General features: G+C 45.0%; 1 protein-coding gene across 1 annotated transcript; it reads right to left on the bottom strand.

Moving 5' to 3' along the window:
- Window positions 1-463430: 463430 nt before the first annotated feature.
- LOC138467267 (protein phosphatase 1 regulatory subunit 14C-like) lies at window positions 463431-1141356 on the bottom strand. Its single transcript, XM_069607278.1, has 6 exons — window positions 1141296-1141356; window positions 1128758-1129272; window positions 718216-718311; window positions 583418-583501; window positions 550462-550494; window positions 463431-465032 (listed from the first exon to the last, which is right to left on the bottom strand). The coding sequence occupies exons 1-6, from the start codon at window positions 1141354-1141356 to the stop codon at window positions 464958-464960; spliced, it is 864 nt and encodes a 287-aa protein (XP_069463379.1). The 3' UTR covers window positions 463431-464957.
- Between the last annotated feature and the right edge of the window lie 12077 nt (window positions 1141357-1153433).

The raw sequence follows: 1153433 nt of genomic DNA, 5'->3' as shown, positions 1-1153433 counted from the left end.
AATAGCACCATGGCTGCCTCCAAACTCGTAATGAGGCCCAGTGTTTCCTCTTGGCTTGGCCAATGCTTGCTCTTTCCAACTGGTAACAACAATGTATGAACACTTAACTTCGATTGTTAGAATTGTTTAATTGCTTCAATAACGATTCAGAGGTCACTCTTCCTCCCTGAATCTTTATTAAGCACACGCAACCGCTTCTTCCTGAATTTGGTCTAAATTTAAAGTTCAATAATAATGTTTCACCACGTTTCTTCCTTTTGTGAGTGAAACAGAGAATGTCAGCTCACACGCGAGTGCTATCATTTAAAAAGTGTTCCATTGTTAGGCATCAACGATCAGCTTAGCGTCACATTCGCTCTTACACAAGTGATTATTTTGCTCAATGCTGTTGCTGGCAGCGTTAATGCAAGGAATCAAAATGCTCAGTCAGACTAACCAGCTTCTGTATTCCTTTCTTTGAAGGGAGCACAACTTGTAGGACTTCTGGGTTCACTTGGGACCCACACCCTTCCTCGCTGAAGGCGTCACCAGTCCGGACACACAATTAAGGAGCCCCACTCGCTCCTGAGACCCACGGCTTCACAGAAACTACTCGCCACAGTCTCTGACATGCTTTCTGCTGAGCAATCGCTGCAATTAGGCTCACATGTTGAAAGGCAGCCTTCCTTCACGCCTTCTGCTGCGCAACCTCTGCACATCAGAGTTTGGGTAAACAGGACCCTCACAGGATAAGCAGTTGAAATCTGCTGTATCAGAGTCCCAGCATCCCTTCGGTTCTCCCACTTCTGCCTGGATTGCTAACACTGTGTCTTCTTGCCACAGTTCCAGCTCCCTCTAATGACCTGAACCATCAGGTGTGGGTTGTTAGGCTTAATTGCCGGACTACTGCATTGCTCTTCAGCCTTCTTCCTCGTCCCAGTACTCATAGGATTATGGGACTTGTAGTCCCCAACAGCACAGTTACAGTTAAGTCTTTCTGACAACTGCTTGTTTTTAAGGGTATCTTTATTTCCCCTAAAGATATTTAGGGATAAATCCTTAGTAATCACTGATAAAGAGGAAGAAAGTTTATTCAAGGTGACATTGCCAGATTCCCTTCCCTTATGCCTTCGGGAGTAAAGGGTATTTTTATCCTTATGAGCCTAAAACAATCTTTCCTTTCTTAAGGGGTGTTCAAATTGTATGGTAATTACCCAAAGGGCACTGGAAATACAGTGGACAGGGTGAAGCCCTAACAGGCTAAATTTGTAACACAGTAAAGGAGGGCATCACACAACTGTATGTCATTAAAAAAGGCAGTATGGGAATCCCATTTAGAACATACCAGAGGCGCTACACAAAATAGTGGCCGAGGAGATGCAGGGTCGATTTTGAACGACAGCAGGATAGAGGGGAAATCACTACATGTCCCTGAAATATCCCTATAGGTGGGAAGAAACTTTCCTTAGAAAGCGCTGATGTGCCGCTTACAAAAACGAGGACAGAAAAAGAGGTCAAAGAGAAATCATTTTTGAAAAACAGTTACAACATCAAGGTTGTTAGACTCCTGCATGTCCTAGGTCACTATAAGACCCCTTAGGGGGATGAAGGCAAAAGTGTATAAAAATAAAGTTTACACCTTGGACTGACTGGAATCTCATATAAAAAAAGAAGAGAGTAACTAGTCTGAACTGTCTATTATGGGCACATATTACATTTATTATCACATAGACAGCACACAACATCCCAGGGTAACTCTACATTTAAAATCAAGAAACAAAGACAAAAGTTTTTTTTGGAAGAGAAAGGCTTGAACCAATGTTGTTGTACTGCTGTAATATAGATTTTTTGATACGGCAGATTCTCCCAAATCGGGATAGGCCAACTTTCCAAAGAAGACAAATGAAAACTAACATGTAACCAACATAGCCCTGTCCAGTGGAGTGTTAGATAATAGGGCAGGGCATGAGGCTACAGAACAAAGTATATAAAAGACATATATGGGGTTGTTCATGATAAGGTAGAAAATATTTTAGTTCTCCATCATGTGACAACCGCTGTCTACCGGTTTCATTGGTGTATTTTGGGTGTAACCACTTTCATCAGGACAGTCTTCTAAAACAAGGGGGGGAAGGAGGAATGTACGGTGATACTTATATATAGTCACCATGATTCTGCCACAGGATTTATACCTTACCCCGTTTTCTAGCGCCAATGCAGGAGGGTTCAGAAGAGGAACCTTATTCACTGCAATGACCGGACCGAGACCGGATCGTCGGGGGTGACAGTCGAGCTTTGGAGCCTGTAAGCGCAACACATCACTTCTTACAGTGGCTCCACGCTAGATGACTATGGTGTTTATGCCCTCAGCACTATCTATAATGGGCAATATCCATTGCAGTGAATAAGGTTCCTCTTCTGAACCCTCCTGCATTGGCGCTAGAAAACGGGGTAAGGTATAAACCCTGTGGCAGAATCAAGATTATTTAGCATTTCACATGTACTTTGAGGCACTCTATGGGAGGTGTCAGGATACAGTGGCCTTTGAGTTTTTCAGTAATCTTAAGAGACCTGATCACATAGTCACCCCAGCTATGTCATTCCTTCGAGGATAATCATACATTCACTTATTATTTAAGAACTTTAAGAGATAAACATTTTTCAAACCAGCTCATCTGCTCACAGGCATCTTCTATAAACTGCATAACTTATACTGCCTGCTCGTCATTGTGTATTTGTACTGTGACATTCATTTGTGTAGTATGAAATACAAAGGGCATGTTTGCTAGCAGAAGATATTTTGCTTTGGGTATTAGAAGTGCATTTATTCTGAGATTAAACTATGTTCAATCCATCAGCTCCATTTAGATGTAGGACTCAGTAGCCTGGGACTCACGCACATTCTAGTTGGCATGAACACTGAACCATTCCTATCACCAAGGCATCTAAGATTTAAGGATACCTGGCAGTCAATATATGGAAATGTGTCAATTGGACTGTACCAACAAGTCCAACCCACTTGTTATCCACCAACAACTGCTCACTCCTTGCTATGAATTGGTGATTTTTTGTGATGAATAAAATAAGACCACAATACAATATTTGTCTCACAGAGCCCTGAACAACAATATCAAAATTACTGCCAGAAAGATGATATATAAGACCACTTACCTCACCTTAACTTACATTACATCCACTTGTCATATGTTTTATTCTCGACTTGGGGCACCTTGTGGCTTCCATGCTAAGCAGTCCCAGAATTACTATTCCTACCTCGCAATGTGGATACAATCTCAGGGTAATAGCAGGCACAATGTCACCACACTTCAAACTATCACCTGGCCTGAGACTGACTCTTTTTAAGCCTGATTACCCTCATGGCTTTTTTTTATTACTACCCAGGCCAGGACCAACACACTACTACCAACAATATTCAGTTATCCTTTTCATCACATCTGGAATCCACCGAACATCCAAACACTACTGTTTAGGGTATACCTTCTTTCTGCAACCCTGCTCTATGGTCCTCCTAACTGTACCTACATGCACCAAAGCTACCACAAAGCACTGTATCCCCCAACCTATCACCTTCTCCATGCTCCTTTTTCCTCTGCATACTAAGGTGTTGATACCACATGTGGGGGCACAAGTTGCCAACTTTCAGATAAGCATCAGCACTCTGAGACCACTACAGTGATGGCTTGGGACCATATAAAAACATTGCAATATAACAATGCCATTGGGCCTCATTACGGGTCGGGCGGTCCGGAAATAACAGTGGTGGTAAACCCGCCACCACTGTTAATTCCGGACCGCCCGATCTCAAGTCCTGCAGGCAGGAGGTGGTGTTCCCGCCAGGTCTGACCTGGCGGGATTAACTCCGCCCGCCTGCAGGCGGACGTGGAAACACCAGCACTATCACGAGATGGTGCCGGTGTTTCCACTTCCCCATTCACATTGGCAAGGTCCTATGGGACTCAATGGGAATGGGGATTTACCGAATTCCGCCTCCGGAATTCCCGGGACACCAGGGTCGTAATGCCCTGGTAATTCCGGGAGTCACGGAGGCGGAATGGTAATACGAGTCCGGCGGTAACCGAGCCGTAAAAACCGGCTGGTTGCCACCGGACTCGTAATGAGGCCCATTGACTACTTTATGTTCTATACCTGCCATATCTGTGATGCCTAAAATCATCAGCTCAACAATGAGAGCCAAGTTGAGGGAGATTTTATAAACTTAGTATTCCATCACAGAAATCCAGCAATCACTTGTCACTCTTGAGATTTCCCTCAATCTGGCTGCCATCTACGACCACACCGGTGGAACTAAGCACCCCAGAAAAGGAGAATTGAGCAGAATTATTCCTAAGTGTCATGCATTACAATTGTTCCAATCATCTCTATTAACAGTAGGAGGGTAGAATCCTGATTTGTGCGTTCTCCCTCCTTACAGCCTTCTCCCTAATTTCTCCCTCCACAATATCATATAATCCTGTGTAAACCAATGGGGATATCAGGTTCTCCCAGTTACCATCTCAAAATGTACCAAAATCGTTTGCATGCTTCTGAGCACTAACATTCCTGTACATCACTTTTTGATGTGCCTTTAGGCCCCTGTCAACACTCTGATGAAGGAGGATATTAAGAAAATTGTTGTTGTGTTGTTGTCTTTGGTAGTCTTCAGGAAGGCCTGCAGTAGGTGTTCGGAATTGGCGGCCACCTGGAAGACTCAGTGAGTTCATAACATTGCACCCACTCGTATCAGCATAAGTCGGCGAGACAGTGAGCCGACACGTCGACCCTTTCTAATAAGTGCTTGAACGTGCTCTGACCAATACTTGGGGTGGAGCCCTGAGCTCTGTGCCAGCTCTTGCTTCGCTCCTGCTGACCTGCTTGACTTTGCCTATTGCCGAATTTACTTTGGCGACTGCACGGTTCTACTCTTTAGTGCTTCCATTTAAGCCAAAGATGGATCAGGATTTTCACATCCGGGCAAAGATAACGGCCTTTCATACAGGGCTGATAAGTCATTCCATGGTGGGTGACTCAGGCCATCCCTCGCCACAGAAAGACGGCCCTTCATTGGTTGCAAGGCCGGTTGAACTAGTAATGATTCACCAGGAGATGGGGCCTAAAGAAAGATCGGAATGTGCCCTTGTGGAAGTACTGAAACGCACTCCTGCACTCCACACCACAAAGACGGCATAAAGGTGGGGGGGTGGGTAAAACTCCATCACAGACACAAGCTCAAGAATCGAAATTAGAACTGCTATGCCCATTAGAAACATTGCTACTTTGGACTGTACTCAGATGAATGATGTTATGGACATGAGCATAATTGAATATGCCGATTCAGTTACCCAAGAGCAAAATAGTGAGACTTTGGAGAGTGAAAACCATCAGATTTCCGACATATCAAGGATTGGGTCCCCTACTGAACTAACTGATATTTTGGACCAAAATGCCGGGAATATATCACCATTGCACTTCCGGTGGATGGCGGGGATGAACGTTCTGTCCATCATACCCTGAGAGAAGCAGATGAGGTGGTTAAACTGTCTTTTCCTAGTCTGTCTACTCTTAACATTGTGCTTAGCGCATTTGTACACCTGTATGACACTATCTGGGATGAAGTAAAGGTGCATACCTCAATCTTGAGCTCTATTAACACAATGGTTAAGGACCTGGAGGCTTATCCGGGCCATATTGCTTCCTTGGGCCGAGCTCTGCTGTTTGGGGGGGCACAAGAACGCATCCAGGCTCCGAACAACAAGATACAAGAACACATTCAGACCTTTGACAAGGAGGAGCCTATTATTATTGATGAATCAGTGATGGTGGATAATAGCTCTGCTTTTTTACCTCCACCTAGGGTGGGGTCCCCAGTTATTCCGGTTCAGCAAGATCATGGGACCGCCGCACTTAAAATGGGCCGTAATTGGGGGTGGTTACTCTACCGATGGAGGATGGGGAGGCCACAAGGGGTAGAAAGGGGAAGAAGTTAAAGAACCAAAAACTGGTCAAACGCAGAAATGTCTCTTCCCATAAGTTACTGCGCAATCTTACAATTCTAAAGTTTATAAGTAAGGAAGGGGCCCCTAGGTTGACACAGGCCCAACCCCCGCCCCCTTTGGCTGAGGAAAGCGCATTGAATAGAATCGATTTGGACGCCACCCAGGGTCGATATGGGGGTGCAGACCATTAGTAAAACCGTTCCACCAATGATGGATTCCTTTCTGAATGTGACCCCGCTGGTATCTCATGGGGAGAGACATCTATTGAACCTATTCCAATTTCTGGACATGGCTTAACCGTACCGAATTCCAATCCCCTGGGGGAAACTAACTCTGTACAGTCGGCAAGTCTAAGGTGTAATGCAGAGGTACCGAGGGGCAGTGGGTCTCCGATGTGGGTCTCCGATGTTGTGGGCTTAGACAAGGTCAATAATGTTTGTGGGATTGCCCCTCCAATGGTAAATAACGTTCTGCCCCTGGGAAATACATCGCTGAGTGGCCGTCTCAACCATGCTTCACAATCTCTAGGGGAGGGCCCCAACATGAAAATGGGAAACTTCCTGAAAAAATATATAATCCCAAATGTCCTGCAAATTAATGCAACAGGGAACCTACCAACTCCGGAAAGGAAGTTGGATGGGTTCAACGCAAATGAACCATGTTTCGGAGAGGCTGCACATAAATAAGGTGCAATCATAAATGGTGGGGCAGGACTCGGATAAGCCTTATAGTGGGGCATGGCAGGATAGAAACTTTGATGGATTTAATGGTCCACGCCTTGCACTTAATCTGACCAATTCGGTCTCTAGTATTTATAATGGATGACCCATCTTTGGTCTCAAATCTAACTGTCACGGGCCTATGGGGTATAATATATTGGGACTCACCAGTGTATTGGGGAAACAGTTTTACCGATTTGTCTGAACCGCACAGATGTTCTGTTGATTTTTGCAGAGATTCCTTCCCTGCGCGCCCTTTCGTCTGCAGATATCGCAAGGGTGGGCCTTCACCGACAGGCAGTCCACCAAACAGTCCTTTTTATTTTTCTGCTCTAGACTGGTGACCGATTTCATTCTTTCAGAAAGGGCAGCTTTGCACAAGTTGGGTTTTTTAATTGTTCAACAACAGAAACAAGTTTTTGATATCCAGGAAGCACCCTGTAGAGACAATTGAAGTTTTGGTAGGACAACCTTTGGTTTTGGCAATAACGGACTGAACAAGTGCAAGGAATGGCAAGGGGTTTTTAGGAATTGGTAGCCCAATCTCACTCCAACTTTGAGACGCAGGGCAGGATGATTTTGAACCTATGGTATCGGACCCTCATATATGTAACACTGAACTAAGGCTGATTTCATGTAATTCTCGGTGGAACACACATTTGCTCAGAGGTTACATCTTTGTTGGTCAATCACTATGCGAAGTGTGCTCTGATTTTAACATCATAAAGAATGTTTGGAGTGTTCACTGTATGTTGAGGGCCAACTTAAAACTTTGGCCAAGGGCAAAGGACCAAATGGTCAGGGCCCACTGATTTGAAGGGTCTGAATGGTCAAAATGTAGTCCGTTGGTCTGCATATAACATTGGCATTTTAATCAACGTATTTCATTCAGTGATATCCCAAACTTCATTGGAATGGAAATTGGAAGTCTTTAATGGTGAACATTTTGACATTATAATTGGGGTCTCATGAACAAGGCAATGAATCTCTCTGCCTTCAACATTGGGGATGGTGCAGAAACCACCTACATGTCTACGATAATGTACTTGCTGCCATGAAATCATATATGAGGAGAGCTCTTATGGTAATAAAAACATCTGATGACCCCATGTGTCATGCTTCTGCATCTCTGCCTCTGAGTGGCGCTGTCTTCAGACCCGTGGGGTGTTTTCTCCCATCTTCTTAGAAGCCCCTAAATCATTATTTGACATTTCCTTTCCGAAAACAGTATTTCTGAAAACATGGACTTCAATTCCCATAATGTAACTTGCAGCAGTTCTCCTTTCCTGGTTATTCCTATGCATCAGTGTTGGAACCACAATCCACAGAAGCCCTAGAGATCAGTGCTACTTTCACCTTCCCAGGACCAGAGAGGGAGGAGGCGGATTACCTTCAGGTGTGCTGCTTCAGGTGCTGCTAATTAGCCTGCTTCAGCACAGGGCAGGGCAGTATTTAAGCAGCTGCCCGAAGGAGCACAGGTCTCTCCCATTAAGTTCGCTCCCAGCCCTTTTTGCCTTGAGCCAGGATATTCTGCTGTTTCCTGTTAATGTCAGATTCTGCTCCTGCTCCTGTTCCAGTGCCCGATGCTCCCTGTCTGGCAGCCCTGCCACTCTCTTCTGACTTCTGTCGTGCTCCTCTGGGCTCCCTGCCTTGCAGGCTGCTACTCTCCTCTTCCTTCTGCTCTGCTCCTCTGGGCTCCCTGCCTGTCATGAAGCCTACCCTCCGGCATCCAGGCCAAGTCCATCAACCCCGGAACCAGGCATCATGTTACCTGGAGTAAACCCAGCAACCCCTGTTAGGGGCTATCTGGGTACAGTCCTGGCGCCTATGGCACCAGGCTCATATGGGACATCAGTCCTGGCGCCATAGGCGCCAGGCTCATATGTTAAAACTTACCTGATGCAGACCATGCTGCAAGTGATCCAAGCATCCAAGCCCATGTGAGGCTTGAAGGGACTATTTTAACTTAGGAACTATTTTGTTACTCGGGTGTGGTTGTGGAGGAATACTTACCTGGGGCTACTTTGAAGGCTATTTAAACCACGCCCGAAGAGCAGCACATGCTTTGCGTTATTCTGCATCCAGCAGCGTAACACTCACCGTGTCTGCAGTCAGCATCCAGCATCCTGCCACGCCCGCCTCGAGTCCAGAGCGCCTAAAAAGAAGGGAAAGAAGAAGAAAGGTTAGAACAAGAACTTTACTGGATTTCTTACCTGATTTCGGATTCAGCGCATCTTCGAACCAGAAACAGACTTCATTTTAAACGCATCGTATCGCCAGCAGGAGCGCCGCGCCATACTCACCGTTCCTCGCAGCATCTCTACGATCCGGTACTGTCTCCATCACCAGGTTGCCGCATTCCAGCACCTAAGGGGGACAAGAAAACAACAAGGTGAGCCAAGGGAACAAACAAAGACAATCTCTTGCCACCATATGCTTACCTGATTTTACCGCAGGAGGTATTATCCACCAGCATGCCAAATCTTCCTACGCTGCACCTGCAAGAAAAGAGAAAGCAGCGAGTTAAACCTTGGCATCATTTACCGGACAGTGTTACAAAACACAGACTCTTACCTGAATGCTTTCAGCTGCCACAAGACAATCATCTTTTGGGTCTAAGCTGCAAAAGAAACAAGGAATTGGACAAGAGTGATTATTCTGACATTTTGAACTCTTTAGAACTATATACTTAGGGCCTTTCGCCCGGAGGTTTGGAGCCAAGATTTGTCCAGAACTCTTCCAATACCCTCAAGCCAGTGAAGTAACTGGCCACCAACGCGCCCCTGTATTCTTCGCAGGTTGGAGAGCTCATCATACAAAACTATAAGGTGAGCTTGGTGAAAGGGAATGTCAGAAGTGATAAGTGGGGATGCAGTGAGGTGTTACTACTCAAATCCACAGGTGGCTAATTCCCTTTCCCCGTCTTTAGGAGACTACTTCTACGGGTCAAGCAGATGAAAAGCTAGGTGGGCCAGTCCAGTCAGTCATCTTTGCACTACGCATCACGTTGGTGGAGACCGTGGCTGTCCAGTTCCGCTCGACACCCCTGTGGGAGCCAGGTGAGCGTAACACTGCCTTGCAGCCTGCTACTCTCCTCTGCCTTCTGCCCTGCGCTTCTGAGCTTCCTACATTGCAGCCCTGCTCCTCTGTTGCAGTCATTGTTCCCTGTATGCAGCCCCTTGCTCTTTACCTCCTATTATCTGTCTCCCTGCCTGCTGTTCTTTCTTCCTTTCCTTCAGTCTGTGTTTCCTGGCTGTAGCTTCCAAGTTCCAGACCTGGGTTTCCTTGTATCCATCTTCTGTCCTGCCCTTGTTATCCCACCTCAGAGCTACAGTTTCCTTGTTTATTTGTCTTCTGTCCAGCCCTCGTTATCCCACTTCAGAGCTACAGATTCCTTATAATCTGTCTTCTATTCTACCCTGGTTTTCCCACTTCAGAGCTACAGTTTCCCTGTTATCTGTCTTCAGTCCTGCCCTAGTTATTCCAGTCCAGATTTACAGTTCCTGATTACCAGTCTACAGTTCCAGTCTCCTGTATTATTGCAAATAGATTATTTTCTACTTCATTTCCCCTTCTAAACCTTGCTTACTTGACTGCCTATTTGTCCCTAGTTATTTATGTTACTGTTCTTGTCCTCACTTGTGCTTCTGTTATTCCTTTGTTCAAAGTTTGCCTGCTGGGTTCCCCAGCAGGCAATCTCTGCCCCTTCACTTGTCTCGTTTTGCTTGTAGTCTATAGTCAATTAAATGTAGCAGTGTGTTGCGCTCTGTTCCCTCATAGAGCATCCGCTGTAGGTTCCGGCTGGACCCATGCCGGCTTGTCTCGTTTAAGTACACTCGTTCTTTGTGCCCTAGGGCCAAGACACAGAAGCCACTCCTGCTTCCCCTTTCCATGGGCTTGCAATGAGTGGTGCCTGTAAAAGTAACTTACACAGAGGCATTGAGCTTCCGGGATATCTGTGGGCAGTCTCTAGTCCAACCTCTGTATACACCCCTAGTGGGATTCCTCATTGTTTGTCCACTGCATGGTTCCCATCCCTGCTTTCTTGACTTTTATAAATGGACACAATATCCCTCTTATCACCTGTCAGTTGAATGCAGTTGCGGTGCATGAATGGGTTTTGTTTTTTTCAGACTTTTTTTGTGCTGAGCAAGACGAGGAAGTGACGGTGTATTCTGACTCTGCTTGTGTCAAGACAACTGTAGATGTAGGGCTGTCATGTTGGAAGAGCAGGGGTTTCCTTCACACAGACGGCACCCAAGTGCAACATGCATCTCTATTGGGCGAGCTTACCACACAGACAGCACTCCAGTGCAACATGCATCTCTATTGGGCGAGCTTATTACTTATTAAAGTACTAAAGCTCCCATTGGCTAGCACGTGGTGAAATGCGCCTCCCATACTAAAGGGACAGACCTAATTTCTTGCAGAAACGAAGCCACAGACGTAGAGGCAAAAAGGGCAGCCTGTATTCCAACTATTTCTGATTTTGAATTAGACGATGTTAATCAAGAAATAGAGTGATGCATGCTGATGCAGGAAGGATTTAATATGTTGTACATTATACTCTAAATTGAGCTGCAAGGTCAAGCCCCACAGGAAGAGCAGGATGTATGGAGAAGATGGGGGTATTCTTTATCCCCCACTGAGGCTACATGGAGACAAGATAGCACCCGAAAGCCAGTTACATCTCTTGCATTATTGAAGGTGGTGTTGGAGCAGCTTCACTACCCTTTGTGCAGCACTAGAGAAAGCGTTGCTGCAAAAATTACAGAAGACAGGTTCACACCAAATTAATTAGAACATGTGGCACCATTTATTGTTAATTGCATTGTGTGCCAGAAATTCACAGCAGGACAACTTGCAAACAGTGAGAGGAGCAATCCCTAGACCCAATGGCCAATTTCAGCATCTGAATATAGATTATGTGGCTATGCTACAAGTATGCAATGGCTACAGGTACATGCTAGTAGTAGTATGTCCCTTTTCCAGATCGATCGAGGAAGGTTCATGCATGCAGCCCGATGCCACATGTGGTGCTAAGTTTCTCATGTGTGAGGTGTTTCCTAGACAGGGTATTTGCAAAGTCCTGTGGTCTGATAATGGCCCACATTTTGTAAATGAGTTGTTTGAACAGATAGTTCTTCTATTAGGCATAAAACACAAGTTGTCCTTTGCCTATCACCCACAGCCCAATGGTGCCTGTGAGAGATTCAACTGGCTTCTCAAATAAAGAATAGCTAAAATAAAAATCATTCTGAAGAAGGGATGGCTACAATGCTCATTTGCCCTGAGAAATCAGCCTGGCTCAGATCACCACTTAACTCCTCATGAGTTGGTGACTGGACGCCGCATGAGAGTACCCCTTGCTCCTCACACTCGTTTAAAAACTGATGCCCATATTGTAGCAAAAACATTAGGTGATGTGAGAAACCAGAGGGTGTCTCACCCGCTAGTCCCCGGGGATCTCTCTCTCAGATGCCCATATAGGGCAGGATCATCGTCTTTGGACCCAGACCCTGGGGGAGGACCAGTGCGAGAGCATCACCTGGATGAGGGGTCTTCAGGGAGTGGGGGTGAGGCAGCTGATGGTTTGACGTGGTATTTCCCCCTTTTTTGTTCATCCTCCCAACTCCCCCGCATCCTTTTTTACAGAAACACTTGGCAGAGGAAGAGGGTGACTAACTCTCATACATCATACTGGACATATCCCATTAATTGGGTCAGGCAAAGTCAGGCACTTGACTTCAAGTGTATACACCTGATACCAATTAGCTCTCCTCACATGGATAAAAGGCAAACCCTAAAGACACACTCTGAGCCAGGTGGAACACAAGTACGAGCAGGACTTCGGGGGCAAACACAAACCTATTGGAGCATAGCGACGGACTAAGAGATGAGAGCAGTGGGTCAAAAACCCCAAGAGTTCCCTACAGAAGGTCGTTCCCTCCGACAGGCACTGAAAGACACATGGAGAAGGCGAGATCCAGCAAGTGAAGACTGCATTGTGTTTCAAGAACACAAGCGACCCTCCTGGGTGAACGGCAGAGTTGGGGACGCAAGGCCAAGTCTGTTGTACTAACCATGGCTCATGAAATCGAAATCGTAAGACCAAGAAAGAAACACACACAGCCGGTGAGTTGGCAAGCTACTTCAGAGACCGGTGTGTGGTAAAGAAAGTTTTAAGCAGCAGCATTTAATCGCAAGTGAAGGCTGCACGTGTGTGGATGAGATGAGAGAAAAGGCCAACCTGTTTAAAGTAAAAAACAGTTGTGGAATCAGCCATACTGAGTAACGGAGTGGTCCGGCGAAAGGAAGTAGCCCACTGAAAAGTCTCAGTGAAAGGTGCATTGTTTGTGACGATAACGCAAATGAAGTACAAAAGCAAAGTAAGCAGAATTAGTTCCTAGAGAAGGGGAGATTGGAAGTTGAATTTGAACTTTTAGTCAAAGTGGGCCTGCGCAGGTCTGTAAAGAAAGCCATGGACATTTGAAAGTCTTCGACACCCAAAAGTGGTCTGAGCCCGGCTGAGGGAGACCCGAAGTGAAACAAGCTTGGTAAAGGGAGCCCCTTTGAAAGTTTTGGTGAACTTTGTGTTTGAAAAGGTCTGAGCCCGACAGAGGGGGGCCCATGTGAACTATGTTTGAAGAGTTCTGAGCCCGACAGATGGGAACCTACATGAACTTTGTGTTGAAATATTATTTGAAGGTCTGAAAGAGAGACTTTAAAGTGGAAGGCCAGGTGGGCCTCGATACACGTTTTGGAATTGTTTATTGAACAAAAAATCCTAGCCAGAGTATGTAATTCTGCCTACAATGATCGCCTTACTCCATGGGGTCTAACGTGAGGAGAAGAGCTGATTCAGCCACCTTTATTAAATTTAACACAGATTTTTCCTTTGCATATATTTCTCCTTTTTAGACTTTTTGTACAAGAAATAGGGCAGGCATTAGGTTTTGTTATCATAGGCCATTTTGATTTGACAGACTCTACTAGGACTGTTTCATTTATCGTTTGATGGTTGAGACTAGTCCCATCTTAGTTATAGGGCAGAGGAGGACATTTTCCAACCCCAGAAACTTTAATATAGGTTTTACAAATTGTACCTATTGGGTCTGTGTCATACTTGTGATACCATGCCTCCCCTACAGTGATGAGATGTATGATTATTTAACAAGTATGACCGCTAATGTTTCTTTTATTTCTCAACCGATCAACAATCAGAGGGAAGGGTCGAAGAAGATTGAGGAAGACAACCATCCAATTGATTTTATTGACTCACTTAAGCAGCCTAGTTTGTACCCAGAGGGCCAAGTACTCATTAAGAGTTTTGTTCGTACTTGGAACAAGCACCGTTTTGAGGGCCCATACCTGGTAGAGGAGACCACCCCCAATGCTGTAAAATTACAAGGGAGGAGAGCCTGGCTGTATTTGAACGACGTGAAGCTCTACAAAAAAAGAGACTCCGTCCCCTCCGGCACCCGTTGACAGTGAAGCAATAGAAGCAGTTCTGCGCATGCTGACCAGATCGGCTACCAAAGGCAAGGGCAAAGAATCAATGGATTAAAAAACATTCTGGAACAAATTGACATTTCCTAAGTCTGATAGGGAATGAATGGACTTGCAGTTCCAGAACTTTCTCAGTTGAATTAAAAGTAGAATGAACATTGAAAAACACGACACGATAATTGCACGACACATTCAATGTTGCCTGATATGTTGCGTGCATTTTTGCATGCTGTTTTTGTTTACTACTCTGAACATATCCAGCTCTAGTGCAATGAAACGTGGATGTTGTTGTATTTTTTTAAATCCTAAGAACATTCCTATCATTTGCAGTTATTTTTGCTCTTATAACCCAGTTCCTGTAATAAAAAGTACAAATTTGAAAAGTGACTAAATAAAAAATGGGAATATGCCATTATATAAAACGCACACTAACAAGAAGACCAGCTACTCCAAAAAGATCTCAGTCTCCAGCCTCACTAGTGGCCATCCCTCTCTCCCTCATCAAGTGTGCGCCATTCCCTCCTTAGCCCAGTCATCCTTCAATTCCAATCTTGCTACTAGAGATCAGTAACCCCTACTATCTAATAACTGTCTGACTGTACATGACCCACCGCAATATCTCTCTAACTCCCTCTGTAAAAAATCTAAGCAGTCCCAGACCTAAAGTCCCCAAAGATAGTAGTTTACAATAATAGGTGCCTTTCAGACATTCTGGCCTGTGAGAAACCAGATGGTGTCTCACCCACTAGTCCCTAGAGATCTGTTATCCAGGTAGCCATGACATGGCCATCGCTTTTGGATCCAGTTCCTGGGGGCGGACCAGTGCAGGAAGACCCTGGGTGAGGGGTCTTGGGGAGTGGGAGTGGGACACCGGATGGTGAGACGCGGTATCCCCTTCTGTGTAACACCTTTACCCCATCCTACCAGGTAGCATATTTAGGAGCTCAAACACCCCCGCCCCGTTTACAACAGAAACACTTTCACAGAGACAGCCTGATTTGAGAAAAAATTGACTAACACCCGAGCCGCAATTACTGACCACAACACTTCCCCACTCAGATAAAAGGCGGAGCACGAGAGCAGACTCTGAGTGTGGCAAAGCACACAAGGAAGCAGCATTTCCAAGATGGCAGTTTAACAAGAGGAGAAAGATGGAAAAACAGAAGGGGATAGCAAGGAGGGAAGTTCCTTTGACCTTGTCAAGAAGGAACCATTACTTTCACAAAACCTCGAGAATAGAAAGTATAAGAGCAGGAAACCAGGCTGAGGAATCCTGCATTGTGTGTCGGATGTACCTGGGCTCTCCTGCGTCGATAATCAAGGAGGGCAGAATCGCCATCGCCGTTGTACTGTTCTTGTCACAAACAACAAAGCAGCATCAGGGAAATCAACACAGCCCACGAGTTGGGGAGACGGATACAAGACCGGTCTTTGTTGAAGCCAAGGTTGTAAGCAGCAACATTGTATGGCAGGCGCTGGAATGAGCATTGTATGACATGTGTGTGATAACCAACGTGAGTAAAGTTGAACTGTAGAGTTTGAAACCAAGATACAATACCTTTGACAGAGTGGTCCAGCACCATGTATGTGCTCAATTGAAGGTCTCTGTAAGGTATCCAGCTAAGAGTTGACAAAAGTCAAAGAGTAGCAAAGGATTGTGAATCGAAGTGGTCCTGCGACGGGTCAAGCTAAATCTAGCACACAATCAAAAGTCTTCAATGTTGATACAGTAAAGAAAGTTTGTGACACAGTAGATAAAGTTGGTCCGAGCGTGGCAGAGGGAGACTGATTGGAGGATTTTGTGTCAAAGCGGATCTGAGCCCAGCAGAGGGGATCTGGGGTGGACCGTGAATCACCCGAGAAATTGGATACATGAAAATCCTAAGAACATTGTGTTAAAGTGCATCTGAGCTCGGCGGAAGGGGATACAAGGGGAATAGTAAATGAAAAGGAAAGGAACTTTATTGTTTGTTTGTTGCATCAGGCCCTCTGAAAGAAGAGACTTTGAATGGCAAAGAGACTTTAGCACAGAAGGCCAAGATGTGGAAGATTTGAACTGCACCCTAGTGCTAGAGAAGCGAGAGACTGTGCAAAGCTTGACTGTGCCTCTTTGTCCCATGCTGAAAACGTGAATAAGGGAAGTCAATGGCTTGAATATCTTGACGTTGCATTTCCTGAAATCTTTTCTTTTGTATAACATTGTTTCCCAGCCTATTTGTATTTAAAGGTAAGGATTGCAATATGTGTATTAGTATTGGCACTTTTTTTTACAAGGCCACCAACGCGCCCCTGCATTCTTCGCAGATTAGAGAGCTCATCATACAAAACTATAAGGTGAGCTTGGTGAAAGGGAATGTCAGAAGTGATAAGTGGGGATGCAGTGAGGTGTTACTACTCAAATCCACAGGTGGCTAATTCCCTTTCCCCGTCTTTAGGAGACTACTTCTACGGGTCAAGCAGACGAAAAGCTAGGTGGGCCAGTCCAGTCAGTCATCTTTGCACTACGCATCACGTTGGTGGAGACCGTGGCTGTACAGTTCCGCTCGACACCCCTGTGGGAGCCAGGTGAGCGTAACACTGCCTTGCAGCCTGCTACTCTCCTCTGCCTTCTGCCCTGCGCTTCTGAGCTTCCTACATTGCAGCCCTGCTCCTCTGTTGCAGTCATTGTTCCCTGTATGCAGCCCCTTGCTCTTTACCTCCTATTATCTGTCTCCCTGCCTGCTGTTCTTTCTTCCTTTCCTTCAGTCTGTGTTTCCTGGCTGTAGCTTCCAAGTTCCAGACCTGGGTTTCCTTGTATCCATCTTCTGTCCTGCCCTTGTTATCCCACCTCAGAGCTACAGTTTCCTTGTTTATTTGTCTTCTGTCCAGCCCTCGTTATCCCACTTCAGAGCTACAGATTCCTTATAATCTGTCTTCTATTCTACCCTGGTTTTCCCACTTCAGATCTACAGTTTCCCTGTTATCTGTCTTCAGTCCTGCCCTAGTTATTCCAGTCCAGATTTACAGTTCCTGATTACCAGTCTACAGTTCCAGTCTCCTGTATTATTGCAAATAGATTATTTTCTACTTCATTTCCCCTTCTAAACCTTGCTTACTTGACTGCCTATTTGTCCCTAGTTATTTATGTTACTGTTCTTGTCCTCACTTGTGCTTCTGTTATTCCTTTGTTCAAAGTTTGCCTACTGGGTTCCCCAGCAGTCAATCTCTGCCCCTTCACTTGTCTCGTTTTGCTTGTAGTCTATAGTCAATTAAATGTAGCAGTGTGTTGCGCTCTGTTCCCTCAGAGAGCATCCGCTGTAGGTTCCGGCTGGACCCATGCCGGCTTGTCTTGTTTAAGTACACTCGTTCTTTGTGCCCTAGGGCCAAGACACAGAAGCCACTCCTGCTTCCCCTTTCCATGGGCTTGCAATGAGTGGTGCCTGTAAAAGTAACTTACACAGAGGCATTGAGCTTCCGGGATATCTGTGGGCAGTCTCTAGTCCAACCTCTGTATACACCCCTAGTGGGATTCCTCATTGTTTGTCCACTGCATGGTTCCCATCCCTGCTTTCTTGACTTTTATAAATGGACACAATATCCCTCTTATCACCTGTCAGTTGAATGCAGTTGCGGTGCATGAATGGGTTTTGTTTTTTTCAGACTTTTTTTGTGCTGAGCAAGACGAGGAAGTGACGGTGTATTCTGACTCTGCTTGTGTCAAGACAACTATAGATGTAGGGCTGTCATGTTGGAAGAGCAGGGGTTTCCTTCACACAGACGGCACCCAAGTGCAACATGCATCTCTATTGGGCGAGCTTACCACACAGACAGCACTCCAGTGCAACATGCATCTCTATTGGGCGAGCTTATTACTTATTAAAGTACTAAAGCTCCCATTGGCTAGCACGTGGTGAAATGCGCCTCCCATACTAAAGGGACAGACCTAATTTCTTGCAGAAACGAAGCCACAGACGTAGAGGCAAAAAGGGCAGCCTGTATTCTAACTATTTCTGATTTTGAATTAGACGATGTTAATCAAGAAATAGAGTGATGCATGCTGATGCAGGAAGGATTTAATATGTTGTACATTATACTCTAAATTGAGCTGCAAGGTCAAGCCCCACAGGAAGAGCAGGATGTATGGAGAAGATGGGGGGTATTCTTTATCCCCCACTGAGGCTACATGGAGACAAGATAGCACCCGAAAGCCAGTTACATCTCTTGCATTATTGAAGGTGGTATTGGAGCAGCTTCACTACCCTTTGTGCAGCACTAGAGAAAGCGTTGCTGCAAAAATCACAGAAGACAGGTTCACACCAAATTAATTAGAACATGTGGCACCATTTATTGTTAATTGCATTGTGTGCCAGAAATTCACAGCAGGACAACTTGCAAACAGTGAGAGGAGCAATCCCTAGACCCAATGGCCAATTTCAGCATCTGATATAGATTATGTGGCTATGCTACAAGTATGCAATGGCTACAGGTACATGCTAGTAGTAGTATGTCCCTTTTCCAGATCGATCGAGGAAGGTTCATGCATGCAGCCCGATGCCACATGTGGTGCTAAGTTTCTCATGTGTGAGGTGTTTCCTAGACAGGGTATTTGCAAAGTCCTGTGGTCTGATAATGGCCCACATTTTGTGAATGAGTTGTTTGAACAGATAGTTCTTCTATTAGGCATAAAACACAAGTTGTCCTTTGCCTATCACCCACAGCCCAATGGTGCCTGTGAGAGATTCAACTGGCTTCTCAAATAAAGAATAGCTAAAATAAAAATCATTCTGAAGAAGGGATGGCTACAATGCTCATTTGCCCTGAGAAATCAGCCTGGCTCAGATCACCACTTAACTCCTCATGAGTTGGTGACTGGACGCCGCATGAGAGTACCCCTTGCTCCTCACACTCGTTTAAAAACTGATGCCCATATTGTAGCAAAAACATTAGGTGATGTGAGAAACCAGAGGGTGTCTCACCCGCTAGTCCCCGGGGATCTCTCTCTCAGATGCCCATATAGGGCAGGATCATCGTCTTTGGACCCAGACCCTGGGGGAGGACCAGTGCAAGAGCATCACCTGGATGAGGGGTCTTCAGGGAGTGGGGGTGAGGCAGCTGATGGTTTGACGCGGTATTTCCCCCTTTTTTGTTCATCCTCCCAACTCCCCCGCATCCTTTTTTACAGAAACACTTGGCAGAGGAAGAGGGTGACTAACTCTCATACATCATACTGGACATATCCCATTAATTGGGTCAGGCAAAGTCAGGCACTTGACTTCAAGTGTATACACCTGATACCAATTAGCTCTCCTCACATGGATAAAAGGCAAACCCTAAAGACACACTCTGAGCCAGGTGGAACACAAGTACGAGCAGGACTTCGGGGGCAAACACAAACCTATTGGAGCATAGCGACGGACTAAGAGATGAGAGCAGTGGGTCAAAAACCCCAAGAGTTCCCTACAGAAGGTCGTTCCCTCCGACAGGCACTGAAAGACACATGGAGAAGGCGAGATCCAGCAAGTGAAGACTGCATTGTGTTTCAAGAACACAAGCGACCCTCCTGGGTGAACGGCAGAGTTGGGGACGCAAGGCCAAGTCTGTTGTACTAACCATGGCTCATGAAATCGAAATCATAAGACCAAGAAAGAAACACACACAGCCAGTGAGTTGGCAAGCTACTTCAGAGACCGGTGTGTGGTAAAGAAAGTTTGAAGCAGCAGCATTTAATCGCAAGTGAAGGCTGCACGTGTGTGGATGAGATGAGAGAAAAGGCCAACCTGTTTAAAGTAAAAAACAGTTGTGGAATCAGCCATGCTGAGTAACGGAGTGGTCCGGCGAAAGGAAGTAGCCCACTGAAATGTCTCAGTGAAAGGTGCATTGTTTGTGACGATAACGCAAATGAAGTACAAAAGCAAAGTAAGCAGAATTAGTTCCTAGAGAAAGGGAGATTGGAAGTTGAATTTGAACTTTTAGTCAAAGTGGGCCTGCGCAGGTCTGTAAAGAAAGCCATGGACATTTGAAAGTCTTCGACACCCAAAAGTGGTCTGAGCCCGGCTGAGGGAGACCCGAAGTGAAACAAGCTTGGTGAAGGGAGCCCCTTTGAAAGTTTTGGTGAACTTTGTGTTTGAAAAGGTCTGAGCCCGACAGAGGGGGGCCCATGTGAACTATGTTTGAAGAGTTCTGAGCCCGACAGATGGGAACCTACATGAACTTTGTTATGAAATATTATTTGAAGGTCTGAAAGAGAGACTTTAAAGTGGAAGGCCAGGTGGGCCTCGATACACGTTTTGGAATTGTTTATTGAACAAAAAATCCTAGCCAGAGTATGTCATTCTGCCTACAATGATCGCCTTACTCCATGGGGTCTAACGTGAGGAGAAGAGCTGATTCAGCCACCTTTATTAAATTTAACACAGATTTTTCCTTTGCATATATTTCTCCTTTTTAGACTTTTTGTACAAGAAATAGGGCAGGCATTAGGTTTTATCATAGGCCATTTTGATTTGACAGACTCTACTAGGACTGTTTCGTTTATCGTTTGATGGTTGAGACTAGTCCCATCTTAGTTATAGGGCAGAGGAGGACATTTTCCAACCCCAGAAACTTTAATATAGGTTTTACAAATTGTACCTATTGGGTCTGTGTCATACTTGTGATACCATGCCTCCCCTACAGTGATGAGATGTATGATTATTTAACAAGTATGACCGCTAATGTTTCTTTTATTTCTCAACCCATCAACAATCAGAGGGAAGGGTCGAAGAAGATTGAGGAAGACAACCATCCAATTGATTTTATTGACTCACTTAAGCAGCCTAGTTTGTACCCAGAGGGCCAAGTACTCATTAAGAGTTTTGTTCGTACTTGGAACAAGCACCGTTTTGAGGGCCCATACCTGGTAGAGGAGACCACCCCCAATGCTGTAAAATTACAAGGGAGGAGAGCCTGGCTGTATTTGAACGACGTGAAGCTCTACAAAAAAAGAGACTCCGTCCCCTCCGGCACCCGTTGACAGTGAAGCAATAGAAGAGGTTCTGCGCATGCTGACCAGATCGGCTACCAAAGGCAAGGGCAAAGAATCAATGGATTAAAAAACATTCTGGAACAAATTGACATTTCCTAACTCTGATAGGGAATGAATGGCCATCGCTTTTGGATCCAGTTCCTGGGGGCGGACCAGTGCAGGAAGACCCTGGGTGAGGGGTCTTCGGGGAGTGGGAGTGGGACACCGGATGGTGAGACGCGGTATCCCCTTCTGTGTAACACCTTTACCCCATCCTACCAGGTAGCATATTTAGGAGCTCAAACACCCCCGCCCCGTTTACAACAGAAACACTTTCACAGAGACAGCCTGATTTGAGAAAAAATTGACTAACACCCGAGCCGCAATTACTGACCACAACACTTCCCCACTCAGATAAAAGGCGGAGCACGAGAGCAGACTCTGAGTGTGGCAAAGCACACAAGGAAGCAGCATTTCCAAGATGGCAGTTTAACAAGAGGAGAAAGATGGAAAAACAGAAGGGGATAGCAAGGAGGGAAGTTCCTTTGACCTTGTCAAGAAGGAACCATTACTTTCACAAAACCTCGAGAATAGAAAGTATAAGAGCAGGAAACCAGGCTGAGGAATCCTGCATTGTGTGTCGGATGTACCTGGGCTCTCCTGCGTCGATAATCAAGGAGGGCAGAATCGCCATCGCCGTTGTACTGTTCTTGTCACAAACAACAAAGCAGCATCAGGGAAATCAACACAGCCCACGAGTTGGGGAAACGGATACAAGACCGGTCTTTGTTGAAGCCAAGGTTGTAAGCAGCAACATTGTATGGCAGGCGCTGGAATGAGCATTGTATGACATGTGTGTGATAACCAACGTGAGTAAAGTTGAACTGTAGAGTTTGAAACCAAGATACAATACCTTTGACAGAGTGGTCCAGCACCATGTATGTGCTCAATTGAAGGTTTCTGTAAGGTATCCAGCTAAGAGTTGACAAAAGTCAAAGAGTAGCAAAGGATTGTGAATCGAAGTGGTCCTGCGACGGGTCAAGCTAAATCTAGCACACAATCAAAAGTCTTCAATGTTGATACAGTAAAGAAAGTTTGTGACACAGTAGATAAAGTTGGTCCGAGCCTGGCAGATTGGAGGATTTTGTGTCAAAGCGGATCTGAGCCCAGCAGAGGGGATCTGGGGTGGACCGTGAATCACCCGAGAAATTGGATACATGAAAATCCTAAGAACATTGTGTTAAAGTGCATCTGAGCTCGGCGGAAGGGGATACAAGGGGAATAGTAAATGAAAAGGAAAGGAACTTTATTGTTTGTTTGTTGCATCAGGCCCTCTGAAAGAAGAGACTTTGAATGGCAAAGAGACTTTAGCACAGAAGGCCAAGATGTGGAAGATTTGAACTGCACCCTAGTGCTAGAAAAGCGAGAGACTGTGCAAAGCTTGACTGTGCCTCTTTGTCCCATGCTGAAAACGTGAATAAGGGAAGTCAATGGCTTGAATATCTTGACGTTGCATTTCCTGAAATCTTTTCTTTTGTATAACATTGTTTCCCAGCTTATTTGTATTTAGAGGTAAGGATTGCAATATGTGTATTAGTATTGGCACTTTTCTTTTACAAGATACCCCTTGGACTGCACTATTATTATTTGATGGTCGTAGCTTGCTCCCATCTTCAGATTTAGGATTAGATAGGTGTTTTTCTAACCCAATTGAAGTTCAATAAACACCCTTGAACTGTAGTCACTTGTGTCTGTTTTACTGTTGGTACCAGGCCTTCCTTACATGTGGTGTCAGGAGTGGGATGTGACTCAATTGAGACAAATTGGGGAACCCTAAAATTCCAGAACTTAGTCATAGAGCCTCAGATCCCTCCATCGCCATGAAAGAGAACTTAGTCATAGAGCCTCAGATCCCTCTATCCCCATGAAATAATCCATAGGCTTTGATATCTGGCAGCAGAAAAGCTACTATCCCTCCAGGGAAAAGAGAAATGATTCCCACAGACCTACTCTTGGTTGTCCCTCCTGGGTGTTATATAAGATTGCCTCCCAAATCTGGCCTGGCCTGGATGTTCTGTCTAGATGGTTTAGTGGGCATCATAGATCATGATTTCCTGGTAGACATAAAGGTTCTCCTACAGACCCATGGCAAAATTCCATTTGAAGTACATCGTGGGGACAAAATTGCATAGGGAATTCTTGAAAGGGATCTATTCCCTCATTTTATAGAAAGTGAACCAGAAGACACAGAGAGAAGTAACTTAGGCTTTGGGGAAACTCATGAACCATCTGCTACTGCCACTAAAGCAAAAAGGGAAGAAGAACCTACATCCTTCCCGACCTAGCCATCACCCAGCGAAATGATCCAGCACTTGCAGGTCATTCCTGAAGGGGAAGGGTTAGAGAAGGGAAGTCCCTTTTTCTTCCTAAGGGAAGGATTACTGTACAGAAAGGAAACATCCAGAGAAGGATTAAGTAACACTCAGTTAGTAATCTCCAAAACCAATAGGAAGATTGTGCTAGAGATTGCACATTCTCATTTGACAGGGGGACACTTAGGACAATCTAAGACCCAGGGGCACATCAGTGGACATTTTTATTGGGCAGGTATCCATGCTGATACAAAGAACTTCATTCAGACATGTGAAATATGTCAGAAAACCAGTGCACATCTTCCCTTTCCTGCGCCTCTGAAACCTTTACCAATAATAGAAGTACCTTTCACCTGGATTGGGATGGATATCACTGGACCACTGGAAACCTGTAGACTGAGTAACAAATATGTCCTCATAATCATTGATTACACTACCAGATACCCTGAGGCATTCCCTTTGCGGAACAACACAACCCAGCAGATTTTAAAACATCTATTGCCACATTTTTCCAGGGTTGGTTTTCCTAAGGAAATTCTAACGTATCAGGGATCTAATTTTATGAGCAAATTCATGAGTGAAGTCAAGGAATTGCTGCATATTGCCACCTTAAGAACCTCAGATTTCCATCCCAAACAGACGGACTGGTAGAAAGACGCAATAAAACACTTAAAATGATCTAGGAAAGTTGGTAGATAAGAACGGGAAGGACTGGGACATGATTCCCTGTGCCCTATTTGCAGTAAGAAAGACCCCTGAGGCTTCCACTGGATGCTCTCCTTTCAAATTAATTTATGGTAGAGAACCTAGAGATGTCCTAGACATGCTTTGGGAGACCTAGGAAAAAAGAGAAGAGGCACGTATTCCCCTTTCGCAAACAGCTACGGGACTGCGAGAGCATATGAAACTTGTGTGAAACCTAGTCTATACTCATATCGAAAAAGTCCAAGCACAACAAAAGTCCACCTATGACAAAAAGGTAAACTTTAGATAATTTTCAATAGGATATAAGGTATTACTCCTCTTACCTACCTCTGAAAATAAACTTGTCTCAAAGTGGCATGGTCACATTGAAATATTAGAACAAACAGGGACCTGCACTTATAAGGAAGCCCAACCTGACAGGAAACAAAATACCCATCTCTATCATGTAAATTGCTTAAAAGAGTGGAAGGAAAAACCTTCTGCCGCCACTGCCACAATACGATCTTGTTCGGTACCAGAAGAAACAGATAACTTTGAATTAATTCCACAAGAGCTATCTAGTCAACAACAAGAAATAAAAGATATAGGGCCTCATTACACGGACGGCGGTAAGGGTTAACGGTCACCGTTAATGGCAACGGTGACTGTTAACCCTTACCGCCGTACTACGAGGTCCCTTTGCGGGTTGGTGATTTAACGCCTGCTTTTTGCAGGCGTTAAAAACCAACCCGCTAAGGGACCTCGGAGCTAATTACGGCACCGCAAAATTGCGGTGCCGTAATTAGCGCCTTCCCCATTCCCATAGAGCCCTATGGGGCAGAAATGGGAATGGGGAAGGGCAATGGCGGAAGGGGGATTTACCGCCCCTCCAACCTTGGAATGGGGCGGTAAATCCCCTTTCCGCCAAGGCGGTGCCGGTATTTTACCGGCATGAGCCATGGCGCTAATAGCGCCATGGCTCACCGCCTTCCGTGTAATGAGGCCCATAGTCACAACATTCCCTGATTGATTCTGTGAGAAACCAGGGAGAGTGCAAGGCACTTATCATGATATCAGAACTTTAAAGGGAAAAGTGATACATTTGAAACCATATAGACTCTCAGAAGCTAGTAGAGAGATATTGGTTAAGAAAGTGAACAAAATGCTCAGGGCAAATATTATCGAACATTCTTCAAGCCCATGGTCCTCCCCTGCAGTATTGGTCACAAAACCTGATCATTCCTGGAGGTTTTGCATAGGCATCCGACAGATCAACGACATCTCTGACTTTGATTCCCATGCCATGCATAGATGAATTGATTGATAAAGTTGGAAATGCCACCTTTCTATCAACCCTAGACTTAAACAGGGGGTACTCCTAGGTCCCAGTACATGGAACTGATAAGGACAAGACAGCTTTCTCAGCACCCATGGGACTATTCCAGTTCGAAGTCCTCCTTTTTGCCTTACACTGGGCCCCCACCACTTTCCAACGGCTTATGGACAGGATGTTACAGCCCTACTCTGATTTCTGTGGGGCTTATATTGATGACATAGGGTCTCATTACGACCCGGCCGGTAAGGGATTACTGGTACAGGTAAGGGCACCGGTACCAGTAATCCCTTACCGCCCTACTACGAGTTCCCTTTGCGGGTCCCCCCTTAATGCCTGGTTTTACCAGGCGTTAAGGACAGGACCCGCAAAGGGACCTTAGAGCTAATAACGGTACCGCAATTTGCGGTACCGTTATTAGCGCCTTCCACATTCGCATTGAGCCCTATGGGGGCTCAAATGGGAATGGGGAAGGGCTCTGGTGAATGGGGAATTACCGCCCTCGCCAACCTTGGAATGGGGCAGTAATAGCTCCCTTCACCAGGGCGGAGTCAGTGAGGTTTTAGAGGCAGCCATGGCACTAATAGCGCCATGGTTACCTCCAACCTCGTAATGACCCCCATAGTCATTTATAGTAAGACTTGGGAAGACCATCTTTTCTAACTCTTTACTATTATGAGAGCCATTAGAGAAAGTGGCTTAACTGTCAATCCATCCAAATGTAAGCTGGCCCAATCAGCCATGAAATACCTCAGCTTCTTTGTAGCACTGGCAGTGTCCAGCCTCAACGAGAAAAGATGGAAGCCGTCCTAGATACCTCCATGCCTAAAATCAAGAGAGTCCTCAGAGCATTCTTAGGGTTAATCGGTTATTACCGTAGGTTTATCCTTAATAGTTTCTTGGACAGAACAGCTAGGTTGACAGATAAATTAAAGAATGCCGAACCCCAGAAGATTCAATGGTCTGACGAGGATATCTGTTACAACAGCTTAAAACAAACCCTGTGCTAGAACCTGATCCTAAAGGTGGTAGACTTTTCAAAAGAGTTTGTATTACAAACAGACACCTCTCTTACAGGTTGAGGAGCAGTTCTGTCACACATTTGTGAAGGATTAGAACACCCACTCCTATTCACTAGTCGAAACCTCTTCACATGTGAAAAAATTACTGTGTTAAAATTAGAGGCCTTGCCATCAAATGGGCCATCACCCATCTAGGATACTACCGCCTAGGAAGAAAATTCACTCTCATCACAGATCACTCTCCATTAATTTGGATAAGCCAATGAAAGGACTCGAACTCTCGAGTCATGCGATGGTTCCTAGACCTGCAACTCTACTGTCTCACTGTGGCGTAACGAAAAGGTAAAGACCAGGGGAACATTGATTTCCTTTCCTGTTTTCCCTGTGAAACAGATGAGGCTACATCTTATAGGTCAAGGGCATGTGAGAAACCAGAAAGTGTCTCACCCACTAGTCCCCAGGGATCTGTTATCCAGGTGACCAGGACACGGCCATCGCTTTTGGATCCAGTTCCTGAGGGTGGACCAGTGTAGGAGTATCACCTGGGTGAGGGATCTTCGAGGAGTGGGAGTGGGAAACCGGATGGTGAGACACAGTATCCCCTTCCCTGTAAGCCCTTTACCCCCTCCTACAAGGTAGGATATTTAGAAACTCAACCCCACCCATTTACCAACACAAACACTTTCTCACAGACAGCCCTCTTTGAGAGAATACAAACTAACACCTAAGCAGTATACCTGACGTGTCCTAATAGAATGGTCAGGCAAGGTCAGGCAATTTCTGACCACCACACACACCTGACTTCCATTACACTTCCCCACACGATAAAAGGTGGAGTATGAGAGCACACTGTGAGTGAGGCAAAGCCCACGAGGAAACAACAGTTCCAAGATGGCAGTTTAACAAAAGGAGATAGACAGTGAAACAGAAGGGGATAGCACAGAGGGGAGTTCCCTTGACCTATTCGACAAGGAACCGTTGCTTTCACAAAGATTCGCAAAGAGAAAGTGTAAGACTATGAAACCAGGCTAAGTAATCCTGCGTTTTGTGTCGGGGGTACCCGGGGCCCTCCCACGTTGATAATCAATATGGGGAGAATCACAAGCTGCTGTGGTACTGTCCTTGGTTCCAGCAACAAAGCAGCATCACTGAAATCAACGCAGCCGGTGAATTGGGAAGACCAATACAAGACCGGTCTGTGCTGAAGCCAAGTTTGCAAGCGGCAACATTTTATGGTGAGTGCTAGAACGAGCATTTTATAAAACGCGTGTGTTGTGTTGTGGCTTAAGGAAACATCTGTTGTAGCAGAGAAGCCCAGTGATGCCAGGTGGAGTGTTGGTTGATGAGCATTCTGCCAAGCCACTGTGATGCATATGTTTATCTTTGTAAAGGTTCTATTGTAATCAGTTGATGAGTTGTTGAAAGGGGATAGCTGCGTGTGGGCAGCTTGGGGTCTTTAATGTTATCAGCTTATAAATAAATGCCTGTTCGCTATCACCGTGTAATCCAGTTCCTGCCTCTTAACATTGACAAGGAGGATCTGAACCAGAAAAGGACCCCCAGCAGTTGGCGCCCACCCAGCAGGTGCACAGGCCCAGACAGTGTCGGGCCAGTCATCCAGCAATAACAGGCGAGTGATTGTGGCCGCGCCTGTAACCAACGGCCCATGCCTCTCTGCACACAGTGTAGCAGCGGCCATCGTGGGAGCGTCCATGTGGGGAGATCCATCCCTCCCCACGGCAAGTAAGTCAGTGCCAGTGCCCGAAGCCTACCTGCAGTGCTGCTGCTGTCGTCCGGGTCGCGCTCCCACACCCTGGGCCATCTGAGACTGTGTGTTAGGCCCCAAGCTGCCCAAATAAGTGCTGGCGCCCCGAACAAAGCCAAAGGGTTGTCATCATCCGAAGCGCATAGCCACGTTCAGAAGGAGGAACCTCTGCACGTCCCCGGAACAGCAACCCAGACTGTACCGTAAGGCACGTAATATTGGAGCCTCATTTCCTGTGTTACGGTCTCACGCCGGCATTGTGAGAGAAGAGAAAGCGAAAGGAGGTGTGGGAAGCGTGTTTCAATATCGTGTACGGGCATACCGTAGTACGCGTAATAAAGGAGCCATCACTGCTATCAAGCAGTCCCAATACCTAAAAGATAAAAGAAGCCACAATTCAAAATTCATGGTGACATACACAACCACAGGCATTCAGGTGCATGTCAGTGCAATCACAACAGTGTAACACGCCTAAGGACACAGTGCAGGGTGTGCACAAGTACAGGACACAATGCAATGTGCACACAGTGAGGCATAATATAAAGGAACTAAAAGCTGAGAAGTGGGGGCAAGACCGTGGTCCCAGACAACGTATGGTGGGGTGAAGACAAAAGGAGGTCAGAAGTGCGAGAACAGGAAGTGAAAGGTGCAGAGAACAGCCCAACGTTCACCAATTTCTCAAAATGGCAATGTCAGGAATAAATGGACCACCAATGTTCATGCCCACTCCAGGAACTCCCAAGATTGCATGGTCACAATAGAAGAAGGGCTTCCTACACTACCTGAAAGCAGTCTGTGGCAATTTATATCCAAATGACAGGAAGATGGCTTTGCTCATGCATTTTCTCGGATATGAAGGACAGAGGATTTTTGAGACACTGCCTCAGGGCCAAGAGGATGGTACAGGCGATGCCCCGAATGAACTTGATGGTGCCCTTTTGAGACTTGACTGGTATTTTAACACCAAAATGAGCACAATACTAGAGTGCTTCAATTTTCGCATGCGCACACAGGAATCAAATGAATCGGTGGAGGACTATGTCACTTGGCTTTGTCTTGCAAGTTCAATTATGCTTTTGATGAGCACATAAGAGACCAATTTGTGACTCATTGCTCTTCCAACAAGATTAGGGAGGAACTATGGTTAAGGGACGAACCATCCCTGGATGAGCTACTGACTATAGCCCGCAGAGTGGAGCATTCGCTGGCATGTGTGGCTAAACTAGAATGAGACCAGATCTGATCAGAAACCCGAAGTGTTGGCAGTGAATGTAATCAAAGGCAAGAAGAAATCTAGGCCTAAGCAAAGTGGCTGAGGAGGGAGTGACTCAAAACCACAAGGTCCCACCCAGAAGGGAGAAAAGAAAGAAGGAGAGAGGAGAGAGGACCGTTTGTGTTTTCGTTGCGCCAGCGGGAGCCATTTTGCAGCATTCCTAGGATGTCCTGGGAGGAAAGTCATGTGTTCCAAGTGCAGGAGAAAGGGACATTTTCCCAGTTGTTGCAAGAATTACCAGTCTGCACAGTTCAATCAGTGGAGAGTATTGTATGTTAATGAGGAGACAGACCGGAGATCATCTGAAAATGAAGAGTCATCCTATGTTGAAAACATCACCGTTGGCACAATTACTATCATTGGTGATAATGACGATGACCGCGAGCATCCATATGCATGCATCAGTGCGAATGGCCAGGATGTGATGATGATGGCTGACTCAGGGTCCAAGATCACATTGATATCCAGAGAGGTGTTTGAAAGAGATGTGAAAGGAGACGTTAGATTGCTGGCGAAGCCAGATATCAATCCTGGAGGATATAACCAAGACAAAATTGAGTTGTTGGGTTACTGTGTGGGTCAATTAGAGTTCAAGGGTCGCCAGTGTGAAGGAAAAATGTATGTGTCAAAGAAAGGTTTGACGCTTTTGGGATGGAGAGAACAGAGAAAGTTGAAAATAAGATTAGACCCTAATGAGGAGGAGCAGGTACTTCATGTGGGTTGTGCGACAGTTGAGAGACATCCCCAGGTTTTTAAGAAAGGTGTTGGGAAGATAAAAGGGGTCCAACATCAAATGGCGAAATTGAGACCCATTCCCATGATGTTAAGAGAAGATGTCAAGAAGGAAATTTATAAACTGTTGCAGATGGATATAATGGAAAGGGCTGGGGGTGTGGTGTGGACATCATCGGTGGTGGTGGTGAAGAAAGGTTTGGGAGAGATCAGACTATGTGTAGACTTACACAAACTCAAAAGATGTGTGTTAGTTGACTGGCATCCACTTCCTAATATGGGGGAGATGTTAGCGGGGGTTGGCCGTGGGAAAGTGCTTTCCAAACTTGACATGGCATCAGCTTACCATCAGGTAGAGCTTGAGGAAAGCTGTCGGAAATTGACTGCTTTTGTTACCCACAAAGGTGTTTTTCAATTTAAGAGGATGCCTTTTGGGCTAGTATCGGCATCGTCAGTGTTTCAGAAACTCATGGATAGAATGCTAAGAGGTGTAAAAGGTGTATTTTGTCTTCAAGACGACATGCTCATTTGTGGTGAATCTGTTGAGGAACATGATGCCATACCTAATGACGTTTTGAGGATATTCGAAAGATAGAAGAAAAATGTCTATTTGGTGTGAATCAGGTGGAATATTTGGGTCATGAAGTGTCAGGGAGTGGTGTCAGACCAAAGAAAAGCTTATTTGATGCAATAAAAGTGGTAGAGAGACCCACCAACAAGGTGGAATTAAGATCTTTTCTAGGGTTAGCAGAATTTTATCAGAAGTTTGTAGATAATTATGCGTCCAAGGTTGTGGAGTTGAGGACATTTTTAAAGAAGGGCGCTGAGTTTGTGTGGACACAGGTGTGTGAGGATGAATTCCTGACGGTGAAGAGGGATATTTATTTGGCCCAGCCTTTAGAATGTTATGACACTCGGTGCAAAAGTGTCATAACGGTTGATGCATTGGATTCGGGAGTGGGTGCAATTTTATCCCAAGTTAATTCTGATGGGTCCCATGACATTATAGCACATGCTTCACAAGCATTACGGGGTGCAGAAGAGAGATATTCTGTTTCGGAGAAAGAGGCTTTAGCATGCTCCTGGGCAGTAGAGAGATTTACATTTTTTATATGGGGAACAGATTTTATAATTCAAACAGATCATAGACCATTGAAAGTCATTTTCGAGAGCAAAGGATTGGACAAGGTATCTAGGAGGGTGGCAGGATGGGTCACCAGGATGCAGTGCCACAGGTTTCAGATGGAGGTGATATCCGGCAAAGAGAATTTTGTTGCGGATAGTCTATTTCGGCTAAAGATGACACCAAGTGCAAGGGAGCATGAAGATGTGTAAATGGAAATGTTTTTTGTCAATACTAAAGCTATAGTGTCAAGAGAGGTGTGGTTAGAAGAAGGAAGGAAAGACCAGGTTTTATCACGGGTCATGACATATGTGTTAGCTTCGACCTGGGTCAGGAGGATGGAATTACTGGAGGGAGAGAAGCCATTTTGGGAAGTAAGGGATGAATTGGCTGTAAGAGATGAAGTGCTATTTAGGTGGGAGCGTGCAGTAGTTCCGACTGGATTACGGGCTAAAGTCATTGATTTGGCTCATGTTGGGCATATAGGTATCACAAAAACCAAAGGAGTTCTCAGGGCAGATTATTGGTGGCCAGGTTTTGAAAGAGATATTGAGAAGAGAGTAGGTGAATATTAGGTGTGTATTAAGTCAGGAAAGGGGTTGGTTGCGATGAAACAACCCATGGCAGAGGTGAATATTCCTACGGGGGTATGGAGAGATTTGGCAATGGACATTTTAGGTCCTGTTGACCTAGAATATGGGAGGGGTAAATATATTGTACTCCTCATGGATATGTTTTCCCGGTGGTGTGAGTTTGCGATTGTTAGGGATATTTCAGGTGAGAGTATGGCTGATGTGTTGTAAGAAGTGTTTGCGAGGGAAGGTGTTCTAGAGAGGGTTCTAACGGATAATGGGATGCAGCTTACTGGAGGATGATTTCATGAGTACTTGATGAAAGGCGGGATCAAACACAAAAAGTCAGCCCTATACCATCCAGAAACGAATGGTATCGTGGAAAGGATGAATAGATGTGTGATGGAAAGTGTATGCATGGCTCAGGAAAGTGCAAGTGATAAGAAGGTAGCCATTCGGGAGAGGATATGGGCCTTTTGCATGTCTCCGCATGCAGGGACGGGTGGATTTCGGTTTGAGCTGATGCGTGGTCGGAAGCCTAATTCTGCAGTGAGTCCGCCATGGCTAGGCATTTGCAGAGAATCCAATGTGGTGGTTGAGGATGTGAGAAAGTTTTTGAAGAGGAGGAAGGAGGAATGGGTTGTGAGAGAAAATATGAGGAGAGGCAGAAAGGAGTTGAGAGTGAAATGTGGTGACATGGTGCGAATAAGAAAAGCTGTGATAGACAGGAAAGGGGATGCTCTGTATTCGGACCCTGTGAGGGTTGTGGCAGTGTTGAAAGGGGCCATCCAAGTTACGGTTGGTCAAGTAGGGAACAATAGTAGAGTTGCTGTGGTCAGGAGAAGTGTTGTTTGAGTGCATGCAGGAGAGATGGATAGAGAGATTGTGAGGAGGTTCACTTTCATTAATATATATATAAAAGGAGGGAGATGTGTTGTGATGTGGCTTAAGGAAACATCTGTTGTAGCAGACAGGCCCAGTGATGCCAGGTGGAGTGTTGGTTGATGGGCATTCTGCCAAGCCACTGTGATGCATATGTTTATATTTGTAAAGGTTCTATTGTAATCAGTTGATGAGTTGTTGAAAGGAGATAGCTGTGTGTGGGCAGCTGGGGGTCTTTAATGTTATCTGCTTATAGATAAATGCCTTTTCGCTATCACCGTGTCATCCAGTTCCTGCCTCTTACCAGCGTGTGATAACCAAGGCGAGTAAAGTTGAACTACAGACGAGTGATAGAACTTTGAAACCCAGATGTGATACTTTTGACAGATTGATCTGGCACCGCGTGTGTGCTCCATCGAAGGTGTCTGTAAGGTATCCAGCTGAAAGTTGACAAAAGTGAAAGACTGGCAAAGGATTGTGAATTGAAGTGGTCCTGCAGTAAACAAAGTTTGTGACAAAGTAGATAAAGTCGGTCCGAGCCCAGCAGAGGGACACTGATTGGAGATTTTGTATCAAAGCAGATCTGAGCCCGGCAGAATAGGGTCCGGGGTGAACCGTGAATCAACCAAGAAATCGGATACGTGAAAATCCTAAGAACATTGCGTTAAAGTGGAACTGAGCCTGGCAGTCAGGGATCCAAGGTGATTAGTAAATTAGCCAAGAAAATTATGTATATGTGAAATACGAAAAGGAAAGGAACTTTATTGTTTGTTTTCTGCATCAGGCCCTCTGAAAAAAGAGACTTTGAATGGAAAAGAGACTTTAGCACAGAAGCCCATGATGTCGAAGTTTTGAACTGCATCCTCGTGCTAGAGAAGCCAGAGAATGAGCTAAGCTTGAATGTCCTGACATATAATTTCTTTAACACTTTTAATTTGTATAGCATTGTTTCCCACACTATTTGTATTTAGAGGTAAGGATTGGCAATAGGTTTATTAGTATAGGCCAATTTATTTTGACAGGACACCACTAGGACTGCATTATTATTATTTGATGGTCGTAGCTTGTTCCCATCTTAGATAGGCATTTTTCTAACCCAATTGACGTTCAATAAACACTCTTGAACTGTGGTCACTTGTGTCTGTTTTACTGTTGATACCATGCATTCCTTACAGGCCCCTCTCCCTCTCTTACTTACACCCCACTTGTTCATCTCCCTAGGTATTGCTGTAGGTAACCCTTTCTCTTCCTTCTCTCCTCCCTCATACTACACCCACCACCTCTGTTTTCTCTCCTTTGCACTTCTTACTCTCTCCCTCTGATGTTCCTCTCTCTTCCTCTCCGCTAGTGACCTCTAACCTCCGATATTACTCTCTCCTTGTATGCTCCACACTACTACCACTCTCTCCATCCCACATGACTACCATCCCTTCTGGGAACTGTAGTTTCTTAGGGGGAACAGAAACATACTGGCAAGCATTGTGAAGTTCAGACCTGGAGCAAGACATGGTGGTACTCCTTTCATGCATGCAGTCACAGAAAGAAGGATTAGAGAAGGGCCCTTTCCCCCAGCTCCCACACCCCACCTCTGGAGCAGGACTGAGTATGGGAATCCCCTTGGTAGGCCTCCAAACCCACACTGGCAGGGGACTCTATCCGCTCTTGACAGGTCAGGAACCTGGTGGTGCCATGAATGCAGCTTTCCGAACAGAGTATGGGCAGTGTAGGAGCAGCAAAGTGTGGCATATCCTTTAGGTCACCATACCATCTGTTGGTTTTCTTTAGGCCAGCTACATTAGTCCCATTGTCAGTGGCCACAAAGCTTGCATGTAGATAATAAGGAGCGAGTCAATGTTCCACAATGATTTTTACTTTCTCCCAGATATCCGCACTCCTGTGGGACTTGCTCTGAAACTCTTCCATACACTTGGATGGCTGCTGGTGAATGCTATTCTGCGTCCGCTTTCCTGGGCTTTGCTGGTGAGAGGTATGTGCAGAGATGGCCATGAAATAATTTCTTGAGCACTGGCTCAAAAGTCCATTGTCAGATGGACCTTCTTACAAGAGGGTCAAGTGCTATTCCGTCCACTTCCATAACATGGTCAGACATGTGTGGTACTGACGTTCATGTGAAGTAGTGCTGAGTCATATTTTCCCAGCAGGGATGGACAATGCCAATGAGCTGTATGTAGCTACATTTTATAACAAAGGTTTAGGGCAGTAAATATATCCCCAACATCATAGCAGGGTAGTCATTGAAGGCACAAAACTTTGTGTGTCTTTTGTGATATTTTGTAGCATACTCAAAAGCCTGAGCAATAGTGGGCTGGTCATTGAGGGAGAAATGCATTCTCTGCGTGCCATGATCTGTAGGCGAGGATGGTGTTATGGCAGGGATTGTTAAAATATGTGAAGCAGTAGAATGATCTAGAGTTATGTACAAAAAAAAAAGGTGGTGAAAATATGCCCATTGACTGCGGTTGAGGGGTGGGAGTCTGACCTTTTACCTTTTCCTTTTCCCAATCATGTGGATGATGCTGTCTCATTTGGGCCAACATGGATCAGGTACACAAATTGGTTCCCTGCTTCCCTTCCAAGACGCTTTTTGTAGCATGCATGGCAAGTGGCTTGTTGCTTTTCTGATGTCAAAAACGTTCACATACCTGATTTTATTTAAGTGCTGAGATGATCCCTATCTTTAGCTCTTTCATGGAGTCTGCTCAGTGTACTTTATAGTGGATGCTGTATGGGTCCTGATGGGCTGCTGGTGGTGTTGATGTGACCGACTGCTGTATTACCATGGTAATGTGTTTTTTCAGAGTATTTGCAGATGACAATTTCATGGGTTCATAAATGCTTGAACCCACTTGCTCTGTCTCGTCTCCCTCACTATCTGCGGTATCAGCGAAGAAGAGGTGTCTCAATTGGGGGCAGAGCATAACTTTTGTCATGTTTTTCATTATTGTCTGTTTTGAAGGAAATCGGAGGTATGGAATTGTCAGCATACATCTCTTGTTCATAATTTGTGAAATTATTTATTTGTTGCTGAACTGATGTAATCTCTTCTCCTTCTTGTTCCTCAGATGATGGGAGCTCAAATTCCTCCCCTTTGTTCTCCTCCCAAACTTGATACCCTAAAACTGAATTGTACAGGGAGCACTGGAAACCCTCAGCGCTAGCGGAACAGACAGGCCCAGAAGTCCTGCGCCCAATAACAGAAATAGTCAAGGTAAATGGCAAAGGTCTGTTTTATTAATCCATATAAAACAGGGACAGTAATAAACACCAAGGTTTCCATGCTCTCGTCCTTCTCAAGCATGACAACAGCTTAAAAACAGAAAGTACTTCACAATTGACGTCACATCACAATCTTTGTTACAAAAACCTACCGGGATTTGGGATTGGTTAGAGGTTTGTCTACATATGGTGTACATAGCTGTTTGTTTTTTCATTGGTCACAATTTATCTAATTGCCCCAAATCAGACCACCACTAAAGTAATAAAAGTAAGAAAGACATCATCGTATCAACACATTATTGGCTACTGCAATAGTACCGAGATGGCATTATTTGAGGGTGTTAATTGGTTGGCATTGGCTTTACCATCCTTAAATACTTGGCAGGTCATGAGCACATGAGCAACAATAGTGGCAGGGGTAGTGGCATCAGGGAGTTGTTTCTTCCAATTAAATAAGACCCCATCTCTGATTTCCTAGGCCATACGCCAGGACTTTAAGCTTTGAACTTGGATTTATCAGGTATCTTTGTTCTGAGATCTAAGTGGAGTGAAGGCATAGGTCTATCTGTGTCTGGGGGTGATGAATAGCTACTGTTCTCCAACAATCATGTGTGAGGAGACCATGTTTTGAATTATCCTGCTCGAATTTTAGTTGGATGTTAGGCCATATTAATATGAGTGTATTTACCCACTCTGGCCACTGGAGACTTGTTCGAGCTAATTTCCTCCAGTATTAGTCCTTTAATTCGTGAGCACATGGCTTTCAGAGGCTGTTTGTTTCTTTACTTAATCTAAGAGAAATAGGCCTTACGCTTGGGAATTATTATTTTCTGTTCTTCTATGAGCTATCCAAACCTCCTTTTTCCACATTAACCTTGGCAGGAGTTGTGCAGCGGTTATATGGGAACTTTTTTGTTTTTTTATTTGGGGATGTGAGGGGTCCCCCCTAAGCCCTGTTTTTCCCACCCTTTTAAAGCCACCCCAAGCCCATCCCGACCCATGTTAATCCCTTACCCGACTACCCTTTATATATTCATTTAAACTTTTCTGTGTTTTTCTGTGTTATTGTCCACTCTGAAATTTACCACTCTGTTTTATTTCCGATAAAATGACTGGATACCTTGTGCAGCTACTGTCTGGTCTGCACACATCTGTATTTTCAGCTAATTCAGCAAGTCGAATCCCCCTGCAGCTTCAAGGTTTCTTTGATGCTTCCCATTAAGTCGAACGCGGCTGCGCCGTCCATTTTATCCAAAATGGCCACTCGTTACCGTTGCAGTTCTACATTGAGCAAGCTTTGCGTGCATCTCATTTGCCTTGTGTTTCAGTATATACATTGATTATGATATGTTTCTAATGTCTATGCATGCAGGTAACATGCTTCATGTCTGAATGCAGGTTTTGACCCAGTGTCTGTGTATCTTCATGGAGAGTGCATGTCTGCTTTGTGTTTAGTGCGTCTACGTGTATTAGTTTGGTAGTGATGTCACTTGCTCTCATCATCTTTGGTTACAGCATGGTCATTTCTTCTTGAACTTGCAGATTCATCTCTTCTTTGATTGTTCCAGGGTAAGGCCGGTAGGGTTGCCTTAGTGAATAGTGTTTCTCACACTCGCGGTATAGCAGCGGGGAAGAGGCAGACGCTTTTGCTCATCAGTACGGCTGTTCCTGCTCCCCCCTCAGGAATCTTTATTGTTCTTGTACATCCTTCGTTTACTCCAACATCAACCTCATCATCATGCTGGTAACATAGTGTAGGTACTGCAACGGGTATTATCGTTATTGGTTCTTCTTCTTTGTCCAACCAAGTTAGCAGTGTTGCACTCTTTGTCCATTCCTTGTAGCATTTGTCATTTACCTCTTGTACTGTCATCACTGATGATTTTGCCAATGTCACTACCTTGCTTCCTACTACTCCATCCACCCATCCGTTCTTCATGTATACTTTGCCATATACTAGTATTAGTGGCCTCACCCAGCACCCTGGTTCACCTCCAACCTCTCTTGCAATCCATTTGCATGGCAGGTAGTTCAGTGTGACCTCTTTTGTGTCTCCTTTGTCGGGTCCGTCGGTTACGTATTGAAGTCCTTCAGTCAGCTGCCAGTAATTGTCATACATTGGTAGTGTTTTGATGAAGTTGACTTCGTAGGGGTATGTCGACCTTGGCTTCCATCTTAGTGTTGCCTGTTTACCTTGAAATCGCACTTGTGTTTGAAATAATGCTAAATATAGAAGGCATTCTGCTGTTTCTGCTGGTACGTCAGTAGCCACAAATGTTCTTGAGACGCTCATGGTGTATGGGATCAATGAGCACACATAGCAGTTGTCCTTTGTCGTGTCCTTACCAATCTTGAACATGAGTTTATACCACATGTTGTTGGAGACGTGTGCGGATTCTGTAAAATATGTGTCCACCCCATGTTCATCTATAGAAACACTATGTTTACCTCTGTTTACGTTGGGTTCCGTGTTACTTGTACCACCTGACACAGTTCTCCTTGCAGCCGTGGTAGGGGAAATGTTAGTAGTGGGAGTTGCAGTCACGTGAAAAGCATAGTAGGCCCGCCAGACAGCGGCAGTTATCAGACCAGTGGTGAAAAATATCCCCAACATATTTATTACAGTTGCTATTACCACTGGCATTTTTATCTTACCTCTGCTGCTGTCCTGCAGCTACTTTACTTTAGATGATATAGGTGCCCGTCTGAAAATCTCTAAAAAGTTGCGTTATTTCTGTTAGTGTTTGTTATTGAAGCCCTGCGTATTAAGTGGTCGTTCAATGCCCAGGCGAAAAGCTCCTCCCATGTCTTCCTTACCGTCCTATCTCTCAAGGCAGGCAATGCTGCATGGAGGTGTGGGAACGAACGTACTATTAGCATGAGAAATGCATTATAATAAATGCGTATTCTCCTGGGCCTTAAATACTTTGGCCTTTTTATAATGTATACAAATTGGTGTGACAGTGCTTCTGGGATAACATCTGTGGGTAGCATTTGCCCCTGGGCAGTGGCATATATTCTTTGTCAGATATTTACCTACAACAATAACAATGCGCAATACCTGCATGTGTGAGACAAAAGAGAAGAGAGAATGCACGTGTTTACACAGTGTGGTGTATATTGCAGATCTTTTCGATAATGTTTTTCTTTTGCTGTTGGCTGGTGCTTTTTAGTCAAGCTAATTTTTCCAATTTCTATTGGCAGTTTCTTAACGATACTAATTTTATTGTGCTGGTATGGGGGCATACTAACTTGGTCTGTGACCTCGTAACCATGGGGTGGGCTATGGGTGGTTGGTCGTTTGTGTCTTTTGGGGTATCTAGCGCTTGTGCTGTGTCGTTGTTGTTTATTGTTGTTGCTGAAGAGGTGGCCCTGTTGCTGTAGGGATGGGGGCAGGTCTGCGCTTTGTAGGGCTTGATGTCGTGACTATGTGTCCAAACATCATTATCGGACAATTTGACGGCCCTAGGGGCCACTTGCTGGACTGTGTGGGGCCACGTAAATCTAGGGGTGTTCCACTTTCTCCGATAGTTTTTAAGGAGTACTGTATCTCCTTCTTTCACTGTCCACTGTCCAGTCAGCTCCTGTTCCTCGTTTGTTGCTGTTTCCCGTTGGTTAACCCACCCTGAGTCTGTTGAATCTGTTGAGAGATAAAAGCGGCACTAGTAACCAGGGAAGGGACATACTCATGCATTTCTTCACCAAAAACAGTACTTGCTCCATGAAAAACACGCATTTCCCTTGATGGTGGTGTGAGGGGAAGGTGCATTTGGCATCCGGTCACCACCTCATGTGGTGTGAGGTGGAGGTCCAAACCTGGTTTAATCCTAAATTCAAACAAAGCCAGAGGAAGGCAATAGAGCCAGCTCCTTTTGGTTGATTTTTGTGTTTTTGCTATCGCTTCTTTCAGGAGGCCATTGATGCGTTCACAGACGCCATTGGCTTGTGGGTGACATGCACAGGCAAACGTATGCTCGATCCCCAGAAGTGCAGTTACGTGCTGAAATAATTCATTGGCAAAGTTGGGACCGTTGTCTGACCTCAATACTTTGCAAACCCCACACCTCGGGAAGACCTCCCTTACTAAAAACCTAGCTGCTCTAAATGCATCTGCAGGAGCGCACGGGCCAGCTTCAATCCACCTTGAACATGGGCATGCTACTACAATCATGTATCTGTATCCTTGACATACGTTGATCATGTCGACGTAGTCAATGTGCATGTACAAAAAGGGTCCTTCAGGCTGGGGTATTTTACCTTTGATCACTTGCAGCATGTGACCGGCTGTAAATTGTTGACATGTGAGGCAATTGCTAATGAAATTTGAAACATGTGAGTTTAGCTCAGGGCAGAACCATGATTCTTTTATTCGTGCTGCAGTTACTTCTTTCCCGGTATGAGTGGGGTGGTGTAGTTGGGCCAAAGCTGTTTTCAGTAGGGCCAGGAGCTTCACAACTTTCCCTGTATTACTCTGTCGCCATAATGTATCTGTGGGGGACATGTTGCATCCCCTTTTAACCCACAGTTCCTTTTCTGCCATTGGGGCTGCCACCTGCAGTTCCATAATCTGTGTCTCTGGGATGTGTGTGTGTACCCATCCTTCATTATCATCTGTCTTACCCTCCCCTTATCTTTTTGTTTTTCTTGGAGGTCCCATGTCTCGCCAGTGTACACAGCATATTTTGCATGTGTGTGTACTGTTTCATTACCTCTTGATATTGGATCTTCCCCATTCGTGTGAGCCTGACACTTCACCAGGGCGGCCTCTGCTGGGTATGTTATTACTTCTATTAGTTCACCCAAGTGGAGAGCATGTTGCACTGGAGTACCATCTGCTCGCCTAAATCCTCTCTTGAGCCACTTTATTAATCCTGAATCTACTGTTGTAGTAACATATGCACTATTAGAGTATATTGTTACTCTTTTCCCGTTGCTTAGCTATGATCAGTGCTACCAACTCTGCTGATTTTGCTGAGTATTGTTGGGGTAATCTAACACATTTGACCGGAACGTATGTCCAATCCTCCCTCAATCGCACTACAGCTGCTCCGGTTCTCCTCACACCATCAATTTGGTCAATGGTTGATGACCCATCAATGTATAACACCTCACCCCCCGCTAGGGCATTTTCTTCTACTTTTCTAGTGGATGAGAAAAATTCAATTGCATGTGTACAATCGTTTACATTTCTCCTTCAGCCACTTCCTCTGCTATGAACTGCGCTGGGTTGACATTGCTACACCTTACTATTTTCAACTCAGTTCTAGAGAGAATAATCTCATAGCCTGTTGCTCTCTGGGTAGTCAGTGTGGATTTTGGTTTGTTTAATATCGCGTATAGTGTGGTGGAGCACCCAATAGTAATGGATTATGATTTTTCTACTTCAAAAGCTGCTGCAGCCAAGTGTTGTTGGCACGGGAAGTGTCCCATCATTGCTGGATCCAAATGGCCGCTGTAAAATGCTATTGGTTTGTGTCCCATGCTTGTCTTTTGTGTTAGCACTGCCTTCATGACTGCACCATCGCAATGTGAGAATATGTAGAACTCATAGTTAGGTGTACCCAGAACTGGTGCCGTTGAAATTGCTTCTTTTAGTTCATTAAATGCATCAGTCATTTCTCTTGTCCATCCCAACTTTCTCACCCTCCTTTGTGCCTCTTTGAGAGCCTCTAATGGGGGTCCTATGTATGTGCTGTAGTCAAAAACCCATGCTGTGCAATAGTTGCATAAGCCAAGGAATTGTTGCAGTTCCCTTATCGTTTGTGGCTGTGGTGTGTTCTTTATTGCTTGTGCCCTTTGTGGTGCAATGTTCCTTCCCTTTTGGGAAATTATCTGCCCTATGTATAGTACTTGCTCCCCACAGTACTGCAGTTTTTCCTTGTCTACCTTGTATCCTTTCTCAGCCAGCACTGTAAGCATCTTTACGGAGTCCCTCCTGCACTTTTCCTCAGTGGTGCTGCAGATGATGCTATCATCCACGTACTGCAGCACCGTGCTCTCCATGTCGATGTTCCCTAGGTCCATTTGTATTACCCTGTTAAAGATGGATGGTGACTCGCAGTACCCTTGGGGTAGCCTAGTGTGTTTACATTTTATATTGCGGTATGTGAAACTTGTTAAATCTTGTGAGTCAGGGTGCAGTGGTATTGAGAAGAATGCATTTTTGAGGTTGATCACGGTGAACTGTGATGCCTCTGCTGATATTCCGCAAAATATTGTGGCTGGGTTAGCTGCTATCGGGTACTATGCTGGTTAAGAGGTCTTAAATCTTGTATGAAACGCCAAGACCCTCCCTTCGCCTTGTACACTCGGTATACCGCAGTGTTGCATGGTGATTCTGATGGTACCAATATTCCTCTTTCCACTAGGGCACTGATTGTTTCATAAATCCCTTCATCAGCTTCTTTGGACAGTGGGTACTGCTTCACCTTGAGCAGCATTGCTCCCTTTTTTAGCTTTATTTTTACTCCTCCAATGCTTTTTATGCAACCCACTTCATATGGACTAGTAGTCCATAGAGAGGCCAGTACAGCTGCTAAGTCTTCCTCGTACATTTCTGATTGCATGGGGATGGGCGTCTCTAGTGCCACTGCCATTTTCTGTGCTACCTCCTTGTATGTCACTCTCAGCCAAACGTAGACGTTCATCTGGAACACCATCTCCCCATCTCCTACTTCGTCCGAGAACAGTTCTTCATCTGATACCTGCGTCAACCTGCATCCTTCAGCCAATGCTATTACTTCCCTCCACACTTTCCCTTCCCCGTCCTGGGTGTGAACAGCAATGTAGTCATTGGTTGCCACAATACTCTCGATATCCACTGATATTATTGCCCCTTCCTCCTCACTAGTGGGTGTTTCTGGTCTGAAAAGGTATGATGCCGGTCTCCTCCACACCTTACCCTCAATTCCCGGTAGCCATGCTATTGCCATGTCTTTTCCGTATTGGATGATGTCCCCATCCACTGGTTCTGCCCTTGCCACTGTCTTGCCACAGTAAGCCTGAAGTATGTGTCAGGAGGTTAGCATGTGTATGCCTGGTGTTGAGCATACTATTCCCTTGTCAGTGAAGGATATAGTTATGTTCTCCGACAGATAGGGAGATGTTATCAGTAAAAGGAACCAGCCCTCGAGCCCCAGAGAATCCTTGAGTGTGCATGGCATCGCCTGACAAGTTGAAGTTCCCTTCCCTAATACAGGATCTAGTGGCCCCTGTGTCGACTAGGAAAGAAAATGTTTTGTCACCTATCGCCACATTTATGCGTGGTTCCTCCGCAGGGTTAGGTGTTACCGACAGGATGGGACAAAACAAGGATGTCTGTGGGCTGTCCTATTGGGGGTACAATGATTGTCCATTCCTTGTGTATGGGTTGTGATCCAGTATCGTTACCTTTCCCATTTGCATCTGTGGTATTGGCGTGTCCATAGGTGGATGTGTAGTGTCTTGTATTTGTGTGAGCTGTTGTACCGTTTGGATGTGTTGTTGTTGTGCCGCCGTCATTTGTTGTTGTTCTTGGTGTTGGGCTGCTTGGTGCAGTATTTGTTGTGTGGTGGGCAACACGTATGTGTGCCGCTGTGGTTGTTGTGGCACTTGCTGTGCCAGTCCCTCTTGCCTGTTGCATGTGTGTTTCGCACATTTGGTGTAGCTGTGGTTGTTGGTAGTAGTTTTGTCCCCCGTTGTAACCCTGTTGCCCTTGTTCTCCTCATCCTGCTTGTGTCGGCCTTGCCCTGCATGTGCGTGATACGTGTCCTACTACTCCACACGTTCAGCACGTTGGCAGTTCTCGTGCTTGCCACGGGTATCTCCAGTGTTGTCTAAATACCCTGCTGTCCGTATTGGCTGAACCCTCAGAACCCTCCCCCTGACTGGTGTGCCATTGGGCCAAATCACCTCCCTCTTGTTAACCCACCCCTTTCTCTGTAGTTGGTTGTGTAGCCGTTACCCATTGACGTGTATCCACCCCCCATTGGTGGTGGGTATATCTGTTGGGCTGTGTATGGGGTGGTGGTGGCAATTGCTGTGTTGTAATCGGTACTTGCTGTGACAGTGTTGCTAGTGGCTGGGACTGCTGTACAGCTGCTGGTGTCGGTGGGGCGGGGATTGTTATCATTGCACCTTCCATGGCATATTTTGACAATTTCTTCTGAACCAGTTTTGCTTCGTCTGCCTTCCTATCTTCTTCTTTCTGTTTCATCTTTTCTTGCCATAACCTACAATGATGTACTATGGTTAGCTGTATTTCTGGCCATGCTTTTGCTTACATTCCTACCAATTTTTTCAACTGCCTCTGTACTGGTTCTGGAAGCCCCTGTATCAGTATGTGGTAAAATATTGCTAAGGTTTTATCCCATAGCTCCCGTGTTTCCAAGCGCCACTTCTCCTGAATCTCCTGGATGTAGTTAACAGGGTCCTCGTTCTCACGCATTTTGTGTGATGTTATTGCCCCTATGTCTGAGGTGTCCGGATATTGTACCCTCAGCGCATGCTATAGTGCGTGTCTGCAATTTGCAAATGGTGCCCCATCATGTGAAGTGTCACTGATGGTCACCCCTGGGAATCCCGCCCTTTTCCAAATGTCATCTGCTGCGTCACCGAATATGAAAATTAATAACCCCTTGACATCTCCAACTGCTAACTTGTGCCCTGCAGTTAGCTTCTCCATTTCATATATCCATTTTCCCTCCCCTCCGCTCAAAGATGGTAGTCTGCATTTAATATTCTCTTTGTCTGCATGCTTCTAAGGGACATATTGTGGCCTTGCCACCCCTCTCTCTAATAATGGCATCTGTGTGCATTCTCTTATCTCCTCTGGCGTGCATCGATGTGGTGATGTGTGTGTGTGCTCACTCTCCTCTTCCATGTCAGAAAATTCTTCGATAAATTTAGTAAGGTGTTGTGTAAGCCGTGTGTTCCCTATGTCCTTATGACCTTTCCGTTGGCCTGCCTGGTCCTGGTTGTGTGTGGTGGCTGGTCCCTCCATTCTGCGTCCTGGGAGGTCTCTAAGCCTGTTGACATATGGCGTAAGATGGGCTGGTGGCGTCATTGGTCATAGTGTCCCTTCCCTTTGTGATGTTTTGCCCTCCCATCCTGTCTTTTCTTCTTGTTGTGCCCTGCACTCCCATGACGACCCGCAGCCTGTGCGTGTGATGTATAGTTTACTTAGCCCTTCTCCACTCCCATCACTTTGTCCTCGGTAAGATCCCTCCTCCTCCTCACGACAAAAGCCATCTGAGAATGTCAATTGTGTGCGTGGGCGTGTTCCTCCCACTGTTACAGTTTCCAAATCTATATCTGTGTACTCACCTGTCCCCTCTGTGTTTCCCCGTGCTTGTGGTATTACTACCTCTCTACTACTACATTCATTGATCTTACTCCTAGGTGCATGGCTGGTTCCTCTTAGCCCTTGATGGCTTCTTTTGTCTCCTTCATTCTGTAACTCCCTTCTCGCCCTGTGAAGTTCGTTCATTATCGGGTCACTTACCTGTCCTAGCACCCTTGCGTCTCCCTGTATTTTATTTATTTTATTTATTTTGCATTTGTAGAGCGCGCTGCAGCCCACGGGCAAAGAGGCGCTGTTCAAGGATACTTAAGAAGGCTTGCTTGAGGGTTACAAAAAGCGGCCCAAAAAGTAAATAGCGTTGGGATCATAAAGGGAAGCCCTCTAAACAAAGAGCCTAGTTTTTAGTGCCTTGCGGAAGGCAGCATGGGATTCAATTGATCTGATCTCATTTGGAAGGTTATTCCAGAGAAAGGCTGCCATAGTTGGGAAACTTGAGCCCCCAGCACGCACTCTACGCGTGTGGGGAGTCAGGATGCGATTGGCATAGGCGGCTCTGGAGGGTCTGGACACTGTTTGTTTGTGAATCCTTTGCTCAAGATAGGGAGGAGCGAGTCCATGAAGACATTTATGAGTTAGGGCAAGGGTTTTAAAGATAACCCTTTCTTTGATGGGTAACCAGTGTGCCTCTCTCCTGACCAAGGAGATGTGTTCTCTACGTGAAATGCCTGTTGCGGCCCTTAAGGCATTGTTCTGGGCAATCTGGAGTTTGGCCAGGTTTCTTTGGGAGGTACCGACGAAGAGGGCATTGCAATAGTCAAGCCTGGAGCCAATAATACCTCTGGCTATGGTAATGCAGTTCTGTTGAGTGAGGAAAGGCCTGATAGCATTGATCAGTTTGGAATGGTACACTGCTGAGGAGGCTATAGCATTGACCTGCCTATCCATGGTCATGCTAGGTTCTAGGTATACGCCTAGAGTCTTAATGGTTTGTGATACTGCAATGGGGGTGTTGTCTATATTGAAGGCCAGATACTCTTTGTCGAGTTTGCTCAGTGTAGCAGGGGACCCCATCAGCAGGAGTTCGGTTTTTTCACTGTTTATTCAGAGCCAGTTCTCCGCCATCCAGGATTGAATGGTGGAGTAGATGATGTTGAGGGTATCTGTATCAGTGCGATAGTCTCCCGATAGGGGTATGAGCACCTGGGTGTCATCCGCATAATTGGTGTATGAGATGCCCAGTGAGTCATGTGCATGTGTATGGTGCCACTTACCTGTCCTAGCACCCTTGCGTCTCTGTCCTTATCGTTCCACATCCCGCCCTATCTTGCCAATCTACTCTCTATTATTCTCCCTTCCTCGTACTTCTGTGTGCTCTCTGATATAATCTTCTTCTTCCACAGTGCCATCTCCTTCTCAATCGCTTCCCGTTCCTCTTTTTTCCTCCTGATTTCCTGTTGCTCCATACGTGCTATCCTTTCTGCAATCCCCCTTATGCAATCCTCTTTGCTTTTCTTTCTCTCTTCCTCTTGCTGGTTTAATCCCGCTCGCGCTTCCCTTCCCCCTCGCGTCTTCACCTTCCTCTCCCGCTCCTTTTGCTCAATTTGTCTAATCAATATGCTTCGTGCCTCCTTCAGCTCTGCTAGTTCCGCCTCCAACACCACCTCTTCTTCCTTCGTCATGTTTCCCTCTTCCCTGGTACTTACCTCGCTTCCCTTCTGCGTCTATCCTACCTCCTCCTTATCTACCTTCTTTATCAACTCCTCTTCTTCTCCTGTTACTGTTCCCCGAAGTTTTAATAATACCTGTGCTGCTATCCACTTGTCTGGTCCTATACTCACCAGATCTATTTGGGTCTTTTTTATGCTACCAGAGCTCACCTGTGCCTGTTTGGTGTCTATCGTACTCCCTGTACCCAGCCCCTTTTGGCAGTGGTCTTCTAGCACGTATGGTGGTGGGCTGTATGCAAGGTTTTAGTATCCCTCAGCAGCCGTTAATTGCGGTCGAGTTGCTTCTCTTAATTCCCTCATTGGATACAGACCCTCGGTCTCTTTCTTTACCTCCTTTATTGGGTATGACCCCTCTGCCTCCTCCTCGCTCTCCTCGGCGTTCTTTGCTGCATCGCTGGGAGGAGGAGGACGAGCCGTGGGTGCACTACACCCTTCCCCATCACACACCTCCTCTTTCTATACCTCCTTCATGCTCACCCTCCCCGGACTATATCCGTGAAACATCCTCCATAGGTCGAAAACTTCTAAGTGGCTTGCCAATTTCTTCCCCTTGTATGTGTTGTGTAGACACGCTAACAGTGAATGTTGTGCTTCCATTCTGAGACTACCGTTGGGTGGCCACGGCATCCTTATCCTCTCGTCTGTCCCTTTGGTCCATTCAAAACTGTATTTTACTATTTTGTCTCTGTGCGGAGGCAGTTTTGCGCAGATGTGCTGGAGTGGTTTTGTTAATCTGTGGAAGCCATTGTCAGCTCCTAACCTGTAATACGAGGACATTTTCAAATATACAGACGTATATACCACCGTTACGTGGCCCTTTAGTTGGGGACTTCTGAGTCTCCGCTGTAAAGGAAAGAAGTTTTAGCGTTGCAATGCTCTTGGACTGTTCACTACCACTCTCTTGTCCTTTGCCGTGCTCTCACCCCTCAACACACCTCTCTTCGGAGCTAGGGTCCCCTTCGACCTGTGGCGATTGAAGTCCCCTGCGTCCTCGCGCCCAGCGCTGCATGCCTTTGAGCCACCCCGCCTTGTTAGTGCGCCTGCTACTCGGCGCGCCTGTTTTGCTCTTTTAACCCCTCCTCCTCCTTCTCTCTGCCCCCACTGCCTGTGCAATGTATGCCCGTCTCTTCCCCCTCCCACTCAGCGCACTGCTGCTCAGCGCTACCCCTTTGGTTGAGGACATGCCAGCGTTCTCTGTGCGCGGCGGCCTGTCCCCCTTTGCCCCTCCTTAGCCGCGTGCCGTTGCTCCAATTACGCTGAAGGAGACCGCTGTGTCCTATGCAAGCCCTATGGGTGACGTCACCATCTAGTACAATGTGTTACTGGCACGTACAGTTGCAACATAAAATGCGTGCCAATTCCGACAATGTTATTTCCCACAATCCCCACAGCTGTCTTCCCACCGCACCCAGAGTGGACTATTCATTAATCACTTTTGTTATTATAATTGTGCTGCACCCGCTGCGTCTCCTCGCGTATGATATGCCCCCTTCCCAGGGGAGCTTAACCAGCCAACTATCTTCCGCACTGAGAGACAATCTAGCTACCTCTTGCGGGAATACATCATCTATTCACTGAGCTAAAACACTCAATTAATAGGAATCCTCATCTATTCATCGACCTACAACGCCAACTCACAGGAATGCCACACCCCCTGTACAGGTGTCCGCGATCTAGACCAAGCAGCGCAATCCGCCAGCCAACACGTGGGAGCTTGAAGCCCTACCCAGCACGCTTCGTAACACCAGTAGGGACAACCGTCGTTCCGTTCCCCCCTACACCTTACATATCGACCGCAGCTAAATGGACAAAATCTTTTCTTAACACACTGTAAAACCACCCGCCACCCTGTTCACAATTCCTCCCGTCACCCGCACAATATTACACTGCTGGTTACATGTGCCATACTCACATCGGGCTCTCGCCTGCCGGTGCCGCTCGGCTGCGGGAACCCCTCCCAATCAGCTCGCCGCCTCCCCTCTTCTGGACCACATCTGGACACTCACCAACCGCGGGCAGGAAATTTCAGAAGTCGGCTCCGGACGGCCAAACGCCGGATTGCGCTTTCCGGTCATCTCACAGTTCTGCGATGGTCCTGCAGTCCTCCAAAGGGGGCAACGGCAGAGGGGGGTGCGTTGCCGGGCCACCTTGACGCAAACGGTCTCGCTGTGGTCTATCTCACCATCTATCTCAGCAGTGCCTCCAACTTGTCAGGGTGATTTCCTGGGGGTCGGCAGGGCGGTCCGCGGATCTCCGGGGTTGGTGCGGCCCCAACTCCTCCCACGTCCCAAAGGAGTATGAGACACACACAAGAGCAAAGAGTTACTGCTGTTTATTGCACAAAACAGACAGCGACAGGTTCTCGCAGCTTAGGTACCCCAGGAACATCTCAGCGGTGATGGGCTTGCAGGCCCTTTTTCTAGTCAGATGACGCTACTACGTGTGTCATCTGGGAAAACTAGCCCCTAAACCTAATGCTACTCCGGGTTGGTTCCCCGAGTGGTAGGGTCAGTATGGATCAGTATAGGAGAAAATATTAGTGGTGGAAAAGAGGTCAGGTGGTACGCTTAGGTCGTCCCTAAAAATGGCTACATAGAAAGTGTTACATGAAGAAAGTTAGTGATTGGTTGAATTATAGTGTTGTCAGTGGTAAGCCTCTCATATTCTGATTGGTTTATCCGGGAGCCCCCAAGCCTGGGACCATCGCCGTTCCCAGCTCGCGATGAACCTGGCATTGGACACAATGTATGACTATGTGTCAGTGGCGGACAATGGACAGGTCTTACCAATGGCTGTTGGGTGCTCTCTTCCCATCGCCACCGGTGTCCAACTTGTTACTTCGTTGTTGCAGTCCGGGTCCCAGACATGAGACCCCAGAGCTTCTCTGGTCGTTGGAGCTTGGCATCATATCAGGTCGGCCTGGTCACTTGTGATAGACCGCGGCTGAAGGAGAACTACTGGGATTTGATTTGTATTTCGGCTCCGAGGAGTGTTTAGCAGTGGCAGGTGTAGCCTTGGTGCTGAGAGCACGGCGTGTAGATTGCAACTTCGTGGCCTTGGCTGTGGGGCTCCTGTCAGGGATTGTTCTGCATGATCAGCCCCTTGCAGCTCTGTCTGAGCTGCTCCGGGCCTGGGGACTCTGGTTTGTGGCCTACCTTGGCCTAGTCTATGGGTGGCGGCATACAGTCCATAACACGGGGGTCGTGAGATGTGACTTGGGTCCTTATACATATGTCCATTTACAGGGTGACATCTTCAGGGCTTTTAGTAGCAAAAGCGTCTGCAAGCATATACACAAGCTCTTGTGGCGTCTTGCGTTTCTGCAGGGCAGTAGTTAGCCTATGTGAAAAATAACAACGATGCATGTCTGTGAGCGTGAGCGGTCCTCTGCATCATAGCACTGTGTATGTTCTTCGTGTGGGCTGGTGCGTATCTGATCCAGTTGCTTGGTGGCACGTGTATTCTTGTCTGTTGGCTATGTCGTCATGTCATCTCTAACAATGGCGATACTGATGGGTGACGTCTAATCGAGTTGGTCCATATGGTCGGTCTCAGCTCCAACCGAGGTCCCACCACGTGCTTTGGGCAACACGCAGCTGGCCTTCATGTGTGGGGCATGGTCACGGTGGATCTTGACGTCTGGGGCAGCAGTCAGAGGGCTGAACTTATCCCGCTGTGGGTGCTTAGATCGTGACGTCATAGGCCATGGTCTGGACGGGAATCGGGGGAAGTGATCATCCCATGTTCCCTCTTCAAGGTGCAAGTACTCGAGAAAGGGATGGGCTACATCCCTCCTCACCTACCTAGCCCTTTCTTCTTCCGTCAAGAGTTTAATCAATTTATGAGGAAAATACATCTACATCAATTTTTTGAGGACAAGACATACGAACAGGAGACATCTGATTCCGGTCTTCATAATAAATCCACCTTCTATGTACCCATAGCAGCCCAAAGTGCTGAAGTGATGGTGTATCAAAAAAGAGTACTCAAAGAAGTAGCCCAGCTGGAAAAACAAGCAAAAGGGAAGAGGATATTCCACAACATCAGCCATAACGAAAATGAGGCAATGAAAAGCCTCTCAAACAACAAAGAAATTGTAATGTGCAAGGCCAATAAAGGGGGCGCAACGGTGATTCTGAACCATTCAGATTATGTAAGAGAGTGCAACCGACAGCTATTGGACCTAGCATGCTTCGAACCATTGACCGAAGACCCAACAACACGCTTGCATAATCTAATCTCTCTGAAAGTCTCAAAAGCAGAAGAAAGAGGTGGATCACCCAAAAAGAAGCTGATAAAACCAGGCGTCCTTAGCGGGTCCCGCGAGAAGATCTCTTAATGGGGCGGTAGGGGGTTAACGGGGCCGGCAGGTCTACTGGCCCCGTTAACCTCCGACCCCATACCTCGTAATGAGGCTGATGGTCATCTACGCCATATGGTGCCCCTGAAAAAAAATCTATCTAGGCAAAACGGAAAGGAAAATAAAACTCTGCATTGGTGAACATAGAAAGCTGTATTAGAAATTGCACGCGGAACGCGCCCCTGGTTGACCACTGGATTGAGTCAGTGCACACTCTGGGCGAGCTGTGTTGGACCATCCTTTATAAGCAAAAAACAGGCATGAACATTAACAAAGACAAAAGGACGTTGCTAAGAAAAGAACAGCAGATGATCTTCTTAACAAATAGCATGCACAAAGGCTTCAATGAAAAAATAGATTGGTGGGCATAACAACTGAGCCTCCATCCGAAAATCAGAGGAATCTGTAGATGACATGAAAAAGCCCCAGGAAGAATTTGATACAAGTCAGTCACCATGCATCACAAGGAGGAATATAACAAAGTGAAGAAAAGAAATAAGACCCCAGTGCAGCGACACCAGTGAGTGTATACCAAATCAGGTCAGAGGAGCGGGTTTAATCAAGAACAGCTTTCGCACATGTGATGGCATTTTTGGCAACTGTGCATGAGCATGCCTGAACGGACAGAAATATAAACAAAGTAAAGTCCACCCGGATGTAGACGCCGGGACTAAGCGCTGACGACACTAGCGGAGATGATCTCCCGACGCAAATCTACACCCTCCAGATGCACGGTAAGCGCAAAAGGCACAGGGAACAATACGAGAATGAGGAAACAGAAGGGACTACGAAACCCCCGGGGGCTACAGTGCTCATAATTTTACCAACGAGTAATTAATTTCGTCTTCTCTGACATACATATTCTTTTTCACCTCCTAGCTAGCGCCCTGGACGATGTCCTTGCTAGAGTGGCAGAAAATCAGAGTTGGGAATAAAATCACCCTCACCTCCGCACAGGTTAGATCAATACATACCGAGATAAACTACTCGACGAGGTGCAAGACCAGCAGAGCACCCCAAGACCCCAATTAAGGGTCTCCATGACGTAAATAACTCGGGTAAGCACGGAAGAGTGCAAAGATAACATATGAGGAAGAGACATGAACGCATTTATAATCTTGTTGCCTTTAGTACCTTGTAGTGACCTCTGGGGAGAAAAAAAACACGTTCAACTTTTCTCAATCCCCAACAAGACCCCATTGCCCTGGAAAGGACTCGACTCCATAGTAGACTGAGATTCTCCTGAATACAGGATGGTGAGTGCACTTGTACGGATGTTTACTTATAGAGACATATGTGTTGGAACCACAAACAGAGGTTCCTGTTTGATACATTAACTCACCCAAGATTAAATAGTCAGTGGGAATGACGAGATACCCAGAAACGAATAGGGTAGGACAAACGAAGCCGACAAAGAGAGACATAAATGGAATTGGAATTTTTGATGGAATCACTGCGTTAACCAAGGGAGGGGGTGCACCTTATACAATGTTGAACTAATCCAGCCCATGAAGTTAGCCGATAATTAGCCTAGACTCCTGCTATTTAAAAATAGCTGTCGGAAAGCAATGATCAAAATGAAATAGATAGGATACTAAACATTCTTATCTCTTTCCTTCCTTTGTCTTCCTGCTTTTACATACTCCACTACTGTCAAAATGAAGGAGCGCCCATACTGCTTTTTGCTTCTCCTTTGCTTACATAATGAAAGTGTGTCTAACAATGCAATGCAAGTTAATATTAGGCACACATGCATTTTGTAGGCAAAGGAGAAGGCTAAAGATGTGTTAGGCCCATGTGCATTTTATAGACTGAGGAGAATGGCAGGCAGTGTTAGGCCCACATGTGTTTTGTTGGCTGAGGCTAATACCAATAGAGTTTTTGGTAGATATAAATTTCTAGGTGGATTAGAAGGTCGAAGCAAGGTTAAATACACATTTATTTTCAAGGAAGGCAGATGAGAAGGCACAAAGCTGTATTAGGCCCACATGCATTTTGTGGGCGGAAAAGAAGTTCATGACAGAGTTTGGTACATGGTGAACTATTTAGATGGTCGAGAAGGACGTCCATCTAAATAATTCAGCATCTAAATAATTGTGTGCCTAATACTACCATGCCATTCTCCCCACCTACAAAATCCATGTGCGTTTACTCATGCATTGGCATTCTCCTCAGCATTCAAGTTACATGTATGGTTCTCCCTTTTGTGGCCTTATCTGCCCATGCAAAATGCACATGTGCCTAACACTGCCTTGGTCTTCTCCACTTACAAAATGCATGTGTGCCCAATACTGTCTTGGTGTTCTCTTATGCCTCCAAAATGCACATGTGCCAAACACTGCTTTGGCTTTCTACTCGCCAAGAAACTACATGTGACTACATGTGACCCCTTTGGTCTATGGTCTCCAATTTATTTCCGCCTTCTTAATTTGATCCATTAGGATCCATTAGGAGTCTGACTATTGTAGAAAGCATGGATTTGAATCATCAGTAATCGCCAACAAGGCCCAGGAAATTGTGTAACTTGTTTTTGGTCTTTGGGCTGGGAATGTCCTGGATGCTCATGGCTTTGGCTGTTTGTGATTGCACCATCACATTGGCCACTTGGAATCCCAGATATTTTGCTGATGAGGTCAGATAATATTTGTATTTGTTAGTGGAGAGACCTGCCTTCCACATACTATAAGCGACCATGTAGAGGTTCTTTAAGTGCTCTGCCCTGGTCTGACTGTAGGTGGCAAGATACTCACCTGAGTATGCCTGATGGGGCTTGAGGACTATGTCTATCACACTTTGGAAGTTAGCAGATGCACCATGGAGACCAAGTGACAACAAAGGGAACTGGTACAAACCATCGGGGTGAAAAAGGTTGTTTCTGCTCGGTCTTATGGGGCCAATGGAGTCAGCTCAGCTCAGCTCTTTGTGAGGTCAAGTGTAGGGATGTACCTTGCAGGTCCAATCCATTTCAATCTTTCACCTACACTTTGCATGGGGTAAGCATCAAACTTTGATATCTCATTGACCATGTGAAAGTCAGTTCCAGTTTCATGGGTCTTGATAACAAACTTCCCCAAGAAAGTTATTTAATTTAAGTTCTAGTTAAAGCACTCTGTTAGACCATTGGTGAAGAGCCACATTCAGTTGGTCTTGGACACCAGAACAATTAGCAATGACCAATGGCTCTGTGATGGTTTGATGAACATGAGTTGGAGCATCTCCTGGACTTCTTACTATACAGCCTTTCTGCATGTCTCTTACAGGCGGTATGGACAGAGCCTGACAGATTTTCCTGGGCTGGTCTTGATTTGAAGGATGAAGCCATGAAACCTTACCAGCCAGTCACAGAAGACATCTCAGATGTTCTGCAAAAAGGTTCAAAGATTCCCATTCTGTTCTCCTGTGGGATCTTCAGAATTACCTCCTTCAGAGTCATGGATTCCGATGAGTGGCTATCACAGAGTAAAGGGCCATCAAATAGGGTTCCTCTGGTTTCTGCAGAGTCCTTTATTAGTTCACAAGGTACACGTGACTGGCGTTTCATCAGTCCCCTTGCTGAACTAAGGAATTGTGACCACTGAATACTTGGGTAATTTCATATGACACTTGCCTCTTGGCAATAAGCCTGTTCTCGACACTGGGCAACAGGAAGAGTACCAGGTCTCCAACCATGAAACATCTCAGCTGTACTCTCTCGTCATACAGGGGATTCTGATTTTCATGGCTAACTCGCAACTCATGCTAGACATGCCATATGATATCCCCAATAACTCCTGGGTTGCCTGGTTGATTTTCTTGGCATTTGCTTCTTGGTCATCACCTGTTTCCCAGCCTTCTTTCAGTAAGCTCACAGTTGAGGGCTCTTAGCTGTAGACCAACACAAAAGGTGAAAAACTGGTTAATGCCTGTGGGGTCTTCCTGGCAGAAAACAGGACACAGGGTGCAGCTCATTCCAGATTTTTGTGTCTTCGAAAACATGCTTCCTAAATAAAGTTCTTTAAGGTCTGGTTAAAACACACAACTAAACCATTGCTTTGAGGGTTTTAAATGGAGGTGCAACTTGTCTCTTCCAGTGGCAAACTTTGTTAGCTCAGTCATGACGCAAGACATTTAATGAGTCTGTGATAATTCAGGTCTCCTTGGGAAACCCTGACCTGAAGAAGAAAAGTATCAAGGGTTTGATAACACCCTGTGCTGCATTATTCCCCATGGGAAAGGATTTATGATATCATGTGGTGTAGTAAAAGGCAAGTAGAATATAATGTTTCCCTGACTTGGATGGGGTGAGGGGCCCTATCACATTCATGCTCATCCAGCAGAAGGGCACTTCACTTAAGGGCTGTGAAAGTCCTATCCATTGTGGCGGAACATACGATATTCTAATCCAAACTGTTCAACATTTTGGTATATGCTGGGCAGAAAAATATATTGAGTATGTGTTCCTACGTTTTGTTGATCCCCTAGTGTCCTTTGGAAAAATGGGAGAGGGCCAAGTCCTGGACTTCTCTATAGAAATGGGGAAGCACTAGTAGCTGGTGACAGGTCTGTTCATCCCCTTTTATACTATCAACAACTCTATGCACAATCAATGTCTTCTCCACACAATAAGGACCCATTTGGGTACCGTCTTCCTCAGCAGAATTGGCAGTGAAAAAAGCAAACATTAAGCAAAGGTAATTATGATGGGCCAAAAAGAAATTCTCCCTAGAACTGGTTCCATCAGAGTTGATATGAGCTACAGGCTGTGAACTATGGAATGTGGGTTCTCATTCCTCTTCAAGTGATTTGTCTGCCTCCCTGGGAAGGTGGGAGGAAACAAACCCATAGCTGCCCTTTGAGTTGTGTGCATCTCTGGGGGCTAGTCACAATCAATAGTGATATATGGTTGACAAATTAGTTCAGAAACAAGGCCACCCTCCTTGACCAGAAGGTTATCAGTGCCATGATTGAAAAGAAAGATGTTAACTGTTCCCCTGTACTCCTGGTCAATAAAGCCACCTCGTAAGTCTATCCCATACCTAAGCACCTTTAAGGGCAAAACATCCGCAGTGCCATCCTCACTCAGATGAGTAGAAGCCATGTCCCATCCCTTTGCGGGAACGTTTATTTAGTGTGTTCTATACAGATCCCAACCCCTCTGAGCATGGGATAGTGGGAATGCTGGCAATGGTCACCATAAGGTATAATCTTAGTTTAGAGGTGGGGCAGACATGCATCACAGTCACATCCTACTTCTAACCCCACATGTCACGGCGGTGTCATGGCACACCCAAACCAAAGGACTTGAATGATAGAGTTTTAAAGTCTTTATTTGTCATGGTACAATGTTTGACACAAAGTCCAGAAATATCAAGCTGAAAAGTCACAGTGACTAAGAAGCAAAATCTCATTCACTGGGATGTCACATCTGTTCTTGCCAAGGCAATGGTGTGTTTGGGTTGTCTAACTATATGTAGGCTTTCATAGGTCCTGTATCTGACACCAAGTCTCTTCCACCTATTAGGGCAATGCCAGTGGCTTAACATCCCTCATGAATTCTCCTCTGCATCACCTCCAGCAGTTCTAGGTATGGCTCAGGTTGGAGTTAGATCTGGTAGTTCCCCCTACCTGTCCCTCGTCCCCATGCCCCTTCTCCACCCTCTGGTGTGTACCCTTTGACCTCCTTTCCTTTTTCCTCTCTGAATGAATGGTAACCTTTCTGTTCCCATCTTATTCCTCCTTCTGGTCCTGCCTAGGGCCGACCTGGCCTGCTGGAACCTTCCTGCTCTGGTTGTCTCTATTCTCACCTCCTCTAACTGTTACAAGTTCTTTCTTGTCGGTCCCCACCACCTCTGACAATTATCACCTTTTCAAGCTGCCCCACTACACCCACTTCCTCGAGATCTTCACCAACTCCTACTGATGTTTGCACCTCCTATAAATTCTCAGCCCCCTCTCATAGAACACTTACAGATCAGTTCTACGTTGCCACGTTCTCCAGTCACTTATCACCTCCTGATGTTGCCCCTGACCAGATCTTTTGCCCCTCTTCCAGACTCTTACCACTAACTACTGGCTCCTTCTCCCCCTCTCACCTGACATAGCCTCCTCTGCTCCACAGTCTATGTAACATTCTCCAAAACCCTCCAACCACCAGCTCCAACATACTCCAACAAGGCACACTCAGCAACAAAGGCTGCCTGTATTTATACTGTGGTTCCTCCACCCCAAGTTTGCTCTTTTACTGAGGGTCTTCATCTGTGAGTGTTCATTTATTGTGTTCTGGGATTGACTTGCTCCCTTAAGTGCACCTACAGTTGATGTGGGCTCAGGCAGTGTGACTAAGAGGGCCTGCCATCTTGGATTGTAGATTGACCTCTTCTATCCTCCTTGAGGCTCCATATGCTTAGCTGAGGGTGCAGTGTTTTGAGAATGTGCTTCGAGGGCTGGAAACATTCTGGGTAAGCTTTCTATACTTTCAGCATTATTGTTTGCATTGTGCAAGTGAACATAATACACTGTTTCCCAAGCTAAAGTTTTGTTGAAAAGGAATACTGTAGTTGAAACGCTATCTCCAGGATCTATTTCCCTACGTTCAGGGAGTCACAAGGTTTAAACATTGGGCCTCATTACGCTGTTAGCACCATGGCTGCCTCCAAACCGGGCTCCATTACCGGGTTCCTGCAATGGGGACCTACCGGGTCATTCCGACATAGGAGGACCCGGTAAGTCCTCTTGCAGGAACCATTCCCCATTCCCATTGAGCCCTTATAGGGCTCAATGGGAATGGGGAGGGAGATAACAACAGGCACACTACAAGTATCCCATTGTTACCTCCCTCTTCCCCTCGCGGGACCCGTAAAAAAATACGTCTGGTTTTACCAGATTCCTTTGAAGTGCAGGGAAAACAAGGAACACACTACCTTTGGCAGTTACAAAGAAAACATTCCTTTTCACTATTGGGAATTTGCGGTCTGGTTAGGGTCGGATTCACACTCTATCACTTGGGCAGGGAGCCCTATTCCACACGCCTGCAGATTGTTATTAGTGCCACTATCCAGATGAGGTCCCTAGGCCCGTCCTGCCCTGTTGGACCCGAATGGTGGGAAAGGACTTGGTCCCTGGGATTGGCCAGTGTGGAGGCAGTGTGGCCGTTGCCTGACATATGTTTGGGACCAAGGCAAGGCGACCAGGGGATCCTTCCAATACTACTTTTGGGACCAACATGGACAGGCTTGTTGAGTCACATTAACAGTGGTTCCCAGAACCGGGCAGGGGACATCATCACAGTGTTTAACACTGCCTTGGCATTCTCCCCAACTTAAAAACACTTGTGGCCTTAGCACTGCCTTGGCAGTCACCTCACTCTACAAAATGCATGTGCACGCAACAGTGCCTTGTTGTTCTCCTCAGTTTACAAAAAAAAAGGGCCTAACACTGTTTTGTCTGCCTCCTCCAGCCACAAAAAGCATTTGTGCCTAAACGTGTCTTGGCATTTGCCCATGCCTACAAAATGCACTTGTCCCTAAAACTACCTTAGTGTTTTCCCCTGTCACAAAACTCCCTGCTTAGGAATCCATTAGTAAACGCTGCGTACAAAGCATATTTGCAGGTGGTGTTGACTTTTTCACTGGTAGGAGAGGAAAAGATTTTTAAAACAAAGTTTGATTCGCGTTTACTCTTTCCTTCTCCCCTACACCTCATGAAGGTTTAAAATTGCATGCAGGGACCCCACATCATGTAGGTTGAAATGTTAACACGCTAGGGCGATGTGCCATTGCCATCACTACAGGTGTATTCAAGGGAGATGCAGACAAACATTCTATTTATATGAACTGGAGGCTCATTTAAACAATGTATACTTAAGCATGCTGTAGCTGTGAACAATGCTTGTATGTGTGGAGAGGATGCGAAACAACACATTCTACTTTCAAATTGAGTACTTTTACGACTACCTGAATGTCATTCCACATGGGGCTGAGTGGCAAATGAAGGTGTAGAAGCAAGGGACACGTCTTTCATGCCTTCATTGACCGCTCAGCACCATTTTCAAGTACTTTGAAGGTGGGAAAGACACAAAGTGAAGTTAGGATCTCTGCTGTGCTTTCTTGCTTTGTCTTCAACCTATTATTCATGCTACGCACGGCTACATGAGATTTTCATGCAGGCGTAAAATGAATCGATTCCTACAGAATACGCCTCCTTTTAGCACCAATTTCACTGGTAAATGCCATCTGCAATTTGCAGGTAGCATTTACTTCTTTACAAGATGGGGCAAAAAAATAAAGAGTAATGGATTTTTCACATGGTTTTACTCTATACTTTTCAACTATGGCTCTCAGAAATTGAACATTGCGTGCAGGGGAACCAACAGCACGTAAGCGCTAACATTGGAAGTCCTCTGCATGCAATTAGCTGTAATACTAAATTACCCGTGCCTCTGAGGTTTAGTGTTTGGACACCAGACATGCAATATTGTTTGGTGAATAATATGTGCGTGCTGACAATATACTTTACCAGCACCTTTTGTGTTGGGTACTGTTTTCAAATGGGTTTCTGTCTGTTCTAATCTCAGGTGCAATGCACTGTAGATAGGCCATTTAAGGGCTGAATTACATGCAAACTCTTTCCTGCAGTCAATGTCATTTTTAGCTGTGTTAAGCTTAATGTAGAAGATTCTCTCTTCATTGTTTCTATCTAGAAGAACAGTCTAGCACTGTGGTTTATTTTGTTGCATGACCACAATCTGGTGAAGAAGTCTATTGGACTTTGAAAGCTAATGCATTTTACCATCTCAACATATTATTTTCAGTTAGTTCAATAAGTGTTATCAAATCTTGGATTTCGTGAGATACTAAAACAAACTAATATAATTATAATTGTTCTTTTATAACACGCTTAATACCTGAGACCGGTTTGAGTGATACCGTGATTCGAACCTGTGTTGCTATGTGTTGTCCTGCTTCAAAGACAAAAGCGTTGCCTCTTTGCATATCCAAAGATGACGTAAAGACTGGGAGAGAAAGAGGACAATAAAGAAGCCAGAAGTATACACAATGTCAGGCTTATGTGTACAGCTGGTCTGTTTGGCGACTGCAGGGTCAAGTAATAGTGAAAGTGCTGTTGATCCATCTAAGTGGAGAGTGTTCAAGTAGTTGGAGGGGAGTTGGAAACCCCTGCTTCCTCTGGAGTTAATGTTAAGTTAAGCTGGCATCGAATTAACAGCAAGGAGCCTACGCGCATGACCTGAGCATAGATTTATGAACATGGGATTGCACCAGTAATTCGAGAGCATGAGCAAAAGGCTAACAATTACCAAATTAACCCGCTATAGGAGAATCATATAAACAGAATAGCCCTGATTTGAGAAAGGCCAAGGACGGCTGAAACACGTGTTATCTAAAGGGCAACTCATCAAAACATGTATTGATATGACTGGGCGCAGAATCCTGGATCTTCATTTTAGTGTATTTCATAATAAAGAAGCCAGGCCATGGGCAATCCCTGCTACGCAGGCACCCTGAACCCCTGATGTTTGAAGGATCCTATCCCACAACCCTTTAGGCTGATGTTACTCATTTGTAAAGCAAGAACTTGAAACCTTAGATGATAGGTATCTGTGCAGATGATCCACAAGTGAAAAACCAGAGAAGGGGAAGCTATGGCACAAAACAAAGACACTCTGCTGCATTGCCCTTGCATTGTGTTTTCCCTCAAGTCCCTTCTTGCTCTGCTTGTTCTTTAAGCACCTCATGCAGGCCCCACATAGAGCAGAGGGGATTGGAGAGTGCTCTGTTCGCAATATTGCACTCATTTCCCTTATCATCGCAGGCTATACTGGATTATGAACTACTTCAAAACATTACTTTCTAATCCCTATTTATCGAATTATGCATTTTAAAATGAAATCTTTTTCAAGCTTTTCATCCGGGTACAAGTCCTTTAAACCTCAGCCTTTAAGGTCTTGGTTTGCTCCATATTCCTGCTTGCTCGGTGCAATATAGAACCACTTTGGAAACTTTTTCCAAGACCACTTTTGGATTCCAGCCCAACCCTTTGTTAAATCCATGTTCCTATGTCCAATAATACGGCACATCACCCGTATAGGCACATACTCTGGATTTACCATAAATTATACTAAATCCGAGCTCTTCCCCCTCACCAGATCCACTCCACAGCCTGCGACTGAATACCCGCTGCGCTGGTCGCCTGACGGGGTTAAGTACTTAGGGGTCCAGGCATCCCTGACTAAAGAGACACTACTAGCTGACAACTACTTGGCGGCAGCTCAACAAGCTGAAGCCAAAATGGAGCGATGGCGCTTCCTTCCACTATCTTTGGCCGGCAGACTCTCACTTGTCAAAATGATACTACTCCCGAAGCTACTGTTTATATTTTGTAATGTCCCCATCAGGCCCGCGAAAAAATACTTTTCGAGACTGCATAAAGCGTGTGCGCAGTTCCTATGGCACTCCGGGGCGGTACGGAAAAAATGGTCTGACATGACACCTCTGTATGATAAAGGGGGGTTCACTGCCACTGACATGCGCAGTACTGGCTCGCAGCTCAGGCACAATTTGCCTCTTATTGGTACCCTGGCCCTCCCCCTCGCCCCCATGTTAAATTGGAAGCTTTGGCAGCTGCGAGCGTCAATGTTATGTCATTGATACTGCACCGGCAATACGAGCCGGATTCCCCTATTGACCCGGTTCACGCCACTGTACATGCCTGGGAGCGACTATTTAAGTCTGGGGCCGACCACCACCCATACTATAAGTGGCTTCCTGCCTGGCGATTCCCCGGGCTGGAACCTAACCATGATATGGCCCTGGCGCATCATTGGGAGACTCTGGGGTACTACGCCCTAACAGACTTTTACCCAGATGGGCAATTCATTACGCCACAGACTTGGAGACCTGGCCATTCTGGCTCAGCTCTAGAATTTCTGCAATATTATAGACTCCGTGCTGCCTTTCGCTCCACCTGGCCTGACTTCCCCAAGGAACCCCCGGAGTCCCCCGGGATTGCATACATTGCCAACGCAGGTGGCGCCCGAGGTGTGATTTCCTCACTGTAAAAGATACTGCTGCTGGCTCCCTCGCCCCAACTCTCTAGGGCCCGGGACGACCGGGCGGCTGAACTGGAACTGGAACTCACGGATCACACGTGGGAGAAGATGTGTTCACACACTAGCAGAGTTTCTCTTTATTTTCGCTATCGCACCATACAATACAAACTGCTTAACAGGCTGTACTATACTCCACATAAGATTTCCAGGTTTGCTAGAACCAACTCGCAATCTTACCCCCGCTGTAGTGTGGAAGACACCTGCCACTTACACATGTTCTGGGGGTGCCCGAGGCTTACGGTATTCTGCGTAAGATTCTGGAGACACTAATTGAGATCTGCGACACTCCTATTGACCCACACCCAATGGGAGTTCTGTATGGAATGTGGCTAACGGATGGGGCAAAATGTATGGCCACATTTCTGAATGTGGGCTGTATTGTGGCTAAAAAATGTATTCTACAGAACTGGAAGAGCCCCTCTCCACCCTCATTCCAGAAATGGCTAAACCTACTTACTTGGTCTCGTAACTGTGAGGAGGAGTTTATTGCCACGATCCCAGTGTGTTCTCGCCCCAAGAACATTTGGACTGCCTTCAACAGTTACCTCCATGGCCTGGACGAATTCTCCTCAGGGGAGGAGTCCTCCCAAACCCTGCACTGATGCTATGCACCATCTTGTTATACTGTGACGCCACTACTCTGTACCTTTTTATTCCATTATTGTTGTGGTACAGTTGATCTGATACATGTTTAATGTGAATTTACTGCCCATTCAGATGTATGTGTTTGCTATATGCCTCTGCTAACAAAAAAATAAATAAAAAAGCAAAATAAATCCATGTTCCTATGTTTGCTCCCATATCATGTCGGGTGTCCAAACCGCTACACTACCAATGCTCTAGTTATGAAGCATGTACAAGCATAGCTAAGTTAATACACAGCAGGGCAGGTCATTATGCACTGGATCCCATTTTGGGAATGACATTCCTTTTTAAATTAAAGTTACAAAGTTTTAAAAACAATACTTTTCAGACTATCAAACAAAATGTTAAATCATGTATTATTCATAAAATATCTGATTGCCCAATATTAGCATATCTTTGATTGCATTTCAATCAATGATAAAATTCCAATAACATAACATGGCAAAAATCAATGAATTATTGACCATCATCAAATATGACCAAAAATGTAAATGTTTAAGATCCTCTAAATTCTTAACAGTTCTCCAAAACATATAGTCGTTTCAAGCACAGAAATGTTAGTATATTGATACTTCAGGGTTTCCACTTTGTCAATATGACAAAATCTACAAATCCTGCACTCCCGTACAATGCGGTTTCTTGAACATATTATCTCGTTATTTTCCAATTGAATATTCCTAAACTGCAAGTATGCATGCAATTTAGGTCAGTTTGGAAATTGAGGGAAAAAGGAGCCAGGCGATTCCATTCCCAGCAATTTACAGAACATTCCTTTGTGCTAGTTGTCTTCCTTATTCATGTTTGTCACAATCTTTCACTGTCATTAGGGGTCTTATGTCTGATTTTGTCACAACAAATCTTCCGGGTCCTGAAACACCATATGTGGTCATATTTCAGAATTGGGGCAACAGAACAACCCCCTTGTTTTGTGTTATTTATCAAAAAACATCATTACATTCCTTCATCTTTCAGATTTTAATTCTATTTTTGGGGACGGGCGTCCCAATTCGTCTTTTACTGAAAAGGATAACTAGGTATTTCAATTTCCTCACTATTTCGATTGTAATGTTCTTCAAATACCACTTACATTTTGTTTTATTCCGCCTAAGAGTAAATTGCACAGTTTCCGTTTTTGATCTATTAATTTCCAGATGATTTCTCTTGGTGTTCAAAAGTGCAGGCTGATTACAAGTGAATTAAATCATTGGCATATGGTAGACATTGAATCTGTTAATTCCCTAGTTTGGGTGGAAAGGTTCTCACCATGAAAAGATGTCATTGAAGATCTGGCAACTGCAAATTAAATAAGGTGGGGGCAAGAGCACATCCTTGCTTGAGACCTCAAAATGTTCGAGTTTCTCTAGACAGATTTGCTTGTGCGTCTAGGCGCATCTGAACAGTTGAATTGTGATGAAAAGCTTCACTCAAGTAAAGCAGGATGTATGTCCCGTTTCTGCAATTTGTGCCTGGGTTGTGTTCTGTATACTTTGTCAAAAGCATCTGTGCCATTAATAAATGCTGCACCAAAGGCATGAGAGTTCGATGCCAAAGCTTTCTCTGCTCGAAGGGTTCACACTTGTTGACATTACCTCGCGAAATGCGTGTGACCCTTGAAGAAATGTTTTAGTTTTCTTACTGCAGCTTTACAATGACAGCAACAGAAGTTTTGCTAATTTCTCTTTGGAAATTCCCAGCAGGCATATCAAGCTATAATCAGTCAGATCACTCTGTACCTCCTTTTTATAAAATGGAACCAAAATATTTTTTTGCCCAAGTTTGAGTTAGTTGACCAGAGGAGAATACACATGTAAATAACCAACAGAGATATTTAGCACAGAGTCACTGCAGATGTTCCATTTAAACATGTTTACATTGTTGGTTGTACTCGCTAAGTACTGTTGGCTGTTGCTGCCTCTCCGCCTGTGCCTTTGCCTTGGGACTTTGACTTTTTCTCCGACTAGAGCAGCTGCCGCACCGCAGGACAGGCCTTCTCGCCTGGAGGACGTCTTTACTGGGAACACCAGTGTGCCTGCCTCGAGGCGTTCCCTGTACGAGGTGGACCCGCCCCCTGAGACATGTCACGTCCCCCTGAGCCTCGTTATAACCATCTCATCTGGCGCACCCGCGCCGCGCACCAAGTACTCGCTAAGTACTGTTGGCTGTTGCTGCCTCTCCGCCTGTGCCTTTGCCTTGGGACTTTGACTTTTTCTCCGACTGGAGCAGCCGCCGCACCGCAGGACAGGCCTTCTCGCCTGGAGGACGTCTTTACAGGGAACACCAGTGTGCCTGCCTCGAGGTGATTTGTTTGCATAGCAGCTTGGGACTACCTCTTGTGTGCGTCTCGGACTGTGTTGCCCAACGGGCTGTGTGCTTCACAGTGTTGCTTGGGCTGTGTTGCCAAACGGGCTGTGTGCTCCTCTGGTTGTGTGTTTTTGTGGTTGCGGCTCCTCTTCAGCGGTGATTTTAGCTGCAGGCTCCTAATTACTCATCCTTCTTTCTCTTTGAAGGCGTTCCCTGTACGAGGTGGACCCGCCCCCTGAGACGTGTCACGTCTCTCTGAGCCTCGTTATAACCATCTCATCTGGCGCACCCGCGCTGCGCACCAAGTACTCGCTAAGTACTGTTGGATGTTGCTGCCTCTCCGCCTGTGCCTTTGCCTTGGGACTTTTACTTTTTCTCCGAGTGGAGCAGCCGCCGCACCGCAGGACAGGCCTTCTCGCCTGGAGGACGTCTTTACTGGGAACACAAGTGTGCCTGCCTCGAGGTGATTTGTTTGCATAGCAGCTTGGGACTACCTCTTGTGCGCGTATCGGACTGTGTTGCCCAACGGGCTGTGTGCTTCACAGTGTTGCTTGGGCTGTGTTGCCAAACGGGCTGTGTGCTCCTCTGGTTGTTGGTTGCGGCTCCTCTTTAGCGGTGATTTTAGCCGCAGGCTCCTAATTACTCCTCCTTCTTTCTCTTTGAAGGCGTTCCCTGTACGAGGGGACCCGCCCCCTGAGACGTGTCACGTCCCTCTGAGCCTCGTTATAACCATCTCATCTGGCGCACCCGCGCCGCGCACCAAGTACTCACTAAGTACTGTTGGCTGTTCGCGGTGCGCATAGTTTGAATGTCCCCCTTTTCCATTGTGCTTTTCTTATAACCCGGCAGACAAGTAGTCAAACTGGAGTCCGGCAGTTGGGGCTATTAACACGGTGAGCTTGTCAGACTGTGTGAACACGCCAGCACCACCCCAGGAGACTGCGGGCTTCACGCCTTTGATCCTTGGGGGTGTGGTGCTCTGGGCAAACTTCTATGCTGGGCTACGATACACTTATTGCAAAAATCCCTGTTAAATGACGTGTGTTGTGTGGGGCATGTTCTCCATAGGTGTTCGAATACCTTTTGTTATTCATTTAACTAGATCGTCTTTTTCCCCTGTACTGTCTCCTAGCATCTGCCTGTCCCCGTGCCTATCTGCACTAAATTTAGTAACTATTTGACACCAGTACCCCTCTGCTAGGTACTACCTTTACAGTGGGCCTGGGCGTGGGGTGTAGATTATGAGCCGGGTCTTGAGAAGCAACTCAAAACTTGACCCACTTCCTAAGTCACAAGGGAAATCTGCGAAGCCCAAACCACACAGTGTAAAGTCTATGCAACCCACCTCCCCCCTCAAAGCGTCCATTTTGTCGCCACCCTTGTCTGATATGGAGGGGATAGTCCCTAACACCGCAGAGGCAACAAAGTTCCCGGGAATAGAGGATCCTGTCCTGTGTATGGAGCCACTGTGTACAAGTTCTCCTCCGCTTGTACAGCGTCCCACCTTTTCTGTACAGGATGCTAACCAAATTGATGAAATGGAGGTGTGTGAGGTTGCGCATGTGCATGACAACAACTGTACACCGAGGTTTGATTTTGAAGGTTTTCTGCATGTTTCTGACACCTCGATGTTAGCTCCAACAATAATGACCGAATTGGGCAAAAGGGTGCGACTTTCCATGAGGCCCTCCTCTCCTGCCTCTAGGTCCTTCCCATTTCGAGAAGAAGTTCACTTTAATCCAGCACAAGAATCTCGCTGCCATAAGTCCAGTATCTATGATAAGGGCCAGACTTCTCCCATAGCAAGGGGTGAAGGCAGTGGCAGGCCCCTTTTAGATAACTGACCACAAAAGTGATGGGTGGAAGGTTTCGAATGATTCTAAACCACTGGCAATTGCTCTGGGCAACCTTCCACATCACCGTTTTTTAGCCCGTCTGCGCCATTGCAAAAGGGGACCAGCCATGTGCAAATCAGTCAGCAGCTGCCGCCACCGTAAGTAGCAGCCCAGCCAGAACTGCTAGGCCAGGTCCCCTCTGCACAGAAAACCAAGCAACCCCAGACATGTTTCGACCTTGTTGGACCTCCTCAGTGAGGTGCAGCCTGGTTCCCTTGGGGATGCTTGTGGTCTCGTGCAGAAGGGATGTGACCTAGCAGTTCGGGCTGGACTGCCCCTTTTGGGGTGGGGCCATGCCTGATTTGCATATGGTCTTTCCCCTTCTGTAATGGCTTGGCAGGCGAAGAACGGTGGTCTGGAGGGTTGCCCAGAGCAATGCCAGTGGTTAAGATTCATTCTAAACCTTCCAGCCATCACCTCTTTGTTTTTGCTTTGTAACCCCGAATGGGACGGGTATGCCCAGACGTGGGTCCCGTGTCTGCTGGGCCTAGAGATCCAAGTTACTCCTCACTGATGAGCCCCAACAAGGGCGAAACATGTTTGGGGATGCTTGTGTTCTCGTGCAGAAGGGATGTGACCTAGCAGTTCGGGCTGGACTGCCCCTTTTGGGGTGGGGCCATGCCTGATTTGCATATGGTCTTTCCCCTTCTGTAATGGCTTGGCAGGCGAAGAACAGTGGTCTGGAGGGTTGACCAGAGCAATGCCAGTGGTTAGGATTCATTCTAAACCTTCCAGCCATCACATCTTTGTTTTTGCTTTGTCACCCCGAATGGGACGGGTATGCCCAGACGTGGGTCCCGTGTCTGCTGGGCCTAGAGATCCAAGCTACTCCTCATTGATGAGCCCCAACAAGGGCGAAACGTGTTTGGGGATGCTTGTGGTCTCGTGCAGAAGGGATGTGACCTAGCAGTTCGGGCTGGACTGCCCCTTTTGGGGTGGGGCCATGTCTGATTTGCACATGGTCTTTCCCCTTCTATAATGGCTTGGCAGGCGAAGAACGGGGGTCTGGAGGGTTGCCCAGAGCAATGCCATTGGTTAAGATTCATTCTAAACCTTCCAGCCATCACCTCTTTGTTTTTCCCTTTTAGATAACAACAGATATGGGGCGGTCTTGGACTCACTAGGGAACTTGGAGTCGGTTAGGGGAAATGATGGGGCCGCACCTTGTTTTCCAAATGAGGAGGCACGCTTTGCCTTACCTTTGGAAAGGGTGCCTGTTGCCACATCACCAAACGACCCCCTCAACTTCCTGGTTATAACACGAATACTTAATCTTTTGGACAAAGGCCATGAGCTTACGCACTGCTCTATGAGGGAAATGCAGGGCTCTTTAGCCTCCATAAAAGAAAAGCTTGCCAAACTGGAAGGGTTTCTTCTGACAGAGGAACACTCCAAAGCATTTTACCTCACCCAATTTGAAAAAATGTTGGCCAGTGCTGTAGCATTAACACCGCCTGGCCCTAGCTTGCCTCCAGTATGGTCACAAGGCTCGCAGACAGATAACCTTCATTGGAACGCTGTCGCGCCGCAAAGATCCTACTCCCAAGTGCTGATGGGTGCTCCATCAGTTGGGTCCAATAAGCTCGGAGTTGAGGCTGTGGATCTGCTGGATGTAATGAAATTACAACATGATCGGATTCTTCAGATGGAACATATTTTGTTCCAACGTGTCGTAAAGTCCCCTTCTTCAGAAGATTCCCAACATTCTGTTGGTGTCCCCGTCCTGGACAACAATGAAGAGACCTCCCCTGATAGCCCCTCTGCTCTGATAGCTATCATTGAAACCCAGAACATCCCCAACCCGGGCGCTCCTTCTGTATCATGTGAATTAATAGCAACACAAGACGCTCAGGAAGGAAAGTACTTCCCCTCTAGGAAGGCCAAAAAGTCATTTCTGAGAGCACAGAAGCGCTCGATTAATGCAAAGAAAAAATCTGCAAAAAAAGGGCACAAGGCTTTGGATATGTAGTCCAATATAGTACACAATGGTGACCTGTGCACTTTAAACTGCCAGGTCGATCACGCCTTGGACCCCTGTGAATTGTGCAAGGAACGCAAGAAACATCTTCAGATTGATGCCAACGTGCAGGTGCCTGTCTCTACTCCTTCACGGACAATGGCAAAGTCTCAACCGCAACTTCACTGCTTCTTTCCAACAATTGAAAGCAAGAAAGTTGCAACTCGGCCAGTGGGTGTAATCAAGCTTGCCACCAATCCACATCTGGTGTCTGGGCTGCCGCATGCAAGCCCACACGTGGCAGAGCAACCAGCTGGCTTAGTGGCACCAGATCGTGCTTTGGAGGAGTGGAAAGAGGAGGCGAACACTACGTCTCCTTGTGAGGAAGGGCAGGTTGCTTCGTCATGGCCTCACTATGCACCACGGAACTCAGCTCCAGCACAAGAGATCCCCCAAGGTGAGCCATCCCTTGCTCCCTTGTCCTTTTTGGAAACCCCAAAGGACATGAAGGTCATACTGGGCTGGATTAGTGACCCATCTATAAATGGCGATGCAAGGATCAACAGGTCCTTTTTGATGAACCTCTTTTTCCAAATTCCATCCTTAAGAAACCTGTCGAAAAAGGATCTCGACTGGGTAAAGCTTGTCTCGCACAATAACTATAGAGTACTGTTCAGAGTACATTCGCAGATTATAACAAAGATGATACTCGATTTCACCGATGAGTTTGAACTGTTGGGTCTCACTCCATGGCTTTTTACGGACATGGAGTGCGCGTGGGATTTCTTGGACTTTGTCATTCCAGCTCCAGCAGTGAGAACAGAGGGTCCTGCAGTGGCGCCTTTTGAGTCACACGCAAAACAACTGACAGCACAACTAGCCTCACTTACGCAAGCGTTGAGTGGTCTGTCTTGGCTCGAGCCTCTGATTAAAGTGGCAGCTTCCTTGAAAGCTCCCCCAACGGATTTATAAGACCAGGGGATTGTAATTGCTTCTTGGAACTGCTGTGGGGTGTCTAATCTGAAGTCATGGCACCAGCAAGCCGATCCCAATCAAAGACCTGAGATTTTAATGTTACAAGAAACCATGGCCATAGCGGCCCTTGTGTTAGATGGGTACATTTGCTTTAATGCCCCTGCACGACGCTCTTGTTTGGGACGCCCTTCTGGTGGTATCGCCATTCTTATTAGTAACACACTTAAGGTGGCTTCACGCACCCTGGCAAGATCGGACTCTTTCATTCTGGTTGAGCTAACCTTTGACAACATCAAAACTTTGCCTCTACTTTTGATGTCGATATATTGGAACCCGATCCAGGTTTCACTGGAATTGGTTCTGGAAGAACTCAATCAAATTCTGGGTGATGTGGCTCTACACAGTCCCACCCACGATATTATAATTGGGGGCGACTTAAATTCGTGTTTGGAAATGGAAGGAATTGATCGATTTGACAACCAGGCCTCTCTTTATGTTCGTCAAGCCCAGGCCAGAGGTGAGAGTTGGTCTTCCTTCTTCCAAGCATGGGGAATCTACCCCATCCAACTCTCCTCACTCACAACATCTTGGCATCGAGACACCTCGTCATCTCTTATTGACTATGTGCTTGCCTCATCCACATGTGCAGGTCTACTTGAGCCTATCTGCATTGCCAACGTGGGATTGAGCGACCATCGGATGTTGTCTACTTATTTACATCTGAGCCACGAAGCATATGAAAAACTGGAACCTCTAGCTCTGAATGAATGTGACAGACACACCTCAGCGGTCAGATGGAATACCACCACCTGTCGCAAACTGGCGTTCCGTGTAAATCGTGATCTGGTCGTGTCTTGTGACATGTCCATGGCGCCATGGCTTATGGAGAGAATTATCGACTCAAACCTGAAAATGACCCGTGTGCATCTGGTGTGCCTCTCTAAAGAAGAAAGGGCAATAAAGGATCGAAAAAATGTTAATCCACATTGGACAGAGGTGGCGAAATTAAAGAGACAAAAAAACATTGATATGAGGTCCCTACGAGCCTCACTGTTGAGTATGGCAAATCTACAAAAGGAACGAAACTTCATAACAGCTTGTTATAAGCGCAAGATGAAGCTTTTGCGTTTCACAGCCTATAACATCGCAAACCAACACATGGTTGAACTATTATGCAAAAGAAATGCAAGGGACTAATGGGCAATTTTAAGAAACCCCTTGGGCAACGCTGACAATCGCATGATGGCATCCATTTTGGGTACGGAATGGAAGTCTTTCTTCCACACCAAATACAAATTACCTGAATTACACAAAACGATGGAGTCTGTGTCTCTGCACTTGGATCTTCCGCCTGTCTGTCCTTGGGCAAACAAAGACATCATATGGGCAATAGCAGCCCTGAAGTTTGCCAAGGCGGCAGGTCCTGATGGGCTTCCGCCCTGTGTCTTCAAGAACGACCCGCATTTTTGGGCTAGTTATTTGCTACCCTGGTAGCAACATATTTACCAATCTGGGAAAATTCCATCTTCGTGGCTCTCCGCAATTGTAATTCCAATTCACTAAAAGGGAGCCCTAACAGAACCGGCAAACTTTAGGCCAATAGCCTTAATTAACATCTCTGCTAAGATCTGTGCACGGCTGCTCCTGTGCGAACTGGAATCATATGTCAACTCTGCCAAGACCCTTTCCAAAATGCAGGTCGGCTTTCGCAGAGATATGGGGACGCAGCTAAATGCATCAATTCTCGCCCATCTATTGTCATCATCACATGCCTCCACAAATGAGACGATCTATATGGCATCCTTAGACCTATCAGCAGCATTTGATAGCGTACTGAGAAATAGACTCTGGCAGAAGATGCTGTCATATGGCATCCTTCACGAGTTGGTCGCGATCATAGCAGCGCTCCATCAGAACACCTCTTATAGGGTGCGTATCAACCCGGCTGGCTTGCTGTCTGACAGCATCCCGACAAGAATTGGTGTCAAACAAGGTTGCAACCTCGCAGCGATTCTCTTTAACTTATATCTTGCGGATTTAGAGCAGATATGGGAGGGATCAAACACCTTTGCGGTAAACCTTGGCAAGATACTTCTACACTAGCTGGCATTTGCTGACGACGTTATTCTATTCGACAAAGTTCCATTTGGTTTACAAAACAAACTTAACATCTTCCATGAATACTGTACTTTGAATAATCTAACCATCAACTCAGCCAAATCACATATCATAATTTTTGCCTCCAAGAAAAAAAATATGACATTTAAGTATGTTGTGAATTCACATCAAATTATGAGGAAGGAAGAAATTACTTACTTGGGGTACTCATTGTCGAATGGCACGTCCGTCAGCAGGTGGCGCCTTGTGTTGTCTTCCAAGGTAGATCATCTAACTGCTCAAATGAGGTTCATTTCTGCGAGGTACTGTAGATTTTCGCTTCTCCCCCTTCTTCACTATTATACCATGAACATAGAGCCTATTCTACTCTATGCCCTAGATATTTGTCTAGTGAACTTGAGTCCCTTAGTTAATTCTATTCAAGGTAAGAGTTGGAAAAGGGTACTTGGACTTCCAGGTTACCTGCCCAACCCAATCCTTATACACAAATTAGGACTATATTCTCTGGCAGAAAAACATAATTGGCGGTTGCTAAACTCCTTTTATAAAATGATCTCCCCTCCTCCCAATTCCTTGTACGAAGATCTGGGCTTACTGCTGATTAAGGAACATCCCGCCTCTATTCGTGAATTCAAATTGCGCATGTTGTCAATCTTAAACTCCATGAACATGACACAACAGGATTTCATCGATTGACCTCGCAAAGCTAAAAGTCGTTTCTTTGACAATGCTTGGGCAAGTAACACGGATTTAATCTCAGGCTATTCATCATTTCTCTCGTATGCGAAATTTCGTCATGCTGTCTTGCCCCGATTGCCCTATCTCCTGTGTTTCCCAGACCACCATGCAAGAAGAACATACATGAGGTTTCGGTTGGACCTTGTTCATACTGGCTCTCGCATTGGCACTTGGACAGGCTACAGGGAACTAGGGCTGTGGGATTGCTGTCGTTTTTGTCCAAAGAGTGGAGAATGCGAATCCTTGGAACACCTGTTTATGTACTGCCCAAAATTTGATCTTGACAGGTCCTGTCGCCTGGGTTCCTTCCTGGCCTCGTATTCGACCAACGAGCGGCAGCTGGTTTGGTTACGCTGTATGTGGGATCAGTCAAATGCTATTATACTTGCAACAGTGAGACTTGTCAACAAGATCGAGAAAGTCTTACTGCCTTTAAATAAATCAATGTATATGAAGAAAGTCACCACAGATGTATGAGTTGAATTACAGTATGTCGTCATCTCACAACCTACCTTAAACCCTTGCAGCACAAGAGAGCCTGCTCAAATAGTTGAAATTTTGATTTCTTTTAAGCCTTCCAGTCTGGTGCTTACATTTGGTGTTGACATTGTTGTTTCTGTTTCCTTAGTTATTGTTGGAACCAAATGCCAAACGGAGTGTATGTAATACACAGGTTGTAAAATAAGTACATATTTTATATTGTAAACTGAAATTTGAAATAATTGTAAATCGAAAAAAAAAAATAAAAAAAATAATGAAAAAAATTTGAAATAACGTTTGCACTGATAAATGCATTTTAAGAAATAATGTAATGTATACAATGATTTTAATTTTGTAAAGGTGCAAACACAATGTTTTGCTACCAAAAACAAATAAAAAAATAAAAAATTAAAATAAAAAAAAAATTGTTGGTTGAGACCTGCCACTCTGGACTGTGAGCACCAGAATTATGTCACAGATAAATCAGCAGCGAAATCAGAATGCCACAGTGCATATTATTTAACGAGGTTCTGATCTGCCACTTCCTACATGAACCACATTTTCTCACTATGAATTGCATCTACCGATTTTCAGAAACCTGATTAAATTGATCAGCTGATGTGTTTTAATCCAGACAATGAATTACTAAAAGTTCCTGTGACCATTGCTTTTTTATTATTGATAACATATTAGACCAGTTCCGAAAGGATTTTAAACAAGTCCAATTACGATAAGCATTTTCCAGTTTTTTCACTCTACTTAGCTGCTCAAATAATCTGCGTGACCTTTCGTACATGGACCCGATGTGCCCTAAATATAACTCCAGGGGCCATATCAGACTTCTTTCTAGTTGTTCACCTCTGGCTTTTTCAAGTTAATGTCATAAAACCTATCAAAGCTGCAACTATTGATTGTATTAAATTACTACAATAGACCAACCAATTGTGATTGGTACAAGATATTATCCAAATTCATAGAGTGAAGAACCCATATTTCAATGATCTCAATTACCTGAGAGGCCTTTTGCATCATTATTGCTGTACATTTTACTCTAGTCCCCCCATATAGGGGGAACTCACTTGTTTTTCTCATCCATCTTCCAGGCTAAACAGAGCATTGCATGGTCAGTTGCCTCTCACAGTTGGACTGTAAGAGAAGAGGCTCTTTCAATGTCATGACTAAATACAAAAAATGGAATCAAGAATTGAACCTGATTTGTCTGTTATCCGTGTTATGTTTCCTGGTATGTTCCCTGGATACTACCCATTTAAAATACACACCTTTTCATCCAGTTGTAACATTTTTGATTTGTTTTCTCATTAAAAGAAATTGCCTCACCTAATATCCAGAAGTCATTCTGTACAGAAACGTCCTCAAGTTCTAATTCTAAACCAGCCGGGCAGCATGTTTTGATCATGTCTATAGTCAGTATGCTAAGCCCAAATGAATTCCTTTAACTGTTTCATCAGGCTAATAGTAAAAATCTGCCTTCGAGGATCAAAAATATTAGGCAGCAGAATTGTACCTCAAATGGTGGGCAGATTAATTATATAAGCCCTCTAAATAAATTTGAAGTTTTAGGGTTAATGGGTATTTTATGGATTTGCATGAGGTGTTTTACCCCTATCTGAAGCCCTCTATTTGTCTACCATACCTTGATTTTATTTCTGGTTCATTTACACAAAATATCTCTACTTCTAGTAGATCTACACTTCCTGAAGATTCATTATCATGGACCATAAAGGTGTCATATGAGAATTCAAAGTGTCAAATGCCCCTTCTGCTCCTGGGGAGTATGAACAGCTCTCCTTACTTGATGCTAGTGCTGTGGCAATTGTTCTGACTGTAATGTTGAAGGTATTCACGGCCAGATTAAACCATCCTCATTATGAATTTCCTTTTCCCTGTTATCTACGCCTTGGATCCAAACAGTGCAGTTGCCATACCATGTTAATGTGATCATTGCAGGGTTATTACCTTCCATTCACCCTAAAGTGTTTAAGCTTTTTCTTTACTATCCTTTTACCTATCATTCATACTCCAATTCAAATATGTATTTTCAGTGTCAGCTACCATTCTATTTAGGTCATCACATTATCAAAGGACTAAATCAGCCACTATGTCCTAATACAAAACTAATAGTACAGTTCGGGTGTCATTATCATCTAAAGATTAGCAGGCCGATTCATGGAATTAATGTGCGCCGAAAATTTCGGCGCAAGCGTGCGAAAACGTGTGATTCGCAGTGAAAGAGCGAAAATCGCAGTGCAAGTGCGAATATCGCAGGGAAACCAGCGCACATCTATTCATGGAAGTCCGTGCGCAAGTAAAATCAGGGATGTGCGCTGAAAAAGTGCGCGGCGCACGCAGGCGCACAGGTCATCTAACGGCGTGCGCTAAGGCCACAGCGAAAGCGCACATAGCGCGGCGCACATAACAAAAGTTGCCGGAACACTGGGCGTAACACTCAGAATGGGGAACAACTCGTGAAAATGTGGGCGTCACGGGGGAAGTACAGGAGGCAAGTGCGCGGAACGCCCACACGCTCGCCTACAACACGTATTCATGGAATCGAATAGGGCAAACCAGCGCACGGGCAAAGATGCGCACTGACCCAAACCCGTCCGCCACACGAAGGCAGGCGGTAGCGTCCCTGCGCTGGAAAAAAATGTGCGCCAAAATGTGCGCTAACAAAAAGCACGAATATACAGCTCTGATGAATGTCCCATACTGTGGCCCCCTAGGACAAATGACGTGCAAAGGGGTACGCGACAAACAGCGACACCCGCTGTGTGAAAAATTAGCTTGTGCGTGTATTTCGTGTGTGCGGGAAGTTTTACACGCGATCGGGCCTGGGGGAGCGGGGTACGTGTATTTCAGGGGTGCGCGTGAAGTTCTACACGCAATCGTGCCTGGGGGAGCGGGATACGTGTATTCCAGGGGTTTGCGGGAACTTTCAAACGTGATTGGGCCTGGGCGAGCGGGGTACGTGTACTTCAGGGGCTCGCGGGAAGTTTCACATGCGATTGGGCCTGGGCGAGCGGGGTACGTGTACTTCAGGGGTGCGCGTGAAGTTTCAAACGCGATAGGCCCTGTGCGAGTAGGGTGCGTGTATTCCTGGGCTTCGCGTGAAGTTGCACACACAATTGGCCTGCGTACGTGTGAATCTCGGGTTCACGGGAAGTCTCACACACGATAGGCCCTGTGCGAGTGGGGTGCGTGTATTCCTGGGGTTCGCGTGAAGTTTCACACGCGATTGGCCTGGGTACTTGTAAATCTGGGGTGCGCGGGAAGTTTCACACCCGATTGGCCTTGGTCGAGCAGGGTACGTGTATTTCGGGGGTGCGCGGGAAGTATCACACGCGACAGGCCCTGTGCGAGTGGGGTACGTGTATATCTGGGGTGCAGGGGAGTCATACACGTGAATTGGCAGTGTGGGTCCTCCCAGGTGTTCCCTCTACACCCTCCACGGCCCCTGCAGGCAGCCCACACCACAGGGGACTTCATGTCCCGCAGGCAGCCCATCCACCATGGGCATGCCCCCCAGGCAAGCTACATATCAGCTTGGACTACTGATCACCAACGCATGACCCCCTCCACCCCCACCCCCCAGCAGTGCAGGGCACCTGCCAGCAGGCCCCCACTCATGTCCCCTTGCACCCCCACCCCCAGCAGTGCAGGGCACCTGCCAGCAGGCCCCCACTCATGTCCCCCAGCACCCCCACCCACCAGCAGTGCAGGGCACCTGCCAGCAGGCCCCCACTCATGTCCCCCAGCACCCCCACCCACCAGCAGTGCAGGGCACCAGCCAGCAGGCCCCCACTCATGTCCCCGAGCACCCCCACCCACCAGCAGTGCAGGGCACCTGCCAGCAGGCCCCCACTCATGTCCCCCAGCACCCCCACCCCCCAGCAGTGCAGAGTACCTGCCAGCAGGCCCCGGCTCATGTCCCCCAGCACCCCCAACCACCAGCAGTGCAGGGCACCTGCCAGCAGGCCTCCACTCATGTCCCCCAGCACCCCCACCCCCCAGCACTGAGGGGCACCTGCCAGCAGGCCCCCACTCATGTCCCCTTGCACCCCCACCCCCAGCAGTGCAGGGCACCTGCCAGCAGGCCCCCACTCATGTCCCCCAGCACCCCCACCCCCCAGCACTGAGGGGCACCTGCCAGCAGGCCCCCACTCATGTCCCCTTGCACCCCCACCCCCAGCAGTGCAGGGCACCTGCCAGCAGGCCCCCACTCATGTCCCCCAGCACCCCCACCCCCCAGCAGTGCAGGGCACCTGCCAGCAGGCCCTCACTCATGTCCCCCAGCACTCCCACCCCCCAGCAGTGCAGGGCACCTGCCAGCAGGCCCCCACTCATGTTCCCTTGCAGCCCCACCCCCAGCAGTGCAGGGCACCTGCCAGCAGGCCCCTACTCATGTCCCCCAGCACCCTCACCGACCAGCAGTGCAGGGCACCTGCCAGCAGGCCCCCACGCATGTTCCCCAGCACCTCCACCCACCAGCACTGAGGGGCACCTTCCAGCAGGCCCCCACTCATGTCCCACTCATGTCCCCTTGCACCGCCCCCCCCCCCAGCAGTGCAGGGCACCTGCCAGCAGGCCCCCACTCATGTCCCACTCATGTCACCTTGCAGCCCCACCCCCCAGCAGTGCAGCACCTGCCAGCAGACCCCCACTCATGTCCCCCAGCACCCCCACCCCCAGCAGTGCAGGGCACCTGCCAGCAGGCCCCCACTCATGTCCGCCAGCACCCCCACCCACCAGAACCGAGGGGCACCTGCCAGCAGGCCCCCACTCATGTCCCCTTGCACCCCCACACACCAGCAGTGCAGGGCACCTGCCAGCAGGCCCCCTGTTAGGGTGAATTCTCTGTTTAGGCTGAATTTCCTAACCTAGTGAGTCCCCCAGCAGCTTTGCTGGATTTCTGGAGTTTTTTTTTTTTCCATCCTGCCAAGAGTGAGACTCTTTTCTCCCACTCTTGGACATGTATGTGTGTAATTCCTTTGAAATGTCAATGTGTTCGATGGGCTATGGGGTCTTTTACTCCCTAGGGTCTCATATGTTTTTCTATGTTTGTTACACCGCACCCTACGTGTCGTAACACGGGGGTGCCCTAGCGGGTCCCCCACCATAGACTCCATAACCGGGGACTGACTACTGTCTCCCCGGGCATGTAAAGTCACCATTGGCTTTACTAGACCTAAATTTACTAACAGAACTAGTACCAACCATCTTATTGTGGACGTACTACTAGGGATAGTTCGATTACTCCTGGATCTGTTACTCGAGGGGGCACTGTCCCATCCCCCCTCGTCGAGTTTTGGCTGGTGGCAGTGGAAACTACTTGTTATGTTCGATCCCGAAAATAATCCTATGGGATTCGTCCCATTGTTAGAGATTGATACTTTTTCTCATTAATCTCTGACGTACCACCGATCTACTTATCTTAAATAGGTTTATCGAGTGGTATTTTCTGCCAGAACTCGGTTTTAAAATGGCGTCTGTGTTCGTCTCTGTGACTCCTAAACCAAAGGTTGAACCCTTTGTTCCACTTTTGGCGGGCCTCTGTACAGAGACCCTCCAAAGTGGTGCCATTCTGTCTGGGTTACCTCAGGGGCGTGGGAGGGGGTTTAGGCACCCTGGACCGAGTTGCCTTGCCAACTCAGGTCGCACTCTGGAGTGATTGGCCCAGGTGGTGAGCCTTCCCGCTCACCACTTAGCATGTGTTGATTGACAGCTAGGCTGAATGAATGGGGGTTTTCTGCATAAAAGCAGGGCTTTTGGGACTGGATCTTCAGAAGTCGCCACAGGACCTAAGAATCCGACGAGGGTAACGCTGAGCCGACCTGCAACGACGACACCTCTGGTGGAGCCCTGCTGAGCCGACTCACCACTTCCCGACGACAGAGGAGATCTCCCTGCCGGAGAGTCTCTTCCCCTGACTGGTGGGAACAACCAGTCCCCTTCACTTTTTTTTCGCCTCCGGACGCAGTGGTCGGATTGCCCGTGCAGAACACCTCGGCAACCGGATAGCCACTACCCCTGTACCGCGACCAAAAGGTGGTGCCTTGTGACGGAGCACTCCGCGGCTGGTCTCTTCCCTGGTGGAGCACCGGACTTCACTTTCCTTCGACGACGAGATCATCTCTACTCTTGGCCAAGACCCGACGTGCATCCACCACCAGGAACAACTGCCCCCGCCGGAGCTGCCCTCCACAACAAGGTACCGTGTCCGCCTGGCTTCCCGTTCGTTCGGTTCGAGTGAGGTGTCTTAATCCTCTCCGTTCCGCTGGGTCGCCTCCAAGCTTTGCTCATTCTTTGTTCTGAACGGGTTCAATCTGCCGATAACAATTTGCTATAAAGAATTGAATGCATCTCCACTAGAGACTTTTTGGGACATCGCGCCTTGCCTCTCTCCGAGTGGGCCTGGCCTCTGAACTTTATGATCTATTGTGATTCTTGCCTTCCTGCCTTGCATTTTATCCGCGTAGGATTGAACTGTGTTGACTTCATAACCTGCCTATCTTTTTCTCTCCCTTCCTAACTAATATTCGAGTGTCATCTAGGTTGAGGTATACACCTCTGTCTGAAAATAAGTGGTACCGGCAGAACCTAGAGTTGTCGATATTTTGCTAGGGGGATTGATCGTTTTCTACTTCGTAGATTAATTGTGTTTGATTTGTTTGCCGTGATTTGCTTTAGTGTTTTCCATAGATGTTGTGTTCTAAATAAATACCTTACTATCTTTACACTAAGCCTCGTTGCGTGTTTGCTTGTCTTGCTGTGAAGAATTGCCCTATGTTGTATACTCCACATACTGCTCAACTTTTCTTGAGAGAAGTCTGACTGCTCAGCCACAGCTACCAAGTGAATCTGTGTGGTACAGACTGCTACCAAGTGGGTTCACCGCCAACGCCTGTAGTCCTAAATCTTTTGCAGTGGTCCCAGAGGGAACTGCACAGGTTTCCGCCTAACACTGGTGTACAGCGGTGGGATTTGTATCGAGTATACAGTTTAGAATGCTTTTCGACACTGTAGGATAACTAACCACAAAGCCTAGCACTAAAAAGCAAACTTTCACAAACATGTCTACGATGGAAACTTACAGTCAAGAATCCTTGTCAGGTGAAAATACTGAGAGTCTGCGAGCTCTCTGTAGGCAAGAGAATCTTTCTGTAAGAGGCAAGAAGTTAGAACTAATAGAGAGATTGCTGGCGAACCAAAGTCTGGGTACTGGTTCAGAGGAACCACTCTCCCCAGCGAATGTAGACAACAGTAATGGTGTTGATCTGAATCGTAATTCTGATAATAGCGATGAAGAGGCTGACGAGGACGGAGAGGCTAACGAAACTGTCTCCCCCGCTCCTCTACCTGCCTTACCAGCTGTGCCTATGGGGCCCATACCAGGTACCACAAGTAACCCTGCTTATTTTGAACTTGAAAAAATGAAGCTCGAATTAGAATATAAACGGTTCTTGGCTCAATCTGAACGAAACCAAGAGCTCGAGTTCAGACGGATGAATGCCCAGGCTGAACAGAAGCAAGCTGAGTTAAGACTCAGGGAAATAGAACTTAATCACGAGTTAGAGATGAAAAAGTTGTCTATCGAAAATGCTTCTCTCTCCTCTGGTTCCTCTAAGAGCTCCAGTCCCAAAAGACCCCGGATGCCGAAGGAATTAGTGGGTATGTATGAACCGAGATTGGATGTGTTGGATTGGTTGAAACTGTTTGAATACAATCATGGGCTCCAGGACATCACCGGGAATGCGTTGCTTCCCTGGTTGTTCTCTAGGCTCCCTCCTGTTGCGACTGATGTGGTAATGGAGTTGGGGGAGGCGGATAAGACGGATTACGAAAGTGTGAAACTAGCTTTGATAGCTAGATTCGGGAAGACCCCTTCCCAGTATCTTAAGAGGTTTAGAACCCTCAAAAAGCATGATGGTACCCCTTGGGCTACCTGGGTGAGTGAAGGGTTGAAAAACTTAGAGGGATGGATTAAGGGTTACAAAGTGAACACTTATGAGGGTATGAGAAATCTTTTTATGTTGGAGTCTATTTATGATGCCTGTTCTCCTGAGCTCAGACAGCACTTGGCTGATTCGAAGGAATTGGATTCCAGGGCACTAGCTAAGGCTGCTGACTTGTGGGTTGCCAACAGGGCTACTCATAAGGATTCTAGGGCAACTCAGAAAAAGGATGAGGGAAAACAGCCTAAAAAAGACTCAAAAGAGAATTCGAATAACTCAAATTCCAAAGAGGGCCCCAAACAAAACCATAAGGGTAAGCCACAAGGAAAACCGCAGCAGAATAGTGTACCTTCTGGTGCCAAACCGGAAGGAGGCCAGAACAAGCCACCATTCCAGAAAGCGTTCGGTAAATGCTTTGTTTGTGGCTCGACTGACCATGTGAAAGGAGATCCCAGATGCAAGGGTAAACCTTCAGGGGTCCAGCTTGTCTACTCAGCCTTCGCTCCAGAGGAGGAAGTCCAAATGGCAAGTGGAAACTTTCTACTACTGGCTGATGAACCCACTGGAGTCTCAGCCAGTGTTTCTTTAGTGTCTCTGGGGTTGTGGGAACAACAGAATTTAGATGTCTATAATTGTATCCCAGATAATACTAAAGAGTATTATAAGGACAGTGTCCAGGTGAATGGTCAGGAGACTCCTGCCATTAGGGACACTGGGGCCAGCATAACTGTGGTGGATAAATCTTTTTTTCAGGCTGAGGATGTTGCTAAGGCACCCAAATGCCTTAACCAAGTTAGCTGGAGGGCCTGTGCAGATGCTTCCCCAATTACCAGTTCTCATCCAGTGTAACGACATGACTGTGAAGATACCTGTCAGCATACAGAGTGAGGTACCAGGACGCGTTCTGTTGGGTAACGATTTAAAAACTCTCAGAGTTGTGTCTCATACCCCCAGACCTCCTAGTAAACGGTTACAGGAGCTAACCAGACCTGCAAGGGAGAGAACCATGCGAGGTACTCTCCAGGAGATGATGAAGAAAGATATCACTCCTGCTCCACTGGAATTGTCAGCTGCTGTCTCCAAGAAATCAGAAGCGAAAGGGAAACCTAAAACTTCTACACCGAAACCAGCAGCCAGCACTTCAGTGCAGCATAAACGGACTTCCCCGCGGTTGTCCAAAGTTACACCCGTAACTCCCCCTCCAGCTGAGGCTGAGAGGGAGGTACAACCCTGTGTGGTAGAATTAGACTCTGAGGAAGAGCTAATGGAAGGCCAGGAACTCATTTTAGATCTGGATCCTGTTGACCATCCCGAGCTGCAGTCTTTACTGGCAGAAGGTGGACCCAACAGGGCAGACTTCAGTAAGGGACAGAGGGAATGTCCAACTCTGGAAGGTCTTCGCCACCAGGCAGAAGCTCAGGCTGAAGGGCAAGAGCCTGGGAAATACAGGTTACACTGGGAAGATGGCCTCTTGTACAGTGAACCGACCGAGTCTGCACCTGGAGACTAAAAACGACTTGTAGTACCCCAAGAGAACAGACCACAGTTCTTGCAGTTAGCCCACGAGATTCCTTTGGCTGGTCACTTGAGTTTCAAGAAGACTAAAGAAAGGCTCTCTCTCTACTTTTATTGGCCAAAGATGGGGGCCGAAGTAGAAAAACACTGCAGGAGCTGCCACACCTGCCAGACCTCTGGTAAGGTTGGCTCCAAGAATGTGGCACCTTTAGTACCTCTCCCCGTTGTGAGAGAGTAGGGATTGACATTGTTGGTCCCCTTGATCCTCCAACCTCTGCAGGCAACAGGTTTATACTTGTTGTAGTAGACCATGCTACTAGGTATCCTGAGGCAATTCCTATGAGGACTGTTACAGCTCCGGCTGTGGCTAAGGCCCTCCTTGGTATTTTTACCAGGGTCGGGTTTCCTAAGGAAGTAATCTCTGACAGGGGGGTCAAACTTTACGTCCCACTACATGAAAGCCATGTGGAAAACCTGTGGAGTTACTTACAAGTTCTCGACAGCTTACCACCCACAAACCAATGGGTTGGTAGAACAGTTCAACCGAACCATGAAGAGCATGATAGGTGCTTTAGAAGAACCCCTTAAACAAAAGTGGGACCTTCTACTGCCATGCCTTCTCATTGCTTATAGAAAAGTCCATCAGGAGGGAGTAGGTTATTCCCCCTTTGAGCTTCTCTATGGTCATCCCGTCAGAGGTCCATTGGCCCTGATTAAGGAGGGGTTGGAGAGTGCTCCTTCCCCCAAGCCATTCAGAGTGACTGACTACGTGATAGGTCTCCGGAGGAGAATGTCGCACATGATGACAGAAGCAAGCGATAACTTGAAAGCTGGACAAGCATTGGTCAAGCACTGGCATGATAAAAAGGCTAACATGGTTGAGTTCACTCAAGACCAGCTAGTTCTCGTTATGATCCCAACAAGGCAGAGGGCCTTGCAAGACAAATGGATGGGACCCTTCAGAGTAGTGGGTAAACTCGGACAGGTCAACTATCTGGTGGACTTGGGCAATCCCAAGGAGGCTCCGACAGTCTTCCACACCAACCGACTCAAAGCGTATGTCTCGAGAACTGATGTAGGAGCGTTGCTTCTAGCATAATCAGAGGAAGAAGAAGAGAGTGAAGCTCTTCCGGATCTCCTCAGAGGCTTGCCTTTAGACGAACAAAATTGAAGGGGTGAATCTCTCTTCAAATCTGACACCTGAGCAACAAGAAGAGTGCACACTATGTTGAATCAGTTTGCCTCTCTGTTCTCACTCTCACCAGGCTTGACCCCTTGGGGCCAGCACGACATACTCACTGGTGACTGTCTGCCAGTCAAAAGCAGAGGATACCGAATGTCAGAAAACGTATGAACCCACATCAAAGGTGAGGTCAGCAAGATGCTTGATCGCGGGATAATAGAGCCCTCTACTAGTCCATGGTCTAGCCCAGTTGTGTTAGTACCAAAGGCCGGATCTAAAGAACTTAGATTGTGCGTGGATTATAGAGCTCTTAATGCAGTCACCAAGACTGATGCCCACCCTTTGCCAAGAACAGATGAGTTGGTGGATAAACTTGGTTCCGCCAAGTTCCTCAGCACATTTGACTGTCATGATCTCTGCTTCCAAAAGGCCAGGACTTACCCAACTCCCTTGGAAGCAGACCCGTAACCCAGGTTCCGAGTGCCAGCCAGTCCCAATTGGGACCTTTTGGACCCTGTCCTGGCGCCAGTGACGCCAGGCTCATAAATATGCCCAGTCCCAGCGCTGCAAGCGCCGGGCTCATAATGCTTGGGTGGACTTACCTGCAGCAGACCATGCTGCTTACTTACCTGCCAGTTGAACCCCTGATCCTCTTCTGTTTGGGACTACTTTTCCTGTTGGGTGGGGCAGGAGCCACTCCCTAGGTTCAGAACACTGGAACTCTTCTGGAAAGCAGGAACTCTTTTCTTACCTAGGCGTGGCTGTGGAAGGAGACACCTAAGCACTACAGGAGGCTATTTAAACCACACCCGATGGATGAATCTTGCTTTGCGTTATTCTGCACCCTCTGCAGCAGAACGCTCATTGTGTCTTCTGCATCTGATCCTGGGCCTAAAGGAAAAAGGCTTACCATCCTGAATCCAGTCTTCAGCAACATCTATAAAGACAAGAAAGAACAGGTTAGCACTACGGTCTTCAGTGACAGCGCAGCTCTTACCTGGTCCATCGGCTGTCATCAACGCCTCGCGCAGCATTCCTGCATCTGAAAGACAAAGGCTTACCTACTCTTCACGCGCTCCGGAGGTCATCGCACTGCATTCCGGCATCTGAAAGACAAAAGCTTACCAACTCTTCGCACGCTCCGGAGGCCTTCGGCGCTGCATCCCGCATCTGTAAGACAAAAGAAGGTGCATTTAAAGACATTGGGTAACGTTAAATACTCACATTGGGTAACGTTAAATACTCACGTGCCATTACTCCATCCACGCCGAACTCAGTGGGCATTCCGGCATCCTTCAGCAGCTCCGAACTGGTACCTGCAAAATAAAAGGACAGTTAGTGAAGCAAGCAACAAGCGCTTACTTACGCGCTTCCAGGCTCTTCTATTCCGCATTCAGGTCCATCCTCAACTCACTTCAGCCAGTCAACCGCCATCGCCGGAACCCTGCAAAATAAGAGACAGCATTACAAAAGACTTTTAAAGACATTTGAAATACTCGGAACTCACCGTTCGTGAAGTAAACGACGGACAGCAGTCCTCTGAAGTCAAGAGGCCTGCGCTACCTATCCAGTGAAGAAACTGGTTACAGCACCCTGCCCCGAGGCAGATGGAGAGCTCGGCGTTCACTTACCTAAGGTGAGAGCGTTAACCTTTGGGGTTCTACAGGAGAGGAGAAAAGGAAAGAGATAGGGACACCCAAATAACCCCAGTTCATTAATCCCATATTTTCTATCTGCAGACATCTTACTCTTCGAGTCAGGCATACAGTGCACAGAGGTCCAGCCCAAAGAGCCAACCGGGTGCTACACATCACTTTTGAAGATACGGTAGTCGCCCAGTCAAGACCGGCGCCTCTGCGAGAATCAGGTGAGCGTTACATTGACTTGACGTCAGGCTATTGGCAAATAGCCCTGACAGACCATGCCAAGGAGAAAACTGCATTTTCTATCCCCGTTGGCTTATACCAGTTTAAGGTAATGCCTTTCGGACTGAAAAATGCACCTGCTACATTTCAACGGATGGTAAACCAAGTTCTAACTGGGATGGAGGACTTCTGCATGGCATACTTGGATGACATAGCAGTGTTCAGCAATTCCTGGGAAGAACATGTAACCCACCTAAGAGACGTTTTGCAGGTTCTTGGACGTGCCAATCTGACCATAAAGTTGAGTAAATGCCAAATTGGACAGATTAAGGTAGTCTATCTTGGACATGAGGTAGGAGGTGGAGAAATAAGGCCTTTGCTCAGTAAGATTGAAGCTGTGCAAAATTGAACAACACCTACTACTCAGACCCAGGTGAGAGCCTTCTTAGGTCTCATTGGGTATTACAGGAATTTCATTGAGAACTATGGGACCATAGCTTCTCCTCTGAATGTCATCTCCTCTCCCAAATTTCCTAAAAAGGTTAGATGGAACGAGGAGTGCAATCAGGCATTTGAAAACCTGAAAAAGGCTCTTTGCCAAGCCCCAGTACTCAGAGCTCCTGATTACCACCAAACTTTCATTGTGCAGACAGATGCTTCAAATGTAGGAATAGGTGCTGTACTCAACCGGATGGGAAAGGTAGGGAGCACCCTGTTTGCTTCATCAGCCGCAAGCTGAAGGATCCTGAAACAAGGTGGGCAACAATTGAAAGAGAATGCTTTGCTATCGTGTGGGCTCTGAAGAAGTTTAGGCCATACTTTATGGTTCTTGTATGGTTCTACTTTTGTCATTCAGACTGACCACCAACCCTTGAGATGGTTAATGCAAATGAAAGGGGAAAACCCAAAACTACTGAGATGGTCAATCTGCCTGCAAGGGTTTGATTTCACCATTGAGCACAGGTCAGGGTGTCACCACCAAAATGCTGATGGTCTCGCTAGGATGTATATCATCGACTAGAGGTATGAGATTCATCCAGGAGTGGATTAAATCCTCCTGTCCCTTAGTCTGGGGGGCGAGTGTTAGGGAGAATTCTCTGTTTAGGCTGAATTTCCTAACCTAGTGAGTCCCCCAGCAGCTTTGCTGGATTTCTGGAGTTTGTTTTTGTCCATCCTGCCAAGAGTGAGACTCTTTTCTCCCACTCTTGGACATGAATGTGGTTGATTCCTGTGAATGTCAATGTGTTCTATGGGCTATGGGGTCTTTTACTCCATAGGGTCTCATATGTTTTACTATGTGTGTTATACCGCACCCTCCGTGCCGTAACACTGGGGCATCCTAGAGGATCCCCACCATGGACTCCATACCCTGGGACTGACTACTGTCTCCCAGGGCATGTAAAGTCACCATTGGCTTTACTAGACCTAAATTTACTAAAGGAACTAGTACAAACCATCCTATTGTGGACGTACTGGTAGGAGTAATTCGATTACCCCTGGGTCTGTTATTCGAGGGGGCACTGTCCCGTCCCCCCTCGTCGAGTTTTGGCTGGTGGCAGTGGAAACTACATGTTATATTCGACCCCGAATATAACCCTATGGGATTCTTCCCATTGTTGGAGGCTAATACTTTTTCCCGTTGGTCTCTAACATACCGCCGGTTTATTTGTCTTAAATAAATCTACCGGTCGGTATTTTCTGCCAGAACTCGGTTTTTAAAATGGCGTCTGTGTTTGTCTCTGTAACTCCGAACCAAAGGTTGAGCCCTTTGTTCCACTTTGGCGGTCTTCTGCACAGAAGCCCTCCAAAGTGGTGCCATTCTGTCTGGGTACCACAGGGGGTGTGGGAGGGGGTTTAGGCACCCTGGACTGAGTTGCCTTGCCAACTCAAGTCGCACTCTGGTGTGATTGGCCCAAGTGGTGAGCCACCCCGCTCACCACTTAGCGTGTTTTGATTGACAGCTAGGCTGAATCAAGGGGGGTTTGCTGCATAAAAGCAGGGCTTTTGGGACTGGATCTTCAGAAGTCGCCACAGGACCTAAGAATCCGATGAGGGTAAAGCTGAGCCGATCTGCAACGACGACACCTCCGGTAGAGCCCTGCTGAACCGACTCACCACTTCCCAACGACAGAGGAGATCTCCCGGCTGGAGAGTCTTTCTTCCCCTGACTGGTGGGAACAACCAGTCCCTTTGCTTTTTTCTTCGCTTCCAGGGCGTAGTGGTGGAATTGCCCGTGCTGAGCACCCCAGCAACCGGATAGACACTAACCACTGTACCGCGACCAAAAGGTGGTACCTTGTGACGGAGCACTCCGCGGCTGGTCTCTTCCGTGGTGGTGCAACGATCTTCAACTTTCCTTCGACGACGAGAGCATCTCATCTCTTGGCAAAGCCCCGACTTGCATCCACCACCAGGAACAACTGCCCCCGCCAGAGCTGCCTCTCCACATACAAGGTACCGTGTCCGCCTGGCTTACCTTGTGACGGTTAGCGTGAGGTGTCTTAATCCTTGCCTCTCCATTGGGTCGCCTCCAAGCCTTCTTAACTTTCTGTTCTGAACTGGTCCAATCTTTCTGTGACAATTTGCGACAAAGACTCGAAGTGCATTTCCACTGTGATACTTTTTGGGACATATTGCCTTGCCTCTCTCCGAGTGGGCCTGGCCTCTGAACTTTGTGATGTATGGTAGACCCTGCCTTACTTGCCTTGCATTGTTTCGTAAAGGTGTTGGTACCGAGTTGGTCTCATACCCTGCCTTTTCTCTCCCGTTCTAAAGAAATTAGAGTACCATCTAGGTTAAAGCATTCACCTCTGTCTGCAAATAAGTGGTGCCGTTGAACCTAGACTTGTCGAAAAATTGTTAGGGGATTGTTATACTTATAGTAATTGTAATTGAAGATGTTTGCCGTATTAGTGCCAGAGTGTTTTTCATAGATGTGTTTTTATAAATAAATAACTATATATCTTTACACCCAAGCTCTGTTCCGTTTCTGCTTGTTCTACTGTGTAAATTGCCCTATTTTGTATACTCCACATACTGCCTAACTTTTCTTGAGAGAAGTCTGACTGCTCAGCCACAGCTACCAGGTGAATCTGTGTGGTACAGATGGCTACCAAGTGGATTTACTGCCAAACACCTGTAGGCCTAAATCTTTTGCAGTGGTCCCAGAGGGAACTGTACAGGTTTCCGCTTAACACTGGGCAGAGAACGCACGTAATCACGAAGAGCAGCGTTGTGACGTGGCACTGCTGGGAGGGGCCCTGGTCGGAGGGTTCCTACATGTGGCACGCACTCTGGCGGACCTCTCCTCCTCTGTGGAGGCTGTGCGCTGCTCGTTCTCTACATCGTCTTCCGGCCCAGATTCCACCAGGGCCCCCTGTGGACCTGGCCTGACCAACACAGCCAGCTTGGTGGAGATCCCATCCCTGCCACAGTCGGGAGTTGCCGGTCCAGCAGGGGTGGACACCACAACTGGAGACCAGCAGATGGAGGATGTGCAGGCACCATCAGACAGGGCACATGGACAGCAGCAGCAGCAGCAGGAGCAGGCTGTAGGTGGGAGCAATGATGGCTCGGGGCCATCAACATCGGAGGGGCAGACATCGGCCGGAGGGCAGGAGGACCCTGGACGGGAAGTGTCTTCTGTGTGGCAGTGGTTGGGCCATGCGATAGATGCGGAGTGGCAGCGGGCGGAAGAGGCACGGCTCACGATGGTCAGGGCGGAGAACTCCATGCGTAGGGCCCTGAGGCGGGCCGAGTGCCTCGAGGCCATTCGCAGGGACCTGGAGTTCCAGATGTCATCGTCCCTGAGAACCCTCAGGGCCATGAAAGAGGACCGCCTCCGGGACATCGAGCAGGAGTTCGATGATGCCCTGGCCCGGAACATCAACATGTGAGCCGTTGGACTTGCCCGCTGCCCTTGTAAATAGTTATTTAGTCAGTATTAGGTTTCCTTTGGTTTTTTCTTTATTTTGGACCTTTTGGACAATGGACCACATTTTTGTATATAGTTTTTTTTATTAGGTAGGAGTTTTTGATAGGTTTCATTTCTTCAGTTGGGATCATGGACCCTGGATTGTTCATCTGTATATAGTTGACTGTTGGATTCTACTTTTTTGTTTGGATTTCCCCATGGAGCAATGGTTTTCACTTTGGTTTTACCCTTGGATTTCATTTTTGGAACTGTGAGTTTGGACACCTTTCCTTTGGATTATGATTTGTTGTTTTTCATTATTTTACAGACACGCAGCTTTTCTTTTTTAATTTCCATTGTCGTTTGTTTCATTTTAATTCCATTCATGTTGCTTTTAATACATTCTTTTCTTCAAACTTCGATGTGTGGTATTATCTCATTGGTTTCATGCATGTCATGATATGGGTTTTGAGATTCACTTGCACCCATTGTGTGTGTGTGAGGGACATGTCTTCATTTACATACTTGCCATTGGGGTTGTGTCATGTAATTGGCATTTCTATGTTGGTGGATGCAATACTTGGGTGGGTCTTTGGCATGTGGAGGCTGGCCATAAGGGCCAGGGATCTAGATTGTGATGACGTGTTGGCTGGAGGACATGTGTCAGGGCCAGCTGGCAGGTGCCCTGCACTGCTGGGGGGTGGGGGTGCAGGGGACATGTGTCGGGGCCTGTTGGCAGGTGCCCCGTACTGCTGGGGGGTGGGGGTGCAAGGGGACATTAGTGGGACATGAGTGGGTGCCTGCTGGCAGGTGCCCCGCACTGCTGGGGGGGGTGCAAAGGGACATGAGTGGGGGCCTGCTGGCAGGTGCCCCTCAGTGCAGGGGGTGGGGGTGCAAGGGGACATGAGTGGGGGCCTGTTGGCAGGTGCCCCGCACTGCTGTGGAGTGGGGGTGCAAGGGGACATGAGTGGGACATGAGTGGGGGCATGCTGGCAGGTGCCCCACACTGCTGGGAGGTGGGTGTGCAAGGGGACATGAGTGGGGGCCTGCTGGCAAGTGCCCCTCAGTGCTGGGGGGTGGGGGTGCAAGGGGACATGAGTGGGGGCCTGCTGACAGGTGCCCCTCAGTGCTGGAGGTGCAAGGGGACATGAGTGGGGGCCTGTTGGCAGGTGCCCCACACTGCTGGGGGCTGAGTGTGCAAGGGGACATGAGTGGGGGCCTGCTGGCAGGTGCCCTGCACTGCTGGGGGGTTGGGGTGCAGGGGGACATGAGTGTGACATGAGTGGGGGCCTGCTGGCAGGTGCCCCGCACTGCTGGGGGGTGGGGGTGGAAGGGGACATGAGTGGGGGCCTGCTGGCAGGTGCCCCTCAATGGTGGGGGTGCAAGGGGACATGAGTGGGGGCCTGTTGGCAGGTGCCCCAAACTGCTTGGGGGTGGGTGTGCAAGGGAACATGAGTGGGGGCCTGCTGGCAGGTGCCCTGCACTGCTGGGGGGTGGTGCTGCAAGGGTACATGAGTGGGGGCCTGCTGCCAGGTGCCCCTGACTGCTGGGGGGTGAGGGTGCAAGGGGATATGAGTGGTACATGAGTGGGGGCCTGCTGGCAGGTGCCCTGCACTGCTGGGGGGTGGGTGTGCAAGGGGACATGAGTGGGGGCCTGCTGGCAGGTGACCCTCAGTGCTGGGGGGTGGGGTTGCAAAGGAACATGAGTGGGGGCCTGCTGGCAGGTGCCCTGCACTGCTGGGGGGTGGGGGTGCTGGGGGAGATGAGTGTGTACCTGCTGGCAGGTGCCCTGCACTGCTGTGTGGTGGGGGTGCAAGGGGTAATGCGTTGGTGATCACTAGTGCAAGGTGACATGTGGCTTGGCTGGGGGGGCATGCCCATGGTGGATGGGCTGCCTGCGGGAGATGGCCAGGGGTGCAGGGTAGTCCCCTGTGGTGTGGTCTGCCTGCAGGGGACATGGAGGGTGTAGACGGAACACCTGGGAGGACCCACACTGCCAATTCACGTGTAGGACTCACCTGCACCCCCGTAAATACACGTACCCCACTCGCACAGGGCCTATCGCGTGTGAAACTTTCCCGCACCCCAGTAATACACGTACCCAGCTGAAATTGCATGTGGAACTTCCCGCGCACCCCAGTAATACACGCACCCTGCTGAAATCGCGTGTGGAACTTCCCGCGCACCCCAGTAATACAGGTACCCTGCTGTGATCGCGTGTTACACTTCCACGCACCCCAGAAATTCACATACCCTGCTGCAATCGCGTGTGGAACTTCCCGCGCACCCCAGTAATACAGGTACCCTGCTGAAATCGCGTGTGAAACTTCCCCGCGCCGCAGAAATACACGTACCCTGCTGGAATCGAGTGTGGGACTTCCCGCGCACCCCAGTAATACAGGTACCCTGCTGTGATCGCGTGTTACACTTCCACGCACCCCAGAAATACACGTACCCTGCTGTAATCGCGTGTGAAACTTCCCCGCACCCCAGAAATACACTTACCCTGCTGGAATCGCGTGTGGGACTTCCTGCGCACCCCTGTAATACACGTACCCTGCTGTAATCGCGTGTTGAACTTCCCCGCACCCCAGAAATACACGTACCCTGCTTAAATCGCGTGTGTAACTTCCCGCGCACCCCTGTAATATACGTGCCCTGCTGAAATTGCGTGTCAAACTTCCCTGCACCACAGAAATGCACGTACCCTGCTGAAATCACATGTGTAACTTCCCGCGCACACCAGTAAGACACCTACCCTGCTAAAATCGCGTGTTAAACTTCCCCGCACCCCGGAAATACACGTACCCTGCTGAAATCGCGTGTATAACTTCCCGCACACCCCAGTAATACATGTACCCTGCTGAAATCGCGTGGGAAAGTTCCCCGCACCCCAGAAATACACATAACCTGCTGAAATCGCGTGTGGAACTTCCCGCGCACCCAAGTAATACTGGTACCCTGCTGAAATCGCGTGTAAAAATTCCCCGCACCCCAGAAATACACATACCCTGCTGGCATCGCGTGTGTAACTTCCCGCGCACACCAGTACGACACCTACCCTGCTGAAATCGCGTGTTAAACTTCCCCACAACCCGGAAATACACGTACCCTGCTGAAATCGCGTGTGTAACTTCCCGCGCACCCCAGTAATACAGGTACCCTGCGGAAATCGCGTGTAAAAGTTCCCTGCACCCCAGAAATACACGTACCCTGCTGAAATCGCGTGTGGAACTTCCCGCGCACCCCAGTAATGCACGTACCCTGCTGAAATCGCGTGTGGAACTTCCCGCGCACCCCAGTAATGCACGCACCCTGCTGAAATCGCGTGTGGAACTTCCCGCGCACCCCAGTAATACACGCACCCTGCTGAAATCGCGTGTGGAACTTCCCGCGCACCCCAGTAATACAGGTACCCTGCTGTGATCGCGTGTTACACTTCCACGCACCCCAGAAATACACGTACCCTGCTGTAATCGCGTGTGGAACTTCCCGCGCACCCCAGTAATACAGGTACCCTGCTGAAATCGCGTGTGAAACTTCCCCGCACCCCAGAAATACACGTACCCTGCTGGAATTGAGTGTGGGACTTCCCGCGCACCCCAGTAATACAGGTACCCTACTGTAATCGCGTGTTACACTTCCACGCACCCCAGAAATACACGTACCCTGCTGTAATCGCGTGTGAAACTTCCCTGCACCCCAGAAATACACGTACCCTGCTGAAATTGCGTGTGGGACTTCCGGCGCACCCCTGTAATACACGCACCCTGCTGTAATCGCATGTTGAACTTCCCCGCACCCCGGAAATACACGTACCCTGCTGAAATCACGTGTGTAACTTCCCGCGCACCCCAGTAATACAGGTACCCTGCTGAAATCGCTTGTAAAAGTTCCCCGCACCCCAGAAATACACGTACCCTGCTGAAATCGCGTGTGGAACTTCCCGCGCACCCCAGTAATACTGGTACCCTGCTGAAATCGTGTGTAAAAATTCCCCGCACCCCAGAAATACACGTACCCTGCTGGCATCGCGTGTGGAACTTCCCGCGCACCCCTGTAATACACGTACCCTGCTGTAATCACGTGTTGAACTTCCCCGCACCCCAGAAATACATGTACCCTGCTGAAATCGCGTGTGGAACTTCCCGCGCACCCCAGTAAAACACGTTCCCCGCTCGCCGTTTGGCAGCCCTGTATACTGGTCCAGGTTTAGCGCAGCCCTTTGCGATGAATTGGGAATTTTTTTTTTTTTATAAAGTATTTTATTGTTATTGACATAATACAGTGGTCATAATAACAAAGCAACAAGCAAACAAAAACAACTCTAGACTGTCATAGTCGTTCACAATCAGAAAAGGTACCCAGAACATCAACAGTTGAGCGATCATCTCATCACATGCAATAATGTATAGTATGGCACAAGCACAAAACAAAACACCCAGTGCACATTCCCCCGCCTGTACATGGGACACTCAGGCCACACCTTCCTCCCACCTGTCCCATATTTTCGACGCTTTGTTGGGACAGCCTTGCGCCGAGTAAATCCTACGCTCCATCATAGCGCATATGTCCATTTCCAATTTCCATTGTTCCAGCGTTGGGGAGTCAGGGGCACCCCATTTCTGCGCTATATTGCGCTTAATCGGCCCCATCGCCGTGTGTAGGAGCAATCTTTCCCACTTATTAGCTTCTATCTCATCGGGCACGCCCAGAAGCAAAGCCCTTGGGTCCAGTGGTATGGTGCGAGTCAGAACTCGGGAGAGTTCCCTACAGCATGCGTTCCAAAAAGTTTGTATCTGGGGACACAGCCACAAAATGTGAATAAAGGTCCCCTCCCCATCCCCACACCGCAAACAGTTTGGGTTAGAAGCCCGTTTCCAGCCATATAGACGTGTCCTAGGGTAATAAACCCGGTGTAGTATTTTCAACTGCACTAGTCGAAGCCTAGAGGAAATGGCGATTTCCCGGGGATGCATAAGGACTTGTATCCAATCCTCAGGATCTATCACCCCCACATCTACTTCCCACTTTGCCTTTAGTTCATTCAATTCGGGGGTAGCAAAGGAGGATATAGCATTGTAAAGGATGGAAGTGCATTTGGTAGGGATATGCGCCGGAAGGATGTTACGCTCTATGGGGGTATAGTCCGGTAACTGTGTATCTGCTGTCAGGTAGGGTCTCAAAGCATGGGCGAGGCGAATGTAATGGTAATGTTCCGTATTCGGAATCTGGAATCGCAATTGTAGGTCATCAAATGAGGCCAAACACTCCTGTGTAAGCATATCCCCAATCCTGGCAATCCCCGCGTTCACCCACCTAGGCCACGGCTCCAACTTCTGGGTCTCAGCTAGGTTGTTGTTCCGCCAGAGGGGTTGTGCTCTAGTAGCTTTATTTTCCCACCCAATGAATCGGTGTGCCTGTCTCCACACTGTGATCATATGCGTAGTGGTTGTGGGCGGAGAGGTTCTCGAGAGGGGCTGATAGAGGAGAAGCAGCGGGTCAGTGTTGCGCATAGTGGCTATCTCAGCCCGTATATGGGGCAGGTCTCGGTCCCCGTGGAGAAGGTCATTAACCACCACCAGTTGTGATGCCCAGTAATACGTTTGAAGGCGGGGAACTCCTATTCCTCCCTCCCAAATAGATCTTTGGAGTGTAGTTAACGCAATTCGTGACTGGCCTCCCCCCCATATGAGGTCTCTGAGAAGTGTCTCCACTTGGTGGAACTCCGAGTCAGGGACTTTAAGTGGGGCATTTTGAAGGACATAGAGGAATCTAGGAAGGGTCATCATTTTAAAAAGTGCCGCTCTTCCCATAAGTGTCAGGGGGAGGAGTTTCCAGTGCCGGACATCAACAATAAAGCGGTCTGTGATTGGTCGGAGATTGTTCCTTATATAGCTTGTTAAATCCCCGGATATCCATATTCCCAGGTAACGAAACCCCTGTCGTTCCACCCGGTACGGGCAGTCCTGGGGGATTGCCTGTTCCCCACCCTTCACCGGAAAGAGGACTGATTTCCCCCAGTTGATTCTGAGTCCGCTGAGTTCCCCAAAGCGGACTAACATTTGCGTTACAATGGCAGAGGATGTTAGTGGGTCACCCAGGTACACAAGGAGGTCGTCCGCATACAGGGATGTACGATCCTCGTGTCCCTCCGGCCATCTGAATCCTCTCCAGGCGGTGTTTTGGCGAAGCCAAAGAGCTAATGGCTCGATAGCAAGGGCGAATAAAAGAGGGGACAATGGGCATCCCTGTCGCGTACCACGGCCCAGGGGGAAGGACCCAGAGGACCAGCCATTCACTCTCACTTCCGCCTTGATGTTAGCATAAAGTAGCTGCACCCAGCCTAAATAGGCCTCTCCGAACCCCATGCGGCGCATTATTTCCCAAAGGTAGTCCCATCGAATGGAGTCGAACGCCTTTTCAAAATCGATTGCCAACAAGGCCAAGGGTTCGTTTATAATCGGGGATCTCTCCAATGCTAAATGGAGGCGGCGCAGATTCATCCGAGTCGATTTGCCAGGCATAAAACCACATTGATCCGGATGGATCAAGGAGGATGTGACTAACTGCAACCGATTCGCTAATAGCTTAGCAAGGACCTTAGCTTCCCCGTTAATCAGCGATATAGGTCTATAAGAAGCACAATCATGTGGAGGTTTGCCAGGCTTGGGAATGACCACAATAGTGGCCTTGCAAAGATCTGGTGGGAGGGTACCCTGTTCCCGGGCAGCAAGAAACATCCTATGTAGAGGAGCGGCCATTTTGTCTACTCCTAGCTTCTGCCAAGTTTCAACTGGGAATCCGTTCGGGCCCGGTGCCTTTCCCGACTGGAGCTGAGACAGTGCCTCTGCAATCTCAGCCTCTGATAAAGCAGAGTCCAGCTGGTCCCTCTGTTGCCCCGAGAGGGTCGGCAGCGTCACCTCTTCTAGGAGGCAGGGGTTTAGCGGTGAGGTCGGAGCCCGATACAAATCTGCGTAAAACTCTGTGAAGGCCTCGGCAATCCCAGAGTCCGAATGTTGGGTGTCGCCCTGTGCCGTGACAATTTCCCGGACATGGCGCTGCCCCTCGTCTCTCCTCTGCAACCAAGCGAGCAGTTTACCCGACTTATCCCCAAGTTCATACACCCTCGCCCTAGCCTGCCAATGGGCCTGCTTGGCGTCATCCATCGTTCTGTTACGGAGGCACTCCTGGGCGCGCTGGAGGGATCGGTGGGTCTCGGGCGCAGGATCGGATATATGCTCAATCTCCCTGTTTCTCACTTCCTCTTCGGCCTTTAATATTTCCCGGAACCGGGTGTTTCTTTTATGTGTCGTCCAAGAAAGGATTTCACCCCTTAGCACTGTTTTATAGGCCTCCCATAATATCACGGGGCTGTCCACCGACTTCTCGTTAATTTCGAAATATTCACCAGAAACTTCCTCCAGGCGATCTATCAGTTCCGGGGACCCCAGATAATAATTGTTAAGTCTCCACGTTCTAGGGGGAAGGGGACCCTGCATACGCAATTCAACTAAGAGGGGGGAGTGGTCCGAAATGCCCCGGGGGAGTAAATCTGCGGACATTGCCCTATGGAGGTCGGTATGTGGCAAGAAGAAGTAGTCCAGTCTGGACATGGAGCCGTGAGCGCCGGAATGGAAGGAGTACTCCCTATCAGTCGGGTGTAACTCTCTCCATACATCTCGGAGCCCAAGGGCCGATGCAAAATTGGCCAATCTAGTCGAGGTGTCAGGGTTGCGATTTCGGAGATGGGAACGGTCAAAGTTATCATTCATGGTATCATTAAAATCACCCCCCAGAATGAACGTATCAGGATGGTGTTTCCCTATAAGGGTAGTAAGATCGTCCAGTAATTCCTGTCCGAACCCGGGTGGGGAATAAATTGCGGCAATGGCCATCGTCTGACCCCAGATGGTCCCCATGACGAACACGTATCGACCCCTTGGGTCACGCTCAACCAATTGCTGAGTAAATGGAATGCGCTTGTTTATCAGGATGAGGGTGCCCCTGGAGCCCATTGTGTACCCCGCCTGAAGGGCAAGGTGGTAATTAGTCCTCTGAAAAAAGGCACAGTGTGATCCGGCCAGGTGGGTTTCTGTCAAAAGGGCCACATCAGGGGAGTGTCTATTTAGAAATTGCCTAAGCAGGCGCCGTTTAATCCCGGACCCCATCCCATTCACGTTCCAGGTGAGGAACTTCAGGGATTTGGTGTGTCGCATGGGTGTCTCGTGAGTCTGTGCACAGGATATCTATCACACATGATGGGGGTCTGTACGATTGTAGCAATCAGTGAGAGATGGTGGAGTGGTAACTTCGACCAAAGACAGTGGTTCGTGTCCCTTATAAACATATGACAGTCTTGAAGTAACAAACAAACTTTCAAACATTCCCAACTTACCCCCACCCTATACTCCACCCCAACACGAAGTACCTGTCGCCCAAACATAGCTGGACCTTCAACTTAAGGTAGCAGCTCAAAAACCCAGACCCTAGAGCCGGGTCTAGATGAACAAGAAAGAGGGGGGGGGGAGGGAAAAGGAGAAGGAAAGGAGGAAGTTCGGCTAGGGGGGGGGGTTTCAGAGGCTCCTCCAGAGTCCCCTCCCATGCGCCAGTGTCAACATCTTCCATGGTGGACTACTCATGCATCCGGCTTAAGAGTACAAAGAAAGAATACTTCAGAGCGCTATTACTAGGCCAGAGGGGCGACAGTCCGGTCAATGTTCTCGCTGATCTGCATCGGGGTCCAGGACCCCCTGTTCATTCCTCTCCGGGTTTCCCCTCGGGGAGGCGTGCCTGGGCCTCGGTCTTCCTCTCGGTCTCCTCGGTCTCGCAGTCCAATCACCTTCTATATGGGCCTCCGCCCATTTCCATGCCTCTTGCGGGTCGCTGAAATGAACCGTGGTTCCACCATGATATATCTTCAGTTGGGCCGGGAAGAGCAGGCCATATTTCACATTTAGTTGGGCCAGCTGTCTCTTGAGTGGCTCAAACGATTGTCGTGCCCGCTGCACTTCTCGGGTGTAGTCCGGGAAAAAGGCGATTCGGGAGCCGTTATGGGTAATCGAGCCTTGTGCCCGCGACAGTTGCAGGAGGGCATCCCTATCTCGGTAGTTGAGTAAGCGGGCGATGATAGTACGTGGCGGGGCACCCGGGGGTGGTCTACCCGCCGGCATTCTGTGAGCCCTCTCCACTGAGAAGAACTTTGAAAAGGATGTGGCCTCGAAGATGTCTACAAGCCACTGCTCCAAGAACAGCTCCATACACTGTCCCTCCTCCCCTTCTGGCAGACCCAGGATACGGACATTATTGCGACGGGATCGCCCCTCTCCATCCTCCACTCTTGATTCAAGGGTCTTAAGGCGGTTTAAGGCCTGGGACAGTTGGCGGTTAATCCCGCCTATATTGTCTTCCACTTCAGAAATACGGTGTTCCGCCTCTCCCGTTCTGGAGGTTAGCTTCTGTAGATCGTGGCGTAGGAAGGAGACGTCTGCCGCCATGCTATCTATTTTGGTCTCCATGGAGGATCGGGAATTAGCAATGGCCGCCATTACATCATGGAGAGAAAGAGGGCCCTCCCCATTAGGGGAGTTCGGTCGCGTTGCTGGGGCCGCCGGGGCCGGGGTGGTGGCGACGGCAAATTGGTCCATGCTGCTCTGTGTGGAGGGTTTCTTCTGCCTTTCTTTCCCCATAGTTCCGGGGAGGCGTGGGGCGTCCGGCACGGTAGGTCGAACAGTGCTAATTACGCCCTTCCGGATCTACTCCGGTGTACTGTGTCGCAGCCCCGCAACAGGCCAGGTGGAAGGCCTCGGGGTCCTCCAAGCACCTTCCAACACGCAGGTTCCACGAATCCACCGTCTGTATGGAGCAGGGGGGGGGAGAGTTAATCCCACCTACCTCTAGCACTGTCGGGCCAGGCCGCTGCCGTCCTCCACCACTCGGGGCTGGGTCGAGACAGCCCAAGAGCAGGAGCCGTTTGTCCGGGCGACCTCCGGTTGTAAGAAAAGTCAGTGTCCACTGCGTGTGCCGCACCACACCAGGCCGCTTCAAGCCCCAATCAGACAGGAGGTGGTCTGCCCTCAAGCTCCGGCGGCCATCTTGGTTTCGCAGTTCGGGGCCCCCGGCCTTCAGTAAATTGCAGATTATGGCCCTCCAAACGGGCAGACGACAGCCCGGATTTCAGCCGGTCGTAGCCCACAGCTTCACGGGCACAATCGTGGCGTTGATGTCGCTCGATGTCCCCAGGAATCAGGATAAAAGTACAGGATTGTGTCGGCGCTTACGGGAGCTCACTCGGCTCACGTCCGCATCGCTCGCGCGCTAGCCACGCCCTATGAATTGGGAATTTTGATGTCTTTTCCTTGCGCGAGGGCGTTCTTGCGGGCGTAACTGGCGCAGCTGCAGGGTCGCTGCGCCACGGCTGGTTTTGGAGGCTGAAATCCATGAATACGCTGTGCGCAGATATCGATTTTAGCGCACGCGGCTGGCGCAGACATTCACACGCGCACACTGTGCGCCAGCCGCATGCACCACTTTTGTGCGAAATTCTATGAATTACCCTGTAAATGTAGTTGGTATCCCTTTTCTCTATTATCCTAAGAAACGGTATTAGGTGAATTAGGGCAGGGGCTGTTTGACAATTCAGAGTTAGACCACCATCCACCAGAAAACGGTTAGTCCTCACTAACCTGAATGGCATTTCTTGTTTACGAGGGACTGCCCGAAATCCCTTAACTCTTATCTCTTATCCTGGTTCTGATGCCAGCCCTCTATTTTCTTATTCTAAACTGCTTAATGGCTTGCAGAAAGTACAAATCATCAAGCTGAGCTTGTACTACATGTTGCATTTTACTGTTTAAGGACAGTGTTACATTTGACTTCATTACCTGATGGCTGTCCATTGCTTAAATATCACTTTGTTTCTCATGGGATGGTACATTTGGGTTTGCAGAAGTGATCAAATCCTGAAGATATCAGGAAGGAGGACTGCTAGGTTCTCAAGGAAACATTTTGGAAACACAGACAGGAGGTCACCCGTAGGGAAGCTGAGAAATAAGATATCTGTGAACAGTATATGGGTCTCCAGGTCTCCGAATGGATGTACATGTACCTCTTCTAGGTCCGAAATTTCAAATGCAGATACATATATATATATGCTTGTATAGACCCTTCTAGGGCTAAAAGGGAACCCCACAACATACTTAAAGTTTGTAATAACAGCACATTGAATCACTGTCCTAAGCATTATCTCTCCAACCCAAAAGACTTCTGCAGATCTATTGAATCGGCAGACAGTCCTTTAAGCAACTCATCTAAGGACACTACCAGCACCATATCTAATATTCAACCTCTATTGCCGACTCAAAATTGGACTCATAACAAAACGCACCTCCACCATAACCGATCTCACACACACAGGTCTCCATAAGCAATCAGCCCTTAACAGCCACGTCCAACGCGGCTGATCCTTCATCAAAGGTGCCCTCATCAACGCAAGATCGCTCCTGGCTCATGCACTTGGTATTGCAGACCTTATTGTGACTAATGACCTGGACATCTTAGCAATTTTGGAAACCTGGCTCCACTCAGCAGCAGGTCCAGCCCTTTCACTGGCCATTCCTAAAACTACCCTATTCTCAGAACGGACAGAGAAGCCTCTAAAGGTGGAGGCCTTGCCTTCATTGCAAAAAACCAGCTTGGACTAAGAGAACTCCCCAACCAACTATTCCCTTCGGGAGAACTCCTGTCCATCAAACTACCTTTCATGGCCTCTCACACTTTGACTAGTCACCTCATTTACAGACCACCAGGTCCTATCTCCTTATTTGAGGAAGATATCTCTTAACTCCTTAAATGGAACACCAAACTAGGCTCCCAAATTATGATGCTAGGGGACTTAAATCTGGGCTTCAATGACACTAATGATGATAACGCTTTAGCCTTAGCCAATACTATCACAGAACTGGGTTTCTCGCACCGAATAACTAACCCTACCCATAATAAAGGCAGAGCTCTGGGCTGGATAGCAGACGTAAACTGCGACACTAAGATTCTCTCCAACACACCCTGTGCCTGGTCTGACCACCACATTATCTCCTTCACTATCCAGGACTATCCTCGCCTAGATTCTGGCGTTATCCAAGCCCCATCAAAACTCACTAGAAACAAACGGAAAATTACAGTTGATAGACTACTGCCTTTATTGCATTCTATCACCAACCATCCGAACCTGGCCAAAATGGACCCATCGTCAATGGTAGATCTGTATAATCTAACCTTACTTCAGGCTGTAGATAAAGTAGCACCCTCAAAAAAGTGCAAAGCTAAGTCGCGTACACATCTAAACACCTGGTACACCACCAACCTCAAAACCTTGCGTAGTATAAAAAGAACAGCAGAAGCGAATTGGAAAAGGAACCCAACGGCCTTGAGCAAAGAGATGTTCACCACTGCCTCTAACAATTATAAAGCTAGCATCCTCCAAACCATAAGTACTACTTACAACGATAGAATTATGAGTGCTAATTCAGGGACAAAAGTATTGTTCATCATCCTCAGGGAACTAGAATCCCCTGTGCCACAACAAGAATCTTACACCAAAGACTTTATTTGGTTCACTAACATTCAAAAGGCCTTGTTGGACAAAAGTGCACTCTTGCAAACAAAAATGGAAGCAAAAACATAGTTTGCCACTGAATACCCATCTTGCAGAGCTGAGGTACTCCTCCACTAAACCCTTCATACCTTTTGAGTTTGTCCCTGTTTCTGTAATGGAAATAAATAAAATAATCTCAAGTCTTAAACTATCCAGATGTCAAGGTGACATCTGTCCAGCTTCAATCATTAAAGAGGCGGTTGATGAGCTTGCTCCCTTCATCACGTCCATAATAAACGCCTCATTTGAAATGAGCATTGTCCCAACCAACTTGAAAGATGCCTGGATCCTCCCATTACTCAAAAACCTACATTAGACCCTAACATCCCAACCAACTTTCGACCAACAACAACTGTACCATTCCTACTCAAAATACTAGCCATAGCTGAGTACTATTGTTACTAGAATCTAACAATTTCTTGGGCCTTTGACAATCGGGCTTCAGAACAGGTCACTGTCCCGAATCAGCTCTTATAGACTTAAAGATCCAAATGGATGAACTAAAAGACCATGGCAACCTAGAACTCCTCACTCTACCTGACCTATCAGCGGCCTTTGATTTGTTCAGTCATAAAGTCCTTTGCAAACACTTGACCACGGTGGCCCACTTTTCCACAAAGGCATCTCTATGGATACAGTCCTTCCTCTCTGACAGAACAATGAGGGCATTTGCCCCTACTGCGTCCGGTGAACACGTCCCAGTATCCTATGGAGTACTGCAGGGCTCTGTGTCCCCCCCCAACAATTTATAACATATTCACTAAGCCTATTTTCGACCACTTGGATGACCTGGGTATCACCTACACAAACTATGCGGATGACACCCAAATACTCATTCCATTATAGGCTCCTACGAAACCGACTCCAAACTACTTAATTAAATATACCAAACTATACAAGCGTGGATGGCTACCCACGGCCTATATCTTAACGACAATAAAACGGTGTTACTCCTTATCGGATCCCAGAACAAACTAAACAAACTAGACGACGAATTCAAATCCTTTAACGTTGATAGCACCACTATCAAAGTTTCAAAAGAAGTGAAAACGTTAGGTATATACCTTGACTATGGCATTGTTCTATTATACATTTAACACTAGTATGTATTGTATGTACATTTGTAGGGATTCCTTGACTCAAAGTACCTAATAATAAAGATGAGGATAACTTCTAGAGGCTTTTTTGATAACTTATTTTTCGTTTGGCCCCATATGTGCATCAGGTTTTTTGACACTTTGATTTAGAACTTTCTTATTTCTATAAGTTTTCTTGTTGTTTTCTGACTACTTGTTTTTGGGCAATTACAACCTCAGTCGCATCCTCAATTGGGTGTTGTGCAATATCCTCACTTTGGGGTGTGGCCTGAGCCCATTGAGTGAGGTCGGATCTGCCTGATGCTCCCACTACAATCCTGCAATGATCCTTATGGCAGTAATTTACATCTCTCATTTCTACAGCTCTTTCAACGGACTTGCAGGGGAAGTTGGCGCCCTCCTGAACGCTGTTCATCTGACTGGAATCGGACCTGGAATCGCAGAGAACCTCAACCTTTGGCCCCGGAATCTCCAAGATGGTGGCTGCTGAGTCACCTTAAAACCCTCTGGGTCCCTGCGGAATTCATTCAGCCCTATTGAGGGCTACATGGAAGGTAGACGTCCCTCACCGTCCCTCCTTGTTGGCCATTGCCTGGACCGCAAATTGGGACATTTGCAGTGACTCGACAAACAGCGATATCAGATGAGAGGAACTCAGAGATTACCTCCAACCCACTGTGGCCGATAGGGAGAATGCGACTGGTGCCAGCAGTGCCCTTGGTGCAGAAGCTCCTCCTAACCCCAGCCTTATCCCTCACATTCACACGCATAGCGGGGCTGCTGCTCATAATACACACACCGGGAAAGCCGAATTAAATTGCGACCTCTGCCTATTGGAACTATATCTATCCCTCAGAACACCCACAGATGCTGCCAGGTTGCCCTACTGTTCTTCTCTCTTCCTCTCCTGCTATGCCTCTGGCACTGCCCTGGTGATTGTGTGTTGGTGCAGGAAACGCACTTTGCATTTTAGTGTAAGCTCCCCATGGCCTTCCGCGGATACCGCCTGGCCTGCTCGGGCCCAACACATATACCCCCCCAAAAAAAGGGGAAAAAAGTAAAATTGCTGGTGCTGTCTGGTGGGCCCGTTGTTCTGAATCATTTCCACTGCACTCTATCTTTCATACACGCTGCTCTGGGGGCTCCCTGGTTGGCACAAGTAAAGCGTCTAAAGCCTGGTGTGTGCACCCATAGGCTGCTGGGAACTGTTGCCTGGCCTACTCAGGCCCCACAAGATTTGTGCCACACGCTTGCCTCACCCCTCCCTTGTGCCTGCATGTTTATTTACACTTGAGTTCTGTCACGTCCAGTGTCGTGGCCTGGTGACCTAACCCTGAGGAGGTGACCACAACGATTGGGAACCCCCGACTTCATACTCCCTAGGCTTGCTGTTGGCAGATTTTGCACTGACGTTGCAACAATTGGTCTACTCCGCTGCAATTTACCTCCATCAACCAAAACTCTTGCTGCGTGGTGTGTCGTTACATCTGACGGTTTGCACCTGCCCTAGTCTCCCTGCATGTCACCTACAAAGCATAACGGCAAGCCGTCGATCACAGACTCCTTTGCTGGTCAAAAAAGGCACTGTGAAGTCACCCAAATGGAGGAAGGTGCACAAACAGGCCACCTACTTCCACAGAAAACCCTCAAGAAGACCAGGTCCTTGCCGCAATTGCCACCTTGAGATCATCACTAGAAACCAGAATCAACGAGGTCAAGGTTGATGTCCAACTCTTATGACAGGACATCAGGCAACTGGTGGAGTGGGTCACAACTGCCGAACTGGGACTAAACAAGACCAGGGACACCACCAAAGATCTTGTGACCCGAGTCAAGGAACTGGAAATGAGGACTACTGCATTGGAATCACGCGCCGAGGACGCCGAAGAAAGATCTTGCAGGAACAACATTTGCTTACTGGATCTTAGGTGAGGAGCTGAGGGACCAGACCCTACCACATACATTGAGAATATGTTGCTGCAAGAAATTGGACCTGGCAACCTCTCACAGGGCTTCAATGTTGAGCGTCCTCACCGCTCACTCCAGAAAAAGCCCCACCGAGATCTCACCCAACACTAGTCATAGGCAGGATCCTGAATTTCTGTGACATGGAAGTGATCCTGAATTTTTCTAGGGAAGGCGGTGAGACACAGAGGGATAGCTCCAGGATGGCCATATGCCCGGATTATACGCCTATGGTCCAGAGAGCTAGAAATTCCTTTATCCAAATTAAGGCAAGACTGAGACAGCTGGGCCTCAAATACATGCTTATGTACCCTGCTAGGCTGAGGATCCTATGCAACAGTACATTGTACTTTCTTGACAGTCCTGAGGCAGCCACCTTGTGGTTGGAGCATAATACTCTGGTAGACAAAAATGGAACCGATACCTGAATGTACTCTCAATCCCAACAGCTCCTATTACACCCCGTGTAAATTACACATAAAGGGTCTGATTCACAAAAGTGTTTTATAATGGCACAATCCCATAGGAAAATGCTCTGTGAATCAGGCTGATAGTGTCCCCTACAGCTACAGTAAAGTTGGGGGTGACACAGTACGTATATTGAACTTGGTTATTGCACAATTTGTGAGCGTAGTATGCTGTTGCTATGACTATAATTCAGATCACCTTAATTGTTTGCCTTCAATTCAGTGAGAGCGAGGAGTCCAGTCACCCACTGCTGGTCTTTTACCCACTCTAAGTTGTCACTGGCAGCCGGCCTGTTTCTTGTTTCCCCTACCTGGTACTCTATGGCTACCTCTTGCCTTGGTAGTACAGGCACGCCTGAGCAATACGTCTCTGCTGGGCAATGTTACACAGTTTTGTTACTGTTATTTCTTTTTTGTTTACTCCGTACATTATAGCTCTTGTGGTGCTGTTACTGGGAAAGCTGGGAGGCTGGGGGTGAGCACCTGTGGCTGATTTGTATTTATTCGGTGTATAATGCGAACAGGCACACCAGCGACCCCATGCCGCCTGTAACCTTGTTATACGAGATAAATAGAAGGAGTTGGGGTGGTACCAGTGGAACCTGGCAGTGGAAGTATTCCATGCTATACGACCATGGCCCAGATTAGAATAATAACCTGAAATGTGCATGGGCTGGGGTCGTATCTTCACAGGAATAGAGTGAAATCCTACATGAGACGCAAATAAAATACATAGCACTGATAGAGGAAACCCACCTACTGAAAGATGAACAAGAGGTGATCTTGAATCGCTGGGGCGGGACGGGATATGGGGCCACATATTCCAAATTTGCCTGGGGGTGCTTACATGGATAGAGGGTTTGTTACCATTCCAGTTACTGGAAGTAGTAAGAGACATTGAGTGGCAGTATGTAATTCTACGGGGCTTCCTCAAGCACAGAGAAATTTTCATTATGAACTCATACTTCCCGAACCACAATATCCCATCACATGTATGCACCTTGAGCAGCCAAATTGTGTCGAGACGAGATAGCTTCTTCCTGTGGGGCCGAAATTTCAACGGTGTCAGGGACGCTGCACTTGATAGAGCCTCCCCTCCCCACAGAGGCTCATCCCTGGCCACTCCTGCATTAAATGCTGAACTAAATGACCCAGACTTAGTGGATATCTGGCGGGAATTGCACCCAGACACAAGAGCCTATTACTATTACTCATTCCCTCACAAACTACAAACCATCATTGATTACTTTTTCACTGGGCTGGGACAAGTGACCGAACTCTGTAGTGCAGAATTCACGGGCCGCTCAATATCTGACCACTCCCCTTTGATGATCGAATGGAACCCCCCATTCCGACTTGGTGTATGCCAGTAGGAGCCTTAACTGACTCAGCTTTCAGGAGGACACTCCAGGACACCATGACTGATTTCCTAAAGCGTAATGTGGGGAGTGTGAAGGAGTGGGGTACTGTTTGTGAGGCCATGAAGGTGGTGATCAGGGGTGAAGTATTAGCAAGTGCTGGAAGTATACGCCGGAAATTGCGGGAATATCTGGAAATTATAGAAGAGGAAATTCGGAAACAAGAGGCACGCCAAACAGGCCTGAGGTCTGCTTTGGTAGAACTAATTGAGACCCGGACCTGGTGCCTAGGGACATGGGAATGGCTCTTCAAATGTGACTACTCTGTACGAAGTGCCTGTTCACATGCTGAGGGGGATAAGCCTGGGAGGATACTAGCTTGGCTCTGCATGCGAGAATAACCCAGGCCCCATACCAAATTACTCCATGATATATATGGGGCCCTGTGGAGATCACCACTTACAATAAATGACATCTTAACTTCATACTGCACCCGGTTATACAGTCATAACAAACAGGTGCCCCAGAGTGATATCACAGAGGCACTCTCGCTAATATCGCTCCCAAGGCTCGCAGTGGCACAACGCAAGCTTTTGGACCAACCCATCACTGCAGAAGAAGTTGGTGACGCAATCGCCTCCCTCTCTCCCAATACAATGCCAGGGATTAACATTTCCCCCACAGAATTTTACAAGACCTATAGCTACCTTAGTTCCACTGCTGCTTAAGGTCTTTGAGGAAGCTTATGACATTGGCATACTCCCGGCCAGTATGAGGGAGTCCCTGGTTTTACCCATCCCTAAACCCTGCGAACCCACGGACAGGTGCAACTCATATCGCCCCTTTGCCATGTTAAACTATGACGTAAAAATACTCACAACAATACTAGCTGTGCATCTCTGCAAGGTAATTGCCTCCTTGATACACATGGACCAAATTGTGTCTGTGCTGGGACGCAACACCTCCTTAAACCTTTGCAGGCTACAACACATCTTAGATCAGACCTATACCTGCATCGATGAATGCGTAGTGGTGTCCTTGGATGCAATTAAGGCCTTCGATTCCGTCTACTAGGAATGGCTGCTAGCTTCATTGCAGAGCTTTAGGGTGGGAGAGAGCTTTATCCACTGGGTGACGCTGTTGTACACTTCTTCAACTTGCAACATACAGCGTGGTGCTTGCTTGGGATGCCCGTTGTCGCCAATGCTATACATAATAGCCTTGGAGCCCCTAGCAGCATACTTGCGCCAGGAAATTTGGATCCTGATTGGAGGCTCCCGACACCTAATATCACTATACGCAGATGACCTCTTAATCTACCTGTGTGAACCACAGCAAAACCTTCCCAAAGTGCTGTACGTTCTGGACAGCTTTGCTGAGTTGTCCGGGATTGTCTTTCACAAGCGGAAATCCTACCTTTTCCCCTTGGCTGGCCTTCGCTGGGTGGCAGAGGCCACCCTACCGGATTTGAGTCTCCCCTGTGAGGTGCACTCCTTTAAATACCTGGGATACCATATTACGCATACCCCAGAGGACATGCATACACATAACATGGTCAAGGTCCTGGAGGACCTCAAGAGATCTGTGTCCTTTTGGTCCTTGCTGCCACTGTCACTCATGGGTAGAATTGCAATAGTCAAGATGATTGTCCTCCCTAGATTCATGTACTATTTCACAGATGTGTGTCATTACATTGGGCCCAGTTCTTTCGTTTTCTTGATATGAGGATTAGAGACTTCCTCTGGGGCCCAAACCGCCACAGACTCTCCCTCAATGTTCTGTCCCTACCCAATAAGGAAGGCGTTGTGCAACTACCTCAACTATAATGTTATTATCTGGCTGCCCCGTTAAGCTTTGTCTCAAAACGGTTGTCTGACGATTCTACTCCTGAGTCACTACTGCTTCGACACTTAGTGGCACCGGCCCTCCTTAAACAAATCCTATGGCTCCCAAGCACTTGTATGAACACAGTACCACTAGCTCTGGCCCTGGACAGGAAAGATTGGGCTAGAGCATTGAAGCTGCTACGAGTGCATAATCCCTACTCATCTAATGCTCCCGTGGTGGCAGATGTTTGCAAAACCAGAGATGACCTGACTGCTATCCGGCTCTGGGAGGTGTGGGGATCTCTGCATGGGGCAACATGTACGAGGGCTGGACATTCAGGGACCTGGATAACTTAACTCAACAAACAGGGCTGCCCAACTGACAATTTTTTATGGTACAAGAAAGTTAAAGGGGTAGCGAGTTGCAGAAGGCAGGTGTGGCCCGCCGAGCCTAAAGAGACGGAGCTCCTGGCCTTCATGTACTTGCTCGAGGATGGCTGGAGGTATATAACTAGACTGTACAGTTGCTTACTATCTGGGTCAACCACCCAAAACCCCAAACTAAAAGTGCAATGGGAATCAGTCATTGGTGCTGTGATCACTGACCATGAGTGGGAACTTGCACTTAATTTCCCAAAAAATGTGTCCCGGAACACCAGATTTAGGTGGTTCCAAATTAACATACTACATTGCAAGCATATGACCCCCAGTAGAGTGGCCCAATTCAACAAAAACAAGTGCTCAGCCTGCCCGTGGTGTAATTCAGAAGACTCTAATTTGATTCACATGTTCTGGAAATGTCCCAAGGTGCACATTTTCAGTTCCATTTTGAACACGCCTGTAGAGCAGCGGGATTTACCAGATACAACTGGAACCCGCTGGAATGCCAATTTGGAGCTTCCACTAGAAGGGGAGAAATTAAACATGTCACTAGGCTTATTGACTTGGCTTGCATCCTCGCTAAACACTGTATTGCCATGGCCTGGAAACAAAAGGGGGGTCCACAATATAAACTGTGGTACCACGAACTTGAGATCTGGTGTGACGCACAGACAATGGCATGGGCCCGGTCACTACAAGGCCTAGGCGATACCCACGCAGGAACCTATGACTCCTGGAAATCACTTGTTTCCACTATGTTCCATCCTTCTGATGACAAACTCCCATGAACCACCATTAAATCACGTATTACTTATAAAATGTGAACCTCCCTTGATCTCCCATTTGCCTCACTGTCCTTCTTTTTTCCCTTTCTTTGCCTCGTTGGTTGCCCCTGCCCATATGCCCATCCCACTGCCCTGCCCTCATGACACTGACTTACCCGCGGCACCCTACATAAGAGCCTGACTGTTAAAATATGAGAGCTCCTTTCTTCTGTTGTGTTTTGCTCTGTTCTGCTTTATGTTAGGTTCTGGTACGTCACACACTTACTTGATATTATGTAGAGTCTTTTATACAAACATATTGTACTCTGTCTTTGCTAAGAGATGTACAGATGCTGTGTTACTGTTTGCAAAATACCAATAAACAAATTTAAAAATGAAACATCCTTGCTTTCTCCTACTAGATCGCTTTTCTTATTCTTCTTACCTTTTCTATTTTCATTCTTCATTCTAGACTTACTTAACTTTCTCTGTGACACCACCGCATCCTTGTTTTCTACCTTCCTTTTACTTTCCAGAACTTTAAAAAGGCCATTCTTATTCAGTCAAACTGAAACAGTACAAGTTGTTTCATTCCATTTTGGGACTCCGTCCCAACAAGATCAAAGATACCAGTACCTAATCTTCACAGCCATACATTTGTATCAAGGATGGTGACATTACTTCTTTCTGGCGGCAAAACACTGTTCCTTCCAACTCCAATTCTCCAGTCGCCTTCTTCTGGTGCAGAAGAAAAAAAAAATCTTTCTTGTCATTAAATGGCATATCACTTTTGGGTTATCCCCATCGACTTTGGTCTGTAATTAAACTAAAAAGACCCCCTAATAAATAAGAGTGTTTTATTGTCTATTCGCGCCTTGAAACATTTGTGTATAGGTGTGTTATAAATGCCATATCATATCATATCATTCAAGATAGTATCCTACAATTTGACATTTGATGTTAGGAGGAAGTTCAGAGCCATAGTATGGGGGAATCAAGTTCCTCAGTCTGCAGGGTGCACCATGTGTCCCTATACTTGTGTTCAGATGTATTATTTCCCTATGGATGACACCTGCTCACATTCTGTGTTATCAGCATTCTCCATCAAGGTTGATTGATCTATTAGAACTGGCACACCATGATCACAGGTGGCAGAATCTTCTAGAATGTATGGCCCTTTTATTGATTTCTGATGTATTAATGACATAAAGTCTCATCACTGCTTTAATTTTCACTATTCCTCACCAATGGTCCATTGTTCTGGGGATGTAAATCCCTGGCTGAATGTTATGTTATTCAATATTTATCCTGAGCCCTATACCACAATAGTGGTCTTACGATGCCTAAACCTTTTCCGAGGTTAGGCTAGGTGTATTGTGACGCCGCCTGGGTTTCACAAGACCTTCGTCAGTTCACAGTGAGGAAGAAGGTTGGGGAGGCGTGGAGAGAGAAGACACAGGGATATGAAGGTAGAGTAACTTTGGAAAACACCCACAACATTGCAAAAACATGTGATATGAGAGGTGAGGTGATATGGTTGTGGTAGTGTGAATGCATGTATTTAAATGCGATTAGTTCTCGGTAAGCATGAGAAAATGTCAAGAATGTGCAGCTCATTTAAAGCAAATGCTTTATTGTGGTGGCAGCATCTACACCAAGTGATGCCTGGTAAAAGATGCGGTTGGTGTGTGGTTGCATGATGGACTTGAGGGGTGCTCAAGCAGGCCCTAGTAAAGGAATATGCATGGGGTGAACCATTTCAAACCAGCAAGTTGAGCTTGGCTGAATTGTGAACAATTATCCGCCAGCGCGTTTACGTGTCCACTATCTTCCCCATATATTCACCAGACAAGCAAGCCAGAATCTCCTACAAATTCCAGTCTGAAAATTAACCTGCAGACAAAAACAAGCATTTACCCACCGTGCTCCCAGGGGACAAAACACCCAACCTCTTTGCCCTCCATAACCACTTCGGAAAGAGACTCAAAATATACCTGTTTCCCCAAACATAGCCAGCGACGAACAAACCTTACAATAAATAAATAAAAGAATACTCTACTTTTACACTATATCCCATAAACATGTCAGGGTTACTCTAGGCTGGGGGAACCCATTGCAAGTTATAGGTATAATGTAGTTCATACGTTTCCTTTTATGTGTAACTTCCGTAAAGGAAGTTGCTACTCCAAAGGCAGCATCGAGAATCCAGGGTTCCGTTGAGAGCATACAGTTATTATTTCTTCTCCTTATTGATCGGCCTTTGGTGTCCCTTAGGTTGTAAAGTGCCATAGTATGAGTAAGCACGTGGGAGGACAGACTCTTATGTCTCTGTTCACAGCAATAGTCTTGGTTTGGAGAGGCACGCCCAATTGACTCACTGGGTACCCTTAGTCTGTCTCCCAGCCGCCGCCAACACTTTATTTCTTCTGTTTAAATGAGAGGCAATCAAATCATTAAAACTCTGATGTCAACAGAGTAAGTCTGAATGGCTCACTGGTCAGCCTCAGTATGTGTCCCAACCACCTATGCTCTTCTCATTATTTTTATGCAGGATGCAAATCACTGTCCGCCATCAGTCAAACTGTCACTCTCACTACACTCCCCCACAGACACAGAGGCACTTTGCAACACTTGAATTCACTTTGTGCAGCTTACCAGAGTAAGCCACTTGCTACCTCGCGTCAACGCTGTCCAGCATACGCAAGATCACTGGGTCAAAAACTCCACTGGCCACACAGAGACACTGCAACACTTTTTTTTCCATTTTAATATGTTCCATACATTTAAAGTAAATCGTCCCAGCCGACACTCCAGCTTTAGTAGATATAGCCATATAGGCATGGCTAAAATGTTGTCCTTACACCTTCCTATCATAGCATTCTGTGTCTGCACAGCAGGACATATGAAAATGTGTCCTGTTGGATATGACTACACCTTTTACATTGGCACTGCAGTTTGTGTCTAGCACCACACTGTGGAGAGAGTGGGGATATGCTCATTGACTTTTCTTTTAGATGTATCAATTTAAGGGAACAAATAAAGAAATGCTTTGGCGGTGTCTCTCTGCGATGGAGGGCATTGTATCATGGCAAAGGGCAAATGTCATGTCAGACAGGATTATATATGTAATGAGAGTCTTGGGGGGCACGCAGTGCGCGTTGCCACAGCATGCATTTGGGCGCGCCACAGGCAGCCAGCAAGCTGTGGTGAAGGACAGAGTGCTCCCCAGGCTATTTATAGGGGACCAGCGAAGGTTTGGGAACAGTCGGCCCTAATGCCGAATGTGTTGCCCACCCTTGTAATGTTGGCTATGGGAATTTGTTCTTTGGTTTGCAAATTGTACATGGGAGGAGAGTTAAAGGGAGAGGTTTTTTTTTTTGGTGAGAGGACAAGGCAGGAAGGGTTGGGCAGGGTTTTAGTTTCATGTTCTATTGTTGTTGATGTGGCAGGTCCGCCTGGCCTTCAGGTTTAGATGTGAGGTAATGGGAATGGGGGTGCAAGGATATTGGAGAGTTGGGGATATTGGGGCAGTAAAGCCGTGGACAGGATCGGTTAAAATGATGATTGGTTGAAGCCGAAGGGCTATTATCGCGGTAACGAGGGTGGTAAGTGCGGTTCGGATGAACAGGCTAGCCCAGGGTTGCAAGAATGGGGAAGAAGCAGGAAAGCAGGAGAGGTGTTGGCTCTGGGAGAGGACATTGATAAAGGTGGGAAAGATGTTGGGTTGTTAAAAGGGGAAGGAATATTTGAAGGGAGGGGATGAGGGAGAGGGAGGAAGGGTGTTTACCTGGATGTGTTAACGGTTTGTTGGTTAGTGGGCCGAGGAGCCAGGTTAGAAATCTTTGTAAGCTATGCCCTCACATTAAAGCAAGCTTTTCCACTTAAGGCGATTCTGGGTGTTTTTTTGCAGCCTAGCAGAAGAACCTCATACTAATGTACACACTCCATTCCCAGATGCTTATCATATCGCTTACTTCTGGTGAAAGGGTTTGTGTACAACATTTATGCATTTAAATCCTATGCCCTAATTAAAGGATGGTGGCACAGCGATGAAAGCACTGTGAGGCTTGGTGCGCTTTCTAGGATTCTTTTCGCCATTATAAATATTGCCCCAGGCTACAGTTCCAGAAATGATGAGCAGTAGAAAAGGCGGCGCCTGCAGAGGTTGCACACAGCCACCTCGGAGGCTTCTGGATGTTTTCTAATTGCACAGCTGCTTAAAATTATGCGGAAACAATTACAAATTATGTTCGTGTTATCCCCTTTTTAACAACAAAAATGGAGCCGTTCAAGGTCCAAATCTCACCAGGCGATACCTGATATTTTAATTCCTCCACAGTAGCAGAGGCAAGAGATGGATGCACCCCACCTGCGCATGCATTATTTAGCTCAATCCGAATCGATGCGAGAAAGCTTTCTAGCACATCTTGGCATTTGAAGCCTCTTGCCCTAGATTTTCAGACAGAAGTAGGCCACTCAGGCTTAATGAGAAAAAAAGGTGCTAATTCATTAATTTACAGCTCTCGCTAAGTTCAGGATGCTAACAATTTCCTTTGGTTTAATAACGGCGTGGCATTTTTCCTGATGACACCGCGCAGCAGGATAATGATGAGGAGCATAATATGCACAATCACATGTTTTAGAAAAGGTATCGTGCCTTATCAATTTTTCTTTTTTGTTTATTTGATTTTTGTACATTGGGTATGCAGGCCTTCTCAGTGTTAACCCATTTCAAATTTCTCCAAGGGTTTCTGAAAGCGAATTGAAGCCTACCTTTCTGATAATAAATGACATGGCAGTCAAGACTGCGCATGAGCAGCAACCAGTGATGTCACGGTCAGTTTACATTTGCGCATGGGCAGGCGCGAACTGCAGGCTTACATCCGGCCCCATAATGCCTATGGGTCCTATTATTTTAACCTCAGCTGTCTCCGACCTAGCACAAACGCTGCTCCAAGCACAGCATGGAGCGTGGCATCCAATTAACTACAAATCCTGAAACTGTAGCACGTTGGAACTTCACAGCGTCCTTTAATTGTTTAATTATGTGGTCAGGGTGCCCTTGCAAATATGGACTGCACTGCATGAGCCACACACACAAGTCAGCACAGATACACCAATTACCATTTGAAGCTGGGGCAGGGCCCCGGGTAAGAGGGGAGCAGTCTTGCATCATTCTGTGGGAAGCTCGGGAAGGGTCCCTGTTGTGTGGGGGTCTAGTGTTTTGTTGACGTGAGCGCCGTAACTGTGTCATGACGCTCACGTGCTGGTTTAATAAAAGGGACTCTGCTGGCGCTGCGAGGGCAGAGCAGCAGAGCCCCAGGAAGTGGCAACTCATGTCTGTGTGTGTGTGCTTGGATACGGGTTGTGGGCCTGCCACGTGGTCGTGGCCTTGTGTACGGCGCGGCCCGAGTGCCCTCGGAGCCGCGACCGCTGGAGTCTGGGGGAGGCCCCCCCGCGCTGTGTAGCCTGCACCCGGTGACACCGGGCACCGTAGGGTGCTTCCCTACAAGAGTGCCTACGCTATCGCGTGATCCCGATAGCATCTGTGGGCTGCCCCGGAGACCGGAGGCAGCCCCCAACAGTCCCTGCGACCCTCCTGGACCTATCCTAAGTTGCTCCCTGAGGGCACACTCTGCATATGCACCACATGCCGGAGGCAGCCCCCAACACTGGCGATGAGGTCGTGCCCGCCAGGTGGTGGTGGGCGGAAACACGGACCCGCGCACACGGTCGCAATCGGCGACCGTGTAGGAGAGGGACATGGTGGCCGCAAGATTGCGGGTGGCCCCGGGACCTGTTGCGGTCCTCCTGCGCTGGTTGCCTGGTGCCCGCGGTGGGAGCTGGAGGGGGCCTGGACCGCGGACAAAGTAAGGGTGCGGGGCTTGGAGCTCCGGCCCGTGACTCGCGGGCCTCATCTGAAGGCCTGTTTTCTTCCCCCAGGCGCCAACAAGAAGAGCGGGAAGGGGTGTGGCCTGCCGGCGAGCCCCACACACAAAGGAAAGGGGGCGGGGCCAGGTCCCTGCTTCACCTGCAGAGCCTGAAAGGGGGATGCCCACACGCTGGCTGCCGTGGTGAACGGCCCAACCGCAGGTAAAGGAAAGCCCCTCCATGTATGGGCCTACAGAGAAAAAAAAACGTTTTCAAGTGTGGGCATCGTGATTGGCTGGGCTGCCCCGGGGAGGGGGAGAACTTGGAACAGCCCAGGGAACGGACACTGCCCCTCCACATGCTGCATTTGTGCCAAGCCCTGGGGGTTGCGGCTCCATCTGGAGTGCTTGTGCGCCCCTGGGCAGGAAGAACGGGGGCATCCAGGGTGGTGAACAGTGCAGTGAGGACACTCTGTGCTGTATCAGCAGCGGGTCCCGAAGGAGGAGCGCGGTCCTGGGTGCATCTAGGTGCCGTCAAAGGTGCTCCCCACCAAGGATCAAGATACCTGAAGTCCAGTAACAGCAGGCATATATCCACACCGGTGACGGCATCCGGCATCCCCAACTGCAGTCAGCATGGCGGATGACGAGGGGATATGTCGGGGTCAGCTGGCACCAAAACCCAACTTTGATGTCCTGGGTGCACCTGTAAGTCTGGGACCCCGGTGGACAGCCTGGGTGGAAAACCTGGAGCTGTACTTTGAGGCCATGGAAATCAAAGACGCAGCAAAGCGCCCGACACTCCTGTACTCGGCCGGGCTAGCCGTCCAGAGGCTGTTCAAGACATTAAGGCCCAGAGATCAGTCTTACGATGCAGCCATCGCAGTCCTGAACAAGTACTTCAGGCCCATGGTCAAAAGGGACTATGAACGGTTCTTGATGAGGTGTGCGAGGCAGGAGGAAGGGGAAAGCCTCGATGCATTTCACGGGAAGCTGCGCGGAATTGCACTCTCCTGTGACCTGGGGAATTTCGAGGAGGACGAGATCCGGGCGCAGATTATCTATGGCTGCAGCTCCACCAAACTGCGCAGGCAGGTTCTGAGGGATCCAGCGCTGACCCTCGATCGTATATTGGAGCTTGGCCGGGCCCAGGAACTGGCGGAGGTGCGAGCCTCGGTCATGGACTCCTCTAGACACCACCTAAAGATGGAGGTTCCCATGCCGCGAGTGAAGGTTGAGGAGGTGGCGGCTGTCAGCAGGTGGTCAGGAGGAAGAGTGATGAGGAGGGGAGACTGGCCGAAGAGAGACCCCAATGCTACCATATGTCATCAGTGTGGGTGGCATCGTCCACACCCGCAGGACTGCCCGGCGATGGGACAGATCTGTGGAAGGTGCGGGAAAGGAGATCACTTCGCACGGGTGTGTCTCGCTCCAGCCCCAGCCGGCATGGTGGGGGCATCAGGAGGGGGTGAGGTGAAGGGGAGAAAGACCCCCAAGGTGGCGGTGGTCCAGGTGGCGGAGAGTCCCCGAGAAGCACTGTATGATATAGGGGAGGAGGAGTACGAAGAGAATGTATTCTTCTTGTCCTGCAGCAGCGCAGGGGGCCAGTTTGATCCCAGGATTTTCTAACTTGGAGGACCCCGTCATAGGGCCCCATGGTGTGAGGACTGGAACACACTTGTTTGTTTTGCAGTGTCAAAAATGTTTGAGTTTTAGTAGCCTGTAGGTATTGCACGGACTGGAATGCACCAAATGTTTGTGGTGGGTTTTTGTTTGTTTATAATAAAGGAGGCATGTTGTGTGGGGGTGTAGTGTTTTGTTGATGTGAGCGCCGTGACTGTGTCATAACGCTCATGTGCTGGTTTAATAAAAGGGGATCTGCTGGCACTGTGAGGGCAGAGCAGCAGAGCCCCAGGAAGTGGCAACTCGTGTCTGTGTGTGTGTGTGCTTTGATACGGGTTGTGGACCTGCCACGTGGTCGTGGCCTTGCGTACGGCGCAGCCCGAGTGCCCTCGGAGCCGCGACCACTGGAGTCTGGGGGTGGCACCCCCGCGCTGTGTAGCCTGCGCCCGGTGACACCGGGCGCCTTAGGGTGCTTCCCTACAAGAGTGCCTATGCTATCGGGTGATCCCGATAGCATCTGTGGGCTTCCCCAGCGACCGGAGGCAGCCCCCAACAGTCCCTGCGACCCTCCGGGACCTATCCTAAGTTGCTCCCTGAGGGCACACTCTGCATATGCACCACATGCCAGGTGGTGGATATGCAGAGTTCCACCTAGATGATGGTGCAGGTGCAAAGCGCACCCTCATGGATAGATTGTTTATGTGCATATTTCGTTAATATAGAGTATGTGCATGGGCATTGGAATCCCCTCATTCACATGGGGCACAATCCATGCAAATTAGACAACTGGCCAACATAACTGGTGCAAATCGTGTGCTGTCTGTAATACCAATGTGCATCTCCTGTCGGAGAACGGCACAATGTGCCTCATTACGAGTTTGAGAAGGTATTTCTGGAAGGTTTAAATTACCACCACAGTCGCTTGCCACAAAAATCCTCCAAATTACGAATTGCAGCAATGTGCGACTAGCCTCCTTTTATGGAGATCACTCTATTGGGTACTGCTGTAACTTAAGCGCCTTCTGGACTCCTAAAATGTCATGTGGTGTGCACACGTGGCGCATCCCACGTGTTATGTTCAATAAAAGGGACGCACGGCTTCCCATGTAACAGTTTCACACTAAATTCCCTGGCTTCTGTGTGTATGTCCAGCCAGCATGCAGGAGGGGGGCCGGCCCCATAACAACTGGTGACCAGGTCTAAGGAAACTCAAGTGCTGCCTGGCCATGACAGTGCACGCAGGGGGAGGGTCTGCAATGTGGACCCCCACCATCCATGCCGGATCCTGTCCAGCAACTGTCAGCATGGCTGGTGGGGTCCCATGGTGCCCGGGCGCCCACAGCTGGAGGCCCCAGCGCCATACCTGCCTACATTTGAAAATCAAAATTCCTGAGATTTATGCCCCGCCCACAGCCACACAAGACTCCGCCCATTTGCACATGGCTCCGCCCACACGTCCAACAGGTAAACTCGGTTGTTGTAGGCTTCAGTTTGCTTACTATTCATTCAATGCTATAGTTAGCAAAATGAAGGCAGTGCTGCCGCCTTCACAATAGTGCTTTCAATCCATGTCATTGGATTGAAAGCACCATTTTTGCGGTGGCGGCGGCTTCTGTTTGTTTACTATAGCACTGAAAATAATTCATTCAATGCTATAGTAAGCAAACTGAAGTCGCCGCCGCCGCCGCAATAATGCTGCTTTCAATCCATGTCACTGGATTGAAATCAGCATTATTCCTGCTGCAGCGCCGCCTTCATTTTGCTTACTATAGCATTGAATGAATGATTTTGGTAAGCAAAATGAACGTGGCACCGCCGCCGTAATAATACTGCTTTCCATCCAATTATATGGATTGCAAGCACTATTATTACAGGGGTCGGGGGTCGCATTGAGCACCGTTTCCGGGTCCCGCCCAATTCTCCACCCGATTGGCTACCGGCGGCAGCCAATCAGGTGGAGAATATGACGGGACCCGGAAAGAATCTCAAAATTCCTGAGATTCACGGGACTTTTCCGGAGACCCGGAGAAATGCTTAAAATTCCGGAGTCTCCGGAAAAATTCCTGAGGTTAGGCAGGTATGCCCAGCGCAGGCCTCCATGCACCAACCAACATTGGAACTGTCAGGTGCAGTCTTGAGGACCGCCGGTCCTCCAGCAAGTTAGCCACATACCAGAGATCCTGGGGTGTGCAGCTGCAGTGCTTGAGTAAAAGGAGCGGATTCCATTGCCGACTTGGAGCAGCCTCTGCAGTAAGGTGGTGCTCCCGCCAGGGGCTGAGTTGGAGCAGCGTCCGCCATAATGATGGCACCAGGTGGGACGCCCACAGAGAAGAAGGGCTGTCACTGCAGTGCCAGCCTCTGCGTCCACGTGCAGCTGCCAGAGGGGCACTCCTACCTGGAGAAGGCGCTATGTGCCGCACTTGTTAAATGCAGGTCCCCCAATGAAGAGTGAAGCGGCATGCTGCCTACCTGCAGACGACACTTGTAAAACACTCCCACTCAGAGGATAAATGGAGGCGGCGAACAAGCAAAGCTCCAGTGTGAGGGAGTAAAGGAAAGGTAATCTCCTGCCCAAGAAAGAAAATGCGGGTGTGGCGTTTGCTGCATTAACTGAAAATAAAGGCTCTTGCCTGGGGGAGTGAACGGAGGCGGGAAATACCGTCACAGAGAAAAACAGCCACCTACACAGAAAGGGAAAAACTGTTGCTGCCTGCAAGGAGGGAAACATGGCCTGTTGCTGCCTGCAAGGAGGGAAACATGGCCTGAGACGGAAATGTACCATCAGCCCGCTACCACCATCAATCCATCAAATGGTTCTCCGGCTGTTAACGAAAAAAGAGCTATCGTTCATGCTGCATTTAGCACAGTGACTGGAAGGTACTTAAAGCTGTGTTCCTGCGTACGGGTGGCACACTTAAAGTGCACACAGTGAAGTGTCAGCTGGAAACTGTGATCCTGTGGGCTGCCTGTAGGCCTTAGTTGGGCTCAGTAAATGTGACATCAGTTATGTACCATTAATCCTGGACCATGTGTGTAACGCCCAGTGTCCCACTGGCTGGGTTTTAAATGTATGGTGATTTCCAATCCTCATGACTGTGCCTATCCTTGTGCCCACGTGGCCACAGCATGTGTCAATAGTCGGTCATGGCCTGCTCCCCACAGACAATGATGTGTGTTAAGTCAGGCTGTCGTCCTGCACTGTCCTGAAGGCTTAAAATGGATTCAGTAATTACGTACATTGAATGCTGGGGGCCGCATGTAGTAAGTGTGCTTAAAATGGTCCCAGATCTTATGTATGTTGGAAGCTGCGATCCTGCTCATCAATGGCAGGCTTAAAGCAGACCCAGAGACTGTGCACTTTGTTGCTTGGGGGAGTTCTCCCCTCCCCTGTGCATTAGAGTTTACCAAATTTATTTGCCGCCCTTTGGTCACCTACCTGAACCAAAATGTGTATATAACGGTATAGCACGTTTTTAGCACTGTATTCTTCTTGCATCATGACATTGCTTTAATGTTTTACCCTTGGCATGAGATGTTGTAACTTAAGCCCCTCCTGGGCTCGTGCAATGTTATGTGGTGTGCACACGTGGCACACCCCATGTGGTATATCCAATAAAAGGTGTGCACGGCTTCCTGTGTGCCAGTTTCACACTAAACTCCTCGGCTCTTGTGTGTATGTCCGGCCCTACCGGCCCCCATAACAGGAACTTGTATCATTTACTGCAGGTGGTAATTCAGCCAAGTGTAGAGGTTATTCCTCAACATTACTGCTAGTGTGAAAATGCATTTATTCAGGTTAGCCTTAAGCTCCCCCATATTGTTTCGTGCACTCGCTCCATCTTGCAAAATCTCCTATGTGGAGCTGCAAGGAATCGCCACACAAGAATGCTGAGTTTGCTGTTGCAAAGAAATTAGCTAATTGTTTTTACAGCATTAGATCTTGCACAGGCCGGACCAAGCGCAATCAAATATTTTCGTCTGCAGCTCTTAATTGCTTGGGTCACACAAAGGCAGGTTCTCATAAAGAGAATAGTTTCTGACACAGGAGATGTTCCGCTCTGTTCTGTTTTTACCAGGAAAGTGTTATCCTAAACAAACTATTAAAAACATGCTTCTGCACAGTGCAGTAACCCTCGGTCAAGAAAACAAAAGGTAATGTTGGTAGGAATGTATTCCTTTCAGTGAGAACAGTCTGTTAAAATGTACAAGCATGAAATCACTGACGAAAATGTATATTTTCACAGAAAACCCTATACGTAGCATGGAGGTGTAAACCATCTATGATATTTATGACATCACACTTATAGCAGAACTCATGTAAACTGGGGTTCATTGTTACACTCACCTGGTTCCACGGGGGCGCCACCCAGCAGTTGGGGTTCAGATGTCCCTCCTTGCGATGCCCAGATGTGACCAGAGGAAGAGTTCTGCCTGGAATGCAGATAAGCTATGTTCAGGACTGGGCAACTGGGGTTAACAGTCTCCCACCTCCCTGTAGGACTGCGACCCATCTGGACTTCTCCTCACTTTGTTTTAGATGTTGGCGGGTTCTCCGTCCTGCTGTCTTGGCAGGGGCGCGTTGAGCTTGGTGGGCAATGGTGATCGAGTTGCTCCACTGATGCCAGCCCGTCTTGAGTCTTTCAGGTAGGTCTTATTGCTGTGAATATTGCTGTTCTTGCATGCCTTTTAAACAATGTCTTTTCTTCCTAGGTACGCGGAAGTCCAATATGTGGCAAGGTGGAATCTGTGTTTCGCCGGTAGGTATGGGCGTTTTTGGAGTGCCTTGATGCGGTGAGTAGGTGCTATGCGCTGCGCTTAAGATGCCTTGCCTTTGCTAACCTGTTATCTTTTCCTCTCCACAGGTCGCGGTACTCGGCCGGAGTATGGAATTTCCGTCGTGATGCTGATTGCGGATCGGCCAGCGAGGTAAGCCTTTCGGCACAGTTCGTTAATTGTACAATGTCTAATGCCTTGTTTCTTCTCTTTTACAGGTCCGTCGATCCGGGGGAGCACTGGTTCCAGGATGATGGTCGGAAGAGCTGAGGACCGCTGGCGATGAAGTTCAGGTAAACTGCTGCCTTTTTCTCACAATGTCTTCTCCTTTCCTTTGCAGGTGCTGTCCTTACAAGGTTCGTGGCTGAAGCTGAACACGGTGAGCATTACTTTGCAGTAATGCAAACAAACGCGAAGCGTGTAAGTCTATTCGGGTGTGGTTTAAATAGCTTCAAAAAAGAAGTCCAGGTAAAATAGTCCCCATGGTAGCACACCCAAAAACACTACACTGCAAGCCTGGTTTCAAGGAGCCAGGTTATGAGGATGCCTCCACATGACTGACATTAATGAAAAGTAGTTCCCAAGCACAAGTCCATATTCAAACATGAGCCTGGCGCCAAAGGCACCAGGACTGGCCCAAGAAGGCCTATGCTGCAATTTCTTGGGTTTAGTGGGGGTAGGAATCAAGACTCTCCCTGGCCCATAGGTTGGCAAGGGGGTCTTCAGAGTATGGGTCGTGAGAACACTCCCCCCAAGGCCCTCTCAAGGTGTTCCTTCTGTCCATTTCAGGCTTAGTTGGGAAGTTTCGATGGTAGCTTTTGATCAGACGCGGTGCGTGAACATTTTCGCAGGGTTCCCAGGATCTGTCTTGGGATCCAAAACCTTTCCAATCTATTAGATAGTATAGTCTCCCCCTTGAGTACTTAGAATCCAGTATGTCTTTAACTTCGAATTCAAGTTCTCTGTCGACAAGAATGGGTTTCGGAGCTGCTTCAATCTGTGTACCAGGTTGCATTGGTTTTAAAAGGGACACATGAAATACCGGATGGATGCGTAGATTTAATGGCAAATCTAACTTGACGGCCGCTGGACTGATAATCGTCTTGATGGTGTAGGGTCCCAAATACCTGGGTTGAAAGGTCCGGGTTCCTTTGATGGGTATAAACTTGGTGGCTAGCCAAACCTTGTCTCCAACTTGATAATCGGGGGCCTTCGTCCTGTGTTGGTCAGCAAATTGTTTTTGCTTGGCTTTGGCGTGAATCAGATGTTCTCTGGCCTTTTTGAAAGCCTGAGTGATGCTGGTGTGAAGGGTTTTAACTGCAGGCATTTCCAATTTGGTTGGGAGATCCAATCTGAGGTACGCGGGTGTCTACCATATAAGTATAAAAAGGTGTTTGCCAGGTACTGGAATGTAAGGAGTTGTTATATGTGTACTCAGCTATCCATAGTAAGTCCTTCCAATCTCTCAGCTCGTGATGCAACATACACCGTAAGTATTGCTCAAAGGTCTAGTTGGTTCTTTCGGTCTGACCGTCCGTTTGTGGGTGGTGGCTAGTGGATAACCGGACGTCAATTTGCGCCATTGCACAACACTTTCAACTGCGCCAACTTGCACAAGTTGGAAATGAACTGACTACCTCGATCAGAGATCAGGACTGATGGGAATCCATGTAATTTAACAATATTGTCCAGAAATACCTTGGCTATAGTGGGTGCATCTGGAAGGCCTTTGAGTGGAATAAAGTGGGCCATCTTCGAGAATAGGTCTACGACTACAGGAATGGTGTTAAACCCTTGACTGGTAGGCAGATCCATGATGAAGTCGAGGGAAAGGGTGTGCCATGGCACTGGAGGAATGTCCAAAGGTCTCAAAAGAGCAGATGGTTTATGTTTTTGCAATTTGTTTTGTGCGCAGACTCCACAAGATTGAATGTATTGGATTATATCTCTCCGCCAGGTAGGCCACCAAAAGTTCTGTTTAACCTTGGATAAGGTCTTGGTGATTCCAGGGTGCCCTTCGATTAGGGAATCGTGGTAACCTGAAATGACTTGCTGTTGTAGGTCCTTGGTGGGTATGTATAGGCGGCCCTTAAAAAGGGGTAAGCAGTCTTGGATGGAATATTGTTCTCCATGCGCTTGCCATGCAAGGAGGGCATCCGGAGTCATGATTTGTTGAATTTCCTTTTTCAGCTCCATGTGTGTTAAGGCTGTGGTCAGGCCTTAAAGTTTGTCTCCAGGTATGATGGGGACTGGATCTGGAGCTGTAAAAACCAAGTCATCAGTTCCATTACGAGAAAGTGCATCAGCCTTTCCATTCTTGACGCCTGGTCGAAAAGTCATGACAAAATCGTATTCAGCGAAGAAGAGAGCCCATCGCAGCTGGCGTGAAGATTGGGCCTTTGCTGTTTTAAGATACTGTAGGTTTCGGTGGTCAGTAATAACTGTAATGGTATGTCTGGCTCCCAGAAGGTAGTGTCACCAGGCTTTGAAGGCAGATTTGATTGCCAAGAGTTCTTTGTCGGTGATGGCATAGTTAATTTCTGGAGGTTAAAACTTCTTTGACCAGAAGGCCACTGGATGTAGCTGGCCAGTTTCGGGATCTCTTTGTGAGAGGACAGCTCCCACTGCTATACTGGAAGCGTCCGTCTCTACGATATATGGGAGGTCAGGACGTGGATGTCATAAGATCGGTGCTGAGGTGAATCTTTTCTTTAGTTCCTGAAAGGCTTTTTCTGCGTCTTCGGTCCAGGTGAATTTCTTGTTATTTTTTCGTAACAACAAAGTGATTGGGTGTACGATTTGGGAGAAGTCTGGTATGAACCGACGATAAAAGTTCGCTAAGCCTAACATACTTTGTACTCCTTTTATTGACGTCGGTGATGGCCATTTCAGAACAACGTCGACCTTGTGCAGGTCCTTTCTGATGCCTCCGGGAGTAAGGATGAAGCCTAGAAACTCCAATTCGGTTACATAAATAAAGCACTTTTCCAGCTTGGCAAATAAACAATGTTTGCGGAGCTTGGCGAGGACTGAACGGACGTGCTTGATATGCTCTTGTTTTTGAGTACTCCAGGATATCATCTATGTACACTAGGGCGCAGATATCAATTAACTCTCTCAAGATGTCATTCATGAAGTATTGGAATGCTGCTGGTGCGTTGCATAACCCAAAGGGCATGACTTGATATTCGAATAACCCATATTTAGTATGGAAAGCGGTTTTCCATTCGAGGACTAGCTGCCGGGGACTTTGATGGATGGATAAATCCGTTTGCGAGGTACTGGTCTAGATAGGACTTCAGGTGAAGATTTTCAGGTTCAGTCAGAGCATAGATCCTCCCACAGGGGACTTGGGCACCAGGGACAAGGTCGATTTGGCAGTCGTAGGGCCTGTTGGGCAGCAGGGTATTGGCTTGTTCCTTCTGGAATACATCCTGGAAATCCGGTATTCCTCAGGTAAAGTACTGGCTACACCTAAGATAGATGTCGTGGTTCCGGGAGTCATAGAATTACTGAAAGCAGTCTTCTGTTCTTGATACTAACAGGCTGGAGAGCAGTCACTGGTGAAGGTTAATTTCTTGGCTCGCCAGTTAATCGAAGGATTATGAGCGACTAACCATGGTATCCCTAGTTTAAGCCGGAATTGAGGTGCCTTGATGAGGTCGAACGAAATGAGTTCCCTCTGCCAGTCCTGGCACAACATTGTTATCTCAGCTGTGCATTGGGTTACGGGTCCGGAAGCGATTTCAGTCCCATCCACTGTAGTCACCTTATCTGTAATCGGCTTGGAACATAAGGGAAGTCCCATCTCTGTAGCCAGATCTCGATCAATATAATTCCCGACTGCCCCACTGTCAATGTAAGCTTCTATGGCATGCATTCTGCATGGCCGTTGGTTATTGATCAAGATCACTGGTATTGCAAAGTGTGAGGTCGGTGGCTCCTTTCCCTCACTCGACAAACTGACCTCTACGCTTCCCGAGCTGGGTAGTTTTCCGATTGATGTTCTTTCTCTTGGTCTTTTTCCGTGGTCCCAACGACCTTCCTAGGGGGTTTCACCGGGCAGTCCTTCAAGAAGCGCCCAGATTTTCCACAATACAGACACAGTTATTGTTGTCTTCTTTTATCTCGCTCTTGTTTTGTTAATGTGGGTCGCACTCCAAGTTGCATGGGCTCAGCAGGGTTTTCTTGTACATGAGTTGCATTGTCTCTAGACCGAACATACACCGCCCGTGGATCCATTTTGGAGCGATCTGCTTTTCGGTCTTGCAGCCGGTGGTCTAATTGTACAACCAAATTCATGAACTCCAAACAGTCTCGAGGTTGGTCCACTACTTAAGCTAGAACATCTTTTAATTCGCCTCGTAAACTCCAATGAAACAACATGGTTCTTTTGTTTTCAGCCCACCTAGCTTCAGCGACCAATCTGTTGAAAGTAGCAATGTACCGGTCCTGATTTCCCTGTCGGAGGGAAAGGAGTTCATTGTCCACTACTTGCTCTCGGGTATGACGAGCAAAATGTTTCTCCATTTCCCTCTGAAATCCCCCAATGTCATGTAGCAGAGGATCATCATGTGTCACCAATGGAACTGACCAGTCTGCTGCGCTACCGCTCAGGTATGACAAGACAAAGGCCACCCGAGCCTGGTCGTTTGGAAATGCTCCAGGCCTGCAAAGAAAGTGAAGGCGGCATTGATTCATGAATGTGGCGTATTTCCGTGGATCACCCGTAAATCGCTCCGGTGGGGCCAAAGGAACTGTTCCTGGTTGCACGACTTGCACCTGAGCAGAAGAAGTGGATGGCAGGGTAGGATTCTGCATCGTTGGGTGTTTCCCGATAGGGGGGTCTGGCCCGCTTGTGATTGCAAGTATTGTCTGCTAATGTCTTCAGTGCGCTCCTTAGTCACTATTAAATCTCTTCTGAGAACATTAGTCTCCTAACGGGCAGAATGAACCTCGGCGCGCAGTTCTCCTATTAGTTGGGCCAATTGGTCTAATTCTGAGGTTTCCATGGCTCCCAGGTGGATTTAGTTTTGGGGGCTTCGCGTTCTGTTACACTCACCTGGTTCCACGGGGGCGCCACCCAGCAGTTGGGGTTCAGATGTCCCTCCTTGCAATGCCCAGATGCGACCAGCAGAAGAGTTCTGCCTGGAATAAAGGTAAGCTATGTTCAGGACTGGGCATCCGGGGTAAACAGCCTCCTTGTAGGTCTGCGACCCTTCTGGACTTCTCCTCACCTTGTTTTAGAAGTTGGGGGGTTCTCCGTACTGCTGTCTTGGCAGGGGCGCGTTGAGCTTGGTGGGCAATGGCGATCGAGTCTTGCCAGCCCGTCTTAAGTCTTTCAGGTAGTTCTTATTGCTGTGAATATTGCTGTTCTTGCATGCCTTTTAAACAATGTCTTTTCTTCCTAGGTACGCGGAAGTCCAATATGTGGCAAGGCGGAATCAGTGTTTCGCCGGTAAGTATGGGCGTTTTTGGAGCACCTTGATGCGGTGAGTAGGCGCTATGCGCTGCGCTTAAGATGCCTTGCCTTTGCTAACCTGTTATCTTTTCCTCTCCACAGGTCGCGGTACTCGGCCGGAGTATGGAATTTCCGTCATGATGCTGATTGAGGAGCGGCCGGCGAGGTAAGCCTTTCGGCACAGTTCATTAATTGTACAATGTCTAATGCCTTGTTTCTTCTCTTTTACAGGTCCGTCGATCCGGGAGAGCGCTGGTTCCTGGATGATGGTCGGAAGAGCTGCGGACCGCTGGCGATGAAGTTCAGGCAACTGCTGCCTTTTTCTCACAATGTCTTCTCCTTTCCTTTGCAGGTGCTGTCCTTACGAGGTTCGTGGCTGAAGCTGAACACGGTGAGCGTTACGTTGCAGTAATGCAAACTAACATGAAGCGTGTCAGTCTGTTCGGGTGTGGTTTAAATAGATTCAAGAAAGAAGTCCAGGGAAAATAGTCCCCATGGTACCACACCCAAAAACACTACACTGCAAGCCTGGTTTCAAGGAGCCAGGTTATGAGGATGCCCCCACATGACTGACATTAATGAAAAGTAGTTCCCAAGCACAAGTCCATATTCAAACATGAGCCTGGAGCCAAAGGCGCCAGGACTGGCCCCAAGAAGGCCTATGCTGCAATTTCTTGGGTTTAGTGGGGGCAGGAATCAAGGCTCTCCCTGGCCCATAGGTTGGCCAGGGGGTCTTCAGAGTGTGGGTCGTGACATGCATAAAAGGATGTGATTTTCTTTCTGTAAATTGCTCACTTCTGCACAGCTTTTGCTGGGTAGAACCTGAGTCCACTTGAAGTGAATAAACTCTGTTGTTTATACTCATCGCCATGTTTGTGTTGGTCTTATCTCGTTTGCAGTACAGTTATCAGATTTTGGTTTTACAATTGACACCGGGATGCGGGCCCTCTCGAGGATGATCCATCGTATTTCGAGGACGGAGTGACCAAATGTTGGGACCACTGAGTGCCAGGGTGTCATGATCTCTGCTTCCAAGAGGTCAGGGTTTTCCCAACTCCCTTGGAAGCAGATCCATAACCCAGGTTCCGAGTGCCAACCAGTCCCAATTGGGACCTTTTGGACCCAGTCCTGGCGCCAGTGGCACCAGGCTCATAAATATGCCCAGTCCCAGCGCTGGAAGCGCCGGGCTCATAATGCTTGGGTGGACTTACCTGCAGCAGACCATGCTGCTTACTTGCCTGCCAGTTGAGCCTCTGATCCTCTTCTGTTTGGAACTACTTTTCCTGTTGGGTGGGGCTGGAGCCACTCCCTAGATTCAGAACACTGGAACTCTTCTGGAAGGCAGGAACTCTTTTTTTACCAGGAACTCTTTTCTTACTTAGGCGTGGCTGTGGAAGGAGAGACCTAAGCACTACAGGAGGCTATTTAAACCACACCCGGTGGATGAATCTTGCTTTGCGTTATTCTGCACCCTCTGCAGCAGAACGCTCATCGTGTCTTCTGCATCCGGTCCTGGGCCTAAGGAAAAAGGCTTACCATCCTGAATCCAGTCTTCAGCAACACCTATAAAGACAAGAAAGAACAGGTTAGCATTCCGGCATCTGAAAGGCAAAGGCTTACCTACTCTTCGTGCGCTCCGGAGGTCTTCACACTGCATTCCGGCATCTGAAAGACAAAAGCTTACCAACTCTTCGCACGCTCCGGAGGCCGTCGGCGCTGCATCTCGCATCTGAAAGACAAAACAAGGTGCGTTTAAAGACATTGGGGAACTTTAATACTCACGTGCCATTACTCCTTTCCACATCTAACCCAGTGGGTATCCCGGCACCCTGCAGCCGCTCCGAACTTGTACCTGCAAAATAAAAAGACAGTTAGAGCGCTTCGTGAAGCTGGCAACAAGCGCTTACTTACGTGCTTCCAGGCGCTTCTATTCATCACACGGGCTCCATCTTCAACTCACTTCAGCCCGTCATCCGCCATCGCCGGAACCCTGCAAAACAAGAGACATCATTATTAAAGACTTTAAAGACATTTGAGTTACTCGAAACTTACCGTTCGTGCAGTAAACGACGGACAGCAGTCCTCTGAAGTCAAGAGGCCTGCGCTACCTATCCAGTGAAGAAACTGGTTACAGCACCCTGCCCCGAGGCAGATGGAGAGCTCGGCATTCACTTACCTAAGGTGAGAGCGTTAACCTGTGGGGGTCTACAGGAGAGGAGAAGAGGAAAGAGATAGGGACACCCCAATAACCCCAGTTCATTAACCCCGTATTTTCTATCTGCAGACATCTTACTCTGCACGTCAGGCATACAGGGCACAGAGGTCCAGCCCAAAGAGCCAACCGGGTGCTGCACATCACCTTTGAAGATACGGTAGTTGCCCAGTCAAGACCGGCGCCTCTGCGAGAATCAGGTGAGCGTTACAGAACGCAAAGCCTACCGCAAAACTCTCGCCCAGGCGCTATGGAAACCTCGGATACTGACCACCTAGCCCGGTTACTTGGGGAACTAAGGGCAGAAGTGCATGCTGCTCGTCAGGAAACAAACGCTCTAAGAAGGGAACTAATTATTTCCAAGGAGAGAACAGATGATCGTGCTAGACAATTGCTACAGTCACAAGCCGGACAGACCCCGCTACCCGCATCAGGGGCAAATCTTCCTTCAACATCCTCTATGAATCCAGTGCAGATCAACCTACCTGGGAATGTACCTCTGGCTCCGCCCGAACGATTTTCTGGTGACCCAAAGAGGTTTGCGGTATTTATCAATCAGTGCCGGTTGCACTTCTTATGCCGGCCAGCAGCCTTTCCAACTGATCAAGCTAAAGTAGCTTTTGTACTTTCGTACCTTAGTGGCAATGCGGCAGACTGGTCGATCCCTCTAGTTAATCAAGATGATCCGGTTCTCCATGATTTTCAAGCCTTTCAGCTTAGTATGGAAAAACTGTTCGCAAGACATGCACAGGGGCAGGCCTTGGACAATGAGCTTCTTTCGTTGCGACAGGGTAATCAAGACCTTTTGGCTTATATTGCATCTTTCAATAGACTAATAGTGGAAACTCAATGGCCTGAGGACAAAAGGATTACGCTGTTTTATAGAGGTCTACGTGGAGAGCTCAAAGACGTTTTAGCCCAAGTAGTGAATCCCCCACAAGACTGTTCGGATTATATAGACTTGGTCGTTCAAATAGATCACAGACTGCAGAACAGGAAGGCCGATCGTTCCAAGTTTGATGCTCGAGTATTTTCCAAACCGCCAACTCCTTCCAAAGGAGTAGACTCCGGGGAACCCATGCAAATAGGGGGTCTGAAAGGTCCTCTAACACAAAGGGAGCGGGAAAGGAGAAAACAGTTGCAATTATGCCTATATTGCGGAAACTCAGGGCACTTTCTTCGAGACTGTCCGGTGAAACCTGCCAAGAAGGCAGTAGGAGCTGCAGTTACCACAGTTACAAACTCTGAGCAGGGAAACGACCTCGCCCGACAAGAATAGAGGTCCTCTTGCCGAGCGTGAAAACCAGTTCCGTGACCTCGCATTTCGTGATACCTATGGTCCTCATTAGCCCTGATAATCCGGGTCGATTACATGCAATTGAAGCTTACGTCGACAGCGGTGCCATCGGCAATTATGTGGATCATGAAATGGTTTTGAGGATGAATCTAACTCTTTGTCCCAAGGCTGTAAAGGACGTCATTACTACGGTGGATGGTACGGAGATAGCCTCCGGGCCAGTAACGCATACCACTCAAGAGGTGACGCTAGTAAGTCAAGATGGACACCATGAGAAGATCGTGTTCGATGTGATCAAGGCCCCTCAGTTCCAGATTATTCTAGGAATACCTTGGTTAGAGAAACACAATCCTCTGATCGATTGGCGAGCAAGAACGGTCCAGTTTCCAGAATGTGTCTCTACGTGTCACCCTCCACCTGGTGTTGCACTGGCAGCAATTTCTTCAGAGACTCCCCAGTTACCTCCCGAATACCTAGAATACCAAGATGTTTTCCGGAAGGAGCAGGCTAACTCTCTACCTCCTCATAGGTCTTATGACTGCCAGATAGACCTGATACCTGGATCTACTCCTCCTTGTAGTAGAATTTATGCCCTCACCGAGCCTGAGAACCTTCACCTTCGACAATACCTGGATCAATACCTGGCAAATGGGTTTATTCGTCCCTCCAAGTCCCCTGCCTCTTCAGCTTTGTTCTTCGTTCCAAAAAAGGAAGGAGACCTTAGAACTTGTATCGATTATCGCTCCCTGAACCAGATCACCGTTAAGAATAGATATCCGTTACCTTTGATCCCTGAACTCCTGGACCAAGTCAGAAAAGCATGCATATATACAAAGCTGGATCTTAGAGGAGCTTACCACTTGGTACGAGTAAAAGAGGGCGATGAATGGAAGACGGCCTTCCGCACCAAGTATGGGCTATTTGAATATCAGGTCATGCCCTTCGGACTTTGCAATGCCCCGGCCGCCTTTCAATATTTTATGAACGATGTCCTCAGAGAGCTCATAGATGTGTGTGTTGTTGTTTACATCGACGACATTCTCGTTTATTCTTCATCGGAATCTGAACATCGGAAACACGTGAAAATGGTCCTCGAAAGATTGCGTCAACACAAACTTTTCGCTAAGTTGGAAAAATGTGTTTTCAACGTGACTGAAGTTGAATTCTTGGGATTCATATTATCACCTGGCGGAGTGCGTATGGATTCAAAGAAGGTCGATGCAGTTCTCAAATGGCCATCACCATCCTCCGTAAAAGGTGTGCAAAGCATGTTAGGCTTCGCTAACGTTTACCGCAGGTTTATCCCCGAGTTCTCTCGAATAGTCCAGCCCATCACTGCCTTGTTAAAGAAAAACAAACGTTTTGAATGGTCTACCGAGGCGGAACAAGCTTTCCAGGATTTGAAGACTAAATTTATCTCTGCACCAATCTTAAAACACCCTCGCCCCAAACTCCCCTATATCGTGGAAACTGATGCTTCCAGCCTTGCCATGGGGGCAGTTCTATCACAAAAGGACCCGGTAACCAATCAGTTGCATCCCGTGGCATTTTGGTCCCGCAAATTCTCACCTCCTGAAGTCAACTACACGATTACTGACAAGGAACTTCTGGCTATCAAGTCTGCCTTTAAGGCTTGGCGGCATTATCTGCTGGGGGCCTGACACACCGTTACTGTGATTACGGATCACCGAAACCTGCAATATTTGAAAACCGCAAAAGCCCAATCCTCTAGACAACTCCGTTGGGCATTATTCTTTGCCGAGTTTGACTTCATAATTACCTATCGACCTGGTACCAAGAACGGTTAAGCCGATGCCCTTTCTCGGATGGGAGTGGAAGAACACTTGATCAACCCTAAACCTGTACCAATCATTCCTGAACAAAGAATTCTGGGTGTAATCACCACAGAATCCATAGAGGAAGTTAAGGATAAAGCCAGGCAACTTGTAACTCCAGCAGACATACAGAATTGGCATCTGCAGGGAAAGGACTTTGCAGTAAAGGACAACTTATTGTATTTCCAAGAACGATTATACCTACCCAGCACAGATTTACAGAAAAAAGTAATCTCTTGTTATCACGACTCTTTAATGGAAGGTCATCCCGGTATAGCCAAGACCTCAGAAAAGATCAAGCGCTACTTCTGGTGGCCGTCTTGGAAAAAAGATATCAGAGAATTTATAATGTCCTGTGGAGTATGCGCCCAAAACAAGAGTCAAAAGGAAAGACCAGCAGGCCTCTTACGCCCTATTGACATCCCACCTCGCCCTTGGCATACGCTTTCTATGGACTTCATCACCGATCTACCTCCATGCTCCGGATACAATACGATTCTAGTAATCGTGGACTTATTCTCCAAGATGACGCATTTCATTCCACTCAAAGGCTTGCCAACAGCAGCAACTCTGGCCCGAGAATTTCTCGAAAACATCGTCCGACTGCACGGTTTTCCTTCGGTTCTAATTTCGGATCGAGGTAGTCAATTTATTTCTCATTTTTGGCGAAGTTGCTGTCGGTCGGCTCAAATTGATGTGAGACTATCGACCAGTCACCACCCTCAGACCGACGGACAAACCGAGAGGACCAATCAAACTCTGGAACAGTATTTACGCTGCATGCTGCAACAAACTGAAAAAACTTGGAAAGATATCCTTTGGATAGCCGAGTATGCCTACAATAACTCTATCCATTCGGGAACTGGGAAAACCCCGTTTTTTCTTTTGTACGGCAGTCACCCTCGAACCTCGGAGTTGGATCCCCTCCAAGATCTTGAAACACCAGCAGTAGACTACCTGCATTCTACAATCACCCAAGCCTTTAAGGAAGCTGTTTCTCACCTTCAAAGGGCTAAAGAACAATACAAGAAAGGAGCAGATCAACATCGGAAGGAAGCCCCTCACTATCAAGTAGGGGATCAAGTCTGGTTATCCACCAAATATCTATCTCTAAAAGGGCCACGCACATTCAACCCAAGATACCTTGGCCCCTATTCCATCACTACCATAGTAAACCCAGTAGCGGTCAAGTTGGACTTGCCCCCGCACATGAAGATACATCCGGTCTTCCACGTCTCTCTATTAAAACCCGTGCAACCTCAAACCCGACTAACCAAATCTCCAAAACCTATCCTAGTTGATGGAGAACTCGAGTTTGAAGTCAAAAGCATTCTGGACTCCAAGATCTCCAAATCTAAACTATTCTACCTAATTGACTGGAAAGGCTACGGCCCCCAAGAGAGATCCTGGGAACCTGCTGAATATGTCCACGCTCCTCGCCTAATCAAAAGATTTCACCGAACATTTCCTGACAAGCCAAAACCCCCGGAGAAGCCCGGTTTGGGAGGGGCCTTGAGGGGGGTACTGTCATGATCTCTGCTTCCAAGAGGTCAGGGTTTTCCCAACTCCCTTGGAAGCAGATCCATAACCCAGGTTCCGAGTGCCAACCAGTCCCAATTGGGACCTTTTGGACCCAGTCCTGGCGCCAGTGGCACCAGGCTCATAAATATGCCCAGTCCCAGCGCTGGAAGCGCCGGGCTCATAATGCTTGGGTGGACTTACCTGCAGCAGACCATGCTGCTTACTTGCCTGCCAGTTGAGCCTCTGATCCTCTTCTGTTTGGAACTACTTTTCCTGTTGGGTGGGGCTGGAGCCACTCCCTAGATTCAGAACACTGGAACTCTTCTGGAAGGCAGGAACTCTTTTTTTACCAGGAACTCTTTTCTTACTTAGGCGTGGCTGTGGAAGGAGACACCTAAGCACTACAGGAGGCTATTTAAACCACACCCGGTGGATGAATCTTGCTTTGCGTTATTCTGCACCCTCTGCAGCAGAACGCTCATCGTGTCTTCTGCATCCGGTCCTGGGCCTAAGGAAAAAGGCTTACCATCCTGAATCCAGTCTTCAGCAACACCTATAAAGACAAGAAAGAACAGGTTAGCATTCCGGCATCTGAAAGGCAAAGGCTTACCTACTCTTCGTGCGCTCCGGAGGTCTTCACACTGCATTCCGGCATCTGAAAGACAAAAGCTTACCAACTCTTCGCACGCTCCGGAGGCCGTCGGCGCTGCATCTCGCATCTGAAAGACAAAACAAGGTGCGTTTAAAGACATTGGGGAACTTTAATACTCACGTGCCATTACTCCTTTCCACATCTAACCCAGTGGGTACCCCGGCACCCTGCAGCCGCTCCGAACTTGTACCTGCAAAATAAAAAGACAGTTAGAGCGCTTCGTGAAGCTGGCAACAAGCGCTTACTTACGTGCTTCCAGGCGCTTCTATTCATCACACGGGCTCCATCTTCAACTCACTTCAGCCCGTCATCCGCCATCGCCGGAACCCTGCAAAACAAGAGACATCATTATTAAAGACTTTAAAGACATTTGAGTTACTCGAAACTTACCGTTCGTGCAGTAAACGACGGACAGCAGTCCTCTGAAGTCAAGAGGCCTGCGCTACCTATCCAGTGAAGAAACTGGTTACAACACCCTGCCCCGAGGCAGATGGAGAGCTCGGCATTCACTTACCTAAGGTGAGAGCGTTAACCTGTGGGGGTCTACAGGAGAGGAGAAGAGGAAAGAGATAGGGACACCCCAATAACCCCAGTTCATTAACCCCGTATTTTCTATCTGCAGACATCTTACTCTGCACGTCAGGCATACAGGGCACAGAGGTCCAGCCCAAAGAGCCAACCGGGTGCTGCACATCACCTTTGAAGATACGGTAGTCGCCCAGTCAAGACCGGCGCCTCTGCGAGAATCAGGTGAGCGTTACACAGGGATCCCTACCAAATCTGAGTTGAAGTTTCTCACAGCTACTACTAGTGATCCACATCGGTCTCTCTCTCTGTCCGGTTCTGTCATTTCTTGTCTGTGGAAGCTGCTGAACCCCGCAGACCCCTTAAAATGTCTGATTAACAACTGTACATATCAACATCTGAGGAAACAAACATCCTCAAGGGAAAGGGGAAGTGGATAAAATAAACAACAGACTCCTTCTTCCTGGCTATTGAGAATCTGTAGAGGGGAAGAAAAGGTTAATCAGCTGACATGTTTATTTCACACTTGCTCAGATTCTCCCAAAACTATTAAAACATTAAATGTAATAACTGTTTACCCTCCACTGATGGCTAGGAGGATATTAAGTCAGTATTTGTAATTTACTGTTGTTCATTTTCTCACTGGAAACGTGAATTACTTTGCGTTCTTGACTTGAACCCTCTTATCCTCTTATAGACATGACAGCTGAAAAGTCGTTATTAGATACCAGCTTTTCATTTCTTCTGTGTCTCTGACACTCTTGTGAAGATTGTAAAGGTTTTAGAGTTTTTATAGAATAAGTAGTTCTCTGTTACCAACTCAAGATCAGAATGCCCAAAATCTTGTTGCATGACTGATCTCCCCCTAAAAACAATTCCTTATATATGTAAAATGAATGCTGCTCTGAAATGTCTTTTTTTCCCCAGAAAAAAAGAACTGCAGCAGACACTTCTCCTGTATGCAGATGCATATCAACTAAATGCCTTTAACTTCCTGAACGCTAGGGGAGACTTCGTTCCTTCGTTTTCAATCTTTGTTTGAACACCTAACGGAGGCGCTGCTTCCTAACGCATGCGCACTAGGGGACAAACACTGACAAACAATGATCTCTCGCAGCTCAGTTAAGTTACAATAAACAAAATAATGGGCCTCGTTACAAGTGTGCCTATCCGAAAAGACTACAGGTTTGCCTGCCGGTGCCGCTGTACCCGACAGGGCAGGCCCTGCTGGACATAGCGGGTTGTAATCTCCTGGTGTTACTGGGAAGTCAGGTGCCAGTAATTATTTACGGGTCTAGCGGCAACCCGCCGGGATCACCGGCAGGGTTACCACTGGACCCGTAATGAGGTCCAATTTATTTTCTACAATTGTTAATCCCACCTAGATTGAATCCCCTCCTAATTAACTTATCACTAATTAAACATGCCCAGACCACACCTCATATTGACATATAGACCTCACACTCTGTGCCCTGCTATTCGGTGAGGGTTCAGGATGTAGCTGTGTGACTACGTTTTGCCCTTTTGAAGACCACCAGCCATGGATTTCGATTGATGGGGGATGATTGTCTTGATTGAAATCTGGTGAGTGTGTTTCGAGTTGGTTGCACACAAATATTTTGCTAAATATTTTTCTCAGGTGAGAGATACCATTTTGCGTAAAATGCCTGGGTTCAGTAAAATGTGCACTTGTTGGGCAATATTGTGCTGTTGTAGAAAACATCCCACTGGGTTAGAATATGGACAGCCTGCCCCAGCTGAAGGCTCTCCCTCATATGATATGTACATTAAATATATGTTAGAAATAATTGTTTTTAATAGTCTTTGGCATCGCCAGACCAGACATGTACCACATTTGCAGTGGCTCATTTTGGGTCATTTGAACTAGCAAGGATACAGCATTTGGAGTCAGTTTTATTGCAGAAAAAGGCTAGGCCAGCTGCTCTTGATGTGGTTAGGGATTGGCGCAAAGAGGCAACCCGCTGCATTAAATGTAGACAGAAGCAAGCTCAACCAGAAAAGACTTTAGTGCAAGACCAAATGAAACAGGAAGACTGTGATAGGGTGACATATGCAAAATATACCCATCCAAAGAGCTGCACAAAGCTGATAAATTAATGGATACACTGTTGAGTGAAAGATGAGAATGTCTGTCTGCACCCCCTCCCTATGTACCAGCAATGCCTTGAACAGTGCCTCATGTACCCGACACCGACTCTTGGCCCGCTGCACCTCCCACAATGGAACTCCTTAAGGCTACGCAACCTAGCTCCCCTACCACTTCCAAACCCAATACCCCTCTATTACAATATTCACGCCCACTTAGTGATCAGAGAGCTGGGCTTCGTAGCGCACTGACAGAGAATAAAAAGGGAAGATTAGAAGTAACAGCAGAAGGCTATATACTGGAAGGGACTGAATTAGCTGTCTCACATATGTTGACTGACTACTATACCCCTGAATGAAAATATTTGTTAGAACACATGGGCAAAACACTTGCCCTAGAATGGTGCAAACTCACTGATACCGCAGTACCAAGAGAATTGCAACATTTAAATCATTCAGCATGCACCATCAATACACTAGAAGACATCAGCAGCTATCTGAGCTGTTCTCACATAAGGAGAAACTACATGAACTACAGATAGCAAAGCTAGATTCTTTAGGAACATCTTGTCCTTTCACAAACAACACATTAATTGTCATGATGCCTACCCCCGGGGATCCAGATCAAGTCCAGCAGCCCCGGAAGCAGGCATCAGGTTATTCCAAGCAAGCCCAACAACCCCTGCTAGGGGCCTTTTGGGTGCAGTCTTGGCATCTATGGCGCCAGGCTCATATGGAGAATCAGTCCTGGTGCCATGGGCGCCGGGCTCATAGATTAAAACTTACCTGATGCAGACCATGCTGCAAACTTACCTAATGCAGACCATGCTGCAGAGCTCCAAGCCAAAAGAGGCTTGGAAGGGACTACTTTACCTAGGGACTATTTTTTACTTGGGTGGGGTCAGGGAGGAATACTTACGTGGGACTACTTTGGAGGCTATTTAAACCACGCCCGAACAGCAGCACACGCTTCGCGTTATTCTGCATCCAGCAGCGTAACGCTCACCGTGCCTGCAAGTCTGCATTTAGTCTTCTGCCACGCCCGCCTCGAGTCTGGAGCTCCTAGAAAAAGGGAGAAAGAAGGAGAAAAGGTTAGAACAAGAGCAATACCTTTGATCATTACCTGAATTCCCGATCCACCGCGCCTTCGAGCTGGAAGAAAGAAGTTATTTTATGCGCGTCACCTCGCCTGCTGCAGCGCCGCGCTGAACTCACCGGCCTTCGCAGCATCTTCACTATTCACTGCATCCTTCTGCATGTTCCTCCGGCACCTAAGGGGAACACAAGAACAGCAAGGCGAGCCAAGGGAATAACCCCCCATAGACTTACCTGATTTTACTGCCGGGGGTACTATTCCTCTTCACGGGTCGGCGCAGCCTCCACTGCATCTTCGCGGTACCCTGGCCCCTAAGGGGAAACAAAAGGACAGCAAGGTGAAACAAAGGGACAAACAAGGGGAATCCTCCTCACCACAATAGACTTACCTAATTTTACCACCGGAGGCTTTATTCCCCGAGACTTCATAATTTCTCTCAGCACCTGAATAAGGGAGAAAGCAACAGGTTACATACTGACATTATTTATCGAACTGTGTTGGATAATACAAATCCTTACCTGAATGTTACCGGTTGCCAAAAGGAACTCTTCGCTAGGGTCAGGCTGCAACCTGCAAGGAATCGGACAAGAGTGTCAAAGTCAGACATTTGAACTCTCACAAACTATATACCTACAGCGTCTTGCCGGAAATCTCAGAGTCAATATTGTTCTGGAACTCACCTATTCCTTCGAACCAGTGAAGCAACTGGTTATCTACGCGCCCCTGCGCTCAATGCAGGATGGAGAGCTCATCTTTCCAAACCATCAGGTGAGACTATAAGAGGGGACATTAAAGGTGATCAGTGGGGAGAACAGCGGGGGTGGGGGTTAAAGCTCAACTCCACGGGTGGTTAATTCCCTTTCTCCATTTGCAGAAGAATACTCCTACGGGCCAAGCAAACAAAGCTAGGTGGGCCAGTCCAGTCTGTCATCTCGGCACTACGCATCACATTGTTGGAGACCACAGCTGTCCAGTTCAGATCGACGCCCCTGTGGGAGCCAGATGAGCGTAACAGAACGCAAAGCCTACCCACAAATTCGCACCCGGGCGTTATGGATACCTCAGAAACTGACCAATTGGCCCAATTACTAGGGGAACTGAGGGCTGAAGTGCATTCCGCCCGTCAAGAATCCAATGCTCTTAGGAGAGAACTGATTTTGTCAAAGGAGCGAACTGATGACCTTGCTAGGCAACTATTGCAAAGCCAGTCTGGACAAACAACCCTACCAGGACTCAGGGGAAATCCAGCTCCTGTGTCATCGAGTAACCCTGTGCAAACAAACCTACCAGGAACTATTCCATTAGCTCCGCCCGAATGCTTTGCCGGGGACCCCAAAAGGTTTGCCGTGTTTATGAACCAATGCTGCTTGCACTTTTTATGCAGACTCGGAGCCTTCCCAAACGATGAAGCCAAGGTAGCCTTTGTATTGTCATATCTCAGCGGCAGTGCAGCTGATTGGTCAATTCCACTAGTTACTCAGGAGAACCCAATTCTTCGGGATTTTCAGGGCTTTCAAATGAGCATGGAAAGACTATTTGCCCGGCACTCCAAAGGACAGGCCTTATATAACAAACTTTTGTCCCTACCACAGGGTAACCAGGACCTCCTATCCTACATCGCAACCTTTAATAGGTTGATAGTGGAAACTGGATGGCCCGAGGAAAAAACGAATCACGTTATTTTATCGAGGGCTTCGAGGAGAACTCAAGGATGTCTTGGCTCAAGTTGTGAACCCACCTCAAGACTGCGCTGAATATATAGACTTAGTAGTCCAGTTAGATCACAGACTTCAGAACAGAAAAGCTGATCGAGCCAAGTTTTAGAATCGGGTGTTGGTCAAAACCCACGCTAACCCCAAAGGAGCAGATGCTTCAGAACCCATGCAAATTGGAGGGGTTAAAGGACCCTTAACCCAGTAGGAAAGAGAAAGAAGACGGCAAATGCAATTGTGTCTATATTGCGGAACTTCTGGGCATTTTCTACGGGATTGCCCTATAAAACCACCCAAAAAGGTGGTAGGAGCTGCTGATAAAGCCATATGGAGTCTGACTCAGGAAACGACCACGCCCGACAAGCTTAGAGGTCCGCTTGCCGAGCTTGAAGAAGGAGACTCAGACCTCGCATTTCATCATACCAATGGTCCTCGTAGATCCAAGGCAGCCATCACGTATGCACGAAGTAAGGGCATACATTGATAGCGGAGCCATAGGAAACTATGTGGACTACAAATTGGCTTCCAGGATTGGGTGCAGTCCTGGCATCTATGCCGCCAGGCTCATATGGAAAGTCAGTCTTGGTGCCATAGGCACCCGGCTCATAGATTAAAACGTACCTGATGCAGACCATGCTGCAAACTTACCTGATGCAGACCATGCTGCAGAGCTCCAAGCCAAAAGAGGCTTGGAAGGGACTACTTTACCTAGGCACTATTTTGTACTCGGGTGGGGTCGGGAAGGAATACTTACCTGGGACTTATTTGGAAGCTATTTAAACCACGCCCGAAGAGAAGCACACGCTTCACGTTATTCTGCATCCGGCAGCATAAAGCTCACCATGCCTGCAAGTCTGCATCCAGTCTTCTGCCACGCTCGCCTCGAGTCTGGAGCTCCTAGAAAAAGGTAGAAAGAAGGAGAAAAGGTTAGAACAAGAGCAATACCTTTGATCCTTACCTGAATTCCCAATCCACCGCGCCTTCGAGCTGGAACAATGAAGTTATTTTATGCGCGCCGCCTCGCCTGCTGCAGCGCCGCACGGAACTCATCGGCCTTCGCAGCATCTTCACTATTCACCGCATCCTTCTGCACATTCCCGCCGCACTCCGGTACATAAAGGGAACACAAGAACAGCAAGGTTAGCCAAGGGAATAACCCCCCCATAGACTTACCTGATTTTACCGCCGGGGGTACTATTCCTCTTCACGGGTCGGCGCAGCCTCCACCGCATCTTTGCCGTACCCCGTCCCCTAAGGGGAAACAAAAGGACAGCAAGGTGAAACAAAGGGACAAGCAAGGGGAATCCTCCTCACCACAATAGACTTACCTAATTTTACTGCCGGAGGCATTATTCCCTGAGACTTCATAATTTCTCTCAGCACCTGAATAAGGGAGAAAGCAACAGGTTACATACTGACATTATTTATCGAACTGTGTTGGATAATACAAATCCTTACCTGAATGTTACCGGTTGCCACGAGGAACTCTTCGCTAGGGTCAAGCTGCAACCTGCAAGGAATTGGACAAGAGTGAAAGTCAGACATTTGAACTCTTACGAACTATATACCTATGGCGTCTTGCCGGAAATCTCAGAGTCAATATTGTTCTGGAACTCACCTATTCCTTCGAACCAGTGAAGCAACTGGTTATCTACTCGCCCCTGCGCTCAATGCAGGATGGAGAGCTCATCTTTCCAAACCATCAGGTGAGACTATAAGAGGGGATATTAAAGGTGATCAGTGGGGAGAACAGCGGGGGTGGGGGTTAACGCTCAACTCCACGGGTGGTTAATTCCCTTTCTCCATTTGCAGAAGAATACTCCTATGGGCCATGCAAACGAAGCTAGGTGGGCGAGTCCAGTCTGTCATCCCGGCACTACGCATCACATTGGTGGAGACCGCAGCTGTCCAGTTCAGATCGACGACCCTGTGGGAGCCAGGTGAGCGTAACATTAATTCAGAAAAGCACTCTCCCCAAACACAGTGAAGATAGTGCAGAGAAACGCATCATCTTAAGAGATGCTCTTAGATGGATTTCTAGTCCATCCCTTTCCCCTATGGATATCCATGACACATTTAAGCAATACTCCTTATCCATTCAGAAACAGGTATTTCAAAGAATGGCTGAAAACGTACAAGATGAATCCATTAAAAATTTGTGTTGTACAGCAGATGTTATGAAAATATATAAGCGCTCCTTCACAGATGACACTGCACTCACTTCCCTGTCTCTCGACTTAGATTTACTTCTGAACAATAGGATTGATAAGGCCACTGCTCAGATGCCCATAAGAGAGGTGCCTCTGACACTTGTCCCACAAATAGAGGAGCCAGCCAATGGTGGCATGCTTGCTAGAATAGTTGCTGCAATCTACATTGAGCAATTTGTATATGTTCCCTTTTCCAGACAAGCAGTTAACACAATTAAGCTATCCATCCAAGACATAAGGAAGAACCCCACTGGGTTCTATAATGGAATACAGTCAGTCTTGGCTTCTTCAGTTTCTACCTTAAAAGATATAGATTTGTTATTTCCTGTCATTTTAACTTACAATTTATTTGTTTCTATCGTACTGTAAGCCTGCAGGCATCTGGAGGCCAACATATAGACATAGACAATCGACTTACTGGAACGGGACAAACATATAGCAGTTAGTCTGTCAAGGGAGGCGTAGTTCAAGCTCAATGAGACGTTACCTATAAAGGTTTGGAGTTTTTTGCGGAAGATGGCGTATGTGGGTTGAAGCCTTATTGATGTAGGAAGGTTATTCCATTTAGTGGCAACCTTAATATGGAATGCTTTGCCAAGTCTGTTAGTTTTCTTGTGTCACAATTTGACCCATTGCTTCCCATCTAAGAGAGCGACCCGGCACATAGCGGACAATCTTCTCTTTAAGGCAAGCTGGTACTTTTCTGGTTAAGCACCTATGTGCCAAAGTCAGGGCCTTAAACTGGATTCGGTCCTCCACAGGTAACCAATGTAGGTTTCTTCTTTCTTCGCTGATATGTTCTTTTTTGGTTTTCCTTTTTATGATTCTTACCACGTTGTTCTGTATTGTTTGATATTTTTCAATGTGCCCTTTATTCGCCCCTTGTAGAAGTGCATTACCATAGTCCAATCTGGACAATATGGTTGCTCTAGCAATGGTCAAACAATTTTCCTCACTCTGATAAGGTCGAATTACCCTGAGGAGTCATAAATAATAGGAACAGTTCTTGTTTATTTGTATGACCTGTGCCTCCTCATTCAGGGATGCTTCCATGTACATCCCTAGTGTTTCTACTTTGCTAACGACTTTTATTGAGAATCATTAATGAGGAAAGACTCATATTGATGGTTTAACTTGGCCTGAGCTTGCTTTGTTCCGAAGACCATCAGCTCTGTCTTCTTACTGTTTAAACATAGCCAATTATTGTCCATCCAGATTTCAATTAATTTGTAAAGTGTTTCAATATTTGCACTGTCTTGGGGGTAATTTCCACACAGTTCGGCACCAGCTGAGTATCGTCAGCATAGTTGGTAAAATATGTTCCGATTTTTATCAAGAGCAACACAGAGGAACCTAATGTAGAGGTTAAAAAGAAGCAGTGATAAGGTTTCCCCCTGTGGGACTACAAAACTGATGGCCTCTTTGTAGGATAAATTGTCCCCTCAATGGACCTTGAATTTCCCATCTGAGAGGAATGATGTTAACCAGCTGATTGCTTCTTTAGAGCAGTTTGCCCCCTTCTTAAGTGCGTGTTTGAGCCGATTGTGATGGAGAAGGTTGAATGCTGCACTGAGGTCGAGAAGTATGAGTAACCCAGTGTTGCCTTTTTCAATTATGCTTAGCATGTGCGTCTGTAGGTCAAGCATTGCCGTTTCAGTATTATGTGCCACTCTGAAACCTGACTGCTGGCTGTGTAAAATCTAATTTATTTCTATGAATGCCTGTTATTTGGAGTCCAGCACTTTCAGGATGAAATTGCAATTTGTGATGGGTCTCAGGTTTCCCGGGTCCCTTTGATCTAACTCCGGTTTCTTCACCAATGGTGTAATGGGTACCATTTTGATGTTAGTAGGGACACTGCCATCACGGAAGGAGGCATTTACAATTTTTGTGAGTAGTGGCACAAAAGGGCTGATGTTCTCCAAAATGAGTTTTGGGGGAATGAGTTTTTTGGCACATGTAGTTGGCTTCATCAAGGTTAATGTTCTAATCATATCTTCTGTGCTGATTGTATGAAAATTGAAGAATTCCTGATGATTAGATGTCTCTTTTCCTGTAGGTGGACATACCTAGCCTAGCAATGTTTTTTTAGATTGTTTATTGAGTCCCTGGCTTTTTTTAATTTTACCTGTGAACGCTGTTTGAACTTTGTCACAGTCTTCCTGAGACGATGAGAAGGTAGGGGCTAGTGCTTTAGGTTTTTCAATAGTTTTAAGGATTTCAAACAGCCTACTGGTTACATTTTCTGCAGACTTAATTTGTTTGTTGAAGTAATTATTTTATGTTTCACAAATGCATTTTCTATAGTTTTCCTCGCTTTCTTTCCAACTATCCTTATTACACTGTGGTGGGTTCTTATGCCAGCTATCCTCTCTTTTTCTTTTTTTCTTTTTTCAACTCAACTAAGGTAGAGTTAAACCATTTCTGGTCATTTTTATTTGGTCTCACTAACTTGGTTTTTAGTGGGGCTTTCGGATCCACCAATTCTTTAGCATGAAATAGAAAAATTTCAACTAGTTCATCACATGAGTCATCCTCTTTAGAAGCCTTTAAATCTTTCTCTATGCATTGTTCGAAGTGTATCGTCTCAATTTGTCTTTGACTCGTTTCCCTTATTTATTACAGGGGGGTCTTTAATGAACAATGTAAAAGTCACTTTGGAGTGGTCAGACCAGATTCATGGCTTGGTTTCATGTCCGCTGGTCTGTAGATTGTGAGTGACAATCCAATCCAAGTGATTTCCATTTTCCATGGTGGGATCCGTATTCATGACCCTGAAATCTATGTTGTTTAAAGCTTTCTCAAACTAAATAGCTTCTTTGTCTTTCGGATTCCCATACCATCTGTTGAAGTCACCTAATACCAGAGTGGTGGTATTAGTGCCCTTCAAGGTGTTTAATTGCTAAATAATATCGTCATTAAAGTCAGATTTGTGGGATGGGGTCTGTATAATAAAATGTTATCTGTGGGGGTGTGTTTAAGGTGTAATATTTCACATCCTGTACTTGTTATGGTGGCTGGGATCATATGAACTCCTCCCCCTATTCCAGTATCTCTATATTTGTGATAAATCACATAACCATCTGGGACCGCGATGGAGCACGTAGGCCCTATGGGTTCTTGAAGTCAAGTGATACAAGCAATGTGTATGTCTTCTCCTATTATTAAGTCATGCACATCCTGTGCATGTTTCTTTAATGAGCGGGTGTTTAGTAGACATACTTAAAGTTGTCTTGTATTCACGTCATTTGCCAGTGAGATTTTACTGGCTGTGTCAGCATTTTTCTTGTGATTTCTCTGAGGCCTCCCATGCGTCTTGGGTGGACGTGGAAGTAGTAAGCTGTAAACATTATTTGTTTTCTTCCAATGCTCGTAGGGCAATATTTTGCACCATTTCCATGCAAGCATGGTAGACAAGATCGTGCCCCAAGGCATATAAATGTTTTTCCCCATTCTTACCTCTTTACAAAGAGATCTTCAGCAGGAAAGTGTTTCTGAAGAGGACTAAAGTCTGTGGCCTTGGAACGTCATGGATGGCAAAGACCTGCTTGGCTTACGAAGTGCTGACGCTGAAGAGCCTGACATTTCGATTTGAAGAGGCCAGAAATTCTGGGACTTGAAGTCCTTATGTAGATGTTACACGTATCAGGTGCAAGGTGTGTGCAACCTCTGCTAACGTGTACACTAGACAGCAAGGCTGTGAGCCAATACTCCAACTTCCAGCGTTTGGAGCCAGATGACAAAAAATGCAAACACTGAAGGAAATGTTAAGATGGCACACTAAGTAGGCTCTAAGTTGCCTGCTAGAATTAACTATCTGCACAAATTGAAGCAACACACTGCTTTAAATATTTCACAGTGCGTGTGTGCGTATCTAAGATTCTAGTTTTAAAATCTGTCAGTTAAACAATGCAACGGATGAAGATCCCAATTTACAATCACATGCAAAAGCTGTACTCGTCCTATTCTACCTTCTACGGGGCACTTACAAACACCCAGACACACACTGTGTTGCTAGGTAACCTGAAACAAACAACCCCTCAACGGGTGTGCAGAACGACCAGAGCTTTTGTAGAGGCCGGTGGGACCGGCACGACCGGCACAAGACCAACTTGACTTACGAAGCACCGCGCTGAAGCGCTTGACGTGTCGATTTGAAGAGACCAGGAATTCTGGGACTTTAAGTCCTACGTAGATGTTACATGTAGGAGATGAAAGGTGTGCGTTGTAAAGACCGGTGGGGGGTGTCTGTACTTCTGCTCTCTATATGGTAGAGGAGAGGCACAGCAGACCCCAGCCAAGATTCTCTATTACGGTAGCAATGGACGAGCAATCAAGGCCTAGCTTCTCAGGAGGTGATGCGGGCTGGTTCTTAAGTATAGTGTAGTCCCCGAACCCCCACAAAGGAATGTCCACACACTGTATTACTGAAAACACAGTCTTTATATAATTAATATTCAAAGGTATGTACACGATCACAATAACACACTTTGTACTCTGAAGTCAATGATGATAAATATATACACGTCTAGAGTGGTACCACTAATGTTATCAAATCTCATTAAAGTGCATCAACTGTACGGTTAAAATGTCACACAGATCAATAACGAGTAAACCAGCAATAGAGATAGGCAGGAACGTAAAATGGTTGAAACAATAGGCAGAATGCTGACCCCTACCACTAGGCACAGTTCTGTGTGGAGATCCCCCCACATGGGCAACCTGTAAAAAAAGATATATAGCACAAGCCCAGTCCATATATTGTTCGATAGTCTTACTTCTTCCTATTAAGGTTTTACCCCCCCAATGTACCTGGTGGAGTAGAGTTCTCCGACGATGCACCGACCGATCCTTCTTGAGTGCCTCCCTTTCAGGCGGGAGCCACGGATCGTCAAGAGGTGTCGGGGAACTTGGCGTTCGGTGTCGGGGAATCGACGGCCCTTCTTGAGTGCCCTCCCTTTAAGGCAGGAGTCACGGGTCGTCGAACGTCCGACGGTGAACCGGGTGAACTATGGCAAGGAAGTGGCAGCTTCGCTCCTAGCGGTGCTCGTCGATGACAGAGCGTTGGCATCCTGCAAGGAGGAGGCGTGCGGGGCACCTCGGTGACAATAGTTCCGGACCGCAAAGAGATGATGAAGAACGGTGGCCCAGCAAGGGCGTCAAGTCGTCGGCGTCTCTGCGGTCTGTAGGTGGCGGGAAACCCACCGGTGGATACTCCTCGGCGCGTCGACGGTCGGGCTTTCTCCAGCGGGAGACAAGCGGATGACGATGCAGACAAGAGCGTCCGATGATCAATGAAAGTTCTTAGGCAAACGGGAGCACAGCGCCTCCGGTCGGCGACGGCGGTCGTCAGCAGTGGCGGACAACAGTCCGAGTGCTTCTCCTTGGAGTTCCACAGCAGTCCCCGTATCGGGTCGGCAGCCTGTCGTAGGTCTGTCTACCAGGGAGCGTTGGCAAAGATCAGCTGTGCACGATGGTCCCTCGTAGTTCAGGAAGAGGGCGCATTACCAGGTCCTCTCTGGGTTAGTCCTTGGAGGAACGGCAGCTTTCAGATTGTGAAGAAGAGCAACAGCAAGTCTTCTCGTCCAGCAGGGCTTCAAGGTCAAGAGTCAGTTAATCCAGTTACTCGTCGTAGTGGAGACTTCAGCTTCTGAACATGATTCCTAGCAGTGAGAGGTCCCCAGATATACTGTTGATCTCCCATTCATTCCGCTGGGTCACACTCAAACATCCAATCACGACTACGGGCATTCATGCAGGCAGGCAGCCAATCAGGCACACGAGGTATTCAGGCCATTCACTTCTCTCCAGACACTCACAACAAGTTATGTATATTGAGACAAGTACCGAGCCATTCAACACTCCAAGCTGCATTCATACCGGTTTCGGGCAGGGTTGTCTCAGTCATTGTGTCAACCACCAGATACTAGACACCCACAACACAGAATGCATATTCGTCACACACTCTATTCACCCAGGTCCCACCCACAGGAGGTACCCACAACATACATAACCAGGAAGGCTCCAGCTAGTCTGACTGGGCCTTCACAACAACACCATATATGGCACTTCCATCCAACAGCCAGTCAGGGGGAAGGGACAGAGTCAGGGCTTCCCAGGACTTTGAGAAAACAAGGTAATGGGTAATAGAAAGCAAGAGGCCACCGGGGCCATCTTGTTTTCCATCAGGGATCAACTGATCCCAATGGCAGGGCCAGGGTATCCCAAAATGGAGGATATTCCGCGCACCTGTCAAATTCAGCATGGAGCTGCCACCAGCCCATACCCTGCTCTGTGGGCCACCCACAGGTGCCCAAAAACATACACTAGGGGCACAGGGTTGTACCCCCACCCATGGGTGCCATAAGGGTATGCCACGGGTCCATTCACCAAACCAAAAGAAAGAGAGCTGCACCGCCAGGAGTCCCACATGAACTCCTGCGCGGAAAACACGACGGAACATGCGATAAAAAGCAGTAAAGGACAAGGATACAGAGGCCCTGTCCCTCCAATGCATTTCCAGCATCACATGTGTAACCTCTGCTAACGTGTACACTAGGCAGCAAGGCGTTGAGCCAATACTCCAACTTCCAGCATTTGGAGCCGGATGACAAAAAATGCAAATACTTATAGATGCAAATCAGGAACATAGATGATAACGGGGCATTGGGGGGAACACTGCCAGAACTCATGGCTGCCAGCATACAGAGAAAAGGAGGTGAGAAACCGCCAGTGAAAATATTAGCATTAGCTAACGCCATCCTTGCTAAACCAAAGACTTTAGTACCAGAGAAAAGGATTATATGGGACAAATTATCAGCCTGCATGCAACGGAAATCTGAGGGGGCAGAGTATTTCAATAGATTTGAGCAGGTATTTGCTGATTACATTAGACAAGATTTGAGCACTGAATCGGGAAAGAGATTGTTGACAAGTTTGTATGTCCTTTCTTGCACGAAATTCAGCCTCAAATCACAGCTTCAGAGAGTGCCAGGCAAACAAAGACACCTTCTGAAATACTGCTGATGGCTCAGTATTATGAGAACGAGTTAACACTCAGAAGGAAAGAATGGAAAAGAAAAAAGTAGATCTGAAGACTATGTTGTTGTTACAGCAGGTAGCTAGGGGACCGCGAGGATATGCCCCAAATAGGGGACAGGTTATGCCACACACTGGGATATTGATTAAGAACCAGTTTGCCTACTGCAAGCAGGAAGGCCACTGGAGGGCGTAATGCCCAATACTGATAGCACAAAGGAAACAATATGTAGCATGACGAGGAAGAGGACGTAGTAATGGCATGCAGGGACCGAATAGAAGCCAGTTTTCCCAGCCTCCACAGTTCAGCACTAATACAGCAAATACAGACACGCAACACCCGACTAAGCCCGCCAACAGTTTCGATATCACTCCCTCATGGAATTATCTTTCCAAGCACTACACTTCTGATAACATATTCTTTGGCTAGGACAGCCTGAAACAGGGACCCTGTCAATCAAAAAAGAACCTAAGTTACAATTAAAGTTGGGGATAGGCCACACACATTTCTAGTTGATACTGGTGTACAGAAGTGCTCCATTGATCACCTATCGGTTCCAGATATTCCTCTGTCAGGGCAACAAAATGTTTCTGTAGGGTTCGCTGGCACACCTGGAATAAGTTCGGTCTCCAAACCGGTACCTATTTCTCTGGGACCATTCACTGATGCATGTCCTTTTCTATTGACAACTAACTGTGGTGACAACTTGTTAGGTTTGAATTTACTGAAGTAATTATATGCTGTTATTTACTGCTCACCTGATGGTTTATATTTGACTATTTTACCACAGCACATCTCAGTTGTTAGCACTCCCACTACCCAGTGAATTGCAAAGTGTACCCACTCATTTATGGGCCCTTAGTGACCATGATATGGGAATGCTCGATGTTGAACCAGTTCGCATCCAGTTAAAGCAAAATGTCACGTTACAGCGTATACCAGAATACAAGGTTTCAATGGACAGAGAAGCCGCACTGAAAATAATAATTTCAGATCTTGAACATCTAGGTGACATTGAATGGATTACGGGTAGCACTTATAACATTTCCAAACTTCCTGTGTACAAATATGGTGACAACGCACTGCTTTTCCTTATTGTAATTGATTAACGGGTCCTCAATAAAATTGTTTGTCCTCAATTTCCCACTGTGCCTGACATTATGACTTTTTTGACTATGATTCCTGCCCAGGCCACTAATTTTTCTGTGGTAGATTTAAAAAACGTATTTTTTTAGCAGACCGATACATGCTGACAGTAGGTACTTTTTTGTCTTTACTCTGGGAGGGTTGTCATTTACATTCACTAGAATACCCCGTGGATACACTGAAAGCCCAAGCATTTATCGTAGAGCTTTCAAGGAACAACTGGAAAATTACCTTCATCTTGCACATTGATACAGTACATTGACGACTTACTTATTGCCGTGAATTGTGAGGAAGCTTGCAAGGAGGGCACTGTGTTGTTGTTAACACACTTGGCTAACAACAGTCACAAAGATGTGCTGAAGAAATTCAAATATTGTCAACAGGAGTTTGCCTATTTAGGATACCTCCTGTAAAAGGAGGGTAGGCATCGTGCATCAGAAAGAATACAGGCTATCTCTGACATGGTGGTTCCAAACACACAAATGGAGGTTTGAACTTTTATCAGGATGAATTCTTATTGCAGGCAAAGGAGTACAAATTTCTCCCTTTTTATTAAGCCATTGTTAGCACTAACGAAAAAATATGTAGCTCTACCTCTACCTTGGGATACTGCTTGTCAAGATGCTTTTGATATGCTCAAAACTGTTCTGTGTTCCACACCAGTATTGGGCACACCAAATTACACTAAGGAGTTTTTGTTATTTGTGCATGAAAGAGATGGTTGTGCTTTGGCTGTTTTAACGCAGGAACATGGTGGAAAGAACAGGCCGTGCAACTATTTTTCTTCCACGTTGGACCATGTTGCATGCGCTTTGCCAAAATGTTTTACAACTGTGGCTGCTGCTGCTGCATCAGTAAAACAAAGCAAAGGCATGGTTTTGGGTCACCCCTTGACCGTCATGGTGCCTCACTCAGTAGATGTACTATTGAACAGAACACAAACACAGCATCTCACACCTGCTCAACTCACTAGATGCAAGCTCATTTTGTTTGCACCTCAAATCAAAATTAAACGATGTAACACGATAAACTCAGCTGAACTTTTACCTCTCCTAGAGGAGAGTTGTTTCCTGATACCAACAATGATTGCATTTTTATCACTGAAGATGAAACAAAAGGAAGAATCAATTTGACTGACACACCTCTGCCATCCTCAGGTGGAGAAATATTTTGTGATGGTTCTTGCTTTAAACTTCCAGACATTTCTACTGCTGCCTCTGCAATCACCACACTAAATACAGTGGTAGAAACTAGAAGGATTCCTTACAACTCTGTCCAAGCAGCTGAAAATAATTGCCCTGACTCGAACTTGTGAGGTATCTAAAGGATTGAAAGTAAATATTTATGCGTACAGCCAGTACGCCTTTGGTGTAGCTCACAATTTTAGTAAACTATGGGCCGAAAGGAGATTTCTGACATCCCATGGCACCAAGATTCAGCATGGCCCCTTCATAGTGCAGCCTTTATCAGCACTACCATTACATGTACAGCTAGCAATAATGAAATACGCAGCCCACCAGAAAATCACTGACAGTATTGGGAAAGGCAATGCTTTCATAGACCAAATTGCCAAACAAACAGCCACTGAATTACAGTTTGGAATGTATCTATTGGGTCCTGCTAGATGGGTCGCTGAGAGTGGGATGATGGAAGAGGGCATTAGCAGTGTAAAATAGATTCAGGCCACAGCCGAAGAAATGTAAGAGTGGGGATCGGGACCAGCGCTTGTAGATGAGGAAAGTTGTTGGGTTGGCCATGACAAACAGATATTGATGTTACCTAATGCATATGTACAATCTATAGTGACCATAGGCAATGGGCACAGCCCACATAAGTGCAAAAGGCATTTGTAAATACCTAGACCAGGTATGGATGAACTGCAACATACCCAAAATAGCGGACCGACTTGTCAAGAATTGCATGATCTTTTTACAGCATTACATTGGGAAAGGAACACCAGTACCTAAGGGTTGCTTTGGTCCACCTTCCATACCCTTTGAAGTAATAAACTTTGATTTCATTGAGATGGAAAGATGCCAGAATGTTAAATAAGTTCTAGTGGTAGTTTGTGAAGATTTCCCTCTGAAAGATAACACTGCAAGTCAACAGCAAACATAATGCTAAAATTGTACGTTCACATTTTGGTTTACCAAGGGTAATCTGGTCGGACAATGATTCACACCTTATAGCATCATCCCCCAAGCACATGTGTGAGGGATTACAGATAAGAAAGAAATGTCATTCTGCAAACCATGCCCAATCAGTGGGATTAGTTGAGAAACATACCGGTACCCTAAAGAACAAGCTAGCAAAGATGTGTGCACACAGCCAGCTAAAATGGCCTGAAGCCTTACCGTTAGTCTTAATGTCAATGAGAATGACAGCCCAAGCAAAAACAGGTCTGTCTCAAATGAGACAATGTGGAAGACCTGCTAATGTGTGGAATTGTCTGAGATTGAGTATCCATTATTGGTAGACTATTGTATCCAGGTGACCCAAAACTTGCATTTGATTCACCAACAGTGCGAGAAGCATTGCCCGATTGATACGTGGATCCTGGCCACACCATGAGGCCTGGTGACTACGTTCTGGTGAAAGACTACCAGTCGAAATACAGCCTTGAACTAGGGCAACTCCAGGTCCTATTGGCCACGCAAACTGCTCTGCGTGTAGATGGGAAGAATAACTGGATACATGCAGCACATGCTACACGAGCTCCTTTACTTTTGCCCTATGACAAATGGGTAAAGGAGGGGGTAGCTGATTCAGAACACAAATACGTTCCTCAGCACGTACCTTTCAGTGACGGAGAATACACTAACCCAATTTTTAAGCAGCCAGATGTTTCACCTTTGCCAACCACCAACACATTGTTCGGGATCACCCCAGGTTGGCCAGATACAATCTTTGACCACAGAAATAGCCAGGGAAGGACTTCCTGCAAATAGGAAAGTGTTGTATTTTTTAAGTACTGCACGCAAAAGAAACCAAAGATATTCCCTCCATACCCCCCAAAGACACCTGGAGGTAGGGATGGCAGGGAAAAGATGACTCCAACCATGATAGGCCATGTGGTCAGGTGCCACCCACGGATGAACTTATAATGCCTATATTAGTGAGTGTTCTTAACGGACACTGAAAGAATATGCCTCTGTTTGGGGTACACAGAAGTGATTAAATGCAACGTTTTGCCACTGGAATGACCAGGTCCAAAGGATTGTGGTCAACTAGAGATAAATGTGTGATTATAGCTATTGTGGAATGTATCATACTTATATTAATGCCTGTTTTATGGTTTCTGGAGAGCTCAAACCCCCTTAGCACACTATTGCCTGCGGTGAGCTCCACTACTATGTCTCCTTTATATGTACACACATACACACTTCATCCCCTTGATCTCGAACACCGAGAATGGGATATCTCAATAACACCTTCGTAAGAATAATGAATTATACTCATGCAATACTGAACAAAACCAATTCCTGGGTATGTTCCCACCTTCCACAACACAGTGAGAAAGGGTTAGGATGGTACATATATCATCTTCCATTGTCCACTGCTTGCTATGCATCCTTTAGGGCCATGTTTTTTGGTAGATGGAATGACAGTGCCACAGGTAACTTTGATAGAACACATATAAATATGTTTGATCAGCAGGTGCTACTACCTTTGGGATGCTCTTTCTGTGTTTGCTAACAGGAACACTACCAACACTGCCTCTATCAAACGCTCAGACAGCAATTCTAGGCCATAACAATCAATGATACAATTTTGAATGTCACCAATAGGGAATCTGGAACCAACTCCTCTAGCATACACAATTAACAATAATCCTACCACATAGTAACATTTTGTCTAAGTAAGGAACGTTCTAGGTATATGGGTACCTATGAAAATATGTATGAATACTGCAGTTTTGGTGACTAAAACAAGGCCCTTGCACATTGGGGATCAATTTATTTTGTCTGTGGGAAGCAAGCATATCCATCGTTACCCAAAGATTGGAAAGGAACATGTTACTTAAAGATACTGTCACCAGGGGTTCACTAGACATCAACTTTAGAAATATTGAAACACTGACCTAGGAGGGATATCATGACGACACAACTTAATATTTGGGGATGTGTCAAAAGCGAAAGTTCCCTTTTGGGGCCCAGCGATAAACTCGTGAGACATTAGAAGTTTGACCCCAGTGTTAGAAAGAATGATTAATGAGACAACTGATATACTATTCAATATGACATTAGAGCAGAGAGCTATTAGGCTGGTTGCACTTCAAATTAGGATGGTACTAGACACCATGTTGGCTGAAAGAGGAGGGGTTTGCAAAATGGTCGGGTCATCTTGCTACATTTATATAGCAGATTCCTCCCCTACTGTTTTTCAGGCTATTAAGAGGTTACAGACATTGGGGTCCGAAATTCATGTCAACGAAGGTAGCTGGGACATCGGGACTTGGACTTGGAATTTGTTTACCACATGGGGTTGGAAAAAACATTCTGTCTTTGCTCTGATCGCTGTTGCCATTTTCTGCTGTTGTTGCTGCATAGAATGCTTACCTACATTAGGATCTATGCTATGGTTGTGCTGTTCAAGAACTCTGAAACACTTACAACCTGAATGCTTGTCCCCTGGGAATGTGACAAATGCACTAATTATGCAAGATATAGAAATTCATGAATATCGATATACATGAATTTGATGATGCATAACAAAATGGCTTGGCTTAGGCTAAAGGGAGGGTTTGTGAAAATGCATTTATTCAGGTTAGCCTTAAGCTCCCCCAATTTGTTTCATGCACTCACTCCATCTTGCAAAATCTCCGATTTGGAGCTGCAAGGAATCGCCACACAAGAGTGCTGAGTTTGCTGTTGCAAAGAAATTAGCTCATTGTTATTACAGCCTTGCATCTTGCACAGGCCGGACAAAGCGCTGGCAATATATTTCCATCTGCAGCTCTTAATTGTGTGGGTCTAAAAAATGCAGATACTCATAATGAGAATAATTTCTGACATTGGATATGTTCTGTTCTGGTCTGTTTTTAACAGGAAAGGGTTATCCTAAACAAATTATAAAAACATGCCACTAGTACAGTAACCCTGGGTCATAAAAACAAAAGATAATGTTGTCAGGAATGTTTTCCTTTCAGTGAGAACAGTATGTTGTCTTGTAAGGTCAGAAGGTTAGAATGCAAAAGCATGAAATCACTGACGAAAAAGTATGTTTTCACAGAAAACCCTATACGTAGCATGGAGATGTAAACTATTTCTGATATCTATGACATCACACTCGCAGCAGAACTCATGTAAACTGGGGTGCATAAAAGGATGTGATTTTCTTTCTGTAAATTGCTCACTTCTGCACAGCTATTGCTGAGTAGAACCTGAGTCTGCTTGAAGCGAATAAACTTTGTTCTTTATACTCATCTCTGTGTCTGTGTTGGTCTTATTTCGTTTGCAGTACAGTTACAAGATTTTTGATTTACTTGGAATTTTGCAGATGGGTAAAGTGGTGGTAGATCGTTTACTGCTGCTTTTTTCCTGTACCACTGAACTCAGAATCAGTACAAATATTCCATTTGCACATGTGGCGCACATTTGTGGGATTAGCACTTGTTGGGGAAACCCGCCCAATCTTAAGTGCACATCCAAATTTCCTATTTTATTCCAGTTTAATGTCATAACTTTATGCTGTTTTCAATTATAAAATGAATGCCAGTGTCATCATTAGGCATAACCAGACAAAGCATAAACTCTCTGCCAGAGTTCCTGAAGAGATAGATGTCATGAGATGGGCTCTCAGGAGAACTAAAACCCTTTTTCTTAATCTGCCAACTAGACAGAACAATATGAACAGAATGCAGTAGCAAGAGGATTGGACAAAAGGAAGGAAAGGAGAAGACACACCGTCAGGCTTTCACTTCGAGGCTGTTAGGGAAGCAAGTAAGAGGTTAACTAAAAATAAAGACCGTATACAAAACTAGAATACTTCACATGTCGTGCCATAATCATTTACTTGATAACAGAAGAGCAATCCTGTTTTGTGGAGGTAGAGGGATAGGGAAACCCTGAACCGATAAAACACAGTAGCAGAAAAATAAGTGTGTAGTACCACTACTGCAAAAGGTAAGCACAAAAGTATCTAACCTGAACGGCACGATGACGGGCTACAAGGAGGGGTCCAATCTGGAAATGCAGGAAATCCAATAGATGTGATAAGGTCAGGAGGAATAATTACAATGATCGTTGTGAAAAGAGTCAAAACAGAGAAGGGATAATCCGCGTGCAAACCAATCAACAAAATCCAAAGTCCAGGTAAAGCCAGTTTATCTGATCCGAAGGTAAAGGGGAAAGTTCAGGTATCAGGACAGAAGTCTGTGGAGAAAAGCCAACAATCCAGGTAAGTAGGAGCCAAGGTCAAAGAGGTGGAACATCTACAAGATGAGTGGCTGATAACGGTACTCGGAAACCAAACAATTTTGAGAAGCGCTGCAGTGCAGGTAAGCAGGGAATAAATCCCTGCGACGACGGCACAGTCCTGTGATGGACGTAGTACGTGGCATGTGACACAACTGTAGTTGTTTGGGATCTTGGGTAAAATAATCCCCTGCACCGTAATTTATCACTGATTCGCCAAGGTAGTTTGCACACGCGAGGTCTCTCAATCGAAGCATTAATCCGACACCTGGCAATAGATTAGAGAGGGGCCCCATTTTCAGTCAGCTTCTCTGTGTTGCTAGACGAGTGCATCCATGTAAGAGCCTTCATATAGCCAGGGACGTCATTTGGAGGTTGCCAGAGGTTGCACCTGTGACCCCTGCGGTCCTGGCACCAAACCCTGGCTGGGCGACCGCAACCCCTGAATTTATTAAAAAAAAGACACATTTTTTTTTTCTTTTTTTTTAAACAGAAGCTCTAATGGGCTTGCCGTTTTAGTTAAGGGGGTGGCAAAGGGGTCAGCCTGATAATGTTTCATGGCACTTTTCAAGAAAATGCGACAATAATCCATTATGTAGTGAATATTTTGAAGTTACACGCCTTGTCAGCTAGAGCAAGAGCAATCTAAAGTAATTTAATTCTAGGTGAGGAAGTCTGCTGTCCTTGTCGGTCATACCATTCATAAACCTGCAGTGATGCAGGCCTTTCAAAAAGCAATGAGAGAAAGAAGGGGGGAGTGGAAATGAAGGTGGAGGAACGCTGACGAGGAGGAGGAGAGGAGGCGTCAATCCATGTTCCAAAACCAAAGGGACTGTGAGACACAGATAGCAAGCTGAAGGAGCTTTCCGAGGAGCTTGCCGAGGACACCCAGAGGAACACAATGTTGAAAACTGAGCTTTCCAACCTGCACAGTGAGGACGGACCAAGGTATTAACTTCAGGTTAGTTTTATGTGAACATAGAACGATCTTCCTTTCACCTTTTGTTGGCATCTGATACGGCAGCAAGCACTTTGTAAATATGTGGACAGAGAAGGCAGACTTTAATCTGCATAAAAGTGCTCTCGACTCAATAATATGAAGTGCTTCCAATAAATTACCGGCTTCATTTAAGACATCTGCAGCCCATTTAAAACCTGGCCTGCTTTGTGTTTAGACCAGTGCACACTCTGCCCCTGTGTGCACGTTTCTTTTGTTTATCTCTTGAGAGATGCCCGCATGTGTACCTACGATACAAAGCAAGAAGTCATGAAAGCGTGGGCCTGTCATGATCCACGAGGACCAATTAATGGCGCTCCAAATCTTGTGGGCAGGGAGATAAAAAAGGATGGAGAGCAATGAAAAGAGAGATGAACGCGTAAGTACAGCGATGCTTCTATTTCAGATGTCGGTAGAACATTCTTTAGTTTTTCTTATCAGTCTATTTTGGCATTTGCCAATGTTTCAGCCGTAATAGAATGGCTGCAGGAAAGTAGGACTTGAAGAAATAAATTGTACTTTTTTTCTACTCAACCAGGGGCAGAAACTTTGAAAAGGCCATTAGTAATATTTCTGTCACTGTACATCTTAAAACATACTGGACGAGTATTAATATGTGCCCGGCTCTATATTACCATTTGTATTTAAGTTTGAAATTACTATGTGGTTGCCTGGGCTTTGTAGTGCAACCTTCAGTATGATCTTACTCCCTGCGAGACCACCTTCTTCTTTCTGCTCTCCTACTCTCCACACCTTGCTCTTTTCTCTGTCCCAATTCGAAGCCTATTGCTCCCACATAGGCTCATCTTTCCTGTCTGGGAAAGACCAAAATTGATTGAATAAACATGCTCGTATGGAACATTTGACCGAATTCGGCCACTACAATTAATCCAAAGCCCAAAATACCAGACATGAGGAAAGGGGTTTGCAGGGGTGTCCTCCGCTCCGCATGTTAGGTATTATGGGTTTCGGAGGTTGCAGGGGTGACCCCGCTTCCTTGACATTGGAAGCAAAGGAACCCCCAAAAAATGAGGAAAAAAAAGAAAAAGAGACCCTGCTGCGTCAAATCTGACCCGCGTTAGAGGGACGGTACTGATGCTGCAGGGGGTATAGGAGAAGCAGTGGTAGAGGCGGCCAGCAAAAAGGTTAGTAGGGAGGGTGGGGGTTGAATATGGGGTGCAAATCATTTTTCGGTTGTTTTACCAAACTCGAATTGTGGCGAAATTGACTACAGTCAATTCTGCCGCACTTCTTTCGCCTTTGGTAAAACAACCCAAATCCCTTGTCTGCACCACTGTTCTTCGTCTCAGCCTGCCATTGCAGTCAATATCCCCTTCGCATGGCACCTCCATGCCTCAGATAGAAATATCACCGCCCAAGGTGACCTGTCCCTCCCACTGCAATATGCAATATGCTGCAATATTCACGTGCCCTCCAAATGAGTGACATATCACCAACGTCCTCCCGCTCTCCTAGTACAGGCTATTTCACTCCTTTGCCCGCACAATTCTGCACTAAGTTTTTCCCCTTATGCTATGCATACTTAATACTGCTGAGTGCTACCCTCCACCCCCAGTGCTATGCCCCCCCTCCTTCTCCTGGAGCTACTGTAGTTGCTTTGATCGTGTCATATTTTATTGTGTACTTGCTTAACACATTATTGCTGAGATTTGTGATTGCAATGGTGGTGGTCTCGGCAACCACTATTGCAACAAGTCACTTGTCAATTTCAAGGATGGGTTGCAGTAGGTAAATATTCAGTGCATTAACCCATGTTTTGTAGCACATTTGGAAAACTACTTATCTAACTATTGAATGCAAGACAATGCAATTGGTGGTATCTATAAAGCCTGTTTACACTTGCTTAATAGATCTACTACACCTATCATATGCAAAGTATTGTTCTAATCTACATGGCAATGCCTTTAAAAGCACACATGTTCACACTATCTCAAACACCCGCTACACTGAACTGGAACACGAATCACCTTTTTTCCCTCCATGGACCTGCTGTATTACCTTGTGAATGACTAACCAGCACCATGTCTTTTGAAAAGCACTGGGATTTGTTCAAATCATTAAAATCTATGTTCTCACCTGCACCTTTTTGCACTGCAGTTGGTGGTGTAGCTAACATGGTGATGCACCAAGAAGGGTGACCATCATCTTGCCCTTCCATACCGCACTGGGAGCCACTGTAGCATACTGCCTTACCTGGGTACTGCCACCTTCTAGCATGGTGCCTGTCGTCTTCCACAGATGATACCCCTGATGCAAAACCAGGGAGATGTTTTTCGATGTTTGCCCCGCATTACAGCATTTTACAAAACTGGGTGATTCTACCTATCAGAGCCGCCCCACTTCCGCTGTTCCACACAGGTCCTGCTGTCACCGGTGCATTTCCTGAAATGAGTTTACTGATTCTCAGTCAAATAAGTGATGTGTCATTAGTCATGTGTGTTTCTGGCAATGGATATGATGATTCCTGTAACCTTTGTCTCTGACTGAGAGCTTTTTGGAGTCAAATGTTTTAAGATGACCGAGGCGTGATACATTCTACATAAAAGCCCACTTATTGAACACACATGAATTTGCTTATACACAAGTCTCTCTGGCACATCCCTGGCCTTAGAACCATACCACAGGTCAGTTGAGTTGTGGCCACTGTTCTTTACCATGCCTTCAAAATCTGACCTCAACATAACCAAAACTTTGCTGGTTATGTGCTATCTTATTCCTTTGCAGGATAGAATGTGTGCATACCAAAACTAAAAGCGATGCTTAGCAGTATTTAGTCATTATGCACTGAACTAGAGATTCAGTAAGCTTAGGCAATTAAGGGAAAGGGTGTGATAAGTAGACACAAACATCTCACCTTTGTTTTGTAACATACATTGGTTATACGTGGACTCTTTTGAATTGTGATGGGTGTGCTTGGTTAGTGAAAAGAAGAGCTAAACCTTTTTAAGGTATGTGAATTGAAGCAGTGTGTTTAAAAGTTTGATGCTCAAATTCATGCAGGTGGAAAAACACCCTAGTTACTTTGCTGCTATTCTATGTCACTTGTCACTGACCCTATAGGTGCTAGAGATATGGCGTGGAGATGTGTTTCAGCAAGTATGTACTTTCTTCAAGGAGCATTAGGAAATCTGTGATTTTGGCAGTTTTGAGAACAGTCCCCTAGCACGTTTAAACAGACAAAAACGTATTAGTCCTTGACAGTAACACATTATTGTTAGGATGTTATCAAATGACCCTTCTGAAATCAGTAATGTCCCCCACCTGTCAAAGTAATATTCCTGGATACTTTTTTCACACGAATTAAAAAAATATGGATATTTACAAAAGACAGGAGGTCTGCTTCACAATGTTGTCAGTCGTGTTTTAGTCAAAACCTCAAAAATGTGCTCTGACAAGTTTACTAATAACTGCAGAGATTATGCTCTTCTCAAATAGTGGCCATGCCGTGGAAGCTTAGACCAATTGGCAGTTAAAATGTATTCAAATATTTTTATTTATTATTTTTTGTTGCCATTGTTGATAGTTGCCATCTGTCTAAATCTCTTTTGGGCACCTTATTAAATTCTGAAGACACCCTACCAAATTCATGTGGTTCATGTTGTGTGTGAGAGAGTCAAAGCCGACCTGGGGAGTGTGGAGCGCAGCCACTCATGGACCCTTATCCTCATGTTTGTCAGGTATGCAATTCTCAACAGTGCTGCAATATTGGTGCAAAAGGACCCAAGAACTGAAGGAGGGCTATGACCAATGTACCAATACAAGGGTCAGGCGAAGTGAGGCAACTGACCAGAATCACACACACCTGACTGCCCTTTCCCCTTACCCACAGGGATAAAAGGTGAAGCACAAGAGCACAGGAGGAGCAAGGCAGACCGCATGACTCGAGAGCTAACTCAGCACGACAGTTCAAGAGAAGGCGAAAGACGGCACATACCGAGAGGGTGACAAGGAGAGAAGCAACCTTGCCCTTTCTGACCAAGGCCTGTGAAACCTCCTCAGATAGAAACATAAGACTGAGAACAATAGCCAGCGTGTATTGCAGCAGATGTCAACGGTGCACAAGACCCTCCTCTGATGATTAAAAAGCCGGGGAGAGACCCTTGTCTCTGAGGTACCAACCTTGACTCCAAAGAGAAGGAAAGCCAGGTGGTTCATCACAACCAGTGAGTCGAGGGGAGAGTCAATATGAAACCGAACAGTGTTGAATGAAAAGTAGCCAACGGCCAATTTGAACTTAGAAATATTGATGAAAGAGGGGGAAAACCAGCAACAGAGGTGTCAGGCACTACGTGGGTGCTCATACAGGAAACTATGGGCGATTATCCAATGGTAAAGACTACTATAACCAGAAGTCCTTGAGAAAAGACAAAGAGAGGTCAAAGCGGTCATACAGGTGTCTTGTAAAATCCTCTGTACCATCGAAAGTCTTTGACTGACCGATGATCCCCTGTCTCATCGACAGGGGATACCCCAAAAAAGCCGTAAAAATGGCCAAAAAGAGAGCAGCTAACACAGATTGTACCATCTGCCTCACCACAAAAGAGAAGAAACCCATGGAAAGAACTGTCTGTGTTACTACATTCAGTCCTATTAGCAACCTAACCAAATGTGCGATCAGTCAGAAGGCTTGCACCCTCCACACTCTTGAGGGTGGTACCTAGTGGTACACCTACATATCAAATGTACAACTGTCTGTCTGTCTGTTATTATGCTAACAATTGATATATTATATGTATCATCACCAAAATTCAGAGATTAAAGTAAAATTATCCTGAATCTCAAAAGTGTGGATCTCCCATCCTGATTTTTTGTTTGAATATACGTTCACCCTCCTGGGCACATCAGGACCTAGCCAGGCACCCTATATTATTACCTGTTCCCGATGGAGGGGTGTACATAGTGAATTGTTTTAAAAGACATTAAGGTTTGTGAGTGGAAGAAGGATTGTAAGACCAAGGGAAGTGGATTGTCCCCCTTGGCATTAGGATCCGAGCCTGGCAGAGGGAGATCCAGGGGGTGGAAAGTGATCACCACACGTTCATTTGGAGAGGAACTTTTTGTTTCTTTCTTTTATTGAACGCATCATGCCCTCGAAGGCAAGATACTTTTATTGAAAAGATACTTAACCATCGAAGAACCAGATAACTGGACTGGAATTGTCGACTCATGCTGGGAAGAAAGTTATCAGAAAGTTCTGCTGTGGAATTTTGATCTTGACTTGCAGGCTTGACACTGGATGACCTCTTTCCAGGTGGGTTCTTTGTGTCTCTTGATGACTTCATGGCAACATTTGGTAGTAGTCCAATGACTATTCTGAAATACTATAGAATGATGGCTGCGGCAAAGCGGTTGGGCCAATATTCCAGAATGAGCCAGAATCCCATAGATGCTATTGTCACTGGTGGGGAGCCTAGGCACCTGGTGTCTATGCTATATAAACCAGTGCTGGATGCTCAACCTACAAGGATTGAGATACGACTGAAGTGGGAACACGACTTGGGGCGTCCAATTCTCTGATGTCCAATGGCAGAAACGTTGCACGCTCCCTAAAGAGGTGTCACTACAGACAAACCCAGTTTAAACTGCTGAACTAGCTACATTAGACACTGGCAAAACTTGCTCAATTTACACAGGGTGTCTCTAATGCATGAAATGCAGCCGTGCACCGTCTGACATAGTACACGTGTTCTGGAATTGCCCTGTTAGAGACTGTTTCCGGGAAAGTGGGGCCACAATCCTTCACGAGATGCTATACATTCCCCCTACATTAACTCTAGTTAAGGAGCTCTTTGGAAACACTGGCAAACTGTCTGTGGTGGTCATACGCTTTTTCAATGTAGCATATATCGTAGCTAAAATATGTGTACTTCGTTATTGGAAATCAAAATGTGGTCCGACACATGCTGAGTGGTTGCATGATTTTATCTACACCTCAGAGAGGGAGAAAATGTGCATAGCCTCTGTCCGATGTGCAAGGCCAATGACATTTGGACTTCCTGGTGTATCTTTCTAGCAACTCCAGGTAGCCCCAGCATGGAAGAGGCAGGAGTTAGCAAAGCAGATCTGTACCAAGTTTGATGCCCCATGGCTTTCTATTTTTTGCGGTTTTTTTTTCTCCTCTCCTTATTTCAAGAATGAATGTTGATATGCACTGCTTTAATTTATTGTATACCCAGCCTATCTTAAAATGTATTGGACTTCATGTATGTGCTTATCGAACTGCCCTGTGTTGTTTGCCTTTAACCTTAACATCAAAAGTGTCACACAGGCATTTTGCTACATACATTAAATTATTTTCTGAGGAATGAAGAGGAGAATCCAACCTCCTAAAATGACATTAGTTACTTAGATGGGCATTATTTTCTTGGGGTTTTAGGAATGAAGAGGAGAATCCAACCTCCTTTTCTATTGCACTTTAAGGAGTAGAATACTCTATTCTGGGTTTTTCGAAGAAAACAATAGTTTTCACAGGTCAAGAAGTTTACAATGCCTGAAAATCTTTGAGGTATGTTGTTCGCTGCCCTTGCAAATCCAATTTGCTCCTATGAAAACCCAGGAAATTAATTAACAATGTGTTACTGGCAGAGAAAAATATATATTATGCAATGGTACATTCTAGGACAATCATTTTAAATATACTTTCACAAAGTTTCATTCACAGACCCAGTTCCCCATTTTCTGACTTAGGTGGTAAACAGGGTTCACCAAAATACTTTGAATTGTTATCTGGGATTTAAATAGTTCTCTAGACATTTGTCTAAATATTCTGGTATCACTGTACTGAGATGTTGTTTGTCTTCCAAAGTCCCCGGACTAGTAAAAATATCGACCAGGTTCAGGCAACACTGCCAGGCAAGCTCTTCCTTTCAGTATGGCCACCTGCTCTACTCATCCCTCTCAGGTAATCTGGTTCTATTTTGGGAAAGGCATATGCATTCAGTTCCATCTGGAAAAGGCCATCCTAAGGAAAGTTTTCATCACACTGCTTCAAATTGGAGTCCCAATCCACCTTTCTCCTGTCGATCAGGCTCAGCTGCTTTTCTGCTTACTCAAATGGTGCACTCTTCCTATGTGTTTGAGTTTAAATTCCCAGCAAACTCCACCCATGCAGCATCATCTGAAACAGCATTTTTGTATTGAACAGAGCCTTTGATGGGTTCCGTTCACTTACTCATAGCCACTGAAGTCCTCCAATTTGCTTACATTGGCCCATTTAATTGTATGTTTCATAAGGGGATATGCTAGCTATGAGGCAGCCCTCCCCACAGGAATGTGATATCAAAATTGGACTGCAATATTTATTTCCTTTATGAATCCATGTATGGAAATAATAATAATAATAATAATAATAATAATAATAATTATAATAATAATAATAATAATAATAACATGTGATGTTAATAAAAATTATATGGTCATATTCGCAAAGAACATTCTGAATCTGGAGCAATCCTTTCGTTTTTTGTAACTACCTGCCTAATTGAGCTTTTAACGTATTAACATTTATGCATAATTATTACATTTTAATATATCCTTTTCATATATGTGTGATTTGTGTGAATTTAGAATTATTTTTATGTTTCAAATTGAAGAAATGGTTCTGAAGTTAAAACTAAAAATGTATCTCCCAGCTGTCCTCCAAATACATCATTTTGTGCAGCAAATATTTAAATAGGCTTTTGATGTAGGTACAGAATCTATTTTGTTAAAATAGTTCAAACCTATGGCTTAAGTCCTAAGCTCTAACTAAATGTCCCTATAGAGAAAAGGGATATGTTCCTGGATGCATCCAGAGAACAGCCAAAGGGGCACTTGCCCTATCCTGGCTCACTACTTTCCTACAATCACTAAAATGAGGTGCACGCCCTTGGGAGTCAACAAATTTCTTTTAATCATGTCGCTAACCCTTGGTGTGACTTATATATAAAAATCACAGCGATCATTGGTCCAGAATCTATAGGTCCAATCACTGCTGCGTACTAAAAATACAATGGATATTATTTTCAAGCTCATATATTACTTTCTTATGAGACAAGTGGTACAGGTCATCACCCTGAACCCATATTTGTCAACCGGTTTCAGCGGGGAAATATAGTTTGCCGCCTTCTTCAGGACTATAGAGATATTTTTTGGCGCTCTATACATTCACAAATAGACAGTGATAAACATTCTCTGTCTTTCAATTTCTTGGTCTGGATACAGCGTGTTCCATTTCTAGATGGGACATCTCATCTGCATTTCAGCTCCCTGTAAGGGAAAATGCACACATCAGAGGCCTCGAAGTATATGACTACTATACATTCTATGGTACTCTTATCCGTCTGATTTCTTACCACTATCTGTTGTCTGTTATGATAGGTCGTCAATTCAGGTCTTCTTTTCCTCTCAGGAGTTGTAATCTCTAGTGAGTAAAGAATCCCTGGTCAGCTGTGTTTCAAACCCCCTGTCCTGCATAAATCCAGCGTAAGTTTTAATACTTCAATTTTGTCTCACTTACCGTCACTTAGTTTCCAGTGCACGGTAAGACATCTATTTTTGTTTTTTCTTTCTCTCACAGGTCTCATGTAGCGGTGCAGTTATTCCTGCAAAATTTAGAGAAATAATATTGTTGGAGGTACACATCCTAAATATCCTTCCCCAAACCACAGTCATCATATCCGTGACTAGTTACAGTATGTCAAGTATTTCGTTTCCCCAACCAATGATGGGTCGCGAGTTATACTAGTTCTCTCGCTGTTTAGGCTACTGTTGGGTTTCACTATTCCCTATCCACAAACGGGACGGCAGGATCTGTTCGCCCCGGCGCTTCCCTGTGTTAAGAGAGAAGAGCCGCGTGTGTTGCGCGTTGCTTACGCGCAACTCTAATGCTTTTACAAAAGGGTACGCGCGTGGCGCTCCTATAATGCTGGTGCGTATTTTTAAACGCAAAGAGCTTTCTCAGACCTGGATGCAACAATTGTGTTTCTTACCTAATGCTTCATGTTCGAGCTCTTATCTGGATCCGTTCCCTCGTTCTAAACGCGGCCGCCATCTTGGGAAGGGTTATTTATATTACGGCCGGGGCCCCTGGTCCTTCCTTTATTTTTAGCATTGGTATCTTTTGTCATTATAGCAATCTCTTACGTTACACACTATTACCTGGTGTGTATATCTCAGCTATATTAAAGGTGGCTGTACTAAGGCAATCGAGTTACTGCTATCATTGTAACATATCAGTTTTACATTATTCTGCCATGCTTAATGGAACGGGGTACGGGCCATCTATATATGGTTCTGTGTGAATGCTGGAAACAGAGGGGGATTTATTTTTGAACTGCTAAAGTTTGCCAACATATACCTTCATTGAGGCCAATGATATGGCTTTTTAATCTAAAAATCCACAATTGTTCTCGTTTCAATAACATGGCTGCTAGGTCTCCACCCCTCCGTGGGGTATTAACTTTCTCAAGGATAGTCCAGTGTATGTCGTTCTCAGAATGTTTATGCAACATATAGTGTTCCACTAGTGGTGCATTGATTCTTTTTGTCCTGATGTTCGATCGATGTTCACCTATTCTTGTTTTTATTTTCCTGGTTGTCATCCCGATATAGATCTTATTACAGGGGCACTTAATGAGGTACACTACATTAGAGGTGTTACAATTCGTCAGCATCCTTTGATTCCATGGCGTATTCCAGCCAATGTCCACAGTTGTGGATCGATCTGTAAAAGGACAGGCAGCACAGGTTCCACATGGTGTATGTCCTGTGGGCTTCGTTGTATTCCATACCCTTAGTTGGTTGTCATTTTGGTTATCGTTTTCTTCCTTATAAGTGTGTACTAATAGATCCCTTATGTTCCGTCTCCTCTTCATGGCAAAGGTAGGTGGGTCCAAGGTTCTATCTCCCACATTCAAAATGGGCCAGAGTCTTTTGATTTCTTTTTTTATTCGGTTTATTGTAGGGGAATGGCTAAAGACCGCCGTGATCTGATTGTCATCTCTATCTTTTCTAGGGTGCTGTTCCAATGTTGTTTTTCTTGGAATATTGCGTGCCCTTTTCTTCGCATGTCTGATGATCTTCCGGGTGTAATTTCTTTCTTGCAATTTCTTAGCCAAATTCTCTGCTTGAATGTCGTACTCTATTCTTGTGGAGCAATTACGCCGAAAGTGTAAAAACTGTCCGAACGGTAAGTTTTTTTTTTCTTTTAGGGATCTCTGATGGAAACTACTAAATTCCAGTAGTGAATTGCGGTCCGTAGCTTTCTGATATACTGCTGTTTCGATTCTTGCTCCTCTTCTTGTAAGTTTCAGATCCAAAAAGGTTGCTGTGTCTTTGCTGGATTCAGACATGAATTTTAGGTAGCAGCCATGTTATTGAAACGAGAACAATTGTGGATTTTTAGATTAAAAAACCATATCATTGGCCTCAATGAAGGTATATGTTGGCAAACTTTAGCAGTTCAAAAATAAATCCCCCTCTGTTTCCAGCATTCACACAGAACCATATATAGATGGCCCGTACCCCGTTCCATTAAGCATGGCAGAATAATGTAAAACTGATATGTTACAATGATAGCAGTAACTCGATTGCCTTAGTACAGCCACCTTTAATATAGCTTAGATATACACACCAGGTAATAGTGTGTAACGTAAGAGATTGCTATAATGACAAAAGATACCAATGCTAAAAATAAAGGAAGGACCAGGGGCCCCGGCCATAATATAAATAACCCTTCCCAAGATGGCGGCCGTGTTTAGAACGAGGGAACGGATCCAGATAAGAGCTCGAACATGAAGCATTAGGTAAGAAACACAATTGTTGCATCCAGGTCTGAGAAAGCTCTTTGCGTTTAAAAATACGCACCAGCATTATAGGTGCGCCACGCGCGTACCCTTTTGTAAAAGCATTAGAGTTGCGCGTAAGCAACGCGCAACACACGCGGCTCTTCTCTCTTAACACAGGGAAGCGCCGCGGCGAACAGATCCTGCCGTCCCGTTTGTGGATAGGGAATAGTGAAACCCAACAGTAGCCTAAACAGCGAGAGATCTAGTACAACTCGCGACCCATCATTGGTCGGGGAAACAAAATACTTGACATACTGTAACTAATCACGGATATGATGACTGTGGTTTGGGGAAGGATATTTAGGATGTGTACCTCCAACAATATTATTTCTCTAAATTTTGCAGGAATAACTGCACCGCTACATGAGACCCGTGAGAGAAAGAAAAAACAAAAATAGATGTCTTACCGTGCACTGCAAACTAAGTGACGGTAAGTGAGACAAAATTGAAGTATTAAAACTTACGCTGGATTTATGCAGGACAGGGGGTTTGAAACACAGCTGACCAGGGATTCTTTACTCACTAGAGATTACAACTCCTGAGAGGAAAAGAAGACCTGAATTGACGACCTATCATAACAGACAACAGATAGTGGTAAGAAATCAGACGGATAAGAGTACCATAGAATGTATAGTAGTCATATACTTCGAGGCCTCTGATGTGTGCATTTTCCCTTACAGGGAGCTGAAATGCAGATGAGATGTCCCATCTAGAAATGGAACACGCTGGATCCAGACCAAGAAATTGAAAGACAGAGAATGTTTATCACTGTCTATTTGTGAATGTATAGAGCGCCAAAAAATATCTCTATAGTCCTGAAGAAGGCGGCAAACTATATTTCCCCGCTGAAACCGGTTGACAAATATGGGTTCAGGGTGATGACCTGTACCACTTGTCTCATAAGAAAGTAATATATGAGCTTGAAAATAATATCCATTGTATTTTTAGTACGCAGCAGTGATTGGACCTATAGATTCTGGACCAATGATCGCTGTGATTTTTATATATAAGTCACACCAAGGGTTAGCAACATGATTAAAAGAAATTTGTTGACTCCCAAGGGCGTGCACCTCATTTTAGTGATTGTAGGAAAGTAGTGAGCGAGGATAGGGCAAGTGCCCCTTTGGCTGTTCTCTGGATGCATCCAGGAACATAGCCCTTTCCTCTATAGGGACATTTAGTTAGAGCTTAGGACTTAAGCCATAGGTTTGAACTATTTTAACAAAATAGATTCTGTTTGTGATGTGTTGAAATATACTGGGGGAGACAGAATCCAGATACCCATGTGACTCTAATTGTATTGACTTTTGATGTAGGTAGTCACTAACTCACATTTCCACTGTTTGTGGCCTATCCCTACAATTTGAGATGTCACGAACAAAGGACGATTTTATTAGGATGCTTAATGGACCAGACACAAATACTTCATGGACTGTATTGCTCTCCCATGTCGGAACACAGGGTCTGTGTAGACATCGGCTTATTTGAAGTTCAGATCACTGACTGACCATGCATTCATCATCTCTTACCAGGGTGGGATTCTAGATAAGATCCCAAAAATAGGACCATGCAAACCCTAATTCATTTGACTTATATTTTCTTATTTTGAAAACATGTCTTTGTCTCAATTTAACACAGCTCAGCCAGTAGCTTTTTTTTTAAAGCATTGATCAAAATGACGGAAAATGGGACCTTTGTATTCATGTCTGTGTTGCCAATTTTGAGGTTACATGTAAAATGCTCTCTTTCTTTCATTTGCACTGTTAATGACTGTTTAGTACGCTTATCAACAGATTTAACTGATCTATTAGATGGATCTACACTCCATTCCAGTTCTATGCCTGACCGCCTCCCACCACCTATCAGCTTCATGCCTCAACCTTTCTAATCTATTATCTCATCTGTAACACACTCAGTGGTGACTCTTGGCCCTGTGCAACACCAAATCATGTTGGAGACTCAGACTCTTAGACTATAACCAAACTGGTAACACGGCTCCTGCGTACCTTATTGTCACTTATCTTCTGCTTCTATGCACCCACTGCAGTTTGCATCCTACACATTACTTATCTATTTTGACTTTAGCATGTTGCTGTACTTGGACACTACAGTAAATGAATGATTGTGACTCTAGCAGCACTCTGCTGCCAATGCATTTCACCTAATTTGACATGAGCAGCATTCTGAGGTACTTAATGTGACCTTGTAACCAACTGATTGTGACTCTAGCAGCACTCTGCTGCCAATGCATTTTACCTGTGACGTATTACCATTCGATTGTGACTCTGGCAGCACTCTACTGCCAATGCATTTAACCTGTGACCTGTAACCAACCGATTGTGACTCTAGCAGCACTCTGCTGTCAATTCATTTTACCTGTGACCTGTAACCAACTGATGGTGACTCTAGCAGCACTCTGCTGCCAATGCGTTTGACCTAATCTAACCCCGTACCATCCATGAGGCATGGCTTTCCCACACTGCGAATTTACCCTAACTTTGTCCTATGTATCTGTGTGCCTGGTGTAGCTCCCATACCACAAGGCACACCTTTGCCAGACTGTGTATTTACCCTAATGTTGTGCTTTGTATCTGTATGCCTGATGTAGCCCCTTTACCATGAGGCAAGGTATTGCCAGACTGTGCATTTACCTGAATTCTGTCCTATGTATCTGTATGCCTGGTGTAGCCTCCCGCACCATGAGGCATGGCTATGCCAGATTATGCTGTTAAGAATCAGCTCTTTGTTATGATCTGCATACGTGGTCTTGCACTTTGAATAATGCCACCTCGCACTTCACTTTGACTAGCGCCCTGATGCCTAAGGGTTTGGCGCACTGCTATAAATGCAAACATAAATAAATAAATAGATTTGTAGTACACATTCTGCTTATCATTTCCTTTCGAAGTATTCAAATACAGGTTGTACAGTTTATCAGGCTGTTGTTATTTTTGGAGTACTTTTTGTGCGCTGAACTAGCTTCGAGAAGCAACAGAGCACTTTACAAGTCATAGGGAGAAGTACATGGTGAAAGAAGATGTGAAAGAAGGGTCCAGGGAGCGAACAGCGGGGAGGGGGAACGGTGGTCAATTTGACAGCAAGGGATCTACAAACAACCAGGGGAGGAAACGGGTGGAGCAGATCACCCAGCCTCTGGTTAGGTTGGGAGTGGAGGGTGTGTGGACAAAAGTGTTGGGAAGGGGCCATTCCTTGAGGGTTTTGAGCTCCTTCCTGAAATGTAGAAGCAAGGGTGTGAGTCTGGTGTTGATGAGGAGGTGGTTTCAGAGTCTGGCACATAGACACAGAAGTCCTGTATCCCGGTTCTTTACTTCCTGCACCTGTAGAGTTCAAGTCTGCATATGCCTTTGCTTCTGATGGATCGTAAACCTCAGAAGATGCTGAGTTTCCCAGTAAGGTAGGTTGTGGACTTCAGGGCTACAGCCTCATAGATAATGCAGCAGGATTTGAAGTTGATAGATGGTTGCAGAAGGAACCATTGCGGTTCAAGGTCATGTGGTTGGATTTGCAGAGTCCTTTCATATGTCATGCTGCAGCATGAAGGACAAATTTCAACGGTTCCAGGTTTGTCACCAGAAGGTCTTCCAAAATGGCATTGCCAACATGCAGGTGGGATAGGACTGTGGGATATTTTTACCCATGCTGATGCGCCCCACTGCAAACTTTGCCAAGGGGGAAAGAAACAGCCAAAAATGGATGCGCTAACCCCTGTGCATGCAAATATTTGCAAAACTGTGCATGGTTCACCATCACAAAAGGCTGCACACCCCTGCCACACACAGTCAAAGTTGGGGTAAAAACAGAACTCACTGCAGGAGAATGCCAGTGGGTGCTGTTACCTGTAACATGAAGCAAGGCAGCAGAAGTGGCCTAAAAACCGAAAATGCCTTTTAAAATGCAGCTTCCCCAACCAATTGCAACCTTCAAAGTGCTGTTTTGACACTAAATTCAGTCATTTTCCAAGTGAACTATTGCAATTAAAAGTGTGCTGAAATCACAGATCTTCCAGCTGGCTCAGAAGAAACCGGGCCTCACTGACTGACAGCAGCTAAGAAATGTATTTCATGAAAAAGACAATCCAGCAACAGTCTGTTTTCAGTTACCAGAGAAAAATGCAGCTAAAACGGGCAACATATAACAATTTCAGCTTTGCAGAGAAAACTCCAAGCAAAGGCTGAATATTTATTTCCAGACTGCGAGACAATGTCCAGCACTCAAGGACAGAAATGGTGCTGAGTAGATGTGTATGCTGCAAAGGAAATTCTGAGGTAAAAGAATCAGTTTAAATGTGCTTTTTCTCTGAAGAAGTGCAAAATTCGCATGTTGCAAAGCATATTTTTGTGGATGGGCAATTCCTTTCATTGTCAAAATCCCTATAAACTCTGTGCATTTTATATCTTTTAAATTAAAGAGTGTAGGTGAATCTTAAAGTAACCCAGTTTGTAGTTAACTGGTTAATTCTGATTGGACAGTGCCCAGCCTGGGAAAGATGACACTTCATGTTGATACTCTGCTGCTACAGGAAGGCTTAAGTGATGCTGGAGGTTCTCGCATATTTAGAACAAAAACCTCATTAGCCATTCGTCTTTGGTTGAGCCAAGGACAAAGGACAGGTTGAGCATTGACCCCTACCCCTTCTGGGGAAGGGCAGGGAACTTCCTTCTACACCCCACCCTGATCAAAGGAATGTGACAGTTGTTGTCTATTGAAAGGAGAGAAAAAAAAACTGCTCAGGAAAATCTGTTGTTTAAAAATGCCTATTTGTGATTAAGTTTTGAAAACCTTTAACTTTGCCTCATGAAGGAGGACAAATCTAAAAATTGGTAGTTATAAATCTAATGTTATGCTCTTTCTGTGGAGACGTTAGTGAACACTGTACTACATAAGGCACCAAAGTTACACCAAAACCCTAATTGTGGCAAAACTATTGATGCTGCAAATATGATATTGTATACCCATGTTCTAAGGGTAATCACCCAGATATGTATTGAATTAGAAATTGTCAGGCCAAACCGTTATGATTAAAATGGATAAAATTCCACAGAACGACAAAGAAGGCTCTCACAGAGATGGGAATTGGACAGAAGGATAACTCACAAAATATATAATGTATGTGTCCGATTTTATTAGGGGGCATAATTATAGAAATGTGCATGTGTGCAAAAGTTAAATTGTGGTTCAAATCAATGTGGGAGTTCCTAAATCACATCATAAAGATGACAGCTCTTTTCTGACTTCCAACCAGAACAAGGCAAGTGCCTTTGACCACTCACAGCCGTGGGGGTGTGGTTTGAAATTCTGCACCTACCATAAACTTTGTGATGTCACTTGGCATGATAAATATAGGAACTTCACCACACATAGACACAAATTGATTCCTGACTACCTCCTGATTTCTGTGCAGTGCTTTGTTCCTGACTGAAATCCTTAACAGATTTTGGGGGCTCGTGCCGTGATTCTGAGTTTGAGTTACCACCTGTGACAGTCTAACACAGCATACTACCCTGCAGGGTACAGCTACCTTGCTGGGTTGGTGTACTGTGCTACACTGTACAAGCACCTCTCAAAATAAATACTCAAAAAATCAGGCCTGTTTGTAAAAGTAAATTAACCCTAAAATAAGTCATAAGGAAATTGATATTTCTAAAATGGCGATGCCAGTAGAAATTAGTATTGCTAGGGAACACCTCCTGCACAAACTGTTTGTCATGGGTGAGTGGCCAGAACAGAATGAGCAGATCTGGCTGCAAGAAATCCAAGAACAGGTCACTGCTATGGACCTAGATACATGGCAGGACAAGGGCCTATTACACCAAGCTCTTAGTGAAATGTATATGGCCCCAAAAGCTAAAGAGGAGCAGACAAAAATTGCCAGGATAGCAGCCTACCTATACCTCCACATAGGAGTAATGCAGCAAAAGTATGCAGAAAACATAGTTCTGGCAAAGAAGCAAGTGGAAACACTACAGAAAATCCAAACTGATCTAGACTCTGCAGGGCAAAGGCTACAGAAGAATTAGAGACAGAAGCTAGGCAGTATATTACCCAATTCAAAGAAGATCTGGCTCTCTTACAGCATGAGAAGGCAGAGCAAGATACCCAAGTACAGACACTGCAAGAGAATTGTCAGGAAAGGGTTGACTCGTTACAACAGAATCAGCAGAAACTGGCGCAACAGTTAAATTATAACAGAGCATGTGCAGAACAGATGGCCACCTTACAAAACCACATAGAATCCTTGATAGAGGAAAATAATAAATTAATTATTAAAGACATCCACTCTCAAGAGGATTTTGATGAGGAGCACCAGAAATCTAGTGCATTTAAAAAACAAAGGGATGACCTGGCTGAACAGAGGGGCACTCTAAGTCAGGAGAGGGACGCCTTAGGCCAGGAAGTCAGCCAATTAAAAACTAAGTTAGAGGAAAGGAAGCTGGCCCTCCAGGAGCTTAGTGAAGTTAAAACCAAATATGGGAAGCTACTAGAGCTCACAAGGGGGGTTGCGGATGTTCTGGAAAAAAAAAAGAACACCCAGACCAATAATGATAAAACTCAGGAGGTGAGTCTCCTGCAGCAAAAATTGGCCCAGTTTTTCCAAACCAGGCAGGAAGCACAGAGAGAAAATGAGGCCCTCTGTGAAAAGAATGATAGGCTCCACAGATAGCCACGCAAGAGCAAATTATTGAGACCAGTAAGGCCTTAACAGAGGAGCAAAAGAGTCAGATTTTGGCATATCACCAGGGAGTAGGGGCTGAAAGAGAAGAGGTAGGGAGGGACAGAGAAACCCCTGAGCTTAACATCAGGACCCCTGTAATCAGGGACTCTAACCCCTTCAGTACCATGGACTCTGCCACCTTCATTTCCACTGGCTCATATGAACCAAGGGCCATGGGGATGGTAGACTTCAGCAGAATTGGCAACATGGGACTGACAGACCAGCGCCTCGCAGAAATTGATGGATGGGTGTCTCTGTACAAATCCCCAGATGTTTGGGCTAGCCTCTCTGATCAGGAAGATTCCTGTGAGGGGAGAATCAGGGAATTGGATCCTCAAAAATACCACCTACCAAAGGATCAGTTTGTCAAATTTGGTGGGGACCTCCAGGAAAGCAAGCACAAAAAGAGTATCCTAAAGATCTCTTCGCAGGTAGGGCAGTGGGGAGTGGAGGGGTACTCTGCCAATCCTGGGAGCAGGGGAGAGTCAGAAGACTCTTCTGAGTGCCACAGGCATCAAGAAACTAGGCCCCCACATTCTGCCAGCCCTTCTCAAGCTTGCAGAATCAGGGAGAGCCTAGAGGATCAGATAGCCACCTCCTGTAGTAGTGCCTCTGAGTCAGAGGATGAGTGGACTCGGGTGACTAAGACCCAAAAGGCCACCAAAATCAAGAGGGCTCTACTAAAAGATCCCCTGAAGCAGATCAAGGTCATTAGGAGCGTTATAACTCCCTATCACAAAAATGCCAAGTATTCAGTCTGGGAGCACCTCGAGTTATACGAACAGATGATAGATACTTTTCATTTGAAGGATAGTCAGAGTTGCATCCAATATGTAAAATGAACATTTTCCCCTGAGTACTCCAGCTTCTTTGCGGGACTGGAGGATCGTAACCACTCAAGATGGTCCACCTACAGGGCGGCCATCTTAAAACATTTTTCTGTCCATAGGAACACCCAAGAGGCCCGCAAGGCGGGCTATAATCTGAAGTGTGGGGAAGATCAGGCCCCACAAGAATTTGTGCAAGAACTAAGACGTGCCTTTGCGCAGACCACCGGGAGGGTGCGCACAGACAGCAGGGAGTTAATTAACACCTTCTTCCTTGCACTCACTAAATACATCATGACCCAGCTGGTGAGGGACTTCCACGAGAAGGGATCACTGGACTGGGTCATTGAACAGACGACCCATATTTTTGAAGTGCAGAAACCTGTCGAGAACAAAAACACCAATAAAAACCCCAAACCAGCCAACACCCCTGCTGCAGCTAAGGTGGCAGAGGTGAAGGTTGCCCCCAATTTAGATCTGGAGATGGGGGGGGGCCTAAAAATATTCCTGTACAGAACGCTTCTAGTTAAAGAATCAGAAGGCCCTCAGACCAATCCTAATCAGGTAGTCAGGGAGGTAATCCCACAAATGGGACCTCTAACTCCCCTGATTATATTATCCCCTGTTACAAGGGCAACAAACCCATGCTGGGGTATGTGTGGACTCCCCCAGCCCAAGGGGGGGTCCAATCAGGTAGGCACCTCCCCGGGAGACTTCCCTCCTTACTTTCCCCAAGAGGGCAGTAATCCCCCAAGTGGTGGGTTGAGCTTCTTTCCCCGGTACCTGCAAAACATCAACCCGCAAAACAACCCTCCTTTCTTTCCCCACTTTCTTGAGCCCAGACAGCCCAATCCGGGAGAAGGGAGACCAAGGGTGGAGGGTTACCAGAACTATCCCAACCAAGGGTATTATGGGAGAGGGGACAGTTACCCTTCCTGTGATCCACCCAGGATGGACAAGAGACCCCTGTACCAGCCAGAGCGGGTGTCCCAACTTGAGCGCCAGGTCCAGAACTTATCCCAGGATCTGGGTCGCATGTTGAGGGCTCAGCAGAACCCTCAGATGAACATGGCAGCCAAGAACTCCACAAACCAAGGGTCTGGTACTCCAGAGCAATGATGGGGAGAGAACCCCGACAACCCACGGGTTCCAAAGGAGGAGGCACGGGGGAAGGGGGGGTGTAAAGCCTTAGAGGAAGCTTCCTTCCCCACTTGTGAAAAGCCCCTGGAAACCCAGGAACCAGAACCAAAATCTCCTGCCCCCGAAAGTCTGCAACCCAGGGAACAGAGGGCAGGTAGGAGAAATAAAGGACCTAAAGAGACCCATTTTGTGAAGGAGGTGAGTGTCCTCCAATTTGAAGGAGAGGGGTCCTCGGAGGACTCTGGGAAAAGGATCTTCTTCAGGGATGGGGGAACTCCTCCCAAAGAAAAATGGGTCCCAAGAGATTCTAAGAAAGACTGGGTAAATGTGGGGACTGAGTTAGAACGGCCCACTATTGAACCCCAGAATGATTGCTTGGAAAGCCACCTTGCCCAAACTTACTCTGGGGACTGCCTCCAAAAAGGCGGGCGGCCCAGAATCAGAACCAGGGGAGCACAAAAATCCCCCAATATCCAACGGTCCTATTTATTTTGCAGATCCCCAAACTCCCCAACAGAGTCATGCCCACACCTATTCTGGGGGCTGCCTCCAAAAAGGGGAGGGCAGCCCAGAACTAGAGAAAGAAAATTCTCTAGCTTCCCAAAGCCATTTTGGTGACTGCCCACAAAAAGGGGGGGGGGCAGTCCCAAATCAGAAAAGGAGGAGGCTGAGACTCCTTGAATCCCTGAGTGTGAAATTTCTGGCTCAGATTCCAAAACTACCCATCTCCATTCTGAGGACCGCCTCCTAGAGGGGGGGGGCAGCCCAGAAACAGCACAAGAGGAACCCCAAACCTCACCAACCACTTCTGTTGACTGCCTTCAGAAACGGGAAGGGGGGGCAGTCCAGAGCCAGAACAAGGGAAGCCCAAAACTCCCCAAATAGCGGTGTGTCCAAATTCTCTGTCAGATTCCCCAACTCCAACGCCATCTCTTGACCCATGTACCCCGGTGTTAGAGTCAGAAATAAGTCAATTGACCACCCAGCTTACCAAGAATGCCCATTACCTTTGCCCATTGGAGGAGAAAGAAGGTAGATTCTACGCCTCCATCCAAGTGCAAGGGCAATGTGCAATTCCAGCACTGGTGGACACTGGATCCCAAGCAACTTTGCTGTCAAAGATGATCTTTGAGCAGCTAAATTCAGGAAGAGGGCAGAGATACCTGATCCCTCTCACCTCTCTTCCTGGACAACTTCAGAACTTTGACGGGAAGGAAAGTCCTGTTGAGGGGTCTGCAGAGCTGGAAATTAAAATTGGGCGACACAAGATGAAGCACCCGGTCATAGTCGTGGCACCAGAGGGAACCCACTGTCTATTAGGGAATGACATCCTCCGTAGGTTGTCTCCCCTAATAGATTGGGTGAATAAGGTACTCTGGACCCAGACTCACAGGCCAATTAAATTAAAACAAAGTGTCAACCATGTTAGTCTAAATGGCACATGCCACATGGTTGAACAAAAACCAGACCAAATTAAGTTCTACCTTCAAAACAATGACATACCCGACGTTACCATCATAGCTGTGGGACAACAAACTGGTGATGGGAACTCCTCTCCATTTCTGCAAATCAACCTCCCTTCCAGTCTCAAGTGGTATTCCACACTGGAAGGAGATACATTGAAATATTATACTAATTCACAAACCGAAAATCCCAATTCCATAGCCAAAATTGATATCAAACCAGCACAAAGCTTCGCTGGCATTCTGAAGAAGGGCGAACAGTTCTTCTTTCCGATTCTGTTAAATGGCGGGAAGGAGTCTATCCTCACCCGAGTTGACTTGAATATTGAAGAAAGCTTCATCAGCAAAGTATTATTGAGGAAACTCCCAAAACTCCAGACCCTGCCCGCCGTTGAGCCAATCAGTCCATGGGTATGGGGCCTGGAAACTCCCTGTTCCAAACATCTTCTGATTAGTAGTGCCATAATCAAACTTTCTAGAGATGAAAAAAGCATTGTACATAGTTGTTGAGTCATGCGAGGTGTTCCTTCCGACTTTTATATGGGCAGTCACCTCCTCAATCAACTCAAAATTAATTTGGACCCCGGTTATTGCCAAGCCTGGTCCCAACTGCAGAGTAAATCTTAGGGTCCCGGCAATCCTAAAGGAAGGCTTCCGGTCAGCCTAGCGCTACGGTAGGAATGAAAATTCAGAAATGGAGGAGAGGTCACCATCCCAGGCCTCAACCACAGAATCTGCATTCCCAAGGGAAATTTAACAGAAGGGGAAGACAAGTGGGTCCACATAAACCAGCTAAAGAGTTGCCATCTCAGGCAAACTTTGCGGCAAATAGAAGAGCCTACCGGAAACCCAGAGGGGGAGAATCCGGACATCTAGAAAAATTATTACATTTTCATTGATTACATGTGAGGAAATTGTTAAGACTGTCATTAAATACATGCAGGGAATACTGTCAATTGTCATTGAATGCATGCGTTTATCCCACTGCTGAAATCCCCCTGGAAACAGTAGTGGGAAAATGTTCATAACCGCGTTATGTTCTGTTTTCTAGTAATGGCAATAAATGCACCTAATCACCAAGGAGGAAAAACCCAAGAGATCTGGAGTGTCGCTCCACACTGGAAAAAAAAGCAGGGCAGAAGACAGAAGTATCTTCCCATCCCAACCAGAACCGGCTAGGAGAGCGTGTCACACCAATCGCTGATGGGAGAAGCAACCAGCTTTCTTCAAGTAGACAGAAAAAAAAATCCCATGTGCCCGACTTCCTCACGACTGGAAGTCAAGCCGAAGTCACGGGGGGGGCTTCGTGGTATATTTTTACCCATGCCGATGAGCCCCACTGCACCCTTTGCCAAGGGGGAAAGAAACAGCCAAAAATGGATGCGCTAACCCCTGTGCATGCAAATATTTGTAAAACTGCGCATGGTTCACCATCACAAAATGCTGCACACCCCTGCCACACACAGTCAAAGTTGGGATAAAAATAGAACTCACTGCAGGAGAATGCCAGTGGGTGCTGCTACATGTAACATGAAGCAAGGCCACTGAAGTGGTCTAAAAACCGAAAATGACTTTTAAAATGCAGCTTCCCCAACCAATTGCAACCTTCAAAGTGCTGTTTTGGCAATAAATTCAGTCATTTTCCAAGTGAACTATTGAAATTAAAAGTGTGCTGAAATCACAGATCCTCCAGCTGGCTCAGAAGAAACCGGGCCTCACTGACTGACATCAGCTAAGAAATGTGTTTCATGAAGAACGCAATCCAGCAAGTTTGTTTTCAGTTACATGAGAAAAATGCATCTAAAACGTGGCAACATATAACAATTTCAGCTGTGCAGAGAAAACTCCAAGCAAAGGCTGAATATTTATTTCCAGACTGAAAACAATTTCCAGCACTCAAGGACAGAAATGGTGCTGAGTAGGTGTGTATACGGCAAAGGAAATTCTGAGGTAAAAGACTCAGATTAAATGTGCTTTTTCTCTGAAGAAGTGCAAAATTCACCTGTTGAAAGGCATGTTTTTGTGAAGGTCTTAATTCCTTTAATTGTCAAAATCCCCTATAAACTCTGTGCATTTTATATCTTTTAAATGAAAGACTGCAGGTGAATCTTAAAGTAACCGAGTTTGGAGTTAACTGGTTAATTCTGATTGGATGGTGCCCAGCCTGGGAAGGATGACACTTCATGTTGACACTCAGCTGCTACAGGAAGGCTTGGTGATGCTGGAGGTTCTTGCATATTTAGAACAAAGACCTCATTGGCCATTCGTCTTTGGCTGAGCCAAAGACAAAGGACAGGCTTATCATTGACCCCTTCTGGGGAGGGGCAGGAAACTACCATCCCACCCTAATCAAAGGAATGTGACGGCTGTTGTCTGTTGAAAGGAAAGAAAAAACACTGCTCAGAGAGATCTGTTGTTTAAAAATGCCTATTTGTGATTAAGTTTTGAACACCTTTAAAAGTTACACCAAAACCCTAATTGTGGCAAAACTATTGATGCTAAAAATATGATATTGTATACCCATGTCTAGGGGTAATCGCCAAGATATGTATTGAATTAGAAAGTGTTAGGCCAAACTGTTATGATTAAAATGGATAAAATTCCACAGAACGACAAAGACAGCTGTCACAGAGATGGGAATTGGACGTAAGGATAACTCACAAAATATATAATGTAAGTGTATGATTTTATTAGGGGGCATAATTATAGAAATGTGCATGTGTGCAAAAGTTAAATTGGGGTTCAAATCAATGTGGGAGTTCCTAAATCACATCATAAAGATGACAGCTCTTTTCTGACTGCCAACCAGAACAAGGCAAGTGCCTTTGACCACTCACAGCCGTGGGGGTGTGGTTTGAAATTCTGCCCCTACCATAAACTTTGTGATGTCACTTGGCATGATAAATATAGGACCTTCACCACACATAGATACACACTGATTCATGACTACCTCCTGATTTCCGTACAGCGCTGACTGAAATCCTTAACAGGACCATGGCTTGGACAGCAGATCTGAAGTTGCTTTCTGGGAAGAAGAACTTAATTTTCCCCAAGAGGCAAGATTGGCACCATGCCCTTTTCATCTTCCTTGGTATGGGCTTCTTGAAGGAGGGTGGTCTGTCAATCTTAAGTGCAAGGGACTTGGTGCAGATGGTCAATTGGGGTATGGAGCCCTAGAGTTTCAAAGTGTAGAGCCAGGTCTGGATGTCTGGGTTTTCAGTGTTTGTTGGTCAGCAGTAGAAACTTGGTCTTGGCTTTCATGGTTAAGGTAATCACTGGGCATCCAACACTGGTTCAATGTAGGGCATGCCATGAGCCTCTAGAGGGCTTTGATGGAGGATATCTTAAGGTAGTTAATGCAGCTTGGCAGTACGCATGCAGACACACACTTAAATTATATTTTCCTTTTCATTAAAGGCTACACCATTGTGTGTTTTCATGTCACTTTGTATTAGCTATTCAGCAATAATCGCATGATATTCCAGTGCAAAGCCATTCTGAGTTTGCATTATTTAATGAATAGAGTTAAATGTTATCAAATAATACCTATCAAGGTTGTGTTAGTCACCTGTGTGCAAAAAAACCTACTAGATTTGAAAGTGTAATAAACATTTATTGTCTTTATTGTGGCATTTGTCGAGGGATGCATATGCACTTCTAGGTTGACCAGTGTCTGTGTTCTCTACATCACTGTCACACCGAAGTGAATTAAAACATCTATTTTTACCTGACAAAAATGCTATCTGAAAGGTAATAGGTCATTTGATTTGCACCTAATTATCTAGTAGAGATTTCAAACTTTTGTCTCGCTGATTTCATTTAAAATAGCAACATCTGTTTGCAAAAACGGCTGTCCGAAAGGAAATAGTTGAATTGCTGTTATTACGCAGCTCCTGGAGCCAAATTATATAACATTTGCGCCCGTGGTAAAAATGACATATGCTGACAATATTTGGGCAAAACCATCCCCAGTGTGTCTTTAGAGGGGAAAATGCTGGCAATAGTTGGGTCAAACCATCACAGGTCTGAGCTTACAGGGAAAAATACTGGAAATATTTGGAGAAAGCCATCAGGCGTGTGTTCTTATATGGCAATTTCTGTCTGTACTGTATATCTATAAAACATATAACAGCAGGGAATCTATTTATTTTTCTGACCATATATTCCTGTGCACTGTCATCTATTTGTAGTTTCCATTATTTGCTCACACAGTTATACCAATGGAAGATAGTGTGCCCCATCAACGGCCAGTAAAATTACTAACATCAAAAAGAAAAATATATGTGAATACAATTATTTGGCGCCTACTAGTGACATTCACATTGATTTTTCTTTTGTATATAGCACACTTGCCAACCCTACAGATTTAGGCAGTAGGCTACTGCTTTTTAAGAAATCCTACCACCTAGAGATTTCAGTGACAGATCGTACTGCTTTTTACAGTGGCAAGTAATTGATGTGACTCTAAGGCAAGCTCCAGGACAAAGCATGCATCACATTAATTATTCTGTCTATACAGTGGAATGGTAGGTCATTACTTTAATTGGGCTCAGACCAATCCACTGACCTGACAGCTACTTGACTCTGTCTTGCACTCTTGCTGAGACAACCCTTAGGTGAACCACTAGTGAAGGCAAGTGGCAGAGTGTAACACATCACCCAGCATCTGCCTATCACACTGAGGGGGGTATCAGTCGCCATGTAATTCAGTGTTCAACTTGCAATAAATATGTACTGCCTGGGCTGCTGCTACAGAGCAGTGGCAAACGTTGCCTACCAGCTCTGTGTGATTACCTTCTGTGAAGTTAGGTAATTGAATTTGGTGTTAAGTTACCATTCAGAATTATAAATGTTTGTGCTGTTTGATGGGTTGTGTACTTTAGAATGCTTCAATGGTGCCAACAATGTATGTTTTGCATTTTCCTGTGATGTCATTGTTATGGGAATTATTATTTTTGAAACTTGATAAATCCTACATCTTTTTGGCCACAGAATGTTGGCAAGTATGATATAGTAGTATGTTTTTATTTGTTTTGTAGTGAAAAGGTAAAGACAAATAATTACATGTTATTAATTGCATTGGGTTAAGAAAGTTTCAATATACGAACGTTTTAATGTTACAGACATATATGAATATGGGAACATGTCTGCCGATAGAAGACTCTGTTTGCCAATGCTTGTTATTACCTTTGCAGACAGAGAGGGGATTTGGTCTGTTTCCATACCAACAGTTTGCAAAGCAGCAATAATTCATTTCCGTAAATCCCTGAAGTGACCAAAGCTGCTTGTCAGATAGATGATTCTTTTCCGGTCTGAAGTGAGCCTATGACAGCGCGCACGTGCAGCGTGCCTACTGCGCTGCCTTACGGTGGCCGCTGTTGCATTTTTTCAGACGGAGCAAGGCTTGTCAGGCCTCTCATTTTAATCGTTCTGGAAACATTAAATAACCAAAAGTCTGAGATGCCGCGTGTGCTTTGATGCGTGAAATGAGCAATATTGAGACATGCTGTTACTATAAATGGCAACCGAGTTCTGCTACTTTCGTTTGTTAGTGTTAATCGTCCCTTTAAAGCCATATCCACAGTTCTGGAACGTTCTTTTTGGCGGTTGCAGGAGCATACTTCTTCAGAACACAGGACAGCCTTTTTTAAATTAATCCTGTGGTTTCGGCTCGTGAGGAACTGGTAAGCAACACAACAATATGTTAGCGCTTATAAAGCTTTCCATCTCAAAGTGTACAGAAGTTTTTCAACAAATTCATGGAATTATTTGAGCGTAAAACGGAGATTTGTGCATAATTCCAACCGAAAATCCCCATACCTCAAACAGGGATTTTCGGGCAGAATGGCGCGTAAATGTGCGTTTTGCGAGCGGATAATTCCATGAATCAGGCTGAAAAAATGTTAGACTGCGCAGATGAGGGTTGGTGAAATTTGAAGATATTTTTGTGGAGGCACGGCTAATCACTAGGTACATTTCTTGAGCATATGCCCGCCTCTAAGGCTACTCTATGCACGCATGAAAACATGTTTTCAATGGGACTTTCTCATGTTAAAACATTTTTGTAAATCAGGACTCAAGTATTCATGCGTCACCGAAGTACCTAAAAGTAGTCCCTTTGTGAAATAGTTGATGGCAATACGTGCCACCTCTAAACCTATTTCCATACTGTATGGATTGACAATGCAAACTCTTAATGTTGATAATGCATTGATTAAAGCGAGATGGGAGATTGCGTTTGGGATGCACAATTGAAGAGGGGAAATGGGAAAAGATATGTTGGTAAGCAAGATCTAGTTCTCTTAACTATAAGCATGGAGCCGTACAGCATCGTGTCCTACATCAAACATATGGAAGGTGAAGAAATGTGATCCCAGAGCATATGGGACCCCCTAAATGCAAAAAACCTGAGTATGATTGTATGCACATGAAATGGGCCTAATGCATGATTGGAGAATTCTCTGGCTGATGTACTACTCTGCGGCCATCACCGATACTGAGCCCATAGAATGGACCTTTACATGTCTACTGGTTCTCCCTCCACCACACCCAATATTGCTTGGTACATTTATAGTGCTTGCACTGCTATTGGCCTGAAAATGTATAACCTTGCGGTGGATGGATAAAAAAACACCAACTGTCAATCCACGGTTACATGAGCTGGTGAAGGCCAATGAAGGAGAGGAGATTTACAGTGATTCAGCAGATCCTTCCGCTAAACCCATAGATATATGGTGTTACCTGAGACTGTCTAGCAAAGAACGCCTCTGCCAATTATGACACTGATAGCTAATGGTAGCACTTGTCATTGTTATATGGCCCTGGGTCTGTTTGGGGTTATGTGATTGTCTCGGGAGGATAGCTCAGCGGCAACGTGCTCGTCTTGCAAGCAAGACAACACGGATCAACACAGGTTTGATCCCCGGGTCCGCGCTTAGAAACCTCTGGGTATTAAGCGCATTATAAATGACCTATTATATCATATCATGTGTCAATACCATTGTTGCTTTGTCTCGGGGGGGGGGTTGGAGGAGGCTGAGGGATTTACTTCTGAAAGATAATGTGGAGAATAGCTTCATTTGTGTTTCTGAACTAATCAAGCCTGTAATGGAGCACTATTATCTTGCTGATGTTCACTTTGTGTTGTCTTTACTTTCTTGTTGTAATGGCACATCGAATAAATAAATGTGTCTGAACATAGAAAACGTCAGACAACAAAAGTATAATAAAAATAGCCATCATCTCACATTATTTCTAGACTATGTAGAATTTGAAAGTGAAACCTGCCCACAACCCTCAAAGCAGTTACATCTGATCTAAAAGCTTTGAGAAGAAAAATAGTTTGTCGAAGAGCCAATTTAGTGCTCACTTGACGCTGTGTTGTTCCAGTAGCAGCAAACATAGCCCTTGTTTTAAGGGATATGCAGCCTGTAGTCATAACAGTGAATCATTGAGAAAATGTTGAGTTAAAGAATATTATAAAGTTGCAAGATTATTCATTTGTATTTATTAGGTGTTGCACATCTTAAAAACAGTGCAGCCGACACATGTTTCTCACTTCCTGTAGCACTTTATCAAGGTTTTCAAATATTTCAGTGTTGTATGTTGTCACAGATTTTTTGTTTTAGATATTCAACCAGTATATTGAGTTGGTTTTGCAAACCTGTAGATTGCCTCTGTCTGCAAGTGAACTGACACTGAAAACTGTTTTGAATGAAGAAAAACAAGCCAGGTAGACACTTTTGTTCTTCCTAATTAACACCCTTGGGGGTCTACCTGTTCCAAACCCAAACCTTTCACACATGTGATGCTCCAAGCTACCAACCTTCTCCCCTCCAGTCTCTGGGACACAATTCCTCTATTTTCCTCTATTTTCTGTTGTGATAGTTTTACGTCTGAGGGTCAGGCCATACAATTGAATCGGCTGAAAGGAAGAATGACTGGGCAGAGCTTACATTGGGCAGGGAGTGGGAGGGTTGTGAATGACTGACAAGAGTCTGAAATTGTGCCAGCAGGTTGGACTAACAAGTAGGGGGTGGTGTGGAAGAACTGACCATAAGGTAGGTTCTGTCGTAAACTAGCTGGATGGAAGCTGTTAAAGTGCAAAAGGGTGTTCTTATCCGTGGGTTTTCTAAAAATGGTAGTCGTGAGATGATTCCCAGTTTTTTTGATCACAAGATCAAGAAAACTGACGTGTAGGTAACTATATTCAATGGTGAATTTTATGTGTACATCACACTGATTCAACCATATATGAAATTCATTTAAAGATGTAACTGTCCCTTTCCAAACTAGAAAAACATCATCGATATATCGATAACACATATTCAAGTAGCCACTCAAAGTAGGATGACTAGTAAGTGAATTGTGTTGCCCCAAAATGAACTTCTCTTCATAGTCAGCCATATACAGATTGGCAACGTCGGGGGCAAACGTAGCCCCCATACTCACCCCTCTCTCTTGTTTATAGAGTTGTTTCTTAAACAGGAAGAAATTTTCGGTCATGGCCAACCTAATGCATTCTTGTACAAACTCAGTAGGAGGCAAATGTGGTCTCATTCTCTTATTCAAAAACTGACCTAGTACATGTAGGCACTCTTGCTGTGGAATTGCCGTATATAGCGACTCAACATCCATGGTCACCAAGATATCTCCCTCTTCAATTTGGATATCTTTAACAATATTAATCATGTGGGTAGAGTCTTTTACATATGACGGCATTGCCTGCACAAATGGTTTTAGAAACACCTCCGCATATACCGAGAGTGGTTCCAGTAGAGAGTCTATAGCTGACACAATAGGTCTCCCGGGAGGTTTAGTGGAATTCTTGTGAATTTTGGGTAGTGTGTAGAATGCGGCCTTCTTAGATCCAGTTTTATTAAGAAACCGTCCTTCTTCCACACTAATCCACCGTTCATTTATTGCATGGTTGGTTAAACTTTTTATTTCTTCTTGTAATCTTGCCGTAGGATCCCTCTCTAATTTTTTATAGGAATTCGTGTCTTCCAGTAGTCGTATACACTCTGCTAAATACAGGTCTGTATCAAGTATAACAATCCCGCCCCCCTTATCAGCGGGTTTTATAGTGATCGATTCGTCACTGCATAGTCTGGTTAGGCTTTGTCTTTCCTCTTTCGTTAAATTGTCTAGTTTATGGTTCTTGACTCTTATAGCCTCTAGTACTTCACGCGTCACCATATTCTCAAAAGCTACAATTTCGGGTGTACAGGTGTGGGGGGGTGGAGTGAAACTGGATCTTATTTTTAGCCCACTGATATTAGGTGCCGTATCTGATAGCGATCCCTTTTCATGTGGATGAGCCGGCAAGTAAACCTCAAAAAAGTATTTCAATCGTACATTTCTGAAGAATCTGTGTAGCTCTAGTTCCATATTGAAGACATCTGCTCTCATAGTTGGAACGTAGGAAAGCCCCTTGGATAATAGATCAAAATCTGATTTCACCAAAGGATATTGTGATAAATTAAAAATGGGCATCTGATCACTGGTTCAGTGAACATCACACCAGTTATATAATGACACCTGATTTTATGGACTGGGTCACTGTTGAATATGTTAATGAAAAATAGTGGATGCTCTGCAAAAGACTGAGTGTAGGGTACAACATGGTGTGTTTTTTTAGATTGAAATGTCTGAATGGGTAGTGTATTAGGTTATGAATGAGGGTATGAATTGTTGAATTTTAAGAGTACTTATGAAATTAAATACATTTTTGTAATGAAGTAATTGAAATAAAATGTGATATGTTCTAAATCTTGCCAGAGTCAACCCGTTCTACTGATCCAATATATATTTTTTGCTGTATCATACCTGAAGGATCAGGGACTATAGTGCAGGTCTACCCCTTTATTTTTCTTTCTGTGAAGGACTGACACGTAGCCAGGAAGGAAGTGGGAGAGCAATATAGGCAAGGGAGTGCCATGGTAGGAATGGTAAGTGTCTAGGAGGGAGATGTAAATGCATGGGCAACTAGCCAAGAGAGAACAACTAAGCACTTGATATGTAGTGTCATAGCATGACTACCAAGTGACTTAGAAGGAGGAAGAAAGGCCCAAACTACCAATGGGTCAGAAGGGAGGACGTGGATCAGGACTGATGGTTTCAGTGGATGAGTGGTGGAGGTTATCTAAGGATGACCAGAGGCTGTTAGAGAGGAGGTTGGACAGGTTTGACAGGAGACTACGAAGCAAGAAGTGGGGCTGGACTTGCAAGAGTCCAACAAGTGCAGAGAATAGTATTGTGTCTTTGCTTATGAGGGAGGGCGGTGTTTTGAGTTTGCCATTGAGTTGGGAGGTAGACAGCAGGAGATTTAGGGGTATCCAATGTGGTTCATCTCAGGGATATTTTATGAGAATTATGTTTCAATTGTATGCTAAGGCTCTGTATTTTATTGCGGATTCAACCTACCAAACCCACTCTCGGTTAATGCTAACTTCACAAGGCATAAATTAGTTTTCAAAAATTGATTAGCAGATTTTGGTAATTAAAATTTATCTGAATAGCAAATGAACTTATTTGATTTGTAATTTTGTACTAATATTAATGTCACCAGAAATAGTTGTGCCCCAAGATATAGAATTTGCAAGAATGCAGAAATGATTTCTATGTACCTCTGAAGTTTAACATCAGTGCAATGTCTGTAACATGTAAAGGTTCGCTGCATGAATGGCCAAACAAATAAAGCTCTAAAAACATTTTTCAGTTCAAGGATGTGTGGCTCGGTCATGCAGTCAGTGTTGCAGCACAGTGCTGTGTCCTTCATATTGTTAACAAGACATCAATTAAAGACTCAATAGTGTGTGCATGTGCAATTTTTATTTTATGATATCAAGTTATCAAGTTACATATATAACCCTAGTTTCTTCCTGTGGTACTACTGGTCCAACCATAATCTACATGGAACTGACTGGGTGAAAGCAGGGGCACACATTTTTTGTTAGGTGTATTTGCCTTTTTTAAAGGGAGTAAAAGGGGCTGATACACCCCCTTATCTGTAGGGCTGAGGCCACTGACATTGCCTATGGAGAAAATTCAAATTTCTGTTCTTGCCAGCACTTGGTGGGTCAAATGATTTGCCCAGGATCACATGCTTTGGTTAAGCAGTGAAGCCAGAATTGCCAGCAATTTAACTTACCTGCCACAAACCTGCAAGCTCTAATAAGTACACATTTGTTTTGGGTTAAACAAGAGCCACAATGGTCTAGTTTATTTGCAAAGTACACCCAAAGCAACCTCCTTGGAGTACTTGCACCACCCAAACGGAACACTACACATCTCAGAATGCAAAACCATGTTTAATCTCATGGATGAACTCCGCTTTAAAAGAACTAGCTAGCTTTGAGTCACTTTCTGTGCAAATGTGGTGTTTAAGGTATCTAACTTACACATTGTGGGACTCTTGACAGCTTTAATGCTAAATGGTCTCCCGTTATTTTTAGAATAAAAAGTTGGGCTAGACTTTGCTTACTTCTCATGCCCGTTGTTATCAAGTCACAGTGGGAAGGTCCTCTCTGCCTAATCTTCCTCTACAGTGCAGACCAATTCCTACAAGATAAGCAAAAAGCAACTCATTACCTACCCACAACAATGCACACTCACTCTGGGGGTGCCTCGAAAATCGACATGGCCCCTCAGCACCCGCTATGGAGTGAACATTATATTTCTCCCACCCGAACAAATGCCAACGCAGCCACTTGCTAACACCTAGCCCATCAATCGGGGACAGAGTTGGGGCCTTTCGCCTTTACAAACAAGAGGCCTCAAGTCTCTGGGGGCAGGGGGTCCAGCAACTGCCCCCATGTTTCCAGTCCGCAAAGCACAGCAAAAAAAGTCACCATTTTTGTTCTGGGTCTTTTAATATGCGCTTTGCAGTGCTCACATTAAGTTTATGGCCAGTGTAAAGCTTCCTACTGGCTCTGGCTGTCTGTATCGTGATCAATTAGGCAGCTAACCTCCATGCACCACTGCAGGCTGCTCGGACTGGCTTATAGGGCAATAGGCCCATGGCTTAATCAAAAACGCAAAATGCTTGTGTGGGCCCATTTTTGGGGTCAAAGTGGGCCACCTTTTTTGCCAATGTGGGCCAGTTTGATAAGTTGCTGGACTAAATTATGTGACTAATTGTTGTGACCAGTGTTGATGAATATTCTTGTACAATTTGCATCACATTTGGTCAAAAACGTTCCCCTTGGGTTATTCAAACAGCATCACAGGAATTAATTCCGATTGGTTTGCAACTTTGGAGCACTTTTCGTTGGTGCCCGAGACAACTGTATGCCTCAGTCCGACCCTGCCCCACTGTTTCCACCATCAGCAGTGGGGGTCCGGGGAGCGCACATCTTCACCCAGGACTGATGCTGCTTAGTGTGGGTGCTGTGTGTAGAGTGGCACACTTGCCAACCCTATAGATTTAGGCAGTAGGCTACTGCTTTTTAAGCAGTCCTACCAGACTACAGATTTCAGTGACAGATTCTACTGCTTTTTACAGTGGCAAGTAATTAATGTGACTCTAAGGCAAGCTCCAGGATAAAGCATGCAACACATTAGTCTGTTTGTACAGTGGACTGGTAGGTGATTACTTTGATTGGGCTCAGACCAATCCACTGACCTTACCTGACAGCTACTTTACTCTGTCCTGCACTCTTGCCGGGACAACCCTTAGGTAACCACCAGTGAAGTCAAGTGGCAGAGTGTAACACCATCACACAGCATCTGCATCTCAGACCAAGGGGGGTATCAGTCACCATGTCATTCAGTGTTCAACTGGCAATAAATATGTAACTGCCTGGGCTGCTGCTACAGAGCAGTGGCAAACGTCGCCTACCAGCTCTGTGTAATTTATACCTTCTGTAAAGTTAGGTCATTGAATTTGGTGCTAAGATACCATTCAGAATTATACATTTTTAACATTTGAACATCTTTCCATATTGTGCTGTTTGATGGGTTGTGTATTAGGCAAAGGTTACACCAACATACTAAGGCTCACTTGTGGCGCAGACTTCTTGTTTTATTCTCAACTGCTTTATCCATTTCACAACAGCACAGCGTGTAAAGCTCACTAATGTGCAAAGTCATCTCTCAGCACCAAGTCCTCCAATATTGGCGAGCCCCTCACCTATGTCTGTGCAAGTATCACTAAATCTCAGTCTCCCCCAGCAGGAGATTTGGGCTGGAGAAAACATGATCATGTCTGACCAGTGGCCTTAAATGGAAGCTATAGAGCAGGGGTCTGCAACCTTTGGCTCTCAAGATGTTTTGGACTGCAACACCCTTCGATCCTAACTTGCATTATCAATGCTGAGTGATCATTGGAGTTGTAGTCAAAAACATGTGGATAGCCCCAGGTTGCAGACCCCTGTTATAGAGGTTGCACCCCATGTAGAATACTAGGAACTGCTGGCTTGCCTAGTAGGCATGTGCTTAATTTGCTCCTTCATCTTGGTGGCCCCTTCTGGTGCATGCTCGGTGCCTGTACGTGTACAGCCAGTGAAGAGAGCTGCTGTGTGCTGTACTCCGAACTGGTGGCCAACTAGCAGTTGCTGCCATTGCCATTTTATAAACATAATGATGTACAAATTGGCATTACAATGCTGTTATCCGGGGAAACTTACTCTAGTCTGGGCTTTCTGTGCCTAGCTTGCCACTGTTGAAAGTGGCATGACCATGTGTCATTAATTGCATTACTTTGGAAATGACGTTGCCGTATGGCATTGGCATGATGGTACTCGGATAAAAAAAGCTGAACTTTGGCATGCTTCAGTGGTGCCAACAATGTATGTTTTGTATTATCCTGTGATGTCATTGTTATGGGAATTATTATTTTTGAAACGTCAAAAATGATAATCCTACAATGGTCACAGAATGTTGGCAAGTATGGAGTGGCTGAGAATAATATTTCACCCGCCTGAATGGGAGGGAGAAATATTATTGCCAGCTACTGTCTAACACCCAGCACCCGCTGTAATAACACAGCCTGCTGCTCGTAGGCAGTAGGCTTCGTTATTACAGCGGGTGCTGGGTGTTAGACAGTGGCTGGCAATAATATTTCTCCCACCCGTTCGGGCTGGAGAAATATTATTCTCAGCCACTTGCTACCACCAGCATCTGCAGTAATAACGCAGCCTGCTGCTCGTAGAAGACCTTTTGAAAGGCCTTCTAAGAGCAGCAGGCTGCGTTATCATGGCGATGGCGGGTGCTGGGTGTTAAAGAGTGGATCATGGCGGGTGCTGGGTATTAGAGAGTGGTTCCCAGCCACTGTCTAACACCCAACACCCACTGTAATAACGCAGCCTTCTGCTCGTAGAAGGCCTCTTGTACGAGCAGCAGGCTGCATTATTACGTCGGGTGCTGGGTGTTAGACAGTGGCTGGCAATAATATTTCTCCCGCCCGTTCGGGGCACCTCGGCGATGGATTGTTCAGGACCGCAAAGAGTTTCAGAAGAACTGTGGCCCAACAAGGGCGTTGAGTCATCGAATTCTTTGTGGCCTTCAGGTGGCGGGAAACCCACCGGCGGATTCTCCTCGGCGCGTTGGTCGTCCTCGACTTTCTCCGGCGGGACAAAGCGGTCGACGTTGCGGACAAGGCAGTCCTTGGATTCAAATGTTCTTAGGCAAAGGAGCAGGCAGCTCCGGTCGTCGATGGCACGGCGTCAAGTGGTCCCCACGGCTGGGCAACACAACTTCAATGGGCCTCCAGCGGTTACACAAACCTGCGAACCCTGGTCGACGGCAATAGACTTCGACAGCGGCGAAGTCCGGGTGCTTTGCTTTGTTCTCTTCAGCGGTCCCGTCTCGGGTCGGCAGCCTTTCGAGGGTCTGACTTCCAGGGAGCTTCGGCGAAGGTTAGCGGTGCTCAATGGTCCCTCGGAGCACGGGAAGAGGGCGCCTTACCAGGTCCTCTCTCGGATCAGTCCTTGACGAGTTCGGCAGCTTTCAGACCAGGTCGAAGCAAATGCAACAGCAAGTCTTCTTCTTCCAGCTGGGCGTCGAGGATTAGCAGTTCCAGTTACTCTTAAAGTGTAGACACAGCTTCTGAACAATTTCCAGTGGTGAGAGGTCCCCAGATATACTATCTTGTCTCTCATCCACACTGCTCGGTCACTCTCAGCAGCCAATCATACAGAAAGGCATTCATGCAGTGAGCCAGCCAATCAGGCACACAGTGCATTCAGGCCATCCTCCTCCCTCTCAGACACTCACAACAAGGAATGTGGATTGGGACAAGAACCCAGCCATTCAACACTACACACTGCATTCAGGCCAGTTTCGGGCAGAGCTGTCTCAGTCTTTGTCTCTCATACCAGAAACTAGACAGCCACAACAAGAAGTGCATATTGGTCACACGCTCCATTCACCCAGGTCCCACCCACAGGGCGTACCCACAACATACAGTCACTGGGAAGGCTCCAGTCAGTCTGGACTGGACTTCACAACAACACCATATATGGAACTTTCACCCAACAGCCAGTCAGGGGGAAGGGACAGAGTCAGGGCTTCCCAGGACTTTGGGAAAACAAGGTAACAGGTAACAGGTAATAGAAAGCAAGAGGCCACAGGGGCCATCTTGTTTTCCATCAGGAATAAACTGATTCCAATGGCAGGGCCTGAGTATCCCAAAATGGAGGATACTCAGCGCACCTGTCAACTTCAGCATGGAGCTGCCACCAGCCCATTCCCTGCTCTGTGCCCAAAAACATACACTAGGGGCACAGGGTTGTACCCCCACCCTTGGGTGCCGTAAGGGTATCCCATGGGTCTGTTCACCAAAACAAAAGACAGAGAGCTGCACCACCAGGAGTCCCACATGAACTCCTGCGTGGAGAACATGACAGAACACACGATAAAAAGGCAGTAAAGGACAAGGATACGGAGGCCCTGTCCCTCCGATGCATTTCCAGCATCACAGTGTGTGCTCTCTAATGGATGAAAAAGCTGGACAAAACGATAAAAAGTGTGCCAGGTCTTCTTTAGGCGCATCACAAAAAATACATGAATGGTTCTCATTTCCATTGGACCAGGTCGCCACCATGGCTCTCAAATGGATACAATTAAACCGTGCCCTAGTAATGACAATGTGCTGCGGACTGATTCTGGGCCCACCGTAGATACTTCTGAAGACCTGGGCCGGTAACAATCATGTGTATCCTATTGACAGGCCCCATGATCTCAGAGGACTCCCTTTTTTCCAGAATTTGTTGAATTACCCTTGCTTTCACTGACTGTAAATCCCTGGAAGGAACAATATTTGTCAAATAAAAATATTCATCCTCATCCTTTCCCCCATTGTCACTTCTACATGCCCAAACAAGGGAATCTTCAAGTTAGGGTTCCTAGGCACCAGATATCGAATTAGCTCATGGGTCAGAACAGCTTTACTGTTGCCCCAAACTCTGAGCCAATCACTTACATGCTGGGCTGCAATGACATCAGTAATAAACCTGCAGCCCAGCTCCTGGTGCACTGCAAAATTTGGTGCTGATTGAGGGAGCCCCAGTATTCTTTAAAAAAAAAGGTGTTCTCCAATACTTGGATGGGTTCAATCTGACCATGCCCCAAAAGCTTCATGCCATAATTAGCAACAGAGTTAGCTATACCACTATAAATTTGAGCAGCAGCTCTACCGGTTTTGCTTTAAACATAGTCATAGCTCTGGCCACCCCCCAATAGCCTGTTTAAATCTAACCATCTGCTTATTGATATGAGCTTCTACCCTACATTCTAATGAAAATCTAACCCCCAGGTAGTCAAAACTGTCCACCCTGGGAATTAACAGACCCTTGCTAAACATTGCCTAAAGTTGGGCTGATGCTTCTCCGTACTACAGACCCTGACATCCGATTTGTGGGCATTCACTTTTAGGTCCAGTGAGTCCTAAATGGAAGAAAAATCATCAAGAAGACACTGCAGGCCTTTTGGGATGTGGGCCAGCAAGGCTGTATCATCTACCTTTGACCTTGTCAAATGCAGTGCTCAGATCCATTAAGGCAAGAACAATGGGCTTCTCCATAATATACAATGAATGGGCCACCACCAGATAGAGATTCAGTGCCTGCTCTGAGGTTCTAAGAAAGTATATTGCGACACTCTGCCCCAGACTCCAATCTCCCCCAAAATTGCCCTCCCTCGGATGTTAAACAGCTCTCTGTGTTCAGTATTTTAAAATCGATCGAATGATACTGACCGAAATCAGTCAATTGTACCATTCAATCAATTCTTTTTCAAGTTGGCTAATTCCTTCTGCTACCACTGCCGATCCTTTGCCAACTTTATGGCATGTAGCATTAGGGACCCTTGAGACGTTGGAGATAATTAAGACATTTTGCTCCGACTGTGAGACTGTAGCCATCTGAAAGGCCATGGCCCCATCACAAGCAGATTCAGATCCTGTGCTGACTGACCAGATATCAGGGACAGGAACATCCAGGAACTCTGTGGTCCCTAACACATGATCTCCTTTCCTCATCTCAGCTGAGCTAGTTACAATGTCATCAATGTCTTCAACTAGAACAGCCACCAGACGGCTCAAGCCATTTGGACTAGGCATATCGACCACATTGGCCTCTGGCACCCCATTGGTGTCAGCACTGGCCAAAAACTCCACTGATTGCAGGTTTTAAACTTTAGATATCGCCATCTGGCTTTGGGCTACTCAGTCTATCATGGCTTGCCTTTTCGGTCTGCAGTCTCTGGCATTTTTTTTGCCCATGTGATTTACTATGACACACCCCTTTTTTATCATCATCCGTTTCTGGAGTTTCTCCACCACAGCAGCTGGGTTCTAGTCTGCTAAATCAATGTTCCTACACCCACAGCCAGACAGACACCACTCCTCTATAATGAGACGAGAAGGGGGTGATGCTGAAAGGCTAAAATACAGCAAGGAGTAAGTTAGAGAGCAGGTGGAAATATGAAGTGTTGGATTGCTAGTGACAAGGACGCAGATACTGAGAGACTCAAATACTCAGAAACCTCAAGAGCAACAGCCACCGCAACCACAGCAGCAGCAATCCACAGCCCTTGTGATTTGCTCTAATGGACTGTTCTAACTTTGCTGGTATTTGTGAGCTTCTGACTCTGCCCCTACTTTCAAATGTTCGCAACGGGCTCAGAGTGGCTATCCTCTAAGCAACAGAGGCCCCTACCGCCAGAGCCCCTTCAATCTGCTGCGGAAGGTCCACAGATGGTGTGAGCTATTGAGGATATTGGGACTGCCTGTTTTGCACTTATTGGTGCTAGCTGCCAACACCATTTACTCAAACAGGTTGACCGAATGAGAAAGTTTAAGAAATGACAACAGAATTGTTTGCCAGTGAAGTGTTTACTCGCTGGCGCTACAATACAGCACGTTCCCAGCACGTGTGCTCTATGCCAATATACAAAGAGCTCTAACAGCTTATAAGTGTTTCCCCATCATTAAATCCACAAGCTGTAGAGATTGGGGAATCAGTGCTCAGCATCAGTGACACAGGCGAGGGTCAGGGCAGGGGAAATAAATTCCAAGATTTTGGGCAGCCCAGTTTCGGCCCTCTAATCCATAGGCAGCCCTCAGGTGCCCTCAGGAGCAGCAACTAATCTCAGCCCTTGTACAATTACCAGACCCAGGTACACAAGGGTCCAACCCACAAGGAACACTGTAAAAAAGGTACCCCAATCTGCCAGTATAGGTTGGAAGAGCAGGAGCATTGAATTTGACAGTGGCTGGAGACTGTGGAGAGTTGGAGAAAGCAGAGAATCGAGAGATGCAGCAGTAGACTGGAGAAGGTGGTAATGGGAGCTAAGAGGGAGATGAAGGAGGTGATCACATCAGAAGATGGTTGTGGAGGAAGTGGGGAGAGCTAAGAGGGAACAGGAGGTGATAACATCAGTGAGAGAGAGACTGCAGGAAAAGACTGTCACAGAAGGAGAGAAAGTCAGGAAGACGTGATGATATCCACTGTGTCGGAGGAGGTGGTAAGATCCAGAGGGGAGGAGGAAGCATTAACATTTGAGGTCCTCACAGAATCCCTGCCTACAATCTCCTCCCAGGTGGCCAGGGAAAGGCAAACACTTCCTGATCCTAACCCTAGGGGTGGTGTTAGCAGGTGGATCCCCGTGGAGGAGGACGCCCCCAAGGGAATAGGAGGGCTCCCCAAGGAGAGACACAGTATTCATGTAACGCTCACCTGATTCCCGTAGAGGCGCCGGTCTTGACTGGGCGTATGCCGTATCTTCAAAGGTGATGTGTAACACACGGCTGGCTCTTTGGGCTGGACCTCTGTGCACTGTATGTCTGACTCGAAGGGTAAGATGTCTGCAGATAGAAAATATGGGATTAATGAACTGGGTTATTGAATGTCTCTCTCTTCTTCCCTTTCTCTTCTCCTGTAGAACCCCAAAGGTCAACGCTCTCACCTTAGGTAAGTGAACGCCATGCTCTCCATCTGCCTCGGGGCAGGGTGCTGTAACCAGTTTCTTCACTGGATAAGGGGAGCAGGCCTCTTGACTTCAGAGGACGGCTGTCCGTCGTTTACTGCACGAACGGTAAGTTTCGAGTAATTCTAATGTCTTTAAAAGTCTTTAGTAATGATGTCTCTTGTTTTGCAGGGTTCCGGCGATGGCGGATGACGGGCTGAAGTGAGTTGAAGATGGAGCCCGTGTGATGAATAGAAGCGCCTGGAAGCACGTAAGTAAGCGCTTGTTGCCTGCTTCACGATGCGCTCTAACTGTCTTTTTATTTTGCAGGTACAAGTTCGGAGCGGCTGCAGGGTGCCGGAATACCCACTGGGTTAGATGTGGAAAGGAGTAATGGCACGTGAGTATTAAAGTTCCCCAATGTCTTTAAACGCACCTTGTTTTGTCTTTCAGATGCGGGATGCAGCGCCGAAGGCCTCCGGAGCGTGCGAAGAGTTGGAGAGCTTTTGTCTTTCAGATGCCGGAATGCAGTGCGAAGACCTCCGGAGCGCACGAAGAGTAGGTAAGCCTTTGTCTTTCAGATGCCGGAATGCAGCGCGAGGCGTTGATGACAGCCGATGGACCAGGTAAGTGAAGCGCTGTCACTGAAGACCGTAATGCTAACCTGTTCTTTCTTGTCTTTATAGGTGTTGCTGAAGACTGGATTCAGGATGGAAAGCCTTTTTCCTTAGGCCCAGGATCAGATGCAGAAGACACGATGAGCGTTCTGCTGCAGAAGATGCAGAATAACGCAAAGCAAGATTCATCCATCGGGTGTGGTTTAAATAGCCTCCTGTAGTGCTTAGGTGTCTCCTTCCACAGCCACGCCTAGGTAAGAAAAGAGTTCCTGCTTTCCAGAAGAGTTCCAGTGTTCTGAACCTAGGGAGTGGCTCCTGCCCCACCCAACAGGAAAAGTAGTTCCAAACAGAAGAGGATCAGAGGCTCAACTGGCAGGCAAGTAAGCAGCCTGGTCTGCTGCAGGTAAGTCCACCCAAGCATTATGAGCCCGGCGCTTCCAGCGCTGGGACTGGGCATATTTATGAGCCTGGTGCCACTGGCGCCAGGACTGGGTCCAAAAGGTCCCAATTGGGACTGGTTGGCCCTCAGAACCTGGGTTATGGATCTGCTTCCAAGGGAGTTGGGAAAACCCTGACCTTTTGGAAGCAGAGATCATGACAGTACCCCCCCTCAAGGCCCCTCCCAAACCGGGCTTCTCCGGGGGTTTTGGCTTGTCAGGAAATGTTCGGTGAAATCTTTTGATCAGGCGAGGAGCGTGGACATATTCAGCAGGTTCCCAGGATATCTCTTGGGAGCCGTAGCCTTTCCAGTCAATTAGGTAAAATAGTTTAGATTTGGAGATCTTGGAGTCCAGAATGCTTTTGACTTCAAACTCGAGTTCTCCATTTAATAGAGAGACGTGGAAGACCGGATGTATCTTCATGTGCGGGGGCAAGTCCAACTTGACCGCTACTGGGTTTACTATGGTAGTGATGGAATAGGGACCAAGGTATCTTGGGTTGAATGTGCGTGGCCCTTTTAGAGGTAGATATTTGGTGGATAACCAGACTTGATCCCCTACTTGATATTGAGGGGCTTCCTTCCGATGTTGATCTGCTCCTTTCTTGTATTGTTCTTTAGCCCTTTGAAGGTGAGAAACAGCTTCCTTAAAGGCTTGGGTGATTGTAGAATGCAGGTAGTCTACTGCTGGTGTTTCAAGATCTTGGAGGGGATCCAACTCCGAGGTTCGAGGGTGACTGCCGTATAAAAGAAAAAACGGGGTTTTCCCAGTTCCCGAACGGACAGAGTTGTTGTAGGCATATTCGGCTATCCAAAGGATGTCTTTCCAAGTTTTTTCAGTTTGTTGCAGCATGCAGCGTAAATACTGTTCCAGAGTTTGATTGGTCCTCTCGGTTTGTCCGTCGGTCTGAGGGTGGTGACTGGTCGATAGTCTCACATCAATTTGAGCCGACCGACAGCAACTTCGCCAAAAATGAGAAATAAATTGACTACCTCGATCCGAAATTAGAACCGAAGGAAAACCGTGCAGTCGGACGATGTTTTCGAGAAATTCTCGGGCCAGAGTTGCTGCTGTTGGCAAGCCTTTGAGCGGAATGAAATGCGCCATCTTGGAGAATAAGTCCACGATTACTAGAATCGTATTGTATCCGGAGCATGGAGGTAGATCGGTGATGAAGTCCATAGAAAGCGTATGCCAAGGGGGAGGTGGGATGTCAATAGGACGTAAGAGGCCCGCTGGTCTTTCCTTTTGACTCTTGTTTTGGGCGCATACTCCACAGGACATTATAAAGTCTCTGATATCTTTTTTCCAAGACGGCCACCAGAAGTAGCGCTTGATCTTTTCTGAGGTCTTGACCATACCGGGATGTCCTTCCATTAAAGAATCGTGATAACAAGAGATTACTTTTTTCTGTAAATCTGTGCTGGGCAGGTATAATCGTTCTTGGAAATACAATAAGTTGTCCTTTACTGCAAAGTACTTTCCCTGCAGATGCCAATTCTGTATGTCTGCTGGAGTTACAAGTTGCCTGGCTTTATCCTTAACTTCCTCTATGGATTGTGTGGCGATTACACCCAGAATTCTTTGTTCGGGAATGATTGGTACAGGTTTAGGGTTGATCAAATGTTCTTCCACTCGCATCCGAGAAAGGGCATCAGCTTTACTGTTTTTTGTACCAGGTCGATAGGTAATTATGAAGTCAAACTCGGCAAAGAATAATGCCCAACGGAGTTGTCTAGAGGATTGGGCTTTTGCGGTTTTCAAATATTGCAGGTTTCGGTGATCCGTAATCACAGTAACGGTGTGTCGGGCCCCCAGCAGATAATGCCGCCAAGCCTTAAAGGCAGACTTGATAGCCAGAAGTTCCTTGTCAGTAATCGTGCAGTTGATTTCAGGAGGCGAGAATTTGCGGGACCAAAATGCCACGGGATGCAACTGATTGGTTACCGGGTCCTTTTGTGATAGAACTGCCCCCATGGCAAAGCTTGAAGCATCAGTTTCCACGATGTAGGGGAGTTCGGGGCGAGGGTGTTTTATGATTGGTGCAGAGATAAATTTAGTCTTCAAATCCTGGAAAGCTTGTTCCGCCTCGGTAGACCATTCAAAACGTTTGTTTTTCTTTAACAAGGCAGTGATGGGCTGGACTATCCGAGAAAATTCGGGGATAAACCTGCGATAAAAGTTAGCGAAGCCTAACATGCTTTGCACACCTTTGACGGAGGATGGTGATGGCCATTTGAGAACTGCATCGACCTTCTTTGAATCCATACGCACTCCGCTAGGTGATAATATGAATCCCAAGAATTCAACTTCAGTCACGTTGAAAACACATTTTTCCAACTTAGCGAAAAGTTTGTGTTGACGCAATCTTTCGAGGACCATTTTCACGTGTTTCCGATGTTCAGATTCCGATGAAGAATAAACGAGGATGTCGTCAATGTAAACAACAACACACACATCTATGAGTTCTCTGAGGACATCGTTCATAAAATATTGAAAGGCGGCCGGGGCATTGCAAAGTCTGAAGGGCATGACCTGATATTCAAATAGCCCATATTTGGTGCGGAAGGCCGTCTTCCATTCATCGCCCTCTTTTACTCGTACCAAGTGGTAGGCTCCTCTAAGATCCAGCTTTGTATATATGCATGCTTTTCTGACTTGGTCCAGGAGTTCAGGGATCAAAGGTAACGGATATCTATTCTTGACGGTGATCTGGTTCAGGGAGCGATAATCTATACAAGTTCTAAGGTCTCCTTCCTTTTTTGGAACGAAGAACAAAGCTGAAGAAGCAGGGGACTTGGAAGGACGATTAAACCCATTTGCCAGGTATTGATCCAGGTATTGTCGAAGGTGAAGGTTCTCAGGCTCGGTGAGGGCATAAATTCTACTACAAGGAGGAGTAGATCCAGGTATCAGGTCTATCTGGCAGTCATAAGACCTATGAGGAGGTAGAGAGTTAGCCTGATCCTTCCGGAAGACATCTTGGTATTCTAGGTATTCGGGAGGTAACTGGGGAGTCTCTGAAGAAATTGCTGCCAGTGCAACACCAGGTGGAGGGTGACAAGTAGAGACACATTCTGGAAACTGGACCGTTCTTGCTCGCCAATCGATCAGAGGATTGTGTTTCTCTAACCAAGGTATTCCTAGAATAATCTGAAACTGAGGAGCCTTGATCACATCGAACACGATCTTCTCATGGTGTCCATATTGACTTACTAGCGTCACTTCTTGAGTGGTATGCGTTACTGGTCCGGAGGCTATCTCCGTTCCATCCACCGTAGTAATGACGTCCTTTACAGCCTTGGGACAAAGAGTTAGATTCATCCTCAAAACCATTTCATGATCCACATAATTGCCGATGGCACCGCTGTCGACGTAAGCTTCAATTGCATGTAATCGATCCGGATTATCAGGGCTAATGAGGACCATAGGTATCACAAAATGCGAGGTCACGGAACTGGTTTTCACGCTCGGCAAGAGGACCTCTATTCTTGTCGGGCGAGGTCGTTTCCCTGCTCAGAGTTTGTAACTTTGGTAACTGCAGCTCCTACTGCCTTCTTGGCAGGTTTCACCGGACAGTCTCGAAGAAAGTGCCCTGAGTTTCCGCAATAAAGGCATAATTGCAACTGTTTTCTCCTTTCCCGCTCCTTTTGTGTTAGAGGACCTTTCAGGCCCCCTATTTGCATGGGTTCCCCGGAGTCTACTCCTTTGGAAGGAGTTGGCAGTTTGGAAAATACTCGAGCATCAAACTTGGAACGATCGGCCTTCCTGTTCTGCAGTCTGTGATCTATTTGAACGACTAAGTCTATATAGTCCGAACAATCTTGTGGGGGATTCACTACTTGGGCTAACACATCTTTGAGCTCTCCACGTAGACCTCTATAAAACAGCGTAATCCTTTTGCCCTCAGGCCATTGAGTGTCCACTATCAGTCTGTTGAAAGACGCAATATAAGCCAAAAGGTCTTGATTACCTTGTCGCAACGAAAGAAGCTCATTGTCCAAGGCCTGCCCCTGTGAATGTCTTGCGAACAGTTTTTCCATACTGAGCTGAAAAGCTTGAAAATCATGGAGGACGGGATCATCTTGATTTACTAGAGGGATCGACCAGTCTGCCGCATTGCCACTAAGGTACGAAAGCACGAAAGCTACTTTAGCTTGATCAGTTGGAAAGGCTGCTGGCCGGCATAAGAAATGCAACCGGCACTGATTGATAAATACTGCAAACCTCTTTGGGTCACCAGAAAATCGATCGGGCGGAGCCAGAGGTACATTCCCAGGTAGGTTGATCTGCACTGGATTCATAGAGGATGTAGAAGGAAGATTTCCCCCAGATGCGGGTAACGGGGTCTGTCCGGCTTGTGACTGTAGCAATTGTCTAGCGAGATCATCTGTTCGCTCCTTAGAAATAATCAGTTCCCTTCTTAGAGCGTTCGTTTGCTGACGGGCTGCATGCACTTCTGCCCTTAGTTCCCCAAGTAACTGGGCTAGCTGGTCGGTATCCGAGGTTTCCATAGCGCCTGGACGGGAGTTTTGCGGTAGGCTTTGCGTTCTGTAACGCTCACCTGATTCCCGTAGAGGCGCCGGTCTTGACTGGGCGTATGCCGTATCTTCAAAGGTGATGTGTAACACACGGCTGGCTCTTTGGGCTGGACCTCTGTGCACTGTATGTCTGACTCAAAGGGTAAGATGTCTGCAGATAGAAAATATGGGATTAATGAACTGGGTTATTGAATGTCTCTCTCTTCTTCCCTTTCTCTTCTCCTGTAGAACCCCAAAGGTCAACGCTCTCACCTTAGGTAAGTGAACGCCGTGCTCTCCATCTGCCTCGGGGCAGGGTGCTGTAACCAGTTTCTTCACTGGATAAGGGGAGCAGGCCTCTTGACTTCAGAGGACTGCTGTCCGTCGTTTACTGCACGAACGGTAAGTTTCGAGTAAAAAAGTCTTTAGTAATGATGTCTCTTGTTTTGCAGGGTTCCGGCGATGGCGGATGACGGGCTGAAGTGAGTTGAAGATGGAGCCCGTGTGATGAATAGAAGCGCCTGGAAGCACGTAAGTAAGCGCTTGTTGCCTGCTTCACGATGCGCTCTAACTGTCTTTTTATTTTGCAGGTACAAGTTCGGAGCGGCTGCAGGGTGCCGGAATACCCACTGGGTTAGATGTGGAAAGGAGTAATGGCACGTGAGTATTAAAGTTCCCCAATGTCTTTAAACGCACCTTGTTTTGTCTTTCAGATGCGGGATGCAGCGCCGAAGGCCTCCGGAGCATGCGAAGAGTTGGAGAGCTTTTGTCTTTCAGATGCCGGAATGCAGTGCGAAGACCTCCGGAGCGCACGAAGAGTAGGTAAGCCTTTGTCTTTCAGATGCCGGAATGCAGCGCGAGGCGTTGATGACAGCCGATGGACCAGGTAAGTGAAGCGCTGTCACTGAAGACCGTAATGCTAACCTGTTCTTTCTTGTCTTTATAGGTGTTGCTGAAGACTGGATTCAGGATGGAAAGCCTTTTTCCTTAGGCCCAGGATCAGATGCAGAAGACACGATGAGTGTTCTGCTGCAGAGGATGCAGAATAACGCAAGGCAAGATTCATTCATCGGGTGTGGTTTAAATAGCCTCCTGTAGTGCTTAGGTGTCTCCTTCCACAGCCACGCCTAGGTAAGAAAAGAGTTCCTGCTTTCCAGAAGAGTTCCAGTGTTCTGAACCTAGGGAGTGGCTCCTGCCCCACCCAACAGGAAAAGTAGTTCCAAACAGAAGAGGATCAGAGGCTCAACTGGCAGGCAAGTAAGCAGCCTGGTCTGCTGCAGGTAAGTCCACCCAAGCATTATGAGCCCGGCGCTTCCAGCGCTGGGACTGGGCATATTTATGAGCCTGGTGCCACTGGCGCCAGGACTGGGTCCAAAAGGTCCCAATTGGGACTGGTTGGCCCTCGGAACCTGGGTTATGGATCTGCTTCCAAGGGAGTTGGGAAAACCCTGACCTTTTGGAAGCAGAGATCATGACAATTCATCCTCTTTGGAGGGTGAAACTTCCAGAGTGCCAGACTACTTGATGGCGTACTGTCAAAGTCAGACTCCCCTTTCTAGAAAACACCCACAAGGTTATTAATGAAAACTCTTGTGGTTAATTTAGGAATAGAATATTTTCAGGATCAGAACCTCAATACCATGGTACATATGTTTCAAAACGTTTTTATAAAACTCTTTTTATAAACTCTGTAATTAAGAATCCATCAACAATTACTTTAACGCCTTTTTCTAAAAATACCTTCCATAAACAAAGTAGGTTTGATAAGGTTGTAATAAGGACCTTTAAAAGAAACCCAAACATTAGGGACTCCAAAGTCCCATAATGCCCTAGGTATGGGAACAAGGAAGAGGGGCTTGGAGGCACAGAACTGCAGTGTGCAGTCTAGTGTTTCTAATGGCCCACACCTGAGTGGGAATTTTGATTATTTAAAGCCCCTTCAGGTGCAGGCCATTAGAACTGATGTTGGAAGTCGTGGCAGAAGTAGCTGGAGAAGCAGGGCTGGGAAATTAAGACGCCGGGACCACCACTGCAGATATAGCGGGAAATGGTGCAGAGAGAGTTATAGGATTCAGAACCTCAAGCTCCAGAGGTCGTGCAGCAGGTAGCGTTAAGTTGACAGGATGCCCGTTAGAAGAAAGACATTTCACGTTCCCTGCTCTCCTCTCCAGTAGCTGACGAGTGTGGGAGAAAGCCAGAAGAGACACGGGACACAGGAACTTAACCAGAGCTGTCAAAGGCTCTGATTGCGAGAACCGAAGAGGTCACAGCAGCAGCGAAGAGCACGGATGTGCAAAGAAAGTCTGATGAGCTGGCCTATGAGAGGTGACCCAAGAGCGCTCCGTGAGACACTGCATGCTGCGAGTAATTACTTTAAATGCTGATTTAATGAAAGAAAGCATATTTGTTACTTTCCAAGAGTAACGAGGACCAAAGAGGCAGATGCTAATTGTTCTGAATGCCTAACTAATGAAAAAAGCACATTTGCTACCACCCACATTTAAAGAGGGACAAAGAGGAAGAGATTTATAACTATCATTGCCAAAGCCAAGAGGGGTAAGATTAAAAGTATACTGTATCCTACATTGGCAAAGTCAAGAAAAGGCAATATTGAAACCTAACTGTAACCCATATTATCAAAGCCAAGAGAGGGTAATATGGAACTGTCATTGCCAAAGTGCAGAGGGTGTAATATTGAAACCTATTTACCTATTTATCTCACCTATATACTTTTTAATAAAATGGCTACTTGTGAAAAACCTTTACCAAGCTGTGCACCTTACAATTCTGACCCCTCAGATAGTGACATAGAGAAGTTAAAAGTAGAAACAAGAACTGACGAGGTTGGAAGGAAAGGTGGAACAGAGGAGGCAGAGAGTTTAAAATTGAGGGAATGAGGGAATACTCCAGAGGTGATAATGTGTAGAGGGGAAAGAAATTTGGAGGTGGAAAGAGCAGACGACGAAGACTGAACAGTCCAGGTGGTGAGAGTGCAGGAGCAGATGGGCAGGATAATATAGGGTAAAGGATGCATAACAGAGAAGGTGTCAGGACTATCAGGTGGCAAAGGAGGGACTGAGGTGAAGGCAAAGAGCAGTCCGCTAGGTGGACTGAGTAGGGAGGGTCTGGTGGGCCGGGTAGATCCATTGTAGGACTAATCAGTTGGAGGAGGATCAAGTGGGGGACCAGGGAGGTTATCTTGAGATCAGAGAAGTGATGAGAGAAAATGCACAAGACCCCTCTCTAGTGCTCCCTAATATTTAGTTCCCCTGACCTATCTACTGGCCAAATGCAAGTACTGGTGTACAGCCTGTAACTAGTTCTTCAACCAAAGAAGCGTTCTGGAAACCCTAACGCCCGCAACATGCAGGGAAAAGGTCAGCAAATGCCCTTTTGAACTGTAAAGACTGGGACTGAGAATCCCTCTCCCGCCCGTTCGGGGCACCTCGGCGATGGATTGTTCAGGACTGCAAAGAGTTTCAGAAGAACTGTGGCCCAACAAGGGCGTCGAGTCGTCGAATTCTTTATGGCCTTCAGGTGACGGGAAACCCACCGGCAGATTCTCCTCGGCGCGTTGGTCGTCCTCGACTTTCTCCGGCGGGACAACGCCGTCGACGTTGCGGACAAGGGAGTCCTTGGATTCAAATGTTCTTAGGCAAAGGAGCAGGCAGCTCCGGTCGTCGGCGGCACGGCGTCAAGTGGTCCCCACGGCTGGGCAACACAACTTCAACGGGCCTCCAGCGGTTACACAAATCTGCGAACCCTGGTCGACGGCAATAGACTTCGACAGCGGCGAAGTCCGGGTGTTTTGCTTCGTTCTATTCAGCGGTCCCGTCTCGAGTCGGCAGCCTTTCGAGGGTCTGACTTCCAAGGAGCTTCGGCGAAGGTTAGCGGTGCTCGATGGTCCCTCGGAGCACGGGAAGAGGGCGCCTTACCAGATCCTCTCTCGGATCAGTCCTTGACGAGTTCGGCAGCTTTCAGATCAGGTCGAAGCAAATGCAACAGCAAGTCTTCTTCTTCCATCTGGGCGTCGAGGATCAGCAGTTCCAGTTACTCTTAAAGTGTAGACACAGCTTCTGAACAATTTCCAGTGGTGAGAGGTCCCCAGATATACTATCTTGTCTCTCATCCACACTGCTCGGTCACTCTCAGCAGCCAATCATACAGAAGGGCATTCATGCAGTGAGCCAGCCAATCAGGCACACAGTGCATTCAGGCCATCCTCCTCCCTCTCAGACACTCACAACAAGGAATGTGGATTGGGACAAGAACCCAGCCATTCAACACTACACACTGCATTCAGGCCAGTTTCGGGCAGGGCTGTCTCAGTCTTTGTCTCTCATACCAGAAACTAGACAGCCACAACAAGAAGTGCATATTGGTCACACACTCCATTCACCCAGGTCCCACCCACAGGGCGTACCCACAACATACAGTCACTGGGAAGGCTCCAGTCAGTCTGGACTGGACTTCACAACAACACCATATATGGAACTTCCACCCAACAGCCAGTCAGGGGGAAGGGACAGAGTCAGGGCTTCCCAGGACTTTGGGAAAACAAGGTAACAGGTAACAGGTAATAGAAAGCAAGAGGCCACAGGGGCCATCTTGTTTTCCATCAGGAATAAACTGATTCCAATGGCAGGGCCTGAGTATCCCAAAATGGAGGATACTCAGCGCACCTGTCAACTTCAGCATGGAGCTGCCACCAGCCCATTCCCTGCTCTGTGCCCAAAAACATACACTAGGGGCACAGGGTTGTACCCCCACCCATGGGTGCCGTAAGGGTATCCCATGGGTCTGTTCACCAAACCAAAATACAGAGAGCTGCACCACCAGGAGTCCCACATGAACTCCTGCGTGGAAAACATGACAGAACACACGATAAAAAGGCAGTAAAGGACAAGGATACGGAGGCCCTGTCCCTCCGATGCATTTCCAGCATCACAGTGTGTGCTCTCTAATGGATGAAAAAGCTGGACAAAACGATAAAAAGTGTGCCAGGTCTTCTCTAGGCGCATCACAAAAAATACATGAATGGTTCTCATTTCCATTGGACCAGGTCGCCACCATGGCTCTCAAATGGATACAATTAAACCGTGCCCTAGTAATGACAATGTGCTGCGGACTGATTCTGGGCCCACCGTAGATACTTCTGAAGACCTGGGCCGGTAACAATCATGTGTTTCCTTTTGGCAGGCCCCATGATCTCAGAGGACTCCCTTTTTTCCAGAATTTGTTGAATTACCCTTGCTTTCACTGACTGTAAATCCCTGGAAGGAACAATATTTGTCAAATAAAAATATTCATCCTCATCCTTTCCCCCATTGTCACTTCTACATGCCCAAACAAGGGAATCTTCAAGTTAGGGTTCCTAGGCACCAGATATCGAATTAGCTCATGGGTCAGAACAGCTTTACTGTTGCCCCAAACTCTGAGCCAATGACTTACATGCTGGGCTGCAATGACATCAGTAATAAACCTGCAGCCCAGCTCCTGGTGCACTGCAAAATTTGGTGCTGATTGAGGAAGCCCCAGTATTCTTTAAAAAAAGGTGTTCTCCAATACTTGGATGGGTTCAATCTTACCATGCCCCAAAAGCTTCATGCCATAATTAGCAACAGAGTTAGCTATACCACTATAAATTTGAGCAGCAGCTCTACCGGTTTTGCTTTAAACATAGTCATAGCTCTGGCCACCCCCCAATAGCCTGTTTAAATCTAACCATCTGCTTATTGATATGAGCTTCTACCCTACATTCTAATGAAAATCTAACCCCCAGGTAGTCAAAACTGTCCACCCTGGGAATTAACAGACCCTTGCTAAACATTGCCTAAAGTTGGGCTGATGCTTCTCCGTACTACAGACCCTGACATCCGATTTGTGGGCATTCACTTTTAGGTCCAGTGAGTCCTAAATGGAAGAAAAATCATCAATAAGACACTGCAGGCCTTTTGGGATGTGGGCCAACAAGGCTGTATCATCTGCTTTGGCCAATACTGGCAGGCACCTATTGCCCAGCCTAGAACTGTCTGAAGTAGACCTGAGTAAATGATCATATATATAAAGACAAAAGATCAGGGGGCCAGTACACAACCCTGGTGCAACCCTCTCTCCACCTGAAAGAAGGCAGTTCACTGTCCGTGTACCCCACTCCTCACACAAGTCACAGTTGACAGATGCAATCTTTCAAGAAGATCTACCAAGGCACTTGGGCAATTAATGGATATGTGCACACCCCAGAGCTTGTCCCGATTGACCTTGTCAAATGCAGTGCTCAGATCCATTAAGGCAAGAACAATGGGCTTCTCCATAATATACAATGAATGGGCCACCACCAGATAGAGATTCAGTGCCTGCTCTGAGGTTCTAAGAAAGTATATTGCGACACTCTGCCCCAGACTCCAATCTCCCCCAAAATTGCCCTCCCTCGGATGTTAAACAGCTCTCTGTGTTCAGTATTTTAAAACCGATCGAATGATACTGACCGAAATCAGTCAATTGTACCATTCAATCGATTCTTTTTCAAGTTGGCTAATTCCTTCTGCTGCCACTGCCGATCCTTTGCCAACTTTATGGCATGTAGCATAAGGGACCCTTGGGACGGTGGAGATAATTCAGGCATTTTGCTCCGACTGTGAGACTGTAGCCATCTGAAAGGCCATGGCCCCATCACAAGCAGATTCAGATCCTGTCCTGAATGACCAGATAGCAGGGACAGGAACATCCAGGAACTCTGTGGTCCCTAACACATGATCTCCTTTCCTTATCTCAGCTGAGCTAGTTACAATGTCATCAATGTCTTCAACTAGAACAGCCACCAGACGGCTCAAGCCATTTGGACTAGGCATATCGACCACATTGGCCTCTGGCACCCCATTGGTGTCAGCACTGGCCACAAACTCCACTGATTGCAGGTTTTAAACTTTAGATATCGCCATCTGGCTTTGGGCTACTCAGTCTATCATGGCTTGCCTTTTCGGTCTGCAGTCTCTGGCATTTTTTTTGCCCATGTGATTTACTATGACACACCCCTTTTTTACCATCATCCGTGTCTGGAGTTTCTCCACCACAGCAGCTGGGTTCTAGTCTGCTAAATCAATGTTCCTACACCCACAGCCAGACAGACACCACTCCTGTATAATGAGACGAGAAGGGGGTGATGCTGAAAGGCTAAAATACAGCAAGGAGTAAGTTAGAGAGCAGGTGGCAATATGAAGTGTTGGATTGCTAGTGACAAGGACGCAGATACTGAGAGACTCAAATACTCAGAAACCTCAAGAGCAACAGCCACCGCAACCACAGCAGCAGCAATCCACAGCCCTTGTGATTTGCTCTAATGGACTGTTCTAACTTCGCTGGTATTTGTGAGCTTCTGACTCTGCCCCTACTTTCAAATGTTCGCAATGGGCTCAGAGTGGCTACCCTCTAAGCAACAGAGGCCCCTACCGCCAGAGCCACTTCAATCTGCTGCGGAAGGTCCACGGATGGTGTGAGCTATTGAGGATATTGGGACTGCCTGTTTTGCACTTATTGGTGCTAGCTGCCAACACCATTTGCTCAAACAGGTTGACCGAATGAGGAAGTTTAAGAAATGACAACAGAATTGTTTGCCAGTGAAGTGTTTACTCGCTGGCGCTACAATACAGCACGTTCCCAGCACGTGTGCTCTATGCCAATATACAAAGAGCTCTAACAGCTTATAAGTGTTTCCCCATCATTAAATCCACAAGCTGTAGAGATTGGGGAATCAGTGCTCAGCATCAGTGACACAGGCGAGGGTCAGGGCAGGGGAAATAAATTCCAAGATTTTGGGTAGCCCAGTTTCGGCCCTCTAATCCATAGGCAGCCCTCAGGTGCCCTCAGGAGCAGCAACTAATCTCAGCCCTTGTACAATTACCAGACCCAGGTACACAAGGGTACAACCCACGAGGAACACTGTAAAAAAAGGTACCCCAATCTGCCAGTATAGGTTGGAAGAGCAGGAGCATTGAATTTGACAGTGGCTGGAGACTGTGGAGAGTTGGAGAAAGCAGAGACTCGAGAGATGCAGCAGTAGACTGGAGAAGGTGGTAATGGGAGCTAAGAGGGAGATGAAGGAGGTGATCACATCAGAAGATGGTTGTGGAGGAAGTGGGGAGAGCTAAGAGGGAACAGGAGGTGATAACATCAGTGAGAGAGAGACTGCAGGAAAAGACTGTCACAGAAGGAGAGAGAGAAAGTCAGGAAGACGTGATGATATCCACTGTGTAGGAGGAGGTGGTAAGATCCACAGGGGAGGAGGAAGCATTAACATTTGAGGTCCTCACGGAATCCCTGCCTACAATCTCCTCCCAGGTGGCCAGGGAAAGGCAAACACTTCCTGATCCTAACCCTAGGGGTGGTGTTAGCAGGTGGATCCCCGTGGAGGAGGACGCCCCCAAGGGAATAGGAGGGCTCCCCAAGGAGAGACACAGTATTCATCCTCTTTGGAGGGTGAAACTTCCAGAGTGCCAGAGTTAAAAAACACCCACAAGGTTATTAATGAAAACTCTTGTGGTTAATTTAGGAATAGAATATTTTCAGGATCAGAACCTCAATACCATGGTACATATGTTTCAAAACGTTTTTATAAAACTCTTTTTATAAACTCTGTAATTAAGAATCCATCAACAATTACTTTAACGCCTTTTTCTAAAAATACCTTCCATAAACAAAGTAGGTTTGATAAGGTTGTAATAAGGACCTTTAAAAGAAACCCAAACATTAGGGACTCCAAAGTCCCATAATGCCCTAGGTATGGGAACAAGGAAGAGGGGCTTGGAGGCACAGAACTGCAGTGTGCAGTCTAGTGTTTCTAATGGCCCACACCTGAGTGGGAATTTTGATTATTTAAAGCCCCTTCAGGTGCAGGCCATTAGAACTGATGTTGGAAGTCGTGGCAGAAGTAGCTGGAGAAGCAGGGCTGGGAAATTAAGACGCCGGGACCACCACTGCAGATATAGCGGGAAATGGTGCAGAGAGAGTTATAGGATTCAGAACCTCAAGCTCCAGAGGTCGTGCAGCGGGTAGCGTTAAGTTGACAGGCTGCCCGTTAGAAGAAAGACATTTCACGTTCCCTGCTCTCCTCTCCAGTAGCTGACGAGTGTGGGAGAAAGCCAGAAGAGACACGGGACACAGGAACTTAACCAGAGCTGTCAAAGGCTCTGATTGCGAGAACCGAAGAGGTCACAGCAGCAGCGAAGAGCACGGATGTGCAAAGTAAGTCTGATGAGCTGGCCTATGAGAGGTGACCCAAGAGCGCTCCGTGAGACACTGCATGCTGCGAGTAATTACTTTAAATGCTGATTTAATGAAAGAAAGCATATTTGTTACTTTCCAAGAGTAACGAGGACCAAAGAGGCAGATGCTAATTGTTCTGAATGCCTAACTAATGAAAAAAAGCACATTTGCTACCACCCACATTTAAAGAGGGACAAAGAGGAAGAGATTTATAACTATCATTGCCAAAGCCAAGAGGGGTAAGATTAAAAGTAAACTGTATCCTACATTGGCAAAGTCAAGAAAAGGCAATATTGAAACCTAACTGTAACCCATATTATCAAAGCCAAGAGAGGGTAATATGGAACTGTCATTGCCAAAGTGCAGAGGGTGTAATATTGAAACCTATTTACCTATTTATCTCACCTATATACTTTTTAATAAAATGGCTACTTGTGAAAAACCTTTACCAAGCTGTGCACCTTACAATTCTGACCCCTCAGATAGTGACATAGAGAAGTTAAAAGTAGAAACAAGAACTGACGAGGTTGGAAGGAAAGGTGGAACAGAGGAGGCAGAGAGTTTAAAATTGAGGGAATGAGGGAATACTCCAGAGGTGATAATGTGTAGAGGGGAAGGAAATTTGGAGGTGGAAAGAGCAGACGACGAAGATTGAACAGTCCAGGTGGTGAGAGTGCAGGAGCAGATGGGCAGGATAATATAGGGTAAAGGATGCATAACAGAGAAGGTGTCAGGACTATCAGGTGGCAAAGGAGGGACTGAGGTGAAGGCAAAGAGCAGTCCGCTAGGTGGACTGAGTAGGGAGGGTCTGGTGGGCCGGGTAGATCCATTGTAGGACTAATCAGTTGGAGGAGGATCAAGTGGGGGACCAGGGAGGTTATCTTGAGATCAGAGAAGTGATGAGAGAAAATGCACAAGACCCCTCTCTAGTGCTCCCTAATATTTAGTTCCCCTGACCTATCTACTGGCCAAATGCAAGTACTGGTGTACAGCCTGTAACTAGTTCTTCAACCAAAGAAGCGTTCTGGAAACCCTAACGCCCGCAACATGCAGGGAAAAGGTCAGCAAATGCCCTTTTGAACTGTAAAGACTGGGACTGAGAATCCCTCTCCCGCCCGTTCGGGGCACCTCGGCGATGGATTGTTCAGGACCGCAAAGAGTTTCAGAAGAACTGTGGCCCAACAAGGGCGTCGAGTCGTCGATTTCTTTGTGGCCTTCAGGTGGCGGGAAACCCACCGGCAGATTCTCCTCGGCGCGTTGGTCGTCCTCGACTTTCTCCGGCGGGACAAAGCCGTCGACGTTGCGGACAAGGGAGTCCTTGGATTCAAATGTTCTTAGGCAAAGGAGCAGGCAGCTCCGGTCGTCGGTCGGCACGGCGTCAAGTGGTCCCCACGGCTGGGCAACACAACTTCAACGGGCCTCCAGCGGTTACACAAATCTGCGAACCCTGGTCGACGGCAATAGACTTCGACAGCGGCGAAGTCCGGGTGCTTTGCTTCGTTCTATTCAGCGGTCCCGTCTCGAGTCGGCAGCCTTTCGAGGGTCTGACTTCCAGGGAGCTTCGGCGAAGGTTAGCGGTGCTCGATGGTCCCTCGGAGCACGGGAAGAGGGCGCCTTACCAGATCCTCTCTCGGATCAGTCCTTGACGAGTTCGGCAGCTTTCAGATCAGGTCGAAGCAAATGCAACAGCAAGTCTTCTTCTTCCATCTGGGCGTCGATGATCAGCAGTTCCAGTTACTCTTAAAGTGTAGACACAGCTTCTGAACAATTTCCAGTGGTGAGAGGTCCCCAGATATACTATCTTGTCTCTCATCCACACTGCTCGGTCACTCTCAGCAGCCAATCATACAGAAGGGCATTCATGCAGTGAGCCAGCCAATCAGGCACACAGTGCATTCAGGCCATCCTCCTCCCTCTCAGACACTCACAACAAGGAATGTGGATTGGGACAAGAACCCAGCCATTCAACACTACACACTGCATTCAGGCCAGTTTCGGGCAGGGCTGTCTCAGTCTGTGTCTCTCATACCAGAAACTAGACAGCCACAACAAGAAGTGCATATTGGTCACACACTCCATTCACCCAGGTCCCACCCACAGGGCGTACCCACAACATACAGTCACTGGGAAGGCTCCAGTCAGTCTGGACTGGACTTCACAACAACACCATATATGGAACTTCCACCCAACAGCCAGTCAGGGGGAAGGGACAGAGTCAGGGCTTCCCAGGACTTTAGGAAAACAAGGTAACAGGTAACAGGTAATAGAAAGCAAGAGGCCACAGGGGCCATCTTGTTTTCCATCAGGAATAAACTGATTCCAATGGCAGGGCCTGAGTATCCCAAAATGGAGGATACTCAGCGCACCTGTCAACTTCAGCATGGAGCTGCCACCAGCCCATTCCCTGCTCTGTGCCCAAAAACATACACTAGGGGCACAGGGTTGTACCCCCACCCATGGGTGCCGTAAGGGTATCCCATGGGTCTGTTCACCAAACCAAAAGACAGAGAGCTGCACCACAAGGAGTCCCACATGAACTCCTGCGTGGAAAACATGACAGAACACACGATAAAAAGGCAGTAAAGGACAAGGATACGGAGGCCCTGTCCCTCCGATGCATTTCCAGCATCACAGTGTGTGCTCTCTAATGAATGAAAAAGCTGGACAAAACGATAAAAAGTGTGCCAGGTCTTCTCTAGGCGCATCACAAAAAATACATGAATGGTTCTCATTTCCATTGGACCAGGTCGCCACCATGGCTCTCAAATGGATACAATTAAACCGTGCCCTAGTAATGACAATGTGCTGCGGACTGATTCTGGGCCCACCGTAGATACTTCTGAAGACCTGGGCCGGTAACAATCATGTCTTTCCTATTGGCAGGCCCCATGATCTCAGAGGACTCCCTTTTTTCCAGAATTTGTTGAATTACCCTTGCTTTCACTGACTGTAAATCCCTGGAAGGAACAATATTTGTCAAATAAAAATATTCATCCTCATCCTTTCCCCCATTGCCACTTCTACATGCCCAAACAAGGGAATCTTCAAGTTAGGGTTCCTAGGCACCAGATATCGAATTAGCTCATGGGTCAGAACAGCTTTACTGTTGCCCCAAACTCTGAGCCAATGACTTACATGCTGGGCTGCAATGACATCAGTAATAAACCTGCTGCCCAGCTCCTGGTGCACTGCAAAATTTGGTGCTGATTGAGGAAGCCCCAGTATTCTTTAAAAAAAGGTGTTCTCCAATACTTGGATGGGTTCAATCTTACCATGCCCCAAAAGCTTCATGCCATAATTAGCAACAGAGTTAACTATACCACTATAAATTTGAGCAGCAGCTCTACCGGTTTTGCTTTAAACATAGTCATAGCTCTGGCCACCCCCCAATAGCCTGTTTAAATCTAACCATCTGCTCATTGTTATGAGCTTCTACCCTACATTCTAATGAAAATCTAACCCCCAGGTAGTCAAAACTGTCCACCCTGGGAATTAACAGACCCTTGCTAAACATTGCCTAAAGTTGGGCTGATGCTTCTCCGTACTACAGACCCTGACATCCGATTTGTGGGCATTCAGTTTTAGGTCCAGTGAGTCCTAAATGGAAGAAAAATCATCAATAAGACACTGCAGGCCTTTTGGGATGTGGGCCAGCAAGGCTGTATCATCTGCTTTGGCCAATACTGGCAGGCACCTATTGCCCAGCCTAGAACTGTCTGAAGTAGACCTGAGTAAATAATCATATATATAAAGACAAAAGATCAGGGGGCCAGTACACAACCCTGGTGCAACCCTCTCTCCACCTGAAAGAAGGCAGTTCACTGTCCGTGTACCCCACTCCTCACACAAGCCACAGTTGACAGATGCAATCTTTCAAGAAGATCTACCAAGGCACTTGGGCAATTAATGGATATGCGCACACCCCAGAGCTTGTCCCGATTGACCTTGTCAAATGCAGTGCTCAGATCCATTAAGGCAAGAACAATGGGCTTCTCCATAATATACAATGAATGGGCCACCACCAGATAGAGATTCAGTGCCTGCTCTGAGGTTCTAAGAAAGTATATTGCGACACTCTGCCCCAGACTCCAATCTCCCCCAAAATTGCCCTCCCTCGGATGTTAAACAGCTCTCTGTGTTCAGTATTTTAAAATCGATCGAATGATACTGACCGAAATCAGTCAATTGTACCATTCAATCGATTCTTTTTCAAGTTGGCTAATTCCTTCTGCTACCACTGCCGATCCTTTGCCAACTTTATGGCATGTAGCATTAGGAACCCTTGGGACGTTGGAGATAATTAAGACATTTTGCTCCGACTGTGAGACTGTAGCCATCTGAAAGGCCATGGCCCCATCACAAGCAGATTCAGATCCTGTCCTGAATGACTAGATAGCAGGGACAGGAACATCCAGGAACTCTGTGGTCCCTAACACATGATCTCCTTTCCTCATCTCAGCTGAGCTAGTTACAATGTCATCAATGTCTTCAACTAGAACAGCCACCAGACGGCTCAAGCCATTTGGACTAGGCATATCGACCACATTGGCCTCTGGCACCCCATTGGTGTCAGCACTGGCCACAAACTCCACTGATTGCAGGTTTTAAACTTTAGATATCGCCATCTGGCTTTGGGCTACTCAGTCTATCATGGCTTGCCTTTTCGGTCTGCAGTCTCTGGCATTTTTTTTGCCCATGTGATTTACTATGACACACCCCTTTTTTACCATCATCCGTGTCTGGAGTTTCTCCACCACAGCAGCTGGGTTCTAGTCTGCTAAATCAATGTTCCTACACCCACAGCCAGACAGACACCACTCCTCTATAATGAGACGAGAAGGGGGTGATGCTGAAAGGCTAAAATACAGCAAGGAGTAAGTTAGAGAGCAGGTGGCAATATGAAGTGTTGGATTGCTAGTGACAAGGACGCAGATACTGAGAGACTCAAATACTCAGAAACCTCATGAGCCACAGCAACAGCCACCGCAACCACAGCAGCAGCAATCCACAGCCCTTGTGATTTGCTCTAATGGACTGTTCTAACTTCGCTGGTATTTGTGAGCTTCTGACTCTGCCCCTACTTTCAAATGTTCGCAATGGGCTCAGAGTGGCTACCCTCTAAGCAACAGAGGCCCCTACCGCCAGAGCCCCTTCAATCTGCTGCGGAAGGTCCACGGATGGTGTGAGCTATTGAGGATATTGGGACTGCCTGTTTTGCACTTATTGGTGCTAGCTGCCAACACCATTTACTCAAACAGGTTGACCGAATGAGGAAGTTTAAGAAATGACAACAGAATTGTTTGCCAGTGAAGTGTTTACTCGCTGGCGCTACAATACAGCACGTTCCCAGCACGTGTGCTCTATGCCAATATACAAAGAGCTCTAACAGCTTATAAGTGTTTCCCCATCATTAAATCCACAAGCTGTAGAGATTGGGGAATCATTGCTCAGCATCAGTGACACAGGCGAGGGTCAGGGCAGGGGAAATAAATTCCAAGATTTTGGGCAGCCCAGTTTCGGCCCTCTAATCCATAGGCAGCCCTCAGGTGCCCTCAGGAGCAGCAACTAATCTCAGCCCTTGTACAATTACCAGACCCAGGTACACAAGGGTCCAACCCACAAGGAACACTGTAAAAAAAGGTACCCCAATCTGTCAGTATAGGTTGGAAGAGCAGGAGCATTGAATTTGACAGTGGCTGGAGACTGTGGAGAGTTGGAGAAAGCAGAGACTCGAGAGATGCAGCAGTAGACTGGAGAAGGTGGTAATGGGAGCTAAGAGGGAGATGAAGGAGGTGATCACATCAGAAGATGGTTGTGGAGGAAGTGGGGAGAGCTAAGAGGGAACAGGAGGTGATAACATCAGTGAGAGAGAGACTGCAGGAAAAGACTGTCACAGAAGGTGAGAGAGAAAGTCAGGAAGACGTGATGATATCCACTGTGTCGGAGGAGGTGGTAAGATCCACAGGGGAGGAGGAAGCATTAACATTGGAGGTCCTCACAGAATCCCTGCCTACAATCTCCTCCCAGGTGGCCAGGGAAAGGCAAACGCTTCCTGATCCTAACCCTAGGGGTGGTGTTAACAGGTGGATCCCCGTGGAGGAGGACGCCCCCAAGGGAATAGGAGGGCTCCCCACGGAGAGACACAGTATTCATCCTCTTTGGAGGGTGAAACTTCCAGAGTGCCAGACTACTTGATGGCGTACTGTCAAAGTCAGACTCCCCTTTCTAAAAAACACCCACAAGGTTATTAATGACAACTCTTGTGGTTAATTTAGGAATAGAATATTTTCAGGATCAGAACCTCAATACCATGGTATATATGTTTCAAAACGTTTTTATAAAACTCTTTTTATAAACTCTGTAATTAAGAATCCATCAACAATTACTTTAACGCCTTTTTCTAAAAATACCTTCCATAAACAAAGTAGGTTTGATAAGGTTGTAATAAGGACCTTCAAAAGAAACCCAAACATTAGGGACTCCAAAGTCCCATAATGCCCTAGGTATGGGAACAAGGAAGAGGGGCATGGAGGCACAGAACTTCTATGTGCAGTCTAGTGTTTCTAATGGCCCACACCTGAGTGGGAATTTTGATTATTTAAAGCCCCTTCAGGTGCAGGCCATTAGAACTGATGTTGGAAGTCGTGGCAGAAGTAGCTGGAGAAGCAGGGCTGGGAAATTAAGACGCCGGGACCACCACTGCAGATATAGCGGGAAATGGTGCAGAGAGAGTTATAGGATTCAGAACCTCAAGCTCCAGAGGTCGTGCAGCGGGTAGCGTTAAGTTGACAGGCTGCCCGTTAGAAGAAAGACATTTCACGTTCCCTGCTCTCCTCTCCAGTAGCTGACGAGTGTGGGAGAAAGCCAGAAGAGACACGGGACACAGGAACTTAACCAGAGCTGTCAAAGGCTCTGATTGCGAGAACCGAAGAGGTCACAGCAGCAGCGAAGAGCACGGATGTGCAAAGAAAGTCTGATGAGCTGGCCTATGAGAGGTGACCCAAGAGCGCTCCGTGAGACACTGCATGCTGCGAGTAATTACTTTAAATGCTGATTTAATGAAAGAAAGCATATTTGTTACTTTCCAAGAGTAACGAGGACCAAAGAGGCAGATGCTAATTGTTCTGAATGCCTAACTAATGAAAAAAAGCACATTTGCTACCACCCACATGTAAAGAGGGACCAAGAGGAAGAGATTTATAACTATCATTGCCAAAGCCAAGAGGGGCACGATTAAAAGTAAACTGTATCCTACATTGGCAAAGTCAAGAAAAGGCAATATTGAAACCTAACTGTACACATATTATCAAAGCCAAGAGAGGGTAATATGGAACTGTCATTGCCAAAGTGCAGAGGGTGTAATATTGAAACCTATTTACATCCAACATTGCCAAAGTTAAGAGTGGGCAATAGTGAAGATCAATATCAACACATCTTCGCTAACCTATCACAATAGAAGGGCAAACAGGTGGACATATGACAAATGAATAAATGGAATGAAACAACATCAATGATTTTACTAATTCTTGAAGTTAACCTCATCACAGAGTACTTGTAGCAGTGGTAGGAGTTGTATTGTCCTGGCAGACGAGTATACCAGGAGACCTCCTACGAGTTGTAGTCCTGGCTAATGAATCAGGAAGAAGACATTGCAGTATTGCATTGTGATGGAAAGAAAGTGGCAAGACCACTATAGGTGTTTGATGAACTATGGTAAAAACCAAAGAAAACACTAAATAATCCCAGTCTCTCTGCGCCAAGGAATTGCAAAAATTGAGGAATGGTTTCCAAAGTATTTATTTGAGGTGTGAGAAGGAAAGCCTGACACGTGTTTCAAGCCTTGGACGGCTCTTCATCTGAGGCTTAAACACCACTTAGAGGACTTCATGCCAGAATGTAAAACTCAAATGCCTCGCAATTGCGGAACGGTGGAACAAGCGTATGGAAGTGTCTGCTGGTGTTCCTTTTCACTAGAACACCAGCAGACACTTCCATACGCTTGTTCAAATGTTCCGCAATTGCGAGGCATTTGAGTTTTACATTCTGGCATTGTCCTTTCTCGTTTTTTGTGAAGTCCTCTAAGTGGTGTTTAAGCCTCAGATGAAGAGCAGTCCAAGGCTCAAAACACGTGTCAGGCTTTCCTTCTCACACCTCAAATAAATACTTTGGAAATCATTCCTCAATTTTTGCAATTCCTTAGTGCAGAGAGACTGGGATTATTTTGTGTTTTCATTGAACTTTACCGGTGGATCTGTACAGGCAGTACAGCCATACCTCCCAGATACCTGCTACCTTGGTGTAATCTTTTCTATCTTGGTGATACACAAGCGCTGTGGATTAGTGACTCCCCCTGCCTTTGTTTTTTTTATGGTAAAAACCATCCTGATGAAAACATTGTTGTGTTTTCATGTGAAGCAGTTGTCTTTTTCAAAGAAGAGAAGTCCTATTTGAATGTTCATTAGAAATATGAAAAAATTACTTTTTCATTTGATAAACTGAAGTTTGTGGAAAATTACTTTTGCCAAGTGATGAACTTCAGTGAACCCTGAGATGATTCAAGTGTCCAGTGAAACAGAACATGGATGTTGAAAGGAACTTTGGGTTATTTATTAAGTGGAATTGGACCATTGAAAATAACTTCTACTTTCTGGAACTGTTGCTTAGAAATCCTGCATTGAGCTCGCAGAAGGGGATCTGGAACTGGGTACAATGGTCTTCATTTTCATGTGAATATAATTGTTATTTTTGTTGAACTTGAACAGCCTATATTTCCTATATGATTTTATTGTATGCACAAGTGTGAGGGACAGATACATTTTTATGTTCCTTTGGTCTTAGTTTTGTAGGCAGGGAAATCCTCATTAGGTTAGGGAATGTGAGGCATTTATCTCACCCATATACTTTTTAATAAAATGGCTACTTGTGAAAAACCTTTACCAAGCTGTGCACCTTACAATTCTGACCCCTCAGATAGTGACATTGAGAAGTTAAAAGTAGAAACAAGAACTGACGAGGTTGGAAGGAAAGGTGGAACAGAGGAGGCAGAGAGTTTAAAATTGAGGGAATGAGGGAATACTCCAGAGGTGATAATGTGTAGAGGGGAAAGAAATTTGTAGGTGGAAAGAGCAGACGACGAAGACTGAACAGTCCATGTGGTGAGAGTGCAGGAGCAGATGGGCAGGATGATATAGGGTAAAGGATGCATAACAGAGAAGGTGTCAGGACTATCAGGTGGCAAAGGTGCTCCCTAATATTTAGTTCCCCTGACCTATCTACTGGCCAAATGACATCCCACGGCAAGTACTGGTGCACAGCCTGTAACTAGTTCTTCAACCAAAGAAGTTTTCTGGAAATCCTAAAGCCCGCAACATGCAAGAAAAAGGTCAGCAAATGCCCTTTTGAACTGTAAAGACTGGGACTGAGAATCTTCAAGCCAGGAAGGCCTGAGAACCTGGTAAGCTGAAGAGACCCAACCACATTTAGTAGAAGAACCATGATGACAATTTTCATTGAGAAACCCAACTTTTCTAGTTTTGTTGGATATCTTGTAACTCAACCCATAATAAATGGTATCATACAAGGGTATGTGGTGTTGGTGCCATTCTTAGTCCCAGGCAACCCAGTGACAATATATAAGGTTTAGTACAGCACAGAACATCACTATGAGCCAGGTGCCACCTCTCGGATGGCATTCCCTGTCTACACTGCAAGACAGTAGATAATGTGACATGTTGAGTATAGCAAATAGTATATGCAGTCCTGTTTACATCAAGCCCTACAACAGAAAGAGAGATGCAGGTAGGTGTCTTCAAGGTGTATTGACAATGAGGAAAAGGAAATACGTGTAGGTGATGGCGCACTGCAGGGTACTATATTGCAGCAAGGGACATACCGTTTGTTCACCGAGATTTAAAATGTTGATGACAAGTACTGTAGCCCAGCATTGCATTCCTTTTACAAACTTCTGATGTGGAAGCCCATTACGTTTTGTGCCCTGTGATTGCCCACAAGGTGCACCATACACAATGGCAACATTTCTTTCCCAAAAACAAATTTTCCGCACATCTCTGCAGGTCTGGATGATAGATTTTCTATCTGTGGAAGCTGTTGTCAAGGTTGATTGTCTCAGGAAGCCATTTTCTTTCCAGACTGGATTCACAAAAAAACGACTTCGTTTTAGGAAACACATAAAATCCTTGCTTGCTTATTGACCTGAGACTTGGGCCCTGCTTCTAACCCCACCCACACAGACTGCTATTGCTTTAGGAATGGGTTGAGTGGATGGGGTTAGCAGCGGGGCCAGAAACCCTGCAGAGAAGCTTAAGCACGCAGGAAAGGTATGAATAGGTGGACAACCATTGGGGTGACCAACAGTTGACTACCTGCTCCTGCTTTCCCACCCTTCCAGGCAGACTCCTCCATGGGATTTAATTAGGAAACCCCCAGCAAAAAGGTGCAGTGCCCTAAACCACCAAAGAAAACGGGTTCACTTGACTATGACATTGATTCTAATCTCACCCTCTCCCACCATATCTCTCTCATTGCCAGATCTTGCTGCTTCCACCTTTTTAACATCTGTAAAATTCATCCCTTCCTAAATTTCCATGCTAGTAAACTCCTAGTTTCCTCCCTCGTCTTCTCCAGGCTCTTCTACGGCTCCACTCCCCTTTTTGGTCTCCCTTCTACTCACCTAACCCCCCTTAAATCTATCTACCACTCTGCTATCCACTCCCTCTTTCTACTTTCACCACATTATTCCATCTCCTCTTCTCTCTCCTCCTTAGGTTGGCTTCCCTTTCACTCCCAGGTCAAATTTAATTTCCTCTGTCTCGTTCTCAAATCCCTATATGGCCTTGCTCCACCCTACCTTTCCTCTCTCCTCACTTTCTTCTTCCCTTCTCGCCCCCTCCGCTCAGCCGATTTTTTCCTGCTCACTCCTCTTCCATCTCCCTGCGCCCCATCCCGCTTCCGTTCCTTCCGACTTCTTGCTCCTTTCCATTGGAACCGTCTCCCTCTGCCTATCCGCTCCATCTCCTCCTACCCTACCTTCCGCAACTTCTCTAAAATCCCATCTCCTCCAATCCCCACCCTGACCTCTTCTGCTACCTCTCTCTCTTGATCCTACCTCCCATCCTAACTCCTTCCTATTGCTTCTCTCACTACTGTCTCACACCACTCATGTTACACCACTGCATTCAAGTCAACTGTTGTAAATTGTTGCATGTATTGCTTTCTGTTACTTGATTCACATGTTGTTTCTCAATGCTTATTGTATTCTCTTTAGTAAGTGGTTTGGCGTAAAGCGCTATATAAAGATGTAATAAATACAAAAAATACAAATAACAACATTTGACTACTTGCATGCTTCTCTTTGCGTACCTGTCAATGTTAAAAACTCCTAAATGGAAACCAAACACCAAACCTACCCTACAGTGATAGAAATGAACATGTATGGTTTTCATCTTTGCCAGTCTCTTAAAGCCAATGTTTGGAAATGTACTTTTTAGGACGCGCATACTCATGGATTATTACCTTAAAAATGACTACGGGTAATTTTAAGCCATACTACCTCCCTTCAGCAAAACAATACTGCAAGAAAAGGTCGCTGTTCAAAGTGGACTTTGTTTGGATGTGACAGGTGAAGGGGGCCTCAGTAGACATCACAAGACTCATGCTGCCAATTGATCATGGTGCACTGAATAAGCACCCATGAAGCAGGCTCCCATTTATAGGTGGACATCACACAATATGTGCCCCAAGAATCCTAAATTAGCCTGCGACCACTCCTGATCTCTAGTACACGTTTATCAGACTTGTTGGTCTTTGGTTGTCACTATCATGCACTGATGAGTGGTACCAATGGAGATCCTTTTATACACCAAAATCTCCATCTGAATGTGGATCTATAGGTGATACATGAGGTTGACTCGTTTTCTTTTTGTACCATAACTTTATAAGGGGGGTTCCTAAAGCTCCACATGCTTTCAATTACCCCCCATTTTGCACCTACACAATTCTCTCTGCTTCCTGTTTTTATTAACAGATTGCATTTTTGTTAACATGTGTTCTAAGAATTAGGGGCCTGATTCATGGAAGTGTTTTATAATGGCGCAATGCCATAGGAATACGTTCTGTGAATCAGGCCCTAAATGTGTTTATATTATATAATTAAATGTGCATTATTCCTTCGCTACAGCCAATATATGCGGTCTCCCAAAGGGCAGGACTTTGCCTTTCATCCCAATTTAACGTACTTGTGACTGGGTGATTCTGTGGGATTATGGACTGGGATAAAATACCCCGGGTAGAGGGCCAGTGGTCCTGCAGACTACAGGTCTGAACTCATCTGGGAGCTGGAGGAGATTTTTTCAACAGATGCAACAATGTGGCATTTTCAGATTGCAAACACTAGCTTTAACCTCACTCTTGTGTGTAAATTATTGTGCACAGTTTTGCAGACAAGACCGCAACCCTCCTAATTCCAAACTTTTTTGTTACACCCTCATTGTCCCTGGTGTTTAGTTATATGTCACAATTTCTTGTATGCACAAGATTAATATTTCTTGACGTGTAGTCTTGGCCCTGCGCAGGTGCCCAGCATTAGGCAAGAGCTAGATGTTGTAGATTTTCAATAAAAGCATCCTGTTATGCAACCTTTAGAATATGAACAACATTGAATTTGACAGCACTATAATGCATCATGACAGATTTGAAAACATCACTACATGCAAATCCTCAAACGAATTTGCCTGAGGAGTGGCGCTTGTAAAGTTCATCTTGCAGTGGTAGATTCCGTGGGCAGAACATGTATTCAGCTCCATGCAGGCAAATTCTTCCTGTAGACAAAACGAGGTTTCGAATCTCTTTGCTTTCATTATTTCTTCAGATTAGTCCATTTGGTTTTTTGGAATGATTTCTACTTCATAATTACTTATTTCCATTGTCAGAATTAGACTTCATGTATTAATGCAGATGCGTCCATCATTTAGATTATTTCGTCTCGCCATTGTGAAGATATTTTCTCCTTTCTTCAATTCAGTTCTTGTCTAAGGTTAATTAATCTGTGCTTGGATTAATCCTTTCCTTAGTTTCCTGCTTCATTCGGGTTCCAGCATTTGAATTTTCTTTGTTCCTATTGATTTATTCTGTCTGTTCGGTCTTTAAATTCTTTCTTCATTTGGTTTCATGCCTCAGGTCTTTTAGGCTCTTTCGAATGTATCTATTTGTTGTATGACTTGTGTTCTACCAAAGATTCAGATGTACTCCTCTGTTGATCAACGCAAATGACACAATATCTTATGACCGTCGACAGTGACGTCCACTGACATGATCATTTATTATTGATCCTTTCATTTCTAAAATTGACAAAGAGGGTGGAGTTGTGTGCTAGTTTAGTGTAATTGTAGTGTGAAGATGGCAACTTGCAGGTGATGCGAATGACAGCATTTTTCAGAACTTAATTATCCATAAATGGTTTTATAAAATCTGGGCCCACCAAATTACTGTGATAGCTAGTCTGTGAGTCATTTAATGATTTATTTTTATTTAGCCAAACACAGACATAGGAAAGCAGTCTAGCATCCGTCCAAGATGTCAATTATTCTTTATGCTCAATCGCTTCCCCCCAAAACACTGGACTTTACATTCTCAAAAAGCAGACAAACAAGAAGCCCAAATATCAGACATTGTAGGAGGAGGGACACTGAGCACACCATTGATTACATTCCTGAATAATTAAGTCAACAACACTGAGTGCCATTTGCCCTCACCCCACTACTTGCCATTCAGAGATATCGGGTCAACTTTTAGGGAGTCACTGGCCCGTCAAGCTAAAGATAAAGCCTGTAGCCCGGGAGTCAGTTGTGGGAGAGAAATGAGGTATATAAGTCTACCAGATTTGTCATAGGAGGAGGCAGAAGAGCGTGGATCAGAGTGCAAGGAAGGAATTGTTGAGGTGAGACAGTTAAGGAACACAAACGAATGGATGCCCTAAAAGGCATCAGAGTGACAGCAAGTAACAATAGTAACTGCAGCACTACGTGCAATTTATACAGAGGCATGGTGAAATAGCGGAACAGACCTTAGACCTCCATGAGCATGTGCACGGCACCCCAAGCAGCCATAGCAGAGGTTTGTGTAAACAAGTACAGGCCACTCTCTGGCTCTTGAAGTAAAGAAAAGAAAGAGAAAATTAAAGAAAGATGAAGAGTAAAAAGGAAATGAAAGGAAGAGACAAACCCTAAATCAAAACTCGAAGCTCAAACATCAACCACAACATCCTATTCTACCTTGCCAAAATACATGACGGAGTGATCACTAATGATCTGCATGGGGGGGGCGTGGCCAAGATGGCCAACGGAGTAGAGCACTGAGACCAAGCTCTATGCCACCATTCCCAAACGGTAACAATGGTACAGCATTCTTCCCATCTTGGGGGTCTAAGATGGCGGACCTGCGCTCTGCGAGATAACACTCTGGTGTGGGCAGTGGAGAGAGCTATCAGTGCCGACACAGAAGCGGACCCGCTTTTCCGGGAACAATACCTGAAAAGAGAGAGACTCTGGCAGTTTCTGCTCAAATCTAGGTGCGAGGGGTGCCGGTGCTCATATTAGGGTGCCTGGAGGTGCTCGGAGCAGCCGCCCCTGAAAGGGAATTTGAAGCAGATATAGAAGAACGGATGAAAGACACCCTGAGCCAAAAATAAAGCAAGTGGATGGATGAGGTCACTAGGTTCCTGATCATAGAGCAGGTATATCAACCTGAGTGACTGTATAGAGTGAGACTGGCTACCCACCGGACCTTGCAGCATTCACCAAGTTGCGCTAACTGAGCGGGAGAGCCTGCAGACTCTTGGGTGCTCTGCCCATAGTGGATGATGAAAGAGCAGGAAGCGTAGCACGGAAACCAGGATGGTAAGAAATAGTTCAACCTAACACAACAGCATGGGCAGCCTGAGGCAAGCGTTACTAACCTACGTTCTACTGGGCAAGCGGGAAGAGAAGGGCAGAGGTGGGAGATGTCCAGCTTGGCTAAAGCATACAAGCAGATGAGGTTGGTGAATCGGAAGAATGGAAGGCAGCCCGATGGTAATGATCATCACTGACTTCAAAGAGGATATCTCCTCCCTCCTCAAAACAGAAATAGCATCCATTAAAAATCTATCTATCTAAAGATTTTTTTATATGGCGCCGCTGGCCCATAGGCCTCAGGGAGCTCACAAGACTCATAGACATAGCACATAATAGTGTACGCATGTTGATAAAGACGATTTGGAGGACAGAAGCCTCGGGAACCTGTGGACATGAGTTTTATTTAATCAGACTTTCTGTCAAAAAGAAAGGTATTAGACATTTATTGAAGTGTAATAAGGATACACATCCCCTAATGTCTGGGGAAAGCAAATTTCAAAGAGAAGGAGCCCAGGGATTAAAACCTACCCCACCAATCATTTTTAGGATGACACATGGTTGGTATAAGGTCACACTATTGTAAGAACGGAGAGTCCGTCTGACAGGAGTTCTTTTCGCTGTTGAGGAAAGTTAGAGCGAGGCTTCGCCTCCAGGCATTTAAACACTAGGACAGAGCCCTTGAACTGGATACACTGCTCAACTGGGAGCCAGTGCACGTTTCTGCGGGATTCAGAGACCTGTGAACGGCAGCTAAGCGCACAGACAGAACACACTGCTCCATTCTGTGTTACTTGGAGCGTCTTTATGCTAGCTTGAGATGTGCCCACCAAAAGACTGTTGCAGTAGTGCAACTTTGTATTCACTATGGCTGATGCAATCAGGGCTCTATTAGCTTCTGATAGAGAGGGGCAGATCTGCCACAATAAATGGACGTAGTGGGAGCATGAATATTTTTAAAAAGGAGGCATGTTTTCTATAACAGAGATGAGAATCAAAAAAGACTCCAGGTGTCTTATCCGATTCAGAGACTGGGAGGGATTATTCCCAATATTAATGAAACAATGATATTGTGCATCTAAATTCTTTAATCTGTGTTGTGTTCCCAGGATAAGCAACTCAGTCTTTGAGTCATTTAAAGCCAAGGAGTTCATGGCCATCCACTTCTGTATAGCTTTAAAGACTTCATCAACTCTAGCCACATCATCCTTGTACACCCCAGAGAGCTTAAATACTATCTGGGTGTCATCTGCATAGTTTGAAAATTTGACCCCAAGAGAATTAAGAAGATCGCATAACAGTTTAACATATACATTGAAAAGCAAAGGCGACAGGCATGATCCCTCCGGGACACTGCATGTTAGGAGAGTCCTTTGGGATTGGGCCTCTTCCCCAATCACACTTGCTGTCCTTGGTCCCAAAAAGGATTTGAACCAGGATGCCGCAGCCGGGGTGCAATTCCCTACATTAATCAGCCTGTCTGCCAATAGATCTTGATCGACCAAGTCAAAAGCTGACGAAAGGCCCATGGGTAAAAACAGTGCCATGTTCCCCTCCTGGATATTTCCAGTAATATTAGTTTTTAAATCTAAAAGAGCAGTCTCTGTTCCATGATTTACACAGAAACCCGATTGCTCATTAGGTAAAATGTCATGCTCTTCCACAAACGTTAGATATTTAGACATTTAGGGAGCATACTGTATCGATTATTTTGAAAATAAAAGGAACGTTTGTGATAGGCCTATAGTTCCAGACCACTGTGCGTAGGCGTAATCCACGCCTCCTTAATAATATTCTCAGGAACATAAGCTTCTTGAAATGAGCGATTAATACATCTGCGACCCAGGCGACCAATGTAGGTGCAAATCCTTAAACAATGTGGCTGGAAAAATGTCACCTTTGCATGATGTAGGCTTCATTTTTTTAATAGTCTCTAGGACCTCCCTTTCAGAGACTTCTCTAAAAGCAAATCGGACAGTGCCCATATAGACTTCTTCATGGAGTGGCATTGAGGTTTCATTAATAGCCTGAAAAATGTTGCCCGGATCCTGGATATGCATCTGATGCTTTATAGTCTTCTGAGTGAAGCCTTCTAGGATGTGCTCACACCAGTCATTGTCCATGTTAAAAGAGGAATCAATGGTAATCACTTTTAGTTCCTGTAGGACTGTGAACAGTTCATTGGGTTTTGATTTGGCCTTTTCAACCCTGGCATTAAAGTTTAGCGCTTTAGCTTTAAACACCACAGACTTAAAAAGTCTAGCGACATGTTTGTAGGCTGAAACTGAGACGTCAGAAGGATGGCTCCGCCAGTTTCGTTACTCCTTTCGTTTCACCCCTCTAGCAATGAAAACCTCTCTGGTAAACCATTGATTACGTGAAGCCACTTTGTTCTGTTTGACTAAGCGAAGGGGGGCCAGGGAATCAATAGCTTGATTAATAGCCAACCTAAAAGAGAGCGTGAAACTCAACAAGAGATACATTCCCTGCCAGTGGTGGTAGCAGTGGAATTACTAATGAATTAAAGGCTTCAGAGGTGACTTTCAAGTTATTGCGAGTTGGGCCTAATAGCCTAGTTAATTTGGCAAAGGTGCAGGGAAAGAAGATGTTTCCAAAAGGAGAAGAAAACGATCGGACCAAATACCATTTTCCACTAATCTTAATGTCACCTTTTGATTCTTGGATAGAATTCAATCCAAAGTATTACCTGCCTTATGCATTGGGACATTAACATATTGATCAAGTGCCACAGAATTGAAGTTCTGTGGTAAGGACATGGCTTCGGGATCTTGTGGGTTATTAGCCCACATGTTAAAATAATCTAAAATAATAAAAGGTGTAGTACTTTAAAATGAATTCCCTATAAATGCTAAGAGTTGTTCTTCAAATAAAGGTGTGGGTCTACAAATAATCAGGACACTAGATGAGTGAACTGAGTCAGTGTTCATTTTCAAAGACATGGCTTCACATAGGTCAAACTTGGGGGGGTGGAGATGTAAAATCTAAAGTTTTGTTTAAAGATCATACTAACTCCACCCCCTCTACAACTTTCTCAGTCAGCATGGGGGCACATATAGCCATCAGGGGTGGCTAAGGCTACTGCATGAAGAGCTGCCTCATGCAGCCAGGTCTCAGTGACCACCAGCAGATCAAGGTTGTTTTCCAGAACAAAATCAGAAATTTCGACAGCATGCAAGACAATGGAGTGGGTATTTATTAGCCCACATTTCAGTGAAATGCTAAATAACAGAGCGGTACAAAGAGATGAGTGCCTTATGCTATGCTTAGTTGGCTGAACAAGCTTGTGTAACTGGTTGGATCGTAGAAATCACATTTGCGCTACTCATTTTATTTAGAAAGCAGGGAGTACGCAAAGGAATAATTTCCAAAGGTTTGGATAGAGTCATTTGTGTCATGTGTATTATATGGTTCTCTTGCCGATCTTCCTCTGCTAACGATCTTAACTGAGCCTTTGGTTTCTTTGAATGGCCGCTATTAGATCACCATGGGGCATAGTTAATAAAAACCTTCAGAAAGTAAGCAAAGTAAGAAAAATATAGGCGCTCAAAAGAGTATTAGAGTGACACTCACCAGACACGAACCGACACTGACGCGCGTGAAGTTGTCTTAAAATGAGGTAAGAACTACAAAATAGATGGGAACTGGAGTTCGTTACAGCCCACTTAGTGCACAAATTACTCAGGCAGTAGTAACATTCAGCAGTAGTTGTTAAACACACTTTGTAATTCAGCAGGATCAAGGTAAGGACTGTCTAATGACCATAGACGTAGAAAATAGGTTGTCAAAATCTAAGTTCGATTTTTAAAATTCCATTAAAAAAACCTAGTAAGGAAGATGTAATAAAAGTTAAATTCTATAACAAACTAGCACCGCAAAATGAGCTCAATAGAGCAATATCGGACAATAAAAATCAGATTGGGGAATACAGAGAACGGATATCTGAAAATGAGCAAGCAATAAGGGCAATTGAGACAAACATCACACAAGCAAACCATGGCATCCAGTTTCTGGACAGCCTTGCAACATAGATGTGATGACCCAGAGAACCGGTCTCGTCGAGGTAACCTGAGATCAAGTGCCTGAAGAAGGGGCAGAAGGCAACAATATCAGGGCTGCATTCTTGAGTTATTTTCCATGCTCTCTGCTGAACCTACAGTGCCCCGTGAGGCTTGATAGAGTCCACAGGGTAGGTATGAGGAAGAATCTAGAGGAGGTCCCCAGGGATATCTTGGCATAAGTTCATGATTTTACAACAAAAGAAGTCCTCCTCAGGGAAGCTAGGAAGAGAGCGCCTATGAACATTAAAGGATCTAAGGTGTAAATCTTTCAAAACGTAACACAGCTAACCCTGACAAAGAGAAGAATCATGGAACCAATAACAGAGAAGCTAATGGAGATGGGGATTAGATATCGATGGACGTATCCGTTCGGCCTCCAATTCACGTGGAAGGAGAAGGTGGTAAACATTGTTCAAAGTGAAAGAGGGAGCAGCTCTAGTGGGCCTCGATTTGAGAGAGAACACTGTCTGAGAAAGATCTTAAATGCTAAATCAGGATGGCATGGATGGAAACTGGAGGAGGCCGACGAAAGGAAGGCAGCATTGAGGGGTAGCGAGATTGATGGTCTAAAAATCTTGACTGTTCAGCAATGTCTACGACTGACTATGCTACTAAATGACCCTCAGCTCTGAAGAAATTCTGGAGGCTTGCAAAATGGGATAGAATACAGCGAGGGAGACACCAAAAATCTTGATACCCCCCACATAATGGGGGAACTAGTTGTTTAGTTCTTCGTGTTATTAGATCTGGTATGCCACAAACGGGGGTTGTGATGTGAGATTTGGGGGATGCCATTATTAACAGTTCTGACAGGGATAGGGTTCAGTGGTTGTGCAAGGGAACAATGAGAGCGAACATTTATTTTTTCTATGGGGTAGGGGAAAGGAGGGCCCGTTTAATTTGGGGAGGGAACACAGGAGTGTCGCACCAGCACATAGAGGAATATTTAAACAACAAGTAATTAAAGATCAACCATATACTCATGGCCTGTCAAGGTGATACGATCAGGTTATGGTCAGGTAATGTAAGCGGACTCAACACCCGAATAAGAGAGTACAACTGATGAGGGAATTGAGAAGGGAAAGGGTAGATGTGGTTGCCCTACAGGAGACTCACATAGTCCCCCAAGACCAATCTAAGTTACTTAGTAATGCCTACCCCATACAAGTTTACTGTAATGCCTCTTCCAAAAAAACAGGATTGGCGCTTCTAATACACAAAAGTCTCAACATCACACCAGTGAACACCACTAGAGATAAAGAAGGGAGGTTTGTGATAGTGAAGGTACACAATTGGGAATCACTTTAGCGATGACAGCCTCAGTATATGCATTGACCAGGGGGCAGTGAAGTCATTTAGGGGTCACATCTCTGGCCCCTGTGGTCTCCCTTGCTTCCCCTGAAAATATTTTTTTAAATATTTTTTTTATTAAGGCTCCTGGGCTGTGGCCAGCAGCATGTGGCTCTTTGTTTGTGGAGTGGCTGGTTTTCAGATAGCTGTAGTCAGTGAGTTAGCTCAATGGGTTGAGCACTCACTGCAGCATAGTGTGTGTGTGATCTGCATGTTTCAGGTACGACTCCCAGCAAGGTCAACTCAGCCTTTCATCCTGCTGAGGTTGATAAATGAGTACCAACACAGATTGGGTGATATTGTATCTATATTTGTTCTATATGAAGCGCTTAAGCGTAAGTGTTATGTAATAACACATCATTATCATTTGGCCTTGGACGTCTGCTTGCATTCACAGTAATTTGGTGATATAGGCCTATACGCACTGATATTAATGATGCATATGGTGATCCATTCTTGTATGAAATGTATATCACTTTACAGTGATATCATAACCATATTTTTCGTAGCGTACTTTGTGATGCCACTTCCTGTTTTGTCAAGGGGTGAAAGGCCGTGTTCCATCACTTCCCAAGATGTCACTTCTAGGCGGGGTCAAATGACATCGCTTCCTGTGATGTCATCAGAGGTCAAGGGTATTGTGATGTCACTTCCGTTACCCATTGCATTTTGGTGAAATGACGTCCCAGACAGGGGGCAAGAGCAGTTCCATCTCTACTTTCTGCAAACATTAGCAAGGGTGAGAGAAGGTGAGTGTTCTATAGCAGGTGTCTGGAATTCATTCATGGAGGGCGAATGGGACAGATCATCCACAACCAAATTTTCACAGGTGGGCGAGATTACACACCCGGCCAAAGAGACCCTTGCAGAAAGGGGACTGGTTCACGCGTGGCGTCATGTGCATCCATCGGAAAGTGACTACACATTACTCTGCAGTTCATAAATCGTATTCCTCCATAGACTATATCTCCCTGTTGACGTCCTCACTTAGGCATGCTCTAGAATGGACATACGAGCCAGCACAATGTCAAATCACTGAGCCCTGTTGCTGGGAAAACATATTGCAGAGAAACGGACCGCTAGACCCAGGTGGAGGTTGAATGAAATGACACTACAAGACCCATTGGTGAGGCGTAGGTTACAAAGGGACTTAAGGGAGCACTTAGACCATAATGACCCGGCCGATATGTCTCCAGGGAACCATTGGGTGCCTTGAAGGCTATAGTGAGGGGGAGCCTAACTGTGTTGACAGCAGCCCTTAATAAAATTAGGAAACAACAGGAGATAGGTCACTTGGCAGAGATTGAGGAACTAGAACAACGGTACAAAATTAAGCAAAATAGGATGATTTATAGAAAACTCATGGCAAAGAGGGGGGAAATTAACATGCTTAAAGTAGACAAGGCGTGGAGGACTCCATTGAGAGCCATCAGAGGTTTTACAAGAAGGGGGAAAGGCGGACAAGATCTTGGCTAACATGCTGTGAGCTAGAGGTGCCTGGGTCTTCATCCAAAGGTTGGTGGGTGAAAACGGGAAAGATGGGGGAGGGCAGGAGCACAATGAGAGAGCCTTTCAGAACATCTATCAAATTAGATAAGGGAGATGAGGTTGCAAGGCACTAATAGAGGACTAACTGGCATCCAAGAAGCAAATAGTGTATGGTTGGAAAGGCCAATAGAAAGACAGGAAGTAAGGGATACCACTAATGGTATGGCTTCTGGAAAGAGCCCTGGCCCAGATGGGTTCACAGTAGCTTTTTATTAGTTAATGGCACATATCCTAATTGAATCAATGTTGACTCTCTTTAACTCTAGGTTATCCACCTCAATGACCAGTGCCCAAGTCGTTTTCATACCAAAGTCAGGCAAGGATGCTATGCGCTGTGGATCTTACAGGCCTATTTCACAGCTGAATGTCTAGGCAAAAATATATACTAAAATCAGCACAAAAAGGCTAGCCCCCCTTATGCAAACATTGATTGACCCAGACCAGATGGAATTTGTGCCTAACAGATCACCCAGGGACGGGATATTGGGAGAATAGAGCTTCTGGTCAAGAGGGCTACTAAGGGAACAGAACAAACAGTGCTAATCTCCCTTGATACCGAAAAGGCTTTTGGTCGGTGGACTGGGACTTTATGAGGATGGTCCTAGAGAAAGTGGGTCTAGGTCCTAGAATGATCAGCATGATCATGGTAAATTATGAGTCACCCAAGGCTAGGATCAGCATAAACGGGGAACTCACCAACACAATACATTTAGGGGATCAAGACAAGGATGTCCGCTTACCCTCATATTGTTTGCCTTGGAGATTGAACCCCTGGCAGAGAAGGGACGACAGACCGAATTAGAGGGGTTAAGGTAGGCAGAGACGAATACAAAATAAGTATATTTTCAGAAGATATGATACCCCCTCTCACGAATCCAGTGGGCTTGATTGCAGCAGGAATGGATGAGATAAAAAAGCTTTGGTGCTGCCTCCAGCTTCAAAGTAAATATACAACAGTCAGAAATCATGAATGTCACAGGCTCGGAGACCACGCTAAAAGAAATCTCACAGCTAGCACCATTTGAACAGGCAAAACGATCCCTGAGATTTTAGGAGTTAACAGAACAAAGAAAGGGGTGGATCTCGAAGGGGCCAATTACCCCCCACCTGCTCTTCAAAGAAATCCAAAGGGACCTACAGAGGTGGAAAGGACTTATTACGTGGCTGGTTAGGCAATCGGCACCTTAAAATGATATGATGTGATATGATATGGCATTTATAACGCGCCTATACACAAGTGTTTCAAGGCGTAGATCAATTTACTACGCAGGTTACTATAGCTGTTCCAAAACACCCCTCTGAAAAAAACAGCAGTGAAACTCAAGGGTATAAAGCAGGCTATCCAAAAATGAATTGAAGGGGGGGCGGCAAAAGCTTGAATAAGTAAGAGAAGGATGGTGGCTTCCAAGGCCAGAGGGGGGCTGGCATCTCTTGATATATTAATTTATTATCTCTTGGCCCAGATAAGGACGATAGTGGAATGGCAGCGACCAGAGATGGAAAAGCATTGATTATTTAAAGAATAGGTTATGGTTGGACATTATCTTTGGAATCAGCTGTGGCTCCCCAGGCAACATAGGTCCAAGGGACTTGACTTCAACATAGTTTCCAGGGGGACAATGCAAGCGTGGGACATGGTACACAGTAAGAGCAACGTAGTGATGGTCCCATCACCCTTCGTACGATACACTAGAATGATGTTAACCCCAGCTCTTAGATACAGAGGTTTCGAAAGGTGTCAAGGGATGGGCTGCAGACCATTAGGAGACATAACGCAGAGAGATGAAATAATTTCATTTGAAGATTTCAAAAAGCGCTCAGGTTCTGATATCAACAACTACCCATTAGCTGTATGACCCAAAGATAAAAGGAGGCGCTACAAGACGACTCACTAACCTGGAGAAAATGCTCTGAGCGGAGGAAGGAATGAGGGGGATTATAGGCAGGCTCCACAAATGTATTTCTTATTCCAAAGGGGAGGCAAGGGGAGACAGAATGGACATTTAAATGGAAATGGGAGGAAGAACTAGGGAGGACGATCTGCCAGAGGAGTGGGGAGATATATACCGCAAAGTGTGGCAGGGATCCATATACATGCAGTACAGCGAACAGCAGATTAGTACAGCATACGCCCAAAACTAGCTGGAATATGACAGACGATTGAGGAGGGAGGACATCACCTTATAATTACACCACAATTCATTCTATTGGGGCTATTACAAGGAGAAGAGGTAGAATGAGTGTGGATGCAAATGAGTGTGATTAAGGCCACGATGTTAGCAGCAAAGTTAGTGATAACCTTAATGTGGGGAAAACAGAGCCATCCTCAACAGTGGCTGAATAGACCCTTGGAGATTGTGGCGATGGATAAACTGACAGCCCTGAGTCGAGGCACTGTGAGTCGAGGCCCTGCGGCAAAACACAAAGCAACATGGGAGGCTCTACGTCACCCTCTGTCTTCCATGAGCCTGAATGGTTTTAAAACCCAGAATCATTAAGGCGATCTTTCAGGACACTACGCACGGCTATACCTGATCATCAGGCTCCGGTATGAGGTATGCAAATTGGGATCTGTGGCTTTTGATGCTGGTGTGGGCGGGGAGGAAGTGTTTGTTGCATATGTTACAAAACCTAATAAAAATAAAAAATTAAATAATGAGCTACACCTAAATGGATCAAAATCTGAACTCTTGAATATAGGGTCTATAGTCTCAAAAGAGATACCATTCACGTGGTCAGGAATTGTTGGTAAACCCTGTCTAGTGGTAAAGGCAGTGTAAAAGCTGGGAATTGTTCTCGACCCAGAACTAAGCTTCCATCCATAAACTAATGCCACATCCCAAAGGACACACGACCAACTACAATAGCTGCAGCATATATGTAAAATTCTGGACATGTACCCCAAAGTGAAAATGATATGAGCCCTCATCCTGTAATGACTGAACTACTGTGATAGTCTATACTGTAAACTTTATTAGAAGGTGATTTCTTACTTTAAAAGCTTCAAACAAGGCAGCAATAATGCTTTTAGGCTGCCCCATCCTAGCACTTAAGACTTTACACACCAGAACTGACATAACAGTGTGCTGTAATGTGAAAGTACACAAAGCCCAAAGATAATAGATTGGTGAAAATATGCACACAAATGGAAGCAGTCTTCATAATATTGCAACGTTAGGGAGAGGAAGGAGAAAAAAGCATCATTAAGAAGTGAGGCCGAAATATAACTTAAGATCCCCACAGAGAAAGGAGAATTGCAGCTTTCTGGAATAAGCAAAAAGAACTTCCACAGACAGGATTTTCAGTTTTGGAGGAATGGGCGAAGGGAAGTAACTGTATTTGGCTAATGAACCTGGCAGAGGAATAGCAAAACCAATACACCAATAGAAAAGGCACCTGCAGATAAAGGCCCTTGTAGCATTCTATGTTCCGTGGTTCCATGTTCTATGTTTCACCTTCTCAGATAACCGTGGGGAGAGTGGATCATAGAATGCTGGAGGAAATATGCTCATCAGGAATGTTCGAATATGCATTTTGTTGTCCTGCTGTTGAAGAGCCGCTGGCGAATAATCCCTCATTTTAAATAAACCTTACTCAATCCTCTATATGGTGTTGAGCGACATTATTTCAGTGGCAACAAGGATGGGATTGTGACCGGAACGGCAGCCCACCGAGTAGCCATTCATTCCAGCAATAAATTAAAAGATCCAGCAATAAATTAAAAGAAGCGTAAATTGTGGTCAGAGATTTCTCGAAGCGTTACCTGAACGGACATTCCTAAGAAAGTGAGGAAGCAGTTAAGGTCAAACTGAGGTGCAGAGCAGCAGAGAAACAAATTTGTGACTACTTGGAAAATGTGAACTGGAGCATTTTCACTGTCCGGACTAAACCGTTCATCCAGAATTGTGAGCAGATGAGAACTGCGCCCCAAAACTAATTTGGATGTCAAAGTAAGTTAGATGCGCTCTGCAAGCAACATTTAATTGTATTGCTTCCTGCACAAAGTCTCCATGACCCGTTGTGAGTTTTAAAAACTCCATACGAGTAACTGCACCATTACCTTATTTCCCTGCTCGCGACCGCTACAACCAAAAGCGCAAGACCAAAACATTGTCTGGCATCTTTCAATCCAAGCGTGTTCTAACTGTGACAAGGCTGCAAAGTGACGTACGTGCTCAAAGGGCAAGAGGAAAGGACGCTCCTGTGCCACAAATACATGCCACCATTTTAATTTCCTTGGCAACCAGAGACACTGAATGTAAATAATACAAAATGGCTTCTTTTAAATTAAACGTTTGTTACGGAAAATGAATATTTATAATGGAAACGTTTTGTTTTAAATACATGATATGATGATGATAATCCAACCATTACAAAGGTGTACATTCGACAACAGTGTTACAATTTCACTATGAAGAAAATTAATAGACGCCACATTTCAGCTGAACTTCAACTGAATGCAATGTAAATTTGAATGCATGTGTACTTCACTGGAGGTGAAACCAATCGCGAATCAGAGCGTACATACAGGAAATTAAAAGCAGACAAGGAAAAAATTAATTGTGAATGATTGATGGAAAATAAAATATGTGTTACTCCAACACAAATATATACAGCACAAAAAGACAAAATCAATCCACCAGTTCTCAAACCACATAAAAAACAAAATAATTTTGATCACTTGAAGAAACATTCTTGAAAGATACTATTTTGGCAAACGAAAACAAGAAGCTGGTGAGATTATATAGCAATTTATTACAGCTTTACATGGATTAGCAACTTCATATGAGTTTGGCAGTAATTTGGATGAGCGACTGCGAGACCAGTTTATGCTAGAATACAATGAAAGCAAAGTGAGGAAAGCATTGTGGTCTAAGGGTAATCCATCCATTGATGAAGTCCTCAGAGTTGCAAAAGAAGTAGAACATACTAACAAATGTGTGAATGAATTTGAAAGAAAGAAGCAATGTCTCAAATACCAGAGGTTTTAGTGGTACAAGAAAATAACACAACCAGAAGGAAACAATTTGTCAAAAAAGATCCAGTATCTGTGAAGAAAAAAGAAACTAAGTTTAAAGAGAGAAGAGAAAATAATGACAGAAGAAAATGTTATCGATGTGATAGTGTACATCACCTAGCCAGTAGTGAAAAGTGCCCTGGCATTAAAGAAATATGCAAGATATGTAATAAAAAGGGGCATTTTACAAACTGTTGTAGAACGAAAATGGAGAATATAGAGTGCATTGATGAACTTTGTGAAGATGTAGAAGAGTGTACCTTTTTAGTTGAAGATCCAGAAATCAATGTGGTTGAGGATGAACAAACAGATGTTGAAAAACCCATGGCAACAATAGAAATAGGTGGCACAAATCTTAGCATGGTCATTGACTCCGGTGCCAAGTATACTTTGTTGCCCAAAATACTTTTTGAGAAAAATATCAAAGTACGCACCACATTGAAGGAGGTTGATGTCTAGCCTGTTGCCGATGGTGGTAATTGCATTGAATTGGAAGGGTGGTTTCGGTCAACTATGACGTTTAAGGACAGGACAGCCAAAGGAAAAATCTATGTTTCAAAAAAAGGAATAGACCCACTGTTGAGCTGGTCCCATCAAAGGAGACTAAAAATAAAACTGGATCCCAATGCCGAGGAGATGGTACATGCTGTGGATCAAGAAGCATCATCTGGATGGTTCAAACATTTTGAGAGGAATTTAGCAGTTTAAAGAATTTTAGACACAAAATTCGCATGAGAAGTGATGCCATTCCTGTGGTACAAAAAGTGAGACCAGTTCCTTTGACAGTCATGGCTGCTGTGAAAGAAGAACTTGAGAGAATGGAAGCACAGGGTGTGATAGAAAGAGTGGAATCGTCTGAATGGTTTTCCCCATTGGTAATAGTACAAAAACCCCATGGGAAACTTATGTTGTGTATTGATCTCAGATGTGTGAACAAATGTGTGATTCCATACAGGCATCCACTACCCAACAAAGCAGAAATGCTGGGTACGATTAAAGATGCCAAGGTAATGAGTAAATTAGATCTGAAATCTGCATACCATCAGATCATGTTACATCCTTTATCCAGAAATGTTACAGCTTTCATTACCACTGAGGGGTTTTTCCCAGAGGCGTTGCTAGAGGGGGGGGCTAAGGGGACTATAGCCCCTGGTCTTTTGGTTGTAGCCCCGGATAGAATCTCAGGAGCTACAACCAAAATGCTAGCTAGCCCCCAGTCCCGACAGTTCTGAAATTAGCCTAGCCCCGGGTCTTTTCACGACCTAGCAACACCTCTGGTTTTTCCAATGTTGTCAAGGATGGCACTCTGTCAAGAGTGGCACAGGGCCCCCAGGTAGGGTTTGGGTGGCTGTGCTGATGTAAGGTGACAGATAAGTACACACACAGCAGGAAACTCAACAAGAAAGAAAAGTAGGCAACTGTAGTTGTGAACAGAAAAGGCCAGGAAATACAAAGATACAAACTGGATTTCCTCTTGGGGTGTATGCAGAAATGGAAAAGAGTGTTCCATGGCCCGTTGGAAACTCCAGCCTTCTGCACAGATTACTATTACAGGGGCCCACTCTGTCTGCTCATGGCTGGGAACAACAGCTGTGGGTGTCTGTAACACTGAAAAAGCGAAAAGGGAAGGGGCAGAGGTTGCCTGCCGGAAACCAACAGTCAAGCTCTGTACAAAGGATCAACATAAGACACAAGAGAGACAAGAACAGAAATAACCAGGGAAAAGGAAGTCTACGAGAAATCTAGCACAAGGGAATGAAGGAAAAAACAGTACAATAGAAATGGGTAAACTAAAGGGGAGGACAGAGGACCCAAGGAAGAGAAGGACAGGGATCAAGAACAAGGGGTTAGAAACAAGGAAGAGAGCAAGGGAGGAGCAGCCAGGAAATAGGGGGGCTGCAAACAAGGAAGCAGGGCTGCAGTAACGGATGGAACAAGGTGCAGAAAAACTAGTGGATTGCAGAGGACTGTCGTAGGCTGCAAGGCAGAGTCCAGAGGAGCAAGACTGAGTGCTGTAGTAGGCGGCAGACAGAGAGCCCAGAGGAGTAGGGCAGCAAGGAGCGAACCCAAAGGAACAGGGCGTCGAGGCAGGAAGACCAGACGGTTAGGGCTGAAAGCAGAAGAGAGTAACAGGCTGCAAGGCAGGGAGCCCAGTGGACCAGGGCTGCAGGCAGCGGAGGGTTGCAGGCTGCAAGGCAGGGAGCCCAGAGGACCAGGGCTGTGAGGCAGGGAGCCCAGAAGGCTACGGCTGTAGGCAGCAGAGTGTAGAAGGCTGCAAGGCAGGCAGCCCAGAAAGAACGCTAAATCAAAGCAGGAAAATGCAGCAACAGGAACAGCATACAAATTCGAGTCACAAGGCAAAAAGACGCTGGGAGGACTCTTGATGCAAGAGACTGAGCTCCTGCAGGCAGCTGCTTAAATACAGCCCTGCCCTGTACTGAGGCAGGCTAATTGGCAGCACCTGGAGCAGCACACCTGAAGATAATCTGCCTCCTTCCTCTCTGGTCCTGAGATGGTGGAAGCAGCACTGATCGCTAGGGCTTCTGGGGGATTTTGGTTCATATACTGACGAATGGGAATGGCCAGGAATTGATAGCTGTAGCAAGGTGCATTATGGTACATGTAGTGAATTAAATAGGAAAGTACCAATGTCGTACAAATGGAAATTAAGGACCAAAATGTGAATTGGGGGTTGTTTAAAGAGTATTATGAAGATAAACAAGTACCATATCGTCCATGGTGGTTGCCAATGTGTGCGCCAGTGGCACAGGTGTGACAAATGTAGAAAGATGCCTTTCAGGCTTGTATCTGCAGCCGCTGTGTTTCACCATGTAATGTATCAATTATTTCATCACATGCAAGGGGGTACCATGTTTCCAAGCAATATGTTTTAGTTTATGGAAAGAATCAAGAAGAACATGACAGTAGGATTCGTAAAGTTTTAGATATTTTCTAGGAAGCTGGTCTTACACTTAGCAAGGACAAATCCAAATTTAATAGATCTAATATACAATACCTAGGGAATGACATTTCTGATAAAGGTATCCAACCCAAAGAAGAGTTAGCGAACACCATTCTCAATTTTCCCATTCCTGATAGTAAATATATACTTATCTAATTTTTGGGTATGATTGAATATTACGCCAAGTTTATTCCAGACTTGGCGAGTAAGACTTTTCATATGAGAAAGCTAGTAAAGAAAAATGTGAAATTGGACTGGGATAATCAGTGTGAAGTTGAATTTAGCAGGATTAATGCAGATTTAAAAAATGCACACACTTTAAAGTCTTTAAATCCCAGCAAGAAAAGCATTCTCACCACAGACACCAGTAATCACGGTTTAGGAGATGTATTTTCCCAAGTAGAAAGTGGAGTAGAGTATCCTTTTGTGTTTACCGCGAGAGTTTTAAGGGAGGCAGAATGCAACTATAACACCATTGAGAAAGAACTGTTGGCTGTCAAATGGGCCATTGAGAAATTTTGCTCGTTCTTTTGTGGAACAAAGTTTGTGGTAAAATCAGATCACAAACCACTCAAGGAAATTTTGACTACAAAAGGCTTAGATAAAATTTTGTCAAGAATTCGGAAATGAGTGGCAGGTTTGCAAGAGTATAACTGGGATGTAGTGTTTGTCCCTGGTGTCAAGAACACATCTGCTGACTGTCTGTCAAGGTTTACCAATTTTGTTGACAGCAATGAGGATGATAGTAATGATGAAGAACAAATATTAAATGTCAATCAAGAAGTAGTATCAGAAGATGAATGGGTACAGGCCATGGCATGGAATGAAATCCTCAAAAGTGTGAAAGGATGACTTGAGAATGGTGTAAAAAGTAGTGAAATCAGGAAAGGTGATCTACAGGAAGCTGTCAGGCATATGAAGGCGAGCGTCCCCAGATAGCACGACCCTCCCCACAATGAGAGGCAGTAATGGACTCTCCCAAGATGGGAATAAGGCTAAGACAAAGTGCGGGTGAGCTTAATGGGAGTTTATATAAGTCAAAATAGGGCATGCAAAGGAGCGGTGCCAGGCGTGGCCAGTGTGATTGATGAACGTCTTCCTTGGCTTTCTGCCCTAAGGGCCACGCACACCCCATTCATTCAATACCGTAATATTATACAATAGGTTATTCTCAGGTTAATGCAACACAGGAGTAATGCACCTAGAGTGGGGTCCTTTGGTGATACATCAATACATGGTTACCATCATCCTGTTGGCCGGGTATCATAGGTCACGAGGTTGGGTCTCAGAGCAAGGGGTGAGCTGTCCAAGTTTTCATGTCTCGTTAGAAGTCATTATGAATGTGTTCCTCCAGTGTTGCTATAATATTGGGTGTCTTAATTTTACAGGGGCTATTAACCCGGGGTGAACCGGTGGGTCGGGAGTCTAAGACAGGGCACCTCTGGCCTGCGTTTGTGGCCAGGGTTTACTGCTGGGTTGTAAATAATTCAGGTGGCTGGTCGTGGCCATGTAAGCTGCGGGGGAACGTGAATGCTTGAAGCGGCTCCAGCCGAATTGGAGGAGGTGAGGCAGAGCAGCCCGGGCCTCTGCCTTTCGTCTGGCAGGCTTCAATGGGGAGGGAGGGGAAATGGCCTTGGATATGCCCACAATGGTATTCTCCTCGTGTGTTGCAGATTATACAAAAAGGCATAAACATTCATATAATGTACAATACTCATTGAGTTTTTTTTTAACAGCTTACATTTCTACATCGTTAGTACCTTTACATGGCCATTTCAAATGCGTTACCTATAACAATTTTGCTATTGATAACTATATGTTAAGTATTTAACAACCACAACATTTTGTTACACTCTATGCATACACGATAAGCGAGGTAGTATTAAGGTTGGTGGAGTGCACAGGAACAACTGGCCAATAAGACTGATGGCATTGACACATGGTGAGCTTGAACATTCGAATACATTCTATGCGCTTTCTTACACAATTTACATGGGCTCCCAGTGTAGTTGCACTTGATTTCCGATGCACTCTAGCAGCATTAGTTCAGTTATGGCATAGGGCCTTGGAGTACATTCGTCTCGGAGAAACATATAACATAGAACCCGGGACACTTCTACCATTTGCACATACCTAAGGGGATATGGGTATTTCAACCAGGATGCCACATGAACACACACTCTGCCTTCTTCATGGAGTTTACATATTTTATCAAAGGGTCATGGAGAAAAGAGTTTCATCACAGGCAGTTTGCATATTGGTATTTAGGGTCTCTACTTTTGTCGGGGGACCATTTTACAGTTCTTTTCCACCCCGGCCCTGCTGGCCGGGTCATACTGTGGACAGTGATACACTGCGGAAGGTGAATGTTACATTGTTTGCTTCTAGCACTAGCTCATGTCCGTCTGTTCGTGGGAACGGGCTCTCAGCGGATCTGCCAGGGAGCTGCGACCACAGGGACAAGTGAGAACTCTCCAAGGGTGGGGACCGTGCTGCGGCGCACAGGGGCTCATGTCATTCTGGTTTCACAAAATGGTTTCCAGGGCCTAGCTTAATACAGCATGTTTGGTCAATGTGTCAGCCAGTGGTCCACCCACCACCTGGGCCCTGGTGGCAGGGGGGTCCCTGATGAGCCATGGATTCCACAAGGGGGGGCTGCAGGGGAGGGGGGTCTCTTGGACCTAACCTCCCATACATTTCCCCTATTTCGTTACTTAAGTAACGAATACTGTAACTGCCCCAACCTCTGGCGTTCCTTTTCTTCAGCTACTGCCTCGTCCCACGCAGGGGTGCCTTTTATGGGCATCCATGCCCTACATACCCCTCGCAGGCTTTCCCCCCTTCTAGCATATTTGTCTGGTGTACAGGTCATATATATACAATCCCCGTCCCCTTCCAAATCCACCCACACCTCCTTATACCACTCCAGTTCATGGGGCTCTTTAATTGTGGTGTGCCATAGCATGTCTACTACATCCCCACTGTGGTATATGGGCACCATCTGGAATTTCGGTGTGTTTTCTTCTCCAGTTTGCACCTCCACCTCTTGCACATTGTGTATTGCACCCCGAGTGCTGCCCATTGTCACCATCATCATCGCACCATTTGGTACTGCGTTTGCACAACATCGAAGACCCACCTGGCACATACAAAAAATAAAAAGGAAGAACACCACCGCGGGCATCAGCAATTTGACAGTCATTCCCAACCATGACGGGACCCAGGAGAAGAGGTTGTCGAACCATGTGCTTGCTTTGGCCCCACCTTCCGTTTTCATCCTCTCTCCTAGGTTATGTACTGCTTCGATCACATGGGATAAGGTACCATTATCTGCATCTTCAGAAGGTACGAATGTGCAGCAGGCACTTCCAATTTTTTGGCAAACACCTCCGTCCATCGCTGTTAACAGGTCTAAGACGTACCTATTCTGCATGGTCATTAGCCGCAGTGCTCTCAGCTCCACCGTTATTACATTAAACCCTTCTTCAGTGTCATTTGCCAACTGGATCAGCTCCCAGCGTTTGATTTGGAGCCATTTTTCATTTGCCCGTGCCTGGATGCTGGGGATCAGTGAGGTTAAGAAAGTCTCTGCAGAGCTGAACAATCGATATCTGTCTGGGATCTGTGCCAGTAGTTCTGAGGATGCTTTTGATATGTAGTTCGACGAACGTCTGTTCCGAGACAGCATCTCCCCCTTATTGCTGGAAGACAGTACATATAGTTGTGACTCTGCAGTTGGTTGGGCATCATTCTCCCGAGAAGTCTCTCGCATTTTCTTGCTCCCACCAATGTGGCTCTCTGGTATCACCATTAGTGCAGAATGTAGGGTGGCCAATGAGCAGATGCCGCTCCAGGATTGTGGGAGGTGCAGGTATGCCTGGCTGCTACATACCCAGTAAGTGTCCATGAGTGCCGCTGTCCCTTTTCTCATATCCGGTATTGTGAGGGTCTTGTTGCAGTTTTTGTTTACCCCCATGATAGTCTTCCCGTCTCCCTTGAAACACACTTCATAATTTATTTATTTCTGTAGTTTGAAGGGCTTTTCAATGGCAGTCACCCAGGTCAATTTTGAGATGTGCTCCTTCCATACTGGTGTACATGTTTTGTCTAACCACTGCAGTTTTTCTGGTGTCGCACCTCGCAGTGCCTCAGCTTTGCACATTATTTCTTCATCTTTCCACTTATTTTCTGAAAATAAGGCCCTTTTATTATAAAAAATGGTTCTTCCAAACATATTCCTTCTGCTTTCGGGTAACAGGTCTTCTCATTCTGCAGCATTTTAAAAGTTACCTTGTGTGCCTGGAAGGTGTTCTTAATTCTGCACAACGTGAGATGAAGGAGACATTGGGCATCCACAATAGGCAGTTCTTTTGGTAGCAATACTTTGGGTGTACCTGAAGCATGGGGAATAAGGGAGCAGACATCGCAACTCTCATTTGTTGTTTGTTTTGCGGTTGCACTCATGTCTGCATACCATTTATTTGTCTGATGGGGGTGTCGTGGGTCTTCCATCTTGTCCAGTCCCAACCCGTAATACTCGTCGTATTTTCCACTTCCCACCTCCCTTTTCCTCCTATTATTTCTAAGATATCTCCCGGCTTCACGGGCGAGGAGCAGTCTAGACCCCCCCTTTCTTCCCTCCACCCCCCTTTTCCCATTCATCATATAATGCTACGTATTTCACTGCCATCTCCTCATTCTCTTTCTTTATTCTATCAGGTAGTGTGTTCTCTGTTGTGAGGGTGGTTACATGTGTGGGCACGGAGGTGGGGGTGTTGTACAGCCATGATATAACAGAAGGGTTGCGATCATTTAAACTGTGGGCATTGTAATCGGAGACATTTGGCGGGGAAGTTGTGCTATCCTGCATTTTATCCTGCAGTCTTTCATGTGGCGAGGTAGCTGTATTGGGCGGTTTCGTGTTATATCCCCATACAAGTTTAGATCCGTCCCACACCAAAAAATCACCTTCTTTAGTATTCGCAGTTGTAGTTTGATTTGTTACATTAGTCCCGTTATTCCCTCCCCCCTCGTTCATCTTAATAGAGATGAACGCTATAAAACAATAGGTAGCCAAGCAAAACGGTATTGTAAAAAATATTGTAATACATACAGACAATCCACACTCATACGAATATCTACACCTTTCCGCTAAATCATTTCTACATCTAATCAATCTATTCGTTGCGGGCTGCCCGTTTGTTGCCATGGTAGTTCCTGTTTAAAATATAAAAGTGCATTAAGTACGTGCATGTAAACATTTTTTGTTGGTACTGTGTGTACCAGGAAGTAATAGAAAGGGGAGGTTGTTGGGGGGGAGGGGCTAGGGGTGCACAGAGAAGGTAAAAAGAGAATACATATATCTTACACCATTTTTTTTAAATTAATTTTTCTCAATTATCTCTATCAATAACCTGTAATAGAATTGTTTCGTTAACATCTTAATTTACCAGTTACACTCCCTCATTCATTTGTTACTTTTTAATCATCATTTCCATCATTTTTTTTGCTGTTGTCTGTGCCTCCTCATCCTCTTCCCGCACACTATTGTATGCCTTTCGCACATCTGTCAAGGTATCCAGTATCTCAGTCCCTTTACCTTCACAGCTGTGGGTGTACAAAAAACAACCTTGTATGGGCCATGCAACCTTGGGGCATTCCACCAGCGCACAAAGCTCCGGACATAAATGAACTCTCCTGGCATTAATTGTACTTGTGGGTCCAGTTCCACAAAGGACACCGTTGTGTTCCCTTCCTCCCTTGTCAATGGTGGTGAGAGCTGCCTTGAAATTTCACGCGCCGCCCTAGTTAGCTTCTTCAGGTAATCTGTGAATTCATCTCCTAATATTGTGGCCCTTCTGTGTGCATCTGAGTGTTGGCACAGTGGAGAATGTGCTGTCTGCATCCGTCTTCCAGTCACAATTTCGTGCGGGGACAGATGATGATCCTTGCTCGGCTGATTCCTCAGCTCAAACAGTGCAAGCGGTAGGCAGTAGATCCAGTTTTTCTTTAACGAAAAACACAATTTAGACAATCTTCCTTTTAACAGGCCGTTCATCTTTTCAACAATGCCGTTACTTTGGGGATGATAAATCGAGCAGAGTTTATGTTTTATTCCCAATAATGCAGCCACTTCCTTGAAGAGTTTGTTCACAAAATGAGTACCGTTGTCTGAACGAACTATGTCACAAATTCCCCAGCGTGGGAACACTTCCCTCACTAGGAACTTTGCAGCGCTCTTAGCATCAGGGCGCGCACATGGACCCGCTTCCACCCACCTGGAGAATGGACATACAACCACTATCATGTAGTGTGCCCCATCACACCTCTCCCCCATGTCTGCATAATCAATATGCAGTTCTCTGAAGGGCCCTGTCGCTTTTGGAATTGTTCCCCTGAGTGTCCGTAGGGTCATCCCTGAGTTACATATTTGGCAAGTCGTGCACTCCATTGTCAACCTGGATATGTGCTCCTGGAGACATGGCATGAACCAATCTTCCTGTATCTCTGCCGCAATGTGTTGTTTAGCATTGTGCGCTGGAAAGTGTAATTGCTGGAATGCTATTTCTAACAGTTTGATGGGCATCACTACTTTTCCTGAGTTATTTTGGCGCCACAATAAATCTGTTGCTGATTGGCTGCAACCCCTCTTTTCCCACAACACTTTTTCTTCTCCACTTGCACCTTCCTGCAGCTCTAGTATTATGTGATATGGGCATTGCATTGTATCCTTCTGGTAGTTCTTCGTTCGTCTGGTGCTGCAATAGGTACTCACCTGTTCCATGTCTTTCAAAATATGAAGCCTCCTGGGCAGCAGCGTCTGCTGCCGCGTTCCCCAAAGACACAACGTCAGTGTTAGACGTATGTGCTTGGCATTTCACTATTGCTACCATTGTTGGGCTTTTTAGAGCTTCAATTAATTCCTTCAACATTTCAGCATGCTGCACTGGGGTCCCATCCGCCCTTCGAAACCCTCTCCGCCCCCACCGGGCTAGACCTCCATGTACGGTGGTCGTCATGTAAGATGAATCTGTGTATATCGTCACTGCACATCCCTTAGCTGCATGTATTGCTTCTATTAGGGCGATAAGTTCTGCTGCTTGGGCTGAGAAATGGGATGGAAGGCGGTATTGTACTAACACTTCATACTCACCTTCTTCTAGCCTCACTACTGCTAGTCCCACATGTTTCTCTCCTGTGTCCATGTCAATTGACGCTGACCCATCTACAAAGTACACCTCTCCCTCGCTCAGGGCATTTTCACACACCACCCTGCCCTGCCCTGTTTCTCCTGTGTATGTTGCACAATTGTGTTCTTGCATGTCCTCTAGTGTGCACGGTTCTGTGATGAATGTTGCTGGGTTTGCTATCCTGCATCTCACTACGTGAATGTTGGCGCTAGACAATATTATCTCATAGGCAGTTGCTTGCTGTGTGGTCAGTGTACTTTTTGATCTTTCCAGAATTGCAAACAATGAGTGTTCCACGAATAACGTGACAGGGCACCCCATTACTATTGTGACACTTTTCTCAATGGCGAATGCGGCGGCAGCGAGAGACTGCTCACACGCGAAGTGCCCTTGCATTACTGCATCTAATGTGCCGCTATAGTAAGCCAATGGTTTGTGTGCTAGGGAAGTCTTTTGTGTCAGTACAGCTGTCATAAGAGTCCCCTTGCAATGTGAGAACAGGTAAAATTCACGCTCATAATCAGGATTGGCGAGTACTGGAGCACTCAAAATCAATTCTTTTAGTGATACAAACGAGTTACTCATTTCTTTTGACCACTCTATTTTCCTGTTCTTTTGCTGGGCCTCCTTGAGCGCTTGCAGCAAAGGTCTGGCGTAGGCTGCATAATCTAGTATCCATGCTCTGCAATAGTTACACATTCCTAGGAATGTTTGCATCTCCTTCACTGTGGTTGGTTCTCTCACTGACCTTATTGCTTCCACTCTGTCAGGTATTATCCTTTTCCCATCCTTTGATATCAGCTGCCCCAGGTGCAGCACTTCTGACTGACAGTATTGTAGTTTCCCTTTGTCCACTTTGTACCCTTTATGGGCCAGCAGTGTTAATAGGGTAACCAAGTCTCTTCTGCATATTTCCTTATTCTGTGCGCAGACGAGCAAATCGTCTACGTACTGAATGATTGTGCTTTCAACTGTTAGATTACCCAGGTCTTCGTGTAGTATGCCGTTGAATATGCTGGGACTCTCACAGTACCCCTGTGGTAACCTGCAATGTTCATATCTCCTCCCCCCTAGTGTGAATGCTGTCAAGCATCTGCTTTCTTCTGCCAAGGGGATGGAGAAAAATGCATTTTTCAAATCAACTACTGTGAAATGTGATGCCGTCTTCGGGATACTGCACATTATGGATGCAGGGTTCGGGACCAAAGGGAATTCTTTTTGTATGACGTCATTTAGGGGGCGTAAATCTTGGATCATCCTCCAAGCCCCTCCCTTTGCTTTTTTGATCGGATAGATACAAGTGTTACATGGGGAGTTTGAGGGCACTATTATCCCCTGTGCTAGCAATGCACTTACTGTCTCTTTTATCCCTTCCTCAGCTTCGCGGGACAATGGGTATTGCTTCACTCGAGGCACAATTGCCCCTGGTTTGAGTTTTATTACTACTGTTGTTACTCCATGCAACAGCCCTACATCATGGGGGCCTGTTGTCCACAAATTGTTTGGCACCAGTATCATGTCATCATCAAAAAATGGCGGTGGTGCTCCCACCACTGCCATCAACTGGACGGGCACTTGTCTTGTTTGAATTAAAATGTCACATGGTATTGCTATTTCCATTATTATTTCGCCATCACTCTCTGAATCAGAAAAGAGATCTTCATCGGACAAGTCACGTAGGGCGATATCAGCATTAATGCACAGTACAGTGCGCCATTCACACCCATCTATGTCCATCCCAATTACTGCAATCCTTTTAGCTGATACTTGCACAGCATGCAGGTCTAAGGATACCAATGAACCTGGTGCTATGTCTGGGCGTACTATTGGGCGGAAGATGAATTCTGACTGTACCCTCCACTCTAACTTTTTTAACTCGGGTACTACTTGGGCTAGTGTTTTTAATCCTTCAATAAACATGCTTTCGTCCACTGGCATGCGCGTATTTCTGGCGCTGTTGCTCGGGCATGTACCACTAGCATTACGCGCAATGGGCATATTCCCGGGGTTGAGCACACTATCCCTCTTTCTGTGAACGATATTGTCAAAATAAGCTTGCGGAGAAGGTCCCTTCCAAGCAGGTTTATTGGTGATTGTTCATAATAAAGTAAGGGCGTATTTACCGTTTTGCCCCCTCCTGTTACATCCAAATCTTCTGTGTAAGGAACTTCAATTACAGCCCCAGAGAACCCCTGCGTCTCTAACTTCCGGTTAGATAGCGGAAACCGGCCTTCACGGATACATGATTTCTCGGCTCCCAAATCCACCATAAATATGAACTGCTTGTCTCCTATCTGCGCCCCTACCAATGGTTCCCCCGCTGCATTGTAGGTGGTAGATAGAACAGGACACGCAAGTGTTCTCTGTGGGCTGTCCTATGCTGGTTGTCCTATTGCCCCCCCCTGGCTGAAGACATTTCCTGAAACTACTGATACACCACTATAGGGGGCTGGGGCTGGTGCTCCATTGGCACTCGTTGCGAAGGGGTTGCCTGGGGTGTATTGCATATTGTCGTTGTTTTGTGGGTGATTCTGTGTTCTATAATGTTGTGCTTGTCTTTGCTCTGCATACCCCTGTTCTTGTTCCCTCTGTTGTCGTCCCATTGGAAGACCGTATGGGCTTCCCGGGTGGGGGTTACCATATTGTTCCATCTCTTGAAATCCGTTGTTTGGTCTGTTTCTGCACTCTTGAGAAAAGTGCCCCACCTCCCGCAGTTCCAACAACTTCCCTGCGCACCTCTGGGACCCTGCCATCCACTCCCTCCGTTTCCCCTGTACCCTTGTCCACCCCCTCTGCGACCCCTGTACCCACCTCGTCCCCCTCAAGGGGTCCAATCTTGCCACTGCGGACCTCCGTTCTGCTCCTGCTTGTTCCACTGTGGTTGCCCTGTTCCTGCCCAATTCATTGCCATCCTCCCCTGAATTGCTACCAGCCCCTCCTCCTCCTCTTCTCCCTCCCTGCTGTGTGGGAGCACAGCTACTGCTGCAGCGACCTTCACCAATTTTGTTTGTACTAACTTTGCCTCATCTGCCAATCTTTTTTGCGCTATTTCCTTTTCCCTCTCCTTTATCCTTTTACAGTGGTGAACTATTATGCTCTGTATTTCGGGCCACCCTTTCGCTTCAATACCTTCAATTTTGTCAAGTGCTTTTTGTACCTCTTTAGGGAGCCTCATCTTTATTATGAAGTAAAATAATGAGGTTGACTGATACCAGGGCGTGCCCGTTTCTGCTCTCCACATTTACTGGACCCGAAAAATATAATCCATAGCATCTTCTCCATCATTCATCGTACATTGCATGACAGACTGCAAATCTGGGGTGTCTGGAAATGTTTCTCTTAATGCGTCCCACACCCTTGCACGTACTGTGTTAAAAGAGGCTCCATCATGGCGATTGCAGTCTAACGTTACCCCCGGGAAGCCAGCCTTTACCCATACTCTATCAGCTTGATTCCCCAACTGCCGATACTAGCAGACTTTTCACATCACCTTTTGCTAGTGGTACCCCGCCTGTGTGTTTCTCAAATGCATATATCCACTTGCTTGCCCCTCCTGATAGCGGTGGTAATAGCTTTAACAAATTGGCCTTGTCCATCTGAGCCCAGGGTATGTAATTCGTCCTCCCTCGTCCCCTGTGTATTAGTGGGAGTTGTAACCTCCCCTTTGTTGCCTTGCCTGTACTCACCTTCATTCCTTTCTTTCCTAGTGGAGCCATTTTCCCCAACCTATTCCTTAGTCGTCCTGTCCATTCTTCTTCCATTGTTCTTCCCGAACATGCACCATCCATCCGCTCATTTCCTCCTCCCATCGCCATACTTAACCTTTCACCTTCCTCTGAGTCCTCTTCCATATCGCACCATATTTCCTCTCTAACCCCTGTGGCCATTATTTCATCGTCATATGCCCCCCCTTTCCTCTAGTTCAATTATTCGAGTTGGTTCTTCTTGTATTCTGAACAGTATCTCCCCCTTCTTTCACCCTTCCTCAATTGTTTTATCATGACCCTGTGTTCTTGTTGTCAGCTCTGACCGAGTAGCGTTAGCCCCACTCTGTTCACATATGCTTTTTATCCTCGAGAGCTCATCTTTTGCTATGGAGAGCCTAGACTCTAAGTCTTCTGTTAGTTTCTCTATGTTTACTGTGGGTGTACTTACCTGGTCGCGCTGTCTATGGCTCTCATAAGGTGGGGGTGCAGTTGGCCCTCGAGTCGTAGAGACTGTTGTTGGGGGCACATATGTGGGGTCGCTATATCCTTCTGCGGGCACTGGCTTATTCAATATTGGGTACAATCTAGTTACTTCTACTGGTGGTACCCCTTCTTGCAACACCTTGTCGTCTTCAGGTATCAGCAATGGATTATCAGTGGTAGATGGCAGATCAGTTCCTAGCTCTCTTTTTTGGGAGGAGGCACTTCTTCAAACAATCTCCATAGATCTAATATTTCTCTACTATTATGTAACTGCTTCCCCTTGTATTTTATACAAATACATGTTGCTACCATATCCAGGCCACTCTTGTCAAACGATCCTCCTTCTGGCCATATTTGGGGTAGCCCTTCCCCCCTTAGTTCTGTAATCCACTGATCGTGATATTTCTTGATACGTTCAGCATACCCAGGTAGATTCTTACAAATATGGGCCAGGGGTGTTTCTGCCCCCATGGTGTCTAGTTGCCCTATATATAACTAGATACATCTATATATATATATATCTCTACGTGTAGGGATCTGTGTGTTTTCACCACCTGGGCAATATGGGAGTGGGTGTGCAGAGCTTATACTCTGTATATGTAACGCTCACCTGATTCCCGTAGAGGCGCCGGTCTTGACTGGGCGTATACCGTATCTTCAAAGGTGATGTGTAACACACGGCTGGCTCTTTGGGCTGGACCTCTGTGCACTGTATGACTGGCTCGAAGGGTAAGATGTCTTAGGTAAGTGAACGCTGTGCTCTCCATCTGCCTCGAGGCAGGGTGCTGTAACCAGTTTCTTCACTGGATAAGGGGAGCAGGCCTCTTGACTTCAGAGGACTGCTGTCCGTCGTTTACTGCACGAACGGTAAGTTTCGAGTAATTCTAATGTCTTTAAAGTCTTTAGTAATGCTGTCTCTTGTTTTGCAGGGTTCCGGCGATGGCGGATGGCGGGCTGAAGTGAGTTGAAGATGGAGCCTGTGTGATGAATAGAAGCGCCTGGAAGCACGTAAGTAAGCGCTTGTTGCCTGCTTCACGATGCGCTCTAACTGTCTTTTTATTTTGCAGGTACAAGTTCGGGGCGGCTGCAGGGTGCCGGAATACCCACTGGGTTAGATGTGGAAAGGAGTAATGGCACGTGAGTATTAAAGTTCCCCAATGTCTTTAAACGCACCTTGTTTTGTCTTTCAGATGCGGGATGCAGCGCCGAAGGCCTCCGGAGCGTGCGAAGAGTTGGTAAGCTTTTGTCTTTCAGATGCCGGAATGCAGTGTGAAGACCTCCGGAGCGCACGAAGAGTAGGTAAGCCTTTGTCTTTCAGATGCCGGAAAGCAGCGCGAGGCGTTGGTGGCAGCCGATGGACCAGGTAAGTGAAGAGCTGTCACTGAAGACCGTAATGCTAACCTGTTCTTTCTTGTCTTTATAGGTGTTGCTGAAGACTGGATTCAGAATGGTAAGCCTTTTTCCTTAGGCCCAGGATCAGATGCAGAAGACACGATGAGCGTTCTGCTGCTGAGAATGCAGAATAACGCAAAGCAAGATTCATCCATCGGGTGTGGTTTAAATAGCCTCCTGTAGTGCTTAGGTCCCTCCTTCCACAGCCACGCCTAGGTAAGAAAAGAGTTCCTGCTTTCCAGAAGAGTTCCAGTGTTCTGAATCTAGGGAGTGGCTCCTGCCCCACCCAACAGGAAAAGTAGTTCCAAACAGAAGAGGATCAGAGGCTCAACTGGCAGGCAAGTAAGCAGCATGGTCTGCTGCAGGTAAGTCCACCCAAGCATTATGAGCCCGGCGCTTCCAGCGCTGGGACTGGGCATATTTATGAGCCTGGTGCCACTGGCGCCAGGACTGGGTCCAAAAGGTCCCAATTGGGACTGGTTGGTACTCGGAACCTGGGTTATGGATCTGCTTCCAAGGGAGTTGGGAAAACCCTGACCTTTTGGAAGCAGAGATCATGACAGTACCCCCCCTCAAGGCCCCTCCCAAACCGGGCTTCTCTGGGGGTTTTGGCTTGTCAGGAAATGTTCGGTGAAATCTTTTGATTAGGCGAGGAGCGTGGACATATTCAGAAGGTTCCCAGGATCTCTCTTGGGGGCCGTAGCCTTTCCAGTCAATTAGGTAGAATAGTTTAGATTTGGAGATCTTGGAGTCCAGAATGCTTTTGACTTCAAACTCGAGTTCTCCATCAACTAGGATAGGTTTTGGAGATTTGGTTAGTCGGGTTTGAGGTTGCACGGGTTTTAATAGAGAGACGTGGAAGACCGGATGTATCTTCATGTGCGGGGGCAAGTCCAACTTGACCGCTACTGGGTTTACTATGGTAGTGATGGAATAGGGACCAAGGTATCTTGGGTTGAATGTGCGTGGCCCTTTTAGAGGTAGATATTTGGTGGATAACCAGACTTGATCCCCTACTTGATATTGAGGGGCTTCCTTCCGATGTTGATCTGCTCCTTTCTTGTATTGTTCTTTAGCCCTTTGAAGGTGAGAAACAGCTTCATTAAAGGCTTGGGTGATTGTAGAATGCAGGTAGTCTACTGCTGGTGTTTCAAGATCTTGGAGGGGATCCAACTCCGAGGTTCGAGGGTGACTGCCGTACAAAAGAAAAAACGGGGTTTTCCCAGTTCCCGAATGGACAGAGTTATTGTAGGCATATTCGGCTATCCAAAGGATGTCTTTCCAAGTTTTTTCAGTTTGTTGCAGCATGCAGCGTAAATACTGTTCCAGAGTTTGATTGGTCCTCTCGGTTTGTCCGTCGGTCTGAGGGTGGTGACTGGTCGATAGTCTCACATCAATTTGAGCCGACCGACAGCAACTTCGCCAAAAATGAGAAATAAATTGACTACCTCGATCCGAAATTAGAACCGAAGGAAAACCGTGCAGTCGGACGATGTTTTCGAGAAATTCTCGGGCCAGAGTTGCTGCTGTTGGCAAGCCTTTGAGCGGAATGAAATGCGCCATCTTGGAGAATAAGTCCACGATTACTAGAATCGTATTGTATCCAGAGCATGGAGGTAGATCGGTGATGAAGTCCATAGAAAGCGTATGCCAAGGGCGAGGTGGGATGTCAATAGGGCGTAAGAGGCCTGCTGGTCTTTCCTTTTGACTCTTGTTTTGGGCGCATACTCCACAGGACATTATAAAGTCTCTGATATCTTTTTTCCAAGACGGCCACCAGAAGTAGCGCTTGATCTTTTCTGAGGTCTTGGCCATACCGGGATGTCCTTCCATTAAAGAATCGTGATAACAAGAGATTACTTTTTTCTGTAAATCTGTGCTGGGTAGGTATAATCGTTCTTGGAAATACAATAAGTTGTCCTTTACTGCAAAGTCCTTTCCCTGCAGATGCCAATTCTGTATGTCTGCTGGAGTTACAAGTTGCCTGGCTTTATCCTTAACTTCCTCTATGGATTCTGTGGCGATTACACCCAGAATTCTTTGTTCGGGAATGATTGGTACAGGTTTAGGGTTGATCAAGTGTTCTTCCACTCCCATCCGAGAAAGGGCATCAGCTTTACCGTTTTTTGTACCAGGTCGATAGGTAATTATGAAGTCAAACTCGGCAAAGAATAATGCCCAACGGAGTTGTCTAGAGGATTGGGCTTTTGCGGTTTTCAAATATTGCAGGTTTCGGTGATCCGTAATCACAGTAACGGTGTGTCGGGCCCCCAGCAGATAATGCCGCCAAGCCTTAAAGGCAGACTTGATAGCCAGAAGTTCCTTGTCAGTAATCGTGTAATTGATTTCAGGAGGCGAGAATTTGCAGGACCAAAATGCCACGGGATGCAACTGATTGGTTACCGGGTCCTTTTGTGATAGAACTGCCCCCATGGCAAGGCTTGAAGCATCAGTTTCCACGATGTAGGGGAGTTCGGGGCGAGGGTGTTTTAAGATTGGTGCCGAGATAAATTTAGTCTTCAAATCCTGGAAAGCTTGTTCCGCCTCGGTAGACCATTCAAAACGTTTGTTTTTCTTTAACAAGGCAGTGATGGACTGGACTATTCGAGAGAATTCGGGGATAAACCTGCGGTAAAAGTTAGCGAAGCCTAACATGCTTTGCACACCTTTTACGGAGGATGGTGATGGCCATTTGAGAACTGCATCGACCTTCTTTGAATCCATACGCACTCCGCCAGGTGATAATATGAATCCCAAGAATTCAACTTCAGTCACGTTGAAAACACATTTTTCCAACTTAGCGAAAAGTTTGTGTTGACGCAATCTTTCGAGGACCATTTTCACGTGTTTCCGGTGTTCAGATTCCGATGAAGAATAAACGAGGATGTCGTCAATGTAAACAACAACACACACATCTATGAGCTCTCTGAGGACATCGTTCATAAAATATTGAAAGGCGGCCGGGGCATTACAAAGTCCGAAGGGCATGACCTGATATTCAAATAGCCCATACTTGGTGCGGAAGGCCGTCTTCCATACATCGCCCTCTTTTACTCGTACCAAGTGGTAAGCTCCTCTAAGATCCAGCTTTGTATATATGCATGCTTTTCTGACTTGGTCCAGGAGTTCAGGGATCAAAGGTAACGGATATCTATTCTTAACGGTGATCTGGTTCAGGGAGCGATAATCTATACAAGTTCTAAGGTCTCCTTCCTTTTTTGAAACGAAGAACAAAGCTGAAGAAGCAGTGGACTTGGAAGGACGAATAAACCCATTTGCCAGGTATTGATCCAGGTATTGTCGAAGGTGAAGGTTCTCAGGCTCGGTGAGGGCATAAATTCTACTACAAGGAGGAGTAGATCCAGGTATCAGGTCGATCTGGCAGTCATAAGACCTATGAGGAGGTAGAGAGTTAGCCTGATCCTTCCGGAAAACATCTTGGTATTCTAGGTATTCGGGAGGTAACTGGGGAGTCTCTGAAGAAATTGCTGCCAGTGCAACACCAGGTGGAGGGTGACAAGTAGAGACACATTCTGGAAACTGGACCGTTCTTGCTCGCCAATCGATCAGAGGATTGTGTTTCTCTAACCAAGGTATTCCTAGAATAATCTGAAACTGAGGGGCCTTGATCACATCGAACACGATCTTCTCATGGTGTCCATCTTGACTTACTAGCGTCACTTCTTGAGTGGTATGCGTTACTGGCCCGGAGGCTATCTCCGTACCATCCACCGTAGTAATGACGTCCTTTACAGCCTTGGGACAAAGAGTTAGATTCATCCTCAAAACCATTTCATGATCCACATAATTGCCGATGGCACCGCTGTCGACGTAAGCTTCAATTGCATGTAATCGATCCGGATTATCAGGGCTGATGAGGACCATAGGTATCACGAAATGCGAGGTCACGGAACTGGTTTTCACGCTCGGCAAGAGGACCTCTATTCTTGTCGGGCGAGGTTGTTTCCCTGCTCAGAGTTTGTAACTTTGGTAACTGCAGCTCCTACTGCCTTCTTGGCAGGTTTCACCGGACAGTCTCGAAGAAAGTGCCCTGAGTTTCCGCAATAGAGGCATAATTGCAACTGTTTTCTCCTTTCCCGCTCCTTTTGTGTTAGAGGACCTTTCAGACCCCCTATTTGCATGGGTTCCCCGGAGTCTACTCCTTTGGAAGGAGTTGGCGGTTTGGAAAATACTCGAGCATCAAACTTGGAACGATCGGCCTTCCTGTTCTGCAGTCTGTGATCTATTTGAACGACTAAGTCTATATAGTCCGAGCAATCTTGTGGGGGATTCACTACTTGGGCTAACACATCTTTGAGCTCTCCGCGTAGACCTCTATAAAACAGCGTAATCCTTTTGTCCTCAGGCCAGTGAGTTTCCACTATCAGTCTGTTGAAAGACGCAATATAAGCCAAAAGGTCTTGATTACCTTGTCGCAACGAAAGAAGCTCATTGTCCAAGGCCTGCCCCTGTGAAAGTCTTGCGAACAGTTTTTCCATACTGAGCTGAAAAGCTTGAAAATCATGGAGGACCGGATCATCTTGATTTACTAGAGGGATCGACCAGTCTGCCGCATTGCCACTAAGGTACGAAAGCTACTTTAGCTTGATCAGTTGGAAAGGCTGCTGGCCGGCATAAGAAATGCAACCGGCACTGATTGATAAATACTGCAAACCTCTTTGGGTCACCAGAAAATCGTTCGGGCGGAGCCAGAGGTACATTCCCAGGTAGGTTGATCTGCACTGGATTCATAGAGGATGTAGAAGGAAGATTTCCCCCAGATGCGGGTAACGGGGTCTGTCCGGCTTGTGACTGTAGTAATTGTCTAGCGAGATCATCTGTTTGCTCCTTGGAAATAATCAGTTCCCTTCTTAGAGCGTTCGTTTCCTGACGGGCTGCATGCACTTCTGCCCTTAGTTCCCCAAGTAACAGCCCAATTTTGCCTGTATACAAGAAAGGCGACAATGCAATCCCATACCGTTTTATAATTGATCTTCGTGCTATTAACAAAGTTGTCGCCCCACAATTTCCAATTGTGCCTGATGTAACAATGATACTAACAATGATCCCTGCTACAGCTACGCACTTTAGTGTTGTGGATTTAAAGAATGCTTTCTTTAGCATTCCTATACACAAGGAGAGCAGATATTTGTTCGCGTTCACCTTGGGAGGACGTTCATTTACATTTACTCGGGCACCTCAAGGGAATACTGAAAGTCCAAGCATTTATAGTAGAGCTTTGAAAGAGCAGCTCGACACCCTTGAATTGCCACCTACTTGTACACTACTTCAGTATGTCGATGATTTGCTTTTGGCTGCAGATTCTGAAAGTGCTTGTAAAGAAGGCACTGTATTGTTACTTATTCATCTGGCCGAAAACGGTCATAAAGCTTCGCTCAAGAAATTTCAATATTGTTGTCAGGAGGTCGCCTATTTAGGCTACCTCCTGTCAAAGGAGGGGAGAAGATTGACACCTGAAAGAATAAAACTCATTTCTGGCATGTCTGTTCCAAATACACAGAAGGAAGTCAGGGCCTTAATAGGTATGGCTTCTTACTGTAGGTTGTGGATCCCAAACTTTTCACTAGTGATAAAACCGATGTTGGCTTTGACGAAGAAGGGCATTTCTCTGCCGCTGCCATGGAAATCGGTACATCAACGATCATTTGAGCTTCTCAAAACCGCGTTATGCTCTGCACCGGTTCTGGGTACTCCAAATTATGACAAGGCCTTTGTGTTGTTTGTGCATGAATGTGATGGATGTGCTTTGGCTGTGTTAACACAGGAACACGGAGGGAAAAATAGGCCGTGCGGCTACTACTCCTCCGCCCTTGATTCTGTCGCATGCGCTTTGCCAAGATGTTTGCGAGCTGTCGCTGCTGCTGCCGTGTCTGTAAAACAGAGTGAGGGAATGGTCCTAGGCCATGATTTAATTTTGATGGTACCTCACTCTGTAGATGTCCTATTGAATAAAACCCAAACACAACACCTCACTTCTGCACGGCTGACAAGGTATGAATTCATTCTGTTTGCCCCTCACATTCAAATTAAGAGGTGTTGTGTTCTTAATCGGCTGAACTTCTACCTTTCCCGCAAAATACTGTTTGCGGTGATGAAGAATTACATGACTGCCTGTATACCACTGAACAGGAAACGAAGGGCAGGATAGATCTTATAGATACTCCTTTAGGTAATGCAGAAGGGGAGCTGTTTTGTGATGGCTACTGCTTCAAACTCCCAGATGGTACATCTACAGCTGCCTATGCAGTTACTACGTTGAGTATGGTTGTTGAAACTAAGAGAATTCCGCATAACTCCGCGCAGGCCGCAGAGATTATAGCATTGACCCGAGCTTGTGAACTCTCCGAAGGGCATACAGTAAACATATATACTGATAGCCAGTACGCCTTTGAGGTGGCTCACAACTTTGGGACGCTCTGGTCGGAAAGAGGGTTCCTAACCTCACATGGGACCAAGATCCAGCATGGTCCCTTGATAGTGCAATTGCTCTCGGCACTCTCACTCCCTAGGCAGTTAGCGATCATGAAATGTGCAGCACATCGTAAGGTCATAGATGATGTGGGAAAAGGGAACACTTTTGCTGACCAGATAGCCAGGCAAACGGCTACAGACCTTAGCGCAGACATGTATGCTCTAAGGGAAACAAAAGATGCCTATGTAATGGATGAGGGTATCGGGTCTGTGCGAGATATTCAAACTGATGCCACAATAGAAGAGTCTAAAAGGTGGGCCGAAGGAATGGGGAAACTGGATGATGATGGGTGTTGGGTGGATACATCTGAAGGAAAATGGTTGCTCCCTGATTCATATGTGCTGGCAATGGTTAGGATGGCACACGGTCCTATGCATGTGTGTGCTCAGCAGATCACGAAAATGTTAGAACAAGTATGGGTGAATGATAAAATTTCGAAGATTGCACAGCGCCATGTTCAGAATTGTATGATTTGCTTACAGCACAATGTGGGGAAGGGGACAGTAACTCCAAGGGGAAGCTTTGGGCCCCCTTCTGTTCCCTTCGAGGTCATCCACTTTGATTTTATTGAGATGGAACGGTGTAACAATCTAAAATATGTTCTTGTGATTATTTGTGCTTTTAGTAAATGGGTCGAGGCTTTCCCCGTTAAAGATGCTACTGCCATGACCACTGCAAAGACTATGGTAAAATAATTCTTTCCACGATTTGGGCTTCCAAGGGTAATTTGGTCGGACAATGGTCCCCATTTTGTTGCAGCAGTAATTTTGCAGATATGCACAGCGTTACACATTGAAAAACAATTTCACTCGGCTAGACATCCTCAAAGTGCTGGGTTGGTAGAGAGACATAACGGCATTCTAAAGAATAAACTTGCAAAAACATGTGCCGACACCAAACTGAAATGGCCAGATGCCTTACCTATTGTATTGTTAGCCATGCGTACCACACCTCAAACTAAGACTGGGCTCTCCCCATTTGAGGTAGTGATGGGGAGACCTGCTAACATTTGGGGCCTTCCGAAGCCCAGAACCTTAAGGGAGCTAGAAAATGTATTGCTTGTAGACTACCGTAACCAGTTGACTAAAAATCTGTATCTCATTTATCATCAGGTCCAATCAGCTTTACCTGTACGGTTTACGGGCCCAGGACACGATATTCAGCCTGGAAGTTGGGTCCTAGTGAAGGCCTACGAAAGGTCTTCCTGTCTCGCTCCTCGCTGGAGGGGACCCTACCAGGTGCTGTTGGTCACCCAGACAGCAGTGCGGGTGGCTGGATAAAAGCATTGGATCCACGCGACATGTCAAGAAACTTCCTCACCCAACGCCACACGTTACAGAAGAAGCAGAACCCCTCGTAGATGCTACAATCTCTGATCCTGGAGTAGCAAACAGCACTGTGAGTGCGTCGGAGAAATTCCCTGAGCCCGTGGAGCTTGGGGAACAGTCCATTTCGTCTCCGCACTCTTTGAAAAAGTTATTTCCGGAAAACATTGTTTCAAGTTCTGCGACTTCCGTCGCCTCCGATACGTCGCTTCCCTCAGGAAGTGACGTTACCTTGTTTCCGGATCAAACAGTTTTGGGTACCACCAGGTACGACCTTCGACAAAGAAAATAGAACTACGGCACGGGTCTTTCCGTGCATTTGGAAAGAAGAAGTGATTGAAAGTTTTCTCTTGTAAAAGAAAGTTTCTTTCGAACAAAAGGAAAAAAAGGGATTCTGCTGGCTAGGGTTGGGAAGGACTAAGAAGTTGCGCGACCGTAGTGTCGCCAGCAACGAACATTGGGGTCGTCGATTGAGAAACTACGATGCCTGCCACCTCCACTGCTGCTCCCCGCACTGGACTTGTAAATAAGGGGGTGACCAACTCGGACAACGAACAATGTGCCTGGGCCCCGAAAACGTATTGCTGTGTTGTGTTAATAATAATTGGAATTTGTGTAATTACCGCTGTGGGTCTTTGGTACTTCGAAGAAATTTACCCTCTAAAACCTCTACTGCCAATTGAGATTGTACCTACTGCCTTGACTCCCTCTGTACACCTTCACACCTTGTCACCTAGAGACTCCCAGCATAGACGAAAGTATCATAATAACACTTTAATGATAGTAATGAATGCAACGCATGCCATTTATAATAAGAGTAATTGCTGGATTTGCACCCATTTACCGCAACATGGGAACAAGGGGCTAGGATGGTATATTCACCCTTTACCTTTAACGACTACTTGCTATGCTTCTCTTAGAGCACTATTCTTTGGCCGTTGGAATGATAGCGTCTCAGGGAACTTTGATGGAACTCATTTAAATGATTTTGAGAAATGTGAATTGACTCCCCTGGGATGCTCGCCTTTTGCAAATAGAAGTAGACCAAATGTCGCTTCTATTAGGCCATCTGATAAACTATCTCTTCCTTTCCAAACTCTAATTTCCTTTAAAATGGCTCCGATAGGCAATAAGGACGCTGTGCCCCCTTCCTACTCTATTAATCATAGCCCCGATTCAGTCCCCTTTTGTGTACAAAGAAATGGCACTCGGCCAATGGGAGATTTTGAAGGTTGTGTAAACGTAAATTTGACTGGGGAGAACAGGCCTCTGTATGTAGGGGGGGCCTGTTTATTTCATTTGTGGTAGTTCAGCATTTCCCTGGTTGCCCAAGGATTGGCAGCGAACCTGTTATTTAGGAATCCTGTTACCTGGGGTATTTATAGCTAGTACATTGGAAGTTTCTAAGGCTCGCCCACGGCGGGACGAGGATGGAGATACCCCTGGGCAAGTATTGGGAGATATAGCGAAATCAGTTGTGCCATTTTGGGGACAGATAGAAAACTCTGAAAATATTAGGGGACTAGCAAGAGTATTGGAGAGAACCATCAACCGGACCGCGGATATACTCTACAATATGACACTAGAACAAAAGGCAATAAGATTGGTAGCACTCCAAAATCGGATGGCATTAGATGGCATTCTGGCAGAACGTGGTGGAGTATGCAAATTAGTGGGGTCCGCTTGCTGTGTTTTCGTACCAGACTCCTCACCGAAAATTTTCAAAGCAATACAGAACTTGCACATCCTTAGTTCTGAAGTGCATGTTCCTGTGGGAGATTGGAATATTAGCGCCTTGTTCTGGGATTCTCTACAATCCTGGGGTTGGAAGGTGCTTTCTGTTATCCTGGTTATTTTGGGAATCCTGCTATTCCTTTGTTGCTGTTTCCAATGTCTACCTAGTATATGTGCAATACTAGGGGGGTGTTGTGCTCAAGCAGTGAGCACAGTAGGGCACAAAATGTACGCCCCAGATACAGCATCTAAAGAGTTTGTGTTACAAGAGGTTCTGATGAATGACCTAATGGCTAAAGACATTACAGATAATGATTCAGTATGTATAGACGACAATGCATGGAGTTATTTACAAAAGTATTAGAAATGATATTATTTAGCACTTGGCATAGGCCAAAAGGAGGGTTTGTCGGAATTGAAACAATATTATGCCTCCAATCGCAGCAATTGTATGTGTATTGGCCTACGCCAAGTTGTCTAAACATCATATGCGAACAAACTCCACGGCAAGGTTTTGACCTTAGAGAAAGTAATGTAAGTCACCATCTTGGATTAAGCCGCCATTTTAGGTTCTCTTGTAATGTGGAAGTCACCCTGAACATCAAAATGGAGGCCGAATGACATTCTGAGTAAGATTCTGGCCGTTGTTACCTCCATACACACGAATAATTAATATGCCTGCAGGCCACTTGTCGGGGTCGCGAACTGAGACCTTGTCCTATTGTTGACCTATGTGTAAGTGTACAACTATATCAGCAAAATTAATCAAAATGCAAATATAATAGGATTGACCTGGCTAGGAACCCATAGGCCCGATCCCTAGAATGGTTAACCCGCGAGGGGGTTGGCCAAGGGCTGGATAAAGAGTATAAAAAGCCCAAGTATTCCAATGTACGATCTCTCTCACTAATGCATCGAACCTTCGTTGAAGTTTGTTACGTTACTCTGAGAGCCGAATAGCTATCCGTTTGTCAATTGACTTTGGTAACTGTTGTAGCTTTTAAATAAAGCACTTGTATGTTCTTTGTAACCTGTGTTGGTGTGTTTCTTTTTGGGCTTCCCGGACTCATATTATTTTTATGTTTTCACACAAGAACCTATGACGGTTATGTCCATACCTACCACACCTTGGGAACGTGTTGGTCTAGACGTTGTTGGTCCGGTGAGAAGTCAAGGAACTTTGAGGTTCTGTATAGTACTGATTGACTTGTTATCCAGATGGGTGGAAATTGAATGGGTGCAGAATGTATGTTCTAAGGATATACTTTTGTTTTTGGATATCATCTTTAAAAGTGAAGGTTATCCCACGACCATCATTACTAACAATGGTGTACAACTAGTATCAGAAGAAATGAAAACATATCTTAAGGACAATGGGGTGGAGCATAAAACTAGTTCAATTTATCAACCCCCAATAAATGGTATTGTTGAGAGATTTAACAAAGTCATAAAGACTAGCATTAGGGATGCAATGGTGAGAATTGATGATTGGAAGAAGCCTGTCGAGGAAACTGTTGTTGCACACAGATTTACCCCACACACCAGCCCAGGCATTTCCCCTTTTGAAACCCAACACAAGTGTCTGTCCCTCGTGGGTGGGTAGAGCTTTTAAAAGGGACATTGATTTTTAAGACATTGAAAGGAATATATTTCACAGACAGTTGAATAATAAAATATGTTTTTGTGAAAGAAAAGCTATGAAAGAATGTGGTGTGAAAGTGGGTGTTTCAGATGGTAGAGTGTTGAACGTGAACAGGGTGTGCAAAAGTTCTAAGTACATTCCTAGGAGTACCAATGTAGTAAGGATTTTGAGAAGGATAATAAGCCTGAAAAAGGAAAAGCCATAGAAAACAGGGTCCATACCCGCACCAAACGTGTTTGTGGAAAGCCTTCTTATCTAAAAGATTATGTGAGTTGAACTTCTTTCAGCTCCTGTTAACAGTACAATTCAGCCCTACATTTTAGAACAATGTGGTAATTTCACTGTTAATATATACAGTATGCATCACAAGGTTTTAATTTTGTTTAATATGCCAAATAATTCCATGTTTTGAAAACATTAATTTGTTTTGTAAATATGTATAAAGAAGGGAGGTGTGTAGCATTCTATGTTCCATGGTTCTAGCGTTCTTTGTTCTATATTTCACCTTATCACATAACCATGGGGAGAGTGGAACATGGAACATAGAGGAAAGATGTTGTTGTGCTGTTGGAGAGCTGGTGGGCTAATCCCCCATACTAAATAAACCTTACTCAATACTCTATATGGTGTTGAGCAACATTATTTCAGCCCTCATCATGAGTTTGCAGTATCCGGTCTGTAATTCCATCGGGATACCGGCAAACTCACTTACTGTTTTTTGTCGCCTGACATCCCGGTATTACTGGGATATTACGAGCAGCAGAAATAGTGGTAAATTCCCATTCCATGGAGTCCAAAAGGACTCCATGGAGGGGATTGCCAGTATTTCCTGCACCGGATTGATACAGTCCCACAAGATGTTACCTCTGGGATGGACCAGCAGTCATGCCAATTGTTTGACTCAAAGTCTTCTCAATTAATGTAAATGGAATAAACCAAAACATAAAAAGAAAAAAGAAATCTAAACTATCTGGCTTCCAAAAGAAATAATGAGCTGATGCAAAGAAACAAATCACAAGGGCAAGGATGATGGAAAGTTGAAAAGAGCAGGAATGTGTAATGTTGTGTGAAGAAAAGCAGACAGGATATAAAGTGGCTCCAAAATAAGGGGAGGAGTTGGGATCTAATTCATTAATGCTGAGCATACAAAGTTGGACACATTTGACAGGAGGATGACAGAAACATGATATTCATAAAATGTAACATACAAATGCATTGGATAGCTGAGCTTAAATGAGAACAGGTTCACAATGTCAGAAAGGAGGATTCACTTACCAAATTGTCTGGAATCCAAATGGAGAATGGGAACACCCAGCTAATATAATAGCAGGGAACTGGAACAAGACCAAGGACCTTCCAATGGACTGTCTGGTGGAAAAGAAGGACAGGAAGGGTGTTAGGAACATAAAAGAGGATGGTGATGATATGAACCCATGCAGACCTAGACATCTCAGAGGCAGAGAATATATATTATATATATATAAAAAAAGAAATCAAATTAAAAAAATGAATAAATACTATAAGTTGGTCATCTTTACTCAAGCAGCCAACAAAGCAATTACTTCACCCTCATTGTCAGGGTCTCTGCTCAAACTGATGAAATGCTTTAAAATGATTTGCAACTACAAACAACCGGGGAAGAAAACGGGGGAGAAAACAGAAATGAGAAGAATGATAAAGGATTTTTTTCTACATCAGCCAAGCCTCTGAATGATCGACAAATACTGTGGGTGTCCTGCAAGGTTTCAAAGGAGAAGACCTGCTGAAAGATTCAGCTCAAATAAAATAGCAACTTAGGGAAAGAAAGGAAAATCTACAAAAGCAAATAGGGTTAGAAGCAAATGTCTCTCCTACTCCAACCGCCCTCTACTATCTCTTGCATTCTACAGATATATTATGGTGTTTGTTAAGCCTTGTTGAGAAGTAAACATGTGTCTGCCCTCACTTCCAGCCCTCCTCCCTATTGTCTGGTATATGGACAATAGGAAAACACATGCATGTATTTCTTCAAGTGGCCATTTATGTAAGTATTTGTACTGCTTGCATTTGGCCAAGGGTTCCTAAATCTTCAATACATAATTCTTTGCATGCTCAAGTAGTAAGTAATTTTATATAAGCCTTTTATTGGACCTAATTATTTTTTACTGGCTTGTTATGCTTTCATTATTGTGAATTGTTATGGAGGGTGAACATGAACTCGCAACTTACCTGAGAAAAGCACTGAATTCCGCTATGCACATCTCAAACAATGGCACTATGGCCAAGCTGAGGAAACAGGTAAAATATTGGCAAACCATCTTAAAAAAGGGAGGACATTGTGGGAGTTAGAGTACTGCAGAATGAAGCCGACCTGGGCAGGTTAGACCAGCTTTATGGATTTATGGAATTATTGGTCTCCTGATGGATGAGGGGCTTCACGGAGATAAGTGGGCCTTAGATTTTGGAAAAGCTGTATTTACTGCATAGCTTTTAGATAGCTGAGAAGCCTGGAACCTTGGGTTGTGTTAACAAGTGAGCTGGGGAATATAGGCCAAATGTGAGTGGACACTATCACTGAGCAGTGCGCTGTGCACAATATCCCAGAGTGCACTGTGCACAATGTCACTGAGAAGCAAGGTGGAAACTAAACCCCTGGGCCTACAACGTAGAGCAGTCAGTGGTACACTATATGCCTGGGTAATGTACTAGGCACTACATCCCTGAGGAGATGAAAGGAGTGTGTTGGTCACTATATTGATGGGTAGATAATTCAGCAGTATATGGAAGCATGTTGGGTGCTACATTCCTGGCACTGTAGCAAGGTGCAATTTGTGTGACTTATATTCCAAAGGCCATGTTTAGGGTAGACATCCAGAGGGAAACGTGTATATCTATGAGTCAGAACACCTTGTATACACTATTATTCCTATTCTACACTGTTTGCTTAGATAGTATCAAGAATGGAACACCTATTTGAGTTGTAGAAGAACTGCATAGGTATTTTTCCCAAACCCACCCTGACAAGAATACAGATGTTGAAACTGTATTCTGGTGTTCCATGTTCTGATGATTTAGCTTCCACAAAATGGCTGCAACTATAAAAGAGCTTTCACTGTGACACACTCCTTCTGCATCACGGGGCAGTTGATTGACTCCAGTGCCCCTTGACATGCTGTTCCATTAACTCTGTAAGAGAGATAACGCTCTCTTTAGTCAGACAAAAACAATAATCAATGGGCAAATGTATTCAAATAAACCACAGTGCATGGAGTGTTTGGGAAAGACTGGTAATGCAACTATACTATATATTCTTGGGAGAAGCACCATTCTGTTGGGTTAAATTGATTGCCTGTTAACAATTCCAAGATACTCCCTACAGGGATGAATGAGGACTCTGTTAATTCACATGTATGTTATGTTAGGTTATGTTATGTAAGAGTGTTTTCAACAGGCTCAGAAAACTGACAATGCACGTGTTTAGGAAAGCAGCAGAACCCTGGTCCAGCATTGGAGAAGTTCAGAGGATCAGCAAAGGAGCAGAGCAAAGTCCAGCATATGGGCAGTTCACAGACTCATCAAAGGGGCAGCAAATGGCTTTGTTAAAGGGCAGAGCATATGCTTAGTAAATAGCAGCAGACCTACTCAGTAAATAAGAGCAGACAGACTCAATAAGGAGCTTCACATTTGCTCAGTAAATGGGCACCAGGAAGGCTCATAGAGGCACAGCATACAGGTTTAGCAAAGAAGCAGGACACAGACTATGCAAGTGGGCAGTACACAGGCTCAGTACAGGGGTGGCACACAGGCTCAACAAAGGGGAAGGGCACCAGCTCATGAAGGGGCAGTGCACGATTGAAGTCCTTATCTGGACCACAATATGGTGTCTGCATTCACCCATGCCCCTGCGGGCCCGAGGGGGCCATGGCATATAAAGACAAGCGGGAGCCAGTTTCTAGAACAACCTCCTTTATTGCCCTCTACATGCCTCTGGTCCCGGGCTCTAGTAGCCCCTCCTCTTCCTTCCCTGTCCCTCGTGTCAAGTCCTTCCTCCTCGCCTTAAGGTGACCCCTCACTTTCACTCTGCAACATGCACTGGCTCATAAAATGGCATGCCTTTGAAGTGAATCTTGTTTCAGGATTGATGATCAAAAAGTGTGCAGCAGTTCTGAAGTGACAGATGCTCCATATTTGGCAATGGGTTCACAGTATGCAATAGCCTCCGGATGTGCAGTTGTCAAGAGTAGGTAAGATGTCGGAGACAAACAGCAATTCAGAGTAAGTAATGATGCAGCAGTGGGTAGCGAGCTCTGAAAAGAGGGACGCCTCAATTGGGGTCATGATGTCAGACAGGGCAACTATTTTAAGGTGAACAGAGAATAAGGACTGACAGAATATTAAGGATATTCATCATATTTTTAAAATCATTATTTAGTATGTCATAGTTTAACAAAACCCTTCCACACACAATATAACATCATTGCCAATCGACATTTTCCACAGTACATTCAATTATCATACCTTTCAATTCCACATGTTAAAATGTGTGAAGCACATTATAGAAAAGATTATAAAATAAGTAAATAAATACTTATAAACATTACATTTGTTTATACATCTATAAAAAAAAGCTGTTTTAAAAACGTAGTTACTGCCAAGACAATATTCACATATTTACCACTAAAAAGCAATTTCCGCCAAGCATCTTCCTCTATAAGTTTATACCGGTCAACTATTTTTCCAAACATTAACTTTCTTAACTCTATTTTTTGGCTTGTGTCTCAACGTCTCTATCACGTCTGTCTCTCTCTTCGCAGAATCTACATCCACGTGCTCTTATGCCAAGCTTTGCACATTTCCCTAAAACATCTTTAGTAGGGAACAAATCAAAATGCAGTCTCTAAAACAGTTGTCTAAAATCTGCATTTGGAAATCTCCACAAACAATTAGGTAACTGATTCAGGCCTTTATTTTCACATAAGAAGTTGGAGAAGAGCTGGTATGGGATACATTGATTTCTTGTACAGGCCCAATCTCATGTACAAGCTCTCCTTTTCGTTGCGTCTGGTTTATTCAAAAGGAGGTCTTTGCTTATCCCCACTTCCTCCAAATGACATTCTCGTTCTGACTTCTGGAGAACAGTATCCACTTTGATGTTTAACTCCTCCCTTAGTACCGGATACGTGTTATCTCCTATTAACCACTTGCTATGGAGTGATCACGCTCTGCATTTATAGCCATAATTCAAAACGTATAATTTGTATCAGTGTACTTCTAGGGAGGCCTGGCACCTTTTTCCAGTATATTCCTTCTAGAATATTCCATATTGATGACAGACAACAGAAGGCTACCTCCGCACCATAAACTAGACATGGTATCACCTCCTTCAATTTATAAAAATGAATTATGGGCAAGCTCTAAAATCTTCTGTATTTCATAAATACAACTACTTGCTGGGCGGCCTGCGATTTTGCCTTCCTTCTGGGTTCCTGTACATTTACACAGTCTCGAGAATCATCACTCATATTAACACCCAGATAACGTTAAGTGTTCACTATCTTCAAGGAAGCTTGATGCAAACTCCATGAGTAGACATACTTTCGTTTAGCTTTTGGCGATTTTAAAACCATCACAATGGAGGTATTAACTTTCAAGTTGTTTTTCTAGCATAATTTTGTAAGGCATTAGGCAACCTCTGCAGTCCTATTGGTGTTTGATACAATAGGACTAGGTCATCGGCATATAGCCGTCATTGAATTGGTTGTCCTTGTATATGCGGCGGGTAAGCCCTTATCTACGATAAGGCATTTCCCAAATCTTCTATGAATAGGTTAAATATAGCAGGGATGAGAATACACCACTGCTTTAAATCTCTATTAGTTAGAATACTTTTAGTACATTTCCCCTGCTGATTAATGCTTATTTGAAGTCTAGTATAGTTCAACTATAATGTCAAATAACTCCCCAGGTGAGAAGCATATGCCACAAGATACATCTGTCAATGCTATCAAAGGCCCCATCGAAATCTATGAATGCAAAAAACGTTCATAGAGGAGCAGCTGCATACCTCTGCAGGAAGCCATGCCCCCCTTCCTCCCATTTGTTGGAGACATGACACCTTGCCATGTTCGACACCAGCCATTGTGCCAAAACCAAAGCTTATGTTCGAAAGAAAAGACCCATTGAGACAACCCTACTGAATGTATCCCGAAGTGATGACAACCTAAGGGAGGTATTCCCAGAAGGAATCTGAGAAAGAGTAAAGGAAAGAAGCTAGTGATGTCACAAAATGTATGCACAACATCCCGAGATACTGGTTGAAGAGGATGTATAGATCCTAAAGAAACTAATGATGAAGTAAAGAATCAAGTTCACTTTTAAATACAAAAAAGAAGATTACACGTGCACAAAGTGCTGCAGAAAATCAACCGTTCAATAAATGTACAGATGCTGAAACGCAATCATAGAAGCTGGCTATACGTAGTGAATAGACGCAAGCGAAGACGCCATCTTATAGAAGCTGGACATCGGTATCATGAATTTAGTAAGCAAGGACCCATGAAGCAGGGAAGGGAAAACTGTATTGCAGCAAGAATAAGCAGAATCGTGAAGTTGCAAGACAAGGCTGTCTGGCCTGGAGTCAAGACTGATGCAGCCATGGTCAATTTTCTATTCTGGAAATGAGCGAACGTGCAGAGGATGAATCATCCCTTGTAAAGGGCAAAGAAAGAACACAAGTCGTGGTCTCCTGTCATGTGAGCCAAGGATGAAAATAGAGTTTGAACTTGGAGTCCCAGACACAATAGTGAGTGCTCTCACTCCCCTGTATTCTGAAAGACAAGGATACTCTGCAAGGCCAAGTTCAAAGACAATATTCATGGCAGAAGGCATGGGCGATGAGAGATGCTGGGCTAATTGGGTGGTGGGGTTGTGTCATGCCCCATCTCCTTGCACCTGGGTCTGGGCTTACGTGCTGCTAAGTGAACCGAATGTTCCAGTCCTGGCACAAGCATGCCAACCAATTGTATTAGTCCATATAACAAAGGACTGTATAGTTTGAAGACCATTGACTGTGTATCTAATGTTTCTGAAGATGACAAGTTTTAGAGGTAGTAACATGTTGTCCACGTGATTGTGGACAGCCAATCACAGGTCTAGTCCTTATAGAAAAGTATACTTAGATGTTATCCTTAGAAAATCCCAACCCTTGATAAGATATTTGCTATTGCCACGTAGTATGACATCACCTTTGACATATTTTTGGTATAAAGTCTATGCTTTGTGAAAAGATTGCTGGGAGACTGAGCGTACGTCCGTTGATGTTCATTGCAAAACTCCCTGTTTTAGATAATTGCTAATAAAACAGTACTTTGCCATCTTCCTGAGTTGGTTCGTTTATTTGGACTTGCAATTAGTCTGTATGATCCCATCCATTACATATGCACATTCCTAAAGGTCCTAAGCTTAAATCCATTTCAAAAGTACTTATTACCCTTTACAAAACCAGCTTGGTGCACATCTAGACTTAAAGCACTTTCTGGCCACTCCTGAATCCTCTTCAACACTAGAGATGTGAACAAGATGTGAACATCCTCCACGGTGCTTCAAGAAGGTTGATAGGACGATAGTTCCTAGGTTTGTCCTAGTGCCCTTCTTGAATATTGGCACAACTATGGGTGACTTCCATGACCTAGGTATTATTTGTTCTTTTTTATCTGCTCAAATATAGTATAAAGTACGTACACCCAAACTTTCAATTGCTTACAAAATTACATTCAGGATTGGAAGCATGCTCAAGGGCAGCTAATTTAAAAGAGATCAAATCTTGTATAGTGACGGGCCCCAGAAAGTGGTCAAATTATTGCAAAACAGATGTTTCTACTGAATATTACCATTCATGTACATCATAACCTTTGAACTAAGATGGTAAGATTTTAGGCATTGTCAGATAGATTACAAATGTGTCAGGTGTAATGTGACATAATTTGACCAATATGGGAATAAGAGGGAATTGGAGGGAAACCCCTAGATCGGGTCCCAAACGTTCTGCACTCTTACTTCGGACTCCCACTTCTCAGGCTCTTGTCTTGCCCTTTTCAACCTGGCAGCGGTTGCACCCACCTCCCAAGGGACAAAATGCAGGAATCAGAGTTACTGTGTTATAACTTTCTATTGTCTGGTGCATCATCAGATGCAGTGTCATGGGCAATCTCCAGCAACTCAGTGATTCTGCATTGTGTGTCCGATTACTCCATTAATGAACCTCTGCCCGAAAACAAATGCAAGCCTGGAACTTGATTTTTGTCTCGGTCTTTTCCTCAATTGATGTTGGGGGGTCCATGGATTTTCAGGGTTGGACCACAATAGCTTGGATTTTTGGGGTTTGGAAGTCAGCATGTTATAGTGTTTTTAAATCTAGTTTACTCCTTATTTGCTAAAACAAACAAACTTATCTCACAGGTCTCAGATTTTTAAGGAACCCCAGCGGGAAACATTGGATAAGGATCACATGCCACAGGGTGCCACAGTGTAGTGTGGCGTACTGATGTAGGTGCTTCAGTGACACAGAAGCTAAGGATACGCATTGGCATGTTTGGAAATTGGTGAGTTGGACGGAAACCCTTCCTTACTAATTGTTGATGCTACAACCCAGATGGCTGTGGTTAAGGCATTGTGGAATGAGATGGGATAAGAAGGGAGCTAAATGGTAGCAACTGACCCATTTGATTCCCTCTGTACTTTTTTATTGGTTATATGTTATCTTACCAACAACATTTACAGAGTGGTAACATTGTGGACAAAACATCTGAAAACAGCTTAACTTTTTTTTTTACCCACGACACCCCATTTTTTCGACCTTTATAAAGCCTCCCCAACCCCACCTGACCCATTTTAACCCCATACCCACTATCCTTTATATATTTATTTAAACGTTTCAGTGTTCACAGTGTTATTGTCCACTCTGTTTTGTTTCCAATAAAATGACTGGGTACCCTTTTTACCATCTGCTCATCTCCATCCACCCCAACCCCAAAGTACTGCCAGTAGAACAGCCAGCGGCCTGCAAGTCAATCTGGTATAAGCTTCTCTCCTCTCTCTTTCACCTCTGACACTGTCTTTGGCACCAGAGCTGGTCACAGCTGGCAGGTTAGTTCACCTGCAGTCCAGTGCTGGTAGCTGTGGCTAAGTAGCAGCACTAGCAAGGACCCATTCTGACTTCCTGAATTGCTTCTGCATCAGCAACTGCCTTCACAACACAGCGAGGGCCTGCCCTTGCTGAACGAGGAAGCAGAGTGGGAAGAGGGAAACCTCTACTACTCACGTGGGCTCCCCTGTACTACTTCCCTGCCCCCCTGAATGAATTATTACTGCTCAAAACTACTGCCAGGGATCTGCTGGCACTCAGGTTGATTGCTTCTATTGTCTTCATGGTCAATTTGCGGCTCTTGACCGATACCTCCATGCCTGCAATAATCCACAAGGCTCACAGCTGTGCTCCTGCTAGCCCCTTGTATACCTGCAGGATCCAAACCTCTTTGGTCCGTTAGAGGGCTCTCCAGTGCAATCCCTGTAATTGGACTTCCTACCCTTCTGCTACATCAAGGGTCCCTAGTCTTGTGGTGGTTGCCATCTACTAGGCATCCTTCTGTCACTGCCAGAGACCTAATGGTTGGCGGCCAAACCGCCTGAATGGACTTAGGGAATCACTAGTTGCCTAGCATGTTGCTTTCTGGGGCATGCTTAGGTTTCAAACACTAGCTGAACTGAAAGAGGGAAAATGTATGTAGGGCAGAAGCTAGGTTTTCATTGTTCTTTTACCCCAGGAGGAGATCGGAATGTCATACAAATCTGAGAATAGATTGAGAAGACACCTTGCTGACTCACCAAATGGCTGTCAGAGTTAAGAGGGTGGTCTCCTGAATAAAATGTAGTGTTTATCCTGCGCACTCACAGAACATTTTGCTGGGGTTGCTCTTTCCTTTTCAAATTCAAAGTGATCATAGTTTTTTTCAGTTTCTGCATCAAGTGGAGTGTCTGAACAGCTAAGAACATTGAGAATCTGTTTTTGCCTAATATGTTTCTGCTGTAAATACCTCATGTTCCAGGATTCTATTAATGTTAGGGCGAATGCAGTGACCAGAAGGCACCCAGAGAGGGCTGGTGAAGAAGTTACATTTCCAGCTATGCTTGGTGGTTGGATAGATAAGAATTTTTCTATCGAATATGCAGGAGATGTTGAGAATTATTTTTTAAAACCCTTCCATACCTTCTACAGTAAAAACAACTAAGAATATATATATATTTCTACCAATAGTGAGTTAAAGGAATACGTTTATGTCATTATGATATGGCTTTGTTTGTTTTTTGTTTGTTTTATTCTTTAAATTGCGCACCAGACCCAGGGGTATTCAGGCACGAAGGCATAATGAGGGTTGTTCAGCTTATGTTTAGGTTACAAGTTATACATGGGCAAACACAGCTGTGGTTACTATGCTGTGTACATGTACAGTCAATGGTTTATATACAATGAAATTACAAGAATGCAGGTATGGTACAAATAAAGCAAAGCAAATATACAAAAAGTCCTAGAGGGCTGTCAGTGGGTATGGTTAGGCGTCATGTTCTTTTAGCCAATGAATGAGACTGGTTCTGAATTGAAGGTAGGGGAGATCTTCCCTTAAGGCAGGGGGAAGGGAGTTCCAATATTGTGCTGTTTTAACAGGGAGGCTGCTCCCACCGGATTTAGTACGTTTAAATCTCGGTACTAGCAGGAAGTTGGAGTTGGCTTTTCTTAGGAGGCGAGAGGCTGTTTGTCTGGTGAATCTGTCTATGAGGTATTGTGGGGCCGTGTGGTTAAGGCATTTGTGTGTTAGGAATGAAGTTTTGAGGATGATTTTGTCTTTTGTGGAGAGCCAATTGGTGGATCTCCTGAGGTCTGATATGTGGGCGTTTTTAGGGAAGTTTAGGGCGGCTTTTAGAGCATTGTTTTGGAGGGTCTGAATTTTGGAGGTGATGTATTTATTGCGGCCTATGTAGAGGGCGTTACAGTAGTCTAGTTTAGACAGGATAAGTGTGCTTGCTAGGGTGATGCAGTTGTTGGGTGTGAGGAAGGGCTTGGCTGCTCTAATTAGTTTGCAGGTACAGGAGGTGGCTGAGGCCATGGCATTTACTTGTTTGCCAAAGGTAATCGTGGAGTCTATGTAGAAACCGAGAGTTTTGACTACCTTGGCCAAGGTAATGATGTTATTGTCGATTATGAAGGAGTCATAATTGAGGCTTAATTTTTTGATGTTGGAAGATGTACCTAGAATGAGGAGTTCAGTTTTGTCATCATTCAGGCATAGTCCATGGGAGGCCATCCATGCCTGGATGATTAGGTAGACTCTGTTCACAAAGGCCAAATCCTCTTCATAATCTCCCGTCAACGGGATGAGGATCTGTGTATCATCTGCGTAATTAGTGTAGATGATACCTAGACCGTCTAGATCATCAAAAAGGGGCTTTGTAAAAATGTTATACAGAGTAGGAGATACACATGAGCCTTGGGGTATGCCACGTTATGGGTGCGGGGCCTGCGGCTGCTAGGGGAGAGAAGACTCGCATTGTCCTGTTATCTAGGAAGGACTGGATCCATGTGATTGCCTCATGAGAGAAGCAGGCTGCCGTGGCCAAATGCTTGCAGAGTATTGCGTGGTCTACTAGATCGAATGCGGCAGATAGGTCGAGGAGTAGTAGGAGGGACGGCGTGCCTTTGTCTCTTAGTGTGTCGATTTGTGCCTTAAGGTCTAAGAGAGCAGTCTCAGTACCATGCTGTGGTCTGAAACCAGACTGGCGAACTCCTAGAAGATGGTGTAGTTCCAGATAGTGCTGAATTTGTAGGTAGGCTACTTTATCCTAGAATTTTAACCTGAAGTTTTCACATTATGGTTTCTCAACTTCATAAGGTACACGCTTTTAACTGTTATATAAAAGAAGTGCAACAGGTCCAAGAATTCAGTTCGGAGATTTGGTGTTCAGACAACAAAACTGTGAAGAGGAATGCAACAGTGTTATCCCAAAGCATTGGGTAAATCTGCTCATTTAGGGTATTTTAGGCCAGAATGGCTATTTGGGTAACTGGGGCCAGTTTTGCCTCTGAAGGCTTTGAAGGTAGTGTGACACTCAGACCAATGGATTCAATCAGACATTAGGGGAAATTGGACCTGATAATTCTTTTCTGCCTGGGTGTGTTCCTCTGTGGACATTGGAGGTCCATTATTTGGGGGACAACTGGACCAGCATGGTATCTGCCTGGATCTATTCCTCTGTTGATGTTGGGGGTCCATTCGTTTCAGGGTTGCACCCTAACAGCTTGGATTTCCTGGGTTTGGAAGTCATGTTTTGGACAGTGTTTTCCAATACACTGCCCAAACCGTCAACACTGGTGCAGAAGTAGTAAGCTTTGTTGTGTTGGAGAGTTGTGGCCCTGTATTATGCATGTTCTATTAGCCACTCACAGAACAAAGACATCATACATCTCCCGCTACCTCCCCAAATACAATGCTACTGTACCAGAAAACAAACAAACCACATTAAAAGACCCAAGGAATACTAGAGTGGGCACCACCAGTCTATCAAACCATCCACCTCAACCCACAGAACCTGCCAATGTTGAAAACAGCTTCGGAAAGACACCAATAAGAACCAGAGCCAAGCTAGATTCCCTAACCCTACACACCACTTATATAACCAGAGGTTGGAAAAGTACTACATGGACAACCAAACACCCCACTACAATTAATCAGAAACAGAGACACCCATTGCTCAACTTAATGGAACTCCTCAACGAACTGACAGGTGACTCAACTGCGCACATAGCAAAAACAGTCACCAGCCCAACGGAAATGCAAGAAATGACACTTAAAGTACAAGCCATCTCTCACACACTACACTGCAGCATACTCAACCTACGATCTATGGCAAAGCACAAAACCAGAAATGTACAACCTCTTAAGCGAAGGTGGCACAGATGCACTCTTCCTCAGAGAAACATGGCTATCTGACAACTACAAAGTAATACCCAACAACTACAAACTAAAACACTCTAATGGCGAAAACAGAAGAGGAGGAGGAATCACCTTAGCCCCCAAAATTCACATCTGTTCAACACCCCTCAACTGACATAGAAGACTCCAAGTCACTACAAGTCAATCTCAAGCTCAACGACCAATCCAACCTACTGTTCCTTCTGATCTACAGACCTCCCATCTACAACTGCAACTTCACCACAAATCTCACTGATGCCATAGCCAACCTGTCTAAGAAACATGACAATATAATTGTTCTAGGGGACTTCAACATTTGGTTCTAATGAGAAAATAAAACCACAACAAACTCCCCCAGCACCCTACTGGAACCCCTTCACTTGAAACAAATTGTAAATGGTCCCACGCAAAGAGCTGGTTGCACTTTAGATGCAATCTTCTGCAGAGAAAGACTCTTGACTGCCGCTCCACCGCACCAAACATTTGGAGCGACTATCATATGATCCCATTTTCCGTCAAAATCCCAAGCCGCATGATGTGCAAAAACATAAAGCTCCTTGCGACAAACAAAAGAAACTGAAAAGACTTGACCTGGAAACCCTAACAGTTATCATGGACTATACCAAATCCGCTAAATAGAATGACACGGTACTCAATGGAAAAGAAGCTTCACACCTGGATCACAGATGCGCTAAATCAAATAAAACCACTATAAACCTTCAGAGCCACTCCCAAGAAAATCACAACAAGATGGTTCACAGAAGAGCTGAGGTAACTCAAAAAAACAAAACTGGAAAAGCAATGGTGAAATCACTACAATCAATTGGACAAAACCAACTACCAACAACAAATCTGAATGTAAAAATTGACAGTCCTGAAAGCCAAAAAAAGCATACACCACAAGAATCCAATCCGCAACAAACCTACAAAAACAAATGTTCAAAATCATGAAGGAAATAAAAAACCCAACTTCTTGCAACAACTGCATCGTTCCATCACAATCCCTATGTTACAATATCACAACCCATCTAAGAGCAAAAATAGAAGAAATACAATGGACCATTGATCATCTGCAGTACCTTAAACACCCTCCCAGAAACCACCACAAGACTCAATTGTTTTGAAAATATAAGCGAGGAAGATTTCAACAAACTAATAAAACACACCACCAATGCTTGATCTCCCACTGGCATATGCCCACCAGGTATCTCCAATCATACATTGGCTTCAGACCCATGAGAGGAACTGAATCTGCATTCCTCTCCATAAGGGATGACTTAATAAATAAATGCAGCCAACAGCACACAATTGGCCCTCATACTACTGGACGTATCAGCCGTCTTTGACACAATCAGACACACAAACGCTAATGAACAGACGGAGGAATGCAGAAATAAAAGCTGTGCACTACAATGGCTAAAATCATCCCTCACCAACTGAACCTAAAGAACATGCCTTCCCCCATTTACATCGAACACTAATTATATCACCTGTGGTGCGCACAAGGATAAAGCCTCTCCCTGCTTCTCTTCAACATCTCCATGACCCCCCTAATGAAACTCATTCAAACCCATCTGGCAGCCAAACTGGCAACCTACAACTATGCAGACGAAACCCAACTTATTTTCAAGATATCTTCCGACCTAGACACTGACAACACCTTCAACAAATGCCTCACCGACAAACACCTGGATAACAAACAAAAATCTTAAGCTAAATCCAACCAAAACAAAAATAATGATCTTGCCACCGGAAGACAATTAAACACTAGGACACCCAACCAGGCCACCGAGCATGGGAACCCAACCGGGAAACATCGACAGTGATACAAAATCTGGGAATCCTCATGGACTAAGGACTATATCTGGAACCACAAGTCAATGCAATAGAAAAAAAAAATTCTAAAAAATGTCTACCTCGTGCCATTAGTAAGTGGGATCCTCCCATACCTCATTTTCCCACAAAAAAGCCTTGCGATCATCTCCTTGATATTATCAAGCATAGACTTTGCAAATAGTCTCTATGTTGGAACGCCAGTAGGCCTCACAAACAAACTACAACACAACCAAAATACTGCAGCAAGACTACTTCTGCGACTAAACAGAAGAGACCACATCACACTGGCCCTGTGAAGTCAACACCACCAGTAAAGAATAACATTAACTTCAAGGCCATCTGCCTTGCCCCTTAAATCACTACGCAGACAAGGAGATGAATTCCTTCAAGCTAAAATCATCCATTACCAACCAGGAAGAGACTTAAGATCGAGCAACGACCCCCAAACAGAAACAAGACACTCTGAGAAGAGGAAATTAGAAACTGCCTTCTCCTATCTGATAACCAAACTATGAAACTTGATACCGAAGGAAATAAGAACAACTGAAGACCACCTAACATTCAGGAAATGACTACAAGCCTGGCTATTCAACTCATTGAGATAAACATAGACATGCACCTCTACAAACCATGCACCTGGACCAAAGCAAACAAGGGACAATACAGAATAAAGAACTGACAATAAAACTACTAAACACCCAGAAATCACCAGAAGCCAACTAACCAACCCCTTCTCTTTCTCATATCCCAACAACTCCCACGTACTACACACGTCTAGAGGGCTAGTGAAACAACCCACCAAAAACACACAAACCACACACCCCTCTATAATGACACTTCAAACCCATTATTTGCAGACAACAAACAACTCAGACATTGGATGCCACCCTACTGGACACAACAAGCCTAGTTCACATAAAGCACACCTTGAAGGCTCACACGCACAGACACCAGTTTCTCCTGGTTCTGCAGGCATCAACAGATGAGCACAACCTCTATCCTATCCCTCGCTCCCTCAATAACCAGCCCTACCTACTTTTCTTACAGAGCCATGTGCAGGCTTTGAGACCATGCAAATGGAAGCATTGCATGGTATGGATCAACATAATATAAAATAACACTCAAAGACGACTTCTTTGCATTTAATAATGCTCTGATGCCATATGTTTCTGTTCCAGGATGTCCACACTGTTGAGTTACCTCTCATAATTCCATCTTGTAAAATGTTTGATCGTCATAGGACATTGTTGTTCTTTTCTCTCTCTTTCTTTTTCCCTCTCTCTCACCCTCTCTCTTCCTCTGTCTCATGCAGTTCTCTTTAGTGTAAAGCTATCTCCATGCCATCAGATCAGACTCCAAATCTACTCAACTCAGATTCCTATTCATTTCCAGGCGTAACCATGGTTGCTGGAGGAGAGGAAAGCCTGCCGAGAGGCTTTTCCCTCTTTGGAGACTTTTTTCCAGAAGCCATCCTGCCTTTTTCTGTTTGACATCTTGAGTTGGCAGATTAGCCTCAGGGAAGGGTCATCATTGTATTTAGTGAGCAAGCGATGGGTGAAAATGGAGCTTCCCAACAGGTTGAGCTGACAATTGATTTGCATCAGAGGAATAGTCTGGTTTCAAGAATTGAATTAGTCTGCAGGTTTTCAAATGCTGGGTTAGGTGGGGAAAGGAGCTGGGTGTCAGAGCTCTAGGTCGCTGGTTGGTTAAATTTATTTTCCAGCCAAATCGTTTTGGTTGGTAGTTTGCCAGATATGATATGATATGATATGGCATTTATAATGCGCCTATACACAGGTGTTTCAAAGCGCGACGAGGCAAGGGAGGGGAACAGAGGGAGACAGACAACGACCCTACTGGGCCAGGTGTCATTCAGATTGCGCAAGTGCATGGGAAGGGGAGGGGCTAGAAGTGCAGGGTGGGAAGGGGGAGAGGACATTGCAGTACATGGGATAAGAACATAGGGCCTCATTATAACTCGCCCGGTATGGAAACAACGGTGGCGGTAAACCCGTTTCCATGCCGGGCGATCACAACTCCTGCAGGCGGAGGCGTCAAACCCGCCAGGTCTGGCCTGGCGGGTTTAACACTGCCCGTCTGCAGGCGGACGAGGAAACACCGGCACCATCACGAGATGGTGCCAGTGTTTCCATGATCCCTATCCCCATTGAGTCCTATGGGACTCAATGGGAATGGGGATTAACACCATTCCGCCTCCGGAATTCCCGGGACACCGGGGTTGTAATGCCCCGGTAATTGCTGGAGTCACGGAGGCGGGATGGTAATACGAGTCTGGCGGTAACCAGGCGGTTTTACCGCCTTGGTTACCGACGGACTCGTAATGAGGCCCATAATAACAATAGGTAAAGTACGGCCAGCAGGTGGCAAGTGCAAGGGTAAGTGCAGACAACAGGTGGCAAGTGCGGATAGTGGGACTGTAGGGATACAGAAACAGTCCCCAAGTGCAGGGTTGCCAGGAGGGCAGTACAGGAGTGCAACTGGCGGGGGGGGGGGACCTGGGCCCAAGATCAGAGGGTGGCCAGGCAACCAGTGCAACCAGATGTTTTATCAGCCTTAAATTGAGTCTTCTGCTGAAGAACCCTTATGTAACTTACTGCAAAAAACATTCTTATTGAAGGTTGTTTTAAATGCTGAGTGAAGAAAACCTATCCACGGAAGCAGCAGGATGCTGCACAATAAAATAATTGAACACTTATAAAAGGGTTACACAATTCCAAATACAGAAAATAGATGAAACATGACAATGATAACATAAAGAAAATAAGGTAAACTTGAGTAGATGAAAATAATTCCAGCCCCTTAATAAGTCAATTTGTAGGCCTGATAAGGAAAGGCTAACCTAAACAAATTCATTTTAAATACTTTCTGGTGCCTAACAGAGAGAGGAGTAAACAGATCTCAATAGGGCGAACATTCCCCCCTCGTGCTGCAGCAGCCGAGGAAGCCTGGTTGGAACATTAAGCCCATTTGAATTTGACGGTATCCAACCTTCTGGAATTGACAGTACTAGTAAATCTGCTACCCGCGGCAATATCCAGTTAGTTCGCAAGATAGAAGATGGTGCCCAAAACAAGAGCCTTAAAGGGCACGCAGCATATTTTAAACTAAATACAGAAATGTTGGGGAAGCCAGTGAAGGTGAAATAAAACAGTGCCGATATGATCAAATTTGGGACCAGCCAACAGAAGAAGAAAGACATTAATTGCACCAGCACACAGTCTGAAAGTCTGAGGGAAACATATGTGTATTTTTCCCAATAGCGTCAATTAAAGAAAAAAGTATAAGATGAGTTTAAGCGGCAGAACTTTATATATGTGTCTAAAGTAAAGTCTAAGGAATGAACTAAATAAACAAGTTTAAGTGTCATCCCAAGAGAAGATAGCAACCCCAACCAAGTTTGCACTGATGAGGCTGGTGCAAATGGGGAGTAAACATCAACAGAAGTTCAGTTTTAGACAGATTATCTTCTCGCCATTGAGGTGAAGCTGTGCCTCTAAGCACAGTAAGCAAGGGGTCCATGTCTGGATTATCCAGGGTAACTTAGGGTGAAACCCCAAGTCCCTAAACGTATATGCAAGAGGTCTGGGAGCCCCTCTATGGAGAACAAACAGGGCCAAATAACCTGTTCTATGGATAGGTTCCCACTCAGGAGGGTCTACAACCACATTGTAGATCACTGTACCTTTCAGAGAGGAGAAATAGCCATTTGCATATCAGTTTGGTCCCATCCACCTGGGAGGTCCAGTACTGAAATGTTTAAGTGAGTGCCTTCGCTCCTTTATGGCACCCAAGCAAACCCCCAGCCACTGGATGTCAGCCACAGATGAGACTTTGAGATATAACTGTGTGCATCTGCATACTGATGGATGGCAACTCTGCTGCCCCCTGACCCCCCCAACATGTCTCCACCACTTCTCCCATTGGCTCTGTGTATATGTTATTTGTTTGTTTTATTTAAGTGAATTAGTTCAACAAGGAACTTTTCACCAAACAACATCAAATACATAGACGGTCAAATATATACAGACAAATACAATACATATTTTTTATTATCCAATCAATCATCACATTAAACATATTAGAAATACATTATTAAGCATTTACATGCACACATAATAAGTTATCATTAATATCAATTCATCAACATATTAAAAAAAGAAACATCAAATTGATATTCAAATTTCCATCATATACGCTAAAGACGTCTTAATACTAAATGTACTCCCTTTCGATCAATAAATCTTAGCACCATCATGGGAACAACTCTTAAAAAATGCAATGCAGCAAACCTCCAACAATTTGATTTTTGAGTTAAAATATACTGCCAAACTAAAGCACATGATAAAACATTATAAGATCATAGAAGTTTCAATGTTTCCCTCTTCCTTGAAATACCTACAGATCCTCAGGGTGCGTTCAATCTCCTCCCTTGCTGCTGAAATTTCTTTGGTGGGTAAAACATTGACACGCAAATGCAAAAATTGCATATGCCAATATTGGCCTTGAAATCTCTGCAGTTAATAAGGGAGTGCAGCAGGAGGCCTAACATCTCAAAATATTCCATTGTACAGTCGGTAACCATGGACCTCATCAATGGTGTTAATCCAATCAATCCCCCACAGTTTCTGTTTTGCTTAATCCGGAGGCATCTCCAGAAATTCAAGAGTTAGACCATAATATGTCATGTAACCTGCATTCTTTTCAACCCAGTTATTCAAAGGTTTACTAAGCTGTTTGTCCATTAAATTCTTCAAATACCACCAAATTGGAAACTCTTCCGCAGAAGCTATTTTTATTAACATCACCAGATTCTTCCATATCACACCAGCTTCAATCAAATGTAGGCCCAGCTCATACCTTATCACTTGGGCTGGGGCTCACTGTGGAAGCTTTAATATTCTCCTCCAAACAAGGCCCTCAAGCTTTATCCAATTTACCTTTAAGTCAAAAAATACGGTTTCAGCTCCACATGTGATAACAGGGATTACCTTCTTATTATAAAATTTGATTGCTGGGACAAGTGAAAAATGACCATACTTTCTACTCATCTGAAATACTTCAGCAGCCAGAGCGGTTATCTTTGACATTTTATGGTTTAAAAGTTTGATTTCACTCTTAGTTTCAAACAGATTAAAACCCATATAGATAAAGTTTCCAACTCTTTCTAATACTTTATTTCCCAGGCACCAGATGAAATTGGCATGAGGCTTTTTACTCCCCGGTTGGAAAGAAAAAACATTTGTTTTAGTTATGTTTATCTTCAGATCACGGGCCTTTGTGTATGTCTCCAGGGCTGTTAATTGTCACAGAAAGCCTATGGAGGTAAGGTCTATCAGGATAATTTCATCCGCATATAATAAGTAGTTCAATGGAGTATCATCAACAGAAGGCTGGTAGCAGTGGGTATTATCAGAGGCAAAGGCAATGTCTCAAATAAACAAATTAAACAAAAGGGACGCCAGTAGACAGTGTTGTTTGGGGACAGAGAGACGGCCCTGCCAATTCAATCTCACTTGAACAAAGGTGTTCGTATATAAGGAAATAAGCATATCTAACAGAGGGGCCAGACAATCCCAAGATTGAAGGTTGACCCACTGCCTGCATCTGTCATTGCTACTGAAGGCTATGGAGAAGTCAATAAATGAAATATACAGCGGCTTAGACTTCTCCATGGACTCCTTTTTTTAACTGGCCGAGAATGAAACCATTGGTAGTTGTCCCCACTGCCTTACAAAAGCCAGTCTGAAAGCTGTCCAATCTCCGAGTCAATTTAGGCCATTTCTGTAAATCCCAAAGCAGCAGGGCAGAGAACATCTTTGAAGGGACTTCTAGCACCGCTATCAGCCTGTAGTTTGCCTGGTCAACACAGGGACCCTTTTTTGAAAATTGGCACTATGATGGAGCATAGCCAAGATTCTGGAATTTTTTTCAGTGCAATTACTTTGTCAGGAATAGCTAACAGCACATTAGCCCAAAACAATGTATCACCTTAAGCACCACTGTGGCTAGACCATCAAGGTCAGGGGCCCTCGAGTTACTGCTGTGGGAGGTTAAAGTAGACAATGCATCCCTTTCCAAAGACCAAGACATATCAGGACACTGAATAGCTGGGTTTGTATTTCCACTATTATTTGCATATATGTTCTTAAAATGGCAAATCTATTTCTCCTCGGAAATAGGGTTTACCTGAATGCTAGTTTGCTAACCCACATCAGATTTAATTGTGGGCCAGAACTCTTGAATATTGTTTTGTGCCAACATATTAAGCATATTTTGTGTGTCAACTTGTAGCTATTTGTGATATTAAGCATATTTTGTGTGTCAACTTGAAGCTATTCTTGCTACCGCAGCCAATTTTTATAACCATTCTTTAAGCAGCGGTTCTCAACACAGTCGACTGGCCCTATATATTTCAGAGCCCTTTGCAGCTCTCTTTTTTTTAACTGTACCTCAGGATCATAAACATTTTTATGCAGGATCCTGGGTTTATAAGGCGTCGGCATTACTTCATAAAGATGTTAGATCAAGTTGGAGAACAGTACCAAACACTAGGGCACATGATAGGTGTCAGGAATTTGGCTCCACCTGAATGAAATATGAATGGCCCGTTAGGAACGAGGGCAACTTCTCCAGGACCCCATGCCTGATGATCAAAAGTGTCAAAAGCCACTGACTGATCGAAGATGAAGAGCATGCAGATGCTACCCCATTAACTATATGCAGGGCATTCAGGGCCTCAGCTTGGCCAGGGCCGATTGTTTTTTTATGGAAAAGTGTGCCCCCAGATGCGGTGCTGTCTGACGTTTGGGGAAAAAGGCAGAGCAGTAATGGGACTAACTATGATTAGGCCGATTGCATCCATCCCAGGCTTTTTGGCAATGACTCAACTTGGCCCATTTTAAAAATAGAGGTGAAGATTCCATGGACCGATCAGGAATTAAATCTGGAAACTTGGGAGGCATCTGCATAACTGGTGCCTTCATAAAATGTATGAATTGTAGGCATTCAATATCTGTTAGGAAAATAAAATGGTCCCTTTTGGGAATGCAATGGTGGTTCATAACCGGGATAGGTTTAATAGAGTGAGACAATTTTAAAGAAGTTTCAATCCCCAGTTTTGCTTTCTTTTCTGTAAAGAAAGAACACCATTTTAGACATCTGCTCAAGAGAGAATTGAGGGATAGGAACAGGGTCCATGCACTTGTTTACTCTTGAAAGATTTCTCTTGGGTGATTAATAGGTGATGTGATTTTAGTCTGCATAACAATGTACTTTTATGTATGAAGAGTGGCTCTACTTTATACCCTGAGTTCTTTTATGGTGCCCTTGACAGGAAGATCTTACGAACAGGGACAATCTTCCCGCTGTTCCTCTTCTAGTGCATTAGGAGAAGGGAATACTGAGGAGAAGAGTACTTTAGATCTTTGCAAGGGTCCACCTCACCTGCATCCTTTTCTGAAATTACCAAGAAACATTCACCTAACTCTCCTTTGAACTGGAAATCGAACAAAAAATCGATATTGATGAAATAGTATAAAATGTACTTAATCAAGTCTAACTAGATGCAAGGGATGTTCTGGCTTAAATCATGAGATTTAGTAAGTTAACTGCAGAAAGCATCTGCTCTTGTTCTAAGTAGGTCTTAGAGAGGTAAATATGTATGACATGGCAAGAGTGGTTCTCCCTTGGACCTCTGGAGATCTGGTTGGCTCGGACAAACATACTTGTAGAGGAGCAGCCAAATGCCTCTGCAGAAGGTCTCTCCCCCTACTGCCTGTATGTTGGAAGCCTGAAACTGCACTATGCCTGACAGCAGTGGTTGTGACCATACCGCGACAAGTGTTCGAGAAAAGATATCCATTAAGAAAGCCCTACCAGATGTATACACAAAGAGATGACAGTCTCTTGGAAGAGGACCCCGAAGGAATATGAAAATAAGAGAAAGAGAAGCTGGTGACGTCACAAGAAATGAGCGTGACACACTAAGAAGATAAGAAGAAGAAGATGTATGGACTTTCTAGAAACTGATGATGGAATAAGGAATCGAGTGAACGTCCTTATGAAGAAAGGAAGATTGCATGGGTTTGTGAAACATTGCCGAAAATGCAAGTCGTTCAATGAATGTACAGATGCAGCAACCCAAGTAGACTAAGTGATCATAGAATCTGGCTATATGTAGTGAATAGACTGCAGGCGAAGCCGCCATTGTATAGTGTCAGGAGATCGGTGCTACAAATGTTAGTAAATTCAAACCCACAGAGAAAGAAGGATCAAGAGCTGTGTGTGTTGCATCAAAGTATAAGCTGGAGATCGCGGACTTGAAGGTTAAAGCTGTTTGCCGTGGTATCAAAGTTGGAGCAAGCCAAGGCCGGTTATCTGTCCATGAAGAGCAGTGAATGTGAGAAGCTGAATTATCCCTCATTAAGGTGCAAGGAAGGAATACCGTCAGTGCCAAGTTTATTAATTCAAGACAATTAAATGCTACAAAAATGGGCCGAATTGCAGTCTCCTGTCACGTGAGCCAAGGATGGAAATAGGAGTTGGGCATGCAGACTAGAATTGTGATAAGCATGTACCCATATTCCCTTTTATTCCCAAGAGAAGAGAATCTACCACAAGGGCAAGTTCAAAGACAGTCTGCATGTCAGAAGGCATGTGCGATGAGAAATGTGGGGCTAATTGGGTGGGAAGCAAAGTCATGTCCACCTCTCGGCACCTGGGTATGAGCTTACATGCTGCTAAGGAGCCGAATGTTCCAGACATGGCACGAGTTTTCCAACATATTGTAGAGGGCCATATAATGAAGGGCCTTATAGTTTAAGAACCAATAGTATTCTGTGTACTTAATATGTGTTGGGGATGACTCGCACTAGAGGCAGGCTTAAGTTGTCCACCTGACAGTAGATGTCCCATCACAACCCACCCAGTATAGAAAGTATACTTAGATGTTCCCATTAATCCAGAAGGTAGGCGGTGTGGTCGAGGATTTTTAGGAGGAAGGGGACGGTGGTGATGGGGCAGTAGTTGGTTGGGATGTTAGGGTGAAGTGAAGGTTTTTTTAGCAGTGGGAGGACCCAGGCATCTTTTAGGTTGTTAGGAACATTACTTTGTGCGAAGGAATTGTTGATGAGGAAGGTGATAAATGGGGCAAGCTCCGAGATGCAATCTTTGATGGCCGGCGCGGGGCAGATGTCGCCTTGGCATCTACATGGTTTGAGGCTAGAGATGATCTTGATAACCTGCATAGTGGAGACAGGCCTGAATTCAAATGGTTGGTTGTGTTTATCGATGTTGCGAGGGTCGATCGGGGTGTGGGTGGCTGATGCCGTGGTGGGTACCTTGTCTTTTTTCTTGTTATCAATCTTATTCTGGAGCATGGATACTTTGTCTAGTAATGCTTTTTGGATATCAGTACACCAGGCTTCATCTTTGTGCCAAGTTTTTGGTGGGCTAACTGGGGACTCGAGTTCCCACAGGATGGAGAATAGTTCTTTGCTCCCTAGCGTTGGAGATATGCTCATTGTACATGGGGCTCTTCGCCTGGAGTACCGCTTGCTTGTATTTTTTTGGCAGACGCTAGGAAGAGTTCTCTGTTGGCTTTGGTAGGGGAGACTTTCCATGTGCACTCAGTAGTTCATTTGATAGATCTTAGGTTTTTGAGGCTAGGTGTATACCATGAGTTTAGGTGGACTGAAGGCTTAGCTTTGCAGAGTTTTAGTGGTGCATTCTTATCGAGGGCCAGCACAAGGGTAGTGTTATATAACTCGACCAATGGATGCTGGGCTAGCAGTAGAGTGGGTGTGATCTGTAATGGGAAGTAGCAAGGGAAGCAGGTTAGCACATTTAATATTGCGTGTGTTTCTCGCAAGTGATGCAGTGGAAAGTTGAGGAGCAGTTTTAGTCGTGGTTTGCTTAGGGAAGGTGAAGGTAATGATGTGGTCAGACCAGGGGCAGGGGGAGTTCGCTATGATACTGGTCGAGGTATTTAAGTCAGCGAGCCAATCTAGGGTTCAGCCTTTATCGTGAGTGGCAAGGTCAATGTGCTAGGTGAAGCCTAGGGAGGCAATTGTGTTGTGTTTGGTTGTGGCAACCCTTGTCAGAGATGTCATAAAGGCCTAGGTTGAAATCACTTAGGATGATAATTCTAGCGGAGGTCTTGGTTTTGTTAGATAGGAGGAGGGCTATGTCCTCTTCAAATGAATGGAGTTGGCCTGGATGTCTGTATACAATGTTGAGGATGACTGAAGCAGTGCTAGGTATTGACAGTTTGAGTGAAAGTAGTTCACCTGATGGGAAGGAATGGATTGGTGGTTCTCTGATTGTCAGGTTGGATCTGGCGATCAAGGCTACCCCGCCTCCTTTGGTAAGAGGCCTATCTTTCCTGTAGATTGTCTACCCCTCGGGGACACCTAAAGAGAAGGAGGGTCCAGCTCTTGTGTGTCAAGCCTTGTTTCCTTTGGAAAACTAAGTCCTCCACCTCCTGTGAGGAATGAGAGGTTGGGTGGTTATGTATCTTCTTCAGGTGACAACTCAGACAAGTTGTGCTAGTTCTGCAGGAACAGGATCTCTGAACATGTTGCCCGATGTTACAATTTTTGTTCTGGGTCTGCAAATACACAAACAAGACCAGTGGTTGTCCTGCAGGGAAATTATTATAAGTAGTGTTTTTTTTTAATACCATCAACTCAGTGTCCCCAATAATTAATGCATCCCCAATCTCCTCGCCTCAAACCTTTGCCAGCCTCTGGAACATCTCCATGCCATTGGACGTTTCCTGCTTTTCGGAGAGATTTCCCTATGAATATGCTACCTCTAACTGCGTGTTACTGGTAACAGGAAGGTTGGCTTTACAGAAGAGCAAACCATTCTTCAGAGGTTGAAAGAACAGTCAACACTAGGGCATCAGGAAGTTGACCAGGAATATATATTAGATAAAATAGAGGGAACATTGCAGGAAGACATGAAGGGGCAACACACCTGTGTACAATGGCAAGGCAACAACACAGTTGTGCCACATATTTGATGATCGAGTCTAAAATGAATGTTCATAAATAGCTCTGTGCCAATATAGATATACACCAAGCAACACACTAGTGGCATAACAAAAGGGTTAACATTGGTCAAAGAGATGTATTTGGCAGCTTGGGAGGCAAAGATGATTCAGATTGTCGAAAATATTATTAGTGAAAACCAGAAAATAGTATTATACCACCAAAAGAAGCATCTGGCCTGGACAGTTCCATGCAATTTATTAACTCTCACCTAAAACACTCCTACACCGTCTTGTGAGGGAAACAATCTGTGATGGTGCCAGATGAGATCAGCACACAGTCAGGCCCGCGCCCCCACCTGTTCCTATAAGCGAACAAAGGAATAAGCTGAGAAGTGATTGTTAAACAACCAGTACAAACATTAGAGGGAATGCAACCACCATAAAGAATAGAATAGATTGCGCTACACAAGTAGGGTGAGAAGAAGAGTGCACTCACAAATTTAGGAAAAGGTTGCTGAATACACAGATAGGGTTACACAAGTAGCATAACGATGAGCGTAGGTAGGGATAGGTTTCAGAATACATGGGCAGAGACTAAGCTATGGAGGCATGCAACGCATGAAACGAGAAGAACCATAGTACCACCATTTTTCAGACAGAACTTCGAAAGCCCTTTATTCTGAAATACTGAATTCTGCCATAAAAACTGCTTTACACGCAATCCCAAGCCCCACGATGTTAAGACAGATACTGAGGCATCTAGGTCAGTAAGGAAGGGGGCCCTGACAGGGAATCAAAACAACACTAGATAACATTCTTCAGAAGCACACAGCATGCAACTATAAAGTTAGTTTCTATTGGTAGCAGAAATAAAGTACAGCTAGCCTTGATCTCCAAGTGCTACCATGACAACCAACCTCATAATAAATTAAATGCACAGTGCAGCACACACGTGTTAGGATAGCAGGAAAACTCAATACATTTAAGAAAATTAGCTCTTAACACTGGTCCTCTAACATGTGATCAGAACAGTGATCATTTATTCCAGGCCTAACTAGATAGGTCACCTGCTACCCCCTTAGCCTAATCCATACACAGACAACATGGCAAGGCTGAAAACACATTGGCAGATTAGGCCTCAAGCCTAGGAACGAGAAGGGAGTAACTTCAAACTGAACCGTAGAGGTCTGTTCATCTCCCTCTTCCCCACCACGAACCGTGGCATCACATTAAAGTGCCCATGGTCGGATGAGCAAACTGTTAACCAATTAGGATTCTGTCCACTATGTTGATTAATGTAGTATAGTGCCAACCAATGATATGTTAGAATGAAGTGTAACATTTTTAGGATGAATTCAGGAGGAGCCATCAGTTATAGAATACCCAATAGTAGTAGCCCTTGCATATAGAATGTGTAGGTGTTATATCTTTATTAACCAATATAAGTGAATACAAGTGTTTTTTTATCACCAACCATGATGTCATTTGTGACGTGTGTTTGATTTAAAAGCTTGTGTTCTGCATTATATCGTTGAGACAATGCTGTGTTGCATGCACTGCCGGACACTTGTATTTGATTAAAGCTGGGTTTTCTCTTGCACTTGGTGTTACTAAGTTAATTTAGCTATTCATCACCTATTATCGATTGTCAATGGCTGAGAACACCTTAACAAATCTAGAGGTAACAAAGCTCAATAATCTCCAAACACCTGCAAGGAAAGGGAAATTACAATGTGTGTTCTCTTTTCCTTATGGAGAAAGAGTCAATATGTATTCCAAAGAAAACTGCAGAACAGCAACAGAGGAAAATCAGGAATTACATCTAAAATGACACTTAGAAAACCATCCAGCCACTAGGAGATACTTCATAACTTCCATGCCACTAAAGACGCTTCTCAAAGAAGGCATGAAACAGGTTGGCACATGCAGGTGGTGCAGAATACTTAGCAGTGCGATTGTCTGTATGCTGTAGAGCTATCTATCACTAGTCAAGTTCTAGAACAAGACTGGGGACCACGCAGATCGAGTGTTCAGATACACCCTATGACAAAGCACAGTGGGAATCAATGAGACACAGACGTAAAATTTGGCTTTTACATAGGTTTATAATTTGCTGCAACTAGGGTTTTAATGCTTTATGGACATGGGCATATACCCACCTTTGTGTAGGTCAGCTATCATTTTCCCCATTTTTGAGAAGGGGATCCATCGAACCCTATGTCCTATAGACCAATCCCACTATTGGACACCTCGTTTAAAATCTTTGGAAGGGCTCTGCTGGGGCATATTGAATCCTGGCTGATGTAAAGGTCTGTACTCTTGGACATTCAGTTTGGATTTTGGCCTGGGGTGGGTACCATGGAACAGAGCCTTAATCTTTATTTATTTGTCTCCAATTCATTGTTCTGTAGGTGAGAGGGAGTGTACCTCGCCTTCATGGATCTGAGCACGGTCTTCAACAAGGTTGACAGATGAAGGTTGTGGACCATGCTTGGCTCCATGGGGTGCCCAGAGAATATCTTGGTGGTATTGCAGGCACTGCATATCAAGAATGAGGTGTGTGTGCGCAGTGGTGTGGGGGGAGACTGCACCGCATGTTTCTCAGTTAGATGTGATGTCTGCCAAGGCTGTGTCCTAGCTCCGATCCTTTTCACCCTCTATATAAATGGCCTTTTAAAGGCACTGGTGGACACAAGAGCGAATTTTACATATTTTGGGGGCAGGGCATTTTCAGTTCTGGCATACGCTGATGACAACGGGCTAATTGCCAGAACCCAAAGGGCCCGCCAGGTGCTGGTCTCCACCTATGTGGTCTTTATGGAAGATCTAGGGCTCAAAATCAACACCAAGAAATCTGCTGTAATGGGATGTATAGGGCATAGGAGGCATAGGAGGTCGGCGAAGATGCATCCAATGCTCTGTAATGAAGAAATTATTCCCGTAGTGAAGGAATTCGATTACTTGGGGGTTCGATTTTCAGAGACAATCACGGTCACGGCACATATTAAGAGACAATCCACAAAGTTTAACAAGTGGGAGGGCATATTTCGATTTCTGTCCCGCTGTAAGGGACAACTTATAGATGCTGTCCTAAAAGTCTATTCTGCCCAGTCAAAAGCAGTCACTTTCTATGGAGCACCACTTTGGGGCTTTCAGAAAGCCCCTGAGATTCAGGTGAGAGAGTGAATGAGTATGTATCAGTATGCCATTTTATTATTAAATCCCTAATGGTTAGGGACAATTTGAGGAAGATCCTGTGGCTCTCCTATATTGATGGTGTATTGTCCAGTGGAAATATTCGGGCCATTTTGCCCCCAGAGAATCTGTTGTCTAAAGGCCAAATGAGATCCTATAAAAGCAGCTAGGATTTTGGTTTCTAGGGCTCCAGTAACCCATTCTAGCTTCCTGTTCTCTTTCTTCCTCTCGCCTCCCTCTGCCTTGGGCAACCCTGTGTTACCATTGGGTCTGTGGGACAGCATCTCAGAGTGATGATTTTAATTTGTTCTCTCCGGCCTCTCCAGTATGTCAACATGCCCTAGGGACTATGCACAACTCGTCAGTCTCCTTCCTCATATTGGGAGTAGAATATTCCTTCCTCCATGTGAGCCTGGTTTCGTCATAGTTTTGCCCCAGACCCACCACAGCTGCAACATGGTCATGCTACCAAGAGAGATGGTACGTCGGTCCGTCTCCGTCGTAGCTGACTTGCCCCATCTGTGAAGGCCTCCTGGCGTCCACCCTCGCTTCTTCCCTTCCTCCATGCTACCGCTGGCTCTGTGGTTCAGCGCAGCTCTGTCCCTCCAGAACATTGGCACGTCACAGGCTTGCATCTGCGCAGCATTCTCTCTCCTCTATTCAAGGTTCCTTGTCTCTTTATTTTCGCAGCCATATTTAAAAGGTGCATGCCGTTCCTCTGTCAGTTGAGTTCAAGGGCAATCCAGCATTACCTAAAGCCAAAGAAGTTGAAGCAATGTCACTATTTGTTGGATTCAAAACAGAAGTAATATCTATTCTCATATGTGCAGACAGTGTATTCTTGATAGGAGTATCTTAAAGGAATGGGAGTTGTTGTCCCTGAAAGAGGAGTCACTCCCATTGAGGTCCCATGTTCCCAGATCCCTAGGGGGAGGGGTCTTGCTCAGGGGCTCACCTCTCTAGCCTCAAAATGGGTGGCTCCCCCTTGGGAGAAGGGACTCATAGCTCAAATTCATCACAGGAGTATAATAACTTGCCATATAATTTGTGCCGATCCACATTTTCAGCACCCCAAATTTCAGTGCAAAGGAATGCTATCATCAATGCTTTGATTTTACATATGTTCAGCAATGTTTCTACAGGGTTTACTTTTGAACCAGCTGTCCTGGTGTACAAAAAACACCATTGTACCATATCTTAAAGGTCAATATTGGTTGGTAATTCATCGGGTCACGTCTGTCCCCCTTCTTAAATATCAGAATTACCACTGATAGCTTCCAGGAAGTGGGCGTAGGTCCATGTGACTTATTAATGGTCATTGAAAATGCTAAACATATAGAAAACTGTCTTCTTTTGAATTTGAAAGGCATATTTGTATCAGCTGGAATGAGAGGTATGCGCGGTATAAGAACAGTATTTTAGTTTAATCCATCGATTACACAGGCCTCTATGATGTGTTTTTGTAGATGCGCAATTGTCATCCTTGTTCCATTGCAGAGTTCCTGTGATTTCATAAGATTGCGTAGTATCAGTGATCATATCACAATTTGATTTGAGTCAATTCTATTCAGGTATTGCTTTTTCTTATGGGGGTTCACTCCACACTGTTGGATTCCTGTTTTTACTTTGTCCTTCAAAGTTGTGCACATAATATGTTGTTTCCCAAATAAAACATTACATTTTTATTTTGTTTCTTTGGAATGCAACCTTTATTAAAAAATTAGAAGTGTTGAACTGGTGTCTCTCAACTGCAGAAGGGATTATATAAGTCGAGAGATAGAACTCATGAAACAGTTTCATAAGTCATATTTGTTAAAAAAAATCATTTGGAGTGTATGGACCAGGAATAGTCAAAGACGACTCCTATTTCTTTTGATTCGGAGATGTATTTCTTGATATGAACTCCGAACCTAAAGTTTTTATGAGATTTTCACGATCCCTATTCGTGTTGGGATCAGAAGTGTGGCTTGATTTGAGGATATCTCTGATCCATAATTTTTCAATCAAGTCACCTGGAAGCCGACCGGTTTCAGTGGTATTGGAGTTATTAGGACCACTTTCTTCAGGGCTAGGGACCAACACCCATTAATGTGTGGTCTGATTTCTTCTGCTGGTAGTGGTGAATCTCTGTTTTCAAAATAGGAGATTGCCCTATGTTTGGAAGAGCTAGGAGGGATAGAGAAAAACAGGGGAGAGTACTATTAGAGACATATCCCGTGGGTGGGTGGCCAGGCAACCAGTGCAACCAGATGTTTTATCAGCCTTAAATTGAGTCTTCTGCTGAAGAACCCTTATGTAACTTACTGCAAAAAACATTCTTATTGAAGGTTGTTTTAAATGCTGAGTGAAGAAAACCTATCCACGGAAGCAGCAGGATGCTGCACAATAAAATAATTGAACACTTATAAAAGGGTTACACAATTCCAAATACAGAAAATAGATGAAACATGACAATGATAACATAAAGAAAATAAGGTAAACTTGAGTAGATGAAAATAATTCCAGCCCCTTAATAAGTCAATTTGTAGGCCTGATAAGGAAAGGCTAACCTAAACAAATTCATTTTAAATACTTTCTGGGATGAGTTTAAGTGGCAGAACTTTATATATGTGTCTAAAGTAAAGTCTAAGGAATGAACTAAATAAACAAGTTTAAGTGTCATCCCAAGAGAAGATAGCAACCCCAACCAAGTTTGCACTGATGAGGCTGGTGCAAATGGGGAGTAAACATCAACAGAAGTTCAGTTTTAGACAGATTATCTTCTCGCCATTGAGGTGAAGCTGTGCCTCTAAGCACAGTAAGCAAGGGGTCCATGTCTGGATTATCCAGGGTAACTTAGGGTGAAACCCCAAGACCCTAAACGTATATGCAAGAGGTCTGGGAGCCCCCCTATGGTGAACAAACAGGGCCAAATAACCTGTTCTATGGATAGGTTCCCACTCAGGAGGGTCTACAACCACATTGTAGATCACTGTACCTTTCAGAGACGAGAAATAGCCATTTGCATATCAGTTTGGTCCCATCCACCTGGGAGGTCCAGTACTGAAATGTTAAAGTGAGTGCCTTTGCTCCTTTATGGCACCCAAGCAAACCCGCAGCCACTGGATGTCAGCCACAGATGAGACTTTGAGATATAACTGTGTGCATCTGCATACTGATGGATGGCAAATCTGCTGCCCCCTGACCCCCCCAACATGTCTCCAGCACTTCTCCCATTGGCTCTGTGTATATGTTATTTGTTTGTTTTATTTAAGTGAATTAGTTCAACAAGGAACTTTTGACCAAACAACATCAAATACATAGACGGTCAAATATATACAGACAAATACAATACATATTTATTATTATCCAATCAATCATCACATTAAACATATTAGAAATACATTATTAAGCATTTACATGCACACATAATAAGTTATCATTAATATCAATTCATCAACATATTAAAAAAAGAAACATCAAATTCATATTCAAGTTTCCATCATATACGCTAAAGACGTCTTAATACTAAATGTACTCCCTTTCGATCAATAAATCTTAGCAACATCATGGCAACAACTCTTAAAAAATGCAATGCAGCAAACCTCCAACAATTTGATTTTTGAGTTAAAATATACTGCCAAACTAAAGCACATGATAAAACATTATAAGATCATAGAAGTTTCAATGTTTCCCTCTTCCTTGAAATACCTACAGATCCTCAGGGTGCGTTCAATCTCCTCCCGTGCTGCTGAAATTTCTTTGGTGGGTAAAACATTGACACGCAAATGCAAAAATTGCATATGCCAATATTGGCCTTGAAATCTCTGCAGTTAATAAGGGAGTGCAGCAGGAGGCCTAACATCTCAAAATATTCCATTGTACAGTCGGTAACCATGGACCTCAACAATGGTGTTAATCCAATCAATCCCCCACAGTTTCTGTTTTGCTTTATCTGGAGGTATCTCCAGCAATTCAAGAGTTAGACCATAATATGTCATGTAATCTGCATTCTTTTCAACCCAGTTATTCAAAGGTTTACTAAGCTGTTTGTCCATTAAATTCTTCAAATACCACCAAATTGGAAACTCTTCCGCAGAAGCTATTTTTATTAACATCACCAGATTCTTCCATATCACACCAGCTTCAATCAAATGTAGGCCCAGCTCATACCTTATCACTTGGGCTGGGACTCACTGTGGAAGCTTTAATATTCTCCTCCAAAAAAGGCCCTCAAGCTTTATCCAATTTACCTTTAAGTCAAAAAATACGGTTTCAGCTCCACATGTGATAACAGGGATTACCTTCTTATTATAAAATTTGATTGCTGGGACAAGTGAAAAATGACCATACTTTTTACTCATCTGAAATACTTCAGCAGCCAGAGCGGTTATCTTTGACTTTTTATGGTTTAAAAGTTTGATTTCACTCTTAGTTTCAAACAGATTAAAACCCATATAGATAAAGTTTCCAACTCTTTCTAATACTTTATTTCCCAGGCACCAGATGAAATTGGCATGAGGCTTTTTACTTCCCGGTTGGAAAGAAAAAACATTTGTTTTAGTTATGTTTATCTTCAGATCACGGGCCTTTGTGTATGTCTCCAGGGCTGTTAATTGTCACAGAAAGCCTATGGAGGTAAGGTCTATCAGGATAATTTCATCCGCATATAATAAGTAGTTCAATGGAGTATCATCAACAGAAGGCTGGTAGCAGTGGGTATTATCAGAGGAAAAGGCAATGCCTGAAATAAACAAATTAAACAAAAGGGACGCCAGTAGACAGCGTTGTTTGGGGACAGAGAGACGGCCCTGCCGATTCAATCTCACTTGAACAAAGGTTTTCGTATATAAGGAAATAAGCATATCTAACAGAAGGGCCAGACAATCCCAAGATTGAAGGTTGACCCACTGCCTGCATCTGTCATTGCTACTGAAGGCTATAGAGAAGTCAATAAATGAAATATACAGCGGCTTAGACTTCTCCATGGACTCCTTTTTTTAACTGGCCAAGAATGAAACCATTGGTAGTTGTCCCCACTGCCTTACAAAAGCCAGTCTGAAAGCTGTCCAATCTCCGAGTCAATCTAGGCCATTTCTGTAAATCCCAAAGCAGCAGGGCAGAGAACATCTTTGAAGGGACTTCTAGCACCGCTATCAGCCTGTAGTTTGCCTGGTCAACACAGGGACCCTTTTTTGAAAATTGGCACTATGATGGAGCATAGCCAAGATTCTGGAATTTTTTTCAGTGCAATTACTTTGTCAGGAATAGCTAACAGCACATTAGCCCAAAACAATGTATTACCTTAAGCACCACTGTGGCTAGACCATCAAGGTCAGGGGCCCTCGAGTTACTGCTGTGGGAGGTTAAAGTAGACAATGCATCCCTTTCCAAAGACCAAGACATATCAGGACACTGAATAGCTGGATTTGTATTTCCACTATTATTTGCATATATGTTCTTAAAATGGCAAATCCATTTCTCCTCGGAAATAGGGTTTACCTGAATGCTAGTTTGATAACCCACATCAGATTTAATTGTGGGCCAGAACTCTTGAATATTGTTTTGTGCCAACATATTAAGCATATTTTGTGTGTCAACTTGGAGCTATTTGTGCTACCGCAGCCAATTTTTATAACCATTCTTTAAGCAGCGGTTCTCAACACAGTCGACTGGCCCTATATATTTCAGAACCCTTTGCAGCTCTCTTTTTTTTAACTGTACCCCAGGATCATAAACATGTTTATGCAGGATCCTGGGTTTATAAGGCTTCGGCATTACTTCATAAAGATGTTAGATCAAGTTGGAGAACAGTACCAAACACTAGGGCACGTGATAGGTGTCAGGAATTTGGCTCCACCTGAATGAAATATGAATGGACCGTTAGGAACGAGGGCAACTTCTCCAGGACCCCATGCCTGATGATCAAAAGTGTCAAAAGCCACTGACTGATCGAAGATGAAGAGCATGCAGATGCTACCCCATTAGCTATATGCAGGGCATTCAGGGCCTCAGCTTGGCCAGGGCCGATTGTTTTTTTATGGAAAAGTGTGCCCCCAGATGCGGTGCTGTCTGACGTTTGGTGAAAAAGGCAGAGCAGTAATGGGACTAACTATGATTAGGCTGATTGCATCCATCCCAGGCTTTTTGGCAATGACTCAACTTGGCCCATTTTAAAAATAGAGGTGAAGATTCCATGGACCGATCAGGAATTAAATCTGGAAACTTGGGAGGCATCCGCATAACTGGTGCCTTCATAAAATGTATGAATTGTAGGCATTCAATATCTGTTAGGAAAATAATATGGTCCCTTATGGGAATGCAATGGTGGTTCATAACCGGGATAGGTTTAATAGAGTGAGACAATTTTAAAGAAGTTTCAGTTCCCATTTTTGCTTTCTTTTCTGTAAAGAAAGAACACCATTTTAGACATCTGCTCAAGAGAGAATTGAGGGATAGGAACAGGGTCCATGCACTTGTTTACTCTTGAAAGAGTTATCTTGGGTGATTAATAGGTGATGTGATTTTAGTCTGCATAACAATGTACTTTTCTGTATGAAGAGTGGCTCTACTTTATACCCTGAGTTCTTTTATGGTGCCCTTGAGAGGAAGATCTTCCGAACAGGGACAATCTTCCCGCTGTTCCTCTTCTAGTGCATTAGGAGAAGGGTAGAGAAGAGTACTTTAGATCTTTGCAAGGGTCCACCTCACCTGCATCCTTTTCTGAAATTACCAAGAAACATTCACCTAACGCTCCTTTGAACTGGAAATCGAACAAAAAATAGATATTGATGAAATAGTATAAAATGTACTTAATCAAGTCTAACTAGATGCAAGGGATGTTCTGGCTTAAATCATGAGATTTAGTAAGTTAACTGCAGAAAGCATCTGTTCTTGTTCTAAGTAGGTCTTAGAGAGGTAAATATGTATGACATGGCAAGAGTGGTTCTCCCTTGGACCTCTGGAGATCTGGTTGGCTCGGACAAACATACTTGTAGAGGAGCAGCCAAATGCCTCTGCAGAAGGTCTCTCCCCCTACTGCCTGTATGTTGGAAGCCTGAAACTGCACTATGCCTGACAGCAGTGGTTGTGACCATACCGCGACAAGTGTTCGAGAAAAGATATCCATTAAGAAAGCCCTACCAGATGTATACACAAAGAGATGACAGTCTCTTGGAAGAGGTCCCCGAAGGAATATGAAAATAAGAGAAAGAGAAGCTGGTGACGTCACAAGAAATGAGCGTGACACACTAAGAAGATAAGAAGAAGAAGATGTATGGACTTTCTAGAAACTGATGACGGAATAAGGAATCGAGTGAACGTCCTTATGAAGAAAGGAAGATTGCATGGGTTTGTGAAACATTGCCGAAAATGCAAGTCGTTCAATGAATGTACAGATGCAGCAACGCAAGTAGACTAAGTGATCATAGAATCTGGCTATATGTAGCGAATAGACTGCAGGCGAAGCCGCCATTGTATAGTGTCAGGAGATCGGTGCTACAAATTTGAGTAAGTTCAAACCCACAGAGAAAGAAGGATCGAGAGCTGTGTGTGTTGCATCAAAGTATAAACTGGAGATCGCGGACTTGAAGGACGAAGCTGTTTGGCGTGGTATCAAAGTTGGAGCAAGCCAAGGCCGGTTATCTGTCCATGAAGAGCAGTGAATGTGAGAAGCTGAATTATCCCTCATTAAGGTGCAAGGAAGGAACACCGCCAGTGCCAAGTTTATTAATTCAAGATAATTAAATGCTACTAAAATGGGCCGAATTGCAGTCTCCTGTCATGTGAGCCAAGGATGGAAATAGGAGTTGGGAATGCAGACTAGAATTGTGATAAGCATGTACCCATATTCCCTTTTATTCCCAAGAGAAGAGAATCTACCACAAGGCCAATTTTAAAGACAGTCTGCATGGCAGAAGGCATGTGCGATGAGAAATGTGGGGCTAATTGGGTGGGAAGCAAAGTCATGTCCACCTCTCGGCACCTGGGTATGAGCTTACATGCTGCTAAGGAGCCAAATGTTCCAGACATGGCACGAATTTGCCAACAAATTGTAAAGGGCCATATAATGAAGGGCCTTATAGTTTAAGAACCAATAGTATTCTGTGTACTTAATATGTGTTGGGGATGACTCGCACTAGAGGCAGGCCTAAATTGTCCACCTGACAGTAGATGTCCCATCACAACCCACCCAGTATAGAAAGTATACTTAGATGTTCCCATTAATCCAAACCAGACCCCTAGTAGGTTTTTCTTATTTGCCACGTAGTATGATGTCATGTATGGCAATTTTTTTCTATATAATTGTATTTTTATGTGATTTGCGCTCAGAGCCCGATCAAACATCCGTTGATGTCCATTGTAACTCCCTGTTTTAGACAATTGATATTAAAACAGAGGAGACTTTGCCAACTTCCTGAGTCGGTCTAATTATCTGTTGTAAGAGTTATTCTGCATCCCATCCTTTGCATGACATGTTACTGATTAAGGACCTTATGTTCATACCGGTTGTAACTTACTTGAGTGAAGAAGTAGAAGGTGGAAGGAGAACAATTGGGAAAGATTGGTGTGCCCACAAGGGACAGGATTGAGGAAGGCAGAGCCAACTGTGAAAGTGCATAAGATGTTGGAGGTTTACAAACTAATGCAGATTGGTTGTGTAACTGCTCCTCTGTTGAGAATGAGAAGGAATGTCAGAAGCGGCTAGGCATGTGTCCTTATTGTAGCAATAATTGTAGTATTGTATTGTAGAAACTGAGACTGCACTGGTCACCTGACTACCCTCTGTTCTCGGGCCCAGGTGCCCTCCCCCACCAGTTGCATACCTACACTGCCTCCCTGGCAACCCCTGCACTTGGTGACTTTTGTCTGTATCTCTACAGTGCCCTACCAGTCTCAGACACCTGATGTCTGCACTTACCATTGCTCTTGCCACCAGCTTGCTGCACTTTTTACTTATCTTTTATTTATTCTATTTATTTTTACTGTCGATCCCATGTACTGCGCCCTGTGACTTCCCCCTGCACTTTTCCCCTTGCCCTTTCTCCTGCACTTGCGCAATCTCAATGTCACCTGGCCCAGTAAAATCATTGTCTCTGTCTTCCCTCTGCTCCCCTCTCCCTTGCCTCGTCGCGCCTTGAAACACTTGTGTATAGGTGCATTATTATAAATGCCATATCATATCAATACATTGGATTTTATTAAAGGAGTGCGCAGTTAGTCCTGTTTATTTATTTGACATTTGTAGAGCGCACGGAACCCGTAGGTATCTTGGACGTGGACAGGCATGTAATTTACAGGTGCACAGTAATGGAATAAAAAATACAATTATACATAATTACTAAATTTACAATATTTACATGATTTATAATATCTACAGTATGGCTAGATGGCACATAAAGGCAGTGTGCTAGAAGTATAGGAGAGATGCAGAGCGCCTGAGACATTGTTACCAATTGAATGATAGTAGCCAGGATTTGAGCTTTCTGCAGAGGGATAAGTGGGAATGGTCTGATCTGATGGCTAGTGTGAGGGTGGTCCATTCCTTTGCAACTACTACCAGGAAACTTCGGCCCCCAGCTTTAGCTCTCTTGAATTTAGGCACTATGAAGAGGTGTGCAGTCGAGGCACGTGCATTTCTGGTGGTTTGGGGTAATGCAAGTATGTTAGAAAGGTATTTTGGTGTAGTTTTGGGCAGACATTTGTGGGTTATCAACATCGTTTTATATCTAATTCTGTCCTGGACGGGTAGCCAACGTGCTTTGCGTCTAGTTTCGGATATGTGCTCTCTTTTGCAGATATATAGGGCAGCTTGTAAGGTATTGTTTTGTGTGACCTGAATTTTTTTTATGTTACTTATTGAGGTACCAGCATGGAGAACATTGCCATAGTCCAGTTTGGACAGGATGAGGGCTCTGGCTAGGGTCATGCAGCTATCCGGTGAGAGGTCGGGTCTGCATGCATTGATAAGCTTAGCTATATATGCTGCCAATGAGATAGTAGCATTGACTTGTCTAGTGAGCGATAGTGGTAAGTAGAGGTACACTCCCAAGGTTTTCAGTTCCTTCAAGACGGAGATGGTATTACAGTCTATAGTGAAGCTTTTGCATTTTGGGTCAGGTTTTTTGAGACAAGTCTGGGTGCCTACCAGTAGCAGCTCAGTTTTGTTATCGTTTAGGCACAGTTCATTTTGAGCCATCCATGTTTGGATAATCTGGTAAATATTGTTGAGTGACATGGGTCTTTTTTGTAGTTGCTTGAGAGGTGCAGGAGGATCTGTGTGTCGTCCCCATAGTTAGTATAAGTCACTCCGAGTTCATCTAGGCAATTCAACAAAAGCTTAGTGAATATATTGTATAGTGTAGGTGCATGCACGATCCTTGGGGGATGCCGCAACGAACTGGGCAGGGGGGCGTTGCTGTGTTAGAAAAAAGTTTGATTTGATTGTTTGATGTTTGATCTGAGAGGAATGATTCTATCCATCTTATGGCTTTCGGGGAGAAGTGGGCGGCGCTAGATAAGTGGCGGCAGAGGATTTCGTGGTTCACTAAATCAAAGGCAGCAGAGAGGTCAAGGAGAATCAAGATAGCTAGTTTTCGGTTGTTGATGATGGTGTCCATTTGGGTTTTGAGGTCGAGAAGCACCATTTCCATGCCATGCCTAGGTCGGAAAGCTGATTGGCGTAGGCCCAGGAGGTTGTTTGTTTTCATATGTTCTTGTATTTGGAGGTAGGCGGTGTGGTCGAGGATTTTTAGGAGGAAGGGGACGGTGGTGATGGGGCAGTAGTTGGTTGGGATGTTAGGGTGAAGTGAAGGTTTTTTTAGCAGTGGGAGGACCCAGGCATCTTTTAGGTTGTTAGGAACATTACTTTGTGCGAAGGAATTGTTGATGAGGAAGGTGATAAATGGGGCAAGCTCCGAGATGCAATCTTTGATGGCCGGGGCGGGGCAGATGTCGCCTTGGCATCTACATGGTTTGAGGCTAGAGATGATCTTGATAACCTGCATAGTGGAGACAGGCCTGAATTCAAATGGTTGGTTGTGTTTATCGATGTTGCGAGGGTCGATCGGGGTGTGGGTAGCCTATGCCATGGCGGGTACCTTGTCTTTTTTCTTGTTATCGATCTTATTCTGGAGCATGGATACTTTGTCTAATAATGCTTTTTGGATATCAGTACACCAGGCTTCATCTTTGTGGCAAGTTTTTGGTGGGCTAACTGGGGACTCGAGTTCCCACAGGATGGAGAATAGTTATTTGCTCCCTAGCGTTGGAGATATGCTCATTGTACATGAGTCTCTTCGCCTGGAGTACCGCTTGCTTGTATTTTTTTGGCAGACGCTAGGAAGAGTTCTCTGTTGGCTTTGGTAGGGGAGACTTTCCATGTGTACTCAGTAGTTCATTTGATAGATCTTAGGTTTTTGAGGCTAGGTGTATACCATGAGTTTAGGTGGACTGAAGGCTTAGCTTTGCAGAGTTTCAGTGGTGCAATCTTATCGAGGGCCAGCACAAGGGTAGTGTTATATAACTCGACCAATGGATGCTGGGCTAGCAGTAGAGTGGGTGTGATCTGTAATGGGAAGTAGCAAGGGAAGCAGGTTAGCACATTTAATATTGCGTGTGTTTCTCGCAAGTGATGCAGTGGAAAGTTGAGGAGCAGTTTTAGTCGTGGTTTGCTTAGGGAAGGTGAAGGTAATGATGTGGTCAGACCAGGGGCAGGGGGAGTTCGCTATGATACTGGTCGAGGTATTTAAGTCAGTGAGCCAATCCTTTATCGTGAGTGGCAAGGTCAATGTGCTAGGTGAAGCCTAGGGAGGCAATTGTGTTGTGTTTGGTTGTGGCAACCCTTGTCAGAGATGTCATAAAGGCCTAGGTTGAAATCACTTAGCATGATAATTCTAGCGGAGGTCTTGGTTTTGTTAGATAGGAGGAGGGCTATGTCCTCTTCAAATGAATGGAGTTGGCCTGGATGTCTTTATACAATGTGGAGGATGACTGAAGCAGTGCTAGGTATTGACAGTTTGAGTGAAAGTAGTTCACCTGATGGGAAGGATTGGTTTGGTGGTTCTCTCATTGTCAGGTTGGATCTGGCGATCAAGGCTACCCCGCCTCCTTTGGTAAGAGGCCTATCTTTCCTGTAGATTGTCTACCCCTCGGGGACACCTAAAGAGAAGGAGGGTCCAGCTCTTGTGTGTCAAGCCTTGTTTCCTTTGGAAAACTGAGTCCTCCACCTCCTGTGAGGAATGAGAGGTTGGGTGGTGATGTATCTTCCTCAGGTGACAACTCAGACAAGTTGTGCTAGTTCTGCAGGAACAGGATCTCTGAAAATGTTAAAAGTGTTGCCCGATGTTACAATTTTTGTTCTGGGTCTGCAAATACACAAACAAGTGGTTGTCCTGCAGGGAAATTATTATAAGTAGTGTTTTTTTTAATACCATCAACTCAGTGTCCCCAATAATTAATGCATCCCCAATCTCCTCGCCTCAAACCTTTGCCAGCCTCTGGAACATCTCCATGCCATTGGACGTTTCCTGCTTTTTGGAGAGATTTCCCTATGAATATGCTACCTCTAACTGCGTGTTACTGGTAACAGGAAGGTTGGCTTTACAGAAGAGCAAACCATTCTTCAGAGGTTGAAAGAACAGGCAACACTAGGGCATCAGGAAGTTGACCAGGAATATATATTAGATAAAATAGAGGGAACATTGGAGGAAGACATGAAGGGGCAACACACTTGTGTACAATGGCAAGGCAACAACACAGTTGTGCCACATATTTGATGATCGAGTCTAAAATGAATACTCATAAATAGCTCTGTGCCAATATAGATATACACCAAGCAACACACTAGTGGCATAACAAAAGAGTTAACATTGGTCAAAGAGATGTATTTGGCAGCTTGGGAGGCAAAGATGATTCAGATTGTCGAAAATATTATTAGTGAAAACCAGAAAATAGTATTATAACACCAAAAGAAGCATCTGGCCTGGACAGTTCCATGCAATTTATAAACTCTCACCTAAAACACTCCTACACCGTCTTGTGAGGGAAACAATCTGTGATGGTGCCAGATCAGATCAGCACACAGTCAGGCCCGCGCCCCCACCTGTTCCTATAAGCGAACAAAGGAATAAGCTGAGAAGTGATTGTTAAACAACCAGTATAAACATTAGAGGGAATGCAACCACCATAAAGAATAGAATAGATTGCGCTACACAAGTAGGGTGAGAAGAAGAGTGCACTCACAAATTTAGGAAAAGGTTGCTGAATACACAGATAGGGTTACACAAGTAGCATAAATATGAGCGTAGGTAGGGATAGGTTTCAGAATACATGGGCAGGGACTAAGCTATGGAGGCATGCAACGCATGAGACGAGAAGAACCATAGTACCACCATCTTTCAGACAGAACTTCGAAAGCCCTTTATTCTGAAATACTGAATTCTGCTATAAAAACTGCTTTACACACAATCCCAAGCCCCACGATGTTCAGACAGATGCTGAGGCATCTAGGTCAGTAAGGAAGGGGGCCCTTACAGGGAATCGAAACAACACTAGATAACATTCTTCAGAAGCACACAGCATGCAACTATAAAGTTAGTTTCTATTGGTAGCAGAAATAAAGTACAGCTAGCCTTGATCTCCAGGTGCTACCATGACAACCAACCTCATAATAAATTAAATGCACAGTGCAGCACACACGTGTTAGGATAGCAGGAAAACTCAATACATTTAAGAAAATTAGCTCTTAACACTGGTCCTCTAACATGTGATCAGAACAGTGATCATTTATTCCAGGCCTAACTAGATAGGTCACCTGCTACCCCCTTAGCATAATCCATACACAGACAACATGCCAAGGCTGAAAACACATTGGCAGATAAGGCCTCAAGCCTAGGAACGAGAAGGAAGTAACTTCAAACTGAACCGTAGAGGTCTGTTCATCTCCCTCTTCCCCACCACGCACCATGGCATCACATTAAAGTGCCCATGGTCGGATGAGCAAACTGTTAACCAATTAGGATTCTGTCCACTATGTTGATTAATGTAGTATAGTGCCAACCAATGATATGTTAGAATGAAGTGTAACATTTTAGGACGAATTCAGGAGGAGCCATCAGTTATAGAATACCCAATAGTAGTAGCCCTTGCATATAGAATGTGTAGGTGTTATATCTTTATTAACCAATATAAGTGAATACAAGCGTTTTTTTATCACCAACCATGATGTCATTTGTGACGTGTGTTCGATTTAAAAGCTTGTGTTATGCATTATATCGTTGAGACAATGCTGTGTTGCATGCACTGCCGGACACTTGTATTTGATTAAAGCTGGGTTTTCTCTTGCACTTGGTGTTACTAAGTTAATTTAGCTATTCATCACCTATTATCGATTGTCAATGGCTGAGAACACCTTAACAAATCTAGAGGTAACAAAGCTCAATAATCTCCAAACACCTGCAAGGAAAGGGAAATTACAATGAGTGTTTTCTTTTCCTTATGGAGAAAGAGTCAATATGTATTCCAAAGAAAACTGCAGAACAGCAACAGAGGAAAATCAGGAATTACATCTAAAATGGCACTTAGAAAACCATCCAGCCACTAGGAGATACTTCATAACTTCCATGCCACTAAAGACGCTTCTCAAAGAAGGCATGAAACAGGTTGGCACATGCAGGTGGTGCAGAATACTTAGCAGTGCTATTGTCTGTATGCTATAGAGCTCCCCATCACTAGTCAAGTTCTAGAACAAGACTGGGGACCACGCAGATCGAGTGTTCAGATACACCCTATGACAAAGCACAGTGGGAATCAATGAGACACAGACGTAAAATTCGGCTTTTACGTAGGTTTATAATTTGCTGCAACTAGGGTTTTAATGCTTTATGGACATGGGCATATACCCACCTTTGTGTAGGTCAGCTATCATTTTCCCCATTTTTGAGAAGGGGATCCATCAAACCCTATGTCCTATAGAACAATCCCACTATTGGACACCTCGTTTAAAATCTTTGGAAGGGCTCTGCTGGGGCATATTGAATCCTGGTTGATGTAAAGGTCTGTACTCTTGGACATTCAGTTTGGATTTTGGCCTGGGGTGGGTACCATGGAACAGAGCCTTAATCTTTATTTATTTGTCTCCAATTCATTGTTCTCTAGGGGAGAGGGAGTGTACCTCGCCTTCATGGATCTGAGCACGGTCTTCAACAAGGTTGACAGATGAAGGTTGTGGACCATGCTTGGCTCCATGGGGTGCCCAGAGAATATCTTGGTGGTATTGCAGGCACTGCATATCAAGAATGAGGTGTGTGTGCGCAGTGGTGTGGGGGGACACTGCACCGCATGTTTCTCGGTTAGATGTGATGTCCGCCAAGGCTGTGTCCTAGCGCCAGTCCTTTTCACCCTCTATATAAATGGCCTTTTAAAGGCTCTGGTGGACACAAGAGCGAATTTTCCATATTTAGGGGGCAGGGCATTTTCAGTTCTGGCATACGCTGATGACAACGGGCTAATTGCCAGAACCCCAAGGGCCCGCCAGGTGCTGGTCTCCACCTATGTGGTCTTTATGGAAGATCTAGGGCTCAAAATCAACACCAAGAAATCTGCTGTAATGGGATGTATAGGGCATAGGAGGCATAGGAGGTCGGCCAAGATGCATCCAATGCTCTGTAATGAAGAAATTATTCCCATAGTGAAGGAATTCGATTACTTGGGGGTTCGATTTTCAGAGACAATCACGGTCACGGCACATATTAAGAGACAATCCACAAAGTTTAACAAGTGGGAGGGAATATTTCGATTTCTGTCCCGCTGTAAGGGACAACCTATAGATGCTGTCCTATAAGTCTATTCTGCCCAGTCAAAAGCAATCACTTTCTATGGAGCACCACTTTGGGGCTTTCAGAAAGCCCCTGAGATTCAGGTGAGAGAGTGAATGAGTATGTATCAGTATGCCATTCTATTATTAAATCCCTAATGGTTAGGGACAATTTGAGGAAGATCCTGTGGCTCTCCTATATTGATGGTGTATTGTCCAGTGGAAATATTCGGGCCATTTTGCCCCCAGAGAATCTGTTGTCTAAAGGCCAAATGAGATCCTATAAAAGCAGCTAGGATTCTGGTTTCTAGGGCTCCAGTAACCCATTCTAGCTTCCTGTTCTCTTTCTTCCACTCGCCTCCCTCTGCCTTGGGCAACCCTGTGTTACCATTGGGTCTGTGAGACAGCATCTCAGAGTGATGATTTTAATTTGTTCTCTCCGGCCCCTCCAGTATGTCAACGTGCCCTATGGACTATGCACAACTCGGCAGTCTCCTTCCTCATATTGGGAGTAGAATATTCCTTTCTCCATGTGAGCCTGGTTTCGTCATAGTTCTGCCCCAGACCCACCACAGCTGCAACATGGTCATGCTACCAAGAGAGATGGTACGTCGGTCCCTGTCTCAGTCGTAGCTGACTTGCCCCATCTGTGAAGGCCTCCTGGCGTCCACCCTCGCTTCTTCCCTTCCTCCACACTACCGCTGGCTCTGTGGTTCAGCGCAGCTCTGTCCCTCCAGAACATTGTCACGTCACAGGCTTGCATCTGCGTAGCATTCTCTCTCCTCTATTCAAGGTTCCTTGTCTCTTTATTTTTGCAGCCATATTTAAAAGGTGCATGCCGTTCCTCTGTCAGTTGAGTTCAAGGGCAATCCAGCATTACCTAAAGACAAAGAAGTTGAAGCAATGTCACTATTTGTTGGATTCAAAACAGAAGTAATATCTATTCTCATATGTGCAGACAGTGTATTCTTGATAGGAGTATCTTAAAGGAATGGGAGTTGTTGTCCCTGAAAGAGGAGTCACTCCCATTGAGGTCCCATGTTCCCAGATCCCTGGGGGGGGGGTCTTGCTCAGGGGGCTCACCTCTCTAGCCTCAAAATGGGTGGCTCCCCCTTGGGAGAAGGGACTCATAGCCCAAATTCATCACAGGAGTATAATACCTTGCCATATAATTTGTACCGATCAACATTTTCAGCACCCCAAATTTCAGTGCAAAGGAATGCTATCATCAATGCTTTGATTTTACATATGTTCAGCAATGTTTCTACAGGGTTTACTTTTGAACTAGCTGTCCTGGTGTACAAAAAAAGCCATTGTACCATATCTTAAAGGTCAATATTGGTTGGTAATTCATCGGGTCACTTCTGTCCCCCTTCTTAAATATCAGAATTACCACTGATAGCTTCTAGGAAGTGGGCGTAGGTCCATGCGACTTATTAATGGTCATTGAAAAGGCTAAACATATAGGAAACTGTCTTCTTTTGAATTTGAAAGGCATATTTGTATCAGCTGGAATGAGAGGTATGCACGGTATAAGAACAGTATTTTAGTTTAATCCATCGATTACACAGGCCTCTATGATGTGTATTTGTAGATGTGCAATTGTCATCCTTGTTCCATTGCAGAGTTCCTGTGATTTCATAAGATTGCGTAGTATCAGTGATCATATCACAATTTGATTTGAGTCAATTCTATTCAGGTATTGCTTTTTCTTATGGGGGTTCACTCCACACTGTTGGATTCCTGTTTTTACTTTGTCCTTCAAAGTTTTGCACATAATATGTTGTTTCCCAAATAAAACATTACATTTTTATTTTGTTTCTTTGGAATGCAACCTTTATTAAAAAATTAGAAGTGTTGATCTGGTGTCTCTCAACTGCAGAAGGGATTATATAAGTCGAGAGATAGAACTCATGAAACTGTTTCATAAGTCGTATTTTTTAAAAAAAATCATTTGGAGTGTATGGACCAGGAATAGTCAAAGACGACTCCTATTTCTTTTGATTCGGAGATGTATTTCTTGATATGAACTCCGAACCTAAAGTTTTTATGAGATTTTCACGATCCCTATTCGTGTTGGGATCAGAAGTGTGGCTTGATTTGAGGATATCTCTGATCCGTAATTTTTCAATCAAGTCACATGGAAGCCGACCGGTTTCAGTGATATTGGAGTTATTAGGACCACTTTCTTCAGGGCTAGGGACCAACACCCATTAATGTGTGGTCTGATTTCTTCTGCTGGTAGTGGTGAATCTCTGTTTTCAAAATAGGAGATTGCCCTATGTTTGGAAGAGCAAGGAGGGATAGAGAAAAACAGGGGAGAGTACTATTAGAGACATATCCAGTGAGTGGCCTCATAGACATCAAATGTCGTATTGCATACATCTTACCCATTACAGGTGAGGCAACTCCCAAATGTCAGGGTCCTGGATTCGAATAGGTAAGTTATTTACAGATTCCCGAATCTGAGATGATCACACATTCCTTGTTCACCTACAGAAGAAATATGTTCTTTTAGATTTAGGTGAAATAAAATGGAACTTGAAGGATAACTATGTTTGCATCAGTGAACATTTAAAACAAAAGATCATTAAAAAACTAGCTTTTTTCAATTTACAGGTCGACTCCTGAGGAGTTTGACCTGCGGAGCTCACGGGCCCAGTTGGGTATCCCCACATCACGTCGCCAAAAAGCAACCCATTTGGTCACTCTATGTTAATTGTAGCCCATGCGGTATTAGGGATTGTATAAACTGTAGTTTTCATAAGCCAACCTTCTAGATAGAAAAAAAGTAAAAATGTACATCTAGGGCGATGGAGGTAGGGGTTTGCATTCAGCCCATGGTCTAATTTAACAAACGGAGACAGCCCAGGGCACGGTTTACATCTGTGGATACTGGGATCTGGGAGCCGTGCAAGAACAGCGTTTGCGTATCAGGTGTTGCTTACCTCCCGGTGGATGAGGAGTACCCCTAGAGATTCTGACCAAGTCCGATGTCGATACACGGAACGGCATCTAGGCTGTAGTGTATTCGACGTGTTGTCCGTCACGTGATAAACTACGTGTGGATCATGATAAACACTAAAGAAGGACTAAAAAAGGACTAAAAAACTGACAAAAAAATGGCCCGCTTGGATGGCGGCCATTTTACGATGGAGTGTTGATGAAAAGAAACGGATCTATCTGTTAATAGTCAAAGCGGGCAGTTTTGCCATAAAACAAATCTTTTGCATAGATAGCCAAATTATTTAAGCCAATATACAGGCTTAGCTCTTAGAGAACCAGATATTTAGAGAAAACATTATTTCGAAAAGACCTAATATACCGTCCTGATATTTTGGATTCGTTCAATATGAACTCGAGAATTACAACTCGAGAAGTTAAGAAAGACTTGCAGAGGCTAATACCAAATATCCTGGTGGTAGTAGGATCTCATTATGTGTAGGTCTGGATGGTATTCATATGATCACAATTAATCAGAAGGAGATTTTACACCAATACAGTGAGTGTGATGGTTAGGAGTGTGGTTTGTCTCCAGTACAGCAAAGTATTAGGGGGGACTGCAACCTCTATTATAGTTTGTAAAACAAAGGCAGAGTATACAATAGATAGCCAGCAGTACAGTTTGTTACACAGATTACGTTTAGAAGACATGTGAATGAGGGTTAGAGAGTAGCAAGTGATTGCCAGCACATCGATTCATTTAGGCCTTCCACATCAATTCTTAATCTGTATGCCACAATTGTTCACGTCTGAAAAGCAGGTTATGAATGTTCCCTCCTCTTGTTGGTATCTTCACTTTCTCAAGGATTGTCCATTGCATGTCTTTGGGGCTGTGCTTTTTTTTCTAAATAATGTTCCACCACAGGGGCTGTGATCTTTTTTGTTTGTATGCAAGAGCAATGCTCCGCCAGCCTCGTTCTGATTGGTCGGGTGGTCATCCCTACATATCTGAGTGCACATGGACAGGTAATCAGGTAAATAACATTTTTAGTATTACAGTTAGTCATTTCTTTTTGTATCCATGGGTGGTGCCATCCGATATCTATGGTTTTGGTTCTCGTAGTCCCAGGGCAGGCACTGCATGACCCACATGGGGTATGTCCTGTCGGTTTTTCATGGTTCCAGAGTGTCTCATGAGGCAAACTTTTTTCTTTGTAGGTTTTGACGAGGAAATCCCTCAAGTTCTTTTTTCATTTCATGGCAAAGCTTGGAGTAGCCAAATTCGATTCTCCCACATTCAAGATTGGCCAGAGTCTTAAAACTTCTTGTTTGAGTTTGTTGGTGAGCGGTGAGAACGTGAAAAACGCTGTAATTTTATCCTGAGAGCTTTTTTGTTTAGCGTGCTGATCTAGCGTGATATCACGTGGTATGTTACGTGCCCTCTTTCTTGCCTGCTGGACAGTGTTTCTGGAATATCCTCTCTCTTTTAGTTTATTGGCAAAATGATCCGATTGTCTTTCAAAATCAATGATGTTCGAACAGTTCCTTCTGTATCCTAAAAATTGGCCGAAGGGCAGATTGTTCTTCAGGCTTGCTGGGTGGAAACTCGAGAATGTTAACAAAGAATTCCTATCGGTGGGTTTATTGAACACCGAGGTAGTTATGATGTTGTTTTTGATTTCAAGTTGAAGATCTAGAAAGTGTATCTCGAATTTGCTGTGCGTCTCAGTGAACGTCAAGTGTTCACTGCCATTTCCCACCTTCTAGCATCAATTTGAACACTTTTATACTTTTTCCACTGTTTTTGCTTCCGTCGACATCTGCGAACGTCTGACGTCATTGTGGACCTCCCGGACAGTGCCACGTGACCATACATAGACTCAATACATTTTTCCAACATTTCCATTAGCATTTTTTGTGCTAATCGCAATAATGTGTCGTTCATCCCCCGTTCCAGGGACTGGAACTGGGGATAACGGCCAGCAGCCCAAGTTATCGGCCCAAGCGAAGTGTGTCTGTGTGCACCCTGATGCCTGCGGGCTTCTGCGCATTATAAATAAATAAATAACAAGGGCTCCAGACCATTATCCTCCATTGCAGTCCCTGCATTGGCAGATAAAGGCCATTAGCACCCCTGGTTCCCAAAGCGAGAACCATGGGCCGCTAAAAAATAGATTTTTCTTCCTGCAGTGGGACGCCTTTGGTGTCCCACTGTGGGAAGGAAAATCCTTTTCCAAGATGGCCACCATGAAAAGAGAAGCTGGGGCTCAGTACAGAGCCCCTCTTCCCTTTCCATGGCAGCCGGCAGAAGGCGAAGTCAGAACCCTATGACCATATTACCATGCGCACCTTTTTTTCTCTTTGAAACTTATCCTACCTTCGAATAACTTTATCACATAGCCAGTCCCAGATGGACATGGCCACTTTAAAAAAAATGTCATCCCTCGCAGTCAAGGCCAGTAGCCAGATTGTCTGTGTCATGACCTTATACCATGACCCGGACAATCTGGCCACTGCCCATGCCCATAGGCTATATCTCAGTCACCAAAGGTATATCACTATTTTTTGTACCTACATCATGACACTTGTCAAAAAATAAAACACAGGCACGTTTGCAAAAACATGCTTTCAAAAGTGTGAAAATGTATGTACATATAACTTATCACCCAACTTGACAAAATCCATTCAGACTTTACACAAACATTCAAGGTTGGGTCTATAATCTTTCTGAAAAGTTTTGTCCACATTCATCAAACGGCAACAAAGTTATAAGCCATCTAAAAATGTTGAGATCCCCCTCTAATTTAGCCTCCTCTTGAGAAAATCCCACCAAACTTTACAAAAACATGTATATCTAGACTTAAAATCGTTTAGCAAACATTTGTGTAGATTCGTCAAATGGCATCACATTTATAAGTCTTTACAATATTTTGGGACCCCTCTCTAATTTTGCCCGCTCTTGACATAATCCCACCAAACTTTGCATATCAAGATTTACAAATCATCTTGCAAACTTTTGTGCAGATTTGTCAAATGGCACCACATTTATAAGCCTTTACATTAGTTTGGGACTCCCCTCTAACTTCTCCCCCACTTTACAGAATGCCACCAAACCTTGCAAAGCCTTTCAGTGCCAGGTCTAGGTGTAGTTTCATTGAGTGGTGCCAAAGTTATACGCCATCCAAGAACTGCCCCCGTACATCTGAAGTATCCCCGAACTTCACAGGACTGTTCGCGAACATCACTTTTATGGCGAAAAACATCTGTTTTTTTGCTTCTTTCAGGCATATCCCATCCTCATCACCCCTCACCTCCCCAGAGATCATTTCATAAATTTGACAAGTGCAATGTTATGTTTTTTAATATGTTTTTACTGCAATGTCCACAGACAACGGCCGCTGTCCGCAAATCCAAGATGGCGGGCGTTTCCAGAAATCTGACGCACTTCAAGTTTTTTCGCCATCCAATTGGTGGGTGCGTCTGATGGACACACGTTGCCTTCTAAACCAATCAGAGTCCGGTCCGCGGACCAAACAGGGAAATTCATTAGTGGACACATATATCACCAATTATTTGACTTACTTTTTGGTCGTTTTAAAAAAAAAGTACTGGACTGATTTACACCAAATTAACAAAAGCACTCTTTCTGGTCCAAGCCGCCGCTCCTGTCACAAATTTGGTGAAATTCCGTCCAGCGGTTTGGGCTGTAGGCGTGAGCAAAGGTTTCATATGATATGATATGATATGACTGGACCCTAAGGGAATTATTGTAAGAACATACTTGAAGGATAAGTCTACAAATATACTACCTTTTCCAATTTTAATTCCTGACTGTTACTGAAGAAAACCATGTGGCCTAGATATGTCAGCAAAGGAAAAAAGGGGGAGCCAGACATGTGATGTCATCAATGGCATTTGTGATGTCATCTTTGATGTCCTGGGTGTTAGTCTTAGCAGTGCACGGTGGTGGCGCAAGTTATGGGTGCTTAGCTTACCATAACTGGCAAATTTCAAGGGTTTTTAGGTTTTACTTGGAACCATAACGTCCCTTTAACAAAGTTTTTTCACTGAATTTCATAGGTTTTTAGTTGCAAAGCTTAACAATAGTAACTTTGACTTTATGTACATGTAATATGGAACATACTGAACCACTTCTACTGAATGTAATGTAATGTCCGCAAACATTTTTGATGTCCGCGGACATATTCGGACAACAGTACCACTACCTAAAAAGTCTGGGGGGGGGTATGTTTAATTGTTATATTACAACATGATAACATTTAAAAAATTCACAAAGTAGTACATATACATATTATATGTAGTAATACATAAGAAATGTAACCCATATATGTACCACACTAACCATTCATTTAAATACAATATATTCTAAAATGGAATATACCAAGAGAAGATAAATAGGCTTCCGACATAATGACCTCACAGGCACTCCACAACTAAGACCAAGACCAGACCTACAGACTACTCAGAACATATCTTACCTGAAATAGGAAGTGTACATCATTTTACTCATATCTTTATAAACTTTCTGTATTAGATAAAAAAAAAAAATATTATATATTTTTTTTTCTCACAGAAATGTCTATGTCTAGTACTCTGGAATGGCTAGAGGAGCACTTCCCACATGACGAAATGTCAGAAAATAGTGAAGCTAATGGTACACACTTTACAATATAAACCATTTAATTGTTATTATTTTATATATATTTAACATATATATTTCCTTTTGTACAGAGCATACCAAAATAGAAAATATGTCTGAAGAAACTGTTATGGAAAACACGCTTGACAGTTTAAAAGAAAAAATTGATTTATTATTGAGCAATTTTAATCATTTGAAAACTTTTGTTGAGGATCATTTTAAAACAAAAACCTCATACCATTGTCCCACATGTACTTGTCCCCCCGCACCATATCCCAGTCAATTATCCCCAAACCCTCTCCATAATCCAAAACGTTTTGATGAGACTTCCATCCCTTCTTCACCTGATACCAATCATGTTGAAACTCCTAATTCTCCTGTTTTTGTTTCTGCCTCACCTTCTCTGTCATAAATTATTAATATATGTGAAATAAAGTTAAATTTTTATATTGTGTTGTAATTATTTCTCATTTTATATTTTTTTAAAAACAATGTAGATGCCTGCGGACAGCGCGGGTGTTCCGAAATGTTCGTAAATAAACGAAAATGGAGGTGTCCTGAAGAACACTATACCTGTCCGTATTGTTCACTAGTAAGCTGAAACTGTTCTAAGAACCCAATTAGTGTCCTGAAATGTTCGTAATTAAACGAAAATGGAGGTGTCCTAATAAAGAACACTATACCTGTGCGTACTGTTCGCTACCAAGTTGAAACTGTTCTAAGAACACAAGCGGTGTCCTGAAATGTTCGTAAATAAACGAAAATAGAGGTGTCCTAAAGTACACTATACCTGTCCGTACTGTTCGCTAGAAAGTTGAAACTGTTCAAAGAACACAAGCGGTGTCCTCAAACGTTCGTAATTAAACGAAAATGGAGGTGTCCTAAAGAACACTATACCTGTCCGTACTGTTCGCTAGCAAGTTGAAACTGTTCTAAGAACACAAGCGGTGTCCTGAAATGTTTGTAATTAAACGAAAATGGAGGTGTCCTAAAGAACACTATACCTGTCCGTACTATTCGCTAGCAAGTTCAAAATGTTCTAAGAACCCAATTGGTGTCCTGAAATGTTCGTAATTAAACGAAAATGGAGGTGTCCTAAAGAACACTATACCTGTCTGTAATGTTTGCTAGCAAGTTAAATGTTCTAAGAACACAATTGATGTCCTGAAAAGTTCGTAATCAAACGAAAATGGAAGTGTCCTAAAGAACACTATATCTGTCCATAGTGTTCGCTAGCAAGTTTAAACTGTTCTAGAACATATGCGATGTCCAGAAATGTTCGTTTGATGTGTGACGCACTTTTAATTAATTCAGGACCCGAACACTGTCCGTAGAACATCAACGCGCATGCGCAAACCAATGTCCGTACATTTGGTGTCCTACGGACAGGAGCTTCCTTCACTGACCTGTTCGCGAAGGGATCATGTGACCGTGCCCATGCTGATCGCGTGTTCTGAATACGGACACTGTTCGTGTCCCCGAACAATTTAAAAGTACATTTTCGAGTAATCCACAATATTTTCCATAAAAACTCATCATGGCACAAGTACCACATAGTAATCCTGAGTTTCTACATATCTTTTGAAACTTTTTAAACCCTTTTTTGTGTTCGATCTGTCTGCGGACAGCGCACATGTCCGCAAACCGCGTACAAGCACCCCTATAAAAGACCACACCCTAGAGCTTATTCTCATTGTGTTTCTGGCTATTCTTCAGAGCACAGCTATTTCTCCAGCAACTTGCTGATTCCACCATCGAGATGGCATCCCTGGCTGCAGAACTGCCACCTGGTGCTGCACCTGCTTCAGCACCCCCCCACCCCCTCCACCACCACCACCTTCCCAAGGGCCTGAAGAGGGGAACAGGAGTGAGGATGCAGAAGAGGATGACGAGAATGAGGTAGAGGAAATCCATACTACCCGCACTAGACGTGAGTCTTGGGTGTGGTGGTTATTTTCCATTTATGGGAATGGTCCTAAAGCTCGTGCGAACCGTGTTATCTGCAATGAGTGCAAAATGATACTCAGTTGCGGGAAGCACGGTTCGTACAGCTTTGGGACCACGACCATGAACCGACACCTGAGGTCATTTCACTCTGGGGCTATTTGCAAGGTTGTACCTTGCGAAGAACGTAGTAGGTTGATTTCCTCTACTTCATCCTCCGTTTCTGATTCTGTCACCACAAGGACCACCTCTGTGGGACAGCGTCTTCCTCAAGCTGCCTCACAGGCCATACAGAATTCTGATGACCCTTACCTTTCGAGGGTCACAGTTGTATGTATGTACTGTGACACAGTACTCTGCAGGGGGGGAGCAACTTTGGAGTGCTTTTGAGACTATCGTCTCAGAGCACGAGAAGACCTGCTCACTACCCAAATAAAACCCACTCTACATCTTCCTCTCTCAGCTCGCCCTTTCTTATCCCTATGGTTGGTGTCACCCCCTTTACCCTCCTTTCCCCTCCTCTCCTAGTGTGTCGTGTCTAAAAAAACAAAAAAAAATACAAAATTACAATAATCAAAAAAAATAAGGCTCTTTTCAGAGCCGCCTTTCACAGTTAAAAAATAGAAGTGAAGATAAATAAAGCAGGGCCCTTTGTATTTCTTAAAAGTCAGCGGCCAGTTCGCGAACATTAAACAAATTGGGGTGCTACCCTATTGCTACCATTGCATTTTTCTCTGGGAGGAAGTGGTGGCTCTGGAAAGAGCCTTTGGGAGGTGTTTGTATGTCAAAAATGATAAATACTTACTTCAAAAAGGATGCTGTATTTCTAAAGAAAAGTTTGCAATGCATTTTGTACATTTCTCACAAAAATCTGATTGCCAGCATAAGTAAGATGGACTCCACATCTGCGAAAAATGTATGTACTACGAAACATAATATTTTCATTGTGAAAAGAAGACATGCCAAAATCTCTTAGAAATGCACAACAGCCTTATTAACATTGCGCCTTGCTTTTTCCATTTGTGGACCAAATGAAGAAGAACAAAGCCACATTTGTCTCTGCGCAATCCGTGAAAATATTACTTGAGAATTAGGAAACATGTCCATGACTTTCCCAAGTCCTTCTTTCATAGCAAATTGCAAAGAAATTCCAGACACATGTCCTAAACTGTTCCCTCCACAATGAATTATAATTATGTCTGGATGTTGCTTTGTTTCCAAAGTAGCACAGAGAGGTAGCAAGTCCAACCACTTCATTCCACGTACTCCATGCCAATGTACTTCCACATGTGGAAATCCAAGATCTACAGCTACTCCACAGCTTTCTGCATGCACCTTCAACCAATGTATCTACGAATCTCCCAAAATCCAAACAATCTGTTTTCTGAAACACACAGCCATAGCTATCTGTTGTTCTCTCAGCAAAAAGAGTATCTGAGAAACTCTCTCCTGGCACAACACACCCACTAAACTTTCCTGACCAATCCCTTTCACTGCTCATTCTCATTTGCATGACTTCTGAACCCAAAAATCCGCGGATGTAACTCCCGATGTCCGCGAACTACCGCCATGTCCGCGGACATATCGTAACATGAACAGCCCTTCTACCATTTCCACTTCACTCTCTGTGCCATTCCCTCATTGGATGTAGCTAAGAAATCACATGACCATGCACCAATCACATTCAAGAACTCTACATCTAACTGCATCATCATAGATCAGCACTGCAAATGTACTGTGAATCTCTCTGAGTACAAGTGTCATGTCATTGGCAAGCACCATCTACAAGAAATACTGTACAAGTCTCCAAGATTTCTACTTGCAGCTCCATGCATATCCATATGCATGAACACAAACTACAGGTATGCATATTTTCTGTACAGTACATGAACACATTTTCAAACTGACTTTTAGCTTGTGTAATCTGTAAAATGAATCTACTGTCTTTTTTTCCAATTTCCTAAAATCAACTATCACTTATAAACCCTTATACTATTTACTTTCTTAATACACACACTATCAAATCATGTTAAACTGACATTTTTTAAATGGAATTTATAGACTACACATATTCAAACAAAATTGCATGCATGCACACTCTATGTTCCAATCTCAAAAAATAATACTTATACAATTACATTTTTTTATTTATTTATTTGATTACTTTAATGTAAGCATGACATTAAGGTACTATTACCTAGAACAGCTTAGTTATAGAAATGGTGGTATTCAGTGGTACATTATGAATTTCACAAGACATACTTAAGATATTTTGTTTGTTATAGTTACTCATTGCAATACAATTTGTTCATTAAGAACATATCGTATGTATTGAACTGGTGCAATGTATCTTATGTGAATAAGATAGTTTTAATGGTTTTAAGGAAGGCGCTGAGGATTTCAATTAAAAAAATCAATATCTAAATTAAAAACAATGCTATATACAAACAAAATTACTAATTTGTTTCTTTTACAATTTCAGTGAAGACCATTCTCCTGAAAAGAAGCAGCCGAATTTCAAGAACAAAGAAGAACTAAGAATTAAACTGCTCATTTTAGAAAAAAAGTAAGTAGAATATCACCATAATATTTGTATTATTACTCAAACATACTGTAAAGTTAATTCATGCTATTTCTGTGCCTAAAAATAGAGATTGTGCACCATTCTGTCCAAAAATCCCCATGTCTTAAACAGCGATTTACAGCCAGAATGGCGCACAAATGCGTACTTTTGGACACACAAATTACCCAACTCAACCGCTAGAATTTTCATATTATAGAACAAACAACTGTTTTTATTGTATACATCAGATTTACTATTTGTACTTCTCCACACCACTAGCTTATTTTTTTCTGTCATCTGAACCTGAGTTTAGTAACATATTAATTTAAGAATACACATCCCTACTAGTTGTAGTTCCCAATGCACAATTAGACACCATTACATACATCATCTTACTCAAACACTCATGCACACAGCACACATACATTGCAGAACACCCCAACCCATACCTTCTTTATTTTTTTCAACAGACCTTAAAGAATGCCTACCAAAAGTCAAGTCCGTAGAAAGCAACGCAGAAGTAGAGCAAATGAAAATAAAAGTATCCAACATAAGCATCTATCTATAGCAGAATTTGTAAAAAAAAAGTTCAAACAAAATAGCTAATACAATCATTTAGTGAAACACAAGAAGTTTCAAGTACAAAAACTTTGCCTCCTCTATCAAAATGTAAAACAAACCAAAAAACAATGAACAGAAAATCAGCTATCACTACAGATAAAACTACTTCTTTAAATTTTGATATAGTGCAAAGTAAGCATACCAAGAAAAGTATTTTAGCCAAAATGTTCCGTCACAAAGTCCTTCAAAATCTTATAAAAACAGGAGAGAAATCAGATTCAATGCTTAAAACCTATCGTAGGAAATTAATTTTAGAAGCGTTGATAGCTAGTGCAATTCTTCTCAAAAGAAAGTTATTTATTTTAGTATTAAACAAAATGAAACCACTAACAAAACTAATAACTAAATTACAAAAAAGACTTCTCAATAAACGAAATGTCAACAGAAAGAACTTCTTAAGTATCTGCGGAGGTGAATGGAGTCACACTACGAGCACAGAAGCATACTTTAATGAAGAAGCGTACAAACAAAAGCAAACAAATACAATTTGCATACATTGCAGTGGTCGAGGTTATGAAAAGTTAATACCATAATGGAACAAGAAGTACTCCTTACAGAAATATGCCCTGAAAACTTAGAATTACCCCTCCATTCAACTGAATCAGAATGTCTAGTGTACAAATGGCCATGCACATCAATATGTAACATTCCTAAACAATTTTTCAAGTCTTTACGGCAATTCCTCAATCAATATGTAAAAAGCAAAGACAAAATCAAAATTAAACTACTGCAAAATATGGATACCTGTCCAGTGCGCAAATACACAGGACTACAAGGACATTCATTGGCCTGCATTACAGGACCTACTTGTAAAACCACCTTCCATGATATCAAAAGAATATCAACACATCATTCAACTATAAGAAATCTAGTCTATAAACTGTACTATGCTAAAAGTCCTGCTTTAGCACTAGCAAATTTAAATAACATTCTTCTACATGGTACAGCAAAAGACCTACTTCAAGAAATTGACTATATCCAGAAAAAATATTTTGGAAGTGAAAGCCATTTACAGAATGAAATAGCTTTAAACCAAATTAGCAACAATTCTACACATGGCAACCTTTTGCTAAACACATACAAAAAAGAAATACTAAAGTTTAAAAGTACATCAGCTGAAGTACCAAACCATGTATGTGTATGTTGCCGCAGAACTTTTTATAAACGTAACACGAAAACTGTAGACCTATCATATAAAATAGAAGACAATGAAGATTCTAAATGGTTTGAATTAGCTCTCTACCTTGTAGCAGAAAACAAATACGAAATAAGTGACCCCTTAATACTTTGCAGTTACTGCACTACAAAACTTGACAACAACCAAACTCCTTCATGTGCTATCACAAATAATTTGGAATTATACCCACTACCAAAACCCCTACAACAACTTAATGTATATGAGAGTATCAGAATTCAAACAGTACACCCATTTCAAGCAATAAAACGCCTTCAACCAAAAACAGTAAAATTACCTCCCTCTGAATTGGTAAAAGGCATTCGTGGAAAAGTAGTTTATTTACCATTAGATCTAAAAGAAAATGTGCATACTCTAGGAGTGCAACGTCCAATGCAGCAATCTTTAATTATCTTAGTAAATGGAGTACCTACAAAAGACAAAAGAATATGGCAACAGCTGGTAGATTTACATAAAGTTAGACAAGCCTTACAATATCTTAAAGAGAATAATTAATATTACAAAGAAATTAATATTGAAGAAAACGTGAAAGATACAACTGAAATAATTCAAGAAACACAAGAAGCTGGTCAATTTGAGCTACTAGATCCTGCTACAATATCAAATACTTTAGACCATTATACAATTCATCCTTTGCACTCTAATGACACCATAGAAGATGCACTGGAAACATACCAAATGCGTCAAACAAAAAGGATCACCAATCAGCATATGGGAAAAAAGTATAGAAGCACATGCTTTTCCTCTACTCTTTCCTACTGGCAATGGAGGAAGGTATGATGATAGACCTATTCAAATATCAGCTTCAGAATACCGCTCATTACGGATGTATTCTGAAGATCCCACATTTAGACAAAATATGGAATACATATTCCACCTACTCTTTGAAAGTGAACTAGCAACTTTATGTTATGGAGTTGCACACATATTAAAATCAGTATCCCACTTTCAAAATATGACAGCTACACAATTATTACAAAAAGTGCAACAAAAGGATGAGGTTTTACAATCAAATATTATAAATCTATTAGCAAATATGCGTGGTACTAAAGAGTACTGGTTTCAACGTCATGGAGATGTACGTTGTATGATCAGAAACCTTGGCCCACCCACTTGGTTTGTTACATTAAGTTGTGCAGAATATGCATGGGAAGATTTACATGATTTCCTACGCATATCAAATAAAAACAAAACAAACAGATATACTAACACCAGAAGAACTTTGTTCTTTGGATCCTGTTAATGTTTCAAGATATTTTCACCATCGCTTCATTGCAATGCTACATTTTATTTGTGATAAAACTGTAATAAAACTGTTCCTCCCCTTGGAGAAGTGCAACACACTTTTATGGATTAAAGATGCTCCTAAATTTGGTCAAGACAGTGATGCCACTGTTATACAGTTTATTGAAAAATTTGTCACTTGTGAAATTCCATCAGAATCCACAAATAGTGATCTTCATGCACACATTTTACAATTTCAAAGACATAAATGTGGCAAATATTGTCGTCGCAAATACAGAAAAACAAAGGGAAATACTACACCAAATGACAATTTGGTTTTCTTAGACCAGTTACAAATACAGGTCAAGTGAACAACCTCATGTCTTCAGTTAGACATAGTGTTAAAGGTAAGTCACCTAAAAATACATATTACATAAAAAGAAAAGAAGAAGAAAAATATATCCATGATTATAATGCAATCATTGCCCACTTATGGAATGCAAACATAGATGTGCAGTACACTGCAGACAATTCTACTGCAGTTGCGCGATATGTCACAGCATACTTAACCAAAGCAGAAAAGACAGAGCTCCACGACCTCTGGAATGAACTGTCATCAGATAAAACAGTGTCTCAGAAATTATACAGCTTGGGCATAAAAATGCTCTCCCATAGAGAATGTGGATCCTATGAAGCAGCTGATCGATTAACTGGTACTGCATTGTATGGTAAATTTGCAAATATAGTATGGCTAAGTCTTGGTCCAGCTAAAACAAGAAAAAGAGTTCTAAAATCATACGAAGATATAGAAACAATAGCCAAACATGATCCCAACAGCCAAGACATTTTAAAAAACAATTTATTGGACACATACTACCCAAACAGGAGTACCACTTTGGAAACCATGTGTCTATACCACATAGCCCAAAACTACACATACAAAAATATTATAAAACCTGATGAGCAAAACCGTAAATACAAAGTGACAAACTGTGATGGCAGCTTAGTAAAACTCACCAAACCAAATTTAATTAATCATATCAAATTGTCATTAAAGACTCCTCAACATAAAGAAATATATTACATGTCCCTGCTACAACTCTTCAAACCATGGAGAAAAGAAGAAGAAATACTAGATACCTATGACTCATATGAAGACGCTTTCAAAGCCAATGAAAGCAGTATAACTGATGTAAACTTTGCACGGTACAAAACAATGTTGCACAATGAACAGCAACACGAAGAGGAACTCCAGGCCCAACTAGATAAGGACACTCCTGACAGTAGTCAACCTTCTGTCACAGGAAGCCAAGAACCACTGGGAGAACCACTAATAACAAATGAGGCAGAATTAGCTATGATAGAAGTAGAAAACACCATGGGGGTAATTCATAGAATTCAGCGCACAAGTGGCGCACGCGACTGGTGCACAGTGTGCGCGTGCGAATCCCTGCGCCAGCCGCGTGCGCCAAAACCCATTTCCGCGCACAGCGTATTCATGGATTCCAGCTACCAAAACCAGCCGTGGCGCACAGTGGCGCAGCAACCCTGCAGCAGCGCCAGTTACGCCCCCAAGAACGCCTCTCGCGCAGGGAAAAGCCATCAAAATCCCCAATCCAGCGCAAAGGGCTGCGCTAACCCTGTACCAGCATGGCAAGCGGGCTACGTGTATCACTGGGGTGCGCGGGAAGTACCTCACGTCATTTCAGCTGGGTACGTGCATTTCAGGGGTGCACGGGAAGTTCCACACGCGAATGTCCTGGCTATGTGTATTTCGGGGTGCGTGGGAAGTTTCACACGCGATATCAGCAGGGTATGTGTATTTCAGGGGTGCGCGGGAAGTTCCACACGCGAATGTCCTGGCTACGTGTATTTCGGGGTGCGCGGGAAGTTTCACACGCAATATCAGCAGGGTACGTGTATTCCAGGGGTACGCGGGAAGTTCCACACGCGATTTCAGCAGGGTACGTGTATTACAGGGGTGCGTTTGAAGTTCCACACGCGATTCCATCAGGGTACGTGTACATCAGGGGTGCGCAGGAATTTTCACACGTGAATTCAGCAGGGTACGTGCATATCAGGGGTGCGCGGGAAGTTCCACACGCGAATGTCCTGGCTACGTGTATTTCGGGGTGCGCGGGAAGTTTCACACGCAATATCAGCAGGGTACGTGTATTCCAGGGGTGCATGGGAAGTCACAAACGCAAAGTCAGCAGGGTACGTGTATATCAGGGGTGCGCGGGAAGTTCCACACGCGAATGTCCTGGCTATGTGTATTTCGGGGTGCGCGGGAAGTTTCACACGCGATATCAGCAGGGTACGTGTATTCCAGGGGTGCGCGGGAAGTTCCACACGCGATTTCAGCAGGGTACGTGTATTACAGGGGTGCGCGGGGAGCACCACACGTGAATTGCACGTGTGGGTCCTCCCAGGTGTTCCCTCTACACCCTCCACGGCCCTGCAGGTGGCTCACAGCACAGGGGCCTACCCTGCACATGTCCTGCAGGCACCCCATCCACCATGGCCATGCCCCCCAGCCAACCCACATGTCAACTTGCACTACTGCCCACCAACGCATGTCCCCCTGCACCCCCAGCCACCAGGGGCACCCTCCACCAGGCCCCCACCCATGTCTCCGACCACCCCCACCCCCCAGCAGTGCAGGGGCAGCCTCCACCAGGCCCCCACCCATGTCCAACTCATGTTCCCCACCACCCCCACCCTCCAGCACTGTGGGGCACCTGCCAGCAGGCCCCCACCCATGTCCAACTCATGTCCCCACCTCCCCCACCCCCCAGCACTGTGGGGCACCTGCCAGCAGGCCCCCACCCATGTCCAACTCATGTTCCCCACCACCCCCACCCCCCAGCAGTGCAGGGGCACCCTCCACCAGGCCCCCACGCATGTCTCCCACCACCCCCACCCCCCAGCACTGTGGGGCACCTGCCAGCAGGCCCTCACCCATGTCCAACTCATGTTCCCCACCACCCCCACCCCCCAGCAGTGCAGGGGCACCTGCCACCAGGCCCCCACCCATGTCTCCCACCACCCCCACCCCCCAGCAGTGCAGGGGCACCCTCCACCAGGCCCCCACCCATGTCTACCACCACCCCCACCCCCCAGCAGTGCAGGGGCACCCTCCACCAGGCCCCCACCCATGTCTCCCACCACCCCCACCCCCCAGCACTGTGGGGCACCTGCCAGCAGGCACCCACCCATGTCCAACTCATGTCCCCACCACCCCCACCCCCCAGCACTGTGGGGCACCTGCCAGCAGGCCCCCACCCATGTCCAACTCATGTTCCCCGCCACCCCCACCCCCCAGCACTGTGGGGCACCTGCCAGCAGGCCCCCACCCATGTCCAACTCATGTTCCCCACCACCCCCACCCCCCAGCACTGTGGTGCACCTGCCAGCAGGCCCCCACCCATGTCCAACCCATGTCCCCACCACCCCCACCCCCAGCACTGTGGGGCACCTGCCAGCAAGCCCCCACCCATGTCCAACTCATGTTCCCCACCACCTCCACCCCCCAGCAGTGCAGGGGCACCCTCCACCAGGCCCCCACCCATGTCTCCCACCACCCCCACCCCCCAGCAGTGCAGGGGCACCCTCCACCAGGCCCCCACCCATGTCTCCCACCACCCCCACCCCCCAGCACTGTGGGGCACCTGCCAGCAGGCCCCAACTCATGTTCCCCAGCCAACATGTCATCACAATCTAGATCCCTGGTCCCTATGGTCAGCCTCCAAATGCAAAACACCCACCCGAGTATTGCATCCACCCACTCAGAAAAGGCAATTACATGACAGAACACCAATTGCAAATTTTGAAACAAACACATGTCCCTCACATACACCCAATGGGTGTCAGTGAATCTCAAAACCCATATCATGGTATGCATGAAACCAATGAGATGATACTACACATTGAAGTTCGATAAAAAAAATATGTATTAAAGGAAACATAAATAGATTCAAAAATAAAGAAACAGAAATGGGAATGTACAAAAATGAAAAGAAGCATGTCCGTGAAAAAAAGCAAAACCAAAAATCATAATCCAAAGTAATGGTGTCCAAAGTCACTGTCCACAAAAGCAAATCCAATGGGAAATAATAATTGAAAGCCATTGCTCCATGGGTAAATTGTGAAAGAAAAATAAAATCCAACAGTGAACTATGTACAGACGAACAAGCCAGGGTCCATTATCCCAACAAAAGAAATGAAACCTATCTAACAACACTAACTAATAAAATAAACTATATACCAAAATGTGGCCAATGTCCAAAAGGTCCAAAATAATTAAAAAAACAAAGGAAACCTAACACTACTTACATAACTATGTACAAGGGCAGCGGGATAGTCTGACGGCTCACTTTTGGATGTCCCGGGCCAGGGCATCATCGAACTCCTGCTCAATGTCCCGGAGGCGGTCCTCCTCCATGGCCCCGAGGGTCCGCAGGGCCGTCGACGTGTCCACCTCCAACCCCCTGCGGATTGCCTCGAGGCACTCGGCCCGCCTCAGGGCCCTCCGCATGGAGTTTTCCGCCCTGACCATTGTGAGCCGTGCCTCTTCCGCCCGCTGCCGCTCCGCATCTATGGCGTGGCCCAACCGCTGCCACACGGAAGACACTCTCTGTCCTGGGTCCTCCTGCCCTCCGGCCGATGCCTGCCCCTCCGATGTTGAAGGCCCCGAGCTTTCATGGCTCCCACCACATTGCTGCTGCTGCTGTGCCTCTGCCCGTGCACTGCCTCCTGCTGCCTGCACATCCTCTGCTGGCTGGGGTGCAGTCGTTGATGTGGCCACCCCTGCTGGACGTCCGACTCCCGACTGTGGCAGGGATGCCTCCTCCACCAGCCTGGCCGCACCGTCAGAGGCAGCTCCACAGGGCACCCAGGTGACTGATGGGTGGGAAGATGGCACGGACGACTGGCGCGTAGGGGGTTCAGTTGAGGAGGGGGTCGTAGCAAGCCCCATCAAACGGAGGAATACGGCCTGGGTGACCTGTTCCAGCAGGCTGACGTGGTCAACGAGCCATTCGAGATGACGTGCAGTCTCCTCATGAAAAGACTGCAGGTCACCTTGCATGGCCCGTTGACGCAACGCCACACCAGTCAGGACAGGCTCAACCCGGACCCGGATAGCCACGTCCGCAGGCAGAGGAAGGCCAGTTGTCGTTTGCTCATCCCGTTCCTGAAAACGGGTCTGGATGTAGGCATCCCTGCTGGTGCAAGATGATGCAGGGACAGGATCAGGGACAGGATTGCACACAGGCACCTCCGCGGCGGCCTGTGCTGCCTCCTGTCCCTGGTCCTGCACTGCACCACTAGCACCAGTGGGATCCCCACCTCCAGATCCCGTCTCTGTTGCTTGCACGGCCTCCTCCTCCACCAAACCCCCCACCAACCTGGATGATTCTGTGCCATCTTCCCCAGTTGGGCCCTGTGGGGTCCCAGCTGCCCCTTCTGCTGCCGAGGAGTCCAACTCCAACCTCCGCCTCTTGGACCTCCCCCTGGCAGCTGCGGCCTGGGACGCGGCACCGGACTCCTCACTCCCCGACGAGATGACAACATGGGAGGGGAGCCGGGCCTTGCGTCTCCGGCTGGCGTTGGGATCCCCGCCGCTGTGCTCCACAGCACCTTCTCCGCCCTCTTCATCAGTTGACGCTGCAGACAGGGAGAAATAAAACACAGGCATCAGGGCACTGTACAATGGACACATACACACATGACAGTTGTACATGAGTGGCATTGGCAAACCTCAGACATGCCATCACAATCCCCAACACACATGTCATTTCAACTCGCACACATGAGCCATACCACAGCCATATCGCAACTGCCAGCACCACCATACCCATACAACAGCATGAGCAGGCAAAGCTGAGCCAGACATCACATGCAACACAGGAAGTGCACCACACATGTACACACACCACCACACTTGCATGCATGTGTACACCTCTGCCAAGTGTCGCAGTGTTCAGATGGGCATCCATGTCACATCTGCCAATCAGGCTTCCACATCCCGCTGTCACATGCATCCATGTTGCATCACTGTTGCACCCTTGTCAAATACACACAAATGCACATGAACACAGTGCTGATACATGCAGCTGAAAACAACATACATGCGTGACATCACAGACATGTCTACTTACATACACATTCATCCAAACATGTGTGCCCACACAACTGCATTTGGCATGCAAGCCTACACACACAAGCACCATCCATGTCTCACACATTACAGGCCTCGCATGTGTTAGCCCCACGGCCCTGTACACCCCTACCCATACTCGACCCCATACAAACAGATGTGCAACCTGCACACTACTGAAACATCACCACACGCACAGCTCACAATCAGGATGCATGTACACTTACCGCTCGACTCCAGACGGGGCTGCCTCTCAAAGACCTGGACGTGGAGCGCTGGGGATATGCGTTCCAGGACCCTCATCTGATCTTCCGACAAGTGGCCCCGGCGCCCCTTGGCATCCGCTGCCTTCAAGAGGCGCCGGGCCTTGTTCAGGGTCCTGGACCTGAAGTCCTCCCAGCGCTTCTTGACATGTTGGAAGTCGTGGACTGCCACCCCCTCCGCGTTGATGGCAGTCAGGATGTCAGTCCAGATCCGAGTCCGTCCTTCCTTGTTGGCGCGGGATCTTCCGAAGAGGGCATCATACTGCCCCAGGACTTGCTCAGCCAGGACACCAACTTCAGTGGCACTGAAGCTGGTGCCCCTCTGCCTCTCTGGCCGGGGGTTGTCAGTGGTGCCAGATGTTGCAGTGCCCGACATGACAACCCCAGAGGCAGGAGGGGGTGGGCAACTGGGTCCTGGGGCTGGCCTGTGGAGCAATGGAATCCCAGTTGGGAGTCTTCGGTTCCAGCAGGGGTGGTCACAGCAACAGCACCCCTGGCTGATGTGCAGGCAGCAAATGGCAGGGCACGTGGGCAGCAGGCAGTCAGGCAGCAGCAGATGGCAGGTGGGAGCGTGCTCGGGGCTCTGGGGGGCAGTAGTTTGGCCTTCTGGGCAGGAGTGTGGTCTTCCGTGTGCTTACGCGTGGCCAGCTTGATACGAAGTGATTTGGCACGTGAAAATTCGGCACGTCAGCGTGTAATTCGAGGAAAGGCCCTTAGCGCGTAAGCGCATCAGCATGCATACGCAATTTCATTGGACAGAAGGCCCCTCAAGCGCAAGCGCCCCTGTGACGTGACGCACACAGGCGTGCATGGGCATTTCAGCGCGCGTGAAAAACTGCACGTCCGCGTGTAATACGAGGAAAGGGCCCATGCGCGTAAGTGACGTGACGCGCGCATGCGTTTCCCACAGCACGGCTTAAAGGTGAGCGGGCCCAGCTGTTCGCTGTACGTGCCTTTTGTGGAGACCGACGTGTGTTGCTGCTTCCTGTTGTTTCACGCGCCATCACAACTTCACAGCTATCAAGGACGTATCTCTTCTTTTGGCGGGGGTATTGGCTACGCGTGTTTTTCTGCATCGCGCTAGTCAGACGGTGAGTCGCACATGCTCTTTTTCCCACTGCGGGTGCCCCTGTGTAACGCACCCATTTTCGATGTCATAGTAGCCTGCGAGTCCCACGCGTACGTGTTATTCGTGTTACTGGGTGCCACCGCGTACTGCGGGAGGTTGAATCCACGCACGTAGGCTGCAGGGTTGCGTGCACGGTTTTACTGCAGTTTTGGGGTGCCTGAGCATTGCGTGACCCGTCACTACATCACCGGGGTCACATACAGCCTTGCAGGTGCAGGGGGGCTGTTAACATCTTGCTTCCCACCCCCTTCACCCCAATTGCCCAGGTCAATTGTGGTGTACACCTCCCATTGGCACCACTCCATCTGTGCCGGCACTACTACATCTGTGCCATGGTTGGGAGGACACCAAAGGTGAGGGGCGCCTCATGGGCATGGTCGGGGACGTGGCCGTGGTGACCAGGGAGTAGGGGGACTCCAGGGTGTCCAGGGCGGCCACAGTGGGGGAAGAGGCAGGGGTGTGCCACTTGAGCACAATGTTGTGCCATGTGTCGGTGCAGTCATGCAACCACCCCCTGTGGTTCCGGGGGATGCAGCTTCTGCATCTGGCACTGGCGCCCGTGTGACCCGGCAGTCCGTTCCATCGACTGCCACGGGCCCAAGGGTAGTGGTAGCTGCAGGTGCAGCTGTGGACACCGCCACCCAGGCTCGGGGTCTGCCAGCGCAAGCTGCGTTGGCACTTGAAGAGGCCTTGGTAGATCTCCAACAGGCCAGGGGGGAAACCATAGAAGACCATAGAACCATTGAAGAGGCCTTGGTAGATCTCCAACAGGCCAGGGGGGAAACCATAGGGGCATGCCGGGCTGCTCAGACACGTGTCCCTGGGGCAGTCATGTCATCTGCTGCCCCGAACAGCCGGGTGTTGCCAAGTGCAGGGGCAGATGCACCCAACAGCACCCCGGTTGTGAGACTGCCAACCAGGACCGTTGCGATCAATGACCCTGCCACAGCTGATGTTGCTGCACAGGGTCCATTAGTGGGCACCCAGCTGCCACCGACACAAGTCAGGCCTTTGGTCATCCCTCCACCTGCCACTCCCTTGGCTCAATCCACCGAACCCACTGGCCATACTGGTCAGGGCGGCATTAGCCAGATAGGGTCTTCGCCAAAGTCTAAGAGGAGGAAGGTTGCACCTGCAGCACAGGCTGGGACCCCACACACAGCCACGACCTCCTGCACGTCGAGGAAGAAGCCTTTCTGTAAGCAGGAACTGGACTTCCTTGTGGACTACGTGCGGGGCCACAGCCGTGACATGCTAGTGGGTGCCAATAGTCAGACTACGGCTGCCCAACGTGACACCCACTGGAAGCACGTTGCGGAACATGTCAGTTCATTCGGCCATGCAAAAAGCGTTGGAATGACATCAAACGCAGCACTAAGGTTAAGCGTGCCTCTAATTACAACTTGACTCTGGTGACTGGCGGTGGGCCTGCACCAGAGGAGGAAGAGCTCACTCCGCATGAGGCACTCGTTGCGGAGTTCATACCTCCTGAATTGGTCGAAGGAGTGGGAGAGGTGCTGGACTTTGATGCCCAGTCCAGTGAGTGTTGATGCGTGTTTGTTGAGGACGTGTGTGTTTCACTTGTGGGATGTGTTGTGCATGATTGCCGCTACATGTGACCTGTACATGGTTGTGATGTGTAAGTAATGCAATGCTTCCGTCATGCATGTCTCCTCTGCCTGCATGCGGGGACTCCATGTAGGCATGCTCCCTTGCCCCTCCTCCGCCACTCTGCACCCCAGTTCCACCTTTGCACTGGTGTTCTTCAATCTTGCCAATGTGTACTTTCTTGTTCATGCGTCCTGTGTAGATGCTAACTTCCAGCGTAGAATCTGCCAAACATATGCCGTGTGGTACAGCCTTATTACTTGATGCAGGGTATCTCACTTGTACTGTGCATAGGTCAGATGTCCCGCAGGGACATGAGTGCCCATTCATGCTCCATGTGCATTGCACACATGCCCCTATGTGTCCTTGACTGGATGATCACTGTAATACAAGTCCTTGGTTACATACATTGCCTGCCATCTCATCAGCCTTCCCATGCCAACTGTGGCTCAGTCCTGCATTGCACACATGTTTAGGGTCTGACAATCTGTGTGGCTCACAGGCCTCAGCCTGTTCAATGGCCAATGACTCTGTCCAACTGTTGTTGTGTCTTCTTCACACATGGGCGGAATCCAGAGTTTTCATCATGTGTCCTGCTTACTGTCCCAGCATCATTTGCAGTGTTGTCCCTTGAATCACATTAAGCTGTTGATGCCAGTCAACACTGCCTGTCAATACACAGGTGTATGGTCAGCCTTTTGATACCATGCTAGGCATACCTGCTTTGGTACTGGGATGGAGGGGTGCTTGGCTTCTAGATATGGTACACATTGAATGCACAATGCACGTGATGTCTGAATTTGACATTGCACTGCCTTCACATTTCCTGGCACACACCATGGAGTCCTTGTACATGTAGGTAGTGAGTGGCGTACACATTTTCTGCACTGCATAGACCCACTTCCATGGAAACTGCCACCTTTCAACAGGTCTGATTACAGAAGCAATTCAAAGTTGACCCAGCATGCATGCCAGGTTATATGTTGTGTGTCACATGTCTGCCTGATGCGTTTGCTGTCGGTGTGTGTGTGTGTTGTGTGCTTCTGACATGTGTAGTGACCTTTTTTCTCTCTATTTTTCAGGTGATGACGCAATGGAGGCGGAGGATGGTGTTGTCATGCCAGACACAGGGTTGTTACCACTACATCAACCCGGCACTAGTGGGGGTCGTGGGGTGGTAGGCCACGAAAACCCCCAAGTGCTACAGTCCATCTTGTCTCTGGCTGCCTATGAGTCCAGCCTTGATGACGACTCTGACGTCCATGTTGAGTTGGATGAGCATCAAGTCCATGTGTCAGGGGTGAGTGATTCTGATGTGGACACTCCTCTGTCTGCGACACCTGCACTGAGGGATCAGACAGTCTTGGTTCCTCAGCCCGTGGTGGATCGGGACGCAGGGTCACCCTCCACACCAGTCACTGATGTGCTTGGGACATCACGCCGACGAGGGCATGTAGTCGTGCAGCCGCGGGTGGTGCCAACACAGCGAGGACCCCCGGTCCTTGGGTCCTGCAGGGGTCAAGCCCGGCAACGCGGTCGCCACGCGCAACCGCAGTATACTGAGTGGGAGCAAGACATGACTGCCAATTCAGAACGGCAGGGGGCAGCAATGGAGAACATCGCTGAGAGCATGGAGCGTGTGGCCCGATCTGTGCTCCCCCCTGCTAGGCAGGTGCTTCTCCAGCAGCAGGCGGCACGGTCCACGGCACGCTCGCTCAGGCTGGGCATGGCGGCCTCAGGCAGGGCACGCCAGGCTGAAATGCTGTCTCTGCGTCAAGCAATTGCTGCTCACGCAGAGGCGCACATGGATGCCCTGAGGGAGGAGTATGCTTCCCTCAGATCCACTCTGGGTGTCCTTATGATGTCCCAGAGGCAGCAGGCAGAGGAGAGGTTTGCACAGCTTGAGCGTACCATCTCGGCTGAGCTACAGGCTTGCCGGGAGGTGCAGTCGTTGTCCAGCCAGGCCTTGCAGGAGGAACTCCGTGTTACACATGCAACTTTCAAGAGGAAGCACGTGTATCACGTGAGGTTCTGCATTCAGACCTACGTCACATCGCCACACAGAACCAGGCTCACCCGTCCGGCAGACTTGCTGCCGACGAGGGGCATGTTGCGGCTAGGCGTGGCCAGGCTACTGTGCCACATCCTCCTTTCCAGGATGAGCCAGACTCGGGCGACCATCTATCTCCCAGCTATGTTCGGGCTGTGCAGGCGTTGAGCCCATGGAGGTGTTTTTTTTGGCTCAGCATCATCGCATGTGGATGTTGAGCAGCACCCTATACCTCCCCCCTCCGTGGTTCCTTCCAGTCCCCCCCATGTTGTATGTGGCCATTTTTGATTTTTCTTTTAGTTTAGTTAGTTAAGTTTCTGTTTGCTAGTTAGTTTAATTAGGTAATGTAGGTTTTCCATAGTTAGTGTAATTAGTTAATAGTTAATATAGTTTAAAATTGCTTGTCTATTGTGCTTTCATGTGACGGTGCAGTGCTTTGTGGCTTTTGAAGGCATCCACTGTCTGTTCCAGCTGGGCCCTTCAGGCTTGTCTTGTGTATGTGTTTGCTGCTTGGGGTCCTTGACTCACATGTGCCACTCCTGCCTCCCTTATCCATGGGCTCGCAAGGATGGTTCGGTGTCACAAACTTTTACACAAGGGCTTTGGACTGTCATATCTGTGGTATGTCTGGTGCTGTGTGACTTGTGTTTACACCCCTAGTGGGGATGATTTTGGTGTTATTGTCCACTGTTCAGCTTTTGCTAGATGGGGTGTTTCATGATTAATGTGTACATTAATTGCTATGCATTGTGTAGTATGTTTCTTATCTTTACTGTACACGTGCTTGTTGAAATTCATGCTGTAGATAGTGTTCCACACTTTGGATGTGAAAGACGGACTGATGGTGTGATTTATAATGTGACTCTCTGACATCGTCAAGTAATGAGATGCCTGAAGAGACACACACAGGTGACTTTGAAGCATTAATCATGTGTTTCATGCCCTTTCTGCAGGGGGATGTGCCTCCAGAGCACCTTTGCCAGCAGACATGGCCCATTGGACAACGGAATTCTGGACACGTTTGTTGGTGCCCACATGCACATGTGTGCACAAGCAGAGGCACATGGATTGCAGACCTACATCCTAGAACTGCTGACGTGTTCCAAGGAACTCCAGGCAAGGTGAGCAGCACAGGGGGGCCACAACACAGCAAAGCTTGCACCAGGCGAGTTGCACATGCAGGCTTAGTCACAGCACTGAGGGTGAGCTTGGACGAATATTGGTGTTGAAGCACACAATGCAGCTCAGATGTGTTGGTGGACTGATGGCTGTTGATTGTAAGGTTGCCTGGGACACCTGCAGGGGCAGTGGCACATACCCTCCAGTACACCAAGGTCCATTGAGGCACTTGTATCAACCATGTAGCCTTCCGAGACATGGAAAGGGGCAGCTCACAGGGACATACAGCAAGGGACATACTCGGGTGCAGTGCATTTCATTTCCATGTACTTTATGATAAATGCACTGCCAACTTTGTTTCGGTCATGGTGGTACGCAACTTGGTCTGAAGTCATGGCTTGCTATATGGGTCTGTCTGCTTACCCAGGGAACATTGCATGTTGTGTGAATTGTGACACATTGGTGTTCCATTTGCCACGCACCCACCGGCGGCTGACTTACTGCATTGACTGTGTATGACCCGTCACAGGGGTAATGTTATATATGGGTACGAAGCATCTACACCAGATTGTCTGTTTGTAGAGTAGTTCGTTGCTATGGGGCATGTTTGGTGGTGTGTTTTTGTGTAATTGGCACGTACAGGTTGTTGACTGTGGCTCTCTTTGCAGCATTGCAGTGCTCCTGTAACCAGACCTGAGAGTGCTCAGGCAGGAGGCCAGCACTCAAAACCAGAGCTAAGTGTCTTGTTGTTTTTCTTTCAAACTGCTCTGCATAGGCTTGCTGGGGGGTGCATTAATGCATGGATGTATGTGTGATTCAATTTGGTATGTTTTTTTCCCCCTAATCACCCGGAATCCTATGCAATTTTGAACCCTGTACCCTCTACCCGGTGTTCCTGCTTCCCGTACCTATCCAAGCAACGTTCCCGAACCCTCTTTCCCCGCTGGGGTTGCGGATGCCTGTGTAAGCCCTGAACTTGCAGGTGCCAAAACCCTAGAGGGGGTGGTTGGTTCGTACCACTCCTAAGCCTGGACTACAGAAGGCCATGACAATGATGTCCAAGTTTGTTTGGATTGTGTATGTGTTCATGCAGGTAGTACATTTTCGGGCATTCCCTACTTTCATGTGTCATTCCTCCTCCCCTCTCCTGCCACTCATTCCAGTTATCCAGTGTGCCAACACCTGTCCCGACTGCATATCCCTGAACCTCCTTCCCCATCATGGTCTCAGGGGCCTGTGTGAGTTTGACCTTGCAGGCACCCGGGACACGGTGGGGGTGGTTGTTTCGTGACACTCCCGCACCTGTACACGGGACCTGTGACAGTACACATCCGTTCATGGTGCATCATCCTATGTTATGTACCACACATGGTTCACATCCTGTTGTGACATTGTTTTACTGTGCTACCTTGGTTGTTGCATCATTGTGGTAGTACTTGGCCTTTGTGAGGTACTGCTACGTCAAGTCATCTACTGGAGGGTGTTCTGGTTCGTTTTTATGCCTTGGATTTTGTGATTTTGGAAATGAGTGTGGATTCTGAGGGTGCAGGCACCTTTTTACACACAAGGTGGGAGATGGTGACGAAGGGTAAAGGTGATCCTGGGGCCAGGTGGAATTGAGGGTTGAAGGCTCCATGACCCAGGTGCAGTTGTTCAGTGGGTCATGGTCATTTGTGAGGGAGGGGGGGGTGGTTGTTGTTGATAGTTGCCTTGCCCTGCAGTGTGATGGGAACTCTGACATTGTAATGGTGGTATCCTATGTACATGTTGTGTTCTGCTGATCAATGCCTGTTCATGTGTTGTGTTTACCTTTCAGGTGCGAGGGGATAGTTGTGGTTTGACATGCTGGGGTGTACATATGGTGAATGTTCACATGTGATGTGTAGAGAACACTGATGGTCACTTGAGTGCACATGCATATGTTGAGTGCATGTCCTTGCAGACCCACACACTTGCACTCTGATGCACTACATGTACTCCCACCCTTGCATATCCACGTGTACACTGTTTGCCTTCTGGCGGCCACTGTGTCCCTGCAGCACATGTTCTGTGACCAATTATGGATCATGTACATGCCTAATTTGCTTTTTGATGTGGTCTGTCACTTAGATGTGATGCTCAGGGTGTGCATCACACACAATGGCTGTTCACTCTGCTGTGCGCTGAGCAGTGTGTTACAGGAGTAGGACACAGCACACAGAAGCTGCAGTGTTGATTTTGCAATGCACAATGTGCATGTAGACAGGCATTCATTGTTATGTTACGTCTACAACTCTTGTAATGCATTTGGAAATGACTTGTTTTGGGTGGGAGGTTGTTGGTCTGTCATTTCATCTGATTCCAGGTCAGGCATCATTGTCTGATGCCACTGTACATTTTGAACATGGCAATGTGTACCTTATTATTACTGTGTTGGTGTATGGGTATTGCTTGCCATGTCATGTTGTGGTTTGGGAGGGTTTGAGTGACGTAACTGTGATGGCCATGGCCTGTTTTGCAGGTGTGTGTGATGCACACCTTGCATGTCAGGGTCATCCGCTTCTCAGAGCAACTAGCTGGGGGTAGATCTCTCTCCGCGGCAGGGCCCTCCCTCTGGAACAGCCTTCCTGCCTCACTTGAACTTGAGGGGAACCATCTCTGGTTCGGGAAGCACCTCAAGACCTTCCTCTTTGCTTCTGCTTTCTCTCTGCCTCTCCCTTGCGGAATTCTTCACTGGAACTGCACTGGATCTGCAACTGGGCCACTCTCACCGACCTTGGTCCCTGGCCCAGCCACTCTCCACTTGCACTGCCTCCCTGGCAACCCCTGCACTGCGGTACTGTCTCTCTATCCCTACGGCCGCCCCCTTCCCAGCACTTGTCTGCACTTACCTTTGCAGTTGCCACCAGCTGACCTATGTATTTGTTTTTTGGTCTACTTCCCCTGTACTGCACTCCCCCCCCTCCACTTCCCCTTGCACTTTTCCCTTCCCCCTAACCCTGCACTTTCACAATCTAAATGACACCTGGCCTACTAGTACCGTTGTCTGTCTTCCCTTGTTTCCCCCCTCCCTGCCTCATCGCACCTTGAAATACTTGTGTATAGGCCATATCATGTCATATGTGTGCCTTTTGGTCACACAGGATAGCTTGTGTTTAAGTAGCTAGGGATGCAGACGATGTGGCACTTCCATGGCAACTATCTCAGGGTGGTAGGGTTGTGACAGTTGACTGTCTCTTTGTCATCATCGATTGTCACCTGGTATGTGCCAGGCCTGTGTGCACTCCGCAGGGGTGGGAGTTTAGATGAAAAATGTGGCCACAAGCTGGGTCCGGGCTTCCTCGCCACGTGCCCTGTCCCCTCCCATGGGCAGCGCATGTGCCTGTGGTTGGGGATGTGGGGGCACCACCATGTCCACCGGGACGCCCTGCCGTGTTGCAACATTGTGCAAGACACATGCTGCCACAATGATCCTGCACACTACTGGTGGTGCATAGAGTAGTTGCCCGCCAGAGCGGTCAAGGGAGCAGAAACGTGACTTGAGCACTCCGAATGTGCGCTCCACTATGGCCCTGGTTGCAATATGGGTGGCGTTGTATCTTACCTGGGGGGGTGTGGTGGGGTTCCGGATTGGCGTCATCATGTGGTTGCTCAGAGGGTAGACACTGTCCCCTGGGGAAGTGATAATAGTTGAGATTATTAGGGTTTGGGTATTTGTCTGTGTGTGATTTGCATGCATGTGCAAGGGCATTTGTACTCACCTAGGAGCCATGTGTCGCCATGCTGCCCAGCTTCCAGGGTCCGGCTCAGGGCGGACATTCTGTATATGAAACTGTCATGGGTGGAGCCAGGGTAGTTTGCATAGACAGAGGTGATGATTCCCTTTGCATCGCATACCACCTGTACATTGATGGAATGCCAGTGCTTGCGGTTTCGGTAGATGTGCTCAGTGGCCCTAGGTGGACGTAGGGCCACATGGGTGAAATCTATGGCACCGAGCACTTTGGGGAAGTGTGCCACCCTGAAAAAATCCAGGACAACGGCCTGCCTTTCTGCGGGTGTTCTGGGCATGTATATGTGCCTGCGAACTGAGGGGCGCGCTGTCATGATTGCCAGTACCTGGTGTAGGCAGCGTGACTGCGTGGCCTGTGAGACCCCCCCACTATGGCAGCAGTCCGTTGAAATGACCCAGTGGCCAAAAAATGCAGGACATTGAGCACCTTCTCCAAGGGGCTCAATGCTTGGGAGCAAAGGGTGGGGGATATAAGGTCATCTTCCCATTCCCTGACCAGGTCTAGGATGATGTGGGGTGGGAACCTATACCTGCCATAGACCTGGTCGTCAGGCATCCCAAAAAGGCTTCTCCGTGGTGCGAAAATGCGTGCCCTGGCTATTCTCCTCCTCCTGCGGTGTCCCACGATCAGTGCTGCGAAAAATGGGGCATTCATCGTAGCTGTATATACGTGTTTGTTGTTTGCGCGCACTTTTGTACTGTGCGTGTGGACGCTTCCGCCTGCCTTCGTGTGGCAGACGCATTGACGCCTGTGTGCGTCTTTTGCCGTGCGCGGGTTTCCCGTATTCGGATCCATGAATACGGGTTGTTCGTGTGGGCGTTCCGTGTAGTTCCCTGCAGTACTTCCCCAGTTACGCCTTCTTTTTCACGCGTTGTTCCCCATTCCGCGTGTTACGCCCACTGTTCGGCCCACTTTGGTTGTGTGCGCCGCACTATGTGCGCTTTTGCTGTGCGCGTAGCACACGCCGTGTATGCCTGCGTGCGCCATGGCTGGATTGGGCGCACGGACAGCGGGAAACACGCGCAGTGTCTTCCTTGAATCGCACGCGTGCGCTGCGTTTCTCACGCTTGCGCTCCCTTGCGCCTGCTTGCGCTGGGATTTTCGGCGCAATTTTGCTCCATGAATCGACCCCCATGTGTCACTATAAAGATAAAGACCATTTGGTCATTCACCCAACACTCTATGCCCTGGCCACAACCACCGCAGCATATCACAGTTATAGTTGCTTATAACTTTGGGTCAAAAACAAATTTATAAGGAACAAAGTTATAAGATATTATGGGTGTGATATGCTGCAATGGTTGTGGCTATGGTATAGAGTGTATATTATACTTACTGTTTGGTTTAGTAACGGGAGTACATGTATTACTTGTTCATTTCTGTGATAAAAGAAAATAGCGTATTAGTATTTTGTAATGACTTATTACATTGTATAATCACATTTTTTTTTTTGGACCCTCATATTTAGTAGATTACAAACCAGAGTACTGTGCAATTTGCTCAGTTTCTGTGTTTATTGCTAAAATCATTGGGTCTGTGAGAGAAAAAAAAATCCATGTTGGATTTAAAAAAAAAACTTGTTCTGTTATGCTACAGTTTGTTTGTTTTCAGTGTTCACTTGTTGCTTCTGGCTAATGGTTTATACATTGGGTTGTTTCATTTTTTTGGAGCAGTAACATATTATTTATTTGTTTGGATATTATAAAATTTTGGAGCAGTTAGATAGCAGTAGGTGTATTCCAACTGTCTATTTATTGATATATTTCAGTGGTATTGATTTATTTGTTTGGATATTTTTAAATTTTGGGACAGTTAGATACCAATTGGCGTATTCCAACTGTCTATTTTTTGCTCAAATTTAGTGGTATTCATTTATCTGATTAGTTGTAGAATCTTTGGGCAGTTAGATAGCTTTTGGAATATTCTAACAGTTTATTTTTTATACTACAAGTTTAGTTAAGGTTTAAGTACAGTTTAGTTATCAAATTTTGGTTTTAAGAACATTAAATAAGCGTTTGTAAGATTGGCTGGTAATCTCTGCTTGAGAGTAATGGTACTATCATTACATTCAAACCATCCACATTTCTTTTTTATATATGCAGTGCAGTGACCTGATTGGTTGTGGCTCCTGCGTGGTAGATTATACCTATTGTTGTGAAGGTTTTCTTGCCAAGTGATATTTGACCATGTGTGAATCCAGTCAGCTTGCAGTTGTTTTTGGTACAATCTGCATTGAAACATTAGTATTACGTATTTACTATGTGTTTGTATTACTAACGTGGAGCTATTATCTGAATTGCAGGTAGAACATAATCTACCATGGTTTGCATTTTGTACAAGTTGCAGAAATGGAATGGATTCACAATTAGGTATTGATATATATACAAAGCGTTCATTGGGGATTTCTTCTTGTGTCACATTGTTGCAGAGAGTGCATGTATGTTTCCACATGTATGAAATCTGAATATAGGTATGTTTTTGTTTTCCAGTACTTGTAGTAAGTACATTAGAAATTCTTGTGGATCTTCCTGTGAGTTTATAGTGAATTTCACCATTCCAGCACAGTAGTCCAATTGTTGTCTTATTCTATAAACACTATATGTGTTATCATGATTGTTTGCTGCATTTCTGTGAAGTACTAACATTTGCATACACAATGGGTGTGTACTGTGTAAGTAAATGTTGTCAACTATTGGTGGTAATTGAAATAGAATATTAATTGCTACATTTGCGTAGCAACTTACACCAACTATATTTGAGAGTTTAAATGGACCAGGTAGTTCTGTATCTGACTGCTTTTTTTGGAGTTTGTCTTCCTTCTTTGAAGTAGTACCTGGTTTACTTTCCCTAATTGATTCTTTTTTGCTTGTGGTACTTGATGAAGTATTACTTTCTTTTACTCTCTTTGTAGGATTTGCAGTGACATCATGTTGATTTTCTGTTTGATGTATTTTTCTTTTATAACGTTTTACTTTTTGTGGAACAGAATATGTGTTTAGATGGGGAGTGTATAGTGAGCGAAGTCTATTGTATTCTAAAATGCAAGGAATATCAGCGTTTATTTTACTTGCATCAAAGTTGATTAGAAATAGACCATCAAGTGTACGTAAGCGTGATAGTGCTACGTAGCTCATGCCTTCTTTAAAGACTGTGTTACCAATATCTATCATTGCTTTGTATAGGGTAAGACCATGTGATTTATGAATCGTGACTGCGTATGCAAGAGTTAGAGAAAATTGTTCTCTACGTACATACATGTCTTTGAAGAGAAGGAATCGAGATGTTGAGCGTCCTATCCTTTTTACTTCTGAAAGTTTGTCAAAGAGAATATTGACAAACTGAATTTTGTTGTCACGTGGGTATGTTTGAAAGCCAACAACTGTACCCAGTGCTCCATTAACTAGTCCTTGGTCCACGTCAAGGTTACATTTAAAAATTACTCTGCAATTTAAGGATAATTTTAATATCTTTTCTAAGCCTGCTGTGTTTGAGATTGATTTTTCTAAACTATTTAGTCTTGTTGTGGCTTGGTTACACATAGGTAGTGTCATACCATGTACATCTAGTTTGTCTTTGGCACTAATTTCCATTATTGGTTGCATTTCTTTACTTAACATTATTTAATTGAATTTGAAACAGCTTGCAAGAGTTGGCATTAAGGCCATACTATTGACATTTTTGTGGGCTAATTGTTCCATAACATCTGTAGCACCTGCATTATCACCATAAAGTGCATTAATTTGCCGGGTTTTCAATATTGTTTCTGCTTCTTTAGAAAGTATACCAACTCTGATACTTTTTAAGATGTTGGCATAAGTGAGATCTGCAGATTGCCGCATGTTTTCTGTTAATTCTCTGTATTGGAAATGTTGCCAAAGGTTGACATTTCCAATGCTGCCAACAGTTTTACGGCAGAGTTTGTGTCCTAATGTTTTAAAAATAGGCTCACCTTTTACTGGTGTCAATTGAAAATCTCCGAAAACAATAATGTGTTTTCCTGCAAAGAGCTTTTCATAGTTTGTTTTGAGTACTTCTTGTAATCTGAGGTGAATCAAAGCCAACATTAGGTTGGAGACCATGCTCACTTCATCTTATAGTAGCATTTTCATTTGTTTCAATACTCTGCGTAGTTCCATTGCAGCTTCTGCAGAAAGTTTGTAATAGTCTAATTTGTTCTGGTGTTCTACTGGCAATAGTAGTAATCGGTGTAAAGTGACACTACCTATGTTGTAGGCAGCTAAACCTGTGGGGGCAGTGACAACAGCTGACAGTTTATTTTTTGTCAGTTGTTGAAGGAATTTACTGATGATTTTGTTTAGGAATGTTTTGCCAGAACCAGCTTCACCACTGACGTACAGTAGTATAGGTTTATAATTATGGCAGCAACATTCTTTATTTTCATGTTGTACACCATGTGCAATTTGTTTTGTTACTTCTTCAAAAATGCTACGTTGTTCGTTGTTTAGTTTTGATTGTAGTATAGTTAAGTCTACTTTATCTTCATACTGACACATGGTGTTTTCTACTTCTATCGTAGCTAATTCTGCCTCATTTATTATTAGTGGTTCTCCCAGTGGTTCTTGGCTTCCTGTTACAGAAGGTTGACTACTGTCAGGAGTGTCTTTATCTAGTTGGGCCTGGAGATCTTCTTTGTGTTGCTGTTCATTGTGCAACATTGTTTTGTATTGTGTAAAGTTTACATCAGTTATAGTGCTTTCATTTGCTTTGAAAGCATCCTCATATGAGTCATAGTCATCTAGTATTTCTTCTTCTTTTCTCCATGGTTTAAAGAGTTTTAGCAGGGACATGCAATATACTTCTTTATGTTGAGGAGTCTTCAATGACAATTTGATATGATTAATTAAATTTGGTTTAGTGAGTTTAACTAAGCTGCCTTCACAGTTTGTCACTCTGTATTTACCTTTTTTTCATCAGGTTTTAAATTATTTTTGTATGTGTAGTTTTGGGCTATGTGGTATAGACACATGGTTTCCAAAGTATTACTTCTGTTTGGGTAGTATGTGTCCAATAAATTGTTTTTTAAAATGTCTTGGCTGTTGGGATCATGTTTGGCTATTGTTTCTATATCTTCGTATGATTTTAGAACTCTTTTTCTAGATTTAGCTGGACCAAGACTTAGCCATACTATATTTTCAGATTTACCATACAATGCAGTACCAGTTAAACAATCAGCTGCTTCATATGATCCACATTCTCTATGGGAGAGCATTTTTGTGCCCAAGCTGTATAATTTCTGAGACACTGTTTTATCTGACGACAGGTCATTCCAGAGGTCTTGGAGCTCTGTCTTTTCTGCTTTGGTTAAGTATTCTGTGACATATCATACAACTGCAGTAGAATTGTCTGCAATGTACTGCACATCTATTATAATCATTGATATATTTTTCTTCTTCTTTTCTTTTTATGTAATATGTATTTTTAGGTGACTTACCTTTAACACTGTCTAACTGAGGACATGAGGTTGTTCACTTGACCTGTATTTGTAAATGGTCTAGGGAAACCAAATCGGCATTTGGTGTAGTATTTCCCTTTGTTTTTATATTTGCGACGACAATATTTGCCACATTTGTGTCTTTGAAATTGTAAATTGTGTGCATGAAGATCACCATTTGTGGATTCTGATGGAATTTCAAAAGTGACATTTTTCAATAAACTGTAAAACAGTGGCATCACTGTCTTGACCAAATTTAGGAGCATCTTTACTCCATAAAAGCATGTGGATATGTGGTGCTCCTCTGGCTTGGTATTCTCTTCTCCAAAAGTGTTGCACTTCTCCAAGGGGGGAACAGTTTTATTACAAATAAAATGTAGCATAGCAATGAAGCGATGGTGAAAATATCTTGAAACATTAACAGGATCCAAAGAACAAAGTTCTCCTCCTGGTGTTAGTATATCTAGGTTTGTTTTTTTTTTGTTTGCTATGCGTAGGAAATCATGTAAATCCCACCATTTATATTCTGCACAACTTAATGTAACAAACCAATTGGGCGGGCCAAGGTTTCTTATGATACAACATACATCTCCGTGACGTCTGAACCAGTACTCTTTAGTACCACGCATGTTTGCTAACAGATTTGTTATGCTTGATTGTAGAACCTCATCTTTTTCTTGCACTTTTGTAGTAATTGCGTAGCTGACATATTTTGAAATTGGGTACCTGATTTTAATGTGTGTGCAACTCCGTAGCATTGAGTTGCTAGTTCACTTTCAAAGAGTAGGTGGAATATGTATTCCACATTTTGTCTAAATCTGGGATCTTCAGATTACATCCGTAACGAGCGGTATTCTGATGCTGTTATCTGAATGGTTATATCATCATGCCTTCCTCCTTTTCCAGTAGGAAAGAGTAGAGTAAAAGCACATGCTTCTATACTTTTTTCCCATATGCTGATTGGTGATGCTTTGGTTTGTCGCATTTGGTACGTTTCTAGTGCATCATCTATGGTGTCACTAGAGTGTAAGGGATGAATTGTATAATGGTCTAAAATATTGGATATTGTAGCAGGATCTAGAAGTTCAAATTGACCAGTTTCTGGTGACTCTTGAATTATTTTAGTGGTTTCCTTCAAGTTTTATTCAATATTAATTTCTTTGTAATATTCATTATTGTCTTTTAGATATTGCAAGGCTTATCTAACTTTATGTAAGTTTACAAGTTGTTGCCAAATTTTTTGGTTTTTGTAGGTACACCATTTACTAAGACAATTAATGATTGCTCTATTGGACGTTCTACTCCCAGAGTGTTCATTTTTTCTTTCAGGTCTAATGGTAAATAAACTACTTTGCCATGAATGCCTTTCACTAATTCAGAGGGAGGTAATTTTGCTGTTTTTGATTGAAGGCTTATTATTGCTTGAAATGGGTGCACTGTTTGAATTATGATGCTCTCATATAAATTGAGCTGTTGCAGGGGTTTTGGTAGTGGGAATAATTCCAAGTTATTTGTGATAGCACATGAAGGAGTTTGGTTATTTTCAAGTTTTGCAGTGCAGTAAGCGCAAAGTATTAATGGGTCATTCATTTCATATTTGTTTTCTGCTATAAGGTACAGAGCTAATTCAAACCATTTGGAATCTTCATTGTCTTCTATTTTGTATCTTACGTCTACAGTTTTTGGGTTACTTTTATAAAAAGTTCTGCGGCAACACACACATGCATGGTTTGGTACTTCAGCGGATGTACTTTTACATTTTAGTATTTCTTTTTTGTATGTGTGTAGTAGAAGGTTGTCATCTGTAAAATCGTTGCTAGTCTGTTGTAAAGGTATTGGGCCTCATTACGACCCTGGCGGAAATCGAAAAACGATGGCGGAAATGCAATACCGCCATCGAATAGCGCTCGGTGCGACTATGACCCGTCACCGCAAAGTACGAAGCCATTAGCGACACCGTAGTGAACGCCAACGCTAACTGCACCAAGTACGCGCGCGCGCGCCATGCCAAACCGTAAATTCCACCATGGCGCAAGGGTACGCAAATTCCGACCCTAGCGGACATGTACCTAACGCCATCAAGCACGGCGGAAAGTACCATTCCGCCATGGTGAGAAGTACGGCATCGCGAATCAACCGTAAACGGCCCCACTGAGTGCCTGTACACCGCTCCCTGGCCACATAGTACAACTCCCCGTAGGTGCAACGAAGTCACAATGCAACCAGTGAAATGTACAAGTCACCCATGCATGCCAACGAACAAAAGAATCTCAAGAGGGGCCAATGGGAGCTGCAGGGCACAGATGGCACGAATACAGAAGCCATTCCAATGGACATGACATCAGTCCCCCACCAAGAAACGCACGCAAACACAGGCACCTGTGACCAGCAATATTCCGAAAATCACATCATTCCACCAGTCCACCTGGCTGACCGGCATCTGTTACACAAAACCTAATCCCCCGCCCCTGAGCATGACATAATTCAAACAGTCATATTGGCAGCCCTCATCCCTGACCTCACTGGGCTTCGTAGGCAAACGCGCCCAGCACAGTACCATGCAACTATACTCCGAAGCTGGAACCCAATGCAGATCTCCTCACAATACATCGCACCCCAAATAGGAATATGCCACATCACTTGCAAAGAAGAACGCTACACGGCCCATATCAGAATAGAAATTTAATGCACAACAAATTCACCAAGCCCATACAGCCATTAGGCCATGAACTCCAAAACACATTTCACCATTGTGGGCTGCATCCGCAAGAAATGACCAGCTACTTCTTGTGTGACGCCCTGTTCCTTCATGGTACACAGGGGCTACATTCTCGTACGAAAAGGCAACATGGAAGCGCCTAGAACTGCAGGGCCGTCCCAATAGGGAGGCACTAGTCCAGCTGAAAGGCCGAAATGTTGCTCCGAGCCACTAGTACTGCGTAAGGGCATGTGGCCCATTGGCGATCGTCCCATAAGATCGTAATGCTGCTCCACTGATTAACACGAAGCAGCAGGTGTCGGGAGTAAAAGCCATCTGCAGGAGTGGCATACAGATGGCAGTGGCAAAAGGGGAGGAGATATCTGTCAACCAAAAGAAAAGAAAAAGAATAGAATGGCCATCAGAACTACATTCGAACAACTCACTTCAATGATCACACTAAATCCACAGCCATATGCATGCTAGCCCACTCCAAAGGATCATCACCACCCCAAAACCACTTGCGACTCATAACTATCTATATCGAGGTGAAAACACCATCACAAACGAGTGTACCTGTGCATGCGTCTGTGAAAACAGAATCCATCAGATGGGATTGGTAACGTGCATGGACACAAGTGTCTGAAGGCGCGTCGAGACAGGGAGGGCTCAACAAGGCCAGATAGACGATGGTCCCACTATGGCAGCCCTGCATCACATAGCGCAGGGGAGGCGGACAGATTCCAAGAAGCCCTGTACATGGCAAACACTGTATCAAATCATCTGTCCATGCATCCATTCATCATTCCCTCATCCCGTAATGATAACGCCTGTTTCCATACTCACATAACATGTGAGAATTCCATTGAGTCTGTGCGTTATGCAGCCTGCAAAATCCACTGTGCCCCAGCCCGTAATTCCAGTGTTGTGAAGTAACATGTATTTGGGAACATCCGGCCTCATCGTCCACTTCGCTATTGCGCATCCCAAACTATTCATATCAATCATTGCATCCTCGCCATGGCCCCTGTCCCAAGGACATTGAACAATAGAACGTTATATTTGCAGTCAGACCTGTGGGCATCTCCTCGCCGCTAGCTGAAGACCGAAAGCGCCGCCCTTCGAATTCCTCACTTGCAACATCACGTCGAAAAGGCATCTGTGGCCGCTTGAAATCACAAATGAATCCATCTAGTGCGGCTGTGTGTGAAAATGGCAACTGCCTTCACTCACAAATGGGACGCCCCGCCCGTCGTTGAAACTCGGTACAGTGATGCATGAGGGTCCACCGTTACTCGAGTACTACGTTCCACTGACCCTTCACAAGTCTGTTCGCGACTGCAAAGATTGTATGTGAAACAATGGGACCATAGCCGAATGAACATATCAACCAATGTTACACGGCCATCGGGTACAAATACATGATTGTAATAGCAAGATGACATTCCTCGAATTGCAGCGTTGTGTGCGGGACGTGCTCGGCCAAAGGGGAGAGCAGCTTGCACAGGTGGAATGAATCACCACAGGTGGAGGCCATACAGCCTGAAAACACATAAATTGCACACCCAGTCTCCTCCCACAACCACACCCACTCCGAAATGCTACCGGCAGGACTCGCGATGTTGGCCCTGGGGGACCTGATAGCACTGCAAGTACTCCAACTCCAAGAAGAAGACGAACACCAACTACAACCGGCCGCACGGAGGAGACGCAGGAGGAGGGCAAGGCAGGGCCAGCAAGGGCCGCCAGCACAGCCACTACCACCACGCAGGCAGCCCGCAATCCCACGCCTCCGAGCACATCCGTTCAACCTCACTGAGCAGATCCACACCCTCTACCGTTTGGACCGGGACACCATAGCCGCCATTGTGGACATGACACAGGCTGACCTTGTCAGCATGATAGATAGCCCAACCGCCATCCCACCCCTACTGAAGGTGGTGTCTGTACTCCACTTCCTGGCCACAGGCACCTACCAGCACACAGTCGGACAGTTGCATGGCATTTCTCAGCCACTGTTCTCACGGACACTATTGCAAGTGCTCGATGCCCTCCTGCAGCACGCAGATGACTACATCTCTCTACCACGCTCGGAGCAGGAAATTACCAACACAAAAGTGGGATTCCATGCACTTGCCGGCATACCGGGTTGCCTTGGTGCCATCGACTGCACCCATGTGGAATTGGTCGTCCCACATGCCATGGAGGCCCAGTACCGCAACCGAAAACAATTTCATTCTCTGAATGTACAAATGGTGTGTGACTCCAACAGGATCATTACACATTGTTGTGCCCGATTCCCTGGATCAACCCATGATTCTATGGTCTTGAGGAACTCAACAATACCACGCTACATGGAGCGACACGCAGGGTACAGATCCTGGCTACTCGGTGAGTCTCATTTCATGCATGATGATGTGGGGTATGTGATGCGGCAATGACCTGGCAGGAAGGGGGGGGGGGTGCGTACGTAGCAATGGCATTCCACATAATTCGTTTATCGTCCACATACAGGTGATGCCGGATATCCACTGAAGAGATGGCTCCTCACACCAGTTCGGAACCCACGGGACCAGCATGAGGAGGACTACAACCATGCCCACTCACGTACCCGTGTAGTCATTGAACAGGCATTCGGCCTACTGAAGACACGTTTCCGGTGCCTCAGCAGGTCTGGCGGGGCACTCCTGTACCGCCATGAGAAGGTTGCAAAGATGGTGATGGCATGTGTCATGCTACACAACATGTGCGTACGTAGAAATGTGCCCATGCCCCCTGACGCAGAACTGCAAGCACCTGAAGATGGTCATGATGAGGGTGGGGATGTGGCAGCACCTCAAGGAGTCCGCGAGGCACAGGAGGGCCGTGACATTCGTCAGCATCTCATTGATGCATGCTTCTAGCACTCACGCCTGGTGGCTGATACATGGACACGGGACTCGTGGCACTGTGTGTGTCTGGTACATGCACAATATGGACTGTACGCCTATGATGGCCTAGTACACAAAGATCATTGTCCACACATCTCATTGGTTGATCGTGCATTGTTTATGGCATATGTGATATCATGTTGAACACCCTATCGACCCGCCACCTAAGTGAGCCCAACACCCGCCCTCCACCCTCCTACCTCCCCCCCGAACACCAGTGTCCAAAGATGCTCATTGTCAGTGGGCAGTCGCTATTGCAAGCCCCCTCTGCGGGTATCAGGGGCACCCCTGCCTGTGGAGCGCAGGTTCCTCCCAGATCTACGTTGGGGGCTGCCCTGGACGGAACTTGCAACGGATGATGTCTCTGCCTGCTCACGTCCATGCATGTCCCTAAGGGTTTGTGAGAGCTCAGTGAGCACACGGCGCACTGCGGCAAGTTCGGCACATACGTCTTTGGACGTCGCATGCAGTTCCCCCCTCAGGCTCTCGGTGCTTCTCTCCATTTGGACTCTCAGGCTCTCGGTGCTACTCTCCATTTGTACTCTCAGGCACTCGGTGCTACTCTCCATTTGTGCCCTTAGTGTCTCTGTACTTCTCTCCATTTCTGCCCTAAGTGTCTCAGTTGATGTTTCTATGTCTGCCTTAGTGCCCCCACATTCATCGGCATGGTCCTTGAGGAGCGTGGCCAGTTGCTGCTGTTGCACGATTAACTGGTCGAGGGACTGTTGCCTCTGCTGGGCCATGGCCATTTGCGGTGGTGTCACAGAGTGGCTGTTCGCCTCATGTTGCCCTGCCACAGGGCTTGTGGGGGATGGCCAGTCGTCGTCTTGTGGGTGCCCCTGCATGGTATCCTCATGGTGTACGGGATGGAACAGACAGGGGGATTGGGACAGGTCATGGATGGATCTGACTTCGACATCCCCGTCTTCTGTGTCGGAGCATGCTGCCATTAATGGGGTGTCACCTATGGTGCTGCTGCCACCAGAGGCAGTGCCTTCTGTGGCATCCATTGGGAGGACCTGTGGTGCTGCTGTTGTGGGCATGCTGGCTGCTGGGGTGCCTGTTGATGTTCCCTCCTCTCTGCTGCCACTTGATTTGTGCTGCTGCCGTGTCTTGATGCGTGCAGCTGAGGTGGAGGGTCTTTGGCCGTCGGTCTTGGCCCTCTTTGCAGGTGTGCTGGTAGGGGTGTCCTGAAGCTCGTCGTTTGGATCGGACCCTGTGGTGGAGTAAAGGAGGGCGAGCGTTATTAATGGGTCTGTGGGAATTGGAATGGCAATGTATCACATGCATTGGGGTGGTACCTGAGGGTGATTTGGGTCGGGGCCTTGGAGGTGCTTTCATTTGTGTGTGGAGTGAGGGTGCAGTTGTTTGGCACCCTGCAGTTAGGGTGTGCCTGCTGCACGTGTAGTGGGTGTTTTTGGGGTTTTTAATTATTTATGTATTTATTGTGAGTTTTAAAGTGCGCTATCAGGCCAATGTGTGTGGACGTTCTCCTGGCCATGTGTTGCTGTTGCGCTATGTGGACACATGTGATTCACATGATTGGACATTGTGGATTTGGCATGGTTTTATTTGGGCCACCTACCTGATTCTCCGGATGTCTGCACTCCTTTCTCCATCCCTCCGACTCCCTCTATGCTCTCCATTCCAATGGTGGAGGCACAGATTTCTTCCCAGGGGGTCAACTTGATGGGTGATTCCGATCCTCCCCCGGTGGCTGTGGCAATGTTGCGGTTGGCAGAAAGTATGCTACGGACGCGTATCCGCAGGTCGTCCCATCGCTTTCTGCATTGCTGTGGGTTGCGGGGTGCGGTCCCCACCGCACTTACCCGCTGTGCCACCAGGGCCCATATGGCCTTCTTGTTCGCAAGTGCCGTCCTGGTCATTTGCGTGGAGAAGACGGCGGCGGCATTCTCCTGGAGGGTCTCTGTAAGCACGGTGAGTTCCTCACGGGAGAAGTGGACCTGCCGCTTGTGGTCGCACGCTTTCTTCGCTACTTTTCCCATTTTTCTTGGTTTCACTAGGGTGGATGACGGGTTGGGATGTGTCTCAGGGTAGTGTTTTTAGTGGTTGTGTGGATTTTGTGGTTTTATAGGTGTACGGCGTGTTGTTTCCCGTTCCGGGCCCATGTTTTTACTTCCGTTTCCGTATATTTACGGTCACCGTACTTTCCGGTTGGCGCTCACTGCGGTGTCCGCTATGATGGGTGGCGGTATTGCACCTAGGGCGCCGTACGGCGGCGGTGTGGGCCGTTTTGGGGTCATTTCCGCCATCGCGGACTTTGCACTTCCGCCATGCCGTGGTGCTCGTGCCCGATGGGTCGGAATGGGCCGCACTTTGCTCCATCGTGCAATGGCGGAAACGCTATTTACGCTGTGGCGGTCCGGTCAGTCACTTTCCGCCAGGGTCGTAATGAGGGCCATTGCATTTTGTAAGTGCCTTTCACTTCCAAAATATTTCTCTGGATATGCTCTATTTCTTCAAGTAGGTCTTTGGCTGTACCATGTAGAAGATTATTTAAATTAGCTAGTGCTAAAGCAGGACTTTTAACATAGTACAGTTTTTAGACTAGATTTCTTATAGTTGAATGATGTGTTGATATCATTTTGATATGATGGAAGGTGCTTTTGCAAATAGGTCCTGAAATGCAGGCTAATGAATGTCCTTGTAGTCCTGTGTGTTTGCGCACTGGACAGGTATCCATATTTTGTAGTAGTTTCATTTTGATGTTGTCTTTGCCTTTCACTGATTGTGGAACTGGCGTAAACATTTGAAAGATTTTTTGGCAATGTTACACATTGACGTGCACGGCCATTTGTATACTGGACGTTCTGGTTCAGTTGAATGGAGAGGTGATACTGAATTTTCTGGGGACATTTTTGTGAGCAGTATTTCTTGTTCCATAATGGTATTACGTTTTTCATAGCCTCTTCCACTGCTATGTATGGCAATTATGTTTTTTGCTTTTGTTTTTATGCTACTTCATTGAAATATGGTTCTGTGCTGGTGGTGTGACTCCATTCACCTCCACAGATATTTAAGAAGTTACTTTTGTTGACATTCCGTTTATTTAGAAGTCTTTTTTGTAATTTAGTAATTAGTTTTGTTAGTGGTTTCATTCTGTTTAACACTAACATAAATAACTTCCTTTTGAGAAGGATTGCACTGTCTATCAAAGCTTCTAAACTTAATTTTCTACGGTAGGTTTTAAGGGTTGTGCATGATTTCTCTCCTGTTTTTATAAGATTTTGAAGGACTTTGTGGCGGAACATTTTTTCTAATATACTTTTTTTGGTATGGTTACTTGCCACTACATCAAGGTTAATAGGTGCAGTGTTAGCAGTAATGGTACCTGAATTGTTGTTAACCACTTTTTGTTTTGTTTTACATTTTGAAAGAGGAGGGAAAGTTTGTGTACTGGAAGCTTGTTTAGTTTCGCTTAATGACTGTATTAGCTGTTTCTAATTCTGCTAGAGATGGATGCTTATTTTGGACACTTTTATTTTCATTTGCTCTACTTCTGCATTGCTTTCTACGGACTTGGTTCTTGGTAGGCATTCTTTGGAGTCTGTTGAAAAAAAAAAGGTATGGGTTGGGCTGTTCTGCAATGTATGTGTGCTGTGTGCATGAGTGTGTGAGTATGATGGTAAGGATGTATGTGGTGGTGTGGGATTGTGCATTGGGCAGCTACAACTAGTTGGGAAGGCTATTCTTGTATTTGTGTGTTACTATACTTGGGTTCAGATGACAGTACAAAGTAATCTAGTGGTGAGGAGAAGTTTTAATACTAAAACTAATGGTAAAGAATTAAAACAGTTCTTTGTTCTGTAATACTAACATTCTAGGGGCTGAGTTATGTTATCTGTGCATCGGAAAATGGGGTTTGTGTGGTATTCTGCCTATTAATCCCTGTTTAACAAATGGGGATTTGTGGCCAGAATGGTGTACAAATCTCTGTTTTTTGGCACACAGATTCAATTAATCAACTGCACAGTGAGTTTGAATAACAGTAAGAATATTATGGTAGTATTGTACTTACTTTTTTTGTTTGGAATGAGCAGGTTTCTTCTGAGTAGTTGTTTGTACTTCAGATGTTGCTGCTTTTCAGGAGAGTGGTCTTCACTGCAATTGTAAAAGAAAGAAGTTAGTGATTTTTTGTGTTCATAGCACTGATGTTAATTTAGACGTTTATTTTTATGTTTTTGTAGTAGTATTCTTGTTTGATAAGAGAACATAGTGTGTGAATGCAGTTTCCTTTGACTATGTGCAGGCTTTATATTTTACTTACAATATGTCAGTTCAATATGCTTTGCAAATGAGTAGAATAATAAGTGTATGAAACTCACTAGGTTTTTTAAGGCTGTGTTATTGAATGTTAGGAGATAGAAGAAATAATGATATACTTATTTTGCAATTTTTATAAGGTAAATGGCAGAAATTGTATAGAGAAGCCTGGAATGTATGCATTTGTGAAGGTATGGGTAATAAAGTAGACACATTTCATTTATAGACAGTGGTGTTATTTCAGCTGGGAGCTTTTCAATGATACTGTCTATCTGTGTGAGTGTATGAAGATGCATAATCTTATCCTGACTGTGTGTAATTTTACAGTACACTACTAAGTGTTTTTCTATAATTATACTGCTATTTCGTCCATTTTTTAATATTATACATTTTTAGATAGCTGTGTTTGAAAATAAAAATCAGATATCAGACAGGTTTGGAAGTGAGAATTGATTATAGCAGATGGGGAAAATGACAGTACGTTTTTTTTATAGGTTATACTGGTTAAGTGGCAGTTACTCTGTTTATATGCATTCATAAGAGTTGTTCATGTACTGTGCAGAAAATATGCATACTTGTAGTTTGTATTCTTGCATGTGGCTATGCCTGTAGCTGCAAGTAGAAATCTTGGAGACTTGTACAGTAGTTTTTGTAGTAGGTGCTTTCCAATGATATGAGACTTGTACTCAGAGTGATCAACAGTACATTTGAAGTGCTGAACTCTGATGATGGAGTTAGACGTAGAGGTCTTGGATGTGATTGGTGGATAATTGTGTGACAGCTTAGCTGTATCCAATGAGGGAATGGCACAGAGAGTGAAGTGGAAAGGGTAGAAGGGCTGTCCAAGAGTTACGCGGTCCGCGGACATCGCGGCTGTCTGTGGACAGGGCATGCCACGTCTGGGGTTTTCCTGCAAATCCAGCATGGAAAGGGGACTGCAGGGATCAGCCAATCAGATGTTGAGGTTGTGGATTTGTCTTGAAAGAGACTGTGTGTAGTGAAGATGGCAGAGGTGGAGAAAGTCAGGGTGTTGGTGCTTGGGGATATGTTTGTGCATGGTTTACAGCAGTATGCTCAATGTAGGCATGTGGCAAACAATTTTGATGTTAAAGGAGTGGAGGTCCTGTGGAGAACTGTGCCTGATTGCAATGTACAGGGAATTGTACAAGTTTGTGAAGATATGGGCAGGATGAACAGTCCCAATGTGGTAGTTTTGCACTATGGTGCTTTCCATTTGGGCTATGTCAGTGCCCCTACTTTGTTGGCAGATTTGGAACACTTGGTTCAAGCAGTAATGAACATCCTTCCAAATGCCAAACTTATTTTTTCTGGATTAGTATCTAGTGCAATATGGGACAATAGTTTTGTTTTTTGTCCTCAGCAAAACATTCTAGGTGTGCAATCAACCGAGGCATGTGTGCTTTCATGCTTAGAGCTGGTATGTCCTTCTGTAATAATGATAATATTGATTCCAGTAATGCTGTTTATTTTGAAGAAGATGGCTATTCTTCATCTTTTATGGAAAATGCCATGCTGTTCTGAAATGTAAGGGTTGCTTTGGAGAAGGTAATGTGAAGATTTTAGGAGTAAAGAAAAAAAATACAAAATAACAGGTGTCTGTCAAGCATCTGCAAAAAAAAATAGAAAAACTGCTCTTTTCAGAGCCAACCTCAAAGGGGAAATGGGGCACACTATTTAAATTTAAATACACCACGCTCAGATTTTTCCATATGTTCGCATACATAGTGGTAGTCCGCAGACATCGCGTATTACATACAGGGTGGAGAGGCATGCAAATGAGAATTAGAAAAGCAAGGGATTGGTCAGTAAAGTTTACTGGGTGCGTTGTGTAAGGAGGGAGTTTGTCAGAAAGTCTTTTTTTCTGAGAGAAGAACAGATAGCTATGGCTGTGTATTTCAGAAAACAGATTATATGCCTTTTGGGCGACTCATGGATACATTGGTTGGAGGTGCATGCAGAACGCTGTGGAGTAGCTTCAGATTTTGGATTCCCTCATTTGGAAGTGCAATGGCATGGAGTACGTGGAATGAAGTGGCTGGACTTGGTACCGCTCTGTGCTAGTTTGGAGACCGAGCATCATCCAGACATAATTATAATTCATTGTGGAGGGAACAGTTTAGGACATGTGTCTGGAATTTCTTTGCAATTTGCAATGAAAGAAGGACTTGGGAAGGTCATGGACATGTTTCCAAATTCCCAAGTAATTTTTTCTCGTATTGCACAAAGACAAATTTGGCTGCGTTCTTCTTCATTTGGTTCACAAATGGAGAAAGCGAGGCACAATGTAAATAAGGCTGTTTTTGCCTTTCTAAGAGATATTGGCATGTCCTCTTTTCACACTGAAAATATTATGTTTCGTAGCACATACATTTTTCGCAGAGATGGAGTTCATCTTACTTATTCTGGCAATCAGATTTTTCTGAGAAATGTACAAAATGCATTACGACCTTTTTTGGAATTACAGCCATCCATTTTGCAGTAGGTGTTGACCATTTGAAGTTTTTCAAACACAAACAAACAGCACCAAACAGCTCTTTTCAGAGCCACCACTTCCTCCCAGAGAAAAGTGCAATGGTTATGATAGGGCAGCACCCCAAAATTTTAGATGTCCGCAAACTGTCAGCGGACTTTAAAAAATGCACAGGGCCCTGCACTATTTATTTGTCACTTTTATTTTTAGACTGTTTAAGACGGCTCTGAAAAGAGCCTTATTTTTTTTGTTGGGATTTGTGTTGTTTTATATTTTTTAGTTTTTTTAAACATGATACACTAGGAGAGGAGGGGATAGGAGGGTGAGGAAGGGACACCAACCACGGGGATAAGAAAGGGCAGGTGGAGAGAGGAAGATGTAGGGTGGGCCTTATTTAGGTAGTGGGCAGACCTTCTCATGCTCCTTGACCGTAGTCTCGAAAGCACTCTGAAGACTCTCCCCCCTGCAGAGTACTGCGTTGCAGTACATACACAATATTGTGACCCTCGAAAGGTAAGGGTCAACAGCATCGTGAATGGCCAATGAGGCAGCTGGAGGGATGACAGGAGCAGAAACGGAGGATGTGGTAGAGGAACTCAACCTACTACGTTGATCACAAGGTACAACCTTGCGAACGGCCCCACCATGGAACAACCTTTGGTGGCGCTTCATAGATGTCGTACCAAAGCTGTACGAACCAGTCCTCCCACGACTCAGCACCATGTGGCACTGATTGCAGGTGACCTTGTGCGCACGTGCTTTTGGCGCGCCACCCTGAATGGTAAACAACTGCCACACCCAAGACTCACGGCGAGTGCTGGTAGTAGGGACTTCCACTACCTCATCCTCTTCATCCTCTTCATCCTCGTCTACATCCTCACGCCTGTTCCCCTCTTCAGACCCTTGGGGGACTGGTGGTGGTGGAGGGGGAGGGTGGAGGTGGTGCTGAGGCAGATGTAGCACCAGGTGGAAAAACAGCAGCCAACGTTGCCATCAGGTTTCAGCAAAGGCAGCACAGCAAAAGCAGGTATTCTTCAATAGTAGGAAGACAGAATAAAGATCAACTCTGGGGTGTGGCCTTTTATAGGGTTGCTGGTGCATGCTACGCGGACAGCCACGCTGTCAGCAGACAGATCGAACACCCCAAAAGGGCTCAAAAAGTTCCAAAAAGTATGTAGAAAATCAGGGTCATTGCCTGGGATATGTGCAATGGTGAATATTTACTGTAAAATACTTTGGATTGCCCAAAAAAGTACTTTTAAAATGTTCGCCATTCCGAACAGTGTCCGCAATTCAGGACATACTCTCAGCATGGGTGCGGTCACATGATGACATTGCGAACACGTCCGCAAAAGAAATCGGTGTCCACAGGACACCAAATGCACATGAAGGGTCGTGCGCATGCGCTGGTGTTCTACGGACAGTGTTTGGGTCCTCAAACTAATTAAAAGTGCGACACAAGTAATACGGACAGGCACGATGTTCGTATGACTTATGGGTGTGGTGCGCATGTGCATAGATGTTCTACCGACAGTACGGACAGGCAAAGTGTCCTAAGAACACCTCCATTTTGGGTTAATTGCGAACATTTCGGACACCCAATGTGTTCTAAGAACAATTCCATGTTGCTTGCGGACAGTACGAACGGATATAGTGTCCTTAGGACACCTCCATTTTGGTTAATTGCGCACATTCTGGACACCGAAAGTGTTCTAAGAACAGTTCTATCTTGCTTGCGGACAGTGCGGACACCCCATTTTGGTTAATTACAGACATTCTGGACACCCACACTGTCCACGGACACCTTAACTGCCTTTTTAAAAAAAATAAGACACAAAGGACTGAATTAAAACACACATTATTTTTTTAATTATAAACAGATATAAAATGTATGCAAGAGCCGGAGAAGCAGAAACTGACACAAACACAGGGGAATTAGGGGTTTGGAGAGGATGGATTGGAGGGGATGAAGGGATGGATGTCTCATCAAAACGTTTTTCTTGGTGTTGAGGATTTGGGGATAGTTGACTAGGACATGGAGAGGGGGAACAGGTGCATGTGGGACAATGATATTTATTTTTTTCTTTTATGTGGTCCTCCACAAAATGTTTCAAAAGATTGAAATTTTCCATAAGCATGACCATTTTTTGTTCCTTGCGCTGCAGAGTATGTTCTAATGTCTCTTTTGGTGTATTATTTTCAATGTTTGTATGGTCTGTTAAAAAAATATATATATGTTAAGTACACATAAAGTAATGGTTATTAATTTGCCTATATAGAGAAGTGTCTACCATTAGTATCACTGTCTTCAGACATTTCCTCACGTGGGATATTTTCCTCAAGCCATTCCAAAGTACTGGACATTTCTGTGTAAAACAAATATATTACTTTTAGTGTACCAAATACAGAAAGTTTAGAAATATATAAGAAAAATGAAGTTTACTTAATAGTTTCTGGTAAGTTGTGTTATTACTGTTGGTATATTCCATTTTAGTACATATGGTATTTAAATGGATGGATGATGTGTTACATATATAGGTTCCATTTCTTATTTATTATTACATATAATGTGTTTATGTGCTGCCTTTTGAACTTTTTCAGTGTTTACATAGCATGATAGAACAATCTAAGATACCCCTGAGTTTTTGGGTAGTGTTGATGTTGTCCGCACCTGTCCGTGGACATTGGCGCAGTCTGCGGACATCAACATCCCTAGCAGGGGGTTCAGCATGTTATATGTATATAAAGTAAGGGAATCCTAGTAAACATCTATCAAATTCACACTATGTATATGTGTATTCAGGAAAAAAACTTTGATAAAGGGACAGTATGGTTAAGTTGCGTTACTAAAAACCTATGAAATTCAGTAAAAAACATTTGTTAAAGGGACGTTATGGTTCCAAGTAAAACCGAAAAACCCCTGAAATTCGCCAGTTATGGTAAGCTTTGCAACCATAAATCGCGCCACCACCGTGCATTGCTAAGACTAACACCCAGGACATCAAAGATGACATCACAAATGTCACTGATGACATCATGTGTATTTACTTTTTATAAAAACTCAAGGGATTCTTATTATAATGTTGACAGAAAAAGTGTTAAGGATCATTGGAATAGATATCTTGAGCTATGTAGTGCATTAGACAATGCATTGATATAAATAGCATTATATTATGAAGTTCTTAAGAATATACTAAACTACTCATGTATAAATATGAGGATTGCGTGCAGCATACATGATGGAAGTGCAATATTCATAATTTTCCAATTTCATTACTACATACAAAACAGAATGACAAAACAACACATACAAATATAAATATGTACAGAGAAAGAGAAGTACGCAAAAAAAACAGCAGTAGAAGCAGAAAGTGTTCACAACCTGATTATCCTTATGCACATAAAAGATTGCTCTGCTTCAAATCTAATACTTCCCTATGTACAAATATCACATGATGTGACTGCACCCTAAAATAATAGTAGAAATACAAATATGAACACATCCAGAGAAAGTAAAGTAATAAAAAAAACAGAACAATAAGAAAGTGTTGATAACCTTACTGATTATCTTCATACACAGAAAGCATTGTGATCTTTTAAGTGTTTATTTTTCTTATGTATATATTTCATATGCTGTGAGTGGACCCTAAGTGAATTATTGTAAGGACACATTTGAAATATAAGTCTACAAATATAGTACTTTTTGATTTCTTTGTTCCTAACTATAACTGTCTAAAATAAATCACTAAAAGAAAAAACAGCGAGTTAGGCATGTGATGTCATCACTGATGTCATCAATGACATTTGTGATGTCATATTTGATGTCCTGGGTGTTAGTCTTAGTAATGTACGGTGGTGGCGTGAGTTATGGTTGCTTAGCTTACCATAACTGGCGAATTTCAGGGCTTTTTCGGTTTTATTTGGAACCATAACGTGCCTTTAACAAAGTTTTTTTTACTGAATATAGATATAGATAGATAGAAGGCCACATGAATAAAGCCATAGGATTACTGCTCTTTCTTGTATCATCAAAATTGCTCGTTTATCAGTGTAAGGAACGCCCCTAGCACTTGCTAAAGAATGAATACGCCAAACAATCCTCATTCTTTCCAGACGATACCCATTTTCCTGGAAAGCACCAAGTTTTGATGGATTGCTCCCCACGATCAAAACACACAACATCTTAACATGTACCTTCAACTTGTGCTTTGCAATGGAAAAAGCATATGTATCTAAAGAACCTTTAAGTGCCTTCGAGAATCAAGCCAAAAGAACTACTCCATCGGCATATGCCATCATGGGCAACCTCTTTGTTCCTATTCGTGACACATCACTTGATGACTGTTGCAAGATATCCTGAAGGTCATTAGTACACAAATTGAATGGAGGATAAGACGCATCTATCTAGAAGTCCATTGGTGGTACTAAAAGCCTCTGTACATTTCCCGCTGCAGTGATTCCTCCCCAGCCCTACCATTGCCTCAGAGGCAAAAGCTTGTAATATTTAACCCCTCTTTAGTACATTGCCCACCTAAATTGCTCCCCTTCTCTCACCTTCAGAAAGATAAAAGGCTGAGCCAAGACCTTATGACGTACAACTTCTTCTACCACCATGCTCAAGTACCCCACAAACCACAATGCCCCATCAAGTCGCGTGAACTGCGGGAGAGCAGTAGTTTACCCTTGCTCCTGCACAAAGGTGGAGGTGGGGGATGGGACTCCTCCAGCACTCTAGCAACAGCAACTTTGAGTGATGATTGACTGTACAGGAGCTGCACTCTCGAGTGCGCTTTGTTTCCCCCATGCTCCCGTACAAAGTGGTGATGGGGGGTGGTCTCCCACAGAGACAGCACCTCAGAGCTCTTTTCACAGATTCTTTTTTTTTGTTTTTTTGATTTTTTACTTGCCTTTTTCACAGATTCTTTCTTTGCTCTGGGGAGTGATTTATTTTGGCCAAAGAAAGGAATAATATACGGTTGTCATCAGTGGGATGAGGGACATTTTCTCACTTGCTGTAGGCCACTAGTCGCTCATGAGAAATGCTTACAAGCGTAAAAAGATTAATCTATGGTCATTTTGCTAACACAATATTCCAACCGCTACAAAAATGGACTCAGTTACTAGTTAAAAGCGTTTTCTTAAATGCAAAGCACTGGTTTATTTCCTTAACTTACCTTTTCTCTCGGTTGTGGGAATTGATGGGACCTCGCGAGACGCACAGCCGTGTAGTCCTGTGAGATTTCCTGTGCGACCTGGTGAGAACCGGGAAAGCATACTCAAAAAGACAATGACGGCGCGAACCAGACTGAGCAGGTCGTGCTCCCGGCGCTCATCATATGGGAGTAACCAAGACACAATTTAAGACATTATGTATGTATGTATTTAATTTTTGTAGAGCGCCGGTAGCCCGCGGGCATCAGGGCGCTTAAACATACGCAACAGATACTATGTGACATACGACATTTAAAGGGTCTGCTAACCACCGGAAAGCCTCTAAGAGGCATCGTCACCCGATTTCTCATCTGAAAAGGTGAGTCTTGAGCACCTTCCTAAAGGTGGAGTGATTAGTTTCCAACCTCAGGGGTTCAGGGATGCTGTTCCACAATTTGGGAGCCAGTACATGAAAAGATCTGCCCAGCCCGGTTTTCAGCTTAAACTTGTGCACGATCAATAGGCATTTGCCACCTGATCGTAGATTTCTCCTGGGATTGTAGGGTACTACACTCGTTTTCAGGTAGGCGGGCGCTGTGCCATAGAGGCACTTATGAACCAGGCAGAGAGCCTTGAACTTTATCCGTTCTTCTACTCTCAGCCAGTGTAAAGAGAGGCTCTCTTCCGTAACATGATCTTTCCTCTTCAAATTTTTTACTAACCTGACCACCTTGTTTTGGATCACCTGACAGCTGGAGAGATCCTTGGAAGAGGCCCCCAACAGCAGGGCATTCCCGTAGTCGAGTCTAGAGAGGATGATGGCTCTGGCTATCGTTGCCCTATTTCCTTCATTCAGCAATGGTTTGATGGCTTTCATCAGCCTGAGATAGTAGGCTGTGTTTTTCTGGAGGAAGCTGGTCTGGGCATGCGAGTCGACCGCAGCATCGACCATCATCCCTAGTGTCTTTACCTTAGGGACCACTTGTATTGTGGCGTTCTTGATTTGGAATGTGTTATACTCTACCCCCAGTTTTTCCAGCTGATGACTGGAGCCAAACAACATCAGTTCAGTTTTGGAGTCATTCAAGCACATCCAGTTTGCCTGCATCCAGTCGTCAATTATCTTATAAACCCTGGTGATCACTTCGCTGTCTGTGGTGTGGTTCCTACCCCCTAGCTCCAGTATGAGTTGGGTGTCATCTGCGTAGTTTGTAAACGACACTCCGGCTTTCACCAATAGGCTACACAAGGAGCGCATATAGATGTTGAACAACATTGGTGATAGGCTGGCCCCTTGGGGTACTCCGAATAGGATATCACAGGGGTCGGAGAAACTGTTACCCCAGTGTACTCTCGCTTGGCGGTTGGCAAGAAAGGACAGAAGCCAGTCAATGGCCCCCTCCGAGCAACCAACATTCTCTCTAAGAGCCTTGATAAGGAGGGGGTGATCCACTAGATCAAATGCGGCGCTAAGGTCTAGCAGCATCAACATCCCCAACTTGTTGTCATCCAGCATAGTCAACATCCAATTCTGCAAGTCCAGCATGGCTGTTTCGGTGCTATGGAATGCTCTGAAGCCAGATTGTTGCTGGTGCAGGATTTCCTGGTTCTCTACGAATTGTTGGAGTTGCTGGGTAGCTACCTTATCCAGCAGTTTAAGGATGAAGTTTGAATTGGTTATGGGGCGGAGGTTCCCGGGATCTTTGGGATCTAGGCCCGCTTTTTTAACCAGTGGAGTAATACTGACTTTCTTCAGATCTTTTGGCACCATGCCCTCTTGAAATGAAGCATTTACTATTCTTCGGAGGACGGGAGCAAAGATATCCTTGTGTTGGAGAATGATGCCGGGAGGCAGAATGTTTTCGGCGCAAGTGGTGGGTTTCATGTTATTTAGCACCTCCAACATCTCTGCCTCTGAGATAGGATCGAAGTTAAAGAGCTGCTCTCTGGCAGTGGTCTTGACTTCTATGGGGCAGTTCTACTGTTTAGGAGAAGTTTTGGCTTTGATAATATTTTGTCTTGCCTTTTCCGTTTTTGCTTGGAATGCATTTAGCACCGTATTACAGTCCTCCTCAGAAGGTTCGAAAGGGGGAGTAATAGATACAGGCTTTTCAATGTTCTTCAAAATATTGAAGAGTTTACTTGTGTTGTTGTCCGCTTGCTCGATTTCTGTGTTGAAGAAATTAGCCTTAGCTGCCTTAATTTTGTCTTTATATTACTTATCCTTCCCTTTCCAGCTCGCTTTACTCTTTGCCGATTTATCTGTGATCCATTTCCTTTCTAAAGACCGTTTTTCCTTCTTCAGAGCAAGAAGCTCTGGAGTATACCATTTTTGGCTATTGCTAATTCTCCTAGTTAGCTTAGTGGTAAGTGGTGCCACGGATTCTACTAACTCGGATAAATGCTTATTATATTTGTCGAGCAGGTCAATGCAGGAGTCGTGATCCTGAAAGGAGCACAGAATTTTGTCTAAGCAGGGCTTGAGCATTATCCTTTGCACAGGCCTGCACTGTTTACTTCCTGCAGTTCCTGTATTTATAAAGCACCATTTCTTGTGTTGAACTTCTAATGTTACTGTAGCAATAAAGTTGCTAAATCCAGCAGGCTTATCCTTTACTTTTATACTACAGGAATACAACTTGTATTAACATCTTACAGAACAGTAAAAGACATCCCATGAACACACGACCTAGTAGTACTGACTGGACTGCTCACACTAGTGAAAAGATGAAGGCAGGTCTTCAAATGGCTGGTGTCGTACTGCAAGGGCACAAACGTGATAAACTCATTATAGTACAGGAATGTTTCCCAGAGCAATGTCAGTATTTGGATTAATGTATAATCTGCCACAAAGCACTTTTTAGTTTTGGTGGAAAGTGGATTGCATGTGCCCATGATGTCACACCCAGTGATTTAAATTCCACGAGATCACCTGAGTCACTTGTTGTATCATGAGGTTTTCTCCTATACCCCACCAATACATCTAAATTTCGGAGGCCCTTGCCCCATCAGAGACGATGTTGTTCTGCCGGGGATTCACTGTATTGAGCTAATGGTGTTTACTCCTGAGCCGCTATTAGTGCACAGATCTTAATCAGCCAGCACTGTGCAGACTCCGCATTAGCCAGTAGATCTGCAAGAAACATGTTATTTTGTGATCAGCAAGAAGTTTAGTTTAAACTGTTACAACTAGTAGTTAAAGTTAGGCACTCCATGTCCGCTGAAAGGAATGCAAAAGCCAGGATCTAGAACGGTATTTAGGACCTGCATTTAGAGGCAGTTAATTTCAACCTGTCAGTTGAGAGGTTTTACATTTTTTGCAATGTTTTGCTAGTATTGCACAACATGTAATTAGTGTTTAATCTGGCAATTAGCATGAAGTGCCTCTCTTAGCAGGGAATTGTTTTATGTGTGCAAGGGTCATATCTGTTTATTTTATTTGCTGGTATAATAACATTTATTTATAAATGAAGATGGATATTCTCATGCTGATGTTTTGTCAAAGTAACAGGCTTATTATAGTGAATGCATAGGATTACAAATCTCTGGTTGTGTTTTTTTATTATAATTTTTTATTTGGTTTATTACAAATCTTTCAAACAGAGACAAAGAAGGAAAAAAAAGTACAGGGAATCCTTGAGCGCAATCAATATTCAACAATCTCAAAATTAAACACAACTTACACGGACATTTAGAAAGAAAACGCAAAAGAGAGTGATGAAAAGAAAACATCAAATGAGCTAGCCCACTTCGTCTACTGCCAAGCCTATAATGTCAACTCGCGAAAGTATATGTAGACATTTCAGAGATCTTATGTAGATTCAACTTGGTCTTTGTAGCGAAAAGAGTGATTCCTTTCATTTGCAAATTTAAAAAGGAACAATTTTACATTTGGCTTTCAATGCAAGCAACCATTACTTCCAAGAAGAATGTCAGTGCTATGATCAGTTTTTGGTAATTTCCATCAAACATAATCTGCCACCAATCTTCAGCACATAAGGTTTCTTTCTTCCCTATCAAGGTGCCAAGATGGGTTGTTCGCTCTTGACGAAGGGCTGCACAGTGTTCCACTGAGGTGCATAGTCTGCATGGACCAATGTTATTTGAACCTACTGTCCACATGCTTTCTCTTTCTTTCATTGTGTACAGGTTCATGCAGAACTTCATGTACAATCTTCTTCGGTCCAAGTCAGGGAATATTTTCCAGGAGCTGTGAATTTCATTGGCTCCTCTTTTTTCACTTGGTTCATTTTTCATAGAGGTATGAGCGGCTCTTAGATCGCATGTCACACACCAATCTCGTTCCCATAACATTTTCTTTTCTCCATAATCTGGGTTTTGGTGTAGAATGTCAATACCAATGTCTTAATCCAGTAGTATGTTTTTGCACCGCTCCACCCAAAGAGCCAGAACGCCTTCTTTGTTATCAATTCCAGGATTTTGCATGATCTGCGGTAAGACGTCTTTTATGGTCATTTTATGATGCAAAGACAGTGTGTTCCAACATACCCTAGCATTGATTGAAATTAAGCTGAATTCATATTGAATGCAAGCTGCCGGGGTTCCCTTTGGTAGACTTAGGACTTAGGACCCTAGACCAAAACTTATTTTCGAGTGTGTTCCATAGATCAAGTGGACAGCCGTGTAGAGCTTGAGATATGGAAGGAGACCTTGCATCCGCAGCAGCAGCAGTGGCATCAGGCTCTTCCTCTTGAGCGTGTTAAGGTCTGTTCTGCTTGTATTATCGTCGGAGAGTCAGCTTCCGCCTCCTCCATGACTCTAAGTCTCTGCTGACACCGCCTGTGTTCATGTTCCAGCACCGTTATAAATGATTATCAGTCAGTGTCAAACAGATTTGCGGACACCCTTGTTTCTGCAAACAGACTTCTCCGTTAAGTGGATAATGTAAGGATACTGTGAACTAAATCAGAAGGCAACGTATAACAATGATACCTTCTATGAGGCTGTTGCTGATCAGGCAATCCTTCTCTCTCCATGAGGAGCCTAAGGTTTCCTCTCCGCTCCAGCATCCAGTATTCCAAAGCCTGAAACAGTAACAGAAACCACCCTTTCCCCCACACAGGCTTATCCAAAGGTTTTTTTTTCATCCAACTAAGTAATCGGACAGTAGTTAGAGAGTCAAATGGATCTCTGGTCTCGGGAAAAGTACTTAGAGTTCCTCTAGTCACTTTGCCAACTCAACGTGACTATGTAGTGCTGACACTCCTCTCCGCCGGAAGGAACGGCTGGGCAGGGCAGCTACTACAGCATGGCACAGGGGACATAAGATCCTCTGTTCTACTCTGACTTCTCGATGCTGCCTCTATGCTCACTGCTCACTGTTCTCCGCAGGGCTCCACCGCTGTAACTCTGTTAGAGGAAAGAACCTCTATGCGTGAATGCATAGATTGTCAAACCGCACCGTTTTGAAAACAAACCCTCGTCACAGCCGCTTCTGACAATCCTGTGATCACACTCTATCTGGTTGTTTTTAAAACATACTTAAAAGAGAAAGCGGGCAGTGACAGTGTTGACACAAAATATATCTCTATGTGCGTAGCTAGTATTTGTTGTTCCGTTTAGTTTCGTCTTTTTCTTTGGAACCTTCTACTGGCAAGCAGGGGGTTAAACTACGTTTTTCATTGCTTATCTGTGGACCACAGTCCTCTTTTATTGGCCCGCTGCTGCGAATATGGTGGCCAATTCTTCAAAACAGGGGGCATAGTTGTCAGTACATGTCATTCAAAGGAGAACCCATTTGAGAGATATAGCTATTTAAGCCAATGGAAAGGGATTTTTCTAACAGGTGCATGCCAGTTAACTATTGGTTATGAAGAGAATAATCTGAGGAAAGTTCTTTATAGGAACCTGATGGGTCCTGAGGTGTGTGGTAAGGAAAGCACAGCTGTGCCCCAGGACAGGGGTAGTTTCCCTATAAACCTCCTGGTGCCCCCAACCCACCCCTATCGTACCTGTGGAGGATCTCCAAAATACACAAAAAAATTACTTTCTCTGATTAGTTTGGATTACTGAAAGTCAGGAACACCTTTCAAGAGGGTGAATACCTCAGGAATAGCCTGAGTATAGCCCAGGGGGAGCTTTGGGCCTGTTCTCAGTAAGATGGCTGACCCGACTATTTGTAATAGAGGATAGAGAAGGGTTACAGTCAAAGGCCCTCATTATAAGTGACCCGGTCCTAGAAATCAAGGTGCCGGTAATAAGTTACCGGCACCTTTTCTGGACTGTGTTACTGCAAGTCTGCTGGTAGGGGCACTGAACTACTGGCAGTCCTGATCTGCCGGGAGTTAAGACCCCTACTGGCAAGTTTTTCACTGAAGCACTGGCCCCATTACTAATGGTGCCGGTGCGTCAGGGTTTACATTCCCATGGAGTCCTATGGGAATCCATGGGAATGGAAACCTACCATACCACCACGTGTGATATCCCAGTAGCACCGGTATGTCAGGTGGTGGTAATGGTAATACGGGCTTGCCGGTAACCCGTCGGTAGCACAAGTGGGTTACCAGCAACCTCGTAATGAGGACCATAGTATGGTGTTGTATTAAAGGTTCTTACAGGTTCCAAACTGCCATGCTCTACTTCTGCCTGCTATGCTATGGTTTAAGAATGTTAAGTCATCCAAGGGGGAGTTCAAGTAGACTATATGTTTACTTCGTTGCTGCAGAAATAGAAGCTAGTCAGGTTGGGAGTCTTACGATTTGCCTATTGTGTCCCTACATTTTTGTACCATTCATTCAGTGTGCTGCAGCAAGCACCCTGCCATAAATGTAGCTCTTACCCTGAAGAGCTATATTGGTGCTTCATTCCAGTATGCCTCAGCAGGTGCCCTGATATAAGTGTAGCATTTATCCTGAAGCATTATATCAGTACATCATCCAGTGTTCTGTCAAGCCTTTTTAATACAAGGATACTGTAATTCACTAAATAAGGTGTGCTGTGAAAGGCTTTTCATCCCCTCTATGTTAATGTCACACAGTAATTTATTTTCCAGAAAATGTCCAATGAGAACAGTGTTTATTTTTGAAGCCATGTTACACAAATGACCTATACAGTGTATCCTAATATTCTGTGAGAAAAGGACAGGTCAAAGTATACTGTGCATTATGCAAATTTAGTAAATATTGTTGAAAAGGAATACATTAGTAAGTTCTCATTAAGTTAAAAGTATAACATTAGCATTTTCTTGCATGCATTTGTGCTTACAATAGTCAATGTGCAGAATCTTGTAAATCTGGCATGTGTGGATTCATAGCTCAGTTCTTAAGGTAGAAGGTCCAGAGGTCAACATTGTGGTGAAACAAACACCATTATTCAGTAATGAATCCATTATTTGAGCTGTTGTTTGTGATTGTGGCATATCTTCCAATCTTAAAAATACAACAAATTAAAGTATTCTGATTTAAAAAAAACAATATTGTGGTGCATCACCACTTATGAGAAACACTGGGTCAAAACGTCATTGGCCTGCTTCTTTAGAAACATAGTGCTTCAAAAGTCCAGATCTCCATACACCCTGGACTGCTTTGACCTAGGCACAGAAATAAACCATCATCTAGTTGTATCTGTTTCATGGCCTGGGGTCTCGGAACCTTTGTTCAGCACATTTTCTGTTAATAATGAACTCCCATAAACATTCAATGCACAGCTTAGAAATACACAGTAAATCAGTTTAATTTAAAAAGCACCTAATGATGAAATCCTATTATTGACTATAACATCTGAGCCCTTTGCTGGATTTTAAAAATGAAAATAGATTGGAATTTGTGAAAGCGCTCTGCATAATTTACCTATAAGCACAATATTTTAATGTGTGTGAATTATTAATATACATATTTCAATAACGTTCTTATATTACCAACTACTGCAACATGAAGGATGTCAAGAAATTCAGAATTGTCTTGGGATTCCAAATACAAAGACCTCAATAATGGTGTAGATCCGTACCAAAATTCATGAAAAAAGATATATTTCATTTCTAATCTAATCATAATTCCAGAGGAAAGAAGACAAAAACCTCTCCTTGTCATATGGCAAAATATATTGGACCAATCCAAATAAAGGGGAGGATAATTGGGAGTGTCAGTATCTGAAGAGAACCCACCCTATGCCCCGTACAATCAGAAATGGTTGCATCATTTGATGCTGCATGGGTGGAGTTTATCAAATATTTATGTCCCAACACACAGTAAATTGAGTGAGTTAATGGAGGGAACGTCAGGGGAAGGAAGTTTATTTGACAGGAGAAGTGTTGATTAGGGTTCCACCTGGTTGTACCTGATGGAAATCCTTATTAATAAGGCCTTTTCTAGAGGGAGCCAAATGCACATAGGTTTCCCGAGACAAAAGCAGATGGCCCAAAATGGATTATGATAGCAGGGGACATGCTGGGAGAAGAGCTTACTTGGCAGAGGTGCTTGGAGCTGTTGATGTTCCTACATGTCCTGGGCCTTTAAAAGACAAAAAAAGTGAGTACAATAACCTCAGTGTGATCAAGCGATGTGCTAGTCACGAAATGCATAATGCTGCCAAATTATCAGATGTTATTGCCTGTGGGAACTCCATATGCCTATGGATTTTAAACTATTCATATGCACGATTAAAAATACTATATGCAAAAAAATTCTTTAGACTCCGACTCCTGGCTTGAAAACATTGTTGTGAAGCTGGAGTGCTTCTCATTTCCTGTTGTACATGCAGCAGAACTGTTATATATATATACATATATATATAGTTAAGGTGAGTCGGAGACACATACGAACCCCTCAAACTTCTATCGTTAATAACCTTTGATTCGAGTAACAGACTTGGACGACATTTTGAAAGTGATTTGAAGTCTGCAGACCATCCGACACTGCAAGGTTTCGTAAAGATTTGTTAAAAAATCAAAAAGTAATTAAGCATCAAAAATATTTTTTTCTCCAAAAGTGCTGTCTACTTCCCATTCATTTTCCCATAGACAAAAAAGGACAATTTTTGCAAAAGCGCACAGCCTAAACCGCTGGACGGATTTGGATCAGGTCCAAAACAACTTGGGCACGAAGCGTTGACTTGCACGCCATGCGTGGTTTGGGGTTTTTCCATGCTGTTGATATTTTAAAATTTGATGGCGAAGGAGGTGCCCCCTTCTCCAAAAATTATAGTTACATCTCCCATGGTGCATTGCAGGATCATGGTTTTCAGAAATGAAACAACCGCCATCTTGTTTTTCTCTTGATGCGCATGAAAATCACGGCTGTAGCCAAGGTTATGTGAAAATAAAAATGGAACGCATAAAAAGCTATTTGCGGGTAAGAAAAATTACAAATGTCATCAGGGTAGAGGTGGGGGGGGGGTGGCTAGAAAGCACTGAGTGACATTTTGGAGATGGAGGGGGTCCAGAGACTGAGTTGGCAACACAAAGCTTTCTTTAGCCTCGACATACCTGTGAGTAGCTGACATTTGAAAGCAAACTGTGTCACAGAAGCACGGTGTGCTTTGGGGTGAAAGGGAGAGGGCAGGGGAGGTGAGGAGGCCATCTGGTGAGTGGGGAGCTTGCACAGATGAGGGGAGCACACATGGTGAGGTGCAGGGAATGGGGGCAGGAAATAATGCTTTTCAGGCTGTTTTGCCGATATTTGTGGCTATATCCGGGGCCATAAAGGACTACAGATAGCTGAGTGTGTGTGTAGTTCGGTATCCGTGGCTATATAGTTTGGGGTGTCAGTTTTTATATTTTTTGAAAGTTCTATGTCTAGGTATAGTGACGTCGGGGGTGAAAAATCACTGGCCAGAGATCTTGTAGGTATTAGAGAGTTTTTTTTTATTTTGGATGTGTGTTTTCAGACTCAGGCATGTGAGACTTTGGAGAAAGATTGAAGAAAATAGTTTAACAAAATGAATATAAAAAGGAGCAATTGTATTTGAGTTTTAGATGCGCCACACAATGTATTTTTGGGTGTGTATTCTCACTTATGGTATTATGTTGTGTGGGTATGTTATGTTTGCCAATCTAGTTTACTGTTCTGTATTTTGTTCATGATTCTTATTTTTCAGTTACTTTACATTAGTACACGATTAGGGTTGTTCTGTATTCATCATTTAAATTGGATTGTAGTATAAAACTTGAAGTCAGTCTTTTAACTGACTTTTTGTAGCCGCGGCTATGGTAAAAGTCAATTAACTGTAGCTGCTGATATAATACAATTTTTTTTAGTTATTATTTATTGTATTTGGGTATTTTCGATGAGTAGTCCTTAAAAGGAGTGTTTTGGGGTACACTGAGTGTAGAACTTTAGCACATCAGGAGTACTGTTTTGATGTTATGAAGGAACACTGCATTTCCTTCATCCGTTAGGTGTACTCCGTCATGCCGATAGAAATTGGCCATGTAGAACTGTATGTTGTTGTTCGCAATTCAAAATTGGTTATGGTCCGTCATGAATGCTGAAACTGCTTTATTAACAGTTCTCTGGGATTTCTCAATTTTACCATTAAATCTGGTGGTCCATCTCTTTTTTTGCCTCTGAGTGAGATTGGAAAAATAAAGATGGTATGAGGAAATATTTCCATTAGTTTTCCCATGTTTTGTTTCATCTTTAACGTAAGGGTCACCCCTTGTACATTTCCCAAATCATTGGCTCCAAAATGAATTATTATGATGTCTGGGTGTTCTGTACCTGCAAGACTTAACAATTCTGGAAAAACTTGGAACCAACAGCCACTGTCTCCAATCAGCCACACGGTTTTGAAAGCATCCATGATATCTGCAGTATTTGTCTGTTTCCAGGAAAATGATTCCTAGTTTGAATGTCTAGTAGTTTGTATGAGTAGGTTATGTATGATGCGTGTGTCTTGTACTTTCTAATTGGTGGAGGGTGCTATTGTGAGTATTTGCGACTATCGAACAGCCACTCAGCGCGCTGCATTGCTAGTCGTGGGTAGACACCTCCCCATTGCAGCACGGCTATATTTGAGCAAGTGACACGTTGTGTGTTTGTGGACGTGTGGTAGTTGCGGCTATCCGAACCTTTGGGTTTTGGGGATTATAAGAGACTAGTGGTGGACTATGAGTGGAGGGGGGCTGGTAGGCATGTTGGGGACAGTTTTTGGAGTTTGGTGCAGTGGAAATGCAATTTTGAATTTGAAGTTTTTGCGGATAGCCGTGGCTATCAACAGATGTCTAAGAGGGGGTCTTGTATAGCCGCGTCTATAAAAAGCACATGCATAGGCGCGTCAATACTATTCTGTGTTTCATTTGTTGCGACTGGAGCCACAGGCATATTTAAAGCCACGTCTATAAATATACATTTTCTGTGCAATAATCATACTTTTATGTGGCTGATACAGTACAGATTTTTATTTGTGTATATTATTTCATGTAATTGGTTGTTCACTTATTTGAGTTGAAGGTTTCAAGGCCAATTTACTTTGATTTGGTGCTTGCAGAAAAATGTAGGTATACACGCAGCTACAACAGAGCTTTATAGCTGTGTTTAATATCTATGGCTATGTTTGATGCTGAGCAGGGTTTGTATGTGTTTTGGTGTTTCTAATTGGGTTGTGTTAAAGTTGTTACTGTGTACTTCATTGTGATAGGTTGCATTGAACATGTCAGCCATTTTATTAGTTTTCTTATGATAAAGTCCTCTTTTTGTGGTTTTGATTTTGGAAAGTAATAAAATCCCCATTGTGTCTACTTTTCCCATTTTCACTGCAGAACTCACACTGTGCAGTTCATGTTCCCTGTGATAAAATATGATTGGCAATAATCAGTTGTTGGTCATTGGTGTGTTGAATGTTTGATTTGGTAATATGTTCATAATGGGGCTCTGTGGTTACTGTATTTGTTAACAATTAAGTGATGCTGCTGATGCTGCTGTATATGTAGAAAATGGGTGGGAATAGTTATTGAAAGTTGTTCATTAGGAAAGAAATTGAATTTTAGTGAGGTGCGTGATATAAAATCATGAAGTATGCTTGTGGTTTTCAAAATAAAAGATTTTCTCACAGAGCAGTAGGAATTGATTTTTATCTACAATGCTTTTTTAATCACTTATGGAGTGTGTTAAAGTGATTTTTGGGGTGATTTTTATTTGGTTTGCTGGTGTGGTATGATATTTAATGTGTCCATAGTTAAAGGTTCTGACTACCGTGAGGGCTTCAATAAAGACTTTGGGGCAGTATCAGACGCAGGAATGCCCTTTTGGCTTTGGGCTAATTGCTATGCAAACTCCTATTATGTAAAACACAGTATGTGTTAGGAAATGCTATTTTAGTACAGAAATTAGAGGTTGTAAAATGTTGGGATGGTTTATTTGAAGTTTACAGGTGCAACAGTTTTAAATAGGAAACACTGTTTTTGTTTTAATGTTCTTGTTGCTGTACAGTTATTTGCTACAGGAATACTAGCAGCGGTCAATGACAATTTACTGGGGGCACAGTCCCAGACAGTCCTAGATGTTCAGGGTCGTCTATGCATCTTTGTGTATTACAGGGCTCTTTTAGATCTGTCAGCGGCCTTCGACAATGTTGACCACGTCATCCTGCTCTCCCGCCTGAGCCAGATTGGTGTTTCGAGTCAGGCACTGGCTTGGTTTGTTTGTTTCTTTTTTTTTTTCATCAAACATTTTATTGGTTTTTATACACGAATAAACAATACACCTACTGATGAACCTTATAGAGGTGCCCCAAACCCCCCCAAACTTTAAACACAAAAAGGGTCACAAAAGCACAATCGCCAGCTTTGTTGGTTAACATTTCAAAAACATGTACATGATTCACATGCCCTCCAGGGGTGTAACTATTCGACAAAGCATTAATCCTCCCATTTCTGGCAAAGTTTGTGTGCTTTAACCGGACATCCCCTTGCAGTGTACACTCGATGTTCCATTGTAGCACAGATATCTACATCCATGACCCATTGATCATAACTAGGTGTTGTCTCTGAGCCCCACAGCTGTGCAATGTTCCTCCTAAGTACTGCCGTGGAAATCGACAGAAACTGTTTTTCATATCTTGGTAGATCACATTCATCATCCACCGCTAGCAATAGCTGTTTTGGCTCTCTTAGTATCGTTTTAGCCATGACCCTGGACAGCTCATTACAGCATGTCTGCCAATATTGTTGTATGTGGTCGCACTCCCATAAAATGTGGAAGAAGATACCTTCTTCGCGTCTACAGCACAAGCATTGTGGATTCAAGACCTTGCCCCAGCTGTAGAGTGCCACTCTCGGGTAGTAAATACGGTGCAGGATTTTACACTGAACAAGCCTTAGTCTGGACGATATGGCTACCTCCCGAGGGTAAATCAACGCTGCGATCCAGTCTTCTGACTGTAATGTTCCCACATCCCGCTCCCATTTAGCTTTCAGACTAGCTAGTTCCATCATGGCTAAGGAGGTGATTGCATTGTACATGGTTGAGGTGACTTTCTGCTTAATCTGTTCTAAGACTATGTTGCGTTCCACCGGGGTGCACTCAGGCATGTTGATCATGTCTGGGAGGAGAGCTTGTAATGCATGTGTAGTGGTACTGTTCTGTGGGCGAGAGAGAGAAACAGGATTGTAGGGTCTCGAATGTGACCATCTTGCCCTCCCGTTCAGCATCTCCGCTCTTTGCTATCCCATCTGATATCCAATTGGGCCATCTGGGCAGCTTGTTTATTTTGGAGAGGCATCTGTTATTCCCCAGTGGTTGTATGGGTGTCAGTTTCATGTCCCATCCCATGTGTCTGTGTGTTTCTACCCAGATTCGTTACAGGTGCGTGAGCATGGATGGGGGGGGCCACCCGACTTGGGTCGCGATACAAGAGTTCCACCGAGGGCATTTCACTGCTAGTGTTTATCGCTCTAATGTGTGGCAGTGTTGCGTCCCCGTGTAGCATGTCGTTCAAAACCGCCATCTGGCTGGCCCAGTAGTATGTTTGTAGTCTGGGCAGACCGATGCCTCCCACCCAAATGAATCTTTGGAGCGTGGCAAGTGCTATTCGCGGTTGGCCTCCACACCATAGCAGTTTTCGGAGGACGCGATCAATTTTTTGAAATTCATGTCCTGGGAAGTGTAGCAGGGCATTTTGTAGAATGTACAGGAAAGGGGGGAGGGCAATCATTTTGAAAAGGGCTGCTCTGCCCAGCAGGGCTAGCGGCAGAGAGACCCAATGACACACGTCCTCCGAGAATCTCGCAGTGACTGGGTGTAAGTTCACAGGTATATAGTCTATGAGGCTTTTCATGATCTGTATACCTAGATATCTGAATCGTTTCATTTCAAAGTGGTAGGGGCAATCTACTGGTATTGTAGCGTCCTCCCTCCCTATCAGGAATAATATAGATTTGGACCAAATAACGTGCAACCCGCTAACGGCTCCATACCTCTCTAGTAACTGCATGACTAGGGGGCAGGAGTTGGCCGGGTCTTTCAAGTAAATCAACAATTCATCAGCATATAGTGAGACTTTATGTTCCCATGTGTCCGACCAACGAAAGCCCTCCCATGAGCCTGCCTCTCTCAGTAATATTGCAAGGGGTTCTATAGCAATTGCAAAGATCATGGCTGACAGGGGACAACCCTGCCTTGTAGTCTTCCCCAAGACAAAGGAATTCGACTGCCAGCCATTAACTCTAGTCCTCGCCCTCGTGTGGCTATAAAGGAGCTTCACCCAGTTCATGAACTGGTCACCAAAATCCATGTGGTCCAGATAGCCTCTCAGTACACTGAGTCGAAGGCTTTCTCGAAATCGATGGCAAGCAATGCTAGGGGACTCTGAAGGGAGCCGGCTCTTTCGGGTTGACCTCTGTGGCATAAAGCCGCATTGGTTCGGGTGGACCAGAGATAAGATAACCTGTTGGAGCCGGTCAGCTAACACCTTTTTGTTTCACTATTGATGAGGGAGATAGGTCAGTACGAACTACAATTCTCAGGAGGTTTGTCCGCCTTGGCCAGCACTATTATAGTGGCCCATCTAAGGTCCAGGGACAGGGAGCCCTGGTCTCGTGCATTCTGGTACATGCGTAGCAAGTTCGGGGCGATCTCGTTTGCCCCTATCTTCCGCCATAACTCTGCAAGGAAGCCGTTTGGACCCGGGGATTTCCCGGATTGGAGTCCTGACATGGCTGCTATTATTTCCTCCTCTGTGATCTCTTTGTCCAGTCGGTTTTGTTGTTCAGTATTAAGAGTGGGAAGGATGATTCCCGCCAGGATTGAGGTGTCTATGGGGGTGGTGGGTGCCTATGATCTGACACCAGAGGATCCGAGTCAGCTGTGTCGAGACCTCTGACATGGGTGTGCTCTTCATCCCTGCGTTCTAGCCATGCCAACATCTTGCTGTCCTTGTCCCCCGTTTCATACACTCTAGCACGTAACGTTCTATGCGCTTGCCTGGCATTTGTCCAGGGCTATGTTTTGAAGATGTTTCTGTGCTAGCAGTAGTGCCCAATGTGTCCCGGGGGTATCCTGAGTTAAATGGGCCTCTTCTGAATGTTTAACCTGCCGTTCTCGTGCACTGTGGAGAGGTGCTTCTTTTTGTGTGCAGTGGTCCAAGAGATTATTTTGCCTCTCTACACTGCCTTATAGGCTTCCCATGTTTAATTCAAAATACGATTTGGGCGCAACCTGAAGCTTGTCTAACAGCTCTGGGAATCCCAGTTAATAATTATTCAGGCGCCAGCTGGGAGGAGGGATGGGCCTAAAGGTACGAAGCTCTAATGACAGGGGGGAGTGATTCGATATTCCTCTTGGGAGCAGGGATGCCTTGTAAGCCTTATTTAGGTCTGTTGTCGGAAGAAAGAAATAATCTAGCCTCGAAAGCGAAACATGGGCCCCAGAATGGTAGGAGTATTCTCTTCGCTCAGGGTGCAGATATCACAATACATCCCACAATCCCAGAGCATCTGTGAATGTGGCCAGTTTAGTGCTTGTGGCGGGGTTCCTTGCGCGTAGATGTGTACGGTCTAGTTCTACATTCATGACTTCGTTGAAATCACCACCCACGATTATAACATCAGACGTGTCCCTGGTAATTAGGGGAGAGATATCAGCAAGTAGCGAGGTTAGCAGGGTTGGTGGTGCATAGACTGCTATCAATGTGATGGATTGTTCCCATAAAACCCCTGTTATGTAGGTGTATCTGCCATTTGAGTCTTGGGAGGCATTAGTCAAATAGAAGGGTAGTTTCTTATGTATCAATATCAGTACGCCACGGGAAACTATAGTAAAGCCAGCATGTATTGCCATTCAGTAATTTGTGTGCTTAAATAAAGTGCAGTCCGTGCCTGCTAGGTGTTTCGGTCAGGAACACTACATCTGGCGTGTGTCTGTTCAGAAGCTGCATGACCAAGCAACGTTTACTCCCGCTACCCAGACCAATAACGTTCCAAGTCATGAACCGGATGGTTCTGTCGGTGTCGTTACGTGCGGTCGTGACCATTGGAGGTGGGAGTATAGTGTATCACAGTGTTTGTCCTGAGATGCCGTTGTCTTTTATGCATTGCACTAAGTCGTGTCAGCACACAGGGCCAATGGTTCCGATAATTCAAGGCGTTACTACTGGAGGAGCAATATTTGTGTGTCGCAGCCTTGTTTTCGAGTTGGAGTATGTGCCAAGCTTTATAGACCCAAAAAATAACAATCCCAAATAAACTTCGTACCCCCCGCCCTATACTCCACCCAACTTGAAGCATCAGTCACCCAAACAAGAATTAATAATTGTCAAACTAAACAAGTTACATGCAATAAACTATAACGTAGTCAAGCACCTACTAACCCGGGTGGTCTTGGAAGTGGTGTCTTTGCTGGCACCTGAGAACTAGACCGTCAGCGTTGGCTTAGTAACTTCAATTATCCCAACTACCATACAACAGAAAGTGCACCCTAATTGGAGGCACCAAATCCCGTTCAAGAACGAGGAAAGAGAGGGGAGAAAAGGGGGGGGGGGTTGTCAGTAAGGCTTTACGGTCTCTGCGGCCCATTGGGCCGCCATGTTGGTTCCACTGCTAGTACATTTTCAAGTTTTCTTAAAAGAGTTCATCAACCGGATTGCAGACATGCTGTATCTCTCGCTATCTTCAGTCTGCGCCGTTTTCATCCAGGCAGTTGCACCTCCTGATCCATTTCTTGGTCAGGGGCAGCTGGCTCCGGTGCCTCCGGTGATCTCATGGGAGGGGGCGGTTGGGTCGTTAATGAGGTCTCCCCCGATGTTGCCTAGCCAGTGCCGTCCAATCGCCTTCAATGTGGGTTTCAGCCCACCTCCAAGCCTCGGTTGTGTCAGTGAAATGTACCGTGGTGCCCTTGTGGTGGATTTTGAGGTGAGCTGGGAGGAGTAGTCGGTATTTCACATTCATGGAGGACAATTGCCTCTTTAGTGGTTCAAATGATTGTCTGGTGCATTGTACCTCGTGGGTGTAGTCCGGAAAGAAGGCCATTTGAGAACCGTTGTAAGTGACTGTTCCCTTTGTGTGGGCCATCTGGAGAAGTGTGTCTCTGTCCTGATAGTTTAACAGCTTTGCCATAACTGTTCTGGGGGGATTTGGGAGCGAAGATATCAGCCAGCCATTGTTCCAGGAACAGTTCCATGCAGTCTCCCTCTGTCCCTTCCGGGAGCCCCAGGATGTGCACATTGTTTCGGCGTGACCTACTCTCTCCTTAATCCACCTGTGATTCAAGGGTTTTCAGGTGATTTAGTGCTTGTGCCAGTTGCTGGTTCATGTTCCTGATCCCATCCTCTGCTCTCGAAATGCGGATTTCCGCCTCTGCCGTTCGTGAAAAGAGCTTCTGTAGATCGTGACGGAGAAAAGATACCTCTGCCGATATGCCGTCCATTTTCTTCTCCATTGAGGAGCAGGAGTTGGCTATAGCCGCCACCACATCCTTAAGTGAGAGGGGCTCCTCTACGCTAGCATTTTCAGAGTGTGAGGTCGGTTCTGTCGACATTGAAGTGTTGGCTTCCGCGTAATGCTCCATTTTTCTTTGTGTAGAGGTTTTTTGGGATTTGTCCGTGCCCATGTTGTGGAACTCGGTGTACTTCGTGCATTCCTCCGGTGGAGGGGGAGCTGGTAGAGTGCGACGTTTCGTGTGTTTTCCAGGCAACACAGTCTCTTAAGTTGTAGCTTGAGGTTGCCTGGTGGATATGTGATGAGCGTGAGGGCCAGTAGAGGTGGGCCGCATCCACGCTTCGGACGCTGGCACTTGAGATGGATTCAGGCCTAGTCGTTACACCCGATCAATACATTCATGTTGTGGGCGGCCAGTACCTCTCGGCTGATAGTAGACGGGTGGGTGTTGTTCACGCACTGTTCTCAGGGTGTTACACTTCAGTGGGACGGCTCTTGTACGCTTTCCTGAGATAAGTTGGCTGTGGTGTACTCCCTCTGCGTGTGTTCAGTGGTGTCACGGGCCAGGTCTCAGGTCATGGTATGTAGTCTCTGTGCCTATGTCCAGGCTTGCTTTCTTCACTCCGGGATTGCACCTTTCGTCGTCAGTCAGATGTGTGCCTTTCTACCAGGTGTCTGTAGGGCACACCGGAAGATGACCGCATTACCCCGTATTGTAGAACACTTGCAGAGAGCGGGGCTGTGTCCCTGCAGACTCTACTGGAGGGGTCCCTGCGCTGGTGTTTCTGTGCCGAGTGAGGTCCAGATAGGCATCTGCGACTTCCCTTATGTCGCCTGGGATGTGTTGGGCCGGTTAACCTTTACTGTTAGTCTGTATGGCTGTACCACCTCCCTGGTGTTTGAGGCATCTTCACTTTGAGTCAGACATGTAGATCAGAGTCTGCTACCACAAGTGGCTCCGCAACAAGCTTCAATTCCAGCAGCACTGTGTGGTATTTGTCGTGATTACAGTAGTTGTCTGCCTGGGCATCGGGAATTCACTAGGTTTTACTTGCTGACTCACCCCACGCAAGTAAGGATCAGGAACACTGGAAGTTCATAGTTCGCTATGGCAGCCCCAGCAAGTCAGCAAGCTGAGGAGTGACTGTGTATGTTTGTGGCTGTGTGGCTGTTGGTCCTTGGGTGCGATATCTCATTTACAGAACGTGCATCCCGGTCTGCTGCTGCTGTAGATGCGTGGTGTGGGGACTCTCTGGCCAGAGGAGAGGCCACATACACTGTGTATTTCAGCTCCGGCTGTAGCACTTTCCTGCCACCGCCCGGGGTGTCAGAGGCCTCTGTCACTGGATCCACAGCCCCCGGAGAGCGGGTTTCACTGGCCTCTGACGTCTGTCCAAGTGGCCCACTCTTGTTGTCACCCAGCCTGTGGGTCTCCAGGGCCGGCCTTGTTCACCGCTTGCAGTGTGAGGGGTCCCTGGGTGTTGTGTACAGCTGTGGGGGGTGGAGAAACCCCAAGCTATGGCTTCTGGCATCAAGGCTACTGCCAGGAGGAAACCACGGGTCCAAACCTTGTGTCGCTGTTGTCGGTTTTTCCCCTGAGGTTCCCCCATGTCTATTTCGTTCGAACCTGTGTGAGCCTCTTTGTGGCGGCGATTGGGGTGTTTGCCTTTTCAAATGTGTGCATCTTGCTTCCCTCCACACATCGTCTCGCCAGGGAGTCAGGCTAATGAGCCTTCTCTGGAGCGGTGGTGTTTCACTGGGGGGGGGTCTGATTCCGTCTCCCTGAGTCAGGTTGCGGGCCATACAACGTAAGGCTGTTCTCCCTCGTCATGCCGCACTCCCTCTTAGCATCCTCTTCCAGTCATCAGGATTCTGCTGGGTTTTCCGCACCATTCTATGATGATAGGGCTAGAAGTTGCCCTTCCATGAACCTGTCTACCCCTAGAAGGCGCCAGGTGCCCAGTGTGGTCTCGGGATACTGCTAATACGTATACTGGCCGCACCTAGGCAGGCACTAGGATTCCTGCCACCGCTGTTGCAGATGCTATAGAGCCAGCTTCTCAGCAGTGCCGGTGTCCCCCGTGGCATGGTCTCACCACTCAATACACTCCAAGGTTGTTCGCCCACCGGGTGCTATGCCGCCACTTGGTCCACAGGTTTCCTGCCCCGTCTCCTTGTCTGCTTCAAAGCGTGGCCATTTTGGGGGAAGGATGTTCTGTCCACGGGTGCCACTTTCCGGAGTCGATAACTCCTCGATCCAGTTACAGTTCACACCCAGATCTTCCTAGTTTATGACGTTGGTCTTGACCTTCAGGTAAATACCTTACTGGGCTAATTACTGTACTGCAGTAGAGGATGTTTACAGGATCAAATTGGCGGCCAAAGGAGCTGAGAGGATTCACATCCTCATCGGTCACTCGCTTGCCATGCCCCCTTGGTTTGTTTCTTTCTTGACTGATAGGGCTCAAACTCTTTCCCTTCCTCCTTTCACGTCTAAGTCCTGCCACCTCAGCTGTGGTGTTCTGCAGGAGTCTGCCCTTTCCCCCATTCTTTTCAATATTTATATCTTCCTGTTGGTGCAACCATCAGCTCCTTCGACATCAGGTGCAATTCTGGGGCTGATGACACCCAGATTCTGATCCGTCTGGACCTTGATCAGGCTGAGGCGTCGGCGTGTCTGCATAAGTGCCTGACAACCATGGGAGAGTGGATGGGCCACAACTGGCTGAAATTGAATGGGGAGAAAACAGAGGTGTTGGTGGTGGGCTTCCACCCTGATCCCTCACTTTGGATTTCTTCCTTCTGGGCCCACTCCCGGTGCCCTCAACTAAAGTTAAAAATCTTGGGGTCATCATGTCTGATAATCTTCCTATTGCCGCACAGGTATCTGCGGTAAGGCAGAGAGGGCATCTTCAGTTGAATATTTTGAGAAAGATACTCCATCTGATCCCGCTCACGCTACGTCCCCCAGTCATAGCTGCCATGATTATGAGTAAATTATACTACTGTAACCTTGCCCAGCCTAAGGGGCTGATAGGCCGTTTACAACGTCTTCAAAACATGGCGGCCCGGGTGACAACCGGGTCTCCCTATGAGACACCTATCACCCCGTATTGCGTTCTCTGCACTGGCTCCCAGTAGCCCAGCGCATTCAATTCAAAACACGACCAAGGAGTGGAGTACTGCACCAAATCGCTCCTTGCGGTCTGCAGCCTCTGGCTGCTCTATGTGCCCTCTTTTCGGCTCTCCCAGGTGGGGGGGCGGGCTTTCTCAATTGCTGCTGCCCAGCTGTGGAATGCCCTCCCACTATCAGTGAAATTTCTGCATAATCTCCTGATCTTCCGGAAAGCCTTAAAGACTCTCCTGTTTTCATTCAGCATTCTCCTTCTTGGCTCTTTCTATGCTTGGTTCTATGGGCCACCTTCCTCTCCAGCGCCATGATGCCTTTGGGCGACGGCACGCTTTACAAATCTCCATAACATAACCTGACATAACAGGGTTGGTGGAAAGCAGTTTTGGATGGCTTACAACTTTGGTGCCACTTAATGAAACTTCATAAAATTCAGGAATTTCATTCTAGACCCGATTCTGAATGATTTTGTGTGGTGCCGTTTTGTCAAGAGGGAACATAATTAGAGGGAGGTCCCAAAATATTGTAAAGGCTTATACATGTGGTGCCATTTGACAAATCTGCAGAAAAGTTTGCAAAAAAGATTTTAGATCTAGATATAAACCTTTTTACAAAGTTTGGTGGGATTTTGGGAAAAGCAGGCAAAATTAGAGGGGGTTTCAGCATTTTTAAATGGGTTATAACTTTTTTGCCGTTTGACGAATGTGGACAAAAGTTTTAGAAAGATCATAGACCCAACCTTGAATGTTTGTGCAAAGTCCGAATGGATTTTGTGAAGTTGGGGCTAAGTCATATGACTATTGTATGTACAGCTTTGAAAAAATAAAACATGGGAGTATATCTAGCAAAGCTGTATATGGAGCAGTGGCAAGGACCTGAAAGCATGATTATTTTTTGACATGTGTCATAATGTAGGTACACAAAATAGTGATATATCTGCAGTGATTGCGGTTTAGCCTGTGGCCATAGGCAGTGGCCAGATTGTCCGAGTCATGGCATAAGGTCATGACCCGGACAATCTGAAAGACTAATGAATATTGAGGCTTAATACCACATAATAGAAATACGCCGGTCACGAGGTCAAAGTATAATGTACATTTATTAACATGCAACTCTCTGGCTCTCAACACCCTGCAATGTGTGCAAGCAGACACCATGAGATGCAATTTATAGTGTGATGCAAATGTGCTTAGGCCAATCCTGTATTATCAGGCAGTATTCATGCAAAATATACTTTTACAAATCTGGATAATGGCTATGTCCACGAGGGACAACCAATGGGCCTAAAGTGGCCATATGCACCAGGGACCGGCTATGTGGTAAGGTTATTTGAAATTGGGATAGGTTTGAAAGGGAAAAATGAATTTGCTCATGGGTGCAGGTTGAAGTTCTGGATGGGATTGCAGCAAATATGTATGAGGAGGGTCAGAAAGAACTGGAAAGCATGGGTTTGCAAATATGTCTTTTTTTTTATTAAGTATAAATAGTAAGCACACAACACAGTGATATATCTCTGGTGACTGGGAAATGGGTGTGGCAGCTAGCAAGGAGAAATGTGTAGTGTAATTTGATTTTTACCTGACAAGCTAATCTCACCCAACACCCCTAATAAACCTTCAGACTTCTCCGTGCCCCAGATAACACCCAACCCTAGTCTCAAAGGCGCCCTCCTTAATGTGAGAACTCTAGGCGCTCATGCTATCGACACCCATTACTTACTACTAGACCATCACCTAGACTTCCTAGTTGTGACGGAAACCTGGCTCCACTAAGCTTCCGGACCCTTATTAGCCCTAGCCATTCCACCTAACTATACCATTGTTAGGGCTGGCCGAAAGGATGGCACTGGAGGTGGAGTGGCCATTCTTTCCAAATCCACTCTGCAGTTTAGATTGTACACTTGACCCAATTCCTGGGTACGAACTGTTACATCTCAAATTTACAATCGATCCCAAAACCACAACTAACTTTCTCATCATTTACAGAGCGCCCAACAACACCAACCACCTGGAAACCGACATTCCATTACTTCTCACCCCCCTCCTCAAGCCTGATACCGAATTTATCATCCTAGGTGACCTCAATCTTGGTTTCAACAACAAACTAGATCACAAACCCACTGCCTTCCACTCAGCCCTTCAAGAAATGCAGTTCACCCAATGTGTTAACTCACCCACTCACTCCAAAGGCAGAATCCTATATTGAATTCTCACCCTAAATACTAACCTATCAAGTGATTCCATCTTCAACATCTCGTGGACGGACCACTCCCTAATCAGCTTTAACCTGCTTATTCCCATCATCCGCAAGGTACCCAATCTCGCACTCACCTGTGTTATGGTACGAAACACCTGTAGACTCACAGTAGAGAATCTTACACCATTACCGACTCACTCCCTCAAAACATGTCCCACTGGACTCACTAATCCTAACAACATTGCAGACTTGTACCATGATTGCCTAAAAGCCACCATTAATGCAGTCGCCCTGCTCACCTCGAAAACACCCTGCAATGCCAAGCAAACCAACTTCAGCTTCAATGAAGAGCTCATTGCCCTTCGCCGCCACAAAAGAGCACTAGAGCACTCGCACAAAAAACACCAACGCCCAACTCAGTTAAATCACTTCTAATAGCACACAAATTTAACAAATCAGCAGTTATTGCACATAAAGCTAATTCCCTGAATACCCGTATAGACAATGCCTCCTCCAACACCAAGGAGCTATTCTCCATACTTGGAGAATCGGAAGCCCCCATTCCCGACACCTCCTCCACCAATGCTAGCAAAGCTTGGTGCACCACCACCCAAAATGCACTTGCCTCCAAAATCCTCACTCTTCAAAACAAAATCCAAACTAAAAGGAAGCCCTTGGCCAATAAAACCCCACCCTCTCTTGTGCAAGATGCATGCTCCTCCAAAAAGTTAACTCAATTCAGATTCACTAATGTCTCCCAAGACATGGTGCTTAAGACTATTTCCACACTGAAACCATCCAACTGCAAAGGTGACAACTTCCCTGCTCGCCTGGTCAAGCTCTGTGCCCCTACGCTTGCACCTATCATCACCAATTTTGTTAACGCCTCATTTAATAGCAACTCAGTGCCAGCCAGTATTAAAGAAGCATTGGTCACTCCTTTACTAAAACAAAACTCACTAGACTCCACTATACCTAATTAAAGTTCCATCACAACTGTTCAATTTTTACGGAGAATTGTGAACAAGGTAACCTACTCCCAAATACAAGACTATCTTGAAAGTAACCAGTTACTAGGAGCCAGATAATCTGGCTTCCGTCCCAAGCACAGTACTGAAACAACCCTCTTAGACCTAAAAATCCAGATGGACGGTATAAGAGATTCCGGTAAAATGTGCATCCTCCTCTTGCTGTACTTGTCCGCTGCTTTTGATTTGGTGGACCACGAGAAGCTATGTAATGCCCTTCAGGAGAATTTCAATTCCTCCACGGAAGCCACGCTATGGGTGAAGTTATTTCTAGCTGACCGAACATCAAGAGTCTACATCTGCGCCGAGGCTGCCAAGCCCATCCCAGTACCATTAGGGGTACCCCAAGGTTCCAGCCTCTCTCGCACACTCTATAATGCGTACACAAAACTCTTGTTTGCAGCCCTGGATGTCATGGGTGTCATCTAGACTAACTTTGCAGATGACACCCAGATCCTCACCCCCATCACAGTAGACCTCAAAGAAGATACAGCCACCATTAACAAAATTGATGCCATTATTCAAAATGGATGGCCACCAACAGTATGTCTTAACAACGATAAAAAAATGGAGATACTCACTTTAGGCCCCCCTCCTGCTTTAAAACCCTCCATGCTAACTACTCAACCATCACCATCAATGGCAAACCCATCCCAGTACTTAAACATGTCATAACCCTGGGTGTTCAAATAGATTCCAACCTCACAATGAGCAAACACATCGGAAGTCTTGCTTCAGCTACAGCCTACACTGCCAAATCCATTGCACTCAAAACTGCCTCACCTTAGCTTGAGCTCTAATTCTATCAAAACTCGACTATTCTAATATTCTCTTACTAGGCACCACAAACACAAATCTTAACAAAATGCAATGACTACAAAACAAAGCCCTAAGGTCAGCATTTGGTCTAAAAGGAAACAACCATATTTCCCATATTAGGAGAGATGAACATTGGCTCCCCATCAAAGCCAGAATGCTTTTTAAGACTCTCATTACCACACACAAATGTATCACAAACATGGCCCCATCATATCTGAATAACACTGTTACTGTCACGATCCCATTGCGGGACTGAGGGGGTGGCAGGTCAGGAGGCGGGAAACCCCTCTTCTAATAAGGTACGGAGACGGTGGGAAGGTATGATGACTGGCTGGCGCGAGCATGTGGGGGGGCGTGACACCGCTGCAGTCTGTCAGGAAGGGCCTACCACAGAGGAGGCAACGCCCGGCACGAGCTAAGGAGCTTTGAGCACATGCGAGCCCGGAATATACAAAGAAACACCTAGCATTTGCGAGAACCACGCCTTTGCGCATCTAACCCTGACAGGTTGTGGCTCAGTGCTATAAAACTGTGCCCCGGACCGCACCCTGTGTTAGCGTTTCGTCTGCTCCTAGCAAGAGTAGTGTTCCGCTTACCACTCCTATCCTTCAGCATCTCTACGCTTACCGTTTTGGCCTGCAGCATCCTTCAATATCCCTTCGTTTGCCGTTCTGGTCTTCAGTGCTCTTCCGCAGCCTTCAGCATCCCAGTTACAGCAGTTCATCTGTGGACTCTTCGTTCTTCGTCGCATCTCTGCTTTGGACTTTGGTTCTTCCTCTCGCCTTCTAAGCCTGCCTCACCCGCAGTGTCCGAGAACCTGGAAAAGCAAGCAACTTGGTGAACCTCTGCATCCCGCTTGTCACAGCTCCAAAGTCCAGGTGCAGGAGTGGCGCGAACCAACTACCCCCACTGCGGTCTGAGTACCTGCAAGACGAGCTTACACAGGCCGCCGAGACCCCAGCAGGGAAAGAGGGTTAGGATCTCGTTGGTTGGATGGGTTCCGAACAGAGGGTAACCGGAGTGAGGGTTAGGAGAGGGGAAGTGGACAGGCAAGGGGACATATAGGAAAAAACAACAGTAACATATGCATTATCGCCCCAACACACACACAGTGTTTTACAATAACTTTTGATGCAAAAGGCACTTAGCTCTGTGGTTGAGTGCTGGCCTGTCTCTTGCCTGCGCACTCTCAGGTCCGTAGTTCGGAGCAGTTCCAATGCTGCAAGAAAGTTTTAGGATTAGTGACCTGTGTTAACTCACATAGGCATAATACGTTCCACACACATACAGTGCTGGCACATGCACATTACACGCTCTCAAAGCTTTTAGTTCCCAACAACAGCGTGTGTTTCAGAACATGTGGCTCAAGTTCGCCGCACGTGGCTTAAAAGGAACTAGATCCATCGTGCCGCCAAAGTTTTGCTGCACGTGGCCTATATCAAGCACTACGTGCTGCCAAAGTTTGCTGCACGTGGCTGTGGTCAGAAATGCTCTCCGTGCTGCCAAAGTTCGCCGCACGTGGCCGAAAACACGTCAATAACAAAGGCTGTACACGTCAATGGTAATGGGTCTTGGTAGCCAAAATTCAGGCTGGTTATATGCGGGGGAGCGCTGATTAGCACTTAGCTTTTGTCCCTTGCAGGGGACGAAATATGGCTGGGCGGTGCCCCCTGTGCGAGCCCCTCAACGAACTAGATGTCCCAATGCTCCTCTGCTTGTTTTGCGCTCTCCCCCCGCTGCTGCGCTTCTGATTCCCATGTAGGGAGTAGTCGCTCGTTCGCAATGGTGTGGCCGCACTTATCTGTTGTGAGCGAGGGGCCGGAATGCTGGTTCCTTGGGGAGTGGCCCCTCGCGTAATCCCCATCGGCAGGAGCTCTGCTGGATGCGTCCGTTCCGGTCGGGAGCTTAAGCACAAGCCCCGTGCCTTCGTTCTGCGCGCATGCACGTGCGTGAGCCCCTCCCTACCTGGGAGTGGAAAAGTAGTTCCTGGCCCGGAGGCTGCTGGGAGTTGTGGTCCGGCGAGCCTTCTGCCTGCAAAAGGGACAGAGAAGCCTCCTGTAAGGCTGGAGGCTGTTCCTTTGGGTTTGTTTCATTTTGTGTCTGGTTCCTCTGTGCCCTGGGCCTCTCACTAAGCCTTGACCCCCCCTTACAACTCCCTGTACCCTGACAGTACTCCCCCCGCACGGAAGGACTCGGGTTTGGGTTTCTCAGGATGATTTTTGTGGAATTGCCTTACCAGTTTAGCGGCATGCACATTGTGTGCAGGCTCCCAAGAACGTTCCTCAGGCCCATACCCAACCCAGTCCACCAAATAGTACAACCAATCTGGGCGACGCTGTGCATTCAGAATTCCCTGGACCTCATATTCGGGATGCCCCTGAACTATGATTGGCGGTGTTTTTTCAGTACGAATGGATGGCTGGGCTGTTTCAATAAGGACACATGAAAAGTGGGATGAATTTTCATTTGTGAGGGTAATGCCAGCCTCACTGCCACCGGGTTAATCACATCCGAAATAATAAAAGGACCTAAAAACCTTGGTTGTAATTTACGAGGTCCAGACAATTTAATATTTCGGGTTGACAACCAGACCCTGTCGCCCTGTTGATACTGGGGACTTATATTTCTCCTTTTGTCAGCATAATGCTTATATGATGTCTTTGCGGTGTCCAGATTTACCTGAATATCCTTCGAGACCTGCTGCGCATAAACCTTACGCCCCAATAGAGTGGGTAGGTTTGTAGACTGATCACCAGATCTGGTGGGCAATACTCTAGGATGGTATCCATATGCACCAAAGAAGGGCGTATGCTTGGTAGAGCTATGCACAGTGTTGTTGTAAGCTATTTCTGCCAACCAGACATATCGGACCCACGACACTTCGGTATTGGCTGCATAACAGCGGAGGTATTGTTCCAGACCTTGATTCACCCATTCGGTTTGGCCATCCGTTTCCGGGTGATAACCGGATGATAGGCTGACCTCCATCCCTATTAATTGGCAAAACGCTTGCCAAAATCGGGAAGTAAATTGAGGACCTCTGTCCGTGATAACACGTGTGGGTAGACCGTGTAGGCGAACCACATGATGTAGAAACAAGTCCGCTAGCTCACATGCGGTGGGAACTCCAATACACGGAATGAAGTGACTCATCTTGGTGAGGGAGTCCACAACCACCAGGATAGAGGTGTACTTTTGTACTGGTGGCAAATCTACAATCAAGTCCATTGTGATTGTATGCCATGGAGCCGGTGGAGTTGGCAACGGTTGGAGTAAGCCAACTGGTTTCTGGTGACTGGCTTTTTGTCTGCTACAAGTGCTGCATTCCGTCACATAAACCCGCACATCATGAAGTAACGTAGGCCACCAAAAGTGTCTGGATACGTTCTGCTGGGTTTTAGCAATACCAGGATGTCCGGCTAATGTAGTGTCATGGCACCAATGTATCACTTCCTTTCTGAGTGCTGACGTAGGTAAATATAAGGCCTTAGCGTAATATGGGACACCGTCTACCAATGTATGTTGCGGGCCTCTTGAACACCACTTTTGCAACTCTTGAGCAGACATGGCCTTCAACACATCATCAAAGATATTCGGTCTACCCACTAGTCCGACTATCTGGGTGGGCGGAATTATTGAACGAGCCTCACCTATGCTTTTTGTCTCTGGCTCTGGATATCGAGATAGGATATCTGCCTTCATATTGTTTGCTCCTGGGCGATATGTAATTAGAAAGTCAAAACTTGAGAAAAACATTGCCCAGCGTAATTGGCGGGGGCTCAGTGTTTTCACGGTTTTAATGAATTGTAAGTTCCTATGGTCTGTCATGACAATGACCGTATGGCGGGCTCCCAACAGGTAATGTCGCCATTCGTCGAACGCTGCCTTTACTGCCAATAATTCTCGGTCGGCTATGGTATAATTAATCTCAGCCGGTAACAGTTTTCTAGAGTAGTCTGCCACAGGGTGTAGTAACCCCGTTTTGGGGTCTCGTTGAGATAAGACCGCTGCTAAGGCATAGCTTGATGCATCGGTTTCAACTAGGAACGGCTGGCTGAGGTCAGGATGGCGTAGTACTGGTGCGGATATAAAGGCAGACTTCAATTGCTGAAAACTTTGTTCAGCGGCATTATCCCATACAAACGTCTTTCCTTTCCTAAGAAACGGTGTAATGGGCGTCACCAGTTGAGAGAAGTTCTTAATAAATCGCTGGTAGAAATTGGCGAAACCCAAGAACGATTGTACTTCCTTCACGGATGTAGGAGCCGCCCAATCGACCACTGCTTGTACCTTTGTCTGGTCCATCTGCACCCCAGATGGTGTCAGAAAGTATCCCAGGAACTCCACGGTGGTACGGTGAAATTCGCATTTCTCAAGTTTAGCATATAGGTGGTGTTCCCGAAGCCGCTGTAATACAGCCCTGACATGTTTAACGTGTTCCTGCATGCTGGTGGAATATATCAAGATATCATCGATATAAACCACAGCGAAAACATCCAGATACTCCCGTAACACTTCATCTAAGAAGTGTTGAAACGCTGCTGGAGCATTACACAACCCGAAAGGCATCACCTGGTACTCGTACAGGCCGAATTTTGTCCTGAATGCGGTCTTCCACTCATCTCCAGCCCGCACTCGCACCAGGTGATAAGCCCACCGAAGATCCAATTTTGTGTATATTGTTGCGTTCCGAACTTGATCGAGCAATACTGGAATTAGTGGCAAGGGGTACCGATTTTTAATCGTAATACGATTGATTCCTCTATAATTGATACATGTTCTCAAGTCACCCGTTTTCTTGGGCACGAAGAATAACGGCGACGAGACTGGTGAGTTGGAATGTCTGATAAAGCCGCTTTTCAAATTGGCATCAATATATTCTTTTAGGTGTGCTGTTTCTGCCTCCGTTAGGGCATACACCCGACTACAAGGTAGTACCGCCCCGGGTTCTAAGTCTATACGGCAATCAAAAGGCTGATGGGGTGGCAGTGTCTCAGCCGATTTTTTACTGAACACATCTTTGAACCCCTGGTATTCTGGCGGTAAGTTACTGGGATCTGATGCCTCTATGGCGGCTATAGTGGGCTCCTGAACTAAGGCCAAGGACTGGACCACCTTAGCGCAATGTGAACGGCAGTATGGAGAGGACATGGATATCGTACCCTTGGACCAATCCACCAGGGGGTTATGTTTTGTGAACCAGGGCAGACCCAGTATAACACCAAACTGTGGTGCTGCTATCAGGTCAAATTGAATGGCCTCGCTGTGATTCTGTTGGCTACAAAGTGTCAAGGGTTGAGTGCAGTGTGTTATGGGACCAGAACTCAAAGCTGTCCCATCCAACGCCCTTACTGGTTCCGGTGCCCTCTTCCTACACAAGGGCACTCCCAACTAAGCCGCATATGAAACGTCCATGAAGTTACCCGTGGCACCAGTGTCTAAGAGTAAATTCACCTTAACTTCGTGCCCCCGGAATTACAAGACTCCTGACAGAGTGATGTGGGGGGCATAATTCACAAAACCTGAGACTGGGGTAACTTCTTTTTCAGGGCTCGGCTGTAGTACCCCTACAACCGCCGAGCCGAGGCGTTTCACTGCGCTTTAGGTTTCGTAGGGCAATCTTTGACAAAATGTCCTGTGATGCCACAGTACAAACATAGGCCCTCCTTACGCCGTCGTTCTTTCTCGTCTTTAGTGAGGGGACCCCGGACTGACCCAATTTGCATCAGCTCATCCCCGCATGATTTCTCCGGGGCCCGAATCAAATGGGTATGATCAAGCCTGACTACTGGACGAGAGTCCCCCGTTTCCTATCTCCCCGTCGTTCCGCTTGACGATGATCTAGACGCAATGCTAGGTCTATCATTGCTGGACAGTCTCGGGGTCGGGGGTCGATCCGTGCTATCAGGTCCTTCAGGTCGTCACGAAGACCCTGATAAAAGAGTGACATCGTTTTATCTCTGGGCCACTCTGTCTCCGCCACCAGTCTGTTGAATTGAGTTACATATGTGACTAACTCTTTATTGCCTTGACGTAGGGTAAGTAACTCCCTGTCTTTACACATAGAGGCAGCTTGACGATTAAAGATTTTACCAAACTCGTTTTGGAATTCAACTCAGCTGTACAGAACTGCGTCATCCCTTTGCACTAAAGGATTCGCCCAAGCTGCTGCATCTCCTGTAAGGTAGGAGTTCACAAAGGCTGTCCTGGCCTGGGTTGAGCGAAATGCTGAGGGCTTGGTAAGGAAATGAACCTGGCATTGAGTCAGGAAGGTTTGGTATTTCTGTGGATCACCGGAGTATCTTTCTGGGGGAGCTAATGGAACTATGGACTCTGGAGTAACACTTACTTGGACAGGAGTGGGCGCAGTAGCACCACCCGGAAGGCTTGTGGTCTGGGCTGCTAAAGAACGTACTTGGACGGCCAGGGTAGCATAGTCCTGTCTAGTGGCAGTGAGCTCAGCTTGTAGGTCCTGTAGGGCCTTGGTTAATTCTTCCATAATCTAGCTGGGTCGTGCCACTCAGGCACCTGTCACACTTGGGCTTGTGCTTCTGTCACGGCTCCAAAGTCCAGGTGCAGGAGTGGCGCGAACCAACTACCCCCACTGCGGTCTGAGCACCTGCAAGACGAGCTTACACAGGCCGCCGAGACCCCAGCAGGGAAAGAGGGTTAGGATCTCGTTGGTTCGATGGGTTCCGAACAGAGGGTAACCGGAGTGAGGGTTAGGAGAGGGGAAGTGGACAGGCAAGGGGACATGTAGGAAAAAACAACAGTAACATATGCACCATCGCCCCAACACACACACAGTGTTTTACAATAACTTTTGATGCAAAAGGCACTTAGCTCTGTGGTTGAGTGCTGGCCTGCCTCTTGCCTGCGCACTCTCAGGTCCGGAGTTCAGAGCAGTTCCAATGCTGCAAGAGAGTTTTAGTATTAGTGACCTGTGTTAACTCACATAGTCATAATACGTTCCACACACATACAGTGCTGGCATATGCACATTACACGCTCTCAAACCTTTTAGTTCCCAACAACAGCGTGTGTTTCAGAACATGTGGCTCAAGTTCGCCGCACGTGGCTTAAAAGGAACTAGATCCATCGTGCCGCCAAAGTTTTGCCGCACGTGGCCTATATCAAGAACTACGTGCTGCCAAAGTTTGCTGCACGTGGCTGTGGTCAGAAATGCTCTCCGTGCTGCCAAAGTTCGCCGCATGTGGCCGAAAACACGTCAATAACAAACGCTGTACACGTCAATGGTAATGGGTCTTGGTAGCCAAAATTCAGGCTGGTTATATGCGGGGGAGCGCTGATTAGCACTTAGCTTTTGTCGCTTGCAGGGGACGTAATATGGCTGGGCGGTGCCCCCTGCGCGAGCCCCTCAACGAACTGGATGTCCCAATGCTCCTCTGCTTGTTTTGCGCTCTCCCCCCGCTGCTGCGCTTCTGATTCCCATGTAGAGAGTAGTCGCTCGTTCGCAATGGTTTGGCCGCACTTATCTGTTGTGAGCGAGGGGCTGGAATGCTGGTTCCTTGGGGCGTGGCCCCTCGCGTAATCCCCGTCGGCAGGAGCTCTGCTGGATGCGTCCGTTCCGGTCGGGAGCTTAAGCACAAGCCCTGTGCCTTCGTTCTGCGCGCATGCGCGTGCGCGAGCCCCTCCCAACCTGGGAGTGGAAAAGTAGTTCCTGGCCCGGAGGCTGCTGGGAGTTGTGGTCCGGCGAGCCTTCTGCCTGCAAAAGGGACAGAGAAGCCTCCTGTAAGGCTGGAGGCTGTTCCATTTTGTGTCTGGTTCCTCTGTGTCCTGGGCCTCTCACTAAGCCTTGACTCCCCCTTACAACTCCCTGTACCCTGACACTGCTTCTACCCTCGCCCTACCCGCCTCCTCGAGAACTCACCTGTGCCTTGAAACGAGTTCTTCTTCTCCAGCTCTCCACTTCGGCTCCTCCGTTAGCTGCTCTGCTCCTGGTTGGGACAAAGGACAAAAGACAGATACAGGCAAGCCAACAATCGTGGGAAAACAAACTCCTGTTCCAGCACATTGTGTTACGAATAGACTTACCTGTTCACCACCGTATCCTTTGCGCTGCAGTTGTCTGACCACGCATCTTCAGTGAAGTAACTGGAGATTGATACGCCAAAGAAACCTGGAACCATCATTGCTACAAATAAGGTGAGCAGCGCCCACGCGCTCCAGTCAGCCACGTCCTGGGGAGGGGAGCAAAGGGGGGAGATCCTACTAATATGCAGTAGACTTACCCTTTGTTCATCTCCAGTTTCATCTAACACCCTCAACACACCACAACCCAGAAGTCGTGAAATCTCCCTGGCCCCTCCCAACTTCCCGGTCCCTTGGAGGTTAATGCCCAGTCGGCCGGTGGGGGAAGGTGTGGATGGGAAAAACATCCAGGCGAAGGTCACAAGTAAGGGGGCTACTCTGCATTACAGAACGGACCAGGCACACCTGCAGGGCAGCAGAGGTAAGCATGACAAAAACATATTTCCAAAAACATGACCTGCAGGCATGTTTTTGGAAATATGTGTTGTGTTTTATTTTTCCAAAGTGTAAGAATGCAAGTAGAAAAACTAGTGGAATGTGGCATGGCTGATGCCTATCCTCCATGGATTTACAGACTTGCCATGGCTGCAAGAAATGAGCACTGACCATTGGTTACATTATTTTGGTATAGTGAACACTGAACTTGGATGCAGGGTAGGTGCAGTGAATAATAGGGGTTATTTGATTCAGCTGGGGTCATGGTGGAGCTTTATGCCGTAGGCAATTGAATGATTTCCATCCCCAGCAGCCACTGCTGATAACAACAGACATAAGTATGTGTTGCAAAAAATAAACTTTATAGTTCTTTCATGTAAAGAGTGACCGGTCTAATGTTCTGTTTGAAAGCTTGGGATTATTAATGACAAATTATGTGGTGCGTATTGGAAATTGCATGAGCACTACAAAAAATGCAATGCTTGGGGCTCATGTGTTGTGTATGGAAATTAGCTGCATGGTGAGGAGGTGATTCCCCCATGCAATGTCACCAATAGTTAATTAACTGTTGACTTTGACAATAGTGTCAACTGAAAATGTTTCAGTTTTTCAGTGTGCCAATGTCTAAGTGTTGTGAACAATAAAAATCCTCTTTCAAAAATGGGCTGCATGTTTGAAATATCCAATCCAAGAACAAATGTATCCTACAAATAGCACAATCTCCTAAAACTACACATCACTCTTATGTATAAGTAAAATGAGACTAAAAATAATATTTTAAGGAGGAAATATTAGTCAAACACATATAGATTGTCTGCATACTATAAATTGTTTATACAACCAACACAATTATTTTTAAAATGTATTATATCTTCAATTGTTTCAAAATATTTGAAATATTTTCAAACAGGTGAAGAAGTTATGGTAGTATGACGAAGAATCAAAGAAGCACTACAACAACTACTCACAAAACTAATCCTGGATTAATTAAAACAATTAAAACGACAATTAATGTTGGAAAAGAAGTACAATCAATTAAAAAGGATATTGAAAATGTAAGATAAATTATTGACAGTAAAAATCACATTGAGGGCCTGATTCATGGAAGTGTTTTATAATGGCGCAATGTAATAGAAAAACATTCCATGAATCAGACACTGAGTTAGAAAACATGAAGATGTAGCATTCTTAATGTTCCGTCACAAAAATTGCAAACAGGAATCATGGTAAATGATCTGGTGCAAGTGTCCTGGGGTGATGTGGATGATGTGTATTGCAAATTGTATGAGATGGTCTGGCCCATATTGGCCTGCAGTCTTTTTTGGTTTATATGTAATGTTATATGTTTACTGTAGCTGTGAGCAGTGGTTGTGCAGAATCAATCCCCACCCATTAAAGGTTCTGTTAACAACAGCCAGAGTATTCAAACACTGGTAGCACTGGAGCACTCTATTTGAAGAGTTATTAGAAATGGTAGAGACATTAATAGAGGAGGCTTTTCGTCAAGTGTCTAAAGATGTGCTGTATGTACATCAGTACCACTTCGATGGCCTTCACAGGATCTTTTCTTTCTTATGCAATGTATCTGCCGGAAGTCTTCATCCACTTCATCCCGGGGTACTAATAATGTTTTTATTCAGTTGAAGACTCTGCAGCATTTCGGAACTGAAAAACAAAAAAGGAATGTGGGATATGAAGCTTGGGAACATCAATTATGATAAAATATTTGGTGCAAATCTTCTGGAATGACTGGATGATGTGTATTGGAAATTGCATGAGATGGTCTGGACGATACTGGGCTGCAGTCTTTTTTGACTTATATGTGTTCTTATATCTTTACTGTAGCTGTGAGCAGTGGTTGTGCATAATCAACCTCCACCCATTAAAGGGGCTGCCAGCAGCAGCCAGAGTTTTCAAACACTGGTAGCATTGGAGCACTCCATTTGAAGAGTCATTACAAATGCTAGAGCGGTTCAAAGAGGATGCTTCATTTTTTGTGACATTGGGGCTCATTACAAGTCTGGTGGTAGCCGTGCCGGTAAAACCGGCAGGCTGCCGCCGAACCCATAGGGAATTACCAACACCAGACTTGCTGGAGTTACCGGGGCATTACAGCCCCGGTGGTCCGGTAATTCCATCGCCGGCATTCCGTTACTCCCCATTCCCGTAGAGTCCATTAGGACTCCACGGGAATGGGGACCATGGAAACACTGGCACCTTTTATGGTTTCCATGGTCCCCATTCCCATGCGGTAATGGTGCCGGTGTTTCCACGTCTGTCTGCGGCCAGTGGCGTTACGCTTGCCAGGACTCATAGTTAGCCGGTTTGGAAAACGGTGCTGGTACGGTTTTATCATTAAACTCAGACCAGCTAACTTGTAATGAGGACCATTGTCTTTTTAGAGATGTAATTTTTATTTTATATATTTTTTTCAACAATTGGACATTTGAATATGTCTAACATTGTGCTAGAAAATAGTAAGACGTAGCCCTTCTAATATCCCCTCTTTTAAGTTTTGAGGCATTGTCTTTTTCTTGTTGTCATTTTTATTGCTTTACATATTCCTTCCCAATTGGACATTCCAACATGTCTGATCACGAGAGCAATGATGATGTTACCAGCAATGATGATGTTATCATTTGGATCAGTGATGTGATTTGTAATGTCATCAGTGTTCTCATACAACATGTAATTAGTGATATCATCAGTGATGTGATCTGTGATGTCCTCATTGTGGTCATAGGCTGCGCAATAGGGGGTGCAAAGTTAAAGTGGCTTTAGCTGAATTCCAGGGGTTTTGTTGCATTACGTTCTCACCTTAACGTCCCTGCAACTAATGTTTTTTCCCTTGAATATATAGATGTCCCAAGAACGAATTAAATCCCTGATTTGAGTTGAAAGTCTTTTGGGAGTATTTATGGTGATTTATATGCAGACATAACATGAGTCCCAGTTCAGCAGCACAGTTATATATAGTTTGTGAATCTTCCTAAACTCTCTCCTGAACAAGATCTCAATTAGACATCACTATTGCAAATTAACAGGTTCTTAGGGATATTCATAGCCCTCTTTTATAAAGCATTTAGTAAGGAACTGATCACCCCACTAAAAGATTTATTTAAATCCTGCTCTGACTCTAGAACAGTCACAGGCTGAATGCAGGAAGCTACTGTGAGGAAGGCATGGTATCGAGCAGTAGACACAGACACAATGGATACAAGTTTTTAAAACCTTTATTTATGAATTTGATTGTGATGGTAGAATTCCTTACTGGCACGAACTCTAACATGGGTGTAATCTCAACCATTACACAATAACAAATACTTTCAAATCTGTCTGGTCAAAATAAAGCCTATACTAAGAAAACCTAAACTTGCCCTCCTTCTCAAGATAACAAATGTGTTAATGGAATACAAAAAGGAAAATAGTGTGTCAAAAAGAAATGTCAGAATGGCTTCAGTACTCACTCCCTTCCCCAGGATCAACCCCACATGGTTTAGAGGATTTCTTAATAAACAAAGGATAAGTGGATGGCACAGTTCTATTAGTCTTGCACACTTTTGCTTACTGGTACAGTTCAACAGCTTTCAATTTCTGGAAGTTCAATCACTTCCTTAGGCTTCACCCGACTTGCTATTAATACTCAGTTCATATGCTTTCAATCTCTCACAGTTCTCCACAGGCTTCCCACTGCCGGCCTCGATCCTGCCTTGTTTCACTTTATCACACAATGTCTTACAGTTCTACACAGGCTTCCCTCCTCTGGGCTCGAGCCTGTTTTATTCCTCGTGGGGGTTACCTTCCCCGCATTTATCTCAGATATCTTGACTTTCGAAACTGCAAGGAATTTACACAGACCGCTGCATGACCACTTCGACCTCTCTTTCAATATTTCTTCAACTCTCAAGCCATACTCATCTAGTAATACCAATACTTCTTGGTCTTTATAGTTTTCACTCTTTTTAATCTGCCCTCTAGGCCTGTTCAAAAAGTTCATGTGTAACACCAATACGTCTTGGTATTCCTTTTCCCCTAGTGCCTCTTGAAGTTCTTATTCTCTTTTACCTTTTCCAAAGTTCATATTTGACACCAGTACTTCTTGTTATTCCTTTCCCACCAATATTTCTTGGTACTTGTAGTTCTTATATTTTACTTTTGCCCTCTTAGCATATTTTACACTTCACATTTGCCTCTTGGTACTTGTAGTTCTTATCCCCTTTCACTTGCCTTCTTGGCCTTTTAGTTTTTATACTTTACTTTTGCACTCTTGGCATGCTTCATATTTCACATACTTAATTTTCCTCTTATTCAACTTTCTTTCCTTTGATCTCTGCTTGCAATGTATTTCATAGGTTCATAACATTTCACAGAGACTTTTGAATGTGTGACTTCCTCTCACAGGCCCAACTTGTTACTTTGTATCCTTCACTTTTAATAATTGTCCTCTTCCCAGGCATTTTATCGGCACACGAGTAACCTTCAACTTTCCATATTACAGTTACTTTACCTTTAACAACCAGACTTTTTAATTTTAAGCTTTATTCGGAATAGTCCTTTTGCACAAAACAACACAATGTCAATTAATGGAATACAATTTAAATAAAAAAATATAATCTAGAGCAGTAGGTTTTTTTTTTTAAAACATGAAATGAATACAATGTGGGCCACAACACATCAATATAGGAAAGATTTAAAAAACCACATAGGATTAAAAACCATACAAAGTGGAAGCACAACTTTGGAATAGATTTTTAACTATAACTACATTTTTAGCAAGCTCGCAGGCTCAGAAATAGTCTACAGTTATAATAACACATTGACCATCAGCTTACTTCTTAAAAGCCAGGCACGATGAACATACTTGGCCGAAGCAAAAAAATGACTTCCCAATCCAGCGTACTGGTAAGGAGCTGCATTGCTTCCCTTAGTCTCCTTGTCCCCATATCAACTAAAAGAGGCCTTACGTACCTTCGCCTAAGCTCTGGTAAACTTGGACATATCAGCGTAAAATGAATTAGATTTTCATCAGCTTGTTTGCAGAGTGGGCATACCCCAGAATTGTGTGGTGACCATTCACAAGTGTACCAAGTAATGTGCAAAAATCCCAGTCTGAAGCGGACATAGAAAGAGCGCTCACAGGGTGGATGAATTTCATCCAAAAAAGGTTTGCAATTCCACAGCGAGTTAGATAAAAGGAATTAGGGACCATTCTTCAAAGAATGCATTTAGGCGTTGTACTTGCCAATTGTCTTAAGGTCAACCTTGAGCAAAGGGCAGCACTCACAAGGATTATCCTAAAAATATCCAGCATCCAGCCGACATAACGTTGTTTTTACATGGAGAGCCCAACCCTGTTTTATTTCGCCTTCCAATTGCAAAAAATCACTCAGGGCATCTCTGTATGGTGCCAGGCTCGGGGAAGACCACATTCTTACCCAATACAGGACTGATTTTAGGGCAATCAAGTCGGCTAGAGGCCAGATTCGGAGGACAAATTGAATCAATGAGTTTGGGGCATTCTTAGGCAAAAGTATTAACTTCTTAATGAAGTTATTCTCAACAGGAGATCATGTTTTTGTATTCGCATAACCCCAGATCCCGGCACAGTAGAGCGGTGTAGGCAATGCTTTCTTGTCAAATAGTGCTATGGCCGGTGAGATTGCCCCGCTGCCATTGCTTGCAAAGAAGGAACGAATACCCCTGCTATATTTGTTTTGGTTAGCCTTAGTCTTGACAAGTTGGTCGGACCTCCCCCCCACCTCATTAAACCTGATCCCCAAATAGTCAAAGTGCCTAACTAGGTCCATTACAAGCCCATCAACCTTGATCTTCACCTGGCAAGGCTTGGAAATGGGGGTATAAAAGCCATAATTTTGGTTTTAGTGCCATTCAGCACACGGCTGAGCTCCTTGCATTTTCACCAAGAAGTTAAGGGCCGATCTCAACCCAGATGGAGTAGTGGCGAGGATCGCCGCGTCATCAGCGAAAAATAGAGTGGGCCATTTATGTAACCCAATTTGTGGGGCGTCTAGGGCACCTGCCTCCAGCATGTCCACAATTTCCTGAATGTATAACAGAAAGAGGAGCGGGCCAAGACACATCCCTGGTGAACCCCCTTCATCACATCAAATGGGTCGGTCTAGTCCCCTCAAAGGCCATAATGCACTGTAGCTTGGGTCTGCACATGGAGTAATTTGATTGCATCAATCAACTCTTTTGGGACTTCCCGCCTCTTTGAGATCTGCCACAACAATGCTCTTGGGACAGAATCAAAAGCTGTTTTGAGATCCAGAAACATAACACAATTTAATTTTTAGTAGTGTTGTATATTTCTGGATTAATAAAGACAACAGGAAACAATGATCCACGGTACCCTGTCCAACACGAAACTCCTCCTGGGCATTACTAATAATCCCTGTATTGTCCACCCATTTTTGCAATTTTTCCAGCAATACTTTGCCAAAGGTCTTCCCGGCACAATCCAGTAGGGATATCGGGCGGTCATTTTTGGGCTGATATTTGGCCCCTTTTTTATGTATGGGTACTATTGTGGCCTCCTTCCAAGTTCGAGGGACTTCCAGACTTATGTTGCCCTCGATAACTCACTGGTTATGTTAAATAAGCTTATTTCATCCTTCACTCGCACCTAACCCCTATCCCTGTTTATTTTATGGGAATAAACAGGGATAGTTGTTAGGTGGCTGTGGAAAAAGGGGGATACCTTGTCTCACCATTGGGTGCCTCTCTCCCACTCCCTCGAGGCCCCCCAACCCAGGTGATACTTCCTTGCTTGTCTGCACTCAGGGTCAGTATCCAAAAGGGATGGTCTTTCCCTGGCCACCTGAGTACAGGGACTAGTTTGTGAAACACCCTCTGGTTTTTCACACTACCCTCAGCAGAATACCTAAAGTAAGGACAGATTGAGTTATGTGGGTCATACAGAGTTATAGTACTGATGAACATAGATATAAAGACATTTACTAAAAACCTGGCCAATTGGCTAGAGCCTATTATCCCCCTTCAAATTCACACTGGTCAATAGCCAACAACCCTTCGACAATATGAGAAAGGTAGTCACAGTGACGAGGCTCCTAGCCAGCCCAGCCACCTTTCTTAAACTTCATGTCGATAATGCTTTTAACAGAGTGGACTGGGCCTTTGTGGAACTATTCTTTAAAAAACACAGTTTTGTCGGCACCTTTTTAAAAGGTTTTTTTTAGCAAGTTTCTCTAACACTAATACAAGGGTGAATGTAGATTGTCAATTTACAGAGAAGATCCCTATTAGACGGGGAGATACGGTTGGTCTCTTTCCCCACATTTGTTTATCCTTCAAATTGATCTGCTAACACAGTCAGGGCTATTGCTGGCCTACAGTGAAATACAGACAGTGGGAATACAAATTGCAATGTTTGCAGATGATATTATGGCCTTTTTATTATACCCATTGACTTCGGTTCAAGCTCTCCAAAAAATATTAAAATAATTCTCAGAGGTTACAGGATTCAGGGCCAATGGAACAAAATCTGAATTGCTGCATTTGAAACTGGGGGAAGAGGACAAGAGTAAGATTTCAGAACATTTTGACTTCATGTGAGCTAAGGCAAGCATGACATACCTATTCATGAACGTATTGGTCAACATAGAAGATCTCTATAAAATAAACTCCCCTGCACATTTACTTAAACATGTGAGGGAGTGGGGCATTTTAGCGGTATCATTGTGAGGCAGGTGAAGCATAATGAAGGAGACCTGTATATGTATTCTGGTCCCTTCCCATCCACTTCCCTAAATTAGGTGTATTGAAATTAGAAAGATGATTGAATTCACTTGGAATTAAAGGAAACGGAGAATAAGTAAGAAGGTGCGACTAACTGAGTGATAATATGAAGAGTTTGGGTGTCTGAGATTAGGCAGGTACTAAATAGGCACACATGTTCACAGATTTGGAGAATGGACGAAACGCAGATCAATGAGGCAATGGTGAGTCATGGATAGGGCAGAAACTGGTAAATATATGAGTGGACCATCATGTGGCTCCCAAAAATACATTGACCTGCCTCGGTTTATGTGAGCCCATTACCAAGTCAGTTCTGGAGACTTTGGATATTGCAGCCAATAGAAAGAAACTTTCTACCTTCCAGTGCCCTTTTACCTCACTATTCAGAAATATTCAAAATACTGACTTCTCCCGAGGCACCTACAGTATGCTTTTTACTAATTTTACTAATTATTACTAAATGGAAAATAAAAGTGCCAGCTGGGCCAAGGATGCTGCTGTTGTGTGCTGGTGCTGTCCCTGGCCGTTCGACACAGAGTTCTGCTAAACCGCGCCCCTGGAGGAGGAAGCTTCTGTGGGGATACGAAAAACAGCACACCGACCTTTGTGGCAAAGCCCGCTGGGCCAAGTGCGCTGCTGTTGTGTGCTGTTCGGGGCTACGGGCCGCGGGGCGTGCCACGCCGTTCCATTTTGAGCTGGTTTGAGTGACGAGGCGCAGAGAGCGGTGAATAGAGACTTGATGCCATTCTTTCACTCATCGGCAATAAAAGCGATGGCCGAGGACCTGTTTAAGGAGCTGTCACCAGAGCAGATTACCAATCTTGGTCCTGAGAATGCTGCCATGGTTACAGAGTCACAGCGTCTACATTTGAGTCACGCGCAGTTGCAGAGCCTCGAACAGGCATTAGATGGATCCAGACTATATGTCCAGGATTTACAGACAACTGCAAGAGCAACCATTCCAGCTGAAAGTCCAGTCGCAAACTGCGCGCGCGCACCAAAGAGGCCAGTCTGTTTGGCTCTATGTGCTGGTTATCATCACCTTGCTGAAGTATGAAAAGGAATTGGAAGGGGCATGGCCCTAAGAATCAGCAGCATCTTGAAGTGCCACGCTGGCAGCCACAGTTCACAAACATCTTATTTTATGCACCTGAGAATGTGTGGTTCTCCTCGCTCAATCCATGCCATGGACCAAGTGGAAAATCTATGAGAAGGACTAGAGAGATTTACACAGTGGCACCAGTTTAGCTCTTTGTCTTCCTTAATATGCCATTTTGCCCTCCCATGGGCCACTTTGTTTATGTGTTCTGTACTCAGAATGGGGAGATCCCCACAGATTGTAGGGGACAGCTCTCAGAATTTCAGCAGGAGTAAGTGTAATGAGGACATCATGAAAAATAAAGGTAAAACGATTTTTAAAAAAAGGCAAACTGCCTGCCCTGTTTAAGGGAGGACAAATTAAATATTTTCAAGAAAGCAGAAAAGAGTTTGGTATAAATGAAACAGATAGGTGTGAATATGTGCAACAGAGACTTTGGACTGTACAAAAAGATAACACAGGAGTGGCTATGAGAAAACTAATGACATTTGAGCACTCCCTTTAGGCAAAGACTGGTGCTAAGACTCATATTACCAAACTACGCAAAATTCTAGGGAGCTATGCGACATTCCATATAGAAATATCAAGAGAGATGGGAGGAGAAATTAGGTGGAACTTTCATGAATAAGGAATGGTCCGATATATGGACAAAGGCAAAAACATCTTCAGCATGCATACAACATGAAGAACTATCCTATAAAAGGATTCATGTTTGGGCGTGACTCAAGTCAGGTTAAATGTGATGAAAGAGAATTACTCCATTGATTACTGGAGCAAATGTGATAGGTAGGGATCTTGTTCGCATAACTGGGGGTCCTGTCCGTCCTTGCAGGGATTCTGGTGAGAAGATGTACAAATGAAATAAAAAAGAAACTTCCCATGGGATCATGGGGTAATTCTACTAGGTATACCTATAGGGGTAACTTACACATTGTATTACCAATGAGCCACCTATTTATATCAATTCTGCTCACATTGACAATTGGGTCTGACTGGGGGAAAAGATGCACCGTCCGTGAACAAGTGGCTAGCCTAATTGTGGCAGGAAATTGTCCTTGAGAGCCTTACGGTAGACATACAACAGGAATATTCCAACTTTTGGACAATATTGCAACCTCTCTTGGACTACATTGCCAGAGACAATTGCGCTCTTTCATGCCCTGCCAGGCTTAGAGCTTTACATTTGTTCAACCCCCATTGAGATATAACTACACATAGAAGTGTAGGGTTATATGAGAACCACCTATGTATGTGCAAAATTGACTTCCTCTGTATTGATCAGGTTAATACTTTATGCAGGCTAGTACAGTAGTGTTTAGATGTTAACAGATGACTGGATTGTTAAACTATTTGTTGTTGACAAATGTAACTAATAAAAACTAGTTTAAGAAAGAAAAATATATATTACATCAGGCCAGATTTTGGATGACTAGATATCACCTGGTGTGTGCCCCTTCTGCAAGCTTGGGAGTGAATTTGGGATAGGCCCAGTCCCACTAGGCATCAAAGAAATATATGATTTCAAATATAGTTCATTATTCCACAGCAATAACAATCAACATATTCTTAGTACACACATTCAAATCTGTCACTGATTCGGCTAAATGCGTATTTAATAAACTGAATCTCAGATTTGAAATTTTAGACATATTAGTCTGTGTGTGGTTAGTTTCTGTTCCTAAAAGAGAAATCTAATTAGTGAATGAAAGATGCTTACATTATAGTGTGTATTGAACCCTGTTCATGGATAGAGAAAAAAGGTATTCAGTATCAGCACTCGGACCACACAATTTCTTGGGAGTGTCAGGAATGATGGAATCCCCTGGGCATAAGAGCTTGGCCAGCCCCAGTGTATTCAGTGTGGATGAACCACAGTTTCATACCATCTATCTCAGGAATCAAAAGGGTTTGGATGCATTTTGCATATAATGAAAGCTATTTTGCTCTAATTGAAAGAGGTATCCTCAGTTCAATTGAGACTTCAGATTGCTGCAAGAGCAGGCTTTCCTGATGATTTTTGATTCTTGTGTAGCGCGCAAGTTACATAAGCAATCCTAGGATTTCTTTGGGCTAAGGACAGAAAAGTGCCTTCAGGGCTCATGTATAATCAGGGCTGGCAGCAAACCAGTGTGTTCTCGTGACAAAAGCAGCCAGGAGTATTTCCCACATCCAGTTAGCTCCTCAAAAGGAAAAGGCCCAGTGTGCTTCGAATATTGGCAAATCAATCACAGGCAGAAGAGCTGTCTCGAATAATAGCCCTTTGTTGTCTTTCTGTGGATAAGAAGCCCCAGCTTGGGTAGAACCAAAGACCATCAGCCACTGTTAGGATGACAAAAGCCTATAATGTGGCCAGTAGCCAGAATAGTAAAAAATCCAAAGAGAAAAAAGACTTGCATGTAGGAGTCACCTTGGTTTTATAGTAGTTTTCTACAATCTTAACTTATGTAAAAATGAATGTACAGTTTGATCCAACAGGTGGGGTGGAGGGTTGTAGTATTGTGATTGTGGAGGGGCCATTTTGAGTGGTGTCTTTGCTAGCCCATAGGAGGATGAGCATTGCAGGATGGAAATACAATATAATAAAGTAGGAACGCAGGTATCTAATGTACTATACTCGTTCTCAGACCTCCCACAATGTGGTGCCTAGGCTGTAATAACCCCTTATTGAACTTATTGAACTAGTGCGTTTCAGGGTGAAGCTGCTGGTTTCATTTCACAGGACACATTAGCTCATGTATATTACGAAAGTAGATAACTGCAAATTGGTGAACAATCATCTATGTAATGGTCCCAATATCCAGTACTTTTCTGTAGGTTGTCATCAGCTGACTTTATGTAAAGTTGTTTTGTAAATACCATCTTGCATTTCTCTGGCTAACACCCCCTCCAACCCCCCCACATGTGTACATGTGAATGTAGCATTCTTTCAGTACTGTGCACAAGGGGACAAAGACAGAAGTGACGTCATCGTTTCGTCGAAAGCACCGCATTTTACATTCTAAAACAAAGAACATCTTGCCAATCGCTGATTGCTCAACTCAACCCCACTCCCCCCTGCTCCTCCTTTCCACCCAAGCTACCCTGGGACCCTCCCGACCCCCTTTTTGCAACTCCTACAACATTGCTTTTCTTCCTGCATAGGACTTGAGCTTCATAAAGCCCATACATGCATATTAGAGAAATCATCTTAGAAAACCTGTAGACATTGCAATCATGTGTTATGTACAGTGCCCCCTTTAATGTAGTCTCACCATCAAACAAAAGAAGGTGTTTGAATCAAATTCATTATTAAATCTCTAGCACAGCCATCCAATGAGCATGGCTCCAGTACTATCACGTGGGCAGAGCAAGTTATTTGAGAATACTTTAGTCTCTCCATACAATATACGGCTTTACATTCTAATTCTTTCTCTATGTCGTTGGATGTATTTTAGTATCAAGCTGTACATTTATTTTTATATGGGTTGGTTGTTTCTTTAGTGCCGATGCATTAACCTAGTGTCCCGATTGCAGTGTTATTTAAGATACCATGGACAGCAATGAGAACCAAGCGTTCTGACTAGGAATATAGCTGCAGGCATCTGGATGCATTTTATAAGGCTTGATGAAGGTGACCCTTCAAGGTCTTAATTGCGCTTCAGTATGGCATGACTGTGGGTGGAGGTCTGATGTTTATGGGCATGAGTGTAACCATTGACTTAATGAACGTGGATAGCACCGAGTGTTTTGCCTGCATCTCGTTTTTCTCCTCCTTCTCCAGAGGTTTCCGTAACATGTTCAGATATCTAGCGACATAGGGGGAGTGTGTGTCCACTCCCTAGATCTTGGTTGGATCAGCTGAGCAGGATCAAATAAAGTATCCCACTGACTATCTGAAGCCCCTTCTCCAACCTCTTATTCTTCTTGCACAGGGGAAGCATGTCCCTCACACCTATGTTTGGAGTCATAATTACGGCAGCTCTCATTCTTCAAAACCAAGACAAGGTCAGAGGAATCTGAATCACAATCCACCTCACTCCCAGAGGAAGAAGACAAAGCTACTTCCCTCTTCCTCTTATTGGACTTACTTCATCAACGGTCCTAGAAAAGGAAGAGGAGGGTTTAGTGAAAAAAGCCAGAGGCACACAGAGAAGCATTCTAACCCTGCACCTCACTAGGACTTGTTTTTAACCATCTGAGCTGGTGCCTAATGCCATTTCCTCAGGTCCAGACACATCTTCAGACCAAAACTTTAGGGTTAGCACCCCCTCCCACACAGATCATTTAGTGAACATGGCTGTCATGCTAGATCGCAGCCTTCTACATAATGGACAATTATATCCACAATGTACCCTTTTCTCTTTACTATTAAAGGATCCACCTTTCAAATCTTAAGCAACAAATCCTTAAATAAAATAACAAGGAACCTACAAACTGGAAATACTCATCTAAACCTCCTGATGATCCAGCTAAGTCATAGTGGGGAAACACGTGTTGAGGCTGTATAAAGAGGCTGAGGCTGTATAAAGAGGTTAATATATATATAAAAAACAGAAGGATTTTCCTGACACAAGAAGTTTTTGACATATCGCACAAAAAGGGACAACAGAGTCTAAAAGGATTCCTAATTATTTTCTATTATTTATAATACAGAAGGTGTTTAAAATGAAAGCAAACAAGACAGACTTCTCAAGTACAATTTCGAGGAAATAACAAAATGACGTTTTGAAAAGAAATATATTTATTTGACTATTGAACCATTTTCTGCCCTTTCAAGACAAGTCCAAAAAACCACTTTCTGAACACTGTCTAAGTTTGTATGAGCTTCATTTACAATTTCAATAGTTGGCGCAATCTGAATGACCCAAGAAGTAATTAACCCTGAAATTGTTTCATAGTGACCCCAGAAGGATTCTCACTGGGGATAGGAATAAAAGGATTTCTCCACCACATTGTTCAGAACATGAACGGTAACCCAGGCAGAGGCGCAGACAGGGCAGGGCCTGAGCGGGCAAGGGCCACCCAATATCTGCAAATGCCCACACAGCTTAGCTGTGTGGGCAGATGTTAACAGATGCTAAGATGTTAACAGATGTTAATGTCACTTCAGTGGGCCCAACGATGTTACCCTCAGGCCCTACCCGTTAGAGAATCCTGGCTATGCCTCTGAACCCAGGCAGAGAAAAGAACACTCCTTCAACTAAAGACTACACACATCTGTCCACTGGTGGATGCAGTGAGGTAACCGATTCTGAGTGGGAAGAGTGCAGCAAGAGAAAGAACTATCCGCCTTGGTCCTCACTGTGCATACATGCACAAGAATGGAAGGGAGCATGTAGGCCACCCAGGAGAACTCGGCTGCCATGAAACCAGGTGCTGGAAAAAACAAAAAGATCCCTGCTAAAAAACAGCAGTATGGTACACTGCTCAGAGCAATGTCCTTGTGATTATGTTGCCTCTGGCCCCAAGGGACCTGGCTAGTGGGGGCCACATGCCTGTCCCATAAGGGACCCTAAAATAAAGACACAGACACCAGGGTAAACAAAGTTTTATTAAATGTACTGCATGTTTTTATCTATTTATGTGTGTGTATTTCATGTGTTTATTTTGGATTATGTGCATGCATTTTATGTGTTTGTTTTGGATCAAACCATCAAGGCCACCATGGGGCTGGATGAAATGTTTAATAAAGAAAAGAAAGGAAAACAAAAGGAATATAACTCCCCTGCCCAAGCATGGGATGGGCAGGAGAGGACAACATCCAAAGAGGATTTTCATCTCAATGACTATCTTCACACGAATGAACTAACTCCAAATACTGAAAAAACAAAGATCATGTGTATTGGAACAGGAATCTCAAACAAAGATAAATTTAAATGGACAATTGAAAATAATTGTTTAAGCACCGTAAAATCTATTAGATATCTGGGAATAATTTGCAATGATTCAATCTGCGAAAGAGCATGGATCAACGATCTCACAAATATAACAACGAAACTGGGCCTACAAGGAGCGAAGATTAATAAAGACAACGCAAAATTCTCTATTGCATGATGTTTTATCTTCAGAAATGTGTCCCTACAATTGCATTTGGTGCAGAATCAGGCTGGAATCTTGATTACCGCCTCTGGCAGCGACTAGAAGGTAACTTCTGGAGACAAGCTCTGAGGCTACCTCAATACATCTCAATGGTGGCATTGAGACATGAATTGGCAATACATTCCCTCCACATGACCATCATATGGAAATCACTATCCACTCTTAGGAAAATGTTTCTTGGCTCTCACATTCCGACATATTATATCTTTAACATTGGAAATGAAACTGTGCAATCCAAAATCTTTTGATCCTGGAAATCAAAATTGGAAGCGATAATGGACGCTGCCAATATAAGCCAAGAAGAGCTACTTGAACGCCCACAACATAAAAAAAAAGTTGGAATCTTGGGATTGGATTTCAAATAACGACCAACGTTTAACTCTTAAAACTATTCTTCCAGCATCTATAGGATCTTTGAATCTACACAACCAACCAAAGTACTTATTGAACTGTCCCTCGCGCCATCATAGGAATCAGTTTCTAAGATTCAGGTTAAACGCATTAAATAGCAAAGAAATGCTCTGGACTCAACTCAATAAGGAAGCAACTGACAACATTTGCAGATTCTGCGAATCAGGAGAAATTGAGTCCCTCAAACATTTAATAACTGAATGTACTGCACTTATCACTCAGCATGAATTGCATTTGGGAACTTACAAACCACAAATATATGAAGCAGAAGAATGGTGGGAACTTGTCGTAGCTGGCTGAAACATCAAGTTACCATGTAGCTTAATCAATTTCCTTGACATGATCCTGCGAGTTGACCCTCCGGAGGCTGTGTCATATGACTAAGTCTCACAAGGTGTAGAAAGCTTGTCGAGTATATAGACTGGTAAAATCCTTCAGTGAATAAAATATGAGATGCTGAGAAAATCAAACTTAAATAAGGATGATAAACAAATGTAACAAAAGTTCATTATTGACTTACCGAACTGTTGTTTTACAATACAAAAAAAAAAGAGGTTTTTAAACAAAAAAGTCACAGTTGGAAAGAGAGCAGAAATAGATAAAGGAAGCAGATACAAGAGGGGGAGAAGAAACACAAAATAACCCCCTGTGGAGGGAAGCTGCCTTGAGCAGTCCCACACCTAACACACACTGTGGAGTGGCAGGGGGCATGTGAGGGACCCCCATAAAAGAGTGAGCCAGGTGATACGAGTTGTTAGCCACGGGTAGCACGGCCGCCCTGGGGCTGTGACAAGCCCAGACATCATGAAGGGCCCAGGACGGGGGCTGCCCAGGCCGAAGAAAGACAGCCCAGTCTCGGCCATGTGAGGGGTGTGGCCGAACCAGTCTCACCACAACGCATTGCAGGGGGTGGGACCAGAGCAGGAAAAGGCTGCAGGAGGGCAGCAGTATCCCCATGTCAATGGGGATGCCGTCTGTTCTCAAAATGTTGATCGGCATGGCGGTGATTGTGGCGTTGTGCCCACAGCCAAGTGACACTGCCAGAAGTACTAATGGCGGCGTAGGCTGTAGTGGTGAAGTGGGGAATGGGGGCACCCTGGAGATTTTGAATATGTGACAGGTGAGGGGTGAGAACGGGTAAGCCCCCCAGCTGATAGGGTACAACCAGAAGATTTACAAAGGGACATGGGCACAGCTGTGATCACGCTGAAGAAGGAAGAGGGGCCAGGCCCCATCCATCAGGGAACAGGCCCCAGCCAGCCCTGAAACCAGCCCTGCTACCAGCACTGCAACCAGCCCTTAAGAGTGCCAGAGTCACCAAAGACATACCTTAAGGTACAGTGATGGGGGACTGACTGTAGCAGTCACCCCATTGTGACATAGTGTTAAAATGTTGGATATATGTTGTATGTAAATGTATATATGAATGTGTATTTACATGTATATATTTAATTAATAAATGTTAACTAGAATGTTAAGTAGGGGAAGATGTAGAGTTTGGGGAAAGCATTAGGGGGAATTTTATGGAGGGTTAAAGTTAAGTAGGGGTAGGACGTTAAGTATATGTAAAGAAATTAAATAGATAAAAGTGGGTAGAGGGGAAGTACCCTGGCATGAGATATTGAGATAGTGTGGTGGCTTGCCTGAGGCTGCCTAGGGAGATGGGACTTCCCACAGAGGACATCTTCTGGCCTCACACTCCATGTGGGTGGTACCTGGGTTTGGATAAGGGGAGTGCATTAGACTTACTATAAGGGTCCCCGGAACCCCCTCCAAGGAAGGGTGTGCTGATGTAGCAGGTCCCCATTTAGTTGGTGCTCATGCCAAGGGAATCCTAGGAGAGAGAGGAAAATGGTTTTGAAAGTATAAGTGTTTTTTTTTATTGAGGGTTCCCGGTTGTGTCCCCTAAAAGATTAACTAGGGTGTCTGTGTCCAGCTAGTACTGTAAGAATGGGTCTAGTCCAGTGATCCCCAATGTGCAGCTTGGGAGCAACATGTTGCTCATGGCACCCTAAATTGTTGCTCGCCAGTTGCTCTGGGCCATGGTGTGGAGGCCCAGGAGGAAGTGCTGAAGGGATGAGACCTCAGTAGCATTAATGCCAAGACAGAGTCCTGGACTGAACTGTGCGAGCCTGCAATGGTTCCTGTTGGCTTATTTTTCTAGATTCAAGATTTGAGTTTGTTGCCGCCATGCAAATCATTTTTCAGTAAATGTCCTAAAGATCCCAGAAAATCCCAGGGCAGAATCCCAATGTACACATGAACATCAGTGAACACATGAACACCAATTCTACTGTCCAGACATTTGCACTACATTTCTTACAAAGATTTTTCTCGAGAACCTGAAGCCCCATGTAATGTTTATTTCGTCCTACAATTTTTTTAACTTGACTCGTCGCATCTGTCTAAAAATGTCCTAAAAATGTCAATGTCCTCAACATTTCCTGTAAACAACCACTTAATGTCAAAATAATTTAAAGCCCTTGTAAATTTTACTAAAAATGCACATGCTGTAGATAACCAAGTACTGCAAATTAAAATGTCCTATTTTCAGTTTTTAGTTGATTACATTTCTAATTTGTAGTGCAATCATTTTTCCGCCAACTGAGCACCAATATGTTCTGTCAAAAAACTGACATTGCTCACCATTTCATTTGATACACACATTTTGCCCATTACACACAAAATGTTGGGCACTCCTGGTCTAGCCCATCTTCTGATAATTTTATTTTGAGGTGCAACAACCCCCCCCCCCCTTTCCAGCTGACCAGGGGGTGGGGTGGTGGTTCCTGTAGCGACTGTCCCTGCTCCAAGGGAGGGAAGATTACATCCTTGTACCGAACAAGGATGGAAAACAGGGGCTACAATTAATTCAGCACCTTCCATCTGTCACTTTTTCTTTTTAATCTGCCTACTTACATGAAGAAAGGTATGCACAGATATGGGTCATTTTGTTCGCTGTGCCTCCGAGGGAACTTACGGACTAAAAAATGAGGACTAAAAAAATGAGGTATTCCCAGATCTTCCCAGAGTAATGTCAGTAAGTATGATACATTCATAACCTTTTCCCCCATCCCTTTATTACCATGATCTGGTCTACAGGATACTTTTTCATATTTGTGAAAGAATGTCACTCAAAACAATATCCCTGAATGCTAATAAACAAGGGATTATGTAATTGTACAAATCAAGAGTACAGAGCCCCAGGGTATGTCGCAAGTGAAATAGGAATCCTTAGAATAGAAAGGGTCTAGTTTCAGACAATGGCTTTTGCCACTTAAAAGGGGCACCCAATTGCACGATATGAGATATCTCCATAGGGGACTTTAACCGCTGGACCAAGGATGGATAAACTAGGATTAATTTCAGGCCAGTGCAGTCTCAGACCCACGCCGGAGACAGTAGCCTGTCTGCATGGGTTACTACAGGAAGAACAATCAAGATGACATTGCTCCATTACTATTTACATGGAATTGGAGATACAGATAAGAGGAGTTCAAGCACAGTAATTGCCTCATAGCATAGGATTGGGCGATGTCATTATTAGTGATGGGATAACAGTCCCTTGCTTTAACATCCGAGACCCTCAGCTTCACTATCGAATAAAATTATATATTTGGAAAGAGGGTGCAAAAGAGACAAGGATATTCCTTTGCCAGTCATTAAGGAAGCCACATTCATAAGTAAAGTGGTGGCTATGCTGGTATTTAGTAAACTAATTCAGGTAAATGGAATCAGACTCCTGTATCTGTGTCCCAGGGTGTGTCCCCAATAGAAACCTGTGCAAATGCAGTACCAAGTCCAACAGCTAGATGTTGGTTCCTACAACAGAAAATGGGATATGAAATGTCCCATATATAGTCATGTCCACTACCTGTCACGGAGAGTGAGAGAAACAGTTGTCAGAACCAGACATGGCCTTTTTGTGAAGGACATCCGAGATATAATGTCTAAAATCCCATCTGAGATAAAGCCCAAGAAGAAGCCTTCAACATCTGAATGTGGCAGTCCAGCTATAACTTTGAATGAATGCAACACTGAGAATGGGAGAAGAGTTTCCACTCAGCCCTCAATGTTCCTGGTCAACCAAGGGTATGTGTCCTTGTCTTGTAAGAAATGGGGACAAGTCCCACATTACAGAATATGATGCATGCCCCAAGAGGATATGAAGGAATCTCTATTGGCCCCTGCACTCTTCCAAGACCTGCATTGAATACAAAGAGCTGCTTGTTATCCACAGTCAGTGCACCTTTTCAGTAACCAGAGGGAACCCAAGAACGTATGATCCTTACCGATGACCATGAGGCATTAGCAGAGACATAAGCTTTAAAGTCTGTGCTGCTCCAATGTAAGACTTGCTCTCCTGTTACTGCATAGACAACACAGAAGCAGAGGTACCGGACAATGAGAGCACCAGAAAATGACAGCGAAAGAGCCCTGCTATTGAGAACCAAAACAAAGGACCAAAGTTAGCGCTCTCTGGATTGTGGCAGTTAAATCAGAGTGTGTGGCCCACTGGCTGAAAAAATGAATCCATGCTCCCGGCCACCGCTGAGTGCCTAGGTGGCTCTGCATGTCTGTCAGACCCGACTCCCACTTTGCTTCTACAGTCACCTTTCCTGCTGCCCTGCCCACTGTCCCTCCTTGCCTCAGAGCGCTTGTTTTTTTACTTTGCAGGACTCTAGTGGTCTTTGGACTGAAGACCTTAAGTCCTTTTTTAACTTTTACTTTAATCTCTATTCACACCCCTAGACTCTGCCTATTAGGAATCCAGGCATTAGCCTAGGGGTGCCATTATAGCAATAATATGCATAGGCTCGATTACCCTGTAGCCTTGTCTATTCCACTACCCACCTGAGAGCTGACCTTGACCGCTTCACCATTTTTTACCTCTAGGTGTGCCAAGGAAGGATTAGGGAACCATTTGGTTAGGTTTAGGAAGGTACCTTTTACACCCTGAACACAGGGGTGAGAGAATCCTAAGATCTTCTGCATTCCAAACAACCACATATGATAGCACACACGTTTTGTAAATCCACACATGCACAGTACCACAACAAGCCTAGGCGTCTAGAAGCAATTGAAGCAATTTATGATGCATGTTTGAAATGTATTTGCACATATTTGCAAATACTATGTTTGAAGTTAAATAATGAAAGAAAGGGCACTAAGAACTGGAAATAATGGAGAAAAGAAAGATAAAACAAAAGAATACGGTTTTCTTTACTGAGCAGTGTCAGGGACGTCATTTCACCAAAATGCCAGAGGTAGCAGAAGTGACATCACATGACCCTTGACCTCTGATGAAATCACAGGAAATTATGTCATTTGACCCCGCCCCGAAGTGATATCATGGGAAGCGATGGAGCACAACCTTTTACCCCTTGACAAAATAGGAAGTGGCACCACATAACGTTGTTACTAAGTACACTATGAAAAATATGCTTACAATATCGCTTTAACGTGATAAACATTTCATACAGGAATGAATCGCCATATGTATCGGCCGAAAAAAACATGCTATAACTGCAACTTGCAAAAAGAAAAACACAGTCTGAAATGGATGTTTATTCTACTCTAAATGCTTTTTGGAGTATTTTGTCTGCATTGCGAATGTGAGGTGTTTAAGAACAGACTAATTCAGTGACTCGCCCCCTGAAGTGGACCTAAAATAAATCTTCAATGAGTCTAGCAATTATTGTATAGAATTCCAGAAAGAAAAATGATTTGTTATTGCAATTCTTTCTTAATTAGGGTCAATGCTCAAATTGTTAAACTTGTGGAATCCCCTGTTTTTAAGAAGCCTGGTCAAGAAAGCCAGCCACTCTAGAAACAAAGAGCTGCATGGCATTGGCCACAGCCCCCCAGGAGCTTAAATCTGTGTACATTTATGTTGTAGGGTTGCAAGGTAGACCACAGGGTTAGCAAGGGAGACCTTAGGGGTTGCAAGGGAGAACCCTAGCAACACCTAAATGACGTCCCTGAGCAGTCTGTGTTAGCACATGCGCGCCTCTGTGCAATGCACATACTCCCATGAGTGCTGGATACATTAGGACTAGTGGCTAACACCGCACATGTTACATTCCACGAGTCACTGGTTCTCTAGTGGCTGGAGAAAACCCTGGCATCATTTAATCAATGGATCGATTATAAAATAGCACATTGAGTGCAAGTGACAGGGAAACGGTATGCATGATGGTTGGTGCTAAAGAGCATCAGGAGAAGGCGATTTGCACCGGATACCTTAGATTCGATTCACACAGGTGAAGCAGGAGCATCCCTGAGACTCCTTTGAGCAAGACTTTATGAATGTGGCTTTCATGTGACCACCTCAGATGCTCCAGGCAGATTTCCTCTCGTTTTAGGCTTGGCGTATTAGGTATAAGGTTCCAGGTGCAAATCGCGCATTCTCACGCACACCTCCTGATTTGCTCCCGTACAAATCTTTGTGAATTAGACCCAAGATATGCTATTTGCTTTAGCCATAGAAGCACGGACCGATTTCTCGAGGATGCCGTTTGTAGACAGGTGACAAACACTGGCAGGTAAATAACACGTGGTATACCTGAGTCACTGACATCATGACACCCACAACACACTCAGGAGGGTCTACAACCATTAAGACTGAGTGGGCACCTTCCCAAAGAACAGGTTATATAGCCGTGTTCGCTCTCGGTAGAGGGGCTCTCAGACATTTCTGTGCATATTTAGGAACTTTGGGTTTCAATCTAAGTTACCCAGGGTAATGCTGACATGGAGCACTTGCTCACTGTGTTTAGAGAGGCAGAGGTTCACCTCACTGATAATGCCCGGCTAGGCCGGAACACGTGTCTGGGATTGCTGTTGGTACTCTTGTTCAGAGGAGCATTACCTAGCAATGGCGGCTATCTTTTGACATTGAGCGTGCACTAAATCAGCTCGCTAGCAATTCAGTTCAAGTATATAGACGCATCCGCGCAGACACAGCGGTAAGCGATTGTCAATTTCCATTCCGGCTGCACAATCCCCACAGGTAAGACTTGATACACAGTCCCTTGGACCACCGATTGATAGCGGCAGACAATATACATTGCTGCATTTTATGGATAGAGTTAGGTATTGCCCACGCATCTCTATACACTTTTGCCTTTTTTCAAAAACTAGATGGACATTTCTTACAACAGATATAGTTGGCTTATGCTAATATATTTAGTTTCACCTTTGTTTTACTTTTAAAATGTATTTGGACATTGGATAACCTCCAACTACATTGGACTTCATATCTACAGTGCACCTCTAATTTGCAAACATGAATTAATTCTTATCTGATAGATCCTTCCGCAACTGCAAAGCGATAGAGGTATGCTTACAGTAGATATATGACCATTTTTGAAGTGACATACAGTCTGCAGACCATATATATATATTTATATATATATATATATTCTAAATGGCTGATAGAAATAGATCATTTCTATTTTTCATTTTAGCAATTGATCCTCTAAAAGGGTCTCTAGCAGCTGCCTGTGATTTGGGAAGACAATCCCTAACATAAGGTATTTTCACCTAATCTCTTGTGACCCAACTATGGCAGTTTTGCCAACCTGGCGTGCATCCAATGCAGAATTAATACTAACTTTTCTCTCCCTCCATTGTCTTGTCCTTATTATTTGTACAACTTTGGGCCTCATTACAGGTCAGGCGGTCCGGAATTAACAGTGGCGGTAAACCCGCCGCCACTGTTAATTCCGGACTACCCGATCCCGAGTACTGCAGGCGGGAGGTGATCTTCCCGCTAGGTCTGACCTGGCGGTTTTAACACCGCCTGCCTGCAGGCGGACGTGGAAACACCAGCACCATCACGAGATGGTGCCGGTGTTTCCACTTCCCCATTCCCAGGGAGTCCTATGGGACTCCCTGGGAATGGGGATTTACACCATTCCGCCTCTGGGATTCCCAGGACACCGGGGCTGTCATGCCCTGGTATTTCCGGGAGTCACAGAGGTGGAATGGTAATACGAGTCCGGCGGTACCCAGGCGGTTTTACCGCCACGGTTACCGCCGGACTGGTAATAAGGCCCATTGTCTCTAATGAGCATTGTGTTTAAATTTCTTGTGGAACATATTGATGATTCATTGACATTTGTATTTGAATTTAATTTTTCACTTTGCAATGTATGAAACACTGATTAACATCTATGAATGCTTTTGGGAATTTAACCGCCGGTTTGTTGCACCCCGATTGGTTCCTGGGTTAATGTATTTATAATATGGATGTAACATAATTGGTTTGCACATTTAATTTTATTTAATGATCAATCAGCCTCGGATGAAGAGCACGTTTGCTCGAAACACGTGTCAGCCTGAACTATCACAGAATAAAATTTTATACAATTTGTCATCTTATATTTGGAACCTTTGGCGCAGTCTCACTGGATTTGTCATTTTCGTATGTTGTCAATAATTCTCAGTACTATCTTAAAGTGTTGCATCAAATTAACACTCTTGTCTCACGCTAGAACTGTAAGACGTTAGTCAGAGCTATAATAATGCCCCGGCTGGACTACTGCAATGCCCTATATTGCAGAGCTAGCAAGGAAAGTGTGTGCAAGCTACAGGTCATCCAAAACGACGCCATACGGATAGTCTGTTACATCTCTAGAAAAGAACATGTTACTAACTTCCGGAAAGAGCTTCACTGGTTGCCAGTGGAGAAGAGGATCCAATTTTAGATCTTGCCACTAACTCACAAATGCTTGTATGGTAATATCCCGGACTACATGAAGCAATCACCAACGCAACACAACACAACCTTAGCAGGACCATGCGATCCTGTTCTACTCAGCGCCTCACTGTTCCTGGCGCCAGGCGCACGAGAGCAAAGGGCAGATCCGAGAGCTGCCACAGCATGGAACTCTCTTCCAGTGAGCCTGCGCACGGAAGAAAAATATACTGTTTTTAGGGAAAATCTGAAAACCTTATTGTTCGAAGAAATTCCCATTAGGACTCTCCTCTCCTGTCCTCTTCCTGCTGAATGTCCAAGTGTACATGTGCGCCCTCATGCCACCGGGCTATGGCGCGTTATAAACAAGTAATAAATAAATGACACAGACCACCCGAATCAAAAAGAGGATGTGTGTTGCAAGAGGGCCAACCTGTGAGCAAAGATGCTGCAAAGCTCAGCCATCACTTTATATCTATTTTCAGCCAAAGGCACTGGCTACGGTATCCAAGGATATAATCGCTGGGAAAAACCATCAAGGGTGGCTAGATATTTTTTTAATGCACTTTCCACCACATTTCCAAAATATTCTAGGACTGAAGTTTGTTTATATAATTGCACCAGTCCTAAAATATGTTCAGAAGGATGTTTAGTGCCTTTAAAAGAAATATCGAGTCATCCTCAATGTTTTTTCCAGCGATTATATCACATATAACCCTGGCTACTAGCTTTCACAGTGGCTGGTGGAGGTTACCGATATCAGCAGAGCCTTTTTCCTCCACCAAATTGGGTGATGGGAGAGAATTCCAGGGTAGGTATTTAAAGGCCCTTTCATTTGGGATGCATTTATGGAAAGGTCCACACCGTGGAGGCCCAGAGAAGCAGGTGGGGTCTGCACGGGCCCTGGTCTTCCTTATACCCCACCTGGTTTGACCAGGCACAGAGGACCAGTCGGCGTGCATATCCGAGTGCACCCCAGTCGGGATCATGAATGTGCTCAGATACAGCAGGGACAGGGCTCACTCAGTGCAACTAGACACAATTTGCTTCTGGCACAAAGGCCTACCATAATTTGGACACTCGGTGTACAAAAATGCAGATGGGGAAACATCACTGATTTCCAACCCTGTAAGTGCAATGTGCACATGCATGTTTAAAACAGTGTCATGTTCCCCACAGGTCCCTTCAGCCGGCAATCAAGGGCAGGCATCAATTCATTACAGGACAACATTAGCATTCAGAATTCGTTTTAGTAGGCAATTAAGATATGTTTAATGATCAGGCAACCCTCATTCCAGACTGAGGAACACTGCAGCTCTGTGTTAGATTCGGGATTATTAGCTGATTAAGCATTGTGCACAGTGAACGAGTCGACAGGCCATTCTGATTTGGTGCGCAGGCAGCCGTGCCCACACAGCAGCAAGAGGTAGCACAGAATGACGTCTCATCTAGGCACCAGCTAACAAACGGGCCTTATTCGAGGGCTGCGGCATGTTTCTCGCAGAACCGGTGGGAGTGGGAAGTCGGCACACAAGGGCCCTTCTATAGAAACCGGCACAAGACACATATTGCTCCTTGAGACGAGTTCCGCCTTCAAATGGGATTCACGAAGCATTTCCTGAGGGCATGAACCACGCTGCTAGGAGACATCAGCGCCATCGGCTAGAACGGGGCGAGAGCGGCGCAGAAAGTGCGTGCATATGCAATGCTCTACGTTTGGCAAACACAATGGTTGCAGCTAGCAATAAGCTCATTTTACAGTCGGGTGGACATTGGGAAACAGCGAGCAACCCCAATAGAACCACGGGGTAGTGGGGGAGACGAGGTGCATGTATTAAGCACTCCAAAGGCAATCAACGGCCTTGAAATCATCATGGATAATTGGGCTCATTTTAGTCACCAAACACTTATGAGGGCAAGTAAATCTGATTAAAAAAGAATTGATACATTGTGACAAATAGTGAATAGTCTAGACTCTGGTAAATTGTATGAGTGTTCTAAAAAGAAATGCTTTCACCATGGCCCATCTCTGCTGCGTGCCTACCCCAGCACAAACCTTAAAATATTTACAATGTGGTATATTATTTATTTATTATTTGTTTATTTGTATTGGTTATCTTAACCTTTACAATAAAAAGGAAATACAAAAATCAAAGAAAGGAGAATTGAAATACAAAGTAGTGTGAAAGAATAGGACATCATTCACAAAAAAACAATTAAGATCCAGTTCTCAACAAATAAGAAATAATTCTCATGTGTCAAACCAAAATTACAGTACATGTCAATTCATAAAATAGTAAGACACATAATATTATTACAAATTATTACCACTGCTCACAATGTGGTACATTCTCGTTTTAGGAGCCAAGAAGAGATGGGGTTTGAACATCCCAAAAATGAAACCAAAAAGGGGAATGAAAGGACAAATAGCGAAACAGGAAATGAATCCTGCAGAGGGACAACGGGCAAGAGCCACCGGGACCTTGATGTAAGATGAGTACAGCACATGGATACTGTTCCCAAATCACGTATCATTAGATGAATACACTGGAAGTTGTCTTCCTTTGACAATGCACTAATTTCTTAAGCAATAACACCCAGGGTGGAAGGATTTAGCACTAAAGCCCAGAATCATCACAAGCCTAGGCGTCTAGACGCAATTGAAGAAATTTATGATGCATGTTTGAAATGTATTTGCACATATTTGCAAATACTATGTTTGAAGTTAAATAATGAAAGAAAGGGCACTAAGAACTGGAAATAATGGAGAAAAGAAAGATAAAACAAAAGAATACGGTTTTCTTTACTGAGCAGTGTCAGGGACGTCATTTCACCAAAATGCCAAAGGTAGCGGAAGTGATATCACATGACCCTTGACCTCTGATGAAATCACAGGAAATTATGTCATTTGACCCCGCCCCGAAGTGATATCATGGGAAGCGATGGAGCACAACCTTTTACCCCTTGACAAAACAGGAAGTGGCACCACATAACGTTGTTACTAAGTACACTATGAAAAATATGCTTACAATATCGCTTTAACGTGATAAACATTTCATACAAGAATGAATCGCCATATGTATCGGCAGAAAAAAACATGATATAACTGCAACTTGCAAAAAGAAAAACACAGTCTGAAATGGATGTTTATTCTACTCTAAATGCTTTTTGGAGTATTTTGTCTGCATTGCGAATGTGAGGTGTTTAAGAACAGACTAATTCAGTGACTCGCCCCCTGAAGTGGACTTAAAATAAATCTTCAATGAGTCTAGCAATTATTGTATAGAATTCCAGAAAGAAAAATGATTTGTTATTGCAATTCTTTCTTATTTAGGGTCAATGCTCAAATTGTTAAACTTGTGGAATCCCCTGTTTTTAAGAAGCCTGGTCAAGAAAGCCAGCCACTCTAGAAACAAAGAGCTGCATGGCATTGGCCACAGCCCCCCAGGAGCTTAAATCTGTGTACATTTATTTTGTAGGGTTGCAAGGTAGACCACAGGGTTAGCAAGGGAGACCTTAGGGGTTGCAAGGGAGAACCCTAGCAACACCTAAATGACGTCCCTGAGCAGTCTGTGTTAGCACATGCGCGCCTCTGTGCAATGCACATACTCCCATGAGTGCTGGATACATTAGGACTAGTGGCTAACACCTCACATGTTACATTCCACGAGTCACTGGTTCTCTAGTGGCTGGAGAAAACCCTGGCATCATTTAATCAATGGATCGATTGTAAAATAGCACATTGAGTGCAAGTGACAGGGAAACGGTATGCATGATGGTTGGTGCTAAAGAGCATCAGGAGAAGTCGATTTGCACCGGATACCTCAGATTCGATTCACACAGGTGAAGCAGGAGCATCACTGAGACTCCTTTGAGCAAGACTTTATGAATGTGGCTTTCATGTGACCACCTCAGATGCTCCAGGCAGATTTCCTCTCATTTTAGGCTTGCGTATTAGGTATAAGGTTCAGGTGCAAATCGCGCATTCTCACGCACACCTCCTGATTTGCTCCCGTACAAATCTTTGTGAATTAGACCCAAGATATGCTATTTGCTTTAGCCATAGAAGCACGGACCGATTTCTCGAGGATGCCGTTTGTAGAGAGGTGACAAACACTGGCAGGTAAATAACACGTGGTATACCCGAGTCACTGACATCATGACACCCACAACACAAAATCTGTATGATGCCGAACATGGTGCAATGGTGTGGTTGCTTTTAGGTAAACTTGAACAAGTTGTCTCTTTTGCCTTGGGGGTTTAAAATATAAAGAGAGCAATTACATAAATAATATTATCTCTCATAATAAACAACTTTAAATATTAAGGAATACATGTGCAACACAATGGTAAAAGTCAGTTCATGTATTGCGTAGTTTAAGTAAATAGAATTGGCACCATTGGACAGCAACCAACATATATATATATATTTTTATCTTATCAGTTTTTACAAACAACCGATTAAGCAAAGGGAAAATAGATGATACATGATTTAGATAGGAGCATCTGCTAAAGGTTAAACAAGCACGTAACCCATCAGTCAATGCCTGAAAGTTATCAGCCAAATGCTGAGTAGACCAAATAACCAAACCAAACAACTAAAATTATGGTGGACAAGGCAGATGGTGGGAGTGAGAGAACCAACAAATATTAAACTATCTAAATATTAGGCTGATCACAGGAATAAAGTTGACAGAGCTAACCACTTGTTCATATCTAAACAGTCCCTTTGCATTGCAAAATTCACTCACGATGGTGGTTAGATGACTATTGTTCTTGCAGCCTCTATGTATTTTGAAATTGATAATCCATTCCTTACTGAGAGTACAGCCTTTGTCGGTTAGTGCAGCCTTTGTTGGGAGTTGCACCATTTTGAAAAAAGCAATTTCACTTGAATTCTTCCATTTAGAAAAAGTATATATTTTAGGACTCTTTCCAACATACAGCCTGATTCATGGAATTATTTGCGCGTAAAACGCACATTTGTGCGCCTTTCTGCCCGAAGAATGGTAAATGGGAAGAATGGCGCTCAAATGTGCGTTTTACGTGCAAATAATTCCATGAATCAGGGTGTTAGTGTTTGCTAGGTTAGGAAATGCCATCAGACTGCCTGATTGCATGCATTTACAGCAAGAGAAAATTGCCTCCAAAAATAGTGAATGATCTGAAGGTATTATTTTGGTTAGCTTTTAGATAATCACCTTTTTGTCAATGTATCTTAAGCAGACTGTTTTTGGGGGGTCCATATGAATACCTCACCTGAAAAATGTTGTTTGTCAGGGAGGAGTTTTCTTTTTCCTGACCCCTAAAATACTTGGATAGCAGTCTGGTTCTTGGTTTCTTCAGAATAAGTCGTGTTGGGCAACTGAAGCCCGGGCACCAATACCAAAAATCTTTGCAACCAAGATGGAGCCGGTAAAAAACTAAGACACATGTGGATTACATATATTTTCAAAAAGCAACCATAAGAAAAATGGACATTGCTTTGGACCAATAAGGTCATTTAATAGGAGACATACTATGAATAATTCCGAAGAAATCTGAACCTTAAAAGACTATAAACCAAGTACCAGACTGCTCTCCAATTAGTTAAATGAGAGCAGTTTTGAACATTTCTATTCATGTTTAAAACTAGCAAATAATGTACTATATTCAATTTGCCTCGAAAAAGCCCAGCCGGCGAAACCTATGGCGATAGAGTTGGCATGTTTGACACAATTGTCAGGACATGAGGTACATTATACATAATTGCCAGGATATCAAGTCACCTTTTTACTAACACACCAGAATTTCTATGTCACTAAGAAACATATATTTAATGTGTCAATACAAAAAGGTTGAATAGCAAATATTGTGAATTTGTGTTTTCTTTATGTTTGTGAGATACTCATAACAATGGATTCTGTTTTCATACTTTGCAGTAAGGCCATTGGTTGTGGGCATTCCCTTAGTTGAGCCACTCTCTAAATAAGCTCCCCCAAAAATATCTTTTAGGATTTATATGAATTAGTGGCGCTACCTGGCACAATCTGTCAACCACCCTGTACTTTGATCAAGTTCTGATGGAATTAACTTTTTTCACATTTTCTATATTAGGTATTTACTAGGATGTACAGCTGGTTTGTTTAGTGGCATTCTAAATGTCACTTCATCTATTGAATCACACATGCTTGATTGTAGTTGCACACATTTTTTCTATGTTTGTACATGGTTGTTTTTATGCCACCCACTTTTAGGCTAAGTGATGTGGTTTCCTTCAAGTTTGAATATCTAATCAGCTTTAAATGCTCAGTTATTTTTTACAGCGCATTCATGATTTAATACCCCCATATTTATTTATGAAGATGCATATGGTCATTGCACAGGGATTAACTGTTTGTCTCTTTTAAATGTTTTTCCTCTGCTCGCTGATTTTTCATTATTGGACTTCAACTTTGATTTGTATTTGTCTTGTTTGCTAGATATCATCATTTCTTTTCCTGATTTGACTAAGGGAATGCACCAACTCCCCCCAATTGAAACTCTAATTTGATTTGATAGATGATTAAACCATATGGCTGGGTGTACAATTTAGTTTGTGTTTATAAAGTTACATGTTCAATGCCACCTTTCTCAGGACTCAGTTACTACATATGTTCTATATGCACTCCCTCTTGGCTTTAGTTATGTTGTTCTGGTGTTTTTCATTTTTTACATTGTTTGCCTAGCCATTGCTTCTATCGTTTGATATGTTTGCTCTTTCAAGATGGTGGGGGGATGTTTGTGATATTATCTTTGATGTCCCGGGTGTTAGTCTCAGCATTGAACGGAGGTGGTGCAAATTATGGTTGCTTAGCTTACTGTAACTGGCAAATTTCAAGGGTATTTCAGTTTTACTTGTAACCATAGCATCACTTTAACAAAGTTTTTTCATTGAATTTCCTGGGTTTTTGTTACTGCAACTTAAATATAACATCCCTTTAACAAAGTTTTTTCAGCAAATCTCATGGCTTTGTGTTACTGCAACTTAATCATAACGTCCCTTAAAGTTTTTTTCAGTGAATTTCATGGGTTTTTATAAGTGAAAATGTTTCATTATGTTATATCACTGTGTATAAGTTCTTAATAATTACTCTTTTTACATATATGAAAGAACTGTAATGTGTGTCGTTATCAGCAGCACATGCTGGGGATGCAAGTCATGGTTGAGTTGTCTTGGACATGAGGCTGGACCATCACCCCAGTTACCCATTGCACCTAACCTGCATCCTACCTCAGTGTTCACTATGACCAATGGCCAGTGCTCATGGCTTGCAGCCATGGCCAGTTCCCACAATACATGGGGCATGGGCTTCGGTTATATCACTATTTTTTGTACTTACCTTCGACCCTTTAGAAAAAGTAAAACACAGCACAAATTTGCAAAGGCATGCTTTCAGATCCTTGTAGATGCTCCTCACGCACATTTGCTGCAATCCCTTCCAACACTTCGGGCTGCTGCCGCAAGCAGACATTTTTTTCTCATTCAAACCTAAGGCTTCGGCCATGCTGCATGCCCCAATAAGCAAATCAGAGTACACATTGGTCCTTGCTCAGGGCCAGACCCCATTGCCTTGGCACCAAAGTTGTATCACAATTTGTTGTACTTACATTTTGACGCTTTATAAAAAATAAAACAGGACAGATTTGCAAACCCATGCTTTGAGTTCCTTGCTGATGCTCCTCGCGAATGTTTGCTGCAATCCTGTGCAGCACTTCGGGCTGTAGGCATGAGCAGAATTTCTTTTCCCATTCAAACCTATACCGATTTTGAATGAATGTTACCAAATAGCCGGTCCCTGGTGGCCATGCCCACCTTACCCCTATCGCCGGTCCCTTGTGCTAATGGCCAGTAGCCAGATTGTCTGGTCACTGCTCATGGCCACAGGCTTTAACTCAGTCGTGAAAGGTAAATCACTATTTGTTATACCTACATCATGACATTTTCCAAAAATTAAAACAGACATTTGCAAAACCATGCTTTCAGGTGCTTGCCAATGCCCCTTGAACAAGTTTGCTGCAAATCTGTCCATATTTTATTTTTCGAAAAGTGTCAAAATATACATACATAACATAGTCATATAACTTAGCCCCGACTTGACAAAATCCATTCAAGGTTTGGTCTATAATCTTTCTGCAAACTTGTGTGCACATTCGTCAAATGTCAACAAAGTTCTAAGCAATCTAAAAATGTTGAGACTCACCCTCTAAAGTAGACCCCTCTTGACAAAATCCCATCAAACTTTGCAAATCCATTCAATTCTGGGTCAATCTTATTGCAAATTTTGTTGCAGATTCGTCAAATGGCACCAAATTTATAAGCCTTTCAAATATTTTGGGACATCCCCTCTATTTTTGCTCCCTCTTAACGAAACAGCACCAAACTGCAGACACATAAAAGGTCTAGAATGATATTGCAAGATTTCAAGCAATTTCATTGAGTGGCGCCTAAGTTATAAGCCATCCAAAAACTGCTTTTCACCAACCCTGTAATTCAAAAATAGTCATGATGTCCCCAAACATCTGAGATGTTTGTGAACATCACAGGACTGTGCCCGAACATCTGGACTCTGCACAGGTTCCGGGGATGAAAAAACACCAATTGTTTTGCTTCTTATGGCCATAAGCCATCCCATCCACATCGCCTCTCTCCTCCCCACAGATTGTTTCATTTGTTTGAGAAGTGTAATGTGTTTTTTAAATATATTCTTACCGCAATGTTTGCGGACAATGGGCGCTGTCCAAGAATATAAAATGGCGTGCTTTCCAAAAATATGACGCACCTCTCGCTTTTCACTCTCCATAGAGCATGCACGTCTGATATCTGTGGACATCATGCAGCCCTCTTGACCAATCGGACGCCCATCCAAACAGAGAAGTGAGTCCGCTGACCGAATCCAGATATCACTCATTTTTGTAACCTACTTTTTGGCCGTTTTAAAAAATATATACTGAACGGATTTACACCAAATTTACAAAAGCATGCTTTCGGGACCAACCCTTCAATCCGGCCGCAAATTTGGTGAAAGTCTGTCCAGCGGTTTGGGCTGTAGGCATGAGAAAATTCTATTTTCCATTGCACCTATGGGAAAAAACACACATTTTGGGACCCCCTCTATACCATTGCCACCCCTGCGCAAAACCTCACCAAACTTTGCAGGATCAATCTGACGGGGCAATATACCTTTTGTTGCAAAGTTGCTTGAGGATTTGTCGAGGGGGTTAAAGTTACAAGCCACCCAAAAAGTGCTCTTTCTATGGGTTGAGCAACTTAACCATAACTACAGGGCCGCTGCCGCACCCCCTATAATATATAAGAAAAGCCTTAGTGGTGGCACAGCCTGGATAGGGCTGTCTCAAGGTCCTTCAGTGCTTCAGTTCTTTCTCTTCCTCTGCTGTAGGATGTTTCTATGGCAGGGAGGGCAGCAGTGTCTGGTGGCCCCAAAGTCCTTATTGACCGGGCTTCTTATGCCAAGTGCAGCTCAGCTATCCAAAGTAGCGTGCAAAGGGAGCTGACTGAGGATGCTAGGAGCAGGTCGGCATTGATTGCAGCATAAAGGGCCCCAAACAAATGCTTCACTCAGGCCGCACATGCCAGGTACTGCCCGGGGAGTCCGAGGCCCACCTTAATGGGTACAAAGGAGTGTCAGAGCCCCTCTACTCAAAACGTACATGGGTCAAATACCGTGTTCTATGGAATTTCTTCCACTCAGGAGGGTCTACAACCATTAAGACTGAGTGGGCACCTTCCCAAAGAACAGGTTATATAGCCGTGTTCGCTCTCGGTAGAGGGGCTCTCAGACATTGCTGTGCATATTTAGGAACTTTGAGTTTCAATCTAAGTTACCCAGGGTAATGCTGACATGGAGCACTTGCTCACTGTGTTTAGAGAGGCAGAAGTTCACCTCACTGATAATGCCCGGCTAGGCCGGAACACGTGTCTGGGATTGCTGTTTGTACTCTTGTTCAGAGGAGCATTACCTAGCAATGGCGGCTATCTTTTGACATTGAGCGTGCACTAAATCAGCTCGCTAGCAATTCAGTTCAAGTATATAGACGCATCCGCGCAGACACAGCGGTAAGCGATTGTCAATTTCCATTCCGGCTGCACAATCCCCACAGGTAAGACTTGATACACAGTCCCTTGGACCACCGATTGATAGCGGCAGACAACATACATTGCTGCATTTTATGGATAGAGTTAGGTATTGCCCACGCATCTCTATACACTTTTGCCTTTTTTCAAAAACTAGATGGACATTTCTTACAACAGATATAGTTGGCTTATGCTAATATATTTAGTTTCACCTTTGTTTTACTTTTAAAATGTATATGGACATTGGATAACCTCCAACTACATTGGACTTCATATCTACAGTGCACCTCTAATTTGCAAACATGAATTAATTCGAATCTGACAGATCCTTCCGCAACTGCAAAGCGATAGAGGTATGCTTACAGTAGATATATGACCATTTTTGAAGTGACATACAGTCTGCAGACTATATATATATATATATATATTCTAAATGGCTGATAGAAATAGATCATTTCTATTTTTCATTTTAGCAATTGATCCTCTAAAAGGGTCTCTAGCAGCTGCCTGTGATTTGGGAAGACAATCCCTAACATAAGGTATTTTCACCTAATCTCTTGTGACCCAACTATGGCAGTTTTGCCAACCTGGCGTGCATCCAATGCAGAATTAATACTAACGAATAAGGTTTTTTTTCTTTTCTCTCCCTCCATTATCTTGTCCTTATTATTTGTACAACATTGGGCCTCATTACAGGTCAGGCGGTCCGGAATTAACAGTGGCGGTAAACCCGCCGCCACTGTTAATTCCGGACCGCCCCATCCAGAGTCCTGCAGGCGGGAGGTGATCTTCCAGCCAGGTCTGACCTGGCGGTTTTAACACCGCCCGCCTGCAGGCGGACGTGGAAACACCAGCACCATCACGAGATGGTGCCGGTGTTTCCACTTCCCCATTCGAAGGGAGTCCTATCGGACTCCCTGGGAATGGGGATTTACACCATTCCGCCTCTGGGATTCCCAGGACACCGGGGCTGTCATGCCCTGGTATTTCCGGGAGTCACAGAGGCGGAATGGTAATACGAGTCCGGCGGTACCCAGGCGGTTTTACCGCCACGGTCACCGCCGGACTCGTAATAAGGCCCATTGTCTCTAATGAGCATTGTGTTCAAATTTCTTGTGGAACATATTGATGATTCATTGACATTTGTATTTGAATTTAATTTTTCACTTTGCAATGTATGAAACACTGATTAACATCTATGAATGCTTTTGGGAATTTAACCGCCGGTTTGTTGCACCCCGATTGGTTCCTGGGTTAATGTATTTATAATATGGATGTAACATAATTGGTTTGCACATTTAATTTTATTTAATGATCAGCCAGCCTCGGATGAAGAGCACGTTTGCTCGAAACACGTGTCAGCCTGAACTATCACAGAATAAAATTTTATACAATTTGTCATCTTATATTTGAAACCTTTGGCGCAGTCTCACTGGATTTGTCATTTTCGTATGTTGTCAATAATTCTCAGTACTATCTTAAAGTGTTGCATCAAATTAACACTCGTCTCACGCTAGAACTGTAAGACGTTAGTTAGAGCTATAATAATGCCCCGGCTGGACTACTGCAATGCCCTATATTGCTGAGCTAGCAAGAAAAGTGTGTGCAAGCTACAGGTCATCCAAAACGACGCCATACGGATAGTCTGTTACATCTCTAGAAAAGAACATGTTACTAACTTCCGGAAAGAGCTTCACTGGTTGCCAGTGGATAAGAGGATCCAATTTTAGATCTTGCCACTAACTCACAAATGCCTGTATGGTAATATCCCGGACTACATGAAGCAATCACCAACGCAACACAACACAACCTTAGCAGGACCTTGCGATCCTGTTCTACTCAGCGCCTCACTGTTCCTGGCGCCAGGCGCACGAGAGCAAAGGGCAGATCCGAGAGCTGCTACAGCATGGAACTCTCTTCCAGTGAGCCTGCGCATGGAAGAAAAACATACTGTTTTTAGGAAAAATCTGAAAACCTTATTGTTCGAAGAAATTCCCATTAGGACTCTCCTCTCCTGTCCTCTTCCTGCTGAATGTCCAAGTGTACATGTGCGCCCTCATGCCACCGGGCTATGGCGCGTTATAAACAAGTAATAAATAAATGACACACAGACCACCCGAATCAAAAAGAGGATCTGTGTGTTGCAAGAGGGCCAACCTGTGAGCAAAGATGCTGCAAAGCTCAGCCATCACTTTATATCTATTTTCAGCCAAAGGCACTGGCTACGGTATCCAAGGATATAATCGCTGGGAAAAACCATCAAGGGTGGCTAGATATTTTTTTAATGCACTTTCCACCACGTTTCCAAAAAATTCTAGGACTGAAGTTTGTTTATATAATTGCACCAGTCCTAAAATATGTTCAGAAGGATGTTTAGTGCCTTTAAAAGAAATATCGAGTCATCCTCAATGTTTTTTCCAGCGATTATATCACATATAACCCTGGCTACTAGCTTTCACAGTGGCTGGTGGAGGTTACCGATATCAGCAGAGCCTTTTTCCCTCCACCAAATTGGGTGATGGGAGAGAATTCCAGGGTAGGTATTTAAAGGCCCTTTCATTTGGGATGCATTTATGGAAAGGTCCACACCGTGGAGGCCCAGAGAAGCAGGTGGGGTCTGCACGGGCCCTGGTCTTCCTTATACCCCACCTGGTTTGACCAGGCACAGAGGACCAGTCGGCGTGCATATCCGAGTGCACCCCAGTCGGGATCATGAATGTGCTCAGATACAGCAGGGACAGGGCTCACTCAGTGCAACTAGACACAATTTGCTTCTGGCACAAAGGCCTACCATAATTTGGACACTCGGTGTACAAAAATGCAGATGGGGAAACATCACTGATTTCCAACCCTGTAAGTGCAATGTGCACATGCATGTTTAAAACAGTGTCATGTTCCCCACAGGTCCCTTCAGCCGGCAATCAAGGGCAGGCATCAATTCATTACAGGACAACATTAGCATTCAGAATTCGTTTTAGTAGGCAATTAAGATATGTTTAATGATCAGGCAACCCTCATTCCAGACTGAGGAACACTGCAGCTCTGTGTTAGATTCGGGATTATTAGCTGATTAAGCATTGTGCACAGTGAACGAGTCGACAGGCCATTCTGATTTGGTGCGCAGGCAGCCGTGCCCACACAGCAGCAAGAGGTAGCACAGAATGACGTCTCATCTAGGCACCAGCTAACAAACGGGCCTTATTCGAGGGCTGCGGCATGTTTCTCGCAGAACCGGTGGGAGTGGGAAGTCGGCACACAAGGGCCGTTCTATAGAAACCGGCACAAGACACATATTGCTCCTTGAGACGAGTTCCGCCTTCAAAATGGGATTCACGAAGCATTTCCTGAGGGCATGAACCACGCTGCTAGGAGACATCAGCGCCATCGGCTAGAACAGGGCGAGAGCGGCGCAGAAAGTGCGTGCATATGCAATGCTCTACGTTTGGCAAACACAATGGTTGCAGCTAGCAATAAGCTCATTTTACAGTTGGGTGGACATTGGGAAACAGCGAGCAACCCCAATAGAACCACGGGGTGGTGGGGGAGACGAGGTGCATGTATTAAGCACTCCAAAGGCAATCAACGGCCTTGAAATCATCATAGATAATTGGGCTCATTTTAGTCACCAAACACTTATGAGGGCAAGTAAATCTGATTAAAAAAGAATTGATACATTGTGACAAATAGTGAATAGTCTAGACTCTGGTAAATTGTATGAGTGTTCTAAAAAGAAATGCTTTCACCATGGTCCATCTCTGCTGCGTGCCTACCCCAGCACAAACCTTAAAATATTTACAATGTGGTATATTATTTATTTATTATTTGTTTATTTGTATTGGTTATCTTAACCTTTACAATAAAAAGGAAATACAAAAATAAAAGAAAGGAAAATTGAAATACAAAGTAGTGTGAAAGAATAGGACATCATTCACAAAAAAACAATTAAGATCCAGTTCTCAACAAATAAGAAATAATTCTCATGTGTCAAACCAAAATTACAGTACATGTCAATTGATAAAATAGTAAGACACATAATATTATTACAAATTATTACCACTGCTCACAATGTGGTACATTCTCGTCTTAGGAGCCAAGAAGAGATGGGGTTTGAACATCCCAAAAATGAAACCAAAAAAGAGAATGAAAGGACAAATAGCGAAACAGGAAATCAATCCTGCAGAGGGACAACGGGGCAAGAGCCACCGGGACCTTGATGCAAGATGAGTACAGCAGGTGGATACTGTTCCCAAATCACGTATCATTAGATGAATACACTGGAAGTTGTCTTCCTTTGACAATGCACTAATTTCTTTAGCAATAACCCCCAGGGTGGAAGGATTTAGCACTAAAGCCCAGAATCATCAGTGCTAATAGTTTTTCGTTTTTTTAAAAAGTTGAGAATCGGCAAGGTGACTGTTTCTCAAGTTACAAAAATCTACTAAACAAATTGGCTGCAATGGAAGAAGGGAAAACGGAAATACCCTGAGTCCATTCTCTCTTTCCATTGTGGCCATTCCCACGACGTGGAAGAGGTGAGCCAGCAACCGAAGAGAAACTTCATTGTGGGAGCTAAGTGTGTGGGGTGGGAGGGGTGATTGGGTGTTGGGGGAGGACAAGAGGTGGGAGGTGACTGATGGCTGGAGCCCCGGAAGGGAAGATGGCATCCTGTTGATGTTCTATATGACGTGTTGATGGCCACTTTTCAGGCTCCCCAATTGGCCTGATGCTAATTGACAATGCATACATTAGTTGAAACAATCATGCACACCCGGGGAATGGAGTTAAGCCAATCAGGAGGCTGGAACAATGTGCAAGAACATACATTTGTCACCCGTTGTTCCAGCCACCCAAAGCCCTTCCCTTATTTTTCGTTCTCCAGAATGCGAGGAGGCAACAGGGAGGCTCTTCCTGTTGCCTCCCCAACCCACATAACACACCCAACCCCTGCCCCACCCCATCCCCCCTCCCCGCTTATCTGCTGAACTGGAGCTTTATGCTCCGGTCCCAGTGCTCCTCCCACTCGCGGCTGCCGTAGAAATGGAAAAGATGGGCATCTTGGTTTTCTTTTTTTACTTTTCCTTGAGAGATTGGCGTCTGCTGCACAGCCAATCTCCAAGGGGAAAAAAAACAAACATTTGCACCCCCAGATAAACCCTGGGGTGCAAATGGCTTTCACCCCCACTCTAGATGATGGACATGGCATTGAACAGCCCTTAAACCTCGCTCAGTTCCTCTCTTCACTCAGGCCTTTCTAGGCTCAGGCTGACAAGCCATTAAAAGCCATGTCCACCCCCCACAGCAGGGATGGAAAACAGTGAACAATGAGAACTCAACCAAAGAATTTTCAGCCCCAATATTACATCAGCAGTTAATGCCCAGAACCCTTTATTCCTCCATGAAATGATCACTATATCTTTATCCCCAAAGAGTGAAGACTGCAAATTAGTCAAAAACATTTTGCAGTCTGCATGCATTGAATATATTTATGAGAACATGTCACTATGCATGAAAGCTGTAAACTAAGAAAAAAATACGCAACCTGGAAATAGCTAAAATATACATACTTCTGACATATTTTATGGGGGAGGAAATGAAATCCCATCTCCCAATGACTTGATCAACTAAACTGGTGCACTCCGGCCAAGTCTCAGTAAACTGTACACGCCACCCTTCCAGCAAGATCAAACAATCATCTGCTAACATAACCCCCTACCAAACAGGGACACCGTTTTCCTTCATTGTTCACAATTTATTGAACCGCCTGTTCACTAAAACCTGAATACAGTTACCATCAACAATTTAGGACTCTTATGTCATTTCTAACAATCAGCTAGGTGCCTCATTACAGAAACTTTGCACCGGTTCAAGTGCAATTTTGCATGTTATTAGGGAAGAATTACCCTACAAATCACCCTAGTGCAAAATATGTATTCTTTCAAGGAATTTCTGCACCACAGCAATGTCTGCCCTAGAATAAATTGAAGTGCTGTGAAGTGTCCTATTGTGCTCAGAACATTTACGAAGGTCGGACGTGTGCTGCTTTACTCTCCAGAAAGAAGCTGAATTACTGGAAGTGACGGGGCAGCCCACCAAAAATAACCATACTGATTCCTAGAGTAAATTCAAGGGTCTTTATTAAAGACCTTTGATGGTCAGAATGGTTGATTTGCAAAGGTTCTTTTTGATCTAATGGGGCTGGGGATTTTGCCGTTAGGGCCGGCTCTTTCCTCTGCCAGCTTCCCAAGGCTTAGTTATCACCTCCCTAGCACATACGTCGATATCGGGGTGGTTAATAACTATCAGATCGGTAACATCTATCTGTCTTTCTCCTTCTCTAAACCATAGGTGTTTGTCCTGAGACGATGGTTACCTGATTCCCTAGGGAACTTCTAACTTTAACTCTCCTGCCATCGTTTAGAACTGAGGAAATAGGGAACAGTGCCTTCTTTCACCCAGCATCATGCTCACAACCTTTTCACCCTCTCGTACCTGACCCTTCGCTATATTTATCTCTTAAGCTGTTCTCCTTCACCATGTTACTGCAGTCTCTCACTCCTCCTTTCTACCTCCACCCTTCGATCATCATTCCTTTACCACTCCTATTCTTGCTACAGCTTTGATCTCCAAATATCCTCCATCCTCTTATTCCTTTCCCGCCTTCCTCCCTCTCTACTCCACGCCTCTTACTGATTCTCTAGTTAAACTTCCACCTACACCAATATCTACTCCTAATCTCACACTCGCTGTCATTCTTCCCGCTGTAACTCTACTACTGTTCGTATTCCACTATTACCACCGTCTTCCTCTAACTGGACCTCCAGGGACATTTTGCCGAGTTCACCTATCTCACTAGTCCCTGGTCAGACCCCCCAGGGACAAGGTGTCATGCATCCCTCTCCTACCACTCATCTACTTCAGTCGCTACTTGCACTGCCTACTTTACTTACTTCCAGTTACTACCACCACCTCAATCTTCCTCTACTCCTACTCTACTACACACACACTCCCCTTTTGCACAAACACTCCACAGACCTCCTCTTTGACAATAGCTTCTGCAGTCTAGTCGCTCTCGCCTCCTCTGGCCTTTTGGAAGTCTTCCTCTGCCGCCAGTCCTCTCCCAACTGTAGCCTACACCAAACAACCCCCAAGCTCACTCTTATATATCCCCTCAGCCTTTGTGGATTGGTCACTTACATTACCAATGGCTTTCCTTGCTTTCAAGGGGTGTGACAGGCGGGGGCTTGGCAGGTTACATACGGGCTTTAAGCCCTGCCCCTTTTCTACACAGCTTTGCTGTATTAGGGAGTTTCTCTTGGTGAGCTGGCTCTTCTCCTTTACTGGTCTGGTTTCTCTTGCAAGGATTTTGTGCAGTGTGATGCCCGTCCTGCCTTGGTACTGTCCTGGCAGGCAAGAAGATGGGAGGAGGCCTGTTCACACATTCTCTGGCACCCAGGGTTTATGGAGTCAGGCTCCCTCCCACCCCTGACAGAGCTGGATCAACAACTCTGTCACATGGAGCTTACCTCTAAGGATTTTGGACAACAAACCTGCAAAGCCGTGAAAATATTGCCCATGAGTGAGTCTGTGCATTCTGGATAAGTGGACGCATAGCCCACCGACTATAAACGGACCGCATGAATGGCACACCACATCCCAAGACAGATAAAACGGTCTCTGCAACAGAAGCACAGTCAAAGATAACACGTTTTTTCACTGCCGCACATTCCAATATGGAAGGAGGAAATGTTGCGCTAAATTTACAATTTCCCTGCAACAATGAAACAACCTCGGAGAGGCGCATTGGCAGGGTCGCCTTCAATAGACAATTTTCACTCATTACTTAATCTTTGCCTGGGGCTGCAGAAAACTTTTGGGCCCCCAAGGCCTGCAAATTAATTAATCTGGGTGTTATTATAATGTCAGCCAACGCAGACCTAGAGAAACCGGTATCTACGTCAAGCTTCTCTGATAGGGACAGTGAGGAAGACACCACCGCATAGTCTATTGACAAATCTCTGGAGGAGGAGGTGTTCCTTTCTCCCACGTTTAATGCTGTAGCCTCCACAGCGGATGCTCTGTTCACACTCTGTTCAAATATGGGCAAAGAACAGCATGATCTTAACAGAATGCTGGCCAGCTTGTTGGATGCCATTCTTGACAGCTATCCTGAGGGAAATGGGTTGCAGCTGGTGGCCCAAGAAGATTACGGTGAACATGACCGACCAATCACTGAGGCAGAGCCTCAAAGTAACTTATATTCCCAGTGCTCTGTTGTTGGCACCACTGTCCAACCTCTGAACAACAATGTACCACAGATACAATTGGTGGATTTGAATGGTGAGGCAGAAACTGAAATAGTATCCACCAATTCAGAGGAAGAGATTGTTGTCATCTCTGATCCAACTTAGCATTATCAAACTGTTCATAAAAGGAAATGTAAAAGGCGCCTGCAGCTCAAAATTAACCATACTCAGGCTGTGTGTAAGGTAATAACCCCATTGGGTAAAATCAAAGCTAATATTCCCTGCACATGTCAAAATAAGGATCACCCTCCTGGTGGTAAAATAAAGGTTACCAGTAGTTCAGGGGGATGGAACGATCCACCAGGCATATTTGCTGGGCCCGATGGATAAATGACTTTCCCAGGTCCAGAACCTGTGTCAATGTCAGCTCAAGGTACGAGAGTCCTGCCAATACCCTTAGGGCATTCAATACTCAAAATGAGCCTCAAAGTGATTGCCTCACAAGAAATAGTACAATGCCACCTGTACAACCTCCTCAGGTACCTACATTATGGTCATAATGTTAGATCTCAGGCAGTCCCCGCATTAAATAGCAATATATTCCGGGATAGGCCCCATTTCTAATAAACAAGGCCCGATTGGAAGGATGCCTCAAAGGCTGATGGAGGACACTCTGCCACTGAGAAAATGGGCAAAGTTAGAAGACACAAACCCTATGGCGGAGAGTTTGTTCTTGGACCAGCCCTTTTTATTGGAACTATGGAGCAACATTCCTCGATTGGCAAGAATTGGCTCACAGGATTTAGTTAATGTGGAACTGCCTGACCTGGACAGCCCAACAAATTGGGTATTAGCTGAGTTTCTCTCTCCTGTTGTGGTCGCCCTCTTGAGTTTGATTACCATAGAATTGAAGGCACTGGGCTACAAACTGACCATATGCCGAAAGCAAACAATTAGCATACCGGCCACCCAGTTTTCTTTCCCCTTGTCTACTCATCCAACTAAGATAACGATGTCGAGTGATCAGACCACGAAAAGATGTAGCCTACTTGCTTCTCTTGTTAGACCTGTGGAAGCAAGTAGGGGCCTGAGAGAAGTAGACAGTGGATTCCTGATATGCTAGATTCCAACATTAATTAGTACCCAGCGAGGGAGAATCAGAATGGAAGAACCATTCTGATTGGCCCTTGCCGGGGCATTACCCTGCCGGAAATCCCTCGAATTCCACTGCTTTGTCCCCGGCGGGGGGCGTGGCAGCCTCTCAGTCAATGAGGAGGCTCGAAGCCGGGCCATCCCTGCTCCGAGCCTCCACACGGCTGGAGCCTTCCATCGTCCCCCGCCGGGGACCCAGGTAATTTTCTTTTCTTCCTCCCTCCATTACACCCTCCCAACCCCTTACCTTCACTTTTTTTTTTCAGGAGTGGACGATGGCCGCAATGGAAAGGCAAAACTGACTCAGTTTTCCCTTTCCCGGTGGCCATTTTCTTGGGGGTTTTTTTGTCTGTCCCGAAAAGCTTTTAGTGCCCCGGTCACACAGATCTTGCTGGGCGGGTTACTAATAGCTATATGTCCCTCGTGGCAGGGGCATTACCGACTCTGGTAACTATGGGTTAACTCGGGGCATGTTGCTTAATTGTCGTATTGAACGTATTGACAGTATTGAATGGCTGTTAGAATAAACAAGGTCACTACTATTTCTTAGTTCACCCTCAGGGCTTCTCATTCTCTTTTAGCACTTCTAGGGTTGTGTTCTTATTGCAAGAAACTGGGGTGACCAAGTATTTTAGTATAGATGGGTTTACTATATTTTGACGCACAGCAACGCAAAACGAAAGGTCGCCCAATGGGAAGGCTTGCTATTGGAGCCAGGGCCCAGTTTAACCTGAAGTTGTTTATAGCGGGGCCTCTTTCTTCTCTGTATTATGTGTAACTTTTGAGGACCCTACTTCCCCTGATCGTCAAACTTTGAATGTATATGTCCCAGCACGTGGACTTGCCACTAAAGGTATACACAAGATTATTGAAAGAACATTACTCTGTTGGTATGAGCTTCATCCGGGGGATCGTGATTACAATGTTCAGCATTACTCCCTTAATTCTTTGATTCATTCAGGTAAAGGATAGTATGATGAATTGTATTATGTCAGCTAATCAGAGAGATCAAGGCAAGGCAGATTACCATGGTCCTATAGCGAAGCTGAACTTTATTATGTTGAATTTTTACGCAGTGTCTTCAGTTAACCTGATCCTCTTAGTTTTCTGTTGGTGTCATTGAACACTCTTGAATTGGGGGAACCTGGTTTAGAGTCCTCCATTGATTCTTCTGCTATGACATAGCCAGGTTCTCCATTATTTTCTGCTAAGCCATGGTTGCTCGGGCAGAACTTCCACTAGTATAGTCCCCCCCACCCCTTCAGCCCCACTGCATTGGGCTCGACAGCATTTTTATTTTCGAATAATTTTTACATGTAAGGAGAATCCACTGGAACTATGAAGCACAGTACCGTTGGTATTTTCGACTACGCAAATAAAACAAAATATTTTTCAATGGCTAGGACGAAGAAAAATTAAGTAATTGCATAGTTCATTTCAGTTTTACCCTTCATGGAAGAGTTGCATGAGGCTAAATAGACACAAGAAACAAACATTTGGTGTAGGAATTATAATCCTACAGATTAAACCAGATAAATCATGTACAAGAAGCAGCATAAAAACGAAAGACTGTACACGCTTAATCGTATCACTTTAGCTGGAAACAGCAAAAAAGACCCATTTACAATTATATGAACTATGGGGACTCCAGTGCTTTAAAAAAATGCATCCACCATAACAGGAGCTCTGTTATAACATTCCAAGAGTATTTTGAGAAAATAAATCTGTTTTGAGATTCATAATAGTGTGCTAATAAAGCCAGAAGACTATCACTGAAAGATACTTCAAATTTACTGTTAACCAACTTTGCTAGCTGTGACAAGTTCAGCAAATTGTACCAAGTCGAAATGTTCATTTGCAACCGGGAAATACAGATTGACCGATCAAAATATGTCTTTCCTGTGCGCGATTTTGACTCCCTGTACTACCTTAGCCTATCGTCAACTGTATTAGAGTGGAGGCCTAATGCAATAGATGGGAACAGAATGTGGAGTTTCTTTCTACAGAGGGAATGAGGGTCATGAATTCAGACAAACTCCCCAGCCAACTTTTGCATTAGAACTCCACTCTAATAGAGTTCAGAATAGTTAGCCTAACGTAATAGATTTAACCGAAATGTGGAGTTTCTTGTCCGAATTCATGCCCTTCATTGCTTCTGTCCATTTGTGATTCCTATACCCGTATATAATAAAGACAAGGTCATCCTAGGGAGAAGCCACCCAGAACCTTTAGCTTATGCTGGTCATTACGTTAAGTTGGAACTTTTAGTTTGACTTAACCATTCAGTTAATTCCAACACCAGTGTATTATTATTCCCTCAAACTGCACAGGTTCCCTAATACACCACTTGAAATATAGGTTTTAGAGTCTGTTTGGTCAGTTGATTTCCATCTCATTTGACAAGCCCCTTTGATAGCTAACATTTAGGGCTATTTTACCTCACACAAACATGGATATCATCTTGGCCAAAAGACGTTATTGCCCCCATTTTTAAAAAATGTTCTTTCAGGCACATTACATCGATCAATGCCTTGTTTTGAAAATCCACAAAGTGCAGTATTGGTCCCTATGGAGAATGGATCCAGAAGAGCTGAGATTCAATATCTCCATGCTCTGAACAATATTCATGGATCTATTCATATTATGGGAGACACTGAAACGTATGGGGCATGAGAAAGGGCTCCTAAGCATTGCTATACACATCTGTTAATTTCCACATCAGTTATGGCACAGAAGGAGAGCAATCAGAGTCTTTTCGGACATCATGTGGGGTAAGGTAGGAATGCGATCTAGCCCCCGGTGTTCGCGATATATAAACGAACTAGATAATGATCACAAACATTATTGGAAGTGCCAGGAGTAGGGGAGAGGTGCTTCCTTGGCCAATATGTCGATTTCATATTGCTCAGCAGGCATACTCCAGCAGCTCAGATTATGGTCAAAACAATCAGTTTATACCTCTGTTAGCCAGCTAGCCCAACACTGTTTCAATTTGTTTGTAATATGTGGCCTTTGGCCTGTCCCGTTTCTCTATTCTCTAGTCTGTCTTTTTGTGAAGCGCTCCGATGCCTGCAGCACTATATAAATATATAAATAAATATGCCCACTCGTAAATTGTCCATCAATGTATCTAAATCAGCAAGAACGTGTTTGGGTGGACACAAACCTACAAAGGGAAACTTTCACTGAATGGTGTTAAACTTGTCCAGCTCAAACATTTAGCCATTGCAGATGGACGAAATGGTGCTCGCCAAAGTCTGCCATTAATGTATCGAAGGCCAAATCAGTGAGGTTCGGATCTGGGATATGTGGATAGGAGTCTTGATAGAAAAATGTAGTAAACTACATTTTAGAAGAATATGTTGTCAATGGTCTTGAATTAAACAACTATCGAGTTGATAGATCGAAAGACAGGACTGACGGACATTCAGGGTGAATTATCAGTACTGCAAAAATGATGGGCACCAATATGGTCTAAACTGGCCAGCACACTTCAATGAACAAGTGTAGACCTGCTGGACTCTGCTAGAGCTTTTAATGTACCTTGGTTAAAACCTGATTAAGACATTAGAATCGCTGTGCTGTGTGCAGCTATTTCAGAACAGGCATATTGTCAATTTAATGGACAAAAGTACACGTAATGACGCAGTATAATTAAGAGAAAAGTAGGATGATTGCCAAATTATTGAGTTCAGAAATTGATTATCTATTAAGTCAGTAGTAGTTAAAACCATCCATAGAGGATGTGAGCTCAGCCCAGGTGTGGGGAGTAATTATGAAGGCCTGTTTGGATTAGTTGGATCTCAAGGCTTTGTGTGCATGAGTGAAACTCTGGTGCAGCGGCAGCCTCTCCCCAGACTGCAATCGTATGTCGTTAAATCCACCAATTCATGAGATGAACAAGTTACTCTTACCTGGTAACGTTCTTTCGATGGGATGGTCCGACACCGTATTCCATATCTATGATAGATAATGTCCACAGCTGTGCCGCTTCGGAAAATGTTCGGCGTCTGCGTCTTGCGTCGATGACGTCGATGCGCCGTCCCAGAGGACCTCCTCCGACGGCCGACATCACCCGATGTGATAAGTAGGACACACGATGCCCGTAGCCTCAGTTGTAGCTTTTTCCCCAGAACGTGTGACACCAGTTTTCTGCCAGTCAGACACACAAGGCCTTGCGGAACGCAAGCTGCAATCGCATAAGAAATTCTGCAGCGGGGAAGGCAGGGAGGGAGCGATATGGAATACGTTGTCGGACCATGCCATCGAAAGAACGTTACCAGGTAAGAGAGTAACTTGTTCTTTGAGGGGATTGGGTCCTCAGACGTATTCCATATCTATGACAGACTCCCAAAGCAGTACCAAGCAAGGAGGTGGGAAAAGTATTTAGAACACAAATTTAGCATGCCCAATCAAATTGCGGAATAAAGGACTGCCTTGCCAAAGGCCAGATCCTGCCCTCGGATGGAATCGAGGGAGTAGTGACGTACAAAAGTAAGTACCGAAGCCCAGGTGGCTGCATCACAGATGTGACGAATAGGAACAGCCCTCTGTAGGGCAGCAGACGCAGCCACTCCCCTGGTAGAATGGGCCCGCAAGCCAGCCGGAGGGTCCTTACCCACCAAGCGGTAACACTCGGAGATAGCTAAAATAATCCAACGAGACAAAGTCTGTTTCGTCACAGCTTGTCCCAAACGCTTTACAGCGTAACCAATGAAAAGTTGACTGTCCACTCTGACCCGGGACATGCGCGAAATATAAAAGCTCAACGCACTCCTAGGATCAAGCCTATGTAGCCTCTCCTCTTCCTTACCAGGATGTGAAGGAGGATAGAACACCGGAAGAACCACCTTCTGGATCAAATGAAATTCCGAAACCACCTTCGGAAGAAAAGAAGGACGAACTCAATGGACAACCCTGTGAAACACAGTGAAGGGTGGCTTAACTGTACGTGCCTGTAACTCACTCACTCAGCGAGCGGAAGTAACCGCAACCAAAAACACAGTCTCAAAGGGCAAGAAAGCAAAAGCTCAAATGGAGCACCCATAAGAAACTTAAGAACAAGGTTCAAATCCGAACCGGGCATCAGAAAAGGTGACGGAGGAAACACATTAGTGAGCCCTTTTAAAAACTGAGAAATTAAAGTAATCTTAAAATAGGAACATTCTTCAGACAAGTGCTTAAATATGGACAGCGCCGCCAGGTAACCTTTAATGGTACCCACTTGCAAGCCCCTGTGGGCCAAGGAAAGCAAAAAAGACAGAACCATGGGAATGTCACACTCAAAAGGATCCACATTCTTAACTCTGCACCAGTCGCAGAACTTACGCCAACGGCAACGCTACAGAGACTTTGTTGCCGGCCACCTGGCTGAGAGCAACACCTCCAACACGTCTTCAGGGAGGTCCCAATCCTTATACCTCAACCTTTCAGAAGCCAAGCGTGAAGGTTGAGGGATCCGACCTCTGGATGGAGAACCTGACCCCCCCCCTCCCGTGAGAGCAGATCATCTCGGTAGGGAAGACGATGCGGAGGGCAGATGGACAAGTCGAGAAGGTACCGGGTACCACGTCCTCCGAGCCCACGCCGGAGCAATGAGGATCATCCGGGAACCGAACCTCCGTAACCTCTGCAGTACCTGCGGGATGACGGGGACTGGAGGAAACGCGTACAGCAGTGGGAACGACCACTCCACCATTCCCGCAAGCAAAACCTTTCGCACTTCCGGTTGACACTGGAGGTGAAGAGATCCACTTGAGGGGTCCCCCAAAGGGCGAAGATCTCCAGGAGAATCTCCTGAGCCAGCTCCCACTCGTGAGAGATTGTGCTCTGCCTGCTCAGAGCGTCCGCCATCTCTTTGTCGTCCCCGGCCAGATGAACAGCCGAGATCGAAGCTTCCTGCTGGATGGCCCAGAACTCGAGCTGCATCGCCTCCCTGCACAGAGGAAGTGACCATGCCCCCCCCCCTTTTTGTTGAAGTAGTGCATGGCCACCGTGTTGTCCGTTAGGATCAGGACAATCTTTCCTCGCACAGTCGGCAGTAAAGCCTTCAGGGCTAGCCTGACGGCCCTCAGCTCCAACGACCGCTTACTGTCAACTCGTTGGCATGAGCTCCCCATCCCGTAAGGGATGCGTCGGTCACGATCGTCGCCTCCGGCCAGCGATGCCAAAACGGGGCCCCCTTCATCAGATTGCCGTCGATGGCCCACCACAGAAGGTCCTGGCCGACCGAGGGCGGCACCTGAACAGGGTCCGACATCCTGCCGGAAGATTGCGACCACTGCATCTTGAGTGCCCACTGAAAAGATCTCATCCGCAGACGAGCCTCTGGCACCAGAAGAATGCAGGATGCCACGAGGCCGAGCAACCTCAAGACCTCGAACGCCGGGAGCGTCTGGGCAAGTTGAAACTTGTGCACCATCTGCTGAATGTGAAGAGCCCTCACCTGGGGAGGAAAACACAGCCCCAGTGATGTGTCGACCACTGCTCTGATGTACTGGAGCCGCTGTGTTGGCGTCAAATGGGACTTCTTTAAATTGAGGGAGAAGCCCAGCTTGTGAAGGGAGTGGCAGGTGATGGACAGATGATCCAGGACTTGCTCGGGAAACTTCCCCCTGATCAACCAATCGTCCAGGTAGAGGTAGACGTGAATCCCCCCCTTTCCTGAGATGCGCTACCACCACCACCATGAGCTTGGTGAAAACCCTCGGGGCGGAGGTCAATCCGAACGGCAGGACCCGAAACTGAAAGTGCGAGTCGACAACCCCGAACCTCAGGTACTTCTTGTGCTTGGGATGGATCGGCACATGGAAGTAAGCATCCTTGAGGTCGAGAGACACCAACCAGTCCTGAAGTTGAAGGGCCTGGAGGACTTGAGAGAGAGTAACCATCTTGAACTTGTCCTTCCTGAGGAGTTTGTTCAAACCGCGCAAGTCCATGATGGGTCTCAATCCCCTGTCTTTCTTCGAAATCAAAAAATAAGGGGAATACCATCCCTTGTTCCTCTCCGCTACAGGCACCAGTTCTATGGCGCCTTTCTCAGCAGGGCTTGAATTTCCTGCGCAAGGAGCGGATCCGTACTCTTCAAAGAGAGGTTGCCAGGTGGATTGTCGTGAGGCCTCTGCCGAAATGGAAGACAGTAGCCGTGGGTTATGATCTCCAGAACCCACACATCTGAAGTAATGGCACGCCACTCTACAAGATGCGCCAGCCTTCCCCCAACCGGCGAACCATGGGACCTGGCCTCATGACTGAGTGGTAGCGGCTGCGGTGTTGCCTGAGGGCAAAGAGGCAACTGTCCGAGCGGCCTTGGCACCTCGAGTACCCTGTTTTCCACCTCCGGCACTCTTATGGTGACCCCTTTGACTGACAGCTCCTCTCGCTTTACTGAAGGACGAGTAATAGCGAAAGGAACCACCCCTCCATTGTTGTCCCCTAGGACGAAAAGGCGGAGGTTGTCGAACTGCAGCGCCCAACGACTTTGCTGCAGCTTTGGAGGTCTGCAACCTCTCAAGGCTCTCGTCAGCCTTGCTGCCAAAAAGATGTTCACCGTCAAATAGCATGTTGAGGAGCCAGGACTGCACATCAGGAGCGAACCCCGACTTCCGCAACCACGCAAACCTGCGTATTATGGTCCTCGCCGCCATGGACCGGCTGACACAATCTGCCATGTCCAAACCCGACTGAACAGCCTCACACATGGCATCCTTGCCATCCTGAACCATAGCAAGGAAACCATCCCGTTTGTCCCCTTTGGGAATATGTTCAGCCGCTAATGCAACACAGTTCCACAGAGTGTGTGTGAAACGAGACAAGGCACATACGGAGTTGGCCGCCTGAAGCGCCATACCCCCTGAAGAAAACACTTTCTTCGCCCAGCCATCAAAACGTTTGTCGTCCCTATCTGGAGGGATGGTAGGATACGATGCCTGCTTTGCCGGGGCCGTAGCTGCCTGCACCACCAAACTCTCCGGAGTAGGGTGCCTGGACAAGTAGCAGGGGTCGCTACTGGCTGGACGGTATTTTCGCTACACAGACTTGCCCACTGCCGGGAGACTCTCCGGAGCAGTCAAGCCGCCGCCACCCTTCACTGCAGAGCCATATGAAATGGCAGTACCGGGTCAGTGGGGGTAACAAGATCAAGGATGTCAGTAAGATCATCCTGAACAAACTCCCCTGGGGGAGCCGACCATCCCAAGTACTCTGTGACCCGAAACATAAGGCGCCGGTACGAAGAATCAGCATGAGTGCCAGGCTCCGGCCTACAAAACTCCACCTCCGGAGAGGTGTCCAGTCCACTGGCATCATGCAGTGACTGCCTCAGGTCATCTAATTGGCTATGGCCCGAGAGAAGCTCATCAGGCACCGTAACCGGAACCAAGCCCTCATCACCCTCTGAAATGTACTCCAGGCAGTGAGAGGAAGACACCTGGGGACCAAAGCTATGCCTGACCTTAGCCAGAGCCTTTCTAGGGGCTACCCCCATGCCACGGGGCCCCTCCGACACCACCGCCTCGAAAGGCATTGAGGGCGCCGAACGAGTCGGCGTCGAGAGAATCGGCGTCAACGTCGAGCGAATCGGCGTCGACACAGGCCTCGAAGCCAGGGCTCCGAGTGTGTCCTTCCACGACCTAGGCGCTGACAGCGTCGACGACCCCCTCAAAAGCAGGCCTCGAGAGAGGTCGTCGATGACCTCGGCGCCACAGGCGTCGACGTCTTCCTCGAAGACGGCACAGGATCACATGGTCTCGAGTGTGTCGAGGACCGGGACCTGGAACGGGCATGGCGGGAACGGTTACCCTTGTCCGAGCGGGACCTCCCCCGCGAACCGTGCCGACCACCCGAGCCCCAAGGCATGCGAGCGGTGTCTCTCGACCGATCACGACCGACCCCACTCGGAGGCGCGGACGGACCGGTGCCCTGCGATTCAAGAATCGCCAACATCTTCTTCCCGAAGGAAGCCCATTACTCTGGTGTCGCTTGCATGGTGGGATAAGCGACCCGCCGGCGGGTGGAGTCCTCGAAAGAGGACGGGGAAGTCGACCGATGCCGGCGCTTCCGGGAATGCCTTGAAGAGACAGAGGAGTGGCGAGACTGACTCTTGGAAGGAGACCCACTGGACCTCCGACGATGATGCAGAGAGTCGCCTCTCGAATAATCCGTCGAAAGCCCCGCAGACCTCAACTTCCTGGGCTTAGACACCCTACCTACTGATAACTTCTTCTTGCGCTCCCGCAAGGCCTTGGCCGTGAGCGACTGGCAGTCGACACAGTCGTCCGTGTCATGGGCCTCCCCGAGGCACCAGAGGCAGGCGTCATGCGAGTCTGTTACCGACATCTTGGATCCACAGTCCCCGCATTTCTTGAAGCCCGGACGCAGGATTGAAGACGAGGTAGACATCGTCATGAACAGGTTTTCACAAAAACCGAACAGGTTCAAAGAACCGTGAAGAATATAACAAACTCCAAAGAGTCGAGGCGTACCGAGATTCACAAAGCAAACACACGGAACTGAGGCTAAGGGCGTCGTGCGTTCTACTTATCACATCGGGTGCCGTCTGCCGTCGGAGGAGGTCCTCGGGGACGGCGCATCGACGTCAGACACGCAGAACGCAGACGCTGAAAATTTTCCAAATCAGCACAGCTGTGGACATTATCGGTCATAGATATGGAATACGTCGGAGGACCCAATCCCCTCAAAGTGTTGCGCGCTGTATGCCAAGAGAGGACGTTTTGTACGCAGGTCTTGAAAAAGTTGACATTTTTAAACTGTAGTGTGGACTTTATTTATATACTTACTGCTATAGATCCTGGTCTTGTTTGGATGATCCATGTATTTTTGTGATAGCTTGTTCGTTTTGCTCAAAGAATGTATAGGTTCATATTACTATGTCCATTTTGATAGGGTTGTAGTTGTAACGCTTTAGCTTTCTCCTTCTTGAAATTGAATTATTTATGCTCATGGTGGTGTTGATGTTGTACTGTACTGTGATATTTTACTCTTAGTTCTTCTAAATTTATGTTAGCACTTAATGCTATTTGTACTCCAAGGTAGGGTCATGTATCAAATCCTTATATCCTGGGAGATGGCCTCTCAAGACCTGATAAAGGTTTAGTTATTTGCATTCATTGTAAAGATTCCTAAATTAAGAGCGATTCATGCAAGAGGACTCCTGGCCCCCTGAAAGACTGATTGCCCGTCTAATGTACCATTTTAGAGAGCAGGATTGTGTTTTTTTAATTATATACTTTAGTAGGTTTTGAAGTAATGCATTTTGTATTTGATTTTTATAATCCTGTGATGCTTTATGAATAATCTTATTTGAAATGAACATGAAATGCTGGATTGACAAAAGTTGAGATATTTTCCCAATGTGTTTTAATGTGGTGCTATCTGCATTGTGTTCCCGTGTTCAAAATGGCTGCAGTCATGAGATTGTTTACAGTTATCCATCTTTTAAATGTTCATTTTCATATGATTTTGTGCTTTAATATATATTTTAGTGTTTTTTCATTTCCAATTACTCATATTTGTCAATTTTGAAAATGAACAGGCCCAAGAGCTGCTGATAGAGACCCACAATGCTAACTCCCATAGAACCTTCCTTTGTTCCATATGTGTTATCCCAAGAAAGAATGTTACCTCCAAGGCCGCGAGACAGTACCAGGCGCCTTGCAATGCACATTTATCACAGCAAAGCAGACCTACAACTCCCACCCAGCCCACCATAAGTTATGACACCCACAACTGCCCCAGTTCAAAACCCCGGAATTCCACTATAGTAGGTGACCCCAGACCACCAACCATAAACTCAGTGGTCATAAAAGATCTAAAATAACACGACCATTCCACCTTATTTCACAATGAAACACTTTGTAATGCGAGTTACTGGGTGGAATAAATGATAGTCCAAAGCGAGAGTGGAAACCTTGGGGTGCGGATGGTGCGATATGGAATGAGAGGAGCATGTGTGAGTCAGCAGGATCTTAAACCTCCCTCTGCGTTAGTCCCAGAGCTTCCCAGGTACACGCCATAATGATAGAGTTGCATGGTCTTACAAGAGTAAGTAATGAGGAAAGTGACCTTCATTTCCTGGAGAGATGAGCCCAGCGGACTCCATGTGATGGAAGCAGCCTGGTATCCCCTATGGAGCAGCCTGCCCATGCATAGGGTCTCACCAACCAGCCACGCAGGTTTTTACTGTTTGTGTGTGACGTAGTAATGACAATAGGAGTCTCCTTATAACCGTCTTGTACTACTTTTCGGCAGAACGTTCTCACACAGCCGAGTACTTTGCTGGCCTACCTATTTTTTTGTGTTAGTAAAACTTGTTATCCTTGCAAGAAATCTCTTGCCCTTTTTCTCTAGCGGGTTGTATTTTTTTTGGTGTCAGCCTTTAGGGGCGTGCCTTCACTTCGTGACCCGATGTGATCCCAGTGCCCCCTTTACCTGCGGATGTGTCCAGGCAGCCTCTCTGGAAGGGTGGCGCCCACCTACAGAGACCAGTCCGTAGAGTGGCTTTGCGGGAGCCATCTTTTCACAATTCCTGTCTGTTCTTTGGAGCGGGACGTGGCTCCGAGAAGAAGTGCAGGCTGGTGTTGTTGGAACCCTGTGACGGAGGAGTTTGGGTGAACATGCACATGTGAGTATAGCCTTGCAAGGGATAACAAGTAGGGGACGGATGTATGGGAAAGTGTGAACAGTGTGAATACGAAGAGTGTGGCATGTAGGTTGCTTGTTTTGTTATCAATAACTTTAAGGTGAATATTACAAAAAGTAAAACGGAATGGTAGGGATCCTCCCCAAGTGAGTGGAGAAGGTGGTGCTACTCATTGTTTAACAAAGAAGAAAAGAAAAAAAGGAAATGAATAGGAGCCCTCGTATAATTAGATGGTTCGGGAATAGTAGTGGTTGTTATTTTAGTTTGTTATTTTAGCTTGCTTTATTCATGTTTTTATTGTGTAGGGTGGAGGACCAGGAGGAGCGTTGTGTGATGTGTGGGGAGAGTGTAGTTTGTGTGAGTAAGGAGACTGAAAGGAAAAGAAAGTGGTGGGAGAAGAAAATAACACTTTGACGTTATTGACAGGGGGAGGGAGGGAATTGAATACATTTTTTGACAACCTACAAAACTGTGTGTAGTGCATTAGTACAGGCATAGCAACATTAAGGACGCAACCATCACAATTATGGGAGGAGAAACACCCATAGAGTACATATGCAAGGCCCTGCCATTGTACCCTGACAGAAACAAAAAATATAACCAATGGGTGACGGAGACAAGGGGAGGGGGAATGCTCCGCTCGTGGCCAGATCAGGGCTCATATGACAGAAGTATTCTGGAACATATGCCATATTTTTGACAGCAAAGTACAAAGGGGAACAACTACAGGATAGAAATATTTAACCTCTGGAAGATGTTTGAGGTTATAGAGGAGTGCAAGGAAGGAGGAGGGGCGCGATGGGATAGCAAAGACAGTTTAGGCGAGGATGGGAAACCATCCACAGGACACAAGGGAATATATCCCTTAGCAGCCTGCCCTGCAGTGGGCTACACAAATCCAACCTATGTGTCGGGAACGGTGACAGCCCCACCACCCTGTATATACCTCCCCACCGGATGTCGCAGCGCATGCAGACATCAATAAAAGAGATCTAGAGGTAGCAGTAGCATTAACCCGCACAGAACTAAACAGACTGAGGGCTGCACAGAAAGGGACTACGGCAGACAAACCAGCAGAGCAGGGGACGGAAGAGTGGAAGTCAGGAGACTTTGTTCAGGATAGACAGTGCTCCCATAAAAACTTTACATGTAGAGCGTGATGGTGAAACAGAATTTTGGTTCCCATAGTGGAGAGGAATATGGGTGGAGTACATTTGATGAAGCAGAGGACGATGAGGATGAGGAGGCAGAGCAAGCACCTCAATGTACACCTAGACTAGAGAGCTTATGGGACGGCAGGTTGAGAGAGAGGTTTGGCTGGATGGCAATAGCAAGGAAAAATGGAAGTGCAAAGAAGGGCCAGGGAAGTAAACAAAAAATGTAACGCCCCTAATATATAAGGGTACTGGGAGACAGCACTATGTGCCATAGGCACAGATGGACAAAAACAATTTAATAAAAGGCACGCCTGGCCCTTACGGCGGTTGCAGGGAAATGGATATATGCATTCAAAAAACAAATGGCGTGAGTAGGAGGCATCAAAAGCCTATTGGTAGACACTATCAGAGATCAGGCTGCCGATGTGTGGGTGAATGGGGGTACCCGGGAGTAACTGAGCAATAATGCACCCGATGGAGGTTCCTTTAATAAGATTAGAGCGAAAATATGGGATGCGCTGCAGCAAGCCTTTCCAGACACACAGACTTGCAGTCTATTGTGCAATGTACCATGGGTGATGATGAAGATGCTGCTCAGTTCATTTTTAAAGTCCAAGAGCTTTGGAGAGCGGAAACGGGTAACGCATGGAACCATTCAATACCCTTTTTTGAAAATGTTATTGTCAAACAAGACCTGCACAAAGATGTGCAAAAGGCACTAGACATAATTGTGGGGGTTGAGGCAAAGGGGTGGCCTGAAATATAGAGCATAATAGTGCACCATTGCAGAAGAATAAAAGAACATGAAAAGGAAACCGCTCAGAGGCGACAGGCAGAGGAAGCGGAAGCAAAACTAGATCAAAACAAATGATCAAAATGTAGCTGTGGAGGCGTCCGTATAGACGCCTGCACAGACAGAAGTGGCAGGATACACTTCTAACTTCACAAACGGCAGAATAGCCACGTTGTAGTCAGAAGGAGGACAAGAACAGTGGGGCGGGAACACACAATACCCAGCCGACAGTGGCAAGTGGCAAGGAGGAGAAAAGCGAGGAAAAGGTGGGTTGCGAGGATCAGAGAGGGGGGGGGTTGGAGGAATGGGACCCTGGGTAAGAGGACAATGTTGGAACTGTGGGAAGTGGGGCCACTTCTTAAGAGAATGTAGAAGCAGACAGGAGATGGGGTACAGTTATGGTCAACACATGTTTGGTATGCCCCTCAAGGGACACCTCAGGTGCTGATGCCCAGAATGATCTCCATACCCTATGAAATACATCAAGCATACATGCAGTTGCCCCCACAGATACCAGGGCCTACCCCACAGCAACAACCACAGCAGGCAATGCAACAATACCCACCTCACATCAAGTTCCAGCAAGCATCATACACTTCTCATTCCTGGGGACAAATACCTACCCTGATTAGGACAGCCCACAGAGAGCACTTGCGTGTCCGGTCCGGTCAATGACCCTCAAACCAGAAAAGGAACCCTTTTTGGGGGCAGAGATAGGAAACAAAAAATTCATCTTTATGGTGGATTGGGGCGCTGAGAAATCATGCATCAGTGAAGGTGACTTCTCGTTATCTGGCAAAACCCTTGATTCTCTGGGGCTATTTCTTTGGTCCCATACACTAAAGATTTGGATGGGAAAATGGGAGGAAAGGTAGGATGCGCTCCCCTATTGTATTATGAGAGCTTGCCTGTCAACTTGCTCAGCAGGCTTAGCAAGTTAAACATGACAATCTCATTCACGGACAAGGCCTCATCTGCGCCACACCAGAGTTGTGTGCAATGAGGACGATGCTCATAATACACACCAAGGCACGTGAAATGGTGGTCAAGGTATACCCGTTGACGCAGACATGTTCATATATGGCATAACAGTGCTCGTAGAAGTAGTGACACAGATTGCCAAAGCCTGCTGGATAGTGCCAAATGATTTCATTTTCCAGCTTGTAGTGTCCACAGAATTGGTAGCAGGCAGAATACTGTCCCTAGACTATCAAAGGTTGTGAGTATCTGCAAAAAGAATGGTTTTTCTCAGAAAAGAGAGGACGTGCCAGTAGAGTACTGTATTGTGCATTGATCCCACCGTACCCCTAAAGGAAGGGACAGATGCAGAACTTTTCAAAGACAATGATAACGACGGGGAAATACTAGAAATGTGCATCCCCTGCAAAATAATGGTGGTTGTCGCATCACATCCCTTCATCCAAGCTGATTTAGAATATTTGTCAGCACAATAGTGGACAAACCCACATAACGTAGGGTTACTAAAGGAAGTGACCCCAGTACAGATCACACCAATAATTGGTGCAATATTACCCAGAGTTAAACAGTACCCATTATCAAGGGAGGCGGAAGAGGGTTTAAAAGACACGATACAGGTCCTGCTTCACCAAGTGATAATAGTGCCCTCTACCTCACCATGCAATACTACCATGTACTGTGTTAAAAAGGCAACAGGGGGCAATTGGAGAATGATCCATGATCTCTGCCCACTTAATGAATTAGTACAGAAAGAGTTTCCTCTAGTTCCAAACCCTGCCACCATTTTGTGTAGTATCCCTAAAGAAGCAAACCACTTTGGTGGTTGATTTAAAGAACACCTTCTTTTTGATACCCTTTTACCATGACTCACAGTATTTCACAGCCTTTAGACATGGCAGAAAGCGCTACGAGCACACTTGTTTGCCCCAAGTGTATTGCGAGAGCACAAGCACATTCAACAGAATATTACACAAAGATTTAGGAAACATCCTTGTGCCCAGCAGGGTCATCCAGTACATGGACGACTTGACAGTCTGCAGTGACATCGAGCAAAATTGTCATAAAGACTCCATCACCCTTCTACAATTCTTGTCTCGCAAGGGGTACAAGGCTGACAAAGCCAAACTCCAATACTGACAACTACTAATAATACCAGACAGATGGTGCGATCTGGAATGAGAGAAGAATGTGTGGGTCAGCAGGATCTTAAGCCTCCCCCTGTGCCAGTCCCAGAGCTTCCCAGGTGCACGCCATAATGATAGAGTAGGATTGTCTTACAATAGTATCTAATGAGGAACGTGACCTTCATTCCCTGTTGAGATGAGCCCAGCTGACCCCAAGTGATGGAAGGACAGACAGTGTTGGGACCAATAGCAGCATGGTCTCCCCTATGGATCAGTATCCCCATGTATAGGGTTTCACCAACCAGCCATGCAGGTTTTTACTGTATTGGTCTATTGTAGTAATGACGATTTGTCTCCTTATGACCTTCTGCTTGTATTATTTTTTGGCAGAACATTCTCATGCAGCAGAGTTCTTTGCTGGACTACCAATTTTTTGGGCTAGTAAAACTTGTTATTCTTGCAAGAAATCTCTCTGCCTTTTTTCCCTAGCAGGTTGTATTTTTTCTGGCATGAACATTTAGGGGCGTGCCTTCACTGGCTATACTCCAACCCACCATCGCTTAACTTTTGCCAGATAACATGTCCAGTGTTCTGAGGATTCACCAGAACTGAGCATATTTTACCTTTACTGAGGCCCAATATGAAATCTAAAATATTGCACTGAAGGCTGGAGGAATGGGCTGCTGTTTAGCCACCAACCATGTTGCACTACTCACTCCCGTTCAAATGTAATTTTCCCAGTGCAATATAATTTCTTTGTTCAATCTATCTATAAGATTGTTTGGTTTATCAGCCTCCCCAATTTCTAAGACATTGAATCCTACATTATTTCCGGAGATTCAGGTGTTGCCCAACCCATCAAAGCAGTGAAATGATATAGCAATGCACACAGCCTAATACCATTTCAAAACTAGATAGCCAGAAGATTGACGTTTTATTCAAATCTGTATTATGTATCATATCGCCATTCTGACGGATTTTATCTAATCTTGCAACAAAAAGTGTACCAACATTCCCAGTTAAAAGGAGATGTACCTTCCAGATTTAAATATGGACTTTGACAGATGCATACTACACCAACAGGATGTGTACTGGGCGATGTAAACCATAAGGCACAATGCAATGCTAGCCTTTCGGAATATTTGCTTCTGAATGGTACTCGGATCACTCAGTACGACCCCATAAAGCAAAGGGAAACGGGGGAACTATAGTGGTCACAGGAAGCAACTCTCTTTGGGATAAGTCACGGAGGCAGTAAAAGGGGTTTTCCCCAAACCTCGTCCAGTTCTCCAAATACAGGCAAAAAAAGGACAAGAGCACCTATGCCTCCTACAAAGCCAGTGGGGATTCCACAGCAAGGTTACAAATGTCTCACGCAGACAGTTTTAGGGGAAGACACATGCCTCCCCTTGACTAAGCGAAGTCCTGGGTGTATGTGTCGAGCACCCGTTCGGAACTGCTCATGCCCTAAGGAAAAAGCCAGACATGGGCCCTGAACCATGTTACCATGCTGCAGAGAAAAACACTCTGTAGAGCTTGAAATGGCATGCAAGCACTTAATGAGATGTGGTGTTCAAATAAAGGCACATTATCAGTAGGGAAGGAATTCCCAACAGACCATGCAGGCAAAATGCCATCAAGGGATTCCAAAATAGTTTCACAGCTTGATTCTAACATGGCGGACTCAAAGAGGAGCTGAAATGCAATCATTTGCATCTACCCTCACTTGGAGATAAGGAGGTGAAGAATCTACCACAAGGTGACAAGGTGGGTGCAATGGCCAAGCCGACGTAAAGAAACATGCATGACTGGGGCAGTCAATAAGAAACATCATTGCCCCAATCCTCTTATTACCCACACTATAAAAGAGCAAAACACAACTAGCTTTGTGGGCCAGAGAATGGTGCTCCGGTGTGGAGAATGTGTGAGGAATGCAGGAGCTCGGAGAGAAGGAGGGGAAAAGTAGGAGGAGGTGGAGAAGCAGGAGTGAGCAGGAGGAGCTAGAGGAACAAAAGCAGGATGAACAGGAGTGCAAGGATGAGGGAAGGAGCTGGTAGGTCACAGGGCTAGGGAAAGAGTAGGTTAACTCCAGTGAACCTCCGTGATCGAGAAACCAGGTGAAGAATGCAGGGCAAAAGTAGAGGCCTGCTGAGGAACAGGAGACAAAAGCTAGCCAGAATAAGGGAGAAAGTAATTGAACGGTTGCCAAAATACAAAGGCAAAATAGGCTCTTTATGTTACATCCCTTGAGGGTGGCAGAGCAAGTTGGACGTTCTACCAAAGGCCCACAACACCAAAGAGCCAGTGTTGGATATAGGATAGGGTGACAGTGAGCAGGCCATTAGAAGCTCCCCAAAGACCATAGTGTTAGTACCCATGTAGTAGGGAAGAAAACGCTCTCCAGAAATGCCCAGGTCCTGCTTGTGGGTAATAACAAGAGGAGCCCCAAGCAGAACAGGTAAGTCAGGAGAAGTCTAATGCAGAGGAGAGACCTTCACACACAATCACTCACTGCAGAGACATGAGGGAACAAGGAGTCCAACAACTATTGGAGGCCATCTTTATTGTCCAAAGAAGAGATGCAGAAAAGGGAAAATACTGATCCACTACCATGGTCTTGGAGGACCACACCAACCAAGACTCCAAGAAATGTGCAAAGGCACTATACATTCCTGCGACTGCGTGACTTTGCTTGACACTATCCTTATGGGGCCAACTCAGCAAACTTGCTCAGACCTTTTGGACCGTTGGTTCTTCTAGAGCAGAGTATACGCCATATTGTTCAACAAATTGGAAACTTTGTTTCAATTGCAGAAATCACCCTTATTTGGAGGTAAAATCTCAAGAGTCCCCCACTCCTCAATACATCCCTAAGCCTCACAGCTGCAGTGTATATACTTGCCACCTGTCAGCTAATGGAACCTTGGAAGGGATACCATGTTGTGGTTAGAGCATACAATAATTTTGGAGGTTACTACTCTGTTGTCCAAATGTCTAGATTTCATTATTTCTGAAAATTAGCAACCTTCTTCTGTGTGTATATCCAAGTTGTATGAGAACCCCAAATGCTGGCCTCAGGGTATTCGCTTCCTTCCTCTTTGAAACTCTGCATAATTGTAATCGAAATGACTTGGGAAAGCATAGAAATAGCTGGTTAAATAACTCCTTTACGACATCAGATGATAGCAACTCACATGACCTCAGAACTCCCATTTCTACAAAAAAGCTTCCTGACAAGTAAAAAGAATCAATGTATTTTTCAGTGTTTATTTCAGCAAATATCTTGTAAATAAATCATCATAAATGTTACAAAATTAAATACATTAAAATAAAAACTTGCCAGTGTACGGGAACTTCACAAACATTTACAGCTCTTAAAAATAATAAAATATGTTTAGAGCACCCATAATATAAAAATGCTAGATCAGTGTTGACTTTGATGTACCCTGTGCAACATGCAGTTAAAGTTGAACTCTTGTGCCTTTGTCTTAGAATAGCGGCTTCAAATTCCCTTCTTCCTCTATCACATGGTGTTAATAGTGTGAAAATCACAACTACACCACCAATCCCTCATACTGATCCTGTGAAGGGTCACACAACCAAGTGGACAGTTACCAATGCGCAGTGTCTTCAAGTGATCAAAGAAACAATTCTGTCTACATTGCGAGAATGTGTTTTGCTTTGGAGGCATATGGGTGTTGGAGGTAAGTATAGTTTCACAAACCACACCAGAATTGGTACACTAAAACAGACTGAGAGAAAGGCACAAGAGTGGAAATAGTTCCCATGAAAAAAATCAGGGATCCACTGAAAAATCTTCTACTTTTGCGTGTCGATTTCATAAATCAAAAAGCAAGGTTACCCCCCACTCTTTGAGATGGAAGGTACAGTACTTACCAGTTTTGGCTGAACAAAAAGAAGCAGTGTGTGGTCAACGCACATAAGGCAGCTGACGTCTGTAGCATTAGCCCCTGATAATAGAAAATGTGTTCTGACTGCAGCAATTATCCTAACCTAAGCAACACACACCAGACTATACACTAATATCGCAGTGGAATAGGTAACAATGAACATTTGGCAAATTATCTAACTGTCTAGGACACCTTCTACAGGTTAAGCCCTTGACCTCCAAAATGAATTAATTATCTTTTTGAATGGTTGAGCCCTCTCAGATCGGGGATTAACATAATGTAACCAGTGAAGACACTCGCTTTCCAAATCCTTTGATTATTGCTCTCTCTAAACCCTGCGACAAAGGAAAAATAGTGCACAACTGCTATTTTTTTCCAATGGCTAGCTTCCAAGTGACACCACCCACACGCACACACTCATGTGATAAATTAGTTCTGTACACGTTCAAGCAGTTCGACAGGAGTCCACAGCTGCACAAATCAGTTGTTCAAACAGTTCTATTGAAGTGGAAAAATCTTAAGACCCCAAAATTGAACATATTTTTCCAAGTCCTCATGTTTGAACATCTTCCCAGCAGGACCTGGCGACATCGATTCTCTGAAAAATATTCACCGCTTTGGTGCGCTTTCTTCTGTGCAATAGGCTGGCAGCTTTCCAACATCAACAGTCTTCATATAAAAAAAAAACGTAATCAGCCAAACGAACGGAAACTTAAAAAAACACTTGAAAACAGGAACTGTGAACAACCTTTCTACAACAAAATTGGGATTCCACATAAAGATGAATATTTTTTCTAAAAAGATCTTGTATGGTAAGTTTCAGTTCTCGTTCCACAGATTTTCAAGGATGATGTTGTAGGTTTTTATGTAGCCTTCTTTTGTGGAGGACTTAATTTTCTCATTCCTCTTATCCGATTCAGAAGTTCTTTGACAAATTCCTGAAAAGAAAAGTTTTTTTTCAGAATCAATGAATCTCATGAAACTTGTGCATTGAATTATTTCCTTAAATCAATTCATACTACAGTAAACAAAAAAAACATTCATGCTTTGTGTTTCAACATGAAAACTATTAGAATTTCATAACCTAAACAGATTTTATAACAAGCAATTGAGCCAAATTAAACCCAATACCCGATATGGTTCACCCAATGTTCATATAAGTAGTAACAGTTTGCCAGGTAGTATGGCGTTCAGTGCAATTGGAATATACATGTATAAAATTAACCTGCAACATCATTTACCTGATGTACACTTTTTGGAGCAGCAGCTTTTAATGAACATTTTTTAGTAGAATATGCAAACTATTGTTATTGAAGTTGCCACATAAAAGGAACCCAAAACAATCAACTAATGAAAGGGCAGCTGAAAAGCTGCACTGCTTCTTCAAGTGGGGCACACATGATCAAAGCAAGTCAATAGGTGCCACCTCATGTAATGGACAGCAACGAACATGGAACATGGGGACTGCCTCAACGTAAAGCGAGATGGGCAAAACTAATGCACCCCTTTATTCATTAATATTTTTCAACAGTTACTTGCTTCCGTGAGAGAGCACCTGAAAAATGGCACAGAGTTTGCCAAACATCAAGAACATTTGGAACCAAATACTAAACCCACGGCCATAAGTGTTCACAACATTAATAATATAAAATTGTTTGCGAACATGTAAAGTGGTGCCTTGTCACATTGGAACAATGTACTGAAAGCTGAAGAAAAACCCATGCCAACTGTAAACCAGGAAAAACAACGTTGAAGAAAACACTAGCCTATGAATTCAATTTTCATTCTAAACACTGAAATATTGATGTGTGTTCAAAATGAAGCCTGTCAGAGTACCATTTTTCTATAAAACTGGCAGTGTTTAAATAGATAAAAGATTCTTATTTAGAACATATACAGCACAAAAGAATGAAGCCACTGATATATTTGATGGGAATGGCTTGCATTTTGCAAATATAATAGAAGTAAAATAGCCAATCATGCCATCAAAATGATCTATTTGAATGTGGCGATAACAATGGTACATTCTTGTGGGTATTTAACTTAATAGAGCAATAGATTTTAACTTTGCATAACTCAGGGTGAACCTTAAAGCATGGCGGTCATGTGACATCCGTGCCCGGTGGGGGAAGGCTCATTTATCACATCAGGAAAACACATACAACCCCACTAACACGAAGCTATCTGGACTAGGTCACTCACACAGGAGCCTCATTTAAGGGTAAATAGTTGAAAATAAATGCATTAACATTCCTCAACTTTAAATTCGTGGTGTGCTCACCGATGACCATCAGGGCCAGCCCTACTAACATTAGAATTCAAATGAAACGTTGTTGCTCTTAATGGGGCATCTTTGAACCTATGGCCTCATAAAACCAACTAGATCGGTGGCTTAATGAAAACCCAAATAAAGAAGGCTCTGCGTCAGCAGATCCAGGTTATTTATTGGCTTAAGGGCCTCCTACCATTGGTTTCATTATCCCAGAAAACAAATCTCAAAGTTGAAACCCCGTTTAAGAAATGATGAGCCATTGAAATTATCATGACACTTGTGTTTAAAAATGGATTTTGATATCAATCCTCACCCAAATTAGATACATTTGAACAGATATGCATATTATGATCAATCATGTCTAAGAATACAGCTTTGTGCATCCAGTGCTTCTCCTGGTAACCATGACTCCCATCGTTCCCCCATGCATACAAAGACCCAAACTTCAAGAATTACAAGAAATGCAATTCCCACTGGACGGGTTTAACTACCTCTTTAACATCGACCACACCAGCACTGCATCATTCCTACCCATGCCCAATTACACCCCTTCGACACAACCCCAGTCCTTCCATGAAATCTTGTGCAGGACCTGGCCACTTGTCTGTACCTGCCACTTCCATCCCAGCACCACTCCCTATGTCAAAGTGTGTATGTTGGGAAAAAGCACTGGGGTCAGGGCACTGTTTAACAAGAGAATGGCTGGGACCTGCCAAGCCCACCCACCCTTCTTGTCTAACAAAGCTTAGCTTTGACAGAAGTAACAGACTAAGAGAAGGCATAATTTGACAAGAATGGTGGGTGAGGCTGGGAAACCCCAGCACAAAACACGGTGAGAGCACAAATCTGGGAACCAGGGGGGTTTTATGGACATTCATGTCATGTGGTTGGCTCCCCTGGCCTCACTATGCAAATAGGGCATAATAGAATCTGGCATGAATCTGCAAACTGATCTACAGAATCGGGCCTTACTGTGCTAACGAGACATACTCAAAGCTGGCATTACTGTGATAACTGTGTATATATTGTGCAGTTATGGTTAAGTTGTTCAACCCAATTGGAGGAGCACTTTTTGGGTGGCTTATCGCTTTGTCCCCACACCCCTGGATGAATCCTCACAAAACCTTACAAGAACAGTATATGACCCAGTCAGATTGATTCTGCGAAGTTTGGTGAGGTTTCGTCCAGAGGGGGCAACGTTATAGGATGGATCCTAAAATGTGTGGTTTTTCCCATAGACGCAATGGAAAAAATATGTTTTGCTCACGCCCACAGCCCAAACTGCTGGATGGATTTTCACATAATTTGCGCCAGGAGCAGCGGCTTGGCCCCAAAAGTGTGCTTTTGTAAATATGGTGCAAATCCGTCAAGTCGTTTTTTTTTTAGATGGCCAAAAAGTAGGTACAAAATTTTCGATATCTGGGTTCGGTCCACAGACTCACTTCCCTGTTCGGTCCACAGACAGGCCTCCGATTGGCTGAGAGGGCATCGAATGCGCCCGCTGATTGCTCAAAAAAGAAGAGTTGCATCAAAAACTTTTTAAATGGTCACCATGTTGGATTCGTGGACAGCCGCCATTGTCCGCGGACATTGCGTTACAAACATTAAAAAAACACATCATTGCACTTGTCAAACTAATGAAACAATCTCTGGGGAGGTGAAGGGTGATGAGGATGGGAATATGGCAAGAAAATTGTGTTTTTCATCTCCAAAGTCTGCAAATCATCAGGATGCACGGGGTGGCCCTGTGATGTTCGGGACATCTCGGATGTTCGGGGACATCCATACATATATCTGCATTACAGCGTTGGTGAAAAGCAGTTTTTGGATGGCTTAAACTTTGGCCCCACTCAATGAAACTGCATGAGATATTGCTACGTTGGACCTGAAATGGTTCCGCAAAGTTTGGTGCGGTTTCGCCAAGAGGGAGCAAAATCAGAGTGGGGTCCCATAATATTTGAAATGTTTATAAATGTAGTGGCGTTTGATGAATCTGCACAAAATTTTACAAAAAGATTGTAGAATTAGATTTAAATGGTTTTGAAAGGTTTGGTGGGATTTTGTCAAGAGGGGGCAAAATTAGGGGTGTATCAACATTTTTAGATGGCTTATAACTTTGTTGCCGTTTGACGAATCTGCACAAAAGATTATTTTATGTACATATATTTTGATACATTTCAAAAAATAAAACATGGATGAATTTGCAGAAAAACTCGTGCACGGAGCATTAACAAGGACCTGAAAGCCTGGTTTTGCAAATGTGTCCGTTTTATTTTTTGAAAAGTGTCATAATGTAGGTACAAAAATATAGTGTTATATCTTCGGTGACTGAGGTATAGCCCGTGACCATGGGCAGGGGTAGATTGTTTGCCAATCTGGCTACTGGCCATGACCACGAAGCGCCGGCAACAGGGTTAAAGTAGGCATGACCACAAGGGATCGGCTATGTGGTAAAGCTTTTTGAAATCGGGATAGGTTTGAATGGGAAAAAACAATTCTACCCGTGGCTAATGCCTGAAGTGCTGGACAGGACTGCATCAACAAATCGCTGTGACTACCGCTGCATACACTGTAAGCCCTAACGGGCTCGGAGACAAAAATGCTAATCAGCAAATAATTACAGGGCACGCCGAACCAGGATCCCCTGTGGTCAGTGGTTCAACCATCCTTATTTGCAACCATACCGGGACAAGATATTGGGATTGCATCTCTGACTCAGTTCCACATCCTCACAGCAACGACTGGGCCACAATCCACACACCTTGAGAAAGACCCTAGAATGTCTAATCACGTGTCGGCTGACTTCTAACTATAAATATAGCACCAACAATAGTTTTCAAAACTGCTTTATTACTACAACAGTTACTTCCTGAATAACCTAGCGCTCAGGTGAACAGGGATCACTCTTCTATTTGAAACCTAACACTTGAAGAAGGAAGGGCACCTTCACAAAAGTGCCCCATCACCAGCAACAGAATAATATAATGAAAGTACTAGATCAAGCGCAGCGATCTATCCATTCTACCACCCTGCAATTACTTCAAAATTGTGTACTCCAATTTGCTCATTGGGGCATGCAGTATGGCCGAAGCTCTAGGTTTACATGGGAAAAGAAATTCTGATTGTGGCTGCAGCCCGAAGTGCTGGATGGATTTGAAGCAAACTCGTGCTAGGAGCATTGACAAGGACCTGAAAGCATGGTCTTGCAAATGAGTGTTTTATTTTTTGAAAAGTGTCATAATGTAGGGTAAGGAAGGCATGGTATCAAATAGTGAAGACAGACACAAGTGCTCACAGTTCAAGGGTGTTTATTGAACACCTACCCAAACCTAAATCTAAGGATGGGAGCAAACTACGATGATCAAATAATAATAACACAGTCCTAGTGGATAAAATAAAAGGGCCTATACTAATAGAACTATTGCCAATACATACTTCTAAATACAAAATGGTGTGAGATAATGTATGCAAAAGAAAAGAGTTCAAGAAATCATATGTCTGGGTAGTTGAGCAGTTGGCTTCCCTTCCCCCACGTTTTTAACACGGGGCATGGTGACACGTGCGGGCTTCGCACAGGATGTACGTTACATTATTGCAGACAAAAAGCTCAAATTGCAAAATACTGAGACCCACCCAGCCACATTTTGCAATTGGAGCTTTTCTTTTGTCCCTCGTATTGTTTCTTGTATGCGCCGGACACCCCTGCAGCCCCCGCACCCGAAAATACCAAAGTAGGAGTGCAGGGGACACCGCCACAACCCCTGCTCACCTACCTCAGTATTTTCAGATTCAGTATTTTATACCCATGCCGAATGCGGCAAAACAGTATGTACAACCTTTTGGATACAAGCTTTTCAGTCGATACCCTTCGCACACACTCTGGCTTCTTGACCACGAGGTAACAGTTCAACACATAGGCATCAGGGCCTTGTGCCAAAGTCTCTCTTGCAATGACAGTCTTTTTCCAGAGGGCCTGAAGTAACAAACAAAACAAAAGTTCCTTTCCTATGTCAGGGTTGTCACATTCATAAATTCAAGACTGGTCTCCATCCTTCAGGCTTGGACTATGGGTGTCCCTCGTCCAGGCTCAGACCCCTTTTCTATAATGTTCACAATTCACAATTTGGTCTCTCTCATCCAGGCTCGGATCCTCTCGATATTCAAATAGAAGACTTTCGAATGTGCAATGGGGTTTGCTTAAACAGTCGCAAGACCACTTTGATTCACTTTACACAATTATACTTCACATCAATCTTCTACTTTCGTTTCTCTCGTCTGGATACCATACAGAGATGTTCCATTGAGCACATTCATGGTGCCAGACAACTGTCAGTGATATCTTATCCTTCCTTCTTAAGTTCAAAAATTCACCAGCAATTTAGCTTTAATCGCGTCTCTCATCACACGCTTTTTACAATGTTTGTTCGTTTTACAATGTTGCCGCTTGCAACTTTGACTTCAACACGACTGGCATCGGTTTCCCCAACTCGCCAGGTATGTGGAGCCAAGGACAATAGCAAGGCATCTGCAGCTCCTCTCCGCCTTGGTCAGTTACGAGTGAGAGCCCTCGATATCTTGACACAATGCAGGATTCTTCAGCCTAGTTTCTGGGCCTTATGCTTTCTGCCTTGAAGGTCTCTTGAAAGCACCGGCTTCCTGCCGAAAAGACCCTCTCATTCATCTGCCGACTCAAAACCGCGGAACCTTCATGTGCTTTGCCTCACTCAGAGTGTGCTCTCATGCTCCGCCTTTTATCCGTGTGCGGAAGTGTACTGGAAGTCCAGTATGAGTGTCAATTACCGGACTTTGCCTGAACATACTATTGGGACATGTCAGGCACACGGCTAGGGTGTGAGTGTTTTTTCTCAGAGTGGGCTGTCCGTGTAAAGGTGTTCATGCAGGAAAAGTGGGCGGAGGGGTGAGTTTCTAAATATCCCATTAAGCAGTAGGGGGAAAATGTGTTACACAGAGAGGGATACCGCATCTCATCATCCGGTGTCCCACTCCCCGAAGAACCCTCACCCAGGTGATCATCCCGCACTGGTCCAACCCTAGGGTCTGGATCCAAAAGGTGACGGCTGTGCCCTGACAACCTGAGAGAGAGAGATCCGCCTAGACTAGCGTGTGAGACACCTTCTGGTTTCTCACAGTAGGTAAAAACAAATAGAAATATACCTTTGGTGACTGAGGTATAGCCTGTGGCCATGGGCAGTAGGCAGACAGTCATGGCCAACCGCCATGACCTGAACAATCTGGCTACTGGCCATGATCACAAGGGAACGGCAATGGGGTTAAAGTGGCCATGGCCACCTATGTGGTAAAGATTTTCAAAATTGGGATAGTTTTGAATGGGGAAAAAAATTCTGCTTGTGACTGCAGCCCGAAATTCTGGACAGGATTGCAGCAAACCTGCGCAAGGAGCATCAGCAATGACGTGAAAGCATGCTTTTGCAAATCTGTCTTGTGTTTTAGTTTTCCTAAGTGTCCAAATGTAAGTACAAAAAATTGTCATATAAATAAGTATGGTGCATGACAGTGGGCCTGGCCCTCGGCAAGGATGAATGCCTACATCAATGAGATTTGTGATGTCATCTATGATGTCATGGGTGTTAGTCTTGGCAGTGCTAGGTGGTGGCCCGAGTTATGGTTGCTTAGTTTACCATAACTGGCGAATTTCTGGGGGTTTTCACTTTTACTTGTAACCATAATATTGATAGGTTGTTATTAGTGGAAAGTAACTATAACGTCCCTTTAAAAAAGTTTTTCACGAAATTTGATAGGTTTTTTTTAGCGCAAATTAACCATAACGTCCCTTCAAGGTTTTTTCATAGAATTTCATAGGTTTTTACCAGGATACCCTTCATTTGTATGGATGTACAATACAACATACTGAACCCCCTAAACCGATGCCGATAAGCTCAGGGTCCGCGGACTATGCGACTTCACGGATATCGGGTAGCATCCACACTGCCCAATAGCGCAGGCGTAGTTTCACATTATTGTAGCATAGAGCAAAGAAACTGAACATCTTTAAAGACCAAGGCATAAGTAAATTGTAAGGAAAACTGAAATAGGTCTACATTCTCTGTACTTATTAAAGCAGCAAAGCAATTGCATAGAGTGTGCAACATAATGGAATGCACCAAGCAGGAAAATAACCTGTGCTTCCAACAGTATTACCTCAATGCTGCATTACAAACAAACTGAGAAGCAACTGTCAGCGGGACACATGCAAGAACTGTACTACAAAGTGGTAAGTACACTATATTTTTTCCTATAACTGCAGTTTGTTTCGTGTACAATACCAGTTAACATTATTTCTCTTTTTTTACACAGAAATGGCAAGCACCCTGGAGTGGCTTGAGGAGAACTTCCCTCGTGATGAAATGAGTGAAGACAGTAACTCCAATGGTACACAGTGCAGTTTGAAAAGTAACAGAATTAATACACATTGCTTCACATGTACAAGAGACATTTTATTTTCTTTAACAGTAAATACGGGAAATGAAGGTAATAGCCCAGAAGCAGCAGCTCCTCCACAAGTGCATGGGCACATAGAAAACCAAACTAACAGTATGCAAAATAAACTAGCGAGTCAGCAGGCAAAAATGGAGAAATTGATGAACAGTTTTGGCGACTTAAAAGAATGTTTACAGACTTATAATTGACAATATTAAATACCACTGCCCCACCAGCACCTGTACCCCTTCCCCCTGTCCCAGCCAACCATCCTCACAAATTCCCTGTAAGCAAAGACATTATGATGAGACCTCAATCCCTTCCTCCCCTGATGACCAACCTGTGGAAAACCCAAATTCTCCTGTATATGTTTCCATTTCTGCTACCCTTTCCCTTTCCTAATTGTGTGTATTTATGTGTGTAAATAAAGTTCTATGTGTATACTGTTGCGCTGTGTGTGTGTTTTCTTGTTTAAAAGCCCTGTTAGGAGTCCACGGAGCGCGGGACTGTCTGGGATGTCCACAATTAATCAAAATGGAGGTGGGCTACGGACATCGCACCTATCTGGGAAGTCTGCATTCAAAATGGAGGTGTCTGTAGGATTATGCACCTGTCCGCAAAGCTGTGACATACCTTTAATTAGTTTGGTGACCCCACAGTGCATGCGCATCACATTCCCTGTGTCCTATGGACAACACGCCTGTCCGGCATGTCTATTAAGTTGTGGCGTACTTTTAATTAGTTCGGGGACAACATCCCCGTCCGGTGGATACTTGGGGGCATGCGCATCTCTTCCCCAGGGTCCTATGACCAACGTGCCTATCCGACATGTCTGCAAAGCGGTGACGTACTTTAATTAGTTCGGGGACCCTACCCATGTCCGGTGGACACATGAGCGCATGCGCATCTCATCCCCTGGGTCCTACAAACACAGCGCCTGTTCGGACCTGCACGTATGTCGCACTTTTAATTAGTTCAGCAATCCCAATCCTGTCCGTAGGACACCTATGCCATAGCACACAATGGGTCCCATGCAATAGGGGTCCTTTGGACAGCTGTCCCATTCGCTAACATGCGCGACGTCACCATGTGATCGCACCCACACTGATCGTCGGCCCTTATTCTCCAACAGGGTCCGGGCTCCTGAACAGCAAAAAAAGTGCTTTTTGGGTGACTCCAAGGTGTTTTACTGTGAAACTTCACCCTTGCAGAGGTCCCAGAGCATGTCCCTGGCGATCTGGCCACTTTTTGGAAGCTTTTGAGTCCAGCTTGGGGTTCGAAGTCCCCCCGGATGGTGCAACTGTTCAAGGAAGGCTCCCCAGCAGCCCTATAAAAGGGCAAACCCCACTGCTGCTCCTCATTCTGTTTTTGGATTTCCTGAACAGAGCACTCTGCCAGATTGCTGGATGGCTGCCTCTATTCCACATTGATTTCTGGATTGCTGCAGTACTGCTTCAAATTGCGGGATTGCTGGATTATCGGAATAATGGCATCTAATGCTGTTGCATCTGCTGCCTCAGCACCACCCCCACCAACACCACCTTCCCAAGAGCCTGGAGAGGGGGAACAGGCTCGATGATGCAGTGGAGGAAGAAGAGAATGAGAGAGTGGAAGTCCCCACTGCCAGCTGCCGACGTGAGTCTTGGGTGTGGAGGCTTTTTACCACCGTTGGTGGCAAGCCCAAGGCTAGTGCGGCCAAGATTTGCTGCAGTTGCAGCAAACCTGGGCTCTATAGTTATGGGACTACCTCCATGCAGCGACACCCGAGATCCAGCCACAAAGCAGCAGTTTGGAGGGTCGCCCCCTTCGAACAGGCTAGTAGGGTGAGTTCCACTGTAGCATCCTCGACATCTGCTCCTGTCACCACAAGGGACACTCCTGTGGGTCAGCGGATTCCTCAAGCAGCCTTGCAGGCCATACGAACCGCAGTAGGTCCTTACCTTTCAAAGATCACTGTTTTGTGTGTGTACTGCGATGCAATACTCTGCACGGGTGAGCAGTTCCAGAGTGGTTTCAAGGCTGCAGTCCGGGACCATGAAGGAAAGTGCTCCCTACCTCAATGAGGCACACCCAACATCTTCCCTCTCTCCATCCGCCCTTTCTTATCCATGTGGTTGGGGCCCCTTCCCTATCCTACCTCCCCTCCCTTGTGTGTCGTGTTTAAAAAATCCCCAAAAATGCACACAAAAAAATAAAAAAGGCTCTTTTTGGAGCCACCTTTCACTGTTTAAAAATAGATTTGCCAATAAAATGGTCCAGGTCCCTGCGCAGTCTGCAAAGTCCACAGACAGCGCAGTACTTCCCGGGGTTCCAAAGCAGGCAGGGTGTGGCAGCATGTAAACCATTGCATTCTTTTACGGGAGAAAGTGGTGGCTCTGAAAAGAGCCTTTTTTGGGATGGAGGTTGTTCTTGGAAGTTATGAAGTGGCCAAAACCTACTGCACACATGCTTGCTATGCTTGCAGGAACGGCTGCAAAGCATTTTGGATATTGCGCAAAAAAAGGTGACTGCCAGCATCAGTAAGATGGACGCCATCTATGTGGATAATGTTGGTGCTACAAAATGTAATGTTTTTATTGTGGAAGGAAGACATACCAACATCTTTCAAAAATGCGCAAACAGCCTTGTTGACATTGCGCCTGGCTTTCTCCATTTGAAGTCCAAATGATGAAGAGTGTAGCCACACCTGTGTCTGGGCAATGCGCGAAAAAATTACGAGAGTTTGGAAACAGCTCCTTGACTTTCCCCAAGTGCCTCCATCGCAAACTGCAGAGAGATTTCAGTAACATGGCCTAAAATGTTACCTCCAAAATTAACAAAGTGGTACAAAGGGAAAGCAAATCCAGCCACTTCATGCCATGCACTCCATACCAGTGCACATCCAGATGCGGGAATCCAAGATGTGCAGCCATTCCAAAGTGCTTTGCATACACCTGCAACCAATGTATCCACAAGTCCCCCAAAATCAACACACTCTGCCTCCTGAAAGACACAACCATAGCCATAGCCATCTACACTCCTCTCAGCAAACAGACTTTCTGCCACAGTCTCTCCTTGCACATCACATCCAGTAAACCTTACTGACCAATCCCCTGGCTTCCACAGTACCATTTCCATGCCTTGCATCCTCAAAAGCCCCGGATGTGGCACGTGTGATCTGCGGATTACCGCGGTGTCCACGGACATATTGTGCAATTCTTGGGGGTGGGGAAAGACATTTTAACCAGGGTAGAAGATTTCCTCTTAGTGGTGACTCTGAAAACAGCCTTTTTTTTTTTAAAGGTGCTTGTAAACAAACACCTTTTATTTTGTATTGTTTTGGGGGGTGTGGGGAGGGTATCCTCTTTTCCTCCTTACTGGCTTACATCAACCTCTGCAAAGCATCCCTTAGATTCTGAAAAAAAAACGAGCATTTCCAAGAATGGACAACCAAACGCCAACTGCGGAAAAATAGTGCACACTAAAGGAGTGAATGTTGTCATCGGAGAAAACAGACATCTCAGCACATCGCAAATCTATACCCATGCCTTTATTGCTGGGGATTGAAGACATTGGGGTTGTTCCATTGTGCTCTTGGTAGTATTTCAGAAGAAACCACCTTTGCAAAAGGGAAAAGCAGCATTAGTTCTTCCACCAACAACTTCAATACAAGAACCAAACTTGGGGCACTGATGTAGCCCAAGATCTCTCCTCCACAGTGCACCACCAAAACATCAGGACTACCAAAAGTAGCCATGTTTCTGCAAAGAGCAAGCAGTGTCTGCAAATTGCGGGCCAGGCACACTGCACCATAAAGCCTCTAGGCCTGGAGAACAAAGACCTGCAGAAACCCCTCTTGCCTTTGAATACCTCTCCAGATCACATACAAATGAATCTCCCACTATACATACTAACTCTAGCCATCTTCACTACACAACCAACACAGCAATTAAAAAAAGGTATTACCCGCCCTTCCCGTAAAACACACCCTTAACACCTGATTGGCTAATCCCCACAGTCCCATTTCCATGTCAGGCATGCTGAGAAGCCCCAGATGTGAGAGGTTTTCAAGAATGGCTGTTCCCCTCGCTCGTCTGCATCATATTTTGGTCAAGCCGATATAGAGGTTGTACACCTTTTATGCCAGTGATAAGGGACCACACCAGGCTACCCGAGGAATGTGCTCTCCGCACTATATACTCCACCTTTCATCTGTGTATGCTATTTAGCTACAGGATTTAATCCATATTTGTTGTTTTTTCCAATACGAGTCCTTACTCGATGCAGTTACACCAAGGGCCCTGTCGGTTCCGCTTTACAGGCATTACTGTCGTGGGCCCCTGAGCCCCTTTTTTCACGCCTGTATTTCTAACTTACCCACAGCCTGCAAAAATGAGGGTTAAACTGTTGTGAGGTTCTTTCGCCCTGAGGAAGGCAACTTTCAACTATGCAAAGAAACTATGGCCAGACAGGCGGCATGTTAGCCGAAACGTTGTTGTGATGATGTCAACCTTGATTTTTTCTGAAATATTTTTTTGACACCTACACGTAGGCAGACCGGTCATTAAAAACTAAACCAAATTTTCTACTGTGAATTACAATTCTGAAAAACAAAAAAAAATTTCTGTTTCACAAAAAGAATAATTGATTGTTTTTTTGTTCTTAAAACTAAACCAAATTTTCCACTGTGAATTACAATTCTGAGTGTTTTTATAATTTTTGTTATACTTCTCCGTTATTACAGCTTTTGTGGTATAAGGATTTTCTTTGTTTAAAAAATAAATATTTCAAATAACTTTCTAGAAATTTGCCCTTTTTGTTTTCAGAGAATTTCACAAAAGTGCATGATACCATAGTTTGGTACTTTTCTGAACAATTTAATCACGTTGACTTTGATACATAGCAGTTAGGGATCAATGGTGTTATTTTGGTCTTCTGTCCCCTCCCTTTCTGCTCATGGGACAAATCCCCCCCCTCTTCTTTGTATTTGGAGAAGCCCCAGATGTAGCACGTGTCATCCGTGAGCTACCACAGTGTTCGCGGATCTCGTAACACAGGGATGGCCCTTCTTCCCTTTACACTTCACACTTTGCAACACTCTCTCATTGGCTACTGGTAAGCAGTCCCACAACCATGCACCAATCACATCAGAGATCTCTACATCAAACTATCAACTCAGTACAACACTGCAAATGTACTGTTAAGCACTCAGAGCACAGGTCTATGATTCCCAAGCACCTGCATCCAAAAGTACTGCAAAACTCTCCAAGATTTCTACTTCCAGATTCATCCACATCTACATCCAGCAACACAAACTGCAGGTATGCATATGTTTTGTAATGCACACAGAAAATGAAAACTGCATGTATGTTAACAAAGCATTGCAAGTACATAGATTGCACTGTATCTGAACAGGGTGCCGGTCACTTGCCCTGCATAACCTACTCAATCATACTGTCATTTGTACCATCTCCTCACGTCAACTGACAGTTATTTACAATGCTGTTAGCTTTCACAGTTTTATTGTACTGCCCACTAGCATAACAGCTACAAACCACATATTTCAATTTCAGCACCCCTGCCTGTGATTTATAAAATAAAAAAAAAAAAAAAAAACACATTTTGAACATTTGCACAGCACAATCAAATGCCAGATCTTATGTGAAATGCCCATAATACACACAAAAAAGGGAAACTGCATGTATGTTAGGAAAGCGTGGCAAGTACATGCATTGCACAATTGACAAAGTGCACCATTGGGAGGAAATCAAATACATGCATGTGTACATTGGAAACCGGGCCATCTGTAAATTTGGATAAATAAATTAAACAGAAAATAATTTCTGCAGTGGTGTAGCGAGCATTTGTGTGAGAAAGTTACCAAAATTGCACGCACGGTAACATTCTCCTTTCCCATCTCTACATCTTTCTTCCCTTTTTCTCACTCTACTATTACTTCCAAAACAAGTAGTGCAAAAACATCTCAAACATGAAAGTGCAGCCCCATAGGGAACAGTTATCACTGCAGGACTGGCCCCCATACCAATAATGTAATACTCCCAAGTCCCCACTCGTGTATATATATATATATATATATATATATATATATATATATATATATATATATATATACATACACACACACACACACACACACACACACACTCTCTCCTTGTATAATCTAAAACAATGTGTTCTCCTACTGTTATTATTGTACCATTACCACATCACCCACGAACTCACTTCTTTTGCAATTGCAGTGAAGAACCGCCTCATAAAAGCCAGTGACATCTCTGCTGGAAGATAAAACCCAGAAGAATCCTACTCTTCACATCCAACAAAGTGCAGTACTGTTGTAGTGTTCTGTCTGTTACTCAGACAGTGCAGTGTTGTTGTATTGTAGCCTAGACAATGTTATCCAACCCTGCAGCACTCGCTTCACCCTTACTCATTGCGCCTTGCCAGGTCCACTGTTTCTATTGTCATCAGAACACCAGTATATTAATACCTACTAGTTTTATAAAAGCATTGTATTGTCCATACTTCTTCAAGCACATTACACTGTCATACACACTGAAGCAAACCTTTCCCACAGGAACACACACACATACCAGTACACCCTTCCGAACTAAACGTAACAGCTCTTTGCACAATCACACTCCTCTATGAATACCTACCCTCATAATCAGACACTTGTGCACAGTACACACAAATACACTGCACAACTTCCAAGCTCACTTTCCTTTTTACTCCAACAGACACAAGACAATGCCTACCAAAAAGCAACTCCATACAAAATAATGCAGAAATAGAGCAGATAAAACTCAAACCATGTAAAATGGCCATCCACCTCTAGCAGACTTTGTACAAAAAGTTCAAACAAAACAGCTTATACCGTCACGGAGCAAAAACAGAACTAGGTAGCAGGAAAAAAAGTGGGATCTTCCAAAATGTAAAACGAAAACTAAATTTATTAAAAAGAATGCAACTACCAGTAGCCACAAGTAAGCATTCCAAAAACTTTTTACAAAAAATGTTCTACCACAGAATCCTTCAGAACCTTATACAAACAGGGGAAAAATCATACTCCACCCTTAATACCTACCTCAGAAAACTGATCCTGGAAGCTCTCAGACAGTACAATGCTCCTCAAAATGAAATTATTTATATTAATTTTAAACAGAATGAAACCACTAACAAAATGAATTAGTCAACTACAAAAAGTACTTCACAACATATGCAATATCAACATAGATACCTTTGCAAACGTCTGTGCAGGTGAGCAGATTCACACAACCAGCACAGAGCCATATTTCAATGAAGAGGCATACTGTCATGGCCACAGGCCCCAGAACACAACGACCACACCATCTAGTGATGGGGGCAATGGGTCACTTGACTCACTTATGTCCCTTTGGGACCCATAAACACAGGGGGCCTGGCTGGACTCAGGCCTTTTGCGCCAGGCTCATATAGAGATGTGAGCAGGAACACTTTATTTCAGTGCAGGAGTGCTTTTATTTTACAAGAACTTTCCAGGAGCTGAAAGCCTTTATTCCAGAGAACATCCTCATGTGCTGACTCATCGGGTGTGGCAGGCAGGCTGAACCTGGTGGGCGTGGCTTTAGAAGCTCAGCTATGTAAGCTGCTCCATCCTTAAGGCCGGTGCTTCGCATTACTGTGCACTCGCGTGCAATGTGACGCTCACCGCCGCTTGGACCAGTTTACTTACCTTTGAAACCAGGCGCTCTCCTGCATACTCGCCTCCAGAAAACCAGTGCTTCATCGCTTCATCTGCAGTCTCATCTATGTAATTCCCCGGCTGTGTTCCAATTTTTCATGAATGACATGCTCCGCAAACTGTTGGATGTCTGCGCTCTTGTCTATATTGATGACATTCTTATCTATTTGACCACCAAGGAGGACCACGTCAACCATGTCCGGCCAGTTTTGGAGAAACTGCATCAACACCAGCTATATGCCAAATTGGAGAAATGCTTCCTTCATGTGACAGAGGTAGAATTCCTCAGCTTAAGTCTCACACCATGGGGCTTACGCATAGACACGCGCAAGGTAGACGCTATCCTCAATTACCCTCACAGACATCCATAAAGGGAGTATAGAGTGTAGTCAGGTTCGCCAACTTTTATCGCCGGTTCATTCCGGGTTCTCCAAGATTGTCCACCCAATCACCTCTTTACTACAGAAAAATAAATGATTTAATTGGTCCGCAGAGGCAGAGAAAGCCTTTCAGGAGCTAAAACAAGCATTTACCACAGCACCAATTCTACTGCATCCTCGACCAGAATTACCATACGTGGTCAAAACTGATGCTTCCAACATAGCAATGGGAGCAGTCCTGTCACAACGAGACCCTGAAACAGGTGAGGTGCATCCCGTGGCATTCAGGTGTCACAAGTTTTCAGCCCCTGAATTGAATTATGCAATCACTGATAAAGAACTGCTAGCAATTAAGGCAGCGTTCAAAGCTTGGAGACATTATCTTCTTGGAGCTAGACATACAGTCACCGTCGTCACGGATCATCACAATCTACAATATCTGAAGACCACTAAAGCACAATCAACACACCAACTCCGCTGGGCTCTTTTCTTTGCAGAATATGACTTCGTCATCACCTACAGACACGGAGTACGCAATGGAAAAGCGGACGCCCTGTCTCGCATGAGTGAGGGAGAAGAGGCATTCACTACACCAGACGCCGTGGCTCTCATCCCTGAAGGACGAATCCAAGGCATGACTGCCGCAACCACCACTCTAGACAATTTAAAATCTGACCTGCAACACTTGATGAGTCCACCAGTGCAACAGGAATGGCTAGGGAAGGGAGACCGGTATACGATCATGGACAACCTACCATACTACCAACGACGATTGTACATCCCGGATAAAAAAATTATAGAATCAAATCATCTCAAACTATCATGATTTATTAGTAGAAGGGCATCCGGGAATAGCCAAAACCCAAGCTAAAATAAAAGACAAATTACTGGTGGCCAACTTGGTGAAAGGACATTGTCCAGTTCATTGCAAGCTGTGGCACCTGTGCACAACACAAGTCCCAAAAACAGTTCTGCAGGTCTGCTACATCCTTTAGAAGTACCCCGAGCACGTTGGCATATGCTCAAATGGATTTTATTACAAACCTTACCTCCTGTAACAGATACAATACCATCTTTGTCGTTGTACATCTGTTTTCCAAAATGGCCCACTTTATTCCCCTGAAAGGTCTCCCAACTGCTTCTACTCTGGCTACCGGGTTTTTGGAACAGATTGTCCGGCTACACGGGTCCCATCAATATTGATATCAGACCGAGGAACTCAGTTTGTCTGTGCACTATGGAAAAGGTGCTGTAAAATTGCCAAAATCGACCTCCGGTTATCTACAAGCCATCACCCCCAAACCGACGGCCAGACTGAACAGACTAACCAGACCCTCGAACAATACATAAGGTGTATGCTGCAACAAACCGAGGATACCTGGAAGGACATGCTTTGGTTAGCAGAATACGCATATAACAACTCAATTCACACCAGTACGGGACAAAGCCCAGTCTCCATAGTGTACGGTCAACATCCACGGACATCCGTTTTTGACTCACTGGAATCATTAGAAATGCCCGCTGTAACGACCTTACACAAAACCTTAATCCAGGTTAAGGAAGCAGCTGAGCATCTTGCCAGTGCCAAAGAGAAACCGAAGCAGTTTGCGGATCGACACCGAAGGGAAGCTCCCAACTTCCAAGTCGGAGACAAGGTTTGGTTAGCATCCAAAAACATCACCCTGAAAGGACCACAGGCATTCCGTCACAGATATCTGGGACCCTAGACTATCAGGGCTGTGATCAAGCCTGCGGCCATGAAATTAGAATTACCGGCCCACATGCGGATCCACCCGGTGTCTCATGTCTCCCTCCTAAAACCATTGAGACCAGGTGCGCGGATCGATACTCCACTGGATCCCAAAATAGTTGAAGGAGAACTAGAATACAAAGTTAAAAGGATCCTAGGGTCTAAGATGGCCCAGTCCAAGTTAAACTACCTTATAGACTGGAAAGGTTATGGACCCCAAGATCGGACCTGGGAACCCAGTGAGCATGTCCACGCTCCACGATTAATCAGGCAGTTCCACCGCAATAAACCCACTAAACCAGGGCCAGGGGGAAAACCACCCATGAGAGGGGCGTTGAGGGGGAGTGCTGTCATGGCCACAGGCCACAGAACACAAAAACCACATCTAGTGATGAGGGCAATGGGTCACTTGACTCACTTATGTCCCTTTGGGACCCATAAACACAGGGGCCCTGGCTGGACATGTAGAGATGTGAGCAGGAACACTTTATTTCAGTGCAGGAGTGCTTTTATTTTACAAGAACATTCCAGGAGCTGAAAGCCTTTATTCCAGAGAACATCCTCATGAGCTGACTCATCAGGTGTGGCTCGCTAGGCCTGGTCTTCATGTGCCGACTCATCGGGTGTGGCAGGCAGGCTGAACCTGGTGGGCGTGGCTTCAGAAGCTCAGCTTTATAAGCTGCTCCATCCTTAAGGCGGTTGCTTCGCGTTACCCTGCACTCGCGTGCAACGTGACGCTCACTGCCGCTTGGACCAGTTTACTTAACTTTGAAATCAGGTATTCTCCTGCATACTCACCTCCAGAAAACCGGCGCTTCATCACTTCATCTGCAGACCCATCTCCTGACATCCAGTGATCTTGATCCCGATGCTCAGCACCACACTCCGCATACACAAACTCGGACCCTGTGAAAAAGAAGACAGCCAAGGTTAGAACATATGTCCTAGTGTGGAAATCGATATAGAATTGTGACCCCAATCGCATTGTTTGAATATATGTTGGCCTACGCCAAGCCGCCAAAAAGAATACTATGTACATAGGTTCCGCGGCAAGGTCTTGACCTTAATGTATCGTGAAAGCCGCCATCTTGGATTTAGCCGCCATTTTAGGTACTCTTGCGGTGTGGAAGTCACCTCGAATCACAAAATGGAGGCCGAATGACATTTCGAGTAAGACTTCGGCTATGGTGACCTCCGCACACGTGAATGAATAATATGTCCACAGGCTACCTGTTAGGGTCATGAACTAAGACCCTGTCCTCTGTTTAACCTAGGTGTAAATATGTAACTGTATCAGCGGAACTGATCTAATACATGGAAATTGCGTGTTCGACCTGGCTACGAACCCTAGCCGTTGTTCCAAGAATGGTTAACTTGCAAGAGGGCTGGCCAATGCAGCACAAAATGTATAAAAACCCGAGCATCCCGATGATCGGTCTCTCCCACTTTCAGTGCGAACCTAACGTTGAAGGTTCGTGTGTAAGTCAGAGGGCCGAATAGCTATTCGCATGTCAATTGACTTTGGTAACTTTGTAACTTTGAAATAAAGCGCTTTGTGTGTCCTTTGTAACCTGTGTTGGTGTGTTTCCTTTTGGGCTTCCCGGCCTCATATCAATTTCTCTGTTTCCACAGTTGGCGCCCGAATAGGGACCCTCAAGATTGATGCCGGATCATTGAAGGTTGACGCAGACTATCGAATCGGGATCGGACGGTGTGATTCTGCGGGCCCGACCGATCGAGACGCGATACCTCGGCAGCGCTGCACGATCCGATCCTTGGGCGATAGTCGTGCGGTCTGACACGGCATCTTGACGAGGGTCCAATTCCGAGGCGGGCAGATTTGCCGAAACCACCGAACGCAGGTAAAATTCGTTAGTTGAAGTCCTTTGTAAACCGTACGGTCCTCCTTAGGTTTGGTCAGGTGCAGTCGTGACCCGGCTCTTAATTTAACCCTGACAATTTGAATTTGGCGTATTGTATCTGCAGACACAATTATTGGACCAGGTAACACCAATTCTTTGAGAAATGCCTGGGAAATTGTCTAGCTGTTTTAGGGCTCTGTTCCGCAGCGATCGACAATCTTTGGAATTTAGCCGTCCGGCACCACAGGAGGGGTCGCCGGCGTGTACTATGTACTGTAAGTATGGCATTGGTAGTATTGTCTTTAATGACATTTGGCACAGACAGACCAGAAATGCCTCTGAATTTCAGTGGCCAATCAATGGTAGTTTTGAGATCCCCCGTATCGAATACTTAGAGTCGATCTTGCTTAAGAAAAAGGCTAGGCCAGCAGCCTTTGATGTGTTACAAAATTGGAAAAAGGAAGCATTACAGCAGCTTAAAAGTAGGGATAAACATGCACGACGTCATAAAACGAATGCCGAAAAGGCATTGTTATATGACAAGGAAAAACGATTAGATGAAACCCAGAAAATGGACAGAGCTTTCTCGCTCGGAGTCCAGAAAATTTACCCCTCTAAAGATTTCCATGTTTCCGAGGAGTTTATCGAGAAAATATTAAACGAACGGAGGCCTGATTCTTCAGCGCCACCTCCGTATGCTCCCGTTGTGGGCGCTTTGCCCATTCCTGCTATTGCTCCTATCGCTATTCCTACTCCTCCTGCGCAGCCTACTGCCCCTAGTTCTTTAGTTGTCGCTCCTCCGTCTATTTCGTCAGTTACATTACCTCTTTCCCCTGCACCCTTGTTAGGTTCACCTACACTTTCGATTCCGGGGAGTCCTGTGTTCACTAAATCAGATGCCGGTGCAGGGTCGAGAATAGTGACTCGTAGTACTGTTCCTGCAGGCAGGAAACAGGAACTATTTGCTTGGGCTAAACATTGCATGGAAAAAGGTGATCAAACTGATGTATTTTCAACATTATCTAATTTGCACGATTTTCCCGAGAAAAACGTTTTTATTGAAGGACTGGGGATTCACTTATGTGTAATGTGGGGTAGATTGCAGACTTCGGATCTCCCACAAGGGGTGAGAGATCTGAATGCCTTGGCACTCTCGAGGGATACAGAGCAGAAAGTATATGGGCATGTCGATAGGTTGTTTGAGTTTAGAAGGGATTTTGAAAGGTTACAAAACGAGGATGATGAGGACGATAGGATATATGTGCAGAAACGGTTCCTTTCGTGCCGAAGATCAGCACCTGAGGAAGTACGGATTTGTACCAGAGATGCGATTCGGTGGATCTCGGATTCATCGATATCGCCAGATGAGGTATATGACACATATAGTCAATACACGGTAGAGATGCAAAGGAAGGTAATCCAAGTGATGGTACAGCATTTACAGGAGGAATGTATAAGGAAGAAGGTTGGTTGCCCCACAGAGTTATTAGGTATTTGTAAAAGAGCTTTTTCGCCCGACACTTCTACAGCTGCTTTAGCGCTCGATTTGGCCTTATTACTTAGTAAGCGGTCGGAGGTCCCTATATCTCAGTTGCCTATGAGAGAGGTCCCTCCGACCCTTGTCCCAAAAGTAGAAATCCCCGCCAACGCGGCGGCTGGTACTGCCGCGGTGGATATCCCTGCACATTACGTATCACAGTTTGTTCACGTCCCGTTCTCTCGACAGGAAGTGAACACAATTAGACAATCAGTCCCTGATATCAGGAAGAACCCGACAGGGTTTTACAAAGAAATAGAATCCGTTTTGCAGTCTTCTGTGTTCACCTTAAGTGACATGGATTTATTGTTTCCAGTGCTTTTACCTGTTGATGTATGGAAACAGGTACGAACAATAGATGATGTGCCGGGGTTAGGGGATACATGGGTAAATTTGACTAGAATAGATGGGGAACGACCAGCTGGTGAGAAACCACCCCAAGTAATACTCACTTTACCCGATAGAATAGTTGCCAAATTAAAAACTATAATCCCAGAAAAAAGGATTATTTGGGACAAGCTTACGGCCTGCGTCCAAGGGAAAACTGAAGGTACTACCGAATTCTTTAATAGATTCGAACAGGTGTTCTCCGACTTTAGTGGACAGGATTTAGGTACAGAGTCGGGGAAGAGGTTGTTTGTGGACAAATTTGTGCGTGGATTGTTGCCCGACATCCAGTCACAAATTATGTCCTCAGAGAGCGCTTGGCAGGCAAAATCTCAGTCAGAGGTTTTGCATATGGCTCAGTATTATGAGAATCGGGTTAATAATGAAAAAGAGAAAATCGAAAAAAGAAGGGGTGACCTAAAGACTAAGGTATTGTTGCAGCAAATTGTCAGAAACCCCAGAGGAGGTACGACACAAACTAGAGGTCAGTACATTCCAAGAGGAAATACTCCTCCAAATTCTATAAATATTAATCAGTGTGCTTATTGCCGCCAGGAAGGTCACTGGCGAGCACAGTGCCCTGCCCTCCGTCAGAGGTCAGGAGGCACATTCGGAGGTATGGGTAGGCGACCACGGGGCCGCCCTGGAGCAGGGGGCCCTGATAGGGGTCAGCTTCTACAAGATCCACAGCAACCTTTTTCACGGGAAAATCAGACTCCGAGTATGGACTCGAGAAATATATTTGATCACCCTTCCGCCGCCTATCTTTCTGAGGAACTTCCCTTTGATGAAGTTCTGCCTTATTAGGATTGCCCGAAGCAGCGTTTGGAACCTTTACCTATTCCCGTTATTCAGAAGGGCCCCTACGTTGAATTATTGGTGGGGAATAGGAAACATCAGTTCTTGATTGACACTGGAGCACAGAAGTGCTCCATCGACCATTCTCGGGTTCCAAACATCCCCCTGTCAGGGCAAACAAATGTTTCTATAGGGTTCTCTGGTATACCAACTGTTTGTCCGGTTTCTGCGCCGGTATCCGTTTCTTTGGGCCCTTTTACAGAACAGTGCCCTTTTCTTCTTACTTCAAACTGTGGAGAAAATTTGCTGGGGTTGAATTTGTTGAAGAAATTGAACGCAGTGATTCATTGTTCCCCTGACGGAATAAGATTAACAGTTTCACCACAGCAACCCTTTAACTCCCAATACTTGACCCGACCTCTACCTCCCGAATTTGACATTGTCCTAGAATGTTTGTGGGCAATAGACGACAATGATGTCGGGATATTGCACATCGACCCTGTTAAGATAGTATTGAAACATGGGGTTAAGCTACCGCGCATTCCGCAATATAAAATTTCAGTTGAAGGTGAGCGCGCTCTGAAATGCATTGTCTCCGATTTTGTACATCGTGGAGTGATCGAAGAGATTACAGGTAGCTTATGTAATAGTCCGATCTTGCCGGTATATAAGAAAGGCGACAATGCAATTCCGTACCGGTTTATAATAGATCTTCGTGCTATTAACCGGGTAGTGGCCCCACAATTTCCAATCGTGCCTGATGTAACAACAATCTTAACAATGATCCCTGCTACGGCTACACACTTTAGTGTCGTAGATTTGAAAAACGCCTTCTTTAGTATTCCGATACACGAGGAGAGCAGGTATTTGTTCGCGTTCACCTTGGGGGGACGCTCATTTACATTCACAAGGGCACCTCAAGGGTATACTGAAAGTCCTAGTATCTATAGTAGAGCCTTAAAAGAGCAGCTCAACACCCTTGAATTGCCACCTACTTGCACGCTGCTTCAATATGTAGACGATTTGCTCCTAGCTGCAGACTGAGAAAACTTGTAAAGAAGGCACTATATTGTTGCTTGTTCATTTAGCCGAACATGGTCACAAAGCTTCACTTAAGAAATTCCAATATTGTTGCCAGGAGGTTGCCTATTTAGGCTACCTCCTGTCAAAGGAGGGGAGAAGATTGACACCTGAACGAATAAAACACATTTCTGGCATGTCTGTCCCAAAAACACAGAAGGAAGTCAGAGCCCTGATAGGGATGGCGTCCTACTGTAGACTGTGGATCCCGAATTTTGCCCTAGTGGTAAAACCGATGTTGGCTTTGACGAAGAAGGGCATTTCTCTGCCACTGCCATGGGAATCGGAACATCAACGATCATTTGAGCTTCTCAAAGCCGCGCTGTGTTCAGCACCGGTTCTGGGTACACCAAATTACGATAAGGCCTTTGTGTTGTTTGTGCATGAATGTAATGGATGTGCTTTGTCTGTGTTAACGCAGGAACATGGAGGGAAGAATAGGCCGTGCGGCTATTATTCCTCCGCCCTCGATCCTGTTGCATGCGCTTTGCCGCGATGTCTGCGCGCTGTTGCTGCTGCCGCTGCGTCTGTAAAACAGAGTGAGGGGATGGTCCTAGGCCACGATTTGATTTTGATGGTACCTCACTCTGTTGATATTCTATTGAATAAAACTCAAACACAACACCTTACTTCTGCCCGGTTGACCAGGTATGAATTAGTTCTATTTGCTCCTCATATCCAAATTAAAAGGTGTTGTGTTCTCAATCCGGCTGAACTTTTGCCTCTCCCGCAAACTACTGCTTGCGGCGATGATGGATCACATGACTGCCTGTATGCCACCGAACAAGAAACAAAGGGCAGAATAGACCTCTCAGATACTCCTTTGGAGAATGCGGAAGGGGAGCTGTTTTGTGATGGCTCCTGTTTTAAACTTCCGAATGGCACATCTACAGCTGCTTATGCAGTTACTACTTTGAACAAGATTGTAGAAACTAAAAGGATTCCGCATAACTCCGCGCAGGCCGCAGAGATTATAGCGTTGACCCGTGCTTGTGAGCTCTCCCAAGGGCATAGAGTTAACATTTATACGGATAGTCAGTACGCCTTTGGGGTGGCTCACAACTTCGGAAAACTGTGGTCGGAAAGAGGGTTTCTGACCTCACACGGGACCAAGATTCAGCATGGCCCCTTAATAGTACAACTACTCTCAGCACTCTCACTCCCTGAACGACTAGCGATCATGAAATGTGCAGCACATCGGAAGGTCATAGACGATGTGGGCAAAGGAAATGCTTTTGCAGATTCGATAGCTAGACAAACAGCCACAGACCTTAGCACAGACATGTATACCTCGAGGGAAGTGAGAGATGGTTGTATAATAGATGAAGGCATTGGGTCTGTGCGAGATATTCAGACTGATGCCTCTGTTGAAGAATCTAGGAAATGGGCTGAAGGCATGGGGAAATTGGATGACGAAGGGTGTTGGGTGGACACATCTGACGGGAAATGGTTGCTTCCTGATTCTTATGTATTAGCAATGGTCACAATGGCACACGGTCCAACACATGTGTGTGCCCAGCAAATTGCGAAGATATTACAGCAGGTTTGGGTGAATGACAAAATTTTGGAAACTGCAAAAAGATATGTTCAGAATTGTATGATTTGCCTGCAACACAATGTGGGTAAAGGGACAGTGACTTCAAGGGGAAGTTTCGGGCCCCCCTCTGTCCCCTTTGAAACCATTCACCTTGATTTCATTGAAATGGAACGATGTAATAACTTGAAATATGTTCTTGTTATCATTTGTGCTTTTAGCAAATGGGTCGAGGCTTTTCCTGTCAAAGATGCTACCGCCATGACTACCGCAAAGATCTTGGTGAAAGAATATTTTCCTCGATTTGGGCTCCCGAGGATAATCTGGTCGGACAATGGCCCACACTTCATCGCAGCTGTAATGTTGCAAATATGTGTTGCCTTAGGGATTGAGAAACGTTTTCATTCAGCTAGGCACCCTCAAAGTGCGGGGTTGGTAGAAAGACACAACGGTATTTTGAAAAACAAACTTGCAAAAACATGTGCCGACACTAAATTAAAATGGCCAGATGCTTTACCTATTGTGTTGTTAGCTATGCGCACCACACCCCAGACTAGAACTGGGCTTTCTCCATTCGAGGTAGTAATGGGAAGGCCTGCTAATATTTGGGGTCTCCCTAAACCTAAAGCCCTGAGGGATGTGGAGAATGTATTACTCATAGACTATTGTAATCAATTGACTAAAAACCTGTATTTCATTTACCACCAGGTGAATGCCGCCTTACCTGTACGGTTTACGGGCCCAGGACACGATATATTGCCCGGCAGCTGGATCCTGGTAAAGGCCTACGAAAGGTCTTCCTGTCTCGCGCCTCGCTGGCGGGGACCCTACCAGGTTTTATTGGTCACCAGGACGGCAGTGCGGGTGGCAGGAAAGAAGAACTGGGTACATGCAACGCATGTGAAGAAGATCCCTCACCCGACGCCACACGTTACAGAAGAAACAGAACCCCTTGCTGATGCTACGATCTCTGATCTCGGAGTAGCAGGCAGCGCTGTGAGTGCGTCGGAGAAGTTCTCTGAGCCCGAGGAGCTCGGGGAGCCGTCCATCTTGTCTCCGCACTCTCTTGATCGATCACTTCCGGAAACTCTTGTTTCAAGTTCTGCGACTTCCGTCGCCACCGACGCGACGCTCCCCTCAGGGAGCGACGATACTTTGCTTTTGGATTCAGCAAACTTGGGTACCATCAGGTACAACCTTCGACCACGAAAATAGAATCGCCGCACGAGTATCGTGCATCTGGAAGAAAAAGGAGTGATTGAAATACTATTGTCTTTCCTTTTTTTTGGAACAAAGAAAAAAGGAGGGTTCTGTTGGCTAGGGTTGGAAAGGACTAAGAAGTCGCGCGGCCGAAGTGCCGCCAGCAACGAACATTGGGGCCGACGATCGGGATAACCATGATGCCTGCCGCCTTCACTGCTGCTCCTCGTATTGAACTATTAGATAAGGAGGTGACCAAATCGAACAATGGACAATGTGCCTGGGCCCTGAAAACGTACTGTTGTGTTCTTGTTTTGATTATTGTTAGTTTTGAAACTGCTGCCGTGGGACTTTGGTACTTTGAAGAAATCTATCCTTTGAAGCCTCTGTTACCGACCAAAATTGTACCAACTGTTTTGACTCCCTCTGTACACCTTCACACTCTGTCCCCTAGGGACTTTCGGCATAGACAGAAATATCATAATAACACTTTGATGATAATGATGAATGCTACGCATGCTATTTTTAATAGGAGTAATTGTTGGATTTGCACTCACTTACCACAACATGGGAACAAGGGACTCGGATGGTATATACATCCCCTACCACTAACGACTTCCTGCTATGCCTCTCTTAGAGCACTCTTTGGCCGATGGAATGATAGCATCTCAGGGAACTTCGATGGCACTAATTTGAATGAATTTGAAAAACGTGAATTGACTCCCCTGGGATGCTCGCTTTTCGCAAATAGGAGTAGACCTAATATCGCTTCTATTAGGCCGTCTGATAAACTTTCTTTTCCTTTTCAAAATCTAGTTTCTTTTAAGATGGCTCCGATAGGCAATAAGGATGCCATGCCTCCTTCTTAGTCTGTAAATCACAGTCCTGATTCTGTCCCTTTCTGTGTACAAAGAAATGGCACTAGGCCAATGGGAGATTTCGAGCCGTGTGTAAATATTGTAAATTTGACTGGGGAAAATAGGCCTTTGTATGTAGGGGGACCCGTTTATTTTGTTTGTGGTGGTTTAGCTTTTCCCTGGTTGCCCAAGGATTGGCAGGGGACTTGTTATTTAGGGATATTGTTACCAGGTGTGTTTATAGCCAGTACCTTAGAGGTATCTAAGGCTCGCCCGCGACGGGATAATGATGGAGATACCCCTGGACAAGTATTCGGGGATATAGCCAAATCAGTAGTCCCCTTCTGGGGACAAATAGCAAATTCAGAAAACATTAGGGGATTAGCGAGGGTATTGGAGAAAACGATCAACCGGACCACGGACATACTTTACAATATGACCTTAGAGCAAAAGGCGATAAGATTGGTAGCACTTCAAAATCGAATGGCATTAGATGTCATTTTAGCTGAACGAGGTGGAGTATGTAAATTAGTGGGGTCCGCTTGCTGTGTTTTCGTACCAGATTCTTCACCAACAATATTTAAAGCAATTCAGAAATTACACACTCTCAGTTCTGAAGTCCATATCCCTGTAGGAGACTGGAGCCTTAGTACTTGGTTTTGGGATTCTCTACGATCTTGGGGGTGGAAGGTGCTTTCTGTTATTTTAGGTATTTTAGGGACTCTGTTATTTCTTTGCTGTTGTTTTCAATGCCTCCCGAGTATATGCGGAGTGATGGGGGGATGTTGTGCCCAGGTAATGAGCGCAATAGGGCGTAAAATATACACCCCGAAGACAGCATCTAAAGAGTTCATGTTGCAAGAAGTTCTTATGAATAACTTTATGGCTATTAACATTTCAGACAATGATGCGGAACCTATGGATGATAATGCCTTCAAGTATTTTCAAAAGTATTAGGAAATTATGTTTTAGCACTTGGCATAGGCCAAAAGGAGGGTCTGTGGAAATCGATATAGAATTGTGACCCCAATCGCATTGTTTGAATATATGTTGGCCTACGCCAAGCCGCCAAAAAGAATACTATGTACATAGGTTCCGCGGCAAGGTCTTGACCTTAATGTATCGTGAAAGCCGCCATCTTGGATTGGGCCGCCATTTTAGGTACTCTTGCGGTGTGGAAGTCACCTCGAATCACAAAATGGAGGCCGAATGACATTTCGAGTAAGACTTCGGCTATGGTGACCTCCGCACACGTGAATGAATAATATGTCCACAGGCTACCTGTTAGGGTCATGAACTAAGACCCTGTCCTCTGTTTAACCTAGGTGTAAATATGTAACTGTATCAGCGGAACTGATCTAATACATGGAAATTGCGTGTTCGACCTGGCTACGAACCCTAGCTGTTGTTCCAAGAATGGTTAACTTGCAAGAGGGCTGGCCAATGCAGCACAAAATGTATAAAAACCCGAGCATCCCGATGATCGGTCTCTCCCACTTTCAGTGCGAACCTAACGTTGAAGGTTCGTGTGTAAGTCAGAGGGCCGAATAGCTATTCGCATGTCAATTGACTTTGGTAACTTTGTAACTTTGAAATAAAGCGCTTTGTGTGTCCTTTGTAACCTGTGTTGGTGTGTTTCCTTTTGGGCTTCCCGGCCTCATATCAATTTTTCTGTTTCCACACTAGGAGTTAACAACTTATCAGCTACTGTACTGCTGCAGCTTCGTTCCTCATTCCCTCCGGCTGCCGCCTCGAGTTCTGCAGCTTCTGCCGGGCCGGCAACATCACCTGCAAGGGAAGAAAGCAAAAGAGCAAACTTCAAACGTGGAACGGACAGCAATACAAGACAACAAACTTTACAATATGACAAAAACAGATGAAAGACAAAGGCAAACAGGAACACTTACTTGAAGTATAGTGGCTTAGTCGCAGCAGGACCGGACTACCACGCACAAGGGACCAGTGAAGGAACTTGGTCCAGAAAATACAAGCGCCCCTGCCAGAAACAGCAGGACAGAATGCTCATCAAAACTAATCAACAGGTGAGCTTTCCAGGGACAGCGCATCTCACGGGTAACACGGTTTGGGAGAACGGGCCTGGAAGGGGATCAGGCGCACAAGCTGGCATACTCACGTCCCCTATTCTCCACGCAGGAGCAGGCCTGAGCAGCATCTCCTATTACCACCAGCCACCACATAAGTGCAGAGGGCGAAGTCGGACCTGAGCAACCTCACCCCCCCGGGAGGGCAGCAACCGTGCCCAATGCCTCAGCAGAGACCAGGTGAGCGTAACACATACAAACAAGAACAAACAAACCCAATGGCCATACGTAGCAGTGGCCGAGGGTATGAGAAGGTAGACAGTACCATGATGGCAGAAGAAACGCTGATTGCAAGAATATCCCCAACAAACTTACAATCAACTCTCCATTCCACCAAACCAATCCATCCCGTCTACAAACGGCCGTGCACCTCAATGTGTAACATACAAAAACGATCCTTTAAATATTTGTGGCAGTTCCTCAATCAGTATGTGAAAGTCAAAGACAAATTTAAAAAATTTAAATAATACAAACCATTGACTCTTGTCCAGTGCGCAAATACAGAGGACTAGGAGGACATTCATTAACCTGCATTTCCGGGCATGCTTGCAAAAGCACCTTCCACCACATAAAAATGTTAGCAACACACCATTCTACTATGCAAAATCTGGTTCAGAGACTGTACTATGCAAAAAGTCCTGCTTTAGCACTGGAGCATTTGAATCACATTCTCCTACCTGGTACAGCCAAAGAAATGCTGGAAGAAATAGACCACATCCAAAGCAAATATTTTTGAAGTGAAGAGCACTTACAAAATCCAGTAACTTTCGAAGAGAGTAGCAACAACCTTGCAGATGCCAACCTTCTATTACACACATACAAAAAAGAAATAGCGAAGTATAAAAGCACATCTGCTGAAGTACCAAACCAAGTATGTGTGTGTTGTTGCATAACTTTTTACACAAAGAGCACCAAAACTGTAGATATAACGTCCAAAATGGAAGACACTGAGGAATCCCAATGGTTCCAATTAGCTCTCTATCTTATAGCAGAAAACAAATATGAAATTACTAAACACTCAATACTTTGTACATACTGCAATGGAAAACTTGACAATAGCCAAATGCCTTCACGGGCTATCACTAATAACTTGGAAATATTCCCACTGCCAAAAACACTCCAATCACTTAATTTGTATGAGAGCATTGTAATCCAAACAGTGCACCCATTTCAAGCTATAGTATGCCTTCAACCAAAAACAGCCAAGTTGCCTCCTCCTGAATTACTGAAAGGCATTCGTGGCAAAGTAGTTTATTTGCCATTATATCTTAAAGAAAATGTAGACACTCTGGGAGTGCAACGGCCAATAGATCAATCTTTGATTATCCTAGTAAATGGAGCACCTACAAAAGACAAAATAAATTGGCAGCAACTAGTAGACTTTAAACGTTAGAGAAGCCCTGCAATATCTTAAAGAGAACAATGAATACTACAAAGAAATAAACATTGAAGAAAACCTGAGAGAAACCACCAAAATAATTCAGGATTCCTTATCAGCAGGCCAATTTGAGCTTCTAGATTCTACTACAGCCTCCAATATTTTAGACCAGTATACAATTCACCCATTGCACTCCAAAGACACCATAGACTATGCACTAGAAACATATCAAATGCGGCAAGCCAAAGGATCCCCAATCAGCATATAGGAAAAAAGTTTAGAAGCACAAGCCTTTCCTCTACTCTTTCTTACTGGAAAAGGTGGAAGGTATGATGAAAGATGCACAAAAATAGCACCAGAATACCGCTCTTTACGAATGTATTCTGTAGACCCCAGATTCAGACAAAAGGTTGAATACATATTCCACCTCCTCTTTGAAAGTGAACTAGCAGATCTAGGTTACAGAGTTGCACACACATTGAAAACAGGTTAGAATAGTTTAAACATGTCTGCTACGCAGCTACTCCAAAAGGTGCAAGAGAAAGAAAGTTTTACTGTCAAGTATTAAAATTCTCTTGGCAAACATGCGTGGTACGAAAGAATACTGGTTCCGACGTCACGCAGATGTACGGTGTATGCTACACAACCTTGTCCCACCCACAAGGTTTGTCAATTTAAGTTGTGCAGAGTATGCATGGGAAGACTTGCATGATTTGCTACGCATAGCAAATTAAAAAGCAGGTATAGACATGAAAACACCAGGAGAACTCTGCTCTCTTGACCCTGTAAATGTGTCAAGGTACTTCCATCATCGCTTTATTGCCCTGCTGCACTTAATCTATAATAAAACAACCCACCCCCTCAAAGAAGTGCAACACTTCTTTTGGAGAAAGGAATATCAATCCAGAGGAGCACCACACATCCACATGCTTTTGTGGATTGAAGATGCTCTAAATTTGGTCAGGACAGTGATGCCACTGTTTTGCAGTTCATTCACAAATATGTCACTTGCGAAATCCCTTCAGAAAGCACACATAGTGACCTACATGCACACATTCTGCGGTTTCAAAGACAAGTGTGGCAAGTATTGTCGGCGCAAATATAAAAACAAAAGCAAATACTACATCAAATGCCGCTTTGGTTTACCTAGACCAATTTCAGCAAAAGGACAAGTAAACAGCTTCAGGTCTTCTGTTAGACACAGTGTGAGAGGCAAATCGCCCAAGAACACAAACTGCATAAAAAGAACTGAAGCATCAAAGTACATCAATGATTAAAATGCAATCATTGCCCTCCTGTGGAATGCAAACATAGATGTGGAGTACATTGCAGACATTTCCACTGCAGTTGCACGATATGTCACAGAGTTTATCACCTAATGCTGCTTTGGGCTTTATTGACAGCGCGATATGGTAACATTTAGTGTTCACTGATATCTGGTGCTGAGTATTTACAGATCACGCTGGGAACTATGTGCAGTTTTCAAATAAATATCGGGACTGGGGACGTCATGTACCTTTGTGGTATGCATTTTGGCATACAGTTATTGGATGTCATTTATGTTCGAGCAGGATACGATCAGAGGTTTATCTGGTGTTTGGATCTGATTTATGGGGAAGGTTCAGGGCGACTGTTAATGGATGTATGACATTGAACAGGACCACCATTTTTTAATTAAATAAAAAATGTTATGTTGCTGATTAATCACACCCTGAATATATGCTGTGGCGACTCATGCACTACTCAAAAATAGAATCCTCACAGAATAAGAGCGGTACGATGCACATCAGCAGGAATGTCACTTGATTCTTCCCCAGAACTTTTTTACTTTTCCATTGAATGTCTGTATTTCAATGTTTGGTTTTATTCCGTTTTATTTTTATAGGGATTAAACAAAAACTTTGTTGAATCTTTTTTAATTTTGGTCCTGATGAAGACGGATTGATATTTCAATAATCCATTCATCTGCATAGTCGAAACTAGCAGTGAGCAAGGTCTTGATAACTTGGATAGCGTACAACATGACTGGCCTGGTTTGAAACTATAGGATGGTCGCAAAATCATTGGATTGTACTGAAATGTCCTCAGCTAATGGACCATGTATAAGATAATATTCATTTGGTGAATAAATTACTGATTCACTATGTATTGGATCGTTTTGGACCATGCATTCAATGATATTTAATTGGTGAACAAATCATAGATCCACTAACTACAAATTTGTTCGTTTTTGTTTACGCATGCTTTGATGCAAAATTATTATGTGTTTTTGGTGATTGTTGGGTCTATTCCAAATTTCACAGACGTCACATTGACACCACTTTTTTCTACTTTGCACCGGGTTGTACAGTGTTTGATTTGATGCATATCTGCATGGACTTCACCGTTTCTAGATCCTATGTTCATCTACATCTTGCTGGTTTGATCATGTAACCCATTGATGTTTATAATTGTATTATGATTACATTTATTTTTTCTTATTTGTGTGTTCTGGGACTTAGTTTGGTTACATTTCCCGTGATGGCTATAGTAGTCATTTTTGTCCCCACAACTACACCAAGATTTCCCGTGCTATCATCTGGTAGGACCTCGTAGCAAGGCAGGGGCTGTGTGGTGGTGTTAGGCTTGCCCCTGCCCTTGGAGCTCACATACGCTTAGAGTGCCATTCCCTCCCAAAATTCAACTAAGGCAGGCAGGCACTACCTACTCCCATAACCCCCCCACTTGCTCCACATTGTTCTTCGCTTAAGGGCATGGACCAGATAAAGCAGGAAGCAGAGTGCTTTCTCTCACTCAGCAGACACAGTCTTTCAGAAGATTCTTGCAAATATGAATTACACTCTTAGCTTTAATTGGGTTGCTTCATACTAATACTTATATGCAAGTAAGACTGTTAGGAAAGATTTCTTAATTGTGGGTAATTTTCCTTCCATGTGGCAACCCCTAAACGTTTTGCTGCTGTTTTCACCATGATCTAGACTTTGCCAGAGAAGTGCAGCCTTCTGCCGCACTCCTCTGGGCTTTTGCTCCATTCTTACGGGGAAACTGACATGCCCTTAAGACAGTCAGTACCGGGAAACATTTTCCGTAGTTCTTTTATCATGTTGCAGCTTTCGCGCAACATGAGACAAGAGGGCACTGTAAGCTAAGTTACTGCTCTCTTGGGTCTCTAGTCTTCTACAGGCCCTAGACACTCTCTTTGGATTGTTAACTAACGGTGCAAGTGAATCACGGACGGGACTGGTGGCAGCGATCGTTTCTTTGTGTTTTGAGCTCCTTTTGGCTGTTTAAGCGCGTTTCTCATGCTTAGCCCAAAATGGTGGCCTGGCTTCCAAGATGGCCAGACCACGAGGCTCTTTGTCCTGTCCGCTGACCGTCTTGCCCCCCTTCACCTTCCCCAGGTCGAGCCAACCCGGGGCCTTCCTTATTTGGGCATGTACTTTCCCGCGAAACACAGATGCTTTTGCAGGCTTCTACAGGCCTTGTGTGTGCCTCCAGGATGTGGGCTGGGATGTCTGGTCCCAATACACATCCTGGGTGCCAGAGAGTCTTGTGTGTCGTGAATGCCTGGGACCACCGTGGTCCGTGATAGGTCCACGTATGGTGTGAGTGTTTTGTGAGCAGATCTCCCATTAGGTCCCCTCCGTTTTGGCGCAAAGGGAACCGTGGATAAGAGGAGGCTGGAAACACCAATACCATGTCTGTCGATCTCCTGAGTTCTCATGAACGAAGGAATACAGGAGCCAAGTATCCTGCAACTACGAGGCTGAACCGAGGAATCACTGGTGACCCGCTGAAGGACTGCTCCTCTGCACTGCTGTCGCTTTGTGAAACCCTTTCTACCTCTGATCGAACGAGAAGGCCTGTACTGGTACTTTGACCCTTTGGAATAGTGGGAACAACTATTCTCGGCATCTTCACCATCTCCTGCACGTAAGCCTTCGGAAGTGTCTCTGGGCCATCCAGTGGACTGACCAGCCTACCCAGGTGTCTTGCTCTGTAACCGCCGTCAGGTTGCTGCTGTATTACGAGTCCTTGCCACTCTCACACGATTCGTACACTTGGCATTCCCAGGTCTGAAGTGAGCAGTGTACATTGGGCTGAAATACATACGGACGCTCCGTTGCCCTGCTGTGGTAACAAACTGTGCGGGTTCACTGCGTTTGGGACATCCTCAACTCTTAACTTCTGCTGCTGCGGAATCTACACGACACAGACGTCCCCTGCTCGTATCTGAACCTGCCAGCACTGAAACTGACGCGGAGAAGCCTGGGTCTGCCTGCATCGGGGACCGGTGAGTAGCATCGCTAGGAACTGGTCGCCCTCCTGCAGTAGCCCATAGCTTTTCCCCGCTGTGTAAAACAGCACGCCTTTCCGTACTCGCGCTCTGCTTCTGCCCACAGTGGAGGCTGCGCTTGAGTCGCGGAGCTCTGTTCATCTTCATTTGTTCACCGAACTGAACTGATTCCCTCGAGGAGACTCCCCTTTGCCCGTTGGCATCCGCGTGTGCAGGTACTTTTCAGCACAAGGCTCCACTCGTCGTAGGGCTCGGACTTCCTTCTAGTTAGGTGCCTCTGAAGGCGGACTGGGTCCAACTATTATTCCCACTGCCTGTTTTCCTCCCCATCTAGGTGGTCTGCACATTTCGTGCGTCTAACTCGTTAGACTCGTTGGTAATTATATATATATATATATTGTATTTGATTGTGATGTGTTGGTTTACTTGAGTTTTATTGTGATTTCTCGCTACGGTCAATGTTACAAAGGCCTTGTAATAAATGTGTCTATATTTTTAATATAACACCTGCGTGGAGTAATTTGTAAGTATCCTTCCTTTGTGTGCTCATTGCGGGCTTTCAGTCACCCTCACCCCTCTTGAGACCTAGTCTTGACCGCCGCGATCGCTACCTTGATTGGTCTGGCTTGTCCCGAGGTTAACTTGTTCCAAAAAACTAGGCTGGCCTTCTGAACCTCTGCCCCTCCAGGACAGAGTTCAGAAATCCATCTTAACAGACTGACTCTGAATGGTCTACTCTCCTCCTACATTCACACCCAAAGAGGCCTAAAGCAGGGGTGTATCTTAGCGTCCACCTTATTTAATTTTTTAAAATCTTAGTCTTGATTTCTTACAAACAATTTGCGACGCCCCAAATTAGGTTCTCGCCCAATTAATTATCTCCTTTATGCAGATGATTTAATTCTCCTTTCTCAAACACCCAGTGGACTACAGAATATGCTAACCACACTGAACTCTTATGCATTGAAGAATAATTTGGTCAGCAACACGGTTAAAACACAAGTCTTGGTTTGCAAACCCAAATCACAGTCCAAAGTCCATCCCTCTCAATGGTTTTTAGGAACTGAAAAGCTCGAAAAGGTCAACCTGTATAAGTATTTGGGCGTATCGATCTCTAATTCACTAAGAAATAATGATGAGGTTGAAATTCTACAGAAATTACACCCCTTGATTGCCCAGGCAAAGTTACTAATGCATAAATTCGCGAAATGTTCCTATACGCACATTCTTCATTTTTAGAAACAGAAAGTGATCCCCATTCTTACGTATGGTGTGAAAACTTCATTACCCAAACAACGTAAGTTTTGGGATGCACTCTAATCCAAATTTTGGAAAAGAATCTTGCGGCTCCCCTTAAGCATGTCAAAAGCTATGCTTTGGTTGAACTGGGCCTAACATCTTTGTATTCGCAAGATCAATGGAAAATATGTGCGCTACTCAGGAAGTATCTTCTAAATCTTGCCTCTACAAATGTAGTAGGAATGTTAGCGTGTTATTTAACTAGAAATTATGCTTTTTCCATCAGATGGATTCAGAATACATTTGATATTCTTGCAGACTCCAACATCTCACTAGAAATGTTATTACATAACCCATCTAGAGCAAAGGTCAAATTATTTCAAATGGATTACTACTATTGAGGAATGCTCACAAATGAAAGACTTTGACATAACTGTATTTGGCCACATAAAATTAGGAACTCTAGCAGGTTATTTGCAGAAATATCCCTCTCCGCACAGGTGGAATCAGTATTTATGCTTCAGATTTAATTTATGGCATACTAGGGCAGTACTGGCGAGACAGAAACTTATATCCGAGGACCAAAGTTTCTGCAGATGGTGTAAAGTACATACTCAAAAAGAAATCCTCAAGCACTGTCTAATAGAATGTGCAAATGTAGTTGATATGCGGAAGAAACACTTTGGTAGAGTTACGTCTTCACTTTTACCCATGAATCAGACCCAAGCTTGGCAATGGCTATTTTCCAATTCCAACCTATCTGTACAAATTGCCACTACTCATTTTCTTAGTGAATTATTCAAAATTGAAAGCGATTAAATAGGCGACTCTTGGAAGAAATGTTCAGAGAATATCCTTGTTCTCTTTTCTCTTTCCTTTTTTATGTTTTGTTCAATTCAACTTGAGGTAAATTATAGTGTACATATGCTGTTGTAATTTTACGTATTTGATACTGTTTCTGCCTTATGACAAAGACAGATTGTACTATATCTTTTGTAAAGATGTATTTGTTACAATTGATTCAATACACGTTGTTTAATGTGATATATGTTTTAATAATATAAATTTGAAAGGTTCAAGAATTTGAACTAACCAAATTTTTAAAATAACTAAAAAAGAAATAAGCATTTGGTTTGCGGAAATGGTAAACGTTTCACAGCATCTCAAGTTTGCATTTTGTGTGAGGCTGACAGGCCTCCGATATGAGGTTAGTGAAAGTCTAATTCACAAGTACACCCTGCTGCTCAGTTTAAACACAGTTTTTCCCAAATCACAAGAATATTTCCAAAGAAAGAATATGTGAGTAAATTACCAAAAATATGTTGAAAGATTCTGAAATGTACCTTAAGCCTCATTGGGCACCACCCGCTGCCCTCCCGGGCACTGGCACTAGATACATATCGCACATCCACTGGCCCCATCTGAAAGGAGCAGCACAGATCTGCATGTACAATGTTCCCTGCGTGCATTTGGTCACGGGGATCCCATGGCATGCAGGCCATGCGCTAGTGCCAGACTCCAAATTGAGGCAGGACCATCCAAGGCTAGGCCACCACATTCTCCTTCGAAAAAGAAATCCCTAGACAGCTACCTCTACGCTGGTGGCAAATTTACTAACAGTGCCCAATTCTACCACTTAGCCACGGTCACAGTTCCTTCTCATTCTGGTCCCGCTCCCCCCAAATCCTACCCACAACTCCCTACCTCCACTCAAACACTCTGCAAGGTGTATTATCCAAAACAAACATACAGTGTTACGACTTTGCAAGTAAGCTGTCCATGTATTCTACTGCAGTAATGCACCTCTCAAGACTCACCAATTAGATCACATTATGCCAACACAGTTAGGCAACCTGTGACTCAAGGTGATTAGGGCCAACAACATCCATACAACTTAGACAATGTAGTCAATGGTGTGGGTTCATGGGAGTCTTTATCCAAAACCCTTGCAGAAAAACCGGCTGCCTATCCCTGTGCTAACTAAACCTAAACTAATCATTTGGCCCTTATTTCTAGTGACAATATCATCTACTTTCATTTCGAAGGGGATGTTGAATCCAGAAATGCATTTATAAAAAGATACACTGCAAAACCTATACCCAAGACTATACAGTTTCATTTTCTTAAGAACCAGAACAGTAGGTTTCTTAAAAATAATCCTGCCCTTAACTGCTGAAAGATATTTCTGTTCATCTAATTTACAAGCTCGCACCATTATTCATGGCAGATCATCTTTTTTTCAATTTTTAACGAACTACACAGCATTTGGGCACTGGGGAGCTCTGCATTTGAGCTCATTTGAATTCATTAGCGTTCATTTATCTCCATCCCCAGAGGCCCTGCGCCGCCCGGCCCATTCATGTATTATTTCACTTGAATGGGCAGCGCTGTGTGGATTACAAAATGGAGATCACAGTCTAAAAAAACTGCTAAAAGCAGAAGAGAAAGCGCTTCATAAGAGAATATACAATAGTAGAACAGGAATCGGTGATTCAGTCACAAGAAATTGACTGGAACACTATTAACTAGAGCTTCCCATCATAAGTAAGTGTACCATACCAGCTAATGTAATGCCCCATAAAGTTGTGAGGCGGAATAACTGGTTGTGAATGGCGAATAGCTAATAAGCTGAGCTGAAGGCCAGCAAGCTTTGTTATCCGTCCTTTTTGCTCTATTGTATTGCCTCTCTGCCATTTGGATTACTAACATTAAATTATCCAGCATAACTTAATTCCCATTGGTCCCGGATATTCTAAATTTAACTGTATTAAAACAGCACTACATTACTGGCATCTACGCGCCCAAAAAGCTCAGACTGGCATACAAAATCGAACTAATACTTCAGGCGGGGACGTGGCAGCCCCTCAGCCAATGAGGAATGCTCGAAGCGGGGCCATCCCCGCTCTGAGCCTCCACACGGCTGGAGGCTTCCATCGTCCTCCACCGGGGACCCATGTACATTTATTTTTCTTTCGCTTGGGCCCATTACTATGGGCTCTGGGGCATTACCTGACTCGGTAATGCCCCCGCCGCGAGGGGCATATTGCTTAATGATTTTCATAAATGCTCTCATCACTGGTAATGCCTATACCGCTTTCCACAGTACGTACCTTAAAAACCTAATGTGCATCATGAAACACATTGTCTAGGCAAAAGATAAAATTAGTATAACCATCATATGGAATGCTTTTCGTGATGATGGAAAAATTGCATTAAATGAAACAATTTAGAGAGAAATACTCATTCATAACCCCCAGGGTCAGAGGGTCAAGCCTGTCAATCCAGTACGCTTCTTGTTGAAGCATCTTGTTCATCAAATCTCCACCTCTCATCCAGGCACACACCACATCCAGAATAATAAACCACATCTGTGCCACATTGTGTCCATTCTCCGCAAAATGTTTGGCAACTGAGGATTTCCGATTTTGTGTCCTCACATTTGACTTGTGCTCATCCCCTTGTTCTCTTGCCTTTCTGGATGTTTGCCCAACATACCTTTCCCCACATTGGCATTTGATTGCGTCAATTACATTGGATGAAATACATGTGGAATAATCATGTTTTCTGATCTTCTTGCCTGAATGAGGATGCAAGATTTAACTCCCTTTTATTATACTGTTGCAACTGCCATAGTTCAAGCACGGGAATGTCCCATGTTTTAGTTTACCCAAAATGTTTTGTTTTTGTGTAAAACCCTCCATCTTGACCAATCCATCTCTAAAGTTAGTCCCTCTCTGATAGCCATCATTGGCGGTCTACGAAAAAGTTTATGCAAAGGGTCATGATGTAGTATTTTCAATTTCTTTTCTCATAATCCTGTGTGCTTGGTTTTGAAAGTTTGGTAACATAGTACCAGAATTATCAGAACCCCTTCCCTTTCTTCTCTGCAACTGCTTCCTATCCATTGATGTAACTTTAGAGATAACCTCCTCAGGCCAGCCTCTTCATTTATATCTCTCAGTAAAAGCCTCAATTTTATTCCCCAAATGGGACGGCCTAGAGATAATGTGTTAAAGCCTTAAAAACCGGTCCACGTGTCAGGATAGGTTTTACCCCCCTGCACCCAAACCTTTTTACATATGGTATTAGTCTCAAGAGAGTTGAATAAGGAGTGCATTGTTTTTTTTGTTTGTGTGGTCATCGCAATGCCTCCTAAGAGTGCATTGCCAGCATTTACATGGGAAAAGAAGTAGGCTTGGACAGTGGTTTTGAAATTGGCAGCAGGGAGGAAAGACTTGATTTTGTGAAGGGTGCTTGAGTATTCTTCATGGCATGTCTTGAATGGTAGATGACGGTAGATGGTGAAGCAGAGAGAGTTCTTGTGAGATGCAGGGGTGGGAAGTAATCAGTCTAGTTGTAGTTCTACCAGTCAAAACTGTATATATGTGCTTGCTTCCTGAGGCTGGAGAGTAAGAGGAATTCAGTTTTGGCAGGTGTGATGAATCGTGGAATTCAATCACTTATCTTCAGGAGGGATAATTTCCTTTTGTGCCTAGGGAGGTGAGCACGCTATGCAACATTCCGCCTAGGGCTGATGGTATGTGGGACCTCACAGGGAGCCTCCCCTTTTGGAGACAATGACTCCTGTTCCGTCGAGGTACTCACTGAAAACCTTTCTTGTGGGCAGACATCATCCAGGCTTCAGAGAAGTCAATCAGAAATCGCTGTTATTTTAATGTATTAGACCCAACATTCAACTAAATGATTAAAAAATGCTGAGAAGAAGTAGAGGTGAGCAAGAAAGGTTGATTGCTCAATGGCTGGAAGCCAACCAAACCGACGATGAAGAATGAACGAGCAAGTAAGTGAGAATGCTCAACAAAAAGAGAAAAAAAAGTACTTAATACTACACTGGGGAGGACTCAAGTCTAATATACAAATGTAAGGACTATGGAAGAGGTGCGAGACCCAGGAAGTTCACATCAGCGAGGAGGTGGAAGTTGCTGAGAACCAGGAGATCATCTGTCGGGAGGGTCCGGCCAGTGGGCGTAACCAGTAAGCACAGAGAGAGCAGACAGCCAAGCTGAGCATGGGAAGAAAACCCTGAGTGAAGGAGAACTGAGTGAGCGGTGGAGCGACCGGTGGATAGTAACTGTCTAGTCCAGAAACAACACTGAGACCACTACAGCATTGGCTTCGCTGAGCCACAAGGAAGAACCAATAAGATTTTGATTGAACACAGGAGATCTTCTAACTCAGAGTTGCCCCAATCTTGGAGAAGGACCCGGTGATGCTAGCCCATGAGAAAGAAGGTAACAGGAGGGACGGGCGACACAAGAGAGGATACAGGGATCAAGAGCACACTCAGTCTACTCGTCCCAGTGAATGGACAAGTACCCAAAAGAGTGAAAATAATTACTCGCCTCAGTGAAGGGTCTAATACCCGTAAGGAGGAGAAACACAGTGGAACTTCTTTTACTCATTACATGACAGGAACTGAACAAAGGAACAAACGCAGTTGATTGGGCTGCTGTAATCATCCCAAACAGCAAGTCCGTTTTGTCAGACCAAGAAAATTTCGATATAAAACATGGTGTTTGAGAGGAAGTAAGGAAGCAGAGGAATAGATGGAACCAAGATCAAGTACAGAGGAATTTCAGTTCTAAAGTATTGGAGAAAGGGAACATTAAAGAGACACTTCAAGAAATCAAAGTACGAAGGGATCAAAACCCAAGAACAGCGTGACTTACGACAGACTTATTTTCTCTACAGAAGAAAAAGGGGCACCAGCAAGGTAAAAGTCTCTGAGAGGAACTAAACAAATTAATCCAAGAAAGAGCCAAGAACTATAAAAAGTCATCTACTAGGGCTTGAAAAGCCAATCCAGGAGAATGGAGTCATTCTCCTGGACATCTTGTTGCTTTCTCTTAGTTGGAGGGACAACATAGATTAGCTTTGAGACTGAGGACAGACCGTTTCCTTTTTGGACTTCACTAGTGACGATGAGAACCCTAATTAGTTTTGTTAGGGTAGGGAAACCCATAGAACAGGGATAGAAAATCTATTTTCTTCTACTGTAAATAATACTTGTTAAACATGCCAAAAACTGGTCCGTCTCCTTCTTCTGACCTACCCCACTGTGTTCAGTTCAAGATCATTCATGCTAGAATGAGGATGTGGCAGTGCTTGTGGACATGTAGGTCATTGGTGAAGGAGCTCCTCTGTATAGTGTATGTATTGGAAGATGTTGATGTTGACCTTGAAGAGGAATTTCCCCTGTGGGTACCATGTACAGACGACAGGGGTTAAGTATGGACCCTTTGGATGTGTCACAGGTGAGGAGATGCCAATGGGATCAATTGGTGCCCATCTGGCCATGCTTCCGTCTAGTGGGTATATATGAAGTGAACCAGAATAGTAGAGATTCTTCATAACGGATGCATACACTGAGAAGGTCGGGAAGAGTCCTGTTCTTCTCTGTTAAACGCAGAAGAGAAATGATGTAGAGCCTGTAAGCAGGAGTTCCATTTACCAAAGATATGGAGTGAATCACACAACGTGGATGGTGGCTGGGTTGGTGCTGCATCGTATTCCCTTTCCAAATCTGCTCCAGGATTTGAAAAATAGTTATGAGAAATCCTGTTTCGAACGTGGTATACTTGCACAAAGGAATCATTTCCAAAATGTGTTTGGGGTTCTATATCGAAGACAAAGCACATCTTTCACCCCAATTTCTCCGCCATCAAAGACTGTATATGTACAATCTGAGTGGTAGGGGAGTCCCATCACACACATGGCCAAAACCAACACTGGCAACGAAACAGCAATGAGATTGTGAACTATAATGTTTGAGTTTAAGATGGTACTGCTGCAGCATTAAATATCAAGCACAGCAATTGAACAAAATGAAAGAGACACTGATATTTTACTAAACTGCAAATGGCTGGGCGGTGAGCAAATAAAAAAAGAAAAGAAAAACACAGCCTTTATTAAATCCTAAGCACAGCCTCACAGCCAGATATTGCAGAGATGTGTGTGCCTGCTAGGGATTACTGGCTGGGCTGCCTATTGCTCTTGGCAGTGCACTGTGCTCCTGTACCCTTTAATGAAATCATGGCGGCTTTGTTTGTAATAATGCAACCTCTCTGGACCATTTGTTCACTTCTTCGTTAAGGACTGTTCTTGTGCTGATGCAGCAGCCTCTTGCACACCGATTGCCCAGATTCTTAACTTCAAAATGGTCTAGGTCAACTATCACACAAAATGCTCGCCTTCAAGCAGACCTCAACAGCATGCACCCAAGAGACTGCGGATAACGTACAAGAATAAGGAGGCGGGGGACCAAACAATCCCACATTTTGATTTATTGACAAGAATAAAATGCATTTATAAGGGTTGTATTTGAAACATGTTACAAGGAGAGTGCTATATTTATTATTCGACATTTCATTATCAACATAATCATGTCATAGGTATGACTTCCATTGCGTCGGGCAGAGGGTTAGTTGCACTGAATTCTGCCATTAAATCAGTAGAACAACCATACAGTGCAAATACATGATGATTCACCAATACGCCAGATCAGTTCCTCAACCCTGGATCACCCCCTCCGATCTGCACCCTAAAAATGGACATGGAATGCCACCTCCAGAAATAGCAGAAGAACTGCACCTTCCTTCTACACTGTTCCTTAAAGCTAATTCACACTCTATTTTCCTCCACCATTAATTATTGCAAGTTTCGATGACCTTTACTGTTTTGATTTTTGAAATGCATAATGAAATGACACCACTTCACAAAACCTCTTTGCAGACCTCTGCATACAGAAGGGGTGCGATTCCTGCAATGAAAGATTCCATGGAGAAATGCTGCCACCAGCTAAGAGGACGGCGTGGCAAACGTGTAGCCCGTGTCCATGCAACAGCACAAACCAAAAGTGCAGTGGCCGGGGAAACAGCAGCTACACCTGTGGCAAGGGGGGGGGCGACCATCTCCTACCCAACAATCTGCAACTCATTTCTATCTGCTGATTGATCAGAACGCGGCTGAGACTGTGCAGAGGAAAAAAGCAAAATATATATAAATTTGATTTAGCGTATAAGCTTTTGGGGAAATGGATAAGAATTGGGGAAAGGTTCTCAGGCAGCACTTCAAAAATCTCACATAGAATATTTTAGTTCAGATAAGCAGAGGGCACTTAAGGCGGTCAGCAAGGGAGAGGCAAGGACAAAACCTAAGCTATAGCAATATTTGGGTCTTCCAAATACAGGGAATTCTTCCTTCTCCCTTTTGACGCCTCGATTTAAATTTCACCAGAGAATCAGCTAAGGGTGAGGATCCTGAGGTAAGGAGACTGCAAATTCTGCCTTCAGTAAAACATGTTTCTGTTCCACCAGAGGCTCACCCCGAGTCTCCTTAATACAGGGGTAGATATGAAAACGGATGGAAAGTTGTCCGACAAAGGGAACACTGCACTGTGAGCAAAAACAAACGGGGACAACAAACGGGTGGGAGTGGGTTTCTTGAGGTTAATTAGTAGAACTCTTGTTCAGAGCTTGCCGATTAGATAACTGTATGTTGCCTTGTTAATTGCAGGCTTTGAGAACACATGAAAAGGGCACATGTGATCCATCACAAGGAGAAGAGCGTCCGAGCCATTGTCACACATCGAACAGGCATGGGAAAGTTCATGTTAGTATTCAGACTGGCAGTTAAGAAAACCGACTTAACGTGGAAGACTCCCACAGTAGTTTTATCACCGGCAAAGAAGAAAATATAGAAATGTACTAATGAAAATATGATGGCAGTTAGGGATGCATATCAGTTTTCCATTCTGGATGTTGGGTACATAAATAGTTCCCATACTAGTAAGTTGGGTTCCTATAATCATACGAAAAATAGGGCTCCAAGTGGTGCAACAACAATTCAAATTAGAGTTGCTAGACACAATAAAACTTGTCCTACCAGTTCCATCCTACCTGCCACGGTTCACAAGCATGAAAATGTCTAAATTACTATACGTCCCCGTAGGAAGAATCCATAGGTGTCAAACGTCATCCAATTAAAAGGTACGTCTAGGAATACAGAATTATTTGGCTAGTAAGTTAGATTTAGGAGCCTATTGTCATATATAAGACTATCTAGATTTAAAAACAGGTGGAAACCTAGATGAGTGAATACTGACAAGAAAAACCAGAAGGATAATCAAGATGAGATACAGATAAACATTAAACAAAAGATCACACAAGTCACTCTCGCAGAAATCTGAATCAAGACAATAAGCACAGTGTAACAATCTGCCTTCTCTCTGGTATACAGGGGCTTTAAGGAGGTCACTCGCTGGGATAATTTGGAAACAGCCTGTAAACCAACATCTGGAGAGAACCCTCTGTAAATCTTCACCACCTCTCTCAGTTACATCGCTAAAGACACGATTTTCAGGTTCACACAAGAGTTCAGTTTAGTACGAGTAAATGGTTTCTCCTATTCTTTTAGGTGCAATTTTACTGTACATGACACAGAAATGGCACTGACGTTATTGATGCCCCATTTCAAGTAAATACATTCTTCTGTAGAATTATTAAATGCAACCACTTTCAAAGTGGTGTATAAACATGTGCCTGTTAGCACAAGAATATAAAGAATGGAGGTAAAATCTAAATTTGAACAAGGTTGATTGTCACAGGAGAAAATGAAAAATAGAATAAACAGGTTGGGTAGGAGGAGGATGCTCTTGCCTTTCTTATTAGTATCCAATGTCCTCAATCTGTACAGATAATTTGTCTGTTCTTATGGGATTGTTTGTCGGTCTTCATTGGCATGTACCAAGAACTTGTGGGTTTCCAGGGGATGGACAGTAGCTGTGAGTGATCTGGTTAGTGTTTATAAGTAAGGAATTCTCATCAAGGCAAACAATGGGCACAGGACATTTTAGTTGATGAAGCCAACAGAAGCGTGAAGCTGTTCTAAATCTTCCAAAAAGAGGGGGTGTTGTGGGGTGAAAAAACAGCTGCAGAATGACAGTTTGTGAGGCCAGGCAAGGCCCTATTGTGAGACTAAAGCTGGCTGATATTGAAACCCATTGGAATACACAGGCCAGTTCAAACATTAATTTCCAACATGAGGCCTAGTGAATGCAAAAAGTGGGCCCCACTCAATATCAAAATGCGAAGGCGAAGGAAAGCGTGTCTTAAAACCTTAATACAGCAGAATGCTCTCAATGCCGTTCCAAAAGACAGTTGTGGCTCAAAACGATGTTTTCATAAAATATGAAAAGCTACAATTTTGCTTAAGGAGACAGATAGCAGCATGTTACATTGACTTCAATGTAGCATAAGGCTGTGATCCAGAAATCTAAAGTGAAGACAAATACTTTTCAACATTCAAAATGCCAATTTAAAAGGATAGGCCTACTTGTTGTCGAAATGAACACTAGTTTCCTATGTTAACTGTGGCCCATGTGTGAATAATACTGAAAGTGAAACATCCTTTTAACTAATGTATTAAGGATTTTTTCCTGGAAAACAGGCTCATATGTGATACAAAATGTTACATGTTCACATAACTTTTTTCAATTTAAAATGCTATTGTGTTAGAATTATGTATGTAGCTTGTTTTCACCACTGATCCGAAAGGTACGTGCCTCTGAAACCTTGACCTCAAGACATTTGGGCAGAGGGCCCACCAGGAAAAGCAGGTCTGTTTCATTAAATCCAAAGAAATACAGCAGTTTTAGATCAAAAGTATAGAAGGGTCACATAAGTCCGGCAACAGAATTGACCTCTTGGTAGAGTTTGACCCCAATAAAGTGTCTCCCAGAGCCACTAATGGATCTTCAAAGACTGTGTAGAAACAGACGCTACTGATAAGCAGATGTTCAGGTCACATGTTTCTGAGGAAAACAGAACTGTGTATTTGCTTGGAATGTGAAACTACAACTTTTCATATGAATGGATGGTCATTTGATTAACATTGGACTAATTTTTCCTTAGTAACAGGAGAACATTGAAACGGTGACCTCACCGAGGAATCACATTGAAGATCACATAAAGCCTGTCTGTTCTATGTATCTCTTAACTGTATGTGAAGTATAGAATATGAGTTAGAAAGAAAATCATGATCCTGTCCTCATAATTCTGAGGAATTTGAAAGTTGGTAAACTGATAGAATGTAAAATTAATGTTTTGAGTGTAAAGTGCCATATTTTTCACTATTTCAGCTCACAAGCAAATTGCGAAGAATAGCTCCTCATAGGAACGGTGTGCCAAAGCGAAATTAGGATTTCCCGATTCACCGTAAAATGAAGAAATATATATTTTCATGCAGTTAACTGAAAAATAAAGATAGTAGCCATGTAGGGGATTTTAGGAAAACCAAAATTATAAACCAGCATGTCCTCCCTTCAGTCTCCATAAGCCACACCTCCCAACTCCTTTCCTTATCAGCAGGCAGTGGGTGGAATTGGTGGGAGGGAGAGAGATAGCCAATCCATACTGTGGGAATATTGATCATGTGCAATTGTCATCAGCACTATATAATATCAATTTGATATCAGAGAGGAGGCTAGCGAGGAACAACTAACCCGAGAGTCAAGGCGAGCGACCAAAACCATCGGGGTACCACCTTGCCACGAGAAAAGCTGTCTCCTGGAGAGGCCTTAAACCTTGCGGGGGAGTCAGAGACAGGGAAAACTAGAAGCTAACCGGGCGTGACATTGGAGGAGCCAGATGAGGACTGGGTGCTGGTGACTATCCTTTGACCAGGTCTGTGCTTTCCCATGATGGGCCCTGCTGTTTCCCAGAGTTCCCAATAACCAAGGTGTCCCATGTAAGTGGATGGATTCTGATGACAACAAAAGTGTAGGAGGGGTATTCTGCCAACATTCAACTCCTTGCATAGTGGTTAGGTGGGGCAAAACTATGCAGACCCTGGCCATAGTTGACTAAAAAGATAACTAATTCCTCATAGAAAAACACCCTATCGATTTAAATTGAATTGTATTGTATTGGGAACCACCTGCCTTAACCCTGTCCATTGGGTGAAGGGGGCAAAACTGTGCAGACCCTTAGCACATTTAATTAAAGTTAATTTGATGAATTCCCATATATAACAGATGACAGGATGAGTTTTCAAAACTAACAGTTCATGCCCAGTGTGTTACAGCCAGTATAGTCAAAGTAATTGTGTGACCCTATTTTCTTGTAACTCCCTGACAGAAGAGCGGTGTCCTTAATCGCAAAATAGGAATCTCTAAAAATCTGCCTTTCAAGTGAGTGTAGTGTGTGCAAAACGAACTGTCCCATTTATTCCCAAATCAAGAGCCCAAAGCCCTGCATTTCATCTGAAGGAGTGTTGAAAATGATTTTCCCATTGAGTTCATTTCCCAAACCCTGCCTTTCAAATAAAAAGCCAAAACGAGGTATCCCACTGCATTCCTACTCCCTGTACCTAGCCTTCAAACCAAAGGTGTCATATCTAATTGATGCCTGCAGAGTGGGGGTTGTTGGGAGAAGAGCATTGGGAGAAACTAAACAATCACTGTTTTAAACTTTTTCAATCAGTTAATTTGCAAAGAAATCTGATGTGAATGGTCACTGCAAATCTCGGAATTCTACCTGTATTGTTGTAGTAACTGAAGGTATATTAGAAATACATGTCCATCAATTGATGCAAGTAAATTGATATTGTATTGTGCTAATAAAGAGGAGCTTCAAAATTCCTCGGGGACGGTATGAAGCAAGGAACTAAAAACAAACAATCAAGTGTTCCCGTGAAGGCTCTATTAGTCTAATGATTTGTAGGCTAACAGTGTTTAGTAGATTGATCACTCATGAATTAATCACCTAATTTAGTTAAAATATGGTACCATACATGCAATGTTTGTACAGTGTATGCTTATTAGCACTATTTCAAAAGTAGCAAAATCTAAAGTGTATTTACATAATGTTTTAAATGTTTACAATTTTTCACAAAATATGATGAATTCTACTGAACAATAAAAAATAAATAATGTATTGTGCCACAGAGTCAGTGGCTGCTGTCCTTGCGATTGATTTCTTATGCATTGTAGTAACCGTTTTATATATTTACATACATACAGTGGCCTGGTTCCTAGCTTATTGGTGGTACATAGGGTATATGCGGAATGGTATTATAGATGGTATATATCGAAGGGGCTTCGTTAGGCAGCGCGGCTTGATGCTGTATGCCGTGTAGGGTCCCTTACTCTAGCCTCTGGTCTCTCCGCGATGGAGCAGCAAGTGTTCTGCTCGACCAGCAGGCTCACCTGCAAGGAGTGCAGGGTTGTTTTGGTGGTTGCTGCACTGGCAGCGCAGCCCCAGGAGCATGGGCGTCATTTGCTTTGAAGTTTTCCAGAGACCCAGAGTTCCCGTTTTTGTTTCTCTTCTCCCATCCTATTGGCGGTGACAACAGCGGTTCATTGCCCTCGGGTCTTAACACCTACAGTGCAGTTGCCCGTTGTACAAGTCGGCTCAGTAGTGGATATGTGAGTAAGAGTCGTTGCTGTCTCACTTTTTTCAGTCATGCCAGTCACCAGATTACAAACTGTAACAAGTAAGGATATGACGGGGGGCGTGGCTTGGCGGCCATGCGAGCGTGAGCTAGTCTTGGAGAGCTCCCACTCGACCCGGAGATAGATCCTGAAAAAAGGCCAGAAGCAGAAGGAAAACGATTGAATAAAAGTTGGGGAAGGCATCGGAAAGCCCAGAGAACACGCAGAAGAAAGTTCGAGGAAAATCGGTGACTGGGAAGACTGAAACGGAGAGCGTGAGATACGCGGCACCGCCACGCAAAATGGCGGGCGCGCCTCGCTGAAAAGGCCGCTCGCCTCTGAGAAGGAGGCAGGTGAAGGAGGAAGGAAGACAGGGCTCGAGGGCGCCGCCGGTGGACAACCAGCCCAGTGAAGACCACCGAGCCGCCCGGGAGAAGCAGCGGGCTGGTCGCTGCAGGAGACGGTCCAGCCACCGTGGAAGGAAGGAGACCGAGATACGCGCCGCAGCGCTGTGCCAGGACAGACGGAAGAGGCGCGAAAGCCCACAGACCGTAGCACAGGCCGTAGCAGAGCAGGAAGAGACCAGGCGGGCAGCGGCGGGGTTCAGGGGGACCTGGCGGGTGCGCCCCCCCTCGCAGTCAGCAAGGGGGGCTGGCAGTGAGGACGCCGAGGGCTCCAGCCGGCAGGCGGGAACCCCAAGACTACCGGTGGACAACCAGCCCAGCAGGGACTGCCGAGTCGCCCTGGAGGGGCGGCGGACTGGCCGCTGCGGGAGACGGAACAGCCACCGCAGAGGGAAGGAGGCCGGAAGATGCGCCGCAGCGCCGTGCCAGGCTAGGCAAACAGGGGCGCGAATGCCCACGGCCCCGGGTGGGCAGCGGCGGCGAAGCCCCCTGACAGTAAGCACGGGTAGCTGTGCCCGAGTGGAGGCTGGCAGTGGGAATGCCGGGGGCTCCAGCCAGGAAAAAGGAGACCCCGAGGCCAGAGGACGAAGGGGGTGAACGGAGCATTCGACCCCGATCTGGGGACCGTTGGACACTCCCTTGAAGAGGTGCCTAGGTTGACAGCGGGCGCAACGGATGGTGATACGGTTGGGACAAGCCCCGCGTGCGGCCAGTTTCCACCAATACACTGGGGCGGACGGCGATGGACGGCAGGGCCACACCAGAGAGGTTAGTCGAGTGCCCGACCCCAAGCCCGCTCTGGGGATCATAGGACATACGTGGGAGGACACAGTCCACTCAAAACAGTCTTAACAGAGACCCCCGAAAGAGCCGCGAACCACACAACTGTCTGGCCTACTTCAACACACACCTGCACGGAAGAAATAGCTAGGGGTACACCACCCCACGGAAGACGGGGTGAGGCTACCTGCCAGAAAACGGCACAATAGGAAGGCCACAGTAAAGACCTCGGCCCAACACAACAACGATAAGCTACCACTACGAAACTGCAGCATAGACCTGCATGAGCGGGATCCACATACTGGCATATAGCAACCGAAACCAACATGCCAGATAAACCAAGAGGTGGCAGGGGGAGGCAGACAGTCATGGAGTCATTTGCCCGCAAGAATGAAGACCAGCAGCCCGAGGCAGCTGAAATGGACACGGCAACATCATATGCTATGCATGGAGAGATCAAACAGGTGGAAGGAAGTATCCTGGAGGCCATAGAAGCACTGAAGACTTCGATAGAAGGCAAGCTGGATGCAGTAATCGTAGACGTGGGGCTCCTTCGGCAGGACACGAGAAACCTGGCAGAGAGAGTGACAACGGTAGAACAACAGGTACAGAGTAATGCAGCGGAAATGACCACCTCCCAATCACAAATGTTAGAGGCACTGGAACGCGTTAGAACGCAGAGCCGAAGATGCGTAAGGCAGGGCTAGACGTAACAATGTACGCATAGTGGAGCTGCCGGAGGGGGAGGGAGGCAGAGATCCCACAGACTACATCGAGAACTTACTGATCCAAGCGGTGGGAGCCGGGACCCTGTCCCAGGGCTTCGTTATGGAAAGGGCACACAGAGCATTAACTAAGAAACCACGCCCGGGGGCACCACCGAGGCCTATGATCGCAAAGATCATGAACTTTAAAGACAGGGAAATAATCCTGGCGTTCGAGAGACGGTGGAGTCATAACCCGGAATGGAGCCAGGATAACCATCTACCCAGACTACACGGCGCTCGTGCAAAGGTAGAGAGCTCAGTTCTGGACGACCAAAGACCGCCTTCGGGCTACGGGGGTGAAGTTCATGCTACTATACCCGGCTAAGCTCAAAGTGCTACATAACGGAAGGACACAGATCTTTGAGACCACAGAGGACGCCCAACTGTGGATGGACCAACAAGGGTTCCCGCAGCCGGAAGGGGGGAACAGACGGAACAGAGGCGCACCCCGACGTGGCATAGAGGGAGATTGAGGACGGAATGCAAGACCCAGGCGCCCGGCAAAACCGGGCGAGACAAAATCTGAGGAACACTGAAGTGGGCCGCAAGTTGCCACACCACCTCGCTGCAACTAATTTAAAGACAAAACGGGAAAAGAAAATACAGGGATACTCCCTGTGGAAACGTGAAAGAGCAGGATAACCAACAGCTCACGAGTTCAAAGGCCTAAACTAAAGAATTATACTGGGAGCACAAGACTTCTGGAACTGGACCGCCAAGACCCACAGTAGGAACCCCAAGCAGAGAATGTTTATAGTGCCAGTTCTAAGGCAGTACGCCGCGACAAGTATGCCTGAGAAAAAGAAGGCGGTACCTGGAGAGCGGTGGGGCCCGAGCAGGGGGAGGGAGGCTGGGCGTTTGTTGTCGTTTTTAGTTACAGTTGTTTGGAGGCTAAGTTTGCGGGGTGAAGGCACGAGAAAAAGAGGACATAGCAGACAAAGAAGCCACGGCGGAGGCACGGAAGGTGGACACGTGGGGCAGACCCCAGGCGCCAGGGGTCAGCGAAGCGCACTGAAGGGAAACGCCAATAATAAACCGAATCCAAGAGCCGCAAGAACAGCTATACCCCGGGGAAACGCGGGGGAAGGAGGACGTGTGAGTCACAAAGTACTACGGGAGGGATGCGGGACGTGGACCCCCGGAAGAGGCACGCCAGGAGGACATGAAAGTGTACGGGCCCATGGGACGGAGAGGGCCACTAACGCTTGCCCCCACAAGAACCGAGATGACCTAAATATTGTCACATGGAATGTTAGAGGGCTAAATGCATACGTCAAGAGGCTGAGGGTCTACACCTGGTTAAATAAAACGAGAGCCTACGTTGCAATGCTGCAAGAGACGCACCTGACGGTCGAAAAACAAACCAAGGTGGCCAAGAAATGGGGAGGTCAGATGTACAGCTCAACGTACTCTAACTATGCAAGGGGGGTGATGACCTGGATCGCTCCGAGCACCCCATTCCAGCTCATCAACCAGGAAAAGGACACTGAGGGTAGGGTCCTGATCGTCCACGGAATGCTGGAAAACCGGGAGGTGTGCCTGGTGAACACCTATGCCCCCAATCATGACGCGACAGCCTTCTTTGAGTCACTCACGCCCCGGCTGGCCCCGTAAAGGAATGCTACGATCATCTGGGCTGGAGACCACAATTGCACATTGGAACCCCGACTAGATAGGTCGGAGGACAAGCATAGACGAGCAGCGCCACTCGCACGGATGTTACAGAAGATACTGGACCAGCTGGAACTGGAAGACATCTGGAGGAAGGTACATGAGGGGGAAAGGCGAATTCACTGGGGCACATATACATGCACGAACCCTGTCTGATCACGCCCCCCTGAGAGTCACATGGGCACATACACACAGGGGGGCCCCCACACCCACATAGAAACTAAGGGCAGAAGCACTGCTGGATGGGGAATTCCAGGAACATATCCAAAGCACGATAGAAGACTACTTTGAGCATAACTCGGGTAGCGTGGACAGCACGGTGGCGATCTGGGAGGCCCTTAAGGTGGTGGTCAAAGGTGCGGCAATGGGGAAGACGGGAGGACTCAGGAGGGAAACCCTAACACAACTGGACGCGTTAGAAAGGAAGATTGAGAGGGCCGAGAAACGGGCGGGGAGAATGGAGGAGAGCAGGATGATCTTACCACCCTACGGCAACAGTGCACGGTGACTTGGGAAAGACTAGGGCGTCTAGATTATGGGAAGTACATACAGAGGCTGCACGCAGAGGGGGATAAGCCCGGCAGGCTCTTGGCCTGGCTAACCAAACAGGAGACCAAGCGGGAACCAATTAATGCAATCCAGAATAGTCAAGGGGAGGTGGTAAGGTCCCTGGTGGGCATAAACGTGGTGTTTCTCGCAATTTTACGAGAAGCTGTACACAAAAGTCCAAGAGGGGGAGGAGGGGGACCTGGAGGACGCCTTCGCGGAAATCAGGCTCCCGCAATTAACCGAGGAGCAGGCCCAAATGCTGGATGCTCCCCTCACCGTGGAGGAACTGGCGGAAGTAATCACCCAACTGCCGACAGGGAAGACCCCGGGGCCGGACGGGCTACCGGGGGAATTCTATAAGAGGTACAGAAACAGTTTAGCCCCTAGATTGCTGGAAAAATTGGAGGAGGCATATGAGACGGGGAGGCTCCCGAATAGCATGTCACAATCCATTATAGTACCAATACTCAAACCGGGGAAGCCACCCCTCGAGTGCGGGTCTTATAGACCAATTTCCCTGATAAACCAGGACTCCAAGATCCTGACAGCGGCACTAGCTAACCAGCTCAAAAGAGTGATACCCACCCTGATCCACACTGACCAGACAGGGTATGTACCTGAACGGAACACGAATCTCCGGAGACTCCATTACGTCATTGATAGGACCAACCAAGTAGAGGGGGAGTGCGCAGTAGCTTCACTAGATGCGATAAAAGCATTTGACTCGGTGAGCTGGGACTGGCTTTTGGGAGCACTCGCCCACTTTGGGATAGGGCAGGGGTTCCTTCGATGGATAAAGCTACTCTACAAAGACCCGAGAGCAAGGGTCAAGACAGGTAGGCTTGTCTCCTGGGAATGGAGCATAGGGCGAGGTACGAAACAAGAGTGCCCGCTGTCACCAATGTTATATATTCTAGCTCTGGAGCCATTCGGGGTCTTCCTAAGAATGGATTATATGGATACGGGCATAGTGATTGATGGGGTGACACACCAGATATCGATCTACGCAGACGACATACTGCTCTACGTCCAGAACCCACGCACCCATCTGCGAGATTTACTTGAGGCACTAGGGGCATTCGGTAGACTATCGGGAATCACTGTTAACAGGGAGAAATCCTCAATGTTCCCCCTGGCGGGCCTGAGAAAAGTGCCACCAGATCAATTGCTGCACATGGGCCTCACATGGACCCCGACCACCTTTAGATACCTGGGGGTGCACATTTACCATGATACCACGGACACACACATAGCCAACACGCAGGCAGCCCTGAACAAAATTGAGCACGCCATGCAGTTCTGGAAGACCCTACCACTGGGGATGATGGTCGAGCGGCCTTATTGAAGATGACGGTCCTGCCCCGGCTCCTATATTATTTTACCAATATCCCTTACAACATCCCGGGGGCTTTCTTTAAACGCTTGCACACCTTGGCGAGGACCTTCCTGTGGGGAGGGGGGAGAAACAGGGTAGCACTGACTACACTACAGAGGAGCCACGAGTGGGGGGGCATCAAACTCCCAGACTTTTTGCATTACTACCTAGCGGCACAACTCCAATTTGTGGTGAGATGGCTGGGGGAGGATATCTCCATAGACGCAATTCTTCTCCGACCAGCACTCAGGCAATATTACTTGAGAGAACTCCTGTGGATACCTGCTGCCCAGGCTAGGGCCCTTCCTAACATGGCCCAGCTGGGCCGAACACTATGGGAAAGAGCCTGGAAGACTCAAGGCATGCAAGACCCCTGCTCGAGACAGATCCCCTTGGCGGGTCTGGTAGATACCCGCATAACAAGCCTGGCCACGTACAGGGCACAATGGGAGGACAAGGGGGTAGCCCAAATAGGGGACCTGTGGCAAGAAGGACAGTGGGTTGGATTTCAGTCCCTGGTGGAGGAACAGGATGTGCACAAGGGCCAGTTCATCCTGTATAACAGCTTAGTACAAGCAATAAAAAAGAGGTGGGAAACCACGCCAGAGGCAGAGGATACTGGGGGTGCGCTGGATGCCTGGTATGACATTTCTGAAGGAGGACACACTGTGTCCAGGCTCTACGAGCAACTATTGGGTACCACTAATAAAAAGACACTGAACGTGCGGGCAAAGTGGAAAGAGGAGCTTCAGCAGCCCTTCCAGGACGAAGAATGGAATAGAACCCTCCAATACACGAAAAAAGTTTCTAGGAATGCCAGGTTCAGACAGCTGCAAATCTACATAGTGCACAGAGCATACCTAACTCCCAAAAGAATGACGAAGATGAGAAAAGGACAAACTCCCAGCTGCCCACGCTGTCGGGAAGAACAAGCAGACATGGTGCACATGTTCTGGTCGTGCCCAAAAATAACAGAGTTCTGGAATATGGTGAGGGATAAGGCGAGGACGGCAGGAATCCATATGCAAGCCTGGTCACCTAGGTCTTATATACTGGGCCTGTTCCCGAGGGGGGACAGGCAGATGACACACGTGGCAAAGATGAAAGACCTGATGACAATACTGGCGAAGCGTCGCATAGCAATGGCATGGAACACGAGTGAAGGACCCTCGGCAGAGGGCTGGTGGGCAGATCTGCAAAAGTGGGCGATAGCTGAAACGACTGTCTGGACGAGAGCTACGCAGAGGGGAGAAGGCAATAGTGGAGCCAGAATACTGGCGTGGAACACCCTGGTGCAGGACCTGTTCGGAGACGGGGTGGAAAACAACAAGAGTGACTCAGACGACTCGGAAGGAGGGCAGGCTGGCTCGTCCGTGCCCTGTGGCAGAACATAGACCAGAGGGAATACAGTGAGTGGGGAGGAGGAGGAGGCCTGGCCGTGGCCGGAGCAAACAATGGACAATATAGACACAACTCCAAGGTGCCAATACACGTGTTCATGGACAAGGAGAGGCCACTCCCAGGGGAGGGAGGGGGGTAGTCGGGAAGATGGTTTCTCTGTTATGAACTTAATAACCTTTGGCGAGTGGCCCATGGCGATAATAGACCACGGACATAAGCAATTGCCTTCAAGGGGAGGGGGGGAGTGGGGGGAAGTTGGGAAATGTACTTTTCCTCTTGTTGTTAAACCAATAAAGAGAAGTTTAAAAAAAAAAAAGTAAGGATATGACAGTCCGCTCTCTAGAGGCAGAACTGGTCTCCTCTCCGCAGCCATCTAATAAACAGAGGGGGGCGGGGGTCTTGTATCACTGCTCACCTGCGTCCTTGATGGACCATGAGAGGGGAGGCAACCGCCTCTCGGGGGTGCTAGCCTTAAGCGCAAAGAGACGGCAGAAGCTGCAAAAGGAACAGTGTCCTTTCTGAGCTGCTCAATAATGATATTAATAACAGTCCCAGAGCCACATTATACTCACCTTGTTCCGCACCTGAATTGCTTCATATATTAGTGCCCTTGAACGGACAGTCATGTAGTAAAACAGTGAAAAGCTCCAGTTGTGGGCCAGATATTCATATGTTGCCCTCTAATTGGATTGCATATAAAGCTCAGTTGTTGCAAGACCTTGGGGCATGTCTTAACCTAGAAGACTTACTCCTGGGTGAGGGCAGTTGGGAGGACGCTACCTGAGCCTCTGATGCCCACATTGCAGAAACCATTATCTGATGAGGTCACTAGGACTGGAAAGCCACCTGGCCACCCGGGAGTTCACCAAGGAACCCAAACAGATCCCCTTGCTGCCACCTACCTGGTACCATCCGCACACAAGAAAGAATCAGTTCTTGCCATCAGTCCAGGGTCTGAGGCCCCAGTAAAGAGTGCTGCTCATTCCATTAGGCCTCTAGCTCCATTGGCGACTACATCCCACAGGGACCCACGTCTTAAAAAATCAAAAATGGCAAAAATCATCGACCCTACGCCGAGTAGCTTTGTATTGGATACAAGAAACTTTATTATAACAAACATAGAGAAGCCAACTTATCCTGAAACAAGGGAGGCCCTAACAACATTTTTGCTTGGCTTAACACAAAAGTGGCTCCTAATTGTGTTAGACCCACAGACTTTAGGGTCCTCCGGAGAATCCACATTGAGGACTGGTGTAGTGTGGAAAATACTGATTGCATTGTGGTGGGATGTGGATTGAGTAGTTTACCTACGTTTTTTAATAGAATTACTACATCTAAACACCTACCTTTGACCTCAAAGTTAAACATTGTATTGGATTGACTTATCTGATCTAATTATCCCCCACCGTAAATATTTTGGATAGCATTGGTCTGTATTATTATAGATAGTATCAGCGCCTTTTTTTATGTTTAATTGTTGTCTATTTCTCTGTTGTACGTCATGTTGCGCTATCATGGCTACGGGTTCATTGTGCGCGGTATAAATAAAATAAAGTATATAGGTTGGAGGCCTCACTAAAGTAGAATCTGCTAAACACTTTGTTGTGCGCCACCTTGCATAGGAGGCAGCGGGGGGACTCCCTGGGTTGAGTGTGACCATCCAATAAACCGTGACAGTGCAAAGAATGCCAGTATGACACCCCCTCCATTCCCATGTACCAACATAGAATCAAAGAGAACTCCAATAATCCGGATTGAAATAATTAACTTCCAAAGACATTATTTTCCGAGCATTAGAAAAGCATAAATCTGATCACATTTTGCTTTAGGAAAGAATATTGAATTTTGTATATGAAAGCTGCTTCCCAAAGCAACATTTTTAAAGTAAGTAAATGACCTGGGTACATACGCCAAAACATGTATGACCATGTTACCCTCATATTGATTAAATACAGCTTAGTCTAGAATTGACCTTCCCTTTGTCTTACATTTAGTACAAGTCACATAGATATCGCTAAATATTTTTCTAATCAGGTGATAAGGTGAGAGGGAATTAATAGGAAACTAGATCCACAAATTTTATTTTTACTGTTAACAGTGCCACTATTTACAAACATTTTGACCATTGTGGGACTGTTCTTTTGAAAGTATGTTAAATCTATTCATTTTACCATCCTACAGCATATAGAGCTAAACTGAAAGAGTATTGCCTGTACATTCCTGAAGCCATTATAACATCTTAGCTGGAATGAAATCTAACTTGCTCCATCTTAGTCAGGGGAAGATGAAGGAGGAGGTCTCGCTAAAACTAAGAAGGAATCTCACCTTGCCTCCCATATGGCTGTGATTTTGGGAAAACAAGTCAAGTTGTCATCTCAGGTTACATGCTTGAAGTTACAGTTGATAAAGGTACATCCATTCACAAGGGATGCTATTGAACTATTAGGTGGCGAAGTAGGACTGGACCCTTTAAGTCAATGGCCAAGTGTGTAGTTGTTGTAGAAGATTAATGGTTAGTAGTACAGTCTAAAATGCACTGCTGCGGGGGGTACATCAATGAAGCGCATTAGCAGACCCCAGGTCGCTCAAAACTAATTTGTGTCTGGACATAGGATAATGGATAATGTCCAAACATCTTGCAGAAACCTTCTCTTGCATAAAAGTATAGTAGAGAAGGCAATTAAGCTTAAAAGTCTGCACATCATCTTCAGTGCACTAATTGGGCTGTTCTGCCTGTCTGAAGGATAGCATCACAATATACATCCCAAGATTGGTCTATGCAGGATTTCAGACTTATCACCCACAGGACCTCGTCAGACCAGAGGAGATAATTGATATTCATCCTTGGGACCCATGCTTTGAAATACATCACCAAATCCCAATGATGACAGCACAGGTTTTTCCTTTTTCTGGTTTCAGGCCTCTACTTAAGTAGCATCATTTCAGGTAGGTGTTTGGTATGGGTTCCAGAAGAGTTAAGATCAGCAATCAGCAGTAATTAATTTCACAAAGACTTTCTAAATGTTGAAATGGCTAAATAAAGAAATAAAAATAGAGGATGACCTAATCTATTTGCTCATTCCACCGGATTGGTTGCCAACCTGCCCTGGTCGCAACCACTTGGCATGTTGAATACTGCTCTTCATACCCCGCCTCCTTACCCCCAGGAAGATTACTATAAGTTTGGTACACTTCACCACTGCCAGTCATTCTACAAATGGAAGGCAGGAATCAGTAGCAGCAAGGCCAGTTGTGGCAGCCAGTCAATTTCCCAAAAAAGAAGGCTGAATCCTGAGATACAAGCCTGCATTCTGAGCAAGCTATCTGCTGCTTGCACCCACCCACCATCTTTCCTAAACACCAGAAACCATGTCAGTGGACACCACAGGCAGGGAAGTCACTCAATACAATTAAGAAAGCTTTAACAAGTGCACTTGCTTTAGGCCTCCCAGAGTACAAGAACACATTACCTGTATCATCATAAGAGCCATGGGTTTGCATCAGCAGTACTAAGACAAACGCAGTCAATATCAGAGACCCATTGCACATTAGAGCAATAATTTGGATCCAATGCCTCCATGTCTTCATTCACTAGCCACTACAGCCATAGCAGTACAACTTTGTTAAAAAGCTAGTTCCAGTTCCCGTTTGGAAGCAGCAGTTCCCCATTTAGTGCTGCATCATTGTTGAAAATACAAACACTACACATGTCCATGTCCTGATCGAACAAGTATGAGGTGTTGCTCAGGGCGGGCGTGGCTAGTGGCCATGCTGTGCTGTGAGGTAGTAGACTATCTGTGCCGCTCCCGCATGATCCTGCTACATCGATCCTTCTACCAGCCAGATTTCACATGACACCGCATGAGAACAGGGTCTGATGCTGTGTAGACCGACGTTGCATGCAGGGGGACTCTGAAACCAGACGTACGTACAAGATCGGAGTGGTAGAAGATTACAGCGAGAAGGCCCAAGATGGTGGCCGCTGTGTCTCGATGAGTTACCAATGGGCTGAGATTCAACGACCCTCTAGCTACGAGCTATTAGAGTGACCGAGCGGACCAGAAGGTGGCAACGTTGGCAAGGAGCAGCCCGTGGGGCAGCCTGCTTGCCCCGGCGAAGTGAAAACGAGCCGTGCTGGGCCTACATAGCTGGGTTTACCCTGGATGATCCAGCGAGGCCCGATAATGGGATGCACAAGGTGTGTGTACTGTACATAGAGGTGTGGTGGAGACCCACTAGGTTGGAAGAATGGCACCAAGTCTCCCACGCTGCGAGGTGGTGAAGGCAGGGAGGGGGCACAGACCAACATTCATGGACCAAGCAGGCCGGCTGACCATGGCCACTGTGGGACGCACTCCATATGAGTCACCACAAGACAAAGCGCACAATACCCGGACGAGGTGGCCATTCACGTGGTGTGAGGGCAGGAAAGGGACGCTGCAGCCCCAAGGGGAGGACAAGAAGGGCACTCTTCCTGCGAGTTGAATGCCATCAGGGACACGCTGTTGTGACGCCCACACTGGGCACAGTCTTGAATCCAGGTGCCGGACAAGAAATGCAAGGGGAAAGCCAGACAGACTGGTATAGAAGCCTATGTGCGCAAGGATGAAAATAACAGTGCAGCAGGGTAATTCTGAGGAAATGGCTACATCATCGCAGGTGACCCCACAAGAAGGCCCTATCCTCCCGGCAATAGCCGAAGGCGTCACTAGAGCATAAAATTGATGCGGTTATAGTGGATGTCGGTCTTCTGTACCAGGATGTACGTGCATTGGTGGATTGCTTGGGTACTGCAGGCCAATACAACCAACGTCGCCAGCATCCAGACTCCGGTGGCTGGCATACTTGAGCGAGTGAAGATCCTGGAACACCGGGTGGAGGACAAAAAGGGAAGAGCATGCAGGGACAATGGGCCTCATTACACGGAATGCGGTAAGGGTTTACAGGTACCGGTAAGGGCACCTGTACCGGTAAACCCTTACCGCCTTACTACGAGGTCCCTTTGCCGGACCCAACCTCAACGGTTGGTTTTAGCAGCCGTTAAGGAACGGGCCCGCAAAGGGACCTTGGTGCCAATTACGGTACCGCAATTTGCGGAACCGTAATTAGCTCCTTCCCCATTCCCATTGAGCCCTATGGGGGCAAAAATGGGAATGGGGAAGTGCCTTGGTGAATGGGGAATTACCGTCCCCGCTCACCTTGGAGTAGGGCGGTAATTCCGCCATCCACCAAGGCAGACACGGTAAAATACCGGCGGCAACCATGGCGCTAATAGCGCCATGGTTACCGCATACCGTATAATGAGGCCCAATGTCAGAATATTAGGGATCCTGGAGGGAGAGGAAGGCAGAGATGCTATGGCTTTTGTGGAGACCATGCTCCAGCTGGAAGTGGGCCCGGGCACACTGATGCAGAGGTTCTCTGTTGAGAGAGCGCACAGATCGCCGATGAGGAAGCTTCCACCAGTGCCCCTCCGAGGCCAATCATAGTGAAGATCGTGAACTACAAGGACAGGGAAATGATTATGGTCTTCTTCAGAGAAGGAGGAACCATAACTAGAGGATCTTCGAGGCTGGCGATATATCCAGACTACACTGCACTGGTCTAACGGTGCAGAGCAATGTTTGTGCCGACCAATGAGCACCTAAGACCAATGAATATGCACTACATGTTTATCTATCCTGCCAAATTGAAAGTCCTGAACAAGTGAAGGTCGCACTTTTTTCAAAGCACTGCAGAAGCACACTCTTGGATGGACGTAAAGGGGTGACCGCAGCTCCCAAACAGAGACAATAACGCGCCTTAACACAGTGGCAGAGGAGCGACATTTTGGATTTTCTTCGCCCTACTATCCTCCTGCAAAGGCTGGTAAATATGGGAAGAATGCAGGAGCAGGTGGTACTGGACCGCCGGACTGGTAAGGGGAACCAGACGGTGACTGTCACACACCCTAGTTGTACTTTAAGATGCCAGCTTTGAGACATCGAGCTGCTGCACGTCACCTGAAGGGGGGAGGCAGGGACCAGAGAGGCGGTTGGGCCTGAGCAAGTGAGTCACTGCTGGGCTGTTTGGTTGGTAGTCATTGGGTTGTTTTTACAGTTGTTGGGGATGGGATGGGGGTCGTGTTTGGGGCTCATATGGGTGAGGGAGATGAGGGGGCAGCAGTGCGAGAAGCACAGGTGTTAGCAGACAAGTGGGACCACAGAAATTGAGTGTTCGAAGAGAAATGCATAACGGTTAAAGGCAACAAAGATCGGAAATGGCTAGAGGGGTGTGGACACAGGATTAACTCTTCAGCAGACTGGCAGGGCAATGGTAGACAAAGGGCCCATATCAGCGAGGCTATGGCAGGACCTTGGTGAGTGCATATAGTCACCTGAAATGAGAGAGGCCTCAATAACTACGTCAAGAGACTGCAAGCACACATCTACCTGAATAGGAAAAGCGTTCAAATAGCACTATTGCAAGAAACACACCCGACCACAGATATACAGGCCACGCTGGCTAGAAAGTGGGGAGGCAAGCTATACAGTCCACTTTCTCGGCATACAAAAGCGGTGGGGGGGTCCTTCTCGAGATCGCTCCGACGGCCGCTTTCCAATTGCTGGGGTTTAGAAAGGACGAGGAGAGGATGGTGGTAGTGCATGGACTGTGGGAAAACAGGGAAATCTGTATTGTAAACACCTACGTGCCGAATCATGATGCCACAGCATTTTTCAGGTCATTATACACAAGGGTGACCATGTATAGAAAGGAAACATAGGTGTGGGGATGAGATTTTAATTGCACTCTTAACCCTGTATTGGACAGATCAGACACTAAGCACACAAAATGGCACCTACCAGCCAATGTTCTTTGGAGTTTGCTGCAGGATTTGAGACTGGAGGACATATGGAGATCAAGGCACAGGAAGGAGCGGGGCTAGTCACGCTTCTCGGGATCTCACACGGGTCACACGCAAATAGATTACATGTTCACAGGAGAAGAAAGGCTGGGTGACTGTGTACATAGGTTATGAAGCCAGAACATTATCGGAATCGGACCATGCCCGATTCCATGGCAGAGCGTGGACCCAAGGCCTCGAATACCTACCTGGCATCTGAGGGCAGAAGCTCTGCAAGATGGATTGATTAAGGACTACCTGAGGGACCAGATATGGGAGTACTTTAGTGTTAACATAGGCAGCGTGGCGAAGATGAGCACAGTATGGGATGCATTTAAGGTGGTCACGAGGGGAAAGGCGATTGGAAAAATGGGAGACCCGAGAGCGAACATATCCAAAACCCTGGGAAACAGCAAGTGTGGAAAAAGATTAGGGAGGACTGCCTGAGGTGTCAGGGCAGGTGACAGAACTGAGGCATAAATGTGTGACAACATGGGAAAGATTGGGATGATTTTACTTCACGAAATACACTCAAAAACTGCATGCAGAGGGGGACAAACCGGGGAGACTGCTGGCATGGCTATGCAGGTGGGAAGAACCGCAAGATGGTATTAATTCCATCATTGAGCTAGTCAGGACGCAGGTGCTGCGAGTGCTACCCAGTAGCCCGAGGGAAGCCATTATCATACCGATCCTTAAACCGGGTAAACCACTGCAGTGCTGTGCATCATACAGGCCCCCATCTATGGTGAAACCAAGACTGCAAAATCCTGACGGTGGTGTTAGCAAACAGATTGAGGAGGGTAATAGGGGTCCTTGTACACACAGACCAAACTGGGTACGTCCCAGGGCGAAACACTACATGGAACTTGCAGAAACTACACCATGTTATAGACAGCACTAATCATTTGACAGACAAAAGTGAAGTGGCCTCATTAGATGCAGTCAAGGCCTTTGACTGGGTCCACTGGGACTGGATGTTTGCGGCCCTGGCACATTTTGGCATTGGCAAAGCTTTCTTGAGATGGGTAAAGCTGATGTATACGGCGCCCAGGGTCTGTGTAAAGACAGACAGGGCTGTCCATTATTGCTGATGCTGGATATTCTGGCATTGGAGCCAATGGTTGTGTTCCTGAGGAAGTAGTATGGGGAGGCAGGTATTAAACTAGATGGAGTGTAACATCTAATCTCCTTGTACGCAGATGGCATGCTGCTGTGTGTAAATAGGCCAGAAGATAACTTAATGCACTTGTTGGATGTCACTGACCAGTTTTCTGAGCTGTCAGGCATCAAGGTAAACAGGGAGAAGTCCTGCCTGTTCCCACTCGCAGGGCTCAGAGACCTTGATGAACAGCAGCTACCCTGATTGGGACTTCCGTGGGAGACGAATAACTTTCAATATCTAGGGATCAACGCGTGGCACGACCCAGTGGCCTTGCACAAGAATAATACGCAGACGGCCATGGATAACGTGGCCGGAACCATCAAGTTCAGGAGGAGACTGCACCTGGGGGTACTGGGAAGAGCGGCACTCTTGAAGATGGTCATACTCCCCCCGCCTCCTGTACTATTTCATCAATATCCCATATAACATACCTGCTATTTTCTTTCGGAGGCTGAACGTGATGGTGAGAGAGTTCCTGTGGGAGGAGGGGACAGAATTGCTTTGAGCACCCTACAGAGAGACTATGCAGTGGGTGGAATGAAAGTACCCCACTTCGAGTGCTACTACCTGGTGGGACAGCTGCAACACGTGGTGCGCTGGCTGGGGGACGAAGCCTCACAGGACACTTCGCTATTACAACCACTGCTGAAGGAATACTTTTTGTGGGAAGTACTATGGGTTAAGGCGCTTGCTCTGGAGAGACCCTCCCTGCTGTTGCAATTGGGTATAGACACATGGCAGAGAAGCTGGAAACTCCTAGGTGACTCAGATCCGTGCTCAGTGCATGTCCCCCTGGTGGGAATCATAGGTGAACTGCAAGGGACACTGGCGCAATATAGAAGACACTGGGAGGACAAGGGCATGGCTACGGTTGGGGACCTAGTCAGAGAAGACAGAAGTATAGCTTTCCAGGCCCTGGTTAGCGAACATGGTATACATGAAGGGCAATTCCTGCTATACTTCGGCATGGTCAAGAGCATTGGGGAAAGAGGGCTTGGTCCGCAGAGCGAAGTGGGGACCAACAAGAAATTACACACCATGTACTATGTATCAGAAGGGGCACACTTGGTCTATAGACTATATGATCTGTTCCTGGGCAGGGTGGGTGCGTCACAGCTGAAGGTGTGTAGAAGTGGGAGACAGATATAGGGAGAGCACTTATAGATGTGGAATGGGAAAGGGCACTGCTCTACACCAAGCAGGTTTCTAGGAATGCCATGTTCAAACTCACCCAATTGTATGCCACTCACAGAGCGTATATGACTCCTTAAAGGGTATCCCTAATTGTATTGCATTTAGTTATTTAAATAGCACTCTTTCCCCATGTGTATGGCCTCAATGCGATTTTTTCTGGTTGGAATGCCCTCAGTGACCGTAGACAATGTGTCAAGGAAAGTTCGAGAAGTTTTTAGTTTAGGAGACGCGTGTGTGCATTTTTGGTGTGTAGGGCTTGGGTGGCTGGCTAGGCTCGACTAAGCAGCCCTATGGTCCAGGCACGTGGGAGTGCGCTGTTCTCGGTTGCGATAGAGAGCTATTGTTGAGAGATTTGATGTGTGGCCGGTTATACTGAATATCATTTTGTTGGTAGTCGCCGTATGCTAGAGGCAGATGTTTTAAAGTACATCTGTTTCAGTGTGTGCGGTTATGTGCGGTGCTAGACCGGAAAGCATAGCCGTAGCTGCATCCTATGGTCCTTGGGCACTTGGTCGTGCCTGCGGCCTGTGTCCTCCGATGCGGTGTAGGTATACGTACAGGGGGTATACGTACTGTTGTCTTCGGAGTGGTTTGGCTGGTGCGATCTCCGTTCAGGCGGACGGGTGGTCTCATCATTCATGGTCTTTCCTGTGAAAAAGGGTACTAGGGTGTGCCTGGCTTGGGTGAGTATATTGCATTGTGCCTTAGTGCTGGGTGTGGGCTATCCTGGGTTACTTATCTCATTGTTCGTGATCTCTCTTGTGGGCGGGGGGGAGGCACAGTGAGAATGTTGCGGGAGTGCCACAGCGAAGGCTACTGGCGTATCTGGAGTACTTGTGGGTTGGAGTGTTATTGTGCATGTGGTGGTGTATCATGAGAAGCCGCTGCGAGAGCTGCCGGCTCCTGTGTTGTGATCGATAAGGGAGTTTGTTCAGTGGTGTAGTCTTAGTCTTAGGGTGCCATGGATCAGATGAGCATTGGGAAAAGCCAGGTTTTAAGGGCCTTCCTGAATTTCAGGTGGTTTTCAGAGTTGCGGATGTGCAGTGGTAGGGAATTCCAGAGGATTGGTGCTTGGACGGAGAAGGAGGAAAAGCCAGTCCTTGTGAGCTGTGGGGTGGGATCACTTGGCAAAATGCTGTGCGAGAACTGAGGTTCCTGGAGGGTTGGTAGGGGACAATTGTGTCTCAGAGGAATTCCGGGCTGGTGTTGTGGACTGTGCAGTGGGTGATGTGGATGGGGCAGACAGGAAATGGGAACTGCCCTTTACCTTCTGGCCCTTAGCCGGCTTCCTGCATGGCTGCTTTTGAAGAATCTACAAAGACTGGTGTTCCAGTCACAAGGATGGGGCAGTGAACCGAGCAAGCAGGGAGCTGGGCAGGGGGTGTGGAGAGGAAGACAAAGTCGCAGGGGTGCTGGCGAGGGGAAGGGAAGCAGGCAAATATGGTGGCTCGGGTCAGGTCTCAAGCACAGTGCATCAAGTGGAGAGGCTTACCAGGCGCCTCTAATCCTGCAGGAGCAGATTTCATAAGTTTAACACCAATGCACCTCTTCTGAAACCTATTCTCTTTGAGCTTTGCTTCCTCGTAACATTGCTAGAGGTATGCGGGTTGTTACCATTCAACAAGATCTGTCAGATACTGTGGTACATTCCCATTAAGCATGTTCCAAAACAGAGACGAGACTTGAATCTAAATTTGCTCCACCATAGTGGCATATCCCAAAGATACCCATACAGCCGTGACATAACATTTCTTCATCAGGGGTATGCTTGGGTAAGGGGCCTTTAAGGCCCGGAGCAGAGTTTATTTTTTAACTTATTTTAACAACTCCTGCGCCGTAGCGCACGGAAAGCACCCTCTCCCACTGGTTCCCTGCTTCCTGGTTGTGCTTTCCCCTCCTCCCTTCCAGCACTCTACCATTGGCCACTAGACACATACTCTGGGGTGTCCCTACGCCATGGTAGCCTGTCTGACATTTGCTTGAAGTGCGGGGCTCAGTGGGCCTGACCCAGCGCGGGCTCGGTTGGGTGCGTGCGGAGAGAGGTGGGAGAGCGCTTATTCATTTTTCTGCCCTGAACACTGGCTTTGTTACTGACTACTGGGCCTGATGCATTTACCTGGTCCCACCTGCTGTGACAACATTGCCACTCTCTTTTTATGGGGTGACCCTCCATGAAAACAGAACACCAGAGTTCTTCTGGCTCCCCCTGGTCTGTGTCTCCTGCATCCTTCCTGGCCGCAGCGGTTTCTGGCTGGGTTTTGGGGTGTGCCTGGGCCCCTTGGTGTACTGAATCTGCCTCATTTGTAGCCACACCTGGGCTCCGAGTCAACCGAGCACTCCCCTGCAGACAGCTGCTGGGGTGGGTGTGCTTCTCATTGCAGCGATTTCTGCAGCCCTGCTCTGGCTGGGGAGCCACTGAACCCCTTCCCTACTTGGTTTCCCCGGCAGTAGACGGCCCATGAGATGCGGTCACACCATAGTTGCTTCCCGGAATCACCCCCTGACCTCCTAGCACTTGGTCCACTCTTAAGGCATTTTGCTCACAGCCCCGGTGGCTGAGAGCCTCCCAGATCGAGTGTTGCAGCTGGCTGACCGGACTAGGTGAGATTTGGCTGCCGTCTGTACCGACTTCGTTGTTCCTGGTCCCGACCTTGCTGTCACATTGACCCTTTGCTGACCCTTCTGCATCCTGGTTATTTTCCCTAGCCATACATCATCATAACTGCGAGAGGACAGCATTTGCAGAGGCCGCTGAGCTCATTCACAAAACCATTTCACGTCATATTGGATCTATCCTGCAAAATTGCTGCAGCTGTTGCACTCCATACTCCCCTGCCGGGTAATCTCAGTCTGTTAATACCTGTGTGGCCTCTTCTCACATGCTCCCTTGTACCCCGCCCCACTAACCTCCCAGGGTATGACCTTGCTATTATGGTCAAAGGGGGTGGCAAAAAGAGCTCGATTAATATATATATCAAGGCTGTACCCAGGATCCAGGGAGAAGCCGAGGGGGATGGTGGCGAGTCCTCGGTGCCGGAGGAGCCTACGGAAATGCAGCGCATGATGGAGTATATGTGTGAGGGATTCACTGCCGTCCATTCCAAGCTTGATTACATGAGTGGTACCATTAGCGCTATACAGTCTTGAATGGACAAGACCGATGCCAGGGTTTCCGTGGTCGAGACCAGGATGAGGACAGCAGAGGACGACATCACAGCGTTGAGGGCGAATGTCTCCTCACTCACAAGACATCTGCAGTCCATCAGCAAGAAAAATGAGCATCCGGAGTCTCGCTCGAGATGAAATATACGCATCATAGGCCTCCCTGAAAACAACCATGACGGAGGATTTTGTGGAGCAAACATTAACACTTCTGGATGGTCCCAAACTTTCACCACAATTCGCTATAAAGCGGGCTCACCACTCCCTTGCACCCAAGCCCAGACTGGGGGCTCCCCCACGACCCATAATCACATGTGTTCTCAACTACCGGGAAAGAGATGCATTGCTTAGGGCGGCCAGGGCCAAAGGGGAGCTAATGCTGGGCTCCAGCAGGATCCATCTATACACAGAATTTGATGACTGCAGAACGAGCGCAGATCCTTTTTGACTGTGTAGAAAAGGCTCTGCAACGTAGGAGTGCCGTATGCCATGATGTACCCGGCCAAACTCAGGGTCAAACATAAGGGGACAGTATTCTTCTTCACCATACCTGAGGAAGCTGTGAAATTTCTGGAAGAAAATTTCCCAGGTTGAACCGATATCGCTCGAATTGCTTGATTGTTCCAGGTTTACCTTACCAAGCTTGAGCTCTCGATCACTTGTTGTATTCCTGCTCATATATTGCACTGTTTTATCACTCTAGTTCAATACTTGACAATATGCCATACACACACTGCACACTTTTATTACTGTGTTATGTTGTTGCGAAGTAGACCAGACTGCAACCTTCACACAGTCCTCCATACAAGGCTATAACTGCTAACATTGGTTGATGGGTATGTTGGGAGTCACTCCCCTGATTGGGAGGGTTGTGGGGGTGGAGGGAATTGAGGTGAACTGGGGCAAAAAGTTAAAAAACTGAATGGCTTGAGCTTGGTGAGATGATTTGACCCGATAATTGGGTCAACCAATGCTACTAATTACTCCCTCCTGTCCATGGGGGGGATCCTGTGGTCATGGGCCTATCGACTAGATGGTGGGTGAATGCTTGGTATGCATGAGCTGGAATATCAGAGGACTGGGCAACCCTGTTAAACTGCGTAAATTACAGTTATATGTGGAAACAACAAAGTTAAGGTTCTCTTTTTGCAGGAAACACATGCATTAGCTGGGGGATGTGATGGGTGCCAGGTCATAGGGTCCCCAGCGCTACTACACTCAAAGCTGTGGGGTGATGATCTTGGTTCATAAGTCCATCAAGTTTATTCACAGAGTGGCACATAGACCCTCTGGGACGGTATGTTCTACTTTATGGTTCGATGGGAAGTGGTTTTACTTGTATACGGTCCAAACATCGATGATTCTGAATTCTACTCCCAACTCAATTCTTTATTAGCCGGGTTCCCTCTTATCCCTATTCTTTGGGGCGTTGATTTTAACACCACAGTTGACATTGATCTAGATAGGTCTGGTACCAGAGAACGCCAGCTGTCCAGAGCGGCCAAGACTATCAGAGGCGCAGGACTCGCTGGGTGTGGTCGACGCATGGTGACTGCTACATCCCACTTCCCCGATTTCTCCTTCTACTCGTCCCTACACGATTTGCACTCTCGTATTGATAGATGGCTAGTTTCAGATGTACTCATCAGATGCAAAGCTAGGTGACCAGGCCTGTCCAAGATGTGCACAGGGGAGAGCGGACTTGATACATATGTTTTGGGTGTGCCGGTAACAGACATTTGGGGTGTGGGGGGGTGTGTGAAGCAGGGGCGGTAGTACGGGGAGATATTCAGATGCAGTCGTGGCCCCCAGAGTACTGTTTATTGGGATTGTTTCCTAAGGGTTTAAACCAAAAGGCTCCATTGACCAGCTTGTATTTGCTTAACGCAGAATTACAATGGCGTGGAAATCAGAGGGCCCTAAAATAGAAGCCTGGTGGACAGGTCTAAGGCAATGGTTGCTAGCACAGTCTGCTGTATGGTATAAAGCGCTTAAGAAAGGTACGAATGAAGGAAATGAGGGCATCGAGGCATGGACCGCCCTGGTACAGAATATGTTCAGCCAGGGCGAAGACGAGACTCGGAGGCAGTAGGTGCCCGAGGGGAAGTTGATCCAGCAGAGGAGAGGGACTGATGCAATGGGGAACTTGCCGTCTGGGGGAGCAGGCATTGTTGCTGGCTGTGGTGGACTTGATGAAAAGTTGGATTCAGGCATCCCCCCCCCCCCACTTACTCCCAGGGAAATGCCTGAATTGATATATACCTGTATCTCTGGAATGCCATGGTGAAGCTTGTCTGTATTTATTTGCTGAATAAAATAAAAAAGTTTCAACCCAATGTTCCTGTCCGCTCGCTACGTTCTATGGACCGCTCTCTTTTGGCCGTCCCCAAGGTCCGACGTGCTAGGAATGGTGGCCGTTCTTTCTCGGTCAAAGCTGCCACTTTGTGGAATGCTCTCCCTGCCGTCCTTCGTGCGGTATCTGGTCGCTTAGAATTTAGGAAGGCTCTGAAAACGTTACTGTTCTAAATGTTTTCTTCTGCGTGATTCCTTTGTTGTCAGTCATGGCGCCAGGTTGCCTTTTGGTGTTGGTTGCGCTGCACAATTTTTTTGGTGTAAAAAAAACGATAACCTAACAGTTAGCCAGGGGTCAGGTCGTGTAATGAGAAATCAGATATACTGGGAAGGTTTTGCATAAGGTTTTACACTTCAGGGTACAGTCTTGTTCCATTACAATTATAGCTGTATACAAACGTTGGCATTTCTTTCAGTCAATGTTCATTACCTACTCAGAACCACAGCTAGGTGTGGTATTCTAGGTTTACATTAAGCTTTGTGGTTCTCATAGCAACAGCGTCCCTGCCTGCCGCCTAGTTAGGAATGTTTAGGGTTTGAAGAGGATTCGAGAGAGTCGAGATTGGAGAGAGAGTAGGCTTCAGGTTGTGAGCGGCAGTGCAGGGCGCCGGTTTCATGAATGTAAATAAACCTCTTATTTACAATATACAGTGTTACGAGCATACTTCATTTGGCGACGAGGATCTCGGCGCCCTCTGGACCCACAGAAAGATAGAGCTGGTGCTCCGAGCAGTAGCACAGCGCTGCTACAGTTTGTGCAGGCCTTGTACGGGGATGAACGGAAAGTGAGAGAGTGTGCTCCGAACTAGCAAGTCTCACGCTGGTTTGTGCTGTCGAGGAGAGCAGATGCTCCAAACCAACCCCGGCGGTCGCGTTGGTTTGTGCTGTTTCCTTTCCCCTCCCACCTCATCTGATTGGCAGAAGGGCCTCCGAGCCTGATTGCAGGCACCACACTTCGGGCACATTAGAGGAAGGGGCCCACCACAGACATGGGTCACGTGACTCGTTCACTCTAATGCCAGGCAGGATGAGGAGTAGATAGCAACCTCCTCATCCTCCTTACAGTACTGTTTCAAAAAAATAAAAAAAAGTTTTTTTTCTCCGCTTCATTTTTGAAAACTCAAGAGGAAACTAAAGGAAAGTTTGAATTGTAAAGTAATTGAACATTACTCAAGACAACTGCAAGCATTAAGATTAAAACAGTAATCTGCTAATAATGCAGGGTATTAGCATCCAACTGCTGGCAAGCTTTCTCCCCTCACCTGGGCAGCCAGCAGTGAGCTGGGCAGAATGGAAAGAATTCTGGATGAATTATGTTCAAACAGTTGACCAAGAAGGTCTTACGCCTCACAAAAAGAAGTTGTTACTACTCCACGCATTGGGACTAGAAGGACAAAGAAAGTACAGAGTTGCCGGAACTGCCAGTAGATGAAGCTGGTGATGCTGATGAACATGAAAGAACTATCAGACAATTAGACAAATATTATACCCCAGAAACAAACGAAGCCATAAACCAGTATAACTTTTATACCAGAACACAAAAAGAACATGAGTCAATTGAAGACTACGTCTCAGCTCTGAGGGCTTTGTCTCGTACCTGTCATTTTGGCAATGGCATCACACTAGATGAACTCATAAGGGACCAAATTATCATTCATGCCAAAGATACTCTGGTCCAGGACAGATTGTGGATGGTGGGGAACCCATCCTTACCGGAAACTATTGCCATTGCCAAACGTGTCGAGCACAGTCATTTATGCTCCAAGGAGATGAAGAACAAAAAACATGAGGCTGTCTTGAATTTGCAGCAGCAAAGTGACCGATCAACTCTAGATTCCATAGAACAAAATATGGTTAACACACTAAGGATAAAGGATTGTGTGGATAATAATCCAAAGAGTAACAGGGTCAAAGGAATTGAGTATAAAGGACATTCCTTCAAAGGGAAAAGCTGGGCAAAAAATTAGCCCAAACCCACAAGTACACAATTCAGAGATGGAGACAGGTGCTACAATTGTGGAAGGTTTGGACATTATGCGTACGCCAAATTTTGTCCAGCAATAGGGCAAAGGTGTGGAAATTGTGGAGTGAAAGGACATTTCGCAGTCACATGCAAAAAGAAAAAAAGAATCTCAGTCATACAAGAGGAAGATGATGATTCAGACGAAGAGAGAGTTTTCATGATCAGGGTACCTCCAGGAGGAGAGTTTAGGTGCCCGAGTTGCATCATTACAATTGACAATTGGAAACTCAAAGTAAAAGTAGACAGCTGCTCACCGTGGACGATCATCACAAGGAAAACCTGGAAGAATCTATTGGCTTGCGGTCTGAAGAGTAAATTGAATGCACCAGACATATCGAATCCAGGTGGATTTGAGGGCTCGAAGATCCAAATGATCGGTTGGTTCTCGTGCATAGTTGAATTCAGAGATAGGCGTGCTGAAATTAAAGTTTATGTGGCAGAGAAAGGAGTCAACATCATTGGCTGGAGAGACCAAGCTGGGTTGAAGATCAGATTGGATCCATGCGAGGAAGAAAAAGTACTAATCGTAAATTCCAGTCAGAGTCGGAAAGAAAAATTAACTGGAGATGACAAGCAACAGAAGAAACTGGGCTTGTTGAAGGATTTTTCACATAGGATTCGCCTAAAGGAGGGGACAGTACCTGTCAGACATACGAAATCCAGACCCATACCGTTTGCCATAGCGGACAAGGTGGAACAGGAATTGGTGAGATTGGAAGCAGAAGGAGTGATAGAAAAGATAGAATCTTCAGAGTGGGCAAGCCCCATTGTTGTGATGAAGAAAAAGGGAAAATTCAGAATTTGTGTAGACCTGAGAGATGTTAATAAGAATGTCATAGTGGACATCTTTCCGCTTCCTATAATATCGGAAATGCTAAATTGCATGGGAAGTGCAGATGTGTTTTCTACTCTGGATCTCTCTAATGCATACCATCGGATATCTCTGACTGAAGACTGCAGGGACAGCACGGCATTTGTTACCCCACATGGACTATATAGATACAAGCGCATGCCATTTGGTTTAGCATCTGCAGCAGCTGTATTTCAAAGGGTGATGGTACATGTGTTGAAGGGGTTAAAGGGGATTTTTGTTTATCAAGATGATCTCATTGTGTTTGGCAAGGGTTGAGAAGAACATGACATGAGGCTAAAGGATGTACTATCAAGATTGGAGGGTGTAGGTTTAAAGATTGAGAAAAGTAAATGCAAGTTTGGTATGGATGAAGTTGAATATTTGGGTCACACAGTTAATGGCAAGGGGTATAAACCTAAAAGTGACGCTATGAAAACAATTAAGGAATCCCCAAGTCCCAGTAATAAGGATGAACTCAGATCATTCTTACGTCTGTGTGAGTATTATAATAAGTTTGTTAAGAAATGTGCAAGTGTAACAGAGCCATTAAGGAAGTTACTAAAAAAGGAGGTCAAGTTTGTTTGGAATAAAGAATGTGATGAGGCGGTGAGTTGCATCAAGAGAGAAATCTGCAGCTCTACAGAATTGGGAGGATATGTTTTTGGCAGGTTGACCAAAGTTACCGTAGATGCTAGTGGAAGTGGACTAGGTGCAGTGCTATCCCAAATTTATGAAGATGGCAGGGAAAAGATCATCAATTATGCTTCCAGAGCACTTTCGGACACAGAGAGCGGGTATTCAGTGATTGAAAAGGAGCTTTTGGCTTGCACAAGGGCGGTAAATTATTTTAGGAAGTATGTATGGGGTTGCAAGTTTATCATTCAAACCGACCATAAACCGCTTGTAGAGGTTCTGACGGTCAAGGGTATGTGTAAAGCATCACCTAGGTTGGCCAGGTTAAGTATCAAATTGCAGGACTATCATTTTGTGATAAGGTATGTACCAGGTAAGAGAAATGTTCTTGCTGACTATTTGTCACGGTTACCGTTAAGAAATGTGGATTTAGATTTAGATACTAATGAAGACATGGTAGCAGTTGTACTTGAAGTGACCTCGAAGGAAAAGTGGTTGGATGAAATTAGTAAAGATTTAACCCTACAAATAATGGCTGAGTTCACTATATTAGGATGGCCAGAAAAGAGATTGATTGATGGAGAATGTCTGAAATATTGGGAAGTGAAGGACGAATTATCCATGGAAGAAGGGTTAGTAATGAGGGGAAGTAAATTGATACCTCCCAAGGTGATGTCTGAGGAACTCATAGAAAAGGCTCATCAAGGTCATCCAGGAATTACAGGGACCAAACGTAATGTAAGGTCTGTATACTGGTGGCCAGGAATGGATTTGTCAATTGAGAGATTTGTCAGGAATTGTTGGCCTTGCCAAAACAGCGATACGAGTTGTAAGATCTTCAAGTCAGAACCTGTTGCAATAGATAAGGGACAAGCTCCCTGGATGAAGTTAGGTATTGACATTATGGGGCCATTTGCAAGATTAATAGGGGAGAAAAGATTTTTGATTGTTATGATTGATTATTATTCAAGTTGGGTGGAGTTGAAAGCTGTCAGGAAAGTTGACTCTGGAGAAGTAATCAAATTTCTGAAAGAAATTTTCAGGAGAGAAGGTTTTCCTAAAACCATTATTAGTGATAATGGTGTTCAATTTAAAAGTAAGGAAATTAGAGAATTTGCCATGACATCAGGGATTGATTGGAAGTATTCTGCACTTTATCATCCACAAACAAATGGGCTATTTGAGACATGTAACAGGATGGTTGTGGAGACAGTAGAATTGGCTTTAAGAAACAATATTCCTGTGGAGGAAGCTCTCATGGAAAAATTGTGGAGTATAAGAATGTCAGTAAAAAGAGGTTTGGGTGTATTTCCCTTTGAATTGATGAGGGGTAGAACTCCCAACACGCTGTTGAGTCCTGAGTGGGTCAATTGTAAGAGAACACTAGAGTCCAGTGAGTTGAGGAAGGGCAAACACATAGTAGGTAAGGATGATAGGATTTTATTAGGAGGTAAGAGCGGATTGAGAATTTCACCAGGTGATATGGTAAGGATAAAACTAGGGTACAATGTTAGAAAGGGTGATTCTAAATATAGCAGACCGGTCAGGGTTTTACAAGTCCTCGGTAAGGCAGTGAGAGTTAGTGGTGGATCGGTATGGAACATGGACAGAGTAAGCAAATGGAATTGGGATTTGGGATATTGTAGAGCCAGTCCTTCCAGACAGGTTAGTGGATTTGATGTATGGATGAGAAATGATGAAGATTTCCAGAGCGCTGTGGAGGAGAATGTGAGAAGGCAGTCTGATGTTAGACCTCAAATTGTGGAGGGAGATGTTCATGGGAGAGAGAATGTTGAGAATTTTGATATTGGGGAATGTGGTATGTTGCAGAGGAATGGTGATGAGTTGATTACTGAAAACAGGAGTATTGTTGACAGTCATGACAGTCACTCAGATTCTGAGATAGGAGCCACATCTAGTGACGAAACATTACACACGTCAAGAGAGAAGAGATTGCCATTCTGGTCCAAAGACTATATTATGGGAAAGTAGAGTGACACATCCTTGGTTTATTGTATATGTCTTTTCAACTACAAGTTAATTATGTGTTTCAATATTTGTTGTGCTTTCTTATCATTTAAAATTGGGTGTCTCTTATTCATAGTCAATTGTTAATAGGCTACTCCCTATTTTCTGTAGAATAAAAAGGGGGAGATGATGTGGTATTCTATGTTTACATTAAGCTTTGTGGTTCTCATAGCAACAGCGTCCCTGCCTGCCGCCTAGTTAGGAATGTTTAGGTTTGAAGAGGATTCGAGAGAGAGAGTCGAGATTGGAGAGAGAGTAGGCTTCAGGTTGTGAGCGGCAGTGCAGGGCGCCGGTTTCATGAATGTAAATAAACCTCTTATTTACAATATACAGTGTTACGAGCATACTTCACTAGGGCACATGTTTTCTGATTTTCTGAAAGGTCCTACATTGAGGGTAAGAACCGGAATTTGAACAAAATCAGACTAGATTGATTCTGCCTAGATTTGAGAACCTTTTAGAATTATTGCCATAGGTGGCTACAATTGAAGATGTTACACAGAGACTTCTATCTGGAATGTTTGTTTCTCTTCATCAAAAACAATCTCTAAGACACGAGCACCTGAGCGAAGGACAACACACATCTCTAATTTTAAGATCATGGTAGGTTGAATTCAGCACCCCGATGAGATCCTCCATATACAGTTGTGTATTACTGTGGACTGCAGAGATCCCCAGTCATTTTAATTGTGAATGCATTACACATCTGGAGATATACAATATAATGCCCATGTGGTCCCTTTTCTAAACAAAATATGCATCCAAGTCGCTGCATGCAATATACTTCCCATGGGTAATTGGTAATAGAAAGAGACATCATTCATGTGTGATGTCACCATTAATAGGCAAGGCCTCCAAACGAGGGTGTTTTTATCATGACTTCTGCTGAACAAAACAAAAACATCCAAATTCACCGAGGCTGATGTGAAAAAAAAGTGGTACTAAACACAAAATGGTGTGTCCCTCCGGTATCTTAGATTATGAACATTTTAAAATGGTGCTCAACCAAATTTAATTAGAGGCTTAAATATTGAAGAATCATCCAAGGTAAATGAATACATTTAAAGGCAGCAAGTAAACTACCAAATTAGTGGACCACTTCCTCTAAACCTTGAATAGCAAAGACATTAAATCTAATGGCGTTTGTTCCACTCTCAAACAGCATCCATGAGACAGTGGTTATTTCAAGTAATAAACCTACATTCTACACCAGAGCATGGTTGCTGCTACTAGCCTTGGGCGAACCAGTTTTGTGTTTAGGTGATTCACTTAAAAACTGAGGTTCTGCCACCAAAGCTGATCTGCAAGACCTACTAGTGGCCCTAACCAGGGAAATCCAAAAAAGCTCTGAGGAAATTACTAAGAAAATAAACTCACTGGACAAAAGAATGGGGGAAGTGGAGCATCAGACTACCGAAATTGAATCTGAAGTCTGTGACCAGAGATTTGAAAGTGAACATAACAATGACAGGATAGCTGCCCTTGAATCAAGATGCAACATCCTTGATGTAAAACAGGAGGATTTGGAAAACCGATCAAGGAGGAACAACATCAGAGTCCGAGGTATCCCAACCACTATTCCAGAATCAGACCTGAAAGCTTACATATCGGATCTCTTTCGATTCATCATCACCCTCCCAGACCCCTCCCCCCCTAGAATTAGACTGGGTGCACAGAACTACTCCAAGGAAAACTTCCACGCTCCCCCCGGATGTGTTGGCCAGGATACACTTCTTTCAGATAAAAGAGGACATTATGCGAGAAGCAAGGCAAATGCGACAGATCACCTTTCGAGGGTCCACGATCTCACTTTACCAAGACCTAGTGAAATTCAAATGGGATGAAGCACAGAGACAAATACAGTCGTTGAAAGAGGCGGAGAAACTCATGGGCATAAACAATACTGACCCCAGCGCCGAACCTGAAGAATCAGTTCGCCCTCACCGGGACGACTCCCCAGGAGGGACGTGGTCCAAATCCAACAGACGGCGCAGACTCAGGGGCCCTCCGAAAAAAAGACGGTGACGGGTTGAGCATACGGCAGCAGCTCCCTGGTCCAGGAGTCTGTGGACCCCTTACGCAGAGTCCACCCAAGACCAACTGAGGCCCTTCTGGAGCTATCGCAAGCAACTCATATGCACCTGCACAGAGACGCGACCTCCGGTGAACTTCCATACGGTTCATCTCGGCGGCCCAGTTGGCCACACCGAGCGCATTGGTGCCACTAGTTCCCCAGTGGCAGTAGGTAGACATTCCCTCTACCAGTTCAACGTTGGGAAAGGAGGAAGGGAAAAGAGAGAAGGATGAAACTTACAAGAATACCTTCACCACCATGGACATCTGCCGTCCCTAGAGTCATCCGAGGACTCTTTAATACAACATGCAACAACAACCAAAAACAGACCCTCAACTCAATACATCCGCTATATCTTATCCAAAACTCACAGGCTAGGCCGGGGGTAAAACTCATGAGACACTCAACATCACAGCGTAAGAGTTGGCTAATACGAACGAATTAAGAATCATCTCCTGGAATATCGAGGGGATGAACTCGCCAAGAAAACGCAGATCGGTTGAACACCACCTTGGTCACCTATCCGGAGACATTGTCCTACTACAAGAAACGCATCTACTAGCAGAAGATGAACATCGCATAAAATTCAATAGCTATAAGCAAACCTTCTTCGCCACTTCTGGTTCAAAGAAAAGGGGGGTGGCAATTCTACTCAGCGACAAAATTCCACTATTCAACATCACAATAAGGAGAGATCCAGAGGGCCGTTAACTTCTACTCAAAGGCCTCTTCGAAGAACTTCCCATCACGTTGGTATCAATTTACAGCCCCAATACCTCCCAAAGCAGGTTCTTCAGAGAAATCCTCCCAACCATCTTATCCTTCCGGGAAGGCCACTTATTCATCGGTGGAGATTTCAATGCCATGCCGAACCCGCTGCTAGATAAAACGCTTCCCCCCACGAATACAGACTATATGCAGGCCCTGGCCTTACTCAATCTATTCAAAGAAACGGAGACCGTGGATGCCTGGAGAATACAAAATGACACCTCAAGAGACTACACACACTACTCCAATGTCCACAAAGAATATTAAAGAATCGACTTGATTTTAATTTCCGGCATCCTTTATCCATGTGTCAACAACACAGAAATCCACACATGCATGATCTCCGACCACTCTCCAGTCTCCGTGAACCTAACCATCTCAGGCCAGAAATCCCCCCCAGAGGTACTGGAAGCTAAATTCACTCCTACTAGACATCAGTATAAGAGCCGAAGTAGAGGAAGCATTATCCAACTACTTTAAAGAAAACACCACGCAAACATCCCCCCATCAACATAATCTGGGACACAATGAAGGCGGTGGTCAGAGGCGTACTGATAGGGGCCGGAGCGGAACAACGAAGGATCTCAAACATAGCTACATCCAAACTGGAAAAAAAAGCATCCTTCCACGAATCACAGCTAAAAGTTCAATATTCAAGGAAATCCGAACAAGCCTTGAGAAAGGCAAAGACCGCCCTGGAAATGCACTGCGCCGACCGGACAGCTAAATCCCTAGCGTATACAAAACAGTTCTACTACGCTAAAGGGAACAAAGCAAACAGGATACTAGTGCAGAAGTTAAGGGTGATCCGCAGTCGGAACAACATACACAAACTACGAGGGGAAAATGGAAAACTGCTCCTCTCTGAGACGGATAAAATTAATGAACTGTTGATACCATACATCGATAATGTCCAGCGAACCATCAAACCTAGAAGACTTTCCAGAATACATGAGGGCGCTACCGCCCCACAACCCCTCTCACCTAGAACATCTTGAGGCTCCCATTGGAGACGAAGAAGTCATCGAATCCATCAAAGCCCTCAAATCCTCCGCTCCATGCCCAGACGGCCTGACCGCAAACTTCTACAATAGATTCGCCAGGGTGCTGGCCCCTCAATTATCCGCCTCATTCAATTCCTTCCTATCCACGAGATCTGTCACAAAATCCATGGCCGAATCAATCACGATCCTGCTACACAAGCCCGGGAAAGACCCCGAACTGCCTGATTCCTATCGTCCCATATCACTCTTGAACAATGATGGGAAGATTTTCGCCAAAGTGTTAGCCAGAAGACTGGGCCCGACCCTTCCAGGCTTAATCGACCGAGACCAGACAGGATTCATCGCTGGTAGAGGGACCCATGACAATGTTCGGCAAACGATAAACCTAATTGAGTGCGCCCACAAATCAAAAACAAAGATGGCAGGAATCTCACTAGATGCCCACAAAGCCTTTGACCGGGTGGATTGGGGATACATCCGTGCGGTCCTTCAACGCTTCGGTCCTAACTTCACATCATGGGTCATGGCCAATTACCGAATCCCCACAACACAACTCCGAATTAATGGCACCAGGCCTGACTACATTCACATCACAAGAGGCACCAGACAGGGCTGCCCATTATCACCCCATGTCTTTGCTTTGTCCATGGAACCCTTTGCTGCCAGAATCAGACAAAGTGAAGGCATAAAAGGAATTCAGGTGGGGGACCACGAGTGTAAAATTGCACTTTATGCCGCTGATGTGCTATTAACTGCAACAAACCTTTCAACTTCCCTGTGGGGCCCTGTGGAGGGAGATCGAGGTGTTTTGCACCTTATCGGGATTCAGGGTCAACCTATCCAAATCCTCAGCATTACCCATCAACCTCCCCCACCAGGACGAGGCCGCGCTCACACCACTCTCACCAATTCCCTGGGCCAAGGAGGCCATAGAATACCTTGGAGTCCAGATCGTCAAAAACCCAATGCGTTAGTATTCAAATAACATCCCACAATTAATCAGTGCTCTGCAGAATGACCTCAAAAGGTGGAAGCAACAAGAAATCTCCTGGTTTGGCCGAATTTCCACCATCAAAATGAACTTGATACCCAGATGGCTATACCAATGTGCATCACTACCACTACAGATCCCTTCCCCTGCCATACGGGCTCTACAGAAGAAAATAATGGAATTCGTCTGGGGGGGAAGGGAGGAGCCCCGGATCAACAAACGAATTATGCTGAAAGGAAAATCACAAGGGGGACTAGGAGTCCCTGATCTAGCCGGATACTCACTTGCGGCTCAGCTATCTCACGCATTCTCCTGGGTGCAGGAAGTAGACCCCCCGAAATGGTGTCCGGTCCCACTACACAATCTCCCACACCTGCCATTGTTAAAACCACAAGCCAACACTGGGCCCTTATCTGCCACGACGGTCACGACCCAATGCTGGAAAACCGCAGCGCGGAAATGGGGAATTCGAGGCACCCTGGGTCCCATGTCCTCCATCTGGAACAACCCGGAATTCACACCAGGAAACCCTCCATGGGACTTTCATGCCTGGATGGCAGGGGGTCTGGCAAAAGCTGGCGACTTTCTGGAAGAAGGCTCTCCCATCACCTTCGAGAGGTGCAAAATAAAATTCGGAGTGGGTGACTCTCAAATCAGGCACTGGATGTCACATAGGAGAACTCGAGACAAATGCTTGAGAGAACCAACAGCATTGGAACTCACTTTATCATCTCCGACCAGCAAAGGCAGAATATCCAGTTTATACCGGCTCCTAGACAGATCTGACCCGGCAAAGAAAGAAAGATACATGACAGACTGGGAAAAGGACATTGGCCGGGAAATAGCAGTAGAAGACTGGGAGAAAATATGGGCCAGATTACACAAAAGCTCACAATGCGTCACGAATAAGGAAGGAGGTTATAAACTGTGTTATAGATACTATATCACCCCCACCCAAATCCATAAGGCCAACCCGGATATTCCCGACACATGCTGGCGTGGCTGCCAAGCCCCCGGATCTCCTTCACTTAGTGTGGGCCTGCCCAAAGGCAGAGGTATACTGGAAGGAAAACACATCAAAGAAATCTCCGGCCTCTCAATCCCTTGGGACCCAGGAATTGTCCTTCTGGGCGAAACCGGTGATGGAGCATTCCCGATTTCAGGTCACATCTCCCGCCTATGCAACCACCTACTACTAGCTGCGAAAATTGCAATGGCCAAACTATGGAAAGACAAAAATGGCCCCTCGATCAACCTATGGTGGGCCAAATGCTGGGAGATACCAGTATCAGAAAAAATCACAGCAATACGCTCAGACTCCCTAAATAGAACTCTGAATATATGGGACCCATTCTTGGACTAAGCAGCCAAATACCCAACCCTCACCAGGAGGCCCCCGCTTACAAGGTGGCTCCAATGTAGCCCCCTCTACTGACCCCTGATCAACCCCCAAACACGCCGGAACTGAATCGGACAATCCCCCGGGGCCAAGCCACCCAACTGCCACAGCCAGAAAGCAACCCACCATCTCTCTTACCCCCAACCCACAAAATCCTATAAAGACACTATTTGATGTTTAAGCTGACAAGCATTGTATTGTTCTATGAAATATACTATCTTGTAAACTCAATAAAATGTTATGAAAAAAAAAACTGAGGTTAGCTGCCATCCACTGCAAGATGCAGAAACATGCCCCACCACCCTGCCTGCACCCGACAGAACCCACTAGCATAGCAGAATATTTTCACCACCTCTGCCCTGGAAATAATTGTTTAAAAAATCCTATTTCCAGCAGGAGGGTGCGTGAGTTAGAAAAATAAAAAAAAACACTTTCCATAACTTTTTGTATGCTCTTATGGCAGCAGGGCAGATATGGACCTTCCCCCACAGGCATAATGGGCTGGGAGTTTGTGCACCAGCTAACATTAGGATGCTCGAGGCAAAGTGCCCCTCCTACCACTCTCCTCCTGGTTCCCCACAAATGGTCACAGGTAACCTTATCCTTAAGGGGGTGACCCCTGAATAATCGTGGGTCACTTGTAGGGTCGTTCAAGCATGCTATGCAATACAAAAAGGCACATCAGAGTAACTCCCTAGGTCGCCAGGGTTGTCCGCAAGACATGAAATCTAGTTCACTTTACAAGGCAAGTATGTCAAAAAGGAACTACACCTAGGGTGGCATAAATCACTGTACAGGAAAGTCTATAGTGAATTCTACAGCTAGTAAGGGGAGGACTTGCCCCACCGCTCCAAGCTATGCAAGTAAAATTAAGGGGTGCACTCATGAAAGGACTTTTTATCACAATTCCACATCCAAAGCCATTGTCACTTCCAAACTACACCCCCATGTCATGAAACCCCTCCCAAAACCAATAATTCCGAGATAAACCGAACATCACCTAAATATTATGAACAAGGATTACTTTTAATTGTTCTGTATAAATGTGCACATTGATCAAGGACAGTCTCCTAGACTTTGATGCCGTGAAAGAATGTATTGATGCTCTGTAATCGGTTTTCTCAACCAGTTCAATTTCATTTAAGAGTATAGTAAGAGCAGACACAATGGACAAAGAAATGTTTTAATTTATTAAAACTCTCCACTTCATTTGCTTCAGTGATTGTAATGGTTACTAAAATGGCAATGGCAATCCACACAAATGCAAACAAGCATTACTTTTTTTGTATGGTGAATAGGCTGCAACTCTTCAAATATGGGCGGTGGTAAGAGAACTCTTCTGAAAAGACTGCTGAATGGGCCTCAACTGGAAAACCTCTACATTCGATTATCATTTCACCAAGAATTACTGCAGATATTTGACCACTTTCATCAGTTTCTCATTTTCAGATCAGATCTTTTGCAGGCACCTCCAAACGAAGCATTCAAAAGTTGCAAGTCATACAGAATAACGCTCCCCGCGCCACTTTCAACATAACCAGAGTAGAGCACATCTCTGCTGCACGAAGAAATGCACACTAGCTAACCAATCGAGAACGGATCACCTTTAAAACTCTTTCCATTACACATTAATGTCTTACCAACTCTGAACTTCCTGATCTCACGCAAAAAAAAACACAACCCAATCTTCCAGACCAACCAGGTCTGCCTACACTCATCTCCTCACCATGCCCAAATTTAAACGTGCTAAAGCTGGCGGCTTAAGCTTCCTGGTCATCGCAGCCAAGCTTTGGAACACTCTTACATTTGCCCTGAAAGCACCACATTCATACTGGCAGTTCCGCAAGCAGTTCCAGTGGGTGTACATGGGCTTTAATGGCCCGCCAGCTGGAGCTTTGTTAGGTCCGAGTGAAGCGAGCACCTCAGCTCGGACTGCGGGCTTATAAAGCCCATGTAAGCCATGCAGCTGAGTCATGAAAGCTATTTGCTCCTTGGGATTTACCAGGGGTGCAGATTAAGTTTATTTTTTTTCATCAGATGGGAGATCATCTTCGAGCCAGCCCAACAACCGTCAAATAATTTTTTTTTAATTGAAAAAATGGCCTGCCGCCATTGAAATAGAAAACAGACTAGGTCCATTTTCGGATAACAGCGGCCATGGAAAACATGTTCCAAAATGGCCATCGTTATGCGAAAATTAATACAGTCCTTTTCTATTTAGATGGTGGCCAGACGAAAGGAGCATCAGGGTCTGGAGCACAAGGCTCCGGTCCCGCAGGTAAGTTGGGGAAGGGGAATTGGTTTTTTCTAATGTGGGGAGGCAACAGGGAGAACAAAAATAAAAAGGAAAAAAAAGCACCACCCACAGAAGGGCCTTGGGTTGCTGTAACAGCGGGCAGGAATTGCGTATTCTTGCCTGCTGTTCCAGCCACTTGATTGGCTGAGCGCTCTTCCCCGGGTGAGATCCATCTTGACTGAATCAAATTTACCCAGTAGTTACATTATTTCAGTACATTTTTCATTGTTGAACATTCACTTAAGAAACATTAACACATATGCACTTTTGTTTTTAAAATGGGTTTACTGTACCTCTGTCGGTTTGTAGCAGTCTACCAGGGATTCCTAGAAATAAAACATAAGTGTTAATTTATGCAGTCCAATAAATATTGCTTTTGATTTTAAACCACACAAAACATGATCAACAAAACATTAGCAGTGGCGCAAGGCAAAAGCAATCGTGTTACTTCGAGTGGATTATTTCAGCTCTTGTTTAAATGATACGATTTTCCGTTAATAGACGGCACATTCACCTTTAATTAAAGGTGTTTTTAATGAGTAATTACTTCCTGATTGAACAAAGTGAGCGTGCATCCGCTTGCAACCGAGATGCCACACTAGGGTGTCAAAGGCAATGCCACGATGAGGAAGCACAGTACAGATTTATAATTTAATGCAGATAAAGATTAATACACTGCCAGACAAAAATCCCAAAACACGTACAAGACACTAAGTTTTAATGCATCACATTTCATACAGATACTTCTTGATCTGAGCAAATGCAAACATTATAGAATGGCCACACTATTTACCTAGAATCCTAGATGCTCACAAAACGTAGTTTCCTTCATTAATATACAACATCCAACTCCACCCACTCAAATAAGAGGACCACTGAAAGAAGCTCTTCAAAGCAATTGACTGCATTATAAATAGTGGTATGGCCACATGACAGGGCAGTTTAGTATTTCAATTAGCCAACCAATGAATTCTGGGGATTACAATCTTTGTAAAAGTCCACTGATCACGTTGAAGTTACGCAGTCAATACAATTGACAATGGGTGTCAGTCATATGGTGTCATCAGGCCAGGTAAACGGATGTCCATGTCATGATGCTGTGGAAGTATTACACGCAGTTTTCAGACACAGTCCATGCGAATGGTGATGTTCAAAATATTCTGTAGCGATTATAGATCTTTGGTGAACCAAGACTACCTAGTGATGCTAAACTCTCCATAAGACCTTTACCGTCAAGATTACAGAGGGCAGCCCATTGAGGCACACAAAGGAAAAGAATGTAGGCCAGAGGGAGTGGTGCCAGGCTGGTCCTTCCCAGCAGATTTACTGGTGAGGAGTTGCACATTTAGTGTAAATCAGTTTATGTCAAACAAAGTACCAGAACACAGTGTTGCGATTTAATGCAGATAACAGAAGGCAACCATCCATTCATTTGTTCAGAAACCTAAAGTGTAGACTGCTAATATTTATTTTACAACAGGATAAGTGCATGTACAAGAACACACACACAGTAGATTCAGACATTGTTTTTTTCACTTTGTTTTCCCACCTAGGGAGCAGAGCAGCATACACACAAGGTGTTCCATCGTCCTTCCTTCCTCCAGCCTCACAATGCCCATTGATGGTCTTTCTTTCGCCTTGCCCACTTCCACAGTGATGTCATCCACCGGGCTGATAACCAAACTGATGCATTTAAAGAAATCCAGAGAAGCAGGATATGCTTCCAAACACATTCAGGTCAATTTACCTGCATAGACTGGGGTATGGTTCCACACACATCCAGGCCTATTTTACCTGTCTTTTTTAGACATCAAAAAGTCTTCTGCTGCATCTGGAATAAGTTAGGTTCCTAATAATTTGAGAATTGCTTATGCAATTGTTCACTAGACTGAAGCATACGTGGCTGGAGTCTTTTCAGCATATCACTTACTCAGACAAATTTCCCCAATCAGCATATTTTGCTGAAATGTCAATATGGCCCAGTAGATTCAGTTTACCTGCTACCCACGTATGAACTTGTTAGTAGTTTCAGACCTAAATTACTGCATTCTAGCCGACCTGTCAAATTTGGAGATTCTGGTTTAGATTGAAAGTCCACTTCCCTTTCACAAATTAAAAAGTCAGACTACTGAGGCAGAACAACCTGCTTCTCTGGGTAATGTGAAAGCGCCACTCCTACTTGGGACACAAACAGTCACTGGCGAAGGGGTGTCCTGCGAGTTCGTACCGTCATTCTCTGAATTGGGTAGCTTGCAAGGAGTGCCTAAGTGGACCCCAATAAAAAGGCCCTGATAAAAGCAACACATTTTAGGAATCAACTCCCAGGATGGCTACATGAAATTATAGCAGTATCAAAGTGTCAAGTAAAAACTGAATTTGAATGATCGATACAGGCTGGTCATTAAAGCACGGGTCTGTAAATTAGTTTGCATAGGCCAAACCCATCTTGGCAGGTGCACGACCAGAAATCTATGGAACAGTTGCTATACGTTTGAATTTGCTGTGGCAGCAATATTAGGGATGCATAAACACTTTAGGGATGCATAAACACTTTCACATGTGACATTTTACTTCGTGCATATAATGATAATGCACCATCACGATTGCTGACTGTCAAGGTCTGCTTCAAAGCCCAATTACATAATATTAACTGAATATACCGCTCTATGGCTGCAAGCTTGTCTGGTAATGAACCGCATAACCTTGAGTAACTAGGGTAGAACAAAGCACAACGTATTCGTTAAACTGACACTTTGCTTTCAGATGTTTCAATGAATTCTCCAGTATATGCAACCATGTGAACATAAAGCCTACATAAACATACTGAAAAGTGAGCTCGCGGTCTGCCCGGAATTTCCGGGTGGAACTCGGTCAGCTATGGATTAATCTCCCGCAGACCTGTGGCTATTGAATAGAGATTTTCTAACACGACTTAATCGAGAAGGAAGTTCTGTGTTTCTTGTATAGAACATCATGCAAATAGGCACTTGCTGGAGCACAAGATGTCTTCTAGGTAGAAACGCCAAAATGTTTCTTGCAGACTAGTTAGCCATGATGGGAGTGGCTTTAAGGGAGTAATCTCCATTTTCCAGAGGCTTCTAACAGACCTGGTTATACTTGTATGAAAACCGTTGCTGTGCAGCTCTTCTTATCTCTACTTTGTTGAATTACAGAAACAGTAGCAAAGTTGCTGGTTTGATTCTTAGGGATTTTTATGGCTTCATACAAACTGTACAGCTGATTCCGCAAGTGAAAAACAAAGTAGAAGAGGCATAACGCAAGCTTAGGCGCAAAGGAAGTACAGATGGCAACTGTTGTGACTAAACCACACCTGTGTGGTCACGTGTTTGCGTCATCACAGCACGTCTCCCATAAGGGACGGTTGTCATCACGAGGAATGCATAAATAAAAAGGGCAAGCGAGTTTCTGCTCGCTAGTTACTTTCACTCTGAAGCCGACTCTGTGTGTACTTCCCCTGCACTTGCGCGATCTCAATGTCACCTGGACTAGTAGGATTGTTGTCTGTCTTCCCTCTGTTCCCCTCACTTGCCTCGTCGCGCCTTGAAACACTTGTGCATAGGCGCGCTATAAATGCCATATCATACTACTTGTGGTGCTTTAATGAGTAGGGTCTGGCCTCCCTGGAACTCTTAACTTGCGAAGGTGGTCTAAAAGTACCTGCATTTGTCTGGCCTTCCCAGCGCACGGTCTGTCTGACATAAGGCGGAGGCAAAGACTCCTGCAGCCCGCTCCAGGGCAGCCTGTGCTCCCGCCTGGAGGAACCCTCGGCGATGGAGCGCAGGTGATGGATGAGCTGGAAGCACGCAGCCACATAAGTAAGGCATTGCGGGTCACATCCAGCGCGGCGTCCTGGTGGGAAGGCTCGCAGTTGGCAGCAGGCCAAGGCTGCTGATGGGCGGGAGAGAGGTGATACAGCGTGCCACGTTTCCCTGGTAGGGCTGAGAGCAGCCTTTGCTCTGCAGTACATTGAAAGCGTGAGAACAAAAAAATAACAGTCCAACAGCAGAGGGGTGCAGCAGGTCACATCAGTATACAAAAAAAAAAGTTGCAATATGCAACAACCAGATGTGGAAGAGCCACCGGTTTGGAAACCGGTCTATTGCCTCAGACCTGCAGCGAGAGGCATTTGCGACTACACACACAGTTTAATAATAAGATGGAAATACAGACCAAAAGCCTATGTTACAGAGGTGTAGACTGCAATGTTATGCTCCATGTCCGCAAAGGAAGGCATGCACTTTTCACTCAAGTACAATTTTGGATGCAAGCACTAAAGTCAGGAGGGGCAGCACCTGATCAAATTCGCCTCTTCTGCCGTGGCCTGCAGCAGGGTGCTCGTGTGGCATCCTGCAATAAGTGAAAGCCCCAAGACGAGGAGGCAATTTAAATAAAATGTTGCTTCAGAGGGAAACATATTGGATTGAAAAACTGGACTCTATGCAACCCAATGGCATGAATGAGGAATGGGACTTAAGTTGTTTTCTGTGAAAACTGAATCTATGTAGAAAGATTGACGTATGAAGCTAAGTTCACCAGATTTCAAGTTGATTGAACATGCAGTATCAGTATTTTACAAGAACTCTACTGCAAGTAAATCCATGCTAAAATGGCGCCCGAGCAACAGTAAGTCACCTCTTCTAATCCAACAGTGACCATAACAACCGAATGAACTGGCGACGCCTCATTACAGCGAACTGCTTTGCGCACACGGAAAATCACAGAGAGGGAGAGAAGAGAGACCAGACGATCGAACGGGGAGTAGCGGTCAGCCTTCACACGGCGGCACCGCCACATTGACGAGAAACGAACACGGCGTTACCACCACGTTGACGAGAAAGGAACACCACGGGAATCCAACATCAGAGGTGAGCACACGCATTGCATGCGCTCATAAAATGACCTACCAGTAAACCGAAAGAATTAGGGTTTTGACACTGGGACTCAGGGCTATTACAAAGCGACTGATCCCGGTGCAAAACCCGCACCTCAATGTAAGAAAAAAACCAGAGTGAAAACAATCGTTCATTGTTTTCCAAACAGATACAACAAAAAGATCCCGCATTGCACGCTCGAGATAAACAAATCTCCATGAGAGAACCAGCTAATTGAAAGTGTGGAAAGAGTTTGGAAAAACATTTGATCTTCTACATCAGTGAAACTGAAGGTCAGAGTTATCTTTAATTTATAGCCTGAGGAACAGTCATATAATATCGAATAATTTCGAGTAAAAATTGAAACTGATTGGATCCTTTATTTAAATTTTATAAACAGAGTTACCAGAATTTGAGTATTGCCCGCACCTGATGAAGGGCAAGAATTGCCCGAAATGCGTTGTGCACTAAACAACAGCTTAAAGGCAACTTAAGTGAAAGAAATAAGCCTTACATTTGGACTATGTGACTGAATTCATTATTATATTAGATGCAAAAAGAGAAATGCTTATTTAGGTTATTGAAAATGTACCATGTACATAGAAAACTGTTAATGTTGAATGCATTATGAGAAACACAGAAATTCAATCCTTTTCTTTTTTGAAACACGTTTATACTTTGTCTCAGAACATTAAATAATCGAAAACATTACTTTTGAGATTGAATTCATAATTGAAAGGCTAAATCGAAATTTGCATAGTGTTATGCTCAAAAGTGTGCACGGAGATATGGTCACTCATGTGTGGAGTGGCCCTGTTTATTTTGTCCGTTTAGATTAAATTCTGTAGCCCAGAATCAGTCTCTGTAAGCACCTAAACCATATGTAAAAAGTTGACAAAAATTCTTACTAGAAATAGTACATTAACCAAAGGAAGATTTGTCACCTATCAGATGTGCTCCTCTACACCAATATTAACACAGGGTGAAGTGAGGTCCAAGGGGAGCACAATGCACATCTGCGTAGCAACGTCAGCAACGGCTCATCATGCAGCGAGGCTCCAGGTTTGCCAAGTGGTAGGGGCGCTGATGACCTAGGGGCTGGGGTTACAACACCAGTGATACTCAACTTCCAGACACCAAGCGAAGGGGCACAGTACTGCCCGTGGGCACATCGTTTCACAGCCACCTGGTGCCAGAATTCGATATGAAGGAGAACCCAGAGACCACAGGCCTGAGTTAGACGCACTGGCTGGAGATGTTGGATATGTTTTTCGAAAGTAGCTGAAAAAAACAGTAATGCCAAGAAGAAGACACTCTTGCTGTTCTATGCAAGGAGCGAGGTCCATAAGCGGTACAGAGTGCTGCCACCAGGTGATGGGCTGTACCAAGCAGTAGGGAGGGCACTGTCCGACTACTTTGCCCCAATGGTCAATATTGACTACGAACCCATTCCAGCTCCGACAGGCTGCTCAGGGGCCCACAGAGTCCATTAATAGATTCTACACCCGGCTAACCCAAATTGGCAGCAACGTGCACATTTGTTGACAAAGGAGAGTTGCAGGGCCAGCTAATCCAAAAATGTTGGTCCAACAAGTTGCGCACCCAGATACTGAAGGAACCAGGAATTCCTCTGGCGCAAATTCAACCTAGCAAGAGCCCAAGAACTGGCCAAGGTGCGGTCGACACAGATGGAGGTGGCTATGAAAGGGCTGCAAGTGGAGGAGGTGCACGCTGTCAGCACCACAAGCAAGATGGTTGCTCTGGTGATGGGCCAAGGGCAGAGCCACGCAAAAGAAGGGCAACGATTATGCATCTCAGAGACTAAATTCTGTGGAGGAGGGTTATCACATGTAGGGCCGCGTCTGATGGTGGGGTGGTAGGTGCCACAAGGCAGGACGTTATGCCAACTTCTGCAAGACCTCCTAGGCGTCAATTACCGGGACCAGCAAGCCAAAGCCATGGAGAAACAGGCGGGCTGAAATAGCAACCAACATTGCACTCATTGCGGAGGACGCCAACTGGCCGGAGGAGGAAGCAATAGAATGCAGAAACAAGGACGAAGTAGTAGCCCTAGTTGATTATTACTATGATATCAAAGACATGTTCTTTCTGTCAGAGCAGATGCTGAGACCACCAGCAAGTGACCTATGGTCTTCAGAGTGGAAAAGACCGAAGAAGAGGGTAAAGGCGGCCCGTGCCCGCCAGTGCAGAAGTGCGAGTGGCCAGGGCTAGCTGCGCAGATTAACTATGGAGCTGAATCGTGTTGATGTTATAAAAATATAGGTTGACATTGTCAGGTTGTTAGTGAGGGCTAGACAGCCCGCCCACATCGTTGTGTGGGCAGACCGCCGTTGCGGTCTTAGTTCCCGGCACAAGGGAAGTGATGTTGGGCTAGGGAGGGGGCGGGACATAGGGAGGGAAGTTCATGTTGAGGTGAGGAATAAAGAGGTTGCACCGTACCCCGGCTCCCGCGTGACTCTGTTCCTAGCGGTTAGGGGACCCGCGTAAAACCCTACAGACATTTTGTGTTCCTACCCTTGGCATGGGATCAGGGCTGGACTGGCCTACAGGGAACTCTGGAGATTTTCTGGTAGGCCTCTGTACCCTGGGCCTCTTTTGTGGCATTTCCAAATCTTCCCCATAGGAAAAGGGTTAGAATTGTTGAAAATATGTAATATGGGGCCACTTTGAACATTATTTCCAGGGACTCTTGGTTCCCAGTCCACCCCGGCAGGATGTTGTGACTAAAGCACGCCTCATTGCGGTCACGTTTTTGTGTGATCACAGCATGTCTCTCCACAGGGACGGATGTGATCACATTGCGTTAATAAAAAGGGCGACCGCCTTCCCACTCGCTACTTTCATTTTGAAGTCGACTCTGTATGTACTTCTTGTGGTGCGTTAATGAGTAGGTCCCGTCTCCCCAGAGCCCTAAACAGCAATGAGTGGTAGCAGGGAAAGGGAAAAGAGGAACAGCAGAGGCTAAACAGAATTCTCTATGCAATACAAAAAAGGTGCAACTTTAAATGTTGCCTGTAGCAGGAGTCGTTCACTTCCTCATGAACAGGAGTGGAAAGAGGGTAGGAGCTGGTACGAACACCTGTATCCACAGAAACTTTGTTTTAGGAATCGTACTACTCCAAACAAAAACCAAGTGACCTGGGACAGCTTGATGTAAGATCTTCACACATTACCCATTATAGCCAATTTACCAAACAGGGCAAAGCCAGGTTAGAGGAATTAATCATCCCCCTATGTAGAAGTCGGGTTTTAAGATGCTTTTCAGAAAAGGATGCACGGAGTAACAGATTGAAATCGGATATAAGGAGTTTCAGGTGTTTGGCACATAGAACAGTGGGACTGGGGTTGCATTCTAAAAAGATGCACATTTGTTTATGATCTGTTTTGAGGAGGTGTGTCCCAAGGTCACAGCGTAGAGTGGGTTTTATAAGGAGCTGCTGGGGTACTCTTAATGTGGACTAGGAATTATTTGATCCTTTTCATCTACCCAAGAACCCATGCACACTCAAAAACATATTTAAAGCGATAGGTTAGGGAGTCTGTACATTAATTCAGAAAAATTATAAACTGAGTTGCATTAAAGTGCAACAAAAATTAATGACTGGGTCAGAGGGCTGTGAATAGCAAAGTTCAGGGTAAAAATTCCAAGTTGCTTTCCTGGGATTTGTTTTCTCGGGCCTGCCCTCAGTTGTAGCAAGTATATGGCAACAGCTCTTCTTTCCCCGCACCATGTGTTGGCAGCCACTGTTGGTGTTCCGTGCTTTCATGGCCATCGGTTTATCATAAGGTGGGGGGGCAAGTCAGTTGGAAGGACGACTCCGGGAATTCCATCCCGTCCACCACCAGAAAGTTCAATGCACCGAGCTTATGGCTCAGGTAGGCTTTATTTTCTGGTCTGCCGAGTCCTCACTTCATTGGACAGGATCAGGACACAGATTTCATCGCACCATGGAAACGTTACACCCCCTTACCCATCATGAGTTTTTCAGGCACACGTTGGGTGAGGTATGCCAGTGCATATGCTCAGTTTCCACTAACCTTAATTAAGATTAGAAAGTACGGGATTGCACTAGGGTCCAATAAGAAATGTCTTGAAACGAACTTGCAATCATTAACAATCTTTGGAGATTTGGCCCTTCCTTACAACTGGTAGGACATTTCAGGTAAGTCATCAAACGACAAAGCAGAAAAGGATCAACAGAGCAGCAACCCGGACTTTTGGGAAAAAACGAATTCAATAGGAATTGTTATACCAGTGGACCATCTAAGGACTCAACAACGGGTGGCCTCCTCCTCGAGAATCAAGGAACAACAAAAGTGAGTTTTTAAGTGTCACCGCACTTCTTTCTTGGCTTTTCTTTGTCGTCTCAGATCCTCAGCTTCTTGGCCTAGACTGCTGAATAGTATGTTGGGCTTCTGTCAGCCTCGTTACTAGGCTGAGAAAAGGGCAGCAGTCAGGGCTGGGTGACCCCTGGATAAGTGCCAAAGCTTTCACCCGGTGGCTGGCCAGGAGAACCTCTCTATAGTCATGGCCTCTTTTACCTCTACCTTTCCGTCTCAGGCCCTGATATTTGCCCAACACCCCAGTTCAGTCTACCTCCTTAATGAGCCACGATAGTCTTGCGAATAAGAAGGGGATATCCTCTATATCTCGGATACCTTCTTTTTCACTGGTAATCTCCTTCACCCCCTCCTGTGGCTTGATAGTGTTCATACCTAAATTCTTTGTCAATCATCATTTAAGGCGTGTAGAAGGCATGCACACCTTATCAACTCTTGCCACCTCTTCTGTGCTATTTCTCCCCTCCTATTACTCTCCACCTAGGTTTTCTTCAGCCCCTTCCCGAGAGTCTTCCTCCTCCTACGATTAGAACATAAGATCCAGGGGAACTCAAAGGACCTTGTGCAATCTGAGAATTAGAGGTGTCGCCAGGATTTTCTGGTAGGTGCTTGGTGGGGTGGGGGGTTCGGGGGGATTGCGGTGGATATCAATAAGCTGGAGTTGGCCAGAGAGGAGGCAGGGTGCAGTTCAAGGAGGAGTGTTAAAAACTCCCAACTATGAACACAGAAAGAGTGAAGTTATCTCAAATCAGAGAAGTGGGTAGGAAACCTTTCTGGCTACAACACACGAAACGAAGAAAGAATAGACTGCATGCCACATTTGTGGGACTTCATTCTGACAAAGAAGTGGACACAATGTATCGTTCCTGCTATTCTAGAAAACTTACCACAAACACTGACAAGTAGAAACAAGCATTGGCAAAGGCAATAATTTGGGTTTTTGTGCAGGCATAGGCTGGCCATTTTATAGGCACTGCCATAATGTTGCTATCTGCCCATAATATGGAAATAGCTGAAATGGTGGTATTACCTGGGCATATTATGAAAGTGCATTGAATATGTCCATCAAATCCATATAAAAGAGCCAAAATTGTAGGCTTTGTAAATTAATGTTTTTAAAAGGAATTCAGTGCAAAGAGCAGATGGAAGGACATGCCGCTTTTAAGTCAAATGGCTAACACACTTGGTTAAGACATTTTAATCAAACCAGGAGCTAGTTTACTGCTGCGATTAGGCCATTACATTTCCAAAAAAAAATTACCATCTCTTTAAAAGAGCAGAGCTAGACCAAAGATATCATGGCGTGGGCAGGGGTATTTTTGGTGGCTAAGAGCGTTTTGGATGATGAGAAACAGAGTGCGGGAATGGCCAAAGGGACTACCCTGGTCAGGGACTGCCAATGGGCAGTTATTAAGCAAAAACCCACCCACAGGGTGTGGTCCCCCGTCTCCAGATGCCATCTCTCTCCTGTCTTAATTCCCTATGCCAATTATTTCAGCTCATAGGCAGAACTTACGGCACCACCAAAACCAAAAACTAGAAATATAAATAGTATAGTCTCAGTGATACACTTTGGTGACGGTTCTTACAAATACACATAGGAGAAGTGACTTGCAAGGCAAGGTGAAGAATAGAACTCTGAAAGCAGAGTGTGTGATATATAATAAACACCAAATCAGAATCATGGTACTGTGAAGAGTCATGAAGAAAGCACAGGCGATTCATGGGTTCAGCCACAGACTTTTATTAAACACTAAATGGGTTTGGAAAATGCCTCTCTGTCCCTGCTCTAAGAGGTATTTCCCTACCTAAGACAAATGAATGGGTCTTTCTTTTGTCAAGGTGCCTAAAACAAATGGTCATGTGTTCAAAGTGCTAATATGACCCTCCCATTCTATAAAACAACTAAAAAGGTGAAAATGAACATTTATTTGCCCTTGGAAAGTATACAAATGTTCCACAAAAAAGAACTCTTAAAGCCAACACAAGGTCCAGGAAAATTAAGTTCACCAATGAAGAGGGTAGTTCCCTTCCACTAGATTTCTCTTCACTCTGCTTTATACTGGTTCCTTAAGTTTCATTTGATCAAAATAAACATAATATGCAAAGTAGCTTAGCTAACTGTGTACTCTCCTGCGAGGTTTCTTCTCACTCCTTAGTACCTCAATTACACTCGAGACTATTTTCCTGATAAATCATCATGGGGATTTGCTCGTGCAGCATATTGCTCATTTCAGTTCTTACCTGGTGTACTCCCCTGGTGGGATTCTCATAAATATTTACTTTCATCATACACAAACTCTTATGACTTGCAATGCCTGGTATACTCTCCTGCCAGGGCTTTCCTTTACATGCAAACACTTGTCCTTTTATATAAAACATTTTTAACTCGAAATGCCTGGTATACTCACATCAGGACTTTCTTATATTCATCTTGGGCACAGTCACACATATGACAATCTCTTATGTTCATTCTGGTCTGTTTCTTTAAGAAATATGCCAACTTTTGTTCCATCTCATTTTCTTCATTCATCGTCATTTACTTTCAGTTCCATTGCCGAAAGGCCCCGGTGTTCCTTGCTCCCTCACGTGGACTCCAGTCTGTTGTAGCGGGTATTGCATTCCCTGCAGTGAACAAACAGCAGCTCACTGGCCTCCCGCTTTCCTCCTTCAGGTTTGCTGCCTCTGCCTTGTGGTACTCTTCTCTTGTGGCTCTCTCTTTCCTTCTCCGTGGCTCCCCTGGGCTGTGGCGGTGCAGAGGTGACTTTTCTGTACTGCTGTGTGTTGGTCGTCCTTTCTCCTCTGGCGATCTCGTGGCATACCGACCTCCACAATCGGCCTTCTTTGGTTTCTCCCGTGAGCTGGTTGGCTCCACAGACCTTGTACTCAACCAGCAGTCCCTTTGTCACTACCAAGAGGACTCAACCTCTCCAGCCAGATCTCCTGTGTCAGACAATTTCCCAGTTTAAAAGATCCACTAGCTGATTTGGGCTTGTAACAACTAGAGCACTGCTTGCATTCTCAGTAATTACTGATCGTCATTACTTGTCTCAGCTTCCTTGTGGCAGTATTGCTTTCATTGGAAAAAGGGAAGGCAGTTTGCAACAACTTGTAGGCAGAGTCTAAAGAAGTATTGTCAGTAGTTTTGCATGACAAGCTTGATGATTTGTATGGTGAGTTTGAAGAAACATGTTTAGGAATTTTAGGAGACAATTTTGAGGATTTGTATGTAGAGTTTGAAGAAGTATTCTGAACAGTTCAAAATGACCACTTAGGTTTCAGATCACTCGGAGGGAAGGGATACTGTGCTAACGGAGGAGTGAACTCCACTACTCCCAGTCTCTGCCTCTTCTCAGTGGTCCGCATATCCTCTTGTGGGAATTTGGAGCTTAGATACACCAACTCTACATCATAGAGGAGGAGGAGTAAGGGAAGCGGCATGCCATCAAGGCCTTGGGGGGAGGTGGGTGGAAGACTCTTAAGCAAAACAGAAGGTATGTGATTTCTTCCACTGATGTCATCGGTCTCCCTGAGAATCACCTCACCCCTGGTGGTCCTCCCTCATATAGACACCCCTAGGGTCAGGATCAAGTAGCGGCTGCTGTCACCTGGCCACAAAGGGGGAGTCTGTCCAAGGGAAAGGAGAGAGGGCATCACAGTACCCTCTGAAGCCCCATCAATATCCTGATTGCACTAACTATTGCAGCTCAGTCACTAAAATTAAAAAAGGCACTGATTAAAGAATAAAAATAACACATTGCAATGATCTCAGGGAAGATATTTTACAAGGAATCTTTCCAATTCTCTGATTCATTTACATAACAAATGGGGGCCACAGAACCCCTGTTGCAAAGTAGCAATAAGAGTGGATTGTCAGGAAACACATTCTGCAATTCATCAGTGAATTCAAGTTTATTTTATACCTTGCGGTAGCTCTGTGGCCCTTGTATTAGTTTTTAAAACCAAGAAGTGAGTGGGAAAGGTCAACCATAAAATGTTTTCCCACACAAGACAAATAGAAGGCTAATTCCTGGTGCTAATTAAGACATTTATACATGGTGCTTCTGTTTTCAAAGGTTTAACTTGTAATTATTTCAATATATTTGAAAAAACACATGGAAGTGTCTGTTAAAGCTTACACATAAAGGGGGTTAAATCTTATGTCCTAAGCTTACTGTGATCCACCTCAAGGAACTCACAGAATGCAATCAGCCCAAATAAGCCACGGTCAGCCACAAGGGGTCCTGTGACATGGAGGACTGCACTAGTGCTCCAATCAATTGCAGAGTGACCATTAGCTACAGTACAACAGATATAAGTGGAAAGATCAAAATAAAAGCAGCATATCCCAAAATACCTGTCCGATGGTGGTCAGTGACAGAATAATCACTTTTATTCTGAGGCTGGTGGGAAGAATGAGCATCAGCTGGAGCATTTACTGTGTGCTCGAAGATATGGGGGATTTCAAAGGGTGTCCTAAGGGTCTCATTGCCCTTTATTTCAACAGGTTTTACCTGTTCCTGGCCAATCTTGTGAACAGGTGGTATAAGCAAATAACGAGCACAAACTGCTCTGGTTTGTTTGGGAAGGGCTGCATTGAAGCTACACACGAGTGCTGTATGAGCTTGTAATACATGAAAGGGGGCTCTCTAAACTACATAACAGACTATAAAGCATTACTAAAATAGAAAAAGGATGGCTCAAGGGGTGGATTGAGTGGAGCTTGTTTAGGAGGAGCTAGCGCCTTCCTGCACCCCCAATCGCTTTGCAATTAGGCAAGACTTCTAAGCACTATAGCACTGAGAAAGCTTTTTTCATGCAAATATAATCACATACAGACATGGGTGGCCACTTAATGAAAATAGTATTTACATTTAAGGTGCAAATAACCATTAGTTTAAAACACTTGCAAATTTTATTTTGTGTACTTTTAAAATCTCAAAGCAGGCTCTCTGCCAGAAAGCAATGTGGCCTGCGCTAAAAATGGATTGCAGAGCTCATGCAGTGTTGCGTCACTGAGGCGAAGGCTGGAAGAGAGCACTAGGTAACTCTGCAGCTGTGTCCAATGCAACATTATGTGAAAATTAGGTTTTAAGTGGAATTACTGGACCAAAAAAAATATAAAAATATTGAGTGAAGTGTTGAGAGTATGACGGTATGGTGTGTTTATATATAACTGTTCATAAAATAGAAAATGATGCTAAACAAGAGCTACAATGTATTTTTGCATAGGCTAGCATTATGTTAAGTAGCCTGTCCCAGACAGAACCCCGGACATGCAAGAAGGGTGACTCCAGCATCCCTTTTACAGGAGAACAGTTTTGGATGAGATATGCCGTTATCCAGTGACAAAGTTGAAGAGTATATAAAGGCGCTTGCTTGCCATCAGTCTGCAGAAGACAGTCACGGAAGACAGAAAGCTGCTTTGGGGAGCAGAGACCTCTGCCCCCCATCCTCATCTTTGTACAGATTAAAGTGTGTTTTCCTTGCAAGATAGACTCTTGGCCTTAATTTCCTAGAGGGGTGCATTTACTCTGGTGTGAGCATGATTAGGGGTACCTGTATTTAAGGGGGTACCCCTGTAAATTGGGCTACCTTTCAGTGGTGATGACCCGATGTGATACTTAGTTTCTTACCCCTGTACTTTGCGAAGCCCTAGACCAGTCAGCCACGCCCAACTATAGTGACCAGTCCCATTGAAAAAGAACACGTTTCCTGAGTGGTTTTAGTAGAAGCCATTTTAAAAATAAATCCTCTCCTCTCACTGAAGCAGGGAATGGCTCCAGACAGATAGGCCAGCATGGGACTTCGTAATGGAGGAAAACTCAAGTGAAGCACACCCATGTGAGTATACTCTTGCAAGCGATATCAAAATGGGAACATTTATGTGATGTGAATGAAACTATGGTGATGTGAATGATGCAGAAGGTCAATGGATTAGATGGAATAGGACTTTTGGTGATGTATTATGGAATAGGACTTTTGGTAATGAGGAATAGAGTGGATAGGTTAGATTGGATAGGATTTCAGGTGATGTGTTAAAGAGTAGATTGGAAAAGAGGTAGGTTATGTATTGAAATTGTCACTTTTTGTTTTTCTACTTTTTATAATGTAAGAAGGGAATCTCAGTCTTAATAGGTTGAGAAGGTAGTACCACACATTCTTCTATGACGATAGAAGCAATGGGATCCTCAGCACATTAAAACATGCTGGGAAGGTGGTATTATAAAAAGTAGTGGCTCGGTAAGGAATGGGCCTGGGTTTTAGTCAATTATTTTTTATATTTTCTCTTGCTGTCTTTTGTGGTAGAAAAGGAAGGAAGATGGATGAGTCACTGTGTGTGTGTATGTGTGTATGTGTGAAATCAAAGTGGAAAAAGTATGAAATCAAAGTGGGTTAATCTGTATTTTTGTTTAAAAAGCTAAAGCATGCATAGCAATAGGGTTTAAGTGAAGCATTAGGGATGCGTGCAACATTATGGAGGAAGAAACTCCAATAAAAACACATTCATACGGTTCTGCCACTGTATTGTGACAGAATAAATAAACAATGGATAGCAGAAACAAAGGAAAGGGGACGTCCAGCTCCTGGCCAGAGCAGGGCTACCATAACAAACATGCTAGAAAAAATGTCCATATTTGTAGCAGCATAATATGAAGGGAACAAGTCTCAAAAAAGAAGAGATTCTAGATCTCTGGGAATTATTCAAGGATATGAAAGATCAGGAAGGTGTAAAAGAGATCCAACGTAAGGGGAGGTTCCCAGTCAATTGGTCGAAAAAATTTGGTCGACAGGACAATTGGTCGACACCATTTGGTCGAATGCCAAATGGTCGAATTTTTTTTTTTTTTTTTTTACACTTTTTTTTTTATTTTTTTTGGGGGGGTCCCCCCCCAACCCCCTTTTTTTTCTATTTTTATTTTTTCGACACACGAAAACCCACAAAACACATATATATATATAAAAAAAAAATTCGACCATTTGGCATTCGACCAAATGGTGTCGACCAAATGTCCTGTCGACCAGTTTGCTGTCGACCAATTGACTGGACACCGTAAGGGGATATACCCCGTAACGCCTAAACCTGCAGTAGGGTATACAAACCCAGTCTATAAGACTCCAGTGGTAGAGAGAGTGTCAACAGGATTAGCAACTGGAGGTGGGGGGGGATCAAGAGCTTTTTGCCCCTCTATATAACCCATCCACAAGCGCTAATATGCCCGTACCATTGGTGTACCCAGAGGTAGACATATACATTGGTGTCACAAGTAGACAGACGAGTGAAGAGCATTACGGGAAAGGTTGGTCAGGTTACAAGAACCTGAAGTAGTATCGCCAAAAAGAAGGGCACCGGTGCAGAAAATAGGGGATTGGAAGTCAGGAGATTTTTTGGTTAAATTTAACCGTGGAGCAATAAAATGTTTGTGTTGAAAAAGATGATGGGGAGAGGGTATGGACGGTCCTGGTACAAGAAGTAGAACAAGCAAGGGAAAATGGGTGAGGGGGGGGGCAGATCAAGGTGGCAGAAATAATGAAGAGGCAGGGCAAGAAGGAGATCAAGGAGAGGAGGCAGTGAGAAACCCGTCCCTGCCACAAGAGGCAGTGATGAGGGACAGACCAAGAAATAGACCAGATTTAATCATGGTAGTTCAAGATCAGAAGAATACTAAAGGGGTAGAAAACAAAATAGATATGCAGATGCCTCTTATACATAAAGGAGTAGGGATAACGCAGTATGTGCATTGGCCTCAAATGGACAAAAATAATTTGATTAAAGCTCTCCCCCAACCTACAAGCCAGAACTAGTAAATGGATCTATGAATTTGAAAAACAAACAGCAGGGGTAGCCTTAGCACTAGGAGATTTTAAGAGTCTACTGGTCGCCATAGTTGGGGACCAGGCTGGGGACATATGGGAAAGGGTGGGGTACTCTGGGATAAGTCGTGCAGATAATGAACATGATGAAGCAGCCTTTGATGAGTAAAGGGTATGGGCTGCCCTACGAAGGATGTACCCAGAAACCCCTGACTTTTACACTCTTTAATGCAGTGCACAATGGGTGATGATGAAGACCCAGTTAGGTATATTCATAACTTACAGGAAATGTGGAGAGTTGAGACAGTACCATTTTTCTATTTTATTGTAAAGAGGGGATTACCTAAAGAGGTCCAGAAGGTGCTGGATAAAGTTGTGGGAATTGAAGTCAAAGAGTGGGCAGAGAAACAAAGTATAATAGTCCACAACTGTAAGAGAATCAATGAGCGGGACAAGGAGACAGTCTAGAACTGTCAAACTAATGAGGCAAAACTAGTGGAAAAGAAAGTAGGGTTGTCATCCAGGCACCAGTGACTTCACAGGCTCAGGGGGAAAGGACTGGAGACACTTAACAAATTGGGAATGCCATAATTGCGGCACTATGGGGTGAAGGAGGACAGAGACAATGGGGTGGGAGGGACAGTACCCCAAAAACACAGTGGCAGTATGAAGGAGCACCAAGGGGAAAAGGAGGATTTCAAGGAACAAGAGCAGTAGGCTTTGGGGGATGGTGGTAGGGCCACGGGGAGGAGGATTGCAAGCATCACAGTGCTGGTATTGCAGGAAATTAGGCCATTTCGCAAGGGAGTGCAGGAACAGACCTGTGATGAGATTCAATGATGGGCCAACATCCCAGGATAGGGATTCCAAGGGCCTCAAGGAAGAAGACGACAGCAATTTGGCGAGGGGGTCAAAATCAGTTCCCCTATGGGGATGACAGGTAAGGGCAACATGGCCAACAAATACATCAGGGTGAAAGAACAGAGTTTAACAGGATGGCAGGGGGAACAGGCGCCCCCATTCCAAGGAGTTGCAATGATGGGACAGCCCTTTTTCCTACCCCGGGACAAATACATATTCTGATTAGGACAGCCCACAGAGAGCACTCGCATGTCCAATCCTATTGATAACCGCACACCCTGAAGAGGAGCCCTTGGGAAAATGGGACACAGGCAATTTATATTTATGGTAGATTCAGGTGCAACTAAATCATGCATCATGGAGGGAAACTTTCCATTATCAGATGACACTCTTTACACGCAGGGACTCTCTGGGGCTATTTCTACAGTTCCATACACTGAGGAGCTGGATATAGAAGTGGGAGGGGAGGTAGTACAAGCCCCCTTGTCATATTCAGAGAGTTCCCCAGTGAACTTGTTGGGTAGGGATATGCTCAGTACACTAAACGTAACAATATCATTCACACATCAAGGGGTTGTGTGTTCCACTCTAGGGATGTGAGTAACTCAAGCAATGGTAATAATCAATGCAATAGCAAGGGAGTCAGTAGTCCATAGAGTTCCTGTGGATGGTATTAAGTTATTAGTAAATGCAGTGCCTCCAATTCTGACAAAATGTTGGCAAGTGCCTACAGATTTTATTTTCCAACCCATGGTGCCACCTGAGATGGTGTCAGGGACAAAAATGTCATTAGATTTACAAGGACTAGTAGTGTCAGACAAGAGAGTAGTCCTGATTAGAACATACCAGGATGGGTGCGAGTGGCACATGGTGCTACATGTAGATCCAACCGTGTAATTAAAGAAAATGACTGATGAGTTATTTGAGGACAGTAAGCAAAATGGGGAGATTATTTTGGGAATCTGCATCCCCTTTGATATCATGGTGCAGTATAGGGAGGTACAGTGCCCCCTGATGGCAGTGGTGACCCAGTCATTTTTATTTTCTGAAAAGGACATGCGAAATGGGCCAGCACAATTATGGACTGTTAATCCACATGATGTTGGGTTACTTAGAGATGTGACCCCAGCACAGATTACATTGAAGTCAGGTGCTTAGCACAATCATCCAGTATGACGATGATATGCTAGTATGTAGTGAAAATGAACAACAGTGCAGGAGGGATTCTCTTGCATTATTGCAATTGCTGGCTCGCAAAGGGTACACAGCAGATAAAAAGAAGCTACAATACTGCAAACAGGAGGTACTATTCTTAGGACAACTCATTTTTGTAATGGGGAAAAAAATATGATCAGATAGGGCAACAGCAGTACACCCCCTAAGCCCAGTACTGTGAAGGAAATGTAGCAGTTTCGGCTTATGCAATTATCTTAGGGCATGGATCTTAGACTACGCAGTTTACACAAAACCATTGTTACAAAGTCTCAGGGAATGACAGAGGTCTTAAAAGTACATTTGAAAGGACTAGACAATTTTGAGGACCTAAGCTATTTGCACTGCCTCCTTTTTAGAAACTACAGATTATAGACAGGAGTTTTATTCATTTTCCCACTCTGACGAATGGCTCATGCATTGACAGAAGGATACATATTGTATGTTGATGGGTCATAAATAATTGACCTGGGGACGGGACATAGGCACACAGGGCGGTAGTGGGGCATGGTAAAGGGGGGGGGAGAAATCGTGACAACCCTGGTAGAAAGCATGACCATAGTTCCATACACAGCATTGCCCATATTACAACTGGACCATTAGTATCTGGGGAACTGATCAGCCCCAGGTTTTTAGGTCCATACGAGGTGGTGTTCTGTACTCCTCTCGCTGTCCGTATGAAGGAGTTAGATATTGGGTGCATCTCTCGGGTGTCCCCAGAGCACTTGAGACAAGGCAAAGTAAGGGCATAGCCAAAGAAGAGCTATTTTTGAGGATCCATGCCAGGGTGGTGTGCAGTGGCACATGCCAGATTTCTTTTTCTTTTTTTCTAAATCTTTTTCCAATTTTGTTTTGATTTTTCAATTTTTTGAAGGTCCAGAACACAGTCGGCCCTGGTAGTAAAAGGTTCTCCCTCTTTCCCTTTCCCTCTCTTTCTCTCCGAGTCTCTTTCTCTCCCCCTCTCCCTTGCTATCTCCCTTTCTCTTTCTCTTTCTTGATAACCTTTTTTCTCCTCTCCAGGAATAAGCAAAGATGGCAGACCGACCTCTCTGTTATGTAGCGATAAAGTTAAAATACATTAAATTTGAAAGTATGCATTGACTCTTTTTAGTACTATGTTTTGTATGACACTGGTTGTGGCTGTTGGAGTGGATGAAGGGATGTCTGTTATATGGGGTTGCCATATAAAGGGGGAGGGGGGTGGGCAGTTGGAAAAAATGCTAATATGTCTATAAAAATAAAATACAAAATGGCTTACTTTTTGCCGGCCACCCCTGCAAGTTTTCTAAGACGAATGAAATGGGAAGTATGAATTACATAATGGCAAGGGGTTTGGCTTTGACACTATTTCTGACATCCAGCATTTAGAAACATTGAATAGCTGATATTCTGATATGCGCATTGCAGGAAGGAATAGATCAATGAAAGCTGTTACATGTGTGCTCTTATCCCGGACACATCAGGGGCGTTTAAGGTTTTAGTTCCACATCTCGTCCCAATTACATAGGCACCATGCCCAGTACATCTTGCACTATAGGGGATAAAGGGCAGATTCCAGACATACAGCGTGCAGTTGAGGAGCATTGATCTATGCCCAGAGTTATGCAATGGCAACACAAAATACAGCCAGTGTCTACAAGGACCATATTTTTCCTTGGGAGGTTACTCAAATGACGACAAATGGCAGGGCACCACAGTGATGTGCCTGGCAGATGGGCTGAGAGAGAACACTGGAGAAGCAATATCCCAAATAGAGACTGTATGCGCAAATATGGTCCCAACACATCACAGCGCTGACATGGATTGCAACTATGAAGAAGCCAATGCGAATAGATGGAGACAAATACTTTGCCCTTTGTTTTAGCAATGAAGGAAACACACAGTGCAACCACACTCTTGTGATCCCTGGTATGACGAAAGGTACGGCAGCGGTGATGGATTACTACTGGGTTTGCGGCCGACAAGCCTACCTGCACCTCCTGCCATCTTGGAGCAAGTGTTCACTGGCCACCCTGCTACTAGTAATCCTGGAAGAACACCTGAAGGGAGAAGAAATGCCTGTCGAGGTGCCAACAGCCACTCTAGCACCTAAAGACGCAGAAAGAAGCTTGCAGATCACACAAGAATTTGGTATACTGCCATAAAAAGGATGATTTCAATGGCGGGGAAGAAAGAAGCGATCAAACGGTCGCAAAAAGACACTTAAACACTGCTCTTTTTAGATCAGCAGAGATTTTTTCATCATTTTTGGCTTCCTGGGGTACAAGCAGCTGCTGCACTTTTATACCCCCGGAAAATGGTGCGTATTGGTCACTATCAGAGGCCGTGCACAATCTAGGTGTTCAAATGAAGAAAGAAGGTGGAATTCAGAACACGGAGTGGCTATCGCTTGCCTTTGATTGGGTTCCATCATCAAAACTACTGGTGCCTGTGATTGTGTTCTTCTTGGTTCTCTTCTGCATGTGCCAATTGGGTCTCCGATGATGTATTCATATAGTCCCTAATAGTGCAAAGATGATAGTATCAATTGGGAGGGGATCTAAAACACCTTGCCATACAATAAACAGTAAAATTCAAACTAATATTTCTGGGGTTATAGATATGTCGGGTGGGGATGAGTCTGTTACTGTAGAAGTAACGAAAGGGGGGAATGTTGGATAGGAGCTAGCGCCTTTCTGCACCTTAAGCACTTTACAATTAGGCAAGACTTCTAACCACTATAGCACTAAAAGCTTTTTTCATGCAAATGCGATCACACACAGACATGGGTGGCCACTAAATGAAAAAAATATTTAAATATAAAAAGGTGCAAATAAACATTAGCTGAAAACACTTAAAAACGTTATTCTGTGTAGTTTCCCAATCTCAAAGCAGACTCTTTGCCAAAAAGGAATGTGGCCTGCTCTAAAAATGGATCGCAGAGCTCATGCCGTATTGCGTCACTGAGGCGAAGGCTGGCAGAGTGCACAAGGTAACTCAGCAGCTGTGTCCTGTCCATCAAAAGCCCATTCAGACTAAGAATAGGGGAGCATACATGCTCATGCACACAATGCAACATTATGTGAAAATGAGGTTTTAAGTGGAATTACTGGACCAGATAAAATAAGAATGTTGAGTGAAGTGTTGAGAGTATGGCGTGAAGGTGTGTTTATATATAAACGGTTTATAAAATAGAAAATGATGCTAAAGAATAGCTACAATGTATTTTTGCATAGGCTAGCATTATGTTAAGTAGCATGTCCCGAACTGGACCCCGGTCACGCAAGAAGGTTGACTGCAGCATCCCTTAAGGAAGAAGAACAGTTTTGGATGATCTATGCCAGTATCCAGTGACCAAGTTGAAGAGTATATAAAGGCGCCTTCTTGCCATCAGTCTGCAGGAGCCAGCCATGGAAGACAATGCTGGTTGGGGAGGGGGGCAGAGTCCTCTGCCCCCCATCCTCATCTTTGCAAAGATTAAAGTTTGTTACCCTTGCAAGATAGACTCTTGGCCTTAATTCCATAGAGGGATGCATTTACTCTGGTGTGAGCGTGATTAGGGGTACCTGTACCCCTGTAAATTGGCCTACCTTTCAAGCTTCAGGAAGCCCTATATTGTGCTATTCCAAACATTTTTGGTACTGCCCGCTTGCAAAAGGTAAATCATAATGTTGAAGAATATAGTTGGGAAATGTATATGGCCAAACTGTAGGAGGCTTAAATGATAACAAAACTGATTTCTTTAAAAGAAAAACCTTTATGTTACCTAGTTCACCTTTTGTTATATCCATCATGCTTCACATTTTCACTAACTATAGTAAATGGAAAGCCCAGAGACCCAACAGGGAGCCCATTTGGTGATTTACACATAATCTGGGTTGCAGGAGACTCCCATTGATTTGTGTATTTTGAATTAGGTAGTCAGCCCCTTGGATATCCAGGCGTTGTGGTGTAGCTCCAAATGGAGCATTGGGTATAAGAAATTACGCACAGACTCGGCCAGTTCTCATTGGCTTAATGCAGTACTTGATGCAGCAAATACATACATTTTTGTAAATTATTGCTGAAATATTGGTAAAACTGGATGGATCCCTTTTTGAAGCTGTAGGGGAGTCCATAATCAGGGTTTTACCCTTATATTTATCTTTTACAGCCAGCCAGATATATCTGCCTCAAATCTTTTTCCGTGGCTTCACATTGGAAGCCTGGAGAAGGATCTCAGCTTTCTCAAATTCAACTTCAGGTTCTGTGGACAGAGGTTTGACTCCTATACACATGATACAGGCTTAAGAATTTCTCACTGGCATTTTGTACTTGAAAAACTGGGATTCCTGTTAGATAGAAGTGGATGTTTTTTGCATCATGAATACCACATCCAGAACCTCCTATCACAGATACTATAGCCAAGGTTGTCTCAGATGATGTAATGGTTATTTCCCTTATGGAACCAAGCTTTTCCTTCTTCAAGTGAAAGGCTGGGATTAATGCCTTTTTAAACCAATGTGTGGTCCGAGTTACTTCTTGAAATTGGCAGAATATTTCAGAGTTAGTCATGACAACTCGGTAAAAGTGACATTAGCATAGGAACATTATCCATTGCAATGACCTGATTTGCAGTTTTGAAGAGTTTTGAAAACTAAAGGTTAAATTCCTATGATAGACTTTAGGCACACAACTTAAAATGGATGATAAATCGCAGAGGTTTTGATAATGCCCCTTGTTAGCAACATTGATGCTATAGCTACATCCACTATGGAGAAAAGATGGGGTAAGTACTAGAGTCTTGGCTGAGGATAAGCTTATGTGATCAAAACAATGCTAGACTAGAGTCGAGAAGATGGCGTCCTAGGGTGGGGTAGGCAGCCTGCGAGTTCCAGAGATTTCAGCCTGCAACTAGCGTAAACCGTTTGGTTGCGCCCCCGTCCCAGGTGATATGAAATGTGGATGTGTTCTATAAAGAAGTATCAATTGGATAGGTTTGCTGGTTGTTAGAATAATTTTGCTCAGCCATGTGTTTTGTAGAGTGAGGGACACGGATGCAGAGAGCAGTGTGTCCCTTAGTCACCTAGTAGTAGCAGTGCTTAATCAGTCAATGTTAACTCTTAGAAGGGGGGCAAGGTGGTTTCAAAATACACTAGCACTTATTTATTCTTTGTTTTATAATGTGCTGAATGTGTACCTGATACTTCAGATCACAAAGAAAAAAGGGTAGGTTTAGGGAGGTGTAAATGGAGGAGGTAGGCGGATGGATTGAGGACACATGTAGGTTCACGGAGAAAAAAAAAAGTTGCATATCTTCAAGCCTTTAAAAGTGCTGCACAAACAGCATACAGACCTCTTCAATTTGTATTTTTGTGATGCTGCTATATACCATTATAAGTGCGCAATTATGTTCTCAAGGTACTGTGAAGATCCACAAATGGATGTTAAAATAACACTATTATGTGCAGTAAAATGACTTAAACAAGTTAAAAAGGTAATTAGGCTTTGTTTAGAGTATTTTCAGAGTTCATGGTTGTGACACTGCCCTTTAGGTTCACAGGCAATATACAAAGTCAAATTGGTCGCTTAGGCACCAGTTTATCTGGTAGTACTGAGGGGTACTTGAGAAACACCCTCAAATTAACAGGGAGGTAGTCCCTTATAGAAATCAATGGGAAAGGTGGACCACCTGCAGACTGGATAAAACACATGCTGACCCCGATGTTGCAGTTCGCACAGTGTTGAGTAAAGACCCAATCCTAAAGATGGGGCCACAGTCGAATGACATTCCAATTACTCTTGAGAAGCATCTGAAGGCAAGGGAAACCTGCAGTCCGGAATCATCGAATGTTTCCGACTTGTTGCGGTTGCCTTTTTGGTTCCTCCTAAGGCCGGAGGTAAACTGTGGCATTCCCAGTCTCCATTGTTTCGGAGACTGAGCGGAGACTATGACATGCAGTTGAGCTGGTCCGGACAAGAGCCACTGGAGAAAGAGCTAGGTTGATGCAAAGCTGAATTGCTCACTTATGAGTCGTGCAGTTGATCCAGAGAGGAGGTTTGCAGCTCCGGATATCAGAAAATGCAGTCAGAGTCCAGAGATAATAGTTAAGGTAGTGCCAGGACTTTTAAGGGTCTCAGAAATGTAATTGTGGTTATTTGGTACCTGGGGTTCGGTGTGGTACAGAAAGCCAGGATTGTGCTGTGCTCCCGACCAGTTTAGGACTGCGCATGGACAAGCAGTAAGGTTTATTCTGGTAGCCGGGGTTCCTTGAGGCCAGTAACAAAGATAAACATGCCAGGTCAAGGATAAAGAGTTCCGATTCATTGGTGGAAAAGTCCACTGTATACATACATTAGAAGAGCCTCCCCCATCAGACTGCTCTTGGCAAGATGCAGCCGAGAAACGCTTTGGACAATTGTCTGGTTTGGTACCATCCCACAGGGGCTTATCCCCAAGTTCCATTTCCTTTGTTTAACACAGTTTAAAAGCAGACTCTGGTTAAATATGGAATTCAGAAGCTGAGTGAACAGTTGATATCCGATCAGAACGATGTAGCCATTTCAAGCTTTGACAGCTACCTAATTACACTTAAAAACGTGTGTGTGTATGCGTTTCTTCCCAGGCTCTCCTTGGAATGATTTCTGCCAGAAATTCAGACATCCAATCACACATCTGTCTCTGGTTTTGTTCAACTCAGCCTTTGTTCTCAGAAGTAGGCACTGTGACTAAACTAGGTAATTTGTCCCTTCTCCTAAAGGGGAGCACCCTACCGTGAGGCTAGGGAGGTGAGCTTGTTCTACAACACCCTGCCTAGGGGTCGAGGCAAGTGGGATCTCACCGGGAAAGACTCCCCTTTGGGGACAAGGACTCCCGCTTCTCTGAGGAACTCCAAGCCATTTACCATGGTGGCATATATGGGACTATCAAATACGCAGAACACTATTGAAGCCAGAGAATGAGCAAGAGTCAACACTGAAATGGACATTTGTAACCAAGAAAGATCTGTCTCTTTAAGGCAAGACTAACTTTAACAGACGAGTAAACTGAAGACTGCGAAGAAGGAGAAGCAGCACACACAGGGACGTAGCGAAGTCCAGAGAGAGAGCGAAGAGCATAAGCAGGGTAAGCCCACTGATGCTGTGACACCTGCGAGAGGTGGAGCCGAGGAGAACCGTGGAGCCGGCGACTTTCAGTAATGGGCAGAACACAAAAGCAAAACAATAGAGGCACAGCATTTGCAAGCAGTGAGGAAAGAGAGATGGGAATTAAAATCCCAGTAGTGGCGTGACCACGAAGGCTTTGTGGTGGGCAGTGCACCCATCGAACCACATCAAAACCACTATGCCGAGGATGCAGCGAGAGGCCTGCTTAGCCGCAGCCATACCAGGTCACAGGGAGAAAGAGGGCCGTGAACGGGATGCCGACTGAGTTGGCAAGATGAAGAACTGGAGCGAGCAAAGTGAACCTGGGCAACTGCAGGCCCCAGCGACGTTCCCCTGGAGAGTCAGAGGTACCACGGAGAACAGGAGAAACGGGAGGCCATCTGGGAATCGTTATAAAGGAAAATAAACTCATCCCAGTGAAATTGGCAAGACATTGAATTTGGGATAAAATGGAACTGTTATAATGTGAGAAAAAGTCTGCCAAACAAACCTGAGAGAGAGCACTACAACCAGAGCACAAATACCCAGGGAAGAGGGGAAAGCTGATAAGCCAAGAAGAAAAGAGTGGAGGATATCAGAGAGAGACTTGTATGAATACAAAGAGAAGTTAAGAACCACTTGAGGGAAAATATACTCCGAGTCAATGGCCCCAGTAAAGGGGGAACCGTAAGAACCAAGACAGTATATCCCAGCTAAGAAGCTGTCTGCTACTGAACTCAAAAGGGTATAGAAACCTGAACCTCAAACTAGAGACCAAACAGGGGATATTGGAACAGTATCCCTAAAGAGGGTGGGAAGACCCAAAGACATTGTGAAAGAGTGGCAAGAACTGATACAGAAAGTGACAAGAGACCATTTAAAAATAGCCTACTAACAAGGAGTCCTGAAGAGAAGGAAAGCCATTGTCACAACATAATTCGGAGGAGAGAGGCAGCCTACTGATCTTATTTAAGTTGGTTAAAATAGTGCTAGGGTCAGTTATAACTCGTTTTTGGACAGCAGACATTCATTTGAGACTGTACAGTAATAGGGAAATATGGGCCGTCTTCTGATCATTTATTAGTACCCTACCATCATAAGTCAGGCTACAAAATGCGACACGATTAGTCAGAACACAGGCTTTACCAGCGTGTAAAACCAAGTCATTTCTGTGCTACCAGTGTAACGCGCGTTATGTACAGCAGCATTCTTTCACTTACGTTCCTCTCTCCTCACACTGCTGCCATTTTCCAGCCACTTTTAAGCATTCGCAACAGTACAAAACAGTTTTGCAGGACGCAGCAAGTAAACACACCCCTCCATGATCAACATCGTCGAAATCAATGTGTGAGGCGCCCGACGTGAACGTCACCATTATAGACCAATTACAATCACAGGCTAATGCTCCTATCATATCCTTCAACTTAACAGGTGGACGGAGTTTTGATGAATGGCTACGTGACAGCCCAACTAACTGAAGAAATACTGTCGTGCCAACCTTTCAGTTCAAATAAACTTTGAAGTATCCCGCTCACCCTTAAAATAAAAAATTTAGCAGACATGCCACTGTATGTAACAGTGATTTGGATACTATAGAATTAAATAAATCAGAACGAAACACCCAACAACCAAATGGGCTATAGACACATTAAAAGGATGGTTAGTTCAAAAAAAGGACAATCGCCTATTTTTGAATTTGAGCCACTTCCTACATTGGCCTCCTTGTTGTGGCAATTCTATGCCGAAGTGTGCAGCCCATCTGGCTCAGAATACCAGCAACAAAGCTTAATCTCTGCGGTACAGAATTAATTGGCATTTAAATAATCCTGTTTAGGACATGTAAGGAAGGCATGGTATCAACAGTAAGACAGACACAAGTGACTACAGTTCAAGGGTGTTTATTCAACTTCAAAAAGGGTTTGAAAAACGCCTATTTAGTCCTAAATTTAAAGATGCAAGCAAGCTGTGACCATCAAATAATAATAATGCAGTCCTAATGGTGTCCTGTAAAAACAAAAGGGCCTATACAAAAAAAAAAAACTATTGCCAATCCTTGCCTCTAAATACAAATAGTGTGGGAAACAATGTTAAGTAAAAGAAAAAAAGTGTTCAAGAAATGGTATATCAGGATATTCAGGCCATTGGCTACCCTTCTCCAAGTTTTCAGCATGGGACAAGACAGCACACTCAAGCTTAGCACAGTCTCTGGCTACTCTAGCACGAGGCTGCAGTTCAAACATTAGCATCAGTGGCTTCCATGCGCAAGTCTCTTCCTTTCAAAGTCTATTCTTTCAGAGGGCCTGATGCGACAAACAAGTTATTTTCTTCTTAGGATTTCACACATACTCAATTTCTCAGGTGATTCACTATTCACCTCGGATCCCCCTCAGCCGGGCTCAGATCAGTTTTAACTCAATGCTCAGTCTCTCTCTGGCCGGGCTTGGACCAATTTAATTCACTCTAACACAACTTGCTTTAACCCAAAGCTTTCAATGCATCTCCCTTGTTCGAGCTCGAACCAACTTGTTCTACTTTGTCATCAACTTTCTTGGCAGTATCAACATCGAAGACTTTTGATTGTGCACAGGATTTTGCTTGACCACGTTGGCTCACAATCCTTTGCCACTCTAACTTTTGCCACCTCAATTGGATACCTTACAGAGACCTTCGAATGAGCATGCACGTGGTGACGGACCACAATGTCAAAGGTATCGTATCTTGGTTTCAAAGTTCAATCATTCATCTGTTTAATTTTTCTCGCGTTGGTTATCGCATGCGTTTTATACACTGTTCTCTTTAGCGCTCATCATACAATATGGCCGCTTGCAACCCTGGCTTCAACACAGACCGGTCTGGTATTGGTATCCCCAACTCACCGGCTGTGTTGATTTTACTGGTGCTGCTTTGTTGTATCAGCCAAGGACATTACCATGGCAGAAGGCGATTCTCCCTTCCTTCATTATCAATTTGGGAGGGGACCGGGTACCTCCAACACAATGCAGGATTCGGCAGCCTTGTTTCCTGGTCTTACACTTTCTATTCTCAAGGTTTTGTGATAACGGTTCCTTGTCGAAAAGGTCAAGGGCATTTCCCTCCTTGCAATCCCTTTCTGTTTCGCTGTCTTTCTCCTCGTGTTAAACTGCCATCTTGGAACTGCTGTTTCCTTGTGCATTTTGCCTTGCTCAAAGTGTGCTCTCGTACTCCGCCTTTTATCTATGTGGGGAAGTGTAATGGGAGTCAGGTGTGCATGATGGTTAGTAAAATCTGACACTGCCTGATCATTGTATTGGGACAGGCCAGGTAAACGGCTCAGGTGTTAGTCCGTTTTCTCTCATCGCGAGCTGTCCATGAGAAAGTGTTCGTGTTGTGAAAGGGGTGAGGGGGGTTCATTTCCTAAGTATCCTTCCTGGCAGGATGGGCTAAAGGTGTTACAGGGAAGGGGATACCGCATCTCACCATCCAGAGACCCACTCCCACTCCGCAAAGACTCCCCCCATCCAGGTGATCCTCCCGCACTGGTTCACTCCCAGGAACTGGACCCAAAAGTGATGGCGTGTCCTGGCCACCAAGATGACAGATCCCCAGGGACTAGCAGGTCAGACACCTTCAGGTTTCTCATAGGCGTGACTGAAAAGAATTGGCTGTGCTCTAATCACCCATCTCATGAATGGACATGCAAAAACTGCAAAATGTAAGCTTTTTAAATATTGAGTTCCCTGAGTCTTTGCAATATAAAGCTTGGTTTGAAATTCAACTTCGATTTCAGCTGCAGAGGAAGATAAGGTCAAAAAAGTTTACTAGCTAATGCCTTCCAATTGATAAAAGATGAAACTGGAAAGCAGTATGCCACTGACTTTTAATTAACTTACCAAAAATAATCATTAATTTCTTGAAAGCCACCACAGTGATTTACGCTGACAAATGTATGAGGTACCAAATGATACAGATTGGCCTGTGAGTTCACTACTATGTTACATGAAGATTGAAAAAGGAACAATGTGCAAATGAAAGTATCTGGTATAATAATCAGCCTTTGGGGAAAAATATTCTCAGCACATTATGCCCAAAATAAGCAAACTTGCCCACCTAAGCACAGTCTACACCAACCATTGAATTTGTACTACAACAATACAACTTCTTGCAAACACTGGACTCAAAGCAAGACAAATTATGTCGGTCACTGGGCACAGAGGTGCCTCCTCGATAGAAAGCTACGGGAAACTTCAACAAACAGTGTAGTAAATGGTCAACAATTCTCCATTATGCAAAATTGAGTAATTGTCCTTCAAAATCACAATGTATTGCACCCGTCCAATGTATTCCCTCCTTGTATCACTCACTCATATCTTCTTCCACTTGTACTTTACCTTCGTCCACCACCTTTTCTAGTAATAACCCTACTGCTCCATTTGCAAACTGTTCCCTTGCCTGTCCAATTAAATCACAAATAAGGCTGTTAACACAGTCAATTAAGAACAAAGTGATAATATTCTCCAAAGGATTATTCTACTCCATTTTTCACTTTACCTTATGTTGCCAATATATTAATTTTATTAGTGTGTCGCAACGTGTGTTTAACCACAATTGTTCCAGTTGAAACAATAAATGTTGTCCTTATAATAAAGATGTGCTTTATTATGCATCCAACATAGCCACCATGTTTCCCAGCTAAAAACAAAATGATTGGTCTAGTTTTCTACGACATAACCATGTTGCGCTCTGCCTCAGCTAGTCGTGCAGTAAGGGCAGCAGCTCCTGGACACTGAACGTGTTTGTTTCCCGGGTGAAACTCCCAGGATACTAATAGCAATAAACTCTGAGCTTGGGTGTGGGGAGGCATTACCAGGTCAGGTAATGCCCCAGGGCCTTCATTAAGGCCCTCACTTCGCTCGGGCACGTACCTAAAGCATTACCTGACCCTGGTAATACCCGCACAACGTGTGCTTCATTTACCTAAATAACCAGTGAAAATGTCATCAGTGTCCACTTCCTTCATCTGACCCAGCGAGAACAGTTACCATGACCATATATGGTTCCATCCATATCTCGCACAAACTTTCATAGGAAAAAAGGATAGCTGCTGGGCACAGTATTGGATTTTGTACAGGCATCCGCAGTAAGGAACAAACAGGATACTGTGGGATGTTCCCCACATGCACTTTAAACTGGCATTACTTGAAAAGTGAACAAGGGCAGAGGGAACAAGAGCAGAGGGAACAAGATCCTGAAGGCCAGAGTGTATCCCAGGGGGCACCTCATAGGTCCCATCCATGACAAGTCCTTCAATAGGACTCAGGGACAGTTAACAAACCAGTCATGAAAAAGGGCAATCGTTCAGATGCCTCTCACCAGAAATACAGTTCATAACTTTTAACCGCACAATTGAGTCCAATGTATGTGGCCCTATTGCAGGGTTTCCCGTCTCAATGTTTTACCTTCAATACATATTATCTCTATAGCATTTGAATATTGTTGGTCTTTTCTTTACAATCTTCATTAGGAATAACAAAGAACGGTACCTTATTGAGTATTTTGTTAAATGCTCATCTGGATGCGATGCTTTTGTAAGCTATTCCGTGGCACACATGAGCCCAATTGAAATGGCTTCCATCAAAATTTGAAAATAAAATTCCAGCAGGGATACAGGGTTCAGTATTGCCAGGAGCTGGGAACTACTTAACTCGAGCTTTTAGCTTAGGAGAGATTGACACCAACAGCTCCTAAGAGCTTCTTTTGACGCAGACCATTAGACCAACTAGTGCCATGCAAACATACCTATGGGGCACTAACTCTTGGTCTTTGGGAATATGTCTGTAAGGCATTTAAACCTACAATGAAGGACAAAGGCTGGATGGATCTCGTGTGGAAGTTATATTTGCAACTCCCCATGTACAGCTCCTCGGTACCTTCCGCTTACTCTTTAATTCGGGATATAACCAGAGCTTCGTTTATCTCCTGCTAAAAAAATCCTTATTTTGACACCTGATAGATAAATGAAATCACAACTTAAATAGTGTAGTTTGGGTGTTCGACTAGAGACTATCCATTCAGATTTCTTTAGTCTGCACCATTCCTGTGCCAATGTATGTCTACAGAACACTAGGTGGTGTGATGTGCACAGACTTTGTATATTTCTTTGTTTTAATGTGCCAACTTTCCTTGAATTGTTCTCTTCTATTTTACATCAAATCTAGGGGTTAAATGGCATGTCTGATTCTCAGGTTTAGTCGACGAGTGGCAAAATGCCCTAACGGAGTCCATTCCCTCAATATGCTATGCCCCCCGCCCGTTCCTATATTCACATTTTTTATATAAAAAGGGTCTTGTGGGGATGAGTACTTTAGCTCCCCTGGGGATACATTATTGTGTAATTTCTCCCAATTGTTCCCCCATGGGAATTAAATCTGAAGGCACCATCTATACTAGGGTGACCAAAAGACATGCAGGTGGCCCCTGTTTGTAAATGTGCAGCTCCCTGGTGGGCTAGAGTCTGTCATTCACACAGGGGTGCCAAGATAAGGGAGGTGGGTGGATTCGCTAGGCCATGTGCCAGCAGGGCTGCCACCCTGCTAGGGGGCACTTCTTGTCTCTAAAAAGGCATTAACGAGTAGAATCCAACGGGTCCATGGAAGAGAAGCACTTCCCTCATTTGCCACTCACATGGTCTAAATAGGGAAGATTTGGCCAGCAATATAGTGATTCCTCTCATGCCAGCATCCAAGTGTCTCCAACCTTTTCCGAGCATGACTGACGTCAGCGAGCAGTGCAAGGCTGACCACAGAAGTCCAGCAGTACTGGACCAGAGATTGGCCAAGGACGGCACTGGAATATATTGTGGTGCCTTGTGGTTGGTTGAAGGCCGAGGACAGACAGATGAATAAATCCCCTGGGGTAAGCAGTGGCAGTTTGACTATGTCCGCGGTGGGGCTCTAGCGCGTTCGTTAGCACTAGAGTGGTTAATTTAATTCGACATGACCAGAGTTTTAAATGGAAGAGCACTTACTTGTAATTTGAAGGCTCGCTCTTCTTCGCTATTTGCATCAAGCAGATCATCAATGTCAATTTCCACTTCTGGCATCTCCTCTTCCTGGAAAAAAAGATAAACAGCAATTACAAGTAGATTAGGGCTCTCTCTCAGGCCTAAACGACCAGAAGGCTTTTTTGTCTGTTCACATGAGCAGCCGAAAACATGCGTCAAGAGTATTTACAGGCAGACTGAAATGTTTAGTAAGCATCAGCATATGTATAAAGAATACCTTTTTTATTCTAGACAAAACAAAAGACAAAGTTACAAACCTTTGTATTCTGAGGGACTCCTTGGACACATTTTAAAAAGGGCGCATTTTGTGGATTGCATCAGACGCCAGGTTCCACAACTCTAATGCCACTAAATTGTACGAGTAAATCATGACCGTGCGCCTCAGAAAATGTGAGTATTTTGAAAGAATGTTCTGAATCAGCTATATTGCTATATCAGAAATCAGAAATGATTCACCTTAGAAGTCCGTCCACCCAACAAGGATTACGTAGTCACAAGGCACGTACGTAGATAATCAAAATACAACTGCTAAACTGTCCTAACAATCCAGCTATGATCCAGGAGATCAATGCAACAAGATACATTGAGCAAGAATAACCCAACCGTTCACATCCTCCTTAAATATTCCCGTAGGTTGTAATTATTGGCAGGACTATTGCTTCCATGTTGCCTCCTCTACAGCCATCTGTATTCATGACCACGCACCCTTCGGCCCCGCCAGCCATGTCTTGCACCATCGCAAGAATGCAGAGCAACAGCACCAGATGCCTTCCTCTCATCCAGGTGGGTTAGTCAGCGTGAATGGTGGGTAGTGTGAGTGAAGAGTGACTATTTGAGCCCCCTTCATGGGCCACTTCCAGCAAGGTTGTGCCATTGTACCAACCTGCCATTGTTTTGTATGCTCCTGAACCCAAATTGGTGGTTTATGATTCTAATTCCTTTGAGCATACAATTTCAAAGATTGGAAACTAGGGGTGTTATGGTATTAGTTTGATGACGGTATGATAACCACCTTGCCAAATTACAGTAGATCATGGTTATCGCGGTATAGCAGGTGGAGTTAACTAATCTTACCAAATATTTTCTAAAACGTCATAAATAGTCAGATTTATCAACACAAACAAAATCAGGCACCTAGGGCCAGAATTGGGCTTTTCAACATACTTTCCACTGAAATGCCACCCCTTGCTTCCACCAAACACAAACACACGTGTGGAGAGGAGGATGAGGGGGGGTGTTGGGAGCCCTGCTGAGACTGGCAAAGTAAACTGAATAGCTTTTCTTAAGTGGTCATTTGGGCTTTTAGCTCCCCCACTGGCTACTGATGAAGATGAACGCCTTTAGTTTACTTGCGGGCCAAAAGGTGTTCAGTAATCACGGACATGTTACCTTTTGGTATGGCGGAAGGGAATACCCACAGAGATTAGTGAATTCCGCAGTGTGACTTATATGTAAATTCAATGATAGAGCCAGGGAAATCCCCCATTGTCATACGTTTAGCAAACATTATCCATTATAAGTATATAAACCCCAAAGCCGCCAACCCAAAATAAACCTTTTTCCTTCTTGGCACTGTATTTATTCTTCCTATTGCTAACATATTGATTTTGTGTCAGGCACGTGTGGTTTATGGAATGGCATTAAAAACTGCTCCATCTGAAACTACTTGGCAGACGGCACATCCAACAGTGCAAGACCAAGACTGCGCAGCATTTGCTTACTGCAGCCTTTCCAAATCAGATTGAAAAGCACACAACGGTATAAACGGTATACCGGTATAAACAATGTGATGGTTATTATTGTTCAATTAAGTGGTTCACAGTATCTTTAATGGTATACCGTTCTACCATTACATCCCTATTGGAAACCCATGCCTTTCAAAATCACTGACAGCTGGGCTTTTGTCCACCTAGGTGGTCATGGGGGGAGCTCTCCTCGACACTGGACAAATCCAAACCAGCTATGCTCAACCCAGACTCAGCATTAGACGCAATAAACCATGCAATTCTAATTAATGCAGTGACAGCAGTTTACAACTCGTTACAATCCTACTTTGCAGTTTGCACACTAACTAATCGAAAGACAATACTTACAATGTTCCAGTAATGTGGTATCCCAAAGGTTCAAAACACACCTGCTTAACCTGGATAAAACTCAGTTTGTGATATTGGAAATGGTAGCATCAAACACTTAAGGAAAAACTGCACTATAAAGGGAAACATTTGATGTAGTATTTAACCCATCCCAACCATTATGTATGGAAATCGAGGAAACGGAAAGGGAACATTACGCATTTCTCATGGCACTTGCCAAAGTTGTAGATGTGTATCCTTTGTCAAACCATATAGGTTTGGTTACGTTTTATCAACAGGCTTCAAAATATGGTCCAAACAGTTACCCAAGGGCATCAGATCACATTACAATTCCTAAACATTCAGTAAGGATGCAGGACAAAGCCGTAGTGTTGTGCGCTGCAGGTCCACAGGAGATGCTGCCCGTCGACACGTAGCATGTTGTGCTATGTACCAGCTACTGATCCTCTAAGAGCTGCGGATCGGACCCTCTGCGGCAAAGCCTGCCCAGGCCAAGGCCCCAGTGTTGTGCGCCACAGGCGTTTGGCAACGAAGGGGTAGCGGTGCAGAATGAGCGCATGCTGCGCAGCTGTTGACCAGCAGCAATGGCAAAGTAAGAAAGATGCAGGCAGTGGGAGCAGCCATTATTGCTCTCTCCTAAACTACCCGGCCCTTCCACCTTTCCGCATACTTCTACTTACCGACTGGCTTAACATGCTGTCTCTGCACAACCTTAGGCGTCCCCCTCTTGTGATTAGCGGTACCTTATGTTTTGTGAGTCTGTTGTGTTCTGATGCTGCTGTGCTGCCACACTGCTAACTGTTGTGCTTTCTAGGTCTGTTTTCCCCCCCCGATAGGTGCCCACTCTACTGTTGGTTGCTGTTGGTTACTGCCTATCTGCTGTTCCACTAGGCTCCCCCTCACTCTCTAGGTTCCCACTCCACTGTTGGTTACTGTGTTCTGGTGTTCACGGGGCTCCGTCCGCTCACTAGGTTCCCATTCATCTGTTGGTTACTGCTGTGTCCACTAGTCCCCCCCCCCTCGGTTGATCTGTGCCCCCTGTTCTTAGTCCTCGCTGTGTTCTTGAGTTCCCCCTATGGTGTGTTATCTGTTTGCGCTTCTTCTGTTGTGTCCCTACAGTTCTGATTTTTTTTCTCTCTCCTCTCATCTCCCTCACTTCCTCCTCCTCACAGCCTCTATGGTGCTCTAGATTTCTCCCATCTTCTCTAACTGCTACTCTATCTCGTATCCCATCATTCTCACTAAGTCTCAAAGAAAAAAGTTCAAGAGAGACATCCTGGTCTCCAACCCAGAACCTCCCATCGCTGATACCTACATCAGTGCTTCCTCCAGACAGACTCACCGACATCTTTGTCGTTCCCTCTCCAAACCTATGGACTCCTCATATGGTTTCTGGTCTCTCTTTTCTCCTCCTCCTCCTCCTCCACCATTAATGGTGCCACCCTATGGAAGGTCCTTTTGGCCTCCTTCCATTCTTCCAAAGCCATCATCAATGTCCATCTTAATGGAACCGTCATGGTCCACAGCTCTCACTGAGCCCAATCTCCTCCTCCTTGATAGGCATCTCCCACGTCTCATCAACTGCCTCCCTTCTCCCACTACCCCTTCTACCTCCTCTCTGGCTCCTCTGCCACCTCCATCCTCTGCCTCCTCTCTGGCCCCTATGCCACCTCGGTCTACTTCCTCTGCCCACTCTGTGGCCCTTCTGCCGCTTCCAGTGGGTGTACCTCACTCCTGTACCCCAACCCGGAAGTCTATCAATTGTGGCAATCTGCTCCACGTAGCTACTCTCAACACTCACTCTGTTGTCAAACACTCCTGACATCTGCCACCTCTTCAAAGACCTTGACTTGGATGGCCTCGCTCTCACCAAGACATGGTTCACGGCCAGCTCCGTCACAGGTTTAGACACTCTCCTTGCTGAGGGCTACAAGATCCTCTCCAAGCCCAGAACCAACTGGCCCGGAGGTGGAGCGGCCCTAATCTTTCTGGAGTGGATCTCTGCTTCTGTCATTCCTATGCAGGACTATTCCTCCTTTGAATGCCTGGTCTGCAGGCTCTCCATCTCGCCTGGCCGCTCCCTGACTTTGGCCACCATCTACAGGCCACCTGGCCAGGTCACCTCTTCCTCTCAAAATGGACTGACCTCTGCTCTTCTCACCTTGCCTCCACTTCTCAACTTCTCCTCAGAGACCTCAACATCCACCTGGATGCTTCCAACACTTTCTCTGAGCTCTTCCGCAACCTATGACTTGCTTGCCTTTCCCATTCTACCCTCTGGTCCGACGCGCACTGCTGGACACACCTTGGATACACTCTTCTCCTCAGACATCCCCCTCTCTAATCCTCTTACTATTACTCTCTCCTGGACTGACCACTGTCTGCTTTCAGCCCACCTAAAACTGTATGCCTCAGGCAAAGCCCACGCCAGCACGGCCGCCTTCCTTCTTGGTCATTCGGCCCATGAAGCCACCTTTGCCTCTACCTTTCTCTGCGCCTACTACTCCTGCAGATGACACCCATTCTGATAAAGCCCTCTCTAGCATGCATCTTTCTATCTCCAACACCCTGGACAGCCTTGCCACGGTCATGAGGATCTGTCTGAAGCCTACCTCCAAGTGCAACTCTTGGTGGGACACCAACCTCGCTGCACTGAAACGCAAGTGCAGGGAGGCCTTGAGGAAGTGCAGGGTCAGGGGGGGCACATCTTCTAACAAACTGGCCTGTCGCCTGCTCCAAAGGCAATACAGACTCTCACTCTTCTAACAAGAGGGTCCATATTCAAGCCTGCGTCCCTGCGGCCTCTAATAAGACAACCAAACTCTTTAAAATCTGCAAGGAGCTGGCCAATCCTACAGCAGTCTCCACCTCTCCTATTCCATCCCAGGCCCTCTGTATGGCTCGGACTTCTCATTTCACCACTAACACCCAGGACATCCTGTCCTCATCTTCCTCTCTCTACCTCACCCTCTCCCTCTCCCTCACTCTCTCCCTCTCCCTCTATTCCCCCCCTCACAGGCCCCCTTTGGCCACCTCTCACTCTCCTCTTCCTCTGCCCTCCCCCCCTCTCCGATAACACCCAACGGTTTTTCTAGACAAATTGGATGTATGAAAGGGTCATCCAAACAGATGCTCCCTTGCTATTCCAGAACTATTAAGGACCACATTGTCACCCTCACCCAAGCTTTGAGCGATTTCTGTAATCACTCTTTCTCCACTGGATCTTTCTCCTCTCTGCTCAAGCACTCCCTTGTGCGCCCCCTCTTAAAGTTTTCTGCCGATCCTACCTGTCCAGCAAACTATCACCCGATATCGATCACTCCATTCCTGGGAAAACTCCTGGAAAAGCTACCCATCTCCCAAATTGCACTCCACACTGATTCGGTTGGTTGTCTCCATGACCACCAGTCTGGCTTCAGAGCCACCAGAGGTAGAAAAGCTGCTCTCCTGAACACCTGTGAAGATCTGCTCTCTAATCTTGATTCCAGCTTTCCCCCTGTCCTCATACACCTTGACCTGCTTTTGACACAGTCAATCTTGCCAGCCTGATCAATCGACTCTGAGAACCTGGGCATCACGGATCAGGCCCTGGTATGGCTAACTTTCCTTCTGGACCGATCCTCCCTGGTCCAACTTGAGTCCTTTCTCCCCACCACCTCTCTCTCCACATGTGGTGTCCCCCAGTGCTCTATCCTCTCACCCTGGCTCTTCAATATCGATCTGGCCCCTTTGGCCCACCTGTTCTCCACCTTCGCTTTTAACTTTCAGTGTTATGCGGAAGACACTCCGCTCTCCTTCAGGTTTCCCTTAGCCTCCTCTCCTTCCACGCTCATTCCCGACTATCTGCGATTCAGGAATGGTGCACCTGCAACAATTTCTGCCTCAATGCCAGTAAGACTGAGATCCTACTCATTGGGACCCCTGCTCCCACTTTCCCTCTCTGGCTCGGGTCGCCCTCCTGGGGGCCTCTACCCTCGAATTCCGATGAGGCTAAAAACCTTGTCATCTTTGACTCCACTCTCTCCTTCACCCCTCATATCGCAGACCTTGCCAAGAAGGCCCACTTCCAGCTGCACCTCCTCAGAGACATTCTACCTTTTCTCACCTTCCCTCAGAAGCTCTATGTCTCCAGAGCTCTGGTTCTCTCTAGGCTGGACTATTGCAACAGCCTCTTTCTCAATATGCCCAACTACTCTTTGCGCGCTGAAATTAATCCAGAACAGAACTGCAAGACTTATCCTTGGCCACAAGTCCAGGGACTGCATCTCTCCAGCCCTGAAATCTCTCCACTGGCTCCCGGTGGCTGCAAGGATCAAGTTCAAGACCCTCTGCATTGTCCACAAGGCATCCATGCCAGGGTGCTCACTATATCTAACTCTTGTTGCCTAAATACCTTCCCTCTAGAGACCTTCACACAGCTACCTCTAACTCTCTGAGGGCCAGACACTTCTCCAAGCAGAGTTTGGAGGGTAGATGTCTCTGCTCTGTAGGTGCCTCACTCTGGAACAGCCTCCCTTTCCATCTCAGACTGGAGCTGGAACGCCTTCTCCCGCTCGCTTCCTTGCCAACCTACCTGTCTGCTGCCCTGACTGGTTGCTTTGTACCCTCTGAGCCTCACTGGGTACCAAGTTCCTCATGACCAGTCAACCTTGCACCGCCTCCTGGCCTACCATGCACTTAGAGGCTATAACTGCAACTCCTACAGCCCCCATGCCTCCTTGCACTTAACCAGAGCCATGTTGCCTGACCGCACTTGCCCCTCCCCTCACCCCTGCATCCCCGCTTCCCTTCCCACTGAACTTGGATCCGAATGACAAAAGGTCTAGTAGGATTGTTTGTCTCTTCTTCCCTCTGTCTCCCCTCCTCCCTTGTGGCACTTAGAAACACAGGCGCATTATACATACCAAATGTTATCACATCATATATCAAATGTATATAAGCAATATAAGCACATGGAGATCCTGCCCTTGGTCAATTAGAATGTTCTGAGTGCATTCAATAACTATTGGTATTGGCGGCATTTTGAACATTTGGTCTTCAAAATTAAACGGTAAAACCACAATACTCATTTCCAGGGGAGATTTTCTTACTCCCTGGGAGGAGCTTTTGTGCTGCAAAATCCTATTTAACACAATAGAAAGCTAAAACATGAAAATGCTTTCTCTTTCTTACAGAGAAATCCTTTACTTTTATAGGACACAGTGCATGTTCATGTTAAACCCGCTCAAGTATAATCAAATGTGCAATTTAAATGCTTAACTAATGAAGACCTTATTTAAATACTTCAAAATAAAAATACATTAAATTTATGAAATCAGTTTGTCAAATTTACTTTACTCACTATTAAAGTACTGTTTTTACTTCACCACGAAAGCCAATTATGCATTGCTATTATCACTATGTGCTAACAGACTTATAGACTTCGAGAGGAATCATTATCGCTTGGGATAATGATCCTTCCCCCATCTATGGTCCTCGGCTTCGCGCAAGAAAATAACTTGATGGTGGGTCGTTACCACGCGAGGTCGACCGCTCCCTTGGTCTACAAGGCTATATTCAAAATATTCTGTGATTTTCAAACTTTGTTTCTCCCATTGAATAAAAAGGATGGCCTTAGTACTCAGTAGGTCGGAAAGGTTTTTCAAAACAATGATGGCATGTACACGTTGCATTTAATTTGGGATAATCTCAGCATCGCAAGTGATAAATTATTCCTGCTCTGGGAGTCAGACATCATTGTGCATTAATGCCATCTCAGATAAGGAGACTATAAATCAGTGGCTGCATGGGCAGACCATCTGTCTTAAACTTGGTTCTAGGATCTCAAAGCAATTATCCGAGTCCCCCCAAGAACTGGAATAATGGTGATATTTCACATCAATTTTCAACCTGATCAAATAATAACTTGCCCTCAAAGTAACCATCAAGGACTTCAGAGGGCCATATGAAACAGCACTGACAAATCACGAGCAATGCTCTTTGAAGAACATCATAAAGACTATGATCTTTTAGAGAACAAAAGAGTCGAGAATAAAACCAGGTGATGTGGCTGGATTAACCAAAGATTAAATGATCCGATTTGCAAATCTGCACCTGAAGACTGGTCAATAAGCACATAATTGCGTGCCAGAATTCTGGGGGAGGAAAGGCTTAGTCATTGCTTGAAAACTTTCAGACAATACTTAAGGGGCATGATGCCAGTTATGAATAATACCTCAATAGAATGGCGCATCATACTCCTATGGGTGATGGGAAATGCCAAGCTGAATTTTCAGATATTTCAGGAGTGCCACATACAAATCAAACAACAAGGAGAGCATCATCACCTTGTGGCACACCAAAGAGCATATAGTCAAATATTCCCCAGTTCTTGTTGAACCAGAAAATGCTTCCATATTGCAAAATGTTAAGAGTAATATAGGCCAGGTTACTCATTTTTGTAATGAAGAAAGTAGGGGGGGAAGTTAGTAAGAGGAAGTGAGTAAGGGGCTGTACAAGAGAGAACTCCCATAAAGACCTTTAAGAAATGAAAGCCTTCATAAATGTAGAGAGTTTTTTGTGGGGATGTGTGTGGGTACAACCTCTTCTGTTGGCGACCTTAGATTAATTATTAACGCTTTTCACCTGTGTCGCATCCGTGTGGCAATTATTGGAGCAACCAATCCCCTACCTTCTTGGTTTGAAAACAGATCAGAGTGGTCTGCCACACAATGATTGCGCCACACAAGTTTTCAAAAAACACCTTCCTTTATATTTTGCAAATTCAGTCATATACAACAACTCTTTGTGCAAGTTTCAGAGTTTTCCAATAGAAATCACAATGCCCTCTATTCCTGGTTAACACGTGTTTCGGCTGCTCAAGAGCCTTTTTCAAAACAAATAGGGCAAAATCAGTACAAAATCTCATTCAACTTTAGACCTCTTCTTTCGACTTAATCTCCAGTTTCTCTGCCTCACTGAAACCTGGATCGCACCTACCACTCCTGCCTCTCTTACGTGTCCGTTTTCTCCAACTTTTTCCACATTACTCGTCCTATTGGCAAGAGGTCGCATTGGTATCTTGGCCCACTGTTCTTTGATGACTTCACCCTTCTTCTCACCCTACCTTTTCTATTTCTGAATATCATCTCATGTTCTGTTCCCGCCTTCTTCACTTTCCTTTTCTGTTCTCTACGCCATCCTGGCCCACTTACAACCTTTATCTTGGACCTTGATGCCCTTGTCTCCCATTCTTTTTTCATTCTCCTTCATCTTACTAGTCTTACAATTCTTATCAATGTCTCTCATACCTCTTCGGTCTTTCCTTCCACCTCTAAGCAGGCTACTATTATCCCCAGCCTAATAAGAAATCTCTTGAACCCCCTCTCCCATCCAACTTCTGCCCTATTTCACTTCTCCCCTTCCTCTCAAAACTCCGGGAGCAAATAGTCTATTGCAAAGACTCCTCTGTTCTCCATCTGCCCTCTTTTCTCCCACCACTGTAGTCTGGTTTTTGGCCCACGCACTCTACCGGAACCGCTCTTTTGCATGTCTCAAATTCACTTCTCACTGCACACTATAATTAACTCTTCTATATTGATTCTTCTGGACCTTTAGGCCACCTTTGACACCGTAGACCACCACCCACCCTTTCTTACTAAACTCTCCTCTCCTGGTATATCAGGTTCAATTCTTACCTGGTTTGAGTCCTACCTTGCTGGTCACTTGTACTCAGTGTCTTGGGCTGGCTATCTTTCTCCCCCCTCGCTCTTTGCTATATGGAGCTCCAATGATTGGTCTTCGATCCCCTCTTGATTCCCTTTTTACTATTCCTCTTTCCTCCCTCAATTTATTTTTCAACATATCCTGTCACTTCTACACTGATGATAATCTTTTTCTCCTTTTATGAGTATTCTGAAGCTATTCATACTAGTGTCTCTATCTTTCTGCTGTCAAATCTTAGATGTCCTCATACTTTCTTCATCTTAACCCTTCTAAGATGGAGGTCCTTTTCTTTGCTCCATCCTCCCCTTACCTTCTCCAAACACTTTCAAAAGAACTGACTTCCCCAAGAGTCCTATGTCTCTTCAATGACTACATGAAACCCTTGGTGAGTCCTTTGAAGTTCCATTCCAATTGTATGCTGCTCATGTTCAGCTAATCTGATTAAGTTAATCAGCGACCAACACCAAATCACCCCTATCCTCATCGGTACCGTCCAAGATTGGATTACTTACAGCTGCATGTGCCTAAACAATGACAAAACAAAGGTAATCGTCTTTGGCTTTCAAGCACAAACAGTGACAAGTCTTTACATCTTAATGCATTTGCATCGACTAGATTTGCAGGCGCCGAAACAAGGAGCCACGGAGAGACAACCGGATCTCTACTGAGCAAAAGGTTAACTACCTAAAGGAATATTAGAGTTGTGCCCAAAGAGAGTGCATAGAAACAAAGTTGCATGATTGAAATTAGGCAAAATAGGCCCAAAGAATACACTATTGCTATAAATCTCTCCTGATGATCCCTTGTGACAAAAACAGGGGTGAAACACATGTAGAGAGGAAGAATTTATGAGAGAAAGAATTTATGTATGAAAGAGAAAAAGTTCATATATGGAATAAAAAGACAAACTCTTAATAAGAAATCTGACAAGTGTGAAGAACTTTTTTTGGCGCTCGAAACCTAGAATTTTGCATTGTATGTCGCAAGTGGAAATGTATACAATTGAAAAATAGATTTGTATAGCATTTGCAAATTTTTCATCGAACAAGTGAAAGGGGTAAGGAAATATAGCAAAAACTTTAAAGAAACAAGATCTATGGAAGGGGCTGGTAAAAAAAGATAAACATGTAATACTTTAGATGTAAAGACATGTAACCATGCCAAATTAACAGCATTTCTAGGACCTCACTGTCGACCCGTACCTCCAAGCCCAGAACCTCAGTCATCTTTGCCTCTAGCCCCGCCTTCATTCCACAGGTGACCATGGTGTCCAAGGAAGCCAATTTCGATCTACAAATACTGATCAAAAGACTACCCCTCTTTGCAACTAACTATGATGGTCTGGTGAGGGAATGTATTCCCCTCCCTCTCGGATTACCACAGCATATAAGTTAGATCCCCCGAAAAAAACTCATTAGGCAAGTCTTTACCCATAACAGTGTGGCACACTTGATCAGAAACAGCAGGAGACCACATGCACATCTCAAATAGCCCCACTGGGGCACAGTGGCATGCAGGATCACATTAACATAATGTGCCTCAACCGCAGCTACATCTCATCACACTTGCCCCTTCATAAAATATCATCCAGAACTCTGCGCTCCTCTACCGATGGACGTGAAGCTCCAAGAATATCAGTACTAGCGGCAGAATGCACTCTACAATTGTCATCAAAATATATAAATAACTCCAGAGACCCTCAGCCTTCAGGTGAATCACCCAAGACCCAACTGCTCACTCGGGGCCCCACAATCACCCCCCCCGCCCCCAACTCTACCCCCGGGACTGCCTTCCTCTTTTCTGCCAACCCCGACTTCACAGCCCATCTCCCGGGACAAAGCCAACGCCAAGTGCAAGGGATATCTGGACACCACCCTCCCCAAAAGGCCACTAGTATCAGTACTTGGCTGCATGATTTCTGTAGATTGATGTTCCAAATGTAGGTTTTTTTTTTAAACAGAAAGTCTAGGCTTTGTTAAACAGGACTATTGTACTTCATATTAGTATTGTACCCTATGCTATGCTCTTAAGTTTCCAAGAATTCAAGTACAGTTGCCTACAATTGGTGACCTTCCCCTCTCCCCTCACCCATTCCCTCTCTGTGCACTAAAGTCTCCATGTGTAGCAAATTATAACTCCCCCCTAACGAAAGCTAAGAACAGAACTATCCTAGGCTTCTAAAAAAGACATTAAATAAAGTAAAGAGAGTTCAGAATCACACAGATTGGCTTATATATGCCATGCATCACAAGATCACATTACCATATCCCTTTGTTGGTGGCAAATAAAGGAAAGGGTCCAATAACTTCCTCTGGTTTAAGCTACTACCCCATCTCCACCTACAACTAGGCCACAAAGCCCAGAAGGGACTTAAAACAGTCCTACTCCATTTGTCTTCTAACAACTAAATACTATGTAGTGGAATCAATCATTTGGACTGCTGCAAAGCAGGAGATGCCCATGAGCACCTCAGATTTGCACTGCATACATTCTACCCAATTCCTAAAGCTTAAAAGTGGAGCATCTTTGCAGATGTCTGTAGCATTACCGGATGCTCATGTAGGAATCATGCTGACAGTGGTTTGCTCAGGGACATTACTGGTAGATGCTCTTGGCATTTTCGGATTTGTCCAAGTTCCAAGCTTTCTGACGAAGATGGAAGGTGACACGTGGAAACCAGAGATGTTATAGGCATCTAATTTCTCTAGCCCACCTGGAATATTCCACTCACCACATGATTCATTAATGCAATTCCTACAGTTACTGATTATCCCCACGCTGAAGCAGTCCTTGGTCTCATTATGCATATTAAAGAACCAAACATTTAAAATCTGATGGTTGGTCCGCAAATCACTTTATTTCAATGGTATCTTATATACAGGCACTAGGTCGCACAAGTGCTTCAGGTTGCCAAAGTCATCTGGTTGAAGCTATGATGTAAAAAACATCTACAGTCCACTGACATTTAATTAGCATTAGTAAGCAAATACCTTCAAGGAACAATAGAGTACATTGCAATGGAGACAGAGGGTGGGCAAGGATGGGGGTGATGAGGGAGGGTAGGATTGGAATGAAAGTGCAGTTTACTGAAGGGGTCTCAAAGTGCATATCAGGTAAGTCATTTTGGTAAAAGGCAGATCAAGGAGAGAAAGAAGAGGTGGCAGGGAAAGTGATAACCAAGCTGAAGGAGGGAGGGGACTATGGGATGTCAAAGTGCTTATATAGTTTAATTGGGTTCCTGGAAGGAGGGATTGGAGTCATGTGGGTGAAGTGTCAGTTGTATGACGTTTGAGGCAGGTGGTGCATTAGGTTTGTGGTTGAAGGTTGGCAGAGTGCCAGTCTTTGGATAGTTTTATGAAGCTGTTGAATTTGCGTTCTTGTCAGATACAGTCTGGTGGTTTGTTTCATGGGTTTAGGGTAATGGAAGAGAACGATTTACCTCACTTTTATTTGCACCAAAATTTGAGACTTGTTAGTTTAGTCTTACTTGATGAACATAGCCATCTGTGTAGGATTAATAGCTTAAGGAATTACTGGAGGCATGGAGGGGGCTAGAAGAGTGGATGTTCTTGTGGGTAATGTTAAGGATTTTGAGTTCTATGTTGGTTTTAATGTGTAACCAGTGGAGTTTTTAGAGCTGGAGTGATGTGGTTGTAAGGCTTGAGGTTTAGTACACATCTTGCAGTTTTAATTTGGAGAACTATTTCTAAGGAAAGATCCATATAGAGAGAATGCAGTATTCTAATTGAGAGTATTCAGGCACTGGTGATGATCCTTTGATGTTTCTGAAGATATGCAAGAGGTAGTTTGTTTTTTGGTGAGGTCTTTTACGTGTTGTTTAATCAATAGGTCATTACTTATTAGGATTTCCAGGTTCTGTGCTTCTGAAGTAGGTAGGGGATCCCTAGGTCAGCAGGACATCTAAAAGGAAGGCTGTGAATATGTTGGCTACCAAATAGAACCTCAGTCTTGTTGAGGTTTAAGTTGTTTTGAGACACCAATTTGTGTATGGCTGTACGGCATTGGTTGTTGGATTTAATGTTTGGTGAAATGGAGAAGGCAAGCTGTAGGTCATCTGGGTATCCTTGAGATGTTGGTGTGAATTCAGTATATTGTGCTTGATGGGCTTGATATATGCATTGAAGAGCCATGGGCATAAGGTGAATCCCTGAGGCACTCCTTCAGCAACTTCCCTAGGGATCGATAGGAATTCTCCAAATTTTACTGTGGTGGTTCGGTTTTTTGAGAAAAGACTCAATTCATTTTAGGGCAGAGTCTTGTATGCTGATGGAGAAATTGAGGTGTTTAAGAAGTGTGGGGTGGCAGTGTCAAATGCGGAGAAGTGGTCCAGAAGGATCAGGCAGGTAGGAGAGTTACCAACTAGTGTGAGTAGGATGTTCTTTTGTATTGAGGTGTGGTTTCAGCGAGGTCTGAAAACGGATTTGGTTGCATGCTAGTTTCTCTATGGTTTTTCCTATTACTGGTAGATTCCAGTTTGGTGTATAGTTGTCTAGGTTCTTTGCATCTACATTAGTCTTTTTCAGGAGTTGCCTAACTAATGTTTTTTTGAGCTATGTGGGATACAAGACAGTTGAGATTGAGGCGTTGGAGAGTTGTGCTATGTGCAAGGCTAATGGGGATCAATTTATTTCCGCTATGGAGGTAGATCAAGAGTTGAATTGAGTGGAGTGTGCCATCAGGTCCATCATCATCTTTTTTACTTTCCATGCTGAAGTAGGGATGAAGGCTTTGAATGTAGGTGTCCCGATGCTGGGGTTTCGCGGTGCGGTTGTGGGAGCATTAAGATTGAAATGGTCTATAGTTTTCTGGACATTATAAAATCTTTGTTTGAAAAAAAAAACTAGAGCTATATTGTCGACCCAGTCTCGGATAGGAGTGGCGAGGTTGTTCAAGGTTGGTGATACATTTTGAAGAGTTCCGCTGTTTTTGATTGAGCTCTGGTGATAGAAATAAAATGCTTCTACGAATAAACTATCAATCATCCATCTGTATCCTCTGGAGAGAATTTTGAAATTAAAGGTGTCCTTTTTGGATTTTTTTCTTCTCCAATTGTGGGGTGATTTACTAAGTGTATGGAGATCTGGCATGTTATTATGGGAGCAAGGGTGTCAAGTGTGATGGTAATTTTGTGGCAAATGTTTTTCAAGATGTCCTTGGCAGTGGAGAGGGTCTGTATGGAGTTGAAGAGGGATTGTTGACTGCATTTCTGAAGTTCACATTTTCTGGGTTGAGTTATAATCACCCTGCCATTTCCCTGGAAAGCACTGGGACTATGAAGAGCACAACTGACCCAAAGAAGATCAAGTGTAGCAATACTGAGACAAGGGAGAATAGGGAGGAGTTGAAAGATATACTATTAACCACCACTAAGAAGATGCACAGATCAATGCAGAGTGTCCCATGGAACTAACAGGAGCGGTCTAGCCAACTTTGAATAAGTACTGGGATGAAGAGGAGGAGCAGAGGCATGAAGAATACTCCCAAGAACCACATTGAGAAGTTTAGTTGTTTATCACTGCTCTTTGATCAATGTAGAGTAGTAAAGGAACAGAGATTCAGGAAGCAGGTGTCTAGTCATACCTGGAGGAGCTAGCATGGTGCAGGAAGGTGGAAGGAACCAGACTAGGATGCCAAGAGGGGACCTGGAGGGACCAGGGCCAGTCTGGAATGGAAGGACCAGTATGTGAGCTGGCAGAGAAAAGCTCCTGGTGTTCCTGAAGCCTGGAAAGTGTGTTAAGGGAAGAGCGTTCTGCCCAGGGGAAGACTGAGATCACAGTGTTCCCCGGGAGACCAGAGCCCTCTACAATGCTCCCTAGAGGTAGGGGGGAGTGCTCAGTCTGTATGGTGGGAAACTAAGAAGGTGCAGTCAGCATCTTCACAGTCACAGTACCTGGCAGGCAAGTGAACCAGGTCTGACCCGGCAACAAGTAAAAACATAAGGGTCTGGGACCCACCACACAAAAGCAGCATGAGTCATCTTCCTCGTAGTGGTACTTGGGAAGAAAGTGCCCCAAGTATCCGAAGGCAAAGAAAAGGGGTCTGGGACCCATCACTATGTGCAAAAACTACAAGTCAACTTCCTTGTGGCGTTAGTTGGGAGGAAAGGGCTCCAAGTACCGACACGCAAAGAAGATGGGTCTGGGACCCAATGCACGAGAACCACATAAGTTATCTTCCTCACAGTTGTACTTGGGAGAAGAGGGTTCCAAGTACCCAAACATGAAGAGGGGTCTGGAACCCACTCATGAGAATAAAGGAAACCACACAGCAATTTGCTAAGAACCATACTTGGCAAGGAAGTGAACCAAGTTGGCCCAAACAGCAAGATACAAAATTGCCAAGATAATAGACCAGGACAAGGGAGTGGTTTCCCCTGGTTGTTCTGAAGCTTGTGTTACAGAGAAATAGGTTACATAAATATACTTTATGGAACTTTGTTTTACATTTAAGATCTTTGGGTTTGGGATATTTATTTGGAACTCTCTGATTGGATCTAGAAGCTTTTCTTCTGAGTTAAGAAGGCCTTTTGTGCATTATAATTTAATCAATAGTGTGAGGGATGGAAATGGGCTTTGTACTTGTGACAGTGGACTATTAACTTTAGACAAATGCATCCTGACAGTTACCTGAGTTTTGGTTACGGTAGAGAACCCCCTTCTAGCTTTATGGAAAGGTATGAGTTTCCCCAACTCCCACACTTTTACTTTCAATAAAAGTGTATGCCAACCAACACAAGCCCACTGTGTCAGAGTCCTGCGTCTACACCCTTAGATCATCTAGTCAGATTTTGATGTCAATTAGGGCGAGTAATTTATTTTTGCTTCTGGAGAGGTTGGAAAGAACAGAGTTCCATTAATTCTATTAGGTTGTAGCTGGGAGATCTGTAGTTGACAAATGTTAAGGCAGTGTTGGGGTCTATGAGATATTTGATTACTAGGCTTTCAAAGTTGGTTATTGGAATGATGGTGAAAGTAAGTGCAGTGAATATTTTCTGGAATAGTAGTGCAATGCTGCCACCTTTGTTATGTTTCCTGTCGAGGGTTTTCGTAGTCAAATCAATCGGAAGAAGAGTGTCAAGAGTTAAAACGCAATTGTCTGTTAACCATGTTTCTTTGATGATGAATACTTCTATATTTAAGAGCCGAGATGGGTTGATCAGTTATTGCTGATCTAGCATTGACTGAACAGATGTGAATTTGGCCTGGTATTTTGGTTGTGACTGTAGTCGAAGGTGAGGAGTTATGGTCTAGTGAGGAGTGGAGAGTTTTTTTGTTGACGTAGTATTGGTCTATGTAGTTATTATTGGGTTGGAATGGATAAGTGTCTTTAAACAGTTTTGTGGAGTGTGAGCTGAGTGTTAGGGATGTTGTGTAGATTTGATATGTGGGGGGAGGAAATGTGTAGCAGGGTGTTGTGGTGGAGTGTGGTATGTGGTTATGTTTGTGAGAATGGTGTGTTGGGTTTGGTATATTGTACACCTGGGTGTGGAGTAACCTATGGGGATGAATACATTTGGTACTGGTTACGTAGGGAGTGCATTTTGTTTGGCATGTTAGTGTCTTGTCTGACTACTTGTTGCTTGGGCCGATTGTGGGTGTTGTTGTAATGTGAGAGGTTTCAACAAGTGTGGTTTTGAGTATATTGCATTAACATCCTAGTATAGTTAGGTGGTGAACTTTTTTAGTGTGGGTTGGTTGGCCTGACATTGGAGCAATCCTGGGGTATAGTAATAGATGTAGATAGGGATGGTAGAATCTGATTTGATGTGTCCTTTGAAGGTGGTGATTGACTGCTGTCTGGTAAGAGCAGTTTTTTTAGAATGAGGGACAGCGACCTTATCCCAATTGTATGTGAATAGGAGAATAGTATGAGGTTTGTTTCGTTTTCTTTGTATGATTTTGTATCGAGTAGGTAGTGCCTTGGTAAATATGAAGGAAATATTTTCTTGGTTTCCCAATGATGTTTTTGGAGGGTTGTTGCAGGGTTCATGCATGGGCAGGCAGTGGGGGAGGGACATTGTGGCAATTTGTGAGGGAGAGGGGTGCATGGTGCAAGATAATACAAAGTAGAAAACAAACGCACTATCTTGGATAAGCAGCAAGCCAGGCTAACAGGCAATGGAGATATACATTAATGATGCCCTTTATCTTCCACTCTTAACTGGATATCCCAGTGCAGGACGCACTAAGTGAGTTTAACAGAGCTTAGCAGGTGTCACATATCAGCCAATAGATTGTCCCAGGTTCATTCTGGTGAGTCACTTGACCTCTGCAGGCAGCCTCAGGCAGCTGGAATGAGTGCCTCAAGTGTTGTTGGACTGAGACCGTTCTCCCTATCAGCTCGTTTGGTGGTTGTAAAGACCTGTTAAAGACGTTCACAGTCCAACTACCTCTCTAATCTTTATCTCCCCTATCACGCTCCATCCTGCTGCAAGACATTGGAGATCAGCCAACATCCCACCTTCCCAAAATCCACCAGACCAAATACATCATTCTACTACCATGTCTGTTGTAAGTACAAGAATCAACCTTTGAAATGCTCTTGCATGCAGAACTATGAACAAAGCCAAAAACTCACTTTTCCTGTGTCAACAGCCTTGCCTGCCTATCACCTCAGACCAAATGCTTCCATTTCGACCGGAAATTCTCGCTTCACTGCTTCCTCCAGGAAAGTCAGATTCATAAAACCAGCTCTAACCAACATCACAAACTGACGTTGGCTTTTCTCGATTTATTAACAGCAAGATTTATTTCCATCTCGATGTTATGACACAGCTTTCCCTTAGCCATCAACTAACATCTAACCTGTGATATGCGGTCCAAAATGAACTTTGCCCACTGAACCTGTGGACTTCGATACATAAGGCACTCCCTTTGCAAACCCTTTATTTCCATCTCCACCAAAGGTGCTATGCAAGTCCAAATTAATTTGATAGTGATTGTGCTTGAAGCCGGAATCGGTGCCCACTTACCACTGATCTGTGATCTGCAGCAGAAACAACATTCTTTAAAGGTCTTGCTAAGATGTTTTCTTAGGCTAAAGAACAGTGCATTTTCGTAGGAGCTCTAGTACTCTATTTCCAGGGTTTGGGGAATAGATTGCCCCTTGTGGAAAACATTTATTGACTGGATTTGGCCATTATGCATTTTTTGAGCCAGAATTTAATCCTAGGTGGAGGATGGCCAGTCGGGAGTTTAGTGGTGCATTTAGCACAGAGGAACAATCGTTATGTTGAAGACACTTGTGGTCATTGATTCATTCATGGTGGTAATACAGGTTTTACACCTAATCTTATTTGCTGCTTGTTGTGTAGGTAAAGGGCTTTTTGTAGTAGTGTGATCTTTGGACAGTCGGACTGCGAAGACAAACTTGATGGGGGCATTTTATGGATTCCACCTAAAAGCCAACAAACATTTTATTGAAAGAAGCCTCACCTTAAGCACCAAGTTCAACCAACTAGAATACACACTAATCCGGAAAGGCAAGGGTATGTGTCTTCTACTAAAGGTGGAGTCCTAGTTGTTCCAGGAACGTCATTTAGAGGTCGCAACGTTTTTTTTTAGTAATGCAAGCTCCTGGGCTGTGGCCAGCACCATGTTGCTCTTTACTTCTGGAGTGGCTGTCTTTGTTGTTCAGGCCCCTTAAAAAAAGAAGAAAAATAAGAACAGGAGTGCCACAAGTTTAACTCTTTCAGCACTGACCCTAAATAAGAAAGAATAGGAATACCAAATAATGGAATGCTATACAATAACTGCAAGACTCATTAAAGGTTTATTTCTGGCACACTTCAGGGGGTGAGTCACGGATTTAGTCTGTTCTTAAACGCCTGAACTCAGCCTTTCATCCTTCTGAGGTCGATAAATGAATACCAACACAGGTTGGGCGATATTGGGTGTATATTTTTTCTATATAAAGTGCTGAAGCGTAAGTGCTATATAATAACACATCATTATCATTTGGTCATGGACAACTGCTTGCATTCACAGTCATTTGGTAATATGGGTCTATAGACAATGATCGATCTTAACGATACATATGGTGATCCATTCTTGTATCAAATGTACATCACATTATAGTGATATCGTAACCATATTTTTCATAGTGTACAATGCTATGTGATGCCACTTCCTATTTTGTCAACGGGTGAAAGGTCGTGTTCCATCGCTTCCCGCTATATCACTTTGGGGTGGGGTCAAATGACATCACATCCTGTCATGTCATCAGGGGGGGGATCAAGGGTCGTGTGATGTCACTTCCACTACCCCTGGCATTTTCGTGAAATGACGTCCCTGAGTTGTTCTCTGCCGTGTCATATGCCACTTTGTTTTGTCATGCTTCGTAGTACTAGATCTCAATCGGCTTAATAGGAGCTGGTATTCTAGAATTTGAATAAGTTGGTTTGGTTCCATGGCCAGGGCAAACGTGAGTTTGGTTTACAGTGCAAGTCATGGTAAGCAGAATGAGCTGCGAGTTGGGGAACAGTTTTGTCCAAAGCTCTTTCATATGGTGTGGAAGCAAGTGTGGCCCAATAATAGTTATTTGTGGCTAGGTTTATTTTGTATAAGTAATGTTAAAGGTAACAGGAGAAAATGTATACCTTGAAGTACACATTAATAAAGCGCCTTACAAGCATAAGTAAACACACAACGCAGTCTGAGGATTTGGGGTAATAGGTCACCCCTGAATGAGAATCACAAACAGAATATGGTTGAACGAAGAGGCAGATGATAGGCTGCTCAAATCAGATACTCATGCCCCCCTACAAACCAGCCTCTCTAAGACCAAACCATCCACCCCTCGGTGCACCACCGATCTCACCTCCAACAAACGGTCAATCAAAGCCCTAGAGAAATGGTGGTGCAAAAATCTTAACCCCGGGGGCTTCACCAACCTCAAATCTTTCTGAACCAGCCATAGGATTCCGATTAGCGAGGCCAAAGCTGCTTACAAAGTACCAGCAACCCAGGAAACATGTAACGAAATAAACACATTTTTATTGGAACAATAGACAAAATCTGAAACCATGAATCAACCTACCACAGCATTAGAGCCCCTGCACCCCGGCAAGCACACCTCCCTTCTGTACTGCTTTTGAAAAAAGACAACCCTAGATCCAGATGACCTGGCCAACTACCAGCCCATTATGAACCTCCCATTTACTGGAAAGATCTTGGAAAAACTAGTTGCCAGAATCGGACTACTTCACTGCCTAAATGACTATCAGTCAGGATTCCACCCCAAAGGCAGAAACGAGACATTCACCATCCAGGTGGTGGATGATGCCCTCCAAATCATGGATAAGGTCGACTCATGCCTCCTCGTCCTCCTTGACCTCTCCGCTGAATTCGACACAAGTCTACCACTGTATCCTCCCACCTTGCGGACAGGATGGGGTTCTCTGGAACTGTCCAGAATTGGTTACCCTCCTACCTCTCAGCAGACCCCAGGCCAATCAGAGGAACTGTAACGCTCACCTGATTTCCACGGAGGCGCATGTCTGGCTTTGAGTGCTGATGCTTCTTCAATGGTGAAGCGCAGGACTCTGAAGATGGACAGGAAGGGCCCTCTACTCTGGTTTCTCCGGCTCGCAGGAATATTCCCCTGTGCGTGAAAAGGGAGTATTACCTACTGACTGAGTTATGCTCAAACCTCCCACTCTCTTCCAACCCTCCACGATACCCTTCCACGATTCCCCGTGAAGTCTCACCTTATGGTCAGGAAGGATGAGCTCTGCATCCTGCTTCTGATGCAGGGGCGCGTTGAAACCCAGTTACTTCACTGGATTGATGGGAGTTCAGGTAAGCTTGACTATTCAGGTAAGGCTCTGTAAAAGTTCTGTTGCAAGTTCAAAAGTCCAAGCTTAATAATAATGTTCATTGTCTTTTTGCAGCAAGCGCTAATGCTTGTCTTTTTTTCCCCTTAGGGGCTGGGGTTCGGAATGCCGGAGATATGGCGCCGACCCGAAGTGAAACGTGCAGTTCCAGTTCCAGTAAATGGCAGGTTAGTTCTGGATGAGCGCTCGGGAAATGTCTTTGCATACGCTCATTCAATGTCTTTGTCTTTTTTCCCCATAAGGGCCGGGGTCCGGAAAATGCCTGGAAGCGGCAAGACCCGAAATGAAATGGGAATGACCCAACAGGTAAGTCTTATTCCCTTCCTTCTCTCACCTCTTATTCTTGTCTTTTTCTCTAGGCTCTGGGAAGTGGCTGTGTATCCGGATGATCGCTGCTGAAGATGGAGGAACCCAGGAAAGGTGAGTGAAATGCAGCGCTGCAGCGATCGTAACGAAATGCTTTTAAAAATAATGTCTTCCCTTTCAGGATCGTCGGTGAAGTCTCCGTGGTGCAGATTTAGCTGGTAAGGTCTCTTGTCTCCCTTTGCAGGTGACCCAGGATGCTGACAGGCGTGGCTGAAGTCCAGATGCAGGAGCTGACACGGTGAGCGTCCAGCTGCGAGGAGCAGAACAACTCGAAGCGTGAGTTGCTGATCGGGTGTGGTTTAAATAGCTTTGGATGAAGTCCCAAGTGTGTATCCTTCCTCCGATCAGGTATGTATCCTTCCCCGACCACACCCGGGTGGAAAGTAGTCCCACAGGTAAAGTAGTTCCATTCAGGCCTCAAGAGGGCCTGGATGTGGCAGCATGGTCTGCATCAGGTAAGTGCACATTAAAACACTTGAACACATGTCTAGCTTTATGAGCCTGGCGCCTAAGGCGCCAGGACAGAGGTCCAACATGAGCCTGGCGCCTAAGGCGCCAGGACTGCGTCCAAAGGGCCCCAGCTTGGGCCCGCTGGCACTCCCCTGGGGGAAATGATGCCTGCCTCTGGGGTTGCTGGGTCGGACCTGGCTCCTTGGAGGTAGGCATCATGACAGGAACTTGTTGCTTTGTAACTGACTTTAGGCCTCCTGCAAAGCCACCCAAGGCTCCATCCTCTTGCCAATCCTTTTTAACCGAGATGGAACTCTGGTAGTGCTGCTCAAAGATCCCAATATAGCCTTTGTGACAGTAAGGAGGTGAGCCCACTCCACAAAACCCTCCCTAGGGGTCGAGGCAGGTTGGACCTCACTGGTAGAGACTCCACATTTGGGGACAAGGAATCGCGTTCCTATGAGCAACTTCCCAAGAAACCTAATAATACATCTTCAAGTACTTCCTGGAAAGAAAGGTGTGAAGAAACCACCAAAATGTGTTACTGTTGTGCAGAGACTTTGACCACTCCAATAGAAAAAACACTTAACTGAGATGAAGGTGATCTATGGAAGAATAGAGAATGTAAAATAAACGGAGCAGAAGGAATATGAGATTCAGCCTGGGCATTCCCAAAATGTCATAAAGAGAAGTGGAGGAGGCTCGACAGACCAAGAGGAATCCTGCGAGATACAAAGTGGTCTGCTGGCTTGTACGCACAGGAGAGAGGATGCGCAGCATCCCATGCGAGAGAAGGAGGAAACTACCAAAGTGAAAGTCCGACATGAGGGACCCAGGGAAATGAGAGAAACTAATGCTGACACAAGGCATCGTTATCCCGAAGATGCACCGATTGGTGGTGTAACCATAACTGAAATGTAGAGGACAAGAGGTATCGATAATAATGTTGATACCACTAACTAATTTGAAGGTCATGATACCGGCATGCGAGGAGCCAGAGAGTTTGTGTGGATAGCGAAGTGAAAAGAAAGCAACCGAGGAGTCACAGCAAGCCATTCTGACGAACCGGAGAAAAGTTGCCAGCCAAACCATAAACCCAGTGACGTTGTCCCTGAATACCGAGTCTAACACAAAAAGCAGAGGACTCGGAAGGCAGGCCAATAATCATTATTGGAATGTTCATATCCCTCCCAGTCGAGGTAAAATATTCATATTGAATGAAGTGAAAGAGAATCCTTATTGGAATGCTAATACTAGTCGCAATCGAGATGAAGCATTATTTCGTGAATGAAGTGAAAGAGAATCCTTAATGGAACATTCATGCTTGTCCTGGTCGAGATAAAATATTAATATTGAAGGAAGTGAAAGATAATTATTGGAACACTCCTACTCATCCAAGTTGAAATAAGACACTAATATTTCATGAAGTGAAAGGGAATCATTTTTGGAACACTTCTACTCATCAGAGATGAGATAAAACATTGAAGAAAGTGATTAGGAATATTATAGAGTACTCATAACAGTCAAGAAGAAAATCTTAATATCATACAAGATAAAAGATGGAGTACATCCCAAACTTGGAATGTTCAGCATAAAACAATCAGACCAAGACGGTCTAAATAAAGAAGAGATAGCTTAAGAGAAGAAAGGGAAAAAAAGTCAAACCCAAACAAACAAGAAACTGAACTATATGTTAAAAGGTCAGACACCCAGAGGGGAGAGCCCTAAACATTGGATAATGTTACCTTGTGCAAAGACTAGAGGGGAGGTGTCTGTAGTACTACCCACTATATGTTTGGCGTAGAGCCACATAGGCACCCATGCCAAGGCCCTCAAAGGGTAGCAATGGATGAGCAACCAAGGCTGAGACTCAAGGGAGGTGATGAAGCTGGTTCTTGGGTACAGTGAATCCCCAATGCCTCACAAAGGGAATGTCCACACACTACGTTATGTGCTAATACAGTTCTTTTTATTACAGGATAGAAAGTTAGGTGGATATATACAAATAATTAAGACTCATTTTGTACTATGAAATTCAAGTCAAATAGTTAATCCAATATATACAGTACTATGTGGTAACAGTTATTCTTAGTTCAGCAATAATGCATCAATTGTTAACAGTTAGTTAAAAAGCATTAACATTACTAAACATTTAACCCCACAGACAATGTAGAAATGCAGGTAACACCTAGGAACACTGGCAGAATACTTTTAATGGTAAAAGGCAATTATATCTGAGCATCCCCCCCACCTGGACAACCTGTAAGGAAAGATAAATTACACTTTGTTTTTATGTAACTGCCCAGTCATTCTGTGTTCATTAGTTGTCTGCTTTGGTTTCTATTGATGTCAACACCCCAAAGTACCTGGGAAGCGACAGGAGAGCCTGGCCCAAGACGAACCTTGGATGGATCCGGAGGGTGGAAGTCCCTCTTTCCCTCTTTCCCGTCACAGTATCTTGGGTGCCTTGGAACGCGAAGTGGTGGAATTTCTTAGATTTACTCGATGACCTACGCAGCCACGTGATCGTTGCAGTGGAGCAGGAGATGGGATCCAAGCAGTGTCGGAAAGGCAATATGAAGGGACTGTTGCAGTGGTCTCCTTGGTTGGGTTGCTACGCCAGCTGTGGATGTCCCACGAAGATGAAACTCCCTGTGAACCTCGAGAAGGCTTGGAAGGTGAAGAGGAGTCCTTTGGTGCCATTGATGACCTTTGGTGAGAGCAGGTGCAGTGACAGAAGTAGCTGTTAGGCTCTGGTGATTCACGGTTGGTTGCCATTTGATTCTTCAGTGCTGGAGCCACAGCACGGCTGACAGGATAGCTTCTGGCAACTTGGACAGGAGCAATGAACTTCACTGTGGGCCACCACCAAATTTGGAGCGTCATTTGTTAGATGCGGAATGGCAGGAAACCCATCAGCGGGCACCTCTCTGCAGGCGACTACTCTAGACTACCTCAGCTGCGGAAAAGTGGACAGATGTCAAGGTTGCAGTGCCGCTGGAAGATTTAATTGGTTGCAACTTTGGAAGTCCAGGCATCGAGCAGCACTATGCCAGGGTAACCTCCTCTGGGCAATACACTGAGATTTGGCTTCCCAGCGGTTACAGACAGCCTCCAGACCTTGGACAACACTGGTGGACTTCTTGGGCTCATGATGTCTGGACAACATTTTTTTATTGTTCATGTATAGCACGCGTAATACCAGCAAGTGGCTTCTAAGCACAAGATTGGGATTTGAACCTGGTGTTGCGCCACGTTTGTCGTTGCTCCTGACCTATCCTTCCTCCCCACAAAGGTACCTCTGCAGGATGGCAGGCACTCAAGACTGGCTCCCAGGACACTTCGGGTGAAAAACAGCAGTTGCACGATTTTCCCTCACAGCTACAGAAAGAGGTTGCCTGTCCAGGTACTCTCTTGATCAGTCCTTGAATCAGTACAACAGCTTTTGGATTTGATAACTAGTTGCAGCTGTGGACTTCTTCCTCCAGCTGGATTCAGAATACAAGCCTTCAGGAGAACTCCAAGCTTCTGAAACACTAAGTGAGCAGTCTCCTGATCGGTGTTCTCTCTAAGCTGTGTGCAAGTGTGCTTGCCCACCTTCCTTCTGGGTGCTGCTCAGAAGAATTTTAGCAGCACACACAGACAATTCTCACCTATTCAAAATATTTAATAAGGCACAAGCCACCACAATTACCTGAAATGTTCTATTAAAATAAGCAACTAGTCTTGATATTTAAAATAAGCAACTAGTCTTGATATTCTGATCATTTACATTTTCGAGGGTGACCGTACACACCTAAAATCCCTAACAGCAAAATACACACACAAGAGGTTAAAAACTAATATGAAAAACTGGCTCCACAAACAGAAGAATCTAACCAAGATATGCCTGCACACATTAACCAATGTTCCCTACCCACCCACGACTCCTAAACTTGACTACCACACTTTCACCTTATGACTCTAATTTCTGCCCCAGAACACATTAAGATACTACCGGACAACCTTATCTCTTCCTCTCTTGGCTCTGTGAAAGGTTGGCAGACATAGCTACATCCCTATTTTTATGTTTGTTGTAATAGGATTAACATTCACATGCCAGAATGTCTGTTACTCATTGTGCCTTACCAAAAGCATCACCCACAATATATAATCGAACTACCAGCTCAAATATCAGATACTGACTAAGTAAGCAGGCTACTCGGATGTGTAACCTTATCCCAGATTTCCTCTTCTTTGTACATATGTCACAAGTGCTTTGAAGCAGCCCCTTCCAAGTAAACGCATTATAACACTCAAATATTAATTTGCCCTTTAAGGATTTTGAGAAGACTAATGTGATGCCCAGCATCTCCTACTTTAGCATTGCTATCATTACCCTATAACTGGAGAGCAACATTGCAATATCATTTACTTTGCCTACAAGGGATAATGGGTATGGACTATGCCTGGAATTACTCGTCCATAGTATAAGGGCACTGGATATTCAGACAGGAGCATGCTTTTCACACAATCTGCATCGTTTCCAAGTGTTCAGAGTTCCCTCGGGCAGAGACCTTCACACATTATATGGCAACTTGGTGCTTTACAAAAACGGTTTCAATGAGCAGTTGTGTAATCCTACACAACGATATAGGGGTGGGGTATGTTGCAAACAATCTTTTATGCACTGCAAAAGAATTGTGTACATCTAGAGTTATGACATTCTTAAAATTCACATAATATGTTGAGGCATTAAATATGCCTTGCTTGCAAAGTATTGTGGATCTGCAGATATTCCAGTGGATGTTTACGGCCACAATCTCTCACTTTTTACAGTGTTCTCTCAACTAGTATTGGAGGCTAGCAGAGGGGGCAGGGGAGGGTATGGGTGGAACAACACATGTCATCACTCCTTGCGTGTGATGAACAAAGCAGCACATTTCAAAAACCAAGGCAGATGTTTCGGCAGTACACTGAAGGAAATGTGTTGGCTTTAAAATGCAGAAATATCTTCCCCCACCTCCACCCTCTGGTTATCTTGTTAATCAGGGGTTTTAACCCCACAAATTCCCCATTTCACCACCCACCACCCCTTCCCAGCATAACGCACACTTACGTACACAGACACTCACCTGACACTCCTGTGTGCGGCAGGGCGTGACAATTAGCTTTAGAAAGACTGCTCTGTGCGGTCACAGGGCAGTCTTTCTAAATCAATATTTTTTTTCTCGTTAAAGTGAAAACTATTTTTTCACTTAACACCATCTAGACAACAGCACCTTCTTTTTCTTTCCATGCTCAGCAACTGAGGGCTTTTCAATTTAATCACGTGTTCTGTGTGTTTCGTCTCTAGCATCTCCTTGCATCTTATTTAACCGATAACAAAGAATTACAGAAGAGGGATTCATAGTTTCAGAAGAAGGCACTCCATCAGTTGTATCTCTGATGAATTGATGCTATCAAATTAAAAAGGCATATATATGTGATTTTATTCAATGGGGTAATTAATAATAAACCTCAGTAAGGCTCTTGTTTAAATTTGATCTAGGCTGTGGTGCGGAAGGGTGGGCAAAACTAAGGACTTTATGTGCCCTGTAATTTCACTCCCTATGTCAGGGGTAGAAGCAGGGCTCTAATCAGATGTTGCTCCCTACCTGGAGTCGAATGACTTTTGGAGGGAGTATAAGAGTAATTTGCTTTGCCAATAGGGATACTCTGTGTATTAAAAGATGTTCTTTCCCCCTTCAAATTCCTCTTGAGACCAGGCATTAATATTATTAGAGTTCCTTCTGGTCACTAATTCAATAAAATATCAGTGGAGCTTTGCGAGTTGAAGCAATGATATGTGTAGTATCTTCGGTGGCAGGGATTATCAAGTAGTAAGCAGGAACCACTCCAGAGTCAGATATGTACAAAAGGTAAGCTTGCTTTATTGTTGCAGTTACAGGGAGGACAGTGAGTAAGGAACACACACCTCAACCTGCCAGGTGAGAGGCCACTACAATATGTTCATTGTTCCTCGTTTTTGTTAGGCACATTTGTTTAGGGAGTAAAAATGGATGGTGCATGTGTCTCTTAGCTGTAAGGCTGGCGTTATCGCTACCCATTCAACAACATAATGTGGATAGAAAGCACAGGCACAGGAATTTTTGTTCATCATATTCTGAGGTGCAGTTATTTGGATGCAATTATCATCCTCACACATTATTAGAAGCATGTTCTCCTGGCCCTTCAATTACTTCATTAAAGTGGGACTTCAACTCCAATCAGTATGTTTTTTGACACATTGCTTTTAATTGCCATGAATCCATCCGAAAATGTTGTATTCTTTCTGAATTTCTTGACAGCCACATCAGTTATGACACACGATATTTGTGTTTTGGAATACACGTGACACAAGTGATTTTCCAGTGGCATAAAACATATATTTTTCTCTGCATAGAAGTATGTTTGCAAGTACTCTGGCAGATGTTAAAGACTTGGACTAGTTGATGAGTTTTCTGTATAATCACATATGACATTTTATTTAAACCTATGTGTTTGGAAAAAGTGTCTTAAGATTTGTAAAGAATTGCAGTGGCTAGGAAGAAGACATTCCCTTCCAAACGCTCTTCTGCGATGGTAGATCACTAGATATGGATGCTCACAAAGTGGCTTACCTCAGTCAGTTACGCACATAGAAAATAATGTGTGCACAACAGCCAAGCAGGTCCGCACACCGAAAAAACTTATTAGCGGGAACATTGCTCCTGATATACACAAAACTCCCAATTTACTCAGGCTGAGCTAGGCTCAGTCAGCCAATCACACACTAGTGCCTTCATGCAGCCAACAATCGGGCTCAAAGTCATTAAGGCCATTTACCCAAAACCAGACAAAATAGAGGATGTTTAATGGGGACAACTCCCAGCCTCTCAGAGCACTGAGTGGAGCCAGGAATGAGACATGGACACAGAAGTCATATTTGTGGTTATAGATGTTTATTAAGTGATAAGGTGTGGGAAAATGCCTTACTGTCCCTACTTCCAAGTTTTATTTCCCTACCTCAACCAAAACAAAGGGTCTGTCCAATGTCAATTTGTCCAAAGCAAATAATTTCCTATGTCCAAAATCCTATTCTCGGCCTCACATTCTAAAGTAACTTTAGTGTGCAAAGGGGTAATGTCTCTAGTCTTCAAAGGTGAACAAATGTTCAAGTTCAAAAGAAATATAAATATACTCCAACACAAAGGTTCCCAATGGAAAAGGTTCAGTTTCAGGGGCTGGCTCCCTTCCCCAGGATGCTGGTCAAGATTTCTGAAGACTCCAAAGACTCCCCTCTTACAGGACTGCACCATCCTACCTTTTAGCTTCAGGAAAGTCTATTACTGAAACAGAAAAAATCATACTCTCGCTCAAACCCTCCAACTGCAAAGGAGATAGCTGCCCACCCCAAATTATAAAAGACGCAACCTTCATCTCCAAGCTCATTAACGCTTCGTTCACGTCTAACCTAGTGCCAAACAACCTTAAACACTCCTGGGTACTCCCGCTTTTCAAAAAACAAACTCTGGACCCCTCCATCCCGACCAACAGACCGATCACCACGGTCCCCTTCTTACTTAAAATCCTAGACAGAGTAGCATACTTACAAATACAGGACCACCTTGAAGCCAACAAATTACTAGGAAGACGTCAGTCTGGATTCCGCCCCCTCCACGGCACAGAAACAGCCTTGATCGACCTTAAGACTCAAATTGACGAGCTAAAGGACAAATGGAACTCAGCTATGCTACTCCTCCTTGACCTATCGGTGGCTTTTGACCTAGTGGACCACACAGTCTTATGTAACCACCTCGGGTCAGCCGCCCATTTCTCAAGTGATGCCATAACTTGGGTTCAATCCTTCTTAGCGAACCGCACCAGGAGAGTCTTCTCCCCTCTCGCAGCCGCAGACCCCATCCAAGTGCCCTGCTGGGTACCTCAGGGCTCTTGAATTTCCCCCACTCTGTATAACATCTTTACTAAGCCCCTGTTCGACAAGTTGGACAGATTGGGTGTCACCTACACCAACTACGCCGATGACACCCAGATCCTCATCCCCCTTTCGGGCAACTTCCTGGCGGACTCAGCCTTAGTAAACAAGATATACCACCTCATTCAGGCATGGATGGCATCCCATGGCCTCTACCTGAATGACAAAAAAATTAGCTCTTAATCCTAGGCTCCGAGGCAGCATCAAAAAATTTGACCCCAACTATGCCAGTTTCAATATCGACAACAATGACTTTAAAGTGGTACCTGCAGTTAAATCTCTCGGCTTCTAACTTGACTCAGCGCTCTCCCTCAAGAAGCAAGTCAACTCACTAGCATTGTCCTCAGCATACACCTGCAAACTGATCCGAGCTTGCAGACCATTCCTCTCTGAAACTAGCCGCATCACGCTAGCCAATGCACTCATACGATCTAGACTGGACTATTGCAACGCACTCTATGCAGGGTCCAACAAGCATATCAGACAAACTGCAGAGAATCCAAAACAACGCCCTAAGAGCAGCTCTAAATATTCCCAACAGAGACCACATTTCTGCCTTCAGAAGAAATGTTCACTGGCTCAAAATAAAAGACAGGGTCCTCCTCAAAACACTATCCCTCACCTCCAAATGCCTTAACATAGCGCCTCCTTACAGAGAGAATAAACAGAAGAACCTCAAACCGGCCCATGAGATCAGCTAAAGCCTTCTCTCTTGAGGGTCCTAGATACAAACTAAACACAGCTGGCAGCTCCAGCTTCCCAGTTACGGCTGCCCAATCCTGGAACAAACTCCCATTAGATCTCAGAACCGACCAACCATACCCCGCATTTAGGCGAAAAATTCTAGCTTGGTTTTGGACCAATGATGTCTAATTTGAGCTACGAATGATTCTCCCCCCCCCCAGACATCCCCCTCCCAACCACCACTCCAATTGTATATATGCCACTGTACCACCTGCGGGAACCTTGCAAAATGTATCTGTATTATGTCCACCTTCCGTAACACTGTATAGATATCTATGCCTGTATATAACTATGTATGTATATAACTTCTTGTAACTAAGCTGATAAGTATCCTTGTAATACTTGCGCCCAACTACCTTCGGGTCGAGGCTGCGCCATATCAAATGAACAAACAAAACCTCTTTGGAGGTTTCTTGGTTAATAACAAACACTTTGTATTACAAAACAGTGCTAGATATAAGTTCCAACTGCACAGGATACCTGATGTACTCCCTTGCCAGGTTCCTGTCCACTTCATTTTCATTGCATTCACCATGTTGGGTTTATCTGGTGTATTACTGTGCCAGGACTTCTTTGGGGGGGTTTGGGAGGGGGTCTATTTTCAGCAATTACAAACTTGAGCTTTGGCCAGGTAGACCCTCCTGCCAGGGCTTTTAACGTACTTCACTTTACAGACACACTTGTAGACTTGGGCTTGCCTGGCATACTCTCCTGCTAGGGCTTTCAGCTCTCTTTCTCTTCCCTGAACCTCTGCCTGGCTTTGCTCCCCTTGGATACGAACCCAGACTCTTAACTAATATGGTTTTGCAAAGGTTCACCACATTAAGGGTTTGCTTCTCCCCCCCATCCCCCCCTTTGACATCTCTCTGGCTTTGCCTCCCTCGAGTGTGGGTCCTAGACTCGCAACTAATACGGGTCTGCAAAAGTTCACAAGGTAAAGGGTTTGCTTCTCCTGCCTTGACCTCCCTCTGGCTTGGCTTCCCAAAATTATACTCTTTCATTCCAATCACAATGTATTCGGGTTCTTCAGTATCATTTCCGAAGCACCCCGGTGTGCCTCTCTTTCTTCCAGGATTCACTGGCTTTCTGCAGCGCTATTTGGTTCCCTCGCAGTAAATAGGGAGTGGTGTCTCAGTGATCTGCCTCGTCTGCAGGTCCACCGTCCTCACTCGCCGGCTTCCACGCCCTTTGTGGCCCCTGCCTGGTGGTTGAGCCTCTCGTCAAGTTACTGTGGCTGAGGCGCTGTTCTACGGGTCCTGCAGCCACTGACCAGACTGGCTTGCTGCAGCCTTCCCCCTTCTGCCTTGAGCCAGCTGGCTCCATGGATTCCTCCACAATTGGCTCAGCAGTCCCTCAATTGACCTTGAGCAGACGCAGCTTCCCTAGGTAGCCCTCTGTGTTCATTCAGATTTCGCCTTTTAAATCTCCTGGCACCTGTCAAGCACACACACACACAACTACTTGAGCGTGCTCTGTAGTTATTGGCATTGTGGATCTGCAGATATGTAATGGCATGCTATCAATGCACCAATCCTTCTAACATTAATGTCCAAAGAGGCGGTTATGAAAAGTCAGTTAAACCAAACAAAGTTGGTGCCTCAAAGGATCAGGTTTTAAAGATGAAAACCTTGAATTGTCATAATTCTGCCTTAATGAGAAATTCTAATTTTAATGCGGAATTACATACACTTTCCACAATCTCCCCTTATTCTAATAACTCTGTTGATTGAAAAATCTGACTTACTTAAAAATAACATGAAACAACTCAATGTTATCTATTATTCTATGAACTTCAGTGCCCATAATGCTAAAAGTACTGGGACGAGGAGCTCAGAGGCAATAAGGACTCAGCATGGTGAATATTCAAAAGGTGTGGGGTGTAGTTGTTGCCATCCAAAGCATCCGAGCGGGATATGTAAAACCCAAGATGAGGCCCAGCTGTGGAACAAAGGGAATGAAGGTGAAGCAGAAGAAGGAGGCCAAGGAGCAGTGAATGGCCATGCGGGAAGGCTAACTGGAGAAGCAGAAGCCACCTGAGGTGCAGGAGCAGCCACAGAGAGAAGGCAGCCAGCAGGAGTCACTCCAAAAACAAGGCATAAATTAGTTTTCAAAAATTGATTAGCAGAGTTTGCCAATTAAATTATTTTTGATTAGCAAACAGGCTCATTTGATTAGCAATTTTCTGCTAATATTGTTAATGTCACCAGAAGTTATTTGTACCCAAGACATGAAATGAGCAACAATACAGTAGTTTTGAGTAATGCTGAAATAAGACATTAGTGAGGGGGAGTCAGGCCTTGCAAATTCTTTAAACTTCAACTAGACCTGCAGGTCGCGTAACTTAGTTTACCTATTCAACCTAAGAGAAATGCACTTGACCCATAGCAATGGAGGAAAACACATTTAAAATATGATTTCTTTAAAATGGTGCATGCCCCTACAAACTCACTTTATGTTTGGCACACTGCTGCCACCCAAAGGCCAGCCATGCACAGTGATACTTTTATTTGACATTTTTCTGCCAAGTAAATGTTAAATAAAAGTTTCAAACTTCTCTTCCAAATGCTACTCCCCCTTTATAAAACTTGCCTTTTCTAAAATCTACTTGACTATATAGTGAATGGACACGAATAAATACACATGATAAAAAAGGCTCTGAAAACAGTTTGGTCAACTGTTTCCTGCAGGTGGTAATGTCTAATACAATCATAAAGCAAAACATACTCTGGAGGCCAACTACAATGTTTGGTATTGCAGTAGATCTGTAGATGTACAGACTGGGTGGACTATTGATCATTACTTTGCGTAAGCATCTAGTTTGCTTTGTGTATTCAATATGTAAGAGGTAAGGAAGAGACTAAGCAGAGCGTATTGTCTAGCAGCCATAGAACTGGGCAAACCAGGTGGAATACTGTAATTTGTGGTGATCTCACGCAACATAGTGATAATACAGAATTGAAAGGAATATGGGTTTGCTCATGGGTTGAGCACCAGTTGCAAGACGTATGCAACCTGCAGGTTACAGAGCTAGGTTTGTCATCAAAAGCATTTCATCATGTACATTTTCAAACGTGTTCAATTGTCAATATGATGCATCTTTCCCAACAAAATGAAACACGGAGGATACTATGAAATTTTGATTCACTAACCTAAACTTTACTGTAACGCATGGAGATGATGCAGTGTGTTACAGTCTCAATACTGTAATTAAGCATTATGTAACAACTTATATTTTAGGAAAGGAATTGCATGACTCTTTATATAAATATAAAGTTGACACATACTGGTCTTTGCCAGAAAGGATACAGAAAGCTTAATAAAAGTATCATCCCAATTCTTGCCTAGCACTCTCACACGTGCCTTTGGCACTTAAGACTGGAGGAGATGATTACTGCTGCACTTTCTCTCCATTAACACTTGAAGTGAACAGAGAAAATAGGGTGAAGAGAGCACCATGGGCAAGAGAGGAATGCAGGGGGCGCTTTGCATTAATTGAAGAGGTCAACTTAAATAGCTAACTTTGCTACACAACTGTCCATTTGATTAGCAAACCTACAGAATTGCATAGCAAATTGCTATGCAACACTGCTTATTTTATGCCTTCCAAAAGGTGAAAGCCAGCAAAACTGCAGAGTAAGTGGAAAGCAGCATACTAAGAAGAAGCCCAGCTGAGGAGATGATCTGCTTCCAGAGCTGCCTGGGGCAGAGCGACGAAGCCATGGAAGATCAACGGAGCTGTCAACACTCAGGAAGACCAATGCGCAATTTACCAAAGGCTTGTAGAAGAGAAAGCAGAATGGACGCCCAAGGACCACCACAAAGTCTAACAGCAAGAGGGAGTCGCCACAGAGAACCAGTGAGTTGGCAGCGAGTGAATGCTGATCCTGGGACACCCCATACACAAAGCTGCTACAACGCAATAATTTTGAATACCGAACAACTGGAAATTCAAAGCAAAACTTATTTACTGAAAAGACTTTGGGAGAACCATCAGTGATGAAATCCTTTAACCAGTGGTAATACCCACAGCGAAGAGGCTACAGGTATACCATATCAAGACAACCCTTAAGAGAAACTCATAACCAGCTTTACCATCATAAAAACCCTTAATAAAACAACCAAAGCATAAATCCCCTTTTCAGAGATATACTTTTAGAAAAACTTGTATCTCACATTGCCAACAGCCTAGTGACTGTGAAACCATCCTAAGGTGACAAGGGTGCAACTCTTTCTTTTTGGGATTTCAACTGGAGTAATCTTGTACCCCCAAACTGCTATCACTCTAAAGGCTGCCCAGAAGTTATTGAGAGACATTTTGAGAATAATTCTTGTACATTTCCTTCTCAGTTTAGGGAAAGTAGAGTAAAAGATGTCAAGAGACAAGAGACTATAAAAAAAGGCAGCTATTGGCCGAATCTCCTTCGAAGGGAGAATGGTGTGGAGAACCTTGGAATGAACATTGCCATCAAGTTTGAAGTTAGTTGTAGGAGTTTCCTTCCTGGAAGGCGAGTATAATAGGAAAAGGCTTACAGTGGTTAGTCCTTGGCAGGTGAGTGGACCAGGAAAGATGATGGTTTGATATCTTTATGGCAGAAAAATATGTGAAAAGAACCTTTGTTGAATTAAGAGAATTCATGAACTGTATCATTTGTTTGACAAGCAGTAGCAGTTACTTGCCAGGATAGCAATAAGCATTTTTTTGTCCAAGAAGAAATATTGAGAAAGATTGAAGTGCTATCTTGAGAAGAAGTAGTTTCTTTGAAGAAAGTGTTACATAACAGAAAACTTGCATTTGGTTTTGTAAATTGTGTTTTGGGGAGGAAATCAATCATTCTTTCAAGAAGAATATTGTGGAAGACATTGACTTGTTTTGAGTTCTCAAACAACGGTGATGAAAAGGACATTTGTGGTATCTCTGAGGAAGACACAGTAGTTAAAAAAGATTTTTCTGTTTCTTTGAACAGAGCTGTGTGGCTTCAGAACTGTAAGCTATGTATTGCTGAACTGACCCAGGAGAAAGGGATACAACACTTGTCACAAGGAGTACATTTCCAGAATATTGAGTTACAAAACTGTTTTGTTGAACCAAAAGTTATCCACAATTTCCTTATAGAGGTTTACTGTATGGATTAGTGTGAGGGCAAGAGATATTTTGGACACTGTCAGTTTTCTTTAGTTTGGTAGGCAGGCACCTTTATATTAGGTTAGGGAAAGTTCAGTGTTTTTCAAAACCACTTTCTACTTTGAATAAATGGCAAACCTTGAGAAAACTAACTTTGTGCCTGTCTCGCATGTCTGCCCCCTCACGTAGGTCTGGCTCAGTAAGGACCAGAGGCATTGTGACAAGCAAAACTAGACACCAACACCACATAATGTGATTTGACTCCTCTCTCCAGTCAGTCAGGTCCCACCCCCAGGCTACACCCAAAACAAGCCATCAGGCAGAGAGGAAGCCTGATATGGTCCTTCCACCCAACAACCAATCAGAGGAAGGGAACAAAACCAGGGCTTCTCAGGACTTTAAGAAACAAAGGGAAAAGCAGGAAACCATGAGGCTTTCAGTGGCCATCTTGCCTTTGTTCAGGAATCGATTGAGTCCTATGGCAGCGTATGGGTGTCCCAAAATGGGTGAGACCCAGAGCTACTGTAAAACCAGCATGTAGCTGCCACCAGCCCATACTTTGCTCTGTGGGGCAACACACAGGCGTCCAAAAACACTAGGGGTAAATGGGTGTACCCCACCCATGGGTGTCCTAGGGGTATACCATGGGTATTGTATACCAGCAAATACTGACTAAGAGCTGCACTGCCAGGGGTCAAATAGGGACTCCTGTGCAAAAGACATACAGAAAAACACACACACACAGAAGTTGTTGAACATGTTCAAGGCGGGCCTGTTCCTCCAAAGCATTTACAGCATCTTGGAAGAATAAAAGGATAAACGCAAGTGAGAGAAGCCAATGAAATAACGAGAGAAAAGGAGAATAACTATGAGGGGAAAAAAAGGTCAACAGTTGAACCGAACTCGAAGAGAATGATGAGCTGAAAGAAACTGTTACCCAGAAATACCCAAGTAGGTGAAAGCGCTATATAAATAGCACATTATCATTAAGTATCCACTACTGAAGTGAACTGTCTGTAAACTTCAGTATTCAGGAGAGGGGAGAGACAGTCTCCTGTTTTGTGTTGTTATAATTGTGGTAGGGTTAGGACAGGTTACTTTGGACATTCTAATTTGGACTCTCGCCGATGACTGACGAGCACGTTAGTTTTGTTAGGTTGGGAATCATAGCATAGGGAAAGACCGGTATTTCTTACTTTACTTTGATAAAATCATCCGTTACATGGATAGAAAATCAGTGACAGCGTCATTCTTCTGACCCGCCACACCATCCACAAATACACGGATGATACTCAGATGTACTTGAGAGTAAATAGCTCATCAGAAAATCACTCATCTCTGCGATTAGCTAGCCATCATCCAGTCCTGGATGTCGACTAACTCAAACGAAACCCATCCAAGACTAAATTCATCCTCATCAGTATGCCTGCTAAACAACTTGTCAAACAATGGCTCAATCATATTCACTTAGAAGAATTTGATCCACAACTCCCGGACTCTGCAAAATCCTTAGGCTTCACCATTGAAAGCAGCCTGTCCTTCCAGAAACGCATAGCTAAGAAGGCCCAAACAGACTGGCTCAGATTCTAAACCCTTCACAAAATGAAACCCTTCACCCTGTTGCAGAACTTCTGGACCGTAGTGCAGGCACGTGTTGTCTCACCCATTGATGGGGGAATGCCCTCCTAACAGGACTCCCATAAAAGCAGTCCACCATTCTTAAGCAGGTCGTAATATGGGTTCATGGAAATTTGACTGAATCACGCCAATCATATGCACACTACATTGGCTTCCTCTCCTGGCCAGGATACTGTTCAAGACTGCATGCATCATCTACAAGGCAGTTACAAATAGCACAACACAGTACCTGGCGGCTAAGCTCCAGCTATCTGTTGGCACAGGCTCCTCATGCAGCAAATAAACCAACTTGCTTGAATCACAACTCATCCACAAACAGAGGACTCACAAACAATCCTTCTCTTGTCACGCAACCACCCTCTGGAACTCGATCCCAGTGTCGGTTTGGAAATCTCCACAATTCTCCAATTTTATATATCTCTCAAAGCATGTTTTCTTTCAACATCTGACCAAGGACTAATTCCAATGGATGCACATACTGACGCACAGACCTCACAGTAATGCACTACTCTTAAAAATGGCAGTCCAAACACTAGCTACCCACACTGTACAGTGCTTCCCTGCTCTCAAGCAAGGTCCACGCTTTAAACGATACAATAAATAAAAAAAGAATGCATAGTTTTCAAGCAAACTTTTCAGCTCAGTTAAGAATAGCAGAATTATTTGATCGATGAAATGTCTCTTTGCTGATGAGTTATTTAGGATTCATTCCTTGTTGGGTCAAGATACATTGGGTCTCTGTACCAATGCGTCTGTGCAAATCGTATGCACCTTTTTGGGTTAGTGAGCTGCTAAGAAAGATGGTCTTTATCATGAATAAAAAAGCAAAATGAAGACTGTAAAGGACAAAGTATTTGTGGGGGAGGAGGGAGAAAATGCTAGAGGCATTTAGGAGTCCTGGAAACACTCTCCCACTACAAAGAAAGTGTGCTGAAGATGCGGAATGGAGTCTAGTACAAATATTAACATTAATTATTGAAAAGAAATGGTGAAAATGTCCTTTAGCATAGCACAGAAAGCCATTGCATAGTGGAAAGAGAAAGGTCACATCCTTAAAACCTTTGCATTTTTAATAACAAAATGATCTTGTGAAAAAACCACACAGAAACAAGTTGGAAACCATCTTGCATTGGAGACTGATACAGTAGAATGGGAATGGGTGTCAGGCCCTATAATGGCAGTATATTGTCCACAGGACGACTTTAGGCTGAAGGTTCTGAGAACCTGAACTCATTTTGGTGAAGATGTAGAACAAGACTCACCAACTGAAGGTATAACAGTGGAAACAAACTTTGTTGAAAGTGCTACTGGACTGGGAGCACTCTACTTTCTCTGACTGTAAATTACAATCCCTTATGTACGGTTATCAAAGTGAATGTGAAAAGAAACGTTATATTATTTTCCCAGCTGATAGGATGCCATCGAATTCTGTGCAATTGTAAAGTTTCACACTCAAATATCAAATGGGGAAGCAGATTTCTTCTATTACGAGGAGGCTTTCTTAAAATCTCTAGACTTTAAATATGATTGGACAAAGAAACCAAAAACAAAATGTTTGAAAAATGTTAAGACACTTTGAGCTAGATAAAGCAGAAGTTTTCATTCGTCAACAGGTACGAGTTCAGCATGGACGGTAAGAATTTGCACAAAGTCTAAACAATCGCTAACTATTTGATGAACAGCAACTCCCCATCTCCTACCCCACACATCCCTTGCACCATATTGCAATGGCATACACAAATGGGTGGCACATCATGGGCACACATTGCTAAAAAGAATAGCATTCTCTCAAAGCATGGCATAAAGAAAATATCCATGGAACCCTAGAAAACTGAATTATAGTTTAACTATTATTTATCGATTTTTCAAAAGAAACATGTGACACATCATAGAGCGTTAACATGCAGCACAACAGAAGTAATATTTAGAGAAGACAAACAAAAATCAGATCAATGCAGGGAAATAAATCAAGAAATGACGGAATATTTATCCAAATTGCCCAAACATATAAGGAAGAATTCCCCTTCTCCCCCTTAACAGATTTAAAAGAATGTAGATAATTGCAAGGGTTAGACAACCCACAGAGGAAACAAGAGAAACAATACAAACTGAAGCAGAGGATAGGTACAGAAAGGGAATAGGGCTGAGCCGATCATTCATTCCTGAATCCTATACAAACTAACCAACACATTAGGCATATAAAGCATTGAAGGTGCCCCATCGACTGATATTCTTATCAGTTCCCTTCTCGCATAGGACACTTTCTCTGGCTCAAAACAGTGACATACAGTGGATACAATCTTCAAGCTGCGGTCTCCCACTACTTTTCCACTTTCTAAGAATCTGTTTCTTAGCAACAATAAAGTTTTATATATCCACATTTTGGTTTGGCTGAAAATGTTAAATCACTCAGAAAAAGTCCCAGTACACAGAACAACGCGGTATGTGGGAAGGTAAAATGAACCACTAATTCCATGCGAAAGACTACGTCATCCCAATATTGATATACTTTTTCACCAGAACACGTGAGTATTTAAACCAACCTCTTTTTTACAAGACCAACAAGAATCCGACTGCAAAGGTTTACACGCTTTATTGCTCCACAGCGACCAGTATAGACAATGGAGGATTCTCGTTGAGCATAGCATAAGACTAGGTCTAATATTCATACTTTTGCATATTAGTAGCCAATCAGAATCAGAGCTTGCTACTTTCATGTCAGATTTCTGAGTTGTCCGTTCAGGCCGATCCACAGGAGACTCAGAAACGTCAGAGTTGCCTGTAGATTACTGACGCTGAGAGAGAACCGCTCTTTGCCATGGTTGTAAGCCAGGAGGCTCATGCATTTTGGCATTCATAGGAGAGAGGGTGGATGTGATTATTCCCTGCAGCATATTGAACCTTGATATTTCCACAGAACCCAATTTGTACTTAAATCTTAGAAATCCGAAGTCCACCAACGCATTGCATTAAAAAATTTGCTCAAGTTTCCAAATGCCTGCATGCTAACACGGCCACTAACAATTTGTCAAGAATAATAGCCGGGTTCTTCTATATGCAAGATTCTAGAAATGGCAAGTATTTTGTGAAATTAGAAACTTTAAAAAAAGGTAAACATCAAACATTCAAAGGTCACAAAAACTAGACCAAAGGAACCAGTAAGCGCCTTATCAGGATGCAAAAAGTTGAATAAAACAGCTAGAGCACTAAAACAGCTACACACCTGATATACAGTAAAATCTGATTTCTTCATCCTAGACATGTTAGTTAATGAAAATGGGTGGGAACCAATCAGAAGAAACTTAACAGAATTATGCTATGTTGGAAAATTGGCAGAAAGGATGCATCTTGTTTATCAGACATTGCGAAAAAGGAAGAGAAATAATGAGATGTTCTTAAAAAAATAGTAGTAGTTCCCAAGGCGCCAAGCCATGCATTTCTACATTAAAGTGATTACAAGCTACCCATTTTGTTTTCTCAATAAAATGTTATTCAAATAAATCCACTTATGTGCTCATGACAGTTCATAAAACCTCTTAAGAAATCAATTGCAACTGGGTCGTTTGTCGCCTTCATGAAAGAAAAGTCTTCAAGCTGTGAGATCAATACAAGAAACTGCAAACCACTCATAGCAGCATGCCTTTTTCAAAAGTAGCAAAAAGCTGAAGTCATCAAATAGCTGCAATTATAATACAAAATCCCAGCTGGCACCCATTGTCAGTAGTGCCCCCTCATGTATTGCCTCGGAAAAGAACACTTTTTAAAGAGCACCTCCATTTCTGACTCTTTTCAGCTTTTCATGCCGTCATTAGATTAGAGATTCCCGTCTGTTCTCCCAGCCGTGAGCGGTAGACCCTGCTATCCAGATCACAAAGCTGTGAAGCAGACGGTCGTCACCTGTCCAGCCAGCCAGAGACATTCATGCAACTGTCGAGTCGTTCTTCCCAGCGAAAATATCTAGCATTGCTAGAACAGCCTAGATGAAATACATCTTTTCACTTGATATTGGACTGTCAATTGACATACTCAGGAACCTGAACATGCAGCTATGAAAGTATTCATCAGGACATGTGGATAGCATCTGCACCCAAATTTGTCTCGGTCTACACAGACCCTTATGTAATGAAAGCAACAATGAGATGTGACAAATCTAGGGTATTCGTCTCTTCTTGCCATGGGGGAGCCTCCACCTTTGAGGCTAGGGAGGTGAGCCCACTACGCAAGACCCTCTGTAGGGTTCTGGACAAGTGGAACCTCACTGGGAGAGTCTCCCTCTTAAGAGACAAGGATACCCCTTCGTGTGAAGAACTCCCTAGATCACACATCCCAGCATACATGGGATTACCTGCTATGAAGAATAATATTGCCTGTCTATTTGCCTGAAGGAAATGCTTAAACAAACCTGGAAAATGAGATGTCTCTAAGGAGAGACGTGTATTTAACCGAGACGAGTGGAGTAACCAGGGAGAGAGAGCGAGAGAATCAAACGCAGGTAAGCCCCCGATATCATGCCATGGAGATGCAGAGCAGGGACCAGCCGCTAAGCCTGCGACTTTTGAGGAAGCAGACAACACAAGTGTGAGATACCGGAGGCCCAGCGCATTTAACCACAAAGCCGTTGTGCAGCAGAAGAGTGGAATTCTGTATTGAGCAGTGGCATGATCATCACTTTATCGTGGTGGGCAAGATGCCCGAAAAACGACACCAGGGAGCACGGGCAGCTCCCTACCCCTGGGAACAGCATACAGCAGCAGCCAGAAGGGAAGCCGAGAAAGGAACATCAGCAAAACTGAGGAAGGAGAATTCAGATATCGAAGAGGAATACCCAAGCGAGAGCTGAGCCATGCAACATTTCCCTGCATATACAGGAGGTACCAGGGAGAACGGGAGAAGCAGGAGGCCACTGTGGCAACGTTATGTAGAGAGAGAAACTCCTGCCAGTCATAGCGAGACTCTGAATATAAAACTGTTTTGGAATTGTGAAAAGCAGATTAAGAGAATAACGAAGAACCCTGTCTGGGAAGTATACAAGGATTGGAAAAACGAATACTGTGGAAGGAAAGGAAACTACCCTATGAGTCTAAAGCTAAAGAGTGGAGAAAGCACGACATAAAACTTTGTAATAAAAGATGTGAGCTAAGACTATCAAGTGATCAAGACAATAGAAGAGATGGTTACAAAGAGAATGTAGGCGGGGGGAATATTACAGTGGATCAAGTTATATCCAAGACAGGAGGGCCTGGATTAAAAGACTGAAAGGTCTCCAAGTAGGTGACAAGAATGTGAGAAAGTATCCCAAAGTCGGCAGTCACAAGAATACCAAGAAAAAGAATATAAGACTCAAGAATATTGTGGAAGAGCTACAAGAGCTTATCAAGGAAATGTATAGAGACTATTCAAGAAGATTGTGTTAGGAAACAGGAGAGACATTTATCGCACGCCATCACTGGGAAGAAAGAGAAGACATCGGGAAGAAAGACATTCTCTTGGCCACGTTGGGAGTTGATATTAGTAGTAGCGTCAGAGAGTTAGGTTTGGACCAAGGATGGTTTACTTCGGTACTTTCTGATTACAGACAATCACCTTTAGTTGCTTTAGATAGGCAGGGAAACTCCTTTAGCACTAGGGTAAGATAGTCCTTATTCATATAATGTCATTAAAACCAAGTTAGAATGTCCTTAAAGTATCCAACTCCTCCTTTCGACTCACCACAGATGGCATAATAATTTCCCTTGAGAAGTCCCATCTACAAAGCTACACCAAGTAACCAATGCACACGCACCCATCTTTTCTGGGTTGTCCCAGAAAGGGAGGTTGTGTTTCAGAAGTAACTGTATAGTTTGTTAGAGGGACTGGCTTGTGTTTTTGCAGACCTATAACAAGCCTTTGGTGAACCTTATGTTGCGAGATTGGATGTTGAATGTCGCTGGCCTGCCGGTTCAAGTATTGTATATGCCCAATACTTTCAAAGTGTTAAGAATGGTTGTGAAAGGTGAACGGCAGAGATTGTGCCAAATTGGGTTGGTTTCCAAAAATTGCGTCACTTGTTTTTTAGTAAAAAATAATTTAAAATGTTATTTAAACAAATTTCAGATAATGTTCTTTTCCATACAAGCTTTTGGGTTTTGTTAAACAAAAAAAATCCCAAAGAGTTTTTTTTTTTCTTTTTGTCCTAGTTGAACGGAGGATGCTGGCCACGCGAACACATCGCCATCATCCTCCATTCCACTAACCTCGTATAGGAGGTCTAGAATTGGGTTATTCGGCACACTTGCCAACACGTGACAAAGAAAAAAAAAAAACTTTTGGGGATTTTTGGGGGAAATGAGGCAATTTATTTGCAATTGTATAATGAAATAAAATCTCAAATCATCCACTGTTTTCCTCCTGATGAGCCAGTTTAAAGAATTCTGGTGAAACATGTGTAGAGAATTAATGAACAATAGAAGATACAATGGCCCTCATTACGGATCCGGCGGAAACCATGCTGGTAAAACCAGCATGTAGCCGCCGGACCCGTAATGATTTACTGCCACCTGACTTGGCATTACAGCTCCGGCAAGTCAGGCGGTGGTAAAATGTTGATCCCCATTCCCATAGAGTCCTATCGGACTTTCCGGAGTTGGGACCACGGAAGCACCGGCCCAGTTAATAACGGTGCCAGTGCTTCTGTGAAAGTTTGTGGGTGGGAGCCGTTCTGCCCATCAGGTCTGACCCTTGAGGTAGTACGGCACCCGCTCGCAGACTCATAGCTTGCCGGTCTTACCAGCACTGCTGTTTCCAGACCGGCAAACTTGTAACGAGGGCCAATGTGTTTAATAAAACCCCAAAGCTTGTATGGAAAAGATCTGAAATTTTTTAAATAAAATTTGAAATCATTTTTTACTATAAAACAAGTTTGACACAGTTTGTTAGAGGGCCTCACATCAAAACAATATGTAAGTCAGTTAAAATGAGTGAGAATCAGGGAATGCAAACCGGGAGCCAAACCAGGGTAAATACTAGTGGTTGATTTAGGGATATCATAGGCATGCAAGGCGGGTCGAATGGTTTCTTTTGGATTGGAGAAAGTTAAATTATGGAAAATGACCAGCCTTAAACCTTGCCCCGAGAACAGCATTTTTCCAAACCAGAGTGAGTGAAATTATTCAAACTAAATGAGAACGAGAGCAGGAATGTGAATATGTTCACATTTTTCACACACAGTAAAAGACATCAGTTGAAGCATTTGACTATTAGAAAGGTATGCATATTCCTATCTAACAAACCTTGCTGGGGAGTCCTAGTGCGCGAAACACAGGGATGAAGTAATAGGATATAATAATGTAGCTACAATCCGAAAGATCGACTGTTACCAAGGGCACAGTTAGAAGGACAAGATGAAGAGATATAGAGGGCTGCGGGAAGGTGGATTATGTGTAAGAGGGAAACGATAGGAGAGGAGGATGTGGAGGAGGCGATGGGCAAAAGGTAAAGGCACAAACAGTGCAGCAAGCTCTCTCTATGCATTACCCCTTCTGTACCAAACTCTGCAGCATGATTAGCTGGGAGGATAGCTCGAGCACAACATGCTCCCTTTGGGGACAGGATGATGCAACGCTTCATGGGCTTGGTAGCCTAGTCAATTCAGCTCACCACTCCCAAAGCGATCAGGTCGATAAATTGAGAACCAAACTGTGGGTAACAGGGACTATAAAAGTAACATCATTGATAGAAAGAGAACCACAGAAGGTAAACACAGTCCATTCCAGTCCGGGGCGACCATCTGCAGTGCTTCAAAGTGATTTCTAGATAATTTGGCATTCATTGTTGCACGGGGGACCAGTCTCTTAGATCCTTTCCCAAGTCTCTTGCCAGAACAATTTAACACTTATCTTAAAAGCAACATAGTTTTGGATTTGTCTAAGTTCAGGTATGAAATTGCTCTGGAGTGCTGGTCCGTGGGCAGCCAGGGACTACATGATGGCCAGGGTATTCGTCATTTTGGTGTTTGTTTCATTGCCAAAAAGGATCTAAGGGTTCTTAAGTGCAAATTATGTTAATTACTCATGCCCCCTTTTGTAGTAACAGCCATTAGTAATGCTGAATGTTTTAAGCTGAAATAACTTGTCTAATGATATTCATTGCAGGACATTTAGAGAGTGAGATGGAGTGCTTTTTAAGGCAATAAAACAGGCTGACTGCTCCGTTCTGTTTGATCTGCAGCTTTTTGATGAGGTATGTATGCGTACCCATGTAGAGTGTGTTACGCTTATAGAGTTTACTGAAGCCCAGTGCATGTACTGCTTAAATTGTATGGTTTGTTCTTAAGAAGGGTGGGGGCCTTTTTAGGGTACGTGGGGTGTAAAGCAGCTGATTTGTTGTTTGAAGGTGATCCCTGAATCGAAAAAACAACATGATTCTGCAGTAGTTGATACCAGAGGTTAGCCTCCCAGAGCATTCGGGCAGTTAAATAGGATGTCTACTGCAGTGTCGCTGCCCGGGTTTAGGGCTTTTGGCGCTATGCATTCTTCAGCAGACAGTTAACAATGAAGTCTTTTTGTATGGCTTAGGTTTGGGCTAAACTCCATTTGAATGCAATCAGTGTACAGCTGCAATAAGTTTATAATGAAAAGAGGTTGAGAAAGCCGCTCGGTATATGTTGAACAACCAGTCAGTACAGAAAATCCTTGCATCAAGCCACATTGCAAAGGTTTCGTTTCTGCTTTGAACTGTTCCATTTTCCTGCAGGTTTCTTTTCCTTAAGAGGGATTCGGTCCGGCAATGTTCTGGTTGGGTGAGAGCCTGTTGAAAAGCATTTTGTTGTCTACTGTGTCTTGTGCTGCAGACAGTTCTTGCATAATTAACATCAAGTTTTGAGGTGTCCATACTATTAAGAATGTATTCTTGGATGTCTATTAAGGTGGTGTATTGGAGGGATGCATTCAACAGTTTAGTGAAGTGGAGCACCATGGAGTGGATTTGCTCATTGATGACCGACGCTGGGCAGGGTTAACATAGTGTGGCTGTGGCCTTCATTTCGCTAACCAATTTTAAGGTTTCTGACTCAATGAGTAAGATACTGTTGACGGGAGGGAGGGTGCAGCTTTCGTGGCAGGGAATGGATGAATCACGTTGTTGCTATCAAGTCATTCGAGCTGTGCCACTAGGTTTGTCTCATTTGTTGGAAGAAATTGGAGAGCTCATTTGGGCAGTTTTTGTGACAGGATACCATTATTCTTAATCATGTCAGAGTTAATGAGTTGCCTTGAAAAATTGGAGAGCTCCGGTTTTGCTTTGTGTCTAAAATATTCTTTTGACATGCTTCCCATTTTCATGTTGATACACTCATTTTCTTTCAGATTTCTTACCTTCACTCAAACGAAACAATTTCGGTGATACCACTTGCTGGTGCTTTATATCCCTGTGTTTTCGGTTTCTTTCCGGGCTCTGGATAGTTGTGCAAGGGCCTAGTCAGTTCCAAGGAGGAGGTTTGAAGAAAGGATTTGGAGCATGTGACAGGGTCCTCACCTGATGGTAGGCAGCCTATCAGGGGGTATGACAGAGCTGGTCCTACCCCAGAGGCAGAAGTAAGCGAACTTTCAATAGGGACAGCATCAGACTGGGACGCCATTAGATTTCTGGCACTGGAATTTTTCTATGCAAATTTTGTTTCACCATCATGACAAGAGCTCCATTGCAATGGAGAGGTTTAGTTTAGGGGTGCAAATGATGTTTTTAGTCACGTGCAATGCATGAACAAGCGCACGTTTTTAGGAATACCCCAGATGTTTTGCAAAAGGTGGGATGGAATTCTCAGAGGAGTGCGCATGGCATAGCTCCTTCCTGTAGGGAGTGGTGCCACACGGGTCCACATAGATGTCACATGCAATAGAATCATCTCAATCTATATGGGCTGCGCAAGGGTGCATGAGAAACGTTGGCAGTGAGAGGGATATAAATGAAGCTTACACTTCGTGTACACAAATAGCATCTCTAATTTTAAAGCGGGTGACATGCAGCGTTGGGAAGTGCACTGAACGTGTAAGTGTGCGCGTTCAATACGCACCACACATTACAATTTACAACAGAGATGTTCATGAGAACAGCATTTAACACCTAGTAAAGTAGATAATAGGAGTCACACAAATCAGCACATTCTAGGAAAAACGTTCATTAAGGCGGGGGGGGGGCGGAGAACTGAGTTTATCTTGTGTACTGTAATTAGTGAGTGGAATGGCTTTAAAGAGATTCGATACATATGTAAGGATTAAGTGAAATTAAATGCAAGTCCATTTAAAATTGTGCAAGCACCGTTACTCCGAATTAGATTTGCACTGTAAAGCGCGTGCCTAGTACTCTTTTGGAGTATCGCACACTTCTGGTGTTAAATGTGGATAATAGACAAAAAAGGTACACGTCCTATGGTGGAGCCTAATGTTTTCAGAGTTCTTTACATGAAAGGAGTTCTAAGAAAGCCTTTAAACGCGCATCATTCTGAGATTAACGACTCCACACCAGACAGAGTGGTCAAATGGGCCATTCCACTTCCCAGGCTGGACTCTGAAGGATTGTGGAAGCACAAGGTACACAGTTTGTGTTACCATGTTTACTATAATGGCCATTCGGATTCAGCCGGGGAGGAGGCGGGGCTTTCGATTGCAACATCCATTGAGGGTGCACCTGATGCACAGCCCGCAAAGGCAGGCCATCATTCTCTATGTGTTTACACAGTTTGGGTTACTAGAATACTGCACAGCATACAGTGTAAAAATACAAATTAGTTGTCACTGAAAGTCACTGAAGTGCACACGTTTTAGTCACATTTAGATATGGGTCATGTGGCAAAGTGGGTCCTTGTAAGTTGCGCGGATTTGGTGTTCGGGACGTTGAACGTGGTGCTTCATCCCCAACTTATTTTCAATTGCAGTGAGAATGGTGCACTGTACAACAAAATACCATTAAACAAGAGACATGTTTTTTGTGCTGTCCCCTGGCAGCCTCTCTAAGGTGTCAAAGCCCAAGGCATAAATTAGTTTTCAAAAATTGATTAGCAGAGTTCGCTAATAAAATTATTTTTGATTAGCAAACAGGCTCATTTGATTAGCAATTTTCTGCTAATATTGTTAATGTCACCAGAAGTTATTTGTACCCAAGACATGAAATGAGCAACAATACAGTAGTTTTGAGTACTGCTGAAATAAGACATTAGTGAGGGGAGTCAGGCCTTGCAAATTCTTTAAACTTCAACTAGACCTGCAGGTCGCGTAACTTGGTTTACCTGTTCAACCTAAGAGAAATGCACTCGACCCATAGCAACGGAGGACAACAAATGTAAAATAGGATTTCTTTAAAATGGTGCATGCCCCTACAAACTCACTTTGTTTGGCACACTGCTGCCACCCAAAGGCCAGCCATGCACAGTGACACTTATTTGGCATTTTTCTGCCAAGTAAATGTTAAATAAAAGTTTCAAACACCTCTCCCAAATGCTACTCGCCCTTTATAAAATTTGCCTTTTATAAAATCTACTTGACTATATAGTGAATGGACACGAATAAATGCATATGATAAAAAAAAAGACTCTGAAAACAGTTTGGTCAGCTGTTTCCTGCAGGTGGTAATATCAAATACAATCAAAGCAAAACATACTCTGGAGGCCAACTGCAGTGTTTGGTATTGCAGTAGATCTGTAGATGTACAGACTGGGTGGAACTATTGATCATTACTTTGCGTAAGCATCTAGTTTGCTTTGTGTACTCATTATGTAAGAGGTAAGGAAGAGACTAAGCAGAGCGTATTGTCTAGCAGCCATAGAACTGGGCAAACTAGGTGGAATACTGTAGTTTGTGGTCATCTCACGCAACATAGTGATAATACAGAATTACAAGGAATATGAGTTTGCTCATGGGTTGAGCACCAGTTGCAAGACGTATGCAACCTGCAGGTTACAGAGCTAGGTTTGTCATCAAAAGCATTTTATCATGTACATTTTCAAACGTGTTCAATTGTCAATATGATGCATCTTTCCCAACAAAATGAAATACAGGACACTATGAAATTTAGATACACTAACCTAAACTTTACTGTAACGCATGGAGATGATGCAGTGTGTTACTGTATCAATAGTGTAATTATGCATTATGTAACAACTTATATTTTAGGAATGGAATTTCATGTCTCTTTATATAAATATAAAGTTGACACATATTGGTCTTTACCAGAAAGGATACAGAAAGCTTAATAAAAGTATCATCCCGATTAATTCTTGCCTACCACTTTCACACATGCCTTTGGCACTTAAGAGTGGAGGATATGGTTACTGCTGAACTTTCTCTCCATTAGCATTTGAAGTGAACAGAGAAAATAGGGCACCATGAGCAAGAGAGGAATGCAGGGTGCGCTGTGCATTAATTGAAGAGGTCAACTTAAATAGCTACTTTGCTACACAACTGTCCATTTGACTGAAGTGATTGTGAACGGGAAAGGATTCTGAGTAAGAGGTGGGTGGAGTGGTCACAGTAGTCTGGAAGAGGGAGGAGTAGTGTAGAGGAGGTTGTATTGTGGAGGAGGGAGGAGTAGTGAAGAGGCGGGAGGAGTAGTGAAGAGGCGGGAGGAGGAGTAGTGAAGAGGCGGGAGGAGGAGTAATGAAGAGGCGGGAGGAGGAGTAATGAAGAGGCGGGAGGAGGAGTAATGAAGAGGCAGGAGGAGGCGTGAAGAGGCAGGAGGAGGCGTGAAGAGGCAGGAGGAGGAGTCAAGAGGCAGGAGGAGGAAGGAGTAGTGAGGAGGGAGGAGTAGCAAGAAGGGAGGAGTAGCAAGGAGGAGGGAGGAGTAGCGAGGAGGAGGGAGGAGTAGCGAGGAGGAGGGAGGACTAACATCTAAGGGTGGAGGCGAGGCCTAGAAAGATGAGTGAGATTAAAGGGACAAAAGAGCATCAGCGGTGGTCTGGGAGAAGAGTGTAGGGAGAGGTAAAGGGAGGGAGAGGAGAAAGTGAGCGTGACTGAAGAAAGAACGAATTACGTGGTCGTGGCCACGGAAAAATCCCATAACCCTTTAGAACACAAACAAATGGATAGAGTCGGCACAGCTAGGAAGTCTAATAGGTACGTTAGTTAGAAACACTTGCCTTTAGGATACCATCACAGCTTATTTAGCCTTTAGAGTACTGTGGGTGAAACAATTACCATTTAATAACCAGGGTATAACAACGCCTGAGTTAGAGAGGAGGTGAAGTCAGGCGAGGGGGGCGGGCAGCCTTATGACTGCTTGAAAGTTCAAGAAAAACCCTTGAACTGGCCATGGGCATTGGAGCGTTTGAGCCATCTGTGACAAGTCTCTCTTTGGAGCAGGATATATGCGCCATGGTGAGGGATTCATGGGCCTGAAGCTTATGAAATCACAGGAACTGAGGGAACATAGGAATATTTATAATTTCATATCATGAGATGACCACGGATCTGGAGTTAAAGTCCGGTGAAGGATATTTGTTATTGTATATGTTCCTTTCTTGTTTTTTTACTTGATTGCTTTACGGCATATTAGCAATAAGGAAGCTATTCACCTGTATTTGAAATTGATGGATCATTGGTTTTGTTAATGTTGTCAAACTGTTAAAGGTTTAAACCTGCAGACCTGGACCGGGGACTGTACACCAACCAAGATTAATAGCGTACCAAACTACTGGACAAGGCCACAGGCCATTCCCATTGGCTAATTCGAGGAGGATTGGGACTGCAGGAATAATTGTAGCCTGTGGGCTCAACAGTGGCAACTGATGGTGTGGGGGAATGGATAAAAGCCATACATTGGATATAGTGGCTGCTGGTGAGCAGGCTATGGCATGTGGCCACTTCAGTGGTTTAGTGGTGCATGTGGTAGGGCAGATGGTTGTGCCCAAGCAGGAGTGGTCAAGGGGCATGGCTGGTTCTGAGGTTCACACAGCAGGACCAAAGGTCATGCCCCTGCCAAAGTTGCCACTCTACTTGGCCACAGACCATGCCCAGTGGAAATTGGTGCACTGGGCAAAGCGGTGCCATTGATAATGGCCACTGGGCATGCCTATTCGGAATAGGGGGCTTCAGGGATTAGCCCCACAAACTGCCCAGTGGGCATGGCCAATAGGTATTGGACATATGATGGTTTTCTTATCATTAAACATTGGCATCAGTCGAAAGACTTATAAAGGGACTCTACGGTTGCTGCACAAACCAACACAACTGCACAGATTCACCACTCATGTTTTCTAACGCAAGTATAATTCTGCTACCACATGCACTACTTCCTCTTGGAGCAAGATATGTCAACACAAATTGCATGACAGATACAGGAGTGGTGGGCACCACAGTGTACATTCAGTTCAATTGCAAGTTCAGAGTACTTAAGTTAGTATTCTAAAGTTTTAACCTGGAGCTGCCAGTTCAAATTGGTCCTATAGCACAAGGACCTCTTTAAACCAAAAAAAACCCAAAACAAGGCAACGTTGCCTTATTATAACTGGCGCTTCTCAGTTGGCCCCCCAATCCTAGGGGCTGAAATATTTAAAAATTGGATAGATCTCCAAAGTTTATCCATTCCATTCATACGATGTATTATAACAAAAATTGCATCCATGTAGTTATAGCCAAGAATGTTTTATTCACATTCCTGTTTTTGCATCTCTTGTAATAGTACTTTTTCAATATATTGCATTGGGTGATCATATTGTGCCATCAATATACATTTTGCCAATGCATTTCGGTAAGAACCTTCATCAGGGCTGTATATATGCTTTTGATAACATCATCAAAATCTATTTTTTGTGTATAATCATTTTCGACACCAGTGCATAACATGTTATATATTAAGTACATTTGCAGGTTAACACATACCATCAATTTCGATGTCCCACGGATATTCAATAGTTGGAATAAGGAAATGCAAAACAAAAACAAAAATAGCCATTTAGTTTTAGTGTAATCAACTGTTTATACCTTGGTACTTATGGACTGAAATGTGTCCTACCTGATTGCATAGAATACGCTGTATTTAAGATGCATTACGAGCCGCCCGGGCTTCTATTCTTCATTCGCGTGTTAGAGCGCTTACGGCAGTACATCCGTGTGTGTTTCCAATGCGTGTTGAAACGCTTGTGTTAATCCTGTCACTGCTAGAATGGCAAGTTTATCAGTTAGCCACTCTCCCTTTCAGCTACCGATCGTAAAGATTAGGTGGCGAGTTATCACCAATGCTTAGCTTCTGTTTCAGCGTTGTCCTGCAGAACGCAGAGACTTGCTCACGCATGCCTGTGTGGTCTATTTAAGGGTTATCATGGAGACACTAGCGAGGCACCGCGGTCCAGCTGGAATGCTGGAGCACGTATGCCTTGCACCCCACCCCCGGGTGTGTGCCCTGGGGCGGGGATGTCTCCATGACAATCTCTATGCTGCTATGGTTACTGTAGTAAATTGCGCTGACAGCGAGCAGTCAGTATAGTTCCTATGCGATTGCCGTTCTTTAAAAATGGTAATCGCTGTATTATATACTAAAACGGACATGTACTGGCTAATACTAAATCCAACTCAATTTTTTAACCAATTCCAGTACAAAAATTCGAACCTAAAAATATTTGATTAGGAGCCCATGTGTAATGAACCACACTGAAAGTGCTGTACCTAATTTGTTAATGTTATGCACTCAATAGAGGTACCCATCTTTTACACATGTGTAGAGCTGTAATGACTGGTTGTAGGTGTTTTTTCGAACTCATGTTGATACTATTTTCTTGCATCCACAACGTGTGTGTAGTGACACCAATAATACGCTTATGTGTTTCATACTAAAGACATTGGGTCTAGTTTAAAAAGCACAAATACATAAATGACTATTTATCCTATGTGCGACATACAAGTAATCAAACAATATTCACGTGGAGAAATTATAAAGATCAATTACTACTCAAAGTGTTTTGAACCACAAATCAAAGTTTCGAGATAGGTGGGTCTCATGCCTCAAGCACCAATGTCTGGACCCCAAACATCACCTTATTCCGGGATCTGTTAACTAATGTTGCTCTTTAAAAAGAAAGTCTTAGTTATAAAAAACACAAAGTTAATCTCCTCCTTCATTCCTTTTGGTATCAGGGAACTCAAGCAATCAATCCAAAACGTTTCTTGTTGATTCATTGTTTTTTGAAAATTTTCATGTGGATCTCTCTTTTCCACTATTTCAAGAATAGCGAACCGAATCTGTGCCAAATTATGTTTCTTGTCGTGCCAGTGTCTTGCCACTGCCGAATTTGTTGTTGTTACATATACAAGATCTATGTTCATTCCATCTTGTTTTTGCCATTCTCAAAGTTTGTCCAACATAATATAAACCACAAGGGCATTTTATGGTGTATATCACATTCTGAGAGACACATGTAGCAAAACTCTTTAGTTTTATTGTTTTCTCTGTATAGGGATGTTTTAAAGAATCTCCTTTCATAATGTAGCCACAATTGCTGCAACTCAAGCAGGGAAAGGTGCCGATTCTGTTGGTGACTTTCTTTTTGTTTTCAGTATTCATGCCTTCTCCTACAAAAATGATTGTAAACAATGTGGCTTTGCACCTAATTTGTGCCTAATTTGTCGGAGAAAGAGCAGAGCAAAAATGCACCATATAACCCATTATCTAAAAGAATGTCTTGGGGAAGGGGGGCAGAACCCCCATTTATTAGTTCAGGCTCTTTTGTTATGCTTGGTGTCATTCCTGTGCATTGGGCCAGCAGGCAGAGCAAATCCTTTCCCTCTGAGGCCTACACTGGGGGTGGGCGCTACCACATTAGCTCCAGGCCCCACTTGTTACGCCCCTGCCTTCAAGTCTGTTTGAGTCCAGAGTGTGGGGGAGCTTCAAGCGAATTCTGAAAAAACAATGCAGACTAAAAGAACAATTTACTTTCTTACCTGGTAACGATCTTTCAATGGGATGTTCCTCCGACGTATTCCACATCTATGACAGTAATCGCCACAGCTGTGCTGCTTCGGAACATTTTTCGGCATCTGCATCCTGCGTCGATGATGTCAATACGCCCCTTCGAGGACCTCCTCCGACGGCCGATGTCACCGGATGTTATATGTAGGATGCACGACACCCGTAGCCTCAGTTGTAGTTTTTTCCCAGAACGTGTGGCACCAATCTTCTGCCAGTATGACTACAGAAAGCCTTGCAGAAACGGAAGCTGCAATCGCATAAGAAATTCTGTAGATGGGCAGGCTGGGAGGTTGTGATGTGGAATACGTCAGCGGAACATCCCATCAAAAGAACGTTACCAGGTAAGAAAGGAACTTGTTTTTCGAGGGGATTGTGTCCTCCGACGTATTCCACATCTATGACCGACTCCCAAAGCAGTACCAACATATGGAGGTGGGAAAAGAAATTAGAATTTTAGAATGCCCAATCAATTCGCAGAATAGCAGATAGAATCCAAGGAGTAGTGGTTTACAAAAGTATGTACAGAGGCCCATGTGGCTGCTTCACAAATCTTACGAATGCGAACACCCCTCTGCAGAGCAGTAGAGGCAGCCACACCCCTAGTAGAATGAGCCCATAAGCCCACCAGAGGGTCCTTACCCGCCAGACGGTAGCATTCAGAGATTGTCAAGATGATCCAAGGGGCAAGGTCTGCTTGGTAACAGCTTGACCTAAACGCCTTCCAGCGTATCCTACAAATAGCTGATCATCCACTCTGACCCGGGACATGCGTTAGATGTAGAAACTTAAAGCTCTCCTAGGATCCAACCTATGGAGCCTCTCCTCTTCCTTACCAGGATGCAGAGGAGGATAGAACGGCAGAACTACCTTCTGGCTCAAATTAAATTCCGACACAACCTTCAGAAGAAAAGAAGGACGAACCCCAAGGACAACCCTGTCCTTATGGAACACTCTGAAAGGTGGCTTGGCGGATAGTGCCTGCAACTCACTCACTCTACGAGCGGAAGTAACCACAACAAAAAAAACAGTCTTAAAGGACAACAGTCTCAATGGACAAGAATGCAAGGGCTCAAACAGAGTTCCCATTAGGAACTTTAAAACTAAGTTCAAATCCCAACCGGGCACACGGAAAGGTGACGGAGGAAACACATTAGTTAGCCCTTTCAGAAACAAAGAAATCAAAGAAATCTTAAAATAAGAACCTTCCTCAGACTAGCGCTTAAATATGGACAGCGCCACCAGGTAACTCTTAATGGTACCCACTTGCAGGCCCTTGTGGGCTAATGAAAGCAAAAAAGAGCGAACCACAGGAATTGAACACTGAAAAGGATCCACATTCTGTACCCTGCACCAGTCGCAGAACTTTCTCCAACGGCAACGGTACAGGGACTTTGTTGCGGGCCTTCTGGCCGAAAGCAACACCTCCATTACGTCTTCAGGGAGGTCCCAATCCGTATACCTCAGCCATTCAGATGCCAAGCATGAAGGCTGAGAGACTTGACCTCTGGATGGAGAACCTGACACCCCTCCCGTGAGCAGATCGTCTCGCTAGGGAAGACGGCGTGGAGGGGAGATGGACATGTCGAGAAGGTCCGGGTACCACGCTCTCCTGGCCCACGGCAGAGCAATGAGGATAATTCGGGAATCGAACCTCTAACCTCCTCAACACTTGCGGAATGACGATAACTGGAGGAAATGTGTACAGCAGTGGAAAGGACCACTCCATTAGGAACGCGTCCCCTAAGGCTCCTCTTGGAGGAAATTCCTGCGAGCAGAATCTTTCGCACTTCTGGTTGACACTGGTGGCGAAGAGATTCACTTGTGGGGTCCCCCAAAGGGCAAAGATCTCCAAAAGAACTTACTGAGCCAGCTCCCACTCGTAAGAGACCATGCTCCACCTGATCAGAGCGTCCTCTGCCGCGTTTTCGTCTCCGGCCAGATGAACGGCTGAGATCGAAATTTCCTGCTGGATGGCCCAGAACCAGAGCTGCATCGCCTCTCTGTACAGTGGGAGAGACCCTGCTCCCCCCTTTTTGTTGAGGTAGTTCATGGTCACTGTATTGTCTGTCATAATCAGGACACCAGGACACACTTCCCCTGCACAGACAGCAGAAAAGCCTTCAGGGCTAACCTGACAGCCCTCAGCTCCAACAGATTGATATGGAGTCTGGACTCCGACGGAGACCAACAACCGCTGTCATCTCATTGGCATGAGCTCCCCATCCCATGAGGGATGCGTCCATCACGATTGTTACCTCCGGCCAGCATAGCCAAAATGGAGCTTTCGACGGCCCACCACAGAAGAACCTGGGCGACCGAGGGCCGCACCTGAACAGGATCCGACATCCTGCCAGAGGACTGACCATTGCATCTTGAGAGCCTACTGCAGGGATCTCATCCGCAGCCTGGCCTCTGGCACCAGTAGTATGCAGGATGCCATGAGGCCGAGCAACCTCAAGAACTCGAACGCCGGGAGACTCTGGGCATGTTGAAACTTGTCCACCATCTGCAGAATGTGATGAGCCCTCACCTGGGGAGGCAAACACTCCCCCAGGGAAATATGAGAGAGAGTAACCATCTTGAACTTGTCCTTCCTGAGGAGCTTGTTCAAACTACTCAAATCCATGATGGGTCTCAATCCCCCCCCCCCCCCGTCTTTTTTCGGGATAAAAAAATATGGGGAATACCATCCGATGTTCCTCTCCGCTACAGACACCAGTTCTATGGCTCCTTTCTCCAGCAGGGATTAGATTTCCTGCGCAAGGAGCGGATCCGGACTCTTCAAAGAGAGCTTCCCCAGTGTATTGTCGCGAGGCCTCTGCCGGAAAGGAAGACAGTAGCCGTGGGCTATGATCTCCAGAACCCACACATCTGAAGTAATGGCATGCCATTCTACAAGATGTTGCGCCAGCCTTCCCCCAACCGGCGAACCATGGGACATAGCCTCATGACTGAGCGGAAGCGGCTGCGGCAGTGCCCGAGGGCAAAGAGGCAACTGCGTGAGCGGCTTTGGCACCTTGAGTACCTTGCTTTCCACCTCTGGTACTCCTACGTTGGCCCCTTTTCCTTTGGTAGATCGAGGGGAGCTGCCAGTCAGAGTAGTATTGAAAGGAACCTCCCCTCCATTGCTGTCCCCTAGGACAAAAAAGTGGAGGTTGACTTACTGCAGCGCTCAACGACTTCGCAGCAGCTTTCGAGGTCTGCTACCTCTTAAGGCTCTTGTCAGCCTTGCTGCCAAAAAGATGGTCACCATCAAAGGGCATGTTCAGAAGCCGGGACTGTACATCAGGAGCAAAGCCTGACTTACGCAACCACGCAAACCTGACACAGTCTGCCACAGTCCAGACCGACTGAACGGATTCACACATGGCATCCTTGCCATCCTGCATCCTGCCATCCATTCCCGTTCCTCCCCTTCAGGAATATGTTCAGCCGCCAAAGATGCACAATTCCACAGAGTGTGAGTGAATCTTGCCAGGGCACAAACGGAGTTGGCTGCCTTTAAAGCCATACCCCCAGATGAAAACACCCAACCGTCAAAGTGCTTGTCGTCCCTATCCAGAGGACGCAGCCTGCTTTACTGGGGCCGTAGCCGCCTGCACCACCAAACTCTCTGGAGTGGGGTGCGTAGACAAGTAGCATGGGTCGCCACTGGCTGGACGGTATTTTTCGGTAGTGGCTTATCCACTGCTGGGAGACTCTCCGGAGCAGTCCAAGCCGCCGCCACCCTTCTTTGTAAGCCCATATGAAATGGCAGCACCGGGTCAGTGGGTGGACCTTGGTCCAAAATATCTGTCAGGTCATCCTGCAGAAAATCCACAGGTGGCACAGACCACCCCAAGTACTCCATCACCCTCGACATGAGGCACCTGTACGATGACTCGGCGTGTGTACCAGGCTCAGGTCTGCCAAACTCAACCTCTGGAGAGGTGTCCAGACTACTGGCGTCATGTAAGGATTGATGCAGGTCTTCCATCTGGCTATGACCCGATAACAGGTCATCAGGAACCTCAGGAGGAACAAATCCCTCCACATCTGACCCTTCATTCACCTCCGAGATGTAATCCAAAGGCTGGAATAAATCCCTGGATGAGGGAACAGAAAAAGGCTCAAACACAGGCCTCGCTGATTTACTCAGGGCCTTCCTCGGAGTGTCCACCGTCCTCCGGGGCACCTACGACAAAGCCTCCTCAAAAGGCGTCGACCTCGAGTGATGCGCCGACGACTTCGACAACGGCTTCGAGCCCGGAGCCCTGAGCGTGTCCTTTGACAGCCTCAGCACGGATGGGGTCGACGACTTCCTCGGAGGCGGAGCCTCGAGAGAGTCCCTCGACGGACAGGGCGCCGACGGCGTCGATACCTTCTTAGAAGGCCTCACAGGTTCCAACGGTCTCCAGGGCGTCGAGGACCGGGACCTGCAGCGGGCATGGTGGTGATCATCCTTGTCCGATCGTGACCTAGACAGTTCCTGATGATCGCGCCTCCCGCCCGAGGGCGCGCGAGCAGTGGCCTTAGCGTATTCCTTGCTGGCTTCTCAAGAAAGGGGCGGACGGAATGGTGCCCTGCGATTCAAAAATTGCCATCAACTCCTTGCGAAATGCGTCCCATTCCACCGGAGATTAATGCTTGTTGGGACAAGCTACCCCGCCGTCTGGCGGAGTCCTCGGACGAGGAAGGGGAAGGGGAAGGCGACCGGTGACGCCGCTTCCGCGAATGCCTAGAAGAGGCAGAGGAATGGCGAGAACCACTCTGGGACCGAGACCCCCTGGACTTACGCCGACGCTGAGAGTCGCCCCTCGAATAGTCGGTCGAAAGCCCAGCGGATTTCGTCATACGGGGTTTGGAAACCCTTCCTACAGACAACTTCTTCTGATCCCGCAAGGCCTTCGACGTGAAGGACTGGCATTCATCGCAGTTATCGGTGGCATGGCTCTCACCAAGGCACCACAAGCAGACGCCGTGCAGGTCCGTAAGCGACATCTTGAAACCGCAGTCCCGGCACTTCTTGAAGCCCGACTTCGGGGTAGAAGAAGACGAAGACATACTTCACAATTAACCAAGTACGAAGAACCGATTCAGCAGGAGAAGAACCAAGGCGCGCCGAGATTCCGAAGCGAACACGTTCGCAGAAATAACGGCACTGAGGCTACGGGCATCATGCGTCCTACATATAACATCCAGTGACGTCGGCCGGAGGAGGTCCTCGAAGGGGCGTATCGACATCATCTACGCAGACGCCAAAACATTTTCCGAAGCAGCACAGCTGTAGTGATTACGGTCATAGATGTAGAATACGTTGGAGGACACATTCCCCTCCAAATATACTTTCAGAGCCTTTATCTCATCGCTATATGCACAGCTTTTCAGAGCACCGTCGTACAAGGTAGATCAGGAGGTTGGCAGGCAAGGGCAGGGCAGCTAGGGCTGCGGCAGACTTACGTGGCAGGTGATTCAATGCCAGGATTGTGACCGCCTCCACTACAGCCCCACGGGCACTTCAGACACATAGGGTACTCCCCATTACCATGTGCGGTCTGCCACTGCAAGTCTGCATAAAGCAATTTGCACAATTAGTATTAAGCAGTGCACACATTTCCTTAAACTCTTGTGTAGACATTTCAATATTCACACCTGCCGAGCAGTGCAAAGGTTCTCAGAGTACATGGTGGGTGCAAACTTACCTCGTAGGAACTGGTGGGCCTATGTTTATATGGAGAGAGTGATTTAATTACACCATACGCAACATCATGTCCGGCCTACAAACCTGGAAGCAGTGCTCACCTGCCTCTCAGTTATACAGACCACTATGTTCGCTTGTGTGGTGCAGCCTATGCTTCCACCAACCTGGCCTACTTCACCATGGCTTTAACATTAAGGAGGGTTGTAAGGAATTCGACCATCCACACTGGTCTTTTTTAAAAATGCAAGAAATTGAATGATGGAAGATCAACCTCATAAAATGTGTGGGGCTAATCCACACATATTGTCCTGTGCTCACTGCACAAACACACACATGGGGGGACACAGCCTATAGGCACAGGCATCCCTGTCACATTTAGCTGGAATGTGACGGCCACAAGTACATCAAAGCATCTCAGGATGGGGAAGGCAACACCTTCCTACTGCCCTGGCCAGCCTAATTAAATATCAAAGGCTCCATGGATCTGCCCTGTTCTATTGTCAAAGTTCTGTGTGGTGGCAGCACATTTTGATGAGTTAATTAAGGCAGGCCTGCTAAGAGGACTGGTCACAGAATTAACACAAGGGACAGGAAACTTGAAGCTGGCTCCCACCCCTCTGTATGAATGGCAGTGAATGTCATGTCTGGGACAACTGCTTACAGTAGGCAACCCCTACAGGGAACCCCCTTTCAGAGGGAAGAAGTATGTGATTTGATGGAGACAGAAAGTCTGTTCTCACCACAAACATCAATGGAGACCTGTGATTTGATCAGGAGTCACAGAGAGCTCAATTTACCTTAGAGACACTTTGATCCACAACAGACAGGAAGATGGGTGGGACTTAGTAGTACATCACCCCTTAGCTTTCCTGTTGCAAAGCACTCTGGTTATGACCTCACGCATAACAGAGGATTGTTGGTGGGGACCCAGGATTGATTCATTAAGGTAGGCTTAGCCTGCACCAATCACGGGGGCCCATTTGGCTTTAAAAGGGAGCTTAGCGCCTAACTTAGCAGATCACCCAACGACTACAAAAGGAGTAAGAAGGACTCATTTGGACCCTGGCTGAAGGTACAGTGTTTTCTAAGTTCGGGCTCCTGTAGGGGGACCTATTCTGCCCAGGGAGGCTACTTCTAAACACAGATACAATTGAACAGGTCAAAGGAAGGAACACCTTCACACTCTCCTGTGTACCCTGCGGTCTAAAATAAATAAACACAGACACTCAAGTAATGGTATCTTACTCAAAAGATTGTTTGGACTGTATTATATCACACATCATGAATGGAATTGATTGATGCGTCAACATTTCATTTCACCAAACATTGCTTTTTATAACACACATATAGACCATGGAAGCAGACACCAGTGATGCCGGTGAATGCTTGTGTAACAGAACCGAGGCCAATTCAGTAATCGTCACAACATTGCTGCGCTGGGCCGGATTTTGCTGATCTAATCTAGAATCCTTGCTAGGCTGGATTTTGCGGATCTAATCTAGAATCCTCATGAATAAAGTCAACATAGTCTCATTCACTGACGACTATTTTAAGCAGCTCCTTGGGACAGCATCAACACTTCGTAATGAAGAAGGTGCCATCACCAAGGGCTTGACAGAAGACCAAATAGAAATACTTAATAAAAAAAAGAAGAAGATAATACGCACCGAGCTCCACGGCACATTTATGCTCGAGTATTTAAAAGCCGGAATCATCCCAGAGGGTTTACAAGTGCGCAATATCCCTTGAGTATTTACCGACAATCCCAAATTTACCAAGAACTTCAGCGGAGTTGGGAACAAATGCAGCCGAGATTGGCTAATCTTAGTCATCGACACGGCCAAAGAAGAATGTGAAAAACAAGGCAAGGAACTACAGGAACTTGAGAAGAAATTCCTTGAAGATCAAACCATACACGAAGCTAAAGAAAAACTTGAAAAATTAGAGATTGAAATTACGAAATTCAAAAATCTCACTCTAGACAGGAAGGTTGATAAATTCAAGAAGGACCTGACCAACTACTTGGAGGAGAGGACATATCCTTACTTGAGGCCCAGTTACTATACTGACTTACAAATCAGTCAGGGATATAACAGGAGAAATAGAGGGGCCAATTTTTCTTGGTCCTCATCCAGTGGTAGCGGAAGATCCGCTGGTTTGATAGGCTCAGGAGACCAGCAACAACCTTTTTTTCCCAGGGGAGGTCAAAGAGGCAGACCCAGAAGGAGACCTGCGCCATCGGGCCAGTGCATGAGGACGCGTCAGTGGTATCAGAATCAAGCACCAGCCCCGGGATACCAGCCTTCATCCTTTCCGACCGTGTGATGACTCCTGCTGAATTAAGGCTTTTAGGAAAGGGGCTCTCTTTTGTCCCATCCCAGAAATCTCAACAGTTCGAAACCGAGCTGGAACTTCGGAGATTCTATAGGAACATACGTCTCAAACATTTTTTTTAAGTCTACCTACCTGCTACGAGAGAGGTGGAGCAACAAGATCAACATTCCAAATCTAGATCTGACAATATTACTGGTCTCAAACAAAAATCTACTTTCTACCCACCACCTAACTCGATCCCATGCGAAATTGAAGCATTTGAGAGGATAGTCACCAAAACCGTGATGGCCGGCTTCTCTAAACAAAACTACTACAGAGACAACCTGGATCGGGAAGAACGAGCAGCCCTGAAAATACTCAAGACAGATCTATCTATCACGATCAAGCCGGCAGACAAAGGCGGGGGTATAGTTGTTTGGGACACCACCAAATACAATACCGAATGCCTACGTCTCCTCAGCGATACTACGTCATACAGACCACTTAAGTTTGATCCTACCAAGACTTTACAAGCCGAGATTAAGAGCCTCACCCAACATGCTCTTGAAGAAGGATGGATCTGTGAGGAGGAGCAATCCTTCCTGAATCAAGCAAATCCAAGAGTTCCAGCTTTTTACATCCTGCCGAAAGTGCACAAGAACACACATACACCGCCAGGAAGACCGATAGTGTCCCGGTGTGAGTCATTATTAGAACCCCTGTCTCTCTACACTGATTTTTTTCTAAAACCGTTTGTTGCCAGGATGCCCTCATACCTCAAGGACACCACCAGCACCATCAATTTGCTCAATGGCATTTCCCTTACTAACGACAGCCTTTTTGCCACTATGGATGTCGAGGCACTATATACATCCATCCCCCAGGATGAGGGCCTGCAGGCATTACGTGACCTCCTTGACACTCGAGAAGATGTAGACACTACGCCCACTGCTTTCATCTCGGAATGCATCAGGCCATGTCTGAGAACTTCTTCCTCTTTCAAGACCAAATTTATAAACAAACCAAGGGAGTGAGCATGGGGGCAACTTTTGCCCCTGACATCGCCAACCTCTTCATGGCTGAATACGAGAAAAAGAATGTGGCGACGGAAGTGAACCCCTTCCATGAGCACATTGCACTTTGGAAACGCTACATCGACGACATCTTGATCATCTGGGATGGTACCCCCAACGAACTCCAGGCATTCCACCTTTGGCTTAATGCACGTAGCCCCCACATAAAGTTCACCATCCACTGGGACCATCACCAGATCGATTTTCTGGATTTACACATATACAGAACGGGCAACCAAGTCAAAACAGAACTCTTTCGAAAACCGACAGATCGCAACACCCTACTCCACTACAGAAGTTACCACCCCATGGGGGTTAAAGTATAATCTACCGTATGGACAGTTCCTACGTATCCGTAGAAACTGCACCGATGTCGAAAGATACAGGGAACATGCAGAAGACCTACAAGGACACCTGATTGAGAGAGGATACCCACGGAAATCCATAAACCAAGCTAATAAGAGAGCAAGGAACACACCGAGGGAGATCTGTCTTGAAAATAAACCCAAAAAGGAACTAGGAAAACTAGTATGTGTGACCACTTTTGGACCATTGAGCCATTTGATACAGAAAACCGTGAAGAAAAATTGGCACTTGGTCAAACAACCAGGGACTTTGAGTAAAACACCATGTTTCGCCTTTAAGAAAAACAAAAACCTGAGGGACTCCCTAGTCCATACATTCATTGGCACACCGGAAAGAAGCGAAAACACTCTCTGGGATCTACCACCCACCAAAGGACATTTCAAATGTGGTAACTGTGTAGCATGCCCGCTCACCCTGCAGAAGAAATAGTTTGAACATAAGACAATCAAATGGACAATGAAAGAACACACGAATTGTAACACCAAAGGTGTGGTATACATAATACAGTGCCCCTGTGGATTACTCTATGTGGGCAAGACCATTTGCCCAATAAAGATGCGCATCTCTGAGCACCGATCATGCATAAGGAACACGATAGCAGACAAACCCCTGGTGGAACATTTCAAGAAAGTGAAACACAAAGATACAGACCTTAGAGGGTTTATACTGCAGAAGGTGTCACGACCGCTGAGCGCTGGCGGCTGTGGAATAGGTGGAAGCTGGGCCGCCATTAAATTGTGCCGTCACGTTTTTCCCTGACAGCGCTAACGTTCTAGTCTTTTTCAACATGGCCGCCGCCTACGCGTATTTACTTCCACACGCTAGGCGGCTCGGCGCGTTGCAACTTCAGATTTCCCTCTGTTGCTCTCGCTCATCTATAGTTCTCTCCTTGGCGGTGCTCCGCCCGTGCTGTCCTGTTTTTCTTCCTTACTCTTGCTCTCTTTCCCCTTGCTCTTTCTTCTCCCAGTCTTTCCAGTTTCCCCCTCCCGGGTGTTTTTTTTCACCGGTTCGTTCCTTTTCCTTGCTGTCTCTCTCGCTGCTCCTTTCTCTACGGAGCTTGCCTACCTTGTTACGCTCTACGGAGCTTGCCTATCTTGTTACGCTCTCCTACTCACCTTGCCTAGGATCGCCTGATTACTTCACCGAGTATTCCTTTTTTGGTTCCTAGTTTCCGGAGGGGTTTTTATGCCGTTTGGCTTTCCCCTCACTCCGTTTTTAGTCCGTCGCGGAGGGGGGTCACCGTGCCTCCTGTGTGGAGCCGCGGTGGCTTCCTTTCGAGGCCGACCTTAACTTCTCCAGAAGAAAAGGCTTCCCGCTCTGCACACCAGAAGAAAGAAGTTAAATTACTCTTCAAGCTCAGGTGAGGAGGAAGGGGAACGGGGGAACGAGTTGAGTTCTACTGATGAGGAAGACATTACCGATCAACCTAAAAAGGTGGTGAGCCTGCCAGCCCGATTTGATAGCTAGCAACGCCTTAATATTGAGATGGCAACCCCACAACAACTCCAGGAACTCGTTGCAGCAGTACAGAGTTTGAGTCAGGAGGTTCAGACTTTGAAAACAGACAATGCCGCCCTTCAACAAAGGGTTGCTGCTCGAGAACAGCTCACAGCGGATCTCCCCCCCTACCCCTGGTATCAGGCAAATTTGATGGCACCGAGAGGAAAGTAAAGGAATTCCTTGATGCTTGTAATATTCACTTTGCTTTCAGAAGAGGCACCTTTTCCACAGACCATACCAAGGTAGGGTTCATGATAACCCATATGACGGGTAATGCCTTAGCATGGGCCACCCCTTTGGTATCTCGATCAGACCCGGTGTTACAGGATTATACAGCCTTCAAGGACCTTCTCAAACAGACTTTCCTCCATACGGAAACAGCCTTTGTAGCCAGCGAAGATCTCCTTGACGTGTGTCAAGGGAATTCAGACCTACTTTCCTATCTGTCCTCTTTCAAAAGAATAGCAGCTGAGACTGGTTGGCAGGAAGAAGCACACTATACCATATTCCGGAGGGGTTTGCGGGAGGACTTAAAAGACGAACTAGCCAGAATACCCCGCCCAGATTCTTTCTCCGATCTCATTAAGGCGGTAATAAGGATCGATTATCGCATGACCGAAAGAAAGAACGAGAAGAAGAAGACTCGTCCTCCCGGATCCTTTCTTGAAACCCACACTTCGACTTCCTCACCTGTTACTCGCCCATCTTCCAGAGACGAACCAATGCAGATTGGTACTACCCGAGCTCCGTTGACAGCGGAAGAAAAGAAGAGAAGGCAGTCTGTGTCTCTATTGTGGTTCAGCCAATCATCTTCTGAGAGACTGTCCTGACGTACCCCCGAGAAGGCCGGGAAACGAACACCTTCGGTAGTCGGTGGGACGGACTATCGAGAGGCGTCAGTTTGTTCCTATGCTACGCTCTCAGTGACCCCTGCCAAGACCTCCGAATACCATCGATTGATGGTAATTGCCGTCCAACTCCGGTTTAGAGGACAGAAGATAGAGACACAAGCCTTACTTGACTGTGGAGCTGCCGAAAATTTCCTAGACACCTTGTGGGCAGACAAGGTGGGTCTTCTCAGAGTTCCAAAGAAGGAAGACCAGAAGGTAGAAGGGGTAGATGGCACTCCTTTATGCTCCGGGCTCATTACCCACACCACCGAAGAAGTACAAGTATCTATCCAACAACATTCTGAGTCTTTGAAGTTCGATATCATTAGGGCCACCCATTTCCCTGTTATATTGGGGATTGGTTGGCTCCGCAAACACAACCCAACAATAAATTGGACAGACAACCTGCTGAGTTTTCACCCTTCCTTTTGTCAAGAAAGGTGTTTGCCGGGACCTATGTTTGAGGAAGTCAAGACGATATGTGCTACTGAGAGTAGCTCCATCCACAATATACCCAGGATATTTGAGGAATTTGCTGATATTTTTAAGGAACAACCACCTTCGGTACTCACCCCTCATCGGCCGGAAGATTGTAATATTGACCTCATACCACAGGCCTTGGTTCCTTTTGGAAGAATGTACCCCCTTTCTATGGCTGAAAAGGCAGTTCTCCGGAGCTATTTGGATGACAATCTTGCTAACGGATTGATCCGACCCTCGAGATCCCCAGCAGGTGCTTCCTTATTTTTCATACCCAAGAGAGACTCCAAGGAGTTGAGACCTTGTATCGATTACAGGGGTCTAAATCAAGTAACGATCAAGGAAAGATACCCGATGCCTATAATCTCTGAGATACTTGAAGCCGTTCAGGGATCGGTATTGTTTACTAAGCTCGATCTTCGGAACGCATACCATTTGCTTCGGGTGAAATCCGGTGATGAATGGAAGACTGCTTTCCGCACTCCCTACGGGCTTTTTGAGTACCGAGTGATGCCATTTGGACTGGTAAATGCTCCTTCTATATTCCAGAGGTTTATGGATCGCATATTTTCCGATCTGTTGGGGATCAACACAGTTGTATACCTTGATGATATCCTGATATTTTCCCGGAAGAAGGAAGAACATTCTTCCCAGGTATTGGAGGTGTTACACCGACTCCGATTACATCACCTCTTGGTCAAACCAGAGAAATGTGCTTTCGCTCAATCATCCATGCCTTACTTGGGTTTTATACACTCTGAAGAGGGGATAACCATGGATCCCGAGAAGGTTGAAGCCATTCTCTCATGGCCATCTCCTTCATCTGTCAAGGACGTCCAGAGGTTCTTAGGTCTGGCAAACTTTTACCGGAAATTCATCCCGGGGTTTTCAAGGCTCACCTTGCCCATCACTTCTCTCCTTAAGAAATCCTCTAAACCCTTTCTTTGGAATAAAGAGGCTGAAGACAGTTTTGCTAGTCTCAAAGGAAGATTCTGCACGGCTCCTATTCTTCGGCAACCAGACCAACTGAAACCTTTCATAATGGAGACCGACGCTTCTGCTGCTGCAGTAGGGGCCGTTCTTATCCAAGTCAACCGCAGCATGGAACATCCAATAGCCTATTTCTCTAAGACCTTGACAAACAGTCAACAAAATTATTCTGTCATCGAGAAAGAGATACTGGCTATGAAATTGGCTTGTCTGGAATGGAGACACTTACTTCAAGGAAGTATGCACTCATTTCAGATACGTACCGATCACAACAATCTGCAGATTTTGAGGCAACAGGAATGCTATAACACTCGACAAGCCAGGTGGGCACACTTTTTTGCTCAGTTTCATTTCACCATCACGTATATTCCGGGATCTCAGAACCAAGTCGCTGACGCGTTGTCTCGAAGAAATGAAGTCAACAAGCCATATCAGAAAGAACTCATGTTTCCTCGAACTAAGATCGTCCTGGTTGTGTCGTCTTTTCTAGAAGAGGTTAGGGGGGCTTATACTCCTTTAGAAGGACCCGCTCCCACTCTAGGAAAGTTACCTGTCGAGGAAAGAGATGGACTGTATTTCAACCGAGGAAGACTAATCCTACCTACACACGACCTCCAGGTACAAGCTCTTAGGTGGTGCCACGACTCGAAGGTTGCGGGTCATCGAGGTCTTCGTGGTACGCTAGAACTACTCCAAAGAACCTTCTTTTGGCCCAATATGAGGGCAGACACTCAGGCTTATATTCAAACATGTTTGACTTGTTTACGTAACAAGAATTCCACCCAGAAATCGTTGGGGTTACTTCAACCCAGCCCGATCCCTCCAGGTCCTTGGATTAACATTTCTACGGACTTCATCGTCGACTTACCTAAATCCCAAGGTTGTACGTGCATCATGGTAACTGTCGATACCTATTCCAAATTGGCGCATTTCTCCCCATTGTCCGGCATACCTTCTGCTTCGCTCACTGAAGTCTTTCTTAAGGACATATTCAGATTGCATGGTCTCCCTCAAAAGATTGTAACCGACCGTGGCAGCCAGTACACCTCTAAGTTTTGGTCAGCTTTGTGCAAATTGTTGGGGATTGAGAGGGCTCTTTCTTCTGGATTCCATCCTCAGACTAATGGCCAAACTGAGAGGCTGAACGGAACCCTTGAACAATATCTGAGGTGTTTCGTTAATTAGTCACAAGACAATTGGGTTTCTCTTCTCCCAACTGCCGAATTCACGTACAACAATGAGATTCATGCTTCTTTAGGTATGAGTCCTTTTTATTGTACTTATGGATACACCCCAGATCTATTATACCCACTTTCTGGAAAGATACCTCTAGCCCATCAATTGAATCCGGTTTGGCGCAGCTGCGAGAAGCTCACATATCCGCCGAACAGAGTCTTAAGAAGGCAAGCATTCAATACAAGGACCAAGCAGATCGCCACCGGAGACAGGTGCCGATGTGGGACAAAGGCTCAAGGGTTATGCTGTCTACCAAGTTTCTACCCCGTTGGGTCAGACCTTCCAAGTTGTCCCCCCGGTATATTGGCCCTTTCGACATCCTGGCCAAGATCAACCCAGTGGCTTACCGCCTCAAGTTACCTAAGTCGCTCAGTCGTGTTCACCCGACTTTTCACTCCTCACAACTTGGCTCCTATGTGGCTGATGAGAGAAGGCCGAGAGCTCCCAGACTTCACGTTCCACCCGACCCTAACTCTGAGGAATACGAAGTCTCCCACATCAGTGATTCCCGTTACCATAAGGGTCGCCTGGAATATCTTATTCATTGGAAAGGCTTCCCCTCATCCGAGGATTCCTGGGAACCCCGATCTTATGTTAACGCACCCCGTTTGTTACGCCGTTTCCACAACCTGCATCCCGGCAAGCCCGGGGGGTGTCGCCCTAGAGGGGGGCATACTGTCACGACCGCTGAGCGCTGGCGGCTGTGGAATAGGTGGAAGCTGGGCCGCCATTAAATTGTGCCGTCACGTTTTTTCCCTGACAGCGCGAACGTTCTAGTCTTTTTCAACATGGCCGCCGCCTACGCGTATTTACTTCCACACGCTAGGCGGCTCGGCGCGTTGCAACTTCGGATTTCCCTCTGTTGCTCTCGCTCATCTATAGTTCTCTCCTTGGCGGTGCTCCGCCCGTGCTGTCCTGTTTTTCTTCCTTGCTCTTGCTCTCTTTCCCCTTGCTCTTTATTCTCCCAGTCTTTCCAGTTTCCCCCCCCCGGGTGTTTTTTTTCACTGGTTCGTTCCTTTTCCTTGCTGTCTCTCTCGCTGCTCCTTTCTCTACAGAGCTTGCCTACCTTGTTACGCTCTACAGAGCTTGCCTATCTTGTTACGCTCTCCTACTCACCTTGCCTAGGATCGCCTGATTACTTCACCGAGTATTCCTGTTTTGGTTCCTGGTTTCCAGAGGGGTTTTTATGCCGTTTGGCTTTTCCCCTCACTCCGTTTTTAGTCCGTCGCGGAGGGGGGTCACCGTGCCTCCTGTGTGGAGCCGCGGTGGCTTCCTTTCGAGGCCGACCTTACCTTCCCCAGAAGAAAAGGCTTCCCGCTCTGCACACCAGAAGAAAGAAGTTAGATTACTCTTCAAGCTCAGGTGAGGAGGAAGGGGAACGGGGGAACGAGTCGAGTTCTACTGATGAGGAAGACATTACCGATCAACCTAAAAAGGTGGTGAGCCTGCCAGCCCGATGTGATAGAAGGTGACTGCAGCCAAACGGGGAGGGGACTCAAACAAGACCCTGACCCAACTCGAGCAAAGATGGGTCCATAAACTAGACACAGTGCAAGCAGGACTCAACATTTCACTTGAGTGGAAGTCTTTCTTATAAACACAAACACGTGGCTTAGCCCTGGAGGTAGTCTGTTCTTCCATCACATGTCTGTCTCCGCCCAGATTATATGCAGAGGGCTCTGGGTCACAGACTATACTAGACTACAAGACACACCACCATACAGTGATTTACTACACTTCAGGGAGCGCCGGTTTTTCGGTCACCAACATGTTAGGATGCATTCTAGAAATGGAGCACACACGCAGGATTCTACCTACATGCACTGCGGTCAGGAATTTAATACTGTGTATTTCCATGAATTCAAGCTATGTCTAGTTCATTATGCTTGCTTCTTTATAATGGTTCTTTTGCTGCTACAGCACGTCTGACTTGTTACCATGACAACCGTTATCAACATTCGGTCAGGAATTTATTACTGAATTTATCACTGTATATTTCCATGTATTCAAGCTATGCCTAGCCATATATGTCTAGTTAATTATGCTTGTTTTTCTAGAATGATTTTTGTTGCTACAGCACGTCTGACTTGTTACCATGACAACCGTTAACAACATACACCTTTGGTCACTCCATAATCCCGTATGAGTACCTTACATTCACCTGTTTCATTGCCCACACGGTATGGACCCCCTTTTTCCACACCTTTTTAGATGATTGGGTTACCCCCGGGCTAAACGTGGTATCCCGGGCACCATTAAACCATTCCAACATGGCCACTGGTATATAATGATCGGCTGCTTAGCGACGGCGTCCATTACGCCGCGTTTTTCGCTTTCCTTCTGTCTTGGAGTGACTCAGCAGTCCTTGCAGACCCCTGCAGAACACAGCCTGCACGGAGCATCGCTCGTGCTTTGCCGCCAGGTACTCTTACGGGGCCGCGATTTTGTCCTCCTAGATAATGGTTCTTGTATTTACAACATGGTACTGACTTAGTGACCTCTTGCAGGACTGTGCATCACACGAAATCCTCGTGGATCCCAGTCCTGCATGTGAGGTAAGATTTTATTTCACTAATGCAACATGCTGCACAACCACTAAGTGCTGCACGTGTTGACTTTTCACGCATGATCATGTCTGAAGAGACTAATACCTCCGTTTTCTTGCTCTAGGAGCCCCGACTGACTTTTTCCAGCGACGACCCCACACACGAATACCGAGTGGAATTTCTTCCACTCAGGTAAGCTGTCTTCCCTCCATGATATTATATACATGGTACAGCCAACCATTAAGTTGACTTTGAAATCATTTCACTTGAACTCTCTCCTAAACAATATTCCCTTTCCCGGTCTACAGCACCCCCACACAGACCACGTCCTGATGAATGCCGTAGTAGACACGAGGCCCATCTAGCCCCCTGAGACGGCAGAAACACCTTGGTGTAGACGCACCTTTTACCTACAGTGTAACATCACTGTTTTGTATCAAGAACACTGTTTTTTCGTTTTGTTTTGTACTTGTTAATATGCTTTTCACTATGTTGTGACGATTACTGAATTGTCCTCGGTTCTGTTACACAAGCATTCACCGGCATCACTGGTGTCTGCTTCCATGGTCTATATGTGTGTTATAAAAAGCAATGTTTGGTGAAATGAAATTTTGACGCATCAATCAATTCCATTCACGATGTGTGATATAATACAGTCCAAACAATCTTTTGAGTAAGATACCATTACTTGAGTGTCCGTGTTTATTTTAGACCGCAGGGTACACAGGAGAGTGTGAAGGTGTTCCTTGTTTTGACCTGAAGGTACAGTGTGCCTTACAGCTTCCGCCAGTGAAGGAAGGCCAGGATTCCCTAAACATCTTGCAGGGAACAGAGGGAGATACCAACTAAGAGGACACGTCCAGCAGCTCCAGAACCGGTACTCAGCCAGCACACAGCATGCCCTGCTAGGTTCTACCAGCAAGCTTCCAAGGTTGGAAGTGCCAGAGAGTCTCTGAACAAAGGACAAGGCTGTTGTCTCAGTTACTTTGGACCTCCTGCTTTAAAAGACGACAAGCCCTGCAAAGAAGCTAGGAGGAGTGCTACAACAAGCATCAACCAGCGTCCATTGTTCAAGGACATTTTCGCAGCAGTCTAGAGCTCAAACCGCGACCGGCTGCACCACTGACTTGTCACGCTGCAGTCACTAAAGCCATCCAAGACGCCTCGACCAGCACTCCAGATCCACCAAACAGCACAAAGACGAGGATTTTTGACCCTGAGCCACAGTGTAGGCCAGCCTGCAGCCGTCTGTCCAGCCTCGCCTACCGAACTGCCTGCCACTTGATACTCACAGCTGTCTCCCATCTTGAACTCTGTCGCAGGAGCTGCAAGGTGTCCTGGAACCGACTAGATGCTGTCTAGGAGCAAGATTATCTCAAGCACCAGGTACATTGTGGTTCTGTCCCACTGGTCCTTCTCCAAGGGGCCCCTAGTGGCATTTTATGACCCCTTGCTTCCCTTGAAACCACATAACGCTGAACAGTTATGACCGATTGCTTTACCGACCACCCTCCTGTCAGTACCCAGAGTGCATCCCTGTCCTTCATGAAACCGTCTGTCCTCCGTGTTCCTTTACAGGGTGGGCTGTATTTTGTAGTGTGCTACTCTGTTGTAATAATAATAATAAAGTAGATATTTTTATACAACCTTGACTGGACAGTCCCTTTTATCATTGGGTAATAATTGTATTTTTGCTGTGTTTCAACTAACCAACGAGCCACAACCTTGCAGAGATAAGCAGGCCATTCCGTCCACCTTACCAAAATTGGATAAGGAGGTTTATAATTTACTTGTGTTTCCAATCTGTTCGGGTCCCTTCTGGTGAACTAGAGGTGTGGGGCTGATTGATGGTTTAGAAACCAATATTCATCCCTGAACCGCTGGGGCCCCGGAAGTTGATTCATCAAATGGGCCACCAGGCTTCCTTCCCATCGGCAGCCGGTGTGCACTGGAAGAGTGAGAGCACGAGTACAGTGACGATTCGGCCCCTGGAACAATATACAAAAAGGCTTGAGAAAAGAAAATGCACCATTGCTACTGTGCACAGTTCAGGAGACAAGTAAAATGCCTACAAAACAAATGAGAGCCCTCTGGCATCCATAAAGATAACTAAACGATAACTGCGAAGTGCACAGAAGTGTGCTGTTGGCTGTCACGGACTTCGTTTGGACCTTGGACTCGGCTGCAGGCTGACAGAAGCATCGCGATTCTACTCGCAAGCCGCGAGTGTGTGGAGGACGTCTTTGGCAGTTGCACCCGGACTTTGCCTGACATAGAGGTGAATGTTGTGGGCTGGACAGGAAGCGTTGTTTGCTAATCTGCATTTCCCCAGACCATTGTTAGACTAGACACGCCCCCCCCTGGCATTTCCCCAGACCCTTGTCAGATTAGACATACCCTGCACCTATACGCACGACCCTAATGGTTGTTTTTATCCCTTTATTATTTTAGACACTAGGGTTGTCCAGCTAGTGGTGGTCCCTCCCCTCCACTTCCTCTGAGATACGTGAAAATACCGGCATACAGGGCACAAAGCGCGCGCACTGCGAAGTGCACAGAAGTGTGCTGTTGGCTGTTTGCGGTGCTTGATGCTATGCTGAGGGGTTGGATACATGAGCTAAGTTGAATAGAAAGCTATTAGACACAGCTATAGCTTTAGAATACTAGTAGTGGATCGTGAATTGTACTAAGTAAGTGTATATGTGCGGTTTTAAATGCAATTACGCTCTGAATAACACCCGTAGGAAAATGGGTGATTTAAAACCAGATACTAGTAAGCAAATGAACAAACCTAACCGTGCCTGCAAAAGGAAAATTATATCACAACCAGGCTTATTAACCGAATGCAAGTTGGCAAAAATGACGACATTTTTTAATAAAATTGAGAGTTCTGAAAATATGCCTTTAAAGAGTGAACAAATAATGACACCTAAAGAGATTGAATGCTCTGCACAAGAAATAATGGATGAATTAGCAACTGCTTTTCCATGTATTGGTAGTAAACTACTATCACAGATGGTGAAACCAACTGGACTAAGTCCGTGTGAAGAAAATGTAAACATTTCTGACGATAATATTTGTCCGTGCCCTATGGGGGATGGAGGGACTGAACCATATGCGGAAATACAAGTGGAAAAAGATGATCTGCTAAAAGCAAGGGAAAGGTTTGAAATTGATGCAGAGACAGGAATAATAGTCATAAGAAAAGTCAGTTTAGCAATTAACAATAAGACCCCTGATAGACCCATAGTAGAAGAAGCCATAATAATTGAATTAGATGAAACAAGCTTTGAAAGTATAAATACTGAAGAGCTCTTTCAAGCCCTAGAAAATGCACTAACTACCATTATTGAACGATGTGAGTCCATAGAAGATAAGTTAGCGATCCATTCATTGCTATTATGTGATCTTAGTCAAAGAAATCAGAAAAGCATGATTGATAAAGGTATGAATACATCTATAGAAATAGAAGATAAACACCTATGTGACTGTAAAAAAATAAATGATCAGATAAGATTGGGTCTGACTGGTGACAAAATGAATGAATATAATGTGCTTGAGTATAGCTCACCAAGCAAAAGGGGTAGGTGTGCTAAAATGAAACAGGAAAAACTAAATCATAAAAAATACACAAGAAAGTCACAAGCAGGGAAAAAGAAAAACAAGTATGGGCAAGCAGAAATGTATAGTACTAAAAAGAAATACGATCAAGATTGGATGCATAAGCGAAATAGAGGACACCATTGAACTTGGGAAACCTGTTGATAAGTCAGCTAACGACTCAAGAAAACTGGTAGAATTGAAAACGAAATCTATCTATAAATAACCGAATTTTGTAGGCGATCATAATGTTGAAATACATGAGCCCATAATTGATGGTGGTAGCGGGAAAGTACTGAAGAGACAAAAGAGGGTCAATGAGATCGTCTCTAATATCAAAGACTTTTTTATTGTGCCCCCAGAGTCTCTTTTAGATAAACCCGGTACCAACCGGCAGACCCCCTCAAAGAAGAAAATATGCCCAAAAAAGAAAAAGAACAAAAATAGAATGAGCTGATGATATATTGAGAGATGTAGATAAGCTCTAGGAAGGCACAGCAGGTATTGGAGATGCCCAGGGAAGTGTAAGTAATATAGAAAACAAAGGGCAGAAGGATAAAGAGAATCCTAAGAATAGATAACTAATGTATGGTGTTATGAGCAGACAATACACAAGTTTATATTGAGCCAAAAAGCCCATTTTGAGAAAATTGGCTATACATGTAATGAAAAACTCATACCTATGGAAAAATAGGAAGCGAAACGTACGAAACAAGTTGAAAACAAGGAAGAGAAAGTGAACAATAAAAATGGGGCGACTCAAATAAATCAAAAGAATGTAGTGAAAGTGAACTCAGATCCACCATCAGACCCAAAGACTCCTGGTGGCTACTGGCAATGGCTCCCAATTGCTTTCAAACCCCATTTTGAAACTTGCTCCTGATGACCTGGAGGTATTTATGTCTTGGAATACTCGAGGGAATGCACATTACATTAGCAATGATGGTCTGATTGCAAATATCGCTAAATTTAGAATAATTGCCCTCCAGGAAACATGGTTGTTAACTGATTGTGAGATTGATGGACGAAGTAATCATGTCAGTCTCGCAACACAAGGAACTAGAGGCCGCCCGAAGGGAGGTCTAATGTTCTCTATTAAAGCACCATGGAGTGGGATTAAGCATGAAACATCTACCAAGATGATTTTAGTGGTTACAGTAACATGCACCTTGCCCACAATAGATAAATTCATTTTGGTAAACGTATATAACCCGCCTGGAGGTAAATATAATGGGGAAAATGTTCTTACACTAACTAAAGTACTTTGGAATTTGGAACTAAACTACCTGTTTTTATAGTTGGAGACCTAAACACCAAGCTCAAGTTCAAGTCTGAATTTATTGATGCTGAACGTAAGTCCGAACCAGTTAAAATAGATCCCTTGAAAAAGGAAGTAAAAGATTGGATCTCCCTACTAAATACATATCAGTTACATATCTTGAACGGTAATACCGTAGGAGATACTGAATTACAACCGACTTGCATATGTGGGAACAGTATGACCACCATTGACTATATGATTGTAAATACAAAAGCAAGAATGCTAATATGTGATATGGCTATCGGATGTAGAGATGAAAGTGATCACATGCCTCTCTATCTCTGCCTAATAGATAAACATGTAAGCATCAATGAATATCAAATGAATGGTGGTATAGAGGTAAACGAGGCGGGAAACCGTATAAAATGGAACCCCCGAAATATAGAGAAAGGAAATGTGATCGCTGAACAATTATTGGAAAACTTCATAAGGAAATTTAACAATGACCCCCATGATAAAATGAATGAAATGCTCAGTGACTTTGACGTCATGACCGAAAATATAAAATCATTGGTCATGGAAAAAAGAACACATAGGACAATCAGAGAAAAGTGGAACCAGATGCATCATAAGAGATTTGATAATGTGATACACAAAGAAAAGAAAAAGCTCAGAGATGATATTAAAAAATGTATAAAGGAGCGGCCCATAGATGCAACCCATAAGATACAGACACTTAAATGACAGTATAAGTATTGGCTGAAACACCACCAGAAAAAGAAACATGAAGAAACGTGGTTGAAATTGGCGCATGCATCGAAAAACAGAAATAGTAAAGAAATGTGGAACATTATAAAAACTGCAAAAAAAAAGTCTCTCTCCCTATTAAATGTGTGCCAGAAAGTAGTTGGGTTATTCATGTTAAAAGTACCTTGGGGACGTTATCAAGTGAAGAAAATGAGATAGTGACTGTCCCCACGGTATGGAAATGCACAGCGACTGTAAACTCACTGGTTAACATAATAAAAAGATTGCCTAAGTCAAGAGCAGCTGGCCCAGATAGCACCTGCAATGCACTACTACAAAAAGGCCCCCGATTTATGGGCTAGGGTGCTACTTATTTTATTTAAATGGATTGGGAGCCAAGGAAAGCTGCCCGAGACATGGAAAAAAAGTATAATACTTCCCATATACAGGTAAGGCCCACGTAAAGACCCTGTTAATTACAGAATGCTGGCCATGCTAGATATACCGGCAAAAACATTTGCCAAGATTCTTTTAATTGATTTAAATCAATGGATATCCGAAAGCAGAGTTTTGCCTGATAATCTGGCTTCAGAGCAGGATCATCAACCACACATAATATAGTAAATCTAGTAACTGCCATAGAATATTCACGCAAGGTACGTAGGCTGTCAGTATATGCTGGATTTATAGACTTTTCAGCGGCATTTGATACCATCACTCGGAGTAAGCTATGGGCCAAGCTTAATAAATGGGGAATACCGCCTAGGTTATTGTATATGATACAACTGCTTTATACTGACACCTCAGTCCGTGTTCGTCTGGACCTCGAAGGAAGATTATCAGAGGAGATATCAACCATACGTGGAGTCAAGCAAGTTTGTACAATAGCAGCCATACTTTTTAACCTATATCTGGTAGACTTTCTAAACGAGGCCAGAAATAGCCTGATATTTGATATCAAGATTGGCACAGCTAAGCTTGGTTGGCTAGGATACGCTGATGATCTTGTCCTAATCGACTATACACCCAAGGGCCTTCAAGTAAAATTAGACGAACTGCCAAAGTTTGCAAAGGAGAATGACTTGGCTATTAACACTGATAAAACTAAAGTAATGAAGTTTGATTCTAAAAATTTGACCAGAAATCAAAAAACAAAATGAATGATCGAAACGAGACAGCTTGAGGTTGTGAATGAATACAAATACCTAGGCGTGGTCATAGATAATAAGCTCGATTGGAAAAAACATTGAGAAAATGCATGATAGCCACTATGGCTTTAAGTAAATTTATCGGCAATCAAGGAAACATCTCTGTGAATGCTGTTACCCTATACTCTGCCAAAATTGTATCTTGTTTACTTTATGGGGCCGAAATATGGGGAAGCTGCTTTAAAAAAGAGTTGAAAGTATTTGAAGCTAAAATGCTAAAGATATTGCTGAGGATGCCTAAAAACCTGCCATATGAATACCTATTGTTGGAACGTGGACTAACTAGTGTGAACAGTCGTATTGAGCTAATGATGGCTATGCTATATGTGAAACTTATTCGACTCACCAATGGAACGTTTGTGATAAAGGTTATGGAACAATATGGTAATTCTACAACTAAACAGAACTTTGTCACCATAAACAAGTGGAATAAGATCTATGATAAGTGGACAAAAATTGACAAAGACGATTGGTTGTTGTTCTCTATTGCGCAGATCAAGCCGAAATTAAAAAGGCTAATCTGTAAACAAGAGTATCACCAGATGATAGTGAATCTGGGAGAAAAAGCAAATAGTGGCCCCTTCCTTAATCAATTGATGACCAGGGATGGCCTACCCACTTATCAGTATGCATTTCTTGAGAGTAATATGATTCGATGGTATTTAAAGTTTAAATTTAATATCCAATATATCAGTCATATTAGGTGCAAAAAATGGTATCCATAAGGACATTCGTTATTGCAGATTTTGTGGGATAAATACGTTGGAAACCGCCCCTCACATTATACATGAATGCGAAAGTCTTGATGAAACACGCGGAAAATATCTAATGAAATATAACAATACATCTAAGTGCAATATGACTGAAATTTGACTGAGTCTTATGGCTGGAAATGACATGAATCTAATATTTTATATGATGAGGTTTTATGTGAAAATTTTAGAGATCTTAACCGAATTATCAAACAGTGTTTTTAAGTTTTTATAGAGACACTCGAATTAGTGGTAGATAAGCGTATGATGCAAGGTATGCTCTGAGAAAACCATGTGATTTTATGTGCTGTATATGTAAAACTGTAATTGTTATATGCATATTAAATAAATAAATAAGATAACTAAACCTTTAGCTCGCAGCTGACTGGCAGAATGGTAAATAACCCCTGGATGGGCATTTTATGCACCGGGATGGAAGGGCATTGGCAGAGCAACTCAATGGATCGCTTGCAATAGCTGTGGGTCTGCAGTGGGTGGTAGTTCTTTTAAAAAAACAACTATGCACTTACAAAATACTAGCTCCTCCAGTGAAAACCAACTCCTTTTCTTAGGGCTGCCCTTAGCTTTGGCAGCACCTGGGGCGAGTCAACATAATTTGGCGCCCTCACCCACTGCCTAAGCTAAATAGAGCACTGCCGCAAAACCAGCGACGGCGCTTTATTTCATTAAGCGCTTAACTCCCTGCTCCCATGCAGGAGTGGGGAGTTCTTCACTTCAATGCAGCACGGCTGTCAAACCAGCATGGGGTAGCCTGCCACATGCTGGTTTAACAGCTGTGCTTTACTGTAATAAAAAGCACCATGCTCTCCTTCTGGCAAGCCAGCAGGAGAGTGTGGTGCATTTCACTACAATAGGGCACCTGCCACGCCTTCACCCACCATGCCAGCTCTGGCGGGGGTTAATGTGGTGTGCCGGGCGGTCGCCCTGCCAGCCCAGGCCTAAAGCCAGTCCTGCCTTCTCTTATGTAAAATCTCTGGCATAGGTGGCTTATGTCGCCTGTGTACAAAAACTTCAACTTTTGAAATCCATCCGTCTGCATTACCAGATTATGTCACAGACTGCTTGGCAAATGGCTGCAAAGCAAGCCCTGGAAGATCAATCAGGGCAACATGCTTACAGTTGCAGCCAAATCCGCACAGTGAATGTCCAGGGGACTGTGGAAATGTTTTTTTGCCATAATTGTAGTTTCGTAGCCCTCATACTTAATTTTTTATTTTTTGTATACCACAGCACTCATTTTATTCGTTAGAATGTATGCATGTGACTCCTAGGTTTGCCACAGATTCCAGCAGTGAATTCATTAACCCACTGTCCTGCCTTATTAGCATAACATGATAGATTGAAGATGCCCGTTTAATGTTTAGTGCACCGGTGGCACCATTATGAGAAACACACACTCCTTCTGCTCCCCCATTCATCCCATTCTATCTGGTTTTGGAGAAGGATGTCAGATGACATCAAGTAGCAAGTGGCAGGTGGCAGGTGGCCACTTCCCTGAACCTATACATTTGATTGGACGCCTATAAATGTAATGACCCCCAAAAATTGTTATATACATTTTGTATAAACTCAATAAGAGCCCCCTGTAGTTTATATAACATTTGATATAGATGTACCTGAATCCCTATACATTTAGTTGAACCCCAATAAATATGATCCACAAAAATGTTCTATAAATCGGATATAAAAATACAACTTTGAGAGCAAACCCATCAGTTTAATATTCAGCTATAAGATAAAAAAATGCACATTTAATACATACTATTGCTACCATTGGACACATTTCACTGTAATGTTTAGCTATTTGTTCCGGCCACCACATTTAGGATGTTATACATATTACGCAGTCTTGATAAAACAGCACACAGCTATATTTATGCATTTCACAAAAGAGCAATACTCTTTATAGCGATACATAACTTTTATAACTGGTTGCATATCTCAATGAAAAACATTGTTAAAGGGAAGTTCCGGATACAAGTAAAACTGAAAAACCCCTTCAAATTCGCCATTTAGAATAAGATAAGCAACCATAGCTCACTGCTTAGACTAACACCCAGGACATGAAAGATGACATCACAAATGTCATTGATGACATCACTGATGACATCACATATCAGGTCCACTTGTTTTTGATCACCGATACATGTAGGACAGGTGGTTTTGTTTGACAGTCAGAATCTTAAAATTCGCGTTTGAGCGAGTAGTTGGTAAGTGGTGCTGTCTCGCTGGCGATACTTTGCAGGATTCATTGCAGTGCTCTCAAAATTGGAACTTTGCTCAACAAGCTGATTGGCTGCCTCACCTTGAGTCCACCTCTTTTACCAGCAGCCCCATCAAAACCTCTGCTCGCGCGCATGTGAGTGGTGCTGTCTCGCTGGCGTACTCTGCAGGATTCATTGCAGCGCTCTCCAAATTGGAACTTTGCTTTACCAGCTGATTTGGTACGCCTTTACAATCCATGCCACCAAGTCAGTCATTGACACAAAGTCAGCTTGTGGACGAACGTGATTAACGGGAATTTTGTTGTTTCCATCCATGGTTTCATGTCTGTTATCCAGCTGCCTCACCTTGAACCCGCCTCCTTTCCCAGCAGCCCCATCAAAACCTCTGCTCGCGTGCGTTTGAGCGAGGTGAGCACTCGCTATACATTCTAGTTTTGTGTTCTTATTAATTGTGGCCCCATGTATACTCCAACATGCCCATAGTGGAGCCAATTGGGAAAAGTCCAGTTTACCCAGGCTTCCCAGTGCTCTCCACTGCTTGTTCCAGGGCTATTAAGACACGTGGAGCAAAAAGACCACAGAGGTCTGCCTCTCTCTCTCTGTCTCTGTCTCTGTAGAAATTAGAGCCTTTTGTATGAGAGATACACAACAATCGGAGGCAAATTTAATTCAGCAGGAGGGAACATCCGCAAATCTCCAGTTCATAACATTAGCTACTGGTCAGGTATTTAGTTCGAGGGTCGCGTATGTTCCACACTGCCTTCTAGAAGCACAGGCAAACCAGGCTGGCATCAATGCCAACGAAATTACTGACTCAGCTCTACACCTCACTTGCAGATCTGGTTATTTTCCAATACATATATATTCATTAAATAAAGTCTTGGATGCCGATATGGCCCCAATCCAGCCACAAGATAACTTAAAATCTCACAATGGGCTTACAGTTACAGGCAAGGTCAATCAAGAAGCGTTGGACTTCATGAATACTCATTCGAACATATCTCATACTTCGCAAGACAATGTATATTTGTTCCAGTACTGGCGACTTGGTACTATAATACCATGTCGTCTCCTGCCCCTGATCCGTCCTCGCCAAAAGTAGACTTCATTCCTGATAACCATGAGTTATCAACATCACCAGATATGTTTGGTAAGTCGCCTATTCCTTTCCAAGCTGAGTCACCCTCATTTATAGCGCCCACTCCTCAGCGCACTCAATTTAAAGACTCACTGGGGAAATCGCCAGTTTTTCTTTCAAGACCCGCAAACCCAGCGATTTTCTTTTCCTGAAGCTCCGGCACTCAATAATACATTGAGTGCTATGAACACTGCCTTGTTAGCGCTTGCCAAGCTTTATGAGGCCCTAGACCAGAAAATAGGCGGAAAAACTGAGTTACTAAATAATCTGGTGTCAGATAACAAGCATATAAAAGAAAGATGTAATTCATCAAGCAGTAAAATTGATCATATAATCCACCTTCAACAAGTAAAAAGAAATCTAGCAGCGGCAAAGTGCATTCACGAAAAATCACAATTGGTGAGTAATGAGGTTGACTCCTTAATGTTAATGAAGTGCCCAAGCCTGTAACACTTGAATTATCTCTGATGGAAATTCCACCTTCCCAAACAATTCCAAATGACCAACAGGCCACCACAGCGCTAATGGTTGACACTGCACCACGCATCATTTCTTTGGCTGCTTCGCGTGTCCAAAAAGCCTCAGCCACACAGCCAAGCCAAAAGTAGTTCAAGCTTGCCTCGAGGAGCCCAAGCCTAGATAGGCAATTCGTTTGATATGTTTAAAAGTTGCAAGAGCAACATTGTGCATATCAAAAAATGCAAGGTTTTTCCCCTCAAACGGCAAAATTCATATTGGAAGTCATCTTTTGCAAAGAATCAGAATTCAAAAACAAGGTGTTTTATTAAAATACCGTCTACACCTGCACAAACTAAACAGAAAGAAAAGACAAATCACAGTACAAAATCAGGTCCCAATTTAGGGCACACAGTGTTACATGTTAACAATATGGATGGCCCAGTGCTGAAAGATCAGCTGACTAACCTCTTGATGATTTAGTAGCCATATCGTCGTTACATGAACAGCAGGAGGAAGGCTCTTTACCCTACAAAGCACCACTGCAGGGAAAATCATCATCCCTTTTATTATCCAACACTCGATTTCCTGCTTTTGATCAAATGTGCACCGAAATGAAGGAAACCTATGCGTCCTATATTTAAAAATCTAGAGACGATGTAAAAATAAACCACCTTCCTAATCTGCCTCCATTGTCAGTTCCTTCCTATAACCTGACCCTGATGGACCCCACTGTAGTCAAAGAATTGAATGGTCAAAGCCTTATATCAGCTAGTTCCACAAAGCAACAACTACCGACTTCACAGGCTATTCAATGGCATTCACCAAGTAACATCAGGTGTCCGGGACAGAGTGACTATACGCCGAGAACCTCCCATGCCATCAATTTTCAGTTTGCAAATCATCACCGCTTGATTCTAAAGTGCTGAGGGCTTCCTTATCAGACCTATGACCTCAATAGAGCCAGCATTCTAAACATATGCTCTGATGTCCCAAGCCTCTAAGAACTGTCGACGGACATAGATTTGGTTGAGTTTCTTAATGGTGAGGTGTTGTCTGAGGTGCGTTTATATATCTGCTCGGGTGTCATTCTGAACACCTTGTGGCTTGCAAAGGCAGCTCTTTTTGAGATGGGATTCTTACTATCCCAGGACCCTGTGTCAAGCCCTAAAACCAACTTAGTAGCTAAGCCAAATATCTACAGAGGCTCCCATATAGCACATCAAAAATAATTTCCAGACCCCTGTCACTCTTACCCTGGCCCAAGTCAAGTTCCAATCCAAAGACATTAACAATCTGCATGTGAGCACACATTGAGCCTGCTATCCTGGAATACAAGAGGTCACCGTAATTTTATAAACACCAAAAGTGAGGACTTTGGTGTCCATGACATTATTGTGTTCCAGGAAACGTGGCTCACCACAGAGCCGGTATGGGATGCTTTTAATGTTAACATACTTCCAGCAATTATAAATCAGAAATGCAGACCTATGGCGGGCCTGCTTATTGCAACAAAGAAAGCTAGGAATGTTCACATCTCTGTCCTTAATTCTCATTCGGGAGTACATACAAGTTAGGGTTAATCACCATCAATATACATTTGCAATTGTCAATATCTACTGGGGCAGAGGGTGCCTGTCATCTGAGAGTTGTTTTGCCCAGATCCAAAACATAATGGATGAACTCATTATTGATGTAGCCATCGACTACACCTTGATAATGGGGGATCTGAATTTACATATGTTTTCCGAAGACACCACCATTGACCGTCCTGATGAAATAAGATGGGCTACCCTCATTAAAGACAGAAACTACATGATTCTTAATGGTTCGGTTAAAGGGGATAACCCACCACAAAGTACATGGTCCCGAAGATCCCTTGAGGCCATCTTAGATAACATCTATGTAAATTACACATTTTTTGAATGTATTGAATCATTGATTATCAGGCCCAATGCCCAGAGTGATCATAGACAACTGCAGCTTACCTGGTCGTAACCCTCGAACGTTACACAATAATACACTCAAGATTATTACCTGGCACCAATACAAGTGAATAATTCAGGTATCTGTCTTTCATGGAATAAAGCCAAATTAGAGAGATATCATATGCTACTCTCCAAGGTTCATTTGCAACCAGATACAAAGGAGGGAGGCTACTATGCTACGGCAATGCAAGTGTTCAGGTAGAAAAAAAATCTCGAAGGGAAAATATGTACTAGACCCCTCCAAGCCTTTGACCCCTAGTAAGGAATAAAAAATGAAATTGCCACATGAACCTGCTGACACACAATGTACTAGAACAAAACAACTTAAACTAGTCTATAAAAATTGGCTAGGAGGTAGGCGTGCTATGCAATATCAGCAGGATGGTCAGCTAATGTTAACTCAGATATTAGCCAAGTCAACTGGCGAGAAATGGGCCTTAATGAACACAGCATTGCATAAAACCCAAATGTCAGCCCAGGCAAATCCAATATCAGAAAAGCCCTCGATGGTCTATTATGACAATGTGTATCAAACTCCCTTTCCTCAACTGAGTTACAAGCTAGAGTTTACAAATCTCAATCATATCTTTCCATTTGATAAAAGAGAATACCATCCATTGTATTTCGAAACTCAGTCCATCTAGAGCCTGCGGCCCCGATGGTCCACACAACTTCATGCTGAAGCAGAATTCAGACCTACAGGCGAATATATTGTATGACATCTTTAGGCACATTATGCGTACAGGCATTTTGCCATCATCATGGAAGAAGTCCATTATTCTGCCCATATTTAAAAAAGGTCCTAGATCTGATCCCACAGCCTACCGTCCAATAGCCTTGTTAGAACGTGCGGGCAAAATCTTTGCCTGGCTTGTTCTAAACGAAGTTAACAAATGGGTTTCTAATCATCGATTAAGGGATCCCTTTCAAACAGGGTTTATCCCCGGCTTGGGGACTGCCATAAAATTAATTACATTAACATCTATTCTGGAAAATGCAAAGCAAAGGAAGCAGCCGATTTATGCAGCCTTTATCGACTTTCGCACAACATTTGATCCTGTACCTAGAGAAATGCTCTTTTAAAAAAAAAAAAACGTATGAAGGCAAATTGCCCTTGGTACATCTTAAAATGGACTTATGAATTGAATTCCATATAAATACGAGCATTCAAATATGACTGAGTCGGTAAGGGCTGCTGTCCAGTTCTATGAATACAGGTCATGGCCTCAAATAGGGCTATTTACTGGTATCTGCCCTTTCTAATTTTTTCATCGCAGACGTAGCTGCTGATTTCCACCATCTAACATCTGACTCTGCTAGACTACAGAGTTCTGTTAAATGGTTGTTGTATGCTGACAATATGATTCTCCTATCAAAAACACCAAAAATGTTGTGGGCTATGTTGAAAACTCTAGAGCAATTTGCATGGGAGAATTGTATTACAACAAACACTACTAATACTCAAATAATACAATTTGGACCCACTAAATATCGACTGAGTAAAAACATTTGGCTCTTAAAAAATAGTCCAATACAGGTGGTCACATATTATATGTATCTAGGGGTATTGGTAAATAATCATCCAAATGACAAGCTATACGAGGACAATATAAGAAACAAATTAATCTCTGCCATTTCCCAAACCAAACTTATAGAGTGCATGTATTGTATGTTTTCAAACGTGCCTCTTATAACATATTATAAGGTGAAAGTGACCCCCGTCTTGCTATATAGAGCTGAAAAAAAGTCATGAAAACCAGCCAGTTATTGGCCAAAATAAGAAAGTCTTTACTGGAAGAAAACCTTGCACCTTCCAATCTCTGAGCCCATTGCTGTGATTCTATATTAATTAGGGCTCAGATCACTTAATGCCATGTACAATTGGAAATTATGTGCACTGTACAGGAAAATTGCTTTTGAACCACGTCGACAAAGGACTTATTCATATATTATCTTCTTATATGGTAACATCGGATGACAAAAATCCCTGAAGTATGGCGGTCTGAAGTGCTAACAATCTTAAGCAATGCTGAAATATCTACTACTCTTTTGAATACTAAGCCAGATAAGGCCAAAGCCAAATTATGGGACTGCAATTGGATGCATACAAAGGAATGTTGTTTGATGCACAAAAACTAAACACAACATCCATTCGCTATTAAAAAACACGGACTAACAGCGGCATACTTGCTTAAATCCCCGAGCCCCCAACAGCGTGCAGATTTTTTGGGCTTCAGACTTAATCTATGGCCAACAAAGGAAGTCCTATTCAGACGCAAATTAATTCTGGCATCTGAGCAGTCTTGCCGATTCTGCAATCAAGAAAAAGAAACTTTATTCCATTTGCTAATAACTTGTGAGGCACTAAACCCTAGGCGGATTCTGTTTTTAAGGCATTTTTATGATCACAAAGACATTTCTGTGCAGTATTTGTGGAACGGTTTATTTCATGCCACCAGAAAATCAGTTTATGCAGTTGTCATGTACCTAAATAGTTTAAATCTAAAGAATGTGGTAGAAAGTAATTCAGATATAAAGAAGACATAACGTCGGAGGGACCTGATTTTGTTTCTATCTTGTGTATACGGTTTATTTGTAATTTTAATTTACGCTGAGGATTAGTTTATGTATGATTTCTATTTTAGCTTTGTATTATAAGTGGATGTATGTTATATGTTGCTCTTAAATTCAGTCAAAACTAATCTCCAAGTGTTGTAAAAAAAATGACATTGTTCTTTTAAAGAGAATGTAAAAACTGGATTTTAATTGATACAAATTGATTTTCTGTATATGAAATGAAAGGTTGAAATCATTCAGCCGAAACAACCTATAATAAAAAGAGAACAAGTTACTTTCTTACCTGGTAACGTTCTTTCGATGGGATGGTCCGACAACGTATTCCATATCTATGACAGTAATCACCACAGCTGTGCTGCTTCGGAAAATCTTTCGGCGTCTGCGTCCTGTATCGATGATGTTGATACGCTGTCCTCGAGGGCCTCCGTCGAGCCAACGTCACCGGATGTTATAAGTAGGACGCACGTAGCCTCAGTTATAGTTTTTTCCCAGAACGTGTGGCACCAATCTTCTGCCAGTATGACCACAGAAAGCCTTGTGGAAACGTAAGCTGCAATTGCATAAGAAATTCTGTAGTGGGGCAGGTAGGGAGGGAGCGATATGGAATACGTCATCGGACCATCCCATCGAAAGAACATTACCAGGTAAGAAAGTAACTTGTTCTTCGAGGGGATTGGGTCCTCCGACGTATTCCATGTCTATGACAGACTCCCAAAGCAGTACCAACGTATCGAGGAGGGAAAAGAATTTAGAATACAGAAATTTAGAATGCCCAATTAAATTGCAGAGTAAAGGACCGCCTTGCCAAAGGCCAGATCCTGCCCATGGATAGAATCTAGGGAGCAGTGTCTCACAAGAGTATGGACTGAAGCCCATGTGGCTGCTTCACAGATGTTACGAATAGGAACACCCCTCTGCAGGGCAGTAGAGGCAGCCATACCCCTAATAGAATGGGCCCGTAAACCTACCGGAGGGTCCTTACCCGCCAAGCGGTAAGATTCAAAAATTGCCAAGATAATCCATCTAGACAAAGTCTGCTTAGTAACAGCTTGTCCCAAACGCCTTCCAGCGTAACCTATAAAGAGCTGATCGTCCACTCTGACCTGGGACATGCGTGAAATGTAGAAACAAAGTTCTCCTAGGATCCAACCTATGGAGCCTCTCCTCTTCCTTACCAGGATGCGGAGGAGGATATAATGCCGGAAGAATGACCTGGCTTAAATGAAATTCCGAGACAACCTTCGGAAGAAAGGAAGGACGAACACTAAAGATAACCCGGTCCTTATAAAACACTGTGAAGGGTGGCTTAACAGAAAGTGCCTGCAACTCACTCACTCTGCGAGCGGAAGTGACTGCAACTAAAAACACAGTTTTAGGGCTTAACAGTCTCAAAGGACAAGAATGTAAAGGCTCAAATGGAGCACCCATTAGGAATTTTAGAACAAGGTTCAAATCCCAACCGGGCACCTGGAAAGCTGACGGCGGAAACACATTAGTGAGCCCTTTGAGAAACTGAGAAATTAAAGGAATCTTGAAATAAGAACACTCCTCAGACGAGCACTTAAATATGGACAGCGCCACCAGGTAACCTTTAATGGTACCCACTTGCAGGCCCTTGTGGGCTAACGAAAGCAAAAAAGACAGAACCACAGGAATGTCACATGAAAAAGGATCCACATTCTTAACCCTGCACCAGTCGCAGAACTTTCTCCAACGACAACGGTACAGGGACTTGGTTGCAGGCCGTCTGGCCGAAAGCAACACCTCCATCACGTCTTCAGGGAGGTCCCAATCCTTATACCTCAACCTTTCAGAAGCCAAGCGTGAAGTTTGAGGGATCTGACCTCTGGATGGAGAACCTGACCCCCCCACCTGTGAGAGCAGATCGTCTTGGTAGGGAAGACGACGTGGAGGGCAGATGGACAAGTCGAGAAGATCCGGGTACCACGTTCTCCGGGCCCATGCCGGAGCAATGAGGATCATCTGGGAACCGAACCTCCGTAACCTCCGCAGCACTTGCGGGATGATGGGGACTGGAGGAAACTCGTACAGCAGTGGGAAGGACCACTCCACCATGCTCACGTCCCCTAAGGCTCCTCTTGGAGGAAATTCCCACGAGCAGAACTTTTCGCACTTCTGGTTGACACTGGAGGCGAAGAGATCCACTTGTGGGGTCCCTCAAAGGGCGAAGATCTCCAGGAGAATCTCCTGAGCCACCTCCCACTCGTGACAGATCGCACTCTGCCTGCTCAGAGCGCCCGCAGTCTCGTTTTCGTCTCCGGCCAGATAACTGCCAAGATCGAAACTTCCTGCTGGATGGCCCAGAACCAGAGCTGCATCGCCTTCCTGCACAGAGGAAGTGACCCTGCCCTCCCTTTCTGTTGAGGTAGTGCATGGTCACTGTGTTGTCTGTCAATCAGGACATTCTTCCCTCGCACAGTCGGCAGAAAAGCCTTCAGGGCAAGCCTGACAGCCCTCAGCTCCAACAGATTGATATGGAGTCTGGACTTCGACGGAGACGAATGACCACTGACTCAACTCGTTGGCATGAGCTCCCCATCCCATGAGGGACACGTCCGTCACAATAGTCACCTCCGGCCAGGGCAGCCAAAATGGAGCCCCCCTCATCAGATTGCCTTCGACGGCCCACCACAGGAGGTCCTGGGCGACCGAGGGCGGCGCCTGAACGGGGTCCGACATCCTGCCGGAGGACTGTGACCACTGCATCTTGAGGGCCCATTGCAGAGATCTCATCTGCAACCGGGCCTCTGGCACCAGAAGAATGCAGGATGCCATGAGGCCGAGCAACCTCAAGAACTTGAACGCCAGGAGACTCTGGGCATGTTGAAACTTGTGCACCATCTGCAGAATGTGATGAGCCCTCAGCTGGGGAGGGAAACACGGCCCCAGGGACGTGTCGAGCACTGCTCAGATGTACTCGAGCCGCTGAGTTGGCGTCAAGTGGGACTTCTTTAAGTTGAGGGAGAAGCCCAGCTTGTGAAGGGAGTGGCAGGTGACGGACAGGTGATCCAGGACTTGCTCGCGAGAGAGCGCCCTGATCAACCAATCGTCCAGGTAGGCGTAGACGTGAATTCCCCCCCTTTCCTGAGATACGCTGCCACCACCACCATGAGCTTGGTGAAAACCCTCTGGGCGGAGGTCAATCCGAACGGCAGGACCCAAAACTGAAAGTTTGAGTCGCCAACCACAAACCTCAGGTACTTCTTGTACTTGGGATGGATCGTCACATGAAAATAAGTGTCCTTGAGGTTGAGACACACCAACCAGTCTTGGAGTTGAAGGGCCTGGAGGACTTGAGAAAGAGTAACCTACTTGAACTTGTCCTTCCTGAGGAGCTTGTTCAAACCGTGCAAGTCCATGATGGGTCTCAATCCCCCGTCTTTCTTCGAAATCAAAAAATAAGGGGAATACCATCCCTTGTTCCTCTCCGCTACAGGCACAGGTGTTTTCCACCTCTGGTACTCCTACGGTGGCCCCTTTAACTTGCAGCTCCTCTCGATTTAGCAAAGGATGAGTAATATCGAAAGGAACCTCCCCTCCATGGCTGTCCCCTAGGACGAAAAGGTGGAGGTTGGTGAACTGCAGCGCTCAACAACTTCGCTGCAGCTTTAGAGGTCTGCAACCTCTCAAGGCTCTCGTCAGTCTTGCTGCCAAAAAGATTTTCACCATCAAAGGGCATGTTGAGGAGCCGGGCTTGCACATCCGGAGCAAACCCAGATTTCCGCAACCACGCAAACCTGCATATTACGGTGCTCGCCGCCATGGACCGGCTGACACAATCTGCCATGTCCATACCCGACAGAACGGACCCACACATGGCATCCTTGCCTTCCTGCACAATAGCAAGAAAACCATCCCGTTCCTCCCCTTCGGGAATATGATCAGCCGCTAACGAAATACAGTTCCACAGAGTATGCGTGAAACGTGACAAGGCACTGACGGAGTTGGTGCCTGTAAAGCGATACCCCCTGAATAAAACACTTTCTTCGCCCAGCCATCAAAACGCTTGTCGTCCCTATCAGGAGGGATGGTAGGGTATGACACCTGCTTTGCTGGGGCCGTAGCCGCCTGCACCACCAAACTCTCCGGAGTGGGGTGCGTGGTCAAGTAGCAGGGGTCACTACTGGCTGGGCGGTATTTTCACGGTAAAGACGTGCTCACTGCCGGGAGACTCTCCGGAGCAGTCCAAGCTGCTTCCACCTTTCTCCGCAAGGCCATATGGAATGGCAGTACCGGGTCAGTTGGTGGACCTTGGTCGAGGATATCCGTCAGGTTATCCTGCAGAAAATCCACTGGTGGCGCAGACCACCCCAAGTATTCTGTGACCCTCGACATAAGGCGCCGGCACGAGGACTCGGCATGGGTGCCAGGCTCAGGCCTACAGAACTCCACCTCCTGAGAGGTGTCCAGACCACTTGTGTCATGCAACGACTGCCGCAGGTCATCAATCTGGCTATGCCCAAACAATATATCATCAGGTACCTCCCCAGGAACCACCATACCTTCTAGGGGTTTCCACCGTACCACCCGACAAAGCAGCCCCATACAAAAGCAAGTGATACGAGAAATTGGATGAACAACAAACAAAAATAGTCGCGTGCACGGGCTGTTACATGACAGACCAAGATCACAATAGTATTAAAAGTGATAGAGGACTTACTTGAAGCTCTGCCCCTAGTCAACAACAAAGAGGGTAATAGGCTACCATTACAGCCAGTCATCAAATCCCTTAAAATCAATACCAGGATATCACAATTACCAACTACAAAGAATGTGCACCAGGACAAATTACCACTTGATGGTACTCCAGCGTCGACAATCCAAGGGCAAAATAAAACACCAAATAAAAAATTCCAAAAAGCCAAATCTGAAGATATCACTTTCACTCCATCACTCCAAGAGAGCCAGGATAGCCAAACAATGGCATTCTACATACTATCCTACGGATTCCATTAACGACGACCTTACTAAATCATTACCTATACGAATAGCAAGGCTGTCGCTTGATATTACAGAAATAGATGCAATAATGGATACCCAGAAAAAAGAGCAGAAGTATTTAAGGGAGTCCTTACACCAGCTCAATTTAAACGGATAAACACATCCACACCTATTATATCTAAAGGAAACCAGAGTCCGCAAAAAATGACTTTAGAAACACCAACTAACCGTACAAAAATAGAAAGATTGAGGGATTCTAATCCTGAATCTATGAGTATGAAAGATGAATCTTCAAGGAATATACCCAAATCTCCTTACAGAGTGCCAACCACGATGCTAGATCTACAGAACACCTTGGTAGCAGTACTTTCAAATGCTACGATTCCTCTCCTAAAAATCCAGGAATACATGGTTGATGCAACAAAAGATCAAGCAACCCTTCTGGCAAGGATTATGACTAAACAAACCCAACTTGAATCTTTCACTAACACTATACAAGAAAGACTGAAATTCGAAGCAGAAACTTCTAGGATGTGGCAAACAAGATTAGCAGACATGGCAAGAGTAGATCGCATAGACAAACAGAACTTGATGGAAACTGTCTGCTATAACAAAAAAACTGATAAAGCAAAAAAAACAAACAAATGCCGGCCCAACTATCCCCTCTGACTAAAGAAACTCAGACTGAAGAAAAAATAGAGGTCACAAACACTGACCAAACTACGCAATATGAAATGCAAAATATTTCTATTGATTTATGTACCAATCCGGTCCTGTCAATCTCAGGCAATAACGAACCACCAATATGTACTCCCTTTGACATTTTTAATCTGGCCAAACGAGGAACAGCAGACCAAGCCTCATTAAACAAACCAATGCACAAAAAAGCGATTAAGAAAACACGCAAACGGGCTCTTGTGCATTCTTGCGTAAAATACAAACTGTACAAAAATCGTTAAGTGAAAAGAGCCAGTTAAAGAAACGACATACTAAGAACATGGCGCAACAGGGACAGAATTTGAACTTGCCTACAACCAAGAATTTTACAATAATAACTCCAAAAGATAATAACATCCAGACTGAATCATTGGACGAGTTATTAGCGGAAATTAAGCAGGATACATCTAACAAACAAAAAACCTTCCCTAAAATTGGAGAGATAGTGATAAGTGAAGATTCGACAAAAAGTAATCTATCTTACATAAATTCACAAGACGAGGCATTAATAATCGTAGATGAATGCTTTGATACAACCATAGACACTTCAATTAACTCACAAGATTCAGATGAACAAATAAACAATTTATCATTTACATACTCAAATGTATCGAATGAGGAAAGCTGATCATCTTCAGCAGCGCAAATGGAACAAGAAGAAAAGAAAGATCTGTTTCTTCTGGAATACGACTAATCACGAGACCAACATTTTATAACACAGAGTTCTACATATGCTTACAGAATATCACCATTTCAAATGACAACATCCACAGAACCACCAGTGATGCTGAACAGACCTAATATTCTATGGTTATTTAAAGCCATACCTCAACTGAAGTCAATTGGAACGGATATCGAAGTAATCATCTTCCCAAATAAAAATCATATGGAAAAAGTGAGCATTGATTTTTACTCCAAAGAGATTATGCAACGTGTACTTGCAACAAACTATCAATTAAGAAAATTAGGATTTAATAGAGAGGAAATCTTTGTAACAAGATGCATGGCGGAAAGAAATCCAAAAATATAGCGCGCTCAGATCAAAATCAAAAAGAAAGAAAAATGGAGCAAACAAATGGAGACAAAAATGAGAAAGTCTACTAGTACTCCAACATTAAGACCAGCATTCAGAAGAGTATACCAAAGTTAAGAAAAGAAGAAAACATACTTATAACAACCAAAAAAGAATGACAATCAGCTAAACAAAATATCTCTAACATCATGGAATACAAGAGGACATAAACACCTATTCGAAGATTTTTCACTAACCCTTGCAGAATCAGAAATAATCTGTCTGCAAGAAACATGATGACTAAAGGTCCTCTGTGAAGGTTATATTACTTGGATGAATCCTGCAATAACTTCGATTCAAGGTCGGCCTGCATCAGGTATGATGATTTTAATGAAAAACATTCCATCATGGTCAATACTAGCTAGAAAAAATATACATCCGTGGGCTCAATACATCAACCATTAACCTGGATGGTGATGATGACAACAACGTGCCCCAGTCCAGGAAATCCGGGTGTATATCAGTGTTTAACATCTACTGGAATCCGACAGCTATTAATGACAACAAACTAATTGAATCAGTATGCGATGAAATTGACCACATCACTCTGTCGAATACCAATAACAAATTCATCATTGTAGGAGACCTCAATATACATCCATTTAATAAAAGAGGGGACAAATGTACCACACAAGAAATGACAAATCGTGCAAGAAAATGGACGAAAGAAATGGGAATTCGCAATATCACCTTATGCTAACAGCCTATGAATGACAAGGGCCTACCTTTTCCAACCTGGACACATGTTAATTCCACCTCAATCATTGACTATATATTCTCATCAGTGAGTTTACAAAAATTAATAACTGCAATCAACAATTTACCGCACACTCCAAGCGATCATCACCAAATATCTATCACATGGATTGCAAAGAGAAACGAACCTGATCGCATAGATTTACCAGCACTTGAAGTCACAAACTGGTTGAACAAACTTCGAATCCAACACCAATTATCAGAAATACTTACTTCACACTGGAAACTATGGTTCTTAAAGATCAAGCAAAATTGAATTATGGCTGGATACTTGAAAAATACAAAAAGGCCAATTCAAACCACAAGTATACATCAAACCATATACATAAACATCAATACAATATAGAAATTAAACAAGCAAAACAGCAACATCAAAAAAAATTGCGACTATTGGAAAAAAGGAAAGAACCCGATTATAAAAATCAAATCAGAAAAGAAAAACAAAAATATTGCAATTTCATAAAAATGAATAAGGCAATGATGAAACAAAAAGACGAGGAAGCAATTCTTACTGCACTCCAAATAAAAAATACGAGATATCTTTGGTCAATGATGAATAATGGATCAAAACAACAAACAATGATCCAAGAAGTAGAGTCCAATTTATGGGTCAAGCACTATACAGGACTCTATAAGAATAAAGACCAGAAGTTGACCAAAGAGATTGGAAATGATGATTCACTGTGGTACCTTAACTGGGGTGAACTAGATGTCATAAATACCGTCAAGACTCCAAATTCATCTACAGCCCCAGGACCTGTTGGCCTTTCAAATACAATGCTCAAGGCAGCACCAGAAATATGGGCCACATTTTTACTTCATCTATTCCAAATTATGGAGAAAACAAAGGAGATACCTCATACATGTACAACTGCCATCTTGATTCCGATCTTCAAAGCAGGTGATAAAAAAGACCCAGGCAATTATAGACCAATAGCCCTTCTAGATCCTTTGGGAAAGCTTTTTGCAGGTTATCTACAAAAAATATTCAACTGGGCAGCGACCAACAGAAAACAAGCAAAAAGGCAAACAGGCTTTGTAACTAAGATTGGAACTAACGTAAATCTTTTGTTATTGAACATCCTAAAAACAGAAGCATTTACCAGAAATCAACAAATCTATGCACTTTTCATATACCTAAAGATGGCGTTTGATTCCGTAAACAGGAACAAACTTTGGATTAAATTAAATTCATGGGGTTGTCCTTCCAGCATACTAAACCCAATAAAAAAACTGTATGCAAATACATCTGTGCAAGTTCGATTAACATCTGATGGTATAGTCACCAAATCCATCCCCACTTGGAATGGGTTGAAGCAAGGATGCCCCCTAGCAGCATGTTTATATAACCTATACACCAATGACTTTGGAGAAAAAATACAATATACCAAAGCAAATCCACCTAAAATCAATAGTGAACCAATTCAAACATTAATATACGCAGAGGATATCATTATTCTTGATAAAACTGTATATATGGTGGAAAATGATTTACAAATCAATATTGACAAAACAAAAGTGATGAAATTGTCAACCCAGAAGACAAAAAAACAACAATCCAGAAATTTTATGTTAGAAAGTCAAGTAATTAATACAACGAAGACAATAAAATACTTGGGTGCTTTGATCAACCTTTCGAAGAATGAGAACAAATGGAATGAATATATATAAGGAAAAGCCAGACTTCTGGCAAGGCAAGGGCGATTTTTTCATTTGAAATATGGAACATATTCAGCCAAACCAACAACCTTGCTATATAAACAAAAAGTAATACCGATATTAACCTATGCGAGTGAAACCCTAATTAACCAGGAAGCAATCAAATGGTCTTATTTAGAAGGAATATATTGGCGAAAGACGCTAGCACTTCCTAAATCATTTCCTATAGTCAGAATTAGATTCGAATTAGGTCAACAATCCATAGTGCTATGGAAGCAAATGGATTTGTATAGAAAAATAATATCGGAAGATAAGATTCCATCATTAGAAATATTAAAAGAAAAAGAACAAGCCATGCAAGTTTCAGCACTTTCAAAATGGACTGCGGAAATAAAAAAGAAAATGCAGTTAGAAGAAATCACAGCCGAAATGCTAACAAAAAGACCACAACATGCAAAGCGAAAAGTAAAAACTAATGATTGGATAAAAACGATAGAGCTTCAAACAGGCTATAAACTAAATCTCAAAGGTGGAAATGACGTAAGATCAATGAATGAATTACCAAAATACCTAAAACAATTTCCAGACACTAAGATCCGTGATCTCTTTCTGCGATTCCGACTCAACATCTTACCAACACAAGATTACTTGGCGATGATCGATCACCTGTATGTCGATTTTGTGAAAAAAAAGGAAAAACTTTGTTTCACCCGATTATGATTTAACCAGCATTGAAAGAGAAAAGAGAATTGTATAGAGACTTTTTTAGAATTTCACAGAAAACAATGATGACAGAAGAGAGATGGGCACATTTGTTACAAGGAAACGACAAATGGCTCATCACAGTAATTAAATTCTGGATAGAAATCAAAAGAGGCTTAATTACATGAAAAGATTCGGAAAAACTGTCTCATTACTGTTATTGCTCTATATAAAACTGTTTGAGAATATAAATGAAGTTTGTAAAAGCAAACATTTTAATGAAGAAAAAAAAATGAAAAAAAATAAATAAATAAAACAGTCCTCGAAGGCAGAGCCCTGAGCGCGTCCTTCTGACAGCCTTGGCACCTCACAAGCTCCGACGGTCTCGAGGGTGTCGAGGACCGGGACCTGGAGCGAGCATGTCTAGAGCGACCATCCTTGTCTGACCAGGACCTCGAAGGTGCCCGGGGATTTCGACGACTGCTCCAGTCAAAGGCGTGCGAGTGGTATCTCTAGCACGGTCGGCATCTTTCGACGGCGTGGACGGAACGGAGCCCTGTGACTGAAAAATCTCCAAAATCTCCTGCCAGAATGAATCCCATTCCGCAGGAGTGGAGTGCTTGTTGGGACAAGCCACCCGCCGACGGGCGGAGTCCTCGGACGAGGACGGGGAAGGCGACCGATGCCGGCACTTCCGTGAGTGCCTCGAAGAGGCAGAGGAATGGCGGGACCTACTCCTGGACCGAGACCCCCCCGGACTTACGCCGACGATGCAGAGAGTGGCCCCTCGAATCGTCAGTCGAAAGCCCAGTGGATCTCAACTTCCGGGGCTTGGCCACCTTACCTACAGAAAGCTTCTTCTTACGCTCCCGCAAGGCCTTCGATGTACGCGACTGGCAGTCTACACAGTCATCCGTGTCATGGTCCTCACCGAGGCACCAGAGGCAGGCATTGTGCGAATCCGTCAACGACATCTTGGACCCGCAGTCCCGACACTTCTTAAAACCCAGCCGCGGGGTGGAAGAAGACGAAGACATCATGGAAATCTACACAACGAACAGGTTCGAAGAACCGAAAGAACAGAACTCAGAAGAACCGAGGCACGGCGAGATCTCCGAAGCGAACACGTTTGCAGAAAAAACGGAACTGAGGCTACGGGCATTGTGCGTCCTACTTATAACATCCGGTAACGTCGGCTTGACGGAGGCCCTCAAGGACAGCACATCGACGTCATTGACGCAGGAACCGAAAGATTTTCCGAAGCAGCACAGCTGTGGTGAATACTGTCATAGATATGGAATACGTCGGAGGACCCAATCCCCTCGAAAATATATATTCAAAAAGGTACCAATACATGCATCAAGAAGCAAGCCTCAAACACACAATTCATTTGTATACATGAAGATTAACTTTAATGTTCATAACATTTTCTGGTGATGTTGCTGCTTTCTTACTTTAGTTTCCCTGTATGTGCCTCTGATCTGTATGCATTGTGGGTCTGCATATGTATTGTTTGTTCTAGCACAGGTGTGTAAAAAGTCTTGAATTGTTAGCTATTTATTACACGTTTAACATTACTCAAGACTCTGATATGTTGGCATTCATTATTTTACTATCCAAAATTAGAAGATTATAAATATTGTACTTCTATGGTGCATGCTGCAGCCATTGCCTAGGTTTATGTATGATTAGGTTCTTGTATTAACAACACTCCAATACAATGTTTTGTTTAGAAGAGTACATTCTTTAATACATTAAGTAGTTTAATGGTTAAAGTAGTTCATGATCGGTCTTCCGATCACGCCTGACATCTTGTTACCAACATTATAAACACAACCCCTTGTAGGGACTTTATCAAAATTAATTTCACATGGGGGGCGTGGCCAGCAGCAGAGCTATGAGGACATGAGCCCATGTAGCTCCTGCGGCAGATATCCTGTAGAAACAGCCTGCTACGAATGGATTTCTTGTAGAAATTATACATTTTCCAGAAAACAAACACACCGGGCACAACCAGGCGAAATCCCGGCCAAAATCGCACACTCCTGGGTGAGTTCGGAGCTGAAGAAAACAAGCAGCGCGGCAGCGGGAAATCGCAGACAAAATGGCTGCGCCCGTCAGACGTTAGCCGAATGAAGGATTGTCACTCCAACTCGGATCTGTGACCAGTGCCTGGGAATGAAGGCACGCAGCAACAACAGCCGCGCATGACGAGGTGGAAGCTCCACCAGGACAGCAGCACTTGCGTCGTCCGTGGAACACTCCCGGCCAGCAAACCGAACCAGGCGGGAACCTGTTGAACAATACGGAGAACAAGCCCTTCGTCTCCCGAAGGCCGCGAATCCACGCTGCGCCCGTCTGAATGGTGTCGCGACCCCTAGTGCACCGTCGGGCCGCTAGGGTGATCCTAGAGAGAGACGGCACCCTAGGGTGACATCCATATGTTCGCCCTACCCCGGCCCTCGCGCTCGTACAGAGCCTGCAAGAGAAGGAGCCCAGGCGGCGTGCAGAACCAGGCGGCCCGGTAGGTCCACGGCACGTAACCCGCAGGCTTCATAACCCGTCTCGGGATACGCCACAGACCATCCAAGGACTCCGATTTGTGGCTACGCGTAGCGAAGACCCGTGCCTGCGTAGGCCCGTAGTGCGATCAGTGATTTTACAGGGCAGCCGGAGAACACAGACAAAATGGCCGCACCCGCCAGTACATAGCAGGGGTGAAAGAGTACCAGGCTGTGATAGATCTGCGACCAGCGACCTATGCCTGGAAGCGGCTGCCCACAGGCCTATCCAACAGATGCCCGCACCTCCATGGACTAGCAATTGCCCCCGACCCAGGAAGGCACAGAAGGAATACTACGCAAGCCGGCCTGAAACCCCAAAACTGTGAGCCTGTTCAGTCGGAGGCACTTCATCGTCGCCGTACGACATGGGCAAGGATAAACCCAGGAAACTAATCTCCCAGAGCAGGATGGATCAATTCACGATGCCGACAGCAACCACCCTGTCGGAACAAGACCTACCAGACACTATACCACAAGCAGAAGGCACAATCTCGCTAAAAGACATCATGGCTGCCATAGCAGACTCACGGGCCTCAATGGAGAAAAAAATAGATGGCATCAGCATGGACATCTCCCTCCTCCGACATGATCTCCAGAAGCTGACGTCCCGTACCGGAGAAGCAGAGCAACGCATATCTGGGACGGAGGATGGCCTACGGCAAGTAGAACAACAGCTGGCCAGAGTTACGTCCCGCCTGAAAACCGTGGAGGAGAGGATCGATGAAAGCGAGGGAAGATCCAGGCGTAATAATGTTAGAATCCTGGGACTGCCGGAGAAAGTTGAAGGCCCGCACATGGAACTATTCCTGGAGCAGCTACTCACTGACATGTTCGAAACTGATACATTTTCCAACTTTTTCTCAATTGAACGGGCCCACCGTGTGCCGACAGGTCACCCAGTACCGGGTGCCCCCCCACGCACAGTGATAGCAAAGCTATTAAACTATCGGGATCGTGACGCATTGCTCCAAACAGCACGGGCAAAAGGCACCCTCACATACAATGGTTCAAAGATAGCGTTTTTTCCAGATTACACCAGAGACGTACAAAAAGCCCGACAATCATTTGATCAACTCAAAAGACAGTTGCAAACCTTGAATGTGAAATATGGCCTCCTATTTCCCACCCAACTTAAAATATACTATAAAGGCACAACGGTTCACTTCGCTGACCCCAAAGAAGCGTGGAAGTGGGCAGAGCAACACATTGAAGGCGACTGGACCAGGACAAGAGGCAACGGAAACAGAACCTCCCCCGAGCCCGACCAAGACATGAACTGCTGGACCGACAACCGCCAGGCAACGTTCGGCAACCACAAGAAAGAGAAGGCTGACACCCAAGGCATGAATAGTCAGGAACTCCGAAGGCCCCAATAAGCAAGGTGTAAGGTACTGTGTATTGTTGACATTCTGTTTACACGATTATAACAGCCATGAAGAGACTCATAGAAAAGCGGCCAGAACAGGTGGAAGCCCCCCCCTTCTCCCTGGAAAGCCCCCCCCCTGCCTCCCCGCGTTGGAGCATGGTGGGAACTTACAAGCGATGGGCTGCGAGTATACAGCTTTTGTTTAATTTGTATTAGAGTTGTAATGGGGCGTCAGATGCTTCAGTTGGGGGTGAAGTATGGGGGGGGGGAGTTGGATATATTTTTTTTTGTTTAAAGGATGGACAAACTCAATGGAACATTGAAGTTCTCAAGACACAGGTTTTGGTGCGGCCTAGACCGTTGTTCCCTGCCATGGTACAAATGAACGCAATGGCCAGACCCCAAAGGACGTTACTGTTATTTACACCCACATACGCCTAAATGACTCCGCAAGACACTAAGATCCGAACTTTAAAGCTCCTCACCTGGAACGTGAATGGTCTAGGAAGCAGTCTGAAGAGATGATTAGTGTGACAATTCCTGAATAGGCACAGCCCAGATATTGCTTTCCTAACTGAAACCCACCTAGCAGGAACAACCAATGCACTGTTTAAGCGGTCCAACTACCACACAGCAATACAAGCAGAATTCACGATGGGAGCCAGAGGAGTAATAATACTGATACATAAAAGACTTCCCTTTACCCTTACGGCCACAATACAGGACACTGGAGGCAGATACACGCATGTCACAGGCACGCTCTGGAACAAAACGATCTCCCTACTGGCTATCTATGCCCCACCCACACTGCAAGCCATGCTGATAGAAGACATCACGCCACTGATCACTATGGACACCTCAGACATCCTAATCCTGGGGGGGAGACTTCAACAATGTAATGGACAATACCCGAGACCGCACACACCTCCGCAGTAGAGACCCCAATCGCCGAACTAATCTGGCCACCTTTGTCGAAGCATTTGGAATTAGGGATATATGGCGGGACCTTCACCCGGAAAGCAAAGAATACTCCTATCACTCTGGGGTGCACGCATCACTGTCGCACCTGGACTACTTCTTTATACCAGTATCAATAATACACACGGCAACACAGGCAGAGTACCTCCCAAGAGGCATCTCGGATCACTCCCCCCTATTAATGTCAATCACGACGTATAAACCAACCCCGCCACGGGTATGGAGGCTGAATAATGACCATCTAGGGTCCCCAGAACTGCTAGAACGTCTACAACACGCTAGCACAACATACTTCGAGCTAAATGAAGGAACGGTGGACTCCCCCATTACTCTGTGGGAAGCCTACAAACCTGTGATTTGTGGAGAGATCATCTCCTGGATCGCGGCACAAAGAAAAGCACACCTGGAATCAATAAGAGAAGCAGAGGCAAATGTCAAACTAACGGAGGAAACACACCTAATCCATGATACTCCTGACACGAACAGAGCTCTGGTCCTAGCTCAAAAAAAGCTACAAAACATTGCATTGGACAATGCTAAACAGGCACACGGGGCGATGAGAGCCAGAGTCTATAAAACAGGAGACAAAGCTGGAAAGATGCTAGCACGGCTGGAGTGGAGAGAGGAGGGACACAACCAAGTAAGAGCGATAACACAAAACGCTGAAACAAGAACAGATGCAGATATTGCAGAGGAATTTGCAAAATATTATGAAAAACTAACTATACAGGGCACCTGAAACTCCCCTTGAAACCTCTGTGTTAGACAAGATCGCCCTTCCCTCTCTTAATGCTGAGCAAGCGGCTGGGCTAGAAATGGAAATCACAGAAGACAAGATAGCAGCTATGATGCAACTCCAGTCCGGAAAGACACCTAGTCCGAACGGTTTCCCCATTGAAACCTGGAAGAAGATAGGCGGACCTGAACTGGCCCCACACTTACTCAAACTGTATCAGCAGGCCCGAGACAAAGGCAGCCTACCAGCAGATTTAAGGAAGGCGACAATAGTGGTGATACCTAAAGCAGACAAACCACCAGACGAATGTGGCTCTTATCGATCACTATCTCTAATTAACAGCGAGACGAAGATACTGGCGAAACTGTTGGCGATGCGCCTACAACAAGTCATAACATCCCTAATACATCCAGATCAATGTGGTTTTATGCCTGGTAGATCTACGAGAATGAACATACGCAGACTACACCTGGCCATTGAGCACGCCCAGACCCTGGACATCCCCACGGCAGTACTTGCGGTAGACTTTGAGAAGGCCTTCGACTCGGTCCACTGGGAAGCACTCTGGGCGATCATGCGTAAAATGGGGATTGGCGAGCGATTCCTAACCTGGATCCAACTGCTGTACGAGGCGCCGACGGCCGAAGTGAGGGTGAACGGCTGGACGTCAAGATCCTTCGCCCTGGGGAAGGGGACATGACAAGGCTGTCCACTATCAGCCCTTCTCTTCGCGCTGGCCATGGAATCACTGGCCCAATGGCTGAGAGACACGCGCACATGGAAAGGCATCCCTGGAGGACCAGAGTGGGAGGACAGAGTCTCACTATACGCAGATGACCTACTGATATACCTTCAAGAACCTAAAACAACTTGCCCAGTGGTAACACAGCTATTACAAGAATATGGCACCTTTAGCGGTCTGAGAGTGAACCGATCCAAAACCACACTATTTGCACTGAACCAACTGGGAAACGAGCCCCCTGAGGCCTGCCCATATAAAGTTGAGCATGAACAATTTCGATATCTGGGCGTCCAGATTACAAGAAATCTCAACGACTATATACCTGACAACCTGCAACCCATTACGGAAAGGTTTACAAGTGATGTGCAACATTGGAAATCTCTACCCTGACCCTCCTAGTGCGAGCTGCATTGTTCAAAATGTTAACACTTCCCCGCTACTTGTATGTGCTACAGAATGCTCCGCTGCGCATACCAACCAAGACGTTCCAGGTGATGGAGCGTGTACTTAGGCAACTCCTGTGGGGTGGCGGACACCCGAGAATAGCACTTCGAACTCTTCAGAGGTCAATATGGGAAGGAGGTATCGGTCTACCGAGGCTACAGACATACTACTGGGCCAGTCAGATGGCGGTGATAAACGACTCTATACACCGATCCAACACTACCACATGTGAGAGCGTCACCCCCCATAGAATTATACGCCGCGACACCTAGGACATTTCCATGTGACATCAACTCGCACATGCCACATATCTGGGCAGAGTCACACACCTTCATAGGCTGGGGAGACAAAATCACTCCACTGCAACCGCTGTGGAACAGGAACCTCCCCGAGGTAATTAAACTGCCGAAATGGCCGATCTGGATGAGACACGGTATAGAAAAGGTAAAATACATTATAGCAGAAGGATCGATTAAACCTTTTGATGAACTAATTTTGACCTTTGACCTCCCGGAAACGCTAACCGAATGTTACATAATAGCATTTAACATGTGTTCCATATGAGTGCTTTTCCCATCCAACGTTATTTATTATTTTTATTATTATCAGTAATGTTGTTTAAATGTTGGCCCTGGAAGGCCCAATGGATGCATGTTATAAATCCAATAAAATATATTATAAAAAAAAATAATAATAATTTCAATGTGATGTCATCATTGAGATTTGTGATGTCATCTCTGAGATCCTGGGTGTAAGTCTTAAAAGTGCAAGGTGGAGGCGCAAGTTTTGGTTGCTTAGCTTACCCTAACTGGGGAATTTGAGGTTTTTCGGTTTTACTTGTAACCACAGCGTCACTAACGTTTTTTCAGTGAATTTCATGGGTTTTTTACGAGTGCATGCTAATTTCCTACAATTTACTAATATCATACATATCCCAATAGCAATATGCGTCTTCAATTTAAAAAGTTTCACCTTATAACTGCCACTGCCCACCTTTTAGCATAATTTATAATACTTTTTGCAACTTTGTCCACTGTTTTTGTATCAGTCGATGACCGCAAAGGTATGACATCATCGCAGACTTGCCAGACAGTGCCACGTGACCTGGCGCGCGCGGCTTGATGATGTGTCGGAACGTGTCTGCACTTAGCGATCGGGTCCGTGCTTTGCAGACAGTTCAGAACTGCATTTTCTACTGATCTCGGAACTTTCAAGGTCAAAATGTACCCTTGCACAGCTCCTACACCTATTCCTACTCATTATCCATTAACCATCTAGTACAGAGCACATACTTGAAAGAATATTAGCAAAACTGCCATTTATCTTAAAAATAGCATACACAAAAAAAAAAGCATAGTACCCTAAAGACAATGACAAGGACCAAGAAGATGAGGTAGAGTAAGTGCCTACCTCTTGCACCCAGGGAGAATCATGGGTGTGGCAGTTCTTTGCCACTGTTGGGAATGTACCAAAGGCTTAGGCTACCAAAGTGAAATGCACAGAGTGCAGCATTGTTCTCAGTCGTGGACTACCTGGACAGTACTCCTAAGGGACCTCCTCCATGCGCTGCCACACCACATCCAACCACTGAAATGCTCTCAGAAAGGTTGTTCCTTTCTTAGCAAGTAGTAGGCTTTCTTCCTCCACCTCATCTTCCTCAACCTATACTGTAACCACACAGCCAGCAATAAAAGAGGCTGTTGATCCATATCTTTCAAAAACAACAGTCCTCTGTAAATACTGCAACCCCCCCACTCTGCAGGTGCTTTTGAAGTTGTAATCAAGGAGCATGAGAAACACATTCTTTTTTTCATTTAGCACATATAACAATGGAATGCACCAACCAGAAACCTTAACTGTACACTTCATATAATTCCTCAATAGAACTCTGCATACAGATTGACAAATACCAGGTGCACATTGGAGAACAAATTCTCACTAAATATTAAGTGCATTGTATTTATTTCTCTATGATTAGCTTTCATTATATAAACATGTGTTATAAAAAAACATGTGTTATAATAAAAAATAAAAAAAGAATTGCATTCTGGAAACTAGGCCCTTTCTCGCTCTTTCAGGATTCTCAAACTTAGGTGTGTCTTCTCACTTGTTTTAAAATGTGCATTCTGTGAGCTCTTAATCCTGAGTGTGGTCGTCTTGCCCTACTGCTCAATTTTCTTGCCTCTCACGTCCTGTCTGCCTACCCTAGTGTCCTTCGTTATTTCCTCCCCCTATCCCTTCCACCCCTCTCCTCTCCTACCTACTCTATGGTGCTCTCCGTCTATCCCATCTTCTCTAACTGCTTCTCTATTGACTATCCTGCTCTCTTCACTAAATCTGGTAGGAAGAAGTTTAAAAAGGACATCCTGGTCTCCAACCCATGCCTCCCTATCTGACACCTACACCAGTGCCTCCTCCAAGGAAACTCTCATTGACATCCTCTTTGTCGTGTTTCGCCAGACCTATGGACCCTTCATATGGTCTCTGTGCTCTCTCCTTTCTCCTCTTCTCCCATTAATGGTGGCACCCGTTGGGACGCCCTCCTGGCCCCCTTCCATTCCTCCAAGGCCATCATTAATGTTTACTCTAATGGGACCGCCTTGGTCCAAGGCCCTAGGGCAACCTTCACCTCTTTGATAGATGCTTCCTGCGCCTCATCAACTTCCTTTCTTCACCTGCTGTCCCCTCTGCCCTCTCTGTGACTACCTCGCCTCCCCTTTCTACCGCCTCCTTGGCAACCTTGCCTTCCCCTTCCCTCTCTGTCTCTTCTCAGGCTCCTACACCTCCGCAGGGCGTACCTCTGATCTGTCCCCCTCCCCGGAAGTCCTTCAAGGATGGCAACCATCTCCATATTGCCACTCTTAACTCTCGCTCTGCTTTCAAACACTCCTCTGATCTCTGCCGCCTTCTGGAAGAACTTGACCTGGATGTCCTCGGTCTCACCGAGACATGGTTCATGGCCAGCTCTGTCACCATCTTTGACACACTCCTACCTGATGGATACAAAATCCTCTCCGCTCCCAGGTACAACCGCTCTGGTGAGGGTGTAGCCCTGATCTTCCCCAAGTGGATCCCTGCCTCTGCCATTCCTAGGCAGGCCTACTCCCCTTTTGAAGGCCTCGTCTGCAGGCTCTCTCTCTCTCCTCTAGCTATTCCCGTACTGTGGCTACTATCTATCGACCATCTGGTCAGATCTCCTCCTTCCTCTCTGAGTGGGCGGTGGGCGGACCTCTCCTCCTCACTCCTGGCCTCCACCACTCAACTCCTTCTTGGAGACCTCAACATCCACCTGGATACCTCCTGTCCTCCCTCTGGACTCTTTCAGGGCACACTCGGGATGTTCTCATCTCCTCAGCCCTTCCCCTCTCTATCCATTTCACCACTCCTCTGTCCTGGAGTGATCACGTTCTCCTCCCCTCCCACCTCACCCTCCCTACCACACAGGCCAAGCCGCTCCCTTCACTGCCACCCACCTTCTCGGTCATCAGACCAATGAAGCGTGTGTCAGCTGAGGCTTTCGCCGCCACCTTCTCACACCCCTCCCCCTTTGGCTGACTCTCATCCTGACACAGCCCTCTCCACGCTCCACTATGCTATATCGGACACTCTTGATATCCTTGCCCCTTGTCATGAGAATCCGCCTGAAGCCCAAAGCCAAGTGCAACTCCTGGTACATTTCAGACCTCATCACCCTGAAACGCAAGTGCAGGGTGGCAGAGGGGAAAAGGCATGCTTCATGTACAACCTCTGACAAACTTGCCTTCCGCCTGCTGCAAAGGCAATACCGACCCTCTGTCCTAACCAAGAAGAGAGCTCATATTCAAGCCTGCGTCTCTGTGGCATCTAACAACTCAGCTGTACTCTAAAATCTGCAGGGAACTGGCCAACCCTGCCGCAGTCTCTACCTCTCCTGTCCCTTCCCAGGCTATCTGCACGGCACTTGCTTCTCACTTCATCTCTAAAACTCTGGACATCTTTTCCTCACTCTACCCCTATACCCTCCCTCCACTCCCGGCTCTTCCTCTGGCCCTTCTGCAGCCACCTCTCCTCCCTCCTTCTTTGCCTTTCCCCTGTTATCTGCAGAAGAGGTTTCTAGACAAATCTGATCTATGAAAGTCTCGTCGAAACAGGTTAACCCCTGTTCCTCCAAAACTATCAAGGACCATATCAACTCCCTGGCTTCTGCCCTGGCCAACTACTGTAATCACTCCTTCGCCACTGGAGTTTTCCCAGCCCCCCTGAAGCACTCCCTTGTGCACCCTCTTCTTAAGAAACCCACTGCCGACCCCTCCTGCCCGGCTATCGCCCAATCTCCATCACTCACTTCCTGGGCAAGCTCCTGGAGAAACTGGCCATCTCCTAGCTTAATCTCCACACAGAATCTGTTGGTTGTCTTCATGACCATCAGTCTGGCTTCAGAGCTGCCAGAAGCACGGAAACTGCTCTCCTGAACATCCGTGAAGACCTTCTCTCCAACCTTGACTCTAACACCCCCTGTGTCCTCATCCTGCTTGATCTCTCTTCTGCCTTTGACACTGTCAACCATGCCATCCTGGAAAAAAAGACCTTGGCCGTGAAGCCAGCGGTGTGGGCTGCACACCCTTTTGACCACTCAGAGGTGGTTAAGTTAAGGTATTTATAATTCAACAATTTTTCGTTATGGTCATAAATCAAATATATCTTTATTCATTGCTTATTGGTTTCATAAGCTAAAATCCCTTTAGGGGTATTCAAATCATGAGGCTGAAATGTCACATTAGAGGTCTATGCATTTTGGGTTGAAAACCCTTCCTCGGGGCCTGTGAACATATAGATTCAAGCTGCCTTATGGTCAAATCTACTTACATTGTTAATATATTTTCAACAATATTCAAGCAATACAACAGTTTCTATATTAAAGCAAAAAAACCAAAAAACATTCATTGTATGCAGGAAAGGGAATCATCCAAATATGTGCATGTAAAAATAAATGTAAATCCCCATGTACGTTACCAATTGTATGCCATGAGAGTGATGCATAAGTGGATCATCATCAAAAGATTCATCAATTGCGGAAATTCGAAAGAGAAGAAATAAAAAAATAAAAACGTGCCTCTGTATAGAAATGTGGATAAATCATTACGCTTTTAAGATAAAGTTAATGCAACAAAGTGGAGAGGGTCAGGTCACTGACCTTCTACTCGCGTGTGTGTTGCTCATTTAGAATGCTTCATACAACGGAGACAATTGTGTCTGTATCTGTAGTGCGAGCGTAAACTCAAGTCTGTAAAATGAATAGTAGGATGTCAGATGGTGTGGTATGACAATTATAAGAGGCCGATGCCGTATCTAAGGAGCCTCTTACCTGTATGTTTATCGCGCTGCACTGAAAGGCGGCAGGACGCTGCAAACACTCGTGTATGGACTTAGACTTGCTAAATTTTGGAAGGTTGCCTTGGGAACCACAATGCTAGCGTGGCTAGGCTCGTGCTGTTTTATACATGTTAAAAACAGGGTGGCCATTTCAGGATGGTGTGAATTAGCTGGTGTGGCTAGTGTAGTAAGCAAAAGAGAGAGATCGCTTGATCAGGTAATCTGAATGTGACGTTCTGAATGTATTGTGATAATAGAAATGAAGAGATATTCTGAAAAAGTATGCATAATAAAGAAATAATACACTAAGAATAAAAATATAAATACCGTGCTGGAGAGTCAGCTAATAGATCCGAGAGTAAAAATAAGCGAAAGACCAGGTGGAAATGGAAGAAAAAAGGTCTTGTTTGAAGCTCTCAAAAATAAATATAAATGGTTAGTGTTAACCTGAGATGGTTTAGGGTGGAAGAAAGGATAGGAATAAATCAAAGAAACAAGAGCAATTCTAATGGACAGATAATGCTAAAAGTATGATGGAGGATCCAATAAGAAAGAGTCCTTCATAAAAAGCAACTTAAATCGGATTCTTCGTTCATCCCTTCCGGTGCAAGGGACCCTATCCTTTCGATCCATAATGCTTCTTTCTGGGCTCTGTCTTTTCATGTTCATAATCTGTCCCTTGGCGCAACATTTGGCTGAATGGTAGATTATGTAAGATGTTGGGTGGGTGAAAACTCATTCTGTGACGGTTATTTCTGTCAGTAGGTTTTGAGTATAGTTTTGTTATAATCCTGGAGCCTTGGATCGCTGTTTGGATATCTAAATAATGAATATTTGGGTTACCTATTTCCATAGTAAATTGTATTCTGTTGTCGATGTTATTCAGGTACAGTAAGAAATTGTTGAGTTCTTCTCGGTTGCCTGACCAGATCCCAAATATATCGTCGATATATCGATTCCATTTTTTCAAATGCATGCTCCATTGTGGGTGATTGATGATATGCCTGGTTTCGAAATCATACATAAATGTGTTCGCATAAAATGGTGCCATGGTGGCTCCCATGGCGGTTCCAGTTAATTGCTTAGGTAACCAGACATTCGGTCGAAAAAAATAGGTCGACCAGACAAATGGTCGAACCAATTTGGTCGAAAACCAAATGGCCGAATTTTTAATTTTTTTATTTTCACCCTTTTTTTTGGGGGGGGGGTCCCCCCCAACCCCCTTTTTTTCTAAAAAAGCCTTTTTTTAAAAACGAAAACCCGAAAAATATATAATTTAAAAAAAAAATTTGACCATTTGGTTTGACGAAATTGCGTCGACCAAATGTCTTTCGACCAGTTTTCTGTCGACCAAATGTCTGGACACCAATTGCTTTGGTCACTTGTAGGTTTGTTGGGTCTTTGTCCGCCCAAGTATACACTTTGTTATTTAAATAGTCGTGTCTCTCTTGAATTTTCTAACTTTGCGAGATTCAAGGTCTTGTTTGTAACCATCCAATTTGTTATTGATGTCTACTAATATCTTGGCGAATGATTCTGCGTCTGTTAGTTCCGTTATATCTTTGGATAGGCTCTCAATTTCTTTCTCTAATAATTAAATATTTCCTGAGAGTTCTTTAATAGTAAGTAATATCAAATCGAGGGAACATTTATTTAATATTTGCTCCCATTTTTCAACGAACTCTCTGTTTTCCTTACATAGGGTTGGGTTTAATGGTATCCTGAGTCCTCTGGGAATGCACTGTGCTTTGTAAAATCGGCTGAGGGTGACTGCATGCAGTTTACGGTTCATGAGTTTCCTTATAGAGTATTCTAGTTGTTTAATTTTGCCATCCTGCTCAACCGTCTCTGTGATAACCTGGCCAGGCTCTGGCATGGCTGACTTCTTTCCTCTCTGACCGACCCTCACAGGTACAACTTGGGTCCTTCCTCTCCTCTATCCTTTTCTCTACCTGTGGTGTCCCCCATGGGTCTAACCTCTCTCCCTGGCTGTTCAACCAATACCTGGCACTCCTTGCCCACTGCATCGCCGCTCTCTGCCCCAACTTTCAGTGCTATGAGGATGACACCCAGCTCATTTTGAGGCTACCCTCTGCCTCCTCCTCTCCTTCCCTCATCTCTGACTGTCTGTCCGCTATCCAGGAGTAGTGTGCCGCCAATGACCTCTGCCTTAATGCCAGTAAAATTCTCCTCTCCTGTATCTATATGGCCAGCCTCTCTTGGCCCTCCTCCTGCTCCCACCTACAAGGGGTCCTCGGGGTCAACTTCGACTCCACACTGTCCTTCTCTCCTCACATCTCTGACATCTCTAAGAAGTCACACTACCAGCTGCACCTCCTAAGAGGTATTCTACCTTTCCTCTCCTTCCTCCAGAAGCTCACCGTCTCTAGAGCTCTGGTTCTCTCTTGGCTGGACTACTGCAACATCCTCCTTCTAAATATGCCTGCTTCTACTCTCCGCCCTCTGCAACCTAACCAGAACAGGACTGCAAGACTTGTCCTTGGCCTCAAGCCCAGGGATTGCATCTCTCCGGGACTGAAATCTCTTCACTGGCTCCCAGTGGCTGCAAGGATTAAGTTAAAAACCCTCTGCATTGTCCACAGGGCCTTCTGGGGCGTGGGGCCTCAATACCTTCAACTCTCTTCCTAAATATCTTCCTTCTCGAGCTCTTCGCTCATCCGCCTCCAACTCCCTCAGGGTCAGTCACTTCTCCAAGCAACGAGTTGGTGGTAAATCTCTTTCTTCTGCTGGTGCCTCCCTCTGGAACATCCTCCCTGCCTCCTTTAAACTTGAGGAGAACCATCTCCAGTTCCGAAGGCACCTCAAAACCTTTTCTTTGCTTCTGCCTTTTCTCCTCTTCTCTGCTGACCTCCTGGCTGTAGCCGGAACTGCACTGGCTACCTGGACACCCTCTGATCTCAAGCCTAGGTCTCTCCTCCGCCAGTGTCACACACCTGCACTGCCCACCTGGCAACCCCCACACCTGGGGACTGTTTCTGTATCCCTACAGTCCCCCTACCAGCCCTTAACACCTGATGCATGCACTCACCCTTGCACTTGCCACTTGTTGGCTGTTACTTATGGTTATAATTCCCCCCCCCCCACACGTACTGCACTGTCCCTGCCCCCTCCCCTGTATGCGCGATCTGAATGACACCTGGCCTAGTAGGATAGCTGTCCGTCCTCCCTTTTGTCTCCCTCCCTTGCCTCGTCGCATCTTGAAACACTGGTGTATAGGCGCGTTATAAATGCCATATCATAAGACAGCAGCAATCTTTTTTCTCACAGAAATGGCACACACTTAAGTGGTTAGAGAACTTCCCAAAAGAAATGGACGATTACATCTCTAATAGTACACAATACATATTTTAATGTAAACAAATGTAATTTGTACACAACGTTCTAAAATTATAATTTGGTTTTCTTTCAGTACATGGTTTTGATGAAGAAACCATGCCCCAGTTTAATTATACACAATCCCAAGAATCACAAAGAGAAGCCCTATCCCCAACTGTAAATAATCAAATCATGAACTTGTCTACAAAATTGGATGAAGTAATCATTTTAAAGAACTGTCACAATATGTGAAAAACCAGGTCATTAAAAATGTTCCCCATCACTGTCCTTCTTGCACCTGTCCCCAGCTATTATCCCCATCAAATTCTGAAAATGTTAATCAAAGACACCTTTATGAGACCCCACTTCCTTCCCTCCCCTCATTATGCAGAAATTCCTAATCCTCCCATTTAGGTTTCCCATTTCGATACCCCATCCCTTTCACAAATATATGTATTTTTTAAAACTATGAATGTGTTGTATATTGTGTGATGTGTCTTTTTTTAAATCCCAATTATTATTTGTTTTTAAGTTGTATTGGTTTCAAGCCAGCATAACAAAACAGCAACATAAACCTTTAACAGTTTTATAACTCCCAGACTCCCCATGCAACATTTTTTCCAATTTAAAAAAAAAAAAAGATTTTTTGATCATGCCCAAGTTTTCAGGTCCTCCAATCTCTTTCTCATTTAGAATCCAAACACGAGATTAAAAAAAAAATATTGTGGCATCAACAAAATTCAACAAAGTTCAGCAGGAGACTAAAATCCAAAATGTTATATAGTAGTAATCAAAAACGAGGAAGTTCACACATCTATGGTCCCTGACATACAGCCAGTCCCATGAGCCGATTTTGCCTCGATTTAACCAGTCCCAACAGACCTCCGGAGTCAGAGATCCAATCTTCTCCAGATGTTCCCCCAGATGTAAGGATCTAAGTTCAGCGAGTACCCGACATTCCAAAACAATATGAAAAAGCGATTCCACCTGTTCTTTATTTACACAGAATCTACAAAAATTGGTTTCCACCTGTTTTTTTTTTTAAAACAGTGTTTTTATTAATGTTTGATATGGGTAACAACTCAGAACATAAGTAGACATCATCCAATCTGCCCTCTCCAGAATCTCCTTAACTTTAAGGGGATTTGCCCTCAACAATTCAATATCCACCTCATAATCAACCAATATCCCTAACACCTTGTCAAACCACAGATTCAGAACTCTCATTTGACATGCCCAGGTATAGAAAAGGGGGGAGCACCCTCTATTACAATACATTTTCTATACAGAGAAACCACCTTCCATAAGACTATGGAGGCCATCAAGGGTAGACGTAGTTCATGGCGGATGTTAGCTATAGTAAGGTATTTGGGGGAGTCTTATACAGTACGCCAAAAGGACCTCTCCATCAACAGCCACACCTTCCCACTTCAATTGAGAAGCGCCTCGGCTCCGTAAATTAGGGCTTGAATCACATGTCTGTAGAAGGTGAGGAACGGTATGAGGGAGAAGGCCCCATAGTGCCTTTGAATAACAATTCCTTGGCTTGTGAGGTTTTTAAGTTTGTTTCTCAGCCAGTCTAATTGTGCACTTTCGTTTATGTTCTTATTTATAAAGACTCCCAGGTAGACTATTGTTTCTACAACCTGTAACCAGCACTCTTCCACCTTCCACGTAAAAGGCACCATTTTTCCATTCGAGATGATGACATAATCCGAACTCGTGATTTCTTTTACGTTCGTTTTCATGCCATTTTCCCTCAAATACTAACTGAATGCGGAAATCCTACGCTGAAGGCGTTTGGTCGAGAAATACTATACCATCTGCATACAGTAACCATGGGAGCTCACAGTTACTCAGCTTAGGTGGAAATGCTCGAATTGTTCCCTGCGAGTTCCCCAGATCAGAAATGTATAGATTGAATAGTAAGGGAGTGAGGGCACAACCCTTGTTAAGCCCACAAAAAGTCCTGATCTTTCTAGACATCAATCACTTTGCTCCTAATCTGATCTGTATCAGTGTTGCTGTATATAATGCCTGAATATCTTCCAAGCTATCAGGAGGACAATTCCAATTGTTCAATTTTACCCACAGACTATTCCGATCGACTGTCAAAGACCTGATATAAATCTAAAAAGGCCATATAGACTTGATTTATTTCCAATTGCTCTCTGCTTCAGTAAATTCAAGACAAACAATTTTAGGGACGCCCCTATGCCCTTTACAAAACCAGCCTGCCTGGGATCAAGTATTTCAAACCTGGTCGCCCAAGCATTCAGATCTCAGAGGACAACTGATGCAAAAAGCTTGCCCAATGAATCAAGAAGGGCGATATGGCAATAGTTCTTCGGATCAGCCCCATCACTCCTCTTGAATACTGGGAAAACCCAGGCCTCTCGCCATGACTCAAGGACCTGTCTATTTAGCGTCACCTGCTTAAACACCACAAGCTCAGCCCACAGATCAGGATTCTTTTTTAAAATGCAGTTGGATATGCCTTCGGGCCCCGCCGCTCGAGATGAGCTAAGATTCAGTATTGTGTATCTTGCCTTCACTACATCAATTTTAAAGTCCCAACCCTTGATCTCTCTAACCTCCTGGATAGAGAGCTGGGCTTCCCTTCCAGCGAATGTCGTTGTGTAGTGGCTCACCCAAGCCTCCTCAGTCACACTGTCCACCAGTTGGGCTTGCCTGAAGTTTCCTCCATTGTTAATGAGCTCCCACATGTGTTGGGAGTTCTTTCCGCAGACAGCCAAGAGCATAATTTCTGCATAATTTTGGACTAATACAGCTTTGAATACCTTAAAGCAGTTCTTATAGGCCTGTCTGTGTCTCCTTACTTGTTCTTGTGAGTCTGATGCATTCACTCGCCTTAACCTCCTAACCTCCATCCTGCATGCCCTACAGGCTCTTACTAGGTCGATATTATGAACATGTCTTGGGTCTTGGGGAATGATGGATGTTACCCCCCTCGGTCTGCACTCTTTTTAAAGGCGTGCAGAATCCATTCAAACTCCACCAGCTTAGAGTCTTTAGCTATGCCCTGGGCTTTCCGAGATGGCAAATGGGGAATACCAACTGCTGGAATTTTCACTCTGTTCATCTCCCAACTTAGCTCCACCAAGGGCATAACTTTATGTTTGTATAGCCCAGAGGACACCTGCAGGTTGATGCATAGCAGATCATGATCACTATGCAGCAAAGCCACTATCTCGACCTTTAATACCTTTCCTTGAAGATTAGGTGACACAAACAGTAATCCAGGAATACGGCCTGTATTTCATTACTCCAAGTGGGTGCACCAGGGCAATCGCCCTCAGTTTGCCTATTCAGCATCCATAATTCTTGCATTTTAGCTTCCAGTGCCCAGGTGCGAGCAACCCCATCCAGATTTGCGAGCCGCAGTGGCCACCCATCTTTAGATAATAATCGGAAGTTGAAATCCCAACAGATAATAATTTCTGGGTTGACCTAATCTGTTAGAGCCTCATCCACCCTCGCCATAATGAGCTCAAAAAACTCACCAGCTTGCAGCCTGTTGACGCTCCGGTAGGCATTTTTTTATTTATTTATTATTAATGTGATATAGTTTAGTACAAACGTACAAACTTTACACATAATACACAATAATATACATAAAACAACATTACTTTAAATATATAGATCTCATAAGAGAATAGACAAAACATTCCTCAGCATAGGATAAAATAAGTCTTCAAATCTAAAATCATCAGCATAAAATCATAAGACCCTGCAATAACGGATTAAACATTCAAAGGGAGCTTTCATATCGTTCTGCAGCTAATAAAACAGCCACTTCATAAATTCACCATAACCTTACATCCAGTAATGTCTCATCACCAATACGGGCATGCATCAGTGTACGAATGGGAGAAGAGCATATTTCATACTACTTATTCAATCCCTCAGACCCTCTGCCGTTCAACTGAAAACAGACAGATGCTTCAGACCATACCTGAAATAATGCCATGTGGAATTTGGAGTTTAAAGTGTTGATACATTGTATCCAAAATTCAGTCTGTTTTACAGATTCTAGATCATGAGCAAAATCTCCCAGATGTTTAACACGACTCTTTTCCATCCCCAGACATAAGGTCAGTACATGGCGAGCCGTTTCAAGTTCATTTCGCACGTTACAAATTCTGCAGTATCTCTCAGATTTTTCGAGTCCTAGCTCCTGTCCCTTAATTGCCAGTACTGGAAGATGGTTTATACGCAGAAGTAATATAAAACGTCTTAATTGATCTGACGGGCACAGGTTTAGATACAATTGCGCCTTCATAAATGTATAAAGGACATACGGGATAAAATTATAACTTTTCAAGTTTTCCAGATGCGTATAATTACATTGCCAATCCCACAGTTTTAAACGATACCCACATTTACTAAACAAGCTTTCATTCTCTCTGCCCCATTCCGGAGCCCAGCTTAACTCTTCGCATAATAATTTCAGGTGCAGTTCATATTTCTTCAGTTTACCAGCCTCAACCTCCTTGTTAATACACATAAGCAGTTCATTGGTAGGATCATTCTTGAGACGAATATAAAACTCTAGCCTTTTTTTCAAGACCAAAGCTTTGAGAGAGCAAATGCCCAACTCCAGCCTAATAACGGCCATGGGAATACATTGGGGAAGCCCCAGAATTCTCCTCCAGAAACTGCCTTCAACCAGCTGAAGCCAGCCTAGATTCATGTTATACAAGGGGTCGAGGCCATACGTAACCATCGGTACTAGACACTGCAGATACAATTGGCGTGCCGCCCATATTGAAAACCCACATTGTTCCTTCGTGAATTTAAAAATAAGAGATGTGAGTTGGGCCGCTTTAGTTCTTCGAGATACAATACAATTACAATAGTTCCCTTTGTGATCAAACTCAACCCCTAAGTATTTGTAACTGGATGTATAATTTATTTCAATCCCTTCAATCAGCATTCGTGGTCTGGCAACTTTACCTGCTGAAAATAGTAAGAGATTGGTTTTATTTATATTGATCACAAGTTCATTAGTCTCTGCATATTTCCATATTTGTTTTGCAGATCTCAACATGCCACTAAAAGTGTGATCTAGGATCACTAAATCATCAGCATAGGCTAATATAGGGCAGTGACTATTCCCAATCTTAGGTGGGCAGTTTTTGATCCCCCTCAAACATTCGAGAGCATCCGATACAAATATGTTGTACAACGTAGGGGCCGTAACACACCCTTGCTTCACCCCTCGATACTGTGCCACCGGTATGGTAGAGGCTCCTAAGTTATCGAGTCGTATCCGTGACGTATTATTCGTGTGAAGCAACTCTAAATAATAGAGTAGGGGTTCGGGGCAACTTAATCTCCTGAGTTTATTCCAGAGCAGGGATCGATTAACAGTATCAAAAGCTGCCCTAAAATCTATGAATAGGGCATAAATGGGGGGATTTGTATAAGATAGAGCCTTATCCCTTAATGCATTCATTACAAACAGGTTATGGGAGGTGGAGTAGCCTGGCCTAAAACCACTCTGGAATTTGTCCAGAATGCCCTCAGTCTCAACCCATTGTAACAATTCCTTCAGTATAAGGGCCGCAAACATCTTGCCCGTACAGTCTAACATAGACAATAGTCTGTAATTCTCGGGTTCAGTTCTATTGCCCTTCTTATACACAGGTATAAGTATGGCAGATTGCCATGTGGCAGGTATTTGTCCCTCACTTAGAATCTTTTCAAAGAGGATTTTTAATAGGCCAGCCCAAAAGGAAGGATTTTTCTTGAGTACAGCATTAGAAAGCCCATTCGGTCCGGGGGCACGAGAGGTATTAAGATTATCTATTCTGCAGTGAAGTTCCTCAGTAGTAATCGCAAAGGGAGGCGACTTAGGTCTACTACATTCACGGCTAGGAGGAGTTTCAGTACGCCCCCCATTACGGTTTTCTAAGAAAGCAGTCCACTCATTATCACTTATGGGGTTAACTGTATAAGCAGATTTCTTCCCTTTGGCCTCTCCTAGTGTAGTCCAGATTTTCCTGGAGTTTCTACTACACAGGGTGCTAACCGTATGTTGCCAATTTTCTAGTTTCCTCAGCCTTTTATGTATCTTCAACCATCCACGGTAATCTTTCTTCAGTTCATTAAGTTTTATCCTTAGAGCTACCCTTGATACAATTCCTTTCCTAGCCCCCCGGATATCCCTTCTTAGTGATCGTTTCCTATCACGTATAGCCCGATCATAGCTGACCTCTTTCCCCTCCTTCCCCACCAAAGTTTGCATTTTACATGTACCGTGATTGCCTGTAAAGATACTAATCCAATCCTCAATTTGCTCAGAGGTTAGTTGATTGAAATGGTCAGCCCAATTTGAATTCCAAACTCCCGAAGCCGTCGTGGCCTTTGCTATGTTCCTCTCCGACCACGAAATACGGTTTAGGGAGTGGTTACTGAGCAAATGGCCCAAATTGGCCTCCATTGTACTAGGTAGCAGGGCACTTATTGTCATGATCAAAGGATCATGGTCGCTCCACTCGCATTGGTGCACCCACATATCGTACACATTCCTAGCCACCTCCCAGCTTGTAAAGAAATAGTCAAGGGTGCTTCCCGATTTTCCATTACTCCAGGTATTTTTGCCCGGCCTATCACTAAGAGTTCGGCCATTAATTATTTCCAATTCCCAACACTTAAAAAAGGACAACCAGCCCAGTCCCTCCTTGTCCGATGATTGGGGGCCCCACATGCTATTCTTGAAGAGGCGGGGGTTGTTACCAGTGCCACTACCACTGTGGATATGGGAGTTTAAATCCCCAGCCACTATGACAAAGAATTTCTCCTGGTTTAATCTCCAGTCCACGAGAAGTTCATGTAAGGATCCTTGAATCAGTTCGCTTAGCTTAGCACCCGGGGGATTGTATACATTAACCAGCAGCAAATTTTCATTTATACCATTCATATTCACAATCACTTCTACTGCACAGATATAGTCACATTCCAACACTGGTATCTTTTTACTCGAGATCTTATTTGATATTCCAATAGATAGGCCCCCATATGGGCGGCCCCGTTCCCCTTTCTTTGCCAGGGTATGGTGTGTCACAACCATCCATGTCGGTGGGAGATGTTAGCCAAGTTTCTTGTAGTAATATAATAGGATGTTGGTTAATAAATGTCAAAGATCCTTTGTCCGAGAGAAAGTGTTGGTGGCCGTGGGTGTTCCAGCTCACCATAGAATAATCTCATGGTTGCTGCAGCACCCTTGGTAGTGATTCTGCTAGCCACTTTAGAGTATTCTGGATATCGACTAGTTGTACCTTAGCCGTAGTTGGTTGCGGAGGTATTCCAAGATTACTTTTAGATGTCACATAATCCTTGCTAGGAAGGAGAGGGTCCTCCTTTTCTTTATCAACGTCCACATCCATACCGATCTGTCTCAGTGATAGTTTGTGTTTACGTATTAATTGGGCAGAGGCCAAAACACAGCAATGAAGAGCGGAGACATTCGGGTTACGCGCCTCCAATGGTTCCACAAAAAGGAAGTCTTCCGATTGAATCACCCGTAACTGAGGGATCTTATGCAGTTTGGCTAACATTTCAGTTCTGTTAAGCCACATATCTCTCTTTTTCTGATTGAGGTTTTTAATTATACAGATTTTACTTGTGTAATTTTCTTCCACCTTTGACGGGTTCTCAACAGCCGTGGGTACTTGGATCGCTTCCTCTTCTGATTCCACGTTCGTATCAGGAGTTGAACATTTAGTCGATTCACCGATTAGGCTGAGGGACATTTCTGATTCCAGGTCTTCCTGTGCCTCGCTCGGCGCTTCATGTGTTGGCTCCGGGATAATCCAGCCTGATAAAGTACCCATTCCCTTCTTTGCGCGTTTTTTTGTTTTCTTTCCTCTTCTTTTGCTCTTTTTTGATCGGGCAGCCACGGGCAACGTGGCCGGTAGAGGGGAGGCAATTTCAACCGCCACATTTTTCGCCGCATCACGCTTCTGTTGCCTACGCTGTTTTTTTGTTAGCGGCACTGCCGTCTCCAACTCCACCCTTTTTCCAGGATTGGCCTCTTCCGATGGCACCATAGGGCTTATCAAGGTCTCTTCAGTTACTAGTAAAGATGGTAACGATGTCGTGGCACCATTCGGAGGCGGTAAACCCATCTGGATGATGGTATTGGTGTGGATTCTTCCACACAGTTTTAATAGAATTTTCATTGCAAATTGAACAGAAGCCATAGAGGCCTGTAGCTCCACTATAGCAGGCCCGTAGGTATCTTCACTTATTCCACTGTTCCCCGCCTCAATATGCTCCTGTTCTTCCTGCTCGTTGAAAAGACTAGGAGATGTTGATAACCGCCCCAGCGTAGGCATTGCTGTGGTGCTAGGAGTGGGTTGAATGGGGAGTATGCCCGATAAATCGGAGATCGATCCTTCAGTACGTTTAGGGCTAGGAACCCTACTATCACCTAACTGTTTGCTCTGAGCCGGAAACAAAACCTGCGCCTCTACCACCATTGGACTTTTCACAACAGGAGGAGTGGGTGCATTTAAGGTAGCCATTGACTTTTGGATGGATAGACAGAGGTCCAGTAATGAATTATTATCAATATCAGTATAGTTTGTGGAGTCCATAACATCACTGATATTTTGTGGGGATGGAAAGATCTCCTTTCCGGACTCTGCATTTTCCAAACCATTGTTCCTTTTAGAGGTGTTGTTTCCAAACATTGCAGGAATAGTACCTTTTTCAGGTATATCCTGCACCTCTTTACTCGGTGTCTTTTTGACGCCCTTAGCCGGTTTGTCCTGATTTCCTTTGCGTAAATTATACCGGGCATTTGCTCCTTTAGGTTTAGTCATTACTGGAAATCCCTACTCGCACACCCACCACAGGAGACTTCTTCAAAGATAGGAGTATTGTATGCGTATGCTCAATGAGCGACACACAATACACCGTAATATCTGATTCAAAGAGGGATCTAAGAGTGATAGAGAACCCTCCGCTGTCTTCCGGTTTGTTCGACACACTTGGGCAGTAAATATATTCCTTACCGCTCGTTCAGCGTTAGATGGTAATCCCCGTGAGGTTAATTTCCTGGTCCGCTTCCACCGCGAGCCACCAGTGACCACCAAGGACCACTTGTCCTCCCACTTCTCCGCGCGCGCTCCGCGCTGGAAGTGGGTTTAAGTAGCGCTGTTGCTGCTCACTGCTACTGCTGGGCTCCGCCTCCAAGGTTCACTCGCACAAACAAAGGACTCGAGAGAACCACCAAGGACCACTTGTCCTCCCACTTCTCCGCGCGCGCTCCGCGCTGGAAGTGGGTTTAAGTAGCGTTGTTGCTGCTCACTGCTACTGCTGGGCTCCGCCTCCAAGGTTCACTCGCACAAAGGACTCGAGAGAACCACCAAGGACCACTTGTCCTCCCACTTCTCCGCGCGCGCTCCGCGCTGGAAGTGGGTTTAAGTAGCGTTGTTGCTGCTCACTGCTACTGCTGGGCTCCGCCTCCAAGGTTCACTCGCACAAACCTTGGTTGACGCTCCGGTAGGCATTTATCAGAAGGAGGTTGGCTGTCCCCTCTGAATGGAGCCCATCTATTGACAGAATTTGGACATATGTATTAGGCGTAAGATGATGGCGAATTACAAAGCCCCATTCTACCTTAGTGTAAGAAGACCAGAGAAGAATCGACCCAAAGTTCCCTTCAGAGCAGGGTTTAAGAAAGCCTCATAACCATCACAAGCAGGCATATCCCCTGGAGGCAAAAAATGTATCCACCAAGAACCATCCCTTCCTCAGTGAACGAAAATTGAAAGCCCCTGGTGTTCCATGATCCCACTAAAATGTTCTGCCAAGTCTTCCTCATCAGTCTATTTTTTGGATGGAAGGGCCAGCGCACCGGCTAGCCAACTCCAATCCAATCGATTTGCTTGGATATGGTCTGGTCGAGCATTGCTGGCCATGTGGGGGCTTTTAAATCCACAGTTCTTAATCGTGAATTTCCCCAAAGGCCACATTTCATTAAACTTCTCTCCACTAGATGGCAATGGCAAGACCACATCATTCTGGTCTTGGGTCCCTTTCGTGGTTATTTTAGAAACAGGTTGTGAGACCCGTTTCTTAGCCGGTTTATTCTGGAATCGTTCCTCACAATAGTTGCTCAGGTCCGAAGGTAGCAGCCTTTTTACTGTGTTCCAACAGTGCATCTTTAATAAAATTGAGATTCTAAGTGGAGTATTACCAGGTCTCCTCGGCACTCCGCTTGATCGCATTTACCCTGTTGAGAAGTAGAGCCTCAGATCTTCTTGGGGAGATTTGAGAATTGGCTTGTACAGCATTCCTCTGATCAATCATTGTTACAAGGTTGTTGCCTCCCTTCTTCCTTGGCCTTAGGGTCAATGATTGTAGGTCGTCCTTTTAAATCAGCTGCCCGTCATTTTGCCTCCAAAGTTTGGAAAGTTGAGACCAACTGTTGCTGCAAGGGTCTCCCAATAGGGTTTGCACCAGGGACACTTTTAGATCCAGACTCTTGTGGTATCAAGGCTTGTTTCTCAATTTCCTTCCAGTCTAAATCACTCAAGAGATCACTGAGACAAGTATCTGACTGGAAGGTAGTTTCACCTGTCTTGGATTGTAGGCTTTGTTCCAGCCTGTTTACGTCATTATCCCCTGAAGGGGACACGTCTTTCGGCATCACTAATCCAATACGGGGTCTTTTAATTGGATGGGTCAGTTCCTTTTGTGGCGGCACTTGGATATTGCATAGAAATGCTCTTGAGCCGTTCATTTTTCTTTTCGTTGTTTGTTTTACATTTTTGTTTCTTCTCTCTTGTGAAACTTTACTCTTTCTTTTCTGACCAGGAACACCCCCGTCCGCTGGAGCAGCAGGCTTAAATATTGCAAAAGTATTTGCCTTAGTCGGCTCATGGTTGGGCATTTTTGTCAGGTCAACCATAGCATTTCCTCGCTACTTGATCGCATTTGGGGCATGCCTATCCTCAGCCGATTGCCTGGCCAGAGGGGAAGCATTAATATCCTGGACTGGGTGCTGGGCCGACTTCCAATGGGCTCTCACCCATTTTTCATCTTCTATGATGGCCTCCATCAATGTCGTTTGCCAGTCGTCTCCCTCCTGGCCAAGTCGCAGAGCCTTAGCAGCCACTGGTTAGAGGTTTCTGCCTCAGTATCAAGACTTTGTTCGAACTTTTTATAAAATTGTCTAGATTTGTCAGATTTCTCTGCAGCGTACACGTTACGCTCACTTGCTCTTGAATAGTGGAATTGATTTGTACAACTTACAGAAGGGAGACAATGATCTAGCCAGTGAGGCCATCAATGTATTTTGGATAATAGCTATGTCATCTTTGATAGTATGACGAGGCCCACATCCTTCTTCACTGTAATTGTTCAACAAGCTGGAGTCTGTAGATGATAAACAGTGCCTTCGAGCTATGGAGACTTCAAAATGTTCACCCCCTTCTCCACTTTCGCCCACCACTGACGTTTCCAAAGGGGTCGGGCACTTTGTAAATGCACTACTACGATTTGCCATTGTGCTCCGAGGCACCTGGCCACCGTGGTCTCCTCTCCAAGGTGATTCTCCCCAGCCCCAAACCGAGAACCACCTGTTTTGGGGATCAACAATTCCTGGGTGGACTGTGCTCATCTCTCAGGGCATCAAGCCTGTCTTTTATCACTGAGAGACTCGATTGCCTTTGTGTATTTATCTTCTCCATCAGGAGCGACAAGTCCACTGCCAACATTGCCGCCAAGTCAGAGTTTTGGGGCTATCATACATCCACAATAGGAATTGAGTTCAAGGATCTTTGCCCATGTTCGACTGAACTGAGCATTAATGCGTCCTCCACTTCCGTAGTCTCACTCAAGGAAAGAATGCGCTCCGGCACAGGCAAAATAGTACTGTTGGACTTCTTTTTCTTGAAAGACTTCTTCGTACAACTCTGTGACCCCCTCCAGGGTCAATGAGTTTCCATTCGGCTGGGTATTTCTCTGCAGGGGGCTTAACATACTCTTCCCCCCCCTACACCCCGGCGCCAGCTCTCCCCTGAATCGGATGCGTTGTTTAACGCCCAGATCGTGCCCCTCTCCAAGTTCCCCCCATCAATCAAGTTCACTGTAGCCTCCACCCCATCTGACGGCAAAGGCTTACTTACATTAGCCAGAATATTCACTGGTTTCAAGGGTACTTAAGTATCAGTTCCTGTGTCTGAGAAGCCCGTGCCACGGACCACGGGCGCAGTCGGGGTCCCGAGGCATTGAATTAGAGTCAAAGATTTTGCTGGACTAAGAATACAGTTTGAGATCCTGGGGGTAGACAAGGGCAAAAATGGTATTGTACATGGCCCCGCCAGGGAGGGCACTGCAGGCGCTGCGTACAGTCTCACCTGAAGTCGTTTTTGGGCGCTTGCTTGATTGTTTGGCTCCAAAGACATCTTCCGCTCAACGGACACATTGCAGATAGCAGGGGGTACTCTCTCACCCTCACGAGCACCCGCAAACACTCGCTTAGCACCACTTTGCTCTGTGGAGGAAGGTGCTTTTAAGTGGATTGGGGGGCGGGCAGCTCGTTGCATGCAGCCATCAGCACGTCACACGCTGTATTCCCCTCTCCTCTCGGCTTAAAGGTGTAATAACACCGTAGTAGCAGTCTCACGCAAGTTAGCCAGGAAAGTAACACCTGCAAACACCCACTTAGCACCACTTATGAGCCTGCGGACAGCAAGACTGTCTGGGGTGTATGCACTCAAAATGGACATGCCCCCAGTCAGGCACAATGCCCAGACAAGTCCAGTTTCACATGACACTTTTAAATTAGTCCGTGGACACTGCGCTTGTTCTACGGACACCCAGCATACCAAGACTGCGGATGTCACATGACCACACACGTGCAGTGTGATGGCATGTCCGTGAAGAGTGTCTGCAACCTCGGACAGTTTAAAAGCGTATTTTCGGCCAATGTAGGGTGTTTCAAGCTGAAACAGTACACTTCCACAGCTACCAGACAATTCTAAGTTGATCTGGCAACTTTGTACAACCTTTCAAGGCCTGTTTGCGACTCAGTAGTCCACGGAAAGCACAACTGTCCGCAGATGGCTCCTCTGAAGGGATCCACCCATTACTTTTCCTCATTCTCAATCGGACTACCAAGGAGAGAGCATCTTGCAGCACCTGCTTTGGAGAACTTTAAAGGACAGCATCATGGCATCTGCTATGAGCACTTCTGCTCCCCAACCGCCTCCACCATGTGCAGGGCCTGGACAGGGGAACGGGCGCAGAGATACAGATGACGATCAATAGGAAGAAGAGGAAGTCCCCATCTCCAGTGCTCAGAGTGTGTCCTGGGTGTGGCAATTTTTTTTATGATCGTTGGAAATGTCCTGAAGGCTCATGCACTTGTACTCTGTCATGGGAAACCTGGCTTGTATTCCATGGGACAACTTCCATGAGGCACCACACCAAACCTAACCACCTGACAGCTCTGAGGGAGGAGATTCCTTTCTCAGGTAAGAGTAGGTTTACATTCTCCACCCAATCATATTCAACTGCTCCTGTTACCACAAAAGATACTCCTTTGGGGCAGAGGATCCCAGCGACAGCTTCACAGGCCAAAAAGAATGCTGTTGACCCTTACCTTTCGAGGGTCACAGTGCTAGGTTTGTACTGTGAAGCACCGGTCTGTAAGTGGGAGCATTTTCGGAGTGCTCTCGAGGCTGGACTCACAGAACACAAGAAGCACTGCCCCCACCTTAAATTTAAGGCCCGCCCAACATCTTCCTCTGTCGTCCTGCTCCTTCGTCTGTGGTTGGTAACCCTACTCTCCCTTCCCTCCCCAATCTTGCCTCTCCTGCAAAAAAAAGGCAAATAAATTAAAAAACCAAATAAAAACAAAAAAAAAAAATGTCCTTTAGGAGCTATCCTTCACAGTTAAAAAAAATAGAAAAGTGAGAAAAAAAAGTTACAAGTCCCTGTGCAGCCTCCATAGTCTGCGGGCAGTACGGTAGTCCGCAGACATCTAAAAAAATTCCAGACGTGGGGGGGAATTGAAATCATTTAAATTGTTTTGCGTTAAACAATGGTGGCTTTTAAAAGAATTTTAAAATTATCAAACCTCCTGCTACCCTCTCTCCTTGTACACCCGATTGGCTGATCCCCACCGTGCTCTGTCGAAGCCAGGCATCCTTAAAAGACTTGGATTTGGCACGTGCCATCCACGGACTTCCGCTGTGTCCTTGGACCCAGCAATACAGGGGCAGCCATTCTACCCTTTCACTTTCAAGTTATGAACACTCTTTTATTGGCTGCTTTCAAAGAGTCACACATCCATCCACCAATCGCATCCAAACCCTCTACAGCTAACCGAGTCATCTCCGTTCAACACTTCACTTGAACTCTGAGAATACATATCTACTGTTAATCAAAGGCATCTGCATCAACAACTACTGTAAAACTGTCCAAGATTTCCATTTCCAGATTCAACAAGATCTGCATCTAACAAGAGATTGAATATATATATATATATATATATATATATATATATATATATATATATATATATATATATATATATATATATATATATATATATATATATATATATATATATATATATATATATAGTGAAAAAACTTTGTTAAAGGGACGTTATGGTTCAAAGTAAAACCGAAAAACCCCTGAAATTCGGCAGTTATGGTAACATAAGCAACCATAACTCGCGCCACCGTGCACTGCTAACACTAACACCCAGGACATCAAAGATGACATCACAAATGTCATTGATGACATCACTGATGACATCACATGGCTGGGTCTCCCTTTTTATCCTTTACTGACATATCGAAGCCACATAGTTTTCTTCAGTAACAGTCAGGAAGTAAAAATTGAAAAGGTACTATATTTGTAGACTTAGGGTCAAGTCACATCATATGAAACATATCCATAGCGGAAGACACAGGCTTCAAAGAGAGCAATCCTTTCTGTGCATGAAGATAATCATTAGGGTTATCAGCACTTTCTCATAGTTTTATTTTTATTACTCTACCTTCCCTGTATATGCTCATATTTGTATACATTATACTTACTCTCCTTTCCTTTGGGTGCTTTCACATCATGTGATACACATACATATGGTAAGTAGCAGCTTTGAAACAGAGCAATAGTTTCTCTGTATAAAGACAATCAGGTTATGAACTCTTTCTGCTACTACTTCTGCTTTTTTGTTTACTTCACTGTCCCTGTATATACTCATATTTGTATGTGTTGTCTCTTTGTGTTTTGTCTATAATAATTATGTATTAAGTGGGTTTTATCATCTACTTATTACATGTTTCACAGTACGCAAAACTCTAGTAAGAAAGCAGTTATCATTTCAGTATTCAACATGGCAAGATTATGAATATGGCACCTTCATCATGTATGCTGCACACACTGCCTATGTTTCTGCATGAGTAGCTTAGTATACTGGATAGAACTTCATAATAGAATGCCATTTATATAAATGCATTGCTTAATGCACTAATTAGCTCATGATATTTATCCCAATGATCCTTGTCCGTTTTTGGTCAGCATTATAAAAATCCCTTGTACAGAGTTTTTATGAAAAGTAAATGCACATGTGATTTCATCAGTGATGTCATCAATGACATTTGTGATGTCATCTTTGATGTCCTGGGTGTTAGTGTTAGCAGTGCACGGTGGCGCGAGTTATGGTTGCTTATGTTACCATAACTGACGAATTTCAGGGGTTTTTCGGTTTTACTTTGAACCATAACGTCCCTTTAACAAAGTTTTTTCACTGAATTTCATAGGTTTTTAGTAGCACAACTTAACCATAATATCCCTGACTTCATATACATGTAACATAGAACATACTAACCCCCTCGTAGTGATTTTCATGTCCACGGACTACCGCCATGTCCGCGAACATATCGAAAATCTGAGCGTGGTGAATGTAAATTTAAATAGTGTGCCCCATTTCCCCTTTGAAGTTGGCTCTGAAAAGAGCCGTTTTTTTTTGTTTTTTTTTACAGATGCTTGACAGACACCTGTTATTTTGTATTTTTTTTCTTGTTTTTTTTTCTTACTTTACTCCTAAAATCTTCACATAACCTTCTCCAAAGCAACCCTTACATTCCAAAATAGAAAGGCATTTCCCGTAAAAGATAAAGAAATGCCATCTTCTTTAAAATTAACAGCATTACTGGCATCAACATTCTCATTATTACAAAAGAACATACCAGCTCTAAGCATGAAGGCACACATGCCTCGGTTGATGACACACCTAGCAATGTTTTGCTGAGGACAAAAAAACTGAACTATTGTCCCATATTGCCCAAGGTAGTAATCCAGAAAAAATTACTTTCGCATTTGGAAGGATCTTCATTACGGCTTGAACCAAGCGTTCGAAATCAGCCAACAAAGTAGGGGCACCGACGTTGCCCAAATGGAAAGCACCATAGTGCAAAACTACCACATGCGGACTGTTCATCGTGGCCATATCCTCACAAACTTGTACAATTCCCTGTACATTGCAATCAGGCACAGTGGTCCACACCACCTCCACTCCTTTCACATCAAAGTTCTTTGCAACATGCCTGCATTGAGCGTACTGTTGTAAACCATACACAAACATATCTCCAAGCACCAACACCCTGACTTTCTCTACTTCTGCCATCTTCACCACACACAGTCTCTTTCAACACAAATCCACAACCTCGACATCTGATTGGCTGATCCGTACAGTCTTCTTTCCATGTTGGATTTCCTGGAAAAACCCAGATGTAGCACGCCCTGTCCACGAACAGCCGCGGTGTCCGCGGACGGCGTCCACTTTACTCTCTGTGCCATTCCCTCATTGCATACAGCTAAGCAATCACACAACACGAATAACGTCCTCAGAACACCCCCATTTTGTGAATTTTCGAACATTTCAGGACAATCATCATTTCATTATTCAACATATTAACATTACAAATATTATACTTTCATCTTGTACTCTACACACAATGTTATGTTTCTCCATTAGTAGCTCAGTATACTAGATAGAATCCCATAATACAATGCTATGTATATCAATGCATCGTTCAAAGCACTAATAACGGTATGATATTTATTGCAATATCCTTGACACTTTTTTCGCAACATTATAATAAAAATCCCTAGTACACAAATTCCATGAAAAGTACATACACATGTGATGTCATCAGTGATTTCATCAATGACATTTGCGATGTCATCTTTGATGTCTTGGGTGTTAGTCTTAGCAGTGCACGGTGGTGGCGCGAGTTATTTTTCATAGCTTACCATAACTTGCGATTTTCAGGGGTCTTTCGGCTGTACTTAGAACCATAACGTCCCTTAAACAAACTTTTTTATTATCACGCAAACAATATACAAACATGGCGTGCAAAAACCAACTTCTACAGATGGCTTTACACAGAATGTTGCAAAGTAAGAATTTATGCTCGTTCACAGTGAAGGTCAGCTGCTTCCATTTTTTTCTCGGGCCCCGGAGAGGCTCACGAAGCGGACTATAAGGTTGTATTGTGTTTTGACCTTGACAGAGATTGTGATGAAAGACTTCTCTTGAAGGAGTGTTGCTAAAACGTAAGAGAAGATAAAGATGAAATTTCTGAAATGAAACCACTTTTATATATTATATCACTATGCGAAAGATCGTTTGCACATGCGGAGTCGTATTTTGGGACTGCACCACTCGTAGACAATGGAAATTGCAATTGTACTGTAAGTAACCCTTTAGATTATTTTATACCAAATATAATTACAATAGCGTAGCATTAAAGACCGCTCAAGTTGAACGTGTTCGTTGAAAGTGGCATAATGTTTTCTACCGCGCACTATCACCGCCGAATTGATCCCCTGTCGTTTAGAGGGCTCTGAAAAAGGCAGACGACACAAGGTGGGTTAATAGAAATAATTTAACCGGTCTATAGGCGGTCAAGCGCTCTACTCGCTGTGCCACTTCACTGTAGCCTGTCAAGTGGCACAGCAAGTACAACGCTCGCTTTGACATCCGTGCACAGCTTGCTAACGCAAGTTCGAATCCCGGCAAGGCCAAACTCAGCCTTTCATCCTTCCGTGGTCGATAAATGAGCACCACACACCGTGGTGAATAATAAGCACCGCTTAGATAGCTCACGGTTCTTAGCGCTATATGAATGGGAAAATAATATTTTATTATTAACATACTCCGTTGCACTATCTTCGATAGCAAATAGTTTCACGCCCTAATAAATAAAATTATGATTTTTAATGAAGATCGGCTGGTGAGACTAATTTATGTTTTTTTAAAACAGGTATGTGGCCCCATTTTGCCTATGTCACGATTTACAGACTCCAGCGGATGGCGTCTTCAACTGCCAGGTGCAGGTCCAAATATGCAACTTCATGACCCTCACCATTTTATGGGACAATCGCCAAGGACCAATATGCCCTTACGCAGTACTAGCGGCTACAAACAACATACCCACCAATAGGGTGGTCTAATGGCCCGTTGTTGGAGCAACCTTCCGATTATCAGAGCGACCATTTACTGCTTTTATCATAAACCAACAGCCTATCTACCGCAAAGGAACAACGCGTGGCTCCAAATAAACTTTTGCTGATCGGCAGCAGAGACAATAGCAAATCGCTGAATATTCAATAAAAATTTCATGTGAAATAAATGTACTTTACCAAATGTACAATCCTGCTGTTTACTTTTAAACCACAGTTTCATATTCCGAATTGTGGCGCACTGAGTTGTAAGCTGATCTAACACCCTCTGTACCGCAAAGGAACATCGCGTGCCTCAACATGAACTTTTGCTGATCGACAACAAAGACAAATCCAAATTGCTGAATATTCTCTAAACATTTGATGTCAAATAAATGTACTTTACAAAATGTACAATCTTGCTGTTTGCTTTTAAATCACCGTTTCATATTCCGAATTGTGGCGCGCTGTGTTGTGACATAATATGTGTTGTCTTCCGGGTTCTGTGTAAAGTCACTTAGGACTGCAGGGAACTGGGCGCGTTTGATGACGCACCCTGTAACGTCACGGAGAGAGGCGGGGAATATGAATGCTTTGATAATATCAGGCTTAGAGCAAGTCAGCCAGGTCAATAGCGCCAGTCATAGGATTATCACATAATGTCGGCGCACACCAGCCGGATTTATCGTTTCTTTAGTGGACAAAAAGTCGGTTGACGCCCATAGGAAACTGTACTATTAGCGGACGAAAGGAGTGGTCTTAAAACACTTTCACCCTGACAACGAACAATACCAACAACGTTCTCAGAACACCCCCATTTTGTGTAATTGCAACCATTTCGGGACACCGCGAGTGTTCTTAGAACACATTCAACTAGACAGATTACAATACGGACAGCGTCCTGAGGACACCCCCAATTTGTGTATTTACGAACAAGTACACCGCGAGTGTTCATAGCTAATTTTTACCTTCCTTGCGAACAAACATGACACATACTCTGTCCTCTAAACACCCCACCATTTAGTTTATTTACAAAATGTCAGAACAGCCGTGTTCTCCGCGGACAAATCGAACGCAACAAAAATGTCTAGCACATAAAAAAAAAACATTGAACCTATCTCATACTCCCCCACCCTCCCCAAACACTCTTACACACCAATACACGGCACTAAATACAATTTTTTATCCACGTTTCACCGCGCTGTACGCCGACGACGGCGAATACAAGATGGCGGGCGCCACAGAAAATCTGACGCGCTCCACGCCCCTCGCCGTCCAATCAGCGAACACGACGCAAGGCCATGGGCCGATCGGGGTGCTGTCCGCGGAGCGAACAGGGAAGTCCGTCCACGAAGCGAACACAGATATCACTAATTTTTTTGCCTTACATTTTGGTCATTTTTTTAAAAACTACTGGACGGATTCACACCAAATTTGCAAAAGCACGCTTTCAGGACCAGGCCGCCGCTCCTGCCGCAAATTTGGTGTAAATCCGTCCTGCGGTTCGGGCTGTAGCCGTGCGCAAAGTTTTTTCCCATTCAGTCTATGGGAAAAAAAAGTTTTGGGACCCCCCCTATAACTTTTCCCCCCCTGGACGAATCCTCACCAAACTTTGCAAAAACATTCAGAGTGGGCCATATACTTTTTTTGCAAAGTTTGGTGAGGATTCGTCCAGGGGGAGCCAAGTTATAAGCCGCCAAAAAAGTGCTCTTCCTATGGAAACAGCAACTTAACCACGTGGCTGTGTAATATATATATATATATATATATATTTATTTTTTCTATGACATTTGTGATGTCATCTTTCACGTACTGGGTGTTGGTTTTAGCAGTGCACGGTGGTGGCGCGAGTTATGGTTGCTTGGCTTACCACAACTGGCAAATATCAGGTTTTACTTGTAACCATAACGTCACTTTAACAAAGTGTTTTAATTGAATTTCATTGGTTTTTACCAGTGCCCCCTAATGTGTTACAATTTACTAATATCATACTTACCGCAATATAGCAAAATATTTCTCCAATTTTTAACACTTCTCTACAGTTTTTGCCACTTTCTCCACTGTTCTTGTGCTCGCCGACGTTCGCAACCTTCTGACATTGCAGACTTTTCAGACAGTGTCATGTCATGCTCGCGCACGTCACGATGACGTGTCCGAGAATGCGTCTGCGCTTCGCGAATAGGTCTATGCTTCGCAAACAGTTCGAAAACTGCATTTTCCGCTGATATAGATGGAACTTTGAACATCAAAATGTTCCCTTGCACAGCTCCTACACCTATTCTTACTCCTGATCCATTTACAATTAGCACACAGCACATACTTGAAAGAATATTAGGAAAACTGCTATTCATCTTAAAAATGGCATGAGCTATTGCCATCCCTATTCCCAAGAGCCACCACCACCGCCAGCCACCACCGCCAGCTGGAAGACCTGCAAAACGAAAGAAGCGCAATACTTCAAAAGTCAATCAAGAAGACCAGGAAGATGAGGTGGAAGAAGTGCCAGAGAGAATCATGGGTGTAGCAGCTCTTTACCACTGTTGGAAATGTACATGAGGCCAAAGCTTCCGAAGTGAAATGCACAGAGTGTACTCTGTCACGGACAACCTGGACAGTACTCCTACGGGACCACCTCCATGCGGCGCCCCACCAAATCCAACCACTGCAATGCTCTCAGAAAGGCTTTCTTAGGAAGTAATAGGCCGTCTTCCTCTACCTCATCTTCCTCAACCAATGCTGTAACCGCACAGCCTACTTCTGTGGGACGCAAAATCACACCAGCTACCTTGAAAGCGATAAGAGGCTGTTGATTCATATCTTTCAAAAATAACAGTACTCCGTATAAAATGCAACACACCACTCTGCAGAGCAGAGCAATTTCAAAGTGTTTTTGAAGCTGTAATCAAGGAGCATGAGAAACACTGCCCTCTACCTTAGATTGAGCATGCGCGAAACATCTTCCCCTGTCCACCTGTCCCTCCATATATGTGTGGTTGGTGCCGCTTCCCACATTACTTTCTGGCCTCTCCTGCAAATAAATATAAACAAAACATTTAAAAACGTTCATTTATGAACCACCTTTCACAATTGGAGAATAGAACTAAAAAACTAAAAAAAAAGCTTATAGACTACATTTACTTTACATTTTACCATAAAGTAGTATGATTCTATACGATTCTTCAACATTCCCATTAGCATTTTCTACTATGCTAATGGGTATAATAGACAATTATATACTACAGAAAAAGAAGGCACAAACAAATTTCGGTCTGAAATTCTTCTGTCTAGGATACAATAACCACTATAATCCATTGCCGTTTATAACTACCCACATTCTCTGCATTCCTCCGTCTAGCCCATGCCTTATTAGAAAACCTGGATTGCACATGCACACCATCACACAAAGCAGCCCTTCTACTCTTTTTATGGTTATGTTTGTAACACTCCCTCATTACCTGCTTCAAACCATTCACACATAACCACGAATCACTTAAAAAAACGACATCTTAACCGTAATGTCCTTTTAACAGAACATTTTCTGACAATTGAATAGGTTTTAGAAGTGAAAATGTTACATTACTGTATAGAAGTTATTAATTCCTCTTTTAACAGATTTGAGATCACTAAAAACCTCCTTTAACAAATCTATATTTATCAACGCATAGTAATGAGAGTCGTTATCAGCAGAGTATACCCCAATAGGCAAATCAGAGCAGACATTTGTCCTTGCCGAAGGCCAGGCCCTCTGCCCACGGCAGAAAAGTTATATCACGATTATTTGTACTTGCGTTTCCACACTTTTCAAAATATAAAACACAGGACAGATCTGCAAAAGCATCCTTTTAGGTCCTTGCTGGAGCTCCTTGTGCAGGTTTGCTGCAATCCCTTGCAGCACTCCAGACTGCAGCCACAATCAGACTTTCCCCCTATTTCAACCTAGAGCTTCAGCCATGCTGCAGGCCCCAATAAGTAACTCAGAGTAGGCATTCATCCTTGCCGAGGGCAAGAACCGTTGTCCATGCACCAAACTTATATCACTATTTGTTTTGCTTACATTTGGACACTTTGGAATAATAAAACACAAAACAGATTTGCGAAACCGTGCTTTCAGGTCCTTGCTGATGCTCCTCGCGCAGGTTTGTTGTCATTCAGTACAGCACTTCAGGCTGCAGCCGCAAGCAAAATATTTCTGCCCATTCAAACTTGGGGTTCGGCCATGCTGCATGCCCCAATAATCAAATCAGAGTGCACGATTAGCAAGTAATTGCAGTGCGGTAGAATGGGTGGATCACTGCGCTCCGTATAGGACTTTAAACCGATTACTCTGCTGCTGGTGATGGGGATCTTTTATGAAGGTGCACGTCCTTCTTCAAGTGTTTGGTTTCGAATAGGAGAGTGAGACCTGTGCACCTCAGCACTGGGTTGTTCAATAAGTAACTGTTGTGGTGATAAAGCAGTCTTCAAAACCATTAATTTACCATGTATGTAATAACAACAGCATGGTTCCACTATATTTTACCCCAGACTACTCTTTTTGAACCAACATTTCTTTCACTCTGACTCATACTGCACCATTCACACTCTTACTATTCCCATCGATAGTGCTGCCAGAAGTGACACTACAATAAAGAAAACTGTTCATGCTGGATTGGGTTGGCGGTACGCAGAAGAGATCAAGCTCCGATTTCAATCACTCCCTGGAATAACCATCTAAGAAGGACATTGTTATTTATGTTTGCTTTATGGATAACAGACGTCTTAGTTTGATGTCTGCATCGGGCCCTTGAGCTTCTTCTCTAGATGGGTTTGGGAGGGCCGCATAGATGTGATGCAGACCTCTTTCTCTTAACATTACCAAGAGGTCTAAAAATGAAGCCTGATCCATTCTACCCCTCCTTTTTCTGTTTGACAAGAAGATTGGCAACAGTTGTAGGCACACTCCCCATGATGTCTTTTTCAATACTGCTGGCAGATGTTTTCAAATTTGGTTTAGCTAATTCAAAGCTATGGCATAGGAAGGGCAATTCCATACATTACGGGGCACCTGCCAAAGAATGGCTGAATGCCAAAGTCAGCCAGGGTCTTGTGAAATTCCATATAGGCCCTGGTTCCCTATAGTTCACCCCAGCCCTTGTAGCAGTTGTATTACTGTTTGAGCCGCAGTGGATGGAAGTGCAACCGCAGCCAGATTGTTCTGTATTTAAATGATACAAACTGCTGTTGATCGTATCTTATGTGAATGTCGATGGTGTTGAAATGGTTTTTACACACGGAGACTTAATCGTGTTTGCTTTATTGAATGTTCACAATGTCATGTTAGTTACCCTTGATCTCCACAGTTCTCTGTAATGGTGCCTAGCTATCCCCCACTCTTCTATACAGTGCTACATTGCTGTAAATCAGTAAATTGTAAACCCCCATTCCATGTTAATATCAGCTCGGCTAATGTCCAGCGGTTCTCTACTTCCAACATGTTGCATGGTCCCAAGTAGGTTAGGCAGTCTCCTCGTTGTTGAAAATCGGACAGATACAGACGAAAACATTCCTCTGGTGATGGTCTAGATGTAACACCATGTCCCCATACTCTGGTATGATAGATATGCTTTTATTGATGACTCCAACAAGATCCTGTATATTTGGGTGGTACCCCTCAGTGAACCGTCAGGTGAAATTCTTGCAAGTTTTGTTAATTTTATGATAAACCTGGTGTCCCCACTGCCTAACTTATCGAGCGAACAGACATATTGGCTTCTGAGAATGCCACACTCCACTGTCCTCCCAAATATACTGGATTGGCCATCTCCACAGTGAAGTTGGATATTTTGTTCTCTGGGAATGCATCTACAGAGGTGTTGCTGGGAAGCATAATGTAAAAGACATAGGCTCTATGACTTTCTCGCTATACATCCAAGGTCTCAAGAGAGCGTCCATCCACCAAACTGTTGAATTTCACACGCCACCCCAGTCATTTCAGTAGATATGGTTTCCTAGACCATCGTCCTTTACTAGTTATGACTTTCTATTCTGTAAACCCTGTGCGGCTCATCGCTGACTTTCTGGATCTCCTCCCTATAAAAATAAAACACCTTGAACAGCTTCCCCCAATTTTTTTTGTCGGTTAGTCTGTATTTAGAAAGAGCTTCCCAGAGAGTCACTCCTGAAAAAGATCTCATCGCAGTAGTTCTGCTCATACCCCTTTGTAATGTGGGATGTATTTACCCATGCATCCGAGCCCTACCTCAAAACTGTGCAGTACTGACATGAAAACATCATGATGGCCAGAGCTTCCCAGAAAATGCACAGGGAAATGCATGAAGAATAGGCTGCCACTCATTTTTGCCGATGTTATGGGCACAGAAGGACACTGCCTAAAACCACCATTGGACTACCCACCCAGTAGTCTGAAACCATTGGGAGTGGCAATGCTGATTGCCAAAAGCAAACCCATAACTGTTGGGAATTCATTTTCTTAAATCCCAAAAAGGGGTGCAGTACCAGTACTCACCACTATCAGAAAGCCGGTGTTTTAAAACACCAGATTTTACTTTTTTGTAGAAAACTGAATAAATGAACCCAAGGCAAGCCAAAGAAAGACTTACTGAGAGGTGGATCCAATGTAAAGTTATATCCTGAAGTGACTTGAAGGTTTATAACAAGACTGGCTGAGCTGTGGATTTCAGCAGTTTAAGTAAATGTGGACTGAAAGACAGTAAAAAAATCTAAGTGTTTAAATTGACTGAGTGACCTACTTTGAGTGTCACATAGGTTGCAATTGTTTAAATGTCATAGTTTTAAACTTAGAATCAGCATTTTAGCTGCATATGTAAACATTGTCTTGATTTAAACTGGGTAACAAAAAGTGACATTTTATCTGAAACCTGGCTTAAGGAACTGAATTCTGCCTGGCAACTACCCCCCATCAGGAGTGAAACTTGAGTCACAGCTGTGTTCCCAGGCCTATCTGCCTTTTGCTGGCCACACTAAGGATATGCCATCTCTCTGATAATTGAATTAAGGGGAGCCCCCACAGAATACAGGAGCTCTGAACAAAGCCCTGTCCTGACCCAGGCAGATGGTGTATTGCAGATGTCGTAAATGTAGCTTCCTCCTGGAAGTAAAGGGGAGGGGCACTGCCTGTGAGAGCAAGCCGGCTTGGCAGAACTGGAAAAACCAGAAATTCAACCTTGTGCTGGAGGAAAACCACACCCCCTTGGGGCCAGAACATAACTCTAAAAAGATGAATAACTCATAGTACGGACTTGTGAAAATTATTTAAATGACACCATAATTCTTGTGATTTTTCTGCCCACGTTTTAAGACGTGCTAGGACCCGGTGGTATGTTCAGGGGGGTTTTAGCAGAAAAGAGGATATTACTCAAAATGTGTGCATGTGAAAAATCTGACACTTCATCAATTAATGTCCATACTCCTTGCGCACATGTGTGTAAATTTGGGGTAATGTCCGGTATTGCAAACCAGTTAAAAAGTGCAAAATATTGCCATTTCTGAATGCAAGCTCCCAGGAAGAGCAGAGTTTGAACAGGGTATACCTCCTGTAATGCATGATGGGTGCATATGATTTTAAAACAATATGTACCTCTGCAAATATGTATTTGGTTCAAATCTAGATTTGTGTGCAAGTTGACAGGAGGAGTGGACTTTCTGCAGGCTGTAAAATGACATCACTCTGACACAACTTAGCTCCCCCAATCAGGGGAGAAATGAAAGTTTGGCCAATGATAAGTGGAGAGGGGCTGGATAGTGATGCTGCACACACACCCATTTTGAAAACACATAAAAGCCGACAGACAGGACAGATAGGGCCCTTCAAATCCATTTGCAGCTGGAAGCTCTGCCGGGAAAATCCATACTTTACCTCCCTCAACCTTCAGAGAGCAGACATAGAGACTTCAAATCTATCAAATATCCAGAACCAGAAACCTAGACCAGACCAGCAGAGAGAGAGCTGATCCAGACCACTGTTAGCAGAACCAGAGAGAGCTGACCCAGATCACTGTGAAGTGCAGAGACCGGAGTCCAGTCTAAAACCTGACCAGATCCGTGGCGAGGCCCATTTAACTCAAGAATATAGTGTGAGTACCTAGAAAACTGTGCAGAACCAATCTCTTAGTTAAAATAATATAATCCAAGCTATTTTAATCTAAGTAGAACTGCCTCCTAACTGTCACCTGTCATTTGTAAAGCTGTCACTTGTCATTTTCTAGTTGCAAGCTGCACTTGTCTTTTTGAACTTTAAAATTTCAAATCTGAAAAACGACCTTTATTTAATCGCTCATATCTCCGTGACCGTTTGTGCTAGAGACTTGCAGTAACTTTCACCTGGAAGCTGAGATCCTAGGCTTCCCTAGGACCCCAAAACGATAGGGATAGTCCTTGTAGTTCCTCTGTAATCGCGCTCGGCGCATTCGCAAATTTAGCCGCGATTTGACATTTTACCGCGATTTGCAAATTTCTTCACGTGTAAAAATCTGCTGCTGCTTGCCTTCCATTTGCCAGAAATTCGTTTAACCTGCTAGTTACACCCTAGATCCTTGCTAAAGTGAGCCTGGACTAATATTAACTAGATACCACTCACCCTGAACCTCTAGAGGGAATTAAAAGCATTTTAGCATATTTTTTTCTTCATTTCCAGCACATTTAAAAGCATTTGGGCCTGTGTTTTCAACTTCTGTAGTCTAAGTTGCTGGGTGAACTGAATCACATTTGATTGCATTTCTGAGAACTGTGTGCCTTCCTTCCATTTCCTTGCATTGCATAAAGGGGGGGGTGAATTGTCCAAGAAAGTGATTACATTGTTTTGCTGAAATCCTATCAAGTTATTTTCTTTACTGCATTTCATTCCACATTGCATCCATTTGAAACCATAAAAGTATTGTTGCTATCTTATCCATTTCATGTCAACTCCTTAGTGATTATCAAGAAGTGTGCTAGTGCCAGATTCTCCGTTGTTAATCTTTATCATATCAGATTAAGTGTGATATTCAATTATTAATTTATTATAAAGTGTGATATATATATCTATTGTTTAAATTATCAAATAAACCTTTTAACTTGCAAAACAGAACTACTTCTTGGCTCAGTGGGGTCAGGGGGATTCTGAGAGAGGGGTGTTATATAGGGGTAGTCATCCAGAACGCATGAACTGGACATAAAGATATATCAATAAGGGTTTCCATTCAGTATCCCAGACTAGGCATTGACTTGGCTGTAGTGTTGAATTGAATCCTCTTACAAATTGGGGGCTCGGGCCGGACGTTTGGGTTAGATTTACCATTTGTGCAGATTAATACAGCGTGCCAGCTGACCAGATACACATATCCGGTCGTATCACCACGCTGTGTTACGCTGTAAAGCACTCCTTAAAGGAACGCTCCAAGGAAACGGTCTGTTTTGCAAGAATAAAATACAAACTTCTGTAAGTCAGGACAGAGACCAATCTCTAGAATGACGACCTTGGTAGATATGAAAATAGCCAGAGAGCACTTCTTACATAAACTATTTGTGAGAGGTGAATGGGCTGAGCAGGGCCAGGATGCCTGGTTGCAGGCCATCACGCGACAGGCCACTGAAACAGGGTCAGACTTATGGAGAGATCAGGGTCCATTACATATGGCCCTGAGTGAACTATATATGGCTCCTAAGGCCAAAGATGAACACGACAAAATTGTTAGGATAGCGGCATATTTATATTTATATATGGGAGCCATACAGAATAAATGTGCTGAAGGCCATGATCTGGCAAAAAGGCAACAGATGGCGTTAGAGAAGGCCCAATCTGATCTGGACTCTTCTGAGCAAAGGCTGCACAGAAGCCAGGAGTCAGAAAATGAGACCAGACAGTACATCACTAAAATAAAGGAGGATATGGATGTGCTGCAAAAGGAAAAGTCAGAACAGGATACCAGATTTCTGGCCTTGCAGAAGGAACACCAAGAAGGTTTGGACTCCCTACTGCAAAGCCAGAAAAAGCTGGAGCAACAACTGGACTTCAACAGGGTATGTGCTGAGCAGGTAGTCACCCTGCAAGGCCACCTAGATAGGGAAAAGGCAGAAAGCAATAAACTGATTCTGAAAGACCTGGATACCAAGGCAGAGTTTGATCAGGAGCGCCAGAAAGCCGGTGCCTTCCAAAGGCAAAGGGACGACCTGGCGGCACAGATGCAGGCTCTTAGTCAGGAAAGAGACACTTTAGGCCAGGAAGTCTGCCACTTAAAAAAGGGAATTGAAGAAAATCACCTGGGCCTCCAGGGGCTGGGTGATCTCCAAAAAGAAAACCAGAACTTGGTAGAGCACACCAGAAGGGTGGAGGATGCTCTAGCAAGAAAGGAGCAGGCCAATAGGGACACAGCTCAGGAGGTAACCCACCTGCAGCAAAGACTGGCCCAGTTCTCCAGGACCAACCAGGAAGCACAGAGGGAAAATGAGGCCCTCTGTCAACACAATGATAGGCTCCAACAACAGGTAGCGATGCAGGAGAGACTGATAGAGTCCAGTAAGGCCTTAACTGAGGAACTGAAAGCACAAATGCAGGCTCTTGCATTGCAACAGGGAGCAGGGGCGGATAGAGATGAGGTCCGCTGGGAAAGAGAGACTCCTGACCATAACCTCAGGAGCCCTAACACCAGGGGCCTTCATCTCTCCCAGTCCCTGGACTCTACCACCCCCATGTCCCCAGGCGCACATGAGCACAGGGCCACAGGGATGGCAGATTACTATCCAGCTAAAAGTATGGGGCTCATAGGCCAGTACCACTCAGGAATGGAGGGGTGGGCATCCGGGTATGGGCACCCAAGTACAGTACAGTTCAGTGAGGAACCCCAGGAGAGTAGGCCCCTTAAGGGCATCCTGAAAACCTCTGCCCAGTTAGGTCAGTGGAGGGGGGTACCCAGCAAATCCTGGCAGCAAGGAGGGATCTGAGGACTCCTCTGAGCGGTACAGGACACAGGAGACCAGGTCCCCACATTCTGCCAGCCATTCCCAGGCTCGCAGAATCTGGGAAAACCTGGAAGAACAGACAGGAACCTCTGGGAGCAGTGCCTCTGAGTCAGAGGATGAATGGACAAGGGTTACCCGAACCAAAAAGGCCAATAAGGAAAAAAGGGCCTTGCTTAAGGACCCCTTAAAGCAGATTAAGGCGATCAGGAGCGTCATCACGCCTTACCATAAGAACGCTAAGTATTCTGTTTGGGAGCACTTAGAGTTGTTTGAACAAATGATGGAGACTTTCCATTTGAAGGACAGCCAAAGCTGTATTCAATATGTAAAGTGGACCTTCTCCCCGGAATACTCCAGTTTCTTTGCGGGGCTGGAGGACCAAAATCATTTAAGATGGTCCACCTATAAGGCGGCCATCTTGAAACATTTTTCCATTCATAGAAATCCTCAAGAGGCTCGCAAGGCAGCCTACAATTTGCAATGTGGGGAGGATCAGGCCCCACAAAAATTTGTGCAAGAACTGAAACGTGCTTTTGCGCAGACCACCAGAAGGGTGCGCACAGACAGTAGAGAATTCATTAATACATTTTTTCATGCCTTGCCCAAATATATAATGACCCAGCTCGTGAGGGATTTTCACGAGAAAAGATCTTTAGACTGGGTCATTGAACAGGCTACCCGGATCTATGAGGTGCAGAAACCGGTAGATAGCAAAAGTAATGCCCAGAAAAACCCCAAAGCCAACAGCATCCCTGCTGCTGCTAAGGTGGCAGAGGTAAAGGTCACCCCCGTTTTAGAGTTGGAGATGGGGGGGCCTAAAAACCTACCTGCACCTAATAATGCTAGGCCCAGAAGGTCCTCGGGCCAGTCACAGACAGGGGGCCAGGGAGGCAGCCCCACAAATGGGGTCCCTCGCTCTCCTGATTATGTAAGCCCCCGTTACAAGGGAAACAGACCCATCCTGGGTTATGTGTGGACTCCTCCAGCCCAAGGGGGGGGATCCAGCCAAGCACCTAACCCAGGGAACTTCCCTCCCAACTTCCCACAGGAGGGCAGAAATTCTCCAAATCCTGGGCAGAACTTTTTCCCCACGTATCCACCCAACTTCCAACCCCAAAATCCTCCACCCTTCTTTCCCCAATTCCCTGAGCCCAGACAACCGAATCCGGGAGAGGGGAGGCCAAGGGTGGAGGGGTATGCAAATCTTCCCAACCAGGGGTACTACCAAAGAAGGGATAGCTACCCTTCCCGGGATCAGCCCAGGGGAGAAAACAGGGCCCCGTATCAGCCTGAGCGGGTTTCCCAGTTAGAGCGCCAGGTTCAAAACATGGCGCGGGATCTGGGTCACATACTGAGGGCTCAGCAGAACCCTCAGATCGGCATGCCGGCGCAGAACGCACCCAACTCTGGACCTGGTGCCCCAGAACAATGACGGGGGCAGCACCCCGATAACTCACCGGTTCCCAGGGAGGAGGCACAAAGGGAAGGGGGGTGTAAAGCCTTGGAGGAAGCTTCCTTCCTCACTTGTAAACAGCCCCTGGAAACCCAGGAACCGGAAACAAAATCTCTTGCCCCTGAAAGTCTGCCTCCTAAGGAGCAGAGGGGGGGTAGGAGAAACAAAAGACCCAAACAGACTCAGTTTGAGGAGGAGGTACAGATCTTCCAATTTGAGGGAGAGGGATACTCAGAGGATCCTGGGAAAAGGATCTTCTCCTTCAGAGATGGGGAAACTCCTCCCAAAGAAAAATGGGTCCCTAGGGATGCAAATCCAGACTGGGGAGAGGTGGAGACTGAGCTACCGCCGCCCACCATCTCATCCCAGAACCAACAGCAAGAAAATCCCCCGGTTCAAACCCATCCTGGTGACTGCCTCCAAAAAGGGGGGGCGGCCCGGAACCGGAGCCAGGGGAACCCACAATGGCTCTGATCTCCAGTTGCCAACTTTTTCTTTCAGATTCCCAAGGCTCACCACAGAATTCTGCCCAAATCTCTTCGCTAGCGATGTCCAAAACTAGAAAGTTAGCCCACCAGTTGTCCAAAAATGTGCATTATCTGTGCCCCCTTGAGGAGAAGGAGGGAAGATACTATGCCCCGGTACAAGTACAGGGGCAGGGGACAATTTTGGCACTGGTGGACACGGGATCTCAAGCTACCCTTCTGTCCAGAAGGGCCTTTGATGAACTGAATGCAGGAAGGGGAGAGAATTACCAAATTCCTCTCACCTCACTTCCTGGACAACTCCAGAACTTTGACGGGAAGGAAATTCCCGTCGAGGGGACGGCAGATTTGGACATTAAAATTGGGCGACACAAGTTGAAACACCCGGTCATAGTTGTGACCCCAGAGGGCACCCCTTGTTTACTAGGGAATGACCTCCTGAGAAGGTTGTCACCCCTAATAGATTGCGTAAACAAGGTCCTCTGGACCCAGACTAGCCGACCAATAAAATTAAAACAGAGTGTCAACAATGTTAGTTTAAACGGCACCTGCCACATGGTTGAACAAAAATCTGACCAAGTAGAATTTCACTTCCAGAATAGCCAAATTCCAGACGTGACAGTAATAGCAGTAGGACAACAGACTGGTGATGGGGGGTCCTCTCTATTTCTGAAAATCAACCTCCCTTCCAGTCTAAAGTGGTACTCCACGCTGGAAGGAAATACCCTGAAATTCTATACTAATCCACAATCAGAAACTCCCACTCCTATAGTCCAGAAAGATGTGAAATCAGCTCAGAGCCTGGCTGATATTCAGCAAATTGGAGAGCAGTTGTTCATCCCTGTCCAATTAAATGATGGGAAGGACTCTGTTCTCGCTCGAGTGTGTGTGAACAACGGTAAGAGCTTCATCAGCAAAGCCATGTTTCGCCAACTCCCAAAAGATCCAGCCATTCCCACCTTCAAACTGATAGACAAATGGGAAATGGACCTGGAAGCACCTAATTCCAAACATCTCCTGCCAAGCAGGTGTATGCTCAAAATCTCCATTGGCAACAAGAGCATAGTCCACAATTGTAGGGTCGTGTGAGACGTCCCTGCCGCCTTTTACTTAGGCAGTGACATTCTCAATCGCTTTGCCATTACTTTGGACCTAATAAACTTCAAAGCTTGGTCCCGATTAGCGGATAATCCCATGGGCTTTGATGATCCAGAAAAAGCATTTAGGTCAACTCAATTGCTACCTTATGCAGTTGAAATTCAGATCAAAGAGGAAGTCACCATCCCAGAAAGGACCCGACAATTCTCCCTGGAAGTGAAAGTTAAAAGAGGACAATATTTGCAAAACCCTGATGCTTACATACATCTAAAAGCTTCTCTCCAACAGCAAGGGTTGGGGGTAAACCCAACACCATTAGTCAACATAGAACATGGCACCATTCCAATAGAGGTGGATAACAGCGACTTAAAGAGTATTACTCTAGCCGCAGGCACCATTATTGGAATGGCGGTTGATGACCGACATTGTTCCATCGACTTAGTAAATGAACTGTTAGGACCAATCCCCAAGGACTGTTTTGACAGTGACAGTGAGGACAATACAACACCAGACAGGATTTTTACCCGGCATGGGGGGAACTTCCTGGTGTACACTTCCTGCCCCTATGGTAAGGAAGATGTGACTTGTGACTTCAGGAGGGATGAGGTGATTTTCCAGGTCCATGAGGGCTGCCTTTCCCACCTGAAGCCTCCAGTCCAAATCAGCACTCTGACCAGGGACTTCTCCACCCAGCTGGAGGAGGCCGCTGAAATAGCCAAACCAGAAGTCTTTCCAGGCTTCAGGCAGATGGTGGAAGAGAGAGTCAACCTAGCTGATGCCTGTGTGACTCTGGAACAAAAGCAAAAGTTGAAACAAGTTTTCTTGGATTTCCAAGATCTCTTTGCGGTAGACTCATATGACTGTGGTCGCACCGACATCCACACAACAACAGTCCCTTACTGAAATAATTAAGAACCTTGAGTCCCGGGGAATAATCCGTCCAGTCCACAGCACCTTCAATAATCCAGTGCTGGGAATATTGAAGCCAAACGGCCAGTGGAGACTCTGTGCTGACCTAAGGGAGCTCAACAAACGGGTCCATACTTCCCGATGGCCTCTTCCCTACATTGACCAAGGGCTGGCCCAGATTCAGGGGTCACAGGTATTCACTGCAATAGACCTGACCAATGGATACTGGACCGTGCCTTTCAGCAGGGAGGACCAATACAAACTGGCTTTTACCTTTGGGGGCCAGCAATACACATGGACCCGGACTCCCTTCGGATACCTCAACTCCGGCAATGAATTCAACATTTTTCTACACAAGGCCATGCCCGACTTGGGTGTGAGGGGTAACCTGGCTTATGTAGATGATGTCCTCATTAAAAGCTCAACTGTGGAGGAACACATAGCGGAGATCCGTTATGTTCTGACACAGTTGAGGGCCGCCGGAGCAAAACTTTCCTTTCAGAAAGCACAGTGGTGTAGAACCCGTGTTAATTTCTTGGGGCATGAGATTACTCCTCAGGGTCTCTGTCCCCAGGAAAAGAAAGTGGAAGCACTTCAAAAATTGAAAGACCCCACAACTCTGCGGGAACTAAGGACTCTCCTTGGACTGACTAATTACAGCAGAAAGTTCATTGAGGGCTACGCAGAGATCACCAGACCCCTGATTCATCTCCTGAAGGGGGGGGGTCAAGTGGGAATGGGGTCCAGAACAAGCCGAGGCAGTAAAACAACTCAAAAGAAGCCTCTCACAAGCGCCTTGCCTAGCTTACCCTGTCAGAAACAAGGAGTTCTTCCTGGAGACGGGGTTCTCTAATACGTGCTTGACGGCAGTATTATACCAAAAGCATGACAAGGTCAATAAAGTAATCTCTTATGCGAGCAAAACTTTATCCTCTGTGGAGGAAAAATTCAACGATTGTGAGAAGGCACTCCTGGCAACGGTGTGGACATTGAAGAATTACCGCCCGTTTATCCAGGGGGAACACATCATAGTGGAGACTCCACACCAGCCTCTGCAATATCTCCAAAGTGATAGAATCCGGGCCGGAAATGTGAGTAATTCCCGAATTACTTCCTGGATTCTGTCAATGCAAGGCTTTCCTGTGGAGGTCAGATATGGCCAAAACAAGAAGAGTCCCCTCGCGCAAGGTCTGGCTGACTTGCATGATTGTGCCAGAGAAAACTGTCTCGAGGACGAAAGTCTAAAAATCAAGGACAACACGGAGGCATACCTTAATTCCCCACACAAAGTCTTTGAAGAGGACAAGTGTGAGGGAATGCCCACTGTCTATGTGGATGGATGCTCTTACCATGTTGACAACGACGGGGAGAAAGAACTGGTGGCCGGCGTAGGGAATGCATGGGTGAATGAGTTCCCAGAACCCTCCGCTGGATACAAAATTGGTCCCCGAAGTAGTCAGGTGGCAGAATTGATGGCTGTGCATCAGGCCATCCTCACTGCTGTCCAGCATCAACTCCACGAACTGGTCATAATCACAGATTCGGATTATGTACGGAACGGGTTCGTGGAGCACCTGGTTAATTGGAAAACCAGAGGCATGTTATGTGCTAACAACAAACCCTTGAAACATGGGAAGTTGATCCAAAACATTGATGATCTGGTCACCTCGAATGAGATGACCATCTATTGGAAAAAGATCAAGGGTCATTCCAAAGTAGAGGGACCAGACAAAACTGGAAACGACTTAGCTGATCAGCTGGCCAAAACCGGGGCCATCCAAGGGGATCTAATTGAGATTGAGTCCCTATTGGGGGAAATCCAGGTCACTGCTATCACTAGGTCCCAGACAAATGCTCACAACGACCTTTCAATTGCACAATGGAGTAAGGAGACCCCTGATGCTGATTTGATTACAGCTCAGAAGGGGGATCCAGTTATTGGTAAGTTTTACCAACACCTTGAGGACCCTGAGAACTTTCCCCTGACGGATACCGATTATATTGGGAAAGAGGACCTAAGAGTGTTGATGAAATGTCCAAAAATGTTCCGGATCCAAGACGGTTTGCTGGTAAGGAAATCCAAAGCTGGCCACGATCAGTGGGTGGTTCCTACCTCATTCCGAAGCCTGATGTTAAGTCACGCCCATGATGCGGCCACCGCCGGTCATAGGGGGTTCCACACAACATTGGAAATTTTAAGAGAGGTTGCATACTGGCCACACATGGGGCAGGACCTCGACCAATACTTGAAGGGGTGTCTTGTGTGTGCACAATTTCAGCCATCATCCCTCACACATCGTGCGCCTCTCCAAAAGCGGGGGATGACACTGCCATGGTCAGATTTACAAATCGACTTTGTAGGCCCCGTGATTCGCTCTGCTAGGGGGAATAAGTACATGTTGACTGTGACATGCTTGTTTACCAAGTGGGTGGAATGTCTCCCAGCCCCAAATTGCAAGGCAGAAACCGCAGCTGCCCTGATGATTAACCACATCTTTTCCCGTTTTGGTCTACCTCAAAGGATTGAGTCAGACAGGGGTAGCCACTTCACCAGTGAAGTAATGTCAAAGATGTGGGAGATACTGGGGGTCAAAAGGAAGTTGCATATTGCTTACAGGCCAGCTTCTTCTGGGGCAGTAGAGAGATATAACCGGACAATTGTGAGCATCTTAAAAAAGTTTGTGGCAGATTCTGGGCCAAGTTGGGATATCCGATTACCTCTGGTCCTAATGGCCATCAGATCTACCCCTTCATCTGCAACCAAAATGTCACCATTTGAGTTGATGACTGGGCGCAAGATGGTGCTTCCTCAGCATTTGCTCTACAGGACCCAAGAGCAGACACTGATAAATGCCTCCACTACTCATGAGTATGTGGAGAATTTAAGGAAACACCTCCAACATGCTTTTGCTTACGCTCAGCGGAATCTAGAAAGATCAGCTGATAGCATGAAGACCCACTATGACCTGAAAACTTCCAGGAAGGAATATCAGGTGGGGGACCGGGTCTATCTATACAACTTCCAAAGAAACCAGGCAAAACAGCGCAAATTTTTGCCTACATGGAAGGGACCCTTTGAGATCATCGACAAGATCTCCCCTGTGGCCTACAAAATCCACATCCCCAAAGGTCCTTTGGCAGCGGGGGAAGACAAGTGGGTCCACATAAACCAGTTGAAATGTTGCCATCCCAGGCACGCCCTGCAACAACTGGAGGAATCCTCTGGAATCCTAGCGGGTACTGTCTCAGACTAATTCAGTTCCAATCATAAAACATACCACATCTAGTCTCTAAAATATTGTGATTTGCATGAAACTGTCTTAGTTATACTGTTTTTTTTCAAAATAAGAATGTAATGTTTTGTTATGATGAAATGCATATGCTGCCCCACTATCTCAACAGTGGTGGAAAAATGTCTATGAATAGGTATTGCCGCTCTTCCTTTGTCGTCCTAGGAGAAAGAAAACCTGGAGACGGGCCAAGGAGGATGATCCGGAGACTGGGAGGATGACGCAAGGGGGCCCGGGGTACCGCCCAATATTCCCATCAGGACCGGCGAGGAGAACCGATCGACCAGTACCGGATGGAGGAAGAGATGCTGAACTGGCCATCCACCGGAAGAAGATGAGAACTACATCCCAGATCTTGCGGTTCCCACCAGTGAAGGATCAGATGGCCACCGCAAGAAGGGGGGCTTGTGGGATGTATTTACCCATGCATCCGAGCCCTACCTCAAAACTGTGCAGTACTGACATGAAAACATCATGATGGCCAGAGCTTCCCAGAAAATGCACAGGGAAATGCATGAAGAATAGGCTGCCACTCATTTTTGCCGATGTTATGGGCACAGAAGGACACTGCCTAAAACCACCATTGGACTACCCACCCAATAGTCTGAAACCATTGGGAGTGGCAATGCTGATTGCCAAAAGCAAACCCATAACTCTTGGGAATTCATTTTCTTAAATCCCAAAAAGGGGTGCAGTACCAGTACTCACCACTATCAGAAAGCCGGCGTTTTAAAACACCAGATTTTACTTTTTTGTAGAAAACTGAATAAATGAACCCAAGGCAAGCCAAAGAAAGACTTACTGAGAGGTGGATCCAATGTAAAGTTATATCCTGAAGTGACTTGAAGGTTTATAACAAGACTGGCTGAGCTGTGGATTTCAGCAGTTTAAGTAAATGTGGACTGAAAGACACTAAAAAAATCTAAGTGTTTAAATTGACTGAGTGACCTACTTTGAGTGTCACATAGGTTGCAATTGTTTAAATGTCATAGTTTTAAACTTAGAATCAGCATTTTAGCTGCATATGTAAACATTGTCTTGATTTAAACTGGGTAACAAAAAGTGACATTTTATCTGAAACCTGGCTTAAGGAACTGAATTCTGCCTGGCAACTACCAGGAGTGAAACTTGAGTCACAGCTGTGTTCCCAGGCCTATCTGCCTTTTGCTGGCCACACTAAGGATATGCCATCTCTCTGATAATTGAATTAAGGGGAGCCCCCACAGAATACAGGAGATCTGAACAAAGCCCTGTCCTGACCCAGGCAGATGGTGTATTGCAGATGTCGTAAATGTAGCTTCCTCCTGGAAGTAAAGGGGAGGGGCACTGCCTGTGAGAGCAAGCTGGCTTGGCAGAACTGGAAAAACCAGAAATTCAACCTTGTGCTGGAGGAAAACCACACCCCTTTGGGGCCAGAACATAACTCTAAAAAGATGAATAACTCATAGTACGGACTTGTGAAAATTATTTAAATGACACCATAATTCTTGTGATTTTTCTGCCCACGTTTTAAGACGTGCTAGGACCCGGTGGTATGTTCAGGGGGGTTTTAGCGGAAAAGAGGATATTACTCAAAATGTGTGCATGTGAAAAATCTGAAACTTCATCAATTAATGTCCATACTCCTTGCGCACATGTGTGTAAATTTGGGGTAATATCCGGTATTGCAAACCAGTTAAAAAGTGCAAAATATTGCCATTTCTGAATGCAAGCTCCCAGGAAGAGCAGAGTTTGAACAGGGTATACCTCCTGTAATGCATGATGGGTGCATATGATTTTAAAACAATATGTACCTCTGCAAATATGTATTTGGTTCAAATCTAGATTTGTGTGCAAGTTAACAGGAGGAGTGGACTTTCTGCAGGCTGTAAAATGACATCACTCTGACACAACTTAGCTCCCCCAATCAGGGGAGAAATGAAAGTTTGGCCAATGATAAGTGGAGAGGGGCTGGATAGTGATGCTGCACACACACCCATTTTGAAAACACATAAAAGCCGACAGACAGGACAGATAGGGCCCTTCAAATCCATTTGCAGCTGGAAGCTCTGCCGGGAAAATCCATACTTTACCTCCCTCAACCTTCAGAGAGCAGACATAGAGACTTCAAATCTATCAAATATCCAGAACCAGAAACCTAGACCAGACCAGCAGAGAGAGAGCTGATCCAGACCACTGTTAGCAGAACCAGAGAGAGCTGACCCAGATCACTGTGAAGTGCAGAGACCGGAGTCCAGTCTAAAACCTGACCAGATCCGTGGCGAGGCCCATTTAACTCAAGAATATAGTGTGAGTACCTAGAAAACTGTGCAGAACCAATCTCTTAGTTAAAATAATATAATCCAAGCTATTTTAATCTAAGTAGAACTGCCTCCTAACTGTCACCTGTCATTTGTAAAGCTGTCACTTGTCATTTTCTAGTTGCAAGCTGCACTTGTCTTTATGAACTTTAAAATTTCAAATCTGAAAAACGACCTTTATTTAATCGCTCATATCTCCGTGACCGTTTGTGCTAGAGACTTGCAGTAACTTTCACCTGGAAGCTGAGATCCTAGGCTTTCCTAGGACCCAAAACGATAGTGATAGTCCTTGTAGTTCCTCTGTAATCGCGCTCGGCGCATTCGCAAATTTAGCCGCGATTTGACATTTTACCGCGATTTGCAAATTTCTTCACGTGTAAAAATCTGCTGCTGCTTGCCTTCCATTTGCCAGAAATTCGTTTAACCTGCTAGTTACACCCTAGATCCTTGCTAAAGTGAGCCTGGACTAATATTAACTAGATACCACTCACCCTGAACCTCTAGAGGGAATTAAAAGCATTTTAGCATATTTTTTTCTTCATTTCCAGCACATTTAAAAGCATTTGGGCCTGTGTTTTCAACTTCTGTAGTCTAAGTTGCTGGGTGAACTGAATCACATTTGATTGCATTTCTGAGAACTGTGTGCCTTCCTTCCATTTCCTTGCATTGCATAAAGGGGGGGTGAATTGTCCAAGAAAGTGATTACATTGTTTTGCTGAAATCCTATCAAGTTATTTTCTTTACTGCATTTCATTCCACATTGCATCCATTTGAAACCATAAAAGTATTGTTGCTATCTTATCCATTTCATGTCAACTCCTTAGTGATTATCAAGAAGTGTGCTAGTGCCAGATTCTCCGTTGTTAATCTTTATCATATCAGATTAAGTGTGATATTCAATTATTAATTTATTATAAAGTGTGATATATATATCTATTGTTTAAATTATCAAATAAACCTTTTAACTTGCAAAACAGAACTACTTCTTGGCTCAGTGGGGTCAGGGGGATTCTGAGAGAGGGGTGTTATATAGGGGTAGTCATCCAGAACGCATGAACTGGACATAAAGATATATCAATAAGGGTTTCCATTCAGTATCCCAGACTAAGCATTGACTTAGCTGTAGTGTTGAATTGAATCCTCTTACAGTAAAGACAGATTTGTGTTTCGAGATCTGTACATGATCACCATTAATAAGGGGAGTTCTTACCTACTTTTCAAAATGTCATTTAGCAGAAAGGTTTTTCCAAACCGCCAGAGAATTCTGGGGTGTGACAGCTACGGGGTAGTGTTATTAGATCTACGATGTGTGTCGGTATACACATTTATAAAGTGGGTAATACAACCACATATCTATGGGTGTTTTTAGCTGTGAAGAAATGCCAGATCTACGTTTAGTATGTTTGTATAAAACATTCTACAATGGAGGATTTAACTTCAAAATGTGTTATGAAATGGTGCACCCAGTGTTGTTCTAGCAGGATCTCGAGCAGTTTATTTAGAAACTCCTTACCAGCATCTGTCTGTAGTTCAGCGGGTACTCGCCCACTGTTAACTATGCATTTTAATGCTGCTGATATACTGGGTACGTCTTCTCTTTTAAAGCCTCACCATTGATGTATTTTGATAGGACATCAATGACAGCTAGAATATATATAAAGCCATCATTGTATACCTGGAACTGGTTAATAACAATCAGATTGCCAGTGTGGATCGATATCAGATATCATGGTCATTCGTGGTTTAAAATGTTTTCAGGGTGGCTTGTGTAGCGCATAAGGATCCTGATTACATAGTCATGTCTTGGCAGCACTCCTTGACACATTTTCGCCATCATATCTGAGTTTACCATACAATCCCTCAACACCTCCATAACTACCCAACAGCCCCTTCATGGTAATATATTTTGCACAGCTTTACGTGGGACATATTCACCCCATATCTGTTGGACATAAAGACACAACTACATTTTACAGTTGTTATTAACATTTACAACATCAGATTTGTATTCACATTTAATATCTGGGGTTGTTTGCAGCTGTACAGTTACCAATCGGTGCCAAATTCTGCGTTATGATCAATTACTTCATACACAGTCTGCCGTTCACAGCAGTGATAAGCAAACATGCACATTATAGCAGTGGCTGATAGAAATTCATAAAGCTCCCTATCAAACAGCCAATATCCTTTAACGGGTAGGGAATTATTTTGCATGTTGTACACTGCCAGCTTCAATGAAAGATCCACAAGCAGCCTAACAATTGCTGAAACCACCTTTGTGGCGATTTTGCCAGTAAATGTCCATTGCAGGGTGTTTGCGATACAGAAAACATTGTTACATTCACGTTTGTATTGATGCGGGGGTGTTTGCCAATAACACAACATCCTTGGGCATATACTGACCTAGATACTCTAAGTAAAGCCAACATTAATTGCTGGACACATCCAGTGGTGGCTTTTACATTAAACTGGCAGCTTCCCAGCAGGTGTATATTTTTTTTATTTTCTGCAAATTAGCATAAGTACATGTAAAGGATCTAGATTCTCAATCTTCATAGGTCAGTTTACGAAGCACCATGTACATTTCTCAGTTTAATGGCTTAAACACACTTTATCCTCCAACTTGGGAATGGTTTTCTCAATTATAGTTCCAACACACAGCAGACATCCTCATCTAAACTGCTTCACTTTCAAAAAGGGGCTTATATGCCACTTGTATAGCCCACAAAGTTTTAGTCGCACATTGTTCTGCTGCTTTCGAAACCTTTAGCTGGGATGACAGCTGTATTAGACACATCAATTTTACAAGATGTTTAGGGCTCAACATTTACCTAATGCCTTTTCTGTATAGGATATTTGCAAACATTCATGAATCTCCTGCTGTGGATCATCAATTTATGCCCGTCGCACCATTTGTAAAAGTGTTGTTTGAAACATGTTTTCATCACTATGGCGGTGAAGCCCTGAATTGCTAGGATATTAGCCCAGGTCCCAGAGGTTGTGACTGCATTATCTTAACACTATACATTGCTTACACAGTCTATTATTGAGATGTCATTTTGATTTGAGCAGCAAACACTGTAAATATTGTCAGCGTCCGCTACAGCTTGGCTCTCCTCATTGCCGTTAATTTTGTCAGCTAGAAGCTGTAGACGAAAACAAAATGCATGGTTTTAACGCCGGGTTAGGTGTCACAGCTCTAAAAAATGTACAAATGTTTGCTGTAAAAGCATGATCATAGGCTTGCATCCATTGTCTTCAGACTCAATTTCAGCATGTTACATAGCATAACATGGTAGTATGAGCCCTACGCCCATGGGCTGCTCAATAACTATTGCATCAGCATCATTAGCAAAATCGGCCACATCTTCGGCTTCATTCGCCTGAGCGTTTTGAATTACCTCTCCAACAGACCGCCCCATGACAGTGGTGGAGAGGCAGCTGACTGCCCATGCAAAGTGTAGACATGTTCTCACTAAGCTCCCGATCCGCCATCAAAGCCTGCAAGTCTTCCATTGCATGAAGACTGTTGCATCTTCTCCTAAGGCAATAAGGTAACTCACTATAAAATCGGTATCGCTGGGGATGTCGGGGGATAGTTTCCTCTCGGTCGTAACTGTACATAATTATAGTTTCCCTGACAACACGTTTGATAGCCCTGATAAGTTTGAAGAGTGCACGTGTTTGAGGCCTACAATAGCAGCTATATATCTGTATTGTGTGACCCCGCCCCTAATAGCAGCATAGCGATAGTGCCACCCATAGACACATGACTATTTAGCACATAGCAGCCCCATAGTTTGATTGGGTTCATCAAAGTTGTATTTCATATCAAATACATTGGAATTCTTATCAAATGTATATACAATTCATACAAAAGGAGTCATCAAATGTATTGGTGTAGCTATATCAAATGTTTTATACACTAAAGTGGGGATTTTATGGAGTTTATATAAACGTTTTTAGGGGTCATTAAATGTGTTGGAGTTCAATCAAATATATAGTGGTTCAGGGGCGTGATAAATTGGCATGGCCACCTGACACTTGAAACGCTTGATCAAAGGTATCCCACTTTACTACTTGGGCCATACTGGGCGCTAATATAGGTCTCATGTATGCAGAGTTTGGAAGGGATTTTTAGGCCAAAGATTAGACACTCTACTACTGTGCTCTGCATGTTTAACGTTGGGTGCTTGGAAGGAGGAGTGCCCGAATGTTCTTAAGGAGCTCTTGTGGGTAAAGGATGACTTTACTACTGGCAGAACTTGAGGCAAGAGCTAAGCATCTTAGAGTACATCCAGATTTCAGGTTTGCCATCCGAAAGGTATGCAGGGTTGGCAAGCATTGCTCTAAGGGACAGGTGACACCGTGTGAAGGTTACAAAGGCCCTCATAACACGTTCTTACTTCTGAACTCAGAGGAAGGGAACAGATCCAGTGGTTAGATTGCACTGTTGTAAAGATAGACAACTACTCCTATGTGTAGGGACTGATTTTAGTGTGAAATTATATAAAACTGCAGAAACCCATGTTGCTATATGTGTGCGCTTGTGAAATCTCAGTTACCTCTTTCTCTAGCATGCACTTGCAGAATGACAAATTCCCTGGCAAAAAAGGGGAAGAAAAATCAGGGCACCATCCAAGAATTGCACTGAAGTCGGATGGAAGATGCAGGCATTTAGGTGGGCTGTGGCTAGCCAAGTCTCAGTCTCAAAGTTATCCAAAAATGTACCTCGGCCAGGGTTCCCCGACCTGAATTCCACTCGCTAAGTTTGCATGAAAAGATAGGGGACAGTATTGCTTTCCCCCAGTATATGTCTCTACAGAGCGCCTTGTGATTTATTTTACATCAGTTTTAGACACTTGGAGCATCATTGTTTTGAAGAGAATATATAATGTACAGAATGCATGGTTTGATTTTTGCAACATGTTATTATGGAGGTCCAGTCAGGAGAATGATTCAATAAATATAATTCATAGGAATCGTTGATTTCCCTTAAAAGAAGTGAGAGATTGGGACCTACATTGATTGGAGTTCGTTTTAATATGTGGGTATTTTATATTTTAGGTAACTTTTTTACTGTTGGTTAATTATAGTATACTTAACACACCTTTTTAAATAGCTTGTGCTTCCTTTTATGCCAGGTAGAAAAATGTGACTGCGTCTGTAAGGCCACTTCTATAGTTCCATAGGGCACACGTCTTGAATGTTCCTTGGGTCTTTGCAATTCTTAGACCCCTTCCCCCAAATATTGTTTGAAGAGATATTAGGGATCACCCTCGGTTTCCTATCCCACTTTGAGGCACTGAAAAGAGACTTCTTGTCAAGTCTGCACATTGCCTGCTGATGGGAGTCCATTTCTCATATAATGGGAAAGACATGGTTGGTTTTACAGACCGCGTTTATATTTCTTACATGGGGTAAAGTGCATACAGAGACGTCGGTGCTGGCTTTGAATTGCTGCTGTTCACAGTAAGCATAATCAAATGTAGCCTCTTGGCAGAAACACGCATCTCCTTTATAGAGAAATGTGCTTTTCGTGATCTTATTTTAGACACGAATTAAAGCCACTGGGCCGTTTACTATGGTGTTAATGACATCGTATAAATGGTACACTGTTCCTTCCCTCTAGTGCATTAATGCAACCCTGGGATTGTTTGAAAGTCTCTACAGGGGCAAGGAAGCCAGGAATGTGAAGTTACCAACACAGGCTATAAGCAACGCCGGCACGTGGGAGTGCACGCCAGCTACTGGTGACAGGGCAGGCCTTTGCGCAGCGACTGCCAAAGAAGCTATTTATAAAGCTTATCAGGCTTCCCTGCATCATCACTGGCGTGTACATGGGTATGACAAGACACAGAAAGCAAACTCCTAAGGGAGGTGGGGGAGGCTGGGTTATACACCCCATTTACTAAACGGGTCGGCCCGAGGCGTGGGCAGTCTGTGCCATCGCCACAGGCCCCACGCTCTTAGGGGCCTCGCAGCTACCTGCTGCAGTGAGTATAAGTAGTAATGAGGACTGGGCTTCTTCCAGCCACAGGGCTTTTCTTTGTGCCGGTTTTAGCGCTGTCATGCGGTCAGCTCCCAACACCCTATGACATGCTTCTAGAGACGAACACCTCCAGCCCACGGTCCACCTCATCAGCAGCCCATCAGACCCGTGGGGCCTCACAGCTAGGGGCTTAGCTATTTTTTTAAAGTAATGGTCCATTTTAGAACATTTGTTGTAGATAAGAGGTTGAAAAGGGGCCTTTTATTCTGAAAGCACAGCGTGAAAAAAAAAGTGTTGCTGCCCAAATCGGTTTTCTTTAAAGACAATTAAAATATGTTAACAAAAAAAAAAAGTTGTGCACTATCTCGATAATATGCATATGTCCACATCTGGTATGTTAAATACATTTGTGTGGGAGAATGTCACATTTCACACGCATCATGTGAAGCATGCCTTTGTAATCGATGCCAAAGGTTACCATTTCACATCATCTGTTATGATTAAGTCTTGAAAGACAGCCTACAAGCCATTTTTTGTATATGTGTGGAATTGCATTCTGGTAATTGTCTTCAAGATGGGGTGGAAATAATGCAACATTTGTCCTCCTTTTGTTTAACATTTCTAGAAGGATTCCTACATTGCTGTTGTACTTTAATGATGCTGTGTACTTGTGCAAGTCCGATTTATAAAACACAGTATTGTTGAAAGCCAAACGTTGTGGGGAAGTGGGGAAGAATCAGAGGGCAAATTTGTTCTGATGATATATCAGGTCCATGGATGTGGGAAGAGAGGTTGCTGGAATGAAGATGTTCTTCCTCACCCAAAATTACGTCAGGTTTCAACATCCGCCCACTTTTTTCACAGTGGTGACTCCATCCTCCTTGGTGGATGTTTTTGAAGCCAGCATGCAAAAAAGCTGGTTTGCTCAAGTTTTATCTCACCAGGATTTGAACCCAGTAACCCACAAAACCACACAAAAGTGTCTTCCAAGGATACGTCTTGTATTGGTATTTTGGTTTCCGTAGAATATTTTGTTATAATGTGTCTCATGTATATAATAGAATGTTACTAGGTAAAAGCTGTGTTAGTAATCGAAATGGAGTGAAATGTATTAAAATCAATGAAGAGAGAAAGGGCCCTAGTTGTGAACACTCCTGTGCTAAGCTCTACCTTTTATTGGAGTAGTCCTAATCATATATGGAAGGTCACAGGTTGTTGGAGGTGAAGCCCACTCCTCTTGGTACGGTTGGTGACACACTCCTGGCTACCTTGCAATCGTTAATTTGAGATATATATATATATATCTTTCCGCGCTGAGTGCGGTTGGTACATTGTGATTTTATTTCAGTGAAGACTCAGTCTTAGTGGTGGTCAGCCGACAGGTGTTTCAACCTCGGGGGTCTTTATCAAGGCTAGGTCTGATATTGTGGTGTGGGGGTGTTGCCCCAGCTGTGGTGTCCTGGGGGTTACTTAGATCCAGTGTGGTCCCAGTCTTGGGTCCTGGATGTGCATGTGGCTGTGTTTACAGTCCTGGAGGAGCAGTTGCTGTCCTGGAGGTGTAGCCAGGACTGTCTGTCCATGTATTAAAATCATTCTGATGACAGCCGTTGCTTCCTGAGAAAGGAGTAAGGCTGTGCTGGGGTCTGTGTTCATGTTGCTTGAAATAAACGCACAGAAAAGTGTTCCAGTATCTGTGATCCTTTTTTACATTTGGCGACAAGGATTTATTGAAAGAATACAGACCCCCGGAACCCCATGGTGAGCTCCCTGTCTAGCAGCTCTGGCATGGCAGCGTCGCAGTGGCCAACGAAGAAGAACGAAATGCTGTCCAACAATTAAGTCGCTGCGCCCAGTGCCCGTCGTCGCAGCGGCCAATTAGGGAGAAAGAGGCCTGCAAAGCGACTTATTCACGCACATTACCTGGCTTTGTGAAGTGCAATGACGACCTGCTGTGCCCCAGGACACTCGGCGTAGACCTGATGATTCGGGTGCTTGTTCCAATTGCCAGACATGCAGACCCACGTAGGAGCTGGGCACTCATTCCAAAATCAGGGGGGGAGCCTATAATCCCAGGAGCAGAAGTGACAGCATACCGCACGCACGTGCACAGCTGAAGTTCATTGGGAGCTCTCAATGAAAGACGCTTGTGCGCACTGGGTCACCTGGCCTAGGTGAATGTGACAAAGGCACCCTACGCGAGGACCCGCATTAAAGCAAGTATGGCAATATTCCAAAGGGAACAAGACATATAACAAAACACTTATAAGCATGTCAAGTTCTCGAATCGACAAGTGAGCTGTATAAAGCACAAGAACAGGATTTTAAAAAAAAGAAATTGCAATTTTCCCACCGGGAAATAAATCGCAATGTGAGACGCTTGAAAAGCATATAAAGCCAAGAATTGACAAGTGAGCAGCAAAAGTCACCACAGAGAATGACATAGAAAAACCAAAGTGAACAAGGTGCAAACAGTCGAAAATATTGTATAATCCACCAAAATGGGTATGACAGGGTTACCTTGCCCTCCGGTTCTCATGGCATTCCCAGGTCCACCTAAAGTAAAATGGGCACAATGGAAAAAGGGTTTTGTCCATTACATTAGGGCAGCTTGCGGAAACTCTTATTCAATGGATAGAAAGGTGTCATTGCTGATGCATTTTCTAGGTTACAAGGGACAACACATTTTTGACACACTACCTCCCCTCCCAGATGAAAGATGGCGATAACACAAGTGACCTTGACAATGCTTTAATAAGACTAGACATACATTTCAATCCCAAGACCATCACAACCTTGGAGAAGTACAATGTTGGTGTTCGTGTGCAAGAACAAGGTGAAAGCGTCAAAGAATATGTGGCGGCTTTGAGACATTTGGCATTATTGTGGCATTATCGTGTAAATTTAAGGAGGCCTTCAACAAACATATTCGAAACCAGTTTATGATCCATTGTAGTAGTAACAAGATAAGGGAAGAACTGTGGTTGAAGGATGAGCCCACATTGGAGGAAGTGTTGGATATTGCAAAAAGAATTGAACGCTCATTGGCATGTGTGGCAAGAATTACAGAAAAGGAACACAGTGATATTAAAGTCGAGGTTTTGAGCCTGGCATAGTCTAAGCAAAAGAGAAACGGGAAGGAGAAATCTGCAGTGAAGGAGAAGATTGACGTCAAGAACAATAAATAGAAAGGAGAGAGGAAAGATGATTGCAAACACCTATGCTTCAGATGTGCAAGCAGCATGCATTTTGCCGGCTCGTCGTGTTCGGGGAGAAGGGCCATGTGTGCTAAATGCAAGAGGCACGGCCACACTGAAAACTGCTGCAAGAATTATCAATTCAATCAAAGAAGGGTTTTGTTTGTCAACGATGAGGATTGTCATGGGCCATCTGATGAAGAGGAAGGTTGCAGTGTAGAGAACATCACAGTTAATGTGATTCAGGATGAAGGAGTGTGAGCATTCCTATGCAGATGTGCGAGTGAATGGAAATATATTTTCAATGATGGCTGATTCAGGTTCAAAGATATCTTTGATGTTGAACAGGATATGGAAGGAGATGTACACAATTTACTTGAACCAGACATAAATCCAGGAGGACATAACCAGGATCGGATCGAGCTGTTGGGCTATTTTTAGGCAGAATTTGATCTCAAAGGGAGGAGTGCGCAGGGAAAGGTATACGTTACAAAGAAGGGTATGAAACTCCTAGGGGCGACACGAACAGAAAAGGTTGAGCGTTAGATTGGATCCTAATGAGGAGGATCAAGTGTTACAGGTATGAGCAACGGTTGGTGATAATTACAGAAGTGTTTAAAAAGGATGTGGGAAAGGTGAAGGGTATGCAACACCAAATCGTTCGAAAGAAGGGGAGCATTCGGTTGATGCAAAGTTGCGACCAGTGCCCCTGGCGCTGAGAGGGTGTGAAGAATGAGTTGAATGAGCTATTACGAATGGGGATCATTGAGAGAGCAGGAGGCGTTGAGTGGACGTCTCCATTGGTGGTGGTCAGGGAGACATCTGGTGAATTGCGTCTGAGTTGAATAGATGCGTGCTAATAGATTGGTACTCTTTACCCAACATGGGAGAGATGCTTGCAGTAATTGGTCATGGACAAGTGTTTTCAAAATTGGACCTGGCTTCTGCATACCATCAGGTTGAGTTGGAGGAAAGTTGCAGAAAATTCACTGCATTTATAACTCACAAAGGAGTGTTCCAATTTCTCAGGATGCCTTTTGGTCTTGTTTCAGCGTCCGTATTTCAAAAGATAATGGACAAGCTCTTTCATGGAATGAAAAGGGTGTTCTGCTTCCAGGACGACATATTGGTGTGTGGAGAGAATGAGGTCGAGCATGACAGAGTGTTGGACATAGTACTTAAGATTCTAGGGTTAAGGGGTATAACGTTGAGAGAAGAGAAGTGCATGTTACAAGTGAATATAGTTAAATATTGGGGCATGAAATATTGCGCAGGGAATAAACCCTAAAGGCACTATGGTCAGAGCTACAAAGGAAGTGGAAAAACCTAAGTTTAAGGGAGAATTACACTTGTTTTTGGGGATGTCAGCATTTTGCCAAAAGTTTGTGAAGAATTATGCCGATAAAGTTGTTGAAATGAGGAAGCTACTAAAGAAAGGTGAAGAGTTTGTGTGGAGTGAGAAGTGTGATCAGGAATTTAATTTGGTAAAAGAGATTGATCTCGCAGGCCCATTGGAAAAATGTTATACCAGAAGAAGGAATGTGATTACGGTAGATGCAAGTGATGTGGGCATAGGTGCGGTATTATCCCAATTAAATGAAGAAGGGGAGGAGATAACTGCACATCTATCAAGAGGTCTGAGTGGTGCTGAAAGAAGATATTCAGTGTTCGAGAAAGCGGCATTAGGATGTTCCTGTGCAGTTGAAAAGTTCAGGAATTGTGTGGGGCACTGAATTTGTAATACAAACGGACCATATGCCTTTAAAGGCCATTTTTGAGTGCAAAGGGCTTGATAAGGTGTTGAGGCAAGTAGCAGGGTGGGGTACACGGTTGCAATGTCACAGGTTTTAAATGTGTGTAATATCTGGAAAAGACAATACATTGGCCAATTGTCTGTCAAGGTTAGTTAAATGTCAAGGGAAAGGCATGAGATCGAACCATCATAATTGGTGTTTGTGACTTACAAAGGGATTATAAACAAGGAAGAGCGGATGGATGCCACAGAAAAAGAAGACTTTAACAAAGATTAAAATGTATGTGAATCAGGATGGCCCAAGAAAGGTGAGGTCTTACAGGGTGAAAGGGCATTCTGGGTGGTGTGCGAAGAATTAAGTCTGGTTGATGGGATCATTTTCTGGTGGGAAAAGGCGGTTGTTCCTGAATCTATTAGAATAAGGATAATTGATCTAGCGCACAAAGGGCACATTGTTGTTAGCAAGATCAAAGCGATTTTAAGGAATGAATACTGGTGGCCAGGTTTTGATAGGGAGTTCGAGAGGAGACTAATGGATTGTGTTGTATGCACAAAGGGCTGCAAGGGAGTGATGTCAAAGGGCCAGCCTGTGATGGCGTTTGATGTGCCATGGAAAGTATGGGATGACATCGAAATGGATATCCTAGGTCCTGTTGAGATGGGATTTGGGCGGGGAAAATACATTGTGGTGGTGTTGGACTTATTGTCGCGGTGGTGAGAGTTTAAGATGGTTAAAGAAATAAGTGGGGAGAACTACAGAAGTTTTTGCCAGGGAAGGAATTCCCAGCAGTATATTGATGGACAATGGCATGCAATTTACAGGTGGATGTTTCAAGCAGCATGTAAAAAGTGGTATGAAACCCAAGCAATCAGCACTGTACCATCCTGAAGGTAATGGCATTGTGGAGAGAATGATTAGGTGTATCATGGAGACGATTTGCATGGCTGGTGCGTGTGGGATGGACAGAACACGGCCATTCAGGAAAGAATATATGCTTTAAGGGTGTCTCTAAATGCCACAGCAAAGGGGTCTCCATTTGAGCTTATGAGGCTAATTTGGAGCTCATGGTTGAACGTGGTGATTGGGTGAGAATTAAGAAAGGTTTGGTTAAGAGGAAAGGAGATGTGTTGTATTAAGATCGGGTATGTGTGATTGCCATTATGAAAGGTGTGGTGAGAGTAAGTGGTGGCCAAGTTTGCAACAAGAACAGGATTGCAATTGCAAAGAGGGATTGCGTTGGATAAAGAAGGGAAATGTGTAATAATGTGTTTCAGGTATATAATAGAATGTTACTAGGTAAAAGCTGTGTGATGTAGTTAGTAATCCAAATGGAGTGTTATGTATTAAAAGCATGGTTGGTTCCCGAGAAAGAGGCTGTTCTGGGGATTTGTGCTTATGTTGCTTGAAATAAACGCACAGAAAAGTGTTCCCTTGTCGGTGATCCTTTCTTATTTCAATATAAATGTTTAGGTTAAAAGGTGCACACCTTTTATACTTTGCCAGCAGCGTTCAGGAAAAATCTCATCCAGCTTTTTTTTCTGGGTATTGATGATTCATTCTGTAAAGACCATACTCATTTCTATTTTTTATTTTCTTCTTTTTGGAAAGGGCAGTTGTATTAAATGTGCCATGTTTCACTTTAGGATGCATTCAGTCCCTGTGAGTATGTTAATGATCCCCAAACTTTTTTCTGGACTTGACATTTGAAGACCTGCAGAATTGCTTACTCCGACTGCCTCAGTACCTTTCCGGTAAATAGGCATTGTTATGATTGCACTATACTACAGCAAAAGCACTTTGCTCTGTCTGGCCCAGGGCTAATCCCTGCCCTTACATTACTGGAACGTGCTGTCACATTAGGTCTGTTTGGATTACTTACCGGTGATCTTCATTATTCTTTGTCCTACACTTCCTCGTCAAAGTACTTTCTTTGGAGTTACCCATCGCTATAAATGATTCAGCTCACTCAATCGGCTATTCCAAAATAATCACCACTCCTAGTATTGCTACGACTAACCTTAACAGTTAAAATACAGATATTGAACTTCAGTTTATTTGATCCCAAGGACATTAATGACTAATTATCGGACACATTTTCTGCGATGCAAATAAAGGGGCCCCACACATCTTTTGCCGCCCAGTGCCCCACAAATCCTAGTGCCTGCCCTTCATAAGCCCCATATTTGCAAATACTCTAACATGGGTGTTTGTTGTTTGTGTGTGCAGCTCTGGATCTGTAGCAATCTTCTGATCTGAAATGAGTGCGAGAAAAATGGGGCTCGCCTGCGAGTAATCACAGGATGACATTAAGAGCAAAAGAGAGGTGACGGGAGGGAGAATGAAAAGGAAGGAGACAGGAGAAACGGACAGGGAAATAGATCCACACAAAGACCAAGACAAGGGAAGGAGAACGATGAGTGGGGAGTAGGACAGCCATAGGAGGAAGGAGGCATAGGTGGAGGGGAAGGCCAAAGAACAGTGACACAGGTGGAACAAAACAGAACGCCTAGGTCTGGGGGTCAGGTGAAGATAGAAGGAGACAGTGGGAGAAGCAGGGACCATGGATGGGTGGAGGAAGGAAGAAGGGGATAAACTAGGGACCAAGTGAGAGGGGTCGAGGTTGAGTAGTGGGGAGACCATGACAAAGAGGGGCAGGATGAGGTGGGGGCCGACAAAGGGATGGAGCAATAAAGGGGAGTGGCTGAGGCAGAGACCAGGAAGGGAGGGTGAGGTGGAGGGGGTGGGTGAGATTCAGACCAAGAGTTGGGGTTGAGGCAGCAAATGGGATGGGGGGCGTTGAGGTATGGAACAAGAGGGGGTGCAGGAGGGAGTAGAATAGTGGGAGTAGAGTAGGGGAATGGACAAGAAAGAGCAGGATGCAGGCAAAATCGTGAAGGCAAAGGGAGGCAAAAAGCCATCACTGAAGAGTGGCAGCTGTAAACGTTTCAATGAATAATAAAAACAAGAGCACTTGCTGTGGGCAGCCTTCTAAACCATTGTTAAACTGGCTCTTCCATTGCAGAAGGGTAAAACCATATCAAACCAAGCTTGGCCCCACCCAAAAAGCAACCGTCTGGTCCTTTCTGCTAGGTCAAATCGCTTCTGCACAAGACCATAAGAAACCCTTAGGCTAAGATTCCTTGTTGCCAATTTGCCAGGGCACATACACTAAACGTGTGCAAAATAAAATAACAATGGCTGAATTTAGACCATTTATAATCCTGCTTATTATGGATTTGCCTCATCAAGCCAATAAGGACTGGCATAGAGAATGTCGGCAAAATATGGGAGTTGTTGCTGAACATTTTGCTGCCTTTGGGGTATTCGTTGGAAGGATTAGCATTAAAAAATATAATTAACAATGGGAGAAAGTTACGTAAATACTTGCGACCTTTGCTTTTAAAGCACCCCACCGCCAGAAGACCAAACACTTGGCTTCCTTTCTCACAGCAGCAGAGCAACAAGGAGGGAATTTCTGAGGTAAAACCTGGGGTGTACAGTGCATTAAGGAATGTCAGCGTGCCTGAAGCTCGCAGGAACATAACTTCAACGCGAGCACTGCCCACCCTGCATCTCCAGCCTGCAGTCCCTTTAGATCCCCTCGGCCTCCCATGTCGACCCTCAAAACTCTAGCCTTCCACTTGCATCAATGTTCGGGGAACCCTGGGAGTGTATCCCCTTGTTCAACAGCGCTTCATTGCGGGGTTTGCGGCGCTATGCAGGACTCGTTTCATTAAACCCCGACGCATTCCGATGAATATTTCCACCCGATCTCATTTATGAAGGTTAGTAGAAAACACACCATTTCCTTTGGATTGCCTACCGTTTTGCACAAGTGCAGGCCCACCGGTGTGCCCCTATAGTTCGTACTTGGCTGCTACGTGAAACTAAGCACACAGCACCAGATGGCCACGCAAGCTTGGCTGTTGTAATTTGTTCGGGCTAATTCCGGCTGCAGCAATTCACTTCACTTTAATGTATTCAAGCTTCGCATTAGCAGATGGAGCCTCGTCCACAGTGCCAAGTGTGTCGAGCACAAATGTTCTGTGACAGACCATACATGAAGCTGATGCAGGTTAGGAAGCCAGCTAAAAGCAGATCTACGTGCCTGGCGGAGATTTGCGTGATATGGGCAGGCAGCGAAGGTAAAGGCTGGACCCCATTAACGTCTGGCCCAGTGAAATGACGCATCTGATGGGCTGTAATGGACTATGGAGACTGTAACTAAGATAATTAACCTCCTAGAATGCCAGACTTAATTGGGCATACCTAACAAGTACACGATTTACAATCCATATGCTCCGAAAATGGAGGCAAGGGCAGGAAATGGGCTGCATGGGAAAGAAAGGAGTGAAAACACTGCCTTAGGGACCCCCCCTGCCTGAAACTTGGGGTGGTGATTCACATGATCATGGAAGTCTGGAGCCACCACCCACTACGTAAAGCTAGGGCCAGGGGCAGTGTGGGCAGAACCCCTTGGTCCATGTGGCAGGGGCTCATCACATGCTGCAAGAACAAGCCCCTGTCCTGTTAGTGGCAGTCCACCACAGTGAGACCCTCAAGAAGCCAATTGACATCAAGACTTGTCCCATACAGATCTAAAGGCACACCTACGTCCTGCTGCACGCGCTTGAAATCCTGTCTTATTAGGGTATTTTTTGAGCGTGGAACTACGTTGGCGAAGCAGTGGAGCTCTTTACAATCATAGGGGGAACAACATGGTGAGGTGAGCAGAGAAACAAGGTAGTGAGAGCAAAGGCAGACAATTTGTCAGCAAGGGAACTATAAGCAACTAGCGGATGAAACAGTAGGGGTCAGATCACCCAGTCTCAGCTAGGGTGGGGAGTGGAGTGTGTGTGGGACTAGGTGCTGAGCAGGAGCCATTCCACAAAGGACTGTCTTGAGCTCCTTCCTCAATTTTAGAAGCGAGGGGCTGAGTCTGATGTTGAACGGGAGGAGGTTCCACATTCTTGGGGTGTAGAGAGAGAAGGCCTGGTCTTCAGTCGGCCTCTGGGGAGGGTGAGAAGCTAAAATTCTGCCCATGATGATCGGGTGATTGTGGAAGCACAGAGAAATATTCAGCCTGCTGCAGAAACAAAGATTCACACACAACTAGCACCTGCAGACACTCATTGGAAAACTTCAGGCTGGGTGTCAAAGAGCAAAGCTTCGCGCTAGCGGCCCTACTGCATACAGGTGCATAAGAACATTCACAAATGGTGGCCAGTCTACAAGAATGCTCACACTGCGGTTCAGGACATCTGTGGTTGGGGCAGCAGTAACTGCAGGAAAACCATCCCCCATTAGAAACCCACCAATCCACTAGCACTACTTTTTGTTGAAACTTAAATGAGCAGGTAGACGGGTAATATTTCCCGTGTAAGTTAGCCCCAACCTTAGTAAACAAACAACCGTAATAAAACTAGTGTCCATCAAAAAGCCAGTCTTCCGTGTCCTCATGATTCATTCAGCTCAGCTTCCTGGCAGTACTCACGAGTTCACTACTGTCCTGGGATCAACTTCTCCCAGGGTTGCCAGGTTACTCTATCTCCCAAAAGAATCTCCACACCCACAAGTAGGAGCATTGGGCTGCATGTGTGAGAAGGCCCGAGTACTCAGAAGAGCACATACTGTGCTGCGATAAAACCGCCCAAAGGCCCTCCATTTCATTCTAAATCCATAATAAATCAGTGTAAATGTGAACAGCCTCAGACTTTATCGAAGGCATTTGGACGCTTCCTACTTGATAAACGGTGCACGCCGTCCAATTCCCAGCCTGCCCCAGATGCACGAATGCAGCACTGATGGGCGCATGGGTGGATGAAGAGGGCGACGAATTATTTTATTCCTTAAGTTTGAGAAATGGCGTCAGAGCAAAATAAACATATGTCGGCAACTGGTGAACGCAGCACACCGACGTCGCCTCCCGAATGTCGCCCTAATTAGAGCTTGCTTAAAACTCGCATTGTTGGGAGCAAGCCGTGGAGTGCACTTAAGGAAGAGCCCGAAAACGCGCAGTTCAACAGCTTTCAGCTGCGTCTTTGTCCTCCACCCTCTTGAACAATTGACTCGGCACCGGAGCTTCGAGAGCATAGCCTCACTTCTACGGGCTCCCACAGAAAAGAGAAGGTTCCACCCAAGGCCCAGCCCGCTCTCACCTCGAGCGCATTCACAAGTGAGCAATGTTGTGACAGCTCTAATCGAAGCTGGGCCCCTGCCAACTCGCCGTGACGTGCAGAACGCACCCAGGCATTACACAGAGAAAGCAAAAGAAAAGAAAGCCGAAAAAAAGCATTACAATTAAATTAACACCCATTTGAGGTCTTGGCCTTCAATTGCACAGCAATCAGGAGTTCTGGGACGGAAGGATTGTGGTATTATCTGTGGAGCGCCCACTTTTCGCCAAAGGCACCAGAAACGATTGAATGTTTGTAGTTGGTTTCTCTCTGCGGGCGTGGACCCATGCGAGAAAATGAGTCACGTTCCCTTTATACTATATAGGGCAGACATACAACTCAACAAACTGCATATTTTGTTATGACGCTTTTCTCGATACATAAGGCGTATGATCATGTCTCTAATCACTCACATATTCACCTACTCAAGTAGTCTCTGTGGAAGGGGGCACCTCAGTAGTAACCTCCCTGTGCATCATGAGCCCCCACGGTAAACAGGGACTAGTGAGGCTTTGCATATCGCCCGGGCTCCATGCGTGCTCTGAAGAGGGTACATGACCTGCCCCTTTTATTAAGATCCACATGCAACAGTTAAGTCACTCTGCTGCGCGTGCTAGTTAAAGGGACACCAGACTCCTCCTTTTTCATAACAAACAGCAATGTAGCAACAACCACCATCCACTCAAAACATGTGGCAAACCAAATTAAACACCCCACAATGACAGGAAAGTAACAGTCTCCATTATCTCCCGGTTGCTTGACTCAGGGGTCCAGTGCATAGTCACTTAGGCGGGCAGGTCTCTCCCTCCCTGTTCATTGGGGATACCGCCTGCCCCCTTCACAGATCGGCCTCTCCTCACCTGCGTCACCTCGATCTAGGGGAACCTGAGGGCTGCCAGACCCACCACCTTCATCCAGTTCTTCGCACAGTCTCTGCTAGGGACAACCCCAGCCCTGTGCCCTCTCCTAGTCTCTTCAAAAAGCTGGCATTTCGGGTAACAGTTGCCGTCTCAACTGAAGCGGTTACCATCAACCCCTTCACCGCAACCACGTCCATGGGCTCGGCTCATACGTGGTTAGGAAAGATTCCCACTTATGTGAAGTTTTCTCTCCAGTTGTGTACCCCACAACTTTTTGCTGCTGTTTTAACACCATAGTCTGACTTTCCCAGTAGAGCACAGCCTTCAGCTGCACTCCCCTGGGCTTTTTGCACACTTTGTTATGGGGAAACTGACACGCCCTTAAAGACAGTCAGTACTGGGAGACTTTGTTTTCCAATGTTGCAACTTTTCTGCAACATGTCGCAAGTTCACAATGTACCTTACAGTACAGTGCACCTGGGTCTTCCTTTCATTTCTAAAGGCCATAGACACCCTCAAAGGATTTTTTTGGGAGAAGCGCGAATGTGCCTTGGACAGGGCTGGTGGTAGCTTATCTTTTCATATATTTAACCATTTTCTGCTATGCAAACTGCCCCCAGGATGTGGGCTGGACTGTCTAGTTGCAATCCACATCCTGGGTGCCAGAGCGTCTGTGTGCTGTGAATGACTGGAACCACCGTGGTCAGTGATTGCGCCACATATGATATTCCTGTATGTGAGCAGATCTCCCATTGGGTCCTCTTCGTTTTGGTGCGAAGTAGATTCTGGATAAGAGAAGGCTCCAAACACCCACACCAGGTCAATCTCCTGATTTCCGACAGAACGAAGGATAGGATCCAAGTATCCTGAAACCAATAAGCTGAGTCGAGGAGCCGCTGGTGACCCGCTGGAAAGTTTGGCACCCTGAGCCCGCTGTTGTCCTGCTGGACCCCTCTGCATCTGATCGAACCAGAAGGTCTGCGAAGATGCTTTGACCCATTGGAATAGTGGATTCAACTATTCTCAGCACCTTCAAGCCCTGCAAGTAAGCCTTCTTGGAAACGTCCCTGGGCCAACCAACATGCGCAGGACTTTTGCTCCGACACCACCGCCGTTTCGAGTAGACCCTTTAAACTTGGTACATCGCAAGCTCTGTGTTCATGCACTCTCACACCGAATTCCATACACTTGGCATTTCCATGTCTGGAGTAAAGAGAGCGACCGAACCAGACTACACGCGGTTACTGTGTCTCCCAGCCGTGGTGACGAACTTCGCAGCAGCCTTGCTGCTGTGCCCTTTTGTGCCCTGAAGTCTGCTGCAGTGAAACTGGGATGATCCATCCAGCAGGAGCAGCAAAATCACCACTGTCCTGTAGAGCAATCATCGCTGTATCTTCACTGCTGAACACCGCAGAGCTGCACAATTGCCGCATTTGAACCTGCAACCAAAGTGGACTCAACTGCCGAAGTTTGGTCTGGAGGGTGCCGGGGTTCGGTGAATACTTGCAACCCTTACCGGTGGCCCCTAAGCATCCATCCATTTTTACGCACGATTGTCCTCTGAGGGCCACTCTCCTTTCCACTGATAGCCTGAGCCATCGAACCATTCCCAACTCTTGGAACCTTCTCTGCCCTTTTGGGTAGACCCTCCACAAATAGTGGGAACTTATTCTGCATCACCACACCCACCTTCCTGAGCTGCTACAGACCCTACAAGACACCCCGTATTCGTCCATCTGCACTACTGCATGTGCCAGCATTGCAAGTACATTTGAGCAATAGGCTTCCCTCTTCTTAGGGACTGTACTACCTTTCAGTTAGGATTGTGATTACTGTAGAACTTTCTAAAGATAATTTGCACAGCCCGTTTCCTTCTCTTGCATATTGTGGACCCATTCTGTGCGTTTGACCCTTTAGGCCACTTGGTCTTGTATATATGTATTTTAGTGGGATTGTGTTGGTTTAAAAGTATTACTGTTGATTATTACTGTGTGCTGAGCTTCAAAGGCCTTGAATAAATGTACTTATCTTTTTAATTTAGATACACCTGTCTAGGAGTGATTTGTAGTGTCCTTTACTCTGTGTGCTCATTGAGGTCTTTGTCACCCTCACCCCTCCTGAGACCTAGTCTTGACGACCGCCAATGCTACTTTGTTTGGTCTGGCTTGTCCAGGAAGTTATCCTGTTCCAACAAACTAGGCTTGCCTTCTGAAACTCTGTCCACCAGGTCAAAGTTCAGAAATCCATCTCAATATACATCAACAATAGCTGGTCTATTCCTTACAATCACCTCATCGCCCGGGGGCCAACTGGTGCTGTTGAAGCCCCCTTCTCAAGTTTTTGCCCTCATTCCAGCACCTCCTCTCCTACCTAGGCGTCGTCAATTACAGCCGGCTCCGGGTCACCTGCATCTGGCAACAGGCCCCTGAGGCATCTCCTGAACATGGCCTCCGCGGGGGCTACCCCAGTTGTGCAGGGAGAAGTTGCTCGATATTCCCTGAAGAACTGGTAGAGGGCCCTGCGAAGGCACTGGCCCTGTCCATGGGCGTTTGTAAACACCTCGAGTGTCCTCATATATCGCTCCACCTCGCCGTTGGCGCAGAGCCACACTGGGGTGACTTTTCTGTGGTGTACGCCATGCTCCTTGAGAAACTCGGAAAAGCTCTCATCTTGGAAAGGCAATCCATTATCGGAGCACAAAGTCTGTGGAAAACCATAGGTCACGAAGATCATTTCTAGCGTCACTGCCACATGGCACGCCACTGAGTCAACAAACTCCACATCCGGGTATCTAGAGCACTGGTTCACCACCACTAGGAAATGGACATCTCTTCCCGTGGATCCAAAGTCTGCATGCACTGCCTCCCCTGGCCGTGTTCCTTGAAGCATGGACTCAATGGGCGGGGGGGCCCTCTGCACTGCGGAGGCCGCCTGACACCAGACAGGCCCTCACAAACTCCTCCACTCTCTTCGCCATGTCCGGAAACCACACCTTCAGCCAAAGTCTGGCCTTGGTCTTGGTCTTGGCCATCCCCTAGTGACCATGATGTGCTAGCTCAATCACTTGCTGCATCTTGTGAGCGGGCACCACCATTTTGACTCCTCGCAGTAGTAACCCAGAGTCTGTGAATGTTAGCTCATCTCAGAATCACCACAGCTGCTCCATAGTTGTACAAGCTTCCTGGGTTCTCTTGCCCAGACCTTCCAGCACAAACTTCCACTCCCCTCTCTGCAGGGAGTTCTTAAGGATCCAGAAGAATTCATCTTTTTCAGACGCCCTTTCGAGCTCCTGGGTGGGCATCAAGTGTGGGGTAGCCGACTCCACGACAAGCTACACATGTTCTTCGGTCTCCTCGAAGCTGGACACATCCATGCCCTCCCCTCTGTCCTGGGGGTGATCCGACAGATAGTCAGCTGCAGCATTTGCCCCCAGGCAGTACACCAGCGAGACCCCATATTCCAGCAGCACCAGCGTCCATTGCTCAATCCTGGTTGGCATCTTGGAGGACGAGCCCGCCATGATGGGCAGCAGAGGCTTGTGATCTGTTATGACGGTCACCGGCCTCATTAGTACGTAGAGTCGAAAGTGCCTGCAAATGCACAGTACCGCCAGGGCCTCGCACTCAATTTCGGAGTACCTTTGCTCAGTGTCCGACAGAGCATGACTGGCATACGCAATGGGCCTCCCCTCCCACTTGACGTCTGTCTCTATGAGCACTGTACCCTGACCAAACGGGCTGTCGTCCACTACCACTTCTGATGGGAGAGCTGGGTTGAAAAACACCATTGTGTCGTCAGCCTGGAGGGCCCGTTTCACATCTTCAAACGCTGCTTGCTCGAGATGGCCCCATTGCAAGGTTGTGTCCTTTCTCGTCAGGCTCCTCAGTGGTTACAACCTTGTGGCCAGGTTCTTGATGAATCAGTCACAGTAGGTGACCATAACCAGGAAGCTGCAAACCTCCGTCAAAATTTTCTGGGGGCCTTGCTGCTATTACGTCCTTAATCTTGCGGGGATACGGGGACACCCATCCTTTGAACACGAAGCCGAAGAACTCCATGCTCGTCGAAATGAACTCGCATTTCTCTCGATGCAGCATCAAACCCAGAGCCCGAATGCGTACTAGGGTTCTCACCAGCCGTGTCATGTGCTCCACTTCCAATTTGGCGACATGTTCAGGACACCTTCCAAGTCCACCAGGGCCCCTCGTATCAGGTTTTGAAAGACCTCAGCAGCTGACAACACACTGAAACTGAGTCGCTTGTATCGGTACAGCTCTCAGTGTGTCGTGAACGTCGGGATGTACCAAGATTACGGGTTCAACACAACCAGGTCGTATTCCCGCTCTCTAGTCCAGCTTGGTGAAAAACCTTGCACCCTGCATCTCTGTGATGAGGTCCTCAATTGTCGGGGTAAGGTGCCTCTCCCACTTGATTGCCTTGTTGGAGAGTCGCATGTCCACGAAAATTCTGACGGACTCCGGCAGCTTGGGTTTACGGGCTATCACGATGGGCGAGACCCAGGGCATCGGGCCTTCCACCTTTTCAATTATGTCCAAGTTTACAAGGTTCTCCAACTCCTTGTCCACTAGGTCCCGTAGATGAAAAGGGACTCTTCAGTGCCTGCACATCTTCCACATACATTCTGTATGCAAAGCAGACTATGCCCAACGCTTCTGTAGCACAGCTCAGGAGGGTGTTGGTGCTCACGTCTGTCATGAAGAAGCATGCCTTGATCGAGCTGTCGCCATGCTCCACCTTTGACACAAATGCCCCCCACCAACGGGATGGGCCGGTCACCCCTGAAGGTGAATATCCATGCCTTCGGACGTTGTAGGTTCTCTCAAAGCCTCATAGTGTACCCTAGCAATGACACTGACCGAGGTACCTGTGTGCACTAACACCGGTACTGGCGACCCATCCACCTGAACCATACACTTCTTCATCTCGAGTCTGAGCAGCCGAATAAGTTATCATCCTCTTCTTCCTTCAGGTCCTGTGTGGCACCGTCGTCCTCCTGATCCACGAGTGCCACATTTAGTGGACGTTGCTGCTGGAAGAAACCAGCCCGAATGGGGCCTCTCTGAACCACCACCGGGGCATCGGAGCCCTACACATGTGGGACGAATGGTCCATCCTTCCACATGCCTTTCCCTTTGCGGGACAGTCTGCAGGGTACAGTAGATCATACCCACACTTCATATATGACTCGGGCCCCCTGCTGCACAGCGGGCCGACGGGACCCCTTGCCCCTTGGCCATGAACAATTGCACACACCTCCTCCAACCTGGCAGGGCGAATCGCCACATCCATTCTTGACATCTGTGTCCCTGCCACCTCATGTGACTGTGCAAGCTCCAGGATATAGGGCAGCGGGAGGTCAAGCTCCCGAAGGACTTGACGCTGGAATTTACCCAACATACAGCCGTGAATGAGTTGGTTTCGAATCATGGCCGGTTCATTGTCCCAAGCACATGATATCGCCATTCGCCAGAGGCGTCCATGAAAAACTCTCAGAGGCTCGTTGTCCTTTTGCCTCACACTTCACATGATGAACCTCCCATAGTCCACATAAAGTGTTTGCGTCTTGACGCAGCATAGGATGCATCCACAGGCTGTATCGTTTGAAATAGTTCATGCACTGCAGGGCCAGCATAGTAGAAGAGTGTTGCCACCTTACTTTCCTCATCAGTCTCTCCTGTGGCCTTGAAATATATGTCCATATGGTAAATCCAGTATTTACAGCATGGACCCAGGCTCAATGGTTCCCCCCCGAGACGTCAAATTCAGGCATAGTGGCCAACACACCCTGTTGGCGCGGAACTCGATCACCCCATTTGGGCAGCTGGCGCAGTTCCAGCAGGACCTCCCTCCTGCCAGTAGATCGTCCGGCATGTTGGTGAGCGCTCAGGCACCCCTTCCCTTTTAGGGGCCACAACCCACGCTGGAACCAGAGTGTCCAGCACCACCGGGATTTTGCACTCCCCAATAACTCCTGCCCTTCCACACCGTGCAGAGGCGCCGATATTGAGCGCAACTTGAAAGGCAAATCCTCCCCAGCTGTGCACAGTAGCAGATCAAAGTCACTGAAGAAGAAGAAAAAAAAATCTCCCTCACCACCATGGGTGAATGATCAAAATAGGAAAAGGAATGGTGAGTAGCAAAAGTACAGAGAACAGAACCATTTGCTGCTCCCCTTTGCTGCCCAGTCACACAATCTCTCACCTTCCCTTTGATGGAGGGCTCTAAACCTCCAGAAGTCAGCTATGCGCCCATGTGGCGTGGGTTTTTCCATAAATTAGGCGTGGGAGGTGCACACGCACTGTTTTATTGAGCGGCAACCACCTCCACTGTGTGCTACAAAAATGGCGGTCAAAAATGCTGTATGTGTCGCTCCGCGGCATGAGAGAAAGTTATAACATGAGCCGTAGCTCTCCTTTCACCGCCGCATTAGCCCAGTTGGTCCGTGTCAACCTGGACGACCACCTCCTCGCCAATGTGGAATGGAGCTCCCCCAGTACAAACCTCCCAGTGAACCGCGAGTCCCTCCCCGGCGAACAGAAGACCCGTGAGACTCTGAATCTTGTCTGGGCTCCACGCGTGCTCTGATGAGTGCACATAACCTGCCCCTTTTATTAAGATCGACACGCGACTGTTACATCATTGCGCTGCATGTGCTATTGAAAAAGCCACCACAGTTTGCAACGCCATGCCTCGAAGGCCCCAAACGTGTCAGGATTTCAATATATCCCTAGTTACTATTAATGAGACAGATCTGCATCGATTCAGAATCATTGTATGTGAATAGCCCCACCAGGCCTGGAGATCAGCATCCTTGACGTACACATCTCAACGTGAAAATTCAGTGACAACTGCCTTCAGTAAAAGTTTTTTGCTCTAAATATCCATGCCGCAAAGAGCAGAGTAAGTAGGTTTGAGTCTGTGACAAAGGGGTTCTAACGCCTTTCTCCACTGCTTCTCGGCTACGCGTTCCGACATCCAAACCTGGCCTGATGACGTCAAGGATGGATGCCCTTTGCAAACTTGTTTATGTATTTGCCAACATTTTATGAAGAGTAGTTTTAGGCAAAAGTAGGTTCTCAGTGGTTCTCCTGCTAAAGCCCACTTTCCAATAGCAAGTACAGAGACAGTCTATTAAAATATGATCTCTTAAACCAAATGCATGCATTTTAATATATAGTTGGTGGGAATCCCATCCGCCCTTCCTTCAACTTTAAATCACAAATGCAAATTGAAGAGTAGGCGACTATCTGCGTTATGTTGTGAGACAGGGCACTGGACAACAGAATGACCCTGAAACAATGTCAACATGACACCAAGCTGGACATCGGGCAACCCAACAGGAATTGGTGGGTGGAGGGGTGCAAAGCGGCATTGTCGGACAGAGGAAATTGGGCCAGCATAGCAGGAGAATTCTGAGGAACAGCTGTACAGAGAAGCTAGACTGAAAGCAGTTTCACACTTACGACACAGGCTACAGAATGCATCACTCTTCCATGCACGAATAAAAGGTGACCGGGCTAAGGAAAGCAATTTAGGGGCATTACAGTGCGCCCAAGGAGTTACATACCTCTTCCATTTTCCTTCAGAGCCTGCTGGGTTCTTCAGGTTTAGAGCCTATTCCTTCTCCGGAGTGGCATGTCGATGATATAGTACCAAATGTGTTTGACGGAACAAATCTTCATACTCATTTCAATGCAAAGAAAGTCGAGCACAATTGCAATGTGCACTTGTTGGCACAATACACATGTGTGGATCCTACCATAAATCTGCACTCTCAGGTTATCTCAAAATGCATGTGTGCCTAACTATTCAAAGCCAAGGCACCTACATGCACGCAAGTCAATTAAAAAGTCATGCACGACTCGAAGCTCTATTGCAAGTCCAAATACGAAAGTCCACATAAGGACTTCTGTGCATAGGACACAACCACTTTCTCATGTTGCCAAGACAAAAAGCGAAGGCCAGCATTCTTGACTAGGGTTCAGTTCTTGTGAAATCGCAGGGCAGTCATAATGCAGTCTAGTCAGGCAACATCTGGTCTCTCAGTAAAGTGGACATTTACTACGGATATACCCTTTCATAAGAACATCAGCATCTGTAAACGCGAACAACACTTGAGATGCTCACGTTATAAATTCAAAAGGGGCAACCCACATCAATGGAAACCAGCCCCCAGTGTGCCCAATTGTGTTAGTTTCCAGATGGTGCAAAACCAAATACAAGTAGAAAAAAGATGTGCCCCCCGCACCCCTTGCAGGGGTGCCTTGAAACACATAGTGGCCATAACAGCCATCACAGAGAACACTGTTCCAGGAACCAGAGTCCACCTGTGTGTTCCCGAGCCATTCAGGAGTAGGAACAGAGTCTTGGTGTGTAGTGGATCGACTGGATGGAAAATCCTTTGGATTTTGTAGTAGCAACAGGGGCGACGGGTGAATTGCAAATGCTACTCTCACCAGGGCAGCTGGTATAAAAGACTTTTGCACAGCACGAAGAGCTTTAGAGAGCCTTTTTATTGGCAAAAAGAAAATATGTGGAGACACGAGTGTAGCGTAACCTCACTTAACTGAATCCTATGTACTGTTTGCAGCACCTGCGAGTGAGCTCTGTACATATCACTTTCTTAAGCGACTGGATCGGCCGCATCATCCACAGATGTCAATACAAGTTGGCATCAATCATCAACATTGGTCGCACACTGCATTTTGAGACGCTGTTAACCATTTCACCACTAGGTCACACCTTGACTTTTAATGGGGGTAGGAGCACCCACTCCTTTATGCGCTGTCCCCTGCCAAGGTGTGGTGCAAGCGGGGGAGAAGAGTGTGATGTAGGCATCCTTTCAAGCCCAAAAGCCTTGAGACGCCAACCACTCTGTAGCAATGGTGGCTGCAGGGTTGACTGCAAACCTGGGGTACCCATGAGGGATGCAAGTCTGAAACCGGTGTGAGCCTAATCAACTGGGCAATCCATAATCAACTAGGTCACAGAACTCAATCAGCCCACTGTGGCCTTTTTTAATGCATTCAATTCATACACTTGACACCTATGGCATTTATCGAGTATGTATTTATGGGTTTAATTTTTTATTTAACCCTGCTTTCAATATGCTTTTTATGTACTCTATGTTTAGGGTTAAAAAATAGGCAACAGAGTGAAATACTGGTCAGTGTGTGCAAAACATATCGAGGGCGTGGGGTATACTTGTACATGTAACACAAACCATCTAATTTGCAGTACACCTCTTGATGAACGGCCACCCCCATTCACTACCTCACTCCAAAATCGGTGCTAGGCTCAAGCTGCTTTGCCCTCGCTCACCGCCTCTCCCCAGCCACTGGCACATTGCAGCAAGTGGAAAAGGTAAAATCTCATTATGACAGGTGCACAGTAACCCCACACAGCCTCCAATCAGGCCACTGCAGTACCATAAAGCCAGAATTCAACGGTACTGAACGAAGGATATGAAATGAGGAAAGGCAGCACAAACCATAGTGCACATCTGAATTACAACTATTACTCAAACAATTTTTAGTTTTTTGGTATTTTAATTGCTTGAGGAAATCAAAACAAAAAGCTCCAAAATACATCTTACATAAAGCCCAATTCCAAAAGCAGCGACGGAAGTGGGGATCGAACCCATGTCTTTGCCACCTCACAACTAGCGCCATGAGGAAGAAGATTGAAGAAGCGTAAATGATCAACCCATCCCCATAAATCACAATGCACTCTGCTACATTCAGCACGTCAGTCTTATGAGACGGTACATTGTAGTGTTGACACCCTGCGTACCCCTGCTGGACACACACTGTTCTTGTGTAGCATGCGTAGTAACAGCATGGCTGAGGAGGCAGAACAAGTGTTGCCAGTTAGGAATAGAGGAATGAGCTGAAGGCCACTTCAAAACAAGGATAATCCAACAACATAGTAGAAAAGGAATCCCACACCTAAAACAAGGCCTCAAAGCAAGACACAAACCATACAAAATGCAAGATCCTAAATAGTATCATTTCTTCTTTGTGATTGATTTGCAAATATTTACTTCTACCTATTTTTTGCTTTCCTTTCTTTTCACCATGCTCTATTCTTTTGCCCCAGTAAAGTGCCACCTAATAGACCAAACTAATGCATTCGAGTACAGTTAGGGAGAAATGGCATATGAGGAGGGGCAACGCTTGTAGGTGTTATTTGGTTACTTGCCCACCCATTGACTGTCCATTGCAATGCTAAAACCTATGGCCATTCCAACCCACTTCCTGCCCCCCCCACAACCAAAACACCTACTCATGGGAACTCTTTCAGCTCACTGTAATCAAGCCTCATCATCAAACGTTGCACTCGAAGTGCCTGCCGGTGTTTCCTCAAATCAGAGTTGATGACTTGAGGCATCATAAAAATGTCTTAACCAGGTCTGCTTTCAGCCACTCCATTTATAAGCACTATGCATGTCCTTCACTGAAGTCCTGCTAAAACATTGGCAAAGCCAACAGTTGGTTTGTGTATAAGTATTAGGCATTTGTCAGGCACTTTTAGATACTCTCACATTTTGCACCTGCTATCATCAATTGCCTTTTAATACCACTATGGCAGTGCCTGGCAAGTGCCTTTCACATGCCTACACAAAAGCCCAAACTGTTGGCATTGTCAATGCTGGTTTTATTTTGATTTCCTTCTACCCCTCACACCATGGAAATTGCCACCAATTTGTACTCATTCCTTTCTGAAATGGACTTATTTTTGAACCTAAAAACAATCAATTGACCAATAACAGAGTGTGGTGACTTTCATTTGAGCAGTTGTAATAGTGCAGTGGTTCCTCATCAGGTGTTAGCCTCCAGGAGGTAAGCAGGGAGAGCTGCAGAGTGTTTGACTCCAGCTGATTCACACAAGGATCCATCCTGTCACCTATACTTTTTAACCTTTACATGGAGCCCCTCTGACGAATCAACTTCGGGGCACCAGTGGTTCAGGGATGAATATCAGTTTCTAAACCATCAATCAGCCCCACACCTCTAGTACACCAGAAGCGATCCGAACAGATTGGAAGCACAAGTGCATTATAAACCTCAGTGTCCAATTTTGGTAATGTGGACAGAACGGCAGTCGTATCTCTCCAAGGTTGTGGATCGTTGGTTAGATGCAACACAGCAAAAATACAATTATTACCACCCAGTGATAAAAAGGCACTGTCCAGTCGAGGTTGCATAAAAATATCAACGTTATTATTATTCAACAGACAGTTTTACCACACTACAAAATACAACCCACCCTGTAAAAGAATGCAGAGGACAGACCATTTCAAGAAGAAAAAGGGATGCACTCTGGATACTGACAGGAGGGTAGTTGGTAAAGAATCGCAATACTTCAAGGATACTTGGTTTCAACACAGAGGTAGCAATGGGTCCTAAAATGTCACTAGGCGCCTTCAGAGAAGGACCAGGGGTACAGAACCACAATGTACCTTGTGCTTCTAGAAGTTCCTGGTGCTCGACAGTCGATTCAGTTTCAGGGTGCTTTGCAGCTCCTGGGACAGAGTTCAAGGCGGAAGACAGCTATGGGTATCAGGCAGCCGGCAGTTTGGCGAGTGAGACTGGATGGGCGGCTGCAGGCTGGCCTACATGGTGGCTCGGGGTCAGGAATCGTCTCAGTGCTGCTTGGTGGATCTGAAGCACTGGTTGAGGCGTTGGACAAAGTGAGCGACTGCAACTTGACAACAGTCAGCGGTACATTCGGTTGCAGCTCGAGGGGCTGGCTCGAAAATGTCCTTTATGGTAGATACTGATTGATGCTTGTCAATACCATCCTCCTAGCTTCTTCACTGGGCTCATATCCTTTAAGGCAGGCGGCCCAAAGCTGAGGAGAGTCTTGCAGGCAACTGCCTTGTCCTTGGTTTGGTTCAGAGACTCTCTCTCTCACTTCCAGCCTAGTAAGCTTGCTTGCAAAGCCCAGCAGGACACGCTGTGTGCGTGCTGGGTACCGGTTCTGGGGCTGCTGGAGGGTCCTCTGGATTCAGCATCACCCTCGGTTCCCTGGGAGATGCTTAGTGGAGTGATCTTGCTTCCCTCTTTGGAAATCCTGGCCTTTCTTCATTGGTGAAAGCTGTAAGGCAGACTGTACCTTCAGCCAGGGTCCAAATGAGTTCTCATACTCCTTGCAAAGTCTTTAGATGATCTGCCAAAAGAGGGGCTCACCCATCTTTTAAATCCAAATGGGCCCCCAGTGATTGGTGCAGGCCAAGCCTACCTTAATGAACAAATCCTGGGTCCCCACCAACAATCTCCTGTATGCATGAGGTCATAACCAGGGTGCTTCGCAACAGAAGAGGTAAAGGGATGAAAACCTGAAATACTAAGTCCCACCCATCTTCCTGTCTGTTGTGGATCAAAGGGTCTCTCTGGTTAATTGAGCTGTCTGCGGTTCCTGATTAAAGCGGCAGGTCTCCCTTGAAGCTGTGGCGAGACCAGACTTTTGGTTGCCTCCACACCACATACACAGACATTACAGGTCACTGCCCTGGATACGGAGAGGTGGAAGCTGGCTTCAGGTTGACAGTGCATATCAAAGGTTGTTGGGGTTTTCTTGTCTTTTTTTCACCTCTGCAGCTAGGCCCCATGTGGGCCTGTTTGAAGTATAATCTATTAGTATGTTAATTGTTGCCACCATCCTGCAGTACTTACACAAAAGGACAGGGGGCGTATCCCTGGTGCCTTTGACAGTTAATTAGGCTGGCTCCAAAAATAAATATGGTAACCATCTGAGGCAGACTGACCACTTGTCTAAAAACTGTTCACCATGTTAATAGTGAATTAGGCTGGCCATGGCAAAAGGAACGTTTTGCCTTCCTCCTGAGATGCCTCGATGTACTATTAGCTGTCATATTCCAGCTAAATATGACAAGGGGATAGAGCCTGTAGGCTGTGTCCACCCAGAGTATACGAGTCTATGTGTATGTCGTGGGGTGAGCATAGGAAAATATGAGCGAATTAGGCCCACACATTTTCCAGAGGTTGATCTACCATCATTCAATTTCATTTAAACATTTTAATAAAAATAGGCGAGCGCACACCTACTGTATGGATGGATGGTCAAATTCCTCACAACCCCTGCACACACTCCTCAAATATCCCAATATAGCCATCCATCAATATGTGGACAATAGTCCGATGTCCTTTGGGCATTTACAATGTACAACTGTTGCCTGCGTGATTACCTAGCCACCATCCAGGATGGAGGTTGAGTGCGTACCTCAAACTTAACACATCCAAGGCCGAATTTGTCCTCATCGGTCCCCCGTTAAACACATTGTCCAACAGTGGCTCAATGATTCGCGCCTAGAAGGATTTGATCCACAACTCTTCAGCAAAATCCTTACACTTCAACGTTGACTGCAGCCTGTGCTTCCAGAAACCTAGCAAAGAAGGCCCAAATGGCCTGGCTCCAAATCTCCACCCTTCTCAAAATCAAACTATTCATCCCGCCACAGGAATTCCAGACCATAGTGCAGGCCCTTGTGGCCTCACATACCAATGGGGGAAATGCTATCCTTGACGGTCCTCCCAGGCATTCACTTGGGTCTGCCAAAAGCAGTCCACCACACCGCAGCACGTCTGTTTACAGGTGAGGAGAAATTTGACCGAATCACAGCGTCCTACGCAAACTACATTGGCTTCTTTTTTAAACATTTTTTATTTTATTGTGTTTCATTCGACTTTTCACATTACACAACTATCAAAACATTTCTCACGCAATTTACAGATTACAATAAAAAGATAAAATGCATACAAAAGAGGCAAGGAAAAACAACTTCATGCCCAGATATCATTTTCTCCCAGAAACTCATGGAGGACAACCACCCCCTCATTGGCCACAACATGCAACATAAGCCTGACTCAATTCCCAGGTACCACTACAATTAATCATGTGTTTGAGAGTCTGAACTCCTGATTTGTGCATAGAGGACAAAGGTTATCCTCAACTGTTTATATCGTATGAACTGTATTTCTCTACTAGGTAAGCTTCAGGTGAAAACTTAAAAATTCTGTTCACCAATGCAAATTAGGGAACCGCCTTAGATATGTGGGCAGATAACCTCTTGGTTTATCATATGATGACAGTGATCCTGCTAGGGGTGAGCTGGGCATCTCAGATATTGTGCAGAACCAATCCATCGTTTGAAGAGATTCTTTGACACTTAAGGATTTGTCATTAGGTAATTTTCAGTGTGTTCACCCTCCTGCAGGAACCCCAACACATCCTGTACAGCGCTCTGCTGCTCTCAAGCTAGGTCCACGCTTTACACAATACAAAAAAGAATGCCGGTCTGACTGGCACCTAACCTCTGACCCAAGCAGGCAGCCAATCATTGAGCAGAGGCTGCAATCTGGCTTGGAAGATGCCTGTGAAAAACAGTATCATTTTCACATAACCGATAAGCTGAACAAAACCGAGACAAGTGAACTGCAAACATTGTATACGATCATCGTTAAAAACAAGCCCACATTAACTCATAAGCATACACAGCAATAGTATGCAGCAAACACCTTTGGTGTTGTTAGCTCTTCCCACCCCTAGGTCCAATTCTTCAATTCCCCTGCCTCTCCACCTCAAACTGACCTTCAGTCAGAGGTGCATGCAAACTTGACTTTAAACCCCCTCCCCGGTCATCAACTTCAATAATGGTTCCTTAACAGGACTGTAGCCAGTGGGCAATGCCTCAAATACACTGCCCCGTCCCTCTGGTGCCAGCTACTATTCAACAAGAAACTTTATTTTGGTGTCCCATGAAAGCAACCTTATTGCTTCACCCCTGTCCCCAATACATCGACATTGCTGCAACTGCCCATGAGCTCCCTAATGCATGAATGGTGGCTGCTCACAGTACAGCCAAGATATGTCCATGCATGTTGAACACAACATTAAAAATTGAATAATTATACACTACATAGTTTCATTTCTGGACTGGTATTTATTACCATGAATAATGCAACACTTAAAGTTGAAAACCATTGAGTGCGTAATTAAAGCAAGCTGGGCTCGTAAGACAGAAATTAGCGGTTTCGTCAAAGGACAAGATTGGCATAGTGTTTCCCAATGGGTAATTTATGCTCATCCTGGAGTGGAATTTGCCTTTAGTTGTGGTCACCAAACCACAACATTCACAGAACAGCACACTAGAATCATCGAAAAACATTCCCTAGTATTAAGGAGGGCTTTTGTTGCCTCTAAACGAATCATGGATTGACGAATAGTCAATTAGTGTCGGGAGGATAGCTCAGGGGAAAAGTGCTCGCCTTGAAAGGAATACGACTCCGAGCAATACAGGTTCGATCCCAGGGGCCGCGTTTAGAAACCTCTGGGTATTAAGCCCGTTCTAAATAACCAATTACAATTACAAATATGCCTTGGCAGATAGTTTGGATTACAGCTCTCTTCAGCCCTAGACTTAACATGGTCATTGGTAAGTGAGTCATGGGAATGTTAGTCCAATACATACACAGCGATATGCAAGTTACAGACTTCAACCTTTTACACTGATGCATTATGTACTTACTGTAAAGTCGGTACATCAAGACAAGGATGTCATCCCTGGTTTCAAACTTGGGGGATACATTTTGGGATAGCTGTGCTGGGATTTGTAAAATACAAAGTTATGTATACAGCATTTCTATACTTATTAGGAGAAAGGGTGTACCGGCATATCGAGTCTCTTGTACTGCTAACATGGCTATAGTATTGGTCTATTACCCACCTTTATGCACAGGATCCTAACAGGTCTCTTCAAGCCAAATTGAATGCACTGTCACTTAAAAAATGCATTACAACTTAAGATTTCTGAACATCACATATCCAAGTCAGATGCATGTTCGTGCTGGGGAAAACCTTTCCATTAAACGACAAGGGCATTCACAATGCAATTCTGTCCTACCTCACTTTAAACAAAACAGATACTTTATTAGAAAAGTCACTGCCTATATTTGCCCAATCAAACCAAAGAAAAATAAAGGGTACTGCAGATGAATTCCTTGATTTGACACCACCCCCATCTGCTCACACCTCACTTTCCCCACCTATGGGGGATGACACAATTACCTTTAGAATGGCCCACAACCAGTACCAAAGCAAGAGTGTTGAAAAAAAACAAGCAATATTTCAATGCATCACTGTTGATCTCAATGTTTGAGAGTTGCCATACCATAGAGTCAATGAACTTTTACAAGACATAATCCCTGCTGTGCAAATTCCACCTTGATCACCCAGAGAATGGAAGTCAACACCCACCCTGAGGCACATACAGATCCTGGCACCATAACGCCCAGATAAGCCAACTGCCAAATCTACTAAGGTGTCACAAAAGAACAGGGTGCTCAATATTCAATAGACTAAACAGCTAAAGTTCATTATGTAATGTTACCCTATGTTACTGTAGAGATTAAACCGCACACCACTGACTAGCCCAATCAAGTAGTCCATCTCATTCTCCGAGTGCAGTGAAATCTTTTTCAAAATATGTTCTGCTACATGATTAAGTGCTCATATATTCCAACATACAACAACTCTGCCTCTTCATCACCCGCATACCCCTTTACAAGTTTTGCCTTCTGCCCCAAACCCATCCCTGCAGTCATTACCTTCTCTTCCACACTCACAGTCCCCGCCTTCTCACCCATGCAAGATTTACCGGTTTATTTGGAACCCCTGAATTCCTCCCCCTTTCCCAATTGATGCCCTGCTTGACATGTGCTCCTGCCCCCATTCTGTGGCTCCAAAGAAGAGTAATGCATGTCACGGTTGCACAATTATGCACTAAAAACCATTTTAGAAAAGGATGCAGTGAGCAGGTGATCAATACTTGTTAGGCACTAACCAGGTGGTACGGTATCCATACTGTTAAAACATCTGGTCACTTCCGAACAGCATGAGGAGTTGTGCAAAAGAGTACATTTTGATGGATCAGACAACAATGTAGGCCTTCCTGGGGGGAGACAAAGGGAGATTGAAGGGGAGAGAACAGTGGGGTGGGAGAAAGAGAACAGACAGCTGGCCGGAACACCACAGAAAGGTTGCAAGAATGAGTGTGTCTCAGTAGGATGGCACAGAGCCCAGCAGAGAGGTGCATAAGCGACTCCACCCCAACCAAGCAGAGAAAGTCATAGTAGGATGACGCAGAGCCCAGTGGAGAAGCCGCATAAGAGACACTGCCACAACCAAGCTGAGAGATCGAGGGTGCATCTCGAAAGGACAAGAAAGAGCCCAGCTGACAAGTCACATAAGCCATTCAACAGACTGAGCTGTGGGAACAAGAAGGTAGTGTTTCTGAAGGCCAATCCAGAGCCCAGAGGGAAAGTCGCATAAGCGACTCAGTGCTGACCAAGTGGCCAGGATGAGAGAGTCGAACCCCGGGAGACGGACATGGAGGCCAGCAGAAGAGACCAGTAAGTAGCTCCCTGCTGATCAGAGAACCGGCAAAACCCCAGCCCTCTAGAGGAACACTGCTGGAGACACTCAGGTCACTGGTGGTTCCAGTGGAGAGGGTGACAGGCGAAGGAGAGAGGAAGAGACAAAAAAGCCCAGATTGAGGAAATACAAACACCACCCTAGAGGAGGGGAGTGAGAAGGGAAAGAGCCCTGCAGTACACACAAACTGAGCAAGCCCCAGAGTGGGGAGTGAGAATAAGCAGAGCCCCATAGTAGGAAGAGCATGAAACCACTGTTGGGATGGAAATTAGTCTATCCCACCACCCTAGGCGCTTTAGACAGACAAATCCCATAGGTAGTTGTGCGATGCGAAAGGGGGGAAAAGAACTGTGTTAAGAAACACAGCATGGATACAATATGGCAGGAATTATAGATGCATAGATTTAGTGCATGCATATAAAGAGACACTATTTTGTAGTTATGGTAGAATCTCAGCCCTGCCTGGTTGTGCGGTAAAATGTAATCTTGAAGAAGAAACCGAACAGGCCCAAAGCACGGAGGAGAGATGAGCCTGCACGGCTAATTCTCACAGAAACTTCCCCTTGTCCCTTAGCTATTGCAATTACTTGGTATCACAGAAAGGAATGTGCCCTGCAAGGCCACGAGACAGCACCGGGGCTTGCGCATTCATCACAGCCAGGCCAACAGACCTCCAACCCCCACCCAGCCCACCAGGAGTAATGGCACCCGCCACTGACCCAGTCCAATAACCCCTGCATTCCACAACGGTGAGTGACCACAGCCCGCCCACGATAAAACCAATGGTCATAAAAAGATCTGAACATGCACGACTATTCCCCTCTTCCCATAAAACACCCTTTGTAGTATGAGGTACAGGGAGGGATAAATTATAGATCAAAACAAGAGTGTAAGCCTTGGGTGCAAGTAGTGCGATATAGACAGAGCACAGTATGTGTGGGTGAGCATGATTGTATTCCTACCCTTCCCCCCTGTTGCCAGTCCCCGAGCCTCCCAGGTGCACGCCATAATGTAGTAGTAGCATTAGCTTGCAATTGTAGCCTTGGAATAGCAACATGTGAAGAGGCTAGCCTTCACTCCCTGGAGAGATGAGCCCAGCTGACCCACGTGGGACCAGACAGACAGTGGAGGCAGGAACCAATTGTAGCCTGGCATCCCCTAAGAAGAAGGACATTGCATATGGTTTCACCAATCAGCTGTGTGGGTTCAGACCCTATGGATGACATCCTTAGTGATGCTGTGGACTCTTATAATGTACTATTCATGATCATTTTGGCAGAAGTTCCCCTGCTGACACTCTTGTCTTTTGTACAATTAAACCTTGCTATCCTTGCAAGCAATCTCTTGGCCTTTCTTCCCTAGAGGATTGTTTTATTACTGTCGTGAGTGTAAAGGGACTTGCCTTCACCACCCCAAACTGGGTAGTGAGAAGAGCTCCAAGGTGGGGAGAGTCTGAGAAAACCCCAAAATGGGGAGTGGAGAAGGAGAAAACTCCAGAATTGGAGGGATGAAAGACTGAAAGAATCCCAGAGTGGGAAGAGACATAGGCCTGGGCTGCTGAAACACCTTGGGAGCAGTCACACAGACCAAACACAGCAAACAAACTTTGGGAAGAAGTTTTCTAAAAAGGGACAGGGTTGGGGGTTAGAAGCCAGCAGCCATCCTTACCAGAGAAATAGTTCTACAAATTGTTTTCATTTCTTTTGTTGTTTTCTTTTGGAAGATGGAAAAGTGGTTAGGTTACAGTAGGATTTTGGACAGAGGGCGTTGTTAATTTACAGACATTGTGGGAAGCATCCTTTGGATTTCCTTTTATAGAATGGGGATAGAGCTTGTAGATTTAGGGAAACTTGATGAAAAAACTTAAAACAAATCCTTGGTGTTGAGTCCTAACTCAGGCCGATCACACTAGAAGCACCATTCCTCCTATTGCCTGCAATGTTATACCTCCGATAGTGGGAGGGGGGTGGCAGGGTTGGTGGCCAGTTTTAATCTACTGTCCAGAAATATTTGCATGCCTATCTACACTGCAGTACATTGTGGTAAAGCAACAGATTGTACAAGTGTGCAACTAAAACCTGCATGTCCCATCATGCAATGTGTTTTACATAGACCAATATAAAGCAAGCATTTGTTATATTACACTTTTACCTCATCAAACTGAAGCTGTACAGCACATACCGATCTTTATGCTTCATATTCCTCTTCGGTTGGTGCACTTACCCACTTGTGTGGTAATAAATGGCAGACTGCGTGTGGAAAGTCCCAAGTGTTATGAACCATTGCTGGATTTTGAAAATAGTATAGCCAGTGTTATAAAGCTCAGAGCTTGCTGTTCTGTTGTCGCGGCAGGGGTTCTATAGCAGTCGCTCCAATTACCAGCAGAGACACACTCGGGCCCATCAAAAACTCCCCACCGCAAGAACGGAAGACTCATACATGGGGCAACGTTTACCGTCTTTATCTAATAAACGACAGGGATCACACTAGAAAAACGAATTCTCCAGGGTTCGCATCTTCTGAGAATGTGTCACCCGGTTTTATCCAGGTGTGACATCACAAAACCAAGCTCTGTCCCTGAAACACATCGGGCATTCACATTGGTCAGTTTAGGCAAACTATGTATATATCATATAGGGGCTAATTCTACTATTGGGTAGCCATGTCTGGTGGCTCCTCTTGGGACCACATCTACATGTTTCAATGTACAATTTTGCAGGGTCGCAGGAAGTCCACTGGCTCCTGCAGCATATTGTATCTTCAATGAAAGGTGACTCTGGATTGGGTAGAGTGGGTCATCCCAGTCCTGGGATCCTGAACGATTACCAGGCTAAGTTAGCTTCTCAAGGCAATGAGAATAAACATGGAGGGGCTGTGTGTTCCCTAATGTTGCCATCTCAGATCACCTATGCCTGGGAGAGTGCATTCAGTTGGCAGTTAGTGAGCAACCCTTGTATCTTTCCACCTCTGATTTACAACTTCTCTCCGTCCACCTCGACTGAATGGGCATGGTCTTGTTCTGCTGGGTCACGTGTGTTGAGACCAGAAATGGAGCCCTCTTGCCTGTAAATTTGAGGATTTGAGTCTGAATTCCTCGCAGGTGGTTTATAGTCTTGGTAACCAGGAACTTTCCATCTCCACTCATGCTTGCCTGGGTGCATGGTTTCTCCTTGCTTCTAGTTGCAGCAATCACGCAAGCACTTCCATGTACCCAAAGCATGTCTTCCCTTTCTCATTCATTCCATTGGGCCTGTGACTTCCATATTTTTCCTTATGGCTTTTCCATGTTAGTGGCAGTCAAGCAGATGCAAGCTTGGTATACGTATGCTTTGGCATCTTGCGGTTCAGCTTTGGTGAAGAGTGTGTGATGCTGAGAGATATGTATGTGTCTATCATCTACCTGCATGAGTCATAAGCATGTGTTTCGTGCCTGTATGCAATAAACAAATGCATTTTTCTGCAACTTTGTGAATGGATGGCTATGTACTTTATGTCTAAGTGCAGCTACGTTGTGGTGTCAGTGTTGAGGTCATTGATTTCTTGATTTGGGGTCTACTTGTTCGATTGATGGCATCTCCAGATCATCAACTGGGTATGGCCTGAATGGCTGTCAGAGTAATGTTTGTCACATCTGTGATCGACGATGGCGTTGAAGGAGTTAAGAGTAATGTCCATCCGTCATGTCCAGGGTTGGACTGGGACAAGAAATAGGCCCGGTCACCCAAAAAGAAGTGGCACAACCCTTGCCTCAAACCTCATCTCACAACCCTTAACCTCTGATGACATCACCAGAAGTGACATCATTTGACCCCACACCAAAGTGACATCCCGGGAAGCGATGAAACACTAACTTTCCCCCTTGACAAAACAGGAAGTGCCATCAAATAACATTGTTCCCAAGTACACTAAATTACTGTGAATCCAAGCAGACGTCCAAGGCCAAATGATATGTTATTGTATAGCACTTACGCTTAAGCTCTTTTTTATAGGAAAATATGTATTCAATATCACCCAACATCTGTTACTGCTTTATCGACCTCAGAAGGATGAAAGGCTTTTTGAAAACAAAAAAGTAAGTGAACATTTTATATTTTTTTGAATTTTTTTCTTCCAAACCGGCCGAGGCATGGCCTGAAACCAGCCCCCACTCCCCAGGGCCAATTTATGCCCGGCCACGGGCCGAAAGGCCAAGGGGCCAACCCGATCCTGGTCATGTCTCATCGGGCTGAGAGTCGTGTGGGCGTCATGAGGGCCAAACTTGGACCTCAGTCTTCAGTTCCTCGAGAATTATGCATTTACACATGGATGGGATCATGAATTCAGGCATCACAGGGCCATCAGATGCATCTGCTGTAACCGCCTACCCGTGCAATGGCTCATGAGATGCAATGTGCACTGAATAGTTTCCTCCAGAATGGCACCTTTCAATGGGGCAGAGCGTTGGAAGGCAGGGCCCAGTATGCTATTAAGTACAACACGCACGCCATGGTGCACAACGTACTTAACATTTTCAGCTAGACAGAAATCATCCCTGTAAAATGCTGCAAACAACTTGCAAGTGAGCAATGTCACTGGCAGGCACTCTGCAGGATTTTGCATCTCCACATCAGAGGGGCGTCCTTAACACAATGCAATGGAAAATAAATAGCTAGAACACCTACTAGAAATGACGTCTGATTACCATATTTTAGCCAAAAAGCATGACCGTGAACTTAAAAGCGATGGTGAATGTCATCAGCGGCAATACACAGGGAACACCAGCCTTGGCCACACACTGTAAAATAAAATAAACTTAGGGCCAGGAAATCCCAGGTGCACCATACAGGCTTCAAGTCTACATCAGCTACAAATTAAAATGCAAAGGCTGTTAACAATGGGAGTATCTGCTTTAAAAAATAAAATAGAAGACCATTCCCAAAAAGGCATTGGCGGAGATGGTACTCGATTCCAGCTCTCACAACTGATCTTCGTTCAGAGGGCCATGTTGCATCTTCTTGCAAGAATGGCATACGTCACGATGGATGCAGCTCGGCAAAACCCTGCACATGAAGCGCGGATTGCACATGGCACCACACTGTGGAGATGTGCAGCCACTTGCCCTTCAGGGATACCAGCAATGGGACAAATAAAGAAATCAAGCAGAGGTCACTCAACAAGAAATGTGTCTCATCGACTGGCAAAAGGGGCATCGTGCATCAGCAGAGATTTCAGCTTTTGACGGCAGCTGTTGTAGAAAAATTCCCAGACAAAAAAGCAATTTAACGTCCAATAATAAACGTCCACTATGTGTCGATAGGTCACAGGATACAGAGGAATAGTTCACATTAAACTCTTGCCATCTGAACAATGTAATTTAAAGTTCTAATACATTTTGATTATTTGAGTTTTATCGCTTGCCCGTTGTGACCTTCCTCTGATGAATAGTGTAAGTATTGTGCCTTCTTGTATATTGTTTTTTAAAGATCAAGGGGTTACAAAGTCCATCTTGCATTTCCCATTATAACTGAAGGTTTAGCAGAAAAACAGTTAAAAAACAAACAAGCTTGGGTAAAGCCAAAAAGTCAGACTTTTGTGAATGTCGAACATAAGCTGTTTTAGTGAGGTTCCGATAGAGCAAAATGAGTAGCTTCTACTTTGTACCGCCAGACCTTTTGGTTTTTCACATGGTGATTTTTGTAGTTGCAATTGAAGATAATTCCCAATGCTTGACATCTGCAGGACAGCCAAGCTCCCAGCTTGCCCTGCTGCCATTTTCTCACAGCAGCAGTTACTCTCGTCCAGAAATTGGCCAGGTATAATTTGCATACTTCAAATCACAGTTTGGACTGGAGACAGCTTTCTTTCGTTCATCATGATCCATTTTGTATAAGGATATTTCAAAGGGTTGATGAGAGATTTTTCAGGAACAGCATATTATTATATATATATATATATATATATATATATATATACATACACACACACACACACACACCTTTACAGTACAATACACAGAAGAAAGCATAGGTTAGTTTAACAAAATGATGGACACCTTTCTTTCTCCCTCCTCTTCCTTTTTCTTCCGCCCTTAACTGAGAGATGAGGTTTGCTAAATGGTTGGGTTCCATCGTTTCTCTGGGTAGTGCAGATTACTAATTGCATCCGTTCTCCCTTCACAGTGCTTTATTTAGATCTATCCCAGTGGGACCCATTCCAGTTTTCCCTCCCTCAAACAGAAATAAGCAGCATTCCTGCCCTACGCTTGCTTAGGATTCCTTACTACTTTTTGTCCATTCCCTGTCCCCGTTTACTCATTCTTCCACATAGGAAACATTTCCCCCTTTTTCTCACAGTATGCATCTCAGCGTGCCGATTGCATGGGCTCACATAAGCATCATAGTCTAGGGGTTTGAAAGACAATCCTCTCTCCCTTGTGTCAAGCTGACCCTCTTCACCTGCCCTCCCCTCTCGACTGGAAATAATTACCTCCCGTTTTGTTGACATGTCCGGGGGTCCAATTGCCACTACTGGTGCCTTAGCCTGGATGATCCAATCCCTCCCAGGCTTTTCCCTTGGCACCATTTATTTTTTTGAGCTAGCTTTCTTATGCAAGTGCGTCCATGTCTGAGCTCACTATGCCCCTTTTTGCTGGTTTTCAGAGCTCTTCTTTTTCATGGTTGGAAGCTACAGCAGCCTTCCTGCCAGGTACACTACATTTTGCCCTCCCCACCAGGAGAGGTCTTCCTGTAGCATCTACTCGCCTGACCAGCCTGGAAGCAGTTAGGAGCCCAAATCGACTCCGATGGATCCATCACCATGGTTTCAGCAAGAATGCATGGAAAACCTTGGGCATGGCAAAATGTATAGCCACATATTTGGTACTAAGGGACTACAAGAACGGCAAGATCGTCCACATTTTAGAGTGCAGAGCTGGAATTTAAAGAAATAAAGATTCCAGATTATGTAGGTCACCAAAAAGGGGGAAGGATATGTCCGAGCATGTCTGAAACACATTGGATCACGGCTCTCCCGAACAAGTTCTTGATGTATGTCCAGAAGAGACTGGGAGGACAAAGTGCAGCTTAAAGAGACGTTTGCCCACTGATTGGGTGACTGAGTGGGTTCACACAGGAAATTAAACTCAAGTAGAGAGACAGGCAAATCAGAGACGATGAGACTTCGTAACTGCCCTTACTCTATCCAGTCGCTCGTGATCTACCTGGATGCAGTATGGTGCATTAAAAAACTGATTCAGGCTCCTTCTAACATGCACACTCATGAGTCTCTCTCCTCTACGCTTTACTCTTGTCCATTCCGTCTGTAGCACGAAGCGAAGTGCATTCCTGCCAACAGATTGATGGAGCACATATCTGCCTTTAACTGCGATCTTCCCTGACCCTAAATTATATTATACAACTATGTTCCCAGAACCTGGTTGCAGTTGAATAATTGCAAGCCACATCTGATTATAACAGGTTGGTCTCTGAGAATCCACAATTAAGCTGGCCAAAACCTTTTGGTATCATTTTATTGCCCGCTGGGTTTCTAGTAACCTTCCAGTCAGGGCCTCTTGTATAGTCACTGTCTGGGACCGAGTCACCAAAAAAAGGCAATTTCCCTTGTTAAATTTTTCTCAGCTTCAAAGAAGACCAGAGTTTCCCCACATGTGGCAGCGAGCGGTCCATTGCTTCAAAGTAGAGGCTCTGCCAGGACAAAGGAAATCGTAACTAACAGACTCTTTAATGTAGCCAGACAGCAGTAGAGGGCAGATTTGGTCCAGCCAAAAGAGAAGCACCAGTCCACAGAAAGGTCCCACAATCATATAGACAAAGCACTCTGGTTAGGACATCACCTCCAACTCTGAAATAGAAGCCAGGATTAGACCCTTTACAGAAGGTAAGAAGGGAAGCAAGGGGTGAGACAATCCTATTGAATTATATTTGAACTACTGAATGATTACACCAGGAACTTTGTTGCGGGGTACAGTCTGCTCCAAAGTCCTCTTCTATAAGAGGTAACAACAACTACTGTCAGGAAACTTGCAACCCTTTTCCTTTAACAGAGTTGGCCACCTAGGCTAAATATCCAGAGGTGAGGGCTGCACACCCTTGGTCTAGCTAAACCAGCTAGAAAGACATTAATAAGGATTATCTATATAAACGTTATTAATTTGCTGTAGTTCAAAGAAAATGACATCCAAAAGACCAAGCTATATTTGCGTTAAAACAATTTTTGCGGCCTCTGAAAAAATGCTATATTGCCAATGCATTTCGGTCAATATCCATCATCCGGGCTAATAGCTGCCAATCCGTGCTGCATAACGTGTCTGCTGCTCTCCTCACAGTGAGGAGAGGAGCAGACACGTTATGCACGTACCTAAAGTACAAATACAGTACGTACCTACAGTAGGCAGTGCCCACTCACCCACGTTGCTTGTGCAGAAACCTTTTCCTTTACTCATTCCAAAGGAACACTTGAGGCGATCTGATAGCTGGACAGGTCCTACTGTAATCTGAGACCACAGATACCTAGTAACCTTCCCACTAGAAGTAACAGACCCTGAACGTCCTCTCTATAAAAAAAAAGGTGGACACTGTTAAACAGCTTCACATCGAGGGACCGCTGAGCTGAACTGACCAACTGCTTGCCTGTTCTCCACCCAATCACAGCTACAGGAACATACCACTGGACTATCTCGGGCTGACTGGCTCAATGACTACAATCCCTGGGGAAAAATAGACCAAACCTCTTGATGAATTCTACCCATTTGAAACACCTACATGCCTGGTTTGATGCGGTGAAGACCAAAGAATAAGCATAGAAAAAGGTATTTGAAGTGGCTCGGTCTACTGGTTTGCCTTTAAAGGGCCCTAGTGACTATTAAATTCCCACTCTACCTTATTAAAAGGCATCTTCCGTGAACTTTACCTTGCTGCTGAAAGTATTGCTTGTGCAAAACCTGTCCTCCGACTCAAGAGTATACCCTTTCCTTACACAGTCTGTATATTTGGTGTCTTCTCTTGCAGGAGTGGGTCATAGTCTTCTTGATTAGTGTGTATTATTAAAGTATCCTATTTTTATATAACCTTGGTATTGGTTAGACTGCCATATTGATAGTTCACATTCTTCCCGAAGAGTATAGCCTATACTGTGCCCATGTTAACTTAAAGAAGCAAAGGAAGTATACCCGTCGGGTCGCGCATGCTTCAACTTTTTATTTATTTTTTTTTATTATTGATTTAGTTGCATTATTTTTATGTTACAACTTTTCAATGAACATGAAATATCAACACAGTCTGAACATGGTAGATTAAAATAATATTAAAAGCAATTTAAGATCATTTCTCTAAGGACCATTCAGGGTGGACAACAGTAAATACAAGATAGATATTAATAATCTCATATTCACAATTTGATCAGAGTTTCTTCGAAAAAACAAAAAGAGGACACAGTGACTTAAATTTCATCATACTCGGTTCAACTAAGAGTAATCAATCGCAGATTCGATGAATTTTCCCTTGATCTAAGTTTAAAGAGAGAAGAAAATGGACCGTTGCTATCTGAATTTTCAAGTCTGTCGAGCCAAAAATACGATCCCAACAAGCATCAGGTTCATACATAGCATATCCAGGGCAGTATTTATGAAAATGCAATTGCCTCAGACTAGTAAGGTTTGGACATGCAGTGATTAAATGTGCTAAGGTTTCTGGGATTTTGGTTGTTTGACAAAACCGACAAAAATGTTGAAGAGGTCCTGTAAGGTGACGCGTACAGAGCAGATCTCTCGTTTCCCATATATGTAGCCGGAACAGAGAATTAAATTTCTATATTTCGGTGAAGGGGCTCTTGACAAATAGGATTGTGTGGTGCCTCTCTTATGTGGTGGAAAACGAAAGCTCGAAGCATGTTTATAAGTGAGACATTTCTGATGATTCATGATCCAGGAGGTCTGATGGATTTTTTGTTCAGCCTTATCGGGATTTTGCAGAAGGATTTCAATTGAGATATCTGCGTCAGCCAAGATCTTGTAAACTGCTGACAGCCATCTTTGGATAAAAACGTGATCTGTCGTAAAGATGTAGTTCGACAATACCTTAAGTAGGTTGTCTATCTGAGATGATATTAGACATTTCCTAAAAAATGAACATTGTTTCCAGTTAAGATGTGCTGACAGGGAAGAGAGGCCTAGTTCATATCGTAACCATGAGATGGGAATACACTGCGGCGAATGCAACACATTCCGCCAAAATTTAGCCATTTATCAAGGGTAGTGGATGGTATGGGGGATCCTGTTTCCAAACCATATAATACGGTGGGAATGACTTTCATCTGCCAAAATGTTAAGGCCGGGATTATGGAAAATTTTCCAAATTTTGCAAGAAGAATACGTGATTGTGAAATCCCTGTAAGAAGTTTAACTTCGATCTGAGCCATGTGTTTCAATGGATGGAGAGAGGCTTCAAAAATAATACCCAAGTAGGTATATGATGAAACCAAGGACAAAGAAATATTATTACCAATCAGCCAATGTTTCCGAGTATGGAAACCAAAATGAGGATTGTATATCAAGACTTGAGTCTTTGTGGAGTTAATTTTTAAATCATTCTCTATGACATAGTGGTCTAGGGCAGATAAAAGTTTTTGTAAACCATTGGGAGTCTTCGAGATGAGAACGATATCATCAGCATATAACAGTGCTTGAATTGGGACACCATTAATTTTCAGAGAATCTGATTGGATGGGTTCAGAGGAAAATTTGATATCGATATCTTGGATATAATAATTAAAAATGGCTGCCGCTAACAGACAGCCTTGTTTAAGGCCGCGTGTAGTCCGAATCGGATGGGAAAGTAAGCCATTCAATGTCAATCTAACCTGAACCGTGGTAGTAGAATGAAAGTGATAAATAAGATCAGTAATGGAGGGGGGACATTTGTCATGAATAAGTTTAGACATAAGTTTGACTGTAGAAATTGAGTCAAATGCAGAGTGCAGGTCCACAAAAGCAAAGTAGACCTGCTGTGTTTGAATGTGACACAAAGATTTGATGGAGTTTAGAAGGAACAAGTTAACTGCTCTGCCCATTCCGGCAACAAAACCTGTTTGGAACGGATTGCGATGTAGATGGATTGAGGTCCATGCAGAAAATTCAAGCAATAAAAACTTTGCAAAAATCTTTGCAAAAATCTTGCTCGGTCGATAATTCTCGGGGAGCGAACGATCTCCCTTCTTGTAAATGGGCACGAGAATAGACGAGTGCCATGAAGATGGGAGTGTTCGAGAGATCAAAATATTTTGAAATAAAAGGAAGAGAATTTGGGCCCAATGGTTTAGTTTGGATTTAAGAATTAAATTGCCGATTCCATCGGGTCCTGCAGCTCTTGAATTTTTAGCCAATTTTATGTAATTAATATTGGTTTCCATCTCGCAGTTCAGTGACCATTGCGTGGTGGACTGCATTTGGTATTTGAAATTACTGAACTCTGGATCAGAATATAATTCGGAGAAATGTTGGACCCATTGCGCTTCTTGCACGCCATTGGCTTGTGCATCTAGTTGATGATTACAATGTTTATGCTTAAGTAATTTCCATACACTTGCAGAATTTTTTGTAGCTAGAATGTTAAGCATAAGCTCACTATCTTGTTGAAATAACAAGGCTCTATGTCCACGGACCCAGTTGGTATAGCGGGTTTTTGCCTGCCTTGCATGGTCAAACCGAGAACTTAGTGACGAGGAGAGCAATAATTTCCGTTCTTGCCTATAACTGGACCTTCTATGATTTAATTCATGATCAAAGGAGTGTAAATGAGTAATTGACCTCTGTTTAGAGATAAGAATGTTGTTCTGAAATTGTTGTAGAAGGTGTGTATATTCGACCTTGGAATTGGAAACCGTAGAAGGGGCAAGTGATTGTTTTAACATCCAAAACATTCTAGAGGACACCGAGAGGCGATTACCAGAGGAATTGATAACCAGTTGTTGAGAGGACCTTTTAGTATAGGAAGGCGCTATCGCAAGGGGTCTTAGGAAATGTAGTGTCAAAAGCTTGTGGTCACTATACATCTGAGAAGTGATGTTTAGTGAAGTGATGTTATCAAACAAATTTGAATCAGCATATATGTAATCAATTGTACTGGTGCTTAAATCACGGCGCCAAGTAGTTGAGGGTGGAAGATCACCAGGCATAGACCCGTTGATCATCATAAAGTTATAGTGAGACATGAAGGTAGACCAAGTCAGGACCTCCTGGGCTGTAGATTCAGAAGTTGGATTAAAACAATCAAGATTAAGATCACCAAGAAGAAAAGTGGCAGTAACATCAGATGCCTGAGCATCTATTTCCAACATATAGGAAAGTTCTCTAAGGAATAAATTCAAAGAGTTTTGCCGGATTCCAGTATATATTGAAAATGGCCATATTGCCTCTGCAACCAATTACTCGGACTAATTGTATATAGATGTCGAAGGCGCACCATGGAACTATTTCTAGGTCAGAAGATTGTCTAACTGCTACCAAGAGGCCCGACATTGGACGACCTTTCTCACCTCTTACAGCCGCAATAAGTGCAATTGCATAATTGTCCCAAACAGGAGGAGTTAGAAACCATGTTTCTTGAAAAGCCAGTATATCATAAGAGTGAGTGAACACATCAATAGAATGTTGTAAGTGTACATGGCCTCTGGTGTTCCAACAACCTAATGAAATGGAACGATATTTCGGAGGATCTTGAGGTTATAAATTGTGACAGCCATTTTTGGTAGATTGGTAAACTCGTGTGGTTTGAAGGGATTTACCTGAGTCACTAGCGATAAATTTGTTGAGGTGAACAGAGATTGTGATCGATCGGGGTCCTGAGAGATAAGAAATCCCATCTCAAACAATATCAGCTTAGCATCCCAAAGCAATTTCGCCACAGTAGCTGAAGGAATCCATAGACGGACAATGGTGAAGTCAGCATCCGCAATGAATTCCACCAGGTCAATGTCTGTTGACGAGCTATGTTGCAAGGTGTCAACATCATTCAGGATGTTTAATACACACTGTCTATTGAGATCATACAGAGGATGAGAACCACCACGACATTTCATGGTCAATGAGTGGCCATTTGGTGCACGAGTATTGGAGACTTGAGATAGAGTTTTGGGAGGTATTTTACTAAAGTTCATATTTTTAGATGACTGCAAGGTGGCAGGGCGGGGAAGGGGGTGGTAGTTCAACTTTGTCGATGCAGGGGTGGTGACAGAGAAGGACTGGCGAGTAGGAAGGCTACGTAATGAGTCCTGAGATTGATGTGGAACTGCTATTGAAGAACCAGGGCGCGGACCACTTTGGACATGAGTGATAGCCAGCGCATTATTATTGGAAGAACCAATATATGGAACACCGTGGGTTTCAAGAAAAGCATCCATCAAAGATTTAAACTGAGAGGTCATCAAATCAGAATTATGTAAAGAGTTGTCGCACGGCATGTTGTTAGGAGCTTGATCTTGGACTCTGGTAGCGGGTAACATGGGAACTGGAGGGGGAGGCGTTGTACTTGTAGGCACCATTCTGAAAGGATTGTTGGTTGAAATCCGGGGAACAGCATCGGTAGACAGTGGGAACACAGGTGGGAAGAATAGCCTGGTTTTTCCAGGGAAAGATATTCATCAATGGCATTGTTAATGAGAACAATTTTTGCAGTAGATGAATTATCAGGGCAAATTATGGGGCCGGAAGTGATCAAAGCAGGCACAAAAATTGGAATGGAAGTGATAGAAGTAGCAGCCTTTGAACATGCAGGAGGCACCGAGTTTTCCAAAGCATTAATTAAATTATGTAGAGGAGAATAATGAGAATTATTAAAAAGGAGGTGGACTGCCACAAGGACCACTCTTATCAATTTGACATGCTGGCTTGGGTTGATTGATAGATGGAGCCTGTGGAAAACTTGCAGATGAAGGTTTAAAGAAAGAGGCAATGGAATTCTTCGGGAGCTTCGGGGCAATCATGTTTTTAGATTTCTTGATAAGTGATTGCCTAAGCGGCAATTTCTTTTTCTTTTGACGTTTGCCTTTTAAAGGCTCCTGAACAATGTCAGGACAAGAAACAGGAGGGTGGCTAGTAGAAGGAGTTGGTTGAATAGAATCAATAACCACCAACTCGGGAATCTCGTAAGGTAGATTTCCTTGAGTCGTGGAGATGTTCTCTCAAGAGGAATCATTGACCACAATGGCTTCATTAACGGGATCGTCCTCAATGGAGCGAATGATTTCTTCAAATGAGGGAACAGTGGGAAAGGGTCCCAACTGGGTAGAGACTGGATGAACAGGCACTTGAGTTGGCACAGGATTTAGGGAGGTTATCCAATCATACATGGTGTCAATCTGCAAGGATTGAGTAGAAATTTTGTCGTCAAGGCGTTCAAACAGGTTATAAAGACTTAACACCGTGGTATTTAATGCAGCAAGCGTGATTTCAAGCATGGTGGGTAAAGTGATAGACGCAGAAACCGGTGAAGATGGTTGAGGCTGCGCACACGGAGTCGGATGCGCGTAAAGTGAACCATCACTTGGAGATTTACTGATGGATGAGATTTCATGTGGCTGGGCTAGATCGTGGATACTAGCCACCGAAAAAGGGGAGTGGGGTAAATCAGCATAAGAAGAGATGGTCTCCTTATTTGCAGGGGTAAGACATTCATGAATGGTATCTAAAGTAGGAGCTATTGGCAGGACATGCATTTTGAAGCGATGGTTATCGGCAGCAATCAAAGTTGAATCAGAAACAAGTTGTGACAATGGGGCTATTGGAGACCCTGTCCATTGACGGGGACCAGCAGCACGACACGGAGCATGCACCACATGTTGAGAGGTGCCAAACGTGCCGTGCACTGGAGTATGGGTTGACAAAGGGATGTGCGAGTGTGGTTGCTTTCCGTGATAATTGAGCCATAGGTTGACAGTGGAAAATTATCTGTGGGTCTCCCTTGTGATTGCAATGGAGGGGCAGATAGAGACGGCAACCTACGAAACGCACAAAAATTATTCATCACAGAATTTGTCAGATTAGCAGCAATTACAGAATCATCGGGCATGCCTACTTTGAGAGACTGAAGATGGGCAAACAGTGAATTATGCAAAAAAATTAGAAAAAAGAAAATTAAAACGGAGAAAAAAATAATAATATATATAAAAAACAACAAACAAAATGGAGCACCCTCAACACCCGTGGACAGCCGTAGACAGCCCTTGCCAAACAGCGCTTCACAAAAAAGCGCGCGCGCAAAAAGCGCGGGTGTCCAGGATTAAATGGATTGTGGGAAAGGAGGGCGGGGCCAAGGGGCTCGAAGAAAAAAAACAAAGTCTCCCTAGAAAAGAAAACGAAAACAAAGAAGGGAAAGAAAAATAGTATCAGAAAAATAGAAAAATAGTCAGTCTATTTCCGGCTTGCATGGATCGTGTCAGCAGCAAAGTCCCATACCCTTTGAAGTCACGGGGAAGAGTCAGCAGAAAGGCACAGCTAGCAGCAATCCTTGAGAGGGCAGCAAGTCCAGCCGTAGACAGCCCTTGCCAAACAGCGCTTCACAAAAAAGCTTCAACTTTATGAATGGGATAATTCCTGCTTTAGTAGTATTTTATGGCCAAGTGTGATTTTATCAATTACTCATCCCTGTTGCCCTGCAGAGCAGTAGTCATTTTATCACACTTCTGATCTCACAAGAGTGCCATTTATCACCCACAATCTAATTGATACAGAGAAGGGTAAACAAGGTCTTAAAAGAGCAATCAGTAGGCTGTAAGTCAGAATAATCACATTTTTGAGCACTGTGTGGGATAGAATGTGGCCCCAGAAGTTCCTCCACAATTGGCTTCACACCATTAGAATTCATGATAATTATGCAACTCGGCAGTTGTATGGATACTGCCCCTCTTGGGCACTCAGCTGGGATTACCGAAAAGAAATATCAATAATGCAGGAAATAATGAGCTGCAATGACGACATCTTAAGTCTACAGACGATTGTATGACACCGCAACAAAGAAAAGCTCCATCTGAGTTTAAGGTATTGTGAGGAACCCAAGGGCATCCTCACTTATTTCTCCCCCCCCCTGTATCCTCCTCTCGGGTGGCCAGAGAAAGGCCATTGCTTTTTGATCCTGACGCTGGGGCTGGATATGCAAGGGAGGATCATCTGGGTGTAGGAGACTTGGGGAGAGGATGTCCTTAGGTGAAACAAGGTATCCCCTCCCCCCATTTCCTATTCATAGTGAAACCTCTACCTCGCAAGCTTTTGTAGGCAATTGTCAGCCCTTTCCCTGCTGTTCCCTTAAAATATTCCCCAAGAAACACCATTTTGACACTGGGACGAAGAAGAGACCAACTAGGAAGGCACATCCACATTTTGTCAATACAGACATATTGGCCTCAGCTGTGTACTGGGACGAGGAGGACAGTGCGAGTAAGGCAGGACTGGCATTCTAATTGTAAGGTCTAGCCTTTTCTGGACTCATATGGTGGAAAGAACTTTAAAAACCTACATCCTTTTGGAAATGGAGGCCACTGTGGACGCTGGGTGCAGGCAGAGCCCTCTAGATCGGCAGAGTGGCAAGCGTAGCGCTCGAGACCTGTTCAGGGATGCAGAGTATATGCAGCGGGAAGCGAAGTCGAAGGACGCTGGAAGCCGGTAGCAGACCGCAAGAGGGAGGTCGGCATGACCAAGTGAAGTGGGCATAAGGATCACAAGCTGCAGGTGTAGCATCGTCGGGTGAGCAGAGCCACAGGAAGCCGCTGGGAGAGATGCAGCGAGGTACCATGCGGGAAGAAGAAAATCCATGGCAGTGGAGGAACTTGCAAAGGAGCTTTAAGATCAACTGGTGAGCAAACTAAGAAGGGGGAACACCGGGCTGGCAGGCGCATATGAAAAGCAAGCAAGGACCATTGCTTAAAAATGAAGTGAAAAAATTACGAATACTTTTTTGAATACTGCTTGAACTGAAAGCAATTACAAGTACTCTTGTATAACGAATTAAGTGTAAGTAGTTACAAGTACTTTTGAATACTGAATGAACTGAAAGCAAATATAATATATTAGAATACTGAACAGAGCGGATGCAAGTGTTGAGCATTCTTGAACATTGAGCAAAGTGAAAGTAAGTTTGGGAATCTGCCTAATACAAGGAACTGTGCATTATATCAGACATTATGAGAAAACAAGCATTGGCAACAGCCAAGAGAGTTCAAGGAACTTTATGTCATGAGGAAGCAACCACTGGCACAAGCCAGGAGAATGCAAGTAAGTTTGACAACAGCATAGTGGCCAAACAAGCCACACCACAGTGTCAGGAGAGTGACACAGGTGAATGATTCAAGCATCACTGTCAAATTGAAGTAGTGGCAAAGCATTGAAGGAAAAGCAGCCAAGAAGGGTTATCCATTGTGTGACCTGGAATGAGTGGACTGTGTGTTCCGTCAACTGCACTTAGACCGAGAGCACCCCTGTGTGGAAAAGCCATTGAAATCACCTATAACCAGAGGTGTAGACAGGGTAGGGTCTGAGCGGGCAAGACCCACCCAAAATCTGTAAATTCTCACTCAACAGTACTGTGTGGGCATTTACAGATGTTAATGTGACTGTGGTGGGCCCTACTACGTTAGCTGATGAAAAGCAACCATATAATAAGAGCTGGGCACTGTCCCAGAGAATTGTGTTTTGAAAAGCTGGAAGAGTTGAACTCCTGGGGAAGGGAACACCTGTGTCTTTTGAACTATTATGAACTTGGGGAAGGGCAGATGATTACAATCCAAGAGCTGGAAAAGCTCTGAACTTTTCTTTGAACACGGTTTATGTTTTTGCTGACATCCCTACACATTGTATACAGTTAGACAGCAAAGGACATGAGGGCATGTATAGGTTTTGGACAGACATTTGCTTTGGACTACCTGACAAAGACTATCCTTTGTTTATTTAGGTAGGGACATCCCACCTTAGCATAGGTAGGCCTTATCCAAACCTACAATTTGCGTCAATAAAACTTTGTTGATTAAACTTGAATCTGTCGTCTGCATCTGCCTCGTGATGCCTTCACAGTATGCATAAACGCACCACTTTAGTAGACATCTGCTGCAGGCACGGCTAGCCATCCACATACTTTAGAATGCAGCTACGACTGCAACAAATCGGTCTAGCTGGTCACATAACTGCTTCGCTCTGAAACAGCAGACTTGCCTCAACACCTCCATCATTAGACTACAGCGATAACCTACCACAAATTGCGGTCTAGCTGGGTACATATTGAGTCTCTTGCACTAGCGCTCTGTTGTGAACTCCCTCAGCACCCATCCACATGCCTTAACTCGTGGGTTGCTTACTGGAGCCTAGCCAGCCCTCCAAATTCCCAATCTTGACCAAATGCACACATGCATCTGAAGCCTCTTCTGAGAATGTTCCCATACCTGGACTTCAGTCCCCAAAGGCGTTGCTGCTAAAAAGCACTTTGAGGCCATACAAATGGAAAAGGCACTATATAGTGGACTACTACAATACAATTTGTAGAGGGGGCTCAGCATCAAAAGGTGCCCATAACCAACAATGGCAATCCTCCAGGAAGGTGTGAGGAGCAGCCAATGTAACATTAGAGAAGATGTGTGTATGAAGATTAAGCGGTTACAAAACAAATCTGGTTACAAAACATATCCAAGACTGACCATGATAAATGTTTTGCCACAAGAGTTTAAAATTTCAAGAGATCAATAAGGTGGGCTCTATTAAGATAAACCTGCCTGGGTGCCTCATCAAGGGGATGTCCAGGGTCAGCTATCCCCTGAAGGTAGTGGACATTGTGACCAATTGTGGCGGACCAATTGTTGATGGTGGAAATCAAGTGACGAGTGTAAAGATGCAGAAGCAGGGCATGGTGCATGTTGGGGCAAGTGATCGCGTTGCAGTCCAGATCACCCTTTCTGAGAAGCAGTTGTCCCTCAGAGTGACCAATTATGTAAAGCAAAATTGAGCGAGGACATGTTAACCCCACATGCAAAAAGGCACTAGATCCTACTAGTCAGTGTACACAAAGTGAAAAAGTCTGACAGCTACTTTAAGCCAGATTAACTACAACTGAATGATTGATGTTTAGTTTTTTCTATTTGTATACTACGGCTACATGTGTTTTGTACTTGTGAGTGATTCGATTAGTTGTAGTTAATCCTGGCTACTTATGTATGTTTTGAATCTGAATTAAAGTAGCTGTCAGACTTGTTCACTTTATTGTGTACACTGGCTAGTAGGATCTAGTGCCTTTTTGCATGTGGGGTTAACATGTCATTGCTCAATTCTGCTCTATATAATTGTTCCTTCCTGGGTAGAGCAAGGCATCAACCAGGCGCCCTTTGTTTGTAAATCTCCTCAGAGTGACCCTCCAATCGAAATGGAGATTGTTCTCACCTATCGCCTGCATCAGGAAATGCTGTGCAGGTTGAAACATTGCTGAAGCTGGTGGACATCTACCAGAGCCCACCTCAAAACGCAGGTTGGTTCAGCAATGCTGAAGGGTCCACAGTCTGGCTGCAAGTATACATGGGTAAATGATGTGTGCGTATCTGCTGGGCATGTTCAGGGTTGTTTGGTTGCATGTGTAGAATAATGGAATTAAAATGTGGTGTATGTCTGCAGGTGGAAGCTTGGGGAAAGTTTGTTACTGACTGAAGTGGATGGGGTTGCTCTCACAAATGAACCTTAATTGTCAACTCACTTTTGTGCCTCTGACTCGCCTTTACATCTGGGCATGGGCAAAAACAAACAGATTTTTAAAAGTGATAAAACACAAACTGCAAATGTGCACTAGCCCTGGGGCTAGAATCATGTTCATGCAGCTAGCAGGTGATGGATGGGTAGTTGAGAATCTGAACTAGGAGAATAGCTACGTGCCAGACCAGTTCTATCAATGTAGGTAGTAGTACCCCTTTTTAAAATTTATTTTGGTAATAGAAGCCCAATTTGGCACTTTGAGCTCTTCTCTCGTGCTCGGAAAGTAGGCAGCTTCTGTCACCTGCAGTCAAAACGTTTTCAAGGTGGAAGAAGGCCTTTCCACCTGGTCTTGGGACAACGGCCATGTACTCCTGGAATTCAGCAATCACTCTAGATCCAAGAAGATGGTGAACTGAGGACTGAAAAAAAAGTGGGAGTGCTGTTCTGCCTCACATTTCCAGTTATCAATATTTCCACCTACCATTGTCTTGACCTACCGACTCTTCTGTACTGGCCCAGCTGCTCCTTTTACAGAGCTGGTGCTCCAGCAAAACAGCCCCAGAAACGTCATAGTGACCATGGATTGTGTTAAACTACTGGGTAAATGTTGAGTTTGAGACTAATGTGACTGGGTATAGGTAATTATGTCAAAGTAGTAACCCTCATCCTGGTGATATTTGACCAAGAAGGCTCAGTTTTCTGGGTGCTTAAACAGGGTGGTCAGTAGTTGCTTTGGTAAACCTGCCTTCCGTGTAATGCGAGACCAATGATTCCTGGATATGATGGTTTGGCAGCTAAAGGGCAATGTTACTTTTGTACTCTACATGGTGGTGATGCAACAGCATCACTAGCCACGTCACTGGCTAACTTCATTTTCTTTCGGAGCATGAATGAACTCCTGTATAGACGAGCTGATCGTTTTGCGATTTCAGATGTGGCAATAATGCATTTTATCTTCCCGAAAATGGAAGACGTTATTGTGACATATTTAACAACTGAATCATTATGCAGAGAGTCGATGGCTAGATAATCATCTTGTTACACAGATTTAAGCTTTTTTCCTTCGTAAAGAACGTGATGAAACCTGTCAAATAAGAATTGCAATGAGCTGGAAATTGCTTCATACTTTACATATTGCAGGAGTTCAACTTGTGTTTAATAGATGTAGGAATAAGAAATTACTGTGCCAGAAGGGTAAAAGAAAAATCCTCCTAAAGGCTTACCAGCGACTATATAGGAGATTGTATCTAGCAAATTGTAATTTACTATACTCGAGAAAAGGGTTTGAGCACGGGTCGAATCCTAAAAATAAAAGTGTGGGGGGGGAGAGGAACTCATCAACTCATGCAATGGGATGTGATGTCACCATAAATTAGCATATCAAGTTGAAATATGCACATTTCATTAAATTGGCTTTGCATAACCACCCAAATTGCCATGGATGAATGATATTTGCCATTCATAAAATCAACACACACCCCCTAGAGAGGATATTTTCTTCTCAGTGTTTTTGAAAACGTTGAAGGTGTGCATGTTTTAAACTCCAAGAACCAATAGAAATGTTTTCCCTGGAACTTACAGCAACAAAACATGAAATTTCATCTTTAGTTATTAGCTGTTTTTCATCAGGTTATAAAGTACAGCAGTGAAGTGTGTGGCCCGCAAATCTGATGACTGCGAGGTCGGCTTTAATTCATAAATTGAAAAGGACATTCATTGTTTCTCATTTTAGCTGGGGGGAGGGGGAGCTTGAGTCCACCCTCTGAAAAAAGTGGGTAGACTCTGTCCACCCGGGTGTATCCTCGACTTGAGCCCTGGATTTGAGAAACATTGAATACATTGCTAGTGGAATTGGCTATCCTTTGACGTGAGATGCAATCAGTGTATCAAATAAGGTGTGCCAATGAATGTCCCTAAAGCATGGGTCTGCAACATTTGGCTCTGCAGATGTTATGACTACAACTCCCATCAAACCTAGGCAGCCTAGTAATCAATGGTAGGGGGATCATCCAAGTCATATTCCAAAACATCTGGAGAACTGCAGGTTGCCGGCCCCTGCCCTGGAGTAATGAAACCTTTCTATATCAACAGTATGCCCTTTAAAACAAACAGAGTGATGGATGGACAAGCTTTAGATTAATCATAACCAATACTGTATCTATCATTACAAAAGACGAGCTATATGGAAACCAGGCCTTTTGGGATAGAACCAAACATGATTCGCAATTTTGAAGTGGCCTGTCAAGCCGAAACCCTACTGAATGGCAGCTCACCAGTTAGGTTAATTTCTAAATGTTTCCACCTATCAATCTTCAGGGTGGTGAGAAGCCAATGAGCAGCAGAAACAACACAGCATTAACATGCTCGCAGCCAAAAATAGTAATTTAAATGGGTTTCTTAAATTGCTTTCTAAGAAGAAATAAGAGTTCCACAATGACTTCCTATATATTTCTTATTTTATTTAGGACATTTATATAGTTAATACCTTTTCGAGAATGATTAATGGACAGCTATACAACACAAATAATGTATATATACACACACAATACAGAAGTGCCACACTCAATCTCCAAATAAATATACAAAATGAATACTAATTATGCAACAACCCAACCACCCTTACACAAGTGTCAAAGAAACATCAACAGAAATCCCACAAATGGTGTACCAAGAATGCAGAGAATTGTTTGCAACACTTTCAGGTTGAAGGGACTTCAAAAAGCAGAGGTTTGTAAACTACAAGGCGTGCTTGCCGGTTAAAATATTTTGAACTACAGAGAGGGGTGCTACCCAAATCTAGCGGCAGCCAAGAGAATCCAGGGCTAGCAAAAAGCTCCAATTGATCAAGTCACAGAATAAGGTACAACACTGTTATTGATTGATTAGCAGTTACTTCCACTAGCATGCTGGCCCAAATGCACAATTACCAGAAATAAAACTATACATACAATCTATACATTTACTGCTGAAAACTCTGAGGGGAGGCTAATCAGAAGAATAAACTCCTAATGTTTCCAAGAAAAATCAGTTACTCCTCTTAACTAGCGAGCAATAGATAGAATTGCTAGTTCTGTTTCATTGTGTATGTACTGGGAGAAAAACACCTCACAAGGATAGGAGGCTATTTAGAAACAATGCAGCTCAGGCTGATGCGTTCTTTATTCATCATGAAGCCAAGTTTGGGGATTTTGCCACTTGCATATTGTTTGAACAAATGGGATAGCAAGATGCCGAACAAATACCACCATTACAAAACTGCGATTGAATCCGAAAATAACTTTATTTTAATATTGCCATTGCACTTCAGGATACTGTATCTAAGGCCAAGGTTCTTATCTTATGAAATAAGATCCACTGCCTAAAGCATGCATTTTGCAGAAGGATTAACGATGAAGCCACAGTTTTTGGGGTTTGTTGTTGCCAGTTTTGTATACATATCATGGTTCAGGAGAGCAAATGCATTGAAGTTGACAGACTGCATAAGATCATTGATATTAAGTTACAATCAGGCTTGGTCAGAAGTAAGTAGCGTTCTAATTAATGACCTTATATAGGTTTCATAGGTATGTTGATTTTAGCATGATCATATTGTGATATGGTGCAACAGTGAGTGGGTTATGTCTATCTTAAATGTATATTCCTTCTGTATGCAAACTGTATGTAATTTTGTACCAAATTATTTTGATATCTATTAAAGGTAAATAAAGAGACAAGGAAACCTACAAATAACCAGGATACATACTTGCACGTAAGAATGATAGTTGACAACCCGGATGACCACAGAGAAGCATTTACCTAACTCAATACCATGGCAACCAGTCTAAAAGTCCAGAGGCTCTCAAAGAGTGCAGAAGTGGGAAGTGCTGAATGCTGAAAATATCAACAGCAGACACCAAATAAAGGTCCGCAAGCATAGAGGTTAACTTGCAATCAGCGTCCCTTGTCGAATGAGACTGACCTGAAAAGGGTCAAACACAATATGTGTTCTGAGAAGTCACCATATTTAATTAGCTTTTGGAGATTGGAAATGTGACAGTATTACCAGTTAGACCATTGAGCTGCTTTTCGTACAACAGTGCAAGGAAATCGGCGTTCCCAAAGCAAGCAAAATGTTTACAGTCTGCAGAACAAGTTCCTCGAGTGAACAAACCATACATTTGCTTTAGAAGTTTAGATGGGTGAAGCTCAGAGCCAATGTGTATAACTCTTGCTAATAAAAAGCTTAAAGGGTTTGTCTTTAAAGCTGCATCTAGATAGTGGATGCAGCAAAACGCTGCCATGACAGCTAGAGCAGATGCGGCAAAGTGCTGCGATCACAGCAAGAGCAGAAGAACTTAGAGGAGCCCTTTCCTTTTTCTGATCCCATGACTGGAGTTACAGAGTTCAAAATAGGGAAGACCGGGAGAGGAGTTGTGCTAAAGTTTCAGGCAGCTGCTGACTCTCTGCAGGGAGGAGAGCGCCGTGCAAGAAGACGCAGCGAGTGGTGAAGCCACAAATGCTTTGCAACAAAAGTGAACACCAACTCCAGAAAGAGAACTAGAAAGAGGAGACCAACAGCTAAGAAAGGGAAAGATACAACAGAGGGGACTCCCAACACCGTGCAGTATAGGAAAATGGAGGAGAGATGTGCGGAAGTGGAGAGCAAATGACCATAGAGAAGGCTAAGAGAGAAGCACTGATCAACGCCAAAGGGTCTGAAGGGAGGAGAAGAGGCACGAGATACCCACAAATGTATTAGATCCAAAAGTGAGAAGGAAATTGAGAGTACCATTGATAGAAAATCAGTCGAATGCGATGCATACTGAGAATTGTTATCCAAAGACTCGGTCACAATTTAAGAGGCAGTAAGAAGTCATTTGAGTTCCATGCTGGCAAAAGTAGTCCAAATACCCAGCAACAGACTAGGAAGTGCAGAGTGGAGAAGCACATAAGTTGTATGATGGGCAATTTTGCCCAAAGAGTTAATCAAATAACCTGACTAAACCTCTCCTTCCACCCCGGTCACACCATGCTCTCTTATATTTGACTCTACCATGCATAAACATTATGGCTGGCACTTCCTCCACATGGCCACATTTAACAATTTCCTGATTACCTCGAATTTGCCTCCCTTGGCCATGTGAAAGTTTTGCTGACTTGTTCCTGCTTCCACCCTTTTAAGGTTTGCCGCAATATGAATATCCTGCAAGCACCACAATGTCTGTTCCAATAGTGCCTTAACAAAAGCATCAACCACATGATGTAACCCAACTGTCAGCTCATGTCTCTGATACCAACTGTAAATAAACAAACTACTTGTGTTTGTAACCTTGTCCCATGCTTCCCATTTCCTGTATATGTGTCACACCTTTGTATCATACTTGTGTCCTTTTTTGTTTTCCGCAGATGCCTTATAAAACTAAAAAATAAATACAAATATCTAACACTTTGTGATTTCCAAGTCCATGACCCACTGACAGTCTAGGAAGGGCCGACAGCCTGCACAATCACTAGAAGTACAGTTTGAGAATAGTGTGATCAAGACCCCAACAAGTGTCTAGAAACCGAGTTAAAAAAGTAATTTTAACTCGAGGCTCAAAAGTGTGGTCTAAAGACACGAGGTTGAAAAGAGAGATGGTACCAACGAGATTGGAGGAAGGCACTCTATCATGCATCCCAGAAGGAAGACCTGATACAGAGACAAAAAATAAAGTGTGACATCTCTTGGATCTTTATTAACTGTAGTCAAGCAAATAATGTAAATCATGTTTGGTGAAGTAAAAGAAATTCCTTAATTAAGAAATTGTGTGACATTTCGTTAGGTAGGTATATCACCACAAGCGAAGGAGAACAAAAGAATTGAGTTGCACGAGATGGTTTGCAGCTGCCCAGGAGCCCATATTTGACATGGAATCAGTGTATTTTTCAAATGACAAATTTAAAGAGGAGTGTACTAGGGTGTACAAAAACATGAGCATAAACAGTTCCATCTGCAGGTTGAGTCAGAAATCTTCAAGTTTAGTAAAGTATTTTATGTCATCCATTTCAGCTGAAGTCTTTAAGCCAAATCATCATTCTGACTGACAAATATTCTACATTTCCTTTAGTATTTCAAGTTGGGAGTTTTGTAATTCAAGAATAAAGCTTTTTCATTTGGTTTTAGGACAAACGTGAAGGACTGCCTACTGGCCAAGATACTTATATATATTCTCCAGCATCTGTCCACATTACACAATATGGGAGGTTCAGGGTCCCGATGGCAAGAAACCTACAAGAACATTGCCCAACCTGGAACTATATGCATATAAGGGAGAGACCAGACATGGAGTGAGATGCAGGAGTATTTAGCATTAGCATGAGGGAAGAGACAGAGATTAGTAATCTCAAAGTGGAGGAGTGCAGAGATAGATAGTGAAGAGTATTAAGGAGAGGGAGTAAGGAGAGGAGAAAGGCAGGATAGGATGAGAGATGCGAGATGCGAGAGATCTGGAATCAGCCTTTGGAAGATTCCGAATGTTATGGATACCTAGGACGTTTCAGTTAGAATTAGCTAGAAAATGCTCCAGGCTTTAAGACCTCCATTAGAGAAACATTAGAACCAGACCATGGGGTTACCTGGCATTAGTTGACATCTGGAGGATTGTAGGATTATGGATGCATGGGCTAGGGAAGATGGAGCCCAAATGAAGATTAAAGGGTGGCCTTAGCTGACCCAAACCAGACCTTCTCGAACCCTTGAAGCACATTTATCTGGTCTGTGGATTCTGCAGCCAATTTATAACAACTCATTCGTGATTGTAGATCTGGCAGTTTTTCTATGAATGTTAGCTTTATGTATTGTGATGAATCAGCATAATACGTCCCTTCTCCCCAGAGGGGAGCCATCTCCTTGGAGGCGAGGGAGGGGAGCCCACTAAGCAAGACCCTCCCTAGGGGTTTGGACAAGTGCGACCTCACTGGGGAGGACTCCTCTTGGGGATAAGGACTCCCATTCCGATAAGGAACTCCTGGTCCAAAACACAATCTCTGCCTATATGACTGTTGGAAAGACTTTGGTATCTACCGTTATGGCTATAAAAACAAGGACCCTTCTTTCACTCCTTTGGCTTCAGGTAATGCTGAATGTCATCTGAATGCCAAGATCAAAGAGGATGGCTCCATTTCTTTTGTTTCTCGATAACCTACATAAGAGCAGAGGTGACTGCGAGCTAGGGAGAGACTCCTACAGCGTGAGCAGTGTAATCCATATGCAGAGGCAAGCCTCTGTTGAGACGATGTCCTGGAGAGTTGGAGCCATAACAGGGCCGCCAAACCATGGAGGATGAGAGAACCACTAGCTGGAGGCTGAAAGGCAGGTGTTCTGACCAAGTGTGAGGCTCTAGTCAGGAAAAAGATGGAGATGGAAACACAACCATCTCAACTGGTGGCAGTATCACGGGAGAACGGTGGTGGGTCCGGCAACTGATGAGACCTTAGGGAAGAAGGGAACCCAGGTCTACAAGCTTCACACAGCAAGTACTTTTGCCGCTGAGGGAAGCAAACGCTCCCAAAGTGAAAAATGCCAGTGAGGGCTATGAACTTTGGTTTCCAATATTGGCAAAAACTATGAGGTTAAGGAGATTGGAAAATCACAAAAAGAGATAACTATGTCCAACAAAAGTATGAGTGCTACTTGACGGGCAAACAGACTATGTAAAATATTGAGAAAGATGTGTGTGCTTTATTCCAAGGCTGGGAAAGGTATGAGGAACGTATAAAGCCAGAAAGGCATGCACCCTACATAAAACAGGTCGAAAGGAGTATGAACACTTTGCAGCAAGTCTGGAAAAGCCAACTAGGTATAGGGAACCTGCAACACCCAAGCGGGCAGATGCCTCAAGTCTATTGAGTTGAGAGAGCCAGTACGTCTACCAAAGAGTCACTGAATTCTGGGGGTGTGGGGGTCCAGTGCCATGAAGGTTGGGCATAGATAATTGTGTTAAACGTGATCCTGTGGGTGTTGGAATACTTTTCTCAGATTTTTACAAGTGTTCAAAGGACAATCCTTTTCTTGGGGGGGGGTGGGGAGGGAAAGGAGAGAAAACTATACAGAAGATTTGTCTTTTTAATCAACAGAATCAACAAGAAACCTGAACTGTGTATTTATATTATGTATATTCTAAAAGAACTTGAGACTGAAAATAAGTCATCTAAGTGTTTAGGCCAGGCCGAAGCCACAAACAGAGGCTAATGCTCCAACCTCCTTTTTCTTTTAGTTGGATTTTCTAAAGTGGTAGGGCCAGTTAATTAACTAGTATTTAGACATAGGACTATTACTTTTCGGACTGTGATGAATACCCTTAATTTTGCTTAGTAGGTAAAGAGCTCCCCTCATAGCAGTAGGGCCGGATAGACATGCGTCTTTCGTTTCGAATAAACACACTGGAATCTTGACGCACTGTCGCCCGAGTATTCCTTCTGGTGCACCATATATGGTGTTAGAGGTGGAATGTAGGCCAGTTGTTATAAACTGGGAATCCCGTCCGCTTTACCAAGTTGGTAGAGAAGGCCATATGATACATTGCTCACCATAATCGTATTTCTGATGCTTGTATCTGCTTAGATTCACATGCTGTGCATAGGCTGACATCTAGTGGAAGCTGCGGAGTATTACCGTTTGTTTTTCGAAACTCAAAAATGGGCGTCGACACAGGCCAGTAATACTATCTCTAGTGTGACGTCCACTGTACCCATGATCCCTCACGCTTGTAGGACCCTCAGATTGTTTTTTTCCACCATACTTGACGGAAGCATTCCACGGAGTTCCCTGGCTTTCAGCCATATTTTGCTAAATATAATATTTTCCCGTTTCTTCCACTCCCAGGTTGAGTCATCGAAGTTCGAGGTTTGACGCCGGCCCGGAGAAGAAACAACCGTCGAGAGCTGCACGACGGACTTTGGGCCTCGGAAGGCCTCTGGCCTCAGCCCTGTAAGTAGAGAGAAACCTCCATAAATCACACCCAAGCAGATGGCCTTTTGGAGCGGTCTAATCAAACCCTAAAAAGAACCTGCCACTAGTTGGTAGAATCTGATGGTTAAAATGTGAACGTTATGATTCCATGGGCTCTCTATTCGGTTAGGAAAACACCTAAGGCGTCTCTAGGGTATTCCCCTTTTGACTTACTATATGGGGGAGAACCTTGAGGTGTACTGGATATGTTGAATGAGACCTAGGAGGAGAGAGAAGAAACCATACTACCCATTTCTCTGAAGTTAATATCCCATAATGCTGTTGTGAGGCAAAATTGTCATACATTACCTAGATAGGGCACAAGAACATAAAAAATCCCTACATGATTGACAAGTGGTAGCCAGATCTTTTCCCATTGGGTAATCTGTCCTAGTTCTCTTCCCCACCTCAGAACAAAATTCTCAAAATTGTACGGTTCCTATAAAATTCTAGAAAGAAAAAGGTCCCTTGAATTATATAGTTGCCCAACCAGATGGACAGCAGAAAATCCAAATGTAGCATATAAAATAGAGAGTGGAAGGTCGATACAGTGGAGGAGACTATGGTCACTATAGCCACCTGCTCTACAGAACCAGACCTTGACCAACAGTTGATCCCTAACCATGTACCACTCTCCCCAACAAGACCTTTGCGACATTTTAGAATTTCCAGAGGTCTTCCATGAGCAAACAGGGAGAGTGCAGAATTTCTTCAACACCATACGCACCCCAGCCGGGCAAACAGTGAATTTAAAGCCGCACTTGCTCCCTGAGGCAAGGAGGAAAATTATCAAGACCGAGCTCCATGAGATACTTAAGGCCAACATCATTGATCAGACAGAGAGCCCATGGTCGTATCCCATTGTGCTGGTGGCAAACTACACAAGTGGAGAATTTGTATAGATTTCATGAAATTAATTTGCATCTCCTCTTTTGACAATTATCCAATTATCCAATGTCCAAAATAGACTCCTTGAGAATTTAGGATCATCTAAATACATATTAATTCTGAACCTAACCAAATGTTACTGGCAGGTAGCCCTAAACACCCACCCATGGAACAAATAAATTTCCCACCCCACAGGGACTCCTTCAATTGGTTGCAGTGATCCTGCAACATTACAGTAATTGATAATTGATGGATAAGAACTTAAGGCAGTACTATAGCTTCTCCAGAGCCTATTGTGATGAATCGGGTGAGCCAGTCACTTCTCTCCAAGAGGGAGCTTTTCTTTGTGAGGCTAAGGAGGTGAGCCTGCTATGGCATATCCTCCCTATCGGTAAAGGCAAGCAGGATCTCACCGGCAGAGACTACCTCCCCCACACCCATGGGGAAAAAAAGACTCCCCTTGTGACTAGGAACTCCCTTCCCATTACTCTCAGAAATCCACTAATAGCATACCACTTGACAGACAAACAGAATCCCCATATATTTGCTATTCTGATGTTTTGGCAAAAAGACAAGTACCTGTTTGGTAGCGAGATGAAGAAACCCAAAATGAGTTGTAACACGTAGGACTCGAACACAAAGAAAGGACTCAGAGCAGCATCATAAAAATGGTAGGCGCAAGACAAGAGGGAGAGACCTGGGAGTTTCAAATCAGCTGGGTCGAGGATGCTGGCAACATGGAGAGAATGCTGCTTTGCATGCTGGCGAGTAGCTGGAAGGAGGATGTTCCCGAGCTGTACTATATGAAGGATAGATCAGAGAGTGTTTGTCAACTGGCTGATAGTCCCAGGAGGGATACACTAGAAGGACTGGAGAGAAGCCCCGACACTGATGTGCCTGATTCGCAGCACACAAGGGATGGACCTGTGAGAGTCTGTCAACCCAAGAAGGACCCTAGCACAGAACCGAGCGAGAGAAGTGGCCAGGAAGGAGAGGGAGTGAAAACCCCTTTCAGTGCCGATACCACTCAGAGGAAGACATCGGAATGTGTCGCAGTAAGGAACAGAAATGCATAGGAGAGCCATCTTGACAAGACACGAAGAAGAAAAGGAGAACATTGTCCCGGTGATGCAGGCCCCATTACACTGAAGTTAACACAGAGCTGGAGACCCGGGGAATAAGGCGCCTATGATAATCATATTCTTCAAAGTCAGAAAAACAAATATAATGATTGGAGTAATCCTACTCGTCCCAGTGAATGGCCGAAAAAAAAAAAAAGTAGAGTGAGGATCATTGATGGGCTCAGCTTGGCCGCCTCTGTAAGCAATCCAGTATTAACAAGAAAATTACTTTTTCAGGGACTCAGCCTACTGGTCTAAGTGAATGACCTAATTTCAAGAAGAGAGAATCACTCTTGGGCACAGCTTACTCACCCCAGTAAGGAATCGAGTACTGCGACGAGTAATTCTTATTTAGGGACTTGTCCCAGTGAATGGCCAACTGCTAAAAAGAGTGAGAATTGTACCTGGGCCCCATTATACTGACCCAAGTAAATGACGGAATACTATCTAGAGTAAGAATCTTTCCTCGGTTTATTATGCCTGTCGCAAGGGACGAGTAAACTACAAGAAGAGTGAGACTGGTCGTTTGGTACATCATATAGATCCCACTGAAGGGACAATTGATCATAAGGGCACATACAACAAGTGATAAAAGAAGGGGTAGAATTTATTAAACTGGTATCAGAGAGAAAGACTTAACTAAAAGAAGACCAGAGTGAAGGAACATTTGGGTGCCAGAGCATATAGAGAGACGTTTGAGACCCCAAAGGAAATCAAATAAAGTGGCCTAGAGAAGTCCCTAAAGAGAACTGAATTAACTGGTAAAAGAGATGGCAAAAATCTATCTGAAGACCCCGTATCGATAGGGGCTTGCTACAAGGCATACCAGGCGAAAGGAGTCATGCTCCTGGTTTTTAGTTGTGTAGTGTTAGGGGTAGAATCAGCGTAGACTAATTTTGGATGAAGGACAGACTTTTGTTGTGGACACAATTGACAATGAGCGCCCTAGTTTAGTTGCGTTAGGCAGGGAAACCCGAAGATCTGGCAAAGTAAGGCGTTTCCTTATTATTTACAATAAACAATTTACAATAAAAACAATTTCCTGAAATGGCAAATTTGAGTCTTTTTCTTCTGAACCTCCACACTATTTAGATGATATCATTAACATAGTAAGACCTGACCCAAACAAATGCACCATATTTATGTGATCGCAAGAGCCCTGAGGAGAGCAGATTTAACAGCCAACCCAGAGAAATGCCATCTGGCCCAGTCCGCTGTAAAATATCTGGGCTACTTTGTGGGAAATAGACTGATTAAACACCAGACAGAATAGGTCAAAGTGGTACAAGAGACACCTGTACCCAACCAAGAGAGACGTTTGCGCTATCCTTGGACTGACCGGCTATTGTAGATTATTTATACCGAATTATTCCACCTTGGCTGCTAATCTCAATCACTCCCACCCACAAAAGCTTGCCTGGGAAAGAAGACCAAAAAAAGCTTTGAAGGCCTCAAACAAATCCTATGTTAAGAGCCTGTCTTGAAGATGCCCGACTTAAACCAAGAATGTATTCTTCAGGCGTATTCCTCCAACGTCGCACTAGGAGCACAGTTGTCACAAGAACATGACAGCTTGGAACACCCAGTCCGAAGTTGTTTGATATACCACAGTGGACCCTGGAGCCCTACCCATCAAGTGGGCAATCCTGATCCTGCATTATTATCTCACAGGAAGAAGGTTCCAGCTTGTGACCGATTGCTCCCACCTACCTTATCTGGATGAGTGAGAAAAGATTCCAATACTCGAGTTATGAGATGGTTTTTAGATCTGCAACCATTGTGATTCTCGGTGGAACATCGAAAGGGGAAAGAACAAGGAAATGTGGACTCAGTTTCCAAATTGCAAATCAAGGGGCCACCTCATTTAATGGGAAGGGTATGTGCTGAATGTGGACAATTCATCCTTAGTCCCCAGAGGGGAGCCAACCCCTTTGAGGCTAGGGATGGGAGCTTGCTAAGCAAGACACTCCCTAGGGGTCTGGGAAAGTAGGACCTCACTAGGAGCAACTCCCTTCTTGGGGACAAAGAATCCCATTCCGATGATGACCTCACAGTCCAAAACACAATTTCTGCCTATATGGTTGTTGAAAAGATTTTGGCATCTTGCACTAGGACTATAACAAACAAGGAGGCTTCTTTTCACTCCTTCGGGTAATGCTGAATGCCATCTGACTGCCAGCATCAAAGAGGATGGACACATTTCTTTTGTTGCTGAGGACGTACATAAGAGCAGAGCCGACAGTCAGGGAGAGACTCCTATGGAGAGAGGAGAGTAATCCCTAGGCAGAGGCAAGCCTCTGTAGGCGGCACCCTGGAGAGGTGGAGCCACACAAGGCCACGGAAACAGTGGTGGTTGAGGAAGAGAGAACGGCTAGCTGGAGGCTGAAAGGCAGGTGTTCTGACCGAAACTCAGGTCAGGAGAAAGACGGAGATGGAAACAACCTCAACTAGTGGCGTGACCATGGGAGAGCTGCAGAGTCCATGGGGAAGATGAGAGACTGGGTCCCCAAGCTCCACACGGCAAGTGTCTTTTCTGCCAGGACGAGCACCAACAGGGAAGTTAGCCCTCATTGGCATTTTCACTTCATGAGTGTTATGAACTTTGGTTTCTAAGATTGGCAAAACCGACGAGGTTACAGAGACCGGATAGTAACGAAGTGGGAGAACTACATCTGGGATAGCCAACAAAGGTATGAGCACTTATTGTACTGAACTGGCACAAGCCCTATGGAAAACAGAGCGAAAGATACAAATCGCTTAGATCAAGACTGGAAAAGACGACAAAAGTACGAGAGCCTGAGAGAGCTGAACGGGCATATGCCCTATGTAAAACAGAGTGAAAGGTGTGCTCGCATTATGCCAGGACTGGGAATAATGACAAAGGTATGAGGAACTGATCAAGCCGGACAGACGTGTGTCCAACGTAAAACAGATTGAAAGGAGTATGAACACTTTGCAGCAAAGCTGGAAAAGCCATCTAAGTCACAGGAACCTGGAACACCCGAGCAGGCAGACACCCTACATCTATTAAGGTCATAAAGAGCCAGTAAGTCTAGCAAAGATCAAAAGGACTTGGGAGTCCATGTGCCACGAAAGTGGTTGGACATATAGAACTGTGTTAAAAGTGATCTTGGAGGGATTTGAACACTTGTCAAAATCTGAGAAAAATGGTCCAAGTAGAATCCTTTTCCTAGGGGGCGGGGGGAGGAGAGAAAACAATACAAAGTATATTTGTCTTTTTTAAATCAACAGAATCTACAAGAAGACTGAACTGTGTCATTATAATCTAAAAGACCTTTGAGACTGAAAATAAGTCAACTAAGTTTTTGGACCAGGCTGAAACCACAAACCGAGGCTATTGCTCAGACCTCCTGTTTCTTTTGCTCGGGCCTCCTTTTTCTTTAAGTTAGATTTTCTAAAGTGTTAGGGCCAGTTAGTTAACTCAGATTTGGTTTTAGAACCACTTCTTTTGGGACTTTGACGAACACCCTTAGATTTGTTTTAGAAGGTAGGTAGCTCCCCTCATAGCGGTAGGGCCGGATAGGCATTTTTCTTTCATTTTGAATAAACACCCTTAAATCAGGATCCCCTTGCCCCCATAGTCAGAGTCCTTCAGGTTCATGACAGTAGGTGTTCAAGTTAATTATGCAGAGATTTTTTTTAAAAACTGTTCACTCCTACTTGCCTATCTTCAATCTGAAACTTGCAATTCATGAAGCACTTTGAGAAACCTTGCTAATCAAGTGCAAGCTTTCTTCTGAGCAAAGGAGCAATGTTGTGTGTGGAGGAGCAAACTTGAACTTCCAAAAAAGTACTGCACCAAAAACCCTAATGAGATGCAAAAACATCATCAAAGATTAGCCGTTATGGCTATGCAGCCTCACCAGGAAAAACTTCATTTCAGTGATCTCACAGAAGTCTTTCATGCCAATTAGGGTCAGGTGTTGTCCCGGTCAGTTCCAGTATCCTCGTGTAAGAGTGTAAATGACATTTAACCATAAAAGCTTATGGAAATTAGAGCACATTTATTTGAGGTGATAAAATAAGACCGTAGACGCAGAACATCAAAGGGAAAAACAAATCTGTACAGGTCCAGGCAGAGGACATAGTAGTAGATGGATGGACGCCTAGTTGATATTAGTGGGTGTTGCAAGACATCAACATGGTAAAACTTGCAACAAATCAGATTAATGGCACGCAATTGATTTTTGTGGCCGACTCCTCTTAATTCTGTATACCAAATGACAGTTACTTTGGCAGCCATCAATCAAGTTAGAACCTCAATCACTGATGGTGGCAATGAAGGTTAGGAAGAAGCCAGCTTCACCCATTAGCGGTAGAAAAGAGGTTAACTCCACTACTGACTTGGACATGTTCCCCCACCAAAGGTTCCATAACAGGATCTATATACTCGAGCTAGGACATAGCACTAAACCGGACGGACAGGGACCAACATGATTTCCAGGTAAAACAGGACATCCCTGATGAACTTCTCAATGAATAAACGGGACACTAGGAAGTGGCAACAATGTGTTCTCTGGAACCAAAGATCAAGAACTGAAGACGCATTGACAATAGCAAATAATCTTCGCCATGGTGTGACACCAAATAGAAGGTGTTTGAACACCTGAAATTAGCTTCCTGTCAAAAACTATGATGTACGTTTTATAAAGTATATATTGCTAAATGGAAACTAATATTCTTCAGGTCTTGGAAGCGGATAAAACAAAGACACAAGGCAACCAGGACCTTCAAACACAAAACAAGTTAATGGCAATCAACTTTTTATCTCTGGCTTAGAAGTAGACACTATCCTTCAATCTGGGAGGAAGGATAGTTCAGGGGCAATGCGTTTGTCTTGGAAGCAAGACAACGCTGTGCAACAAAGGTTCGAATCCCGCGCTTAGAAACCACTTACTGTATTAAATGCGTAATAAAAGGATAATTATAATTCTTTAATACAAGAACATAGTAGGATTAAACCAATTTTTTACTGGTGTTAGGGAACATATTCAACTGCTGTCAAAAAAAGCAGACACTTGCCATATCACGTAAAGGGAGTGAAGTGTGCTGAACACAAACAAATGTATGGGCATGCACAAATGAGAAAGATCTACAGTTGTAATGGAAACAAACTCTTAACTTTTATGGACCTGAGAGAAGTCCTCTAATTGTTGTCAAAGAAAGAACAGAGTGCCCTCCCACCTGTCAACTTGGTAACAGGACCAGCGATTCATAATCCTGTTTCATGCAAATCTGGAGGAAAGAATGCAACTTCTTTTACTGCCTGATGCCTTTCTTTAACATTGCGGTATGTTGACAGCTTGCAATCCTTCATCCCCAGGAAACTTTATAACATCAGAATCAAGGATTTTCAAATGGCATACAAATTCAGACCGATGGTTTTGGTCCTCTGACTTTTCAATTGATTTGTATATTTTGATTTGACCATTTGCATCTTCTTGAATGCAGTGGGGTAATTTTAGCACCTGGCTGCATTGAGGGATGATGCAATCGGTGTTCCTTTTCCTATCTCCCTGGTTGACTGTGTATGAATCACGAGCAATTGTTTGTATCATACCAATTGGGTACCGCTCTGTTTGAATTTATTTTACACTTGTGGGTTATCCATCTCTAGGTTAGACTTATTGACTAACCTCTGTTCAAACATGGGGACCGAGTAATTGGTCAGCACACTTATCGCAATTGTGTCAAAGAATAACGAAACCATTTTTTGAAACATATCAAAAAGCAAAACCGCATTTGTTTTTTGTTCAGTATGCATTAGTTTACTATTTCCTTTTCTTTACTGCACTATTAGATGATACTAATCCCACCTATTGTGCAAACAATTAATAGTGTTGTATTCATGCCTTATTTCTCTGTTTAGGAATGAGACAGTTTTGGAGTGTATATTTTCATTGTTGGTGAATTTGAAAAAACCAATAAATTGTATTTAAGTACTACTGAGCAGAAGTTATTTCCTAGCCTCTCAGCTTTGTTTTGGTTTGATGATTTAACAAGATATTTAAAGGTTATTGAGCTTACGTTTTGAAGCTCTGTGTCCAAGTTTCCTTTAAATAGTATGATTAAGACACTCCAACATTAGGAGAGTGTTGACAAATATATCTGTGGTTGGAGCTCTTCTTTGTTCCATATTTTTTTAGCTCTTTTTTCCTTCCACAGTAGGGGCTATCCCTTTAGTTATAAAATACAAATTCAGACAAAGCAGTCCTTCTTGTGAAAAATCTACTATGACATAACTACCAATTCGTTTTCAAGTAAGAGTATCGTGCAAGCTGTAACCCCCATACAATTAATGGAACAAAAATGACTGCTTCGTGGGCAGTAGGGGGGCTTCAGGAGCATTTCAAATTCTAAGCTGGCTATCGCTCCGGCATGTGGAGATGGGTTGGAGCAGTCATTTCATTATGGCAAGTACACCAGTAGCATACAATGTTGAGAATTTGCGAGTGAAGCATAATTCACTTTAGTATACTAAATATTACTTCAAAAAGACAAGAGTACAAAATACTGTTTTACTTAACTGGCATCCCAGTTAACATTAGAAAATTGCATTAGCAGATAAGCAATTAACATTTGTGTCTGATATGTTTGTGCATATTGAAATTACCCTTTCAACTTTTATGGTTGTGGCAATTAGCTAGCAATGTTTGTCTTTTCCAAATCCGATGTTTCCAACCCACTTTGCTGGGCTGCAATTTTTCAACAGCCAATGTACATTTATTTTAAATGTAGGTCACCTATGACTACATCTTAACTATATTTTGCGGCAAACACATCTGCAGGTTTCCATTTGTATATGCGGCAGACACAGCTGCAGGTTTCAATTTGTATTTCCCAAATAGAGAGTCATTGATTTCATTCTTAGAATTTAAAAATTAGTTTAAACAAATATTCATTGGTGCCCCGTGTAATTAAGTTACTTTTGATAATGATAAATACCCATCAAGGCAAAAATAAATCTTCAGAGTTAAGTAGTTCATTGTAGCACAAGGTTATCTTTGAGAAAAATGGATTTCTAATCTCTGTTCACAACAAACCTTTCGGAAAACCACTATTCCTGAAAGTATCATTGTGAAAGGATGGTAGTCCTACGACATAGGACAACCCCTATGAGACAATGACAGTGGGTTCCTACAGCACATTAAGTGCATTTCATCAAGTAGATCAGAAATCCATTATTCTCGAAGATAACCTGTGGCTCCAATGAACTATAGATGATGAAGCTGGCACCAAAAAGAAGCGCCACAATTTTCCCGAGTAGACTATACCAGACCCTGTTTTGTAATTTACAGAAAGTAAGAAATAAATCAATACTCCCCTGAACGAGGTCCATCAGTCAGTCTCAAATAGGACTGAAACATGTACATGAAGGGATAGTAGGTGACCAACTTCTTTTAAAAAGAAAATGGTTTTCAATTTTCAGAAAGAACATCATGAACAATGTATACATAACAGGCTATTAATTCAGAATACATATAGGGTACAACAGCAAAAGGCTCATTAAATATCAAATGCGAAAATGGAAAGGTTCTCAGGGAAGAAAGGAAGGAAGGAAAAAACAAAAAAAGAGGGGAAGCTAAACATACAAGTCATTAAAATCAGCCAAAATGGTGGCATGCTCATCAAGTCACTGTTTTTACTTGGACACCTTTTCCCTGCCAGAAAGGATAGACAAGCTGTGAAGACAGTCCTCAACTGTAGGCCTGGCATCACTCTTCCAATGCAACACAGTAGGTTTCTTGGCCTTCGCAAGAGCTCTATACATCAAAGAGAGCTTATCAGCAGACAACCCAATATCAGCTGGAAATAGGCCCAACATACACAACGTAGGTGTGCTAGGAAGAGAAAGCCCAGCACAAGGTCAATACACTGGCGATCCTCCCCACAGTATGACTTTGACAATTCCAGAACAAATGAAAGGTGGTACCCACAGCCCTTTTATAATTCCAACTTACTCAACCTACAGGACACCAACTTTTCAGGGGACCAACAGATTTAATGATTGATCCTCTGCTGTGTGAAGCACAGTCGATCTTGAATCTGCATCCACCAGCACATATCCAAGACCATTCCATATTGAAAAAATGTACAGCAAGTATATTTTGTTAATGACTTTCAGCGCAAAAGTAAAGTGAACTCTGATCAGTAAAACAGACTGTGTAAAAGAATAAAGGCTGATGTTAGAAAATGCAGTATGCAAGTTCATTTCAGCCAAGCACAATGGGCAAGATTCACAAGTGGCTTCCCCAACTGCCAGCCTGGTTTGTGCATCCCCACGGTTTACAACTGCAATAAAATGTGTCCTGCCTGATTGGTGTTGGAAAACAAATTTTCTCTAGACTTGCTGTCTTTGCAGGGCAATAGGCCCTGGCTGATGCTTGACCGGAACGTAGGGAGGGGGAAAAAGAGGGGCTACCATCAATAGAAGCAGAAACTTTGAAAGAAATACAAGAAATAAAAGCCTTTCAAATCAGAATGTTGGTCCCCTTCAGATAAGTGCATCCCCCATTTATGATCTGCAGCCACCAACTTCAAACAACCAACTTCAAACAACAAACAGACTAATACAAAGTCTGGCCACTGGCTGGCTGAGCGAGATAAGGGGCTTGGAGGAAGCTGAGCTCCTATTTGCATTAACAAAGATTTACTATTCATTTAAAAGGCCTTTTTCCCTCAGCAACCACTAGTCGTAATGCCTTCATATATTGGTCATTCTTCAGATAATTTCTAGGCTATATTGTTGAAATAAAAATCATCTACCTGTGATACTTAGGGAAATGTAATGACCACCAAAAATGGGCTTCTGGCTGATGTGCAAATGTCCCGAATTTTAAGAGTTGGCAAACTGGTGGAGGGTAAAATTTGTAATGAGGGGAGTAAATTGAGTGTTCATAATTGTGTTCAGTGTAAACGGTGGAAAATTGCCACACGGCCGTGAATGATGCAGAAATGGCGGATGTTTTATTAAATTCCCCATGAGTAGCTGAAGCCGCCGAATATATGTATAAAACTAAGTTTTACCCAAAACGGACATAGAAACAAAAAGGGTATTTCAAAGGGAAGTTGCCATATGCCTGTTCCAGACTCTTAAAACAATACCAAGAGATGGGCTGGAGTTGGGAGGAGAGAGAAGGGTAACTGACCAATCCTGGGTGTGAGCTGCCCAAGAATGTAAACTTGATGGTATCACTGCCATATAAAGTGGATGCACTATAAGGAAAGGGGAGACCTCCTAAAATTACCATTGTGAAATAAGTTGCTGTAATTTACCATCTGACAGCCGCAAGGAAACACCAAAAGAGTCTGCTGAGATTGCATCTGGGTAGAGTGGTCTATTGCTGGAGTGGCCTAAAAGCTGACTTGGTCCTATGGTGAAGAGCTGGGGACCATCCTTGAGAGTGGAGTGACCAGACCTCTGCCCTGTCGTGTCGTCCAGGAAGGTCCTGAAATGCAGCTGGCTTTCCTGTACTTTAAACAGAGGTTTTATATGCAAGTAGAATTGCGCCATTTGAAAGCAAAAGGTGGGGGAAGTCTGCGTGCCTTAAATCCTGCTCCTTTATAGTGGGTGGGGGGGGGGCAAAACTGTGTAGATCCTTAGCCTATTTAACTAAAACAATAATTTGCCCTTGGCAGAACACCACGGGGTGATTTTTGTTAAAATTTCAAAATGAACAAAGCTCCTTCCCAGTGTGCACTGAAAACTATAGACTGTAATTTAATTGGGTAAGCCTATGTATCAAACTTCCCAGAACACAGGTCTTCAAGTGGAGAGGGGGTGTGAGAAACCTCCCTGGAGATCTGTCATCTAGGTGGCCAGGACACGGCCATCTCTACTGGATCCAGTGGATGGGGCTGGACCAGTGGGTGAGGATCACCTGGATGGGGGTCTTCGGGAGTGGAAGTGGGACAATGATGAGACGATCATGTGCACGTATATTACTTTATCACAGCACCCCCCGCCCCCTGATTCCCCCAAATAGGTCACTCCAAAACTGAGCAATGGAGAACAAAGAAGATGCAGCACTCGCACTAATATCTGGCTTGGTAACGCACTAATTATGAAAACAGCAAAAAACATATTTCCAACCAAATCCAAAAAAAAGGCCACAACTGTTCAAAAAGATCCAAAAAGGATAAAGTACCATCTTCAAGTTTTGGGCAAAACTTTATGGAAATGTTAAATTATAAAGGGAAACACCACAAGCACCACAAGCACATAGTTTTGATGCATGGGAGAACCTCAGAATCTAGTTGTGAATGCTCTATTTGCCATTGGCTGAAGTGTGACCTCTGGTGTCCCTGGTAGTCCACAGCATTTTTGGAGGTCTGAAAACAGTACAAGAGGTGCAGGGCCACACATTGACCCACCACTCCAAAGGAGCAGGAGGTGAAGAGCCTCACAATTCCAGAGATTTGCACACCTTTAACTAAGGGGAGATGAGAAGGAAGCCTTGTGCAAAAAATGCATCGAACATGTATCCTTTTTGCACTACAGCAATGTTTGCCCTGGCGCATGCCAAACTTCACTTGTCAAGGTGCAATTATTTTCTAATATGTCCCACTTTTTACAATTAGGGCAAACTTTGTCCTAGTGCTAATACTGGACAAAATACACCAATGAATAGGTTCAAGGGTACTCATACACGAAGGGCTCCCACAATTGGTTTGAAAAAACGACTCTTTGAAATTGTTATCATAGAGCAAGATCTCTAGAGGACTTTTTATGTTGTAATTGCATGAGTCAAAAACACAACACAATTTACAGAGAGAGAATAGACATCAATGGTCTGTTGATGCATGATCTTTTTTGTATGAGTCACATGCCGTTACCATGACAACCAGTTGGCTAATTTTAGCTCCTAAATTAATTTTTAAGACAGATGTGTATCCCGTGTGCCCACTAAATTGATTTATTATCACTATGCTCCAACAGTTCAAGCAGTATACATTTTTTCTCTGGCTGCTCGATTTCAGCCTGATCCTAACATGGCTGCCATATAAAACACTCATGCAGCCTTGGCAACAGCTTTTTCCCACGCTGTGCAGTGTGCTCCTTCAGACACTCGAAGATGCCCTGCTCTCTGCACGCAGCCTTTTGACAGCCTATCTGGCCCACCACCAAAGGTAAATTTGCCAGCATGGGCACTTTTAGTTCCACATGAGCAGTCGTTACATTCAGACACTTAAATGTGACTTTCTGTTTACTTGCAGCCATACCTTTGATGGCTGACCGCTTTACAACACATTGGACCTTTTCACCTGTAGTTATTCGATGAAAGTTAAGAAAGGTTTTATGCTTTGTGTACATTTATATTTATTATGTACATAACGGTTGGGGTTTAGACTCACTCCCCCCCCCTTTTTTTTGTTTAATACAACAGGAGTACCTAGAGACCAGCCCAATGTGGCGTATGGATCTCTAATACAGTGCCCATCAATTGCTACATAGATAAGCTGTGTTTTTTTCTATTTTGTGACTACACATTTTTGATTCAGTCAATTTAACTTAGTTCTGCGGCTCATACACCCACCTGATTGTGATCTCCCTTCCCCACAGCTTAGACGTCCCGTGTACAGAACCTTGTCCTGATGATGGCCGTCCCAAAGATGAGGCTCATTTCGCCCAATTCTAAATGGCCGAAACACGTGGTGTAGACCTACTACTCCCCGAATTCACAGCACATTGATTGCTGTTCACACATGAAAAATCTTATCTGTTGCCTCTTAGTTGTTTTACGTTGTCTTTAGAATTCCGCTTTGAATTGTTTCACAATTGAACTGTGTCTGTTTTGACAAACCTCCACAGAGGTTGGGTTTGTTGCACACACACCATTTTCAACTTTGTCCCGAGCATTGGTGGTAAATGGTGTTTTAAAGCATTTACGTTTATGTTCTGTTATGGTCCAACAAACCATTGATGATGTCTATTCTCTCTGTAAATTGTGTTGTGTTTTTGACTCATGCAATTACAACATAAAAAGTCCTCTAGAGATCTTTCTCTATGATAACAATTTCGAAGAGTCATTTTTTCAAACCAATTGTGGGAGCCCTTCGTGTACGAGTACCCTTGAACCTATTCATTGGTGTATTTTGTTTCCGATTTAACCCTCCTGGGTAGAATAGGTTCCATACCAGGAGCCCGAATTTCTTGATTCTAGTGCTAATACTGTAATAGAAGGGCATGCTTTTGTTCCCTCATAATCACAGATCTGTGGATTGGAATTCAGGACTCTTGGGAAGAAGGCCACTGCAGCATGCTCAGATTGTGGCAGTCCAAGCATTCACAGTTAATAGGGGTTCTTATTTTTATACTCCCACTGAGTTTTTAATGCACTATAGTTCCCAAAAGCAACAGATTTAAGTGCCATTTTTAAATTGATATTGTTAGGAAGGAGAGAGGGTCTTCGCACCCTCCTAGGCGATACCGTATGGGAAATAAATGCTAAGGGAGCACATGCAGGGAGCAAGGGGTGGGGTGCACATAGAGGGCGCACGAACAGCTTAGTGCAGGCTATAAGGAAGATGCAGGTGTGAACGCCATCTTGGTAAACCGCAGCCAGCTTAGAATTTAGGCCCAAGCGCGACAAACAGCATTTTGTGTTTTAGCATTAGACCCCTTGCATGAGCACGAACACCACCTCCACCCTGGCCAGGTTTCAGAGATCCACAACATCCTCCATTGTTCAGAAAGTTACAGACCCTCGCGCACTGGGAAGATAGAAATATCATGACATGTGCGGCTGAGTTGTTAAAAGGAATTGGACTTTTCTTTCCCATTGATTTTGTAAATGATTTATAACAATGATTACTTGTGGAATGCTTCTGGTGTTAAAAGACCGACGACTTGAATAAAATGACAAGTTAGCAGAAACCCTCCTGACCAGGGGAATGTAAATCAACTCAATTTCATGTTACTTTTAAGGAGAAAAGATCTTTGAGGGAAGGCCACTGTTCATAAGCAAGGTGCATTAAGTGATAGTCAACACGTGATCTGCTCGTGCATACGGTCCATCCATTATATGGTTTCCTTGAGGGGTGAGCGGGGGAATTACTTGCATAATGCAAGCGGACATGAATTGGGCAGATTTCTTTGTGAAGTCATTTTCCACACATTATCTTGAACGCATTGAAATTGATTTTTTACCTGTTACACGCCTCAAAACAATTCTACCAAGAAATATTACGATTTATAATAACGATAAAAGGAGAAATCCAGCCTACGGTTGGGTTTGCTTCAGATTTACCTAACTTAAGCGTAGAATGGATTGCTTACATTAAATGTTCATAGACTAAAAGCAAACAATTTTAGCAACAGTAAGCGGCAGTTGTAGCACAAGCTTATCAGCTTGGCTCTAACAAATAACGTGCGGAATTACAAAAAAAAACTATAGTTTCCAACTTGCTGCACAAAGTGCATCTGCTAGTGGGAAAAGAGGCTAAATTTGCAAAAGGAGCAATTCAAAAATGACATTTGCTCATGCACAGTTTGTGCCGTGTGTGTGAAAAATCATGGCCTGCACACCGGTTTGAAAATACACCCAATAGGTAGGTATTGGGCTGGTGGGGGTCAAGAAGCTTCTCAGCACTCCCCAAGTCGCAGAGGGGTGCTCTCAGAAGCAAGTTTGCCCCTTCTTGCCTGCAGCAAGTGCACCCAGGTATACGGGAAGCCAAGGAGTGGGCATACACCCGGGACAGATGGGCATTTGAGAACCGCTTCCTTTCTTGCAGTGCCTCCTAAGGACAGTCAAGCAATGCAGTAGCCTGCATACACAATTTAGAATGTCCAACCCCAAAAAGTGGTGGTAAAGCAAAAATAAATCCAAGCGATGCACCAGGGACCGGCATTACTTCACACGCCCGTGTATTTCGCGAATCGCAGGACCCCCAGGTCTCTTGGCCCGGTCGGCGGTCGCACACACAATGGCACTGCACTTTATGCTGTCGCACAGATTATTCAGACCCAATGGGCATTAACTCCCATTGCCCGTAGCATTTATCGATCAAATACATTTTTGGTCACTTGCAGCGTGCAAGCCATGTGCTTGCTCATCTTATTACATCAGGTAGATTTATGTCACTGCCATGACTCTTTCTCTTGATTAGGGCCCTGTTCTATGAAGTGGATTTTAGTGGCTTCACCCGCCCTCCACCACTGGCCACAGTTTAGTTAAAAAAAAAAAAAAAATGGTGAAGTTAATCGAAGCATCATATTATGGCACAATGCACAAGTGATACTTCTAGATGTGTGAGGAATTCGACCATCCGCAAGATGGGTGTGTGCTCGCTTGGGCTTTTTTTTTAATTTAAAATGAAATTGAATTATGGTAGATCAACCTCCAGAAAATGTGTGGGGCTAATCCGCACACATTTTCCTATGCTCACCGCACAACATACACACAGACCCTGTGTACTCTGGTGGACACAGCCTCCAGGTACCACCGCCCCGGTCATACTTATTTGGGAAATGACAGCCAAGAGTACATCAAGGAATCTCGGGGGGGAGGGGGTGGTCGCAAAACCGCCCAGGCTAATTAACTAACTAAGGCTACATGGTTACACTGTGCCCTTTTGTTAGCTCTGCTGGTGGCCCACAGGGGCATGGTCGCAGGACTAACAAAAGACAGGAAAACCCCAACAACTGTAACGCTCACCTGGTTCCCTCGGAGGCGCGGGTCTTGACTGGGCGGTGAAACCGTCTTCAACGTCAGGCGTAGGATTCGTTTGGCTCCCGGATTTGGCCCCTTTCTCACCGAAAGTTTGACCTGAAGGGTGAGGTGTCTGCAAGTGGAAAATCAAGGTATTAGTGGCTGGAAGGTTGGGAGAAGTTCCAAGCCCCTCTCTCCCACTCTCCCCGTGGTACTCGGTCGATTGTTGTGCTCACCTTAAATAGGTGAATGCTGGGCTCTCCATCCTGCGTCTCATGCAGGGGCGCTGGGTCCAGTTACGTCACTGGATATGAGTTCAGCCTCTTAATTGCAGAGGGTAAATTGAGAGCGATGCCGCCGTGTGCTGCACGAGCGTGACTTGTAAGTATTAAAGTTCCATTTAGATTGCTCTCTTCAAATGTCTTATCTCCTTAATGTCTATGTCTTTTCCCTTTCAGATGCTGTCGGTGCCGAAGAAGATGCTCCCCCCAGGTTCGTGGCAGAGAGCGTAACAAGAAGATGGTGAATACGAAGGCACGTAAGTAGAAAGGCTGCTCTAGGGCTGTAGAATGCACCTTAATGTCTCTTTTGTCTTTACAGGTGCCGGAATGCAGCGCGAGCAGAGTTGGAGCGAGCGTAACACAGGTAAGCAGTTTTGTAACTAAGCGTTACTAACCAATGTTCTTTGTCTTTGCAGGCCCGATGCCGGACGAGATATGCAGAAAAAACGCCTTGAATGCTGCCGATGGATCGGGTAAGTTGAACCGCTAACTTTGCCTTTGCCTAACCTGTGCCTTTTGTTTTGCAGGAGCTGCTGAAGACTGAGGATTTGTTCCCAGCAGGTAATTTTTGTATTCACAGGATCCGGAACTGAAGATTCGCTGGAGCTGACACGGTGAGCGTCCTGCTGCAGATGCAGAATAACGCGAAGCACATTGCACCAATCGGGTGTGGTTTAAATAGTCCATAGGAGTGCTTAGGTGTCTTCTTCCACAGCCTCGCCCAGGCAAAAGAGTTCCTGCTTCCAGAAGGGGTCCAGCATCAATGATCCAGGGAGTGGTGCCTGCCCCACCCAGAAGGAAAAGTAGTCCCTGCCAGAAGAGAGTGAAACATCATCTTGCTGGTAAGTAAGCAGCATGTCTGCTGCAGGTAGGTACACCCAAGCACTTTCACACTTGTTATGAGCCCGGCGCTTCCTGTGCCGGGACGGGTCCATGCTATGAGCCTGGCACCACCGGAGCCGGGACAAGGTCCAAAAGGTCCCTAATAAGACTTGCTGGTGCCGATAGTATATGTTATGAGCCTGCTTCCAAGGATGTTGGGTAGGTCCTGACTCCTTGGAAGCAGTGGTCATGACAACAACTTTTGATATGCACCGTCAACCAGATGCCAGCTCTGGCCTGTCAGTATCAAGGGCAGTGACCAGTCATGACTGGGACAGCCGTTTACAGTAGTCATTGCTGCAGGGGGAAGCCATTCAGAAGGTACAAGTATGTGGTTTGGGGGCGACTGAAAGTCTTGCAGCAGCTTAAGGGGGACCTGCAGCTTTATTCAGGAGCCACAGAGAGCTCCATTAACTAGAGACCCTTTGATCGACAACAGATAGGAAGATGGGTGGGACCTAGTATAACCTCATACATACAGGAGATTCTTTGGTGGGGATCCAGGATTGGTTCATTAAGGGATGCTTAGCCTAAACCAATCACTCTGGCACATTTTGGGCAGAACATCTGAAGACTTCGCAAGGATTAACAAGAACTAATTTGGGCCCTGGCTGAAGGTGCAATCTGTTTTACAGCTTCCACCAGTGAAGGAAGGCCAGGATTTCCAAAGAGGGAAGCAAGACACCTCCCCTAAACATCTCCCAGGGAACAGGGGGCGATACAGAATCCAGAGGACACCTCCAGCAGCTCCAGAACTGGTACCCAGCCGGTACACAGCATGCCCTGCAAGCAAGCTTCCTAGGTCGGAAGTGCCAAAGAGTCTCTGAACCAAACTAAGGGGAGTGCATCGACAAGCATCAACCAGATTCCACCTTAAAGGACATTTTCGAGCCAGCCGAGCCCCTCGAGCTGCAACGACTGCACCGCTAACTGTTGTGATGCTGCTGTCGCCAATGTCATCCGAGATGCCTCGACCAGTGCTTCAAACCCGCAAACCAGCACTGCGACGATTCAAGACCCCCGAGCATTGGGGTTCTGTCCCCTCTAGTCCTCCTCCGGAGGCCCCTAGTGATATTTTATGGCCCATTGATCCATTTTGTGCTGAAACCAAGTAAACTTGAACTATTACGATTAATTACTTTTACAGACTAACCTCCTGTCAGTATCCAGAGTGAAGCCCTTTGCATTTCTATGCAGGGTGGGTTATATTTTGTAGTGTGCTAGAACTGTCTGTTGACTAATAATAAAGTAGATATTTTTATACAACCTTGGCTAGACAGTCCTTTTTACCATTGGGAAATTATTGTATTTTCACTGTGTTGCAACTAACCACCGATCCATGAACTTGCGGAGATAAGCCTGCTGTTACGTATACATTACCAAAATTGGACAAGGATGTTTATAATTTGCTTGTGTTTCAAATCTTTTCGGATCCCTTCTGGTGTACTAGAGGTGTGGGGCTGATATGGTTTAGACCGATCTTCATCCCTGGACCACTGGTATACCGAAAGTTAATTTGTCACAATATGAGATGGCAAGGCAATGAACAGGAAAAAAAAGTAAATAAGTAACCCTTTGTTAAATAAAAACACAATTCATTCAATGGGATTTAGGCCCCGACATTGCATGTTACAACAATGGTAAGATTCCAGTCTACATTGAATTTCACCACATTTAAAACTCCCTGACATATCCGGAGATTTTTGATGACTAGACTATCCACAAAAAAAGTCGGAATGCATCAATGAAACAGACTGAATAGTGATGCAAAGAGTACCTTTCAACGAAACTCCAGGACATTTGTTACCATATAGATTTTTTTATTCAAGCAGTTACTGGAAGGCCATGAGGAATTCTGGTTTGGACTACAGAACAAGAGATTTTTAGAACATATTTTTAAACTCTGTCTGTATGTAGGAAGCTGCTACCTTGTTGGAGTTTTACTTTTAAATTTGAATTTGCTGCAGTCCCCTCACATGTGTTGCAGCTGCTGAATGAAAGAGCTGCACTACTAGAGCTACACTACAGGGCCTTCATGTCTGTCATGAGTAGACCAATGTCGATGTTCATTCCTCTTTGACGGGTGGCGCCCCAGAATCAGTCAAAATACAGGGACGATAATTCAGACTTGGCTGAAAAACCTACATCCTGAGGTAAATTAATAAATAATAATGGCAAATAAAACACTGATTTGAAGTTAAACATACTCACATTTAATGCATCATTTCCGTAGGGTTGACCTCCTTATAGTTAAGTGAACAACAGGAGCTGTAGGCGTCATAGAAAGGCCAAGAAGTAGTCATTCGTACACATGCATTGCTGCATGTGAACACCAGAACCCCGGTACACAGGAATATGCACACACCCAACAGACAATAAGGTTTGTAGTAATTGCTCCAATTCATTTAAACGAGACTTGCCTTTTGCATGATCGTTTTATCATACAACTGGCCCTACAGGTTATTCCCACAAAGGTTCTTTGTGTAACATTCCACAGTGGTACATTGATACAGCGGGTTTGAAGGGCGTAAACCCAGGTACATCGCAACCACAGAACCGAATGAGGCATAAGAACCAGTGGAACGATAGAGTACATGCAATTTTAAACCCGGATCGAATTATCCAAAGCAAAACCCACCAAAACGGCTGCAAAACCGGTACGGAAATGGCTTCTACAATGAGATTAGTGGTGCTGAAATATAACTCCCATGCCTCATATGCAGTGCCTTACTAATAACTACAATATCAAGCTCTGAGACAGTAAGTGCGCTTTAAAGCCGTAACTCCTCTGGCTAGTTTGATGAAGCAGTGTGGGGAATAATCTTTAAAGGCTTGCGGGCCGATGAATCTCTCGGTGACATGCAAAAGTAGACTAAAAAGACACAAATGGAGGCCCAGCGATATATTCAAAACGTGAAACAAAGCCTTTATCAAACTCAGAATCACCGAAGAAAAGTGGTGCAAAATATTAAAACAAAAAATGAGCTGAGCACCAATATCCATATAAATGAGGGTCAGGTCAGGAATGCAAAGACAGTTTGGGATGGGAATTCAGGGATACTTACCATTGAGGTGAGGTGAGGCCTTTGTGTCATACAATGGTAGGGGGAAGGGCCAGAATCCCTCTCGTGTCTCCCCCATAGGTCTGCGCAGCTCTCTCCCACAAGTCCTAAACTCTACTCACGGTCCAAAATTAAATTCACAACCACTGTAGATGCTGCTGCATGGTGTCACAGATTGCACAGAAGGGGTCCACAACACACAAGGGCATAAAGTGTAACAGGAGTTATATTAGTGGACACAGAACAAATAGTGGTTTGGATAGGAGTGAGTAGGGGGGAGTGTCCAGGTGCTCTCCTAAAGGCAACAAAAAAGAAAATGCTTCTGTTCAGCAAAGGGTAAAGTTTTGTACTTTTCCCTCTGCACTTATAAAGTGGGGCAAAGGGGACTTAAACACGACGGGTGGGGTATTTGGGAAGAAGTCCAAAAACAGGCCACTGTCTAATCCAGATTGTACTCAAAAGAAAGGAAAAAAGTCTTAAAGTTCTTGGGTTGGGCTCATTTTAGCCCTACTTCACAGTTCATTAGATTACTCTTCTGGTTACGGGTTTTCAGGATTCCAAAACCATCTTCTGATAACCCTGGGGTATAGGCCATCCTAGTCCACAGTTTTGGGACAGGGTACAGTCCAATAGTCTCCTTCTAGAGGAGGTGATATTGCTGTAGCCTTTCCCACACAGAGACACATCTCCAAGGTTGAGGCCGGGTTTGGGGTCTGATGGCTTCTGGAAATCTACCAGCTTTCGGTTCCTAGTAGGGTGGCGGGGGGACAGGTGACTCCCATTTAGACTGTCATGGCTCCATTGATAAATATTCCATGCCGATATCATGGTACACCTACCTCACTATCAAGAAAGGGTCTAAATGAACAAACACCACATCTGCCTCCACTGGTCGTTCTATATTGCAGAAAAAACAAAACCAAGGGGATAAACTCAAAATGCAACAGGACAATTAAAACAGTTATCTCAAGATTCAATGTAACACATTGCCCTATCTGGGGGACCTTATGGAAGATACTTATGTGGTCTAACCTGCATATATCTGGTCCTCAACTCTGATAGCAATGCAGAATGCTCCTTTTGAGGCTTTGGCTAGCTCACAGCCCCTCACTTTACCCCCATTACCGATTCTTGACACCTGTCCTAAATGTCAATACCTGCCATCCTCAGTGACGATGGAGGATGATCCCACATTCACTGATTGCCACCCTTGCATACTTCATCATGAATTTAATGAGCACTTATACCCTGCATGAATCATATTGCCCTTGCCACATAAGCCACCTTATTGCGTCTTTGCAGTTCTGGCATAGCAAGACATTGGTGTTTGTGTTAAGCAATGGCAATCGCCTTACAACCAAGGGTTCTCTTCCCCTTACGATTCTGAAAGACAAACTCATCGAGTGGGAGCACAAATTTACTAACAACAGATACAGTTTTTATTTATTTATTTGCATTTTTAAAGCGCTCACAAAGCCCAGGGGCATCAAGGTGCTGTTACCGGAATATATGACTTTTTACGTAATTATAACAATACCCAGAGGTTTCTAAGCACGGACCCGGGGATCGAACCTGTGTTGCTTCTTGTTGTCTTGTTTCCAAGGCGAGCACATTGCAGCTGAGCTATCCTCCCGGGAGGATAAAAATGCATGTATGTTATCCAATATTTCTACTGCACCCATCACCACTGTAGTGGTTTTATGGCACATAGCCTGGTCCAAAATGTGGACAATTGGGACCCTCACAGGGTGTCACCAGAACTACAAAAACATACCAAAGAATGTGAAGCTAATTCTCCTTATAGCAAATCATGATCAAAAGAAAGTCCAGGTTGCGCTGGCCCATGACCCAGTTTCAAAGTCCAGGACTAAATTCTTGCCTTTGTATTCGGGTTATGGGCTGTTGGGGTTCCAGACCACTCTTCCAATGAGTCAGGGGTTATATGCTGATGGGCTTTTGGGTCCACATTTCTTTGACAGGGAGCCATTTGTTGGTCTCATCCAAGAGATGGAGGTACTCGTGTAAATTCTCCCACAGTGTTCCACCGCACCAAGTTCTGAATGCTAGGGATGTGCTCCCTGTAACCCTCTGGTAACTTCCCTGTTCTTGTGTCTTAGCCCTGGGGACACTCCCACCTGGACCAGTCCTTGCAATATGTTCCGACCCTCGGTGAGGTCGCACCATCTAATTCCCCACTTCCTATCTCTGAAGAGGGTCCTGAGCTGAGCTGGTGCGACAGATCATCCCTGGTCTTTCTTACTAGTAGGGGTATACTGCTCTCGGGTGTCGTCACTTTATCTCTCCCCTCTACTTTTCCTCTACTCCCCCAAAGGGCTTTGTCTGTCCTCCCACCTTACTCCTCCAGGTGTTACCAACTCCTCCTCCAATCTCCAAACTTAAGTCTCTCCTCCAGCTCTCTTCTCAATTAGGGGTTTACCGAACCTCGGCTTCGAGGAAGTACTCGGCCGAATTCCGGCTGAAAAGAAGCTATTCAGCTCCGGCCAAATAGTTTCTTGCTATTCGGCTCCTGACGAACACTTTGACATTCTCATTTGAATACAATGCACCATGAACTCAGAAAGGCAAATATAAACTTCAGTTTGCAAAACTGAATAGAATTAGGCCAGACAAATTGCTATCACAAAACTGAAAAATATATCATATTGTAATCTGCTCTTTAGGGCATGTTTTGTTACAGATTCCTAGACAAAAAAGGTGCTTATCTTTTATACTTAGCCTGCAACAATACAGGAACATCTTTTCTTTTGGCGAATGTTTATATGCAATGTGCACTTTTTTCAGTTGGAAAAAAATTGAAAGAAATGGGCAGAGATACTTTCAGTTCCTGTCATGTCACTTCCCATTGCATACATCATAGTCCCCCCTTTTCTTTTTTTTTTTAAGGACTGGAGTCCAGATTTTAACATTATCTGAAATTTTATCAGGAATTATAAGTTGCATATGTTTGTGTATTGGCGAGAAAGAGTGGCTAGGATAAGTGAAAAGTGAGCAGCATTTGTTTGGGTGGGGTGAATAGTTGTGAGATGGAGTTCACGCATTTCAGATTTCCTCCGGACTTGTGTCCTGCATGATCCCACATTAACCATTTCATACATTTCTATGTGAGCTGCAAAGAAGTTTTGAAACTCGACCGCATCGACTTTGTAACTGGATAGAGAATGCAATGCATTTGATTCACAGCCTACTTTAACTGGCAATGGATGTGCAGCAATGTTCTGTACATTTGGTCCCTTGATTTTGGTTAGATCGGCTTTATTTCTGGCTTTTATACTTTAAATAAAGATGCTACATTAATTACAATGAAGAAAAATGAAAGTATACAATGCATTTAAAATGGTGCTTTATTTGTTTTTTTAATAAGTGTCTTTTTTAGTTTGAAACATTATGTATTATATAAAGCAACTATTCAGCTTCATATTCGGCTGAATACTAAATATACTATTCGGTACAGCCTTACTGTTAATCCACCTCTAGGTCGCCAATCACATCGCCTCCAAACCGCTTCCTCCATCTCTTCCTCAAATGCCCCACACTACCAAACTGAACTGTCTGCTTTTTATAGGGCAGTCTTCCCACCACTTGAACAGTGATTTATGGTATTGGTTGCATGAGGCGTGTATGCGTACTGCCTCTGAAAAAGGTAGCCCGCAAGCAGTGGATCCAGTGTATTGAAATGACAGTGGCACGATACACCGAACAGCTGTAGCTAACATGCACGTTTACCTGCAGATCCCGCCGCACCATGAAAACTATACTCTAATTCCAGGGGTCTGCAACCTTTGGCTTTCCAGATGTTTTGGGCTGCCACTTCCATGATCATTCATCATTGACTATGCTGGCTAGGCATGATGGGAGTTGTAGTTCAAAACATCTGTAACGCCAAAGGTTGCAGACCCCTGCTCTATTCACAATTGTGTCCACGATATCTGTATGTATATATATTATCTTTAAAGAAAAATGCTACGTTCGTTCTTTAGAGACTGCCAATGAGAGCAAAAAGAGCGATACAAATGTGGGAAACCCAATACCATCCGCCCCAAGGCGAAATGCTATTAAAGCATTTTGTTGGCAAAGCATTGTGGTTTGCAGTAAACAGCGGAACTAATAAAAACTAGATGGTGTTTAACAGTTGGAGATCCATAATTCATTATCGGCGGGCTCAAACTCGCCTGCTTCCCATTTGTGCAATCTGTTTCTTCCGCTCATTTCTGTAGTCAGGGGCATGAGACGGAAGCCTGCATCCGCGAGATGCATCGGAGCTGGGACGCCATTGTTAGCAGCCAACAAACGCCCAGACTCCACAGCACGGGAAGTCAATGGAGTCTGCGCGGGAGTCAGCGCGTGCGTTCGTATCTTGGTGACACACGGAAAGGAAACCAGGGACATCCATGTGTAATGCCACCATATACCTATAATATTAGGCAGGGAGCTTAAATTGCACACAGGGGAATTACAAATTAGTCCCAACTGTGATTCAGGCGTGAAGACTGATATGCAAAGTAATCCCCCTGTGCGATTACACTGGTCTGTCCACACAGGTATGTGGAGCACTCACTGCCTGCCTCAGCTTCGTGTGCTCACGAGTTCATGAAGCGCCTTGCCTGTTTTACAGATCTCCGCCTATAAGCAAAAGACTGGAGGAATGAACTGCAACAAGGAGCCCACCATCCCTGGTACCATCGGCCATGCTGGATCACGTTCCAATGCTCTCCATTTCTAAAATGGCTTCCACACATTTTTAGGCACTATTTAAGACCAGACTAAAGCCTTATTCTAATCGCAGCCATCCTCCCCAATGACATTCAATAAAGGAGATCAAAAACAACGGTAGTGCACTAATGCCAGAATTTTCTCAAAGCTATGGGGTATGGAAGACCCCCTCCTTCCCCGATTTCTGTCACATAACAATTGCATCACCTCATTGCTGGAAAAAGCTTCTCTTGTCATGCTAATCTGTCTTCAGGACCAACGTGTAAGCCTAAAAAGCTACCCACAACTCTGCATTTTAATTGGCAAAAAAAGACAACCAACACACCCAGGCTCTGCAACATGCCCACATATGCCCTAAAACGCACAGTAAGAAAACAGTATACGTAATAAAATCCTGCCCACAGCATGTAAAATCTTGGGCTCCTTTTGGCCTTGCTACACTTAGCCCTAAACTTGGTCCACTTAAGGAAAGTACTCAAAACACCCTCTAGCCAAATGAACAGGTCGATTTTTGTATCTACATTAATACATGGAAGCATCCATCAGGCGGTCATCTTCACAAGCAGGCATTCCCGGACTATGCGACAACCAGGAAACAGTCAAATGATATACACCCAAGATTCCACACATCACTATGACCTCACCTATGGTGCCAGTCGCACAGGTGCATGCCTTCAGGATAGGACCATATTCTTCTGGGGGAGAGGGTGTCTACATACGCTGGCCCCATAGCACCACACAAATGCTCGAACACTGCATGCGAAGCCCCCCAAAAACCCAGACAGACACCTGGACATGAGCCTACACGTTTTGCTATACACCAGGATTGTCTACATTTCGGGCCAATTTGTGGCTCAGTGGTTTGATGTAATGGGGTAAGGCGTGCTATGTCGTGTTAAGATTTGCTATGTGTGCTTTCAGATTTGCCTGTGACACTCACTAACCAGCCATCAAGGTCTGCATCCTGCACTAACCCACTTGAATTCTAATTTTCAACAAACAACCATACCAGCTAATCCACCACCACATGTCGGATTTACACTCCTCCCAAAAGACAAACATCAGAACAATACAACTTTACCAAAAACTTACATACCACAGCCCGGGTCAATGCATCCTAGTGCCATGAGCACATGAGGCTCCCCTCGGACACAAATGCTTTAATGCTCTCAACACAAAAAAATCACGAAACGGACCTCAACTCAGGGCACAGGCCACTTGCGCAGAGTACACATCCACACAACAGCAAAGTTACCCCCCCCCCCCCCACTGTCCGATCAGCCAGAGACCAGGAGACCATTTAAATGTCAACAACAGAGTTTGGTACAAATCCCAATACCACAACAAAGTGGATACTATGTTACTGCGTGTGTGTGTGTGTTTGAGAGAGAGCGCTATAGAGACATCTCATCATAAGCAACTTATTTAATTTATGTAACACGATACAACCTCATGCATAAAATAGAAATACATTAGTGACACTGTGCTGGTGTTTACATGCTTATGTTGAATACAATGCTTCTTCAGAAAATGGTTAGCTCAAAATGGTTGTGTCTGTAGGAACAGATGTTCAGAAGACAATCAGCATGCCACAATACACAACAAAATGTCTCAATCTTCCATACACGACTGTAATTTGTAAACCAGTGTAAAGGGGTAGAAAGCCAATGTATTCCTGTAAACATCACTGGTTACTTGTGTTGTGGCATTTCATACTATATGGTGTGGCGGGTCGGAAGAAGGAGTCGGCCACGCTGAGGACATTCGAGATTATCTTTATTGCAATTATAAAAAATAAAGCCCAACTTTGCCTATTTCTAGAGGGAATACCCTACCTATCTAAAGGAACTAAAAGGTGCTTGTCATTTCAGGTGCTTTTCTTCCCCTGGTCTCTTCTCTTCTGATACTCGGTTTCTATTTGATACAGATATTTCCTAAAGTAACCTTTCTAGGGTAATAGCTGTAATCTGTTCCTGTAGTTCTTCAAGAATACTCTCGGTTTCATGCAATTTGTGGTCCTATATTTACTATATCTTTCCTTCAAATAGTCCCTCGCTCTCTTGTTATCACTTGTAGAATCTTCCCAGTCTTTTACTTCAGGCTTTCCGGATTTGGATACATTTTGGTTCCCTTTTGGGCTGTTGTGTTAAAGGATTCCATTTCTTAGTTCTCCTCTTTTATCTTGTTCCCTTGACAGCTGTATTTCTTGGCTTTAAATACATGCTTCTAGGTGGTGCTTTCTGCAGCCTTCAACTCTGAAGGTGTAGGGCATCTTCCCTTCCTGTCAGGAGATTTGTTTCCAGTCTCTGTTGGCTACCCACCTGGGTTGGTCAAATCTCCCTTTTATAGGTTTTTCACCTCTTGTTAACTGTTCTCTTTAATGATATCTCATCCTCAGGATTGGAAAAGATGCTCTTCAAAAGATATCCACTTTTTCTAACAGAATTATTTCTTACTTGCTTTCTCGTGTTTTTACATTTTTTATTAAACAGTCTTATATTAAATTTCTTGTGCTTGGACGAGTTTCTTCTCAAGTATAGTGATGCCCTGGCGACCTCTCACTTTTCCCAGTACCTCTCTGTAAACAGGGAAAGGTTGCAGGGCTTGGCTCTCGCTCGGGTGTAGTGTCTTGCTCCTTCCGCACATCGGCTCGTCGTTCTCGGTCCCTCGTCGGGTTACTGCAGTGCTCAGGCACCAGCAATCTCAGATGTTATTCATGCTTCCAGGATTGGTAGTCTCAGCATCGTTGTTTGGGCATCTTGTCCACCACGCTACAAGTGTGGTCATGCTACAAAAGTGTGGTCATGCTACAAGTGTAGTCACGCCACCACCAGGTTCCTCGGTCTTCTCCGCTTCCTCATAATGCTCTAGCGTCTTGCATTGGCCTTCTGCTGCTAATTGAAAGTTGTGCATTCCGTGACTGGGCTCGGCCACACATCCACAAGGCCTGATTATGTCCAGGGGCTTCCCCTATGCATGGCACTCTCTTCCTCCTCCTCCTCCTCCTCCTCCTCTTAAATATTTGTTAAAGAGACATCTTCCTTTCTTTTTGCATTACCTTCATGCAGATTTAAAGATGCCGCACTATTCTTTATAGGAGACAGGAGTCCTTGTCCCCAGACGGAGTGGCCTCTCACAGTACAGTGCAGTCCCCTTTACCTCGACCCCTAAGGAGGCTCTTGCGGAGCAGGCTCACCTCCCTAGCCTCACAGGGGGAGGCTCGGCATTGGGGAGAAGGGACAAATACCTGCGATTCATCACAATAGTCATTAATTTTGTGTTGAACATTTGACATGGGAATGGACTTCTATCAACTGGAAGTTACACTGGCATTTTATCAAAGTTATACAGACAATGGTACCATGTTTTGACAATGTAATTACCCTTGGTTGGAGCAGCCACAAGAGTACCAAACTTTAAATCCAAGTCAATAGGAAGTTTGCAGGTGCACATTTTATTCGGTGTGGCAGGTAATTTATTAACATGGAATAGCTAATCACCATGCTTCTACAGTGTATTGCAATGTGTGTTTTCATAGCTCTTACACTTATATGGTGTACTTCAGGGATGTGTGGCGAGTGTTTGATAGCCCCTTCATTTGCTTGGCAGCATTTCTGTAAGGGGATCACCAGTGGTACTTCCATTCAGGATACCTTTGTCACCAGAGGTGTGATAAAGCACCACCTACATAGCGGCACCTTAGAGCAGTATTGTGTGTTTATGCTGGGTGTTAGTGTACTTTTCCTAATAACAGATAGCCCTGAACCCCTTAAGTGCTAAGGGCATGCATGTTTGTCCTGAATTCCCATAAGGAATCATTGTGAGCTCTGCCCACTCCAGCAGTTCAGTTAAAGGAAGGGGGTGAGGAGTTACCAATAAACCAAATGTAGTCCATAAAGGTTGAATCTGAAGACATCTTCAGGTTTTTTCGAGATGTCTGGGCTGGAAGAACCCATGTTCATGCATCTAGATGCTGTCAGTGTCCAACACTCAATAGCTATTGTGCAAATCACGCAATTGCAACCGACGATCCACTCAGAAATCCATATCTGCAGAATGACTGCAAGGTAATTTATCCCAATTGCCCACAACACAATTGCATTGTGAACGAAAAGGCCATTTAAAGAAGTCAACACATGGCTAAACCTTGTAATTCTAAATGCCTGAAACACAGGCTTGGCTTTGAAGCTACACCTGACGCTGTGCTGGAGGTTGATCATGGCCAATCAGTGTCACACCACGCTTGTACCTAATGCACATTTTTTAAACATGATTTGAATATGTACCAAACAGTTATGCACAGATGTAAGTGTTAGAGGAGCCTCACAGCACAGCATTGTGATATTATGTTTCAACGCCCCTGGCAAATTATGCCAATCTGCCTTCATATCATTGACATTACTATCTCATAAAACATTTTGCTCTGCAGGACAACACCCTGAGAGCCCAGACAGCCAGGATATCTGGTTTGCATTGCCTCGAACTGATCAAACTGCCTTCGAACTGGGTTTGCTGCATATTGAACCTCATGACCCACCTATGCTGCTTTTGGCACTCAACCGAACTGTTGAACCATGATGCTTGCAACTTTGAACCAGACCGATCCCTCACTGTGTCCCTGGAGAACTAGTCACCTGGCTTGATTCAACCGCTCCTCACCAGACTCAAACCGGTGGAGTGTCACACATTGACTTGGACCAGCAGTCACTGAACGACTGTACCTCAAACTGCCTCTTCATCAAACAGCACACTAAAACATCAAGATCACCAATCCGAAACTTCGAAGACCTTAGATTCAAACTGCTGGGGCGTCACATATTGGACCTACCGAGTGTTCACGAACAAGCGCAACACCAAGCCAACCCCAGTTGAGCGTTCAGACCTGCAGTGCTCAAACTTCTCCTTCGAACCACTCTAAACCACTGCATACAAACAGACTCACCACCACGTCACCACTTGGGCCAACATGACTCACCACAACTGATATGGGGTTGAGCCCCTCACACAATAACTCGAAGCCTTGTTTGACAGAGTTGAACCACCAATAAGGTACTTTTGACCCTTAACGGACACCCTAATGCATTTTGGGCTCTAGAGACTGGTTGGGTCACATGTGCACCTTTTCTATCGAAAGAAAGCCTTTCTAAAAGAACATTGTGGTTACTAAATTGCCTTGAACCCCTTTAAAGAGTGCTGCATGCTCCGTTTCCTTGTAGCTTCTCCGTTCCCTTCACAGGGGTGGGTTTTGTACAGTTTTTCTATTTAGTTTACTTGCAGATGGTGTGTTTAATTAAAGTATATACATTCTTATAGAACCTTGATTGGACATTCCCTTTATTTTGGATTATACTCTACTGTTTGGGTTACTACTGAATCGCATTCACACCCCTCTTAAGAGTATAGCCTTAACTAGACCCACATTACAAGGCAATGGAGGTATCTCTTACCTTTATGATTGGGATCACTGCAAGATTAAGTTGAGCAATCCGTGATGTGCACTATTTTAGACTTTATCTGACCATACGTTTCCAAATAATAAATAAAAGTTAAAACACTTACAAGGTACCATCATTACAATGCTTTAAAATGGCCTTTTGTGCTATGCATTTAATGAGTCATATGGCTATATTTTACTGAACCAGGAAACCAGATAGAGAAAAACCATCTCAAACCAGCTCACCATGTGAAAGCAACATATGCACACACACCCAGAAGATGATCTCACAACTACAATTAAATTGAAAACAAAATAGCTTGTTTATTTTTCTTTGTCCTGAAATACTGGATTATGAAACATGGTTAGTGATGAGCCAGTTAATGCTGTGAGAGTACATGGGCTATGCAAGCAATTTGGAGATGCTCTACCCCGAGAAGCAAGTCATTCTACATTCTTAGTTACTAACTTGAAAGGTAAGTGGTAGCAGACACACAGCAAACATGACACATTCCTACCATCCATATCACTCACTTGGCAGTCCACTCAACACTGAAAAGGCACCACCTCACGCAAGCATTCCACCAGGCATAAATCCCCAAAATGGAAAGCACAAGGGAGCACCATACCTCTGCCAAACCAGAGAGGATAACTGGGGATAATGCAAGCCATCATTATACACATGAAACCCTAACCATTTTTACATTCATTCAACAGCACACTACAATCACACACATGAAATACATTATATTAATGTGTCCTTATACAGTGCTTCATATCAGATTATTCCCGCTCATCAGCACTGTGATAACAGGTGCTATTCATTGGTGTAACACAAAATAGACTCCCCTCCTCCACCTGCAAGCACTGTGCAGGGTCTCCTTCCCGCAAGCTAGTCAAAGAAGCGCATTGTGCACTACAGACTCTTGGGCCATCCTAGGCCACCACTCATGCCTAACGAGTAGGATGATCAAGCTGCTGCAGCAGCATGCTGCGGACTGCCTTAGGTGAAAGGTCAGGTTTTTAATCAAAATCTTATACCAAACATGGAAACAAAGGAGGGAGGCACCTGGCCTCCAAATGTTCAAGCTGCTACTGTGCATGCTCAGTAACATTGTATGCCGTGCCGTAGTGGAGGCAGCTTTCGGAGGCAGAGGCTCAGATGGACTCCTGTGGGAGCACTAGTATTGGAAATGATTCAAGATCAGCAGCAGCAGGTGGATATCTTTAGTGCAGGCACATTAATATCTTACATAAATGAGTTCAAGTGAGCAAGAGAGCCCTAAAGAATGTAGGAGGAAATGGAGGGTTTCTCCCTAGGACATTTTTTAAATAATCTATTGAAATGGTGGATTTTACAGCATATTTCTTTTTTTGAAAGATGACTTGAAAAGCCATACAATTTGCAATTGGTTACTAGGGCATGCATGTAAAAGTAGTGCCATGTCCCCAAGATTTCACATGAGCATTTGACATTTCCATGATGCCTGGGTGAACAACATATGCCAGCATTGCCATTGTAAGTCTTTTTTGTGTAGCTGCGCCCATGATATATTCCATCATTGCCAGTGTAAATCATTTCATGAAGCAGAGTCCAGAATAAATTGCAGCATTCCTACTGTAAATCACTTTGATTTTGTGGCAAAAATCTATGCTATTATGGTTGCTGTAAATAACGTATGAAGCTGAAAAAACACTAGGTTTATATGGTCACTGTAAATCACGCCGCTGAAGCTACAGTCACAATCCATTCCAAAATTCTCAATATAGCAAATTGGATGATGCAGCCCCTATTGCCAAACAAATGTACCCATTGCGCACACCCACACATCACCAACACACTGCGCAGACACAAAGTTCAAAGTATACACCAGAAGCAAAAAACAAGGACATGCACAGACTAACTCCAAAGGTGCAGGAAGGAAAGAACCAGATCGGCCTTCTGTGTCTATGGGGGAAGAATGGCACAATTGTTCCTGGCTGCTTTGCATAAAATCAAAGAGCATTTTGGGAACCCAGAAAAATTGACAGATTTTGTATTTAGCATATAGGTCTGCGATAATGATGCAGGCATCCAACTATTTTAAGCACACAATGCACACCGAGTGTGTTACACATTTCATTTGTCAATACTCACTGTAGCAGTAAAATGTCTGAAAAATATAAGCCATATAGCAGTTTCGTTGTGTGAAGCCTGCACGGAGTATAAAACTACTTCTATTTTTGCTTGCTGCATTCGTTGGGCATGGAAACCACGTTTCTGGCAGCGATTAGTGGGGCGGGGAGCAGCATGTAATTTAGGTCCCTTTTAGTTGGCCCCCTCTGGCCCTGGGCCCATATCCACCTGCACGGCAGGTGCTGTAGAAGCCCCTGCTGCACCAGTGGTGTTGTGACTAAATGTAACAGTACTCAAAGTATCGACCTGAGTCGGACTGGCCATGATTTGAACTTCTGAAATACAGGCTGGTCCCAAGTATGACGCGAGAACTCAACTCATGAACTAGCCACTTGCACCAAAGTCAATAAATGTAAATGTTCCTGAACGTGCACGTCACTGGTCAGCACCTCTTGCCCTTGTTCCAGGAGAAAAGGGGGAAGCCAGGGAACAATTGGGAGAGTGAAATGGAAAAGAAATAGAAGCAAAACCATAAATAAAAACATGTTGTGTAGGCTTTCAAAGCAATTTAAATGCAGTTCTCATTCAAAAAGAATGGCTGTACACCCAATGGGGACCGAGTACCATAAGTTTCAAGTCCAGAAGGCTGGCTGCGGTTTTCGACTTCAATGGAAATATGTCCATAAAAGGGCAAGTCAAGACAAGATTTGTGATCCAAGGCATAACAAAATGTTACTACCGGTGCTTGCTTATGTGAATAATTATGCAGTAAAAAAAAAGGACTACTTGCTTCCGAATTGCACTGTGAAACATCACTCCTTAATTTAATCTGGCCCTATGCACTGGCCCCAGTGTGAACGGGTTCATTTAGAGCAGTGGGCACCTGCCAAACACATTTTCTTTTACTGAGGGGATAACCTTTAATGAGCCTGCTTGCCCACGCTAGGCACTGACCAATGATGGTAGCTGGCTCAGGGTGATTCTCATAACATCTTACATGTCTAATAGCAATATACAGACATAATGGCACATACACATTGACTGACAATGCAGCGGGCAGTCCTAGGCAGAGATCCAAATGCAGTTTAGCAAATCTTCCGGGAGCATAACTGTGATCGCCCCTTCTCAAATAAATAGCTGCCAGCAGTGGACACTTGGAGACACTGTTTGCCCTAATGTTCTGCCAGCCCTACGCCAAAGTTTCAATGTAGCTTGCTAGATGGGCGCCGCATGCCTCCATGTACTGCAGCATGCAAAGGAGAACAGCAACCAGGACAAAGTGGGCAATGGAAGCCATAATCAGACTCAATGCCAGAAACAAAATGGTTTGACCAGTGTGTGTATCAATGGCACAAATGGCCGTTCTGCCCTGCAAAATGCCCCGGGAACAGAGGTTGCTGCAGCAGCCGAGCAAGTCCTGGCATGTGCTCTCATCTTTTAAGCAGCCTGAAGCACGGTCCTGGCAGTCTCCTCACATTTTCTCTGCTTGGTATTGGGATCGGCTAGCCATCCACGTTTAAATAAAATAAAGTGTAAGCCAGACCATAAAACTAGTACCACTTGTGATGAATCCTGCAGAGTCATCACTGATTCCCAGTCTAAAGTCTCCTCCCATGTGGCCAGCGTAAGGCCGTTGCTACCTGATCCTAGCCCTCGGGTGGTATTCTGGGGGTGGGTCATGGGTGCGCGAGGGGGTGGCTGTTGGGGGAGGTGATGGCTCCAACAGGAGGGATGTGGTATTCCTCCCTTTTCTGTGAAGACACCCTGATTTCAGAGTTTCTAATAGCATGTTGTCATTATTCAGAGCCCTTTAATTGTAAGAAGTTAAAATGCACTTTTGTTAAACATAGAAAGTGCCAAGATGCTTTCGGGCTTGGTGCGCTATACAAGCAACAAAAATAAATAAATACATCTCAAACAGAACTTTATTCATTCTTCATATGTACAGAACGCCTCAACACATTTGGCAACCACATCTGCACGTAGAACCAGTGAGTCAACCCAGAGCAGTTGGGGTCCCCGGGACGTGCCCACAAGTTATTGAACACTTGGGAATATATTTTGAATATCGACCAAGTAGATTTGAAGTACCTGGGCAAAAGTGGTACAACTCTCCTTATAGGAGCTGTCAATTTGGGGAAACTTGGAAACCGCATTGCCCTAAGTCAAAAGAAGAAAAACAAGGGGAAAACCTGTACAATTCTCCTTTCAGGAGACGTCAATTTGGGAAACCTGGAACAAGCATTGCCAAAAGCCAATCTATATCAAGAAGGAAGTTGACAGAACTTCAGCAAACCTTCATACATGGGATGTCAGTGTGCGGGAAGTTGGAACACGTTTTAACTGTGGTCAACAAAGCTCAACTAGTGAACAGGTACAATTGAGTTATACTTCATAAAGGAAATTGAACATTGCAGACAGACCCGATACAAGATGTACATCAGGTAGTGAACCTTTTTGGCAAAAGATACCGGACAGGAGAGTATAGCAGGGGATCTGCAAGGACCAAAGGGGAGATATTCCTGGCAGGAGAGTAAGCCAGGATATCTGTTCAGTTGGGTAGTTCCTGGCAGGGGAGCAGATCAGGAAATACAATCTTGTGTTAAAAAGAGATACTTTACAAATGTTGTTGAAATTGAACATTTGCTCTGCCATTCTGAAAACTAGGAAAGACTTGCTCTTGCTAAATTCCAACTAGATTGTGGAAAAGAGAGGTGTTTGGGTAGTCTGAAAATCATGAAAGACTTTCTTTTGCTATATTTTAACCTGTGTTGTAGAAAGGAAATTTGTTTAGCCATCTTGAAGAGAACATGAAGTCAGAGACATTTTCATTACTTTTAATAGAACTTTGGTGAAACTGAACATTTAAACACTTCCTGAAACAGTTCAGGGAAGAGAGCACACCCTGGACACAAGACTTGTTTGGATAGGAGATACATTACTCACCGTAATCGTATTTCTGATGCTTGTATCTACTTAGATTCACATGCTGTGCATAGGCCGACATCTAGTGGAAGCTGCAGAGCATTACAGTTTGTTTTTTACGAAACTCGAAAATGGGTGTCGACACAGGGCGTGCCAGTAATACTATCCCTAGTGTGACGTCCACTGTACCCATGAACCCTCACGCGTCTAGGACCCTCAGATTGTATTTCTTCTGACATGAGGTAGCATGAGGAGTAGCGTGAGTACAGATAATTCAAGCAGGTAGATAGATGAGACTACAAGCATCCATGCGCCTTCTCTCGGAGAGGACGACGGGTGGGTCGCATGTGAATCTAAGCAGATATAAGCATCAGAAATACGATTACAGTGAATAATGTATCCCTTCTGAGGCTTGTGGAATCTGCTTAGATCACATGCTGTGCATAGATTAGCGAGCAGTGTTAGAAGAAGGAGGTGGGATGTGAAAAGGGTCATGAGCAAATAAAGGTATTAGAACCGCTTGTCCCACTTGAGTATCTGTCTTGGAATGGGTGTCAATGCAGTAGCGCTCAGTAAAGGTGTGAATAGAGCTCCAAGTAGCGCCTTTGCAAATGGTTTCAAGGAGTACATTTGCAATGAAAGCCAGAGTGGCCCCAATGCCTCTTGTAGAGTGGGCTCTTGGCGTGAAAGGCAACATTATTTCAGAAAGGGAGTAACACAGCTGGATGCAGTTAACAATCCACTTAGAGATGGCACTTTTAGAGACGCGATCTCCCTCTTTGCCTGTAGCTACGGAGACAAACAGTTGGTCTGTTTTCCTTAGCGGTCTGGTTTTGTTTACATAGTATAGGACCGCCCTATGCACATCTAGAGTATGTAGTTTAACCTCAGCCGAGCTTTGTGGGTCTAGGAAGAAAGCCGGAAGCTCGATGGACTGGTTCACGTTGAATTTTGAAATAAACTTAGGTGAGAACCTAGGATGTGTACATAAAACCAGTTCATCTTTATGAACTGTAAAGAAAGGATCCTGCACTGACAGAGCCTGAATTTTACTGACACTTCTTATCGATGTAATTGCTACTAAGAAGGCGGTCTTATAAGCCAGGTGTTTGAGACTGCTTTTCTGCATGGGCTCGAATGGGGGGCCCATGAGTTTAGCTAGCACCACGTTAAAGTCCCATCCTGGTGGTGGGTTAGAAACTGGAGGGTGAAGTCTCTTTACTCCTTCCATGAAGGCTTTAACCACTGGTACTTTCCACCACAACACCTTGTTATGGGAGGTGGTGTATGCTGACAGAGCTGCCAGGTGTACCTTTAGGGAGTTAAAATTCAACCCTGCGTCCAGCAGGTGGAGCATGTATGTGACAATTTGTTTATTTTATTTATATAGCGCACCAGACCCTGGAGTAAAAGGGTGCTTAGACAAGTTACAGAAGGCACAGTATAGGTAGTATTTACAGTTATACAGTACAATATATACAGACAGTGTCATTAAGGTAAGCAATCGAAAGGTATATACAGTATGCATGGTTTTAGTCTGGCTGAGGATTAGATTGTTTTTCCAGTAGCCGACCGATGACTAGCTTCCTGAACATATGGAATGAGGGGGCAGATTTGATGTTCAGCGGTAGGGAGTTCCAAAGTTGTGGGGCGAGGACCGAGAAGCTTGAACCACCAGCTCTTTTAGAGGAGAATCTGGGCACCATGAGGCAGAGGGTGTTGGCAGATCTGGTGATTCTAGTGTTGGGTTTCAAGGAGAGTTTGTTGGTAAGGTAAGGGGGGCAAGGTGGTTTAGGGCTTTGTAAATGAGGCAAAAGGTTTTTAGGTCGATTTTTTGTTGAATGGAGAGCCATTTGCAAGCGATTCTGAAGGGGGAGATGTGCTCTCTCCTCGGGATGTTTAATGCTGCGTGCAGCGCGTTGTTTTGGAGAACTTGGAGTTTATTAACTATGGCTTGGTTAGCCCCTAAGTAAAGGCTATTACAGTAGTCAAGCTTAGATTGTTTAAGCGCTCTCGCCAGTGTGAGGCAGCTATTCTTGGATAGAAAAGGTCTGCAAGCTCTGATTAATTTCCCGGTGTAGGCGGTAGAAGAGGCAGTCATGTTGACTTGTTTTGACAGGTTGGTATTGGCGTCGAGATAGAAGCCTAAGGTTTTGACGTGTTTGGACACGGGGATGGTATTGCCATCAATGGTGATGTTGGAATAAGCAGGGCTGAGTTTCTGTAGATTTTTAGGAGAGCCAACCAGGAGAAGATCCGTCTTCTCATCATTCAGGCAGAGGCCATGTGTGGCCATCCATGCCTGAATGATGGAGAAGATTTTGTTGATCCTGGTGACGTCAGCCTGGTAGTTGCCCGAGATGGTGAGGAGTATCTGGGTGTCATCTGCATTCATTAGTGTAGGTGACACCCAGATGGTCCAATTTGTCAGAGGGGTTTTGTAAAAATATTGTAAAGGGTGGGGGAGACACAAGATCCTTGCGGGACGCCACAGGTGATGGGGATAGGATCTGCTGCAGCTGCCAGTGAGAAGATTCATCGTTCTATTGGCTAAGAAAGATTGTATCCAGCTGACAGCTGAAGGTGAGAAATGGGTGGCGGATGAGAGGTGGTTGCATAGTATTTTATGATCAACCAGGTCGAAAGCTGCCGAGAGGTCAAGGAGGAGTAGTATGGCAGCTTTTCCTTTGTCTTTGATGTCATCAATCTGACTTTTGAGGTCAACCAGGGCCGTTTCAGTTCCATGTTGCGGTCGAAAGCCAGATTGACGTAGCCCTAGTAGTTGGTTAGATTCGAAGTATTCCTGAATTTGTAAGTATGCAACTCTATCAAGGTTTTTTAGCAGGAAGGGAACCGTGGTGATTGGCCTGTAGTTTGTGGGAACGGCTGGGTCTAAAGATTGTTTTTTGAGAAGGGGGGAGAACCCATGATTGTTTCAGGTTGTCAGGTATAGAGTTGGTGGAGAAAGAAAGGTTTATGAGTTTGGAGATGAAGGGAGAGAGGTCTCTTGCAGCATTTTTGATGATTTGGGCAGGACAGCTATCCCCCTTGCAGTTCGAGGGTTTGAGGGATGCTATGATCTTTTGGACTTCCAGTGTGGTGACCTGTTTGAATGTGAATCCAGCAGAGGTATTGGTGGGGGTCGATGTGCTGGGGGTGGAGGGGTTACTATTGGATAGTTGTAGTCGTTTAGCCTCAATTTTAGTTTGGAGGCCAGAGATTTTGTTGGCAAGGGCATTTTGGATACCGGTGCACCAGGGTTTGTCTTTTGCGCAAGTGTCTATAGGTGGGTTGGGGTTTTCTAATTCCTTCAAGATGGTGAAGAGTTCTTTCGTAGAGGATCCTGCCTTATCGATTCTCACATTGTAGGCTTCCTTCTTAGTGCAGATTATCTCTTTTTTGCAATGGGAGGAGATGGTCATCAGATTTGTTTTGTTTTCGGCTGAGGGGGTCGTTTTCCATAGGGTTTCCAACTTGGCTTTCTGTTTTCTAAGTATTTTGAGTTAAGGTGTGAATCATGAGTTCAGATGCGCTATAGGTTTACCTTTACATGACTTGAGTGGGGCCACAGCGTCGATGGCGTTTGACATGGCGTCATTGTATGTGTTGACTAGGAGGCTGAGGTCAGCGGTGGTTGAGAGCGAGTTAAGGCGGGGGAGAACTAGTGGTATGAGGGTATCTGCTGTGATGTTTCTCTTATTTCTGGTTAGACAGGCAGGTGCGAGCAGGGATTGGGATTGGGATTGTTAATGCTGATGTCGAACGGTATAAGGAGATGGTCTGTCCATCCGAGAGGTTGGGGTGTTTTGCAAGTGATGTTGCAATTGTGGGCTGTGACTCAGTCGACGGTTCTACCTTTCTGATGTGTAGGTAGTGTAACGATTTGAGTATAGTTATGTTCTGCTAGGGCGTTGGTGAGGGATGATGCGTGCGTATCGTTAGAGTCGTTGTACCCGAGGTTAAAATCTCCTAGATGATGTTTTGAGAGGAGGGCTTGGAATTCTCGGCTATTAATGAAGTGATGTCTTCCTCGAATGTGCCTGTGGGACCTGGGTGTAACGCTCACCTGGTTCTCGCAGAGGCGCCGGTCTTGACTGGGCGACTACCGTATCTTCAAAGGTGATGTGCAGCACCCGGTTGGCTCTTTGGGCTGGACCTCTGTGCCCTGTATGCCTGACGTGCAGAGTAAGATGTCTGCAGATAGAAAATACGGGGTAATGAACTGGGGTTATTGGGGTGTCCCTATCTCTTTCCTCTTCTCCTCTCCTGTAGACCCCCACAGGTTAACGCTCTCACCTTAGGTAAGTGAATGCCGAGCTCTCCATCTGCCTCGGGGCAGGGTGCTGTAACCAGTTCCTTCACTGGATAGGTAGCGCAGGCCTCTTGACTTCAGAGGACTGCTGTCCGTCGTTTACTGCACGAACGGTAAGTTTCGAGTAACTCAAATGTCTTTAAAGTCTTTAATAATGATGTCTCTTGTTTTGCAGGGTTCCGGCGATGGCGAATGACGGGCTGAAGTGAGTTGAAGATGGAGCCCGTGTGATGAATAGAAGCGCCTGGAAGCACGTAAGTAAGCGCTTGTTGCCAGCTTCACGATGCGCTCTAACTGTCTTTTTATTTTGCAGGTACAAGTTCAGAGCGGCTGCAGGGTGCCGGGATACCCACTGGGTTAGATGTGGAAAGGAGTAATGGCATGTGAGTATTAAAGTTCCCCAATGTCTTTAAACGCACCTTGTTTTGTCTTTCAGATGCGGGATGCAGCGCCGACGGCCTCCGGAGCGTGCGAAGAGTTGGTAAGCTTTTGTCTTTCAGATGCCGGAATGCAGTGTGAAGACCTCCGGAGCGCACGAAGAGTAGGTAAGCCTTTGCCTTTCAGATGCCGGAATTCTAACCTGTTCTTTCTTGTCTTTATAGGTGTTGCTGAAGACTGGATTCAGGATGGTAAGCCTTTTTCCTTAGGCCCAGGACCGGATGCAGAAGACACGATGAGCGTTCTGCTGCAGAGGGTGCAGAATAACGCAAAGCAAGATTCATCCACTGGGTGTGGTTTAAATAGCCTCCTGTAGTGCTTAGGTGTCTCCTTCCACATCCACGCCTAAGTAAGAAAAGAGTTCCTGGTAAGAAAAGAGTTCCTGCCTTCCAGAAGAGTTCCAGTGTTCTGAATCTAGGGAGTGGCTCCAGCCCCACCCAACAGGAAAAGTAGTTCCAAACAGAAGAGGATCAGAGGCTCAACTGGCAGGCAAGTAAGCAGCATGGTCTGCTGCAGGTAAGTCCACCCAAGCATTATGAGCCCGGCGCTTTCAGCGCTGGGACTGGGCATATTTATGAGCCTGGTGCCACTGGCGCCAGGACTGGGTCCAAAAGGTCCCAATTGGGACTGGTTGGCACTCGGAACCTGGGTTATGGATCTGCTTCCAAGGGAGTTGGGAAAACCCTGACCTTTTGGAAGCAGAGATCATGACAGTACCCCCCCTCAAGGCCCCTCCCAAACCGGGCTTCTCAGGGGGTTTTGGCTTGTCAGGAAATGTTCGGTGAAATCTTTTGATTAGGCGAGGAGCGTGGACATATTCAGCAGGTTCCCAGGATCTCTCTTGGGGGCCGTAGCCTTTCCAGTCAATTAGGTAGAATAGTTTAGATTTGGAGATCTTGGAGTCCAGAATGCTTTTGACTTCAAACTCGAGTTCTCCATCAACTAGGATAGGTTTTGGAGATTTGGTTAGTCGGGTTTGAGGTTGCACGGGTTTTAATAGAGAGACGTGGAAGACCGGATGTATCTTCATGTGCGGGTGCAAGTCCAACTTGACCGCTACTGGGTTTACTATAGTAGTGATGGAATAGGGACCAAGGTATCTTGGGTTGAATGTGCGTGGCCCTTTTAGAGATAGATATTTGGTGGATAACCAGACTTGATCCCCTACTTGATAGTGAGGGGCTTCCTTCCGATGTTGATCTGCTCCTTTCTTGTATTGTTCTTTAGCCCTTTGAAGGTGAGAAACAGCTTCCTTAAAGGCTTGGGTGATTGTAGAATGCAGGTAGTCTACTGCTGGTGTTTCAAGATCTTGGAGGGGATCCAACTCCGAGGTTCGAGGATGACTGCCGTACAAAAGAAAAAACGGGGTTTTCCCAGTTCCCGAATGGACAGAGTTATTGTAGGCATACTCGGCTATCCAAAGGATATCTTTCCAAGTTTTTTCAGTTTGTTGCAGCATGCAGCGTAAATACTGTTCCAGAGTTTGATTGGTCCTCTCGGTTTGTCCGTCGGTCTGAGGGTGGTGACTGGTCGATAGTCTCACATCAATTTGAGCCGACCGACAGCAACTTCGCCAAAAATGAGAAATAAATTGACTACCTCGATCCGAAATTAGAACCGAAGGAAAACCGTGCAGTCGGACGATGTTTGAGAAATTCTCGGGCCAGAGTTGCTGCTGTTGGCAAGCCTTTGAGCGGAATGAAATGCGCCATCTTGGAGAATAAGTCCACGATTACTAGAATCGTATTGTATCCGGAGCATGGAGGTAGATCGGTGATGAAGTCCATAGAAAGCGTATGCCAAGGGCGAGGTGGGATGTCAATAGGGCGTAAGAGGCCTGCTGGTCTTTCCTTTTGACTCTTGTTTTGGGCGCATACTCCACAGGACATTATAAAGTCTCTGATATCTTTTTTCCAAGACGGCCACCAGAAGTAGCGCTTGATCTTTTCTGAGGTCTTGGCTATACCGGGATGACCTTCTATTAAAGAGTCATGATAACAAGAGATTACTTTTTTCTGTAAATCTGTGCTGGGTAGGTATAATCGTTCTTGGAAATACAATAAGTTGTCCTTTACTGCAAAGTCCTTTCCCTGCAGATGCCAATTCTGTATGTCTGCTGGAGTTACAAGTTGCCTGGCTTTATCCTTAACTTCCTCTATGGATTCTGTGGCGATTACACCCAGAATTCTTTGTTCGGGAATGATTGGTACAGGTTTAGGGTTGATCAAGTGTTCTTCCACTCCCATCCGAGAAAGGGCATCGGCTTTACCGTTCTTTGTACCAGGTCGATAGGTAATTATGAAGTCAAACTCGGCAAAGAATAATGCCCAACGGAGTTGTCTAGAGGATTGGGCTTTTGCGGTTTTCAAATATTGCAGGTTTCGGTGATCCGTAATCACAGTAACGGTGTGTCGGGCCCCCAGCAGATAATGCCGCCAAGCCTTAAAGGCAGACTTGATAGCCAGAAGTTCCTTGTCAGTAATCGTGTAATTGACTTCAGGAGGCGAGAATTTGCGGGACCAAAATGCCCCGGGATGCAACTGGTTGGTTACCGGGTCCTTTTGTGATAGAACTGCCCCCATGGCAAGGCTTGAAGCATCAGTTTCCACGATGTAGGGGAGTTCGGGGCGAGGGTGTTTTAAGATTGGTGCAGAGATAAATTTAGTCTTCAAATCCTGGAAAGCTTGTTCCGCCTCGGTAGACCATTCAAAACGTTTGTTTTTCTTTAACAAGGCAGTGATGGGCTGGACTATTCGAGAGAACTCGGGGATAAACCTGCGGTAAAAGTTAGCCAAGCCTAACATGCTTTGCACACCTTTTACGGAGGATGGTGATGGCCATTTGAGAACTGCATCGACCTTCTTTGAATCCATACGCACTCCGCCAGGTGATAATATGAATCCCAAGAATTCAACTTCAGTCACGTTGAAAACACATTTTTCCAACTTAGCGAAAAGTTTGTGTTGACGCAATCTTTCGAGGACCATTTTCACGTGTTTCCGATGTTCAGATTCCGATGAAGAATAAACGAGAATGTCGTCGATGTAAACAACAACACACACATCTATGAGCTCTCTGAGGACATCGTTCATAAAATATTGAAAGGCGGCCGGGGCATTGCAAAGTCCGAAGGGCATGACCTGATATTCAAATAGCCCATACTTGGTGCGGAAGGCCGTCTTCCATTCATCGCCCTCTTTTACTCGTACCAAGTGGTAAGCTCCTCTAAGATCCAGCTTTGTATATATGCATGCTTTTCTGACTTGGTCCAGGAGTTCAGGGATCAAAGGTAACGGATATCTATTCTTAACGGTGATCTGGTTCAGGGAGCGATAATCGATACAAGTTCTAAGGTCTCCTTCCTTTTTTGGAACGAAGAACAAAGCTGAAGAGGCAGGGGACTTGGAAGGACGAATAAACCCATTTGCCAGGTATTGTCGAAGGTGAAGGTTCTCAGGCTCGGTGAGGGCATAAATTCTACTACAAGGAGGAGTAGATCCAGGTATCAGGTCTATCTGGCAGTCATAAGACCTATGAGGAGGTAGAGAGTTAGCCTGCTCCTTCCGGAAAACATCTTGGTATTCTAGGTATTCGGGAGGTAACTGGGGAGTCTCTGAAGAAATTGCTGCCAGTGCAACACCAGGTGGAGGGTGACAAGTAGAGACACATTCTGGAAACTGGACCGTTCTTGCTCGCCAATCGATCAGAGGATTGTGTTTCTCTAACCAAGGTATCCCTAGAATAATCTGGAACTGAGGGGCCTTGATCACATCGAACACGATCTTCTCATGGTGTCCATCTTGACTTACTAGCGTCACCTCTTGAGTGGTATGCGTTACTGGCCCGGAGGCTATCTCCGTACCATGCACCGTAGTAATGACGTCCTTTACAGCCTTGGGACAAAGAGTTAGATTCATCCTCAAAACCATTTCATGATCCACATAATTGCCGATGGCACCGCTGTCGACGTAAGCTTCAATTGCATGTAATCGATCCAGATTATCAGGGCTAATGAGGACCATAGGTATCACGAAATGCGAGGTCACGGAACTGGTTTTCACGCTCGGCAAGAGGACCTCTATTCTTGTCGGGCGAGGTCGTTTCCCTGCTCAGAGTGTGTAACTGTGGTAACTGCAGCTCCTACGGCCTTCTTGGCAGGTTTCACCGGACAGTCTCGAAGAAAGTGCCCTGAGTTTCCGCAATATAGGCATAATTGCAACTGTTTTCTCCTTTCCCGCTCCCTTTGTGTTAGAGGACCTTTCAGACCCCCTATTTGCATGGGTTCCCCGGAGTCTACTCCTTTGGAAGGAGTTGGCGGTTTGGAAAATACTCGAGCATCAAACTTGGAACGATCGGCCTTCCTGTTCTGCAGTCTGTGATCTATTTGAACGACCAAGTCTATATAATCCGAACAGTCTTGTGGGGGATTCACTACTTGGGCTAAAACGTCTTTGAGCTCTCCACGTAGACCTCTATAAAACAGCGTAATCCTTTTGTCCTCAGGCCATTGAGTTTCCACTATTAGTCTATTGAAAGATGCAATATAAGCCAAAAGGTCTTGATTACCCTGTCGCAACGAAAGAAGCTCATTGTCCAAGGCCTGCCCCTGTGCATGTCTTGCGAACAGTTTTTCCATACTAAGCTGAAAGGCTTGAAAATCATGGAGAACCGGATCATCTTGATTAACTAGAGGGATCGACCAGTCTGCCGCATTACCACTAAGGTACGAAAGTACAAAAGCTACTTTAGCTTGATCAGTTGGAAAGGCTGCTGGCCGGCATAAGAAGTGCAACCGGCACTGATTGATAAATACCGCAAACCTCTTTGGGTCACCAGAAAATCGTTCGGGCGGAGCCAGAGGTACATTCCCAGGTAGGTTGATCTGCACTGGATTCATAGAGGATGTTGAAGGAAGATTTGCCCCTGATGCGGGTAGCGGGGTCTGTCCGGCTTGTGACTGTAGCAATTGTCTAGCAAGATCATCTGTTCTCTCCTTGGAAATAATTAGTTCCCTTCTTAGAGCGTTCGTTTCCTGACGAGCTGCATGCACTTCTGCCCTTAGTTCCCCAAGTAACCGGGCTAGGTGGTCAGTATCCGAGGTTTCCATAGCGCCTGGGCGAGAGTTTTGCGGTAGGCTTTGCGTTCTGTAACGCTCACCTGGTTCTCGCAGAGGCGCCGGTCTTGACTGGGCGACTACCGTATCTTCAAAGGTGATGTGCAGCACCCGGTTGGCTTTTTGGGCTGGACCTCTGTGCCCTGTATGCCTGACGTGCAGAGTAAGATGTCTGCAGATAGAAAATACGGGGTAATGAACTGGGGTTATTGGGGTGTCCCTATCTCTTTCCTCTTCTCCTCTCCTGTAGACCCCCACAGGTTAACGCTCTCACCTTAGGTAAGTGAATGCCGAGCTCTCCATCTGCCTCGGGGCAGGGTGCTGTAACCAGTTCCTTCACTGGATAGGTAGCGCAGGCCTCTTGACTTCAGAGGACTGCTGTCCGTCGTTTACTGCACGAACGGTAAGTTTCGAGTAACTCAAATGTCTTTAAAGTCTTTAATAATGATGTCTCTTGTTTTGCAGGGTTCCGGCGATGGCGAATGACGGGCTGAAGTGAGTTGAAGATGGAGTCCGTGTGATGAATAGAAGCGCCTGGAAGCACGTAAGTAAGCGCTTGTTGCCAGCTTCACGATGCGCTCTAACTGTCTTTTTATTTTGCAGGTACAAGTTCAGAGCGGCTGCAGGGTGCCGGGATACCCACTGGGTTAGATGTGGAAAGGAGTTATGGCATGTGAGTATTAAAGTTCCCCAATGTCTTTAAACGCACCTTGTTTTGTCTTTCAGATGCGGTATGCAGCGCCGACGGCCTCCGGAGCGTGCGAAGAGTTGGTAAGCTTTTGTCTTTCAGATGCCGGAATGCAGTGTGAAGACCTCCGGAGCGCACGAAGAGTAGGTAAGCCTTTGCCTTTCAGATGCCGGAATTCTAACCTGTTCTTTCTTGTCTTTATAGGTGTTGCTGAAGACTGGATTCAGGATGGTAAGCCTTTTTCCTTAGGCCCAGGACCGGATGCAGAAGACACGATGAGCGTTCTGCTGCAGAGGGTGCAGAATAACGCAAAGCAAGATTCATCCACTGGGTGTGGTTTAAATAGCCTCCTGTAGTGCTTAGGTGTCTCCTTCCACAGCCACGCCTAAGTAAGAAAAGAGTTCCTGGTAAGAAAAGAGTTCCTGCCTTCCAGAAGAGTTCCAGTGTTCTGAATCTAGGGAGTGGCTCCAGCCCCACCCAACAGGAAAAGTAGTTCCAAACAGAAGAGGATCAGAGGCTCAACTGGCAGGCAAGTAAGCAGCATGGTCTGCTGCAGGTAAGTCCACCCAAGCATTATGAGCCCGGCGCTTTCAGCGCTGGGACTGGGCATATTTATGAGCCTGGTGCCACTGGCGCCAGGACTGGGTCCAAAAGGTCCCAATTGGGACTGGTTGGCACTCGGAACCTGGGTTATGGATCTGCTTCCAAGGGAGTTGGGAAAACCCTGACCTTTTGGAAGCAGAGATCATGACACTGGGGGTCTGTAAATAAGTTGCATGTTGATTGAGCTCTTGGGGGTGGTTTGTATTTTGATAGAGAGGTGTTTGCATGAATCAAATGGGTGGGAGGTGATGGATCTGAGGTCAAGTGAGGTTTTGAAAATGAATGCTACACCTCCTCCGCGAGCATTAACTATCTACTCTGTGGATGGAGTAGTTGTTAGGAACGGCAAGGATTAGATAAGGTCCGGCTGCCTCGTGTAACCATGTTTGAGATTTCAAGGAGGTCGAGATCAGCTGAGAGGATGATGTCGGCAATTTCAGTGGGGTGAGCGATAAGGGATCTGACATTGAGTAGTGTGCCTTTCAAGGGTGCAGCATTTGTGGTGTTGGTACTTTTCTTATTGGTTTCCTTGTTAGGTGTGGTGGGCGATTTGCTGGGTATGGAGTGGAGTCGTGAGCCTAGTCTATTGTTCCGGGTTGGTAAGTAGCTGGTGGTTTGGAGGTATGGGCTGGTTGGTATTAGTGGTAGTGGAGTCATGCTTAGGAGGTCTAAGAGTTTTGAGCAGTGGGTTATCAGGAATAGGGCTAGCTTTAGTCGCAAGATGATTGTGGGTAGTGGGGGGGGGAGGGTGGTAAGGTGGGCAGGAATGGAGTGGGACAGGGAATAGGGAAGTGTCTAGGGCAGCCCAGTTTGGCTAGTCCGTTACTCAATGATATGTAGCTGTTAGAGCTGCAAGGTGTGTTGTTCATCACACAAAAAGGGAACATAATGAGAAGGAGCCAGGGGGGCATAGTTGTGAATATGGGTCGGTTGGGGGCTAGGTGCAAGCAGGTGGGTGCTATAAGCAGTTATAGCCAGCTGCGACTAGGTTTTTCTGATATAATGCAGGGGTTAGGCTAGTTCAAAATTGGCTAATTCAATGCAAGGCTATACAGATTCGACTTTACTGGATAGGTACAGAAATTAGCTAATTCAATGCAAGGCTATGCAGATTCGACTTTGCTTGATAGGTACAGAAATTGGCTAATTCAATGCAAGGCTATGCAGATTCGACTTTGCTTGATACATACAAAAGTGGGCAGATCAGTGCAAAGGCTATGCAGATTCAGTTTGGATCACAGACGCAAAAGATGGGCGGATTCGACTTTGAAGCATAGTGGGAGGGTAAATCAGCTTTGCTAATTAGGTACAGACAGGTGCGGCTTTGCTGATATGTGCATGAGTAAAGATGCAAAACTTATATGGAGTCACCTAAGCTAGTAGATGCAAAAGTGGGCGAGTTCAGCTTTGAAGCACAGTTGGGGAGTGGGCTAATTCAGCTTTACTAATTAAGGCAAAAGTTGGGCGGAATCATATGCTAATATAATGCATGAGAGGGCTAGAGTAGTATGACTAGCATAGTTAGAATATTGGTTAGTTGGCTAATGCATGGACGTGGGCTACGTGCATAGCCGCGATAAGTGTGGGCAAATTAAATGAGTACATTGCGAAGGTGTGGGTGCAATGAGACAGTGCTCCGGAGTCCAGAAGGTAGTGAAGCTACATAGAAGTGTGTCATAAGCATAGTGTGGCTTGAAGCAGTAATGAGCGTTTGGGAGCTCAAAGTCAGTAGACTGCGTATAGATTTGGTGGCTCAGAGGCAAAGGGGGTAGACTCACTGTGATATGGAATGCTGGATTGAGGGAGGCTGCGAAGCATGTTCAAGATGCTGGCGTCGATGGGCAGTGCTACAATTGTGGAAGGAGTGCAATCAACAGGGTTGATTTGCTTATTCTGGCACCAGATAACAAATCTTCTCCATTTGTCAAAGTAGCAGTGCCTCGTGTTTGGCTTCCTAGACTCTCTTAGGATGTCCATACATCTCTGCGGCAAATTGAGATGTCCAAACTCTATGACCTCAGGAGCCATGCTGCCAGGTTCATGGAGTTGGGTTGAGGATGCACTTTCTGACCCTGGTGCTGGGACAGTAGGTTGTACCAGCCCGGGAGTTTGATGGGTTCGCACACCGCTAGTCTGCGTAAGTGTGGGAACCACGGTTGTCTCGCCCACATGGGAGCAACCAGGACGAGCGTCATCGATTCTCTGTTCATCTTGTTGACCACCTTCCTGATGAGGTGTTGGTGGAAAAGCGTACGCAAACATCCCTGGCCAGTTCATCCACAGGGCGTTCCCCTGGGAGTCTGGTTGGGGGAACATGGATGCAAATCCTGGGCACTGTGTTTTTGCTGGTGGCGAATAGGTCTATAGTGGGGAAACCCCACTGAGAGAAGATATCTTCTACGATTTCTCTGTGTAGACACCATTCGTGTTCCTCTGGGACGGGATCTCTGCTCAAAGCGTCCGCCAGAGAATTGAGATCCCCTGGAACATGTTGAGTTGACAGGAAGATGTTCCGTCTGAGTGCCCATATCCACATTTTCTGGGCAAGCTTGGACAGATTTGGCGAATGAGTCCCTCCTTGCTTGTTCAGGTAAAACATGGCTGTAGTGCTGTCTGTCCGGATCTGCACTGACAGGTTCAACAGGTAGGGCTCGAACGCTTGATGCGCTCTGAATACTGCCAGAAGCTCTAGCAGGTTGATATGATTCTTGGCCGCTGAGTGAGACCAGAGACCCTGAGCTGTGTGGTGGAGATGGTGAGCTCCCCACCCTGACAGGCATGCGTCCGTATTGACTACCGCCTGTATTTCGGGATCGTAAAAGAGTTTCCCCTTGGACAGATTTTCTCTTGTCCACCAGTGAAGACTTTGTACAAGTGTTGGTGAAACGACCACTAGAGTGTCCCACTGACCACTTGCCTGAGACCACTGTTTCGCCAGCCATTCTTGCATGGGACGCATGCGCAGGACGCCATCATGCCCAGCAAACGCATTGCTTTGCGTACCATTATCTGGCGACCGGCCCGATATTGCGGAATTTGCAGCAGTATATTCTGAATTCTTTCCTCTGATGGAAAGGCCAACCCCTCATGTGTTTAGGACAGCTCCTAAAAACTGTTTGGAGGTGCTTGGCACCAGACTTGACTTTTTCTCGTTTATGGAGAAACCTAATTTGAAGAGGAGGTCGATCGTTCTTTGAATGTTTGTTCTGCAAATTACTGGGGTCTCCCCCGTGATGAGCCAGTCGTCCAGATAAGGGTACACTGGGATTGCCCCCCTGCGTAGGTGTGCCGCCGCCACCGCCAGTACCTTGGTGAATACCCTTGGAGCCGAGGTTATCCCGAAGGGCAGTACCTTGAACTGGTAGTGCCGACTGTCCACCTTGAAGCGCAAGTATCTTTTGTGCGCTGGGAACATGGAAAATCAGCATCTTTCATGTCCAATGTTGCCAGGTAGGAGGGGGATTACCTCTTGGAGAGTAGTCATGCAAAATTTTTGGGGCTTGACATACTTGTTTGCAGGCCTCAAGTCGAATACTGGCCGCATTTTCAAATCTTTTTTTGGCACAAGAAAGTAAGCTGAATAAACACCCTTGTTTACCTGGTGTCCCGGGACGAGTTCTATCGTGTCCTTTGCTAGAAGATTGGCGATCTCTTCGAGGAGGATCTTCTGGTGGTCTAATGAGTGTACTTTTTGACGTGGCGGGTGGTTTCGGGGACGCTCTAACAGTTCTATGCAGTATCCTGCAGACACTGGGGACAGCACCCATCTGTCTGATGTGATCCCTTCCCAAGCTTGGGTGAAGTTGGGGATGCGTGAGAAGGGACCCTGAACGGAACATCACTGTTTTGGTGGAGGCGTGCCGCCGCCTCTACTGGGGCTGCCTCTACCCTTAGCACATCCTCTCTTATTACCCCTGCCATAACTCTGGGTAGACTGCTGGTTATTTTTCCATGGTGTACCCTGCCCCTGGGAATAGTTTGTTCCTCTCTGGGAATTCTGTCCGCATGGGTGACGAAAATTGCCATTCCCTCTTTGATTCAGGGGTTTGTTGGTTAATTGGCCTAGGGATTTGAGAGTCTCGTACTCATCCTTGGTATTTTTCAGGGCATCCTCTACCGCCTTCCCAAACAGTAGATCTGACTCCACCGGTTTGTCTATTAATGATGCTTGTGTTTCGGGTTTGAACCCAGACTGCCGTAACCAAGCATGTCTTTTGATAACAGTGCTTTCTGCTATCAATCTGCCGGCGTTATCCGCTGCATCAAAGATTGCTTTTAAGATGCAACCGGACACGGCTCTGCCCTTCGACGCAACCCATGCCAATTGGCCTTTTAAGGGTTCTGGGGCGGAGTCTATGAGTGCCGTGACTTCCTCCCACTGGTGGCAGTTGTAACTCGCCAGTAGGGTGGTGGAGTTGGCGATCCTTGCCTGGTAGGCGGAAGTGGAGGCTACTTTCCTACCCAAGCCATAAATCATCTTGCTCTCCTTGTCGGGAGGAGCTTCGGACGATGACATGGGTGTTCCCGCCCTCTTTCGTGTGTTCGTAACTACCAGGGAGTCCGGTTTCAGTTGCCCCCTTATGTACAGCGGGTCCGATTGGGCTGCCCTGAAAAGTTTCTCTATCCTGGGGTTTACCGCCCTAGTGAGGTTGGGATTTACAAGGGAAGGGTCTATTCCTCCTTTGTATCGATTTAAGGATAGGGATGGCATAGGCAAAAGGTCTCCTTTCTCCCACTAATTCTTCAGCAAAGTCCCTCTCTTCCTGTGCTCCCTGGGTGTCAATGTGGAAGTGTTCTGCCGCTCTGGACAGAACTTCATTCAGGAGAGGTGGGTTGTCGACCGGGGAGTTGGTAACTGGGGGATCTTTGTCTACTGGGGAATCTACTCTGTAGGTTTCTGGGTCGTCCTCTTCCTCCTCTTGGTCCTCATCATCCCCATAGTAGCCCGTCCCAGATTGTTCTCCCAACATGCCCAAATCAGGATCCTCAATAAAGTGTTGATCCTCATTATATTGAGAGTAGGGCTGTATACAGAAAGGGTCCGAAGACCGTGTTGGTGCTTCAACCCGGGACTTCTTACTTGGGGGTATCGGGTCCCTAGAACCTGAGGGTGAAGCCCCGTCAGGGGTATATGAGAGGAAGAGTTCAGGATTCTTGGCATAGAAGTCTGCCAAAGACGACATCCTAAACATAACTCTGTCCATGTCGTCTCTACACCATTCCTTTGAGCTGGGAATGACTCTTTCCTGGGAGAGTTTCCCTGTCTTGTCCTGACTGGACCTCTGTGTTAGTGCAGGGGTCTTTAAAATGACAGAAGACTGAGACTTGTCTGTCTGTTTTTGCCTGTCTGAATGCTTCTGAGGTGTGGAAGAAGGTAGAGAATGCTTCTTTTGTTGTTTTCCCCCCTCCCCGTGGGTGGAAGAGTGTTTTCCCCGTTTATTCACCCCTTCGGAGCCTTTTGACGTCTGGCGTCGAGGTTCGGGGGTAGCGTCCCTATCTCTAGAGTGTGGAGGTTGGGACTCGGGAACAGACGTTAAGCGGTCTGCTGACGCCGACTCCTGAGTGCGGCCTGGGGATAGAGGTCGGCTTCGTCTTCCGATGATCGAACCTCCGTTACCTTAGGGAGCGAGGCACTCTTGGCAACAGTGGATGGCTGCCTGGAGTCATGTGGCGATCTAGATCGAGAACACCCAGAGGACACCGATTCGGTGGACCGTTCTCTGTGTGCCTCTTTCCGAGAAACTTATGGTTGGTGGAAGTGGTGTGGGTAGCGCTCGTGTCGCCGGGTGTTTTCCCCATAGCCGCCCTGCCGGACGACCTTCCGACGTCGGGGACTTGCGCTTGGCTGTCCCTCAACGCCACGTTGCCCTCGCCGTCCGAAAGCACAGCGTCGCTGCCATCGCTGAAGGCGCCCTCCGCTGCCATGGCCTCTTGACGCCTGGCGTGGTGGGCCCAACGCTTGATCGAACGGTCCTTTAGTGTTTTCGGTTTAAACCTACTACACGCTCTGCAGTTCACCTCGGGGTGGTCCCTCGGCAAGCAGAGGTTGCACGTGGCGTGCCTGTCAACCCAAGGGTACTTGCGGTTGCACTTGGGGCATAATTGGAAAGGGGTATCCTCCATACGCACCTTGTGGCAGCGGGCTAACGATTGTAGGAATATATAGAAGATGTACCTATATATTAAAGAGTGTAGAGTGTAGAGTATGTGCCACCCCCCACTCTCCCTACTTCCAAGGCCCGGGCCGAGGCCAGAGGCCTTCCGAGGCCCAAGTCCGTCGTGCAGCCATCGACGGTGGATTCCTTCTCCGGGCCGACGTTGAGCTTCGAACTTCGGTGGCTCGACATTGGGGTGGAGAAATGGGGAAATATAACAATATTTTAGCAAAATTGTGGCTAAGGCCAGGAACTCCGCGGGATGCTTCCGACCAGTATGGTGGAAAAAAACAATCTGGGGGTCCTAGACGCGTGAGGGATCATGGGTACAGTGGACGTCACACTAGGGATAGTATTACTGGCACGCCCTGTGTCGACGCCCATTTTCGAGTTTCGAAAAACAAACTAATACTCCGCAGCTTCCACTAGATGTCGGCCTATGCACAGCATGTGATCTAAGCAGATTACACAAGCCTCAGAGATAGATATATATATCTATATATATATATATAGATATAGATCCTGGCTGGCCCGACACAGTTACCAGATTTCCCTGCAGCCACATCCTGGTACTTACCAGAGGGAGTCCACCCTAAACACCTGAATCCAATCAGCCTCTCTGAAGATTGCCGAGGCATTAAAGCACGCTAGGAGGAAAAAATCCTTGGACTGTTTGAGCTTACTGCAGCTGGGACCCAGAGTAGCGCCCCTGCCACCCTTCCTTTTTGTTTATATAAATGTTTTTGCGCATTTCTTTTTATTTGAAAACAAGAATATTTCCCTTGTATATTTTGATTCGATTTGTTAGTGTGAGGTTCAGATGTATTTTGGACACAGTCATTTTTCTTTAGTTTCATAGGTAGGGACATTCTCTTTTGGATAGGGAAAATAGACCTTTATCCAAACCCCTTTTCTTTTAATAAACATGGCTAATGTTGAGAACATTACAACTTTGTGTCTGCCTCTCAATGCTGACCCCTCACACACTGCAGCAGCAACAGTACAGGCTTTCCTCAGTGAAGCGTGTATACTACATGCATCGCCAGTACAAGCTCATCCAAGGTGCAGTGCTGTTGCCCGTGCTGTACCCTTCCTATGGGTGAATCATGCACAGCCAAGTTCCATGATGTATATGCATGTTCTGTGACAGGGAAGAGTATCGTTGCTGGCTGAGCGCCATCTGTCTTGGGTGTGAAAGCTGTCAAGCTATGCCACTCAGGAACAATTTTTATTGAAAAATCTAGTTCTCGAAAAAGGTCTTCAAAATCAAACCCCTTCACTAAATCTGTTTTGAAGTGGAGCGAAAGATTGTGGGTTCAGGTTGAGAATGAAGAGTTCATTCACAGTAAATATTAAAACGAAACCAACAAGGAACATCAAAAAAGAAAAAGCCACAAATAAATAGTACTTAAAAAGGAAATGTGGGATTCCAAGATGGCCACTGGGATGAGATGGTGTGAGCCATGCAAGCTCACTCACCAGTCCTCGAAAGAAGTAATAAAAGAATGCAGAGTCTTTAAATATGCAAACTTCCGCCTACAGGGGGGTATTTAGAGGCGATGCGGACTGAAAGCAGCATCAGAGCAGCTGCTGATGAAGCGGTCGCAGCCGTGGAATATCCCCCGCACCCTGGACTGAGAGCAGCTGATAAACCCCGATGGAAGCATCACAATTGTGCAGTGACCGGAAACGAGGGACCCAAGTCAGCTTGCAGTGGTGAGTTGAGAGTGTCTGCCTGGCCGGGGGAGCTCCGATAGCGTTTTAATGGGCAGACACCACTGAATCTACACCAGGGCATGGGCTGCATCAACCGTGGTTGAGCATCCGGCTCATGCACTGGCCTGGACATGGGCGGGGCCAGCCTCATTGTTGCAGCGGTCTATGCTATTGGAATGGGCCACACCCAGGGACATAATTTGATCTGTATCTCCCTCGGGGAGGCTTAATTACCCATCATTGCCAGCAATTGCGAAGAGCAGCAGAAAGGGCAGACACAGTTCCTGCTGCAGGAGTCTCCCTCACAGAGCACAATATACGCCCAAACTATAACCAAAGCTGCCCACCAACTGACAAATCATATGGCAATGGCGATTTCTCCAAGTGTCCAATGCCCAGACCAAGAATTAAAGATGCGACCCCCGGTTTCAAAACCCCCTGGGAACGCACAAGGAGTAGGTAGCTGGGTCAGGACAAAAAAGCAGCAAATCGTCTCGGATCGTCCTCACCTCTGGAGACTGTCCCCATCTACAATGGACCAGGCAGCTATGGCAATGAGTAAAGACGACCTGCTGGAATGTTTTAGAGAGTTTCAGGACACATGGACTAAAAAAGCATTAAGGAAGAATTGAAATGTACCCTTCAGGAAATTAAAGGCGATCTTGCTTCCCTAGTAAGATAGATACCGCCAGGGATGCACTTCAAGAACTCACTAAAGACACCAGTAAAAGCAATTAAACACTGGAGCATATTTAACGCATGGCACAGAATCTGGAGTTGCAATGCGATGACCTGGAAAATAGGTCAAAGAGATTGAACATTAACTTAAGAATCTCCCTGAAAATGTCAAGGAGAAGGATCTTAAGGAGACAGTGTAACACATTTTCGGAGGCCTATTGAGTGTGGAACAGGATGTTGATATCCCCTTTAACCGCATTCACTGGGTGGGCCCAAAGAGAGGGGAGCCGGGCTCTTGGCCCAGAGATGTTCTGGTGGCTCCCCCAAAATACTGTCAAAAATAACAGATTCTGGAGGCGGCACACAAAGGAGGTCTGACTAAAGTGGATGGAGAGGCGGTCCACCTGGTCCAAAACCTGGCGCAATCGATACTCACCAAAAGGAGGGCGATGGGACCAGTGGTTCAGATCCTGTCCCAGAAACAGATCAAACAAATGGATTTTCCGGGTCGGCCTTGTCCTTGCATGGGTAGGGAGGCAACATTGTATTTCCACATATGGAAAAGGTGCGACCATCCTACAAAAGACTAAGAGAACCCATCCACAATGGAACTGGAAGGATATGATCACCCCTTTAAGAAGCCATGGGAGTGGTCAAATGTCGGGAGTAACAAGGACCTAGGGAATGCCCTCAGGGGATGTAACCGGTGGCTGAAACCGGTTGGTGCAGGGGCGGCAGCATCCCCACATCAGATTACGGACAACACCTAAGAATTGGCATCGGACTATGGGTTTCCCCATATAATAATTCTGGATGTTTAAAGTGGCTCAACGCAAAGGGAAGGCCACCTCCTAAACTCCTTAGGAACTTGGATCCGCACCCAGAAAATGAGTTCAGTTTGTTGGTTGTGTTTATGGGGTGGGGTGGCATAAATGGTAGGCGGGATAAAGAGGTTAAAATGAGTGGTTAAGGTGGGGTGGAGAGGGTGATGCGATGGCCCCCCAATGGTCTCAAAAGTGGGGGCAAGACGCAAACCCAGGAATGGTGTCCATTCACATTTTTGACATACAATGTGCGGGGGCTAAACTCCCCGACTAAAAGAAGGAAGTGTGATGAATCCAATGATGTCATCAATTCTTTCCCAGCAGTTACCTCTCCCCATGTGGCCAGGTGACGATAGCTACTACCTGATATGGACCGTGGGGGCAGCTATATGAGGGAGGATCAGGTGGGGGGGGAACAACCCTCAAGGGAGGGACATGACCTCATTGGACAAGAAATGGTATCCCCCTCTTTCTTTTCAGATACCCCATCCATTGCCCATGCCTTTATGGCATATCGTCATATCCCCCCTCACCCACTAGGAAGACTCCTAAAAACACCTCCCCATATTCTGCATATATCAAGAACTGACTTGGCTTTCAACATCACTGAGAACACTGTTCCAGACTTTTTATACGAGTTATCAAAAACAGACTTCTATTTCCCTAAATAGGCAGTAACCTCACAAAGGAGGAGTCTAGTAATGAGGATTAATAGAGGCCAGGAGCACAAGCTGCGCTCTAGTTGTTGCACAAACGTGTCTGATGCCGGGAGATTTACACCGGCAAAGCAGCTGACAAGCAGATGCTGGCTGGAGAACTCTAGTTCTCTCGGTATCGACAGAGGGACTGTGGTACTGTTGAGGTCTGTGGAGCCAACCCGCTCACCAAAGAGACAGAGGGGAGCTGGAAGAAGGATACAATACGCTGCAAGGATGCCTGAAGCAGGAGAAAGGCTCCAGAGCATTCACAGGTACTCTGAAGCAGCCTGCGCAGCACCCGAGCCTGGAGAGACGCCGAACAGACATGCAGGAGCCGCAAGAGACACAGAAGCTACAGCACTGAGGCGGTGGAAGGGAGCAGAACACTAAAGAGCCGGTACAGGCATACCACAGGAGAATCTGCACACACTATCATGAGCGGGCGAGTCCACCCGAGGGAAGCGGGAACACCAGGCCTATTGACAATCTTGCCGAAAGCAAATAACGGGTAATGCAACATATAGGAAAGAATGACCAAGTGAAGGGACGGTTGTGTTTTAGAGATTCTGTGACAGTTTTTAAACACTGGGAGAACACAGGCTGCATAGTTCTTAAAGTGGATGGTACGTTCTGCCAACTGGTTATCTGCTAGGTGGCGCTCTGGGGTTAGAATGTTGGTATGTTCAGACAGTAGAGAGCATGTTCCAGAAACGTCTATCAAGCCTCCTTTCTCCTTCTCGCCTACAGATAACAGCTGATGTATCTCAGAGCGGGTAACCGTGAGATACGAGACGCTAGAGAAACAATTTCCTGTGCAGGACAGCACCCAGAATGGAATGCTTGCAAGTTCAATTCTCTGCTTAGCCAACTAGGAGCAGTTAGAGATGTTTCTCTTCCCCCGATTTTCTTTTAAACCGTATAGTTACAAGCATTTTTCTTTAAACTGGTTTGCACAATCGCGACATCATCACCCTGCCTTCAGAGGCACCTCCAAAATCTATCCTTTTTTTGTTTTAAGGAGTGTGCTTTGCCAAGAGGAAACCTACAACAGAGATTTGTAGATTCTTAGTTTAGAAGGAGACGCTCCGGGAAGCTTGCATTGCTTCTACCCATGTTGTGCCTGTGCAATTTAGGGACGTTTCTGCTGCTTCTACAAGTTGGATCTTGTAACGGCAGCTGCCCTTATAATAGAGGCAAAGCTCTGATAACAGCGGTGCAAGTTTCCCTCGTGTGCTTTGAAACACTGCACTGTTCCTGCCTGTGCTGGACCTGGCAGTGCAATGTCGAAAGCAGCAGAACCATGATCAGCGGCAAATGACTGACTGTCCAAGAGGCAATACCGCTAGCTCATTGTTGAGTTTGACAGGATGCGGATAATAAAGCATTAACTAAAGCGGATTCAAACTGGCATGGCAATGTGGAAACTGGCATGGCAATGTGGAAACTGGCATGGCAATGTGGAAACTGGCATGGCAATGTTTATTCGGACTGGCTTCCATAGCGAGCTGAATGCCGGCATATTGGAGAATGCCATGATGTATGTGAGCCTCACTCCTAGCAGGTTGTCACACTGGGCAGACACTTGGCAGCAGCCTGAGCAAGGCACTGAAAATGACAGAATCCTGCATCATTTGGGCAAAGCACAAACCTATATTTAATGCAACCGATCATGTCGTGTCAAACCTACTGCAGGTAATGACTACATTGAATTTTCTAGCAATTCGAATCTTACTTGCACAGGAACAATAATGTCCTTTAAATCTCTTGAAATATTTATAACTAAAATGGTTTCTCACTTATATTGTCCTCAGTCAGTGTGATAGTGGCACAGGGCATGAGGCACTGCTCCAGGGATGTGACAGACGCGTGTCTACTGTCTTTAAGAGCGCAAAATTTCCGATGGGTACAAATCATTTGCAATGGTGAAATTGAATGCGGTGTACTCTGGATGACATGGAGGTATTGTGATATTTCACGTGTTCTTACTGACATGCTTGTACATTTTAGGTGTTGCTATCCAATTTGTCCTGAACATTTGTTGTACAATGCACCATATCAAACCCTTAGTTTATAAAATTGCCTGCGGGGTGCGAGGGGTGCTTGTTTGGTGGGTGCAAGGGGGGTGGGGGGGGGGCATTCCCAGTTGGGTGAGGTGGGGTTTACTAGCTTCCCAGCACATCCATATTTAAGCCGCACCGATTTAAATCTTCAGCATCCAGCCGCCCGCCCTCACTTCCACGCCAAGCACCCAGACCCAATTTCCCCAGATGAGATTCAGAATGTGGGCCCCTACGACGAGGAATAAGCTCCCAGTGCCTTTGTTTAGATGCTCCAGCCATTGATTTGAATCATTTATCCATGAGCGTCCCATATGCCTGCTACTCAAACTGGCTGGATCCAAAAGTTGCCTTCAACTGAAAAGGGATTTATTAGGTGCTTGAATTCCCAGCTCTTCAGCGGGAGATATTGTGACTTACCAGTTATTTGCATGTGTCCCTTCTCTCATTCCATGTGTACAATCTTCTCCTCGTCAGCATAACTATTACACTGTGAATGGCGTTACACCCGGTTTCCTATCCTGCACCTTTAACTGCACGTCCTGCTGGATTCCAAAGTGCTCACTTGGTTTGAATTGAAGATATTACTGGCCCTTGCCTTTCCAGTTCCTTCACATTGCCATAATTCATTTTAGCAAATCCATTCCTCTTATTATTCTATCTTGCAAAATGTACACTCTTTCGAAAGGTCTGCTGGCCGTCCTCTGCTCGCATGTACCTTGCTGAGCAGTGTCAAGCTTCTTCTGTGACACTAAGTGATTAGAGTGACGTTGTTCCCGCACTCCATAGAGTTTCTGATCTAGAGGAACACTGAATCAAGTTTCTGCATTCCAGCCAAATCTCCTGCTCCTGAGCGGTGCACTAGTTCTTCATCCATGGTAGTCCCACAGAATTCATAATGCTCAATGGTGTTCTTTATAGAAGCAGGTTCTACTTCCAGATCTTGTGACTTCTACCCTGTGCACAGTAGTTGAAAACTAGCCACGGCTCTTTAAATAGTCTTATTACTGGCAGAAAGCGGGAGGTTAAAACGGCTCTGTAGATTGCCTTTGCTAGGCTCGCTTTATTGTCGGCTATGTTTTTAATCCTATAGGTGTCTGAATTTTCCGTGTTCGCTGATTAGTATTTTGTATCCTTCTGATCAAGCCGGTCAGGCGGCACAGTGAGTGGAGCGCTCGCTTTGACATCTGTGCAGAGCATGGTGACTCAGGTTCGAATCCTGGCAGGGCTAAACTCAGCCTTTCATCCTTCCGAGGTCGATAAATGAGCACCACACACTGTGGGTAATAATAAGCAGTGCTCCGATACCTGAGGGGTCATACCGCTATATAAATGTTAAATTATTATTATTATTATTATTATCTAGTCCCTCTTCATGATGTTGGCAATAGTCGCAAAGAGGATCAAATGAATGCTTTAGCTGCATTGGTGAGATATCGGGGCAAAGGTCTCTATACTGAGCGGGAGGCCCCAGCATTGGACGGTAGGACATATCCTCTGAAGTTCCTCCAGATCCAGCTTAATGCAGTTATTTTTAAGGATAAAAACACCTAACGAGGCCCTGTGTCAGCACTGGGCAGATGCTGGAGCTTTGAATGTTTTTACAATTGAGGGATGATTTGAGAATAAAATGTTGGCCTTGTGGGGAAGTATTGTACGTTGTCCTGCGTGGTGGGGTTGTATTTTTCATGAAAATCTGATCACGCTCTTATACCTTGTTAAAATTGAAGTGTTCACCTTCTCCCCCTGTCAACACTGCCCCTGGCAACCTTTTCAATTTTTGTCCAAGATCTGTGGAGGGGTATGAGGAAAGTGGGCTATGGGGAGAAAGAACCATGGTTGGTTCTCTGTTAGAGTAGTGTTCCAAGGGGGAAACCAGCATTGCAACCCCGGCTGGCCGGCTTTCAAATAACCGGCAAAATTCGACTTACTTTCCCGGGGTGCTCTGGACACTGCCTGCTCAGCGTTTGGAATTCAAAATACTGATGGGCAGAGAGTAAGAAACCAAAAAGGAGCCATTTCAGGCTAGAACTTTTAACACATACATTTATTTATTTGGCAGATAATCCGTCTTCCTTCAGATTTTACGCCTTTAAACTACCACAATCATAGCTTTAAGGTGCAGCAGAATCTGTTACAGTTCAAATGTGTAGCGGTTTGATCATGAATTTCTGTACAAAAGGTAAGGTGGTTACAAGATAACAGAAGCCAGGACTTGATGGGGAGGAGTACAGTAATATACAACACTCTTATTTATTTAATTTATAAAGCGAGCAGCATCCCGTAGGCAATCGAGGCGCAGTTACAGTGAACCTGTTACTTGCAGGTGATACATTCAAAGAGCATAAACAACAGCTGGTGAGGTAGTGTGGAGCAGCGTGGTGTGGGGTGGGGTTCTTGTGCAAATACAAACCTAAATAGAAATTCACTATTTCAGGAGTGGCAGTCCCCCCCAACTTTCAGCCCTCTGCTTTAAAACGCTCGATTCCTATAATTATATAAGAAGGCCAGTAGTGTCATTACAATAAGTACATCAAATTGCAAATAATGGTCACAGCTAAGAACGGCTAGGCCACGGTGGGGGGGGGGGGAGAAGGGAGAAGGGGGGGGAGAAGGCTGCAAAGCTTGCTCTTTTGCCCGTCATTGTCAAATCGACCACAAGGCAATCTGCTCCAGGATTACTACCCACTACAGGGACTATCGAGATGAACCAACACTCTACCAAACAAGTGCAAATGGCATACCCGGCAGGGCTAAGACGCGCACACTAACATTTCCGCCCCCGCCAAATACATGTTTTCAAAGATAACAGTACAAGTTGCGAGTGGGACACACCCTTGCCCGCAGGATCGCAAGATGTCGTGTTTTGAATGTGAAGGCATGGATGCAAGATGTCCTTGCCAAGGAACGCCCAACCCTTCTCTTAAAGCCATTACTAGAAACAAGAATGGTGTGCGTCACTTGGACTGAAAATTAAACTGTACCTGCAGCGCCAGAGTTGAAAAAGCACAACCCCATGTTATTCCAAGTCAGTGCACTAAAAAAGCTCCTGCAAGAGGTAACGTATGTTATACACACTTGATAACCAAAAACACGGTTGGTGACACGTTAGGATATTATCAGCTCAGTGAGACTTAAGCAGGGTGCACCAAACTACCAAACAAGTTTCAAATGTGGCTCCTTCAGCATAGGAGGCTGATGACATCACGCCACTTAGCATACGGGAGGGATCGAATCCTTGCAAAGGCTCAGCCCAGGTCGTTTGAGTCAAGACAGATGAGAGGTTAACAAGACCAAGACACTTCTCTGAAGAAGGAAAAAAAAAGCATTCACCTGCCTGGACCGATTTAGAAACCAGTCTTCCATCCAACCAAACCAGCTCTTAAAAGCTGTTCTCTTCCCGTGACACCTCCCTTGATACATGCGCTCTATCTTCCCCACGGGCACAGGACCCATTTTAGTAAGGGATGCAGGTCTCTTAGCCACCGAAGGGAGAGGATGGGAGATGCCTGCCAAGGAGCGAGTTTGCGGACATGACGAAAAAGGCTGGGTAGGCAGGTTGGATGTGTGCGCCGTTTAGAGTAGCAAAGAGACCTATGGCATCTTCAACAGACCTACGGATCACCTTTACCCTTTAAAGGTGTAATAATGTCAAACATTAAAATGTGGGCACAACTAACATTAATTGAAAGCGTTGAGCTGGTGGGGTTCCTTGGATGGTCAAATTATCATTTTGACATTGATAAGGAGTGGAACCTTGTTCATACCCTTCAAACGCACGGCCACTTGGGAGCAATGTATATGTAACAGAGCTTTCTGGCAAAGTGGGCCACCCAGTTATCTGCCAACATATACTGTAGTCCTGTCTACTAGCATCATGAGTCTCTTTGGTGCAGTCACCAAAGCAGCCTAAAGTGAGGTCCAAAGTCAGGCTTTGGGATCCAGAACCTAGACAAAGCCTCTCCTATTACGCTGTGTAGAGTGTCCTCTCAAACCGATGTGCTCCCCTACCATTATTCCAGACAATTAAGGGGTGCGCTATAGCCTGGAAGCTCTACATGCATGAGAGTGCCAATGCTCTGTGTACGGCAGTTATACCTGCGCTAGCAGTGACTCACCAGTCCCAGGATCCCACTCCATGGAGAACCACCTTTTCTGCAAGCTCCAAACATGGTCGCTGCCATCTTCCGGACAGTACGCTGATCCAAGGCGAGAGACCAGTTTCCGCACGACAGACGCGCACCATACAGGCCAGGGGGACCCATTGCCCTTGGAACACTAGAAATGCGACCTGCTCTTGGCCGAATATAGGAAAAACGCTGCTTTTGTGCGTTCATGCTCCGTTCTTGATCTTTTTCTTCTTTCTGCTTCTCCCTGATCTCCAGTCTTCCCGCTTTATGTAGTGCCCTCTGCTTGTCATGCCTGCATTGCCTCTTTTCTACCATATTACCTTTCCTCCCTGCTCTGCCTCACAGTAATCCTCCTTTGACATGCTTGCCTTGAAAGTCTCCTCAACTGATCCACTAATATTTCCAGATAAGACCATAGCACACCTTACAGTGCTTCCACTGTCCCTGCACCAAAGAAATATCCGAGAGCTGCAAACCTAGTGTAGGGAGCCAGATCTGGGTCCTCGCAGCGTTTTATCTTTGCTTTGGCCAAGTCTGCCCATTGCCTTGATGCAATAAGAGCATGACGCAGGCATCGTGGAGACAAATTGCCTCCATGAAGGAGGAACAAAAGCACCAGTGCAAAGCATTGCTCACAGATTGGCATGCCAATATCCTCTGCCTGCTCGGTATCGAAAAAATATTCAAGAACTTTGGTAAAAAAAACTCAAGACACTTCATGTGGAAAATGCTACTCTCAGGGAAGCAATTACTCAGGGTGCCTCTGCCCGGCCAAATGGCAGTGCTATAGCCCATTAAGAGCACCATGAAGTACTACGGGAACCCCATAATTTAATGGAATTATGCAATCATTACAACATCCAGCTTTGTTTTCCTGCTCACTTAGGTGATTTAGAATAAAGACGATTTTTGCTTTGTCGCTAACTAAGCACTCTACCTTGGGATGCCACTCCCCATGTCGCTTCTCTAAGATTGGGCTTCTTAAATTTTGCCGATTTTCAGAAGGTCTTCCTTAACGTTTTCTAATCCACTAAATTAGCATCTGGTGCCCAAAACTAACTTGTGCAAATTAAGAACGGGCAACACACAAGCTAGCATCCTTTGTGAGCAGTTTTCGGCAGCTGACTCCCAATAGCCCAAGATAACGCACCATACTCTTTAGGTTGGGGGTTAAAAGAGGAATACACAGACCAACTTCTTTACATTTCTGAGCAGGATCACTTTTAAGCCTTAAGTAACAAATGTATCACCGACTATACAAGGAGGAAGAGTTATGAGCAAGCATGCCAGATAGGAAAGTGCTCCCCTGCACTGTTCTCGACACCCACACACAGAAGCTGTGGACCCATACACATGGAGAGGCTGTAAAGAAAAACAAACCGGCTTGAATTGTTCTGTGGGGCAAGGGACATTTTTTGGGAACATGACCATTGTGCCGTTCAGTTCATGCAAAATTGAACCCATGCTTCTGGCAGACTTATTTGCTCTGGAAGTCACTCCATGGCAACAAATACAAAAAAAAAGAAGGAAAAACCCACAAGTGTTGCCATGATCGATGTTGGGCACTTTGGGAAATTGCATGGACGCCATCTTCATGCAAAACGGAAGGTGGCCGGTAGATGTCAAACCCAGGGCTAGGCTTGTGAAGGCCATTAATGGCGTCTGGACTCATTGATAATACATTTCCACTAGTTTTGGCTACCAACCAGCATGTGGAAATGGTTTCCTATGCGCCATTAAGACTCCACACATCCAAACATTTTGGGCTTGACTTGGCTAGTTCAGAATTTCCCTCATGTTAATTCAACAACCCATGCGCTTGTGGTTTCCTCAGACCTCTATACCAGTTCTCATTTTAGATGGCCCAAGCCTATGCTGCTAGTTTTTAAGAGCCTTCAAAGAACCCCAGCACTGAATCCCAGGGAATCAGCCTGTGACATTCGGAACCTACGCGTTACTACCAATAGTGGTTATGTGTTCTCTCAAACAGAAGATGTCATTGCCACCCCATCGTCTAGATGATTGCGACAGTCTGCTACTTAATAAGCCCTAACCTCATGAGGGTACTCCCTGACCAGTGCAGAAAAAGAAGAATTATGAAGTCATTGAGAAAACGTCAGGATAAGCGGTACATTACGTCACTGCTCTCAGAAGGGGTACCCCTCTTGTACAACCAAAGGAGGGCACCCTTAGGTCATGTATTGGATATAGACTGCTTAATATCACCCAAGACGACAAACGCTCTTCCATCAATTCATGAATGATGTCTCTACCATCTTTACCGAACAGGACGGCTGGGAGGCCCATTGTTTGATCTAGATTAAGAGGTGATAAGTGAAAGGCTGCATTCAGTACTCCATGGGGGTATTTTGTAAATAGGGCAATGCCCTTTGGCTTATGTAAAGCCCAGCCGGTCTTCCAGAACTTCATTTTCTTGACTCACCTGGAGTTATAAGTCTCAATGTATCCCGACAACATCCTCGTCTTTCCTTTGGCCAGGAACAAACAAATATGTCTCTCAAGAACTATGCATGTATTCTACAAATCAATCACCAAGTTCCTTGGGGGTACATTTGCTGCACTGGAATACAAAAGAAAAGGGGCCCGTGTAAAGTCAAGGCCAATTTGAACTGGCTCACTCCCTACAATGTGAAATCCACATATATTTTTTCTTGGCTTCTGCAACAATTACATCAGTTCATTGATGGCAATGCCTGATTATTAACCACTATCTGCCACCTTCTCTGCAATTTACTGGAATTGCACAGCTGAAGTAACATCCAAAAACCTGAAATCCATGTTTTCAATACCACTGATCTTGTAGCATCTAGACCATACATTGCTGCTTTTTTTAAATCATTGAGGCCTCAGATTTTTGGGCCAGTATTGCTGCAGTTCAATGATACCACCAGTCAAGAACACTATGTTATAGGAATACCACAAGCTTAACCTAGGGAACAAACCTATGTGGTCACCAGCAAGGGGTCATTGGCTGTCAAGGATGCCTTTATTGAGGGAGACATCACATACAAGGTGGTCCCTTCTCGGTTGAAGTCCAGATAGGTAACTACAATCTGCTATGCTCTCTTGCATGCAAGAACAGCCGCCAATACCAAAGGGCCTTTTTTGAAGTATGAATTCACCATCCTACATGTCCAAGCTCAGAAAATATGAATGTAGATGCCCGCACACGCTTTCTAGTGCCAAAGTCAAAACAAGGCATCTTCTTGCCTGTAATACCAGTGTGGCACTTCCTCACTGCCCCGCTTCTTTTTGTAGACCTACAAATTGAGACCTTGGTGGGGCAAAGCATACCTGATCTACAAAACACGCTCCGCTCCAAGTGTCAGTCTGCAACAGACCCCTACTCCACTCCACTTATAAAGTATATATGTACCTACAAAATGCCTATGGAAGGCAGTACTTTCTGCATTTTAGGCTTCTGGAATCGCAGGGCATTGTCGTTTGCGCACCAATTCAAGAACTTCCATCTTAACACTTCTGATGTCCAGGGATGGCCTCGCAGATTATGAACGATTTCCGTGCTAATTAGCAAATTTATTTTTAAATTCCATATGCGATTCTAAGATCAGACAATGTTGATTGTACCAGCTCACCAACTAGAAAGTCTATACTGCCTGTGATCGCACTTAGGAACAAACAACCCGCATAGCACACTCCCCAGTTGGTGAGCTTCTACCAAGGTTTTCTGTGGAAGCCATGGGCACCCACCCTTCCGAAAAGGACAGGGTGTTACACCACCCATAAACCCGACCTGCCACTGCTCAGTGTATGGCAGTTCTACCCACATTGGCGAGTACATGCTGGTCCTCAGATCACTCTCCACAGTTACATTAGCACGAGTTACAAACTTGGGTGCCGCCTTCTTGTGAACAGCATGGAGATGCGCAAAACCAAAGTCTACACAATGGACCTTAGCAGTTCAGCACATGGTGGTGCATTGCCATGCAAGCCCTAGAAATGAGTCACAGCCCCGCTCTGCTCTTGGCCTGTAAGTGATGCCGTTGGCATTCCAGGTTTCAAAACATGCATGGACACTCTATTCCTCATTTACTTCTCCTTTGGGGTTTTCCCTGCTCTCCAGTCTCCCGCTCTATGGAGTACCCTCTGCTTTCTAGGACTGATTTTCCCCTTTTACCCCATTCTGCTATATTCCATGCTCCTCCTCTGCGTTCTCCCCTTGGCCTGCTTACCTTGGAATTCGCCTTAGCGGATAAACAAGGGACTGTGTGGGGACTTTGCCATGGACGAAGAGCCTGTCAACTGTAGGAAGGATGGAATCGTCTTATTCGCCAACAGACCAAGAACCATCTAACTGTAGAAAGAATGGGCTCTAGCGACCAGGACAATGACAGCTAACCTGTCAAACTGTGTCTGCAAGAGCTATACAAACAAGTTATTGTTAAAATGTTATTGTTATTAAGTTGTTGTTACCCCGTTGTCTTCTTCCTCCCTGATCTCCCACTAGTTGATTACTTCACGTACTGTCACCACCTGCCCTGACCTTCTCTACCAGTGTAGCTTCCAGTAATCTTCCTTCCTGCTTTTTTCCCTCCTTCCGTCCTCTGCCTAAAATAGTACTACTTCAGTAAACTTGTAGCTCCCTTCCTCCTTCCCCTTTCCCTTCTTCCCTAACCCCCCCCCTCTGAGTTTATTCTCTCTACTCTCCCCTTCAGTCTCCAACCTCCCTTGCTAGTACCCCCTCTATTCCTCTTGGTCCATCCCCTCCTCCTCCCCCTCTGACATGCGCGTTCCCTTTCTTCCCTCTGCTCTTACTCCCTTATCTCCTCTCTCCACCCCCTCTTCCCACCCCTACTCCTTGCCCCCTCATCTCCCTCTCCTTCATCCTCATGACCACAACCTTCCTCAACCTTTCCCCCCCCCCCCCCCCCGTCTGCTCCATCCCCCTTCCTCCCTTCCTTATCGTCCCAACCTCATCTACCCCCCTGTCCTCAAACCCTCCAGCTTAATCAATATTGCCCTCTGGACTTCAGCTGTTCTAGACATGTTTTTGAGACTCAATCTTCAATTTCTCTGTATTACAGAAACATGGATTCCCCCCACAACTCTACTGTACCTGCTTCCCTTACTACCTCCTCCTTCTCTCATATCCCCGGCCCCTCTGGCCGTGGTGGTGGCGTAACTTGAACTCCTCCCTCTTACTCCCTCCCCTCCCTTTCCAATGTCTTCTCTCTCTCGGCTAATGATGCCTTATCCTCTTTGTCCTCCTCCATCACCTCCAGCCTCTATGTACTTCACCCTCTCTCCTCTTTCCACCCTACCCGCAAACCCTCTCAGCCTTGGCTCTCCCCCCCACACCCCAACTACTGTCTATGTGCCGCGTCTTACGTCGCCTTGAGCGACGTTGGCTCAAATTCTGCTCGCCTGCTAACCAAGTCTCCTACTTCTCATACCACTCTCTTTAGGACTCCTGCCTCAGCTCAGCTAAATGATCCTTCTACTCTAATCTCCTCCAGTCCCAATCCTCACACCCGCGTCACATCTTTCAGGCCCCATCTCGTCTACTCTCCCCGCCTATCCCAGACCATTCTACTACCTCTCCTCTCTCTGACTTCGCCAACTTCTTTTCCTCCAAAATACTCACTCAGCGGCAAAACATTCTTCGCTCTCCTTCTGACTCCCTTCCTCCCCCCTCTCTTACCACTCCTACAACTTACATGTCTAATTTCTCCCCGTTACTCCTTCCGACGTTTCCCTCCTCTTGTCCAAAACTCACCCTACTGCGCCTTGCTGATTGCAGATTCAGTCCGATGTGCCCAGCCGTCTGTCCCAAAACCAGATCCAATTCCCGGACCAGAATCCTGACGGTTCCATTTAAAACATATCTAGTGATCATCTATAGAAAGACTGTCTCACTAGTATATGTACCTTGCTTAGTTAATCTTAAACCCATCCTATCTTGTATTCAGAACCTGTAGTGTTGGGAGTACTTTTGAATTGTCTGAACTCTCTATCCAAACGATCCTATCTTCCTCTGTACTAGTATTGCTAAAACTATCTTTGCGCTGATCTTTTCTCACCTGAAGGCGAGTTTCCTCTGCAGGCAGTCATTCTGATCAAGTGGCTGTGTTCCAGTGGGGTATTCATTTTGTTCATAGTCATCCCCTAGTGTAAGAAATCCTTGCGTCATCCTAAAAGTGCATTCCCGTTTCCCATTCTTGCACCCATCTGGAAAAAAACGACCTCCACTAAAACGTCCTTAACGCCCTCAGTTTTTGTGCTAGAAACATCCACAGCTCTAAATCGCATCCAAATCCATACGGTTCCGACACATGTAAAACAGCTTTTGATTGCTTTCGACTTGAAATTTCAAATTGTTTCATGCTATTAAATCAATGCTTGTGTTTGTGTGCAACTATCCAAAGTGGCTCCCATAGGAATTTATAGCAATTTCAGCACTTTTGACCATATTGGGTGTTTTTGCCCAGTCCATTCTAAGATAACTTTAAAAGCCATTCTGACAGCTTGACAGTCAATTCCATGTTCTCTTGCGTTTGAAAGGGGGAAAGTGGGATTGATATTTTGTTTGAATTTTGCCATTCCTGAATACATGCTCTCTCCTATCTCTTTACATTGCCTATTGGGGGTTGAGGGGTGTGCAAGGGGAACCTTTAACCACAGTGCTACCTAATCTGAACGAACACACACACACGTATTATTTCTGTGCTGAATTGTTTTGCTCACTACTACGCCTTGTGTATTAAAGAGATTATTCTGTGTTTCATCACCCCATTGGTGATTATTGTGTACCTATTAAAACAGTGTGATTAAATTGTAAATACATAAACAAATATTTTAAGTTTGCAAAATCAGCCTGATTCCTGGTTCAGTGTGACGGGGGGGTGGTGGGGGGTGGGTGATAGGAGTGGTATATTGTTCTGAATAAAGAACTTGCATTGACTTGGGTGTGTGCCGGATTGAAATCACTTACAGAATCCATGCTCCAACCTCCCTTCACCTGCTTCACCTTCTCCGACATTCGTCCTGCTCTGCTCACTAAACCCCCTCACCCCCCGATGATTCGCCTTGCCTTGATCCATCACCATCACTCTTCATGCACATCTCCAGTTCAATCTGGTTGAGTAGTTGGGGTCCAATTACTGCACCGCTTTATTACACTAACATTCTTGCTTTATTACCCAAGTTCTCATTAAGGTTGGGAGCATTTAATGGGGTATGGGTTTAGGGAGACCCTGAGAGAAACATGTGAAGTGAAAATAAAGAAAACCATACTGCAGTGAATAACATGGACAGGACTCACTTTTATCCCATTGTTTCCGTGAAACCTTTCCGAATGGGAGGCCCACTCTGCCTAGGAAGTGCTTTATAGGGTTCAGCATTTGGGACGCTGTTTTTTCAACGTGAGGATGAGTTGATGTTGAGTGGGCTGCTGTTACCACGGATGGCCTCTCTTTTAGATAAATCCAGTGTCTGACTGACACTGCTTCTTTCTCTGGCTTAGTGGCCTGCCACTGTGATAAACCAGCAGTTTGTACCTGCATTCTAGCAGAAAGAAACTGGATGATCCTCCCCAGCTCTGAAACATGTGTGTCCAGTTTACCTGGGGTCAGCTGGTGCTACGGCATACTCCTGCATAGCATGTTGTGTGTTGACTTGTCAAATTTTAATGTAACAGACAGGTGTAGCAGTGGAGCCCTAAATAATACAATGATCAGAAATCAAACATTGGCAGCAGCATGTTGAAAGGAAGATGGGTGGATTTGGATGGTGTCATCATCATGACAGTATTATCTACAGGCCAGCACAGGACTCCAATTAAAGGCATGGTCTAGTAAAAATGTGTATCGTCCCTACGGTCGGATATGTTTTTTTAAGCCTAAGTGGCTCGATTTTAGAAAACTTTCCTATGGACCTTACCCGAGTTTTCGTCCATTGAACGCACGCGAAAACAAGCACCAGGGAGCCGCCATTTTCTGATAATCCTATCTTTTCCCCGATCGGCCGGGCTGACCTGCTTTTGCGGCACTAAATCAATTCCCCCGCCCCTGAGCCTGACATTATCAAAACATTCATATTCCCCGCCTCTCCCCGTGAGGTTACTGTGCTGCGTAGGCAAACGCGCCCAGTCTTCTGCGGGACTCCACACAGAACCCGGAAACCAACACAGATCAACTCAACACAGCGCGCCACAATTCGGAATATGAAACTGTACTTTAAAATGAAACAGCAACACAGTACTTTTGGTAAAGTACATTTATTTGACATTAAATGTTTAGAGAATATTCAGCAATTGACACATGAACTCCGGAAGCCATTTATTTTCTTTTATCTGTATCCGCAATAACTGTTCCGTTTCATCTTGAGTCACGCGCTGTTCATTTATGGTACACAGGGTGTTCATTTTCGTAAAAAGAATCACTTTGGAAGCACGGTGAACCGCAAGGCTGTTCCATCAACTAGGCACTAGTGAGCCTAAAGGTTGATATGTTGTTTCTAGCCACTAGTACAGCGTAAGGGCATCTGGGCCCTTGGCGATCGTCCCATAATATGGTGATCGTGCTCCAGTTGTTGACACGAAGCTGCAGGTGTCTGCTGAAGAATACATCCGCCGGTGTCTCAAACAGGTGGCAGTGGCAGAAAGGGATCAAATACCTGTAATGAAAACAAAAAAATGATAATTAGTCTCGCTAGCCGAACTTCATTAATATTACTCATTTTATTTATTACGGCCAATCAGAAACTATTTGCTTGCAAGGATAGTTCAATGGAGTATGTTCGTCTCTAAAATCAATGCGAAAAGTAACGAGATAAATCGAGGCCAACACACAATGATAGACAGTCTACATGCGTGAGGAATGATATGATATATGATATCCCATTTGTAACGCGCCTATACTCAAGTGTTTCTAGGCGTGACGAGGCAGGTGGGGAACAAGGACAGACAGACAACGATCCTACTAGGCCAGGTGTCTTTCTAATCACGCATGGGGAAGGGCTGTACATGGTTAGTTGAATACAAATTAAATAATAGGGCCAGCTGGTGGCAAGGGCAAGGTAAATGCCGGGAGAAGGGGCTGAAGGATACAGAGACAGTCCCGTAGTGCAGGTAGGCAGTGCAGGGAAAAGTGGCTGGGCCAAGGACCGAGATCGGTGAGACCAGTGGACCTGCATGCCCATGTGCCCACTACGCACAGTTTTACTTGCTTTTCCTAGCTCTTCATTCATTCATTCATGTATTCATGCATCCATTCATTAAATCTTCATTCCGGTATAAAAGCGTGTAAAGATTTACTTACATTATATTTGAAATTTCCATTGTGTCTCTTCATAATGCAGTCTGTAAAACAGACCATGCTCTTGACAATGATTTTTCGTATACTGACCTAAAACTGAAACTCTGTCTAGTTTCTGAATTTTCTGCCTTAACGTCTCTTGCGTTACTGCGCACTCCCTTCAAATGTAGTTCTTTCGGCATGGTCCCCGTCTCAAGGTCAAAAAACAATAGACCCTTATACTTCCAGTGCGACTTGTGGGCCTCATCTGGGCGCTGTCCTTCGCATTCTTTATTTGCAACATCACGTAGTATAGGCATCTGTGAGAACTTGAAGTTTAGAATCCGTCTATGTAGTGCGCCTCAATGTGCAAATGCGAACTGGCTTCTCTCCCAAATGGCACGGGCCGCTTGGCTGGCACGTTCTAAGTGCCCCAATTTTGTCCCCGTTGTCTGCGAGCTTTGCAGCCCAAATTGAGACATTTAATTTTTGGCGGAAAGTCAGGGAAAGTATACAGTACCACAGGAGTTGAGTTAAACCTGAGATTTATTGTTTGTTTGTTTTATTATTTGCAATACGCAAGCCTCCACTCCGTTAACAGTGCGCAGCATTTACATTTACATGAGATGAGACATGAGAAAAATATATACATACACATATATGAGGTGAATAGAGAGAATTCAAAGATGACACCAAGCTTGTTCGCCACCCATGATGGCGAAGGTAGGGGTTAGGGTTACAGGTACACTGTACAATAACATTTATTTACAAAAAGGCAATCGTATTGCAATTATTTAAACCGGGATTTGTACTTCACAATCAGCTGTGCTTCGGGTGGGCATGGCACAGTCGCAATGTTCGGTGGCAATGGATCACTGCTCTGCACAGAAACGTCCAAAATTCCATATCTGTGCTTCTCTAACACAGCAACAATAAGGCCTTTCACAAAGTCGAACTGCATTTCATCATAGACTGGTTTGATCACCCATTGCTTACTTCATTTTGAAAACACCTTAGTGTAGCGAGGCATCCTTACTTTACCCCTAGTCCTAGAGTGTTCACGTCCGACATTGCTGTTATGGGCCAAGACCGCTAGTAGAGTGCGATGTTTCATGCCCCGAAAGCTAAAATGCAAGCGCTTTGGCCTGTACTTTAGGCACATATTGTGGAACACCTCCAAATCTCCTGTGTGACAGAATTCTGTCAGTCCTCTCAAATCTCTTGATAGAGTTTTGTCGAAAACAATCTTCTCAATGGCTTTGTGTGTCAGTGAAGATGGAATCAACCACTTCTTCTTCCGTGCCTCCTCTGGGGACAAAGGGCCATGTTCACATTGGTGGAAATGTTCATTTGCTGTCCAGCGGTGAACGATGGTACAGTGGTGCATCAGTGACCGCCATTTTTCAAGTAGTATTTCCACTGACCCCTCAAGTTTTTGAGCTCCACCAAAGATGGTTGGTGATAGAATGTGACCACTGCAAAATACTTTCAAAACCTTTTTTTTCCCTGCAGCCGAGATTTTCTTATTGATTGATTTAGCAAGATGCCATACGTCAAATTGATGTTTAATATGTGGGAACTGTTCTCTCATTGACTTGGCAATTGAAACGTGGCCATGAGGTCGATGTGCATTCCCCTCGATTGTAGATATTCCACTGATTTTATAAAACCTAGTTTCTCCATGGCCACGGAGGATGTACATTGTGTTACCTGCACGACCACTGAACTCACAATTTTCTTACTATCCATGTCCTGAAAGTGGTAGGTGCAGTACTTGGCAGAAAATCCAGGGCTGTCGCACTGTCCATCGCCGGCTAGCCTGAATCGTTTGCCTTCAAATGTACTTGCTAGAGACAATTGTTCAATTTTCCAAGCATCACTAATGGTCGGAAACAGATAATCACGTTGGTATGTGTAGTACACCGCTTTAGAAATGAAATGGAGTCCCACAAACTGAAAGAAAGCCTCTAACTTTCTAAAACTGGAGCCACTAAAAAGTGATGCAGCTGCACACAGTAGATTGCCTGCTGAAAGTTTCCCCAGCATCGGTTGTGCAGACCATGAGAACCTATGATTTAATCTACAGGCGGCATTTATTTTGACGTTACTGCCTTTTATTTGACAAGTCACATTAATCAATGGCTTCCCAAATACTTTCCCTCTAATGGAATGCACACATTTCAGCATACTTATAATTTCCATCAAACAACTGTCGAATACAATGTATTTGCTCTCTTTCATTAGACTGTCATCCTGCGTCAACGTTGTTTCGGCCTTTGACGTTGTGGAGATTTAAACACATTGGTAAGTAATATCGCTGATATCAAGTTCTGATGCGTCTATGGATGCTGCGGTTGGTTGATTCTCTGTCATTTCAACATCTATTACTTCGACATTGATGGGAGAACACAACAATGTCGACAGGTTTTTTGGTGGCAAATTTTTGGCGGGTGTAGATTGTGTAAATTGATCTGCAACTACTTCAGAGCTATCTTCAATACATTCAATAACATCTTCTTATGGTGGTGCGGTCGCACTGTAGCTATGGTCCAATGCAACTTTGCTGTAGTCTCCAAATACAATTAATTCATGTTCTGGCCATTGGACACGAGCATCTCGAGCCTGAACACGCCTCGCCTGAATTAATATTTCCTCCATAGTGTACACGGTCTGGCAAGCCACATCTCTCATTCGCTTCACTATCTGTGTGTGTATAGTTCTGACACCCACGGCTAACTGGAGGAGAGATTGGAAAAGGGATGTTCAGTTTAAACACAAGATGGAGTGTAGTAGAATTGACTGGAAAAAAACAAAATAGTCCCCAGCACAAACATTTTTTTAAAGTTATGAACTGTTTGTAACTAACCTTTTTTTGTTTTTTTTCTTTGCAACTTTGAGTGGACCTTCAACATCTGCACGCTGCAGCTCCGATTCGTTTCTGCATGTCCTCCCTTCCTCTTGCGCTGCAAAGACTATATTTTCTGTATCCGCATAGACAGCACGGAATGAGGCTCCATCGTCTCCCTGAAACATAGTACTTTCATTACTATGTATCAAAATATTGTTAGCATAAAACACACGTGAGGACGAACACACAGGTACATCTCAATAGCCAAATACGATTTAAACATTGTGTGCAACAATCAAACGACAAGTATTCGACCAGTGATGATCTATTTCGATGGAACTGTCAGTATCCATACCCCTGGCTCTGCATGGACTGCCATGAATGGTTGTATTGGAGAGGAGGCATCCGCATCTCCCTGAAACACAGTACTTGCATTAGTATGCTTTTCAATATTGAAAACACAACACACACTTGGGGTCGACGGCACAGGTACATATAAAGAGATAACCGCGAAAGATGCATTGTCCAAAAGAATCAAGGAAAATCCAAATATGATCACATTTCATCGACTTATTTCAACGATTCCTTTACATCTGCATTATCTAAATGAGATGTTGTGATTGTGGTGGAAGCTCCGTCGTCTCCCTGAAACACAGCACTTGCGTTAATAGGGAAGAAAGTATAGCAAATGTAATCACGTTATATGATCACGCATGATGGAGCTGTCATTATCCATACCTCGTGCTGCTGAAGAATATCTACGGATGTTGCAAATGTAGTGCGCACTTCCGAAAGCTGTTGCGCCGATTCGTATACTTGAATGTCAGGCTCTGCATCAAGTGGAGGGGTTGACGCTCCATCAACTGCCTGAAACATAGTACTTGCATTAGTGAGGATTACAATTGAGAAAACATAACACACACCTGGGGTCGACAGCACAGGTACATATCAACGGCTAACCACGAATGAAACATTGTGTAGAACAATCAAACAACAAGAATTCCAGCTCTGATGATGACGCTCGATGGAGCTGTCAGTATCCATACCTCCTGATGTTGAAAAACATCTAGAAATGTTGTAGATGTGGCGGACGCTTCAGCATCTCCCTGAAAGACAGTACTTGCATTAGTATGGATAACACTAATTATAACTGAAAACAAACACCAGTGGACGATAACTAAGGTGTATATCAATTGGAAAGCACTAACCAAACATTCGGTAAAATAATTACACGATAGAATAAAACTATTACTTGACATGCATAAAACAAGTATGTAGCGGATTAGCCTAGTAAGATTACCTGATACGCGCTAGAAGTGGTCGATAACTGCGACCACGTCAAGGATGTAGAATGTTCTTGCTTCAGATTCAAGGGATAGTCAAGAAGTTGTAAAGGTCAATTAATGATTGATAATGAAATGCCAATATTAAAAATAGCCATGTAAGCCGACACAATACTTGAAAAATGCTCAATACAGCACAGTTCCCTGTCCCCATATATATATATACATTGCGTTTGTGGGTTATGAAATCAAAAAACTATACACTCATATCAATATCGAAATTATTACAAGGGATAGAACACCTACAATATCTATTAATCCATTCGGCTACACACTACCGCAAGGCCGAAAGCTAAATCCGGACACTTGACTCACCGGTGGCGGAATGTGAAGGAATAGAGTGGGAATAGCGTTTTCGCGCAATTTCCATGTCGTTCGCCGTTTATTCTTCTTTGTTACCCAAGAAGTTGTGTACATGTCCAAGGGAAAGTGCCGGCTGCAGATGCGGTATCGATCACCCCTCTTGTCCTCTAAGACTTTTTGGACTCTACTTTCCAGCTCATCCAGTGGATATCCGCAATGTCTGACCCATTCTCTTATTCGATCAACAGTTTTCGGGAATACATGCATTGTAGTTCCTTCAGATTTCGCATGGGTCTTCGAAGGGCAACCGCTAATCGAACAGGCAGGCATTGTTGATAAATCTGAAAAGTAAATATCGACATTATTATACAATCTTCAAGAGTAAAGATTTGATACAAAAGTAAATGAATCATACAATGATCAATGCAAGGTTTGTTTTGGTCGCAGGAACTATACCAGTTCATTATGTGCTGCTAAGTATTTGCATAAGTTGCAGAAATGTATAAACTGATGTGACTGAAATCTGAACATGTGACTCGTCCCTTGGATGTTCTGTCTTGCACGAGACGGAAACATGCTTACATTATTGACTGGACCCCCGAAGGATGCAATTCAATCACAATAGTCACAGATGAAAATAAATAGATCTATTGATAGCATAGCAATGGAAACTCAAGTTAATACCAATGAGATCAATGAACATAGCACTATTGTGTACTCTACTCGAAAATAGATAGAAATTTAAAAATCTGCGAAATATGACCAGGATACATGCCCTTACCTTGACCAACAAACAGTTGGATTCAGCAAGCAGAGCAGTATGTTGCGGGAGAATAGGTAGATGGCCACAGGTAGCGCACTGATGGGTATGCTCGAAGCGGTCACAGAAGTTAACGGATAGCACGACGACAAGCAGATTAGCATAGATCTCAGTGGTTCCCAGGTAGCACATTCAAGAGTTGACTTGCAAAGCACAAAGATGTTCTCATGAGACATATTGAGTGGTTTTTAAAGTATTAGAAACTGGGGTGTGTTTGTGAATGAATGACATATGTATGTATGTATGTCGTGGTATTAGAGGGGCGGCCTGCCTGGAGACAAGGGGTCTGAGGAGACCATGTGAACAATGGCCCCTTGGCGGGGGACACCTTTTGAAGTGTACATGTAGTTTGGCACCTTGGCCGTTTGCGCCCGTCACAGCCCCCCATGCCAGCGCGCATCCACCGGCGCGAACCGCCTTTGATACAAGGGGGTGGGATGGATGGCCCTGGGGCATGCAGATAAGGCACAGGAAGACTGCTGAATGGAGACACACTTATGTGGTTTGAAGGGGGAGGCCTGACTGGAGACACAGGGTCTGTGAGGACCATGTGAACAATGGCCCCTTGACATGGGAGACCTTTTGAAGTGTACATGTAGTTTGGCACCTTGGCCGTTTGCGCCCGTCACAGCCCCCCATGCCAGCGCGCATCCACCGGCGCGAACCGCCTTTATATCAATATACAGTATATCGCCTTTAAATCAATGATAGTATATCGTTGCTTATCATTAACAAATGCCACATACCGGAGATTCTTGTGAGCACAGACCCACACTTCAACCGGTGTATTATAGTGGTCAAGACTGTATAATACAATGGTAAATGTTAGTATAGATATATGTGTGACTTTTATAGAGACATAACCTACTGAAAGACTTTGAACAAGTGTGTTTTAGTGCATGCATTATCGAGAATATGTTATGTTAGCTTAGATAGATAGTGACCACCCTGCTTCACAGCAACCAGACCTTCACCCATTCGGAGCACAGATGTCTGACGTCCATCCTTGAATGGAGACAAACTTGATTCATTTAAAAAATCGAGACAACCGTTGTTAAAATATATCTGGTGTTTTATTTTGTATCTTATTTTCATGACACAAAAATACAAGACTTTAAAGATTATACAGGTCAGGTTGCAGCACAGCGAGAGAAAATCCCCTGTACTGACCGCTGTCACTCGGGAACGTTTCTCTAATGGCACGAACGGCACAGGCGGGTATCACTCTTCGAATGCAGTGTCCAAGCCTCCCGTGAAGCCACCATGTAAAGGAACGATAGGCCACCAGCCTGTACCACCTGTGAAAAGGAATGAAACAAACTGTTTTTAAATTACCAAGATAAGTTTAATAAACGTTTGTTGTCAATGACAATTCTTGTAACTAATGGCATTTTACACTGACAAATGCTATTTAGACAATGCACACTATTCAACGACTTACATGCGTTACAATGATATGTAGATGTAATTTTGGATATAGCAGAAGACCATGAAATAGGAGTGGCATGACAGAGTATACTTACTCGTTACTCGGATTACGAGGACGAACAGTTGCTCGAAGTTCGTGCATAAGCACCATCATTATTCTCAACACGGCCCGTGTGAGGCAGGCTGCCCTGAAGTCTGGCAGCTCGGTGATGCATTGCGGTCGTGGCTCGCCTTCCGAAATGTAGGCCAGGCATCCCGAGTTTTCTCGGCAGCAGCAGTTCTCGTCCTCGGTTGGCATTAGCTTGCACCGATTGCATGTGCACCAGGTGGAGACGCCGTCCATTCGACTAGGCCCAAGCTCTTCATCTGTTGATTCGTCCTGCCAACTGCCGTCTGAATCCCCATCGTTTTCGCGTGCTTCCCTTTCCAGTAGTTCCTCCTCGGTATACTTGGGCTCGTACATGTAGGGCATTATTGTAGCCATTGTGTGTTAAACAAACTAAAATAATTTATAGCGGTGGTACTGGTATCTGTTCACACGGGCTACAAGCGGCGAAGGTAGCTGACCAGAGCACTGAAACGAGTCACAGAATACTCAAAGCAACACAGAGAGGAATGGAATCGAAAATCGGCTGCTGTGTGTTGTGAAACGGTCTGTTTATATTTATTGAGGAGAGAGGCGTCCTGCCATTTCCATGGCAACACGTCATTAGCTGAAGCGCAGAGAATGTTGACACGAGACGTGCTTTGGCGTTGGGAAATGGGCGGTACGAGTCTGCTGATGACAGGCTCAGGGGCGGGGGAATTGATTTAGTGCCGCAAAAGCAGGTCAGCCAGGGCGATCGGGGAAAAGATAGGATTATCAGAAAATGGCGGCTCCCTGGTGCTTGTTTTCGCGTGCGTTCAATGGACGAAAACTCGAGTAAGGTCCATAGGAAAGTTTTCTAAAATCGAGCCACTTAGGCTTAAAAAAACATGGCCGACCTGTAGGGACAATAAAAATGTTTACTAGACCATGCCTTTAAGATTAAAGTATAGTGTGTCAGTGGTACACCTCAACATGAGGGGGAGGCTGTGAGCCCTACTGAGGGGCCCAAGCTCTTCATAAATAAGTGCATGCTGCACCACAGACTCCGAAGTCGGCTTGGACCATTATGCATGTGCAATGCACAGGACAACATGATCATGCTGCCGCAGTGGCGTAGCATGTGCTGCACTAGGTGGTATATGTACGTATGTTTTAGAAACAAACATATCTTTCACCTAGTGTAGAAATAGGGGGGTGATGCCTGTCCCACAGTGTCCAAACATCAGCCACCACTGTGCAAAATCAGTAACAAGATTTCTCGGGTAGCAGCACCTGAGGAGTACTGGCATTGTAAAAAAATTCAAGGTCAGTAGCAGCAGGTGAATATTTTTATTGGAGGATGTGAGGGTACAGAAATGAAAGCCAGACACAAAGTTGTCATGTTTTTGGTTATAGACTTTTATTCAAATTAAAAGGGTTGGGAAAATGCCTCTCTGACCCTGTTCTAAAGAGGAGTTTCCCTACATAAAACCAAAAATGAAGGATCGGTCTTGGTCAGGTTGTCATAAATGAAAATGCTGTAGCTGGGTCCAAAATATTCCAACCTGACCCTCGCACTAAAACAAAAACAACAAAGTGACAATGGAAATGTCTAGAACCTGGTATTTGCAAAAAGGTGGTTTTAAATAAGGGTAGAATGACTTCTACGTAAATGTTCTCCAAGATGAAAAGACGAATTCCAGAGGGTGATTCCCTTCCAGTAGATTTTTCACAGGTATCACAAATGTCTGAGACTAATAGTTGTTTATGCCTTCCTTAGCCCACAACAGTCTTGTTAGATAAACACAGTTCAGTCTTGTAAGCTCTCCTGCAACAAAAGTTCCTTCTTTTAACACAAACAGTTTATGCTTGACACTCTTCGTAGGTTTGCAATTTGCCTGATGTACTTCCCACTCCCCCAACCCCACCCACCCCGCCCATTGCAAGTACTTTTTGCACTCAAATGCCTGGTGTAGTCTCCTGCCAGGACTGCTCTTTGCACTCTCAGATGCCTTACAGTTCCACTTTATAATCTAAGAAGCATATACCCTTCTTGGAAAAAGAAAAGGAACATGAACACTTTGAATTAGAGCTGTGAAAACCATGGAAGCCTGGCAAGCCAGGGTGGAAAGTCACACTATGTGAAATAACTTGGTTGAATGAAAACCACCTGGACCAGTCTCTCAACGCCTCCAAAGGGAAAGTGTGCATTTCCAAGTAATCCTCGAAGGATGGAAATGTTTGCACCTAGACAGTTTTCTTGATTAAAAGGAGACACAAAGTAAAAACCCGATACAAATACTGGAAAGAATATCCAGCAGTGAAAAGGAACCTTGAAGACTGAAAAAAAGTCCAACAGAGCTTGGGCCAGGCAGAAGCCCTACCAAGGCTAGAATGCAAGCCACGCCATTTACTTTTAGTTAGGCGTTTTCTAAAGTGGTAGGGCCAGTTAGTCGTTTAGGATTCAGACTGAAGCCTCTTTACTTTGGACTTAACTAGTACCCTTAGCTTTTGGTTTGCTGGGCAGGGAAACTCCCTCGTAGCCATCGGGCGGGTTAGGCGTTTTTCCTTTATTTAAATAAAATTTCGGTAACGTGACCCAATGTAATGCGAGTCCTTCTGGTTAAACAGCTGCTTGAGATATGAAAACCACTGGTGCCTATTTTATCTTCTTTAGCACAATATAATGCAATGCTTCAGTGATTTAGCACAAATGTCAGGGCATCGAGTAATTTTATAGCACAAGCAGTTTTCCAATGGGCCCTTGAATGATTTGTTGCAGTAAAATGTTCACCATCACTAAAATGTTCACAAGCACTAATCGCACATTTGCCATCTGAAGTATTGCAATGCTACGCATTTCCCTTAAGAACGGCTTTTAAATCCGACAGCTTTATACCGCATTCCTTATTAAAAAGATGATCAAATGCATTGTTTCAATGGATTACAAAAGAAAAACTCGCCCTCCAAAACACAGCCCTCATGAGTCAGGCTGCCTCGCAATGCTCAGTTCCTCACTGCAATTCAGGCCAACCAACTTCAAGTTTACCTGCCTGCCCGGACATTGCCACCAGCTTCCCTTCATCATTCCTTTTCCTCTCTGCCTAGGTCAGTGGTAGGAGGGCAACTCAGGGGGGTATGCAGCGACATTGGCACCAAGAAAAAGGACACCAGTGGGCAACATTTAACCACATTTGCGCTGTGAAGGAATTCAAGCACTACCACAAAATATTCTAGGACCGTTTAAAATAGTAAATAACACCAGTCCTAGAATATGTTGGGGGAAGGCTTTTTAGGGATCAGGAAATAAAAAAGCCTGACTGGCAACCTTTTCCTGGCGACATTTTCACATCGAACCATTTGGAGGCTTAAGGGTACAACAGTCACATAGGCAAGACGCTTACACTTACTCCTACATTAAGGCCCTGTCAAATCCATCATCCAGACTCTGGGATGGATTTACTACGAATCCAGGGAAAGAGGGAGCAGTTACCCAACATGCAGAATCTGTCAAATAGGCTTAACATAGTCTAGCAAAATTGAGTGCCACCATATGCGCTCACACCCATGCAAAGTGTTTCAAAACGTCTGGGCAATGGCCTAATTTTCTACCTTGCAGATGGCCCCCAAAGGCACTTAATGTCACCCCACATCTAAAAACTCAAGTGCGCTTATAAGATGGAGCTGCAAGGCCACTCACCATGTAGCATTCCAAAATGCAGAATACTACACAGCGAGTAATAGACACCTGTGTTACTGCTTTGCCGGACATATACTTCCCATACATAAAAATCCTTGATACCCTCCAGGTAAACAGTTAGCACTCTAAGGAACTCATGGTGGCAACCATAAAGACAGACAATTGATCACAGTTCAAGGGCGTTTATTAAAAACTGTATATGCGGGTGGAGAAAACACCTAATCTAAACCTAAATCTAAGATGGAAGCAAACTACAACCATCAAATAATAATAAGGCAGTCCTAGTGGCGTCTTCCCAAATAAAAGTGCCTATACTATGAAAAACAGATTGCCAATTCTTACGCTAAATACAAAGTTTTCACAGGATTCACAGGAAAGAAAGAAGTGTTCACAAATAATAAGTCAGGATGTACTAGCCTGGGTTCTCCCTTCCCCATGTTTTGAGCATGGGGCAAGGTGGGATTCCGCAGCCCCGCACACGCTCGAGCTTTCCCAGCACGAGCCAACAGTTCCGCTCTCAGCTATCAGGGCCTTCAGTGGTTAAGTCCCTTTTCTACAAAACGTCTCTTGCCTCTGAGGATTTGATGTGTTCCAAAATAATAAACAAAAGTTCCTTTCTGCTTGCAAGTTGGGTGATGCCTTTTCACCCCTATATCTCCCTCTTCCGGGTTCAGACCCTTCTCAAATGTTAGCCGGTCGGTTCACTAAGGCTTTCAACACAATCTCATCTGTGACATTCACAAATCTTAATCTCTTTTTAAACCGTACACTGGACATCCCTCTGACGAGTTCATTCTTGTCACACTATTTAAATCGGGACTTTTGGCTTCAGCCCCTCTTTATCAGCATACATCTGTTGGGTTCACTCTTGCCAACTTTGTCAAGAACATTCCTTGAACAGTTCTGTACGGTGTGGGATTCACTTCCCTTAGCTTCACGATTATCTGCCGGTCAAAGACTTTAGACTGTACAGAAGATTTTACTAGACCCCTGTATGACCACTTTGACCCTTTTCACGCCTTTTCCAAGGCCTTCTGGTTACGGTAGTTTCAACAATAAGGTAATCGCCCAGTGATTCCAGAGTGAGCACCCACGTGGTGCCAGACTCCTCTGTAGCTGGTTTTCCCCTCTTGTATTAACAGTTTTGTACTTTCTGCAATTAGCTGTTTGCTACTTTTGTTCAACAGTTCGGTTTCTTCCCTCGACTCACCGGCTGTGATGAACCGCTTGGCTTTTCTTGTCTCTGGAGTCAAGGCCGGTACCACGGTCACATCGCCTCTCCCCGGATTGGTTGTCAGCAGAGGAGGGCCCCGTGTACCATTGACATTTGCTGCAACACACGCTGGCCATTGCTCGTTGTCTTACGATTCCTTTCTTGGAGGTTTCACGGGCCTGGTCGGAAAGGGCAAGGTTGCTTCTCTCCTTGCCACATTCTCGGTTTGCGCCGTCTTTCTCCTCCTCTTGAACTGCCATGCTGATTCAGCTCTCATGTTGTGCTATCTCCCTTGCTCGTATTGTGCTCTAGTGCTCCACCTTTTATCCCTGTGAGGAAGGGAAAGGGCCATCAGGTGTGTGTGAGATTCTGGTCAATTGCCTGACTTTGCCTGACCTTTATGGTGGGACATTTCAGGAAAACGGTGCTGGTGGTTGTGGTGTGCGAACGTGTTTGTGTCAGAAAAGGGGGTGGGGTAGAGTGTTTGTATCCTGCGGGGTAGGATGGGGCAAAGGTGTTATAAGAAGGGCGGAAACTGTCTCACCTGTCGGTGTCCCACTTTCACTCCCTGAGGACCCCCCCATCCAGATGATACTGCCTCGCTGCTACACCCCCCAGAACTGGATCCAATAGCAATGGCCGTGTCCTGGCCACCTGGATGACAGATCCCCAGGGACCAGTTAGTGAGACACCTTCAGGTTTCTCACAGGATGGGAACAGCACGCTCAGGGCCTGATTCTCAACAGGGTGCAGTGATCATGCTAAACAGCATGCATCACTGTGCCTTTTCTTGATGCCCAGGCACCACACATTCTGAGGTGGGCCTGGGTGTCACTGCAGAGTATGACAGTGTTCCATCTGCAATCTGCCTGTTTTGGGAATGAACGGGTGGATTGCAAGTCTCGGAAGCATTTTCCTTAAATTGCATGATAATCGCAATTTAACAAAAGTGCTGCCGAAAACATCTCCTGGCCATTTCTACTTTCGAGTCCCTGCCGAGGCGTCATGTAAGATAAAATAAATGTAATTAATTGCGGATGTATGCATGAATAGCCATTAGTGAGGATGTTAAAGGGGCAACATGAGTCGTGACTTTTACAATGTTGAATGAAGCATGCATGCCGGTGGTCTCATGCACAATGGTGTCTCCAATTGTGTTGTGATATATAAACTTACCACTACAGTCCTCTGGTGTCGCTCCTCCACAATAGTGACAGTGAAATGAGCAGCCCACCACCAAAAGTACCACCGATATGTGCACCAATTGTAGACTGTCGCTATTGTGGAGGAGTGCCACCAGAATCACCATGCAAAGAACGTTTTCCGAAATGGTCGGTTGCTAGGTTGGTTTCCAGCCAATCCTAGCAACCGGCACACTAAAGTGGCACTTTCTGTGCACCCTCGGAAAAATGTGCCTGCTTCAGATTAGTTGCCAACCGAAAATTTCGGTAACCCTTTATGCAACTTTTCTGGTAATTAACACCTTGTTGAGAATCGGCCCATAGTGTAGAAGAGTTAGCAAGGCACATTTCCAATAGTGTTGCTGACCTTCCTTTTAAACAAATGAGGAATGTGTGCTAAGCACCACCGTTTCCCAGAGAAAGACTGCAGTGGCAGAGACTCTACATCTTGCATCTCACCAGTACAGTGCATGAAGTAGCCATGATAAAAAGCGCAATCTTGCATGTCATAGGTTTAGAACCGTACAGGACCATGAACTCACGTGGTGTGCCAACGAAGAAAGTACAATACAGAACTGTCAACCAGGCTGAGGTCTCTGAACAGGCAGGAACAAATGAAGGAAGCCAGTAAAAAGGTTAAACCCGATTTTCAAGGGGGGGGGGGGAGGAGGAGATACTCCTGTGGCTGAATTCTACATCTGCCCAGTTCCGAAGCAAAACAAAAAACAAAATGTCCTTGAGCAGATTTTTCTTCCCATCCCGTCGCAGTAACACAATCCCTTGCTTTTGTGTTGTCATCTTGGAGAAATGTTCCTTGCTGCATGGATAGTCAGCAAGTTATTCAAACAATGCCCAGAATAGATGGTGTAATAATATTGTGCTGTGGGATTGAAATGACTCGGGATGTCCACGCATTGAGCAATCCTGTCAGATGAGTCACTACCAGGAGGGACATGCTGCCTCTGAACGCACTGTACAGCAAGATGAATTGCTTGTTGTTTATCCATAGCATCCCTTAGTTGTTTCGTTATGCTGCCTGTGTTCCCATTGAAACAGTAACAAAAGGACTTTAGAGCTCTAAACCAGATGTCATCATGCCCAAGTACACCTTTGATTATTTCAACAATTAAGGAGTGATTTAATGCATCGAAAGGTGTATCCACAGAGAAAGATGTCCTCCAAGTTGCTCCCTTGAAAATAAATTGACATTCCAAAGGAATTTGGATGCAGTGGATGGTCCATCCATGAAAGGTGGCTCCATCCATGAAAGGTGATCTGTCCAACTTGCTATCAGAATTGAAACAAAGCATCTTAAAAGAAAAAGTGACTGCACCAGTGGGATCTCCAATTTAAAGAAAGCATCCTAAAGATCAAAAGGGTAGAAGAAGCAGAAAATGCCCTTTGTGAGCAATCGCTTGGATTAAAGGAGCTAGCACAGAGGGTCCTACCCTGGAAAAAAGTAAATATATTTGGCCGATTAAGTGGAAGATTTGCATAAATGTCACCCTGCAATAACATCCGGATAAGATGTGTACCACCAGATGTTCGGGATGCGGACATACCCTCATATCTCCAAGTGCTATTTAAAGATATACTAGGGGATGGTAATGAATGATAAAGTTATTCAAATAGACAAATTCCATTAGGTTGACTCAGGTTAGCAGAAAAAGAAAAGCCCAATCCCAGATGGCCTAACCACGCCACATTTCTTTCAGGATACAGAGCGTATTTTTGCAAAAACTCTACAGACATTGATTTTCACGGAGTAAACATTTGCCTATTTCAAGACCTTGCCCCAATTACGGTACAATAAAGGGGTGGCATGAGACGTCGGCTTGTGGTTGCTAAATCATACCATTCCTTGTAGATGGGGAATTTCCTTTTAAAGTTAGATTTATCTGTCAAGGGGAGCAACATGAAGTCACCACAGCGGAGGAAGCAAAGAATACTTCATTTAGATGACACATTGGTGGAACAGAGTACTGAGGAGTCATCAACTCACTCCCTGGGGTTGAGTAATTGACCATCAAGGATGGATAAGTAGCTCCCGAGAGCTTGAGCCCAATCTGCATATTTGGAATTAAGGGAATTAAGTCCAAACATGGATCATACTTGACTTTAGGTAAATTGGTAAAGAAACTACGCAGCTTCGAAAATATTTATGATGTAGCTGTTGATTAGGAGTTGTGATCATTAGTTCATCTTTACTACAGGTTTTCCTTAGTTATTGGTCCACGCCCATTAGTGCGCAACGAACATGCAGAATTGGCTGGTCATATAAAACCTTGAATTCAAGGGTGACAAATTTAATTCCAAGGTTTATAATATGCAGAAACATGTGTCAAATGATTTGTGTAACGTGGTGGAACGGGTTCTTTGGCAGATTTATTTTAACCCTGGTGATAATCTTAGTTAATGGTTTAATCAAACATGGGAGAGCATGCTTAAGATAAAGCTCTTTATTAAAAGCAGGATTAAGTAACATACTAGGATGTGTTATATAGGATTCATGTTCATATATGGCTGCAACATCACAGCTTCTTTCTACTAAATGTGAAAGGGCTTAACTCTCCTAGAATACTGAGAATTTAATTTGAGAAACGTTCATGCTAATACTGCTCTTTCGAAAGAGAGCCATTGGAAATCGTGAAAACCAAAGTAGACTGCTTTCCAGATGGTTTCCTATTCAAAATGTCCATCCTCTGGAGAAGAAACACAGTGTGGCAATATTAGTAGACTGGGATACTGATTATAGCAATATTGGACAAACAAAGCTGCTTTTAAGGTCTAAAAATTCGATTTGGAAATCAACTACTAACATTCTCCACATACGGTCCTAATGATCGCCATGACCAATTCTTTAATATTCTTTTCCCTAGAATTGCGAAAATGTTGCTTATTGTGATTTTAATACAGAAATGCATCTGAATTTAGGTAAACCAGGATTAACACACCAGCCAGAGTAACATCTTCCCTGCGCTTCATAAAGGGGCTTCCAATATGGACACAACTGATTTATGGTGCTATATAAATCCCTCATCACATGAATATACACTTTAGTCCCACACCCATACAGTTTACACGTGTGAATATGTTTGTCTCCAGATCACGTCTTCAAATACAATTGACTGACAGCTTACCAAGTTCCATATTAGACTATTCACCTGTTCTACTTTCTATCTCTTCGACTGTTGGGGCTACAGTTAAACACATGTCCTGCCGGGCTGAATGATCTACTTCAGGACTGATGCTGGAAATGCATTGGAGGGACAGGGCCTGCGTAGCCTCGTCCTTTCCTGCTTTTTATTGTGTGTTCTGTCGTGTTTTCCGCACAGGAGTTCATATGGGACTCCTGGCAGTGGAGCTCTCTTTTGGTTTTGGTAAACTGACCCATGCGATACCCTTATGGCACCCAAGAGTGGGGGTACAACCCTGTGCCCCTAGTGTATGTTTTTGGGCACCTGCGTGTGACCCACACAGCAGGGTACAGGCTGGGTTCAGCTCCATGCTGAATTGACTTGTGCCCTGAGCGTCCTCCATTTTGGGATGCCCAGGCCCTGTCATTGGAATCAGTAGACTCCTGATGGACAAGATGGCCCCCGTGGCCTCTTGCCTCCATTTCCTGTTACCTTGATCTTCCCGAAGTCCCGGGAAGCCCTGACTGTCCCTTCCCCCCAACTGGCTGTTGGGTGGAAGTACCATATATGGTAGTGTGGGGAAGTGCCGACCAGACTGGCTGGAGCCTTCCCAACAACCATACATTGTGGTTTCACCTGTGGGAGGGACCTGGGTGAATGGAGTGTGTGATGAATATGCACTTCTTGTTGTGGATGTCTGGTATCTGGTGTTTGACACAATGACTGAGACAGCCCTTCCCGAAACTGGTTTGAATGCAGTGTGTAGTGTTGAATGGCGTGGTACTTGTCCGAATCCACTTTCTGTGTTGCGAGTGTCTGGATGGAGAAAAATGGCCTGAATGCACCATGCTCCTGATTGGCTGACAGACTGCTGAATGCCCTTCGTAGTGATTGGATGCTCGAGCGTGACCCAGAGGAATGAATGGGAGATCAACAGTATATCTGGGGACCTCTCACTGCTAGGAATCATGTTCAGAAGTTTATTCTACAGTTTGCCCAGGTGGGGGGGGGATCACCACATAGAAGTGCGTCTAGTGATAGGGGCCAGTATTCTGCCAATTGTTCTCACCAACTGCTTTCCTCTTCTATCTATTGTTGGTTTCCTTTACGAACTGATTTGTGTGCCATTTAACTGTACAGTTGATGCACTTTAAAGAGATCTAATAGTAATTGTTGTACCACGTAGAACTGTATATTTGCCATTATAAATAGCCGAGTACAAAGTGAGTTATCGTGATATTGTACATAACCTTGAACATTAATTATATAAAGACTGTGTTTTACCTAATACAGTGTGCAGACATTCCTTTGTGGGTGCTTGGGGACTACACTGTACTTAAGAACCAGCCTGCATCACCTCCTGAGAAGCTAGGCCTTGATTGCTCGTCCATTGCTACCTTATTGAGAATTTTGGCAGGGGTCCTCTATGCCTCTCCTCTACCAAATAGAGAGCGGAAGTACAGACCCCCCCTCCTCCGGTCCTTCACACTGACTAATTCTTAGTGGCATCTCCAACACAAAAAGCAGGGAAATTATTTGAAGAAAACAAAAGCAATGTATCTAATTTTGCATCAGTGTGGGAGGATTGTAATCCCTCCATTAGGGGAAGAATTAGAAGTGCAAATGCAGCCAGATATAAGGGTCGCTGATCAGTTTCTCTATGTTTAGAATAAATGGTGGAGAAGAATTTATAAACCATTGTCCGCCATTAGAGGCGAACCTCTATGTTTACAAGCAGAGGAGGGGACTAATTTACTTAAAGCTAAATAGTATTATTTCTCCATTTCAAACGAAGATCCCAAATGATAGACCTACAAGCTAATATCTTTATGATCTACCAACACTTGAGCATAATTCAGACCTGCCATATAAAGTACATTCTGCTGAACAATCAAAATTAATGTTCTTCTCACTGTTGAGGCTACGATTACTGCCGAAGAAACCTTGGCTTTCATTACATTCTTGTCCAACAGTAATCCAGTGGGGCCACAGGGTTTCACTTCCTTGATCTACAAGAAAATGGGGACTGTGTGGCTTCCCCCATTTAGTAGAACCTTTGAATTCCTTCCAGTATTCTGGGCAAGCTACCCCTTAACTAGTGAAAGCCCTGGCTTTATCATTGTTGAAGCCGGTAAGAAAACAATTGCTCTGTGAATCTTACACACAACTGAGACTCTGACACTGGAATCTTTAGCAAACTGTTAGGCAATTGCATATCCCTGTTACTACCCAAGCTAATTCACGATGATAAAACTGGGTTTATTCAGGATCACTGAATTTACAATGATATTTGTATAGTGATAAATTGTATAGCTGTAGCAAAAACAATTAGTGTATTATTGTTAGGGTATTTATTGAGCCCGGACCTAGCGTCAGGAAGCACTGGAGAACTTTACAACAATGGGTGGAGGGGAGGGAGGGGGAGACAAAGGGAGGGAAGCAGAGAGAAAAAAGAGCAGCGAGCCAACATGGGAGGCAGGGCAATTGGCTCATGGGGGTAAATTACCAGGTTACTCACCGTAGTGACCACCTTACTCCTAGTCCATCCCCTTTCCTCCATACTTATGGGACATCTCTTCGTCCTGTGGGACGGGACCGGAGCACTTTGTAAAAAGTATCCACATTTTTTTCAAAAAATGTCCCCCTCCTCTCTTTCCTGCGCGGGGCCTGGCACGCGGCCGTAACCCCGCCCACCTTGGCCCTGCCCCGCGCATTTCCCATCAGTCCTTTTCTATCGCAGGGTCCAAGACCCATTAGCAATAACAGAGGAATCTTATTAGAGGGGACGGCGGACGGGCGTATGGAGGAAAGGAGACTATGGACTAGGAGTAAGGTGGTCACTACGGTGAGTAACCTGGTAATACTCCTACGTCCCGTCCCCTTTCCTCCATACTTATGGGAGATTCCCAAGCACTCCTTACAGGAACTATGGGTGGATGGAAATGCCCCTTACTGAAACAGGTTCTTCAGCACAGCCTGGCCGAACTGAGCATCGGCCTTAGAGCTCATATCGAGGCAGTAATGCTTACAGAAAGCAGATGGGGAAGCCCAGGTAGCCGCTCTAGCGATGGACTCCCAGGGAACATACTTCTGGAAAGCAACCGCAGCTGCCTTGCCTCGCACATGATGCGCATGAATACCCTTAGGTGGTTTCAGCTTTTGGACGGTGAAAGATTCCGTGAAGCAGGCAGCAATCCATCTGGAAATGGATGCATTAGACACCGGCCTGCCCTGGGGTTTACCGAAGCTCACAAACAGTTGGGAAGAGCTCCGAAGCTCGGCAGTCCTGTCCAGGTAGAACTTAAGAGCTCTTCGGACATCCAGGCAGTGCAGTATCCTTTCCGCCTCCGAGGCAGGGTTCGGAAAAAAGACTAAGGGAAATCGACTGGTTCAGATGGAATTCGGTCACTACCTTTGGTAGGAAAGCTGGCTTAGTCCGAAGGACTACCTTGTCCTTGTGAAAAACAAAGAAAGGATGCTCCACCGACAATGCCTGGAGCTCACTCTCCTCGCTGACGTAACGGTGACCAGAAAGGACACTTTCCAGGACACGTACTTGAGGTCAACCGTAGCCATTGGCTCGAAAGGTTTATAGCACAGCGCCGTCAGGACTACGTTTAAGCCCCAGGGCGGGTGCAGAGTACCAACCGGAGGGTAGATGCGTGTCAAACCAGCAAAATGTCTCTTCACCACCGGGTTAGTTAACGAATAAGAACACCGGTCTGTAGAGAGGTAGGCGGAAATTGCTGAGAGATAAGTCCTGCAGGACAAGACATGAACCCCTGACTCAGCTAGGGAGGAGACAAAGGACAGCACTGTGTCAATCGTCGCCACCCTCGGGTCAAATTCTTTCTTCAAACACCAATGACAGAACCTGAGCCATTTACTCTTGTATTGGGATCTGGTTGAGGGTTTCCTGGCTGCCTGGATAATGCCCATGTTATCCGCAGACAAACCCAAAGGCTCTAGCGCCGTGAACTCAGGCACCATGCCGCCAAGTTGAGCGATTGTGGGGAGGGGTGCCACATCTGCTGTTCCCCTTGGTGAAGAAGATCGGGAGTTACTCGTAACCTGATCGGCGGACACGCCGACAGGTGTTGAAGTTCTGAGAACCAAAACCTGGCCGGCCACCACGGAGCTATCAGTAGAAGAGAACGGTTGACAGAGCTTTTCAACTTCCAAATTGCTCGATGAACCAGAGGAAGAGGCGGGAAGGCGTAAGCTCTCATGTTGTGCCATGGGATCTCGAGTGCGTCCCCCAGAGACGAGGCTCCCAGCCCCCCTCTGGAGGCGTACTGAGGAAGCTTCTGGTTCATCGCCGTGGCAAAGAGGTTCACCTCTGGTGTGCCCCAACGCGAGAAAAGCCATGATACGATCTCCGCCTTCAACTCCCACTCGTAGCTGACCACTGTCCGCCGGCTGAGGGCATCCGCTGTGACATTCAGCCGGCCCGGGATGTGCACTGCAAGCAGCCAGACCCCATGAAGCACGGCCCACTCCCAAATCTGAATGGCCAGATCCACGAGAGGGGGAGACTTCGTTCCCCCTGCTTGTTTATGTAGTCCATTGACACCACATTGTCCGTTCTTATGCGGACCACCTTGTTGACAATGTGAGGTCTGAATGCCTTGAGTGCCAGAAAAATCACCAGAAGCTCCTATTGATTTATGTGCAGGAGCTTGTCCTGAGGTGACCAGAGGTCCGAGACCTGAAGAAGATCTAACGTTGCACCCCACCCGAAAAGGGAGGAGTCTGTCGTGATCGTCACCATGGGGCTTGGGTCCTGGAACCCGACACCCACTGACAGGTTGCTGAGAGAAGACCTCCAGTCCAGGTCCACTCATGGAATCCAGAATCATTATCCGTTTGGAATCCAGGTCCACAGCCTGACACCAGGAACTCCGAAGAGCCATCTGGGTCCGCCTCATTTTGAGACGAGCAAGAGGAAGAGCCAGCACACACGAGGCCATGAGGCCCAGAAGCCTCTGGAACCACCAGGCCGACAAACTCTTCGACTGCGTAAACATCTGACACGTGGCCAACAGATCCGCCATTCTGTCCCCGGTCAGATACACACGGCAGTCTATCGTGTTCCAACAAAAATCCAGGAAAGGTCCTGTGAGACCGTCATGGAGGATTTCCGCCAGTTCACCGACAGCCCAAGATGGAACAGGAGCTGAAGGAGAGACTGGAGGTTGCCTGCTGCTGCCAACGGGCAAGGGCTGCATAGTAGCCAGTCATCCAAATAGGCATACACATGGATACCCTGGAGATGAAGAGGGGCCACGATCACCAACATCTTCGTGAAGACAAGCGGAGCCGAACTGAGGCCAAAAGGAAGCACCCGAAACTGGAAGTGCTCCTCTCCCAGAGAGAAACAGATATCTCCTTTCTGGGTTCCAAATCAGGATATGCATGTACGCATCCTGAAGATCCACCACGCTGAGCCAATCGCCCGCCTGCAAAGAGGAGCAAATTTGGCCAGGCGTGATCATCTTGAATTTCTCTTGGGGTAGGGAAAGATTGAACTGGGAAAGGTCTAGGATGGTGCGCAGGCCAGCCTGGTTGGGTTTGGGCACCGTAAACAGCCGGGAGTAGAAGCCCTCCCCTCGCTCCCCAAGGGGAACGGGTTCCACAGCTCTGAGGAGCAGAAGTTTCTGAACCTCGGCCTTGAGGGAGGGTGAGCCGACAGCTGAAAAGGAGGGTTGAGGGGTGGGGTAGGGGGTAAAGGTAAGCGGAAGCCCGCTCGAGCGACTGACAAGACCCATCTGTCTTCAGTGATGGTCTGCCACGCCTCCCAATGAGACGCAATGCGTCCTCCCACCGGGGTCTCGTGCGAGCACAGAAAACCCTCATTTGGCAGGTTTATCGGTGGCGGTGTCACCTGAACCTGATGAGGAGGCTGAGGAGCGGGCGAAATACTGTGTACGCTGTTGTCTACGACGGTTATTCCCCGCAGGAGTATTCACTCTGCGATTTTTGCGGTCGAGGAAGCCCCTAAAACCAGAGGAAGGTCGACCTTGCGACAACGACCTTTGAGTCTTGAAGGGAGGTTTAACCAGAACAGACAAAGATTTAGCCGTCTGAGTGCTGTCTTTGGTGAGCTCTACATCAGTAGAAGAGTGAAAAAGCTCCTTATCAAATGGAAGGTCCAGGACCTTGTCTTGGACCTCCTTCGAGAACTTAGTGGCATGCAGCCATGCTTGCCGCGAGGTATCAACCCCTAACATCAGACCCCGAGCTGAGGTGTCTACGTGATGAGCCGCAGCCTCCAGGAGATCCTGGGCCAAGACCCTGGCATCGGAAAGGCCTCCTCTGAAATCCTCCAGCTTCTCGACCGGGATATGCTCCTCAAATTCTGACAGACCTCTCCACATCCGCATGTTAGCTTCCGTCAAAATCAATTCTGCATTGGCCTGCCTGAGCTGCAAGGCCGAATTGGCAAAGATTTTCCTCCCTAGGGAGTCCAGGAGCTTGCAGCATGTCCTGCTTCCCCAAGACCTGAGTCGCCGTCACGGAGGAGGAAGCTGCAGGTCTGGATTGCAACGTGGCCGCAGCCACCACTGTGGAGGAGGGAGGCGGACAAGACAAGGCCACTTCTTCCGAGGAACGTAGCCTGTACCTCGCGTCAATCTTTTTATTGACAAATAGTCCCAAGTGTGGCTTTTCCCAAACTCTGGCCGAGGTCCGAAGAACGTCCTTCTGCAAGAACAGGCCAGTACGCTGCAAAGGAGACAAGGTGAAAGCCCCAGAAAGCACGCCCTCCTGCGGAGCAGGTGCCTCGGGCACCGGAACATCCAACAAGCTCATCATGTCCAGTACCCGGTAATGGAAAGCTCTGGTAGAGCGGGGCAGGTCCTCGTTGTCCTGACCGCCTTGAGGGTCATCTGACAGGTCCGGCTCCTGCTGAGCCGAGTCAGGCACTGCCTTGTCCACTGGGGACAATGGCGGCACAGGCGGAAGCCCAGGGGAAGGCACCATGGGCAAGGGAGGCGCCGGCGGAACCACCGACGGGACGGTTGGAGCCGGAGGCGTGGGTGGACATATCTCCTTGAAAAGCCCCTTGAAATATTCCCTCATGGGGTCGGTGCGCATAAGCGCTTGAAACTTACTGAAAAAGGCATCCTCAGGAGACCTGAGGAGGCCTCATGAAGTGGACAAAACCAGGGACGCAACGGGGACGGGTGCCACACCGGCCCCTCCGCCGACTGTATCCACATAAATCAAGGGAGCCGCCCCCGCGGGCAACGAAACATTGTGCGGAAGAGGCATCCGGCCGTTCCAATCAAAAACTGGCCGGTAAGGATGCGCACAAGGGACCTTAGGTTCACCCGAAGGACCGAACCCTACACCAGGGGCTGATGACGTAGTTGTAGGGGGTAGTACCTAAAATGGCCGCAGTGGCGGGAACGGGCACCATTTTGTCCTCATCTGAGGGGAACTGCGGCATGTGAGGAAGTGAGGCAGGGGTCCCCGTCAATGGATCAGGGGTCTTAATTTTAGCCTTAACGTAAGGAACCTCGGTAGAGCCGGTACTATGAGGCCTGGAATGTTTCTGCGACATACCAACCACCAACTGAGCCTTCGAAGGAAGAGCCTCGGCACTGCCGGTAAAAGAAGAAACCTTCTTTGCCCCCTCAACAGATCTGGTGTCACCACAAGTGCGGGAATGGTGCACCGTCACCGACAGGGCCTTGCCGACCCCTCAGAACTGTTGGTAGCCTCAGCCTCTGTACAAGGAACCTCAGACCTAGGCCCGGTAGAAGCCTTATCGGCACGGGCCTCGTACATGCGTTCAGTAACCTCAAGCCCATCCAAGACCACGGGGCGTACCCCGGTTTTGTTTTTGAGGGAAGCCAAAAGAACGGCCTCAGAGCAAGCTCCGGTACCCCATAACTCAGAACTGGGGCTACACACAGCCCCCACAGGAGGAGCCTCGGAGTGTACTCCGGTGAACACAGGCCCCTTACGGAGACCCTCGGAGAAAACTCTGGTAGAATTATTAGGCCTGACAGGCACCTCAGGGCGAACCCCGGTAACAGAGCGATCAACGCCCCTCCCGGCTCGAGAGGAACCCGGGAAGGTATCCCCTGGCCGGGGTGCTCTGAAAATCAAAGAATTTACCAGGCGTTTTTTCTTCTCGTCGATGAACGCCTGAAAATGCAAAGGAGGAGTCCGACTGAACACCTCCTCCCACCGCTCCAACCGATGTTGAAGAGCCCGGACCGAAAGGGAGTCACAGTAAAAACAGGAGTCCCAACGGTGTTCCGGAACCAAGCACTCTAAACAAAGAGGATGGGGATCCGCCCTCGCGAAGCGACGTTGACACGAACAGTCTGAAAAATCTAGTTTAAAAGACATAGACAGACTAGTAAACGAACGCTAGCGAGAGCCACAGAGGGAAAAACGGAAGAAAAACTTCAGAGGATGCAAGTGCGTCCGGCCCCGATCATGTGGAGAAAAGGACTGATGGGCGATGCGGAGCCAAGGTGGGCAGGGTTACGGCCGCGTACCGGGCCCCGGCAGGAAAGAGGGACAAATTTTAGAAAAAAATGTGGATGCTTTTTACAAAGTGCTCCGATCCCGTCCCACAGGACGGAGAGATGTCCCATAAGTATGGAGGAAAGGGGACGGGACGTAGGAGTAACAGTGGAGAGCAAGTCTCCTGTAGGGTGGGGAGTGTAGGGTATGTGGACCTAGGTTCTAAGGAGGAACAATTCCTTGAAGATGAAGGTCTTTACCTCTTTCCTGAACTGTAGAAGTGATGGGGCAGGTCTGATGTTGACGGGGAGGAGGTTCTAGAGTCTTGGAGAGTAGATAGAGAAGGCCTGTCTTCTAGTTCTTTCCTTAATTCAAGTCTGCACATTTCCTTACTTCTGGTGGATCGCAGGCCTCCAGAGATGCTGAGTTTCTCAGTGAGGTAGCTTCGGGATTTCAGGATGACAGCCTTGTAGATGATGCTACAGGATTTGAAGATGATACAGAAATGTAGTAGAAGCCAGTGCAATTTGAGGAGGGTCGAAGTGATGTGGTAGAATTTACAGAGTCAATTAACGGGTCTTGCTCCAGCATGCCGGACACATTTCAGCAATGCCAGGGTAGTCACCGGAAGGCCTTCCAAAAGGACATTGCCACCATCCTCATGAGAGAGGACAAAGGCTTGGACTGCGGATCTCAAGTAGTGTGCGTCTTCCTTGAAGTGTGCTGTTTGAACGTTAGGGGTGTACCGATGTTGATCCCCAAGAGACTTGGCACAGGGGGCCGAGCTGCGGTGTGAATTCCATGGGTTTCATAGCAGAGAGGCAGGTCAGGGTGTTCAGTGTTGTTGGTCACCAGTAGGAATTCAATCTTGGAGCGGCTGAGCTTCAGGTAAGCACTGGTCATCCAGGAATTGATAAATGTGAGGCAAGCCTTGATCCTGTGGATGTCTTCGATGGAGGATATCTTAAAGTAGATCTGAGTGTTATTTACGTATTGGTGAATGTGGATGTGTGGAGAGATGAGGGTTCCGAGCGGTTCCATGTAAAGACTGAAGATTACAGGGACAGGATGGATCTTTGAGGGACTCCACAAGTGATGGGATGAGTCAGTGATCTGGCAGGATCCATTTGTACATCTGTTGGTGGATCGCAAGGTAGGATTTGAACCAGCCGAGGACAATCTCGCTGATCCCCATGCGGCTATGTAGATTGTCAGTGAGTGTCTGGTGGTCTGCTGTGTCAAATGCTGCTGAGAGGTCAAGGTAAAGGTAAAGTAGGAGGCAACGATTGCCAACTTTAAGGACTTTAGGAACATCGTCTGCAACTTTGATGGTAGCCATTTCTTTTCTGCATCTGGGTCCGAGGCCAGAATGGTAGGACTGAAGGAGGTTATTGGATTCAATGTGTTGGAGGAGTTGTGTAGCTACTGCTTTCTCAAGGATCTTTTTTTATTGAGTTTTCGATTATACAACAGGAGAAATCAAGATAAACAAAAACTTCTATAAACCTACTTTCCCCCAACCCCTCCCCACCCCCACGTCCTCTCCCCAGTCAGTCGCCCGTGTACACCAAATATTACATTGCATAAGATTTAAAGATCAAAGGATATCCAAAATGTGCAAATTCTGTTGGCAGTGCTGCTCCATAAGTCTCCATGTAAAAGTTCAAGATCAGTGCCCATTCCATCGAGAACTTAGCTTGTTGCCCTTGGATTGTGCATGTGATCCACTCTAATGAAACACAATTCCACAATTTATAGTGCCAATCTTTTATATGTGGGTCCACTGACTTCCATTTTTGGGCAATGACCAGTAGCGCAGCCTAATGGAGAAGATGAAATGCTTTCCTCTGAGATTTCAGCTATTGTATATTGTCCTGTTGGTATTCCTGTCCCAAACCCAAACATCAGCTTCATACTTCGCTGCACCGCTTTCCAAAACTGTGATAATTTAGAGCAGGACCACCATACATGCACCCAATCCCCTCTCTCTCCACATCCCCTCCAACATAATACAGAGACCGTAGTAACAATCCTATGTAATCTTTCTGGGGTATAATGCCACTGATGCCTAACCTTTACCCAACATTCCCTGATCTGTATGGATCTCGTCATTTTCAGGAAGCCGGACCATAAGCAGGACCATGCCTCTTCTGATGGCGTCTACCCCAGAGTATTTGCCCAAGTTATCTGAAATGTGGGGCTTTATAGTGGGGGTTTGTCGTTTATAAATTCTTGAAATCGTCCCTCTCTCCAGAGGTAGATGATACAAATAACTGAAAAGGTGCGAGTGGTCTTCTCACTGCTGACCTGTTGGGTGGGGCCAACAGCCAGTGGCGGACTTGAAAGTAGTGGTAGTGATGCTTCGAGAAGACCCAGCTCCTCCTAACGTAACCTAAAAGACTTAGATTTCCTGATCCAAAAACATATCACGAAACATTATGCATCCCAACTTTCTCCATTCAGAGAACAAGCTAGCATGTGCTACCGACGTAACTTGCGGGTTTGCGGAAAGAGGGGTAAACGGGAAGGGAAATGATGTGATTCCATGTTGGCGAACCGCTTGTTCCCACAAGTCCTCCACTACCCCTGCAATTACACTGTGGTGTGTACTTCCGGGTCTGTCGGGTCTAGGTAGCCATAATTTCACCCCCATCCTAGGACCCACCATTGCTCTTTTCATGCTCATCCACCTTTTTCCTGTGTCCTCATCAAATCACTCCTTGATAACCCGGAGTTTAACTGCACGATAATACACCCTGAAGTTAGGAAGGCCCACCCCTCCTCTATGCAGGGGAAGCATCAATGTGCTCAGTGGTATTCTAGGGGGTTTATTTTTCCATATATATTTTGAAATAGTTTTATGTAAGGTTTGGAAAAATGTAGCCGGGATTCAGATCGGGAGAGCTTGAAACAAATATACCTTGGGTAAAATAACAATTTTGATCAAATGAATTTGCCCCAACCATGACACCGTTAAAGGGCTCCACGCCTGAAACAGCCTTTGAATATCATCTAACAAGGGCCAAAAGTTTGCAGAGTAGATTTCTTCCAGCAAACAGGGTATGTTCACACCTAAGACCCAGATACTTTGTGGCATCCAACAAAACTGTGTCTCCCTCATTGCTTTTGTTAACTCTTCTTGTTTCAAACCTAGATTCAGGATTTCGGATTTGGTAATATTAATTTTAAGACCCGCAACTCTGACAACATTTTCTAAATGTGCTAATGCCACCGGTAATTAACTACACAGGTTGGTAATTGTTAAAGTATTTCTTCTGCATAAGCCATCAACTTGTGCGTCTCTCCCCGAAATGGTATACCTTCTATCTTTTGCGATTGTCTAAGTTGCGCCAATAAAGGTTCAAGGTGCAGTGCATATAAAACCTGTGAGAGAGGGAAGGACTGTTTCGTGCCACTGGATAGAGAAACCTTAGAGGAAAATTTGCCGTTAATGAACAGTCTAGCTGAGGAATACACAGTTAGCCATGACCATCTTTAAATATTTTCAACCAAAACCTATGGTATGTAAAGTGCTAAAAAGGGCCATTCGACTCGGTTGAATGCCTTTTTGGCAACTGACGACACCCGTACCGCTGCAACCCCTTTCTTTACCACCTTTTCAATTAAATGACAGATTCTACGCAAATTATCGTGGGTTTGTTGCCCTTTTATAAAGCTGGTATGATCAGGATGTATCCGACTGGGCATCATATCATTAAGCCAGTTTGCAAGCATTTTCCTGTGCATCGATATTCAGAAGCGCAATCGGGCGATACAAGCCACATTTGGCAATATTCTTTCCTGGCTTTGGGATCAAAATTATTTTTGACTCTTCCAGCGATGCAGTGATTTATCAGCTTTTAGCAAAAGAGTTAAAGTTCAGTTAATTTAGGGGCCAAAGTTACACAAAACCTTTTATAAAAAGAATGTCATGCCTGCTGGACATATCTCTGGACCGGGAACAACCTCTCCATACAGAATGAGTTACGCCCATAGAACCGCAAGACTGTTCTATTCGAAATGGAGGTTGTTCGATGCATTGCCAGGAAAACGACATCTGCATTTTTCACATCGTTAAATTCACGTGTCTTAGTTCAGTTACGTGTGTCACGGCAGTACGTACATAAGCAGCGTGGAAACTTCGATCGCTGCTTCTGATTAATTCATTTTTGGCGATTTGTAGCTGAACTCTGGACCTGCGTCCTCGCATTCTCTTCAGCAACTTCTTTGGCCTTTTGTAGCGTGTTTTCCGCCGCACGCTAATTTCTGGAGCTGTGTATCCTGTTCGCGTGCCAAATCTCCACGCGGACGCCATCTCCAAGCGCGGCTGTCCTGGGCTGCGTGCATCCTGTTCGCGTGCCAAATCTCGACGCGGACGCCATCTCCAAGCGCGGCTGTCCTGGGCTGCGTGCATCCTGTTCGCGTGCCAAATCGACACGGACGCCATCTCCAAGCGCGGCTGTCCTGGGCTGCGTGCATCCTGTTCGCGTGCCAAATCTTCATGCGGACGCCATCTCCAAGCGCGGCTGTCCTGGGCTGCGTGTATCCTGTTTGCATGCCAAATCTCCACGCAGACGCTATCGCCAAGGGCGGCTGTCCTGGGCTGTGTGTATCCTGTTTGCGTGCCAAATCTCTACAAGCAGACGCTGTCTTCAAGCGCGGTTGCCCTGGGCTGCGTGTATCCTGTTCGCGTGCCAAATCTACACGCGGAAACGCTGTCTCCAAGCGCGGCTGTCCTGGCTGCGTGTACGTGGTCACGTGCAATCCTGCACGTGGTTCTCTGAACTTTTGGTACTTCTGATAGTTAACAGGTGAACTTCTATTTTTGTTCTTCGTGGGAAAGGAAGTATTTCATGAACTATTGGAAGGTGATTGTGCACAGTACTTTGGACGCTATCCTGTGGTGCACCAACCCGGTATCTAGCGTGAGCCTCGTACCGTTCGGGATAAGTCTCCCTTACTAATCTTCCCCTCCTTTGTCGTTGGTTTATCTCCTGGATTTCTTCAAGAGACTTTCGTTGAATACTTCCGTTTTTGCCATAAGGTCAGTGTTTTGAATTTATGCTAATACTGTGCTATCATAGTGAGTTGAGTTTGGGACAGTTTCTTATGATACTTTATCTATCCTAGGCTGACTTCCGATACAATACCCACGCCCTTTCCAGTGATCCATCTCTCTGCCTGTTTCATCAGTCAGAGAGTTGTATCATTTGGAAGGTCTAATTTGACTTAACTACAATCAAGTTGTGTGAAAAAGGATCCGGAAGAGCCCTACCAATTGTATCCTTTTCAATTGATACATTGGTGATTTATGACAGAATCAGAAGCCATAGAGGGTGCAGATCCTTTAACTGTTTTGACTCAGTTAATCAATGACTTGAGAAATGAAATTATTACGGCACAGGACATGCTACGGCATCGAATGGATGTTATGCAAGATGCCATGCATGCCACTCCTCAGGGAGCACAGGTTCCAGTAGCCACTGCATCTGGATCTGGGACTACGGCACCATCATTATCACAGGAAACTCTTAAAGTGGTTATGCCGACACATTTTCCCTTGGCTCCCCCGGAAAGGTTCACAGGTGATACTAAAACCTATAGAACTTTTGTTAATCAGTGCCGACTCCATTTTCTTTGCCGGCCTATTTCGTTTCCCGACTTAACTACTAAAGCAGCATTCGTGCTTTCCCATTTGGGAGGTACAGCTGCTACTTGGGCTAATCCATTATTGGAATCAAATAGCCCCTTGTTGTACGATTGCGATGATCTTTTGGCTGCTATGAGTAAAGTCTTTGATATGCGCTACGCTACTCAAGCCACAGATCTGGAGTTGCTGAATCTACAACAAGGCAGTCAACCTCTGTTGGCTTACATCGCCCGATTCAACCAATTAACAGCCGAAACCCAATGGCCTGAAGACAAGAAGACGGCTGTTTTCTACAAGGGTCTTTCAGAAGAACTCAAAGATGCCTTGTCCACGGTCCCAGTGGTTCCTACAGGTTTCTCAGAATTTCTTGATTTGATTGTACAAATTGATGTCTGAAGAAATGCTCGCAAAGGAGAAAACCTTTCCTGCATGCACCGGTTCGTTACGAGACACCGGCAGCTTCTTCGCATGATCCTGAACCAATGCAAATTAGTGCAGTGAGAGTCTGGTTGTCTAGAGCAGAAAGAGAGAACAGAAGAAAAAACAATTTATGTATGTATTGCGGTTCATCTGAGCATTTACTGGCTGCATGTCCTAAAAAACCAGTTAAGCCTCCGGGAAACGACAAAACCCGGCAGTAGCAGGAGTCCCTGTGTCGAGTGTTACATCGGACTCCATTACATTTCCAGCACACACATCTATAGCTGTTGAGCTGTCTTTACGTTTTGATGATCAAGAACTGGTTTCCAAGGCTTTGGTTGATTCTGGAGCCACTAATAATTACATCGATATCACATATGCCAAGAAATGTTCTATACCCATTGTAGACAAGAACAAACCTGAAACTGTTAATACTGTGGATGGATCGGTCTTGATTTCTGTTATGGTAACTCGGGAGACTGTACCTATTCAGATTACTTTATTAAATGGTCATTCGGAGGAAATAGTCTTCGATGTCAATGCGGCTCCTCAGTACAAAATATTACTTGGACTTGCTTGGTTGACTCTTCATAATCCCGCCATTGACTGGGTTACGGGATTGGTCCAATATCCTTCCGTTTTTTGCAATGAACATTGCTTTACCAGTCAGGAGGTGTCAAATAAATCACATATTTTGGCCTCTATGGAGGGAATTTCCACTATTAGTGTGGTACATCAGAGTGGTGCACATATACCAAGTGAATATACAGATTTTGCTGATGTGTTTGACAAAGGCCAGGCAGAACAGCTGCCTCCACATAGGCAGTACGATTGTCCAATTGAACTAATTCCTGGAGCTAAAATCCCTACTGGTCGGGTCTATTCTTTAACTCCCAAAGAAGAAGTTGTCTTGAAAGAATACATCGATAAAGCTCTTGATATGGGATTTATACGACCCTCTCAATCACCTGCTGCTGCTCCTTTATTCTTTGTTCCGAAGAAAGAAGGAGATCTAAGGCCTTGCATTGATTACAGGGCTCTTAATGACATCACCATAAAGAATCAGTACCCTTTACCACTGATAAATGTTCTGTTAGATCAATTAGGAACTTCCAAGTACTTCTCTAAATTGGACTTGCGCGGTGCTTACAATCCGGTTCGCATTCGTGAAGGAGACGAATGGAAGACCGCTTTTAAGATGCGGTACGGCCTTTATGAATATTTAGTGATGCCTTTTGGTCTTTGTAACGCTCCCGCCACATTTCAGTTCTTCATGAACGATATCTTCAGAGATATGATGGACCAATTTGTGTTGATTTACTTGGATGACATTTTGATATATTCATCATCTTTTCCAGAACATGTTAAACATGTGTTAGCTGTCTTACAAAGACTCAGAGAGGACAAGCTTTTTGTTAAAGCCGAGAAATGTGTCTTTCATACACAAGAAGTGGAATTTCTGGGTTACGACATTACCAATCAAGGTGTTCGAATGAGTCGTTCCAAAGTGAAGGCCATATTGAATTGGCCCATTCCACACAATGTCAAGTCATTACAATTAAACATTCCTAGGTTTTGCAAATTTTTATCTCAGATTTATTCATTCCTTCTCTAAAACAGTGGCCCCATTGACAGCTTTAACTAGCTCCAAAGTTCCATTCTGTTGGAACCAGAATGCCCAAGCATCTTTTGAGATGTTAAAGGAAGCATCACTGCACCTTTACTTCAACATCCTGATCCGGATTGTCAGTTTATCGTTGAAGCAGATGCTTCCAGTGTCGCTACAGGAGCTGTACTTTCGCAAGTTTGTTCAGAAACCAATGAGGAGCATCCAGTTGCTTTCTTCTCACGTAAGCTTACCTCATACGAACAGAACTATACCATCACTGAGCGGGAATTACTTGCAATCAAGGATGCTTTCCGAGAATGGCAACATCATCTTCTTGGGGCTAAACATCAGGTGCTGGTGTACTCGGATCATAGAAATCTTCAGGCATTCAAAACTATGAAATGTCTTACAGCCAGACAGGCCAGATGGCATGTTGTTTTTGCTCAATACAATTTCCAAATTACTTATCGCCCTGCCAGACAACATGTCAAATCGGATGCTTTGTCTCGCATCGGTGAAGGAAGAACCCTCGGTGCAAAATAAATTGTTGGCAGATCACGTGATATGTAGTTGTTCTGCACAACCTTCCCTAAAAAACGAGTTACAGGAGTGGGTGAAACTAAATCCACAATTGATTCAGGGATTGAATCTTGATATATACAATGGTTTGCCTTTCAAACAAGGAGTACTCTATCTACCAACTGATACCACTCGGGGTAAGGCCCTCCGTTGGGGTCATGATTCCTTGCTTGCCATCCATCCTGGACAGAAGAAGATCCTAGAGTTGCTTAAAAGATGGTGTTGGTGGCCGTCCATAACACAAGATGTTATAAATTACGTTTCAACATGTTCTGTATGCATTCAATGCAAGAACACTCCTGGCAAACCAGTGGGTTTACTCCAGTCCCTACTTGTTCCTAAAAAACCATGGGACATGATATCAATGGATTTTTTAGTAGAACTTCCAAGAAATAATGGCTACGATACCATATGTGTTGTGGTGGACTACTTTACAAAATTGGCGCTTTTTATCCCCTGTATTGGTTTAACAACAGCTGCTGGTCTGGCTGATTTATTCATCCGGCATATATTCTGTTTTTTTGGCCTACCATCAGTGATAATCACTGACAGGGGCTCACAATTTGCGTCACGTTTTTGGAGAGCACTAAATTCGGCATTACTAATTGATGACAGGTTGTCTAGTGCTTATCACCCTCAAACAGATGGACAGACAGAGTCTCAATAGCACTATGGAACAATATCTGCGATGTTTGTGCCTGCAGTTTCAGTCAGATTGGCTCAATGTCCTGCCGGCAGCAGAGTTTGCCTATAATAATTCATACCATAGTGCCATAGGTACTTCGCCTTTCTATGCTCTGTATGGGCAACACCCCTGATCCATTCCTTTGGATACTCCTGCAGCAGGACGTAATATTAGAGATCTAAAGAGTCTACAGACTAAAGTTAAGCAGCAATTGGAGCAAGCTAAGAAACGAGATAAGACCTATGCCGATGCTCAGAGAATCCCTGCACCTGTTTAAAAAGCAGGTATGAAGGTATGGCTGTCCACTAAAAACTTGAGGCTACCCGGTAAAAAGAAATTGTTGCCAAAATACATCGGGCCATATGAAGTGCTCCACGTTATAAATCCGGCTGCTGTCCATCTGGCATTGCCACAACGGTGGTGAGTGCATCCTGTATTCCACGTGTCACTCATCAAACCATGCTCTGATGCTACTAGATTGCCTATACAGCCTGTTGCTATTTCTGTGAAAGGTTCAGACGAATATGAGGTACAGGACATACTGGACATGAGGCTACGGTCTGGGAAGCCGTATTATCTGGTGGATTGGAAAGGCTATGGTCCCGAGGATAGATCCTGGGAACCTCTAACATTCATGCTCCTGCTTTATTAAGGCGATTCCACTCGAAAAGGGGAGAGGTTGCTCCTTTGGGGGGTGGCACAGTCATGCCTGCTGGACATATCTCTGGACCGGGAACAACCTCTCCATACAGAATGAGTTACACCCATAGAACCGCAAGACCGTTCTATTCGAAATGGAGGTTGTTCGATGCATTGCCAGGAAAACGCTGTCTGCATTTTTCACGTCGTTAAATTCACGTGACTTAGTTCCGTCACGTGTGTCACGGCAGTACGTACATAAGCAGTGTGGAAACGTCGATCGCTGCTTCTGATTAATTCATTTTTGGCGTTTTGTAGCTGAAGTCTGGACCTGCGTCCTCGCATTCCCTTCAGCAACTTCTTTGGCCTTTTGTAGCGTGTTTTCCACCACACGCTAATTTCTGGAGCCGTGTATCCTGTTCGCGTGCCAAATCTCCACGCGGACGCCATCTCCAAGGGCGGCTGTCCTGGGCTGCGTGCATCCTGTTCGTGTGCCAGATCTCCACGCAACGCTGTCTCAAAGCGCGGCTGTCCTGGGCTGCGTGTATCCTGTTTGCGTGCCAAATCTACACGCGGAAATGCTGTCTCCAAGCGCAGCTGTCCTGGCTGCGTGTATGTGGTCGCGTGCAATCCTGCATGTGGTTTTCTGAACTTTTGGTACTTCTGATAGTTAACAGGTGAACTTCTATTTTTGTTCTTCGTGGGAAAGGAAGTATTTCATGAACTATTGGAAGGTGATTGTGCACAGTACTTTGGACGCTATCCTGTGGTGCACCAACCCGGTATCTAGCGTGAGCCTCGTACCATTCGGGATAAGTCTCCCTTACTAATCTTCCCCTCCTTTGTCGTTGGTTTATCTCCTGGATTTCTTCAAGAGACTTGCGTTGAATACTTCAGTTTTTGCCATAAGGTCCAGTGTTTTGAATTTATGCTAATACTGTGCTATCATAGTGAGTTGAGTTTGGGACAGTTTCTTATGATGCTTTATCTATCCTAGGCTGACTTCCGATACAATACCCACGCCCTTTCCAGTGATCCATCTCTCTGCCTGTTTCATCAGTCAGAGTTGTATCATTTGGAAGGTCTAATTTGACTTAACTACAATCAAGTTGTGTGAAAAAGGATCCGGAAGAGCCCTACCAATTGTATCCTTTTTTGGTTACCGTATCCTTTTCAATTGATACATTGGTGATTTATGACAAAGAAGCGTTATACCCATCTGGACCCATCGCTTTGTAAGTTGGCAGATTAGTTATAACTGATATAACTTCTTCTTGAGTGATATCTGTATCTAAGCTCACTATCTTCTTCTGAGATTCTTTCCAGTTGGGTCTCTTCTAAATATTGTTTTTGTGCTACCTGGTCTGGGGAATCTGAGTCATACAACCTAGAGTAGAATGCTTGAAACTGCTCGATTATTTCTTCCACTGCCGTTACTTTATTTCCCTTTAAGTCTTCCACCCCTTGAATTGTCTGCAACGCCAACTTCTGATTTAGTTGTCTAGTCTTATCTCTTGTGCTGTTTGGCTTATGGCTTCAGTTCTTCAGTTAGGTCCCGATATAGTGAGGAGATAGCACTCTCATGGGAGTTGCCCCACTTTTCTCTGCCAATCACTCCTTTCAGAGGCTGATAATCAAGGTGATTTTCACCTATGGACCAGTATGAGATGGAGCGAGTTACTTGTTAAAGTGGTCAAAGTTCCCCCAGTGAGGCAACTTCTATTGGCTAGTAGTCTGTGCCCCTTTCCACTCTTAGCGTTACTTTTCTCTACTGGAGTACATATCTGGTTGCTGTGCAAAACATCAGTGCTCTTTCCCATCTAGTGTAGTGGTCAATGGACATGTGCCTCAAGGCTTTGGATTCTTAGTGAACAAAGTTCCAGCAAACAGAGTCTGCTTGTAATAGTAGAGTAAATGCAGAGGCGGTGCCCTTACTATAGGCTTGGTATCTCAGAGAAAGAGGCTTTGTTGCACTGGCTGGGACGATTAACCGCATTTATGATGGGGTGGTCTCCCAGTGGTGGACATACAGGACTAAGAAGTTCACACTAACAGAACCTTATCCCAGCCAGTTTCGAACCTGGCCGTTGTCCCTCAGCTCCCCACGCGTATCCAGCGAGTCGTCCCCAAGCTGCTTACCAGTGTCAGTTCAGATCTGATGCCGGTGCACTTGGGGGTTGTCCCTCAGTCCAGTGCCTTCCAAGGATAAGCTTGCGGGATCAGAATCCCCCCACCACCCCGGGAAACAGGAAGGGGCATCCACTTCCAAAAGTGGACACGTTGGGACAGCGTCCACCACTCAATTCGCTCCGCCAGAAACTGGTTCCTCCCTGGTCCGCTCCATGAGGGACGGGCTCCCTCCTGGTCTGCTCCGTTCCACGAGTTACGAGTTCCCTCCTGGTCCGCGCTCACATCAGTCTCCCGATCGGCCCGGGATGCTAACCGTTCGCCCAAGTCTTCACTCCTCAGCAACCCTGCAGTGCTGCAGTCTGGGTGCCAATGTTCTGAGTGCTCCTGCCTCATGGAGCACTCATATTCTGAATCACTGTTCATTTGCCCCTGGGGCACGGAGCTCAAACTGCCGTGACTTCATGGGCTGGTGGCCATCCTGGATCTCCTTTCCTTTCTCAAGGATCTTAACTATAAAAGGGAAGATGGGTAACAGGGCAGTTGTAGCTGAGAATGTCAGTGTCCAGTGTTGGCTTCTTAAGAAGCAGGAGGATTTGACCAGTCTTGAGGGTCGAGGGGAAGGTGCCTTGAGTTAAGGAGCTGTTGATTGTCAGGTAAGGGAGGAGTGCTTCAGTTGGAAGGGACTTGAGTAATGAGGCAGGGAGGATGTCATCCGCATATGATGTGGCATTGAGGAATGCTAAGGTGGAAGTGCGGTCTTCCATAGTTAGTGTCTTGAAAGTTGTGGTTTTGTGAGATGGGGTGTGCAGTGTGTGCTCAGTTGTGGCACTGGTGTCTATGTATTGGCAGACCTTTTTGATAAAAACATTTTTTTTTTAAATTCATGGTGGTGAATTTTTCAATGGGTTGTGCTCCGGATGGGTTGGGCAGAGGGTTGATGCAGTTCTTGATGGCTTTGAAGAGGGCTCTGCTTTCAGGGTTGGCCTTGGCTATGGTGTTTAGGCATTAGTTGGCCTGGCCTTGGTAGTGTTGATCAGTTACCTTTGTGTATCACACAGAGTTCCTTGAGCAGGGCAAGGTTGGATGCGCTGCAGGATTTTCACCAATTCTATTCTTGCTTTCTGCTAGCTTGTTGTGGTTGAGTTCTTGAGTGTACCAGGGTGCAGAAGGTTTAGGCTTGAGGGTGCACCGTTTCACTGGGGAATGGTGGTTGATGTTTGTGAGGGTGGTGTTTAATTCTTGGAAAAGCAAGTCGCATTCCTGGTTCGTCAGAGGTATATCAGCCCATGTGAGGTGGAGTTTGGTGAGGTCTTTTGTGAGAGTCTCCACTGGGAAGTTCTAGAAGGATCTGAAGGCTTTATTGCTTGGTATCCAATGGGTTTGCTTGAGAGGTGTGGTGTGAACAATTTCAAAGTGGATTGCCAGATGGTCCGACCTGTGGAGCAGAATAGGAGAGCTGTGATGAAGGGTGGGCTGTGTGGTGCTAATAAACGAATAAACTAATTAACTAGGATTTCTAAAGCGTGAACTATGGCCCGAAGGTATCAAGGCGCTGATGAGGTTGAGGATATTACCTTTCCTGCGAGTTGGTTCTTTTGTTTGCTGCGTGAGGTTCAGTGTGTTGAGTATGTTCCCTGCTTTACATTGGAATGATGAGGAGAAAGGTGTCCAGTAGGATTAATGAACATTGCTGTCGCATTTCGTAATATAACCTTACCAGCGCCTTGGGTTCAACATTTCTTGTAAAATGGGCATGGCGAGGAAGACATCAAATGGCTGGTTATCGATCAACTGCAACCAGACCGTAATAATCTTTTAATGCCTTCACGTATGTTCAAGTTGGAACAGACTTGGATCTTTTGCCCGAGAATCACACATCGCACATGAATGGTCTGAATGAGGGACTGCGATAATGGACTGAACCCACCTTCTTTTGGGGATCTATTCATGGACACACTGATTTAGCATTGGTTTAAGCTTTAATCGATAGGAGGGAAAGGTAGCTGTATGGAGGCTACAACCGTGTAAAAAAATGACATGGTGGTGTGGCCCCCCCCCCACTTTCCTAAGAACAGGTTACATCTGTTCTTTCAGTTTGCTGGACATCGTAGTTTCTGGGCTGCTGCGGCACACTGTTACTAAGGTACTAGTGAACAAAATGAGGAATCAGATGGCGTTCTCACTTCTTTCCTCAATAAATCCTCCTCCCAGGGGCCAAGGAAATGCCATTGCTCATGGATCCTGACCCTGGGGGTGGATATGCGAGGAAGGATCACCTGGGTGGAGAAGAATTGGGGAAAGGGGGTTGGGGCATCCTTGGATGAGACACGGTATCCCCTCTTTTCCCTTCCACAAGGAATCAGATGTCCCCCCAAGCCTTCATAAGGCGTGATCAATCATGTCCCGCTACATTCAGAAAACCTGCTCAAAACACACATCTGTCAGGTACTAGGACAAGGAGGAGGCAACGCTTAGTTATACATACTTCCTTTATTAACTCAGTCAAACATCACTCTGGTACGGAGACGAAGAAGAGTGCTATGGAGAAATGCAGGTGGAGCAACCAGGCAGGTGTACCTAATGGGTTTTGCCATAGTCAGACCCACACCTGAGAGCAATTAACAATCCTAATGGATTTAAAAGACAACACTGCATAGAGCAAAGGGGCATGGGCTGGATAGAGAGAAGTCAGAGATACAGGAGCAGGGAGCCGTGTCACACAGGAGAGAGAGCGAGAGAGACCCCCAGGGCTGAGGCCAGATGCGAGAAGGGGTCTGGAAGTCCTGCTATCCTCCTAATCAAGGAAACGCAGCAGGAGCTGTGGTACGCCCAAGAAACTCTGCCACATTTGGAAACCGAAGAGTGAGCTGTGCTCTCTGTGGCTGCTACGAGACAAAAGCAAAGCTTGTGGAAGCCGGGAACAGAACAAAGAGTGTTAAGAGTCCCGTTGCGAAGGACCGCAAACCAAAAGGAGCTGCTGTGTGCAACCAATGAGTAGAAAGCAGGGAAATTCATACCGGGGCACTCTGGGAACTTGTAACAGTTACCTTTTGAATACCAAACTTTGTATCAAGAAAGACTTTTGACAAACAAATATAAAAATATTGAAAAGCATTGTCCAGAGTCAAAGGGGGCGTTGATGAAGCTGTAAAGTAACAGCAGGTAACTTAAGATTGATCTGAATGAAAATTGTCGTGTTGAAAATAGAGCCATTGGAAACTGTGAAACAAGCATTGGCAAGAGCCAATGGGAACTGTATGCATCGAGACATTGGCAAGAGCCATAGCAATGTGTAAAGTGGATACAAATTAGACGTGGCCAAACAGGTAGCAGTAAAGCAATAAGGAAATGTGAAATAAGAAGCATTACCTGGCAGGCGAGTAAACCAGGCAGCACTGCAGAAGTGAAACATTGACATTGTGAATTTGATAAAAATGACACAAGTAAGGTGTATCAGTTGCGTGACATGTAATGGGAGGAATGTGTGGTCCGACAACTGCGCCTAGACCGAGGACACCCATCTCCTGAAAAGCCACATAAGGGACTTGCTGTGACACCTGTGATTGAATATAAAGGAGGTTTGATGTGAAAAGGATTTGTGAAACTTGTAAAGAATAACCCAACCAGAGGAGCTGGGAAGTGTCCCTGGAAATTGTGTTGTGACAAGGAACCAGAAAGCTAGGGAAAGGTAACCCCTTTGCATTGTGAATGGCATTGAAACTAGGGGAAAGGGACCACTTTTGCAGGCCCGGAGCTACAAGAAGCTCAGAACTGTTTGGGCACATATACCTTTGACTTTAAGAATCCCACACAGTGTATACAAATAGATATAAGGGCAAGTGTAGGCTTTGGACACAGTTATTTTCGTTGGACTTCCTGATGCAGACTATCCTTAGTTTCATTTAGGTAGGGAAATCCCACCTTCGCATAGGACAAGGTAGGCCTTTTTCCAACCCCTATTTGAAGTTAAATAAAATCTTGTTACAAATGTTTTTCTGTTGTCTGTGTCTAACGTCACGATGCCTTCACAAAACATAAGTAATTGAGGTGAACAGCAATATAAGATGGGCGTAAAGGTAAGTGATGCGAGATTGCTGCTGGCTCACATATATAGATGGACTAGTTGTGGTAGTGCAAATGATATGACAGGTTATTTATAACACGCTTAATACCCAGAGGTTTCTAAGCGCAGACCCGGGGATCGAACCTGTGTTGCTCCGTATCGTCTGGCTTCGAAGGCAAGCGCGTTGCCACTGAGCTATCCTCTCGAGACGAAATGGAGTTGTGTGGCGTTTATACAGGTCAGATGGCCACTGGTCGAAAACACAGCACCATAATTCTTGGTGTTCCGTTTATAACACGTCGGACGTCCCTTGGGGATGTAAGTACCGACGTGCTTGGTTATGAACAGGAGCAGCGCATGGTTAAATTGAGGTCTATAGCAGCATAATGTGGCTGCTAGAGAAAATTATGTGAGCTTGCTGTCGGCCCTCATGCGTACGTAGATGGCCAGTTGTGGCAATATAAACTGAGTGGAGTAGTGTTTATACACCTAAGATGGCTGCTGCCCAAAATGATGGCACTCCAGGCAACGTGGCAATGTACAAATCACGTGGGACATTCTTCTGAGAAGTAATATGGCTGTGCAAGGCATGGAGCAGGAGTAAGACGCAATGAGTCACCCATGTTAGCAACAGGCTAAATGTGCCCCATTTTGCAGTGAGTGTAATACAAACCAGAACAGAGGTTCCGTGATTTGGAATTCGAGGTCCTGAAGATCAAAATTAAGGAGTCTGTGCTGTTGCAGTTCCTCGCTGGTGGACTGAACAACTTTACAGGAATTGGTTAAGTGATAGCATTTGCAAGTAGCACACAGATAAATTCATGCTTCCTTTGGAGCAACCACACTTTGGCCATCAGTAATCGCATGGAAGGCTGGAAGCAGCAATAAAATGTTAATTTTTTTTTTTTTTTAATTAGAATTCTGTGAGCTCTTGAGACCAAGTCTTTGATTTCTTGGTAGCACGTTTCTAACGAGGGCATAGCATTTTAAAAACGTTATGGGTAAGGTATTTTCTTAGAGCTTGGGAAGGTGATAGTCATACAATTAGAAAATATGAGGTGAACTAAACGTAGTGTGCCTCTGTTCTTTGTTTGACAGTGGTGCACCCGAGGGTGAGCGATGAGGTCCAGTTGTTCCCATAATTTCACATTTTTTGAATGGTTCTACATTAAGAAAAATCATTCAAAACAAACAAGGTTAGAATGAATTGATGATGATGATAGTGCCAATCATTGAGCTACACTCTTTGCCCGTGTGTGCTATGGGTTGGGGATTCAAAATTAGTAAACATTGTTTTCTATGGTTTGCAAGAGTACTCCCTTGTGACGATTGGAGTTTAGCCCTGAGGAAAGCTGGGTCGCTGGAAATAATTACTCACTAGGCTGAAACTAGAGTTGACTATGAAGAAAACATTGATATACTCCACCATTACTCAGTTATTACCCAACTAGCATTCAGCCCTAGGTGGACAGCAATCCGCCGCTGGGCATACTTTAAAATAGCAGCACATGGTTGGATACATTTAGAGTGCCTGACCATAATTAATAGTTGGTCAAACTGTGGTTTTTGCACAGATTGTTATATTTTGCACATTGGATGATTGTTTAATGTGTTGTAAGTATTGTCTTTGTGGCATGTTTATGTTTGTTGCAAGGGTGGTTGAATGCAAGAACTTTGATACTGCTTAGGTTTAATGAAAAAGGTATGGTTTCACATTTTCACACGACGACAATTATTTTATAGTATTGAATATATAATAGAATAAATAGGATTGATGCAATTTTGTAAGAATATAAATGTGTAGGAAACAAATTCTTTTGACCTTCTAAAATTGCTAATAGCCAACAAAGTTATACGTTTACATAGGCTCTCTTAATTGTGTGCATCAGTGTGTCGAGTAGGCAGTGGAGATCTTTCTTCATTGATTTGGTTGCTGGGTTGCCAGGGATGTTGAAGTTGCTGAGGAAGATGTTGGCATGCAGGAGAGACATGGTGGTGACCAAGTCTGAAGTATTTGATAAAAGGAGGTGTTGGGCTTGGGAGGTCTGAAAATAAGATGAAAAAGGGACTGCGTCTGTTGAGAGGAGCAGGAAGCGGCAGGATACGTTTTCGAAAGAGCAAATTGTGGTGATGTCCATTTGGGTGCATGGCCATGATGCCTTGTGAATGATGGCGAGGCCTAAGATCTTATTTGGATGGTCTTGTTGTATAATTCTGTAGCTGTTGGGGGTAAGGACGTCATCCAGGTCTTAGTAATGAAGATGGAATCCAGGTCATGTGTGCTGATGAGGTTGGAGATGTCAGCTGCATGGTTGATTGCTGAGTGGACATTGGCGAGCATCAGTTTTCGTGTAATGGTGGATGGAGTGGTGATGCGGTATATGGTAATATGGGTGAAATTGCTGCAATGTGGTGTCCATAGTGTTGCTGGTGAGTGGCATGGTTGGCGAAGAGTGAAGATGGTAGGAATGGGCTGTTGGGAGAGAGAAGTGAAACACATATTCAAGGGAACATACCTGATGTTAAGAGGGGCAGGGATTCTGGTCCTGGGTGTTCCCGGTCCGAACAGGTCCAAACAGGAATTGCCCTTTTCTTCGTCTGCCCTTCAATTCAGACTACTGGGTGAGAAGCGCACAAAGGAAGTGGCAGCGCTAAGAAGGTGGGTAGGGCTTAGGCCAAATGACCTAGATCCACTTGCACCTGCAGACAAACTGCAAAGGAAAAGAGGCTGAAGGGCTGCTTAAGTAGGGAAGGGGTAGCGATCTGCTGTTCCTTTTGCCTGGTTGGCTCTGGATGCCCATAAAGCATTTGATTTGGACCTCTTTTTTTGTTGTTATGGTTTAATGTTGGCCCCATTTTTAAAGCCTGTACTTTGGCAAATTTGTCAGAACTTCCTACTAAAATAAAAAAAAAACCTAATTACCCCAGTTCTAATGCTCTATAGAGGCACAAGACAAGCAAGTCCATTCCACTTTAGTTTTCATGTTGTCAAAGGAATCCTTTGCACAAACTATCAGAACCGGTCTGGGATTTGAGAGGATGATGGCGGAAAGGGACCGGCATGAATTGCAACCGTTTGCACACAAGGTCATCGTGTTGATGAAAATGCCAGCCATTCTATAGAGTGCTTAGAAGACTTGTGAGGTCTCTGGATATCCAAATACAATAAATCCGTAGATCTGGACATCCAACAACCCGGCTCCAGCGCAACAAGTGCACTCCTATCTACTCCACTGGGCTACTTAAAGTAAAATATTTGTGAATTAATATTACCAAACCATACTGCACTTTGTTCCAGCATAATGTACCAGAAACTTTCTTTAATGGAAGATTTAGAGTAACAATTTTAGTTTTTTAATGCATAAACTAATAATTTATTCTTATCTGCTTAAGACAAATCCATACAAATGTTATGAACAGCGGGTATTACCCAAATTGTTAGTTTACAATTGTTCGAATGAACAATTGACTGATTTTAAAGGGTCACAACTGACCTTTTCACAATTGATATATATATTATATATAGTAAAAAAACTTTGCTAAAGGAACGTTATGGTTCCAAGTAAAACCGGAAACCCCCTGAAATTCGCCAGTATAGTAAGCTAAGCAACCATAACTCGAGCCACCACCGTGCACTGCTATGACTAACACCCAGGACATCAAAGATGACATCAAAAATGTCATTGATGACATCACTGATATCACATGTCTGACTCGCTGTTTTTTCCTTTAGTGATATATCTTACACAGTAATAGTTAGGAACAAAAAAATCAAAAAGTACTATATGTGTAGACTTATACTTTAAATATGTTCTTACAATAGGATCCACTCACACCATATAAAACATATACATAGGAAAAATACACAATCAGTAAGGTTATCAACACTTTCTTATGCTTTTGCTGTTTTGTTACTGTACTTTCTCTGGATGTGCTCATATTTGTATTTGCATTAGTTTCTTTAGGGTGCAGTCACATCATGTGATATTTGCACAAAAGTAGTAGGTTTGAAGCAGAGCAACCCTTTCTGTGCATAAAGATAATCAGTTAGGTTGTGAACACTTTCTGCTTCTACTGCTGCTTTTTTGCATACTTCACTTTCTCTATATATACTCATATTTGTATATGTTGTGTCTGTGTTTTGTATCTAATAATGAAATTATGTAGCAAGTGTTTTTATTAGCTACTTATTGCATGTTGCACAGTACACAAAACTAATAAGAAAGCATTTATCATTTCACTATTCAACATGGTAAGATTATGAATATTGCACCTCCATCATGTATGCTGCACACAATGCTTATATTTATACTTGAGTAGCTTAGTATACTGTAAAGAACTTCCTAATAGAATACTATTTATATCAATGCACTGCCTAATGCTCTACAAAGCTCAAGATATCCATTCCAATTATCCTCGACACTTTCTGTGAACATTATAATAAGAATCCCTTGTACAGAGTTTTCATGAAAACTAAATGCACATGTGATGTTAACAGTGATGTCCGTGGACAGACATCAACACTACCCAAAAACTCAGGGGGTATCTTAAATTGTTATATCATGCCATATGAACACTGCACAAGTTCAAAAAGCAGCACACAAACATTATATATAATAATACATAAGAAGTGGAACCTATTATATTATATATAATAATACATAAGAAGTGGAACCTATAACACGTCAACCACCCATTTAAATACCATATGTACTAAAATGGCATATACCAAAACAAGATAGATATGCTTCTAACATAATTATCTCACATAAACTGCACAACTAGGAGCAACAGCAGATCTACAGAACAGTAAGAACACAATTTACCAGAATCTAGTAAGTAAAAATGTTTTCTTATATATTTCTAAAATTCCTGTATTAGATACAAAAAAAGTAATGTATATATTTTTTTTTGTTCACAGAAATGTCCAGTACTTTAGAATGGCTTTGAGGAGAATTTCCCACATGAGGAAATGTCTGAAGATAGTGATACTAATGGTAGACACTTCTCTATATAATCAAATTAATAAGCATTACTTTATGTGCACTTAACACTAATATATATATATATATATATATATATATATATATATATATATATATATATATATATATATATATATATATATATATATATATATATACACACACACACACACACACACTTTCACGTTACCTTCATATCTACATGATACCAAAGACTTTCTCAGTAAAATTGAAGGAATCACATGGGAAAGAGATTTCATGTTTGCAACATTGGACGTAGTATCGCTCTACACCTCCATTCAACATAACGATGGAAAAAAAACATGTAAATACTTCCTTGACAGTAGATCGTTAAATTATCTAAGTCATGGACAAATGATAATGGAGATGATAGATCTATGCTTAACGAAAAACGTATTTCTCTTCGACAATGCCTACTATAATCAACTGCGCAGAACTGCGATGGGAACAAGTTTTGCACCGTCCTACGCAAATCTGACAATGGGATGGTGGGAAAAATGTGTTGTTTGGACTGATGCCAATACCAAGTATACTAACCAAATAGTCCTCTGGCTACGGTTCATAGATGACTTATTTATCTTGTGGAATGGAAAAGAAAAGGACTGGCTTGACTTTGTAACTATGTTAAATGTCAACAATTTGAATCTGAAATTTACGGAGACTCATAGCCATTAATCCTTAATTTTTCTAGATGTACTGGTGAAAACTGATCGTAAAGAAATCAGCACAGAACTTCATCGAAAACCAACGAGTTCCGACATGCCATTATTTGCGAGTAGCAATCATCCGACTCCATTAAAATGGAGTATACCATACGGTGAGTTTGTCAGGATCCGTTGCAACTGTAGCAAATTAGATTGTTTCGATAGAGAATGCAAGATCACAGCTCAGAACTTTGCCAAACAAAGGTACCCTAAGGCAATTATTGAGAGAGCTTACATCAAAGCACAAAACCTAGATCGAACAGCATTACTCTCCACCAATCGAACATCTGAAAAGATTCATGTACCTGACGATGTGAGATTAATACTCACGTATGGCTCACATGCAAAGATAATAAGGAAATATTACATAAACATTGGCATGTCTTAAAAACCGATTAAACTTTATTTCCATTCACTGGAGACTGAGTCAACATAACCTACAGAAAATCTACCTCCATCAAAGATACACTGGTTAACAGCTTCACGTCCCCGAAGAAAGAAACCAACGCTGCATCCACATGGTTGAATAAAAAGAATACTGGGTTCTCCAAATGCACTAAGTGCAAAGCATGCCAATTTGCTCTGAACAAAACAAATTATGCACACCCAATATTAGGTCATAATATTGAGGTGAAAACTAAAATAACATGCAATACAGAATTTGTAGTATATGCAATGCTTTGTTCATGTAACCTTTGGTATGTGGGAAGTACTATTGGCAAACTGAAACTGAGAATATTACAGCATATGCGGGCCATAAAAAATGTAGATGCTTCCTACCCAATGGCAGTACATTTCAGAGACCAACATCAGAGCAAATTAGAGAGTTTTAGATTTTTTGGAGTACACCACATAAAGCTCAATCCACGTGGAGAGAACAATGAACTGGAATTACGCCAGATGGAGACACGATTCATCCTAGATTTTCAAACCAAGAAACCAGGAGGACATAACTTAAATGAAGAACTGTATACATTCCTTGGGACATGAATCTCCTCTTCTGCTTTAGTCTTGATGATGTCTTTAAGTTAGCAATTTAAGGAAACATCTTTTGTTGATTTTTTGATACTTGAGCTTGTTTTAACTTTAATCTTTTCTACAATTTTTATATGTCTGTTGACTTTTTATGTAATAGTGAGAATTGTATAGCTTTTAGTCTTGACTTCATTCATCTTGTCCTTCGATATACCCCCGTTTACATTGCCCGAAATCCTGGCTTCTATTTTGCATGTTTAATACTGGCCATGGTACGATTGTATGTTTACAGCACTAAGCACTTTAGCATTCTTCTATCTCGCTGCCACAGAAAATTCATTTGACAATGTGTGAGGATTGATGTTCAAGATACTAACAAAGCACTTTGCACTATGCACTTTAGGTTTTAAAGGTAAATGGATTGAGAGTTATGTTTACAGCACTATGCACTTTATAATCTTGAACTTAAAAAAGATCAAACGATCGGAATATCATAGTTCCTCACATATGTAAAGTTGTTCAATAGAAAATTAATCAGAGGCAGCGTGCAATTAATTTTATGACTCCAGTATTTGACTGCAAATTCAGGCCGTAATTGGGAATAATGTGTAAGTGTACAGCGAGCAGGTTTCGATTTCAATTAACAACTATCAGAGCGACAATATATTTAAAATTGTCGCATAAACGAAAGTGAAAACCCGTCAATGCACACTGAACAGCACTAAAAAATGATTGTGATAGCTCTTAAAAATGCACTAAGCATGAGAATCAACACATCTTAAAATGGCTGCATGCATTCAACACAGAATGCTTATGGGGTATTGCAAGAATTGAAAGAGAAGGTCAAAATGTGTAGGGCAGAATCATAGAGATTGAGCCCTTCTGTACTTAAAAGCACTTCAGTCTCATTATGTTTTATATGTGAGCAAGCAACGGTAGCGTTACGAAACGCCTCATAGCTTGTAATGCCTTGAATAAAACTGGATATGGCATAAGAACTTTGGCGAATGGTGGATTGACTTACTTTCTTGGAGTTTTATACTGGCGTCTTGACCGCATTGAGTGCTGTCCCCGTGTGGAGAAGTGCAATTACTTTTTTTTTTTTAAAGAAAGGAAGAGATATAGATATCTCTTTTTTTTTAACAGACCATAAAAACATTGAAAATAGTACACCAAAAGATACTTTGGAAAAGACTCCAGCGCATGGAAGAAAAAATGGACATGCTCATGCCAAATTTCAACCTTTTGAACATGTTTGTTGAGGACCATATAAAAGAGAAAAATTAAATACCACTGTCCCACCTGTACCTGTCCCCCCTCTCCATATGCCAGTCATTATCCCCAAACCCTCCCCACGAAGAAGAACGTTTTGATGAGACTTCCATCCTTTCATCTCCTCCTATCCATCCTCTTTAAACCCCCAATTCCCCTGTGTGTGTGTCAGTTTCTGCTTCCCCTTCTCTTTCATAAAATGTACACACATATATATATATTTAAAAAAAAATGTTATGTGTTTTAAAGAACTCCTTTGTGCCTTTTAAAAAAAAATAAAAAAATTCAGTTGTGGTGTCTGCGGACAGCGCGGGTGTCCGGGATGTCCACAATTAACCAAAATTGGGGTGTCCTAAGGACACTATACCTGTCCGTACTGTTCGTACGCAAGGTGAAACTGTTCTAAGAACACGCACCTGTCCGTAACTGTTTGTGTCGCTTGTGTCGCACTTTTAATTAGTTCAGGACCAGAAAACTGTCCGTAGAACAACCGCGCGCATGCGCACGTTCGTTCCCGTGCATTTGGTGTCCTACGGACACCCGTCCTCTTCGCGGACATGTTCGCCAACACCATCATGTGACCGCGCCCACGCTGAGCGTGTGTCCTTAAATGCGGACACTGTCCGGGTCCCTGAACATTTTAAAAGTACCTTTTCAGGCAATCCACAGTATTTTATAGCAAAAATCCACCATAGCACATGTCCCAGACAATGACCCTGACTTTTTACATACTTTTTTGAACTTTTTGAGCCTTTTAGGGGTGTTCGATCTGTCCGCGGACAGCGCGGGTGTCCCCGAAGCGCACACCAGCACCCCTATAAAAGGCAACATCCCAGAGCTCATCCTCATTGTGTTTCTGGCGATCTCACAGAACACTGTGTACTTTGGCTGCCAATCTTCCAGATTTTGCCGAAACCCGATGGCATCCATGGCTCCGCTACTTCCACCTGATGCTACATCTGCCTCAGCACCACCACCACCACCACCACCACCACTTCACCCCCCCCCCCCAAGGGCCTGAAGAGGGGAACAGGAGTGAGGATGTAGAGCAGGATGATGAGGATGAGGTAGTTGAAATCCCTACTACCAGCACTCGCCGTGAGTCTTGGGTGTGGCAGTTATTTTCCATTCATGGTGACAAGGCGCGTGCGAACAAGGTCACCTGCAACCAGTGCAATATGCTGCTGAGTCGCGGGAGGCTTGGTTCGTACAGCTTTGGTACGACAACCATGAAGCGACACCTAAGGTCGTTCCACGGTGGGGCCTTTCACAAGGTTGTACCTTGCGAAGAACGTAGTAGGTCGAGTTCCTCTACCACATGCTCCGTTTCCGCTCCTCTCACCAGAAGACATACTCCTGTGGGAGAGCGCATCCCTCCAGCTGCCTCACAGGCCATTCACAATGCTGATGACCCTTACCTTTCGAGGGTCATAGTTTTGTGTATGTACTGCGACGCAGTACTCTGCAGGGGGGAGAGACTTCGAAGTGCTTTTGAGACTGCGGTCTAGGAGCACAAGAAGACCTGCCCACTACCTAAGTAAGGCCACCCTACATCTTCCTCTCTCCACCTGCCCTTTCTTATCCCTGTGGTTTGTGTACCCCCCTTACCCTCCTTTCCTCAAAACAAAAAATATAAAACAAAACAAAACAAATGTCTCTTTTCAGAGCTGCCTTTCACAGTTTAAAAATAGAAGTGGCAAATAAATGGAGCAGGGCCCTGTGCATTTTTTTTTTTTTTTTTTTAGAAGTCTGAGGACAGTTCGCAGACATCTAAAAATTTGGGGTGCTGCCCTATCAAAACCATTTCCCTTTTCTCAACCAAACATATAAATCAATACCACTACATTATAGACATAAAAAATGTCTTTTATTCAATGTTATAAGTCCTTACAAACTACCAATGCTAACATGATCTTTTATTTTATCACATAAATTGACAAAGAATATATGTACTCCAGTTACCAAACCAAACAGTAAGTATATTATAATAAGCACAACTCATAAATACTGCTCCATAACACAACCATTGAAGCAAACAATGCATATAACTTCGGTCTTGGGTGCATGGCCCTGGCCACAACCACCACAGCATATCACACCCATAGAATCAAACATTTTAACTATGGCATATGGGCATTTTTTATGGCCGCAGACACCGGTAGTGTTCTTAGAACAGTTTCAACTTGCCTGCGGACAGCACGGACAGGTATCGTGTCCTTAGAACACCCCCATTTTGCCCGATTACGGACATCCCGGACCACGCGCATGTTCTTAAAACAGTTCTGAGGATACAAAATCAAGAGGAAACATATGAGATAGTGGAACGATGTCTACAAGAGATAGAGGGTTGGATGTGTGTAAATCAGTTATTGCTGAATGCCAGCAAAACTGAAGTATCCGTATGCACCTCAAAACATCTACAGAAGGAGAAACTGCACCCCCCCCCTGTCTATGTCTTTCCGGAGGGCTGTAAAGACCTATCTGTTCTGTTAGGCTTCTGATTGAGTATATTTGCTAAGTAATTCTCATAAGATCCAGTGGACCATTCACAGATAAATGTCAATTGATACATCTGTGCCCAGTTACGATTTAGTTCATTAGGTGCGCGTTACAAATACTTCAAAATAAAAAAAAAATTCAAGTTCCAACTTGCCTGCGAACAGTACGGACGGGTACAGTGTCCTTAGGACACCCCATTTTGATTGATTACGGACATTAAGGACAGCGCGGCTATCCGCAGACACAAGAGGGGTGCCTGCCACCTAAATAAATACAAAATTTGACCCATCTCTTACTCCCCCACCCTCCCCAAACAGTCTTACACGCCAACACACTTGCCAAAATTGTATTTCACCACCATTTGTCACCGGGCTGTCCGCGGATATCCACGGTTACAAGATGGCGGGCGTTCTCAAAAATCTGACGCACTCCACGCTCTTCACCATCCAATCAGCGAACACACCAAATATCCGCGGACATGACGCAGGGCGCTTAGCCAATCTGGACCCTATCCGCGGACCGAACAGGAAAGTGATACCACTAATTTTTTGTGACCTACTTTTTGGTCGTTTTTTTAAAAACCTACTGGACGGATTTTCACCAAATTTACAAAAGCACGCTTTAGGGGCCAAGCCACTGCTCCTGCCGCAAATTTGGTGAAAATCCGTCCAGCGGTTTGGGCTGTAGGCATGAGCAAAGTTTTTTCCCCATTCAGTCTATGGGGAAAAAAAGATGAAGTTTTGGGACCCCCTTATAACTTTGCCCCCCCCTGGACCAAACCTCAACAAACTTTGAGCCTTTTTGCAAAGTGAGCCATATACTTTTTTTGCAAATTTTGGTGTGGATTGTAAAATTGTAAAAGGGACATTTCGTATACAACCGAACAGCGTAGTGCCGATACATATTGCTGTACACCGGTTTCAGAGAATAACTTCTAGCTAAAGCATGGAGGCATGGCAGTCAAAAGTGATAAGAAAGGAGGGGAGCAATAAGCGCAAGGCAGAGATAATTCACACAACTGACAATATTCGTTACAATTCGATAAGCACTAGGATAATGTAATGGCACATGCATTGTTAATGTGTACTGAATAAGAATCTCAAGAACACAACTCCTCGTCCTTATTATTGGCTTTATGTTTAAGCGGTCACATTCTAATAATTAATTTGGCCTATAAACGTCCAAGTTGTTTTTCTCTGTCACCTTTACGCTTATGTTCCTTCACACGGGCAAGTGCACCAATTTGCATAACAGAGACATCACAGTCATGTTTCGCTTCAAAATGTACAGCTAACGGATAATTCATATCCTTGTTTTAAATTGCTCGATAATGTTGTAAGCCATTGTAAGCCAATGTATCTCATCTGGCATGGACAATCTTATATAGTAGACCACAAAGATGATACTACATGTTAAGTTGCCTTTAACATGATAAATCGCATATTGTCTATATTGGACACTATTTGCCTGGATTGCAAATTTACTAAATGTGCATTTATTGTCAGCTGGATTTACTATACAAAAAAAATTGATAAACTGGAAAAAATTAAGAAATGAGAGGTTAGCAAATGGTGGAAGCTATGACTTTGCAAACATATTTGGAAGCAAGAAAAATTCCAAGAGGCCTCAGAATTCTAACTATACCTATATATGCTACTGGAAGAACGGTCGGAACATACTAACACAGATAGTAGCTTGCTCTCTACCCCATTGCACTCACTGCATTTAATAGGCAGAGCCCTCCAGAGAGAATCACGCTCTATCTCTATTATTGTTTGAATATATACTATATATATATATATAAAAAGTCAATGTGTGGGTTTGTGGCTTGGCATATGTTCCTTATACAATTCCACACCGTTTCACAAATCTTCACCAAATTTTGCACAGTTCCCTGTGCCTATAAGGGATGAAAGGCCGGCCAATGCCAGGTAGATCAGTTAGTGCTTAAATAAAAAATATTTCCTGAATGTATTCACTATTGGCCACATCATTTGCACTCAGTAAAAATTGATCTAACTCAACGGAAGGCAAATCTATAGATGCACATTTCAAAGTCTCAGTACATATGTACCACAACCAAAACTTATTTAAACTAGATGTTCAGTGGTACCTTACCCCAGTGAGGTTACATACAATTTAAGCCTGACATTTACATTTATACTGGAGAGGTTTATTAGATAGAGAAACCGTGTGCATTTATGATGAACTTGTCCTGCAATACAATCTTTCTGGAAGAACACTCTCATGCAGATGAAAAGGTTCACTTCATTTGATCTCGCTTTGGGAGCTCCTTGTCAGATTAATAGTTGATGTAGGCCAGGGTATCTTATATCCCTGCTTCAAATTTCATTGCATATTCTTTGACAGTGGCAGGAATAGTCACGCTGAAGAACCTAAGCCACAGTTAGTGGCAGAATGGTGGGCAGGAATGTGTCAGACTTTAGAGATGGGTGAAATCTCAGCATTCTTGCTGAATAAATTGCCAAAATTCCAAGAAATTTGGGTGACTCATTAAATTTGTTTCAACCAATGATTTCCCTCAGATACATTTTAAAATGCTTTATCCGGTGTATTTTTCTACTTGCAGACACTGCACTGGGAACGGTAAAGACAAGTAAACTCGAGAATGGCTACCACATTAGATCCTGGACACTACCTGTTGGATTGAACATGAAGCAGCCCGACTTTGAACTCAAGGAATTCATATAAATCAGCATTTCTCATATTATAAATTATGTTTTAAATATTAGAAATCTTTGCCAGCACTACACACCTTCCAGGACCCGGATATCCCAGTACCTTTGTACTAATCCTAATTCTAACTTCAAGATGAAGCAACCCAGAAGAGCCTCATTCTTCCTACTGGCTTTTAAAAAACTTTGCAACTCTCTACCTAAGCACCTGTGCATGGAGAGGAACCACAAGTATTCAGGAAACCGCTGAAGACATGGCTCAACTAACCAAATTGGATAATAGGCAACCAACCAAGACAAACTTAACAAAATAATTACTCAAAAGCTATGCTACACCTCAAACAAGGACAAGGCGGCAGTCGGCCGTGCAAAACCTTACACTAGAGAAAACTGCTATACCTCCCACTTAAGGAACCACGATCCCAGGCAAACGGGGGCTATAACTAAAATCAATACCCCAACAAGATTAGGCACTAGGACGGATATCAAAATACTAAAAGAACAAGGTGCACCACACCCAGGTGAACAACTACAAGCAATCAGTTCAGAGAGTAAATCACCACTGCAAAACCAGCAGCTATTAAGGGGTAACTGCACAGAGTCTCTAGATTCTAAGTCAGTATATAAGTTATATTTATGAATTATACAAAAAAGGTAGCAGGCGCCCCTCTCTCGAAAGAACCAGGCATGATAACCACTGAACAGGTTATTAACCACAATGAGAGTTCGCAGCCATTGCTTTTTGCTCACTGTACCTTCACAGATGGGAAATATCCATTTGCATATCAGTCTTTGTCCCGCCCACAAGGGCAGTCCAGCACCGAAATGCTATGGCAATTCCTCTCTGAACAAGAGTACCATCAGCAACAACATACACGTGTTTCAGCCTTGTTGGGCCTCATCAGTGAGGTGAAGCGGAGCCTCTCTAAGCACAGTGAGCAGGGAGTCCACGTCTGGTTGCCCCCAGGTAACCTAGGGTGACCAACCCCAAGTTCCTTTCAAAAATACAAAAAAGGTAGCAGGCGCCCCTCTCTCAAAAGAACCAGGCATGATAACCTGTTCAGTGGTTATTAACCACAATGAGAGTTGCTGATGGTACTCTTGTTCAGAGAGGAATTGCCATAGCATTTCGGTGCTGGACTGCCCTTGTGGGTGGGACAAAGACTGATATGCAAATGGATATTTCCCATCTGTGAAGGTAAAGTGAGCAAAAAGCAATGGCTGCGAACTCTCAATGTGGTTAATAACCACTGAACAGGTTATCATGCCTTGTTCTTTCGAGAGAGGGGCGTCTGCTACCTTTTTAATATTTATGAATTATACTTTGAAATATCTATAGGATCTATAAAAAAAGCCCACCTACAAAACATCCATCACCAATACAACACTAAAGACCCTTAAGACCATCTATTGTAGTGATCAGGGCACACAATTTGCACTGCCAGTAGCCACTGCCTAATAATAATCAAATCTTGGCGAATAATAAATGCTGTTTTGCATGTATGTATAGAATTAGGTGGTGAGATATTGGATGTATAGAATTACTGTGGTCATTGACTGTTTTATGGCGGGCTCGTAACTTGAATGTTTGCCCACTGGTGATTGAGTTTTTGCAGGTGTTCATTTTTTTTCTTCAAATAAGCAGTGTGACCTTACCAGGTCCAAGTGCAGCCCAGAATGTAATCAAGTCAGCCAACTTTGTGCAATAATAGAGCAACTTTAAATATAATAATGAACCATTACTATAAGCAGACTATTCAATTGTATAAATTTCCGTAAAGGTGTGACAGCCATTCTTTCATGTCATTTTTTAACCCAACAAATTAACGTGAGTTTTAAGGATGGGTTTCCATAAAGAGGAGAGTTTTGAAAAACAAATAATATATATGTGATGGATTATCTCGTTTTCATGTGTGTATACAGTTCAAGGGATTGGTCTTTCTAGGTGTGCTTCTAGTACACATTGATTTCAATTTACTTTTAATATTTTTATAGTTTACTTCGCGCGGATATTGGATTTTAAACAAACTCCTAAAGGTAGGTGTTAATGTCGAAACCGGGTACATACTGATGTACGTATGGAGCCAAGATGTATGCTGAAGAGTCTACTCTTACTCTGGTGTGAATGTCCAAGCCCAAGGAACTTAAAGAGGGTTATGTGGAGCTTGTCAAGAACAGAGTTTCGGTAAAGGTCACTGTGGTGGCAGAGATATGCGATTTACACAATACTAATGGGGTGGGGAGGTTTGTGTAGAGGCCTCGAGGGATGGGAAGTATATAACTGGGCTGTGGAGTGGAAGATGAAGATAATACGTCACAGAGGCTGCTGCTTAGAGGAGTTGTGGTAATGAGCCGTTACCATGGTTCTTAATAAGTGCATCCAGGGATGAGGAGACAGCTTTGTCATTTTGGTAGCAGGGAATGGCAGTGGTGACATTTAAGTTGCTGTGCAAGCTGGGATTGGATCCTAAGGAGCTCAATAAGGGTCATTGATTCGTGTGTAGAGATTTGGTAGAGATGGCTGTGTTTCGAGATACGCTGCTAGACTCTATAATGCTTGCACCCTGATGTTGCCATTTTGATTCTGGGGCAGAATCTGTGACCAAGTGAAGGGGCCAGCAAGCTGGCGAACAGAAACAGGCTAGACCCTCTTCCAAACACCCTAAAGCGGCCACACAAGAGAAGTCAATTTCCTCAAAGGGCGAGGGGTGGCCACCTGCTGTGCCCATCTAATAAGAGTCCTGATTGCTCCACTCGACTACATTTGGGGAAAATATTGCCCATATCCAAACTATTTCACTTGGTGGACCCAGATGATAGACTAGGTCTCCCAATGATATTGGGGCTGAACAAGGGGAGAAATGTCTACTTCTCGGTTCTCCTCAACTCTGCAACAACTTCCTATGCCTCTGGGGCTTGGCCCAATCCCATGTTCTGCGAAGCCTAAGGTGATCACACCGGCTCAAATGGGCAGCACCAGGGGAATGATCTCCTTAGCACAGACTTATTCACTTCTGGGACATGGCAGATGGTCCGCCGAGACTGTAGTTGGTAGTAGATCTAGATTGCTGTGCTGTCTACAAACCTCGCCACAGGTATAAATAACCTAATACAAACTATTCATTAGTACCAATTTCGATTGTGTAATAACTACATAGTCTTTAGAAGCACTTTATCATAAAAGCCATTATAAAATACAGTTGCAATTTTTTCAGAGGAGCATTTTAGTACGACATGGAAATCGCTTCTAGGCATGGTTTCAAAGCTGCACAAACCAAGCCCATAACTTCAGATCAATGTGCTGCACTCGCTAAATCTCCCCAGAATGTAATCCTGTCCATACCCCTTGGCAGAAGGATTTGCAATTTGAGGCCTAGACCGCCTTGTCGTGCCGCGTTCACAAAGCCTCTTCTGAGACGTGACATTTCTAAGACCAGTCGCGCTACATACCCAGAACTGAAGCGATGACATTTAAATTCAAAGAGAAAGGAACCCACATTTTCACAAATTGCATAACGAGTTTGCAGAGAGCCGGCCCTGTCACCAATCTAAAGCCTTCTGCATGCAGATGACAAGCACACACACGTTCGGTAAGACTTCCCATTAGGCAAACGTAATACAAAATAAATACCTTGTTTTAACCCGAAAAAGTAACATGCCAAGGCAGCTGGCTCCAGCTCAAAGCAATTTACTGTTGGAATAATTAAATTCTTGGCACAAGAAACCTCTTTACTTGCATGCATAGCTGTGAGCCTTAAACGGCCCTGCAATAAGGTCCATTATGGAGGGGGCATCAATGAAAAAATACTGTGGCCGTGCAACACGTCATTAACCAGTAGGTTAAAGAAAAAAAACGTTTTAAGTGTCCCTCGGCTGCTTAATATCAAATCAAACGTAAGAGGTTTTTTTGTTCACATATTTATAGATCGATCCTACAAGGAATATTTGGTTTCCAACTCAATATTAATATTTTTAACACACTGGAAGGCAGATTTGCAGGTTCATGTGGAGGCAAGTCGCATACACAACTTTTGGCGCTATACATTTATCGGCTATTCCTCATTTCCTACAGAAGCAGGGAGGGTCAGTGGTAACCCAAGTCTTTGAAGGATCAAGGGCACGGAGCATTCCTTCTCAGACCAAGTGCCATATTGATGACCCCACCCCCCCCCCCCCGCCGCCAACCACCACTTTTACATTAGGGGCAAAACATTGAGACTAGAATCGCACTATTTGGTAGCCCACTTCTACCTCACTCTGCCAGTTGCACCCTCTGAAACAGTCTAGAATGACCTTGCTGCAGAAATGGCCTCGTCCCTGCTAATAGCCTACATCCTTTCACTTTGGCCTTTTGGTTCTGTAAGAGTGGAAACTTCCATTAATGAAAATGTACAACAGCGCCTGGGGCCTTTGTGATCATTCCTGTTGAATACAATCTCAGCAATGTGAGGTAGCGGACATTAAAGAAACTCGCAGGGTCAGAGCAGCCATTTCGCCATGGCACACATTTTAATATCAAAACTTTTGAAATCTGCTATAATGCACGGGAGAAATCATGTACACCCCTGTAAAAAATAAGATTACACAATCTGCAGCTGCATAAATATGTGGAACTGACAAACACTTGTGTGGGTGTGATGGGCTGGTAAGGGAGAGGGGGCAAGCGTTGAAGCAGAGGTGCAGACACATTTACAGGCCGATTCATGTAATTCCTCACAAAAGTGTTGCACGCGGCTGGCGCACAGCGTGCCCGTGCGAAGGTCTGCGCCAGCCGCGTGCGATAAAATCAATTTCCGCGCACAGCGTATTCATGGATTCTCGCCTCCAAAAGCAGACGTGGCGCAGCGACCCTGCAGCAGCGCCAGTTACGCCCCCAAGAACGCCCTCGCGCAAGGAAAAGCCATCAAGATCGCAAAACCATCGCAAAGGGCTGCGCCAACCCTGTACCAGTTTACCGGACTGGCAAACAGCAAACGCAAAGCGGGGAACGCGTATTACGGGTGTCGGGAACACGCGTGCGCGAGAGGTTTCACACGCGAATGGCCTGGGCGCGTGTATTTCAGGGGTGCGCGAGAAGTTCCACACGCGATCGTGAAGTTCCACACGCAATCTGGCCTGGGGGAGCGTGTGCGTGTATTTCAGGGGTGCGCGAGAAGTCTCACACGCCATCGAGCCTGGGGGAGCGTGTGCGTGTATTTCAGGGGTGCATGTGAAGTTCCACACGCGATCTGGCTTGGGGGAGCGTGTGCGTGTATTCCAGGGGTGCGCGGAAAGTTTTACACACAATTTCAGCAGGGTGTGTGTATATTTCAGGGGCCCCGGGGAGTCCTACATGTGATTTGGCAGTGTGGGTCCTCCCAGGTGTTCCCTGTACACCCTCCACGGCCCCTGCAGGCAGCCCACACCACAGGGGACTACCCTGCATCCCTGGTCATGTCCCGCAGGCAGCCCACCCAACATGGGCATGCCCCCCAGCAAAGGCACATGTCTCCTTGCACTAATGATGACCAACTCATGTCCCCTTGCACCCCCACCCCCAGCATTGCGGGGCACCTGCCAGCAGGCCCCAACTCATGTTCCCCAGCCAACATGTCATCACAATCTAGATCCCTGGTCCCTATGGCCAGCTTCCAAATGCAAAACACCCACCCGAGTATTGCATCCACCCACTCAGAAATGGCAATTACATGACAGAACACCAATTGCAAGTTTCGAAACAAACATGTCCCTCACATACACCCAATGGGTGTCAGTGAATCTCAAAACCCATATCATGATATGCATGAAACCAATGAGATGATACTACACATTGAAGTTCGATAAAAAAATATGTATTAAAGGAAACATAAATAGAATCAAAAATAAAGAAACAGAAATGGGAATGTACAAAAATGAAAAGAAGCATGTCCGTGAAAAAAAGCAAAAGCAAAAATCTTAATCCAAAGTAATGGTGTCCAAAGTCACTGTCCACAAAAGCAAATCCAATGGGAAATAATAATTGAAAGCCATTGCTCCATGGGTAAATTGTGAAAGAAAAATAAAATCCAACAGTGAGCTATGTACAGACGAACACGCCAGGGTCCATTATCCCAACAAAAGAAATGAAACCTAACAACACTAACTAATAAAATAAACTATATACAAAAATGTGGCCAATGTCCAAAAGGTCCAAAATAAATCAAAAAACAAAGGATTCCATGAATACGTGTTGTAGGCGAGCGTGTGGGCGTTCTGCGCACTTGCCTCCTGTACTTCCCCCGTGACGCCCACATTTTCACAAGTTGTTCCCCATTCTGCGTGTGACGCCCCGTGTTACGCCTACTTTTGTTATGTGCGCCGCGCTATGTGCGAATTGGCTGTGGCCTTATCGCACGGCGTTCGATGACCTGTGCGCCAGCGTGCGCCGTGCACTTTTTCAGCGCACATCCCACATTTTGCGCGTGCACGGACTTCCATCAATTGATGTGCAATGTTTTCTGTGCGATAATCGCACTTGCACTGTGATTTTCGCTATTTCACTGCGAATCGCACGTTTTCGCACGCGTGCGCCGTTTTTTCGGCGCACATTAATTCCATGAATCGGCCTGTTAATGTGTGCTAGTGCTACATTTTTTTTTAAACAAGTGAGAAAGCTCTAGTACTACATAAAAAGAACGTTTACTGTGAAAACGTACCTTCACCTACTGTTCGGCACAGGAATGGGTGCGGCATCTGTGAAGTGTCAACTGGTCCATCAGGCTCAAACCTAGGCCAGGCACGAAAGATGTGCATCAACCCCTGTATTTTAGGCTATATTTACAGAAGAAAAAGGACCCCTTTAGGCTAAAAATGGGCAAAGAATAAAATACCCGATTTCCAAAGCCTTTTTCAATGGGGTTTTTATTTTTCAAGAGCAAGCCCAGTGTCTGTTACGAAGTTGAAAGTATTCAAAGCAGAAGTTCTTGTGCAGTCTGGGTCATGGCCTCTCCCTTCAGCATAACACAACAAAATAGAAGCAACGGTATCTGTGCGCAGGGTGGTCGAAACAAAGAACAATGTCTCAATTCCTCGCCATTTCTCTTCAACTCCTCCTGTCAGTCTTAGTCTTTGGGCAAAGTTTAAGTCTATGGTATTCATAGTTTTCTTGTTGCTGTTCTTGTTTAGTTGAAGTACGCTAGTGAGACCTCCTGCTGGGTCTCAATTCTGAAGTGGAGTCTGTTACACAGGAAAACAGGAGGCCAACTTGAGGTATGTACAGGATTATTACAGTCGCATCACCCCCCCAAACCCCGGACGGGTGTTCCCTCTCGTTCTCTCTCGCTATCACTTTCTCTCGTGCATGCGCTTGCTCTCCACCTAGTCTTCCTAGGAGCTCATACTTTTACTTCGAGGGCCTTTCCTACTCCTATTCCCCATGCTTCATCTGAATGACCTCCTCGATGCTGCACGACATGCTCATTTCTCCACTGGTCAAAGGGTCCCCATTTCCACTATCAGGGTTCGCTCATCTCTGCGCTACTACCTTAACTTGCTCAGGGTCTGACATACCCCTCTTCTCTCTCTGCTATATTCATCCTCTTTTCTAGTCTCAGTCTCATCATCCTCTTGCTCCTCTACTTGCCACTTCAGCTTCTTCCTTCCTTCCTTCATATCACCCTCCTCCTCTCTCAACTCCAACTCTTCTGTTTTCTTCATCTGCTGATTCTTTTTCATCAACCTCCTCTTCTATTGCTATCCTTTGTGTCCATCACTTCCTTCTCAAGCATCTCCCGATTAAGTGTCTCCTCCCTATTCGCCCTCCTCTTAACCAAGCCTCTTGGGGCGCTCATCCAGTCTCCTGGCTCAAGCAGTCCTTCAGAATATTGAATAAAGATTGTATACAAAAAGATTATCATTAGAGATAGATATATATATATATATACGTGAACAAGCACTCAGTTGAGTGTTAAACGCGTTGTGTGCGGGTCGTGCGTACCGGCGTCCTGCCTCTGTTTTGGCCGCTGCTCCTCAGCCGTAATTTGTATTTTTGTAATTTTGCCTTTTTTTATGGTTACATTAAATATTCCAAGACCTTTACCTTTGTTGTGAGCCGTTTTATATTTGTTTATGGATTCTGGTCTTCTAACTGACCGCGGAGAGTGCAGTTTATTCCTTCCTCTTTTTTTATCTCAAAATATATATCATGGAATTGATAGTTGCAATATTTTTGATTTGAACACGTATAACATAATGAGTTGTATATTCAATAAGGTTCAATATGGAAATGAAGGATTTTACAGAAATGAAATAGGATATTGCATAAAACAAAAGTCAGGAAAATGAATGTACTTTATTTACATTATATAGAAGTGTATAATTCTTACTCGATTAGAGTGCCGAGGAGACAACAAATATTTTGTTGGGTTTGTTTCTCTCTGGCCCAAGCCAAAAGTAGAGGGCTTTCTCAGAGGGGGTCCAGCAGGCACCCAAAAGGAACTGCTCTTGGATGTACCTCCCCAGTGCCCATCTCCTGCCCTAGTAGTCATTTCTTGCCGACTTGGGGAATTGTGTGTTCCTGGTGAGTTATGGCACTGAAGCAAGATTTCCTCGAAACAGTTTCCTTAAAGAGGCCATGGGCCCCAGCACTTCCATGTAAAGTTCCCTGCCTGCGGTTTGTAGTATGGTGGAGATAGCCAGAGGAGCATCCCCACACAACACTCGGGCCCAGCAACATGTTGCTCATAGAAGCACCCAAACCCCCTCACAACTCCACCATCCACCAATGTACATGAGGCAAAGTACTTAGATCATGAGGGTGGGCAAATTTGATGACAAATTAGGGGGTTCTCAACTCTTTCTGGAAGACAAACAAAATTGCGCTAAACATCAGAGGTTAATTACTTGTGGGGGGGCAGGATTCTGGTGGAATATTAAGAGGGGAAAACATCAGTTTAGGCATAAAACACTGCATCTCGGGAGAGCATCGAAATATGCAAAGCAGCCGTTGGGCGGGGCTGAAATATAGGAAGAACTTCATTTTGACAGATTTAAAGGAACATCAAAAATGGTGGAAACGTCTAGTTTACTGATAAAATCATATTGTTATCAAGTGCAGCAACACATTAGAATGGAGCAAAATGGCAATTATTCGGTAGTTCATAGTAAAATGAATCAAGGGAATGGTCGAAGTTCCAGAACTGGGCGGGCATTAGTAAAACATATGATGTCCTCTTCTGCCAACTCGCAGAGGCTTGTTTTGTTCCTCAAGGGACACAATGTATCTACTGGAGACAGATAAGGGGAGAGACAGACTGCATTGGGAGCTAGAGAAATGGAACCAGTCTGCAAATGGCTAGGGGTAGGAACGGAGGGTTGCAATCGGATTTGCTTTCTAAGACCAACCCGTTCCTTCCAAGACTGACCATCGCCTAAAACCTCCAACCACATTACACTGCACACAACACTGTCAAAGATGGCCCGATAGGCCTATCTGTCACCACATCAACCTAACCGAGCCACGACTAAGCTTTTCTCTTTAGCCCTTCTGCACTATCCCACATCAGCAGATAACCAGACCCAAAGCACTGTAGTCTTGGGCTATGCATAACATACTCCCATGTTTCGTGGCCATACTCGAGAAAGTAGAATGGCACCTGAGAACTAGGTACTTCCAACCTGCACCCACCGACAACACAAGTTTATTAACTCGCTTTCCTACTAATCTACCCCAGCCCTGCTTTTTTCTTACAGACCCAAGCGCAAGTGGCATCACCAAGAGTGGCAGAAGAATGCTATAAAAGATCACTTACATTACATTAAGGTTGTGCAAATCATCGTGCTTGGGCATTCATAAAGATTGCCTGGGTCCCAAGACCTTTTAGCTCCAAGGCTCCTGTACTCAAATGTAAAAAATATACCAACAATTTGTGCAGGGAAGAATCCAGTCCAGGAATGACTGGAAAGTTTGGAGCATTCACTGTCTATAGACCTGCAATCACTTACCATTATCTCAAGTATTTTGGGGGTGAATAAGGAGGGCTCCTAGAATAGCAGGAGGAATAAAAGGCAGCGAGGTTGGACTGGTCAGTGGGAGTTCGAACCTGGGGTAGTAAGGCCACTGCATAGATCGAAGGGGCGCAGACTTGGGATCCAACCCTCACACATTCTGAGCTGCAGTGCCTGCTTCTCTGGCATCGCAACACCTGTGTAGCCGGGACATCGAGTAGGCCACAGGCAGTTTCGAGATTTTTACTTGATATTGCCAGGAAAGCTGAAAGATGATGGATCCTTGGCCATTTGAATAAACTGTCGTCCTCTGCTATCTCATGATAGTCAAAGGCTACTTGATCCTTCTCTTGCGCAGGAACAAAAAAAGGAACTTGGGCCCAGGTTGTAGAAACATTTACTAGGCTGCAAGTTTCAATTTCAAATTTGTTTCTCAAGGTTTAAGAGTTTGCAATTGCATGTTGGGAATGGATTCAGGTCCATGCTTGAACAGAGGCGCCAGTCCAAGGTGAGATTAGCATAGGGTGGGTCCTTCACAGTCTTATGATAGTCAAAGACTTGCCAAACAATCAAACATTCTCAGACACACTGGCATCTGTCACGTTTTGTTTTAGTTGTACAATCAGGCCAGGAAATTAGCTCAGGTATTTAAGTGATCTTCTCCAATGTGTGTGTGACCTGTGGATACGGGGTTCAGTGCCAAAAGCGCCAACTCAGTCCTTCATCCCTCTAAGATCAATAAATAGAGTCCCATTATATTGGATAACAATTATTACAGTGCTTAGAAGTGTAAGCAATCCATCATTAGGAACGAAATAAAAACATCTTGGAAAAACACTTTATGTTGCAGATCAAGTCTTGCTACCATCTGATGTACATTAGCATTCTCTTGCCAACTCTAGCGTGGATATCCGACTTCTCCCCCTCCCCCACACCCAAGTATAACGGCAAGTAAGATCAGCCTGTGATCATTGAGCATTGGCACAATCTGTACCTTCTTTTTGGGCCAGACATTGAAAAGCCAAGATAGGGATGGAGACATTGCATGGTTTCCCAGGGCTTGCCCCTCACTATGAGAGGATACCCTCAGATGTTAAAAGATGTGGCAGGTGAGTAATGCAATCAATTGGATTGCTGAGAGGATGGGTAACAGGGAAACAGGATCACCTGGTCTGTGGCTGCATAACTTCAGCATCCAAGAGCTTCAGCAGTTCTTTGGGAAGCGCAGATTCGACCTCTCAGCTTGGTGGGTTGGATATCCAGCACCACTCACATACAGCCCTCCGATCATTGGCAGTATCTCTCTCGGGTCACCACCAGGGAGTCGCTGCACCAGAGATTGAAATGGTCATAGCCTCCACATACCACTTATCACAGTGCAACCGATGCAGTTTGCAGTGGACCCCACTGCATCATCAGTTATTTATCCTGCTGTGTCAGCAACTACCCCACCATGAAGCTGGTGGGAGCTACCACATTCCTCCACCCTTTGCATCCCTTCATTCAGCATTACACCTGATGTTAGTGTGTCAGTAAATATCTCCCATGTGTTTCCACGTTTCATTGGGTAACACTAGAACATTAATTGCCTCTCACCACTAAAACAAAATGGCTTCCAATTACCCAACTCAATGCTACTCATGGTATATATTTCAGTATCATTGAGGATTAAAGGTGCATTTGGCAGAACATGAATTGTAACTTTGATCTAAACATTATCCCCAGATTCTGCAGTCAGTGATCAAGGCATGGGAATGAGGTCATGGTGGTTTGGCAAAAAAAGAACAGGCCAGTGTCGGTCAAAGCTCCTGAAGTAATATGGAGAGAAAAACAAACTCCCTTTATTTGCAATTGAACAAATTTATTTCCAGCATCGGTTACTCAGGAGCAACCACATTAAACTTCTACATTATATTAGGTCACTTTGCATTTCTATAGCGCCTTATGTGTCATTGGTATGATCTCAATGCGCTGGTAGGTTAAACGCCCTTGGGTGGGGGGGGGTGGGAGAGAGAGAAAGAGAGAGAAAGAAAGAGAGAAAGAGAAAGAGAGAGAGAGAGAAAGAGAGAGAAAGAGAGAGAAAGAGAGAGAGAGAGAGAAAGAAAGAGAAAGAAAGAGAAAGAGAGAGAAAGAAAGAGAAAGAAAGAGAGAGAAAGAGAGAGAAAGAGAGAGAAAGAGAGAAACTTTCATGTTCATGATAGTTGCTTCTTAGCGGTAGGTGTGGTGTTTGGGAGGTCAGGAATGTGTGTTCGACACCCAGAATGATTTTCTGGCTTTGTTAGGCCCGAGGAGACGCTTAGACTAGCGGTGTGTGCTCAGCTAGCTGTGCATTAGGATGTTGAAGAGTAAGAGGCAGGTGTTAATATGAGAACAGCTATACCGAATGTGTCATAGTATCGCTGTGTTCTAGTTGAGTGGTGGTGTATAGGAGAGAGTAAGCGTGGTAGTGTGATATGGTGGTTTTCAGTAAGGCCGATCCATCCACTCCGTCTGTTCCATCCGCTCCATGCGTTCCATCCGCTCCATGCGTTCCATCCGCTTTATCCATTCTATACATTCCAACTTTTCGTTCCACTCCATCTGTTCCATCCACTCCACCTGTTCCGTCCACTCCATCAGATCGATCTGTTCCCTCCGTCCCATTTGTTTCATCAACTCCACTGTACTGTCTACTGTATCCGTTCTATCCATTTGATTTGTTTGTTCCATCCACTCTAATCGTTCCATCTGCCATCGCCATCCAATTTGCCATCAATAAAACCATACTACAACCCACAAAACTAAAGCACTAATATATATATATATATATATAAGCAATCACTACACTCGGACTGAGTTGTGGACATTAGCAGGTATGGCCAGTGTACCTGCTAATGTTCACAACTCGTGTGCGGAAAAGGAAAGAAGGTAAGGTTATGAAGGAAGTAGATGGAAGTGGAGGCCAGATGTCAAAAGGACTGAGTACCGGACAAGCCCAGAACAGGACAGAAGCGCAAAAATGCCCCCACACCCCAACTGGGGAGATTACGCAAGCCCGGCACCTCACTTGAGAGAGAAATGCCAACTAACCAATCCACTAACAATTTTCCCATCTGCATACACCTCTCAAACTCCAAACCAAACACAACCACACACCTACAGCACAACAAACCGCACAAACTTCACTACGTTGCAACAACAAAACATGAAACACACAGACTCACACAACAGTACACGACGACTACCGGCCACAAACATCCCAGGCAACGGACCCACCGTGCTGAGGCCGCCAACAGCACATCACTGCTCTTGCACTTTTCCAGCTTCCTCCCACTAACTCACCCTCCCTTTTTCCCCTCTTTCAGAGCCGCCAGAGGACCACTCCGGTGGTGATAGCGCGCGGTACAAGTGTCCTTTAACATTAACTTAAGAACATTAATTTAAACAGGGAAAATAGAAAGTACATTTAGAAAAATGAAACATAGTACAAAGGAATCCAGCTGAAAGGTTCCACCAAATATTTTTTTTTCTTAAGTGCTGATACTGATGCAAAGGCCAACCAACCACACTTTGAAACATAAATTCCACTCAATAGTAAGATCTGACAAAAGTGTGCCAATAAAGTCCAAAGCCTTAAACCAAACATTCAAATAATCTTTGTACAAGATTCTACCAACGAGTGCGGCTAAAATAAATGTTTAAAACGGTTTCTCTAATGGGTACACAAAAAACAAATATTATGATGCCCATTTCCCACCTACTATACTGCATATGCAAGCCCCTCAAACATCTCAAAAAAATAATGCCCCCGGGATTTGTCACAGTGCACTTTAATTACAGCAATATAAAATAAATATGTTAAAAGAAAGAAATACACCCTGCACACACAAATACTGCATAACGTTTCTCGGCTAGGGTTATGAAAATGTGGGTCAACAGGGGATTTCTTGCACACATTTGTATAGTGAATGACATTTTCTTTATAAAAAGTATAGATTCAATGTTGAAATATTAACCTATGGTCACCCAAAGAACAATGAACGCATTTAAAATCATCATCTTTGGTTTCCCCCCACTTATGGTAATATATAAAATAGTTCTAGAACAGCAGCATCAGTTTATTCACGACAAATAATCCTCACAACAATGATATAACTCAAATATAAAGTTGCATCCTTCTAGCAATAGTTTAAATTCCAAAACAGTACTTTTGTCTTTCAATGACAAACCGTTCTGCCAACCAATCCACCCCAGCATAAATATATTACGTATTGATGGGGCACAACATCCCAAACACATGCTGGAAAGAGGATCCAAATTGGAACCTTTTAGACATTCTTGAAACACCTGCATTTTGAGGTCACTGAACCAACTAGCTGCTTTTGTTAACCTGGGAAATCCTAAAAGACTAGCTGAGGGGGTGGTATTGTTCATTGCATCCATCTGGATCACAGCTTTCGATCACATACAAAATCCCACTTCCAGGTAATCTCGTTCATGTATATTACATTAGGGCTTGATTTTAGGAGAGAGCAAGATGGCCACTTTCCTGGGGTTCCCACCTCAACTCACGACATCCTGAGAATTAGTCTGGATTTCAATGAGTTTTGCCTGAGTATAGTTAAAAATCTGGTGCAGGGAGCAATATTGCTATGGACAAGACTCATCTAGAAGAGGCCCAGAGGTTGGCAAAACAAGTTCCATTTCAACTCCCACCTTGGATGGCAGATTTAAAAAGGTAGTGCTCATGGAGGTAGTGGCTTGTGACTTAAGCTGCCATCCTCTCGTCTCGTCTGGGTGGTCTAAAAGTCTTAGATCAAAGCCTTGAGCTGCCGTTTGTTCCACTGTGGTGCAGCCAGGACCAGAAAAGGCAATCCTGCACTGAGGATGACCATTAAAAGTCTCATAGGCATCTCAGAGTGATAGGTTTATCACTGTACCCCTGGTCAGGAATACAAATGTGCTCTTTGGCCACTTTGGATTGGGTGGGCATGAGGCAGGGTAACATGCCTCGGTGCCTGGTGGTACTCCCACCACACACTAATGTGGTGGGCACTCAGAGTTGAACTATTCCTGGCTGGCAGTTTGGACATCTCTGCACCTTCGTGTACTGGCAGAGGCTGCTGAAAATCCTGTGGTGCAGCCTTGATGGTGAATAACCCCTTGGTGAATTCAGCACAACATACTCAGATTTACTCTATCCCCCACATCCCCATGGATGCCATTGTTGGGTGCAGCAGTGGATAAGTGCTGGATAAGATGCCACAGAAGTTGACAACTTTAAACCCCTAAATAAACCGTGCTCTCCACCCCTCCCTCTTTAAGGAGGATACAATTTGACCTACATTTACTGCAAATGGATGGGTGATCAATAAAGGAAATTGGTATTGCAGCAATTGGTGGAATAAGTGGATACGTTTGGAGGTGAAAATGAACCTCTGGGAGTGGAATTGACGCTTTCAGTAGTTTAGCTCCTTCCATCTCTCAATATATACAGAGGGGATTGTCAGATATTTTCTGCCAAAAACACAAGCAATGACTTGACGGTGAAGTTTGGGTGTGTAGCCCAAACGTTGTAGCTACTTGGACCATGCAATATGTGGTGAGGCTCCATACAAAAAATACCAATCTTGCTCCATGGACTACCTTTTGCATCCATTCCTTCGAAGATGCGGAAGAGCTAGAAAAAAACTTTCAAAACTAGTCAAATGTGTGAATAAATCAACAGCCTACTGGTTAAAATGGCAGCTAAATCAGCCCAATCAGAAAACACAGTTGAACAGTCACTTGAATTGAGGAACTTTGTATACAACATGAACCTTATTAACAAGGGGGGTCCTCGGAGTCCCTCTGCCAGACATTAGTCCTGGTTACGAGAGACTTACCCAGAGTCTTTAGCTCACTATCTTTCACAGAGAAGAAATATCCCAAACATATCAGTCTTTGTCCTGCCCTGGGGCAGTCCAGCACCGAAATGCTAGGCAATTCTCCTCTGAACAAGAGTAGCAACAGAAACCCTAGACACGTGTTTCGGTCTGGCTGGACCTCATCAGTAGGGTGGATCTGTGCCTCTCTAAGAATAGTGAGCAAGGGGTCCACGTCTGGATTCCCCTAGTAACTTAGGGTGAGACCCAAAGTTACTTAAATATGCAAATTAACAAGGGGGGTCTGGTTGGTACTCTTGTTCAGAGGAGAATTGCCTAGTATTTCGGTGCTGGACTGCCCCAGGGCAGGACAAAGACTGATATGTTTGGGATATTTCTTCTCTGTGAAAGATAGTGAGCTAAAGACTCTGGGTAAGTTTCTCGTAACCAGGAATAATGTCTGGCAGAGAGACTCCCAGGACCCCCTTGTCAATTTAAAACATGAACCATACAAAGGATAAGGTAAAAAGGAAGTTAGAGGCCTCCCAACTTTAGGTAGAGCAGCCATGTTCCAGAGTTGGTAAACGGACTAGAATTGGCAAAACAGAGGATGAGCTCCACAATCTGTACTCAGATAAGTTGTACTAAAGAAAAAACTGCAGCAATTCAAAGCAAAGAATGTGGCTTTAGAATTGTGGTCAAGTAGCAATAACCTAAGAATTTTAGTTCGACCAGAAATCAGCAACAGCAGGTTGCATGGAGCAATTTCTGAACAAATACTTCACCATTCAACCTGTGGACCCAATCTTCACTCAATCATGACAGAATGTTCATATTGCTCGGTGCCTCTCTCCATCTGGCGTTAACACACCCTTTCATTAAAAAAGACCACAACTTATTACTGAAAGCCAGGGAGAAGGGAACCATGTGGTACAGTGCAGTTATTTCCAAACTTCAGCTGATTGATACAGGCTACCTGCAAGCCTTTCTCAATGTTAAAGATGTAAAGGGGCAGCAACATAAAATATCAGATGAGGTTTCCAGCAAAACTTGAGAACCTCTGTAAAAATAAATCTCACATCTTCACTGATGCTTATTCTTACATAACCACCAACATAGCATAAGGTGGGCCTTCTACCTCAACAGCCTTTAATATTTGTTTGGATTACTCATAATCTGCTGGAGAACTGTCCAGAATAAACTGCATCTGGGCCCACGTGGACAACAGTGTAAATATATATGAATAAAAGCCAGGAAAATCCCCAAATTACTTGAAAAGGTAAACGCCTTAAGGGCTCTAGGAAAGGGAAGTATATTGTATACATACACACAGCACATGTACTTTTATTTTTTATTAATATTTTATCATTTTCAATCCATCAAATACCAGCAGTAGACAACAGTGTTGACAAAATATAATACAAGTAAAAAACAAAGAAAGGGTAACGCAAGTAATACAATGAGAGAGCTTGCAAAAGCAGAACACAGAAAAAAAATCCAAACCTTTCATTGTTGTAATACAGAATATCCCAAACCCACTTTAGACACTTGTCCTCGAACACAATACACAAACACGCGACACAAGAAAAGACAGCACAAACATGAGCAAACACTAGGTGCAAAAAGGGACGAGGGTGAGCTAAAATCAGCAGATCATTATTCATACACACATTATAAGATTCCATAAAAGGCATATTTTAAGCATACAAGTCATTGAAAATGCCCCAAATTAATAGATTGTCTTCAACCAATTTATTCTCGGCGTATGAAACGTTTTCCCCAGCAGCCAATAGCAACATACTCTGAACCCAATCCTCAAGTTGGTGTTTCTCATTAAACTTCCCTCAAAATCTGTTTTAGTCAGTAATAATGCTAACTCCAGCTGATAACTGCAAACCATTTGGGAATAAGCCCAGAACCCAGAATAGTGGAGTATGTGGCAGCACTAACTGGGTTACAATCTCCACTCGGGAGAGGACAGATTCCCAGTATTCAGATACTTGCGCACAAGACCAAAACATATGGGTATTGGTTCCAATTCAGTTGCAGCAAATATCAGATTGGGAAACTTGACATATTTTCATCCTCCACGGAGACCAATATAGACAGGCTATAACCCTCTGTTTTGTAAAGGAAAAATCCAGGTCCAGTTTGACTTTCTTCAGGCATTTACATATCGACCAGTTGGAGTCGGATATCTGAACATGCATTTCAGACTGCCACATTTTTAGCTCGGGCCGTTCCAAGAGCACTTTATGGTCTAATGCCTACTCTCGGTGACCTCTTGATGCAGAGAGAGGGCAGTTCTACATCATGACATAGGACAGGGGTCATGGATCTTGGCATTTAATGGAGAGAAAACGGATGTCAAAATTCCTTGCAGCACTACATACTTTGATCTTTCAGAAATAAGTAATTTCTATTTAAATTTCAAGAAGACAGACTAATAATGCTCTGTTCTGTAGAACATGTTTCAGCTTCCAAATACCGGCGCGCTGCAATGTGTACCACTTACGCATTTTATGGTGAACCTTAATCGCTGGATTCTTCCACATAAATGAATCCAGAGATACCAGGATTTTTGACTCAGTTATGCGATTCACACATTTGGATTCTAAAACCATAGGTCGTACTGTAGAGAAACATTTGTCAAGAAGAAGTTGATAATCCATTGCAAAAAGAAAATCAAAGGGTACAGGTGACAGACTCCTTTTCCATGCCTACCCACATAGGAGCTGGCTCAGAATCATCATTAACCCAGTGATGTAGATTGCTGAAGGAAAAAAGCAGTGTGATATTTCCTCACATCTGGAAAACCAAAGCCCTCTTCCTCCATTGAGCGCAATAGGATTGACTTTGGCATTTTCGGGTGAACTCTAGTCCCCCATAAAAAATTTCTAAATACCTTCTTAATTTCTCCCAACAAAGACGGCCAAAGAGGAAGAGGCAACATACAGAACAGATAAAATCTTAGGAAGCATGGTCATCATAATCATACCAATTTTCCCACATATTGTATGGTTGATTCTAGACCATTTTTTACATTCGGAAATAATTTCTCTGAGTTTAAGACATACGTTTTTCTCCAGCATAGGAATGATACCTCTAGATGCGTGAATGCTTATATGCACACATCCTTCTCTAGCCCTTCGGAACTCCAAGAACACAACTTTTGTTCAACATTAGGGTAATTGGAAACATTTTGGTCTAAGATGACAATGCATTACTTACCGTAAAAGCATTTCTGATGGTTGTATCTGCTTAGATTCACATGCTGTGCATAGGTCCGACATCCAGTGGTCACTGCGGAGTATTGCATTTTGTTTTTCGTAGTCGAAAAGGGGACGTCGACAAGGCGTGTCTGTAACACTATCCCTATAGTGACGTGTGTTGTACCCACAATCCCTCACGCGTCGAGGTCCCTCTGTTTGTATTTTTCTGCCCTGAGGGAGCCTTCTATACGTGAGCGAGTACAGAAAAGAGAGAGATGTAAAAATATGTCTATGTTCCTTCCATCCGAGCGGGGAGGAAGGGTGGGCGCATGTGAATCTAAGCAGATACAACCATCAGAAATGCTTTTACGGTAAGTAATGCATTGTCTTCTGATGTTTGTTAATCTGCTTAGAATCACATGCTGTGCATAGACTAGCGAGCAGTACCCGGAGTTGGCGGTGGGTTATGAGAAGGAACAGTAGAGAAAAGATGTCTTAATACTGCCTGTCCCACCTGGGAGTCAGATCTAGAGTGTGCATCTAGACAGTAGTGTTTTGTAAAGGTGTGCACAGAACTCCAGGTAGCCGCTTTGCAGATGGACTCAAGGGGAACATTTGCAATGAATGCTATGGATGCCCCCGTGCCTCGAGTAGAATGTGCTCTTGGCCTAAAGGGCAGTTCTCTCTTAGCAAGAGTATAGCAGAGAGTGATGCATTGGACAATCCATCTAGAAATAGTGGACTTTGAAACTGCATCCCCTTCTCTTCCTGCTGCCACCGAGACGAAGAACTGATTAGTTTTCCTCAGTGATCTGGTTCTTTCCATGTAGAACATGACCGCTCTGCGCACATCTAGTGTGTGCAGAGTCCTTTCTCCCAAGTTGGAAGGATTTTGAAAGAACGCTGGTAGTTCTATAGACTGGTTTACATGGAATTTTGAGATTAATTTTGGAGCAAACCTTGGGTGAGTGCGTAGAACCACTTTATCTTTGTGAACTGTAACAAAGGGGTCTAGAACAGAAAGAGCCTGTAGTTCACTTACTCTCCTGATGGAGGTGATAGCTATTAGGAAAGCAGTCTTGAGAGTGCGGTCTTTAAGAGTTGCTTTGTGCATGGGTTCAAAAGGTGATCCCATGAGTTTTGTAAGTACCACGTTAAGGTCCCATCCGGGAGCTGGGTCAGCTATCGGGGGGTGTATTCTTTTTACTCCCTCCATGAAGGCCTTTATAACAGGGATCTTCCACCACGACACTGAGTTGGGAAGTGGTGTATGCAGAAAGTGCCGCTAGGTGGACTTTAATGGAATTGAACACTAGACCTGAATCTAATAAATGGGTCAGGTATAGAACAATATGTGTGGGAGAGCAGTCAATTGGGTTGATGCTCCTTCCTCTGCACCAGATGACAAATCTCTTCCATTTGCTAGAATAGCAGTGGCGAGTGTTAGGTTTTCTGGCTTCCCTGAGGATGTCCATGCATCTCTGCGGGAGCTGTAGGTGTCCAAATTCTACGACCTCAGGAGCCAGGCTGCTAAGTTCATGTTCTGGGGGCATGGATGCAGCGTCCTGCCCCTGTCTTGTGACAGCATGTTGTACGGGCAGGGGAGTTTCACTGGGGGAGATAGAGACATCTCCATCAAGTGAGCGAACCATGGCTGTCCGGCCCACATTGGGGCCACCAGTATCATGGTTACTTGTTCCTGGTGCATCTTGTGCACCACCTTGTTGAGAAGGGGAGTCGGGGGGGAAAAGCGTAAACAAATTTCCCTGACCATCGAATCGACAGACCGTTCCCCTTGGATTGGTTTTGGGGGTACCTGGAGGCGTAGCTTTGGCATTGCGAGTTCTCCAGGGTTGCGAACAGGTCTATTTCTGGGAATCCCCATTGCGTGAAGACGTCGAAGACGATGTCTTCGTGCAGTCGCCATTCGTACTCTTCGGGCAGGGGGAAATCTCTGCTGAGTTTGTCTGCCAGCAGATTGAGTTCCCCTGGTACATGTTGTGACAGGAGGAACATATTCTGTTTGAGAGCCCACTTCCATATGTTCTGGGCCAGTTTGGACAGGCCTGGAGAGTGGGTTCCCCCTGCTTGTTGATGTAATACATGGCTGTGGTGCTGTCTGTAAGGACCATCACTGTCTTGCCTTGTAGGTGTTCCTGGAAGGCTTTTAGCGCCTTGAACACCGCTAGTAGCTCCAGAAGATTGATGTGTTTGGATGCTACGCTTGGAGTCCACTCTCCGTGAGCAGTCTGATGGGAAAGGTGAGCCCCCCATCCTGTGAGGGATGCGTCTGTGGTTAGAGTGGCTTCCGCCGCGGGTGTGGCAAAGGGTTTCCCTTTTTCTAGGTTTTCTTTTGTCCACCACCGTAGCGAGAGAACTAAGGCCTGCGAGACCACTAATAGATCGTCCCATAGTCCGCTGGCCTGACACCACTGGCTGTTGAGCCACTCTTGCATAGGGCGCATGCGCAGGCGCGCGTGAGGTACCAAATAAATACACGACGCCATCATGCCTAGCAAGCGCATTGCTTTGCGTACCGTCACCTCTCGACCGGACACACATTGAGGGATCTGAAACAACATGTTTTGAACCCTCTCTTTGGAGGGGAAGACGAGGCCGTCCTTTGTTTGAATTAGAGCCCCTAGGAATTGTTTGATTTGGCTGGGGTCTAGGCTGGACTTCTTTTCGTTGATGGAGAAGCCCAACTGGAACAAAAGGTCTACCGTCTTTTGGGTATTGGAGAAGCATGTTTCGTAAGAATCCCCTGTTATGAGCCAGTCGTCGAGTTAAGGGTAAACTGGGATGGACAACCTGCGCAGGTGGGCCGCTGCCACTGCCAGTACCTTCGTGAATACCCTCGGTGCTGATGCTATGCCGAAGGGTAGCACTCTGAACTGGTAGTGTTTGCCCTCTATCATGAACCGGAGGTACTTTCTGTGCGCTGGCAACATTAAAATATGAAAGTATGCATCTTTCATGTCCAATGTTGTCATGTAATCTCCCTGTGATAGCAGTGGGATCACTTCCTGTAGGGTCACCATACGAAACTTTTGGGGTTTGATAAACTTGTTCGCTGGGCGCAGATCTAATACAGGGCGCATGGTTAGATCCTTTTTGGGTACAAGGAAGTACACTGAATAAATACCTTCCGTTACCTGAGATAGAGGCACGACCTCTATGGCTCCCTTTTCCAGCAGTTGCTGTACTTCTTGTAGAAGGATGGCAAGATGTTCCGGTGACATGCGTCGTCCCCTCGGGGGTCTGTATGTTGGGGAACTGTTGAATTCGATGCAGTATCCGTGGGCTATGGTGGAAAGTACCCAGCGGTCTGACGTTATACCCTCCCATGCTGGAAGAAAGGATGTTATCCGGCCCCCGACCGGCGTTGCATGGGAGGGGACGCAAATCTTTGTGTCACTTGGTGTTGTCAGGGGCTTGGGAACCTCTGGGGGTGGACCCTCGCCCTCTTCCTTTGCCCCGACGCGGTCCTCTTTGACTGTACTGGCCACTACTGGTCTGGAAGTTGGTGGCAGGGTACTGTTGCTGCTGGTTTTGTTGTTGGCGTTGGCCACGAAAAAAGCGTTTATTGCCATATCCGTGCCTGGTAGCGGGCTTAGAGATTTGGTCAAGAGTTTTGATAGTATCGAACTCTTTTTTAGCCATCTCCAGAGCCTCATCCACCGCCTTCCCGAAGAGGTTGGAGTCTTCAACAGGTTTATTTATTAAAGACGCCTGTGTCTCCGGTTTGAACCCTGAGTTGCGCAGCCATACGTGTCGTTTAAGGACTATTCCCTGAACTAGGGAACGTCCCGCAGTTTCTGCCGCATCCAGAGAGCTCTTCACAATACTCTGGTTGACCTGGGTTCCTTCGCCAATAGTTGAAAGCAGGCGTGTACGTAATGGTTCCGGCGCTTCTTCGGCGTCTTTGCGCAGTTTAGCCCACTGCGCGTCCGCATAGCTTGCGAGCAAAGAATTGTTGTTGGCAATTCTTGCCGAAAAGGCGGCCGAGGATGTAATTCTTTTAGCAAGGGCATATAACCGCTTGCCCTCCTTGTCAGGTGGTGCCTCACTGGTGGAAAGTGGTACCCCTGCCCTCTTTCTTGTGTTGGTTACTACCAGGGAATCCGGAATGGAATGTCCCCTGATGTACAGCGGGTCTGAGGGTGAAGGAGTGAAAAGTTTTTCAATTCTAGGATTGACCCCTCTGATTAGTGCGGGTGTGGACAGCGAAGGGATGATTCTTCTCCTCACCGAAGCGAGGAGGGGAATTGTCTGACTGACCGGGGGTTTCTCCTTAATTACCCTTTCTACAAAGTCTAATTCAGGAGAGAGCTCCCCAGTGTCTAGTTCGAAGTGTGCTGCTGCTCTGCGCAACAGGGCATTAAATGTGGGTTGATCGTCAATGGGAGACATGTTTCTAACCGGTGAAATGTCGGGAGGATTTAGATTCAGGACATCAGTGTCGGAATATATTGATGGTGATTGCCAGGGGTGAGAAGGTCCTTCTTCTGGATTTTCTCCGAAGCCTTCTCCTACCGAGTCTGGGCTGTCCTCCAGACCTTCCTCTTGGTTCCGTCCGTCTTCCTCGTCCATAAAATCATCCTCTTCCTCAAAATGATGTTCTTCCCCATTGAGGTCATACACACTGTGGAAGTCTGAGGCTGTGTCCTGGTGGGGATTGACTAATCTTGGAATTTTGGCCCTGGGGTCCTCCTGAGGCCCTTCTCTTATTCTCTTTGGAGTGGGAGGGTTTTGGGCATTCATAAACCTCTCCATCCTTTCCATGCAGAGATGGAGCCTTTCCATGGTTTCATGGGGTACCCCTGAGCGGTCTAGCGGGGGAAAATTGGTGTCTTGTATCTGAACACGGCTCGACCTCTCCCATAGCGTCGAGGAAAGTGTCCCGTCGCCTTCCGAAAAGCCTTCAGGTGTGTCTTTCGACCTTTGCGTAGCGCTCGACGTGTCTTTCGGCGTACGCTTTTGGGCGTCGGCTACCACGATCCTCGCCAAGCTCTCAGCGACTCGTTTGTCAGCGGGGAGCTGTGGTTTCGACGTTATGGGTGTCGAACGCTCTACGGCGGCATGCGCTTTCTGCTGATGCGCTCCGGCCGATGATTTGGGGGCGGCGCCCTTATTTGCCGAAAGCCCAGTCGCTGGTCGCGGCTGCGGTTGCGAGAGGGGCTTCGAACCCGAACGGTCCGAGGAGGCCGCCGGTGAAACCTGCGTCTCCTTGGGCGCTGATGCTCTCTTTGCCTTCGGCAAAGAAGAGCCATGGGTTGTGTGCTTATGTGTGGTCTTGTGTGCGTCAGTGTCGCCGGGGTGTTCATCCCCATAAGCAGGGCGTGAGCCGAGCCCGTCGGGGCCGGGGACAGACGACGAAGCGCGTGTGCGCTCTCTAGGGGGGTTTACGACTTCCGTAGCGGAGGTCGTGGTATCACGTTCCTCGTCACTGTCGGAGGTAGCGACGGTGGGTGGAGCGTCGGCCTTCGACATAGCGTAGGCCGCCCACCTTTTGACCCTACGGTCTTTTAGAGTCTTCGGTTTAAGAAGCCGACAAGCCGTGCAACCCTCCTCCTTGTGATCGAGGGGCAAGCAGCGGTTACACCGTGAATGCTTGTCCTTCCAAGTAAACTTGCCCTTGCAAAGCGGGCAAAACCTAAAGGGTGTCCTCTCCATAGCTGAGGCAATAAAACGTGATAACCACCCCAAGGGAAAGGAAGGGGAAAAGGAAAGGCATTCTCAGAAAAGAATTAGAGATGTCCCACGACCCCCACTCTCCCTACTGTATTTGGCCTGCGAGGCCAGGCCACGTGTTCGGCAACGCCGAAGGGTCTCCTCCGCTCGTCCCCTCCGTCGAAGATCTTGCTCGGCGGAGAAGCTTCACAACAGCGTCGAGGGGAGGATCGATATGTTCTATATTAATATAGGAAAACGACCAAAGGTCGAGGAGATGAAATCTGCAATGTCTCTCGAGGAGCTCCGCGTAAAGGCGACCAGTATCTGGGCGGAAAAAAACAATCTGAGGGACCTCGACGCGTGAGGGATTGTGGGTACAACACACGTCACTATAGGGATAGTGTTACAGACACGCCTTGTCGACGTCCCCTTTTCGACTACGAAAAACAAAATGCAATACTCCGCAGTGACCACTGGATGTCGGACCTATGCACAGCATGTGATTCTAAGCAGATTAACAAACATCAGAAATATTAATTTCAAATTTTGATATATTAACAAAGCAATGAAATAGTTCCAATGCATTAATGAGTACTCTGGATTTGAAAGAAACGGGAGGCGATCATCCGCATACAATAGCACTTTAGAAACATTAGTGCCACATTTAATACCTTGAATGTTATAAATTTAATCTAATTAATTTGATCTAAGGGCTGCCGCTAAAGGTTCTATAAGAATATTAAACAAAAGAGGAGATAAAGGGCTTCCCTGATTGGATCCATGCTGTATATTAAAGACAGTAGATTTAGCCCCATTGGCTAGTAGGGCTTTTGCCCTACTATACAGCACACGAATGAACAGCATAGACTGGGCCAAAGCGAAGATGTTCCAATATAAACCTTAAATAAGTCCAGTTCACACGAACACCTTTGCTGCGTCCACACTCACTGCCATTAACGGTTCATGCTTATCCTCATTAAAAAAAAATAACAAATGACATCCAAACCTCTCACATGTTATCATAGCTATAACAGCCCTGCATAAAAACAGTTTGATTTCCATGAATGCAGCTTAACAGCCACATTAAGCAGAGAGATGGGGATCTAGTTTGCACATTTAGTACCATCCACTCCTGGTTTAGGGATTAGTGATTAAAGCCAATTGCATGGAATCCGGTAGGAGACCCTGGTCCACAATTGCCAAATTGACATCTAACAAATTAGGGCATAGTAGGTCACTAAATTCACTGTAACACTCAACCAGGAACCAGTGAGGCCCAGGACTTTTATTGTTAGGGATCTTCTTAATTGCCATTAACAGTTCTTCTACCGTAGGCTTCTCATCTAAGGATTCAATTTCATTGTCCTGCAATACCGGCAAATTAATTCCTTGTACAAACTCCAATTGTTCAGCTTCTGTGCCAGATTCCTCAGTCTTATGCAATTTCTCATAAACGGCTCTGAATGCTCTGTATCCTCATTTTTTGTCAACACTGCATTATCATCCAGGACAATGGACATACTATTCTTACTCTCCTCTACTTTAGGGCGGTCATCCAATAACAATCCCACTTTCTCCCCATGCACCCAGTAGAATTGCCTTACATAAAAATCCTCTTTTGGCTTTTTCAGTCAACCAACCATCTAATCTCTGCCTGGCCCGAAGTACTCTCTCCCTTTGACCATCTAATGGGTTTTCACAGTAGTCTTTTTCTGCTTCCCTTAGGGCACTTACCACATCCTCTTCTTCATAGGCTCTAATCCTCTTAAGATGGGAGGAAAGGCCAATTATATCACCTCTGATGGTGGCCTTCAGTGCCTCCCACAAAAAACAAAAATATCCTCCACTGAGTTCTTAATGTTTCATTTATGTAATTAGTAGCTTCCTTTCTAATGGATTCTCTAATCGCTATTTCAGAAAGCAACCTAGTATTGAATCGCCGTCCAATATTTTTCTTCTTATTCACTACGGAACAAGGCATAGATATTCTAACAGCTGCATGATCTGAAATTACTATACTACCAATAGAAGAATCCAGTATATTAGGGAATACTTTTTTAGAAACCAAAATAAAGTCAACACAAGAGGAGGTGTCGTGCCAACTGGAACACAAACTAAACTGCCTTGTGCGAGCATTCAATGGCCACCACGGATCAACCAAGTCCCAAGCCTGCAGCAAATCTTTAAGTGCCTGAAGCGACCACCCTCCTTTTTGCATAGGGCTGTTGGATGACCTATCAACTCTACATAAAGTACCCGATTAAAGTCTCCACCTAAAATAATACGCTCTCCCTGAAGGGACCCTAATACATTATCCAACTTCCTTGATCCATATTTGGAGCATAAAAATTAATCAGGATGAGATGAGTCCCCCTCCAAGTTGGCATCTAATGCAACATATCTGCCTAGAGGATGCACAACTTTTCTACCCAAGGCGGTTTGTGCGGTATTCCTGAAAACCACAGAAACCCCTCTGGATTTTTGATGGTAAATGCTAGACACTTCCAACGTATACTTTTGATTTAATATGTACTCCTGATCAACTTCTAACAAATGGGTTTCTTGTAAAAAAGAAAATGACATCAGTTTTCATCAGAATGTGTCTTCTTTTGACAGGGCTATTCACACCCTTAACATTCCAAAACATAATAACAGTATTTATCCATAAATTGGTTACAGTTTGCCACACACCCAAGAAACAAACTCCAAAACCAACATACCTTAGATGACTCAAAAGAAAGCAGACAAAGGGGAACCACAATAGGGTAAACAAAAGCATATATTAGCTACTCATGGCGCCAATGGTCACCCTGAACATACACTAAATACTAAAAACAGCAAATCCAAAATTGCACCTCACGATATAACTAGTTCAAGGGTGCGACGCCACCTCTAAAGATGACAACTATATAAATCCAAAATCCAAGTGCTAATACATCCACATCACTATCAGCAGTAGTCTCAAGGATCAGCCCATACCTCACCAATCAATCGAATACACAGCCAATGCATATATACATATATATATTTGGTTATCAATAACACGCTCAATACCCAGAGGTTTCTAAGCGTGGACCCAGGGATCAAACCTATGTTGCTCTGCATCATCTTGCTTCCAAGGCCAACGTGTTGCCCCTGAGCTATCCTCCCGAGACATGCATCACATAACTGCCCGAAACATGTGCTCGGAATAGCCAGTGCAATAATAACTTCAATAGCTAGTGGGGAACACCATTCCTTTCCTACACAGTTCCTTACCTCTTAACACACATGGCAATATATAAAGTAGATCCGGTCCCTGCATACCTCAACTGCGTCCAAACTCTAATCAATGTACATCGATTAGTCTGCAACTGCAACCCAAATATATGTCTGAATATACCATTGTTAACTAGCCTGAACAGGTAACAAGTATCAAGTACTGTAGCCCACTGGAAACAGAAGTAATACAAATCAACCATCCTTCACATATATCATTCCACACAGGAAAGTAAACAGGAGTAAGGAAGCCCAAAAGAAGAAGAGTGGCCAGGTTTGCAGCTACAGTATTCGAACTGCATCAGACATCAAGAATTTTACATGCAGTGTGGCACATGCACCGCAACCATAGTAGCATGTAAAAGTATATAGAGCCACCCAGCAGCATCTACAACGTGTAAGCAGAAAGCATTTAAAGCAGTATTATCAGAGAAACCTTTGTACATTACATGTCACACAACAGTGAGAGGCTACCGCAACGAATCTGTTATTGCAATACATATCAGCTTATACAAACCATAAATCATGCACCAATACTGCACACCACAGCACAACATTTCTTTCTCGAAAAGAGTAAAATATCACTAGCAAATTGCTAGTGGCGAGTACACATTTCGCACCCCGAGTAATACCTAGCACAGTAATACATGGGCTATGCTGCTGTCATATAGGCCTTTTACTTGAAATATGTTCAATAAACCTACAGGTAAGTGCACAAGCTAGGGAAGTAAATTTAGTAGTGTGTGCAGAGGTATTGCCTAGTAAGAGTAGGAGTAAGGGTATTACCCTGAAGTAAATGCTCATTATTTTGTGTGGGTAGTTGGGCTAGATCTGGTGAGGTTGTTGCTTCCGATACTTTTTTGGTGCGTTATTCAACCACCCCAAACTCCATGTTTGGTGAGAACAGCCTGGTTGGGTTGGTCTGGTCTGTGCAGGTATGGGGTGGGAGAAGGATGTACTTGGTGGCCAGTTTAAAAAGCAGTCCTATGCATCTACAATGATTCCGAATGCACATCGAAGGAACTATTGAGTTGATTTCCATCACTAAAGCAGTGCATAATGCACCACCTGGAAATGTTGGGGGTACAAAAATTCCATTGAAACAAGAAAGTTTCTCACCCTAGGCAACACAGTGTAAACATAGCTATGATGCACCAGGGTTATTCTTAGAAGCAAACAAATATACTTGTCGGATGTGAATAATACCATAGCACATATCAAGCTGGACCGGTCATTGGCAGTGATACAGCCTCATAAAAAGCCACAAAAATAATTCTGGAAACTATGAACTTTTATTCTTTACATAACATGTGGAGATTGAAGCATATTATTAACCAAACAAAATGTATAATCTTCAGCCCGAATACAGTCTTGCCTATCGCAAATGGCAGTACTTAAAGTCTGAGAATTTAGAGGATATATTTTAGGGACTAGGCCCAAACCCAAAATTTGAGACATTCAACGGAGGCGTCTGTCTTCAATAACCCATGTTCTTTAGAAATGCAATTAGGAAAACATTAGCAACCACTGAACACATTCTTTATAAACAGAAAACAGATACATAACGAGCATCAGTCGCTAGCGGAAAAGGAAATCAAATGCATGTCTCGGCCCATAATAGCAAGGAAATATGAGAAAGCGGAGAGCAAGACAATATCGCTCCTTGCTACTCAAGCATCCCAAATCCCCAATTAACTGCATCACAGACAAAGATGGGATACCATATACTTGGGATGAAGCTACAAACCAAAAGCGTGCAATTCAGAGAAATCTGGAGAATATCTATACTCTTCCTCCATCACTGTGGGGCAAGATTACACACAGGGATATTAGAGGCGACTGCTTTGGTGTTGGTCGGAAATGGCTGGACAGGGCATTTACAGTTACCAAAGTGAAGGAAGCAGTAGATCTGGACACTGGGAAAACATCAGGGACTCATGGCAGACTGATGCTACGATACCAGCATAGTATTTATAAAAGTTGTTCATGGTGTACCAAATATCTAAAACCCTGATGGAATGGGCTGTGGTAGTGCTACTCCAAGTCAGGGAGCAGATGTAAATGCCAGTCTTCCTACAGACTGGATTAGACCATTCTAGCCAAACTACTGGTGAGACTACACACACCTTTAATGTCTACTCTAGTGTTACCAGATGCTGGCTTTAGACCAGGTCATTCCATGCTTTAAAAAGTATAATTTGAGGAAGCCTTTTACCATTCTCTATAACGTTAAGGAAGAACTTCTGGCAACAACAGTCCTGCTCAAGCCTGCAAAGAAGGACCTTCATTTGCAGAGGGCCTATAGCCAGAATGTAAAAATTGAACTATTCCGCCCCCCCTCCCTCCCTTCCTCCCGCCCTCGTGGGGTTATCCAAGGATATTAGGCAGGAGTGCTCACTGTCGTCCATTATTTGCAATTAAAGTCGAGCCCTTAGCATGTATATTAAACGATACACGAGTATAAAGTTACACAATTATCTCTTCATAAAGGCACTTATCCCACCATATGCAGATGATACATTGTTCTACGTAAGCCATCTGATGACGAACATTCCTGCATTAACGTGAGAAGTAGTGGCCGATGCGGTATGCATCAGGCAAATTAGATCAACTCTTCCAACTCAGAGCGATTTCCACTTACTGAATATATGGCGGTTCTTCAGGAACGGCCCTACAGTGAAGCCAGGATTCAGTCGGATACTTATGGCTAAACGTAGCTAGACATTTACCAGATCTAGTATCCCAAAACCATAGGAAAATACTGAAGTACATGGTTCGACGCATAGAAAAGTGGATATGACTGCCATTATCTACAATGGGAAGACTGGCAGGTGAAAATCATGTGCTTTATTACGTATTTCAGTTTGGTTGCCAATCTTCTTTTTTGGGAAATTACATGCCTTGAATATTAGACTGGTTTGGGCTGGGAAACCACAAATTAAATGGGTTACTCTATAAACACTGACTGCGGAGCATGGACTCCGAGCTCCAGATTCAAACACTTACTATTTGGTGGCCCAGGCACATTATACATATTATTGGCATGTGTATTTTGAAACAGCCTAGATAGTCACCTGAGCTCCCTTCATATAACCCTCCTATGACCACAAACCTCCAAGTGCAGAAGTGGCTACTGCCGATAGTAATCTGGGCTTCTGCACAAAACAATTCAAATAAAATCCTGTCAGTTTCATATCATGCATCACTTTCAAAATAATTTCCAGTGTATACAAAAACCAACAACATCGCTTCCAGGCACACTAAAGAATTTAGTGACTGAGTCACCATACAAGCTGGAATTAATTTTAAAAATTAAAAAGGCAGTTCGGCATAAAACTCTTTTTTTTAAAGTGCCAGTAGGCTAGGGCAGCAAATGTGTGCATTCCTCTGGCGCAGTAGAATAAAACGTATTAGTATCTCCTCTACATTACTGCAAACGAGGCATAATGAAAAAGAGTCTTGCGCCCCTTAAATTAAGCATAAAACGTACCCAGTGGCAGTAAACCAAACCCCACAGGTCATCTCTTTCTTTTACATTTTGGAATCTAATATAAATAATTGTCCATGCCACCAACTAAGTTCCAATTGTAATGTTCTCCATTTCAGTCACCCTCCATTGGGGCATTAAACAATGCTCGAACCCTTCCAATGAGAAAAGACTGTAATGGAACTGACGGCAGAGCTTTCTGAATATCGTGTAGCCGTCATCACTAATATGTCTACAGATGCTCAACAAAGTAAGAGCAAGCATCTCATGAATGAAATCTATCAAAACTTGATTGTGCGCCTACTCACTAAATCCATCAATTGAATTCTATTGTATGAAAACCACACCTATGACGCTTCACGGAGCTCAAATAGCCCTCTTTCTAAGTGGTACTTTTTTATATTCTAGAGGGTCGAATCAGGAGAGAGGTGCTTAACTTGCCTAGATCGGTACTGACAAGCGTCATACAATTAGAGCTAAATTTGCACTCATCGTTGATGGTGTTCATGAACAAATGTATTTCTTTATATAGGACGCTCTCCAATGCAAAAGACACCTCTTTGGACAGTATATTGAGAGAGACTATGAAAGGTGAATCTAATCGGTATTTACGTGATTTTAGGAAAATTTGTGCTGGGTTCGTTCATGTAATCGATTGTCAATGATGCCGACTAACAATGTCGCAAAACAAAAATTACAAAATTGGGATAAAATAACAGACGATTTGCAATGACTCAAATTGTATAAAAGAAAGTCTGTGTGGTAGGTTTCCAAACGTGAACTTAAACCATATCTTCAGAAGTTTCCCTCTAATTTGCACAGAACCTGGTACATGAGATTTTGCCTTAATCGTATTCCCACTATGGAGGTCATTGGCCCTAAATAGAACATTCCAAGAGAAGCCAGCAACATGTAGATTGTGTAAAATTCAATGCTTCCCGTTTCCTCCTACTTCCTCCTCCACCTGTGGCGTCCCCGCAGAGCTCCATTCATTCGCCTTGGCTCTTTAAAATCTACCTTACTCTGCTGGCACGCCTCATTTCCTCCTTCTCCCCCAACTTCCAGTGCTATGCTGATGAGACAACTCTTCTTCAAACTTCCTACAGACGCCCTTGCACCCTCCTTCATCCCAGACTGCCTCTCAGTCATGCAAGCATAGTGTACTTCTAATAATCTCTGCCTCGACACCAGCAAAACAGAGATCCTCCCTATTGGCACCCTGGCACTCGACTTCTTCCCTTCACTCTGGCCTTCTTCCCTGCTCCCTCTTCGGAAGCCATAAACCTTGGAGTAATCTTAGACTCCTCTTTATCCTTCCTCCCCGATACTCAGGACATTGCCAAGAAGTCCCACTTTCAGCTTTTCCTTCTGAAAGGAATTCTACCTTTCCTCACCTTCCCTCCCCCCAAGAGACTCAAAGTTACACAAGCTCTGGTTCTCTCTAGGCTTGACTATTGCAATAGCCTTCTCCTTAATCTACCTAATCTGCCTCAAGCCCAGGGACCGTCTCTCTTCTGCCCTACAAATTCTTTGCTGGCTACCGATTGCAGCAAAGATTAAAATTGCAATCACTCTGAATCATCCACAAGGCTGTCTGGGGCCAGGGACCACTCTATCTGCAACTCTTTCTGACCAAATACTCTCCCTCTAGACACCTGCGTTCCTCTGGTACCAACTCCTTGCGTGAGAAGCGGTTTGCAAAACAGAGAGCAGGTGGTTGATCTCTTTCCAACAGCCTCCCTCTCCTTCTCCCTTTGTCTTGAGCAGGACCTCCTTAAGTTCCGGAAAAGCCTCAAGACCTTTCTCTTTACCTCCTCCTTCCCTTCCTCTCTCCCCTGCTAATCGCACAGCAGCTATACTGGTGTGCAGAGCCTTTATGCATCCTCAGGGTCCTGACCTCCAACATCTTATCCGAGCGGCTGTCTATCCTCTACACTTGCCTCGGCTCACCCTCCACCAATGGAGGTTGCACTTATTTTTCCATAGCAATTCACCTGCTGCTCTCCATGAGCACCACAGCACCTATCCCATACCCCTCTCCTCTCTGCACTTGCACGTTCTGAACACTTAAGGAATAGTAGGTTCGTCTTCCCCTCCCCATTGTCTCTTCTTATTCATGTCCTGTCCCCTCCCTGTTGCCCTGTGGGAGCTTTGAAACAGTATTTGCTTCCTGTATAAACACCTAACAAGTGAACAATAAATACAAATATATAAACTGTGTAGAATGTAGTCAGATTGTCCCGCGTTATGGTTACTAAGACCAACATTTCTGAGCCCGTTTGTTGCTTCTACTCGAGTGTTATATCTCAGGCCTTATGGGAAAACCTTATGAATAGTACACAAGTCTCTTTAATAATAGCCTTAATAAGATTTTTAATAGAAAGTTTTAAATTAATAAATTTGGTGGTGGCATGAGGAAATATTGTTTTTTCTCTTTCTCTTCTTAAATGAAATATAGGAATTTTATCGTTGAGGTTCTTAAAAACAATTGTGTGTTGAGTCTTTTATACCTATGAAATTTCTGTTTTTAATAAGATGGGATATATAAATGTTTTTGTTGTGAATGGTATAATGTATACCAAAAACACAAATATGTCCGATTTACCTCGTTGGGTACAGCCCAGTTTGTTGCAGATTTGAAAAAACAGATCCTTGCATCTTTTTATGTTCTTGAATGACTGAAAGCCCCCAAATATGCACAATCAATACCAATTGCTCTTGTAGTTGCAGAATGAATCTACAACATGGCCTCCACAAACTGGCATCCTTAATTTGAAATATGCAATGTTGCACTGTTTACCTGTGCCACAGGAAAGACGTGCTTCTCAATGTTTAACTTTTAAAATTCTCACTACACACCACATCGAAATATGGGAAGCTCTTTGCCCTCTCCAGCAAGATAACATTGTATGTAAGATTGTGTGAGCAGTGTCTTCAGCTCATGATCAGGCACATAATATGCAGATTTGATCAAAATCTGCAATGCCTCACGTGTTCCAGCAATTAAGATGGTATCTGCATTGCTCAGCACCGAAAACAATTCCAGCTAATTCCTCCTCAACCCTCATCTCCTCCAGCAAGGAGTTTGTGCTTGAAAAGCAGGTGTTCCAACAAGCACCCCTGATGAACACCCCTCCTTACTAAAAAGTAAGAAAGCACTATCCTCCTAACCTCAAGGGCAGATTTTTAAAAACACTCAAGGAGGGTTCTAAAGAAAATTCAGCATCTCCCAAAGCCATAAGTGATTGACCATGTCCAATGCAGAGGCAAGGTTTATGAACATCAAATATGTTGGAGGTTTATACAAACAGAAGTGCTTCCCAATTAACACATAAATCACTTGTTTTGTCGTTCGATTGCCATCCCTGAAGCACCCATGGAATCATTGAACACATTCTCCTCCTGCTATAAGCCTTCAATTAACTAACTCAGACGATGCATACAAGAGGGAGATACAATTTTGGATGGTTTCCATCTCCCTTCTTGTAAATTGGGATAATGAAAGCCCAGTACCAACCTTTGGGGACCTTTCCTGTAAAGAAAAAATGTAAAACTAGATCATTGAGTCCCCCTGCTCACTAGTTTGGTCTTAAAGACCATCCTTGCCAAAACCCATCTTGCTCAACTACCCTCCCTGCCACACGCTCCCACAATTTAACTTCCACCCTCTCACAGAAATTGACGTGGCCAAAATAGTCAAAGGTCTCGAACCCTCCAAAACAGCGATACCTGCCTAGCCACTCTTATGGACCGCGCTCACACCCTACTACCACTCCTCACTGCCATAAAACTCTTCCTTCAATTTCTGTGCTGTCCGAGCACCACTCAAAGAATCCTGGGTCGCCCCCCCCTTTTTTTTTAAAAAAAAAAAAAGGGCTTTCTGGACCCTGCTGTCCCTACCAACGACCGCACCATCACTTCAGTACCATTCCTGAAAAAATATTCTAGACAGAGCAGCATACCTCCAGATCCAATCTTACCTCCAACAGTATCACATCCTCAGCTCCCATCAATCTGGTTTCCGTCCCCGCTATGGCCTGGAATCTGCCCTACTTGATCACCAGAACCAGATAAATAATCTTATGTCTCCCCTACCCTTTACAACATTTACACCAAACCCCTCTTTGACCACCTTGACTTAGTGGATTTCTCTGACACCAACAGCCAGATCCTTACACTCCTCTGTGGTATCTATAAAGAAGAGATCACCAATGTCAATTCCAATTACGAGACCATCCAGGCTTGGATGGCATCCCACAGTCTCTGCTTTAACAACAATAAAACTGAAATCCAGATCGCCAGCAGACACACCACCTTCTCCAAACTTGACCCAGCCTACTACTCATTCCCGATTGACGGGAACACTATCCCTGTATCAAAACCATAGGTGTCTCTCGTCACTAACCTCAGCATGCCACGACATGCAAATGCCATAGCCTCTTCTGCTGCTCACACTTGAACTCTTTAATGCCAGCACACCCTTCCTCACTTCTGACAACTGCCTTGCTATTGCATGAGTCATCATCGGCGTGAAACTGGATTATTGCAACGTTCTTCCCGCCGGCACCACTGAATGAAAGCTGAATACATTAAGTTATCCAGAACAATCTCCTCAGGGTTGCCCTCAACCTTTCAAAATACGATCACATCACTGCCCACATGAAAATATTCACTGGCTTCCAATTCGAGACAGTATTAAATTCAAGACCCTGGCCATCACCCATCAATGTCTCTCCAAAACTGCACCTTCCTACCTCTCACAAACACTGGCCCAGACGAACATAAAATATCCACACACTCCTGAAACAGTAACAAGCTGGTCATTACCAGATTCAAAAGAGCAAGAGCTGTTGGATCAAGATTCCCTGTCAACTTCCTCCCTCCTCTGGAACTCTCTACCACTTGCTCTAAGAACAGAATCTTCATACAAATCCTTCAGGAAACAACTTAAGACGTGGCTTTTCAACTGACTATTCATCCACCTGGCATGACACTTCGTGGACTCCTTTATCCCGCCACAACGCCCTGACATTGCAACTTGACATTTCATTGATGCTTGCTACCCTCAGGTTTATCAACTGTACCTCATGTAACTAGCGCCCAGTTGTCTGTGGGTTTACACGCTTTATAAATGCAATAATATATTGTGTAATAAAACAGTTTTGAAAATGTCAGGTTTCAAAAACGATGTTATCCTCCAGACTGATGCTCCATGACAGGACTAGGTGCCATACTATCCCAAGGACATGATGGCATTGAGCATCCAGTATTATACACTAGTCAAAAGCTTTTCCTGAGGGAACACAATTATGCCACCATCAAACTGGAGGATCTGGCAATGAAACGGGCTGTTACCCACATATTATCAGACTGGTCGAAAATGTAGATTGGTCACTGATCACACTCCCTTAACATGGATGAGCATAAGGAAAGACACCAACGCCAGGATAAGGAGGTAGTTCTAGGATTTGCAACCATTTTGTTTCACCGTCAAACACCAAAATGGACAAGAGCAGGGAAATGTGGATTTGATTTTCTCAGCCAGTTTTCTTTCAATGGAGAAGGGGAAGCCACCAAATCAAGGGGGGGTGTTTGTGACAAATCATGGGAATGTGTACCTTCTCTGCAATACCCTCCCTAGGGGTAGAGGCAAGTGGGCACTCACCGGGAGAGACTTCCCTTTCGGGACAAGGGCTCCCATTCCAAGGAGGCACTCTCTAGAGGACCTTGGAAAATAACACCTCTAAAGCTTTCTGGGGATACGCTCTGAAGAGATGGCCAATATGCGATATTGCCAATACAAAAAAAGCTCCTTTTAAACTCCCATTCCACGGGGACGAAGAAGAGACTGTATGGAGGAGAAGAGAACCCACAAGAGAAAGAAAAATTAACAGATTAGCGCAGGGGAAGCCCCAAGGCTACATCAATCCAAAAGGGGGAGGGTGCCTGGGGAAACGCAGGACCAGTCCGTGAGTTTCAAAAGGGTAGACACTGACTTCAGAGCGAAGCAAAGGCAAGACGCACAGTGTCCTGCAGAAGTGAGAGAACAAGGTGTCAGGTGTGTTATCGTTGTTAACCAGGAAGCCAGAAGATTAGAAGCTGGGTGCCTGGCATCCCAAAGCAGAGAGAGGAAGCAGCAAGACCAGAGCTGTGACCAGCGATCCAAGTAACACACCAAACCATTCTGACACGGGCAACTAGTGACAAGCTAATACCAGAGACACCGGATTGCCAAACAAGACAGAGGGAGGAGAAGCTAGTAAAAAGAAACAAGACACCAGATTAGGAACAGAAGATAATAGCGATATTGGGAGACCCGGGGAGTGGATGAAAACCAGTATTATTGCACTGTTCATACTCGCAGTCAAGAGAGAGATAACATCTCTAGAGTGAATGAGAATCATTATTGGAATGCTCATACTCGTCACGGCCAAGAAAGAGAAACCAAAACAAGAGTGAATGAGAATTATTGTTGGACTGTTCATAATCACCTTAATCTAGAGGGAGGTGTTGTACAGTCAGAACAAAGAAGTGACAAATAAATATTCTGGGGATGAGCCCATTCATACTAATTTATATCAAGAAGGTCAAAGTGAAATAAAAGAACTGGTTATAAACAGGAAGCCTGAGAACAAGCTGGTATAACATATTGAAATAACCAGCCAAAGATTATGAACAATTGAAAAAAAAAAAAAGAACATAGCCCAGAAGGAAAAGATCATTCTTGCATAGGTTTACCAGGGCAGGAGAAAATGATTAATCCTTATAGAAGAAGACAAGAAAATAATCAAAAGACCAAAACCAGTATCAACGGATAGAAGTGATCACTAGAAACTATCTGAAGATCTATTGAGAAGTGACAGATAAATCCACAAACCTCAGGAGAATGGAGACAGTCTCCTTATATAAGAGTTGTTAAAAATAGTGGTAGTGTCAGATAGGTTAGATTCTGATAGTAGATGGTTTCCTTTATAGACATTAACTGATGAGCACCATAACTAGTTAGGTAGGAATGCCTTGTAAAATAGTGACAGACATGCTTTATTCCTTTTCTTTAATAAACATACCAGTGAAATATCTAACCCCATCTGTGTCCTCCTACTGGCCTACCACAATGCTCAGACAAATGAGGATCATATTACCGATGCCTATAGCATATGCGCAAAGGTGGGAGTTGATGAGGTAAAAATGTCTTGAAAGCAGGCTTAATGAACATCTCATAACTTCATCCAGGGATGTTGAAGGGGAAAGTTCTAAAACGTTTTCAAATCAAATATTTTATAACTGTATCACCGAATTCTACAGAATATGGTGGTTCTGGTAAACCAGAACTGGTAAACCAGAACTGTGATTAAGCACCTTCTCACCCTAACTTCACTAGCGTTCACCTACGTCCTAATCCAATCTGTTGTGTAAATCAGCCTTTGCAATGCACTTTACTGCCATTGCTGTGGCCTCCAAGCGCTGAGCTAGTCTGAGGCATTGGTCCTTGGTACGGCATTGCATTAGATCATCAAGCAGTCATTTTCAATAGCAGAGAGGGCTTTGCAAAATGAGAAACTCAGATGATGGACACATTTGGACACAGGCACTGAAGTGGGAGAGGCAGAGACACTAACACAAGCCTGCAAACATTTTTTCAGTAGCAGAACCCGCTCACAGCTAGGGATAGGCACCGAGGTGGTATTGATTAAGAGTTCAAACCGAGAAGTAGCAAACAAAGGCTGGAGGGCCAACAAAGACAAGATGGTAGGTCAGTTCTATGTCATAATTTCACTTTTAGTAGGTCACCTGACCAATAAGACCGATTTCTTTTGGGCCGATTTTAGACGGCCTACAAAAAGCGAAAACACAAATTGCCTCACCCCCTGTTCCGCCCACCCCTACCACTCGTCCCCCCACTATGCGATGTATTAAAAATCAGGGGTTACACCCCCCAAGCACCCCTCACTCAGTCAACTCCACCCCCCACTACCCAAGACTACCCCAACCCAAAGTTACACACACATCCACCACACACTTAACCGGTCACCCCTGACAGCGCTTCCGGGTCCTGGCATGGTGGTCAGCCCCTGTGCGCACTCGAAAGACTGCTCAGTCTGGTCACAGAACAATCTTTCTGAATAGTAATTTTTTCAAAATTATTTTTTTCTTTTTTTTACTTTTTTTTTTTTAAAGTGTCTCTAAATACCGGGAGGTCACATATGATTTACTGAGAAACCAAGAAATACACAAAAGTAGTATTTTATTGTGGAATTTGTATTCCAAAAGTGGAAGCCTCGCACCATCGCGCTGGCAAAGCCAAGAGAACCAAAGAAGAAACCCATCATGGGACCAGACTCTCCAATACTACAAAAGACTAGTGCAGAGACCCTGACAAAAGACCAGTGAATCCAAGAAGAATTGCAGACTGTGAATAGTGGTTCAAAAGGCACAAGAAGTGAGGCTGATCGAGTCAAAGGAGCCAAAACCAAAAAAATGTTGGGAGTACAAAACTCACAGGGCTTATTGTAGTAGCACTGAGAAAGCAACTGCACTAAGGAAGGAAACAGATTGATAACCATGGCTCTAACATTTCACAAACACAAAGTTTTAACATTGATGAGCAGAAGAGAAGTGGTTAAGAACTGCATGCTGGGAGTCGTGATCATGATACGTCCCTATAGAGTCACTGACGGGTGAAAGGAATAATTCAATGTGATGATTGGGCTCACCACAGTGGCTCCAAAAAGGACTTTAAAACATGCAAACTATAAGGGCACGTAGACCAAGATGGGAAAGGCCACAAGATCTAATGATGGAGAATGCATTAAACTCTTAGCAACAAATAAATATCCTAACAATCTTGAAACCCAAAAGATGTGTAGTCAAGGGCCCACCTAACAGAGAGAACAGTCTTTTTGCAATGTGTTAAATGAAGCACAACATCGTCATTTGAAAAATGTTACAGTTGCAAACCCTCAATTCAAAGATTGCGAAAGGTCTTTGAATACAGTGCCATCAAGACATACCCTCAAAGTGTAGTTTCCAGCACAATGGGGTCATATAGTTATTCTTTCTCTTTAAGAAGAGGGCTATTGTGCTGAATAACCTTCCCGATTCTGGATCTATCCCTCCCTAGCCCTTTTCAGTGGCTGGTTATCTCTTGGCCTGTGTTTCTCCAGTTAATGCTTCCTATGGTATTGAATTCATTTTCACAGAATTCAACACGCTTAAGCTTGTTAAAAGATGCAAAGGTAGTAAAATGGAGGTCTCCGAGGTTCCTCTAGCCAGCTTCAACCTGCGATATTCGTCCTATCCTCCTGAGCCTCTTGTTTCATCACCTATGTTATGTTAAACCAGCATGTTAAGCTTTGGGTTCCCCAAAGGTCAATTCTCTTCCAAAGGTAGGAAGAGCTGCGATGGCCCCAGAGGTAGTGAGGAGGTTATGTGAAACTCTGCCACAATGGAAGCAAATGATCAGGATTCATTGATCTAGCTAATAGTTTTGATGGTTTCTAGAAGGAGCTCAACATCTTTCTTATCCTTTGAACATGAACAGCGAAGCAGCAGTCACATACAATATAGTAGGCAATCTACATTTTGCAGTAGGCAGCACAAAGACTACAAGGTGTGAAAGAGATTCAAGAACCACTTACATGGAAGGCGGGCCAAGTCCTTGAGAACAGGGTACAGTGAAGGCAAGCGTACATGGTATAGGAAAACTCACAGCAACAGTAGAATATCACTTTACCCAGGGGGGATTTCTAGATAGATGGCAAAGTATACACCCCAGTTTTAGGTGACTGTATGCAGTACAAGAACATCCTTTTACTTAGTTTATATTCAAATGCATGTGTCCCAAAAACAAATCAAAAATCAGGAAAGTGATGTGCAGTCTGATGATCAAACAATTTAAGATGGTTTATGGGACGTTGCTCCAACTACATGAGACACACACATCACACCTTTATCAGTGTCACAACCCATTTGCTGCTAGATATGAGAGCAAATCAAACCCTATTCAATTTTGCAGAAGTTAAACTTGACTATGAAAGGGGTTTCAAAGTCTTCCTATTATTCTACACCACTCTTTAGACAAGGGCCAACATCCAGATCATGTGTTTTTGTTTCATATGTTCATTGATGGTGCCAGTTCAGAATCTAGCGACAGGCTTTGGCAGATCCAGTGTCTTCTCACCACTCAAGTGTATATCAAACCAGGAGTGAAAATACATTGGCTCAAAATAAATGCCTCAATTCAGAAATCCAATGTTAATTGATAAAATAAGACATCTTATCAGTATATTGCTGTTTGCCCAACCTCAGTCACAATACATTTTTTCAAGACTGTATATATTTTTCTTTCCAGGTTAAATCAGCATTCCATTGGCCCGTGCATTCTTACTTCTAGCTTTTTTCTTCTTTACTTTAATGGAGCCCAATATGGCACCCTACCAGCAGAATACCCTTTACAATATTCCACTGGTTAGCGACAGCGTGATTCCCCATGACCGCATTTTACTAGATCACATGGACACAAATACAGCTGCTCTGGTATTCAGCATTACATGCCTTTGTACCCTACCATGCATAAGAAAAATAAATAAAAGGCTGCATAGTCATCCCTCAGGAACAGAGCTCTTCCAACTGTGGGGCCGCATCCCTGGGGGGACGTGAGATGTTAGCTTGAAATGTTAAAATAAAATATATATTCTTTTTTTAGATTGGAGGAAATGGGCAGGGGCGGCCCACATGGTCGGACTGGAGCATGAAACAGTCTCAGGCACCAATGAAAAAAGGGCCCGCAGTTGCAAATGGATATTCATTCCTTTAGTCACAGACTGTTTGAATAGTACCCAAGGTGGTGTGTTTTGTTAAAACCTATGCAAATTGTGATATACAAAGAATATTTATTCAGCAACAATTGTCAAAACTACTAGCTGCATAATGAACTAACTTAAACTGGCCCACACTGGCCAGGATTGTGGCCCATTTTGACTAGCCCACACTAGCATTTTTGGTATGGGCATTGCCCTACAGGCCAGTCTGAGCCTGGTGGCTCATCCATAATGGGCGAGGGGGTGTCCACGCAGTGGCCCCCTCACCCATTATGGAGCAGCCGAGGAGCCAGCCCAGTGAAACACTGAGCACTCCCTAGGCTGCTTTTTCCAGCTGAGGGAGTGCTCCTGGACTGGCTGATCTGTCAAAGGGAAACAATGTTTCCCTTTGACAGTTCAGTTCCCCAGCCGCACATGCTCACTGAGCCACGCAAGGCTGGGGGCATTTTGTTTTGCCAACCTTGTATAGCTCATTGAAAATGCTGGCTGGGGCACAGCATGTCTGTATGTGCGAGGGGGAGCTCCTGCACCTCCTCGCACATACGGACAGTGCAGCTCTACACACTCGACAAAATCAAGCTGAAGGTTGCAACTCTGACCTATAAATGCTTGAATAATGCTGCACCTAGCTACTTGGCCGAAAGATTCAACAAGAGGTCTACAACCAGGACTACTAGACTCTCGAACACTAATCACCTTGCAATCCCTAGATTCAAGTTAAAAATAATTGGGGGTTGCAGCTTCCCTGTTAAGGCAGCCGAATTATGGAACTCATTACCACCTTCACTAAGAGTGATTCAGTCTGCCCATAACTTCCTCAAGAGTACTATTAAATGGCTCAAAGAATCATACCTATAGCCTGTACCAGACATTGGATTGCATTATGACTGTAAATAATGATTGTAAATATCCGGCCTCAAATTGTATAACTATGCTATGTACACTACTTTGTTACCCGTTTACCTTCTCGCTTTTGTATATTGTACCTACCGCTGTTTCTCCTTTTACTTGCTACCCTTATCTTGTGTGTTCTATTTGACTACTACTGGAATCTTATCATGTAACTAAGCTCTGAATTACCTTATGCTCTGCGCCCGGTTACCCCTGGGTCTGGTGCGCATTACAAATAAACAAACAAATAATAAACAAAAAAATGTGTATGGATGAGCGTATGCTTGTGTTATGAGTATGGATGCGTTTATGGTGAGGTGTGTGTGTATGAATGCGTGCATGGTAATGTGTGTATGGATGCGTGCATGGTAATGTGTGTATGGTGGTGTGTGTGTGTATGGTGGTGTGTGTGTGTATGGTGGTGTGTGTGTGTATGGTGGTGTGTGTGTGTATGGTTGCGTGTATGGTGATGTGTGTGTATGGATGCGTGTATGGTGATGTGTGTGTGTTGGAGTCTAGGGGTGTGTGTTTTGGTCCGTTGAGCTGATTTTGGCAAGTGGGGGGTAGCAGAGCCGGGGAGGAGGGATGTGCAACCAAGGCATTTTACAACCAAGGCATTTTAAAAATGCCTTGGTTGCACAATCCCCCTACCCACCTGCCAAAATAAGCTCTCCTTCTGTGGCGCTGTGGAGCCCAGGGGACAGGGATGGTATTTTTTTACTGGATATCCATCATTGATGTCCAATCAAAAACACCATGCTTGCCCTTGGCTCCCCCAGCGCTTTGATTACACACAATCATGTTTATTGTGTAAGGCACTGTGGGGCGTAGTGTGAAGGGAAGGTATCTTTTTACCGGACATCCATCACAGATGTCCACTAAAAAATATCATGCCTGCCCTTGAGCCCCCCAGCGCCAATTGCAAACGGTTTGGCTTTTTACCCATTTAGTTTTTAAAGTATGCTCTAAAATGCAACATTTTAACACATTATTTCAAAAGAATTCACAGGGGAAAACCCCCCAAACCCTCTTGATTGGTTCAGGCTCCCTCGCTACACTTGGTCGCTATGGCATACCTGGTGGAAATATGTATGTATGCACCTCCACTTAAAAAATAATTCACCAGCCAACACTGGCCCTGGGACTGTGCTGGGAGCAGGGTTTGGAGAGCTCAGGGTCTGTGGTGGGGTAGGGTAGGGAAAGCACAGGGACTGGACTAGTAGTGGGATGAGGAAGTCCAGAGACAAGTGGGAGAAGGTGGGGGAGCCCAGAGACTATACTGGGAGTAGGGTGCAATGACGGCGCGCAATACTTTATAGCCATTTGGACTTAGTCCATTTGGCATTTTTGGGGGGTCCCGGCCTGGCCACAGTTTGCTCGGGGGGGATAGGCCTGAAAAGGTTTGACCGACTGAGGATTGGTCACTCATAGATTGAAAAATCAGTGTACAACTATATAGGACTCATAATTGACATTGCAAGGAAAACTGCTCCTTACCTATATGCAAATGTACACTATTTACTAACACTCACCACTCTGTTCTGCTTTACTCCTGTTGCAGAATTCCCCGAATGGGAAAATAATTTGTTTAATTTCTTTTGTAATTGATGCAAATGTACCTCTGCTGTTTTTGGTAAAGAATTCTACCACTCAAGTGATGACGTTATGCAGAGTTTTGGTCAAAAGTTTATTATCATAATTTAGTTATTTTGCTTTCTGGTTACTTCATTCCTTTGCTTACAGAACAGGTCTGAGACTTATGCTCTAGTACTGCCTGGACACTGTATTTTGGTTTTTGCTGTTTTGATAAAGAAAGTGGAGTGCAATAATAATAAAAACTGCATCTCTAAAAAAGTGGTTTCTCTTAATAACATAGAGCACACCCATACAATACAATTCATATCGTCTTGTCTACCCCTTAGGGGGTTCTAGATTACATCACTAGGATGAATCGTTGGTGAATTTCTCAACTTTACTAGGCGGCTACCCCTCCCTGTGACACACTGAAAAGGTTTGACGAACGCTCCTCTGGAACAAGAATCAGCGAAACTAATAACAGAATGAACAAGGCAAGTAAGGGCCAGAATTTAGACCTTGAAGCCACAGAGATCTTCAACCCGGGTCTCCCCCGTCCTATACAGTACCCCCTTATCAATAGTCCAAATCTTCTTTACAGCACCATATCTGCACTATATAAATGTTTAGTTCATTTCATTTGTCCAATCCAAAGCAGATACTTTACTGAATTGAATAAAATCTACCTACATGACAATAGAATCTAACATCACCTCGCCTTTTTTACATTGCAAACTTATTTTTGGGCATAGTCTATTGCCTTCCCCAGAAGGAATATTGCTCTTCCAACAATGTCCGCACCATGCAATTCAGTATCAGACCGGTGTACATCGTTTAGCAAATCCATGCTAACACCCATGACGAAAGACTTTTTCCAATAAGCAGATGCATATCTAAGGTAAAGGACATCTCAATGAATTGTGGATAGAATCACACCCACTAAACACAGGCCAGGAACAGTATGGTTTGTAGAGCATTCATCTGCTGAAACGTGTCCCCATGTGACACGGATCGAGAATGCAGAACTCAGCTTGTTACCAATTCTCCATTCAGCGTTTTCATGCTTCCAAATTAACAACGATGCTAATCACTTACAAAAAACCCTGCAAGCTGTGAAGAGTTCTTGTGTCGCTGGGGAGAAAAAGGAAGCTATACATTTACGTACTTTATCAGTGTGGATCTCGATGAAGACGTGCAATGTGTTGCAAATTCCAAATATAAATCATTGGGTGGTGGTTTCTAGAAATGCTGTTGCCAGCTTCATTTGAGAGGTTATGGACTACTTTATAAAGGACACTGCTGAAGTTTATTGTACACAAACCTACTGCTTGCCTAGGAACATTACAAGAATACCCAGAGAAAATGGTGATGCAGCGGGTGGCTCAGAATCAAAAACATACTGTGGAGGCATCATGAAGCAAGACACAGATTCAAACATAGATAATATATTAACTAAAATATCTTTATGGTTGAAGGCCTAACCTGCCCTATATAGTTAAGGTGAGATTTCCATACCTGATCTCAACTAAGGAACGTCTGAGACAGTTCAACTTTGTCGGTCTGGGTCCAAAACCTATCCTTGCCCTCACAACTACAGCTAAACAGTATGTAGGGATGTCAATAACAAAAGAAATGGTGATCAACACAATGTTCTGAGCATCTTCCAGGTCTTTGCTTCTTTATCAGCTCCCCTTACCCAAATTCAAGTAAGTTCCACAAAAGTCTCAAGTTAAAATCAATACAGTTCCACACAATCATCTGGGTTCCCTTCCCCAAGTTCAAGGCAACACAGTTCAAAATAAAAAAAAAAAGTCTTTAGGCTCCATCCTCAAGACAGCATCTCCAACTCATCAAGTCTCAGGGTTCCCTTCCCCAAGACTTCAATGTAGCAACTTGTACTTATCTCTGGTTTTCAAAGTTCAACACAACTCCAGGTCAACTTGACCCTCCTTCTGGATTTCGTAAAGAGTTCACTTACATTTCTCCTTCTTGGTTTGTTCACAATTTGGGTCTCACTGGTCTAGGCGCAGTTGTCAGACCACACTGTCCACCCATCATAGGTTGTGCAACCAAGAACCCTAGGCTCTTGAGCCCACACAGGTTCTTTTGCATTTGCCCTGTGTCCCAATTCAACTTTATTTAGCTTCTCTTTATCGGCCTTCTGGCTTTATGTGCAGTTTCACACTCTCCCGATAAGCCTCTTGGATTTTCCATAATCTGTTGCACGTCTTATGCCAAACTTTGGACTTGCCACATTGTCGCCATTCACAGTTCACTCTGTGGTGTCCTCCCTTCCTTCCTTCCTTCCTAGTTTCCCACATTTCTGTTGCACTCTTTCACACTTGTGCTCTTTTCCGTATGTTTTCACATGGGCACTTTCCCTTTTGACTTTCATTAGCCAACAGCTTTGCTCACAAAATTTCACTCAACTCGGTATTGAATGTGCGTGATTTAGCTTTGCTTCAAGTTTCATTCAGTGAGGTAATCAGTTTTGCTTCATACAACACTTTGTTACTCAAGCGAAGCGCCCGGCTTTGAGTGTCATTTCCCTGCACTCCCCAATCCTTGGCGTTCCCCTACGGCATCTCCGCTGCTTCTTTTTTGGTTCACAGGCTGGTCTCTGCGAGCCCTGCTTGCACTCCGGTTGCTTCCCAGCACACGCCGGCAGCTCAGCTCCTCTGCCACAGACACGGATGGCGTCCTTTCTTCTTTTTCCCGCCCCTGCAGCTGCTTTCTCCCAATCAGGAAGCTCCCACACCTGTGGCAATCTAATGCTAGCTCTGGGCTCTACAGGTCTTCTGGGACTTCTGCCAGTGTCCTGGCTACATCCCATCATGACTGCCTCTTCACGGAAAGGTTCCCCCTGCTGGTCTCTCCCACACAGGCCTCCCAGTTCCCATTTTTGTTGCTGCTTTGCTCTCTTTTTAATACACCTGCAACCACTTGACAGGTTGCAGGTGTAAGCTCCCAATTGAACTTGCCGGACCATACTTGAAGAGACATGCCTGACCTTCACAGTACAGTGGTTGCAGAATTGCTGTTTTTATTAGCACACACAATTCTAGAATAATTCAAACAAATTGCCCTGTATGGTAACATGTTTCGGCATCTAAACAGTGCCTTTCTCAAACCAGGGCTGTGCAATATCAAAAACAAGTTTTAAATCAATATAGATATCAAACAGAATATAGAAAAACACAACTTATATTTTCAGATACAGCAACATAATATATTGCATAAATGTGATTTTGACATGTGTTGGAGTAGGACAGAGATGAAGGATGGGTAAAGGGGAAGGATAATGCGGTAAAAGAGAAGGTCAATGGGAAAGAAACAAAACTTATATTAGAATTGGATGTTTGAATCACCTGATTTTAGTCACTGCTATGATTGCGATAACTTAAGGAAATTATCAAATTTGTGAAGATATATGCATACTGTTTATGCACATGGTTACAATAAGGCACCAACATACGCCTGTATTTCCTCCATTTTAAACATTTCAATCTGAGCTGATCACATGAGGTAGAGGCCTACAATTTTGTTTTCAAAGCATCATTGGTCAGAAAGCACTTACGGTTTCACCTCCTGTGACATGATATATTTCATTTATAGTGCACCCCATACAGAAATGTTTCAAAGTGTGGCGGGGCAGGGGAGGGGGAGGGGGACAGGGAACAAGACAATGATCTTACTAGGCCCAGTGACAGTAAGATCGCGCAAGAGAAGAAAGGGAAAAGTGCCATGGAAATGGGAGGAGGATCAAAGCGCAGGACATGAGAGCAAAACAACAAGAGCAAGAAGTGCGGCCTGCAAGTGGCAATGGAAGGTTCAGTGCAGAACAGTAAGTGCTAGATAGTGCATGTAGGAGGTTGGGGGAACTGTGGGGTTACAGATACAGCCGCAAGTGCAGGGTTGCCAGTGCGATATCAGACAGATCAACAGGGAAGAGGAAGAGAGAAGGCAGAAGCAAAGAGGAAAGTCTTGAGCTACTTCCGGAAACCGGAATAAATTGTGTGATAGATTGCCATCTTGCAAGGGTGAAAAACCCTGGCTTTATTTGTATTAAATAATAAACAGAGGCAGATAATTCCATCTCTGAAAGGGTTACATGCAGTTCAGATGCCCCATGCCAAAAGCATAGTAAGTCTTTGTCCTGCTGCATCAGTATCTAGATTTGCAGCGCCTGCTCTACCAGTAACAGAGCCGGTTCAGAGGTCACAGCTGCATTGACAGTCAAGTCTCTGCAGCACAGGGACTGCATTACGATATGCACTCCTGTACCAAAACTATGATCATCATAAATAGCCCATGAGGGTGGCAGGATAAACTCTAAAAATAAAGCTATGCCTGACTTTAGGCACAGTGCATGGCACTACTTATGATCATTGCCACCTCATCCCAATTGATATCGCAAATGTGTCAACCCGGGCGTTTCAGCTCTGCTGTGGAAGGTGGTGTATTTCTTGTCAGCTGGGTGAACACTGCCAAAGGGCAGGACAGAAACCTGGAGGACCTAGCCACTTCTTGGATTGTTTTGTCAGTGCAGGCAACACTCTCCGCCAGAGAGTCGCACACCATGCAGCTGTCCTAGACCCAGGTATCCAAGGACCACAGCCATTCAAAAGGAGTAGCTTCACAGAAGAGTGCTGCATGTCTAAAGGCCTTTGTTCTTAGTTAAAAAGGGGAGGGGTAGGATTAGAGTAGGCAGAAGCAATCTGGTCAATGAAAGGAGACCTCCACCATTTTGTTTCTCTCCATTCCTCTTTTCCTTTCCAGTCCTCTTCACTTCCTCTGCAGCAAAGCACTTTGGGTGTTACACCAGAAGACCAAATTCCACTCTGTTCAAGAGCAGGGATCAGACCACCAAGGCAGGCTAGCTTTAGATCAATCACCTGGGGACTTTTGCTTTTAAAGGAAGGGATCTCCCACCCCTTCTTCAGATTCCATCAGTCTGTCGAGTTTCTTCCTTTTATTTCCCATTTATCTTTGGGGATCTCCTTAATTCTATTAAGTCCTACATTCAGTGACGTCATTTAGGGGTTGGCAGGAGTCACAACTGCGACCCTGAGGTCTCCTTTGCAACCCCTAAAAGAAAATGTAAACAAAGAATTTAAAAAAAAAAAAAGTGTCCTTTTTCATTTTATTATTTTTTAAATGCATGCTCCTGGGCTGTAGCCAGCGCCATGTGGCTCTTTGCTTCTAGAGTGGCTGGCTCTCTTGTTCAGGCCTCTTAAAAAAAGAAGAAAAAACAACAACAACAACAAAAAAAACACACAGGGGTGTTCCACAAGTCTAAAACTTTCAGCAGTGACCCTACATATGAAAGAATGGGAATACCAAATGTGTCTTTCTGGAATTCTATACATAATTGCTAGACTCATTAAAGGTTTAGTTCAGGCACACTTCAGGGGGTGAGTCACTGAATTGGTCTGTCCTTAAACAATTCAACTCAGCCTTTCATCCTTCTGATGTCGATAAATGAGTACCAACACAGGTTGGGTGATATTGTATGTATATTTTTTTTATTTAAAGTGCTTAAGTAGTGCTATAGAATAACCCATCATTATCGTTTGGCCCTGGACGTCTGCTTGCATTCACAGTAATTTGGTGATATGGGCCTATATACACTGATCTTAACGAAATATATAGTGATCCTTTCTTGTATGAAATGTCTATCACATTATAGTGATATCATATAACCATATTTTTCGTAGTGTACTTAGGAGCAATGCTATGTGATGCCACTTCATGTTTTGTCAAGGGGTGAACGGTCGTGTTCCATTGCTCCTGCAATAACACTTCGGGGCGGGGTCAAAGGACATCATGTGATGTCATCAGAGGTCAAGGTTCGTGTGATGTCACTCCCGCTACCCCTGGAATTTTGGTCAAATGACGTCCCTGCCTACATTGCCAATTTCCTAACTAAAATATTATTCATCATGCTATTATCTTGGATCCGCAGTCTGAGTCTTCAGGAGTTTCAGGATAAAAATTGTGAACTTCGTTACTAGCGAGGCAAAAACACTCACCTCTTGTTATTAATTCCAATTTTAGACATTCACCCAGCAAAGCAATTCTTACAAGGGTGAATTAACATTTGCCAGTGGTTAGTAACGCGCGCACACGGTTGCAGAATATAGTTTGAACTTTGGCTTGGACACTGACTAGCATAGTTCCCTCTTCTGAAACACGCGACAAGTCAGACTGGAAGGGTTGGCCCTTACTGGATGTTCTCTTTTGGAGAACCGCTGGTACCAGATGGCACTGCCACTGTACAGAACTTTCCAAACTCTTCTCAATGGTTAACTCTACAGCCCTTAGCTCTCCCACATATTTTCCAGGTAACAAGCCTACGATGAGAGGCACCGGTCTCTATCTAGGCTCAGAGGCGTACACAGGGTAGGGACCGAGTGTGGGCATGGCCCACCCAAAATCTGAAAATGCCCACTCAGCAGCACTGTGTGGGCATTTACAGAGGTTAATGCCACTGCGGAAGGCCCAACTACATTGGTTTCAGGTCCCACTTGTTAGAATATCCTGGCTACGCCTCTGTCTAGGCTGTTCACCACTGGACTGATGCGGGACAGTGCACATGAATCCATACAAATCAAAAAGCTTTTGTGTGTTCAAAAAGTCTTTGAAAGCCTGAACATCAGTCTCTGGCAATGAGCCGTGCATTTTAAGGGAACCGCTGCACGAGGAGTGCCAATTCCCTTCCGGAGCGTCCATAAGATTAAAGATAGCAGGACACTTGTGACGGCACTCCCGAGTGAGCATATTATGATTTTAAAGGCGTTTCAGTAACAGTAGATCTGATATTCAAAGCCCCAACTGAGTGCATTGCGTTGTAGAGCCATCTTAAGAAGTGAAAAGTGTGTTATGCGTAGTGTAGCATTATAAAATTGGTACAAGTGAAAAAGCGTTGAACTAAGCGATTCCGTGACACCACAATTCCTATCAGTTTGGCTCTGCCTTATCAGCTGAATGAATACGTGTATGTCCAACCCATGGGGGTATTTTGCCGTCTATGGCGACCAGGCTCGAACTCCTTGGTGCCAGGCATGTCACGTGCTTTACTGGATTATTTGCACCACGTTTGATACGGTGAAGTTGAAATCTGTTAGTACCGTGAGATCTGCCCTTCAGCAAAAAAGCGAATGCTCATTGGTCTGAAATCTTTCCTACAGTGAAATGCGGTGTTCGTTCATGGCCGAGTGAGAGCCTGCATGGAAGGCCCAGCGGCAGGTACGCCCATCAGGTCCGAGTGGCTCGCAAAGTAAAGTAGCCCTTTCTTAGGAAGCCTAAGTGGTCATTTTACATCTTAAATTTGTAGAAACACCTCTTGCCTGCTGCAAGGGTTTGCTCTCCAGGAGACCTTCGATTTAGTGAGGTTCTAGAGTCAACGCAGAAAGTGAAAGCTTCAGATGCAGAAAGCTGGGGTGGGCTACATCCCCAGAGTATTTTTAGGGTGCCATGGTGGATTTTAACATGTGAGCAGAAAAATTACTGTATAGGGTTTTATGGAAATTATACAATATATAATTGGTAGGGTTAAGTATCTAATGACATTGATTGCATTTGTGCATGCACGTGTATGAATGCAGTTGGATTATTTTTCCACCCAAATAAAAACTCATCCGAACAAACCAAAAGTCTGGAAATTTAAAAGATGCTACACAGCGACCGACTCTATTGAAACAATAGGCTGCTAAAAGGAACGTGCCATCATGAATTGCCAGACAAGTGACTCAGCTTCTCTTCAGTTTATCTAAAGCTGAAACTCGCACACACCCCACAAAATACCCGAGACACAGCAGACGGACCAAACCTCACTAGTGCCAACTTGAATAGAACCGTGGGGTCCCTTTACTTAACCCTTTAGAGCTGCACCAATTACAAACTATCCATCTACATATATATAAAAGTCCAAATGTGTGGGTTTGTGGCAGGATTTTTGGTGAAGTGTTGTTCCTTACACAATTCCACACTTGTCATTGGACAAGACGCAGTATTCCCCTCCTGCCCCCCAGTTCCATGAGGAAGGCCCTCTAATACCAGAGTTCTTAGTGGCCAATTGTCACTCTAGTCAGGCCCCCCCACCTGTGACACAAACTCCCACAACTCTCACATAACACCTTTTGTTTCTGATGTGCCTTTGTGTAAAACCTCTAGGAAAACAAAATCATTTAAGAGCTCCAATGACATTCATGGACACCAACTACCACAACCACCCAGGTACTGAGACGAGGACAGCAACGAGGGAGTTTGTGCAAAGTGACAGGTGCTCGAAATACAACAAGCAGACTAGTTTGTCCAAGCCTTCAGTGCGTGGGACAATTGAAGATGGCAACCACACTATTGGATCCAGCAGTGCAGGAGAAGACATTGAACCCCAGGCTGAAGCTCACAAACGTGAAGCATGCAGGCAGGCGTCCTGGAACACAGAAGGCCTCCGGGACAGGAGGAGAAAGGCTTTGGGAGGATAGCTCCGCGGGCAACACGCTCATCTTGGAAGCAAGACGACAGAGCAACGCATGTTCAATTCCCAGGTCTGCGCTTATAAACCTCTGGGTATTAAGCACATTATAAATAACCAATTATGTGCGAGCAAGAAGGGCCATGCAGACTGGGAGGGGGGGGGCAGCACATGAGCTCCTGGATGTTGGGCTGCTCGAGAAGACTGTTGTCTAGTCTGGGCCGAGAAGGAAAGCTGGCGTGTGACCGCAGAGCCACACATGACACTGGAAGAAAGTCTGCACACTCTGCAGTGGAAAGCAGGGAAGGAGCCACAACTGCAGAGGCGCAAGCAGTATTGGAGATGCTGGAATGGGTTACCAGACATTTGGTGGAAAAAAATTGGTCGACCAGACAAATGGTCGAACCAATTTGGTCGAATTTTTTTATTTTCACCTTTTTTTTTGGGGGGGGGTCCCCCCCCCCCCCAACCCCCTTTTTTTTCTAAAAACCAATTTTTGTAAAAAAACGAAAACCCGAAAAATAAATATAGAATTAAAAAAAAAAAATTCGACCATTTGGTTTTCGACCAAATTGCGTCGACCAAATGTCATTCAACCAGTTTTAGGTCGACCAAATGTCTGGACACCGCTGGAATGAACTGGTGAGTCTGTGAAAAGCAGCTGGGGACCCGCAGAGCTCCAACAAGCTCGCCAGCAAGTGTTTGAATGGTACGAAGTTACGGATGCAGAAAATACCCGAAGTTTGTTTGAATGTGGTAAGGGCAAAGTACAAAGGCAACGTTTGTTTGAATGCAGTCAAGAGAAAGCACAACTTTAACAACCAAGGAGAAGAATGCTTGAATGCAGACAAGGCAACATACTAAGTCAAACCCCATTTCAGTACAGATGAACAGAACATAACGCTCAAACAAGAACTTTGTGAGTTCAGAGAAGACACAAAGGAACTGTTCGCTAAACAGACATGTGTGCTATCCTGTTTAAGAATCCAGGAGAAGGGCACCATCCTCTGGATCCGAGGGTCTTTACCTCGGAGAACATTTTCGTTTTTATACTTTTGGTTTTGAACCCTTCAAGTTAAAGACATTTCTTTGCACCTTTGTCGTTTTGTTTATAGCAGTGATCCCCAACGTGTAGCTCGGAGCAACATGTTGCTCACAGCACCCTAAATTGTTGCTCGCCAGTTGCTCTGGGCCATGGAGTGGAGGCCCAGGAGGAAGTGCGGAAGGGAGGAGACCTCAGTAGCATTGTAGCCAGGACAGAGTCCTGGACTGAACTGTGTAAGACTGTAGATGCTAGATTTGAGTTTGTTGCCACCATGCCAATTATTTTTTAGTAAATGTCCCGACTTACTAAAGCAGTATCATTGTTAAAACCCTGTCATCTTCAGATACTGTGCGCAGCAGACAAATGTATTTTTGAGCAAAATAATTGAACCATGTTTGTGTCCTGGAGGATATTGTCCTATTATGTACTGTTCAATAGCTAGCAGGAGCATAATGGACAAATAAGTGACACGTATACCCAACTTTCCTTTCTTAATAGTTTGCATGCACTGCTTTTTGTACAAGTCAAGTTTGTTTGATGCCAAAATTGTCATCGTTTGATACTCTCTCAATCTGGCACTTGGAGAATGGGCAGATAAGGCATATGCATGTCACATTTTTCATTATTAATTTGCCCTATTTTCAGATCCAATTCAGTTACTGTTAATACATTTAAATTAACCAGACAAATTAATTCAAAAGTCTAGCTAACACCACCGCAAGCCTCTATGAAGTGGTTGTCAAAAGCTAAATGTTTTGACCAATGTTTGCCATTATGCTTTGTTTAAAATCCCTTTTGGGCAGAGGCGAGCGACTCCAAATCCCTCTGAAAATTATCATTTTTATTCCTAACCTCTCTTTCACCAAAGTAACAGGCCCCAGGGGCTTTAAAAATCACCATTACTTGCAAAAAAAGGAATTCTTAGGAGATAACCTCCAAAGCACAAGTGAAGTGATCTTTAAAGCCTACATGTAATGACCAGTATTACTCAATCAGCATTTATTTTATATTATTTCTTCATTACGTTGGCAACATTTAAATACATGTTTCATAAAATACCTATAGAACAATTCCAAAATAAAAAAGCAGCTTTAACACATTCAAAGAAGCTATATATAAAAACCTGGTCAACGACAAATTAATGACTCCCATTTTGCAGGCACACCGTTTCCTCCTGCACTCCATTAATTGAGGTTTGGGTACATTTAAACAGAATAGCATCAGCCTCCTGCATTCGGGGATCTAATTTCACAGATTACTTCTTGCTGTCTATGTGTTTGCATAAAAAGCTAAACAAGTAAAGACCTATGGGGGAGGGGGGGACATTTTTTCCCTGACCGGCTCGAGGGAAATGTGGGTCAAGATTGCACTGCAGTGGCATTATACGCCGGAGCGTCTGAATGGGATGTTCCCGATGGTCTCCAAACTATGCTCGAGGGGATGTGGGGCGGAAGGCACCTGGAGGCACATATGGTGAAATCCCACATGAAGGAGATGCTCCCTTATATAGGCCAAATGAGGGTCCAGGTATGGCTTTGTGGACTAAGACCACGCTGCTGAGAAGCTCTCCAGGTCACAATGGAGATCTTTTGCAGGCTTATTTATTTCGGCCTGGTCAGTTGTAGCCCAACATTGGAAGCAAAAAGCTAAACAAGGCAGCTTATGCATAATTTAAACATCTGCCTCTCTCCCCATCGGACAAGCACTTGCCTTAAGAAATATTTTGCATCAGCTTAATGTGCCAAATGTAGTTATAACCCAACCCCTATCCAAATGGGCAGTCCCTTACAACCCCCCGCTCTAACATCCAGCACCACAAGTATTTTTCTTTGTTTTTTTTTACCAGGGGAGGCCTCAATTATTTGTTTTTAATAAATATGTAAACAGTCTTAACTGGCCTGACACCTTTAAACGAGTACCTCAAATTCAGCTCATAAGGTGCTACCAGGTGTACCTTGAGGTTGGCCTGGTATTTGGTGCAGGAATTTATTTTACAACGCCTCCTGGACATTAGTTTGAACCACCCCAGATTTTTGTGCCATAAAATATCATGGAGAAGTTCTGTGCCTTATATACCGCCACGCACTTGTCCAATCTGAATGCCCCAAACTTGAAATAAAAAATGTAAATAGCCCTTTAATCTTTAATGATGCCCCTTCAGCTGTCTCCTTAAAATTATTGACACTAGCACAGCTCTTTGAGAAGAGTAGGCGCAAATAAAAATGAGAATACCCCTTTGTCTCTGCATTCATTTAAAAACCAGCTAAATGGCTACACCATTTTCCAGAAAAAAATAATTCTTTTATTTTTTATATTTAATTTCAAACTATAGTTCCCAAAATAGTCATTTGTGTATAGTAGGCCCTGTTGGGTTGGCGACCTGCCGGCTCTAAGTCCAAAATAGCAGTGTCATCAGCATAAAGAAGCATGCTATAAAATGTCCCCTTCCGAGAGGGTGTATTCACTTTCCTAAGAGAAGTACTAGAGTCAAAGTCTCAAAAGGAATACATTTGGGCAAACAGACATCCCTACTTTTCACCTTTACTGTTGGGGAAAAACAATGTATAATGTATATTGGACAGCCAAAGATGTCTGGGTATCACATTTGGATAAGATTTAATAAACCATTAAGGACCCCAGTAAAATGTAAATTATACCATAATAGGATTCTATCAATCAAATCAAATGCTTTCTACAAATCTGAAAAAAGCTACAAATAATCTTCCTCCCCTAACCTTACCATATTTCTCCATGATGGTGCTCATTGTGAAGCAGTAGTCAACGCACTTAAGACCTCCCCAGAAGCCCACTTGGTAGGCCTTCAAAATATTGTTACCTTGAGCCCAAATCTCCAGCCTGAGCAACAAGTATTTGGAGAATATTTTACTGGCAATTTTCAGTAAAGACAGACTTTAACCATGGGGGGACTGGTGGTCCAAGAACTACTTGTCCAAGGAGATGGCATAATGCCGGTCTCGACAATCGCATCAAACAAATCAATTTGATGTCTTTCAAAAAAGCTTTGATTAGTTCTCAATACATAATTTTTTGTGTCGCTTTTGAAACTATAAATGTAACGAGCCGTGTACACACCACTCATATCATGGTGCAATTTTCTTTTGGAGATTCTACATTGAACCATGGTGCATTCCTTTCTATAACCTGCACCGCCTCAACTTGGAAACACTACTTACCAACATTTCTGTCCCGGATAGTTTTAACCAAAGACTCAAACAAATGGACACTTCCATGTGTGGCTTCTGTGATCTGTTTAACAGTTTGAGATAATATCTTAATTTCTTGTGAATTAGTCATTCTTTCCAATGCCTCCTTGTAGAGCCTAGACTTCACCAACCAGCCCCTCTGGCTGTTGGACATAATCTTTTTGGTGCCTACAACCTTGACCATTGAAAAATTAACTCAAAAGATATGCAAACTTTCATAACATTCCTGAAGAGAAAACATTCCATAATACAGCAATCAATGACTGAGGAACAGTCATCCTGGTCTTGTATGCTTCTGAATTCACCATTTGCCACTAAAGATCCCAGACAATCCCAGGGCAGAATCCCAATGTACACATGAACATCAGTGCTGCATTTGTGACCAGTTGTACTGTCCGAACATTTGCACTAAACGCCTTACAAATATTTCACTTGAGAACCTAAAGCCCCATGTAATGTTTATTTAGTCCCATTATATTTTTGAACAACTTGACTCCTCGCATCTGTCTAAAAGTGTCCTAAAAATGTCAATGTCCTCAACATTTCCTGTAAACAACCACTTAATGTTAAAATAGGCTAAAGTGCTTGTACATTTATTTTACTAAAATTGTATGTGCTGTAGATACAGTTAGGTACTGCAAATTGAAATGTTCCATTAGCAGTTTTTAGTTCATTACATTTCTCATTTGTGTTGCAAACATTTCTCCGCCAACTGAGCACCGACACATTGTCGGAAAATTGATGTTGCTCACCATTTCATTTGATATACAAATTTTGGCCATTACACAAAACGTTGGGGAACCCTAGTTTATAGCATGAGGGTAAAGGTAGGACTATTTGGACACAAGGACGGCTTTGCAGTTACCGACATCCCGACACAGATCGCTCCTTAGTTTTGGTTTCTAGGTAGGGAAGTTCCCTTTTAGAATAGGGCCATAGAGGCATTTTCCCAACCCATTTTTATTTAATAAAGTGTCTTTAACAAAACATCACAGTGTCCAGCTTTTATTTCGAAACCCACACAACTCTCAGGGGACTTCTTTCCAGAATGCTACTGAAGCTGCTTTGGCTCGGACTAGGTGTGCATGAAGGCCTTTCGGTGGTTAAAGATTTATAACAGAGTAAGCTTATGAGATGCAGGAGACTAGCCACCTGGAGATGGTGGCTTTAGATACCCATGTACCTTTCTTAGAATTGCAAAATGTAACAAGACGATTTGAGGATGTTCTGTCAAGATAGACACAGGCATCTCAAGTAATGGTCCTTCATGTGTCCTGGTGGTTGGAAATGTGTCCCCATCCTTTCTTTCCAGCAGACAAGCCCTTACCATCACTTTATAGTTCTGTCTGTGGAGGTAGCGGGTTTAAGGGAAAATCTATATGAAAGAATGCAAGAAAGAGAAGCAGCAGTTTAAAAAGAAAAAGAGCTGCACCCTGCGAATAGCATCTACAAAACAAAATGACACGAGAGGAAAATGTGCGATGTTCACAGATCATCTGCAATAAAAGTAAATGGCCAACATTATTGGACAAGGCAAAAAAAGGAATTGTGATACATGGAAGAATCCAGCAAACGTAGAACCGTCCAATCCGGAATTAAAAGCACAGCATGTCACAGGAGAGGTAAAAACCAAATTTAGGCCTTGGATTGTGTAGATTTGCCTTTATATGGCTGAAAATCAGTTTTATATACAAAAACAGAGTGCTATAAAAAAGAAGTTGGGGAAGGAATGAGATGGTTAAGAAAATGTTATGTTAAAATTCTGAAGCCACATGGAACAGAAAATATTATAAAGGCTCTATTGGTGAATAAAGGTATCCACCACGCCCCAACCCACAGCAACACAAAAATGGAACTGTGGGAATGGTGGGGTTTCCCAGAAGAAACGTGGGAACATTGGCTTTGAAGCAGAAAATTAAAAACTGATGACTGCCTGGAGTCGATTCTCAGGAAGCCAGGCCCTGCAGAGCAAAACAAATGCCGAGCTTAGGCTAAAACCTACATACACATGAAAGGGCCCTCCTCAGCATCCCCCTCTCAAATAATCTGATCTCCATCAGCCATGAGAAGTATAATGTCACATCTTTGGAGACTGGATGTCTGACAAAAGGGGCGCCAGATAACTGAAGGTGGCGGGACTGAAGTCGTGCATGGCCTTGCCAGCAGCCTAACTTCAAAGAACTTGAAGCCATGCACCATGACAACAGGTGCCATAAATGCCCCATCATAACCAGCCAGTCATTCTGAGATGGAAATGGAATTTTGGGTAAAAGTATTAGTGAGTAAAAAGTCAAAATGTGTAACACACCCACATTAGATCATGTAGAATCTGTGAGGGCCGAGGTTGTTGTTCGTGCTCCTTTGGCTCTTGTGGACATTTCTGTGGAGTAACAGGCGGTGGTGGAGGGATTCTCTGGATGTTTAGGAGCCTCCTGTGGCTGTGCAATTAGATCCTTTAAAAGTTCCTTTAAATAGTTATTTGTGGACTCTGAGTGCAGTGTCGAGAACCTTTTGAAAAAAGGATTCTTCGCAACATGTTCTAGATTTAGACTGTTAAATGGGACATTGGCAATGCTTGCCTTTTATGTCTTTCGGTGAACTGCTGACCTTTTAGCCCCTTTGAGTGGATCCACCGAGATCACTCCAGTGAGTTTAGCCATGGATCCTCAGCCTTGCTGGTACGTTTTTTAGCCCCTTTAAGGGAAACCTTGGGGCATACCCTGGGTAGTTTTAACCCCGTATTGGAGAACCCTGGAAAAACCTCTGGTCTGCAGCTTAGTCCCCTTGAGGGGAACCACGAGACAGGTCCAGGTAAGGCTAGGGTCTTCACAAGACTGCCCTGCATAGAAAAGTAGATAGCAGTCGCAGTCGATGGTGCTCCTTGCTCTTCAAATGAATTCTTTCAGGTGAGCCAGAGAAATGCGATTAAAAAAAACAAACAAAAAACAAATCCTTACTTTCCCTTTGTAGTCTTCTTTCTGTGCCAGAACAGATAGTGAGTCCCAGTAGAAACACAAATCCCCAATCAATGGTCAGGCCCTAGGGGTATAGGTTATGGGGATCCACCTCTGCGTAGCGACAGCCACACGATACACAACCTGAACCCTTTATGTTCTAGCATAGGCAGAGGGAAAGGTCCACTGAGGGAACCGGGCAGGAAGTAGACATTTTGACAGGACTAGAATAATGTGGGGAAAATTCTGCAGGTGTTATTGTCTGTCCGTTCCAGACCACATGGAGAAGAACATGCTGAAGGGTGAAGCTTGGTGAGGAGGTCAAGAAGGTAGGGCTATGGCCGTACATGTGCCGGCCCTTGAGTAAAAATAACAAAGGACACTCATTTGCGGGTGCTACAAAAAAGTGCTCCAGTCCTGTCCTGAAGGACAGAATTTCCCTCAACTATGGAGGAAAGGAGACTGGATGAAGGAAGAAGATGCAGACGGGTGACACATCAGTCTCTAGGGTCCCAAAGGTCGACCATGGGGGCTGGACCTCACAAAAGTACCATATTCCTGTCTTGGAGGTTGAAAAGAACTGAACTAGACTTCAAGATCAGTGTGTGAACGGCAAGTCACAGTGATCCAGGCAGCAAGTCTGTGTCAAGTCAGGTTTCAATAGTAGCTCCGTGTGGTTCAATGTGGCGTTTGAGGGCAGCACTTTAGGGGTGCAGTTTGGTGAGGCCTGCATGGTCAGTTCAACAGTCAAGCTAGGGTTGATGCAAATAGGATGGTGGGTTGATGCATTGTCTGAGACACAGCAGTTCAAAAAGTTATCCACAGAGACGAGTTTCTTGTTCAAGCCAGACAAGGGGCACACACTTCTGGCACAAAGAGGGAGCAAACTGCTTTTATACAGCACGACAGAGTTTAAAGGTTTGAAAAGAGTGCCAAGGCAACACCACAGGTCATGAAGGTTTGAAGGTTTTTCTAACATGTCCAACTCTGGCTTGAAGGTGCGTCAAAGTCACAGGACACACAAAGCCAGCTGCTTTGGCTTGTCCAAGGCACACTGGGAAAAAAAAAGTCCTTTTCCTATTCCCTCCCAATATGAGGAGGGAAGACTATACGACACCTGCAGGCGTCCTTCACCTCCATTGAGGAGCCTGGTAACAGTGCAGCTAGCATGGAGCGAGTGTCTTGTCCAACAGCAAGCACAGTGTTCCCTGGAACAGAGCTTAGCTCTGCCTTTGAACTTCTGCCTTCACCACATAACTGGAGGACTTTGGAAAGGCCTGTTCTCCGAACATTGTAGTATTTCTTTATTTTAGCATACATATAGTCAATAAAATGACTTTATATACAACCCTAAAATCATCACAAAACCAGCATAATTAATCAAAAACCGTTAATATTGTATCACAAAATGTCACCATATAATACAATAATTTATCATCATGCCCTTCATTAAAACGTTCCCATTGATCCTCAGCAAAGTTAAAATCGGCCGAATTATCATAAGACCTAAAAATATTCGTACGTATCATAAATAAACATTCACATTTCATCAACAAATGTCGTATAGATTCAATGCCTTGCTCTCCACACAATCTGCATATTATCTTATGGTGACGAATACCTCTACTTGGCTCCAATTATTTCTAATGAGGCTGCAAATGTAATATACAAATAACACCCAAGAGTTTAACTAGTAGGATAGGCAATTATGTATCCTGGGACAGCAACTCTGTTCTGGTATTCTAAATACTTCCCACCGATAACCTTAGTGCCTAGATTAGCCAACGAGTTATCTTGATCAAACATGAACAACACCCTTTTTACCACCCACATGTAATTGTAGACGTCTGCCCTGGGCAAATAGAAAAAAAATAGCCCATCATTCATCCATTAGAAATAGACGCTTTGAACAGGAATCCCTCACAGGCATAGCATAGTCTGATAGGACTGGGTCAACTGATAGAGCAGAGTAAATGACTCTTTGCATTGAAGCTTCTCATGTAGCAGTAACCCTTTCTGTGTAACCACAGAAGATACCGAGGGAAGGTTAAACTCAAGCCATACGTATTGAATTGGCAGAGATTTGGGCAGCCTAAGTAGGGATTTCAATACCTTGCCCTCCAGCTTCTCCAAGGAGTCACCAAATTCCCACTCCCATGCAGCAGCCCCATCCATCATACACGTTTTACAATTTAGCCCCATATAGTGTCAACACTGCTTTCAAGGAGTAACCATCCTGTTTGCCCACAAACCTATTCCGAGCTCCTAACTGCTGTATGGCTTTAGAGTATACAGATTGTCACTGCGCAGTCCACTAGTGTTTTTTCATCAATTAGGATGCCTAGATACCTATAGACAGTAACTTGTTCCAATTTGACCTGATTTATCATCCAGGTGTATCTTTTTAGTTTCACACGTGTGGGTGCAAAAAACATGATTTTAAATGCATCTATAGTTATCCTAAACCCATTCAACACAGCATAATCTCTAAAATCCTGCATGCAATAGAATCTGCAACCCTGCAGTGTGCAATCGACTAAAAGCAGATCATCTGCGTCACCGAGCCATGCCACAGAGATGTTATTGAACTTCATAGGGCATTTGTTAGGGAGATTCAGGGCTTCATTCAAATCCGCCAGATAGATTAAATAAGGTGGTGGGCAAGATGCACCCCCGTTTCACCTCCCTATGTGGGGATCCTGTCAGAAACCCACCCTGACCCAGCTAACCTTATTCTTACATGTGTTTTGGTGTGGAGCTGAACAATCAGATGGAGGATACCAGCTGGTAAGTTCCAGGCACAGATTTCCTGCCACAAATGTTCGTTAATATAGTGTTGAAGGCTGCACTGAAATTGATGCAACATATAATGGTTGTTGTCTACAGGCCCAAGACTGTTGCACAAGATTAACAATTGTTAGAAGATTATGCAACATGCTACACTTAGGGCAAAACCCAGTCTGATTGAACGGCAATATGTTCTGAATTATTTAAGGCCTCAGATCTTTCAATAATACACATGGAAAGATTTGCAAGGGAATATCTAACATGGCAAGCATAAGATTATTTTTAGGATCTTTTCAGATTGCTTTTAGACTGGGACAATGTCGCTGGGATGGGATAAACTCACTAGTGCCAATAACCATGAATAAACAGAAGCGCTTGCACCCAGCCCACAGGATTCATTTTAACCAGGACATAACACGTCCCATCTGGGCTAGATGCCCTTTAAGAATTTAAAGATTTGATGATGGCCACAAGATCGCCAATTGTAAAATTAAACTGCCAAGCAGAACACCATACACTCAAACTAGTTGCAGCCATCATGTTAGCGCCCAAGTTTTGTGCAATATACTCCACCCAAACCTCAGCACTCTCAATTTCTATTGATTATATCACTTGAGCGAGAATTTACTCTTCTCTAAAATAATCTGGTGTCGTTTTTTTTAATGTGGTTAATCAACTGCAGCTGGATTTGTCTTTGTGATGGAATAGTTTCGAAGCCACTGCAGATATGGTTTCTTTAAGCTTTCAAATGTGCTAATGATTGTAGAGTGATCTTCATGTGTTCCCCATTTAGTACTATGCACTGTATCTCCTCCCCAAGTGATTTCTTCCTTTTCCTATATGGTTCTATCAAATGATCTCTTAAATGACTTATCAACTGTAGTCGTCTCATCTCTCCCTGTTCACGCGCTCTTCCACACATGTACATGCAAGCTAATCGCACTCAAGGATTTTTCAAAACCATCAATTAGGATATTAGCAGTTCGATTCCAACCCATGATTGTAGTTGCCAGAAAATATGTTTAGAAGGTTTGTAAATATTCGCCTTTTCCAACTTGAGGGTTGGAGGGGTGTTCCTACGCACCCCGTTTAAGCCAGCACTGACACTCACTGTGCCATTATTCTCACGTGGTAGCGGCAAAGTGCCAAATTCAACTTAAAGAGGTAGATGATAACTCTCTGCCCTAGTGGAAATCACCACATCTATGGCTAGCAATAAGGCTTCCTGATTCACAAATATCTAGTCAATGGTACTACACCAAGTCTACCTATCGTAGTGTATCTATGGGGACGATCACCTGGGCAAAATCCATTTAGCATTTTAAACTCCTGTTTATACAGCGCTGCAGCCCAGGATAGCCCTTTCCGATTCGAATGCTCTTTCGTGGCAGGTGACGAACAGATTAACTCTGCAAAAGAATCCAAATCGCCTGGGATGCACACATTAAAGTCCCCCCCATGAATACTGGGGATGTGGTCTTCCACGCAAATAATATGTTCGATTGTTTCAAGATTTGTTTTGTGCAATACCATCCCGAGGAGATTATACAGATATGAATAATTAAAATGTCTTTAACCTTATCGGTGTGCTCGAGATTAAACCAGCCAGTACTGTGTCAGTACTAGTATGAAACTTCCTTATAGCCCAGTGCTTGTGGATGGAAATTATTAGCCCTCCTTTTGGTCGCCCTACAGGACCCTGTGGTTGCAAGCGAGTGTATAGCAATCCATTTTTTGTTTCTGTTAAAAGTCCAAAAGTAAATAAAAAAAGAAGCGGGAGAGGTCACAGAGGAAAGGGTGAAAGCAAGCTTGCTTTAAAGGGTCCAACTCCTGAAGTGACAAGTGACTTGCCTTCTTGCATCATACCCAAAGTGTGCTGCTTTGCAGGAATTGGATGAGAAAGGAAGGAAAGGGGAGCCCACAGAGAGCACTATGGAGGAACCCTACCTCCAGTCTATTCTGCTCCGACTGTTGTAACTCCACCCTCGTCCCAAGCCGGCAGTTTAAGTGCACTTTGGTGTGCAACACGCTGGTGTGAGGCAGGCCCTTTGATTATGTGTGTGCCGCTTTGAATCATGGTTCCTCCTGCTGTGAGATTCCTAAGCTATAGTAGTGCTACCCAAGGGAGACTGCTTTCCTACAGATGGTCCTTCTGGCTGAGACAGACAGGCCTTCTGGCTACTATACACATAGCTTTTCCATTGCTGGCCTGAACTCACAATTGTTACGGATCAGAGGTACTGATTTAAATGCAACCTCTGCCTGCAGGGACTTTGATGTCACAGCACCTGTCATATAGGACACCTGTGACCTTTGAACCTGCTCTGTGCCACTAAAGAGCAGGGGCTGCAGATCAGGAGACTAATGCCATCGGGCACATGTGTCAACATGGAACTACTGAAAGAGGAGTGCCGATTAGCAGACCATCCGTTCACAGATGAATTACCTGCATTATTATATCATTAACGAAAATAAAACTAGGTCTTCACCACCCTTACTAGATGGCAATCCTTCACAACCCTACAACATGGAGCTATAGAACCCTTACACATGCACCTTTCTTTTCAATGCAGCAAACTGTCAGAGAGCACTAGCGAAGGGAGCAAAAAAACTACAGATCACAATGTCATCCCCTTTCAATGACAAGCGTGTGACCCAATGTGCAATCATCAGCGTGTATGACAATTTAAAGATCCGGCCATTTTTTCCTGCAGTTAGCTTTCAATGACAGGAAAAAAAAGGTTTTGGACTGCCAGTAGGACAACTGTGTGCCTTTAATCTAGTTAACCTTGATGAAACCCTGAGAAGGGTATCGTTTCACAGAAACTCCCTACTTTACAAATATCCCACAACCAGCCAAAAACAGAACTGGTAAAACGATAGATGCAAAAGCAGGCAGCCTGTGCACATAGGGAGATGTTTCAGCACCCAAGGTGAGTCATCTCAGGTTAAATGCAACAAGGGCGTCTGCTGGCAATGCTGCAGCGGTATTTTAAATTCTAATTCTTCCAGGTTCGGAACAAAATTGTAAAATCGCGTTACTCTGTCTAGCTATTCCATGGCTATGGTGCCAGAAAAGGGGACCCAAGCACCAGGGAGTTTGGCTGTGCGGAATTAGGATAAAGAGGCATGTCGACATCAGTTGGGTGAATGGTAGCCTTCGACACACAAGCTGCTTCCCAGGGAGCCACAGGCCTTGAAACAAACTGAACTTTTCTCATATAGTGTCCGACTGGTTGAGTGAGCAGGGGTCAAGATGACCAGGCGATGAAAGCACAGAAACTTTGCTCACTGGAAGACCCTTTTTGATGCCATCCAGAGCTCTCTGGCGCATCTCTAAAGTGCCCTTACCCACGCAATGACCATTAGGAGATGGAAGGAGCGCAGCCTCTGCTCTTGGACAACACTACACATTTGTAAGGTTAGCAGATCACAACGTCACCCCAGACCCACATTCTATTTCTGGGCGTTAGGTTTACTTTTGTCCAATGTTTTCAATTGAAGTGAACCAAGAATGCATGGCCCAGAATGCTACAGAGTGAAATTAAAGCCCAGAACTGGACCATTGTGTCCCCAGTGGCATGGGGTTATCAGGTAACCCTGAACTTTCATGGAGGAAGGTCTTATTTGGTTCATTAAACACAGTACAGTTGAACTTTTAGCATGCTTTCCCTCTGCTCAACACATTTGAAATGTGCAGCTATGGTGGAGCGTGTATGTGACTAGTTAATGGTGGTGCATTAAACAAAGCCACTATTCCAATATTACAGGACAAGTTAGTTCTAGGTATCTCGTACAATACCTCACGTTTATCAAATCAGGGCTCACAAACTTAACTTCCTTCCCTTTCTTGAAGGAGATTTTACTGTTTTCTTAAGTGCCAAGGACGAGTATGCTCGTCCTTTTTCCATAGACTTGCATAATAGCCTGGCAGTTAGGGGTCAAGCCCAGTTCTGGAAATTCCAGGTATTACATAGAACGAGAGTCTTCGCGAATGTACTTAATGTCACGGGCATTGATACCTCTAATTATTTTTCTTTAAGTGGGAAATAATTGTTTGCTTTCGTGTGCACATTATTTTCCATGTGTAAAGCTAACGAGGTAAGCCACCTTGTGAGCGTGCAGACCAATTTGCCTTGTCCCAACCACTGCAATTATTTACAAAGCAGTATAAAATGTGCATTTTACAGCACTTATTATAAATCTATTGAATTTAAAAAATCAAAATGTGTTATATGTGGCTATGAGAGCTCAAACCAATCCCAGACTTGAAGATATGCCAGAGTCACAACAATGTACTCCTATGCAAACATGTATGTATGTACGTACTGTGGCAGGTTAGAAATCGGACCACTAGACATTTATTCTCACAGTTCTTTGCCGTTTGGAACAGAAAAATCGTCCTGTAAACCCCAAGACCTATTCTACAAAAGAAAGTCACAAGGGTGCTCGTCAGGATGTCTAAACAATAGAAACGTCCTCTGTACAGAATCTTTCTCTAACCTATCCACAACCCCATCTTCAAAAGAAAACGCCACAAGACTTTGGGAAGGGTACCTGCTGGCCTCTGACTCACCTCAATCGTATCTCCTCTTCAAACAGGACCTGTGCCCACAATTTCAGAGTCTGGTATATAGTTCTTGATGGGATGGACTGTTCCAGCCTGAACAGTCCATCCTGAACTCTTTCAGTCTCTTGACAGTCTCATCCTCTTCACTCTGAGGGTTACTCAATCTCTTCAACACCCTTGGACTTTCTTCATGTCCACTCCCCACTCTGCAGTTCTCTCCACTCTTTCCCACTCTGGGGCATCTCACTCCCCGTTCTGGGCTCCTTTCTGGTTCTCCTCCTCTGGGGTGCTTCACTTGCTCACACACCACTCTGGGGTCTGTCTCTTGCTCACTCCCCACTTTGGGGTTTTCATAAATTCTCCTCTATCCGGGTTCCTTCTCTTCCTTTCACTCTTTTCTGCCCATCTGCTTCTATGTGGAGACATTAAAAGACTCCCATCAAGTGGCGGGGGGGGGGGCAGTGGCGCCCCAGGTAGTTGCCCGGGAAGCCCTGCCTTAGGGCCATCCCTGGAGGAGTCACGGTGGTGCTCCTCGGGAGGGCCAGGGAATCGGCTCGGCATTTCTGCTCATTGTGGAACCGCTTGTGTGACTGACTGAGGTACGGGTGGGTGGGTGTGTCTCGCTTCCTCGTGCTCGCTGTTCGGTCTCAGCAGAGTTGCCTGCGTGACCTCTGAGCTGGGCTCTGCTTCACTGGTCGAGGGTTGACTACCTCACACTTTTAGCCCAGGGCTGCTCTGGTCATCCAGTGGCTGCATCCTGCGACACCCTCGTGGTGCACATCTGGCTCCATCAGGCCAACACTGGCATTCTTCCTTTCTCCCCGGCCACCCCTCCATTAATCTCCTTTGCTTAGTTGAAATCTGCTGGGCCTGGGGAAAAGTCTGATGATTGGTTATCCAAGGGAAACTCCTCCTGGGGGCCAGTTTACTTGTTTCGCCTTGATTTTCAAAAGAGATTGGCCAGATGCAAGGTCAGAAACCAATTCAGCCATTACTGAAGGGTGTATAAGATCATGGTGTATCCCAGTCCCTAGCTATCCCACAAAAGTGTTCAGTAATGGGGGATGGGGAGGTTAGAATGGGCAGCGACACACCTCCCTATTAGGGTCTTTGGCCCCTAAAGGGGAGTTCCGGTCAGAGGAATACTGTTTACGCTGTCCATTAAGGGGTGAGGCTCACTTACCTTGCCCCAAATGGAGGTTGTGGGGGGGCTCCCACTTGGGGAGAGACGATCCCCCTGGATTCATCATGGTACCAAAAGAAAGCATTGTATGCCAAATGTATCAAGAAGTTCAGTTGTGATTATTTGTTGAGTGGCAAACACTGCTCAGAGACAATGCTGAACATGTTTTTCTTATGACATAAAACACAACGTGCAACTGCAAATGTTACAAAGAATAAATAGTATTTCTTTTAACACATGTGGCTTCCAAAAAATTCAGACATGATACTTTTAGTCGGATGGAATACATGGCAACCAACAAGAGTGTGCCTGAAAATATACCAATAAGAGTTCATGTGCCCACAAGAATTAAGTAATTTAATTCTGTGGCCAGTGGAACATGCCTCTCATAAGTTGGGATACAGCAATTCTGATGCAATGAGTCTCTTGAAACAGTAGGATATTATGGCCTTCACCCCTGCGGTTTGGGGTGAACATGGCTAGCAACAGCCTGCCAGCCCGAGCCTAGGTGGGCCCAAGCGAAGAGAGGACCTCGGGGAGGGCTGTGGGCCGTTACAATACAGATCCACCCCCCACAGCGTGAGTGAAAGCCATTTGCACCCCAGGGTTTATCCGGGGGTGCAAAGGGTTCCCCCGCCCCCTCTGGAAATTTGAGTTGCTTGCGCAGCCAATCTCCCAAGGTGGGAAAAAAAAAGATAGCCGCTGCCATAGGGAAAAGTGGAGTCCCTTTTCCATTTCAGTGGTAGCTGGGAGCGGGGAGCGGGAAGAGCGCCAGGACCGGAGCACAAAGTTTCAGTTCAGCAGGTAAGTGGGGCAGGAGGAAGGGGGTAGGGAAGGAGTTGAGTAGTTATAGGGAGGGGGTGGCAAGCGGAGAGGCTCAGTGTGGCCTCTCCACATTTGGGGGAAAATGAAAAATGACGGCGTCCGTGGAAGGGCCTTGGGTGGCTGGAACAGCGGGCAGAGAATGCATGTTCTCGCCCACTGTTCCAGCCACCCAATTGGCTTAGCACCCTTCACCGAGTGCAAATCAGAATTCTTTTCCCAGTGTTCTCCATCAACATTACGTGTCCCTCAGAACAGAGAAGCGATAACACTTACTCACTAGCAGCCCTACAGATAAGACAAGGACGGTCTATGTTTACTATGCAAACCCACCAAGATTTTAAAATATTCCAAACAAAAACTATGAAAAATGTGCACATCCAGCAGACCATCCATAAAGTTTCACTGATTTTTTCAGATCAGTCGTTTTGCTCACCCTTCCTCAACCAAAGGCTAAACAAAATTAAAACAAGCGCCTCACTGAGGTTCTACAAGGTACCCCTAAACAAATGTACACAAAAATAAAACATAAGCCTGCCGTTTCAGTTACAAGCAGCACATATCGGGCGCAGTACCTCTTTCTGCTAATGTTGAGCAAGATGGGGGTGCTGGGCATGCAGTCGGACTCCAAGCACAGAAATATATGGGGATATTGAAAAGCCCTCAGTAGTAGAGTACCTATAGTAAACTGTTCTGAGAGGTCACTGTTCTGAGAGGTCACTGTTGTTCCAAGCAAAGAACTGCCAGTTTCCCTCCAAAAGGCAATGCCAAAATATCTGAATTGGATTTTGAAAGTGGTTAATGTGTCGTTATTTCCCACGAAGTGTGCACCTGCTAACCCCCTGACCCTCCACACTCCTGTGCTGGCCTCCAAAACTAGTGGAAAGTGTTCAGTAAAAAGTGAGGTAGACTCCTATTGGCACAGAGCAGTCAGACTGCTCACCTGGATATTTGCATACCCACGATACTTTGGATACAAACGAATACTTAAAAGCCTTGGCGTAATATTACGGGAGAGCTTAAGAAGAAAATGTGATGACTCTGTACAGGCAATTTTTTTTGTGCAAACAAGACTGTTTTGGAAAAAAAAACAGCCCCTCAATATTGTGGAGTACAGTTCTACACGTGCTTAGTGAAACTGCTCATGTACCAGAAATTGGAGTTGCAAAAGCATGGAGAGTTAGGCACAATGGAACACTGCAAGTATGCAGTTTGCCAGAAAAGAACTGTATATTTCAGATTATCTATTGATCTAAATCCAGGTAGGAATAATGCCAGAACATTTCCATTCCCAGAATCCTTTGTATGCAAGGCATATAACATCGTAATTTAGCTTATCCATTATAGGATAGCGTCAGTAAGCATATCTGCCTACCCAAAATTGTTATGGGGCTAATTAAACAGGTTTGTAAGATCACAGTGGGGGGTAATGAAAACAGGGTTAAACCAGGATATCTGTTGACCTTTCTCAAAAGTGAAAGCAAATGGCAGGTAACTGCCATGGCTTGTGCATTACGAATGCTTGGCATGGTGGTACAGGTCATTTGTACCAGGTTGTATCATGCATGCAACAGAGTTCTGAAATACCAGGGTCATGAAAGAGGTTCCCATCTAAAGCACAGGCACGTGCAGCTCTAGAGGGTGTACATATGTGTGAATACACCACCAATTTCACAAGTCTTATAGAAGTTGTAACTTGGAAAAAAATATTGATTTTATTAGCCCTGGCTAAGACATGAGGCATCCAGCTGAATGTTTCGTCTGTGGTGGTTACGGCAGAGGAAGGCGATCAATCAAGTGCGTGTCAATCAATCAATTTAGGATTAATAATTTTTAATGTAGCACCGTAGTGTTTTTTATTATGAAAACGTTATATTAAAATGGTTATCCTTTTAAGCCAGTGTTTACTTGCTTTCAAACAATTAACCATAGTTTCGTGTGTGTTTGTCAGGAGAAGCCCATTCCTACCTTCGAAATCATTGAAGGAAGAATGTGCTGTTACAAATCTGCCCAGATATTGAATACATTCAATCAATCACCATTCAGTATCGGAGTAAGCTGCACTCAATCTAAATGTATACATTCTGCATATGCAGCACACCTTTCCCAATATGATCAACATGTTCAGAGGAGAATATCTGACATTGGTCCTAACTGACCTCATTTTCTTTTAAGCTGGCCCTCGTCGCTTTATCAATTGTGAACAGGCTGCAGCAAAGGGTAACAGGAGTGGCTTTGCACATGGCAGACAAGCAGATAATTGTTCACAAGTGTCATCGAGACTACATGCAAACGGAGAGGAGCCCAACCTGCACATACAATCCTCACACGGGTCTGGGACATAATATGCTGCACGGTAAATTACCAGACTATGTTAAAGGGATGGTCTAGTAAACATTTTTATTTAAAAAATAGATAGGCCACATAAAAAAAAATACTAGCATCCTCCGTTTTAAAACTTCCTATGTAAAATTTTGAGTTATTCAAGCTCAAAATTCGAAAAAGCAAGCACAGGGGGCGCAGCCATTTTGTGAAATGGAGGCCCTCCTGTGCTGGCTTTTGCGGCACTAATGAAGGAAAAGCCAGCCAGCTGTAGTAAACAAAGTCTACCGCTGGGTGGCTTTCCCTTCATTAGTGCCGGGACTCGGAGGACGCGGACCGGAGACCAGAGCAGGAAAGCTGCTGGAGGAGCCCGGAAAACTTAGAAATAAAACCGCAGCTTTAAAAACGTATTTATGTTTGCGGTCGCTTTTGAAGGCCGAGAGCCCCAAATGAGAAATGCTAAATGCTGCGTCTGCCTAAATCTGCTTTCCCATTTGGGGCTCTCGGGCTGCCCGAGAGCCCCAAATGGTAAAGCAGATTCAGGCAGACAACGCGGTTGTGTTGGAAAACGCTGCGGTTTTTCTTTCCAAGTTTCTCAGGCTCCTCCGAGCTGGAGGAGCCTGAGAAACTTGGAAAGAAAAACCGCAGCGTTTTCCAACACAATAACGTTGTATTTATGTTTGCGGTCGCTTCAAAAGCGACCATAAACATAAATACAACGTTTTTAAAGCTGCGGTTTAGTCCCGGCACTAATGAAGGGAAAGCCACCCAGCGGTAGACTTTGGTTACTACAGCTGGCTGGCTTTTCCTTCATTAGTGCCGCAAAAGCCAGCACAGGAGGGCCTCCATTTCACAAAATGGCTGCGCCCCTGTGCTTGCTTTTTCGAATTTTGAGCTTGAATAGCTCAACATTTTACATAGGAAGTTTTAAAACGGAGGATGCTAGTATTTTTTTTTAATGTGGCCTATCTATTTTTTAAATATAAATATTTACTAGACCATCTCTTTAAGTGGCTCTTAACTAGTCAAATACTCGACTATTGAACGAGCCTGAATCGATCGCCTTCCATTCAAGATCCACACTAGCTCGAAGGTTGCATTAAATACAGCAACAGCCTGGAGCAAGGAATTTTGAAAACTTAGAAGCACAAATAAAAGAAAGAAAATCCTTAAAGAAACAAACTACTGCAATGCTGTTAGCTCGCTGGATATTTGCACCTCTTGCTGTGCATTCTTTTAACAAAATAAGCATTCTCCTTAAAACTACATTATTACAATGCAGTTTACTGGCGGTTCCTCTAGATGTGTACAACTAGGATAATGATTAGTCATTTATAACGCGCTTAATACCCAGGTGTTTCCAAGCGTGGACCCGGGGATCAAACCTGTGTTGTCTGCGTCTTTCTTCCAAGGCAAGCGCGTTGCCCCCAAGCTATCCGCCCCAGACTAGTGTGTACAACCAGTGCACAAAACATATGTTTTTTGGAGACTTAACAGGTCAGTGTCCGCAGAAATAGCAGAGACCTGTACCGATGGCACAGACATCAGGTCTGGGAGGATATTATTATGTGTAGTAGTAAAGGACGGGTGGTCTACATTGGCTCCTATTGCTTGCAAACCAAATTTATTTCACTCGCCAAGGCCGGCCCTTGACAGATGCACATGTATAACCAATTATTTAAGTGGGATTCAAAAACGCGATGGGCGTCTTTGGAAAGGGGCATGGCCCGATGGTGCTGGGCATGGCCTAAAAGTCAGGCGAGTTGGATAAGGATCACCTGCCCCAAACAAACACTACATCATGAGCCTTTGCAAACTTGTATTTTGGCCCATCTAGCATGGTCTCGGGTCCTCTCATTTGCATCTAGTCTGCAGTAGCAAATAAAAATCCCTCTGGCTCGGTTTCCAAAGAAACTGCTGCGTGTAAATAAATCCCTTTCTGACTTTGGATATAGGTGATTCAGTGAGTAAATCACCTTTATTCTATAAATTTATAACACAGGCCCAGCATGCTTATAAGACTCTGAAGTGCGCATCAATGGCTTCAAGCTCCCATGTCTGCATGTCCCATGATATTCTGTAGCTGTTAACCCCTTGCAAGAAAGGACTAATGGTATGCACATATTTCTTAGGGAAGCACCAGTCTACTCAAACTAAAGGCTGTATCACTTTAAATGTGCTTTTGCTGGCCAAAGGCAGACCTCAAGGAGTTCACTTATCCCGGACATCAAGGCCGGCTCTGAAATCACCCATAACAGTACCGTGGAAAAGGGAGGACGACAAATAACACTAATGTAAACTACTTGCTGCTTTGCATAAAATCAAAGAGCATTTTGAGAGCATAGGAACGGACACACATTTTTTTATATATGACATAGTGATTCAAGGCTGCAACCTTTCTTAGCAAATAATGCACACTGACCTTTCTGCTCATTAAATGTATGATAAACGCCCCAACAATAAAGTGACAGTAAACTCATATATACTCCTGTGAAGACAGTTATCCTTGGGAGTTAGATTCTGGCTGTCCACCTTTAGCAGACAAGACTGCTTCCCTGTACCCATTTCTTCCCAGAATCCCTAGCACACGCAGACACTTTGGACCAAATTTGCACCAGGGGTTACTTGTGGGGAACTGAGGGAGCCCTATGAGCACCCTGGCTCAGGGCTCCAACCCAGCGAGTCTCAGCCAACTTAAGTCCTTGCCTAGAGCTCAAATAACAGTTCCCTGAACAGACTGCTTCCTCTGACGTCAAGCGTGCCAACATCTTGTACACAAACATTTTGCAAAACTACTTTTTACAGCGCACAGTCAAACGAGCAAATTCATTTCGCACATGCGCAATCACAGTGGAACTGTATTTGCATGGGTTCAAATGTTATTTCGCGAATACAAACAGCATTTGTGCATGTGCTAATGTGAGTGCACATATGCACAAAGGATCAGTGCATTTGCAAACGTAGCACAGTAATGTTACATGGTGATATGAAGCCCTGTTTCTGCGTGTGAAACCCGAAATGTTCTCCTATAGCTGAGCTGAGAATTGAGCGACTCGAAGGTCCACAAGTACAGTAGCAAATGCATTAGAATTAAATAACCAGCTACAGCGACATGGGCGTGATAACTTCTACTTTGCATATTTACCACTTTGGAAACCTCACAGTGGGGTAAGGGGGGAGGGGAGGGTTAACGGCAGCGCTTCCAGCTGGGTTTACGCGGTCTGAGGTGGGCTACCCTGCAAGATGCACGTTACATTTCCAATGAGGCACTAATAAACGAGACTACGCAAGGCATCAGTAAGGGCTCAGGCAGGATTTCCCTGGAAGTGGAACATTTTTTGCTTGGGCTCCTTTCAGGGGTGGACTGGCCTATCAGGAACTCTGGAGATTTCCCGGTGGGCCTCTGCACCCTGGGCCTCTTTTCTGTGGTATTTCCACTTTTTCTCATAGGAAAAGCATTGGGCTTGCTGACAATGTGTCATATGGGGCCACTTTGAACTTTATTTCCAGGGCCTCTTTTGGTCCCCAGTAATTATTTCCAGGGCCTCTTTTAGTTCCCATTCCAGCCCTGGCTCCTTTGCTGATCGGGATTACCAACCTTAAGCATTGAAAGCATAATTCAAAGAGCAACCTAACAATATAAGAATATCCTGCCGGACACTTGGAAAAAAAATATAGTCTCCTTCATGCTTAATCTAGATCGATTCGGATTGCTAGGAAAGAATGAAACTTTCGCAGTTTGTTGGTCGTAAGTAACTGTATGATGAGGAAGAGGATTACTAGCACGTCGAGTGAATTATTTACTGCCCCTCAACCAATCAGAATGCATCTAATAACTACTCAAATTGGCCTTATTCTAAGCATGCCCACTTCAATAACTTTCCGACATGAATTGAATACAGCTGTGCTTTGCAGCACTTACAGGAGAATTGTTATCAATTCAGGTGATGAAGAATTGGTGCTATGCACTGCCAGTGCCAAGCAGAAATTATTCAGACAGGACAGGTCAGATACTGTGGACCCATTGAGTACTTACAGATCAGAGAATATGTGAATTTCAAGCTAAAAAAAAGTCAAATTGGCCACAACTTTTTCCTTGCAATAAAATGTGCAATATGTACCTTTGGCTTTTGCCGAAATCCGATGCCAACGCTGGCACTTGTAGGATCCTGGAAAGCCAATAAACAACTGATGCGCAACTGTCACTCATGTCGAGTTGTTAGAGACACTGCAACATTTGGTTACCATCTGTCCAGTTTTGATTAACCACAGGGTGTGTTTTTTCAAGGATAAGACTCCAGTGGGAAACGATTTTGCAGGGGATATGTTTTGATCCCACCTCATGTGGAGAGAAAATGACTCAATGATTTTAGCACTATGTAGATTTCTTCAGGAGTTCTTTGCAATAGAGAGCAGAGGAATGACTTTTCTATTGATTATTTTATGGTTGTGAAAGGTTCATTTCAGTGCTCCCAGAAACTTGGTCTGCGGCCACTATAATCTTGATTTTTAAAGATGGGGATAGGACGTCACCCTTGTTCTATAGGCCTATACCCCTTTTGGATGCCTTAAATAACATTTACGCCAAAATAATTCTTAAAGAGCTTCAAAAATGAGTTAGGGAATCCAATTCTGTGGACATTTATCAGACTGGGTTCCGTCAGGGCATGGGCACAGCCTTAAATAGTTTTGTGCTGGACCTATTGGCTCAGCAAGCGAAAGCCTAAGCCAGACCTGTATTTGTGGCCTTTTTGGATATCAACAAGGCCTTTGACCATGTAAACAGGGCCCTGCTGTGGAAGAAAGTGGAAAAAAAGGGGTTGCCCGTCGTCGCCGGTGGGTATACTCGAGGTGTTGCACATGGGAACAAGAATTAGATGGAGGTTGGATGCAGATGGAGGGTACTCATGGATCCCCACAAATAGAGGCTTAGGCCAGGGATGTGTATTGGCTCCTTTTCTTTTTCGCTTTTACTTGTTGGTTATTGCAGACCACCTGGGTAAAGCCAACACAAATCCTCCTAGGCTGGGATCTCTGATAATACAATACTTATTGTATGAAGGTGACAATGTCTTATGTGAGCGAACAGCCACAGGCCTGCAAAGAGCATTGAGGGCAGTTGAAGAATTTCTCGAAACTCTGGATTGGTTTTTAAATACAGAAAAGTCTATGGTTTTAGTTCTAAAATGTGGGAGAAATAAAATACAAAACATTTCCCTGAAAATTTAAATCTGGTAAACTTGAAGTGGTTTCTAAATGTGTGTATTTAGGCTTGCCCATATATGATAATCTCAATGGGCTGGAGTTGGTAGATCTTAAGGCTAACTTTCTGGGAGCACTGGTAGAGCGGCGTATTTTTCCCGCTATGTTCGGAAGATTCTCGATTCTCCAGGCTCTAAAATTGTACAAGCAGCAATTGGTGCCTAAATTGACATTCGGAGCTCAAACAGGGGTAGACAAATAGATTGGTTTAAATTAGAAGGTATAGTCTGGCGTGAGCTTCTCTTCGGCAACCTTAATCAGTTTCTTTGGTGGGGGTAATTTTTGAATTGGGCTAACTCCCCATCCAAACTGTTATTAATTGGGGGAAGCTTCAGCTGTTCGCTAGCATTCTAAATCCACCGGTTGCATCAATTTATGAGGCCTTAAATAATGTTTGGAGTACAGGTGGATGTAAAGTACTGACAGACTGGGTTGCCGGGTGTGAAAAAATATTGGAGCAAACAAGGATATCAATAGAGGCATTGGTAATTACTCCAACAGTGGCTAAGCTAAAATTGGCTAGACGTGTGGGCTGGTGTTAGAGAATCCCTACTTCAACACAAATGTTTTGGTGATCATTTTCTCTGGACATGTAAAACTTTTAATTTGCCTGCTCTGTACCTGAAAGCATCCTTTGAGGGACTTCAGGTGCCAAATGCTACAAATAAGGTTAAACTTGGTGCAAACACAAGAAATACTAGGGCGGGGACTGAAGATCCCTCGGGAGGAAAGACTGTGCCGCCACTGTCATATACACATTGAGACCCTGAAGCATTTGTGTGTCCAGTGTCCGACTTTGTGCTCCCTGCGCAACAGAATTTTTACTTTGAAGTATGCTACTGCAGAGGAAGAATTATGGCGAAGGATTTTAAATTGTAATGAACTGAGTTTGTCCTTAGATATTTTAGAATTTTTAAAGGAATGTGCAGTGGTTCTTTAGAAGTTACATTTAAGCATTATTTAAATTTGTGCCAAGTTATTATTCTTGTGTTGGCCTTTTAAAACATGGTATTATGTGTTTGTTTTCTTGTGTTAAAAGTACATTTGTAGTAAGACACAATAAATAAATAAAAAATCAAAAGGTTTATTTCAAATCAAAATCACAAAAAAAAAAAGTTGTTTTCAGTGAAAGATTTATTTACCCAACATGACAATTCCAACCCCCTCGCCGCCACACAACCGGGCTTCCCGATGGAACTGCAATGTTCAGCAGACTGCTTACCATGACTAAAATAGGGACTTCCTGTAAAGCAGGCACTGAAACCCCAAACATCAACACAGTGCACATTTGCTCAGTTAACACCAATGTTATTCCCGTTATGTCCTGCCACAACGTGACACCAAACATCAGGGTCCAGCGCTTCAAACCTGCAGAATGTGGGTGCTAGTCTAGCACAATTCAGAGAAGGATCAGGGTGAATCCAGAGAGAAATTAGAAGGCAAAGAACCAACAGTAATGGGCGATTCACCAGTTCTTCATAATGCACCCTCAATTGATTTTTACTCTTTGAATAGAATGCCAAACATTAACCAAGGCGCAGTGAAGACACTGCCAAACATACTCACTTGGCAAACAGGTTCTGTCGCACAGACTTGTCAAACTAGGCTACAGTCCACCAGTCTGTCAACAGTGTAGTGTTTGCAAAAATACAGACATCCTACTCTACACAATATTCACATCATATAAAACTATTATTTGCATCGGCCTTTGGAGATTGAGGTGCAACACAAAACCACTTATAATCCTGAATAGGACAAGCTTGTCAACAGCAAACATTGACGCTTTAGAGCCCTAGTCAATAACAAACCTGACAACACTTTGTAGTGCCACTATGATAGAATGCAGAAATAAGAGATCATGCAGTTGCCTTACCACAGAAGGTCAGGCAGTGATATATCCTGGTTCAAACAATTATCCATCACGCCCAAAGGCATAACACAAGGATGACCTTCCTAGACAATAGAATCATGACAACACCAAGCACAGAATACTCATTAACACTGTACATATAAGTTCACTTATTCTGATCCCCAATGAGCAACTTGGTGCAACAGGTTATTGTGTTAGCAATAACAAAGCCCGACGCGTGTGCTTGGCGAGTTGGGTAACTCGCACCTGGCCCAGACCTTACGCCGCTATAGTACTGTTTAAAAAGGAAAACTTCAACAGATTTGCAAATGTCAGGCGGCATTACAGAAGACGAAATCACCAAAACTAAATTCCCAAAACAGGATTGCTTTCCTAATAAGTTGTGTGCGCCCCATCAAAAATACTGATTAATACTAGTCTAGAATGTGAACTTAAGAAGTGATGTGCATGAAAGTTTTAGAACAATAAATCTCCAACACCCCCTTTTGAGCAGTACTACAGTAATGTACCTTTTTAACCTAAAACCTCATGACCGGTGGTAGGATCATAGGGACCTCACTTCATTGTGAATGGATCATATGCTGAAGCACCTGTAGAGATTTGTTGTATGAACTCAACACTACGTGTAGCACATACATTTGACTGTTCTTGATTAGTATCTCCAAAAAGCAACACGTATGCAAGGATTTCCTAAACAATGTGGGGAGGGCTCAGTGCAGTCACACTCTGACAACCAGCCCCACTCAGCGAGAACCAGGGAAATCGGTGTATAATTGACTGGTGTTGAAAAAATGGTAAAATGGAAATACTGTAAGACAGATGGGGAGAATAAGAGGAAGGGTGGCCCTACTTAAATTCTGAAAGGGGGGAGAACTTGCAATGATGTGTTAATGTTGAACACCAGTCCACAAATAATTGTGGTTACGGATGTGTTCTGTGGCCAAGGAAATGCAGTTTGAAGCATCATGGAATCTCACATTGAACTCTAATGCAGACAACTCACAACTAGGAAGAGAGGGACTAATTGATAAACACTCAGGGCCCATGTCCTTCATGCTTCAAGCAGAAGGGAGCATCAGCATCCCTGTGCCCGCATGCAAATGTGAGATGTCAGCATGCTGGATATTTTAAAGGATGAGACAATCGTTAACTATGCAAAGAGCAATTGAGGAAACATTGAACAATTTGGTGCCTAAAAAAACTAGCATTGGCAATGCCAACAGTTTGGGCTTGTGTGGGCATTTAATAGCAGTGCTTTCAAAATGCCTTGCAGGAAAGTGCTACACCAGAGACCACTGCTGCACAAGCAAACCAATACGATTGTGGGTGGATGGGAGGGGGGGGGGGGCATTGGGAGCTGCGCAGGTCTCACTGCAGTTTGTTAGTGCCGGTAACTGGAATAAAGCCTAGTTTCATCACAGAATGGCCAAGTAACCACCTTTGGTTGACCTGGAAATACTTTCTGGGAGTGGAGCCTGCAGACTTACTGGCATTCTGTTCTACTGTCCCATGGAGGGTATTGGAGGAGAGTTCACGTCTCCTGTGTCTTCAAGTGAAGACACAAGAGTTCAACCTCATTTCTTCATCGGGCTCAGAGTCTCCTGTGGTGAGAGGGGGAGGGGGGAGCGAGGACACACCTTGCTCACTGGGTGGAGTGGGGAAGATGAACATTCAAGTTTTATTATGTGTCAATCAAGGAGGTGGCTAATCAATGATACACAAAATCAAGCCTAACTTCCCAACATGTCCCGCGGGCTACTCTACCCTACCTGCAATACTCACCAGCCACACCTTGGATCTCTGATGTGGTCTTTGCACTTAATGCTGCCATAGCCGACAGACTCACTTGCTGAGAAAAGGGGAGCCACCCAGCAAGGTTGAAATTGCCCTAAACGAACAGAAATGTTTGCTTACCATTTCACAAGCAGGTGGAATGTTTAAATGACAGTTCCCAAGCAGTAAGAAGGCTCTTCTACAAGCAGTTCTTTTATTCTGGAACCATGGACATTCATTTTCACATTGAAAAATTATTCTTCATATCAGGCCCATAATTTTTACCAACAGATAGCATTGCCACACACTTGTTTTTGTGTGTCTTTATGACTTGACAGAAAAGCTGCATAACCCATCATATTTTCTCTTAGGCTGACATTTTGCATTCATATAGTTGTATAGTTCCGTTCCCAATAGGGAACACAAAATTACTGTCATACTATTTTTGGATCTCATACGTATTTACATATTTGTCATTTCAGTTTACAGTGTGATTTCTGTACAAAGTCCTGCAAGCACACAGAGGACAGTGGTCATGTCAAAGACGATCTCAGTGCTAAAGACTCCGAGACCCTCTCCGACGTGAGCACTGTGGGGTTTCATGTCTTATTGCAAGTTTCTTATTTGAACACTTTACCGTTGGTTTAATAGCAGCTGGCAACTAAAACAACAGAAAGGGAATGCATTAAAGGACAATAATAGTGGTGAGTGAGCCATACAATGTATGTGCGAAGCCAAGCACAACCAGTCAGATTGCGGGACCATGCGGGGCAACCATCTACATGACCCTTCTCAGCTAACAGAGGCAATCACTCAGCCAGTAAGGGTTCGAGCACAACATGAAATGTATCACAACATTGCCAATTTTGTGTTGTAAGACATTGATACATATTAAAACTGATTTAAAAAGGACGAGCAACAGTCCTAGCTAGATTTTAAAAAACCAAAAAGGAAATGAAAGGCAGAATGGACAGGAATAATTACTTCTGTCGAAAGTATTGTACATTACCTTAGCTATTTTAAAATAGATTATACTCGCATGATTAAACATATTTTATTTTGAAGAGTTATGGTATCTTTCCTATTCAAAGATGGACGTTAGCTTTCGCTGGTTTCCAGAGAGCTTACTCAAAGATGGCTGCCTCCATGGAAGAGCTCAAAGAGTTCTGAGATGGCCAGGAATCCATTATCACATACGCAGCATTTCACAGACAGGAAAGCTTTTGGTTTGCGAGAAGCAGCAGCTTAAAAAAGGACTCATTCTTGGAAAAAAGCATTCCAACATGGTCAGCACAAGTGAACTCTTTGTAGTCCTTGGCATTTTCTAGCCCGGTTGCTCACAAATTTCAATGCAACTCAAAAAAGTAAGACTACTTAATCAAGATACATACATTTCATTCTTGATGGCCGTTTAAGAAAGAATTAAATGTATGTTTGCGTTTGCCCATCTAATTCGAAGTTTGCACATGGCAACTGCAGTACTAAGGTGTAAAAAAGTAGTAAGCAGCAGAGAAACAAAACATTGTTTAAATTCATCAGTCACATCTTCCATGGACAGCAGGATGTAAGCAGCTAAAAACACCAACAAAATGGCTGCCACTACAATGGAGATTTCACCAGAATGCACCTGTTTTGCATCATAACAGCTGAATGGCACCCGGGAAGTTATTTAATATTTATCTACAAGACCTTTGGCAGAGATCTAAAGCGCTCTGAGGCCAGACCTAATAAGGAGGACATGATACTGAGAGGACCGCATGCACCCCCATAATAGTTTGAACACCTAATCGCAAATAGAGCATAAATGACTACCACGAGATGCAAAATTTCCATCTGCCAACTAGCTAAAAGTCAACCTGTTAGGGGCTATTAAAATACAAATCATTTATTAATAGCTATGTGTTTGTGGTTCAATAAACCCACAAATCGGAATGCACAAAAATCAAATCATCAACCTAGCAATCGCTACGTCAATTCGCAGGACACACACACTAACATCCCGACCTTCAAATCAGAGTTTAGAGACTCCAGATGTGGAGGTGATTGCACAGACTGGTGCGGCCACTCTTGGGACATATACCTGCAGGATACCTGTGACACAAACCATGTACTAGCCATATCCCTTCTCTAAATTACTAACCCATATTCCGTCCTAAAGTATGTATGCAATGGCACCCGAAATGCTTTCGGCCCACTTGCAGTGGATGAGGAATATTCCTAGTGATCGACTGAAAAACCTCCTCACGGAAACAGAGGTAACATCACACGAGCCTGTCTTGTACAAAAAACCGTCAAGAGCAAGACAACATAACCCAAAGTCAGCATGAAACACGAGTAAGAGAATTTTAAATAGAGGCCAGAACTTCCGAGGGTTATGAAAAATGGCGGTTTGCAAAGCTTCAGATTACAAATACCATCGATAAAGCCACCACATTATTCTAAATATTCAAGTAAGTCACTGACTCTGTCCCAGTGAAACAATAGAGTAATATCAAAGTACAAGCAACAATCAGTGGCTAACCCAGTGTGATCGTTATTCAGTGAAGTAGAAATCACTCAAACTAAACATTGCCAGACAACCTCTTGCATAAACGTACAAATCGTGTATGCCTACCACATTCCAATCACCCATTGTAGCGTCTGTGTCAATCGAAGAAGCCCTAGTGAAACTATTTTGAGCTTCCACGGGGTACATCCCTATGCAAGCACGCCAAGAAAAAGGTATATAGGGAGCGTATATACAGAGTCTGTTCAGGAGTCAAAAACCACATGTTGAAATAGAAGATAGGATGTGATTGGTTATTTATATAACGCACTTAATACCCAGAGGTTTCGAAGCACAGACCCCGGGATCGCTTGTGTGGTGCTCTATGTCGCCTTGTTTCCAAGGCAAGCACGTTGCCCCTGAGCTATCCTCCCGAGACATCACTTACTAAAAAATATCTCACAAGACACGATACATGTGCCTATGTAATGAATCTAAACATTTCACTTTATGCTGTTTTTTATAAACTGAATATCTATTTTTACTCGCCCTCTATGTACCTTTTTCTTGGAGTGCTTGCATAGGGATGTACCCCCCTGAAAACTCAAACTATTGTCATAGTAACATCGTTGAGTGTTACCCATACCTGCAATCTGCTGCATCAAGAACCCCCACGACTAAAGTATTAGAAAACCTACTAAATTAAGATTAGAGCAGCTGAAAGGTCCATCAACCAACCACCCCAAATTCTCGTAACCCTAATCCAACTAGTTTCATTTACCTTGCCAACTATGGTTGTGCCGAAGCTTCCAAATCCTTGTGCCTTTTCAAAACATTCACATCCCTGTATGATCAAGCTTCAGCTCTATAATTATACCACAAAACCAATCCTAGCCTATTATAGAAGCATTGCCAAGGCCAAAAGTTCTGTTTTTTTCTATATTGAAAAGCAGGCTTGTGATCAGAGATCTCCTTAGAAATTAAGCAAAGCTTTGACAATGACGATACACTTGGCAAATAGTTTTGTAAGAAGGTGTGTGTGTTTGCACTTGTACGGATGTAATGTATACCTATCTCGCTCTTCCAACATTATTTAAATATATGTTCAGTGAAAAAACTTTAGTTAATTAAGAGTTAATGTGATTAGGTTTATCACAACAAAACTCTTGAATTTCAGTGGGTAGTGATGACCACCTTAACCCTGCGCACCTCTGTAGATGTGCCCTGTAATGTCATTTTTCTCTCATGATATCGTGTATGTGTCATGGGCTTTTCAACCTAGGGGGGGGGGGGGGTGGGAGGGGCGGTGAGGTAGTAAGATGCTCATCACTTCCCACACCCAACTGAAATTCAAGTGTTTTGTTGCAATGAGTCACATCACTAACGCTCTCTTAACTAACGTTTTTTCACTGAATTTCAAGTGTTTCGTTATGCTTGATTTTCTTCAGGGTTCATTGACCGATTGATCATACATGTTGCACCAATCATTTCAAAAGAGGGAAGGACATTGGCCTTCTGGCCCGGGACCATATCACCTGCCTAGTGCCGACCTGGATGTCACCACCCCCGGGCTATGCCCATGACCTGCAGCCTCAGGGGGCAATGGCCATCATCTGTGCTCACTATCAATGTTTCCCCAATTATTTAAAAAACTATAAATAAAAAAATAAAGAAAAAGAGTGGGCCTTAGGGAGCAGCCTCAGGGTACACTAAGCACAAACATGGACCCTCTCCCCTGCACATGTTGCACCGATTAGTCAAAAAAGACAAATATCCCACCTCTGTGCAGGTTAAAAAGGCCATGGCCAAGCCGTAGAGGTCAATAGGCTATTGGGTATTCCCGCCAAAATGAATTAATCCAGCAAGGCTTTGCTCGGATGATGCGGTCCTCTAGTCCCACAAAAATAATTCCCAGTAATCATTCCTGTGGTAATGCAAAGTATGCCGATTCCAGACGTAATGTGTCAGGCAATTTCTGCAGCATCATGAAAAATAAATGGGAACATTTAAAAGTCTTTCATGTCCCCACTAGCACACCCCATGCACCCTCTCCTCCTTTCTTGAAACCCCCCACCCCCCACTTCCCTCCCTTGTGTATTTCTTCCTACTACCCCCATTCACTCAGGTTCATATTTTGTCTTTTCTAAGCACAGCATTTGACATTACCACAGGAATCTCATGAGATTCCTGCAGGGTGCCCCACATATCGGACGACAACTTTCTGCTCCAAACAGATAGAATATTGAGCACGTTTCTTTTTCCGCTTACTTACGGAAGGACGCTATATTGTTTGCATCAAGAAAAAAAATAGAATTAGAGGCTTTTCTTTTCTGAAAGGTTTCTCTGCCGCAATGCACCAGGCGAGAGGAATATTTGTGGATGTAGGGGATCCCATCCTCCTTTGTCAATTTTTTTTTTTTTTAAATACTGGATGGATTTACACCAAACTAGCAAAAGGCACATCTTATATATTTAACGTGGTATGGTTTAAAAACCAACATTTCACATATACACAACAAATCATCATACGTTGATGACAGAAAAATTCACTTGATCATAATTTAAAAAATGCAGCTCCAAGACACAATTTAAGATTACAAACAACTGTTTATGCTGAAGTAAAAATCTTTCCTAAAAATCTTGCAAGAATTAAAGAGATATAGTTTAATAGTTTTTTATTTGTCCGTTCATATAGCGCCGGAATCCACAGGCATCAGGGTGCAGAGTTTCCCTCCAGAATTCTAAACCAAACATTTTTGGTTATCAAGATGTTAGGATTGTGCCAAATAACATTTTTTTTAAAAAAAATGGCCGAATCCAAATGATGCAAACAAGCACATTTAATGATTAGATGTTCCAAAGTTTCAATTTTGGTGTGATCAAGAACCAGTATACAAAATGTTCCTCACCTACAATCTTTAGCCATGCTCCAATTATTTCATGAGAGAAGACGATAAAACGAAATCTCAAAAATGTTTGCTTGTATGGTGAACATGGAAATTTGGGGAGTTATTTCTTTTTTTTTCTCTGTAAAACCAATCTGACTATACAGTTTCTATTTTAGGACTTCACTTGGCATTTTACACTAGTCTAGTCATAATTTCGCTTCTGCTTCTCTGGGTCTATTAGGCAATATATCTGTAGATGAGTTAATTGCAAATAACCCCATGTTATCAGTTCTGCAGTAGTACAAACATCCTCTATTCGGTAAAAATGATTGAATAATAGATTTTCGGGTGGATTTAAAAACTTGAATATGTAAAGAATGTTCCAATTTACTATGCAAGCTATTGAAGATAAACCTATCTCGTAATGGGTGGCTGAGTTTTGGTTGTCACAAGAACTATAGGGCACTGAATTTCATTTCAAGTTGACATAGAGATGCCCAAACTTTACAGTAGTTTAACACGACAACAGGGCAAAACACATCTGTGTATAATTTTACTAAAATGTGGGCAGGGCTGTGAAAGAAGAAAGAAGGATGGAGCAATTTTCTTTCTATTACTGCCTATATCGTGTCTAGAGCTAGTTTGCGCTGATGTACTGGTTATCGAAAAGGGACAGTATAAGGAAATATAAGAATTACTGTCAAATATTCAATATGCAAAACCTTCAGCCTTGTCCATCTTCGACCAAAGTCTTCCGTATAGATAAGTATATGGGAAGAGAAAAGATGTTTTAAAAAAAAAAAAAAAAAAAAAAAAAAAACACCCGAGGCATTTGTTCTGTTCAGTAATCTATTATAGGTACGTTATGATTTAATAGCCCATAGATTATCTGATTAACCATAGGGGAGCTTGGGTTAAAATAACACACGAAAAAAGAAAGAAGACAAACAAATCCTCACTCTGTTTTATAGTGAATTGTCTTAGCAGCGAGTGGGGGGAAGTAAAAGATTGCTCAAAACAAGGGTAGGCCAGATTCCGCCTCCTGAGTGTAGCAACCACAGTCTAACGGTTTCAGTGGAGCGGATGTTGATAAGGCCACTACTCGTGCGTAGACCCGATCATTGCAGGACAGGCGCCTGTTACGAACAAGTAAGCTCTTTCTCCGACCATGGTATGCTTCAGCTTTAAATAGATTTGAGGAATGAGGACCCATATGGGCGGTTGTGTTCGCCTAAACAACAAGTAAAAATGCTGCCTTTCCTGTTGTGAACTTTGGGAGTTCTTACAGGGCGTGTGGCACTGTCCACCTCATTGACATCTCGTTGTCATTTCTTCTTTGTTCGTGCATCAGGCTAATGACGTACCTTTTTATGCAGAATACAAGAGTCAAACCATTTTCAGCTATTATATATGGAACTGGCTTGCTCTTTAAAAATTAAACATTAACAAATACACGTTACATTAGGAAAGATTACACCATTTGTAAACAACCAAAGGATGCCATTTACAAATGCATCTTCCTCTTGCCCTCAAATGCAGAGTGCCATCAGTGGGTTACATTGATTCCATAGGCTATGAGACAACCAGGCAAAGCATTTTTTCAATAAAATACTGATCTTGTTGAAGCCAACATAAGGTCAGGCTTTCAACTGTAGATATACACTATCAATAAGTCCAGTATGCACTAAAACTGGCTGAAATTACTGTTCCTTTTGCCAGCATGATGTGTTTTTATTACAAAATAGTACTTATAAGAATAGCATTTAACAAGTTGCATATTATTAACCAATCAGCTTGGAACTATAGCAGAGAGGTCACCCTGGTCTATCCTTTTTGTTTCCAGGGTCCCTCACAAGCTTTTCCAGTCCATGGCATTTTGAAGAGTAGTAAAGTATACCCCACCCTAGTTTCTCTGGTCATTAATTAACTAATGTACCAGTTTTATGAAGACTGTCCTAATGAAAGTGGCTTTATCAACAACTGTTCCACTGAAACCGGTAAACGGTGGTTGCTACATCAGGAGGCGGCCTACCCCTGTTTAGAGCAATCTTTTACTTTCCTCACTTGCTGCTAAGACAATTTACTATAAAACAGAGTGAGGATTGGTTTGTCTTCTTTCCTTTTCGTTTCTGTGTTCTTTTAACCCAAGCTACCCTAGGGTTAATTAGATAATCTATGATCTATTAAATACTTCTCTATATGGAAGACTTTGGTCGAAGATGGACAAGGCTGAAGGTTTTGCATATTGAATATTTGACAGTAATTCTTATATTTCATTATACTGTCCCTTTTAGATAAGCGGTACATCAGCGCAAACAGACAAGATATAGGCAGTAATAAAAAGAAAATTGCTCTATCCTTTCTTCTTTCACAGCCCTTCCCACTTCGACAATTTTGAGACTGTGCTAATCTCTGCTGTAGTAAAAATGATACCCAAACATGAGTTTTGGTTGCCAACAGGAAGTTTTAGGATGGATTGCCAAAAAATCCTTTCAAGTTTTAACCAAGGAAAATTGGAGTTTGAATCTAGACACTCAGCACCATAAGTAATCACTGCAATAACCTTAGCCAGACAGTTACTGTTACTGTTAATTTGTTGTTTGTGTGTTGTTGTTTGTTTAAGAAGGCACAATTTCTGCATAAGAGTCGGATAATCCGAGTAAGGATTCCGGCCAATATACTGTATGATGTTGGAAAACGTTAAATGCCAATAAACAAATTTTAAAATAAAATAACCTTCGCTTTATACATTTTTAAAGCAGGAAGCAAAGAAAATGGAGAATTGATCTTCTATGATGGGGCAATTAAAACCTTCAATTTATCATGCATATTTATAAACAAAAATGGATTTAGTGACACCTACCAGAAAAAGATATTTTAACTGTTGCAACATGTTTAATGCCATTTAGATACCAGTTAAAGCCTTTATGGTTTAAGGCATCAATTAATGCAAGATCAATTTACATCAATTAACGCACGATCATATACATAAACTACAAACCACAGTGTTAACCAAACGAGGAGGAAAAGATCGGACTTTAAAAAGTCTCTCCAATGTCTCAAATAAAAAGACGGAACTGGTAGGAGACAAGTATACACCCTACCTCAGACCTCTAAAATGGTCTGAATAGGTGTAGTCAGAGCTCCCTTCTCTTGGTCAGTCTAACTTCGACAACAGAATCGTCATGGATATGGCAGAGCATATCCACCAAGTCAGGCGGACAGTCCCAGTTGAAAGGTTTTTGCCTAAGAAAGTGTCTGTCCATTTCATCAAAAGCAATAGTAAAATCAATAAGACCACAACAGAATGTGTTGGGATGCACGGCTGGTGTGCCAACGTAAGGGAGACGTTTGTGTTGCGCACGTCTTATTATAACAATGGTGTGGTGAGGTTAGATGAGATATTGACGTGATGTTCAGTGTAGATAAATGGATTAGGATAAAAGTTATTACAAATGTTACTTTGAGTTTAGTTTGGATACATTTTAGATTTGCATCACTAACATAATAATGTTGTGGGGACACAATGTAATTGTGCAATCTAAAACGTGTAGTGCTTAGAGTGGGAAGCAAGGAACTTCATGAATGCAAGAAATTAAAGTCCACTTGGGGAAAGCCACTGTGAGGGGTGCCGTAGTCCGGAACAATGTACATGTGGGATTTGATAAAGGTTTAGATGGGAGACATGTTCTAAGAGATATGGGGTTCATTTTGAGTACATGGAAATATCACAGATCACCATTCCCCCATAGTTGGGTTTCACTAGGCCGCAGAGAGTTTGGTTTGCAGAGGTGAACTTTTCATGGCCTGAAGGGTTGAACGACCAGGTCAAGGACGGAGGAGTGAAGCATTTACTCTCAGTTGAAGCCGTTTCGTTCGAATTGGATTTTGGAGTCACATTCCTACATTTGGTGACCCTGTGATTTGATTTTCAGGAATGGCCACTGGGGGGTTTTCGCTGTCACACATGCTTGGCTGCAGCTCCTATCTGCAAGTGATCAGTTTACGTGCACATCAAAGAATGGCCAGCAGGTACCGTATTGATTGAAGACATGCCCGTTTGATCAGCCAAGGAGCCGCGGTCCAACTCTGCATGCTCTTTTGACAAGGCAATGCTTTGAAGAGCTTAGAAGGACTTTTATTTATTTGGGTACGCTTTCCGAATAATCCAAATGGGACACAGGGAAAAATGTATTTATTTCCGAGTACGGAGTCAGAGAGGTTGTTGAGTTTTGTTTGGAGTCAGGAAGCTATTTGAAATTGAATGAAAGTGAGAGATTTGACGTATGAGTATGATATGGTGAATTGTTATATGTTGCAAGTCCTTTAATCAATTTATTTTTTGTTTATTACTTTTGGTAGTCAAAGTAGTGAGGAGAGATTGTCCCGTAGTCATGAAAAAACAGTGTTGTATTAAAAAGCGTGGTACTAGTGATAATAAGAGATTGTGGTATTGTAGTGGACAACATTGCACTCCTTTGTGCTCAAGTGAAGCAGATATATTGAGGAACCATGGTAATTGTTTTATTTGTATTATGCAGTCTTATATGTGAAAGTGTTTAAGTGGATACGTTTTGACTCAGGTGATTGTGGTGTGAGCGAGAACGAGGGGAGCAATTATTAAGAAGTTTAATAGAATTTTGGGGGAAAGCATTGACTTTTGTTCTGGAATGTTAGTAATTTTTGGAGGGCCGCAAGATCAGTTTTTTGGGCATTGTCAGATACAGGTTGCTTTTGGGTATGGAGACTCCACTGGATGATGTATGCCAAATGCTTCCAAGGTACAAGAAAGGTATGATCACAAACAGTGGGGGCAAGAAGTCAGGATAGGATGTTCAGATCTTGGGCCAAAAGGGGGCAAGGGAGTGTATGATAAAGTGGTGTTGGAAAATATGTTAACATGTTTTATTAACATTTTACAAGGAAAAGAAATTGAATAAAAGGCAGAACATATTAGAGCTGTGGAGGTTGTTTGACAAGGCACGGAAGGCCCCTGGAGCCAAGGTTGGGGAAAATGGGCTGATGCAGCGAGGCTTGGAGACCCTCATCTCTGTGCCACTTTATGGGTGTTTACCCTTATAGCCCACTGCAGAATATACCAATCCCCAATAGGAGCCTCCATCATCTCAATTCTCCACCCCAGCAGTTGTGAGGAGGAAATTCACACAACCAGGAATTGTTAGGCTAGCAGAACGGTTAAGAATGGAAGCAGAAGATCGTGTAATGCCGCCAATGGCCAGTAGAAAAATCAAGCACCTAGAAGTCTAGAAGAAGCACTGAAGAAGGCACAGTAAAAATTGGAACAAGTAAGGCAGCGAACAAGAGAGTAGCAGGAAGAAGATAGAAAGCAGAGACAGGGTTGGATAAGTGGAAGACAGGACAGTTTCTTATTAAAGTAGATATCAAGGTGGACCTTGCAGAGGGAGGTGTTGCTTTAGAAGTGGACCTTGAACTGCCAGCCAGAGAACCAGTGCATCATGGTAGCATAGGCTACAATTCTATATGCTCAGATGGTAAAGAATGTAGTAGATGCAGAAAAAGAGAATTGAAAATGGAGGGAGAACAAGGAATAACGTCAGAAACAGCAGTTACAGAAATCACACCATGGGGTCTTAGGACACGCTGTGGTGTTTGTGTATCAGTAATGAAGTCTAAGGGGAAAACAGGAAAGATCAGACAAGATTAAAAAGGAATGCAGTACCAGTTACTTCAGAAGAGGTTGGGGAGAGCACATTATGTCCCATGGTCACATATGTACCAGAATAATCGAATTAAATTGTGGCCCTCGCTCAATGCAAGGGCAGGGAGGTAGATTTACGTATTGGAAAAACAAACAGCAGGCATTATGTTGGCCATCAGAGATATGAAAAATGTGTTAACTACTATTATTGCACAACCAGTGGATGAAAATCAAGCAGGGTATCCACAGGGACAGCTAGACACTGATAATCATGATGGGTCGCCTTTTAATAATTGAATGGCCAATGTTTGGGCAGCTTTGAGAGTCATGTATCCCAATATGACTTCAATTATGGCTAAAACCATTTAGGCGCATGATGATCCCACCACATACATAGAACAGATTCAGGAGATGTGGAGAGCAGAAACAGGAGAGGCATGGGATAACAATGTGGACATATTTTATCGTATGCTAAAGGAGGTACAACATTATTTGGATAAAATTATGGGGATAGAAGCCAAGGGTTATCCAGATGTTAAAGCACATATAGTCAGGCCTCCAGATAAGGTGCGTACGAGGCCTTTTTACACATCAAAATCTTGTAAATGCGACAGTTTTATTATTTTCCGGTGTACATTTACACACAAATTTAGAGCAGAGGGCAGTGCACAGGTCAGGTTACTTGACAGAAACCAGAACGATTGTTATCTAATGTATTTGCAAGCCTCTGAAACAGAATGCATTTCTCTGAAGCATTTCAAAAAATGAAACTGCACAATGTGATAAAAGCAATGATTTCTTTCCATTCAGTTTCTGCTGTGTTGATGATCATGAAGCAAACAGCACTGTGCATATTAATTTTCCTAGCATTTTAGGATTGTATAATTATTAAGATGGAAAACTAAGTTGCAATTAAGAATTAAACTTCATCAAATTATGTATTTTCCAATAAAAGCAAACCATTATTGCACAGTTTTATTTTTTAGAGTTCTGGTGCTGTGTGCATAATCATGTGGAGGCAGATCATTTTTCCACTTTAATTTACACTCTAATTATATACAAACAGTGTGTAAAATGATGTATGCACGGTCCAGTTTACATCCATTCAATCTTGCAGTCAATGGGGTACATCTTTTCTCAAGGGTGAGTAATTGTCATTACACCAAACACAGGTGTTAAAGCCTCTCAAATCTTAAAGACTACAATTAAAACATCCAAAACCTGACTCTCCAGGAGGTGCAAGAGCTGTTCAAAAACAAACAAATTAAAGTTACATTTGTAATTGAAATAGAAACTCTGCAAAACCTGTCCCTATGATAATCCAGGTAGGTATTTAGCTTTTTGCAGGGCTTCATACATGGTTCATCCAACATATAGGGACTGTGATCATTATACCTCAGTCGAAACTCAGTTTACCGACCTCTGAAGGATGTTCGCCAATAAGAGAACCAATAAGATAGCTCAGCCAGCTGAGCGCTCGTTGCTGCGATCTGTGCATGATCTGTAGGTTGCAGGTTTGAATCCCCGCAAAGCAAACTCAGCCTTTCATCCTTTCAAGGTCGATAAAAGAGTACCGACTTCGGTTCGGTGATAATTGTGATAAACATGTTCTGTGTACAGCGCTTTGCCAAAAGCGCTATTTAAATAACCATTTGACCATGAGATTAGATATAGAATTTCACATAGACTCCTTGCCTCTGCACTGTTGTATCATAACATTTGCATACTGTTAGGTAGTAATAGCTCCAGGAAATTAGGACTTTCGTTAAACATGAAAAGACAATTCTGCTATCGAACCTCAAAACAATACAATTCATGTTTGCTTTAGTATGTAATTGGCAAGTTTTTATGTTTTCAACATTTAAATATATACAGGAGAGATCAAATGACCAGACCTTAGAGAAATAATGAAAGGTGCATTCTGTCACAATGCAGAGAGCTGCCGCTTAGTAATGATTTCCATGCAGTTTTTGCACACGTTGGCTGGGTGTCACATACATTTTACTCTCTTGCAAAGGAGAAAAGTCATTTTTACTCTCTTGAAATCACATTTTCTCTCAAAGTTTAAAAATGGGGAGTACAATACTCCCACCTCAAAATATTATCTGGAGCACTGCATATAGTGCATCACTGTAAAAGGAGGCAGGGGAAGGGAAAGGAAGTAGCAGAGCAGGTGCAGAGAGCTGAAGCAAAGATAGTTCAAAAGAAACTGGCTGAAAGAAGTTTATAAGGGGCAATAATCACAAACCCACAGAAGGACAGCAGGGACAATTTGAATCAAGTTGTGCACTGGGATGGGTGGATGGGTATACTCCCAATCAGAGTGAAATGGGAAGTCTTCCGAGAGGCAGAGGAGGCTTCCTGAGAGGGTGAGGAAGTGCATTTGGTGGATTTGCGGTAATGAGGCCTAGGTTTGGCAGGCAGATGGACAGTTTGGAGAACCATATGAAGTCCATTGTTGGTCCTGCGGGAGGATGGGACATTTGTCACAGGATTGTAGAATTAGGTCATCCTATTTTTATGACCCATGTATCAATCCCAATGGACCAGCAAGTCGGTTTGTGGTTCATCTCTGGCAACAGATACAACCTCCAATCATGCCATATGCCCAAAGTTCTGAACAGCCACAGCAAGCATTGGTAGGACAGAACCCAGAGTCTGCGGCTGCACAGACCGATGCGTCACATCGGTTGTGCCAGGACAGGTACCGGTTGAGCCATAGGACATGAATCCTTTGCCTCAGGGTAAAAAAAAAAAAAGAAAAATCGCACATTATACTGGAGCATGCATTTTGGGAGGTAGTCCTTTCACGCTCCTGGGAACAAGCACATGTCCTGACTAGGACAGCCCACAGAGAGATCCGACGTGTCCTGTTACTACTGATCTGGAAGAGGAACCCCAGGTAGTTGTGACAATAGGTGACCAAACAATTTCATTTGTGGTCGATACTGGGGCAATTAAATCTTGCATCAAGGAAGGCAAGCTCCTCTTTCAGTAAAAATGATGGCCACGCAGGGATTCTCTGGGGCTATCCCGTTGGTTCCCTACACAGAGGATTTACCCATTAAGATAGGTACCCACGATTTATCAGCACCTTTGTTGCATTGTACAGATACCCCAGTGAATCACTTGGGCAGGGATCATTTGAGCAAGATGAATAGGATGATCCCATTCACAGAAGATGATGTAGTATGCTCAACTCCAGGTTGGTATCTAGTCAAGACAATCGTGCCATTATGCGCATGCTATAGTGACAGCATGACAACAGGGGTGCCCATACATTACGATTTGCTCCTCTAAAGAGTGATGGTGGTGCTGAGATGGGTGCCTGGGATTTGAAACAAAGCATGGTGGGTACCAGCTGAATTTGTATTCTGTCCCGCAGTTCCACAACCAGTTACGCCAGGCACCATAGTTACCATACATCTAGAAGTGGTAGTCATCAAAAAAGATAGTGTTCTCTCAGGCACTGGTGAAGGAGAGGAGTGGCATACAGTTCTATGCATCGATCCAACACTATTGCTAATGGGGGTGTCCTTGTTCGAGGCTGTGGAGGACACAGGAGGGATGGTTTTTGAGATTGGTGTACCTTGCCAGATAGCGATAAAGCATAGGGAGAGATCTCAGACTAGGTCTATGGTCAGATATATATCCCCAAATTGGAAGGAAGATTAGGAGAAGGTTCTGAGTCAATTGTGGACTATTAATCCTCATGATGTGGGGTTGCTGAAAAGCATAGGGGCAGTATGGTTAAAGTTGATACCTGATGCAATATTGCCACATGTGAGACAGCACCCCATGTCTAGGGAGGCAGATGATGGGGATTTATGAGACCATTATGGCATTGTGGAAGCAAGGTATAATCCAGCCTTCTGTGTCCCCATGCAACTTGGCCATCTATCCTGTGAAGGCGGCGAAAGGGTCCAGTTGGAGGATGGTGCAGGATTTGCATCCTTTGAATAATATAATGGAGGTTAACTTCCCAGTGGTTCTGAATCCTGCTACCATTCCCTGTAACATTCCTACTGGTTCTACCATCTTTACTGCATGTGCCTAGTACAGTGATTCATTACGTGGACACGTTGATAGTCTGTAGCACTTCTGAGGGGTAGTGTCCATGAGATTCAATAACACTTCTCACCGGAGAAGGAGTACAAGGTGAACAAGGAGAAATTACAGTATTGCCAGACAGAGTTACTGTCCCTGGGGCATGTGATATTGCCTGCAAGAAGTAAAGTGATGCCCGAGAGAGCAGTTGCAGTTCAGAGTACACCACTGCATTTTACTATAAAACAGATGCAGCTGTTTTTGGGACCAACTATTGAAGGTCTTGGATTTTTGACTACTCTAGTTACACAAGGCCCCTATTGCAAGAGCTGAAGGAAGCAAAGAAAGTAAATGGTCAGATTGAGTGGTCAAAAGAGATGGTAGCTTTTTCCGGGAGCTTAAGTCTATGATCCCTAATGCTCCATTCCTGGCAATACCAGACTACAAGAAGCCACTGTTCTCATTCAAATGGGCAGGTGATAAGTGGTGGCCAGTCATGCAGAGTCAGTTCCTGTGCAAGCAGACTCTGGTGGCTTCTGCTATTCAAAAGTCTTTAGCTACTATTATGGGCTGTAGGAGGCATGTTATGTTGAACATGCTATTTTTATGATTTTGGAAAAATCCAAATTGACTCTCACCACTTCAGGATATGAGGTCATCCTATTGAATGCATCTATTCATCCAGTGAGGGGTCACATAGTCAAGCCCACGACATTTGTAGCTGAGCAGGCGAAACCTGATGCCGCACATGATTGTGCGACCTATAAAGGAGAAGGGGGCGAGTACAGATGTCAAAAAAGATGCACTAGAGGTACTCTTGGTCGACAGTTCATAGTCAATTGATCAGAGCACCGAAGAAAGGCATATGGGTGTGCACCTCTTGGACAGTGAATACCAAGTCAGGATGAAGATGCGTTTGCTTTTGCAGTATTTTGCACAGGTGGTGGAATTGGTAGGCCTCAGAGGTGCTAGAGATGAGTAAGGGGAAGGCAGTCACTATTCACTCTGACTCTGCGTATGTCACCTCGACCGTGCATTCATGGTTGTCAAGATTGCATAGGAGAGGGTTTAGAAGATTGGTTGGGACAGTTGTCCAGCATACTGCATTACTGTCCAGACTAACTGAAGCGCCAACAATGCCAGTAGAGGTAGCCATTATCAAATGTGCCACGCATACTAACCAAATTGCGCTGGACAATGATACAGCTAACAGCGGAGGCCATCAGTTTACCATTTACAGATTCCCAAGTCACAGAACCTGTGTCACAGCAGGTACAGTTGCCCGTTCCTTACACTGCAGTTCCCTTAATTCATGTTATAGAAATGCAGGAGTGAGTACCGAAGGATGAGAGGGATCAGTGGGTCAAAAGGGTGCACACCCTCTCGCCCACCGATTTATTACGGAGACAGGAGCTTAAAAGGTAAAGTAGTTATGCCCTTAGAGTTACTTATTGTGGCTCTGGAGCAGCTCTATTATCCGTCGCACACTTGTCAACGACAAATAGCACCAGACCTCCAGGGAGACTGGTACATCCCAAATTTACAGGAACAGGTAACTTGGTTCATAGCTAACATGTCATCAGGTCAAAACTGGAAACCGGTTGAGAACCTTGAAAGGGACATTGCCCCGACCTTTGGGGCCTTTCAGAGAACTTCATATTAACTATGTAGTCATGATAAACAGATGTAGTCAATTTCGTTATTATTTCTGTAGTTTTTCCATTTTCCCCCCCGATGACCTGTGGCTGCACCCTGTGCACACCCAGATGCAAAATCGGCTGCTAAATTCTTGATGGAGGAGGTACTTCGTGGTGGGGAATAGGTGAGGTCCTAAAATCTGATAATGGGACCCATGAGCTTTTTGCAGAAATTGCGTCTCTATTGGGCATAGAGCACATGCTGTGTTTGGTCCATCACCCACAAGCCAATGTTATTGTAGAACACATGAATGGCTTAATAAAGAACCCTCTAGTTAAACTGTTTCGATTTGAGAAAAATTGGGTGCATCTGTTGGCTCCGTTTCACCTCAAACCAGCTGGGGAAGGCGCATCAATTGACTCATGAGATTGTCACAGGAAAAAGAAAAAGATTACATACAATACTTTCACATGCACGTACAGCATCAGATGCTCAGAAGTTCGCAGAAATTCTAGGAGGAGGAGCTAAGGGCCTACTTTAGGGACTTAACTTCGGCTGTCAGACTTGTATTGTGAGACTCTTTAAGGTATTCTCACTTCCACTCCCTTAAGATCTTCTGTGCAGGTGGCAAGGGAAAGACCATCACTCTTGGATTCCGACCCTGGGGGGTGGACAAGTGAATGAGGATCCCTTGAGTGGAGGGTTTTTGGGCACTAGCAGTGGGGTGCCCTTGGGAAAGACATGGTATCCAATTTTCCTACTAGTGACCAACCCTTCCCCCACCTTCATGGGGCATTATAAGTCAACTCCCCTGACTTCCTCATCTAGGACTACTAACAGTACTGGGACAAAGAAGAGGCAACCGCAAGTAATGAAGACTAGATGGTTCCATGTAATGTTGCCACAAAAATCTCGCCATGCAAAATGATCGCCGAAAAAAGGCCGTTTTTTGTGGCGACATTATTGCATGGAACATGCAGGGGACACCCCCGCAAACCCCAAACTTTTTTCTTTTTTTTGCCCCTGTCCCCATATATATGGTCACCCAAATAATATCGCCACGACATTTTACCGGCGACCATATATATGGGGATATTATTACCAGATACTGACTAGATGAGTTTAAAATTCTAGTACTGGGATGAGGAAAAGGCCTGCTGAGAGTAGTAGAGGTAAGGCAAGTCCCCTTAATGATGGTCAGGCATGGCTAATTGTATATGCACACCTGCAGCCTGTTGAGGAGCTGCAGGTGTATAAAAAGAGCCCAATCAAGTGATGTCAGAAGAGACACTGGCAGAGGAAGCAGCGACAGAGTGTGAAGCAGCAGCAGAGATGCCATATGAAGCAGCAGGGAGCTATACATGGGGAGCACGACAATTCAAGGGAGAGTGGCTCAGGAGCTGGGGCTCTGTGGAACCGGATGAGCATTAAAAGAGGAGTCGTGCAGGGTTGCTGCCCCTTTCTCTGGTGTTCGAAGTGCTTGTTTCTCCTGGGAAGAGAAGCCAACCCAGGGGTGCCGAGGGGCAGAAGATGGAGCCCTGAGGCAGAGGCCGAGAGATCTGTGCTGCAGGAACTCGCAACAAAACAACCAGCAAGTTTCTATGAAAGCAGAAACCCAGCATGCGAGTGTTTGATCTTACGTGCAAGGTTATTTTTTTATCAGAGTGGTCGTGTGAATTATGAGGCTCATTTTCGAAGGACTCCGATTCAAATCCTTACTAAACAGTGAACAATGGAATTTGTGAACTTTTGAGTAATTAAGAATACTTTGTTACGGAGTGGTTGCATGTACATAAAAGCACGTTTTTGAAAGTCTGAGGGCTGGGCACATTTGAAAGCAAATTACAAAGGCATATTACAACAAAATGAAAGTTTGAATATGACAAAGTGAACTAAATGAAAACCTTTAATAATCAATCCTAACCGAATGCAAAGCTTAACAAATAGATCTTTATATTTATTGAATACCGCACTGAAAGAAAACGGTTACCTATGACAATTATAAGGAACAGAAGCTTTACAATTTATATAAACCCATTGGGTGTCAAGTTCACAGTGAATTAAACTTTAAATGCAAGCAAAGTTTATATATATTGAATCTACAAATCAATCAAACTTTGCATTGAAACCAATACATATTGAACCTTAAAGTGACTAGAACCTTAAATAGCACAAGTGAACCCCATGTATTTGGACTCCAAAGTGAATGGAACTTTGTTTTAATTCACTTGTTAAAGTGCATCTCCAAACTGCAATTGTCAGCCAAGACAATTTTGTTGTACAAAGACTAACCATATACTGAAGGACGCCAGGGTGGTGCAGAACTTACTGGGAAATACAATCATATCAACATACCATTGAAAGTGCATCTTGGGGAAGGGAACCCTAAGGTTTTAATAACTTTTTGAATTGAGGACAGAGTCTCAAGATATTGCGTGTTCTTTTGAACTGTGTTTTTTTGGAACTTGGGAAAGGGAACCCCGAGCACTGGTGAATTCTATATCATCCTGAACTTCGTGCAATCCTGAGATTGTTGTGGGAACTGCTTTAAACTTGGGGAAGGGAGTTAAAGAAGAAGAGAAATGTATAGACCATTGAGGGCGATACCAGGTCCCCTCCTTAAACCAGATTGGAAATGGTCAACCCTACCACTTTCATGCTTCCAGGCCATTAGACCTCTTAAAATCAGATCTGAAAAGATTTTCTAGAGGTATCAAGGAACGCTCTGGGACTATTGTTACAAGCGTTTATAATTTACAGTGGTTTACTTTTTTTGTGAATTGGTACAAGATGGGAGAGCTTCCAAGACAGAGGAACAGACTTGGACAAAATTGACTCAAATAAATAGAATAAGATTGAAGCCCACAATCTAGGGTGGTCCTTGTACATTACGTTGGACAGACCAACAGGCCGAGGGGCTCTAGAGGACTTGTTTCTAAGGATTAGATAGAGAATTTCATCCAAGGTAAAAGACAGTGTCCAAGAAGTATTCAGTTTAACATAATCAGAGCTATGTGCGTTATCAGTTACGTCGTGTGTCAGAGCTATGTCGCATTTAGTTAATATTGTTAATGTTAGCAAGTGCCACACTTAGGTACAATAGCGAATATTATCCTGCATCACATCTAGATGGGATTGTGAAGGTTAGCAAGTGCCACACTTGGCTAGAATTTTGAACATTAGCCTCCGTCACACCTAGACAGGACTGTGAACGTCGGCCGGTGCCACATCTAGATAGAATAGCTAATATTAGCCATTGCCACATCTAGTCTGCATTGGGAATATTACCAATTCCACATTTAGATAGAATTGTGAATGCTAGCTTGCTTCCCATTTAGACAGGATTTTGAAGGTGGACCAGTCCACATTTGGATAGAATTGTGAATATTGGTGTGCGTCATATAGGCAGGATTATGAATATTAAATAGTGCTGGATCTAAATAGAAATGCAGAGATATTCACATGCCACATCTAGAAAGAACGTGAAAATTTAGCACATATCACTTCTAGATAGCGAGGCCAATAACCAACCCACTAACAATTTCACCCCTCTGCATACACCTTTCAAACTATAACCAAATACAACCACAACCCTAAAGCACAACAAACCGCACAAACTTCACTACACCGCAACAAAACAAACCACACAAATCTTCACACAACAGCACAAGACTGCTACCGACCAGAAAGCACCGCCAAGCTCATGATAACCATACTGAAGCTGCCAACAGCACATCACGGCTCTCTTGCACTTATCCAGCTCGTTCCCACTAACTTTTCCTTTTCAGAACCACCAGCGCCAGGGGACCACTCCGGTGGCGATAATGTTAAAGGATATTTGTACCGTGCACTAGCATCAGTTGGAGCATACAGGTTTTTAAAGTATAAACACCAAGAGTCCTCACGAATTGTATTCATTCGACTGGACTCATGGGTTTCAAAGAGATTCAATATTTTCCAAAAGCTTGCTACATCGCAACCAAGAGCACAGTTCAACATTTTTTTCAGAATCATTTTGAAGGCGTGTGGACCTATACGATTTAAGCCAGTTTTGACAGCCTTCGAGAAGGGTCCTCTTATTTCCCAATCTTATATAGTGAGCGGTAGAGAATGCAGATTTATAACACAACGTCTCAGCTCTCTCTTTATTAAATACATTGATGTCGAACATGTGTGTTGTTCGTAATCTATGACGGACGAAAGGAGTTGAATTGGAGATCTCAGTGTTAAAAATCAATACAAATATTACAAAAATACCTAGGGGTTTGTCTACAAGCCCTGGAATCAAGGGGACAATTTACCAAGGGGTTTGCAGAGTTATTATTGAATTTAAATGCAGTCTTGGCATTCCAGGTAATGCGGTTTAGGCCCCCATTCAGGTTTAAATTGGTGGCACTCATCAACGTGTTGCCATTATGTGCCATCGTTTCCAGTTCAGAAGTACAACACAGTGATCGCTCAGATCAGTGCAATGGACTTCTAATGAGTGACAATTCTCGAATACATTATCAGTTACAAAAATCACTGAGCTACTAGAGCAGTTATGATAAGTCTTTTTAGCTGGGATGTCACCCTCTATGCATGTTTAGTTGTTGAAGACCCCCATGTGACATTAGATTGAACCATTTATTACCCCTCAAATGAGAAAGAGTGTCTTGTGTACCGAACATCTTCCATACCATGGTCTACACAAGAGCAATTTAGAGCCCCAGAAATGATGATTTTTTTGTAGCAGGATTTCTGACCATGTTGTGATCAATTCTAGTGGAGGTTTTCAGATAGTAGATTAAAAGTGGTGAATCAGGTTTCCAGTCGACGTTAATAAGGAGAGCTGGCTCAGAGAGGAAACTTAATTTTGTCCCACTCTATAAAAGGTGGTACAACAAATCTCTGGAGTTATTAGAAGCAAAAGAGAGCCACCAACAGGGAGACCCTCAATACCCTTATCTTGTGGATTTAAAAAAAAACTGTAAAGCCATCCAGTACAGGGACTTCTTGCAACCATAATTCATGCAATAATAATATATTTGGATTCAGGTATGTATTTGGACTATGAATGAAGTTAAAACAAATGTTGAAAGCCTCTAGGATTCCAAGAAAGATGCTTTATGCCCAACTGGTTTCTTATTTGGTGGAAATCCGTACAGCGTGACCTGAAGGTGTTCAATGGCTCACTTTTTTCTCTATAGGGAAATGAATGGGAGTAGGCTGAAAAACGTGTTTGGTAAATATATTCCTCAAATAGTTCAAGATGTATTAAGAAAACACATTTTCCAGTTGCCACTGTCCCAGGTGATCGGTTTCTTCCAGAAACAACCAACAAGTTAAAAGTTAATAGCACTAGAATTCGAGAAAGTGTATGTCAAGACTTTGAGTTGGTATGCACACCCTCTCCTTAACCACGGAACCCAAGTGGAGTACGACCCTCCAATCTTGGTTAGCACGAGTTCCTGATAACAGGTAACCATGAGGCTGTCAATGAGGGTGGGGGGGTGTTAGGGAGTGGTTGCTGATAGGCATGGGGGAGTTAAGAAAACCAGAAAGAGGGTTAGGGTTGTGTGAATGGATAGGTGGGGGTCGGGTGGGAACAAACACTGGCTAATACCAAATGTCGGGGATCACAGCACCCAACAGTACTGCCTTCTCCTGATCAACCTGAATCCTGTATCCTGACCTATTGCTCCCTACTTCTTAAACAAAAGCAATGAATGGCACACACATAAGCAATGGATGCAAGAACATAAATGCACAACAGACAATACATAATGCATGACCTATAGAAGGTGAGTAGCAACATTGAGCATAATAGTGACTAGCAACATAGAACATAAGCATAGTTGGTGTTTATGGCGGAATGAGTATTCCAATTCAGAACTTATGTGCAGCAACATTAACACAGCTATTCAACACTCCCTTGAGAGTGCACCATTTATAAAGCAGGTGTGCAACAACTTTAAGCCTGATGAAATGCAGACAGTGTTCCTAGTGAACTCCCAAACGGAGATTCGGAAGTAACCAAAGTCCTAAATCATAGTGCTAGCATGGACCTCTGTTAACTTGACAGAGGTTACAAATGCTCGGCGTGTTAGGCATCACGCAAGCGACATTAACAGTTAACAGCATTTCTTATTGCAAGACCTCCCCGAGTGCATCGAAGAAAGCCGTGTCCCCACACACCGGTGCGAGCAGTCCCAACCGCACCAGTTTCTTCCTCCGCTGCTCGCCTGCTCACTCCCGTGTCCTGACCGTGACAAAACAGCAATCACCAGCACCTGGTAAGGTCAGGCGGGGTGCCTAAATTCCCGCCTTGGCCGCACGTGATTGTGCAAGGAACATTGCCGCCGAGGCTTATGGGCAATGTAGTGGGGTCCGAGGCCCCAGAACCACACCTCCAGGACTGGTTTGTCCATTTCTAGTGGCTTTGGCTGCAAAGCCCCAACCACCTCCATGTACGCCCTTTTTCCCCACCAATCCTAACAGTCTAAGTAAATAGGTTTTACCTTAACTGTAGGGTGACGCACGCTTCCCTATAATTATATGGGAGATTTTCATTCAGCATTAACCCATGCACCCCTATGGAATCCGCCTGCCTTGTCCAACTGAAAAAAGGCAAGTAGATTCTATAGGAATCCATTGTACATTTTGTCTGCAAAGTATAATTTGCAGGAAGTATTGGTTTATTTTTTTAAATGGATAGCAAAACCGAGTATGGCAATTTTCCCTGGTTTTACTTTTCACTTTTAAACTCCACTTCATAAAGATATCCAATTGCAAGCAGGTGACGCAACAGCATGCTAGTACTAATGTTGGTGGTCTCCTGAATGAAATGAACATTTTTTCTGCAAAATTACCCACTTGGTGTTTTAGCATGCATTTTGGAAAGAGTGAGATCCTCCCTTTATTTTCTTGCAACTCTACTGCACAATTACTGCGCTTTTACCACGAAAACAGCTTGCAGTGATGAAAAAATAATATGTAGGTTTTCATTTCTTTAAAGAGCAAATTGTTGCAATGCATCATGGGGAGGATTGTATACATGTTTTTCAGGAGCAAGGGACAACCCATTCCCCAACGAATATTTTAATAACTACTGTACGGCTTTAAACCTAAACCAACAAAAAGTCACATCTGCAACACTTTGTTCCCAACTGGTTTCTTATTTAGTGCAAATCGGTCTAGCAGGTTTCACGCTATGGGTTCAATCAAATGCTTTTTTCTCATGCTTTGTGTGTTAAATGGAATGACTTTTTCCTCTATGGAAAAATGTTTTCGCCTTGTAATGAAATTTCTCAAAATGTACTGTTTTAAGGGGCCCAGGACAAAGCGTTTTTGGGAACATTTTATCCAAATAAGAGTCAAATGTTATAAGTAATATAGTTTTGGCAAAGGTGTATGTAAACAGATTTCACCTTAGTTGCTGCCCTATATTATAATATATCTAGATTGCGTATTGAAAAGAGTGAGTGTGGGTGATTGGGTAATACCACATATAAATGACAGATAGGCAACCAAAATGTCCTAGTACCCTAAGGGCCCAGAAGAGAGCAAAATTCTGCCCGAAATTATATTTTGTACATTATGAGCAATTAAGATCAGTTCATGAATTTTGTGTTGTATATTACACTTTGTATGTTTATGTGGAGTTGATCTGTATAATTTTGGTAACAATGTTATGAATTTATTTTGTGCACAATATACATTTTCATTATTAGGAGTTACATTTTCCATTCCCTTGTAATTATTTACACACTTACTGACATTTTATTTTCTGTACATCTTTTGGCCAAAGCCAACTTTGAGTGTTAGCTGGAGAAGGGGTTGGAAATAAACTACAAGGGGGCAAGTAGCCTTCACATTATTTTTCTATGACATTGCATTTTTTTACTAGCTTGTTGGGAAAATCCAGTTGAGTGTTCATATGGGGGAAGAGGATTTGCATTTGTGCAGCCAGCAATGGCAGGTTTTCCTACTTACTGGCATTAGGGTTGAAGCCAACATGAGTTTTCTTACATGAGGGGGCAGGGGAGCATTTGTGGATCCAGCAAGTGTATGTATTCATACTGTGACATGCCATTTCTACTGCCATTAAGGGCAAAGCCAACAAGAAATATGTTATTGCGTGGGGATACAGGTATATATTGACAGTACCAACATTAACAGGTTTAGTTACAGTATCAATACTGGCATTGTGAGCAAATCAAACAAGAGTATGTTCTTATGTAGGAATACTGCCATACATTGGTGGAGCTAGCATGGACATCTATGGGCACAGTCAGCATGAAGTGTTGGTTAATGTGGTTTCAAAAATCGCAAATAGACCCACAGAAATCGGAGTCAGTCCAAACCAGACTAATACGCAGCAGAAAAAGTGCATGGCAAAATCTAGCTTTATCATCATCATCAAATCAAGTCCTGGGCAGCATACAAGCATTAAAATCGTATTGCTCTCAACATGTTAATATGAAACAATTGCTTAAGTACTACAAACGTGTCATCTATTACCTCATAACAATCTTAGATTACAAAACCTACAGGGAATGGGGATGTTAGTGGGAGTGGGTTTGGCTGCATATAGGTGCATTGGGTCTCGGGTATCCGATAGCTCTACCTGGAACCACCCCCATATTGATAAAGGCAAAAAATACATTATCTCTATGACAAGTGGTTTGTTGGCATACTACTTAAAGGGCGGCACTACACTAGAGATTCCGATAGGTTGGTTCTCTGCTAACCAACCTTGGACACTGGACCGGTCATCAAGATATGAGCCAGACGTAGAGTAGGGGGGAGAGCGGCCCATGGACTGTTCTTTCGTCAATTAAAATGCTACCATTCGTCATTCTCGGGCCATGAGAGTGGGCAAATCATTTGTACTTGGCATTGTGTTGCACCTAGTGTCTATGTGTGCATTTAGGGAGTACTGCAGTTCTCTCATCTATGTTAGCTTCTAATGAATAGTCCGTGTTCTCCAACTATGGGTCAGGTGCTAAAAGACAGTGTATGAAATTGAATTACCGCCCATTTATTGAGGTTTTAGCTAGTAATGCGTGTGTTTTCTCTATTGCCACCAAGGACACTATTCTTCATCGAGTCTTTTGGCTTGCTGTTTTACTGCACCTGGCCAACAAAGACCGGTTGTATTCCTATAATTAATATTGGTGTATACTGCTTGCGTCTTGGGAATTGTTATCTTGTACCTTGGTTCTACAATTCCAATCCTCCCTTATTTCACTCCAACCTTGGCACTAGTTGCCAGCTACTGTCAGAGCTCTGCATGGATTTGATACTATGCCACTATACTCTGGCATTTGCATAGTACACTGCACTGGCACATCCTAATGCAATATGCCAGAGTATAGTGTGATCTACCCTAAAGAAGCTAAGGATTGATCTAGGATCATCACTGTGTATTATACAAACAGAAACACAGAGAACCTGTGTCAGATTATCAACATCAAGAAAAAAGAAAAATCAAAATGAAAAAGAAGTAGACGTGAGGACTGTAGGTCCCAACTACATCAAGTATTCCCACCTCCCAGAAGACAAATTCACCAGGGATGAGTGGGGGTCTTTTTAAACTAAAAAACCTGCCCTCAAATGAAACTGAATAAAGTTAATGTTATTTCATTCTGAGGACAGCCTTTTATGACAGAATAGAAGTTTTCCTAAAAATCTTTTTGTTTTTGCGAAACCATTTTGAATCAAACTCGTATTGAAACCATTCAAGCTACCTCAGAGACAGAACAGGGCTGCAGAGTCCGGAGACGCTAGAAAAACAGCTGTGCGAGGAATAAAGAGGAATCTATTGGCCTGGGATCACGGATGCTACTTCAAGGAGTAATTGCAAGGCACAAGGGGAGTCATAAGGATAAGCCATGAACACAAACCATGTTTCTCTTATATTAGGCCAAAAAGAAAACATCTGCAATAGCCAAGTATTGGACAATTAAAGATGCGAAAAACCTATGCAAGATGGAGTGAGCAAGTCTCCAGAGGTCAAGCATGGTAATAACACCCATCTCAATTGAATCAAAAAGAAGTAAATAGAAGGTTGAGATGGACAAATGTGTTGTCTCCTCACATGTGATTCAGAAGTTCAAAATTAGAGCAAATAATTAAGCCCAAACCAAAGCTAATGCTGTGCGTTCACTCCCTTGAATGTTCCAGAACATAGAACAAGCTTCGAAGTCAACTACAAAGGAGAAGCCTTGGCTTGGGCCTGACCGATGAGAACATGGACTAGTCGGGAAAGTGGGGCCTAGTCCCAGGTTACTCTCTGCACTAGAGCTTTGTTTTTCTTACGTGCTGCCAACCAGCCGAAAGTCCAAGGTTTGAAAATCATGCAAACCAATCAGAGGCAAACTACACACCAAAATGGGCGACAAGAAGAATATATGATTTGTAGAATTGCAAACAGCCATGTGCGGCACAAGAGGTGGAAATCGAATGAAAAATGAGGCAGCGAGAAGCGCGACTAATCTGCCGTTTTAGATGCGTCATCAACGGTCTCAACTCAGACCATGAACTTCATGTTTTTCTGTAACCAATATGGAACAATTTGTAACATGCTAACCACCGGTATAACAAGAATTATTAACCCTGACATAACATCATTTGCCTAGATGACATACACAATACGATAAGGGACCCAGCTTCGCAACTCAATGGGTTAGCACAGCAGCATAAGTGCAGACTTCCAGCCAGAGACCCCACCCCACATGGGCGGCTCGCAATCGGAGCAAGGTAAGGTGAATACAGGAAACCCCCCACACCTCTTTACAAGATAGATAATGCAACAAGATGCACTTGATAAGGACCTGCAATGAGCAAATGCTACACATAAGGACCATGCACCCCAGAATAAATAGCCTCCACAAGACTCAATCCACTACCGTGGCATGCGCGGCATGAGCCGACTCATCCAATAGCAAATCCAGCGGATTTCTACTGATGCATAGGTTGAAATTATGGAACACATGGACCAGCCGATGGAAGGCCCGGTCCTCCTAGATTGACTCCATGTCCCAAGATACAATTGGCCAGGCTCACCGAGTGCACACTCACATTTCGAGCATGCACAGTCGCAAACCACTCTCACGTCCTCTGCGCATGTGCACAAAGCAAAACAAATTACCAACATAGTAGAAATAAATGCTCTCAAAGCTGACAGCATTCCTGTAACCATAATACCAGAACAAGCAACAGGATCTAGCACATACATGTGTACGATCAATTCAGGATAGGACGATGGAAAGAGGACATCATGAGTCCGCTGATGTGCTCATGCTCACTATGAGCAGTATCTCCTGGATAGAACAATGTAACCAGGACTCTTTGTCCCAAGATGCAATGGGCCAGGCTCCCCCCAGCGCAAGCTCACAATTCGAGTAGGCACATTCGCAAACAACCATCACCTCCCCCTGCGCATGCGAGCAACTTAAACACATTACCAACACAATAGAAATGAATGCTCTTAAAGATGAGAGCATCCCTATGACTAATAGCAGAATAAGAAATTGGATCTACCACACACACAGCAATGATCAATTCAGGAACAGACGATGGAAAGGACATAAGTACTCTCAGGTGCTCATGCGCACTAAGAGCAGTGTCTTAAAAACCAGGATAGTACCGTGAATGCCCCACAAGGGACCAGTACTACTCAATAGAAGTCACCATGACTTGAAACATGGACTGGCACGCAGGCACGAACGATAAGTTAGTGTTGTACATGAAGTTCCATTGCCTGAAGCAGTGCACAAGTACTTGCGAGAAGCCTCACACCCCACAAATACCAACCAGACGGAATCGTGAAAGCACCATCAGGCCAACTGGTGAGTTAAGAAACAGCATGAGCTTTACATGGGAATGCACTGGTTTTTAAACTGTAGAATCCCAGATGAAACCTTAGCCCCTGCAAGATCACATCCTCTTGCACAATTAACCTCATTGGGCCCAACTGGACTTAATCCCACATACCAGACCAACAAGTGCGCTCTCCGATACAATTTATTTATTTTTATTTATTACACGCCCAGACCCTGGGGTATCACAGCGAGGTTACAGACAGCTTGTTAAACATTGGTCAAGAGACAATTTCAATATAGATACAATGATACAGAATATTTACAACAAAACATTTATACCACAAATGTGCAGCATTATTTACAAGTTCTGAGAATGCAAACTTTATTGGTATTGGTTAAATAACCACATTTATTGTAGTTTTTTAAAGCCAGGGAAGGTTTCCTCTTTTTTGATGCTGAGCGGGAGGGAGTTCCAATGTTTGGGAGCTAGATATTGGAAGCTACTTGCCCCCCTGCTCCGGCATTCCTGTAGCGGGGCGTTGCAAAGAGTAGGTGGTTGTTCGATTTTAGGGATCTGGTGGATTCTTTTTTAGCTATGGCATTGTTCAAGTAGATGGGGCTTTTTTATGGTGGCATTTGAAGGCGATGCATAGCGTTTTGAAGATAATTCTAGCTTTAATGGGCAGCCAGCGAGAACCTCTCCTAGTCTTTGAGATATGATCACATTTTTTCATTCCTAATGTGGCCCGTAAAACTTTGTTTTGTATTAGTTGGAATTTATTGAGGTTGGAGTTAGAGGTACAGAGTAGCAACACATTGCAACAGTCAAGTTTTGATAAAATCAAAGCCCTGGCCAGTGTGATGCAGTTGGTCGGTATCAAACTGGCGGCTTAGGGCAATTCATTTGGCAGTGTAAGAGGTGGATGATGAGAGTGCTAATGTGTTTGGCCATTGTGAGGTTAGCATCAAGGTAAACTCTTAAGGTTTTTATTTGCTTCAGAAAAGGCATCATTGTGCCGTCAATGTTGATGGCGGAATAGTCTGGATGAAGAGCACTTATTTTAACCTGGGAGCCCACAATGAGAATCTGTCTTCTCATTGTTGAGGCAGAGACTATTCAGTGCCATCCGGTTTTGTAATATGGCATAGATTTTATTGATGGTCAGTGCATCTTGGGCGTAATTCCCTGAGAGTGGAAGAAGGATCTGGGTGTCATCTGCAAAGTTTGTGTAGATGACACCCATGTCATCTAAAGCCGAGAAGAGAAGCTTTGTGTATGCGTTATAGAGAGTAGGTGAAAGGCATGAGCCTTGGGGTACTCCAATGGGGACTAGTATGGGTCCGCAGCTTTTGCCTATAGAGTCTAGACGTTCGTTCAGGTGGAAAAGATTTCACCCACATCGTGGCATCCGTGGAGAAGTTGAAATCTTTGGCTAGGGTGGAGCAGAGTTTATTGTGATCCTCAAGGTCGAACGCTGCAGATAAGTCCAACAAGAGGAGAATCCAGAGTTTTATTGTGTCCCTGATGATGTCCATCTGGATTTTCAAATGCAGAAGGACTGTTTCCGTGCTGTGATTGGGCCTGAAGCCAGATTGTCTAGTACCAAAGAGCTGGTTATGTTCCAGATGTGCTTGGACTTGATTGTAGGCTATTTTGTCTAGGATTTTGAGCAAAAACTGGAGTGTCGTTATTGGCCGTTAGTTTGTGGGCACAGTGGGATCTAAGGTAGATTGTTTTAGTAGAGGGTTAACCCAGGCTTCTTTAATGCTGGCTGGGACCAATTTGGAATTGAAAGAGGCATTAACAAAATTAGTTATAATAGGAGTGAGAATATGGGCGCATGATTTGACCATTTGCGCTGGCACTGTGTCTCATTTACAATTCGAGGCTTTGAGTTTAGATATAGTGTCAAGCACTAATTCTTGGGTGACTGGTGTGAAGTAAAATAGGGGGTTGGTATTCTCATTGGAATTCATGATGTAGTTACTAGTAGAGGATTTGTCAGCTAATAGTTGCCTTTTTGTTGTTATTTTATTTTGTAGAAGAGCAATCTTAGCGGCTAAGGCATCTTGAATGGTGGTGCACCACTCTTTACTGGAGTTAGCAGAGGCTGTGGCCGGGTTGGTCGTTTCCAGTTCTCTCAGGATTTAGAACAGTTCTTTGGAATCAGATGCAGTGTTGCTAATCCGCGTTTGCCGCCTGGAAGGCTTTTCCAGACTCTGTCGTAGGGTGTTTTCTGTGGGCATGTTCGGGGGCGGATTTGGTTCTCCTAAGTAATACTATGTCTTCATTGAAGGTGCGTTGTGTTTTGGTAGTTAGAGGCACTACATCATTTATGGTGGTGGTGAGACATTTATGGTAAGCGCCCGCAAGGAACAAGGGTTGTCACTGGTAATCGACATGGTATCTAAGGATTTACTAAGAATGGGGGCTAGATTGTCAGGTGTAAGCTTGCGCAGATTTCTGGTTTCGTAGGCGTTTGTTACTTTGGTTTTGAGGGGACGCGGTTCATCAGAGGCAAGAGTGAACTTGACGTTGTGGTGGTCAGTCTAGGGGGGAGATCAAATCAATGGTTATGGCCATGTTCAGCGAGAAGGTCCAATCTAATGTTCTTCCTTTAATGTGGGTGGGGGCATTCACCAGTTGTGTAAAGCTCATATACTTAAGTGAGGAGTGTAGGGCTTCTGCTTTGGGGTCTAGGCTGTCATTAAACCCTAGATTCAAGTCTCCCCAGATGAAGCATTTTTTGTTAGGTTTGATGAGTGGGCCTAATAATAATGGGATGTCTACTAGAATTGGGTGATCTATAGTTTTTCCGTTTGTGGCAAATTTGGCTAGTAGTAGCACATAGCCTGCAACTTTTTCGATGGGACAGGATCTCAATTGCAGTTTTGCCTTGGCTATAATGGCTACACCGCCTCCATGAGAGTGGGACTCATCGGTCCTAAAGATGGTGTAGTCTGGTGGAATTGCTAGCGTCAGCAGAGGACCAGAGGCTTGGTGGAGCCAGGATTCTGCAACTACTAGGAGGTCTAGTTGTTGTTCTGTGATGAGATCGTGTATTTCAATGGCGTGAGCTCCTAGAGATCGGGCATTAATGAGGGCACCTTGAAAACTGGTAGGTGGTTCCTGCTTAGGAGTAGCTGCCATTGTGGAGGTCTCTAAACACAGTGTGGTAGGTGCTTGTTTGGCATTAGTTTTAGGCTTGTGGTAGCAAGGGTGCACTATGGGCAATGTCTGCCTGGGTGTTTTAAGGTCTGGTGTGAGGCAGTGGTCTCGATACATGGTTTGTGATCTTAGGCGATAGCGTCTGGTCATGCCCAGAATGGGAAGAGTGGGATTCTTCTAGGATGTCGTGCATATGTGGGTACTCCGTTGTGGCCAGTTTGGAGAGGCCGTTTTTGTGGCTGACATAATGACTTCCGGTACAGGGTACGTTGTTCAGAATAATGCAGGAGGGCAACATGATGAGGGTTAACCAGCCTAGCATGGTTGTGTGTGGCTAAGGTTGAAGCGGCGGAGGGGCGCCTTGCAAAGTGGGCTAAGGATATGGGGTGGTACTGGATATAAGATGGGGATTGGCTGTTCAGGTTGGCCTGTGTAATCTGAGGCAGGATGTAGGGTATCTGCTTCCTAAATGGTACAGCACGTGATACTATAGTGGGCCAAGGCCATACATTACAAGTTAACACCTGGTAAGATGGTCCATGACAACAGTGGCCAGTAATGCAGCAGTCGGTCAATCAGATATTTTGACTAAATAATGCACAGGTCATTTGCAACACTGGACAATTATGCAACATACAGTATACTACGTTTGGCAACCATGGCCAGTTTAGCATCTGTTAACTATTGAGTGTTTCTAAAATAAATCATTGATGCATTAGACAAAATCATGGCTAGGTAATTATACAGCAATTGTATACTGCCACAGGAATGTTTGTGATGTACGGTATTTCAATTTTAACTACAATAACAGCAATCAAACTGCAGAGAGAGAATGCAAACAGCTTGGGGCATATAGGAGGAGACAGTATGACATCTGAAAACAGGTCTCTGTTCGGTTCGGGTTGCTAGCAATAGGTTGGGTTCCTATGGTGTAAAACTGGTATAGCGTTGTGAACAGAACAACGCAGTTCAGCGTACTGGCATAGAACAAAATACGAGTGAGGGGCACTTGTGAACACAAAGTAGACTTAAACATGAGCCAAAAAGCTGATGAGGGGCAAACGGCAACAAGAGTACAGTGCCATTAAGTGACTATACAATACAAATTACTGTGCAGGCCTCCCTAGTGGTAAGCAATGATCCTTGTTAGCCTGGCAGTTGAACTAGTAGCAGAATCAGCGACATGTAGCATTCGAAGAGGGAAGGCATATTGTGCTGTGACAAAATAAAGATGAGGGCAGTCTATTACGATGAATGTAGACACCAGTGCTGGTTATGCTAGTTTACGTGAGGTGTAAGCGTTCACATTTGCAATGAAAAGAAATGAAGCGCATTACCTGCAGGTTGTGCGGCGCGGTAGTGACAATATTCTTGTGCAGGGTAATGGGGAGAGGCTCCTGGCTCCCTGTGGCGAGCAGGGGCAAACAGGGCCTTAGCCTCGAGGGACCGGCTTCCACCTGTCGGCGGATGCGCGTCGAAATAAGGGTGGATGTGTTGCCTAGCAACGTGGCAACAGACTTCTCATGTTGCCGGCGGCCATTTTAGGAGCAAGCCGTTCCAGATACGGCCGAAGAAAATGTAGATTCACACGGCTGGGCATCCAAATGCAGGGATATGGAAGCAGGGGACGTCTTGCTTCTAGGTGCAGGCGGCAATCACGACTCACTGGAGGTCGGGGAGTACTCGGCTGCTCATGCAGCGCAGAGCCACGGATCAAAGCAGCTGATCCCGATGGCGTTGTAGGGAGAGGGCTCCAGTCCTTCCCACGATTCAGGGTGCAATAAACTAACCACAACCATAATTAGTATGCTTAGGCACTTGCATGCTTTATGCACTTTATAACAAACCAAGCGACGCGTTTCCAAATCAAATATACAACAATCCCATCAGTAACCCTATGCACCATGCATGCACCATGAGCACTAATCAAGGAGTTGCACTACCCTCCCCACACCCCCGAATCACAGATCACGATCACCGGTAGGCACCAATAGGTTCATGAGATTGATGTGCACAACCACCAGGTTTCAACCAACGAGTAAAAACAGGCACCTGCCATTAGCGCCAGTCTGCACATGCACATGCAGCAGTTTACATGCCCATCACCCAATATCAGGGGTTGCCTCACTGCAGCAGCTAATCCCACTTAATCATCCTATTCCCAGACCGAATGTCCAGCCAGGCCCACCTTGGTACAGTCCAAGCAGACTAACAGTGGAAGACATCCAATGTCCAGCCAGGCCCACCTTGGTACAGTCCAAGCAGACTAACAGTGGAAGACATCCACAACCAAACAGCCATCCAGAACCACTGCACCATTCGGTCAATGGGAAACACACGTTTTAGGTAAGGCCTACCGTGTCAGGCCAAACAATTAAGTAGCCTATATTCTTAGGCACCATAAAACAATGTTTTAACATAACGTCATATTAACAATGTTGCCGCCTTTCCTCCCTCTCCTTTTCCTTCCAGAGTATGGATATACAATGTGGAACTCATTATGCTATTGTAAACAATATGTAATGTATACGTTTTTATCCATAATGTTAAACTATACCAACCACTGAATACACTAACCAATGTCACAATATATAACAAATTGTTGCACAAAATAATGACTCAACCTTGATAAAGACCCTGAGAGTTCGAAACATGTGTCGGCTGACCACTCAAATCACCCCAATAAAAAAAATAAAGTATACAACCCATTACAAACAAAGATGTAAAGAATAAGAATCCCTTCTTTCTAGCGCATGGTATCATGGAACACACAAGTACCAACCAACCAGAGGGTCTATGTAGCAACATGCTATACAACGTTGCAAAGACCAACCTGCTGCCATTTTTCTGCAATAATCGGTATTATATGTATTTAGAGGTGGTTCAAGGCGTGCCCACCAGATAAGGGGCAGCCAATTAAGTTTTTAACACTTATACTTACTATGGGTACACATGTTCCATAAACAGTCCCTCCCTTCAATAGGTTTTACAGTTTGGCAAGTAGGATGACGTCAAAGATGACGCATATTTAAGTATAAAACCTTTGTATAATCATTGTTGGGTGTAAGTGTGTGAATTACTGCCCGTTATTCGCCAGAATGCCTTTCTTTATGCGAATAATAAAGTAGTACTTTGCCACATTCTTTGAGTATGTCCGGTTATTTGGGTCATTATTCATTATTGGTAATTAATTCCCTCTAGCACATGAGGCGCTTCAAGGTGCTAGAGTACACTTCTAATGCAAATGACTATTTTCAAGTGCTTGCAACAGCTATCCAAGCTCCGAACACACACACAGACACACACCTTCAGACAGGTGTAGCATCGGAAGCAACAGTACAACGAGACACAGGCTCAGACAACCACATTCCAAGCCCTACTATCTAATCACCCGCATTCAGAAAGAAGAACAATAGCAATGTTTGTAACTTGTGTAGCAGGATGGCCCAGCAACACAAGCAACAAGGCAGACATCAATCATGCAAGCATGCCATGAGGCATCTGACCAGTGGGTGCACGTCACTAGAGAACTACAGCGCAGGCCTTGAAGAAGAGGCATTCAGCACTCTCTTTCATCAATAACTTGACAGTAGGGTCTTGACTGCTTAGGTGCTCCCCCATGCGGGGTGAAAGCAGTATTGTGCACATTGGAAACACTGCCCACCCGAAGCGAGTTTCAGGGCCAGTCCCTCTGTGACCAGAGTGTAGTTGGGTGGCAATTAAGATGATAGAGGAGGGGGAATTCACTGCTGCAAGCTAGTGACCCACTCCAAATATCTCATAGGGTTTCCTTTCACATATCCTTTGAATTGGGCGTTTAAGACCATTTACTTCCATGTAAGTCAAGCAAGACTAACTTCAGCAATGCATTACATTTGTTGAATAAATAATCTGTAATAGTGAAGTCAATTATGCTACCATAAAAAGTAGCAACGAATCCAAAAAGGTTGCAGTTGCAAAACTGTATTTTGCAGTTCACAAATAAATTATAAAAGCACGTTCAATCCAAGCACCTAGAACGGATTAGTTCATGCCACCAACAAAAGGTGCAGGGTGCTGCTGCATGTATTTCAGAGCATTTACACGGTGTCAGCCCATGCATGACTAACTAAACCTAGTTTTTACTTCTGGCTAAAGAACACTATCTCTCTGGCAGAGCTCTTTAAGATGCATATTACAGAGGAATCCGGGTGCAGTCCTCTGCTCCAGCATATACAACATGTGCATCCTGCTAAAAGCTCAGTTACAGTGGTAGCCATTTTGTAGGAGAGAGAGGAGCAGTCTATGTTGTAGGTTTTCTTTTAAAAATAGTTTATTTCCCTTCTACTTAGTATATTGAAGGGCTTGCTCACGTGTGTGCTGCATTGCATGGTTATTGGTTTCTATTCATTTTCTAAAGCCTAATCTCCACCACAGGTCAAAGAAAGTCTACATTAACAAAGTCAGAGCTGTTTGCTTTGCCAATACTTTTCTATGCATGCTCGCATTTCGCATTCTAAATGTATGGCTACAAATTTACATTTTGCAAATAAAAACAGGTCTACGTGACCTAGTCATGTTTTTAATGAAGGAATTCAGAGCTCTGCAAGCTAACTGAAAGAGCCCAACTTCCTTGAGCAATGGCTTTCATAACTGATGGTGCAAGTCAATGTAGACTTTTTGCGTAATGGCTCCGATTGAACACACCCATAACAAAACCAATAACCAACTGAAAACATCAGCTTTCTCAGACTAAAGGCAAACATTGTCCACTTTCAGCCTAGATTGACATCAGGGTACCTTAGCCTAGATCAGAAACTGTATAGACTACAGCTCTGTAGTTTCCAGAAACTCGGCAGTGAGCAGAATGTAGTTTCTGGCTGTAGTGTCCATCATGACAGTTTGAAAAGGGAATATTCGAGTTCCAGATCTTCCAGAAGCTCTCCACATTCGATTATGGGAGATATAGTGCTTTCATCTTGTGCTTACAAAATAAAGTAGTTACTGGAAAAGGTATCGGAGGAGCGATTGTCCAGACAATGCATGCCCTTGGCGCCCCATGCTGACCACAACCACACCATAGATGTGAATGAACCAGTGGGGATGGGAGTACAATGAGAAAGAATTGATCGACCACCAAATTCTTCTTTTTGTAGCTTTAGAGAGTTTGCTGAACCCAAAATGTTGAATAAGTAGCAGCACTTAGACTTATACAAATGAAAGACAAACATTAGGCTTGCAGAGGATTTCTTATGCGCCATTAACTGTGGGAGATCCAGGTCCCCTCTGCCCCAGTCTTAGTCCTCCCCACCAGTATGTTCACATGTACTCCCTTTTGTGGCCCTAGGTTTAGACAACACTGCTGGCATTTCAAAGAATAGTAATTGCACAAGATTGGTGACTCCCCAAAGTGCCCAATGAGAATCACCCAGAAACTGATCCACTATTCCAATTTAACAGGGCCAACAAGACTATGCTCCAATCTAGGCATTGATATAAAGTGCACAGTGCCTCACTCATTTCGATCTAAACCGACCCAAAGGTGAATTAATTCTCATTAATTCTCTCCCTCCCTCCCTCCCTCTCTCCCTCTCTCCCTCCCTCCCTCCCACCCGGCCAGGGCACGGCCCTCACCTTAGGATCCAGACCCTGAGGGTGGGCCAGTGCGGGAGGATCACCTGGGTGAGGGGTTTTCAGGGTACGGGGGTGAGGCAGACAATGGTGAGACATGGTATTTCCCCCCCCCCCCTTTTTGTTCATCTAACCCATCCTGTTTTTTAGGATTATCTGAGGTCCCAACTCCCCCCTCCCCTTTTTACACGAACACTCGGCCAAGGAAGAGGGTGACATTGTACTGGACATGTCCCATTAATCGGGTGACGGTAAGTCAGGCACTTGACTCATTCACCCGATACCAACTAGCTCTCTTAACACAGATAAAAGGCAGAACCTAGAGACGCACTCTAAGCAAGGCGGAACACGAGTACGAGCAGCACTTCCGGGGCAAAGGCAAAGCAGAGCGACGGACCAAGGGAGAGCAGCGGGTTGAAAACCCCTAATATTCCCTACTGGAGGTTGTTGCTTCACCAGGCTGCAAAACACACCTGGAGAAGGCCAGATCCCACATCAGAAGGCTGCACTGTGTTTCAAGGACACCAGCGCCCATCCCGCGTGAACAGCAGAGATGGAGAGGCGAGGCCAAACCGCTGGTACTAACCTCAACTCGTGAATTGGAAATCGGAAAACCAAGAAAGAAACGCGCACAGCCGGTGAGTTGGCAAACAACCTGAGAGACCGGTGTGTGTTTTTGAAGAAAGTTTGAAGTGGCAACATTATATGACAAGTGAAGGCTGCACACGTGTAAATGAGTCACGAAGAAAGGCAGTCCTATTAATGGACTTTGAAGCAAGGACAATTGTGAAATCAGTGATACTGAGTAACGGAGTGGTCCTGCGAAAGGAAGCAGCCCACTTGGAAGCCTCTGTGAAAGGTGCATTGTTTGGAACGATAAAGCAAATGAACTGCAAAAGCGAAGTAAGCAAGATTAACTCCTAGAGAAGGGGAGAGTGAAAGTTGAACATTGAACTTTTAATCAAAGTGGTCCTGCAGGGGTCTGTAAAGAAAGCCACGCACATTCAAAAGTCTTCGACATCCTAAAGCAGGTTGAGCCGAAGTGTGATGAGTTTGTGAAAGGGAGCCCCCTTACAAGTCTTGTTGAACTTTGTTCTGAAGAGGTCCGAGCCCGACCAAGAGGGGCCTACATGAACCTTTTGTTGAAACATTTAAACTATTATGGTCATTTAATTGAGTTAACACATCGTATGATGGAGGTGATGCAGAATAACTCTTACACCAAATAAGACCGACTCGGGAAGTCGGCAAAATGTCTCTCTTAAATGGACATAAACGGACATCGCACAGCATAGTCTTCGGATTTCATTACTAAAGCATTCTTATATAGCAAAACCTCATCATATGTGATGTCATACTACGTGGCAAACTAGGGAAACCTACGCGGGATTGTGGTTGGTTAAAGGGAAACATCCAAGTATACCTTCTATATAGGGACGGGTTGTGATTGGATCCCTACAGTCAAGTGGACAACGCATGCCCATCCCTAGTGCATGGACAGTTATTAAGTACACGGCACATCATTGGCTCTCAAACTATAAGGCCCTTCGTTATATGGCCCTCTACAATTGGTTGCCATCCGTGTACCTTCTGGAATATTCGATTCACTAGCAGCACGTAAGCTGGTGCCCCAGGTGTCAGTTGATGGACTTTAACATGTCATTCCACGCAATTAGCCCAATATCTTTCAACATCCGTGCCTTCTGCCATACAATTTGCCTTTGAACTCAGCCTTGTAGTAGCTTCTCTTCTCTCAAAATAGAAGGGCGTGTGAGCATATGATTATCAAAGTTCTGGTCTGCATGCCCTCTTCTATTTTTATCCTTGACTCGCGTGATAGGAGCCATGAATCAGTCCTTGTTTTAGCATTCAATTGTCTTGAATAAAGAAACTTGCCACTCACTGTGTTCGCTCTTTGCAACTTAACAAGGAATGCCTCGGCGTCTCACATTCACTGTTCTTCAAGGCCAGATAACCAGGCTTCAGCCTTGGACACCAGGCCAAACAGCCTTTCTTGGTCTATCTTCGATCTTCAGCCTCTTTCTTTGCTGCGACACATGCATAGCTATCAATCCTTCTTTCTCTGTGGGTTTGAGCTTACTAAAATTGTGACAACGAATATCCAGATTCTATACAATGGCGGCACCAACCTGCAAACTATTCACTACATATAGCCAGCCTTATGATGAGTCTTCTTCCGTTTTTGCATCTGTACAGTTATAAAACAGCTTGCATGTTCTGCAGTGCTTCTTCACACGTGTAATCTTCAATCCGCATGTGAAAGTTTACTCGATTCTTTATTTCGTCATCAGATTCTATGAGGACTATGGTCTAAGAGAAGAATGCAGTCTTCTCAGCGAGTCACGCTCCCTTTTGTGACATCACCATATTTTTCTCTCATTTTCATATTCCTTCGGGGATCTATTCCACAAGATGGTCGGCTCTCAGAGGATAGATTAGATAGGGTTTTCTTAATGGATACCTCGTCTCGCAGGCTCCCTTTAGAAGAATAGTTACAGTCACTGGTGTCTTGCATGTCGCAACTTCTGGTTTCCAGCATACAGGTAGCATGGGGGCGGGACTTCCTGTAGAGGCATTCGGCTGCTTCTCTACACATTATTTGGAAGTCTGGAAAGAGACTTTAACGTGGAAGGCCAGGCAGGCCTCGATCCACGTTTTGGAACTGTTTGTGTTGAAAACCCGAGCCAGAGTGCGTCATCCTGCCTACAGGGACAGCCTTTCTCCGTGTGGTCGAACGTGGGGAGGAGAGCCGATTCAACCACATTTATTCTTTTTAAAACCGATTTTTCCTTTACATACATTGCTCCTTCATACACTTTTGGGGCAGGCATTAGGTTTTGTTTGCATAGGCCATTTTGATTTGACAGACTCCACTAGACAGTTGTTTATCGTTTGATGATCCAGACTACTCCTATCTTGGTTATAGAGCAAAAGTAGGAGTTTTTCCAACCCCAGAAACTTCAATAAAGGTTTTACAAATTGTACCTATTGTGTCAGTGTCATACTTGTGATACCATGCCTCCCCTAGAATACCAAATCAGAGAACAAAAAAAAAAAAAAAAAACACGTTTGACTTTCATAGCTCTAAACCACTGCAGAGAGAATCGCCATATTGCTGTTTTTAGGAAATGCATACATTTCCATCTACTTCACAATTGGGATGGACTCAAGGAGTTGATAGTTATGATGAAGAGCATCTTTCGTCTAGCAAATTGCACTTTGCATGGGCGCATAAGATAGTACAGCAACCTAAGTCCAATCAGCTACAACAAGACTATTTATTTTGCCTCTATAAAAAAAAAGAATTTCTGGTCCTTGGACTGTGGGCCTGAATCCCAAAAGAAAGTACTTGTTTTGTGATTGGCTGACAAGAGAAGAGAGGAAGACGAGTTACCACAAACGACGCCAAATGGACAGCTCATTGCCTTGTGCAAGCTCTCCTTATAGTATCTCAAGCTTAAAAGGCCCCTTGAAATTGCAGTGTTTTTGTGTGCTATTTCTGCGATCCAGTTGCAGACACGAATGTGCCTTTTTTCTGCCACAAGGGATACCCCACATCACCAATGCAGCAGATCTCACACTGACGCATGGCAGATCAGACAAGGAACCAACCTGCAGATACATGGACTATGGTTGGGGTACAATCCTTTCCATCCTCAATGGACAGGTCTCCCTGGAAGTCAAAGAATGGCAGAGGTGTATGCAAAGTATATGCTAACCCTGTGGGGTGGATGGGAGCCTACGCGGTTCTCTTTTTAAATGAAAATACCAACTTCTCATCCATAGCTGACCTCAAAGAAGACTCATTGGTTGCCAGTGGAGGTCTTACCATGAGAACGGACAAAAGCGCATTAATTCTCAGCACATCTGGCAAGCTCTCCTCTTGGCCCCTTCAGGGATAGATTTTGGACACACCGAAGGGATTTTGTCGAGGTGGTGCAATCGCATAAATTCTTTTCTAGCTGATGAAATAAGCAGGAACCCAAATCTTACAACCTCATTAAAATGACTGAATGCATAGCACTCAGGGCTGTCCAATATTGGGGAGGACTAGAGCTTCCGTCTACATAGTTGTCCATAGAGTTACCCTCAAGGTTTTCATCACCATCAGTAAATGGGTCAGATGGTCTGCAAGTGGATTACGGAGACCTTCAGAATTTGGAAGATATTATTTTCCAACATGTCCTTTAAGGTTTTCTTGACCAGCTTCCTAATTCTGGATTCAAGAGACATAGGTAGGTCTGTGGGAGGAAGGAGACTGTCCGCTGTAGTATATCCTCCTTGGTCCAATTGGGCCAGAATCATAGGAAGTATGACGCACACATCTCCTTTTGCAATTACCTTCTGCCTGCTGCATTTCCTCAGTGTTGTATTTTGTAAGCTACCAGCATTGCAATATTTTAACACTTGCAGATATTTCGCTAATTTTCCAAGTGTAATGCACAGTGCTCGAGCCGAATACTACCCAGTGTGTATGCAGTCCCCCCATTTCCCTTAATCGTATGCCTTCTCGACGAGGCAGAAATGATGTGCTGTGACTGTTCCTCTTTTACAATTAGCTCCGTCTTGCAAAAGAGAAAAATGACCCTTTCCTCAAACAAGGGCCTTAACAAGGGAGCACACGGATATCCTTAACAGCCACTGAAGAGGTCTTATGAACTTGATCTTGGTTCAAATCTTGGCTTTGGCAGAGCAGCAGCTCCAAAACGCACTAAAAAAATAATGTAAAAAAAAAAAAATAATAAAATAAAAAAAAGAAAAAGGAAGGGTTCCAGCACACTATTTTTTTTTCAGATCCCGGATCTTGGAAAATCCGGCCCATAGTCCCTCACTGGTTAGATGTTTAGAAAATGTAGGGATATTTTCTCTTTTCTTTTTTTTTTTAATGTCCTTGTAGTGAAGCGAAAGCCAACGAAGTCTGCCGAGCATGGGGGACTATGCCAAGAGTAGAAGGGAGCTGTAGAGCGTGTAACCGTGAAAAGGAGACCACAAGACATCCGTTTCTAATGTGTTAACATTTAAAAAATATAAGACAAACTGTTACATTTTTTAAATTACTAGTAGATTTTGAATGGAGGATTAAAGGACTCGGGCACTTTCAGCAGTTTTTAGTAAGCAGAAAGAATGTTGCATAACGCTTTAATGGCCCAGGGTTACTGTGAGATCCAGTTAATGCATTATCCAGTCTGTCTTACTGCATTTCCGGGCCACTTGGTAATGTTGCAGATGCACTACCTCAGCGCTGGAAATTGACATTTACTGGAGGAAACTCGCCCCGCCCCCTTTTTTTAAAACGGGCGTGGTCAGAGTGATGTGGGAATGTTCCAAGGGGCGGAGCCAAGTAAAGCTTCATGGCAAGCATGTGATGTTCTCAGCAAAGAAGATTTGCTATTTTTTTCTTATGCATACCAAAAACTAAAAAGGAAATGCTACTACAGAAGAGCAAGGATCCATACGGGAAGGAAAGTACAGCCTCCAAACGGAGCAGAATGGAATTTTCTGAACAAACGTTTAGTTGCCTTTTCGGTTTCTTTTATATAGGATGGCTCTGCGATGGGATATATACACTACACCAGCCAATAAGGAAATACTTCCACTGTATTCATTGAAGGTGAAGAATAGGCAAATAGTGTGGTTCTCCAGAAGAGCACCATATTTTCAGTAGAGGCAGCAACTTCTTCCATCCCACAGGATCTCCTACGCTTAATGGATCATTGTATCCAAGCATCCGTAGGCAGCAGTTATTAGAGGGGCTACGTGCTGAATAGAGGCCATCCGTCCTAATAACAATACACGTCGTCATTAACCGACTATGCGGCTTCCCCAGCGACTGCAGCTCAACTAGAGAACTGCAAGGAAAGATTCCAGCTCAGCTGTTCTGCCAGCTTGACCTTGCTTCTGAATGCTGATGCAGGCTCGATGCTGCACAGACTGCACACCAGACACAAAGGACGCTTTGTTTTTTTTGTTGTTTTTTTTAAAGAAGGGGAAATTTGGCTTTCAACAAAACAACTGTTGTCAAGCATGGCAGGACGATGCAGCACCGGCACCGGAGCCCGTGCGCTAGAGATGGGAGACATGTACACACTGCTCTGCCACGGTCTCATTTCGTCTCCAGAAAAAAACCTCATGCCGCAGCAAATGTTTCACGGGTTCCGTTTCCGAAGCGAGTAAACTAGCACCCCAGGATCCTGGCTCTTAATCACAAACATCTAGGCAATATTAAAACACCTGAAAACAGGACCGGACTGGCCTATAGGTTAATATCCGAAATGCCAGCCAACGATTCTAATGTGGCCTGTTTTTTGGCCAGGCTGGACACGTTTCATAAGTTACTACACTAGTTAGCAACTATGCTTTCAACTGGTTTATTATCTGCTTATGTCACCACAAACACCACTCCTCCCCATTGGGAACCAACTACTCAGTCAGAAGTTTGGATTGGGGCAAAGAAGTCAAGGTGTGTGCGTTTCCGTTGTTATTTCATATGGCGCCAACTGTTGGCTTCGCGGCACGGGGAGCACGACAGAATGCTGCAGTGCCAGCAAGGGGAAAGACAGAGGTAAATGGGATTCAGCGAAGTTAGGAGGAATGCAAGGCAGCAGCAATAGTGTTAGGCTCAACGATAGAAGATAGCTTGTAATGTACGCAGCATAAACGACCTACGCTTTTACCACGAGTAAACCCGACCTCCAAATGCACTATCCTTATGCAGGGGCGCGTTTAATGCTGAAAATCAATATGCAGGCCTTAGGTTCGAATTAGCATGGTATGTATAGTTATAGGTCCAAGACAGAACTAATATTGAATTTTTTCAAGAAAAACGCCGAATATTACGCTGGGGTACCACCAGATACTTGCAGCACAGAAACACCAACAGTGTGAAAGCATTCGATAGATCAATGCCACAGTGTGACGGATTGCACTTTGGCAAAGGTGTAGAGGCCCCGACTTTTTAAAAAAATTTGATTAAAATTATGCAGTTAATTCCACCTTTGAAAGGGTAATCTGCTGATCAGATTCCCCTTTCATAAACTCCATGATAAAAGCATAGTGTACTCCTTTGCACTGCTGCATCAGCAGCACTAGTGTAGCACCTGCCCTAAAGTTGCACAGAGCAGATTCAGGGCAGAGGTGCCCACTAGAGAGCTGTAGCGACAGCCAAAGTCACGGCAGCACAATGGTGGCATTTAAGATATGCATCCCTTTCTTAAAATATCATGATTAGGAGTGCCATATGCTGGTGGCAGGGTAAAAACTAAATAATAGCCATGCCTGAGATAGGGCATGGTGCAAGTCACTACTCAATCACTGCAGCCACGATATCGCACATATGTCAGCCCTGTCGGCCGATTTCAGCTGTAAGAGGGTTATGTGTATTCTCCCTATACAGGCTGGGCATTGCCCTACTGGCAGGAATGTAGCGTGGAAGATTGCCTCTGTGTTCCTTTGTAAGGGCGGGTAAAACACTTTCCCCAAGGACCACCACTCCACAGGAAGCTGGCCTGGGAACAGGAACGTAAGGGCACACCCATTCACAAAAAGGCTTGGCCTCACACCAGGGTGCTGCATATCTAAAAAGGCATGTGATCCTATTAAGAAGAGAAGGGGCAGTGGTAAGTGTAGACAGGGAAAGCACTGTACAGATGAGGGAGCTTTCCACCATCTTGTTTCCCTCCGCCTCTCCTTCCTGTCCCCCCCACTCCCTCTAGCACAAAGCACTTAGCGTGTGATGTCAGAAGGGCAAAGTCCACTTCTTTCAAGAACAGGTATTGGACCCCTAAAGCAGCCTAGCTTTAGTCCAATCACGTGTGGGCTATTACCTTTAAAAGAAGGGGGTCTTGCACCACTTCGTTGATTCACTCTGGAACAATGAAAAGGATTCCTTTGACATATTTTGGGAGAGTTACACTTTACAAAGCCCTTAACTACTGAAGTGAAGGAGTAGTCCAAGGAAGAGGAGAGCACTGCCCCGGATGCACTCCAAAGGCTCATTGGGTGTGACTCTTGCAGTGGACCAGGAGCTGCAGCTCTGCACGGGAATCTCCAAAGGCTGGGAGCGCAGACCCTAAGACCCTATCGCAGGTCTGACAGCATCTGGAGGACTAGATCAGCCAAGGCTCCCCGTTCTTCTGCATCGAAGCTGGTCGAACTGTCGTTGAAGCCAGCGTATCCAGACGGTGCTATTTTGTGGTACTCCTTTAAACTACAGTGACTGAATCTCAGGCCCACTCGATGTTGCATCGTGCCCCTGCTGAGCCCCTCATCTGTAAGGCTTAAATCAATTGCTTAATACCGGGACCTGACTCGAACTGCTGGAGAGTCACTTGCCAACTCGAACTATGGGTTAGAATACAACCCGAAATGGCTCACCCTCGAACCACCGCTTCACCAAGCCGCACACCGGAGCAACAGGACCACAGTTGTGTACAGAGCGTCACTCATTGACCCTTCTCGGTGTTCCAAACCAACTCTAACAGATCCTGGTGAGCGTCCCAACCAGCTTCGCCAAAAGCCACCTTCGAACAGCACAAAGCTATCGCATTCAAACCTGCTTGACGCACTGGTGTGTCAGAAGAACACAAACTCTGATTTTCCAGCTCACCGTTGATTTTTATTAAAGGACTCCCAACTTTCCCTACACTAAGGGTGTTCCCTACTTACCAAAACTATGGTGCTCATCAGTGAGTTTAAATCAATATCAATCCAGTAACCAAACTTATATATCTTCACCCTAGCATTCCTGAATAACTAAAGTACAGAAGACTGACTCCCTTTTCCTCCAAGTTGGTTCTTCAGCAAGTTACGTTCAATAATGTATGCTTGGGTAGTTCTGATTAACTGCTTTTATGAAATCCCAGTTCCGATTCTTGTTTCTTCAAGGTTCCAACGGTCTATCACTGGATTATTATTTCTCCCCTTCTTGTTTTTTCTCGTCTTATTCTAATAGTATTTATCTTTCTTGGTACTGGTTTATTCCTCTTCCCTTTTTAATGTACACTCTTTCTTGACTGGGACAAGTTTGAGTGTTCCAGTATTGAATCTCTTGTCCTTCATTTTGTCTTAATGCTATATTTTTACCGGGACGAATATCAGCATTCCAGTAATGATTCTTGCTCTCCTTATTTACTCCTGATGCTTTGTCTCGACTGAGATGAGTCAGAGCATTCCAATATTATTCTTTGGTCCACCTCCAATGTCTACCGCTTTCCCAGTTACCTGGATTGCTCAGGGATAACATCACCATGATTCCTAATAGTCTAGGGCATTGTTGTTCACTTGTCAGGTGGCTTTTTGCAACTTCTGTAGTCGCACATATGGTTTCCCCATTCTGTCTTCAGTCGCTTCACTTCGGGTTCCATCAAGGGAAGTGGTACTGGAGTAATTCATGTACTGACCATTCCACCACAAATTGCTAGTGGTTACACCACCATGCAGCTCTCTCAAGGTCAGAATGGCATCCACCTCGGTTCTCGTGTCGGCTCTCCTTTCCAATGCTGCACCTTTGAAACTGCACCTGGGCTTCTCTTTAGCATCAGACATTGCGTATCCAGGTTTCCTTCAGAGTACCTCTGCGAGCAGACTCCAAACTCGCAGGCTCTCTTCCTCAATTTCTCTGCCTCATTACGCTGCCGTGGGACTTCTCAGCACAACGTCAAAGTCCTTCCTCTCTGTTTGACCCGTATTCTTCCAAAGGTTTTCTTCATCTCAGTACAACATATGTTTTCCTTCATATGCACAATTAGAGTCTTTACATGGCAATAACATTTTTTTTTCAGGTCTTTTTTCACTGGATGTTTTTGAAGGTGGGTTAATGAATGTTGCTTAGGGAGCTCCTCATAAGAATGCAAGTCCTTGTCACCAGATGGGGGAGACCCTCCCGGTGAGATAATGCTGGACTCTACACCCCTAGGGAGGATATTGCGGGGTGGGATCACCTACCTAGCCTCACTGGGAAAGGCTCCACCATTGGGAGAAGTGACGGAATCCCACGATTCGTCACAGTGCACATGATCCAACGTACCCGAACTGAGCGCAATCTGCTCGCAGCACTGCTTGAAGCCAGGCTTGGCACCGTCGACCCACCAAAGAACAAAAACACTAATATATATATCTGCCCCTCTAAGTCCAGTTTGGTACCTAGAAACTGGTTAGGTGACTGTTGCACCTTTTTCATCCAAAAACATAGCCTATTTGTTAATAATTTGCCTATCACCCCTATATTCATGCTCAGAATGCTACACTTTTCTACTTGTCGCATCTTCTATGTTCTTTCCACAGTAGTGGGTTTTGTACAGCGTTATCCATTTAGTTTTCTTAGAGATGGTGCATTTGCTTACAGGGGCTGGGTTGTTTAGTGTTTTTAATCAATTGTTTGTGTGTCGAGTAGAGTACCCTGATTTTAGAAGAACTTTGTTTTGACATTCGCTTTATGTTGCCATTTACTGTAGTACTGTTTGGGGGCTTCCGTACTGGTCCACACATCTGTACTGAGCATAGCCTGCCCACAACCAACATTAACAAAAGAGGCAGAGTAGGTATAGAATTCATTGTGAGCCTGTTTAGCCTAAATGACTATCCTACTCAGTAAGTAGTAGTGCAGGCTTTAGTAAAGTGCTTAGAAGCCATTGCTCAACGCTGTAATATTAATGGGCAGTAGTCATGTTGTCACATGTTACCTTTTCCATTATAAAAAAGACTTTAGGGATGCATTGTTTTCCCCAGGGGTGGATGGGAGAATTGCATTAATGTAGTATAGTCACAAAGCAAAAAACAAAGAGGCGATGGCTGGAATGTTCAGAATAAATCTTAACCACTGGCATTGCTCTGGGCAACCCTCCAGACCATCGTTCTTTGCCTGCCAAGCCATTACAGAAGGGGAAAGACAATATGCAAATCAGGCTTGGTCCCACCCCAAGAGGGGCATCCAGCCCGAACTTCTAGGTCGCATCCCTTCTGCACGAGACCACAAGCATCCCCAAACATGGTTCGGCCTTGTTGGACTTCATCAGTAAGGAGTAGCCAAGCTACTACTCACTGATGAAGTCCAACAAGGCCGAAACATGTTTGGGGATGCTTGTGGTCTCGTGCAGAAGGGATGTGACCTAGCAGTTTGGGCAAGACTGCCCCTTTTGGGGTAGGATCAAGCCCGATTTGCTTATAGTATTTCCCCTTCTATAATGGCTTGGCATGCTGAAAAACGCCAGAGCTGTGCCCGTGGTCATGATTTATTCAAAACCTTCCAGCCATCACCTTTTTGTTTTGCCAAAGTATAGTCACAAGGTAAGGTTGGGGTTATGACGGGGGGGAAGTGCTATATCTGGCGATTGGACAACATGGGTTCCAATGCCCTTCTTAAGCTTAAGTCTGCTTCTCCCGCTGACCCCCATTTCACTTTGTATTCTGCAAACCCCCTCTCACACAAACGTGTCCTTCTTAACTCAGCTCTCCAATACTCCTTTTACTCGGGCCATATTCCTGACTCACTCAACACGCCATCATCTTGTCTCTACTGAAGGAGCTCCATCTAGATCCTGCTGCTGTTGAAAATTACCAACCCATCTCTTCTGCCGTTGTTATGAAACTACTCAAAGCTATTGCCACTCTGCATCTTTCCGTTTCTCGAAACCAATCATCTTATTCATCCTTTTCAAGCAGGCTTCCACCCTGGTATGGGCACTGAATCTATTTTGGTCTCTCTTCTTGATGACATTGCCTTACTTCAGGACTGCGGAGAGACTGGTGCCCTTATTCGCCTGGACCTCTCTGCAGCCTTTGCTACTGTTGACCATCACAGACTTCACCGCCGTCTCCATGAAGCTGGAATTTCTGGCACCCCACTGAAGTGGTTCTCATCTTTTCTCTAAAAGACTTCAGACGGTCTCTCTCCCTCCTTTTACTTCCTCTCCCACCACTCTAGATTGTGGGGTACCGCAGGGCTTGGCTCACACTCCTCTTTTGTTTAATCTGTACATGCTGGCCCTTGCCAAATTGATGTCTAATCACGTCATTCACTTCTCTTATGCCGATGACACACAGATTCTCTTCCGGCTTAATTCCCCTTCCACTGACCCTCCTTATAAGCTAAAAAAATAAACCGGGTAATTCATAGAATTTCGCAGAAAAGTGTCGCAAGCGGCTGGCGCAGAGTGTCCGCGTGCGATTGTGTGCGCCAGGCACGTGCGCTAAAACCGATTTCCGCGCACAGCGTATTCATGGATTTCATGCTCCCAAACCAGCCGTGGCGCAGAGTATCGCAGCGAGCCTGCAGCAGCGCCAGTAACGCCCCCAAGAACGCCCTCGCGCAAGGAAAAGCCATCAACATCGCTAAATCATCGCAAAGGGCTGCGCTAACCCTGGACCAGTTTACAGGGCTGCCAAACAAGGAACGCAAAGCGGGCAACCTTCATATCAGGAGTACGCGGGAAGTTTTACACGCGATTAGCCAGGGTACGTGTATTACAGGGGTACGCGGGAAGTTCAACACGCGATTGTCCAGGGTACGTGTATTACAGGGGTACGGGAAGTTCAACACGCGATTGTCCAGGGAACGTGTATTACAGGGGTACGCGTGAAGTCTTACATGCGATTTCAGCAGGGTACGTGTATTTCAGGGGTGCGCGGGAAGTTCCACACGCGAATAGCCTGGGCGCGTGTATTTCAGGGGTGCGCGGGAAGTTCCACACGCGAATAGCCTGGGCGCATGTATTTCAGGGGTGCGCGTGAAGTTTTACACGCAATTTCAGCAGGGTACGTGTATTTCAGGGGTGCGCGGGAATTCTCACACGCGATTTGGCTTGGTACGTGTATTACAGGGGTGCGTGGGAAGTTACACACGCGATTAGGCTGGGTGGGTCCTCACAGGTGTTCCCTGTACACCCTCGACGGCCCCTGCAGGCAGCCCACAAAACAGGGGACTACCCTGCACACCTGCTCATGTCCCCCTGCACCCCCACCCCCCAGCAGTGCAGGGGCAGCCTCCACCAGGCCCCCACCCGTGTCTCCCACCACCCCCACCCCCCAGCAGTGCAGGGGCACCCTCCACCAGGCCCCCACTCATGTCTCCCACCACCCCCACCCCCCAGCCACCAGGGGCACCCTCCACCAGGCCCCCACCCATGTCTCCCACCACCCCCAGCAGTGCAGGGGCAGCCTCCACCAGGCCCCCACTCATGTCTCCCACCACCCCCACCCCCCAGCAGTGCAGGGGCACACTCCGCCAAGCCCCCATGCATGTCTCCCACTACCCCCACCCCCCCAGCCACCAGGGGCACCCTCACCAGGCCCCCACCCATGTCTCCCACCACCCCCACCCCCCCAGCCACCAGGGGCACCCTCCACCAGGCCCCCACCCATGTCTCCCACCACCCCCACCCCCCAGCCACCAGGGGCACCCTCCACCAGGCCCCCACCCATGTCTCCCACCACCCCCACCCCCCAGCCACCAGGGGCACCCTCCACCAGGCCCCCACCCATGTCTCCCCACCACCCCCACCCCCCAGCAGTGCAGGGGCATCCTCCACCAGGCCCCCACTCATGTCTACCACCACCCCCACCCCCCAGCAGTGCAGGGGCATCCTCCACCAGGCCCCCACTCATGCCCGACTCATGTCTCCCACCACCCCCACCCTCCAGCCACCAGGGGCATCCTCCACCAGGCCCCCACCCATGTCTCCCACCACCCCCACCCCCCAGCAGTGCAGGGGTAGCCTCCACCAGGCCCCCACTCATGTCTCCCACCACCCCCACCCCCCAGCAGTGCAGGGGCATCCTCCACCAGGCCCCCACTCATGTCTCCCACCACCCCCACCCCCCAGCCACCAGGGGCACCCTCCACCAGGCCCCCACCCATGTCTCCCACCACCCCCACCCCCCAGCAGTGCAGGGGCAGCCTCCACCAGGCCCCCACTCATGTCTCCCACCACCCCCACCCCCCCAGCCACCAGGGGCACCCTCCACCAGGCCCCCACCCATGTCTCCCACCACCCCCACCCCCCCAGCCACCAGGGGCACCCTCCACCAGGCCCCCACTCATGTCTCCCAGCGTGCTACGTGTATTTCAGGGGTGCGTGGGAAGTTCCACACGCGAATAGCCTGGGCGCGTGTATTTCAGGGGTGCGCGGGAAGTTCCACACGCGAATAGCCTGGGTGCGTGTATTTCAGGGGTGCGCGGGAATTCTCACACGCGATTTGGCTTGGTACGTGTATTACAGGGGTGCGTGGGAAGTTACACACGCGATTAGGCTGGGTGGGTCCTCACAGGTGTTCCCTGTACACCCTCGACGGCCCCTGCAGGCAGCCCACAAAACAGGGGACTACCCTGCACACCTGCTCATGTCCCCCTGCACCCCCACCCCCCAGCAGTGCAGGGGCAGCCTCCACCAGGCCCCCACCCATGTCTCCCACCACCCCCACCCCCCAGCAGTGCAGGGGCACCCTCCGCCAGGCCCCCACTCATGTCTCCCACCAGGCCCCCAGCCACCAGGGGCACCCTCCACCAGGCCCCCACCCATGTCTCCCACCACCCCCACCCCCCAGCAGTGCAGGGGCAGCAGGCAGTCAGGCAGCAGCAGGTGGGAGCGTGCTAGGGGCTCTGGGGGGCAGTAGTTCGGCCTTCCGGGCAGGAGCGTGGTATTCCGTGTGCGTACGCGTGGCCAGCTTGGTACGGAGTGATTTGGCACGTGAAAATCCTGCACGTCAGCGTGAAAACCGAGGAAAGGCCCTCAGCGCGTAAGCGCGTCTGTGACGTGACCCGCATGGGTGTTTCCCACACAGCACGTGATGACAGAGCACACGTGGAAAGACTGCACGTCAGAGTGTAATCGCGTGTGATTGGTGGAAATGGCCCTACACGCAGAAGTGACAAAGCGTGTGATTGGTGGAAATGGCCCTACACGCAGAAGTGACAAAGCGTGTAATTGGTGGAAATGGCCCTACACGCAGAAGTGACAAAGCATGTAATTGGTGGAAATGGCCCTAGCGCGTACACGCCGCGTAAGTGACGCTGGACATGTGGGCCTGTATAAAAGGTACGTGTAGAACACGTTTTCCTTGTATGTGCTTTTCGTGGTGAGCGAGTGGGTGAATTCTGTACTTCTTGTCGTTTCACACGCGATTTACTTCACGGCGTTTCAAGTTCGTATTCCCTGTTACCTCTGACAGCTTTTTCTCTTTTTTCGCTTTTACTGGTTTACCTGGGCCTGTTCCCTCAAACAGTGTTCCCTTCTACTGTTGTCCTGTCTCCTCAGACAGCGTACAAATCTTCTTTTGGCGGGGGTGTTGCCAACCAAACGTGCTCCTTTTACACGCTCGTTTACCAGGCAGACGGTGAGTCGCGCACGTATCTAACATCTGTGCTTGCCCCGTGTGTAGCCTACCCCTTCAGAGGTCATTCTAGGCTGCGTGTGACACGCATACCTTCATTCTTGTGTTACTGGGTGCCACAGCGTAGTGCAGGTTTTTCTTTCTGCACACGTGGTCTAGGAGGGGTTGCGTGCACGTCATCTCCCTTTTTTGGGGCTCCTGTGCGTAGCATGACCCGTCATCTTTCCCCAGGGGTTACAATCAGCCTTGCAAGAGCACTAGGGTACAATTACCATCTGGTACCCAACCCCTTTAACCCCCAATTGCCCAGGACAATAGTTTACAGCCACTCCCATACGCACATTTACATCAGTGCCATGGCTGGGAGGCGAGGATTCCGTAAGGGTGGCAAAGGTGGAAGAGCCACAAGTGGTGGCCGTGGTGGATCCGGTAGGGGACGTGGTCGTTACTTGCAGGGTGAGCCTGTCCCCCCATGTGTGGAGGACCAGTCAAGGGCACCCATAATCCCCCCCCCCCCCTCCCGTTGAGGCTGATGTGGCTGACACCATCCATGCTCAGCCCTTGTTGGACCAGCCCATTGTGGCACCAGATCTGGCTGACTCCATGGCTGACTTCCAGGTCAGCAGGCCTATGACACGTGCGCTGGTGCACGTTGAGGTCACCATGCCACGTGCATCTGGGCCAGCAAGGTCATCTGCTGCACCAAGGAGGCAGGGCGGAGAGGCTGCAGGGGCAGCTGCGGCTCCATCCACCCCAGCCCTCACACACCCAGCCAGGACAGTGTCGGTCCTAGTCCATGCTGCTGACATTCCCCCTGACACCATCACACTAGAGCCAATGCCTGCACCAACTCCCATGCTGAGTGTGCAATCCCACACTCCTGATACAGAGTCCACCAGGGCTCCTGCCCCTAGTGTCCAGAGCGGCGCAGGACACTCAGGATCACCACCACCTTCCAAGCGGAAGAGGAAGAGTGCTCGTCCGGCACAGGCTGATGCCCCAGACACGGCTACACAGTCCGGCCCGTCCAGGAAGCCCAGCTTCACGGATGACGAACTGAATGCACTTGTCGAGTATGTGTCCGCACATGACAACGAGATGGTCATTGTTGCAGGATCCAAGACCACACCTGCACAACGCCAGGCACACTGGCAGACCGTTGCGGACATCGTAAGTGCCCTTGGAATCGTGAGGCGCACAGCCAATGATTGCTATAAGCGCTGGAATGACCTAAAGCGCAGGGCAAAGAGTAAGATGGCCTCAAGTCATGCCGCAACTCTAGTGACTGGAGGTGGGTCTCCAGTAGTAGACATGGAACTCACTCCACATGAGTCAGTCGCTGGGACCTACGTCACGGAGGAACAGATCCAAGGCGTGGGAGATCTGGCTGATTACGAGGCATTGTCCGGTGAGTGCACATGCATGTGTGTGTCATCCATGTGCATGGTGTGTGTGTGAGGGCTTCTGTTTGTGTGCCAGGTGAGAGTGTGTGCGCCTGAGTCGTATGGGTCAGCCATGTGCTTCATGCAATACTTTCTGCGCAGCTGCATTTGGCCATAGCAGTATCCCTTCTGCCAACAGTAGACATCTAGCCCAACTGCACGCCAGTTGCCCTTGAAGTGTCACCTTGCCACAACATAGTTGCTTATTTGTCACTGTTCATTCAGTCAGATTGTTTGCATTCCCCCACTTTTACTAGGCATGTCGCTGTCCACTAGTCACATGTCTGACATGGCTATGGTAAAGTGGAGTGACTTTGTTACCTGGATATCATTTGTACACACATGTCCCTGTGCAATTGGACCATTTCAGACTGGCAGCTCCAGGTGAAAAATCTGACCTGTTAGAATTAGAAAAGCGATTACATGCGGGAACTGGACTGAATGAATAGGTGCTGCCCTCCTCTCCATCTTCACTCAATAGCAATGGTACATGCCATCTGTGTGATGGCATGTGTGTTTCACCTGGCAATCACAGGCCAATGTGTGATGCCACTGCCAGGCAGCATGCAGAAAATGTGTTCAACTTCCATCTTGGTGTCATCAGTGTGTGCCATTTGCCTGCACTTCATACGCAGTGAGGGTGCATGCATGGGAGGGTTTTAGTCATGTGGGACATGTGTCAATCAAGTACTGGTTCTCTTGCTTCTCAGCCCTCATTGTGTGCCATGGTGCTAATGCCTGTTTCCATTTCTTTGTTTTTATGTCTTTGCAGGGGAAGACGCACCTGATACTGCTGGGGTTGTGGAGATGGTGCAGACCCAGGAGGGGTCCGAGGGCCGACCAACCACCAGTGAGGGACGTGGTGTGGTGGTGGGGGAGAACCCACAAGTGCTGCAGGTCGTGCTCTCAAGGGGTGTCTCTGGCTGCACCTCCCCCGAGCTGTACTCAGGTGTTGATTCGGATGAGACCTACGTGCCGTCGCAGGTGAGTGTTCCAGGGAGGGATTCTGTTCTGTCTCACCCACCTGCACCAGGGTCAGAACCCTCCATGGGGATGTCAGTGTTGGCAGCTACGCCTTTGGTGGTTACGGATGCAGGGTCACACTCCGCGACATCTGATCCTGTTCCTGGGCCAGCAGATCAGAGGGGGAATGCAGTCCTGCAGCCTCAGGCAGTGCCGGCACAGCAAGGCGCAGTTCGCCTTGCCCCAGACAGGTGTGGTGCCCGCCGACATGGTGGCCGTACGCCACCTGGCAATACCGCATGGGAGCAATCCATTTACGGTATGGCAACCCAGCAGGCTGCATCATCCGAGATGATGGCTCAGGCCATGGATAGGGTGGCCACTTCCATTGTCCCCCCAGAAAGGCTGATGGAGCGACTAGAGCAGGCAACCGACTCCATCTGCCAGTCACACAGGGAGGACATGTTGGGGTCCAACAGGGACAGGCGGGCGGCACTGGCGACTCTGCAGGAGGCCATCTCCATTGAGTCCCAGGGCCACAGGGAAGCCCTGAGGCAGGAGCTCCTTCACCTCAGGACGACTCTTGTTGAGCTTGAGGCTTCAACACACCAAAGGACAGAACAGCAGCTGGAGCGTCTCACCCGTACGCTCTCAGCTGAGATGCAGGCAACGAGGGCGGAGGTCCGGGCATCCCGTGAGTGGTTGCATGGGGACCTCCGCACACTCATCCTCCAGAACCAGACCTACCACACCCGCATGCTTGCAGCCATGGAGGAGCAGACTAGGGCCTTGCCTGGGATGCCTCCCATAGTGCAACCACCTCCGGATGCAGCTGCACAGGGTGATAATAGCAACAGCAGTGATACTCCCACAATAGGGTAGCCGTGTGGGCCATGAGCCCATGGAGGTGTTTTATTTTCCCAGGATCCACGCAGGTGGGTTCTGGTGTGCATCCTGTCCTCGGACCTCCTGGGTGGCCTCCCCAACCCCCCCGGGCCCATCAATGGCCATTTTTGATTGTTTCTTATTTTTATTTTTATTTTTATTTATTTTATTCCCTATTTTTTTGGGACGATTTGTTGGCTTCCGTGGTTCCTGTGGGCATACGCTGCATTGTGGCTGGGCACATGCAGGCTTGTAATGTATTTGGTTCAGATGCTTGGGTTTGAGTCACACACACCCCTCCTGCTTCCCGTTTCCATGGGCTTGCAAAGGGTGTGCCCAAGTGACAGTGAATTACACAGTGACGTTGGACTCCCATGAGCTGTGTGGGAAGTCTGTAGTCAATACTGTGTATACATTCCTAGTGCATATTGCTGTTGTGTTGTACACTGCATGTTGCATTGATGTGTAACTCATCTTCTGTGTCTACCTCCCAATTTGCAGGTCCCTTCCTCATGTCTACACAAGGACCTCTAGTCTGGAGATGGGGTCCATGTTGGCAGCAGTGCACCTACAACTCTACATGGCGCCAACACTGCACAGTTGGTAGTGGTGGGAGTGCAGGCATTTCCAGGTGGTGAGACTACTAATATGTAACATATGTGATGTCATGTTAATGGTAGTACGTGCTCAAGTATGTTGTTGGTCCGGCATTGCTGTGAGCATTTCAGGTGTTGCAGGTTTCTAATAGGGACACTGTACATAGTGACACTAGTGTCATGTTGTGGGGATTAGTTTGTTTACCTGCAAATAGCATGACATGGCACGGTGTGTCGTGTGGCGGTGCTGGGGTTGGGTTGGCTGACATGGCACTGTCCTCTTGTTGCATTTTGCAAGTGGGTATTCATTTTAGCTGCTTGAATGTGTAACTTCACAAAACTGCATTGGTGGTGTCTGTGTGGGTAGGGATGCACACATTGTGACACTTCCAGGTGAACAATCTCAGGCTGATATGGTATTCACGGTTCATTCTCCACACATTCAGGATCAGTGTCAGGTTGAGTCATCATTGATTGTCAGATGGAATGTGCCAGGGCAGTGTGCACTCCACAGGGGTGTGATTTCTATGTGAAGTAATTAGCCACTAGCTGTGTACGGGCTGCCTCCCCCCGTGCCCTTTCCCCTCCCATGCGCAGCGGCTGTGCATGTGGTTGGGGATGTGGGGCCACCACCATGTCCACGGCCAGGCTCCGGCGTGTTGCAACGTTGTGCAGGACACATGCTGCCACTATGATCCTGCACACTACTGGGGGAGCGTATAACAGCTGCCCGCCAGAACGGTCAAGGGAGCGAAAGCGTGACTTTAGCACTCCGAATGTGCGCTCCACTATGCCCCGGGTCATAATGTGGGCTCTGTTATATCTTACCTCGGGTGGCGTGGTGGGGTTCCGAATTGGCGTCATCATGTGGGGGCTGAGAGGGTAGGCACTGTCCCCTGTGGAGGTGGTGATTGGTATCATTGGTGGGGTTGTGACCTTGCTCAGTATCCAACATGCATGCATGTGCAGTGGCATACATACTCACCAAGCAGCCATGTATCGCCATGCCGCCCAGCTTCTAGGTCCCGGCTTAGGGTGGACATTCGGTAAATGAAGCTGTCGTGGGTGGACCCGGGATAGTTGGCATATACTGAGGTGATGATTCCCTTGGCATTACATGCTACCTGCACGTTGATGGAATGCCAGTGCTTGCGGTTCCTATAGATGTGCTCAGATGCCCTGGGGGGACGTAGAGCCACATGGGTGCAGTCGATGGCACCTAGCACTTTGGGGAATCGTGCCACACCGTAAAAATCCAGGGCGGCAGCATGCCTTTCTGCAGGTGTTCTGGGCAGGTATATGTGCCTGCGGACTGATGGGCGTGCAGTGATGATGTTCAAGACCTGGTGTAGGCAGCGTGACTGGGTGGCCTGTGACACCCCACCCACTATGGCACTTGTCCGCTGAAATGATCCAGTGGCTAAGAAGTGCAGTACATTGAGGACCTTCTCCAGGGGGCTGAGTGCTTGGGAGCACAGGGTGGGTGATGTGAGGTCATCCTCCCACTCACTCACCAGGTCCAGTATTATGTGTGGTGGAAACCTGTACTTCCCATACACCTGGTCATCAGGCATCCCGAAAAGGCTGGTTCTGGGTGTGAATATTCTGGCCCTGACTATCCTCCTCCTCCTCCTCCTTTGGTAGCCCACTGCCACTGCTGCTAGGAACGGTATGTTCATCCTGGCATCTGAGCTTGTTATTGTTAAAGTGCGCAAATTTATGCTTTGCGCGTGTTCTAGGTGAGCGTGTGACCCGCGCACCCCTGGAATCCAGTTCCCAGTCCAATAGCGTGTGGAAATTCCCACGCACCACGGGATACAGGTGCGCTGACGTACTTGCGTGTGTAAGTGCCCGCGCACCCATGAAATACACGTACATGGGCCAATCGCGTGTACGCGCACTTTTGTCCAATTACACGCGATGACACTCTGACGTGCAGTATTTCCACGTGTGCTCCGTCATCACGTGCTGAGTGGGGAACACCCGTGCGGGTCACGTCACACACGTGCTTACGCGCTGAGGGACTCTGGTCCAATAGAATCGCGTATGCGTGCTGACGCGCTTATGCGCTAAGGGCCTTTCCTCGGATTTCACGCTGACGTGCAGGATTTTCACGTGCCAAATCACTCCGTATCAAGCTGGCCACGCGAAAACACACGGAAGACCACGCTCCTGCCCAGAAGGCCGAGTTACTGCCCCCAGTGCCCCGAGCAGCCTCCCACGTGCCTGCCTGCCTGCTGCCTGCCTGCCTGCTGCCACCGTGCCCTGCCATTTGGTGCCTGCACATCAGCCATCTGCAGGGGTCCAGTTGCTGTGTCCACCCCTGCTGGAACTGAAGACTCCCGACTGGGATTACATCGCTCCACAGCCCAGCCCCAGGACCCAGTTGCCCACCCACACCTGCCTCTGGGGTTGCCATGTCGGGCACTTCCACATCTGGCACCAGTGGCAACCTCAGGCCAGAGGGGCAGAGGGGCACCAGCTTCACTGCCACCGAAGTTGGTGTCCTGGTGGAGCATGTCCTGGGGCAGTATGATGCCCTCTTTGGATCGTCCCGCGCCAGCAAGGAAGGACGGGAGAGGATCTGGGCCGACTGTGTGGTTGCCATCAACGCGGAGGGGGTGGCAACCCGCAACGTCCTGAAGATCAAGAAGCGCTGGGAGGACTTGAGGTCCAGGACCCTTGTGAAGGCCCGGCGCCTCGTGGAGGGGGGCCGGGGCCGCATGAGTTCCATCCAGATGAGGGTCCTGGAACGCGTACGCCCAGCGCTCCACGCCCAGATCCTTGAGAGGGAGGCCCGTCTGGAGTTGAGCGGTAAGTGTCCAAGCATTACTGTGTGAGACAGGGCATGTTGCGGTGTGCTGGTTCTACGATACTTGCCTGTATGTGTGCCATAGGCCATGTATGCATGTATGTGTGCAGGGACATCATGGTAATGCATGTGCGACCAGTGATGTGTGACCCACATGGTTGTTGCATGTGTTCAAATGCCGCATGGGGAGCCCTATGCAGATTTTGAACATGAGAGCATGCCAGTCTCTGTACCTGGACATGGGTGGGGGTGAGGGATGGGTGCTGATGCCAGGTACATATATGGTAGCCATGTCTGTGTGCCTGACCTGCGTGTCTGTGACTTGTGCATGCCATGGATGCATGACACATGTGTGTGACAATGAACAGATTCAGTGAAGCAGCCAAATTACCCTTGTATCCGGTGTGTTTGGGGCCAGATGGATGTGACTGAGGTGAAGTGTGTGCATGTGATAGGCATGAGCCATGATGCATGTGAGTTACATATCATTGAATGTTTCAAGAGTCCATTGGACATGCATGGAAATGTCCATGGCATGCACCATGCCTGTTACTGTGTGTGTTTTGCCTGGACTGACCCATGTGTTGTGGAGGGACATGATGGAAGTGTACTTTGACAGTGGTGCTCATCTGCTATTGCTTCCTGTCTAGGGGACCATTGTACAGTGCCCTGATGCTTGTGTTCTTTGTCTCCCTCTACGCAGCGGCTAGTGAAGAAGAGGGCGGAGACGGCGCTGTGGAGCAAGGCGGCGGGGATGCCCCCACGGCTGCAGCGGAAGGGGTGGGTGAGCCCCCACAGGGGCCTGCTACGGTGGGAGACGGTGAGGAGCCATCCAGGTTGGTGGTTTGCACAGAGGAGGAGGCCGCCACTGGGGCACACATGGGGCCTGGTGGGGGCATCCCTGCTGGTGCAAGTGGTGCAGTCCAGGGCCAGGGGCAGGAGGCAGCACAGGTCACCGTGGAGGGGCCTGTGCATGTCGCTGTCCCTGACCCTGTGAGTGCACCACCATGCACCAGCAGGGATGCCCCGTCCCAGGCCCGTCCGCAGGTAGAGGGGATGTCCATGTCACCTGACTCCCCTCCACCTGCGGACGTGGGAACCCCTGGCCGTGTGGAGAAGGTCCTGATTGGGGTCGCGATGCGCACGGCTGTGATTCGTGATGCCGTGCGTGCTTCCCGGGAGGAGCACGCACGTCATCACGAAGTGCACCGTGCCGACGTGGCCCAATTGGGATCGGCCATGTTCGGGGGTTTCCTGCATGTGTTGTCCAATCTGGCGGCCCTCTCCTCCTCTGTGCAGGCTATACACCAGTCGTTCTCCTTGCCGTCTTCCGGCCCAGATGCCACCAGGGCCCCCTGTGGACCTGCCCCGACCAATGCAGCCAGCTCGGTGGGGATCCCATCCCTGCCACAGTTGGGAGTCGGAGGTCCAGCAGGGGTGGACAACACAGCAACTGGACCCCAGCAGATGGAAGATGTGACAGCATCATCAGGCAGGGCACGTGCACGACGGCGTCGGTGGTTTCCATCAGCCTGGATGCCGTCGTGCTGGCAGAGGCAGTGGCGTCGGAGGCAGCAGCAGGCTCGACGTGGGAGGCATCATGGCTCGGGGCCTTCAAGATCAGAGGGGCAGGCATCGGCCGGAGGGCAGGGCAACCCTGGGATGGTGGTGTCTTCCGTGTGGGAGCAGTTGGTCCAGCGGATAGGTGCGGAGCGGCAGCGGGCGGAAGAGGAGCGGCTCACCATGGTCAGGGCGGAGTTCTCCATGCGTCGGGCGTTGAGGCGGGCTGAGTGCCTCGAGGAAGCTCGCAGGGAGTTTGAGCTGGACATGGGGTTATCCCTGCGAGACCTCGGGGCCAGGACAGAGTCCCGCCTCCAGGACATCGACATGGAGTTCGATGATGCCCTGGCCAGCAACATCACCGAGTGAGCCGCAGGACTTGCCCGCTGCCTTTGTATATAGTTATTTAGTTAGTTAGTGTTAGGTTTCCTTTATTAATTTTTATTTTTTTGGACCGCTCGGACAATGGCCACTTTTTTGTATATATTATTTTCATTAGGTAGTAGTAGGTTTCATTTATGGTGTTGGGCTCATGGACCCTGGAATATTCGTGTATATAGTTTGCTTTTTGAAGAAACATTTTTTTTATTAATTATTGTGTTCACCATGAGGAAATGGTTTTTCATTATTTTCCTTCCACATGATATTGCTTTGGACAACATTTGTTTTTGGATTACTTTGTTTTTTTTATTTTTACATTTGTTCTCGGACATGGACCATTTATTTTGTTATCCCCATTGTTGTATGTTTGATTTGTTTACTTATTTTTCATCTTTAATACATGTTTTTTTAACTTTCACTTGTGGTATTTTCTCATTGGTTTCATACATGTCATGATATGGGTTTTGACATTCACTTGCACCCATTGTGTATGTGTGTGTGACGGACATGTGTTCATTTACAGACTTGCCATTGGGGTTGTATCATGTAATTGCATTCACTATGTGGGTGGATGCAATCCTTGCCTGGGTGTTTGTGCTGGGTATGCTGCCCATTACTGCCATGATTGAGTATCGTCAGGACCTGGGGGCAGGGGGACATGTGTGGGTGCCTGGTGGAGGCTGCCCCTGCACTGCTGGGGGGTGGGGGTGGTGGGAGACATGGGTGGGGGCCTGGTGGAGGATGCCCCTGCACTGCTGGGGGGTGGGGGTGGTGGGTGACATGGGTGGGGGCCTGGTGGAGGGTGCCCCTGGTGGCTGGGGGGTGGGGGTGGTGGGAGACATGGGTTGGACATGGGTGGGGGCCTGGTGGAGGCTGCCTCTGGTGGCTGGGGGGTGGTGGTGGTGGGTGACATGGGTGGGGGCCTGGTGGAGGGTGCCCCTGGTGGCTGGGGGGTGGCGGTGGTGGGTGACATGAGCAGGTGTGCAGGGTAGTCCCCTGTGGTGTGTGCTGCCTGCAGGGGCCGTGGAGGGTGTACAGGTAATACCTGGGAGCACACAGCCAAATCGCGTGTGGAACTTCCCGCGCACCCCTGCAATCCACGTACCCTGCCTAATCGCCTGTGGAACTTCCCGCGCACCCCTGAAATCCACGTACCCGGCCAAATCGCGTGTGGAACTTCCCGCGCACCCCTGAAATCCACGTACCCTGACAAATCGCGTGTGGAACTTCCCGCGCACCCCTGCAATCCACGTACCCTGCCTAATCGCGTGTGGAACTTCCCGCGCACCCCTGAAATCCACGTACCCGGCCAAATCGCGTGTGGAACTTCCCGCGCACCCCTGAAATCCACGTACCCTGACAAATCGCGTGTGGTACTTCCCGCGCACCCCTGAAATCCACATACACGGCCAAATCGCGTGTGGAACTTCCCGCGCACCCCTGAAATCCACATACACGGCCAAATCGCGTGTGGAACTTCCCGCGCACCCCTGCAATCCACGTACCCTGCCTAATCGCGTGTGGAACTTCCCGCGCACCCCTGAAATCCACGTACCCGGCCAAATCGCGTGTGGAACTTCCCGCGCACCCCTGTAATCCACGTACCCTGCCTAATCGCGTGTGGAACTTCCCGCGCACCCCTGCAATCCACGTACCCTGCCTAATCGCGTGTGAGACTTCCCGCGCACCCCGGTATACACGCACACGTTTTTTTTCTGTCAGCGCGTGTCTGTGTTTGTGGGTACCCCTTTGCACGTCATTTGTCCTGGAGGGCCACAGTATTGGGCATTCATCATGGCTGTATATAGGTGCTATTTGTTGGCGCACCTTTTGGCGCACATTTCTTCCAGGCGCAGAGACGCTACCGCCTGCTTTCTTGTGGCGGTCGTGTTTGTGCCTGTGCGCTGGTTTGAGCGTGGGCTTTTTTGCCCTATTCTATTCCATGAATACGTGTTGTAGGCGAGCGTGTGGGCGTTCCGCGCACTTGTACCCTGTGCTTCCCCCGTGACGCCCACATTTTGGCAAGTTGTTCCCCATTCCGAGTGGTACGCCCCGTGTTCCGCCTACTTTTGTTGCGTGCGCCATGTGCGATTTTCGCTCTGGCCGGTGCGATTTTCGCTGTGACCTGGCGCACGCTGTTTGATGGCCTGTGCGCCAACGTGTGCCGCGCACTTTTTTATCGCACATCCGCTGGTTTTCTCGCGCACGGACTTCCATGAATCGATTTGCGCTGCTTTTCGTGCGATTTTCGCACTTGCACTGCGATTTTCGCTATTCCACTGCGAATCGCACGTTTTTGCCCACTTGCGCCGCGCTAATTATTCCATGAATCGGCCTGAAAGTCTTTCTGCAGTCACTGACTGGATGGAAAAAAAATAGGCTCAAGCCTAAAGGTGATGAAACCTAGGTTTTGTTGGTCAGCTCTACCCACTCTAGTCCCTCCTGGACTCCCGACTACTGTCCCTCTTCTCTTGGCCCTTGTCCTGAACCCGTCTCTGTTGTTAAAAGCTTAGGCGTAAAAATCATGTCTTCCAGGTCCAGATCAGCCCGAGTGTTGGCTATTTGTCAATCGGGTTTTGCCAAACTTAAACTACTGAAAAAGGTTCTTCCCTTTCTCCCGACTGACTCCAGATCCAAAATTGTCACAGCCTCTATCACGAGGTCTATTGACTACTATAATGGCATCTACCTTGTCCAACCCGAGTTTTTACTTCAACGTTTGCAGATTCTTCAAAATTCGGCTGCCCGTCTTGTTTTGAATGCCCCCAAACTGGCTCACTCTCAGGAACTTCTTTGCCAACTTCACTGGCTGGACGTGTAAAGCAGCATTTAATGTAAAGCCCTCTGTCTTGTTCACCGAGCTATCCACAACTCTGGGGCGAAGTTCCTGCAATCTAAACTGGTACCCTACAGACCTTGCAGAGCTCTCTGCTCGGTTAATCGGTCATTGCTTTGCATCCATCGATTCCTACAAACTCGTTCCGGAGGATGATCCTTCTCTGTGCTAGTCCCTTCTCTGTGGAATGCCCTTCCTGCTGATATTTGTAACATCCCACGCTTTCTCCTTTTCCGTAAACATGAAAACCTTTATTTGAAGCATTTCTGGGCGCATCTCTCCTTGCTTCTCTCCAGCGCCTGGATGAGTTTACTGGTCTTTGTCTGCGCTTTATAAAGTATCAGTACAATACAAAACAATTGGGGTGAATGGCAATGTGTGAACTACATGTTGGTAGAATCAGAGTAGTGGGTTGGGCAAAAGTGCCTATGGGTGGGTTGGATAGTGTGGCAATGTGGGTGGGTTGGATAGTGTGGAGAGAGGAGCACGTCACACTTCTGATGAAGAATAGGGATGTGCCTGTCAGGCTAGGGTTATGTCCGTGAGGATTCTGTTCGCTTGGATACCCGAGCAATATAATTTACTAGTTTTCTGATTTGTAATTATTGCTAGTCCTACATGGCATGCTTCTAGCTTATTCAGTCTCGTTATTATTAATATTGTAGAAGGTCAGTAGTGCTCATGTCACATGGCCGAGGCAGCGCACACACACCTACTGCCACCAGAGTAAAGTTAATGGTTTCACTACGTAACGTAAAACTTAGGACTATTGAATGGAAATAGTTTCAGGAAGGCTGTAACAAATGTTCTTAGGAAGCATAGCCCTTGAAACCGGATTGTATATAAAAAGGGCTGCATACGACAAGGCATTCCGAAAGCTCCAGAAGGGAAGCTCTCCTACTTTGTGAGTTCCAGAGCTCAGTTATGCATTCTTCTGGAACCAGAATGCCCCTCAACCCCTCTACAGATTTTAGGGCTTCCCCCTTTCCCAAGCGCCCTAAATCCTCCCCTTATTGGGCCTCTCCTTCTCTTACATTACTTATGCCCCTCGTCTGAGGCCAATGGAGCCCTCTCCCTCTTTCACACATGCCCTCTCCTGAGGATCAAAGTCACTCATTCTTTACTGTAGCACACCCCTCTTCTGGGCTTTACTCCCCCCTCATAGGAGCACACACCTCTTCTTGGGTTTAGGGTGCTCTTCTCCCCCCCCTCACTGTAGCCCACCCTTCGTCAGGGGTCAAGAGGCTCCCCTTCTCTGGAGCTCTCCAGCATTCTCATCAAACTCCTCTCCTCAGATCCCAGCTCAGAGACACTATTTGTGGATCTTATCCCAAGTTTTAAAGCCCTCAACTTCCTCTCATTGCCCTGGCAATTGTTAGAATTGATTGGTTATTTGGCTTTATATTCCAAGCTCAGGTGGAAAGTCTTTAAAAAGGCAGGATGCCATTCTGGATTTCTTGGAGTTCGTTTTCCACCCAGGAGATGGTGTTTGCCTGATGCTCCAATCCCACCTGTTCATATTGTTTTACTCTGGGGAGGGTGAACATTATTTTTCTCTTTAAATGGTGCACAAGCACTGCTGCTGGGAGATGGGGGTTGGTGTAAGTTGGGCATTTTCCTTCGAGTATCCGCAACTGTGGACAATGTGCTAGTGCTCTCTCGGGGGGTTCGGGAAAAGTTCAGGGCTAGTCCCGTCAGTCCTACTGTCAAGGGTTCTAGGGCTTGATTTTGTCATACTAAACCCCTCCTAATGGAGCATTATAGCAACCCACACACCCAGCTACTAATCAGTGCTGATAGCCATGCCGGATAGTCAACATTGGTAACCCCATAGCCTTTTGCCATTATTGTGGATTTCTTACTTGCTAGTCAATATTGCAAATTCTGCTGGATGGCCTTACTTCTAATCCTATCAAATGGCCAGTAATGCGAAACCGGTCTGAAATCATTATTGCTCTTTGTGGGGCAATGCTATAGGTCTCATCAGTTTATCAGCTTGAGAAGAATCTGCTTAAAATGCAGTGTGAGAAACATCCTTGAATTGATTTTAAATGGTTAGGATTAGTGGGAAATAGTTCACATGGTTTCATTATTTGTGGGCATTTGTTTGCTGGCAAATGTTGCAGGGCAGAGTCTCTACCAATGGGCTTCTTTTACTCAACTGAAATGCAAGGAGCGAGAAATCCTCCGATGGCTTCCGTTGCTTTATCCTCTTTGTTGGTATTTCTGTAGTTGATGAAACCAGCAAACCCATGGTTTGCATCCTCCAAGACGGAAAAGAACACTGAAAGGACTCCGCAGGTAGCGCTGAGAATAACACTGGGATCTTGCCTTACAATCTTAAATGTTGTCAGTACATCAGCGTTTCCTGCAAACATTTCCTTCCCACAAAAGGGCAAGTCCAGAATGGGAAAACAAATGGCATGAAACCGGACTGCCGAAACCTAAACCTAGCTTTATATCCTCGACCACCATTTCAATGTGACCGCCACACAAATACAAGAGGCCTTTACCTGCATTGACTTATGTTTGAATTAAAGTACTGACCACCTTTCTAGAGAAAAGAAAGGTGTGTACTCTACGTGTCCAAATACAGTTCAAGAGCATCTCGCCTTTAAACCCGGCTCAGAGGGACCCCAGTGTCAACCAGCCTCTCTGCCCACGTGCTAAGCCATACTCTTGCTGAACCCCCTCCTCCTGTAAAAAGAACAAAAGCACAACCACACAAATGCCCACAACCTCTCATTGCTCCTTGCCTCCCGTGCATGGCCCGGATTATTAAAAGTATAAACACAAAACAATTTAACATTTGGCTGGAGTCACTTTCGACATCTTATTAATTTTGGTGTCAGTTAGAATTTTAGGACTACCTATATAGAACTAAAATTGTCTGACAAAGCTCTTGAACATACATATTAGTGGGGTCCTGGTGTCAACAAACTTCTTTGTAATGCAGAATGAGTGAATTAAGGCAAAAGCTGTTACAGCGGATCAATTTTGCAGAAACGGATGGAACTTTTCAAGTTGGGGAGATACTATATTTTCCATTCTGCTTGGTACATTGTCTTTTTTTGCAATCTTTATTATTACGTAGGCCTGTCATGGTTCATGTGGTTAAAGAACGCTGCCATAATGGATTGGGAGCCGTGCATATAAATCTTTACAATGCTCCCAATCCATCATGGCCAGCCTTGTAACAAATACAGATGGAGCCAATATGTGGAGCTTTGCAAATGTAAAGGGTCATTTTTTGGAGATATATATTACACACACAGACATACACACACACACCTTCTACATTTGCATAATCAGATCTACTGGCTTTGCCAATGCGAGCTTGTCTTTTGCTGACACTGCTTACTTTGTGGGGGTGTTTGCCAGGGCTCAGCCCTGCCACTTATTAATGAGCTCCACCACTTATTATCTCAGACACAGTTTCATTATGACAGTGTTTTGGCAAGTTTATTATTTTAACTGCCAGTCACTTAATAGACAGCTATAGAATCAGAGCAAAATGTAAAGGATTGTGTTTAAAAACACACTTCAACATGTGTTATGTTATGTGTAGATTGATTGGCATGTGTAAATCACACATCGGTCAACCACAATAGGCCGGTGGGAGTTGCAGCTTTAACTCTATAGATGGTAACAGCATGGGGAACAGCCGTGGGTGGTGTCAACAGGGGGCGGGGAGCTACCCATCCTGATGTGTCGCGGTAGAAAATATTTAAGCACCAGCACTTGATTTCTTTTACAAATTAAGCACTGGCTGTACACATCCATTGTGCCCCTACCCGCTATACAGAGAAGACATCCCATAATCCTGGAAGGATGACTGAACATGGCAGCAAACAGGATAAACATCTCAGAGCTACCCCCAAAATAATAACACTTAAGTAGGCCTCTATGCAGGCTTTCAACTCACCAAGTTACAACACTCCTTAAGTTTTGATTATGAAGAAAGTGAGTTGGTTTAAAAATCAGGTCAGTCCTTGTCGATCCAGCTGGCCACCAGCAACATCTTCCAAACTCTCCTATGCCACTGGCCTTTCAAACAAACAATACATGCTCACCAAAATAAAGGAGGAGCAAATCCACAGCACACAGGGTGCATCTACACATTGCGATCTACAACTATGCTGCGCAAAGTCAGGCAGGTCAGCAACAATGCCAGAGAGAATAGGAATGGCAAGAGAGTCTGGCATGCTTCGCCAAACACGTGACTTTTCAAATTCATGCAACAAACCAAGCCAACTGTCATTAGCATTCCGAGTTAATTAGTTTTCAACTCTGCAAAGTTTTCCAAGTCAGCCCCAGGGCAAAGGTCACTGAAAATAACAAATAACACAGGTATTTTATTTGGCCATGTGCAGCCTTGTTGAATGGCTCTCGTGATGGGCATTTTTCTCAGCGCACAGACTACAAACACTGACCATGGCTCAGCAGTGACCATAATTCAGGTGGTGTTGAAAGAAACTCCTCAGTTTGGATGCTTTGCATGTTCGAAAATCCTCAGATTTAAGGGCCATTTTTGGTCGATAGCCAAATTGGTACAGCATACAGAGGTGCTCACAACTCACAGCAGCGCAAGACGACTGCCCGGCTATAGTACAGGGACGAGTAGGGGCTTTGAAGTTCCTAATCAGCCCACATTATCAAAATGGGGCAAGCGCAGGCTAACCCGGCAGCAGGGTGTGAGCTAGCCTGGAAGCCATCAAAACAAATAGTAGGTATCAAAAATAAAGAAAGGACCAATCAAAGGGCTATACAAAAATGAGTTAAGCTAAAAGAACAGACAACTATTAACACACTAAGACCTGTGATAAATCCTGCATAGTAATTTCCCAGCGATCACCTCATCCCACATGGTCAGGGGGTGACACGCAGCCACTACCCAATTCCCGACCCAGACCCTGGGGGTGGTAATATCAGGGAGGATCATGTGGTAGGAGACGACCGCATGGGGGAGGTGGGGACTCCACTAGAAGATACGCAGTATTCCCCACTTTCTCCTGAAAACCCCATGACACCCAAAATGACTGCCATTCTAGTCAAAATCCCATTCATACCTTCATCATATACAATACACACATGCCACCTCCTGCTGCTGATGTTTTTCCAAGTACAACTCCTACACACCATTATTTTAGAAATCCCCCAAACTTCAGGGACTTCAAATTCCATGCAGCCTCAAGTACTGAGACGAGGAAGGAGTTGATGCAGATTGAAAGAAACCTGAAGTTGAATGTGCAGACTAGTTTGGTTAAATCACAAGTGCGCAAGACATTTCAAAATGGCATCCACACTCAAATTGAGAGCCGAACGGAAGAAGACCGTGCCGGAAGAAGTCAAGAGAACAGGTACATCCTTGAAGCAGCTCGCAAATGCATGAATCCCATACCGGCATGGGGGGAAGGCAGGAGATATGGCCATGCTGAAAAGCAGCATTCTCCAGTGCAGGTCACGGTGAGAAGCCAGTGAGAGAGCGCAGAGCTGAAAGGAATGCTGGAGAAAGGTCCATAGTGCACAGAAGGCCGTGCCAGAGAAGAAGCTTCCTCGCAGAGACATGCTACGGGTCGGAAATGCTGCAAAGTACCGGTGAGTCTGCCCTGAGGCATTGGGGACCCCAGGACGTACCGACAGGCATGTACACAAGTGAATGCATTAAGAACATTTGAATAATGACCAGATAAAGTGCAACAACAAAACTTGAACAAGTAACCATGTATGAGGTGTCAATGTGGGAAAATTTGGAGCAAGTGTTAACTTGTGCAAATAAATACCATTGAGATAAAAACAGCAAAAAAACTTGAACAAATCCCTATGTCTGAGATGTCAACGTGGGGAAAGTTGGAACAAGTATTACCTTAAGCAAGCAAATGGAAACACAGTGAAGTGATACAACTGTGGTATACTTAAAGAATAGTTAAACTGATAAGAAGTCCTAGTGAAAAGAATACACCATGCGGTTGGCAAGGTGAGGAAGATACCTGGCAGAGAAGTACACCAGGAGATCTGCAGGACCCCAGAGAAGGATTGCTGGCAGGCGAGTATACCAGGCAATCCATCCGAAAACATAGAAAGCTATAATACATTGTGTCAAGATACCAGACAAGGGAGTATACCAGGGATCTGAGAAGTCCATAAAGAAAGTCCTGGCAAACAAACATACCAGGCATTTTGGAATTGCATACAACCTTTAAAACTGTGGGAATGTACCTGGCAGGAGAGTACACCAGGGGATCTGAAGAACCCATAAATGGATACCTGGCAAGGGAGTATACCAGGAGGTCCACCAAAGCTGTTAAAAGGAAGCTTATTGTGAAAGTTAGCATATAAATAAGAACCCAGTACAAAGAAATCAAGGATGAGCTGAAAGTTATGAAATATATTGCTTCTACATGAACCTTTTGAATCTAATTTAAAGAACCGAGGAGATGGTTTAGACACTTTTGCCACCCTACCTGAACATTAATAAACTGTTGTTGAAAAGACACTTTTCCACTCTGCCTAAAAATCCACGGGAAGGAAACCACCCTCTTTATCCATGGGTTTCTCTGTGGAAAACATTTTTCTGCAAGACTTACTGGTTTACTTTAATTATGAACACTTTTTGGCAACTGTTAGTCAGAGACATTTCCTTAAACTATTAGTGTGAGGGCCAAATTAGAATGTTTTGGACACAAGGACAGTTTATAGGTTTAATGACTTGGCACAGACTGATCTTTAGTTTTAGTTTCCTATGCAAGGAAACTCTTTAGGATAGGGAAGCATTCATCCAACCCATTTTGGTTTAATAAACATGTCTGATAATGAGAACACTACAACTGTGTGTCCGCCTCTCATTTCTAGGGGTGTACCGAATAGTAGATTTAAGTATTCGGCCGAATATTGAACAGTTGGCCAAGTATTCAGCAGGAGCCGAATTGTTGCCTTTTTAATAAATAAAGTTATGTAGACAAGAAAAAAAAACAGTTGATTAATGCAAAACACCCTTTAAAATAAGAACAGCCAATTGGTATTGCATGTCCTCTATTTGTTGTCTACAGAAGATGTTTGTGTAAACCATGAAAGGAATACATTATAAGAAAACCTGTTCAATAACAGCACAGTTGTCCATTCATAGGTAATGCTTGTTGGGCAGGACTCGAAACTAAGAAAAGTCCAAAGGTATAGCATGCAATCACTGTGAAAGGAGACTGGGATGCGTGCACTCATACTTTCAAATGTTCCTTTTGGGCCGGCCAGTCTTCAGCCTCCTGGTTCTAGCAAAGCACTGAACCACAAAAAGAGTAAATCAGTACTCCAAATACTTAAACATTTACATATTAGAATAGGCCCTGCAAATAACAAAGAAACAACTTAAAAAGTAATTCCCCACCCAGTCTTCCCAAATCAATCCAAGCTCCAATTAACAGGTGAAGCCCACTCCTAATGAAAATTTGCATGTTTTTCTCTCCTTTTGTTCTACATGGTGGGCCCTGAATTAGACACTGTGGGTGGTGGAAAGAGGAGGAGGGAGACAGCACTGCTTTCAGTGCTGTGAATTACAGTTCCAACAGGTCTCCCGGGGAAGGGTTAACAGCCGGTTGTCACAATCCCTGCTGGCTGGCCATCGGCCATTAACCCCTACATAGAAGATTTATGGCAAGTGATTGGGTGTCTGGGTGAGCCTAACAGCCTTTGTTACAAATTCTTAGCTAGGAACCTGGAATACATCAGTTTGGTTTTGAAATGAGTACGTATCCCTGTTTAGTTGCCCAAGGTCGTCCGCTTTTCGTGCACTCCGAACAGATGCTGCAACAGGCGCAAGTCCATCACTTGCGCTCCCTTTGTTTGGTGCCTTTCTTCAGATTGAGAAAATGTGGTTATCGAGTGTGTTAACATTGTTTCTGGTTCTCCTTTTGAGTGTGGGGGAGTAGGAGGGGGAGGGGGATGGGAGGGTGCGAGTGGTGCACCCAAACGTCCCTGCTTCTGCAAGGAAGACTCTTCCCTGTGCATGAGATCCATGGGCATGCAAGCCCCAGAAGTGGATCTGAAGTCTTAGGATCACCAGCAGCAGACGGAGCGGGAAGCATCACAAAGGCTGCACGGGTAACACTAGCATTGCCTGGTAGCAGAGCCGGGAGCAGGCAGAACAAGCAGCAACAGGTTTGGCACCAAACAAGCCAACAAAGCAGCCAGCAACCCCCGACAACAGCAGAGCCCAGCCTCTACCTAGCACCAGAAGGGCCAGAGCACACACCCCGGAACCAAGACAGAGCAGCACCAGCACAGCCTGGCAGCATGCTGAGGAGGAAGCAGCAGGTGCTCTGGCATGCAGCAGGCACTTTCCTCCTTTCTGCCACTAGGGTACTCGCTAAATCCCAAGATAGGCACTCAGTGGGGCACACCATCCGCTGGCCACCTTTCACACAGGGCACAGTGTACAAACTTTCCCAACTTCGGTTTCTAGTACAAGTCGAGTAAGTATTCGGCTGAATGCTGAATAACTGCTTTTTAGCTGGAATTCGGCCGAATACTTACTTGAAGCCGAACTTCAATACATGCCTACTCATTTCTGACCCCTCACACAACTCACCCCTGTAGGGAGATAAACAGACCATTCAGGCTATTTGGTAAACAGGCTTTCTGGATATTTGAGAACCTAGGTCTGCAGCTCAATAGCCTTGTCGAAAGTCAAGCAAAGTTCATGAATAGGTTTGAGGCACAGAGTGCAGTCTCGCATATAACTAGAGCTCTGTGGTAGGTCAGGAGAAAGACAGACTGATTAGAAATTCTACTCATGACTTCATTAAAGAATATAGTTAAGGCCCATCTTTCCCTATTCTACAAAGCTTCCCTACCTAACAAAAACTAGGGTGCTTGTCATTGAATGTGTGAAATGAAGAACCACCCACTGTCCAACTCAAACCTCTCTGACCCTTCTACTATTCTTAACAACTTAAAGATAGGAGAAGGCCTCTCTTCCCCTGAGGTTTCTTGACTGGTCTTTCAGTCAGTCTTCAATAGATGATCTTTAAATAGTCTCCAGTAATCACTTTCACCAGTTCATTTACTGTCTTCTTCACTTTGTTTGCTCTCCTGATTTTCCTTTTAATGATTGATCCTTCTCTCATTCACTGGGTTGTTTTAATTCCCCTCTGGGATATCTCTTTCTCTCCATATATGCAAAAGGGACATTTGTGGATATGTGTGTGTGTGTGCTTGTTTGAAATGTTCAGCATACTTCCCAACATGCTACAAACCTGACACCTGGCATGTGGTTAGGATCCATGGTGTAGATCATGTAAAAAAGTATAAACTATAAACCTTTTTTTTTTTAAGCGGTCTGCAATGCTTACCCCTGCCATATGTCTCTTCGCGCCGTGGTTCTTCCATAGTTCTACGTTCATTGTTCCTAAAGTTCAACAGTTCATGGTTCCTAAACTTTACACACCATTAGCATTCTAGATCAGCAGCACTTACTTTGGAAGCCAATGCGGGTGACACAATGCAGTGCTTTTGTAGTAATGCGGGTGGCAGGAAACAGTGCATGTCTCTTCAATAGTGTCTGCAATGACCATCACATCGTGGCAAATCTCTCATGACAATTACAGAAACTTAATTACCCATGCAAATGGAGAAATGTATGCCATCTCAACAGTACAAAGCTTACATGCTTCAGCCGTACACATACAGGTACGGCACTTGCTTCAGCCCTACACGTACTGCACAAGTTGAGGTTGTTGCTGCCTCTGCTGCAGATCAGGACACCAATAATGTTGCTGCGCAATCTCAACGCTCCAACTCAAAGTAGCTGGAACCGATTTACAGGATTCATGCTTTTCTCATGGTCCGCTTAATGTGGGTTGCTCCAGAGTTGGAAACAAAGAATTTGTTTACACTAGCTCCTACAGGAAAGACTAACAATATGGTCTACAAAGAAGCATTGGGTTAGTTCATAAAATAAACTTCAAACTAGCACTGAAGTAGGAATTACAGTGCAAGGCACGGGTACACCTGCTAGTTTCTTATATTTCTGAACAGTTCACTTTCCTTGAACCTTTCATCCTCCGTTTCCTGAAATAGTTACACATATTTTGATTCCTTATCAAATTTCTCTTTCATGACCGACTCGTCTCCGGTCCTTGGGCCTTCTTTATATGCATTACACTCAGTTGGGCGATTTCCAATACCTTTGTCTGGCAAGTTTCTTTTTACTACTCTTGTTGTATTCTTTGCCCTCCTTCTAGACTGAGATGAATAGGAGTATTCCAGGACTGATTTTCTAAATATGGGCCCTCTTCTAGGACTGTGACGAGTAAGAACTTCATAATAACAACTCACAGTCTCTAAGTTTTCTTACCCTTGAAAAATGATGAGTTTTGGGGTCTTTATTCTCTTAACTGTGAGCAGTACGAGTCTTAAAGTAAAGATTCTCAGTAACATTTATTACATTTGTACTCCCTTCATTGTGACAAATAATGAGCATTCCAGTAATGATTCACATTCTCTCGTAGTATGTCTTGATTCTCTTGGCTGCAACGAGCAGGAATATTCCGGTAATTATTCTCATCCACTCGTATTCTAACTTTATTCTTGTGAGTAGGAGCACACCAGTAATGATTCACACTCCCTTCCCTGGATCTCCAGTTATCCCCTGTACCTTCCCTGTTGAGGGTTAACATCACCGGGTTCTTCACAGATTCAAAACCGGTCTCATATGCTCCCTTACTGGCATCTCGCCTCCAGTTTCTCCTTCCTCTTGTTTTCCGGTTGGTGGTTTGTTGACTCGGGTTTCCACTCGTCTCGAGCCACCATCAGCAAATGGTGTCAGCATAGTTAATTGGACCTCTTTTCCACCATGACCCTCCCGTGGTCATGCCACTACTCTTGGCATCTCTCACTTCCTCAGGATGCAGTGCATCCACTTCCTTCTCTGCTGTGCTTCTGGATAAAGACCGTAGCCCGTCTGACAGCTCGGGCCTCTGCTCAACGGCAGAACGCTGTACGTCTGGCCTCAGCAACTCATAGCCAGCATGTGCCTCCTGTGAAAAACCAAAGGGTGTTTCACAACCTAGTCCGCAGGATCCCATACTCAGGTGGCCAGGGAAAGGCCATCACTTTTGGATCCTGACCCTGCAGGTGAACAAGCGAGGAGTTGGGGGAGAAGCACCCGACAGTGAGATATGGGGCCGCATTACAAGGATGGCGGTAACCCACTGGTGCCACCGGCGGGTTGCAGCCAACCTCGTAACACTGTTTCCACCGCCTGAGATCCCGGTGCCATAGGCACATTACAGGTCCCGTGGGCCGGGGATATCAGACGGTGGAAAATGTTGTGCCCCATTCCCGTGGATTCCTATCATGGAAATGGATGCACGGAAGCACTACCACCTTTGTCAGCCTGCTGACCATGGTCGATGCACCTGCAGAAGCCTGTAGCCCATGAGGGGGCCTACTGAAAACATACCCCAACACGAGGCTACAGAAAAAGCACAAACCAAGGGGCTAGAGAGGCCTGCATTCCACAAGGGACACATCCAAAGTCGCCCCAAGGATGGGGAACGCAACACCACAGCAGCAGAAGGCACCAAGGAGGCAGTGACCGACGAGGAGCAAACTGAGAATATAGTGCTGGATTGGGAGACCAAAACCGACTATGAAATCAGGCTAGAACTGCCCAAAGCCCACTCTGGCTAAACAGTATAAAACCACAAGAAGTTGAAGCAACAGAACCAGATTGAGGAAGCCCGATACCATCTAGGAAGATCAGGTGTGATGCCAGGAAAGCCCAGGTACTAATTATTTACCAGTGTAATTCTGCATATCCCTGGAGAAAGGATAAAACACAATGGTTGGGTAAGGACATTAATTTTGAACACCACAGGAACGTTTAGGAGACATTTGTTTTCATTTAAGACATTCTTTGATTGTGCTATTCAAAAGACTTTTTTCTAACTCTGGGTTTGAAGGTCAGAAACCAGACGCCACTGCTTTCCGGCATGAGGTAACCATTAACTAAGCAGCAACTTAGGATCCGTCTTTCTAACTTCATTTCCATAGAATTGCATAATGTTAGATTAGCTTAGGTTTGGGACGGACTGCCTTTAGTTGTCAGACATCCTGACGAGCACCTTTTATAATTCTTTTGCATAGAGAACTCCTCTTTGAAGTAGGGACTAGAGCAGGTTTTCTTCAATAAAAAAGCGCTGAACTATGCCTCTTTGTGCGTCTCCTCAGTCTGACCTAGACTTGTATATACAAGTACTGTTAGGAGAAAAATAAGGATATGCAGTTAAACATGGGTGCCAGTTCTTTTAAAGATGGTCCATGGTTAAGGGAGTTAAGAAGTGATGGGGGCGACTGTTCTACATTCTAGCCACGACATTTACACTGAAGAATCTTCTGCAGAGTTTTTAAAAGTGCAAAGTTGAAAGATGACTGTTACTGGGGAAATGGCATTGGGACATAAGCATTTAGGAAGAATGTTGGACATGCATGACCAATGGGAAAAATGCTGTTCCTCTGCTCACACCTGTTGTGAATTTGTTGTAATAAAAATCAGTAAAAAGGTTACAAAAGATGGTCCATAGCTGTTGGAACGAATTTGATGCCAGCAGGCTATTTTGTGAAGGTACATGTCACTCTGTATTTGTGGTGTGGCCATATCACATTGCAGATACTGGAGCTTCAGAAGACAAGGTCCAGCAAAATGCACACGTTTACAATACTTTACAAACGGTGCATAGCAAAAATTGCACACCCTCACAGATTGCATTCGGTCACAACTACTAAAGCAGATCTGACTCCAAACGTCCATTAAAAGGGATTGAAGGCTTTCGTGATTTCACTTTACAGTTAGTTAATGATGGGTGTCTAGGATACAAAACGTCACCAAAAGATAAACAACCAGGACAATGAGCAAGGATGAAGGTTTGTTTCCATTAATGCAAGCGTGCAACTGAAATATACATACTTTCCACCCTAGCTCCATATAAATACTTCTCGTTAGGGTGACTCCAGAAACCCGAAGCCGGCAATTTCCATCTATTGAGAGGATGTTTGCCAAAATAAGCACCAATCAGCCATCCACCTCCACTAGATCTCGTCCCAGTCTCCCGCAAAAACTGAAGCAGGAACCTACACGGATCATCCTCCACTCCTCTTTTCCAACTGAACAGATCAGATTACCCCTGTACAACCACCCCAATGCCATTTAAATCCAACTTAATGTTTGTGTAGGCGCTTGGTGTGCACACCGTGTAGGTTCTATAGTGCTTCTAAGATAGTTTGTCTTTGTTCCTGTGACAGTTGCTTGAAATAAACCCAGAGGTGAGACACGCTGGGCCAACGGCACCCCACGGTGGTAGAACAGAGGGCATGTACTTGGTAGCGTACTCAGAGAGCAGGCCTGCCTGGACAGCAGGAGCTGGAGGATCGGCCAGTGGCAACAGGATCCGCTTTGTGCGGAGCATAAAGCTGGGGCTGGGGTCTATGCCGGATGCCTTATTGCGACTGACTCTCGCCAGAGGTGAGGCGTGCTCTAAATCACTACAGCGCACTCATGGGAGTGGTTCTGAGCAAAGGACCTCACACCATATAATGGCGTGGCAGCATTTTGGTTGCCAAGGATACCGGGATAAACTACTGGGAGCCCGCAGGACTGCACCCACGCCATCTTCCTCGTCATAGTACCTTGAGGATTTATTCTTTTTATAGAAGATTTATTTTTGAATCCCGGATCTGACAATCAGAAAGTGACCACTAGTCCTCAACATGCAGAGCACCCATGTAAAACCCCCTCCATTCCCACCTGCCCAGTCCAGGGGAACCAGCCATACCTTAGGAACTGTGGCTGGATTCCTTCAAGGCGTACCTCAGGGCAGCTAGCGGTGCGATCTACACAGATGACCAGAGGAAGGCAGTACTAGTAAACTGCCTAGGGATAGAAGGTTTGCACATTTTAAGGAATTTGCTGGGTGAACAAGTTACTGTGGGATCTGCTAGTAGGGCTAGAGTGGTGCGTGCCTATGAAACGGCCTTACAGAAGTCGACAAAAACTATTTGGGAAAACCATAAATGTAGTGCTGGAGAGGTACCACTTCTTTTCGAGGGTTCAGTGCCAAGATAAAACCATGGACTGTCATGGGACGGCCCTCAGCATGCTGACAGCAACCTGTAGATTCAGAGGGGTGCTAGATGAATACATAAGGGACCGCATATTGATGGGTATGGGCAATGTTAAAATAAGGGAGAGACTGGATTGAGAGAGATCCATGCCCAGAGAAGGCGATGGAGATGGTCCAAGCAATCAACGAGTCTGCCAAGAGCATACGGGCGATGACACGTAAGGAGGGTATGCAGAATAGCAGCAGTGGGCTGGTGGTGAAGGCCATGTACCCAACGAAGAAAACAGAAACTGGGAGGCCCAAAAGGTTTAAAGGGGAAGGACAACCCAATGCTGGGACAAGGCCCTTCTACAACAGGTGTGGATGGAGTAGTCACTTGACAGGGGCCAGAGACTGCCCAGCTCAGACAGTGGAGTGCAGGCGATGTGGCATACAAGGTCACTATGCAAGGCAGTGTAGGGTGGCCAGGGAGGGATGGTACGCGCCCATTGAAAGGGAAGGTCAACTAGGTTGAAGAACCAGAAGAATTGAGAATGCCAGTAGCAGAGGAGAGGATGTTGCTCCATGTGCAAGGGGAGAAGAAATATGGACTATGGGATATTGTGAAGGTTAATGGTGCCAACACTGAGATGATGGTAGTCTCAGGGTGTCAATGTTTCACTTGACGATGAAAGTAACCCTTGAAAGTCATGGATGTTGCGCTCCCCCTCCCCAAAGGAACTAGCCCAGCCGACTAATATACAGTCTGTGTGACCACCCTCCTGGGCGGTCATCAGTCCAATGACACAGGCGTCTGCTGCAGAGTTTGCCTCCACCTTCATCCCTCCTCCCGACTCTCCCACTGACTCGGTCCTTTCCAATGTTCATCTTGCTATCACTTTGACATTCTTGCCCCCGTCATGAGGATCCACCTGAAAACTGCATCCAAGCATACAGCTAGTACGACTCCAATCTAGCCACTCTGAAACACAAGTGCAGAGTTGCTGAATGAAAGTGGCAGATCCCGGGCTCATCCCCTAACAAACTGGCCCGTCGCCTACTCCAAATACCATCTCTCTATCCACTCCAAGAAGATGGCTCACATCCAGGCCCGCATCTCTAGAGCCTCTGACAACACGGCTGAACTCAAATCTCCAAGGAACTAGCCAATCCATCTGCAGTCTCCACCTCGCCTCTTCCTTCCCAGGACCGCTGTACTGCACTGGCCACCCATTTCTCTAAAACGCAGGACATTCTGACCTCTCTTCCTCCACTCCCTGCATCCCACCCTCTATCCCCCCTGCCGTCATGGCCCCTCTTCCACCCCCACCCACTCTCTCCACCTTCTCACCCATCACAACAGAAGAGATCTCTAGAGTAGTCCGCTCTACGAAGGTATCATCCAAACATGTGTCCCCTTGTTCTTCTAGCACCATTAAGGACATCTTCTCCCCCACTCTGGCTCTTGCCGACTTCAACAACCACTCCCTGGCATCTGGCTCTTTCCATTCTTCTCTCAAGCACTCCCTTGTGCACCAAACCCTTTAAAAAAGCCTTCTGCCGACCCCTTGTTTCCAGCCAACTATCGAAACTCCTGGAGAAGTTGGTCATCCCTCCAACTGACCCAACACACTGAGCTTCTGGGTTGTTTACGTGACCATCCATCTATATTCTGAGCATCCAGATGCACAAAAACTGCCCTACTGAATACCTGTGAAGAATTGCTCACAAATCTTGACTCTTGACTCTCCTGCTCATCTCATTCTCATTCTCCTTGACCTCTCTTCCACAGTCAAGCATTCTATCCTTATAAAGCGGCTCCAAGATACCCTTATTATCTCATAACGGGCACTGCATTGGTTGACCTCCTTCCTTACTGACCGCACTTCCCAGGTGCTCCTGGTCTCCTTCTCCTCCACCACTCTCTCTACATGTGGTGTTCCCCAGGGCTCTATCCTCTGGCCTTGGCTTTTCAATATCTACTTAGTGCCGCTTGCCCACCTGATTTCTGCCTTCGCTCCTCATTTCCAGTGTTACGCAGATGGCACATGCTCCTCCTCAAGCTCCCCTCTTCCTCATTCTCCTCCGCCATCATCCCCGACTGCCTATCTGCTATTCAGTCTTGGTGCGCCTCCAATGAACTCCGTCTTAATGCCAGTAAGACAGAGATTCTGCCCATCAGGACACCTGCTCCCAGTTTCCCTCCTGCACTCTGGCCACTCTCTATGGGCCCCACCTCCCACTCCTTCCACTGAGGCCAGAAACCCGTAGGTCATCTTAGACTCCCCCCTCGCCTTTACTCCTCACATCTTGGGCCTTGCCAAGAACGCCCAGTTTCAACTTCACCTCCTTAGAAGCATTATTTATTTCCTCACTTTCCCCCAGAAGCTCAATGTCTCTAGAGCTCTGGTCCCTCTCAAGGTTAAATTACAGTAATAGCCACTTCCTCAACCTGCCTCTTCCTTCGCTCCGTCCTCTTCAACTAATCCAGAATAGGGCTGCGAGACATATCCGTTGCCTCAAGCCCCGAGACCATATCCCTCCAGCTCCAAAATCTCTCTGCAGGCTCCCGGTTGATGCAAGAATCAAATTCAAGACCCTCTGTATCAACAAGGCTGCCCGGGACCTGGGTCCATGCCAACTGCAACTCTCTTGCTAAATCCGCTCCTTCCAGATCCCTTTGATCTTCTGGTTCCAACTCTCTGCTGATCACACGCTTCTTCAAGCAGATCTCTCTCCTCAGCTGGCTCCCTCCTATGGAACAGTCTCCCTCTATGGAACAGTCTCCCTTTTTCTGTCAGTCTTGAAACGGATCACCTCAAATTCCACAAACAACTCAAGACCTTTCTCTTCTCTTGGCGGCCTGTCCCTCAAGAGTCAAAAATGGTCCTGGCTATCAACCCAATCACTCCCAGCAGCCCCTTGCACTGCCCACAAGGCCCACACAGTCGCCCGTCAGGTGATCTTCGCCTTCATCCTGAATTTACCTGTTGGGGGGTAGACCTCCCTCTTCCCTTGGGATGTCCCTGCCCATGCACTTACCTGTTGACTCCCTAACAAGTACCTCTTGCACTTCCTCCCCTAGGGGACCAGAATAGCTACTTGCCCTCATCCCCAGACCCCCCCTTTTCGTTGCACTTGCAAACTCCGAATGCCACAAGGTCCAGTAGGAACGTGGTCTTCTATTTATTAATTGTTATTTCCATCGTCTTCCTTGTTCTGTTCCTTGTGGTGCTTTGAAACACTTTCTTGTTGTACAAGCGCCTTCTAAAATGTGCAATAAATAAATACAAATCCTGATGCGTTACTGATGGTTAACCCTAAACCTAAATACCTACTATTATGACTCAAAATACAAAATCGCAGGTAGCAGGATGCCTGGGTCCGTGGCAATGGGGCATAACACAGTTCCGAGACCGCAAGCTCCTGAGCAGTTGAGTTTTTAAAGTCTTGGAAGAGAAGCGCATGAAATCTAGGGTGAAGGGGAGAAAAAAAAAAGAAAAAAAGAAAAGGAGTGACGTTATACAGTGTTACATCATGCCAGGTAGGTAATGTGATGCTTAACGGTTACCACAACATCAGGAATTACCCAGATGCCACAGCAACCCATATCTTAGTCTGCCTGGAACTCCTGGAGCCCATCTCAGGCATGGGCATCTAATAGCCTGTAATAAGCGTGGCAGCCCTTGCCGCTTTAGGCAACCCAGAGGTAAGAGCGGCGGAGACTGCTGAGTTCTAACAGCATTCCCCCTCCCAAGACTCCTTCCCTGCAGAAGGATAGGACCAAGTTTGCAAGGATACTTTCCATGGAATCGTTAGTCAAACGTGGTGCCATAACATTATGGTGAGATACCAAAGAACGTTCCTCTAGTTCACATGATTTCAAGTGAACCAGTTATTGAAGAGTCCAACCCCAGTAACAGGAGTCCACGAGATACTGTACTTCGTACTGGCCTAGGGCCCCCATTGCAGGTAGTAACAAAGGAGAAAAATGAAAAACAGATTGACTACCCCTCTCTTTTAGTCTTATATGGATCTTAAGTGAGAGTTAAAGGCCTCCTAACCGTCATTGGTTAGGAAGTCGCCGGTGGAGAAAAAGTGCACTGTACGCTGCAACTTGTAACAAAAGTTCTCTCTCTTTAATGATTATAAAACATCTTAAAAAACATTTCTAAATTGATAATCATATCATTCATTCTACATTCATCTCATCTAACAGGGGAGTTCTAAAGTGAATATGAATCTTTGTTGGCATAACATTTCAGTCTGAGTATGCATTTTTGACATGGGAAAAAAACATTGGATTTTCCTTAAACAGTCGACATATGTTTCGGCCCGTTATAATATACCACTTTTGTCAGCAGTGGTCACTAGAATAAGTATAAGGCCATCTCCAGGACACTAATTGCTTTGTGGTTGATCAATCTTGTTCCCCTTTTAGTACACACACACACACACATCTGCAAAAAAATACATACATAAGTGTACGTGTATTAATCTCATATAAAACTCTACTATAAAACATTTGTTTAAAAAAAGACAGAACAAATTGTGTATCTCAACTTTAACTGAATTTAAGAACGATGGCTAGTTTTATGTTATTCTAAACCTGCCTTCACCTCACTAAGTCCATGTTATACAGTTTAGACTATTGAGAATGATCAGACATTGGGTGTCACTAACTGTGAAACTACCCTAGTCTCAGGTTTTCGTAACAGATGGGAAACCCTATAATCTAACTTTTTTGAACATTTTTCAAAATGACTACATATATTAAATGCACTTACATGTCCACATCTTGTATTTGTGTGACTAGGATTCTTTCTTGAATGAACTGCGATTGTCTCGCTGTCTGGGCTTGTTATACTCAAACCTCCTCTCAAAGGTAACTTGAGTTAACCTCTGCGGTGTTGGCACCTGCAGTTAATTAAAACAACTGTTTAGATATGGCACCTGTAGTTGATTCAAAACCACTGTTTAGATATAACGATGTTTATCTCATAACTCTTAGATGATAGGTGGAAAAATAATAACTTACAGTTTGGCATCAGCTGTTTGTGCATGAAAGGTCGTTAATGTCATTGTTGAATACTGCCAGGTTCCTTTTGATGGATTAGTATGAACCAAAAGGCCGTGAATGGGTTTATTTCCTGTGGCAATGGAAACGAAACATAATGAGCCTGGGAGCACATAAATGCGTGAGGTGCCAGTTAGAACAATGCTCATAAATTTGAGCTCTGTTCGAGCTGTGAAACACGCTATTTTGTCACGTTTCACTGTTACTGTTTTAAGCCTCATTGTTAAAAGACCACAGCGCTTCAGTTTTTTTTGCTGTTAGATTTAAATACACCATTAAGCTATTTGCAATCTCGTCATGTTTTATTGAACCTCGTTCGCTTCTGCACTAGCCGAGATGCTGTGAACAACAGTCTTATAAAGGAAAGGACACCCCTGCTAGGTTATCTAAACCTTTTGTAACCTTTAAACTGATTACACACCCAGACTGTCTCTCCTTGTGCAAGGTCAAAAGACAATAAACTAAACGAATAACGTTTTCATGCTGAAGTTTCTAAAGGCGCAAGCCTTATTTACCTTTTAGTCCGCAAAACGTGCGCTGGGAAGAGGACTTGTCTCCGGCAACGGGCAGCAAGACCAAAAGTGAAGCTAAGTCTTATTTAAATAGAGTCACATGATTCAGGGTTGCCATCACGTGATCACCGGTGTATTACTGCAAGCCCCAAGGATGTTGGGACTGGTAGTTTAAAACGAAAAATGACCTGAATTTGTTTATTTTTGTTCTTTTATTACACTTGTGTGTGTTTTACGAAGCTGGCTTTGCTTGAATGTGCCTTATTTTTAAAAGATGTACGCTAATGTGAGTTACGCAAACCCATTTATGACTATCACTGTATATAGCTATGGTGATACATCCTCAACCTCGGTGGCTAATTGGTCGGTTTTGTTTTCTACACTGGCACAGCAAAAAAGCACACTCTTAAATCGTGCTTATTAATGATCTAAATTGTACTTGTTACCTGTTTCTGTTAGATACCTCACCCTCAGCACTGTTGGTGTGGTGTGATGATACTGTGGAGTCCTATTTCCATATCTGTTAGTTCAAACGAACAGCATATCTACGCTCATTCTTAAAGAAGTGTGTTCCATTCTATGGCGATGTTGAGGCCATGTTTCACAGTGTCAAGGTTGTATATCCATTTCTGCTCACATCTGGTCAGATTGAGGTCCAAGTTGCCGCCCCTGGGGGATGGTTGGATCACTTGGATCACACACCAAAGTAATTCTGTGTATTTGTGCTGTGTACGAATATAATGAGCCACCAGGGGTTTGTTGTCCATTTTATTTCGAATGCAGGATTTGTGTTCGCAGATTCTTTGGCATACCTGTCGTTTGGTTTTACCTATATAAACTAAATCACATGGGCATTTAATGGCATATACCGCCCATTTGGTGAGGCAGTTAGTAAAAGTCTTCAACTGTATTGTGGTGTTACATAATAGAATACTTTTCATTGTCATAGTCTGTGCGCATACAGAACAATTGCCACAACGATGATGACCTACCACCGGTGGCAAGCCCCACAATTGGGTTTGGGTGGCGATTGCCCTTGAAAGTCTCGGGTATGTATGGACTAAGAAGTCTTTTATATTGCGTTGCCTTTTAAATGCAAAACGGGGCATTGAAGGATTAAAGTCTTCCGTTTTGATCATATGCCAGTGTCTTTTAATGATTTTCCTGAGATGGCTGCTGATAGGGCTGTATGTACTTACACATGTTATTTTGTCTTCTTTGTTCCGTTGAAATCGGTTCTAGGCATGTGGTTCTATTCATGTGTAGTGCTCTTTTATATGCCTGATGAACAGTTTTTTTGGGATACCCTCCATCTTGTAGCCTTCTTTTTAAGGATTTTCCATGCTGTTTGTACATCTCTACTTGTGTACAGTTCCTGCGAACGCGCAGAAATTGCCCATATGGCAAGTCTTCTTTCAGGCCCAAGGGTGAAAGCTGTGATAATTAAGCAACGTGTTTTTATCTGTCGGTTTTCTGTAGAGGCTAGTTGCTATGTCTCCTGTATTTGTTTTTTGTATTTGAAAGTCCAGAAATGGAATGGTATGTAGATCTGTATGAATGGTGAACTGTATGTTAGGGTTTTGAGTATTCAACCATTTATGAAAAAGTGCCAAATTGTCTGGTGTATCTCTCCATATCATATAGACATCATCTATATATCGTAGCCATGTCATGATTGATTTGGAGAAAGGATTTGATGGATCAAAAATGGAATATTGTTCCAGGTCGTGTATATATGTAAGTTGGCCAAATCTGGGGCAAAAGTTGCTCCCATGCTTGTGCCTTTAAGTTGGTTGTAGTACCGACCATTATATAGAAAAACATTTTCTGTGAGGGCTAGTCTAATGCATTCTAAAATAAATGCCGTAGGGACGCTATCAAGTGTCCTAGTGCGTCTGTCTAAATACTTCGCCATCACTCTTAAACAGTCGTTTTAGTAACAAAGACAAATCCCAGGGGTAGTTGTGAGATATTCAGAAGGGATACGTGAAAAACAAGAAGCATCTTGTACTGAGATGCTAGTTCTAGTTCCATAGCCACAGGATTAATGATACGGGAAATGGAGAAATGACCAATATATCTTGGTATGAACTTCTTGGAACATACAGGGAGTTAATGTACGTGGTGGACAACCATACCCGATAACCCATCTTATAAAGAGGGGTGGGTACTCTTATCGGCGTAGCACTGCGCATGGTCCCGAGCCAAAAGCAAATGATTTTTGCTGCTCCGAATCGCTGCAGAAACACACTGCATTTGTTCTTCGATAGATGGCACCTTATAATCGAAGGTCGAAGTGAAAGGGAATGGTAAGCGTAAGAAGCATGAAATGGGGTGTCCTAGAAAAGAGACAAACTCCAGGGGAAGAAGGTCCACCCACCAGCCTTCTTGTTCCATGGCATAACATCTCGGGTATTGCCCAAGGGTTTGATTGGCCCACTCGCTTTGCCCATCTGTCTGCGGATGGTAGGCAGATGAAAAGCAATGTTGACTACCAAGTTTCTCGCAGACTTCCCACCAAAAAGGATGAAAGGAATTGAGACCCACAGTCCGTGATCAAAACTCTGGGTATACCAGGAGAACGAAAAACATGGATGAATTGACCAGCAAAAACACGAGTGGACGGCACCCGTTTAATGCTATAAAAAAAGAGCCCTTTTCATGAATGGCTGTATGCCCCTTTTCAAGGGCCGATCAGTGATAAAGTCAAGGAAACACGTGTGCCAACGACCTGGAGGGACAAGAAGAGGATGTTAATAATAGTGATGTAATTTAGTTGACGGTAGTCCACACAGGGTCTGAGCTCAATTTGCATCTTTTTTAGGGATAAAAAAAAAATAAATAAAATAAAAAGAGTGGAGCCCCTGCAGGTGAAGTGGAGTGTCTGATGAACCCCTTTGCAAGATTATCTACATATTTCTTAAGAATAACCATAATGCAGAGATCATTCCGTACAGAATCCAAGCATTGTGAAAGAGTTCTATGCGACCAAGGAGTGCCAAGTATAATGTGAAAATGTGGCGGTGCAATTGCATCGAATTCTAACGTTTCTCTATGGTATTGGGCACATAGCATGGTCATTTCTTGGGTTTGTAAAGAGATGGGTCCTGAATTAAGCAGAGAGCCGTCTCCAGACAATATAGGTTCAGAGGTGTTTTTTGAGGTCAATGGAACTCCATATTTATGGGAAAAAGCGAAGTCTATAATGTTTCTGGTAGCACCATTCTCGATAAGGGCCAATATTGCTTCCCATTTATGAGAAGTGAGGTAAACATCCACAATAACAAACCGATGTGTGGATTGACTGGGTATGGTAGGACATCATTTGTAAGGGGAATCGGGCATGTTTTGGCTTGTCTGAAGATTCCCTATTGAGGGCGAGCTTTGGGGTTTCCCTGGCTTGGAACAATTCTTCTGGGACATTCCCCAAAGGATGTGTGGAATCACCACAACAGAAGCAAAGATTAAAACGTCCCAGTCTTTCTCTCTTCCATTGTTACAGGGCCACGTGTGCTTCCCAATTACATGGGTTCAGCCTCTTGGATGAATGTGTCTTTATCCCATCTGGAAGGCAATGCCCTACCGTATTCTCCTTTTGTCCTCATCATGGCACTTTGATCCATTCTCATCACCAAAGAAGCATAAGCTGAAAGGGTGTCGGGATGTTCTACCACCTGGCTGAGGGGGTCTTTTAGATCTTCCTTTAAGACTTTACAGAAGATGGTGATTTGTGCATCTTCAGGTGAAGCGGTTAAGGTGACCAATCCTTTAAAATGAGATAGGTATGTAAGAAGATCTTGCAACCCTTGTTTGATTTCTAACAGTTTTTTTATGAACGGCTTGGACAGTATATTGTCGATCAAATATAAGTTGAAAAGCTCAGAGGAACCTATCATAGTCTGTTAGGAGAAGACTGTTCGCATCTACATAAGAGTGGCCCAAGCTACAGCAGAGTAAGCAATATAAACGAGAATTTAGCTTGATCCAAAGCATATAACCAAGCTCAGCTAAGATAATGAATCCAACATAGGGTCGGAAAAGACTAACTCCTTAGGGTCCCCTCTGTACCGAGGAGGCATAAGAGGTGCAGGAACACCGGGGATTCCTACTGGTGCTGGCAAGTTGGGAGGGGTTAGGATGGGCCTGCTATCCGATTGGGTGCAGGTCCCAGAACCCCCAAGTGGTCTCTGGGAGGCAGATTAATTTGCCATGTGGTCTACTGTATTTTGTAAGGTAGTCATGGATTGGAATAGAACAGAGTTCTCTTGTCGAGAGGTGGTCACCTCGACTTGCAACTTCTGGACTGCTATGGCCAGGTCTTTTAGCACAGCATCCATGACTCAGGGAGGAGGAATACGGTCTTGCAATCTGTTAAGGTTTCACTTGGCGATGACCATAATCCTCGGTTGTCCTGGATGGTGCGATCCCCATCCCCAAAGGAACTAGCCCAGCTGACCAATATATAGTCTTTGTGACCAGGTCCCCCCGGCAGTAGTGCTATTGGACACACCCGCTCTGGAACTAGTGGCAACAAGATCACAGGAGCTGCAGAGATGACAGAATTATAGAATTAAATAGGACACATATTCACATAAAAGTAACAGTTCCAGAACAGTCTTTATACAATGTCCTTACCCTTTTACAATAAGCTCCTGGCGATGATCACAATGCCTTACATATGGTTAACTCTAAACCTAAATACCTACAACTCATAAAAGAAGAAATCGTAGGCATCAGGATGCACGGGTCTGTGGCAACATGGCACACCACAGTTGCGAGACACCGAGCTCCTGAGCAATTGTGCTTTTAAAGCCTTGGGAAGAGAAGCATGTGAAAGCCAGGGGGAAAAAAGAGGAAAGGACATTATATGTTGTGACGTCATGCGTTACGCTGGGAAGGCAACGTGATGCTTAACGGTTACTGCAGCATCAGGAATCACCCAGATACCATGGCAACCTCTATTGTGGTCTGCCCAGAACTCCTGGGCCCCATAGCAGGCATGGACATCCAATGCCCTGGAATAAGCGCGACGGCGCTTGACGCGTTCGGCGACCCAGAGATTAGAGCAGAGAAGACCGCTGAGTACCAACACAGGGTCTCCTTGCACCATGGTGTCCCCAGAGTTGTATCAAAAGAACTTCAAGAAGTCGGTGGAGACACTTTTGCTGCTGGACATAAATCCCAGTGCGTATGGACAGGTTCCCATCACCGTATTGGGATACAGGTGGGCTGGCAAACAGTTTGGCGAGAGACAAACAAAGGGGAAGTTACATTTGGTGCAAAAGCCTCCGTGGCTGGGACGAGCAGGCAACATTGGACATACAGATATGCCCAGGAAGGGCTGTATCTGTGTGTGGAGGCTGAGGACAGATGTCTAAGGAAAGCCTCAAGCTGGGAAAGTTGAAGACCTTCACACACATGGTCATGTTGAAGAAGGGAGCAATGCAGGAATGTACCAGTATAAACTCAGGAAGGACTCAAGGCAAAGTTGCATAAGCTGATGCAGGAGGGGATTATTGTGGCCTCGAGTCATGATGGTGTTGGCGAGAAAACAGGATGGGGTCTAAGGATGTGCGTAGACTTACGGGACCTGAACTCTAACATCTGGGTGGGCTGTCATCCCCTTCCAAACATTAACGAGTCGCTGATTACAATGGGGCAAGCATTGTGGTTTTCCACACTAGATTTATCCTTGGCCTACGATCAGATCGAGTTTCACGAGTCAGGATGCCATTGGACTTCTTTTGTGACACAATTTGGGCACTATATGTTTTCTTCTTTTACGGGTTTCCTTTTTCTTTTCTGTTTCGAGGTAAGGCGGAGGAGTGTAGTAGCTTGGTGTGCGGGTGCACGCGCACCATGTAGGTTCAGTAGTGCTTCTTGGAACGTTGTGTTTGTTCCTGTTACAGCTGGTCAGAAATAAACCGTGGGGTGCCATGGAACAACTTCTCTGGTGTCGGTCTCTTCTTCCACATCGAGGCCACCACAGTTGCAAATACGAGCATATACAAACAAAATACATTCCAAAATATATAGCTACCCATCACGGATTTGTTTTCTTCTTTTACCATTCACTATCAATACTATGGTGGGTTTTGGGTTTGGAAAAAAAAAAACATTTTGACTGTAGTGTGGTAGCAGAATAGGCCATTTCAGCTAATGAGCAGCACATTTACGGCGCGACCTAGTATCTATCAGTAGAAGTTAACTTCCACATCAGAGCTAAACAGCAATACACTAAAAGGTATTCAAGTTAGCTGAAATGTTCGCTTTTTGCTCCACACGAGAAAATTATGTTCTCTTATTGGGCAATGCTTTTATAAATATAGGCTTTATCAGTTCAAGACTGATGTCTCAAAAGGTATGCAACAACCAACCACAAATGTCATCTTCATTGGGGAACTTCCATACCATATAGGTTGACATCCTCGAGAGTGGACTATTAGGGCATGTTTACCATTCACCATCAATTTTTTGGTGGGTTTGAAATTAAAGCGAGGGGAAACCCCATCCACCTGCAATGTGCAAAGAGGAGTGCAAAGAGGAGGGCATGTAACCATTGGTGTTGCAAACATACTTTTTTTGGTCACTGCGATCCTTGGTTTTACACCAACACCATTCAAGAGCTCTTGTTTTATTCATTTAAGCAACACTTCTTCAAAGCTGAAACAGGTTGACTTTAAAAGGAAGCTTGATTTTCTTTTCAAAGATTGGAGCAGGGACATTCAAGGTCCTGATCAGTTCTTGTGACAAGAAGATAAAGATGGATTCAACAAGACAGTGAAAAATATTAGTGCTGTCAAATGTTTTTGAGAACAGATGGGAGTTACACGTTCCATAGGCCCAATCAAAATGATGAATCCAAACTTTGGAGTAGGATGACGTTTCACACATTCAGTAAACTGGAATTGCAGGAGAAGGTTCTCAGAACTAGGCACAGGACTGATCTGCAAGTTAGACAAACACACTGCTGGAGACTGACAGCATGTCCTCTAGTACTACCCCTCTGCTCCCCAATATAGGTGCGGTCAGAAGGCCACATTTTCAAAGAGACAAAAAGGCTGGAAAAGAGATAAGTCACTGAGGCCCACAGTCCAAAATGAAATAGTGTGTAGACCGCCAGATAAATAAGCTCATTGATCTGTGGGATGGCCTGGTAAAAATGATGAAGAAAATGAAGGTATCAGGGTCTATGAGACTTGATCTTTTTTTTAATTATTTTATTTATTTATTTGATATAGCTGAACAAGTCAACTTTTCAAATTTAACAACAATATTACAATTACAAATTTCAATTTTACCATAATATAAAACTGGGAGGGAACTCCATTTTTAAGAAAGGAAGCTTTTACAGAGTAGACACACAAAGGAGGACTGTACAGCAGAAGTCATCAACCTAGCAGGAATATGAAACCTTCCCCCACCCCCATTCCCATGAATTCTCTTTATTATGGAAGTATTTCTAGGCAAACAGAACAGACTTTAAATAGTTGCTTAAAATGAAAGACAGAGTGACTCATTGTTCTTATGAAAGGGCTGCATAGTTTTCATGCCTAAACAGTAGCTACTACTTTGTGCCACTACCCTGCATCTTTTTCCCCCCACAGGGATGGTACTGTAGGTGTGCAATTTTTTATTTTAGATACCGTCTAGTACTGTTCGTAAATTTGAAACTATATTTAGTTATGTTCAACTATCCGACATCTTTTCCACAGGGATAGTACTGTTGATCTGTATTTTGAACTTAACTACTGTCCTGCGCAACCTCCCTGCACTTTTTCCCACAGGGATAATGCCGTCGGTCTGCCTTCTTGATTGTAGCCGGTCTGCAAATTTGAAGCATTGCAATGTCTATTCCAGACAGACATCAGACTATCATGCATCCGAATTATGTTTATGTTTATTAAATGTATATGGCACTTTAACCCAAGCGCTTTACAATACAAAAACAGGTACAATGGATGGAGAACCATATAAACAATCATGATACAAACCAGTGCAACAGTTTCCTTAGATGGAGGAGGCGACGGAAGGGTGAAGGGGAAGGGAGTGGAGGTAGTCAGGAAGGGGTATCAAATTCAGTTGTCGGATTTAAGTTCCACGGTATGAGAAAAAGGGGGGGGGGGAGTGGGAAGTATGAAGGGGATAAGGGGGACTGGGGAGAAAGGAGAGAGAAGGAGGAGGTCAAGGGGAAGTGGAGAAGGAGGGTTTTCAAGGCAGAGCGGAAGGAGGAGTAGGTGGGGATTGAGCGGATGGAGAGAGGTAAGGAGTTCCAGTGTAGGGGGGCCAAGAGCTGAAAGGAACAGAAGCAAGAAGAGGCACATGGTGAAGGGGGTACAGCGAGTAGGAAAAGATCAGCCGAGCGGGAAGGAGAGAGGAGAGGTAGGGAGGGGCAAGGTCATGGAGAGATTTGAAAGCCAGACATAGGAATTGAAACTTAAGTTGGGAGAGGAAGGGAAGCCAGCCAAGGAGGGGGAAATAGAGTCGGGAGGACCTAGGAGACAAAGTACGGATAGAGGAGTGGTAGATGGATTTTAGGGGGGGGGGGTCAGATGAGAGACCGGGAGACCAAAGAGGAGAGAAGAGCAATAGAAGAGACGGGAGAAGATGAGAGAGGAGATTAATTTAGAAGCGTGGAAGGTGAGGGAGGATCAGATTTTACGAATGTTGATAAAGGTTATGTCGGCAGGCGCGAGAAGTGAGAGAAATGTGGTGGGAGAAGGAAAGAGAAGAGTCGAAGTGGAGACCGAGATGGCGAGCATGGGTAGAGATGGGAAGAGTAGAAGGGGGAAAGTTGTTTGAATGAGGGATAGGGGAAAGTGTGTTAGAAGGAAAGAAAAGGACTTCCGTCTTGTCAGTATTAAGGGAGAGAAAGTGGGAAGACCTCCAGTTTTTAATGGACGTAAGGCAGGAAGATAAGGAGTGGTGGAGATCAGGAGTGAAAGAGTTGGGTATCGTCGGCGTAGAAGTGGTGGGAAAAGCCGAAAGAGGAGATAACAAGGGCGAGAAGGGAGGTATAAAGAGAGAAAATGAAATGGCAAAGTACAGAGACTTGGGGAACACCATAGTCCAAGGGGATGTTGGAGGTGGTGCGGCCTCCCCAGGAGACAGTGTAGGAACGATTGGAGAGGTAAGAGGTGAGCCAGGAGATGACACTGCCTTTGAATCCAAAAGGAGGAGACAGTATTAAGGAGTAAGGGGGTGATCGACGGTGTCAAAGGCAACAGACAGGTCAAGGAGGATGAGGATAGAAGATTGTTTAGCATAGCAAGCAGTAAGGTGGGAATTGAGCACGTAAGTGAGGGCAGTCTCGGTGGATTGTTTAGGATGGAATCCAGATTGAGAGGGAGGAAGGAGAGAGCGCGAGTAGGTACACATGCTAAGAGTTGACAGTAGGCTAGGCGCTCGAGAAATTTAGAGAGGAAGGTGAGAAGAGAGATTGTACGAAAGTTAGAAGTGAGAAGTGGGTTGGCAGAGGGTTTCTTTAGGATGGGAATGATAGTGGCATGTTTGAATGCGGACGGAAAGGTGGTGGTGGTGAGGCAGGTGTTGAAGAACGTAGTCGGGTAAGGAATGAGGAGGGGGTAGATTTTAGTAATTAGGGAGGTGGGAAGGGGATCAGAGGGGGCAGCAGTAGGGTGAGTTTTGGACAGGAGAAGAGAGACACAGGATGGGGTGAAAGGAGCGAAGTTGGACATGCAGGCAGCAGGAGGGGAGAAGGAAGAGGGAGGAGAGTATTGGGAGGGGGATAGGAGAATATTTCGGCCTAGGGATAGAACTTTGGATGAGAAAAAGTTAGCAAAGTCAGAGGGATAGAGAGGGGAGTTGGTAGAGGGATCAGGAGTAGAGGCGAGAGGGTTTGGAAAATTCGACAGGGGTGAGAGGCTTGTGAGTGGAGAAGGTAAGAGTAGTAGGAGCATTTGGCTGATTTGAGGCAAGAGTCGCAGAGAGAGTGATATGAAAAATAGGAGTATTGGTTAGACAGAAATGGTGTTTTGATTCAACGTCGTTCAAGGTGGCAGAGAAGACAAAGCATGGATAGGAGGTGAGGGGAAAGCCAGGGCTGGGAAGGTTTCCGAGAAGGGTGGAAGGAAGTAAGAGGGTAGAGTTGATCGAGACTGGTGGAGATAGAGGAGGACAGGCAGGAGAGAGCATCACTGGTCGAGAGAGAGGAGAAGTCAGAGATAGTGGGAAGGGAGGAAGTGCAGGAGTTAAAGAAGAGGGAAGGGTTAAAGTTGTTGAGATCACGACGAAAGACGGGTGAAGAAGAGGGAGAGGGGGTGGAAAGAGAGGAAGGGGTGAGTAAGGGAAAAAAGAGTAAGGTGTGCTCAGAGAGGTAGTTGGGAAGAGAGAAGACAGGTGAGGAGGAGAAGGTTGAGGTGAAGATGAGATCAAGAGTGGAGCCAGAGGTGTGGGTTGGAGGAGTAGCAAGGGGAGAGAGGAGGTAGGAGTCTAGTATGGGGAGGAGAGGGGAAGAATGAGAGGAGCTAGAGAGAGGAAGGCTGAAATCACCAAGAACAGTGAGAGGGGGAGATGAGAGATAGGAGATGGTCTAGGTCCTCATAAAAGGAAGAGAGGGGGCCAGAAGGTCTGTAGATGATTAAGAAGGAAATTGCATGAGGATAGGTAAAGGATTTGAAAAGGTATTCGAAAGAAGAGAAGGTAGGGAGAGATAGGGCAGGGGTGGAGGAAAGAAATTTAGGGTGGTGGATAAGACTAATGCCGCCACTGTGACCAGTGGGGCGGGAGACATGAGAGAATGAGGAAGAGGGGGTGGTGGGAGAAGCAGGGACAGTGGAATTGGTGAGAGCAATTAACGCCAGATCTGTCGACAAAGATCACCACAACATGTACAACTTTATATACCCCTGAGGTGTGTCCTGCATGCGGCTGCATACCTTATCAAGGGTCTACGCAGATCTCACCACATCACCCCAGCCCTCATCGCCCTTCACTGGCTACGACTGCATGCCTTAATCACCTTCAAGTCTTGCTGCATCAATTATACGGCAGTCGCCCCGAAGTCACCCAGTTACTACGCATCTCCAGTGCACAGCACACCACCAGAAGCCAGGAAACTTGCAGACTTGAAATCCACCTCTCGCAATAAGGAAAGTACCAGAAAACAAGGTTTCTCTGCCTATGCCCCACAACAGATAGGCCATCACGTCGCCCCGCGTGCCACCCGAATCGCTAGACTCTGCCCCACCCCTCTCCTCCCTACCACATGGTACAGATGTACCCCTCTGTATCCTACCCACACTGTATATCTGTTCTGTTTCCACGTGAAAATAGCTCCATTATGTATCTGTATTGGTGTATTCCTCTGTAAAGCGCTCTATTGCTTCTCGAAGCTAGATAGCGCTCAATAAATGCAATAGTAGTAATAATCTTCAGACGGCCTGGATATCCTTTTCATCACAGAAACATGGTTCTTCTAGGACTTCCAACCATAGCGCACCGACCTTTCCCCCAGGCTACACCCTTATCGTGCATAACAGAGCCAGCAGGGCAGGAGAAATTGCCATCCTCTACATAACTCGCCTCACCATTTCGCACTCCGAGGAACAAGCCTGTGAGGTAGACTGCAAATCTCTCCTAGTGAAATTTCTCCTCACCCGCACTCTCGCAGCTTTTTACTCGTATACGAACACCCAGGCTACAACAGAAATGTTGCTCAATCCCTCAGCGACTCCTTAGCGGCCAGCCTGGTTACGCACCCCTCCTTCACCATGCTAGGGTATCTCCATATATTGTTCAATGTCCTGCATAACCCCATGACACGACCAAACCTGGAACCCCTCCACCCGACAGCTGGTATCAGGCCCACACACTCTGCTGGCCACACCCTAGATGTAATCTTTAGTTCTTACGAACTGATCTCCACACTCACCCCCTCTAACCGCAGACCACTAATCGGGGCAGACCACGCTGTCATCTTCTTTACGCTCTCGAGAGCAGACCCATCCTTCGGCCCTGGACGAAACCAGGACTGTCCACCCTCCTCCCACTATGGAACAAGATCAAAGTAATTCTGGACTAGGCTGACTCCCTGCTTGCCTTCCTACTCTAGGCGGGTGCGCTCTCCGCCATTTTGACCAATGGCTCTCCACAGCTCTTGGACCTCTCACCCCTAACCAATCCTCCTCCAATAGACATGACCCCCTGCCCAGATTGTTCACCACTACCCTCAAAGCAACATCCTGAAATGCAGATGGCAGGCTGACCCTTCACCTCAGACGAGAACTGCGTATGCCCAACAGATAAACATTTATGCCCTGAAATATTTGAAGGCCAATAAAAATCCTTCTACTGGAACAGCATCTCCAACGCCCCCAATACCAGCAGGGAACTCCACAAGACCATCTCAGAATTCAAGGCCCCTATTTGAACATCCTTCCCCCTTCCTCACACCCAAGCACTCCAACGCTCTTCCTGACCACTTCAAGAACATAGCCGTGGAAAGAAACTCCAAATTAGTAGTGCTTCTGCCCCGCAAAAGCAAGCACAGCCGGGCATCCATTTCACAAAATGGATGCCCCCATGTGCTTCCTTTTGTAAATTTTGAGCTTCATTTGCTCAATATCATAGGGACTTAAAAAAAAAAAGTGCCAGTATATTTTTTTTATTATTGGCCATCTTTTTGGCCAATAACAATTTTTGGGCGAATCATTCCTTTAAACAATGGCAGAATAGTTCTCTTGCTACTAAGACACAGCAAGTAGCTGGTGATCCCCCCCACCTGGGCAGCCTATAAATAAAGTGCATAAACAAGCCCAGTCCATATATGTTTAAGATAGTCTTGTTTCCCGCTAGCCTACCCCAATGTACCTGGTTTAGCAGAGTTTCTTCAACGGTTCGTCGACGCATTCTCGTGGGATAACTCCCTTTAAAGCAGGAGCCACAGGGTGTTGAGATTCCTCAAAGCAATGTGAACACTGTCGTCGGAACAGCAGCTACGACCTTCACGGTGCTCGGCGACGATCGGTTGTGAACATCCTGTGAAGATGAGGCGTGCAGTGCACTGTTGCCGTAAAGCATACTGATGAAGAACGTAGGCCCAGCAAGGGCGTTGGGTCATCAGCATTGGCAATGCAGATCAGGACTCGACCACAGCTGGCTTTCAGATCTTCGTTGGTCTGGGTCTTTGTGGACCTTGGGTGGTAAGAAACCCACCGGCAGATTCTCCTCGGTTCATCGGCAACTGACTTTCTACGGCGGGACAAAGCAGTCAATGGTGATGGCAAGGGAGCCCATTTTATCAAATGTGGAGCGTTAAGGCTCTGGTCGGACAGCACAGCGTAAAGCTGTCCCCGCTTCTGGGCAACACGACTCGACGGGCTTCCAGCGGTTACGGCAAACCTCGATGACGATTGACTTCGATGTCCGGATGCTTCACTTCTGGTTCTTGGAACACCCAGTCTTCAGTCAGCCAGTCAGCAGCCTTTCGAGGACAGACTTCCAGGGCGCCTTGAAGATCATCATCTTTGCACGATGTTCCCTCGTAGCTCGGGAAGAGGTCTCCTAGCCAGGTCCTCTCTTGGAGACCACAATCTGCTTTCAGATTGCGTTGAAGGAAAGCAGCAGCAGAGCCTTCTTCCAGCTGGGCTTCAAGGTTAAGCATCAAGTTGCGACTTCAGCTTCTAAACAATTCTGGTCAGTGAGAGGTCCCCAGATATACTGTTCTGTCCCTCATTCACACTGCTGAGCCAGGCTTAGGCAGCCAATCATTCAGAAGGGCATTTAGCAGGCAGGCAGCCAATCAGGCTCATAGTGCATTCAGGCCATGCTCTTCCATCCAGCCACTCACAACAAGGAATGTGGTTTGGGGCAAGCACCCAGCCTTTCAGCGCACCACACTACATTCATACCAGCTTCGGGCAGGTCTGTCTAATTCATTGTGTCACACACCAGAAACCAGACACCCTTAACATGAAATGAGTATTGATCACACACTCCATTCACCCAGGTCCCTCCCCAAGGGTGCACCCACAACATACAGTACCCTGGGAGGGTACCAGCCAGTCTGGCCTGGACTTCCTCCCAACAGCCAGTCAAGGGAAGGGTCAGAGTCAGGGCTTCTCATGACTGGGAAAACAAGTTAACTGACAATTGAAAGCAAGAGGCCACATGGGCCATCTTGTCTCCTATCAGGAATCAATTGATTCCAATGGCAGGGCCTGGGTATCCCAAAATGGAGGATACTCAGAGCACCCGTCAAATTCAGCATGGAGCTGCCACCAGCCCATAACCTGCTCTGTGGGCCAGATACAGGTGCTCAAAAACATATACTAGGGGTACAGGGTTGTACCCATGGGTGCCATAAGGGTATCCCAAGGGTCTGTTCACCATAACCAAAAAGAGGAAGAGAGCCCCACATGGACTCCTGTGCAGAACACAACACAGAACACACATGATAAGGGAGTAGAGGACAAGAACATGGATGCCCTGTCCCCTGCAATGCATTACAGCATCACAATATCCTCCTTCCTCTCAAACAGATACCAAATTACACACGCCTCCCTTCTCGACTCTGCGCCCCCGTTACCAATGGACTACAACATAGTGCTTCTCCATTTCCCCTGCTCTTTAACATCTACCAGAGTTTCCTCCCTGCTCTCATCGGTTCACACAGCCAGTCTTGCCAAAACTAAGCAGGCGACACCCACATCATTGTCATGATCCCAAAGGACACCTCAACCCCTCTCCCAACCCAAATTCAGGTCTCACAGAATTTGGCCACTGGATGACGACTAACCACAATCTCAACAACAGAAAATCTGAAATCATGATCTGTGGGAAGACCGCCCTCTTCCACCAACCCACCCGTGGCCGTCCTCCCTCGTCCTAACTTCAACATAGTAAAGAACCTTGGATGCACCATGGACGCAGATCTGACACTTAGCAACACATCAACTCTGTCACAATCATGCTATCTACACCTATGCATTCTCTGCATTTTCCCCTACCTCACCTACCCTCCGAGTGGCAGCAATCACAACCATTGTCATCTATTGCCTAGACTATGCTAACTCCCTATACCTGGGCACCCCTGCATCTCAACACTGAAATCTGCCAACTGGTTCAAAACACTGCAGACAGGATCCTCATGGCCCTAGGTCCCAGAGAGCACATCACACCCGCCCACTGTGTCCTGCACTGGCTCCCTGCCTGGCGATGGTGCACCTTCAAGGCTATGTGCATCACACACCATGCGCCACACACAGTCCCAGAAGACCTACAACACAAGCTCACCCCAGAAACCTGAGAACAGGCACAGCTCTTCTTGTCATCCCTTCCACCAGAATAAGGGGATCCTGCTTCTCTGTCCAAGCACCCACAATTTGGAACTATATCCCTTTTAGCATACACTGCATAGGAGGATCAGATCGCCTTATGGGAGGCACCCAAGACCTAGTTCTTCCCACCTGCGTCCTGAGGGACCAAATTCACTCCCAGACAGGTAGGCAGGCCATCGATGAGTCACATGAGACAAGTACCGAGCACACACAAAGGATTCCGGTAGACACGCATGCCAGGATCTACACTCCATCAATGAAAGAAGTATTCAGCCAAACTCACATGTACGCATCACACTCTTATCTCAATGGAAGGTAGCCATACCCCTCTCAAGGAACGACCACCCACCCGAATACATCTGCAATTATCTGCTACCCAATCTCCTAGCTCACATCACCTCTGGCACTAGAATGCAGACAAGTCCTGTGATAAAAATGTGGTCTAGCTGGACACAATCAGTCTCCTTGACTCACATACTCTCCTGACAACCTTCACAGCACCTTTTGTTATGGCCTCATACAAGTACCCAAGGGTCAGCGGTATAGGGCAGCTCCTGAAGAAGCAGTTCCAGGTCGTGTTTGCCAGTGATCTCCTGGGAAGCCTACCGCCATCAACCAGCAGCAACTGACAAGGTAGGCGAGGTCTGTACAGGGGCAGTTACTGCTACCCATTAGACTGTCCGCCCATCTTAGTACCCTATTATTGAGCATATGGCCCTTTAGGAACGTGCATATGTAATGGATGAGATCACACCAGATAATGGAACCAACTCAGGAAGATGGCAAAGTACTGTTTTATTAACAATTATCTAAAACAGGGAGGTTACAACGATCATCAACGGACGGATGCTAAGTGACTCAATGATCTCCACACAAAATATGGTTTGCATATGAAAAATACGTCAGTGCCATCATACTACGCGGCAATGGTTATATATCGGGGGTTGTGATGGGTTAAGGCAGACATTCAAAGTATACTTTTCTATAGGGGCCAAGATTGTTATTGGTTGTCCATTATCAGGTGGACAACTTCTGTACCTCCAAAAAACATGTAATTTCAGAAACATTAGATACACAGTTTTTTATTGCCCTTCAAACTATAGTCCATATAACGAAAGACCTCAATATAATTGATTGCCACGCTGGTGCCATGTCTGGGACATTCGGTTCATTTAGCACCATGTAAGCCAAGACCCAGGTGCAGGCAGATAGGACATGAAGTTACCTCACCACCCAATTAGCCCAACATCTCTTAATGCCCAGGCCTTCTGCCATGAAATTGGCTTTGTACTTGGCCTTGCAGAATATCCTTGTGTTTGGGAATGCACGGGAGTTAGAGCACTCGCTATTGTGTCTGGAACTTCAAGTTCAAGCTCTATTTCCATCCTTGGCTCACATGACGGGAGACGACGATTTGGTCCATTTTGCAGCTTTTAAATGCTCTAAATGAATTAAAGTTTGCCACCTGTTGTGTTTTATCTTGCACCTTAATGCGAGAAGGTTCATCCTCCACTTACTCCTTCAGAACAGATAGCTGACCTTGCTTCTTGAATCTTGACTCCAGGCCAGGCAGCCTTGCCCTTCAGCTTCATGGGCCTATTATTGTTGCTGCAACAGTTTTTTATTCCAGCTTCATGGGTTCTGGCCTACTGAATTCATGATAACCAATGTCCAGTTTCTATACAATGGCAGCTTCGCCTGTGTCCTATTCACTACTCATAGCCAGCTTCTATGAGGACTTAATCGACCTTGCATTTCAACAACTGTACATTTATTTTACAGAAGTTTTTCGGCAGCAGTTCATGCACATGTAATCTGTCTTTTCTATATTGGGAAACTCACTCGATTCTTTACTCCGCCATTAGTTTCTTCAGGATCCATACATCATCTTTAGCCAGTATCTCAAGACGTTGTGCACACTTATGACGTCATTAATTCATTGGTCAGCTTCTTTTCACACTCCTTCAGGTTATCATCAAGTCGAGGATACATTTGGTAGGGTGGTCTCAAGGGGTATCTTCTTCCGAACACTTGCTGCGGTATTGGTATTATGGCTGGTGTTAGGCACTGCACAATTTCATGTCTCCAACACATGGGAGATAGGGTGGGGCGGGATCTCATGCAGAGGCACACAGCTGCTCCTCTACATTCTCATATTGCCTAAAAGCCTGTAGTTAGTTGCAGATATGTATGTCAGCCATATCCAATGCCTAAGCCAACTGTGTCGCCTAGCCAGATCTCGCATCTAGGTAGATTGCGTTAGCCATTTCTCGCATTGAGACAGATTGGGTCAAGAAGCAACATCTCACATGTAGGCAAATTGTCCGCTGTTGTACTCGCAGCGAAGACACTTAACCTCCGCACTCGTAACCCAAACCTTGTAGTTTCCGTCTGCATGGTTATGCCCCCATTTAGGAGTCCCTCCCTCTTTCCAGGTGTCCCAAATCTGGGTTTGACTGCATTTTACTGTCTACTATTGTGTCCCCATTTGAGCATTTCATCCCACTATCCAGATGTCTCAAATGTAGGTGCTACTGTGGTACCCCCTCCAGGTGCCCCCTCTACCCAGGTGAGCCAAATTATGCTCACACATCTGTTGCACCCCAGTTGGACGTGCCCCTTCTAATCAGTCTCATATTCCGATGAGTTTGCAGCGGCACACCATGACAAGACCATTGTCCTTCCCTCACCACCACCCTTACCCCCCCCTCTCACCCCCACACCTCCTCCGAGCCCCTCTCCCACTGGTCAGACTTTTGCTTCAGGGAGACCATGAATAGCGAGACCAATCGCATTGGACCAAGAAAAAGAATATTGCAGTCGAACTCCATCCAAGCAGACAATACGCATACCTTACACCACACCTGTGGACAAAGGCCAGAGGCATGGCAACCAATCCATGCACCCTATGGCTATGGTATTCCCGCCTAAGCAGCTTGAATAGCTGTCCACACTGAAACCCCTGACGTAACTCAAACACATCTGTCATTGGTATTCAGCAACAACCTACGAAAAGAAATTTGGTGTTGCTGGGCACACATCGAATCTTCCGCACTAGCTAAACCACCAACAGCACCCACCTCATGCCCGACCTCCGGGTCGCTTACTGAAGCGTAGCCAGCCCATCTAAGTCCTAACAAAGCAAAATGCACACACATTTTTTAATTAAACTCTTAGAACCTCCTGCACATAGACTGCGGTCACTGAGGGCGTTCCAACCACAAAGCGCATTTAGGCCATACAAATGGTGAAAGGGCGCTATATAAATGACAAATACAATACAATAAATTTGAGCCCTTGGCTCTCTCCTCAAGACCATGACATCTTAGAGCAGATGTTGATTTCAGTAGCCCATGTTCCCTAGAGCTAGGAAACTGTTGGGATGCCTCTTTGGCTTCCTGTATTGCACGGAACAAACTTCTTCAGATAATCAGTTACCAGAGTATTCCCTAGGCCTTTGCAGGGGTCCACACAATCACTCTTGTGGGGAGATGGGCTGGGGAGATCACATGTGTGTTCATGCAAAAGAACAGACCAGGAATTTAAGACAAGTGAGACAAGAAAAGCTGCAGCCCATGAGATGTGGTGGGGTCTAAAGATAACAGTAGCTGGGAAATAATGGGAAAATGTGCAATGAAGTGGCACTGCATGGGGTTTTCTTCCTTTTACATTCAGCAGAATATGGGGCAGGAAAGAGGATGTATCCAAGATGGGAAGCACGAACACACGTACTTGGCAAGAGCCAATTTCGGATGAATCGTGTTCCTGCCCAATTCTGAAAATAGAGCCAGTCCTAAAATTGATAGACAATAGTAGTGCGGACATCCACACAAATCCACCTACATCAATTGTGCCATTTTCATACATTGGATCCTTCCTGCCAGCACCCATTTGTAGCTATTCCTATAGGGATTTATCCTGGCCATGGGCATTGAAGGGGTGGGTAATAACCTCACACCTACAAGAAAGTGTTCCTCCACATAGGCCATCTCTCCCTGGCTGTACCAATGCAATAGCTCCATCTTAAAAAATATAGCCAAAACTACAAATGTGGCTTTCTCCAACCAAGAATCAGGCACTTTTCTTACATTGTAGCACAACTGGACGGCAAAGCAAGTATACCATTTATCTGCCACATACTTTGTGTAAGAGACTAATCATGGTGTTCACAATCTCCATAAAAACCATTATACCACCCCCCCACTGCAGAGTATTTTTCCATGTCTACTACTGAATTCCCTTTCTTACACTTTTGGTGGAAAAGACAATACATGTGAAGGAGTCTTTGTGTTTCTCCCAATTCTCTCCCACGAGCATACATCTCAACATGCCCCATGTAACTTGAGACATTGAATGCATCACTTAAGGCACTGTAGCAAACCAAACATCAATCCAAAGAAAACAAAATAAATCGCTGCATGATCCAGTACAGGGTTGGCAAGAGCTACTGGGATGGTACTGTCCACAAGTATAAGAATTTGTACCAAGATTCTTCTGAGAAATTTAATTGATTTACATTAAAAAAAAAAAAGAAATAACATTAATTTACCATAATGTTAATGACTTCAAAAACAGGTTTCTTTCATTATTTTGGATTAGTAGCAGTCTCAAAAAAACTGTCAAGCATATCAAAATGTAGGAAACCAATTGGGACATTCATTGTGAAGGCCGACACTGCATGATATCCACCAGTGCACAGCAATCTGTGTGTAGCTCGAAACAGCAACAGCACTCTGGGCTAAACGCCACACCATGATTCCACACATGGTGTGGCGTTTAGCCCAGTTTTTTTTTAGCAAACACTGTACTCATAAATTGCACCATTTCAACCCAGTATTTAAAGGCTGAAAGTCCCATGCCACAATTTGACATCCCTGTAGATCTCCCAGTCTGTGTACATAGCCAAAGGGGATCAAACCTAGTAATGTTTTCCCATCCCATGGCTCTTCTTAATGTCATCACCCTGTATTCACCAACCTGTTTTTTTTACAGTTCTCTGTTACTTAGTAACTAGCCTATACATATCAAAATATATACTAACCACTGTTTACTTGTCTAACCAAATTACTTTGTTCATACTCCCGTTTCGTGAAACATAGGCTGAAACAGAACTCTTAAATCATGCTTTTAAGTCCTGGCATTGTTAGCTCATCACATTAAATTCCTGTTTAGTTTTATAAATGTAACTGGACAAGGAACAGAATGTAGTCCAGCTAGTAGTTTTCCACATTTACTTAAAAGTAAAATTGCTGTTAGCTCTCGAATTCCTGAATTGGGAAAAGCACAGAGGTCCTCCATAGCAAGGTAAATAACATCTCAACCTTTAATACAGTTGGGGTACTACTGCCTTAAAACAGAGGGCTCAGAATCTTCAAATGTAAAACATAATTCACAGTCCTACCATAAACAACAACACACAATGCTAGATGTACATTTTTCTTGCAAGCACACACACAGTAGTTTCACTTTTCGGATTGAAAGCCTACAATTACCAGCATGCAAAGTAATGCTAACCAAAAAAAATCTAAAGAAACAGACTGAAACAATCACAGCCCCTGCTTGGCTTCACATGGCATGCAGATTTACGCATCCCTTCCAATACACATTTCCCCATTTACTTGTGTTATTGATAGTTAACCCCTTGTTGGGACACAAAGCCCTTACAGCCCAGATGCAGCCCCTCCTCTCACTGTGGACACAGTTTTTGACTGTTTTCTTTGCAGGAAGAAGAGGGGGGTTTAAGGGGGGGGGGGGGGGAGGCCCCGGGACTTCAGACACCAAAATAAACACCCATTGCTCACTTGGTGTCTGATGTGAAGAGCTACTGGGAGGTCTCAGGAGAGCTACCAGTCGCTCGTTAACTACTGTTTGAAGACCCTGGGTCTAGTTTCTATAAGGCATAGCGACAGATTTAAGAGGAATCAAAACATGTTTTTAGAAACAGATGAAATGTATTTTCTTAATTATAAGGACTAATTTCCTGCACATAAGGTATTTCAAGATGCTAATGTTCATTTCTTGCTCAACACCTGGGAATCTTGTTGGGACTGGATTTAATCAATCATTGTTTTTGGTAGCCACACCTCCTTCCCCCTCCCCAGACCCATACCATGCATGCCTTATTAATGCAGTTCATTTCTTACTCGCACTTCGGTTTTGCAAGCAACACATTTTCTATCTAGGGTTCTTCCATTGCCATGCCAGTCTGTCCATCCCCATGCAATCAGTGCTCCTTCAAGTTGTGTACTCTTTATGCTTCCTTCAAGTAATCTGCTATCATAGATGCCACAACTGTGTGTGACTCGTGCATGAAGAACACATGCTCAGCCTTGGGTGCCAGTTTGATTAAAGCTTTTGCAGCATATTCTTTTCTCTACACAAAAGGGATTAGCATTCTTTGTGCATTGCTTTTGCCAGGTCGATCAAGTGGTGCTTTGTTCAATACGTACTGTCGAAATTCGATTCCAAAATCATCTTCATTATTAAGTAGGGTAAGCCCTCTATGGTTGCATGCTCAAATCCAAAGGCTGCTGTTCTTTTGTCTTCAAGAAAGTGAACCCAGATGCTTAAATGGGTTATAATTCGGTTTCCTACAAGATGTGTTGGTTGGTAGAAAGGATTAAGTGTGGCAAGAGAGGGTGCAGGTCAATAAGTCATGCGTACACAGAAGCAAGTGTTAAAGTTTTTTGGGGGGGGCTGCGGCTGAGCAGCAACAAAGATGGCTTGCTCGGGACCTGGCAAAATCTGGATTAATTTAATATCCTCTCTGGTGCCAGATCTACAGTTTTAAAATCTGTGGCTGGTGCAGAACATACAGTGGCTGCTTCATTAACTGATCCGATGGTGGAGTGGGAGGAGCAAGCCTCGGTGGTGATCTGCGGTGCAGCGGGGAGGCTGAGCCTGGGGAACACGAGGGCGCTGCCAATGTGCCTTGGTGGGGGAGGGGCCACAAGATCCTGCAGCCTGGGCTGAAACCAGCAGGCTGCTCAAGCTGAACCGCTAACCCTGTGTCAGAGGTGATTCTCGTGACAATGAGCCGAGTATCCAGAGCACGGAGGAAGGGAGACGCTGCTGCAGTAAGAGTGGAAAGTGGAGGTGTGCTCACCCTGGATTCCTATGCAGCATTGGCCCATAGATGCAGTGTGTCCTGTGTGAAGGCATCATGAAGCAAGACACAGACTAAAGATTCAAAGTTCAAAGCAAACTGGTTGATTAACTCAAAGTCAGGATGGTAGAATGCCCAACTTGCCCTATGCTAAGGTGGGATTTCCCTACGTGAATAAAACTAAGGAAAGCCAGAGTCTAGGAGTTCAACTTAAGTCCTTCTGTGTCCAAAACCTATGCTTGCCCTCACAACTAAAGCTAAACAACGTGTACGGAAGTCAATAATGAAAGAAATAGTGTTCAACATAAAGCTTTGTCTAGCTCTTAGCTTATTCTATAGCTCCCCTTTCCTCCCACCCCTCCCCTCCCTCCAAGTACAAGAAAGTGCCACAAAAGTCTACCTTGTACAAGGTTGAACAATTCCACACAATCCGGTTCCCTTCCCCAAGTTCCAAGTAGCACAGTTCAAAAGAAGGGGGTCTTGAGGCTCCGTCCTCAAGAGAACATTCCGCAGTTCATCAAGTCTCAGGGTTCCCTTCCCCAAGACTTCAACGTAGCAACCAATGTTAGTTTCAGTCTTTCAAAATATAACTTAATTCTAGGTGAACTTGACCCTCCTTCAGGTTTATGTCATCAGTTCACTTACAGCGCTCCTTCTTGGTTAAATCCACAATGTCTTTTGGCTTTCACTTTGTAGGGCTGGCTGGTCTAGGTGCAGTTGTCAAACCACACGGTCCACCCATCACAATTCACGCAACCAGGACCTCTAGGCTCTTCAACCCACACAGGTTCTTCAGTATTTGCCCCGATGTACAGATCCACCTTCGCTTGGCTTCCCTTTGTTGGCCTCGTGGCTTTATATACAGGTTAACATTCCCTGGGCTTCTCTGCCTCAGTCTCTTGTCCTTGCCATTATGTGTCACACACCTCTTTGCCAGTCTTTGAGCTTGCAGCACTGTATTCATCCACAAGATTAACTTTGGGGTGTTCTCCTTCATGCCCACCTTTTTTGTTGCTCTCTTTTACATTTTGTTCTTTTCTCCATAGGTTGCTTTTACATGGGCACTCTTCCTTTTGACTTTCATTAGCTATTTATTTTGCCCGTAACGTTGTATTTCAACTCAATATGCAATATGTTTGATTTCAAGTGTTTCGTCAACTCGGTATTCAATATGCATAGTTTAGCGTGGCTTCCCGAGTCGGTTTGATTATTGATGTAGGAGTACGTTCTGCATCCCCATCCATCTCCAAGTATTGCTACCTCGTTTTAAAGGGCCCTAGGTCTATGGGTTCAGTATATTGAAATATTGGAATTCTAAAACCACGCCTGCATGCGCTGAATGGCTTAACGAGCTCACCTACGCCAATGAAAAGGGAAGAGGGTTATGTGGCAATGGTTGTGGTGGCATGTCGACCGAAGGACATTTGGGGTCCGTTCCGAAGCCATTTACCCCGCACGCAACAGGATGGGGACCCGCAATGAAGTGTGTTCAGGATGGGTACTTCACTCATACTAAAGCAAATTTTTCAGCTGCACAAACCGAAGGTGAGTGTAAGTGTGTAATATCAGTATTGGTCCTGAACGCTTTCCAAGTCGGTGCATTGTGATTCAAAGCATGTCAGTGTTTATTAAAAAACGTTTTTTTTTCCCCGTGTGCAGCTGCTAGCATTTATTTATTAAATGCTAGTGATTGCTGCTTAGCCTTGCTACAGCCATTAAAGATTGTACAATTGTTTCTGAGTGTTACTGCAACTCATCAATCAGCAACAGCACTTTAACCGAGAGCCTCACGGTGACCGTATATTTGGAATCAACAAATATTTCATTGCAACACAGAAAATATTTTCACCAAGTGCAGACTAAAATTGGTGATTTTGTAAAAGCTACACTATAGTCTAGAAGAAAAGAAAATATATATATATAAGGATTTTGGATAGTGCCCACTGTGAACGGAATTTTTTCTAGGGATTTCCAAGTATGACGGGTATGCCACGGTGAGGTTAAATGATTTACCCAGTACAACACGCTTTGGTTAAGCAGTGAAGTCAGGATTTCAGCCCAGTCTGCAGTTTAGGCACTTAACATAGTTGTACCAACTTGACCTATGAAGATGTGTGTTAATGTTGGGGTTTCCAGGGGTAAAAAAAAAATAAAATAAAAAAAAAATGAAAAAATAGAAAAATTAATTTACTGATTTGTAGAGGTGAAGTAAGAAGAACAGATCACATGATAAACAAACCAGAAAAAATATAAAACAGTTATTCAAACATGTTGAGCAAGAATAATATGACGAGCTTCATTTCCCCCACCTGAAGAGACTTAAAAACACACAGTGAAAGAAAAACACATGATAAAGTCACCTACTTGTGCCCATTGCTACGCGCAGCAGGCACCTTTTTGCCCTGCTCCCATTTCTAATCACCAAACTTTCACTCGTATGGAGGATAATGCTAGCAGGAAATGTTGCTCCCAAGCACGGATGTGTTGACACCATTTTAGGCTACAGCTTTTTAAAAGTTCTGCTAACAAAGACGCTCTTCTTTTCATTTGCACTTGAAAAGGAAAGGTGAATAAAAAAATTAAAAAAATAAAAATAAAAAACACACAGATGAACGGGAGCAGCGCTCTGAACAATGGCTGGCAAGAGCCGATTCTTCACCTTTGCAAAAAGCACCCGTTTCACAAGTAACTGCTAATTTAACCCACCTGGAGAAATGGCCTTGACCAGAGATCTGTAAAGATGGCAATTTATACCATTTTTTATGAGAGGACAATCTCAAAAATAAATGGGGGGGCGAGATCAAGACAAATGAATACAAAGACATAATTATGAATATCACCGTGCATTCCAGCAGAATTATTGAAATAAGTATATGCAAATCTTAAGAGAAATCTAATAGGATACTAGAACGAAAGAGGATGGACTAGATGCGGGAATGCAGTCGAACATGTGCAAAAGTAGTTGAAGTGGTGATATACAACTATCAAGGTACGCGATACTTAGCCCCTCAGATCAGTTTGACCAAACTGTACCTTGGTCGGCTTGACAGGGACATTTTCGCCCACCTCAGTGGTCAAATTTACCGAAAGTCTGAAAACAGCAACAGCACATGTACAAGTACCAAGACTGCAGAACTGAGTCCACTCACAACCTGAACCTGGATAGCGGGGTGGCTCCACGCCTGGTCTTACGTTGCCCCTTAGAAATAAGGCTTTCTTGTTCTTCTTTTGGTGCCTAAATGTTTCGGAGAATCTCTGGAGATAATGGAACTACACTGCCACTGAGCATTCGGGTTTGGCAAAGTCAATCCTCTGCAGATTTCCTTCAACGATTTTCAGCAATCAAACCACGTAGGTCACCTCAAGGAAAAAGATAATTGAGAATACGGAATCTCCAAAAAGTCTTCGGTATTGTGAATGGAGCCAAGCGACACAGGGCCTTTGGGACTTGCAGAAAGATGCAATGTGTCCCAAAACTCTGGCTTCTTGCCCAGTCGACATGGGTTGCCGCACATTAATCAGGGTGTTGTTAGCCAAGGATGTCGCACTTCTGTCCAAGTGTTTAAGGGTTTTGAGGCAAGTAAACAGCTACTTTTTCCTCTGGTGAGACACTGCAACGGAGTCTTCCAGGGTCTATCCGAAGGTAGGTGTGGTCTACTCTTCAGGAGGTCTGCTCGAAGTCTTAAAAAAGAATCATTTACTGGTTCCAGATCCCAGGCAGATATGAAATGGCCTATCCAGACAGGGCAGAGGGTCTCCAGACCCCAAGTAACCAATTAATGGGGAAAGAAGTCAGTATTAGGACATTTACTAATCCCCTGTGGATACCAATCTGTGATCTTCCACACATTAGAGGTAGGCAAGTGTTATGTGAAGGACTGCCATCTGGCAAGTACATAGAATTGCTGTCTCTTTTGGTTTTTATTAAGTATACAATTATGTGGGTAAAAATCTCTCACAGAGGGTGGTCTTCTAACCAGACCTCACTCCTCACCCCAAACTCCACCTGTGCCTGGCTGAATCAGTACCCTGATCTCACGTGACACAGAGCAAGTTCAGGTCAAAGACAGCTGCAGTGACTGTCAAGTTCATCCTCAGACCAGCTGGAGAAAGGTTCCATCATCTGGTTCTCACCTTTCCTTCCGGTCCCCTCCACTTCCTTTAACACAAAGCACTTTGGATGTGATGTCATAAGGCAAAGTCCACTTGTTCCCAGTCAGGGGTTGGACCCTGACAGCAGTTTTGCTTTTATCCAGACACCTGAAGACTTTTGCCATTAAAAGAAGGCATCTCCTCCTTCTCAGATTCACCTTGCAACAAACACAATGAGGAAGAATTTTGTTGGACCTCCGTTGGGAGAGTTGACTTTCCAAAGCCCTCCACCAGTGAGGTGAAGACCGAGTGTCCAAGGCAGAGGCAACCTCTGTTCCCAACTCATCCCCAGGGCCTATTGGGGTTTACCTTCTTCTGGACCAAAACTGGAATATCTGCCAGTGACACTGACCAATGGAAATGTGCACCAGCCTCCCTAGGGAGCCAGAGAACAGGGACCACTTGTGTCCCAGAGAGAGAACACCTCAGAGCCAGAATTCCCACCACAGAACGACTATGGTCCGTGATCTGGATCTCCCTCTCCCCCATGACCGCATAAGAGCCATCACAACACTCCAGAACTGCTTTTGGAACTCACTCTTCGAATCGCTAACTGCACCTTCAAACCAGTTCACTTCTGAACCATGACAGCGGAGCATGTTGATGCGACTGAAATGCTCCACATAGCATCTGCCACCTTAGAAATGCTGTTTGACCCACCAGCATCTTCGCCCGACTTGAACTGCGCATCCAGTCACCAGCATCTCGCGGTTGAACAGACCATGGTGGCCCTCACAATCCACCCTTCTTCAAAGAATCTCTTTGAACTGCAACAAATTTGAGCTCTACCCTTTCTCGACCTCTGTCCCAGTCTAGAAGAATGTGACCACTGTGCTTGAGCTGCTTCAAACCACTCCAACAGTACCTATAAGCCTGGTTCGCCATTGTAGATAGACTGAGACTAGAGAAAAGTACTACTGACTGACAACTGCTCCCTTGGTCCATTTTTTGGGCTCTATAGAATGGTTAGATCATCATCACTCGTTCCTTTTTGCTCCAGAAGATATCTTTTTTACTGTCCGTGTGGTCCATTATTGACTTGTCTCCCCCATCCCCCTCCCCCTGTTTCATTACACAGAGTACTGCATCTTCTATTCCGGTAAATTCTCGGTTCTTTCCACAGAGGTGTGTTTTGTATAGTATTTTTCTCTTTAGTTATACTTGCAGATGTTTTCGACAGTTACACTTTGCTGTTGGGTTGCTACTGAATCACGGTTACATGGCTCTTGAGAGTGTACCCTTCCCTCGTTACCACAAAAGGCGAAGGAAGTATTTCTCTTAACTGTCCGCTTTCCCTTATGATTGTGATCATTGTTGGTTTATAGAAGTGTGAGGACTGAGGAAGTGGTTTCACTACTGCTCACCCTTGTACTCCCGCGGAGCAGAAATCATTTTGTCACATCTTTACAGGTAGAAATGGATTTGTCCAACTCAAACATCCCACTCTGGCCTTGTAACAAAGATGTTCTGGGGTGGAGGAATCCAGCCCAGTGGCCCAGCAGGAACACCAATCTATCCCCACAAAATATATACACTGCCTCGGTACACAGAAAAGGGGGCTATGGATCAGCACACTGGAACCCAGCAGCAACACAGAAACCTAAAATCACCCAAAATTCGAACCCTGCGTGAAACCCCTACTTTTAACACCAAAGAAAAAAGCCCCAAACACAAGTGTGTGTTAACTGCTACATTGCTGATATAAAAAAAATTAGAGGCAAAAATAAACAAGTGTACACGTGTAGAGTGCACGTTCAACCTAGATGTTTCTTGGCAATATGGGTCAGAGGTCTGCAACCCGTGACTCTTCAGATGATCCCTCACCACTGGCAATGCTGGATAGGTCAAATTGTAGTTGTAGTGCAACACGTCTAGAGAGCCAAAGATTGCAGACCCTGATACAGGTATATAACCCATGTATACGGCTATCCAACTTAATGGTACTCATCTTATCAAGCTTAGGAGGATAAAGTGCTGAATGGACCTGGTGCAATTTGATCCTGTGACCTTAAGGTCCATATGATGTATGCATTAGTCGACAAAGCCACAGCCACAAGTTTGATCAGCACTAGGTTGAGGGAGTGGGGGGGTGCAAACATTTTTTAAACACAAGATCAAATCAAACAAGCAAAGCATTTAAAAAGGGGCATCTGGCTGTTCCTTCTGTTGTTCTGTTAAAGGCATTGTTCATTCTCAGAATTACACATTTGGCAGCAATAGGGTCAATCTAATTTGTCACAGTGTTACATTGTAGGGCAGCGTCAGTCCTTAAATTCTCCAGCTTAGGACATGGCCACGTGTGTTTGAGCCCCAGGGTCACCCCGACAGTCTAACAACCCGTACAGTACAACAAATGAGCAGGGGGCACCCTTTCAACATTGCAGGAGAATGGCAGACGAAAGCCAGCAAACGGTGCTCATCAGTTTTTCGTTAATAGCCTTAGTCAACAGATACCCTCAAAGCACGAGAGGTTGCCCGCCAAGGACTATCCGCGCAGGAATATACTGGATGTAGGAGTAGCACAAGGCACCAGGCAGCCATAAAAATATTTGGGGGGGGGGGGTCACAGTTGTGGGATATATTTACCCACTCAGCAGTACTTCCCCCACATCACCAAGCTGCACTTCAGCAGAACCAGCAAAATGGCTGTGCTGGTTCCGGTGAGCACCATTGCACCCAAACTGTGTTTGCAGTAACAAAAGGATGGCTGCACTGTTTTGCCAAAGCGCCATTGTGCAAGATGGAACAGGAAGCACCCAGAGAAAGGCTACTAGGGTGTGTTCTTGTTTGTCTTAAAGAAATGGAGTGAAAAAGCAGTGCTGATTTGCTGCAAGCCCAAAGTTCCTATTGAAAAAGGGAACATTTCACCTTTAAAATGATGCCACTCTGGTGCTATTTGTCCCCTGTTTTCATCAAACTGCTTTTATCAAAAAGACCCGTTCATGCCCAGCCATATTCACATTGTGCTCCATCAGAAAAGAGCCTTATTCCTGAATGACAGGCTGTGCCAGTCAAACCTTAGAAAATCAACAAAAGCGTTCCTTCAGCTACACGGGAAATGCTTAATATGTACTACAAAATGTCCCAAAAAAATCACTGCTTGAAAAGAAAAATCATAGCTTTCTGTCCACATGTTGATTTCATGAAGACTTTTGCCCTGTACAGACTGTTGTGTAAAACAAGCCGATTACAGCTACAAAACCCATGTGGGAATCCAGATGGAAGAGGAAAAAACGAAATTTGAAAGGAATATGCCGGCTTTCACCAAATGCGTCAGAATGGGCTTTTACAAACCAGAGGGAAAAAAAGGCCCGTTTTAAAAAGTACAATGTTGAATGAAAGCTTGTCCGTGCCTAGCAATGTAAAGGGGTTTGTTGCTGGGGAAACATATATGGGCTGTTTTATTCAACAGGCTTGTTTTGATTCAGGACAAAATAAAGGACAAATAAAACTGTTAAACTGCATGGGCTGGATTTTGGAAGCTCCCAAAACAGGTTATTCCAGTTGGTCAGAGCTAAGGCTTCCCCCAAAAGCGAACCAGCATAAACTTCCAGGGCACCTGGATGATAATTGCTAGGCTGGAAAACGTTGACCAAGACAAAGAAACTTCACATACTAATCAGACTTGGGTCTGGGCTGGGCTATCTTACAATGGAACTTCTAGGACACGGATGCGCGAAGTGAAAAATCACACTTCCTCATGACTTTTACCAGAATCTCCAGAGGAAATCTCCATGCCAACCCTGGGTTGAGGGGGGTAGCCTTGGAAAGGCATGCCCATATATGGGGAACAATTATGACATTTGCCGCCAAGGACTATTTATTAATAAAAATGTTAAAGACTTTTATGTCTGCAACAAGACAGGACTTTGCAAAAATGTGAAAAGTTAACCGTTTAAATGTGATATGGGCTTCAATTTAAGATGTCATAGACTTCACTGACATATGGGGAATAGAAATGGCAGAGAATTGGGCACTATAAAGGAAAGTATCCATGATGCCATTGCAAAATTTAATACTTACATGCCTAATGATAATCCACACCCGTGTATAAAGTTATGGAATTTTAGGCTGAAGATTTCTCACTAAAAACGACAAAAACTGTTAAACGGACGAAACAGAGTCTCACAATCATGAGCTGCACAAAATATGTAATCTAATCATGTAATTTGTTAAAATGCTACTACTGTACAAATGTGCCATTTATGGCAAAACTGTGTTGTGGTCAAATTAACTGTGGGAGGTTTTGAACATTGTAAAACTCACATCATAAATCTGACATCAAGCCCTTGAAATCCAACCAGCTGAGAGCGAGGCAGGGACTATGACCCCTGACCAATCCAGTGGTTTAGAGGCGTGCTTAGCTAAGCCTGCCCTACCATATACTTCTATGATGTCACTATGCATTATAAATAAGAGTCCCTGACAGGACTCTACACACACACTCTCCTGAATTTCCTGATCTGCTCCATTCATCTCGCTGATTCCAGATTTCACTACAAGGCCAAAGCATTGCTGATCCTGTCCCAGCAAGGCCATTGATCCAGAAAAAAAAAATAATAATAAAATCCCATTAAAAAAGGGAAAATCTGTGGTACCTTTTGCATCCTGAAATCAGACCAGCTTGCTGCCCACTACCTGCATGCCTGCTGCAACCCTGCCATCCAGCTGTCCTTGCCATCCGGTGACCAGAATTGCCCGGCTGTTTGCTGTAAGGCGCGCCTGCCGTGTGGTGACCAGACCCAGTTGGCTGTTCCATAATTCCAAACCTAAGTGTGGAATGCGAGTATCTCCCCATCACAGAGAAACACAGTCTCCCCATCTTGACCCCTTTGTCTGTATTACACTCTCTAAGCAATCCTATGTATACCCTGGTAACTTGTTAAAACTGTTAGAAATCAAGGACAGGGTGCACAGAGAATTCTAAGTGCTAGTGCCATCTCTATTTTACATTTCTGTCTGGTGTAAATCCTAAGCCCTTAGTTATATTTTGAGTAATCAAACTAATTTCCAGTTTAAATTGAGCACTGGGGTGATAAGGTTGACCTCACGAATCAACCTTGCAGCTTACTGTGTTCCTCTTTAACAATATAGTCTAGATAGTTTAGTTTAAGTAACATTTGCCTTTATTTCAAAACAAGTTTTCATTTTAACTACTCTATTTTTCCTAAAACTGAACCCCATTCCACCCCGAGAATCTCATCCAAATCTTCAGCTACCACCATTCTTTCACTTTGATATTGTCCATGTGATATACATCTGTCCCCAGACCCAAAACCGCATTGCGATTTTCAGTGTTTCACCCGTTTTTATAAAAAAACATTTGGGTCATTTTAAACGGGAATTGAGAAAATTGCAACTATCCAACGTGTCATTTGGCTGCAGCATATTCTAACTTTCCACTCCTTTTCAAATTGTATGTTTCTTGTTGATCCATTGCGATTGCTAGTGGTTCTGCATTCCTGTTGCTGGGAGAAATCCTATTTGCCTCACACATTTAACCGCACATTCATTATGTATTTGTCCATTTCCGAGTGCCATTTCATGCCTTTGCAAAGGGTTTAAAATCCTCTCATTCTGTGAGGGAAGGTCGGATTTTGATTCTGTTTACTGCCCCTTTTCCTGGCTATCTGCTGCTTCATTCTATCCACTCAGAACCTGATTAATTGCGGACTGAGGGAATGTTGCAGGGGGAAACCTTACCTTGGGTGCTATCTATCCTAATTCAAAAAGTGCTCCGATTCATTTGTGCTTTGTATATGTTCCAGGAGAAGGTTAACCAAGTGCATTGCTTCCATTTTCATTGTAATTAACACCCCATTGGTGATTGCTGCCCCATATTAAAATGTTATGATTTCCTTTGAATCTTAAAGTAAATAAAATATTGCATTTTCACCAACCAGCCTGGTCCATTGTGACCCGGGGTATTTTAAAAGGGGGGTGTGAGAAGAGTTGTGTACCATCTCAAATTGAATCTGCGTAAAATAAAGAGAAAGGCATCTTAGTTGTGCGCTACATACTAGGCTGAGACCAAGGTGTGTGTCGCCCAATTGAAATCCTTAACACAGTAGAGGGAGGCACTAGGCAGCCATAGGAATATTATGGGTGTCCGAGAAGAAGGATGGCACTGGGTCGCACCATTAGCAAGGAGCGGGCATCCAGGAAACCACGCGTTTCTTAGAATGACTAACTCCAAGCACATCAAGCACTTAGATTTATGCCATCATCTTTTTAAGAGTAGAAAGAAGGAAACCATGTGTCAAGATTGAGTTACATTAAGAAGGAAACATTGTACAACCGTTTATTTTACTTACTCTTCCATCTAAAATAAAGTTCACCCAGCCTTTGCCAACCAGAACTCCTATGAGCTAAACTCACATGATGGAATGTTCACGTCTCTTGATTTGTGCACACATGGCACTGGGGTGTCCCCTTGGAGGTGAAGAAACCGCTACGCCACAGCACCATTCATGGTACATAAAGACTTTCCTGAATTGCATGTGACCTTCCATGACTAAAAAATGGTGGAACAGAGCAGCCCATGCCTTGTCTGCATACAGTAGCTTTTCTTAATGTGGTTCAAAAGTAATTGGTTGGCCACTTGTGCTCAAGTATCAAAAAGTGCTCTCTGAAGCACACAAGGTCTCCGTGCATCTACCACAGGGCAGACAGACCTGCATACCTCGCTTGATTATTTAATATTTAATGTGGCAGGTATCGGGGAGCAGTGACTGGAGAAGCATGCACCAGAGCGAGAGCTTGGTGGGGCAGATTCTCACTTCATGAGCCAAACAGGCTGGTATTTCAAATGGATACTCTGGTGAACTCCAGTGAGCATCCTCCAATCTGGAGAAAACCTACTTTCCAAACAGCCAGGTGGACTAGAGAGGAGTGTGAGTAAATAACTCCCTACCACAGAGAATACCTTAAATAATCAAGCATACTGATCACCACATTGAGCAATGGGGTTGTTGAGTAAGGAATGCAGGCAGAGAACGGATCCCTGCAGAACAGTGGTTATCCCACATAAGAAAGACAAACACTCGCAAATGTAGGGTACAACATCTCACAGGGTCTGTTCCCAAAAGCAAAACAGAGCAAAGGTCACATGACAGACCATGAGGCTCTCAACCTAAGAGTAGATGTGAGGCTAAGATTCTGACAGAAACTTTCCCCGGGAGAAGTCTACTGTGCAATGCTTGTATTAGGTTTTGAGAAACCAGGCTTTGCCACAACATGTTGTTCAAAGAAGCAACTGAGCTAGGGAACCCCCCATCTTCTTTGTAGGAAAAAAAGTCAAGAGAACGCATAGGTTCAACCTCATGCCCCACCCAAATAATCCTACAGACCTTACACAAATGATAAACTCTTGTGATCCTCGTATGCGGATCAGGACTGACACAAAGCAAAGGCTGTACTGCACTGGTGTGTAAAAAAAAAAAGATCCATGCCAGCACCTGTACTACAACTCGCCAAAAGGATTAACAAAACAAAAAAAAAGCCAGAATCACCTTTACTCCCTTTGGGGCCTAAAGTATTGGCAAGCATTGAAATATACATAAATGCCGCCTACAAAACAGCCGGTAGCATTTACAATGAAGTCCTATAGAATCCGCCTGCTTTTAACAGGTAACAACAAAAAAAAGCATTAACCCCGGCATCACAATTAGATACTGGATGAAATAAAGGCAGGTGTATTATATATATATATATATATATATATATATATATATATATAGGAACGAAAGCAGTAAGTGCACCGTGTTCCTCCGCTCCGCCTTACAAATCATTAATACTGGCATTACGTAAAAATGATGAATCACGTTTTACACATCCCTTTTACGTTACGCCATAACGTAAATGGGCGCCCTTGTTTCTTCTTGAGAAAAAGGATCAATGTCTTCAAGAGGCCCCTTCCTTTCTGGATAAAAAAAACTGTCACGTTGCCGTTGGATTGATCAGAAACCGGGTGGGGGGTGTGGGGGTGCACCCGATATCCACGATTGTGCTTGCCTGCATAATATCATGAAGGCCAGCAGACTGCACTGGACAATGCTATAGATTTCTGAGCGGAGAGACTTCCTGCTGAGGCAAGATAGCAGGTCTGTCTGTCGGTCGGTCCAGTGTAGCAGTGTGGGCCCGCTCGGAAGCAAACACATGCGGATGTTCCAGCTAGAGCGACATGTTCGTCGATACAAAGTTTTTGGGGCCTCATGGGCTTTCTAAGGCGCCGGTGAAGTGAAGTAGTCTCAAGGCATTGGTTGATCTTTTGTGGCGCGTCTTCTTCAGTGCAAAACATGTAACCTTTTGACATTTCAGCAGGCCACTGGGGCTTGAACCAGCGAGCCCCATTCAAACACCAATACGCACACGCCAAATGCAATGCTACACGTCCCACAAAGCACACAATTAACCAGCATTGGCAATGCCAACAGTGTTGGCTTTTGTGTAGACATAGGAAGGTTATTTGCCAAGCACTATTGAAGAAGTGTTAACTGAATTAATGGCAGAAGCTTGAAAATGGAGCAAGTACCTGGGCATATACCATCAGTGCCCGTTAAATGCCCAATACCTATACACAAGCCAAAACGGTTGGCTTTTCAATGCTTGTTTTTAACAAGATTTCAGTCAAGCACACGAATACTCTTTATAAATCAAGTGGTTGAAGGCACACCTGGTTAAGGCATTTTTATTACATCAGTAACGCATTGACAGCACCAATTGAAACCCTTAGCTCTCAGAATACTGCTTTGCGAAAACCCTGGCAGTCACTCCGTGCAAAGTTTAATTTTAAGGCCTGGTAAAGTTAGCTCTAGCGAGATCCCGGGAGGGTGTGTTTAGAGCGGGGAGAGGCAGGAAGTGGGTTGGAAAGCCACAGGGATTAGCATGGCCAGTCGATGGGTGGGTAAATAACCACACAACACCTGCAAGCACTGTGTCCGTCCACATACGCCATCTCTCTCCAACTGAACTCAAATGCATTCGTGTTGGTTTATAGGTGCACTAAAGTGCCACCTTCTAAACAAAACAAACAAAAAGCTGCAGTGCATTGGGTTAGTCAAAGGGCAAGTGAGTTTATGTTGCCTGGATCCGTGCCCAGGGAGATCAGAACACCCTACACAGCCGTCTACATGGCTGCACTCAAGAGGCTCGTTACGGTCATAGCCAGGCTGTGATTGTTCCAGACAGGGAATTAGGCCTAATCCCCCTCCCCCCCATGCACCCACTGGCGGAAGAGGGCTGTTCATCCCACGGTTCAGATCAAGGTAATGGCCTTAATGAGGTAACAGCAGCACAAACCGTGCACGCTCATGAGGTTCGGCAACATGGTGATGGGTTATCTCGCGCAGAAAGGCTTGCTAAAGACGCTGATGGCGGGAGAAAACAACCCGAAAACAAACTTCACCTTTCATATCAAGGTTGACATTAATCTTGAATTTGCATTGGGAGCCACTTGACCTCAGATGGAAGGTCCGCTATTGTTGTTTGGGTTGGGAAGGAAGAGGCACCGCCACTGAATGCAGCCAGCATGAGCATGCCTTCTTGCTGAGGTGACGGTCATTTGTCATTTTAGGAGCAAAACCAACATCACTGAATGTGCTGTAGGTGGGAACACTGGCATATAGTGGTACAGCCATGCTGGACATGTTTTGTCACACTGCATTCCTTACTGCTTTATGGGCAAACCCAATACGAGCATGTTCTTGCATGGGAATACTAGCATATATTGTCACTGCCAGCAAGAAAATGTGTTCTTACTGTAACATTACTGCATCACGGGCAACGGCAACACAAGCGTGTCCTTAGGTGGGCCTACTAATATATAATGGTACAGCCCTCCTGGACTTTTTTTTTTTTTAACACTGCCTTTATTACCGCATTATGAGCAAAGTCCATACAAGCATGTTCTTGTGAGCATACCGATAGTGGCATATACTGGCGCATTGAGCATGGTCACTGTGGCATTAGTACATTATGGGCAAAACATTAGTGGGTGTGTCCTTTGGTGGTAGTCGTGGGACTATATTGGCACAGGTATCATGGAGATGTTTATTAAACGGGCATTCAAACTACATTATAGCCAAAGCCAATATGAGCATGTTCTAATGTGGGAATAATTCCAAGACTAGTGTCTTCTAACAGTGGCTGGTGGTACTGGCCTTAGGTTTATTGGGAAAATCCATTATGGAGGTGTTTGAGCAAAGCCAACCCAAATGTGTTCTTACATGGTAAATGCTGGCATATACTGTGGACACAGAGATGCAAACGACTTGGAATCTAACCCAAATGTGTTCTTGCATGGAAAATGCTGGCATAAACACTGGACACCCAGATGCAAACGACTTGGAATCTAACCCAAATGTGTTCTTACATGGAAAATACTGGCATATACTGTGGGCACCCAGCAAACGACTTGGAATCTATTCAAATGTTGATGTATCACCTTACAAAAACAAACACAGTGCAAACAAAAAAAGGGATTGTAAATTGCATGGATTTTTGCTTATGTTTGTTTCCACAGAAAGCATACTGTAAAGGCACCTGCCCATAATTTTGAGAAAAATACCCCTTGATCAGTTTGTGCTCCCTCGCTACGCTCAGTCGCTCACTACTGGTTAATATTTACACCCCTCCACTGAAAAAAAGCACCAGCTGTTCCTGGAGAGATGCCCGCCAATGCCAGAAGCAGTAAGGAGCAGAGTATGCTAGGGCTCGCGGGCTGTGGCTTTCTCGCTCACTGCAGCTGAGCACATCTTCACGACATAAGAGAGAAGGGGCAAGACCAAGGGTTTAAACAAATCTGGAGCAAATGCCTAGAACAGGAAGGAGTGGAGCACCTGGCAAGACGATGTATGCCACACAGAAGATGGCAATAACTAGCGTAAATGGGGATTGCATGGAGCGGCGTGCTTGGGGATACAATGGCATTTGCGGCTAAATTGCCTGCATGGGCTGTGAAGGATAAAAGACAGTAAATGATGGACGGGGGTAGGGGGTGACACGTGCAGGGCAAAGGATATGCCAGCAGTGTAGGTGGCATAGGCGAGACTTCTACCAATACAGACAGCCCATGGGGAGCAGCAGGGGCACCTGCAGGCCTCAGCCCAATGAGCACAAAATACCGACAGCACCTCCAGGAGGCGTTAGGACTGGAGAGGGAAGCGGCCCTTCAGTCGTCAGGTCGCAAAGGTGCGAGGACGCGACACGTACCTCGCAGCCGTACAGCGCGCTGAGCTGCTCCACGATCCACTCCTCCAGCACCAGCCGCTTCCTCAGCTCCTTGCGGTCATACTTGACGGTCACTTTGCCCTGCTGCTGCCGGCGCTGCTGCTGCTGCCTCTGAGCCGCCGCGGCGGTCGCAGCGAGCGAGGCGTCCTCGTCCTCCTCCCTCGGTCCGGGCTGCGGCGTGCTGCCCAGCGGCGGGCTCTGGAAGAAGACCCGTGGCTGCACGGCGGCTGGGGCCACGGCGGGGCCGGCCTCGGCGGCGCTGCTGACGGCTGAGGACATGCTGCCGCTCCGCCGCTGTGGATCCGCTCGGCTGCCCGCGCTCAAGAGCTGCTGCTGCTGCCCCTCAGTCCAGTCTCTCTCTCCGCCTCCTCGGTCGGTGCACGCACCTGCCGCCTCCAGCCGGCACTGCGCTCTCCGCCGGTTCCAGCTACTAAAGGGAGGCGCCTCTGCTGCCGACCGTCCGCCCCCAGACACTGCGCCGGGCAAGGAGGGGGAACCTTAAAGACGCAACGAACGAGCCCACCTGTCACAAGCTCCTGTGCCCTGCCGCCGTATGAGGGAAGAAAAAGCATTTGGCTCCCCGCCTGCTTTCAGTGACCTACTGTTACCAAAGGCACTCCTTGTCACTGCTACATCTCCAGATATCCATAGAAGCATACGAGGGGGAAATCCCCAGAGGTATTTCCACCTGAGCAGGGTCCATTATAAACACGCCACAAATGAAAGTTTATTTCAGACACATTCCCAACAGCTGTCTTGTGTTCTTTGCTTGTGAGCCCTGTCTGTAATCGCCTGTTATTTCATTGGAGTTCTTGTAAAGTACTTGTGAGCAGGGCCGGCCCTAGGAATTGTGTAGCCAAGTGCGGCAAAATAATTGCTGGGCCCCTTAATTTGCAAATGATATTACAGGAAGTGACATTACACCCACCCGAACTCGGAAGATTGAAACGTGAGGGGAATGGAATCCGTGGTCAGCAGTTTAAGCATAGACCACAGCAGATGGCACATTAACCCAACGGCCTTCATTGATGCATGCATATTGATTTATAGCACACTGACTTTAAAGGTACTTTCTTTTCGCCTACCTGCCCCTTTGCCCCAAAACACACAGACTCTTGTTTTTTATGGCAGACTATGTGCTATACAAGATTCAATAACATGGCGTAACAGGACATAGGAAAACAATGTTGACCCATTCTCTATTGGGCAGTACTCTGGATGGCCCATGCCACTTTGGTGACTGGCAGCAAAATGAGAACAAAGTTAATGATGGTTCTTCTGAGGCCAGTCCTCTATGCTACAAGGGATTAGCTCATTTCCCCAGGATCACACACTGTGGTTAAACAGTGAATCTGGGATTTTAATCCATGCACAGATTAACCACTTGAACACCTACCTTCCAAGCTCCACTTGGCACAGATATTTAAAGTTTGGATTTCAAGGCTTACAATTATATATCATGGAGCAGAGCTCTCCAGTTTCCCATGGCTTTGCATGAGAATGCCATCCAGTTCTCATTTTCCCTGGCATTCTGGGAGTTGTAAATCTTCCTAAATGTCAACGGGAGAGAAAAAAAACTACAGGTCCCAGAATCCAAATGGAAAAAACAGGAACTTCATGGCCTTCTCACACATGGCCCTGAGAAACCTTAGAGCTCAGACAGTTTACTTATAAAATACACATATCTGAAAGCAACATTAAAATACATTAATCCTTGGAGACACATGTTAAAGCAAAAGAAAATTGTTGTTGCTTTATTTTCCACATCCTGAATGGAAAACTGGATGGCCCACAACACAAAATAGTAGAAGCCTGAAACAATTGTTTTAAGACTACTAGCTGGCTAAAGGTTACTTTTGTCACAAACTTCCAGCAGGCTGTTGTGCAAAGTGTTAAGAGCATTTCCCTGTTCACATAAAGCAACCCTTTTATTTTACATGTCAGACATCATAGCAAACGTTTATAAGAGGAACTTTATTTTAAGTGAACACCTTCTCGCTAAGCTAATGAGCCCATCAGTGTCAAATAAAGGATGTGCTGGATAAGAGAAAGGGGCATGTTGCAGGTCATTAAAAAGCCACAGGCTGCCCAGTTCAGGACGCTGTGTGTGGCCTTGCATAAGAATGGCAATCAGCCTGAGCTTTGAAACTGCAGAGACTAGAAATGGTACCCTTCGCGGCCTGCAGTGACTTTTTTCACAATGTAAATGCACATGAGAACAAAAGTCCCACCCTCTTTTGATGTGCATTTACATTGTGAAAGAAGCCAAGCCTGGCCGAGAAGTGTGAAGCGGCTGCATGATGGCTGGATACGCCACTGATTACAGCACTGGAGATTCTCAGAGGCTAAAAAGGTTCCGCCTCTGCGCGGGGCCCCGTGAGTGCAAGGCCAAGTGCAGTTGCACACGCTGCACTTGCCTAGTGCCGGCCCTGCTTGCTTGAGAGCATGCATGCTGTCTTTTGGTTTTCAGTACAGGGGTAAGATTTATTTATTTTACATATACTAAATCCTTAACCCCAATGCAATAAAGTATCAAGATTTGCACTAACAAGATGTAAACACCTTAAAGTAGTTGGTTAAAACGTTGTGAGTCTGTCATAAAATGGCAAAAGGAGCGAAAATATGGCTGCGAGACAGGCAGATTTAACGGTTGGACAAGGGACAAATGCCCATGGGCTTGTAGAGGAGGTCCCAAATAAGACCTCAACCCCAAAAGTATGCTTTTGAAGTACCAGGATCGTTCACACCGAGATATGTGACGTATGACGAGCAAATAAACCAGCAGAGAGCCGCAGTAGGACTCTGCCCAGTGCCTATTAGAAGAACAGCACCTATTGAAGTACCAATACCCAGAAAACCATGGACAGTAAGGTATCCATTAAGAAAACCATATCAACAAATGAAACAAAATGAAGATCGCTTAAGTACAGTCCCTGAAGGAAACCAAAAAGGCCTTAATAGAAGATGAATGGTGACATCATGAGGGCCCGGACTGACTCACAGATAGGAGAAATGACAACCAGACAATGATGCAAAGAGACGAAACGCCATGAAGAAGGATATAGTGAACCTAAAGTGAAAGGACAATGTCAAAATGCAAGAAGTTTAAGCTGTAAGCAAGATGAAGATATTCGACCAGTTTACACCTGTAAATATGCTTGGAACCAAGAAAGCTAAGAAAACAGTGCACTTGCTATGCTTAGTAGAAGAATAGTGCGGTAAGCGCCACTATACCTTACCTACCTCAAACAAAGCACCTTATTATAAGTTTATTTCTACTTTGCACAAGAAGCAGAATCAACCCAGGTTACTAAAGGCCACACGAGAAAGCTCCACATTTAGCAGAAACGAGAAGAGACAGCTGAAAATGACACTCAGCAGAGGCAACTCGTGCCAGGAGAGCCAAGGTCATACCAATAGAAGAAACTAATAGTAGCTACATCTAATTGAAACTAAGAACAGAATATCCTGCCTCTGAAAGGTCCAGATGAGAAGGCGAAAGGCAAATAGCGGGTGAAACGAAAATCAAATACACTAATTGATGGAAAAGAGGCAAATTCACGGTGTCTGAATCACGTGACCAGCCGAGCAAGAAGAAGCGAGGGTTCACACCTACACATGACACCAGGCCAGATGAAGATATCAGAACCTTTTCCAGACAGAAGATGCAGTTTCGAGGCCAACTGCAGAGAACTAATTGACACATGGCTACTAAAGTTATGATTGATTGTAACAAGGACTGGAGGAAGGCCGGGTAACTAAGGGGCACATCACACCTGGCCGACCATTCTGTGTGCTGCTAAGCAAAGTAGAAAAGTATGCATGGGGTTGGTGCCAACCCAATCACAATGGACCAAATAATCTAGTGTCCTATAGTTAGTAGAACCAATGGGATGTCATACTTTTAGTGATGTCTGCAGTAGTCATTTTGAAGGAGAGGCTTAGATGCCCACCTGACAGTGTTTACCCAATCCCCTAACTCTGTTACCATATACAGATATAGTATTTATAGTAAAGATACCTTTTCCTAACCAATAGAATTGCATGTAAACTTTTGAGTGTTACACGTCAATGATGACTAGTTTTGAGTATAAATGTTACAACTTGCATGAAGTTTAATGGAGTTGAAGCGAGAAGGAAGATCGCATCACTGCTGACATCCATAACTCTCCATTTTTTGTACTTGTCATTAAACTGACTCCCTTTGCCAAACCGTTTGAGTTATCCTTATTGATTGGTGTTGGAGTAATAAATCTGCACCCCCATCCAGAACACAGGTGCTGCTATCTTGTCTTAAAGTACTTCTGAGCAAACTCTGACTCTATGGGCTGGTCGGGGGTCTCAGAGTACACTTGGTAGCAGAAGATGGTTATCGATTATCGATTAGAATAAGACACCCATTGACCGTCGACATAAAGTAACTCTAGGTCTTCGGCAATATCATGATTCCTTTGCCATTCGGCTGAGTAGACTGTGAAGCTTCCCGTAGACATTGGTAATGTAAAGAACAAAGTCTGCAGAACGAGGTCTGAATGGACCCGTGTTCCCCACATAGCCCCTTCCCACTCCTGCCGACAGCGGAACGGGAGAAAAGCTGAAGAAGGTGGTGACGAAGGCAGTGATCCTGAGGGTCCAGAGAGGAAACAAGTGAACGGTGAGTGAAAAAGACTAAGTGTTTTGGCAAAAGTGCATGCTTTAGAACAAGTAAAGGGAAAAGGTAATGGAAGGAGGTGGGAAAACAAAATATAGCTAGAAGTAGAGAAGAATGTATATATATACGGGGAAGGGAATAATGACTCAAGAATAATTAAGTGGATAAAGGGAAGATACCGGGGAGGACACCTGAGAAGACAGAGGTTAGCGGGGAAGATACCCAAGAAGAGAGAGGATTCGCCTTACTCCTATGCTTACTATAGCGGCTAGAAGAAACGTGTATCCAGAGACCCAAATAAAGGGGAACGAATAGACTACCACAGTGATTAAAGGTGCCATGAAAGGGATACATTTAAACATCATGTCGGGGTAATTTTAGAGGCAAAGATACGTGTGACCAGCTGGAGTTCGTCTAGTCTGTTAACGTCTGTCTTATGTGTTGATTGTTGTGACGTCATAGGATGGAACATTTTCCTTCAAAGAACTAGCATAAAAACTGTGCAATTGGACATTTGGCAGATTGTAGAAGACAACCTGATATTTTTTGAGTAAAATAGAAGACATGACATTTTGTGAAAAAATCGGGATTGGAGCTTGCGTGATTGGTACTTGCTTATAGTGTTGAAATTGTTTAAATCATGTGAAGCTTTGATAAAAGTGTTATATAAAAGGAAAGGGAACAGATTTAAACACGGAGGACATAACTCCACTAGCACACCTGTGCAAACAGTTGCTGAAACATGCACCTAAACTGAAAAAATGCAGTACAGAGTGGGTTAAAGGAACCGCCCACAAAATGTTTATGCCGTGGCCACAGGGCGGGTCCTTATCTAAAGCTGTTTTGCAACACATGACGACATACTTGCACGCCACACACACGGGCAAAAAGTTAGACAAACGCATAGCTGTTCTATAGCTTTGGAAAATGTATGAACAGGGAAAGGAAGAGGAGCTGCCAATAGATTGGATACTTAATGTATGTACAGAGGGGGGTGAGACGCCTACCGCACCACCTGCCCTATCTGAAACGGAAATTGAAAACCATAAGGACGAGGGGTTATACCCACTGAGAGAACTTAAGCAGCCACCGGGTATAGCAACCCAGCACATGAGTCACCTACGCAAAGTAGGGACGAAAATCAGGTAAGGATAAAGATAAGGATATCACCTCCACAGTCCAAAGGGACAAGGAGAGACGCGATGAAGAGAGAAGGGACCAGACACAGACAAGTGCATCTCTCGATAAGGAGAGAGAAGATAAAAGATGGAAAGGCAGCGAAGATAGAACTGATGAGATATCATTTGCAAAGAACGAATGGATGGGAGCACAGATTTTATTGAAACTCGATGGCAAAGGCAGTGATGACGTGAAACAAAAGGAGAGGCTAGACAATGTAAAGAGAAAGGAGAAAGAGAAAGAATTGAGAGACGAAGGAATAAGGAAAAAAGATAGCCAATGACGAGAACAGTTGTATCGCGAAGACCAACAAAGACAGCTTGATCTCAAACAGAGAGCAGCCAATGATCAAGACAGACAGGAGCAGAGTAAGTTAGAAGAAGAGCAGAGGATCTGAGGGAAAAGAATAAAGAGATGAAGGGATGAGGAAATCCAAAGGGCAGATGAATGTAGAAACGAAAAGAAAAAGGAAGAAGATAGGCTCAGAGAAGAGGCGAGGAAGCGCAGAGAATTCGATGATGATGTAGAACGTAAGTGAAGACAGAGAGCACAAGATTTTGAATATCTGGAGAGAGAGATTAAGAAACCTGAAACAGTAGTAGATTGGGAAGACATTGAATTCTTTCCTGAGTACGATTCAGTACCAGGCACGTCTAGGGTGAATATTGAAGATGACATGGGGTTAGAACAAATACCCCAAGGGGAGGGGGAGGACGAGCGCCTAGAGAGCACTCAGCTTTACGACACTGAGGATGTCTCCTGAAGTAGTGGGAATAGAGAACTATCCCTGGATAGACTAGAAATAAGTAGGAACAAAGAAGACACAAGAAGTTGCACGAGTTGGGGACAGACAATGTCCCACACAGAGAGGAGTGCGAAGAAAAGGAGGAGAAGAGAAGGGGCGAAAGACGATTCCCAAGGGGAAAAGGGATAAAATGGTCAGACACTAGTGAGTCTGCACCAAGGGCATCAGAGTTAGCCACACAGTCAGACCGACATGAAGAAATATCTCACGGTCAGAGGAGGGTGTCTCCATCACCCTATGTGAGCAGGCTTAGGACATTGCCAGGCAGGCGGCGATGTGGGAATGTTACCCCTGCAACAGACAGGAGAACAATGAGAGAAGAGAGAGAGGGCTATGCATCCCAATTTCCGCTACTTGAGAAAGGGGGAGCAAGACCACAATATATTCCATGGCCACACATGGATCGAGAACATTTGAAAAACAAACTTCATTGTTGACATCGGGAGCCGGAAAATGGATACAAGAGTTAGAAAAAATGACAGGAGGGAACACGTTAGCTATAGGGGATATCAAAGGTCTCTTAATCGCCACACTTGCTGAGAGAGCAGACGATGTGTGGACACGGGCAGGTTACCATGGTGTGACCACAATTAATACCGCGCATGACAGAGCTCTATTTAACAATGCAGAGCCGCGGTATGGAAAGCGCTGCAAGTGCTTTACCCAAACACTTCCGATATGGGGGCTATTATGTCGCGTAAAATGAAGGAGTCGGAGGATCCGTTGATTTACATACAGAATTTCCAAGACGCGTGGGTACTCGAGACTCATGAATCTTGGGGGAAATCTATACCTGTGTTCTACCATTTATTCTGCCAAGGGCTGCCAGAGCCGGTCCAGAAACAGCTCAAAAAATTGGTAGGAATCGAGGCTAAACCTTGGTCAGAAATACAGCTGACCATCACACACTATTGCAGGCTACTGCAAGAAAAGAATTGCAAAAAGGAAGCTGCACGAAAGGGTGAAGAGGCCAAACTGGTGCAGAAGAAATTGTCAAAGTATGCCCTTGAGGGAGCCATGATAACTAGCACAGCAGAATCGAGCATTCAACAGGTCAATAATCCACAACAGAATAATTAGGGCAATACAGGGTTTTACCTCAGGGTAAGAGGATTTAGGGGAAGAGGATGGCAGAGTAATCAAGGAGGTTTCCAAAATAATTAAGGCGGTTTTCAAAATATGCAAAATGGCAATCAAGATATTTCAAATGGGCAAATGATCAGACCACCACCGGTATGTTGGCTGTGTGGAATGACAGGGCATCTAGCGCGCACATGCAGAAACCAAGGCGTGATGCAATACGGCCAAGGAATAGGAGCAGGCGTGGACAATCCACCCGCCTTTGCACAACAGGGAGTTTCACAGAATCACACAGTGCAACAGCAAACGCCAGGAGCACAACAAAACCCACAATCCCAAAGTATAGTGAGTTTTCCACAAGGGCAGTCCCAACAGTCACCGTTGCAATTGTCACAAACGATGAGCACAGGGCAAACCGTGAGCCCCAGAATGGGAAGCAACATTAGGAACAGGGAAATCCATCAGCACACGGTGTGACAAAATTGTATATGGACCAGAACAGCTCACTGGGAGCCCTGATATGTTCTATCCTATCAGTGACACCAGACCCTCACCAGGAACCTAGGGCGGATGTCGTTAAAGGGAATAAAGAATATTCCTTATTAGTTGACACAGGCGCAACAAGTTTTCCTTGTCCGGTGATGGCATAAATACTCAGAGTTTCACAGGAGGTACAAGTCGTGTTCCCTTCACAAACGCACTTCCAGTCTCTATATGAGAATGTGAAATGAATGTGCCTTTATTATATTCACGGCAGACCCCACTAAACATTTTGGGTCGAGATCTAATGACAAAGTTAAATATGACGACCTCATTCACGGAGGAGGGCATAATATGTTCAACTCCAGGAATGCACTATTCAAACTTATGCAAAATGATTAGAGCATATACGCAGGACACACAGCTATGAAGGCTACACCATTACAGCAGGAAATATTCGCGTATGGAATACGTGTGCTAATGGCAGGGCTGCCAGGCCTTGCAGACAAAACCATGAGGACTCCAGATTAATTTCTATTCAGGCCAAGAATACCTATGCACAAGGAAAAGGGACAAGCATTTCCCTTGATGATTCACACAGATGCAGTATGAGGGAAAATGGGGCTTTGATTGATAGTTATGATGATGAAGGCCGGCAATGGTGCACAGTAATTACCATTGAAGAGGGATACCGATTGACTGACGTCACTGATGACGATCTGTTTGAAGAGCAAGCAGATATGGGAGAGACCATAGTGGAGGTGAGTCTCATCTTTTGGGTGAGAATGATCAAAAGAGAAGCGCCTCAGAGAATGATGTTGGCACGGAACCATCCTCAATATTTTGATGACGACATGGCCCAAATGCCTGTCTCACTATGGACTACAGGCCCCTATGATGTTGGGTTACTGAAAGGAGTTGGAGAGGTGAGAATCAAACTGAAGCCAGGAGCAATTCTTCCAAAAGCACGACAATATCCCATGTCCAGGGAGGCAGATGAAGGAATTTTTAAGCCAATTTCTGCTATCCTGGAACAAGGCATCTTAGTGACATCAGAGTCGTCATGCAATACTGCGGTTTATCCGATCAAAAAATCAAAGGGAGGGTCTTGGAGGCTAATCCAGGATTTACGCCCAATAAATGATATTGTTGAGGCCGAGTTCCATTTAGTCCCGAACCCGGCTGCAATTTTATGTAATATACCTGTTGAAGCAAAACATTTCACGGTTTTTGACTTGAAAAATGCATTTTTCTCAATACCTTTGCACTGTGAATCACAAGATCTGACGTCATTCACTTTCAGACAGATGCATCTGAAAAGCACGAGGCTACCCTAGGGGTATCATGAGTCTCCTTCTATTTTTAACCGAGTCCTGCAGATGGACCTGAGCAATATTGCATTAGAAAGCATTGTCCTGCAATATGTGGAAGACATCTTAATTTGCAGCACGACAGAGGAGCAATGTAGATACGATTCTATCCAGCTATTGACCATGTTGGCTGAGGAAGGATATAAAGTTGACAAAGAGAAGTTAAAATATTGTCAACAAGAAGTGCTGTATACATGCCAACTGATCTCGCATGAGGGGAAAAGAGTTACCCCAGAAAGAGCTGGAGCCATACTGAACACAGCTAAACCACACACGATAAAACAGATGCAGAGCTTCCTAGGCCTGTGCAACTATGTCAGGGCATGGGTCTTCGACTACAGCTCTTACACCAAGCCTTTGCTTCAGGCCTTATAGAAGGCCCAAGTGACAAAAGAAACAATTGAATGGTCAGAGAGCATGGGGGAAGGGTTTGCTGAACTCAATAGAGCCATTTGCCAGTTTTGGGGATTCCCAATAATGCAGAGGAATTTTACCTGTTTTCACACTCAAATGTCAGCGTTATGACGGCAGTGCTTACTCAGAGAACCACATTGGGGTACAAGCCCATGGCAAATTATAGTGGAAATTTGGATCCAGTGATGAGAGGCTATTTCCCTTGTGAACAAAGTCTAGCTGCCGCAGCATTTGCCATTGAGAAGGCTACAGCCATTGTAATGGGATGCTCAATGACGTTGTACGTCAAGCACTCACTATTTGCTATCCTAGAGAAACCTAAGGGCACACTGACATCTCAAAGAGCTTCTGCTTATGAAGTAATCATATCGAATCCTTCAATTAAGATAGTCCGATGCAAAATAGTGAACCCAGCTATGTTCATAGCAGAGCCAGTCACTGAAAGAGAGCCAATACATGACTGGGCAAACTATGAAGAATTCTATGACAAAATACCCAGAGTAAAAGAAAATGCTTTGGCAGAAGGAGAAAGTGTCTTTATTGACAGTTGTTCGAGAATCAATCAAAATGATGGGCAGAGATATACTGGCGTCGCTGTAATGAAACACACTGCAAATGGAGAATTTCGAGTACTCCTTAGTGTGCGAATATCATCTCATTTTTCAGCACAGGCTGCAGAATTATTTGTGTTGATACTCGCCATTGAGAATCAAGCAGACCAGGAAGTAACGGTGTACAGTGACTCTACCTATGTGACATCAACAGTGCACGCAGGTTTAGCGTGCTGGAAGAGGAGGGGCTACCTCCGAGCATACGGCACACCAGCTGGACAGGCTGATCAAGGCACTACAGCTCCCAGTGGGCATAACAGTCGTGAAATGCACCTCCCACATGAAAGGGACATATTTTATCTCACGCGGAAATCAAGCAGCAGACACGGAAGCCAAACGTATGGCATCCAAAAGTGAAACGATCATGGAAGTGGAAGTCACCCATACAAATGAGAGGATGATGGTTGCACGGACCACACCTGAAAGCTATAACCATCTAGGACAAACACAGTTGATGGAACTCCAAGGGGATGCACCACAGGAAGAGGAAATTTGTGGAAACGGCAAGGGTGTTGTTTAAACCCCTCTGACTGTTACTCACGGTTGTGTTGGCCAGGCCGGGGCGTTGCTCCCACCTCGAATCAACAGACAAGAGGGAGCGAAGTTGAATAGTTCAGCCCAAGCTGGGGTGATCCCACTAGGGGTTTCCCAGAACCAGGCCTCCTCAACTTGAGGAGCTCTTTTAGGCAATACGCCCCTCTGTTTTAAGAAACCCAGACAGAGGAGTTGATTCCTCAAAAGAGCGGGGATGTCCACACTGCAGAACAAATGCTGTAAGAAAAAATGTGAGATATTAGATATCAGGATGATGTAACCTCTTCAATAGGATGCCCTAAATAAGTGGCTCTACCTGGTAGGGTTGGACAGAACAATAGTAGGGTAGTGCCTTTTAGAAGAGCTGCAACTAAAAGAGAAAGGAAGATGGGTAAAGTCGTCTATCTAATAAGTTAGAAAGATAGTAATCAACACTGAATCAGCTTACCCAATGTAGAAGAGTAAAAGGACTTAAAGAGACAACGGAGGTACAAAATAAAAAAAGGAAAGGTTAGTAAGGGTACTACTTCCCGGACGGCACGAGGGACGCCAACTAGAGTCGGGGTGGTGCACGAATCAGGGTAACGTCCAGGAGTGCACGTTGGTTCCAAGAGTGTCAACAGCACAATCTAAATAAAGTATAGTATAGTTCCAAAGATGTAGGTATCCAAACAGAGCTGCAGCAGGGTTGTGTCGTATAATTACCACAGAAGAGGATATCCAGGCAGGAGAGAAGAATTGGTTGGAGCCGAAGACAGTAGTTATACTGATCTAGATGTAGCGAAGTGGAATGGTTTCCCAGGTAGCAAGAACTTGTCCCCAGGAGCAGAGTAGGGAGCCAACCGCCAGAGGGAACAGGAGGAAACAAGATCAGAGCGTCCCGAGAGACACAGGTAATAAAAAGTGAGTGAAAGCTCGAATGCGTCAAAGACGCGAGGCCGGTTCACCAAAACACAGAAGGAGCAGGCTGTAGCAAGTCGAGTAGGCAAGCAAAGTCCAAAATACAATGAATCAGTCCAAAACAAAGCAGGATAGAAGAACGCTAATTAGAAGCAGCATCTTCCGGGAAGAGAATGCTTATGTATGTTAGTTAAGGAGTGGAGTCTGCCTCGCTGCGTCCCGATCAGCTGACTGGGCACGTGACCCGTTCGAATCCTGGCCCGGGAAACGCTATGTCTCCACGGCAACTGCCAACGCTGCAGGAATGAAGCAGCAAGTCGCCCATGCCTGGGGGGATGAGACAGAGACGTAACAGTATCCACCTGCAAAGGCCAGGGCAACCCCATGGCGGCATGGAAAGCTCCCAACAAGGCAGGTGAGTGAATGTGGGACAAAGGCTCCCACGTACGGTCCTCTGGGCCGTAACACTTCCAATCCACCAAGTAAAATATCTTACCCTTGGAGACCTTGACGTCCAGGATAGCTGACACCTCAAACTCCTCCTCCCCTTCAACCATAATCGGGACCAGGCGGCGGGGCAGGCGGGTACCAGCCGGGCAGGGCTTCAACAAGGAAACGTGAAAAACCGGGTGGATACGCCACAACGCAGGCAAGGACAGACGGATGGCAGAAGGATTAACAACAGACTGAACGAGATAGGGCCCCACAAACCTGGGAGCTAACACTTCCCGGGTATTTTCAGGTTCCGAGTAGACAGCCAGACCTTCATGCCAGGACGGTAAGTATGAGCCGGGGACCGGGGAGCATCAGCATACTTCTTGGCTCGGATTTGGGCCCGTAAAAGGTGCAATCGTATGTCCCTGTGTACGTGATCCATATCCCGCACACAAGCGAGAGCTGCCGGATTATCCGTAGGCAGTGAAGGATCCAAAGGCAGAGAACGAAGGTGAAAACCATGAAGAGCAAAGAATGGCGATGAGCCCGTAGTTGAGTGCAGAGAGTTGTTATAGGCAAACTCGGCCTGTGGCAGGGCTGAAAACCAGGTGCTCTGGAATTGTAAACACTATCATCTTAGATACTGCTCCATGGTGGCATTTAGACGTTCGGTCTGCCCATCAGTTTGAGGATGGAAAGCGGTCGAGTACCTACCCTCAGTCTGAAAAGAGGAAGTGAGAGCCCTCCAGAACCATGATGTGAATTGGGACCCCCTGTCAGTTACAATAACCGAAGGCAGTCTGAACCTTCTGAACATATGTAAGAGAGAGAGATCGGCTAAGGCAGGTGCCGACGGCATACCAGAACAAGGGACAAATATGGCGTATTTCGTGAAGTAGTCAATCACCACCAGGACTGTATCCTTACCATTGACTAGTGGTAATTCCACAACAAAGTCCATGGATAGCATCTGCCAGGGCTTATAGGGGACTGGAAGAGGCTGCAGAAGACCCATAGGTTTGGTTCTAGATGGCTTGCTTTGAGCACAAATCGCACAGGTAGAAACGTGGTCCATAACATTCTGTGCCATTGAGGGCCACCATGACCAACGCCGCAGCGATTCAAGTGTTTTTTGCTGTCCCGGGTGTGCTGCGACGATTGAATCATGGGCCCAATTCAAGGCTTGTAACCGTGCCCTCCCAGGAGGTATGAAAACACGACCTTGGATAAAGGGCAAGCCACCATGAACATTGAGGTTGAGTGCGGCCACTTCCTCTGGGTTCGCAACGACCCAGTCCTCAACAAGGGAACGCAGTGAATACCAGACGGTACAACCGCAAAACAACGTTATTGGACAAAAGTGGAACAGCATCTATGGTTTCCCATGGAACTACGGGATTTTGCCTAGACAGGGCATCTGCTGGAACGTGCAGCCTTGCCGGCCGATAGGTGATGATAAACTGGAATTGCGAGAAAAACAAGTGCCACCTGTCTAGCCGAGCCATGAGGCACTTCATTGGCTTGAAGGCATGCAGACTTCTATGGTCGGAATACACTGTAACGATATGTCTGGCCCCCAAGAGGTGATGCCTCCATTCCGCGAATGCCTCCTTGACGGCCAACAATTCTCTTTCCGTAATGGTATAATTCCTCTCATACTGGGATAGCTTCCGAGAATAGAACGCAACAGGATGTACCTCTCCTGATTGCAGACAAGACTGAGAAAGAACTGCCCCGATGGCATAACCGGAAGCGTAAGCTTCCACAAAATAAGGTTGATCCGGGTTAGGATGTTGCAACACCGGAGTGGAGGTGAATGCCCCCTTTAACTTGTCGAAAGCCTCTTGGGCCACAGTATTCCAAACAGCCCATAGGAAGAGCATTGTCCAAGTAGTCCTCCAGAACCCGGTATTCTTTCAGAGAGAGAGAGTATACACGCCCTCAGGGTATTTTTGCCCCAGGAACCAGGTCTATAGGACAGTCATAGACTCGATGGGGCGGAAGCACTTCTGCCTTACCCTTGTCGAACACATCACGATACTGTGTGTATTCAGGAGGGATACGAGGAACAGACTCGGATGAGATAGCACCTATACTTGCAGGTATAGAGGACAAAACCTGACTGGGAGCCACTGAAGCGATACCCAAAGTGGAAAAACATGAACTATTGCAATGTACGGAAGGAAACTGAATCAACCCCAAGGCCCAGTCAATAATGGGATTGTGGAGGCGAAGCCATGGAAGCCCGAGAATGACTCGGTAGGCAGAAGCCTGGATAACATCAAAGATTATAGTTTCAGAATGGCCCTCCAGAGTACTCATAGTAATAGGAATGGTCTGTTGAGTAACCAGGCCTGAGACAAGTGCTGTGCCATCAACGGCACTGACTGATTCGGGTTGAGGTTTTTCCGTTAACGTGATGCCAGAGAGCCCAGCAAAATGTTGATCAATGTAATTCCCGGTGGCGCCGGAGTCGATGACCACCGAAACCGGAAAGGAAACACTGGATGCCACCGAAAAGGAGACAGGTAGAAGAAACGGAGCAGTTTGATCATGATCACGGGAGTCCAATGCCAACTTTCCCGACGTAGGGACTCCCTCTACTGTCAGGATTTGGCATTTCCCGCCTTCTTTTTGTTTGGTTTTTGGTGCAGTCAGGCAGGAGATGGTCTGCAGAACCACAATACATACATAGATTGTGGGTGCGGCGATATTCCCGTTGTGCAGGAGTCAGGGGTCCTCGAACTGCTCCAATCTGCAGAGGTTCTGGTGTGGATACTGAAGCCATGGGTACTTCCGTAAGCGAAGGCGGAACATTGGGTCTTTTTTCTCAAATCCATTCTGCCCTGCGGACATCTATCTGAAGTACCATGTCAAGTAGTTCACCGAATACTGTTGGGACTATAGGAACTGTTGACAGGGTGTCTTTCAATTCTTCAGACAAACCCTGATAGAAAACTGCTGATTTCTTGTCCTCGGGCCAATCCGTCTCTGCTGCCAACTGATTGAAACGGGCTAGGTAAGTAAGCAATGATGTGGATCCCTGCTTGAGTTTAAGTAATTCGAGATCCGAAGCCTGAGAGGTATATCGAGTGTCAAAAACCCTGCTCATGGAAGTCAAAAGAGCATCACAATTGTACAACACATGACTGTTGGTTTCTAATAGAGGGTTAGCCCAAGCAGCAGCTGTACCCCCCAAATGTGACAAGATAAATGCCGTCTTGGTGGTGGAAGTAGGAAATGAGGAAGGGCGGCACAAGAAGTGCAACTTGCACTGGTTGATGAAAGTTCTATATTGTTTCGGGTCACCCATGAAACGTTCTGGTGGAGCTAGAGGGAATGTGCTGAAAGCACGATTGGGGTTGTTTCCTGTCCAGGAGGCGGAAAACCCGTTCCTGACACGGTAGCGCCCGAAGCCCCTAACCCTGGTGGACCAGAGGTAACCAGGGATTGTATAGCATCTATACGCTGTTGTAGACTATCCTTCATGGAAGACATTTCGGCTCTCAGATCTGCCACCAACTGCAGTATCTGGTCCATTGCCTGTGAAGGATCCATTGGCTTCTAATTCTGTTACTCACGGTTGTGTTGGCCAGGCCGGGGCGTTGCTCGCACCTCGAATCAACAGACAAGAGGGAGCAAAGTTGAATAGTTCAGGCCAAGCAGGGGTGATCCCACTAGGGGTTTCCCAGAACCAGGCCTCCTCAACTTGAGGAGCTCTTTTAGACAATACGCCCCTCTGTCTTAAGAAACCCAGACAGAGGAGTTGATTCCTCAAAAGAGCAGGGATGTCCACACCGCAGAACCAATGCTGTAAGAAAAAATGCGAGAGAAGAATTGGTTGGAGCGGAAGACAGTAGTTAAATGGAAGGAGAGTTGTATACTGATCTAGATGTAGAGAAGTGGAATGGTTTCCCAGGTAGCAAGAACGTGTCCCCAAGAGCGGAGTAGGGAGCCAACCGCCAGAGGGAACAAGAGGAAACAAGATCAGAGCGTCCCGAGAGATGCAGGTAATGAAAAGTGAGCGAAAGCTTGAATGCGTCAAAGACGCGAGTCTGGTTCGCCAAAACACAGAAGGAGCAGGCTGCAGCAAGTCGAGTAGGCAAGCAAAGTCCAAAATACAATGAATCAGTCCAAAACGAAGCAGGATAGAAGAACGCTAATTAGAAGCGGCGTCTTCCGGGAAGCGAACGCTTATGTATGTTAGTTAAGGGGCGGAGTCTGCCTCGCTGTGTCCCGATCAGCTGTCTGGGCACGTGACCCGTTCAAATCCTGGCCCGGGAAACGCTATGTCTCCATGGTAACTGCCAAAGCTGCAGGAATGAAGCGGCAAGTCGCCCATGCCTGCGGGGAGGAGACAGAGACATAACACTGACAGCTTGTGGCGACAAGACAGCACTGGTAAACCGGTAATGCCTATAGACCTGTTGAACATAGTGCTGGAACAGTTACACTATCCAGCACACATGACAAAAGAGAATCTAGCAGCAACGCTCGCAGAAGACTGGTTCATACCGAATTTAACCGAGCACGTTGCATTTTTTATAGTGAACTGTATAATATGCCAACAATTCATAGCTGTGCACACATTAAAAGTAATGAGAGGAGTCATCGCAAGGCCAAATGGGCCTTTTCAACACTTGCATGTCGACTACGATTCAAATATGTAACGGGTACAGATACCTAATTATTGTGGTGTGTCCATTCTCTAGATGGATAGAAGCAGGTCCATGTATGCACCGAGACTCCACCTGTGCAGCCACATTTTTTGTGAGAGAGGTATTTCCCAGGTGGGGGGTATGTGAAGTAATGAGATCAGATAATGGGCATCCCTTTGTAAATGAGATTTTCAAACAGAATAGCTTGTTGCTTGGTATAAAGCACAAGTTCTCGTCAGCGTATCATCCACAAGATAATGGGATCTGTGAGAAGCTCAATGTCTTATTAAAAGAAAGGATAGCCAAGTTGAAACTTACTCTAAAAAAAGGGATGGTTGCACTGCCTTCCTTTGGCACTGTATGCACTCAGGAATTAACCTGGTTCCGACCATCATCTTACACCGCACGAAATAGCCACAGGAAGAAGAATGCGCACTCCCCTGACACCCCGAGACAGAGCTAGATGTGATGCCCAGTCAACAGGAGAAACTTTAGGGTCTGAAATGCAAAATTACCTGAATTGCATGACACCTTGCCTTACTGTAATTTCAGACCAGCTGCAGCGACGACGAAAAGGGTGCAGGGCAGCACAGAACACAGACCGAGATACTACTATAGGCACATCTCAAGGACTTTGTGGACCATCCGTTTTCCCTGGAGATACCATCCTGGTAAAGAACCATACGAGGAAAAGGTGGGACGAGCCAAGATTTAACGGTCCCTTTACAGTGGAAGACTGCACTCCTTCCGCAGTAAAACTACAAGGCAGAAGAGCTTGGATTTTTCTGAGCCTATCAAACCCTACATCGGTCAAGGCCCCCTGCCTGCACCCCAGCACGAGGAGACTACGAGCGACAGGGAAGAACCACAGCACGTGCAGACGAGATCCATGACGAGGAAAAAGAATGCATGAGCAACAACAAAGTAAAAACAAAGGAACTTTTGTGAAATAGTTGTGGTTCCACTTTGGACATTACTCTGAGCAAATAAGAGGATAAGGACAGATAACCTGGACACTCTGTGCATCCTAGTTGCAGGGTGAACAAGACAATTGCACGTATAAACCACAACATAGTCTGTTGACTTTGAACCTTGGATTGAGATACAATAAAATTGTGACGAGAAAATAATATGCCAAATTTTGATGCCAAATTTTGATCAAGGACACATACATTGGAAGAAAATACAGTACCCCGATTCTTTCCACACAGAGACTTTGCTTGGAACTACCTATGGTATCCCGCAGTAGCAGCATCACCAAAGACGTGGTGACATACTTCGATCTAGTGCTAAAATCGTACCCATCACTGGTGGGGAGACTCACAAGTGTCACTGACTTTCTTCAAGATCCTGAAGCGAAAAGATCATAAGGAGGCTGCTTACTGTGATCACCAAACAATTCCTCTTACTTCCTGAATAAAAGCCCAATGTCCTGAGCAAAGAAGGAAGTAAATGAGCTTGTCAATACACTGTTCTTTCGCATAATCGAAGACTGACCAAATCTTGTCGGGAGAACGACAGACATACTCACGTTTCTTCGAGACCCAACAAATACAGAACGTCTAAGCAAACTCCTAAATAACATTGGGATCTTAGTTGCACTCCACGCAAATGGAAATTGCAGACACTGTTTACATTGAATAAGAGAAATGGGTCCAAACCTCAGCAAGACAGGACAAATGTCCCTGTCACCAGAAGACAGTAGATTGGCCAGCAATGTTTTCTTTTGTTTAATTACTGATTTTCCAGAGCTAGTGGGGAGACCTGTAGATGTTGACGGCCTCACCTTCATCAGAGATCCAGCTAATGCTACACAGATGGGCATGCTCTTGCACGGAATAGTGATGCAAGTGGAACTCTCCAACCATCAGCAGAACTATTTAAGAAGATTTTAAACTTTCCGCCGAGGGACAGATCGAGAGAGCATTGCAAGAGATTTCCTTTCTTATTTTCTATTGACAAGGACAATACGTCTTTGGGGATGAAGCAGATAAAAGGCATAGACTGGAAGCTGAAATGCTTTGAACATGCACAGTAAAAGAGAATTGCTGAATTATTGCTTGATATTGACACTCCCCATAGCCTAGTAAAAGAACTTCACCCCGAGATAATAGACAATTCATTATTCACCAGAGGGGGGACAATTGTATAACACCTGAAACTCAGAACAAAGAATCCGAAAGACAATATTGTTTAAAGGAGTAGAGTAAAAGTTAACATTTTGGCGAATGATCGAGATGGGGATCCAGAGCAGCAACCTTGTCCTCCCGCAGAAGGAAAGACGTCCAAGTTTCACTGGAAGTAAATGCTTCCGCCTGACCTACAGGGGCATAATGTATTTGTGTATTATATTCATCATTGTTTTACTGTCATTAACAATCAGAACTGCATTTCTTATTGGTGCACCAAGCGTTCCTATTCTAGTGCACCCACCTAATGATGTGCTCATGAAACCTACAAAAGTACCCAGACCTTACATAGGCATTCGTGTCCATAGAAGATCTGATGGTGGAATGAATGAACTTGAGATGGATGTGATTAGCAATGACACACACACACTTGTGGTAACAGATGAATCAAAAAGCCGGAGACAGGGTCGGCAAAGTATGAATGTGACAAGATTACTGACGACCATACGCATGCAAACAATGAATGCACATACACCAGGCCTAGTGTCAATGACCGCGGAACCACGATCTGAGAGATTATCTATCATGAGAAGTCCCATTGCAAGTGAACCAAAGAGACACATGGGAAAAGCTGAATTAGCGGCGAAACAGAAGAAAGTAGAAAAGAAGCCCGCAGGAATAACATTAATGGACATTCCCGATACAGCACTTCTAGATATAAAGTCAAGCCAAGAGAAGATTCTTGCACGAGCAAAACTGATAGCAGATTCACTATGGCCGTTCATAGCCAGAGCCAGGAAGAGACAAGAGGAGTTGGAGAAGAGAATAAACCCACAGAGACAGCATGGACAAACCCATATGTTCCAGTGAAAGGGACAAGTACAAGTTCCACAATCCAACCATATACAAGACCAATGCCAGCGTGGATATGGGCACTCCTTACCAGAAAGAAAAGGATATACGAGGACAAGGAAAAGGCTGCCAGAGTCTTGTCTACTCAACTGGCACAGATGAGAAGGCCTGCACCATCGACTGGGATACCTGAGGACCCTCCAGTAAGAAAGAGCCATATAGATGCATTCAGGGATGTAGTTATAGCAAACTACAGGAAAACATTAATAATCAAGAGAAGCATGCATGGAGATGACAGTGAATTAAACGATTACTTGGACAGCACAGCACATTTGGGAAGCAACATTTGGTACTGGCACATGAAGGAAGTTGGAAGACGAAGTTCAGAGGGAGAATGCTTTGTTTGTGCACTCCTACCATACAGCATGGGGAAGTCCAAGATCTTCGTAGCTGTAGAAATTGATGTCCAGGCAGCACACTGTCTTTCACACGTAGCCATGTGCAAAACCAGAGGCCAATTCATGGGTAGTGATGCCTCACTAATATGGGCAACTGAAACAGCCTATCCTGATGAAGATGATTATATTCAAGACATTAAGACAAGAAATAGATCTCAAACGAGAAATCACGTGTTCATGTACGAGAAACCTGGAGTAAAAGGAGCTGAAATTAGATGGGAAGTAAATCAGAAGCTAAATGTGCAAGGAAAAACTCCGGAAGAGGCTCGAAGTTGGAAGAACAGAGGCCAAATGCAGATTTGGGAAACAGTGCTTTCACCAGATGGATGGGCAAAAGGAGTAGTGATTTGCAGGGCATGGATGGTCCTCGCAGCCTGCAAAGAAGCAATTAAAAATTCACAAAAGTATATGCCAACCATTGTGGCCAAAGCTTGCAAAACTACTGACATGTGTCGAAGACAGAGGAGGACCCTTTGTTACATATCAGCGAAGATCTTTCATGCCCCCCTGTTCCACGGCTTCCCTGCGGGGGAAAGCGCACTTGCAGGCTTCTCTGTGGAACAGATGCAGGTTGCCATGGCACCTGTCTACACGGCAGAGGAACCCGTGTTAGCTGACACGTTCCATGAGTGGAGGGCGTGTAAAGAAGCTCTGCCCCCCTGCGGTTTAAAATCGCTGTCTCCCGGTGGCTTGTTGCTGCTAATTGTGGCGTTACTTATTGTCTCTGGTTACATTCCGTCCTCTTTGCGAACCCCTTTTTGCGAGGTCCTGCTGATTTCCTGGCTTTCTGACTGACGTGTGTTTCCTGGACTGTTTTTGTCTGTTCCCTTTGGCTTTGTCTGAGACCGCTATGTTGCTGATTCAGACTGCCCCAGACTACCTGCACTCCCTATTGTTGGCTACCCGCACCTCTGGTCTCGACTTGGAACGCGGATTGCTTTTGCCCGCACCCACTGCCTCCTTGCAGTTCCCTCACTTCATTTCTTCCCGGATGCCACGGCTTCATAACTCTACACCCTGCCCGTGGCTGTGCCTGAAATCAGAATACAAGGTAAACAAAACACTCCACTTGTGGTTTGGGGATTTCTCTTAGCGCTACCCCATCTGAACTGCTTCAGTCATATCTCACTCTTCTACTGGGATTCCTACAATATTTCCTTAAGTTGATGCCTGATTCTATTGGAACATTACCTGGTGACTGCCTTGTTCTACGGGGACAGTTTTACTAAGTGCATTGTGACGCTTTCCTGTGTATGCACCAACCCGTGCCTAGTGCGACCCTCGTGCCGCCTGGGTATACTTTCCTGTACTAACCTTCCTTTTTTAAAATGTTTTCCTGTCGTTGTTGCTTTCAAAACTGGACATCATTAACTCTTGGGAATCCCTCTTTTCAGGTCTGTTTTTTGGTTTGCTATTCATAGAGAAATTCTATTGGGTTATACTTTATACTTATGGGATTTGGGTCTATTTCTTTGTAGGTTCATCTCTATAGTGAACTCCACTCCAAACCTTGCCTAGGTATTTCAGTTAGTTTATTGTTGCCTTGTTACATTACTCCCTTAACATAGCACTTCTAATCATTTCTGTATTCCTTTGTGTCAGAAGAGCCCCCAGGTTCTTCTGGAAGCAGTGGAAGATTTGTCATCCTCGTTATGTACAATGGAATCCAAGATGGGGGCTACTCAGCCCTATTACCATCAACTACTGGTACCGGTCTAGTCTTCCATCCAAGATGGAGGAGTCCGATCCACAACTCCTTTCACTTCTACATATGCCGCGGGGAAAAGACAGGAAATTGCGTTGCTACTCCGTCTTCTGCTTTAGCATTGCTCCTGCTCTCCCTCGCGTTGGCAGTTCTGTTTGAGAATCTATATTTTCCTTTCTTGTGTTTATTCGTCGGATCTCTCCGACTTTCGTATCCTTCCTGTCCCTTCACTAGCTCTTACGTACCTTTAATTTTTACCTTACTTCTAACTATTGTTTGCAATCTTTTTCTTAAGACCGCCCTTTCTGCCTTTCTTTCTTCACCGTAACTTTGCAGCTCTACCTTTTCCTTCCTTTTCCGTTTTTCTTCAGCTCACCTTTTAAATCACGGCACCCCTGCCAGCTTTGTCCTCCTTCCTCCACTGTCCTTTCACGGCTTGCTTTCCCTATTGCTCGCCGTTTTCTACCTACTACTTGCCTTACTTCTCCTCCTTTCGCTGTTTCTTTAGTGGCGCCCTCTTCTTCCGACTTCGCCTCTCTACGGCCTCATATCTTCGGCATTTCTATTTTCTTCTTTCTGCCACTGTCTTCATCGGCGCCTTCTGTCCTGTTTCCCTTTTTCTCTGCCTCCTTGCCACCCGCTTCTATAGCTGGGCATAGTGTTCTCGGGGAGAGGAAATTACTGACGGGCCCATTGGTCAGTACTCGACCCCCAAAAACTTGTAATACAAGATAGCTGCACCGTGTGAGGACAGGGTGCAGGACTTACATACTCCAGCACAAATCAATACTGGGGACTCAGTAGGTTGGCAAAGGGAAGTCCGTTTAATAATACATACATCAGCTTATGGATATCAGCAGCATCGCGAACACCTGTCTCGCCCCGACTTGCCCGAACTTCAGTCAAACAGCCTTTTTTATTGGCAAATTCCGTCATCAATGACGTACACTTCTATAAAAAATCATCATGCAATTTAATTGGTTGGGAAAGGTAACTTAAGTATAGGTGTTATATCTGTATATGAAAATAAGGCAAATGGATTGGATAACTCTTATCGGGTGGGCGTCTATGCCCATCCCTCTACACCACACGTGATTGACGTCACTACAAGTACGACGTCTCATTGGTTACAATGTCTATAGGACCCTAGATTACATGGTCCCTTGTGATTGGGCAAGTTACACCCCTAAACATAAATCTCCACTTTTAATTAGCAGCATGCAGAATAGACACCATGGTGCCTGGTGTCCCAAGATTCACCCTGCCTCCCTTCCATCAATCAGTGGTTTAGGGCTATGTGTCAATTAGTTGGCTGGGTATGGCCTCGGATCTGTAGTCTCTTATCAGGAAAAGTTATGGCACCCTGTGGTTCTGGATGACATCAGGCAGTGGTACATCTTCGCGCCTGTCTGGTCCTGTGTTGGTCCACCGTGAATCTGCTTCAGTTTCCAACCTTTTGTGCATTTAATTCTGTATAGGCTTGGCCACCTGCATGGGCCTCTCTTATCTTGACCTCCACGGGCGGACTGGCATGCTCTGAAGTTGGAGCCTCGTGAGCTCATGCTCACCTCCCCTTCTCTGGTTGACCTCGATTTCCCCTGCATGAGCCATCCTTTGTTAAGTTTCGATCCCGCTCTTTTCCTCCGCTTGGGCCTGGATATGAAACTTGGCCAGTCAGGCCTTGGCCACTTGGGAGTACTTCTGATTATACAAAATGGAGTTGCACGTGTACATTGTGCTGTATTGAGGTAGATGTATACGGTCGGCGCTTGCCGCTCTAACTTCTACTAAGCATTGCAAGCAGACTCGATTACTTAGCATCTTGTGTTTCAAGCTTATTTACACACGTTCAATAAGGCGGTTGCTTCCATCTTGTCTCATGGCACCATTCTCATACGTTTTTCACAGTGTCTTTCCCCTTCATCCATTACAATTATCCTCGCAGTTGTCGGTACTGGAATGCATAGCTTTCAGTAGCCACTTCTGGTTGTTCTCGGGGCTGCCCAGGCCCTTAGTCTATTTCCATTGGCCTTCCATTAAGGCCTTCGGGGTTTCCTCGTGGACAGTCTGTAAATACTCGTCGTTTCGTACCAATGGCAGGTACGGTTGTCTGATTGGGTACCGTGCTGCCCAGGGTTGCCTGGTTATGGGCATTTAAACAGGTATTGATCTTCTAATGTACACAGGGCAGGGCCCCATTGCAGCCCTTTGTTGGTTCAGCTGCTCCTCGTCGCAATGGGGGGCAGGGGTGCAGGTCATATCTGGGACATCCTCTACACTCCCCCCTGGTCGGTTCATCGACCACTCCTACTTCCTCCTTTATATTCAATTTCTTTGATTCCTCAGCTTCTTGCTCATCGTCTCCTGGGTTTACACAAGATGGCGTGACAGTATGCA

This window comes from Ambystoma mexicanum, chromosome 4q (assembly GCF_040938575.1).
Source record: "Ambystoma mexicanum isolate Mex_15411 chromosome 4q, UKY_AmexF1_1, whole genome shotgun sequence".
NCBI classification, from domain to species: domain Eukaryota; kingdom Metazoa; phylum Chordata; class Amphibia; order Caudata; family Ambystomatidae; genus Ambystoma; species Ambystoma mexicanum.
The sequence above is the reverse complement of the archived record's forward strand: the minus strand, read 5'-3'. Positions and strand labels throughout refer to the sequence as shown.

Excerpts from the sequence above, each read along its gene's own strand:
- LOC138467267 (XM_069607278.1), bottom strand. The coding sequence starts at position 1,141,356 with ATGGTTGAAGGGGAGGAGGAGTTTGAGGTGTCAGCTATCCTGGACGTC. Across the intron at positions 1,129,273-1,141,295 it reads GGACGTCAAGGTCTCCAAGG|GTTCCCCCTCCTTGCCCGGC; the intron begins GTAAGATATTTT and ends TGCGTCTTTAAG. Across the intron at positions 583,502-718,215 it reads TCGCGCATGCTCAATCTAAG|GAAGAGGAGATGCCAGAAGT; the intron begins GTAGAGGGCAGT and ends CTTTTTTTCCAG.